Source organism: Eumetopias jubatus, unplaced genomic scaffold (assembly GCF_037043125.1).
Source record: "Eumetopias jubatus isolate StellerSeaLion01/CBP00866 unplaced genomic scaffold, mEumJub1_p1.0 scaffold_3, whole genome shotgun sequence".
Classification (NCBI taxonomy): Eukaryota; Metazoa; Chordata; class Mammalia; order Carnivora; family Otariidae; genus Eumetopias; species Eumetopias jubatus.
In genome coordinates this window covers 25172515-26325947 of record NW_028274809.1, presented here as the reverse complement: position 1 = coordinate 26325947, position 1153433 = coordinate 25172515, and the positions used below count along the sequence as shown (strand labels likewise).

At 35.1% G+C, this 1153433-nt stretch overlaps 1 protein-coding gene and 1 pseudogene across 1 annotated transcript; both read right to left on the bottom strand.

The window, feature by feature from the left end:
- Positions 1 to 86591: 86591 nt before the first annotated feature.
- On the bottom strand, positions 86592 to 87178 carry LOC114215946 (large ribosomal subunit protein uL11m pseudogene; annotated as a pseudogene).
- Positions 87179 to 301057: 213879 nt separating this feature from the next.
- ERBB4 (erb-b2 receptor tyrosine kinase 4) lies at positions 301058 to 981995 on the bottom strand. Its single transcript, XM_088021952.1, has 29 exons — positions 981980 to 981995; positions 981544 to 981695; positions 800527 to 800713; positions 660176 to 660310; positions 631886 to 631951; positions 597438 to 597556; positions 594581 to 594722; positions 590636 to 590749; positions 588965 to 589091; positions 582500 to 582573; positions 581492 to 581582; positions 578940 to 579139; positions 555787 to 555919; positions 550506 to 550599; positions 544390 to 544544; positions 537252 to 537296; positions 537056 to 537130; positions 507464 to 507596; positions 502654 to 502776; positions 499212 to 499310; positions 453303 to 453488; positions 341137 to 341292; positions 338705 to 338780; positions 337593 to 337739; positions 335369 to 335466; positions 333678 to 333848; positions 305641 to 305688; positions 304565 to 304862; positions 301058 to 301503 (listed from the first exon to the last, which is right to left on the bottom strand). The coding sequence occupies exons 1-29, from the start codon at positions 981993 to 981995 to the stop codon at positions 301058 to 301060; spliced, it is 3906 nt and encodes a 1301-aa protein (XP_087878078.1).
- Positions 981996 to 1153433: the final 171438 nt, after the last annotated feature.

The window sequence follows — 1153433 nt, the reverse complement described above, 5'->3', positions numbered from 1 at the left end:
GACACACACATACACACACACACACACAGTAGTATTACTCAGCCATTAAAAAAAAAATGAGATCTTGTCATTTGTGACATCGTTGCCAGAGGGATTGGAGGTAGAGGGATGGGCAAAATGGGTAAGGGGAGTGGAAGATAGAGACTTCCAGTTATGGAAAGAATAAGTCACAGGGATGAAAGATACAGCATAGAAAATAGAGTCGATGGTATTGTAATAGCATTGTATGGTGGCAGATTGTAGCTACACTGTGGCAAGCCCGGCATGATATATAGACTCGTCAAAGCACTATGTTGTACACCTGAAACTAATGTAATGTTGTGTGCCAACTAGATTCTACTTTTAAAAAAGATACAGTTATTACTGTGGACCTCAGTTCAATATGACTGGTATACTTATTTTTTTTTTAAAGGTTTTATTTTATTTATTTGACAGAGAGAGAGGGAGACACAGTGAGAGAGGGAACACAAGCAGAGAGAGTGGGAGAGGGAGAAGCAGGCTTCCCGCTGAGCAGGGAGCCCGATGCGGGGCTCGATCCCAGGACCTCGGGATCATGACCTGAGCTGAAGGCAGACGCTCAACAACTGAGCCGACTGGTATACTTATAAAGAGAGGAGAAGGACATGGAAAGGGAGACACACAGGGAAAAGACAACAGACATGTGACAACAGACACAGAGGTCAGAGTGAGCATCTCTAAGCCAAGGAGCACCAAAGATTGCTAGCAAACACCGGGAGTTAGAAGAGGCAAGGAAAGATTATCTTTTATAGATTTCAGAGCATGGCTCTGCCCATCACCTTAATTTCAGACTTCTAGACTCCAGAACTATGAGGCAATAAATTTCTATTATTTTAAGCCAAGAAATAATAACAATAAATAAATAAAAAGTAGGTTGTTTGCAACTTCCTGTGAATCTATGATTCTTTCAAAATAATTTAAAAAACAGACTGCAGAAAATATATAAAACAAGTATATGTATAAACTATATTAAAATGTAAAAATATGTATAAAACATGAATAAACACAAAACGCATGTCTTTGTGTATATTTTTTAAGGGCAAAAAAAAAAAAAAAACAGTATGAAAAACTCCAAACCAAGTTGCCAAAAAGAAATTACTGCCTTAGTATGATACAACAGTGGGGCTATATATTTCAAGAAAGCTTTGCACTTTTTATACTATACACATTTGTTATTATTTTTTTACTGTAAGAATGCATCCCACAGAGGGTAGAGTTGACCAAGTTTACAAAGTCTTTGCTTAAAGAAAGCCTGCTTACCCCTTGACTATTTTTATGACTTTTAAGTGTATCATACACTATATGTAAATGAAAACTGAAATCAATAATTTAATAATTAACATTAATAATTAATGATCTTACTAATAATAAAAATTGAATCATCTAAACTCTGTTAGAGGCTAGTGAAAATGGAACTTTCTGGAAGAAAACTAGTGATTTTATGATGATATTGAGTGGTTAGTGATTGTTCTGTTGATGATTTTAATGAAAATAAAATGGACTGTGTAGAGACATCTTTATCAATGAAAATATATTACCAAGTTACTATTTGATATGTATCCTGTAAAACATCAGTAATGTATTATATACTTTTTTGAGAGTGAAAACACAAGTTCTCTGAATTTACCTTAAATTGTGCTAAAAATTAGATTTTTCTGCCATCAGGTATCAAACATAAGGTGGTGTGTTGTCCAGTAAAAATAACATGGATTGTAATTTAGGGAATTAGATTCTAGTGTAACTGAATATTTTGCCTTGAATAACTGAAAACCTCCATCAAACAGTCTTATCTAGAAAGTGTGAGGATTCTACTAGAAAGCATTTTATAACTGGGTTACCTGGAACTTTGCAAACATTTGTTTAAAAAGAAAAAGAAAAAAAGTTTGAAAAATGCCAGTTTAACCTGTTTTGCATTTTTGTTTTTGCTCAGAGCATTTTCCCAAATATTTGACAATGTATTTTCAATATGAATCTCCAAGAGATGAGAGGTGGGTAAATTAGGCAAGTATTTCTCCACATGCATTTGATTACAGAACTCAGAAGGTTTCCTTTGGAATGGACTAAATAATAATCAACATTCTCTTTCAGCCAGAATGGTCTATGCATCAGGGGTATGCCATCATGTTAAGTTAGGGATGTGTGCCTTTTTCCTTCTGCCCCTTTACTTGCCGTCTTTATTAACCTGACATTAATTTCAATACAAAGTGCATGCATTTCCATTCCAAGTCTCAGGAAAAAAGGAACTTGGTGCTCTCTAAAACTGCCTCTCTCATCACACTGTGTGTGTGTTCCGATCTGGTTATCATCATCAAATACAAGAACAAAGTGTCGTCCTCATGTATGAGGGGGCATGGGCTAGGCAATCCCTCATTTTCCTATTTAGATGCCATGGACCCTAGTAGGGAAGCTAAATTGGTTAGTGGTTCTCTGTGAAATATAGTGGGAAATCACTGGAATTAGAGGGAGATTTGTGTGTTGTGTGTCTCCTTTTGTATTTATTTAAATTGTGATGAAATATACGGAGCACAGAATTCACCACTTCCATCATTTCTGAGTGTACAGTTCAGTGATGTTAGGTGCATTCAATGTTGTGCAACCCATCACCAATATCCATTTCCAGAACTCATCATCTTGAAAAACTGAAACTCTCTACCCATTAACCAGTAACTCCTCATTAACCCCTCCTTCCAGCCCCTGACAACCGCCATTGTACTTCGGAGACAGATTCTAGTTCAGCTCCATGTATGGCCATTTACTTCATTGTTTGATCTTGGGCAAATATTATTTCTTTGTCCCTGTTTTCATTTTTATAAAGTCAGAATAAAAGTATCCACCCTTTAAAAAAGCATCTGCTAGGGCACCTGGGTGGCTCAGTCGTTAAGTGTTTGCCTTCAGCTTGGGTCATGATCCTAGGGTCCTGGGATCCAGCCCTGCATCAGGCTCCCTGCTCTGAGTGAAGCCTGGCTTCTCCCTCTCCCACTCCCCCTGCTGTGTTCCCTCTCTCGCTGTGTGTCTCTCTGTCAAATAAATAAATAAAATCTTTAAAAAACAAAACAAAACAAAAAAGCATCTGCTATGTGTAAACAATCAAATTGTCCTGGGGGGATAAATTTTTCCATCTATCTATCTATCTATCTATCATCTACATTTGTAAGTACAATATACATTTATACATACACACATACATATATACATACACATACACATAGTTTTACCAAGTACATCGATTTCTTCAAACTAAACAAAATAATTATTTCCCTTGACATCATTCACAGTAGTTTCTTGACTTAAAAATCTGTCAAATTCTGGAAAATCCCTGAAGCCAGGGGCCTAGAAGCAGGAGCTATTATTATTTAATGATTTGGTCATTTCCTTAATTAAGTTTTTCTTAAATGTGAGAGTTATAGCCAAAGGTCCTTAAAACTATTTTTCCCATGTATATACTTTGTATTCCTTTTTTTATTCTAGGGCGTCTGTTAACTATTAACTTGTGATTTTTTTAAGCTATGTTTTTTGAGGCTGACAATACAACTTTTGAGAGTAAAAGCTAATGTGGTGTCTCAAATATCAGCTATAAACTGCATAATTTAAGACCACTCAACAGGTTTGAGTTTTTATAAGGCACTTAGATGTACTATGTACTATGCTTGCTGAACTCTCCAAGCCCTGACTCCTATTCAATGCAATTAGAACAGTCTTGTCCATTTGTGTTTCCAGCAGCGCTGCAGAAGACCAAATATATTGACTTTTAGAAAATTTTCTGAGTTCAAATGTTTCTATATATAATTGAAATTGTCATTTAGCTATTGAAGTTATATATATATTTAATATTTTTTTATTTAGTTGACAGAGAGCATGAGCACAAGCAGGGGGAGCTGCAGAGCAAGAGGGAGAAGCAGGCTCCCCACTGAGAAGGGAGCCCGATGCAGGGCTTGATCCCAGGACCCTGGGATCATGACCTGAGCCGAAGGCAGATGCTTAACTGACTGAGGGACCCAGGTGCCCTGAAGCTATATATTTTTTAAAAGCCCAGTGTTTGATCAAAATATTTCCCAATTTGGAGCTGAAGATTATATCTTATCAATCAAGAAAGGAAATATATGTTGCCATAAAATTTATAAATATATAATAATGTTTCATCTACTATAATGAATAACCATTTCCCCTACTTCCTTTTTATTATGAATGTAATTGTTAATTTCCTCATAAATTCTCACTTATTTTATATTATTTCACACTTACCTTGCTGAAATGGAACAGCCAAAGCATTGGGAGTGAAATTGAACCCCAAATTTCACTCCATAGTTTTATTTGGGGAAAGGAGATGATACATACTGTTTGTTTTAGTGTTTATCTCATGCTATTTCTGTATAAGTTTATTATGAGATAAACTTTCTAAAGTCAAATAATATATTATGTTTTATCTGTAAAAAAAATTGGACTTTTTGTAATTTTTTAAATACCAGAGGATACCAAAAGCCTATCAAAGTTAATTTTAAAGTTTCATACATAAGTGAGTAGGAGCCTTAATTATATCTATTACAGGATTATCTTCACTAACCTTTTTTTTCTTCATGGACTGAGCATTTTCCTCTTGAACAGGACTTCCCAGAGACAGCAGAATTAGAACTTGGTATCTTTGTGTATGCAGCAGGTCTCCAGACAAGAGCACCGATCAAAAGAAGCTAGATTATGGGACAATAACAAATTTTCATGAAATCTCAGTAACCTAATGAAGATTTATTTATTACTTGTCCTCCATGTCCACTGCAGGTCTGTAGAGGGACTCTATTCATTATAGCCCCTCAGGGATCCAGGGTCGTGGAGCAGCCACCATCTTGAATATCGCCACTGGGATAGAAATCTCTAGAGAGTATCACATTAACAATTATGTGTACTAACATGGAAGTGATACATGCCACTTCTGCTTACAAATCATTGGCCAGAACTATTCACAAGGAATGCCTTGTCTATTCCTAATCACAAAGGACAGGGAAATGCAATCTTAACACGAGATGGGATAGTGAAGATGCAGAAATAGTGAGTAATGACTACCTCAGTTTTTGTGACCAAGTGCTCAAAGGAGCAGAAAAAGCATGCTATTTTGGTTTTTCATATGTGCTCTTGCCTTCTGTACCCTGAAGCAAACAGCAGACCCTGGCAGCTGGTGAAGAAGAGATAGATGAGGAAAAGACTATTTCTTGCCTAAGGGCTCATGTAATCATTCCAGCATCGTAGCTCATAGACAATATACCAGAATAAATAGCTACAAAAACATTTTTCTTGATTCTTTTAATATTGGTTATCACAGGCTTATCTCCATTGCCCTCTTCCTCATTTATATCCACAACACAGCCTCCAAGTTGTTTGGACATATCAAATGTTATAGAATGTTAAGGAAAATGGCAGAAATACAATACGCAAAGGAATCCATCATATATGACTTTCCCCTGCCTAGTCCAAGAGAAAAGTCCCAAGAGACAGTGTTATGATGGCAAATGTTTAACAACTGATTTCCAAATAAAGAAATCCAGATTTGTTGGACTTGTCCGTATCTGTGGTGCAAATCCTCCCACTGTGACAGATAATATATATCTATCTCTATCTATCTATCTATCTATCTATCTATCTATCTATCTATCTATCTAACTATCTAGACAGATAACTGACTATGTGCTAACACTGAAAAGGAGTTGGGAGGAGACATTCACAACCAATTGGCTTTGACCAGCTAATAAGTCAGGTGCAGCACTGCACCGAGAAAAGCAACTTTTCATGGGGTCTTCTTAGTATGTTGTACCCATGTTTCCAAAGCTACTCTCCTTTTTTTTGTCTCTGCACACTCACAAGCACATCCTTCACAAGGACCAAACTAAATTTCAGACACAACACATAAACTTCTAATAAGGAAGAGAAACTTTTCTTATGCGTTATTTTTAAAGCCATTTCTTAAACAATGCTGTTAGTATTTTGCATTTTATCTTGAGAAAAGTTCATTCCACCCACCCTAGAACTCACCTCCTCCCTTTAGATCTCCAGGGAATAACAAAAATACCCATCCCTGAACCAAAGATCTCTTTATGGCTACTCCCTTTGCTACAGAAATCCCCAATTAAACCTTTGGCAATTGGGGAGGTGGGGGAACGGAAGGGTTTAATCTTTCCATTTGCTTCTTGTTGCCCCCAGATTGTGCAGGTCCTGGTATAACAGATCTCTCCCTCATATTCTGGCCCTAGTTACCAGCCCACCAGGTGACCCATCCCCTTCCCATCACTACCACATCTGCAGTCAGTCCAGGCTCCTTGCTTTTTCCCAGATACACCACGATCATTTGGATCTTTGTGCTTAGTGCATGGAATTATCCTACCTCTAACACATGCACTTTTTCTGCTTTTTCAAAACTCAGCAAAACTCAGAATTCTATGTCTAGTTTTGTCATTGTGAGGACACCTCATTTTTCCTTATCGGTGTGGCTAACTCTCCTGCATAAGCAACCAGATATCACAGATATTAAATTTTGCTAAAATTTGCCTTATATCATATGTGTCAATATTTCTATTTGTTTTAATATAATTACTTTATGTAAGTCTTAACCTCTCCAAAATATGATAAATTCTTGATATTATGGACTCTAATTCTTTTCTATCTCTGATATATTTGGCATGGAGTTAAGTTGATATTTTATTAAGGGTTTAATAAAAACTTCCCAAATCAAATTACATGCCAAAATATTACTTATTATGATTCTTATGTTTTAAAACATGAGAAACTTGAGATTAAGGGCTGCAAATCATAAGAGCAGCAAAATAGAGTTGAATATGAATGGGAATTCAAATACTGTTGAGTCTTGAATAAATAAATTTTAGAAGCAAAATTAATAAAAGAATATTGATAACTTTTAAATTTTGTTTTAGTTTAGGGATTATCATTCAACACACCTAATTCATCAAACTTTTTTTCCCCCCCTTTTTTTTTTTTTTTTTTTTGCTCATGCCAAGACAACTTACTGCTTGATTGGATACAGACCTACTCTGGAATTAATTTTATTTGTCTTATTATCAGTAACTTTTTTTCCACTCACCTGCAACTATTTTTCTGCTTCTTTGAAAAACAAAGATTTAGTTACCTGGGGAACTGAATTTAGTATTCTTAATAAAAAATCTCATGAAAAAAATAAGGTCTACAGTTCCAGTAGAAGTTAAAGTTGCTTGATGTAAATTTTAATCAACAAACATTTGTTGGATGTCTTCTGTGGAGAAAAAAACAAAATGAAAAAAAAAAAACCCACCAGGGAAACAAGGTTCAAAAGAGATGCATATATGACTTTCATCTTTAGAAACTTGGAGGAGGTCATTGAGAGAATGTGACTTCCAATTGATCCTGGAGCTGGAACTGAGCTCCTCAGAAGCTCCTCACCTCCACCACCCCTTCCCCTGCTTTTGGAATGTATATTCTGCCCACCATTCTCACAGTGGGAGCTGTTTTCAAGGTTACAGCCTTGAGAGAGCAGTGTGTCATTGAGACCATGTGGATGGTCTGTGTGACTGAACCCAGCTAAGGCTTCTGTATAAACTTTCAAGATTCTGTCAGGCAAGTGTGGCTCATCCTGTGGCCCCATAGGACAAGTCTCATAAGTAAGTTCCCTTGCTTATTAAACGTGCCACCTACCAATCTGGAATGATCTGTCTCTTTCTTCAGTCTCTCCTTGACTTTCCTGTTCAAAGACCAGTGTGCAAACAAACTTACGTGTTTTTCAAACATATAAAACCATTTGTAATGAGAATACATATAGAAGGGCTAAATAGTTGTGAAGTTAAAGGATTTATGGCAAATCAGGGAAGCTTGCGTGAAGAGGCAATGTTGAACCCAGTCTTGAAAGAAGTGTAGTAGATTTATAATAGAGATATGCCTTTTCAAAATTAAACATAGAGAAAATATAAAATTATTTTTAGAGATAAAAGAAAAAAGTAATTGAGCACTATTTATTTATAGTGATGTTATAGAATAGAGTGGTCAGTCCATTAAGCATCTGGCTCTTGATTTCAGCTCAGGTGGTGATCTCAGCGACCAGATATCCAGCCCATGTTGGGCTCAGTGATCCATGGGAGTCAGTGTCTGGCTTGGGATTCATTCCCTCTGCCCCTCCCTCTACTCCTGCCTGTGTGTGCACTCTCTCTCAAATAAATAATAAATCTTCAAAAAATAATAATTATAGCTAAATAAGACATATCCACTGTAGTACAAAAATCAAGCTGAAGAATAATAAAGATGTGCATGGCTAGACTTGGGAATCCAGTATGGGAGAAATTTTTAAGTTCTAACCTGAGAAGATTAAATAAATAACAGGAAATTACTGTAGGCTTTTCAAGGGAAAAATACTATACAAAAATAATGTCTAAACATGATTATGCTATTTTAGTATCTTAGGTAGAATAATTTGATTGAAAGTTGATTTAGGAAATGCCCTATAAAACATGCCCATATATTTAACTGCTTTGGGGCATATTTTTATTATAGTGCCTTCTCTACAAAATCACCCAAAATTTAAGGGACAAATGTAATATCTCAATAAATGATCTAGTTAAAATCACTAATTTCAGGGAAGAACAATGTCAAAAATGTTTATTTGTTGAACTGACATCTTTATTTGTCTTCTTAACTTCACTGGGACCTCAGAGACCTCAGAGCTAAATTTAATGTTTAAGTATAGTGATCATTTTGTTTAGAATTTCTGATATGATTGTCTCCCTATATTTATATGGATTTTTATCTTTTTTCTCCTTATATAAAAACCATATTAAGTACACATATATTTATGCTTTAATTAAAATCTTTTAGGAAGATAACCAAATTATAGAGTGAACCTTAAATACCCCCTTCCCACACACACATTCTGTGAAAAAATAGGGACATTTTACAAGTCATTCACTCTTTCATGCCCTCATCAGCTGTATGTCAGTAACCTAAACTGGTAAGGAAAGTTAACTTTCAGGCCTAGTCTTAAACATTCTAAGATTTAAAGGCAAGGAGGATATTCTTCTATTCCTTATATATCTCTTCAACTTCTACCTAATTCATGAAACTCATTTAATCGGAAACAAGCATGCTTAAAATCATATTTTAAAATGATAGTTAATTTCTTCAAGATAATCAGATGCAAGAGCATTGTATTTTTTAATCAAAATAAAATTTAACCTAATTTCCATCCATGATGATTAGTGGGAAGTCCCATATCGGTCATTTGGTAAGTCTTTCCTTATTTCTTGGAGAAGAAAACAAACAAAAAACAAAATAACAAAACCAAAAGCTTGAGGCTCATACAGTTGAAAGAAGTGACCGGATCTTCTGTCTTCAGATATTAGGCAACTCTTCTAGACTCTTTCGCTTGGCTTAGACTTGCATGTTCCATAGAAAAACAGGTACCTCTCTGACTGTACCAGCGACCTCCAGGCTAAACCCTGCAGCAACAGAAGGCCCTAGCAGGTAGGGTGTTACCTCCATACACTCATGGCCATGCTCACGGCCTTCTTCAGGCATTCCGAATTGGAACAATCCCTAATCCTTGCCACCCAAGAAAACCTGTCACTGACTCTCAGTTTCCTAGATCCAATCACATTCTCTCAAACCAACAACTTACTCAGCCTTCAACTCTTGTCTTCTAGGGTAGCCAGGTTAATATTTTGATAGGTTTAACCTTTCAAAGTAAGTTTCAACATTGGTGGTGTGGGGGTACAGGGAGACATATTAACCCATAGGCAATGAAAAAGCATATTTCATTAGGCAGCTTTTATTTTCTCTTTGTTTTGTTCAGTACTGTATCTCCAGCACTAAGGATAGTGACTTCACATATCAGGCTCTCAATTAATTATCTGAAGAAAAGTAGGAAGGAAGGGAGAAAGGAAAGAAGGAAAGCTGGACAGACAAAACTCAAATGAAAAGACATGGCAGTATTCTTAAGTATTTATAACAAAGTACAAATTTAATATCTCTATAGACAATCTGGTTACAATCAAACCTGGAATTGAAAAGAACTTTAAAGGTCAGTATTATAGCAGTTCTCAAGCATGAGAAGAACACCCACTCACAGACACATTTGGAAATGGTTACTGGCATTTTTGTATAGCACCAGGACTGGAGGATATTACTGGCATTTGATGCCCCAAGAGGTAGAGATACCAGCATGTTGCAATGTGTGGGACAGTCTTGTACAACAAAATCTTATTCTTCCAAAAATCCGATAGCATTCCCATTGAGAAATACTTAAATAATCCTACCCATCTTTATAATTAAATCCTCTCTATAGTAACACTGTCAAGTGGTCTTCCAGATTATACATTTAGGCCTAAACACTCCTCCTGATGGAGAACATGCAAACTCCAAGCTTGTTACTTCCTTCGAGAGTTTTGATTATTAGAGTGAGGTACACCCGCAGAGTGGAAAGTGTAGAGTCACGTGCATAGGAATTTAAAGCACTCCAGCATTTTCCTTTCCCACTTAAATTAACTCTAAAAATTTTTCCATGTCAACAGAACAGTTTCCTAACTCTGCATTAATTCATTTATATGGCACTTCATCAAGGCATTCAAAGATAGCTGTATATTTCTATCTAAATTTCCTTCATTCCTAACTAAGCAAACTCCTGTTTCATTTTTTTTTTTTTATATAATTTGATTCTATTCTCCTCATTCTGCTTTTGTCTCTCTTAAGACTTTCTAGTTTATCTAAACCCTTCTTAAAGTGTAGGGCCCTGAGTTGAATCAAATATTCCAGGACAAGTTAGAATCACACAAAAAAGAGCAGAACCCTTCCCTGAATCATTCTAGATATTTGACTTCTATTAATGCATCTTATTAATCACCTTATCAGTGTTTGCAGTCCTCTTTTATTCTTTACTCATACTGAATTTAGTATGGACAAAAATCCCTGAGTTTCTTTTTTTCCGACGTGTTCAATTGCTAAGCCATACCTCCATAATTCTACCCTCGTAGTGTTCCAAGATCCATTTTATTCTTGTAATCCTCATTTTATTGGACTCCTTTCAGGAAAGGAGTACAGTCTGTAAAAATTTTCTTTCAGTCTATTGTAAAACCATCTCAGCATTATTTCATCTCTAAATTTGATGTATGTATCTGCAGTCTCCTCATTGAAAACCCAGATAATTTTTATTATGGCAATGCTCAGTCCAGAGCCATATGACAAGCCATAGGACACTCGTTTGATTAACATACGATTACTATTTCACCCAAGTACTTATCTGTTGAGTTTTCCCTTCAAACATCTCATATCACTCCCTCTTGGCTGAAAAGATATTACATATTTTAATAAGTATGCAGCTGAGCTCTAAATACACCTTCTCCACCATGTTTCTCCAGGTCTAACAATATGTTTGCTTATTTAGGAAAAAAAAAAGGTAGACATGAATGTGACCTCTTTTGCGTCCTGCTAATTACTGATTATTCACCTTGCTGTTCACAAACTATCCTTCTATTAGTGTTAGATAATCTTGCCTAGCATCAAAGCCAAGGTCACTAGGCTATAGTTTGTGAAAAGTTTTCACTTCTTTTTTAGAAATACAAAACTTGTTCTAGCTTCAGTTTTTTTCAGCTTGCCTCAATATCCTAAACTATCCAATGTCATAAAAAGTAAGTCAGTGATTTTGATTGTTTAGTGGTATCCTAAGAGTGTGAATAGTCTGGACCCAGAAGACAAGCCCTTTCAGGCAGCCCAGTCTTCCTAAGATCCATTCTCTGATCTTGGGTTTCAGGTCTCTGGTACCAATGTAGTTCTGGGTTTTATATCCTGAAGAGCTTTCTTTTTAACTGAAGAAGTAGCAGCTAAATAGATAACAAAGAGTCCTGCTTTCTCTGGGTCATTTAGTATAAAGCAGTGACTAAAAGTATAGGCTTTGAAATCACAACGCTAAGTTTTAATCAGACTTCATGATTTACCACCATTTTCCAGCTCTGTAATCTTAGCAAATCTACTTACCCTCACTGAACTTCAGTTTTCTCATTTGCAAAATACAGATGATTATAGTTACTGCACATGGTTATTTTAGGTATTCAACGTAATCATGGATGTCAAGTTCATAACACAGTGGCTGTCACTTAGATAGTATTGCTTTTTCATCAATGTTAAATCAAAGATCTTGTTTGTTTTACTTCCTCCTTGATGATCTTCTTGCTTTTGTCACACAATTAAATATTCATCTTTCAAATATGTTTGACAGCATTTTAATCAAAGGGAAATGACAGATTTTGTACATTTCTCTATTTTGATGATGCAGAAAATATTAGGATTACAAGGATATAATTAGGGGTATTTGGTAGTAGTTCCAAAGAATAGAAAAGAAAAAATCTAGCTGAATAGACATACTACGGAAATGAAGATCAACATTGCCTATTTCTTAATTTGGTCACCTTTGCTTGCTTCTTCATTTGTGGAAGAACCAGATATTTTCTGCATTGATTTCAGTAGTAGAAAAACTGAATGGGTATGAAGTTCATGAAGGCAAATGATGTCAGCAGCCAATATATTCACTTTCAAAACTTGGCAAGGGCTTTGCTTATAATCACAGTAACAAACTGAATATTTCCAACTGGAGAGTAATAAGTCAAAATGTTCCTAATTAAAGCCTAACCAATGTTCCGGCTCTTCCTATTCCAAATAAGTACATAAGTAAAATTTTCTGAAACATTTTGACTTTTCGAAAAAAGTACATAAAGTTTGCAAAAGTGGGAGCATGGAACAATAGAACAAGATGCAGAAATAGAAGATCTCTCTGTGGTGAAGTAATCACAGAACACTGAAGACAGTAGAAAAGTTATGGAGTTAAGGACGTGAATAATAAGTAAACAGGACTAGGAGGCCTTATCTAGGTAAAAGAGTGCTTTGTGAATGCTACAAGAGAAGTTTAAGCTCTTAATTAATTTTTTCATTGGAAAATTGAAACACCTTGATTTCTCTATAATTCTTACTCAGTGTCTATACCAGGGAGGTCCATCTTAAAATGAGGTCTTTTTATGCTGCTCTAAGCCTTATTATGAATGAAGCTTTCTCAAAGTTGAATCCTAAAAGATTGATCAATTGATCGATCTATCATCTGTCTCTACCTCTATTTCAGTCTCTCCTTAAAACATAAATAAAAACATACATACACTTAAATCCCTAGACATTTTTTGTCAGTATAATTTTTTTTTTGGTAGAGAATCTGAGACAAAGAATAAAGAAAATGATGAAAAATCACTATTAGGATAAATGAGCTATGGATTCTGATAATTTTTATTTAAGAAACAGTAGGAATAAGTGTGTCTTTTTTTCAATTGGTGTCTTTTGGATGATGAAGATTTAACGGGAAGATAAATAATCTACATGAATCCAGAAAACGGCCCTTGAGTGTTAATATTGTTCTTTTTCCTTTGGCTTTTGTGTGATGAGCCATTTATAATTTTTATAAAAGCTACCTGAGAGGACAAATGTAATAATGTCTTGAACCCCTAGGCAGAAAAACACCACATAATTATAATTACATCTTTAAAATATTATTACCACAGTTTTGTCCTAAAATTTTTGTTACTTACAGGGAAATCTTTTTGTAGGTGAATCCCCCTGGCTATCCTGACTGCTTCTTCCCCTTCTGTCTAGAAATATTTTAAATGAGCTGAATATGATCTCTCAGGGAAGCAGAGTGTCTCCCTTTGGAAAGCAGCTGGATTAGGGGCACTTGACCTTTCTGAGTTGGGTATGCACAAATTGACAATAAAAATCTGAAAGGAAGAGAAAGTGAGCTGACTGGAAATTCTCTCTTAAAGACTTAGATACCGTTGTTCACTGAATTTGTTCTAATTAACATGGTTAAATTCCAGGATCTAAAATGAAGATAATTTCTTGTTGAAATAGATATATTTACAAATAAGATCTAGATGACAATTGTGGTTTTTCAGGAGATGAGGGTGCTTGTTTCTTAAATAATTTATTCATCATTTCAATAAATATTAACTGAATGTACTCTGTACTAGTTAACTGGTGACACAATGGCAAACAAAACCTGGAAGATACAGTCTAATAGCAAGACAGACTGATCAGATGTAATATTATAATCATTTCAAGTCCAATGAAGAAGTACAGTGTCTTGAGAGTACACAGCAGGCGTCCCGACCTCATAAGAGGGGTGGTGGTGTTTAGAGAAAGTTATCCTGAAGAATATACATATGAGTAAGTCAATATTATCTCATTGTTTCCAGCAAAAGGCACTTTGTCATCTAATTATGTTTTTCTTTGTTCTCAAAATACCTTCTATGATGGTTTACAAGACAAGGACAAGAGAAGCCCCTTTATACTGGAACTTTCCAATCCCCTCTCTAGCTTGCTGAAGAATTAAAAATGGTATGGTTGGGTATTACAAAGTATTAATATAATTGGTTCAATGATGAGCAATTAAACTTTAGCTCTTAAGGAATATCATTGGGATTCATTAGACCGAGTCCTGTCTTTTTCTCCCTGTTGTCCTGTCGTGACTCCTAGAAATCCAGAGTGGATATTATTTTCATCTACTGATTGACAATGAGGAAGTCAATAAGACAGTGTTTTCTAAACAATTCTATGGAACGCTGCCCACATAAAAATAAAACAAAAATGATCTCAGCAGTCTTATTAGCAGTTTTAGAATGTAGCCAAAGGCTGTGTTCATAGAGACCGAGGTCTTTCAATGTGTACAAATGACCCTAGAGTAGCCTATGTTTCACTTATCCTTGTAGGAAAAGTTTTCATTGCCATTGGACTGGACTCTATCCGTTCTGCAAATAGTGTTGTTCGTTTCTGTTTCTGTCATTCAAAGTATCTCTCACGAGTTCTCTTTTCCATTTTTAAAACACAGGGCACATGAAGGATGCTATATAAAGTCAAATTCATTTTTATAATCTCTGATGGCGTCTTCATCCTGTTAACTGTTATTCTGGGATTTTGTAGCCACAACACAAAGAATAGCAATCAACAGCAGAGTGCAAGATGAGATGGGAATCTATGCCTGATCACCAGACACTGCATCTTCGGTGAGACTCACGCTTTGCCTTCTTACTGTCCATTTGCAGAAAATGCAAATAACCTTTTAATGACAGTGTGTACTCAGTAACTTAATTTTGCTTCTTTTCCACTCTAGAGTTTAATTGGAATCTCCAAAAGGTCAATATTTTTTGATTTGGAATAGACCACTTCTACATGAACTTAAAATGATGGGCCCATTAAAGTTTTTGTGGAGGAAAATTTCAAAATGGTGACACCAATTCTGTTGTTTGGAACTGTTTTACCTTCACACTGAATTTACAAACAAATTCCATATTTACAACTAAGAAATGATAATGAATTAAAAATAACTAGCCACTATTAATACCTTTCCATCAGAGGTTCTTAAACACTAACAACTTTATTTATTTATTTTGGCATAAGATACTGAGATGTAAAACTACCCAAATATTAAACTGCCTGTCAATTCTATGTACTTTGCCCAGTGAGGAAACCAGGATTAAGTGACTTGAACAAGGTCTCAAAAACAGCGCAGCAGCAGGTCAGAGAGTATAATTCTGCATTCTTCATTTGAACAGTCTGATAAAGCATAATCAGCTCTACCCACCTCCCTGAATTAAATAAGGCTATCTCTTTTGCTATAAAAAATCCTGCCATCACACACCCCTTTGATGGTCTTCCTAAGGTCAAAAATAATCCCATTAGAATGAGTTAGGGATATTAAAATAATCCTTTTGATCTCAATTTTTTTGTGTGTTATTCAGTGTAATTCTTTGTTCAACTCATTCACCCGTTAAGTGATTCAATGAATATTTATTAGGAGATATTATATACCAAACACTGCACTTGGTCCTAGTCAGATTTATAGATCTCTAATTAAAAAGTCTTACAAATTTAAATCATATTTGTTTAAGAGTTTTAAATTGTACTTATTAAAACAAAAGGAAAAATAGAATTTCAAACCAGTTCTTTTGTATCAAGAATTGAGGGATTTCATGATTTCCTTTCCTGCTTTGCCTTCTTTGTCCATTAAATACCTCTTTTGTTTCCTGAAACTTCCTATTCCACAGCTGAGGGCTATGATCAGACACTACAAATGAACTATGAGCTTTTTTTGCATTTGCTTTGGATGAAATAGTATCATGACTTATGGCGCCAAAGTGGATGGCCAAAAGGAATAAGACAGCAATAGTCTGGAAATGCTAGTGAATTATTCTTAACTTCTAAAATTTAACAAAATAATTCAAGTCCCCTAACCCCCCACCCTGGTTAAAAAAATAATAATAAAACCTATGATATTATGACTCTGCTCAATTTTGCCTTTTTAGGAGATTAGGACATTTTTAATGTCAGATGGTGAAGTTCATTTTTGACCCTTTCAATATTCCTCACACAGAATTGATCGTTTCCATTCTGTACTTTTGTGCTTGTTAGTGAGTTTGTTACTGTGTGCATAGTTCTATTGCTGCCTTTATAACTGATTCATAAACACGTGCTTTGGAATATATTTTTATGTGTATTTCTTTACTAGACTCAAGCTTCTCGAGACCTGTGATTTTGTTTTATTCATATTATATTTCCTAGTGTTGAGATTTATATTTCAAGCCCTAGTGCAATGCTTGTCACATAATCATAATCAAAAAATGTGAATTGAATAAAATGAGTTAAATTAATTTCAGTTCTCTTCAATATTTTCTTCAGAGGTAAGAATACTCCCAATATAAACAGTACACTTACCAGGTAAGTTGTAGCTGTATATCAATTCATGCTAGTACAGAAGCTTTAGAAAGTAATGCTGCTTATAGGGTACTTTCTATACTAGTATTACGCATTCTACCTATGATCAGTTTCCCCCTCCGCCAGTAGATCCCTGGGAAGAATTGTGTAATGTCCAATTTGCTTTCCTGTTAGATAACTTGAACGCTGAAAGGAAGACTGCTTCTTTGGATTGGTGAGGAATATTACAAACCTTTTGGGCTACTGACATGAAGATTAGAATCTTCAGAGATGGAGCCAGTTAAATCTCATTTTCCGGTTCATGGTTGCCACAGATCTGAGCTCAGGTTAGACTGGAGGAAGGGTAGCAAGTAAGAAAACTCAGAATAATATTTTAATAGCTTATGAATTAGCCTTGTTTCTTTCAGCCACTATTGCATCTGCTGTGACTAGTTCTGAGTTTTGCATTATTCTCCCATGACTAAGCCCCAGTTTTCTTTCCTGTATTCCCAGCAATGCAGTTCCAGTCTATACTTACATTCTCACTTCACTGCTTTGATCCCCTAAAAACTGTCTCAGCTACTCTGGTTCCCAGGTCTTTTTTTCCTTAAGATATTTTATTTATTTGAAAGAGAGAGAGCATGAGCAGGGGGGAGGGGCAGAGGGAGAAGCAGACTTCCCCCCTAAGCAGGGAGCCCAATGTGGGGCTTGATCCCAGGACCCCAGATCATGACCTGAGCCCAAGGCAGATGCTTAACCAACTGAGCCACCCAGGCGCCCCATCCCAGGTCTTTCTTATACTCTTACAAGACCAGGTGTCTTTATAGGAATTTCATTTTTACTGAAAATGAAAATTTTTACAGTTCTCTTCCTTGCACCTAAAAGTAATAATCCTGTGTTCTGCTCCATTATCACTGTTTCTGCCATTATCTACTGTTCATCTCAAATATGGATGACATTCCACCTTGACTCTATCATCTCCTTTTCTTACAGCTTGACATTCCAATTCCCTTCTAAATACCTGTTACTTCTGACCTGTTATTTCAGCTGTCTGCTCTCTGGATCCCAGCCATTCCTGGAAAAGTTAGTTCGGCTACTGACTGACCACACTGAATTAGCATGACCTGGTCCTGAAGTCATTCCCAAAAGTACAGCAGGGCGAGGTCTTGCCCTAAGGGATTTCTGGATGCCCAGCTCCTCACCAGAGTTGCTTTGCAAGCAACCTGCGGGTAAATGTTGTAAGTACCGAAGCTCCAAACTCTGAATAGGAAAAGTTCAAAGACTCATTCTTTGACTTCTCTTTTTCTGGCTGGTGTTATGTGAATAATGAGAAATCATAATCTCCTGGAACAGAAATGTTAGATTCAGGGTTCAGTACTGGCTGCTTCTATAGTCTTTGAGAGAAAATTCATCTTTCCAAACTTCTTTAGAAACCATTTGGAATTTAGCTGTTTCCACTTATGATTCCATGCACTCTGACAAATTGTTTTCCTCTTTGGTATTTGTGTCTGTCAAGAAATCATAATTGTTAATGCACACCTCTGCTTGGTTATCATTTGACCAAGTGTTTTAGTTTTACTTCATCTCTTTTTTCTCATCAAGATCTTTAATTATTATTTCTGCTCATCTCTCAGATTCTTTCTTATTCCCCATCCCCTCAGGATGAACATAGTTTCCAGCAATGAGTTTATCAGAATCACAGAGAATAGGGAAAAAATTAACTATTTTATTTCAAATGTTATTTACCCAGTTGCTTACTAGAAACCATATATGTTTTATTTGTCTTGAAATCCATAAAGAGAACATATTAAAGCAGTGAATCATACCTCCCACTGGCATTATTGTCCTTCTCTGCAAGCTTGTGAAGCCATTTTGAACATATGCATGAATTCAGATGTTGTGATATAGTAGCTTGGGGAATTAGGCAGGCTTTTTCATTCGGTTCTGTAAATAACAAGAAAAAGATAAAATAATTTTATCATTAAAAAGCACCCTCTGGTTCAAATCCCTTAAAAGAATAGTTCATTTTCCTAAGTTATAAAATGTTCAATTGATTTCTTCTATAGAGCATTGGTTTCTCATTGAAATTTAACATTTCAGTAAGGATCCACTTTTTGAAATATGCAATCAAGGAAGCAGGGGCATAGAATATATTCTGATTTAAGTAACACCTGGGAAACATCAAGCAAAGTGAAATCTCTCAGGTATTTAACTTCTTAATTAAAATATAACATAAATTACTACTGGAAATGGACTAGGCCATAGAAACACACCCATCTCAAGTCCAGAGTCAAACTGTGAATCTTTTTTTTTTTTCAACTTAGATGAAAAAGTGAATTATTCTATATGCCAAACCTAGATATTTTGTCCTTTAATAAGAGGAGAAAAAAGACAATTATTTGAATAATGTTTTATAAAAGGAGATGTATTCAATTACAGGATTATCTTTTTGGATAAATACTGCATTAAAATTTCTTTTATTTAATAAAATTATGGTTGGAATTATATGTTAGCTTCTTGAAAAAAAGCATTTTTATTTCTGAAAATTAAAAGTTTGCAAACCTACAACTGGTATGTGAAATCCAAAGGTCTAGGAATTATTTTAGAGAACCATATTTACAGTGTTCTTATTTCTCACAAGCAAAACTCCAGCAAAATAAAAGTATTCCTAGCAAAACATTTAAAATGAAGGCATCCTTGCAGATTACTTTGCATTTGAATGGTTTTATTCCCTTTATACTCTCAAAAAGCATTACATTAAATATTAATGCAACATTTTGCTCCTGTTATTGTTCACTTTCACTTCTGCTAAACATTAACTTCTCAGCTTATACAAAAAAAGATGTAGATGAGAAATGGTATTTAGTGATATAATATAGCCAATCTCAAGTTATCATATTAGCTCCCACATGGTATTTATTGTGTAATGCTCGCAACTCAAAAGACTGACACTATTCACATGAAGTTATCACCAATATGCTTCTTTGCTTACCATCGCATGCTTCTTTTCTATTATTCCTTTCAAAGATGCAATTTCTGGAATGGATGTAATTATAATACAAAATAGAGAACATTTGTGTAGAAGCACTTTTTGCTTCTTTTTCTGGTGAAGATAGAAAGCATAATAGAAATAGGCTTTCTAATCAAGATTCTTCTTTCCTACGGAACAGGACGTTAGTTATGGAAGCTATTTCAATAATAAAAGCCTTAAGTGCAAGGCTTCCTAGAATAATAATAAACAAAAATAACTATGACAACTAGGAATTTTAGAACTTTAAAATTTCACTTGCCAACCAGTTCCACATGCAATTATTCACTTGACCCTCATATTGGCTAAAGAATCAATAATACAATTCACCAATCTTGGGTAGCTGAGCAGCTCCACTCAGGTCTTGCCTCATGTAATGAGCAGAACTATGTCAAGTCACTTGGCTCTGTATCTGCTCTTCATTAACAATATTATCTTCAACTTTTTTTTAAACCTTTTTAAGCCTAATTTTCTACATCTATTGGGCAGGTCTATCACAGAATTGATCTGTGGATGAAAATGATAACATAACACCATTTCCCGGCCCGTTATATAGTAGTAGGCTTCCAACAAATGGACACTGGATATTACACAATGAATTCTTTCCCCCAAATCCTCTATTTGAGAGTATATTCTTTATCCAGGAGTGAGGTAGTCCAAGATCTGCCATTCTCTCCTTCAATAACAAATAACCTATTGGCTCAGTGCCTACTTTGTGACAACTGGTGGCCCAGTTACTATTAAGCCAAAAATACATAAAATACAGACCATATATTCAAGGAATTTAATTTCAATGAATAATAAATTCACACAAACTGGCAGTTTTAGCTGATGAGGTAAATGATTGGAGTTATTCACTGACTACTGTATGAACACAAAGGAGGGAGCTTCAATTCATGTTGAGAATCAGGGAAAGCTCACTGGAGAAGCATGGTACCTAGCTTGGGTCCTGAAGAAGGAATATAATTTCCCCAGGGATATAAAGTTGGGGTGACATAATTTATTATGCATCATTTCTAAGGCACAGTCTGAAAGAAGAAGAGTAAATATAAGGGACCAACCCTGGTGAATATGGTAATATAAACTTTTATTATTTTTTTGGTGGAAATAGGTGTAGCTAATACTATAATTAGGACAATTATTTCCCTTTCTCAGTATGGATTTAGACTTTACCATCTCCATGAATTATTGGTTTGGGGAACTAGGTATGAAAGCATCATTAATCTAATAATTATAACCCAGAACCCTAGGAAAGGCGAAGAGAGACTTTTTTTTATGTCAAATTTGGTGGGGAACATCAGAAAATATGGGGTCTTAGAGTACTCAAACCTGTTCAAGAATGCATGTCTAAAAACCCCGACCGACCTCCTGCCCTTCACACTTTCTCATATGCAAACAAACACAGCACTGTGTATTTCATTTTAGACTAAACCACTTGGTCCTGAGAACATTTTTTGTTCTATATTGTTAGAGTTGAAAGATTGAATTGGTTGGGGTAAATCTATTATGGATTTTATGTTGCTCATTCCAGGTCCCCAGTCAATGAAGGAAGGTCTTATTTCCCCATCTGCTGGGAGTTGTCAGCAGACAGCCTTGTCAGGGATTTTTTTAGGTTCAGAGAGCAACTTTGCTCACGGTTATGTCTCTACCCTGGGAGGCCCATCATCCGTGACTGATGCACAAGTTTATAGAGAAGTCTGTCCTGGCTCTACTTGACACCACACTGAAAGGGCATTCTAGCTCCATAGCTTCCTATGGGGTTGTCCAGTCTTCAGGTCTGCTTCACAAATTCACTCTTTCTTTTGCCCACTCCTGCTTCCTTCCCTCTCATATATGGGAGCTGATTTCTGGAGGGCATCTCTTCATAAGTATCCTGTGTGCAAAATTCCACCGCTGAGTCTGATTTCCAAGGAAATAACCTAAAACAATCCTTTAGTAAGACCAAGCTATATGACAAGAAAGAATTCCTGAGGAAGGGCAAAACCTTTGTAACAAAGACTTTTTCTTTTCTCTCTTGGATTCCAAGGAAGTTATTGTCCTTAAGACAGAAGAACAAGGCTGCAGGATAATCTAACTTTACCTTTCATTCCACTCTCTTGGACTAATGTCACAGTTGTATTTAGCTTACACTTGGATATGTTTTCCCCTATGTTGTGTTTGCCTTCAGTAACTCCAGGCCTTGGCAAATTTTGTTTTACCAAAATAGCTGTAGAAGGTGATTCGGGAGGAAGTAAGAAACTGAAATGGTAGAAGTGTGAACTTTTCAACATCACACCTATGCTGAACACTACCAGAGCAGTAACAAGTCACACCAGAGGGGGACAAAGTCCTTGAGTTTCAGGGTTGACCAAAAAGAAATTAAGAGCTGGCTAGAGTAAAGCTGAGAGTGAGGGGAAGGAGCAAAGCACATGGCCAGAAGAAGCAGCCGCCAGGGGGCTGAGTCAAGGGTGAGGCGATGCTGATCTTTACTGTCCCTCATATATGTGTGTCCAGGGGACGAGAGACAGAAGGGTTATCGTTCCATCCACTGTATTCCAGACCCTGGGTTGGGGGATAATATAGCCACAAATTAAACATACTTGGCCCTTAAAATTTACAAGCTCTTTGGTATTATTCCTACATAAAATGGTGATCAATATTTTTATTCTATGGAATACAAAAGCATTCAAATTTCTCCTGATTGCACTTGCTGCAACACATTTACAAAGATACTCACATAATCTCATATGTGCTATAAAATATGAGTTTGGAAAAAGAATTTATTGTTAATGTCCTTTATTAAAATATGTATTATATTGTATATATATTACTATAATGTGTGTATTAAAATATATATCTTATTTGTGAATGCTTTTTAAAATTAAAAAGCATCATGTACTACTGTAAGAAAACTGAAAATATAAATGAGGAAAATAAAACAAAAAAGAAACAGGAATAACCATTATCATAAAATCATTTTCACAATGCTGATCATCTATAGTATAAATTAAGATAAAATATTTTGCATTTTTATGCGATATGTTTTGAATCAGCCCATGGACTATATAATTCACATTTTTTAAAAGATTTATTTATTTATTTATTTGAGAAAGAGAGAGCACACAGAGGGAGAGAGAGAAGTAGATGCCCCGCTGAGCAGGGAGCCAGATTCAGGACTCCATCCAGGACCCTGGGATCATGACCTGAGCCAAAGACAGATGCTTAACCGACTGAGCCATCCAGATATCCTATAATTCACATTTAATCATTAGTGATTCATAGACTTCTTCTGGTAATCTATCTATCTATCTGTTTTTGTGTAATTATATATTTATATCCTATTTTGTTTCTGGGTATAGATAAAATTATACATAGAATACATAGAATATTATATATTATGTTGTATATTAATTAATTATATATCATATTATAGCCATGGGTAATATATTGCATATCAATTATGCATTAATTATTGAAGATAATTAATTAGCATTATATTTGTACATAGAGTCAGTCCCTGATTTACTTCAACTTACAATTTTCCAACTTTACTACGATGCGAAAACCATATGCAGTCAGTTGAAACTGTGCTTCAAATTTTTGAATTTTGATCTTTTTCCAGGCTAGTGATATGTGGTATGATACTCTCTCAGGATGCTGGGCATCATCAGTAGCTAGCCGCAGCTCCCAGTCAGCCTGTGATCATGAGGGTAAACAACGAATACACTTATAACCATTCTGTACCCATACAACCATTCTGGTTTTCACTTTCAGTACAGAATCCAATAAAGTACATGAGATATTCAGCACTTTATTATAAGATAGGCTTTGTTTTAGATAATTTGCCCAATTGTAGGCTAATATGATTGTTCTGTGCACCTTTAAGACAGGCTAGGCTAAGCTATGATTTCAGTAGGGACATAACCCCATTATAAGTTGAGGAAGATATGTATTATACAGTTCATTAATTCTTAACTTGTGGCTATAAATAATAAAAGAGGATATGGTCTCTCTAGCAAAGATCTTGAGAATAACAATAATAGTTTCGAATAATAGTGTTTCAAAGTATTCAAGTTTGAGGACGATGCTATTCCAAGTACATCCAGATCTTGCCCACGACCTTCTAGCTAGTCATTCTTTCTTGCTAGAATTTATGAACTGTGTCAGAAGACTTGACTCAACTGGCCCATTGTCATAGTTTGTGCTTTACAAATCACTTACATATTTTTCTCTGTCAATGTCCGTTAACTTTGTTATCCTTTGTAGTATGTCTTGGATTATGTATTCTCTGGAACTCTCTTAAATCCAATAGTTAAAAAAGTGTGTGTCTTCTATACAGAACAAATTACAAAAGGGTATCACTGAAAACTAAGGAGACCTTGACTCATAATACACACATGTGACCCAAACAGGAGCAAATCACATTAGAATGCTAGGTTCTATTTCTGTAAATGAGAACTTTGCCACTTCTGTCAAAAATAGACAAGTCTGGCAATACATTTTTTTTCCATGTTACTTTTTCTTCACACACTGCTGTCATTTATGACAAGAGATCAACATTTTTAGGGGAAAGCAAAATATTATATATCTTGATTAAGCTACATAAAATCTTGTGTACTTTGAACAAAGGGAAATTTATGATACTTTCTTTGATTATTCAACAAATATGTTGATCATCTAAATGCCAGTCACTGTTCTCATGTTAGGCATATAGCAATGGAGTTCTATATTTAAAAAAATCTCCCTTACTGATTTTCATTTTGCTTCTACTCTACACCCAGTGGGAAAGTTTAGTTCATAATTTCTGTTTAATGGCTCTATGACTTATATTTGTTAGTCAGAAAAAAATCTGCTGGTCCCTACACCATTATGTCTATTTCACTCTGACAGTTAAAACCTTGACAACATTATATTTTTAAGTGGTACAAAATTGTCATACCATTTTTTGCTTTTAAAAACAGCATGACTTTATTAATTTTAAGAAAGCATTGTTTGAGAAGGTTGCTTCTTTTTCATATTGTCACAAATTATAACTCTCCTAAATCTTACGCTTCTTAATCATGAACAATATTTTGTGCAACAAACTATCACCTGGGTGGCTCAGTCGATTAAGCATCTACTTTTGGCTCAAGTCATGATCTCAGGGTCCTGGGATCGAGCCCTGTGTCGGGCTCCCTGGTCGGGCAAGCTTCTCCCTCTCCCTCTGCCCCTTCCCTGCTTGCGCTGTCTCTCTCTCACACTTGCTCTCTCTCAAATAAATAAATAAATCTTTCTTTAAAAAAAGAAACTATCTTATTAATTTTCCTATTAACTCTTTTTTTTTCTGTCTAGCTTATTCTATTTCAGTCAAATAAAAGAAGAATCTTATGAAGATGCAATATGAAACATGACCATCTTTCAAATTAAATAATTTGACAGCTACTGGAATAAGACAATACTGTCTTTCCAAATACAATACAATTTTTATAGAAATCAAAGACAATATTTAATAGTTTTAAAATTATGTATTCTAATTGGATTTAGGTTTGGTGCAACATGTCACTTTACATGATTGGTTAGATACAGTAATCAAAAGGGAAAATATTACTCATACTATACTATTCCACATTTTCATGAACAAGTTAATGCTTTAAAATAAATGAATGTCATATTTTCTTGGACATCACATCGATGAACAGTGCTTTTCAAAACTTGCTATCAAGTAATGTAAGCGGAAGCCAACGAATAATTTCTTTTATTTAAAAGAAATACGTTGTACCGTCCACATCTCATACATTTACCAAAGCGTTTATTTTAAAATATTTATATGTCCAAAGAGGAGAACAAAATTACAGAAGGTGATACAGAATAATTTTTAAATGATATATTGTAATATGTTTAACAGTTTATTTTCTTTAGCTGTAACTTGTCAAGAAGTTGAACCATCAGTCTCTTTTCTTTACGAAGAATTATCCCTGAAATGACTTGTTGAATTTGAAACCCTAATTAAAGACTTAATTAGTTGGCAAGCTTGTTAAATTATACTTTCTAAAAATGCATAATGTTCAAATGGATCTAACTTATAGTAGTTTTGGACAGTGCTACATTTATCTATCATATGCTATTCTCTGGATAATTGACTTTGCTCTCCACTTGACCTTCAGTGAAAAAGGAAGCTACAACACACAGGTCCGTAACCTCTAAAGAACTAGAAATGCTGACATAGCCAATCCACATATTTGCATTACACATACTAAACTAACAGACGATAGTATTTACAAGGCTCCACTAAATGCTTAAATCTGTTTTGTGGACAAAAGGATTTTTAAGTTAATTCATTTTGTGGAGAGAATAATTTAAACAAGTTAGCATTTTGTTGACAGAATTATGATGAAATTCATTTTGTCTACATAATTGATTGGACAGCTAGCAGAATACATTTCTCCCCAGAATGAAGAATATGCAGAGGTTGTCAAACAGCATTTCCTCCTTGGTCTCAAATCATTCTGTCGACAAAATGAATACAAAATCCTTTCGTCTACAATATCAAAGTGAGTGTTAATTATCGGGGAATAGAATGCAAAGTCAAATTCTTTTCTGTTAAATATTGATAGAAAGAAGTCATACTTTTCACTAACTAGATATTAATCTCACACAAGGATTGTTTTGAAAAAAGCTTAAATGTAATCTCTGTAGTAAGGGAAGTATGTGGTTTGTTTTCTCCACATTCAATGCTACTCACATGAAATAAACACTTGGCTAAAAATTTAAATTGAATGACTGGCATGAGAAACAGGAAAATATTGAGAGGTAGGGTACAAAGAGAGTCATGAATAGTACATGATACTAAATATTAAAAGCTACATAGCCAGTTATGAACACTGAATGTAAATTTACATTGTTCTCCAGATGCACTTTTAATTGAATTAGATTATTGTATTATAATCCACTTAAGCCTAGAGGCTTGCACCATGAAGATGAGTGGTGTAGCAGGGCCCTAACAATCAATCTGTGCCATGCAGTTCATACTTCTTTGCATTTGTATATCACCTATTGCCAAAAAAAAGTCTGTGATTACCAAAACTACATTCCTACAATAAAGGTAGATTAAGCCATTCACAAGTTCACAAGATACATAATAATTGGAGATGCTTTCTCAGACAGCCTCTGTTTTGAACCTCTCCATTCTGAAAGTTGGAGCAAGAAAAATTGAACACATTTTGGGAGAAGAAGGCACTTTTAGGGCTGGCCACCCAGAAAGTGAACTAACGTGCATCATATATTAAGCTTCTGTGATTATTTAGGTCTGTAGTTCTATTCTCCTTCATAAATAAGATTATGGAAGCATTTCTTGTCAATTCTTGACTCTATGAATTTGCTCCAAGGAAAATCACCTTGTAAAATCTAACTTGGATGGATTGCTTATTCACCATAGCCCACTTTAAAAGCTATCTAGGTAATTTACATCATTAGGCTGATAAGGCCAGAGGTTAAATATTTTGAGACAGTAGGATCACTTCTTCCTTTTTATAGTATTTTGTGGTTGATTTGCAAACTTCTGCCAGCTCCCATTTTGTTTCAAATTTACAGACCAATGTCAATACTCAGCTTCACGTTCAGTAGAAAAAATATGGACAGAGTCAGAAAGTTGTGTTGGAAGTTGTTTTGGAATAAAAAAGCAAATGTTCACCCAACTACAGACCAATTGACAGTGACTCACTTGAGGCCAGAGTAGATATTTGTATATAAAGCTAGAATGTATTTAGTAGAAAATATATTTTGGTAAGGATGTTGGAGAAACTGCAGAACTAAAAATGGCAAAACCAGATTGGTGTAAAATTGAGTCACATGTTGGAAGTATAAGAGGAACGGGTTTTCTCTACCTGCAATTCCCTACCTGGCATTTTGCTGGGAAATTTTTTGCCAGATATATTTTGTGTGCATTTAGAAATTGTTTATTGCCCATCTGAAACCAGTTAGACTTGGAAGAAGGACAAAACAAAGTACATGATGCAATTTTTCTATCTTCAAATTGATCATAATTAATTTGGGAATATAATACACATATGATGCATTTAGGAAATAATTCTGAGGCCACATAATAAATACATGTCATTATACACGCAGAGACATTAAAATGCATTCATTCTCTAGTGAGGGTCTCGAAATATAAATATTAGTAGAATTTAAAGCAAAATATGTAGGCTAACCATTTTTAAGTAATTTAATATATTTTAAAATTTACATCCATCTTTAATCAAAACTTTTGCAAGGACACATAAAATAAAACATGTTTACATGAATTTTTTGAGGCAAGTAAAACAAATGTGAAAATATGAAATGGAGCCAGATGTGAGGTAGATATACATAGCATACTGATCTAGACACTTACTGTTGGTCACCTCACATTTGGTTTAAAACTAAATAATTCATTACACTTGTGTACAGATGTTTTTTAACAGCCTTATCATTTCCAGTATATTCTATTTCTCTATCACACACGTGCACACGCGCGCACACACACACACACACACACACATTAAGGGAGGGATTACTGTTTCCATTTATAGATGAGTAATGATAATCCCAAAGTTCAGAGATGATAACAAATTACCCCACTCCTCAGAGGAAATGAGCTAAGATTTAAAGGAGAAACTAGTCCATGGACCTAGCTCTTTTGAGACAAATACAGCTCTCTTTATTCCACCATATAAGATTTCTTAGAAGAAATACATCTTGAGCTGGATTTAAAAATGTGATTGAAAGATTATCTTACATGAGATGTTGTTAAAAAGATGCAATTTGACCAGCAGGAAGGAAGTGAAATTTCAGGTTAAATCTTATGAATGAGCTTAGCTGTCATAGAACTTGGTTACCAAGTTGAAGTGTAACCTGAGAGAAAAAGGTCTCAGGGGAGTTTCCAGAAAATGAAATGGTGGCATCTATACACTGCTTTTAAGATTCTCTTTTAAAAGAAAGTTATGATGAAATCAATATATACACTGTTTGAGGTGTTTTAATGTCTTAGTGAGAAAGAACAAACAAGGGGACACACACCTCAATGATATTGTTATCTGAAACATTTTCAGTGGATTATTTCAAAATTAAAATAATTTTATAAGGCATAATATATCTCTAAGTATCAGATGTAGTTCAAATAAAGAAAGCCCTTTTACAGTAGTAAATAGGGTGTCAGGATGATCAGCAGCAACACCTACCAGGAATGTAGGGAGGTTCTTTGGCACCAAATGCACTCAACCCCACAAATAGGACAGAGAATAAACCTCATGGTAAGCTTTACATGTGCAGTTTAATTAAGCAGACTATATCTGAGCCAGATAAAATATTTATAAATAAAAAAAATAGTGGACTCTTGGGTGAGATGTATGTACCTACTATGCATCCTTTGGGCACTCCTCTAAAGTGAGTGTGAAGAGATTTATTTTTAAAAGCCTATACCCGCAAAGACTGGGAACTCAAGAAAAGAGGCTTTGGAAACCATAGTTATACTAGCGATGAAGGATTCAACAGACCTATGCCAACTGAATCCTAAGCCTGTGGTGAAGAACTCCAAGAATCAACCTGTCCTGGACCAGAATTCTCAGTGGTTCATAAATCAGCAGTCCTGGGTGTGCAGGTTATCTATTGCTGCATAGCCAACTACCCCAAAACTTAGTAGTATGAAACAATAACCATTTTATTATGCTCACAAATTCTGCAGATGAAGAATTCAGAAAGTGTGCAGTGAAGATGGATGTTTCCGTTCCATGATGTCTGGGACAAAAATGGGGATGACTTGAATGGCTGGAAGTCAGAACAGCCAGGGCTAGAGAACATGCTTTCAAGATGGTTTCTTCACTTACCGCCTAATGGCTGAGCTGGATTAGACAAAGACAGGTTCGGGTTGAATATCTGACTAGAATGTCTACAGATGGCCTCTTCAGCGGTCTCAAGGAAGTTGGACTTTTTATATGATGATTCAGGACTATAAGAGTGAATATACAGGAGTGTATAGACAGCAAAATGGAAACTGCAAAGCCTTTTATGATCTAGACTTGGAAATCACATGGCCCTCAGTTCTCCCATACTCTATTGGTCGACTCAATGACAAATCCACTCAGAGTCAAGGAGAGAGGACATGAGCTTCGTCTCTCAGTGCGGGGGCTGCCATATCAGGTACTTCTAAAGGTGGAAATGAGGGGAATACATTAAAAAAAAAATCTGTTTATGAAACAGGTAATTATCCACTGTTCTCCAAACTAGGATGTTGACACACTCTTACTATAAAAAAAGAGTGGAGCTTTATTTTTTTCTGGAAAGAGTAAGATAGCTCTTTGCTTGTCCAGAAAACATCAACACAAAGGTATGAGGGAAAACTGAGGATTAAATAGATGCACGTATGCTGGATGCTAACATTCCCCAGCTTTCCCTTCCCCCTTAACTTCTAAAACACAGGGTACAGTGTATCCTTCCAGCAAGAGACTTGAAGATTCTTTTCTGGGGTATCTAACCAGCCTAAGTTTGACATTAAAGTTCCTCAGCTAAAAGGCTCAGCCAAGTCATCCTATAGCAAACCACACATTGCAAGCTCTTCTCATGACCTTCTCATCAATTGTTGGTATCCCAGTGTTATATGTAAACAGGCAACCAATGATTACTGGATATTTGAGGAAATCCTTTTACATTAAAAATAGAGGGGAAAAATAGAACATTGGAAAAAAAATTAAGACTCTGCTTAGGAAACAATAGTAAAAAAGATTGCCACTAATATTCTCAGAATGATAAGAACAGATTTTGCAGCTGTAATATAAGAACAGAATAATACAGTAAAGATTCCTTCAGAGAACACAAAAGTTTTGGGAGATAAAATTGAAGTAATCACCTTGAAATAGAACAAAAGGACAAAGATAGAAAACAGAGAAAAAATATAAGGAAATTAGAGTATCAATCCAGGAAGTTTAACATCAAAACGTAAGAGAAAAAGGGGAAGGAAACATCAAAAAAATAATTTGAGGAAATTCTCCCAGAAGGAAGTAACTTCTCAGATTTAAAGGGCTTGTAAATGTCCACCCAATAGATTAAAACTGACATGCAACAAAGCCTATTGTCATATAAATCTAGAGTATTCAGGGCAAGAAGTTTCTACAAGTTTATACGAGAGATCAGGAATCATAATGCCTTTGGACCTCTCACTACGGACAGTGGAAGCCAGAAGGCAGTGGAAGAATGGTTTCAATACTCTGAGAAAAATTCATTTCCAAACTTGAATTATACACACACCAAACTATCAATCAAATGTGAGAGAACAATACAGTACTTTGACAGGCAAAGCCTCAAAATTTTACCTCCCTTGTACCCTTTCTTAGAATACACAACACAAAATAGGAAGAGTTATCAAGGAAAGAAGTCAGGGTTAGAGGAAGACAAGATCCAGACCCAGGAAGGTGGTGAAGGGAAATTTCAGGATGCTAGATAGAGGTAGGACAGAAGGTTCTGGGAGAGAATTCTTGGGGAAGATGCACTTAGTAGAATACCTGATGTATATGGACTTTTGAGAGAATATATAGGCAATTGGCTAAAGGCTTTGAGGTGGATTATTTAAAAAAAAAATCATAGAGGGGCACCTGGGTGTCTGCCTTCGGTTTAGGTCAGGATCCCAGTGTCTTGGGATCGAGACCCGCATCGGGCTCCCGGCTCAGTGGGAAGCCTGCTTCTTCTTCTCCCACTCCCCCTCTCTCGAACACAAGCAGGGGAGTGGGAGAGGGAGAAGGAGACTTCCCGCTGAGCCGGGAGCCCAACGCGGGGCTCGATCCCAAGACACTGGGATCCTGACCTGAACCGAAGGCAGACGCTTAACAACTGAGCCACCAGGTGCCCCAAATAAATAAAATCTTAAAAAATAATAATAATAAAAAATGATAGAAAACTAAGCTAATAAGAAATAAGGCAATCACTAATCCCCCTCAGGAGAGAGATAAAAAAAATTGTCCAGGAAAATAAATGTCATCATCTCTTAACCACATTGCTCAGTTGTCATTAATAATTAACATAGGATAATGTAAGCTTGGAAAATGATCTATACAAAATGACAATGTTAGGATATTATGAATGTGAGTGCAGAGTATGGCAAGGAAGTTCAGGCTATGGGGTTGAGGGAAGGAAAGGACAGATTTCTCACTTCCATAGCAGGATATCAATTTGTGGGCTTGCAACCTCCGGAGGTTCCCAGGTGTAATATGAAAGTGCCATTACATGGAGGGCAGGAAGAGTGAAGAAAGACCGATCATTCCAGATTGGTAGGTGGCAGGTTTAATAAGCAAGGGAACTTACATGAGAGGTTTGTCTTAGGCAGCCACAAGACAAATAAATCTCCGCACCCACCTGCCAAATCTTAAAAGTTTATATAGAGGCCTTAACTGGGTTAGACATATATACTGTCCAGGTGGTCTCAATGCCACATCACTATCTCAAGGCTATGTTCTTGAGGCAGCTTCTGGGAGCAGAGAAGGCAAGCCGAACACACATTTCAAGAACAGGAAAGGAGATAAGGGGCCTCCAGATGCCCAGGTCCAGCTTCCTGGTCAATGGGTGGTCACATCATTTTGATGACCTCCTCCAACACCATCCCTCATGACCAGCCCTTACAATCTCACTTACCACCTTCTTCCAACATGTGCCCTGTAGTCAGCAAGGGATTTCACTAACAGAGAGGTGGCTCCCGTGGCAATTACCTGGCCACACTGGAGGCAGAGGCCATAGCAAAAATGCAGGCACATGGAAGAGAAGACATAGGTTAAGACAATAATTCCCCAGATCAGTGACAACTTTTTCTACCAAGAGCCCCATGATCCGGACCATTGATTTACCAAGTCCCCCAGGCTGGGAGGCAGATAGCTCAAGTTATTCACTTGTGTCCTTGCGGGATTCAATAAAAATGGCACATTAACAGACTTATCAGGTATGAACACAAAACATTCTCTTTGAATAATGGGACCTGTGCCTCCTTTCACGGTAGTAATCATGACCAAGGGCCTTTCTATTTCAGAGGACAGTTTTATTGTTTAGAGACAGTTCAGCGTTCAGTAAAAACAGGTTTTGTTGGTTATCATTTCAGGCTTGCTGGGTGAATTTAGTGAGAGCTTCTAGGTGTGCTTGATATCCTCTGGGCCAATGGAGGGAACAAAGACAGCAGCCAAATGATCGACCAGTAGAAACAGAACTTGATCAGCTGGCCTTGAGGAGAGGGAGGTTGGCAGCTTTCAGAACTTGACCTGTTTGTATACACCATGCAAGCTGGCTGGGGCAGGCAGGTGTGAGGAGAGGGCCTGACGATGGGATAGGCAAGACCAGAGTCCCCACCCTCTCCCCTCTTTCATTGGTGCGTGCTCCCTTCCAGGTAGAGTATATCTCAACAGGTTCAGGTTGCAGTAGGACAAGGGTCCCAGGGGAGATTGAGTAGTCCCCCTCACCCAGGGGTGCAAAGTAGCTCACCCATCCCCGAGGGGATCCCCTTGCAAATTCCAGTAGATAACTCCTTTCCCAGGCACGATGCATGTTCTCAGCAGCCTCTCATGTTGATCCATGGTGAGTCGGGACAATGACTATTTCCCGAGACCTCTACCACTTTACAGTATCAGGTGCCTCAGCGGAGGTCCCCAGCGTGTGGGGCAACAGTCCCTACCAGTTGGTCCTTCATATGTAGCAAAGCCTGAGATAGTACTTTAGTCCACACAGCCAAGGTGGTTTTACCTGTTAGTAATTTAATCTGCTGCTTTAATATTTCAGTTTTCCTTTTTACTAACCATACTGCTTGAGGATTATAGGGGAGATGGAACCTCCATTCAGTGTCATGTTCTTTTGCACAGTCTTATACATCATGACCTTTAAAATGTGACCCCTGATCATTATTCCATGAAGGTATCTGTACACAGTTATGCAGCTTCTCTGATCCCCTAACGGTGGCAACCTGGTTTGTATGGCAATAAGAAACAGCTTGGGTTAAACCATACACAGTGTCCACACAAACCATAACATATTTAGAAATTTCATTTGCAGGGAGGGGACCAATATAACCAATTTACTAATCCCTCACCAGTTGGGAACTCCAGTGGATGGCCCCTGATTCTTTTTGACAGTTGTCTTGGATTTGTGTAGAGCATGCAAGACATGCTGTTAGGGCATTAACCAACTCACTGTATTTCAAGGGCAATCCAGCATCCTTGGCAATATGTCATCCCACCTGGACACTATGATGGCCACTCTTTGTACGCACCCAATCTGCTGCATCTACTGAAGGGTCATTTGCTAGGGCTCATATCCAAAGCAGGGCATCAGCTTCCTGCTTGCCACAGGGTGTCCATGCCTTATGAGCTGGGATGTGGAAGACAGTGAGGACTGTCTCAGACTCTTGCAGATGGACTCAAATGTCTTTCCACATATCCTGATCATCTTGTTGATGACCTCCTCCTACACAACTGCACAGTATTTGAAGACATTAATGTAAATACCAAAATGATCATCTGTAAGAGATCAAACTGGTTGTGTTCCAGGGAATGGGAAATAGGAACAAGCATGTAGAGGACTATTATTCTTTGGTTAAAAAAAAACAACAAAAAACACTTTTTCAGTGTTTTCAAAAAAACCTTTTGATCTTTAAATGATTCACATCTATAGTTTTGTTTAAAATTAAGGCTAAAATTAAAATGAAAAGTTTTGGGTAAAAAGGGAAAAATATTATCACCAGAGTGTAAGTTAGTAGGATGCCAATTAATAGTATCAAACATTTGTTAAATACATATTTGCAATATCCACAACTTTTTAAGCACTGAATATGTATATTCACATACATATACACACACACATACACATTCCACAGCCTATTGGAAACCCCAAAGGGGTTAACAAATTTTTATGTATTCCAACTTTCTTTTAAATGTCTCACATTCTGTGGAATTCTTTGTTATAAACATATATTCTTTTTTTAAAATATATTACCCAAAAGAACTATTTTCACTCTGAATAATAAATGTGAGATTATCCAAGATATGTCCTCATGGGTGAGACTAAAATTAATAATTTATCTCTAAGTAGACACCCTTGTAAGTAGATGCATTGCCAGACCTCAATCCTTTTAAAAAGTCATTCACTCAGTAGCAAATACCAGTAGTTCCAAATGCAAATGCACACATTTTGTATTTATTTCAGGTCAGCACACTGAAGAAAACTGCTGGGTATGAAATCTTTGCCTGATGTCTCAAGTGATTTTAAATTTCCAATATTCTATGTAACTTATAATTACCAGGTACTTCTTGGTTAGACTTTTTAACATGCTTAACCAATTAACTAATAATAATTAGAAAAGGAGTGAAAAATATATGAGAAAAAAATGTGTGTGGGGGTGCCTGGTGGCTCAGTTGGCTAAGCGTCTGCCTTCGGCTCAGGTCATAATCCCAGGGGCTTGGGATCCAGCCCCACGTTGGGCTCCCTGCTTCACCCTCTGCCGCTCCCCCTGCTCATGCTCCCTCTCCCTCTCTCTCTCTCTCAAATAAATAAATAAAATATTTTTTTAAATGTGTGTAAAATGGCAATTTGATGAGGCAAAATAGCTTCCATTTTTTAAGACAAAATTTGGTAATAACCCAACAATCACAAAGTAAATGTTGAGGATTTGGCTCCTTTACTGGCTCTCATAATTGCTGGAAAAGTTTAAATGATACAGAGGATGTCTTGAGTCATTCTCGTCTCAACCTAAGGAGTGGTACAGATGTAGAGGGGCTGATTCAAAAGAAAGAAGTTTGTTTCTTTTAAAGATGACTGTCAGTTACAAGAACACTATTGTCTCTAAAGGCAAAGGCATAAGCTCTTAGTACCTTGGACATAGGAGGAATATTACATTTCAAAAAATATACTACAGAAATGACCCTGGAAAACTGTTTGACAAGAAGTATTACATTTTTAAAAATATCTTACAGAAATGACCTGGAAAATTGTCTCACATGGAAACAAACCGATATAAGCCACTTATTTAAGTAAAAACCACTGTCCCAAAGTGCTTATAGAAAAGCGAGAAAGAATACACAAAGACAGAATCCCAATTAATCTCCAAGGACATAATAGATATATCTCCTAATAGTCATATAGAATCAATTTTCTATGAAATGGATTGGTTTTATCAGAAGAAATGTGTTGTCTATTAGATGTACCCTTTACTTCTAATTTAAAGAATACCACCATTTCTATCTTCTCTGTCATAATTACTCTCCTTGTTAACACCTCATAATGAGGAAAAGGCAAATTAGTTGTGTCATTATACCTTGCTGCTAAACAGAAGCAACACAGCCATTAATGACTTTAACATATGTTCATGTTTTCCTGGCCACTGGGAACTTCATTCATCTGTTTCTCCTTGAGGAGGCAAGGCATGTCTGTTAATAACATGACTCTGAATTTCTTTCTCTGGGAGTCGATATGCAGACAAAATTTTCAGGTTCAACATTAGAGGTGAAGCAACTGAGAGATAAGATGTCCATTAGGGATGGATGGCTTGGAGCAGCATCTGTTCCTCACCTTTTCCTCCCCAAGCCATACGCCTGCCTTCATTACAAATCAGTCCACTAGGTGGCGATATAAATATGTTCCACTTCAAAAAGAAGGCGTCTGACTCTAAATACAATGCAAAGGGTTCACAATTTTAATTTAAAAAAAAAATCTCATTGAGCAATACATTAAGTATTTTAACAATGACTGGAGACCAGGAATTTTATTCTTAGATCTGAGAGTTCAGTGATTGCCAGATAATTAGCTTAGTAATTTAAACTCCTCCCCCCTCTACCTCCCCAAAATAAAAGATGTGCTTTTAATATTAGGTGAACCGTTTGGCTAATTGTTTCAGTTCTCAACTTTTTCTCGTCAATTCAGTCTGGTCTTGGTCAAGTTACTTAACCTCTTCATACCTCATTTTTTGTCTAGTGATCTAATGTGAGGAAGCACTAATAAAAATGATTATAAAACACTTTGCAAATTTTAGTGCCAAAGACAACTACACTGCTTTGAAGTCACCAGAAGTGTGACAAGTGTTCAGACAAGTACATAATTAAACTGTCCAAACTGCATTAGCCATTGATGGCATTTAACTAGGGTTGACTGTTCCTATCAAACTATGAATTGAAATTACAGCAGCCTCTGCAGGTCCCCAGACTCTTCCAGACTTGGAGAACTGGGAATAGATATTGGCATCTGAAAGTTCATGTGTGTCTTTAATGACAATTACGAAAATAAAATCAGATTGAAATCCCTTCCATTTCTCCTTTTGTTTTTCACAGGAGAAATGGTAACCCTGCTAATTATCTTTAAGGAAGATGTTGACTGGCATCAGACATAAAGACAAATCTACAGCACTCCAGTTCAAAATGGAAGGTTTTTTGTAACCTTAACATCCCGGTTTTCTCTACTCCATTAGCATAATTGAGGTCACGTTAATATTTGTGCCTGAGTCTCACTGAAACCAAGCTCTCACCTGCTCACGCAGGAATGTTATTATGCCACAAGTGTTTCTGAGAATCCTCGAGATGTGACTTAAATGTATCATAAACTAAGCCTGGTTATCACTCACTATCCCTGGTAGCTGAGCCAGATGCCTGAAGCTGCTAGAATCCTGTATCACACCACAAAGCGGAGCTGCTTTGTTTCCCTTCATCTGCTGACTCCTGTCAAGAAAAGTAGATATCACTTCAATTATTAACAACACAGGGAATTTAATGTAAGGGAATAGTTACTTAGGTGACATAAAGACTGAGAATCCAACAGGGGACCATGAATAACCCTAAGATTAGCAACAGCAAGAAGTTAGTATACACCTAAACTGGAAGCACGAGGAAGAAGGGATATGCCCTGAAGCCAAGAGGTGAAAGCTGCAACCACAGGAGAGTCTGTCAGGAGCTGGATTCATGGAAGAGGACAGCCACTGCTCAAGAACCTTCCAGAAGCAGAGTGGAGGTAGAGAAATACCCAGGCTTCTCTCTCTCCCTCTAACCAACCCCCCCCCCCCCCAGCAAGTTCTTTTCATGTCTTAACCTAGCTGAAAGCGAGCTGACTTAGAAGGTGGCAGGGGTGCTGCCATACAGAGCAGAGCAGGTTGGGGGGGAGAAATGGACAGCAAAGCAAACTGGTGCAAGATGTGGACAAGAAGATTGGCAGCTGTGGCTGGAACAGCTAGTGGCCGTTCATTCGGCTGTTGGCTCAGACACCCACCTCTGCCGGCTGGCAACTGCTTTGTGTCACCCACTCTGCTTGGTGATGTGAGTCTCGTGCCCTACTTCTAGAACAGGAATTACTAAACCTCTTCTGGAAAGAGGCTCGTAGCAACTATTTTGAATATAGCAAGCTATATCACCACTATTTGACTCTGCTTTATAGCACAAAAACATCCAGAGGCAGTAGGTAAACAAATGAGTAAGACTGTGTCACAATAAAACTTTATTTATAAAAACAGGCATGTCCAGAGTTTAGCTAATCTACTCCATGGTATTGCTGCCTCAGCATCCATTCTGTCTGGCCAAGGGGTTTGTGGGAATCTTAAGCTGACACTAGCCCTTCATGCAACCCCATGCCCTAGATAAGAGTCCACAGAATCAGAAGCAAAAAGCAAAAAATTCCTTATATGACTCCCCTAACAGCCCTTGTGAGCAACAGTCCCTTGCAGCCCCCTCCCAACATGTGCACTCCTTTTGTAAGACCCTGTGGGGCTTACCAAAACCTGCTCTTTTCAGTTTGAACTGATCAATCTGGCCACAGTAGGTAGCCCAAAGCACTCCACCCACAGACCCTAATAAAGGCATGTGCCCCACGTTCTGTCTTTCTCTCCACTCTGCCTTGATTTCCCTATGGCACCCCTCCAGGTTTGCCTATATTCCTTCTAGGACTTGTGAGTAATAAACTTCTTTATTTAAATTTCTCTCATAGTCTTTTGTTGAACGAGGCTCACCATCCAGCACCCCCTTTCTACTTAACAAATATTAATTTAACAAAGTCATAACCACTGGTGTTGAGCAGTATGGTAGAGTCACACTGGCAGTGGACCTGGGAAATGCCTTTTAGGGGCAAATAGCTGACTACCTGGCTCTCCCACAAATTCTTTTTTTCTAATTTTATTTTATTATGTTATGTTAGTCACCATACAGTACCTCATTAGTTTTTGATGTAGTGTTCCATGATTCATTGTTTGTGTGTAACACCCAGTGCTCCATGCAATCCATGCCCTCCTTAATACCCATCACCGGGCTAACCCATCTCCCACCCTCCTCCCCTCTAAAACCCTCAGTTTGTTTCTCAGAGTCCATAGTCTGTCATGGTTCGTCTCCCCCTCCAATTTCCCCCCCCTTCATTTTTCCCTTTCTACTATCTTCTTTTTTTTTTTTTAACATATAATGTATTATTTGTTTCAGAGGTACAGGTCTGTGATTCATCAGTCTTACACAATTCACAGTGCTCACCATAGCACATACCGACCCCAATGTCTATCACCCAGCCACCCCATCCCTCCCATCCCCCACCACTCCAGCAACCCTGTTTGTTTCCTGAGATTGAGTCTCTTATGGTTTGTCTCCCCCTCTGGTTTCGTCTTGTTTCATTTTTCTCTCCCTTCCCCTATGATCCTCTGTCTTTTTTCTCAAATTCTTCATATCAGTGAGATCGTATGATAATTCTTTCTCTGATTGACTTATTTCACTTAGCATAATACCCTTTTGTTCCATCCAAGTCATTGCAAATGGCAAGATTTCATTTTTTGATGGCTGCATAATATTCCATTGTGTGTGTGTGTGTGTGTGTGTGTGTGTGTGTGTGTGTGTGTGTATCACATCTTTTTTTTTAAATATTTATTTCTTTGACACAGAGAGAGCACAAGCAGGGGGAGCAGCAGGCAGAGGGAGAAGCAGACTCCCCGCTGAGCAGGGAGCCCGATGTGGGACTCGATCCCAGGACTCTGGGATCATGACCTGAGCCGAAGGCAGACGCTTAACCGCCTGAGCCACCCAGGCGCCCTATACCACATCTTCTTTATCCATTCATCTGTTGATGGACATCTAAGCTCTTTCCATAGTTTGACTATTGTGGACATTGCTGCTATGAACACTGGGGTGCATGTGCCCCTTTGGATCCCTACATTTGTATCTTTGGGATAAATACCTAGTAGTGCAATTGCCTGGAAGTAGGGTAGTTCTATTTTCAACTTTTTGAGGAACCTCCATACTGTTTTCCAGAGTGGCTGCACCAGCTTGCATTTGCAGGTGGGCAAATTCTATCTGGAAGGGGTCCCCCACTTGCTGGCATTCCTCTGTGCTACTCTGTGTTGCACTGTATTGCCTATGCATGGCACTGCCATGGCTTCCTATCCCCAAGTGTAGCTGAGAAAGCCACCAGAGTCCTCCAGAACCCCGGAGCATGCTCATTGGAGCTGGCATGAGGTGCTGCAGCTGGGTCTTCCACCTGCTAACACCCCATGGGAGGTGAATTTTCCCAGCAGGTGTTAGACTCACTGGAGTATTTCCTGTCTTGAAGCACAGACCCTGATGCTGACCGTTAGCCAAACTTGCTAAGATTTGTACAAGGTCTCATTGCGTTAGTTAACGGCCTAGAACATGCAAATGGCAACTCCTGCCCAAGGGTGGGCTACCAAATAAAGGTGCAGGATGGTGCCCTGGGAGGAGAGGAAGACTCCCCTTCCTTGACTGGTGTGTTTGCATGTGGTAACAGGACTTTGAGTCCTAACCTGTCTGTTAAGGGCATGCTTGCTGCAGAAGCCCTGGCTCTGGGCAAAGCTAACTGCAGCATGAGCCTACAGTCCCTTTCTTGCTGCATACCTTGCTGCTGTCACTGCATCCCCATACTCTTGGGGTTATTATGGGTCCCACTCTTGCATGCACAACATCTAATGGCCTGAGTGTGAGCACCTCCTGCTAGTGCCACCTCAAACACCCACGGATGTTATCAAGCTCTTGATTAAATGTAGACCACCCATAGACATGGCCTAGGAGATGCCTAGTGCTGCAGAGCACCAACCACCAAAACACTATGGGGGTCTAGGGGCCATCCCAAATGATCAGGCCACCATTGCACAAGTGGAGGCCAAACCCAATCCCAGCGAGGTCCGTTGGACTTCCTGGAGAAAGAAGCAGCCATCTATGAGACCAGCTGCCAGAGACGTCCACCTCAGATCTTTCCAGTAACAATTTGTAAGGTCAAATCAGAGGGCGATAGATAATAGAAAGTAAAAAAATTAAAATTAAAAACTCAAACTCAAAAATTTAAGTATCTCAAGATACAAAACATTTTAAAAAGCTTTGTATGGCAAGAGATAAAAAAAAAGGGGGGGTCAACTCGTTATTGAGAGTGTTTAATACTTGGTGAGCTACTATTACTCACTGCCACAGAAACTAGACAATTAACCAGCATTTCCAAAGACTCCCAAATCCATAACCATTGCTTGCCCCTGAATGAGGCCCGCACAAGCCAGTCAACTGCAAGTACAGTAAAGCCCACTACATAGTTCCACCCTGAATTTAACACAAGCCAGACATGCCTACCCTTCATGGATCTCCACTGGGAAGTTCCCCCTCCTGTGAGTTGGCCTCTGCCATTCTTACACAAACCAATGCCTGGGAAGACATCTCACCTAGCCCCCAAATATGGCACCCTGTGGGGAAGCATCAAAACTCCCCTACAGGGGTTCAGAAGCACCAGATATATTCTATGCTTTATTTTCAAGATAGGTTTGTAAGTCATCCTGTACATACTGTGATCCTCGTTTGTAAACAAACCATTCTGATTCTAGAGGCCTCGTTCTGGAGACAGAGAAGCAAGGTTTTGCCTGAAGCAGTAGTTGGGGTACAGTGGAGGGAATTTAGTTGAACTCAGTTATTTGCATTTGCCTTGGTGGACCACATGCTACTTTCAGCAAAATCAGGGAAATTTCAGCTTAGATACCCTAGAAAGAATCCTGTAACCAATCAGATTCAATACAAGATGTTGGAGAAGCAATATAAAGTCGGGAGAAAAAAGAGAAAGAAAAATGGATCTCAAGATCCATAAAATGGGCTGATTACACTTATTAGAAATTTGTACAGATACTTCATGGTTTGTTTGTTTTTTTTGTAGATTCTATCAAGAAAGACAAACAAACCCTTCATGATAGGTATTTTGTCCCTTTGGCCATTCCACAGAAAACACAATAGAATGTTCTAAACTCTTAGCAGAGATTTAGGTTGCAACTATGCTTGACCTTGTAAATACAGTCACGTTAGAGTGTATATGCCAGTCTTGTCCGGGGCTGGTCAGCGTGACTCAGCTCCCCTATTCTGCATCTGTTGACAAAGCTGATTATCTGGAAAAGGTGCTTTACCTGTGGGCATGGTCAGCTGTCTTCAGTCAGGTGCTTTCTTCCCACCCGGAGCAGGATCACGTTTCCACTTGAATAGATCAGGTTAAAATCTGAATGTGTAACAATCGGGATTGAATAAGACAAGTTTCAGGGAGCAAATCTGATGGCAGACGTTTGCACAGCTCAGACTGATAAACACAGGAATCTAGGCACTAAGGGCGGGAGGTGGGAAGGGAATATAGAAGAATACAAACAGGACAGAAGCCAGAAAGGTTGGATTTATAAGAGCTCAATTCATGTGTTTTATTGAATGAAATGAACTAGGAAGACTGTGAATGAGGCTGTAAATGCACGTCAGGATCTGGGAGAATTTTATTACCCACTAGAGTTACACTCTTCTATATTTTGGTATTACCAGCAGAGTAATACACACTTTAAATTTTTCCCCAACCACATCAAGGCAGTATTCTGAACAGCAGTTGCTCCTATTTCAGGAGTTATAGTTTTTACTTTTATTTTTATTTTAGTGAAGTCAACGGTTTCTACAGGGTACCCTGAAGCTATTTTTATTTTTTTATTTTATTTTTTTTAAAGATTTTATTTATTTGTTTGACAGAGAGACACAGCGAGAGAGGGAACACAAGCAGGGGCAGAGGCAGAGGGAGAAGCAGGCTTCCCGCCGAGCAGGGAGCCCGATGCGGGACTCGATCCCAGGACCCCGGGATCATGACCTGAGCCGAAGGCAGATGCTTAATGTCTGAGCCACCCAGGCGTCCCCTGAAGCTGTTTTTAAAGACCCATCTTCATTGGTATACTTTTTAACACTTTAGTGTTAGACATGGGTTTAAGACGGGGAAAAAATGGGGCCATATTTGAATGTAAAACGGATACAGATAGTAAAAAAAAAAAAATGTTGATTGTGTTCTTTTGTTTTCCTTCAAGAAATGGCAACTATATAGTTTTCACGGTTAGAACTTGCTTTGTAATTATGGAATGTATGACCTTTGACCTGGTGTCATGCCACACAATCTTTGATTCTGAGTCTGGAAGGGATAGTCCCTCTAGTTCTACTTTTATCACCCAAGCAGGAATCAGCTTGTGTAATGCCCGAGAGAAGCAGACAGCTTCTGCTTCAAATACCTGAAGAGATGAGGACCTCACAATTTCACAAGATCTCTCTATACTGCCATGTCTAGAAAGCTAGAAAGTTCCATTTTATATTGATCCGAAATCCATGTACTCATAGCTAATGTGCATTTTTCTCAGATACGTTTATGGAACTCCCCAGAATAATTCATCTTTTGCCCTAGAGCCCTTCAAATATGAAGGCAGTACCACTGTACAGGAGGGACAGGCTGAACTGCTATTTCAGAAACTCTTAGATACATAATCTGGGGGAACATTCCACAACTGTGTCTTAACCAAACTCAGTCTTTATAAAGAAGCACATGTTAGATTCCAATCAGATCTACTATTTAAATAGAAGCTAAATTATTTATTTATACATAATTTAAATGTTGCTGTATCATTTTTTTAATTATGCATTTTTTCCTTGAATCAGTGCACAGCGCCCTCACACATCCCCTCCATCTGATGTGAGGCAATGTTGCTTTGCAATTAATGTCACTGGGGGGATATTGGTGGAGAGAGAAAAGAACAGGAAATGATAGCTCTAACACTGTAGTTTATTGAATCTAACATGCCATTGATTACAAGGTACCTCTTCATTTTATGGACCACTGTGGATCGATGAATTATGGAATTTATTAGTTTGAGATACTCTGAAGGTAAGTGAAAGCTGAACCAGATCTGTAGCCTCTCTTCCTATTTTTTTTTTTTTTTTTAGGATTTTATTTATTTATTTTGAGAGAGTGAGAAAGCATGCGCAAACAGGGGAGGGGCAGAGGCAGAGGGAAAGAGAGACTCTCAAGCTGACTCCATGCTGAGCGTGGAGCCAAATGGGTTATCTCAGGACCCTGAGCCCAACCGAGAGTCGGGACACTCAACCAACTGAACCACCAAGGCATCCCTCTTCCTGCTCTGTTCTGAGGAGAGGGAGGGCAGAGGGCAGGAGCAGGACCACACGAGTGACTATTTCTCTCCGTATTTATGTGACTCATGCCAAATACCCAAATAATGAGAGTGACTAGGGATGTGGAGTGAGGGACAACAAAAATATGTTCCATGTTTAAAATATCTATCTATCTATCTATCTATCATCATTTGAAGGTAGCTTACAGCCTAGTGAGGTCTCTGTGGATGACAGCAATTTTCTTATTTCTTTATCTTAGGACTCTGCATTCCAGGCACATAAACACCAAGTGTAGATGTCATTTGTTATCAATCGCACCTCACTTTGTGTGAAGCTTATTCTTTTCCTTATTATTATTTTTGATGTTATGAGAAACAGTAATGTTAGGATAAAAGACTGAGAGCTGTGGGATAAGGTGGGGGATCGGAGACGGGAAGAAGGGGTACAGTAGGGAGAACTGAAGACATAGTTGACATTACTGTGCTTCATTGCATCAGTAATCAACGTCTTCCTCAAAATACCAAATTAAAAGAACAAGTCAACAATACCACACATAGGAAGCTGTTTGGAAAACTAGAACAAAAAAGAAGGCTGTGAAGTGGAAGAATTTGCCACTGATAGTAGTAGAGACGAGTGTTTTTAAATGGTCTGTGGCTATGGACATTGGATACATACAACCTAGCAATAAATATTATCATGTTTAAAAAAATAGGCATGGGTTAGTTTTTTTTTTTTTCAATATTTCTATCATTTTATTCTTCCAGATGGATATTCAGTGAAGACAGTTTCTGGCTCTTGCTGTTTCAACGTCTCTTATATCAGAAAGAAATTGAAAATAAAATCCCAAATTAGTACAAACACTTTCCTGGCTTCCAAAAGAGTTCACTTTCAGGTCACTTCTAAATTAACATTCTATTTAATCAGAACAGGTTGGTCCATCCCACTAATTGCTATTCTCTTTCCAAGGCTAAATACAATTCTATAAAGCATCAACTTGAAGAATATCTGTTATGCAAATTCCCTGGCACTGTAATGATTATTTTTGTTTAGATAGGCATAACCAGGGACTATGCAAGATCAGGGGACAGAGTATAAATTGTTCAGCTTTCTAGATTTTTTTAAAATTTTTTATTGTTATGTTAATCACCATATATTACAACATTAGTTTTTGATGTAGTGTTCCATGATTCATTGTTCATAACACCCAGTGCTCTATGCAGAATGTGCCCTCTTTAATACCCATCACCAGGCTAACCCATCCCCCTACCCTCCTCCCCTCTAGAACCCTCAGTTTGTTTTTCAGAGTCCATCATCTCTCATGGTTCGTCTCCCCCTCTGACTTACTCCCCTTCATTCTTCCTCTCCTGCTATCTTCTTCTTTTTCTTTTTTCTTAAAATATGTTGCGTTATTTGTTTCAGAAGTACAGATCTGTGATTCAACAGTCTTGCACAATTCACAGCGCTCACCATAGCACATACCCTCCCCAATGTCTATCACCCAGCCACCCTATCCCTCCCACCCCCAACCACTCCAGTAACACTCAGTTTGTTTCCTGAGATTAAGAATTCCTCATATCAGTGAGGTCATATGATACATGTCTTTCTCTGATTGACTTATTTCACTAAGCATAACACCCTCCAGTTCCATCCAGTTCCATCCACGTCGTTGCAAATGGCAGGATCTCATTCCTTTTGACAGCTGCATAATATTCCATTGTGTATATATACCACATCTTCTTGATCCATTCATCTGTCGATGGACATCTTGACTCTTTCCACAGTTTGACTATTGTGGACATTGCTGCTATAAACATTGGGGTGCGCGTACCCCTTCGGGTCCCTACATTGTATCTTTGTGGTAAATACCCAGTAGTGCAATTGCTGGATCGAATGGTAGCTCTAATTTCAACTGTTTGAGGAACCTCCATACTGTTTTCCAGAGTGGTTGCACCAGCTTGCATTCCCACCAACAGTGTAGGAGGGTTCCCCTTTCTCCACATCCCCTCCAACATCTGTCGTTCCCTGACTTGTTAATTTTAGCCATTCTGACGGGTGTGAGGTGGTATCTCATTGAGGTTTTGATTTGGATTTCCTTGATGCCGAGCGATGTTGAGCACTTTTTCATGTGCCTGTTGGCCATTTGGATGTCTTCTTTGGAAAAATGTCTGTTCATGTCTTCTGCCCATTTCTTGATTGGATTATTTGTTCTTTGGGTGTTGAGTTTGGTAAGTTCTTTATAGATTTTGGATACTAGCCCTTTATCTGATAGGTCATTTGCAAATATTTTCTCCCATTCTGTCGGTTGTCTTTTGGTTTTGTGGACTATTTCTTTTTCTGTGCAAAAGCTTTTTATCTTGATGAAATCCCAATAGTTCATTTTTGCCCTGGCTTCCCGTGCCTTTGGCGATGTTTCTAGGAAGAAGTTGCTGCGGCTGAGGTAGAAAAGGTTGCTACTTGTGTTCTCCTTTAGGATTTTGATGGACTCCTGTCTCACGTTTAGGTCTTTCAACCATTTGGAGTCTATTTTTGTGTGTGGTGTAAGGAAACGGTCCAGTTTCATTCTTCTGCATGTGGCTGTCCAATTTTCCCAACACCATTTGTTGAAGAAACTGTCTTTTTTCCACTGGACATTCTTTCCTGCTTTGTCAAAGATTAGTTGACCATAGAGTTGAGGGTCCATTTCTGGGCTCTCGATTCTGTTCCATTGATCTATGTGTCTGTTTTTGTGCCAGTACCATACTGTCTTGATGATGACAGCTTTGTAATAGAGCTGGAAGTCCGGAATTGTGATGCCGCCAGCTTTGCTTTTCTTTTTCAATATTCCTCTGGCTATTCGGGGTCTCTTCTGGTTCCATACAAATTTTAGGATTATTTGTTCCATTTCTTTGAAAAAGGTGGATGGTATTTTGATGGGGATTGCATTGAATGTGTAGATTGCTCTAGGTAGCATTGACATCTTCACAATGTTGGTTCTCCCAATCCATGAGCATGGAACGTTTTTCCATTTCTTTGTGTCTTCTTCAATTTCTTTCCTGAGTATTTTATAGTTTTCTGAGTACAGATCCTTTGCCTCTTTGGTTAGATTTATTCCTAGGTATCTTATGGTTTTGGGTGCAATTGTAAATGAGATCGACTCCTTGATTTGTCTCTCTTCTGTCTTGTTATTGGTGTATAGGAATGCCACTGATTTCTGTGCATTGATTTTATATCCTGCTACTTTACTGAATTCCTGTATGAGTTCTAGCAGTTTTGGGGTGGAGTCTTTTGGGTTTTCCACATACAGTATCATATCATCTGCAAAGAGTGAGAGTTTGACTTCCTCTTTGCCGATTTGGATGCCTTTGACTTCTTTTTGTTGTCTAATTGCTGTGGCTAGGACTTCTAATACTATGTTGAATAGCAGTGGTGAGAGTGGACATCCCTGCCGCGTTCCTGACCTTAGGGGAAAAGCTCTCAGCCTTTCCCCATTGAGAATGATATTCGCTATAGGTTTTTCATAGATGGCTTTTATGATATTGAGGTATGTACCCTCTAGCCCTATACTCTGAAGAGTTTTGATCAAGAAAGGATGCTGTACTTTGTCAAATGCTTTTTCTGCATCTATTGAGAGGATCATATGATTCTTGTTCTTTCTTTTGTTAATGTATTGTATCACGTTGACTGATTTGCGGATGTTGAACCAGCCTTGCAGCCCAGGGATAAATCCCACTTGGTCATGGTGAATAATCCTTTTAATGTACTGTTGGATCCTATTGGCTAGTATTTTGGTGAGAATTTTTGCATCCATGTTCATCAAGGATATGGGTCTGTAATTCTCCTTTTTGATGGGGTCGTTGTCTGGTTTTGGGATCAAGGTAATGGTGGCCTCATAAAATGAGTTTGGAAGCTTTCCTTCCATTTCTATTTTTTGGAACAGTTTCAGGAGAATAGGTATTAATTCTTCTTTAAATGTCTGGTAGAATTCCCCTGGGAAGCCATCTGGCCCTGGGCTTTTGTTTCTTGGGAGATTTTTCATGACTGCTTCAATTTCCTTAGTGGTTATAGGTCTGTTCAGGTTTTCTATTTCTTCCTGGTTCAATTTTGGTAGTTGATACATCTCTAGGAATGCACCCATTTCTTCCAGGTTATCTAATTTGCTGGCATAGAGTTGCTCATAATATGTTCTTATAATTGTATTTCTTTGGTGTTGGTTGTGATCTCTCCTCTTTCATTCATGATTTTGTTGATTTGGGTCATTTCTCTTTTCTTCTTGATAAGTCTGGCCAGGGGTTTATCAATCTTGTTAATTCTTTCAAAGAACCAGCTCCTAGTTTCGTTGATCTGTTCTACTGTTCTTTTGGTTTCTATTTCATTGATTTCTGCTCTGATCTTTATTATTTCTCTTCTCTTGCTGGGTTTAGGCTTTATTTGCTGTTCTTTCTCCAGCTCCTTTAGGTGTAGTGTTAGATTGTGTATTTGAGACCTTTCTTGTTTCTTGAGAAAGGCTTGTATTGCTATATACTTTCCTCTCAGGACTGCCTTTGCTGTATCCCAAAGATTTTGAACAGTTGTGTTTTCATTTTCATTGGTTTCCATGAATTTTTTTAATTCTTCTTTAATTTCCTGGTTGACCCATTCATTCTTTAGTAGGATGCTCTTTAGCCTCCATGTATTTGAGTTCTTTCCGACTTTCCTCTTGTGATTGAGTTCTAGTTTCAAAGCATTGTGGTCTGAAAATATGCAGGGAATGATCCCAATCTTTTGGTACCAGTGGAGACCTGATTTGTGACCTAGGATGTGATCAATTCTGCAGAATGTTCCATGGGCACTAGAGAAGAATGTGTATTCCGTTGCTTTGGGATGGAATGTTCTGAATATGTCTGTGAAGTCCATTGGTCCAGTGTGTCATTTAAAGTCTTTATTTCCTTGTTGATCTTTTGCTTAGATGATCTGTCCATTTCAGTCAGGAGGTGTTAAAGTCCCCCACTATTATTGTATTGTTGTCAATGTGTTTCTTTGCTTTTGTTATTAATTGCCTTATATAATTGGCTGCTCCCATGTTCGGGGCATAGATATTTACAATTGTTAGATCTGCTTGTTGGATAGACCCTTTAGGTAGGATATAGTGTCCTTCCTCATCTCTAATTACAGTCTTTGGTTTAAAATCTAATTTCTCTGATATAAGATTCGCCACCCCATCTTTCTTTTGGTGTCCATTAGCATGGTAAATGGTTTTCCACCCCTTCACTTTCAATCTGGGGGTGTCTTTGGTTCTAAAGTGAGTCTCTTGCAGACAGCATATCAATGGGTCTTGTTTTTTAATCCAATCTGATAGCCTGTGTCTTTTGACTGGGGCATTTAGCCCATTTACATTCAGGGTAAGTATTGAAAGATATGAATTTAGTGCCATTTTATTGCCTGTAAGGTGACTGTTACTGTATATTATCCGTGTTCCTTTCTGATCTATGCTGCTTTTAGGCTCTCTCTTTGCTTAGAGGACTCTTTTTCAGTATTTCCTATAGGGCTGGTTTCGTGTTTACAAATTCCTTTAGTTTTTGTTTGTTCTGGAAGCTTTTTATCTCTCCTTCTATTTTCAATGACAGCCTAGCTGGATATAGTATTCTTTGCTGCATATTTTTCTCGTTTAGTGCTCTCAAGATATCTTGCCAGTCCTTTCTGGCCTGCCAGGTCTCTGTGGATAGGTCTGTTGCCAATCTAATGTTTCTACCATTGTAGGTTACGTATCTCTTCTCCCGAGCTGCTTTCAGGATTTTCTCTTTGTCTCTGAGACTCGTAAGTTTTACTATTAGATGTCAGGGTGTTGACCTATTTTTACTGATTTTGAGAGGGGTTCTCTGGGCCGCCTGGATTTTGATGCCTGTTTCCTTCCTCACATTAGGGAAGTTCTCTGCTATTATTTGCTCCAATATACCTTCTGCCCCCCTCTCTCTCTCTTCTTCTTCTGGGATCCCAATTATTCTAATGTTGTTTCGTCTTATCGTATCACTTATCTCTCGAATTCTGCCCTCGTGATCCTGTAGTTGTTTCTCTCTCTTTTTCTCAGCCTCTTTATTTTCCATCATTTGGTCTTCTATATCGCTGATTCTCTCTTCTGCTTCATTTATCCTAGCATTTAGTGCCCCCATTTTTGATTGCACCTCATCAATAGCCTTTTTGATTTCGACTTGGTTAGATTTTAGTTCTTTTATTTCTCCAGAAAGTGTTTCTCTAATAACTTCCACGCTTTTTTCAAGCCCAGCTAGTATCTTTAAAGTCATGATTCTGAACTCTAGGTCCGACATCGTACTAATGTCCCTATTGAGTAGGTCTCTGGCTGACGGTACTACCTCTTGTTCTTTTTGCTGAGGTGATTTTTTTCCGTCTTGTCATTTTGTCCAGAGGAGAATAGATGAATGAGAGAACAAAATGCTAACAGGTTTACAACGTCCCCAGTAAATATACTGTATACAAATCAGAAAAGACCTGAAACCAGGGGAAAAGAAAGGGAAAGAAAGAAAAAAGAAAGAGGAAAAAAAAAAGAAAAAAAAGATAAAAACAAAAACAGAACAATACAAAAAAAGCAGAATATGATCAAATATGATCAGGCTAGTGCATAGATCAGTGCCACACACTAGATTTTGGGCATATTTTGGTCTGTTAGAAAAAAGTGCCTCCTAAAATTTTAAAGGAAGAAAGACATATATGTACAAAATAAGGGTTGATACAATGAAGGGATGGAAGATGACTGTAAAGATGAAAATTATAAAAGATTTTATAAAAGGACTTGATAAGATAAGAAGTTGTTTGAAAAAAGAAAGAAGAAGATTTAAGAAAAAAAAAAGGAAAAAGGGAGAGGATGTGATCAGGCAGGAGACTAGAACAAAGCCATACACTAGTGATTTAGGGTATATTTTGATCTGTTAGAAGAAACTGTATCTCAAAATTTTAAAGAGAGAACAACTTATATATATATGCCAAAAATAAGGGTAACTACTATGAAGGGATAAAATATGACTCTAAAAATGAAAAATAAAAAATGTTTTTTTTTTTAAAAGGGATTGATAAGATGTTGGTTGAAAAAGGGAAAAAGAAAAATAAAAAAAAACAGTTAACAAAAATTAACTTTGATGAACTAATGAATCATGGTAAAAAAAAGTCATGAAGTCTATGTGCAGTGTTCCCCTAGCGCTGGAGTTCTCCCGTTCTCCTTGATCGGTAAACTTGGTCTTGGCTTGCTGGCTGTTTGTGCTGATCTTCTGGGGGAGGGGCCTGTTGCTGTGGTTTCCAAATGTCTTTGCCGGAGGCTGAATTGCCCCGCCCTTGTTGGTCCGGGCTAAGGAAGCTGCTCGGGTTTGCTCTCAGGAGGCGTGGGTTAGTTTAACATGCATCCTATGGACGCTGAAGTTCAGGAGAGGGAATTTCACTTCAGAAAATTCCTTAGAATAAAAGACTGAATTTATACTGTAAACAACAACAACAAACAACTCAAGCTGAGAGAGCTACAAGCTACAATGGTCTACTAACCCTTTGCTGTAGTAAATAAACCAGATCTTCTGAAAACTTTCTTGATTTTTCAGAAGAATGTTCTACTACACTTGTTTCTAAACTTTAACATAGTTCAGAGGTCTAATCATCATCTGGCAGTTAGACCCGAATGTGAATTATTGGCAGAGGGTGGTTATTTGTAGTTATTGTCAACTTGACACTGAAGCCTATGTATGACATGTGATTTTTTTTTCTTTCCCTACATATTCAGAGGAATCGGAGTGCTATTATTCAATTCTCTCTCATCTTTTTATTAGCTGGACCAGAAAAATCATTTTATTGAATTATAGTCACACACATGACGAAAATTATTTTTCTGGATTACCAGGAGGTAAATGCAATATGAAGAACAGAGAAAGGTTATGGTATAACCAGGACATTCTTTCTAGAATATAACCTGGTCTGGACTATAGTATCTTGATTACAAAACTGTTCTAGTCTTCTTCCCCAAATCCACTGATGAGGGAGCAGAGGCAAGCTGAGGGCAAAGCAGAGACTGACACCCCACAAACCCCCTCCCTGGGATATATGTGACATTCTTCATACATGCCTGGCTGCCCTAAAGCAAAGGAAAGGAAAGGAAAAACAAATAGTTAACTCATAGAGATCACAATCAGTTTACAAATGTCTTAGCAATCTACAAGAACAAAGCATTTCTATTAATAACCTAGCTTCTAGGAGGAAATGTTGATATAATTAAATGTCTTTATAACCTACAGCCCATTGACGAATACTTGAAGCGGGCAGAGTATAATGTTCCTCCAGGAAGCTCCCAACTATCTTCATGTTAATGCCTTGCTAGAGGGAAAAACAGCCTTAACTTGACAACGGCAAGTCTCTTTAACATACCAAAATTCTTTTGAAACCTCCCTTTTCCTTACCTCCCCCAACCGCATAGTATATAATCAGCCACCCCTCACAACCCCAGGGCAGCAGGTCCTGTGCCCAGGCTTTAATAAATCACATTTTGCACCAAAGACGTCTCAAGAATTCTTTCTTGGTAGTCAGCTCAAGACCTCACCCCACCGAACCTCACCTATATTCCAAAACCACATCACCCATGATCTTTGCAACATCTTTGCAGCCACTCCCATCAAGAGTATTTCTTTGCCTCTGAAACAGAGATAACCTTTAACGTGATTTGGCCAAAAAAAAGTGATGGAAGTGATGGTGTTCCAGTTCTAAGCATAGACCTCAAAACACCTTGCCTCTCCCTCTCTACTGACGTGGGAAACAAAGGCAGAAGGAAATGTAGATAAAATTAAATGTCCTTATAACCTGCACCCCATTGACAAGTACCGGAGGCAGGCAGGGTATATATAAACTTCCTCCAGGAAGCTCCCAACTCTCTAAATGTTAATGCCTTGCTAGAGGGAAAAACAATCTTGGTTTGACTTAAGCAAGGCTTCCTGTATCCTGTGAGTTGTCTTTAGCATATGAAAATCCTTTTGGAATTCCCCTTATTTTACTTCCCCCAACCCCAAAGTATATAATCAGTTACTCCTCATAATCCCGGGACAGCAGAGGGCAGCAGGGAGCAGCAGTTCTTTCTGTCCATGGGTCCCATCCCCCTGCTTTAATAAAACCATCATTTTGCACCAAAGAAGTCTCAAGAATTCTTTCTTGGTCGTCAGCTCCGGACCTCACCCCACCAAACCTCACCTATATTCAAAACCTACATCATCTACTGTCTCTATCAAACACATACCTCAACCAATCAAATAAACCCCAGCTAGTCTGGTGGAGGATGAGAAACCTCATGGGGCAGAACTCAGAGCTGACTGAAATCATTCTAGACTAGGTGGCCCTGAGTCAACCCACCAGCTGACGCAGACGCATAACAAATCTGGCCAGTCAGGGTCTGTTGAGTCTGGCCTAAATCAAGAGGACTTCCTAGACAATCCATAGACCCATGAGCTAAAATAAGAGTTTATTACCTTATGTCACTGAGGGTTTGTTGTTGTTTGTCACGCAGCATTATTGTGGCAAAAGATAATTTACCTAGGGGTGTTTCTATTTTTTTTTTCTTTTTTCTTTTCTTTCTTTCTTCCGTAGGGGTGTTTCTAAATTCAAGCTTTTCTTCCTATCTCAACTCCGGTGACCCAATGGACACTGACAAGTGTCAGTAGATGGAAACATTTCTTTCCTCCAGACTAGTTCAAAACTTCTAGAAGCTCCCAAGGGAAATATGTTATTACTTATATTTTTTTCACTTTTCTTGCTACTAGTTGTCCAACTTCTTTTTCTCTGTTTATCTGAGGGGGTGGGAAACGTTAAAAAGCCAATCTCTGGAGGGGCACCTGGGTGGCTCAGTCGGTTAAGCATCTGCCTTCGACTCAGGTCTTGATCCCAGGGTCCCCTGCTCAGCAAGGAGTCTGCTTCTCCTTCTCCTTAGCCCCTTCCCCGACTTCTGCTTTCTCTCTCTTTCTCTCAAATAGATGGGTAAAATATTAGAAGAAGAAGAAGAAGAAGAAGAAGAAGAAGAAGAAGAAGAAGAAGAAGAAGAAGAAGAAGAAGAAAGAAGTCAATTTCTGTAATCCTGAGCTTCTTTTTTATCCACCCACCGAGTTCCCAGGGCATACATGCCCACCCCTTACAGTCTCCTGTCAACCAGTTTAAGATCCTTCTCTCACTTCATTCACCTGAAGGAAGAAATGACTGAAAAGACCTAAAGCATTATGGAAAGAGTTGAATTTTGAGCTCAAAGCCTGACATTGCTTTTTTCTTAAATGGTAATCTCAGGTCATTTGCATGGGAATCATCCTGGAGAGCTAACTGAAATGCACACTCTGGGTCTCACCCAGACTTAGTACAACAGTAACAGGATTTCAGGACTTGAACAGAAGTGGACACAGTTGCATTTTACTGCAGTTCTGTTTCTTTTTTGTTTAATGTTATTTTCCACTGCTGAAATTATTTTAAAGAGTCAAATCAGCAGTCAGCTCCTTCATTTTAACAGAAGGGAAGTTTTGTTTGCAGTCAGGGATCCATCAAGAAAAAAGAAACAATTTTATGCATTCCAATGATACAGGTTTATATTTGGATGTAAAATTAGAGAAAAATAAAGAATTGCTCAAATAATGTAAGGGCTAAGGGAACAGAGTTTAGGAAAGCTGTCACCAGCTATCCTAATCTATGTCACCTAAGCAACCAGTTCTTAAGGAGTTAACCTGCAGTTTACTTCAAATGTTACTTCTGACCCCAGCCCACATGTCTGTCCACAACTGTCTCTGGAGATTAATGATTTATCCTTGCTTTCACTTTCCAGATTTCTTGCAAGGGTCTCTGTTGGCTGATTCTCGATAGAAACCAGATGGAGAAGGGATTCTGGGAAATGTAGTTCCCAACTTCCCCTCCATGATACATATTTTATGGGTCTGGTAATATGGGGCCAAACTGACAACAGAGATTAAAAAAAAAAAAAAGCCTCCTCCTTTAGGTAGAAAGCTAGAGTATGAATAAGATCTAAACATTATTTACATTTAAGTTTTGAGAATTAAACCAGGAAAAAATCGAGGTGGGCATTTCTGTCATATTCTAGAGGTATTAACAATCTGGTCTTTGGGGGCTGAGCAAATTTCTATCTTTCATTACATGTTAAGTTTTCCCCTGAAACTTTGGTAAATTGGATGTCTTATTTTTTAATTATGCAATTTGTTAGCTCATATCTTCCTAAATTTTCATGAGACAATAAGCAGCAACATTTGACCTTCTCTTACTGATTTCATGGAAAATATTTCTAATTGTATTTCTATCATTACAGCTTCTTCTTATGGAACTGGCAGCACTAACGTCGCTGTTGTATTCATTGAATATGATGGAATTAATACTCTTTGTAAAATCCCTTAAAAATAAGACTAAATACAACAATACCTAGAGAGAGTAAGCAACAAAACCAACACAGATGACTGCTAATACCGTGGGATAGAGGGCAGATTGCACAGGTTTTTATCCTGGAACCTACCTGTGAAAGTCTTGTCAGTTCGAAGTTCATGAGCAAAGGACTATCTGTGTATATATATATATGAATTTCCATCTCAAGCAAAAATGAAGGTCAGATGTGTGGCAGGGATTGAAAGCAGCTTCTATGTCTCAAGAATTTAATTAAATTCTCGCAATAAGCCACTGAGGTGAGTATTGTCCTGTCCCCATTCTGTACTTGTTGGAGTTGAGGGTCAGAGATGATAAATAATTAAATCAAAGTCAAAGAGTTTATTAAAGAAAAAGCCTGAATTTAAATCTCTAGCTTCTGACTCTAAACCATGTGCTTTTGCTACTTCTTCTCTCTGCCTCCATAAGTACAATTTCCCAGCATGTAAAGTCCTTTCTGGTTTGCAGCGAAGATAATATAGCACTGTTTTCTGTCTTGCTGTTGTCTCTTCAGACTATGGATTCTTGAGTTGCCTGGGAGGAAATGCTTCATATATAGTGTCTCTAACTTTCCTCTCTGGGGCTTTTTCATATGTTTTTGGTTACCAATGGTGTCAAACAAAAGTTGTAATCAAAGTTATCTTACTTTATTGTGGAAGACCTTTTTTGTTCCAGTTCTCCCAGGGTCTATTGCTTCTTCCTACCAGCACATCGATTTCTTTCCAGATTTCTTCTTTCATTCTGTGTATAGTCTTAGTGGAATGCTGAAACCAGTGTTTGCCTCCCACTATGGATGCTGAAGTGGCTGGGTACTTCTGCTCCCCACCCTATCACATCTCAGGGTGGACTTGTGGCTAAAGATTGACCAATCAAATGCTCTCCTCTAGAGCTTTGAATTTTGATCAAGGGATGGAAGACACAGGGATAATGTGAAGATCATGTGAGTCAATGGCAGACTGCGTCTGCTATAAAATTATTTCTGTAGTCCCTGTTTCAATGTTGCTTTAGTTTCTATCAGTTTCCAAAAACCAAACTTCTCTTAAAGTTTGTGAGTATAAACTGCTACTATATTTACTTTTCTTATTGAAGTTAGCCAGAATCAATTTCTAGAGTTTGCAATTTAAGAATGCAAACTAATATAGTAACCTTTCTAATTATTAATTCAATTACCTGCCTTAACTCATTCATAAGATATAAATTATGAAAATTAAAAACAAATGAGAAAACTGGAAAGGAAATTACTTTTATTAGGGAATTACCTTATATTTAATGTGTAATTTGTGTAATAATCAGGAATGCTTTCAGTTGTAAATAGAAGAAAAAAGTCCATTGTGCTTGAAAATCATGGAAGAAAATGAAAGAAAAAATGGAGATAAAGGCAAGATGGAATTTAGAATAGGTACTACACAACAAAGTGAGGGCACACTTTTAGTGAATTTATGGTGTACATGTTGCCATAATTTATTTAAAGGGTGCCTCGACTTTGATGAAGAACTTTCTGGAAGTCTAAGCAAGAAGAAAACATTGCCAATTGTGTATACTAAATATTCTTAAGATAAAAACTAAGCCTTTGCTCAGAAGGAAAATTATTTGTCATACTGATTCCAGAGAAAAAAATCTAGTCTCTTGTTTTCTCATGTAAGAACTGTACAAAATGCAGTAAATAGTGTCTGCAAACATACCTCTGGAGGAAACACTACTGCATGCTTCACACACTGTTTTTAACATTCTTCTGTGTTGGTCAATAGCATCATGCCAAAGTGAATTCACTGAAAGCAGTTTTATGAGGGTCAAAAATGATATGACCCAGGTATGTAACTCTCTGTAGGTCTGTTGTTTTATCCATGGGGAGAGCTTATGATATTTAGAGAAATGGGTAGGTGGGCTGACATTCAAGAACTCTTTCAAAACTATTGTTTCCCTAAAGTATTGCTAAGAAATGAATTTAAGGTCACATTCTCTAGCAATTATCTGCTGAGCAGCTATTCTATGTTGGCTGTGGAACAGATGGTTAATCTAGCCATTGTTAAATTGGAGTAACTGAAGACAGAAGGATAAATAGAAAGAAGTTGTTTTTCTGCTTGGAGAAAGGGAGAAGCATGCACTGGGAAGATTCAGGATTGTCCTTAAGAAAGTGTTACAAGATTAAAAATGAAGGATTAAAGATAGCATTAAAAGTAATGCTTTAGGGACAAAAAAATGTAGAAGAAATCAGTTAAAGAGCTTCCTCTTTGGAATGAATATATAGTTACTTATACAGCCCACTGTCTAACCAAAGCAAGAAGGTTTTGAGAAACTTCGAACAAACGAATTAACTAATTTTTAAAATGGATAAATAAGAGTTTCAGAGAGAATTAGAGTACATTTAAGAGTTTATGTGGCCCACTTATATTAAAATAGAACTATAAAAATCTTCATTAAAATAATTATTTTCTAAAAATATAATTTTTCAAATCTGACCATAAGAAATTATAAACAGAAGAGTTACTAGGAAATTTCTATGGAATGAATGTTTGTGTCTCCTCAATAGCCTCCAGGACAGTGAGAAATAGGTTGTTGTTTAAATCACCCAGTTTATGTATATTTAGTGTATTGGCCCAAACCGACTGAGACAGAAACTGAATAGAGAAGTTTATAAAAATAACTGACTTAAACTCAACCATATCAATAAGTACATTAAAGTTAAGTGAATACTCCGTGGTAGGCAAAATAATAGTCTTCAAAGATGTCTACGCCAAATCCTTGGAAACTGTGAATATGTTACCTTACTAAGCAAAGGGGATATTGAAGATGTGATTAAGATTATGGACCTTGAGATGTGGAAATTATTTTGGATTATCTGGGTTGGACCAAAATAATCACATGAACCTTTAAAAGTGGAGAACCTTTCTCAGCTAGAGTCAGAGAAAAAGATGTGATGATGAAATTAAGGTCAGAGAAATGCTATATTGTTAGCTCTCAGAATGGAGAAATAAGACTGTAAAACAACAAATGTAAGTACATTCTAGAATCTGGAAAAGGCAAGAAAAAATATTCCTCCCTAGAGCTGTCTAAAAGGAACACAGCCCTGATGACACCTTGATTTTAGCTCAGTGAGACCTGTATTTGGCTGTCTATCTTCCAGAACTATAAAATAATAAATCTGTGTTGTTTAAGCTTCTGACTTTGTGGTAATTTGTTACAGCAGCAATAAAAAAACTGATATATTTCTCAAGTCTAAGGTAGAGATTTTCAGTTTGAATTAAAAACAACAACAACATGTTATTTAGAATGAAGATGCTTACATGAATACAAGAATACTGACAGACAAAGTAAAAATATAGAAAGAGATATACCATGCAAAATTAACTACAAGAAAGCTCATTTGGCTATATCAATAACAGACAAAGTTTACTTTAGTGCAAGATAATTTAATTACCAATTATGGAGAGTAACATTATATAGCGATGAAAGCATCAACTCAAAATAGAAACAATCTTAAATGTGTACTTAATTGATAACAAAGGTTCCAAATATATAGGGCAAAAATGGTAGAACTGAAAGGGGCAATAGATAAAACTATAATCATAGTTGGGAATTTAAAAAAAACTTTCTCAAAAATTAAGCAAGTAAACAGACAAAAATATCAGAAAGTTATAGAATACTAAATAGGTTGGCCAAATTCACATTTATATGTATATAAACCAACTACAATATATGAGTTGTTTTTAAGTACTCATAAAATATTCACTGAAAGAACATGCTGAGTCACAAAACGAATCTCAATTAAGTTCAGATAATTGACATTATATGGAATATGTTCTCTTACTACCAAGAATTGAAGGAGAAATCATGAACAAAAAAGATAATTAGAAAAATACCCATCTGTTTAAAAATTGAGCAATACATTCTAGATAATCCATTTCCCAAAGATGAAATAACAATGAAAATAGAAAACATTTTGAATGAAATAACAAAAAAAAACCACCCACACATATTGATGTTTTTAGGATACGGCTAGGGCAGTGCTTAGAGGGGAATCTCTTTTCTCTTTAAATGCACATATTAGAAGGGAAAAGAAGCCCTTTAAAATCAATTATTTAAGGGGTGCCGGGGTGGCTCAGTTGTTAAGCATCTGCTTTTGGCTCAGGCCATGGTCCATCCCAGGGTCCTGGGATCGAGCCCCGCATGGGGCTCCCTGCTCAGAGGGAAGTCTGCTTCTCCCTCTCCCAGTCCCCCTGCTTGTGTTCCCTCTCTTACTGTGTCTCTATCTGCCAAAAAAATAAATAAAATCTTAAAAAAATCAATTATTTAAGTTTTAATATCAAGAAACTAAAAAAAAAAAAAAAAACAGCAAAGATATCCAAGTAAACCAGCAGAAATAATGAAAATAAGAACCCAGAAGTAGATAAAATAGGAAAGAGACAACAAAGCCAATAGTTCTTTCTTTGTAAGGACTGATAAAAAGTTGTAAAACCCTATCAGAAGCAACAAGATAAAAGTGTGGAAAAACAGAAAAATCAGAAATGATAGACAAAACTCACCACTTATAGTCATAAAAGGATAACAAGATGATACCATAAATAAATTATGTCAATACATTTCACAACTAATTTGGAAATGTGCAAATTCCTTGGAAAATGGAACCTACTGAAACTGGAGAGATGAAAAAAAATCTGAACAGCCCGACGTTTGCTAAATGTTTTTATATATTTCATCAGTAGTTCAAAAAATTCCCCTCTCAAAACAAATAAATAAAACTCCAGACCCAGATGAATTTACTGGTGAATTCTACAAAATATTTTAGAAAAATAATTAATTCCATGCTGTCACATACTCTTTCAGAACACAAAGAAAGAGAAAGTATGGGGCGCCTGGGTGGCTCAGTCATTAAGCATCTGCCTTCGGCTCGGGTCATGATCCCGGGGTCCTGGGATCGAGCCCCACATCGGGCTCCCTGCTCCGTGGGAAGCCTGCTTCTCCCTCTGCCGCTCCCCCTGCTTGTGTTCCCTCTCTCGTTGTGTCTCTCTCTGTCAAATAAAGAAATAAAATCTAAAAAAAAAAAAAAAAGAAAGAGAAAGTATTTCCCACTTCATTTTATATGTCCAGTAAATTACTAATACCAAGCCCTGTCAAGGATATTACATGAAAAGAAAGTTACAGGTCCACGTCCCGTATGAACATAAATGAAAAACGTGCTAATCAAAAAATATTAAAGTACTGGCAATTAGAATTTAGTGGTACCTTTAAAACATAAATTATCATTACCAAGTAGAGTTTATTTCAGAGCTACAAGTTTGGTTTAACATTAAAAATATAATTAATGTAATTCACCTTTGGTGACATAATAAAGGAAGCAAAGAATTGATTTTCTTAGATTATAGAAAGTATTAACAAAATTTAACAACTTCCACTAAAAAATTTCTCAGCAAACTAGAAATAGAGGGAACCTTCCTCAATTTGATAGAGTATTTACAAAAAGCCTACAAGTAACATCAGACTTAACATTGAAATATTGAAAACTTTTCTCTTAAGGTGAGGGGAAAAAATGTACATGATAATAATTTTTATTTTACATTGTATTAGAAGTGTTAGTTCATGGAATATGTAAACGAAGGAAAGAAAAAAGGAGAGAGACAGAGATTCTGAGAGTGAGACAAAGAAATCTGAAGTGAAAAATAAGTAAAACTGTCATTATATATAAACATCATGATTGTAAATTCAGAAAATGCAAAGAAATCTTCAAACTATAAGAACTGATAAATGAGGGGCTCCTGGGTGGTTCAGTTGGTTAAGCACCTGCCTTCAGCTCAGGTCATGGTCCCAGAGTCCTAGGATCAAGCCCTGCATCCACATCCTGGCTCCCTGCTCAGCAGGGAGCCTGCTTCTCCCTCTCCCTCTGCCGGCCACTCCCCCGGCTTGTGCTAGCTAGCGCTTTGTCTCTCTCTGTCAAATAAATAAATAAAATCTTAAAAAAAAAAAGTAACTAAAAAGAACTAATAAATGAATTTAGGAAGTTTACAGGATACATTGTTAATTGTATTTCAATAAACCATCTACAAAAAATTGGGTAATTAAAAAAAATTTTAAATAACCTTTACAATTTCATCAAAAACAAAATATCTAGAAATAATATTAATAAACTATATGCAAGGCTTTTCTGAAAACTATAGATAAAAGATATATAGAAAAAAGAAATATAGAAAAAAATCTTTAAATATTTAAAGATCTAAATAAATAGGAAGATATTCCATGTTGATGGTTTGAAAGTCTAAACTGCTACATGTAATTTCTATCTAAATAGGGTAGATGCAATCCCCAAATCCAATACATGTAGAAGTATAAAAGCAAATTCCGGGATTTATATGAAATTGGAAAGAACACAGAAGACACCAAGACCAATCCTAAAGATGTAGTAATGGAAACAGTGTCATATTTGATTAAACATTGACTGATACTTGAAAGAAACAGAAGACAGTCCAGAAAAGGAGCCAAACGTACACAACTTCTTGATTTATAACAGAAAGCACCAATGAAATTCAATGGGAGAGTAAATGTTCTAAATTAAATTTGTAATAAGGCAAGAAGAAGATGATTTGGAAATAGTAACATTTTTGTCTTAAAAAATATATAACTATCCCCTCAGTTCAACCAAGTATGACCATACCTGTAAATCACTTAGAATCAGTGCTAGTTATATAGCTATTAGCTGTTGCTTCTTAGCCCAAAGTCCATCTTTCTATACTCTTTTGTGAGATACTAGGATTTAGACTCTCCAAAACATATTTACTACACTTTCTTGACGGCTGGCTTTCTGTTAGGTTCTGCTAGTGAGAGCCCCTCACAGGAAACTGGAAGGCTGGATAAAGGACAAAGTGAAGCTACTCCCATTTCCAAGTTCTGTCACTTCCCTCCAAGGGCAGAGGACTGCTATGGCCTCTGGCTTCTTTTGGCCTAGGATCTGGGTGCTGCCCTCCTCAAAGGTTGACACGTTGGGCCCCTCTTTTAAGCTCCAGCCGTCTGGTAGCTCTAGTTCTTCCGACCAGAGGAGAAGTAGCTGCTTCCTGTGGTTAATAATATCAGAATACCTCAGCATCCTTTTTACGTTTGCAGCTTTCAAACACATTTGTATAACCTAGTCCTTGTATCAGATCATCTCTTTTACAAATATCTGATGTTTTCTGCTTTCCTGGCTGGGCCTTGAATGATATAGAGCTCATAACTCACAAGAAATGTCTCTCTTGAAGCAACTGCGTGAAAGTTTAAGATATTCTTTTCGAGTATAAATTATCTAATTGAGTTTTTAAAACCCTCAGGCCACCTTACCCTTCTCAGCAACTAACCTTCCCAGTCCAGTAATGAGTTCTAATGGATTCCAGAGCAGTTAATGCAAGAATAAAAATAAGCAGAAGTGATTGCTTTCTACAGTCTCCAAAATATCTGACCTAGAGGTAGCAATAAACACCAACTGGACTAACTATGATTTAATCTGTGATGCTATCATCCAGGGTGAAAATGTCAACGTAGACTCCTCAGGTTTTTTACACTTGCTACAACCCACCACTAGTTTCTGTTTCTAGGTAAGTTTGGCAACACATTTTCAATTTAAGTTATTATAATTGTCCGTGTGGCCAACAGCAACTTAATCAATCATTACACAACAGTTCCAGATGGAATCCCAACATACAGGTTGCCAATTCCAGTATTCAGGTCCCCAGAGGGGGTTGGCTCTGTAATGAATAAGCCAAAGTTAATATATGTCCAAGCAGAAAGAATATATTTTGCCAGGAGAAGGTAAGGGTTAAAATAATCATGTTCAGTTTTACTAGAGAAGAAAGCAACACTTGAAAGAAATAAAAGTATCTTAAGAGAAAGCCCCTGCCTTGTATCTGCCCAAATTCCTTCCCTTCACAAAGAACAGATAAGAGATCTAAGATCAAGCATATAGGTGTGTTCTGAATTTTATATATCTTACAGGAAATAAACATTCAAATCTATCCTAAAAGCCCATCAGAATGTGATCTTTATAATCCTTCACCATATTCCGGGGCAAAAATCTTAGTCATTGAAGGAGCTCACTCCAGGGCATCTACTAGCTCCATAAACTATCTGACTACTGTAACTAGTAGTATAACTAGTGTGGTAGTAATACCAGCAGTAACGGCAGCTACATGTGAGTAATTACTTGGTGCTGGTAAGTCTAAATGCTTTACATGTATAACCTCACTTAATTCTCATTAAAAACCAGAAGTCATTCCTACTTCTATTAGGCGAAGTGCCTCTATTTGCTTTTATCTTTTTTTTAAGATTTTATTTATTCCAAAGAGAGAGAGCGAGGGAAGGAGCAGACGGAGAGGGACAAGTAGACTCTGGGCTAAGTGTAGAGCCCGATGTGGGGCTCGATCTCAGGACCTTGAGATCATGACCTGAGCCAAAACCAAGAGTCAGACGCTTAACTGACTGAAACTCCCAGGCGCCCCTCTATTTGCTTTTTGAGGATTTCTGTTTCTCTGGGTCAGTTCCGGCTTGAAGGAGTTCTTAAGTGACTCTGTCCTTACTGAACTAAATGATGGGTACATGACCCAAGCTAAGTGAGTTGTACTCCTCCCAGAACTTTGAATCTTGTTTGGAGTGATTTAATAGCCACGGTACCCAGACAAGATCCTCATATTTACTAGCTGCTAGATAAATACAGTTACTGCTTTATTTGAGCCTCAATCACCAGCCTTTCCATTGATTTCCTAGGCTACTCAATGTCCAACCAACAAAATCATTTTCTGCTTAAAATTACACAGTCAATGGCTGTTGCTTGCAATGAAAAATTTTCTAAAGGATAGTCTTTTTTTATATGTGAGAACATTGATCCTTAAGTTTGGTGTGGTTAAGTAAATTGATTAAAGTCAAACTTTGTAAAATACAGAACTGGGATTTTAACCCAGGTCCCCCTGATCTTAGAAAGCCAGTGCTGTAGGTGAAATGGCTTTGTAATAGATGTGAAAGCAAATTTTATTCTATCCAAGTTTAGAACAGTTATTAGAAATCAGAGAGGTTGCGAGCATTGGTCCTGGTCATTCATTCTGTGATGGATCTTACTGGTGGATCACCTAAACAAATGAATGAGATTCTCAAAGCAAGAGAAAAGCTTTAATGTGAATGGATAAAGATGGCCTCATGGCCAGGTTCTTCCCAAGGTTGGGAAAGGGGTGTAATTAATGAGGCTGCATGATAATGGGGCAGACCCCTATCAAGGGAAGATTATTCCCCTGTGATTTGTTTCAACAAAGGAACCTAAAAAATATTTAAAAATAAGACTTTTATAGGAGAGAGTAATAACAATTTAAAAGTGTTTTTTTTAGAAAACTGCTTTTTTCTTCAAAAAGTTAAACACAGAATTATCATATGTTCCAGCAATTCCACTTTTAAATATATTGGAAAGAATTGAAATCAGATACTGGTACAAGCACATCCATAGAAACATTATTCACAATAACCAAAAGATGGAAATGACCCAAATGTCCATTAATGGATGAACAGATAAACAGGAAGTGGTGCATACATACAATGGGATATTATTCAAGCACGGAAAGGGATAAATCAGAGGTGCGTGCTACAACATGGATAGACCTTAAAAACATGCTAAGTGAAATAAGTCAGACACAAAAGGCCACATTTTATATGATTCCGTTTATATGAAATATCTAGAACAGCAAAACCCATAAAGACAGAAAGCATGCTGGTGGGGGCCCATGCTTTCTAGAGGCCAGGATAAAGGGACAATAGGAGCTAGGGATATAGGATAATGGATAATGGCTTAATTAATTAATTAACTAATAGATAAAAGAGTTCTATTTTGGGGTAATGAAAATGTTTAGAATTAGAAGCGGGGTTGCACAATAATGTGAATGTAGTAAATGCCACTGAATTGTACACTTTAAAATGATTATTTCATGTGAATTTCACCTCAATTTTTAAGAAGCATTTCCTATGTGCTTTAAACACCTTGTATATAATATACATTTAATCTCCAAAACTACCTTATGAGGTAGGTTATTGTTACCATCCCCATCTAAAAGACAGGAAAACTAAGGTGTAGAAAGAATTGCGATTTGCCCATGGTCACAAAGCTGGTAAAGAAGTGGACTTAGAATTCAAACTCAAGAACTCAAGCTCTGACTCCCAAGACTGAATTTTTAACATTACACTTCTACACTCTTCAAAAATTGGGAGTAGTGGGCTTATAGTCTTAGACCAGCACTGTCCAATAAGGCAGTGATGATGAAAATATTCTCTATCAACGTTGTCCAATACATTAGTCACTAGCCACATGTGGCTACTGAGCACTTGAAATGCAGCTAGGATAACTGAATAACTGAATTTTAAATTTTGTTTAAGTTTAAATTATTTAAATTTAAGGAATCTCATGTGGGTATGGGCTACCATACCGAATAATGAAAATCTAGGCTCTGATTTGTTTTTTTTTTTAAGTTATTCTTTAGGATACACAAAAACATTCCTGAGAATTTATGATCTTTTTTTCTGAGAAATATGAAGAAATAGGAGAAGAATGGAGCAGTCCAATCTCAACCATCTCCTTGTGCTCTGAGACTTTCCAAGTATGAATGGTAGATTATCAATGCCAACCATTGTGAGGGAGTATGGACCTTCATTTTTTTCATAGTATCACATTCTAAAGGTCATGAAGGTCTTGACATTTACAGCAGGGACATATTTGACTCAAAATGAAAAATTTTATTCAGGATAGCCCTAAATATAATTCATAACGAAGTAAGCCAGTCAGTGGTAATACACAATAGCATCCTACCATCCCCTTACTGTGAAGCAAATTGGAATGAACTTGGAATACGTACATTAGACATTTGGTATAAAATTTACTGTAAATGTAGTTGCAGATTTCCCACTGTGCTTCATCCTGCAAATAATCTTTTGCAAGGTTCTCTTCCATCTGTTTCTTTACCAAAGCTAAGTTTCTTTTTGTTTCAGGGCCCAAATTGTCATGTTTTGCTTTTTCTTCTTCTTACATTTGTTTGTAATGACATTACCCTAAGGAATAGCCACATGCATTAATTTATCACAAATTAACCTTGCACCTTGCATACACAAAAAGCAAATACATGACTTTCATTTGTTCAAAATATATTTGAGTCAACACACCAGACATTACACTAAACATTGAAATGCAAAAGTGACCAACATAGAATCCTTCTCATTATGCTAGGAAAAAAAATTATAACCATCAATAGTTAACATTTATGTAGAACTTCATATGTTCAGACATAGTTCAGGGGACAACTATAAGAGGCATATGTTTTGTGGGTAAAATCAGATGTTTAATTTTGGAAATAAGTCTGAAGAGACTAAAACATCTATCATCTATCTATCATTTCTCTATCATTCTGTCTCTCTCTTTATCACTCTCTCTCTGTATCCATCTGTCTATCTAGAAATTGAATGACAGTGTAGTTGGGGAAGGAGAGACAAATATGAAAAGAACGGAGAGATTGTGGCCTGAGTGTGGTAGAAAATGGGGCCAGAGAAGGAGAAAGAGGGGAAGGATGAATCATACCATGAACTTTAGATTTTATTTTGATTAAAATGGAAAACCAATGGTAGGTCTTGAGGAAAATTATCTGACTTAGGCTCCACAGGATTGTTCCATCTCCAGTGTGAAAAAGAAGGTTGGTATGGGATGCCTGTAAGAAGGAGCAGCAGGAGTTGAGGGGCATCCCAAAGACCTTGTTCAACCCTCAGTTGGGAAGCATCTTCTGCACCTTCCACAGCTCCGTCTACTTCTTAAGGCTCTTCTTTCCTTTCTCCGACTTTTACACAGCCTCCCTAGGCTGCCTTCGAAATACCTCATATACTTGATCTTCTACTCATGCTGCAAGCCCCTGCAGCACTATGTCCCTCTGGACCACCCAGCTCTGCACAGGCTGCCTGAAGATGCCTTTCCTCGTAGACATCCTGGAGAAAACAAAACAAAACAAAAAGCTGAAACTAAGCAATGTAAACATAATGTCACACAGATACCACAACAGGAGAGTGCTTTAAGGTGTCTCCAACCCAGCTCTCTACCACATTGTGAGAACACTGACTTTGCCAGGATCAGAGACCCTGGGCCTCTCCCACAGCAACTATCACCTTCCCTTCTTGGGTCAAAGCAGCTCCAATTAACCTCTTTCCTTTAGGCTTTCCAGGTGAGAATTGTGTGAAGTCCTCTTTTGGGGGATTCCCAAACTCCAGGGAAAACAGTTCAAACTTGACCAAGAATTCTGTAAACTTTTCCGGCTCTGGTCCCATGGCCTGAAGCTTAGCAGGCATCTAGCCAGGAGGCTCAGCAAGCCTTAAGTTTCCCCTCCAGTCTCTACTCATGGTTTTTTTGAAGCTTCGCTGGGCTGGAGGTGAAGTTGGGTGTTGAGGAGGTATAGAAGATGAGGTGGTGGGTAGGAACGAGTAGCTCCCTCCTCACCTCAGTGAATGGGAGGGAAATGGCACAGCCCTTCCTACAAGAGGCAGAGGGTTCTCTTGCTCCTCTGTACCCCAAAACCTCTAGACACAATTGTGGAGCATGCCTTCTATTTCATGTTCTGCAGGTCATTCAGAACCTCTCTTTAAGAATGTGAATGTGAAATTAGGGGCGCCTGGGTGGCTCAGTCAGTTAAGCATCTGCCTTTGGCTCAGGTCATGATCCCAGAGTCCTGGGATCAATCCCCGTGAGCGGGGAGCCTGCTTCTCCTTCTCCCTCTTCCTGCCTGCTTCCTCTGCTTATGCAAGCTCTCTCTCTCTCTCTCTCTGTGTCAAATAAATGAATAAAATCTTGAAAAGAGAAAGAAAAAAAGAATGTGAGATTACTTGTCTTAAGGGTTTGCGATTTCAGATAACATTCACATTTAAATAAAAACTCTCAGTTAAAATCCAGCAAATATATTTTGTGCTCATTTGACAGATATTTATTGAGTGCCTTTTTTGTGCCATTCATGGTTCTTGGCATAGGGTGTGTCCAAAAGGATATGATCTTTACTTTCCACTGGTTACCTCTGGGGAATGGGTGTCTGGCTTTTTCTCCCATATAATTTTATACTGTGGGATTTTTTTCTAACAAAAACCACAGATTTATTTTTTTTAAGTTTGTAAATTATTTTCAGAATGAAAACCAAAACATTCTTTATTCATTGCCATAGACATGCTTTTAATTACTTTACCTAATATAAAAATTCAGTTATTGTATTTTAAAAATGTAGGATGCTGGTGATAATTACCCTTAGGTTTGCGACATTCTAGGACCATTTGCTTATAAGCTGTAAAGAGAAAAATCACTGCTGCCTCGGCGACTTGTTTTATTTAGTAAGTGTAATTGCTCCTTTATAAAGCATTGATTAAACTTTAGAATGTAAAAGGTCAGATGGAGATTTATGCAAGATAAAACCACATCTTACTTGCCAACTCATTCAAAAATGACATTGCTACTTACCTTGTCCTTTTTTTGTCCCTAAAAGATCTCTTTGGACTTTATAATAACCATCTAGAGATGTATATTCTAGATGCAATTAGCCTCTCTTGAAAGTCTCATTCACATGGAGGAATTACTCCATTTTTCATTGCACACCCCAAAATCAATTAATGAGGGATGGATCTTTTATTTAAATTTGGGAGTTGTGAGAAACGGGAAAGAGAATTCATATCAAATACTACATAGCAAAACTTAATCAAATACCTATGCATTAGTTACATATTATATTATAACAGTTTACTCCAAAAAACCCTAATTAGCTTAAAATTTAACTTTTTTTTCCCCTCATAGCCAAGAATCTGGACATGTCTTAGTTGGGTGCCTCTGTTTCAGGGTCTCTCACAGGGCTGCCATTAAGACATTGGCTAAGATTGCAGTCACCTCGAGGCTGAGGTGCTTCGAAGCTCACTCCCATGGTTGTTGGCAGGTTCTCACTGACTACTGTCCCCAGAGGCATCAGTTTGCACCACATTGGTAGGGTTATTCACCAACATGACAGCTGGCTTCTCTAAGACCAATGGATTGAAGAGAAAGAGAGGACAGATCCCTCAAGATGGAAACCACAGTCCTTCCATAATCTAATCCTGAAGTGACATCTCTTTGCTTTACTTTAGTCTGTCTGGTAGAAGTGAGTCTCTAAAATGAGCCCACCATCAAGGGAGGTGGTTACACAGGTTGTGAATATTAGGAGGCTTAGATCTTTGAGGGTCATCTTACAGGCTGCCTATGACAACCTATTTGACAATTCTGATTTCTGTGCCTGCCATCCCCACCTCCGGAAAGTTCCTATTCTCAGGTTGTCAGAGTATCTCATTCTTCTTCCTAGGCAGCCTAAAATCCTCTCTCTCTATTTCACTGCAACATTTCTCCTTGGTTAAAACACTGCATTTAATAAAACAAACAAACAAACAAACAAAAACATTAGGTTAGCAGAATGTGGATACTGTTTTTCTTAAATATGCCCCTTGAGGGGTCTCAGTGGTATAAATGGAATCATGTAAATGTACTATAATATTATACTTAGGATTAATTATTTCATCTGGCTATATTGCAATTAAGACTTTACTGCTATAAAATACTTGCAATAGTCTCAATAATTAAATCTTTTTTGGATAGAGAAGTTGTGTTCAAATGAATTCTATGTTATTGTTGGTCATATTTATAGTGAGGTTGCCCTGAAATGAGTTGTGATTCTCAAAAGAATTTTCTTTTATTAAGTTAAATTTTATTCAAGCAAAAATCTGTATTTGTTTTTTTCCAATGTCTTTTCTTAACCTTTCATGTGTCTCAGTACTAGTTCAATTACAATGAAGAGGAACACAAAGCTTTTGACATTTGGGCCGAGAACAATGTTGTTTATTAAACTCAGTCTTACCTTGGAACAAGCTGCCTCCTCAGAAAACATTTTGTTATATTTTCCTTGTCTGTGGAGTCAATAACAAATAATGCTATATAGCCTTGAGTGCTCAGTGAACAAATGATACAGGACTTTGAAGAGTTTTCATAGCATAGTGGTTTCTTTCCCTTTGCTCTTGATATTGTGTTTTTTTTTTTTTTTTTTTTTTGTACTAGGTTAAATTTAAGTCATTTCCTGGGCTTGTCCAAAAATTCCAGAGGGAATACACTTCTACGTAATTACTTTCAGATAGGCTTGTACCTATTTTCTCTCTAAAGTTTGTAAAAAACTGATTTCTTCTGATCTCTGAAAGTGAGAAGAGAAGTCATCTGCTATCACTCAGCTAATTATGTACAATAACATGACTTGACTATTCCCCAATTTTCTTATCCAGGAAGATGAAATTGCAAATAACTTTATTGGTTGTTTCAAGGTATTTTTGAAAATCCCTTTATCTGAGTATTAGAAGACTCAGCCAGCCCTCATAAGAGGACTCAGAACAATAGCTAGCTCAACTAGGCTCATCAACTGACCGTTTACTTCTCAAGACTTGATTTAGAACCCTGGGCTCACTGTGTCCACAAATCTATATTATCAAATTCTGCCCAATCCCAAAGAGACTTTCACAGTGAAAGACCTGCTTTAAATCAATCCTCAAAACCTCATAAATATTTTGTTTTTTTCCCTCGCACCTCCAGGCACTATTAAGACTCTACCAATGAAATGATCTTTCTTAATTTGGCAAGCAACAATCTTATTTACAAGTTAGTAACTTTATCTTGCTTTATCAAGAAGCTGTTTTGGTGGTCTTTTCAGGGAATGGATAGTAGACAGGAGCAACCAAGAAATGCCTATAGAGGGGAAGAATTTCTGGGTTTAACCACTTTTATCACATGTGAATCCTACTGTCCCCAGGGAGGGATATAACAATATACTCAAGTTGCATCATCTAAAGTAAGACAAATACTTAAAGTAAACATTATATAAAGTTGCAGTGATATGTCATATCACTGAGATGAAATATGAGGCATCTTGGAAGTCAGGCAAGCAGAGCTGAGGAATAAGTGGTAAAGTTATGTTGTGTACATGGTTTACTTTCACCAGTTATGTGAGAAAAAAATAACAGAAAGAGCAGATCTAAGAGAGAGCTTCCATACACATGCAAATTGCATGGTCTGCAACAAAGATGTTTGCTTTGCAGATAATACCCCATTGAGTACAAACCTTAATGGTCATGACTTCAAGGAAGCTCACCAAAATGTTTGTTGTCGTGAGGTTGAAAATCTAAAAATACCACTTTGGTTAATAGTGATGTATATAAAAATCAGGGTGGACATAATATACTATCCCCTCAAGTGCTGCTATTGAGCATGAACTTTTCTTCCAGATATAGATATGTATCTTGATTGTCACAACATCTCTAACAAGTCTGATGATCAATTATCTGTCTTGTTCAATTAGAAAAGAAAGATATCACCCTTGTCTCTCCTGAAGTTGTCCTTGAACACCAAGTGATAACTCTTCAGAGGTGGGCTTCCTGTCATTGTGTCCCTGTCACTTCAGTAACCCACATCCTATCCATGCAGCACTGCAGCACGTTTTTAATGAACTTCTGTGAACTTCATTGTTCCCACAGTAGAAGAACATTTGAAGTTCTTTTTATTGAGCAGAAGTTCTCAGTCTTCTTCAATAAGAAAACAGAGTCATAGCAGACTGAACCTCAGGTAACATGAAAGGTGGCTTCAGGGAGGGGGTTAAGCAGCACTGAATGGTCCCCCTCTTAATATAACATTAAGAAATAAAATGAATATATCTTCTCTCCTACTCCCTTTCTTTTCTTTTATTTTTCTTATTTATAAAGATTTTATTTATTTATTGGAGAGATAGAGCACAAGTGGGGTAGAGGGGCAGAGGGAGAGAGAGAAGCAGACTCCCTGCCGAGCAGGGAGTCCAACCTGGGGCTCAATCCCAGGAATCTGGGATCATGACCCGAGCTGAGGGCAGATGCTTAACCAACTGAGCCACGCAGGCATCCCTATTTTTTATTTTAATAAAGAAGATATTGGGGTGCCTGTGTAGCTCAGTCAGTTAGGCGTCTGACTTTTGGTCTCAGCGCAGATCTAGATCTCAGGGTCATGAGTTCAAGCCCCGCATTGGGCTCCATGCTGGGCATGGAGTCTACTTAAAAAAAAAAAAAATGCATTTGGTCAAGGTTACCCAGTTACTTGGACTGTATCATCAGTTTGCCATTTTGAGAGAATAAAGAAATTGAAGCAGTTAACTTGGTAAGTGGGCTACCAATAGTCTAACAACTATCTCTACATAACAGTATGAATCAATATACATTTTTTGTTACAGATTTGTGGTAGCCTTCTCATCTGTGATGTTTACCATTTTTATTTGCAATAATGTAGATTTTCACTTCCTGATGTTACTTCAGTTCCTAGAAGTGTTTTTCAAGACTATATTCAATTCACATAAGCATAGTGAAATTCAATAGGCAAGTTAAAATAACTCATTCCATCATATATCACAAAGTTTAGAAGGACTAAATACATCAAAAGAATGCATATGTATTTATAAAATTCTATTTTTTAATTGGGAAAAAGACTTTTCTGATTTTAAACTCATTGTTTTTAAGTTACTTAGCAAATAATGTTTCCAGACATTTTCAAAATTCTATGTTAATATAAAATTTACCTTCAGCCCCAACATTCTTTTTCTGGTATATACCAAAATTTCCCATTGACCTTTTTCAGGTATTTTTTAGAGAATTACCAAAAACCCACTCCTAAATAAAAACAGCAAAATAATGATTATTTTCTTGTCAATATCAATGATCAGTCTTATTGTTGTATAAGCAGTCACTCCAAAACAGTGATTTAAAAAAAGCATTTATTTGCATGTGTCTTCATTTTGGGCTGGGCTTAGCTGGGTGGTTGTTAAGCAGAACTCTCTTAGATCACGTACACAGTTGCAGTTAGGAGACAGGACAACTGAGGGCTGGTGGGTCCTGGATATATTTGTTTGTATGTTTAGGACATATGAATGACTCTTTCCATGAGGATAGCAGCATCATAAAAGGACAACGTAAAAACTGCAAGGCTTTTGGAAGTCTTGCTCAGAAGTTACATAACTTCACGTTTGTCTCATTGGATTGTTTGGTTCAAGTCAGTCCAAATTCAAGGGTTAGGGAAATATATTCCACAACTCAGTGGAGGAGATTTCAGTAAATTGTGGCCATTTTTATTCTATCATAGTTAGTATCAGCAATGTCATATGTAACCTAATATTAGACATTTAGTTGAATAATAATAAACATGTTTATAAAAACTATTTGTTCTCCAAAAGAAAGAAGATAATTTATTATTTTAAAGATTTTATTTATTTATTTGAGAGAGAGTGAGAGAGAACAAAAGCTGTGGGGGGGGGCGTGGTTGGAGGGAGACAGAGAACCAGGCTCCCTGCTCAGCAGAGAGCCTGACACAGGGCTCAATCCCAGGACCTGGGATCATGACCTGAATCAAAGGCAAATGCTTAACTGAGTGAGTTACCCCAAGAAGATAATTTAAATACTGTAATTTTATTGCTGAAAGTTAAATCTTAAAACCAAACAATAATTATTCATATTTTAATTGGCTTGAAGAATGCTTGATCAGTTCTTAAATATATGTCAAAATAAATATTCTGAATCTTCTACTGAACATGAAAACAGCAGGTTTTTTTTTTTAAATTCAAAGTATCTAAATACAGTGATAAAGGACTATTGACATAGGTAACTGATTTTAGAATTTATGAATGTGGTAGTCAAACTGAAATGTGAAAATGTGACTCATGAGTATCTCCTTAAATAAAAAATAGAATATAGGGGCGCCTGGGTGGCTCATTTGGTTGAGCGTCCTTGATTTCAGCTCATGTCATGATCTCAGGGTTGTGAGATTGAGCCCTGGGTTGGGATGTGGAGCTTGCTTAAGATTCCTCCTCTCTCTCTCCCCCATCCCCTCCCCCTCCCAAACTAAAACAAAATAAAATAATACTATCATGTTGGTAAACTTGAAAGATTCATCTCAAATTTCCCATTTTTTTTCATTATATTTATCATGGGTAGGGAGATATAAACAACATATTAAACAAGTTATAAAGAATTAATAAATTCCAAGCAGATTTTATGATTATTAAAAATACTCTTCCTTTAAATGCCTGCATGGAGTTATTTAAAAGCTTTTTAAAATGTCTGGAGGATAATGGTGGTTATCTGAATTTGACCCTCTCCCCATCTGACAAAATAAGGAATCTTGGACCAAAAAGGAATGCAAATAAAACCATACTTGACCCTTCACCATTACTAGGAGCCAGAGAATATAAAGCACTTCAAATTACTTATAAGTAGAGATTAAACCCCAAATTCCAACAGCTACCACTGAAAGATCTGGCTGCTACTACAAGACTTTGAGTTCAGAGCAGAAAAGATGAGGCATAGATAATCCACACAAAAGAGGAGAGGGGAGAGGAAAACTTAGGTAATACTGAGACAAAATCAGCCCCAGAGAATGTCAGACCCTAAGTGCTAAATTTTTGAACTCGGAACTAAGACTTGATAGATAATCCCAGAACTATATAAATCATTTCAGAGTATTAAAAATGAAGGAAGGGGAACCTGGGTGGCTCAATTGGTTAAATGTCTGCCTTTGGCTCAGGTCATGATCCCAGGGGCCTGGGATCGAATCCTGCATCAGGCTCTCTGATCAGCAGTGAGTCTGCTTCTCCCTCTCCCTCTCCCTCTGTGCTCTCTCATGGTCTTTCTCTCTCTTGCTCTCTCTCAAGTAAAGTCTTGAAAAAAATCTTATAATAAAAAAATAAATAAAAATGAAGGAAAACTTCAAAGTATAATACATACAGGTAATCTTGATAAAACTAGAACAAAAAGTTGCAAATTAATATCACTTATGAATATTGGTACAAACATTCTAAATAAAATGTTAGCAAACAGACTACAAAACCATAGAAAGAAAATAAGCCATGATGTGGTAGGATTTGATACCACTAATGAAAGAATGACTCAATATTAGAAAATCTATTAACATAAATTCACCATATTAATAGGTTTAAAAAGAAAAATTATATGATTATCTTCATAGATATAGGAAAGGCCTATGGCAAAATTCAACACCCATTTATATTAGATAATTTTGAGAAAATAAGAATGGATAGCTTTTTCCTTAGCATGATCAAGTGTATGGCCCATTCTATGTAATAAGAAACACTAGAAATATTTTCACCCTGGTCAGGAAAAAGTCAAGGATGTTTACTATATCCACTAATAATAATTTTTTTTAAATGTATTTATTTATTTGAAAGAGAGAGAGAGGAGAGAGCATGGGGGAGGCTCAGAGGGAGAAATTCCAGCAGACTCCATGCTGAGTGTGGAGCCTGACATGGGGCTCCATTCCACAACTCTGAGATCATGACCTGAGCCAAAGTAAAAAGTCGGATGCTCAAGCAACTGAACCATCCAGGCGTCTCTAGTAATAAATTTTTTATAGAGGTAATAGCCAATGTGATTTAAAAACTGGAAAAAACAAGGGACTTAAGAATTGGAAATGAAGAAATGAAACTGTTTTCAGATGACATGATGGTATACCTAAAATGCTAGAGAACCAATGATAAAACTAACTCAAACAGTAAAATATTCAGCAAAATAGCAGAATTTACAAACAAAAAATTAACATATAAAAATCAATAGCATACATATACTCAAATAAAAACCACTTAGAAGACATAAAGATGACAGAAACCCCATTCAAGATAGAAAAAAAATGAAGAAAAAATAAACTTAACAAGAAATATTTAAAATTTACCCATAAAAAGCTATAAAATAGGGGTGGAGCAAGATGGCAGAGGACTAGGAGACCTGGATTTCGTCTGGTCTCAGGAATTCAGCTGGATAGGGATCAAACCATTCTGAACACCTACGAACTCAACAGGAGATCGAAGAAAAGAATAGCAACAACTGAACAGAAAAGCAACCACTTTCTGTAAGGTAGGACATGTGGAGAAGTGAATCCGAGGTGATATTCAGGAGGATAGATGGTGGGGGAGGGGGCCTCTGTCAGCCACTACTGGCAAGTGATAGAGCCACGGAGCACAAAATCGGAACTTGTAGAAGTCTGCTCCGCTGAGGGACGTCGCTCCAGTGGCTAAGCGGGGGGTGGAACCCTCGCGGGACAGTGTGGTCTCAGGACCCTCAGGGTCACAGAAAGACTGGGGGTGCCTGAGTGCGGCAGAGCTCCCAGGTATCGGAGCGGGGAAGCCAGCTGCAGAGATGGAGCTGAGGCACAGGCTCTGAGCTCAGGGTTGCCAAAAAACTGATTGGTGACACAGTTGGGCCACTGCTCCTCCAGCAGAGACCCAACAAGCAGGAGATCTGGAGAGACTCCCCTTCCTCCCCTGGGAGGAGCAGTGCGGGAATGCACCCCAGGGATCTGCTGGGTTTGGAGACTTCACACCCAGTTGGGTGCCAGAGATAGAAACGCTCAGTCAAAGGCCGGGTGAGCACAGAGTGTGGCCAGAGACTGGGGAGATGGGAATGATTGACTGCTTTTCTCTGGGGGCACATTGAGGAGCGGGGCCCCGAGTTCTTGGCTTCTCTGGGGCAGAGACTGGGAGGCCACCATCTTCACTCTCATCCTCCAAAGCTGTACTGAAAGCTTGCAGGGAACAAAAGCTCCCGAGAGCAAACCCGAGCAGATTACTTAGCCCAGACCGACAAGGGCGGGGCAATTTCGCCTCTGGCAAAGACATTTGGGAACCACGGCAACAGGCCCCTCTCCCAGAAGATCAGCAAGAACAGCCAGCCAAGACCAAGTTTACCAATCAATGAGAACGGCAAAACTCCAGCGCTAGGGGAATACTGCACATAAAATTCATGGCTTTTTTACCATGATTCTTTAGTCTTTCAAAGTTAATTTTTTTTAACTGTCTTTTTTTTTGAATTTTTCTTTTTCCCTTTTCAACCAACATCTTATCAATCCCTTTTTCAAAAAAACATTTTTATTTTTCATTTTTAGAGTCATATTCTATCCCTTCATAGTAGTTACCCTTATTTTGGGCATATATATATATAAGTTGTTCTCTCTTTAAAATTTTGAGATACAGTTTCTTCTAACAGATCAAAATATACCCTAAATCTCTGGTGTATGGCTTTGTTCTAGTCTCCTGCTTGATCACATTCTCTCCCCCCTTTTTTTTCTTTCTTTCTTTTTTTTAATCCTCTTCTTTCTTTTTTCAAACAACTTCTTATCTTATCAATTCCTTTTATAAATTTTTTTATAATTTTCATCTTTACATTCATATTCCATCCCTTCATTGTATCAACCCTTATTTTGTACATATATGTCTTTCTTTCTTTAAAATTTTGGGAGGCACTTTCTTCTAACAGACAAAAATACACCCAAAATCTAGTGTGTAGCACTGATCTATGCACCAGCCTGATCATATTTGTTCATATTCTGTTTTTTTTGTTTTGTTCTGTTTTTGTTTGTTTTTATCTTTATCTTTTCCTCTTTTTTTTTCCTCTTTCTTTTTTCTTTCTTTCCCTTTCTTTTGCCCTGGTTTCAGGTCTTTTCTGATTTGTTTAGAGTATATTTTCTGGGGATGTTGTTACCCTGTTAGCATTTTGTTCTCTCATTCATCTATTCTCCTCTGGACAAAATGACAAGATGGAAAAATCACCTCAACAAAAAGAACAAGAGGTAGTACCATCTGCCAGGGATGTACTCCATACGGACATTAGTACGATGTTGGACCTAGAGTTCAGAATGATGATTTTAAAGATACTAGCTGGGCTTGAAAAAAGCATGGAAGTTATTAGAGAAACCCTTTCTGGAGAAATAAAAGAACTAAAATCTAACCAAGTAGAAATCAAAAAGGCTATTGATGAGGTGCAATCAAAAATGGGGGCACTAACTGCTAGGATGAATGAGGCAGAAGAGAGAATCAGTGATATAGAAGACCAAATGATGGAAAATAAAGAAGCTGAGAAAAAGAGATAAACAACTTCTGGATCACGAGGGCAGAATTCGAGAGATAAGCAATACCATAAGATGAAACAATGTTATAATAATTGGGATCCCAGAAGAAGAAGAAAGAGAGAGAGGGGCAGAAGGTACATTGGAGCAAATTATAACAGAGAACTTCCCTAATGTGGGGAAGGAAACAGGCATCAAAATGCAGGAGGCACAGAGAAGCCCTCTCAAAATCAATAAAAATCGGTCAACACCCTGACATCTAACAGTAAAACTTACGAGTCTCAGAGACAAAGAGAAAATCCCAAAAGCAGCTCGGGAGAAGAGATATGTAACCTATAATGGTAGAAACATTAGATTGGCAACAGACCTATCCACAGAGACCTGGCAGGCCAGAAAGGACTGGCATGATATCTTCAGAGCACTAAATGAGAAAAATATGCAGCCAAGAATACTATATCCAGCTAGACTGTCATTGAAAATAGAAGGAGAGATAAAGAGCCTCCAGGACAAACAAAAACTAAAGGAATTTGTAAACACGAAACCAGCCCTATAGGAAATACTGAAAAAGAGTCCTCTAAGCAAAGAGAGAGCCTAAAAGCAGCATAGATCAGAAAGGAACACGGATAATATACAGTAACAGTCACCTTACAGGCAATAAAATGGCACTAAATTCATATCTTTCAATACTTACCCTGAATGTAAAGGGGCTAAATGCCCCAGTCAAAAGACACAGGCTATCAGATTGGATTAAAAAACAAGACCCATTGATATGCTGTCTGCAAGAGACTCACTTTAGAACCAAAGACACCCCCAGATTGAAAGTGAAGGGGTGGAAAACCATTTACCATGCTAATGGACACCAAAAGAAAGATGGGGTGGCGAATCTTATATCAGAGAAATTAGATTTTAAACCAAAGACTGTAATTAGAGATGAGGAAGGACACTATATCCTACCTAAAGGGTCTATCCAACAAGCAGATCTAACAATTGTAAATATCTATGCCCCGAACATGGGAGCAGCCAATTATATAAGGCAATTAATAACAAAAGCAAAGAAACACATTGACAACAATACAATAATAGTGGGGGACTTTAACACCCCCTGACTGAAATGGACAGATCATCTAAGCAAAAGATCAACAAGGAAATAAAGACTTTAAATGACACACTGGACCAATGGACTTCACAGACATATTCAGAACATTCCATCCCAAAGCAACAAAATACACATTCTTCTCTAGTGCCCATGGAACATTCTCCAGAATAGATCACATTCTAGGTCACCAATCAGGTTTCAACTGGTACCAAAAGATTGGGTTCATTCCCTGCATATTTTCAGACCACAGTGCTTTGAAACTAGAACTCAATCAGAAGAGGAAAGTCAGAAAGAACTCAAAATACATGGAGGCTAAAGAGCATCCTACTAAAGAATGAATGGGTCAACCAGGAAATTAAAGAAGAATTTAAAAAATTCATGGAAACAAATAAAAATGAAAACACAACTGTTCAAAATCTTTGGGATGCAGCCAAGGCAGTCCTAAGAGGAAAGTATATAGCAATACAAGCTTTTCTCAAGAAACAAGATAGTTTTCAAATACAGAACCTAACCCTACACCTAAAGGAGCTAGAGAAGAAACAGCAAATAAAGCCTAAACCCAGCAGGAGAAGAGAAATAATAAAGATCAGAGCAGAAATCAATGAAATAGAAACCTAAAGAACAGTAGAACAGATCAACGAAACTAGGAGCTGGTTCTTTGAAAGCATTAACAAGATTGATAAACCCCTGGCCAGACTTATCAAAAAGAAAAGAGAAAGGACCCAAATCAACAAAATCATGAATGAAAGAGGAGAGATCACAACCAACACCAAAGAAATACAAACAATTATAAGAACATATTATGAGCAACTCTATGCCAGCAAATTAGATAACCTGGAAGAAATAAATGGGTGCATTCCTAGAGATGTATCAACTACCAAAATTGAACCAGGAAGAAATAGAAAACCTGAACAGACCTATAACCACAAAGGAAATTGAAGCAGTCATCAAAAAATCTCCCAACAAACAAAAGCCCAGGGCCAAATGGCTTCCCAGGGGAATTCTACCAGACATTTAAAGAAGAATTAATACCTATTCTTCTGAAACTGTTCCAAAAAATAGAAATGGAAGTAAAACTTCCAAACTCATTTTATGAGGCCACCATTACCTTGACCCCATAACCAAAGACCCCATCAAAGGAGAATTAAAGACCAATATCCTTGATCAATATGAATGCAAAAATTCTCACCAAAATACTAGCCAATAGGATTCAACAGTACATTAAAAAGATTATTCACCACAACCAAGTGGGATTTATCCCTGGGCTGCAAGGTTGGTTCAACATCTGCAAATCAATCAACGTGATACAATACGTAAACAAAAGAAAGAACAAGAATCATATGATCCTCTCAATAGATGCAGAAAATGTATTTGACAAAGTACAACATCCTTTCTTGATCAAAACTCTTCAGAGCATAGCGATAGAGGGTACATACCTCAATATCATAAAAGCCATCTATGAAAAACCTACAGCGAATATCATTCTCAATGCGGAAAAATTGACAGCTTTCCCCCTAAGGTCAGGAATGTGGCAGGGATGTCCACTATCACCACTGCTATTCAACATAGTATTAAAAGTCCTCACCACAGCAATCAGACAACAAAAAGAAATCAAAGGCATCCAAATCGGCAAAGAAGAAGTCAGACTCTCACTGTTTGCAGATAATATGATAATTTATGTGGAAAACCCAAAAGACTCCACCCCAAAACTGCTAGAACTCTTACAGGAATTCAGTAAAGTAGCAGGATATAAAATCAATGCACAGAAATCAGTGGTATTCCTATACACCAACAAGACAGAGGAAAGAGAAATTAAGGAGTTGATCCCATTTACAACTGCACCCAATACCATAAGATACCTGGAATAAATCTAACCAAAGAGGCAAAGGATCTGTACTCAGAAAACTATAGAACACTCATGAAAGAAATTGAGGAAGACACAAAGAAATGGAAAAACATTCCATGCTTATAGATTGGAAAAACAAATATTGTGAAGATGTCAATGCTACCTAGAGCAATCTACACATTCAACACAATCCCCATCAAAATACCATCCACTTCTTTCAAAGAAATGGAACAAATAATCCTAAAATTTGTATGGCACCAGAAAAGACCCCGAATAGCCAGAGGAATGTTGAAAAAGAAAAGCAAAGCTGGCGGCATCACAATTCCAGACTTCCAGCTCTACTACAAAGCTCTCATCATCAAGACAGTATGGTACTGGCACAAAAACAGACACATAGATTAATGGAACAGAATAGAGAGCCCAGAAATGGATCCTCAACTCTCTTGTCAACTAATCTTCAACAAAGCAGGAAAGAATGTCCAATGGAAAAAAGACAGTCTCTTCAAAAAAGGGTGTTGGGAAAATTGGACAGCCACATGAGGAAGAATGAAACTGGACCATTTCCTTACATTGCACACAAAAATAGACTCCAAATGGTTGAAAGACCTAAATGTGAGACAGGAGTCCATCAAAATCCTAAAGGAGAACACAGGCAGCAACCTCTTCGACCTCAGCCGCAGCAACTTCTTCCTAGAAATATCGCCAAAGGGAAGGGAAGCACAGACAAAAATGAACTATTGAGACCTCATCAAGATAAAAAGCTTTTGCACAGCAAAAGAATCAGTCAACAAAACCAAAAGACAACCAACAGAATGGGAGAAGATATTTGCAAATGACATATCAGATAAAGGGCTCGTATCTAAAATCTAGAAAGAACTTATCAAACTTAACACCCAAAGAACAAGTGATCCTGTCAAGAAATGGGCAGAAGACATGAACAGACATTTTTCCAAAGAAGACATCCAAATGGCCAACAGACTCATGAAAAAGTGCTCAGCATCACTCAGCATCAGGGAAATCCAAATCAAAACCTCAATGAGATACCACCTCACACCAGTCAGAATGGCTAAAATTAACAAGTCAGGAAACAACCAATGTTGGTGGGGATGCAGAGAAAGGGGAACCCTCCTCACTGTTGGTGGGAATGCAAGCTGGTGAAACCACTCTGGAAAACAGTATGTAGGTTCCTCAAAAAGTTGAGAATAGAGCTACCATACGATCCAGCAATTGCACTACTGGGTATTTACCCCAAAGATACATATGTAGTGATCCGAAGGGGTACATGCATCCTGATGTTTATAGCAGCAATGTCCACAATAGCCAAACTGTGGAAAGAGCCAAGATGTCCATTGACAGATGAATGGTTAAAGAAGAAGTGGTATATATACACAATGGAATATTATGCAGCCATCAAAAGGAATGAGATCTTGCCATTTGCAATGACGTGGATGGAACTGGAGGGTGTTATGCTGAATGAAATAAGTCAATCAGAGAAAGACATCTATCATATGACCTCACTGATATGAGGAATTCTTAACCTCAGGAAACAAACGGAGGGTTGCTGGAGTGGTGGGGGGTGGGAGGGATGGGGTGGCTTGGTGATAGACACTGGGGAGGGTATATGCTATGGTGAGTGCTGGGAATTGTGCAAGACTGTTGAATCACAGATCTGTACCTCTGAAACAAATAATGCAATATATGTTAAGAAAAAAAAAGAAGATAGCAGAAGGAGAAGAATGAAGGCGGGGAAATCGGAGGGGAAGACGAACCATGAGAGACGATGGACTCAAAAACAAACTGAGGGTTCTAGAGGGGAGGGGGGTGGGGGGATAGGTTAGCCTGGTGATGATTATTAAAGGGAATGTTCTGCGTGGAGCACTGGGTGTTATACACAAACAATGAATCATGGAACACTACATCAAAAATTAATGATGTAATGTATGGTGATTAACATAACAAAAAAATTTAAAGAAAAAAAAGTACCATTCTGGTGAATAATGTTGATGATGGGGAAGGCTACGAATATGTAGGAGCAGGAAGTATATGGTAAATCTCTGCACCTCTCTCAATATTATTGTAAATCTAATAAGACTGGTCTTAAAGTCTTTAAAAAAAAAAAACTGTAAAATACTCCTAAAAGACACAAGAAGCTGACTTGAACAAATGGAAAAGCCTCCCTTGTCCTTGGTTAGAATATTCCAACATTATAAAGATGTCTGTTCTCCCGAAGTCATTTTATAAATATAATGTAATCCCAATAAAGATGTCAGTGAAACTGAACAAGTTTATAATAAAATTCATATGGAAAAAAAGATATTCAGAAATAGACAAGAAAATTGAAAAAAAAAGATTATTATAGAGGACCATTTCTACCAGGGGTTAAAATATACTATAAAATCTCTATGATTAAAATCATGTGGCACTAATAAACAAGGAAATTTATTTGATATACTTCTAGGAAAACCATCTGTAAGAAAAAATAGGAGAAAATATTTGTGACTTTGGGCAAAGACTTTTAATTAAGATATGAATAGAAACCAAAAAAGGAAAAGTGTAGTTAATTCAACTTCTTGAAAATTAAAAACTTCTGCTCTTCAAAATGAACTTCAAAGAAAATGAAACAGCAAAAAAAAAAAAAAATTGAGAGAATATATTTGCAGATTACATACCTAGGCAAAGCACTTGTATCCAGATTATATCAAGTACTCCTATAACTCACTAATAAAACACACAGCCTAATTAAGAAATGAGGAAGGTATTTGATCAGATACTTTACAGAATTAGATATATGAATGGCCAATAAGCACATGAGAAGATGTTTAACATCATTAGTCACCAAGGAAATGTAAATTAAAACCACAATAAAATACCAATACACATCAGTTAAAACGACCAAAATTTTAAAAATATGTGTACTAATAATGCAAAGGATTGGCAAAGATAAGGAGTGAATGGAACTTTTATCCATTGGTGGGAATATAAAATTTTATGGACACTTTGGAAAACAGCTTGGTAATTCCTTAAAAAGCTAAAATGCAACAACCTTATGACCCAGCCATTCTACTCCTACGTATACACTCAAAATAAACGTCCACACAAAGACTTAAACATGCTGATTATAGAAGCTACAAGCTCTATTTATAAATTCTGAAGTAGAAACAAGCCAAATATCCATAAGTAGGTGAAAGAATAGACAAATTATTTTTTATAGTATAATACTACTCAGCATTAAAAATCAGTGAATTACTGATGATAAAACATATGGATGAATCTCAAACCATCAGGTTATATGAAGGAAGCCAGACACAAAATGTGACACTGTATGATTCTATTTTTGAAAAATCCTCAAATAGCCAATACTAATTTATGGAGACAAAAAGCAGATCAGTAGTTTCCAGTAGAGCCACGAGATGGGGGAGAATTTGACAGAGAATAAACACAAAGAAATTTTTGAAGTGATGGAGGGGCACTTGGGAGCTCAGCTGGTTAAAAGTCTGCCTTCAGCTGAGGTCATGATCCCAGGGTCCTGCGATCGAGTACTGCGTCAGGCTCCCTGCTCACTGGGGAGCCTGCTTCTCCCTCTCCTGCTCCTCCCGCTCGTACTCTCTCTCTCTCAAATAAATAAATAAAATCTTAAAAAAAAAAAGGAAGCTTTTTGAGGTGATGCAAATGTCCTATATCTCGATTCTGCTGTGATTACGTATCATATATGCACATATGTGTATATATATATACATATATATATATAAATGTCATAACTAACCAAACAGTACTCTAACACAGGTGTTCATGTTATTATATGCAAACTATATCTTAATAAAATAAGAAGACAAAAACAATAACATCACCAATGAGGCACATATACTAATTGCTTCTCAGAAATGATGTCCTGGAAAGAACACACTATGACTTACATAGTACTACAATTCAGGATACATAATCTGAATCTAAACATGGGGAAATATCTCACAGTCCTAAATTAAGAGATAGTCTACAAAATAACCTGTATTGCTCAAAAATACTATAGTGAAAAGACAAAGAAAGACTGAGAATCTGTTCCATACTAAAGGAGACTAAGGAGAAATGCAACAGAAATCCTTAGTCTCTGCACACTATAGGTATATGTGAGGAAACAGACAATGGACTATGATGGTAGTTGAAGGTGTTATGCCACTGTAAAATTTTCCAAACTTGATAACTGTACTGTATTTATGTAAGACAATACCCTTTTCTTACGAAATATACACTGAAGTGTTAAAGGGTAAAGAGTTCTGATGTGTAGAAAAATTGTCCAATGGTTAGAAATGGTTAGGAAAAAAATATATATATATACATAGATTTACATATGTATATATACATACAGAAAAGATGAAAAGCAAATGTGGCAAATGTTCAAAACTTGGGACTCCATATAAAGAGTATATGGTCTTTCTCAGTAACACAAATTTTCTGTAAATTAGAACTTATTCCAAGAAGAAATGTTAACATTTTTAAAATGGAAGTTTGAATAGGGTTTAATTTGAACACATTCTTTTCTTAGAATGACTCTGGTATTCAGTCAAGGTCTCCAAGTCAACGTATTGATTTTCTCTAAGTTTTAGAGGAAAACCATTTCTGTAATTTTCAGTTGTTTTCTTAAAAATAAATGGGATTTTTGCTTTATACATTAACTTGTCTTTTCAGTTTTTAATATAGAAATGAAAATATAGTGACAATTCAACATTAATTGTATTGTAAATACCAAATATGCCTTTAAAAAAAAAGAGCCTACCATAATAAAGTAGCCATAATCTCAGCCAATTACCTGTGTCAAGCTTCTCTCTGAAGTGAGAGAGTATTTTTTGCAACATACTTAACCACTTCCAGTTATTACATAACTGCTTAGCAAACTGTTCCTTCATTTTTTTGAATGACAATAATTTGATTTTAATCCTCGAAATCCTGTAAGGTTATATGCTCCATTCTCTATGTAAGTTAATTTCCGAATCTAAATCATAAATGAAAACCAATGATTCCCATATGAGCAAACCATGTGAAAGGCCATACACCATAGATAAGAAACTATGTTTCTTTTTTTTTTTTTTTTTTTGGGTGACAAAAGGTTGTTTATTTAAGCTTTATCTCTTGAGACTGTCATACATGTAAAAATATATAATTTAAAGTCAGGGAAATAATAATCAGCTTGGTGTCGCCTCCCTTCTGCCCCTTTGGTACAGCTTTTCTGAACTGAGGTCCTTCACCACACGAATGCCCAGGGAACGGGCAGAGCCAATGATGGATCGAACCACAGAGGACAGGGGCGCATCCTGCAGGGCGAAGGCCTCGTCCTGGGCTTTAACTCGGGCGATCTCGTACACATGCTTCAAGGTCACCAGACCTGCCACTTCCTTCCCTGTCTGCCGGGCCCCCTTCTCAATCCCAGCAGCTGCTTTCAGGAAGTAGGAAACAGTAGGTTGTCCAATTTTGATTTCAAATGTCCTGTCAGGCTTCACAAAAATCTTGGTGGGGAAAGGAATGCCTTCTTTGATGTCCTTTGTCTTCTCGTTGAACTCCTTGCAGAACTGGTTGATGGAAACACCTCTCTGACCCAGGATGGGACCTAGTGGGGGCCCGGACATGGCCTGGCCTGCCCGCACGATGGTCCAGATTATGCCGCCGGCCTCAGGCTTCCTGAGGGCCCGAGTGGCCCGATTCAGCTTCGACATGACGCGGGGTTCCTGGCCTCAGTTCACCTCAAGGCGACAGCAAGAGCGATAGCTTCGGGCGCCGCCATCCTGGGTCAGAGGTCAAGGGTCCTCCAAGAAACTATGTTTCTTAAAGATGCTTTTTTGTGACCTTCTCCAAAATGTCTGTATATAGATAAGATAACTATGAAATTTTGAAAAAAAAATATAATGAGCAGATAGAGTTTTGATAAGCCCATTTGTCTCCATTCACTCATGTCTATTGGATATGAATGCTCTTATTTGATCAATTTCATTATTATGAAGATGTAATCTTTTTCTTCTAGTATAAGTTTTGACCTTTGTCTTCAAGATATTCCTTCAAGGTGAAGCCAGTGGGACAAATACATTCATTGTGTTTTAGATATATGTTTTTGCATTCCCTGGAAACTAAGTTTAGTCAGATAGGAATATTGTCAGCTGCCCAAATTTGATTTCAACCATGAGGTTCAAGGTTTTTGAGACAAAATGAGCACCATCCAGAATTTGCAAGGTTCGAGGTTTATGAGACAAAATGAGCACCATCCAGAATTTGCAAGATACAGAATTTGTCCTAAATTTCACATTCCAGTATTATGGAATGACATATATTCCAAGGCAGGTCCTGCTACAAATTAACCAAATTTTAGATAAATTAGACCCTTTAAGGCATTGCTAGGCTCAAAGCAAGTAAAGAAAGGGAAATTTTTGGAAACTTTTACTCTGCTAGCAGCAACAACAAAAAGTGAGCAGGAAGCAGAGAATTGTAAGCACACTTCAAATGCATCGTTTCATGGAGACACAAGTTAACAGCAGCAGGTTGTGGTACTGACCTTAACACTCCTCCGTTAAGCGAGGAAAATGAAAGTGAGCTGATGTGGTCTTAGATGAGGGAGGCTCTTGGATGGGTGAAAACACAGATCCTCTCTAGAGGAAAACATTCCCAAATTGGGCTCCCAGTGTGTCCCTCCAAATTCAAATATGTTGAAGTCCTAACCTTCATGGCGATGGTGTCTGGGGATAGGGTTCTTAGGAGGTAATTAAGATTAAATGAGGTTGCAGCCACTCTGGAAAACAGTATGGAGGTTCCTCAAAAAGTTGAAAATAGAGCTACCGTATGACCCAGCAATTGCACTACTGGGTATTTACCCCAAAGATACAAATGTAGTGATCTGAAGGGGTACATGCACCCCAGTTTATAGCAGCAATGTCCACAGTAGCCAAACTATGGAAAGAGCCTAGATGTCCATCAACAGATGAATGGATAAAGAAGATGTGGTATATATATATACAATGGAATATTATGCAGCCATCAAAAAACAAAATCTTGCCATTTGTGTGTGGATGGAACTAGAGAGTATTATGCTAAGCGAAATAACTCAATCAGAGAAAGACATGTATCGTATGATCTCACTGATATGAAGAATTCTTAATCTCAGGAAACAAACTGAGGGTTGCTGGAGTGGTGGGGGGTGGGAGGGATGGGGTGGCTGGGTGATACACATTGGGGAGGGTATGTGCTATGGTGAGCACTGTGAATTGTATAAGACTGATGAATCACAGACTTGTACCTCTGAAACAAATAATACATTATATGTTAAAAAAAAAAAAAAGAAGAGAGTAGGAAGGGGAAAAATGAAGAGGGGGAAATCAGAGGGGGAGATGAGCCATGAGAGACGATGGACTCTGAGAAACAAACTGAGGGTTCTAGAGGGGAGGGGGGTGGGGGGATGGGTTAGCTTAGTGATGGGTATTAAAGAGGGCACGTATTGAATGGAGCATTGGGTGTTATACGCAAACAATGAATCATGGAACACTACATCAAAAACTAATGATGTAATGTATGGTGATTAACATAACGTAATAAAATAAAATTTAAAAAGAAAAGATTAAATGAGTTTATAAGGGTGGGGTACTAATCCTACGGAATTGGTGGCCTTATGAGGAGAGGAAGAGAGAGAGAGAGATATCTTTCCATCAAATGCATAGAGGAAAGGCCATGGGAGGACATGGAAAGAAGGTGGCCATCTGCTAGCCAGGAAGAGAATTCTTACCAGACACTTAACTCTGTTCGAACCTTATCTTGGACTTTCCAGGCTGCAGGATTGTAAAGAAATACATTCCTATTGTTTCAGCCACCCAGTCTACGATATTTTGTTATGGCAACCTGAGCAAACTAAGATACAAGATACATTTGAAAAAGAAAAGGAAAAAAAACCCTCTAGAATTAAAAAAACATAAAATTGTAACAAGAATTCTCAACTGATAATTTAAACAAACTATTAGAAATTACTAAAGGGAAAGGGGATTGAAAGATAAATATCAGGATGATCCAAAGATATTTTTACAAAGGTAAGAGTTAGGTCATACAGGAGGTAGAACTACTTGCAATATTTATATATGGTAAAGTACTTATACCATAATAGATAGAGAATTATTTTAAATCAATAAAAGTGTCAACAATCCAATTTTTAAATGTACAAAAATTGGACAGACACTTCAAAAAGATAACTTAAAGGACAATAAGCATATGGAAATTATCATCAGAGAAAGATCAATTAGATCCACAATGAAATACCACTGCTCATCCACTAGAAAGGCTGAAATTAATAAGGCTGGGTATATAAAGTCTTGGTGAGGCCGCAGATCAATTGGAAGTCTTACATTTCCTGTGGAATTGTAGAAATGATTGGTAGAAAGAATTTAGAAAATGCTTTCAACCAAAATATTCCTTACATGTCAGCTGTAACACAGCAATTCCACTCCTGCACATATATCCAAGATAAATAAGTTTATTTGTTAACCAAAAAAAAAAAAAAAAAAAAAAAAAAGTACATGAATGTTCATAGTAGATATAGTTGTAGTTATCCAAACCTGGAAACTACCTGAATTATCTCAACAACAGAAGGTAAAAATTGTGGTATATTTACACAACAAATTACTACATGGCAATGAATGGAGATAAGTTACTACTACACTGAAATGCATAGATAATTCCACAGACATGATGTTTAGTGAAAGAAATCAAGGACAAAATTGTACCTGCTATATATACAAATTTCAAAAATAATCAAAATTACAGTGTTAGAAGACAGAATGGGGTTTACCCTTGGAGCACTCAAAGAACACATGAGCAAGTTTTCTAGGATAGGAGAAGGGTTCTATGTTTTGATCTCAGCTGTAAAAAAAATATTTTAAAAATTTATTGAGATAGTCAACTGAGATTTCAAAAAAGAGCAAAGGTGAAATAAACACACTTCAGATAAAGAAAGAGAATTTATAGACACTGGACTTTCACTTAATGAATTCTAAAGAATATACTACATGAATAAGAAGAATGACTCCAAAGAAATATTTAATATTTAAGAAGAATATTGAGCAAATAAACTTATAGACATGTATATAAATGCAAGCAAGCAGTATGCCTATACCTTCTATTTATTATAATAAACTTTAAATCAAAGGGTTAGAAAGTCAAAGAAGAGTCAGAAGGACTGTTGTATGGGTCCTCAAGCAAGAAAGTTCAAGCCTCAGGTTCTAGTTCTACTTTTTACTCTTTAATCTGGTGCTCATGGCAAAATCCCTCTAAACATCACACTTACACCTTCAAAATAAAATAAAATAACATTTTAAAATAAAAATATTTATAACTCTTGCCCATTTAGCAAAAGTGGTTATAAGAATCAAATGCACTAATGAATATAGGGGTCTTTAAAAATCATAAAATATAATGATTAAGATCCCATGACTGTTATTATTAAATCATAAAATAACTAGAAGAACTTTAAAAAAATTGCTCACCTTTTTCCATGTGAGATGAGAACTGGACATGTCCTAGATTATACATCCAGGTAGTGACAGTGCTTATACTAAAATAAAACTGGTCCCCTGACTCAACCAACTGAGCCACCCAGGTGCCCACCCAGGTGCCTTATAAAGCTTTGGACCCTTCCTGCAGAAAAATGAACATACACAATGTGCACACTCACTCATGCAAATTTTGCATAGAATTACAGGAAGCCCAAAGGCCAAAAGTTAAGAATGTTTGGTGTAAAGGAAGTGGTTAGAAATGGAAGAGAAAAAAGCAGCCCCTAACATATGGCTATTACTCTAGGAAACATGGTTAGAATTTTGTGTCAGCAAACACATAACTCCAGATGGGAGTTATATTCCCTCAGATGAAGTAAATGCTTTCAATATGCCATCCCAGAAATAACAACTAGTGATCTCAAATCTTAACAATCCCTCTTAAACATCACTTCTATCGCCAAAGTAGAGTTCAATTTTAAGGTTAAAATTATTTTATTCTCTACCAACCTTTTTTTTCCTTCTTCTTTATTTTATTTATTCATCTATCATCTGTCATCTCTTTATCTATTATTTATTTATTTTTAACTTATTTTAACACATTTTTAAAGAAAAATGTTAAAGCTTCAGTGGCCCAAATAAAGCTGATAAAACTGTTTACCTAACAGTCCTCAGAATACTTCAAAAGTTTTTATGCTACTACTAAGAAGAAAATCACAAATGGTTAAGTTTGTGAATTTGTATAATCTGAAGCTATATAAAAGTGAGAAAATTGTTAGTAACCCTCTGTAATCACTCCAGCACTCCATGTCTAGGGGTTAGACTAGGGACTATTCATTATGAGAAGAATCCAATGCTCTCTTTTCCCCCCTCAGATTATAAAGTCTTGCAGGATTTAGTCTCAGATTCTCAGTGGAAGCACTTTAGTGCTTTTTGCTTCCTTTGCTGCTGTGACCAGATGGAAGCATCACCTTCTTTTCCAGAAAGTCTATGAACAGGCGGAGTAAAGGTGACAGCTCACACAGAGTAGTGCCAGATGCTCTTGTTTATTCCAGAGCATTAAGGGATATTTATTGGCAGAAGTTCAATGGCTTTTTGGAGAGTTTTCCAAAGAGTCACATTTTTGGGGTGAAAATTTGCTTCTGTGTGCAGCCTGCATAAGGAAAATATCCTTTGCCACTAGTCTTGGCTTTGTTTTTCTTGATTTACATTGTTTCCCCAAAATACAGGAAGGTTTTAAAACCCCAAGCCTGTGTATTTCATGGGAATGCAACATTCTTGTCTGCTTTCATTCTCTCTCTCTCTCTCTCTTTTTTTTTTTTTTTTGGTCTACTTGCTCTTTTAAAAGAAAAAAATTTAAAGATTTTATTTATTTATTTGACAGAGAGACACAGGACCCAGCAAGAGAGAGAGAGAACACAAGCAGAGTAAGCAGAAGAGGGAGAAACAGGCTCCCGGCTGAGCAGGGAGCCCGACGTGGGGCTCGATCCCAGGACGCTGGGATCATGACCTGAGCCGAAGGCAGACGCTTAACGACTGAGCCACCCAGGCGCCCCTCTACTTGCTCTTTTTAAGAAAATTAGAAATTGATACTCAGAGCTGCAAATGTTCTTCTTTTATCTTTCTTTTTATTTTCTAAAGCTGAGTCATAATTATATTGAATTGAACTAAAAGTTATTTTAAAACTGAATACCTAAACGCTAAACATGTTTATTTTACTATAAAATCAAGCTATGTTAAGACTGGGAAGAATATCTATCCTAGTCCTATTTAATTAGCAAATTTATTATAGTACCATGGAGAAGGCAGTGTCAGCAGTACTTAAGAGCATGGGCATTGGATTTCAGATTTTGTAACTTACTAGCCATATCACTCAGGCAAAGTTATTTAATTTCTCTGTTTCCATTTCCTCATGTGTAAGATCATCACAAAAATAGTACTCACGTCCTAGCTTCTGGGTAAGGTCTAAATGAAGTGGTTTTTTGTTTTTTGTTGTTGTTGTTTTTTGTTTTTTTCATGAAATACATTTAGAAAAGTAGCTGGTACATAATAAGTATTCAGTAAGGGTTAGCCACTACTACGACCGTTGTCATTATCATTATTATTATGCTATCATTTAATTTTGGTTCATTACATTATAAAATGTGTATTCTTCCTTCTTGGGCAACATTTGTTTCGGGGAAAATGTGTCAAAAGTATTCTGACCAATAGAGATGGCAGGAACCTCAAGAGATTGTCTACCCAACCTTACCCAGCCTTCACAAATAAACCACAGAAGAAAATGTTTATTTTGTTTGGGAGCTTTCCCAGGAAACCAAAAACTACCATTTCCTTCATGATTTTTTTAAAAAAAATTTTAATCACCCTTATAAGCAACAAAAATCATGTCTCTCTCTCTCTCTCTATATATATATATATATATTATATATTACATATTATATAAATACATATGTCTTACAGCACCACTTATTAATAAATAAAAATAAATATTTTACAAAGAAAGGTTAAAAAATTATTTTAGAAAGAAAAGTGCCTGGCTGGCTCAGTCAGTAGGGCATGTGACTCTTGATCTCGGGGTTCTGAATTCGAGCTTCATGTTGGGTATAGAGATTACTTAAAAAAAAGATTTTAAAAAGTTGAAAAATTATTTTAAAAAGAAAAACAATAAGCTTATGAATTTTATTAAATTAGAAGCTTATTTCCTTGTATGAATATTCTTTTACTTTGAGGGGAAAAACAGCTTTAGATTTATACATATACAGCTATATATAAAACAAGCTACTTCATCAGATAAACTATAATGGAAGTTTCTTTTTTTTTATGCATTCCCAAGGTTTGGATTTCAAATCCCAGGTACCTGATTTAAAAAAAAAAAAAATTATTTTCAAAGTTAAATTTATTTTAAACATTGATTTAATTAATTATAGAGTTATTGGTAATCTTTGAATTTGCTTCAGTTTGGGTACTTTGTCAAAGTGAATCAGTTTTTGTAGTTCTAGAATACTTTGTTATTTTAAGAGCACAGATTGATTAAAAATGGGAAAATACAGCTGTTAAAAATGTAGTACACTTGGCTGCAAATTACAATCTAAAAGTGTGTGATGCCAACTTTAATTGTTTATATATAAATAACTTCTTTTGACTCTCATTAACTCTGTTCCAAGAAAATAATAAATGCTTCTTGAAAGGAGAAACTCAAAAGAGGAAGAATTTGGAATGGAATCTACGGATCTCAGTCGTGGTGACCGCAATTATCGATGGCACAGCTCCTGCCTAACTGCCTAATGTGTAAGTCACACCCACATTTGTTTTCAGCTCTAGCCATATGGCAATTCTTCCTGAATGATTTGGCTTCTGTCTTTTCTTTCTCTATCATTAGAATATTATGGCTCTATTCCCTTCAATGCTTGCCAGCTGGAAAGCAAAAAGAGTATTATTTTGCCTCACTTATTCTTGATTCCTTTTTGAATATTCTCTGTTGCCTTAGACACAAACTTCATCCAGCTTGTAGCTACAATTTAAAGGCTTCAGTTTGTGAAAACTGTTCTGTTAGAGGAGTTTAAGGACCTACAGTCCTCTAATACGCTTCATTTTTAAATTACCTTCTAACATGGGGGCGGTGGAGTGGAAACCTGAATACTTTGGGGAACAAATCCTTGCGAATAATGTGTATATGTTGGGGAAAAGTCTTGAAAATTGTCAGTCGTTTTAAAGGGCAGCTTCCCGACTATAAATCACTTTGGGTTGGCTCTTCATGGTCAAAACGATATTCCTACTATGGATAACAATTTTGTGACTTGGTTTGTTTTAAGAAGCATGTATAGCAATGCCAATAGGTGGGACAAAGTGAAGATTACCTCTGGGTTTGGAAAAGTAATAGTTTACTCTGCGTTTTGGAAATATGAAAGTTTTTATTTCCTGCAAGTATTAACTTGAGTCTGGCAGCAGTAGGCTAATGACTTCTATTGCCAGGTTTGTCAGGGGCATAGATCTCTGCTTCTTCATTGCAACCAAACCAGCCTCACGAGAGCACATGCACCCAGAGAGAGCACCTGGTGAGTACTCTACTGTGATGACAGAGTACCCACTTTCCAGTCAAAAGTCTGTGAAATATTGATCCCCAAAAGAAATTGTTTAACAAGCAATTGTAACCTTAAAACCAGAAAATGGCCCATCATTACTAAAATATGGGACACAAAAATAAAATAAAACATAATCTTGTACTCTAAGGTGGCTTAAGAAGCATCTGGGGAGGGGCGCCTGGGTGGCTCAGTCAGTCAGGTGACTCCTGATTTTGGCTCAGGTCATGATCTCAGGGTACTGGGATTGAGCCCCATGTTGGGCTCCATTCCAGCAGGGAGTCTGCTCATGCCCTCCTGCTCTACTCCTCCCCCCCACCCCTCCCAGCTCACACTCTCTCTCTTTCTCTTTCTCAAACAGATAAATAAATCTTTTTTTTTTTAAAGAAGCATCTCCCCAGATTTAGAGTGATTCACATTTTACTGACCTTGGGTCACCCGGATGTTATTGATAATTATATCAATATATTATACGGGGTTGTACTTTTTTCAGTACACAACCTCCCCCAGTTGCTTATGGTCTTTTTTCAAGTTTCCAAAGAATGTTCTTTGAAAATAATAGTTATCTAAAATGATGGCATAGGTTCAGGTTTTTAAAGTCTTTTGTGTGGGACAAAGAGAAAATTGGTTTAAGAAAAAGGAATTCATAAGAAATTTCCTTGGCAGAAAAAGAAGGAAGGAAGGAAGGAAGGAAGGAAGGAAGAAATTTCCTCGGCTGTCATAAAATGGCAGTTATATCATAAAATGATAATTATCCAGGGGTTCAAAATGTAATCCTTTTCCTGGTAAATGAGTCTGTTTCCCAGTCAATCTTTCCTTAATCAATCAGTGTCCAAGGGAATGTGGGGGTCTTCAACTGGCTAGCCATGCTTGCCACCCTAGAAACCTGAGGCAAATGAAATTCTGGTAGGGGAAGGGCAGTTTCTCAGATAAATGTTGTGGTAGGGTTACCAGAAGAAGAAGAAATGTGTTTGGACCTTTGCAAAGAACACGCTAAATAAAATCAGAATGCATTTGAGAGATGCCCACTGACTCCTTTTCCTATTTTGCCACTTTTCCTTCTTCTTTTTACTTTTTTAGGTATAGGTATATGTCAACATTTTGTTCTTGTATCTTCATCTTCCTTTCTGTCTCTGATATCACAGTGGCACTCTTGACTCGATCATCTGGACATGGAAGACTCATAAATGTCTTCTGAGCTCTACTTTGTGTGTCAGCTAGCTTTTATTGCACAACTTCTCCTCAGTAGGGTATGCTAAGCAGATCCTCTGGTCTCAGCTAAGGTCACACATGCACCTCAGTCAACTGCCACACTGACTGAATAGACTATATTACAGTACTTAACACCTAGGAGGAACCAAAATGTATTGTGGTTGTCACTTATTAGATACATTTCCCAAATGAGGAATGCAACTTCTTTTTCTTTGGCTGAGTCCAACTCTCTTAATAGAAGAAAAAGCTTTATATACTTTTCTATAGCATCACCTAATCTATATATACTTACCACAGCACTACAAATGATGAATCTCCATTGCTATAAGTATCCTAACAAATTGGGCAATCTATGGCTATATCGGGATATCATTGACCAAATTTCATATTTATTTGTATCTCCTTGGAGCCTAACACAATGTGTAGTGCATAGCAGCTGTCGATAAATGCTTCCTGGGGCTGCTCCCTCTCTTGCTGCTATTGGCCTTAAAGACCACATGTTAATCATATCAGTATTTCTTTAACTGTGTGTTGTATCCCCTGGGGAGCTCTGAGAGTGTCTAAGTGTGCCCAGGAGACCAATGTTTTAGATGCCTAAGTATCTGTTTGCAAATAAAAAGTTCTCTCTTTTTGCTCCCTATTTCCAATCATTCTTTACTATTATCTGATCTCATATTTTACCATGTCTCATATGCTATTTCTGTTGCCCAACTTAATAGATATAGATGCAGATATAGATATGGATATGAATGACTGACATGACAGAGGAGTGCTGAACTCCAGAGCTTTGGAAAAATTTGGGGGGATTCAAATGCTGGGCTTATTCTCTACTCCTGCAAGAATGATTCTGCTTAATAAATGCATAAGCTAAATGTGCAAGACTATAAGTTACCATACGAATTACCATAGCACTTATTGTAATCAAAAGATTCTGTTAGGTAGTTATTCCTTATCTTCCTTCTCTACAAAAAAAATCACAAAGACAAAAATGTTCCTAAAGCATGAAAACTGCAGCCTCAAACTTTTATGTGTATATATTTGGGGATCGATTGAAGTCATTGAATTAAACAAAATACTATAGGGCACCTGGGTGGCTCAGTCATTAAGCGTCTGCCTTTGGCTCAGGTCATGATCCCGGGGTCCTGGGATCGAGCCCTGCATCGGGCTCCCTCTCCCACCCCCCCTGCTTGTGTTTCCTCTCTCGCTGTGTCTCTCTCTGTCAAATAAATAAATAAAATCTTTAAAAAAAATACTGTAATACAGACATTACTACCCTCTGCTTACTGGTGCTTTAAGGATGTTTCTCCTGTCATTTTCTCTTCTACCTGTACCTTTTCTTCCTGTAGTCTTGATTGTTAGCTATAGGTAGAGTTTTGTTCAACAGTCCACAGGTATGCATTGGTGTTCTTTACATTTCCATGGGTGCCACTTGGATTCCCTGGCATTTTATTGGATCCTGTTGTAATATTTTTCCCTAAGTTGATCAAAAAATACAAAAATCTATGCCTCTATTATTTATTCAGAAAAAAGTCATTGCCAATGACTGAGGAACTGTGTTGCTGCTCATAGACGATATAGTCCTTGAGAGCTGGCCTGTTTATTATTGTAGGCTTTCATAACTTAAAATTCTTGGCATATATATATATAATATATATATATGCCAAGAATTTTAATATGTTTTAATATATAATATATATACTATATATATTAGGTAATACATATATGAGATATTTAATTCTCTTGTTGAATGAATAAATGAGCCAATAAATGAATGAATGAATAAACTTTTACCAACTGTATTTTCTTAGGGAATTTAAGTCTATGACAAACCATCCCTCCACACATGGACTTATCATATTAATATCTATTAATATCTATATTAATATCTAAAGGAGTAGTTTTCCAGTGAAGGAATCAATGAGTGAAACGACAGTAAATGTTAACCATAAAAAACATTTGAAGAACATCAAGAAGGCCGGAACAAAAGGGAGTTAGCAAGATAAACAGCTTCTAAGTTAAGTAGTATCTTGTATGCTATGAGATTGACTCATGAGTTATTGGGGTCTTTTGAGAAGTGATATAATCTGATCCATGTCATTTTATGATATTTCTAAAGGGCATTCTGACAGTGGACTGAAAACGAAAGAGAGACTGGAATATAGAGGTATAGAGATAAGTTAGGAGTGAGAGCAAAACATTATCCAAGAAAGAGATGCTGATGGCTTAAAAGACAGTGGTAGCAGTGGAGGTGGTTTAAAGTCAAATTGGGAATTTTTAAAAAATCAAGGGGACTAGGCTTGACTGATGGGTCGAATGTTGATTGTGAAAGAAAGAAGTGAGTCAAGGATGATCAACCTGGAGTTTTATTAAAGAAATAGAGAAGACTGGGCGCCTGGGTGGCTCAGTTGGTTAAGCGACTGCCTTCGGCTCAGGTCATGATCCTGGAGTCCCAAGATCGGGTCCTGCATCGGGCTCCCTGCTCGGCAGGGAGTCTGCTTCTCCCTCTGACCCTCTCCCCTCTCATGCTCTCTCTCTATCTCATTCTCTCTCTCAAATAAATAAATAAAATCTTAAAAAAAAAAGAAATAGAGAAGACTGAAGAGGAACAGTCTTGAGAAGAAAAAAAATTCAGCAGTTCAATTTTGAACATGTTAAACTTGGGACTTCTATGAATAATGTAAGATTGGAACTCTAGAGTTTAACTGCTCTACTACTTATCAGCTAGACAAGTGGCCTAACATTTTTGTGCCTTATTTAGATCTTCTACTAAATATAGTTATAATAATAGGTCTTGGTTGTTGTAAGGATTAAATTAGTTAATCTATATAAAAAAAATCTAAAACTGATTTCCAATACATTGTAAGGATTTATCATTATTATAATCCAAGTAGAGGTACAGGCAGTGGTTATGACTATGGAATTCTGGAGGAAGTCAAAATAAGATTAGATAGGATTTAAAGCCACAGGACCAGATAAGACCAAATAAAATGTGAGTGCACCTAAGGAAAAGAAAAAAGCCAAACACAGAGCCTTGATATATTATTCCAAGAACTTGAGATATTCCAAGACATTCCAAGATTTTGAGGTTGGGAAGGAGAAAAAGAATCAGCAAATGAGACTCAAAAAGATCTGCCAGTGCAGTTGGAGAAAAAACAGGAGGGTCTGATGTTCTGGAAGCCAAGGAAAGTATTGCTAAAAGGAAGGTGTGATCATTTTTGTTGATGGAGATTAATAAGTGAACATTGACTTGAGCAAGATAAACGTTGTTGGCAGCTTTGTCATTCAATCTTCAGTGGAGTCATTGAAATTAAGTGACTCAATGGGAGAATGAAGAAAAAGAAAGTAGAGTTATTTAGAATAATCTTTTTTTTTTTGAGAATGTTTGCCTTTTATAGAGCAGATATGTTTGGTGGGGAGCTGGAAGTGGAGGATGATTGAGGGTGAGTTTTTATTCAGATGGGAGACATTTCACCATGTTTGCGGGTTGATAGGAATGATCCCACTATAGACATTAAGGGAATTTTTCCAGTCTTTATTTACCTACAGCAACGAATTTGAAATGGAATGAATACACATTTGGTTAAAGGTAACATTATCTACTTGCCTCCAAATAAAGAAGTTGCAATTATCCATAAAGAGCAAAACTAAGATTTTGATTATACCACTTTCCATAGTCTATTTGTGTGAACAAGAAGGAAGGGTCTTTGTTTTTAAAATAAGGAATGTAAGAGCAATACCCTATGGAGGTATTTTTTAGTGTGATGAGCTATTTTTGTCTTTTAAGAAAGACAAATTGATCTTTCATTACTAAGAAATAATAATTTTATTCTTATCCGGGATAAAATAATGTCACAAAGTACAGTTAAGTTTTTAGCATATAGTAATAAGCAAGAAATGGTTCCATTTATCTCAGGTTCTCCTCTCAAATCCTCCCATCTAGCCAGAACCCATCTCTCACTGCATCTTCACACACCTTGCTTTCTCCTGACGAAGTTCTACATTCTTTATAAAGGCCAATACGTTTCTAGGATCTTTGCAACTCAAGAATGTGTGTTTATACAACTCCCCAAGTCCTTTCCCCTCTCTTTTTAATTGAGAAGGACTCAATAATGGCTATCAGAGAATTAATTGTAAGAAAGAAACACATTATGCCTTGTTGCAGGCACAACTGATAAGTCTTATCATAATGATGTAAAAGGATCCGTGGGAAGAGAAAAATGGGGATTTACCTTATAATAATCATGATGAGGCAACAAAGCTTCCTTGAGAAAAATGACACCTTAATTTTGAAGAATTAGAAGTAAGCTACAAAACAGTATAAATCCCCAAAGGCAAATAACTTTACAAGTAATTAATTCTATATTCTATATCAGAATTTACACACACACATACACACAGAGTGAGAGTGAGAGAGGTTTGTGTGTGCTGAGAGCTAGAGAGGAAAGGAGTAGAGGAAGCTAGAGAGGATTTTCAGGAGGAATCTTAAGTATGTGCATTCCAACTGAGTGCTCTGGGGAAGATGTCAAAAGATTTTAAAGAGAATGTGGTAGGATCAGGTTTGCATCCCTGAATGCAGCAGTGGAGGTGGTTTGGAGAAGGCTGGGCATACATCAGGCACACTCTGGGACTCTTGCAAGTCAGCCATGTAGGGGGAATAGCCTATATTAGGGCAGTAGGAAAGAACCAGGCATTGTCTACAAAACACGAGTTTTATATGATTCTTGGTCTTTAGAAGAGTAAAAACATGTTTCCTTCTTAAGAAGAATGCAAATGAGATCTTCCTTCTCTTCTTTTATAGGCTATATTAATTTTCTATTGTAGGAAACTAGTCTATTGTATAGACTGTAATAATATTCCTATTGTAACAAACTACCACAAACTCAGTAGAAGAAATAACACAAATTTATTTTACAGTTCTGGATGCCAGAAGTCTTAAATGGGTCCTATAGGCTAAAATCAAGATGTCCATGGAGCTGTGTTCCTTCTGGAGGTTCTAGGGGACAATATTGGCTTTTCCAGTTCCTAGAAGTTACCTGAATGCCTTAACTCACGGTCTCTTCTTCCATTGTCATCATCATCTCTCCTCTCTCTGATTTTGATCCGCTCACCTCACTCTTATAAGGACTGTGTGATTGTATTGGTCCCACTCAGATAATCCAGGATAATCTCCCCATCTCAAAATCCTTAACTGCATCCACAAAGTCCCTATTGCCATTTAAGATAACATATTCACAGATCCCAAGGATAAGATGTAGAAATCTTTGGAGGGCCATTATTTTGATTAGCACACTGAATATCTGTGAATGGTTGCAACCTCTACCAGAGCTGTAAAAGAAGGACTAAATTCAGTGCCTTTGTCATACAGACCAGACTGAGAACCTGCTAGAGTCTTGCTCTTTCTTTAGCACTATGATGTGCTCATCACTGGTTTAGCATAAATTTGTTACTTAGAAACTTTTAACCTCTTTTACCCAGCTCCAGGGTAAACACGGGTTGTTGTGTAAGAATATGCTTTACGTGAGCAGCTTTCAGTTATGTATGTTAGTGAAACAATGGGGTCAAAACATGTTGGTTGTTGAACAGGGTTTGTTTAAAATACCTCCTAATTGAAATTTGCTATGCCCATTATTTCCAAGTAAAATCTGTGCCAGTAAGTTACAGTAGATACCAGAAAATTATTCCTTTTTTTCTCATCTTTTAAAAAATCTTTACATTAAAAGAAAACCTGAAAATTATTATTATTGTCTAATCTTCTCAACAATGAAGTGGGGAATATTCATGCTCTTTGTATTACCTTCACTTTGCACATAATATAATAGAAGAATTGAAAAATTAAGATTTGCCCTTTGCAGAATCAGCACCAACATCATGCTGTGCTAACTTAACTCACTAATGTTCTACTCGAAAACTGGTGAATCTTTTTATTCCCCTTTTTTTATTTAAACTTCTCCCCCTGTAGGGGAAAAAAAAAATCTTAACTGTACTATCTGATTATGCTATTTTCACTCCTGACATATAATCAGAAAGGATTACTTGGACTTTCTTAACCATGAAAGCAAACAAACACTACCAGCAGTCCCCAAAGGCATGCTCAGACCTGCTGAAGAAAAAATAACAGATTTAGGTCTTAGCCTTTCAAAGTCATTTCTTTTCCTGAGCTCATGTTTATCTGAAAATGCATACAGTTTGGACATGTTGGCTATGATAAATATAGAATATTTTGTTGGTGATGTGACCAGGCAGGTAGACTTAATGATTTAAGTTCTATAGGCTGCCCTCTGGGTCTTTCTATTTATTGAATAAAGAACTCAAACATTTAGGTGCTCTTTCTTTCTCTTTATATATATATATATATATATATATAATATACAGGTCTTCGTTCAGCCTTGGGAGCAACAGAGGTTTATCATTTTCACACTTGTTGAATAAGAACATCCGATTTATTTGTTGCATTTATTCTCTTGCTAAGCCGTGCCTTTAGTATGCTTAGGTGAACTGATTTGTAAGATATGCAATGTGTTTTCCTTATACTGCTGCCCAGTGCTCAGTAAATTAGATCCCCAAATCAGAAACATACATCTGTCATTGGCTTTGAGAAGAGTTTAAAGAATCATTTCCTGGCAAATCATAATTGATGATGACTGCTTATTTCATGCAAATTTTCACACACGTGGGACTATTAATGTGGCACTGCCCTCAATGAAATCATACAGCTGCTACTGACAGGGCAAAATTGCCAACAATACGATGCATCTTAATGGTCTGTGTGGCCAAGTCAGTGAATGAAACAATCCCATAGCACCAATTCAGTTTCGTATAGGAGAGGTTGATAAAAACAAAACCACAGAATCTTATTAATTTTTATTTAGGATTAATTATGAATGCTTTTAATCAGATAACTCCAATTTTAAGTGTTTCACAAAGGTTTTAGAATGCTTATCTCAGGGGGTCTGATTTAATTAACAACCTTTCTATATTTCTCTAGTTTTTGTGATATTAAGATGAAACAAAATATGATTCCTCTGTTCTATTTTACTTTCTGAAACATTTACCTAAAATGACAGTAGTTAACCTAAACTTGCTTATGACTGTATCTCTATTGCAATGTTGATGCCTTAATACTAGAATAAAAAGGAATTGTGCATACGCGTATGTGTGTTTTAAATATACATTAAACTCTGTATTGGTAAGGGCGCAGAATTAGTTGACTCCTAAGGTAAAGACCAAGTGACTGCTATATATGATAAAAATGAATTTTTCTCTCCGTAATTGTCCAAACTTAAGCAGTGTGGGCAGGTTTTGTAGTTACAATTTTGGGCATCTAGGTTCTTTCTTGTTCTGCCATCCTTAATATTCAACTTCCACTTTGTAGTTTAAATGACTCCTCTAGCAATATTAGCAGGAGAGAGAGAACAGTGGAGGACACAAAGTTTCATTTTAAAACTATGACCAGGAGACACCTGAGTGGCTCAGTCCATTGAGCAATCCACTCTTGATTTCAGCTCAGGTCATGACCTCGGGGTCATGAGATTGAGCCCCACGTGAGGCACTGTGCTCAATAGGGAGTCTGCTTGGGATTCTCTCTCCCTGTCCCTCTGTGCCACCCCCCGCTCATGCGATCTCTCTCTCTCTCTCAAATAAATAAATAAATCTTTAAAACTGATGACCAGGAAGTTGCTCATATCTCTTCCTCTCCTCCCCCACTGATAAGAACTTAATTATATGACCACACCTAGCTGCAACACAGACTAGAAAATAGAGACTTTAGCATAAGACCTTCTAAAATTAGAATATCTATTACTAAAGAAAGAAGAACAGAATGGATATTGATACCCAATCATCAGCCTCTGTCACATACTTTAACATTAATTTGGACTGCTTTGACAGTTACTATGTGGAGGAAATCCAAAGACACAGTAGCACACCTATGAAAATTTTATCATTGCAAAGTAGAACTGTCTTAAGCAAATTCTTCCTTTCTTATTTCCTTCCTTCCTCCCTTTCCCTCTCTCTTCCTCCAACTCATCTCCTCCAATTACCTTCTTCTTTGTTATTTCATGAGGTTCTGTATGTCAAGTATTGCCTTATGCACTGAAGTTCAAAGGCATTTCCTCTCTCACATAGTCATATGGAGGAAAACAATAAATTAGCACAATATGGTGTTATTTTAACAATATAATATAGAGATAAGGAACTAAGTCTTCCCGGGTAGATCAAGAAAACATCACCAACAGGTGCCACTTAAATTTGATCTTAAAATGGAATATGAGTTGGTTGCTACCTGGTACTTGGCCCACTATCTTTCCTTCATTTGGTTGAGCTTTCATTCTACCTAAAGACTTTATTGACAGCTATCAGGATATCTAACTGTTAAAACACATATATTTCACTTAACAGAAATATGTATCAGTCAGGGGAGCAATAGAGACATGTGCTTTTAGTAATGGACCCTGAAAAATTGACGCTACATTCACTCATTCTGTTCAAAACATTGAGGAATATGCTGGAGCTATTACTAGTTCCTTGTCCCTGGAACAAAAGGCAAAGGGAGTCTCAAAATTGGTCAGAAGGGGTCAGGAGAGTATTAGAAAAAAGAGCAGGCAGAATGATGAGGTCTTCAGCAGGTCTAGATGTGTCATGGTGCTCTGCCAGGACTTAAAAGCAAAGGATGCTTTTCCTTCTAAGATGTATGACTCTTTCTCTCTCTTTCTTTGTTTCTTTGTTTCTTTTCTTTTCTTTTCTTTTCTTTTCTTTTCTTTTCTTTTCTTTCTTTCTTTCTTTCTTTCTTTCTTTCTTTCTTTCTTTCTGATTTATTTTATTTATTTGAGAGAGAGAGAGAGTGAGGGGAGGGGCAGAGGGAGAAGGAGAGAGAGAATCTCGGGTGCCTGGGTGGCTCAGTTGGTTAAGTGACTGCCTTCGGCTCTGGTCATGATCCTGGAGTTCTGGGATCGAGTCCCACATCAGGCTCCCTGCTCAGCAGGGAGTCTGTGTCTCCCTCTGACCCTCTTCCCTCTCGTGCTCTCTCTCTCTCATTCTCTCTCTCTCAAATAAATAAATAAAATCTTAAAAAAAAAGAGAGAGAGAGAGAATCTCAAGCAGACTCCCCGCTGTATGTGGAGCTCGATGTGGGACTTGATCCCAATATGCTGAGATCATGACCTGAGCGGAAATCAAGGATTGGAGGCTTAGCCAATGAGCCACCCAGGTGCCCCAAGTATGACTCTTTCTTTATAGTCAATTTTCAAAAAGTTAAATGTTTGTCTACTACAAAATGAACAAAACAAAACAGAAGCAGACTCAGATACAGGAAACAAATTGTTGCGGGGATGGGTAATAGAGGGCGTGCAAAATAGGGGAATGTGATTAAGAGGTACAAACTTCCAGTTACAAAATAAATAAAGTCATGGGGATGTAATGTACCACATAGGGAATATAGTCAATAATGTTGTAATAACTTTATATGGTGACAGATGGTAAGTAAACTTATCATGGGGATCATTTCATAATATACAAAGATATCAAATCATTATGATGTATACCTGAAACTAATAGGGTATTTTATGTCAATTATATCTCAATTAAGAAAAAAAAGTACTTGTGCCATTTGCTTGTATCTGTGGGTATCTCTCAATCAATCACCATCACTCTGCTGAAAATTACCCACATGGAAGTTTCATATTACAACAATCAGCAAACTTACATAGAATTTATAGATGGAAACTCATCCTTTATTTAATATTATGTTTATTTACATAATACTCTGAATTTAAACAAATAAATGGTCTAGTCAATTTGTTAGAGAAATATTTTACCTAGCAAAAAGGAGATATATGTATTTATAATTGTAATTATTAGTTTAAAATGTTCATGGTTAACATAATTAAACAGTAGAGTAAGACAGTCTTTAATAATCCAACAATTGAATAATATATGCAAAATGCAGAATAGTGATTGATTTAGGGTGGAAGTGGCAAGAACCAGGATGTGATTAGGGAGGAGGGGTTTTAATTATTACAAAGTTTTATTTCTCAAGCTGGATTGAAGATACGTACATGGATTTTATAATAATATTTTTTATACTATTTTGAATATCTGAAAGGTTTCCCAATAACTGAAAAAATTTCTTATACTCTCCCTCTTTCCTTATTTCATTTTCCAGATGTTTTAGGAGTTAAAAAGAATATAGCATGGAGATAGTAAGTCACTTAAAAAAAAAGATTTATTTGTTTATTTGTGAGGGAGAGAGTAGGGGGGAGGGGCAGAGGGAGAGAATCTTTAAGCAGACTCCCCACTGAGCACAGAGCCTGAGGCGGTGCGACTAAATCCCACAACCCACAAGATCATGACCTGAGCTGAAACCGAGTTGAAGGCTTAACCGACTGAGCCACGCAGGCCCCCTGATAATAAGTTACTTCTTAAAAATGTTGTTCCAATCATTCATTTTATGTGAATTCATTTGTTTCTTCATGATTTGATCAATTCTGATGTAAATATATTATTATTTTGTTGTTGCTATTGTTAACCATCAAGACAAGTATTTTGATATATTTTATAAATTAAAGACATGTTGTGGAATTTTACCGATAATGTAGACAAAAGTACATTTTTACTCTCTAAAGGTAATTTTTGATGAAAGTAGTGATTTGAGGTTTAAAGGCCTGAATTTTCTAAATAACTGCAATAACTTTATTTTATGTTGCCATATAGATCAAAACAGTGGTATCACTAGTTCAAAAAGAGCATATAGTTTCTATTTTCATTGCACTGTTTTCATCTGTTCATCTGCTCTCATCAGCTGAGAAGCCATATAATAGGTTATGGTTTCCTACAACAAAGAGATTACTTCAGTTAAATTTGTCCTGTGGGCTAAGATAAATGGGTCATCTTTTGAATATTTATGAAAAAACTGTGCAGATAGTGATATTTAACTGTATATTCTTGTATTAAATTGTAATTTATAATATATTGTTATTAATATCGAAAAAAAGCCCTGTGATTTCTACCTGTGTTTATTTCTTAGGTGCAACCTCACCTGCTCTTTTTACATTTTTTGTACCCTCAAAGTATGTACCCTTCTAAGTTAGGACTTTTTGGGAAAGAAGGGTCAGAACTTGTCACGGAGCCAAAAGACAAGTCAGGTTTCAGCCCTTTCTCTGAGCTTATCTTGGTGCAAGGCATGCACATTTGCAGAGTGACCTTTGCACAACCAAACAAAGAAGGTGACATGAGGGTCATTTCCTAAGCCCAGCTAATGAACTGATTATCCCCCAAAGCCTGGTAGTCTGAATAACAATGAAGAGTGGAAAGTTCACTTCAAATCCTTAGGGGCAAAATAAATCCCTGAAGTAGATTTTTAATAAACCGATTGTATATTACAATGAATATTTTAATTGTTTGTTATTGAACCTCCCAATGCCAAGAGATCAAATTGTTTGCCACAGAAAGGTGTTGTCAAGCCTTCAGATATACTTTAATTTTTAATTCTTTGTCTCTGAACTATTGCTCTTTAAAGGGTGCTTTCTTATTGGAGGAGGAGAGGGTGTGATAAAGGTTTTTGCAGAACATTTCTAGTAAAGAAAGTTTGCAGGTATTTTCACTTGTTTATTTGTTTTCTAAGGCAAATTGGCATATAAATGAATTAAGAATATTTTTATTATTATTTTCTATGTATATGTTATTTATATGTATAATTTCTGCACAAGCATATGGCATAATATTTCTAAAGAGGTATCATTATAGCTGGTTACCATGGAAATTATTTTGACAAAATTCCAGTAGGCATATCTTCCTCATCAGAGCAAATTCAAGGGAGAAATGATTTACACTTGGGATTTTTAGATTTAACTGACACACTCAGGTTTTAAATTTATCTATGCCTCCATACTTGTTAAGGGTAAGATCTGAACCAGAGATAGCGCATGATTAAGAGGACATGATTTTACATGCTTGGTGACTTGACATTGATGTTAACTGATTGGCTAATGTTGAATAATGTTAATATTAACTGATTATTTTCAATTTATATTCTTGACAACTTTTTTGCCTTAATTCTTGATTCGGCTAGTTCATTTAAATATCAATCTGACCTAGTTACAAAGTTATCCATGAGTGTTTCACATAGTCCATGCCTATGTTCCAAAATCTTATTCTGTGAGCTAACTAATTAACTAGCTAACTACATAGATAAAAGATGAAAGGATTCACGGTTCCCAAGTATTACATTTGTTTAGAATTAATGATGAAAGTGTAAAGGAAAGGAAAATAATCTTGCTGCATTGACAAAGCAGATTAACCTTCCTTTTAAGATTTCTGTTGGTACATAATCCCATATTTCCCTGAATTCCTCTTAGACAGCTCCCTGTGGTTCTTGGTTTATGTCCTTAATCAGCCTGAACCATACATTTCAATGTACAATGAAATTCTTTCTGTAGTCCTCATCTTTTTTTACAATTTGCATTTTCTGGGCATTCTTATTTACTCTTCTCACCTCAAACAATTATATATATATATATATAGATAGATTTACACCACAACCCTGTCTTCCAAGTTGGGAACCAATACTTTAAACTATTTGTTAGCTACTTCCAATTGATTCTTTCACACTCTGTACTCATCTACTAAAATTATGGTTATTATCTTCTTTCTCAAAGTTTCTTCTTATATTCTCTTTCATGCTAAAAGAATTAATATTCAGCCAGTAGATTAGATGGAAAATTGCTTCTCCTTTTCCTTACCCACTCCTTCTCTCAGGATCAAATAAATTATCAAGTACTATCTATTCAACCTGAGAAATACTTCCTGACTCCATATTCCATTCTGCATTCCAATAACCACTAAATTGATTTTCTTTCTCATTATTTCTGAATTGTATTGAGTGCTTTTCCTGTATCTATTGAGATAATCATATAGCATTATACATTTATTTTTTATAATTTGATAAATTGCATTAATCTATTATAATGTTGACATGTCTTTATATTCCTGAGTTAAATTGAACAAATACATATATAGGGAGAGATGGATTTGGTTTAGATTATTTTATTTTATAAAGCTGATTTTGGGGGATAGATTTTATTATTTTTAAATTTTTTTTTAAGTTTTTATTCATTTATTTGACAGACAGACAGAGAGAGAGAGAGGGATCACAAGCAGGGGGAGCAGCAGAGGGAGAGGGAGAAGCAGGCTTCCCACTGAGCAGGATGCTGGGATCATGACCTGAGCTGAAGGTAGATGCTTAACCAACTGAGTCACCCAGGTGCTCCTGGGGGACAGATTTTAAACTGTGGATGTAATTTGTTTTCATGGGTATGACTTTATTCAGCATTTCTAATTCCTTTTGAGCAATAAATTATATTTTTCTAAGAAATTATGCATTTTGTTTATTTTTCAAATTAATTGGCATAATGGTCTTTGATTTTTTTACTTTTGTTTTTATCTCTCCTTCATTGAATAAAACTTTGTTAGAGTTAAGGTCTTTTCTTAATTATTTTTTTGTCAGATAGTTGATATATACCACTTCAGATGCTCTTGGCCTGAAACATCCCGGGCGTCTTGGGCCACTTTGTTCAGTTGCTACAATGACCAGCTCTACATGGGAGTTTGACCAACTTCAACCTTACAGTGCCTTGGTGTTTGCACTTCTTGCCTCTTGTTCTAAGATTGTCTTTTGTGCTGAGCTGTGGGACTTGATAGGACCACATTTGGTACTTGTGAATATACAGTTGAGAAAGGAAGATGAAAGGGCTAAGCCAAAACCCAAGGGCTATAGGAATCAGTAGATGCAGTTTATAAGGCTTCTGAGAAATGGTCTATGGAATCAGTGAATTACTCTGCTCTGTGGCCAGTTAAATAGGATAATCTCACCCATGTCTCCTCTTTGGTTGCCTTAGTCCCCATGCCCCTCACTCTTGTACTCCGGGATCACATTCCCTAATAAAATGTAGAACAATTACCCATTGTCTTAGGGCCTGCTTTCAGGGTAGGACCAAACAGTTTTTACAAAGAACCAACCTCTGGCTTTAAGCCTCTCTGTTGTACTATTATTTTGTAGGTAATAGTTACTTCTGTTCTTATATTTATTACTTTCTTCTTTCAATTTTCTTGAGTTTTATTCTCTTTTTTATTCTAATTTTTAAAACAGAATAATTTGTTAATTTCAGTCTTTCTTTCTAACATAGGTGTTTGTTGTTGTAAATTTCCCTCCTTGTTATACACCACTCATTTATATTTCAAGAATTTTGGTATTTTGTATTTCATTGTTAAATTTGAAGTATTTTCTGACTTTCATTTTGAATACTTCTTTGTGTTATTAAAAAGTGTGTTTTGTTATTTCCAAATACATGCTGTGTTTTATTTTTAATTGTTTATTGTTTTCCAATTTATCATATCACGTTTATTATATTGTATTTAATTTATCTTTAAGATACCAAGCTTTGCAGTTTGTTGAAGTTGTTTTATGGCATAGCATGTGACAGTTTTCAAATATATTCCACATGTGCTTGTGAAGATATCAATTTTCTAATTGTTGGCTGCAGGATACCACATATGTCCTTTAGATTAATGTTGTTGTGTTGCTCAAATTTTCCATATCCTTATTAAGTTTGTGTCCACCTCATCTCTCCATTACTGAGAAAAATATATTAAAATCTTCCATTATGATGATCAATTTCTATTATTTATGTACACATGGACATACATATGAGACAATGCTATTAGCTCTAGCCATATGTATAGTTATATATCATTCTCGTCTGGACTTTTATCCTATTCTCTATTCCTAATTTTTTTTTTTTACATTAAAATCTCCTTTGTTTGATGTTAATATAACAACTTTTTTACTTTAAAACATTTGGCAGATCTTTTTCTATTCTTTTATTTTGAAATTTTCTGTGCCTCATGTTTTTTTTCTCTTATAAACATCATTTAGCTGAAATTTAAAGAAAAATTACTAGGTAATATTTTTCTTTTAACTTGTGGATTTAGAGCAAATTATGACCTTTAAGCCAAGTAAGGCAGGCTGTTTATTTTTGTAAATAGAGTTATATTGGAATAGAGCCCTACTCACTCATTTATATTTTGCCAATTGCTGCGACAATGACATAATTTTATCATCATGACAGAGATCATATGACCATCACAGCCTGAAATATTTACTATCTGTCCCTTGACAGAAAAAGTTAGCTGACCTATGGACTAGTGAATTCATATTTAGTGATTCGTATTTGTAGTAACTGCTGGGGCGCCTGGGTGGCTGAGGTCATGATCCCAGGGTCCTGGGATCGAGCCCTGCATCGGGCTCCCGGCTCTGCGGGAAGCCTGCTTCTCCCTCTCCCATTCCCCCTGTTTGTGTTCCCTCTCACGCTCTCTCTCTCTCTCCCTCTCTGTCAATTAAATAAATAAATAAAATCTTTAAAAAAAAATATAGTAACTGCTAACATTTTTGGAATTTGTGCTTTTATTTGATTTGCCCATAATACAATTTTTCCTGCTTTCTTTTGTAATTAAAAATATTTTTCTATTTTTTTCTATTCTAATAAATTGGAAGTTATTATTTCTATTTCTGGTTTTTATTTGTCATACTTACTATTGTTCACACAAAAGCCTAGTATTAGTCAATAGCTCAGGTTTTCTTCAGATCAATAAAATAATTTCAAAGGACTGAACTCTAATTATTTCTTTTATATATACTTGTTTCAAAATTGTAGTCCAATTTATATTTCTCACAAAAAATAGACAATAACATGTTTGTTTGTTCTATTTATTTAATTTATCTATATTTTTACTAATGTTTTGCTACTCATCCTTCTTGTGTCTCATGTCTTCATTCTAGATTCATTTTCTTTTTGATGTACACCCTTGATCATTTCTTTTACTATTGATGCAGAATTTTTAATATTTTTCTTTTTAAATTTTTGAATACTTTGTTCATATATATTTAGAAGCAAATTCTACGTTAGTTTGATAACCATTTTATCTTATGCTTTTGAAAATATTCCTCCACTATCTTATGGTTTTCATCAGTGTCCTTCAGAAAACTGATACTTGATATGATCTTTCTTTTGATGGCATCTTTCTCTTTTCTTTGGCTGAATTTAAGATTACATCTTTGTCTGTTGTGTTCTGCAATTCCACTAAAATATGTCTATGGGCAATTTGTTTCTAATTTTATGTTTCTGTATTTCATAAATATGGGAACTTATGGCTTTTACCTTTTTAGAAAAAATATTCCCAACATTAAATATTCAAATATTATATTTCTCCCACTACACTCTCTCTTTTGAAACTTCAATTATATGTATGTGAGACCTTAACATTCGGGTGCTATTGACCCTTAGATTGGTACAGAGAATAAAATGTGACAGGAGGGTACTAGTTTCAGGTAATGTATGACTCTTAGCAGGTGAAATCATCTGTGATCTGGGAAACAAAATGGCATATGGCAAATGAAAGAGAACAAGCGCTATCTGGCTAAAATCTGAACAATTTAGTGCTCTGAACTCCCTCAATTCCACCAGCTGAGAATAACAAATATAGGGAAGAAGTCACTCCTTTTCTTTTTAAGATGCTGCCAAACTTATGTAACACTTTGGAGACTGAAAACATTGGTGTCTGCAGTAATACCTTCTTAAATAAAGCCAAGGTCATTGGAAGTGCTGATGGTGGTTCTGAGTCAGGTCACTTGCAAATGGAAGCTTGTGTTAATTTGTGAATACAAATAAGATATCCCTTCCTATAATCTTGAGCAACCTAGAGTGGACAGTGAAGGAAGGCTAAGAAGGAAGGCTGTTACTGATTTAGGGCTGAAGAATGACGGTAATTTGCATATTAAGGTATAAGAGTCTTCATATTTATCCAAACTCTATTAAGGCCCAGATACATTTGGATTTTGTGTATAACATGCCTGATGTCCATTTCATTCCTGATGAAAAACATCTATTACACACAATGCTTGGTTATAAAATAATGCTTTGGGTTCAACCTCAAGATATCCCCATAGCTATATTAAAAAAGCTGGTTCAAAATGCTGCACTCTGTGTAAGGATCTGGCAGTGATATATTCAACCTTGACATCTGCAAGAGAAGCCTGAGATTCACTGAGCTGCCTGTTAAAGAGTATGGGCATTCTCACTATTTTCTTTTATCCAAGAAAGACCAAGTGCTGTTAAAGGAATGGAACGCTAGACAAGATGTATGTCAAACACCAAATTCTTGCTATTAGGGTCATGTAGAATTAGGTTAAAACTAGATTCTAATGTTGATTGAGAATAAAAATGAAGCCAAACTTTATCTAAGATAAACCAATCTAATACACAAAGTAATGAACATATTAAAGATCAATTTTGCTCATAATTTTTTTGACAAGATAATTCTATGGAACTAATGTTTAATTTTTATTGATACCCTAAGTAAGTCTAAAATGACACATCAATTATTCCACATGTGCCACATAAAGTAGGACACTATCTTACAAATAAAGTTCTGTAAAACTGACGATTATGTGCAAGTCCCCCGTTTAATTATTGTATCTGTAAGTATTATTAATATAATATTAGCTTAGAAATAAAATACAGGGGTTGAAGACTAGAGTATTATCATATTTTTAATTTTTAAAATATAAAAAGATAAAATTATATACAGGGGCATAAAGTAATTTACTCACTCTAGTGTAACATTGAGAACTTGGCATTATTGACATTTTGGACTGGATAATTCCTTTTTGTTGGTGTGCTGGTTACTCTCTATATTCTCGGATGATTCGCGGCATCTCTGACCTCTACTTCCTAGATATGAGAACCACTGCTTCTCCATTTATGATAAAGTTGTCTCCAGATATTGTGAAATATTCCCTGGGGGAAAACTGCCCCTGGTTGAGAATAACTGCATTAGTTTTATGAGGCTTCTTCTACCTACCAATTCCCAACACCCCAGGAAAATACCTTAATTAATTCTTTGAGTGAACTTCTAGAGTTTCTGCATGTAAGCAGCTTTTTTTTTCCATCAAAGTACATTGTTCTTATTTTTTAACATATTTTTATTTAAATTCAATTAATTAACATATAATGTATTATTGGTTGTTTTTGTCACTTAAAGATTTCAAGGACATTATAAAAATTGGGGGGTTGTCATAACTTTTAATCTTTTAATGAACATTAAAATTACTTCAACTTTTTGTTGTAAGTTTTAACATAAATAATTTTATATATACATGAGTTATATGTATACATATAATAGCAAGATAAATTTGCAGAAGTGATGTTTCATTTGAAAGGGTATTTATATTTAAAATTTTGGTAAATATTGCCAAATTCCCCTGTAAATGTATCAATTCACACTCATATCAACAATGTAGTTTCACAGAAAATAGTGTTTTAAAGTTGGTAGAGGTGGTAGTGGTGTTTTTATCCTTACTGTTTTTCCTCTGTTTTGCTTTGACTTCTGGGAGGAAAAAGGCAGAAGGTATGAATTATACTGCTGTCATACTCATACTGTAGTTCCTTTTATAAACCTTTTTCTTGGAAATCAACTGTAGTAAAATTTCCTGAAACTTTAGTGAGGTAATTTGGAAAACAAAATTATCTTTAGGGAGACTGAAGAAAGTGATAAAGTCCAAAATGATAAGGTCACCGGTCTCTGGAGATGCTGATAAAATAGTCTTATACTCTATTTATCCAGTGAGAAAAGACAATAATCCAACTGGTCCTGACTATTATTCACTACAAGGACAGTTCAAGCCAAGAATTTCAGAGTCATAAACCTATTAAGCATTTCATAGGCTTTCTTAGGACAGCAGAAACTTTTGTAAAGAAGGAAAAAACATGCTTAATCACGGTTTCATTATAAATATAGGCATTGGTAGGTGAAATTTGTGATAACTTTTACCTTTGGAAAATATCTAATGAGTCATGGCAGTATTAACCTCCATGGTAATTAAGATTACCTTTCATTTTTTCCTTACTGTTTTGAGTGCTGTTATTTATAAATGGGCCCAAATGATCAGCATCTTCCTACCTTGTGTGAGAAATCACTAATTATAAAAATTGCTCATAAAAATGCTTTTCCTCATATTCATTGTAACATAGGAAGACTATTATATGGGGGCATCAGTTTGAAACGCAGTCTCTCCTTCCTTCTCATCATGAATTTTGTCTATTTCCCTGTTTCTTCCCTATTTCTATAACTTGCCCAAACTTTCAACAAAGAAAGTTATTGGAAGAACTAACCAAAGACTTAATTTTGTTCAGAAATTGTGAGCTCATCAAGTCTACTTACATGATGCTTATTAACATCTAATGCTTTCCTTATTAGAATAAAAGCTATTCACTTTGTATTACAATTAAAATATGATTACTATGGATGACCTGGAAGGTGTATAATACTGTAGTTACTGAATTCACAGAACCAGTCTTCATTTTCATGTCTGTAAAATTTGAATGCAATTATTTATAAGGGATTATGCTCTTTCAGATATCTTTCCCCAGCCAAGACAATATTAAAATCATCATGTAGTCAACAATAATGGCATATGAGAAAGTCTAAAACTATGAACATGACTGATTATCTTTTATGTCTATAAATCTGAAACTACTTAGGTCTAAAATTTATAAGTACTTTAGGTATTATAAATTCTATCAACTGTGACCTTTAAAACTAAAGTTTTATTCATGTTATGTGCATTTTTACACAGCTTACCTGACTAAAACCAACTTTCCATATGAATGCTGATTGCCAGAGAACAACTCATTTGATAATTATACATCCCGGAAGCCATCACTTTGATCTTAGTTCAAAACCAACTTGGGTTGGGCGCCTGGGTGGCTCAGTTGGTTAAGCAACTGCCTTCAGCTCAGGTCATGATCCTGGAGTCCCAGGATTGAGTCCCACATCGGGCTCCCTGCTCAGCAGGGAGTCTGCTTCTCCCTCTGACCCTCTTCCCTCTCGTGCTCTCTCTCTCTCATTCTCTCTCTCTCTCAAATAAATAAATAAACTCTTAAAAAAAAAACCAACTTGGGTTGATTAATGATCATTAATTATTAGACTTCCATGGAAGAGGGAAAAGAAAAGATATAGCAACCCAGGAAGGTCTTCTATATGTGCCTTGATGATTATTCCTTTTAGTAGGTCTTTGAATCCAGTCCCTTTTGGGAAAATATTGTTGGAATGCTTTCCTCCTCCAGGACAGAAGGAACAAAGTTGAGTTAGTGAATTTAAAAGTTGACTTTTATTAAATAAACAAAATGATTTTTGTGTATTTTGCTTTATGCATGGTGGTATATTTTGGCTAGGTTCTATAGATTCTTTGTGGTTCATTTCTTCCCTTAGAAGACATAACACTTCCCTGACCAGATTATGTTTAGACTTAATGTTAGTTTTTGATCTGGTGTCCAGAAGAGGAAGAAGATCTTGAGGGGGCTCATTTTGCCTAGTAAAGTAGATTTCTCTACATTATCTTCAAGCAGTGCAAAGGAAGCACAAGTTTTTAAAAAGGAAGAGAACACTTCCATAGGACCAGGTGTTCAGGGAAAACTGAGAATTCAAAATTTTTGAGTGCATAAACCCAGATGCCCCCATCTCATGTCTCTGGGTCCCACTCCTTCACAATCAGGGTACTCCTTCAGGATATAATCCTAACATAGCCAACTTGCTGGTGTTAAGAATTTTACTGTCTCTGGAGCTCTGCTATTCTTTATGCCTGTCTTAAGCCTGATCCTGAGTTTTTTCTGTCTTCTAGATGCCATATATGATGATCTATTCATATCTATCACATTTAGCCTTTCTCAGTTTTTTATTTATTCGAAAAAGTTTGATTAATCAACCTCAGCCTTCCATTGTCTTTATCTAGTACATCCATTGCTGAGTAAGGAACATTTAATTTCATAGTTCTCATAATTATTACTTCCCTTAGATCTCTCTAATGCCTGAAATATTACACCTTCCAGTTACATTTTCTTTCACTGCTGTATTATACCAGTTAACCAAAAGGGAAAGGTGTAAGAATTGAATTGCTACCTTGTGCAAGGGGCTAATCTGTGCTCCACCTACTGCCAGTAATAGGGTCCTCTTGCTGTCAACCAGCCAGCAGGTTACTCAACTTCAAAGTCTTAGATTCTTCATTTTAGTATTACTCTTAGCACCAACCATCATAAGTTATGTTTCCTGGGAAACAGAGTCTGAGATAGAGATTTGCACATAAGTGGTTTATTGAAGAGTGCTTTCAGGAATAACACTTGTAAAGAAGTGAGGGAAACAAGATTACGCAGAAAAATAAATTGAACTGTTAGTGTCAAGAGAACCTACTGATCACACTGGGAACTCTGAAGTTGAGATCTAACTCTCTCATCTCTCTCTCTCTTTCTCTCTCTCACTCTACTCTCCCTCTCTCCCTTTCTCACACACACACACACACACACACACACACACACACTTTCAAATAGATTTATATTCTTAAACTCACTCTCTTGTATAGAGGAAAAAACATGGATTTGAGAGTCAGATTAATCTGTATTAGATGTCTGCCTCTGTCCAGATCTACTTTTTTCATTTGAAAACTGAAGTGACAATGTATCTCTCGTGAGGTAATTGTCAGAAATTGATGACATAATGTAAAACATTTGCCTAGACTGTGATCTAGTATATAATGATTGGTCTTAAAAATACTAGTTTTTTTTCCCCACCCTTTCCTCATTTTGCTTCTATTTTTCATACCTACAGATTATTTCATGTTTATTGTTATTTCCATGCTAGTTTTAGATAAAGAATATATATTTGATTATCAAATTATATAACTTTTATTTGCAATATGAGCAACAATTTGAATTGGGATTTCTGAAGAATACCAGTCAATAGCTAAATGCATAATTATAATAGCACTTACATATGATTTGATGAAAAGGCAATGAGGTATGCACTTTAAGTGAATAACAGAGGAGCAAATGATCATATCTAAAATTTGCTGAAATTACTATACAGAATGACTATTGTTTTGTGCCTGGCTAACATTCCTCACTGATACTGATTTCTGAACATTTTTTCCTATGGCAAATCTATCTTTACAATTTGAAGGGACCGTCTCACAGTCTCCTTCTTCTTCTCTACTGGCTCCACAAGACCAGACATGTAATCCAGACACAGCCAATTAGATACTTCTTTCCAAAGTGATTGGTTGAAGGATGGTCCACAGCAAGACTTTCCCTGAGATTTACGATGTTAAACAAGAAAATATCTTTCACTCTTTGACTCACAAAGCAATAGAAATATAGGCTTGGGGCTGTCAACTACCATTTTTCCTGCCATGTAGAAAAAGCCTTCTCTGGAAGGAAACTTACATAAAAAGGAAAGCATTCATTCTGGAGATGAAAAAAGACCCAAAAAACAACATTCAAAATCCTGGATCCAGCTGGGTCCTAATTCAAATCCATCTTTGGACTTTTCAATTGCATGAGCTAAATACTCCTCCTTTAAAAAAAATATTTTAAGTTAGGTTCTCTTTCAACCAAAAGGGCCACAATGAAACACATATAAAATCATTATTTCAGGCTGGGTGATGGACATTGGGGAAGATATGTGCTACGGTGAGTGCTGTGAATTGTGTAAGACTGTTGAATCACAGATCTGTACTTCTGAAACAAATAACGCAACATATTTTAAGAAAAAAGAAAAAGAAGAAGATAGCAGGAGAGGAAGAATGAAGGGGAGTAAGTCAGAGGGGGAGACGAACCAGGAGAGAGGATGGACTCTGAAAAACAAACTGAGGTTTCTGGAGGGGAGGAGGGTGGGGGGATGGGTTAGCCTGGTGATGGGTATTGAGGAGGGCACATTCTGCATGGAGCACTGGGTGTTATGAACAAACAATGAATCATGGAACACTACACCAAAACAAATTATGTAATATATGGTGATTAACATAACAATAAAAAAATTTAAAAAAATCATTATTTCAGTATTATTGAACATTAACTGTATTGGAGAACTGCATTTCTAATCATAAATACTCTGTGCTATATCCTCATTATCTAGAATTATGCCTATCATAGCATAGGCATTCACTAAGCATTAGTGGAATGAATTATGTTATTCACAAGCATAAAATTAGACTTCATGATGTGTAATACAATAAGGTTAAGGGAGGAGAAAGATATGTGTGTGCATATATGTATACATATATGGATATATATATATACCTGTGTGTGTGGTGTGTACGTACATATATTCACTGAGGACAAAGGCACAATGAAATATAACCATTGTTCTTTAAAATTTCTGACCACTTTCTACTTCTGGAAGCAACTGAAATTTTAAACAATGAAAAATGTTTCAAATATAATTGCTTACTTTATTTCTGGGTCTACCAATGTTTTTGGCATATAAAAGTATCCTGAATCCTCATTTTATGAGGAATAGTTTCCACACTTTTTAAAAAAAATCTATTTATTTATTTTAGAGAGAGAGAGAGAGAGCACATGCAGGGGAAGGACACAGGGAGAGGGAGAGAAGCAGACTCCACCCTGAGATCATGACCTAAGCTGAAATCAAGAGTCTGAGGCCCAACTGACTGATCCCCCAGGTGCCCCTAGTTTCCACACTTTATCAAGAATAGTTGTTTCTGATATTTTTGCCTCAATTATGTAATTAAGGTTAAGTTAAAATATTTTCTATACTTCCATTAAGTGTGAATTTTTAATTCAGAAAAGCTGAAATAACGCTTAAAGATTTAAAGCCATGTAATACTTTGGAAGATAGTGAAAATTGCCATGGGGAATAAATAAGAAGTATGTTAGTTAGCATCCTAAAGACATTATCAAGGCACTTAAAGAATGAAAATGGAAGTTATCTATATAACATCTTAATACAGAAAAAGTTTTATTTTCTTTTGACAGGTACTATGTTCTATATTTATAAAATGGAGATTTTATCCACTTTAAAATGTTTTGTTAGTCAATTAATATAATTACATATTGCAAGCATAAATTATTTCAGAAGCATCTTAATGCTTTTAAAGGCTAAATAAAAGTTTTAAGAAACATTCATATATGAGTCCGACTTGAAAAACTATTTAGTGTACTAACTCCAAAACAACATATGCTTTTAAATAACTTGTATATTGGGAAAAGCAATTGGTAACTCTCCATCTCATTCAAAAAACTTTTAGGAAAATTGACAGTATTTGACGAGAGAGAAATCTTGTCACTCACAAACCTTGATCACGGAAGACTGAAATGGGAGCTACAAACTTGGTCTGGGAATCCATTCAAACTTTACAGGGTTCCCAACCCTCCTATTTCTCTCTTGGTCATTCCTTTTCTCCTTTATTATCTGGCCTCCCCCAAAGGATTTTAACTTTCAAATAATAAAGAATGATTGATATAATAGCATCTCAAATTTTCAGATCCCTCTTAGATCCTCTCATTAATTCCTTTATGGCTTTAAGCAGAAACATAAATATTTTCTGAGCTTCAGATTCTATTCTACTTAAGTAGGAATTATGAACACTTTGAATGTGTTAGGGTAACCTACCTTGAGGTAATACTATCCAAATGCTATAATAATGACTTAAAACTTAGTTTTGTTATTGTAAGAATTTATGCTTATATTTTATTGAAAACTAACAATATGATTATTTTTAATACTGAAAGTGGAGCTTAATTCTTGTGCATATACTAAATGTATTAATATAGTTCATTTGTTTCATTGTACTCAACATAGGTGAGACCAGGAAAAGAACATCCATCAAAGAAATAAAGAATTGACATGATTAGGTGATTTAAGAATTGGATACTGGTTATTTCAACATCAGCAAGAGAAGATAAGGAGTTAAGAATTAGTTTTTGTTTATTTTGTTTTTCTGGCTACTCCTCTTTATGTAATTACTTCTACTAATTAACTCATGCTGATAACCCAATCCAATTTCCTAGAAAGAAAAAAAAAAGTGTTTCCCGAAGGGGGAAATTTATCTTATTTTCACCCATGTTAGAGTTCAATGTGTGATATTTTGTTTTTTAGAAATCTAGAAGAAAAACATAAACTAATGGTATTTTACCCAAGAATTTTATCTTCCTCTAGCCAAATGAAACATTTGAATCAATATTTATCTCAATATATGATTCCACATTTCACTCAATAATTTATTGTTACCCTTCAACTTTTTAGTTGAGACCATCCACCAAAAAATAGTAATTATATTCTACTTTTTTTCCATAGAAGCAATTGTTTCTAGTTGTTAATTATATCAAAATATCATTTTTGAATGCCTGTAGCACTAATTAATAACAGAATAAATTTAATAAAAACTCATCTGTTTTACTCAGGTCCTATGTTATTTTGAGGATAACTAAAGCCATATTGCCTTTAAAAATAATGTATTTAGCTAAACAAGGCTTCATTTGATTCCAGAGTTGGACCAGTGAGTTTTAATATAGAATGTTGCAATGTAACTCCTTTGGGAAATTTCTAATTATTGTCTTTAGATGTGATTACTAGGAAGTTAATAATGAATTTTGCATCCTGAATAATGTAGACTAACTTTAAGTTTCTCTTTGGGGTTGAAATATGTTAGCTATGAATTATTTATAGTAGACATAGTGAAGCAGCTTGAAAATTATACTTTGATTACCTGTGTGGAACATTATTTTGTTTTTATATTTACAATAACCATATGTCTGGAGGTATGCAAGGATGACTTAAACCTTAAGCTTGGGGTGGCTGGGTGGCTCAGTTGGTTAAGCTACTGCCTTTGGCTCAGATCATGATCCTGGAGTCCTGGGATCGAGTCCCACATCCGGCTCCCTGCTCAGCAGGGAGTCTGCTTCTCCCTCTGACCCTCTTCCCTCTCGTGCTCTCTATCTCTCATTCTCTCTCTCTCAAATAAATAAAATCTTAAAAAAAAAAACCTTAAATATAAGCTCACTGTCCCATTCTGATTATTCTGGAAATATTTATATCTCTTAGTTTAGGTCTTTATATATCTTTCTCCAAATCTCTACGTAGTTTATCTAACCCTATCTTCCATTATCAACTAAAAGTTGCAATGGACAGTAGGTATTTGTTCTAAAAAATTTATTTTACTGATATGTACTTCACTCTTTATTTTTGTTTCATAATGGTTGAACCTTCTCATTCTTTGATTCCTCTGTTGTCTAATCCCACTAACCTAGTTTACTCACTGGTTACCTTGTAGGCTTTGGAGTCTGATTCTGTTTCTTGACTTCTGATCTTATTATTCAAGCCTTATACCATGAATTCTTTGGTAATGATGTTCTCATTTGAAGTGACTCCAGGACCCAGACACTGATCTTGTTAAGTAGCTCTTATCCAGTTCTAGAAAAATCTATCTTGAGCATCTGTAATTGAAAAATCAGAATTAGAAAGATTTTAATAAAATATATAGTAAAAGCATGAAAACTATACAAGATCATAGCCTGAAATAATATTGTGATTATCCATGAATATTCATGCATGTTCACTTTGATGTTAAGAAACAATGAGACTTGGGTTGACCCATCTGGAGTGTAATTAAAAAAAAATTACAATAAAAGAATAGCATTTTGAACCAGGACTAAAACAGAAACATTTAGATATTGATTATCAATGCTACATTGAAATACTAAGAAGGAAAAATTGATACTTAACTCCAGAATCATAATCTAGGGCTAGTACTAAGGTCCTACTCCCTATACCTGCTTGGCTGACAGCTATTCTGATTGAAAATACCTCTGTCATGCAGGTTATTAACACTTTTGGATATCATCCCTATGATGCAAAAAAAATCCACTTCTTAATGTATCTTCTGACTAAATCTTATATATATATCACATATGTAATATATAGTAAAAATATTAAAAATTTATTTTAAATACATGTATATATTTAAGTAGACATGTAAAAGGATGTTCATTGTAGTAATTCCTTTTCTTAGTTTTTATTTAAATTTCACTTAGTTAACATACAGTGTAATATTAGTTTCAATATGCAATATATAGTGATCCTTTATAATATCAGAAATTGCAATTAAGGACACTTTACAAACATCTGTAGGCTTAAGAAGAAGAAATTTTGATGGGAGAAATTATGTTGCATAAGTTTTGATTGGAAACTGGAACATTCAGCTACCATCTGCTGCTTTCAGGAGCTACTATAAATGGAGACTGGCAGGCTGGTCCACTGCTTCAGGTAAGGCTCTATAGTAGTATTTCCACAATCTATCATTCAGTCTTTATGTATTCAGCCTGAGAACTCTGCGGTATCAACCCTTCCACAAGTGATTATGCACTGAGGAACTGATTCAGTGGCTAATCTCACAAAGAAGGAGATAGATAAACCAGAAGGGCAATTTACATTCACAATGACTGAGATATCTGGCAGGATAAACAGCACCTGTCATTTGCTTGGATTCTCCCTTCTGATGGGTAAATCAACATAGGGTGACCAAATCATAGATCAGAAGACTAATCTGTGTGCCTTGGACTAAAACAAGGGTCATATAGTTTAGGGATATTTCAACATATGACTCATAATTTGATTTTTTTTTTTTTTTGCTTGAAAGATATTTTTGCCCAAATAACTGACACTGGTCCTAAAAACTTGCCACATGTTCCCTTTTTAGAACTGTAGAAACATATGCATATTCTACTATTTGGTTCTCTTTAAAAATGAAAATAATTACAAAATCATATAGGTAACTTCCCTTCTTTTTTTACTGCTCAAAGTTACCTTGAATATGTTTTGATATATTTAAAAATATTCTTTTGTGTGTGTGTATGTGTGTGTTCACCTGGTCTCAGGATAAATCTTTGTCAACCTGGTTGTGCTTGGGAAAAATTTATATGCGCATTTAAGATTCATTCAACAAACTCATATTGCCTGCCATTTTAAGCATTGACAAAAATAACTAGTCCTGGCTTTCAAAAAGTGAATGACTCAGGAAAGAGAAGGGTAAGCACACAAACATTTCTAATTTCCAATCGTAATTGCTATAGCGATTAAAACATAATCAGTAGAATCACAGGAGAAAAAACAAAACCATCTGAGACTTAGAAAAGAATTTCTAGAGAATGAAGAATTTAAGCTGCCCTGAAGAGGAAGTAGGCATTTGCAGGTTGACTATCAAAACGAATGTGCTTCAAGTAGAAGGTAAGCTAATGTACTTGGAGTAGAAAGTAAGCTAATGTGCTTGGAGTAAAAGGTAAGCTAATGTGCAAATGAACAGCCTCCCAATGTACAAGGCTCTAGCTTTCCTGATGAAATTTGGAAATATCCCATTCTCAGTAACACTCCAATTCTAAACCTCTTAAGTGAACCTGTTTGTTGAAACGAGGAATGCCATCTTTCAGACTTACTCATTTTAATATCTGGGGATGATTTTTTCAGCTTTGTAACATAATTTTGAAGGTTTACTTTATTTGGAGTTTTAGTCTATAGTGGAATCACTGTAACCAGAGCAGCTCATATAGGACTCTTACTGGTTAATTGGAAAGCTTGATACAATTTGAATTCCTACTTTATTGCTCTATCAAAGCAAATTCTGTATCGTTGGTACATTTGCCTTCAAGCTATGAGAGCTGTAATAACCCATCATTGATTTATTTGGTGTTAAGTATGCATATTTTAAATTTTAATAAAAATGCCACATTTCTACTGTTTCAAAATCCTTCATAACTTGGGTCAGGGTATTTACTAATTTTATGTTCCTAACACTTTAATGTTTAGCCATACTCAGCTTCTCCCTTCCCTTCCCCACTTGCCAACTTTTACACAAAGCATACATTATATCATCAGCCTTTTTCTCAAAGTGAAAATGCAACTTTTAGAAAATGTATAAATCCTTATGATGAAAAGACATCATACACCTGAATCCGTGGCATTGCACTATGTTCTAAACATTACTAATATCAGACATTGATGAAAATAAGAATTACACTCCATTAGCAGGAAGAGCCTTTTCTAAACCAAACGTGGTTTTGTTCAGGTCAGAAAGTGGGAAACAACATTAAGCGCTCAAGTCAGCATTCTTTGAGAAGTGTTTGCAATGAATATTTTGTAAAAAATGTTTTAAGAAGCTTTATGTCACATCAAAGAGTTTGGTTTAAGAACTGTATTTGTTCTATCATTTATTCTACTTTTTATCTTCTACCATCAAAAAAAAAACATTCTTACCTGAGATACCTTTAACAATGCCAAGAATTTGGGGTAGCTAAGTGGTCAATTAACTTTTTAGACCATGGTTATACTATAACACATATTCCCTTACTCCTTTTGAGCCCCACAAAATGTCATCCTTATTTAATAGCTTAATACTGATTGAATCACACTTTTTACCCAGCTCCTGTTCCATATATTTTCATTCCTTTTTGCCAATCTTCTCTGTGTCCATTCATCCTCTACCTCAAAGGCCCAGATGAAATTTCATGTCCTTGATGCAACCTTCTGCAATCACTAAAATGAATTTTTCTCTCCTGTATTCTATTATACAATTTTGTTAATCCTTTACTAAAACACATGTCAAAGTTTGACTTTTAGCGCAGCTAGTTGATTTTTTAAAAATCTCCCAGTAAATATGAATTCTGGAAGAGTTACTCCTTCTCACATCTCCCTTTGTTTAAAGCCTTGCACATAGTAAGCAGTAAATAAATACTTGAGAGGCAGTAAAATGAGATGGATGAAAACTCTGGTTTGGAATCCAGCCAGACCTAAGTTTCATCCTTGATCCTACTATTTACCAACAATTAAATATTGGCCCGTTTCTTATCCTCCTCATTTAGGGAGAAAATCATTAATGGGAAAATTAACAGTTATCTCAGAGACATGTTATAATGATTAACTGATTAAGGATTAACTGCTACAATGTTTGTTGATTACTGCAGGACTTGAGACACAGATGGTTCTCTACAAATATTGACTGCTGATCTTCACTTTAACTGGTATTTGGGTGACTTAAATTGCAAAAGAAGTGTAGCCAGTCCAAATTATACTTTACAAAGACTTCAAACATTGGTGATTTCTGAATAAAAACAATGTTTGTGTAAAATTGTATGTTTTTGTGTAATAATGAAGGTATTTTCCAAAAAAATATGTGTGTGTCCTTCTACAACTATTGTTAGTACCAAAAGGCTGAGGGGAAACTTATTTACATACCACTTTAAGAAACTCTGGGCTATCAATGGGAATCATCAACAATCTTATCCGCTAAAGACCTGGGACCTATTGTGGGTTATTCTGGGTGAAATACTGCCCAATTATCTAGCCCTGGACACGAGAATTAAACCTTCTGAAGGAAAAAGGGGTAATAAGAATGCTCCAGTCCCTGATTGGTAACCGGTGTTGGGAGATACCCTGCCTCCAGACAGTGGTTCAGGGACAGAATGTCATAGAGCTAAAGAATAGTAAGAAGAACGCCTTCCAAGTTCCCACACAAGGAGGCTCTTTTCAAGATCCAGGCTTCCTTTGAGAGCTTCGAAGGAACTGAAGTTGTTAATGTAGAAAGAACCCCATACAACCAACATGGTAAGTGATAAAGGACAGAGAAGCCGTAAATAGAGAAGTGTGTGTCAGGGCAAAGGCATTAGGAAATGCAGGGACAGTAGTGAGTTCAGTAGAAACAACCACCACTAAATAAGAACATTATGAAAACATCCTTTGATCTTTGTCCCTTTCATTCCCTACCTCCACTTCCTTTACCACACTAATAAGAATACACATAATAACACTTAATGAGTACTCATCACTCTGCAAACATGACTCTAGACACTTGACGAGGCACTTAATTCATGTAACACTTGCAGTAATCCAATGAAATAGACACTGTAATTACCCCCATTTTAAAGACGTAAAAACTGAGTCACAGGGATGACAACTTGCTAAAGGTCACACAGCCATTTAGTGACAGAGTTGAGATTCTAACCAAGTATAATCTCGCTCAAAACTAACATATTTATTCCACTTCAAGAAAAGATTGGACTGAGCTAAGAGTGGAGGGAAAAGAAGGTAGTTGAAGAGAAGAAGAACCTGTAGGCATTGTGTCTTGGAAAAGAGAAAAAGGACAACTTAATGACAACTTGGGTGGACGGGAAACAAGAGAGAGTGGATTTCATCATGGATGTCTCTAGGATTAAATTAAGTTTCCTTTGTACCAATACCTTGATGCTATATAAAAACACCTTGTCCACTGAGATTTAGATGCTAGTCTGCTGGGAACATTATTTTTCTGAAATGTTAAGGTACATGAAATGGAAAGATAGTTCAAATATAAAAGCTATTTATTGTCCATCTGAGTTTGTGGGCCAAGATTTATTCATTTTCATTCACCCCAGAGAGCAATATAAATAAATAATAAATAGCAAACTAAGTCACACAAAGGTTAAATGGCTTACCTAAGGCCCCTTAGTCCTGCTCTGTGATTTTTATTATATTTATACATGATATGAGAAGGATATCCAAAATTAATGCTTAGAGAGGCTGGGGTGTTTTTTAATACTTAATTTTTTTATATACTTAAAATTTTTAATTTAATATTTTCACCAGGTGATCAAAATTAGCACACATATTTGTCATATAGTATTTGGAAAATGCAGAAAGGTAAAAAAAAAGATTAACTATAATTTTTCCACTTAAGCCTAAGCATTTTAAAATTATGTTGAGTTTTCTTCCACTTTTATCATGTTTTTTGTATATATAGGAAGATGAGTGATTTATAATTTGTATATAACATTTTGAAAATTTGTTTTTTCATCATCAATAAATTGTGAGTGTGTTCTCATGACCGTAAATAATCTTTAGATATATACTTACAGTATTGCATTGTATGAAGAAATTATATTTAATCAATCTCCTGTTCCTATACATTTAAGCTATTTCTATTTAGACTATTACAATAATCAAAACCCTGGAGTGCCTGCGTGGCTCAGTCCATTGGGCATCCAACTTTTGATTTTGGCTCAGGTCATGATCCTTGGGTCCTGGGATGGAGCCCCGTGTCCAAGTTCAACAGGGAGTCTGCTTGAGATTCTCTCTCTCCCTCTGTCCTTTCCCTGCTTGTGCACACACACTCTCTCAAATAAATAAAAATAAATCTTAAAAAAAGAACAAAACCCTAAATGTGCAACTTTTAATGAATTCTTGGTTGTTTACTTTAAAAAAAAAACTTAGAAGTTGAGTTATTGTATTAAGGGTGTAACTTATGTAAGATTCTGGATAGAAATTTTCCAACTGATCTCCAAAAAGGCTATACTAATTTCCACTGAGTAGTTTTGTATGAATTTAAAAATATATAAACAAGCAAAAGAAATCCTCTTATGGCCTCATTGAGAAATAGATATTAGATTCACTATTAAATTTTTTGTTTTTATAGTTCTTACAAGTCATAACACAGCTAACAAACTAATTTGCATAGAGGTATTATATGGTTTGGTATTTAAACAAAAGTCTTGCTTTACTCTTTAGATTTTAAAGTTGTTTCTGCTCCTTGGAGAGCAAAGTTGAGTTTTGTTTTATTTTTTCTGGTTAGTACACTTAAACTCTGTATTTTCATCTTGCTAGCTGAAATGGCCTGATTTTAAAAATAAATTAGTAGCCCTTTATGGTTTCTGCAAGAAAATGCGGCAAAACAATTTAAGTTCTCTTCATTATACCAAACAAAATATATATTAGTTATTTATTATGACCATTTTCTTTACAAATATTTTGAGACATAGGATCTGAATTGAAAGAACTAGGGAATAGTCAGAGACCTGCAAGTTCAATCTAGCATTTATCTTAGCATTAGGGATAAGCATTTATTTTTCCAAACTTAGCCACTATAATGATAAAGTTATGAAGTTAGGTAGTTTCAGTCCAGTGTTTCTATCTTAGATGATTTCAAGCTGTCCTTCTGTGGAATTTGGGGACTCTATCAGGAAAAGACATGCAGTGATCTGCTAATTATTTCTGACGCTGACAATAGTGGGTCTATTTTCTTGAACACTATTAGAGATAATGTGTGTGACTAAAGGAAAGGTGTGATTTCCCTGTAACAAGATGACTTTTTAAAAAAAGAAAGTACAAAAACTTGTTTAGGTCCTAAAATGAATGAAAACAGCACATATAAACTTCTAGTCATACTTTCAAAATCAAAATCTGGTTTTGTTCTCACAATTTCAAGGGAACTTGTTTTACATCTCAACACATAATTTGCAAATGTCTTACATGTTAGTAGGTGGTTATGTTCATTTGGAGTTCAGGTTTTTGTGGTTATTTGTTGATTGTTGGTTTGTTTTGCCTTGTTTTCTTTTCTCTTCAATTCTTTGTGTTAAAACTATTAAGTTAGATTTTTTTTTTTTTTAAGAGATGGTGGGAGAGGCGGGGGGGGGCAGGGGGAGAGGGAGAGAGAGAATCCTAAGCAGGATCTATACCCAACTTGGAGCCTAATGTGGGGCTTGATCTCAAAACCCTGTGATCATGACCTGAACCAAAATCAAGACTTGGAGGTTTTACTGAGTCCCAGGTGCCACAAAGTTAGTTTTCAATGATCTGAATTGAAACACAACCAAATAATAAATCCACAAACTATAATAATATTCTTCTCAATTTTAACTATTGCTTAAGTAAAATATGAACACTGTGAATACAAGAGCTCTAAGAAGAAATAATTATTCTTCTTTAGCCATAAGCAGAATGAGACTTACTGTTCAAAATTTGCTTCAAAATACTAATGTGGTAAATGATAGAGATGGGATTGACTTCTATCTATGTATTGCAAGGTCTGAAGTCTTGACTACAACAACAGATACTATAAAAAAGCTTTATAAAAATTGTTTTGTGAGCTAACAACAAATTAATTGCTCTGCTAAGTTTCCAAATGACAATACATGGAAAAAAATGAAAACAAAACCAAGAAAAGGTCAAGCACATGAGCTCCGCAGTCTTTCCCAACAGAGCGATCCATTTGCAAAAATTATTAGTGGGAATCTGGATTTGAAACGGGGCTGTTTTGAATTACTATCAAATGTTCTTCCCTTGAGCCATACCTGTAGTCACAGTTCTAGTTTTTCTTTCTTTTTTCTTTCTTTCTCTCCCTTCCTTCCTTCCTTCCTTCCTTAATTTTTAACCTTTTGAATATAATAATGCCCTCAGCATGTTAGAAATAAATCCATGGACTAAAAATAAGTGTGGATTTATATTTACATTAGCAATGTCACTGCATATAATTTACCTTCATTTAAAAAAATAAGTGATAATTTTAAGATGTTTCATGAAATCATGATAGAATCTATTGATTTTTTTTAAAGATTTTATTTATTTATTTGAGAGAGTGAATGAGAGAGAGAGAGCACATGAGAGGGGGGAGGGTCAGAGGGAGAAGCAGACTCCCTGCTGAACAGGGAGCCCAATGTGGGACTTGATCCTGGAACTCCAGGATCATGACCTGAGCCGAAGGCAGTCGCTTAACCAACTGAGCCACCCAGACACCCGAATCTATTGATTTTTAAAATTCAGATTTGCTTACACTAATCAACTAAAGGCAAATACACTTATAAAAGGAAAATAAAAATTTACAAACACTCAATAATGATATAGTGTTGAATTTCATACAGCACCCAAAAGTTCAGAAAAACTGTTGATCATTCTATGGAGGTATTTTATGTAGACATATATTAATTTTAGACCAATGGAAGGGGCCATAAGCCAGGAAATACAGGTAGCTACGAGAAGCTGAAAAGTCAAGGAAATGCATTTTTCCCTCAGAGCCTCCAGAAAAAAATCAGCACTACCGACACCTTGACTTTTTAGCCCAGAGAAACTGATATTGTTATTACAACCTCCAGAATCCTCAGAGAACAAATTTGTATTGTTCAAGCCATTAAATCATGGTAATTTATTACAACTCCAATAGGAACTTAATATAGTCTGATAAAATCATGTGTTGATAAAGCTCTACATTTTTATTCTAAGGGAAGCAAAGTGAATTGATATTACCATTGTATAACTATTTTGTAAATTCAACCCGAATTTACAGCAAAAGATCCAGGGATTCCAATTCTAAGTACTTACCCAGAGAAATCCTTGAACAAGTGAAGAAATATATATGTATGAAAAGCTTCAAAATTTATTGTTCGAGTAGTAAATGATAATGGACAGATGAACTAGCCATAAATAGGAGAATGGATAAATAAATAATTGGTGCATTCAAATAATCCAACAATGAATAGCATTAGAAAGGAAGGATAGCAGTTACTCACACCCAATTGGGTATGTCTTAGAAATACATTAAGTGGGAAAAGCATCCCTCAGATAAATACATAGTGTCGCACCACTTTTTATAAATTTCAAAGGCAAGACAAAAGAAAGATAATATTTTTTTAATCTGATATGGTGTTTTAATATGATGGTTCTCTAAGGAAAAGCAAGAGAATATGAGCAGGCAGAAGCTCAGAGACAGCTTCAAATCTGACAATGTGATTACTCTTAAGGAGGATAGGGAATTCACAGATGTGATGGCTTTATTGAGGTGACAGCTTAGCTAAGCTACAGTCCCCAGTTATTCAGATTACTTCAAAAAGTAATCTAGGTGTTTCTGTGGAGGCATTTTGCAGATATTAAATCCCATAATCAGGTGACTTTAAGTAAGGGAAATTATTTTGGATAATCCGGGTGGACCAAAATGAATCTATTGGAAAGCTTTAAAACCAGGGTTGAGGTTTCCTGAGAAAGTATATATTCTACCCGTTCCTGTAGGGTTCTATTCTGCTCATTATTTTCCCTTCCCAACTGCCTCTCCTCTCCACTCCCTCTTTATATATGCTGTATTATTTCCTTATTCTATGATTTACATATAAAGATCATAATCATTTTTGGAGCAGAGCAAAAGATCAATCTTTAAGTATGTTTTGTTTTTATTTTATTTACTTTTATTATTTAGATAACCATATCATGCAAAAACGCATCACTGTTCAAAATGAATGGCTTCGTATCATTTTGTAACAATATTGAGAAAGAGTAAAAGGAGTACGTCCTCTAAAAATATTAGAATAATCTCATAATTCTGAAAGAATGTTTAAACTCATTATGTTTTAGATCCATAAAGCATTACAGAGTATGTCCTGCATATAAGCTCTCATCCACAAAAAGTAGGTTTGATTTTAAAGCATTTATAATTCACAGGTGCCTGGCCAGTCCAATCTTACTGTCCATTTAAATAAAACAGGAAGATGACACAAATACCTCAACTGCAAACACACACATGCACAGAATAAAATTTTAAAAGTGGGTTTTGTCTCAAGTCATTACACTGCACTTATATTTGCTGGGAGCTACTCTGGAGCCTCAGCACTTACCCTTCACCTGATTTCTGCCACCTGCTTTCAGGAATGGTAGACTAATGCTGGAAAATACTAGTGTGAAAGCACCTAGGGAGCCAGAAAGGATCAAGCTACTGTAGTAGCTTCCAGAGGAGGAGGAGGAGGAAAATATGCCTGAGTTGTAAAAATTGCACAAATGAGAGCAGCTTTTTTGTAGGATGAGCAAAGCTAGATGATTAATGATTTGAACTTTGGCAAAATTTACCTTCTGCAGCAGGTGAGAAGAAAGGAGAATAGAAGCACAAGTGGAAGGAAGATTAGATAGAGAAAGTGTCTGTGTGGTGACACCAGCATCATCTCTGACTTTCCGGATGTACGACCTTGGACAAGTTAATCTTCTCAGAATTGGCCTCCCGCTCTGCAAAATAGATGTCCTAATAGCATCTCCATTATAGGCAGTGGTGGCTTGAGACCTTCTACATAGAGGGGTTTGCATAACAACCTAATGGCAAATGGAGAAGGGAATGGAAGGTTTCCTTAAAGCTCCAAAACAAGCACAGTTTTCACTTGGATTCTATTTTATATTGTTTAAGGGGAAAGGTTATATGACTCCTAATAGCACTGCAGGGATGAATACTGAGATAATGCACATAGCACAGGGTTGCCATATCATTAACACTCTGTAAATTATAGCAGTAATTATTAATATTAATTATTAACAAGTCCATCAGTGGACTTTCCTCCATCTTTATGTCTATATTGAGAATTGTTAATTTTCATGGTATCTGTGAGATGTTCATAACATAAAACAGATGACTTTATTTAATTTTAATTTGACTTAAATTTATATTATGTAATATGTCTAAATAATGAGACGTCTTAATATTTCTATTTGTAAAGATTTCACTAATACATTTATAAAGGTTTAACTTTTAGTATGTTTCTGAGTAGAAAGCAAAAATCATATCGAGTTTCTTTTAAAGCAAAAATATGCTGAACTAACTTAAAAATAAAATTAATAGTGCTTTTAAAAACAATTTATAAATCACTTCCACAGTCTCCATTAGACACATTATATAAATACTAAATTAGTCAATATATTGCATGCAAATAAAGAAGTCTATATATTTATTCTAGGCATGTGGCCATATTTTGCTGCTTTTCATCTTCAGTATTCCCACATAACTATAAATGGTCATTTTGTTAATTTAAAGTGTTGCTATTTCTAACATTTCTCATACATTCAATAAAACAATGAGACAGGCTAGGCCAGAAACACATTACCTCTGGAGAATCATTTCAATAGCATGCAAGCTCATCAGTGATGTAGTGACTAAGGTGGTTACTGAAGTTATCACAACACAACAAATAGACAAAAACATTCCAAACTGAAAATAGACTCAATGTATAGAGAGGTAATTATCATCATCATAATATTAATAGTAATAATATAATAAATCATACTTCACATGGAAAGGGATATATGTTTTCCATGATTTATACAGGTTGACTGAATTTAAGTAAAGCCATTAACTTGGAAGATTAAAAGCATCATGGGTAGTGAACTATGAAATGTGGTTCTCATGAAAGCAATAATATTGAAAAACTTTATCATAGTGAAACTGGTTCCCTTTAGAAATGTGCTATAAGATTTTAAATGAACAAACCATGTTAATTGTAAAGTAAGTATATCACCATGTTTTTCTAGAGGTATTATAGTTTAGCACAAATTAAAATAAACAGGATAAAATTATTTATTTTTCTATTCTCTCTATTCTTATATACTGAATTCAAGCTCTAGAATTAGAGTTCATTATATAGGAATTGATCAAATGTATTCACTGTTCCCTAAAAATATCATTATACTTGCTTAAAGCTTAATTTCTCACCTTATTAACTTCCATCCCTATATTAGATTTCTAGTATATTCAGTCTCCTTTCTAGCCTTCTTCCCCATGTAATTCATCCTCTTGCTCTATAACTAAAAAGGCTGGTACAACTAATACTTATATAGTCCACTCCAGGTCAGGCACAGCGCTAAACACATCGCATAGACTAGTTGATTTAATGCTCACAATAATCCTATGCGGTAGTTTACTATTGTCCCTATTTCATAAATAAAGAAAATTGAAATTAAAACAGAGACTATATAATTTGTCAAAGATCACAAGCTGGTCCGTGGGTAAGTGGCAGATCCAGGATTTTTATTTACTTTTATTCTTAAAAATGTCAATATGAATTTAGTGTAGTTTAACTATCCAGTGTTCATTCATCAACATCTCACATTCACTCTTGGTTTTTATACAATCCCATATTACTTCCCTTTGCAAATGGATTATCTTGAAGCAAATCTAAGGCATATTACTTATTATAAATATTTCTCTATGTATCTCTGAAATATAAGGAATATGTCCTAAACACAGCAAGAATGCCATTGTCAAAGCTACAAATTAGCAATTATTCCTCAAAATCCAGTCACTATTTAAATTTCCATGGTTGTACTCTTCTACTGGATTATTTGAATCAGAATCTAAACAAGGTCCAAATATTCCATATGATTATTTTAATTTATAATTTAAATTTCTTTTAATTTATAGATTCTCTTCCTTTCTGATTTCTACTGGCTCTTTATTTAATATAAAAAACAAATTTTCTTCTGTGGAGTTTTCTAAATTTTGAATTTTGCTGATTGCATCTTTGTGATGTCATTTAATATGTTCTTCTGTCTCCTGTATTCCCTATAAACTGCTAGTTATATCTAGAGATTTAACATGATGTGTGTGTGTTTATATTGTTTGGTTTGGTTTAAAAACATATGCTCTTGACATTCACAGCTTGATTGCCCCACCACTGAGAAGCCTTCCATTATACCACAGGCTATCACAGAACCTTAGTCCTCCATTGCCCATAATAGGATACTTACTTTGTATGTAATTTTTTGTAACATTTATCATATCTGGAGAGTTTGAAATTATTTATTAGTGTATCTTATCAGTAATATTTTGATACAAAGTGATATGTTTTCATCATCTGTGTATATCTGGTGTCTAGCCACTATCTGATGTATAAGGAGAGAGTATAATAAATATTTTGTGGGGGGAAATGTGTAAAGGAATGAATGAATTAGGATTGACAGAAATGGAGATGTTTAAAAACCACGTAACATCTAAGCAAGGAGGGATTAAGGATATAGGTTGAGAATTACCATTTTAAAATACCAGCTACAGAAAAACTCAGGACCCCAATTCTGAATCCTCAGCAAATTATCATGTATTTTTGACATGTTAAAAGAAAAGAATAAAGTAAAAACTCTCAGGTTTCTTTTATTGTAAATAATAGAGAACAACTTTAGATAATTTAAGAAATAGGAAGTACAAATACGGAGCCCCAAGAAGTAACATCAGGGTGGGGATAGCACTCTTGGAAATGGGAAGATATGGAGCTGAGAGACAGGAGCATGAAGAGTATTTATGGTGGAACAAACTCTCATGTTCTACATTCTTTGCCACACTGCTCAAGATTCAATTTCCAGGAGGGAATCATCAAATCATAAAAACTTGGTCTCATTTCCAATCTTGGACTAGATGAGGGCAAGGTCCCTGACTTACAGTCTCATTGGATTGCATCCCATGGAAAAGAGACAATTACTCCAAAGCAAAAGTGCTGCTCTTAAGAAAAAAAAATGTATTTTCAAATTCCTCTGCCAAATTCCCAGAACTACCAATATTTCCAAAATATTTCTGAAGTGCTCACATTGAGAATACAGTCAAGAGCTAGACAAATACAAAATTTGCCCTGATGGAGTTAATAAAAGATACAGGTGGTAATTGTTCCCAAAAGTCAAGTAGAGACTGCTATAAAACCATACAATGGAATTAACTAACTCAAGTTGGGTATTCAGAGAAGGCCTTCCTGAAGAACATACATATAACCTAAATCTTGAAAGATGACTAAGGATTGCCTAAAGAATGGGGTGGGGATGGGGGTAAGGTGCATATCAGGATGAAGTAACAAAATGTGCCTGATGTAACTCTGGCAAGAAAATGAGGCTCTGTTACTCAACAGAGACAAGCTCAATATAGATGTAATGGAGAAAGAGATTAGCTGAAAGATGCTGCCAAAGACCTAGAGAGGAGCCAGGCCAGGGAGAATCCTATGAGGATTTTTGAGTTTGATATAAGTGACAAGGGAGAATTATCATAGGGCTTTAAATAGTGATGTGGCTTTTGAATTTTACAACAATCACTCTGGTGGCAATATGAAGAATGGCTTGGATGGAGCACAAGCAGAAAAAGGAAGACAAATCTACCAGTGGTCATGGGAATTGAGAGAAAAGGATTGATATGAAAAATACAAAAAAGTGGAAGGGGCAGAAGAGATTAAAAAGACAGCGATAGGTGAGGGGAAAAAAACAAAACAAAACAAAACAAGAAGTTTTCCCATTTCTGGCCTGAGAAGCCTGGTAGAAGGCAGGTGCATTTGTTGAGACAGGGTGCACTGAAGAAACAGCAGGGGTCTGTAGGAAGACAGAACATTCCTCAGGCTAGCCTGAGGTACTTGTGAACCAAGTAAGGTTACCAAGTAAGGATTTGAAATATAAATCAGAGCCAGGAGAGATGTTCATGCTATAAATATAGAGTTAGGGGATATTGGTGTACAGAGGTAATTGAAGATACAGTGTAGATGTACAGGGGGGGAATGTACAAAGGGACAAGAAAAGAAGACCTTTGGACAGAGACCTGAAGAATAATCACTTAAATTTTATGACAGGTTTAGGAGGTGACAAGAGACTGAGAAAGGCAAAGAAAGAAAAAAATTTAGTAGCATGTGGTATGATGAATATTAAGGAGAGAGAAGGTTAAAGGTGGGAGAAGTGTCAGCAGTACTGAAGGCTGCTTGGAAATAAAATAAAGATTAAAAATTATCTGCTAGATGGGGCGCCTGGGTGGCTCAGTTGGTTGAGTGTCTGCCTTTGGCTGAGGTCATGATCTCAGGGTCCTGCTCAGGTGGGTCTGCTTCTCCCTCTCCCTCTGCCCTTCCCTGCCACCTGTGCTGTGCTCTCATGCTCTCTTTCTCTCAAATAAATAAATAAAATCTTTAAAAAAATATCTGCTAGATTTAATTACATAGAAGTAATTGATGATCTAAGTGAGGAAAGTTCAGTTGATTGCTGGGGATGGAAGCCAAATGGGAGAAAGTTAGGGGGTTAGATGTCAGGAAATATAGATAATACATATAAGAAACTTGTCTCAGATGGTTGGACTGTGAAAAAGATGCAAGAAAAGTAGATGATGACAAGGGAGAAAAATGGGTAATTGGGACTTCAGAAGGTATTACTGGTTATTTATCATATGTAAATTAGTCCCTTTCAATTGGCAAGATACTGAAATTGAATTATTTTTTATATACAATGAGCCATCTTGTTTATATCAGCGATCTTCAACTGTTGTAACCCAGAAGAGCTACCCAAAACTACAATTGCAGATGCAATATTTTGCAACACAATTCTTCAGGCAGTTATTATAAATAGCAATGGATTTGGCCCTTGTGATGATACCTAAGGCTGAATCTGGGCTCAGCAAGAAAGCACACCATGATTGATTGGCCATGTCTGCCATTTGCTCAGAACTAGGGACAGAGCCTGCCAAATACTTGCTGACAGCAGCCTAGAATCTTCATTTGGCAGCATAACCTTCTTAAAGGACTGATTAGTTGATAGTCGAGTCAAAATAATTTTGATATAAATTATCTTTATGCCTCAAATCCCGTTTGTGCTCAATATGGTATGATATATATTTATAATACATGACCTATCTTTTATTATGTTTTTTATCTAATCGTATTGCCTTTTCATGTTTTGACAGTATATTTGAGCAGAGTTGTCTGGATTTATAATTATGTTTTTAAAAACTCTGTACATTTGCACAGTGGTTGAAATATTTACATGCAATAGTTTTGTTAACATTAACTTTTCAATATTAGCAATAAATGTATACTCCTCAAATAAATATGCTACGTCTCTGAAAAACAGCTGATTGCAACACATTGCAATTTTGTTCCAATGTTGTCACTAAGAGAAATGCATCTTGGCAGTTCAGCTGAGATTCAGCTTGTGAACACAGATCTTGACTGAACTACAGATTACATCCACCTCATTGTCAGTACAGAAAAGGGGTCTAAATAATGTGAGCTTTATTTCCTCACAGATGAAGAATTATGGCAGCAAAAGAAAGGCAATGGAGGAATAAGCAAAACATATTTTTAAGACAAAGCATTCAACCTGAGTATTAAATCTGAAAGGATCAGGGCAGAAAAACAAGCAAAGATGTAGGAAGAGACCCCAGACTATCAATTATTTGGGTTGGAATTTTCCTTTGCCTTGAAATGGCAGATGTACCCCAGGGGTCATGTTCAGTCACCCCGAGAACACTACAGCTGGACTTCATTGGCAAGATGACTAATAGACAATTAGAGCACAATAAAGGCCATTTATTTTCTGACCGTGTCTTGAATTTGCCAGTCAGCTGAATCTTTAGAGGAATAAACTCACTGTTTAGTTAGTCTTTCTGGTAGTTATACCTTCTCAGTAACAGTTTTTTGTTACCTAAATATCTCTCACTCTAACATTAAAATGTTAGATTATGAAGGACAGACTATGAAGGAAAGTGAATTTTTTAAAAGACATAAATTTTTTTAAGTGTATTAGAGCAGAAACTAGTTCTCTCAATTAATTAATTATTTCAAATACTATTAGGACATTATCATAAATGAATGTTGCTCTTCAGATAGTTTCAGGTGATGTTACAGTTTTTAAGAACATTTCTTCATGGTTTGGTTTTGTTTTTAATAAAAGATGGATAATGAAAAAGATGAGGCTCTAATTTAAATAAGTGTATGGTACAACAAAGCTCTAGGAAAAATGACTTACCACATGGATGAAAACACCAACGAAACAAGGTTTTATTGAAATTTGAAGAAACCAATTATTTTAATGGGATAGTTTTATTGTATGAATATAGGCCTAAGTAAAACTGATTTTATTCATAATCTACTGTTGGTATTTTTGTTATTGGCTTCAAAGTCACAGTCATAATGATAAACCAGTACCTTGAGTCCTGTGAGCTGAGTGACTTAATAGAAACCTATAAATAAATAGGATTCATAAAGTTTTCTGTCTGCACATATGGGGTTATTGGATTTGAGATCAATGAACTTTCTTTCACCACATCCACAAGTCATTTGTAACCACTGGGAAACTTATTTTACTAAGGATGATCAATATTTCCTAGAAATGTAAGAGGCACCGATGTTGATGCAAAAGAAAGGAAGTAACATTGAGAAAATAGAGTTCTTAAGAGAATTCCAGGGTCAATTATCTAGAGCACCAAAAATGTGTTACTCAGAATTTTCTAATAAGGTACGTAAGAATTATCTGTTCTATAGTTGTCTAGTATAGAGTACTATCAAAAACATTTTACCCAAGAGGAAAGGTTGGAGTGTGTTCTTCTAAGTAAATGCCTGTGTATAACAAACTACTTTTCCTGATAGCAGGAGAAATGACTAAAATTATCAGTGTAAAGATTCTATCATAGCAGATACAATTTGTTTCATTTTTCAAATAAAAGGAATTTTACTTTAAAATAATTTAAAATTTCATATCTATTTATTTTAAATAATATTTTATATTTTAACAATAAATATATTAATAATATTAATTAATAATAATAAGTAATAATAAAATGTTTTTTAATAATTTATGGAGACAACTCAATTTATCAAATTTACCAGAAAAGTGGCTATTAATCCTTTTGCTTTTGTGTTCTTGATTCATTTATCCAAGTTTCCTAGTCTTTATGTGCTTTGTATTTCAGAGGCAAATCGTATGATAAAAATGACATTGTTCCTTCTTAACAAATTAAAGAACCATTATTGTGTGATATAGCATGGAGTCACTAATCAATTACAGTATATATCAGTCCAATGATTTTTATACTTAACAATTTCTGTTTACATTCCATCTTCATAAATGTTTAGAAATGGAATGATTTTTCTATGCACTAAAACATTATTTTTTGAAAATACTAGCAAAAATGTCTTGAATTAAAAAAATAATAGATCAAAATAAAAAACAATAAAATGATAATGATTAAGTCCCAAGGGTCTTTTGAATTTTGGAGTAACTCATGATTAATTATATCCATCAAAGGTAATTGACTATTCTTAAATACTCTGGCACTGCTCACAATGCTCCATCAAAAGAAACAGGTAACAGTATAACTTTTATTTATTGTGAATTCAAAATGAAGCAAACATTGAAGTCTCAAAATAATGCTATTCTTGAGTTTATCACTCAGGATTACTTTTTGTGAAAGAAACAATAATGTTAAAAGTCAAAAAAAACCCTGCCAAATGCACACCTCCAAATAAATTTGAATTCATATCCTAACCCAGGTGATAAAAAAATCCATACTTTCTTCTCTGTGTCATACTTGATATCTCCCTTGTTTTTCTCATTTTGAACACTACGGCCATACTGCCATCTACTCTCGATCCACACCAGCAAAGATGCTGCCTTCCGTTCAAAATTCTAGCTCAAAGGCTCAGGCTCATAATTTCCATCAGAATGTTAATATGGGAGAAAAGGTCAAGGAAATTCAAGAAGCAAAACAGTGCCCGATTTTATAAAAATGGAGATGACCAATTCTATCACTGACTATTTTTTTAAAATTTTATAAGACCCTTTTCATTTAATTCTTAGTTCAGGCATTACTCCATCTTATTTCTTAGGCATTTCCACTCTAATGGAGAAATTGCCTTTAGAGAAGTATAGAAGTCACACAGTGTTCAAACTAGAGATGATGACAACTTCTCCTGGTTTCAAGACCCCTACCTTTTAAGAAATTGCTTATTTCATCACATATCAATATCCATTTAACTACAATGAGGTTGTACACTTGGACTTCCATGTGTACCTGAGAGGGCAATAACAAAACACACACACACACACACACACACACACACACACACACACACACATATACATAAAGCTGCAGGAGAAGGGAGAAAACAACAAGAAAACAGCAAGAAAAACAACAGCAACAGCAAAGGAATGGAGGTAAGATGAGCATATACTTTTATTCCTGGTTTCTTGAAGGTTTTTTTAGCCTTTTCTTAAAAAGGATTTTATTTATTTATTTGAGACAAAGAGAGAGAGAGGGCGAGAAAGAGTATGAGGGGGTTTGGGTGTGGAGAGCAGAGAGAGATGGACCAGTATGCTCCGCACCGAACAGGGAGTCTGAATGTGGGGTTCAGTCCCAGGACGCCGAGATCATGACCTGAGCTGAAGACAGACAATCTACTGAGCCACCCAGGTCCCCATTTTTTTAGCCTTGATACTTAGGAGAAATAATGGTATGGGAAAGGAAATAATACAGTTTTCTTTTCGGGAAAGGAAGAAACCTAGTTATGTGCCCCGTTCTCTTTTCTTACACTATTTTTCAAGTACTATTTTTAATCACAACTTTTTGTGTCTTTTATCTTCCACATATTGGTCTGTTATGGCTGCCATAACAAAAAATCACAGACTGGGTGACTTAAACCACAAAAATTAACTTTCTCATAGTTCTGGAGTTTAGAAGTCCAAGATCAAGGTGCTGTCAGGGTTGGTTTCTGGTGAAAGCTCTCCTCTTTCCTTGTAGACATCCCCCTTCTCACTGTCCTCACATGGTTTGTCCTCTGTACATATGGAGAAAGTGAGAGAACTCTGCCGGGTATCTTCCTCTTTTTAAAATAACATCAGTCCTATTAGATTAAGGTCTCACCATATGTCATTTGACTTCTATGACCTCCTTATAGGACCTATCCCCAAATGTAGTCATGTTGGAGGTTAGAGTTTCAATGCATGAATTCAGGAGAAACATAATTCAGTCCATAGCATTCCCTTACCTGGTTCTAAGAATTGGAATAAAATGTATTTTCTTTTTCTCTTCTTCTTTCTTTCTTTCTTTCTTTCTTTCTTTCTTTCTTTCTTTCTTTCTTTCTTTCTTTCTTTCTTTCTTCTTTCTTTTTCTTTCTTTCTCTCTTTTTTTCAATAGGGATAATTCCTTGGATAGGATCTGATGCATTCTGAGTATTTGTCAAATTAAAGAACTTAACAATAAGCAAACAAACAGGGGCGCCTGGGTGGCTCAGTCGTTAAACGTCTGCCTTCGGCTCAGGTCATGATCCTCCTGGGATCGAGCCCCGCATCAGTTCCCTGCTCCGCGGGAAGCTTGCTTCTCCCTCTCCCACTCCCCCTGCTTGTGTTCTCTCTCTCACTGTATCTCTGTCAAATAAATAAAATCTTCAAAAAAAAATAAAAGAAACAAACAAACTTGATAGATGATCACATGTTATATTTGTGTTTCCCCACATGATTGAAATAAATATTGAGCAATTCTGGCCTTACTGGGCCCCAATTTGGGAATAAGCATCTGAATTCCAAAATGGGTATTTCTGTAGGGAAGTAGGATAGACTTGAGATTGGATAAAAAGGGACATCCAGAGAGGATTAGACTTCCAAGCTAGATACCAAACTGTAAGGAAACCAAAACTAAGTTAACACGGTTTTAGAGGGCAGATATATATTCAAGGTCAGAACATCAAAGTAGATCAAGCCTAGATGGGATGCCATCGCCCCGGTGTTAGGATGCAGAAGTCAGTGCACCTGGGCAAATGGAAGCCCAAGATGGCTGAGGTCACAAATGAGAACAAGGAAGTACAGGGGAATGCCTGGGAAGCGTCAGACTGCACACTGCTGGATGCCTGGTATTACCCCATCTAGTTTCTCCTCCTGCTTTCCCAGGTAAACCGTTCTTGAACCTTTAAAAAATACATACTTTCTGTTGGTTGGAATGTAAATTGGTATAACCACTATGGAAAAATGGTATAGAGGTTCCTCAAAAAAATTAAAAATAGAAACATCATACAATCCAGTAATTCCACTACTGAGTATTTACTCAAAGAAAACAAAAACACCAATTCAAAAAGATATATGTATCTCTATGTTTATTGCAACACTGTTTACAGTAGCCAAGGCATGGAAGCAATGTAAGTGTCCATCTATAAACAAATGGATAAAAAAAGTGTGGTGTATATACAATGAACTATTACTCGGTCATAAAAAAAGAATGAGATCTTGCCATTTATAACAACAGGGATGGGCCTAGAGGGTATTATGTTAAGTGAAATAAGTCAGACAGAGAAAGACAAATACCATATGATTTCACTAATATGTGGTATCTAAAAAACAAAAAAACAAACAAAAAACAGAAAAAGACCCATAAATACAAATAAACATTAATGTTTGCCAGAGGGGAGGGGGGGATGGAGGAATGGCAAAATAGGTAAAGGGGGATTAAGAAGTACAAACTTCCAGTTACAAAATAAATAAATCATGGAGATAGGGATGTAGCACAGGGAATACAGCCAATAATATTGTAATAACATTGTATGGTGACAGATGGTTGACTATACTTATTGTGACAAGCATTTTGTAATGTACAGAATTACTATGTTGTACACCTGAAACTAATATATAACTAATACTTTAAAAATATTTTAAAAGTATCTGGTTTCTAACAATTATAAATAACACATTGCCTAAATGACATGCTTTAAAAAAACACACATTAATTATGTAATTCTAATATTAGAAAATAATGAATTGGGTAAAATGAAGAAAAGAGAGAGTTTAATTAGATCATCAGAATTCTAATCTTCATCAGAATGGCGGTAAAGAGAAATCTTCATCTAGAGACCTTTAAGGAAGATATACTGTGTTTTGTTGGATGCTCTCTCTCATCACCACCCCTTTTCTTTTTAATTTTGAGAGAATGGATTCTAAAAAATCTACAGAGTATTTTAATTCTTTCTGAAAAATATATGTATATGAGTAGAAAGTAATATTTATGTAAAGCTATTGCTTGTCATTTTGAGGTTAAAGAATAAAGCTCATTTTTGCTCGTTTGTTAAAAAACAGGAAACAAATGCATCAAATGAGTTCTATCAAATTCAATAAAATTATTTTCTGTTTTATATAGGGATGTCTATGAAATTAATTACTCCATCTATCAAAAAAAATGTTAAGTAAATAAAAAAAGCAAAGATGATATTATAAAGTCATACCAGTTAACTTCAAGCTTATCCTCTCAGAAAAATTATAAAAGTTAAATTGTAGAAGCAAAAGTAATGATATTTTATGAAACAAAGATTAATTAATACTTAGGGAAATTAGAGAGTTCTAAAATAACAATGTAGACAACAGAATATATTTCATATGGAAAAACAGCTAATTTATTAATATACTATTTTGTGAAATATATTTCTTGGTTTATGTGGTATAAAAACAGAAGGAAAACCTTTATCTTTATTTTCTTTAAAGATTTTATTTATTTATTTGACAGAGAGAGACACAGTGAGAGAAGGAACACAAGCAAGGGGAGTGGGAGAGGGAGAAGCAGGCTTCCCATAGAGCAGGGAGCCCGACTGGGGGCTCGTCCTGGGATCATGACCTGAGCTGAAGGCAGACGCTTAATGACTGAGCCACCCAGGTGCCCCAAATAATTTATCTTTAAAAGGAAAAGAAAATCCACCCAAGTGACTATAATCTCTCATAAAGTAGAAAAATGGCAAGGGATTTCAAGCTCTTCCAAATCTGTGGTTCTCTTAAGATAGCGGGAATATACATAGAGTCACTTGAAATTCATGGAACTTTTCAGTCACTAAATAGTTTTTTTCAAAGTAGAAGCCAGAAATTAAAAGGAAAACTAGAAGCTAAAGGGAAACTAGAGCCATACACTAATAATAAGTGGGAGAAAACACCGATTTTATTATAAGAGACAAGGATCTTTATTTAGCTTTTGAGATTAGAACTTTTGACCATAAACAACCACTTTAAAACTTCTCATTTCAGGGTCACCTGGATGGCTCAGTCAGTTAAGCGTCTGCCTTCAGCTCAAGTCATGATCCCAGACGCCTGTGATCAAGCCCCGTGACCACTGGGCTCCTTGCTGGGTGGGGAGTCTGCTTCTCCCTCTCCTTCCAGCCCTCCTCCCACTTATGCTCTCTCATGCATGCATTCTCTCTCTCTCAAATAAATAAATAAAATCTTAAAAAAATAAAAACAAAATTTTCATTTAAAATAATCCTTAAAATTATTTTTTTTAATGTTTCAAGTAAGTTTGGTGAGGAGTCCTGATGTAGATCCAAGTTTCTGTCTAGTGTCACATTCCCTCTGCCTGAAGAATTCGGTTTAATAGTTACTGTACCTCAAGTCAGCTGGGGATGTTCTCTCAGCTTTTTGTGTATCTTGCATACTTTTGTATCCAAATACTTTGCCCTCATTTAAAAAAATATTTTCGATCAGACTTTCTGAGATGGTGGAGGAGTAGGAGACCTCAGTTTTGTCTGGTCCCAGGCATTCAGCTAGACAGCTATCAAATCATTCTGAACACCTGTGAACTCAACTGGAGATCTAAGAACAGAATTGTTGCAATTCTACAAATAGAAAAGTGACCATTTCTGCAAGGTAGGAGGTAAAGAGAAGTGAATCCAAGGTGATATATGGGACGATAAACCATGGCGGTGGGGAAGGAGCCTCCATCACCTGGCTACTGGAAAGTGATATAGCAGCACAGTGCAGACTCAGAGCTTTTAGAAGTCTGCTCCAGTGAGGGATGCCGCTCAGGTGGCTAAGCAGGACAGAATCTTAGGTGGGACAGTGTGGTCTCAGGATCCCCAGGGTCATAGAATGAATGGGGGTGCCTGAGTGCAACAAAGTTCCCAGGCATTGGAGCAGGGAGGCTGGCTGCAACCAGCAAGGGGTGCCATAAATCACAAACCATGATGTGATCAGATGGCTACTCTCCAAGCAGGGGACCAGCAAGTGGCAGAACCACAGTGAGACCCTCCTCCCTATCCCAGGAGGAGTGGGACAGGTGTGTGCCTCAGGAGTCTGCAGGATTTGGAGACCTGAACTGGCATTGCATGCCTGAGATAGAAATTCTTGGTTATAGGCTGGGTGAGCATGGAGGGCAGAGGGAGGCCAGGGAGGCAGGAGTGATTGTCTGCTTTTCCCTGAGGTGCACTGAGGAGTGGGGCCCTGAGCTTTCAGCTCCAGGGCCGGAGATTGGGAGGCCATCATTTTCATTCTCATCTTCTAAAGTGGCTCAAGAAAGCCTTCAGGGAACGGAAACCACAGAGAGCAATCCAGAGCCTTACTTAGCCTGGGCCCCTGGCAAGAGCAATGCAGTTCTGACCGGGACAATGACACCTAGAATCAGCGCAACAGGCCCCTCCCCCAGAAGATCAGCAAGAACATCTGGCTAAGACCAAGTTTACCCATCACACAGAACTGCAAAACTCAAGTGCTAGTGGAAAATAGTATACAGAATTAATGGTTTTTCTTTCATGATTCCTTAGTCTTTAATTTTAATTTTTTTCCCTTCCCTTTTTAACCAATTTCTTATTTTATCAACTCTTTTTTAAGTCTTTTTTAATTTTTATTTTTACAGTTACAGTCTATCCTTGCATTGTATTTAATATTTACAATTTTGGCTGCAGTTTCTTCTAACAAACAGACCAAAATAAACCCAGGATATAGTGTACTGCTCTGTTCTGTTCATCTGTCTGATTATATTCTTTTTTTGGTACCTCTTATTCGAGCTGCTTTCAGGATTTTCTCTTTGTCTCTGAGATTTGCAAGCTTCACTATTATATGTTGAGGTGTTGACCTATTTTTATTGGTTTTGAGGGGAGTACTCTGTGCCTTTTGGACTTGAATGCCTGTTACCTTCCCCAGATTAGAGATTTCTCAGCTACAATTTGCTCAAATATACCTTCTGCCAATTATATAAGCCAATTAATAACAAAATTAAAGAAACACATTAATAGTAATACAATAATAGTGGGGGACTTTAACACCCCACTCACTGCAAGGGACAGATCATCTAAGCAGAAATCAACAAGGAAACATGGGCTTTGAATGACACACTGGACCAAATGGACTTCACAGGTATATACAGATCAGTCCATCCTAAAAGCAACAGAATACACCTTCTTGAGTGCACATGGCACATTCTCGAGAATAGATAACATACTGGGTCACAAATCAGGTCTCAACTGGTACCAAAAGATTGAGATCATTCCTTGCATATATTCAGACCACAGTGCTTTGAAACTAGAACTCAATCACAAGAGGAAATTTGGAAAGAACTCAAATACATGGAGGTTAAAGAGCATCCTACCAAAGAATGAATGGGTAAACTAGGAAATTAAAGAAGAATTTTAAAAATTCATGGAAACAAATCAAAATGAAAGGACAACTGTTCAAAACCTTTGGGATGCAGCAAAGGCAGTCCTAAGAGGGAAATATATAGCAATACAAGCCTTTCTCAAGAAACAAGGAAGGTCTCAAATACACAACCTAAATTTACACCTAAACAGCTGGAGAAAGAACAACAAATAAAGCCTAAACCCAGCAGGATAAGAGAATTAATAAAGATTAGAGCAGAAATCAATGAAACAGATACCAAAAAAACAGTAGAACAGATCAACAAAACTAGGAACTGGTTCTTTGAAAGAATTAATAAGATTGACAAACCCCTGGCCAGACTTATAAAAAAGAAAAGAGAAAGGACCCAAATAAATAAAATCATGAATAAAAGGTCAGAGATCACAATCAACACCAAATAAATACAAATAATTATAAGAACATATTATGAGCCACTATATACCAACAAATTATGCAATCTAGAAGAAATGGATGCATTCCTAGAAATGTATAAATTACCAAAACTGAAACAGGAAGAAATAGAAAACCTGAACAGACCCATAATCAGCAAGGAAATTGAAGCAGTAATCAAAAATCTCCCAACAAACAAGAGTCCAGGGCTGGATGGCTTCCCAGAAGAATTCTACCAAACATTTAAAGAAGAAATAGTACCTATTCTCCCGAAGCTGTTTCAAAAAATAGAAATGGAAAGAAAACTTCCAAACTCTTTCTATAAGGCCGCCATTACCTTGATCCCAAAACCAGACAAAGACCCCACCAAAAAGGAGAATTACAAACCAATGGCCCTGATGAACATGGATGCAAAATTTTTCACCAAGATAGCCAATAGGACCCAACAGTACATTAAAGGATTATTCACCTTGACCAAGTGGGATTCATTCCTGGGCTGCAAGGGTGGTTCAACATCTGCAAATCAATCAATGTGATACACTACATTAATAAAAGAAAGGACAAGAACCATATGATCCTCTTAATACCTGCAGAAAAAGCATTTGACAAAGTAACAGCATCCTTTCTTGATTAAAACTCTTCACAGTGTACGGATAGAGGGAACATACCTCAATATCATAAAAGCCATATACAAAAAGCTCACAGCGAATATCATTCTCAATGGGGAAAAACTGAGAGCTTTTCCCCTAAGGTCAGGAACATGGCAGGGATGTCCACTATCACCACTGTTGTTCAACATAGTACTAGAAGTCCTAGCCTCAGCAATCAGACAACAAAAAGAAATAAAAGGCATCTGAGTCAGCAAAGAAGATGTCAGACTCTCACTCTTTGCAGATGACATGATACTCTGTGGAAAACCCAAAAGACTCCACTCCAAAATTTCTAGAACTCATACAGGAATTCAGCGATGTGGTAGGATATAAAGTCAATGCACAGAAATCAGTTGCATCTCTCTATACTAACAATGAGACAGAAGAAAGAGAAATTAAGGAGTCAATCCCACTAACAATTGCACCAAAAACCAGAAGGTACCTAGGAATAAACCTAACCAATAAGGCAAAGGATTTTACTGAGAAAACTATAGAAACACTCATGAAAGAAATTGAGGAAGACACAAAGAAATGGAAAAAAGTTCCATGCTCATGGATTAGAACAAATATTGTTAAAATGTCTATGCTACCTAGAGCAATCTACACATTCAATACAATCCCTATCAAAATACTTTTTTCACAGAGCTAGAACAAATAATCCTAAAATTTGTATGAAACCAGAAGAGACCCTGAATAGCCAAAGGAATGTTGATAAAGAAAATCAAAGCTGGTGGCATCACAATTCCAGACTTCATGCTATATGACAAAGCTGTAGTCATCACAACAGTATGGTACTGGTGCAAAAATAGACACATAGATCAATGGAACAGAACAAAGAACCCAGAAATGGACCCTCAATTCTATGGCCAACTAATCTTTGACAAAGCAGGAAAGAATATCCAATGGAAAAGACAATCTCTTCAATAAATGGTGTTGGGAAAATTGGACAGCCACTTGCAGAAGAATGAAACTGGACCATTTTCTTACGTCATACACAAAAACAGACTCAAAATGAATGAAAGACCTACATATGAGACAGGAATCCATCAAAATCCTCGAGAAGAACACAGGCGGCCATCTCTGTGACCTTGGCTGCAGCAACTTTTTGTTAGACACATCTCCAAAGACAAGGGAAACAAAGGCAAAAATGAACTATTGGGACTTCATCAAAATAAAAAGCTTTTGCCCAGCAGAGGAAACAGTTGACAACACCAGAAGACAACTGGCAGAGTGGGAGAACATATTTGCAAATACCTTATCAGATAAAGGGCAAGTATTCAAAAATCTATAAAGAACTTATCAAACTCAACACCCAAAGAACAAATAATCCAATCAAGAAATGGGCAGAAGTCATAAAGAGACATTTTTTCAAAGAAGACATACAAATGGTCAACAGACACATGAAAAAGTGTTCAACATCACTTGGCATCAGGGAAATTCAAATCAAAACCTCAATGAGATACCACCTCACACCAGACAGAATGGCTAAAATTAACAAGGCAGCAACCGACAGATATTGGCAAAGATGCTGGTGGTGGGAATGCAAGCTGGTGCAGCCACTCTGGACAAAAGTATGGAGGTTCCTCAAAAAGTTGGAAATAGAGCTACCCTACACCCAGCAATTACCCTACTAGGTACCTACCCCAAAGTTATAAATGTAGTAATCCGAAGAGGCACCTGCACCCCAATGTTTATAGCAGCAATGTGCACGATAGCCAAACTATGGAAAAAGCCCAGATGTCCATCAACAGATGAATGGATAAAGAAGTGGTGGTATATATACAATGGAATACTACTCAGCCATCAAAAAAATGCAGTATTGCCATTGGAAATGACATGAATGGAACGAGAGGGTATTATGTTGAGTGAATGAAGTCAATCAGAGAAAGACAATTATCATATGATCACATTCATATATGGAATTTAAGAAACAAAACAGAAGAGAATAGGGGAAGGGAGGGAAAAATAAAACGAGATGAAACCAGAGAGGGAGACAAACCATAACAGACTCTTAATTATAGATAACAAACTGATGGTTGCTGGAGGGGAGGGGGTTGGGGGAGATGGGGTAACTAGGTGATGGACATTAAGGAGGGCACGTGATGTAATGAGCACTGGGTGTTATATAAGACTGATGAATCACTGACCTCTACCTCATAAACTAATAATACATTTTATGTTAATTGAACTTAAATAAAAAAAATTTTTAAAAAGTGAAAAAAATACTTTCAATGAAGAAAACAATAAAAAAAAGTAAGTTTGGTGTAATCAGACCTTAGTGTCTTAGAAATTCATCTGAATAATCCAGGGACACCCTTTAAAACTAATTTATTCTTTTATGATTGTTTCTAAATTACTTATTCCACCATACTTTAGTTCAAGCCTTAACTTTTTTGAATCACTGACACATTTGCAAACCCTTTTTCCCTAGAAAAATGCAAATGTACATATGCAAAAGACATTTTATTTCCAAGGGCACTTAAAGCCTTAGGTTCAGAATCTCTGGCTTATACCCTTATTTAACCATGTCACCCCTTGGAGTGGGAAAATTTATCAAGTAGTATTATTTGTTTGCTCCTTTGTTTTTGTCTTCCATAAGATAATTTAACAATAGAAAGGACAACCACGAATTTTGCTCCCTAGGAGGGTAAACCAGTAAGACTATTAAGGTGTGCCTCGTGCAAAAGCACCTGGCAGTGGAAATGGAGATAGGGTGAGGGTTGACATCACCAACTCAGGAACCTTTTAGCTGGGCTGTCCTTAGCCTGGAGAATGAAGACTTTTTTTTTTTTTTTTCTAATTCGTCTGCCTGGCAAGGTATGTTTTCCATTAAGTGTTACTGGTTTTTGCCGTGCTTTTCAGGACTTCTAATCTGACCACTTTTGTATAGTAGGCACAGAGAAAACTTACAAGAATAAAAATGAGTACACACACACACACACACACACGCACACAAACACACACACACCCTGCCATTCCCACCATGGCCACCACACCAAGTTAAGAAATTCTGATAACTAAAAATCACAATCTTATTATTCTGGGACTAGTTTTCATTCCCCTCTCAATCCCATTTCCACTCAGAAAGTTGTTTCTTTCTTTGTTCATGTTTTCAATTTGCCAGCAGTGATCAAGATACAATGAAAAAATATTTAGCAAAGCAGATTCTCTTTCTTCCTAGAGACTATAGTGTCACAGTGAAAGGTCATTCTTAGTTAGTAGGAACCATTACTTTGTATTTCACATAGCTCTGGACACAGAGTTATATAAAAGAGACTTGGGATCCCTTAGGAGAGAGGAGGATTTTTATTTAATTCTTGCCTATGTGTGTATGGGATGGCTTTATTTCCATCACCCACAGGGAACTGAGATATTTAGCGTGTATCTCACTCTTGAACTTGATTACTCCTGTTGGATTAATGTTTGTTGAAACACTATCTGATGCCCCCTGAAGCCAAACCTTGCCCCTGTAGGAAGTCACATCTGTTCCCTCTGATTCTCTGTCCTGCCTCGGTAACCATTTTCAGGTGCTTTCTATAAAACTAAAACTTATGAGTCCAAATAATACCACTTTGCCACCTTAGTTAGGGTGTCTACTCAAGCAGAGAGCTCTAGCTAACTGAGATAATACTGTTGGATTTATACAGGGCCAAAATCTTCATGTAAAGAGGAAATCTTTCTGTGGCTTCCATAGGTTTTCCTTCAATCACAGAAGACCGTGGGTGCTACTGGGCTCAGGCCTTTTATTATATAAGCAGCTATTTATCATTTCTTTAGGAAAGAATTCTGTCATATGTCTTTATGTGTATTGGCTAAACTGGTAGACTTATTAATACTCAAATTTAGTGCAAATTCAGTCTCTCTACCACGTGTTCACTAAAGCATGCAATAAATATTTATTGCTGCTGATGAGTTCAGGAACCCGAATTTGCCAGTACCTACTGTGATCGACAGCTGCAGAAGAATTGGATGTAGTCATAGTCTAGCACAAGCCCCCACGTGCTGCAAAAATCTGGAGAGTCTATCACAATGGCTAGAGTATGGCTCGCTGCCCCTCCATCCCAGGTGTTATGGGTTAAACCTCTCTTGTCACGGTCCAGCCCTGACAGCATGAAACAGAGTTAAAGTTGTTGCAGATGCTTGATTCAAATTCATGCTGAGCTTTCCCTGATCAGCATGTTCCTTTGGGCAATATCACAATTTCATCTTGTTCAAGCTGTCTACATTCCTGTTTACTTAGGTTTGCAAATGGAACTTTAGCACTCAAATTAGTACTGACAGTACAACCTGCAAGGGTTCTAAATCCTCATTTGCCTTCATTCTGAGGGACAACACTCTATTTTCAGAGCAATATTGATTTATATCAAAATTGCTCTCATGGTATGAAAACATAATGACATGAAAATGCATGGCATAAAAACCCTGCATTCTCAATTTTAAATGTAGCGATCTGGGTGTTAAAATCAACACCAAGGGCATCTTACTTCTTGACCACCAGCATCATTTCTTTCATTTGTACTGTTTATTTTTCTCATGAAGCCCAGAGACATGTTTAAACAAGAGAAAAAAGATATTCAGGATTGTAATTCAATAGTGCATGAAAATGGACTTTTCTTCTTAATTATATAAATAATTTCCTACTTACAAAATTTTCTTTGGCTGGGGTTGCACTATCTGGAGACTTGGTGCCATGATAAGCTGAGGGTAGGTGATATCACCTCTAGCAGGCAGGCCTGGAGGCAGGACAGCCAATGAAAAGAAAATCTAGAGGGAATGAACCATTCCTCATTCCGGATCAGTCCTCCTGGGTAGGAAATCTTGGGTAAAGTCACCATATCATAGTGTTTCCTTTTCGGAACAATGGTCCGTTTGTATGGGAGCTGTGGTTCTCACTCCTGGCTCACCCCTGTCTCTCATTATCACCTGAAGAACTTTAAAAAAAAAATACATACCAGGGTCCATACAGATGAACTTAAATCAGAATTTCTGGGCATGGGAGTTGAGTATTGGTACAGTGAAATGTTCCCCAGGCTCTGGCAGTCACCTGGATGAGGAAGATCTAAAGCTCTCTTTATACAAACAATCTCCCATTTCAACCCCACACCTCACATGGGATGTCTGCATTAAATGATGTCTCTAATTCTTGAGAATTTCTGGAATTCTGCAACATGAATAGGCTTGCCTCTCATTGTAGGCCTCCTGGCAGCCACTTACTCACCTTCCTCAGCAAACTTCCATCCACTTTATTGGATAAAAATAAATAAAATTACTTTCTATCTCTTGTCTGTTCTTATCTCCTCATTTTGAAGGATTTCTACCTCTTTCCTTCCACTTACTAGCATAATGGTGTCTTGAGAGAGTAGAGATCTGTGTATTTAATCCATTGTGTACGACGAAACACATTTCCTTCTTGAGCCTCCACGAGAGAGCTCAATTGCCATGCATCTGAGAAAGTTACACAATGCACCTTCAACCGTCATTTTCCTCAGAGAAGCAAACTCACCTGTTGCATTATCTTCAGTCATTCCTGGTGTTGTGAGGGGAAGAAACATGCCACATTATCCCAGAAACGTTCTTTTCTTCTTGTACCTTCTATCCCTAAATCTGTTGATGCCCTCCCTTTTCTGGGCTATCCTTCACAAATCTTACTTCTCTTTTCCCTAGTGAGAGGTCTTTCAAATTCCATACGTATAAACTGTGTTACAGCCGGTTTAATGGAGAAATAACAATTTGAAAGGATTTAGGAAAGAAATTAGAGTATTTTTAAAAAGGAGAAATTCTTTTTGAACAGTACTAGAAACCCTTCTTCTTTATCTTAAAAGAAATGTAAAGATGAAAACCAAAAGGAGCCCAGAGTCCTTGTTGACTTTTTAAAATAAAAACAATGGAATACATGATCAAAAAAATTCAGAGCACTAAAAGGAGAACATGAAATTAGAAAGCTTTTTATCACCTCCCACAAGGATCCATTCCAGGATTAATACTATTACCTAAGTGTTAATATTTTATTCCTCACACATCCGTGTATACAGAATTATAGGTCTATATATCTATATTACTAGTAATAACATTTTTTGATACATAAAAGGAATTGTACAACTAATGCTGTTCAGGTTCTTTTGTCATTTAATATAATGTGGAAGTCTAGAAATAATTCAAACTTGCATGTTCAATGCGATGCCTGTAGCAGTGTCTACAGGAAGTCAACAGGGAATATTTGATCATCATGAAGAATGCACAATATCCAACCAATATTATTGTATCTTTGAAAATCTGAAAGCCTTTCTAAAAAGAAAACTTTTGTGTAAACTTATAAACTTCTTCTGTCTCAAGTTATTTCTCAGCGTTGGTTTAGTTATAATTTTAATTACCTTTTTCTTACTTTTTTTCAGTGTTAGCAGTCCTGGAAAATTCAGATGGATTACTGATGCCACCTCTAGAGATATACCTGAATTCAGCTAAAAACAAAATCACCTTGATCTGTAAACCCTTTAATAAACTCACTGAAGCTTAATGACTTGAATTGTTTTCATCATCACATGTCCCTAAAAGCACTCTAATTTCATATGTTTCACTGTTGTAACAAAAATAATTATTTTCAGCTTCAATATTTTGAATCTGTGCAAGTATCAAAAATAAAAACAACCTGAACACAATACATCCTTAATCATATTTTTAAAAAAATTTGCAACTGTGGTTTGTATCTAGAAGTTTATCACAATTTTATGATGTGTGTGTGTGTGTGTGTGTGTGTGTGTATACAGTTGACCCTTGAACAACACGGGTTTGAACTACACGGGTCCACTTATACATGGGTTTTTTTTTATATAAATTCAGTACAGTACTGTAAATGTATTTTCTCTTCCTTATGATTTTCTTAATAATATTTTCTTTCCTATAGCTTACTTTATTGTAAGAATGCAGTATATAATTATATAACATAGAAAATATGTGTTAATTGACTGTCTATGTTGTCAGTAAGGCTTCCTGTCAATAGTGGATTATTAGTAGTTGTTTTTGAGGAGTCAAAAGTAATATGCAAATTTTTAACTGTGCAGGGGGTCAGCGCCCACAACCCCTGCATTGTTCAAGCGTCAACTGTATATTTATATGCATATGTATAAATGTATATATAATACATTCATTTACATGCTATATAACATTCCCATACACATACACACACACACACACACACACACACACACTTTTTTGGTTTTTAGAAAAATGAAAATGGAGATCACTGGTGAGCTGAGTTATCTTTTTAATTTTTTTATTTTCAAGTAAGCTCCATGACCAGTGCGGAGCCCAATATGTGGCTTCAACTCATGACCCTGAGATCAAGACCTGAGCTGAGATCAAGAGTTGTACGCTTAGTTGACTAAGCCACCGAGGCACCCCCCCCCAAGTTATCTTTCCTAAGTATTCTCTTTTTGGATGCTAGCCATACATTCTTCCAGTTTTTCAAAATTAACACATTCTAGAAGTTCTAAAAATTAAATATGATTCTGTTAAATTGGTGCTTTTAAGAGATCTGTGTAAGCCCTGAAGTGTGGATGCCAAGCAGAATTCTGATTATGGTGGATGTGGGGACACACTTTGTCCAGTTCTTGGATGTCTTTCATCATATAGTTATTTCATATAGAAGAGTTTGTTAGGTCTGGTTGGCTGGTATATCCGTCAGGCATATAATGACGCAGTTTGGATTTTAATAAAAGGGTCCCAGGCCAACCCCCTTTAACTTAGAGTTGTGAGGAAAAGTGTCAAAGCTATTAGACATAGAGGAACGCAGAAGAGACTTTCTCCTCAAGAGTCAGCACTAGATTTTGATCATCCAGAAACAAAAGATGTGAACAGTGACCATATTAGGGAAGCTAAATGTATCAGAGGTTAACTATAAAACTGTGAAAAATTCAGTTCCACCAAATAGTTCTTAAACACCTATACTGTGTTCAGAACAGGGCTAACTCTGTGGGGCAAATTAAAGAAAGGGGTGCTGTCTAGTCTGAGCTAGTTGCAGAAATTAGATTTAAAACATGAATCAATTTGAGAACAAAGTCTATTTAATTTTGAACATTAGAATGGCAAGTTATTGACTTATGCCAAGAGCCCAGGACTGTGCTGGTGATAAAACACCCACCCTCAGGGAACTGAATGTCTTACTCTCCCTTATCTCCTTTCTTTTCCCACTCCAGGACTTGGCCATCTAACGTTTTGTGGTTTTCTTTCTAGATTCCTCTCCCACCCATAATCTGTTTCCCCAATCACACTCTCAAGTCATGAGGGAGGTCATCAGGAAGGTCATCATTCAGCTTTGTGGGTGAAGAAGTGGCCTGCAATAAATAGGGATTTTTCCCACTCTCTCTTTGTTCTTTCTAAAATCCATATTCGTGCTTTTGTGTATAAATGAACACAATACAAAGTACTTCTGAAAGTGGATCCCTGCTTTTGGACCACTGTTTGACAGTTATATGATCTAGGTAGGGATTATAAGATGCGGACCCATTTTTGTAAGGAATAAGTCCATAATAATAGAAAAATGCGATAATTTAAAAATTCCCAAAGATAGTATACAAATCGAGCAGTTGTGGTTATAAAAAGTTGATAGTTATAACTGAGTTTCTAAGTATATTGGAATACAACATATTAATAAGGTAAGAATGAAAGTTTAGAAAAAATCCCTTCCTCATCACTAAATACGTAGGAGTGATATGCCTTGATTTCCACTTGTGCTATGGCTACATTGTTTCTGCTTGGTGCTGTGCTTGCAACGAAATCAGCTGTGATTAATTAACTCCATTAGGAAACTCAAGTATGAAATATTTCAGATCAACTCAAAGTGCACATTTGAACATTATAAATGGTTCTAAACTTTAAAGCCAACCCATCATCTCCTTCAGAACTATGTTTTCCTCCAATTATGCACATTTTTGCACGTGACTATTAAGTACAGATTTCAGAGGGAAGAGTCTCAGGCTCAAATTTACAGTTTAAAGATGATTTATCCATCATTTCTCATTACAGCAAAGTTATGAGCATAATACCTACAACATTCTCTCTGTGGCCTTGGTACCACCATTCTTTCTAGTTTCCTATTTCTAAGATCTGCTTTTCAGATTTTCAAAAAAACCTTGCTTCAAGAAACTTAGATGACTGACAGCCCTAGCCACTGCACCTTCGGATCTGCATCAGTCCACACTGCCTTGGGTTGTTCCCAGTTCATGAATGAACATGGCAGGGATATGAGTGCCCACCCATCCCTGCCTTAACAGTGCTCATCTGAAGGATAACTTTACTCAGGGACTTCCCTTTGGTCTGGTCAAACTTATTTGAGAGATGTATTGCAGTATGAGACTCTCCCTACCCAATCCTTCCTTCTCTCTCTCTCTGCTTTCCCAGGTGTCCGATCCTCATCTTGGTGTGAAATATCCCCTCTCCTACTCCTTCTCAATCTTCTTTTTACCCTTTACAGATGTTTTCCCCAGTAAATCTTTTGTACATCTAATTCAGTCTGCTTCTTGGAAAACTCAAACTAACATGTTCTTTATTTTATAGGATTTTCATCAAGTCCCCTTAAATGTTAATGTTTCCCATGATTCCATCCTCCACTCTTTTTACTTTATACCATGACTCATTTTATTTGCTTCCATATATAAAAATATAGTTTCCATTTATTAGTATATCCACAATCTTTATCTCCATCCCAAACCACTTTATGGGCAACCACTATTAGACATCTTCACTAAATAGCTCACTATTAGACCTCTTCACTTGAAAGACCTACAGGCGCCCCAAAATGAACATATTATAAACTGAGTGTACCATTACTCCCAACACACTAAACCCACTCTTTCTTATTGTCCAGCTCAGTAAATTCCAACATCATCTACTGAGAAATACTCACTCAAGTCAGAAAACTGATATTTGTCTCTGATTTCTTTATCCTCCATCTCCTCATCTAATCATCATGGTTTGTCAGTCCTCTCTTCTTAATATCTCATGCATCTATTTTTTTATGCCTCATATTACTTAGCTATTGAATTAATTAACTCCATTAGGAAACTCAAGTATGAAATATTTCAAATCAACTTAAAGTACACATTTGAGTTGGGGAATCTGGATGCAGTAGAGTGATGGGAGAGGTGCCGTAGTGATAAGTGGAAGTGTATGCCTTGAAAGGCCCCCTTTCCCTGCTTCTGTTTGGCTCCAGTGAGTAGTTGGTAATCAGGCATGAAACCACCATCCTTCTCTCTCCCTTTGTAGAAGAAATTGAAAGAATCTTATGAGGGGAAACTGAATAGCCCACAAGAAAAGACAAATAGTGATTTTGGAGGGTTCCCTAACAATAAACTGAGTTTCTGCTGGATCAATTCTTCTCGTAGCAACGCCCATCAATGGACAAGTTCTTCCATAAACACAAAGCTTTCATGCCATTTTTTAATGGTTTGCTTTTAAAAGAATGGACAACAAAAGAATTGCCAACTCTCAAGTGTAAGAACAGAATAAAAGCACTTTCCCATAAAAAAAGTTTCAAAATGTTTAACTCGCATTCATCTTTTACCTTGCATTCATCTTTTATCAAGGAAGGGAGAGGAGACAGGGGTTGATCAAGATGAAAAACAGTAGATGTGAGAGAAAGAAAATCTACAGGAGAGAACAAAGAAAAATCAAGACTGAGCTCTGCCTAAGGCTCAGATAACAATAATTCCAGTAGGAGCACAGAGGGCTTCTGGAGGAAAGCCTCATTGGGAAGGTGGGAACAGAGGTGGGTGTACGTGACCAAGCGCAAAATAACATTTAGAGTCATTTTCTTAGATGCTTAGTAATTCTTTTAGTTAGCTTGGGAAGAATTACTGATGGAACACAGGAAATTAAGCAAGTGAAATGGCAATAATTACCTTCAGGAAATTAAAAAAAGAAGGAAGGAAATATAATCATAGAACACAGCCTAGAAGAAAACAATGTGAATATAATCAAAATAAGATGAAAGCTGAATATTGATTTAACCAAAAATTGTCATATTAAAATTAAAAGACTTGTGAAAGTAAATTAACCTTATTAAAAATATTTATACAGGTATCTTAAGGGAAAGGAAAGATGGCTCTTCAATACAGCAGATGTTCTTAAACATCAGTGGGCATCAGAATCATCTTGAAGGTTTGTTAGAACAGAAATTATGAGTTCTGATCCTCAGTAGGCCTGGAGTGGGACCAAAGAATGTGCATTGTTAATAGATTCCCAGTGAGCTGCTGCTGTGATCTGGGACCCACATTTTGACAACCACTGCTATAGGGTATTTCACTTGCTATTCTAGATGGACTGTACCCTCTCTTGTAGCGCGGCTTATTTTTAATAGATCTCCAATAACGATGCTTAGGATATGCAAATGTTGTAAAAATATAGTAACCACAGCATCACCCATCCTTCCCTTCCCCACTGTATTTGCCCACTTATATTAGTCCCTTTCTGTCTCCTAAGGGAAAACAAATCTTACCTAATGAAAAAGGGGCTCAGTTAATCTACAAAGTAAGAAGTGGCCTTGGGAAAGATCATAAAGAATAGTGGTTGGTTATACCTGTGTGTAATTGGATACATGCAGGAAGGGAAATAATTCCAATTTTGCATCAGTTTTGGTCCCTTGTATACGTCCTTTGGGCGTATAACAGTTTTGAGGCTTATAGATGTAGATTCCTCAGTCTAATAATATATTCACTTAGGAAATCACAAGTGAATACATGGAGAAATCCTGTTCTCCTGAATCATCCAACAGATGCCAAAACTGAAGAAGAAAGAAATCTGAAGCTGGAACAGTAGCCCTCCTCCCCTTTTTTTTTCTCAGAGAATTGAGTTTTAACTATTATCTAGGGGTAAGAAGTCAGAAATGAATATTGAGCCAACAAAGAAGGGCTTTGTGTAAATTCATCTTTGCTTGATTCTTGAACCCACAGGAACAGTCTTGTAACACTCAGCCAGATGCAAATAGAATTAACCTATATAACCTCTGTTCTCCAGAGGGAAAAATATCATTCTTAAGTATCCAAAACAAAAATCACTTAAAAAATAAATTTAGATAATCCTACCGAAGTATGCTAATTCTTTTTTTAATTGCAATATTCATCATCCTTTAATCACCCCCTGCCTATGTGCTCTTATTCAATTATGCATTTTGTTACTACCAGTTTTTTGCACGCAAAACTGTAATGTAGCATTTTGGGGAGGGGGCAGGGGGATCATAAACCTTCACATTTTTCCAGTGTTTTAACTACTTTTCCAAAGCACTTTCACATCTGTTACACTTATAATTTTACATTTAGAACTGAGAAAAAATGCTTTGTTTTGGTTTCTTGGGGAATCCCCGACTTACTTATATTTCTTAAAGTAGTCCAAGTTTATTGAAGGATAAGTCTCCAGTCCAGTCCCTCTTCCCATCTAATTACTTAAGTACAGACTTTAAGGCTAATCTCCTCTAGCACTTAGCTCTCTCTGGAGGCAAATATACAAGCTAGGATACAAGCCGGTCTGCAGTAATGGACAAATTGGCAACCTTCTTCTCCATCTTGTTGTGGATATTAAAAGGAGTAGAGGCTAAATGTGAATCTTTTGTGATTTCACATGGAGATGATTCAAAAGAACTGTGGAAGTGAGTAGACCCTTGCTGTTACCTCTCAAACAAAGCAGCCCTTTTCTTAACAGATGCACTCCTATGGGATGCTTCCTGGAAAGCATAAATGTAAATCATCCTAAACTAGTGGCAAATGGTAAAATGCATTACTCTACTCATGACTTAGTTTTAAAATCTCTTGGCTTCTCAAACATGAAAGAGAAAGATGTGAGCTGCAGAGTGGTACAGGACTCATATTTGTTTACTTTCTTTCAGTAGATGCGGTATGCATGCAGTAGTCCTTAACTTTTATTATGATTATTATTTTATTTTTTGGTCAAAGGTTTTTTAAGACTCTAATTAAAGATACAGACCACTTCCTCAAAGAAATCACATTCTTCTGGCCAAGTGGTGGGCACATGACAAAATGTCACACCAATCAGAGACTCCCTTGAACTTTGAACATAGTAATATAAAGTTTCAAGATGTTTGTACCTGGTTCGTTCTAACGGCAGTGTTAAGATTATCTCCTTGAATTCCTTTGTTCAAAAGACTGCAGATAAAAACTGGCAATCAGTTGGGCATAAAGTAAGTAATTTTTTCTTCAATAACTTTTTATAGGTATAAATGCATAGACAAGCAAACATTCATTGATTTGACAGATCTAACTCTCCCTACTAGAAAGTTTACTCCATGAGAGATGGTACATCATGGTGCCTGTCTTTTCACTTGGGGCCCAGCACCTAGACAAGTAACTGACATCCAGCTAGTAATCAACAAATTTTGTAGAATGAAAGGAAGATCAGAATGAGGTGAGATCAAGGAGATAGGCAGGAGCCAGATTTCACAGGATGTTTCAGACCATCGGACAAGGAATGGGTTTAATTCTCCTTAATGACTAGACAGTTTTAATCAAGGGGAATTTGATCATTGCTTAAAAGTATGCTCAGTGGATGTTTCTCATACTTTCCAGATCCCACACTTTTATAGAAGGCACAAAACATTTAAATAACTGAAATGCTAGTCTAAAAATTAGAGCATGGGGAATCATGGAGCTAGAGAAAGAACACAGCAATGACTATGACTTTTAGGAGATTACAAATTCCATCCATTTATTTCTATCAAATATTTTATGATTTGTGATAATGTTATTATTAATAAAGAGAATTTTATTAAATCTCCACAGGAGAGCCAGGACATCTCATCTCACCAAGTATCAATTCCATAAATATGCTTTACCTTTTCTGACACATTAATTATAGTTTATTATTAATTCTTTCTGGACTTATCTGACTCCATGGACTCCTTTCTTGATGAAAGGAAAATGTTATTTTCCATAGTGAATTGAGTCGCATATATATCATCTGCTAGACTTCTGTGCATGCAGCATTGAAGCCACAGTGTCCAGGAGGTCATGGGGATTGTCCCTTCCACCTGGTAACTACAAGGATGGGAGGGCAATATTGTAAGGTTTTCAATTTCACCCTTCAGATAATCTGTCAGTGTAATATGATACCAATAAAATCTGTTTTCATTTCTAGGACTTCACAAATAATTCTAATGTTCATTTCAAAGAATACATACATTGTCTAACAGAGTTTTGAAAATAATAACAATAATGATGGGGTACTCACCCTTAATAAATTAAAATAAAGCTACAGCATTTTAGAGCATTTATTTTGAAATCATTATGGATCCACAGGAATTTGAAGAGAGTAGAGAGGTTCCATGTACTTTTTTCTCTGTTTACCCTAATGGTCACATCCTATTTAACGATAATCAGTATCAAAACAAAGACATTAACATTGTTACACTATGTACATTGGGTTTTATGTCATTTTATCACATGGTTAAATTTATATTAATACTATGGCAGTCAAGAAACAGAGCTACTGTGTCACCACAAAGCATTACCCATGTTAGAATTATGGTTTTCTCCACCTCAGCCTCCTTAGTCTGGTCAACTCTGAGACCCTGACCTGAAGAATCTAAAGCCTTGGTAAATGTTTAGGGCTCCAACTGGTCAAACCAGCCTTCCTGGAGTGCACCCTTAGTATCAAATTTTGAAACTAGCTTCAAAATTGTGTGTAGAATTTTGCATACCTAAAAAATAATTTGTAAACAAAGATGTTGAATCATAAATAAAATCAACTCAAGAGGACATGGTTTTCTAGATCCTATGAATCTATTTTAAAGCAAATGATCAGCCATATGGTTTTCTTTTGATGGTTTTTTAATTTAATTAAAAATACAATTTGCTGAGCTTGTTTCTTTTTTTTAATTTTATTTTATTATGTTATGTTAATCACCATACATTACACATTAGTTTTTGATGTTAGTGTTCCATGATTCATTGTTTGCATGTAACACCGAGTGCTCCATTCCATATGTGCCCTCTTTAATACCCATCACCGGGCTAACCCATCCCCCCTCAACCCTCCCCTCTAGAACCCTCAGTTTGTTTCTCAGAGTCCATAGTCTCTCATGGTTTGTCTCCCCCTCTGATTTCTCCCCCTTCGTTTTCCCTTCCTACTATGCTCTTTTCTTTTTTAACATATAATGTGTTATTTGTTTCAGAGGTTCTTTTATAAGTTCTCTTTTTGCAGCCTAGCACAGTAGGTGATTCTAATATCTTATAATATGTGGCCAATTTGATTATCTTTGAGTACCACTATGATAAATATATATAATATACATGTATAAATATATAAAATATATATAATACTTATTTCCAATTACTCAATGTCATAGCATTTTCCACTGTATTGAAATTTTGTCTATTTTCTTATTTATAGATTATATTCAGTTAAAAATACACTGAAGTTGTATGATTCTTCTTATACCTTAAAAAAATATTTAAATTGTTATGTTACAGACTTCTGTACTGGACAAATGGTATAGATTTATTTTTTTTCTGTCCCACTAAGTACAATTACAAATCCTAGAAGTAGCACACACACACAAAAAAGACAAAAGGAGACTTCTGAAAGCCCTGACATATCAATAATTCCCTTAAATGTAAATAGTGTAAATACACTAATTGAAAGGCGGAATTGATTTTGGAAAAAACACAAAACAACTACAGTCAATTCTCATTATCCACAGCAGTTATGCTCTATAAAGTCACTGTAAATACTAAACCATTGCTTCTAGGGGAAACACAGTGTTAGGTTCCTGTGAACCTAGGCTCACAAATTTTTATTATTAACTGATCAAACATAACCTTGTTTTATCTGTATTTCTGTTTAAAAACACCTATTTAATATATATCGTTGATTCACTAGCATTGAATTCATGGCCATCAGCATTACAATTCATGCCTGAATGAAAGTTGTTTAATACATAATTTCTTTTTTAAAAAAGTGATTTATTTATTTATTTTAGAGACAGTGAGCAAGTTGAGGAGGGGCAGAAGGAGAGAGAGAATCCTGAAGAAGACTCCCCACTTGAGGAGCCTGAGATCATGACCTGAGCCAAAATCGAAAGTTGGATGTTTAACGAACTGAACCACCCAGGCACCCCTAACATGTAGTTTCTCTATAAGGCATGTCACAGCCTTCTTATACTTGGGAACACTAGCATTTCTGCACTGTGCTTGGCTATTATAAACAGTGAAATCACCAAGAGGAAGCACAAAATTACAAAAAAAAAATGTAGCACTAAATAAAGCAGAAAAAAGATATTTGTTTACAGTAGGAGAGCCAAACAAGAAGATAGAGCACCACTTTATTCTATTCCAGCAGGGACGGTGTATGTTGAGTGACAAGTTTTTTGTTTTTGTTTTTTAATTTTTTATTATTATATTATGAAGTACAGTTGACATAGTTTCAGATGTACAACATAAGGATTCAATGATTCTATACATTACTCAGTGCTCCCACTATAAGTGTAGTCACCATACAACATTATTATAATATTACTTACTGTATTCCCTATGCTGTACTTTCCATTTTTGTGGCTTATTTATTTTATGACTGGAAGGTCATACCACTTAATCCCCTTCACCTATTTCAATGTTGAGTGACAAGTTTTTTGCACTCTGTACATATCCACAAATGGCTGTGAAAATATTATAGGTATTGATTTTGCAGTTACAAATAAATTTTAGCAAGTAGGCGAATTTAGAAACACACAATTGTGAATAATGAAGATTGACCATACTTGCTATTTAAGAGAAACTCAAGTGAATTTCGCTGACACAGGGAGATTGAAAGCAAAATGGTGGAAAGGACATATTATGCCAAAATTATTTAAAAAAGAAACCAAATAGGTGCGGCTTTATTAAAACAGATAAAATAGACTTCGGAGCAAAGAAAATTACTAGAGACAAAGTTACATAATGGTAAAAGGACAAGTAAGATATACTGATCTTAAATGTGTATACACCAAGTAACAGATTCTCAAAATACAAGAGGCAAAAATTGATTGAGCTGAAAGGAGAAATAAAGAAGTCCACAATTTTAGTTGTAAACTTTAACACCCCCTCTTAGCAAATCATAGAACTTCTAGATAAAAATTCAGCAATAAAAATCTGAACAGAAGAATCAACCAATGGAATCTGACTGACATATATAGAATACTCCAGCCAATAACAGAATACACATTTTTTTCCAAGTGTCCATGGAATATTCACCAAAATAGACCATATCATGGCAATAACACAAACCGTCAAAAATTTTAAAGAAATTAAATCATAGAGTATGTTCTCTGACTATAGCAAAATCAAACTAGAACTCACTAACAGAAGTATAAAAGGAAAATCTCTAAATGCTAAGAGATGTAGAAAGCACACTTCTAAATAGTCTATTTAGGAGTGAAAGAAGAGTTATCACCATAGATCCTTCATCCAATAAAAGAATAATTAGGGAAGACATTAAAAAATCTACACTCATAAATTAAAAAATGTAGATAAAATAGACTAATTCTTTGAAAACTACAGACTACTAAAATTCAACCAAAATGAAAAAATAACCTGAATAACACAAATGGTTAAATGTTTAAAGAAATTGAAATGGTAACTAAAAAGCTCCCAGGGCACATGGGTAGCTCAGTTGGTTAAAGGTCCAAGTCTTGATTTTGGCTCAGGTTATGATTTCAGGGTCATGAGATCAATCCCTGTATTGGGCTCTGTACTCAGTGGGAGTACTCTTCCCACTGAAAGATTCTCTCTCTCTCTCTCTCTCTCTCTGCCCCTCCTCCACTGCTTGCACCCTTGTACTTTCTCTCTCTCAAAGCAAAAATAAATAAATAAATAATTTAAAAGGTAAAAAATTTTTAAAAATTTAAAAATTAAAAAAAATTATGGGGTGACCGAGTGACCTAGTTGGTTAAGCGTTGGACTCTTGGTTCAGCTCAGGTCATGATCTCATGGTCCTTCAGCTTCAGATACTTCTCCCACCCCCTCTGCTCCTCCTCACTCGTGTGCTCTTTCTCTCTCTCTCTCTCTCTCTCAAATAAATAAATAAATAAATGAAATCTTAAAAGAACGTTCAAAAAATTTAAAATTTTTAAAATTTTTTTTAAAAATTAAAAAATGAGAAATTCTCAAGAAAGAAATCCCCACACCCAGATGGATTAACTGAGGACCTTTACAAATATATATAACAAATAACTAACACCAATATTACACAAAGTCACACAAAAAATAGAAGAGGCGAAAGTGGTTCCTAACACATCTTATGAAGTCAGAATTCTTCTGATACCAAAACCGAACACATAGTACAAAAAAGGAAAACTACAGAGGTATACCTCTCATGAACATAGGTATAAAAATCTATAACAAAGTATTAGCAAGTTGAATCCAACAATATATAAAAATAATGATGCATCATGACCGTGTGGGATTTATTCTACTTATGCTGGCTCAACCTCAAAAATCTGGCATTATAATCAACCATATCAACAGACTATCACAGAAAAATATGATTATATCAATTGCACAAAAAATGCATTTGATAAAATCCAAAATTCATAATAAGCTCTCAGCACATTATGAATAGAGGAGAATTATCTCGACCTGATAAAGAACACCTACTAAAACCCTACTGCTAACATTATATGTTGTGTGTGTGAAAGACTGAATGCTTTCCTTCTAAGACTGATATGAAGACAAGGGTGGTCATCTCACCACTCCTGTTCAATACATTGTTGGAAATTCTAGCCACTAAAATAAGGAAAGAAAGAGAACAAAGGCATAAAAATTGGAAAGGAAGAAATAAGTTATTCCTATTGGCAGATGACATAATTGTCTACATTAAAAATATCCTGAGAAACCTATACACATAAAAATGTTTTTAGAACTAATAAATGAGTGCAGCAAAGCTGCAGAATATAAATTCAATACATGAAAATTGATCACATTTCTATATACTAATAATAAATATATAAAAGCAAAAATTAAAAACCCAGTATCATTCATAATGGAAAAAGGCGCTCTCCTTGACCCACTTTTATTTTGGCTCCTCTGAGCGCTCTTCCTGACTAGGACTCAGTGTTGGCCTGCTTGCAGCAAAGAATCCTGGTAAGTCAGTTTAGCAAGAATCTTTCTGCCCTTGATGTCTGATCACGGTTGATATCTGATCAAGTTCAACATCCCTCACTCTTGATGTATATGTCCTTGTCCTAACATTAGTAAAATTCCTGTTGGGTCAGGTTAGCAAGAATTCCCACTTCCCTTGGTGTCTCCTCTTAATAATTTTCTATCCGCTGACCCCCTCATTCTGCTCACTGGCTATAAATTCCCACTTGTTTTGGTATTTAGAGTTGAGATCAGTCTTTCTTCCTTATTGTAATAGAGTTGACCTTTATTGCAACAGTTTTGAATAGAATCTTCCTTATCATTTTAACAAGTGTCAGAATAATTTTTCTTTTACACAATCACTCCAAAAGAAAAGAAAATACTTAGGTATATACCTAAAAACAAACAAAAAACATGTACAAGATTTATATGCTGAAAAATTTTATCTTTAATATTATTTTGAAAACTGCTTTTATTACCTGACTAGGGCATTTTGCTAGATATTCATGTATTCTTGAAGGAGGAGGAATGACAGTTTCACAGATGGAAGAGCTACTGAGTTAATTGGAACACAATTCTGCACATAAATTATTGTTTGCAGAAAATGATGAGGGATTCACAACCACTCTTTTCCCTTAGCTACCCCTCCCACCCTGGTTTAATAATTGGATTTGAAGGAAGTTGGGTGAAAGCTGGCTGCAGCTTTTGTATTCCACGTAATGCACTTAGGAAACACTTTTCACTCTCATTGGAACCTGAAAGGTATTCATACAGTGAACAGAAAGAAGTTATTGTTATTATATAATGCAGCTAAAGCAAAAGGTTCTGATTAGTGGTATTCTACACACCAAGTCATAACAAACCTGCAATTATGCTAAACCTGAAAGATTAGAGAGTTCTGAATAATGGAATTTTATCCATGTAACAGACACACTGTTCATGGGTTTTTTTTTGTGGGGCGTAAATGATTTCGGTTCTTGGACTTTGAGTACAACATCTTTGTCTTTGGGGATTCTGAGAAATATAGAAAGGAAATATAGAAACGTAAATTCTCAGTTATTTTCTAACACTGCCAAAATCTCTCTATGGCCCTAAAATAAATCCGAGTTCTTTAAGGTTTCCTGTATAATATGGGATTAATAATATGCATTATCTATAGGCCGAGCTCACTAGAAGAAATATGCATTATAGAAATAAATTATTCTTGCTTTATGTATGCCATCATTTGACAGTACTATGTATCTTCTTCCCATAGAATTTCTGGGTAATAGGAGCTTTTGCAAGATTGTATATTAACATTCACAAATGATACTAAGAGTGTCTGATAAGTTTGGCATTAAAGGAGACAGAGAGTAGGTTATTCTGAGAAAAGTCATTCAAGACCATGATTTCCCACAGCCGTACAAATGAAGTCATTTCAGGATTATCTCCTAAGAAATGGCTTATTTTAAAGAGAATTCATAGATGATGATATTTAAGGTTGTCCCAGTTAACTTTAAAGTTAGGTAATGTGACCATAGCTAATACATTTTCAATGCTATCCCTCATTTTCTCGTTGTCTTCTCTTCCTCCCAATCCGCATCTCCTGAGATTTCTCTCTGTCTTTGTTTCTTTCTCTCTTTCTGTTTCTCACTGTTTCTTCTCTGTCTGCCTGTCTCTTTCTCTCTCTCTCTCTGTGTGAGAGAGAAATGAAAGTTTGCCAGTTATAGTTTTCTGGCTCAATTCATTAAAATGTAGAGACTTAAACATGAAGAAGAGATTTTATGCATTGCCTCAAAATCTTCTAAAAATTTTCTTAGGATTCAGTCAGTATACAGAAAAAGTTATAATGTATAGTGAGTTTATTTTCACTTTCTTGGGCCTTCATGGTAAAAGTTAAAAAAGAAAAGTAGTTTGGTCTTCCTAAAGATATTCAAAGACTCCAAATAATCAGGGAGCCCAGAAATAACACAAAGAAAAATAAGGACCAGGCAATATGGGCTATTGGAGGTACATTTTTCTAGGAAATAGAATAAGGATTCTACCAGGAAGATCAGCACTGGCTCATCTTATCCTAAATTCTTTGAGAAGTTATTTTCTTTCTCTCTGCTATTCTAAGATTAACTCTTTTTATAGTTAATCTTGTTGTAATGAGTGGTGCAGCAATACTTTCAGTTTCATGGGTTTCTGTTTTCCTTTTTTTTCATCCCATTATTTGTTCTGTATGGGAACAAGTGAACATGTTTGTTTTCTCAAAACCTATCAGTGTTGCTTATTGTGACTCTAGTCATCAACAGGAAGTACATACTCCACAGCAGTGATTTGTAACTGGGTATGGAGGAGAAGAATAGCTGAATCACATGGCAATATTTCCTAACTGCATAGAACATGTCCCTTACAGATTCTCATGGCTGTTTGGTTATAAGCAACAAGTGAACAGGAACTGCCTACCTTGATCACTATTTGTCTAGAAATGTAACTGGCAGATGGAGAGTGGGGGAGAAGAAGCCATCTCCCTTTTCAGACGAAGAAATATCACAGTTATGATCTAATGTTACTAGAATGAATACCCTATTCTCAGATGTATTGGGGCACATGAAAGACTAAGAACTGTCCCTGTGTGTACAACATGACCCAATTACCATTTTGTTTTTAAGTAGGCTCCACGCCCAGCATGGAGCCCAATGTGGGGCTTGAACTCAGACTCTGAGATCAAGACCTGAGCTTAGATCAAGAGTTGGACCCCCAATGGACTGAGCCACCCAAGCACCCCCTTCATTACCATTTTAAATGCTTCTTTTAAGATGGAGAAAAGTAAGTCATCATAAATAATATTGCTCTAAACATAATATGAATGCACTGTTATGAAAGTGGCCTTAGAACTTAGGCCATGCCATTCCAATTTCCATATTATTTAAAGTTCCCATCTCAGTGGTTCTTAAAAGAAAACAATAAGTATACACTGGAGTGAAACAAAGATTAGAATGTTTATTCTTTCTGAAGAAAGATGGCTGTTTTAAATGTATTTGTGCTTTTGTTTCTCAATCAAATTAGAGTTCTTCAATGTTTCTAGCACAATTTAAGAAAAACATAAAAGCTGGACTTTTAGACATGAGTTCAAATTCTCAATTCTCAACCAGGTAGTGTGTGACTCTGGAAAATCAATTAAGCTCTCTAACAGAAAATCCATTTCCTCATCAGTAAAATTAGAATAATTATTTTGAAGTGCTTATCACAGCAACTGTACAAATTAAGTACTCAATAAATGGTAGCTGTCATATTTATATGAGATTAACTCTGTAGGATATTAACCATTAAGTCAATATATACTTAAATATGTGTTTGATTAAAATGGAAAATTGTTGATTTAATTTAAAAGTTAACTTATGATAAAACAAACACAAATGCTTACAATTGAGATCTTTGGTAATTATTTATAGATTATTCTAGGTTTGTGGCTAAAGAAAGCTGAAACTAAATGATAAAGGAATCAATTCTGGTAAATCATGGATTTTCTTTTATATTTCAGCACATTATCATGACACAAAAATAATAAAACATTCATATCTACCCTCTAAAAACTTAAAATTTAATTCAATAATTGTATTCAAATTATTGAATTTGTATTTTGTTTTCTTGGGGGAAAATTTGTCAGTATATGACATGAGTCAAATAACAAACAACTGCCACTTGCCCTAGCCTGCTGATGCTTATGAAATGCTAATATATTTCAGAGAAAGAAAAGAAGGCAAGTGTAAAAAGCTAAAAGAAGAGATGCCTGGGTGGCTCAGTTGGTTAAGCATCCAACTCTTAATAGCTCAGGTCTTGATTCTCGATCTTGGGGTCATTAGTTCAAGACCCATGTTGGGCTCCATTTTAAAAACAAAAGCTAAAAGAATACAAATATGAAAGAAGCAACATTACTAGGGAAACTAAAAATCATTTTTTTTAAAAGAATAAGGAAAACACAGGATTGATCATATCTTGGAAGAGTGTTGTTACCATCCTCTGTCCATCAGTGTTTCTTCAAAATACAATGGTACCAAAAAAGTAAAATGTAGCTGCTCATTGACTACCAAGGAATTTGTAGACTCAAAGGTTGAATCCTAGGTAAAATGGAGAATTTCTAAGAACTCAATTGGCTTCCAGTGATGTAGCTGAATCTAAGTTGAAAAGGAAAAAATATATATATTTTATAAGAAAATTTCATTTTTGTACTTGAAAAAAATCCTCAAAATAATAATTTTGAAGAACTGAAAACCTACAGGGATTTTTTTTTTTATTTTGAGTGTCTTTACTTTTGAATCAGTGTTAGAAATAGTAATAGGGAAAAAGTCATATTTTACTGTGTTTCTACTCAGAAATGACTGAAATAAACACATGGGTACTACATGGGTATTGCATGAGTATATATTATTACATTTAACAGTATCAAACCAGAATTAGACTTTAATGTTTACAATTCAGCTTTCTAATAGAGGTAAAAATTAAGGAAAGAAATAGAGTCCTGAATAGATGAAAGGGGGAAGGTAACTTATTTAACTGCTTTTAGATCTGTTACCACAAAAACATTTTTATGAAGGACTGGAGGAAATGATGTAGTCAAGAATTAGGCAAGCTTTAAGGATCTTGGGTTGATTTAGTTGTTTTTTTTTTTAAGATTTTATTTATTTATTTGACAGATAGAGACATAGCAAGAGAGGGAACACAAGCAGGGGGAGTGGGAGAGGGAGAAGCAGGCTTCCTACCGAGCAGGGAGCCCAACGTGGGGCTCGATCCCAGGACTCTGGGACCATGACCCGAGCCAAAGGCAGATGCTTAACGACTGAGCCACCCAGGTGCCCCTGATTTAGTTTTATTTAAGGTAAATCTTAGAATCTGTGGGTTAAATTCATGAGTGCTTAGTTTTATTACTATTACTATTACTATTATTTGTTCTCTTATTCTTATGAAGAAATGAAAATGATTGCTTCCTCTAATTTTCTTCACAGCTTAGATATAAGGCAGATAACTCTGGTATTGTCTCATAGCAAAGGGAAGCTGATCAAGTTTTGTAAAAAATATGAACTTAAGCAAGTAAATAATAGAATAGTGAGGGATGAAAATAGTCTCTCAAAACACAAACATTTCCAAACTTTTGTCTCTCTCAATTTGGGAATGAAATTTTACCTGTCCATGTTTTCTCAATAATACATTGTCAACAATCCAGAGTAGAAATGAGATTAGATTGGAAGTCAGAAGACCTGGGAGTCCTTTTTTCGGCTACTAATATGGCATAAGATTGGGATGCAGCACTACTTTATAAAACATCATAAAATTTTAATGTCAAAATGTCTGGTCTGTAGCCAAAATTACAAAGTAGACATATGAAAATAATTGGTGGTCTCAGGTGGGTTTCATACCAAAAACTAAACAAAATTTGTTTTGCTCCGGGCACCATGTTTTCAGTTTCCATTTCCCTTCCACATAAACACATAGACAAGCTCTTCAGAGAGCACCTCTAACACTGCTCTAGTTTAGAAATAACCAGAGCAGATGATTTCCTATCTTATTTTAGCCACTTAAATCACACAGCTGCATTCCCTGTCTTTTTCTTTCTTTCTTTCTTTTATTTTTATTTCTGGAAGAAAAAAAATTATTTTAAATAACAGTGATGTCATAGCTATGTTCTTTAGACACACAACTGCATCAGCGGCTCTCAGTTTCTAAATGTTTGGGGTGGGTGGGGGTAAAGTATCTATAGTTCTGGAAAGTAGAGTACCTTCTTTTTATGACTTGACTTTCTTACCAGCTCTTTGTTTCTGAGTATCAGGTAATTGTTAAGCCTCTCCTTACATGTCTTTCTCAGAGCTTGCTCCTGTAATAGTTTTCTTTGAACTTCATCTGAGCTTATAACTGTATCTTCCCTGATGCTCTTCTCCCAGACTCAGGTGCCCCTTTACAACTTCCTTACAAGTAGGTCTAGTCTAGTCAGTCCTGTTCATATCAGAAACTAATTTCCACCTTTGACCCTTTTTCCTAGACAGCAAGATAGTATGGGAGTCGCTTCATAAGGATTAAAGGGATCAACTGTCTACGGAAGACTAGGTCCTTCCTAACATCAAAGGTATCTCTTATGATGGGGACCCCACAGCCACACAAGAACTCTCATCCCAATTTTGAGCAGCCTCCATTGATAGGAAGATTTTTCTTTCAGTTTGCCAAAACTTGCTTCTGTGAAGCTCTTATTCGTTGGTTCTCATTTTGCTTTCTGTGTCCAATCAGAAATACATCTAATCTTGTTTCTACATGGTAGCCCAGGAGAGCCAGCAAGTCCTGGTGTCCCATTTGGGCCCTAACAGGAAAACAGTACAATGTAAGGGCCATAAAATAACACTGCATACACAGCCTATGTTACTTTACCTCGTCATTTAACATAGACATGTTAAGAAAGAGTCTGATTCCTTAGTTATGTTATTGTTTATAGTTGGGAGTGACTCTGACTGAAATCCAAGCAGAGTAGGATGTCTGTGTTCCTTGGCTCAGGCTGCCAGAACTAAATACCACAAATGCACTGGCTTAATAAACAGAAACGTATTGTCTTACAGTTTTGCAAACTAGAAGATTGGGATCAAGGGTTTAGCAGGTTTGGTTCCCTCTCTTGGCTATGAGAAAAAATCTGTTCCCAGCTTTTCTCCTAGCTTCTGGTGGTTTGCTGGCCATCTTTGATATTCTTGGTCTTATAAGCACATCACCCTACTCTCCATCTTCTGGTTCACATGATATTCTCCCAGTTGTGTCTGCCCTATGTTCAAAGTTTGCCTTTTCATAAAGACATCAGTCATATTAGAGTTTTGCCCAGCATAATGACCTCACCTTAATGTGAACATCTACAAAAACCTTATTTCTAAATCAAGTTGCATTCTGAGGTACTGGGAGTTAGGAGTACAACACATGAATTTAGGGAAACTCAATTCAACCTGTATAATGATTTGGTGTGGGTAAAATGGTAGATCAGTGTCTAATAGTAAATGTTTGATAAATATTTTCTACTATTGTCATGATTTGCTAAGAGTGAGCTAATTTAATAGTATAGAGCCATTTGTGCAAGGCAAGGCCCTCTGATTATCTGCAATAGTGTGGACTGCCATGCCTCTGGCTGCAGAACTCCAGGCACATTCTCCTGCTAGTACTAGCACATCCCATGCCTTAGATAAGAGCTTGACATTCAAGCAGAGGACTCTAAAGTGGGAACCTTTCTTCTGAGAGGGGGTGTAAGACCTCACATAGAGCTAGATTCACCTGTACAAACCACTAGTCATGAATTCATTTGCAAGTGGGAGTCACTTCTACATATTTCTATCATGTTAGTTGCCTGGTCACCGTGGACATAGCTCTGCCACATTTGTAACCTCATTTCTAGGATAACAACCCAAGCAGTTCCAGTAGCTCCTTTATGTAGTATGGTTTATTTCTCATCAGCCAGTTTGCTTTTCTCTGAACATGATCCACTTGGACTATAATCCCTTTATTTATTTATTTATTTTTAAAGATTTTATTTATTTATTTGACAGGGACACAGCGAGAGAGGGAACACAAGCAAGGGGAGGGGGAGAGGGAGAAGCGGGCTTCACGCTGAGCAGGGAGCCCGATGCTGGGCTTGATCCCAGGACCCTGGGATCATGACCTGAGCCGAAGGCAGACACCCAATGACTGAGCCACCCAGGGGCCCTGACTATAATCCCTTTAAAAGAAGGTCTTTGGATTTGGAAACAAGACAAATACAGTGGAGACAAAATATGATTTTTCTGGACATTATATTTCTTAATGTTTATTACCTTTGTTTCCTTTTTTAAAAGTAGATATATCAGAATGAATTCATTGTGTTCTTTGATGCTTTCTCAAAAGTATCTCATAGTCATGATAATGAAAGTGCATATGCCAGTGAAACAGCTTTGTAGGAGAGGGATGATGGTGATGATGGTGATGATGGTGATGATGATGATGATAATGACAGATGGATGATAGATAGATGATAGACAGATGATAGAAAACAGATAGATAGATAGATAGATAGATAGATAGATAGATAGATGATAGACTGAGAGAATTATTGTAAGAAATTGGATTTAAGTGATAGTGGTTGTTGGCCAGGAAGTCTGAAATCTACAGGACAGGCCATCAAGAAAGGCAGACTAGAAATTTCAGCAAGACCAGGTACTGGAATCCACAAGCAGAATTTCCTCTTCCTCAGGAAAATCTCAATTCTGCTCATAATGTCTTTCACCAAATTGAATCATGGCCATCGAGATTACCCAAAATAATCTCCTTTATATAAAGTCAACTGATTGCAAATGTGAATCACATTTACAAAATACCTTCACTACAATATCTAAATTAGTGTTTGATTAAATAACTGGGTACTCCTGCCAAGTCAAGTTGACACATGAAACTGATCACCACAGAAACTAATTCCAGCTCTAAAAATTATTTATGGCTGCCTGGAGTGCCATGTTCAGTGGGATTCTGAGGTTGCATCTAGCTTCCAACAGTAAGAGCACTTAGCAATATCTCTCAAGTGCAAGGGAAAAAGGAATGGCTACATATAGCATTTACTTTTCTTAATCTAATAACAGAAATAGATAAATATAAACACTAGTAATATATTGTCAGCTGTGTTTAGTATAGCAGAGAAATCAAACAAAATACTATACTATCAAGAAAAATGCAGTTGTGTATCATGATGTAAACACAGTTTCTCTGGGGTAATACAATGTATATTTATTTGGTTTACCCAGTAGCCAATTTTTCAATTAGAATATACAATTTAGTAAATTCATGGAACAATAAAAAGTAATATTTAAAACATCTAAAAATAAGAATAGAGCAATGAAAGATGAGTTACATTTCCTCTCAGTGTTCACAATGTATTGATAATAAAAAATACCTAAATGACATACACATAGATTATTTACATTAATATTTATAATCATGCTCATTATATTTCAAGTATATGACTGCTACCTTTGGAAATTTCAGTGCGTATTTGAGGGTCTATGACCAAATGACAGTGTAGTAATAGATAAGATTGAGATTCTGACCACCAGAGAAGTTTCTGCAGGCTTGCCCAGCCACTTTTCCCAGTCTATGTGTACACTTTCAATGTTCAGGCTCTTTTGACCCCAAACTTGGCCCCTCATATTCCTCTTCTTTATAATGTATTATGAACTTCACTTTGTGCTTTGCATGTATTTCCCCACCAAACCTCAATAGTGCTCAAGGCTCTTGTCTTTCTCAAGAGTCTCGAGGTCCCAAGGAGCCCTACCTGGATCACTTGTAGAGCCCTCATTTCTCTGCGAATGGGTCAGACTGCCATAAGATTGAGTACCACTTCTAAAATCTTTGACTACCAGCAAAATCTTGCTGGTCCCCAAAGTTTCCACAATGCCTATTTCAGAGTTTTATACTGACACATATATCCTAACTACATTTCTCCCATCTTCCTCCCAGTGGTCTTATACCCATGTCCCAGAAACGCTCAAACCTGGTTCTTCTTTAATGGTTATTTTACTTGACAAATGCATACTAAATGTCTACTAAGTGCATGAACAGAGATTACTGATAGTAAAATGCTTCATTGTCCTATATTCCTCAAGTTACTGGCATCTTTCCAATTCTACATCTCTTTTACCCCATAAATCCTCCAAACTTAATGTCCCATGTTTGTCTTAAATAGATTTAATTAGTATAATGAGGCACAAATCTAAAAAGATACTTTGGGTTAGAAGCAAGCTTGGAAAAGATAAACTAGTAATTCTCTACCACAGGGATTTTTGCCCTTGGTAGTGTCTGGAGGCATCTTTGGTGGTCACAACTGGAGGAGTGGATGCTACTGACATCTAGTGGGTAGAGGCCAGGGATGCTGCTTAACATGCTACAATACATAGGACTGCTCCCCGCAACACCCCCAACAAAGAAGTGTCCAGCCCAAAATGTCAGGAGTGCCAAGGTTGAGAAATCTAGAGATAATTAAAGGAAACTTCAAGTTATTTTTTGATATGGATGGTAATAAAGATACAGGTGAATTATCAATCTGCATTTTTACTAAAAAAGAAAATGAGCTTAAATTTCTGAGAGATAGATTGTTTAGCTAAAAGAGCTTTCTGATTGTAAATTGTTTCAGCAAATGTTCATTTTTCTTGAATGATTTTAAGTATATTCCTGCCTAAAGGCGGTGGAGAAAATGTAAGAACATTTCAGGATTTTTATAACATTATTAGCATTCTGGGAATAACAGATACCAGTTCACGAAATAAACAAAAACCCAAAGATGTGTCACTGCTCTGGGACTTTTTCCTAATTTTCTTTTACTGCTGTTGATTATGAAATTATCTTCTTCATATATCCATATTATGTCTTCTGTCTCATCACTGAAGTTTATAATATTTAACATTAGCAGCAAAATAGCCTAATGATTGACATTAAAAAATCTTAGCTCATTTTCTCAAAATTTGTATTTGTGCTACCTCTATATGGTAAATAGCAGCAATTGCTATACTATTTGGAGTTTATTTGTACTCAGCTCTTTGGAGTTGATTTGTATTCTTCAACATTTGAGCAATAAATTATCCTTTCAACTGATAGCTATTTTAACACAAAATACACAAGAATGCAATTTCATAATAAAACTAGTGGATGCAGACTCTCTCTCATTTTTTTTTTTTAACTGAGAGCTCTTCCTTATGGCTATGTAGTAGTTCTATTCATTGTATTGTCTTTGCTTATTTTTACTGAAAATAGCATTTAAAAATCATTTTAAATAAGAAAATTCAGGTAACTTACACTTGATGTTTTTTTTTCAGAGGATGTTGGGATATTTGAATCAGAGGACTGATGTTTTTTTCAGAGGATGTTGGGATATTTGAATATAGCTGGTGCATTCATTTTAATCCAGTCAGGAAAACTGACCTTTCCTATGAGGAATTGGGTATACAGGTAACACGGAGATAGCAACCGCAGGAAGCAGTTCCCACAGCTGGATCTGGGAGCACAGAAGAATAAGACTGGGCTTATCAGAACACAGAATCTTGGAGTGGGACCCTCTGGAGCTCCTACTAAGACCCCTGAAAAGAGTGCATCAGCCAACTGGACTGATATTCTGAGGGGTACACTGAGGTACAATGAGAGTTCAGAAAAAATCGGAAACTAGACCAGGTGTTGAGGCCAACGTGGTGCTAACAGAAAGGGAAAGCAGACAGGAAAGAGCAACTTCTTTTTCTCTCCACCACCCTTCTACCCTTTCTTTAAATTCCCCTATAGCATTGCTTAACAGAGCCAGCTGGATGGGAGAAGTGTGGTTTGCACTCTTCCAGTTCCAGGATCACAAAGAAGAGTATAGGAGGGTGGGTTTGGAGCTGAACAACAATAGTTTCATTATCAACTGCTCCTGGATTTTCCGTCTGCTTGGTGGACAACACTTAACAGTTCCTTGTATGGGCCTCTTCCACTCACTCAACAACCTGCCTCCTTGCAAGCAGTCTAGTGAGCACTAGTACTATCCCAGGCTGAACACCCAGTAGAAAAGGAGTTGACTCTGGGGATCCTACTGAAAGTCCTGTAAAGCTGAACTGCCAGAGGCTTCCGAGGCCAGAAGCTGTCATCAACTATTTTCTCCACTTACGAGAGCAGCTGCTAGAAGACCATGACTTTAAGACTTTGATTAAAGTTGGCAGTAGCAGGTATTTTTGCCTGAATAAGGGACTTTTATTTCTACCTATCTCTGAGAGAAAGTGGGAACAGAACTCCTTGCTCATTTTATATTTAGGTGTATGAGTAAAAATATCATACATAAACTAGAAATCTTGATGCCAAAAGAGATTAGATAACTTGCCTCAGGTCACATAGCTCATTAATGCCAGAGCCATATCACACTCTTGGCTGTGTTTTTTTTTTTTTTTCCCTGTTATATATTACAATATCAATTCAGTTTCTCTTTAATTATAGATATAGAAGATACACACCTTCATTTATATATATAGTTATATATACAACTTTAATTTCCAGAAATTTGGTTGAGTATGTCAGGAGATACAAGGGGGAAAAGGGCACATTTCTTCTCTGCAGTTTGTAATCTAAAAGGAAAGATAAGGCATGCACATACATAGCTATTATCCAAGATATAAAGAGATATTCTCTCCTCAAGCAAGGTAAGTAGGTGGAAGTAGAGATTACTAATACTTGGGAAAAAATAGAATCTATCTAAACCTCTCAAAATGGCCACTCTAAATAGTCAAGGAATACCAAATATCATTTAATGCAAGAACTTTCAATACTTTAAGTATTATAAATTATAATTATGAAAAATTACCAAAAAAAATCAATCTGTCTCTTACATCAAGTGTAAACACCATGGAATGTGTTACAGGAATGAATTCTCTGTCCTATAATACTCCATTTATTTTTAAGTTGTGTACAAATTAGCAAATTCAATATATTCATGGAAGAAAGAATGAATGGGCCTCCATATGAAGCAGGATTAAGTGTGGCACATTTAAAGATATATCGACCTTCTCACACCCAATTTCTAAGTTAATGCTAAAATCTTCAGCAACCAAAAGAAGTTTTCTAGGTCATAGCAAGACATGTGTGATACAAATGTTCTGTGAAATTGAGATATTGAGCAAAGGCGCTAAACAGAATAGTCTCTAGAATCAGCTTACCTAGGTTAAATCTCAGCTCTGCAATGTACTTGGTTGACCTCTGCTAAGTTATTTCTCTTGCATCTGTTTCCTCACCTGTAAAAAGAGATAATAGGCTCTACTTCATAAGATTGTTAAGAAGTTTGCGGGGGTGTCTTCCTCCCAGCCCTGCCCCTTGTTAGGGAGGTGGTGAGGTGGGTGCTCTGACACAGCCGGGGAGGCAGACAGGGAATTGTAAGAGCAGGCTCCCCTTCAGCCCCCGCCTCTGAGAGACCAAGGCCGGTCCGACAACCACCCCCCTACTTGTGAAGTGGGAGAAGGGCTCTTCAGGGGCCCCTCACAAAGCTGAAGGCTGTGGTCAACAGCAGAATCAATTTCTTACCTTCCCTAAGTCATAATAAAATCCTCTCGGGCTGCGTTAAAAAAAAAAAAAAAGAAGTTTGAATATAATAATTCATGTAAATCATTTGAAATAGTAGTAAGCATTATATAAATGGTTCCTATTATTACTATCACCATGCATTTATTTTTTAAAGTATTTTCAGGGTATATGTATACAAAGTATTCATATGCATTTAATACATAATCCAGATATTGTACTAAGTCCTTTATATTGATTATCTCACTTAATCGTCACACTAGTCATTTGTGAGTATTTTTAGCTCCATTTTATAGGCTAAAAAAATTGCGGCTCAGAAATTTATGTAATTGATCTAAAGTCATTTAATTTCAAAAGAGATGGTTAAAACCAAGTGTTGATTATTCATACTTAAGAAAAATCACACCCAACTGGGGACAACTAGCATTATTGACCCAGATGACTACACATTTTTTAACATCCTATAATTAAGTTACTTTTCTTAAGCTCTTAGCCTTGGCTAGTTTTGCGTAGCTAGAGGCTCTTTATTAGTAGTTTGGCTTAGCTTGGAATATTTTTCATTAGTTAATATTTTTCAGGCTTGATGCCTATGAGAGAGCATTTTCCTGGAAGATGGTAAAGGATGTGGTACTGGTTAAATTATGGTAAAGGCAGCTCAATGGGATTATCTCTCTAAGAGTTGACATTTAAATGAAGTAGTCCTTTGGAACTGGCTGAGGAAAAGGGCTTTAAGTTTGAAGAAACTTTAGTTGAGAACTATTCGTTGAGAAGACAAGACTTTGGAGCCTCCTTGAATAAAAAGTGGCCTTGGTCAACAGGGTAGAAATACAAACATAATGTTGTATTCTTTCCAGGAGACCTATGAACATAAAAAGGACATTTTTTTTTAACTCAAAAATTTCATGCAAGTTATAATACAGAAGTGATAGGACCTCAAAAATAGAAGGAGAGAAGTGCCAGGGCTAGAGAATTTGCTTCTAAAGAATATGTCTGTCCATAGAGGATGACGGCTTTCATTGCACTTGGGTTTCACCTAGAAGCTTATCTCAGTAGACCACTTGTGTTCCGTATCAGTCAAGAATGTCATAAAGTCAAACCAAAGCATTTTGCAATGACTTCCAAGAAAAGAGTACATAGTACATGTCAGAATCTATTTCCTATTTCTATTTCACCTATTAATTAATGTTTTATTTTTACATGGGTTAATATCTAGATTTTATTTTGAGGAGTCTTGGTTTTTGTCCCTTTATGGTTCTATGCTCTAATAGTATTTAATAACTTATAAATATGAAGATATACTTTGCAACTGGTTGTAAAATGTTATGTTTTATTTTACCTTTTTTGTCTCACATACCATGGTGTTCAACAAGACCCTTAAGAGATTCTGTTGCATGCTAAAGTATGAGAACCACTGATACGGCATAATCAATGGTCTATTTATTTTTCTGGTTAATTGCATCAGAAATATTTCCTGGTTGTGCCAGCTCCTTCAAGAGTTGCTAAGGAGAGACCAGACTAGATACTTCTCATTGTAGAAGGGAACCTGAGAGCAGATTTTCAGACACCATCAAATATATGGAAAGTCTTGCTAACTATTTTATATTCTATGAACCATTAGAATTTTAGAAAACCAATGATAGCATCCCTATTATCTACCTGAATTCAGAAAGCAAACGAGGGATACGCCTAGGAAATAGAAAGAGAGAAACTGGACAATTCCTGTGAATTAACAGATTTACTCTCCTTCCTTCCAGTCATTTTTTTTTTTTAAGATTTTATTTATTTATTTGACAGAAAGAGACACAGCGAAAGAGGGAACACAAGCAGGGGGAGTGGGAGAGGGAGAAGCAGGCTTCCTGCTGAGCAGAGAGCCTGATTCGGGGCTCCATCCCAGGACCCCGGGATCATGACCTGAGCCAAAGACAGATGCTTAACCAGCTGAGCCCTTCAGGCACCCCTTTCCTTCCAGTCATTGACAAAGTTACATAGGGATGAGGTTCTAACTTAGAGATGAGTTTATAATTCAACACAACCTACTATTACAAGAAGAAAATATCAGTGGGAGGGGGAACTATCTAAAACTAACATGCCCAATTCCTTCTTCTAAAGTCATAAAGAGCTAAATGTCCCTCCTTGTCTTCTGGGAAAGAGTAAGTGAAGAGGCAGAGAGCAACAACATAATTCTAATAGAAGTTACCATGGAAACATGAGAAGATGGGCACAAGCGTTCTCTCCGAAAATGATTGAGTTGATAGCACAAATCTTGAATGACATTTATTCAACTCAAATTTATTGAGCACCTTCTTTCTCAGAAATTATGTTAGGATGGTGTGGAATGCAAGAATGAGAATTTAAAACCTGTGGTAGCTATGGTTTTAGAGAACCACATGGGTAAGATTTGTACTTTAATTGCAACTGAAATATTTATTTTGGTCTATATTCAAAATCTTTCTGCTGTTTGAGAAGTTAATATACATGATTATATAAACAACAGAGATATTCCAAAATAGTTTTACAGAATAGATTAAAAGATAATTGAAATGTCTCATTGATAAAAAATAAATTTATATTGTGTCTAGATGGTCTGTCCTATCACTTTTCTATCTCTTCTTTAAAAACCAAGTATCTCCAAATAATTTTCAATAGAAAGTTTAAATCAGGATGCTTTGAAGGACAACGTATAAATAAAGGGAGTTATTGTTAGAAGAGTGAGTGACATAAATAAGAAGAGCAAGACCACATGTGCAAATCAAAATCACTTCAAATTTCAATGTCTTTCCAACACCTAAAAATATTCACACAAATGAAAATAAATGTTAATTCAAAAATAAACTTTGCAAGTTGACAATAAATCACTTGCTATTTATAATAAAGGCAGGAGTTTGTAAACCTAAAGAGAAAATTGCTCTTCTAGTACTAAAAGTTGCTTATCAGAATGTGACAGGACAAGGGTTACACATTCAAATGTAACAAGATTAGGCTTTGGATTCCCAAAGTAGAAAGAACATGTTCAGCAGAAATGGTTTTTACATTGCCTCTTGGACTGCTTTAGAATTAATTCTCTTTATCTTTGGCATCAGCTGTGGTTCTGAGACTGGAGATTTTTAGTCAGAAAAAAAAAAAACAAAAACTGGATGCTAGAATTTTCTTGAATACAATGTAACATGTATTTTTATTATACACAGACTTAATCTTTTTAATATAATTATAAAATATTGTTAAACTTGATATTTTTATGTTTGTGTTAAATCTAAGAAACCATAAAATAATTTATACACAAAAGAAGCTATTTATTATAGAATATATATTTTGTTCTCCATTATTTCCCAATACTTAATACTTAATTTTTGTTTAGTAAAAGGAATTTAAGAAAAAATTTTAAAACTGAGCAGCCTTTGATTTTTTCCTAAGAAATATTTTAATATTGTATTTTTATCAAGCAAAACATATAAAAGTATAAAATGAATATGAATATTCACAATAAGTTTGCTTATATATATTTATACATATGTATGTGTATATATATATATATAAAGTATATATATATATATATACACACACTTAGGTAATTTGGCTAGTTTTCCACCTTTTTAGTTCCACTTGCAATAATGCCTTTTATAAATTACTACCACCAAGAGTGGTCCCTACCTTTTGCTCAAAATTAACTATCATCACAGAAACTCCATTTTGTTAGAGTCTGGTATATGTAGTACTTCAATATACATGTTGCAATGGACTGAATGTTTGTGTTCTTTCCAAAATTCATATGTTGAAATCCTAACCCCAGCGTGATAGTATTAGAAGGGACCTTTAGGAGGTGATTAGTCAGGAGGATGAAACCCTCATAAGTAAGATCAGTGCCCTTATAAAAGAGACCCTAGTGAGTGCTCTCACCTCTCTGTCATGTGAGAACACACCACGAACATGGCCTTCTATGAAGCAGTAAGTGGGCTCTCATCAGACACTGAATCTGCCGGCACCTTGGCACTTTTCAGCCTGCAGAACGGTGAGAGATAAAAGTTTATTGTTAAGCCACCTGGCCAACGGTATTTTTGTTATAGCAGCCTGAAATAGACTAAGACACGTGTATGTTTGTGTGTTTTGTTTTAACAGTTGTAAGTTTTAATAAATATTCTCATTCAAAATCTAGTATTCTTGTTAGGAATGCTGTTTTGTGTCATGAGGATAAAATGGGAATAGTATAAAGCTGATCCATGCACAATCCTGACAAATTTAAAAGATAAACCCTTATAATGCCAGACTCTCCGAGACAAATGTGGCTGAAGACAGACTCACTGAAACAATGTCTACGGTGCTGAAGATGAGTGAAAATGGTGCAGAAATTATAGAATATTTGTCCTTTTGTATCTGGCTTATTTCAATAGCATAATATTTCTGAGGTTTATCCATGTTGTATCTATCAGAGATTTATTTCTTTTTATGGCTGAATAATATTTCCTTGTATGTGTATACCACATTTTGATGATCCATTCATCTGTTGATGGACAGTTGTGTTGTTCTCTCTTTTGGCTACTGTCAATAATGCTTCAGTGAACACTGGCATACAAGCAATCTATCTGAGGCCTGGTTTTTAGTTTTTTTGGATATATATTAGGGTAGGATTGCTGAGTCATATGGTACTTCTATGTTTAGCTTTTTGAGGAACCACCAAGCTGTTTTCCATAGTCACTGTAACATTTTTACATTTCTATCAGTAATGTACTAAGGTTCCAATTTCTCCATATCCTCACCAACACTTGTTATTTTTAGTTTTTGTTGATTATAGGTATAGTGGTGTCTCATTGTTTTGACTTCCCTAATGACTGAAGCTGTTGAGTTTCTTTTGATGTCTTTATTCACCATTTGTGTAGTTTGGAGAAATATCTATTTAAGTCCATTGCCCATTTTTTAATTGGATGATTTGTGTTTTTGTTGTTGAGTTGTAGAAATTCTTTATACACTTTAGATATTAAACCCTTAATAGGTATATGATTTCCAAATATTTTCTCTCATTCTGTAGGCTGTCTTTTCAATCTGTTGATAGTGCCCTTTGATGCACAAAACGTATTTTTTATTTTAATGAAGTTCAATGTATCTATTTTTTCTTTTCTTGCTCATATTTTGTCAAATAGGACAGGATATTATCAAATAGTATAGCAAATTTATAGTTAGAAAGTAGATTAGAGGTTACCAGAAGCCAAAGAGGGGGGCATATGGGGATTTATTGCTTAATGACTGAAGAGTTTGTTTGGAATGATGAAAATTTTGAAATGATGGTGATAATGTCTGTATAATATTATGAATGCAATTAATATCACTGACTTGTACACTTTAAAATAGTCAAAATGGTAAATTAAATGTTACATATATTTTACCACAATAAAAGTAGTAAAAAGGAATGAGAAATGGTGCAGAAGTAGTAATTCTCAAAATAGTAGATGACCAGATAGCCACAATATTTTAAAATTAAAAAAAAAGAATGAAAACTTCACAGTCTATTAATTCATGAAAGGAAGAGCAACAAACGAACAAATAAGTTTTGTCTAACTATAAGTTTAGTGATTCCTAGGAGATTGAAATATCATAAATGCCTAAAGCTGTTAAGTCCCTTCTTGGGGTAGTCAAAAAAATTTGACCTAAAATAAAGATCTAACTTTTGTTAGATTCTGTAAATTATAATAGTCAAAATCATTTCCCTTAAATAAGAAAAACTTTGTGGTTGTTGTTTTCCCTCTGGGTAAAAAGTGCAAATTTATCATATGTAAAGTATGGTAATTTTGTATCCTGAAACTTTATAGAACTTAAAAAAAATATTTATTTATTTAAGAGAGAGAGAGAGGGAGAGCTCACAGTGGGGAGGGGCAGAGGGAGAGGGAGAGAGAGAATTTCAAGCAGACTCCCCGCTGAGCCCAGAACCAGACCCAGGGCTCAATCCTACAACCTGAGATCACGACCTGAGCCAAAACCAAGAGTCAGATGTTTAACCAACTGTGCCACCCAGGCACCCCTAGAATTTTTTTTATTAGCTCTAACATTGTTTTTTGGTGGAGTCTCTAGAATTATATATATATATATATATATATATATATATATATATATATATATATATAAAATCATGTTATATGCAGAGAAAATGTCACTTCTTCCTTTCTGATTGGAATGCCTTTTATTTCTTTTATCTTGCTTAATTGCTTTGGCTGAGGCTTCCAGTACTGTGTTGAACAGGAGTGGTGAAAGTGGACACCCTTATCCTGTTCCTAATCTTAGTGGAAAAGCTCTCAGCCTTTCACCATTTAAGTATAATGTTAGCTGTGGGCTTATCATATATGGTTCTTATTATGTTGAGGTATGTTCGTGTTCCTTCTATATCCAGTCTGGTGAGAGCTTTTATCATGAAAGGATATTGAATGCAAACTTTTTCTGCATTTATTGAAATGATCATTTTAAAATTCTTTATTCTGTTAATGTGGTATATCACATTTATCAACTTAAATATGTTGAACCATCCCTGAATCACAGGGATAAACCCCACTTTGTTGTGGTATATTATTTTTTAATGTGGTATTGAATTCAGTTTGGTAGTATTTTGTTAAGAATTTTTGCATTTATATTCATAGGGATATTGGCCTATTGTTTTCCTTTATTGCAATGTTCTTATCTGACTTTGATAGCAAAGTAATTCTAACCTGCTAAAATGAGTTTGGGAGGGGCTCCTGGGTGGCTCAGTCATTAAGTGTTTGCCTTCAGCTCAGGTCATGATCTCAGGGTCCTGGGATCAAGCCCCACATGGGGCTCCCCACTCAGCGGGAAGCCTGCTTCTCCCTCTCTCACTCCCCCTGCTTGTGTTCCCTCTCTCGCTGTGTGTCTCTCTGTCAAATAAATAAATAAAATCTTAAAAAAAAAAAGAGTTTAAAATGAGTTTGGGAGTGTTCCTTCTTCAATTTTTTTTTTTTTTTTTTAAGGAATTCGAAAAGGACTGGCATTAATTCTTCTTTAAATGTTTGGCAGAATTCACCAGTTCAGTTATCTGATCCTGATCCTGGACTTTCTTTGTTGGGAGCTTTTGATTACAGATTTAATCTTCTTAGTTATTATTGGTTTGTTCAGATTTTTTATTTCTTCAAATCTAATCTTCGGAGGTTGTGTATTTCTAAGAATTTATTACTTCTAGATTATCCCATTATTAATTGTTCATAGTAGCTTCTTTGACCCAGCAGACAGAGGAAATCCCATCCCACAGCAGCAGAATACACATTCTTCTCAAGAACACATGGAACTTTCTCTAGGGTAGATTATATATTGGGCCACAAAAAAAGTCTTAACAAATTTAAGATTGAAATCATATCAAGTATTTTTTCAGACTCTAATGGCATGAGTAAAAATAAATGACAGAAGTAAACTATAAAATTCACTAATACTTAGAAACTTAGACAACACACTCCTGAACAATTAGTGGGTCAAAGAAGAAATCAAAAGAGAAATCAGAAAGTATCTTAAGAGAAATAAAAACAAAACACAACATACAAAACTTATGGTGTGTGGCAAAAGTTGTTCTAAAAGGTTTATAATGATAAATGCCTACCTTAAGAAAAAGGAAAGATCCCAAATATACAATCTAACTTCACACTTCAAGAAATTAGGGGGAAAAAAAAAACACTAAATCCAATGTTAGCAGAAAGAAGGAAACAATAAAGATTAAAGCAGAAATAAATGAAATAGAGACCAGAAAGACAATGGGAAAAAAATCAGTGAAACTGAGTTGGGTTTTTTTTTTTTAATATGAACAAAATTCACAAATCTTTAGCTAGACTACAAATTAAAAAAGAGAGATGACTCAAATGAAATTATAAATGAGAGAAAAGACATTACAACAGATACCAGAGAAATACAAAGGATCTCAAAAGGCTACTGTGAACAATGATATACAAGCCCTTTCTGTGAGAGCACTCTGTCCTTATTAATCCTGTGAAAATTAAAAGCTTTAATGTTGTTCTGAAAACAGGTGCTGGGAGTACCTTGGCATGCCCACTTGCATTCTAAGTTTCTGCCAGATGCAGCTATTTTAGTGCCTCGTGTGCCATCTTTCCTCTCTCTCCTCTGGACGGTAGCATCCCTGTTCTCTTGGTTTGGATTGGATACACTTTCTCTTTCCAACACCCCTTCTCTTTGTCCCCCTCACCTAACTAATTACTTCTTATCCTTAAGGATTTATGTCAGAATTTACAGCCCAAGATATCTTTTTGCCCTAGTTTGGTTAGGTATCCACCTTATGCTCTCCCATTACATTTAAAGTACTTACCTCATTGTATTATAATTTTATATTTTCAACTTGTTTCAACTTGTTCAGTTGTTCCCCAATGCATCCAGTTTAGAGGAACTTATAAGAGAAACTATTGAATATTTCTCAGGCATATCTCTTGTAATTGTTGTGTTGATTAAGCCAATAAATTCATTTTTTCTAAGTGACAAAGCTATAATTTCAATATGGGTTCATACAATCCAAAATTCACACTAAATGAATGAATGATGAACAAATAAATAACAAATAAGCTGAACTAAAATATGTAAGGTAGACCAACTCCCTTATATCATAGAGTATGATCCAGGAAGTTTATATTTGTTAGGAAAGCCCTCCCAACCCCATTAAGTTACTTTAAATTGTTCATTCACATAGAGGAGGCACATTGTTCTCCAAATGTGTGCTAGTGGTATTCCACTTTTTGCCAGGTGGAAGTGGAAACAGAGAGAGTTTCTTCTTCTTAGTAGAAAGTCAGATGGTTTTAGAGTTATCAAAAATAAACTTACATAGAAAAAAAATGAATCTCCCTTACTCTCTACAATGAGGAAAACTCCTAAGAATTTGTTGGTTTTCTTTGCTCTTTTCCAGATTGAGAGCTCATAATTTATAGCGCTGAGCCTATAAATTAACTATAAAATCAAAGAGATGGAAGGGTCTCATAGTACAAGGATGACCTGGGAATATAAAGGTATGGATAAAGGGTGTGTTGCTGGAGTTTCAATTTTTATTATTTGTCATATCAGCTCTGCTAGGTATTGCTTAGTGTCCTGCATTCTTTTAAAATGCAAAGCTCCACAATCAGCTTTGGATTCTGACTAATGAAAGCCTCAAATCCCCCCATCTCCAATAAAAACTTTCTATATGAATGACAACATTTGCTCTCCCTTATCACCAATGTCACAATATAGATCCCCATGGAAAGTGTTCCTGTAGAGATGACACCAGGAGGCTGGAGCATTTGCAAAAGAGCCATAGGGGGCAGTGACAGAGAAAGTATTAGAATGCTGCTGACTTAGTTCTCAATCTATGTCGGATCTAATTATCTAGGGTAAATCAAAAGACCGCCTAATCATGCTGAGTATGTGAAGGGAGAGAAGATGGCAAATTTCATTTTCAAAAGTAGAAATTGACAAAGTAGAAGAATTATCTAACTTCTTTCAAAAATAGCACTAGAGGACTGATGCTTGATTATGCTAATCATCATTGATTTTTCTCATTTTGAATTGAATTTAGAAATAACACTAAGGGTGATTTGCACATTCATCTTTTCACGGAAATTGGTCAAAATCCTCAGGCTGGCATTCAAGGTCATCTATAATCTGGTGAAAATTTATATTTGATTTTGATCTTTTACAATTCCCAGCTTAGCCTTTTGTTGGTGATGGTGGCTGATTTACTGCTCTCTGAAGCTGCTCTCACTTGATAGACCACGTGAATTGCTCTCCCATTCCTACTTCATACAAACCTGCTCTTCCTTCGAGTTGAGGACTGTGTTTGAATTGATTATAGATCCAGTGTCTGACTGGATGAATGAACACATTTTGATTATCTTTCTCTAGGAGTTCAGTTATTAGAGACTCCTTATAGCTAGAGTATTACGGGACGTACTTGAAGTTACCACAGTTCTACGAGACTCTGTTGCTTGAGGGGATTAAGGAATATTATATTAAAGGAATTTCATGAAAGCTTACTTTGTCCAATAGTCTTCTAACATATTACACATAATATTATATTAATATATGACCATATATATTATTATATTAGTATATGATAGCCTACTAATATCTGTTTTCTGAGATAGGGTTTCAGAAAGATATCCTAGCTTATTCCAGAAATGTATTAGAATAACTGAACAGGGATAGGGACATTTTCTTGTTAAGAATGCCAGTTTACTCTGTTTTACTTGATTTGGATTCTGTCTATCAGGACATTGGTAGAGCACTGGTGTGGAGTCAGACAAACTGATATGTGATGCCTCTTAAGTTTGTGACCTTGGCAAGGGATTCAGGGTCTTTGAGACTCATTTTTTCATTTATGAGACACAGATGATGTACTTCACTGAGATATGAATAGTTAGTAAGTAATGTTGGTAAAATTGTTTGGCACACTGCCTAGCACATAGTAGGTATTCAATAAATAGCTGGGGATCCTTCTAAGGGCATGAAGTAAAATATATGGTTTAAACAATGGAAGTATGGTGATAAAATAATATGACATGTTTAGTGTCTAAAATGTAAAACTTAACATAGAAATCGTGTAGTCCAACAACTTCATTTTAGGTATAAGAAGGCTCAAAGAGTTAAAGTAACATAGGTTACTCAAAGGCAGTTTATTGTGACATGCCATATTTCATTTTTGTTTCATCTTTTATTAATTACTTGAGGAGTATACACATACACAGACCCAGAGCTTTTGACTCTGGGTTACCCTCACTTAAATTTCACAAGGAAAATTATGTAAGAATATTAAGGGTGTCTATAGTGTTTAACTTAAGCTTAGCAGGCTGTTTGATACATTACAATATCAAACATGGAATGTAGATATAACTTAAAACAGAAACAACCCATAATTGAATCCCTAGGTGTCAGAAATGTTAGAAAAAGAGTTCATAGGGAAAAATAAAGGGAATTGTGGAGGATATAGCCAACTGATTCTAGTGTCTAGATTTTGTTTTGTTTTGTTTTTAAATGGCAGAGCAACCAAAGGGCAAGTGGAATGGAATGTAAAAGTATGACTAGTTAAAACTGATAACAGAACTTCCCCACCACCTGAAGCCTCTGGGATTATGGCTAACCCAAAGAAGGTAGACCGATATGATTTGTTGCAAAATCTTAAGAGATTGTAGTGACCTCATGTGACTCTTAGCCTCATTACAACAGGTCGTGGAGATCTCAAACCTAGCTAAGATGGACAAATTTAGAGCAAAACTTACATAAGTTAAAAAACATTATCCAAATGTAATAACTATCACAGCTAATGCTTTTCATTTTTTCCTTGCCTTAGATTATTTTGTTTAACTCTCCCAACAACCCCAGGAGGTAGGCAGTATTGTTCCCATCTTAGAGAAGATGAAATGTAGGCTTGAAAGCTTAAATAAGTTGCTCAAGGTCCTATAGCAAATGGGAAGTAGAACCATGATTTGAACCAAGGCATTTTGCCTCCAGAGCCTGAACTCTTAGCTATTTTATAAAACTGAACCAAATCTTAGTCCCCTCCGAATTCATGTCTCTTCTCACATCAGTGTAATAACCACCATCCCATGACAAACAGCAGGGGGCATAAGCAAGAAAGACCATTGCAGAACTCTGTTAATGTGCTGTTTGATCCCTCACAATGTGGAGAAGGGTCCTGGAGGGTCTCCTTTTATCTTTTTGTGTGAGCACCGATAGAAGTGTGAATCCAGGTACCAAGAGTGACACTGGTTATTTAACTCATCCCCATTGCAATACAATATAGTATGAAGTGTGGATAGCGGCAGCTGCTTCTCTCATTCAACCATGGTGGCAGATGATGTCCATGGGACAAACCATGCTGGCTTGAAATAGAAACTGTCTAAATGAGTCTGGGGCTTTATAACCAACAAGATGAAGATTTGAGTAAGTTACTCAGGTACTGCCACAATTAGCTTCCTCATCTATAAAGATGCTAGTGTATCATTGTTACCGTAATTGGTAGCAATAACAATAGTATTCACCTGAATTAGCATTTAAGAATGATACTTTCCTCTTGTTCCATCCAGACTGAAATAATATATTCATTCATTTGTTCATCCATTCTTCAACCAACAAATAGGCCGTGGAGTAAACCCACTTCCTGTCCTCCAGGCTCTTGCTGAATAAACAAACATTTTGAGCTCACTCTTCTCAGACACTCAACTTCACAATACTCAAAATCCTGGATTTTCTATTATTCCTCGAGCTCTGTATTTATTTAGCCTTCTTTTTCTTCTTTCTTTTAAAAGCTTGAAATGTCTTTGTTCAACCCTGATTTTATTTTTTTTCCCTCTCTCTCAAAAGGATCATTGCTCTTAATGTTGTCTTGGTCTTTCTTCTCAGGCGTACAGTGACTAAATTGAAAGCTGTCTGCATAGGTAAGACATGTGGCTGGGTGAGTGGGATGTGTCATTTTAGCAGGTGCAGGTATATTTCCAGGCAAAATGTAAGACAAACATATAGTGTAAACTTCCATTGAAACAATCTAGGATATCTTATAGTCCATACCTTTAAGATGAGTCAGGGAAGAGCAAAGGAAAAGACAGAGCAAAGAAGGGAAAAAGGGGGTGTGCATAAGGAATTCTCAATCACACTTTCAAACACACAGGAAACAATCAAAAGCTATGCAGTCTGGAGGTGTTTGCTGATGGTTGCTTCCATACCAGTGCAAAGGCAATATTTCACTTTGAGTCCACTGAAAAGATTTTGTAGATTGAAAGTCAAAAGCTCAAGATATTTTTGCTGAAATACCGATCTCTTGAGTGCAATCCTTAGTTGCTATCCGTAAAGCAATCTTAGAATTCAAAAACCATTATAAATATTGTAAATAACATTGGCTATTATCCTTACGAGAAAAATATAAATAAGGATATTTATGAATAAGAGCTATATGTGCCCAGGAAGTTGAAGCTATATTAAAATATATCCATATTGCCTTTTATAAAAAGGATTAAAATTTAAATATTTGCATTTATATGACATAGTATATTAACATGGTGTATGCCTTTATATTGTACCTGCTGGTGTTCACATGCACTCTGCTTTCTGAGAAACTCGAACTAAAAAGATTGTAATAGTAAATAGGTGGGGTCCAGGATATGCATTACCTTTCCCTATTGTTAAAGCATACTTCCTCCTGCTTTGGCATAATATGTCACTTCTCTGTTTTTCTAGCACATTTCTCTGTTGGGAAGCCAGTAGGAGCTGATGAATGCTTCCCCATAGAGAAATTGCAAGTGAAATCATTATAGGAGAACTTTTGTATATTAACCTAAAATTATTTCATCTTTTAAGGAAATCGAGCCCTAAAATTATTAGTGGTTGCTTTATGTTGACTACAGTGAACGCTTTTTTTAAAAATATTTTATTTGTGTATTTGACAGAGAGAGAGAGAGTCGGTGAGAGAGGGAACACAAGCAGGGGGAGTGAGAGAGGGAGAAGCAGGCTTCCTGCAGAGCAGGGAGCCCAATGCGGGGCTCGATCCCAGGACCCTGAGATCATGACCTGAGCCTAAAGCAGATGCTTAACAACTGAGCCACCCAGGCGCCCCTACAGTGAATGCTTTTTATTTAATTCCATCTTAAGTGGAAGTTTGTTCCTTGAACTCTAATATCATTCTTGAAGGGAGCTAACAAAAGCATTTCCAGCACTCTGACTTCACAGAAAGCCTCTATACTTTACCAAGAACTCAAGCCAAGATAATTACTTCAAATTTTTTGTCACTAAGAAGTGAAAGTTGAATGCTATCACGCAATGCTGCAAATGTAATATTTCTGGTAAGTCTGGTGGGAGTTATTTATGAAAAGATCAACCTTGAGTTCTGGGAGATGTACAGGACTATTTCTTCCTTTAATTATTCTTGATTTTCTCATCTATTACACTATGAGCCTCCTCAGAAGATAGCAGTTGAATGCCTGGTTTTTCTTTTTCTTTTTCTTTTTTTTTAAATTTTTTAAAGCAGTACTTGAGTAGAATATGTGGAAGAAAAAAGACAACAAAAAAATGAAACAAAACCACTGCTTTGCTAAGGCAGTAAAGCTTTCAAATGCTGGCCGCATAGTTGGGAAGCTAGAATACTCACTGCCTTTGGTCCAGTTATTCCAGAACAAAATTATGCTTGGGGACTGCTCACTGGCTCTACTTGTTTTTTCTTAGAGATTTCATTTCATTGTCTCAAAACAGTCACACCTTTCTCAAGACTCACCTCTCAGAATTCAGAAATCTTATTTCAAACAGTAGCTACCTTTTTCTGGTAGAATTTTTTTTAGTAAACATTTGTAAATAGTCTGACAAAAATTTCATTTGTTATATACCTTAATTTGCCTGAACTTTAGAGGTCACACGCCATCTTATATTTCTTTTTTTCATTATATTCCAAATTATTTCTCTCAATGGGTTAAAATAGGAAGATGATAGTGCCTGCATGTATCAAAACTACAGTGCTATGTATAATATAATGTTTGCTTTTGAATAAATTCCAAGTTCTTGACAAATATATCTGATTCTAATGTTTCTGTGCCAGCTTATTATAAAGACTAAATATAATCTTATACTAATAACCACATTTATTTGGAAATATTGATGTAATTTGAAAAGAAAATGATTTATTTTATATTTTCTCCATCACTCTCCCTTATGAATATACAAATCAACCAGAATCATAATCAATTCTCTACTTTCATCAGTAGAAGCCACCAGCAGCCTCTACTTTGATAACAGCATCGTCCAATTGATAATTATATGACAAATTGACTTTCAGGGCCCTTGAAAACATTTTTCTTTCCTGAAATTAGAATGATTCACTCTATTTGTTGATATAATATAAAAATGCACAAAATTTATCTGATATCTGTTAGTTGAAAGGAATTTTAAATTTCTTTGAAGTTGAACTCATAAATAAATCAAGCGGAATTTCTTCATTTACCTATAAAAGAGATCTATTCTGGGTTAAACAATAATAAAAATTCCTAAAATTGGTGCAGTTCTTTCTAGATTGCAAAGCTTTTTCACAGAATAATCAAGCTAACATTAGTTGAACTTACTTTGTGACTATCATTGTTATATCCAGTTTACATGAGCTAACACTTTTAATCTCTCAACAATGTCATATGTTGAGTTCTATTATTAACCCTCTTTTTAAGATAAAGAATTTGAGACACAGAAGGAATCAACTTCTTTACTAGGATGACACAGCTAGTATGTGGTATGACTGAGATTCCAACCTAATGCAGTCTGAATCAAGAGTCTGCATTTCTAACCACTATTTCTAGTGGTTTCTCAGCTGAAAAGCTGAGAATCCTGGAGCCAAATAAGCCTTCCAATGCTGAGGAAATCTCAGTAGAAATGGAATAGGAATTATAACCACACCATTGAAGCGAACTAATTCAGGTGGTTGGGATTGTCTTCAAGGGTCTTATGTTTCAGAGAAGAGACTAGAAACTATGAGCATTTTACACTTGCATAATGCTTCATATTTTTAGAAATTTTCCATAAATTATTTCACAGTTAAGCATGCTAAATAGTTATGTGAGGATCTCTCTTTCCCAGATGAGTAGAGAGGTTCAGTGAGGTGATGTGGCTCCCCTAAATGTACAGTTATTAATAAATGTATTAAAAAGCACATGATACAAATCATCGAAGAGGTATGAACAAGATGTGAAGTTATTAAAAGATGCACATGGCAATAGTAAGTAAAGAAGACGTCATGGAGGATGTGACAGATAAATTAGATATTGCAAGTTACAGTAATATGGGCAGAGAAGGAACATGAGCATTTAAGTCTTAAACAGCATCAGGAGCAGGGCAAAGGAAACCAGAAAGTGTCAATATATCTGAGCAACAACAATCAGTGTAATTTTACTGAAGCTTTGGTAAAGAGAAAATGAGTAGGAGAATATAAAATAAGTCAGATAAAGTCAGAATGTGAGGATTTCAAATTCCTTAAAAAATAAAAGACATTAATAAAACACTTCTGAAGTTCTCTTTTAAGAAAAATAAAGAGATGACATAAAAGGTGTTTTAAAATAAAAAAAATTAATCAGACTCTTGAGTAGTGTAAACTGGAAAGGACAAGACTGGAGTCAAGGTCCATCTTCATCTACCCCAGATTAACAGCTTCTCAAATTTTAACATACTTATGAATCACCTGAGAATGTTGTTAAAAATGCAGATTTTTGACTCCTTAAGATCTAGGGGGGACTGAGATTCTGTAATTTTAACAAGCTCACAGTTGATGCTCTGTTAATATCTCAAATACAAAAGAGACTATAGAGGTTCCCTATTTCTGGGAGGTGAATTGAGGTCTGCACCTCCATCCAGTTCCTGAGGATGTTTAAATTGAAGCTTGAGCCTTGAAAGCTAAATTTTGTATTAAAACTTTGACACAAAAGGACAAAAATAATAAAGATGTAACTAACAATTCTTAGCTCAACAGGCACCCATGCCAGAGGCTAACAAGGGCTTCTGATGTCGTGGTATATCTGTGAAGGATCCATGACGATAATGCATTTCAATCACCAATGTCCTCCACTGCCAAGAGAAGCTCAACATGATCACAGCCAACTCTCTCTCCTTCTGATTAGATTCAACAAGTGTCACAATCAACCGTTGTGACATATTCCTCTGGTCCTGTCCTAACCCCTTCTTCCTATGTCTTTCATTTCATGATAAATAATATCAAAATCATCTTTATCAAAACATCATCAATACTGGCTCTCTCTCTCTACATGTGACATCCTCTATCCTCTTAATTGAAACTCCATACTTCTTTTTTGTTGAAACTCCATACTTCTGATAAAGTAATTCATTTTTTTTCTGAAATGTGTGCCTCTGATGCCCCACCAAAGGCATTATCATTATCATATTTTATATCTTCTAGATACATTTGCTGTTTTCTTTTGTTACTTACATTTCTGTTCCTTGAATTTACTCTCGTTTTTTATTACTTTAGACCTGTTCATGCCAAACTGCACTGAAAGAAACTAGAACTATGATATTCTAAGATCCCCTCCCCAAAATTCAATAGTATTCCATGCAATCTAAGAGGGTTACTGTGGTGCAGCATAGTTACTCAAAAATTTTAACATTCATGAAAATCACTGGGATCTTTTTAATAGTACAAATTGTAGGCTGTACCACAGAGATTTCAATTCATTAGTTATAAGAAGGGACCTATGAATTCATATTTTTAGTATCACCCCAGTATATTCTAATTCAATTAGTCCTGGATCTCCCTCTATAAGAACAAATGTAATCTAGGGGCCCCTGGGTGGCTCAGTTGGTTAAGCAACTGCCTTCGGCTCAGGTCATGATCTCAGGGTCCTGGGATCGAGCCCCACATTGGGCTCCCTGCTCGGCTGGAAGCCTGCTTCTCCCTTTCCCACTCCCCCTGCTTGTGTTCCCTCTCTCACTGTCTCTCTCTCTGTCAAATAAATAAATAAAATCTTTAAAAAAAAAAAAAGAACAAATGTAATCTAAAGAATTCAGACATGTGTGTTTTTATCTGGCCTCTATCACAAATTAGTCATGTGACATTGGAAAAGTCACTTGGCTTGTTTGGTGCTCGGTCTCACATCTGATTGATTTTTCAATGTCCATTCCAGCTCTGTTTATTCTATGAATGTATAAGTAGCTGGTCATCCAATATACATTGAATACAAAAGGAAAGGCTTCACATACACATAGTAGAATAAAAATAACGCAAGACCAAGGAGAGAACTGGGAACTAAATGAGAAAGAGACAAAAAAGGAGGGACCCTTTCTTTTTCATTAGCTGAGGTTAAATGCAGCATCTGAACAATTAGGTTAAGTGCATTCTGCAGCTTCTTCTTACAAGCTCTCACATGCTCTTGATACTCTTGATACTCTTTTCTCAAGTTGTTTCTATGTTTAGGAGCCAGCAGTTCCCATGGGAAGGATGTCCTGACTCAGGATGCATAACCCAAAATCAGATAACATGAATTGGTTGATCCTAAAACAGGGAAAGTTAGGGGTGTTTCTTCCGAGGGGCAGATTTCTTCGGGCAAAACAGGCCAAGTTTCACCGGCATACGTTCTCATCTTGTTCAGTATCCATGGACATGGATTTCAAAGAAATGCTCTCCTCAGTGAGCCTCCTTCTGCATTAACTTCCATAGTATATAGAAGTAACCTCTGAATTATGATAATGACTTATTACCGTCTGCCCAGAATTGCACACACACACATCTTCCATGGTCTTCAGTGCAGCTGTGTGCATGTAGTGGAAATGAGAAATTTTTATGAAATAATTATCTTCAGAATACTTTGAAAATTTATGAAATTAAATGGTATTTATTCATTAACATTTGAAAAACCAGAAATATCCTTCCATCTGCTTTTGATGAAATCAGCCCTTTATTCAATTCGATATTATCACAAATTAGTCAGCTTGCTTTCATAGCTTTTTCATGCTCTCTGTTCTGTTTAACTCTTAAAAGCGATGCGCGCTGTAGCTTAAAGACAATGGTCTATGCTGATGAAACAACCACAAATTACAGAGAGACAACATGGAAGCCTCTAATAAGCTGAATAGAAGTATTTACAATATGCATCTATGCATGGCTGTCTGAACACTTTTGCTTAGATTTCATATTTCACTTTCTATGGCTGATTTGATGGAAGTCTTAAGAGAATAATACCATTTTGTAGCTTTCTATGATTGCTATTGTACTCTGTTATAAACTGTATATTCTTCATTTAGATATGCTAAGCAGTTTTTTCTTTTTTAATAATGAGAAAAATCTCTTTTTATATGGTATTCAGAATGAAAATTAATATTAATATTGTCCTCCTCTGGGTTAGTGAAAATGAATTTCAATAACTTCAACCAACTGTGAAAGAAAAAAAGATGTTAAAAATAAATGGACAAGATTTGGGTGTAAGTTTTAAATGTACTTAGCTGATAATGATCTACAATGAAAGTTGTTCTTATTAATTTACAAATATAAGTACTTTCATTGTAAGAAAACCAAATTTGTAAGATCAAGTAAGTTGAGTTACTTCTACTTTGTTATTTCTGATTCTCCATTTTGTGTATGTTATAGGGTTGATTTAATTTCCTATGTTTTTTTTCCCATCAGATTAATATCAAAACTACTATAGCTAGTGAAGCACTTTCCACAGTTTGCTTCCTCCTCTTTTTTTGTATGTCAGTTGTAAGATTTAACATTTTAGCAACACTCCTCAGTTAAATGTAAGTCCTTTAAGCAATCATAATAGTAGTTCTCTATCTTACCAAAAGGTCGGGTCTGAGAAAACGTTAGCTATCCTGGAATTATGTATCTATTCTGCCCAAGACTTTAAACAAGTTTTTTTATAAATGTCATTCTCATTTTGCTAAGCATGTCTACCAGATTTCTTTGTTCTCACCTATTTTGAAGAGCTTTGTCCTATAATATATATGTGGACTATATATGTGTGATTTCCAATAAAAATGAATGCCTTATACTCTCCAAGGATGTGAACTGACAATAATGCCTAGAACTGCCAGACATTGTGAGTACCCGAAAAGGTTTCATGGGAAAATCATATATCTGGTTTCGAGGAAATTTGATGTCTTTATTTTCCTATCCTAAAGATGAAGATAATTATTGTTAATCATTCACTGCTTTGTGTTTAGATAATTATATTATAGTGTAAATGTTGATATTTTTAAGGTAATATTAATAGAACCTTAATTATCTGTCTATTTGTTGACATAGTCTTAGGTTTGGGTTGAATTTGAATTTGAAATAAAATGTATAAGATATATGGATGTTAATTAGAATATTTTAATTGAAGTTACAGAAAATAACACAGAACAACTTAAGCAGAAACAGGAAAAAAAAACAAAATAAAACAAAAACGAGACGGAACCAGAGAGGGAGACAAACCATAAGAGACTCTTAATCATAGGAAACAAACTGAGGTTTGCTGGAGGGAAGGGGGGTGGAAGGATGGGGTAACTGGGTGATGGACATTAAGGAGGGCATGTGATACAATGAGCACTAGGTATTATATAAGACTGACAAATCACAGACCTGTACCTCTGAAACCAATAATACATTATATGTTAATTAATTAAATTGAATAAAAAAGAAGAATGTGGGTGATTTATGACACCAAGAAGAAAAGAAAAGAAAACAGAACTTATATATTTAATTCAAATTGCTGGGAGGGAGCATTTCATAGACCCAGAATGGACTAAGTAGCCTCTATCTGATCACTGATCATTGGTGGCTAAGGGTGGTAATCACATAGTAAAAAGTTGCTGAGAGGCTAATCTGTGCAAACGAGGTGGGGCAGTTAAGGTGGTAATTTTCAAGTAATAAGAGTTTCCTATTATGGCACAATAGGTAGAGTTGTTATAATAGGGCCTCGAGTAGTATTTCTGGCCAATTAAACTTTCTAATTATCCACTTAACAATTTAAAATCCCACCATTCATTCTTTTCTGTGAAACAAATAAGCTTTTCCTGCCATTTGTTGAGTCTAGAGTTAATTCCATGTCAATTTGGAAAATGCCTATTTCTTAGCTAAGAGCTATGGGAGGGGATCTCAGGACAACGTAAATGGAAAGATTTTCAGGATTAAAATCTGTCTTGGTATTGACAAGATAGAAAGGTAATCATTACAGCTAAAATTTGCTGAGCAGTTACTAAGTGTCAGTGACCATGCAAGTAACTTTACGTAAATTATTTCATTCAACCCTAGGCAACAGGTTTTAATTATTATTGTTATCTTTGAGAAAAAAAAATAGTGACACAGAAAGTTTAAGTAATGTATGCATTGTTTAGCTAGTAAGTGGTGAAGCCAGGAAAACCATACCTCAGTCAACTGTAATTTGACTTTGAAAAATATGTAATTTGCTAGAATTAAAAAAAGATGAAGATCAGTAAAATTCTTTTCCTCTTTGAGATTCTGAGGATCAGACTCCAGTATTTTGGAAATTGATTGTAGCATGGTTCTTTGCATTTACCTTGTTTATTTCTCCATTTTATTATCCTGAGAGAAGACTTTCTTGACTTTGTATTTCCCCTCTGTAACCTACCCCCACCACAGGGCTGCAATTTATTCATCTTCTTAAGGCCCCCACTGTTCAGTTAGGTTGGCAACAGCCATGTCTGTCTTGCTAGCAGTGGCTGGCATCACCTTCTCAACCTTGTGAAGTAAATGTCATTTTTATTGTTATTTTTATTTTATAAATAGGAAAACTGAAGTGCAGAGAGCCTAAGTAGTTTACTCAAGTTCATACCACTAGTCAGTTTTGTGTGTGCTTTTTTATTTAAAAATTGTTTTAAAGTACTGACAATGTTTGTCCAGCTATTCCCTTTTCCTGTCTGCCACACCCATTTCTTGACACACACACACACACACACACACACACACACAATCATCACATAGAGTAAATCCTAGGGTTTTCATAAAAATTATGTTTTCAAGTTCTATGGTACTGTTAAAAGTTAAAAAAAAATTAAGTACCACTTCAGTAGAGTAGATGTCATTGTACAGGCAACCGTGTACCCTGAACTTACATAAAGTTCAGATTTGTTATCATTTTTGGCACTGTTGCTTCAAGTACTGCCTTATGCCAAGGCTCAAAAGGGGTATTTCAATTTTTTGTTGTTTCACATCAGGTCGGTTTCCCTATTCCCCAAATTGATCAGACCAAAGCCTGTTGTTTGTTTCACATGGAGATGCACTTCCTTTAACCTCTGCTGTATGAGCAACTTCGCTCTAATCCAATACAGATGATGTCATTTAATACTTTAGCATCAAAGATTACATATAAAATTTGGTGATACCTCTCTGACTGCACAGTTGTAATTTGTTTAAAAGTGTTTTTAAAAAATGATTCCACTTCATCTTTCATATAACAGAAAATAGAGTTGCACACTGCACATGCATGCACACATAAGCACACAAACACACAGTAGTTCTTTACAAGTATGGCTCCATGATCCTTTCTTCAGTCCAGATATTTTGTGTGTCTTCCAACTTTTTCCTAAGATGCTGTGGAAAGTAAACATCTTCTGGGTAAGCCTCTTGTTGAATCAGATGTTTTACTTCAGAAACTTAGTAGCTGTCTTCCATCTCAGTGAAAGTAGCCCAAGGACCTTAGTGGCGAGCAAACACTTCTGTGGGAACAAACATGTACTTTTTTATTCCTTCCTTATTACAGTATAACACAACTGTTGTTACTTGGTACAAATGACTAATATGTTTAAAAAAAGACTAAATACAAATAACAAATTTTGCTATTACAATCTAGAATTTAGAATGCCTGCTCTTCTTAACAGGTTGGTGATGTTGAAAAAAATAGAAGAAAGTAAATGGAGACTTAACATTATGATTAGATAAAAAATCTGAAAGGAAAAGGTTAATGAGGGTTATTTATATCTATAAAAAAAGAGTTATTTATTATTTGGTAGCTTAGTAAAAGTCGACAAATGAATCATATCAGAGAGAAGATCAATGGCCTTAAATCCAGGGCCACACTCATGTTGAGATAAATATAAGAAAACAACCTACCAACGCAACTTTGAAAATACAGCCAGCATTGGAAGATAAATAAGAAAGGAGAAGATGAAATAAAAGGAACTTTCCTCCAAGGGGCAGGCCAGATTCTTGTTAGAATACCATGATCACTTTTTGAGATCTAGAGAGCTTGGACATGGTTAAGTATTTGGAAAATAAGAAGAGAAACTGTGGATCATAGAGAGTTCTTATTATAGAAGCTACTGTGAACTGGTTTTCCATTTCACCAAAGTACAAATGAGAAGCAAGTGGGATAAAGAACAAAATTGGAAAAGTAAATTTTTGAGGGTGTACAATGCATCTCAATTGATAGTTTTCTAATGGTAGCCATGGTAAGTATAATTGTGAGGTCCAATAGTGAAAGTGAATTAAAAAAAACTGTACATTATGCCTATAATATTTTATCAAGTATTTTATTTCTTTTAATATTTTCTAAAATAATTAAATATTAAATTCTTTAAACATGTGCTAAATTTAATAAGAAAATATATAATATACATGAACCACCTACTCAGATCTAACAGTATTTGGTACACTACTCATTAAAAAGAAATACACATAAAAGCTACTGGGAGGGAGCCCTGCATACAACAGCCTTTGTGTAATTTTGAGCAGCACCTTAGCCCCAAGCTTGTCTGTCTTTGCTCCATATGAAGCCTGGGGCAGCAGGCATATGGGCTGGCTATGAGCTTGAGACCCTCGTGGGTAGAAGAGGCAGTATCCACAGTTTAGCCTTGACCTTAGAGAGACTTAGTATAGTAACCATAGCTCCAGTGACACTGGCCACTACTGAGAAGAAGATTATAGTCATGACAAGAGGCCTTACCAGTTTAGGGCAGAGATCTAGATTAACAGCAGTGGACAACTGTTGCAGAGCTTCTTCTTAAGCCACTTCAGGAATATGTCCGTAGTGGATGATGCCTAGCGGAGGCTGAGAGTCCCTCATGTCCACTGATGGGTGCTTGAGTGAGTGTTTGTTGTTTTATTGCCATTACTTTGGTCTGTGCTCCTTGATTTAAAACCCTCAGGCTGGTGGGACCTGGGAGATCCCATAAAACTCTCAAAGCAAAATTCTAAAATTCTAAATCGTGATGTGTATTTCCTTAGATATGGCAACTTTCTTGTCTGATATTAAAGTTCTTTGAAAATGAACCTTTTGTTAAAACTGTTATAATTGATATGTTCGAGAAGTTTCCCTTAGTGACTTCCCTTATGCTGATTAGATAACTCTTTGTTGACAAAAAGGAACACAGTCTTATAATTTTGAATTTAAGGCTGTCTCTTCTAAAATGAAATTAGGGTACTCTGTTAGTTTGGGTTTCTACAAAAGTAGAATCTAAGACAATGGCTTCCATACTGATGGTTTATTTAAGAAGTCCTTCCAGGGAACAAGACGATGGAATGGAGAGTGGTAAAGAGAAAGGGGAAAAGGCAAAACAAATGTGCACTATCAGGTTGGTCACCAGCTCAATCCTGCCAAGACCTTCCCGTGTGCATTATAGGATTGTCCACAGAAGGGATCAAACTATGGGCTCCTTTCCCATAAGTGAAGGATTGCTAATTCCATCCCACTCCCACATGGGACGTGTGTGAGCTCTAGGCATGTTCCTGTGAGTCCCAGGCACAGGAAAACACCTAGGTGGGAGGCTTGAGGGTCTTTGTATGATTGAAAAGAGGAATCCTCTGCTTACACCTACACCAAGCAGGTAGCCCCAGCAATGGCAGGTATAAAACGTGAACTGAGGGGAGCCCACAAGAGGTATTCAATACAAATATGGGATTTTAAAAATTGAGTTTACAGACCCATGGCAAGTTACAAAAAATTGTGATGATTGATTTTGGTCAAAAGCCAAAATATCAGTAGGTATCTTCAAATTTTAAGTTTTAAAAAAACCTTTGCCTTGAGATAGAACATTTTTTTTTTTTATCTTTTTCAGTCTAAAATAGCCTTTGCAAAAGAGATTGGCAGCAGGTTACCTTTTGTTGGAAGTACATTCTTAAATTGCGGTTATTTTGGTTTTGGAAGAAGCAGAGAGTAGTGGTAGTTTTAAATTAATTGAGGTAAATATTAGAGAAGACAGTGTTTTACAAGAAAGATTTGAATAAGCTTAACAGTAATTGTTTTTGCATGGTTGGCAATCAGACTCCAGGTGAACAAAGTAGATCTTATCTTAAACCAAGAGCATTCAGAGGCTGAGTCTATCAAATAAATACCAGGAGTGATTGGAGTGAGATAGAAGGCTGTAACTATGGAGAGAAAATCTTACAGTTATATTCTGCAAATTCAACTTTCAACAGATAAAATGAAAGAATCATATTCACTGTTCATTTTCTTTTCATAAGGCACCTGTAATCCAAGAGATGTAGTTCAAAAATGCAGAAGGGTGTTCCCCAATGCCCCACCTGCTGTCCTGCCTAATTTAAAAGGAGCCCAGTGCAATTCATCAGGAGAGAAAAGAAAACAGGCAAAGAAGTAAAATGAGGTCCTTTGGCTACATTTAAATAGTGCTGAATAATGATGCTAGGTTTTGTTGCTAACCCAGCAAGTATGCTGATCAATACTGTGCAGAACCAAATGTAGTAGACTCTAAGTCAAATACGATTTCAGAAGAGTTCATCGTTTTACCAATCTGCAGTGCTCAAGATGGGAAATGTTTCATATGATCTCAGATGTGACAAAGTTCTTGGGCTTTGAGTATCACTGTGAATTCCAGAAAGAGTGAAAAGTCTGGGAAATTCATCCCAAATTCGGCATCATATAGGACAGAAGTAGTTATCTACTTTCTCATGTATAGCTATTTTCCTATGCCCAGAAGGTAGAAGTTAAACCAGGAGTTAGATGATTTTATGCTTTTGGCTGGTTTTAAAGGAACGATCAAATCATGATGCATTAAAACAGCCCCAATCAAAAACCTTTTTATAGTAAACTTTGTAGATTAATCATTGGCATTTTGAACACAGTACTTAAACTACCTCTGCTAAGCTATTGGTAGTCAAAATGTATCATGCCTATGACCAAATAGATCTATTCTTAAAATGAAAAGCACAGACCTTTTCTAGCTGCTGTATTTTATCACAACAATAAAAGCCAGCGTATAATGTGTGAGATACAATTCAGCTTTTTTACATTATAATATAATTTTAATTACACTTGTCTCACCATTAACTTTTTTTTTCTCCATTATGACTTTCTGTCTGATTTTCAACAACAGAAAGGGGTTTTTTTTAAGTCGATATTTAGTTTAAGATAAAAAGACTTTCAAAACACTGAATAAGTGTCAGTAATTTTGAGAGATTAAAAATCTATCACAGAGATTTTTCAGGGGAATGGCTAATGCCAGGTAGAAATATAAAGTCTGAGAAATTTCTTATATTTTTTTGATATAAATCTTGTCTTCTTGGATGTTCCTACCTATTTAGTAGCCTCATTAATTTGGAAGATTCAATATGTTTTCTCCCTCGAGGAAAACAAGGCATGATTTAATTTTCAAAGAATTGAAGTAATACTATTTTATGAATATAAGTACATTTCTGCGCTTTGCTTTTACTTAGGTGTTTTATCCAAATGACATCATCTTTAACTTGCTATTCTAATGGGAAATGCCAATCTTTTAGATTGCTAAATAATCAAGAATGTTAAGATAGAATAGTAAAGAAAACAAAATATTTTAAATAACATAAGGATAGAAAAATGCCATTCTGAATAACTGCCATTTTCCATCCAGTCTAGCATTCAAACGGTGAAAAGCATCAAAGATTTGGAGTTTGTTTTTTCCTAATGTTAAACTAAAAATTCACAGGTGCACTTTAAAATGCCCATAGTATTCTAAGTGAATTATTATGACTATCCTCCAAAAATACTTTCTAAACTCATATACATCCTAGTAGTTATTATTATTATTATTGTTATTATTCCACGTATTCTGGCTGACAGCAATTTCCATGTATTTTCTTCTTTCACTGCTAAAAATCAAGTACCTTCATTAACAAGGCCTCTGGGGCATCCCCAGTGCCGAAAACAGTAAAGACTTGACCTTGTTTTCCTTCTATGGTATGTACTTAGAAGATATTTTTTGGTTTTGGTTTTGGTTTTGTTTATTGAAGTTGGGAGAGAAAGAAAAGATCATGCTTAAAGAGCTTACCTAAAGAGGCTCCTGCACACCAATCAGGTTCTCTTGTATTGGGTTGACATAGAGGGTCTGCCCCTAAAATTAATGCCTAGAATTTTGCTAATCTCCCAAGCCTGTGCTCTCTAGATATATAAGGCTCCACAGATCAATGAGTATTAACAAGTACAAGTATGTTGGAGAAGTTCCCAGAAGAAAGATAAATTTAGTCTTTCTTGTCAACTCCCTTTTAAGGCAAAAAGAAGTGACAGCAAGCAGTTTAGCACATTTGCTGGAAGGATGTCCGGTATACAGAGAGAATATGTCCAGGAGCTTCTAGAGAATTTGCAAAACCTATGAAAACCTGCTGATCACTGAGTATTGGAAAGACCAAGTAAAGAATACTTCTAAAATCTATTTCTGCTGATATGGTAAAGTTCTTTATTGAAGGTTTAATAAGCTGGATGAATTCATATCTAAAGTGCCTATTACAGTGTCATTTACTGTATCATCATCTCATCATCATCATATCTAACATTTATTGAGAATTTATTAACTACTAAGTACAGAGTACTAAGAATTCTACATTCATTTCATTTTATAATACTTACAGAAACCTTATGAGGTTTTTAACTTCTTAAAGATGATCTACAAAAAACCTCTAGCTAACATCATACTCAAGGATAGGAAACTACAAGCTTTTCTACTAAATCAGGGTCAGGACAAGGATAGTCCTTCTCATCACTCTTTTCAACATCTTACAGAAAGTCTTTGTTAATGCAATAAGGCAAAAAAAGGAAATAAAAAGTATGCAGATTGGGAAGGAAGATATAGAACTGTCTTTGTTGGCCAATCACATGATTGTCTATGTGGAAAATTCAAAAGAATCAACCAAAAACTCCAGGAACTAACAAACAGTTATAGCAAGGTTGCAGGTTACAAGGATAAAAGATTATTAAATAAGGGTCAATCACTTTCTGATACACCAACAATGAACAAGTGGAATTAAACTTTAAAAACACAATACCATTAGCATTCTCAAAAATGAAATATTAAATATAAATCTAACAAAATATGTATAAGGTCTATATGGGGAAAACTATAAAACTCCAATGAATGAAATCAAAGAGTTAATTAAATAAATACTTTATGTTCATGGATAGAAACATTCAGTAATTTTCAAGAGGTCAGTTCTTCCCAATTTGATCTCTAAATTCAATGCTATTCAAATGAAATCCCAGCAAATTATTTTATGGGTATTAACAAACTGATTTTAAAGTATATATGTAGAGGGGTGCCTGGGTGGCTCAGTCGTTATGCATCTGCCTCAGCTCAGGTCATGGTCCCAGGGTCCTGGGGTCGAGCCCTGCATCGGGCTCCCTGCTCGGAGGGGAAGCCTGCTTCTCCCTCTCCCACTCCCCTTGTTTGTGTTCCCTCTCTCGCTGTGTCTCTTTCTGTCAAGTAAATAAATAAAATCTTTAAAATAAAATAAAATAAAATAAAATAAAATAAATAAAAAAGTGTATATGTAGAGGTGCCTGGCTAGCTCAGTTGGTAGAGCATGCAACTCTTGACTTTGGAGTTGTGAGTTCAAGTCCCACATTGCATGTAGAGCTTACTTAAAAATAAAACATTAAAAAAATAAAGTACATATGGAGAAGCAAAAGATCCAGAATAGCCAACACAATTTGGAAGTTGAAGAACTGACACTTCCTGACTTCAAGACTTGCTATATAAAATTTCAGTAATCAAGACAGTGTGGTATTGGTGAAAGAATAGAAAAAAAAATCAATGGAACAAAATAGAGAGGCCAGAAATAGAAACTCAGGAACAAAGTCAACTGATCTTTGACAAAGAGCAAAGGCATACAATGAAGTCAAAATAGTCTTTTTGACAAACAATGCTGGAACAACTAGATGTTCACATGCAAAAAAAAACTAGACAAAGAACTTACCCTTTTCAAAAAAATTAGTCAAAATAAACTACAGATATAAGTGTAAAATACAAACTTTAAAACATATATGATAACATAGGAGAAAACCTAGATGACGTTGGGTATAGTGATGGTTTTTAGATACAACACCAAAGATACAGTCCAGAAAAGAAATAATTGATAAGCTAGACTTTATTAAAATTAAAAACTTCTGCTGTGTAAAAGACAATATCAAGAGAATTAGAAGACCAGCCCCAGACTGGGAGAAAGTATTTGCAAAAGGCACATTAGATGAAGGACTATTATCTAAACATATAAATAACTCTTAAAACTTAACAATAAGTAAACAGACAACTCAATCTTTTAAAAATTAGCCAAAAACCTTAATAGACACCTCACTAAAGAAGCAAACAAGCATATGAAAATATGCTCCTCATTATATATTATAAGGAAAATTCAAATTAAAACAATTCATACCTATTAGAATGGCCAAAATCCAGAACACTGATAACATCAAGTGCTGATGAGGATGTGGAGCAACGAGAGGTCTCATACATTGCTGGCAGGAATGCAAAAATGGAAGACAGTTTGGCAGTTAGTTTAGTTAGTTAGCTTACTTAGTGTAGTTTAGTTACTTAGCTTATTTAGTTAGACAGTTTGGCAGTTAGTTTGGTTAGTAAGCTTACTTAGTTTAGTTTAGTTAGATAGTAAGACAATTTAGTTTCTTACAAAACTAAATGTAATTTTACCGAGTTGTCCAGTACACTCTTGGTTTTTATCCAAAGAAATTGAAAGCTTGCTGTCCACACAAAAATCTGCACATTGATATTTATATGAGTTTCACTCATAATTGTCAAAACTTGAAGGAACTGAGATGCCTTTCAGTAGGTGAATGGATAAATAAGCTGTGGAACATCCAGAGAATGGAATGTTATTCAGCACTGAAAAGAAATGAGTATCAAGCCATGAAAAGACATGGAAGAAACTTAAATGTATATTACTCAGTGAAGGAAGCCAATCTGAAAAGGCTACATGCTGTATATATCCTAACTGTATGACATCCTTGAAAAGGCAAAACTATGGACACAGTGAAAGAAAGTTTGGGTGGGAGAACGAACAGGCAGAGCAGAGGACTTTTAGAGCAGTGAAAATACTCTAAATCATATTACAATGATAGATATATGTCATCACATATTTTTCCAAATACACAGAACCACACAACACCGAGAGTGAACCATAATATAAACTACAGATTTGGGGTGGTTATGATGTGTCAGTATAGATTTGTCCCTGGTAACACATGTACCATTCTGGTGAGAGATGTTGATATTGGAGAAAGCATTCATGTGTGGTGGGAGAGGGGATACTTCTCAATTTTGTTGTGAACCTAAAACTGCCTTAATATTTTCTTTTAGCTAACTTATCCCTATGGTTAAGTTCTCTTATATCCCCAGTTTGTAGATGATATTCTTAAAAATATTTGCAATTGAAAACATATAGATGAGAGAGTGATGGATTAGTAGACATCCACATAGATATTACATGGCTTGATATTACAGTTATTGAAGGTAGACAACCGTGTAAATTGTATCAAATGATTAAGATTTTTTTAAGGGCAATAGTCATGATAACAAAAAGTCTCTAGCTATAGAAAATGTTTCCATAAGGACAATATTTCTATGATATGAAGAATGATGCGGTGGACAATAGAGATGAGGGTTTGCAAAGCTAATAGCTAATAAGAAATTATTTATGTGAAATAATTTCTTCATCTCCTTCCATTATCAACCTCTGTCCACTGGAGTCCTACAGAGTCCCAAACCCAGGACCAAGAGGTAAATAAACTGATAAGGTTTAGAAGATATTTGGGTTTCAAAATTAACTTCTGCAATGATTCTCAGGAAGATTTATCACTAAGATTTGATGGAATAAGATGGATGTTTGCTTAGAATGTGATAATATCTGAGTTTGCTTAATAGTACAAGATCAAACAATTTGAAAATAACACCTTAAGTCAAACAGGCATGTGCCTGCATGAAAATGGAAGGAAAGCCTTATGAAGAAAATTTGGAATGAAAATAAATAGATTAAAAACATTAATATTTACTTTAAAAACCACCCATTCAGTTTGTGACTATAAAAAATTGCTTTCAAAATATATGTTGAAATGTGCATTAGTGGTCAAAATGCAGTAGTGATCTCCTACTGGATATCCACATTAAAGGATCACTTGACAAATGGCATTTTCCAAAAATACATGATTATCTTTGCTGACAGTTTCATCTTTTATGAGCTTAATAAAACAATGAGTGCATTTACTATTCTAAACTGATCAGTAACATGATTGGTGAACTAGCATGATTCTTGGGAAAAAGTGACCATTGTCATGGTGAGAATTATTGGAGATGCAAAAAGGAATCCAAAAGCATCCTTAGTTTACAAAACTCACTGTAGGAACCTAATTTAATAAGAACTTCTGACCTGTGCTAACTCAGCAAGTTGTAGGTCTCACTCACCTAATTTTATTTTTATTATATTCTGAGTGTTTATATAAGAAAAAAATGGAAAGAATATTGAATAATTGTTTTCTCTTTGAGCCCACACTATACTTAAACTGTCTCAGATCAAGATCAAGAACAAATCTAATTTTTAAAAGCTCAACTTTAAAAATCCAGTGACAATAAGAGGACAAATTGGTGGTCTCTTTCATAGAAAGCAACTAACAAATCACCAAAGATCTCTTAAGTGCCTACTTTATGCTGAGAAATTAATGGAGCTGAAAACATTTATTTGATTATTCTCCATCCTTCTTTTTCCAAATGAATAATAGTTTTTTAACTTTTTTCCCACTTAGATAACTTAAACATATGCAATGGAGTATTATACTCTAAATGTATATTTGCTTCCAATTCTGAGTTTTACATTTAACAATAGTTAATTATTTTGCCTTTTAATGCCTTTTAGATGGTGCAATTTGTTCCTAATGGCTTAGCTTTCCTCTTTGGTCACACAGCTGGAGTGGAACATGAAGACTCTGTGGAGCACGTCTCTCTGGGTGAACATTTAAAAAAAAAATCACAACTAGTAGGCAAAAAACCATTTCGTCTAGTCAGGCTGTGGTTATCTTGATCTAGCATGACAAATTGGTGTTCCCAGAGTGGCTGCAAAGTAATCAGACTGTGACAAATGGTTTACTTACAGCAATTTGTTTCCATTTTACTGAAAATTTCCACAGTCTTAAAAAAATAAAAAGATTTTTAATGGCATTTGAACATTGTTCGAAAGTGAGCTACTTGAAATGGCTCAAGCTGGAATCTAGAATCATCGTGATCTCCCGTGAGATGTGATAGGAGTAAGTCATGCCTCTGTCCACTGGTGACAGCAGAGTGACCCTCTACCCTGTGTAGGGTCTTTTAAGACTCTGTTGTCATCTTGAACTAGAAAGTCCTTGGTACAGGTGATTTCTGGTTCACCTTATGATTTTTCAACTTTACAATGGTGCAAAAGCAATATGCATTCAGTAGAAATTGTTATTGGAATTTTGAATTTGGATATTTTTCCAGCCTAATGATATGCCCTACAATTCTCTCTAGCAATGCTGGAGAGTGGCAACAAGGCACAGCTCCCAGTCAGGCATGCAATCACGAGGGTAAATAGCTAATATCCTTACAACCATTATGTACCCATACAACCCATACAACCATTCTGTTTTTCCACTTTCACTACAGTATTCAATAAATTGCCTGAGATATTCAACACTTTATTACAAAATGGGCTTGGTATTAGATGATTTTTCCCAACTGTAGGCTAATGAAAGTGTTCTAAGCTTGTTTAAAGTAGTCTAGGTTAAGCTATGATGTTCGGTAGGTTAAGTATATTGAATGCATTTTGCTTGATGATATTTTCAACTTAGATCAAGTTTATCAGGACTTAACCAATCATACAGGGAGGAAGATCTGTATCAAGTGTGGCATGAATTATCTTCTTTGGGTCTGCCCAAGCCTGGCAAGATCAACTCTTGCTATAATAAAGAAACATCCATTTGGGCTTGGATTCTCTATATCCTGGTCCCCATCTTTCTGAATGGTATTCCCATATCCCTGCCTACTTATGTTGATCTTTCAGCAAATTCTCCTTTTGTTGTTGGTCAGATCCTCTATGGTGACTCACAAACTGATTTGTACTATACCCTGAGCTGCTTCTTGGCTAATGCTGTCTTCTGTCTCTTTCTCACTTTTGTGAATCTATGGAGCATCTTCAAGTGATGCTCTGCAGGTTTTTGGTGAAGAGCCCTCTTTCTTTTACCTGACTTTCCTAGGGAAAGTTGGGGATTGGGGCATAGAAAGGCAAGGTTTAGTGTTAAGAGTTAGCACTGTGCCAGACATTGAGTAAGGTGATATGCCTATGTTATCTCATTTCACCCTGTAAGGTCAGCATTATTCTCCCCATTTTATAAGTAAATATGACTTAGAAAGATGAAATGAGTTGTTAGGAATTAAGTATCTGTGCAATTTTTTTCCTGTCCACATCCTCAATACCATGCCTTATTTTTATTTCTCATTTCATAGGTAGCATGAGGCATTCTTTTCCACTGGTCTGTGTTGTGAGTTAATTTTGTTAAAAGGTGAGAAAACTATGTGTTAGCAGAGAAATATTTAATAACCTAGAGATTTAATTAAATAGAAAGAAAATGATTTCTTAAAGACATTGCAATGTTAAGCTTCAATTCATATATATCTTATTTAAAGCTACTTGCTTTACGCTGTACATACTTGCTATTTTTACATTATATTACTCCTTTAATATTATTGCCCCCACTCTTATCTAAATATATAATGAAAAAGAAGTCTCTAAACAGGAAATTGTGGTATTTATTCTTTATAATATATCTTCATTGGTCTAGTTATAATACTGAAATAGTAATTTCCATATGCCGGTAGTATTTCTTAATAATTATTGGAAATTCTTTGCAATGCCATAGGATTTCACTCAACTATAAATTAAATAGTCATAACTCATGATCTTTTTCTGATGTTCTGCTTTATTCTGGAGTCTTTTCCTCTTCCCAAAATGTTTTGTTTCTCCCTTAGTGATCAGATTATTTCTTGGACATAATACAGGTGACTCCTCTTCTGTCCTTTACTTTGAATTCTAAGAAAAGCTTTGAGATATATACAACTCTTTGTTTTGTCAACAGAAGAGAAAAAAAGAAGGTTATTTGGTTCTGTTTAAATATAAATATTGTTTATATTTTTCTCCCTTTTAAATGAAGTAAAAATTAGTTACACATGTTTCAGACAAGACATGATTTAAACAACCCATAGTATATTTAATCATAGTCCCCTTGCTCAACTATCATTGCGAATCTTACTGTATTTTCATTTTCCTCATATTATTTAAAAATTATCTTTCCAATCTAAAATAATAAATATAATTGCATTGTTCTAAGAAAATAGGGCAAATAATTAAAGATGAAGACTGATGAAAATGTTTAAGCAATGTATAAAGAAAAATAATGATTCTTAATCTGCCAGGACTTCAGTAATAATCCAAAAAGAGTCTTCAATAATTTTTTCTTTCTTGGTTTTTAATGTAGTATCAGATATGGGCTTAATATTTATCAGCAAAATGTATATCTGAAATCTACTTCTATTTCCATTCATACATTCTAATAATGTGCCTTAGTACCATATTACATGCCTCAATTTTGGAGGAATTGTCTGATTATTCAAAAATTAGGAAAGATCCATTCTTGTTTGAAGTTATGGTGTTCTTTATTGATTTAACTGGATTCTGGGTTTGATGACAAAGTCATATTGGGAAAAAATTACTATATATATATATATACTGTGCTGTCTTTCTTTTGTTTTGGGAAAGTTTGATTAGATAGCCATGCCAATAAAAGGGATTAGGAGGGTAAGAATTTTGTCTTTGCCTCCAATTTTTAACATGATATCAGGTCACATTATAAAAATCAGTAAAATTATGCAACACATATCAGTCTTTTTTTCCCCCCCAGGGCAAAAATTACATACTAGACATGATTCATGCAGGGTGCTGGACACTTTCTGCAGGGTGAAGATAATTCTCTAGGCTTCTCTCCTTCCAGTAGGGATTGAGTGAATATTTACAAGCTCCTCAACCCATTGCAATGACACCAAAAGACTTATAGCCACCTTAAATCATTATGATTTCATTAAGCAGCATGTATTAATGTGGAGATCACATTACTTCCACTCATCCATGTTGCTAGTAGAATTCTAGACTCAAAGGCTGTCTGCTACCCTTCACCAACAGGCTTGAAGTGAATCTAAAAAAGTAGACTGATTAGAAATAAGGAGTTCCACAGTCAGAGTATGAGCTTCTTAGTATCTAAAATATATTCTTACTAGAGATCTTGGAGATAGTTCTGTCGAAGAGCCATTTCATAAACCTGACAATATCTCTTTAGAAATACTACTGGATTAAATTGTTGTTATAGTTCTTGCTTCCTTCCAGGGAGAATTTTCTTGAAACATAAATCCAGTGTCAATCTTTTTGAATACTCAACAAAGGCTGCTGCCTACTATTCTTATCAGAGCAGTAACTTTGAGATAATTACTTCAATTATGCCTCTCTTCCCTCTCATGGTTTTCCACCAACTTAAATTCAAACACAGTTCACCTCTCCCTTTTAACAGTGGCTGCTGGAACGTATATGCTTTTACCGCACTGCTCTGTAGCCTTAATCTCTTCACAGAAAAATCCTGCTACCTAGTTATTGATTTGGAACCTGGATCTCCCCTGAAAATACCTCTTCCCTTGTTCCCAACTGAGTGAAAGCTTTTTATACTTTCAAGCTCAAGGAACATGATGGTTTAGAGTTAGTACTGGTAATTTTCTAACTCCCAAATATTTTTTATCATAAAGCAAAAATCACTCTTTCTTTAAGGATCATGATAACTATATATGTCATCATGTACCTCTCATTATTGACGTCATCCTTTGCCATGTTGACTACCTTATTCATTCACTGTGGGCTTTGGAACCTAGCTCTCAGACTTCTGCCCTTCCATAGTAAAATCAACCATCATCAATTGTTCAATTATACATGTAGGTAATCTTTCCAACAAATAGCTTTAAAGTATCTTGACTTTGATATCAGCATCCCTGCCCCAGTTCCACTCCCAATTCTACCATCACAACAATACTGTGGACCTCATCACTCGAACTCTTGCATAAAATCTTAAAATTCAAAATGTCATCATCTTACCAAATCTCCCGCCCTTTTTGGTTTCTCACACCTGTTCTTATTCGTGAAGAAATATGAATTCTCTTTCCCTCTGCTTACTCACAGCCTGTCACCACATCACAGTATCTCTCTGCTTGACACCTTGGTAGTTTGTTTCATCAACTTATATGCTAGCATCCAAACACTCCTATTCTTTCACTTCACAATCATGAAAATTCTCAGATCATCTATCTTGCATGTGTGCAACCATCCGTCTTCTTATTTGCTGTTCCCAGACTTCTGAATACTGTTAGAGAAAATAAACCATTGTGTGAATTAATGCCAACTATTTGGTCTCCAGATGGGTTTTCAGCAGAGCTCAGCAATTCTTTTTCAAGTCCTTGGTTCTGTTCTCTCTCCAATTTCTCATATATACCATTTCTAAACAAAACTAATAACTTTATACTTCCTATTCCACAACTGTTTTCCTCATTTTCTTTCTTATTTTTTTAATTTTCTTAATTTTCAAGCAGATAACCTGCCTATTACTTCACAGGGAAATTTTCAGGCTATTTTGTATGATATTCCCTAAATTCACATATCCTGTTCAAAAACACGATATTGTCATATTTGTGAGATAATAAATTTGTTCTTTTCTTATTTATTTCCTGATTCTGCTCCTCCAGAGACCAGGCCTTTTATAGTCTCTTGTCTCACGAGTGATTTCAGTTAGGGGGCTAAAAGGAAAAGTTGCCTTTATTTTTGTTTGTTGATTTTAAAGTTGAGTGAATGAAGAGATTGTGATAAATGACATTGAAAGCCACAATAGGATTGACAGAATTTCCTAGGAAAGGAACAGGAATAATATTATATCTGGCTACATGTCTTCCAAAAATGAAGAGCAAGTAAAGATGTTTTCAGAGAAAATGAAAGAAAGAATTCATCATCAAAAGACCTGTCCTTCCATAAACAGTAAAGGTCATAGGAAAATGATCCTAGATGGTAGCACAGAGCTTCAAGAAGGAATAAGAACATGAGAAATGGTAAATATGGTCATTGAATATGAACAATTAATGACTGCTCAAAACAATAACAATAATAAAAATATCTTACAGGATTTGTAACATGTGTAATAATAAAAATATGACAACAGCACAAAGGTCAAGAGGGATTAAAGGAGTTAAACTGTTATAAATTTCTACATAATTAAGTAAGTGATAAAAGTATTAATTTCAGAAAGATTATAAATTAGGGGCACAAATAATGTATCTAGGGAATTATTAATAGGAAAACACAGTAATGTTAACTAAAGAGCTCAAAAGAGGAGAATAGTAATAATAATAAAACACTTGATCAATTCAAAAGAGAGCAAAAAAGAAGAATATGGGACAAATAGAAAACAAATAAGATTTTATAGTCAGACTTAAATAAGTCCATGATTACATTAGATGGACTAAGGACCCCAATTAAAAGATTGATAATAAAAACAATACCTAAGTATAAGTTCTTTACAAGATAGAATCTGAAACAAGTAAGCCTAAAGGCTGAAAGTAAAAGAATAAAAAAGTTATACCAGGAAAAACTATTCTACTTATAGATAAATATCGTTGAAGACAAGAATCATATTAAAGATACAGAAGAACTTCTCATGATTATAAAAGGTAATTCGATAGAAACAAATAATTCTAAATTTTTGTACAGCTAACAACATAGACTTAAAATACATAAAGCAAAAATAAACAGAACTAAGAGATAATATCCACTATTAGAATAGATTTTTAAATATATCTCAGTAACATAGGAAAACATGATTAGACAATAATTAGTAAGCATTCAGAATTACAGAATATCTGAAAAATATGATTAATTAATTTAATTGATAAATATAGAAAATTACCCCTCCAACCAGTGCATAATATATGTTTATGGGATATTTGCCAACATTTATTATGTGTTGGGTCTTTTAGAAAGTCTAGACAAGATTAAAGAATTGAAATCATAAAATTGGGTTCTTTGTTCACAGAAGAAATAAACTAGTAGTGAATAACAAAAAGTTTGGAATGTACCAGTGTGCCTCTAAATAATGCATTAACCAAATGAGAATTCACCATGGAAAACAGAAAATGTGTTAAACTGTGGGATGTGAATAAAACCAAAATTTAAAGAAATACATAGCCTTAAATGTATATATAAGAAAAGAAGGTTAAAATCATGATTAAAAATATTTATCTCAAAAAGTGGGAGAATAGCAAATTAAATCCTCCAAAAATAAGAGGGAGAAAATAAAACAGGAAAGAACAGAAATTAATGAAACAGGAAAACAAACTGGAATTCTCATAAATTTCTTACAGGATTATTAATTGGTATAACTGAGGGCCAGGACCAAGTACAGGCCAAAAATGGTAGCAAAATCCTCATCAGCCTCACTACCACCACCAGATACAAAATTCATGGGACAAAACACCATAGAAACTGAGTGGCAGTAAAAATGCTCAGCCGTCTTATGTCTTGACCAGCATCAAAAGGTAAATGGAGGGTAATAAAAAACTGTATTCGTAAAAAAAAAAAAAAAAAAAAGAAGATAGTAGGAATGGAAAAATGAAAGGGGGGAATCGGAGGGGGAGATGAACCATGAGAGACTATGGACTCTGAGAAACAAACTGAGGGTTCTAGAGGGGAGGGGGGTGGGGGGACGGGTTAGCCCGGTGATGGGTATTAAAGAGGGCACATATTGAATGGAGCACTTGGTGTTATACACAAACAATGAATCATGGAACACTACATCAAAAACTAATGATGTAATGTATGGTGATTAACATAACATAATAAAATTAAATTAAAAAAAAGTACAAGAGTAATCGTCAGGTAATTCTTTCAAACATTGTTGTATCTTTAACTTGTGTACAGTGGCTTCGCTCACTGCCCTTTACTCTTGCCCAGTGCCTATATGAGGCCATGCTCCAAGCTTTGAGGTATTCTAAAAATAGATCCAACTTCACTAAACATTAAATCATATTTAACTGAAAACTCATGGGGAGACAGAGAGGCAATTCACATAGCCCAACAACTATAAGAAATAGAACTAAATTTCCTTTAGACATCTCAATTTTCCACTAAATGTTCCTCTTCCCTCTGGACTTCTCATCTTTCTCTGTCTTTCCTTTTAATTTTCTTTTTCTTTCTTTTTTCTTTTCTCCCCACCAGCTACGAAAATCCTTTCATCAATTCAGTTGTGTGGCCAACTTAGCACATCAGCATCCTTAATTTGCTAATTAGTGACTATCTGTGATACTTTAAGCACACATAATGGGTTTCAGTTTATCCAAACACACTTGCTTATTTTAATCACAACACCTTGTTTTGAATCATGAGGCTTTCAAATAGAAAATTAAGCACCAAGATGTGACATGATTTTCTCCAAGTTTACGTCAAATAATTAGTGAAGCTGAAATTGAACCCTTGGCCCAGGTCTTGTTATTGAACCTACCTTCTCTGCCACTCACTAGGTTCTTTATATAAGGCATTGGGATAGATGCTGTGATGGATACAAAGATAAACTGGACATATTTCCTGCCTTCGAGTAGTTGAAAATATTATGGAAAGGAAAGACAAACGTAGAAATAGTTGTAATCTAGTGAAGAATATGAAACATGATAAAGTATAATTGACATGTTATTGAACCACAGAGAAGAAAAAGAATAATTCTGGAAGAAGAGAGAAAGGATGAGCTTGAAAGATTTAAGAAAGAGGTGACCTTTGATTTCGTGAATACAGTGGTGTTGAATAGCTAACAGACATGTTTATTGAATTTTAACATAATATTGTTTCCTAAATCATATGTCCTGCATTTATTTTTTAACTAAAATATTAAGTCTCCTTAAGTTTCCCAAATAGTTTTATTTATTTATTTATTTATTTATTTATTTATTTATTTATTTATTTTGTATCTAAATAATGTTCAGAATGCTTGAGAGCCACGGGACTATCCAGAACATGTAAAATCTCACAACAGTACTTGTGGTAGCTATTATTTATATAATATGCCCTGAAATTCAACATTTAATTTTATTTATTTATACATGGCATTTAGCTGAATATCAACATCTGAACTATGTGAATCCCGCATCAATCTAATGGAGAGATATTGATGTTAAAATACCCAGAGAAATAAGTTATTAGTCATTTGTATGAAATTTATCCATCTCTGTCTTTAATATTATGCACTGATATATTGAGTCAAATATGTTAGTTGAATTCATTGTTATAGGTCATATTAGTACAAGAACTTCTCCAGTTGTAATTGATAAAAATCTCTTCTCCGAAAATAACTCATGCCAGCACACTTTCTTCTTGCATGTTAAACTGAATGCTATACCTTCTCATTCTTACCACTTAAATATCTCCCAACCTTCCCTACCTCTTTCCATCTGTACTTAATCAGTTTCCTATTGTTGCTGTAACAAATTACCATAAAATTAGCACCTTAGAACAACATGTAATTATTCTTTCACAGTTCTGTATGTCAAAAGTCCAAAATATGTCTCACTCGACCAAAATCAAGGTGTCAACATGGCTGCATTCCTCTGGAGTCTCTAGGGTACAATTCATTCCCTTGGATTTTGTAGCTTCTTAAGCCTTCTTATATTCCTCAGTTCATCGCTGCTTTCTTCCATCTTCAAAGCCAGCAATGTAGCATTTTTCAATTCTCTGACTCCAACTTCCTCTTCTGTCTCTTATCCACTTTAAAAGATCTCTGTGATTACACTGGGCTCACGTAGGTAACCCAAAATAATCTCCTTATTTTAGTCAGCTGAGAGCAACTTTAATTCCATCCACAACTGTAATTTCCTTTGTTGCATACACAACATAGTCTAGGTTCCAGAGATTAGAACATGGACATCATTGGGAAGCCATTATTCTACCATACTACCTATAGACATGGTTCTGGCCACTATCAGCCCTAGCTTGAAAGGTGTCCATGCTTCCGTTCTATTCCTGTCCCCATCCATTCTGCAGCCAGAATGATCTGACACATTATCCTCTTACCCTCCTAAATTCTTATTTAGAATAATATCCAAATTCTTTAACATGGATTCCAAGATTATATGTATCTGGCTTTATTCAAGTTCCCAATTTTCTCTCTGATCACTCCACTCCACCCTATGGAATGACTTCCAGCTGTCTGAATGAACCACATTCTCTCATGCCTTCACATTTTAGGTTTTTTTGCCCGGGGCATGCTTCCCTCTTATATTGGTTAATTTTTCCTCATCTTTTAGATCTCAGTTTAAATGGCATTTCCTCCAAACACTTTCCAAACACACAGATACGCAGGGATGTTTGGGCATTCTTCATACATGATCCTTTAGAACCCTACACTTTTCACATCAAAACACTTATTACAGTCTAGGATATTGTAAAAGTAACCTTTTTAATTTCATGCATTCCCCAATTTATGGTAAACTCTACCAAGGCAGGAACTTTGTCTGTCTTATTCAAGTTTAGTTGCATCTCTACTCCTGACTACTTGCTAGCATGCAATATGTACTGAGTACCTGTTTCTTGATTGAATGATAATCTAGGAGAAATAGAATCAGCCCTGCCCCTTTCACCACCACCATGGCTATCAAACTTTCGAACTTCAATCCTCTCATCTCTTCAAACCCAAGGAAATATATTTTAATTGTAAATGTTACCATTTTACCTTGGTTGTTGAGTGGTGTCCAGCACTCATCCTTGAACACGCAATGATTACTCTATAATGAAGGTAGTAAAAATACAGATAGTCTGAAGACAATTGATGTGCCTCAGTAGCCCCTGATCAAAAAGGTGAGGTCACTGCTGAGGGTTAATAAAGACACTATGGTTGAGTTAAAGTTTCAGTCCACTTTTGTACAAATATGATGGGCCTGAAGGTAACTCAGAACAGAGGCTGATGTCCAAGGATGTGTGTATGTGTGAAGCTTATCTCTGGATAAGCTTTAGTGTCTCAGCAGTGGCTATATCATGAAAGGAATTACAGATTTCTCTTTTCTAATGTTTTATTTAATTATTATTTTATTGGGCCTCAGATACACAGAATTAAATTCATGTGAACTCTTGGTTCATTATATATTATTTCCAAATAGAAATTTGGAAACAGAAATAGAAATTAAGAACTGTATTGCAAAGTATTCTGCTCACGGTAATGTCAACAACTACTGAGTGCCTCATCTACTGAGGCACTGAGTTAGGACTGCAATGCACTTACACAAGTATTGACATCTCTTTGGGCAAACCATCAGAAATAAGTAGGTTGTTCAGTGTGGTTTGGCATCATCCCTGCGGATGTTTGATGATAATACACATGTTAGTGTCAGAAACCCTGTGAGAAATTGTGAACTTGAGCCACAATTGGGATCCAGAAGTATAATGACCTTTTTCCATGGATAGAATGACTAGTAGGACATGAAAGAGGTCCTTAGAGAAATTTATTATTCATTTAGGAGTCTAGTAGAGTGGGCCAACAGGGCAAGAGTAGCCCATATATAAAAGACAGCAATGATTCTAGGTTTCATGTGAGGCTGTTTCTGCCTGACCAACCAACAGCCTGGTCTTCTGTTCTACTCTCTTCCTACTTATTTTTTTTTTTTAAGATTTTATTTATTTATTTGACAGAGAGAGACACAGCGAGAGAGGGAACACAAGCAGGGGGAGTGGGAGAGGGAGAAGCAGGCTTCCCACGGAGCAGGGAGCCCGATGTGGGGCTCGATCCCAGGACCCTGGGATCATGACCTGAGCCGAAGGCAGACGCTTAACGACTGAGCCACCCAGGTGCCCTCTCTTCCTACTTATGATTCTCAGAAAGAAGAGAACTGTCATTTAAAACCTAAAACTTCTGGTAGTAGAATCCGCTATGAAAGAGCTGGTCACAAAAGACATTTCCCTGCTAGTTAAGAAAGAGAAGCCTCACAGAGAAGTTTGGCAGAGTCAGCACCAGCACAGACAGCCACCCCCCAGCCACCCCCTCATGGAGATCTGTGGTTTGGAAGTTGACAGTGGAGAAAAAAACAACCAACTAAAAGACCAAAGCTCAAAGAATCTAAAGGAAAGTGACAGAAAGGGACCACAGGGCACGGTGATTACAGGCATGGGCAGCAACTGTGAGTGTGGGAACCAAATTAACCTCTTTATGCTTTTCCAGCCTCAACTACCCACACACACAAACATACACTGTGCCAGAGACTCAAGGGGACAATCAGGAAGTGTACAACAACAATAATAATAGCCACTTAGATCTGTTGAGTACTTCATATTGTTTCATCAACTGCTCTCAATAACCAGATAAGGTTGATACCACTATGAAGTTCAATTTTATTTATTTATTTTTTAATTTTGGGGTGGAATAAATAATGCTTAGAGAGGTCACAAAACTGACTGAAGGTGAAGCCTACTACCAAGTAAGCAGAGACTCAGAGCACTAAGAAGCTAGGGTTTGCTCTAAATATTGTTTTCTCTCTTTCTTTCATATATATAGGGTAGCAATGAAGAAATGAATAGCTGGTGTTCTTTCCACTGTGTACTGTGTTCTTTCCACTGTGTAAAAAGGAAAGGAAGAGAGAATGGAAAATTGATTGTCATTATTTTGTTATCATTGGAAAAAACAATGAGTATATTTTTTCGTTGCCATTCTAGCCATTCTAACCTCAGGATTAGAAAAACAGGTTGTAGACATTAACAGATATCTATCTGAGGGCAGTGTGGGGGGGGGGGAGGCAGACATGTTTGTGAGTTTTTCCCATGGAAATTTGATTCGTAGTTATTGAATGCATGTGACTTGTCAGTTTCAGACATGAATCTGTCCTGTTGTGGCACGAAACTCTTGGTTGGACTGTAGTTAATGAGCAGTTTGGTGGGGAACCACCCTCTCAGTGCACCTTACCACTCCCTGAGGTGTCTAGCTATGAGACCAGTATACTCTCTCAATGACAGCCCTCCCGCTGAGTCTCACTGTGCTTGCCCACAGAACTATGGAGTTGGCGCTTTCCCAAGACCCTGCAATTACTATCCAAATGTGAAAAAGTGACCCTAAGATCTTGAGGCTAGCCTGATTTTTCAGTGTGCCTTTCACATTTCCAAAAGTAGCCATAGGACCAGCTCACTCACCCGTTGAAGCTGACTGAAGTTTCTTTCTTTGGGGCTGCCTGGGTTTTTCCTTTTTAGTTTAAACCTGGAAGCAGTTATCTGCCAGCCAAGATAAGCACTCCCAGGGCTTCCACAGGCAGCCGGTCCTCACAAAGAAGGGATAAGACCTCTCAGTGCGCTTTGCCATCTACCAACTAGCAGCAGAAAAGAGAGTAATCAGGGCTCTTTCCACAGGGTGCTCCAAGAGTGAATCCAATCAAATTAAAAGAAAGTCAAAGAGAAAAGATAAAATAGCTTCAAAAGAGAACACACAGCTGTGGACTTTCCTGTCAATCGGCAGGAACCACAAGCCAATCAGAGTTGAAGTAAAAAATTGTTTGAAAGAAAATGCATTAGAATCAGTTGCAATCCACCAGAGTAGGAAAAAGAATAAAAAGCTGGCCAACCGTACAAGGTGCAGAAAAAGCTGATAATCAACCTGTACATCTGAGCTTGTCGATAAAGATTACACATGAAAATCTGAATTGCAGGATTTTCGTGTGTCCAGCCATGATGTTAGCATCTTCATGGGTTAATGTTCATGCTCTCACAAATCTAGTATAACCAAGACAATGAACCAAACCCTTAAACAATAAGCACATTAGCTAATTTTGTAGGCAAATTTAATTTATTAAATGGTATGATTGTTGCCTCCTCAGTGTTGTAAGAGTATGCTTGCCCATCCTAAAAAGGTAACTCAACCCTTGGGTTCCTAAATATAGAGTTTTTATGTGTGTGTGTGTGTGTGTGTGTGTGTGTGTATGTGTGTGTGTATGTTTAATAATGCCCAAAGTAGATTTTTTTCATGCAATACCAATCTTTTTGTTCAGGAAAAATCTGACTCATTTCATCAATGGAGCTGGGTAACCTATAAGCAGGAGGGAAATGACGGATAGGAAAAGCCAGGAGTGACAAGACCAGACAAAGCTGATTAGCTTTGTGAAAAGGGAGGATGATGAAGTTTGGACAGTTTATGTGTCAGGAGCCTGTGATCTACTTGCACGCAGCATCACTGGTGAGGGAGTGACAGCAGGAAGGACATTTGCTAAGTACATGTTGAGGCCTTCGTAACACTTCCAGGTGGCTTATGGATAAGTTTGCAGTTGGTGGGGAAGACAACCCTGTAGGGCATTTATACCACTTAGAGTACCATGACCTGTCCTAAGGAACAACAGTGAAAATGATGATAATCAAGGACCACAACTAGACCATCTCCATTTTTTTTGACGGATTGACCCTACAAAGATACCCACATACTTAACCCCAGAGTCTGTAAATACGTCACCTTAAGTGGCAAAAGGGACTTTGCAGATGTGATCAAATTGAGGATCTTGAGAGGGGGAAATGATCCTGGATTATCTAGGTGGACTCAACTTAATCACAAAGGTCATTAAAAGAGGGAGACAGGAGTGTCAGAGTTTAACAAGGCAATGTGACAATAGAAGCAGAAGTCCAAGAGGGAGAGAGAGATTTGAAAATGCTACATTGCTGGGTTTAAAGATAGAGGAGGGAAGTACAAGCCAAGGAATGCTGTTGATCTCTTCAAGTTAGAGGAGGCAGAGAAACAGAAACTCCAGAGGGACCACAGCCTTGCCAACTTATTTTGAACTTCTGGACTGTAGAACTGTATGACAATATATTTGTGTTTGAAGTCACTATGTTTTTACCTACTCATTACAGCAGCAATAAAAACTAATACCAGCATCTTTTAAAACCTATGTATGATCATATGACACTATATATAATCTATGACACTATGGAATGTTTATAGCTTTTAGGAACAAGGGATGATTCATACACAGAGAGCCAGGGGTACATCATATATAAACGCAGTGCTGAGTGAATATTACAACAAGAAAGGAGTAAGCCTGTAGCTTAATATATGATACAGAACAGTCCTACGTATTTTATAATTTTGCAACAATGAGTTGCTTTTGATGGAGGGGACACAGACGGGACTAAGGAGGGAATGGGTTTAAAAGGGAATCAATCAACCAACTAATTAAGAAAGTACGATTATCTTTACTTTCTGCACCAATTTTTTCAAAGGAAAAATAACAAATATACAGTTCATCCACTGTATTTTTAAATGAGATTGTAAACCTTATCTTTGTAATAATAGAATATGAAAGGACCTGATGCCAAATTCAAAACCTAAAGGAAATTATGATTTATCACAGCAAACAGATTACCCATGGAAAATTACTGTAATTTGTGGTTAAGCAGATTTAATAAAAATTTAGTTTACTGTAATGGAAAATGTCACTTGATGATTTTGGATCATCACTGTTGAGATGATCACCTTACACTCTACTCTTTTACATCTTCTGCTTTTCCTTCTAGAAATGAAATGCATCCCTGACTGGTAAAAGTAAAAAAAAGATTCAGTGAGAGAAATTGCTCTTTGGTCTCAGTGTGATTTAGACTTTTAAAAAAGAAGTCAGATTGACATTTGGGGTCTAACAATTTCTGAGTCACAGATTAGCATGATAAGAATTAGTAAGAATCCCCTGAATTCACTTGCCAGTAAGACCTGTTTTAAAAAAAAAAAAAAAAAGTGAAGGAGAGAAGGAGGGAGGAAGTGAGGAAGAGAAAAAGAAACACAAATTTCAAGTCAAAAGTATATTTTATTTTAAGATTTTATTTATTCATTTGAGAGAGAGCATGACGAGCAGGAGTTGGGGATGGGGGTAGGGGTAGAGGTGGGAGAATCAGACACCCAACTGAGCAGGGAGCCAGACATGGGGCTCGACCCAGGACCTGGAAATCATAACCAGAGCTGAAAGCAGATGCTTAACCATCTGAACTACCCAGGTACACCCTCATAAGTATATTTGAAAAAGCACAACAATAATAAGAGAAATAAAATATCTTACAGAAAATATCTGAGTTGTAACTGTTAAATATAAAACTAAGGGAAACCTTGACCTACTGAGAAAAAAAATCTAGTTTTGAAAATCTTTTTCTAAGATAATAATTATATTTAAAAGGAGACATAAGCCAGGTGAGACTCTGGAGATCGCTTTTAAGAAGAATTAATTTTCTGTCCATCTTTGTGTAATCCAGCTGATAGCAGCCTTCATGTTTATGTGTAGGTGTGGCTGTGTTCTCTTACATTTATTTTAATACTAACCACAAAAGGACCTCTAAGGAACTAGCATCAGATTTCCCAATGAACAGTTTTTTTCCAAACATTACCCAAGGGTTGTGGATGGTACCAAAAAAATTTTGGAAATATATTTTCCTAATTTTAGGAGAAAATAGATGCTTTCCCTGAAAAATATGGGTAACTTGCAAATTCCTTGGCAGTAATTTGGAAATTTTAAATATAAAATGGGTCCATGTGATGAATCAGCTTTCCAAGGAATCGAAGGGTGACATTGTAAGTATTGTCTCTTTTTTCTTCCATCTTTTAGAGCTGAAATGTTGCTCTTCCACCCCAAAAAGTTACCTAAGACTTTGAAAATATAGAGAAAGTAAGTTTTCTCCTGTGTTAGCAAGTGATTCCTGAAGCTGCACAAATACATACCTTCAAGTAGAAAAAAGAAGACATACAGCTTGTTTTCATTCCATGAATCTCCTAAGCAACTAGAACATAAAGTTTTATAACCTTGAATAGCTTTGAAAATTGGTAAATCCTGGGAGAGCAATGGGTACATTATGCTCAAGATTGAGGGCTTTTTATTCCCCAGTGGAGTCACAATAATTCCTTCCAACTTTTCACAGAATATGATTGCTTTTGAGAAAGGTAAATTAATTTCCCAACATAAGCTGTTTCCCTCTCCTCTGGTGAAGATGATTCTCCTCAAATAAAATGAATCAAATTGCTCATCAACTATTAAAAATATTCACAAAACATTCTGACAAAAAGAGATGTTTCAAATACTACCAGCCACTCCCCTGCCCAGAGAGGCGACCTCAAGTATGCTTAAGAAATAACTGGAAAAGAACGTTCTTTTGAAATGTCTTTTATTATTTTTTAAAACTAGATAATGGATTGCTTTATTTCTTTGTTTAGACCAACGGTCCAGCTGGGTATGCTTTCCTACTGTACAGATTCTATTTCTTCACAGTCAAAATTCAACTTCAAAAGTCCCGAACATTTTTCAATCAGGGTCAACATAGTGGTGGTATATTTATGCTTGAATTATTTTCTAGAATGTAACCAAATGACCTTAATACCTCCCCTGAATCTGTGTTTCTTCTGCATGTGGGGCTCTTACCTTGTTAGTGATAATAAACTATTATATTGCGATTTATTCTAAGAAATGCCCAAAGAATTTAAAGAAAAAAATCCCAGAAAATTGTGGGATGATATAAAAATGATATAAAATGAGGTTTAATAATATTTTTTTCATATGATTATGGTGTCTCGGTAAAACAACCGATTTTAACATGTATGAGTTGAATGAATATTTTACTTGTTTAGAGCTTTATGCTGTCAACATCTGCTGACAGATCAAAACTGGGAATGTTTAAAATCTGCTACATGAAAGATGTCATCTCTTGCTTTGCCATTTACTTTGATCAACCTAATTCAAGACACAATAAGCACAGGAGAATAAAGCATTATTTTAGAAAACATAAAAATGTGTGTAATTATTACACGCAACAAGTATTTCATAAAATAGTCAGGAAGCATTATTATTTTTCCCTCTCATTTTCTCTTTAAATCTATTGTGTAGGTTGGTACTTCTTGGTTATACCTAAGTAATAAAACTAGTCTCAGTAAATAAGTTTCCAATCTCAAAATATGATCCAATTGAACTTCAACTTTGTTTTAAAATTTTGGTTTCTTTCCCTTCTGCAGTCTGTGCCTTTTGCAGTCTGAATTATTCCATATCCAGTTTATTTGCCACAGAGAAACTCAGAATAAATCTCTAGCCACACTATTGATCTTTACATAATCAAAGACAATGGTTATTTCTTTTTTGGTCTTCTATTTTTTTTTTAAGATTTTATTTATTTATTTTTCAGAGAGATAGAGAGAACAAGCAAGGGGAGTGGAAGGCAGAGAAGATTCCCCGCTGAGCAAGGAGCCTGATGTGGGACTTGATCACAGGACCCTGGGACCATGACCTGAGCTGAAGGCAGATGCTTAACCGACTGAGCCACCTAGGTGTCCCGGTCTTCTGTTTTTCATATTGAAAGTTCTAAGCCCTTACAACTATTTCCTTCAAACAGGGTGCCAGACCATTTAAATACCGAGTACCCTTTTCCTCATTTGTTCCAAGAGTGGCTGATCGTTTAAAAACCTATTGTCCAGATTGCAACATAATTACTCCAGATGAGGATATATCCAGAGCATGGCTTAAGCATTCTCTACAATATCCATTAACTTGAAGCCATCTATTCAAATCCTTGGGCCTTCTCATTGATTCTCCCAAACATTCTAAAGAGTTCATTCTGCTTTTAGTCTTTAAGGCAAAATTGCCATGTATTTATAGAACTCTGTGTTGTTGTGCATTATTCTTGTCTCCTTTTACATCTGTTTTATAAATAACGCAATAGCTATACGCCAACTTACCTGACGATCATACCCCACCTTTTATCTATACACTTTTGGTAACATAGTAAGATAAAATTTGCTCCATGTGGGGAGGACCAAGGAGGGAAGTGGTGATGATAACACTTGGGGGAAGATGGAAGATACATGCTCTTGAAGTTGCTTGCTATCACCTCTGCACACCACTGTACTTGTAACCTACATTCTGGTTCTCCTTATCATCTCATTATTTCCCTATCTTATTCCTGCCTTGGACAGATCTCTCAGTTTTAATGGCTGAAGTCTGCAAGCTCAGGTCTGCCCAGTTCTTAGTAAGGCTGGTGTCAGCCTCAGAATGTCTGGAATTGGTCAAGCTGACCACCTATTTTCCACTGAGCTTCAGTAGGAATCATTTCTTTTTTAAGTCTGTGTAACCAGGTCTAAATTGTAGGTTACCGATCTTACTCCAGTTCCTTGCTGAGCTTGAAACCTCACCCTGGCCCTTACCCTTAGTCTTCTGGCTAAGGGAGAATTTTCTAGCTCTTGTCAATTTCCTCTCTACTATTGCAACAAGATTCCCCTCCTGTACCCTCATATTTGCTAAGATGTAGCTCTGAATCAGATGGACTATCTGGGTTGTTAAGAAACCCCTTGCTTAACCATGGCTATTGAAATTTTATCAGCTCACTATCACTAACTCCAAAACATAGTAGCTGAACACAACACATTTATTTAGCTCACAATTCCAGGATTAAGCTGTTTGGGCTGGGCTCAGCTAGGAAGTGGTTTAGTTCTCAGCTGGTCACATGTCTACAGCCAGCCGTAAATCCGGTTCTGGAGTGGGTATACCTAAATTCTCCTCCAGGATGTTGCCCAGGGCTTGTTCTAATGGAAGAGGCAGAAATTCAAGGGAGATAAGAGAAGTTCAAGGCCTTTTGAGGGCTAGACTCAGTACTGCTACACCATCACTTTTTTTTAGCACAACACAACACAACACAACACAACACAACACAACACAACACATTCTTTTTAGAAAAACAAGTTAGCCCAGATCAAGGAGTAGGAAAATACATGCTACCTTTTCGTGGGAGGAATTACAAATCTTCATTGAAAATTATGTGCCTATATGGAGGGTTGAAAAGCCGGGGAATTTTTCATAATTAATATACTACAAGTGACCCAGCAACTTTACTGGATTCCTACTCATCATGGACTGTTTTGGATACCAGTACTGGTGTGATCCCACCTAATTTCACAGTGCTATTTTTGGATGCCATATTTGGACTTGTGTCTTCTACTTCTTAGGAGAATGCATGGAAAAAAATCTGTACCATCACTGATTTATTGAGTTTCTATACTTTTAATCCAACTCACTCCTGGATTTATTATTTTCCCCAGTGCATTTTTCCTTGCACAGTGCTACTAGTCAACTGTCAAGCAGTAATTAAACATGTTTATATTAATATTTGGAGGGTTTTTTTTCTGTCCTTTGGAACACCACCCTAGGGAAGTTAGATCAAAATGCTTATAAAAAATAAGTCAGTCAAGACAGGTATTTACCAGAACTGAAGATGCTAAGTAATTAAAATAGTAGTCCTATGGCCCATCCAAAGAATTCTGACAATCTGTTCCCCCTACATCAATATCAATTTGAGTTATATTTGGAAGCTGTCATGTCTAAATATCAAAGATCAAGGTGAAGAGTCGATAGTGTTTTCTTATCTTTGGCACAGGTAGAAAAAAAACCAAATTTCTCTGAGGATAGGGAGTAAGATTCAACATTTAACAAAACCAATAAAAAGAGATAGGGAGAGAAAGAAGAAAGAAAAAGAAAGAAAAAGAAAGAAAGAAAGAAAGAAAGAAAGAAAGAAAGAAAGAAAGAAAGAAAGAAAGAAAGAAAGAAAGAAAGAAAGAAAAAAGAAAGAGAAAGAAAGGAAGGAAGCTGTTTTATTAATTGATGGGCCATCAATAATAATTACATGACCACAGACTTATTGAGTGCTTGGACATACTTAAGCAAATATAAATATTAAAATAAAATAGAATGAATTAAGTCAAAATAAAAATTTTACTAATAGCTATCATTTTTGAGTAATACTTTGAACATTAATGTAATTTTTCCTACTTAATCTTTACAACCTCATGAAATAGGTGTTATTATAAACAATTTTACAGATTAGGAAACTGGTTTTCCAAAAACTCAACTAATATGACCAAAAGCTGCACAGACATTAAGTGGTTGATCTGGGGTTGGAAGTCCAGGCTACTTAATCTTGGAGCCTGTGCTCTTAAACACTGTGTAAAATGCTGGATTCTTGTGAGCTACTTAAAAAACAAGTCTTAATCGAAAGTATACTTCATCAAAAGTATAAGAAGTAAAACAGGCTTTAAATTAGTTACAGTGGAAACTGTTCTTGCTTTGGAGTCTGTATACTCCCATCTCCATTAAACTCAAATCCTACTTTTTTTAAGAAGCTTCCATGATGTGGCCAGAGAGATTTTTCAGCCATAAATGTAAGTGAATCTTCCCTTTCATAGGTTTCTCACTTCTAATGCTCATATTTCCAAAACTTTCTTTCAATATTGATTTTGTTTTGGCTCATACTAAAGTTACTACTAAACTCTAAAGTTTCTGGGAAGTGGGGAGCTTGCACGGAATCCAGCCTTACATGTTACAGAAAGTAATATATTTACATAGCATGTACATACATGTTAAAAATAAATATGTACATATACACACATCTATGAATTAAGGACATTTTCATTCTTGATTCTTATTATTTTCAACCATTCTAGGATCTGTGAATTTCTAGTGCTATTTCTTAATTCATAGGGCTTTTACTAAGTGATCACTTTTTAAAAACTAATGTTTAGATCAAGAAATCATGGTTATTTAGAAATTATGTAAAAATAGATTTCAGTTTCTTATGAAAAATTTTCGTTTTCAAGAATTCTGTTCTTAAATATTAAAAACGTACCAAATATGATGAGCAATGATGAAAGTGCATTTCACCTAGAAACGAGCCATTGGCTAAATTAGTGCATCATACGGCCTTCTTTTAATTAACACAATAAAATGCTGTATAAACTGGTAGTGGTAACATTTAGGTGGTGACATTTCAGAGATAAACCCTATTCTAAGGGATTAATTGGCATTTATTCAACTGCATAATAATGGAGTTTTAAAGGAAAATGGACCCACCAGGCTTGTTTGCTCCCTTTTTAACAGATAGAGGACATTTTAAATTAACTCTCTTGCTTTTAGAGCATTTTCCAGGTGCTAGAGAAAACATTCTACTGCCTCAACATAAGATATGATAAACCAATATATTTTCTTCATCATCTTTGTTGCTTTCCATTCCTTTAAATATAACCATAATCTTATTTATTTTTATATAAAAAATAAGTATTTTTATTTATACTTTTATGCTGCATAAAAGTATACATACCATAAACTTACAGAAATCCTCACCATAGACATAGCTATTATTATCAGTTTCTCAAAAAAAATCTTAGAAATATTCCTTGTGTCAATAAAACAAAAAAATAGATATTTTAAATTTTTTAAGCAAAAGGTAGATTTTGTTTGCATCTATTCTACATACTGCTTTTTAGAGTCAGTGATATAGAAAGTGGATATTGTTCCATATAACTACAAAAAGAGCTTTCTTATTCATTTAGTTGGTTGTGTAGTATTCCATTCCACAGACAGATGGCCCACATATTTTGCTTAACCAGTTCTTTATTGATAGACCCTGAGGTTGTTTCTGCTCTTTTGCATTACAAACAATACTTCAACAAACAACCTCGTAGGAGTCTTTCTCAAACATGCAGTGTACTTCTGGGACAAATACCTAGAGGTGGAATTGCTCTATAAAAGGAGATGTGTTAGTAATTTGTGCAGGCATTCGTCAAAGTGCATTCCCATGAGTTCATACTCACTTATACCATCACCAGCAAGTAAGAGAGTGCCAGTTTCTGAATACCCTTGCCAACAAAGTTATCAAACTTTCAGGCATTTCTAATTTGGTTAGTTAGAAATCATATAACAGCATTATTTTAACCTAAATGAATGTTACTATGAGTAATACTAAGCATCTTTTTTATATCTTTAATCTCACTTTCTCTTTCATTTTATTGATTTTGTCCCAAACTTTTTGATTGGGAAGTTTAACTTCTTTAATAATATTTATTCTCATTTGTTAATATAAGTGCATTAAGTATTTCTAAATAAGTAAATTTCTTTTGAGCATTGCATTGAGTGTATCCCTAAGTATATTTATCATTATTATAATTATTATTTTCTAGCATTTTCACTTTCTAATTTAACTCATTACCTTCTGACTCCTGAAATATGGTCTTTTGTTATCTGAATTTGTAATAATTTATAATTTCATAGCTTTGAAATCAAGTAATATACAATTTCTACATTTGGAGAATACATAGAAGTTTGGGGTAATAACATACAGTCAGTTTTGGGACCCACGGGAATAAGATGTATTCTCTTTTTTTAGCACCTAAAGTTTGACATACATCCATCAAATAAACCTTGATAACCAAGGAGTATCTATTAGATTCACCTTATTTTACTTAGGTCATATGTTGTTAGCTGTATTTTTCCCCACTAGAAGTACCATGGATTGAGAGTGGTGAGCATTGCACTGTAAAGAATAGCTTCACATTGTTTACGTAGTATTTACTATCAGAATGGGCTCATGGATTCTTATTTTATTCAGAGTATTATAACGGATTACTGTTATTTTTTTTTTATGCTCCTATTGCTCGATAATTGGGAACCCTTTCAGTCTGGCTCTTGTATTCTGAGACAACATCTCTTCAACAAAAACACATAAATCCACCTTTTTTCCCCTACTAGTGAGGACCCTACTTGCTTTGTTACACAGCAAGATGTTTCAGGTTTATCTTCTACATTCCTTTCTCCAGCTTTAGAATCATTTATTCCTCCAAGCTTTCCTCTTTCCTTTTAGTGAGGAAAGGTATTTAGAAATGAGGATATGAATGCTAAGCATTCTCATCGCTGCTTGTGTGTCATTGTTTCTAGGCCCTTACAATGAATATATATATCGAGATGAGAAAGAGAGAGAGATTAGAGATTATACTGATACTTTCAATTTAATCCACCTGCAAATTTCTTCATATATCTAATGTCACCCTTCTTCCACTGTGAGACCCAGGTTCTCAGCCAGATTTCCTCATCTGCTAAATCCTGCAATTCACACAAATTAGCTTCAAAATTCTTATAGCCACGCTATTTCAAAAAATAAAATCCAAAAAGCAGAGTGCAATACTTATTTGCAGTCTGTTTCCTTTAAGCTTATATGTAAGATGGTTAGCTGCATTATGAAGTCCATTTACATTTAATGTACTTAGTCATACACCTGTGTGCATTTACAGTATTGCTATTTTCTATTTGGCCCTGTTTTTCTTTCTTTTCTTGATTTCCTTTTGATTCTTCTAAAGTTATAGACTTTTAAATATTCTCCTAGCTGTTACTGAATAGATTGCAGGAATTTATCCTTGGTTATTGATAGTTTAATAAAAACTACATTTGCCACTTCTCTGATAATAGTAGAACCTAGAACACTCATCTCTACTTACCCCATCTCTACTTTTTTTTTAAGATTTTATTTATTTGTGAGAGAGAGAATGAGAGACAGAGAAAATGAGAGGGAGGAGGGTCAGAAGGAGAAGCAGACTCCCCGCCGAGCAGGGAGCCCGATGTAGGGCTCGATCCCGGGACTCCAGGATCATGACCTGAGCTGAAGGCAGTCGTCCAACCAACTGAGCCACCCAGGCGCCCCTCATCTCTGACTTTTGATTTATTTTGTCATGCATTTTAATTCTACCTTCATAGTTTTTAAGTTCACTAGTCTCATGATTATAGCTTTGTATAGTCAATATTCACTTACATTTACCTACATATTTACCTTTCCTTTATACTTTATTTTTGTATTTGCTGCATTGTTACATGGATTTGACACTCATTGAAAGAGCTTTTATAATTAATTTGGATGATCCTTTAGTTGTTTTACCAAAAGCCCCACGGACAAGATATTCCTGAACTCTTACAGTTCTAAAATTGTTTGATGTCCTTTCTATGTTTGAATGATATTTGACTTCCATAATATTCTAGTCATAGTTTTTTTTTTTTTTTTTTCTTGCTGATATCAAAAGTTTTATTCCACTGCTCTCCAACATTGAATACTGTTGTGGAAAAGTCTGAGGTCAGCTTGATTTGTTTTTTATAAGTAAATGAATTTTCACCCTGATTATCGAAACCATTCTTTGTTTATCTTAGATGTTGAAAATTATTTTTAATATTTCCTGAGGCATAGTATGCCATTTCAATCTGTGCATTTAAAATGTCTTATTTTCGGGCTCCTGGGTGGCTCAGTTGGTTAAGCAACTGCCTTCGGTTCAGGTCATGATCCCGGAGTCCTGGGATCAAGTCCCATATCAGGCTCCCAGCTCAGCGGGGAGCCTGCTTCTCCCTCTGACCTTCTCACCTCTCATGCTGTTTTTCTCTCTCTCTCTCTCTCAAATAAATAAATAAAATCTTTAAAATAAAATAAAATGTCTTATTTTCATTTCTGTAAACACTTCTTCTTTTTTAATTTAATTATATTCCCTACTCCATGCAGTCTGTTTCCTACTTTGGGAATTCTATACATATATTAGATCTCATTTGTTTTTCCCCATATCTGTATTTTTCTGTTTAGGCCTTTAAAATTATTTATACTCACTTTTATTTAAGCATTCTTTCCCTCTATGTTTCTTACTGTGCTTTCTCTAGTCTCTCTTGTAATTTTTCCAATTTGCTGTGATTTTTGTGTGTGTGAAGTTTTCACTTTTTTCTTTACTTTATGTCTGAATTCTGCCACCTTATATTTTAGTTCCTTTTGTTTTCTCACCATCTATTCCTTGAATCCTTGTATATATACTTTATACTCTTGTTTTATGGAGGTAATTACTTAAGTTTTTAATTCATGAGAAAATGCAATATGTTTCATCTGACTTATGGCAAGTTTTTCTTCTGAGTAATTTTCAGTTGTCATTTGTTTTCCACTTGTTTTTTATAACTTTTTTGATAATATGTTTGTATTGACCCTGCACTGATCTCTCCAACTCATCTTTCAATAAGGTGAATTTTTCTGGACCAGCTATTTGTAGAAGGCTGCTGTAGTGAACAGCCTGGAACTGTGTTTTTGGCTAACAAGAAATTTTTATGGGGCCCCTCGGTGGCTCAGTCATTAGGCGACTGCCTTTGGCTCAGGTCATGGTCCCAGGGTCCTGGAATCAAGCCTGCTTCGGGCTCCCTGCTTGGCAGGAGGCCTGCTTCTCGCTCTCCCACTCCCTCTCTTGTGTTCTGTCTCTCGCTGTATCTCTCTCTGTCAAATAAAAAAATAAAATATTTTAAAACAAAGAAAATTTATGAGTTAACTTCATTTTTTCTTCTCATTAGCAGTGGTGAAAAGCAGACAGCTTTCAAACTTCACTAAAACACTTTCCCTACTTCCCTAACCTTCAACATAAGCTCAGTTATTACATGAAACTTTAGCCTTTAAAAAAAAAAAATCTTTTTGTTCAACTCATTTTTTCTGCGTTTCAGAGCCAAACCGATAATAAAGAAGTTCCATAAATCAGCCCCATACACCTAGTTACTTCTGCAAATAGAACTTTCTACTTTTCACTTTGGTATATGCACTTCACTTTGGAGAACTGCAATTTTGAGATGTGAAAAAGTTTGTTTTTCCTGAGATTTGAATTCATGGCTATCTTCATTCTACTTTGGCCCACGGCTTAATTTTCAACTGTTATAATACAATTTCCACCTATTTGTTTTCCCTAAGTTCAACAAAGATGGAATTTGTGTTTCCATTTTTCATTATCCTTGCTGTGTGGGTAATTTCTAAGAAAAAGCAAAAGAAATACAGATGCTATGACCCATCATCAAAATGGAAACTTTTTCTTAATATTTTTTCTTTAATATTGACCTACTATGCTAATCTAGAAAACAGTGCAGTGTGGTTGTTTTTAGAAAAATGTTGACTGTTGACTCTGATATCAAAAGCTCTATGAATCTTAGTTGTTGTTTTCTGCAAGTGAGTAAGTAATCTTGCTTTTCAATAATCTTGCATAAATTCTAACCAAAAGCCAAAGAAGAAACTATAATGGAAATGATTGAGAAATTTGATCCAATAATGTGAAAAACAAAACTTGTATGCAGTGAAAGAAAAGATAAAAAAATTAAACTGGAAATCATGATTTGCAGTATATATGATAAATTAAAGGTTTATAATTTAATATGCAAACAATTCTAACAAAACAATAGTGTAAGGATCAATACAAGATTTAAAAATGAGCAAAGGGACATTTTCTAATCATATTTATCTTCATAAATTTGCATTTGTGTTTCCACCTGTATTTTATCTAGTATTGCTGTTTTTAGAAGAAATGCATCAAAATGAAAATAACGATGCCCTCTTGACAAGAAAAAATTCATTTGGCTAACAAACATAAAATATTCAAACACTATAATAAAGTAAATAAAAATTAAAAGGATGAGGCAGCATTTTTTTCCCTATGAGATTAGTAATGCTAAAAAAAAAAATATGGTCAGATTAAGGGAAGGGATTTTCACATAAAATATAGATCAGAATGCACATTGGCACTGGCATAAACTTTGACCTTTTATTTTTTTAATTAATTTTTTTGGCCACTTCAACTCAGAAATTAAATTTCTGGAAATTTATCTTCGGAAAACTCTGTACAACAATATTAATCATGATATGGTTTATTTTAATGAAGAATAGGAAAAACCTCAATGTCTAACGTACAAGAACTGGATAAATAAATTATAGTTTGTGAATGAAATGAATATTATGTGGCCATTAAAAATAAAACAGAAATGGTAACTACACTGGTGGTGAGCACAGCATAACTTGTTGAATCACTTTGTTGATTGTTATACATTGAGATGCACTATAAATGTAAAATGCACTCCAAATTTCAAGGATGTGGTATAATGAAAGGAATCTAAAATATACTTATCTATAATTTTTATATTGAATATGTGGTGAAAGTACAATACTTCAGATATATTGGGTTAAGTAAAATACATTACTTATATTAAATTTACCTGGTTTTTAAATTCCTTTTAATGTGGCTACTACAAAACTTAAAATTACATATGTGGCTCTATATTACACTTCTAATGAATAGTGCTGCTCTAGAGAATAAAAATATTACTTAATGTAGAAGCCACAAACTGGAAGAGAATGCTTGACCCACAGACCTCTGTTGTTGGTCCATGCCATGTTTTAAGACTTTTTCATTAATTACCAGAATTATATGTAATAAATATATATTCATAATTTGTATGTTTTATATATATAATTTTTGACAAATTTTGATATCTGGCTTCTCTTAAAAAATCAGAAAATTGGACAAAACTGCATTCATGGATTTGTTTTTGTGTGGCAAGAATTTGCTGGAACTGACAGTGACTACCCCTAGCTAGCTCTGGGGTCTCCATTTTGCACAGCCCGGCTGCCATTAAGAAATAAAATCACTCTGCCCGACCTCTGAAGACATTTGAGTTTGAAATCCTTGGGGCACATGACAGGATGATGTAAAAGAAGTGGGGATTTTACCCACTAAATTTGTTCTAGCAAATGGTCTCTACATTGAGTAGTTTCCCTTTTTCTAGCTACAAAAATTGATTAACATTTTACAAGGTTAAAGTCGCGTTAAACATTTTAACAGTGGCTCATAAATCAGGTAACAAAACCAGAATGAAGCAACATCTTTCATTGTTGTACAGAATATCCTAATTCTGTTGCTCCTTTAAATTTTAGGAACTTCCCAGGTCTCCTCTGCTCTCTTGGCCTATATGACAGGCTTTAATTAGCACAGATTTTTCACGTTCATGGATAGATTAGAAATTTGGAAGTACTTAATGAAAAAGGTCTGTTACCTTGACCAGTCTGAAGTTGCAGTTAGAGGACATTTGCTTGCTCCAAAGGCGGACTGCATACAAATATATGAATATTAACACTACACATACAGAAATGAAGTTTTAGGCTTTTTACTAAAGGAATATTCATTTTGATCCATTGTTAATACCCCTGAAGAATGTGAGTGGCATCTTCATGTAATACCTATGAATTAAATATAACTAGATTTTTCTGCCACTCGTTCAGTTATCATAGCTTTCCTTTTGCGTGTTGAATTAAAGAAAATGAGGTGAAAAATGATCCTATTTCTCTTCTGTAGCTCGCTCCCAAATGCAGTTTATAGCCTAATAAGCTAGAGACTAGCAAATAAATAGATAGACAAGTAGAGACATATATGTATGCCTTCATGCATGCGTGGCACATACATAAGTAAATAAGTAGAATGGTTACACATTATTGTAAGTGCAACGAAGAAAAATGAGCTGAGGTAAAGAATGATATGAGGACATAAAGCGGTGGTCAGGAAAGATCTCTTTGAAGAGGTAGAATTTTAGGTGAGATCTGAAGAAAGAGAAGTAGAGGGATAGATGAAGAGCAGAATGTTCCAAGCAGAAGGAAGAGCATCTTCAAAAACCTCAAGGCAGCCCTGTGTATTCCAGAAATGAAAGAAGGCCAGTATGGCTGGGACGAATGCTGACCTGGCTGCCCAGCCTGGGGCCATGGAGCGGACCCGCCTGGACCCCACCATCCTGTCGTTGACATGGCACCATCCCAGCAGAGGCAGCTGGACACCACCATCCCAGACAGGCTGTCTACAAGCTTAGCATAAACCGTACAGCCCACAGCACTCACCGAAACCAGCAAAACTACACCAACCATCCAGCCTGCAGTACCAGAGGCTTTGCTCTTCTCACTTGGTCTTGAACTGTTCCCTTATTTGTTTTTCTTTTTGACTTTATAAAATCTACCCTTTCTCCAACCTCCTCATCCAGAACTGAGACTCTGCTAAATTGGGCTCCTTACTGGGCACTAAAACTTTTCCACTCTGTGCTCATTCTAGACTCTTAACTTATTTTTTCTTTAATGTTTAAATAGAAGGACTTAGGTCCAAAGCAGTAGGGATGAATGGGGAAGGTAGGGGTCAAAGAACATAGAAATGGAAAGAAGTTTGGGTTTCATTTGAAGTATAAAGTCAGATAACTGAAGGGCATTAAAGTAGAGAATGTGACAAATCCAATTTATATTTTAAGATGATTATTCTCACTGTTATAAAAAAATGTTTGAAGATGGGTAAGGATGGGAGCAGCGTAGGAACGTTAAGGAGGGAGGCCTACTTGGGGTGTAGGAGTGGATGTGCTTTGGATGTGAGATCAACATGTTGAATTAATAGAATCATGCTAACAGGAAGTGTTGGCAATTTCAACTATTGAGGAGAAGAAAAAAATATTTATTGAATGCAAGCTACTTTATATGTTTCCTACATCAAATCTTTACCCAAGCCTGTATGTGAGATCGAGCTCATTTTATAGTTAAGAAAATGCAGACTCAAAACATGTTGCCTAAAATCACACAGTAAGTAGCTAAAATCCAAACTGGATTGTAGGATTGCTGAGCTTGTACTCTCACATGTATAAATTTAATTAATTAACAAGCATTGCTTAGAGCCTGTTGTTTGCAGTTATGCACTGTTACTCAAAAAGGGAAAACAAATGAAAAAAATCTTAAGCGTTCATTTACTATTATGTAATAAAAACACAAATAAGATTTTTTCTATAAAAAGAATGTACAGTGATAACTCAAACATCTCGTTTTTAATGTGTCTTACTACCAATGGGACTTTTAATAGGTACACTCCAGTTCCACATTTCAAAAATAGTTTCACATCAAGTTTGAAGGAAACCACATTAAATCAAATGTGTTTTCTTTAAAAATCCCTAGCGAGGTGATTCCAGCTTCTTCAAAGACAGAAATGGGTAGGAGGTAGTGGAAGAAATCAAGCCACAATCTAAATAAAGGACTACCGATTTGCCAGTGGCTTTCCTAAAGCTCTGTTTTTGGGTGAGTGAACAACATGGGCATAGTCAGGAAGATGGGTTACTATCCTCACAGTTACCCAAGTGAGTCACCTTTGGACCCACATCGGGAACATTCACTACCCGTTTACCCAGCCACATCGTTCCTCACCACTATTCCTTACTGGGATCATGACCTGAGCTGGAGGCAGACGCTTAACCATCTGAGCCACCCAGGCGCCCCTTTATGTTGTCTTTGCTTTTTGTTTGCTTGTTTCGTTTTCATTTCAGAACCGAGTTTCTGATATTTGTATCCTTTTATTTCAAGCTAGTCATTTAGGAAGGCAAATTATTTTCAGCATTAGAATGGAGAAACACACACTTGCCTTCTAAGACCTTCCGCTGGGGCACTCCATTGCCCTGCTTTGGGCAATTGGCTACAAAAGTATCACTGTCTCAAGTGGTTAAGTGGGAGTATGCAAACCCACTTACTCAAAAACAAGTAGGTTTTCAGTAACACTGTGTTTCATCTTCTTTTCCCTTATTCCTGCCCTGACTTCACACCCCATTCTGGCAAGATAGCCCCAATGGAAATGTTTTCTTTCTGCCTCAACCCCCCACTTCTATGAAATTAATTAAATGATGTCATGCTTCATTTTATCTGATTTGGAAGCAATTCATCACCCTTTTGCTGGTAGTACTAGTCCAAGTGATCAGCATATTAATTCATTTGTGAGAATAAGCTCAAGGGTAATTACAGTGAGGAGGTTTAATGCCTAAACGTGTTAATGTCTGTAATCAGAATATTTTCTCAGTATGAAACAATTGTTAGACAATTACTGTTGGGTATGATTGCCCTGGTAGACAACAGACACGGTGTCAAGAGGGAAATAGCACAAGCTTGTTTTGCAAGTACTGTACTATCAGCAAGTTCTCTCTTTCCCCCCCACCAACAATATTTTCTACTATATTCAGCTCATGTATAGTCATCCTAGTATTTACTCTCTACATTGTTGATTAAGTAAAAAAGTTGTATTTGTTATGTAAAAGAATCACAGGAGACAACTTGGCACTTCCTGGAAGACTTACCCTTTTCTTATTCTTTCTCTTCTGGTGCTTTGATTTCTTTCTGCATAAAATTACCGACTTAATAGCTTCCTTTTATTTCCCAGTACGCCCCAGGGTCTCCATTACCTTTTTTTTTTTTTCCTGTAGTGAGAAGATTCTTAGGTCTGACTGAATATCAAGACCCAAACATTCTTAACAGAGAGCAATCCCTCTCGATTAGCAAGTTGCAGTGAATTGGATAAACACAGTGGGAGAATTTGATTATTGATTATCACTCATTACGCAGCTGGAGTGATTTTGAATGTGAATTTGGATTTTATCTCCACTACTTTTCATTTGTTTTTCAAATTTTTCTCAAAGCTTTATGATATAATTAAAAATGGAAATACAGAGCTTCCTTTTTATATGGTATTGCTTTCCTGGACCTCTTTTAGGCATGTATGGGATTATATCGAGGGGAAACAGAATATGTGACCCCGAAATATGCCACTTTGGCCTTTGGATTATTTTGAGCTGAAGGCAATCAAGATCCAGCCGGCTCAAAAATAACTTTTACCTCAGGCCTCTGGTGCCAACTGCCTCTGTAAAATAATGACCTTTCCTTCTCTTCCACCTTCCAAATATCACTGAGTCTCTCATTGGCATATTCTAACTAGGAATCAAATGAGGAGAGATTCTGGGAAATGTAGTTCCTTGTTTCTGCTTTGCAATACCTTATAATACAGTGGTGGCAATATTGAGTTGATACAGAAAATCCAACACACTTGATATCTTTAATGAGTACTTTAAAAAAAAAAAGAGCTTTCTTGGGATGTAATTTACATAGCACAAAAGTCACCCATTTAAAGACTGAATTGTAATTCAGTGTGTGTATATCTCTATGTAGGAATATATAGATATAGATAGGTATATAAAAAGTTATCCAATCATCACCCAATCTAATTTTTAAACATTTTCATCACTTTTTTTTTTTTTAAGATTTTGTTTATTCATTTGACAGGAGGGAGAGAGCAAGCACAAACAGGGGGAATGGCAGGCAGGGGAGAAGCAGGTTCCCTGCTGAGCAAGGAACAGGACATGGCGCTAGATCCCAGGACCCTGGGATCATGACCTGAGCTGAAGGCAGACAGATGCTTAATGGACTGAGCCACCCAGGCGCCCCAAATATTCATCACTTTAAAAAATAAATCCTATATCCATTAGCAGTCATTCCCCAATTCCCACTATCTCCCATTTCCAGCAGTGGGCAACTAATGATTTTTCTGTCTCTATATTTGCTTATTCTGGACATTTGATATAAACAGAATCATTACAATATCTGATCTTTTGTGACTCGCTTCTTTTACTTAGTATAATGTTCTCAAGTTTTATTCATGTGCAACAGGTACCAGTATTTCATTCTTTTTATGGCTGAATAATATTCCATTTTACAGATGTACCACATTTTGTTTATCCATCCTTCAGCTGATAGACTTTTGAGTTGTTTTCATTTTTTGGCAATTATGAATAATTCTGTTATGAACATACATTTATACATTTTTGTGTGGTCCTAGACCTTTATTTCTCTTTGGTAATGATGCATTATATTTTCCAAGTAATTTCTGTTATGAAGCAGTTCTCCATGAACGTTTTGTGCTCCTAAAATTTATACTGATTGTATCAAAATTGAAAGATCCTGACTTCTTTATCAGTGCAGCCATTTCTCAGCTTTGTTCATGCATCTGGCTTGCTTATTGCTTGCTGTAAAAGCAGGGGCTTCCTTAAGATCCAGATTTCTCAGCAGCAACATAAATCCACTGCATGTGTGGCATCCATCAAGGTCCATTGTTCTGTCCCATTGCCTTGGGAGTAGGGGAACTACAGTAACCCTGCTGATGCTCATGCTACTTGCATTGCTGGAAGAATTTTTCTCTGAATCCTATGTCTCTTGTCTATATTCAGGGCTTATGGCAAATTGAGGCAAGTTTACTACCTGCCATGCTTTATGAGGTTGGAGGTATTGCCTACTTCACATCAGTTTTTTTCATTGGATCCTCACAACAAGCCTATAAGATAGAAAATGGAGGAGTATTAAAGTCAGGTCACTTGCCCCAGGTCACAAACTAATTGGATCACACCTATACCTACTGCTTCCTTCATGTACTCCTTAATTAGAAATAGGCAGGAACCTCAAAAAGATTAGGTCCCAACAACCAGACCCTAGAGACTATCTTTTACCTAAGCAGAGATTATAAAAAAATTCAGGAAACAAAAATTCATCACCCTAGAACTAGACATATACAGATTATCTCTGATATTTTATTGTATCTCTGGACTCCTGGTTTTGTCCGTTTGATCTGTGTGTTTATTACTTTCCACCACATGGCATCCTTAGATTTTAGTTGACTTACTCTTATGGAGAATATGTATCTACATTTCTGAACTTTGCCTCCGTTTTTTTTGAGTATAAGACTTGTGGCTCTCACCTGTTCCTAACATTTGACAAAACGCTCTTCATCCAATGGCCCAAAAAGGAATAGCATTCTATCCAGAGTTATTACCTAGTTTAAAACACCAAGAATAATGAACCACTAACTAAAAACAGCTTCCACAATATCTCTATTACTATACGAATCCTTTCAAATTAGTCTTTATGGAAGAAATTTTTCTTGTGAGAAAATTTTAAAATATTATTTGAAGTGATTTCTTATTTTATTTTGATTTTTTCAGCCCTCAAGGATTTTTGTGGTATAAAGGGGTATTCCGTTTAGCTGCATGATACTATTCTGTACTGCTGTTTATATAATCATGCTGCTTTGCTTTAGATCAGCTAATGTGAAAAACATTTGCACAGAAGGATATGAAACGTACAAAACAAAACAGAGGACTTAATGGGCTCTTTATTTAAGTTGGAAACTTTAAGTGGCTCATTATTAGATTCTTTGAAAATATGAAATCTACATGACAGTTCTAAGAATGTAAATCCATGGCTAAAGTATAATATATTTGACAGTGAGCTTTATCTAGTTATCAAAAGGCCAGTGTGCTTTCCCTTGTCATCTTTGTGGCTTTGGGTGAACCATTTAACCACTCCAGGGGCTCAGTTTTTTTATTTGTTAAATGGACATTCATTCATTCATTCACTTGATACCTATTTATTCAAATTTAATAGGGCCAGACTCTGTTGAGGTAATAAATATAGCAGTATGTACATGAATTGAATTCTAGTTTAAGAATCCATTACATAGAAAGAGATAAATTCTATAAATGAATAATTCATACAGTATGATGATAGTAATCAATATATGGAGAAAGGTGCTACAGGAATATGAAATTATGAAAGTAAGATAGGACAAATTCATAGGAATCATAGGAGAGTTTAGTTTTTAAATCCAGATTATGAATTTGCAAAGAGAAGAAGAGAGACTTCAAAGAGTTATTGTGACAATTAAATGAGCCAACAAACATGTCAATACTTTAAATTAAAAACATCAAATAGAAGTTAACATAAATTAAACACAATTGCATAAGAAATGAGCACTGATCAGCCTCGAAAATATAACTTATCGCTTTTTTTTGAAGATTTATTTATTTATTTATTTGAGAGAGAGAGAGAGAGAGAGATAGCAAGAGAGAGTACAAGCAGGGAAGTGAGTGAGAAGCAGGTTTCTGTGAGCAGGGAGCCCTACGTGGGGCTGAAACCCAGGACCCTGGGATCATGACCTGAGCCAAAGGCAGACACTTAATTGACTGAACCACCCAGGTGCCCCAACTTATCACTTTTTTTATCCCACCTCCCCCCCAAATTTCTCTCTATAAATTTCTTTGTGCTCAGGGTCCTTGACATAATTATTTAAATGATGAATGAATTGAATATTGAGTGAGTTCCTATTATGTTCTGAGTATAGTTAGAGCTGGGGTTTAACAATTTTTAAAATGTTCCTATTCTCATACAGTATAATTTTGAAGAGGAGGGATAGATATGAAAAAGGAAAGAAGGAAGGAAGGCAGGAATTATATAATTACTAAATCACATAATGTCAAGAACTAAAAGGAAAATAAAATATATTAAGTATATAAAAATAAAAACAAATAATATTTTGAATGGAATCATCAGGGAAGAACTCTGAGAGTAAGAAAATGCAATGGTTTCAAAAAAAATATTGTAACAAATGACAACTCTTCTATGCTTGCCAGCATCTGCAATTCCCTGTCAATGTAATAAAACTCCAACTTCGGGTTCAGCCAATAGTTCGTCTCCATTCCTGCCCTGAGCTGCTGAGAGGTACTGGTAAATATCACATGACCAAGCAGATAAGTCTTCCATTACTAATTCAGTCTTTTATTCAGTTGCGTCCTGGATAGTCCTCATCATTCATTCTCATTTCTATAGTCAGAATTCTTCCCCAATCCCTACCAGGGCTACCTCAAATCTTCTCTATGCTCAGCCAAACTCTGTGCCCCCATTTCTTCCTCTCTTTTCCTATATAGAGTTTATTACTAGATACTCATGCAAATTCCTGCCATAACATAGCAAAATTCTTCATATGCCTTTTAACTTTCCTTCTTCTCTCTTGTTTCTAATGGAAAATGTGTTGTGTCTCTAATGTCAGCCCAATCTGTAAACTTATGCTTTATCAGGAGCTTTGCTCTTCCTTGTGTCTTCAATCTTTTCCTCTCTACTGGCTTTTTTTTTTTTTAAATATATGCACGCTTGATCTTAAAACAAACACTTCCTTAACCCCCATTTTGCATCTTCTATCTAGGCACTTATTCATCATTCATTTTATTTAATTTAATTAAGTAAATTCATTTATTTAATATGTGATGGCGTTGTGTTAGACTCTGGAGTTACACTGATGAGTAAAATATGAAATAAAGACATCATGTACACTAATGAAATAATAACATTAATTGATATCCAATTTAAGGTGTGATAAATGTTTCAAAGAAAAAAAAACAGTGCTACAAAAAGAAGCTCTCTCTTTTAAGACCTGACATAGTCTAGAATTTCAGGGAAGTTTCCCTAAAGGAACAGTATGCTCCAAAGCAATGGATTTTGGAGGGATAGTTTTTCAGGTTCAGGGAGCAGCATGTATGAAGTCCACAACATGGGAATTTTCCCATGTTGTGGACATCTCCATCCAAGCAATGTAGCTTGGATGGAGAAGGCAAAGGCAACTATATAATTTATCATCCAATCTTGGACCTTTAGACAGTAAAATGGGGTAATAAAAATATTTTTAAATATATAGTAATTTAAACTATTTATTAAAAAGTAAATTGGGGGCACCTGGGCAGCTCAGTCCATTAAGCGTCTGATTCTTGATTTCTGCTCAGGTCGTGATCGCAGGGTTGTGAGATCAGCCCTGAGTTGGGCTCCATGCTGTGGCGCGGAGCCTGCTTCAGATTCTCTCTTTCCCTCTCTGCCCCTCCCCTGTTTGTGCTCATTCTCTCTCTCAAAAAAAAAAAAAAGGAAATTGACCTTATTTTATTCATAGATTTATAAGTTCTTTCTAAAAAACATAAAAAAAACATAATGCTGTAAACATTAACACAAAAAATCTCATTAATGGTGTATGTTATTAATTTTTAATTAACAGAGTTTGCTTTTTAACACTTGATTAAACATGAAAGGTAACCCACAATAGTCCATCTTTCTTTGCCCAACACATTGCAGCCAAGACACAACACCTTTCTTCCAAGACAGCCTGCAAGATGCCCACTTATAAGCATCCCTGGACATAAGCAGCTGAGAATATTTGACCCATTCTAGTCTAAGGTGGTGATGGTAGAAGTGTTTAAAGCTGCTTCCTTTCCTGGCCTCTTCTTGCACCACTTATACCCACTCTAGCCCTGGAAATGCATGGAGCTATTCAACCACCAGTCAGTGAGAAACCTGGGAAATTAGTTTACATGTAAATGGAATATGTGTGAGAAACAGAGGTTGAGCAATCCTTTCAACTGTATTGAAAGTGGTTTAAATGTTCTTACTGTAGTGAATTTTTTTATTGTATGATATAAATTTATACCTCTTTCTTTAATTGCTCATTAATGCTTTTTTATTCTAGAGTAATTCCTTTTGGCAACAATGAGTTAAAATAAAAGTTCATGATAATGAACAATTAAGGACTGAATTTCTGTTACTCACAGGGTCTGGGATGACTGTAACAATTTCCAAGTGTCTGTGTCTATTTGCAAATAACTTATTTATTTTATTCTTATAAGTGGATAATTGTTGAAAACAGCATATCCTAGTACAAAGAAACAAGTTTTTGACCTACCATATGAATACTAAGTTCTGTTTTAAAATAAATGAGCCAGAGGGAATAATTATGGCTTTTTATAACTTAGAGCTAATGTTACTTTAAATAAACAAACAAAGACAAGAGGGGAGGCAAAATAAGATTCCATGTCTAAAAATAAACAAGCAAAACATTAAGCAATTTCAGGGGGAAAGTAATTGTCCATTGGCCAAGTAGACCTCAAAAAAGGGAAAAGTATAATATAGTATTAAATATGTCCTCCTAGCTCATTAGTACAGAGAATGGAATTTCCAAAGGCTGGGTAAAATTTCCCAGTAGGGTGCATTGACATAACTTTGAGAGTTTGAACTCATATGGCAAGACTGGTTGGTCTGTTTAATTCCATATCAAAGCTCTTTGATTCTTTTTATACTCTTGGTTGTGTTATGCTAACCTATCCTGAGATTTATAGTTCATCATTCCTTTGGTGGATATTATTGAAATGGGTCCAATTTATAATAAAAATCTTATAGCCAAAGTCAGACAAAGAAAAAGAAGTAAAAAACCTTCTTGATCTCTCATGTATATCCCCACCAGATGGGTGAGATGTCTTTAAACCAAAATCTGACATGTTAGTGTTTCTGACTAATGTTTCTTAAATCTGAAAAATAAATTCATGACCACACTTTAAAAGCATCTTTGCAGTGTTCACAGAGGCTGTCTCCATTACAATATTATTTCTGAATTTTTCATTTGCTGCCATGGGCTGTTCACATCTTCTACATCCATTTATTACTTCCAGACAGCTTACTTCAGTAAATTGAAGTGATTATATATATATATATATATATATATATATAAAATTGCTCTAGTCATGATGTCTAGCCTTCATGTTACCCCAAATTTTCTGAAAAGCTAAAAAAGTAAAGATATAGAGATTTCTTTAGGAATGACATTGAAGACACAGACTGGTTTTTATGTGTTAGATAGCCAATGTTTTCATGACTCAGTGTTAAGATGTCAAAACAATTTACCAGAGTTATCTCAGAATTCTCCTAGATTCTGGCCAAACTGACCTTTAAAATTCTTTCCTCCACTGAGTTATTCTCTGATCGTAAGCAAAGCTACTACCCAATCAAGTGCTATGCTTCGGAATATGTGTAAGGTATTCAAGGCCCTGAGTGTGGATTAAAGAACAGCCTTGTCTTCATTGGCACATCAACTTTTCCTCTCAAAAACACAATCTCTGCCTTATCCCTGTTATATTCCATGGTTATCATTTCCATAACACTTTTTATCATTATTATAAACTCTCGTATTATTTTATGGCTTATTTTTTCAGCTTGTCTGGCAAAACGCGCCTTGCGGTGAGCCCAGTGATCCTTTTTCTCCGGACTTACAGTTGAATAGCCATGACTCCTAATGGTCAGAATGGTGCCACTATCAATTCGTTATCCTCTACCTGTCCTGGGATTTCCACTGGGATCATTCCTGGGTCTCCTACCTCTGTCGTTCTTAACTTTTCGTCAGGGATTCCATCCCTGGCTATCACTTGAATGGCCTCTTGCAAATAGATTGTCCTTGAATTTGTATCTCCTACGCAGACTTATCCTCCCAGCACTGAACTGGCGTATTGAACTGCCTAAAACTGTGTCCCAACAATCGTCTATGAAACTGAACCTACGATTACCTCTGTCAAGCAATAAAGTGCTTCATTTTTTTTTCCTATTTTAGACAAAGGCAGCACCATCTATCCAGTGACAATAATCACAAATTCGGGAATCATCCTTACCACTTTTTTCTTCAACAAATCCAGTTATAAGAACATACCTGTATCTGTACCTCTATCGATAATCTTTACTTCCTTACACAACAATTCCCAGTCTCATTTAAGCTGCCAGCATCTCTCAGATGGGCCACTGCAAATAGTCTCTTAACTGGCCCAGCCTCTACTTTGGCACCCTTTAAACTGTTCTCACTTCATGCAGATAGAGTACTGGATTCCAACTGCAAATCTGGGGCACCTGGCAGGCTCAGTCGGTAAAGCATGCAACTCCTGACCTCAGGGTTGTGTGTTCAAGCCCCATGTTGGGTGCAGAGATTACCCAAATGCAAATCTGAACACTTAAGTGATCTGCTTAAACACTTCAATAACTTCCCCTTGTTCTTAGGAGAAAGATCAAAATCCCCAACCTGCTCTCTAATGGGCTATGTGTGGTCTGAGCTTTATTTATTTGCCAGCATCATCTCAAATTTCTCTCTGCTTTCTTCTTTTGGCCAATAATCTGTCCTTTCTCTGCCAGGAAGCCCTTGGCTTGACGCTTTATATCTTCTGCTTTCTCTCACTTGTGTGCCCTTTCTTCCCCTATTTATTCAAATAATTACAACTTATCTCTCCTTATTTCAGCTTAAGTATCAATTCCTTGAGGTCCTTTGCTGACCACCCTGACTGGCTCTAATTCCTCACTACAAGCTTTCATATCACCAGATAACTCTTTTCATCACAATTAATACTCTTGCTAATTGACTTTGGTGTGTCTCACCACTAGACTATGAACTCCACAGCCGCAGGAGATTTATCTGTTTTGTACAGCATGGATTTGTATCCCTAGTCTCTAACATAGTGTTTAGTTAACATGTCTACAAGGTGTGTGTATGTCTCTGTGTGTGTCTATGTGTGTGTGTGTGTAGATGGAGAAGAAATTATTGAAGCCAAAGGCAAAGATAAAATAAGAATTAATCTTTATGATTTGAAGCCTTAATAAGTGATTTTCTCTTTTTTCCTTATCATCGTCATCATCATCATCCACTAATATTCACTGAATGCTTGCAATGTGCCAGGCATTTACCTAAGGACTTTACATGCATTAATCAATGCATTATCTCATTTGTCCCATTTTTCTTAGGAGAAATGGAATCTCATCAAAGGGAAGATATCAAGGCAGGGTTGTAAATTCAAATCCAAAGTTGTCTGATTCCTGAGCTTGAGGCCATATTCTCTCCCAATCCCACAAACCTAATATAACTCACCTTTTCTTGGGAACTGTCTCTAACTTTACCCGTGAAAACCAGTGCATGTTTAACCATCACTCTGATATCACGAGCTAGTACTTTTTTTTTTAGTACTTCTTATTTCTCACTTTTATTGTGGTGAATTATTTATGACTTACCTTCCTCTTTAAAGCAGTTACCAAGTCTTGTTCCTTTCTGTATCACCCACAGTGCCTAGAATAGTGACTTAAACATGGCAGATGGTCAAAAATGTTAAAGTATTATATAACCGTGCTTATCAAACTGAGGTTGGGTGTGGAAAATTATGATTATTAAAGAAATCCATATTCCTGGGGTCGATTACCAGAAAATTGCTGTTGATTCAAAATGAGATAAAGCGATAAAGTGCAGGCATCATGTGTTTGTAAATGTCCTCCTGTGATCCTAAGCACAGTAGATTTGGAGGACTCACTGCAATTTGGTGGGACTCTACCATCCCTGAGAGTTGGGCCTCTACCATCAGCTCCATAACATGAGGCTACCATGTGGACATGCGGATATGTTCCTGGGTCATGAATCACTGTGTTGCCATGAAGTTCGGTAGAATCTAGAGACTAAGGCAGAGAAACACCTGAGGACTTCTGGAGTCCAAGAGATTTGCTTCTCACTGGTTAAGGTACTCCCTGTGATATTTGTAAATTAAGAAGCCTGTACTTCAAATCAGAGATAGAACTAAAGATAATATAAAGATTTTATTAATATATTCTATTTCCCATATTTGAAATATTTAGAGATAATATCTAGGGGTGCATTCTCTTTAAACAATGTTCTTTTCAAAATTCAAAGGTTAGTTTACACTGATTAGCCTTGTAACTCTAACTTTAAGTAGTGTTCTATAGCATCTGATCCAGCTGTCAGTGTCCCTTTACCAGAGTCTATCATTCTTAGTGAAACCAATTCCTAAGGATTGTGTTCCAATATAACATGAAAATACAAAATTTCATTCTTGGAAGTGATACTTTATGCATAGTGTATTAGTTTTCTAATTGTTAATTTTCTTTTTTTTTTAAGATTTTATTTATTTATTTGACAGAGAGACACAGCGAGAGGAGGAACACAAGCAGGGGAAGTGGGAGAGGGAGAAGCAGGCTTCCCGCTGAGCAGGGAGCCCGATGTGGGACTCGATCCCAGGACCCTGGGATCATGACCTGAGCCAAAGGCAGACGCTTAACGACTGAGCCACCCAGGCGCCCTCTAATTGTTAATTTTCTAACAGTTGCTATAAAATGAATGACCACAAACTTAGTGACTTACAGTAGCATATATTTATTTCTTACAGTCATGGAGGTAAGAAATTCTAAAACAAGTGTTATGGAGTTAAAATCATGGTGGTCAGCAGGGCTGTGTTCCTTCTGGAGGCTCCAAGGAAGAATTTGTTCCTTGCCTTCTCTGTCTTCCAGAGGCTCCTACATTCCTTGGCTCATGGTCCCCTTCCAGCAATGACATCACTGTGACTGCTTGTATCACCACATCTCCTCCTCTGACTGACACTAAACCCTCCTGCCTGTAATTTATAAGGGCCCTTGTGATTTCAGTGGGTCCATCTAGATAATCCAGGATAATCTCTTCATCTCAAAAATCCTTAATCCCATCTTCAAAGTCCCTTTTACCTTGTAAAGTAAAATATTCACAGATTCTGGGGGGTTAGGACATGGGCATCTTTGTCCTATCTTAAACAGTATCTCAATTATAGATTCTCTGATGCTTGAAACCTCAAATAAAACACAGGAAAATCTAGTTTTCAATTTATTGCATTCAATAACTTTTTTAAAAAATGCATAGATGAAATAGATAGATGTAAATGATGGTGTGATATTTTGATTTACAATAATATATATATATATATATATATATATATATAAGAAGTGTCTTGATTGATATTGATAAAAGATCCCTTGCAACAACACCTGAGTTTATAATGAGATGACTTTTGTAAAGCACCTAGGGATAGGGGCTGGTTGCCTTGGGAATCAATCGTGTGCTTGGAGGGTTGGAACTTTCAGTCCCACCTCCTTGACCTAAGGGGATGGGACGGGGTGGGGAGAAGGGCTGGAGGTTGAATCAACCACCAATGGCCAATGATTTAGTCAATCATGCCTATGTAATAAAGTCTCCATAGAAACCTAAAGGACAGGGATTGGAATGCTTCAGGGTTGGTGAACACATAGAGACTGGGGGACAGTGGTGCTCTCAGAGAGCATGGAAGCTGAGCACCTTTCCCACATACCTTGTGCTATGCATCTCTTTCATCTGACCATTCCTCAGTTATATTCTTTTATAGCAAACCAGTAACCTAATAAGTAAAATGTTTGTCTGAGTTATGGGAGCTATTCTAACAAATTAATGAAGTCAAGGATGAGGATCATTGGAACCTGTGATATACTGTGGGCCAGTCAGAAGCACAGGGCACTAGACTTGCAACTGGTGTCTGCAGGGCCAGAGAGGGAGGCAGTCTTGTAGGAATGAGTCCTCAACCTGTGGTATTGGATGCTATGTCCAGGTAGATAGTGTCAGAATTGAGCTGAATGTAGGACATCTGACTGGTGTCCAAGAAGCACATGATGGTGTTGAAAAAACCTCTATACATTAGAATTGAGTGCAGAGTATTAGGTAGATAGATAGACACACACACACACACACACACACACACACACACACACACACACAGCATTTACAAGTTGCCCAGATCAACCTGAACTAATAAATCCTATGTGGCCTTAAGGGTCTAGAAAAGTCTTGATCAAGGTGATCAAAAACTGCAGTTGAGACTTAAGAATCCTTATGAGAGTTTCTCTCCGTGCAATGTACTTCTCCCCACTGAGGCAAGGGCTCCTAACCCCATACATGTACACTCTAATTTCATGACATTAGGAAAGTTACCTTTAATAAACATTTGCTTTTTATTATCTAAAGCACAGTTTCTTCAAGAACAGGTGTGGAGGACAGAAACATATTTCCTTATTTGTCAAATAACTAAAGATCATTCACAAGAAATCAAGAGTCATTGAGAAAAAAACTTTTTAAATTTTGCATCCTCAATTGGCTGTGACTGGAATTTTACACTTGAACTGGTATTTTTCCTGTTTGCTTTTGTTTGTTTATTTTTTAATCAAGGGTGGATATGAAAGGCCTGGTTATCACCAGGCTCACAATTTCTATAAACATTCTTCCTTTTCTCCACTTTAACTTCAATTTTCTTTTCCTTATTTTTTAGAAGAAAATAATATTTTGAGAAATGGTAAAGCAGGGTTATCCTCTAATCTTTATATAAATTTTAGGACGTAAGTTCTTGAAGAAAGCAATTAACGGCCTGAAATTCAGACTCAACGACATGCAACAATGCTCACTGAAGTTGACTTAACTAAAATAAGAAACTGTTTATTTGCTTGATTACTTGTTTTATTATAAAAGACGGAGCTTGAGGTTTTTGTTTTTTGTTTTTCTTTTTCCAGACCAAAAAAATTTGGTCTGGAACAAAACTCAAAGCGTGTTGTGGAAACTTACAGAAGAGCCTCTGAAAAGTAGAGTATCCATCATTGTGACAAGTTCTAAACCCACAGCCTGTCTTCCGGTGAACATGTAAAGATCAGCCTTCCTATAAGAGTTAACATTTCTATAATGTTTTTTGCTAGAAGAGTATGCTTATTACTGGGGCGCCTGGGTGACTCAGTTGGTTAAGTGACTGCCTTTGGCTTGGGTCATGATCCTGGAATCCAGGGATCGAGCCCCGCATCGGGCTGTCTGCTCGGAAGGGAGTCTGCTTCTCCCTCTGACCCTCCCCTCTCCCATGCTCTCTCTCTCTATCTCATTCTCTCTCTCAAATAAATAAATAAATAAAATCTTTAAAAAAAGAGTATGCTTATTAAATTGATAACAGAAAGTAACCACATTTTAAACCAGTCAATTTTCCTATCCACCCTTCATCAGAGTAGCCATGGTCCTCTGCTCCCATACCCTCAGAAAACCCCACCACCTTATCTTTATTAATTTGGGTCCAGCATTGATGTCAACTGATACCTAACTTCCATTCTTACAGCAACTGAAAATGCAAACTAAACCCCATCTTTCACAAAATGATGACTGCAGAAGCTTTTTATTGGAAATCCCCCAAATATGTAGTTTATTCTGCATTGGGAATCTCCTGTGGTTAAATATATATAGATATTTGGAGATTGGTCTCCAAATATATATATATATATTTGGGGATTGATGGATATAAGGAAAAACGACCTTATAATGAATTGTATTTGAATCATTGTTTCTGTATGATAATTTTTATCAAGCAAAATTCATTGGAAAAAAATCTCAAGTGAGTATGTATATAAGCATACTTGCTTTTGCTGATCTGTTCCAAACTGCTTCTTTTTCAAATCAATTGATTTTTTTTTGTCTTTTAAAATATTATTGTATTTTCAAAGAACCAACACAGCTTTTCTTTCCCTAATCAGGACACCTACTACCTATTTTATTTACCTACAGTTCTAGGATTTATAAATTTATGCTAAGAATTCATTGCATTTAACTGAACTTTGAACTCCCGCTTAACATATGCTGGTCTTTGGGAAATGTGATTATTTTTTTCAGGAAATTCTATTAATAAAACATCACTTGAAATTCTTCTAAGCACAATCATTTCCATATTCATATGTAAAAATTTTTTTAAACATCAGGACAACAAAATAAAAAGAGGTCTTGGTGTTAGTGATCAATCCCTTTGCCCCCAGTGACCTGGGACAGCATAAGCTATGGCACAAGCCAGCCATGACCACTTTGGAGTTGAGTTCAACAGAAGGTAAACTGCAAAATTAATTTTCACAAAGAAATTCATACACTATTAAGAATGTCCAATCCATGCACAATAGACTGTTGGATATCTTTATTACAAAATGTACCACATATTGGCTTTCTCTGAAGGTACGTAACAGTTCAGATATTCATCTTCCCAAGAAAAGAAAAACATGTTATGAAGTGCTAGCAGAATAAGTGCTATTTAGTTTTGTTTATTTGCTTTTTTTAGCAAATTATGATTGCATATAACAGATATAAGTAAGACGTTACTCTTGTCCTAGGGAAGAAATCCACCAACCCAAGTTATTACAATCTGCTAAATTTTAGGACCGATTTTTGAATTGTCAAGTGTAACATGTGGCTGAATATTAATTAGTCATAAAGTATTTTCATTAGTTAGGTCTTGATATGATATTTTGCAAGGTAACTCAAGTCTATCATTGTTTCTATTATTTTTTGGATGATTTGATTGTTTCTTGTGTTTTGTGCAGCTACATCTAAGACTTTTGGGACATCTACCCCTAGAAAGACAGTAATAATATAATTCAAGTCTGGCATTGTTGGTTACCTTACATTTAAACAATGGAGTAAAGATGATGCCAAAATTTGTCAGTGATATATGTGGTACACGAGATTATTGTTACGCGTTCTACTTTTTTTTCTTACCACTCAAAAGAAACATAATCCAAGAACAATCACCATGTATGTGTGTGATGTATATGTGATATATATATATATATATACATATATATGACACAGAAATACTTGTTTGATTATTTATTTGTATTTAAACTAGTTGAATAATAGTGTAAACACCAGCACTCACTAGCTTCCAGAGATCTGATGTGATGTGTGTCGAGCATTAAGCAAGCAGTATTTTTTGGCTCATATACTAAAACCTAATATTATTTACACATTTTTCTTCATTAAATATAGGTTAGTCAGGAGTTTCACTCTAACAGAGAGCAGTTTCCAGGTAGTTTCTGATTTTCCAGAGCATCCTGGGAAAAAAAAAAATCAGTAACAATAAAGTCATCAACCGATTTGTTCAAAATCCAAGCATGAGTCAGTGACAAGAGTTAAAAACAACAGGAAAACATCAAACTTCTGAGCTTTCAGTCCTATAAAATATAAACACAATTATTGTCTCGCTAGGGCTAACAAAGACAAAATTACAATCTGTCCAATTTGGATGATGAAAAAAATACCATCAAAAGTTAATGGAATTCACCAATTTTAGAGGTTAGAATCAAAGGCTAATCATGATAATCCCTTGAAATTAGCCATTAAAATGAACTGCTGCCTCTTAGGCCACAAATTATAAAGATTTTTTTTTTCTTTTACCTATCAAGAACATCTCCAGAAGGAATTAAAGCATCTGAGTTTAAGTTTTAAAAGCTAGTTCTTTTTCTTTCAGGGATGCAAAATAGAAATTAAAATAATAATTTTTCCTTTTCTAAAAGTATGTTATTGTGATTATGATGACAGTTGCTGGAAGTATGCCAGCATTTTTTTTTTTTTTCTGGTGTGACATAAATACATGCCCTCTTAATAAAGAAATATTTCCATTTTAACAGATTCACTTGGGAGGCACATACCAGTTTCATGTGCCATCTCAGTATGGAATAGGAAGATGTTTCAAAATGTTTATTTAACACCTGCCACAGGAAAAATTGCACCAAGTTTAAACAGGGAAGGAAAATTATTCAAGGCTATTGCAATGGGGATAGAGGCCAGAACTCAGTCTGAGCTCAGCTCCGTGAAAATAAAGTGCTCAAGCATTTTTAGGAGCTGGGGTGGAGGCGGAGAAAGAGGAGGTCATGTGTGATCTAATTGGCTTTACCTAAAGGAAAAGTAAATTTTCTCTTATCTTGATGACATGAGGTAACTTTATGACTTGGAGCAAGGGAGTCCACTGAAATCAGGCTCCTATCCTCATACAGAGACCGGGGGAGAGAGGCTGGAAGACAGGAGCACCATTACCTTACTGATTACATCTCAACAGGTTGGTTCCCAAATCCTTGAAAAACTCCAGAGTTGTACAAGAGGCTTTAAAAAGATTCGCATTTCAAAGGGGCAGAAAAAGAATTTGCAGTGATGAGTTTTCTAAAGGAAATGCTCTAAAGAGAGAGTGGTTGGGGTCTAGAGGCAGGAAAAAGTTTGGTCAAGCTGAGGGAAATGTTCAGGACATCTTGGTCACATCTCACCTTCAAAAAAATAAAACAAAGCAACAACATTATATTCACATTTTCTTAGAAACTTTCTTACAAAGAGAATATCAGGCAGCTGGGAAAAGATGTTTAGCCTCTCTATTTTTTGTTGCATTGTCTAGAATCTTATAACCAAACTTGTATTTTCTAAAGGGAAAGGCTTTGGGTCCAGGGGAAGGGCAAACATAAAGAAGAGGGTGGGTTGGCATGAACTTGGGCTGGAAATGGATGATGTTGGGTCAAGCCTTAAAAGTAAGGATGGGCTGGGTGAGGTCTCAGGGGAGAGTGCAGCACCTGGAGGCTGAAGTTCCTTTTCAGGCAATTACTCTGAGGTATGGAGAAGTTCATTGAGCTGCAGCTGGGTTAATTGTGTTAAAGGTTAAATTGAACAGGAGTCAAAAGGTGAAAATCTAAACAAGAGCAAATAAGTATAAGAGGAAAATGGCTAATAGTAAGCCTTTTACTGTTTTCTAAAAACTGTAGATCTCTACCTATATTTATACATTTCTTTAAACATTTCCAATTTTAAAATCAGCTATTACTCTAATAGCTAGCAACTTCTCTGGGCTTTTTCCCTACTAGTTAAACAAGGGCTTGAACTCTCTAGTCTTCTCAAAGAATGATTTGGGGATTGTCAACTTTTTTTTTTTTTTTTTTTTTTTTTTAAGGGTCCTGGGATTGAGTCCCACATCAGGCTCCTTGCCTGGCAGGGAGTCTGCTTCTCCCTCTGCCTCTGCTGATCCCCCTGCTTGTGCCCTCTCTCTCTCTCCCTCTGGCAAATAAACAAATAAAATCTTTACAAAATGCTTTCTGTGCCTCTATTAGAATCTTTACACACTTTAGGTATTCCCTTTGTGTTTGTGTGTGTGTGTGTGCGTGCTTTTCCTTGCAAAATATGTGTTAGTGAGGTCACATTTGGTTCTAAATGATGGAAACACAATTTGACTGGCTTGAGAAGCTTGAGGGGCAAGAGAGAAAGAAACCTCTACCAAAGGTGGCCATCAGGAGGAAAAAGTAATTCCCCTGATGATACGGGGTTCAGGTATTTTAATGAATAATTTTGTTTAATTTTCACAACAATCCTGTAAGGCAGAAATAAAAAGAATCTTTATACCTGAGAACACTGAGTAACTAGGACCTTATCACCCTGTTTAGCGTTGGGGATGGAGCCTTCTGACAGCAGAGCCTGTTTCCTTAAGCGCTCATTCTTCCATCTCCCACAGCTCCAGCCCCACACCACCCCAGTTCCTTAGGTTCTGGAAGACTTTACAAATATCATGGGGAGGGTCATCTCTGAATGTGTTATCAGCTAGTGCTTTATCCAGATTACATTAACAACTAATAGAGGAATAACTATGCCAGCCCTTTAAAGAAGTGAGGAGACATTTGCCTGATTTTGGATTTTCCACCTTTGTCCTGACAGAAGGTACCCACAAAATGAAGCACAATTCTGTCTTTTCCCTCAGCATAGAGTACAAAAAAGTCACACATCTAGACATTGATTTAGCTTTCAACTGACATCTTCTAAACTAGATGTGAAAAAAGGGTTTAAATTCTTTGGGATGGCTGGCGAGACCCTAACTTCCTGCTTATTGATTTTTATGTTATTGCTCCTGGTTATGAATTGTGGATTTAAAAAAAAAAAAAACTTTTATGGTGGCTAATAAAAGAGAAAGCCAGGAGAAAAATCCAGCCCCCATCCCACACCACTCCCATTAGTTTCTTAATCTATAAATAACATTTGAAAAAAAAAGTATATAAAAATCCAATTTATGTCACAGAAAGGCATGAAGAAATTCCAAGATATAAGGACTCTGTATGATAAAGCAAAAGGGAGAGACTCCATTTCTCCAAGAGACAGAGGCAAGCAAGAGAGGCCATTAAACTTTTCTTTGCTGAAAGGTATACCTGATGATCAATAATGAATTACACTCATTAGTCACTGAAAAAAGAAGGACTGGTGTTTTTGCTCTCATATATCCAGCTCATAATAAAGCATCAGGTTGCACAATTTTTTTTATTATATCATTGCAGACAGCTGGAATATGAGGCGTTGAATTGCTGCTCCTTTGCAAAGAATTACAGCTCATGTGTTGTTTTTATTATGGTTCATTGGTGATCTAGGTCAATCTGAACATAGAGCCTTAGCATTTTCAAATTCCAATTTGACAAATAGTTTCCTGAAAACTATGTAGATAGGGAGAAATCAAGTTCTCTATATGCATACATTAAATAATGGGCAGGTTTTATGCTTCATAGGAAATGCTAACTCCTACAAATATTGTCTACTAAATAAATAACATTGCCATTTAATTCAAAAACCTTAGCATAATAAGGTCTTAAAGAACAAACACCATAGCTCCAGGACTCGATTTATGATTGGAAGGGGAGGTCTTCTAGCCTCTTTTCTATTAATACATTAAAATTCTCAGAAATGCCATTTTTGATCTCATGGACAGCAGGGATCAAGTGGAAAACAATCAAAAAATAAAAGATTGACAAGCACCATAAATGCAAGGGATAGTGGAATTACCAGCTGTATGATCTAGAAATTGAGATATAATAATAATGACAACTTGATATAAAAAATATGGCATGCGGGGCGCCTGGGTGGCTCAGTGGGTTAAACGTCTGCGCTGGCTCAGGTCATGGGGATGAAGCTCCACATAGGGCTCCTGGCTCAGTAGGGAGCCTGCTTCTCCCTCTCCCTTTGACCCTCCCCTCTGCTCATGCTCGCTCTCTATCTCTCGCTATCAAATAAATAAATAAAATCTTTAAAAAAATAGGGTGCACGAACATTTCAGAATGAGTATTGTCATATTCCTTTGGGGAAGGCTTTCTATTTTTGTAGCAAATGGTTTATGCAGAGAAGAGGATACATTAATTTAAACAATTCTGTGCATTTTTTTTAGTAAGTCTAGAATATAAATCAGAACTCCATAATCACATGTAAGCCTGTATGGCAAACACTGGAAGGCTTTCATTGGGCTTCCCTGGTGTGAATGCTGATGTGCTCAGCACCATACAAGGTCCTTTGCATATACTAACTTAATACATTTATCCTGGACAGAAAGTGTGTTATTCTCCAAGTTTAAAATACAAAACTGTAATTCAGGGATATTATTAACTTCTCTAACACCAAACTGGGATTCAAACCAGTGTGTTGGATTCTGATGCCATAGCATTTTCTGTCATACTGCTCCTGCTCAATTTATCAGACTTGAAAAGAAAGACAATTTAATCTCTGGCATCCCTCCATTTTTTAAAAAACATTCTTCTGCAATTTCCACTTCTTTACCTCATATAAGAAGCCTAGATTGTCATTCCTTTACATTTCTGTTCCCATCCCATGCCCACAACACACACACACAAACATGTACACTCAAGCACACTCATGCACACGTGAACACACACATACATACACACATATGCACACACCCTTTGGACCCTGGCCTATGTGTATAACCTTGCCTTTCCTAGCTTACATTTTCTTTTCAAGTTACTAGTACTTTGATATATTCCCTTAGGTTCCTCTTCTCTCCTGGATGACATGGCTAATATAAATTCCTGGCCTTAACTTCCCAAATTTTGTCACAAATTCCTCCCTTCTCATAGCCAATAGCCTCTATAAGATATCGGCCAGTTAATTTACCCAGGGCATTGCCAATTACTCCTCTAGACTGCAGTCAAATAACTTTTCAAATATAACCCATACATCCTTTCCTTTACTCTTTTTGCTCTGAATCCCAACCCTTTGAATAGTTATTATCTGTCAAGTTCTATAGTAAATGCAGACACACCTTAATGATAAAACAATATGAGAGGTACTAAATCATAGAATACTGGGGAATTGGTTGATTATTATTATTATTTTTTTATATAAGAAGTTGACTAGTATTAGTATGGAAAATTAAGAGCCATAAAGGGTGTATTAGTTTCTATTGCTGCATAACAAATTATTTCAAAACTTGCAGCTTGAAACAATAAACATTTATTATCTGACACAGTTTCTGAGTATCAGGAAAGCAAGAGCACCTTAGCTGAATGGTTTTGCCTCAGGGTCCACCATGAAGTTTTAGTCAAGAAGTTGGCTGTGGCTGCAGTTCTCTGAAGGCTTGATTGGGGCTGGAGAATCCACTTCCAACATGGCTGTTGACAAGCAATCTCAGTAACACATAGGCCTCTCCATAAGTGCTCTATGACATAACCATTAGCTTACCCCAGAGTGAGTGACTGAAGAAAGAGAAAGAGAGAGAAACTGTAATGAAGACAGACATTAGATTGTCTTTTATAACCTAATCTCAAGGAATATATCATGATGTCTGCCAACTGTGTTCCATTGTGGGAGGACACTATATAAGAATATCAATAAGAGGGGATGGGGATTACTGGGAGCCATCCTGAAGGCTGGCCACACCACAGGGGGAGACTGGAGTGAGAGAGATCAAGTTACTGAACTCTGTTAAGCATAACATGATAATTAGGAGACAAAATTTCTGAGACAAATCAAAAGAACAATTTGAATTCAGAAGGATGAGAAAGAGGAGCGAAAATGAATCTCAAATTTGTAACCTTAGACCCCAACACTGATGGTATTAACCACAATACAGAACATAAGCAGGGGAAGGGTCTGTGTCCAGATTTGTACATGTTCTGTTTCAGAGGCATGAAGATGTGCCCCCAGATGGAAATATGCAGTAAGAATACCTTCTTCTCAGCCTCAAGATCTTCTGAAATTCTGCTCATCTTACAAAACTTACCTCAACTACTTTCTGCATGAACACTTTCTTATTTCCAATACTAGAAGCTGTATCTCCTCCTTAGGATCTCTGTGCATTAAGTTCCTTCCTCAGAGTTTATTTTATTTTGTTTAATATTCAACTATGCATACCCATTCTTATTTGGTTATAATCTGCTCAATTTAATTGTGCTAGAAGTTTTTTGAGGGCAATGAGCATGTCTTCATGCGCTAAAACTCTCTAGTTTAGCACTTGGCACAAAAGTCCTCCAATGAATATTTGTTGAATATAATTTAAAATGTCACTTCAAGGAAGTCCTTAGTGGGACAATTTCAGGCAACATACAGTCAGCCAAGACAATGTTATTTATTGAAGTGTGTCTCTGTCTTCACCTGGCTGTTTTCTTATAAAGACACCAGTCATATTGGATTAGATGCCCACCCTACTCCAGTATGACCTTTTCTTAACTAAGTACATCCTCAATGATCTTATTTCCAAATAAGGACAACTTATGAGGTAATGGAGCTTAGGACTTCAATATTTCCTTGAGAAGACACAATTCCATCCATAACATTAGATATCAAGGAGATGGAAATTAAAAACCACAATGAGATACCCTTTAGATCCATGAGAATGACCAAAGGTCAAAAGACATATTGGCAAGAAACCCTCGTACATTGCTGGTAGAAATGCAAATGGTACAAAAACTTTAAAAAATAAAGCAACTTTTTATAAAATTAAACACACATGAATGATATAACTCAGAAATCTTACTCCTAAGTACTTAGCCAATAAAAATGAAAACATGAGTGCTTATATACAAATGTTCAATATAGCATTCTTCCTAAGTGCAGAGAACTGGAAACAACTCAATGTCCATCAATTAGTAAATGTTGTGACATTACAATGCATTCCTCAACAGTAAAAAGGGACAAAATTTTAAGACATTCAGCAACATAGATGAATTTAAAAAAACCCACCAATGCTAAGTGAAAAAAGTAAAACATAAAACACTACATTCTTCATTGTTCTAATTATATGAAATTCTAAAAAAAGAAAGACTATAGTGATGGAAGATCAGTGGTCATCTATGGTTGAGAAATGGGGGAGGAGATCTAATATGAAGAGTTACAGGAACATTTTTAGAAGGCTGGGAATTTTTCTGTATCTTAATTCTGGTGGCAGGAACAAAGCTGTATACAATCATCAGAATTATAAAGTGTACACTACATGACTATATTTTATTGCATGTGAATTATATTTCAAAGTGAAGGAGAGGTAAAATGGTAAAAACAAGTATCAAATTTGTGGACTCATCTATGCAGCCCAATACCATGGCTATTTTAGTTTTAACAATTTCTCATTTTTATTTTTTTTATTTTTTTTTTAAAGATTTATTTATTTATTTATTTGAGAGAGAGAGAATGAGAGATAGAGAGCATGAGAGGGAAGAGGGTCAGAGGGAGAAGCAGACTCCCTGCTGAGCAGGGACCCCGATGCGGGACTCGATCCCGGGACTCCAGGATCATGACCTGAGCCGAAGGCAGTTGCTTAACCAACTGAGCCACCCAGGCGCCCAACAATTTCTCATTTTTAGAATCCAAACTTCAAGCTTCAAACAAGAGATGTCCTTTAAAATCAGTAGATATCCTTCCCATGGTGCAAAGAGTTGGCAGATCAGGTTGGTGTGCTAATGTTATGCAGAGAAAGCATCAGCCAATAGCAGTCTTTTTAAAAATTTTTATTATTTTTATTTTTTCATGTGTGAATTCTCTCACTGCTCTGCTGTGGGGCCAGAACTGTGTTATCTTGGCAGGGAGACCCCCTCTGCTACCATGTGAGTGGGAGGCACAATGGCTCATCCATGAAAGTCACCTTCTATTTGGGTGGGGTCGCCTGTACTTGCGGGTACTGACTGGATGAGACATTTACCTTGCCTGTGGTTCAGAGCTTGTGCAACTGCCTTATCTCACTATTAATTTAAATTGCATTTGACTAGTTGGGGCCAACCTTCTTTTCCCAGAACCTTTATTCCTGAGATTGAGTGTAGTGTCTTCCACATTACCATTTCCTTGGGGGTCTTTGTCTATGTGATGCTTCTGGATGAGGACGTAGAGATTTTTGTTCCTAATTCTCAGTGAAATCAGAAATTCATACAGAATACATTAAGACCAAGAAACTGACTTTGGAGGACAACTTGGTGACCTATTATCACCTCTCATCAACCTCTCAACCACAGTCCTCTCAATCTCCTGGAAGCTGTAGAGGTGAAATGTCCTACATTTCTTCAGTTCACTCTCTTATATGATATTTGAAATATAAATAAAAAATGTTGAGGATGAAGTTAAAAGGAAGTTAGTTTTTTTTAAAATCCTTTTAAGATGCTCTTTCTCATCAAATCTAATAGATTTATTCTACGTGTAATTACTGAAAAAGGCAGATATCTTTGTTTACAATAACAAATCAAAGACTAAATCTACCGCTAAAATTTACCATAATTTGTGTTTTACTAAGCAATAGGGAATGGGGTTGTTTTACTTAGTTTATTTAAAATGTGAAGTGGAAGAATTATCTGGAAATAATGAAAGATTATACCTTTAAACTAAGTGGAAGGAAGATACCTTAAAAATGTATAACATATTAAATATATATTTCATATATATGTATATGTTAAACACACACACATCAGACTTTGTCCATTTTTATACTTTCAGGCCCTTTAACCCTTTGGTCTTTTATTTATACTCATTTTCTTTCCTCCTTCTCTTCCTCATAAATGACAAGGACTTTCTAATGCAAATGCTTTTGCCACAACTGGACACTTTTTCAATGAATTTATGGATATGTCATCTTTCCAGAACCATTTTACTTAGGACTTTCTTTTCATTAATATAAAAATATTAATGATGGTTATCAAAATCAAGCAAAGCTTCTTCAAATATGCCATTCTCCCTCTCTTCTCAGTGTTACCACCTTCAAATCATCAAGGCAAAGATTGTCAAAAATTGTGCCAGGTGCAAATATTTTTTAATAATAACTACTATTACATGTTCTTGGGAACAACTGATACCCTTAGGTCATTTGGGGGGGGGGTTCATAGATAAAAGATAAAACCAATTAGTGAGAGTCCAAGAATAAGGTGGGAGAGGAAATGGTAATTAAATTAGGTTTTAAAATATATCACTTGTTCCTCATTTCTATAATAATTCAACATCCAGGTGGAAGCATATGGTTTGATTAGATTTTTATGGCACCCTTAAATGGTGCAGATTTTTTTTCTTTTTCCCCCTGGGTGCTTGAGGGAAAATAACAATCAATGTAAATTCAATTTTCTTAAATGTTTGCTAAAGTTCATAGAATTACTAAACATGGTTTAAATTCACCTCACTGAGAGTTTCACTCAAATGATTAAACTTGAGTTTTAGCTGACCCATGAGGACTATCAAATAAAATGCTAATCTGGACTTAGGTAAGGAGAGGCTGATTCAAAAAAGTATTGCAACTTGGGAGGTGAATTACTGTAATAATGGCAATAGGGGAAGGGGGATTTTGGATATAAGGAGGGCAACTATTTTAATAGAGGGAGAGAGACTATTATAATAGAAAGAACTCTCCAATCATAAGATCTAGAATTTTCTCAAAGGTCAGGTAGAAAGGGCTTTTCCTGTACTGGGGGCAGTAAATAAGGCTAGAGAGAACCAGGGGTGGATGTGCAGGATGATCAGGTGGCAGGATCAGACAGTTGAGCAGAAGTTTTTTTTTGTTTTTTTTTTTTTCTTCGTCAACTCATTTTCACTAAGGGGTTGTTCTGTAATGCTTGCTTAAGCTTAAGACTGGGCTAAAGTTCAGGGGTCTCAGGGAAGGAGAAGCCTGATTAAAGTAGGGTTAAATTTGAGGACATCTTCTCAAGATTGAACAGTAGGGACCAAACAATGAAGCTAATCATTTTATGAGACAAAGAATGGCAGTTTTCAGGGTCTGCAACTGGCCTTGTCATAGGTAATGAGGGCTCACCCTTGAGTCTTAGCGAAGTCATATGTGAAGGGTGGTTCTTGGCAGTAAGGCATTTTCCAAAACAAAACAAAACAAAACAAAACAAAACAAAACCGAAAAGATGGAGACTTTCTTAGGTGTCACTGTTTTCCAAGAACGCAGGGCTCCAATAAAGTTCAACATTGTTAGGGCCTGCTCAAGCTAAGCAAAAATGAAAATGCTGTCTTCTTTATCTAAGATTTTTATTTGATGCATTGTTCACAACTGCAAAATTGTTGATTCCCCCAGAAACAATGTCACTGTTTATGTTAGGAATTTCTTATTTTTCTTTTTTTTTCTTTTACATTCTCAACTATCAGTAAGAAAATACTAGATTGTTTGAGTATGCCTTTGTTTACTAATTTGTTCAGCAAATGAATCTAAGATAGTGGTGTAGGAAAGATTCTGGAGATGGATCATGTTGGGTCATTGGACTGTAAACAGGAGATGGGAAGATTTTCAAAGGATACCTGAGATTTTATTAATGAAAGCAGGTTTTGGCTTTCCCACGATCCTTGCAATCACTTCTTAAGCCTCAGTTGTTAAAGGACCCTGCTTTAGTGCCTTCCACCCCCTACTGGTGTGAGCTTTGGTCTGAGTAAAGAGAAGAATATCAAAGAAGAACCTGCCAAGCACTCTCCACCTTTTCTCTAATTCTAGGATAATACCTGCTGCTCTTTCCTGGGGTTCAGCTACTTTTTATGGGAAGTAATATTGAGAAACTAATGGGCCCGGGTTCACCACGGATTTTATCATTCTAATAAACACATCATCAGTATTGCTTTTTTTTTAATAGTATGATAATCTAAAGTTTTATTATGCAATGGTGTATCTTCCTTAAAAACCGTTATATAAACATAGTGATTTGCTTCCTTGTCCCCATGTGAAAGGGATTATTTGTCTTATGAAGAAAGTTACCCACAGAATTTATTCAAAAATAATTGTGCCAAATGCCATTGTAATTTAGAATCGTTGCAATAGGGTCAGCTGCATTTTGGACTGAAGAATCCCAAATGTGAGGGTCACTGAATGGTAATTGAACTTGCTTGCCACAGTGGGAGTCTGGGTTTGCTTTGTTGTCCACTTGTCCAGTCTTCTTCTTTGTCCTACACAGAGATGGAAGACAAAGATGAAAATGTTTGGTGTGGAGAAAAAACAGTTTTAATGTTAAGTACCATGAATTTTTCTCTTCTCTAGAAGTCATAAGAATATGTCAGTGCCAGCTTCAGGGACTTTATGAAACACATTCAGATGATGGAGTGTCAGGTAAACATTTTGAAGGGAATAGAAAGTTGAGATCCTTGCCAGCCTTTGGGATGGTAGCGTGGTTTGGTGCATATGAATTTGCAGCTACGTGTACAGGCATGTGAGAAAACTTATGGTGCTTTACTTCTTTAAATCAGACTAAATCAGGTTCCATCTCTGCTTCATAAGTTAAATTTTAGATCAGTCTTTCTAAAGATTCCAATTGACCTATGTAGCTTATGCAGAGCAAACCGTTCATGAATGCCCACTCCAGTTGCAATCCATGCAGATGGCCCCAGTAAGCTCATTAATGAAACTCACATGGGTCTGTGGTGTCCATTGACTCTTCTATTTCTCTGCTGTTTTTGGAAAAGGGAACACTGCCAAAGCCAGGGGCCACAGATCAGGCTCCTTAGTGTCTTGCATATCCATTCTCCTGAGAAATTCTGCCATTGTTTCAAGCCCCCATGAGGATACCTGTGGTCTCGAAACACTGCCCCTTTCCTAGCCTCAAACATTTTCCCCATTGTCTCCTTCTGAGTGTGCCACTAAAGGAGGAGTTCCATGGTCTTCTTACAAGTAACACTTCAATTGATTTAGATTTTCACAAATGCTAAGAAGGTGATTGTGTACCGTCCTTGAGAGGAGAAAATAAGGCAATACTTTTTGGAATGGCAGAGGAGAAAATACAGAGGACAAAGTACAAAGAGCTCTGGTTCTTTCATAGCAGAGAAAACAAAATATAAATTACCATCTGAATACATTTTTCTGCCACCTTGGATACTCAAATGTTTCAAGAGGATTAGTGAATTACCATCCTTCCTTCATCCACTGTGAAGGAGGCAGATGGATGGGGAAAAAAATCATATAATTAGATTCTTAGTCAGGCCATTTACTTATTTAAGTATAATATGTATACTTTTTTACTTGATTAAGGTGGAGTGATTTCCAGGATCTAGGAAAAAATAGTGTATGTCACCTCCAAATAAAGGTAATTCCAAGGTAAACTGGGTGGAATAAGGCAGCAGGTCTGGAAACTGGAGGTGAGGAACCAAAGAGTAAACTCTGTCCATAAGACTAAACAAATGTCTGGCCTGGTGTCAGAATATAATCAATCAAATGTTATACCTTATTTTAAGGAATGAAGACATTATACAAATTGCATATTTTCTAATGGTTTGGAGATGTGCTTTACACTGGGAAATGCATTTAATACTTAGAGTCTTTAAAACTTTTAATGCCTTTCAGAAGCCAAACAAGAATTTTCTGACAGAAATAAGACAAACATGGTATATTTCCTATGGGAGGCTTCAGGTATGAATCAAGATCCACAAGTGTGTACACAATACTTTAACCCAGGGACACAGCAGTATGAGTTTAAGATTTTGGTGCTTACGCTTTAAGCTTTAAATTAAAGGCCAGCTTACTTGTTTATGAAGCTTTCCTTATGCCTTTCTTTCACAGGTTGAACCTCCAAGATGTTAAAAATAATAGCTTATACTCAGCTAATTCCTGTAGGTAATGTGAAGATGACGAATAATATTTGGAAGAGGAACTTTGCATCCTAATCTGTCAGCTGGTTTGGGACTTTGCCTTGTGCCCACTGCTCTTTGTATGGTCTACCTCTGCAGTCTTCGAAGCGGGGTGACCAAGAATCACGGGCACCAAAGGAAAAGAAATGAAACAATAAGAGGAAATGTAGAAGGTAAAATATGCCAGGAAGGAAGCAGGCCACGCAGCGGCACAGCCAGGCTTCTTCAGTGTGCAGACCACAGCAACAGCTTTGGGACACTTGAGAGCATCCTAATCTGATGTGGGATTCCCTAAACTAGTGGTCTGAGATTTTGAGGATTTGGTGCAGTCACCCCTCTGCTCTGACTCACTTACTTAGTCACCAGATAGTTCCCCAAATTCCCAGGAGAATATTTGACTAGATCACCTGTCATTGCGTGATTTAGAGCAAGCCTGTTAGGCCAAGCTGCCACGTCAGGTCACATCATTGCTGGTGCTCAGCTTCTGAATGGCTGCATTCTCCTTTGGGTGCTGGCTCTGGTTGAGCCAACTCTGGCACAGGTGAAGGATCATGGTAGGTGGAACAGAAAGTGAGTTATGGGGTGATGCATCTCAGAAACCCTAACCAGTATAATTGCAATATTCCAATTCTATAAATGACAAAGACTCATGATTACTTTGGCTACATAAAGCTGTTCATTCTTTTTCTTTCTTTCTTTCTTTCTTTTTTCTTTAAATTAACATTTGCTGAGAATTAGATGAGACCTGGGTAGGTGGAATTTAACAAAAAGCACATTATTTGCATCCAAATTATACTTATCTTGGCCAGATTCATTTTGCTGAGAGATAAAATATAAATTTCACACAAATTGACAGTTTTTATTACTTTTACAGAAAGTTTTCTGATAGTCTTTCTTTTCATTTATATACATTGCATTTTTTAAGTATTAAACATTGAGGATTTAAAAATAAAAAGGACAGAGTCCCATGCCAAAAGTGCCTTAGAGGGTCAGGCAAGAAAGTAACGGTGGGATACACAACATAAAGCTGCCCTCTAGATACTAAGGGAATGCAAGGTAGTGGTATTTTCTGGGGGCTACAGCTGGGAGCCAGGGAAATGTTGAGGATTTGGTGCAGTCACCCCTCTGCTCTGACTCACTTACTCAGTCACCGGATAGTTCCCCAAATTCCCAGAAGAATATTTGACTAGATCACCTGTCATTGCGTGATTTAGAGGAAGCCTGATAGGCCGAGGTCTATGTTCCCAGAAACATTAACACCTAAACTACACCCTGACAAACACAATAAGGAAGAGGAGCGAGGCTTCCTAAACAGAGAAAGTATACAGGTTATCAGAGGGGCAAAAGAAAGCAAAGCACCTTGGGGAAATAGAAAGTAATTCAGCACAGCAAACATAAAAAGTTTCGTGGTAGTAAGATTACAGTAAGTTCAGAAAGTTCTGGAAAGGTGGAGAGGGAGAGTAGGAGCAAGGATGCTGAGAACATAGTCAAGAAAGAGGTTAGGATGACAGACTTTGGAATAGACAAGGAAGGAAATGAGAAGGCACAGCACTGATCTATTGGGAGAAAATTAAGGTATCGAATCTCATGGTGTTGGCTGATACTGGAGAACAAATTTATTGGGCAAAATGGAAAGAGAGCTAGAGTGTTGGGGATTCCATGAGAAATCCTGAAGCATAGTTTTTTAGATGCAGAGACAGTTCCAGGTGATGCCAAGTTTGGGGATGTGGTTTATAAAAGGGAGAGATTAAGGATGAAGAGCTGAGAGGAAAATATTAAAGCTGAGTTATTATAAGGAATACTGCACAAACATAAACTACAGCTAATATAAGAGCAGACATAAAAACAAAGAGAAAAACTGTGAGCCGGTGCCGGAATCTTCAGTGGAAAGTGATCCAGAAGTCAACATGATAGGTTGAGGGTGTCTTCGTTAGAATGCATGAATCTAGAAGGAGAAGTGTTTGCATAAGAATAGAGGGAATTATTGGGTGGAAATAGTGTGTAGAAACAAGGATCATGAGGGAGAGCCGTGAGATAAGAAAAGTAAGATTTGGTTGCATCCAATAGGTACCACCCACATAGAAAAAGAATGGCAAAAGGTAAAGAATAACATCCACAATTCCTGCTCTGAAACCCTTGGTGCCAGATGTGTTCTGGATATCATACTTTTTTGGAAATTAGGTAGATAATACTAGGTAAATATACTGTATATTATGCATACCGCAGCAGGATCAGAAAAAAAAACCAAAATATAACTCTCCAATCAAACAGTTAGTATGTCTGTAGCAAAATGTATGGCTTTTTACACCAAGTAAGATAAAAAGCAATTTTAATAGTCTGTCATCAGTTAAGGCCAAGTTTTCTCATCAATTGATTTTCCATAAACTTAGAAAATGTGTCTGATTTTCCAAGTTTCGAAGGTTTGGGAATTTGGGGGACTTTAGAAATGTGGGTAAGAGCTTGTGGATCTACAGGTCTTAAAGCCAGAAGCTTTAGAGACAACTCTCTCCACAAAAGGCCTACCTCGTATCTCAACATTAATTGATTCAGTCTTAACTGTTCATAATCCCTCTATAGTTTAATCCCTCTGTAGAGTGGGTATAATCTCATATATAAAGAAGATAAAACAATGTGATCTAATTTGTTAGATTTGGGGGAGCATCAACTCTGATAATTCATATAAACCACTTATCTCAGTGTCTGATACACATTATGTGCATATGGTCAGTAGATTATTATTAACTATTACCATATTAATAAAGACAGCCCTGAGCAACCAGATTTTTGCTTCCTCTTTTCTGAAATCTGCTCTGGCCCTACTGGTTTTGCAAAGCATAGCAATATTCCCATAAAAAAAAATGCAACCCTGCTGTGTACTCCCTTTCCCCAAAGTAGAGGAAGACCACTCCAGAAAGAATCTCAAATTAACTCTCTTCCCCCATCTAGTAGAGAGCCACAGCCATTCAAAATATGACCTTGTTCTCCACCTCGAGTAATCTATAATCTTTTCATACTTTCCTTCCAAAGGAGCATTCCTCACTTATGCGGGAGAGACAAGAGGGAAGGGAAATTTATTTTTATTATTTGTCGTGAATGATGTGGATTCTCAACTGACTTGTTAATTCAACACCATTTCTTTGTGACCTCTTTATTAGGCATTGAGTTGTATGTTGAGAATTTAAAGATGAACAGAATGGATAGTCCTTGGCCTTAAGTATATCATGGTACAAAGAGATAGAAATGTAAAGAAGTAATTCCAGAGGAAGGAATACTTGTTTCAAGTGTTGAATAGGATGTAGAGGAGGACATGGAATCATGGAAGTAGAGTTGATGGGGCAAGTTTTGCCCATAGTGAGGGGTTTAGGCTTTATTCTGTAGGAGATGGCCAGTACTGAGCAGATAAATTAAACAATGAGTACCTTGTAGTCTCCTCCTTTCTTTGAAACCTCTATCAGCCCTTAAATGCCATGGATTCCTTTGTCTAGCTGCATGGTGTTACTCATAAGTGGACATTCATTTCCTCTCTCTCTTTCTTTCTTTTTCACACACACCAGATACCATGAATGCTCACTGTACATACCACACATACTTCCCAGCATGAGATCTAAGAATCAGTTGAGCCTTTTTTTTTTTTTTAATCTACATGATTTAAAATGCAATCGCTTCAGCTCACCATAGGTAAATGCTTAGGGCTGCCTTCCCTAAGTAAGGCACTGATGGACATACCCAGAAAATCATGTAACAACTTTGACTTGATAATTTAATCCTTGAATTGAGAAAGGCAGATGTCACTGATAGTTCTGGTTGACTGTGAAAATTACCATCTTCTGAGGACCTAAAAGAAATCAGGCCTAGCTTAACATAATGAGTAGGTCGGGGTATTTTTTTTTTGTTTTTTGTTTTGTTTTTGTTTGACAGAGAGAGACACAGCGAGAGAGGAAACACAAGCAGGGGGAGTGGGAGAGGGAGAAGCAGGCTTCCCTCAGAGCAGGGAGCCAATGCGGGGCTTGATCCCAGGACCGGGGGATCATGACCTGAGCCAAAGGCAGATGCTTAATGACTGAGCCACCCAGGCGCCCCTGAGCAGGTCTTGATAAAGATTTTTACTTTGTAAAATGATGTGCTGGGGCACCTGGCTGGCTCAGTCAGTTAATCGTTCGAGTCTTGATTTCTGGCTCAAGTCATGATCTCAGGGTATGAGATCCAGGCCCGTGTCAGGGCTCCATATCAGGCTCGGTCTGTACTGGGTGTGGAGCCTGCTTAAGATTCTTTTTCTCTCTCTCCCACTGCCCCTCCCCTCCGCTAAAGGAAATAAATAAATAAAATAAAATGATGTCTGGAGGACATAAGAAATCTCCCCCTCCCCCAATAATAAAAAGTCTATACACCTTGAAGTCAAAAAGATCTGGATTAAAATCCCAGCTTCACCATTCACTTGTTGGTGCCTTTGTAAAAATGTGTTTTTACTACTGACAGTATCATCACCAGTGAACTGGGTGTAGTAATCACAGTCTCATAATATTGTGGTGGACATTTAATAAGCTAATTAAGTTTATATTAACTGTTAGGGTTTTCTATAATTGTGTAATAAGCAAGCCCAAAATTTACTGGCTTAAAACAACTGTGAGTCAGGGATTTGGAAAGATGCAGGGGGGGATAGCTTGTATCTGCTCCATTGTCTGGAACTTTAGCTGGGAGACTCAAAGATGGGGTGACCTGTTAGCTGGAGGCAGATATGATCAGGAAGTATCTTCATGTGAGTCACATATGTCAGTTTCTTATGTCTGACAGTTGATCTGACCGTTGGCAGGGACTTTAGCTGGGACTGTCCAGCGGAAGACTCATGTTGTCTCTCCATGTGGCCTAGGCTTTCTCAGAGCATAGTGCTCTCAGACTTCTTACATGACCATTCAGGGCTCCAAAGATGAGTGTCCCAAGAGAACCAGATGGAAACATTTCCACCATTTCATTCCTAGACTAGGAAATCACGTAGCTTTATTCTGCTCTGGTAACAAACCCACTTAGATGCAAGGGTGTGAATATCAGGGCCCACCTCTCAGTGGAAGGAATGCCAAAGTGACATTGTCAGAAGAGTACATAGGATAGGAAATATTGTTGTGGCTAAATTGAGAAAGGCAATCTGCCACAATAACTGACACATGGTAGTTCTTAATAAATATGGTTTTCCCCCTTTCATCCTTACCATGACCATTTGACCAAGTTTCTGATCAAAGTAACAGACATTTTGTGTTCCTTAATTCAGCCAACAAATACTTCTTTACTTATTTAATACCAACTATGATTATTATTCTCGGGAATCAAGTGTTTCTTGAATATATAGTATGTGCCAGGCACTATTTGAAGCACTTTACCTGCATCATTTATTTGATCCCCATAACACACTAACAAGGTAGGCGTTATCAATGACTGCCTCTTAAGAGAGGAGCAAACTGAAATTAGGTAACTCTCCTATGTAAGTCACTAGGACAGAATCGAACCAGAGTAATGTGCCTCCAGAGAGTACTGAGCTAACCACTCACTACATTACGTCCTGTCTTCACCAATATTTAAATCCAAGATTATGGTGCATGAACTTATTGATTTGTGATATAATAATATAAATTATATTACATATATTAATAAATTGATTTTGTTTAAAAGAATAAAACTATTTTAAATGTAGCTCTTCTGGAAAGTCTCAGAAGGATGAGCATCACCTTCATGTATTATTACTGTGGAAAGATAACTAATATTCATTAGATGCATTTAACATGCCTAAAAGTATGCTAGATTCTTTTCTTGAAAATAATGTTGTATGGGGATGCCTGGGTGGCTCAGTCGGTTAAGCAACTGCCTTCAGCTCAGGTCATGATCCCAGGGTCCTGGGATTGAGCTCCGCATTGGGCTCTCTGCTCAGGGGGGAGCCTGCTTTTCCCTCTCCCTCTGCCACTCTCCCTGCTTGTGCTCTCTCTCTCTGTCAAATAAGTAAATAAAATCTTTAAAAAAAGGAAAAGAAAAGAATGGTAGGTACTGTTACTCCCATTTCATTGGATGCAATATTCTCTCTCTCTCTCTCTCTCTCTCTTTTTTTTTTTTAAGAGAGGAGGGAGAGATGTGGGGGTGTGGAAGGGCAGAGGGAGAGAGAGAGAGAGAGAATCCCAAGTAGGTTCCATGCCCAGCACAGAGCCCGATGTGGGACTCCATCTCACAACTCTGAGATCGTGACCTGAGCTGAAATCAGGAGTTGGATGCTTAATCCACTGAGCCACCAAGTGCCCTCTCTCATTCCCTTTTTATTCAATCACTATTTATTGTGCTCCTTCTCTACAGTGTGCACTCAATCAAGATCACAGACAAATACTGTCAGGTCCTAACATATTTATGGTCCTTGCCTTCAGAGATCTTACTGTTTATCAAAGAAGATAAAGAAGACAGATAATTAAGGAAGCAATTACCAGAAAGTGTGTAAAAAAGATGTTATGATAAGGGAAATCCTAGGAACCATGGAGCCACTGCAAGAGACCTGTTCTTATCTAGGGATGATCATGAAAGCAACCCAGTGGCAGTAACACTGAGGTTTGATTATGAATAAAGGAAAAACAGTAATGAATAACAAACATTTTAATTTCTTCCCCCTAATTCCTAAAAGATATAAAAATCTTTATTTTATTGATGAAGAAATAAGGATGGAAAGAAGTATTCAGGCACATCCTGGTATAACATAAAAAAAGTGGGGATTCATATCCAGACATTTCTCACTCCAAAGCCAAGAGTTTTACTGCACAGCGGGGCTTCAGAAAGTGTAATTCCCTAATCACCAGTATGATCAGCCCTGTTAGATTGTAGAAATGCAAATTTATGGGCCCCACCTGACCAATGAGAACCTCTAAGGGTAACGCCCCTCAGTTAGTGTTCCATTTACCCTCCAGTTGATCCTCGTGCTCCTGAAGTCTGAGAACCGCTGCTGTAGACATAAATAGGGAGAGTGAATAACAGTGGGTTGGATGGGTAACAATCCCCATGGAGTTTAAAATCAAATAGAGAGATAAGACAAGCTGAACTGATGGCATTGAACTGGAAATTGAAGGCAAGGGAGCATCTTGATAGAGAGTAAGAGAAGGCCTTCCAGAAAGAAGGAGCAGCTCTGAGCATGTGTTTGGCAACAAGCAAGCAGAGAGTCCAGAGTCTAAGGGCGGTCTATGGACTAAAGCAATGGCAGGATGCTTTTGCATTGTAACAGATCACACTATGCAATGCTCATGCACATTAACACTTGAGAAAAGCCAACCTTGTCCAGACTGACAGTTGGGACTAATGGGGAAAATAGGTTGAGAAGTAATGATCTAATAAACCTCTAAGATTTTATAAATGAGTGTAGGGGAAGAAAGATAATGTTCCCTGTACACTTCTAAGTTCTTTGCTGAGACCTCTGCAATAAAAGATTAAGAAGAGAAAAATAAAAAGTTCATTAACATGCATACCTCATACCTACCTGGGAAATACTGAGGGAAAAATGAGTAACTCTCAAATATGGCTTAGATTTCAGGCTTGCATGCCATACTGATGTGGAAAGGGTAGGATTCCTAGAGGAAAGGGACTGATTTTTAGGAAAGCTGAAGGAGCACTTAGAAGAATAGATGGGAGGTATGATAGTTTGTGACAGTTTATCTGGGTATGGTGTGGACTTCTAATCTCCTCCCCTGTGATAAGACTCAATCTTCCTTAGTTGATAAAAATCCTGGAGAAGAGATTTATAACAATCAAGTTCCTTTTGGAGGATCTGTCTCTAGGCGGATAAGGGGAGTTCAGAGAAAGTATCTCCCTCACTGGTTGTTTTTCAAGTGCCTACAGCTCAAAATAATCAATATACCAAGGTGGCATATTTTGGAATGGCAAGTCTTATACTCCCAAAGTGATGTTTTTGTGTGGCATATTTCTGCTACCTTCGTGAGGAGACTGAGCCCCAATAAGGTTAAATGATTTGAAAATACCACACAGAGATTAAGCAGGGATTAGAACCAGGACTTCTTACTGCTTTTCTACATCAAAGTCAAGGAAACAACTTTGCAGGCTGTAACACTACAGGTCAATTCTTCAGGTTAGAGTTACTGAGAATAACAGAAATAGGAATGGAAAGGAGAGATGGATGGGAGCAACTTGATAGAATTTATTAGAGAATAAACTCTCTACAGGCCTTCAGGCAGACATGTAGTTCAGAAATGAATTTAAAAAGTCAATTTAAGAATTTTCGTAGAAAAAGATCCCGCCACCCAAATAATATCATTATTTGGAAGAGAAAAAAAAAATAGTTCAATAGGCTAAAATCATCTTGACATGAATCTTACTACTCCAAAGTTGTAGATCCCAGTGTGGACTGCAGGGAATCTATTTCTCCCTCAAGCTGAAGAGATTCAATATTAATAACTGCCTAATTACAAATAAATTTTGCTATCTGGACATGTGAAACAGAGAGTGGTACTACTAAAAGAAACAAGGGCAGTAGCAATGCTCTAGGGCAGCCTGGATTCTCCAAGGCTCTGGCCATACTGCCCCCCTTCATAACCATTGCCAATGGGCCTAGGAGGAGAGTCAACCGAAGGGCAATAAATGGGGAAGCCAGGAGGAGATGGGCCAAAAAGGCAAGAGAAAAAGGTAAATCTTCAGACAAAATATGCAAACTAAGGAGAAAGAGGGAACAAAAGGAAAAGCAGCAGAGGCTAATCAAGAAATTTAATCAGGTAGGTGTGCCAGAAAATAATCACAAAACCCAAGGAGAAACCAGCCTCTGAAGAAGCAGGAGGGGAAGAAGCCACATGTGATTCACATCATACTTTTCAGTGTTATCCATCCTGACTCTTCCTCCCTTCTCCCTCCAAAGGAATATTTTTTTCAACTGTTTTGTAACTACAAGTTTTAATAACTACACAAAGGCATTTTTTCCTCATCTCATCCCATTTCTTAAGTATGTATTTAAAAACTTAGTGTAACTGCTTTGATAAGTGAAATTTTATGATGAAGGGTTTTTTTATTTTGTTTTGTTTTTTCATGCATGTGCATCCAAAAAATATGAGAGTGTGGAACTGATGTAGGAAAGACATTATTAGGGTTCAGAGCCAACAGCCAAGAAAGAATTCTTGAGATGTCTTTGATGCAAAAAGGTGATTTCATTAGAGCACGGGGACCCATGGGCAGAAAGAGACGCACGTGGCCCATTGTATACTTTCAAGCTGGGAGGGGGTTAGGGATAGTGTAAGTCTCTAAGGAATTCTGGAAGCAAGGTTTCCAGGACCTTGAGAGGGCTAGCTATTGTTGGGGAAAGGTCATTTATTACCGTCTAATAAAACCTTAGTCATGAGACCCTTCAGATGTATATCGATGGGTCATATGCTTGGGGATGACTGCCAACACGTATCTTGCGGGGGGGGGGGGGGATAAAGGAAGTTTCCAAAGGAATTTTTATACGTTAAAGTAGACTTCCACAAGGGGGGGAGGCTAAGATTGCCTTTTGCCCTTAGCAAAGTATTAACATTGAAGCAGTTGAGTCCCTAGAGGAATGTCACTCTGCCTGTTTCAAGGACTTGTCAATGGGCTGTAGGTAGTAAGGAAATTTAATAATTTTTCTTCTGCCTTTGTTTCCCACATCAGAATTAATAGAGCTTTTGTCTTGTGTATCAACTTAACATTTCAATAGTCAATGCTGAGAAAAACAAAGATGGAAAACCAGTGTTCAGTAAGAGAGAATTGTAAAGATATAGAAAAATCGGCATGAATTTCATCCCACACACAACTTGGGGCTGTGAACTTTGTGTAAATTAGCACACACATCTATTTCTGGCATGTTACATGCAAGTTAACATATTTTATATTCCAAACAAACAATGAGAAACATGGACATTTCCAGTTAAGAGAATTACATTTCTAGGAAATGACCTTTCCAGGCTGGTGAATATAAAATATCGAGGGCATTCAAGAAACAAATAGTTGGCACCTAGGGAAATTGGAATATTTAAAAATATGCCTTGAAGAGCTAAATGACCTTTACTTTTTCTCACTAAATATAAAATGCTCACCTGCGTCCAGATTACACATTTATCGGGAAAGTTAGATTTGAGGTGTTCAAGCATTTAGACTTTAAGGCATTTGACTTACCAAAACTCATAGCATTGAAAATGAAGAGGAGTTGGCCTGGAAACATTTTTATCGGTAGAGCTAGTGCACCAGGAGAAAAACAAATGGAAATTCACCATGATCCAATACACTTAGATAAAACACAAACACCTTTGCTGTTAAAGGATGTAAGTTTCCCCTTCTCTCTAATTTGGCCAGGGAAGTAGCGGGTTATATCAAGCATAGGGGCTATTGCGACCTTTCCATCTGGTTAACACCATATTTTGATCATCAGGTAATTCGAGGTGCTTCTCTAACACCTCTATCCTCTCTTGTGGGGTCATGGACTGTTTGTTGAGCATTTGTTCTTCAATGTCAGAAAATTATTATGCCTCATTTATATGCTAAAAATGAATAATGCTCAATAAATAGGAAAAAATTTAAATTTCTTTTAAAAAATATTATCAAATCCAGATTTTTCTCTTGCCCTCTTAGAAAAGGGCCCCGTTAGAGTTTGAGTAGTTTTCCTATTATCCAAGCTCTTGCTTTCCCCTGGGTTTTGTTTCGGAATCCCTTTGGTACAGTCATTAATGCAAATGCCCATTTACTTAGATCATTTGAATGTTTCTCATCTCAAATTCAACTGATGCTTCTCTTACTGCATTCAAAGCACAGTTATCAATGTGAGAAATGATGTAATATAAAAATAGTAGCAGTGGCTACTATTGGAAGAGTATGGAATGGAAGGGAAACAGTCTTGGCAGTAGCCTGAAAGGCTGGCAAGTTCCATTCCAACTCCTTTCAAATGGATAGCACGGTCTCATTGGTATTTCGAATATACATTATAATTGTTCATGGGGGGTGGGGGCTGGATTTTTCTGTGGGAAATGAGTGATGTTACTTCTGAAAGAGCTCTAAGCAATTGAGACTATTAGAAGGAAAGTCAAGATATTTGCATAACCTGTACAGTTTCATTTTTAAAAATATGTAAGTAAATATAAGGACCTGGTCTTCAAAGTGTAGCGATAAAACCCCTATGTTGTTGTTGTTTTAATAGAAAATTAAGTATAATCTGTTATCTTTTTTGATTTGCTGCAACAGTAACAGTATCTTGGTGGTGGGGAGGACAGGGGGGAGGAGGGTTGGGTGGAAATTGAAAATAAAAGAATGGACCCAAGCACAAAGTAGCATCCAGCTGGTGTATTTAATATGTAGCAAGAGAATGATGAAGGAATGTATTTCACATCCCCCAAGGGAAAATCACCAGGTCCTAACACAAAGCTAATGCAACTCCGGAGCTACTATTTGTGGTTGAGGATGAAGTAATTCAAATGAGGAAAAGACATTTCTATGGCTTCAAAATCTGTGTCCCTGCTCAATTGGCTCTTGTGTGAAAGACAACTTTATTTTTTTAAAAAGATTTTCTTTATTTATTTGACAGAGAGAGACACAGCCAGAGAGGGGACACAAGCAGGAGAAGCGGGAGAGGGAGAAGCCGGCTTCCCGTGGAGCAGGGAGCCCAGTGCGGAGCTCGATCCCAGGACCCTGGGATCATGACTTGAGCCAAAGGCAGACACTTAATGAATGAGCCACCCAGGTGCCCCTAAAGACAACTTTATAAGGAAAAGCATCTTGGCCTCAGATCTCAGATCAATTTTCTCTTGCCTTATTAACCCATCCCTTGCTCATTTCTCTCATACTGGAAAACAAACAAACAAAAACCCCATCAAAATCAGGGTCACCAAGGTAAAAGGTTGCCAGTGAAGATAAGGATGTCCCCTGCAGTAGAGAAGGTAGGTCCCATCTTACATCCAAACGTTGTCTCGGTGAGAAGGGAGCTCAAAGTCAGCATTCCTAGCAATACACCGAGTTCCAGAACTGAACTGGCAAAATTGGCCTTCTGTGGATTTTTTAATTTGTTTTAAATTGATGGTGTTTGGGCATATAGGGGAGGTTGAGTGGGGTGAGGTCTGGAGCTGATGACCAAGAAAGAATTGTTGAGACTTCTTTGGTGCAAAATGGTGGTTTCATTAAAGCCTGGGCACAGGACGGAAAAGAGCTGCTGCCCTGGGGTTGTGAGGGGTGGTTGATTATATATTGTGGGGTTGGGTGAGGTAAGGAGAAGTGAGGTTTCAAAAGGCTTTTCATATGTTAAAGAAGACTCTCAGGATACCCGAGTCCTTGCCATTGTCAAGTTAAGGTTGTTTTTCCCTCTTGCAAGTCATTAACATGAAGATAGTTGGGACCTTCCCGGAGGAACATTACACTCTGCCCGCTTCAAGTATTTGTCAATGGGCTGTAGGTTATAAAGACATTTAATTGTGTCTACATTTCCTCCTGGAAGCTAGGTTATTCATAGAAATGCTTTGTTTTTGTAGAATGTTAACATATTTGTAAACTGAGGGAGACCCATGCCTTGCAGGATTATGATTTCTGTAAGTTAACTATTTGTTTTTCCTTTCCTTTCCTTTGCTTTAGGGCAGCCAGGCATGCATGAAGAATGTCACATATATCCCATGGGCGGGGGTGGGGGGGGTGGGGTGGTGTCCGCTTCTGCTTTGTCTTCAGCTTGCCCCTTCTGTTCCCTCATCAAAATGATTCTGAGTTTGTCCACAATGATCCCCCAAAGCCAGAGATGTAAGTTGTGGCAAATTAAACCATTCTTTCACAGTCTCTTAAAAAATGTGCACATTGATTGACTCCAAAATTCTCCTTTTAAGAATTTGTCCTAAGAAAATAATGTATGATGTACATGAAAGGCCAGAGCAATATAGATGTTATCAATAAAGAATTTGGTTAAAAATATCATATTTCTAGACAATACAAGAATATGTACTTGTTATAAACAAACTTTGAAAAGAGTATTTGCGGACCTGGAAAATGATTACGATATGTTGAGGGAGAAAAAAAGATAATGAAACATATATAGCAAACAATCTCATATTTTCAAAATGTTCTGCGTAGATTTAAGGATATGTATATGATATGATGGCACATGATTATTTTTAAATTTCTACTTTCTGAATCTGTGTTTTCTCATTTTATCCAATAAATATGAATTATTTGTAAACCAAATACTAAAGTAACTTTAAAAGCAACTTGGCCAAGATAGCTAAAATATTGAGTTTGTTCTCTACCTGCTGACTTGCTGGGGTCATTTCCATCATGCCTGGAAAGAACAACTTGGCTAGCCTTCCTAACTTAAGGACTTCAATACGAAGTTGGCCTCCTGGGTTCATCCACTCATTGGGAAAAAAGACAAAGCCGCTTGCCATAGCACCTTCCTCTAGTTTACTATCCCAAGTAGCAGGAGAAAATTTTCCTAGTTGTCAAACCTGCCATATTTTACATCAAAGAATGATACTCACCAATGCCTCCCTTAAGCCATGGGTTGGGTAAGGGAGCAGGCAAGGGCATGTAGTCATTGGATCACATTCCCATCCTACTCCCAAACATGTCAACACAGATGTGGGGAAAGAGTTAGTGTATCAAGTCTGGTTGCTTAAGCCTTGTGTGTTTCCAGGGGAGCCTGGAACCGTTATTGACACTTGACTAACTTCTGGAAATGTGGCCCTTGGAATCCTTTTTATGTTACTAATCGATGATGTTGTTATGTATGCCTGGAGGGATGGGGCATGCTGTACCCGCTTGTCAGAACATGAAGATTGGTGATGTTCCTGATTTCAGGGTTGGGATTCTGAATTTCAGTTACCATGGTTGGTTGCCTAGCAGGATGTGCCTACATGATTGGCTCTCCATAAAAACCTTGGATCCTGGGACTTGAGCAGGGTTTCCTAGGCAGAGACACTTTGCATGCATCTCCACAGTTCCCAGCTAGAGGGAAAAATGCATCTTGTATGATCAAAGAAGGAGGACTCAGAAACCTGTGCCTGACTTCTCTGGACTCTTTCAAATGCATACCTTTTTTCTTTTCCTTTTGCTACTTTTGCTTTTGGCTGTGAATTAGCCTGCTATTGAGTCTCGTGAGTCCTTGTAGTGAATCAGAAAGCTTCAAGGTGATAGTCAGACCCCCACAACATAACCTCTCCATTCCACCCACAATTCCCTAGCCATATAGTCTGTTTTGCTGTTTCTGTTCCCTACCAAGATGGTATTTGATATTTGTCTAGAATTCATCTATTTGATAATTTTATTGAGCAACTGAATCTAACAGGCTCACTTCAATGGCCTCTTTTTTGTCATGTGAGGAGTTTGCACTTCTACACCCTTGGCTGGGGACCTTACTGAGACACTTGAGAATCAAAATGTTAATGTGAACTAGAGAGCAGTATAAACAGTAGTGAGATCTCCAACCTGAATAGAGGACAGAAGGCCAGAGAGGGGCCCAGGCAGAAGATTGGCCATAGGGGTCACAGAGAAAACCAACAGAAAGAAGCTAAGTGCCTAGGACCCCAGGAGCTGCTTTGGTTCTTTGGTTCTTTGGTGTCAGTAGATTTGGGGAAATTATTTAGGAACTGATCACTGATGCTCTGTCATTCATCCGATAGTTTTTTGTCGTGAAGAGTTATTGACTCCTTCCTCAGACATTTGTCCCTTGCTCTCTATATTTTGTTCCTCCAGCTTTTTCCTCCTAGGAAACAGTTTTAAGTCATTAATCATTTGTGGAACATCTCTGATATGTTTTGAAATTTTATATACTATGTTTTTATATACTATGTTTTATATGCTATGTTTCACGTATAAAGCTACTTTGGTAACATAGCATTTTAGCTATTGCTATAGATCCATTGGAAAATCAACAACTTCCATTTATATATGTTTCTCCTTTGCACACAGGTCTTTCCTATATCCCCTATCTGGGACCATATCAACAGTTGGGTGAATAGAATTTTCCCAAGTGTTTAGATTTCTGGAAGTTTCCTGAAATGGGATAATCAGAGTGGGTGACTAGACAGTATAGTTTTGCTTTGTGGGCATTTGGAACTTGAAATCTATGGATCAGATTATAATAATGAGCTTTTACTATCAAAATGGTGAATTTGGTCATTATTCTTAGATAGACTTAAAACTTTCTCAGAAGACTAAAATTAAAAAAAAAAGCAAATACTCATGTTTGAAAAAATATCTTCAAGCAGATGAGTTCATTTAGAACCATTTTATTGGATTAAATTGTCTCTATCTTATTCCTCTGGTTGATATTACCAGAACTATTTTCCAATATTTTCTCTTCTTCCTTCACCTTAAAATTCAAGCTGAGTATCTGAGTAGGCAGGGAAACAGCAGAACATCTGATTAGTACTTTGTTATCTGTTCTTTGATAACAATGGTAGGACTGTTACTATATTTAATGAAAATTCCAATTCAATCCAGATCAGTGTTCAAATCTTTTCAGCAATGTCCCTTCTATTCTAAAAGAAAGATGTCAATATTTTTCATCATATAATTCTTCAACCTATACAGTCTTTGAATTAGCTTAGACAATTAAATAACATTGGAACAGAAATGTATATTTGTCACACAATAATAAAATTGACCCATCTGACCATTGGAGTATTAAATACTTTCAGGATGATTACTACTTTATCTGTCGTTCACAGAGAGCTAGGGGGAGTATAGCATGGAACAAGAGTGAAGATGATCATTTTCTGTAGAATGTTAAGCAATTATGTTCCTATTCCAGTACAGCAAAGATCCACCTGTGTGACTTTGGTTAAGTGACTTAACACTTCTATATTTCAGTTACTTTGATGAAGGGAAGGAACCATGACAGCTAGTAGTGTAATATTTCACAAGTGCTGTCTTGACTTAGTTTTGAGATCGTGGCTAAAAACTCTTAATATCCCTTTGTGGGAAGTTTGCTATGCCTACATTCCAATCACTTCCCTTACCAGACAGCACTCCTGGGTTGCAACATACACACACATCCAACTACCAGAGGTCCCAGATGCCAAACATCCTTCTTCCTTAGGCCTGTAGGATTATTCAAAACAATCTATAGAAAGCCCAAGAAACCTCTCTAACTCCATCTGGCTTGCCACGTATAACATGCGTCCTTCAGTTCCAGCTTGCTGTTCCTCTTTCGTCCAGGTGTACCCCCTGTGTGGCCCTGCATGGCAGCCTCCTCACTGACAGAGCTGGAAGTAATAAAGAGTTTTGCCTTCCCTCTATCTGAGGGTCATTTATTATGTCCCACAATCATCAGAAATTAACACGTTAAAATACAGCTCTAACCTTATAATTTAGAAACCTTATAATTTATACATTTATAAATTATAAATTTATGATTTACAGTGAGATGCTGCATGTAATTTGCTTAGCATACTACCTGGTTCACAACTGTTCCTCTCTCAACACACACTTTTTTTTTTTTTTAAACTCAGTGAAAAACTCTCCACACCACAAGATGGGAGATCTCCATGGTACCACGGGGAGCAGAACTAGAAAACAACAAAAACTTGGCTTTTAAATTCACTATTTAGAAAAATATCGATTAGATAGAACGAATTCTTCACAATACTCTTCCTTCCCCACCAATCCCTCTTTGCAATCAATAAAACTCTGACTCAGAGAGGAAAAACTAAGATGAAGAGGAAAATGACAGATTCTGGTGGGTGTTCATGAATAGAATTTGATTCTATTCATAGAAATATGAATTTGTTCTGCACCCTCCCTTAGGTCAAGTTTGGAAATGAAAATGATTACCCACTTTTTGCTGGAACCTTTGAGAAGTGGCTTTAGAATTGTACTTATCCTCGAATTAGGAGTAATAGCGTAGATATGTCAGCATGGGGAGCCTCAGGTAGCAGGGCCAAGTTTCTAGCTCTTCAAAGTAGTGTGAGCAAGCAAATTGTGGTATCCTCTAGAAAGGTCCAGGGGTTTACAGAAGAGTCCAAGAACTATGGTCACATTAAGGGTGTACGATAGTGGAATATGCATTAGACCAAATAGCTGGACACCAGGTAGGAATGTAGACATTTTGGTGTAAGACAGAGTATGAAGAAGGATCATTACCAATGATCAGGGCAATGTTATATATCCTAACAGATGCTATCATCATATATTGGCCAAGGACTAGACATTTCCCTTCATTGACATAATGTTACATCAGCCATGTGTCAGAAGAATTTATGTTCCCTCAATATCTATAACCACATGTTCCCACAGCTACCTTGAACTTGGGTAGGACCAAGAGACTAGTTTTAACCAATGGACTGTGAGTGGAAGTGATATGTCACTTCTGGGCTATGGCAGTGAAAGCCCCTTTCTAGCCCCAGACATCCTTTTCTCTGTTACAGCAATCATGGAGGTTGAGATAGATGAGCCATGGATGAAGCTAGTATGATTGGTCTCCTAAAGGACCATTTGGAAGAAAGCTGTCAGACCCCATAGCAGAAATAAGCTTTAAATGATAAGCCAATGATGTTTTAAGGTTAATTTGTCATCGCTACTGAATCTTACAACTCTTTATTAACATAGGCCCTAGAATTTAAATGTCTCCCCTGAGATAAAGTGATAGGACAAAACCTCAAATTGGCTGAATATATCTTGAATTAATTTTGAAAAATCCTTACTTGGTCAGTTTGTGTTTGCTGCTTCTAGATAAACTGGAGATTTGGGAAAGACACTATGTTTTGTTAATGGAAAATATAAACTTACATTTTTTTAAAAAAGATTTTATTTATTTATTTGAGAGAGAGAGAGGGCCTGAGAAGGGGGGAGGGTCAGAGGGAGAGGCAAGCTTCCTGATAAGCAGGGAGCCGGACATGGGACTTGATCCTGGGACTCCAGGATCATAGCCTGAGCCAAAGGCAGTCGCTTAACTGAGCCACGCAGGCGCCCTAACTTACATTTATTGCACAGAGTTTAAATGTTTGAGGAAAAACCACACCTGCTCCCTCATTATTAACATTACAAGATAAATACAATACAGCTTCAGGGATAAAGTATTTTGATGTTGAGTGGATACATGTCCCAGCTATGCCACTTTTTGTGTGCCCTCCACAAGCTTTTGAACCTTTCTAGAATTTTACTTTCCTCATTTATGAAAAGAAGAAAATAATAATACCCAACTTACAGGGTTGTGGTGAACATCAAATGAGACAATGAATATAGAGTTCTTAATAGAGGGCCAGGCATAAGAGAAATACTCAATCAGTGTTTATTATTATTTTAATGTTGTTGTAATGGCTAAAAATCCACACAAATGCAGTAGCTTTGCACTGAGTAAAGGCAAGATGAATCAATAAATCCCTGTAATACATGGGAGAAGATGACATATGGAGTTATTTAAGATTATATCTTCAGGATATTATACATATGTGCATCTTATAGGAATCACTGGACAGGTAATAGAATATGTCTTTAAAGCTTGGAAACTTTGTTTTTCTTTGTTCCTAAAAGAGGCAAAAAACTTGGATTATATCAGTTTGTACAACATGCTACTTCTCTTGGAAGTATAAATAGGTAGAAACAGGTTTGCGAGATAAGTGTATTTCTTTTAAAAATCTGTGGGTAACTTGCAAGAGCAGGTATTTCAATATTTGCATGTCTCATGTGCACCATTTGGTTTACAGTCTCCTGATTGCTATCTTGTGGTGAATTGTTCTGTTTACAGCTTTAAAATTGCTATCTGGGTGACAGTCTTCTGTTTCTAATCTTAAGATGGTTGTCTAGTGGCTTTGCTCCCCATGGTTTATCATGCAGCTTGATGATACTGTGGAGGGAAATACAATTAGCTAACTATGCACCTGTTCAGTTTACAATTTTATGAGTGTAAGCTGTAGTATGATACACACCTTGAGGCTTGTAGTGAAATCATTTGAAAATAGAGACTCTGTATGAAATTCTGTAATATATAAAAATATCTAAATATTTTATGTAATGTATTGTCTCTATATATTCTCTCTCTTGATATTTATGTATATGTATACATACATGTATATGTATATGCAAACAGTCCCTGGCTTCTAATGGTTTGACTTCAAATTTCTCAACTTCACAATGGTGAGATAATGATACACGTTCAGTAGAAACCATACTTTGAATTTTGAATTTTGATTTTCTCCAGGGCTAGTGGAATATGTAATAAATACTCATGAAGCTGGGTGGCAGCAGTGAGCTACAGCTCCCAGTCAGCCATGCGATCACTGGGGTTAATAATCGATACACTTACAACCATTCTGGAGCTGTACAACAATTTTGGTTTTCACTTTCTGTAGAGTACTTAATAAATTACATGACGATTCAATACTTTATTATTATTACTTTTTTAAAATCTTTTTTTTATTTATTTGACAGAGAGAGCACAAGTGGTGGGGAGGGGCAGAGGGAGAAGCAGACTCCCTGCTGAGCAGGCAGCCTGATACAGGACTCAATCCCTGAACTCTGGGATCATGACCTGAGCCAAAGGCTGATGCTTAACTGACTGAGCCACCCAGACGCCTCTCAACACTTTATTATAAAACAGGCTTCGTATTAGGTGATTTTGCCCAACTGTAGGCTAATATAAGTGATCTGAGCATATTTAAGATAGGCTAGGCGAAACTATAATGTCTGGTAGGTTAGGTGTATTAAATGCATTTTTGGTTTACAATATTTTCAACTTACAAGGGGTTTATCGGGACATAACTCTATCATAAGTCAAGGAAGATCTGTATACAGAGATAAGTATATTTCCACAGGGCTTATACAATTAAACAATTGCGAATTCAAATCTGAATTGTGACATTAATTTTGGATTCTAGCCTTCTCCTCCCTTATATACCTCACAGCTTTTCCATAATTTTTTTCCTCTTGCCATCATTGTTTTAATTGAAGTTTTGTCATTGGATCAGGATCAGATTCTATGCTGTTTTTCAGAAAAAGTTTCCAGTGGCTGTTTAGTAGGTAGTAAATCCTAGGAAATTTACCAAGTTATTTATAAATTAGGTTTTTCATGTGAGATTTCACTTATATTAACATTATGTAATAAAATTGCTAAAGATAAGAGTAGTTATATGCTATATTCTCTGATATATGTAGGGAACAAGTAGTGATTTTACTAGGCAGATTTATAAAACCATGAGAAAGGTACACAATCAATAGTTTCTCTCCACAGTCATTTTTTAAAAATCTGCTTAGTCATGGTTATGGTGCATTTATCTTTCTTGAATGAAAGGAACCTGACTCTCCATCATAGATGCGTTGCTCTTGTGTAGTTTGAGAAAGCAGAGAGAAGTTTCAGTTTTATCAGATCAGTTATCAGGGGACTGATGAAAGCCACTGGTGATCTTAAATTGAGTCAATGTATCAGCATGAAGTATACTGTGATCAGAATGAGGTTCCCCTTTGCAGAGGAAGAAAGAGAAGTAATTAACTAGAAGAAAGAAAGATATTTAAGTCAGAAGATGCAGCTTTGAGGGTGACTACAACCACTTAGTAGTAATGCTCACATGATTCTAAATTTGTTATTTTAGTCTTATTTTCCTTATCTGATGACCAGAAGTATTCCAATAACACTTATCTCAAAAGGGTGTCATGAGCCAAACGAATCAACATATGCGGAATAAGTATATACGTGGTAAAGTGCTATGTAACTTGGGCTTTGAACTAATGTGGTGCCACTAGAAATGTCAACTGTACCGTAAAGCATTAGAAACATAAGTTGGTTCTCCCTCTTTTTTAGTCTATCAGTGGCTTAAAATGCAGGGTGCCTTGACATATCTCACCCTGAGCACAACAAAATGACAGTGATCCCAGATAAATGGGTCTAAACATCTAAGGAAGAGAATATGTGTGTGTGTGTCCAAGCAATTAGTAGGAGGTGCAATCAACAAGATATTTAAAGACCCATATCTGAACAGATTTAAGAGAACTTACTCCAATTATTATGTTGAAAAATATATTTTCTGTCCACTGACTCATTTGAGATCATATATAATCAAATAACCATAGTAGTTTGAAAGAGCAATAGAATCTTGAATGAGAAGTTATTGGAGTTTTAAAATTCTTATACTTTGGAGGTATGAAGGAGTAAGAAACAATGTTTGAAATAGTAAAGTTGGAATAAGAGACTTGAGAGAGGAACTTTTTCACATCATCAGTGTCTCTAAAATAACTCTCATGCATTTCCATGGGCTCATCTCAAATCAGCTCTCAGTTCATTGACTATTTATGGACCCGTTCCCTCTCCAGCTCTTTAAGCATGGTACTAACATTTGATATTCTTTCTAACTCAAGATTTGCCAGAACCATTTGTGTAAATTGCCAAGAGGGCAGAAAGAAAAGAAAAACTGTAAGAAAATATTACTGTTATTTGGATACAACCTATCAAATATTCCATATGTTTTTTTTATTCTTAAAGAAACAAACCAACCAGTTAATGAAGCATAGTCTGCACGGAGGAGTAAGTCTGTACACATCAATAGGCATACGCACTGGATGGCAAAAACATATGGAACGTATCACATTCCAAACAACCAAAGAACTCCAAGGAATAATTAATGACATTCATAAATGAGGACAAAAATAAGCCCATATTCACATCTTCAAATTATTAAATCTAGAACAAATCTTCCTCTGTCCTAATTGGTTTTTCTTATAACAAATATCTGACACAGAAGAGAACATTTGTTTCATATTTTATTGAATTTCATTTATATTAAATTAAAAATATATTTCTGACAGATTCATGTAACAAAAAGGCAGAACAGTTTTCAAATTGTTCAGCTGGGATGATCAGTACGGAATGAGGCAAAGCAGGTCGCATTCTATAATTGCCTTATACAGGTACAATTCTTTCCCAAGAGCCAAGAGAGGATCCTTGAGAACTAACTGAAGAGCCTAATTACAGAAATTTAAAATACTGTTTGTCCCTCATTCTCAAATAACAACAGAAATTGGGGGAAGGAAAGTAGAATGGGGTGAAGTGTTGGCAGAGAAGAAAGAATAAGGGAAATTATACTAAAAATATACCTAACATTAAAAAAAGTTAGTATGTGTTAAGTGCATAATCCTTCATAGATAAAATAGAAAAAAAATCAAAATAACATTATACCACACACAATTGGCATATCCTATTGTGTAAGCGAGTGCAGAGGTTGAACACGTCACAATAGTGCGGAACACAGAATCACAAGTAATGTCAAAATGATAACTTCCAACCAAAAGGAAACAATCACAAGCCAATTACTTATATACAAATCAATCCTAAAGACATTATGTCCCAAATAAAGATGTCCACAAAAGAAAATCAAAGCAACATTACCCTTATTTACAAATGCAACTAGCCATGTCTTTAACAAGCTATAAAAATACTATTCACATTTTCAAACATACAGTAGTATTTTTTGTTTGTTTATTTCAAAAAGGCAGCTAACTTTGAACACTGGGATTTAAATGAAATATTGATGGCTTACCAGCTAGGTATTTTTGCACCCCTGTCCTTTGAAGATACTTCACAAGAGAGAGGGCTTGTTTTCTGTTTACAAGTTAAGAACATAAGGAAATGAATACAAATGTATATAATACCTTAAGCCTCTGCCTTTTTGGTAAAATGTCTCCCTTTATCACCTGAACTGATCTTAGTCAACTACTTGGATGCATGTATGAGATGAGTGTTTGAGGGAAGATTCAACATGACTTTGTTTTTTGTGCTCTGAATTGTCTTGCAGACTGTTCTCATTTTCATTTGATCTCACTATAATGTTGCCTTAGAAAGAGATGAACAACTAGTCATACCATGTAAAGATGCAGTTTTGACATGCAGCAATGCAAGTCCCTGGTGCTCACAACAGGAGATGTAGACACACCAGCCAGTGAGGTGTGCATTCAAAGTTAGCTGCCCTCACACAGCTGCTCAGTTTTATAATCGACCCATTTAACAGCAGTACCAATTTATGCTACATTTTTCAAAGTACCTTACTTTAAAAGAACAGCTTACATATCTACATTTAGAAAATAACTTCCATACTTGATTACTGGAGTAATCCCAAAAGGGTTCTTGGAGTGCTATGGTGTAGTCCCCTCACTAACCCCCCCCCCCCACCTCCCAGCCCCTGAGAGATCCAGAAATATACAGGAAAATGACTCTCACATTAGGGAAAAGGTACAACCCCCCATTAACTGAAGAATCTGGAAATGATACTCGAGAACCAGGTTATGTCAATATATAGGAAGTATGATTTGATTTCTTTCCAAAGAGCTGTGGGCTGAGGGGAAACATCTATACATTAGGGATAAAAATAGCAGTAAAGGCAAAGTGATTTGGACAAGTTAGACTATTGCCTACAGGTATGAAACTTTGTTTTCTTATATTTGTATATTTGTACAAATATAACCACTTCTCATGATATGGATAAAATTTGTTAGAGCATTGAAATAAAAATGTCCTTAAAAAATCAAAATAGAGAAAAAAGTGGCAACTTATTAGATAACATGGATTTTTGTTGCAGTGAAACTGCCCTCATTATGTATTTGTCAGATAGATGAATGGTCCAATAAAGAATTACAGGTGGTTCTCAAAGCTGAATAGCCTTTACTTTTATGATAATAAGACTCCTCATTTGTGAAGAAAAAATTACAGTGGCTGTAAAATATTTGCAACTGGGAATAAAAGAAATATGTAAAGTAAATAAGTTAATTTGCTGACAAACTAACTTCTGATTATATGTAAGTTTTTAATGAAAAGATTAAATCTAAGACCTACCAAGGGTATGTGCACATACGTGAGTTTCAAGATTCATCACAGGGCTGACTCGACTCAAATTCCTGCAGAGAAGGATATCGTAAGAGAATTGATCTTTATGGAAAAACATAATTTTAATATCATAAGGTATACTCTATGCAGTAATTTATTTGAGAAGTATTTTAAACAATGTCCACATTGCTAGAATCATTTATAGAAAAGTCAGGCATCTGAGGGCAGAGGCTAAGTCAGTGTTTCACAAAGCAATGTGTGGGACCTCAGAGATCTACGAAGGCTTCAGAGAGGTACATCCTGAAGAGGGCCACTTTGAAGAGGGTGGTAGACAAGTGAAGAGGTCAGAGGTGGTTGTGCCAATGGGGAAAGAAGCAAGGGTGGTATTTTTTTCTAAGGTCTAGAGAGAAATTAATTTTTCTGTGACTCCTAACAAGATAATCACTCGCAAAGCTGACTGTCAAGGGGTCATTTCCAAGGGAAGCATGAGACTACCCCCAGGAAGTTGGGGCTTAGAGTGTTTTCAGCTCATAACTGAAAAAGAAGTGTATTCTTCTGCCCATAATATCACCTGGTGGGAAAGAGGTGAGGCAGGAGTCTGCAAAGTGACACAGTCTACATTTTTGTACCTCTACAAAAGCAGGGGACTTGAACAGAGTGTCTGAAATTTCTACTGTTATATAGAAACTTGCCTTTTAATGAAAAGAACAAGGCAGCCCATGGTGTTAAAAGCCATTTGTCCATACCAGCACAAAGATTCCTGACCCAACGTGGTGCCCACGACAGCTTCATGCTTGTAAGTATGGAGAGAATTACTCTTGCAAAGGCATCTCTGGGATTAGAAAAATTGTATTCCTTCTACCCAGAAGTATAAAAGCTGGCCCCATTATAATATTAGTAAAATCAAGGTCTCCACTGATAACTGTTATTTTAAAATCACAATCTACGTCTGTATAATGTCATTGATTCTTAAGCAAATGGCAATCAGGAGACATGAGTCTGCCTTCATGTGTTTACATGGGTACAAGGCTGCCCTTCAAAGTCCATATACACAAAGAGAGGCACAGCAGAATTTTCTTGCCTTTGGCATATACAGAAGTTAGTTTATCTGGTTTTATAATGACTAGAAGTTTATACACCTGGACTTCTCATTTGCAATATTAAAAATCATTGGTGTAAAAACCAGAGTCCAAAATAATGGAAATAACAGCAGTTTGAAATGCTTGGTTTAGCATTATTTATCAGAATACTGTTAACTAATTGTTTTTGTTTGTTTTTGGAAATGGGAAGGTAACATGGAAAAAAAGGGACATTTCAAAAATTAAATGTATTTTGTTTGTTTACTAAATGGCACCACTCAACCTTTGTCTCTGCATAAGGTAATAGAACATTTACATTTCCTTTACTTCATTTTGAAGACCTCTTACTTAAAGTCACGTAACATATTTGCCTATTAAACTCTGCAAGGTGGTGTCTGCAAAACAAATTTAAAAAAATATTCCTCTTTACACTCAATGCAATTAAAAATGGTAAAAGAATAAGAGAATGAGAAAAAATTTAATTGCAGTGCTTTAAAGCAAGTTTTCACAAGTGGAACCAACTCTTTATATGCCTACTTTCAGCTAAACCTAACAAATAACAATTTTAAATGGCAAACTTATTTTTTACTATGCAAAATCCATCCTACATTTTCATATCCTGCATTTTATTTTAGTTACATAATAGTTTGTGGTTAATTTTCTAGTTTGATTTATTTAATAATATTAAAATCATTTAATATCTGATAACCTAACTAAATCTACATCTTACAGCATTATCATGGTTTTGCCCAGCTATTTACATGCTCTCATGATCACCTTTTCTATTACCTTATGAACTACATACTAGTTAAATAATCAACATTTATAGATGGATGAATAATTCAAGTTTTGAAATAAAGTTTAGTTAGCTCTAGAAAACATGTATTTACATCCTTCCCTGTTGGGCTGAAACAATTTTATTTTTCTTTTCACTTTGACACTTCAAAAAGCATGTTGATAGCCCCTTGGACTTCATCTAGCAGCAGAACCTCACAGACCTTCTACTGGTTTGTCCTCGGCATTGGGAATATGCACAATCTTCATGTCACGTCCTACTTTTAGAAGGTATTAACACATACATTATAACACTTAGAGCACTATCTCTTCTGTTTCTCAATATACAAATAATCAGTCATTCTTCCTGATCTACTAAAAGAGAATCTCATATTTTTAGTTTGTATATTTTAATAAAATTTGAGTTTGAGGGGCCCCTGGGTGGCTCAGTCAGTTAAGTGTCTGCCTTCAGCTCAGGTCATGATCCCAAGGTCCTGGGATCAAGCCCCACATCGGGCTCCTTGCTCAGCAGGGAGCCTGATTCTCCCCTGCCTACCACTCCCCGTGCTTGGGTTTGCTCTCTCCTTCTCTCTGTGTGTCAAATAAATAAATAAAATCTTAAAAAAAAAAAAAGAAAAATTTGAGTTTGCACTGTTTTTAATTCTATTTCAAGAATATTACTTGAGAAAGAACTCTCACCCTAACCTGTACCACTGAAATTTGGAAAACCAAATCTTACTCAGTAGTCCAACACCTCTTTATGGTGCTGGATGCTTTGTGGTTCTGGGTCTACTCTGATTTAGAGAACACCTTTTCTCATCTAAGAACTAAAGAACAGTTCTTTAAAGAACCATTTAGTTATACAGTTTTTCTTTATCTGTAGATGGGATTCCCCAAGATAGGACACAAAATTTGGCGACTTAAAAAATATAGTCTGTGTAACTTTACTACTAATTTTCCTCAAATTTACTTAATTGGTTCTGCATGTTTGCAGTGATACAACTAGCCTCTGGGACTTGATACTGATTCACTTTGCAGCCTTCGATTGGCATTTTAAAATTTCACTCTACTGGGTTGAATAAGTTATTTTTTGGAACAGATAAAATGTTTTTTTCTTCCTTTCGTACACTTGAAATATATTTTTCCAGGGGGACAAAAATAAGAGAGAAATCCTAAAACAATTGAAATAAAAAATGTACTATAGAAATCATTCAAAAGGAACAATAAAGTGGTTTTTGTGAAGCATTTTAGGTTCTTTTGGATTATACTTGCAACTAACTAGTTGTTAGTGGTAGATTACCTGACGTGTAAGGGTTTTGTGTTCTTAGAATGAAGGAAACTACATTCATTGAATACATTCTATTACCTTAACAGTAAAAAAATTATTTTTCTTCCCTTCTCAAAATAAGTGATTCTGTTTTCCATATCCCAGAAGAAACCATATGAATATTGTAAATCAGAAGGAAAAAAAATCAAGTTCTACTATCCAACAAGGGTGCTGTAAGTGGTAAGTTGATATAGATTTATCTAGAAAGGGAGACTTATATCCAAATTCTCACAAGAACTTATGTGAGGTCCCCTTTCTCTGGAGACTCCTCTGAATGGGTGGGAGAGTTTGAAGCTGTGGGCTGTAGCCCCTAAGTCATTCTGTGTCTTCAACCCAGAAAAGTTCATGATTGAACCTCACTAGAAGGGATCTTACAAACCTCTCCCTGTTCTACTTCACACTTTTAGCTTACCTCATTTCTCATAACTTAGTAAGAAACCAGTCCTGATACCTCCAAGGTTCTTGGCCAAAGACCAACACCTGCTGTTGACTTAATGGTCAAATTAGAATCTAGATAGGCTAATTAGCCAGTGAGGCAATATCCTTCTACCAGTTCATGTTTGGATGATAACACTGAAACTATCCTATTTGTCAGCTTCAGTAATTTGTAGGTTGTTTAATTCATGTTCCAAATGAGTTCACAGGAGATCTTTTAACAAACAACAGATTTTATGATGACTGCTCACAAAATAGTCCATAAAATCTTATTCCTTGAACTTAACAGGAAAATTCAAATGTCATTCCAAATAAATTGACTTAAAATCATTAAGTTAGGGGTAATATTGCATTTATGTTGATGTTCTCCACTTACACAGTGCTCTTAGTAGACTTGAAAAAACAGGGGAATTGAATGGATTGATTGATTTACTTTTTCAAAATAGGCAGAAACCTAGATCTCTTTGCATTTTTTTTCTCTTTGTAAACCCTCTGCTTTACCAACAGAGATTTTTATTTTCATTGCTTTCTTTTTGGCAATAGACTTGAATTTGATGCCAAAATTTTAGCATTTGAAAAAAAAATTTAACTCAAATGACTGTCCAAGCAGATTTTCCTAGAAAAGAGAGACTACTTGATTTTCTTGCTCCAGGAGACTCATTCCTACCATTTGTTCCCATTGCTCATCTTAGTAGGTGTTCTTTTAAAATGATACATAAAAAGATGTTTCTAGAACTAGGATGATGTGTTTGAAGAAAGTGTTATTATACAAAGTATCAAAAGATTAGTATGTTGGATATTAAAATAATTACATGAGAAATTTTTCACGTTTATTTACAACTTTTGACCCAAGAACCTACCTATAAACTGCGAACATTTGTGTATTTTTTTATTATACCAATTTATGTGCAAAGAGTTACCTTCTACTTAGTATAAATAGAGTCTCATCCTAGAAATTCCATGGAATCAAGCCAATCCTTACTTGCATTCCTTCACGTGGAGTATATAAACTGGATAACTTTCCTTGCAGAGCAAATGTGATATCACTTGTAGATAATGTGCTGGCCCTTTCACCATAATCTCTGGATACTGTTCCAAAGTCCTAATTTGCTTGGTTTGGCATTTCCACAGTCTTTCCTTATCTTAGCTCTTTTAAAAAATGTACTTAAATTAGTTATTTTGCTGGTTGCTTCCATATTGCTTCATTCAAAATCCAAAATGGAGTTCAGAAAGGGAACAAATAAAATTAGAGCTTAAGTGCAAACTACATTTCTGAGTGTCTGCCAGGTAGACATACCCAATCCAGTGTCTCTTCCAGTTCAATGGCTTCCCCATTGGACCACCCCTGAAAGTGTCAGTAGTTTTCATGAACCACACAGAATTGTCTCTTAGTTTCCCTTTTACTCTTTACGTTACCAACTGCCTATCAAATACTGTCATTTATGGAGAAGAAAATGTTGAAGAATGTAAAGGACGTGGGGTACATAGTCAATAGTGAAAAACATAACAGTTAGATTTGATGTTACACTTGACTAATATCTTGGCCTCCCCGTCTAATTTTAAAGGCTCTATATTTAAAATAATGGTCATTTCACCATATTAAAATATTTTTTTACAATTCTGTCAATTTATAGCAACACGTAAGAAACTCTGATGTAAAAATATTTGCAATCAGAAACTAAAGTCAGAATATGTGGGGATAAAAGTAATATAAAGGGAAAGAGCAAAGCAAAATGAAACAAAATGAAAAGACCAAAAAAAAAATCCCTCCAAACATAATTACTAATTATAACTTTGTGAAAGATTAAGAAATTATGAAAGCTGAGTTGGCTGCCGTTGTTTGTTAGGATAGAAACTGTTGGAAAAAGAAACTGTATTTTCAATCTCAGTTACTATCATATGTTACAGAAAAGGTTATCCTTTTGTTCTAATGGAAACTTTATTATGATTTCCAAGGTACTGAGAATGTATACATCAGTTCCTACAGATAGGAACAGATAGCATGGGTCTTTCAGGCATCTGCAGTAAAAAAAAAAAAAAAAAAAAAAAATAGAAAGAAAGAAAGAAAAAAAGAGAAAACATTGAGAACTAGCTTGACAGCAGGCAGTATTGCCTTGTATTTGCTGGTCCTTTTCTAGCTGTTCCAATCTCCTGACCAACCCATGCAGAGAAATGAAGAAACAGTGTGGTTCCTCCTGTCTTTCTCTTTCAGTTCTTCCTCCTCATATTCAAGTTAGATAAGCATATGACTATCATTGCATCTCTATAGCTTCCACTGGAAAGTGTCAAAACTACTGGCCTTGGGAATAGAAGGAAGATCATAAGAGAAAGAGAGGCGGCCGGGAAATTGGAGTGGGCGTGTCTCTATCTTAAAGCCACTGCTGAGCTTACACCACAGTATTTCGGTGTCTGTAGGGTGGAGGAGGCAGCACAGTGCCTGGCTTCAGCGAGAACTCAGAGAGGTATTCCGGATTCTCTGCCACAATAGGCCGGATCCGTCCATTTTGTTTATAAAAATATTTTGTGCTGTACTCCTGCAGGTAGTCTGGGTGCTGAAGGGTGCTCCGAGGTGGCAGGCTGTGGTTCCAGTAGTCAGGGTTGTCGAATGCTTTCTTGGCCTTCTCTGGCACAGACAGTACATTGTTCTTCAGGTACTCGGCATTCCCCAGTGCGTTGGCAAAGGTGTTGAGGTACAGTGGCTCATTCACATACTCATCCTCTGCCTTGGGTGGACCATTGGAAGCGTTGTGATATTCGGGATTATCCAAAGCTTGAAGGTCTCCATTTTTCCTCCGAGAAACAAAAGGGTTTTCCTCCACTGGGTTCAGGTATTCTGATGGAATACAAAAGTATCAGTTAATATTTACTTTCCAGAAAATGTTAATCAGACGAAGGTTATACAGGATGGTTCTTTTTCCAGAACAATAAAACCATGGATTTGTTTTCGTGAATTTTCACAAAAACTATTTTGTTGATTACTTTTGTCATATGAAAAAAGAGTAGGTGGGCCAAAACTCTTAATGACTAAACAAGGCAAACACAGGCTGGAAGCAGAGTTCCTGTCCCCTAGATTGTTCCTTTTTCCTTCTAATTCCATTTGTTTCTCCTGCATAGGAGGCCACTTGTTTAAAGGCTTCTGTTTTCTAAAAGTCAGTATTTTTTGTTGTTGGAAAGTACGACAACGGGGTTGAAAATACGGGATTAAATAGCTTTTAAATATGGAGAAATTAGAATTTCTAAAAGGGTACTGGAAAATCAAAATGTCTATAGCTTAACTCCATGCCAAGATGAATGGATGAAGTGAAGGAATGGCATTTTTTAGTCTGTGTGTTTTGCTGTGATGTCCATATAGGGTAAAATGGATTTGATTATAGAATGTTTTCCAGAAAGCTTTACACATTGGAAAGAAAACATCTAAAGAGAAGACTCAACTAATAAAATCTGCTAGACATCTAACATGTCGCTAAATTGACTTGTGTGACAATATATATGCCTAAGAATAAACTGTAATTAGAACATTTACTTCCACTGGCTAACCATAATCACGAAATAGCAAACTAGTTTGATCATATGAAATAACTCTTTTGTAGGTTGAAACCAGTCATAATAGTGGCTATTTTGCATGATTTGATCTAATAAATTACTATAGAATATTGACTGGGGAATTTTTTTAAGAGGTGTTAATCAATGCTGCTCTTCTTAAATTCAATTCCACCTCTGTGTCTATATGTCTATAGACTACATACAGACCTATATTCACACATACACTAGACCTCTTTTAATGTATACACAGATATGACACTTCAGCTATTCCTATTTTGGTGTTGGGGCAGGGAAAGGGTACAATTGTTTGTTGAGATGCCACCGTTCTGAAACAAACTTTCTATCCTCTATACTTAGCCTGACAAGTAGAGAAAAATAATCTCATCAAATCAGGGTGATTTGTCCCTGGATATAGGCCTGCTTGATATACTTAAGTATTTAGCATCATGTACAAGTTAAAGGATAGTAATGACTATCCCATCATCACATATAGGAATGACAGGAGCTTACATCATCCTCACAACAATCCTGTGAGAAAGGAAGTGAAGCTGTATTTTTTTCAGCTTTATACACAGAAAACCGAGATTAAATGATGTATGAGGGATACAACTAGTATTGAACTAGAACTCAGATCTAAAACTCCTACTGAGGGCGCCTGGGTGGCTCAGTCGTTAAGTGTCTGCCTTCGGCTCAGGTCATGATCCCAGGGTCTTGGGATCGAGCCCCGCATCGGGCTCCCTGCTCTGCGGGAAGCCTGCTTCGCTTCTCCCTCTCCCACTCCCCCTGCTTGTGTTCCCTCTCTCACTGTGTCTCTCTCTGTCAAATAAATAAATAAAATCTTTAAAAAAAAAAATAAAACTCCTACTGAGCCGTCTTTTTGTTCTACTGTACTATTTTCATTATTGTCCCTAAAGGAGTAGGGAGAACTTTTCACTTCATAACATGTTGGAATTTGAATGGTTTTCAAAGTGACAGTCATTTTAAGAGAAACGTATGAAAAAAAAAAAAAGCTTTTAAGGGAGGCAGAATTTGATTTTCCTTACCAGGTTCCTGAAACTTCTTAATTGAAAGTGTAGGAATGTCTATACTAAAATTCTCTACTCTCTAAGAAGTAGGCTGGAGTACAATAATCTTCTGTAGAAACTCACATTCAGGGACAAAATCAAGGTATGCTCTACAGTGAGTCTATATAGGCTGGCTTGTGTTTTCTCTTAGAAGATTCATGTTACCTTTTCTCAATGCAAGCTACTTATCAATTTCCTGATGCAAACTTGCAGCCTTGCAGTTGTAAATGAAGAAACAACTCTATGGTTGAGCTGAGACTCTTTCCAGAGAGTATTGCACTTTCAGGGGGGATCTGCCAAATCTCAAAATCTACATTTGTGTCACTACTGGGCTACTCTCCAATTCTTCCAATGCATCTAATTCTTCAGTACAGTAATACCTTCCTATACTTCTAGATAGATACACCTTAATAGGTTATTTACAATATGTACTTAGGGATCCCTTAACTGCATTTTATAAAATTAAATATAACCATATAGTCAAGAACATAATGGGCCTTCATACGAGTCTTAAAATAAAGTTTACTTGACCCTGAAGACTCTGAGACACAATCATCAGTTTTTAATAACAATCATCCATCTTCTCCTTTCTGTGATGCCGTTAACGTGGAAGGAAAGTGGCTTTTTCAAAATTGAAATGTCATTTGATTTGGATGTCTAACATTTCTACTACTAACTTCGTAAAGTCATGGCTGAGCTTTGTAGAACCACAAACTGAATATTTTCAAGACATGATGGTACACCTTTAAGTAAATGCAGCGTCAGAACTTTAATTTTTGAAATGTGTCATATAAGGAATCATAATCTCCTGTAATGAACAAGATCATCCCAGTGATGCAAAATTTTGAAGAACTTATCAAATCTTTTATTGGTGCCATTAAAATACCAGTCTTTATGATCTCCACAATAAGTTCAATGAAGCCATGTTTCCAAAATCTTGTGATGTGCTACCTCACTCAAATATTCAATAAAGATAGTCCAATAAATATAAGTTTAGATCAGTGCTTCTCAGGCTTGACTGTGCATACAAGTCACATAGGGATCTTGTTAAAATGCAGATTCCTATTCAGGTGGTGCCTGAGATTCGGATTTCTAAAAAGCCCCCAGATGGTGTAAGTGGTGTGGGTTTGGACAATATGCTACACAGAGCAGCAGCCTAGGCCTTTTCTGGGTCACAAATGTTACATAGTCCAGTGGTTTGGCAATTTCCCTTCTACACTATATTGCTCATTTTGATAGGGAAATGAAATGCCGAATGACAGTCATTTCTGCACATTCTGTTTGTACCTTGTTTAGGTTTATCTCGCATAGGGGTCATGTAACCTTCTTCATCCAGCTCTCCTCGTGGGCTCCGTTCCGGGGCAAACACGGTGGGGTCAGCGCTGTACCTCTGGGTGCTGCTCTCCTCCTGGACGTGGGGTGCCACTGGCTTGCGTAGGGTGCCATTACAACAGGAGTCATCAAAAATCTCGGCTGTAGCCCCCTGAGCTACTGGAGCTTCTGGGATCGTGCTGGTCGTGGCTCTGTAGGGAACAGGCACTCCTTGCTCTGTAGCAAAACCCCCATCTCGGTATACAAACTGGTTCTGTCAACAGAGAGACACATTTAGATGGAAGTTATTATTAGGAATAGCTGTAAAAAGTTAACCAAAAGGATGTGAAAACTTGTCTTTCAGACAAAAGTCAGTTTCTTAATTGAGTTTTTCCCCTGAATGGCTGACAAGTTTGAGTTACAACCCCCTAAAATTCCAATTTTTCTTACTAAGTGATCCTGGGAAAAGAGTTTGGAAATACATATTTAAATGTTACTGACCACCTAACATAATGACCTAATACAAAATATTTCATGTTATTTTCCCACAGTCACCTATTTTTGATATACAATTCAAATTTCATGACAAATGGAAATGTTATTAATTGTAGGCAGTCGACATTAAGAACAGAAGTACAGTAATGCATTTGGTTGGTGATATTTCCTTACTGCCTTCTCTTCTGTGGTCACTATGACTTTGAGTCTCCGAGTACCTAACTAGGGAATCATTACCGAGACTCTGACTTTTTAGCACACAACCTATAATCATGGAAATAATGATAACCTCCTCAACCAGAAGCATAATTTATGAGTCCAGGTAATCCTTCAGGTAAAAATCGAAAGCTACTATTGATGCATGGCATCTCAGTTTTGGATTATCTACTGAATGAAATAAAACACATCCACAAAGCCAGCTATACAATCTACAGCAAAGTCTTAACTCACTGTTGGCAAAAGCAAAATGAGGAAACTATGGGGAGACAAGAGAGAAGAAACATGATAAGCAAAGGCCAAAAATACTAAAAGATGAAGGTTGATCATGAAATACTTACTCCTGACATGGGGGTGTAGGCAGGAGGTGGGCTGTGTCCAATTTCACTCTAATAGGAAAGAAAAATGGAATGATGGATATAATAAGAGGTAATATGAATGAAAAGAAAAAAAAAAAAAAAAGAAAAGAAAAGCCACATGAATTGTATGAACCAAAGGGGAAAACATGCACAACAGTGAAGTTTGCTAAATGGTAAAATTTTATGCACTCTGACTACAAATGAGTTTATTCTTGTGTTTTGAGAATATTAAATATTGTATTAAATATTTTAATTCAATCCCTGAAAAGAAAAATTACATAGGTAAAGTAAAATTTTAAATGGATTAAATATGTAGTTGACAATGAATATTTTTCTCATTAACCCTGGGAGAAAGATAAAAATGGTAAATAATTAACTATAGTTTTAAATAAAGAACCATTTCCTTCCTTACATGTTGTATGGCTAAAATGGCCATATACCACAGCATTGGTTCTCTCTTGTAAAAAGAAACTTATCTGGAAGGAGATAGAAGTGAATTTCAATTTTCCTTGAATAATTTTTACTACCAGGTTACATTTATTTTTCACTATTTCAGCAAAGGGTCAATTTTTTAGCCTTTCCTTTTAAAAAAATACATACTATTTTCTCCTCAGTATGATTTTTTTAAGTTAAGAAACAGAAGAAAATCTTGGAATATTAATTCCGTTCCTGGAAATATGCTTTGCATATATTACTTTCATGTATTTAGAATCAGTTAAAATTAGATTTCAGTTAAAAAAAAAAAGGCATCTGTATTCTTATAGCTTAATACTCTATCCTATGAGCTAAATAAAAGTGGATATAAAAATATGATAAAATATTAAGGACAATATTCTTAGAGTAAATAGAGGGGGTTATATGAATATCAACACCATTTCTTAATAATATATGTATTTTAAATATATTTCTTGAGAACCTACTATCTATGTGCCAGGCACTTTTCTGGACACTGGAGATAATGAATAATGCAGATAAAAACAGTTGATTTTATGAAGCTTGCCTTCTCTGCACACACGTAGGAAACTTGGCTAAGTATTATTCCAGGCCAGTGTTTTTACAATTCAGAGATACATAAAACAAACTCTAAGGAGAATATGGTCCCATGGGGATTAATTGTTTAATGTAAATTAATAGCAATTGTATAACACAATTTCCCATAATTAACTTAGTCTCCTGGGACTAATAACCCTGGGGCCAAGTTCTGAACTCCTACATTAGGTTTACATTTTAACTCTCCTCAAAACTGAGTCATTTACATGATGGGATAGAAACTATTGATCTCTTTCCTTCTCTAATAACTAAGAACGTCTTGAAGATCATGACATGGAAAATTAGAGATGTATTTAATATGCTACATAGAAGGTAGTATTGTCCAGTAGACACACTGTTTGATGATTTGTTAGATCTCTGAGCTCCAGTCCCAGTTACAAATGATGTTGTCTTTTTTTTTTTTTTAAGATTTCATTTATTTATTCATGAGAGACAGAGAGAGAGAGAGAGAGGCAGAGGGAGAAGCAGGCTCCCAGGGAGCAGGGAGCCCGATGCGGGACTCGATCCCAGGACCCTGGGATCATGACCTGAGCCTAAGGCAGACACTTAACCATCTGAGCCACCCAGGCGCCCCAAATGATGTCGTCAATTGTGAAACATCTCAGATCCTCAGTTTTATCCTGGGCCTCTCACCCCTTATCTTAGTGAAGACAAAGTAAGAAGGCCTATATAAATGAACTTTGTAAGCTCTGCACACTATAAAAATGTGAAGGTTATATAAAATTTAAATATTCACATCTGCTAAATCAAATTATTAAAGTCAAGCAAACAAAATGCCAAAGCTACTCATGAAAGAGGCATTTAAAAATGCTTCTCTGTTCTCCACATCGCCATCAGTATAGGTATATTTTGTTATTTTTTAGAAAGATATGAAATTAAATACATTTTTTTCATAAAATCTGAGGGGAATTTGCTGTATAGTCCAGTGAGATGTAAAATAGAGGGATGGTATGGGAACTATGACAAGTGCCTGGTGGAACTTGATCATGTTATAAACCTCGGCCTTACCCTATCATTAAATCCTGATTATTGAGCAAGCATTTAACAAATATTTATTAAACCTCTGCAATGAAAGCGCAGGAACTGTGAGATGCTGGAGATACCATGAGACACCAGGAGAGACGTGATCACTGGCCTTTTGCAATTTACAATGAACAATCAAGTATTACCTGAGATGATTAGACGAAAAAGCAAGAGTAAGATGAAGCTGCGATGAATTTATTTGAATTCTATGATTACATATTAGAAGACAAGTATTCCAAAATATTAGTAATTGCTGCTGTTCCTCTGACCTCTTACTTCACAACAGTTGCTGTGCTGGGTCATGTTTGACTAGAATCACAGCTCAGGACACGGCACAGATGGCTATAGCTACACATTTTACATTTTATAAAACTTGAGGGAGGGCGCCTGGGTGGCTCCGTCGGTTGAGCGACTGCCTTCGGCTCAGGTCATGGTCCCGGAGTCCCGGGATCGAGTCCCGCATCGGGCTCCCTGCTCAGCGGGGAGTCTGCTTCTCCCTCGGACCCTCTTCCCTCTCGTGCTTCCTATCTCTCATTCTCTCTCTCTCAAATAAATAAATAAAATCTTTAAAAAAAAAACAAAAAAAACAAAAACCTTGAGGGAGAAGTGATCAAAGGAATAACTCGCAAGTCATTCTTCATCAGGAAATACTTTATTGTATATATTCATTATCTGGGCTAGACTGCCTTCAATTATAAAAACGTTGTGTTAAAAATAACTGGACCTCTTGAAGAGAGGCCATGCCATATTAGAATGCAGGTGCTCTCCCTGTTTTGACAAGTCTTTCCATCAGCAACCTGCCAAATCTGGATCTGGACATACTGCCAGATACCATCACAGTAATAGGAGTATCTTCATGCTTTTCCTAGTTTTCTGCATTAAAATGGAAAAAAAAAAATGCTAAGCAAATCCCTTTAGAATTCATTGTTTTTGGGGTTACTGGCTGCTTTTTATTTTTTTGTTTGCTTTTTTTTTTTTTTTTCCTGTTTTCCATGATAAAAAGCACCTCATTCATTTCCCCCTGGAAGGGCAATGTAGCTACAAGGGAACATCTGTGAGGCCAATTAGCCGGGCTGGAAATGTGATATAATTGTTGTTTAAATATATTTAAATTACATGTTAATCACTATGTCATAATTTATAGGCTTTGAAAATAACTTTTTGTACTTGAGAGCCAAGCCAGATTTTACTTGTTTTTGCTGTTTTTAGTTTGTAACAAGCTCTCCTCATTCCCCGCCCCGCTCCCTACCCCCCACCCCAATTTCCCACACTTGAAGAGCTGAACTCTTAATATCGAAAAGAATGACAGCTGCAAGTAAATTGGTTGAGTAAAAATTAAGATCCCCACAGTCAGAACACGCTGGAGTGACCTTAAAGTTCTGAGCAGAACAAAGCAGTACTCTCAGTTAAAAGGCTTTTGTTGTTTTCATTGTGCCATTTTTCTGCTGTCCATCAAAGCCCAGCTTTGTGGATCTTCAGGAAGTACCCGGTGCATCTGTTCAATTAGCTGGGGAGGGGATTTATGGTCAGCAGGGCAGAGATAGAAAGAGGTGGGTTATAAACTGGCAGGTGATAGGGAATTTGTTTCTGGTGGGGGGATTTATAAGGGTGATGGAGAGAGTCAAGTTTAATTTCGTGGCCCTTTCAATGGGACACTGTATGATTAACTTGGACTCAGATGCCAGAGGTTATAGAGAAGGCAAATATCAGCAAATATATCAAATATCGTGTTAAATGCACTTTACATATATCATGTTCTGAAGTTTGCATTTCAGTTGAATGATAAAAATATGAAGCTGTCTTATTATATGCAATGTATTTCTCATATCTATTGTTTTAATTAAAACATTATATTATTTAATATTGCTCCTGGGAAATTTTAAATTGTTAACCAGATGGGTTTTGTCTTTTAATATTTTTTTTAATCATACAAATCTATGTTCTTAGGAAACAAAAATACATACTTAATGCCTAAACTGTATCTAAATTAAACATGCACTTAATGAAAGAGAGGTTTTTTTATCTTCAGATAATTGTTCCTATCAATATTACCTATAGGATTAAAGTTTCTAGGGTCAAGAAATACTCTAAATCCTTTTAACTAAAACACAATGTATCTCTGTAAGATGTTACTAATCCATCCACACTAATTTATTACCTAAACACATGTAACTATTAAGGGTTCTCAACCTTTTATCCTCCCTGGCATGTATTCTTAACACTCTGATGGGCCTTTTCACATTTTTACATGTCAGGTAGCAGACAGATAAAATGCTTTTGGCATTATGTCCAATTCCTGATGCATGGCTATAACTTACATATTTTTTCACAACCAAGTTCAACATATCAATGTTTGAGACACCTAGATTTAGAATCTCCATTTTTCATAAAGCAGCCAGAAGAAAACAGCGTGTCCACGTATGAAAAACCAGCAAGAACTGGGAGAAACCCTATTGAATCTAGGCAGCTGGCTCACACATTTGCATGCATGCGTGCACACACATATGTATATACAAATTACACAAAACATCTTTTGTCTATTTATGCATGTGTTTATTTATTAATGCACTCATCCATCTACTTAGTTTGATTATGTGGAATGCTGCTTTTTGAGTCTAGAACTACAGACTTCCAATTATAAAATAAAGTCATGAGGATGTAATATACAGCACGGAGAACATAGTCGATAACATTGTCTTAACTTTGTAAGGTGACAAATGGTAACTACACTTATTGTGGTGATCATTTTGCAATGTATACAAATGTTGAATCACTATATTGTACACCTGAAAATAATATATATTTTATGTCAATTATACCTCAATAAAATATGGATATGTAAAAAAGGCATATGTTTCTTTGATAATCAAGAAGAAAAGGGATTGGGAACACCATGAGAAATATAAAACTACATTCCAAATTTAAGAATCAAACATAAAGCAAACTTAAATATAGGATGATTTGGACTCTTTAGTGAAGAAGAAGAAGCAAAAAAGAATCACACTGAAAAACAATTAAAAAAATAGAAAAATAAACTTGTTTACTCTATCACACACAAAATAAATAAATTAATAATGATTAACAATAAATAAAAATATATAAAATTATATAATACTATTTTAAATACATCAACAAATAGTTAATAATAAGCCTGTGATTCAGTTGAAGGAATATTAACTTGGGCTCTCATCCTTTGTTCATTCCTTTTTCATTAACCTTAGAACATCTTATCTCTCTCATGTCTCATCTACTCTATTACTGAAAATAATTTGTAATGAAGGGAAGCTATGAACGGTATCAGTAAATACGAATAGGAGTCAATTCAGAATTTACAAATTGTAGAGGGTGCCTTTTATAAACATTAATAACTCTATTTTCCTAACTCAGTTCTTGAAGTCCAATTAATTATAATGTCTATTCTGTTTCATAGATGAATATATGACTACTCTTAGGCAAACTGAGAAATAGGAAGTGAGACTAACATGTATCATGTGCCTACCATATGTCAGAGACTATCTTAGGTTTTATTTATTCTTATAACCTTTCAAGGTATATATCATCACTAAAAATCATGACTTGCATTTCACAGATGAGAAAACTGAGGACCAGGAAGTTAAAAGTTCCCCCCGTTGGGGAGCCTGGGTGGCTCAGTTGGTTAAGCATCTGCCTTTGGCTCAGGTAATAATCCTGGAGTCCCGAGATGGAGTCCTGGGATTGAGTCCCGCATTGGGCTCCCTGCTCAGCAGGGAGTCTGCTTCTCCCTCTGACCCTCCCCCTTCTTTTTTTTTTTTTTTAAGTTTTATTTATTTATTTGACAGAGAGCGCAATCTAGGCAGAGCAGTAGATAGAGGGAGAGGGAGAAGCAGGCTTCCCGCCGAGCAGGGAGCCAGATGTGGGGCTTGATCCCAGGACCCTGGGATCATGACCTAAGCCAAACGCAGAGGCTTAACCAACTGAGCCACCCAGGCGCCCAGACCCTCCCCCTTCTTGTGATCTCTCACTCTCATTCTCTCTCTCTCAAATAAATAAATAAAAATCTTAAAAAAAAAAGTTCCTCCCGTGTACACACAGCCATTAGTGGCTATCTGAATCTATTACTCTTTATCATGCATGCCACATAGAGATTTTGACTTTAGCATTTCTTTTCTCTCTTATCTGTACCCTCTCTCTGCCCCTGCATGGTGCCTCAACTCTTCTCTCAAATGAATTCTCATGATTCTTTTTCTGTGAAAAATTAATTTCAAGGAGGACTTTAACTCACTATGCTTAGCTATAAAATACTAGTAATGCTTTAGAGTATCACCTCTCCTAGCTTATTTGCATTTTAACTAACTACAAGGACTTGAGCTGAAAAGGAAACCATAAGTAGAATGTTAAGAGCTAATAGAGGAGATGAGGGATCGATCCATAGATAGAGAGATCCAAAGATTTTCCATGACAGCACTCTTGCTTATGGATTTATTGTTCCTACCCCAGGGCTTAGTCAATAAATTCCTCTTCCTGCTTGACTAAGGGTAAGTACAACTATTTTATTGCCAAGCAACAGTTCTTATACCCTTTCCAAATATCAGTAGAACAAGAGGATATTCCCCTTTAAAATACTCATGGCTAGATGAGTCCATAAAATGAAGCTGAAGATTCCTCACTTTGTACATTTTGGCTTTAAGTCTGTTGGTGTTATGTGAAGTCGAAGGGCGTTATTAGCAGTCAAAAAAGAAATGGTATAAAGAAGCATGATTTTGCATTGGTGCCAACATTCCTTAATTTCATTCAAGATAATCAATAAGAATTTTGTCACCCTTCCTGAGATTAGTAATCACACGGAATTTATATCTCCTCATCCTGGTGCATATTCTATATGTCTTTTGTTCGTTGGTTGTTTGGTTTCTGGCAGTTTTCTTTTGTATGTTTATATTTCTTTTCAGTTGTTGTATTTAAACCTTTTTCATAGTTATCACCTAGCTTCTAGTTAACACATGCTGTTAGAAATCTAAAGAGGAGAACTTCTAGGAGGTTTCTTAAAGACCTCTCACTAGTTCGTTTCAGTTAGAAAAAGCATGGTCATTTTTCTTAACCTATCCTTAAGAACATTTGGTTCAATTGCAGCATCTTCATTTAAAAGTAAAAATGAAATCATTAAGTCTTTATTATGTCCAAATTCTTGGGAAATCTAAATCTTAAAGTGAATCCTAAAATTGCCTCTCTGCTTGACTGTTTTTTATCCCAACATCACGAAGATTATTTAATGAAGACTTCTTAGTACATGAGCGATGACTTGAGGCCAGGAAATTCTGAAGACAGCAATTCCATAGATCTGGAACAAGTAGTCACCTGCGGTCCTTCTACCTGTAGGGTTGTTTTCTTGAACTTTTTGCTACTAAGCCTTGTGACCTTTAACAAATTCCTTAATCTATTGGGCCCTCAGTTTATTTATCTTTGAAAAGAGAAGTCAGACTATGGAACAGGCAGTGGGAAAAATCACTTTTAACTGTCAAATTATTTGTACATAGAATGAATATTCTGCCTAATGACATTACTCTAGAATTTGAAAGGCTATACCTTGGCCTAGGTATAATATGCTTCCTTTTGTATTATTAATAAAGACTTAATATCACAATTTTCAGCTTAGTGTGTGCATGTGTCTATGCATTCATACACACACTAAGAAAATTAATAGTTTGAAACAAAATAATAGGCTTATTTAACCCACTCAAAATGAACCTTTTTTTTTTTTAAACAGACTGTCAGATCATTTGTGGCTTGTTTTTGTTTTGTTTTTACTATTTTTCACCTGTGGATATTGTTTATCAACTAAATGAATCTTGTTCACTAAAACATTATGTGTAAGAGTTCTATTTAGAAATATTTCTCTAGTGGTTGTTTAGAGTTATTTTTATCTACTTGCTAATAATAAGGCAGTAGTAAAATATTGTATAGTTCAACCTCCTCCTTAGCAATAATCCAAGCTTGGGAAATTTTATTATATATTAAAAATAGCAATAACAGTATTTAGAGCAATCTCTGTGTGAGAATGTAAAGAATATGAAGGACATAGTTGTATCTTGAGAGATGGAAAGCAGTACGACGGGAAATAGGATTGTAAATTTTATAAATCTAGTTTTGGCATGTAGATTTTATTCAGTGTCTTCATGATAGGTGTTGACAAAAAGCAAACAATTTAACATAATACAGATAAGGCTTACAATGTTCACATCATTTCAGCATGGACCAGGTTGGAGATATCTTCAGTTATGCTAGTTTATGCAAAGTGTTTACCAGATAAAAAGTGAATTCGTAACAATGGTTGATTCATCCAACCACTGCTCTTTAAGCTACCAGGTGGCACAGCTGTTGCTGTAAGTAAAAAGATTCCTCACAGTCCACCTGGAATTAGGACAGCTGGTTCATGAGAGCTGCAGCACATGGCTGTCCCATCGGCGCAGAGCAAACACCAGTTACATTTCACAGGAACAGGATGGTATTTACAACTTATCTGAGCCAAAATGAATATTAGATTGAAGGTAGCACCCCAAGAGAAAAATCTCTCCCCAAGAGTTACTTGTTGACTATAGTCTAAGCAGTTGTACCATTTTCAAAAGCCCCCAAATTTGATTTTGCTGCATATAAAAAGGAAGAAGGAAATATACAAAAAATTCCTGTACCTATTTGTGAACCACTTTGGAATTTCCAAAAAAAAAAAAAGTGGTCAATACTTCTCAGTCTCCCATTTACACTCTTTGCTGCCAAAGTCAACTTAAATTAGCCAGGACCATGGTCATAATCATTTCCTTTTAAATTCTAAAATGGCTGACACTTCAATTAAAAAAAAATATGAAGGAGGCAAAATATAAAATAGACTCGAAATAAGAGAATCTAACTTAAATCTGACATGGATTCCAAAGTTCAATCACCACACACTCTATTTTCAGCTATGGTAACAGAGATGATTTCCTCAAGGTCACACAGCTAATTACTAGCAAGCCAAAATCAATAGCCCTAATTAGAAAAAATATATGTTTATGGTTTATAATGCGGAGAAAAAAGATCTATTTGATGTCCTTAGAATATGTTTGCCTAAGACAGGGGCAGCATAGTAAAACTGTAAAGCAGGTGAGGTCTGATCTCAATGTTTCCTCACCAAGCTTGCCTTCTTAGTTTCTGGCCCAGATTTATTTACTCCCCACTAACAGACTCCAGAGTCCACGATTCCTGCCCTGGTTCTATTGGAAATACGACTATATCTATATCCTCCTTGCAAAGAAGATGTACCATTCTGATGCAGTAACTCACACCCTATGTTTAATTATTGATCCAAGAAAATTATTAAGAACTTATCATGTACCCCATATGAATGATTTATCACTGTATTCTAGTTGTTTATTTACTTAATTAGTATGCCTTCTTTCATAGACTGTAAGCTTATTCAGAAGAGGACTTACTCTAATAGTCACCATATCCTCAATGCCTAACACAGGACAGGGACATGGACATGGTGAAATTTTCAGTAAAAGGTATATTGTATCAAAGGATGGATGGATAGATAGAACAGTATATGAAACCCAAAGAGTGGCTCTATTAATGAGAATCTCAGGGACCCCAGCTAGCCAGCCAGCAAGGTATGTTTTAAAGGATATGCTTTTAGCATTCCTGGAATTATATATTATACATTATATATATCTTAGCCTATAGATGCTGATGGTGAGTCTTAAATTGACATTGAACCCCAATACCCAATACAGTAATCTGAATATTATCTCTCATCTAGAACACTCACTCTCCTTATCAATGATTACTCTTCCTGGAGGCATTGTTTGAAATCTTAATTCTTCTGGCAAAAAAAAAAATGTCTTCTTATAGTGAGTAGTTCCAAATGTAACACACATTTCCCATGTAGTTATAAAACTTCAAGATTCTATCACTAATACGACAACAACCTCTTGAGACATCTTTGTATTTCCTAATGCTTTGGAGGTCTAGCAAACTCAGGCTTTAGCTTTATCCCTGAAGATATAAATTATTAATTAAGAACACTAGGAAAGACAGACTCAAGGATAAATTGCCATCAGGCAGATGGAAAATGCAGTTTTGGCTCATCAGGTCAAACACAAATCCTGACCAGTATGCGTTTTTAAGTGGTACATACCACCCACCTGGATTTCTACACTGGTGCAAAACACAGACACCGGAAGGGAAGGACCACTTTAAATTTTTCAAAAACCATTTTTAGGATAATTATGGTTGAATAGTATAGAAAATCAAAGTTACAAGTAAATGACACTCTAAATCAAAGTTACAGAGTGGGTGTTTCATAAAGGGAAGAAGTTGCAGGAGGAGAGCCCTTGAAAGGAAACACTGCCATTCTACCACGCTGCTGCCCTAGGTAAGTTTTCTTCAGAGCTTAGTGTCCTCTTCTGTAAAATGGGAACGATAATATCTGTCCTGCCTGCTTGATGAGTTTTACAAGTTTGTGTTCATGTTAAGTATCTTTGAATAAAATAATGTAATATACACATGTGTGACATGATATTTTTTTCTAGTCAGTTAAAGAAAATACAGCGGAATTTGTCCAAGTATCACTCACACAAGACCAAAGTAAATGCTGCAAATCAAATAAGCACATGTTTCTTAGCAGAATCAGAGTCATCATGCAGCTACATATTTCTCTGTGTGCCAAGAGGCTATTTTGCAAATTTGGAATCACTTATTTCATGGAAGCAACTGTCAAAAATGATTAGTGTTATTGATGTAAATAAAATAGTGGGAGATAATCGACAGGTTTCCCTTGAATGCATATTGGTTAATACACCATTCAAAGCCATTGTAAAATATTCCTTTGAAAATTAAAAACAATGGTATGTTTTTCTTGGTGCAGCAGTAAATCCAAGTAAGACCCCACAGAACTCTATTCCACCACTTAGTCACAGAAAGGTGCATATTCTATGTCCAAAGATAAATTCTTTAACCTACTAAAATAAATTAACTGAATTACCTAATAGTAGAGATTATGATAAACTGAAATAAAGTCTTCATTACTTTTGTTTTCTTTAGATGATGGGGCAGAGAAAGTCAATGAAACACAAACATTAGAAATGAACATCTCAGCAGAGTATGTGTTGGCCTTGATTTTCTTGAGTCGCTTCTAGTGAACACTTGAACACATCCAGACAGACTCCTAATAAGATATGTCTCAGAATTCATGCTGAGGCATTGTCAACAGGCCAAGGAGAAGTCCTCAGTGCTGAACGTGTGCTTAGGTTGATTTTTTTTCTTCTCTGTGTTGTTGATCTTTTAAGGGAAGCTAGCACATTAAGGGAGGCACCTGGTAATGCAGGAAATGTTTGAATTCTCAGACTCTGGTGGAGAGAGAATTCTTGTGTGTCACCTCTTTAATACATTAAGCATTTTATAGATTTTAAAAGCATACCGAACATCTTTAAGAAAGATATGTCTCAGAAAGAAAGTAGCTAAGTTACAGAAAAGTGCTTAGATTTATAACCTGAAATAATTTCATAGATGACTTGGGAGTTGGGAAAAATAAAATAGATTGGACTCTCGCACATAGTACATACCCTGGGCTTTCTCCCAAGAACTACCAAACAGACCAAAAACTACTAGACAGATATGAAAAGACCCTAGTATTTTTCCCCAGACCCCTTTGTCCTTTATTACACCAGCACAATTATTATTTATCATTTCAAAAGGAAGATAATAAGCCAATGTGCAGCTATGTTTTGACAAAAGAAAATATTAATGCTCGATCTTACAAATATAATCACAAAGGAGAGGAAGGATGCTTTTCTTGCTGTAAATCTTAAATGGTAGGCACCCCAGGCTCTCTTAGGAATCTTTACTGTTTTTATTACTTATAAATATATCTAAGAGTTTTAGAAGCTGTTTCTAATTCATCTGCATCATCTTTTAGGATAACAACCTCTTGAAATATAATGAGCAACCAGTTATGTTAATAACTCACCTCTTTTATTTGTTCCAAATTTACTTGAGTATTAAAAAAGATAGCTAGTAAAAGCTTAGATTTTGCCAAAAACAGTAAGTGAGAAGAGGACACTTTGATCCTGATCTCTCAAATTATTATTGAAAGGTAGGTAACCAAAAGCTCAGGAGAGAGCAATTCAAAATAATAGTAGCACTCTGACAGAACTTCTAGGATTTTCATCTAGCCTGTTACCATACAAAAGTATGTTGGATGTCAATTATGCAGGAGGAGAAGATACTTCCAAGAGAGCTTGACACAAGCCCAGGTTGTGAATTATTTGCTTTGAAATAACTTCATATTCTCCTGCTTATAAATTCTGGTCAAGAGAAAAGCAAAAACAAGTAACAAGCTCATCCTAAGCATATGGTCAGGTAAACATTCATAAAATGTTTATCAGCCCACAAATAAAATTTTTAAAAATGCTGAACCATCCTCCTCCAGAAGGGAGGAAAGAAGCACAATAAATAAAGGGTTCTTTGTTTTTATATTAAATTTTCGGGGCCAACACCATCCATCTTGAGTTTCTAAATACCAGCAGCCCCAAAGGAAGCTTTCACTAATTTGCTATTTAAGCCAAGAATACATTTGTTCCTGGCAGCCATTACTCTTGCATGTTTTCTCACCTCTGCCCAGAATGAATTTACTTTAAAGCGATAAAGCTTAGAGCTTCAGGCTCTTCAATTGTATAGCCCCTTCCAAGGCCTGGGAAAGAACCCATCATAGGTTCAGATGGTTTTGGAATTTGGTCAATTTTGAAAAAGTAAGATTTTTATTTTTGTATTCTTTTTCTTAAAGAGGCTCCACCCCTACTTCCAATGATGTGTCTGGCTCCACATAATCTTGATCCATCCCTGCTTTACCCTCACTTTTCTGAGAATGTTTCCTAAGTTTATTCTTTATCAGAAATCTGGCATTCATGAGGTGCCTGGGTGGCTCAGTCGGTTAAGCATCCAACTTGTGATTTCGGCTCAGGTCATGATCTCAAGGGTCCTTAGATTGAGCCCTGCATTGAGATCCATGCTCAGTGTGGAGTCTGCTTGGGATTCTCTCCTTCTCCCTCTCCTCCTGTTCCCCATCCCCGCTCACACACTTACACATGCATGTCTGTGCTTTCTCTCTCTCTCTCTAAATAAATAAAATCTTAAAAAAAAAAGGGAAAAGAAATCTGACATTTATGAAGGTAAATCAATCAAGAGCTAAGTCTAAACCTTCATATCCAGAAGGCTTCCTTGGAATATCCTTTCTAGCAAAGAATGCTCATTCCCTGATTGAACTCAGGCATCAGAGCCTGGGTTAATATGCTGTAAGCTTCCAGATCATAGGTCTTCAAAATTCATTCAAACCCATCCTCTTTTTGAGGTTCATACTAAATGATTATTCCCCAGGTCCTTATCCTTGTGATTATCTATTGTCTTTGCAGGCACTTTCCAATACCCAGATTGTTCATTGGTATTCCAATTGCTCTGTGATATCTGACTCATACTTAATCCCTTTCACCATGAATGGCACTATATATCTAAGTTTCTGAGCTTCCTTCTTGCCTAAGATCTCTACCTCACTTTACCACACGGCTATATAATAACAACAGGAAAGACTCGCATTATAGAATTTTTTAAAATATCCTTTTCTCTACCATAGCCTTCTATTCATTCACTTTAGTGATTCCCTTTCTCGGATTCAATCAGATCTTCTGCCTTTTTTTTTTTTTTTTTTTTTGTGCTCTTCAGTTAATTGCTTGACACTTTATTTTACCAGCATGAGCTTTGAAGTAAGCTAGGTATTGGTTTGAATTCTGTGTACTTACTAGCTCTGTCACAAGCTACTCAATCTTTCTGAGTCCCAGTTTCATTAGCCCAAATGGGGGAAAGAATGCCCCTTCTCTTGTTAGCATCTTTTTTTTTTATATGAATGTATATAAAGGAAGAACCTATATAACATTCAGTTCATAGTAAGTATACAATTATCCATGATCATGTAGATAATAGATGATAGATTTTTTATTTATTTTTTAAAAGATTTTATTTATTTATTTGAGAGAGAGAGTGAGAGAGAGCATGAGAGCGGAGTGAGGGACAGAGGGAGAAGCAAACTCCCTGCTGGGTAAGGAGCCTGATGCGGGCTAAGTCCTGGGATTCCGGGATCATGATCTTTGCGGAAGGAAGCTGCTTAACTGCCTGAGCCACCCAGGCATCCCAATTATACCAATGGTTAATTACCTCATTTACCCTCAATATAACCTTTAGTGTCTTCAGTTTCCATATTATTTTAGTGAAGCTACCTACAAATTCTCAATTCTTGATACTTCAAACATTTTTTTTCTCTCCATTGCTCATAGTTCTCTTGGTGAGACTGAACAATCATGTATCGAAGTAGAATGCTGCCTCTAAAAAGCCATGTTTTCTACCTTTGAGAGTCCTCAGGTTTACTGGCCCCTCATTCGTCTTTGTTCATATGCCTTACCACTGCATTTCTTTCAATGCTTAGCCAATCTTTTTAAGTTCCCTAACACAACTCTGTTCTCCTCTTTCTGACAACCTTGCTTTCTATATAATAGGGAGAGTAAAATCTAAATGACTCTATGTGGAGTCAGTTTACTCTCAAAATTAAAATGAAGTGGAAAACTCGTTATTATTTGTTATTACAACTGGTCTGAATATCTCTTGGGAGATAACTAACTGACTTTGCGAAAAATTACCAAAAAAACTTGGTGAAATGTTTGGAGTAGAAAGTAAACCAACCAAAAGCTGAGTCTAAACCTTCAGATAAGAGAGAAAAAATTATATGTACAATACAGAAGGAAAAATTTGGAGCCCCAGGTTAATTTGAGAGAAAACAGAGCTGAAAAAGGCAAAGAGTAGAGAAAAGGGTAAGTTAGCAGGAGATTTTTCTCTAAATGAGATCCTTCAGTCTTGCCCACCTGTTCCGTCTTCAATCAAATCCACCAAACTCACAGTCTTGGTGAGAATTACTTTTGTTGTTGGGAAAAAGAAAGAAGGGACTAAGTGAAATCTGGAAGGACTTGCTCCTACTGAAGGGACCACTTTCTCTCTGAGCTCACATTCTATCTCCTTTCTTTCCTTCACATGGAAGAATTTTTCAAAGAAATTCCCACTTCCTGCCTTTACTCTTCAGTCAATTGTATTCTGCTCTCCACTCTACCAAAACTCCTCTCTAAAAGAATAACAATATTGGAGCGCCTGGGTGGCTTAGTTGGTTAAATGGCCGACTCCTGGTTTCAGCTCAGGTCATGATCTCAGGGTCCTGGGATTGAGCCCTTCAATGGGCTCCGTGCTCAGTGGGGAGTCCGCTTGAGGATTCTCTTTCCCTCTTCCTCTGCCCCTCCCCCAGCTCATGAGCTCTCTCTCTCTCTCACATAAATCTTAAAAAAAAAGAATAACAATATGTCATGAATCATGAATAATAATGGCTTCCAAATCAAGACTTAATTTCAGTTGATCTAGAGCGTTATCTACTTATATTCCAAAATATTAATTGTATGTCCTTATTCTACATCCTCTGTTCTAATACACTAATAATAATGTTAACATCATCTTAATCTTCCAATTGGAAAACATGGTGTCACCTTGATTTCTCTCATTCTGTAATATCCAACTGGTACCCAGATCCTGTTGATTCTATTCCCAAACCATCACTTACACAAACTAACAAAACAAAATAAAAATAAAAACAGAAACAAAAACAAAAACAAAGAAACCATCACTTACATGAAACTTTACATACTATCTCCTTTGCCTCAGCAGATAATCCATCTCTGTTTTAGTTCATGCTTCAAAAAGCTGCCAGAATTTTCTCACTAGAAGCAAATCTGACCTTTTCGCTTTCCCTATTTAAAAACACCAGTTTGTTCAAATGACCCCTTATGCACTCTCTGTCTTTATTGTAACACTCTTCTCATTGTGCTTTTTTTTTTTAAGATTTTATTTATTTATTTGACAGAGAGAGAGAGAGAACACACAAGCAGGGGGAGGGGCAGAGGGATAAGCAGGCTCCCCGCTGAGCAGGGAGCCTGATGCAGGGCTCCATCCCAGGACCTTGGGATCGTAACCTGAGCCAAAGGCAGACACTTAACTGACTGAGCCACCCAGGCGCCCCTTCTCATTGCATTTTATTGGCTACTCACCTGTAAATTTCTTGAGGACAGGGCTGGGTGTGTCCATAGTAGGTAATCATGAGGTTAGGATACATGGTAAATAACTCCTTAATGTTTGATCAATGAATAAATGATTGAATGAATAGCTGCTCTTCCCTATTTGCTTGAAATAATCTCTTATTTGACAGAGATGAATGAAAATGTCTGTTTGAATTTGTGGATAAGCACTACTAGTAAGACTATTCAGATAACCCCTTAAAGATCAAAATTAACCTTCATAAGGAATTTGATGATTAAAAAGAAATTTAAAAAGTCAAAATACTTTACTGATGTACTTATCTTTAAAGTACTGAGTACTGAACTTAGAGCAATAATAAAACAGAAAAAAAAGTCAGAATGAGAGAGGTGATGCATCATTCTGGTGAAGAGCACAGCATCTCCAGATGTTATAGCCAGGCTGCCTGGTTTTTAATTTTTTTTAATTTAATTTTTTAATTATTTATTTTTTTAAATTTTTTATTTAAATTCAATTTTATTAACATATAGTGTATTATTAGTTTCAGAGAGAGAATTTCCTGATTCATCAGTGGCATATAACACCTAGTGCTCATTTCATCATGTGCCCTCCTTAATGCCCATCACCCAGTTACCCCAGACCCCACCCACATCCCTCAGGCTGCCTGGTTTTGTCATTTAATAGCCATGCCTCCGTTTCCTCACATACAAAATAGGCAGTAATAATAGTAAATACTTACCAGAATCTTCATGAGATTTAATGAACTAATAAATATTAGAGAATAGGGTACCTGGCACATAAGAATAGGCATCACCTCTTATCATTTATTTATTTTAAATCATCTCATACTCTTATAAATATATGGGATTACCAGGAATAAAAGAATTAGTCCATTCATTTCAACCCAGAACATCCAAGAGCCTGGTCTCTCTACCACAGCTACCACAGGTACTACTGGCTCTAACTAAAAACAGACTATACCAGACTCCAGATGAATCTGAATTATGTATATTTTACATCTCCAATATGCTAAGACTTTTAAATGTTATTGTTTTCTTCCAGGGACAGAAAACAAGCATGGATGTTACTAACCACAGTGTATGATTATTGTTGGAATTAGTTGTGAATTAAACTTCCAATTCCTTTCCCTCTCTGATCTGCAGTACTTTTGTCATCACAATGGAGAAAACATTTTGCAATAAGAAATACAGCCATTGCATTTGGAATTTTTCCCACGGTGGTCTACCCATCTCTCAATTCAGCTTTTGCTCAAGTGTAGTGAGAGGCTGGTCCACAGCCATTCATTTACAGCATCTGAGTAAAAACTACAGAGCACAAATTAGCCTTGCTTTAGAACACTCTGGTATGTCAGAATTCTCAACTGAAAAGAGGGAACTTTACATTTGGGCAGGTGAGTGAGGGAAGGGGCTGAAACACAAGATGCTTGTGATTAGGGTAAGTTCAACGGCAGGAAGTGCACAAAGGGAAGCTGATGAGCAAGCCCACCCCCCACTATCCACAACCATCTTCTCCATTCCGTTTCCCAGAGCAATCAAAGGATATTCTGAACCTCTCAAAGTGCCATCAATCCTTATTGAGAATGAAACAGAACATCTCTCTCTCAAGTCTTTGCAGGAGTAATCATCGTAACAGGCTGGCCTGAACAGGGAGCTCTGGCAGACAAAGATGGATTTGTAAAAATAAATAAATAAATACATATATACATAAATTAAATAACCTCCACAAAATATGAATAGAAAGTTGATGATAATCTCCCAATTCTATTGTATAAAAGGGTAAAGAAACTCACAATTGTGCTCTCCAGGTCTAGTACAGTAAAGAATAGGCTTCTTGATGAGATGTTTCCAGTAACGTTCAGCAGAGTTACGAATTTTGTGGTAATAATACTAAAAAAAAAACCCGTCTAAATGATTTAGATAAAACATTCATTAACATTCCAAATCTAAGTATCGTCTCTAGTTGCCCCTCCCTCCTCTTTGTTTCCTTTCCAAGCTCTGATTTTCTTCTTTAGTACATTTGAACAAAGAAGGGAAAAAGCCTCTTCTGATTGTACACAAAGGTTTCTTACGCCAGCTGACAATTGCTCAAGTGTAAAGTAATTTCATAAAGATGACTGAAATGTTCTTTAACACAGGACTCTTCTTAAACAAACAGCATTTCACTGGGTCCATGGTGTCTCTGTGTTGTAGGAACCTGTTTGGCAGTATCCAACTCCCGTACTGATAAAAAGCTACAAACAATGATGTCTACAGATCCTCTCAGAACAATCATTAGTTAATAGATTAGTCACTCACTTGGGAGTCTGAAGACCTGACAGTTTGGTTCTTGAGTAACCAAGGTTTTAACTAAGTTACCAAGTCATTTTACTAGGTCAGGAATTTTGTTTACTCTGAAATGGGGATTCTGGTGTGAAAATAAAATCCTACATATGTCAACTTTGTAAACTTCAAAGCCTTTTCAGCTATCATTTATTTTGAGAATGTTTCAAGAATGGAGGTGACTCTCTGCTTTTATAATTATATTGCTTGTAGTAATATTTTGAAATATTACTTTGTAAGCTAGAGTAAAAAAGTTTTCATAAAGATTGTCCCAAATATTTTTTTTTAATGACATAAACTAGAAATCTGTACCAACTATTTTTTAACAAACTTCATTTGAATAATTATTGGGCTTTTAAAATAATCTAATTATTATTTATTGGATATATTGATGTCACATGTTCTTTCCTCAAATGAAGGTTGGAAATTAAAAGTATAGAGTGTAGACCAGACAGACCTGGGTTCAAGTCTCACTTTTTATCATTCAAGCTGGAAATCTCAACAAAAAGACTTTACATCTTCATCTCCAGTTTCTATCGTCATAAAATGTGAACAGTAGTATTCTCTGCCTACGCTTGTTGTGAAGATTAAGGATGTAAGTGTAAAAAGCATAGAGCAGAACCTGACATATAACTGTGTGGTCAATAAATGGTAGCTATATATAGGTTTGTATGTGAAAATTTTGAAACATTTGTGAAACTTGTAAAGATCATTTTATTTTCAAACTTGTAATTACTAAGTCCCAACGCAGACGTTGTTCTCCCTGGTTTATTTTTTTATTTTTTTATTTTTTTATTTATCTAAAAATTTGTTCTTGGCACTGTCAGTTCCATTCGACCCTCCTAAACCATTAACTCTTGATTATGGGGAATCTCACAGAAGAATAAACAGAAGAAGCAAAACAGCAGCAGGGTCTCTGGCTTCTCATTGCACTCCCAGCAGGAGGCTTTTAAACCAATTGATGCTAAATTTCATTAGACTTGAGGTCAAAATCAAGATTTCCATGGTTTTGACCAGTAAAAAAACATGAGCCAACAGAGGACTGAATGTTAGGCTTAGACATGAGAGACTGGAACATGGCTTCCCACCTCTCCCGTAAAAGTAAAGAATGCAGAGCTATAGGTTTTATCTTTTTCAGTATTGGTTTATACATCTATAAAATGAGAGAGTTTGTGCTAGAAGGGCTTTAAGACTCCTTCCAGCTCTGATACTCCATGAATTTACAATTACTTATGCATCCATCTCATACTACAATGGGGCATGTCAGTGTTGCAAATTACTATATTTATTTTATCTATTTACTTGGGCCAGGGACAAACTACACTGGTTATATTTCTATTCTACTGGTTATATTTCAACTAGGGAAAATCTTGTTGAAACAAGTGTCCAGAGAAGGATATACATGCTAGAAGAAAGGAAGGAAAAGGCAGTGGTAAATGATAGGGAAGAAGATTATGTTGTTGATATGGCAAGGAGAGCTCTAGTCGTGTAAATGGGAGCAGAGACTTTAATGTACACGAAATAATGTATTGCTATATATATGTATGTATGTATGTATATATGTATGTACTGCCAACCCCTTTTCCTTCATCAAGGTTGAAACTGGGAAGTTCTAAATCTCTTGTTGCCACTTTAACTTGTGGCAGGAGTGGAAATCACTCTGATTTACCATGACATAGGAAATATTCCACTTCTATCAAATCTGCAAGCACGCATTTATAGGCATTAGTACTGAGTTTTACACATATGGAGAACTAGACTTTGTTTATAGCTTGAAAAGAAAGAGAATAACAGTAATATTTATTATAAGAAAAAATGTTGAAGGGAATATAGACAATCCATTCATTAATAGAAAAAGCAGATTCTCTAAAGAATAAACAACTGTAGAGGAAATCATAATGTACTACAACAAAGAGGTGGTACCCAAAGTCCAAATCTACTAGAAGTGATTTTTATGATACATGAAGATACAATTAGAGAAAGAGGTATAAAAATTATCTCTTTTTTACTTAAGAAATTGATAGTTTGATTTTGTTTGTAATTTCTAAATACAAGGTTAAATGAAGAATCTAGGGTTTCTCTATATGTTTAACAGGATGTCATGATCTAAATTCAGCGAAAACCCATAGGAAGTCAGTAAGAAATAAAAGAAGGATAGCAATGGGGAAAAGAAAAAGAGAAGAAAAGATTATAAAGAATAGTGTAACTAAGCTAATACATCCAGATTTTAAGAAAGTCACTGGTAGAGAAAACATTGCACAAAAAGGTCACTTGATATTTTACTGTATAAAAACTATCATTTGAGAGGGTGAGGGATATTCTCAAATTAGTGGTAAATCAGAGGTATTAGAACCATTTAAAAATGGTTCAATATCCCTGACATTGCTAAGAACTTTGAAGAATAAGCAGAGGCAATTTGACATTATATTCTCATTTAGAAAAAAGAGACAAATCTATAATGCATTAGGAAAGACACCTCTTTGTTAAAATAAATTAACTACCTACTCATACCTCCAAACTAAAGCAGAAAGCCCCAACATGATCTATATTTTGAAAGAGATCAACAATGGGATAATGCTTAGAGCTCTGGGCAATTTTTTGTGTGTGAGCTAGAGAGTAGTAAAAAATAAATTGCAGAGACTGGTCAACTGGAATGACCATGGAATTTCCCAGGATAAATGTTCAAAAATCCTTCAACTATAGCTGACAATAGGATTATATATCATATAAAGAGAGATCTAATATAACATATATCATTCAAAGTTATCCCATTGATAAAAATGATAGGTATGCTCTAAATCGATGAGGACAAAAAAATGAAGACTTAGTGCTCAACATATTCAGCAATATTGTCTTGTATTGGGTACAATGTAAACACTATATTTAGAAATAGAGCCCATTTAAAAAAAATGTGGATGTCTGTTAGGGAGACATCTTAGTAATTTCTGTGAAGTGATAAGGGCCTGAATTATAATCATGACAAAAGAAAGAGAAGAGAGATATTTGAGAGCTGTTTTGAGGAACGCCAAAAAACGATGTTGTTTTGAATTGGATGATTTTAATGAGAAGCAAGAGATTTCAAAATCATATTTCAAGCCTTCTAACAATGACAAAAATAGAAAATTTGGGAGGAAGCCCACCCCACCTCCTCTGATAACATAAAAGAGTTCTCAACATGTACAATATGGAAATATTACAAAAACACAGAGTTTTAAAAGTATACTCAAAAAGACATCTCCTTGCCCTTGTTCATGTGGGTTTTGTTTGTTTATTTGTTTGGTTGGTTTTATTGTTTAGCTTTCCTTCTGACCCATTTCAGACCTATACTACCAAAACTCCTGTTGCAAGCTACATCTTCATCCTCTAATAATGATACAGCTCAAATGACATTCTGTAGCCACTCAAGCTGATTTGGTTTCCTTTGTCTTTTTCCTATAATATCTGGCATATTGCTTGCAGAGTATTATCTCCTCATCTAGAATATAAACTCTTTTCAGGCAGACTTTTGATTTGCAACTCTGTACCCTCATTGTCCAACGCAGTGCCTAGCCCATGATAAACATTCAACATATTAATTCGTTTATTCTTTCATCATAATAACTTGAACAATTTAAAAATTACTGTGTAGATGGGGAAAACTTTGGAACAAAAAAATACCTAGTAATATGGAATGTCATAGCAAGAAGAGCTCCTTCTTCGGGCTTAATAGATTAAAAAAAAAAAAAATTTCCCAAGCATCATATCAAGGATACCATGGAGGCATCCTTGACATATCTTGGAAGAAATGTAAAACCAATATCCTGAGACTACAATCATTTATCATCAAGTAGCAGCTGTTGTTAGAATTGATATTGATCCTTGGTAAATTGCAACCAGAGTAACCTTGTTTTATCATCACAAAATTCTCCCACTACATCATTTAGCTATGAGATGCTTCCTTAACTTGTGTCCTTAAGTTTTTCTCTTCTGTATTAAATCACATAGGAACAAAAGTGTATAGAGGTAACCCAAAATGCTTTTGGCCATTTTCCAGTTAAATATTCTCTAGAAGATATATTCTATAAATGTATAAAATATAATAACTAGTTCAAAAAAGTCATTCGATAATAAGGTAATTTTTAAAATTATAAGGAACTTATCAGTTATCTAGTTCACTTTTCTCATCACCTAAATGAAGAAACTGAATTTGTTTAAATGATATGATTAAGACTGTAAATGCCAAAGAGTTTGTTCTAGAACGTGAGATTCCTCGCAACCACCTTATTTTCTTTTATCCGATTGCCATTAAATGAATGAAAAGTGTTAGTTTCATACATAGTAAGAAGTTTAATAGCAACTTGAAATGAGGAACTTTTCTCCACCCCACTGTTATTTTAGGTATGTCCTCCATGTAGGATTGTTGAAAGCTGGACTCAATTTCTAGCTTCGCTTATTATTTGTGTTATCTAAACTCTCCACAGCTCAATTTTCTTAACTTTTAAAATGGGACGAATATTAGTGCCTACCTCATAGGGCTTTGTGAAATAAAAGTGAAATGAAATAGTTAACTTAAAACACCTAGCATAGTACCTTGATTATAGTAAGCCATCAATAAGTTTAAGCTGATATTACTATTATTAGTTTCATTATTTCATAAAATAAGAATCATGGCTTTGATTTATTGAACAGTAAAGACAAATGCAATTGAAACTTATGTTTTGAAATGTCATCATTGAAAATGAAATCACTGTTCCTGCATTATCCATTTGCTTAAATTTTTTCTAGTTTATATATATCATTAGGAAGCATATTTAGCACACTATCATAAATCCTATAGAGGAGGCCAAAGTGTTCTTGTATTTATTTATTTTTGTGTGGTGAATTGGTAAAAATATTAAAGGAAATTACAATGTGTGTGGTAACCTTCCTAGTATACTGTTATCAAAATTTAATCTGAGGGAAAAGTGATAGTAGCACAAAATAAAATATATAAAATCCCATTTTATGAGCAGTCAAATATTCAGCTTACAATTAATTATTTAGAAACTGATCGCATTTTTGAGAAACTAAGCTCCTTTGTTTTTCTTCATCCTTTATTTCTTCTGTCTACATTTTTTCTATTTTTCAACTCATTTATATAACTTATTCTAGAAAAGAAAGGGCGAAAAGAGAAGGAAAGAAACAGATCCGTTAATGTAGTTATTTCTTAGCAGATCTGAAAGAAGTGGAGAAAAGTTTAAATTACAACGAGAGACCCATTATGGGTTGCCTGCTATACCAATGTGCAGCAGCTACAATTCCTTTGTCTTCCCCTGGTCTGGATAACTGAGAATTAGCTGATATGTTTTGAAAGAGGTAGAACACTGCATCTCTAAAACTATTCATCACCAGTGGCTGAATGATCCTGCAACAATTGAAACCTTGTCTACAAAAATGCACTGAAGTTTTTAAATTAGATAAAGATTTCCAATATCATTAAAGCTAATTTTTCTTTAGCCACATCAGATTATTAGCTATTTTTATTAATTGCTGCTGCCTTTGGTATGCAATTCCCTATGCCACAGAAATATAAATCTAGGTAACGCAAAAGAAAAAGAAAAAAAATTTATCCACATCAAGAGAAAAATATCTACACAGAAATTAAAAAACCATGCAAGCACTTAATTGAAAATATCAGGCATCATGTACTTAAATAAATACATCAAGAGAGAAAGAAGACAGCAGCGGAACCTAAACCTAAAACTGAATACACAAATGGACAATGGCCAGATCATACATAAAAATACAAGTCTAACTCCCAACTTAGAGCAACTTGCCTAGGAAACCATATCTACAATAAATAGCCCAGGAAGCCAGTCTGCTCTAAGTTAGACTTGCAGGAAGTCAGATTGTCACCTCCAGCAGCAATCCAGGAAGCTAAACAGTAACATCTATAACAACTGAACCAGAGTAGTCAAGACTTGATTAACTAACAGCGTCCCTAAATTTTGTCACCACTTTCAATTTAGGACAAACCAGAGAAAGACAAATATGCACCTCTAACTAACCACACTGAATGCCCCACTTCTAATTACCCCCTCTTACAGCTTCCCCACACCAACAGCCTCCAACCAAGGCATACTTAAAGCCTTCCCTTGTCTCCACTAAAAAGCTTTCCCATTCTTTTGTCTACCTTTGAGTCTCCGCCAAAATGCAAGTGGCAATGGCTAACTCCCTTGCTATATAGCAAGCTCTGAATAAAGAGCCTTTACATTTCTCATTTGGTGGGTCTTCATTTATTTCCACACTATTGAGCATCTACTACATATCCATCAATGGGGAACACACTTAGATATCCTAAGAAGTTAATTTTCACAATATTTTGAGAGGCTTTTTTTATCCCCATTTCACAGATGTACAGAACTGAAGTCTGTAGAAGTTAGTTTCTTGTGCTTTCCTATTTACATCACGCTAGAGTCATAGTTTTTGGTATATTATTGTGATAAAGGTATTTAAGATAATATTAAAAGGGCACTAACAATAACAACAATAATAACAACAACAGCTATAAATTAGTTGGGTATTTTTTTAGCATTATTTGCGTATTTATCTATCAATTTGCTGGATAAATGTCAACATTGTATTTTCAATTGACTCATTGCTTTAAAGTTATAATGAATCAAAATACATACAGAGTTTGAAATAATCAAAAGCACCATAGAAGAAATGACTTCTCTATCTTAATTTGCTATAAAAACACATCAGCAGAAATAATTTGCTTGTCAAGTAGTGACTGAAGCAACAGGTTTTTTTTTATAGAAAATGTGTAGAAAACCTTATAAGAGGGGTACCTGGGTGGCTCAGTCGGTTGAGTGTCTGCCCTCCACTGGGGTCATGATCCCAGGGTCCTGGGATGGAGCCCTGAGTCGGGCTCCTTGCTCAGTGGAGAGCCTGATTCTCCCTCTCCCTCTGCCCCTCCCCAACTCCTCCCCCCCACCCCGCTCGTGCTCACGTGTGTGTGCATGCATGCACACGCACGCGTGCGTGCGCTCTCTCTCTCAGATAAATAAAATCTTTAAAAAAAGGAAAGAAAAACCTTATTAAGAAAATGTAGTTATTTACGATACTGACAAGGAAACAAGTAAAAATGAAATTTGAGTGATTCTGAAAAAGAAGTATTTGCCTGGCACTTTTTAAAAGGTAATTATTTAACAATCACATAAGTTAACTACCATTGTATTTATTTTACAAATAGAAACAAGTTGTAAAGACATTTAAGAACATACCTAAAACTTACCAGAACATTACCTAAAACTTATCAGTTAGTGAGCAAAACAGTCTATATTCAGAAACTGAAATAATTTTTGGTTTCAAAGTTCAACAGATATGCTTAAGAAACATCTGATTAAAATTCACTTTAACATATTCCCTTACCACATAAGTTGGCACAGAACCTAATTGCACTGAAGTAATTTATTTTCTAACTATAAAATAATATAACTTAGCTTTATAGGAAGAAGCAGGAAAAACAGCATTTGCACAAATTAGAAATTACTATGGAAGCTACATAAAACTAGATTTTTTTTAAAAAATAGGAAAATATAGATGATTAATAAGGCCTTTTAATGCCTGAAAATAAAATGATATTTAAGAACAATTCCCTTAACAGAGACCTGAAAAACTAAAAAGAAATCTACAGATAACATTGTTTAAATAATAATGTGGAATAAGAAATGATGACTAAAGGCCAAATAATTCCTCAGGTGGTTTCTACTTTGTCTCACTAATTTCATTTAGTTAATTCAAACCTTTATTAAGAATTCCTTGCTTTGAGCCTAAATTAAAATGAACAGAGTCGGAATCTGAGAAGCCTTATAAAAGAAAAAGATTCAAGTTGTTGGCCTTTATAGCATCTCATGTTAAGGAAGGAAAACTATTTTCTGAAATGTCTCTGTTTTAATAAAAGTAATGAATTTGTCACATAAAATTATAAATACCAAAGTTATAATCTGGCCACTTTGCTAAGCATATAGAGGGGGAAAAAACTACTTCCTTTATATACCTGAAAGACTTAGCTCCTTCCCATAAACAGGACTGATGCTCAGTGACTATCAATTGATTTAACTTTTAAAACTTTTAGTTATCTTCTCCCCAGTGGGATGCAATGACATATTTTTCATATAAAAGAAAAACTGAATTTTGTTTTGTTTTGTTTTGTTTTTGCCTCTTTCTACACATCAGCCCTTCTGAATGGGGCAAATGAGCAAAAGGTATGGAGTAGGTTGGAGAATGCAATTTATAAGAAAATCACCTGGTGGATTTTTCCAAGCAATACGTACCTCAAACATTGGGGTAGATGTCAAGAAAAACAATGGTATCATGAAAATCACATGTTCTAATAACTTTGAAGCAATAGTATGTGGGCAGACTGCCTGCATTAGAATCCTACCCTTCCACCGGCTAACTGTATGACACCAGTCAAATCCCTTAACTGTGACAAGTTTCTTCATTTGTAAGACAGACAGAATGATAATAGAACCCAAGGAGATTGTTGTAAGGATTCGGAGACTTAGTATATGTGTGTTGGTACAGAGTAAACACCAGGTGAGTGTTACTTTATTATTGTGAATCTGAAACAAAGCAAATAATTTCATTTCAGAAAATGAGCAGAAAGTTGGAAGTTTTCTTATGCTTATGGTCAAGACAAATAGGATGATGTTTGTTCCACTGGCTATGATAATGTTCTTAAATGTAGGAGCCTGGACACTTCTTGAAGGTGGAGTGATGTCAAAATTCTTTGAATCTCAAGTATCTGATAATGTCTCATGTGCAGAGGTACTCAATACATGTTGAGTGAATAATGAATGAATTTTTAAAAATAAGTGAATGAACACATGGGTTGACAGTTTTCAGAAAAAGAATGGTATTCATATAGAGTGGGCTTAATATTTAAAATAAATGCAAATTCTTTTCAGAAGTTTCTTTTGAAACTTAAATCTACATCTTAGAAATGATTCGGTAGTCTTCCCAAAATGATTGATATGGTCCAAAGTATTGCAGTTTTCTGTTTCTACTTCAAACTGACAGAAAATATTTAGTCTCTTGAGGGAAAGAGAGTTGTACTTGTATCACCTCTTGACTACAGTCATATCATCCTTTTTGAAGACAGCCTACCTTGTTAAGAATTTTCATTTATTTATAAACACATAATTTTATTAGCTTGAATGGGTTGATTTTTTATTAGTTGAATTGGTAGATTTTTTAAAACTAAGGTTTAACTAACATAAGACAAAGGAAACATTTCTCCTCTTGAAATCTTAAAGATATTTCAGAGTACATATTGTATTACCCATGCTTGTGTTTTGAAATTAACTCTACATGGACTTTCATTGGTATAGTATGTTTTTAATCTAGGAATCCTGCTGAAATGAGCTGCATAATTATTTTGTAATTCTAGGGCTTACAATATATTTGCATGATTTCATTTCTCAGAAATAATATGGGAGGTGGTAGATGATTATTTCTTACCCTATTTGAGTCAATTCTCGATCTGGAAGTATAGATGGGTGGGGGGATGTTGAAAGCCTGAGGGACCAGGTATTCCTCAGCATCCATCATATCTTCCAAATCCTCTTCATCCAAGAGATTCTGAAAGAACTTGCTGTCATTTGGACTGGGAAGCTTCATGCGATCATCACCCTAAAAGTTTGCCCACCAGACAGACAAAAAATGAGTCTTCTTTTCACCTTAAACATGTGGACTTTGCAGCAAATTTACATAATATCAAAGCAAGTGGTTGAAAATTCATGTACTCGTTTAAAAAAATAATTCTTTAACACAATTACCAGTCATGAAGGAGCCTGTAACATACTTAGATATGACAGGGTAAGATAAATACATTTAACAGAATGTGATTAATGCCATCAGAGATGAATAAAGCAGAATTCTCTGGCTGCTTTGAAGGAGGCATAATCTATTTCAGATCTGAGAATGACGGCAGGTTTCATTGCCAGGATGTTTGAGCTGTGACTTTAAGAATAAATAATAAAAGACAATTGACTTATCAATCTTTATCTTATTTAGTTGGTTTGATATTGTAGAGTTCTCAGGACATACAGGCTGCTCCATGATTTGTCCTAAGGCATAACACTGTAGCTTCCAAAATCACAGCACAAGTAGCAAATAATATAAACGAAGGTGGGAGAGACACCAAAACCCTGCTCTTTTTTACTTCATCTATTTCTTAACTATGATTTTTTTTAATTTTTCAAAATTATGTGATATTTTTGTAAACAAGTTGTTTATGCAAATTAATTTGGCAAAAAGATAACTGGAAACTATTCTAAAACCTGGCTTTTATCTTCATGTCCGACTATTGATAGGAAGATAAATGCTACCGTGTTTTATTGAGGAAAATTAATTCAGTGCAACCCAAGGTCCATTTGTTTATGATTTAGATAAAAATAATCATAGATAAATATACTACAATTTTTAAATTTTCCAATCCATTTTTTCTAGTGTTTAATATAAAATGTCTTTTGGGCTATCATTTGATTCATACGTACATCAATTCACTTGAATCTGAGTTATTGCTTGCATACTGTATATCTCCCCAAACAAAACATATTTATAAATATTTTTTAGGAAATTAAATATCAATACATTGAAACTATTAATTCACTGTCTTCAACCATGGACAAGATTAAAACAAAAATCCATCTTTCGGGCGCCTGGGTGGCTCAGATGGTTAAGTGTCTGCCTTCGGCTCAGGTCAGGATCTCCCGGTCCTCGGATAGAGCCTCAAGTCGGGGGTCCCTGCTCAGCGGGGAGTCTGCTTCTCCTTCTTCCTCTGCCCCTCTCCCCTGCTCATGTGCTCTCTCTCTCTCTCTCAAATGAATAAAAATTAAAAAAAATTCTTAAAAATCCACCTTCCTTTTATTCTGAAAAGGGAAGATTATAATGGACATGACTTAACGCATGTTAATAAAAAGCAGAGTGCTAGAAGGCTTGTCTGGGGATAAGGACTTTTTATGTATATGGATAATCATAATTATCTTGCTGTTCAGTACCAGAGGCACTTGAATACTAAGGGAAGAATCTTAGAAGTGTTTGTGATGTCGAGTGAAAGGCTCTTTCCATAAGTCATTTCACATGATATTCTGCTTAATCGACTTATGAGTGGTGATTTCCACAGTTCCAAAGACCAGATATGTACCAACCTGAATAACTAGATATCTTTGAGGGTCTCGAGCCATCCTCGAAAATTCAGCAGCCAGTTCCTTAAATTTAGGCCTACTGTCAGCATCAATCATCCAACCTAGAAATTCACACACAATACAAGAGTTACTCTATCCATAATTAAGAAGAAGTAGGATGTAAATTTTATGAAAACATAGGCTAAGTTTGAAAAATATTCTTTTAATAACAATGATCTAAAAACAAAAACAAAAAAACAAAGCTAAAGAAAGAAACAATCCAATTAGGTGAGGTTCTATCTCAATCAGTTTGTTGATATTCAGAAGTAAATGTAATACATGATAGAATAACAGAAACTTTTCATTTTGTTGATCTAATTTAAAATTAATTTTTCTTCTTAGAAAACATAACCTAGGCTAACTATGGGAACTTACAGAATCTCTGATTTTTTTCTTCTTTTAAGTATGGAGAGAATGCCTTTTTTTTCTTTTAACTTTTCTTTGATGGGGATATAATTTATTATTTTATGTCAGGAGTGACATGAAGCTTTGGTTACAATGCAGTACACCACCCCAGAGGGGGAAAGGGAAGAGAAAGCAACTTTCTCATGCTACTTTTTTCCTGCTGGGAAAAAACCAATCCAAAATGATTGGTAATGTTTGTTCAGCAACAGCCATTAGATTATCTAAGTACTAGCCTTTGCAGCATAAAAATACTATCAGCAATTTTCAAGGTATGTATTATTATTTAGCTGGGAGTCTAGATAAAGTGGGTCTTATCTCCCCAGGCTCTGTTTAGCTGATGAGATCACAAGAATAAAAGCACAAAGCTTTGCTTGATTTTCTGGCCAAATGACCTTCTTCTTAGGTATTAAAACTCATAAAAGCAAGGTAAAACACCCTATTAGGCAAAATATTTTCCTGATTTTTCATTGTTTCATCAGAGTATCTAAATGAAGTATCTAAATCACCTCTGAAGCTAGTTATGAGATCAAATTATATAACGCATGCATTTTTTTTTTTTAAAGTTCCCTCCATAGATGACTGCTGAATGATGTTTGATCCAATAAAGCTATAAGGTTTATTTCTTTTTTCTGGGGGTTCAATTTTTAGTCTTGTCCTGGGAAGTCTTTGGGTGTCATATCATGTATCATTAATATCACCTGAATTTTTTCTCTCTTAACAAAGCTCAACTATATGCATCCACTTAGAAAAAAAAATGCTGTTGATACCAAGATGCTAATGAGAAAATAGGTGTTTCTGGAACTACTGTAATCAAAAAAGGTTAACTTTGCTGGGAGGTATCACTTTCTTTCGAACTAAATATTGAGTAAATAGAACTATGCTTAGAGAAAAGGGCATGCTGACCTGAACTGGAAAGCACATTTTTTATTTCTTCCCTCACTGTCAGAATGTATCACACATGTCATGAATATAAATCTGAGTAGACCTGGGTCCAAAGTCTCTTATTAATAAGATGCTTATTCACCTTCACCAGTTTGTTTCTTTGCTAACCCTGTGTAAATCAGAAGGGGAAAACCCCAGATTATACAAGAAAGATTGCTGAATGCTAATCCCATTTAAATTAAGTAGGAAACTCCAGAGACTTCCCTAATTCTGTTTAAATTAAGAGCCTAGGCTGCCAAAACACATTTATAATACATATGTGTCTGGGGCACAGAAAGGAGAAAGAAAAGTAAGAGTGTTTGATGTAAACAAATGATCAAATTGAAAAAAAAAGTAAATATTTGTAATCTTTTTATTTCACTGTAGATTCATGTCTTCTCACTTCCCATTCTGCCCTGCTAATTTCCTGTTGACTAAAACTGGTAAACCTATTTCCATTTAATTCATTTTTTTAAACTATCAGTTTCAAGCTTTCTTTCTTTATATTTAGATCATTTGTTTAGACTGCTATTTTCCTGTAAAGATTACTAGCATTATTGTGACTAATTACATCTCTTTATGAAAGACAATTTGATTATCATGGAAATGATAAGAATCAAAGTGAAATGAATCAGAAGAGTAAGAGTCATATAATTTTGACTTTATAACGTGGAAGCATGCATACTGATGCATACTGCTTCCTATTAACAATAAGCCAAAAACACAGGTGTTTACATGATTTTTCATAATTTTTGAACTTTCATATTTTTCATATACAAAAACATTATGCAGGTAGATTAATCCATACTATTGTTTTACTAAGCATGATGATGGTGATGATAAAATTATTTTGCAATCTTACATTTGACCATGACCATGTAAACATCAATAGTGCAGATTGGAGGCTGGGGCAAACGTTCTCCTTTCTCTAATAAATCCGGGATTTCTCGGGTTGGAATTCCATCATAGGGTTTTCCTCCAAAGGTCATCAGTTCCCATATAGTGACTCCTAAATTGGAGATCAAATATTTACATAAGCATCCTAACAACATAGTATGAAGAAACCAGCAGTATGCCAATAACAAAAGAAAGCTCCCTGGAAGGCAGTCAAAAATAGTCTAAAGAGTCTGGGTGGCACAGTCGGTTAAGCATCCGGACTCTTGGTTTTGGCTCAGGTTGTCATCTCAGGATCATGGGATCGAGCCATGCCTCAAGCTCTGTGCTCAGTGCCCCCCACCCCACCCCCACTCTAAAATACATAAGTAAATCTTAAAAAAAAAAAATAGTCTAAAGAAAGGCTCTTCAGATTTCTATATCTATTAGGAGAAGCCCAATGACAAAATCTTTTTGGGAAATTCAATTATTTTATTATTGTCTTGAAATTTTTAATGAGTAACAGAGACAATTCAGAGTGGATGTCAAAATACAGAGTCTGTTCCCCATTTCTACTTTTAAGTAATGTTAATGTTTGCTGATCCAAGTTAATTTTCACTATACCACATTAGAGCCTATCAAACAATTCATTATATACATGTGTATTCAGTATCAAGTAAATATGATTGCAGATAAAATCTGATGTTGACTAATTTTGAGATTAACATTTTTGCTATTAAATGTCCTGTAGGACATTTATTTATTTATTTATTGTTCCTAAACTAAAATTGGCTGTTTTATTCCTGTCAAATGATCAGAAAAGTTGTTACCAAACCAAAGGTTATGGTAGACAACTGAGATTTTAATATATTACATTTTAGTGAACGAAGAAATAATAAAAAAGGCAGATAAATGATACCATTTAGAGTTTTGTTTTTTTTTTTTCTAGTGGACAAGCAAAGAGTTAATTCCTTTAGGAAACAAGGCTTGTAAGTAGGTATTCCCAACACAATAAAATAAGTTGGCTTAAGATATTTTACATGAGCTTAATATATTTACTTTTGCCTTAAAACCCTTAATTCACAAGGAAGATTTATTTACCATAGCTCCAAACATCACTCTGATGGGTGAATTTTCTGTAGTGTATACACTCCAGAGCCATCCATTTAATTGGCATCTGAGAAATAAAAAGAGAAATAAAAAGTGAAAGTTTTATAGTTATATAAAAAGTCATCCCTATATTCTTTTCCCAAAATATGAGTCTCTGGGTTTGCCTCAATTGTATTTTTTGACTGTGTTTTTTTTTGTGTGTGTATAGAAAATACAAACATAATAATAATAATAAACATGTTATTTCTCAATACAGAGAACAATGAATTGACATTTATAAAATTCTTAAAGTGAATTAACCTAAAGGTATATTTATTTTTAAAAGCTTCATAAACAATGAAAAGTAAAATAGTATCACTTTCTATAGTTCTTAATTAATGTTCAGCAATTAATTCAGTTACTAGTTATTATTATGACTCACAACATCAATTCTAAACATTTAAGACATGTGCTTCTAAAAATATGATCTACTACATTTCCGCCACCCTCCCATCCCAAAATGAGATTCCTTACATTTTCACTCATTCTTTTTTACCCTCAGAAAATTTCTGGCCACCAGTAAGATGGTCTCTTTCTATACTTGCCCCCACCTTTTTCCCCTCATATAATTTGGTCACTTGAAACACCTAAAATAACGAATTCCAAAGTTGGGCTTGCTTTGTTCCCCAGCCACAAATGATCTCCCTTGTCTTGGTTAGTCAGTATTGAAAACATGTACCATTTTCAAACTAGGAATTATATAAAAGAATGTGAGAGGATCAGTACAAATCTATGTTCCCTACAAGAAAAACAACTCAACTCACATACCCTGCTGATGAGGGGTCAGCAGAATAGGTTTCAACTAGGAAGGGCAGCATTATATAGCTAGAAATATAATTAGATTCTATGGAATAAAGATAAACACTTCTACTTTGCAGTTGAAAGCTTAAAACTAAATAGGCCTTTGAAATCATGAGGTTTGCTGCTCACCAAGGTGACATCAAGGTAACTGTATGACAGAATCATGGTATTCAGTGAAAGGGAACAGGAGACACACTGGAAGTGATTTCCCTATGGGCAAGGAGTTAGCTGACTTTACGGACTACAGACATGGTGTTAAAGAAGTAAGTTTAAATCACAGGTGGCTTGATAAAGACTTAATGGTTACTAGGCATTTAAAGCTATAATGAATCTTGCTTTAGACAAATCCTACAGCTGTATGTTCCTAAGACAAGTGAAGTCATGTGATTTATAGACTTCTGTGTAATCTTGTAGTGAATTTCAAAGCTGTGGTCTCAAACTGCGGCAATTTGGTAGCAAACAGGCAAAACAGTCTGATAAAATCGAGGAAAGATTAGGAAATACTACAAAACTGAAGTTTTTAAAAATTTTTCTTTGTCTTGTGATAAGATCTGAATATACATAGTTATATAAGAGATCCTATGAAGATATAAAAATCATATACTACATGACATATAAAAATCAATGTTAAGCATTTGGAAGTCTATCATTGTGAAATATCTGTAATATGTATTTGGATGGCTCATATAAATAAGGCACATGATAAACATATTTAAATGACATATCGATCCCTTTTTTTTGTTAGCATGTGTTTATATGTCACCATAGGTTAAGGATGCACTTGCTTATTTCATTTGGCCTCTCCTGATCTAAGTTTTCCCACATTAAGCTAGAAGGACCTCCAGATGGAGAGGAGATATCCTTAGCCAAGTCTAAACAGTGGGTTAATGAGGAAAAACAAGAGCTGGAACTAAGGCCTGGACTGAGACTATATGGCAGGAACACAGTTGTCAGGCAAGACCCGAGGCTGGACAGTCAGAAAAGTAGAAGGGGAATGGTACTGTTAAGATCCCTAGGATATAGTGGCCTACATTCTGGTGGAGAGAATGAGGTAATAAATAAAGCAAATTGGTCAATCATATACTACAGTAAAGCTTAAAAAAATAGAGCCAGATAAGAGGAATCTGTTATATCTGGTGTAAGAGGATTAGAAGCTAAATAGAATGATGAGCTTTCCAATGAATTATGGTTCTTGGTAGTGGTCCGGCTTCTCCCTAATGTATGAAAGAATAGTTGTGTCTCTCTGTAGTGGTCAGTCCTGTGTTCTTAGGATCAATGAAACAACTTCTATGGCCCTGGATTAAAGCGTAATTTCTAAAACGCCTAAGGATCCACCCACTTCCCAATACTGGATGCGACAGAAGGACCCCTAGAGACGAACTGTCTTATTTTGGCTACTTTTGAGAAATGGATGTTGGTATATATAATATATTTGACCCTGGGTGAGAGAGAGGGCAAATGGTGGAATTGAGATTTTACACTTTCATAACTTCAGACTTAGTGGTTTCTTCCTATAATATGTAAGAAGATAAAAGAATATCATACTATATTTTCAAGCAGTATTGCTCTAAAAAGATACCCACCTTTCCTCCATCAGCATTATACTCCTTTTCATCTCCTTCTAAGAGTCTGGCTAGTCCAAAATCTGTGATTTTCACATGGTTTGGAGATTTCACTAAGACATTTCGGGCTGCCAAATCCCGATGAACAAGCCGTCTTTCTTCCAAGTACATCATTCCCTGAAAAACACCAAGTTCCAAAAAGATAGTCAGTTAATGCCTAGGCTTTGCTATTTGTCTAAAAAGCAGTTTCTTAGCCTTCAGTTGCAAGTGCTTGATGTCTCTAAGCGAAGCCAGGATCCTGGAATATTTTCAAAATTAGGAAAAACCTGGGATAAAAAAGCAAACCACAAATAACTTTTAGCCTTTATCCCCTAAAGTCCTATAAAGAATGAATTACCTGTACATGAGCTAAATGTTAGATCATTTTTTTTTTTCCTCAGGGACTTTATAATCTTTTGTAAACACTTTCACTAGTGAGGTGTAAGTGTCTCTCAGTAGATAAGCTAACACACACTTGGACTGACCCACATTATTTCTAGTAGTTTTCTTCTCAATAACTCCTGCTTCATACCATCCTCCCCATACACACCTGCTCCAAAGACACCCATCCATAATTTTTTTAAAAAAATATTTCGTATGAAGGTTTAATGGTGCCAAAATCACCATCATAGATTCTATCAAGGCTGAAGAATTATATTATTCTTATTAACTATGCAAAAAAATGAACTATACCTTAGAGGCATTAAAAGCCTATAATTTTTTTAGATGGCTTCAATGACATTAGTAGTCATTATAAGAACCCACAAGTGAAATTACATTGTTTATAATGACCCTGAAATTAGCCTTTAATATGTTTTCTTCATTAAATATATAGGGTAATTAAAAATAAAATGTATTACTGATTGCCAACAATTATATATATATCCACATATATCCATATAAGTTCATATCTATTCATAGGTATATATCCATAATCCACAGAAGCAATAAATATTAATTGTACTTTACACCAGTAGGGAAACTAAGAGTCATTAAACATTAGCCTTAACTAAAGGTTGATGTAAAAATCAAGGAAGTAAACTCAGAGGCCTAGATTAGAGTGAGCATATTCTTATTGAAGTGTTAGAGAAATTCTGTATTTGAGGATTTCAGAGGAAAAAAACTTGTCATTCAAAACCAAATCAGAATTATTAGAAAATGGTTAAAGCATACTCTCATGCCAATTGCAAATCAAAGCTGTTGGTAGTTAACATTGCAACTGCAGGACTTTGAAGGATTAACAGTTGCTGATATCAAAACAAAAGCTGTGGAAAACAGACACATAAATCACACAGGTAGAAAAAAGAAAAAAAAAAATGAACTGTATACCCAGTGTAGTGTAAAGAGAAGATTGCTTCAAACAGCGTCATGGGCCAAACCCTATACTATAAATGCCCATTAAACACAACCAGTGGAGATACTGCCTAATACAGTCCAACTGTGTCAGTAGTAGGGTAACACCATTTGTATTAGTGTTTTCTAAAATCAGCCCACAACTGAGATTTCTAGGGATTGGTCCTCTTTCCCAAACAGTGCTTTCTGTTTGAGTATGCCAACTTGGAAATTCCTAGAATAAAGTGAATCTAAAAACGCATAGCCTTTATATGATTTAAGGGATCAAAAAACAGACTTATTGCCTTGGAGATAAAGTTTTTTCAATTATTTGCCCCTTTAAGAAATGTCCACAAAAACATTCATCTTTCCTTTCTTACCACCCTCATATCAGAATATGCAAAGTGTGTTGGCAACGAGTTAATATTCAGATCCACACATGATGACAGAACACACACTATGTTTCAGGCACTGTGCTAGACATCAGGGAAACAAAAGAGTCAGAGAAGATCTGTTCACTGAAGGAGGACAGAGCTATTACTGAAGTGGACAGACATGGAATATGGACTTGAGTGAATTGGTATGATACACACAAAGGCATTTAAGGAGAGTTGTGTTTTGAGGATCATCTCTAGTAGAGCCTAGCAAGTGTGCATGAGAGGGGAGCCTTCAGAGAGATCCTGAGGCCTAAGTAAGGTTTGAAAGATGTCTATCAGTTGGGCAAGGTGGGGGGAAATTGCAGTTAGAGAGAACACACACAGGGGCATTAATACCATGGTGTACTTGAACAAAGGTATGTGATTCGGTATTTCTGAGTCATTATGTATAAAGGCGGGAGAGAGACGAGTGGTGAGGCTGACAAAGTAAGAAGAGGCTCATTTCAACAAGGGCGTCTTATGTGTTGTGGTAAAGACTCTGAGCTTTGCATCTTACGCAGTATTTGATATGGTGATACAGAAGTTGTTTTAAAAAGGAAAGCCACCCAATTATCATTGGAGTCTTGAAAAATATCACCTGGTATACAGACAAAGGATTGGACACAAATACAGCTGAAGTTGGGGGCCACTGCTACAATAGAAAAGAAAAGTGATGAGATGGAAAATGATAAAGGTTGTAAACTGGCAGTCCATGAGCTACATCCATTTTATATACATATTTTTTGACCCCCACACTGGACAACTTTCAAACATCCTCTTTAGCTGATGACTGGCTGTACACCATTGAGGGCACCTTCAGCTTGCCAGGACCCCACCACTCACTATTACTACCTACGAGTTCATTTATGATACTTATCTAGCTCCCATGCATGAGTGTCTAAATCTTCCAACTAAACTAGGCCAGAAGAAATTCCAGCAAGAGGACAATTCCAAGATACACTTGTACAATAAAATAACCATCCTTGGTAATGGAATAATGAAGAGGAGAGTAAATTACGAATGATTCTGTTTTCTGACTTTTGTAACTTAGGTGTATAATAATAATTCCTTTAACTAAATATTATCCTAATGCAAATAATAGTGATATATACTATACCAGTAGAGAACTAATATTCACCAAGAAACTTAAGACCCTACTGACACATTCTGTGTTATGAGCAGAACTACAAAAACTCCAAATGTTCTTTGATATTCTATACACAAAGCCTTAGCAGGTGATAGACTACCCTGAACGTCAATTCCATTTGTCTATAAAAAATGTTTTCTTCAGAATAATGAGAACTCAATTCAGGAAACCAGATGATAATTTCTATATAGTTTCCTCCATCCACCTGAACATGATTAAAAGAAATAAAAACAGAAGCATCTCTATTATTACCAAATCATCAAAATACATTTGTATGGTTGCTTTGCAACTATGAAACATCATTGTACAGATGCTTTTAAATCATTAATTATGACTGCTACCTTAGTCCTACTTTCACACCTAAATTAGTGTTGAATCGTCTATGGATTGCTCACAACAGGTTTCTCCACATCACAGTCATTAAGATAGGATTTTTTTACTAGAAGATCTCATTAGAGTCACATTCTCTTCTAGATTCCTTCACAATAAAATCATTCCTTAAATCAGAGTGTGATGCAATGAAGGAGGCAGTTATTAGAAATAACAGTGACAAACTGGATAATGTCCCGTGAAGTCTGAAGATGATTAAAAAGAAGGGCCCTTCATTATGATAGATGGGTGCTGCATTGATTGAAAAGAAAGTTACTCTGCCTTGTAGCAACTACCATGTCTTTGCCATGCCATCTCGGGTGGAGTACATTATAGGAATATTAACACAGACAATAACCACAGCTAACATTGAGGACTCAGAACATGGCAGGCGTTAAACTAAACACTTCTACATCGGTAGGTTAACTTAATCCTATGAGATGCATACTGTTTTCATCCCATATTAAATATGAGAAAACCAAGTCTCAGAGAGGTCGTTACTTGCTCCAAGTTATCTAATGAGTGATAGAACTGGGATCTGGTCCCTTGCTGTGGGGCTCTAAAGTCTGCACATTTAAGCCTACCCCTTCTCTTCCTAGGTCATGGGGTTGTGTGGGCATGTAGAAATTAATGTGCACAATGAAGTCACATAGTTTTAAAAGATCCTAGTTTTTCTGGAGCAAAAATATTATAAGATGTTTCTGTGAATTTCAGGGCATGATGCAAGTGACAGACTTGTTTGTATTTATATTTAAAATTAAGCTAAATTATAGAAACTTTTCTGATTTGGCAGGAATTGGAATTACATAACTTAGAAACTTAATTCTTACTTTGGCCCCAGGATATGCAGGATGGTGGAGTTGGTTTGAGTGTAGACTCTGGGGTCAGTCACCTGGATCGAACCCCAGCTCTGCCATGTTCTAGCTGTGAGACTCTGGCAAGTTAATTAACCTGGCACTCACCTTTGTCTCTAAAATGGCCATAAAACACCTATACCACAGATTGTTGTAAAGATAAAATGCGTTAATATATGTAAAGCACTCAAATAGTGACTGCCATTTGGTAAGGGCAGAACATGCAAGGTTTCATTATTTTTCCACAGATATCAACAGTCCTAGCATGAACAAGAATAACTTACCCTCATTAACTTGAATTGCTTATTTCAGAAAATCTGTGAACCTCAACTAATATATCACAGTAGGTGTTCAATAAATGTTTACAAATGGTGATACATATACCCATAACCAATCCATCATGATTAATGTGTAGGTGCAAATTCCAAATAGTTACTGTTCAAAGTATTATTTTAGTAATGATTCACCTGAGGATGCTGTCATATAAAAAGAAGGAAAAATTAGGGAATCTATTAAAAGATTTGATGCCCTCCATAAATACATCACAGATTCGGGATTTCAGTGAGGATAAAGGTTATGAATACTGGTCTTTAGGTTGAAAGTTTTCAGTGCTGCAGAAAGGGTGAATAAAATAGTAGGTTTGCTGTACCAAAATAGCTACCTTTTATCAGCACTGAGAGGAGTTTTTTGGAGACATGTGTTAGGAGTATTTTGTCTACTTCTAGACCCAAGTGCTGTAAATCTGATTTTACTCAAACTATTCAGAATTTACTGTTACCCAAACCATTCAGTATTTTACCATTTTCCATACTTGCTCTATATGCTGTAATGAGTTTTCCCAAAGAGAACTTATTTTCTGTTTTGCTTATACCTCTTAAAAGTTGCTTTAATAAATACAAACTAGCTAAGGAAAGTCAAACTTTACTCTGACGTTCAGAAATGCACTTTAATACCAAATCCAAGGATAATTTTATTACAATTGAGCTTAAAGTTTTAATCTCTGGTTAAAATCGACTCATCTAAACTGCTCTATGGAAAAATATCAGTATTGATGAACACCTAGCAATGACCTTCTTTTCAATCTTATGATATTTGAATTACAACTGTCTAGCAAAAATGCATTCTTATTATGTTTTAATCCAATGTGAAAATGTATTCTGCCCAGCTGCAGGAAGCTAATGCAAGTCAAGAGAGACCAGACTATTTTTGACGATAAATATTTGCTTCCCATATATAGGCCATGTGACAATTTCATCAAACACATGTGTGGAGCTAAAAATTTCAAGCTACAGTCAGCTCTCACAGGCATTAATCTCTGGAGTTAGCAAGAGTACACTTTTTTTCCCCTGTTTTCTATTCTAATAACCTGAAGCTTTTTTAATAACACAGGAAGCTTCAGGAAAGCTAGCTTCAAATGAAAATCACTCCTCTTTTCTACTTTTCCTTCTAAAAGCAATTCTATGCCTGAGGAAAAAAAAATCCAACTATTATGCTCTCTACTGCTAGAGCTAGAGATATGAGCATGTTCATAGGGGCCTTTTTGGATGAAGTAACTGACTTTATCTGAATAGTGCATGAAGGGAAACTAAGGGGGATTCGTAATTAAATCAACTGAGATGTCTTTTCAACCAGAGAAAGCTGGTTCATGGCAGCAGAGAAAGAACACAGAACTGAATGTTGGAGATAGAAGTCCTGGACATGCTGTTCACTAGGCTTTTGACCTCAGATACTCATTTTACCTCTCCTATAAAAGTGACAGATTGGACTAAATGATCTCTGAAGTGTCCTCTAGCTTTAAATTTTTATTCCATGGTAGATGGAACTGTACAACAGATCTATATAAAATATTAAATCGTGGGCCAATAAAAGACACAGAGAACAGTAAAGAAAGACATAGAGTAGATGCCTCCCTTCATATGTTTAGTGAGAGCCATGGATATGTTTTAGTAAAAGTCAGTTTCCACAGACTGGACACTGGAAACCACAGTTTCCACATGCATCCAATGTTTAAGATGACAGACTTTAGAAATAAACCCCAGCTCTTAGTAGCTCTGTGTCCTTGGTCAATTTATTTGTGTGTTTCAATTTCCTCATCCATTAAATGGGGATAATAATAGTATTTACCCTGAAGATTGTCTTGAGGACTCAATGCCTTCATATTTGTAAAGCACCCAGAAAATTCAATATTCTAAGATACCATGTGTTTTCTAAATAAATAACCTCAAATTCAACCCTCTTATTAAAAATACAATTTGACGGGCACCTGGGTGGCTCAGATGGTTAAGCGTCTGCCTTCGGCTCAGGTCATAATCCCAGGGTCCTGGGATCGAGTTCCACATCGGGCTCCCTGCTCCTTGAGAGCCTGCTTCTCCCTCTGCTTCTCTCTCTCTCTCTCTCTGTCTCTCATGAATAAATAAATAAAATCTTTAAAAAAAAAACCCTCATTTAAAAAAAATACAATTTGACTACTATAAGAGAAAGAAAAGATAGCCAAATGAAATACCTACTGGCTACTCAGCACTGTTAGGTGAAGTAATTTCTGTTTCTTGCTTATTTGTCCTTGAATGTTCTCCTATTATTCTTTTCAGAGGAAGAAAAGCAGATTCATGTGGCTGTCCTAAACTAGCTTGGAGTTAATACTCATGATTCATTCTTACATCTTCTGATTGCACCTATGATCTTCAAGAAACTTGGTTAGGTTCTAGTTTGTAAGGGGATTTTGAGATATTGAGGGCTAAATTTACATCAGCTTAATAATGCATAATTAAAACAATACTTGTTGATACCTGAAATGTATTTTTCACAAAATCTCCCAATAACATATTTGAGAGTGTGTGTGTGTGTGTGTGTGTGTGTGTGTGTGTGTGTGTGTCACAGGCACACATGTATGTAGTAGGTGCTGTGGTGTAGAGCCCAGAAACTTCTTCAGGACCAATGGATTCATAGGGGAGTGTTGGCTGCTGGTAGCTCTCAGCTGCATCACTTTGGATGCTTTAATACCTCCAACCCAACTGCTGCTTTGCTGGGGGTTTTGCCTTCTCAGAGATTCAGCCCACACCTAGCCACCAGCTGATGCAATTATAAAGTCCATCACCCCTTAGATAACTGTGAAGAACTATTCCAGTTCCAGGGCTCTCTCCTAAGATTGGGTGAGATCTCTGTTGCAATTTCATCATTGCTCAACTTTTTCCCTCTACCTAATATTTTTCATTGCTTTACAGGTATTGCTCCTGAGAACACTTGCCAAAAAAACTTCCTGCACACAAATCTGTTTTAGACACTGTTTTCTAGGAGGCAACTCAAGGCAATGTGTGTGACTTCTGTCTTTGTTTTCTTTTAGGATCTCAGGTATACAGAATTTTGAGTTAATCATACTTCATAATCCATGTGTGCTATTACCATTATTCCCCTATACTCTCCAACCCAATGCCATTCTTCTTTCCATCGTAAGTATTCACAACAGTGTTTTTAATGTACATCCTTCTAATCCATCATCCATAAGCTTATTTATTTTTATATTTTTAATACACAAATAGTATTGTGCACTAAACAAAAACATGTTTTACTTATACTTTTTTAGATTGAAGCATGATGCTATACAAAATTCACTTTATTTCTTCTCGTCACTTAAATCATATCCACAAACTCATAAACCTATATATATAACATAGGCATACACTGTTAATTTACTGTCTATTCCACACTCGATGGGTACTAAACTTACCTCCATCTCTTTGACACTACAAACAAGACTGAATCGAACACTAACACCATGTGAAATGATATAAATTTGTTTAACAATATAAAAAAATCTGTTCAGTACTAATTTTAGTGTAGGAGAATCTAGACAAACAAAAATAGTAATAGTCACTGTGGAAAATGCAACAGGTAGAGGTTTTTTGTTGACTGAAAACACTGAAATCATATAAGCAATACATTATAACTGCACATGTTATCATTTTATATTTTTGTATGTATATATAATTAATATTTATTTAAGCACTCTGTGCCAGGGGACTGTCTTAAGTTCTGTGTATATAGGAACTCGCAAGAACCCAATGACATCTGTACTACTATTATTCCTGTTTTATGATGAGGAAACTGATGTACAAAGAAATAAAATAAAAAAAACTTACCCAAGGGTGACAGTGCAAGACAAAGCTTAGAAAGAACCAAGATTTGACTGTAGGCAGCTTGACTCCATAGGCAACAAACTTAACCATTACATTATATGACCATATATGTCCAACTATAGTCAATAGACTCTAAACCATATATGCAACTAACAAAGACAGTATATATAACTGAATAATTGTTATATAAACAATGGGTGTTCTAAGATTTCAATGAAGAAAAAATTATTGTACATAATAAATAAATCTCTTTAGTTTTGCTGGGTTCCCCTAGAATGATGCCTCCAGACCACCAACTTGTGAATTCAACTGTGTATTTTCCACAATTTGAAGACTGTCTGACATTTAACTATTATTCATTTGATGGTTGTAGTTGGGTTAAATGAACAATAAGACCAAAGTTTTGTAAAGCCTTTCAGGCGGTGGAAATTTTTCTTTGCAATGAAAGTGGGACAAATTTAGAAGTCTAAATATTTATGATAGGTAGAAGACAGCAAAACCCGCAGCACTCAGGGCCAAACCCGAGATGGTAATATTAGCGTACCAGGGAGAGTGAAGGAGGACAGCATTTACAGATTCCTGAAGCTGGCTGGGAAAACAGATTTTTTTTTACTTCTGGTTCTCTACATTTTCTTCAGATGTTTCTTCAGAAATTTCATTTCCCCCCCTTCATAAACTTTTGGAAATTTCCATTGCAAGAATTTGCAGGACAGCCTGCTTGGGACTCAAAAGTCTCTTAGAGAAACAAAATAATAATAATAAAGAAACAAACAAAAAATAAGTTAAAAAGCTTGTGTGAGAAACACTGCTTTCCTACCAAATAAATAACAGGTGAAAAAGCTCATCTGCCTGGATCAAGAGAATACTAAACATGCTATCGTTTTTCCTTCTCACTGACCTCTTGCCAATATGATTACAAGGAGACAAGTGAATTGCAGAGTGTCCATGCTCTCTCAGAAAAGTATACTTAAAATAGATTACTTCTGCTCTTTAGGCAGCCGATCAATAAAGATGTGGATTGCAATGAGAACGGAGATGTCTGTGGGCTGTAGTAGTTATCCTCTGTGTCTCTTTAGAAATTAATTAAAAATCAATGAAGTGTGCAAACTATTAATACAGCAACTTCTAGATTAACAGATAAAAGCCAAGCCTTTCTCTGAGCATACATATTGTGCAAATACATTCAGACACTACAGGGAGGAGGTTGAATGTCTGATGCCTTTGTTATAATTGAGCAGAAACAAATCATTCCTAATATTCTTTAGTTTCACAGGGTTGCATGCTACTGACTGAAAACCATAAAGTTTAGTGGATGGGAATACGTGCATACAATTTTCCTTCTTAAGAAAATTATATCAATTTTAGGAGGTATACTTATTACAAAGCAAACTGTCATCACACAGAACTAAAATTTTTCTTTTCTTTTTAAGATTTTATTTATTTGACAGAGAGAGACACAGCAAGAGAGGGAAAACAAGCAGGGGGAGTGGGAGAGGGAGAAGCAGGCTCCCCACTGAGCAGGGAGCCCGATGCGGGGCTCGATCCCAGGACCCTGGGACCATGACTTGAGCTGAAGGCAGACACTTAACAACTGAGCCACCCAGGTACCCCAGAACTAAAAATTTTCAATAACTATTTTTTTAAGTGCAGTTTACCCATTTATAAGTCCAGGCAGTTGAGTTTAGTTATAACCGCTGAATATTTTAGAATAAGTATCTTCCCTTGAAAAAAGTAAAATTCCTAGAACACTAAAAGCTCTCATGTGATTTGAGCCAATTTTGTGTCCATATATAATGCATCATTCAATTCAGTTCTACCTCTGTCTTATTCGGATGCCATGGACCTGGCCCACCTCTGCAAATGCTTACCCAGCACATGTAAAGCTTGCCAGGGTGGCACCTACATACTCCCTCCGGAAGTCACCCAGCTACTTTCCATCTGCCTGTTCTCTACCCAGGTTCCTCTTGCTGAGGTTCCTTCCTCCTTAAAATTCTCAGAAGGATCCGAACCACAGCTTTCAGTTTTCATTTCAATCTCTTACAGTTGATTTGGAAGTCCATTGTGATGCTTTTCCTTTGTTTCAAATTTGCACTCTCCCTTTGACAGAATTCTACGGCTTTGTCTCTAGTCTCTGCATAAGGAAATAAGAGAAAAGGATTCCTGATTTATGCCTTGGCTCATTTTCTAGCCCAATGTCACCATAAAAATATCAGATATCGCATGACAGTAAGAAGAGAATGGTCTGTCGGTATTTAAACTGACAAGAAGTTGTCATCTGAGTTTTGCGGTTTTCATAGTTTGGGGATATATGTGGTGTCATAGTAATAACACACATTTCACTGTTTCTTGGCCCAACCTGCCTGCAGAGCACCTGTAGCTATTTGCCCTTTAGAAGCTGTTTCCAGATATTTCTGGGGTTTCTCCAGTGAGCCGCACTGACGTTCCTGAATACTTTCTGGGTTCTTTTTCTCAGGGCTCTTCGTTGATCTCTGCATCCTTTAAGCTTGAGCTGCTGTGGAAATACTGTTGTTTTTCTAGTGGCATCTCTTGGTGCTTGAGAAGTTGCAGCTTATGATAATTGTAAACAGTGAATGATGCCCTTCCAGCCTCCTCACCCTGTGAGAGCCCTGTGATCTTCTGCACTACCTGAGTGAAGAGCTCTATGCACTTCTGAATACTGTGCTGTAATTTGCCCCTGGCCACATGAATTGCTATTCTTGAGACCCTAGTCTCAGTCCCCTTAAAAACTTATTCCCTGACTTTAGCTCCTGACTCCATAAAGGCTCAGACTTAGTCCAAGAGGTAGGCAGGGAGGACTAATACATCCCTCTTTGTTTAATTCTCCTCTTTGACGCCATTCAATTTTTGTCATTGTCTCATTTTCCAGGGTCTGCTGATACATCTGCACACGCACACACATGCTGTCATGTGCTGAACCGCCTCTTCTATCCCATAACTGAAAAAAGTCCTCAAGCAGCTTGACTGTCACTCTAGTTTCTTTTCTTGGGATTCCTCAGCTGGAACTCCATGGCTCAAATCAACCTGAAAATTCTGTTGGCGCCGTTGTCTTTGCACATCCTGCCCCCTTTACCTGGAATGCCCCAGTACCACACATGGCTAGGCTCCTTCTACCACGCTTCAGATGCAGACTTGGGTAAATTTAATACTGTCTTAGATCACAAATCAGCTGTCATTTCCTCCACAAAGCTTTCCCTCCCTCCCAAGGGGATTATGTCACTCTATTATATTACCTTATAATGTCCTTTCCCCCTATCTATCTATCTTCTATCATCTATCATCTATTTCAAACTAAACCCTGGGATTATCAAGCATTGTTGTGAAATAACTTTCTGTGTAAGGCTAAATCAAAGTTACTTTATAAAGCAGAAATAACATATTTATAGATTAGGCTGGCTCTTCTATGCTCAGGCTTTAGAAAGACTATATTGCATATTACACAACTTCAGCAGTTTCAGGTGAAGAGTAGAAAAAGACTCGAATACATCTCATTCCCAACTGAACACTCATCTACTAGACTAAGTAGTTTGTAAAATTATTATTTTTTTAAAGATTTTATTTATTTATTTATTTAATTGACAGACAGAGAGAGAGAGAGAGACAGCGAGAAAGGGAACACAAGCAGGGGGAGTGGGAGAGGGAGAAGCAGGCTTCCCGCCGAGCAGGGAGCCTGATGTGGGGCTCAATCCCAGGACCCTGGGATCATGACCTGAGCCTAAGGCAGACGCTTAACCGACTGAGCCACCCAGGCACCCCTGTAAAATTATTTTCAACAGAAACACTGAAGAGAGGGATGGGAGGATAAAGCTATGTTTTGGCTTGTTCAAATCGGAAAAGTTAAAGTTTTAATCTGACCACCTTTCATTCTTTTGTTTAAACCCTTAAGAGTCCTTAACTGCCTGAAGCTGAAAACACTGCACTCCTGCTGAGATGACTTAATTCAGTCTGATCCTTCTCACATTTCCCAATTCCATCACATCGTAGACAGCCAATAAATAGCAGTCAATAAATAGTAGTCGATGGATTGATTTCCCCCTCCCTATTCCATCTATTCATCCATTTGTCTTCAACTGCCTTTCAATCACAGGGTTAGGAGAGAAGGAAGTCTCAGGAATAATAAATCTATTCACAAACATATCGTCTTGTAACAAAACTAAAGGAAGAAGAAAAAGGATAATATTTAATATTACTGGAAGTAATTTTGTATTGTTAGTGATTATTTTTATTATATCATCCCTTGCTCTTTTTTTAAAATATATTAATATCTGCTAATTTTCAAGCTTACTTGCATACGTATTACAAAGTGCTTAGTGACTATTTTGACTTGCAGAAAACTTTGGGTTTTTGTGCTAAATACTAGCTGTTTTTCTACAAGGTAGGAAAACCTAGGTGCTGCTCATACACACTGCCAAAGTAGAATTTGAAAGTTGCCCTCTTCATTTGCACTTCTCTCCCGTTCACAGATTTATGCAGTTAATACTTCACATGGAAAAAAAAAAAAGCCGAAAACAAACATCACACAAACCACGCTCTAAAGAGTCATTCTCATTCCACTCCTGTTCATCTTTGATAGCTGAGTAGAGTACAGTATGTGTGTAGCTTTAAAACAGGACTTCCCAGGCTTCAACATTAGCTCAACCATTCACTAAATGCAGCTCTGCTCTCTGCATGGCCTTAGCCATGTTGGTGAGTTCCTCAGTTTGCCAGTATCTTCATCTACAAAGTGGGGATGACAGTAGCACCTTTCTCATAAGGTTAGGAGAATTAAATTAGCTACTGCATGTAAAATTCTTAGCACAGTGCCTGGTCAGTAGTAAGCACTCAACAGTGGTAGTTATTACTACTGTCCCATTTGTCTAGCACCTTGCTTATAGATGATTCTCATTTTCAAAATTTTAGCTTTTGAACAATTTATAGTTTTCTCAGTCATTCTCAAGCAGACTTTTATAATTAGAATACAAACGATTATCTATCAACCAACAACCGTGCTTTAGTATTGCTGTCTTTCATACAACAGTTTAATCTTTTTTTTTTTAAGATTTTATTTATATATTTGAGAGAGAGAAAACAAATGGTGGACAGAGGCAGAAGGAGAAGCAGAGCTGAGCAGGGAGTCTGTTGCGGCTCGATCCCAGGACCTCTAGATCATGACCTGGGCTGAAGGCAGATGCTTAGCCGACTGAGCCACCCAGGCGCCCCACAACAGTTTTATTTCAACAAAACTTTGTTTTGTGCTTGTACACTTTCTTCTCAATGTATAATCATCTGAATGACACTTCATCTTGATGTTTAAAAGAAAATAGGGTGGAAAATGAAAATTAATAAAATTTAGACAAATAGAGAAATCAATAAGGATGTTGAAATTAGCATATCTTCAACCACTACTGTATGTATACTCATTGAACTTAAGCTAAATGACCATATATTAGTTCTTAAAAGAGGAAAACTAAAGTACATGGAGAAAAAGCTGTAAATACTTCACTGCATGAGGAGTAAAGGTATAGAAAAATGAAATATTTTATGATACTCTCAAGTTATCTTGAGATTTTTTTTTAAAAGATTTTATTTTTAAGTAATCTCTATACTTAACATGCGGCCTAAACTCACAACCCTGAGATCAAGAGTCACATGCTCCACCAACTGAGACAGCCAGGTGTCCCTCAAGTTATCCGTAATTGAATTGCGGCTATAATATGTAGATCTATTGTTCACATTTAAGACTTCTTCTTTTGCCTCTTTTCTGAATACATTACGCATGAAAATTGGGGCCACCTTATATTTGTATATAGGTATGAATATTCCATTAGGTTATACACTACTAAAAAGAATAGGAAGAAAGGCCAAGTGTTATTTTTTCTCTTGATACTTTTCTAGCTTATTGTGCATACGATATTTTTTTGTGTATACAGTTCACTCTATATAGAGTTGAAAAGGATAAAGAAAGTTTCCTTGTTTCTCTCAACAGTCATCTATTGAATAGCTGTTATGTGCCGCTGGGCACTCTAATACTTTTACATATAAAGGGTTTCCTTCAAATTGTTCAGTTAGTGTGAGAGATATAGGGGCACAATAAAAAATATAAAGGAATTATTCTGAAAATGCAGAGAAAGGGAAATGTGACACTTTTCCATGTTGTTCCGGAAGGTCTCACAGAAAAGGTGATGTTAAATGAAAAACAGGTATTTAAATTTTGGGCTATAATATAGCAAGACTATTCTAGAGAGGATAAAAAGCATTAAGAAAATGACAGTCACAACAAAACAAAACACGAAGTCCTAAAAGGTAATGGTATGCTTGGAAAAAAAAAAAATACAAGAAGTTCTATGAGGCTGGGACATAAGTTGACAAAGGCTAGAAGTGCCATAATTGTCTAACTTAATTGTAACTACCTAATATGATGTACAAAGGAGCCACTGAAAGTTTGGATGAAACAAACTGACACGATCAGATTTGGCAATTGACTGAAGAACAGATAAGGGTAAAGAGACTGGAAAGAATCAAGGAGATTGGTTAGGATGTTATAATACTAACCCAGATAACAGTGGTTTAGGGTTTGACTAAGACAATAGCTTGGAGAATTAATTTTAGGTTGAGAGCAGCAAATAAAGCTGGGAGCTTATCACTGATAATAAAGCCATAAGACAAGGTGAGAGAATGCAGTTTTTCCAGATCAAATTCAGGAAGATCACCATTATTACTTGAGAGGGTAAGAGGAAAAAAAAAAGGTAAAAGTAACTAAAAGTAATGGTCAGATTCACAGACAAAGGAAAAGGACAGACTGATATTGGGGAGCAAGAGGGAGTTTCAAGGTGAGGCTGGGGACACTGTCAAGTGCAATAGAGGGGTCAAAAAGGATAACTGAATGGAGACCCTTGAGTTTGGAAATGGAAATACTGGTGTATTAGTCATCTCAGACTACCACAAAGAAAGACCATTTTGCCCATGGCCCTTCAAAGTTCATGTCCTGACATGCAAAAGACATTCATTCCATCCCAACAGCCCCCAAAACCTTCACTCATTCCAGTTTCAATTTTGAAGTCTAAAGTCTGAAGTCTCATCTAAATATCACTTAAATCAGATAGGGATGAAACTTGAGGTATTATTCATCCTGAGGTAAAATTCCTCTCCAGCTAGTCACCTGTGAAACCACACAAATTATGTGCTACTAAAGTACAATGGGGAACAGGTGGAAGATAGATATTCCCATTCCAAAAGGGAGAAACAGGAAAGACAGAAAGGGTGATGTGTCCCAAACTTAGCAAGCTGAATTCCATCAGATCTTAAGGCTCAAGAATAATCTTATGTTCAGTGATCTACCTTCAGGAACCAGTGGGGTAGTGGTCCTGTCTCCAACAGCAGAGTTGGGAAGGGTTCCTACTCCATCCCCATGGCTCCACTGGGGAGTCTAGTCCCATGGCTTTGGACAGAGGCCATCTGGCCTGTGAAAACCAAGAGAGTGGTTCTGATAACTTCTGAATTGCTTTCGGAGGCATTTTTCCCTCTTCTTAAAGAAGAATGCACATTCAGAGCCAAATGGCTCCATTATCCCGAGGAGCTGCTCGAAAAATCCAACAGCTTTTCTTCATTTTTTCCTGCCTCCATCCCCTTCAGTTCAAAATGGCATTGTTCCTGCTCATATGATCTCATAAACTCTTTACTGAGTAATATTCTAGACATACCTTTGGTGTTCACTTCAGAACATGCTTTGTATTTTTTCTTTTAAGATTATTTACTTGAGAGAGAGTGCGTGCATGCACGCGCGCACACACACACACACAGCAGGGGTGGAGGGGCAGAGGGAGAAGGAGAAACAGATTCTCCATTGAGTGGGGAGCCTGACTCAGGGCTCACTCCCAGGCCCCGAGAGACGATGACCTGAGCCAAATCAGACACTTAACCGACTGAGCCACCCTGGCACCCCTGTATTATTATTATTTTTTTAATATGAATAGGCTGAGAATTTTCCAAATCCTCAAGTTTTGGTTACTTTTTGCTTAACAATTCCTTCTTCATTTCTCTCCCTTCACACCTTATTATAAGCAGTAAGGAGGGATCAAGCTTCCCCTTCAAACACTTCACTTAGAAATCTCAGCTAAATATCCAATTTTATCCCTCACAAGGTCTGCCTTCCACAAAACACTAGGACACAAGCAATTCAGCCAAATTCTTATGCCACTTTATAACAAGGATCACCTTTCCTCTAGTTTCCAACATGTTCCTCATTTCCATCTGAGGTCACACCCCAGTCACCCTTAAGGAACATACTTTTAACATGCACCTTGGAACTCTTCCAGCCTCTACGCAGTTCCAAAGCTGCTTCCACATGTTTAGATATTTGCTACAGCAGTACCCCAATCTTTGTATCAAAATCTGTATTAGTCCTCTCAGGGGGGCATAACAAAATACTGTGGACTAGGTGGCTTCCAAAACAGAAACTTATTTCTCACAGCTCTGGAGGCTGATAAGTCCAGGAACAGGGTGCCAGCCAGTTTGGTTCCCGGAGGAGGGCTCTATTCATAGCTTCCAGATAGCCATTTTCTTACTGTGTCCTCACACGGTAGAAAGAGACAGAGGAAGCCAGCCCTCTGGTGTCTCTTCCTATAAGGTCATTAATCACATCCTCATGACCTTATCTAAACCTAATTACTTTTAAAAACCATCACATTGGGTGTTAGGGCTTGTAAAAAAAAAAAAATAAATAAAGGAAATCTCACTTAAAATAATGGCATCAGGAAGCCCCGAAGCGGGAGCTCTCATGCACGTGCTATTTTTGCAGCGGACACAACCAGCGGGAAGAATGATAATTGTTTTGACAAGGGAGGACATCTTTCACATAGGAATTTTATCTCCTACTTCTAAGAAAAGGAAATAAGACCCCTCTCTGCCCCCACCAACAACGCACTAACAACCTCCTGCAGCCAGTGCAAAACTACCATGATCTTAAACTCTTCTTCACCAATAAATGTTTTTTTCAAAACAAACTTTCCCACTTTCCTCCTAAAATCTAATAAAAGCTGACCTCCCCTTTGCCCCTTCAGGCTTGCCTGGAGTTTAGCACAGCTTCTTGGCCCCAGTTGCAATTTCTCTGCTTATTCCCAAATAAACTCATTTTTTTTCTTTTACTTAAATAAAATTGTTCTTTGCTCTGTTTAAAGGTAACAGGCTTCAACATACACATTTTGGGGGGATACCATCAGTCCAAAGCAATTATTCACCTTGGTGAAAGCCATTAGATTGCAGTAGACTCAGGGGTAAGCAAGGTTTTGAGGAACACTGGTCAACAAAAAACTGTGCCCCTTTTTAAAAGTACACGAATGAACAGGCAGTCACTTTAGAAAGGGGAAGCAAGTTTGATGTCGTTCACCTACCATCCCTGGAGAACTGATAAGTAAGATACATGAGAGGACCCAATGAGTCAGGAGAGGCTGATGATATGGGATGAGAAGGAATGACGGAGAAATACCACAGCTCTGTGGGGACAAAGAGTGTAGAAAAACGTAGGCTCTGTAAAGGAAGAAAGGCAAGGCTTTCTCTGAATCAGCAATGAAGGAGAAGCTGGGAGCTGGAAGAGAGGAGCAGTGAAGAAGTTCATGTCCTTCTATTTTTTTTTTTTTTTTTGGTAAATTAGGAAATAGTAACACATGCTGAGAGTGAGAGGAGATCTAAGACAAAAAAAGAGGTTTGAAATGGCCCAAAGGAGAACATTCTCAGATTTCACTCTGTGTACAGCAAAGCAGGTGTCCATGGAGAATGGAACAGAAAGTTCACAGAACAGGGTGAAGATCACTACATATAATTTGGGTCAATATCAGATAGAAATCATAAGCTTGTAATTTCATCAACTGGCTTGAGTATTTTATCGTCCTCAGAAGTGGAGAAAGAAAGTAATTGGAATATTTGGGCTCTTCTAGGGAAAGGTATTATCAGGTAAATAAGACAGGAAGACAGAGATCGGGGACAAACAAACAAGTCTTTGTAAGAATACAGGGATGTTATAAAAGCCCATAGAAACTCAGGATGACTTTGGACATTAGCATGCATTTTGTAGTTTCTTCTTCAAAGGCTTTCTTACTAACACCAACAAATACACAGGCCACAAAATATTTCTTCTCATCTAAGCATTTAAAAAATAAAATCAGTTTCTCCAGAATTCTGTTTTTTAAAAACTTTAAGCTCATGTCAAAACCTGAAAGTATCAGGCTACAATTCTATAGCATCAGGTAAAGATGTATATTGTGAAACAATAAGACACTAAAAGAGACTAATTTTTTTTTCCTTTTTATCATATGAACAAGGCATCTCTTACTACTTGGTTGATTTTAACAATTTGGCCTCCAATAATCCCCTATACATTTTTAGTAACAAATGATTCATGTTTCCTACAGAATTTAATTTTTTTAACTATCATATATCTTTTAAACAAGTGAGGATTTTTTTCCCCATGTTACAATAACAACATTTAGTGGAAAGGTCCTAACTTTAAGAAAACTATAAACCCCTGAAAGAAGAGTACAATTAAACACACAAGAGCCAAGAACTGAATATATGGATTTAATGAAACCAGTAACCTTGGGTCACAAAAATCTGTGAGTTTATTTTGCTGTCAGAGTGAATTTATTTGAATCATAATTTCTATATTTCTTTGTAATTGTAATAATGTTTGGCAAAGTTGGACTACCTTTATATGGCTTCACAGTATTCAACTTCATTTTAAACCATCTAATGCAAATTTAATACTTTTATCTTTTATGACAAGACTTAGCTCAGTCTGAAATAATCACTGTATTAACATTTTTTACCCATTCAAATAGTCCAATTCATTATTACAAAAACAGCAAGCATCCCCAGCCTGTCATTAATTCCTACTGTTTTAATTACAAGAAAAAAATACTCTATGGAAGGCTTTTGTGGATAATGGCACTATAAACACAATCTTATGCAAAGATTCAAAAATAAAATGGAGTAATTTTTTCTATATCAATATTCTGGTAGAAATACCGTAATTTTTGGCAAAAAAATAAAGTCTGTTAAACTATAATGGTTCTTTATTTGAATTCAGTCACAAAGAGGCTTCTTGGGAGTACATATTAATTTTGACTATTTGGAAACACATGAAAGCTACAGACAAGACTGACATTTTTATAAATCAGCTCTCCATCCATTCAGATTTAACAGATTTTTTTTCTTTTTTACTGCACTTCAACCAAACCTAGTTTCTGTATATTGTGATTGCATGTAAATGACTTTCAGGGTCAGGAGATATAAGCTATTTAAAGCTTAAAATTAAAAGCTCTCTAAGATTTTACCCAGAAACAAAATCCAACTTTGGGCACAAGTGATTAGTAGAACATTTAAACAATGGTCTTTACAAAACTGATCACTTCATTTAGAATATATGCATGGCTGGGATTTGACAAGTGAGGAGAAACCCAGAATACCGCTTAAACCTCAAAATGAGGCTAAACAAATATCTGTATTTGTATTATTATCAGTATTATTTTTAACCTAAATCAGAATATATCACTGAGGGAGATTTTGGTGAATTTTCCATTCCAGAGAAGATGAGTTTAAATTCAGACACTATTGAAGGATAACTTTGGGGAAAATACTCTACCAGTCACTCACCTTCTAGAGGTGACAAAGAAGGGCAATTGTACTTGTGAACATGCACTCAACAGCACACACACACACACGCACATGCACATGCACGCACACGCACACGCACACGCACGCATAGATGGAATGCAATGCAGATTGAATTAATACTGTAGTGGTGATACAAAGACCTATGCACCATGGGGAGATGAATTCCAAATGAAAGAATTAGCAACGTTTGTGAACAAAGGTAAACCTTGAAATATATCTTGAGATACCAATAACATTCAGAATATTTGTTAGCAGAGCTATACTGCATTAAGAAAAAAGTGCCCATTTATTCTTTTAAGATTAAGCCCAAGAACAGGTAAGATATTCTCCATAACCAGGTATTACTTTAATAAATATTTCAAATGTGTACGTAGATCTATGCTAGATGTTCGTTAGCACTGAGGTCATATATCATATACCTTTTTTTTTAAGATTTTATTTATTTATTTGAGAGAGAGAGAGAATGAGATAGATAGAAAGCACGAGAGGGAAGAGGGTCAGAGAGAGAAGCAGACTCCCTGCTGAGCAGGAAGCCCGATGTGGGACTCGATCCCGGGACTCCAGGATCATGACCTGAGCTGAAGGCAGTTGCTTAACCAACTGAGCCACCCAGGCGCCCTCATATACCTTTTTTTTTTTTAAAGATTTTATTTATTTATTCATGAGAGACAGAGAGAGAGAGAGAGAAGCAGAGGGAGAAACAGGCTCCCAAGGAGCAGGGAGCCCGATGCAGGACTCAATCCCAGGACCCTGGGATCATGACCTGAGCCAAAGGCAGACGCTTAACCATCTGAGCCACCCAGGCGTCCCACCTCATATACCTTTTTTGAGTAGGAGAGGTTAGTTCACTAAATATACGTAGAACTAAGAATTGTGAGAGATGCAATAAATAAACAAATAAAGGCACCTTTTCTACTCTTGCAATATTTAAAATCTCTTTGGGCAAACTATAATATTCAAGTATAATATATTCAATATTTTTCAGGGTTCCCAAATAAGAAGACCAATCAATAAATTTATTTGATTTTATTATTTATGTATGTACTTATTTTAAGATTTTATTTTTAAGTAATTTCTACACCCAATGTGGAGCTCGAACTTACAACCCGAGATCAATAGTTGCACACTCTCCAGACTGAGCCAGCCAGGGGGCCCTAATAAATTTATTAACTGCTATTCTATTCTATTTTCACTTCTAGCATCTTTAACCATCTTTATGGACAAAAATTATTTATGTCTAGATATTAACATAAATTAGTACCTAATAGTGTACCTCACACATACAGTTTGACAAACTAAATTATTGGTGATAGCATTTCAGAATTTTTATCAGAATCATTTGCAAAACTAGACAGAATTTACCTTAAAAACAAGTTGCACTTTCATGTTATTTTAATATTGTTCTGAAATGGTTTGGATGATATATGATTACTAGCAGAATATTAAAACTGGTATGAAAATAAGATGTTTCCTCAAGGGTTTAACAGTTTTATAAAATCTAATATTTTGTATTTCATATTCAGTCCAAAGTTCAGCTGCTATTTTCATCTATTAACGTTTGCAGTTAAGGCATAGAGTTTATTAAATTAGCAAATGACTATTCATTATAATGTAACCATAAATTGAGTTCTAACTCAAGAATGTGTTAATTGTTCTTTTCTGTTGAGGACAGGAGCTTATAACCAGTTTTTAAACTGAGCAGACATAGTTCATATGCAATTTTGATTAAATCTGAGTATGAAATAGAAGGCACATACCATCTGTGGAGAAATATCCTCATCCCTAATAAATATGCATCAATATTATAGCCCATTTCATTACTAAAGACAAGTTATAAAACATAAAGTTGGGTTTAATAAAAGAAAGTCAATTTAATGGAAATGAGAAATTACCTGCAGGAACATTATAGATATCAGCTATAGTATTCTCTGGCTGAGGAAGGATAACTTGATTCACCTGTAAGTTAGAGGCCTGGAGATAAGTGGCTTAGAAAAAGACAGGAAGGAGCCTCCAGTGGCTGACTAGGGAATCCATTATCATTCAACAAGTATTCATTGAGAATCTACCATATTCTAGGCACTGTGATAGAATTGCAGGATTTATATAATGGTAAACACTCAAGTCACACTTGCTAACTGATAAGCAGTGTCATAAGCACTTTACACAACAATCCTGTGAGGTATGTACTACTATTGTTCCATTTTACAGGTAATGAAACAGAGGCATGAAAATGTTAAATGACTTTCCCAAAGGCACACAGTAAACAATAGAGTTGGAATTTTAACTGAGGCAATTTGGCTTCAGGTCTAGGGAACAGCATGTACAGAATTGAGGTTAGAAGAATTAGGGAGTTTGGCAAGTCTGTAAGAAAGCCAGTGTAGCTGGGCAGAAATAATGAGATGGGATCTTGGTGTGAGATGAGGCTGGAGGGGTATGAAGGGGCTAGCTTGAGGATCTTAGATCCACATTCAGGATTTTGATTTTTTTTTCTCAGAGCAGTGAAAATCATCGGGGCGTTTTAACTAGAAAGGCTGGGAAGTAACATAACCAGGTTACATTTTGAGAAAATCTTATTGACAACAGTGTGCAAGGCTGATTAGAGAGGGAAGATAAAAGTAAAAATTAGAACTAAGAGGCTATTTTATAGTCAAAGTGAGAGATGGGGGAGCCTACACTAGGGTGGTGGTAGTAATGATGGTAGAGATGAGAAGTAGACTGATTTGTATGATACTTATGAGCCAATATCAATAGTATTTAATACCTGATAGAATAGGAGCATGGGAGAGTGGAAATATCAAGGATAATTTCAAATTTGTAGTTGCTGCTGCTGACCAGATGATGATATATGCAGGACTAGCCTTTACATCATTCAGGTTTCTGCTTAAATATCTCCTCTTAGAAGTCTTCTTCAACTGTTTGAACTAAAATATCATCTTCCTCTCGCTAAGTCTCTAGATCTTACCCTGATTTATTTCCTATGTAGCACATAGGACTCCCTGACAATATATAAGCATATTGTTTACCTCTTTATTGTCTTTCACCAACTATAATGAAAGCACCATGAAGTCAGTTTGTCACTGGTACTTATATTGTATTCTTTACCCTTTAGAACAGCACCTTGCATATCCCAGGTGGGCAATCAGTATTTGTTGAATGAATAAATGAACGTGAGAGTCACCAGAATATGTGAAATGGTTGAAGTTGTGGCTATGGATGAGTTTCCTTCACAGAGACCAAAGAGAGGAAACATATGGAAGCATGGGCAAAAAGAACAAACAAGGGAGAAGCAAACAGATGACAAAGTTGGGGTGAGGGGGTGGGGGGAAAAAGTCCAACTAAGAGCATTGCAGTGGAAATCCGGGAAATATATCAGTTTAAAAATGGAATGATCGGCAATGTCAAGGACTAGAATGTCAATATAGGAAGAGGACCGGAGAGATGCTATTGGGATTGGCATTTAGGAGGTCACGAGTAGTGTTAGAGATAAATATTTTGTTTAAGTGTTAGGAACAGAAGATAGTCTACAGTGGTTTGGAAGGGAAGTTGGAAATGAATTGGGGAGACAGGAAGTTTAGAGTATTCTTTCAAGAAGGGTGGCTATGAAAGCACAGCACTAGGGAGGGATGAAAGAAGGAGGCATGTACAAAGAAATACCAGATAGGAGTTCATGCGGAACCCGGAGATGTTTCTTGATGGTAGTCATGGGAGTTTGGTCAAGAGCCTAGCAGAGAAAGAGCTATTCTTAGCCATGGAAGTGGGTGGTAAAAGAAGAACAGGGTGGGTAGAGTGACATATATAACCTAGCATATGGACTAAGCTATATTCAGCTGATTAAAGCAACAAGATCAAACAATATGCAACCTCTTGCAAAGCTTGCAGGTTAGCAAAATTGTTCATTCCCTTTAAGCTAACTGAAAAAAAAATGTATTCTAGACTTACAGTACACTACTTAAGGCTAGCCAAAAGCCTCCTATCTCAAAACAAGATTTAGAAAGAATAGGTGGGTGGGAGTATGGGGTAATTGGGTGATAGGCATTAAGGAGGGTACCTGATGTGATGAGCACTGGGTGTTATACTCAATTAATGTATCATTGAACATCATATCAAAAACCAATGATATACTATAAGTTGGCTGATTGAATTTAAGTACATAAAAAAGAATCAAAAAAATAAAAAGAAAGAATTGTTTTTTAGTAGTTTCAAGTAATAGTTGTCAGTGACGAACTTACAAGCTAAGCATATAGTGGATACTCTCATAAGGTTGTCAGTGATGGAAATGTCAAGTTATCAGGAGTAAACTTTTATTATCTGTAGACTTGTCTTGTTTGCTTTTGCCATAGCCATCATATTTCATTCAAAGAAGGAAACTTCAGACATTTATTTTTCATTTGCACTTCTTTTAAGTGACATTCATCCCAAGAAACAGTTTTGCTCTTCTCATAGATTCAAGCACACATAATTATATCTAATTTAAAGGTAAACAAATAAATTTCTGCTTAAGAAAGAATTAAATTTCTGGTTTATGTCGCAGGCCATATATTTTTAATAAAAATATGTAAATTGATCCTATTTCTTCCCATTTTCTTCATAAATGGGACTATCACTATGTATACCCTTTGAAGTATTACCCCATATGTTCTTTAATGGATCAATTAAATATTGATACACACAAAAAATAAAAACAATGAAGTAGCTCTGTTATCAATTATCTCCACTTCTGGCAGATTAGGTATATTAATATGGTATTGACCAAATTAAGTCATGGTAGGTAAATATTGAAAATCTTCTTCACACACTAAATGCATCATAGTATAAATCCTTACATTTCAAAGACATGAGTTTTTACCTATAATGATGTTATCAGATATTATATTCAATAATTCAGTATTTCTAATAGTTTATGAATACCAAAAATTGATGTTGACATGAAATTACAGAGTAAAATGTATATGATTAATCTCAAAAAAATAGCAAATGATTAAATATGTGTCTCAAACTGTTTTAACTTAGTTTCAAAGAAGACTTTGAAAATTAAAATCACAAACTTTCTCCTTCATCCAATCCCTCTTTAATTTCTTTTCCCTAATACCAGATTACAAGGAGAAAATTTGTAACCTAGCTTTCCAGTAATTTTCTACTTCTTTATTAATTATCCTATGTGCCTTTTCACTCGAGGAGCTAGGTAAATGGTTTCAACAATGAAATGGTAACACTTCAAGAAAGGGGCGAATTAACATTTAATTAAATAAAAAATGATACTGCTCTCATTTAATAGGAGCATAATTAAATTCATATCTTTAAAGTTTAAGGTCTCTGAAGTCCTGAGCTCATTTTAAAAGTATGTTAAAGATACCAAAAATAGTAGATAGTACTTAGGGCCACTACACAGCGCAACTCCAGAGAGCACTATTCACATAAAAATTTGCTTTATTTAATTTCATCTTGTTTATAACTCCTCTTTAAATTTCCCTGATGTTCGCCCTTTCTTATTCTAGTACGCTTCAATATCTTCACCAATTAATGATCTTTTAAAGAAAAACAAGGAAAATGGAAAAGCATGTGAGAATTAACAGTGTACAATGTGTTTTTGACTGCATCCACCAGACCCATTTTCATATGAAAAGCTCTAACGTTTTCCTAAATTCATTTCATAGCATTAGAGTGCCATGGATCTTAACTACATAGTCATAAATCAATATTATTACTTCATTCACAAGGAAATAGCAGCGAAGCAGACACAGATCCCAGGACCCTAGCTGCATTTCGTGTTGCATCAGGCTAACTAACATTAAAAAATGTGTCTATGGCAACTAAACCATCTGTTCACTTGCTTTTTTGTAGAAAGCTGTTTATCTGCTTTAATGTACCCACACATCCCATTTTACAAAATGCACTAGCACTGTTTCAGGAAGAAAATGCTAAACCATTGAAGTTCAATAGTAGTTGTAAAAACAGTAAAAATAATAGAAACTCTACATATTCTCTAAGTGGAGAAAGTCCAATAATCAACTATATAAATTCTAATTTTAGAGTACAAATGTCTCCAAATAAATCCCCAAGCATGTATCCATAATTGCCCTGTGTAGATTTCCCACCAACTACAGCTGGTAAAATTCATTCTATCAAACCTTTTTTAAAGAAGTTAATATGGATTATATTAGAATAAAACTAGCCTTTTTTTTAAAGATTTTATTTATTTATTTGACAGAGAGAGAGAGTGAGCACAAGCAGGGGGGAGAAGCAGGCAAAGGAAAGGGAGAAGCAGGCTCCCGGCTGAGCAAGGAGCCCAATGCAGGGCTCGATCCCAGGGCTCTGGGATCATTACCTGAGCTAAAGGCAGACACTTAGCCAACTGAGCCACCCGGGCACCCCCTAAAACTAGCCTTTTCTTGCTGTATTGGTATCTTTTTAATAAAAATTATGTATTGAGGGCGCCTGGGTGGCTCAGATGGTTAAGCGTCTGCCTTCGGCTCAGGTCATGATCCCAGGGTCCTGGGATCGAGTCCCGCATCGGGCTCCCTGCTAGGCGGGGAGACTGCTTCTCCCCCTGCCTCTGCCTCTCTCTCTCTCTGACTCTCATGAATAAATAAATAAAAAACATTTAAAAAATTATGTATTGATTAAATATGTGAAATATCTTCCTGCAAGCACATTTAGAACCTGAGAAGACTTACATAGGGAATATGAATTAAAATCTACTAATGCTTAAGAGTTCATGAATAAAATCGCAGTGTCAAATAGCTGAATATTTTAGTTATATTTAAGACATTATAAAGTTTGAAAATTCAGTTTATTCTAAATCCGTATGTTTGCTCATTTCATGCTTTACACCTCTTAGATCATATTTTGGATATAGTATTTAGAAAATCAGGTACCCAGTTCCACTGATGCTAGAAGACCTCAAACAGTAAGATTACTACGGCAGATGCATTTCTGTACTTTTTTCTTTTTTCTCAATTTAATGGTTTTCAGGGTGATAAGAGTAAATGCAAGAAATCAGAACTTTTTTTAAGATTTTATTTATTTATTTGACAGAGAGAGACACAGCAAGAGAGGGAACACAAGCAGGGGGAATGGGAGAGGGAGAAGCAGGCTTCCCGCTGAGCAGGGACCCCGATGTGGGGCTTGATCCCAGGATCCTGGGACCATGACCTGAGCCGAAGGCAGACGCTTAACCGCTGAGCCACCCAGGCATCCCCAAGAAATCAGAATTTTAAAGAATACTCTTTAAAATGTGTGACAGGAGAAAATTACAGAGGATGTCAGTCAAGGGGTTATTAGTTAAATTTTGAACTTCACATTTCCTACTCCTTGTTTTAATTGGGATCATTGTAATTGATGTTATTTAGTGTCTAGAAAGAGAGACCCACGAGCTATCCATTAGCCTTCCTGGCAAAGGTAATAACTTTCCTATTAAGCAAACAAGGACTGTGGCCAATTCTCCATTTGGCTTGTCCGTGAATCTTTCTGCTGGGAGGGTTCTGCCTCCTCACTTGTGTAAGGAGCTGGCTACTTCACCAGCACACAGAATGTGCTGTCAATATCTCCTGGTGAGTTTTAAAACAATTTCCTAAATAAAACTCTGTAAAATTCTATGAACCATTCTTTTGCTGAATATATCAGTCTTTGCTACTCAGAAAAGAATGTGCTTTATCCTCAATGATGCTCCTTCATTGTCCTTTTTATTTCTGTCTCCAATAAACTTCATTAGCACAGTGGAACAGAAATTACTCCATCCAGTATGGACATCTATTTCAACAGAAAATACTCAAACACACAGACAGCTTACATGTTTGATTAAGTGAAACACAAAAATCAGCATTGCAATAATCTGCTCTTCATTATTGACTGAAAGCTGCAATTCTGTGATGGATTTATACTAATGATCTTTTACCAGCTGATACGAGAAATTATTTCTGTAGGTAATCCAATGGATGTGTTATCTGAATGCCGTCAGCACTTAAATATTCATATTCTAATACTTAAATATTCATATTCCATACATTGCAGAGGACAATGGATTCACAGGCCTGCTTGACAGCCCTCTGAACAGTAGGTGGCAGCACTATTCAGCTGTCTTTGTATTGGTTTTGGTTTTGGGTTTGGTTTGGGGTTTTTTTGCCAAGTGAAATCAATTTCTTTACCATTTGGGTGGAAAAAAAGGAAAAATCTTCAGAAGTCCAAATGCTTATATCTATCTATCTATCTATCTATCTATCTATCTATCTATCTATCTATCTATCATCTATCTATCTATCTATATCACCCATATCCCATGTAGATCTCTGATAATTTGGGAGTGCAAGTTAAAATGATGATCTAAGAGTCAAAATCACCAAAACAGTTCACGTTCTCATCCTTTTTTCTTAGCTTGTTCATATGTGATCACTTACTTTTTGTTTTGCCTTGTTTTACTATTTGAAGTAAAGGTGACAAAAGTGAAATATGTCCATAAGGGAAGTGTTCTGAAATGAGAGCTTCTTATCTTTAGTTGTTGTCAGTTTCAAGGGAGTTCTTTTTGTATCTTCTCAGATTCTTCACAATTCACATATGCCTAATTTTACCAATTCCACTAATAATGAACTTGCTTTGAATGACCTTTTAAAGAGCTGCCAGAAGTTTCAAACAGTTCCAGAATAGTTTCAATTTCTTGAAGGTTCAGGGGCTTAAACATGTGGTGATTTGCTTGTTTATCAGTATCACACATCCACACATATGCATGTGCGATTCAAATATACAAACTTATTGTGCATACGTTTCTGAGGAGCATGTGTTTGTGAAACTACCTATGCTAACTGAGGAATTTGAGGTAAGACTCTGCTTTTCAAGTCTAATATTTTTTGTCTAGTGGGTGATACCCTAAGTTTGATGTGAGAATTGAATGAGGTAAAGTATATAAAGCATTCCATAATCAGAATTAGTTTTTTTAAAAAATCATTTTTTGTCTGTCTTTTCACTAGGTGGTGGTAATCTAGTCAAACAATGTTAGGATATCATATATAATTTTGTATTCCCAGCACTTAATACAGGGTCATACACACTTTAGGCACAATAAATATATTTTTGAATCAACAAACACTTGAGTTTACAATGTAAATAAAGCTGATCAATCTACTAAAGTAAATTCAAATATCCATTTGTTCATTCAACATTCAATGAAGTCCTCATTACTTTGAGCTCAAATTCTAGCAGATAAGGCAGATGTATTATATATATATATAATATATACATACTATTTTATATATATAAATACTCTCCAATGCTTTAGTAGCTATGTAAAATATTCACATAATCTCACAAAGGTGATGATTTATACATGATACTTTGATGTTCGTGAAGTTGTTACAAAATACACATTATCTCATTTAATCTTTGTGATAACTATTGAGTTAAAAATATTTAATACTGGGACTTAGAGAATTTAAGAAAATTAATAGAGCCAGGCCTTGTTCTAAATCATCGTCTCTTTATATCATGTGAAAAGAACCCATAGAAACAATCAGTTTTTGTAACAGTTGGCCAGTACATTATTCTTGTTTAAGCCTATACATTTGTTTTATACAATATTCTTGAGATTGGTTTGAAATTGTCCATTTAAAGAGAACTACTTCTTTACAGATGTTAGTTTTCCCTTTGATGCCATAGACAGATTTGTGTTTTATAGACTAAATATCTCTACTTATCTTGCCCTCCGTATTTGACTAAGTCCTCTACGTGTTCATCATTGCAGTGATGGCAGAAGGAAGCAATCGTATTTGCTATCATTCTTACTAAGACCTGCATTGAGGGATAACACGATAGTCTAACTGCTAACTAGTTTAGAGATATAGGAATATGAAACATCAAACATTTCAGGTTAGAGCAGAGACATGAATCTGAGCTGATGGGTCAACAACTGCTCTTGAATTTTGCACAGGGGGTTTGAAGATCATGGAAAATGAACACTTGAATCATACACACCTAACCTATAAGATAAAGTTAAAGTTAAACTCACAAGGAAAGTGATAGAGTTTTTTTCTTGCTCGCAATTCTCAATCATAAATCAATTCTGTAAATAGTTAGATACATTCAAGAATGATTGCATTTCTAAGATTTAGGTTTTACTCTTAACTGTTTTAAATCAAGATTACAGCAACTCCCACCACAGCCTTTTCATGCCACTGTTAGAGACCAGTTCACCAGTCAGAGGAGCCACCAGTCCAGTGTGGGTCTCATGTTAATTCACTAAATCTCACACAGCATGTGTGTTACTTCAGATCTTTCTGCCTCACCTGTTTCCTGGGCCTTTGGCACTTTCTGATTCTGGCTGCCATTATAGCAACAGGCTCTATGTGGACTCCAGTCAGTTTCATGTGGGACAACGACAAAGTGCTTTGCCTCATTATTTCTCTCTATATCTCTCACTTCTTACCTCCTGCCCTGGGCTTCTCTGTTGACACTGCGGCTCTAAGACTTGCTCAGTATCCTGTATGCACAACCCCGAGGAGCAGGGGTTGTGGGTGAGGGTAGGGGTGGCCTACTGGAGGGTGAGGCCTTTGACCAGTCAGAGATGGGACACCGTGCCTTTTTTCCCCCACAGAGGTTCTCTCCTGAGATGCAGTCATTCAGATGACAAAAAGATTGCCCCAAGAGATGAGCAAAGGTTTCCCCGACTTCAGCCTTCCTGAGATTGTACTCCCTAAAAACGAAATAACACAGCTTCTGCTTCAAAATCAGCTTTCAGAAGAACCCAGGCTAAAATACACACTACTAAAAAATAGAAAAATCCAATCCAAACACACAGTGAAATCCCTTAACCATCTCCAATACTTTTAGAATCTCCTGCAAACACTGAAATGAGCAAAGTCACAGTTTCACTGCTCTAAGAAAGGCCTAAAGAGGTGTTATTGATTTAATCAAATGTTCTGGAATATGGGGATTTTCTCTTTTTTCCCCCTGACATAGTAATAAAATGATCAAAATTTTAATCTTCTGAATTTAGTTGAGAGTTTGATTTGCTTATCATTAGCTTTTTTCATAGAAGCACAAACTATACTTTAGAAAAAGATCTAAATCATGTTTTGTTTTGTTTTTTTAATTAAGATGGTATGTCTCTATTAGAAGTTTCACATCACCCCAAATAATTGGCTGAATGTAAAACATGTATATGCTAAGCCAGCATGTGGCAGTGTTCAGAAAAACGCTGAAATAAGAGACATTTATTTCTTTAATAATTTATAGCCCAAAATGTTCTAAGAAAAGATTTAGGACAACCGGGTAAGAAAATGCAAACTGTAGTCAATGAACTACTTTCTTGCAATGAGGACATTGTCTCTATTTAAATAGCTGATGTTTTCTCAAATATTTTTTTCTATCAAGAATAGTAATCCAGGGTGCCTGAGTGGCTCAGTCAGTTAAGCGTCTGCCTTCAGTTCAGGTCATGATTCCAGGGTTCTGGGATTGAGTCCCGCATCAGGTTCCTTGCTGAGCAGGGAGTCTGCTTCTCCCTCTCCCCCTGCTCATATTCTCTCTTTCTGTCAAACAAATAAATAAAATATTAAAAAAAATTGTTTCAAAAAAAAAAAAGAATAGTAATCTTATCATTCTCCTTTCAGGAAAATGAAAGGAAGTCAAAAAGAAATAATCCAGCCACATTTGTCTCCAGAAAGAAAAATGGTATAATTATATTATTTCGTGGTTGTTCATAACTATATAATGAACACTGAGCTGAACCACTATGACTTAGCCAACTTTTGAATTTCCATTTATTACCCTCTATATTACACCTCATACTATATACACATATGCACACACTCTTCGCATATAGTTAATTGTCAACATCAGGTAACCGAGGTTGAGAGAGAAGAACAAAATAAATACAAAGTTTAGTTAGGAACTAACTAAGTTTTTCAGTGGAAGCTGAAAAAAAAAAGAATAGAAAGATCTTTTTCCAGAAGTCCCCTAGTTTCTGAAATTTCTATAACTACATTTTCATGACCTCCTCACCCAATTCTAGGTCAGGCTTCCAGGAATGTTTGAAAATGCCAACACTAGTAATTACAAATAATTACTTTTCAAATTTTTATATTATTTTTTGTTATTGTCAATAAAAATGAATAGTGTAAGCCCCCTTGCTTCCTTCAGCACTTTGTATTTCTCTTATAGGTTAAATACTTTTTCCATTGCTGATAATTATCTTCTAATTTCTACTCAGCTTTAATTACCTCAAAAGAACTAACAGATTTATCTTTGTAAAACTTTCAGTGTTCTATATAGTCCCTCGCATATAAGAGGATAATAAATATTTCCTAGATAAATTAATGTATTTTTGTTGATTCTTAATCAGACTATGCACTGCTAGAACATTAATTTCTTAGAGTGGGTTAATAACCATTATTAACTCGAAGTTGAACATTTCCATAATATATTCACTATAAAGCAATTGGGAGTAGACCATGCAAAATTTAAGCATAATCACTGTTTAAAAATCAGATTAACACGGTTTTCACATCTGCAAATTTGTCAGTAGAACTTTCATCCTGGCAAAAATCTGATAAATTCTAGTCATGTGGTTGTATTATGTGTTATAAATAATTTCTTATGTTTCAAGTTGTCATGTTGAAGAACACAGTCAGGGCCTGGCTTCCTAGATAATTGGTATCATCTAGATTCAAGGAAATGATTTTAGCCTTTTCTTTTTACATTTTCTTGCATTTTTCCCCATTTCAATATTACTTAAATCTTTATAAACTTTTGGTATAAAATAAAATTTTGTACCTAGCATACTTTAGAGGCTTTGTATTTCTAGACCCCATTTGGAGACTGTAAAACTTTCAAAAAAAAAGGAAACATTGTTTCTTAATATATGTTATTGAAACTCTCCAATGACTTCCTGGACCATATGTATTGCTCTTCTCTTTGGTAACTTCTCTCTATTCCACCTTTGAAAGTAGAAATTTTTTTTTTTTTTTTTTTTTAGATTTTATTTATTTATTTGACAGAGAGACACAGCAAGAGCAGGAACACAAGCAGGGGGAGTGGGGGAGGGAGAAGCAGTCTTCCCGCTGAGCGGGTAGCCCGATGCGGGACTCCATCTCAGGACCCTGGGATCACCACCTGAGCCGAAGGCAGACACTTAACGACTGAGCCACCCAGAAAATTAAGTTCAAGAAAGCTCTGATCTGATAGTGTGGCTTATAGTAGAGAGCAAGTACTCATTTTGTCACCTGTATTACCCCTAGAGATCGCAGGAAATCCTTGCTCTTGATTAGGTCATCTTTATTTTGGGGCTAATTTAAAAGGGGTATGACAACCTGTGTCATTTGAAAAGACAAACATGTTATTGTTGCATATTTTAAAAATCACTTTAAGATAAAATAAATAAGTCACTTGGCTTCAGAAAAATAAGGAGATATTTTCTATTAGTGGGTATTTGTATTAACATTATCAACACTAATAACATGAAAGAAATCAGAGATGATCACAGGGTAGAAGAAATAATATAGAAGAAAAACACAAATGGACAACAGGGTGATTTTTCCTTTTTAAAGAAGTAGAGATGGAAAAATCAGAGATGTCAGAGGAACTCATTACAGTAATTTCTTTTCCCGTAGCTGTTTGTTTTTTAGTTAGTTTGTTTTTGGTAGTGTCCCATCTTCTCAATATCTGGCCTATAGGAAAATATTTTTTCCAACTATTTTAAATTGGGAATAAAGATACAGATACTGACCAAGAAAGCCACTGTTTATATTCAAACTGGGAAAATGTATTTATGGTTAGGGAATGGGGAAGTGGGCAAAGAAAAAAAAAAGAGTTTACTAAAAATGAGAAGATTAACTTAATAGAAAATCTTGAAGATAAGAAAAAGGAAATGGTAATGTGTTTTTAAGGCACTCTGGGGCAACCATTTTAAGGATGATTATATATTATTTTTTATTTTGCAAATGGAAATACAGGTGAGGATATAAAGCAGTTGGAGACAGGTTATAATAAGTGAGCAAGAGTTACCTATGACAATCAAGAGGAAGGCCCAGCAAATAGCATTTCACAGAAAGCAAGTTTCTTATGGTCCAGAAACTGGAATAAAAGGTTTTTATTTGTTTTAAGGAAATGGCTGGTGTATGAAAACCTACAAGAGATAGCTCATTATTTAATCTGTAGTATTCTAGCTCTTATTTTGTAATGGGCTGTTAGGCTTCTCAGGATTCTTCGAAAAACTGCCATTTCCCAAATACGAAATTACCTTGCTATCCTCTTCTAAGAGTCAGTATTTAAAAAAAAAAACTATTAATTTAAAGGGAAAAAATATGTAATCAAATTTCCAAATGTTTCATTTTAGTCTATGGTTAAGTAGTTTGCATGTTTTAAACTGAAATGACACTTCGAAAGTTCAAAACCAATAATGCTTTTCATTTCTCTTCAGTCCAGCCCCAAACTGTATTTTCTAGTTCTCCTTTTCTGTTCAATGAGAAAAGTGAATGAATCTAAGATCACACCAAAATTAAATCTGATAGAAGAAAATTTTTTGTTCCTTAGGGATAATAAACATCAACAGAATACTCTGCTACTGCATGGCTAGCTCTAGCAATAATTTACCTATTCTAAAATTCTCCTAGAAAAAGGAGCTTCTCAGCTCCTTCCATATTCTCAGATGGAATATGCTCTTCAGCTACATGCTGTGATACCCTTGCTTGATAATGATTCCAGACTTAAGAAAGGACCTAGGAAGCCGGTGCTTATCTGTAATTCTCCTTCGTCTGCAAAAAACAGGGCTATAGTTTTTAGTTCCAAGGGTTCTGGCTCAAATTCCAGCAGGGGCTGTTCATGTACAAACTGCAAAGTTGCTCATTTGATTAAGAAGACTAATTTAATGCTGCTTTGCAGTTTCCATACATGAACCTCAGGGATTTTGCAAATCCTTCTTCCTGGGATCATATGGGGCATTTCTAAGGTGCTAGATCAGCGTTGGTTTGCAGCAGCATGCAGTCAGTCTCTTCATAGCTTCATTAACCTAACTGGAAGTAGGCCTCATTTAGCATTACCCAGATGGTAAAATTGAGGTTGATTATCTGCTCTTTGGAAGCTGAAATGTGCTAATGGGTCAGGCAGTATTTCACAAAGTTTAGTGGACATAAGATGCAGCTGGGAGCAATTTAAAATGCAGATTACGTGACCCCACTCCCAAAGATTTTCACTCCCCAGATCTGGGTTAGAATCAGCATTTTAAATAAATATCCTCCCACCTCCTCTGGCAGGCCTTTTCTGGAAGTAGAAGACCAGGTTACATGGACCTTCTATCAAATAGTGTCTTCCTATCTCATTCAAAGCAAAAGTGGAAAGTCCCTCCAATGACATTTATGTACTGAGCACCATACATGAGCTGGTCCTTGGTACCTCTCTGACCTCACCTCCAAGATTACCCCATTGCTTACTTTGCTCCAGCCACACTGGCCTCCTTACTGTTCCACCAAAATATCAGGCATGCCCCCAACTCAGGGACTTTACCTTTGTTCTCCCTTCTTCTTGTGGTGCTCTTTTCCCAATTACCTGCATGTCTAGCTTCCCTACTAAAGCCTTATCTCACATGTCACTGTGTCAGGGACAACTACTCTGCCCACTCAATCTAAAATTGCAAACCCTCTCCACACTTCTTCCCACTTCCTTTGCTTTATTTTTCTCCTGAGCACTTATCTTGTTATTTTCTGATTTCTCTAATAGACGATAAGTTCCATGAAAGCAGGACTTTTTTGGTCTGTTTGGTTCACTTCTATAACCCCAGCACCCAAGACGGTGCTGGGGACATATAGAAGAGACACTGGCCAAGTATTTATTGAGCTTATGAATTAATGCTGGTACATGCATGGAGTCATGCAATATTGTGGACTTACAAGCAACTGGGGGCATCCATATAAGCTCTTTTGTCAGAAAAAATATCTTTACAGCTATAACTAGAGTTCCTAAATTCTACCCATCTCAACAGTACCTAGTCAAAGGTTCAAAAGGCAATGGCAATATGCATGTTAGAGGATCAATGGTAGGCTGATATTCTGCCAGTTTGTGCTGGGGGATAAAAATATTGTGGCTAATGCAGAATAGTAGAGCCAAAACCACCCTTAAAATCAGACAAGCTGGGTTCAGGTCACAGCTCTGTCATTTATTATCTATTTTGTCTCAGTCAAATAACTTAAGGATTACTCCGTTCACTGGATGCATGTTCTCCTCATCTATAAGAAGACAACAATAGCAAATGCTTTTCCCAGCTTACAGAATCTAGAGAACAAATGTGGGAAAACATTTTTTATATAATAATAAAGTATTATATAATTATAAGCAAGTTTATACTTATCCTTCACATTTAACAACATTTTAAGCCGATGTGACAGATTGTTACAGTGGTGGCTGTCCATGAACCTTGCCTCAGTGTATCTGTTTAGTCCCACATTGACTCTGGGGTTGACCAGGAGACTTGCTTTACCAGTGGAATATTAGCAAGTGTGATGCAACCAGAAGTGTAATAACCAACCTGTACCTTGGAGCTTACACTCTTTAAAGCCAGCTGCCATGCTATAAAGAGGCTCGCACTAAACTCCTCGGTAAGGAGAAACTGCATGAAGGATCCACTGGTGGCCAAGAGGTTTTTTTGTATATCCTGGCCCTAAGTGAGTTCCCAGTTGAATGTATGAAGAGCTTCAAAACCATTTGGAGCAAAGGTACTTCCTAGCTGAGCCTGGTCAAGCAAGGAATCAAGAGAAATAACAAACTGTTGTTTAGGTCACTAAGTTTTGGGATAGGCGGTAATGCAGCAACACATAATTGAAATCCCTGAGTGTTTGAAAAAGACATCTAGCCTAAAAGAGTTACTTCAATGGCAAGAGTTCTAGACACTATATGAAGCAGGAGAAAAGATAATGGGGGCGTGGGGGATGGAAAGGCCTTTGAAAATTCTTAAAATCAAATCTGACATTCACTTACTTGTGAAACCTAATGATAGCTAGTATATAATTTCCAAGAATAAGTGCTATTAAGTAGAAGTACTATTTATTCCTTTGAGAAAAGAAATAGAGTCATTTATGTAAGCCACTATAAATCAGAATCTATGTTGAGCAAACAAGAAAAAAATATAATATATAGAAACTTCCTTGATTTTTCTAAGACTTGCCAATTGAGAGTAGCCTACCCACTATCAGAGCAATTTTGAACTGTTTCTTCTGTAAGTTAGAGTAGTTACCCCTTGGCAGCAGTCTACTGTGAATGATTAGCACTTCTCAAAGGGAGCAAATCCCCCTGCAACTTCCAGATTTAACAGTGGGGATCTGGACCCTGGTGAATAAAACACATTTCTGGAATTTCAGCTGAGGTCTTAATCAGTTCTGAAGCGAAGTTCAGATAATCAAAGGTCAGACCCTTTTGCTGTGATTCTTGATGTAAGTAAGGACCTTGTTTAGAAGCATTTTGTCTAGCAATTGGCAAAAGGGTGGAAGCAAGGCACTGAAGTCGTTGTGAAAGTATAGGCAGTCACAGGGCACTTTATTATCATTCTGTGAGAAATGTTCTCAACTCAGAAAGAGCTTTGACATTTTTTAAAAGAGATATTGCTAACCCTTTCCTTGAAATCTGTGTCCTTGGCATTCGCATTGTTGTTCAGCACAACGGCTTTCACTTTCTAAGCACCAAGTTTGGGAAGCTTTTCAATGTGAGGTAAAAGGTGTCTTCCTACTACAAGTAAGTAATACGTTTTCATCTTTTTTGTAGTTTTTCTTTTTCCTTTTAACCAAGGAACACATTCGATGATGCAGTGAAATATGAATGAGTTTCCTTTTCCAAATTTGTGGTTAACATCCCCGTTCTTGTCGAGGAACTCAAGACACAGAAGAATAAGTTTTGCTGAGTCTAGGACAGGAGGCCAAGCTAGATTCTTCGGTAGTTACTTATATGTGACAGAAATGATCTCCTACAAAATTTCAAAAGCCTTGGAACACTGCATGTGCTATTCCTAAAATATTCTGTGGTTGAATAAAAAAGGGCACAACTGTGACTAACTAGTACTTTTAGTTTCTCCTGAAAGCTCAATGAATTGAGTGAGTAAAAGAGAAAAGTGATAGAAAAATGCTAGGGTTTAAAATTTTTGCAGTAACTTGAAGGGTAGCAGAATAGGCCATGCAAAAATATGCCACTGGCATATTGACTATTTTGAGCTGTAGGCTCTTGAAACACAGCAAATGCAGGGAGATACTTTCCCTGAACTCCCCTTATTTGCTTAAATAAGGGTCTTCCAAAAGGAATTTAACTGTCTCCTCCCCAGGAGTTTCTTCAACTCAGGACGATTGATTGATTCTTGTCATAGGAGAGGAGTCTATAAGTCAACGTCACACCCAGACCAATGGTCATAAACTGTCATAACCCCCAACTATTCTTCCAAAGGCCCATTCATCTTTCTTAAAAATCATTTAGTCTCCTCTAAGAGGCCTGCATCTCCTCTCCCCTTTCCCTGTTAAGGTGGTAGTTAGTCCTGAATTCTAAGACACCTCAAGCAGTTACAGATTTTTTCCTGGGTATGTCCTATGTGCACATGAGGTACACATGTTAATAAACTTATGTTTGCTTTTGTGTTGTTAATCTGTCATTTATTGTAGGTGTCTGAGCTAATAACTCAGAAAGGTAAAGGAAAAATTATTTTTTCTCCCCTACAAACTCGTCCCACACTAAGTCATTTAATGAAGGAATGCCAATTATCTGAAATCTATGGGGGGGTTTCCAAATTATAATGCTTAAATATAAGTACTATGCTGTACTGAGGAAAAACTCCCACATTATAAATGGTGATATATCATTTCTCCCTCTCTCTTTTTTTCTTTCTCACTAGCATTTAATTACATATAGATTCCTCTGCTTTATGAAATAGATAATATAGACAGTATTGTAAAGTACTTTTCCCTTGAAGTTTTTTTTAATTTGTGGTTTTATATGATATAATATAATATGTATTAATTGGATCTTTAGATGTGCCACAGACCAGACTCCAATGTCTATATTAGTAATTATTCAAAAAATTATTTCTTTAGAGTGACAGAACCTCAAAAACTTCCCCTTAGCTTCCTCATTGGATTCATTAGAAGGTACTACTTTTCAGATTACAATAGCACACCTCTTCCAAACAAGTGAAAACAGTTCTGGAAAGACTAAAAAGTCCTGTGGCAGAATGGGCATCAGACTGGAAATAAAGAGAACGGATTTCTTATTCTCACGTCCTGACTCAACCTCCAGTTTCTTCATCAAAAAAAATGGGAGTGTTGGTTTCTCTTCTATTTACCTCTCTGGGTTGTTGTGAGGCTTACGTTAGGTGATGTTTGTAAACATGATTTGCAAAAGTACAAAATAACATACAAATGTGCAGGCTTACTATTAGAAGTGTTGTTTTTAGGAAGACTCCATCTAATTATTTTTGTTTTCTATTTTAAGCCATAATTTCTCGACTACATGCTTCCAATGCTTCCACCGGTCCATGCAGTGAACCTTATCGTTGGAGAGATCCTATGGAAAAACCTTCCCTGGAAAGTACAACCCAAAAAGAAAGCATTCTAAACAGACTGAATTTCACACATAGTATAGAGTACTTGGAGGCACTGGAAATGCGAAGTATGGAAGGGCACTCATTATCACACAAAACGTAATATTACTTATCGCAGAGGTAAGGCTAAGCCATACTGGAGAAAAGACGCTAAACTTGCTAAATTCCTGTGGAATCTAAAAACCCACTTCTCCTTCCCTTTCAGTATACCAGGGGGTAATCTCTAGATAAAACAAGTGACTTTAACCCTTGATCAGCTGTCAGGAGGTATAGTGATTCCCAAAATACCCGTGGACACTGCACTAAACTGGCTCTTTGCTTGAGTGGAAAAGTCCTAAGGTTTTGGGGAAACCTTCAGGGGTAATCTAAGGGCATTTCTACACCCACATTTGAAGGAGCAGCTGACAGAGGACCAGAAGAAGAGAGTGAGGTAAAGGATACAGCTTTAAGTGGAGAGATCACAGCCAGTGAAAGGCAGGTATTTACACGCAAGTAGGTTTTTCCACATACTCAGGTTTAGTCTTCATGCAAACCATTTTGGGGAGACTGAAGAGGAAGAAGGAACAGGCCAAAGGAAAAAAATCAAGAAAACAAATGTCAAGTAATGAAAAACTACATACAGGCAAGGATGTGCCAACTCACCTCCGTGAACCTCCACAAATGAGAACGTTTCAGCAGAGAGAGGGAAAGGAAGGAAAATCGAGCCCTGCCAGAATATATTCTGCTAAGAGAAGACCAAATCAAATGCCTGGGTCTGTGAAAGGGGGACAGCACAGCAAGATGGCTGAGCACACCAACCCATGGGGGCATTTTTGGCTATGGCGTGTGAGACAGACAAGAATATGTTCAAAGCATGAGGGCGGTTTGACAGAAAACAGCGTCATAAAAAGCCTATATGGAAATCTAGAAGTTACAGACACAGAGGAGTCTGGTTGCCAAGAAGAGTATATTTCCTGTGACATAAGGGGGTGGGAGAGACGCCCCCCAAATCTGCAGACACCAACTTAGATGAGATCATTAGTCTTTGGGCTTCGAGCAAAGGAGAGTGACAAAAGAGAGGAGTAGCGTTTGATGTTTAAGAAGAAGTGTTGATAAACAGGGAAAGTTAAAGTAGGATCAACATTTACACCCCCAAAATACAAAATAACAGAATAACACAGTGATGCTTTTATTATTAGCCTCAGGAAATATCCGCCCCTGGGTAATTTGTCTCCTGCACAAGAATAACGACAAAACATCGACAACAATAAAAACCCAGCATATTCTTTTACAAAATATATATGTATATTTTCTTCTGTAAAGAGAGGGGAGGAAAAAAATAAACCCTTAACGGTGGAGAGTCCTGTGTTTCATGTACAGCGTTGTCAACTCGTCTGGCAGAGATGAGAAAGCTGACAGCCCTCTCTGGAGGGCTTGAGCTGAGGCTGCGTGCACAAGTGTGGAACGGCAGAGACCTGATCCTGCATGTAATGAGACCAAACAGAGCTGGGAGGGAACTCTGCTTGCAAGCCCCCTCAGACAAAGAATCAAGCAGCCTGCTGCCTGCCTGTCATGCTTCACCTTCCTCTTCAGCAGCCCTCCGCTTTTGCTATAGTCAGGACGGCGTAAACAGGCTGCGGGGTCTTACAGTTAAGTCAGCAGCGGTGTAGGCTACCCTGTAAATATATTGACTCATTTATCCATTTATTCAACATGTTTCAAAAAGCTTGCCAGGTGCCTCTTACTGTGCATGCTGTCTGGTGGGGGAATGGCATGTGTAAACAAATAGCCATGCGTACATGAGTTAGGCATGCCCCTGCCAAGCCAGCTAAAACATCTTTCCACAGACATTTCAATGCGAATGATAACCTATTCAAGTCAAGAAATACATTTCTCCTAGGTTCTTTTATCTTTCCAGCTTGAGGCAGGCATCAAGGGAAGGATTTTAGACTTGTGCATAAGATGGGTTAGGAACTAAAGTCCTTTTAAATTAAAAAGTTATAAAATTTGGTTTAACTGGGTGTTAACTGGAACCTTTGACATATCTGAATCACACCTTCATGTATAGATCTTTGTCAGGCAAACATAACTGGGGGAGGGGTATAATTAATTGTATATCTACTCTTTTCTTTTGAAGGATAGGAAAAGGTTTAGCAGAACAAAGATGCTGCTCCCTGGCAGCTTCCCAGTGGGAACCAGTAAACCTTAAATGTGTTTAAGTGGGCTTGGGAGGGAGGCTCAAGTGTTAAATCATATAATTTTATTAAGAGAGAGGTACCTGAGGAACTAGGGAGTTCTAGCTATAATCATATACTTGAAAACATGAGGAACAAAGTACAAGTACTTTCCCTTCTTTTATTTAAAATATAAAAAATTTATAATTAGCAATTAATCCCTCCTAAAGGCACTTAGTGATTTCTTAAAAAAAAAAAAAAAAAAAAAAAAAGAACTTCACCAGTGGTTTGTTGCTGCAATCAAAAAGTTCATATTCAAATGGAAAGAAGTACTTATCCCACTAATGTAAATGGTAGATGGTAGTAGGGATGGAATTAGAAAATCAAGTTCTTAATCAACATTGCCATTTTTAAGAGTACTGCTAAATTCTGGAGGGGAAAGGAGGACTGTGTTAGTGTGTTAGCATGCTGGGAGCCTAATTGTACCCAGACCGCACCTTCCTTATTTAGCTCTCTGACTCCTTGCATGTTAGAAGTAAGATGTCAAATTGGACTATATTACAGAATGGCTCTTCTCGTACAAAATCTCAAAGCAGATATCTTGTCAAGGGAAGAAAATGACCAGTCTCAGAAGCTGGTTGAGTGTAGAAAAACCCTATGAATTAGCAGTAGGTTATTTTCTACTTTCAACTACTTATATAATGTTTTGCTGCTTCAGTTTCCTAATCCATAAAGTGGGCATCAGTGTATTTTACAGGGAAGTTTTAAGATGATTTTACATCATGACTTTAAAAGTTATGTATGATCTCTAATCCTGAAGACCTGCAAGGTGTAATCAACTAGAACAGCTTCTCAAATCTTAATGCTGTGTATGTGAATCACCAGGAGATCTTGTTACAATGCAAATTCTGATTTAGTAGGTCTGGGGTGAGGCTGATATTCTATATTTCTAGGTGATACCAATGCTGCTGATCTATGCATCACCCTAGTAGCAAGGTTCCAAAAAACACATTGCCCCATCGTAATTTCCAGAGATGCCTGCAACAAAAATCTCCCATGCCACATATTCTAAAAAATAGCAATGTAAATTTGCTACTATTGCTTCAAGAAATCAAGTAGAATCTATAAATCCATCTCCTTTAATTTGAGTGGGCCCTATGACAACTTGAACAAAAAGATTATGGTGAAACGTGACATTTATGACATTTATGTGACATTAACTGGCCTGGCAGCTTGAACTTCCAGGCTTTGGAAGCCAGGTACCATGAAAGGAGTATGACTGCCTTTAGACAAATTATGCTGTGAGAAGCTCAAGCAATATAAAGAGGCTTGAGAAAATGAGACTGCCTGCCACAGGGGAAGGAAATAAAGGAGGAGAGAGAGAGAGAGACATCCAAGAGCATGGAGACACATGTCATGTGAGTGAAGAAGCCATATTGAGAGTGGATCTTTTGGCCCCAGTTGATACCATATAGATTAGAAAAGCCATCAGTCAAGACTTTCAAGAATTTCTGATACATAAAATTTGAGCAAAACACAATAATTACTTAAGAACCTAAATTGCAAGGAATATTGCTACATAGTAATAAATAAATAAATCAGAATTTATAAGCAAGGCAAGTAGTAAACAGACTTTAAAAGTTAAGGCTAGCACTTTAAAACTATTTATATTCAGTAAATATGCTAATTAAACACTTACAAAACAAAACAAAACAAAACAAAAAACAACTTAGGTGACCTATCTTCTCTTTTTGCACTACTGGACAAAATAGATATTGCATCAATATTTTACCGAAAAAACATCATAATGGCATTTATGGAAAACTTCACTAGCAGTCTAAAACAGTAATGACAATATTATTTTTTTAAAAAAAACCACCATTTACTTGCATTATTTAAGTGATAAAATTTGAGGTTTTTTTTTTTTAATTATTTAGGGGGCAGAGCAAGATGGCGGAGCAGTAGGAGACCTGGCTTTCGTCTGGTGTCAGGAATTCAGCTGAATAGAGATCAAACCATTCTGAACACCTACAAACTCAACAGGAGATCAAAGAAAAGAATAGCAACGACTCTCTGAACCGAAAAGTGAGCACTTACTGCAAGGTAGGGCGTGCGGAGAAGTGAATCCGAGGCGATATTCAGGAAGATAGACGGTGGGGGAGGGGGCCTCCGTCGGCCGCTTCTGGCAAGTGCTAGAGCCGCGGAGCACAAAATCGGGGCTTTTAGAAGTCAGCTCCGCTGAGGGACGTCGCTCCAGTGGCTAAGCGGGAGGTGGAACCCTCGCGGGACAGTGTGGTCTCAGGACCCTCGGGGTCACAGACAGACCGGGGGTGCCTGAGTGCGGCAGAGCTCCCAGGTATCAGAGCAGGGAAGCCAGCTGCAGAGACGGAGCCGAGGAGCAGGCTCTCAGCTCGGGGTGGCCATAAACTGTGATCCGCGGCACAGTCGGGCCACTGCTCCTCCAGCAGGGAACGAACAAGCGGCAGAGCCGGGGAGACTCCCCTTCCTCCCCCAGGAGGAGCGGCGCAGGAGCGTACCGGCAGGGATCTGCTGGGTTTGGAGACTCCACACGGGGTCTGGTGCCAGAGATAGAAACGCTCGGTTGGGGCGCCTGGGTGGCTCAGTTGGTTAAACGACTGCCTTCGGCTCAGGTCATGATCCTGGAGTCCTGGGATCGAGTCCCGCGTCAGGCTCCCTGCTCGGCAGGGAGTCTGCTTCTCCCTCTGACCCTCCTCCCTCTCATGCTCTCTCTCTATCATTCTCTCTCTCAATAAATACATAAAAATCTTAAAAAAAAAAAAAAGAAACGCTTGGTCGCAGGCCAGGTGAGCACGGGGTGCGGCCAGAGACCGGGGAGACGGGAGTGACTGACTACGTTTCTCTGGGGGCGCACTGAGGAGTGGGGCCCCGAGTTCTCGGCTCCTCCGGGCGGAGATTGGGAGGCCAACATTTTCACTCTCGACCTCCAAAGCTGTACCGAGAGCTTGCAGGGAACAAAAGCTCCTGAGAGCAAACGCAAGCCGATTGCCTAGCCCCGCCCAGCAAGGGCAGGGCAATTCCGCCTCCGACAAGGGTGGGGCAATTCCGCCTCCAGCAAAGACATTTGGGAACCATGGCAACAGGCCCCCCCCAGAAGATCAGCATGAACAGCCAGCAAGCCAAGTCCAAGTTTACCGATCAATGAGAACGGGAGAACTCCAGCAATAGGGGAATACTGCACATAGAATTCATGGCTTTTTTACCATAATTCATAGTCTTTCAAAGTTAATTTTTTTAACTGTTTTTTTTTTTTTGAATTTTTCTTTTTCCCTTTTTGAACCAACATCTCATCGATCCCTTTTTTAAAAAAAACATTTTTATTTTTCATTTTTAGAGTCATATTCTATACCTTCATAGTAGTTACCCTTAATTTTGGCATATATATATAAGTTGTTCTCTCTTTAAAATTTTGAGATACAGTTTCTTCTAACAAATCAAAATATACCCTAAATCACTAGTATATGGCTTTGTTCTAGTCTCCTGCCTGATCACATTCTCTCCCTTTTTTCTTTTTTTTTTTAAATCTTCTTCTTTCTTTTTTCAAACAACTTCTTATCTTACCAATTCCTTTTATAAAATCTTTTATAATTTTCATCTTTATAGTCATATTCCATCCCTTCATTGTATCAACCCTTATTTTGTACATATATAAGTCTTTCTTTCCTTAAAATTTTAGGAGGCACTTTCTTCAAACAGACCAAAATACACCCAAATTCTAGTGTATGGCACTGATCTATGCACTAGCCTGATCATATTTGATCATATTCTGTTTTTTTTTGTTTTGTTCTGTTTTTGTTTGTTTTTATCTTTTTCTTTTTTTTTTTTTTTTCTCTTTCTTTCCCTTTCTTTTCCCCTGGTTTCAGGTCTTTTCTAATTTGTTAAGAGTATATTTTCTGGGGATGTTGTTAACCTGTTAGCATTTTGTTCTCTCATTCATCTATTCTCCTCTGGACAAAATGACAAGATGAAAAAAATCACCTCAGCAAAAAGAACAAGAGGTAGTACCGTCTGCCAGGGACCTACTCCATACAGACATTAGTATGATGTTGGACCTAGAGTTCAGAATCATGATTTTAAAGATACTAGCTGGGCTTGAAAAAAGCATGGAAGTTATTAGAGAAACCCTTCCTGGAGAAATAAAAGAACTAAAATCTAACCAAGTCGAAATCAAAAAGGTTATTCATGAGGTGCAATAAAAAATGGGGGCACTAACTGCTAGGATAAATGAGGCAGAAGAGAGAATCAGCGATATAGAAGACCAAATGATGGAAAATAAAGAAGCTGAGAAAAACAGAGATAAACAACTACTGGACCATGAGGGCAGAATTCGAGAGATAAGCGATACGATAAGATGAAACATTAGAATAATTGGGATCCCAGAAGAAGAAGAAAGAGACAGGGGGGCAGAAGGTATATTGGAGCAAATTATAGCAGAGAACTTCCCTAATGTGGGGAAGGAAACAGGCAGCAAAATCCAGGAGGCACAGAGAACCCCTCTCAAAATCAATAAAAATAGGTCAACACCCTGACATCTAACAGTAAAACTTAACGAGTCTCAGAGACAAAGAGAAAATCTTGAAAGCAGCTCGGGAGAAGAGATATGCAACCTATAATGGTAGAAACATTAGATTGGCAACAGACCTATCCACAGAGACCTGGCAGGCCAGAAAGGACTGGCATGATATCTTCAGAGCACTAAATGAGAAAAATATGCAGCCAAGAATACTATATCCAGCTAGGCTGTCACTGAAAAAAGAAGGAGAGATAAAAAGCTTCCGGGACAAACAAAAACTAAAGGAATTTGCAAACACGAAACCAGTCTTCCAAGAAATATTGAAAGGGGTCCTCTAAGCAAAGAGAGAGCCTAAAAGCAACATAGACCAGAAAGGAACACAGACAATGTAACAGTCACCTTACAGGCAATACAATGGCACTAAATTCATATCTTTCAATAGTTACCCTGAATGTAAATGGGCTAAATGCCCCAATCAAAAGACACAGGCTATCAGACTGGATTAAAAAATGAGACCTATCAATATGCTGTCTGCAAGAGACTTATTTTAGACCCAAAGACACCCCCACATTGAATGTGAGGGGGTGGAAAACCATTTACCATGCTAATGGACACCAAAAGAAAGCTGGGGTGGCAATCCTTATATCAGACAAATTGGATTTTAAACCAAGGACTGTAATAAGAGATGAGGAAGGACACTATATCCTGCTTAAAGGGTCTATCCAACAAGAAGATCTAACAATTGTAAATATCTATGCCCCTAACATGGGAGCAGCCAATTATATAAGGCAATTAATAAGAAAAGCAAAGAAACACATTGACAACAATACAATAATAGTGGGGGACTTTAACACCCCCCTGACTGAAATGGACAGATCATCTAAGCAAAAGATTTACAAGGAAATAAGAACTTTAAATGACACACTGGACCAAATGGATTTCACAGACATATTCAGAACATTCACAGATTTCACAGACATATTCAGAACATTCCATCCCAGAGCAACGGAATACACATTCTTCTCTAGTGCCCATGGAACATTCTCCAGATTAGATCACATCCTAGGTCACCAATCAACTTGTACCAAAAGATTGGGATCATTCCCTGCATATTTTCAGACCACAGTGCTTTGAAACTAGAACTGAATCAGAAGAGGAAAGTCGGAAAGAACTCAAATACATGGAGCCTGAAGAGCATCCTACTAAAGAATGAATGGGTCAACCAGGAAATTAAACAAGAATTTAAAAAATTCATGGAAACAAATGAAAATGAAAACACAACTGTTCAAAATCTTTGGGATGCAGCAAAGGCAGTCCTAAGAGGAAAATATATAGTAATACAAGCCTTTCTCAAGAAACAAGAAAGGTCTCAAATATACAACCTAACCCTACACCTAAAGAAGCTGGAGAAAAAACAGCAAATAAAGCCTAAACCCAGCAGGAGAAGAGAAATAATACAGATCAGAGCAGAAATCAGTGAAATAGAAACCAAAAGAACAGTAGAACAGATCAACGAAACTAGGAGCTGGTTCTTTGAAAGAATTAACAAGATTGATAAACCCCTGGCCAGACTTATCAAAAAGAAAAGAGAAATGACCTGAATCAACAAAATCATGAATGAAAGAGGAGAGATCCCAACCAACACCAAAGAAATACAAACAATTATAAGACCATATTATGAGCAACTCTATGCCAGCAAATTAGATAACCTGGAAGAAATGGATGCATTTCTAGAGATGTATCAACTACCAAAATTGAACCAGGAAGAAATAGAAAACCTGAACAGACCTATAACCACTAAGGAAATTGAAGCAGGCATCAAAAATCTCCCAACAAACAAAAGCCCAGGGCCAGATGGCTTCCCAGGGGAATTCTACCAAACATTTAAAGAAGAATTAATAGCTATTCTCCTGAAACTGTTCCAAAAAATAGAAATGGAAGGAAAACTTCCAAACTCATTTTATGAGGCCACCATTACCTTGATCCCAAAACTAGACAAAGGCCCCATCAAAGGAGAATTACAGACCAATATCCTTGATGAACATGGGTGCAAAAATTCTCACCAAAATACTAGCCAATAGGATCCAACAGTACATTAAAAGGATTATTCACTATGACCAAGTGGGATTTATCCCTGGGCTGCAAGGTTGGTTCAACATCCGCAAATCAATCAACGTGATACAATATATTAACTAAAGAAAGAACAAGAATCATAGGATCCTCTCAATAGATGCAGAAAAAGCATTTGACAAAGTACAGCATCCTTTCTTGATCAAAACTCTTCAGAGTATAGGGATAGAGGGTACATACCTCAATATCATAAAAGCCATCTATGAAAAACCTACAGCGAATATCATTCTCAATGGGGAGAAACTTAGAGCTATCCCCCTAAGGTCAGGAACGCGGCAAGGATGTCCACTCTCACCACTGCTATTCAACATAGTATTAGAAGTCCTAGCCACAGCAATCAGACAACAAAAAGAAATCAAAGGCATCCAAATCGGCAAAGAGGAAGTCAAACTCTCACTCTTTGCAGAGGATATGATACTTTATGTGGAAAACCCAAAAGACTCCCCCCCAAAACTCCTAGAACTCATACAGGAATTCAGTAATGTGGCAGGATATAAAATCAATGCACAGAAATCAGTGGCATTCCTATACACCAACAACAAGGCAGAAGAGAGAGAAATTAAGGAGTCGATCCCATTTACAATTGCACCCAAAACCATAAGATACCTAGGAATATAAATCTAACTAAAGAGGCAAAGGATCTGTACTCAGAAAACTATAAGATACTCATGAAAGAAATTGAGGAAGACACAACAAAATGGAAAAACGTTCCATGCTCATGGATTGGAAGAACAAACATTGTGAAGATGTCAATGCTACCTAGAGCAATCTGCACAGTCAATGCAATCCCCATCAAAATACCATCCACTTTTTTCAAAGAAATGGAACAAATAATCCTAAAATTTGTATGGAACCAGAGGAGACCCCGAATAGGCAGAGGAATGTTGAAAAAGAAAAGCAAAGCTGGCGGTATCACAATTCCGGACTTCCAGCTCTATTACATAGCTGTCATCATCAAGACAGTATGGTACTGGCACAAAACCAGACACATAGATCAATGGAACAGAATCGAGAGCCCAGAAATGGACCCTCAACTCTATGGTCAACTAGTCTTTGACAAAGCAGGAAAGAATGTCCAATGGAAAAAAGACAGTCTCTTCAACAAATGGTGTTGGGAAAATTGGACAGCCACATGCAGAAGAATGAAACTGGACCATTTTCTTACACCACACACAAAAATAGACTCCAAATGGTTGAAAGACCTAAATGTGAGACAGGAGTCCATCAACATCCTAAAGGAGAACACAGGCAGCAACCTCTTCGACCTCAGCCGTAGCAACTTCTTCCTAGAAACATCGCCAAGGGCAATGGAAGCAAGGGCAAAAATGAACAAGTGGGATTTCATCAAGATGAAAAGCTTTTGCACAGCAAAAAAACAGTCAACAAAACCAAAAGACAACTGACAGAATGGGAGAAAATATTTGCAAATGACCTATCAGATAAAGGGCTAGTATCCAAAATCTATAAAGAACTTATCAAACTCAACACCCAAAGAACAAATGATTCAATCAAGAAATGGGCAGAAGACATGAACAGACATTTTTCTAAAGAAGATATCCAAATGGCCAACAGACACATGAAAAAGTGCTCAACATCGCTCGGCATCAGGGAAATCCAAATCAAAACCTCAATGAGATACCACCTGACACCAGTCAGAATGGCTAAAATTAACAAGTCAGGAAACGACAGATGTTGGCGGGGATGTGGAGAAAGGGGAACCCTCCTACACTGTTGGTGGGAATGCAAGCTGGTGCAACCACTCTGGAAAACAGTATGGAGGTTCCTCAAAAAGTTGAAAATAGAGCTACCGTATGATCCAGCAATTGTACTACTGGGTATTTACCCCAAAGATACAAATGTAGGGATCCGAAGGGGTACGTGCACCCCGATGTTTATAGCAACAATGTCCACAATAGCCAAACTGTGGAAAGAGCCACGATGTCCATCGACAGATGAATGGATAAAGAAGAGGTGGTATATATACACAATGGAATATTATGCAGCCATCAAAAGGAATGAGATCTTGCCATTTGCAACGATGTGGATGGAACTGGAGGGTGTTATGCTGAGTGAAATAAGTCAATCAGAGAAAGACATGTATCATATGAATTTCTCGGTGCTCCTGTAAAAAAGGATCAGCCACCCAGGACACAGAAATATATACACAATAGAAAAACACACAATATTTGCCTTTATTTCTCCTAGAAACATTTTACTTTCATCTACCATATGGTTGAGATCCATAGGTATTTATCAAGTTAAATGCCTGATCTAAAGGATAACAAAGCTTCTCTCATTTCCCTGAAAGGGCCAAATGTTACAGCCTGGACGAGGCACCTAGGTTACACTCACAATGAACCAGAGGACTGGAGTTCTATCTCCTTAAATATATGTTAGGAATTAGGCCCAGGACTTGGTATAGTAGGAAATACCTGACCATGATTATCAGTTGATTCTGAATCTGAAAGCTATGATGATGGTATATATATATATATATATATATATATATATATATATATGAAAATGAATTCAAGATACAGACATCTCTAAAAGCCATTAATTAAAAGGCAGAGATAGAAAGGCTATGTAGCTAGCCATGGAGAGATTTGGCTATTGGAAAGGATCCTGGGTTAGAGAAAGAACTCAGTATCTTTTCCATTTTGCCTCCAAGGAGCAAAGTTGTTTGTTTATTCTTTTTTTCCTCCCTGCTTTCAGAAAGGGAATAGGATGGCTATCTCTCTCCTGAATATAAGTGGCCAAAAATTCATTTTCTTCTGATCTTTCCTCACTTATAAAATATGTGGTCACTCGTGAAAGAGATTTTTTCAAATGGCTATTATTATATTGCCCCAGGGTAAGGGCAGGGACAAGAGGGGGCAAACTCAGTTATTATGATGTATATGATAACTCATCTGTCTTTGATCTAGAACATCTCATGTGAGCATTGAGGATCAAATTAATAAAAATAAACATTAAAAACTAAACACCTATGCTCTAAGTATTTCTCCAACCCTATGCAAGAACTATTACTATCATCAGTATTTTACAGATGACAACCTCTTACAGATGAGGTTTTAAGACTTTAATTTTATTAGAATTTCTTGATTAGTAAGTCATATAGCCAGGATTTCTTGCAGGATATGTTTGACTCCAAAGCCCATCATTTGAATCATAGATTTAATGTCTGACTTTAGGGAGTGAGTTGGATGGAAAGAGTCTAGACTGAGTCAATATTTAAAAGTTAGGCTTTTGCGTACGGTAGTTCCATTTACCAAGGAACTCAAAATCTTTTAATCAGGGAAGATGATATATTCAACTTTCTGCCATATTGAATTTGAGGCACCATGAAAAAATTCCAAGTGTTACAAAATCAGATAGATGTATAACTACAATGTATATTTCTAAGTTATCACATAGGTGATAAGTAAAGCTCTGGGTAGGATGACCTTCCTAGGAAGTCTATGGTGAGTGAGGGGAAGGGACAGGAGAACATTACATGCATGAATGGAAGAAGAGTTGATATGAAGGAGCCAGAGAAGAAAAGTGGAATGATAAGAGGGTGTAATGACAAAGAATTCAAAGGGAGGGGTGTCTGGGTGGCTCAGTTGGTTAATCGACTGCCTTCGGCTCAGGTCATGATCCTGGAGTCCCGGGATCGAGTCCCACATAGGGCTCCCTGCTGAGCAGGGAGTCTGCTTCTCCCTCTGAACCTCTTGCCTCTCATGCTATCTCTCATTCTCTCTCTCTCTCAAATAAATAAATAAAATCTTTAAAAAAAAAAAAATTCAAAGGGAACATTCAAGGAGAAGAATATAATCAAAGAATGGGGAAGAGAGAAATGGGAAGTTAAGACAGAGATAGGAAAAGGCAAAAAGTATAATGATGATAATTTGAGACAGGACAGTTAACTGGAAAGAATCACAACTGAGATGTATTATCTTATATACTTAATGAGGATATTTTCCATAGGCCCTTTTATTATTAATGAAGAAAGCAGGTGAATAGCAAAATACATTTTCTGTCATTCTAATATATTATTTGAAAACATTCAACCTGGTAATACAGATATTATATGTAACTTAGAGGAAAAAGGCAGTTCTTATTTAGAGGAATAGGTTCCTCAACTGAAAGAGACCTATACTCAAATCTCTGTTTATACACTCAGTATTGCTATAAATTTAGGCAAGTTAATTGTCCTGTCTGAAAGCCACTCTCTTTATTTATATGATGCAAATAATATAAAGGTTACTGTGAAATCTCAGAAAATAATGTATAAAAAAAGCATAATGATTTGTATATACAAAATAACTGACTAGTGAATATCAGTTGAATCAGAATATAATGATATATAAAAATATATATATAAATGACTAATGACTGAATATAAAAATGACCATTATCACCATAATATAAGATATGAAGTGGTATGGGGTTCCAAGACAAAAGAAAATACATTTGATCAAGAATTCTAGGTAGAGTTGATGGCATTTGAGTTTCATTTTCATAAACCGAGTTAAAATTTCAAGACAGAGAAAGGAGGGAAGAGCATTTTAAGACAGGGGAAAGCATGCACAAAAGCCCTGAGGCCACAATGGCTAGGACATACTCAGGAGAGAGTGAGCAATGAAGTTTTGTAGGAATATATAGAACCTTCGTGGGAGTAATGAATACAAAACCTGGAAAGTTACAACAACGGCACAGTTTGGAAGACCTTGAGTGCTCAAAGAAACATGAATACTTCATTTGTGAGACAAAGGAGAACCACTGGGATGTTTGGGATAGGGGAATATTTGAAACAGAGTTAAACGTGAGGAAGGTGAATTTGAAGGGAAAGGTGGTTTGGGTTGGTGAGTGGCAACAGGTAGGATTGACAGAAAGCTATTCAGGCTGAGGGAGATCCTAGTTTACAGAAGAGTAGAGAGGGGGTAGTTTCTCTTTAGAATTACTTCAGCTAGTAAATGAAGAAGAAATTAATGAATTAGAATATTACCTTTTTACAATCCTTAATGAATCAATGGCTTTGAGCACCAATAGTTGCTAACATTACAAAAAGAGAGGCAACCAGACATTTTGTTGAATGATGCCAGACTACATCACCTATGGACTTGTCTTGTAAAAAAAATAAAATAATTGAACCTGAATCTGATGAGTTTCTAGATCAAACTAACAGTCTAGAAGAAGTGCATAGAGCAGAGGAATACATTAAACTACATAAAAATGAGTCAGCCAACAAAATTACATCTGTAGGAAACTCTACAAGTCAAACAACACAATTTCTTCAGAAAATAAGTTACCAAGGAAGAAAGAGAGTAAGGAGGGGTAAAACTATGTCGTTGTTAATTTTATGTGTCAACATTCTTGGGCCATGGGGCCCAGTATTTGGCCAAACATTACTCTGGATGTTTCTATAAATGTGTTTTTAAAAATGAGATTAATAAAGCAGATTACCCTCCATGATGGCGGGGGGGGGGGGCTTATTCAATCAGGTGAAAGACTTTATAGAACAAAGACTAACCTTCCCTATGCAAGAAGGTATTCTCCCAGCATATTGCCCGTTAGACTCAAACTGCGTCTATTCCCTGGGTCTCCACCCTGCAGATTTTGGCCTTAGCGTTAGCCTCCACAACTGTGTAAGCCAATTCCTTAAAATCAATATTTCTCCCCCTCTCTCATTACATATTTATGTGTGTACGCAAACACACATTCTGCTGATTTTCTTTTTCTAGAGAACCCTGTCTGATACACTATAGGTGATAAAAAGAGATTTAAAATGTACACCACAGAGAAAAAAAAGGCAAGTATAAATTATAGTATTTAAAGATGCTCACTTGTGCTATAAAACTGTAAAGGAAAGCAAAGTGATTATGATAAAGCCAAGTTAGTGGTTACCTCTGGGGAGAGGGAGACAGTTGTGATTGGTTTGGGGCAATTGGAAGGGGCTTCTAGGGTGCCTGGAAAAATTTCATTTCTTGACCTGGGTGATGGTGCCAAGGGTATTTAAATAAATTTAATATTTATTAAGCTATGCATATGTTTTGTATAGTTTTTCTGTATCTCTTTCAGATTTTATAATAAAAGAGCAAAAGTAGAGGAGAAGGATAATAGTCTCTAGCTATTAGTAACAGCTAACTCAAATCAGAGAATAATTGCCTTGGACACCGTAAGTTCACTAAGGGTTTCAAGTTTTAAAATTCAAACGCAACCTTTATTATATAACATTTCCCTTTGCCTCTATGGAACACCTGACCTATTATTTATTAAAATGAAAGAATGATACTATAATAACTAAATAACTTAGTGAATAATAGCTGTGGCTGAGTAAATCCAAAAGATTATCTGAAGCTGTGAGAAAGCAGCTCACCGTTGGTAGGTGAGAAGTAGTAAATTAGCTAATGAAAGGTCCCTTGAGCAGTCCAAGCTGCAACATATCCTGGCTCATAAATTGTTGGCACTTAGAGCCAACTGGAAGCCATATCTGCTATCCAGTTTCTGCAGTTGTACAGTCAGCCAAATAAAGAGATTCCAACCATATTCATGAGATCACTAGAAAATAGTCCATAATAGTCTCAGGGTGAGAATGGAACAAGTTATTAGGGAAATGACAGTATCTATACTAGACCCATTATCTATACCAGCATTGGCCAATAACTTACAGTGAAGAAAAATAACTTTCTGAGCCACTAAGGATTCCTAAAGTAATAATTGAATAGCTGGGGGTGGTATCAGCAAATAATGATTATTGTAGTTAATGTTCCAACAGCAATGACACATCTCAGTTTCCAGATATATGTTGGTTATTTCTTTTTATTTTATTTTATTTTATTTATTTGACAGAGAGAGACACAGCGAGAGAGGGAACACAAGCTCAGAGAGTGAGAGAGGGAGAAGCAGGCTTCCTGCTGAGCAGAGAGCCTGATATGGGGCTTGAACCCAGGACTCTGGGATCATGACCTGAGCCGAAGGCAGACGCTTAACGACTGAGCCTTGGTTATTTCTACTTGAATGTGTCATGAGCACCTAAAAATGCCTATGTTTGATAGGAATCTCATGTTCCTCCTCCAAAATAGTGTCTCTTCCTAACATCCTTATCTCTATACATGGTACAATCTCCATCAGAATGTCCAGAGATAAAGCCGTCTTCCTTCCTCTTCCCTCTTTATGTCTAATTGGAGGTCAAACACATTTGATTCTGAAGCTCTTGAAATACCTCTTGCATCCTTCCACTTAAGCAAATAAAACACCACTACAATCTATTCCCTTTTCTCCATTCCTGCTTTTGATGTCCTATTTCAAGCTCTTATATGTCTTGTGTGGACTACTATGAGTCTCCTAACTCTTTATAACACTATTTACCTCTATTCTAACTTCCCTGATAACAAATTATCAATATTTTTCATATGTACTAATGATAATATCTTTCTCCTTCACAACCAAAACTGAAACTAAGAGAAAACATCTTCATGTGTGCATTACCCCACAGCATGATGTTAAAACTCAGGTTGGTCATTTAAGCCATTTTCAAGCTTCCCCAACTACAGGTCTGTTTTTGTCAGTCTAATCCCCTTTGCTAGCCTTCAGTCAATAACTTGGGCCTCCTCCTGTAGATACCCCATACTTTACCATTTTGTCCCTTTATTCTAGGTGCATCCTTTAACTTGATGTTTCTAAAACTTGAGCATGCATCAAAATCATTTGGGGGACTTGTTAAAACACAGATTGCTAGGTACCAGACTCAGAATTTCTGATTTAATAGGACTGGGGTGGGGAAATCCACATTTCTAACACTTTTTTTGGGCAGGGTGCTCATTCTGCTGGCCTGAGGATCACATTTTGAGAACTAATGCTGAAGTAAATATGTTCCTTCCATCTCTGTTTCTTCTATAAACTTCTATAAACTTCCATCTTCTATTTCCTTCTATAAATTAAATATGTTCCTTCTATCTCTATTTCTTCTATAAAGCTCCATTCAATATTATTTCCCCCTATTTCTGGGCAAATGTCCCCAGTCAAAAGATACCAAGATACTTCTCTTTTCTCTGATTGTCCATAGTGTCATATTTCTATCTTTCTTATAATACATAAAATAGTCTATTTTTCATGTAGTTATGTGGTAGAATTTCATTTTCCCTATAGACTATGCACTCTTTGACGGCAGCATCCACATTTAAAATTTCTAAATTACAGATCCACAGAGCAAAGTATGATGTCTTATCTATGGGACACAAAATGAGTGTTTTCTGACTGGTAGATAAATACATCTGAAAAAGGATATAGTGGTTCTACCACAATATCTACTGGCAGATAAACTGGCAAAGGTAATATAAGGTGGTCTTTTGGAAGAAAGCTTGCTTTTCACTTTGCATGTGTCCATGTTTTGCCAATGAATTTGGGACTACTGCTGTGTTTCCATCTGTTGGAACCAATTACAGTGTTTTGGGGCAAAATACTGGGGCAAAATATTTAAGCAGTTTAATTAAAGCATTTTATCATCTGATGACCAAAAAAAAAAAAAAAAGCATTTGCTGTCCAAATATCATATACTTAACTCTCTTTTTTTTCAGAGGCAGGGTAAATTTCAGAGCAAAGTGATCTTTAATAAGATGTTTCATGGTCTCATGGGAAATGCGAAATGGCAGACAATGGGCAACGACGGTATAACTGGTTGCCCCTGCCAAAAAACACTCTAACACTTTGAATAGATAGCTGATCCATCTGCCATCACTGGAACCAACTTAATCCTTTATTTCATTATCTTCTTGTTTTTATTCTTTACACTCAACCACTATGTAAGTGCATTTGATCTTCATGTTTTTTTCTTCTTGCTGTATATAGTTAATTGGCACGGTATCCTAGAAGACTGGTCTGGGATGAGGAGTCCTGTGTTCTAGTTTTGCTGCTACCCCTATTTAGCTGATGAAATATTTTATCTCATCAGGCTTCACAGTCTTTATGCATCAAATGATAGGGAGGGATATGTTCCATTTATCTCTGGCACTTCATAAACCTATCCCTCCCTTGAGCCTGCATAGTATCATAGATGACAAGTCATTGTCCTAAAAGGCTTAATAAAGCATTTGAAAACTAGTTTTCACTTTTGTTTTTATTTTGTTTTGTTTTTGAGTCAGGAATAGCATTCCCATTATTTAAATCATTACTGAAAATATTTAGTTCATAAACTGCCATTTCTAATATTCAATCAGCTTCATACATCAGCATGACTTAACTGTACAATGCAGTTAAGTGAGACAACTGCCAGTCAATTGGCTCACCAATTACACGCCAACAGTAGTCTCCATCTCTTTCATTCTAAATAGCATTACTTTCATTATCAGCATTCATTAAGGATGCAAAGTGATTGAATTCTACTTAGAATTCAAAGATTGAACTTAGAACAAAGCTCAATGGCATATTTCAAATGTAATGCTAAAGTAATAATAAAGAGAGATTTAATATGAAGAGCTGAAACTACATGATGAAAAATAGCCACATTGTGAACATACATGTATGGATTCCAAGAGATCAATGCCATGCTATGAGTATCAACTTCTAACTGAAACTTCCATACATTTCTCTTCCCTCCTGCATTCATTTCTTGATCTTTTACAGCATTCTGAAGGTAGCATAGAGTTAAAACAGCACTAGCCTTTCAAATACTTCTAGATAAGGATATAGGAGTTCAGAAGTCCTGAAGAACTTATTCAAGGTCACTCATAAAATGATGGAACTATGACTGGAAATCACTCATTTTTTGTTTTCTTACAAACCAAGATCTATTCTCTGGAAGTGTTGGCATGCTTGTGAGCAAAGCAGGTATGTGATCATGGCTACATATTGTATGAGAAAAGGAGGCTTATTAGGTAACTTTGTGGCTCCCATAATCTTCAACATACCTTTCATAATATATTCAGGAAAAATTTTTTGAATAAACATTGCTTCAGGATTGCATTTGTTCTGAAAAATTGTCACATGATTGGTGATGGCCTTCTAACAAAGTTGTGAAACCTAGATATTATCAGTGATTAAATTTCACCTCAGTTTTAAATTCATGGCCAAGGTGGAGGAACAGTGACAGGATTTACACTTCCACTTGAAATGAATAAAAACTGGGACAAAATATATCAAACAATGGTACTCAGGATATTGACTATAAGGCTATGAAGGAAAATGATGAGTAATGAATGAGGTGAACCTTAAGATTGTTCCAGCCTACTCTTGGGCATAAGTTTCCAGGCCATGGCACATAGCAGAAATCCAGGTGGACATAAATGGTCTCCTTGGGTTAAGGAGACAAGGCTGAGAAAGCCTGGGGGTGACAAGAGTGCACAGGGCAGTATAAGCAGAGAGAAAAGATCTGCATACAGAGAATCCAGAGAGCAACAGAGTGTTCCTTTTTGAAAATTTATTGGAATACTGATCAGCACACATGTGTGAAGAAACTACCCAAGGCAGGTAAAGAACCATCCAAAATGATTATGGAGAACAGTGCCTGAATTCACATAAGCCCTGAATTGTTCCTGTTCTCAATAGCCAGAGTAGAAAACTTCATAATTCAGGAAGCATCAGTTAAAGAACTAAGAAGTCATGCTTCAGTGATGGAGAAAAAAATAACTAGACTAAATGTAGTTCTGGTAAATGATCTAGCAAAGCTTAAAGCAAAACCTGGAAGTCAAACTCTTTCCAAGTAACAGCATTCCAGAGCAAAGCTCAGGAATGTTTATAACAATAAAAATAATCTAGCTTTTAACAAGTTAAAATTCCTATTCTGGTATCCAATCAATGATCACAAGGTATAAAAAGAAGCAGAAAAATAAAATTTAGAGTGAGGGGGAAAATAATCAAAACTAAGCCAGAAATAATACAAGTGATTTTTATTAACAGGAAATGATATTTAAACTGTTATTATGACTGAATTTCATATGTTGAAGAGGTAAGAGACATAAAAGATACAAAAAACAAACAAACAAATAAAAACCCCAAAACACACAAAATGACTTCTAGAGAGAAAGCCAAACATCTGGGATGAAAAAAAAAATCTATTGGATGAAATTAAAAGTAGAGTCATATTGCAGAAGAAAGAATTAATGAACTTGAAGATGTAGAAATAAAAAGTATCAAAAATATACTGAAAAATATTAACAGAGCATCAGTGGACTGATGGACAAATTGAGTAGCCAAATCCTACTCAATTAGAATCCATGAAGGACAGAGAAAAGAAAAAAAGGGGGTAACAGAAACATTTTAAAGAAATAATGACCAATTTTTTTCCAAATTTGAAGAAAACTATAAACCTACAGACCCAATAACTGCAATGAGCCCCAAGCACCAAAAATATGAATTAAACTACCCCATGGTCGTAATCATAATTAAACCACTTAAAAAGAACATTAAAGAGATAATCATAGAAACAGCTAGAGAAAAAAGACGTAACATACACATATGCAGATAGGTAGATACATTGATAGATAGACAAATACAAGGATAACAGAACATTTCTTGTTAGTAACAATGCAAGTGAGAAGACAGGACAGTATCTTAAAAGTACTAAAAGAAAAAGAAATCTGTCAACCTAGAATTATTAACCCAGAAAAAAATCTTTCACAAGCAAAGATGAAGCAAAGACTTCTAAAGATACAAAAACGGAAAGAATTTAAAACCAGCAGACCTGCACTGTAAGAAATGTTAAAGGAAGTCCTTCAAGCAGATGGAAAATAACACCAGACAGAAATATGGATCCACACATAGGAATTGATAACTCCAGAAATAGGAACTACTTGGGTAATACAAATGCTTTTTTTTTTTTTTTGCTTATTATTAACATCTCTTTAAATGATAATCAAATACTTAAAAAAAGTGGGATTTATGTAGAAGTAAAATGAATAACAATAGCACAAACAGTGCATTGAGGAAAAGAAGCATATTATTAGAGGATTCTAATACTGCATGTGAAGTAGTAAAAACCTGAAAGTGGATTATGGTAAATTAAAATACATACTACACAAACCCTAAAGATACCACTAAAATAAAATAACCGAGTTATAGCTAATGAGCCAAGGAAAGAGATAAGTGGAGTCATAAAAAAATATTCAGTTAATTTTAAAAAAAAGGAGAAATGTAACAAAATAGAACAAAGACCACATGGGATAAATAGAAGACAAAGAGAAAGATGATAGATTTAAACTTAGTCACACCACTGATCACATTAAATGTCTAAATATCCCCCGAAAAGGCAGAGATTGTCAGGTTAGATAACACTTCTATATCTTGCCTATAGGAGACCCAATTTAGACAAAAAAGACAAAAAAGTTAAAAGTAAAAGGATGGAAAAAGTTGTAACTTGCTAATAATAATTTTAAATGAGTGGAATGACTACATTAATATGAGACAGCAAAGAATATTACTATGGATAAATAGTATACTTTATAATGATAAATGGGTTATTTCTTCAAGAAGACATAACAACCCTGAATACTTATGTAATCAATAACAGAGCTTCAAAATATTTCAAGCAAAAAACAATAAAACTAAAAGGGCAAACAAACAATCAAACACCCAAATCTGCAAGTATAGTTGAAAATTTCAAGGTCCCTCTCTCAGTAATTGATCGAACAAGTAGAAAGAAAATCAATATGGAAACAGAAGATTTAAACATTTAAACATCAATCAACCTGGCCTGATACCTAGGAAGAGCCTCCTTATTAGTGTATATGTCCTCACCACCTGGACAAGTCGGTTAGCTCAGTAGTGGGTACCGTGTCTTACTCAAACTGATATAATCAGAACTTCCAAATATTTTGAAATCTTGACTGAGAGGACACAGTCTCTCTCATGATTAGTTGAAGTTAAAATACAAAACTTGGGAGCAGTCAGCATTCATCTTTCCACCATGGACCAGAGGATGAGGGGACAATTATGAAAAGAGATAAACAAGGAGAGAAAAGAGACTGAAGTGATGCTCCATAGTACTCTAGTTGTTGATTCTCTTCCTGATACATACCTGCATCTCTCTCCTTTTTGTTTCTTAGTTTTTCAACTCTCAGATGCCTTTTGAAATATCTTAGAACCTGTTTCTGCTTTGGGATTCCACAGCAACACAGAAAAGGCATGCATAATACACACATAAAGTCCAAGTGTATTGGTCTGGTTTCCAAGATCCTGCCCTGCTCATCCATCACTGTTCTTGTCCACTCACTCCTCCTCCATATAAATTGTAGACCAGCAGAGAATATTCTTCCTTGCATAATTCACCCGACTTGGAATACACTTCTCAGGTTTTTTTTCCCATTTCCTCTTTCTGGCCCAGTTCAAATTCTTTCTCTTCAAACAAGTCTTCCCAGGTCAAACCAACTCTCTGGAATCATTTTCTTCTCTCAAGTCCTATATGCCACATTGTTTTTATCGTTATTTTGATACTTAGCCAATTTTTTGTTATATACCATCTTATGTGTATGCCTTATCCCCGAATTCAGGCTGTTAAGTTCTATAAGGTGATTGGGGTCTGTCCTGAATATCCTAGAACACCCTTCTCCTCAAACTCAGGAAAGTCCTACAAAGAATATGTATTACATAAATATTCCTTAATGATAATAAATCATCAGGAATTTGTGCTCTGGTTTAGGGATCTGAGAATCAGTTTCTAATTTTGTTTTATGAGAGAATTTATTCTGAATTCAAACTGGTTTATAAATCAACAATTGCAACTCAATTCACTTTACATTGGTGTTTTCTGTATCAATAGTTAAGCATATTCATACATAAGAAGCTTGACACTGAGGCTTAACCATAACAAGATTTCACAAATAGGCACACTATATTAAATTATTACAAGTTTATAGCTATTAGCAAAAATTACTTCCTCTTTCTTTAAACGTTGTATATGCTGATAACTGTAGATTCAAAGAAAAGGAATACCTTGCTTCCCTCCCCGCCCCCCCACTTAATTAATGCTGCTTGATACCTTTTCAGTCCCAGGTGGGGAAAGAAAAGACATTTAATGAATGCTATTAATAAATAAGAAACAACATTAAATATTAATTTTTACCATTTTTTTGTCCTCAATATCATACAAGGATTTTCCCTAAGGCATTTCTTTTAGTGACCTCATTTTAAATTGACTTTTTAAGATATTTAAAACTTTAAAAGACATTGTAAATATCCTCAGTTCTACAGCAAGCTCAGCTCAGAGAAAATCTTAGAACAGAACAGAAATGACAGTTGCAAAGTATCTAAGATAGTTTTGTATTAAAAATGTGAAAATGAGTCTAACCACCTTACAGCTACTTCACTTCTGATATGTAAGAGATGATGTGTGTAGGTTAGGAGCTCCAGCTTTGATTGTAAATTTTAGATTTGGTGTCAAATCCTACCTCGGCCATTTACTATAATCCTTCATGCCCCTGCGTGAGTTACACAATCTCTCCAAACTTCAATTATCCTCCTGTGGCAAGTGAGGATGACATTTAAAGAAGTTTAAATAAATAAAAATAAGTAACATTCGCACTACACAGTAACTGCTCAGTAAACTTTAGATGAAAATATTTGCAATAAAAAGTTAACAGTTTTGTTTTATTGACTGATGAGTAGATTTAGTTCGGTGTCTTTATATAGAATTTAATAGCTTACCAAATAATGTATTCCACAAATAGTTTTCCTTCAAAATATATTTGAAGAAATCTTATTTTTCTATTTTAAAAATGATATGGTATCCATTATCCAACTTTGAGACAGCTTATATACAATGTTAACATAAATGGTAATAAAATTTATAAATTAAAAAAATTAATCACTATATCATTGTTTTACTTCCATGATAGCAAACTGTTTTTGCTAATTGACTAAATATTTAGGCATTATGTAGACACATACTCAAAATATCTTCTTCAGCATTGCAACTATGACATTAAAAAATTATTTTCTATTTCATTATAAAGGTCAGAAGTCCTAGGAAAACTGATTTTTTTTTTTTTTTAAGAACAAGTGGCATAGCAATGTTTCCATTAATCTAGAGTTTGGACATCACCCATTGATAAAGTATTTCAGAAACTGGATGTGGTAAAAGAAGGCCATGCCTTTAAATAACTAATAGAAAAGCATGGCAGCAAGAGAATATTATGTGATTACTGTACAGTAGAGGGTTGTAGGGGTTACAGAGAGGGAAAGGAGCTACACAATTCCCACTGGACAGAGTAATTAGCTGGGGCAATGAAGAGAGAGGAGAAGTGTGTTGGACACTGAAGCCCTGTTCTGTCAGCATTATTGTTCTCCAAGGCTTGCAAAGAATAATGCTCTACGGAGCCTTCAGTAATTGCTATACATGACCACTCATGAAGAGAGTAATTAAGAAATGTCAGTGCTTCTCTGGAAGAAATCTAGCGCTCATACCACAGAGTGTTTTCCCTGTAAGAATGACATTTCCTTTCTTCTTTTTTTTATTCCAAAATATTGACAGAGCAGTATTTGTACTTCATTCAGTTCAAAACTGTGAACTATGAATAACTGAACAAACCCAAAAATACAACTGCTCCCTTCCTCCAGCACAGTCACCTCCCATATTCAAACAAATGACTGGCCACACATATGCTGAATAGAAACTATTCTGAGCACCATTTCCAACATCTCTTACATTCTCCAGCCCCTCTCATAGTTACATTATGTCACATCACCCTATTTTATTTTTGCCCTGGCACTTGTCACTATTGGAAATTATTAAACATTCATGTATGTATCACTTCTTTAGATTTTAGCTCCATGCGGGCAGAATCGTGTCCAGCACCTGAAAGAGTATCTGGCAATAGTAACTGATGAATAAGTATTTCTTAAATTATAATCATTTAAGAATAACATTTTGTTTAGGGGAATTATAATATGGAGTCTCACATGTGTCTTAAGAGGCCAAGTCCTCAGTTCAAAGCAACCATTTTTATTTTATTTTATTTTATTTACTTACTTATTTATTTATTTATTTATTTATTTTTTATTTATTTTAAAGATTTATTTACTTATTTGACAGAGAGAGCATATAGCGAGAGAGGGAACACAAGCAGGGGGGTGGGAGAGGGAGAAGCTGGCTTCCCTCTGAGCAGGGAGCCCGATGTGGGGCTCAATTCCAGGACCCTAGGAGCATGACCTGAGCTAAAGGCAGACGCTTAACCAACTGAGCCACCCAGGCGCCCCGCAACCATTTTTATTTTAAAGTAGAAACTGTCAGGAGAAGCTACACACTGAAGTACTACAAAAAAATTACAAACTTTCCTCTTTTTTTTTTGCTTTTTTTTTTTTAGTAGACTCAATCTAAGGGAAAAAGCTTACTTGAACATTATTGCTAAAAAGAAGTTAATTTATGTAAATGATTCAAAAATTTTACCAAAAAAGTTTGTCTTCATCTTGCATATGGTGAAATGCCAGCAATTTTTCTTACAGAAGTAGATTATTAAGGAAATGAAACCACAGACATTTCAGAGCAAAAAGTAAGAGGACCAATCCTGTACTAATGAGGCTAATCAAATCAAACACTCTTCTCCTACACCGTTCTAACTTATTTACTCTGTTCTTTGAATTAAGCAGTTGTGTCTATATGGCTAATTGTAGCTTTGATTCTCCAATTTATTCTTTAATCAGATTCCATTAGAGGTAAATATTTATCTCCCCAAAGTAGTAGATTTTATGGTTGGAAAGAAACAAAAGCAAATCTTATGCATGTTCTAGGCAGAACATATTTTGGTTCAGAAAGAACACTGAGCCCCAAGAATGAACAAGATATTTCAACAGTTTGAGAGAACTTTAGCTGAGAACAGAATTGATCATGATTTTTGAATATGCTTCTTTTTTTCACAGCTGATTGCTTATTGTTTTCATGAATTCTATAATAAGAATAAATGGACAATAAAAATATTTTCTAATGGCAAAAGCTTATTATAACTACCATAAAACAGTTTAATGTGGTGGTAATGAACTGAACTTGGAAGCTAGAATGTCTGGATCTGAATCTTAGCTTTGTTACTCTGGGCAGGTGATTTTAACTCTTTACTGCTCAGCTTCTTCAACTGCAAATCTGGGATAACAGTAATGCAACCTCAAAGGACTCTTGAGAGGATTATATTGACTTAACACGTAAAACACCTTGAACAATACTAAATGTTGGCTATTACTGATATTATTTTACCAAATCATTATTACTTATAAAATTGAAGAGAAACATGAATATGAATAATTAATAGTATCAGGAATTGTGCTGGTCACTAAAGGTACAGTGGAGAACGAAACAGAAGGAGCCCCAGGGCTCATGGAACATACTGGCTAGGCAATAATAATTTTTAAAATACATATATAGGTATATATACTATGGCAAATAGCATATGAAATAAAGCTACACAGTACTAATTTATTCATCTATTCATTGATTTATTCAGCAAATATACTTGAAAGGCCAACTATATGTCATATCCAGGATATACAAATAGTGATCAATATATAAGGTTTTGACTTTAAAGAGTTGAAAATAGAACAACTCTGTAATGAGTGCTACTGAGAACATAGCACTTATCTAGCATACTTCCTTCTCATACCTTAAATAAATCAAATTTGGTTTGGTCTTTTGTGTCATTTCTGTTTTAAAACCTGAAAAACCATTATTTTTTTCCATATAAGTATCTTCTTTAATTACACAACTCTGGAGAGCTTCTAAGCTCATAGTTTTTAAATCCTTAGAAATTGTCAGGGGGCACCTGGGTGGCTCAGTTGGTTAAGCGACTGCCTTCCGCTCAGGTCATGATCCTGGAGTTCTGGGATCGAGTCCCGCATCGGGCTCCCTGCTCAGCGGGGAGTCTGCTTCTCCCTCTGACCCTCCCCCCTCTCATGTGCACTCTCTCTCTCTCTCATTCTCGTTCTCTCAAATTAATAAATAAATAAAATCTTTAAAAAAAAAAAGAAATTGTCAGATCTCAAAGGAAAAAGAACTTAAAGTCACCTTGATCACTTAAGGCAATACCATACCCAGGGCAGATAATCAAATTCAGTATTAGAAATAGTAGCTATTATATTGAAATATATTGATATTATTATTAATATTACAAAAGTCAATCTTGCATCACAGAAGATAGACCATTTTGTGATTTTTTTCCCTCTAAATAGTGTAGTTCTTAGGAATTTCCACTACAGAAATTTCATGTTAAATATATTATTTTCAAAACTTTTTCACTAAAAGTGAAGTGATCCACCTACAAAATACCCAGAGAGTGCCAAGACACACATCTTAAATGAAAATAACTTGCATTGACTACTTCAGTGGTATTTGATATTCTTAACATCATTAAAGTTTTCTTGCATTTTAACTGGGGCAAGGTTGCTCTTCTCTAGAGAAGTGCTTCCTCTGACTTGAATTGCCAATATCGTGTAATACAATTGACTGTGTCTTCCTGGAACATTTTTTTCTGCTCTCCTGGCTCTCCTCTGGCCTCTTCTCTCAGTTTCCCTTGTAGACTGTTAACTCCTGTTGCTGATTTCTTTTCATCTTTTTTTTTAAATTTTTTATTTTAATACCTGTATAATTAACATGGAGTGTTTTATTAGTTTCAGATGTACAATATAGTGAATTGTTTCTGATTTCTTCAAACTCGAGTTCTTAGAGGTCATTTGATGCTGGCCCACTTCATAGTTCATCTCTAAGTGAACTTGTCCAACTCCATAGATTATGTTCTCACTGGTGATGACTCTTAGACGCACATGTCTGGATCTTGAAATAGAGCTGTGAGAGGGAGATATAGCTCTAACTGCCATCTCTTGTCATCTCTACATGGAGGTCTCACCGCCATCTCAAACACATGTCCAAAACTGATCTCCCCAAATCCCCAGATGCATTCAGCTTCTCATTTTTTTTTCTATTTCAATAAATGACAACTCTTTCCAACCATGTCAGAAATTTGATCCATTCTCTGTCATGTCAGAAATGGGACATTTATCCTTGATTCCTCCCTTTCTATTATCCCTCACATCAAATTTTGTCAATTTTAACTCAATAATATATTTCTGTATTGTGAATCATTTTACTCCCTGCCCAGCTCCCCTTGCCACCAGGTCTGCCTAAACCATTCTCCACAGAGTTACCAGAATCATCATTTTTTAAGTGACTTTATTTATGTTAACTCCATACTTAAAATCCTTCCCACAGAATTTAAGTTTAGTCTTGCAGTTCATGAAATGGTCTGGCTCCTTCTTCCTTGCCTCCTGCCCACTTTTTAATTGTTCACTAAGTTCCATTCACATTGGGTTTTCATCTCTTCCTCAAATGTGCCCATTCCAGGAATCGATATTCTCCACATTTTAGCTAACTGCTACTTATCCTTTAGATCCACCCATCAGAGAAAGCATTCTGAACTAGATATATAGGTTTTTCCTATTAGAACCTCTCACGAAGGGGTGCCTGGGTGGCTCAGTTGGTTAAGCCTCTACCTTCAGTTCAGGTCATGATCCCAGGAGACTTGAGGCCCGCATCAGGCTCGCTCTGCCCCTCACCCTACTCTCTCTCAAATAAATAAATAATTTTTTTTTTAAAAAGAATCTCTCATGAAACCTTGTTTTTTGCTCCATAGTATTTAGCATAAATAATAGCTGTATGTTAATCCATTTATTCCTCGATAGCCTGTCTCTCCCACTAGAGTTCCATGAAGGCAGCGTAGGTGATTTGTTTCTTGCTAAATCCCAGTACCCGTTAAGGAATTTCATCTGTAGTAGAAACTCAGTAAAGAAAGGCTGAATAAACGAATGAGTTAAAAGTAAGTTGGTAATTAGTTTTTCTAATTAACCTGTTGTAAATGGTGGGAAGCCTAGAGAAAGATCTTCAAGAGGTATGAAGGAATGAAGAAGTGGACCCAGGCGGGAGGATTAACACCAACTCCAGGAAGTGATTATGTCTCTGCCTATGGTTTGTGAGATGAGGGTGTATAGGAGAACTGAAAGGAGACAGGAAAGTGTGCTAAAGGCAATGTGCAATTTCTTTCTCTTACCCCCATCCCCTTCCAATTTTATCCTTAACCAGCAATACCACTTTATAAAACACAGGGAAAGAAAGAGATATGTTTGATGTTAGGGGTTTCTTCTCTAGACAGCTATTACATAATCACAGATGAGAACATATTATTTTTTGTTGCAGTTGTGTATAGATTTAAAAATAAGAAACTGTATGGTGTTTCAGGAATTGTTCATTTAATGTGTGCTGTTGGAAAGATGAGACTCATTGTTAAATCCATATTCACCACAAACCCTGCGGGGACTTTAATGTGATGCTGTCTATTTCAGGATCTCCTGTGGAATCTGTGAAGTCTCTTAAATCATCAGGTAATAACGTTTATACTTCGAGGAAATAAAGTGTTCACATGAAAGGGAAGACTTATCAAAAACTGATAACTGCAGAAGGGATCCTAACAGTTTAGTGGTAATTTGCTACGGAGGATTTATTTTTTCTTTTAAATCTTTTTAGAGTAAGCCCCCAAATTTTAGAACTGAACCAAGTCCTGAAAAGGATTTAATTTGATTTTTTTCATTTTACAGATGAAGAAAAGAGGTCTAAAGAGATGAAGTGGCAGAACCAGGACAGAAGCTGGATGGTAATCAGTATCTCCTGTCTGAAATTGAAGACTGTACAGTTGTATATAGAATGACAAAAAGAACATCACCACAATTCATTACAGTAAAACTAATACTCCTTGAAAATGCTCATGAGTGGTTAATACATTTAAAAAATATGTAGAGAATCAATTTATTGTGCTTTAGAATCCCACTCTAATGATAAACATATATATCATCAAATATTTATTGAACACCTACTATGCTTAAGAAATTATGCTAGGTTTGGTAATCATATCATCTTATAAATAATAAATTACAAAGGTCCTAGGAATGGTGATTATACTATACATTAAAAATTGAATTAGGATCTTTAGAAAGTAAAGTGGGCTTCAAATTATTTAGTGTTTTTTAAAAATAACTCATGAATGAAATCAATGAAAACATTATAAATGTTACAAATGCTAATTGATTGCAGAAACATCTTTTTTGTTTTGTTTTGTTTGCATTTCTCCGCATCATTTCTAACTCTTTTAGTAATGCCTCATTTGGGTCATGTACACAGTAGGAACTTGGTAAATATTTAATGATAATGATAATATAAAAGCTTGAGGATTCAGGGCTTGAGAGAGGGAGAACTTCAGACTATTTGTACTATAATACTTAATTACTGTTGTTGGGATTTAGGATCCTCCATGATAGTACCATTAAGAACATGAAGGTGGTCATGATGCAGTGGCTAATTCAGGGCATAATCAAGTACAGCAAGGATGTATAACTTTGTCTCAAGACAAAGAAAAGACTTAAGTAAGTCTTGTTTGTAACTGAATAGGGTATATTATAATAGCTAAAAAGAGTGCCAGTTCAAAGGGCTGGGCTGCCTTGGGAGCTTAGAAAAGTAGAGTTCCAATAAAAATATTGACATTGTCCATCTAAGCCCTTTCAAGGGAAGAAGGCTCAACTAATAAATTCAGCTATTTTGACTCTATTGGGAACATGCAGCCTTCAAATTTATGCAGAGCAAAAGTCAAATTCTGGTTCTACCACTTCCAGTAAAACCTTAAAGTATTCCGTCTCTGGGTTTCATTTCTCCTATCTGTAAAATTGAGCTAATAATGTCTCTAGTAATAAAGTTTATTATGAGGATTAAATGAGATTATATAAGAGTAACCTACCTACCAATGGGTGTCTGGCACTATCCTAGACACTTTATATGTACACTCTCATTTAATCCCTATGAAAACCCCTATGAGGTGGATTCTCCTAAGTAGCTAGAAAAGTGGTGTTCAATAACTGTACCGGGCTCATCTAAGAAGTAGCAAAAAAAGTACTTTATATCAAAACCATATTATTAGAGCACAGAGGCGGCTCTCTAAATCTCTATTCACACTGCCCACCTATATCTTGAGTCACAGTAACTGACACATGGGTAATATTCAATAACTAATAACCATTAATAATAATAATGATAATGTTAATGGAAATTTAAAAAACAAGTTGTTCTAATCAGATCCACTACTTATTCAGCACATCTGACTGGTTTCTTTGGTTCTGATCCTTGCTCAATAAAGATTTAGTGACCAAGATTTGACTTTCCAAATAATCTATCTCCAGCAAGAGAATCACTAATCATGTAGACACCAGTGCTCCAGGTTTCCTGATATGGTATTTTGTGAATTAATAATTGGCACTCAAGCTTTATATATCATGAATGGCATCGGTTAATTAAAGTCTGTCCAGAGAGGTGGAGTCATAGGCCAAATTCTGAATAATGAATGCCAAACCATGAGGTCATTTGAAAGTTTATCAACCAGCCTCCCCTTGGGGTCACTTTGGACATTGTTTTTCTTCAAATTTCTGTAGCCATCTGAATTTCTCTCTCAATAATTTATAACATACGTTCCATGTCTTTATACTTCCAACATCTTTAAAGCAAACAATGTATTTTCTCTTTTAGATAGAAAGCTAGTTGAAGGCAAAAAAATGCCCAATTTAAAATATGTTCTTTCCACCACCCCATTCCCTTGGTTAATCTTGAAATGTTGCAACTAACATTTGGTCTGCCTAAATTTACTACTCATGTATCAGAAGAAAAATCTTGTTATTAAAAATCTCTTAAATAATTTTCCTATAAAATGAAAAAAAATTGAGATTCTGAGCAACAAAAACACAATGATAAAAACCAAATGGAAAAAAGTAACACTGCATAGCAGTTTATAGTTATATTATTTTATTCAATTTAAGCTATAAGATCATGGGAAGTCAGTGTTTTTACAGGTGGTACAAAATACACATTTTATATAGCTTTCACCATTACCATTAAATTTTAAGACATAATCACTTTTTGGAAAAGCTCTACTTTCCAAAAGCTTAAGATTATTAACTGGCCTAAGAAATCAGACATATTTCAGGCTATTTAAAATGTTTCCCTTATCCAACTGTTTTCAAAATGTGGTTTCCAGATGACATCAGTATTTTCTGGGAATTTGCTAGAAGTGCAAATTCTCAGGCCTCACTCTGACCTGTGATGGGCTGGTAAACTAGCTTTCGGAAAATAAAGGCCTAATTTATAGCATTTGCTGATTTCCATAATGTAAAAATTCTCAACATGTCTGATTTCAAGCTACCAACTTTACTTCTTCCAGCACGGTATGGGGAAGGCCTGAATAATCCGAGTGGGCAAGCTCCTTAAAATCTATCTTCAACACACACGTGCCTCAGACCTACTGCATCAGAAACAGTAGGGATGGGGCCTCTAAATCTGTGCTTTAACACCCCCTCCAGCTGATTCTGATGCATGCTAAAGTTTAGGAACCACTGCCCTAATCCATGCCTACCAAATAAAAATTTGCCATTTTTTTTCCTGCAAGATGAGAAAATACAGCAGCATCCTTTTCCCTTGACTTGACCCTGTTTGGACAATGCGTACCCAGGCTGTAACTCAGTTCCCGAGGCAGCTGCCCTTCTCTCCTTGCTCCTAGAAAATGTGTTTGGAGGAATCTAGATATTAGAAAGAAGGCTTTTTAGAATAATTACCTACTCGCCACTTAATGATTCCCTGGAACTGTGAAAGAAGTCTGCATGGCTACCATTTAAAAGGTGTTTGTTACGAGTTTTCCCAAACACTGACTAGTTTAGATAGGCAAGCAATAATGTCAAGTGACAGCTCAAAACTTGTAGCGCTAATTGGCTGCTTTTCCGGGGGTAGCTGTTCCTCTGACAGTCGTCTCATGGACACTGGGCTTCACTGTGCATATCACTGGGCACTCTTCTAGAAAACAAATCTCATTTTCTAACAGCAAACATGGCCAAAATTTATGGCATTTTCTAAAACCTGAGAGAAAAACATCTCAAAGCTTTGGGATATGTACCTGGTCTTACAGAAATTTTAACTATTATCTATCTTTAAGATTTAATAATCATATTAACCAGAGCACATTCCTGAATAGGTGAGAATGTTCTAGTCCTTGCTTTGGGAGTTTTAGGCTACGAAATACATCTGCAACAATGGGGGGAAAGCAGTAATCAAAGACAATACAATTTAATTTCTTGATAGAAACAACATTTATTGGACTAGGATTAATAAGCACTGTGGAATCTGTTCTTAGAGACAAAAGGATGGATATATAACAATAAGCTGGAAATTACACATAAGACAAGTTTTCTTTAGAAATTTTTTGAAGATTTTATTCATTTGTTTGACAGAGAGAGACACAGAATGAGAGGGAACACAAGCAGGGGGAGTGGCAGGCAGAGGGAAAGGGAGAAGCAGGCTTCCCGCTGAGCAGGGAGCCTGATGCAGGGCTCGATCCCAGGACCCTGGGATCATGACCTGAGCCAAAGGCAGACGCTTAACAACTGAGCCACTCAGATGCCCAAGTTTTCTTTAGATTAAATGCTTAAGCCATTGCCACCCTGAAAAAATATATCAGAATAATTGTTAAAGATACACTGAATAGAATCTAAAATATTGTTCCTTGTAATGACTGATGAACAAGAGTGTAACAATCAGTCTTTTGTGAAGAATACCTACTTCTACTATGAGAGAGCTGTTAATAATAAATTTGTGTATATACATGAAAGAAAACTCTATTTCATTTTTCTCCTATTTGCAACACCAGTGTTTCTTCACATATTTGTTATTGTGACAACGGGTTGAATTTGCAATTCACCATCTGCCTAAATAGCATTAACCTTCTGTAACCTCATAATATCACTCTGCGTTTTGTTTAATATTTGAATCTCTCTAATATAAGCTAAGAACAAAATACATTGTCCTTTCTATTAGGCACACGTCAGTCCATTCTAGAGGCCAAAGAAAACAAAGTATCACATGGAGATGCACATTAACATTTGAAATAATTTTCATTAAAATGCATTAAACTGTTCTAAAAATAATTAGAGAAAAAATGAAGTAGCTTGCAAATAATCTTAGGACAGATTTTAATTAATATACTGTCATCATAATAATGTATTTGTATAGCACCTTATAGTTTACAAAATTATATTCACATAATCATTTGTATCTTTAAGGGGAGCCTAGAAAACATGCTCCAGATAGGGCTTCGGATCTTCCATTCCCAATGATAATCTCCATACTGATACATCTATGGGTAGCTTCTTAATTCTCCTTTTGCTTGACCCATCAGCACCACTGACATTGTTGATCACTCTCTCTCTCTTTAAAAATTTAATTAGCCCAATTTTCTTCCCACCTTTCAGACAGGTCCTCCTTTGTGTCTTTGCTGTTTCTTCCTTATGTCTCCAATTCCTAATTTGGAGTGCCCTGGTGCTGAGAATTTGGACTTTTTCTCTTTTTTACCTACAGTGACTCTCTAGGTATAATTTTATACCGTTTTGTGGTTTTAAATACCACCCAAATACTGATGATCCCCAAATTGGTAGCCCCTTCCTGAATCACTCCCATTAATACCAGACCTCTGTATCAAACTCCCTACTTGACATTCCTACTTGGAAGTTTAATGGGCCTTTCAAATGTCATTTGTCCAAATCTGGACTCCTTGTTAATCTCCCCCAAACCAGTTTATGCCCAGTCCTTTCCGTCTAACGGCAACACTGTTCTGCCAGTTGCTTAGTCATAACCATTGGTACCATACCTGAAAACCATCTAACAATGAACACCCTCTTGTTGAATTCACCTTCAAAAAGTAATCTCTTCCCCTCTTTCCCTAGAGTGTAATCTCAACATGGAAGGCAGAGAAGTCCTATTAAGATGCTAGCCGTCTCATTTAAGTTCTCTGTATATAACGCTGCAATGACTATGCACCTAATTCAGAGTAAAATCCAAAGTCCTCACTAATATCCAGAAAGCCCTAGGACAGGCCCCTGTTACTTTCTGACTTCATCTCTTTTACTCTGTTCCTCATTATTCTGCACTTGTCACACAGGACTCTGGTGTTCCTCAAATCGGCCAGGAACATTCCTGCCTCAGGACCTTTGTTTATTCTTGTTCTCCTTGTTTCAGTTACCTCCAGACAATCCATGTCTACCTCTCTTACTACTTTTATATCTTCCCTCAAGTGTTCTTCTCAGTGATGCCATCTGGGTTCATTTGATCTCAACACACACACACACACACACACACACACACACACACACACACACCTGACATTTCATATTCTTTTCTTCTTTTTACTTGTTTATGGTTTGCTCCCCCTTCTTGAACATAAACACCGTAAGGCAGTATTTATTTGGCTATTGTGTACCCTAACATGTTCTCAGCACCTAGAATCGTCCTGGTACATAGTAGGCACTTAACATATATTTATTGAATGCATACATGACCAGAATTACAACTGTTGCATAGGGTACATGTTGTTTCAAAAATGGCAAAATCAAAACTATTATGAAATATATATTGACCAATTTATTGGCATGTAATATTCTAATAAATACAGACCTTAATAACTCTGAAAGAACACAGAAGTTTTAGAAAAGAGAAGATGAAAGCCTGACTTAAAAAATATTGGTGATAAGCATAAGACAGCGATAAAGTACAACAGTTTGCTTGCATTTGCTTTTATAGCCCCTTCCGTTATATTTCTTAATACTTTTAAGAAAGCAGATTGAACACTATAGCCCTAGGGCCTCAGACAATTCCTGACACATGGTAGGCATTCACTATCTGTTGAGTTATTTAGCTACTTATACTATCAGCCCATAAAAAAACACTGATAAGAGAATGAGATATACGAGAAGAAGAGAGGGCATCACCTCTTTCAACAGGGATGCCTAGGAGTGAAGCGCATTACGGAAAAGTTTTCTAAGATAACACTGCCATATGGAGGAAGAAAGGACATATATTTAGTTTAAAGAAAAGATAGGACTTACTATAAGTGAATGAATACAATATGGGGAAAAAGGGGAACAAAAAATAGCACATTTAAAGGACAGATGAGGCTCTTATGAGAGAGATTATTTCAAGGAAAGTCCATATATTTGAAAAAGTAAATAAAATATACCACAAAACCTACACTATACAAATGTCTGGGTCTGAAAGGCAGAACAGTGTCAAGTTGCTTAATTTTTCATAGGACATCTATTTTTACCCACCCACAAAAGTCAGGCAGAAAGAAACTTCAAAAGCCAATATGTTCAAGTTGTTCATCAGGGGGATGAAACATGCATGATGAAAGAAATATTATGGGCAAGTTTCTGTTAGTAGTTCACCCATTGGTGGCTGCATTGTGTACGACACCAAGACACCTGCATACCTTAACAAAGACAATGCTGGTACCCTGTGTAGAGCACCACGTGAAACCTTTCTCATTCCCTTAGTGAGAGGTTTGTGTGTGTGTGTGTGTGTGGGGGGGTAGAACATGCCTTTACATCACATAGAATTTGTAACCCATTCTTGGTATTCAACTACAACTCAAAGAGTTACTCATTTATGTCTCTGCCAAGAGACTAATTGTTGGTTCATTTGAGTTTGGTACATTAATATTAATATATGTATATAATATCAATATGTAAATATAAGATTAATAAATATTATCAGAACAATTTGTTGTTATTTCTAAATCTCACCACTGCCAGTATATTGTGCACATTTCACATGAACCAAAACTCTAAGTTGTTTTTAAACTTTAAGCTTTCCTAATATTTTTTCAAGCATCATAAATAGTATCAGGTTGACTCTAGCAGTAGGGATTTCAAATGCTTTATCAAATGGCTATTCTCCTATGTTCTAAATTTCTTACAGGACACTGGAAAAGTGGTCTTTCCTGTAACAATCATTTTCATTCAGTCACATTAACATCACACTTAATAAAGAGGCCTTATGCATAGGGCAGTCTTCAAAGAAGATGGTCCTGAGATGTTTACAGGTTCTAACTTCTGATGGAAGTTAGAAAGTTGTATAAGATGAGCAAAGGTGTCACCTGCATTAGAATATAACCAAAGAGCACTGTTGGTGGCAAAATACTAAGCCAGACTGTAACTGGTGATACAGCATAGCTGCTGATGCCTCCATTAAGGACACAGATGAAGAAACCTGATGGGATTGGCCAACAGTGAGTTATAAGGCACGTTTGCCATATGTAGGCTCCATGAGGACAGTGGCTTTTTCTGTTATATTCTCCTTTGCAACTCCAGCGGTAGCACAGAGCCTAGCACTGAGCATGCATGCAATCAATGTTTGCTAACAAACATTGTACAGAGGCTCAGAACTAGAACTTATTTCCCTCTGCATCCTCATCATTCCTCCCATTTATTAAGTGCCACACCCTGGGCCAGTTGCCTTATATATTTGAACTCCCCTGTCTACAGATGTGGTACCCATTTTAAAGATAAAGGGAACTGTGACTCAGAGTGCTTAAATAATGTATATACATACTAAGCAGCAGAGCTGGATGAGTTGATTAGTCTACCCATGGAAAGGGTGCATCTGGGGTCTGGGATAACCAGCACATGTAACTATAGGAGGGAACCCACTTATGAGCATTAGTATTTTCTCAATAATTTCAGGGTATTTTCCTTTGCTTTTTCTATGTGGACACATCAAAAATAAGTTCTAGTTCTGAGCCTCTGTACAAGCTTTCTCAAATTGAGGCAGGACCATCATAAACCGGGTTTTGAGAAAAGTTTCTTTGGTTTCAACTTCAGTATCTCATCTCAAGAAATGTTGAAGGAGTGTGACATTTCTAAATCATAGGCAATCAGAGGACAAGGGAACATTAAAATAATGCATAATGATGTACCCTATAAGCAAATAGTATTAACCTCTACTTTCTCTAGTCGGACAATGGTATCTTCACTACATGGATCTATGAAACAGGAATGTGTACAGTGAGATTGAAGGAAGTGAAATGAGAACCTGAAAATATTCAGAGTTCATTTTCTGTATCTGTTTATGGTACAGTCTTCCCTGGACTTTTATAAATTCTATAATGACAGAATCATAATTTTATTCATAGTTTCTTTCTCATTTATAGCCATTTAAAAGGGTATAATTTAAGCCACATTACTTATTCAAATATTTGACACAACATTTCCACTGGTGTATGAATAGAAACAGATATTTTAAAAATTCTCACTGCTTTATACCTAGAATAGCAATTTAGCAGAACTCTAGAAAACAGTCTAAAGCCTATTTACAAAAAAACCCTTGAAAAAATAGATCATTTGATTGAAAACTGACTTATTTACCACAGTAAAGGAAATTTATTAAAATTTTATTATTAGCCTAGGTTCTTTAAAAATATGAATCTAGTTCATTAAAAATATAACCAAAAGTCACTTTTCATTCCAGTCAAGTGACCAAACTTCTTCTTCATTATTATTAATTTATCGTTGAATTATTGAGTCCATGTTTCTTTTAGGTCACTTTAAAAGAAATGGAAATAAACATCTGAAGTCACAGTTGCCAGGAATAATAAAAGATAAGAATCTTTTTCATTTTAATATTCTGTAAGCATTTTATGGTTAATATTTCTAAGTTCGTTTTCTGTGGGTTAGTGCTTTTTCTAGTTCCTGAAAGCTACATTTTGGACACAGTGTTTGTACATATCTCCTACTGTGAACACTGGTTTGCCAGGTCATTCTAATTATTTCATTTTTTTAAAGACTGACTCCTTTTCTATAATAGGCTTGGTATTCATGAGATTAAAGTTGTGACTGAATAGCGATAATGGTGTAACATTCCAAAAATAAACATTTTTCTTTTGTCTTCAAGTTTATTTCCTCTCATTACTCTACCTAAGATCTGACATGCATATTTCACTGGAAGGCCATTATCTGTTTATAATGTGCAATTCCATTAAGAACATTACTTAATTTATAAGAGGCCATCTATAAAAAATAAATAAAAAGATAAGCATCCAACAGAAGGTACAAGGGAAGGAAGCATTTATATACCTCATTTGAAAATGAGTTTGTTATAAGAACAATCTTTCTTCAAAGGAAGAAGATTTATTAAATAAACAGCATAAGTCAAGACATCTGACTCATTTGTTTTGCAGCTGAGAAAACATAAGATAGTATTGTTTTATAACTCTCTCTCTACTTCTCTTTGTGTATACAGATATACTGAAATATATATATATACATTTATCTCAATATTATATTTATTTAATTATATCAAATCATGATAGAATTCATATAACCACACTTCTCATAAAAATATTCATTTCATTTGGTTTTATTTTAATCATGCTACTAAAATTTCTCCAAAATGTATTCTACTCTTTTAATTATTAAATAGAATATATAAAATACAATCTAAAATTTTATGCTGCTGATTTAGGGCCATCTTTATAGACATCAATTACTCTACAGTAATAAAGCAATGCCTTTAGGACCTTGAGTACTATGGGGCCACATTAAATGTCTCAGAGCATGCATTAACTACTTGTCTTCATTTTTTGTACTTCCATATTCTCCCCTTACCCAAAATTATCATTTTTTGGTACAATTGCCTTTCTATATTACTTTAATGCAAGTATCTAAATTAGTCAGCTCTCAAGTATAAAATAACATGTGTGAGCTTTGGGACAGACTTTCTCTTTGCTGCTGCTGAGATGTTCATTTCTGAGTTTGGAGCAAGACACTGCTACTCAAATAAAATATAAAAGAATGTTTATATGGTTTTATCTTTATTTAATAGGAGGCTCCACTAAGCCAAAAAAAAAAAAAAAAAAAAAAGCAGCCTCTGGCGTCTGTCCTGCAGTAACATCTTGCCCAGTTTGGGGAGACCTTTCTTTGAGAAAATGGATACAGATGCAGGGTGGAGTTATACCAGCATGGATCCATACCTTAGATCCATCCTTAATTACGAAGATCATTGTTCTGCATTTATATTATTTAGTCATCCAATCAATCAACAAATATTTATTGTACAACTACTAGGATGAGGCACTATAACTGAAACTAGGGTAGATAAAAAATGAATTACAGACAAGCTTTCAACTGGGTCTTACATATCACATCTTATGCATTAACAATAACAAACCAATGAAGGTATTCCTTACAGACAGATGTATCACATGTTGGCTGAAAGTAATAATTTTGAAGGCAAGGGGGCCTGGGTCGCTCGGTCGTTAAGTGTCTGCCTTCGGCTCAGGTCATGATCCCAGGGTCCTGGGATTGAGCCCCGCATTGGGCTCCCTGTTCTGCGGGAAGCCTGCTTCTCCCTCTCCCACTGTCTCTGCTTGTGTTCTCTCTCTCACTGTGTCTCTCTCTGTTAAATAAATAAAACCTTAAAAAAAAAATTTTGAAGGCATATTTTTACTTAGTTTAATAAATATAATATTATGCTATAAAATTAGTTGTAATCATCATGATGTATAAAACTTTTAAGTATAATTATTTTATTGGTGTAAGGGCAAGAGTTTTCTGAAGGACCATGCCACTACAATCACATATACTTCATTTATGTATTTAAAAATGATCTTTATTGAGGAAAGTAGCAACTTGCCTCTTACAGAAGATTGAATAAGCTTACCCTAAGAATAGAGAGTATTTTATTTTTCTTCAAAGGACACCCTGTGTTCAAGGGACAAAAATAGTGCAAAATAAGAATGTGCCAAAGAACCTGTCCATTCAAATCCTCATTTACTCTCCAGGATTATTTGGTTTCCAGCCATTGACACACATGCATATGTCAAAACTGGGCTGGATCACAAGGTAGGTGAATTGATTGAAACATGAAGCCATAAGCCATTGTGGATAATATTCTATTTATATGGAAAAGAAAGAGATGGAAAATTACCTTTATAAGTCTAATAGATTCACTCTTTCATTTTCTTAAAGAATGCATATATATGTACATATTTAATTTATCTGCAGAAATATTTAGGAATTGCAATTGCAAACCACTTCTACATGGCTAAACTGTGACAACTGAATTATTTGTGCTTAACAAAGAGGCAAAATATGGCCTACATGGCACAGGGTAATGATTGGGAGACTAATAATGAGTAATAAAGTTATTTCCAAACAATAATCATGAAACTGTGTGCACATACAGAATGTGTGTATATATACATTCTAAAACCGTAGCTAAAGATTTTGTACTTCTATTCAAGTTTGAAATGAAAATTATTTTATTTTAATGTGAAGAAGAATAAGATCCTATAAGCCTTTTTATCCTCTTATATTTATATTTATATAAAAACAACTAAAAAGCAGGTAGTTAAAGAAATTACTGGAAAATTAATAATGTACTAATTTTCCTCCCTTGATTAGAATGATTTAATGCTGCTTTTCCCATGTGAAGAAAGATAGTATTACTTTTCAGAATTATTCAAAAACTGCTTTGACAAGCTGTTTCCTAGCTCTTTCTATGATCAACCTCTTAAACATAAATAAATGTCAATTGTTTCAGGGTCTTGTCATTTTTCCTGAGAACCTTCCAAGATCAGAAATGCTAATACCATCTCATTCTTTAAGAAAAAATGACATCTAGTTCCTTTTCCCTTTTGTCCTGATACAGTTTTATTTACTGCTATGGTACATTTATATCTTGAACCAATATTCAAAAATAATTTTAATTTTAAGGTAACACATTGCAAAATATATAAAACAGTAAATGAGATCCATAATTTAAACTCTAAACCTTAATGTTAAAGAACCAAGGCATTAAGAAAAAACAAAACAGAGGAATCAGAATGCTTATTGGACTAGTTGCCACCAATTTAATAAGCTCCATGTTAATTATTAAATCAATATATTGTTAGATTAAAACTCCCTAGTTAAGGCCATACTAAAATAGAATACACTATAATTTAAATGAGTCATTTAAAAATTTCTTAATTTTTAATTAAGCTGAGCATGTAAGTAACCCTTTTTATATCCTCAACATTGTCTAGCATTGTATTTCGCACATGGTAGGAGCTGGAAAAAAAAATTGTTAAACTAATTATAAGTGATGTGATCTAACAGTAATGTCAAAGTTTTTAGTTATTATGATTGTGTTACATTGCATGATTATGTTCATGTTCTTGAATAAATACCGATAGAAATATTACATAAAGGCAACACTGTTATTCTAAGAAGTGACACAAAAATGAAAATGGACCATGAGTATTACTGAAAACGAATAATTTAACGGAAAATTCCTGTGATGTTATACCCCGAAAAAGCAAAACTTGAGCCATAGCGACACTAATAAGAAATGACAAACCTTGAAAATCTATCTATAAATTTTCTTTAAAGCGGTATGCTTTTCAGATAAGCAAAATTGTTTTACATTGTTACCAACCTCTATAAATGCTAGTTCAATTTCAGAATCTATTGTTTAATTGTGATCATATCAAAAGAGAATCCTTTCTAGAGAGCAAAAGCCCTAGAAAAAAATGAAAAGATTATGTTAATAAAGCAAATATATCTTGTTACCATGGTAGCTTTGAAACTAAAATATTCAGAAAAGTCTTTTTTCCCCTATACCATTGTTTTGTGAGGAACTGGTTAGTTGATTACTGGCTCATGGAACCATAATCCTTTAAAATGGTGTCATTTGAAAGGCAGAATATGAGACTTACATGGAACAATACAATCTTATTGCCATGCTTCTGCAAATAAATTATGGAGACCTGGAATGCCAGAGGGTACCCAAATTATCGGGTAGACATGAAGAACCTTCATAAAGCATTAGCTTAATTTTTAAAATACTGCATAAAGGCATTATTTTATAATAAAACATATTATAGACTTGAAATGAAAAATTCAAAGGCATTCTTTGGAAGAAAACTGGAAACATCCATTTGGGATGTTGGCTGGTTCTTGTGGTTTACATGCACAGGCACCAGTGTGTACTCTTTTGTCTTCTATTTTAAAATAGAAGTTTAGGGACTCTGAGTATAAACTAAATGTGATCTGTTCCATTTTAAATCATAAACACATGGTTCTTCCTTCCACCATTAATGTCATCTTAAATCTTATTCCATCATTCTTGGAGATTTGTTGTAATTAGAATAAATTTCAAAAGTTGGGTCCTTTCAACAGAGCACTAATTTCATAGCTGAAGAGTTTTCTTGTTTTTTTTCTTGGGGAAAAAAAATCCTCAAAAAACATTTTTTCTGTAGAAGAAGTAAATCTGATAACATTCAGATATTCATAAGTATATTAGAAATCACTATTGCCTCTGAGAAGTGAACAACCCAAATGAAATAAAAAAAAATAATTCCTACCTTCAAACTATCTCCGAACACACATAAATTTTTCCCTTCTAATCAATAAAAAATTGTCATTTTCTTAACAGTAGGCAAAACACGTTTTCTGTTCATTTTCAAAGAATGCTATGCCTTTAAGTTTTAACAAAAAGAGTTAACCTCAAAGTACAATTGTTTAAAAGGACATTTTGTTCTGGGTAAGAACATTCCCAGCAGGTCACCCACTGCCATGTTTGGAGATTTGCATAATAGCACAACTAAACACCTGACCCATCTCTGCATGTAGAAATTAATAACAAAGGTTTTTCTCCCTTCTAGGTATCCATTGCCATAGTTACCTCTCAAGTTCTTGAAAATATGCTTAAATAAAAGAAGTTGCAAGCACTGGGGTAGAAATTAATCATTGACTGGAAAATAAGTTTTCATGATGAGGTCAGACTTTTGTTTCTGGGTCAGACTTAAACATTAGACGATGTTCTGATTTGAGCAGAACTGATTGCCTCTGGTTGGAGATCTGCTTCCTAGGGTCTCACACAAAACACTGGCCTACTTGAGTGTGTAGGAATGGTTGCTTTATGCATTTGTTCTCTCAAGCCCTGCAAAAAAAACTTTCAACCATTCCTATTGTAATGGTGAGCCCGGATGCTGGGTCTATAATGGGAATACAGTGGAAATATCAAATCAGGAACTGGTCTTATGGAAACAAATGACTGTCCAGGAGTCTTCAATGATAGACCATTGTTTTGCAAGGGCAACTAATGAATGTAGGATGTTGGAATATTTATGTCGTCATGAGGGGAAGTCAAGCTATAACTCTTAATATTTGGAAAACTCAAGAACAAGTGGAGCAAAATTAAAACTATCCAATGAGAAGGAGACCTCAGAGAAGAATTGGCATCAGGACTAATTTTACATGTTTTGTGAAGGGAATGAATAAGTAAACTCTCAGCCTCATTGAGTGTGCAACAAGATAGGCATTCTTATGCATGCCTGGGAGGAATGCAAAATTGTATACACCTTCTGCTCAGCAATTTTGTGGTATGTTATCAAAACCTTTAAAATATTAGAATCTTTTGACTCAATAATTCCACTTAGAGGAATCTTTCCCAAGGAATAACCAGAAATTTGTTCAAAGAATGATGCATAGAAATACTTGCCCCAGCATTACTCATGATAGTAAAAAAAAAAAAAGAAGAAGTATGGTCCCTTAGGTTTTTACAGCTAAGTAAATTATCCCATACCCAAATGTAGAATGTAAAAATTATGTAAGATAATTTTAACTAAAATTATAATATTTAGTAAAAAAGCAGGAATGTGTGTGTGGATAGATAGATATAGATATGTATGTAAAATATTTTGTGATAATAGTGAATGCCTATCTAAGAATATTCTTGCTTTATATCAAGAGAGGCTGTGGGTATTTATAGAAGTTTCTTAGAAATTTTTCTCTGGCATCTTGAGTTCTCTGGACACCAATTATACAATATTTCCTGTTCATGAAATTAAAACATATTAATGTTTTAATACTGTTCCTAGGAAAGATTATAGGTTAACTATATCTTTTTCATGTGAAGTACTTATAAATTTTTTGATCCTGAATACATTGTTTAGGGATCTTTCCCCCTCTCTATGAAATTCCTAATTATTTCAGTTAGTCTCGTCCCTATGATTTAGGTCTAATAAGATTGCCTGGGGAGAACTCTGCTCTGTAAAATCTAACATCATTTAGATTGGAGACAGGCAAGATAATGGGAAAACATTTTTTTATCAAAACTTTCCTTTACAAACCACAGGAAAAGATACTCTGGCAGCCCTTTCAGTTGTTAGAATAATAGGTCTTGCGTAGCTCTTCCCATCCTCAGTGGTGGTCTTATTAGTCTCCAATAAGAGTCAGTAATACACTACAAGTCCAGGGCTCAAGACTGCAAAAATAAAAATAAGGGGTGAGGCTAAGAGCTGAGTTTACGTAAATGCTGCATCTAGATATGAAATGTTTCTCAATTTCTTAGTCATGAAAAGGATGGCATGACTCACTACAGTTGAGAGAATCAAAAGTGTTGTCAGCTAATCTGAGTGAGTTACCTCTAATTTTGCCTAATGAATGATTAATGTTTTATGCTTTTTAGCATTTTCTAACTTCCCTACAATGAGCATATAATAGGAAAAAAATGAGTATATTCAAGAAAAATAAAGTTTGAAAAAGTTGCCAATTCCCAGATAAATCAATGACTGAGGGAAATATTTACTACTTAGAGGCTCTATACTGACTAATCCAATCACTTGCTCACTCATTCAGCAGATATTTAGTACATATCTCTGCTGTAAGGGGCCCTGCTGTAAGGGGCCTATGACATTCTTGCCTCCAATGAGCTTACAGTCTAGTAAGAAGAGACAAAGGTAACAAATTAGTGCAATAAGTGTTTATAGGTGATTTGATAGAAATATGCACAAGATCCAGTAGAGAATGAAGAAGGGAATGATTACTGCCTGGTGAGGAGTAGGAAAGGCTTCATATGACAGGTGATTCTTAATAAATTAGAAAGCCTCCTCTACCATGGGGGCAAAAGTAGGGGGGAGTTTCAGGCAAAAAAGTACAATCTTCAAGAAACACCTCGACATTTCTCAAGAATAACAAGTTGTAGGATTTGGTAGAAGCTAGATGACAAGGGAATGGAGAAATAGGAAGATTATGAGGGACTGTGCCCACCATACTAGGAGTTTGGGCTTTTTATTAAAGGGTATGGGCCTGAAATGTTAGGAAACCTATTAGGACAGAAGTACGAGTTCTGGTTAGAAGCTGATCATTTAGAAGTGTCAAAAAGGACAAGCTGTAAGACTTTGAAACTTCCCTAACACAGGATAAAAGGGAAGTTTATAATAAATTCCAGATTTCTGACTTGCATGTCTGGGTGGGTGAGGATGCTGTCTGTTGAGTAGGAGAACATATGGATTAGATTAAATGAGAGATTAGTAGAGAGATTAAAACATTAGAAAGGGAAGTCAATGAGCTCAGTTTTGACACATTGAATATAAATGGCTGGATGCTGTTAGATATTTAGACTTGGCTTGAAAAAGACTGGGTCGCAAACTCATTGAGTGAAGACATCCACGTCTCCCCCGTTGTGCAAAGGAAATATTGAACATAATTAATCCAGAACGGCAAGGCAAAAAACATAAATGCTGGTCACGGCACTGGAATGTGATCCTAGCTGCCCCCTATTGTGCCACTGATTTCCCTTTAATTGTTTGGGGAATGCACAGAAGGAGGTATCTGGCTGGTAGACGAGGAAAGTAGTGAGAGTATGTATTTGAGGTCTTTGAGGTAGTGACTGATTATCAACTGGTTTGAAAAATATTTCACTATTTCAACCACCATTTGGCCATATCTGTAGATAGCATTAATTTTTAGCCCCGCACTTTGGATCCTTTTTGCATTTTTGTTTTGACTTTATTTCCCTCTTAATTACTTAGGAAAACTTACTAAGAGGACATGAAACTAAATAAGGGAGAACTGAGTCTTTTCTGTATTGCAGTCCGAGCATATAAAATAATTATTGCATCTCAATGGGACAGATCCAGTGGTAGAAGCAAGAACTAGTGGCCCTGAAGAAAATAGAGTAAGGAATGCTAGGGCAGCAGCAATGTGGTGAGCTCTGATCATTGATTGTTTCCTATTTAGGCTATTACCTCTCAGGTACATACAGAGAGATTGGATTTCTCCATGTAGCCAACTCTTTTACATCATCAAGTTTTAGATCTTACCACTTTCCTCCCTGTGTTTCTGAGGAAAAGCCTTTTAGTGATGCTCCTACACTGGAAAAAGCTATTTGCCTATGAATAGGAAAGCAGCAAACAAATCAGAATTTCTCCAGTTTACCCATTTAAAATTCTATTGATATTTTCCATAACTTATTGAAGGGGCAATGCACTCGAATGAAAGCTTATTGTACTGGGAGCCAATAAACTTTGGTCTTAGCACCAAATCTATACTTTCTAATCATAAAAATAAGACTAAGTATCATTATCTGTGAAATAGGAGTAATAAAACCTGCTGGGCCAAGTTTTATAAGATTGCTAATAAAATAATAAGGGATACCTGTGAGTTTTGCACCTCAACGATCTGACTATATTGAGCTAGTCATTTGGCTACTTTGGGTTCCCATTTTATCATCTGTCTTGGGGTTAATGTAGAGCATGAAATCAGCCAAAATACCTGGCTTGCTAAAATGTAACAAAGAGGCCGCTGAGGGCCAGGGAAGGTTTCGGAGAAGGGGTAGGCCTTTGGAATGCCCAGGCCTGCGTGACCAGGGGAGTTGCCTTCCCTGAAGCTTTCTTAGCCCAAACAGCTGCCCTGTGATTGAAGAGATGTGTGCATTGTCCCCTAGGCTATGTTTAGCAGAACTCGTAAAACACACAGATTAGCATAACCTATCTTTCCTGTAAACAGATCTCCCAGTTCCAGTAAGACCCCTTGTCACACATCCTGTACTGGAGAAACAGTAGTAAGGATTTGTGATATCCTGAAGGACCAATAAAAGCAGGAGCAAAGAGGAGCAAAGGGTCTTCGTCTCTGAGCGTTGACCCCCTTGCCTTCTCCTCTTTTTTACGGCAAAGTTTGGAGTCATCTTTCATCCGTCAGTACAAGGATTGCTGGCCATTCCCGGCAGTCTGAAAATAAGGAGTTTTTCTAAGGTAGTATCTTTTCTAAATCTAGCATTCTGCAAAGTTACAAACTGGAAAGAGAACATTTTATGGACGATTGCTGATAGCTAGATGGCTTTTTTGGGGAGGATTTTTTCCCCATGGTTTTTGGTCCTTGTAAAATGTAGGCACAACTTTAGGTGCATACCTAAATGAAGAGAGCTTTCTCTCTGACATTTATGTTATTCCCTGGCTAGCAAAAGATGAAATTTGTATAAATTACAGAAGAGCAAATCACTTACATAAATTACATAAAAATCCAAGACATGCATTACAGAGACATTTGCAAGCTGTTTGTACTTTTGAAATCCAGAAAATTAATTGCCATTCCCACCAAGGTAAATAATGATACAAAATAGAGGAGGTGGATTTTATTTTTGATGTCTTCTCTGCTGATAATCACAGAGAAATGTGAGATGGCAGCTTCCTTTTATATTCAAGCAGCCTCTCAAGTCCTACCTTCTCTAAATAGTTTTCCTTTAGATATTCATCATTCTGCCACCAACCCATCTCTTCATTTCTGTCTGGTCTAGTTGTACAAGTCTAATGATTTGCTCTCGCTAATAATCACACTATGAATGCATCTACTTTTATTCTCTGTAATTCTTTATATTCATTTGTTTCTCTTATGACTTCTCTTATTGCATAGTATTTGAATATGGGCTAAGGGAGAGGTCTGGAATGAAATTACATAATTTCTAGGTGTATCAGTTTCCTATACCTAGAAAATGGGAATAAAAATTCTATCTACCTTACAGGACTGATGTAAGAATTAAATGAAAAAAAAAAATAGTCCACAGAAAGTCCTATACTCAGTAAGAGCTCAATAATAGCTATATAGTTATTACTCACTGACAGAGATAAGATTGCTTCATTAAGTTTGTCACTGAATTTATGTTCGCTTGAAAACACAATCAGGTGAAGGAATTTAGAGAAGAGTTATAGGGAGTCTATGTAAAGGGGTTTAGTTTACCAGATGATTTGCCTATCCATATCAGGTTGCAGAGGGTGTTCAAATGTATTCTTTGTCTGAGGTCTGATAATATATAGACTCTGAAAAGTATAGAATGGCCATAATTATGAAATCAATTTTAAAGGCGTTTTCTCAGACTTTAGATTTTTTTTAAGATTTTATTTATTTGTTTATTTATTTATTTGAGAGAGAGAGAGTGCGTACACACACATGCAAGCACAAGAAGGGTGGATCAGAGAGGGAGGGAGAGGGAGAGTGAGGGATAGAGAATCTTAAGCAGGGTTCACACTCAACGCAGAGCCTGACATGGGGCTCGATCTCAGGACCTGGAGATCATGACCTGAGCCAAAACCAAGAGTTCGATACTCAACAGATTGACCCACCCAGGAGGCCCCAGGCTTTACATTTTTTATTGCAAGTAGAGTGTTCAGTATGGGTTCACTAAATATTAATTTGATTGCTCATTTTGTTATTAACTTACCTTTGGAAAACTCCCATATTCCCTGAAGGTTAGTCTTCAGCCAGCTTTCCTTTCAAGGGAAGGTTTTGTCTTTCTCCCCTGCAACTTCCAGTTTTTTTTTTTTTTTTAAGATTTTATTTATTTATTTGACAGAGACACAACAAACGAGGGAACACAAGCAGGGGGAGTGGGAGAGGGAGAAGCAGGCTCCCTGCGGAGCTCCATTCCAGGACCCTGGGATCATGACCTGAGAAGAAGGCAGATGCTTAATGACTGAGCCACCCAGGAACCCAGCAACTTCCAGTTCTGATGAAATCAGTAGGGATTGGGAAGCAGGTGAAGACCCCACTATCTTATTTACCTAAACTGTCTGCACCAAGTGGAGCTGAACTAGTTTGGATCATCCAATTTTTCTCTCAGGGGTTCTATCTAAACATCCTGGTGAATAATGTCAGGTTATGTGGAAGAAGGCTGTATGTACACTCTACACCACTGGAGTACAGAAAATTATGCCAATTGCATGAATGTAGATTTAGAAACGGTTTTAATATAGTGATTTATTTCACAAATGGGAATAGATCACACAGATTCAGTACCTTCCTTTATTTTTTAATTTGTATGTTATATGATTCCAAAGTCATATAGATCTTTCCATATTAGTAATATATAGGTGTCCTCCATTACTTTTAATTGCTTCACAAAATTCCCCAGATATGTACCATAATTAATTTCCTCTCTTTTAGATATTTCCTGTTTTTTAGATATATAGCTAACTCACTATTTTGTTTTTATGAATAAAATGTACAAATTTTTGCCCATGTCTTTTAAAATTTCCTCTCATTGTACCTCAGGCTCAGTTGTTACTTTAATATGGATGTTTGCACAGGTAGTTTATTTTATCATTATTCTTAAGCACTTTTCTTAATAGAGGGCTCTCAGTTTTTTAAAAGAACTGAATACTCATAATCCTTACATTATTTTAAATATGTAATAATCTTAACAAAGTTAGATTTTGGAAAGGAAAAATCATTTGGAAAATACTGAGTAATGTGTTTTAATGTATATATGGATATTGAGAGACAGATATTCAGAATTATCCAAATATGTGATCTGCCTCAGAAAATTTTGAGTTCCTTGTCACTAGAAATGTCTAAATATAAACCTGACAACCTATTTACAGAGTCATTTCAGCGGATATTAAAGTATTCAATGAGTATTCTATATTACTTTTAGGAACTTTCTAACCTTAAGATACTTTAAAATAAAATAAAAAATTAAAAGAAAAATGGAGGCTAATTCACTGCAGTGCATGACTGTTCACATTTTGTTTTTAATTCATCCATATATGACAAATTAACAGTGAGCTAAAAAAATATGGGCTAAAATCTTTAGTCATATAGGCCATAAAAACTACTTAACTTGACAAATGCAATAAATCTGGCCAAATATCTTTGTGCCCATGATTAGTAAAGAGTGGAAAGTTCTCAGAAAATTGACTTTTCTATAATTTCATGTAAACTAGAATTAGATATCAATAGTGTACTCCCATAACTATTGTTCCCACATGACAAATTATTCATCATTATTGAAAATGCAGCTGCAGAGTTACTTGCCATGATTTATTCTTATCTGCCCTTAGCAAAGAATCCCTTCCGTTTAAATCCTTCTCAAAGTAGGAATTCCTTGTTATCAGTTGCTATCATATAAACAATTATTTACTCTTAATTCTTTTTGTGCAGGAAGTATACTGGTGGAGTAATACAGACTGAGACTCCTACCTTTTCCCATAGTATTGAGACATAATTCAAAGGTACACTTATGCCTTGGAATAATAGAGAAGTGGGCATTCAGCTTGCTAGTAAATGGCAGGGTCAACTCAGGAAAAGGCAGATTTTATTTTTCTCATCCTCTCTAAAAGGTCTTGCTATTATGAGGAATAGCAGTCTCTTCAAGAATCTTTTGGATATTAACTTTGTGCAGAAATTGTCTGCACAAAATTACATAAACTCTCCATTCTCTTAAAAGGCATCATTACATTTTGGCCTGTGATGCTAATCATCATGATTCGAAATGACTAGTGGCAGTTCTGTCTTTGACATTTATTATGCTATCTTTAGTGGTCTTTTTACCATAGTCATAAGGGATGCTGCTTTGTAACAGTAGTAATATTAATTGCTACCATTATCTTGCCTCTTATGCTAAATTTTGGGTCAAATGATGGGCGTAAGTCTAAATGAGCAGTCAGGGATGAAAACGACAAAGGTGTAGGAGGAAAATACATGACTAGTTTGAGTCCTGCAGCATACTGAGAGGTAATTTACACAAATAGGCTAGACGAAAACAGATGGGAAGAGGGAGACAGGGAGAGAGGTGACTAATGACACCTGACTGCCAAATGACCCTGTGGGTTTAAACGCTGGTAGGACACCTAAAACTGCCCGCAGCCACTCGGAACCGCCCGGTTATCGCTCACATTTCATTTAACAGGCTAACCTTGGTCCTCCTATGGTTACCATTGCTAGGGAAATTTATGCAGTCTCTAATCATGACCCAGAAAATACACATTCTAACCGGACTCTCTTCTTTTAGAAGCTGTGTGTTACTGAACTGTTAAGGAGTGTATTGTTCAAGTAGCCTTTGTTTCCAACAGGGAAAATTTGATGCATGTGTTCTTTTAAGAGCCTCTTTTGTACACCTATAGTATGTGGCACCTTTTGTGGCTTAATAAGACCTGTGGTGAAAGAGAAAAAAAAAATTTATTCTGAGAACGTAACTATACGATTAAATACTTTGCTTTTGGTAAAATATCTTTGATTCTGACAGATGAGGGGTTCCTAGAACTATATTTAATGGACTCCTACCTATCTTCAATTCTCTTTTTGACTTTAAGTTTTTAATTTCTTTTCAACTACCAAATTAATGTTCATGGATGTTTATTGAAATACACCCTGGGCTTGGAATCAAGAATGTCAGGTGCCAGTATTAGTTATACTACAAACTAGCTAAGTGAACTAAGAAATAATTTGGCACCCCTGTGCTTAAATTCTCCTCTATCGACAAAGGAAATAACGTATTCTGTCTAGCGCTATTGTGAAAACCATAAGAGAAAAATTATGTGTGTGTATAGAAAGTGTAATATCTGGATTCCCAAATTCAGATGGACTCTCTCCAGAATTTATTTCCAGTGAGAGTACAGAAGTTCCTAGCCAATTAAAAATTATTTAAAAAAATTTTTGAAATCGTTCTTTATTAGCCAAACTAATAATCCTTAGAATGTTGATAGAAATTGTGATATTATATGCTTTTCTAAGCAGCATTTATGGATCTTAAATGGACTACACATATTTTTGAAGATCTATCATTCTTCTTTTTTAATGTTTAACAAACCACAGGATTATATTGGAAAAGTAGACTGTTAATACAGACTGAGGTCTAGGCCATATTTAATATTTCTAAACTATACAATGTTAAATGATCATTTTTTTTTAAGATTTCTTTCTTTTTTTGAGAGAGAGAGAGAGGGAGAGAATGTGGGGGGAGGGGCAGAGGGAGAGGGAGAGAGAATCTTAAGCAGACTCTGCACTGAGCACAGAGCCTGATGCAGGGCTTGATACCACGACCCTGAGATCAGGACCTGAGCCAAAACCAAAAGTGGAACGCTTAACCAACTGCACCACTCAGGCACCCCTACAATGTTAAATGATCATTATTATTGACATTTGAAAAGTGATTCTTCTTCCCTGCCCTCTTTTGGCTTTAGTACCTTGGAGAAGAGACTAATGAATACCAACAGAAAATGAGCTACATTCTAGAATTTTAAAATTCTTAAGCTGAAAGGAAAAGTTTTAGGACTCAATCTGTTCAGCATGATCATGAAATTACTCCCCCTTCCACATTCCCATCATTTCCCATATCTGCACCTATAAAGGACTTTAAGTGTATTATAATTTATTTTGTTAAAACTAGTGGATAGAGGCCATTAGATATGGAAACCAACCAACCAACCAACAAACTCTAGATTGTGAAAGCTGAGGTCCCCTCAACTCAGGCAGTGGACATTCTGTGTGCCAGTAACTGGGGAAGAGACAGGTCCTCAGACAGCACAACCGTAACTTGGAAAGTAAGCCTTAGAAAAGTCTTGCTCTCTGGACCTAGAGTGCAGAGATGCCTAAGAGAATGGTTGGATAGTATAGGAAGATGAGCAGTACCAGGGACAGCCAGAGTAAGAATCCGGAAGGCAAGGAAGAAAAATGCACTATCAGCGGAGATAGCTGCAGAATTCTTGAAATTAAGAAATAAGCAGGAGAGAAGAAAATCAAAGAGAAGCCAGCCATCAAAGAATGGGGGAAATAAAGAACTAAGGAGCTGAGACATGTACCCTCATATTATGACTTTGGCCTACAGCTAACTGAATTTGCAGGGCTCTGATGGGTTCCTGGAGAATCCCTATGAGCATTGGGGTGCTTTGGCTCCCGGTGTACCATAACACCATCTCTCTCTCTCTCACTTGGCCCTCCTCCCAACCAAATACGGTAGAGCAGGAAGAAGATCTCTGTGATGGAAGTTTTCATATTAAGGATAAGGTTTTTCTTTATTCTGCAGATGTAGCAATGCAAATTTCATTAAAGTCTAAAGATGAAATACCAGAAACTGTATGCACTTAAAGAGCGAAACCTTTTTCAGCTTTTTAAAATTACACTGGAAGTTAGTTTAAAACTAAAATTAAAGAGATACAAATTTTTCCAATAGTTTGTACCCACTTCTGGGTACCAAGATCCTGACATTCTCCAGGGTCTCATCATTTTCTCAACTAGTTCAATGGTAAAGATGCTATGTATTTCTCCATCTACTACAATGGTTAATGATGATGCTCATTAACATCAGAGGATATAAAAGGTAATTTCTGTAAGATGTCAAGCCCAATTTGCTTGGAAATTTCTTTAATTAGTTGAAATTTCTCAAAACAGTAAAAAAGTGTTTCTTTAAAAAAATTTTAAGAGGAGGGATATTTTAAAACCATATAGTTTTGCAATGAGAGAGGTAGAGGCATAAGATAATTTGGAAAGCATTTCTTAGAGGTATAAAACATTAAATTATTCACTTTCTTAAGTCAGGCCCCTCATTTTTAAATCATTTCTTGTCAAAAAGAAAGCTTTAGATTTGTAAGTGCTTTTATGTTACTATAACTTCTATGCAGGAAAAAAGAGAAGGGGGTTGAAGAAAGTATGTTTCCTTAAAGTATATTTTTTGATATCAAGATAAATATAGCTTCCGAATATAACATCAAAGTCCAACTCAGCATTAAAAATTCTTCAGTGAATTTAAAATTCATACCTGTACCACATAAAAGAAAGACTGAATTGAGTTACAGGCTTTAAGAAAAGTAATGAAACACAAGTCAAATGGAAGTTCATTTCATATTTTATCAATGTGTAATGAGTTATAATACCAAGGCAACTTCTCTGTAAATTTCTCTAATTTTTTTTTCTCTCATCATTGTTAAGGACAACTTAAATACTTCTTTAAAATATGAGATTTTTTTTAAATGCCTCCATTTTGACAGGGGAAACAAAAAAAGGGGGGGGGTTTCTGTGTGTTTGCATTAGAAAATTACCATGATCTTTCAAAATATAATCTGAGAAATTTTAATGAAAATGAAGACTAACAGATATAAATTAAGGCAGATACAGAAACATCAGTAATGGGTATCCACACTGGTTTATTGTATACTGTTCTCAACAAAAATAATCATGAACTTTTTAGTCACTTAGTATTCTTTACAATATGTAATTAGATCACAGAATCTCAAATTTGAAATGTGCCTTGAAGATAATCCAGTAATCCCTTCTCCACTATAGACATCTCTTTCACAACAGATCGGGCAGGAAATAATGTAGACTTTCTCTGATTACTTCTACTGACAGAGAGATCATGACTTTATGAAGCATCCCATTTTATTTTTACACGAATCCAAATATTAAGTGTATCTTCCTTATACAGTAAAGATTTAATTGGCCTTCCTGTCATTTAGTCCCTTGGCCTTTTTTTCCACCAAATTTCAGATGACAGAATAATTTTACTCTTTTTCTAAGTTACAACTCTTCAAAAATCTTAAACACAATTATTGTATCCCTTATTGGGGGTGTCTTTCCTAGGCTATAAAATTCCTCAGGTGTTCCTCATATGATAACGTTCTCTGACTATTCACCAGTCTAGTTTCATTATACCTAAATTTGACCCAGAAATAAGCATAGTATTAATGAATGCAATCTGTAGAAAGCCAGCAAACCCTCTTATTCTGGACATTGTTTATTTGTTAAGGAGGGCCAAGTGTGAAATAGTGTTTTGAAGTACTGCAACAAGGTACTCCTATCAAAAGATTCTTTATCTGGGGTTCTTAGAACCTGTGTTGTACCAGGTGTGATGTCCAGGAAATCTGTGATCCTTATGTATTTAATGTGAATATGAATATGTGCATGTTTTAGGGCAGAAAGCCTATAAACTTCCTTTAAATTATTTTGAGTTCATGACTCTTGTGCAGTTAAGAACCAGTGACTCTTTAATATGCATTACTATTGAAGCAGTTCTCCCCATGTGACTGTGTACACTGACTATATGAAACAAAATAAGAATTTGAATTTTATGTTCACTTTTTCAGAGTACTGACTCCAGACACATGGAGGAACCCTCGATTTTGTCATCTAAAAAGTTATCAATCCCTGCCAGCTTTATCTGATTTAAAGCATACCTTAAGTCTTCACCCATGTAATCAGTCAAACATTTGACCTAATGGAGCTAAGAATAAAATTCTCTAAAACACTACCACAGTCACCCAGGTTGATGTTGGTGTATTAATCAAAGCTATTTGGCAAGATTATTCTTACCACGTCAGCGTTGAAAACTCTTAATTATCCCACAACTTTTCATGTTCTTATCAATTGTAAAAACGTCACAAATGCCTTGCTGAGATTAAGAGATATGTTGTCTGTAGAACTTTTCTGATTCACCCATCTAATAAACCTGTGGCTTTGATTTGTTTTAAATGAGCACATCTGAGTCTGTTTGTGCAATCTTTCCTTACCTAAGTAGTCAGAACCATCTGTTTATTAACTAGTGACTCAGATATAGTTTGCCTTCATAGTCTGAATTTAAAACTTTTTTTTTTTTTAATCATTCACACACTTAAAGTTTTCTGGCTCCCTTCCTGCTTTCTGTAATACTTCAGGAATTCTGGTTAGGGTTCCAAGAGCACACTACAAATCTCTGGAATACAATTCACCTGAAGTCATTTAAAGGACTAAGTGACTCAGTATATCTCTTCATCTGTCTGTTTCAATGCCTTATTCCTGTGTCTCCTCTGACCTTCCCAGTGTGAAGATGATCCTCCCCAAGACCGAGGCACCATGAAGAGGAAATGTTTTCCCTCACTACTTGCGCTTCACATAGCCTCAACTCATTCTGTCTAGAGCCTTTGTGCAAATGTTATTTTCAAGTTTGTGCCAGGCTTCATCACTTGACCTTGATTTTATATGCTGTTTTCTTGTACACATCCTTGAAATATCCATAAGTCATGCAAAATGCCTGTGAAGTCCCAGTCTAGTAAGTCTTGGAGATACGGCTAATATCAAATTTACAGCCTTATTATTAACAATTCAAGCTCATTTTGCTTATTATCCATTCCCTAAGTATTATTGTAAAGATACCTGTGCCCTAAATATTGTCTGTGATCCACCTGCTTCTCTATATAAGAGCATATATTCACTATATACTTCTTTTGGGCCCTTACTCTGCAGTAAATATTGTGCTGGCTGGTAGATCACAAACTTGAAGAATACATAGTATCTACTCTTTGCAAATCATAGTCTGGTAGAGAAGAAAAATTTGTACAAATAACTACAATGCAATGGAATATATGAAATGTTTTCATCCTAGGACGGTATCCAGATGGGGGCCAACATCTGGTGGGAGCAGAGAAGGAACTGGATAATGTTTAAGGAGAGGATGGCATTTAAGCTGAGTTTTGAGTCCTGAATAGGGTCACTGGAGAATGATATTTTTTCCCCAAAAAGCTTTTAAGCAAAAGGAATTGCAACAGGTCAGACTGATGAACGTTTCAGAGAGGTTTTGATAAGAACTGGAAAATTATCTTTGGATTTTGTCACTGATTATTTCTAAGAGAGCAATTTCACTATCTGGTTAGATAAATGAAAAGTTTTTTAAAATTGTTTTTGTGTGTTGTTTTGTTTTTCCACCGCAGAGTTATTGAGACATGAGAACTATATATAGTTAGTGTTATAGTGGACAACACTACTAGTGTTATTGTATAGTGATATAGTATAGTTAGCTTTGAATCCTAAACAGGATCTCTGGAGAATAATTTTTTCCAAAAGATTTTAAGCATCTTTTTCATGATTATTCTTTTAAATTTATACATGTATGAATTTAAATCTTCATATTATTTATTATTCATACATATATATTATTCATTACTTACTATATATATATATATATACTCATTTCTGGAAGGAAAGGTCAATTTTCTGCCTCTTTTTTGTGATTATATTTAAGAAACTGGTACACTTGCACTTCCCTTTTCAGGGGTGGGGGGACGGTGGGGGGTAGAGTATTTATTTAGTATTTCTCTAAAGTCTCTTTACTCAAAAATAGGAATTTCCAGTTAAATGCATTTTGCTTGGTTCTCAAAAGATATAGGCTATTTCTTCATCAAGACCCCAGAGTTTTGATAAGCCATTAAATTTTTTAAAGAAGTTAAAATCTGCTCTTGGATTCCACCTATATAGTTAATTGTTCACTTCCAAAGTCCTTTTTTCTTTTCAAAATAAAATAGTAAGAAGAAATCAAAGTGCCTTTTGTGTCTCCATAGACTATCTTTTAATTTCCAATTCAAGACGTCAAAGTCCAAGTCTTGAAGATACAGCTCTGTTATTTTAACAGTATTATTTGTTTCACCATGACATACAGTTAAATTTGGTTGCTTTGAAAGACAGCATGCTACTAAGTGTTCTTTTCACATCCTGTAGCCTCCCTTTTCCCTAGCAAGGCTTAAATGAGTACCAAAGTTATTGTTGAAACTGGTTTGTGAATCCATAGCACAGAAAATGTTCTTCATCAGGCCCTTGTCCACTGAAATAAGTACTAATGCTTATAGCTGTTATAATCCCAATGATGCATATTTTCTTCTTTTTCTTTTCAACACTAGTTTGTTTTAATTGTTAAATATATCATTTTCATCAGTATGATCATTGTGAAGCTCATCAAGTTCCAAGTAGAAGGCATGATTAAGCCCTCACTCCAGCAGCCTTTGTACTAAACTATATTCTTTACATACATTAACTGACCTGTGAGTTATGTTGACATTCACAACTCTATCAGGTAAGTACTTCTATTAGCACCATTTTACAAATGAGAAGCCTGAATTTTAGAAAGATTAACTGAACCAAATTTAAGGATGTGATCCATGGTGGAGGGAGGGTCCACATTTTTTTATTATTATTTTTTTAATATTGATATTGATCCCATGACTTAGATTCTTTTGATTTTCTGGGTTTCTTCTTAGATTACTACTTTCACTCCACCTAGGAACTCTTCATCCTCTTTAATAAAGTGGAGCACAGAAAGCATTCTCCAAGTCCTTTACTCTCACCTCCGGAAGGGAGATTGGAATACATTTATAGCATGTATAGCACAATTATAATTGGTGAGTGCCTTAGGCAGAAAGACAAACATAGCACATGGCCTGCAGGTTGCTAGAATAGTTCCCTCAATGCCTGATTGCGGGGGCATCAAAATGAAGCAGTCCTTTTTGGCTTCCCCTAGACACTCTTCCTCTAAAACAGTCGAGGAAAGATACCTCTTTGCTCTGGGTTGCTGGCTGTGCCACTGTCAAATGGAAGAGAAGGGAGAAGGCGCTCCTTGGATCCTGACTTCATCTCAATCTTCCCATTCCTCTCTCCTTCCCTGTTAGTCTGACTGCATTCCATTGAATTGTGATTCGCAGGACTTGTTGAAGCTCTTTTTATGGCTATATTATACTTCTGTGTCTTTGGGGATAAATACTAACTAGATGTTTTTTGCTAATTTGGGTTACTATACTTCTAAATATTCAATATGATATGTGAGCCAAGCTGGGAAGGCTATCAGGTGAATAAGTAGTGAATAGAACACCTCCAATAGAAAGAGAAGAGAGAGTTAGAGAGACCCAGAGACAGAGAGAGAGAAAAAGAGAGAGGGACATCGTAAACATAGTCTTTGTTTAGATTATCATTTATCTCTCATGCAAATGCTTAAGTAGCCTCCTAAGCATTGTCCTTGCATCCTTTTATTCAGATGTTTGCAGTTTGTCCTCCTGGTTAGAAAGAAACTAGCAAAAGATCTGAAATGCCCATATTTCAATGGCAACGTCCCTTCTGACATCTATGTGCATTTAGACTAACACCTTTAATTTTCCTTCATAATTTCAACTTATAAAGAATTTGAATTTACCTTTTATGCCTGCCAGTGATATACATGTAAAGTCACTTTGTTATGACTAGTATAAGAAGTCTAATGATTCCACACCTACCCCTCCTATCCTCCAGGCCATGTTTGCTAAGATACAGATAGAACTTAATAGAATGCCAATACTATATTTATATATTAGTGAAAACAGGAAGCAAGTCAGAGGTTGTCCTAAAAATTTGTATTTTCAATTTTATTCCATCTACTTTAGGGAATTGGGAACATTATTCGGTAGCTTTGACTGAAGAGTGACCAAAGTAATAAAACTTCTATCTAGGTTTCTCCCCATTATACTTAAATACAGGTTCCCTCTTTACACACACAAGAATGTTTTTTCAAGTGCTTTAGAATTATTAATGAACTGAACTCCCTCAGGAGTGATTCCTTTTAAATCCTGAAATCACAGTTCTTTGAAGATATAAAGTACACCTAATTTAACTGACGTATCTCACCCAAAGTAGAAGTTTTTAAATTCATTCAGTCCCAACAGGGAGGAGTATACCCATGTAGTACTTTCCTGTTAAATCCCTCTTAATCAGAGATGTGGAAGAGCAAACTGGCAGTATGAAGAATCCATATTTTTTCCTGCCAGTGTTATATGTATTTTGGGGATAGAAAAATTTAGAACTTCCAATGTAGCAATTTCTGTTGACAAGAAATTCAATTAAGTTGTAATGGGGGCTGATTTGCTGATAAAATTCCTGATTCTTGTAGTCCGCCCAATGTTTTCACAGTTTATAAACTGTTTATCAGCCTTTCTAAGACTCACCAGTAGGGAAAACAAAACAAAACAAAACAAAAACACAACACTATCTCAAAAGGCAGCAACATCAGTCGCTTTGAGAATACTGTTTCTGTGGGTTGAATTTTCAATCTTTATTGTGATTCTCCCTTGCCTACAATCCAATTTCTTTCAGACCCATATGGTACCAATTTCTTGAAAGCTTATTGTAGTAATATTAAAAATCTCAATCTAAGTATCAAATTAGCCCCCAAATCATAAGGAAATAAATCCATGTGGGCTCACAAAATTTCCCCTTCAGGCCTTGAGGTCTAGTTATTTGTTTCTTTTCTTATGAGGAACAAATTGTTTTTAATGTTGCATTTTATAAAGGATTTAAAATGGGTGTCCCCTAAAGTATTCGTTTTTTGTGGCATTTTTAAAAACGATCATAACTTGAAAAATCTCAATATTTGAGTGATGATAATAAAAATTGCTTTGGGCTAAAATTCTGTATTCTGTATCACAGTCCACAGGAAAATTTTACAGCTAAGTAATAAACCTGGAAAATATAGGTTTATAATGGAAACATTGACAGACTCTAGCAGGCACTGTTGCAATATCTTGAATCTGATTTAAAAGAAGTTTTCAATAACGTTTTTCCAAGCCAGTCTTTTGGGGAATGCAAGTTAAAAAAAAAAAAAAAAAGAAAGAAAGAAAGAAAAAGGTTTCTACTACCTCAGTGACTGATGAAATTGTGAGGAATTTGTGGCCAGATACCCTGGGGCAGCTGTGAAAAAGACAATGGGTACTTGTAACAGGACAATAAGAATGGGCATATTATTGTAAGAAGCTACACGACTGAAGTCCCACTACATAGAGACATTTTGATATAATGATAGTCCGTAAGTGTCACATACCTGGCATGTTCTCAGGTAAAGGTAGTAATGTAATAAACTATCAGCCCATTTAATTATGTTTTAATAGAAAAATTTTTTGGAGGATAATAACAAGAGTAGCTGTCAAAGATGGTGATTCTAGAAGTGATCAAGTCATTCTATTGACATCCATGAAGTGTGCTCTCCCACATTCTCCACAAAATTAAGGTACAAGGTACCTGATGTAGGTCAGTTTTTATACTTTAAATTTTACTGTTTCTCATGGGAAATAAGAAATATTTCCTTCAATTACCTAATGAAGATGGAAACCTAGTTAGGCATGGGTACGATCCATTTGAGGTCACTGCCTTGCTCTGGCCCTGGAGTTGTACAATACAGTGGCCCTGAGAGAGCCAGTGTGTGGAAATGCTCAGGTCAAGCTGAGGAGCAGACTGTGCCAGATAAACACCTCCTTGTTCATAAGCTACATGATCTCGAACAAGTCACCTTACTAAGTCTTGCTGTTTCCATGTACAATGGGGATAATATGGACAATAATAAGAGTGATAATAATAGTTAACATCATGGATTGTTATTCTATTACTGTTACTGCTGTGAATTGTCATTGCCAATGTATATGAAACCAAAGGATGGCAAGGACAACCTGTTCCACAAAGTTCTGATCAGCACCAGCCAAGGTTGGTTGCATACCAGGGACTGGGGGTAATTCATGAAAAATTTCAACCCCACAATGAAGGGACTTTGGCTGTACACTCTTGCTTTAGGGATTGCCATACATGCCTCCAGTCTGTAATAGAAACAGAGTCATTTCAGGTTGATGCTCTGACTTGATGTGCCAAATCTTTAAAGATGTAGCCATCGGAAATTTTAAAAGCAAAACATAAACAACTAGACTCTTAAAGTGTTTTGATAATATATTTATATTTCATAAATTGAGTACCAGCACCCAGATTAAGAACAGTCTTGGTATCACAAAAGTTCCTCTGTCTTGACCCATATTGGTTACATTTTTATGGAATTCTTTAACCTTACATATGAATTAGCTTAAGGATATTATTTTATTTAGCACTTAATGCATCCTTGGTGAAAGGCTTATAAATTCGATTTCATTTTAGCATAATAACTTTGGCAACTACATACATACTAGAAAGAATATGAAAATATAGGGGAATCATTCATTTTGTTTTAAAAAATAAAATGATTCTAATTTTAAAGCTCAATTCAGTCTGACATTTAATCTACAAGAGACTTCATAACAAAATCCTTGGCTTAAGCCTTATATACTACAGTCTCTAATAGAGGAGCCCCATTAGTAAACTGTATTCATGCTAATGTGCTTGCTTGGGGCAATAATCATCAGAATCCCCAGTTCTGGTCCCTGCCAGTGAAAGTGCACCAGGAGTGGGTGATGTAGTGTTGTAATTATACAATTAGCCTTGTCAAAGCATGGAGCATTGGGAATAGCAGGATCCTGAAGCTTAAAATGTGGCTAGCTGATAGATGACTGTCATTAAGCTCATCCTTTGTTCATTTTGTGATGGGGTAGATACTGAGCTAAGGAAAAGGATTCTTAATGAAGGATAAAATCTTTGACCCATAGCCACTCTTTTTGTATGTGCTCATAACCACTCGGCTCACCCTTCCTTTTCACAACTACACACATATTCTGTTCCACTCTCACCTTAGCCTGATGAAAAATAACAAACATCTGCCACCAAGCTCTTCTTTATCCACCAAATTTAGATGATAGAAAGGGAAATTTTGTACAAATAGTGTTTAACCTATTATTTCTAATCATGACAATAATGGATCTCCCCATCCTATGCTCTTTTCCACATGTACATATTAAATTGGATATTGTGGAATTTCAACTACATAGAATTATTCTATATCTAAAACATAATTTCCTCTCACTAATATATTTATATTAAAGTTATATAAAAAACCCAGCTATATATAATATGTCTCTTTATGTTTGTTACACACATAATATCATACAAGCTGTGTATATTCATTTCATCATGTATAATACTAACTAGCATTATTCTAAATTTTGAACTTTCTTAGATGGTAGAAGATTGGCATAAAACCTTAGCTGCTTTCTCTCCTTTAGTGTTCATTATTAACCTAATTTTCTTCTCTTCTGGCTCCATGCCCTTTGGGTTTGATTGGGCTATCTTTCTTCTGCAGCCAGTGACCTGCTAAACCACTTTCCTATGGTAAGTAGGAGTGTAGATGTTCCCACTAAGTAATTGTAAGAGAATCTAACACTACATTTTGACTGTTGCGTCCCTCCTAGGTCAATAACACAGAACCCAATTCTTCTTTACAGCCACTGTTCTAGAATTTATATGTGCAAATCTATGGAGGATAGCCTTTGAAGTAAAACTCTACCAAATTACTAATGCTAGAATTAGATTTAGTGTTCAGAGTATGATATGTCCATTGTAATGTGTTAAAAACAGTAAGTTCAAAAAATGTCTGAAAAATAAGTCATTATTACAAATATAGACCTCAACAAGACTTGAGAGTACAATTTTTGTATGGTTATAAAGGGATGGCATGAGGTCATGAAATAGTTCTGTGTCTTGACTGTGGTGGTGGTTATATTAATCAACACATGTGATAACATTGCTTAGAATTACACGCATGCAGATGCTCACAGCTTTCATGTAAAACTGGGGAAATCGGAATAAGCTCTGTGGATTGCACCAATCAATGCCAAATTCCCAGTTGCAATATTGTGTTATACAAGATGATCTCACTGGGGAAATTGGGTGAAGGCAACGTGGAAACCCTCTTTAAATTTTTTTTTAACTTTCTATGAATCTACAATTATTTCAAAATAAAAAGTTTTTTTTTGTTTGTTTTTTGTGTTTTTTTTTTTTTTAATGCTATCTGGAGAAGGAATTGGGCAGGTGTAGAGGAAGTAAATTTTTGTTTTGCCCTCAGTCTCAATATGTTTTTTCTGTTTTCAGCCAAATCATTTGAGGTCCTCATCCCTTGTTTCTCCCAGGTGCAGCAAAAGGCAAGTCCTATCTCTCTGAATTACTGTAAACATCTTGAAATCTAGGAAAAATGGCATTGCATGCATACATCTAAAAGATCATGAATATATATCACAACTTCCTGAGAGCAATGTTATAACACCCATCTAACTCAACAGTTTTAGAAACAAAACTTCTGAAACAAATAACGCAACATATTTTAAGAAAAAAGAAAAAGAAGAAGATAGCAGGAGAGGAAGAATGAAGGGGAGTAAGTCAGAGGGGGAGACGAACCAGGAGAGATGATGGACTCTGAAAAACAAATTGAGGTTTCTAGAGGGGAGGAGGGTAGGGGGATGGGTTAGCCTGGTGATGGGTATTAAAGAGGGCACATTCTGCATGGAGCACTGGGTGTTATGAACAAACAATGAATCATGGAACACTACACCAAAACAAATGATGTAATATATGGTGATTAACATAACAATAAAAAATAAAAAAAAAAGCCATAGGGGAGCCATAAAGTAGATATACCAGTCCTGCTACTTTGAATCTGCATTTGAGAAAATCACTATGCTCCTAAAAGCTGCTACAATAGCAAGCTTCACATAGTCATGACTAATAGATGGAATTGCAAACACTTTACACACATGAAGTACAATTTAATCCTTTTGGGTTGCATAGCTTTCACTTTTCTGTTAAAAAAAAGTACATTAAAAGTACCAGCTAACACATACATTTACAGTAAAGAAATTAAGTTCTTTACTTTCTGGATGGGTATGGTAACTGAATGAAAACTTTGCCATTTCTAGAATAGAGTAACTTCCAAGCTGAATTAGAGTTGCTCAGCATGCCAAACAAAGCCACAGGCAAAGCAAAGCAAAAGGGAAGCTTGCTATTTTATAGGTTAGACAAGAAACAACCTACGATGACTGTGGGAGGCCTTCATATTTCATGCAAACCCCAGGAAACAATTAAGACCTCATTGCAATTCTGGGACCTGTGCTTTAGAAACTGCATCAATAAACTTCATTTTCATCTGGTACATTTGAGAGTCTCTCTTATCCCTCACTACCCCTTTTATATTGTCCTCCTTTAAGGCAATGAGAATTTGACACATAAATAAAAAGCATGAGGTTGTTTAAGGGAGGGGATAAATATGATTCAAATTCAGCCAGGTGCTTTATCACCAATTTGGGAGGCTGCAATGTTATTAGACTTTCTGATATAAAGATGGAGAGGGGAAAACTATCGGTGGAAAAGAGAGATTTGAAAAAAAGCCAAAACAAAAAAGAAACCCTTGGAAGGTAAACTGAAAACACAAAAGTACGTGGAGGTAAAAATCTAGCTGCCTCTCATTTAATATTCTATAGGGGGAAAAGTTCATTACATTACAAAAGTTCATTACATCATAAAAGTTATCACAAGAGCCATATGATCTGTTAGACTAACTAATACTGTAGCAGTTATTTCACTGATTGTAAACAAGGAATCCACAAATCTTACAGAGCCGGGGGAAAGGGTGCTGGCTGTTAGTTGATCTAGGCTGGGGTGTCTGGTGACACCAGGGGGGCCAGGGTGATACATGGATTCAGATCCTGGCTTTGTGACTAAGAAGAACTGTGGCCTAAATGGACTCTGTCGACCATTTGGGCTTCAGTTTCCCCATCTTCAACACAAGCTCATCAGATGCTCCTCAAGTTGGTCTCTGTGAAGATCCCAGGAAACTTAGAGTCCCAAGAAGCCCTCTCAATGCTATCTGCTGCTGTAGTTATGGCTTGGTTTTATTTGTTTAGATTTTCAAGTATAAGATTTCACTTAAAACAATTGCATGCCTTAAACATTTTTTTTTTTTAAATCACTGAATGAGATAATCTTCCAGGGCTCCTTGTTATGCCAAAATTTCAGCAAGTTCTGATATTAATTTTTCTTAAACATTCACCACCTCTACAAAGTAACTTTTCTGGACTGGATCCTTTCCATGTAATTTTTCTATTGCTTTCCTTTCCTTTTGTATACACAGCAAACTACTTTAAGATACTAGGGATTGGAGAGCTCTGTTTCCATGAAGCTGAACAAGGAGCACCTTTATGTACCAATTATGAAGGTCAGAAAAGTAGAGACCGTCCCTGTCTGCCAAGCATCATATATTTCTTTTTTTTAATTTAAATTCAATTAATTAACATATAGTATATTATTAGTTTCAGAGGTAGAGTTCAGTGATCCATCAGTCTTATATAACACCCAGTCCTCATTACGTCATGTGCCCTCCTTAACGCCCATCACCCAGTTGCCCCATCCTCCCACCCACTCCCCTCCAGCATCCCTCAGTTTGTTTCCTGTGATTAAGAGTTTCTTATGATTTGTCTCCCTCTCTGATTTCATCTTGTTTTATTTTTTCTTCTCTTCCCCTATGATCCTCTGTTTTGTTTCTTAAATTCCACAATGAGTGAGATCATATAATTGTCTTTCTCTGATTGACTTATTTCACTTAGCATAATACCCTCTAGTTCTAGCCATGCCATTGCAAATGGCAAGATTTATTTTTTTTTTTTTTATGGCTGAGTAGTATTCTATTGTGTATATATACCACATCTTCTTTATCCATTCATCTGTCAATGGACATCTAGGCTCTTTCCATAGTTTGGCTGTTGTGGACATTGCTGCTGTAAACATTGGGGTGTGCAGGTGCCCCTTTGGATCACCATATTTGTATCTTTGGGGTAAATCCCCAGTAGTGCAACAGGTGGGTCACAGAGTAGCTCTATTTTCAACTTTTTGAGGAACTTCCATACTGTTTTCCAGAGTGGTTGCACCAGCTTGCATTCCCATGTAAGTGTGGATTCTCCACATTCTTGCCAACATCCGCTTCCTGACTTGTTAATTTTAGCCATTCTGACTGGTGTGAGGAGGTATCTCTTTGTGGTTCTGATCTGTACTTCCCTGGAGCATCATATGTTTCTCATCAGATTCTTCAATATCCCTAGAAGAATCCTTGTGGGGACCTCCCAATACATGATTAAAATGGAATTTCTGACCAATGATGATAAGTGAGCACCAAGCTGGAATAATTTTAATTTAGAAAAAAAATTAATGTAATGTTCCTCTAATTTGTTATCTCAGATCAAATTCACTTTCATTTAACATGGGGTTAATGATGGAAAAACTCCAGGGCAGATTTGTATTTTGCCCTGGAAAAAAATTTCAAGTGAGCCCTTTAATTGTACAAAGGTATAGCAATCTTCTTCTGAAATGGCTAGCCCAAACACTGCTCTGCGTGATTAAAAAAAACAAACCAAACCAAGCAACCAAAAAAAAAAAAAAAAAACAAAACCAACAATGCCAATATTTATTGAGCAATACTATGGCAATATATTAATATAATGACAGATTTTATTTTATTTAATTGTTATGATTATAACTCTATGAACTAAGTATTGTTATCCTGATGTTTAGATAAGGAAGTTGAGAGAGTTTAAAAAACTTGCCAAAAATTTTACAGCTAATGATTGGTAGTTGAGATTCAAAGCTAGATATTTTTAATTCCAAAATCTCTTTTCCTTCACCATCATAAACATAGTAGGGTCTCAAAGGAAATTTGCTATATTCATGAGTAAAATAATAAATGAGTACAAATGAATAAAGGAATATAATAAATGAGTAAAAATGAATAAAGAAATATATATATATTCCTGTTCTGTAGAACCTTCTAATTTTTCAGATTAATATCAGTTGCTCCTATTTATTTATTAATTCAAATTTGATAAACATAGCTTAGTTTCATTTTATATAAGCACAAGTATTCTCATTTAGCAAAATGGAAAAATGGGTCTCAAAGTTCTCACAACTATGAACTAGAATTTATACCCAGATTGTATTTCTCTATGGTTGATATTCTTTCCGTTACATACACTGCCTTTCTGTAGAAGTCATGTCTACATTGTTTTGATGATAATAAATATTAAAAAATGTATTATAATTTTACTTAATATTATAATGACATATTAAGTACTAAAGCTTTGGTAGCAAATGTTCAAAGCTAAGGTATGAGCTCATTTAACCATCACAACAGCTGGACGAATGGAGGCTGTTGCTCATTTTATAGATGAGGAAACAGATTTAGAGATATTAAGGAATTTGGCGAAGTCATACAGATGATAAATGGTAGAACTAAAAGAGGAACAGAGTACTACTTCCTTTTAAATTCTGCCCTAAAATACTAATGGATGGCACCATCTCTCATCTGTCACCATATGAGGCAATATTTTTTGTTTACTTGGTTTTTTTATCTATCTTCCCCAATAGAATATAAAAACTGTGATAGAAGGACTTACTCTTTCTCGAAATCCTAGATCTTGGGACAGTACCTGCTACATCATAACTTGATTTTTTTTAGATGAATAAATACATGAATCTTTCCTAAAAACCACAGATATTCTCCTTTGTGATTTAAATCTCAAGTGTCTAAGGGCTCCTGGGTGGCTCAGGTGGTTAAGTGTCCAACTCTTGATTTTGGCTCAGGTCATGATCTCAGGGTTATGAGAAAGAACTGCTTGATGTTAGCTATAATTATTATTCTCTTACCTACTGTTGTATTTTCCATAGGAATGTTATAACACAAATATACATCAATCATTTTACAGTATCATCTCCAATCCTTCCAGCTTTATCAGTGAAAGAAAGGATGCAGCCAAAAACAAAGTGGGTCTTGGGGCAATTATGATGCTTACTTTCATGAGCCTTCTTGGTGAGAATTGAAAACAAAGAAAAAGCTTCTAAGTTACTGGGATAGTGATTTGTGAAGTACTTGTGTTTACTAAGACAATCTTACTCATATTTTGCAGACATTTTAAAAATAATTCTCTGTTTTGAGGCTTTCAACCTATAGCTAATAAAGGAGACTGTTTTTAAAGACTCCATGTTCTAGGAGCTGAGTCAGAGAACTTGCATTGGGCTGTTTTATTTAATCTTTGCAAACCATTGTGAGGAAGCATACTAGTTTTTTATTGCTGTATCTAATTACCACAAATTTAATGGCTTAAAACAATACAAATTTATTTTCTTACAGCTGTGGACATCAGAAGTCCTGAATTGGTTTATAAACTGGAATAAAATCAAGGTGTAGCAGGCCTGGACCTTGTAGGGAGAATCTATTTCATTTCTAGAGGTAGACTCTATTTTCTGGCTTGTGGTCCCTTTCTCCATCTTCAAAGCACATCACTCCAGATCTGCTCCCAAATTTTTTATCTTACTTACTCCCACTTATAAGGATTCTTAGATTACATTGGGCCCATCTGGATGATCCAGGATAATCACATCTCAAGATCCTTAATTTAGTACCATTCACACATTCCCTTTTAACATGTATAGTAACTTATTCACAGATGCTGGGGATGGGACTTAATATCTTTGGGGGCAGGGAGTTTCAGCCTACCAGAGGTAGATACCATTATGCTTATTTTGCAAATAAGAAAAAAAAAAAGGAGTGATTATGAACTCTTAATACGCTGAGAAAGAAAATTCAAAAAAGCTGACTAATTCAAACTCACCAAACTTAAAAGTGATCACCAACATACTAATATAGGTCCTTCTGATCCTAATGCTGTTTCCACTACACAATTCTGTCCCTGAACTAGGAAAAAAGACAAAGGATGGGTTTCCTCCTTATGTGTAGATATTTTTCATTTTCTTTTTGAGTTAAAATATTTACTAAATGTTTATTGAATGGCTATTATACCAATTTTCGGTGCTAGGAAGAAATATGAATCAGACTGAGTCAGTAGCTAGATAATCACAAATTTTCCCATATATTTAAATACCTATAACTCCAGTCTATCTTGAGAGTCCCAACCAAATTCAACTACCTAACTGGAAGTTTCACTGCCATGTTCAATAAACCTTTGCAATTTGCCATGTCTGGAACCGAACTCTTGAATTTTTTTCTACAACTATGTTCAATCCCTCAGTCTTCACCAGCTCAGGAAACAGCACCACCATACTCCCCCACAACGGATCAGTATTCAGATGCCTATATTTATTTTAAAAATATATCCTAATCCTATTTACTTCTCCTTATTTTTATTACTCCCAGACTTCTGACTGGTAGCTTCATTTCCATTCTCGGATTGCCTTGATCTCATCTCTATACATAAACCGGCATGATCTCCTTAGAACATAAAATACTTCAATACCTACTGTGTACTTATAATAAAATCCAAACTTTTCATGCCACACAGGGTTACCACACATCTGGTTCTGTTTAGGACATCGGTGTGCCTGCTGTCTTGGTGGAACTAGTGATAGAGCCTTCTTTCACTCCTAAAATTGTCCCAGTTGGATGATAAATTACACAGTCACCATATCCATCGGGGTCATGTGGAATCTTTCCTCTGCCTCAATTTTCCTCCCATAAGCGAACTCTTCTCTCCTAGGACTCAATAGGGTCTGCCTTAAGTCTCTCCTGTAATTATTTTTCTTCAAAATATGAACCAAAGAATTAATTATCATCCTATACTTGTTTTATCTGTTGACTGTTCATGCCATTAAAGACAACCAGGCCCACGCCCATGTTATTTGCCCCTAAACACTTTAGGCAGCATAATACCTGACACATGGGAGGTGTCTACAGATTTTTATTAAAAGGTTAATGACTAAATAAACTTGCCATATAGTCAGATAGTTATATAAACACATAGTATAACATTTACATAATAAAAATGTGTTCAAGATACCAATGACCAAAACCAATACAGAAGCAGAAGAAGTTGCTTCTGTTTGGAGAAAATGGTTGAGTAGGGAAGGTACTATAAGGGGAGGAAGCCCAATCAGTGTTGATGGATGGAAAAGATCATGTTATGTGATCAAGAAGCTATGAGGAAAGATTTCTAAGTAGAAAGCTGGCATTCACAAAGGCAAAATGGTTTAAAACAGTGTGATAATTCTGGGAACTCAAAGTAGTTTCTATTACTAGGGTGTACAGCCTTGCATAAATGATATATTAATGTCACGAATTCCTAAGGACAAAACCTAAATTATGAAGAACCCTGCAGGAAACATATAGAACAGCAAAGAAATTTGAAACTTAGTTTTGTTTTCATCTATACTGCTAGGATGATTTGAAAACTCCTATTGCCTGTTTAGCTCACCTTATAATTCATAGAAGTTTAGATATGTAAATCAGTTTTTGAAGAGTTGTATTTCAAACTTCATTACCATAAAAAATCCTCTAAGTTGTGAGTTTGTTATATAATTGTCAAAAAATTATAAAAGTGGTCCATAAGGAAACTATAATGAGATTTATGGTATATAAAACTAAACTGGGCCTTTCCCTCAGATAATTTTTTTGGGTTAACATTTCTACTTTGGGAAATGAATTTTCATTCATTCTTAGACTGTAAAAAGAAATAGCCTGGAATTACAAATTAACATTTGGCATTTATATTATACAAATGCAAAGATGAACACATCTGTAGAATTAACCAAACATTAGATCAAATTTTGATGTAAATAAAAGTTGAAATAGAGAATTAAAACTCGTCTCAGATCTATTTACCTAGGAGAAAATTTTCAAGAAATATTCTTGGTATAGATAATCATAGATGGGTTCTTTGAATATAAAAAATGTACACCAGAAATTTCACACTGGTGGACAGCAGGACATAAATGCTTTGTTTGGCTTCCAGAACAAGTCAAAAGTTTGAGCCAAGATTTAAATTTGGAGAAGTCACATAAAAAAAAAAAAATCCAGAATTCTGGCCCCTCTGAAAAACTGGAAGAGCTCATAACTCTGGTGGGAAAAAACCACAATCCTATAGAGGGCAGTAGGTGTCCTCTAACCCACCACACAGCCACGTCCCCATCACCCCAGGTGCTGAAATCCATGCCACTTCCCTTATGTATGTTACATGACATGCCTTGTACCAAAAAACCCCAACCATTAAGACTAATTGAGAATTATCAAATTGTCTAGGAAAATATTTAGAACTTGATCATCTGTAATACTGAGAACTGAATGTACATACCATCTTAATAAAATCCTCTAAAAATGGAACAATTCAGAATTCAATCTTGGCTTTCTTGGATTTTGTTTGTTATTTAAATTATATAAAAAATAAAAAGCCAATCAAATTTGGTATAATATCTTTTTTTTTTCTCCTGACCAGTAAGCTATTTGTTTTGGCATCTGGTCCATATAACACAATTAGCAGTAAAATAATCCAAAGATGTTTAACATGTGTTTAATCTGTGCTTTGAATGCAAATACTTCCAAATATCTTCCAATATAGCAAAAGTAATTTATTTTATTTAAGTATATTAAAAGACTAGACATGTTTTCAATATCCATACTACTCTAGAATAGGAGAAAGAAAGCCAGGAGAGTTATTTCCATGGGAAGTGATGGTCACTTACCTTAGCTATCTGGACACACCAGTTAAGCAGCAGCTGGGATCCAATGTTATCCTTGTGTTCATGGACATAATCCAACAGGCAGCCATGGGGCATAAGCTGTGTAACCAGCTGAATGGTTGGGCTCAGACACACACCCAATAACCGGACTAAGTGTGGATGGTCCATACTTGCCATGATCAAAGCTTCCTATAAAAAATTAATAAATAACACCATCATTTCAACTCAAATTTCTTTATAGCACAATAGTAATGGTGCTGATCATAATTTTGAAAATGTACTCTCATTCAACAGAATCAATTAAAAATGAAAAGACATTAATGCAGCTATTATATTCTTAAAGTGATTTAACTCAAGTAAAATAAGTGAAAAAGACTACACTTTTGTTAAAATGGAAAATGTTATAGAATTAAATGCATATAAAATTAATATTAGTGTTTTCACTTTTGTAATATGGTCAATATTTGATTTTATTTACTGCTAAGTTAGTTGATACTGAATCCTAGCTTATACTGTGGATTTTTAACTTTTGATCTTTAGTTCTAGAATACAATAATCTATACAAATGCAGTTATTTTCACATAGTATAAGGTGACCCAAAGTTAAGTCATCCATTATTAGTGTGGATTTAGAGAGCATACACAGGTGTAATTTATAAATTATAAATATCAAAATTTAAACAATTATAAGCAATATGCCATTGTGGATTTATGTAGAAAAATAAACCTTTTAATAAGACATTTTGCTCCATGACTTTGTCTTTACTCAAATTTATTTCATTTCCAAAATTATAAGTGATGTATTATTCATAGAATTATAAAATTTGAAAGCTAAGGGAGACTATAAAAATTTGTCTACTCCAACTTTATCATTTCATAAAATGAGAAAACAGCTCTAATTTCTTTATAATAATCATGTCACTTTGGTTTAATGAAGATAAAATTGGACATATGATAGTTATTTAGTACACCTTAAAGTTAGCCTCCAATTAAAAGTTATTTTAAGTATCTTTACTGCAATTTGAAACAGATAGGACCTTACACACACACACACACACACACACACACACACACACACACACACAGGGGGTGGCACATATATGGCAATTTATTATCAATCAGTTTACACTGAAGCCATGAGAATGTTTATTGTAGCATTCTTGAATATTTTCTATAACTTTGAAATTTTTCAAAACAAAAAACTGTGCACAGAAAGCTATACTGACCTTTTGTTTAAGATGGCATGGCAGATTGAATACACAAATTTACTTCCATTTCCTCTCAATTCCACTATACTAAGCAATAAAGTAATTAATCAAGAGGCTGACACCAACACTCATAGAGAGGAGGCAATAAAGATAGAATAATAAGAGTAGGAATTGGCTTACTAGTTGTAACTAATTTTGTATATGTATGACATCTGAAGCCTAATGTAGCAGGTAGGGAAACAGAGAAGAAATCCAATTTATACCACCTGTGTACACCACCAAAGGCTCAAGTAGTGTTAGCACCACAAATTTCTGCAATGGAGCAGGAGGGAGAAACTTAACGTGAGCAGGATTGTTTCAAAGTGTATTTAGGAGGCACCTAAAACTACAGATATCCTCCCCTCCATCAAAAGGATTGTGGACTATGGATAATAGGCAAAATGGAAAGAGAAGTACTCTGGGGATAACAGTAGGGTTATGTAAATTTATATACGGAGAAAATTGGGGCCACCTTCCAGTTCCTTCTCCCAAATGGAGCTGTGACTTCAAAATTCTGAAGCTTAAATTGTTTAAACCTCAAATTCTAAATCTAGCAAAATTTCAGTAAAGTGAATGGATATACAGACATGTTCAGGCATGTCTGTTCTTAAACAACTTATCTCAGGGGGTGCCTGGGTGGCTCATTCAGTTGAGTGTTGGACTACAGGTCTCGGCTCAGCTCATGGTCACAGGGTCATAACATTAAGCCTGGCATTGGGCTCTGTGCTCAGCAGGGAGTCTGCTTGAGATTCTTTCCCTCTGCCCTCCCCCATTCATGCTCTCCCTCTCTCTCTCTCTCAAATAAATAAATCTTAAAAAAAAACACACACTTATGTCACATACTTCCTTTCTCTGTTAGTTGTGTTCATTAAATAAGAGGGGGCAGTTAAAAGAGTACATTTAATTGAAGAAACAAAAAATGACAGTGAAGGGATATTCCAGAATAAAAGCAGTACAAGGGACCAAGATAGCAGTCAGTCCAGAATGGAGTGGGACATATTGATCTGGAAAAGGTAATCCAAGAAGATGGAGATGATAGAATACCTAATGAGCTTAAAATACATTAAGGGTATGTATATTTAGCAGAAGCTGAAGGTCAAATTAGGATTGATGCACAGAAACCTAAGCAAAAGTAAAATGAAGAAATTGATTTGATGTAAAGTACAAGACATACACAAGTAAAGAAAATCATGTATTTACTATAGAGCATGGCTGGGAATAGTTACATAAGCATAAGGACATAAGTACGAAATGTTGATATAAGCAAACATCATATGACTCTCCTGGAAAATGAAGGGAAGTAGACTATAATTCTGCAAGGGGGTAATGGGAAGAAAGTGAAAGGTACATTCCTGTTGTTCATAGTGACAAGTTAGTATATGATGCATAAAATGGAAAAATCAAGAGTTGACAGTGTAAGCATAATATTTAGATACAGGGTTAAGTGAAAAAAATAAATTGCTGAGAAATTGAAAGTGATTAGTTTGGGCAGTGGAAAACAGGCAGGAAAGGGAATGGAGAGTCACTCTAGACTTCTGTCTTTTACTATTTGCCTTGCAGCAGTATTTGACTTTTATTCTTACCTTAGAGCTATTTGAGAAGACATTATTAATTTTTAATGTCCACTACTATTTTAGTGGTGTTGATTTCAGCTGAGTCTAAAAGATTATTGACAATTATGGTACATGTCTGATGGAGTATATGGATTTACTGGATCCAGTCAGGGTCTTAGGTGAGGTATAAACTTTTACTTTTTTGAGTAAGGAAGAGTGGGGCAGAATGGGCAAGTGTCTTTGAGAAAGAAGAGATATAAGGCCAAACAGAAACAATAAGCTGGTAAAATGGCATTGGCCCAGTTCAAAAGACTGTTTTTGAGCCTTTGTGGGCAGAAGCTAAAATTGTTGTTTTCCAGATGGCTTCCAAGGAGATGCTGCAATTCCCCCCTCCTCAGTGGCCCCAGGGAGCCAGAGTCATAGAACAGGGGAGAACACCAGTTTCTTTGCTTCCTTGCTGAGCCAACCACAGCAACACCTGAGGACTAGCAGCCCGGGGAGCGCTGAGGGGCATCACCTCTGGCAAGGATACTGGCATCCTTAGGTAGTACCAATCAACAGTGGTACCAGCCAATGGTGCCAGGGGGAGAAGAGAAGCTCCATATGGGGGCCAGGCTGGTAAGGAAGAACACTGCAAATATCACAAGAAGACTGGAACTGGGACATTGGTTTACAGGTACATATGAGGCACCCACTAAGTGCCCATCTTTAGGGGTTGGAGTTTCTGCCTAATCAGCAAAGCCAGAAATTTGAGTTATTACTATGAATATGGCCCCATTTGGATCCAAAAGGTAGAAACATTTTGGTTTTGGGCGCCTGGGTGGCTCAGTTGGTTAAGCGACTGCCTTCGGCTCAGGTCATGATCCAGGAGTCCCGGGATCGAGTCCCACATCGGGCTCCCTGCTCAGCAGGGAGTCTGCTTCTCCCTCTGACCCTCTTCCCTCTCGTGCTCTCTATCTCTCATTCTCTCTCTCTCAAATAAATAAATAAAATCTTTAAAAAAAAAAAAAAAGAAACATTTTGGTTTTACTTGCTGTATATTTTAGCAAACATTTGAAATAAAGCAAATCAATATAGTTATAAGGAGAGTACAGATAAGAATGTGAGCCAAATAATATTGTATTGTTATTAATTAATTAATTATTAACATTAATATTGAAAGCATAAACCAGATGGCTCCTTCACTGAATTATGATATGAACACATATATACCTATATACAGCAACAAATAAGCAAAACATGTAATTAAATTAAATATCTAATTTAATAAAGTACCACATTAGATATTATCTAATTAAGTTAAATGCATACTGATTGCATTTTCTCTATTTCTCTTCTGGTGGCTCTCAGTCTCTTATGAGCATAAGAGTCACCTAGGTTTGGCATTACAAGTAGCTATCCAGGCCCCACTCCCAGATAATCAGGGCTAGAAGTAGCTCAGGAATCTGCATTTGTAGCAAGCTCTCCAGATGAAGCTACTATAGGAAATATGAAATATGAAAATTAAGGACCTCGGGAACATTGCCATAAAATGTATCTATAATCTCATTGCAAAAATCGTAATTTGCGGTTGTGGTTTGATCCCCATTATAACACTAGATGCTTCTACACTACATCAAAAGATGTAGTAATTCTCAGGTGTAAAAGGAGAAAGCCAAAAGCTGGGTGGTGGGCTTACTGCCCAGGTTATATTTGATAAGTACTAGATCAGGTTTAAGATTCAGGATTTCTGATTCTTAGTGCAGTTGCTACTTCTTATGATACTGAACTTCATAAATTTCAGTTCCATCAGCACCTGACACTGTAGCACTGTTAACTTGTTAACAAGAAGACAGCTCCAAACACCTGATATTAGTTGTATCTGAAGAATTGGGTCAAATTATACTTTATTTCCTAAGGAGCAACTAAAATCAAACAACAAATTTGCACTAACAGGTAAACTGCCATCACTTACAATATGCTTTCAGAAAAAGCCAAAGAAAACATATTTCTCTGATTTCCTGAGAGTATTTGGTACAGACCATTTCTTGAGAAAGAAAATGATGAAATTTAAAGTAAAAGAAAGATGTGGAGGTTATTTCAGGCTTCTTTTTCAGTATGAAATATATAAACATTTTTTTTTTCTTTTACAACTCAAGGAGTAATGATAATTCCATTCTAAATATGCATGTGAAAAGTTTACATCAGAAGAGCATAAAAAAGTCACATGAAAGTTCTCTTTAAAAAAATCTATTAGTAAGTCCTGGCAAAAAAGCTGGGGTTGTATTAAGGAAAATTGCTCATCACACTACAAAGAGTATTTGAAACCAAATTGCAGAGTATTTGCATAATAGTTCTCTTTTTTTTTTGAGAAAGAAAAGATGAGCAAGACACTAATTGTAGGTTTTATTTTTTTTTCATAAAGGAAATAGCAGATGGCTTTTTTGGGGGATAGGGAAAGAGATAAAGAAAAGAGAATGTGGATTCATTTAGAGTGATGAGTGGGATGGAAAGGGAAAAAAATTCCAATATTTTAATAATGGAGTGTTGGATTTCAATAAATTGCTCTGTGTTGAAGTTAATAATGTCCCTTGTTACCTATCTCCGTGTGGGGCCTGTGGAAGCAATTTTGGAATCTTTGTTGCTGTCACTAGAAAATGTCACCGAAGGCCAATGGAATAAATACAAGTTGACAGGTGCATTATCTATATTTTCAGAAATAAAATTAGTTTCTGTCTTTGTTTTCCCTTCTGCTTTATAAAATTTTTTTCTTAAAGTTGAATTAAAGAGTTTTCTAATTGGACAGAGGGGAAGGATGCAACAGGTGCTACACTGAAAACTCTAAAGCAAGGACATTTTCCTTTACAATGAAGTCTGGTTTGAATAAGGACTTTTTTTTAAACAATCAAGGCACATCCAGGGCATAGACAAAAAGCTCTGAAGCATGTGTGTCATTATTCTCTTGCGAAGGGAAGGTATTTCTGTACAGTAATAAAAGTAAGCAATACCACTGTCACATTAAGGTATCATTTTGCCCAGCCTTCAGATGCTTATACCTTGCCACTAAAACTTGTTTTCTCACTTGTGTTGGTTAGTGGTTTCATGAAAAGAAAAAAGAAAAAAAAAAAAAAACATATGGCCAGTGAAAACTTATGGGCTCTTCTGTTTCTTAAAAATGTTAACTTCAGCCAAACTTTCACTGTTTCATTATGTCTATGGACCATTACTTCAATACCCTCCGGCTAAAAATGGGTAAAATCTCATTGCATCAGGGATAAGGAAGATAAAAGGGGGGATAGAGGAAAAGAAAAGACAGACAATTAATGTAGACATAAAACTGTGTTTAATGCAACAGTCAGCAGATTTGTGAAGGCTTGGCACCAACGCCTCTCCTAAAGACGGTGAGGGTGATAGGGATGAAGAACACAAAGGAGATAATGCTGACAGCAGTGATGAAAGATGAAATAAAATGACTGGTCCATAATAATGTTTTACAAACATGCTTTGCTGCCGATGGTATCTAGATAATAAAATAAATGAAATCTGCATCTGTTTCCTCACATCTAGAATAAACAATAATTTACTTGTGTGAGTAGGTGAACAGCAACTAGATAGACTGAATCGATCATTGCTGGCTGGGCTCAGCACTCTTTTATTTTTTAATTTTTTAAAAAAGATTTTATTTATTTATTTGAGAGAAAGAGAATGAGAGATAGATAGAGAGCACGAGAGGGAGAAGCAGACTCCCTGCTGAGCAGGGAGCCCGATGCGGGACTCGATCCTAGGACTCCAGGGTCATGACCTGAGCCGAAAGCAGTCGCTTAACCAACTGAGCCACCCAGGCGCCCTGGGCTCAGCACTCTTTTCTAATCTCTGCCATCCTTTGGGCAGACATGAACATTCAAGATTAGGATCCTTCTAACTTTTGGTGTCAAAAGTTTTCCATCCCCAATCTCCATGATTCACCCATTGAGTGGCTGGATCTCAGACTTAGATACTACTAACAGTGCCACACAATGAAGAACTTCATGAGTAATTCTACTCTAGGTAGATTTCTACTTTCTGGCTGTTTCCTACCTTCCCCTACCCCTAGGTATACTGAATTTCCCTTCATCCTTATATTTTCCTACCACTTTGTTATACATTTTCTCACTTAAAAATATTTCTTGAGGACCTGCTTTGTGCCTGCCACTGTTACTGAAGTTGGGTCTACCATACCATCTCTATTGTCATGAAGCTTTCACTCACTGGGAGAGGCAACCAATATACAGGAAAAGCAAATATAAAACAGACATGCAAGTAATTATAAGTCATATTAAAGGTTATGGACAAAGTAAATAGAATATTGTAACAGATAATAAAATGGTGGCTACAGTGATACTTTAAATAAAGGTAGTCAGGAAGTGTGTCCTGAGATCTGAGAAGAAGCCAGACAGACAAATATCAGGAAAGAATGTAAGAGCTGGGTGAATTTGGGAAGCTCTGCGAAGACTCAAGTGTCTGGAATTTAGCAAAAGCTGCGATGGCAATGAGATGAGATTGGAAATGCAAGTAGAGGCCAGATCATGAAAGGTTTTGCAGTAGTGGGAAGAAGACTGGATTTATTCATAATTTTTTTTAAATGCCTGCTTTCTGTTATGCTTCATTTACTCCTCTCTCAGCCTGAACTCCAGTGTTGACTATTAGAATAAAGCATTTACCGTCATATAATTTTTTCCCCTTGATATTCCCGTTGTGCCAGTCGTTGGCCAGAGGCAACTCCCACCATCTTAATTCTCCTCAAACTTTCAAATATTGTTTGGGAAAGGAATCAATTCTTGGAGATTTGTCCTAAATCTCCTGATTTGATCCTCCCAAAATAGCCCTTTGTTATCTTTTTAAATTTCTTTCTCTACTACATTTATTATGATGTGTATCTCTGAGTAGAAAAATAAACCAACACAAATAACAAAAACAACTTTCTACCTTTCACAATATTTACTCTGTTTAACGTACTCCTGACATCATCCCATTTTGTTCCCGTGAATGATTTTGCCCTTGTTTATCTCTAGTACAACTTCATCTTCACTCCATATTGGCACCTTCACTGTACCTACAAGTATATTTAGAATTTCCATATTTTAAAAGTGAAAGTTCCCTAAATTGTGCCATTTCTTCACTTTGGTAATGTTTGCTATTTTCACTTTGGCTATTTCTTCATTTTATAGTCCTTCACTCCCTAGGGCTTTAGTTTTTCTGCAACTTACTGCATTCTTACTATTCAAATCACTCTTTTTTTTTTTAAAGATTTATTTATTTATGTTGAGACAGTGAGAATGAGAGAAAGAGAGTACATGAGAGCGAGGAGGGTCAGAGGGAGAAGCAGGCCCCTCGCCGAGCAGGGAGCCCGATGCGGGACTCGATCCCGGGACTCCAGGATCATGACCTGAGCCGAAGGCAGCTGCTTAACCAACTGAGCCACCCAGGCGCCCCTCAAATCACTCTTGAAAAAAAGCACCACTAATCTCCTTTTTACCAGTCAACAGGTTTATTCTCTCATTTTTACCTTTTCCTGAGTTTCTGCACTGTTTTATCTCACTGACCATGCTACTTTTTGAAAATCCCTCTGTGGCTGATGTTAATATTTTATTCTATCCTAAATCTTTGGTCTTTCTGAGTACTCTCATTACAATTATTGGCACCTGCTTTTTGCTTTTTCCTTCCATACCCTCAACGTGGAAATGCTACCATGGCTTTGTCCCTAATATTCTTTGCTTTCATTTGTAATCTCTTGCATCCATATATTTTACGACTTTAGGAGAGTTGATAGGGTTAACAAAAATATATGGAGTTCCCTGTAAAATTGTGTGGTTTTTCATAACTTGATTTAGTTTAAAGCTCTGTAAGTAGCATTGCTATTTATAGGATAGAAAACAAAATTCATTGCAATCATATCCCAAATATCTGTGTAAAATATCTGTCCAAAATATCCCAAACATAAAAATTACGCTGTACCCATATTCTAAGTTTCCTTTCCCACACCTGTAATTTCAACTGTCATCTCTGAGCAGGAACAAATAGCTCTTTATAAATGTGTATCTCCTATTTCATTTTTATTAATTATTTGTTAAACGTCTGCCATCATTGATCATGCCTCTGAAAGTAGTAATATTACCTTATCATATTCATTAGTCTATTACCAAATTCTTATAGAGGGTATAACTCATAGTAAGGGAGTGATATAATTTTCTTAATAAGTGAACAGAATCTTTATTATGCTTATTATATTCCCCCCTTCCCAACCTACCTCATCCCAGGAATCAAACCATATTTCAAATGCTTTCTAGTCATCTTGACATAGATATCCTACTGGACCTTAAATTTAAGGCACAAAGTAAATTTCTCCATAAGAGCTTGTCTGCTAACTGCTAATTTTGTAAATTTCAGAAACCATTTCTAATTGGGTTTTTGAATTTTGGATTACTATTTGGCATTTTTTTCCCATTGTTTTACATCCTACCTATATCAAATATTTTGCCAAGTCTTATTAATTGTTTTTTCCAATGGAGTTCAAATCTCTATGGTTCTATGTCTTTTTATTCTGACCCTACTTAACTTCAGACTTCCATCACTACTGTAAAAAGAATGCTGATTTTTTTTCATTACCTCTAGTCTATTTTTGTTATAACCTGCAAAATATCCTAGGCATTTTTGTGGTGCCACATGGAGAGCTTTAACATTGCATGTACTCAATAAATATTTGTTGAATTAAATTTGGCATGTTGAAAATTATAATAAATTTTGTAATAAAGAAGCTTAGACTTTGCTCTCAGCTATGACACTAATGATTTGTGGGACTGGCCTGCTATTTTTCTTTGCCCCTCCATATCCATTCTCCATCCTTCTTCACTTTTCCATGTGCCTAGTGAAACTGAACCAAATGGATGACAACAGGCTTTCATTTGGGGTCAGCCAATGAAAAGCAAGAGCAGAATATTGAGGGGAGAATAGAGTGAGCTTAGTATCCTTAAACCTCCACTTTCCTGCATCCCTCAAAGGCCACAGTTGCTGTCAGTTCAGGGTAACCTTCCCCGTGTTCCTTCAGGCCTAGCAGTTCCATTATTAGTCCTGAGATACTTCAACAATCCTTGTTGGTGTCCCTCAACCCTGCCCATACCTTTATTAAAACCCCTTTGCTAAACTCCCTACCGTTACTCCAACTTTGTATACCATGTGATTCCTGCTGGGATTCTTCCGATGCAGTAATCTTGGACAAGTCACATAACTTAACATTTATTTGTAAAATGACAGTTTGGGTCACTGATGGCAAAACATGGCATGCATCCTATATACCCACTCCCCTTGCCCATGGCAGGTATGGTTAAACAATCATTGTAGTAGGCTGATAATGAATCCTAAAATATGTCCATACTTTAATCCCAGGAACCTGTGAATATTACCTTATTTGGAAAAAGGGTCTGTACAGATACAGTTAAGTTAGGGGTTTTGACATGAGGAGATCATCCTAGATGATCCAGGTGGCCCTTAGTGCCATTACAATTATCCTTATAAGAGAGAGGCTGGAAGGACATTAGATGGAGATAGAGAAGAAACCGACAGGAAGGAGAAGTCAGAGATGACGGTGATGCAGCCACAAGCCAAGGAGAAATTGCAGCCACCAGAAGCTAGAGAAGGCAAAGAACAAATTTTTCCTTAGAACTTCTGGAGGGTATGCAGACCTACCAATACCTTGATTTCAGAAGTCTGGCCCCCAGAAATGTAATATAACATATTTCTGTTGTTTTCAGTCACCAAGTGTGTGGTAACTGGTTATAGCAGCCACAGGAAACTATCTGACACAATTACTCTGTTCTTCCCTGTCTGGACTGAGTAAAGACTCCTGATCCTTCTCAAGTCCATTCTTTAAGCAACTGAAACCAATTTACTGGCAGGTAAAGGTGAGATTAAATATCATTGCCTTGACTTTATACATATTTTAAAAGTTAATGTTGCTCCCAAACCTTATATAATTTGGATGTACTATATTGGTCTAACCTAAATGAAGCAGATCCTTTTAATTTAGAAGTTAACATGTATGTATAATAGTTAAATTATATGGTATAGGCAAAGAACTTACCACAATGCCTAGTGGACTCTTAAAAAGTTCAGTTAGTATTACATTAGTATTAAATCAATTATATCAATAGGGAATGTGATTGTTGAGTAGGAAAGGCATAGCCAACAGTCTGGGAAAAAAGCTTTAGCTGCAGGGTAACTGGTCACTTTAATCTTTTCGAGTCATGGGGGGGGCGGTTAATTTGGAAAGGAAGGCAGGAAAACCAACCAAAAAAAACAAACATTTTTTTTTTCTGCCAGCACTTTAGAAGCTATTATTTTCTATTTAAGCCTGAGAGCTAAAAACATCTCCCTCCACCTTCAACATAAAGTAGTCATGAAGAGTTAGGAGACGGCCAAAAGTAGCTTATTGAGTTGCAAGAGAACTTCAAGGACTATATAAGTTTGTTCTGTGACAAACAGTAGCCATGATAGCAGTAATAACAGTAAATAGCAACTGGGGTTAAAGTAGATAATAGAGACCAAGAGGTCCTGGTGAATGCTTGTACTTAGGGCAGAAACACTTTATAGCCTACTGACTAATCTTAGCAAAGTTACAGAAAAAGAAGCAGAGGTGTCTGTAATTAACATTTCAGGGCTGATACGGAAGAACAAGCTCAGCAAGGGCCAGCATGGATCTTCTGGAGATGACACTGCAATATGCTTTAGAGAATGAAAACACAAACATACTAGAACTAGAATAAATCATCCAAGGCTATGGATTCCACCACCAGGGGGAAAAGAATAATTATCAACTTCCAAATAATGTTTATTGATTTCACTTTTTTCTCTTTATAAATGAAACTCAATTTCTGTAACACTTATTTAATCTGTAAGATCTGTATTTAGTTCAGCTATCACTTTTCAGTTGTTAGTAAACAACTCTAAAGTCAACTATTAAAAAGATAAATTAAGTAAAGTCACCTGGTAAAGAATTCCATCAGATCATAATAATAACTGCTACTTTTTGCCAAATTGTGCCTGGCATAATGCTGTTGATGTTAGATATGAACTCATGTGGTCCTCAGGACAATCTTGTCCAACACATATTACCATATCTAAGCGATAAGGAGGCAAGTTTGAGAAGGATAAGCAATTTGCCAAGATCCCAAAGTTAGTAAGTAGCCAAGCTGGGATCTGAATCTGGTTCTCATTATATTCACAGCCAAGAAGACTCTTTCTATCATGTTATCTCCTCAGGATCTATTAATGTCTATGTGACCAGGTAGACACAGCAGATTTTGTGCTCATTATTTTAGTGTCCTGATAGGAGTTATCACTGATAAGATTAACCCGTTAACAGAATCTTTATGAAGTGACATTCTAATAGGTACTCACCATTTTTTCCCCCCATAAATCAAGTGAGTACAACTTATCCTCAACTACTTGGAATTAATCCGCCCATAGTAAAGTGCTAGATAACCTTTGCAGGAGGGGACTAAGACTAACTCATATCTTTATTCTCATTTCTGCATAGGATAACTTGTTTCTAGGAATGTTCAATTATTTAAAAAACTAAATTTGATTTAAAATAGATCAGAATCTAGTAATTTTGGTAACAACTCTTATTTAGTCACGATTTTATGATTTTCTATTTTGTATAATTTGGGAAATTAATAGTCAATTCTACTTTCCTAGATACTGTACCTCCCTTAAAGGAAGACATCTATTGTCTTTCTAATTCACAAGAATAATCTGTTAATTAATGACGATTATATTAAAGGCATGTAACAACAAACAAATAAAATTAGGGAAACCATCCCTTAATACCTAATAAAAATCTCAAATATACCTCTGATAAAGGAGCAGGATGGACTGTGTTCTTTATGATTTACTCAAGATACAGTAGTGACTTTAATTAAGTCTTCCATTTTTCACTTACTAGTTCCATGCTCATATAGGAAAATTCATATATAAAAATCATTCATCCTATCATTTATTTCTTTCTTATCTCCTCTACTTTTTATAATGAACTTAATTATTACCATTAGATATATTAAATTTGAAACCATGATTTATATGCAAGTTCTTGTATTAAATATTCATGTCAATGTTATTTTAGTCTTCTACACCGATCCTGATGTCACGGGCATTCAGTTAGAGGTAATAACCAGAAAAAGTCTGCATTAATGTTATTTATGCTTTTATGTTTTTAATATAGTAGCAGTAAATGATATTACCACCCACTCAGGCAAAATGAGTTAAAATGAACTCTGAAAGAAAATACATGGTATCACAGAAGACCCCTATTGTTAATGTATTTGCTTCAGGAGGCTATGAGTCAAAGGAATGTGTGGCTTGTGGCTAGATACACACTGTGCAGGGGTTAGAAAGTAGCAGTGGAAAAAGAAGTACCTCATAAAGAATCTCTGCAAGAAGGCATCCAATCCTGATCTGGCATTTGAAACCAGCCACTGAAAATTAACCAATATTTTAGAAATGGAATGGTATCTTAGATTTCTATAATGGCTACCCTTTTAGAAAAGGTCAATTCATGGTCATTACATTCATCATCAGCAAACTCAAACAGTGGTGCAGTGCACTAGAACGCTTATTTTGTTATATATTACTTATTAATAACTATATGTGTTTAAGAGTATTCACAGGGAATAGCTAACCATTCTTTCATCCATTCATTAACTTATCTCCAATGCTGTCTTACTGTCTAAGGGTTATCCTATACAATTTTTGTACTTTCCATGAGAGTACAAAAATTAAAAAGACATACATTCTACTTTCAAGTAGTTAATATTGTAGTAGAAGTCTTTAAAATTGAGTGAAATTAGTTATGAACATAAATAATAGTTATGATAAATATTTATGATATAAGATTTTTATAATAATTCACTGAAGACAGAAGAAACTGAATGTGGGGAAACAAAAGCTTTGTTAGGAAGAAAAATATGAGTGTGGATATTAGTATGTGGAAAGAACATGTTGTTAAAGAATAAATAGCATGGGTCAGGTGGTATCATGAGGAGAAAGAGGTGTGGACACCGATTCCTGCAAATTCTTTTCAGCATCTGCTCTTCTACTTGTTAGGTGATAAGAAGCAAGTTATTCACACTGTCAAAACCTCAGGGTCCTCAGCTATATACAGCTAAAGATCAGTAATGCCTACCTCGCTCATATAACAACCATTTCACATAATATGTACAAAAGAGTCTAGCACAGAGGCTGGTTCATAACAGTTACACAATATAATTAGCTTCCTTTCCTTCAAAAATCAGGAAAGTGGGTAAGTCTGCACACAAAGGGAATAGGAATAGATCAGCTTATGTGGGGCATCCAGTACGTGACAGAACACAGTTAAGGAGCAAAGCTGGAAAGGCAGGCTGGTCCTAGGGCTTGGGGGAATTTAAACAATAGCCTGACATTTGGATTTGATTCTATCAAAATGAGAATCAACTCAAAATGCTTGCTCAAGAAACATGTAATCTAGCAGTGTTGTTCTCAGGACAAATCATTGGCAAAGGGTCTGAAAAATAAGAGACTAGAAAGCTGCTGTCTGTGAATGAGGAAATGGGATCCTAGCACAGACAGTGAATCCTAAGAAATATGAAACGAATGCCTAACTTGCCAAAGGCAGATACATTTTTAAAGGACCTTAAGCTTGTGTATTCTAGTATCTGAGCTGGGGTTTCCCACTTCAACTTTTCTTTTTTTTTTTTTTTTTAGCCCTTCCATAAATAACAGAGAATCTTGAGGACTTTGTCTTGTGGATGGTGAAGACCTGGTCTACAAGTCAAGATAAAAACATTTTCCTGTTTTTTTTGGACACACATACTCTCTTTTAATCCTCCTCCCTGTCATGGGAAATGATTTGCAACCAATACGAGTAGAATTTTGCTTCTCAACATCTCTATTCTCATCATTCCCACACCCAGTTGTATTTTCTTCATAATCCACTTAATCCATATGGATGAATTTCTTTTCCATCAAATTCCATGTGAGTGCTGGTCAGCCTGGCTCATTGCCCTATTCACACATATCCTCTGCCTAATATCGGCATAGCAATTACTTTTTGACCATCTTGCTAAAGAATTCTGAAAAGGGCAAAAGAATTTGTGGTATTCAATAGTCAGTGTACTGTCTAAAAATGTTGGTTCTTTGCAGGTAGACACAGGCACAGCTTTCTGAGGGTCTATGCTGTGACTTCTGTCTGTGGTATCTATTGATTGTTGTTATGTCACTGTTCTATACCCACATATGAGTATATAACAAACTCTGGGGCTATTCTACTAATCCTTTCTACTGTTTATCCTTTAGAATATTATAGCTTCCAGAATTTCTAAAGTCCTTGTGTAAATATTATTTAATTTTAAGAATCTGATGACCTGACCTAAGTCTTCATTCTAAGAACCAGACTGAACCGAGATGGAACTGGTACTAGAAACCTAAATATAAGATCATTTTGAGAGTTAAAAATTAAAAATTTAAAGTCAGTAGTCATGATTATGAAAATTTTGGATTATTAGAAAATATTTCTGTGGCACTTCAACTCTTAGGAATTATTTGCTTCCATCTGTTTCATCAGAGGAACCAGAAAATTATTATTTATGATAACACTTACATAGGTTACTTACATTAAAATAATTCATATATTCAGAACAATTATTCATCAAATATTCAAATGGTATGCAAAACCCACTTGTAAAAAATAAATCCTTCACTTTTTAGGTATTTTAATTGAAAGTTATATCAATTAAAATTCACAGATGTTAAAACATGTTCTGGAACATCATAAGGTGAAATTTATTTCAATTTTAAAAATCATAGTATAGAGAAAGCAAGTATTTGAAGATTCTTCTAAACCCATTTCAGTGATTTTTAAGTGCAAACTATGCAATTAAATTTTAAGTGTGATTAAAGAAGCAACGTACTTGAGGATATCTGCAATATCAGTACAGAGTTATGGTGCTTTTTAACATTAAGGCATTTTTGCACAATTAACATATTTTCCTTGAAAATGTAATTTAAATATTTACTTCATTTGGTAGTTATTGGATGCCTTTATATGGCTTTGAAAATAAATACCTACAGATATTCCACTTATGAGCTAAGAATTTCTAACAGGACAGTATACTTTAAAAAAAATTTTTTTTAAAGGTTTGATTTATTTATCTGAGAGAGAGAGAGTGAGAGAGAGAGAGAGAGCATGAGCAGGGGCAGGGGCAGGGGCAGAGAGAGAAGCAGATTCCCCGCTGAGTGGAGAGCCAGACTCGGGACTCAATCCCCAGACTCCGGATCATGATCCAAACTGCAGGCATATGCTTAACTGACTGAGCCACCCAGGTGCTCCACGGGACAGTGTACTTTTTGGGGAAAACATCCAATAATGGAATTCACTTGATCAAAAAAACAGAGATTTACTTAGCATTTAAGAAGTATCCAGCCATATTCTAAAAATAAAAACTAACTGCTTTTCACACACATTCATAGAAAAAGCAAGAAAAATGAAATTTAGAAAAATGTTTCTTGTAGATATGACATGTTAATATAAACAATGTAATTGATAAACAGATTAGAGAGGGGTCACAGAGGCTATTTTTTCAATTTTACTAATTAACAATATCTTCTACTTTTTTCCAGATTCTAAAAATGTTCACTGGAAAAACAAATTAATTTTTGACTTCGCCCCTTAGGTTTCCTTTAATAGTGGAATTCAAACAATTTAAAAGGCAGTTTGAACGTCTATTTTTCATTTGGCTATGCATTTCTTTGAGAAGAATAAAAAAAGTATTATGAAAAGAGAGATAGTACACTAGATAGTCTCCTTCCCCATTAACTTTAAAGTAATTGTGAGAGCAAAAGCCATGTCTATCGTGCATGTCTGAATGGTCTCAAGGAGGATCCAATTACAAACTGATATGTTTTCAACACACACTTGCTTGCATATTTAATTCAGGTATAACTCCAAAAGGAAATGTCTCTTTTGGTTTTAAATCCGTAATAGGGTTTAGTTCACCTGCTTCTTTTCAATACATTTGGATAATTTCTTGGAATTTAGTGGGTTTTTTGTTATTCATAGGCATACATATGGAACACTTGATGCCATAGAGGTGCAATTTATTGGGTAAATAATCATTTGTACATTTGAAGATAAATATGTTCAAGAACATGAGAATGGATACCAATATATTCATAGAACAACATATATAATAAGGGCTAGGACTCATATATTTAGCGCTTGTATATTATATTGGAACAGCTTAACAATTCTTTTTTAATCCCCGGGGAGTCTGATATATCTTAATTAAGAACATAGAACAAAATATATTTTGAACACTAGACTAGTTTTCTGTATTACTGAATTTTAAACTTTTGTCCAGAAGTCTGGATATAAAGATTAAAATTACATAGGTGAATAAGGAGCACAAAAACTCATTTCATGTTTAAATACTCATATAGAAAAACATGGATACATCTATCCTGACTTAAAATACATATATAGTAAGGGGCGCCTGGGTGGCTCAGTCGATTAAGTGTCCGCCTTCAGCTCAGGTCATGATCCCAGAGTCCTGGGATCGAGCCCTGCATCAGGCTCCCTGCTCGAGGGGAACCTGCTTCTCCCTCTCCTCCCAGCTCAGTGCTCTTTCTCTCTCTCTCTAATAAATAAATAAAATCTTTAAAAAAATACATATATGGTGCATATATGTGTATGTATGATATAGAACATTAAATCTACTTCTTCTTCCTAATATTATATAGATCTATTTGTATTTTCTTTTAAAATATTTTAGTCATATTTTATTTATTTGTGGCACTTCTCTTTTTACCATTATATTCCACATTAATATAAAATATCCCTAAAAATTATAATGATCAGGTAGTAAGCCAAGTCCATGAACTTACTTATTGAAACTTGGAAAAAAAGAAACGGGTTCCCTGAGGTGTAGAAAGACATTCAATTCTATGAAAATGTGTTATCTAAGCCACATATACTAAGATTTCATAGTTAAATAAAATTAATTGATTAAAAAATTTAATCAACATTTAGTCACAATGGATAGCAAAAAAACAGAAAATGCCTCTGAGAAGTCACAATTTAAAAAAAAATCAGAATATTTAAATATCAAATTAGAGATGAGTTTAAATATTAAATTATTTTAATTTCAGTATTTTTTAAAATTTTCTAAGCACTTAGCAATTATTCACAAATAGCCTAAATATATACACTTGGTATAATAACATAAGTTGAGAAATAAAGCATTTGAACAAATAAGTTTTAATGAAAATATTTTCTAAAAATGTGTAGTACATTAGTATCAAGTAAAGAACAAGTGCCTAAATGTCATTATTCAGGCTCAGCCTCTCTATTCTTAAATGCATAATAAATATAATAAATATTATCATGGAAAAGTCACTCCAAAATAAAGTGGAGATAATTAAAGCCAACTCTCAAATTCTGTGTCAATGAAAAATCATTGTTGGTGAAAATAATCAGTTGTAGGTTTTCCCAGTTTAGTGGGGTTGGAATTAACTTAAGTATTAAAATTCTTAAATTTCTATGGCTTATTTTTGTCAGAATTAACCAAAGCTCAAGAAATTTGCATCAGAATACTTCTTGCCTTGCTTTCATTATCTCTTCACCTTATCAAACGTGATTTTCGAAAGCAATAAACCAATGCAAAATTAAAATACTAGGAAACTGCTTTCTAACCAAGACACAAGATTCAGAACACAAAAAGGAAGCTACTAATACATTTGATTTTTTTTAAAGATTTTATTTATTTATTTGACAGAGAGAGAAGCAGCGGGAGAAGGAGAGGGAGAAGCAGGCTTCCTGCTGAGCAGGGAGCCCGATGTGGGGCTCGATCCCAGGACCCTGAGATCATGACCTGAGCCGAAGGCAGACGCTTAACGACTGAGCCACCCAGAGGCCCACGATTTTAAAAATATTTATGCACATTATGATATGCCATAAAGACCTCAAAAGCCAAATGACAGGAAAAATATTTGCAACATTTATTGTAAGAGCTAATCTCTCTAATATGTGAAGAGTTTCTAGAACTTAAGAAGTGTGACAACCAACCCAATTGAAAAGAAAAGAGCATGCATGGATCATGAAAAGATAATACTCAGAAAAAGAAACGCAGAGTTGGACAGTATCATTCACAATAAGAGAAATTCATGTTAAAAGTACACTGGAGAGGGGTGCCTGGCTGGCTCAGTTGGTTACCCATCTGCCTTCAGCTCAGGTCATGATCCCAGGGTCCTGGGATCAAAGCTCATGTGGGGCTCCCTGCTCAGCAGGAAGCCTGCTTCTCCCTCTTCCCCTCCCCCCTGCTTGTGCTCCCTCGTGCTGTCTCTCTCTCTCTCTCAAATAAATAAAATCTTTAAAAAAACATACACTAGAAATATTAAAAAGTTAGATATTTATCGGATCCCCTAATTTTTTTGATTCCTACCACCTCTTGCAGTGGGAGACCTTTTACTTTTCCTGTCAGAATATTTCCTTTTGTTTCTGCCCATATTGGATTCTAGAGAATGTAAGTAGGAACTCCATTCCTCCTGTAACACATTCCCCAAACAAAGTATGATGACTAGAAATGTAGGGTTTCCCAGAGTACATTCTAGTTTCTTTTTAGTTGCTGAATACAGAATATCTATTAGTTTGACACCATAGTAAAGTAAAACGATAGATATATGTTTTACCTTGGCTTTGGGTTTAGCTGTGTATCTACCATGTGGAATACGCTATAGTCAGTCCCACTTATATTGATGAAAATTATCAATTTGAGATCCATCTGGTTTATTCATTAAGCTAACATTTATTGGGTGTTGTTAGGAGTTGAAAAAGATATATTGAACTCCTAATCACCAGTATCTCAGAGTATGACTTTATTTGAAAAATAGGTGTTTCAGACATAAGTAGTTAAATAGATAAGGTCTTATGGGAGTAGGGTGGGCTTTGAATGCAATATGACTGGTGTTTTTATAAGAAGATGATGAGGTAAAGACACAGAAACACAGGCAGAGTGCCATGTGAGGGCAAAAAACTAGAATGATGCACCTATAAGCCAAGGAATACGTTGGGCTATCAGAAGCTGAAAGAGGAAAAATCCTCCTTCAGAGACTTCCAAGGGAGCATGATCCTGCTAATACCTTGACTTTGGACTTCAAACTTCCAGAACTGTAAGAGAACAATTTTTGCTGTTGTAAGCAAAATGAACAACCATACAAACAGAAATACACTGTAATGTCATTTGTCACTTTTTTTTATTTGTCACTTTTTTATTTGGAAAAATATCCAGAAATTTGATAACGCCCTGTTCTCTGTTTCATAGGCCCTTGGGAAACAAAGGCTGGTATACATTGCTGGTGGAAATGCCCAGTTAATAGCCTCTATGGATGGTGATTTGATTTTATCTATGAAAGTTACAGATGCGCTTGTTCTTTCACATGGCAATTCTACTCCTGGAAATTCATCCTACAGATAGATAGATACACCTTCTTACATGTGAAGTAACATCGGTTCTTCATTGCAGCATTTATTATAATAGCAAAAGTCTGGAAACTACCCTGTACCAATAAAGACAAATTGTTATATAGTAACAGCCTCATTATAGACCTTATGGAAAAATATATGTGTATAATTTGCTGTCCTGAGCATATGGCAAATACAAGAAGAAAATAAACAATATTCAAGAGCTAAAGATCTATAAAGGCAATCTCAGCTTTGAAGTTATCACAGTCAATTATTGCTTTAGTGAAGATCTTAAGCCAACAAAATTTAGGCCAAGCCAAAAGAGTTCCTGGTTTGTCAAATCTTAGCCTAATAATATTCACAAATTATAAATTTTCAGATTTTAAAATGCAACCAAGGGAATAAATATACATGCCCTGAAGTAACTCATGATCTCTTCTTGACTTTTCCCCTAAGGTTTACTTTTTAATTAAAATGCAATATCCAGTCTAGAACATGTGTCGACCTGAAGATAATTTTCCAGAGTCAATGTGAAGGAAAATGTAAGAATGACGGTAAACCTAGAAACATAGATCTAGCTAACATTTCAAGGATGTGGGAGTGAATCCCCACATATAATTTTTTTTTGTAAATCAAACCAGACCCAGTTCAGAACAAATCTATAGTCTTTCTGAGTAGTTCTTATGACTCAGCCATCAGTATAGCCTTCCTTCTTCATACCATTCACTTCCACATAAAAATCTTTTCCATCAGTTCTGACTTTTAGGCCTCAGGAGCAGCGATCTGAGTAAGTATTGATAATACACAATGGTTTGTAACTGAGACTGTATATCAAAATGACTAGGGAGAGATCTAATTATGTCAACCAAAAATTTGAAAAGTCCATTGTCCAAACTAAATTTCAAATTGATCACTAGGTGAAAATACCTATCATAAGGCAAATGACTATTGGAGAGTTACATTCAAAATGTCCTTTTAAAATTTAGCCCTATTAAAGTCATCTGACTTAAAACATCAGAACAGAGCATATGGTCAATTTATGACCACGATGGTTAGCATTCACTTCTGAATTATCATTATGAAAACTACTGATCAAGTCAATAGATACTATTCCTAGTTATTGAGCTATGATTTTGAGATGTTAATGATGTTATCTGTTTTTGAATACACATATATATTCTGTTTGCAGAAAAGAAATGTCTGGTAGAAAAATCGGATCAATATATAATTGAAAGAGTTAGTACACTCTTGGAACAAAGAAGAGTTCTCATGCTAAGGATAAACACATTTTCTAAGTAAATTATGCTAAAAGTGTCCAGAGGGAGAGGTTACTCACTTAAACTGAAAATCTGTTATCCTGTCATGGGGAAGAATAAGCAACTTAAGCACTTTTTGAAACTTTCTCTACAACAATGATATTAATCTTAAATAATATAATTTTCATCAAACACTATCCTAAAACACTTAAGCAAAGTAATTGACTACACTTTCCCTATAAAAATCACTCATGGGGTCTGTTATCATGGTATTAGCACCAAAATGCTAAAACTACAAAATTTTCTAGAGGCCATTAAGCAGATAAATAAAGATATTGATTCTTCCTATATATAATTGAAACCCTTAAGGTAATTGCAGCATCATTATTTAATTATTCAAATAAGCTCCTCGATTTTGATCAGAATTACATGAAAAGTCACTATTTCAGTTTTCAAATTATATATTACAAACACCTGTTTATCTGCCAAAGAGGGGGAATAGGCTAAGGAAGGGAGGACACATTTGTTGAACACATGAGGCTCTTCTTAATTTTTTTCTAACTTATCTTTCTGGTTTTATCTCTTGTCACTTCACCTAATTAACTACACTTCCAGATAAGCTTTTTGATGCTAGATTCAAATATGCCAGGCTTTTCCATTTCACCATGCTGATACAAGGCAAATCTGTATTACCTAAGGACATGTAACATGCAATGAATTCACTGTTCCCTAAGCCTACCTAAACCAAACCTGTATCAAAAGAATGAGCTCAAATCTTATCTTTCACATCTCTCTAAAGTCCCTGTATTTATTAGCTTTCTGTTCTCTGAAGCAAAAAATACAACATTCTGTATTACTTTATTTTGCATTCTTTGAAGTATATTAACTTTAACCCATCCCATACAGAGTTAGTTGGCCAAATTAAGTCAGATTTGTATCTTGTGTTCCACAAAGTTAACACCTGACTCCCCTGGTTACATATTTGATGTTGCCCAGACATGGGTTGATTTGTTGATACAATGTGGCGTAAAAGGACCACTGCCTAGATCCTCCATTCAAGGAAGGACTTGTTGCCTTAGCATCTGAGAGTGCTGCTGGCCCACTGCCTTCTGCCAACCCACGTGTCAGAGATTTCTTCAGCTGCAGAAAGCCACTTCACTCAAGTCTACATCCCTTCCCAGGGCAACCTGCATCTAACAACTTCTGGATTGTCAACTCAGGACAACTCTGATAGGTCATTTTAGCTCCAGAGTTACCAAAGAGATCAGACAAGGAGGTGACAAGCCTGAAGCATAGCCTGCTTCCTCTCTTCCCCACCACAGCTGCCGACCCCAAGGGCACTTCTTAAGAACATTTTGGGTACTAAATCCCATTTCAGAGTATCCTTCTGGGAAATCCTACCTGTAACTATAAACTATCTGAAAACAAACTAAGAAATAATTTGTTTTTAGAAAAATTTTGTAGAATTTTCAGAAATGGCTATGACATCAAATACAGGATGCCTACCAAAGTAGCTGAGAAATTTTTTTTATTCGCAAAATAGTTAACTATATTCTACTTTATACGGGAAACTAGAGCAGTGACCAAGAAAGACCTGAAATATTACATCAGAAATCTAATGTAGTTATAGAAATGGCTAAAACTATATAAAAATGAAAATAATGATAATTTAGGGAAAGGGATTTGTCACATTCTTGCATGACTCAATTCCTTTAGGAAGGGTTTTTCACATTTGTATAATCTCAAACTGACTGAAGTGACTGAAGGCAAAATCAATACAACCAAGACTGAAATAGTATACATATTATGAAGTGTGTGGCGGTCATATAGTCTGCTTAAACATATCCAGTTTATTAAGAATTTATTGCCAACCAGGTTGCAGTTTCTCATATTAACTTTTTGAAGAGAATTTCCTTTTTCTTTATATGTACCTACAAGGTCATTTAAGTTATAGCCCGAGAAAATTTAGCTCATCATAAATTTGAAAATAAGAATGATTCAAACAAAACAGACTTCTTAAAAAATATAGTGTCTTTTCTGGAATAAGGTTTCACAGAGTAAGGTAATGATCTGTCTTAAAGGTGTAGATAACAACTTGCCAAGAAAAGTCAATTAATCAAACAACTTGGAGAATCTGCTTGGTGAGAGACATTGCTGGCAATTGAAGAGTATTTGGTAAAATCATTTTAAAGTGTAAAAGATGAGGGGTGCCTGGGTGGCTCAGTTGGTTAGGTGTCTGACTTTTGATTTTGGCTCAGGTCATGATCTCAGGGTCCTGAGATGGAGCCCCTTGTGAGGCTCTGCACTAAGCAGAGAGTCTGCTTCCTCCCCCTGCCCCCCAAATAAAAATAAGTAAGTGTAAAAGATGAGATTCCTGATAAGTCTAGAATTCTAAAATTCTAAAATAAGTAATATAGACTCTTAAAAAACAAATAATAAAAATAAAAAGGTCACTAAACTGATAGAATTGTGAAGAAAATAAAAATATCAAATGGAAATAGAAAGTTGAAATATGGTCTGATATATATCAGAGTAATAGAGTACTTTGGAAACCCTGATCTAAAGAAAGAACAGAAAAAACCAATATAAAACGCTAAGAATAAGAAAAGAGATAAAACTACAGGGGACAAGTCAGAAACAAGATGAAAACATCATAGTTTTTAGAAGGATTTGCAATAATATTAGGAAAACATTACTGTTGTCATGTTCAGTACTACCATTCATTGTTCAACATTTTTCTAGAGGATCCAGACAATGCTATATCATAGGAAAAAGAAGTAAAGGATTTGAGTATTAGGAAGAAAGAGATAAAATTAACATCACTCATCAGTGATAATTTTTTTAACCAAGGAAATAAAATATTAGAACTAACAGATTAGATATAATATATATATGCAAAATCATAAATGTTCATTTGTGCCAACAATATCCAATTAAAAATGTAAATAAGAGATACTATTCCAATTATAATAAAAATAAACCCAAAATACTTGGAAGTTACTCCAGTAAGAAAAGCACAATCACATTTTAAGAAAACTATAAAACTATATTTGAATGAGATATACTTCTTATCTGAATAAGAAGTTTCAACACTGCAAAGGTTCAGCTTCCCCAAAATTAAAGTATATCTTTAATTCAATATTAAATAAGGTATCACTTGGAAGAAGAAGAGATATTAATGCAACAATTAAAATTTTCACCAAAAAAGTAATAGAAAAAACTTAATGCTTTGAATAGTAATGCCAGTATGCTTCCTGTAACAAATATGAAAATGTACAATAAAGGGGAAATGAATGAAATGGTGTTTCAATTCATTTCTTGGAGTAGCTACCAATAGCTCAATGGTACACAAGAGAGGTTTCAAAATAAGATAAATATATTCTGGTAATATAGTAATAAAGTATAAAGCCATTAATGCCAGTGGCTTAGATCTAAAAAAAAAAAAAAATCTCTTTTAAGGAAGCACCATCATAAATAGAAATATTTATATTCCCACTTTTCTCAAGGTTTCAAGTGGTCCCAAAATATAATCTGTAGAAACTTGTAATAAATCTCTATGTTCTCTTCTCTTTTCTAGCATCCTGCAACTCCTGGGAGCTCCTTTCCTACCAGTAGACAACTTTCTCTAGGTTCTAGTTTTGCAATTTTGGTCTTCTGATGATATTTTTTCTTTTTCTTTCCTTTTTTTTTTTGTCTCAGATATCACTTCTTCTCTGAACATGTAGCAACTAGAGAATGTAGCTTCTCCTTCACTCCACTCTTATTCACTCGAATACATTTAAAGAGATTCCAACTTTTTAGGACTAAACTCCCATATATTAATACATTATTGTCTATGATATAACGAGGCACATCTAATCAGTCAAGAAAAAAAAGTCTCAAAGATCTGTATTAAATTCTTCACAGTAGTCATATCTGGATTTAAGATATTTATCATATCTTACTTAAGTATTTTCTGCATTTTTATGTATACTTGTTCATTTATAATCAAAGCATAATAAAACAAATGATTAATTTGAACAGAATCTATTAACATTCTCTTCCAACTATTTGGTAGAATAATGTTTTCCTCTATTGAAACACAGCTGTCCAGCAATGTATCAAGTAAATGTTGATGATTAAAGAATTTTTGTATTATAACAAAATGTTAATTCAGTGAAAGATTAGTATGGACCATGGTGTAATTCTCATTATCAAGGTGAACTGACTATATTATGTAATATTTCAGAGAAATTCCATAATCCAAATTCATTTTTTACATATTCATTTTCATTAGAGCTATACTCAGTTAAAGCCTAAATTATCAGAATGATAAGGATACATTAAGTCATTACTTCACAAATAATCATTTGAATTTTAATTATTTGAACATTCACATGATAGTAAAGCTATCACTTAAAAATGATCAGTTGCTAAATGAATGTCATCAATGGATTTTATAATTTTAAGAAATTCCAACTTTTTAAGATTAAGTGAAATTTATCCAAATAGAAAGTTTATGTTTTCTTATAGTGTTATTGTTTGATGAGAAAATCTTATATTTTATTTCATTAACGTTAGATATTAATCAGTGTGTTGTAAAAACAGGGAAAAGGATAATTCACTAAAGTGGCAGTTTTGCAACCTTGTAGGGAATAGGGTGGAACTTTAGCTTGAGCCATCTGATGGCCCTTGGCAGCCCCTAGTTTGTAGGTACAAAGTGCTAGTGCTGCTGATAGATTCACTGTAGCCCTTTATATGAATACTGACCACCAAGAAAGACTAGAGAGCTCTAGACCATGCATCTCTCCATGTCCCCCTGCGGATCCCCATCCCTTACAATGGTTCTAAACTCCCTCATCCCCAAATTCTAGACAAGTCCTCTGCAGCTAGGTCATTGGCTTTATGTCTTCCAAGGATCTTTCTGGCAGGTTTGCAAAGCATGGTCTAGAAAAGATTAAGCCTGGGAACAGGAAGAGCACAGAGAGATCAGACCAGAAAGTTCTTTAAAATTTGGTGCTGGGCTGAGAAATAGAGGAAAGCTGGAGATGCTTGGGTCATGGTGGATGGTGTCACCATTCATTAAACACAGGAACACACACATACACACACATACAAGTCACATTTACGAGTGAATAATAGATCATTTGGGGACATGCTGAACTAAGTGCCTAGGAATCCTCCATATTGTTTTAATTAGCAAACACTTGGATATTTTGATCAAAGTTTTAGAAGAAAACTCTGGGCAAACATTTGGGAGATCTATTTGATTTTTCATTTTAGCCTGAAATATTTTTACCATTTGGGGGGGAAATCAGAGGGGGAGACGAACCATGAGAGACTATGGGCTCTGAGAAACAAACTGAGGGTTCTAGAGGGGAGGGGGTGGGGGGATGGGTTAGCCTGGTGATGGGTATTTAAGAGGGCACGTTCTGCGTGGAGCACTGGGTGTTATACACAAACAATGAATCATGGAACACTACATCAAAAACTAATGATGTAATGTATAGTGATTAACATAACACAATAAAAAAATAAAAAACAAACAAACATAAAATAAACAAATACCCCCATTTATTTTTCTTGTATAGCCTCTAAGTTAATTTTATCTTTTTTTAATTTTTAAAATTCTTCTAAAGTGAAAATTTGCACATATGTAGAAATACACCATGTACCAGTAAAAGAGAAACTGGACATTATTTTCCTTCTTGTTGGTGTTACCTGCTAGTTATTACATTGTTCATATTCTTCAAGACTGAATTGAATTCCTGCTATCCAAAATTTTATGGTGGTAGATATAATAGATTCTATGGCCCAAATTTTATTACTTCTCCCAAAAGTTACTCAACAATCTGAACATTATAACTTGGCAGGAGACATTTTTTAATCAAGTTAGAGATTTGAATCCTGCCACTTACTAGCTATGTGGAACTTTGGATCATTCATCTTCCCTCTCAGAACTCCAATCTCTTCATTGGAGAAAACCTATTGATGGATTGCTGTGAGATTAAATAGGTGAGAGACACAGAAACCCTGGTACTTGTCTTACGTTGAAGCACCAATGATTTAGAATAAATTTCTTGGGCAATCTAAGTGCAGATATTAACCACCTAAATTTCCCTTAAGGTTATAACATTAGTTAGCAAAGACCTTAAGCTAGTGATTCTTGACTGTGTATCTGAACTTCAGAGGGAATCCAAATCCCTAGATACTGAATAAAAATCATAGTTGACAAGTATGTGCACTTTTTCTGAGCAAAGATTTCATAGCTTTCATCAGCTGTTTCAAAAGAATCTCTGAACTGGAAAAAAAAAAGGGTGAGAACTCCTGCTTTAGACTCTTTTTATTTCTGCCTAAAACAAAATATTATTTTAAAAAAAGATGACTAGTAATACTAATTTCAATAATGTTTAGCCCTGTGTTAAGGAAATATTCTTTGAGCTACTGGACTTAAAAAAATTTTTTGTTCTTTTTTTTTCTAACTCTCAAGTTAATAGATTTGATGTGTTAACATTTAGATTTCTATTACTAAGAGTCATGCAATTGTTAAATGTCTTTTTTCACTTTAGTAATCTTTATAACTCTATAATCTGTGAAAACAGCGAGTACCATAAATATTTCTGGAGATCTTACTGCCAGCTTCCATCCTTAGACAATTAAGATTGTTTCCTATAAAATTTCTCTTATACTTAAATCAAAGTATATAACTCTTAGCTAAATATATATTTCCACTATTTAAACATTTTAATCTATAATGAAAGTCAAAGAAGAACTTCACTTTTTAACTATAATCTAGGGGCTAGATGTTTTCTTAGATATTTCTCCCTAGAGTGACTATCTTAGATACAGTTGTAAACTAGCAATTCTCAATATAGATACTTCTGGCCCTTCTTGTTACCATCTGTGGATGACAAGATTAAATAATTAAGGAATCCTCTAGTTCTCAAAAAGGGATTATTGATTAAAAAAAAAATTTGTTGGGGGAGGTGCCCCTGGTTAGCTCAGTCAGTTAAGTGTCTGACTTCAGCTCAGACCATGATCTCAGGGTCCTGGGATCCAGCCCTGTGTCAGGCTCCCTGCTCAGCAAGGAGTCTGCTTGTCCCTCTGCCTCTTCTTCTGGCTCTCCCCCCACTCATGCTCTCTGTCTCTGTCTCTCTCTCAAATAAACAAAAATCAATTAAAAAAAATTTTAAATGTAATGATATTCATTATGGGGGAACCTTTCCCCCAAAGCATGAGATTATTACATGGATGAAAGTAAAGGGTATATATTCTTTACTTTAACTTTAATAAAACCTATTTTTAAAAAAAGAGAAACACAGAAGGAACTCTTCTAGGATTTTTAGATTTAAATGTCTTTCAGGACTTCCATTTTATTATAATAGATTAAGTACATACATTTTCTCTGCTCTTTCCCAAGATGCCACTAAAATAAGAGTGAAGATTTTAAAAAGATACAAATCCCCAAAACAAAGAGAATGGGAGAGGAACAAAAACAACTGAACAAATGTCAACAAAGTTCAGGGACATGGAGGTAGCAAAAGCAAGAAAGCAAAAAAAAAAAAGTGTCTACAAAGGGAGATGTCAATAATATGAAAGCCAATTCATTCAGCAAAACCCAGAAAGGGTATCGAAACCGGAGACAGTTAGTACAACGGATGGTGAAGGTGAAAGGTGGAGTTGAAATCAGAAATAATATTCAAAATTTGTATAAAGAACAATTAGATTCTCTGGTCTTCTTCTTATCCAGAGTAGCAGGTTACAGCTCTTCTTTATCCTAGCAAGAAACTAAAGTTTTTAAATAGAGAAGTTGAACCAAAAAAGCATTACATTTTAAGACACCGGACACAATAGAGATTGGGGGAGAGAGGAAATTTACTTTAAAAAAAAAGAAGAAGAAAAAATTTCTCTATTTTTCTTATTTTGGCTTTAAAGTCTACATAGTGAACAGAACTCATTGTAATCATCTCCAAAAATCTACAGACAGTTGTATAATGGTAGATTCTCTCTGAAAAGGTAAATGACCCCATAGTGGGTAACTCAAACAAATGGTCATAGCCTCGCTCCCAGTAAAGCTCACATCACCAGATGCTACAGAATAAATGTTTGTGTCTCCCAGTATTCTTATGTTGAACTCTTAACTCCCAAAGCAAGATTAGGTATTAGGGTGTGGGGCTTTTGGTAGATGACTATGTAATAAGTGTAGAGCTCTCATGAAGGAATAAATTAGTGCCCTTCCAAGAAACTTCAGAGAGCCCCCTCATCCTTTCTGCCATGTGAGGACACAAAAAAAGAGCTGTCTACGAACCAGGAAACAGGCTTTCATCAGACACCAAGGCAATGCTGATGAGGGAGCAGAAGGCAAGCTGAGGGCAGAGCACAAGCTAACACCCTGCAACTACCTCTCCCCGCCCAACACACAAACTAGGTGGGATTTATGTGACAGTCCTCAGGCACTCCTGCCTGCCCTAGAACAAAGGAAAAGGAAAAACAAATGGTTAATGGATACAGATCAGAGTTATGCAGGACACGAGTCTCCATCAGTTTGCAACTATCTTAATGACTAACAAGGAAAAAAAAAGCAATCTCCAGAAACCTATAGACTCAATTTCCTGGAGCCCTAACATCACTCTCCCCTGCATAGGATAGAAAATCTTACATAATTAATCACTCTTCACAACCACAGCGTGGCAATTCCTGCCCACGTGTCCTGTCCCCGCTTTAATAAAACCACTTTTCTGGACCAAAGTGGTCCAGAACCCCCAACACTTCAAACCACTTCAGTAACTTGATCTTGGATTTTTCAGCCTCTAGAACTGTGGGAAATTTTTTCTTTACCTATAAGCTTCCCAGTCTATGATACACAGTTATAACAGCCCAAATGGACTAAGATAACAGATATTGTGGAAAACCTTTAGTTCTAAAGCCAAAGCCCATTCAAAGAAACTGAAAGAAAGGGGCGCCTGGGTGGCTCAGTTGGTTAAGCGACTGCCTTCGGCTCAGGTCATGACCCTGGAGTCCCGGGATCGAGTCCCGCATCGGGCTCCCTGCTCAGCAGGGAGTCTGCTTCTCCCTCTGACCCTTTTCCCTCTCGTGCTCTCTATCTCTCATTCTCTCTCTCTCAAATAAATAAATAAAATCTTAAAAAAAAAAAAGAAACTGAAAGAAAAGAAGAACCTGGAGGGAAGAGACAAGTCAGGAAACAAAGGAAAACATGAAAAAAAATTAAGACCCTAAGACGCACAAAAACATATATTGTATTCATCAACCAAGAACACAGGGTTTCTTGTTTGGTTTGGTTTGTTTTTTGTTTGTTTTTCAGAGATAGGAGAAACAAAAACATCTTTTGGAAATTAAAAGTATAACACGTTATATTTCTTAAAAAACAATTTGGAAGAAAAGGTCAAGAAAATCCTCAGAAAAATAAGGAAAAATATATAAACTTGGAAAATCCAAGACATAACATTTAAAAATTAGAGAACCAATCCAGAAGGTCTACAACTGACTAATAAGAATCCCAGAAGGAAGACAAGAACAAGCCAGATAATATTATTAAAGATGCCATGAGAAAAAAAAGTTCCCAAACTAACAGAGCTAAGTTTCTAAATTCTAAGGGTCCTTAAAGAGCTCAGCACAATGAATGAAGAAAAAAAAAAAAAAGCCTAACATTCATCATTTGGAAATCTTGGGAATAGCAGAAAAAAAAATAGTCAAATATTGAAAAGGGAAAAACAGGAATTAGGAATTAGGAATTACCCTTCCTTGGGTATTCTCCTTCAGTCCTAGGTACCACACAGAGTTTCTCTATAACTTTTTGTTACAGTTAATAATTCTTTATATGAAATACTAAAATGAAATACTAAACCAAGAAGGAGAGAGATACTGTATCAAGAAACTAAAGGATACAACTGAGTTGCAAAGCAAAGGGAGATTCTAGATGATGAGGAAGAGAGGGCCCAGAATCACAGCTGGGTCTTTAACCTGGACATTCCCAGTCCAGACTGGAACATGAGAGTGAAGTTTTTAAGGAAGGATTTCTCCCAGTAAGAGAGAAAAAGGAAAACAAACAAACAAACAAAAAACTGAAGTTTGGGAAGAATTAGAGGTAGATATATAGAATGCTTAGAAAAAAAATTCTTAGTGAAATAATTATCAGCAACACCTTTATAGTAATAATTCTGAAAAAAACCCTAAATTATCAATATAATTTGAAATTGTGACATAAATATTACATAGGGAATATAAGTGAAAGAAGTGTAAAAAAGGATCTGAGAATGCTGTCTTCATTTTCCATATTAAATAGCCAATAGATTTTATCTAAAATTGATACAATTAAGAAATGGCAGTAGAAGCATATTTTTAGGAATGCGGAGGGAAATACTAGGGAGTGCAGCTAATAAAGTTATCTCTGAAAAGACCCAACAGAACAGTCAGTAGCATAAGAGCACAAGAAGCCTAGATTTTTTTAACATAAGCTGATAGTGCTATGTACTATAGATAGATAGATAGATAGATATTACATGTCTGTTTCTATTTCTATTTCTATATACTACTTTGATTAAAAAGCTGGGGAAAATATCTCATGAAAATTTCCCACTAAAAGAGAAAAGTGAATTATAAAAGAAAAAGAAAAAAAAAGGAAAGCAAAGAAAAAAAAATGAGGCCATGCAGTTTGAAATAAAAATTTCTCTGGTTTATCGGCTGAACCAAAAGTATTAACTGTTTTTAGCAGTCACCTATTGGTTCACCTCTCTAGTTTCCCCTCTCCCTTTTATGAATCTTAGCGCTTATTCAAAGTATATGGTAAAACTGCTGGGCCATTAACAGCCACATAAACAGTGGGATTCTACCTCTCATTTGATCCAGGGACAGGCACTCTCCCAAGACAGGCCAAAGAGAAGCTTTTTCCTAAACTCTGCTCTTCAGACGAGGGGTTAGCAGGGCACTTCACACAAGTTGGGTAAAAGCTGAGAAGAGAGATGTCTCTGTGGATCCTTACAGCCTTTAATGTCTTAGTCCTAGTCATTCTTGAAATACAGCAGTTTCCTGCCACTTGGGTTCCATAGATTGACATTATTATTTAAGTGGGTTTATTTAATTTACTTTTTGGAGTGAACTAACTATTACTGAATCTCACATTTATAAATTATTTCTTTCTACATTCTTAAACTATCCTTAGTTTTTAACATTTTATGTTTTCTCCTTGACAAACCATAGATGGAGTCTCGTAGGTGAATGCATAGGTCAATCGATGTTGTGATGGCAAATTAAAAATGCCAGTTATCAGGGATAAAATGAAAGTATGTCATGACTCTCCCTAAAGTGTTATATAGTAATCAACACCCCGAGAGAGAAACATGATTTGACAGTTGGCTTATAGTGGTTCATGGGATTTCTCCAAATCTTAATGATGTTATATATATATATATATATATAATGGTGAAACTAATTTTGTACTTACTTACAGGTGAATTTTACCTTGAGATTATGCCACTATACCCTAACAAACACTGACATGTTCCTAAATTTAAGCACTTGAGAAGGAGAAATCCAAATGATAAATATCACTTAGTAGTCCGCCAAGGTCCCTTGTTCCTGAATACTTTATGCTCTAATGCTGATTTGTAAGTCAAATAGTTTAGTTGTATGCCAGTGTTCACATTCAGCCTTATCAACCTCATAGCACAAAGAGACCTTGTAATGTAATATCTCATCACCAAAAGGACAGTTAGATAATATAGGACCATGCTTCAAAAATGGCTTAGCTGGCAAACACATATTTTAAACAGACTGGTTGGTTGACTTAAATATTCGAACTGTCTTTCATCAAGTGTTGATTGGCTGATTGCTAACCTTGAACCAACAGTAGTTTCTTTGAAAAGCATTTCATTTAAGGTGATGAAAATAATATCTTGTATTATTAACAGACTCCTAAAAACCTTCATTTACTATCCACATAATAATAATCTGGCATATGAATTACCCTTTAGAAATTGAAACATCACTGTATCTATTTGAACTGTTAATGGGAAAAGAGACATTGCAGAAAAAAATCCTTAAATAATAGGAAGTTCTTAAACATAAGTTTTCATCTTATTATGAAAAGTTGGCATTAATTATGCAAGTCTGTGTGCCAAAATATACTTTGCTGGTCTTGGTTGCTTTATTACCATGATGAATAGAAGAAAATGTATTCAATATACCTGGATCACAATTCACAGATTTTACATAAATTGTTTCTTTTTTGTTTTTCTGATACTGCTTTAAGAAGTTCAAGCTAATCAAAGTCTAAATCTAAAAGGGAGAAAATAATTTATTGATTGAAAATGGGCCATGATGCATGAGCCTTGTAAAGAGATAAAATTAAATTTACTGGAGAAATGTTCTGTACTTCATCTTCACTTACACTAGGAAATGGTGTATTGTTCTGCCTACAGAGGAAGAAAACTATGAAAGAATACCTGGGGATCAGGGTCTTTCCAGACTTCATAGTAATTTCAAATGGATCACATTAGGGAAATTGAGGAATTCCCATCCACCGCCCATCTTACCACAACATATGCCCTGCTGCAGTTCTAACTTATATCTTTAAATTGGATATTTTTTGATGTAGATGGTGGCGGTTAATTTCCACTGGACTACAGCTAAAGCATTAAGTGAAGGGATGATAGTCTGTTAATAGCAATTCTGTTTACTTCAGAAGGAGTGGAAAGACTTCATGCTTTAATATGAAAGTCCTGTACTCATTTTCAGTCAGAAAACTCTGCCAACACAATTACACACACTGTTTATAAATATCTTCATATCCAGTGGTAAATAAGAATGTTATTTTCTTAACAGTTACAAATGTCTGTGATATACATAAATACAGATTTACTGTAACAAAAAAAATTACTAAAGGGATATATAGATATTATAAGAGAATACAACTTGATGAGGAGGAAAGAGAATGAATGTTGTTTTAAAATGGCAATGCTTTTTTCAACAGGCAGTTACCTTCAATGACAATTAGATTATTAAGCAGAAGAGTTGATTTATCTTTAATGAATCTGTTGGTATTATTCCATAGCTTTCAAAAATATAAAGATTAACTGAAAATGTTGTCATGGACATTATTTGAGAGTTAATTGGGTATACGAGTGTAAAAAAAGAATGGAACCTTTTCAAAGTATATTTATACCTAAACCCAATAAAATAAGAGAGAATTTGTGGCATTCTTTTGGGTGGCCAGCATTTATAGGCAAATATTCTTTTTTTTTTTTTAGATTTTATTTCTTTATCTGACAGAGAGAGAGACAGCAAGAGCAGGAACACAAGCAGGGGGAGTGGGAGAGGGAGAAGCAGACTCCCTGCTGAGCAGGGAGCCCGATGCGGGGCTCGATCCCAGGACCCTGGGATCATGACCCAAGCCGAAGGCAGACACCCAATGACTGAGCCCCTATAGGCAAATATTCTCAATAAATTAATCCCCACAACTAACAATCACATTAAAATGGAAACTAACAAGTTCTTGTTTTCAAGTAAAATAGAAATATAATATTTATAAATATTTTTAAAATAAACATATTTGAAACAAGAAATTTCAGGGTTTAAATGTGCACCTACATCTGAAAACTGTGTTAAACTTTAATATTATACTTCAAGGGAGTTAGTGTTAAGTAAGTTATAGGAATATATTTGTACTTACCCTCTCCTGACTTAAAGCAGATTCCACACCAACAAACCAACAAACCCCACCATCACATACAAGATGGTTAATATATATACATATAAACACATGTATATATGGCATAAAATATGTAAAAATAAATCTATGAAATACAAATGGCAAAAATAAGATAAGGATAAAAATAAACTGAAACAAGCGTCAATTTTTTTCTAAAATGCATGCATTTTAGAGGCACCTGGGTGGCTCAGTTGGTTAAGCCTCTGCCTCTGGTTCATGTCATGATCCCAGGGTCCTGGGATAGAGCCCCACATCAGGCTCTGCTCAGAAGGGAGCCTGCTTCTCCCTCTCCTTCTGCTGCTTCCCCCGCCACCCTGCTTATGCTCTCTCTAATAAATAAATAAAATAAAATCTTCAAAATGCATGCGTTTTAAACAAATGCAACCAGATAAATTGCATGGCCAAATAACTGGTATTCCTGCATCACTGAAGAGTTTAAAAGATCCTTAAATCCACCCACCATTAATGATAGTATTTTCTTCTACTAGTCTCCTATCATACTTCCTCTGTTCCATCCTCATAAAACATTGTTTTATCAATTGAATGTTACCAGACAAATCTCACCAAGTTTAAAGCTATGCCATGATAGTGATCTTTATAATCCCTAGAGTACAAAGATGGCATGGGACTTTGTGCATAGTAGGCACTCCATAAAAGTCTATTAAAAAACAAATGAAGTAAGTATATCCAACCCTCCAGACTAAAAATAAATATTTACTAAAAAAAAATAAATAAATAAATAAATAAATAAATAAATAAAAATAAATATTTACTAAAATCTTACTACTTAGTAAGTGGGTATTATGGGAGTTACAAAGTAGCTATTAATCAAAAGATATCAACAACCTTGCTGGGGATGCAAAAATAACACACAGGCTTTAGGTGTTTTACCTTACTACATGCTTAATAAATTTAGTAGAAAATTAGAGAAAATAGAGTAATGTAGGTTGAAATCCACTGTTTTTTAAGCCAACAGTACATGGAAAAACTAGAGAATATTGTATTTTGAAGCATCTCTCTGCAAAAGAATAAAATACTTTTTCATTAATGAGAGTATAGTGACATGTTCATTAAGTGAATGAGCCATCGTCATTTTGAAATTAACTTATTTTTCATTTTAAACGGACTTGGCTCATTACTTTACTCACAAAAGGAAAGTATTTTTCTGGCTTTGTACTCAAACCCCTTGTGTCTGAAACCCTCCCAAAAAGCTTATACATGTTTTCTATGGTTAATTTACCACATGCTTGCTAAAGCAGACAATTTTTAATTTATTGGTCAGATTCACCTATTATTTGTATGCATTATATCAAACATATTCCTAATTCACTAAAAGTTCTTTGTGAGGATGCAAGGAAATTACAGCGAATATGGTTGAGATCAAGTGGGCCCTTAGATGTTAATTATAACTTATCAAAAAAAAAAAAAAAGAAAAAAAAAGAACTGGCTTCCTTGGCTATTTTCTTACCAGGAAACAAATAAAAAAGAGAAATTTATTTCTGACCATAAATCCCAAATGTTTCATTTTCATTTTCTCCAAGTTAACTTTCTCACCTAGCTAAGCAGCATTTCCTGCTATTATTAGCTGCTGGTCCAATATCAGCTGACCAGTATCCATCAAATGCCTTGCTTCCAGGAGCTTAGGGACTCCCAAGGAACTCTGTGTATGCAGACTTCTGCTTGCAGCTTCTAATTATTTTCTAACAGATAATGGAACATTTAAGTTCCGAGAGTTAGATTAAATTTGTAAGTGGATCAAAATCCTAGATAAAACTACAGTGGCTACAATCACTGTGGAAAACTGTAAGCTTTTTAGTTTTGAGAGAAAGAGCCCTCACTGATTGCTTATTTTTGTGACAAACCAGTCTCATAATTTTACTACCTCCGAGAGGTGCTCATTCTTATTTCTAATCACACTGTGCCCACCTATACAACAACTGCAAGATATGAGAACAAAAACATGGCTTTGCAGGAGCTGCAGCAGCATTCAGAAATGTTCAAAACAGGGGCACCTGGGTGGCTCAGTCATTAACTGTCTGCCTTTGGCTCAGGTCATGATCCCAGGGTCCTGGGATCGAGCCCCGCATCGGGCTCCCTGCTCTTTGGAGAGTCTGCTTCTTGCTCTTCCTCTGCCTCTGCCCCTCTCCCCCTGCTTGTGTTCCCTCTCTTGTTGTGTCTCTCCGTCAAATAAATAAATAATAGCTTAAAAAAAAAAAGAAATGTTCAAAACAATATCTTGATATTTTTATTTTTACTGGGAAAAAATTGAGCTGTTTATGTAGTATGTATAGAACAACTCATTGTTTTAACAGGGTTAAAGAAATAGAGATTCTATGGTAATCATCTTATGCAAACTGGTAATGATGAGATTGAAATATATGTATTTACAGTACAGATACTACTTATAATTTATTTATATTAATAATATAATTATAAAAGTATTTATACTATATAATAATATATAATATTAATATATATTCACTCCACTATGTAGATACACATATGTGTGTGTGTGTGTGCTATTGAAAATATCCCAGCACATTAAGCCTTCATTTCCTGAATCAAATCACTGGTATAAGAATAACTGAAATCACCTTATGCCACATAATGTAAACCAGGATTTTATTCAGGTGGTCCCTTCCTCTAGCAGAAACAATATTTTGTATCCTTGAATCTGTAAACAGAGCATTAAGCATTAACCAAACCATCCATATCAAGGTTTGATAAGTCCGAAATTATTTGCTACGTTTTTGGGAATTCTATTTCCCGGTCTATGCTTGCCCTGTGGGCAAGAGCTTTCTACTTCAATTTTAGCAACAAGCTTTATATTATAAACAGCTCTTCCTACTGTTGCAGTCAAACTGAGTGAGGATTCTTCCTAAGCCATTTTAATTAGCAAATACCATTCAGACTGGAGTCAGAAACTGCACATGATCAGTGTTAATTCTCTTCTATTTCTCTGGTGGCACAGCAATACATCCATCCCCTAATGATTTATGAAATTCACCAAACTGTAGAGTTGACAAAGCTGGAAAATACCTACAATATGGAAAACTAATGCCTTTGACAGACTCCTAATTTTCATTCATCAAATTTAAGTATTGGTACAGTAGACTATGTGCTCTTGAGAAATGGCCTCTCATGCACACAAATCCAAGAAATGCTTTGGAAAAACAGAAGCAGAAAACGTATTAAGTTACATCTTACAGAGAAGACTCATCTTACAGGGAGAAACTTGTTTTGGTTTTAGGTAGTCTCTTTTAGGTGCTTCAAGAGAAAAATTAAGCCTGTGAGAATGTAAAATTTGTCAAGTATGTTGCCTATTTTCAAACATTTTAGTACCCCCTAAGACAATATTCAAAGCTTAAGTTTTAGAATATCTACTAAATTCAGATAACTGATACCAGCAATGTTTTATGACTGCAGCCAATTATTTTTATTATTTATTTTTGCCAAAATCTGTGATAAAATAGAACCCCTTTTCATACAGGATCCCATCCGCATCCTTACTCCTATTGGAATAGATCTAAATAGGCAAGAGACAAGGGTGGGACTGGCGGGGAGAAGCAAACACTATCCAAAACCACTACATAAAATTTCAGGAACTCAAGATTAAGAAGAAGGTAAAAATGAAACCTAGTCTACCAGCCCATATATAATGGAAACATTTGCAGAGAAGCATTCAAACGGTTCCCACTAGGGGAGGTTACTGGCCTCCTGCAAGCATCAGAAGTCTACAGTGTTTTCCTTCTTTTTTTTTTTTTAAGATTTTATTTATTTATCTGACATAGAGAGAGAGAAAGAGAGAGAGCACAAGCAGGGGGAGCAGGAGCGGGAGAAGCAGGCTCCTCGCTGAGCAGGGAGCCTGAGGTGGGGCTAGATCCCAGGACGCTGGGATCATGACCTGAGCTGAAGGTAGACACCTAACTGATGGAGCCACCCAGGCACCCCAGGGTTTTCCTTCTTAAAGGGCTTTCAGAGAGTACACTGAGTCCTACTTACAGAGTCAATATGGAAGGTCTATTTTTCAGAGACATATTGTTACTCTGGATTCAAGACAGCTACTAAATTTGAGTTTGTAGAAATAAATCAGAGATGAGCATTATAAATATTTAAGGAAAATGATCCAAGTACAATATGTCAAATAAAGATAAGACATTCTGAGAGCTTCTACAATAATAACTAGCTCAAATAATTGTGTAATAATCTATCATGACTGATGCACAAAGGAAAATTTCTAAGTGCTGTTAGTAGGTTATAATATGGATTAAGGGGTCAGGAAAGCAATCTTTGAGGAAGTATGCTTAAGCTGACAAAATGAGGATGATTGACAGTTCATCAGGTGTAACTGGAAGAAGGACACTCTAGGCAAAGGCATTGTCTTACTTGGCTTGTAAGGAGTAGAAAGAAAGTCAATGAAGAGAAATGAAGACTGGAAAAGTAATGAGGAGCTCAGGAAGCAAGGATTTAGTATTTTTTAAAGATTTTTTATTTATTTATTTGAGAGAGAGAGAATGAGAGATAGAAAGCACGAGAGGGAAGAGGGTCAGAGGGAGAAGCAGACTCCCCGCCGAGCAGGGAGCCCGATGCGGGACTTGATCCCGGGACTCCAGGATCATGACCTGAGCCGAAGGCAGTCGCTTAACCAACTGAGCCACCCAGGCGCCCCAAGGATTTAGTATTTTGCTTGAGTGAAGCCACTGAGAGTTTTTATGCAGAGGAATAACACAATTCAAGACTTGTGTTAAAAACTAAGGAGATCAAACTAGAGGCCATTCTCATAGTTCAAGCTGAAGAAGTCGATGGCTTGGTTGAAGGTGGCAGCAGTGGAGAATAAATATAAGAGGATGCTCTCCAGATGTGTTTTTGGCATAGAATCAAAGCATTTGCTCTTGAATTGGTAGTGGGGAGTTTGAGGGATTGTGACATTCAAGGACAAATCCCGAATTTCTGATAGGTACAATAGGGTGGATAGATATACAAATTATTCACATGGGTAAGAGAGAATGTAGAAGAGATTTAGAAGAGAAGGTGTAAAGGTACATTTTGAATGTGTTAAACTTGAGATGCCCCTGAGATTTCAAATGGGAGATATCAAGGATGAAGATGAGGTCAGAATCAGAAAATACACTAGAGATGAAATGTGGTATTCCAGTGAGAAAATTTAGGGATAATACGCAAATTGAAAAGAGGTCTAGACCGTGGCACTGAGAAATTTCAGTATTTCCAGAATTGTTTAATGCCAGCATAATTTTGAGAAGCAAGAAAGTTGAAGATTTTTGAAAGACTGGGATTATAACGGTGAGCCATAAATCCAACTTGTTTGAGGAGGGATGTGAGGGAAGGGGCAGCTGAGAGGCAGTGAGAAACAGAAGAGTTGATATATGAGTGGGTGCCTGGGTGGCTCAGTTGGTTAAGCGACTGCCTTCGGCTCAGGTCATGATCCTGGAGTCCGGGGATCGAGTCCCACATCGGGCTCCCTGCTCAGCAGGGAGTCTGCTTCTCCCTCTGACCCTCTTCCCTCTCGTGCTCTCTATCTCTCATTCTCTCTCTCTCAAATAAATAAATAAAATCTTTAAAAAAAAAGATATATGAGTGATGTCTAAAAGAGTAAAAAGTTCCTCAAGTATGTACAATAGGAAAAGAACCAGAGGGGCAGGAGAATGTGGTTGGAGGATGGGGTGTTTGAAATCGTGATTTCAGATGTGATGCCGTTTCTAATCAAGTTCTATACAGTTAACAGGACATAAACAAGGCTTAATGGAATAAACTCTAACAGAAATGATTTACTTCACTTACTGGTAAATTTCTTTTTTCTTAACTTGTCTTTTCTTTTCCTTCCTTTTCTTTTCTTTTTAGGAGAGGTTAGAAAGACTAATTTCTGTTTCTAATGGCGTTTATAGAACCTCTTTTTGAAGATATTGTTTGATTTTTAAAAGCAAAGTAACTACCCAAAACTTTCCTTATTTTAGCTATAATTTCTCTTAAGGAAAAAAGAGTTGTTTATAACTGACTTCTCAAGATCATGGCAGTGGTATAGAATTCTTTGACTTCTAAGTAATGGGCTTTTTATTTTATTTTTTTAAACATTTTTCTTTATTTATTTTTTAAAGGTTTTATGTATTTATTTGAGAGAGAGAGAATGAGAGATAGAAAGTACGAGAGGGAAGAGGGTCAGAGGGAGAAGCAGACTCCCTGCCGAGCAGGGAGCCTGATGCGGGACTCGATCCCGGGACTCCAGGATCATGACCTGAGCCGAAGGCAGTCGCTTAACCAACTGAGCCACCCAGGTGCCCCATTAATGGGCTTTTTAAAAAAAGGAATTTTGTATTTTATTTTTACCTCTGAAATTGATTAATTGTATTCATGTATGCAAATGAGCAAAATGTGTAAGACCTAAAGATATCATTGGATTAAATTATATGAATTTTTAAAAATTCACTATTAGTATGTTACAGGATCTAGCTAAGAGTTACTGTTAGCTCTGTGAACTCATAGGCATAAAAAACGTTATTTTTATAATGTGAAGTTAATGTTATTGAACAAAACATCTTGTCAAATAATTTTGTAAGTCTGCTATAATCTGAGAGAAAATATAAACTCTATTAATAAATTATTTGGTCTCACTCCATTAATATCATATCAATTAGAGTTGGAACAACTCTTATTAAGACACTGAATATCATGGGGGCACCTGGGTGGCTCAGTCAGTTAAGCATCTGACTCTTGGTTTCTGCTCAGGTCATGATCTCATGGTCGTGATCTCATGGTCATGAGATCGAGCCCCACATCTGGCTCTGCACTGAGCTGAGCATGGAGCCTGCTTAGGATTCTCTCTCCTCTCCCTCTGCCCCTCTCTGACTGCTCACATGCTGGCTCACTTTCTCTCTCCCTCTCTCTCTCTCTCTCAAAAAAAAAAAATGAATTAATACAATAAAAAAAGTCATTGAATATCATAAAGGCAGTACAATGAAGAGCAACAGGTAAGCGCAATTCACATGGACATTTCTTCTGAAAATAGTAAAATAATTGTGTAAGATAAATAAATTTTCCCATTGTATAGGGAGAGGGCAACAAGTTCTTCTTTTACTAAAAATACAACTATTTAAACAGTAAGTCTGGGCGATTTGAAACATTTCCTTGGAGCACCTTTCTGGGAACTAGGTGGTTGATTTGGTGTGGGGAAGCTGACGCTAAAGCCAACAAACTGAAGCACTAAGCTGAAGTATTATATTCAGTCACTGGAATTTAGGATAATTATATTTTTTTCATCTCAAGATTTTTTTAAGAAAACAAATAAATTAATAAAACATTTAAATACATATACACTTCCAAGGCATATAGAATAACGTCAAGTGATAGTGGGCTTAAATATCAGAGAAAAACAACAACAACAACAAAGCAAGAGTAGTAGAAATTCAGACAAACTGGAGTCTGTCTGATTTGACCAGACCATGGTCCCCAATTCCAGGAATCTTGCTCAAAAGCCACATTTTTTAAGTATGTATTCTATACCATTTGAAGGATAAAAACAAAACAAAACACAAAAGACAACAAGACAAAACAAAACAAAAACCCTGTGTTCTTCCAATGAAATGGTGCTATTTGAAACAAAAACTAGAAGTGTGTATAAATGTAGATATTTTTCTTAAGAAGGTGGACCTTTAGGACCATTTTCTTAATGTTGTCCAATGTGATCTTCCTTTATTGGAATTAAGGACATACTGGCCATTCAGTAGCTGTGTGTTATTATTGTCATTATGAATCCATTAGACATATTCAGGTGAGTTGAGTTACAGCCTTGTGACCAAATTCTCCTCTCCTACTTTTAGCATAGCATTTAATAGAACACAAATTGTTCCTTATTTATTTTTGCCTATGGTAAAATTCTAAGAAAACATAAAAGTCATCTCCTGTGCCCCTGGATATCAATAGAAATATTGGGTTTAGTGATTTTTAAGTTGTTGAATTTTGTCATTTGTTAAAATAACCAGTAACACATAGCTACATCTAATAAACTTAGTAGTAGTAGGAGAATATTCTACCCCAAGTATAAAGTTGCATGCTGTGGGATAGGGTGGGGCAAAGAGATCTAATGTTTAATAAGAGTATGCAGTTTCTATTATCTTCAGAAGCTTTATTTTCTTTCTTTAAAATGGTATAAAACATTTGCATATAAACAAATATATACATACTCTAGTTTGCAAAAGAGACAGGTAGCATGATTGCAGTAGATGTTATTTTAGTTTGAAACTTAAACTTGGAATACTCTACCTTATGGAAGAACCCAAACTAAGAGATATGTCAAATAAGACTTGTATCTTAATAACCTTGGGAATATTAGCAACTTCAACTTAATTCTTAGGTCCAAATTACAAATAAATTTGCATACATGAAGCTTTTTGTTGCAGTTTGATATGTTATTTAATTACTTATAATGATTTATACATATAGTAGATGAGCTAAAAGTGTTGGTATGAAATGTAGGTAATTTTGTATTAAAATTACACCAGCCTGTTTAAAATACTGAATTTATCATTAATTTTGCCAGTGCAACTGTATTTTAATTACTGTGATGCCATACTAATGTTTTTTGAAAGAAGTTCTGAAAATAGTAAGAGGTGTTTCTGCTTAGGATTTATTGAAATTGCCAATAGCAGTCTACCAATCTATTAATCTTCTAGCATCTATCCACGAGGTAAGAGAAGCTCAGTCAAAATATTTTCCTTAATATTTTTTTAACTTTTAAAAAGAACATACTGTTTGGAGTCTGTTGGTCACCAGATTTATCAACCATTTAGGAAAATGACCCCTTTCATGGCTCAATCAGAGCCTCATCTAAAATTCAGTAGATTCTAAGATTTCAAGCTGCCATCCCCACTCCTGTTTCCATGGGAATAGACTTCAGATCAGGAAAAAAAAAAATTGGATGGGGTTAGGAGCTTTCAAATTATCATTCAAAATCATGATGAAGCTTTTAGAGCTTCTTTCTTAGGTGATTATTTTGTAGCCTCTTAACCCCTTTTTGCCAGTCTGTTTCCATGGAAATATGACAAAAATGGCTGTCCAAGCCTCCAGCAGAGATTATTAGCATTCTTAGCATTCTTAGCATCTTGTGCAGCTTTGGCTGCAGTCTAGGCTGGTCAAGATCTTTTTTTTTTTTTTTTAATCAGTTTTACATATTAGCATACACTGTTTATATGTATATATATATTACATATACATACACTGTTTATATGTATATGTATATATACATATATATATATATTCATTGTCCTTTTCTTCATTATTTTTACTTAGAAAATTCCCTTCACAACTATATACCTATAATCAAGATCAAATTGATTGTGACATCACTGAAAAAGACTTCAGTTTTACATTTTACTACATGAGCCAGGACATGTAGCTGCAGAGTGTCAGAACTTTTAGGCACCTACAGAAGGAAACACCATTTAGTTACTGGATTCAGTATCTGTCAGGTGTTGGTAGATAAGTAAGGGTGGTATTCAAAATATTTAGCAACTGGTAAGGTGCAGGACCAACTGATCAGAGCAGCTGGTTTGTACCAGTTAATTATCAGCCCTATTATCTAATAACCAATACGTTGCTGAACTAAAAGCAGCCCTATATAAGAGAGTAAGCATTTTACACAAGTAAATTATCCACCATCAACTTACAAAAGAGCTTACGAGAGAAACTGTGTAGAAATACATAGCAATCCATATTTAAAGTGCATATGCTTGCATCATCTTTCATATGAAGGTCATTTGAAAATCAAAATCATTCTTATTATTGAAGACATTATGCTAAACGAGAAAGAGTATCTATATGGGTCTTTGATAGAACCCCTGGCAAGACACCTTGTGTTGAATGTGAAAAAAAATAACAGCATACTACATAGATATTTTATCTGTCCTACCTTCTGAAATTTGCTGAACAGCTCAATCTACAATTTTTGCTAGGGGAAATCTTAAAGTTCTGATTGACCTTATAAAGTATTTTTATTCTTCAGAACTCTCTTATTTCTCTATAGTTGGAACTTATTACCCATAAGGTTTGTCTTCTGAATTTGAACTAGAAAAAAAGTAAATTTCAATTGGTAATTGTCTGACTTAGGTAGGTTCCTAATTTAAATTTAACACTAACTTACTATAGAAACTAATCTTGATTGATGTTTTCTGGTAAGTAGACCATAACGATAATAAAATAAAGCAGCCCAATTAATTTTTCAGATCATCATTCCTACTCCAAATGCAATTTGCCTTTCTTTGCATAGTGCTGAAATACATAGTCCTTGAGAGCAGGATTTGGTTTGCAGACCTTCAGCCTTCAGCTTGTTGGTATAAATAAAGTATACTGGAACACAGTCATGCCCATTCTTGTGTTTTGTTTTTAAGTGTCTATGGCTGCTTACCTACTAAAAGGATGGACTTGAGTAGTTTCCACAGAGACCACATCGCACAAAAAGCCTATTTATTCTCTGGTCCTTTAAGCAAAAGTTTGCTGACCCCTGCTCAAGGTTTTAATTATAGAGTATACCATTTCTAGAGAGGAAATTTTGTAAGTAGTGAAGTCTTTTTTTTTTATTCTAAAAGCAGTCTATTAATAATGGATAAAAATGAGATTGCCTGGTGTCTATCTATACTTACATCCATGAACTCCACATTGGCTTTGGGACCAGTTGTTTCATTAAGAATCTTAATAGCCACAGGAATCTTTACTGTTTCTCCTTCAGGTACCCAAATACCCTTTGGGGGAAAAAAATCACATTAAATCTATATGAAGATATACAAATTTATACCAGAAACAAAATTTGATTTAACCACTCAATCTATTAATTTCTTAAAAAATAATTTAGAGGTTCTATATTCTTTTATTCAGTCAACAAACATTTATCTAATACCTGTTGTATGTTACAAGTTACTTAGCAACTTTGCTGTCCGCTTTCATTATCTGAAGATGAATCATGTATTTATTCTGCTTTTAAGGTGTTTACTATTATATTATAAAGCATTGCTATTATAAAAGTCAATTCGTATGTGTGGAAAAGGCTTTTAATGGAGACAAAAATGAAATAAGATACAATAATATTAGATTTGAACAATATATCAGCTTCTTAAGACTTGGAGAACACTGTTCAAATTTTTGATCTTCAATTGTCTCATTTGTAATTTAGAAGATTGGGTTCAGTAATGTTGGAGGTTCTTTTCAGCTTTAATATTATCTAATTATTCTGCAACTAAAACAAATAAAAATACATATTCTCATGTTCCTGAAGTTTGGATTGATTTAAGAATTAGTTTACTAAGGTGATTATTTAAGAATTAGTTTTCAAAGGCAAGTACTAGGGAGTACTGAGCACATATTAATTTGTTTTTATTATCAAATATTGTATATGTGTGTTTCAAGGAATTTTATTATCTCTGAATATAAAATATCTATACTGGTCATTGCCAGTTCTCTTTTCCTACAAAAATATAATTATAATATCTGAACAGGATCCACACACTGGGAAAGTATAAAGTAGATAGAGCTTGAGTCAAGTACAACATTAAGGTAAATGACAACATTCCGGAGTAAACAATTCAACCATTTGATTTAGGACAATAATTTTGATAAGACATAGGGGGATGCATCAATTATATAAGAAATTTTTAAAGCATATTGTCCCAAATAAATACAGAAGAAAATCTCAAATTTTAATTTATTAGCCCTGACATCGAAAAAAGTCTTCTTAGTCCAGTTTTAACATTAAAATGAAAGGGGGGAAAATTCTTATTCCTAAAGAGAATATCTCTAGTTTTTCTTAATATCAGTTGGTTGTAGTCATAAAGTAAAAAAAAAAAAAAAAAGTTTTTCACTTTGTACTTCTATGCTAAATCATATATTTGTGTTACTGAAAGTTACAATAATATGAGGAGACCTAAACACAAGAATTATTAAAAAGTCAGAAAAATACAGAAAAAAAGGCTTTAACCATTAGAAGGTGAATTTAAGAGTTATGTTCTTCTTAAAGTGAATAGGGAAATCTATGTGTCAAATACAAAAATATAAGCCAAGTTCCTTGTAGTATAATTTTTTAAAAATTATTAATATAGAAATGGGGGGAGGGGAAGCCCAAGATCCACGGGCTACATTTTCTTAGTGAGGGTATCTAGGGTAGTGAAAGGCTTACCATTATTCAATAAAGCAACCACAGGGGGGTTACTTTATAGAGTATGAATGTTAAAATATTCCCAAAGTATACTTTTGGAAGAGGATATAAATTCAGTGTGAATTAATTTGTACTGCTTTTTAAATAAGTATAGTCATTATTTTCTAGGTCTGACCAGACAAAAATTCAACTACACTAATACCCATGGTATTGGTTCAAATCTTTCATGCTTAAACACAGCATATCTCCAACCAGGAGAAAAATCAACCAAATAATTACCTAAGCTAATTTGCATTTCTGTGGTCAAGGATACTTCTTTATAGTTTAAGGCAATATGCCTTGGTAAGAACTAATGTATTAATTAAAACTTAGGGTCAACCATAACACACTGTAAGTATAAAAATCAAACATACATATGGAACTTTCAATACATGTAATTTCAGTAAAGGTACAGTGCTCATGGACAATAGGTAAATAGTTGTTCATAACAAAAACATTTATAAAGCTTTATAATTAAATGTCTAAATGGTATCCATGATTTAAAATAAAATTCACTTTCCAGACAATACCATCTTTAAAATAAAAGGCTGATTATATGCTAGGAACAATCCAAAATTGAGTTATCTTTGAAATGAAAGTCCATCATTTCTAGCATAATATAAATAGAAAAACAGGATAAGTTGTATTTCTTCAAACATACAAAGAATCTGAAGACCAGAAAGCACCAAGCCAGTCTAGAATAGTTTCTATTCAAATTAGGTGCTCAATTAATAATTTTTAGTTTAACTGAACAAAATATGCATACTAAAAGATTAAGAAATGTCCATATTTTGGCCTTAGAATAAGATAATTTTATTTTAAAGAGATTAAATCATATTTGGAACAGTCAGGATGGAAAATTAAGGTTTATATTCTAATTGTTAATATTTTTTGTTAAATAAATATTTGTTTTAAGTAGGAAAAAAATGAACATTTTAAAGTGCAATATTTCTAAGATCCAGTCTATTTTAACAGAAATGTTTGTAAAAACTGCAGGCTTGCATATAGCTTTAAGAAATATATAAAACTGTCACAAAGTAAAATTTGGGGAACTGTCACAATGGACATTACAAGAAGGATTTAGCACTAACCCAGCAGAGTTTCTTATACTTGTTACTTACATTAAAAATAAATCTCACCACAATTAACCTTAGGCCTGGCCTCTGAATTAGTTTTATAACTAAGCTAAATAAGTAAACATGCAGATGACATTATCTGAACTTTGCCTTTCCAAAAATATCTCTCTTATTGGAAACCCATGATTTCACCTTCCGTTCTATCTAACCTGAATTTCACAAATAAAGTCACTTTTTTAGTTTGCATATAATGGAAAGGACATCAAAACTGAAAATTTTCTGCTAAATTATATCCGTTAATAGGTAGGCAAAAAAGTGGTTTAGGAACTAATCCTATCCTGTTAACAAATCAGCACATTTGTGTAGATCCTAAGGAGATAGGCAGTGCCATCCTGATGGGGAGAGGTGGGGATAAAACGGCAGAAGGAAAGAAGAGCAAGGGTTATGGCATATGGCTCAGGCCCGTCTGGGAGTCCATGGAGCACTGTGTAGGGGGAAGGAGAACGGGCTAGAGCTGTGTATTTCAGATAAGGACAAAATTTGCCAACAGGGAGATGCTATCAGAAGCAGATCACAAGGGCATGGAAAGTGAATACTGTGGCTCTTTGTGACAGTTTCTTGCTTTCCTATGCCAGTTTCCAGCCCAGCTTGCTCAATAAAAATGAATGAATTCATTGGTGCAGCAACTTCTCAATACGATACAGGTTCTCCTCTCTGAATATTAAAAGGAAATTAGGTTAGCTAGAGCAATAACTCTGGCTATTATTTAAGACAAGTCTGAAACAAAAAACAACTGGTGGTATGGGTTATTTTTTTACTGACCTTATAAACTGTTCCAAAAGCACCCGAGCCAAGTACTTTCACTCTTTTGAGCTCAGTTTCTTTCAAAATACGAAGTTGAGCTTGATTGGGCGCCGTACCACTGGGAGTTAAGGGTTCTACCAACTATAAAACAAAAAGAATTCAGGTTCTATAACTTTCAATTCCAGTCAGTGTCTCTCCCTCTTCTTCTGCCTGCTTCTCTTTCTCATACACACAGAAAAACACACAAGCACACTTTCCTTGACAAACAGTATTTTTGTCGTATGGATCACTCAGATCACTATTCCCTCAGAGTCTATCCTTTCTCTTCTCATGCTTTTTGCCTGCGTGAACACAAGTATAAAACTGTGCCTACCTTGAGGCACACCAAACTAGGAGATTTCCCCTCACCACCCCCCCAACTTTAAAGAAATTTAGGCTAATAGGGGCTCTCAATCCTACTTTTTGAAGCCCTTCCAGTTTTAGTATCTCCAGCTAAGACTCAGATCTTAGTTATGGCCATGTACTCTATCAATATTTTCTTTCTTGTTTTAGGAGACTCGATACATAGAAAAATAAAATCTAACTAGGAAGCCAGGACAAATGCGTCAGAAGAGAAGAAAGTAAGTTAGCACAATACCAATGCCCCAGGACGGTGCTTCTAAAACTTTCATGTACATTTGAATTACCTGAGGTTCTTGTTAAAGTGCAGATTCTAGTTCAATAAGTCTAAGGCTGGGGCTGAAATTTGCATTTTTGCAGAACTTGAGGTGATATCTGTGTATGATGATGGTCCTTGAACACATTTTAAGTAGCAAGGCCCTAGAGTACTTTACAGATCAAATATTCTATGAAATGATTCTAGATCCTAAGTGAATTCTATGGTATGCCGAGGGGTAAAATAGCCACCAGCGAGAAAGTTTCACTAGTTTTGGCTTCCTGGAGGAGGCACACTTCAGAACTGGTCTTGAGGGGCACCTGGGTGGCTCAGTCTGTTGAACTTCCAACTCTTAGTTTTGGCTCAGGTCATGATCTCAGGGTCCTGAGATGGAGCCTGGCTCTGGGCTCTGCGCTCAGTGTGGTCTGTTTGGGATTCTCTCTCTCTCCTTCTCCCTCTCCCCCTGCTTGCGCTCTCTCTCTAAAATACATACATACATACATACAATCTTTAAAAAATAAATAAAATTGGTCTTGAGATAATAAAAATGGATTGACATGGAGGAGGGTATTACCATTGTGAAGACCAGTTTGGACACAGCATTAGGAAGGAGGAAGAAGACATGAAGCAGAATACAGTAGGGGGTGGGACAGGTCTGAAGGATGAGATTTGGGTGGGAAATACGAGATCATAAAGTGGGCTGGGTGTGGCCAAAAGGGATAAATTCAGGTAATTTTAGATGTTCAGTTTATTTGCCATTTAGCCAGAGAGGATGAATAAGCAGAGAAAAGGTATGTGAATGTATACCAATTTCTTGCCTATGTGAGAAAAAACAAAACAAAATGAAGGGTAAATATGAGAGAGGCTCTGGGTACCAAAAGTCTGTATCTTATGTTCAAATTTTAGGTTTATATTTATGCTTGGGTAAAAAAGCAAGTAAGAGAAACAAAAGTTTCTTTTTCTAAAGTTAAATAAAGGAACTAAACTTTAAACTCAAAGAGCTTGTTCTCTCTCAGCATAAGGAAATAATTAAAGGCAACTCTTACTCAAATGGTCTTGAAAACCATCAGAGTATTTCACAGTGTCTGTTTACAATGCTCAGTGCACTGTGACCCTGTGACTTGTTTATTATTATGCTTCTGTGAACATCATGGTCTACTTAAGTAGCTGAACAGAATCTTGATTATAAGTAAGTGTAGCGATAGGAAGCAAGAATTTGGAGAAGAGGATAAAATTATCAATAAATTTGGGCTCTGTCTAAAAGTGTGACAACAAATATGCTTCTATTTCATTTTCAAATTTGTATTTTTAAAAATGCATATAAAGTCACATAAAATAAAGCTCAGAAAGAATTACAAAATTCCCTGTAAAATGGGAAAAAGAATCTCCATCAGAGCATCTCCTACATTTGAATCCAACTCTGCGGTGCAGAATTTGTTTAGTAGATTTTGATACACACACTGTATGTATATAATCAGGAACTTTAATGATTTTTTTTTAAAGGCAAAGCCTTCTTTTTGTTAAGATTTTATTTATTTATTTGACACAGAGAGAGAGACAGAGACAGCAAGAGAGGGAACACAAACAGGGGGGAGTGGGAGAGGGAGAAGCAGGCTCCCCCCGGAGCAGGGAGCCCAATGCCAGGCTCGATCCCAGGACCCTGGGATCATGACTTGAGCCGAAGGCAGACACTTAACAATTGAGCCACCCAGGCGCCTACTGATGAATTATTTTTTAAATCACATAACAAATTATATAAAAATCATATGCAAAATTGGGGACTAGATTTCAGCCTTTGGGGCTATGTACTTTTAAAATATACGCTTTGGCATATAATATGCCATAATTCCAGATTTTGAAAACTTCACAATTCTACCTGAAATGTTTAGTCTCCTGCAATTTTCTCAGATATCACTTCAAAATGTATACAAACACATTTTTCCGGGAATTTGAGAATACCTTTGAAAGAAGCATTGTTTCATTTTGCAAGCCAGTATGGCAGAAAGAGCGTCAAGTTTAAAATCGTAGGTTCGCACACTAGTGCTGCCACTTACAGGTGAGAAAGCAGATGGACCCCTCCTACCCCCTCATCTCACACCTGTGAAATAGGTACAGCAATAATTCCACGGAAGATTGTCAAGGGATGAAATGGGATGTAGCATAGCTGGAAAACTTTGGAACATTGCCTGCCATATTGTAGGCACTGAATCTGTCACTCTTCAAGGGATATGATCATGTCCCATTAACATTTTCTAATCACAGTATCTATCAAAGCATCAAGCTTACAGTGCATCTCGTAAGAGTATGTTGGGAAAAAAAAAACATTTTCTACTTTTATGCATGCAACAGAAGACAGACAATCTGGAGCAATGATTCTGGAAAAGCATATTAACTCTAAGTACATTCCAACAATATATCTTGCTTTAACAAGTTTTTCACATCTGAGACAAATTTCTAGTTTTAGTATTTAAGGATTTGAGTTGATCCTCAAGAATTCCTCTTCTGTTTAGATGATAGAAAATCACAGTTATTTACTTTTACTGAGAGAAAGATGGGGATTTTACAATTATCTAATTTAGTGGTAAGCAATAACTTTTTATAAAAAATAGAGTCTGCTTCTAAAACCAATCAGTATGTGTTTATTTAGTAATGAAATATCAATTTGAAGGACATTCCTAGAAAGCACTGTATTAAAAAAGAAAACAAACAAAATGATTATTTTTATAGCAATGAGACTTTTTTGCATGTGGTTAAGGGACAGATTCCTTTCCTATTTATTCAATCACCTAAATGTCCACTGCTGTCCCAAGCCTTCAGTTCCTCTCCAATTCTAATTTACTTCACTCCTTAGAATTTTCTCCACGACTGCCCCAAGCTGGCCATGAGGGAGAATTCTATCTGCCTCCAGCATCCTTGCTAAACTGAAAATATGCACAGCACATGTGTTGTGTCCAAACTTGTATTCACATGTGCAAGGTTGAAAATGATCAAGTTGATCTTTTGTAAGCATCCAGCTCAAGTAAAAATTACTACTATTTTTTCTCATGTATATAACTGACTATCTATCTTATGCTTGAACATCTCTATCGATAAAACAACCCGTTCTAATTTTAGACAACTCCAATTCTTAGACATTCTCTCCTGCATGGAATTAAAATAGCTTCCAGAACATTGCACATGATTCTTCTATCTAGTTGCAACTTTTGGAGGAAGAGAGCTAAAATTTAATTCATTATCAGTTTGCAAAATTTATGAATGAATATTCTCATTCCTGTCTGTGTTAAGAGGAAAAGTCAAACTGTCACACTGACAATGAGCAAAAAACAAACAAACAAACAAACAAACAAAAACAAAAAAAACAGATCCAGAGAAGGCTAAGTCTCAGTACAGAATTGCTTTGAGCTGTTCAGACAGCCTTGGATGTGCGTATCAGGAAAAAGAAGGTAAGGTGCAAGTTGAGAAGGTTCTGGCAATGCAGTTTTCTGTAATTGTTTTTCCTCTGTAACCTATACAGTGAAAACTATCACCTTGCATGCCAGTGAACTCAGTGTGGCAATATAAGAGAAATTGTAATAATTTGTGGATAATTTACATATTCCCAATAACTAACACGCATAACATTAAATGCTTCCCGTAAATTGTGTGGTAAGGTCTGTGTGATTACAATAGGAAGGTTTATCCTGTAAACTCAGCTTTTCACTGTTGGTATAATGAGATCAGTGGCTACCAATTTAATGACCCTAATTAAAGCATAAATTGCTTGCCTATCTTGCTTTATTTTGAATCAGAAAAATTCTTTTAACATTTTTCTAGTTCTGCTCTTGAGATATTCTCTCCCCAGATGTTTTCTAGTTCTGCTACTGTAATATCCTAGAACTCTAGTGGGATTCCTCCTCCAAAAGAAACAGGTATGTCTTTTCAATAAGATCTGTCATTCAATCAGATAATCTTCTTGACCTCTGCCATTTGTCCTCTTTAAGCCATGAAACTGCCTTGACTACTTTTACTATATACTCTTTGACTCTTCATCAACTCTATAACATACTACGAACTATAAACTCTCAGCAGGAAATTGAACAGAGTTTTCACTTGGATTAAAAAACCAAGTATCATCTAAACCTTCTAAACTTAATGAAAGTCCCTAAACACATGGAGAACAAATAAACACCACACCTCTGTTTCCAGAAATCTTCTTAAGGCTCTTTTCTTTTTGATGCTCTTCCTTCTAACATAAACTGCAAATGTTAGACCCACGATGACCAGGATGAAGAGCCCGCCAATGACTCCCGCTGCAATTAGGGGAGTTCTGCCCACCAGAATGAAAAAGAAGAAAAAAAAAGAGTAAGAAGAGAGACAAGACAGAGAGAGAAAAAGAGCAGTTGTGCAATAAATACATTATCCACATATCACAGGTCTAGTCAGTTAGAAGAAATACAAATAAAAAATGCATTAGAGCCATTACAAAATTTTAGGGGGAATAAAAACTATTCCCGCTTTTTGTTTTGCTTTGTTTTTTAAATAATAAACCATGCACATACAACTAATCTTTGGAGATGAGTGGCCACAGCATGCCATTCAACAACAACAACAGCAGCAACAAAATAACACTTGGTAACAGAATGAAGAACACCTGCCTAAATGTTGATATACAAGCATTTAAAATTATTTTCATTTTACTTTTTCTCTAAATAGATGGAAATATATTTTAATAACATTGTTGTGGCATATAATATTATTTTCAACATTTTCTCTAAAGTAGGCTTTCTCAACAGTGGCACTATTGACATTTTGGGCTGGATACTTGTTTGCTGTGGGGGCCTGCCTTATGCATTTTGGGGTGTTTATCAACATCCTTAGCCTCCATCCACTAGATGCCAGTAGCACCCCATCCTCTAGTCACGGCAGTTTCTCTAGATACTGTCAAATGTCTGCCAAAGTCACCCCCCAGCCCATGCCCCCTATCTTGAGGACTACTGCTTTAAAGCAAAAATGCATGGTCTGGAGATATATGGACCCCACACCTCTGGAGCATTAGGGTACCAATAAGATAGATGTCTTGGAAGTGCTGTTTCAAATGCTGGCTAGGCAATTCTGCTGGGACAAAGGGCGGGAAAAAGGTAAAGAATTGGGTCAGACAGGTTTTCAGAGTTATAATGACAGGAGTAATTATGCTTATCAAAAGTGTGCCGAAGCATCATATACCCATAAAAGAGGTCTACACATTAAGTATTACATTAAAAGGGGGTTGGAAGAGATTCACAAGAGATTTCTATTCTTAAAGTGTTTCTCTAATACATTGTTACCCAAGATATAATTTTGAAACTAATCACTTATTATGTTCAAAGATAAATTTTTTCCTTGCCTGAAAAGTAGTATTTATAGTCTTAACTTCTTTTTCTAGAGTAGAATAGTATGTATGAGCTTTCTGTGGTCAGAGCCCTGACGTATATTAATTTCATATGTCATAGCAAATAGCCCAGAGTAAAACACATAGGTGTTACCTAATACATATTTGACCATGAAGCCATGGCAGAAATGAAAACTAAAAAAGAACTTCCTGAATGTCCGTGCTTTCCATAGTAAAGTATTTTATACTTTATATTCCTATTTGCAGAAGAATCTACCCTGTACAGCTACATTCTTTTAGAAAAAAAAAAAAAAAAAACTACTTGCCCTTGCAAAGTAAACTTTTGCTCAAAGACACATCAGAAATAATGATAGCGGATGATCCTAAATAAAAATTTTAAATTTTAAAGAGCTCTTGAAAAAATCTGTGTCACTTCTATAAATGAAGCCATGTCTTTTAAAGATTATGACTCTTATATTGCCATATAAAGCTACAGAAAAACCTTAAGAAGTATTTCATCCTAAAGGTTGTTTCCTGACAGCCAAAAGTACTATAGCATACTGGAATGTTGCTATAATTCAACCAGATTTTCCTAAATGGAACTTTATAAAGATATAAAAATCTATGCTGAGAAAATTAAACTGTAGTATGGACACAAACTCATCATTGTGATGTGTTTTGGCGTGTGTAAGATCGTATTTTTGAGCATGGCAGTTAAATACGTATTTCAAAAAAATATTTTAAGTTTTCAGTTCAAGGCATACTTTCCAGTTCAAGTGCCTAACATATCCCTGAAAAAGCCATTACTATACAAAGGGTTGTATTTTTTTTCTTCAACCGATATTTTTATTGCAAAGGATTTATGTATTTCTGAGAATAGTGCCCAACATTTCATTAATTGTACATTTGAACTAAACTCTAAACTTCCCCTGCTTATCTATTTTGCAAAAGAATAAGTGGCATAAATTTATGAAAATATATGTCAATGTCACTGTAAATTAACAGAAAATGCTCTATTTTGTTTTTGTTTGTTTTCTATTTTAAGAATCATTCCTAATAGAACAAAATAAGTCTTCTGCCTCCATTCTTTCCATTTAATTTGGGTAGCTATCAATTGTCATGTCATTACTACTTAGGTTGCAGCAATGCACATAAAACACTCAAAAACTCAATAGACAGTAATTTCTATGTTTTTCTAGTTAGCATTTACATTCAATACTTTCCCATAGCAGTTCCTTGGTTGATTTGCATTTCTTTACCATTTTTTCTTCTCTTACCCCTCTGCAAGGGTGGTAGAGGTACAAACAATCCGCAGAGGTAAAGAACGAGAGCTTCTACACCTAAAAATCGTACACAAATGTTTTGTTGTACATTTTAAGTGGTCAAATTCTTCATATTTCAGTAGAATTTATTCTTGAAAAATAAATCATAAACCATAAGTAAGCAACCAGCTAATTGAGAAGGGGGGATATTCCATAAGACAACTTATATGTTCCCTTTAATAAGTGGATATGAAAAATAAGGTACTGGCTTTGATTAAGAAGACTTACTAGTCAACAACAAGATGTGAAATGCAATCCTGGACTGGACCTTAATTTGGACAACCATTTGTATAGACATTTTTTAGGTAACTTGAGAAGTTTGATTATGGATTAAGTAGTAGGTGAGATAAAAATGTACTGCCACAGAAAGATGCAGGCTAGAAATTTAAAAGATTGGGTTAGAAACAGTAGAATCTCAATGAGAGAAAAATCCATACACGCACATGTATGTGCATAAGAAGATCTAGAATATACAGTAAGACACTAAACAATACTTGTCTTTGGATAGTATGACCATAGTGCTCTTATTTTTGTATTTTTACCATTTAATGGGCATTTTCTAATTTTATACCATGTATTTATATTTCCTTTGAAATAAAACTTTGTTAAATTTAAGAAAAACAGAAAAATAAATCATTGTCTAAAAGTTTAGTTTATAATAATGGCCTTGTTTTCTTTTTTTCCTTGACTGTTTACTTTGCATATTTTCAATCAATTCGTTTTGTTATCCCCTGTCCACTTTTACCATGTAAGGACTTTTTTTTTAAGTTTTTATTTATATTCAGTTAACATACAGTGTAAAATTAGTTTCAGGTATACAGTTTAGTGATTCAACACTTCCACACATCACCTGGTGCTCTTCACAGCAAGTACACTCCTTTAATCCCCATCACCTATTTACTTTTGTAGATATTTTCTATTAATTACGATTTAATGTGTCTGAGACATTTACCACTCACTATGTTGTGTACAATTAACACTTTGCTTCATAAAACCAACCTAATCCAAAAAGTTAACACTACTTACACATTTCCTACTCTCCAAAATTTTGATGATCTCTAGATATTAGTGGGTGTAGGATAGATGCCCATTTTTTCTTTTTCTTTTTTTTAAAGATTTTATTTATTTATTTGAGAGAGAGAGAATGAGAGATAGAGAGCACAAGAGGGAAGAGGGTCAGAGGGAGAAGCAGACTCCCGCTGAGCAGGGAGCCCGACGCGGGACTCGATCCCAGGACTCCAGGATCATGACCTGAGCCGAAGGCAGTCGCTTAACTGACTGAGCCACCCCGGTGCCCTAGATGCCCATTTTTTCTTGAGAGTTAATGCTTCAACTCTTATGAGGGCCGTTTAGATAAAGAGGATATAGCTACTTAAGTTGCTTTTTAAAATTGTTGTATATCCTCCCTAGGATATACAGCTGGCTATTGGGATAGAGGATAGTAGGATATAATATTGACAACTAAGCTATATTGCTGAAAGAAAGTGTTTCTTTTTACATGTGAGTCAGAGTAACCTCTTAAAAGGCTGAGATGTGACACTGTTAACAAGATCATAAGGGTCAAACGCCAAGGGATCTAGAATACTTTGTCATCCCTTATCTGTTTCAGGAGTATTGTTTGTTGTCATTTGCCTATATTTTAAAAAGGGATGGGACCCCAAAAATATAAAAGAGAGGGCACTTCAAGTGCCAATTCCAAGCTTAGATTAGAAAGATGTAATCAACTGATAATTTACCTTATTCTGTGATTTGGAGATACTATAATGAAACATATTCTCCCACTATTCATAGAGACTAATATAATAAAGATTCTGAATCACAAATGAACTTGGCTCATTTATTTAAAAACGTATAATTTAGTTTTCATAATTTCATTTAGAAGTTCAGAGACAACAGAATGTATTATATTCTATTGCCTTGAATGCAATTATCTGTCTTAAACAGTTACCTGTAAAAGAGTAGTGTCTCCCAAAACTACATCATTCATAATAAGATATATTCTTAACATTTATTGCTATATTTGAACCATACTATTCCTCACTGGAAAATATAAAATGTGAGAGAATACATGAAGCCTGATTTTATAGACATCCAAGTATTTTCCTTCATTGATCTGTTTCTTTCCAGATCAGGTCAGAAAAAAAAAATGTAGTAAAGTCAATATAATTTATGATTACAACTCAATGGCTCTAAAACTATCTAATATACCATTTTCCATTTAATGTCAAGGGCAGACTATCCTCTTAAAAATATACAGTGGTATTTTCTTTAAAATTGTAAACTTAGTAAAACTGGTATTTTGTATAATATAGTCACTGCAAAAGAATGCTAAATCTGTAAGATTCTTTTATAGGTATATCACCAAATAAAAGGACTTTAATTTTATAATATAGGTATATTTTTCTTTTTTTTCTTGAATACAGAATAATTTTCAAAACAGATAAGAGAAACAACCTGAAGTCCTATAAAACACCAATGGCATAATTTGCAACCAACAGTATGACTTTAAAGAGTGAGCTCCATTTTTGGAAACTTCTAAATTAAATTAAATATGTGGAGATGGTTCTCAGGATTCACTGGATCAGACTTAGAGTGGATTCACTGTTTATTTATGGGTACTAAAGATTAAACAGAATTTTTAAAAATTTAAATAGGAAGTAAAACAAACAAAAGCAACAGGCTAGTCAGATAATTTTCCCAGGGCATTTTTGTATAGTAAACTTCAAGTAAAATGGTGAAATAGTACCTCTAACATTATTTTTTGTTTACCTTTCAAATCTGCATGATTTTTCCTTGGAGCGGCATATTGTGCTGGAAAGAGGCTTTAGAGTCAGACCAATCTGAATTTTAATTATATGTCTGCCTCTAACTATTTGTGAGTGTAGTTCTTCTAGCAAATAACTCAGCTTAAATACACATAAATACTTCTCTAAATTGGGCTAAGTAATAAGGTAATAAAAAATAAACACAGCAGGGAACTTCTTTTTTACATTTCTTTTTTTTTTTTTAAAGATTTTATTTATTTATTTGAGAGAGAGAGAGCACATGAGGGGGGGAGGGTGCGAGGGAGAAGCAGACTCCCCGCTGAGCAGGGAGCCCGAAGTGGAACTCGATCCTGGGACTCCAGGATCATGACCTGAGCCGAAGGCAGAACCTTAACCAACTGAGCCACCAGGCGCCCTATCTTTTTTACATTTCTGAGCTCTGATGACTTTGCCTCTGATGACTTTGCCTCTAGATCCTACCAAATAAATAAAATTTAAAAATTAAATAAAATTTAAATAAAATACCTTTAAGCATTTGTGAATCATATGCCTCATTTTGGCCAGGACAATCTATATTTGTGCCAGTGTAAATATCAATAGTACCCCACAGACTCTCAAAAGCGGCCTTGTGTGAGCAATATAATCAAATGTTTACCTTAACTTAGCCCAATTTAGAGAAACTAGGATACTTCAAGCTAACAAATCCTTACATATAACAGCAACATCAGTTATATATAACACACATCTAAATGTGTGTGCATGTGCACATTGTGCATGTGTATACTTACACACATTCATACAAGAGGACATTAGTATTAACAGGTTTTACTTGCTAGGAAAGTAAATTAATCACTACATGTAATAATCATATCTGTAACTTAAATGGATGCTTCATAACTCAGGGTCAGATGTTATGATTCTCTGTAATCTTATATTTTCTTTAAAAAATACACTTAGATAACATTGGCTATCATCTTGTACCCTGTCTTTCTTCTGAAAATCTTATAGGGGAGATCAGACAAAAGTGTGAATCTGCCATGAACCAGAGGTTGAATCTATCATCAGCAATGCACTCCATGTTTCCTAATTTGCTCTTGCTATAAGAAAAATATAGTTGATCAGAAATATGTTGACTCCTCAATTTAAAAAAAAAGTTGACTCATTATTGAAAGAATATTCTTAGAATCGTTTGCCAACTAAGATAAGGAACACAATTTTGGAAACAACATTTTCAATATTTTTAGTTGTTAGGTAAGCAGTTTAAACATAGCAAAAGTTCTGCTCAAATAAAAGGAACATGAAATTTGACTGCCATCAGGTATGGGGCACCTGGCTGGCTCAGTCAGAAGAGGTACAACTCTTGATCTCTAGGGTTGTAGGTTTGAACCCCACATTGGATGCAAAGATTACTTAAAACTTAAAAAAAAATAAGATAAAGACTGCCATCAGCTATTCATGAGTTTTATAGTACATATATTGTCACTAACAATTCCCTTCATTTTCAATGGGAAATAATCTAAGACAAAGGAAAATATTAAAAACATTTTATTCTGATATAGAAAACATTCTCTTTTATAGAGGTAAATCAGAGACTTATTTGGTCCTATACACTACCCTTAAATTAAAAAAGATAGTTTGTCTCCCTCTCTGAACACTACATCAAAAACTAATGATGTACTATATGTTGGCTAACTGAACATAATAATAAAAATAAATAAATAAATAACCTATAAACCTTTTATTCTAATAATAGCTGCATTTTAAAATTAAAACTTATTTTTACATACACTGTGTATTTTCACTATAACTATACAATGTAGATCTTATAACCCCCATATAAAACATAAAGAAACAGACTCTGAGAAAAGTTAAGACATCTAGATAAGGTCAAACATAATAGTAATGCTAACTTTTTTTTTTTAAAGATTCTATTTATTTATTTGACAGAGAGAGACACAGCGAGAGAGGAAACACAAGCAGAAGGAGTGTGAGAGGGAGAAGCAGGCTTCCCGTGGAGCAGGGAGCCCGATGCGGGGCTTGATCCCAGGACTCTGGGATCATGACCTGAGCCGAAGGCAGACGCCCAACAACTGAGCCACCCAGGCGCCCCAATGCTAACTTTTTACATCTTGGGATCTCAAGTCCATTAATTTTTCAGCTATATTATGTTGTCTCTCTTTCCAAATCTGACTCATTAGAATTGGTTTTTAAGGCAGATTGACAATTCATCAGATTTTTCTTCAATATCTTTTTTGAAAGTAGAGAATAGAAAATGCACATAAATTTATTTAGGGGTTCTAATATGCTCTTTGATATTCTATTTAGTCATATCTTACTATTGTAATTCTCACTGGACGATCATTTGATCTGTCTTGCTACGTTCACTGTGGTTTCAGTTTATTAAATCCTTTATGTCTTCATTGAAATTTATGTGACTTTATTCTTTACTTAGCTTCATTTTATTTTCTCAATGAGAAAACAGTTAAGACGATTTTTTGGCTTATAAAAAAACCTGGATTTCCTTTACAAAAGGCAAAGACAAGCAGTATCTATCATTCTAGTTACAGTGCCTACTGCACTGACAGTCTGTTCAGTCCTTCCCAAAGAGGTTCAGATTTGAAACAAGAGACCTTGAAACACTAGGAAACATTGAAATTCCCCAGAAGACATTTTAAGTGTTACTGCCTAGGGCAAGGAGAACCACATTAATATTGGGTTTTTTGTTTGTTTGTTTGTTTTTCCCCCTACAAACAGTGTTTATGGTGACCCGGCCTTCCACCTGCTCTATAAATATGACACATCTTTTCTTTTTGAACAAATAGAAGTGATCTGGGTCAGACTCTCTGAGGTAGACATCAGTTGACAGTTACAGTTTTTACTTGATGAGACCTAGGGTATTACAGGATGTTTTTACCCTTTGATTAGGATTCTGGATTCCTCTATTACATCTTAAATGTAACCAGAAATGTAAGTGCTGAAACAAATGAATTACAACATATTCTCTCTCTTCCTAAGCAAATTTGACTTGTCTTCATGTGATAAGATAATTTTTTCCAATATTTTTTAAATATGTGAATGTTACAGTTTATTTAATAAAACAGTGTTAGAGTATTTCAGTAGAGATTTTTACCATTAAAGCAATATGTAAATATCCTCCAGATTCTTTTACCTCTAGGATTAGCCTCTGAGAAAAATTTCTAATAGTTTCATGTAATTTCTTCCTTCTCTCTATTAGTGATTTTGTATCTATCTCTGGGTTTTGTTTGCTTGTTTGTTACAATTTTTAAGATAGTATATATACTTGTAGATTTGATTTGGGGGACAGACATTCTCATGCTTAAAGACACCATTCTGAGGATATATTTAATACACTTAGGAATTTCTTTTTTTTCCCTTAGATTTATTAAGGTAAAATAGAAAAATACCTATGGATTTCTACAAATAAAGTGTTGAAAGGGAATTAGACTAGAAAGAATTTTTCTTTCAATAGGTTCTTTTAAGAATGTAGGTGATTTTTTGGCATTTAGATTGTTTTTTCATAGTTTATACCTATTACATAATATCAGCAATGTTTGTATTAGTATAGCACTTTTATGATTGTCTGTATAGATAGTATATAGAAATATGTTTAATGCCAAAAACAAAATATCATAAACATTTAATTATAAAATACATTATCTACTAAGTATTCTATCCTATTAACTATTCATTACATAGATATGGTAATCTGCAGCAATATGCCAAAGGATTAAAAAATTGAGGATAAAACTTTTACAACTTCAGTTGTGTTTCCTATCAAAGTTGTTTAATATGCTAAGGAATTTATTAGTTTTATAATAGAGGAGATAATGGTATATAAACACAACTATAGAAAGGAAGTGGGGGAGGGTAGGCACCATTCTTTATTCCCATGTGTTAAGATTTTTCTTCACCTCAAAATCCCCATTCATTCTAAGCACTGTAACTGCAGATACCTGTGTTGCTAACAAAGATTATATTCTATTGGTAAATTACAACTTTACCTATCAAAACACTACGACGTACATTTGTGTCAGGTTTAGTGGGCACAATTACATAATACAGATTAAAGCAGTCCCATTTTCAGAGGATTCACAAACCAATTTTTTAAGTAATGATTAGACTTGTTCTCTTTATATACAATTTTGTACATAAAGCAACTTAAAAACAATTAGCATGCTTTTTAGACACTCCAATTCTTGCCTTACACTAAACTTTTTAAAGAATAAAACACAAAGAGGAAGTAAGGGAATGTCTTTCTTAAGAAATAGTACTCCTTTTAATTTAGATTAAATGTTTTCTTTTTTTTTGCCCTGCTGGGCAGCCTTATTTCCTTTTGAGGGGACCTCCAACTGTTCTCAGAGGAGTTGGCAGCCTTGATAAATTCTTAAGATTTGGATGAAATGAGATGGGGGAGACTTTGAGAAGCAGGTACAGTCATGGGGAAGATGCCAGGATTTGCAATATCCATGTAGAGTTATTGAAATTTCTTGCACAATTAAATAACAAAGCTACTTTTACTAGGTGTTTTATGTGTGTTACGTCAAATAATTCTTTCAACATAATGGATTATGTGTGATGAATCTGAGGTAGGTTGTACAACTTGCCTGAGCTCAAAAGCATCCTAAGTGGATTTAATCTTGGCATGTTTTGCTCCAAAGCCTCTCTGTTTCCATTAACATATGATTGCATGAGTATATTACATCAGTGGAACAGAAGAGAGAGTCCAGAAATAAACCCATGCATATATGGTCCATTTATTTATACCAAAGGAGCCAAGTATATAAAATGGGGCAAGTACAGTCTCTTCAATAAATAATGTTGGGAAAACTGGGCATCCACATGCAAAAGAATGAAACTGGACCACTATCTTATACCACACACACAAAATAACTCAAAATGAATTAGAGACTTGAATGTAAGACACCTGAAACCATAAAACTCCTAGAAAAAAAAAATAAAAAAATAGGTGGTAAACTCCTTGACATAGGTCTTGGCAATGATATTTTGGACTTGACACCAAAACAAAGGCAAAAATCAACAAGTGGGTCTACATCAAGCTAAAAACCTTCTTCACAGCAGAGGAAACTATGAAAAAAATGAAAAGGCAACTTAGTGAATGAGAGAAAATATTTGCAAATTATGACTGATAATGAGTTAATATCTAAAATATATGAAGAACTAAAAGAACTCATTTTTAAAAATCCAATTAAAAAATGCGCAGAGAATCTAAATACACATTTTTCCAAAAAAAGATACAGAGGAGGCCAACAGGTACATGAGAAGATGTTCAACATCTTCAATCATTAGGGAAATGCCAATTAAAACCACAATGAGATATTATGTCATACCAGTTAGAATGACAATTATCAAAACGTCAAGAAATAACAAATGTTGACGAAAATGCAGAGAAAAGGAAACCCTCTCTCTACTGTTGAGTGCAGTGCTGGTGGGAATGTAAACTGGGGTAGTCATTAAGGAAAACAGTATGAAGGTTCCTCATAAAATTAAAAATAGAGCTACTATATGATAAAGTAATTCCACTTCTGGGTATTCATCTAAAGAAAATGAAAACATTAATTCAAAAAGATATATGTATCCCCATGTTTATTGCAGCATTACTTATAATAACCAAGATATGGAAATAATGTAAGTGTCCTTCGACAGATGAAGAGATAAAGAAGATGTGGTGTGTATACACACACACACACACACACACACACAAAGGAATATCACTCAGCCATCAAAAAGAAGGAAATCTTGCCATTGATGACAACTGGATGGACCTTGAAAGAATTATGCTAAGTGAACTAAGTCAGACAGAAAAAGACAAATACCATATGGTCTCACTTGTATGTGGAATCTAAAACAAAAACAAACAAACAAACAAAAACAAACAACAATAAAAATGAGCTCATAGATACAGAAAACAGATTTGTAGTTGCCAGGGGTAGAAGATTGGGGGATGTGAAATGGGTAGTGTTAGGAGACAAAAGTACAGTTATAAAATAAATAAGTCATGGGGAGGGATGTAATGCATGGCATGGTGATATAGTTAATAATACTGCATTGTATATTTGAAAGTTGTTAAAAGAGTAAATCTTAAAAGTTCTCATCACAAGAAGAAATAATTTATATAACTATATATGGTAACTGATGTTAGCTAGACTTATTGCAGTGATCATTTGGCAATAATACAAATATTGAATTATTATGTTGTATGTTGGAAGCTAATATAATGCTTTGTCAATTCTATCTCAAAAATGTTGAAAGAAACAATTCATAGAAATTTTCTGCTTTTAAATAAGAGCAATAGACATTATAAAAGGCAGTATTTTAGAATTTCATGTACTTGAAAAATAAAAAGAGCACACACACAAAATAGGTTAGAAAGATTATTCTGGCAACAGGTTGTAAGGTAGATAAGAGGGGAAAAGAAGACATTTTCAAGACGAGTTAGCTGACTATTTTAATAGTCCTCATCAGTGGCAATGAGGGGCAGACTAGGGAAGTATACAGGACAAGACAGAAAAGTATCACAATAGTAGAAATGTTAAAAAGTACAAAGTCAACAGACAAAGGAGGGGTCGCTTGGGTGAATGGAAGGCTGATGATGGCATTCACACACATGGAAAAATCAGGAGAAAGACAACATTTGGAAGGGAGTAGTGTTGAGTTCTTCTGGATCTATGGACTTGAGGTGCTGAAGGGTATACAGGTGTATTGTCATCATTTAAATCTACTTTCAAATTTCTGTATCTACTTGTTTCCCCTCTAATTGTAGGACATATACCTGTGCTGATTTTATTAATATCTTTAACTTTTTAATTAAAGAAAGTCACAGATAACATAATGTCATTTCCTTTGGATTTTTTCAATACTTTATTTTTTCCCTGGGAATGCTAAACATACAGAGGACGAAAAGCATGATTCCTGAGAGATTTTTTTTCTTTTCATTTTCCTCCCTTTCCCCTTTGGTTTTCCTGGGAGATTGTTATTTTATATGGTTTGATTTCTCTCATTAAGGTGGATTCTGCTGTTTCAATGTTTTTTTTTCATATATTTTTACTGACCTTTTGAGACTAATCATTTGCAGGCATCACAGTTTTAAAATTTTAATACATTTAAAAATCCAGTTCATACTGTCATACATGGAGCACCTTTACTTGGGTAACAGAGGCTGGAGTCAGATGACTTTGTAAGCCTATATGGATGTCCTTCTTACTTATGAGCCCTGATGTCATCCCCTTTTCAGAGAACTTAAAGTTTGGCATTCAAAATTAAAATGTAAAGAGTTCTTCAATTGAAAAAGATAGTTAAACATAACTATTCTGAAAGAGGCCACTTCATATTTTTTTGTGTGTGATCTGGTAATTTTCATAGGAACACCTTATGCTCCAGATATAAAGTACTAAGTGCTAATAAATGGCCTCAATTTTATTGCCATCTCTGTGACACAATTCATTCTATTTTGCTATTGTATTTACAAAAGTATCTCTCCTTGGCATTATGTGTCTCTTTTATACATTCCCAGACTAAATGTAATTTCATTATTTATAATTATTCCTCTTGGATTATTCTTTTTTATTTCTCAGTAAATTAGAAGCCCCATGAGGGTAGGAACCATTATTTCTACTTTTTTATTGCTCTATACCTTCAAATAACATTCTCTAGGAACTTCTCAATAATTATCATTAAATTAATCAAATAGCAAATGAGATATTTAGGTGATAGTATATTTAAGACAAATGCAATTATTCTACTTGATGAGACTCTTCAGTATTTGGGACAGTTGTGGAAATACGCTTTTTTCCCACTTATTTTCTAAATATCTATTTGTAGTTGCACATTTCACTTACAATCTCTTGATTCTTGAGCTGATTCCCATCACATTTTTATTCTCCACCTCTTCACTAAATCAGCTCTTGTCAAAGTTACCAATGGTTTCCTTTTTGTCAAATCAGAGTAATTTCTTAGACCTAATCTTAACCAATCACTTAGTAACATTTTATATGAGTGATCACATTCCCTTTCTTAAAATACCTGAATTCCATCACACCACTTTTCTCTAGTTTTTCTTGATCTGGCCAGTCCTTTTCAGTCCTTTTTTGCTGCTTCATCCTTACCTCTCTGACCTCTAAATATGGAAGGGTCCCAGGACATAAACACTGGATTTCTTCTCTTCTCCATTTACACATTTACTTCCTAGTGATATCATCCATCTCTTTATGTAATGATAAGCAAATTTGTATCTGCAGTTGAGACCTCCCCCTCTGCACTCAGGTTCAGCTGACCTTTGAACAACGCAGGGGTTAGGGTCACTCACTCCCTCTGCATTGTCAAAAATCCACATATAACTGTTGACTCCCCCCAAAATTTACCTACTAATAGCTTCCTGTTGGCCGGAAGCCTTACCAATAACATAAACAGTCAGTTAACACATATTTTGTGTGTTACATGTAATATATACTATATTCTTACACTAAAGTAAGCTAGAGAAAAGAAAATTGTTATTAAGAAAATCAGGAAGTACTGTACTGTACTATAAAAAAATCCACATGTAAGTGAACCTGCAGTGTTCAAACCCACATTGTTCAAGGATCCACTGTATATCCAATTGCCTACTTGATGTTTCCACTTAGATATCTAATTTCTCAGCTTTAACAATTCCAAAATAAACTTTCATTTCATACCCCTTTCCCCCCAAAAAAGTATTGCCTGCTTCTCCCTAATTCTTTCCTATTTTGGCAAGTGGCGATTTTATCTTTCCATTTTCCTTCGTATTCCACTCATTCAAGCTAGCAAAAAGTTTACAAACACATCATCAGATTCTTGCTTGTTTCTACTCCTTTCTTCTTTCCTTAGGTATAATCTATCGCTTCAAGGGCAAATATTCATCATTTCTAATATATAACATTTACTTCTAATGTATCCCATGGGATACACTGACTTCTAGTTTAATTTGCCTCATCTAGGAGTTCTAGAATAAAGTTATACTTTTAAGGGTTTTTATTTACATGAGCAGTGTAAAACTTTCAAATAAGTTTAGGGAGGGAAATGGCTATGTGTACATATTCAGAGCTTAAAGGTAAAATAATGACATTTCTATTTTTAAAAGTACAAATATAAGCTTTTTAAGTGCTGGAACTGTGTCACAGTCATCTTTATACTTCTTTGGAGGCCAGTTTATTGTCTCTTAAAAAGAAGCACTAAAGAAATAATTGTTGTATGAATAAATAACTAAATGAATGGTATACTTATATAAATATTTTTATACTTTTTTATGTTAAACCAACTCTTAAAAGAACATAAATTTTCAACAGTTTCAGAGCTTCCTATATATTTTTAAACTTAAAAAAACGTAATTGGGAAAATATTTCTAATGAAAAGAAAATGGGAAGAGGTATTTATTTAATGCTCCTCTGAAGCTGATACATGTTTAACATTTGCCGATTCCTGATTTCAAAGTGTTGGCAAAATAGCATTTTCTCCAAAAAGTGGTAAAGCTAATCCTCAGGCCAGTTGTTATTCTTGTTTGCCTGTTTTAGTTTAGTTCATCTCTCATCCCCCCGCCATACTGCATCAAAGTCCCTGGTTGACTAACCCAACTGTCATTCTTCATCCCCTGCTCCCTAACACTGAATCTAGTGATTTTTAAAAAGCTAAATAACTAAAGGGGAGGGGGGTGAGGAGATGGGTTAGCCTGGTGATGGGTATTGAGGAGGGCACGTATTGAATGGAGTCCTGGGTGTTATACGCAAACAATGAATCATGGAACACTACATCAAAAACTAATGATGTAATGTATGGTGATTAACATAACATAATAAAATAAAAAATATATATATATAATAAATTTAAAAAAAGCTAAATAACTTCCCCATTCTTCTGCACCTTGGTATGTCTATATAACACATTTTTGGCCAAGAGAGGAAAGCAGAAGTTGGCAAAAGGAAGTCTGAGATAGAACAGGTACAGCTGATTGAACCTGTCCTTCCACTTCTGTCCTTGGATGTAATGTTTAGAGCTGCAGTAGCCATCTTGCTACCAGAACAGAAAGATGAGAAAATGACATAGATTCTGGCCCTGGCGTAACTGATCCGGGGAGCACAATGGCCACACTTCCCTCATTTCTAGACTTCCGTATTTTAAAGAATAACACACAGAACTACTTGCTCAAACCACTAATGTCAGGTTTTATTTTACTTGTAGCCAACTAGGTCCTAACTGAAAAAAGAACTATGTCCAGATTTTCCAAGTTTTCTTTCTTTTCTTGCATTGAACTGTCAAATGCATTATCCCAAGATAATCAGATTTTTAAAAACAAAAGATGAAACAAATAGCCTTTCCCTTTCCAGATAATAGTTAAGAACCCCGGGCCTTCTATTATGTCTGCTTGGTTATCATACTCTTTTAGTTATTTACTAGGCTGTACCCACATCAGTCTTGAGTGAACATTTTTTTGGGGGGCGCAGGAACGTCTTACACTTTTACAGGTAACACTAAGTAGAAGTTATAAAGCTTCCTCTGAAATGTAGTTTCTGAAATGTGTTATAATGAACAGCACAGCATGTTCAATGTCATCTGTTTTCTAGTAATGATAAAGTTCAAAAGTGGTAAAATGTTTTCCCTAACTTGCAAATTTCAAACAACTATTATACGGGAAGGTCAATAAAGAGAACGCGAAGAAAACAGAGTTCTTCATTAACATTTAACTTGGCATAACACTAATATCCAATTTCTCTAATATCTGCGTCCATAGTGGATTGGAAGTAATCCAAGGGGAAAAATGAGAGGGTGAGGCTGTTTCTGTCTATCTCTTTGAAAATACTCTACAGAAGACTTGGAGAAAAGACAAATCCTCTTTGTAAAAACTTTTGGTCATTGCACCCCCACCTTTAATGTTTTTAGCATAGAATGTTTTGCTTTTATAGTCTAAGGGGAGTTTTGCTGTGACTGAGTTCACAAAAATGTGTTTTAAAGCATCTAATAACAGTGTTTAGCAATACAACTCCTATTTAAACTTATATAATGCCCAATCTCTAATTAGAACACATTTTAATTATGGGGAAACCCATTTTTTTCCTAAAGCCATTACTTAGAAGATTTTATGATTTTGCAGATGTTCTGAATGCAGATTTAGAGCCACCAGATTACATATATATAATACACACACACAAACACACACATACATACACACATACACACATATATGTACATAGGTATATATGTAAAACTAGGTCAATTCAAACAATAATGAAATAATAGCAAAGCAATCTTACACTTACACTTTGCCTGAAACCATTTCATTTAAATGTAAAAGAAATCATTACTACTGCGGAAAACAAATAAACATACACATCTACATGAACCAGATTCTCTTCCTAGCTAGAATATTAATTTTTTAATCTGTTGTTTATTTTTCTATTATTTAATTATGTATGCTATTAACAGTAGCTCATATCTGATGATATGTATTGCTTTGGACATCTAGGAGAGGACATTTTGAAATCTCTTTGTTTTATAAATAGTTATTATGGAAATAATCTAAAAGTAGTACGGATTAGACATTTTATTCCCTTTAAATTTCCTGACTGATGCATTTCTATAATCTTTCGTCTTCTACAAACTAAACACCTTTATTTTTCCATCTGGGATACTACCTAGGCAAATGGCTTACCTGTACTTATAATCATGCCATCCAAGTTCATGCAAAATTTCAGTTTTTCTTAGGGCAAGAAGAGAGAACAAGAGATAGCAGTAAATAGTCCCTAACTTCACTCTCTGACACTGAGTTGGTTGTTGGAGAACACTATCATCTCTTCTTGAGAATATTTAGGACTGCTAAGTATATTAGTACTGTAGATATTGGCAAAACAATCAAAAACAAACAAAACAATCTAAAGAACACAACTGTAAATTTAAGATGGTATGCAATAGGCACCAACTTGTAAAATCCATGCCAGTTATTCATTATTATCAAGTAATGATAGTAACTAAAGTAGAGCAAGAACATGAGAGAGGGAGAAAGTGAGAGAGAGAGAAAAAAGGGAGAAACCCTTTGAACAAATACAGTCTTAGTATTTTATAAAAAAAGGTTTAAGCACTACTATGACTTACTAAGTTATTGTTAGTTTTATTAATTATTTCAAAACTATATAGGATCAATGTCATCCTACTGAATTGTGGAAATATTAAAGATCTATATATGTATATCTGTCCATCTTGGATTACTTAAAACCAATTAGGAAATCAACAAACTTTGAAAGAAGGTTAAACTTCCTTATCTATCAAGTCCTCTCTATACCATGATTAATGGCACCATAAAGAAAACAATAAACTCATTAGAAGATATTTCATCTTAAATCATGCAGTCCTTGGCAACTTTTGGGCAAAGACTTTCAGCCATACTTTAATGGAACTCATCTAATTTTAGATAGGTATAAAAATGATTTGCTATAAAATTATATATATATGATAAATATATGTAAACAAAATGAGACTGTAACTCAAATGTTTTCTAACTCAAATGTTTAGTTTATAATTTTTAATGTGTTGCCTATTTGACTTTTTTGAACCATGATTAGCAAATTTGAATGATAAAATCGAATATTTCCATGTATTTTAGTTGCTACCTAGCTAAATACACTTTTTATAATGCCAGATATTCACACATACATGTTATTTTCTATTTGTAAGAATCATACAATTAGGAATAGCCTATCTTTAAATACAGGATTGGTGGTAAAGCAATGCTAGGGAAAATAATGCAACCATAAAAAGAAGAAGTTACAGCTATTGATCTGGAAAGCTGTCCATAATGTTTCATTGTGAGTCAAGTAACCTGCTGAGTAATGTATGGATTCTGTTCCCATATCTGTGAACAAACAAAACCTTTATTATTGTATATATGCATTAGTATACGGATAAAAGTATGGAAGGATAAACATACATATATAGACACATATATCTATATCTAATACACTGAGAATGTTTTATAATTTTAAAATTGCATTTTAAAATGTATTGAAGACAATAATTAATCTTAAAGAAAAACAGGAAGAAGAAAAAAAAAGAAATACCTAAATTATAGCTGGTGAGTTTTAACCAACAGGATGGTGAATTCTACCTTTACTTGTTTTAGATTTAAAAGAGAAGCATATAGAACAAATGGCTAAAACAAGAATCATTGCTTGAGGATAAATTTAGTTACATCAGTACAATCAGACCCAAAGGTATTTTATATAAGGGACTATTCATCATAATACTTTACTTAAGAGCATTTCAAATAAATGAAATAGAAAAATATTTCAGTATGATTTCCTGATATATTAATATTCTGTACCTGCACAACTGCACACATAAAAAATTGATGATGTTTGTAGTAATGATGTAATTTGGAGTAATTGTTATATATCAGCATATTGCAATTATCACTACAGATATTGAAATCTGTTAATTTCTCAGAACACATACAGGATGCTGTTAGATTCTGATTAAATATTTAACAGTCTTCTAATTTAATGAGTCCAGAGTCTCTGATAGCAAACCACAACCTGTTATTTTCCATGCAAAAAATAAAATAGGGTGACCTTCAGTTGAATACATGTAAAGGAACACATTGCAAATTATTGATGATTTGAGAATTAGTAACAGAATATTTTAAATGCAAAATATTAGCATAGTTTATATTTGAACTTAATATTTCAAACCATCACTCCCTTCACACATGCATACACGTTAAAACATATCCTCCTCTTTCTTGGTAAGATGACTTTACAACCTCAGCAATATAGAACATTGAAACAGAAACTCCCTCGCCTTTGTCTATCTATCTGCATCTTTCTCTGTCTTCTATTTATTCTCTCCTAATAAAATGGTGGCAAGAGTTTTGATCACCATCTAATCCTTTCACATTTCCTTTGTCCTTAATTCTAGTTTTTTCAGGAAAGTGCTATGACTGATGATTTCTCTCTCCTGTATCTCCAATCTTCCACGCTCTACAAAGTCTTCCAAAACAGACTCAAATTTCATCCATCTTCAAGTATCTTTCTCTTGATAATCTTCCCTCTCCAACTATTTCCCTGTCTCTCTCCTTTCCTTCACATATAAACTTCCCAAAAGATATAAACACTTGACTCTGTATTTCCATAATTTTTATTGACTTTGACTCCATGTCTATATATGGAGAGACTTCCACATCTGTACTTTAAATTTCCCATTTAACATCATTTGGATCTGTCAAAATCACCCCAAAATCTTCCCACTTCCCACTTCTCCCCATTATCCAACTTTATCCAACTTCCTGGCTTCCCAATTCCCTTATTATTCACTTCCAGTAGTCTCAGTCATTTATTCCCATTCATTCTACTAGCAATATATATATATGTCAGTAACTTTATCACCTCCAGAATCTTCATTTCAAGTACTCTATTTTCAGACTAGCAGCTTATCTCTTTTCAGTGTGCCTACACTGGTATCCCTAATTCAACAGTGTGTGATGGTACTGGGATCTAGTCATTGACCTTACCATGTTTTCACTGTACATCAGCCTCCCTTATAAACCAATTTCTCCCATTATTCAACTTAGTTTTTATAACCCTTTGCTGTTATCATTTCTTCTTCATATAGCCTTAACTCAATGGTCTCTACCTTCTGTTTTAAGTACGCACCTGGCAAAACTTCAATCCTGGGTAAACCCAAATTTCCAAGTATCCATGCCTACATCTGAACAATCACAACATAGCTGAATTTAGCATAACAATGCTAACTGGAATCATTCTAATTTATAACTAGAAACCTTCAGTGGACCTTCAGCACTGCTAGCATTACTGTACTTCCAGGATGATGTACTTCTACTTTTGATAAGCTATCAAATCTTCTCTTTCCTAAAATTCCCAATATTGCCTCCCATACTCTAGTCTAAGATGATGACACCATCTGATATTTCATTTAAAAAGAGGGTAAGTTGTGAATTGCCTCATCTTCTCACCATCAAATCCACTAGCTACCTGCATATATCCCTATGTATTCTGAATCCTTTAATGGAGGTACAATCTGCTTCTATGACCAACTTCTTCACTTTAGTACTGGATTCCATCCCTTCTGATAAAGAAAATTTTGTCTGCAGTTGTTCATTATCCTCTGAAATATAACTTTCTTCTTTCTTTTGAATCATCCCCACCAGTTTATAGATATGCTACAATGTTTTCCAACTTAAGTAAAACAAACAAAAAAACCATTTTCTCTTGATTTCATAATCTTCCTTTGTAGCATCTCACTCCCCTCTGTCTAGGAGCATTTTGTCCACTTGGCTTCTGGCATGCTTTTCTTTTCTTTTCTTTTCTTTCTTTTTTTTTTTTTTTTTCTGGCTTTCCTTCTACCCCTAATCCCTCTGTCTCAATCTCCTTTGCTATATATTTTCTCCTCTCTTTTGCTCTTTAGATAATGGAATATCCTAAGGCTCATTGCTCAGTTTTCTTATCCACCTACATTTTGTGCTTGTGGAATTTCAACCAATGTTATGGATTTAAATATGACTGATGACTCAGACCCCCACTCTTGAGTTGCAGAGTATTGTAATTATCTGCCCATGAAAAATTTTCACTTGGATATCAAATAAACATCTCAAGCTTATCATAGCCCCAACATCATTTTTTTAAATTTTCCTCATAAAGTAATTTTCTACTTCCTTCTGAGTCTTCATTTTAGTTTATGACATCACCTTCCACCCAGTTACTCAGGTCAAAAACCCAAATGTCACTGTTTACGTTTTTCTTTTCCTTATCACAACCATACAATCCAACCCACTTATAATTTTCTTCATAGTAAATATATGATTATAAACTATTTTTTTCTCTTCTACTCTATTGTAAATTTCATGATATTAGGGATTGTGTTAATTTTCTCTCCATTCTCTCCTCAGTTCCTAACATACAGTAAATACAATGAATGTTTACTGGCTGGTTATTGTTGAGTAGCATATATGGAAGAGTGCGGTTTCTGTTTTGTTTTATCCTTTTAAAAACAAGTAAATTCAGTAAGTTTGATTGTATCAACAGTGGGAAAAATTTTAGCAGAAATCATTTTTCACCTTGTCAAACAGAACCAAATGATACACAATCTAGGACTCATACTCTACCATCTGAACTCATTGCTAGTCCCAATCAACTCTGCCTCATCCCACACATCCTACGGTATGAACTAGGGAGGAAAATCTAAAGGAAAAGCCTGATAAAACCCAGCACTATATTATCTGTTATTTTATTGCTGAGTGTCCATGAAATTTTGACTCTTATTTCCATCCTTAGTAGGTGAGTCTAGAGGCAAGAGCATTACAGAATTAGTGTCAGGTCTGATGGAAGTAGTTCTCATATGGAACCACAGTAGTTTTAACAGATCTTTCCAGAATTAAAAGTAACTGTCACTTTAGTAAGGATTTCTAAAAATTGAGCCTATATTTATTCATAAATGTCTTAGATTGGTCACTGCTGTATTAATAATATAAAAAGTATATATTTATATTATGTTACCATTACACAGGCTTATATCCTTAGGTCATGGGAAGCATTGCTCTATCATGACCAAGCACTGTCAAATGTATTAAACTAAAATATGCTGTGTGAGGACAAGCAATATAAAATCCTGTCCATTGGAGGAAGGCCTAATAGGTAAAAGTTGGGACTAAAAGAAAGATAATGAGTAAAATTGTTTAAGTAGGCTATAAGATATTCAATCATCCTCATCGTAGGAATAGCTGTTAACTGTACTTCCATTTGGGAACCAGCCTAGTAGAAAGAAAGAAATGTGGTTCTTAGAATCAATCAGACACAGTGAAGCTCAAATCTTTGCCCTGCCACTAGCTAAGTGATCTTTGGTAAATTGCTTAATTACTCTGAAACTGTTTCCTCATTTGTAAAATGATAATGGTAATAACTATTTTTATATGCTTATCATGAAAATTAGATGTGATAATGCAGTGCACCTAATAGATATGTAGTAGGATTTTTCTTTTTAAAGAATGGCAAAAACAAGCTCTAAATCCTAGAAGATTTTATAAAAAGCAACACTATTCTGTGAGAGAAACAAAAACTGGTCTTGGTTTGGTTTGGTGCTTTGGTTTTCCCATTGGTCCTTTCTTTCTTGGTGCATAGAACAATTGTGTTATCCACTCTGGGATTCGAACTTGGGACTCGAACTTTGGGATGTGGAATCCAGAAGGTCAAGAATGAAGATGCTTTGGAAAAAGAATTTTCTTTGTTCATTGAAAAAAAAATTCTTTTTCACTTCAACAAGTAAACTTTTTATGGTAAGAGGTTTTTGTTTTTGCTGTTTTATTTTTACTCTACTAAAAGTAAGTATAATTATTCCATAAATGACTCAAGCATATGGAATGCTTTACTCTGGGCAATCGAACAGAATGCCATAAAAATTGCAATGGCTACAAGCATTCAGAGTTTATTAGAGGTGGGTTTTCCTTTCCTTATCATTCATTCTTTAGTACTGAGTTACTGTGAAATTGCAATGAAATTATATCACTTTGAGTTTGAGGGCGGATGGTAGAAGAGAATGAAATCACTGTGAGGAATTTTGTTGGTAAATCAAAATGCTCTCTGTTAATTAGCTCCTGCCTACAACATAGTATGGAAAAATAATTATATGTTTATGAAAGAATGATTAGGTGGGGAATGTGCTGAGGTAATAAGAAAAAAGCATGAAGAGAGCAATTTGAGTTAATATCTACACATCATTTGATGTAACCACATCACAGAAGGGGGTCTCAGTTAATTAGATTCCTTTAGTTAAATAGGAAATATGAAAAAACAAAAGATACTTAGGGTCTAATACAATGTATACCTAAGTTATATGGGGGGGTAATTTTGATTCTTTTCTGAATATATATATGTCAGGCATAAAAATAGAAACTTCGACTTACACTTAAAAAAATCTTTCTGCTTAAGTGTTGTTCCTTTGTGACACAAATATTGAAACAATATTTTAATAGAAATACTGGCTACAAATGCAATTTTAAGAGAATTTGCACAATACAGTTCCAAATTCATTCAATCAATAGTATTTGGCTATATAGATGGGGAGGCATTACTTTAGGACTCTCAATAATTTACTGATAACTTTTGTGTCAGATATTAGTAGGGGGCCAAGTCAGATGCTGTCTTTTGACATAGATAGATGATAGATAGATAGATATAGATATATAAAACTTGTTTAATCTATTTAGTTCTTAGTTCTTTGGAAGAAGGAGGTAATTTCTCTTTATTGGGAATTATACTGTTGATTTTGCCATATCTGCTACTTTTTCACTTCCTTTGCATATCGTCAAAACATAACTATATGTACTATCTACAGAAATGTTTTCAAAGTGTTTATATTTTTAGTTGGTTGCAATTTAGATGGCTCTTAGTTGAAAAGGTTTTTGTTAGATGTGAGATGTTACGAAATAGAAATTAAAACTTCCTGTGTACTAAAATCCCAATTAAAAGTCCCGGGTAGTACTGATAACATACTTATACCCCTAAATTGTATTTTATAAGAAAATAATGCCAGGGTCAAATCTTGGAATAGCACATGCAAAGTACTTTTAAAACTATAAATATCTGTCTAAAGAAAGGGGCAGAGGCCTCAGGAACATATTTCACTCATTTGCTTTCATTTTTTAATAAAAAAAGTAAAACCACTGGATTGTCAGTAATGAATTTCAATGAAGTTTAAGATGCTTTGAGATCATAGAGGAGAATAGTCCTGACATCTTTAGAAATCAGAAATTAATAATTACAAAATATTGTAATTTCTACACCATATAAAGATGCTCATAGGAAAGAGTGAAAAAAGTATTCATAATGGATCACTCAACCCACTGAATTTTTGATCTGACCCTTAACTAGCATAATCAACATCTTACAGTTCAATAGTGCTATCTTTAGATTTTTTATTACAGTCCTAAAGTCAATGCTCTTAAAAGTCTCTTTTGACTTTCAACCATAAATGTGATTTTTTCTGGTCACATTTTTACAGTTAGCGGGTTTGAGTACAATATTAATGTTTCTAGGATCCATAAAAGCTTTTGTAACAATGTGTGGACATTTTGATATCAAAACAAAGCCACTGATGCAAACTTATGCCACTAAACAGTTTTATTTAGAGCAACCACACACAACAATATGAACAGTAATTAACAACTACTGAACAGTTTTGCTCTTGTCTTGTAATTCTTTGATAATTTTTGGTATTTTATATGTACTAGAAACTGTGGGACACAAATCAGCTGGAAAAGAAGAAACTCACACACTCTCCTTCACCTCTTTGAACTCTCTTAAATTCAAAAGTAAATTTAATATACAGAATGTGGTGGACTGAGGATAGACTTATAATAAAAACCCTGAGTACTTTTATTTATTGGACTTAAGGATCACAACACAACTGCCACTCATCAAAGGAAACCATCTATGGGTTGTTTTGACCATTTGATAGGGACATAAGTTATCAACTACTTCCTTGAGGCCAAAACAAAGAAAAAAGATTGTTCCATTTGTGAAAGTGGTGTCAAGAATATCATATCATCTCTTTCATATATCACACATGGGTCACACTGTTAAAGGATAAACTGTTATGTGACCTCTTAGGTAATAACCACCATACCATAAAGTAAAAGTGTGATACAGGCATTAAAATGTGACAGGAATATAAAATGTTTCAGATATCGGTCCATATGAGATTTAGAGAATTAAACTGATTTCAGTTACCTTGTTTCATATTGTAAAGCATCTAGAATAACTGAACTGGAGCAAATAGCCAGATAAAATTTTTTGAACAGTTATCCAGTAGTTTTAATAATTTCTGTCACAAATTCTAAAAAGAATTACTAGTTTACATTTTGGATTCCTGACTAATACGAAGAAATGCTTTGCCAACAGAGCCTTTGCTTATTGAGGTGAACAAATGTGGGCCCTGATGGAGGAGAGATGAAGATTATAGAAAGCTTTGGATATATATTTGACAAAGAAACTAAAATAGAATAGAATAGAATGCTTTGTTCTATCACAATCTATATGAAAATAGCTTGTGTGTAAGCTCAAATAAATAGCACAAAAAAGAATAATAAATTAAAACTTGCTGAACATATTTCTTCATAAGATTCTTGATGGAAAAGGGAGAACATCAAAGGTAAATGCTATTTTTAAGGCATTTAATTCAGCTAAGGAAAGTATGGAGAATTTCTGAAATTCAAGTATTATTTTCATATTCTAGGATACTACAGGAAAAAAAAATTCTTTTCCATCCTATCCAATCTTCCTGGAAGAAATTCCAGCAGAAGCCTGTAAGGTAAATGGAGTGTGGAAAACCAAATCACAAATTGCAGGCTTGGGAAAGAATAACACGGCTTAGAAAATGAAAGTCGATCAAGATTGAAAACATTTCACCTGCTTTCATTTAAATCTTCAATCGTTTTTCCTGCTGGTTTAGGAAACAGAATACAACATAATGGGGCAGTAGGGAGTATGAATTCTAAATATTTCGAAATGGTCACATTGACATGCTCGATGCAATTTTCTGTGACTAAAAGAAAACTAGGCATTTGGGTAATCTCCCAGTTAAAACATGGTTCACGAAACTTAAAACAATTAACTTTCGCCCATGTGTTTTATCCCCTTATTATGTAAGATTTACTTTAATCAATTAAGGCAGAAGCTTAAAAAAACTATCACAGAAGTTAAAGACAGAAAATGAACTGAAATATTACTAGACTAGTCCCCTGCTTTCAATTCAATGTGTACCTACCACTTTACAGAGAGCTAAGCATTTACTACAATAAGAACCTGAAAAAAAAGTTACTTGTTACTTTCACTTCTCATCCAATCCCTGACAAAATACTCCACGCTCATAAATGCTTTTCCGAGGTCTCCAAGCTAAATCTTTCATGTAAATTCCAAACTGCTTTATAAACAGCCTGTGACAAGTCAAGTAATTCTGACAAGTCAACACAACTGAAGGAGAGAGTCACACTACTTTAAATTTAAGTTCAAAAGAGTTATTAATTAAAGATATCCAGAGTTTCTAAAAGGAACAATTAGCTCCCTACTACCAATTTTTTGAAATCATTATACATAGAGGTGTGATATAAAATTTAAATGCTTAAAACCTGAGAAATTTTGATATGTCAATTTTGTAGTCACTAAAACTATTGGATTTATGCCCTACTGATACATAAAATACCAGTAAAAAATCATTAGATTTTCAAAAAGTTTATGTTTCCAATATTTCAGCTAGACACGTGATTACCACCAATGAACATATATACTAGAGAATAGCTCCTGTACATTTAATTCTCATACCAATCTTATGAGGTATAAGAATTTCCATTTTTAAAAATTACCATTATCATCCCCATTTTATACAGATAAGAAACATGGTAGTGCAAATACTTGTACCCAGGCTTTCAAATTCAAAGACTTCTGCTCTTTACCTGTACGAAGGCCTACAGGTGATTTTTCATAGGAACGATGGGCTGAATTGTACAATCTATACTCTGTTACTGGACATGGTTACCTATTTATGACAAAGCTAATCTGAAGTAGGTGTTAGTCTGAGACTATAGAGAATGGCCTGAGAACCCAGGCAAGTAATAGGATTGGAAATTCCCAAACTACTTTTGTTTAAATGTTGGAAATATTAAATCTATAATAAGATACACTATGATTTTGAGCATTGAAAATCACTAGGGAACTACCACTATGGTATTAACTCTTTCTCTGTCTCTGCATATGCCTCTGCCTATGATGTGCTGCCATCCATACCAGTGGCCCTTATTAGGGCAGTGATTCTTAGGGTTAAGAAATACCCTCCTTTCCATCAAGGGACCCACCATAAGGGGTAGAAGTTCACGTGAAACTTCCCTGAGTGACCTTGAGAGATTTTTCCCCCTCCCTCTGGGAGTTATGTTTCCTCCATCTCCAACATTTAAAATCCTCGTTATATAGCAAAATAATAAATCACAACAGTTACTGGGTGATTTATCGGAGCACGGCACTATTCTATGGACTCAATCAATCTTCACAACCAATTTATAAACTATATTAAGATTCCTATTTTATACATGAAGAAAGTAAGGCTCAGATAATTGAAGGAACTTACCCAAGGTTACACATCTAAAAAGTGATAGAGCCTCTCTTTGAACCTAGAAAATCTGATTCCAAAGACAGCACACTTAATAACCACATTATATTGCCTCTCATTTGTTGGCTGGACTAATTATAAGAAAGTCATTGAATCAAATGTGGAAACACTCTTCAAAATGATATCACAGTGACTCAACCAAAGTCTCATGGAGGAAAATTATTTCATAAATATAGGAACAATCTAAAATGGATCTTAGTTTATAAAACTGAAGTTTGGGCCTTAGGTGCTCTCTCTTTCTTTCTCTTTCTCTCTTTTGCTGTTTTCCGTAATTTAAACCTTGCTCTAAATAACTGTATTAACTAATCTGAATTGATCCCAAGTGCCAAAGTGCCACTGTGGTATAAATCATTTACTTCTACAGCATCCTTTTTTAAAAGAATTTAATTAAATAATCTGTTAATAAGACATATCACTTATTTGATTGTTCTAAAAAATTTTAAAGGTGAAATATCATACAAATGAAAAAAATATGACTAAATTTAATGACACAGATGAACCTCATTATTATAATTTAGCAAAAGAGGCCAGATACAAAGAATACATATGTATGATTCAATTTATATAAAGTACAAAAATAGGCAAACTGGTGCTAGCATTTAGGACAATGGTTACCCTTGGAATGGGACACAAGGGTGTTTCTGTCTCTGGCACTATTCTGTTTCTTGATCTGGCTGATGGTTATATAAATGTTTCATTTAGAGAAATTCGCTGAGTTTTATACCTATATTTTGTGTACTTTCACCCTATGTATGTTAAATTTGAATAAAAAATTATATTAAAAGGGAATATTTCATCCCAATCTGTCATTCTGCTATTTGTAATTTGACACTACTTTCTCTCTTCCAAAAGATACAATTAATTTGTTTCATAAAGAAAGCAAACAAGAGGCCCCTCGGTGGCTCACTGGGTTAAACCTCTGCCTTCTGCTCAGGTCATGATCTCAGGGTCATGAGCTCGGACCTGAACTGGGCTTCATCCTCAGCGGGGAGTCTGCTTGAGATTCTCTCTCTCTCCCTCTACCTCTGCCCCTCCCTCACTTGTGCTCTCTCTCTCTCTTTCTTTTTTTCTCTCAAATAAATAAATAAATAAATAACATCTTTAAAAAAAAAGCAAACAATATTTCTACATAACATTGTAAAGTTACTCTTTTCCTAAATATTTTAAGTCATATTTATTGAGCTATAAATTATAGCCAGTAAAATTCATCCTTTTTAATGTACTGAACCATGATATTTGTGTACCCATCACCACTGTCAAGATATAGAATAATTCCATCATCCCCCCAAATTACCTCATGTCCGTTGCCAGGCATACCTGGTAACATTGCTGCTGGCGACACTGACCGATTCCCTGTCCCTATAGTTTTGGCTTTTCCAGAATGCATACAAATGGAATCATATGGTATGTATTCTTTTAAGTCTAGTTTCTTTCACTTAGCATAATGCATTTGAGATCCATCCACGTTTTGCATATGTCATTAGTTTCTTCCTTTCTATTGCAGAGTAGCATTACAATGTATGGATATATCACAACTGAAGAGCATTTGAGTAGTTTCCAGGTTGGTGATTTTGCATAAAGCCACTACTCATGCACAGATTTTTGTATGAATCTGAGTGATATATATATATATATTAATTCCAACTTGTACTTTTACCTGCACAAAGTATTTTCTATAGTGCCTTTAGTCTATGGTAATTCTGATGCCTAGAGAATACACCAACCAGCTCAAAATAATATAAAATCAGAAAATGAATCCAATTAAACAAGAAACATCTTATAAAAATAGATTAACTTTTGCAAATTCCTCTCTTAAAATATTTCTTTTTGTAATAATCTACAAAATTAATAAAAATATTCTATTAAAGTTCTAGATTAATAAATCAAAATCCTTAAATTGTACAAAGCTAAAATTCAATAACACTACTAATTTGTATTCTAAAATTATAATGAATAGAGAAAAAAGAGATAAGGAATGTGGCTTGAAAAGTAGTCTTATATGCCTGTTTCATAACTCCCTGAATTTAACATAGTATAAGTTTCACCCAACTGGTTAGTATTCTTTATCCATGATAATTTGGAAAGGATTTGAGTGACAAAATGGAAACATGGTAGATGTTACCTAGCATGTTGTGGTAAAGTGGAATGGCCCGTCCAAGGATAATAAATGCAGTCATGACTAGTGGGACCGCTACACCTGCAGGCAATTACAGAACAGAAAGCATCATTCTCCATTCACAGTGGCATGCACACACATGCACCAGTGCTCACACAAGGAGCCTTGGAGGAAGAACATGGGAAGCAAGCACACCAAGTACCTATCCATCAGGCCGATGCAGTCTTCAATACTTGAGCCTATGCACCTGCAGAAGATCCAAATTTAAAAAATACAAGGAAAGAAAAAATTAGTCATTTTTAAAAAAAGAATCAGTAAGATAAACACAATTGTTTCAAATTCTTAATAATAGTTTTTAGACAATTTCGGGACACTGTGAATTTAAGCCAGTGAGGTTATTGCTTGATGGATACAGAGAAGTAAGTTGCAAATTCCACCCTAGTGGCATGCAAAGAAACATGTTCACAGTACAGGAAATTGTGGATAACTTCCAAACCCATATAACTCACTTTCTAATGCTTTCAATTCATTTGCATCATTCATGAGTATATGTCTTGCTGAATAACTTGATATTTCAAAGGCTATAATTGGTTTCATGTATACAGTTTCTTCTAAAAGGACTTAAACTTAAGTAAAAACTAAAATCAATAAGAAAGGAAACATGAGCTATTCAATATAATATAATAACCTGATGTTAATACTCATTAAAGATTGATTATGGCAGAAAATGAGGTAACATGTTTTAATGCTATTCTTATGGATACTTTACATAATCACATTATTCCATTCCTTGGTTGTGACTGTTTTTAAAGCACACTTATCTGTAAACATGAATTCATTTAAAAAGCAAATTAACTGGCTTCACCATAATGCAGTTTATCTTGACACTCTCTTTTAAAAGAGCAGTGCCATAACAGGCAAACAGAAATAGGTTTTTAAACTGCCATCATATTTAACTGAAACAATAACAAATAAATACTCTCCAAAGAAATGAATACACTAAGAACCAGGTAAGTAAAGAATTCACTGAGATCAATATCTAAGTGGAATCATCTAAGTACACAAAATCCTGGCGTACAGTCCCTAGAATTGCATTTTGAAGTATTACGGAAATATTGCTTCTCCCATCTTCCAATGTACTTGAATTGTATTTCTTTCCCTTCTCTCTCATCACAAACACATAGCTCCAGTGCATTATCAAGATTCCCTCCACAGCTATGATTTATAGAACTGTCTAATTCTGCTGATCACATTTTTCCCCCAAACTCTAATTTCTAAAACTGAAAAAGCAGCTGAAGTCAAAAATCACCATATAATGAAGTAATAAGGTGCTCGTGTATAAGGCCAGACTGCCCATTATATCTTTAGATAACTCTCAACATTGGTGAACTAATGTAACTATGTATAATAATAATTAAGTCACTGTTTCCTTGCTTCACCAGTATCTGCTATAATATTACTACTAGGTAGAAAGATGTTTTCTTTTTGAGGATTGGTTTTGAACAGGCTAGAAAAAATTTAATATACAGAAACATGGAGAATACATCATGAAAAAAGTCTTTTAAAAAAGCAAATAAGAAATAAAAATAAAAATATATAGTACAGAGCATTGAATTGGTATTATAATCCATAGCCAAAACCATTTCTTAAAATGGAAAAAGTAACTACTAAAAATGTTTCCAAATTGTCTTATATTGTTTTTTTATTTTATTCTGAAGAACCTATTTTTCCTAGGTTCTGATTATATCTTCTTCAAAATGCTTTTTTATACAGTATTGCCATTTTGTAAAATTAATAGTCTACTTCTTATTTCCAAGTAGAAGTAAACCAAAAAGCTATGATTAGTTTGCAATCTGTGCCTTTATAATCACCTTTGAAAGATAAAAAAATATTTAAAAGTGAAATTCAACTTGAGGGGAAAGTATGAATGATGAAAGATCTTTATTTATCCATTTAAAAAAATTGTTTGCATGCCTACTAAGTGTTGCTACTCCTCTAGGAGCTGGAGGGAAAAAAAAAGATGAATTAGACACTTCTTCTACTCTTAATGAGCTCACAATTTAATGAAGGAGACAGATGCATAACCAGATGTATATTGTATAATGTGATAAATATAATAAGAGACATGAAAGAGTGGCTTAAGGGAGCATAGCAGAGGGATGCTTGGCTTCAAAAAATCATGGTAATCCTCACGGAGAAGACAGGAAGCTGAAGTTCAGGGTGCTGAGATCCATGGTTGGAGTAGCAGTGACATCTAAGGTGTAAGGAACAACAGAGATAAAAGCACAGACCTGAGGACATGTAGAGCGCACGAAATTCTGAATAGTCAGGGAGCACAACATGAGGTGACAGGGAGAGGGAAAAGAAGCGAGATCATGAGACAGGAGTCAGAATTTGAAAGCTATTTGCTTAGAAGCAAATTTAATGGAGAACCACTGCAGGTTTTAAAGAAGTAATGGCTTTGCTACATTTGTGTTTTCCATGGACCTCTGCCCTGTGAAGGTTAGTCAGGTGGGATCCAGAGAGATTCCTCTGGCCCAGAGACTGTTTTAGTCTGTATAAGAGATGAAAAAAGGATTAAACTTCAGAAATGGCAACTAGGATAGAGGCAGGGCCAGACTGAAGAAATAGCTTGAAAGGTATGGAGGGTAAAAGAGAAGCTGACGGCTGATTTGATGACAGAAGGGTCAGAGGAATTAAACATGTCAAATGTCCATCTATGAGAATAGTAGTACCATCAGTGAGAGAATGCAAGAGGAGGGACACCTTTCCTTTTGTGTGTGTTGGAGGAGGAGGGGTTGATAATTTCAGTTTTATTTATCTAGTGTGGTTGTCCTACATTTGGGTAAGAAATGTTCCTTGCCAGCAGGAAAGGGGGGGGTCTGTGGTGGTGGGGCATGAAGATATCAGAATGATAATCAATTTTGAAATAGCGTACGGGAAAAGTTGAAATCATGAGTGGATAAGATAGCTGAAGAAGGATCTATAAAGTGAGATAAGCAGAGCCTGAGACTGAAATCCATGGAACTCCAATAACCAGTAAGTGACCTAAGCTAAGCTCCTATGCCAGAAGCATGAGAAAATGTAATGGAGTAAAATCGGGTAATTGCAGCATTGTGGGGGCCAAATCAGGAGAGACCTTCAGGAAATGGGATAATTGTCAATGTCAAATGCAAAGAGAGGTCTCATCAAATAGGAACTACTGAAAGCATTTTAGTTGTCATTGTTGAGGTCACCAGAATTTTGGGTGCTGTGAGTTGAGAAGCAAATTGGGCATACAAGAATAGAGGCAAGGGAATTGGGAGGTGAGTACTGAGGGGGCAGGATGTAGGGGGCAGGATGTAGGGAAAGTTTGTTGAGTGCATTGTGTAGGATATTTGAGATTTAAACTTATTTACAAGCTGAAGATGAAAGAAAAAATGGATAACAAAGAATAAGGGTATGACTGAAGTAGCCCCATCTTTTCTAAATACAAGTCGCTGTGTATTTAAAGATGTGTACCCTATTTCAACCTTTTGGACTTTATTTATAGCTTTATTAAATAGCACTTGCAATTTATATTGATTCAGCAAGATCACAGAATAATGGAAAAATTAAACTTTTAAAGAGTCAAAATCCCAAATATGAGATCAAAAAAGGATAAGGAATAATGCAACTCTCTACAAAATTAATGGTAAAAAGTAAAAGCTTTACAGAATATCAGAAACTATAACATGTCAATAAAAACATCTGGAATTCTGAACACCAAGATGTGTTGAACATTTGCCACTACTTATTGATTTATAAGCATTTTGATGTACCCATATATCTAACATAGTTGAGATATTTTAACAAAATCTCCTTTAAATTGTGAAATGGAGGAATATTTTAAAATTTCAATTAAAAGAGTATAGACAATAATTTCACAAGCAGCTCTTCTTTCCTTCTATCAGTGAAAAATTTTTCACTATATAAATTAAAAAATATAAAAAGGGTTGATAAGAAAGATTAAGGCATATAGGGAATTTAATAATATGAAACCATGATTCTAATATTAACAAAAATATTCAATGAAAATTTTCAAAGATGCCTTATGAAAAATAAATATCCCAGTCCAAAACCAAAATTAAATTGGTATTTATCATGGACTCAATAATGTTAGTGTAGAAACCACAGTAATTGCCATTATAGCAATTTAATTACCTACTAAATTTAGTTTTTAAAAAATTTCTATCTTGCTAATTGCAAATATGTAGATCATTCCTTTTTTTTTTTTAAGATTTTATTTATTTATTTGATTGGGAGAGAGCACAAGTAGGCAGAGTGGCAGGCAGAGGGAGAGGGAGAAGCAGGCTCTCCGCTGAGCAGGGAGCCAGATGTGGGGCTCATTCCCGGGACCCTGGGATCATGACCTGAGCCAAAGGCAGCCGCTTAACCGACTGAGCCACCCAGGTGCCCCATGAAGATCATTCCTAAGTTTTAAATGCTTGCTCATCATTAATGAATGAATAAATAAATAAATAAATTCTTGCTCATCATTTCAAAATATGGTGAAGGGTCTCCAATGGAAAGATATGAATTCTAAGAGTGAAAACTCACTGAACCATGACTCACTAGTGGTCAAGAGCTGTGTCTTTCTTATTTCTGAACTTAGCTATCACTATATCTGATGCACAGTAGATGTTCAATATAACCAAGTTGAAGAACGAATGAAATGAGAAACGGCTGCCAAAATAAAAGTCTTCTAGTCAAGGCAAGAAGAGACAATGTTAACCAACCTTCCTGCCCCGCCGCCCCAACCACCACCTCTTTAGGGATATTAATGAAAATCTCCTGATAGGTACTAAATGGATAACCTATTTTAAAAGTATCTAAAGAACTTATAAGAGCCAATATATTTAATGTACTTTCAGAGTAATAAAAGTGCTTTTAAGGTATTACACACATAATTTTATTTTCAGAAAATCATTGAACAGTATTCAAAGTAAGAACGTTCCTTCTAAAAAAAAATGTGTCTTGAAAGACTATTTCCATTAACTTGGTTCTTGAATTATCTAGCTGACATAATATCGACATATAAAAGAAAATCTGTTTTCCAAAGCTGAGCTGGCGTGGTGAGCTCACACTCACCCATAGGGCAATTAGTACACGCATTTAGGAATAAAAATAGTCATTCGTCTCATCGTCTCCACTGTCCCTGTGCTCTTTCTAGGGAAAGATCCTATCTCTACATGCAATTTGAAGAGAAGGGACTAACTGCACAGAGCCCTTCATTGCTTCACTAAAGGATCTCAAGGCACAGTGGTGCAGAGCAGTAGTGCAGAGTTGGATTCGGGAATTTAGGAATTCTGGGGTTGGGACCACAAAACTTCCATGAAGTGAGTGAACCTGGACAATATGGAAGATATTAGGAAAAGGATGGCACGAGGCTAAATGAAAACAAATGCAAAAATCCTTCAGGACTAAATCAGTCATCCCAGAATCCATTTGCCTTGGAAGATGCCAGGGAATACAACATTCAAATTCTGTCTCACCATCATTCTGCAACAGCTGTTTTAAAGACATTTTTCTATTTACTGGGAGTTCCTAAATGATCTGGTAGGATTTGTTCCCTTTATACCTTCATCCTCCCTTTTTAGCTGACATCTGGATTTTGTTGCTGTGGTAAATGGACCCTACTTCTACTTCCCCCCCACTATATATATTTTCTTTTATTACATAATCATGATTTAAAAGGGCTGAGAGGAAGACACACCAGCCACACACCCAGACTATGGCTCTGTGATCTCACTTTCATTTCCCTAATGGCTTCCTTGTAATTAGATTTGCAAAAATACCAAAAGGTCTCATTTTGAATGGCAACAGCTGTTGACATCAACATTATATTGAATAATTTACTGGTTTAATTTTAGCGGCAAAACAATAAAACTCTCCTGTGGATGATTATTTTAGCAGGCAAAGTTTTCTGTTTCTGTTGCTAACTTCTGCTCCAGGGGCACCAGTTGTTTCTTCATGAAATACTCTTAACCCAACTGTGCCAAAAACTTGAAAGGGGAGAAGTTCATTCCATCTAGTTTCCTTGAAGCAAAGTGTCTATGCGACTACTTCGGTATCCTCAGTCTATGTGCTTATGTATAAACCAACGAGTTGGCATAAGCTCTTCCAGGCTGCATTTGAATTTGAATGGCAGAATATTACTTTACCTTTTCAGGATCTGCCACTTCACAGAGTGACTTAAGCTGATTTCTTGACCTGCAGGAAATTGTAGCAGCATCTGCAAATTGGTGTCCTCTTGGCAGAAAATGATGTTGCTTGCTTAACTTCTTCAGTATCCCCTAGCAGCTAGCTCTTAATCTGGCAGAAAATCTCTTTATGGAATCTCATACTTTCCTGCCAGATAGATATAGACAACAAGTATCTGTATCTGTACGCGGGGTGTGCACATGTGTGTGGGCACTCATCAGGGAGAAGAGGATGTACGGACAGAAGTAGGAGAGAGTGTGTTAAATTGTTCTCAAGTCTGAAATTAGTCACGTTCTGGAGGAAAGAAAAAGAAAAGCCCTTACTAAAATAGATTTGCTCTCTTTTAAAAAATTAGGTGTTGGGATTTGTTAGATGAGTGACATTATTTCTTTCAGTTCAGTGCTTTTCTTCTTTCTGTAATATGTCTTTGTTTTTCAACTGTTATCAGTATCAAAGGTAATCTAATTATTATTCATTTTATAATGCATCCTTTTGAAACAATAGAAAACTATGCACCTACCCATCTTCAAGTTGTCCTATACTGGTCAAAGAAATTCTAAGTTATAGGTTAACCTGCCATAAAATTACTTTCACAAAATGCATTTCTGATTTTATTGATATACATATCACTAAATTCTCCCCCCCTACACCTTTTTTTCCCTGTCATTACTATTTTGCTTATATTTTGTTGAAGGAGTAATTCAAGGCAGTGTTTAGCCTTCAGCTGGTTGTAAGAACAAAGAAACATAAACAGAAAACTTCTGTTAAAGATTTATTAAGCACAAACCTCAAAAGTCTGATGACTATCTTGTCTTTTCTAAGATATCTTCAATATCAAGTAAAATTTGGAAGAATTTCTACACTCCATACAAAGTATACCTGCCACCAGCTTCATAAAGGTGTCAATAGAATACTTTTAGGTGAATTTTTAACAGAAATATCTGATAGGGTATACATTCGATTGCATAAACCACTTTCTTAGAAAGTATTTCTCTTTAAGTCAACATGTTAATATAAAGATGAATAGAGTTTTATATGACAATAGTATATATTTAGTAGACTGTGTCAAGGGTAAAGATACTTGTGTGATGGAGTCCTTGGCCAGCAAGGATGCTTACCCTTGGGTGCAGTTTGGATGGCATGGGTGGCACTCCCGATCCTGATCAGCATACTTGAAAATGAAACTGTTTGCCCCCTGTAAGCCATCTGGACATTTTTCCACACAGTTCGGGCCATCCTTAAAATGGGAGCACTTTGTGCAGTTGTCAGGTCCCTGAAGTGTGAAAAACAAAACACAATGGAGAAAGAAAAATGGATGCTCTTTCCTCTGGTATTGATGTGGTTTAGCTCCTAAGACTTCAGTGAGTGGCCAATCTTCCCCTAGGGAACTGGAGAGCATTTTCAAAACTACAAACGGGGATGTCACTATTGCAGTTTTTCAATGTAAAAGTGAGATGTAAAATTTCCTTTGGTTGTCGATGATTATTTGAACAATGAATTTTACAATTTACTATGGTTGAATTATTAGGAATTAGTTTAGGAAAATAAAATTTAATTTCTAGATTACTCTCCATCTCAGATCAGCTTGTGATAATGTTAAAACTCACATGTCTATTTATATGGATTTTAGTAAATCACACAGTTCAATACTGAGAGCACAATAAAGACATTCTGATGAACAGATATCAAAAGTCCACAATAATAAAGTAGGTGCATGTCAAAGAAAATTATGGAGAAACTTATCAAATAATAAAAGTGATATAAATTTGAAGCATAATAAATTTAAATAGAACTAACTCACTTTGCATATTTATGTTTATAATATACAATCACTTTCTAATATGTAGAATGTTAATAAGCAATAATATACAAATATGTTTAAATGTCATTTAAAACATAAACTTTAAAACTCATCTTAAACATAAAAGAATTTTACAAAATAACTAATTTGGATTTGGTGCCGGAAATAGTAAGCATGCAAAAAAATGTTAAGCAGTCTACCACCAAATCAAAGAAAATTGAGAATATTTTGATTAAAAATGCTATTTTCTTAAAAGATGCAATATATTTATACATTTAGCTATTTTTTAAAAGATTTTTTACTTTATTTATTTGACAGAGAGAAAGAGAGAGAGAGGGAGCACAAGCCGGCAGAGCAGCAGGCAGAGGGAGAGGGAGAAGCAGACTCCCCACTGAGGAGGGAGCCTGACGTGGGCCTCGATCCCAGGACCCTGGGATCATGACCTGAGCCGAAGGCAGACGCTTAACCAACTAAGCCACCTAGGTTACCCTACATTTAGTTATTTTAAATAATGATATCACCTACTTAAAGTTGACTTTAGGTTCTCCCTTTTAAACATCATATTGTCTTAGGTTCCTCTTTTCTTTGACTACTTTCTGGAACTTCTTCCCCTGACCCATTTCTCCCCAAAAGCTGTATGTCAATATTGTTCAACAACTATGACAGTTCACATTAAATACAATTTAGATAAATGGAGTATAGTAAGTACAGAGGGAGGTAATTAATTTTATTAGGTTTATAATTATAAATTGTGAATTTGGGATTCAACAACAAGCAAACATTGGACAGAGTTATGTATTGGGCAGGGAGCGTCCATTCACAAGAGTTTCTCTATAAATGTTAATCCAAAAGCAGTCAGACATTGCAAGTTGGTGATACAAGATATCAGGAAATCAATAAATATATTTCAAAATTTAAAGATTGAGGTTGCTAATGAAGAACAGTGGCGTAAGAAGAAAAAGTAATCAGGAGGGAGTTTCAGGAAATTCTGGGACTGGTGAGGTTTAATCAAGCACCTGTCTATTTCACTATTTTCATGTGAGACTTAGAGCTAAAAGAAATTATCCTATGAAAACTAATCCCCATTCAACCTGAAGAGTTTGCTATTGGCAACTTCTTATATCCTATCAAAAAAAGAATACTTTACATGCTTCCAATTTTAACACCTGCTCATGGGTACTTAGGCATGTAATGCCATCTATTATACAAAATCATTTACTGTGCAAGTATGCTCAGTGGCATGACTTATTGTACAAGACAAGAGACATGCTGATGTCTTCTTGCAGAACACAAGAATAAAAACTATGAGTAAATTAGGCAGTTATAGTTAAAATTAGAAATTAGGAATTATTTTTCTATAAAATTCTTCTGATGTAAAATAATATCTAGGGAAAATCAGAAGACACAAAATATTATGAAACTAAAATTAAAATCATATTTAATGTTTAAGTATACTTCAAAAATTTTTTTGTATGTTTCCTTGTTTTTAAGCATCTCTTACTTATTTGATTGTATTATCATGATACAAAACTAATGTTCTAAGCTGATATAATTTAAAAAAATGTCCTGACAAATCTCAAAAGAAATGAAATGTACTGATTCTCCAATTCATTTCCATAATAAAGAGATTTAAAGAAATATGTGTGTCCAATGCTTACTCTTCTATCATTATATTCCCAAAGCTTTTAAGAACCTAAGTTCAGTGAATGAACTGATAAATGCAATGATAAAAAACAGAGGTGAAAGCAATATTGTTCCTTATCTCTGATTTTATGCTACCCTTGGACTCAATTATGAACCCAGAAAGCTAAAGGATAAGCTAAATCTTTATAGAAATATTACATTTTTTTTCCTCAGTGACAACTGATGATTTTCTGGTAACTACTGTGAGAGACAGTGCTACTATTCACCAGTATCCAGTTCTCTTCTAGCCACATGGAAGACTGAAATTCTCCTCCCACCAGAAGTGAGGAATGTCTTGTTTTAGACAATGAAATTAAGTAGAAGCAATTTATGAGACTGCCAGGGCTAAACTCTCCAGACTTCTCTTTCCCTGCTGCCATGATGCAGGGATCCTATGCAGATGTGGGGATGCCATAAGTGCAAAGCATCTCAGAACACTAGACCATTACAGGGAGGAGGGCTGATTTGCAGTGCACTTTACATGAAAAAGATTTAAACATGTTCGTATAAGCTACTGTAATATGGGGGTTATTTGTTATGGCAGCATAACCTTTATTAACTTGACTTTAACAACTATTTCAGCTTTTATCATTCTCTTCCTCAATCTCTTCTTTGCATGCTGCCTCTTTGGCTTGTATTTTATCTTCTAAAACTCTGTCTGATTTCCCTTACTTCTCTTTCTTCTCAGATGACCTTCCTTATCATAGGAACACACAGGAGTAGAGAAAGTAAGGCAGAAAGGGTAAGTTGTAAAATAAAAATAAAATAAAATAAGGTAAAAAAATAAAATAATACCACATACAGACATATAAGGATATAAAATCAGGGGCTTATTTTATTTCAAAGCTAGTCCTCTCAAGATTATCCTGGATTTATGTCACATTTAAATAGTATAATACCATCCCATTTTACATGCAGCTGTTATATTCCTAGAAAACATGTTATTCTTATTATTTACAGAATTGTTGTCTATGGGGGTAGGGGAGGGGGGGAAGTGAAATGAATAGAGTGTAAAATTTGGAGTCACTTCTATAGTTGAGTCCCAGCTCCACATTGCATAGATTGTTGACTTTTTGGTGTAACTTTCCAATTATTATAGGTTTAGTTTCTTTATATTTTAAATGGAAAAAGTGATAGTATGCTTCAGATGTTAACAGTGTTTGACAAATATACATGTGTATCTGTTATTATTAGGGAAATAAGGACAGCTCAGGAAAGTGTGATTCCAACAGAATAAATCATAAGACCAGGTGTGGGAATTCCAACCAGCTTTAAAAAAATTTTTTTTAAGATTTTATTTATTTATTTGAGAGAGAGCAAGATTGAGAGCACAAGCGGGGTGAAGGGCAGAGGGAGAAGCAGACTCTCTGCTGATCAGAGAGCCTGATGCAGGGCTTGATCCTGGGACTCTGGGAACATGACCCGAGCCGAAGGCAGATGCTTAACCAACTGAGCCACCCAGGTGCCCCTCCAACCAGCTTTATGACTTTTCCTCTGTCTCATCACAATGTCAGCCTCACAGAGAAGTTTCCAGAACTTCTTGGGTATCTCAAATGATAGATGCCTATTATATGGCACACAAAAGCACTTCTATCTCTAGTTGTGAAAATCAATGAACCCAGACACAGACAAAAACCTAATATAAATTGTAAAAGCTGAAAGCAAGCAACCTCCTAGCGAAAGCAGTTTGGGCTACCGTTTGATCTCAGTCCTGCCGGTTTCTCAGACACCATAACCTAAAATTATATTTGTACCTGCTGGTATTTCAAGGTTTACTGATCAAGTGATCAAATAGATTTTCTTGATTCCGTGTTCTGATCTTCCACAAATGAGTGATTCGAGTTTACTGAAATTTTCTTACTTTTGACTTATTGCCTTTCCTAATCTCTAGACATATTAATTGACAATGTTAACCCTGGGGGTAATTCTAAGTAGATTGTTGGTCCAACAATGCTGTCATTAAGAGATCAAAATGTATTCATTAAAAACCTGTTTTTTCACTCTTTCTTAGTTAGCAAATAATTTTGAAAATTGAAAAAAATCAACAATTAGTGTTTTTAATGTGTAATTTATAAACTGTCTCTATCTTTTGAGTAACAAAAGAATGAACAAATACACTGTGAAAATATACAAAGTAAAATGAATTAATAAATTAGTTATTTGCCAGCATCATTTATACCATAGGACGCAGCATGAGGAATAGAAAAAGCACAGGACTGGTTTTGCAGTCTGCCTTCTTATTGTAATTGCACATTTTCAAAGTCTCAGTCTCTCTGAAAGATATATTGTTTTCTATTCTTTGACTTTTGGTACTTAAATATGTTAGTGTTTAAAGACGTCTTCTATAGATAGCCTGACTTGTTTTAACACAAACCATTTCAGAATTTTACTTCCCTGTGTTTCATGTCATTCCTTCCAGGATCCACATTTCTCATGCTGCATATTAATTGTATTTTCCCTTAATTCCTTAGTGCGGACAGAAAATAGACAAATATGCCCTTTGCATACTTACTTGAAGATCATTTACATATTAAATTGTCTTTTAGACTTTGGTTCTTCAGGCCAAATCACACCACTCCTTTTTCTCAGAGGTCTGATTTTCCAAGCTTAATCATACTTGTGGTAGTCCTCTGAACTGTCCAGGTTTTCCACATCCTTCTTTAGATGAAGTTCCAGAACAGCTCATTGGGGCCTAATGGAAGTTTGGAGGCTCAATGATATTCTTTTTTCTAAGCTAATTACGTGCTGAATAAGCACTCTGGTAGAAAATTAGTACTATCTAAATCACATATAAACTCTTACAGAGCAATGTTGAGCTCTTGGCTACACCCAAATGTTGGTCTCCAAATAATCCACTGAGAAATGACTCAATACACACAAAAAAACTGGAAGCTTGTCTAAAGAAGGATGAATATGACACTTTGGAATGACAAAGTCATTATTAAGCTCATTATTAGGAAAAAGCCTGAACGATGGGAACCAAAGGGAGGACTAAAAAATAATTACCATTTTCTCTATAAGGCTAACTTCAAACATGTAAATGCCAATTTATCCATCAAGACTTTCCTGATCCCATAGCCCCTCTTCCGTTCTCATAGCTCTGTTTTTCTCTCTGCCATAGTATTTATCACACTGTTTTAGATTTTAGTTTATAAGTGTTTGCCTCTCCCTTCTGTCTTTCACAATGTCCTTCACAATGCCATAATAGTTAAATAATTAAACACAGATGTGAATGTATTATAGTTTACCTCAAACACACCATGAATTTTTACATTTGCATATCTTTGCATGTTTCTTCTTTCTAGATTCTTCTTCAAAGCAGAGCTCAAACATCACTTCTCTACGGACCTCCTTAATGCCCTACTTTCCATCCCAAAGACAGATTAATTTATCTCTCATTTGTGTTCCTATAACAATTGATATATATTTATATTTTATCAATTATTTTGGTTCAATCTAATTACTTATATATTCCCTTTTCTTTTCAACACTGCAATTTTCAAGGGCATAACCATATCCACTTTCTAAATATATTATCTGGGATATAAATATTTAAAAAATTGAATTTGTAAATATTTCATCTCTACTACTAAACTGTAAGCCTCTTGAGGGAGGAATATCAAACATGATTTCCCCTAGCATGCTACAAACACCTGTTGAATGGATGGATAAATGATAAAGGAATGACATAACAAACATTCACACATGAGCCAAATAAGCCAACACAACCATAGATGTCTGCAAGCTTACCGGTCCATGGCAGGTGAGAATGCCATCTTCCATCTTCTCACACTGGGGGTCACACTCCACACAGATGGAGCCATTCTCAAATTCTCGAAATTCACTGTGAAAACATCAGCTGCATGAGGTGGTATAAGCAAACAAGCTGTCAACCTAACAAATGAAGCAACATCTGCTGAAAGTCCTATTGGCAGAGTAAATTCTAGAGTCTGTTTCTTTATGTGCCAGGAGCATCAGAATCATTTCCCTGTACATTACGGAATAAGTTCTCCATTAGGAGAAAAGATAAACTGCAGCCAGATGGCTCTCCTTGCCCTCCATTGGGTTCAACGATAGACCCATTCAGGAAACCTCTCTCTTGTGAGAGATATTCGCACAGTCTCAAAAAAAAAAAAAAAAAAAAAAGTACGACTCTTCTGATGACACAACAGAATCATTTTTACCTTTTTTTAAGTAAAGCTGTGCCTGTTTGTCTCTATATAAAATTTTACTCTTGGCTGAGCTTTATTTTTTAAACTCTGAAAGAACTATTGTATTTTTCATGTTGCTAAGTGACATGATATTCCTCAACCCTGTCCTTCAAATCCCAAGACTCTTCAATTTATTTTTGGTGGAACTTCAAAAAAATGCTTTGATTTCTTTTCTTCTTTTAAAATAGCTGCCTTGGAGAATTAGAGAAAATATCTTTTTATGGCAGATTTTATATTCCTAGATTATTGATCTAATATCACATCTTTTTCAGCTTAAGGTCTTTTTGAAGTAATTCTATATGGTATAAAATAAAAAATAGTTAAATGTCAACACTCTAAAATTTTCTAATTAAAATCTAGGATAATGGTTATCCCTTCCCACAACCTTACATTTGATTTGAATGTTAAATGTCATCAATAGTAAGTTTTCTAATCAATATCTACTGCAAAATTTTCATTTCAATAATTGGGTATCATTCATGTCCAATATGTTTAAATACCCCATTCCCACTAATGTATCAGAGGATGAGGCACTGGGTAAAAACAATTTAGAATGCCAGTTGTAAGTCATTAACAAAACTTAACTAAATATTTATAGCTTCTGTATTATTTTGTGTCTGTATATTATGAGCTCTTTCAAACTAAAAGCATTGCAAATATGGCAATTATGGATTAATTAGGTGATAAATTTAAATTTATTATTCCCTAGAATGAAGTGTTCATTTATTTCATAGTGAACTATCCCATTTCGTTATTATAAAGCCTTAATAAATGATAGAAATCCAAAAGGTGGGCTATTTTTCTGTTGGTTAAATTAAAACTACACATACTTTAAGGCAAGATAATTAAGCTTGGGTTTTCAAATTAAATAGCATAAATTGGTGGTTTAGTTAGGTATCAATGCACATATTTAGTTACAAGGATTTTGCATTTTTAAAATGAGGTGCTGGCTTGCTATGAATTAAGCTTCTTACAAATTTTCTTGAATTTAAAAACTCAATTACATAGAAACAGATTTTCTTTTGTATGTTTTATTAACATGAATTATATACAGTGCTTGACAGAGGAAATCTTCAGAATAAAAAAGTCAAAATGACTGGTACGGGGGAAAGGAGGATGGTAGGTTAATTGTGAAGAGAATCAAAAGCATCATCTGTATAATGAAATTATAAAACAGTTAACAGCAAAACCTGCAACCATCAGCAAATTCCTTTTTTTCTTGAGTACAGTTTCTTGGGTTGCTAAAGGTTATGTTACTGAATGAAGGTCATAATTTTTGTGGTACTAAACCATTGGTCATGCTTTTCTTTCTCTTCTTGAAAATCCCTTTCCCACACACAGAGTTGAAGAATAAAGTGAATATGTCATAAAAAGTCATGGAGATTCAATGTAGCTGCCTTTTCCTCTATAGACTAGACTTCTATTTGTATGGCTTTGGGCTCTCTTTCTGCTCTCAGAACTGATCCTTCTTTTAATTTTTATTACTTCTGCTCTTCATTGTCACTGTCTCCATCAATGCTTTTTCTTCCCCATTTCCTATTGATTATACTATGACTTTGCCACAGTTCCCCTTTCATTTGAATCTGACCTAACAAATCACTGTCTATTGAGCTGAGTTTTGCATACTGAGCTTTTTGTCACTTTTTTACTACTCTATATTTCTCACAGTCTTGCTGTGTGTGTTACCTTAGCCAATCCTGTGATCCAGAGCAAATGCTTTAGAGTCAAGTCCTTCCCAAATTTGGCCGGTTGTTCCCAACACCAACACTAATACTTCTAGACCTTAAATGCCTTAACATCTCTAGACTTCATTTTGTAAATATCCTTTGTAAAAAGGAAAAATTGTATTTCAATGAGAGGTTGTGATTATTAAATATAAATGCCTACAAAGAGCTCAGACTGGCACTCTTTCTGATGTTCCCATTTGTTCTTAATGTTTCAAAAGCATTTGACCATGTTGTCAAATAAGACAGTTTTAAGATTGTGTTGCAATGAGTTTTCTCTTTCATTCTCAATGCTTGTGCACTGTAGTTAAGAGTTGCTGAAATACAGTGGCTTCTATGACCTGGATTTGAATGCTAACATCCAGGAAATAACTGATTTTCTTTTCCCCTTCAAAGAGTTCTCTTTTGAGGATTTCTTCTCATATAAAAGTTATATAAATATAGGTGCCCTGATTTTGGTAAAGGTCTTATTTGTATTTGTTTTCAACATTTTTAAGGTGACTGTTCTACTTAACCATCTAATCAGCTTAGATTTATGGACACAAAAAGAAAATAATAATCATCTTAGTAGTAAAAATTCTAACAAGACTTTATTATGCATTTTCTCATTTAATAACCATAATTATCCTATGAAATTGACACCATTATTATGTTTTCCATATAAGAAATCTAAGTTTAGAACAATTAGGTTATTTATCCAAGATTGAAAATGAGGAAGTGATGAAGTTAGGATTTGAATTCATTATTCCTCAAAGGCTGTTTTAACTGCCGGGCAATGTTGGAAGAAATTAGTCAGTACCACAAGATTGGAGGTGGGAAAATCTATCACTGCGTAGGCTAGAATTACATCAGACTTTTACAAGGTACTTTCATTTATTATCTTTCAAACTAACACTTATATATGGTTTCCCAGAGCCCTATTGTTCTTGTAAAACACATTAAAAACTTTGTATTTCTTGAATACGTTTGATTTAATGACTTGGAAAACGTTAAACTTTCAAAAACAGTCTGGTAATCAGTGTTGTTTATTTAGGAAACATGTATTTTTCCTTTGCTTCACTTTCATTATTTTGCAGATGTGAGAGAGGATGGTATATGCATCCACATATTTGTCTATTTCACGTTTCTGACAAGGTTAAAAATATTAAGGAAAAATAATGGCATCTGGAAAAGTAACAGGATGGAAATCAGATGCCCTGAATTCTAGTGTTGGCTTGATTCTTCTACAGTGGAATGACACTGGCCAACACTTAATTCTACTAGTTTTCACTCTTTATAAGATACTGCTCTTAGAGAAGATGGTTTCTAGAGCCCAGTCCTTCTTTTAAACTCCACTGAGAATATATATATATATAGCCAATAAACTTATAACATTCACTAAATGGAATTAAAGTCTATTAGTTACATGTTAATGGCATCAATGGCTTTACAAAAAATAACCATATTTTGATCTGAAGTATTTTATGTACAGAACATATCATTCATTTATAAAAATGAGAATAAGCATGACTACAATTTAATGAGAAAAGCAACACATTATTTGCTATCCATTATCAAATTTATGAGCTGATTGTACCTTACAAAATTATAAGCTGGAATTTTCCTGAAAAACAATTAAATTCTTATTTTAAACTGTTTCACACTTAAACTTCTAATTTTATTTTTTTTCTAAATTTCATGAAGGGAATTGGTATTGGTCATCTTCCAAAAAGAGACATGTTAATATTATTATGATCCATAGATTTCTAACTTTCTGATATAAAACGCAAAAGTACAATGTTATCTCAGATCATGAAAACAGTTGTTTAAAATGGCACAATTCTATAATCATATTGATGAAACTGGAATTCATGGTTTGATTTCAAAACAAGTATATTCACTATATACTAGTCACTTAGAGGTTATTTAAATAACAAAATATTGTATCATAAAAGACATGTAGAATTTTAAAACAATAAAGATTTGAACCTATAAAAAATAAAATGGGACAATTCATGAGGTAAAAGAAGAAATGCAATAAAGATCTTCAAAACTACACTTTTACAGAACTGTTGAAAATCCTTTCAGTGAGCACTATAAGAAAATTTGACTCAGGAACAGTACTAAAAATGTATTATCACATTAATAAAGGACGACTGTGATGCATGAAATGGTATGTTATGATAAACTGATTTTATGAGTATATGAAATGCCATGCAACAAGATATATACCAGGTTTTACTGTTGGCAATGTGATTATTATAGTACCAATAGGAATTTAAAATTCTTGATTTAAAATACTGCTTAGGTTATCTTTAGAAAGTGGCAGAACACTATCAAAAACCCCTTCAGCTAGAAACTACAAAGGCAATTTTCCTATAGGGCTATGCAGTTGTCAGAGACATAGAAATGTGTATCGTTTGTTTCTAATACACAATCTAAGAAGACACATAACTTGGATGGAAAAAAAATTCAAAAGTTATGCAGTAATTCTTTTTTGTTGTTGTTGTTAAGATTTTATTTATTTGACAGAGACAGACATAGTGAGAGAGGGAACACAAGCAGGGGGAGTGGGAGAGGGAGAAGCAGGCTTCCCGCCGAGCAGGGAGCCCGATGCGGGGCTTGATCCCAGGACCCTGGGGTCATGACCTGAGCCGAAGGCAGACATGTAATGACTGAGCCACCCAGGTGCCCCAGTTATGCAGTAATTCTAGATGAAAATTAATAGGAAAGTATGTGAAAAAATAGTATTGGGACATTTGAGAGGAAAGATTACTTGTAACAATCTCCTTCATAAGGAAAATAAGAATATATTTTTCAATTTTGCTTCAGTATAAACGGCTACAATTTATTAAGAATGATCTACTTCAGTATACTTTTTTAAGTTTGTGTAATAGTCAACATATATTTGGACTTCTCTTATTTCAAATAAAATTCTTTCTCCTTAAAATAATTCTTCTATGTGTTGTTGTCTCCTTTATGCAACAAGAGCTTCCCTTAAAAACCCTGGCCGGCACACACATTCTGCAATTTTACCATTTTCTTATCATTTAAATATCTGAAGCAATCAGTGCCTCAAAGCTTATGAGGTAAAGGCGATGTTGTAAGATGCCTTACCCATCATAGAGGTTACAAGACTCGATGCAGCTCCTTCCTCTGCTGAAGCGACGGCAGGACAAGCACTGGTCGGGACCAGGTCCCCAACAGCCATTGCTTGAACACAGATGGTTGCACACCATTCCTTCAGCAGCTGGCAGAGAAAAAACAAATTCAAGAGTGAAATAAAAAAGAAGGATGTGTTAAAACTTAACCATCAAAAAACATTTTACCATTTTAATGTGAATCTTCCCAAGTGATGCTATTTCTGAAGAAGTTGGTTTGAAGGGGATTTGTGGCAGATAACTTTGTCTGCCTACACAGTCACGTGGCCCACTCTACTGTCAACTTCTTCCCTCTTGCAGAGCCTCATCACTGTGTGTGTAGAACCACTACATTTTTCATAAGAATGAACAAATGTCAATTGTCTACATCAAAATTCTAGGGAGGAAGGGTGATAAAAATTAACTTTCCCACTAAAGCAGGGAGCAAACCATGCCTTTCTCAATCCAACTCTTTGCTCCACTGAGACACCAAAAATTTTAACTTCAAATCCATATGAAAGCGTCATGAAGAAATAGAACAAATAATACTTGTCTTAAAACAAAACAAAATTTAGAAAGAGAAAAAAAAGAATACCTGGAAGGTAAGGTGAGGGGGGGAAGAAATGGAAATAAAATACAAGTTTTTTACAGGCCTCTGCCTTGATAGTTAAATGGGCACATATAAATTTGCAAATATATGAAACAAATTGTAGTGGTCACTGATGAGGAGATATAGAGATGAAAGTAATAACAATGATCTTTAGCCTTGTCTCTATGTAATCTGTTGATGAGAGGGTTGCCAAAGAATTTTGGGACTGTTTTAAAATTGCCACTTAAGCTCACCATCTCTGTTTCCCTTTATATTGAGTAACAGTTATTCAGAATATTACTATTTATATGGAAGAACATGATTTTAGTAAAAGGATACTAGATGTTGAATAAGAAGGGCCTATGAAGACTTCAAATGTTATTCTGAGTATCTGAAAAGTGATTTGAGTCATCTGAAACACAACCGTATATGGTTTTCATAAAATATTAAGAATTTCTAAGAAGATTAAAAAAAACATCAAAAACACCTTCATCTTCCCATTAGTTACCAAGTTTAATTATTATGGGATGTAAGTTGTCATGACAGCATTTGTGAGATGGGTTGGGACAGCACTGAATATATGAGTGCAATATAAGCAGGGGACATATCTGTGAAATTTACCTTCTCTAACATAGACTTGAGAAAGGAATTGCCAGCATTCATGATGCTGACTAGTTTTAAAATAGTGAAACAAAATCATCCAATTTATGTATTCTTCCTCTTATATCCTGCAGCCTTAAGGAGGCCCCTATGCTAAACTGTGGAAAATTTTTTCTCAAGGCAGAGTTAGACCTACTAACCAGTCTTTTTACTTGGTAACTGCTTAATTGAATAATCTCTTCCAACATAGTTTGAGAAACTGTGTGTGTGTGTGCGTGTGTGTGTGTGTGTGTGTGCTTAGCAGTTTTATTGAGGTATACATGATATATAATATATTGCTCATACATAAAGTGTACAATTAGATGTTTTGACATATGCATGCAATCACGAGCCATATACACAATTAGAGTAATGAATGTATCCATTAATTCCAAAAGTTCTTATGACCTTATGTAATCCCTTCCTCCTGCTCCATCCTTCTCAGACAACAATTGATATGCTGCTACTCAATATACATTAGTTTGCACTTCTTGAAATTTTATATAAATAGAAACATATAGTATGTACTCTTTTTATATAAAACATACAGTATGTACACTCTATACAGTTTCTTTCACTCCGAACAATTATTTTGAGATTTATCTGTGTTGCTGTGTGTGTCAATATTCATTCTTTTTTTTTTTTTTTTGGACTTTACTCATTTATTTGACAGAGAGAGAGATAGACAGCCAGAGAGGGAACACAAGCAAGGGGAGTGAGAGAGGGAGAAGCACGCTTCCCGTGGAGCAGGGATCCCAATGCAGGGCTTGATCCCAGGACCCTGGAATCATGACCTGAGCCAAAGGCAGATTCTTAATGGCTGAGTTACCCAGGCACCCCAATATTCATTTGTATTACTAAATATATTCCATTGATGGATATACAACATTTTTTAAACCACTCACCTATTGCTACACATTTAGACTGTTTTCCATTTTGTGCTATTAAAATTAAGCTACTGTAGGGGCACCTGGGTGTCTCAGTTAAGTGTCGGACTCTTGATTTCAGCTCAGGTCATGATCCCAGGGTCGTAAGATGGAGCCCCGCATCAGGCTTTGTGCTGAGTTTGGAGCCTGTTTAAGATTCTCTCACTCCCTATGCCCCTCCCCACCCTGCTCCCACACACTGTAGATAAGAAAGAAAGAAAGAAAGAAAGAAAGAAAGAAAGAAAGAAAGAAAGAAAGAAAGAAAGAAAGAAAGAAAGAAAGAAAGAAGGAAAGAAAGAAAGAAAAAAAGAGAGAGAGAGAGAAAGAAAGAAGAAAGAAAGAAGAAAGAAAGAAAGAAAGAAAGAAAGAAAGAAAGAAAGAAAGAAAAAGAAAGAAAAAGAAAGAAAGAAAAAGAAAGAAAAAGAAAGAAAGAAAGAAGAAATTAATCTACTATAAACATCCATGCACAAGTCTTTGTAAGGCATATGTTTTCATTTCCTTTCAGTAAACACCTAGATATAGTAGGTATAGGATTAACTTTTCAAGAAATGGTCAAATTGTTTCTCAAAGTAGTTGTACCAGTTTACATTCCTAATAGCAATGAACTCAACTCGAGAATTAAAGTTCCCCCACATTTTTGCCAATACTTGATATGGTCAGTCAGTTTAATTTTATAATTTTATCCTTCCTAATAGGTATGTAGTGATATCTCATTGTCGTTTTGATTTACATTGCCAAAATGGTACTGTATCATTCTGTATTAGTCAAGGCTCTCCAGGGAAACAAAATAAACAGGATACATACGATTTCTTATAAGGAACTGGATCCCATAGCTGTAAAGGCTGAAAAGTCCCACCATTTGCCCTCTGCAAGCACAAGACCCAAGAAAGCATATTTCAGTCTCAGTCTACACAAACAGTATAGAAAGATCTATTGATTTTTTTGCATATAGATATCCAATATTTCCAGCACCATTTGTTAAAAACACTATCTTTGTCTTGCCTTTGGAGGCATGCCTAGCAAGAAGTTGTTGCAGCCAAGACAAAGAGGTTGCTGCCTGTGTTCTCCTCCAGGATTTTGATGTATTCCTATCTCACATTTAGGTCTTTCATCCATTTTGAGTTTATTTTTCTGTATGGTGTAGGAAAGTGGTCCAACTTCATTCTTCTGCATGTGGTTGTCCAATTTTCCCAACACCATTTGTTGAAGAGACTGTCTTTTTTCCATTGGATATTCTTTCCTCCTTTGTTGAAGTTTACTTGACCATAGAGTTGAGGGTCCCTTTCTGGGTTCTTTATTCTGTTCTATTGATCTATGTGTCTGTTTTTGTGTCAGTACCATACTAACTTGATGATGATTATAGCTTTGTAATACAGCTTGAAGTCTGATATTGCAATGCCTCCAGCTTTGGTTTTCTTTTTCAACATTTCTTTGGCTATTATGGGTCTTTTCTGGTTCCATTCAAACTTTAGGATTGTTTGTTCCAGCTCTGTGAAAATTTTTTGATAGGGATTGCATTGAATGTGTAGATTGCTTTGAGTAGCACAGACATTTTAACAATATTTCTTCTTCTAATCCATGAACATGGAACATTTTTCTATTTCTTTGTGTCTTCCTCAATTTTTTTCATGAGTGTTCTATAGTTTTCTGAGTACAGATCCTTTACCTCTTTGGTTAGGTTTATTCCTACATATCTTATGATTGGGGTGCAATTGTAAATAGGATTGATTCCTTGACTTCTCTTTTTTTCTGCCTCATTGTTAGTGTATAGAAATGCAACTGACTTCTGTGCATTGATTTTATATCCTGTGACTTTGCTGAATTCCTGTATCAGTTCTAGCAATTTTTTGCTGGAGTCTTTTGGGTTTTCTACATAGAGTATCACGTTGTCTGAGAAGAGTGAAAGTTTGTCTTCTTTGCTGATTTGGATGCTTTTCTTTTTGTCGTCTGATTGCTGAGGCTAGGACTTCCAGTACTATGTTGAACAACAGTGGTGAGAATTAACATCCCCATCATGTTCTTGACCTTAGGGAAAAAGCTCTCAGTTTTTCCCCAATGAGGATGTTTTTTTTCTAGCTCCTTTAGGTGTAAGGTTAGGTTGTGATTTGAGACTTATTCTTGAGGAAGGCCTGTATTGCTATATATTTCCCTCTTAGGATCATCTTTGCTACATCCCAAAGGTTCTGAACTGTCATGTTTTCATTTTCATTTGCTTCCATGTATTTTTTCTAATTCTAGTTCTCTTACTATTTCTACCACATCTGCAGTTCCTTCCTCCACTGAAGTCTTGAACCCTTTAAAATCATCCATTTGAGTTGGAATCAACTTCTTCCAAACTCCTTTAATGTTGATATTTTGACCTTTCCCAGGAATCACAAATGTTCTTAGCGGTATCTAGGATGGTGAACACTTTCCAGAAGGTTTTCAATATATTTTGCCTAGATCCATCAGAGGAATCACTGTCTATGGCAACTACAGCCTTATGAAATGTATTTCTTCAATAACAAGACTTAAGAATCAAAATGAGCTTTTTCATCTATGGGCTGCAGAATGGATGTTGTATTGGAAAGCATAAAAACAACAACAATCTCATATACCTCCATCAGAACTCTTGGGTGACCAGGTGAATTATCAATGAGCAGTAATATTTTCAAAGGGATCTTTATTTCTGAGTAGTAGATCTCAACAGTGGGCTTAAAATAGTCAGTAAACCATGTTGTAAACAAATGTGCTGTCATCCAGGCTTTGTTGTTCCATTTAGAGGGCACAGAGTAGATTTACCATAATTCTCATGGGTCTTTCAGTTTTCAGAATGATCAATGACACTAGCTTCAACTTAAGTCACCAGCTGTGTTAGCCCCTAACAAAAGTCAGGCTATCCTTTGAAATTTTGAAGTTAGGCATTGATTTCTCCTCTCTAGCTATGAAATCCTAGATGGCATCTTTTCCAATATAATGCTGCTTCATCTATATTGAAAATCTGTTGTTTGGTGTTTTCATTTTTAAGTAACTATAAATTCATGTAAGTAATAATACAGAGAGATCCATGTTCCCTTTTCCCCTACTGGTAAAATCTTGCAGAACTATAGTTCAATAACACAAATAAGATATTGACATTGATACAGTCAAGTTACAGATTTCCATCACACAAGAATCCCTAATGTTGTGCTATAAAGCTCTATAAAATTTGTTTACAGATTTTTGTGTAAATATACATTTTAATTTGTCTGGGATAAATGCTCATGGGTATAATTGCTGGCTCATATGATAGGGGCATTTTAGTTAATATTTGCTGTTTTTGAGAAAATGCTAAACTGTTTTCTAGAGTGGTTGAGCCATATTACATTCTTACCGGGAGTATATGAATTATCTCATTTTTCTGTATCTTCTCTAGCATTTGGTTTTGTCACTATATTAGTTCCAGCCATTCAGATTGGTGTATAGTGATTTCTCATTGTGGATTTAATTTTAATTTCCATAAAATGGATAATAATATTGACATATTTTCTTTTAAATTAAAGACTATTTTTTTGAGAGAGAGAGAGAGAGAGTGGGTGGGGGGTAGAGGCATAGAATCTCAAGCAGACTCTGAGCACAGAGCCTGACTAGGAGCTCTATTACATGACCTTGAGAACATGACCTGAACCGACACCAAGTCAAATGCTTAATTGACTGAACCACCAGGCACCCAATATTGACGTCTTTTAATGTGCTTATTTGGTATCTGTATATCCTCTTCAGTGAAATGTATCTTTATGTCTTTGCCTATTTTAATTAGATATTTTTACTGTTGAATGTTGAGAGTTCTTTATATATTCTATCTATCATCTAACTTGTCTCTCTCTCTCTCTTTCTCTCTCCACCTGATTTGAAAATATTTTCTCTCAATCTGTAGCTTGTACTTTCATCCTCTCAATGAGATCTTTTCAGAGCAATTGTTCTTAACTTTAAAATCCAATTTATCAATTTTTCCTATTATATATTTTGCTTTTGGTGAAGACTTTAAATTCTCTTTGTCTAGCCCTAGGTCCCAAATAATTTCTGTTAACAATTTTTCAAATACACTTTCTGTATTCATTAACATGATCATGTAGTTTTTATTCTTTACCTTATTAATATGGTATATTATACTGTTTGATTTTCTATATTGCGTCAGCCTTATATCTCTGGAATAAATCCTGTTTGGTTATGTTGTATAATTAATTTTATATATGGTTGAATTGTTGAATACTATTTGCTATACTTTTTTAAGGATTTTTGCCTCTATATTCTTGAGAGATACATTGATTTGTGACTTTCTTTCTTTCTCTTTCTTCCTTCCTTTCTTTCTTTCTTTCTTTTCTTTCTTTCTTTCTTTCTTTCTTTTCTTTCTTTCTTTCTTTCTTTCTTTCTTTCTTTCTTTCTTTCTTTCTTTCTTTCTTTCTTTCTTTCTTTCTTTCTTTCTCTTTCTTTCTTTCTTCCTTCCTTCCTTCCTTCCTTCCTTCCTTCCTTCCTTCCTTCCTTCCTTCCTTTCTTTCTTTCTTTCTTTCTTTCTTTCTTTCTTTCTTTCTTTCTTTCTTTCTTTCTTTCTTTCTGTCTCTCTCTCTCTCTCTCTCTCTCTCTCTTTCTTTCTTTCTTTCTATTCTGTGTTCACATAAGGATCCTAATCTTTAAAGTCATCATGCAAAGTAGAAATAATTATTAATTTTACAGACGGGCAGAGGTTCAGAGAGGCTAAGCTGTGCCTGGCCACAAGTGTCAGAGTAGTGGTTTAAACGTGGTCCTGCCTGTTCTCTTTACTACCCAATGGGATGAAACTCCCAGCTTCATACTCCACCTTCTATGACATTATGTGCCAGGGAGGTTGGAGCACTTCATTATAGCCTGGTGAGGGTAGAAGCCTACACTCCCCATTCCTTTCCTGGCATTGGTGAAGTTGGGGCCACAGTTTTTTTTCCTTTGTGGTGTTTGGCTGGAGTAGAGCAGTTGTCTAAAAGAGTTCCGCTGTACCTAATTGCCCTTTTCCTGGTCCTTTGGATAGACAGAATAGGATTTTATTGTAGCTTTTTTGGTCTGCATTTGTCAGTGTTTCTGAGTTGTCAGTTTCTTCACCTCCAAATCTGGGATATAGAAGACAAAACAAAACAAAACAAAAAACCAAGAAACAAAAACAAAAACACCTAGGGGACTCACATCTCTGTCCTTTCTTGGGTTTCAAGTTGCCAAACTTGTCTTCCTTCTTCTCTCCAAGTTTCAAAATCTTATGTTTCTTTTATACATAAAGTCCAGGGTTTTCAGTTGTACTTAGTAGAGGGAATAGGGAAAGGTGCATTTAATTCATCTTCCCAGAAGCAGAAATCCTAGTATACATCTTTAATTTACTGCAGCCTGTTTTCATTATATTCTACCACTATGTCATTATTTTCTACCACTTCATGTATATTCTAAGAACCCCTGAGATAGGATATATATATTTCTCCATGCCTAACCTTTAAGCTATTGTCAAGACATTTTATTTTTCTATATGTTATTCTCCACACACTCCTTATTTTAAACCTTAGAGTGCCTTTTGAAGAGAATTAAATAATAATAAGATTCTATATATTTATCTATGTAGTGCTCTTTACCCCATATATAGATCCATATTTTCATCTGGTTTTGTTTTCTCCTGACTAAAAGACTTCCTTTGATATTTCTTTCAGTGCGGTTTTCCCTTGGTGCTGCTCTTTGTCTATGGCACTCTATCTGAGAACTCTAGCTGCCTTAGTCTCCCTGGACTCTCAGCTCTGCCTCCTCAACTCAAGCAGTCTTTGGGACTCTTCCTGGGACCCTCCTGACTGTGCCGTGGTCTAAAAATTCTCTCAAGGTAGTTAGCCAGAGAAAATCACCAGCCTCACTTCATTTGTTTCTTCACTCTTAGGAATCATTCTTCTTCATTATCTGATATCCACTCTCTTGCCAACTGTCATTTCATACATTTTGTCCTTCTTTTGGATGTTTCATGAGGGAGGGTAAATCTGATCCCTGTTATTATACTTGGCCAGAAAAGGACATCCTATGTTTACTTTTAAAAATTCAACATGAGGTGGGTGCCTGTGTGGCTCAGTCGTTAAGTGTCTGCCTTCGGCTGGGGTCATGATCCCAGGACCCTGGGATCGGGGATCGAGCCCCTTGTCCTGGCTCAATGCTCAGCAGGAAGCCTGCTTCTCCCTCTCCCACTCCCCCTGCTTGTGTTCCCTCTCTCACTGTGTCTCTCTCTGTCAAATAAATAAAATCTTAAAAAAAAAATTCAACATGGGATTACTTGCTGCTTGTTTATAGACAAAAGTTTTCATATAATAATTCTCCAAAATGCCCCAACACAGCCTCTAGGCACCCACAAAATTTTATTGAAAATTATAATTCCTTCTATTTTGATTTAATTTATATACTTTATAGTTATAATCCTATATAATACAAAGTATGATTTTTAAATGTAATTTTTAAAGATAGTCTAAAAGAACAGAGACTGAATAGAGTGTTTTCCTACGTAGATAAGATCATGACTCTTCTCAAATACATTGTTATTTTAGGTAAGTCATAAAGTTTGTGACCTTGCTAAATTGTGGTTTTCTCCATGTCTTAAAGATTTATTAAATTGAGTACCATATATTATAACTATTTTTTCTTCATATCATGTGGAGACTTCAAAAATTGAATGATTCAATGTTCTACTTGGGAAAGGCTGACAGTTTATCTGTTATTTTGATTTTGAACTAATAGCAAGAGTTCTTATTTATTCATAATGCAGAGAAAGAGGATTTTCTCACTGCACAAAAGAAATGTAAGTTGAAATGGAATCTTAACATAGTTTCATATCACCGATTCCCTAGATGTATAAGTGACTTTCACTAACTTACAAAGATGTAAGGAGTAAAAACAATGGTTCAATTAAGCTGATTGAACATAAATGTGTAAGATCAAATTTTATTTAATAACGAGCTAGAAAGAAGCAAAAGATCCATGGTATTAACTAATATAAAGTTATAATACCCATTTTTATAAATATTCAGCCATTTTAAGGTTATTTATTGTTTCATACTCTGTAACATATATCTATCTATCTATATATATATTACATACATTTCTAATATATATTTGCATCAGGGTAAATCCTTAAAAGTGAAAAAAAGTTATAAATGCAACTTGTAAATACAAGAAGAGTATATTCAAAATCACATTGCAGTGTCATGAATCTGACTGCATTCATCACTTTCAAATCCTTATGGAAAATAAAATCAAGTTTCAAATTCTTTGTCAACTTCTAAGTCTCTCAAACAGACTTTTAATTTCTTCTTTCAGAATCCTGACAAAATCATTAGCTCCCCCCACCCCCGTTACTGCCAATTTCATGATATCCCATCAACCTTTTGTCTATTTCACCAACTTGTATTAAATTTTTTCAGGTTTGAAAACCTCACACTTTTATCCCTTATTTTCTCTCTCAAGAGTGATAGACTTTTCAATATATGGAAGGGTGAAAGCTGCCTGCTTTGATTTTTCTGTTACATGCTTTGAATTATATGGAGAGGAGAATTTTAGCTTCACCAAACCTCCTACCTTCTTTTTACTGCCAACTGCCTCCCTTAGTCTGAATTTAAATGCTCAATTTTAGAGGAGTTTTAGATCAGGGTATATTGGAGGAAAGTAATAATAAACAGAAAACCACAGTAATTACTTTCTTCTCATTTTTTCCAAACCACTAGATGATGGTCTTGAAGGCTGGTTGATCATTTTCTCCAGAATGAAACCAAGAAAGTGTCTCCACACAGCACAGAACAAAAGGCCAAGGAAACTACCTCTTTGAAATTCTTCAGAGAAAATAATTTTTCGATCAGCACCCAGAATTCAACAGTTCTCTGACCTCCCAGAGTGATGGTCACATGAGAAGGAATAGAAGGTCTATTCAATGGCTTATAGTTCAAAAGGCCATTAAAAACCTCTCTAAATAAACTTAAGGACTATAGTTATTAGGCAACCTTTAACTTGCTCTGTGTTTTCTCTGGAAGCTATAAAATAGATTTTTTCTTTATCTCATCTGAATTGTACCTGTCTGTTAAAAAATTGGAGAGATAATAATGTGCTTAGTATTTCAACCTTCATATGGAATACTGAAGCTGCTTTCATTAAAATAGAGGCAAGCCTAAACAATGGTTCTTGCTACTGTGCTGCATGTGTTAAAATAAATGCATTAGCTCAAAATATTGAAATAGAGTATCTGTCTACAGGCACAAACGCAGAATTGTACAAGACCATCTATGCTGTTTGCATTACTTACTGTACATAGAGGCATGGATTTTGATCTGGAATATATTTAGACAGATACCAGTAATCTTTTTGTTGTTGTTGTTGTTGCTTTTTAAGCCTAAAAAATATGATTTAGTTGTAATAGTTCAGTTTTGTGATCAGACCAGTATAGGTTCAAATCCTTACTCTATGACTAGCCATGTAGCCTCAGGCAATTATTGTTACTCATATGTAAAGTGAATGATAATATTTCCCTTTCAGGGTTATGATGAAGAGTAGACATCATATTAACAGAGTATTTAATGTAGTATTAATTTAATTTAATTTAAATTTAATTTCTTATCTAAATTAAGTCCTCAATAAATATACTAAGAGAAATGTGAAAACATATAAGCATATTCATGTGTTTACTTCTAAAAATCTTTATGCTGGACACTGCTAAGAAATGAGGATATTATGAAAACATGAAATAAAATACATATTGTCTTATCTAGACCTTACGATCTAGTTGAGGAGACAAGCATTAGATAATCATTGAGAGAGGGAGAGAAAGAGAGAGAGCCTGAGCACTGAGAGAATATAGTGGTTGTCCTAACCTAATGGGTAGGTCACATTAGGTCAGCCCACATAAGGAGGAACTGAGATGAGAAGGATAAATAGGAATTCTTTTTCTTTTTTAAAGATTTTATTTATTTTTATTTTTATTTTTTAAATAATTTTTTATTATGTTAATCACCATACATACATCATTAGTTTTTGATGTAGTGTTCCATGATTCATTGTTTGTGCATAACACCCAGTGCTCCACGCAGAATGTGCCCTCTTTAATACCCATCACCAGGCTTTGACACAGAGAGAGAGAGACAGCATAGAGGGAACACAAGCAGGGGGAGTGGGAGAGGGAGAAGCAGGCTTCCACCCAAGCAGGGAGCCTGATGCAGGGCTCGATCCCAGAACCCTGGGATCATGACCTGAGCCAAAGGCAGACGCTTAACAATTTAGCCACCCAGGTGCCCCGATAAATAGGAATTCTTAAAGCAAAGAGGGCTGGGGGAAATTGGGAATCACAACTCTAGCCAAGAGAGACTGAGCAGGGAATAAGATTAGTGATTTTTGAGAATAGGCTGGACACAGTGAGTGGAAAAGTGGTATCAGATGAGTTAGTGAGGTAGACAAGGGCCAGATTATGCAGGATTTAGTGGCAATTTACAAGATTATCTGCTTTGTCCAAAGAGTTGTGGGAAGCTGTTGGAAGGTTTTAAATAGGAGACTAAGGATCTTTTTTTTTCTTTCTCCAAATTTTTATTTAAATTCCAGTTAGTTAACATACAGTGTAATATTAGTTTCGGGTGTAGAATTTAGTGATTCATCACTTCCATACAACATTGGTGTTCATCACAAGTGCACTCCTTAATACTCATCACCTATTCAACTCATACCCCTGCCCACCTCCCCTGCAGCAACCCTCAGTGTGTTCTCTATAGTTTAGAGTCTATTTTTTTGTCTCTTTTCCCACCCCCCATGTTCACCTGTTTTGTTTCTTAAATTCCACATGAGTGAAATCATATGGTATTTGACTTTCTCTGATTGACTTATTTCACTTAGTATTATATGATGCTCTAGCTCCATCCACATTGTTGCAAATGGCAAGATTTCATTCTTTTTTATGACTGAATAATGCTGCAGGGCACACAGGCAGGCGTATCTCTTTGAGATCTTGATTTGATTTTTCTCTGCATATATTCCTAAAAATGGGATTGCTGGATCATATGGCAGTTCTCTTTTTAATTTTTTGAGGAACTTATATACTGTTTTCCCTAGCAGCCGCACCAATTTACATTCCCACAAACAGTATACAAGAGTTTCCTTTTCTGCACATCCTCACACTTGTTTTGGCTTGTCTTATTCCAACATGTGTGAGGTGTGGTTTCAATCTGCATTTTCTTGATGATTAGTGATGTTGAAGAACTGTTTTCATGTACTTGTTAGCCATAAGTATCTTTTTTTGCAGAAAGTCTCTTCAAGTCCTCTACTCACTTTTAAATAGGAAAATTTGCAGTTTTTTGTTGAATTTTATGAGTTTCTTATATAATTTGTGCATTAACAACTTATCAGATATATGATTTGCAAATATTTTCTCCCATTTTAAGGTTGCCTTTCCATATTATTGATTTTTCCTTTGTTGTGCAGAAACTTTTTAGTTTGATGTAATCCCACTTGATTATTTTTGTTCTTTTTGCTCCTGCTTTTGGTGTTGTATTCATAAAACCATTGCCAAGACCAACATTAAGGAGCTTACTACTTCCTATGTTTCCTTCTAGTAGTATTATGGTTTTAAGTATTATGTTTAAGTCCTTAATCCATTTTCAGTTAGTGTTTGTAACTGGTGTAAGATAGGGGTCCTATTCTATCCTTTTGCATGTGAATATTCAGTTTTCCCACATCATTTATTGAAGAGACTATTCTTTCCCTCATTGAATACTGTTGGCTCCTTTATCAAATATTAGTTGACTATATATGTGTGGGTTTATTTCTGGGCTCTTGATTCTGCTCCATTAGTCTGTATCTGTTTTTGTGCCAGTACACACTGCTTCAATTACTACAGCTTTGTAATATAGTTTAAACCTGAAGGCGTGATGCCTGGACCTTTGTCCTTTCTCAAGATGGCTTTGGATATTCAGGACCTTTTATAGTTCCATACGAATTTTAGGATTATTTTTTCTATTTCTGTGAAAAATGCCATTGGAATTTTGATAGAGAGTGCATTGCATTTATATGTGACTTTGGGTGGTATGGGCATTTTAGTAATATTAACTCTTCCAATCCATGAATGTGTGGGTTATCTTTCCATTTATTTGTGTTTTCAATTTCTTTGATCAGTATCTTGTAGTTTCTGATTTACAGATCTTTTACTTCCTTGGTAAAATTTATTCCTAAGTATTCCTAAACTGTGGCGTTTTCATAAACAGTCCTTATTATGTCGAGATATGTTTCTTCTATTTCTTCTTATATCAAATTTGTTGAGAGCTTTTTTCATGAAAGGATGTTAAATTTCGTCAAATGTTTTTTCTTCATCTATTGAGATGATCATAATTTTTCCTTTCATTCTATTAATATAGTGCATCACATTTATCGATTTCCATATTTTGAAATATCCTTGCATCCCAGGGATAAATTCCACTTTATCATCATGAATGATTCTTTTAATGTGCTATTAAGTTCAGTTTGCTAATATTTGGTTGACAATTTCTGCATCGATATTCATCAGGGATATTGGTTTGTAACTTTCTTTTCTTATAGTGTCTTTATCTGGCTTTAATATCCAGACAATGCTGGCCTTGTAAAATGAATTTGAAAGTGTTCCTTTCTTTTCAATTTTTTGGAGGAGTTTGAGAAAGATTGGCATTAATTCTCTTTAAATATTTGGTAGAACTCACCAATAACACCATCTGGTCCTGGGCTTTTCTATGTTGGGATGTTTTTGATGACTGATTTAATCTCTTTACCTGTTTATTGAGATCACCTGTTTTGTTCATGATTCAAACTTGTTAGGTTGTATGTTTCTAGTAATTTATCCATTTTTTTCTAGGTTTGTCTAATTTGTTGCCATATAACTGTTCATTGCAATCTCTTAAGGATCCTTTGTATTTCTGTGGTATCAGTTGTAATGTTTCCTCTTTCATTTATAATATTATCTGAGTCCCCTTTCTTTTTACCTTGGTAAATGTAGCTGAAGGTTTGTGTGTTTTGTTTCTCTTTTCAAAACGCCACTATCCATTTTATTAATACTTGTTATTGTTTTCCTATTCTCTATTTCATTTATTTCTGTTCTGATCCTTGTTACATCCTTCTTTCTGCTAACTTTGGACTTCATTTAGTCTTGGATTTTTAATTCTTGAGGTATAAAGTTAGGTTTTTTTATTTGAGATCTTTCTTTTCTTTCTTTTTTTTTAAATGTAGGCATTTATTGCTATAAACTTCTCTTAGCACTTGTTTTGCTGCATCACATTAGTTTGGTATGGCATGTTTCCATTTTTGTTTGTTTTAAGATACTTGTTGATTTCTCTTTTGATTTCATTTTGGACCAATCGGTTGTTATGTAATTTGTTGTTTAACTTCTACATTAAACAACTTATTTGTGGATTTTCCAGTTTTCCTCCTGTTATTGATTCCTAGTTTCATAACTTTGTGGTCAGAAAAGATAATTGGTATGACTTCAATCTTTTAAAATTTGCTAAGACTTGCTTTGTAACCTAAAATATGATATATCCTGGAGAATGTTCCATGTGTGCTTGGAAGAATATATATTCTGCTGCAGCTGGATGGAATGTTCTTTATATGTCTGTTAGGTCTATTACGTCTGAAGTTAGTTCAAGTTCAATGTTTCCTTACTGAGTTTCTGTATGGATGATTTATCCATTGTTGGAAGTGGGGTATTAAATTCCCCTACCATGATTGTATTATTGTTGATTGCTCCCTTCAGATCTGTTCAGATGCTCTGTTGTTGGTTGCATATATATTTACAATTGTTATATCCTCTTGGTGAATTGGTTACCCTATCATTAGATAATGACCATCACTGTCTCTTGTTACACTTTTTTCTTGTTACGTTTTTTTAATTAAATTCTATTTTGTCTGATATAAGTATAGCTACTTGGTTCCTTTTGGTTTCCATTTATGCTCTCTTCTTTTTCCTAAAATAATTTGAGTTGGACTTCTGTCATTAAAAGAGTGCTGGATTAATTTCTTTATGCTATTGTAACAAATAACCAAAGCTTAGTCACTTAACACAACACAAACTTAGTCGCTTAGAGGTCTGGAGGTCAGAAGTCCAAAATGTGTCTTAGTGGACTAAAATTAAGGTCAGCAGGGCTGATTCTTTCTGGAGGCTTCAGGAAATCATTTGTTCCTTGTCTCTTTCAACTTCTAGAGACCACCTTGGCATTCCTTGGCTTGTAGCTATATAATTCTAACCTCTGTTTTCATGATCACTTCACCTTCTCCTTTAGTCAAATTTCCCTCTTCCTCCCTCTTATGAGGACACATATGATTACATTTAGGACCCACCCAGATAACCCAAATTAACCCTTCCCCTATTAAGATTCATAACTTGATCACATCTGCAAAATCTCTTTTGTTATACTAAGTAACATTCAGAGATTTGGGGAATTAGGATATGGACATGCTTGGGAGAAGGGTCATTATAAAACTGTATTGTGGTAACGTCTATAAGTAGGGAAAGTTGTATATATTGTATGTATATGTATGTATATATTGTATGTATATGTATATTCTGTGTAACATGTTAGAATCAATTAAAACTAGAAAAAAGGGGAGATAGAAGTGGGGGAGTAATTGGTAAGACATACCACTCACCATATTGAATAAGTTAAATAGACATGACCCAGTGCTTTATTTAGCCTTAAGTGTTCTAGTTACTCTATGTCTAACTTGAGGGGACCTGGGAAGGAAATTCTAATAGGAGAAGATGACAGGCAGCAGTGACAACAGTGACAAAATATTAGAAAGTCCTTGAATATTCTTACAATACTGAGCACATTATAAAGTACCTCTCAGAAGGCACATTAACTGTAAAGAGTAAAATAAATTTCTAAGTATTTTGTTGAAACTCTAAAATACATAAAATTTAATAGTACAGTATATTGTACTATAATTACTCGATTAATTTGTAAACTATCATTAAATATTCCCTTATTTTATAGAGTATGTTATGTTAGTAAAAAGAAAATAGAACACTATTTATAGGATGCTTTTTAAGTTCATTCTTTATCTTTGTCTCCCAAAACTATTATTAAATATACAGTTTTAAGTTGTTCAACTGTGAATTTTGCTACCATACATTCTTTTTGAGGAAATAGACCCTCATAAGAAGAAATGAATTACCAGGACAATATGTTTTTAAGTATATTTCTGAGGATAGACTAATAGGGAGAATAATGGGGGATGTGACTTAGTAGTTTCTCAAATGATTTTGCCCAGACACCTGCCTTGGAAGGATCTGCTATGTATTAAAAATGCAGAATCTTGGGCTTCAAACCACTGTTTGTATTCATTTCCTAGAGCTGGTATAACAAAATGCCACAAAATGAGTGGCTTAAAATAACAGAATTATTCTCTCATAGTGTTGGATTTCAAAATCGAAGTGTTGGCAAGCTGGTTCCTTCTTGGAAGCTCAGAGGGAGAATCTGCTCTCTGCCTCTTCCCTAGCTTCTGTTGCCAATAATCCTTAGTGTTCCTTGGTTTACAGCTGAATAACTCCAGCCTCTGCCTCTGTCATCACGTGGATATCTTCCCTCTGTGTGTGTGTACATGTCTTCACATGGTGTTCTCCATTCTGTGTCCATATATCTCCTCTCCTCTTCTTATAAGAACTCCAGTCATATTGGATTAAGGACCCACTCTACCCCTGTATAACCTCATTTAATTTACATCTTAATTACATTTACAAAGACCCTGTCTCCAAATAAGACCATGTTCATTAGGCACTAGATATTAGGACTTTAATACACCTTTTGGGAAGATACAATACAAGTCATAACACTATCTAAGCAACAATCTCTGGAAACTGAAGTCCAGACTTCTGGATTTTTAATAATTAAATTTAGGCTGTTGCTTTAAAATTTCTCATCTATTGATCTAGCAGCAAGTCAGGTTAAAATGTTGCCATTTACAATAAAACATTAAGCCTGCAGTAATCCTGGTTTTGGTAGTTGAGAGGCCCTCCATTCTTTCAGGATTTCCAGATTACAAAATAGGAGTGTCATTTCTGAAATTATAACTAACTGCTTATTACCCTCTTAATAAGAACACGGAGAATATTTTATAGCATTGTTAGTAATTAGATTTTGTGCTATTTCAAATATAATAAGAAACTCTTCTTTGCATTTTATTTTGCAAAGAAGAGTATATTAATATTTCTTTAGCAACTTAAAGAAAATCTTATAAGTACAATTTAGATTTTCTATCTTCTGATTACTTGGAAAAACAATGACATCACTATATCCTAAACTACACACTATAAGTTTCATACTGAGCTATGTTTTACTAAAAAGTGTGGCAAGGTTTATTACTTTTCCAGTGAAGATTGGCTATGAGGCCCAATGGATGATTCTTTTTTTTGGAAAATGTACATTTACCTAAGATAGTATGGGCTGGGCTTGGAGGGCATAAATTAAAGTAAAAAATAAGGGACTGAGAGAAAGTAAGAACTTTTGCAATCTTAGCAATATTTTCTTAAAACAAGGTAAACTTCATAATCAAAATTCATTTTTCTATAATATACAACTATTAGAGGTAATAATGATAATACTAATTGAATTGTAATTTTATAGAAAGTCAACACTACTTATGATGTTTAAAAATTAAAATGCTTACTATTTTGTAGTTATTGTCACTGTCACCATAGTAAAACAAAAGAATATATTAAGCAAACATTGTATTATTCTCCACTGGTGTTAAATACCCTTTATTCCCTACTCATAAATTCTTTGTCCTTATTAAATTCTGGACATTCAGTGTCTCATCATAAACTGGGAGCGTGTTATCATTCAGAGGATTCAGTTATTGGCAATTAACTGTAGTTTCACTATTCTATTTTTCTAGATTTGTGTCCAAAGAGGAGGATTTTTCAACTATCACTTTTCAGGAACATCAAAATCATAGATAAATGTAGAAATTTATATTCCTTTTATATTCTTTGTACAAAAAAATGTACTCCTCCTCACCAAATATTTGTCTCCTGAAACACTAACCTAAAATTCATATTTTGTGAATATTTTTATAAAGCATAGGCTGTTACTTATAAAGCCAATTTTAAAATGTTTTAATTATAAGAGTAAAGAAAAAAAGTGTTTAGAGGAGTCTCAAGCATAGAAATTTTTTTTAAATCCATTTAAAATCTCACCAGATTATTTTTAAATTCCTCAACATCTAGACTCCTAGTAATAACCACTTTTATTTCTTCCATATCTACCCATGGTTTATGTGCTACTTACACACTTAAAATTCATCACCTTGATAATGTGAATTTTTCTTCCACTTTAAGAAGGCCCTTGTTATTTCTCCCTCCTTTTCTTTGCCCCCAGAAGGATGTTTCATTAAGTAAAAGTTAAATATTGTATCTTTACACCTCATAATGTGTCTATATGCATGTATACACTATGTAATCTATTTTTAGTAGGACAGAATATAATTGTATAATAATAGCTAGCACAAATATAGCACTTGCTTTGAGCCAGGCATTCAGTGAAGACGGTACTATTATTAACCCCACATCCAAATGATAAAATTAAGGTTCACAAATGTTAAATAGCCTACCAAAGGGCAAACATCTAGTAAATCATTTTCTTGGGAGTAAAACCCAGGTGATTTGGCTCTAGAGTGTATTCCTCAGCATTATGCTACATTGGGTATGTTTCAGTATATCATCAGGTTTTCTAACAAAAACCAACCACCTTCTCTTTATTTGGGGGGAAATGAAGGTGAAATGAAGCGCATAGATTTTGAAATTAGACAGACATTGGGTTTAAATCCTGAATATAATTTTTAATAGCTTCAAACAGTGGGAATATTATTCAACTTTCTGAACATCTGTATATTCAGCTGCAAAACAGGGATTATTATACTTTATAAGGTGGTGGCAAAGATGAAATTAAACTATATAGATCGAGAGATAGAACCTGGCACTGTTTTGCCAATTACCTGAAATATTGCAGACAGCTAAGATCAGTGAGAAGAGATGAATTATTCAATAAATTATGTTTGATCAATGTCCTAATCAATTAAGGATTTAAAAAAATCATACTATACCAAAACTTTTAGGTGGATTAAAAATGTCCATATAGTTTTTAAAATACTAGAAGTAAAAGACTAAGACAATGACAAGATCATAAACATAAAAAGGAAAAGAACAATCCATCCATTTAACTAGATAAAAGCATAAAATGTTTATCAAAAGGCAAAATTTTTTAAATTACCTATGAGAGGGAAAGTTATACATAACATATTCAAGAGATAAAAATTTAATGTATTTAATTTGTGATGAGGTCTTTCAAATCCAAAAGGAAAAGACCAACTCCCAATTGAAAATAAAGAAAGCTCATGACTGACTACTTTACAAGAGAAGAAATTAAAATGAGGATTCAGTCAATATATAAAAAGAGGCTCAATGTCAGCTAAAAAAATGTGAATTTAAAGGACCTCTTTTTCATATTTCAGATCACTGAAATTTAAAACCATAAATAATATCCAGTGTTGTAATGAGCAGTGGAAAATATTCTTTATCAAGCATTGTTTAGGACAATTGTAAACTGACCTAGCATTTTTGAAAGATGATATGGAAAAATACACCAAAATTTATCATACGCAACCTCATTTACACAGAAATCCCACTTCTAAGTATTTAGCCCAAGGAATCACAAAATGCTTTATGAAATAAGATTCACATTATGGCAATCTAATAATATAAAAACTAGAAAATAAATTAAATTACCATTAATATGGCACTTGTTCAATAAATATTTTATATGTATCTTTTTAAAACAATAAAGTAGAACTCTGCCATGGAAGATGCTCATAGTATATTAAGTAGAGACATAGATGGCTGAACAGTAGTTAAATATATATGTTATGATACCATTTATATATGAAGATATATGCTTCATTACATATCCGTAAACAAAAATTACATATTCTTTGTACGTGTCTATTCTTTTAATTTCTAATGATGATAATTAGAAAAATAAATGTACTTCCATTTTGAAAAGTTAATTATGAATTTAGTTTCTCTCTTGTTTATGTTGGGTTTAAGTGTATATGTACAAAAATTTTTAAGAAAAAGTTATGAGTTTAAATGTAACTCAGATTCTGAGGAGTTAGTGTAATATTTATCTCTTTACTGTTTATGTTTTGGTGTCAAAAGTTTATGTTGAACTATTTTAAGAAACTTCAAATACTTTCATTAACCTACTCTAAAACTGCTTCCATGGGTGCCTAGGTGGCCCAGTCAGTTAAGCAGCTGACTCTTGATTTGGGCTCAGGTCAATATTTGAGGGTCCTGGGATGGAGCCCTGCAGCTGGCTCTGCGCTCAGTGTGGCGTCTGCTTGAGATTCTCTCTTTCCCTCTGTCCCTTTCCCCGCTCTCTCTCTCAACTAAATAAATCTTTTTTAAAAATAAAAATAAAAACAATAATAGTCCTTCCAACCAGAACTGTCATTTTGCTTGTGCTATAACCATACAAAAGAAGAGGCAGAAAATGTTCTAGCTTTTCATATCCTAGAGTTTCTCTCAATCTCAATCTCTTCAAATTTAAAGTCTGCTTTGAAATTTTTGACTATATGTGTGTTTTGTGGTGAATACATATGTGTGTGCTTCTATATATCTTGTATGTGCAAAAGATATTAAGAGAGGATACTAAAAAATGCAATATGTAGAGTGCATTTAAAATGAAGTAAATATTTAAGTTTTATCATTTGCAGATAGTAGTATGGATGATAAAAAGGCTTTAATCACATGATCGCAACCACTGTAGGCTCAATGCAAACATCAGCAGCATAGCCTCTAAAGTCAAGTTTATAGGGCAATTACATTTCTGAAATGCAGGATTCAATGTACTGTTAGACTGAAATTCAAATTTTGATAAATGGATTTCATGCAAAAATTGTTTGTTCTAAGATGTTATAAATTTAAAAATATGCTAAAGCTTAGTTTTATACTAAAGCACCATAAAACTGTGTTTCTCCTAACTGCTTCATTTCTTCTCCAAATTGGAAAAGTCAACTGTAAGTGTAAGGAAAAGAATATACATGCATGGTCTGCAAAAGGGCTAAACTCAGTCTAACAGGCATAACACTGAAAACTGAAAAAACATGTTAGCTTTTTAGTTTATTGTTATCATTTACTTTTTTGGTTGCGTGAAAAGTTTAGAAGTCTTAAAGAAGTATGGAATAGTTACATTTTTCCTATCTTGCTTTTTTAACATTTAATTTCTTTCTGCATTTTCTTCCCATTTGCTTTTTTATTGAGTTTACAAAAGATAAAAGAAGTAAATGAGGGTCTGTAAAATGATTAAATGGGTCAAAGAGGAATGTATTTCTCTGGTTCTTTTATTTTTTTTCTTTTGTTTTCTTGTTTTTTAGAGTTAAATATTATCTTTGAAAGGTAGGAGTACTATTGTTTTATTTTTGTTTTGTTTTGTTTTGTTTTTTGGAGGAAGTAGGAGAAAAGGAGACGATAACCCTGACTTAGGGAAATAGTTATAAATTTGTGTTGAACAAGATTCTATTTTACTTCTGTGAATAATCTATTTTGTCTGGGGTATGTACAAACATACATATAGTAATGTGGGGTAAGAAGCCTAAGTATTAGAAAGAAAGAAAAACAAGCCTTCTGTCAGAAATCAGAGAGGAATAAGACCATGGAAATAATCCAGGCTAAATAAAAAGATAAATGTCATTCAATAAGAACATGCATATTTTGATATTGATATATAATAAGATTTTATATTTCTTGATTTTATGTAGAACCGAAGAATGAGTTTACCCAAAACAAAAAAAACCTCATGTTGCAATTTATCTTTTCTCTGGAAAATGTTTTTAAGGGTCCAAAACAGCTAACATGTGATTTCCTTACAAATTATATTTTATGAATACCGCTATCCTGAGCTGCCTTAAACAATTTCTGGAACAAGGTGGGGTACTCATAAATAAAGTAATTCACTATTTAACTTAAACTTAAATTGCATAGGCCTCTTAAGAGTTCATATTTTTAAAAAATGTCCTTTACTATTCACTCACGCACGTACAAAATGAACTCAATCATTACGTATATATGCTTATTCCCATGGTGAGACCAAACAAATAGGAAGACATTCCAACAGCAAACTGTTTCTTAGGGTTTGATTTTTTAAAGGACTGATTCACTATGACCACAATAAGTATATGTATTTGTAACAGATAATTTAAATTCTGAGTCTTTTTATTTGATATTTATCATAAGTAAGTCAGACACATATGCTTAGCAGTGGCACTTGTAGATGTAGAAGAAAATAGTACTTAGTAGAACAGAAGAGTTAAATATTAATTGTTGAAATATCAAAGTATAAGATAGGAAGGGCATATTTATGTACCCATGAAAACATCATTTGTTTCTGAGTAACAAAGAAATGATGGAGTGAATCAGTAAGTGGCAAAATAAATAAAAGAAACCATGAAATGCCTACAAAAATGCATTCATGAAATGAACTTTCTTCTTTAACAGCAAACTTCTTGAACAGCATTGCACATTTCAGAGCACATCTGCATTTTTTCCCACCACCCCCCAAATGACACTCTGTTATCCTATGTTATTCACTGAAACCAAAAAGCAAACAGAAAATTTAATAGGGTGAATTGCTACAAACTGACCCAGGACGCTTATTACATATTTAGATTCCCAGGTTCCACTTACACCTATTGAACCTTAGTCTCTATAGGAAGTTTCTTGCAATTGGGCAAGATTTGCAAGCATGCAGTATGTTATAAAAACATGCAATAAATTATAAAAAGTCACCCATGCTGATTAACGGCCCCCCTTCTAAGAGTTGAGAAAAAGAGGGAACAGGTCTGACTCAGTTATGTTTAACTGTTTGGTCCAGTGTAGAATGGGAGAAAATGTTCAAAGTTTCTGTTTTAATGTCCGAATAATGTACTTACTACAGTTTTCAGCTTTCCTATTGTCCCGGATCACTATTCTTTGGTTGATAGTGCTGAAGAGTGTTGTCCAATTAATGGTATGATAGTAACATAGGTTGCTGTTGTCAGTAATATAGATGTTTCCTGCACTGATTTCCTTCAGAGATTGGAATTGTAGAGAAGTGATGCCCTGTTGCTTAAGGATAAGCAAGGAGAGGCCACTAAAGAGAAGGAAGGGGGGAAAATGGAACAATATTTAATATGTATATATTATTAAATATTTTCTGGCACATATTCTTGAAGTAAAATAAGGATGTCACATCTTACTCCAAAAAGAATGCTAATAGAGCATATAAAAAGAGACTGAGTCAATAAATTGTGATCTGAATATTTCTCTACATGCTATATATACTGAGTTTTAAAAGGAATCATTTGACCCCCCAAAAAGAAAATGTTCATTTTTAGAAGTATAAATATTAATGATATCTCCATTTCTGTGTACATATTTACCACTGACATATCTGCTCACTATTTTTCCCACTATCCCCCAAGTCTCAAGTTCTTTAAGGATGAAATTCTGTTTTAAAACTAAATAATTAGGGGAATCTGGCTGGCTCAGTTGGAGGAGCATGAGGCTCTTGATCCCAGGGTCATGGGGATGAGCCCCATGTTGAGTGTAAAGATTACTTAAATAAATAAAACTTTAAATAGCTAAATAATTCATAGCACTCACCATACATAGCACATACCCTCACCAATGTCTATCACCAAGCCACCCCAATGAATCATGGAACACTACATCAAAAACTAATGATGTAATGTATGGTGATTAACATAACATAATAAAATAAAAAAAAAGCTAAATAATTAATAAATGTTTATGGAATGATTATTCATCTACCTAAAGTAAGACAGTAATTCTACTCTATTTAATAAATTTAGACATGCTTTCAGGGGTAAATATTACAGAGAATGACTACAGATATTTAGCTTTAATTTATACCTCAGAAACCAAAGTGTAATTGTAATAGTTGAAGAATGTATAAGTAAAGATAGGAGTCATTAAAAATTAAAGAGAAGAATGAAATTAAGCTAAAAATTAAAAAAAAATACTCAGAAGGCTTGGACAACTGGGGAAAGCATCTCTAAAAGTTAAATAACTATACTGTGGAAACAAATTATCACTCCAAGGAAATTGTTTTTATTTTAACATAGTCTACATTTTGTAATTAAATTCCTTTTCTATTCTCTAAAGAATCATCTGTTTCCCACATTTCAATCAACTAATGAACAGTATTTTACATTTTGGAGATCAAAGCTGTCCCGTTGTATTTTATTTATAAATCTAAATATACTTTGCTGCCAACACTCAGAATTTTTTCCATGTGCTGTGTGTGTGTGTGTGTGTGTGTGTGTGTGTGTGTGTGTATACACACACACATATATACACACACACATATATATACACACAGATACATATAAATACTCATATATATGTATACACACACATACAGCTACATATATACTTATATACATACATATACATACATACATATTAAAACTCTATATGAAACTCAGTACATGTGTATTCAACTGAGATGTAATTCATTCTCTGAAATCTGTGTTCCCATCGTAACCATCTTGAGTTTATCACAATGTGAACATAATAATGCTTGATAGATTTTTAACATTTGATTCAATGGATAGTAAAATTTGGTTGCATGTAGAACTTGACAGACTGTATCTCTCAACTATGCCTTTTTATTAAGAAATTTTCCCCTTTACAGTTTAAAACCTCTTACAGATATACCTGTTTTAATCGCAAAATTCAGTGGACTTTCTGTGAAATATTATTATGGAATATTTGATGACAATATTGATTTGAGGCATCTTTCAGATTTAAGTAGAAAAAATGAAATCTAAATCCCTTTATGTAAATCAACTTTTAGCTGTTCATAAATAAGAATCTCATACAGATGAAATCTAAAATAAAATAAAACAGTGGCTTAATAAATATTAACACACATTTTTATTATGTGAATTAAAATATTGATATTATACTTTTAGTGTGCTTCTGAGCCCTGATTTTTCTGCCCACTATTAGCCAGCATTTAACGAAGAGTAGTAGACCAAGTCCTGAAATATCAGTCCCATTATGCGTGGTTCAAGTGATGGCACCAGAGACAAGAACCTTCTGGTAAAACAGCATTTGTATCCCACACACCTAAGCCATTATCAAGTCATCCCATGTTAGTTGTTAGTTACGACAACATTATGTTCAAAAACAAAGGCTTGATTTTATGCGCTCCATATATGCAAAACACTAAAACTGCTTTAAGTGAGAGGCAGTTGAAAAATCAAACTGTTTATTCTGCATACTTTACTTATTTATTTATTTTGTATCCCGCATACTTTAAAGCACAACCAGGGGTATGTTTCATTGGGCTTACCTTTGGAATTAAAAATGGAAACCCAGTATTTCTTGAATCAGTGAAGCTGAAACTTTGAGATATGTACACATGACACTAGTCTTGAAATCTGGAAGACCTGCATCTCTGAACATATACACCTACCTATAGAGTACTCTTCCACCGATGGTCACCAGGTTAGAAAAAACACTGAAGTCGGTCATGTTTGGGGGCCATGACTGTATGTTCAAGAAACCTAAAAAAGACAAGGGCAGTAAAAACACTCAGAATATCATTACCTTAGTAATTGTGTTTAATGCTGAGTATCCTTGAAATATGATGAAAATGTCTTAAAAGATAGGAGGTAAAAAAAAGACACTGAATATTCCTATTTCAAGTCATTCTATTCTATCTCATAGTTCTTCTTCCAAGATTGAGTGTCTTACCCAAAATTCCTGGGCCACAATACTCAATAGATAATGAATACCAAAGTAATGAATACCAAAAATCTAGGTTTCTCAGACACAGAATCATAGAACCATATATGTAAAAAGAATTAAGTGATCCTTAATTTGATTCATTCTTCTAAAAATCAAAACTACTTAGTCTAATTATGTAAAGAGAAAAATATAGCTTTAATTTTTCTGGAAATCCTTTACTACTGTATCTCTACACTTATGACATCATTTGTCTGCCTTGCAGCCTAATGCATTCATATATATACCTAACCTTTCTCATTTGATTTTTCATTCTTCAATAGCAAATCCATATCCAGTTCATGTCTATGAGTCCCTTATCAGCTACTATATAACAGCCCTGAACATATTAGGTGCTCAATAAATATGTGCCAAATGAGTGTCACATGTTATCCATGCTCAACAGTACTTCTTGTGAAAAAGTACATAGAAAAACATGGATCAAAAGATCAGTTGACACACACAAAAAAACATAAAAATGTTAAGGATATTTTATTTTATAAATTCCATGGGCTTTCAAAATGTGTACAAATGATAAGGAATAAAGACACCCATCATTTAAAGTGTCATGCATTTTTAAAATTAGAATTTGCTTTGAAAATAAGTTGCTGATTTCAATATTATGTAATATTTTTGGGAAAACACTAAAATTCACATAGTTCATAGGAAAACAAACGCACTTTTTAAAAAAAATTACCTGTTATCTCTCGAACTGTCCGGAAGACATTCAGTTTCTCCGGGTCTATGGCTTCAATTGCATTGTAAGGGTCCCTAGAGAATCAAGAAGAGATGCAGCCAAATTTTAAATCAGATAAAGTGAAAACATAAGATATGTTACTATAGTTAGTTCATTCAAATTGAATTTTAAGTAGCAATGGAAAGATTAGTAATGCCTTGTCCAAAGTTTGTTATGCTACATGTGAAGGAGAATTAAAAGGTGCTTTGAGGACATTTATGATGATATCAAATATGAGTTCTTCTTTGAAGGTTATTCTAATTCTAGAGGAATGGTCCAGTTTGACTATCCGAAAGAAATCCCCAAACATAACAAATCTGTTTATAAATAATTTTATTTTATTTTGCCTTTAAAGTTTTTTTTTTTAATTGGGAAAAGTATACTCTGCAAATAATTACGGTGAGAACAATTGCCTTTTGGGCTCCTCAAAGCATCCTAAAGTGCTAATAGCACCTACAATTTCATAAGATGGATAAAAAGAAGCACATGAAATCATTTTTTACTTTTTTGCTATATCCTTACATTTATTAGTAAATTTTCATAACATTGTATGAAAGTTACTCTTCATAAGGATTATTTAGAGCAATCTTGTTCCTATCTGGTTTATTTATATTTGCTTTTAAAGCACAGGAAATATTCTTCCATCTTTATGAATCATACTAACAACTGAAACAAAATTTATAACAAACTTAATATCCAAAAGGTGTAAATTTTGGAGATTTAAAAAAATGTCATCTCCTAATGCATAAATATATTTTTGTAATTAATGTTATTGATATATAGATGCCCTATCTTTTCAAAAATGAACATAAATTACCTTTTAAAATTAACTATTTATTGGATTCTTTCAGAAGTTTTCTTCTTAGGAAGATACCTTTCATGTATAATATACTGACCATACCAAATAACTGCATACTTGCAAATAATACCAAACATTTCTCAGTAATTCAAGCAATTTTAAGGAATAAAATTTTTATTTTATTCCTTTTTAAGGAATATTTTAAGGAATACCTCTTTTCAGCTATTTTAGGGACACCTTTCTTTTCTTTTAAGTTTTATTACTTTGAAAGATGACCTGTGCTATCCTGGGCAAATAGAGACCTCATATCAATATATACCCTATAGAGAAAAATTAAATACTATTCATTGACCACTTCTCCAAGAGAGAGCAAACCTAAGAACAACGAACTTAGGGTTTTTTAGAAGCATGTATCCATCTGTAGCAATCACCTGAGCTTTATTATTGCTGTGGACATCTGTTGTTTTACATCTTTGAGAACCTTCTTTTTCACTTGGGGAGTAAACAATAGGATACTGTGATACATTAGATGTGGCCTTAATAGGGCTATCAATCAAGGTGTTCCACAGCCCTCTGACAAACAGAAAGGCATAAGGCCTGTCTTCTAAAATTTGAGTCTGAACCCATTGACATTAATTCATCCTTGCTTTAGAACCTTGAAAACACTATTAGTTCCAACAACTTTAATCTTTGGAACTCCATTTTACTGGCTCTCTCAACTTGGTTTATCCGCATATGCTTCTATACAGTGAACCATCCTGTATCTTAAAAAATACAAAAAACAAAAAACAAAACAAAACAACAACAAAAACTCTGCTTGATTAAATACTGTTTCAATCTATGAAGTATAATTGATACAATGTACCACTAATTTAACAGGGAGTGTTTTAGAAGGCTTAGAGAAACACTATAAATGAGTTTCCCCATAATTCACACATAATTAAGATTTTCCTCAATGTGATATGAATGTCTCTCAAAAGCTTAAAGTCTAAATTAATGTTCTTGCAAACTTGCTCTATTTATAACTGATACATCGAATGAAATACTATGCTTTTGATGAACATGAAGCCAAGAAATTAAGTTCACCATGCGGGCAAAATCTTGTTATCATTTTTTAATGCGCAAAGACTTTTGTATGCAGAGAAAATATCAGCTCTGCAGTAGTAGAATGAGCTTTCAACATTTGTTGTTTGATGAAAAGCAGTGTATAGAACAGCTCTGGTCATATAATCAAATATCTTGGCTATGGAGAAACACTCACAATTCAGGGCAAGCACACAATAATAGGGTCAGTCTAAACCTTTACTGAGAACACTTCCAAGTTGCCAGGAATGAAATGAATTCTGGACTGTTCATATGAAGCCCAATGGACCACAGAAATTTTATATACTAAATTTTAGAGATTCAGGATTCTCATAAAATAAGTTGACAGAATCTTACTTACCAACTTCAAAGTACCTGCAGGGAGTTGCATCCTATAGCCACTTGAAATCCACAGTACTTTAAAATTGAGAACCTCCCTAGCTAAATACAGAGCCATGTGAAAGAACTTTATGTCCACCCTGTCATTGTGTTTGGTGATCCAAATAAAGCTCAGGAGAGAGAGAAACCTATTTTTATAATTCCATTGAAATCGCTTTATTTTTCACCAAACCCATTAGCTCTTTTCCATTGTATATCATCATTACACTCTCTTATCTAAGCACTTTCTTATCTGTGTCTCACTGCGACACAGCATGAACATGCTTATTGGGTGAGCATTTTGTTACTCTAAGTACATGCACATGACTATTATCAAACATGAGTAGAGGTGAAAGGTGAACATTCCTATGAATAACCCTGAACACAGGTTTGCCTGTGCTCCCATTCTAAATAAAGAACTAAGAGTGCCTTCTGGCAATGACACCATTGTGCTATAAACTGAACATGACAATTAACTTTGTTGAGTTCTTTTATATATTAAAATTGTAATTGACAAATTTACAGTAAGTTTATTTTTTGCAGAAACTTGTTTTTGAAAAGTATTATCTCATCTAATTATGAATTTTACCTATTAGCTTAAAGAAATACCTTAGGTATTTTACGCAAACCATACATCCTATTAAAAAATAGTAGAAGATCGAGGGTAATGGGAATAAGTGAAGTAAAACATGTCTTTAATTTACTAGACGTTTTTTGCTTGTAATACTTCATGCTAGTCACATTTAAAATCTCTCTCTCCATACATGCATGAATTGTATACATGAATACACATAATGCCTAAGCATTTTATAAGATGTCTTAGACTTACTGAATTAACTTTTTATCAAAACTTTCCTAAGATCAAGAGAAAGGCTTCAGAATATATATTTTATACTGGCATAAAATTGGGAATGAGAAATATCATATATAACATATATATTTGTCCTGGAAAATGCCTTATATATTATGGTTGAGACACAATAACATTAATTATAATGTTAGTATTAAAATATTCCAAGTTAAGTGCTATGATTAAGAAGAAATAATCTTCTGGACTAAGGAAGGAGTATGACTTATCATAAAGGAAATATTGCCATGAAAATAACTTTGCCTTTATTTGGTTTTCAGTAGTCTACAAAATAGTATCTGTTATACTGCATGTTGTGCTATAACTAGATATAGTCATTGAGATTTTTCTTTAGCACTGTCTCCTCCTTCTTTGCTTTTTTAAATTCACACACTCCCTTTTTTCCCTCCCTCCTTTTCTCCCCCTGCCTCTTTTTTTTTTTGTACCATTTATTAATGTTTCACAATATGCCAGGTACTTGGCTGAGCACTCAAAAATAATTTTTTGTTTTTAATCCCCATAATAATCAGAGAAGGTAGGTCTTTATTATAAACCCAATTCTCAACTTTACACTGGAAGAAACTGAGCATTTGACATATAATGGAAATTGTCTATGTTAGAGCCTCAAATCAAACTCAGTATAGTCTGGATCAAATTACTGAAGTAGGAACTTTAACTCTTACTTTCTGAGCTCATGTTTAAGAGAGGCTTTGTTTACCTTTCTGTTTCTAATTATGTGAGTCAATTTTCTATAATTCATTTCCACCTGAGTGAATTGGCAAGGTTGTTTTCCTTGAAAGTTTGGATTAATCTAATACTTTGTAATGATTCTTCTCATAAATTTGTGAATATATGGTGTCTATTATACAATGGATTATTATATCTTGACATATCTGCTTCCCTTTTTTGCATTTATTTATTGATATTTCCTCTATTCTGGACATTAGGTGATTCAGAATATGTAAAACCATTTTACAATTAGTATAAATCCTGACTTTTGATAAATATGCTCCATAAGGAACCAAGACTAAAATAAGAATTCTGAACTGCACTTGATCATCTTTGTCAAACTTCCCCACCCATGGTTTACCTACAAGATTAACCATCAGTGGGTTGCTTTTGTTGGTTCATAATCCTTCTACTATCACAGAATTCTTGCAGTGGTTCTCAATGGGGGCAGTATTACCACACTAAGGGGAAGCTGGGACATTTGCAGAGGCGTGTCAGTTGTAACAGAGATTGGGGGGCATTATAGGCTTTCATAATAACCCCAAGCCAAGAAAATTAAATGTCTTTCCCAGCAAAGGTTTGCCTCATGTCTTGAACAACCTTAAATGTCCCATCCAGTTAAGGACTCATGTGCACAAACTTCATAGTTGATCATACATGACTGGGTGTAATTCTGCAGTCAGGTTGCCTCTATTTGAATGATTTATTTCTGTCTTCCTCTTGTCATATAACAATATGTCTGTTACTTATTTCCTATTCCAGTGGTCAGCCGTTCCTCTAGTCTTTATTTCCCCATACTTCTTGCACAGAATAACTTCTAATCTTACGTCTCACAAGTCCCAACTTTCATCATAAGTAAGTAGAAGCTGAGCATTTTCCTATCAATACATATTTTATTATCCATTACTTTTCTTGTATTTTTTCTTTAAGTTATAAATAGAGAATTAGAATCACATTATAAAATTATGTATATAGGTAGGCTATATTATCTATGATTTTTATTTCATAATTCAAAAGGAAGTAGGAATACACTTAATTTATAAAAGATGGATGTTGGGTCTGATTAGAATGAAAACAACTTCTCTAATGCAATTTATGAGACTATGTTTTCAAATCTTTCCCCACACTGATGGACTTGAGGCCAATTCATTTATTATACCCACGTGGAAGCAGGCAATGTGAATTAAGTGGGTATGTCTTCCTATTTCTCAGAAGATGCTGTTACCATGATATGATCTTTCATTCATGGTGGTATTTGGTTTTGAAAATAGTTACAGTGTGGATATATTGTCTTAGTATATGTTATATATGCATTCGATTATATAGATGCACCTAAATGTTGAGTCTCCTACCCTTTGGGGCCAAGGGGGTGAGAACAGCAACGTAAATAGATTTAGAGAGTTAGTAGTGACTCTGGTAAATTTGGTTGCCCTATCTCAAAATGGCTAGAACTCCCTGGCTCCAAAAGATTGTTGCCATGTAGGAGTATGTGCTAAGGGTAACCAAATCTACATATTTTTAAAGAGAAGTTAGAAATCTTGACCATATATTTATTTTTTAAGCACTGCTTGGGCGGAATAAAACAGATCTGGGGCAGAAAGTGTGCACATACCATTATGGTATCTGGCATGAACCCATATTAAAAGCTACATTTTAAAGTAAAGAAATGCTTTATGCAATAAGACCTACTGTAATTTATTTGCATGGAAAGAAACACTTTGTTCTATTTCTCTTGCTGTTCCTATTTGGACATATTTATTCATAATGTGTTAAATTATTTTGCTTTTAGAAATGATGTGATATATGTTTCGAGTTAAGATTTTGAATTGAAATATGTGAGTAATATTCTTTATCTGTAGCCTGTAGCACTAATTTTTAGGGATTAAGAGTAATATAGATAAACAGATAAAATATAAAGTAAAAATATAGACATTTTTATTACAATTGAAAGAATACAAACTTCGTTGTTTTCCCAGTTAAAACCAGCAGGTGGTTCTGTAATGAAGGAACCCAGAAAATGTTACAATTTTTATTGCTAAAATGAAATTCATTTATTAGATCTCCTATATTAGTACTAATTTCCTAACCTAAGTAAAAGAGAAAAAGACAGATACATCAGGCCAAAGAAAATTTCTGAAAGCTCAAGAGAATTTCAACTTACTGATTTGTTCTCTACGAGATACATTTAAAAAGGAATATTAATTTATGTTTTCCTGAACTAATCAGTTAGGAGTTTGAATGAAATTCCTCACTTCACCCATTGACACTGTGTCCCTAAACATATCTAAAAATATGTCAAGCTTTCTGAAATCTGTGGATTTGAGGATATCCCACAAATACATTTTAGTTTATATATAAATTTATATTGTCACATCTAAGTAGTTATAAACTCATAGTCTATGTATCTCAAAACTCTGGTTTTTACTATCATTGCTGGCAAAATCTGCCATTTGATTTTGTTGGAGAAGAGCATGAACGAAGGGCAGAACTCATCTGGGTCAAAAGGAACCAAACAGACACAGCTAAAGAATCTCTAAAGCTTTGTCCATACTTCGCAAAATAATTTTCTACAAAAATTCTTCATACTGACCCATGAATACCAGTGACAAGGAAGATCAAATTCCCATTGATTTTGGTGCAGTTTATGAATTTGTCAATGTTACTGGAATCCACGGTCTGAGCTGACATCAGTGATCCTGTGCCAATACCATCACAAGCTGTAGAAATAAGACAAAGTCAGGGTGTTGAGAAACTTCTTTTCCAGTCAATAAATTATTGCATTTTTATTATAAAATAATAGTATTTTTTCATTATAAAAATGAAAAGAGTTCATCATAAGAAATAAACAGTTTTCTAACAAATAAAATAATACTTTATTCATGCAACATTGACTGCTGGGCCTGCTTTAAATTTTTGCCCTTGCATGATGGTCTAGTGACCATGATGCCTAAGAATCATATCTTATATCAAGTCCCAGGATACTCACACAACACATACATAACTAAAACAAAACTTACAACAATCAATACTTGCCTTTGCCACGTAAAATCAACTATTTTCTCATCCACCCTAAAATATCATTTTCAATACTTTCAAATCCTGGTCACTTGAGTAAAATCATTTCATAGCCTAATGATGGTCTACAAACTATGGTTTTAAAAACATCGTTCTAATTATGAATATATATTGAACAAAGTACTAATGATGTGAGTTGTAACCAGAATCAAGAGCCATTTAAGTATTTATATTTAAATTCTTTTTTTTTTTAATATTTATTTATTTGAGCAGGGCAGGGGGTGGGTGGGTTAGACAGCATGAGCCAGGGAGGGTCAGAGGGAGAGGAAGAGTGAGAGGGAGAGGGAGAAGCAGACTCCCTTCTGAGCACAGAGTCCAATGCAGGGCTCCATCCCAGGACTCCTGAGATCATGACCTGAGCCTAAGGCAGACGCTTAACCAACTGAGCCACACAGGAGCCCTCATACTTAAATTCTTAAATTGAGTATTACCTGTACTTTCTGAAGGCTCTACTCAAAAACAAAACAAGCAAAATAAAATGTGTGGGGGTGGAGGGGAAAAAGAGAAAGAGGAAAGAGAAAGAGAATGTAGTCTAAAAATAAGTCTGAAGTTTGCCCTTTTTAAAGGCAATCTTTGATACTTTGGAAGGCTTAATATCATTCAGAAAATTTGGACTGTATTTTTCATCTTGCTTAATTTAAGTTTCATTTGGGTGAGGAATTTGAGCACCACAGCTAGAAGGGATTTCTTTCTCTACTAAAATTCTAAAAGAGGAATTATCTGCAACATTTATTGAATACTGACAGTAAATGTCCTTGTCACTTTATATATCTAATCTTTCAAAATAGTTTCAAAGACCTGGAGGGTAAACATCATATTTGTCTCTTTGCACCTTCATATGCATAGCAGATCATTTAGTGTGGAGTGGCAAGGAATTAATATGGGTTCTTAATGCTAAAATAATCATGCAATCCCTTGTTTCTAAGATTTGCTGCATATAGAATAAAATGTAACTTTTTTCTGAATTTCTATTAAACTCCCAGTTTAACCTGGATCATTTAGTATACATCATTCAAAATCGATAATACACACTGTTAAGAGAGTTGATACTTTGGGGACCTATTCAAAGTCATGGAAAAGATGTGTGTGTTCAGAGAGGTGAACTTAGCCAGTCCATTAAAAAGTAAATGGAAAAACCTTAGAGTAGGTCCCTGTTCTAGCCAAAATAATCTCAACTATCACTCACCTTTTGGGCAAATATCCGTGCAAGGTTTACACATTTTAATCCCATTTTCTTCTACTTCCATCTTGGAACTAGGGCAGGCACGCACACAAGAACTGGAATCCACCACAAAGTTATCTGATTTGAAAAAAACCGGTGAAATTAGCAATGTTGATGGTCAGAAAACAAGTTTAAAACAAAGTACTTTAGGGCTTGACAATGATTAGCATCACTGATAGTATACATGTCTGTCTCTTTCCCTAAAACAACTCTGTTTAAATATCTCAACCTGAAATAGAATCTACGAACATCCACATCTAATCCAAGGGCAGCGTGTGTTAACAACAGTTAGTCCCTGCTTGACTACAGCACCGCAACCTGAATTGCCCCCAAGATAGAGTGAATTTCTTTTATAGACTTAGGAAACTACATGACATTTAGTTTGTGTTTTTCAATAGTTCCACTTCATTTCACGTCATGATGCAAGTCTGAAGTCTAAAAATACTTCAAGTTACACGAAACACAAATGAAGCTGACGTTGAATTGCCTTGGATCAAGAGAGTGCACTTCATATCCAGGAGGAAATGTTTAAAATGTATTCTGTCTTTCAGTGGAATGCCATAGAAACTGTTCCATAGTTTTATATGAAGAAACAAAATGGAATTTGAAAGGCAGCATTTTAGGAAAGGCATACTACATAAATCAGGAATGTCTGATTACCTGATACATTGGTAAAATATTTATGGCTCCAGTGATCTGAAATATGCCAAGACATTGCCTGCCCCCCAATAAAGAACCCAGATAATTGCATCTAGAGCCTCCCATAGTAAAGGGAAAACACAACACCTGCTAGGCCACTTTATATATATATATATACATATATATATATATATATACATATATATATGTATATATATATATATATATTTAAGAGTTTTTTTAATTTATTTATTCAACAGAGAGAGAGAGTGAGAGAGTGAACACAAGCGCAGGGGAGTTGGAAAAGGAGAAGCAGGCTCCCCACGGAGCAGGGAGCCTGACGGGGGGGCTCGATCCCAGGACACCAGGATTATGACCTGAGCCGAAGGCAAATGCCCAACAACTGAGCCATCCAGGCGCCCCGAGGCCACTTTATATTTTAAAGGCAGTATATTCCCTGTCAGGGCATACTGCTTCTGGCCTAATATTCAGTGGTATGGAAGGCTTCTGGCCTTGAAGGGGTCTCAGATCAAGAAAGGCATATGGTACAGGTCCAGTCTGGGATGCAAGCATTTCTGCTACTTGGGTCACAAAATCCAAGAGGTGGGGTGCCTGGGGGGCTCAGCTGGTTAAGCTTCCAACTCTTGGCTTCACCTCAGGTCATGATCTTGGGGTCCTAGGATCCAGCCCTGAGTTGGGTTCCCATGTTCAGAGTGGAGTCTGTTTGAGATTCTTCCCCCTCACTCTCCCTCCTTCTCTGCTCCTCCTCGCTCACACTCTTTTTCTCTCCTTCAAACAAACAAACAAACCCGTGAGGCTTTATGATCTTAGGAGTGTCTGTGGTAGGAAATATGCCATATGGAGTTATGGCAAGTCCCAGCTGGAAAATCCTATCAGAGACCTCTAGGATTCTAGAGCTAATCCATGCCATCTGTAGCATAGAATTATACACCTTTTAATAAACAGCTCCTTAGATGTTTCTGGGTCCTGATAGAGATAGAGCACCTAACCATGGGTCATTGATGGATTTTATAGCCAGAATCGCCCATCACACATCAGGTTTTATTTGAACCATGATGTTATAATGTTGGGCAGGTCCAACAGAATCCACTGTTAAGATGGAGGCAATGCATTTAAGATTGGATATGAGTCCAGGCAGAGGCACAAGTAAACTGCATAAGCAGATAGCCCAGACTCCTTGTGCTGGTACCTCTCCCTCGGCTCATACCTGTGGCTGCATGGGGACCAAGAGAGGGCACTTGTGACAAGCTAACAGAGGGAGGACAAAAACTAAGTTTGGTATGTGGGTGCAAGCAGCTCAAAATGAACGACAGCTGCCCTGCAGCCTCACTGAGGAGGGGACTAGAAAGATGGTAACGAGGAAAAAAATCCTACCAGTGGGCATGGTTCTGGGTAGTTCAAATGATCATTTACTTTGTATGAAAGTGATCTGAGCTTAGAATAAATGTGGATTCATGAGCAGTGGCTTGCCCTGGAGGAAGAAATATTGGAAAATCTGGGATTGAAGGGAGTCTGGGGTAGAGGGATGTGTATGGATTCTTCGGGGTGGGCACAGTGCAATCATTATATTCCCAGTTATCCACCAGGGGGCATCCACCACAAAAAAGGTACATTGCGGAGAATGCACCACAGCCTGTTCCCTTCCTGTTCTTCATCCTTCCTGTCTTCATTCTGAGAATACTCCTTCTTAACAACCTAATCTCTTTCTGAGGCAAACTCAACCTGCAACGAGTGAATGTACTGTATATTATGTAACCATCCTTTCTGCAAGGTCTTTACAGGAATGCCCCATATTTAAACACGTCTACATTTTTGTAGTAATATATGCTAAGTGGAGTAAATACAAATTATAAAGACCCCATATCAGTTAGGTTCAGATTTTGTAGCCAAATGAGTTTCAAAAAATATTTATCTGGAGTTTTTGAATTTTAGAATTCAAGATTAAGGATTGTAGAGCAGTATTTAGGAACTAAATGTCTTTGTTTTTCCAAGATAGTTGCAGTTTAACAAACCATGCCTTATGAGCAGGGCCCTTCAAATATTTGAAATTTACATAGATAAATACCAAAGTGTTTTAAATTAGCCTGTAATTTGTTGACCTAAACTATTCTAAGAAAGGAAATTTAGGAGTTACCATATCTAGAAACTGGGCGTGTAATTTCACAAAATAGTTCTCAGTGTTTAGCCACTTGCCACAAGTTAGGTGTTGAAAGCTTGTATGCATAATTATTCTTTTAACCAATATAAAAATATTTAATAATAATGACTAAAATTGTCATTGTTTCCAAAGACTTGTTTTTATATGCTATCCCTCTGATTCTTATTCCCCATCCTTTTGATCATTATAATAACTCTGGGAGAGAAGAGAACTATGATTATTACCAGCCACATCTTAAAGAGGAGAATACAGAAAACTAAATAGTTCATTTAAAATCACATGAGTAATACGTGGGCAAAGCCAGAACCCACAGCCACTCTCATCCCATGTCCTTTATACTTCTTACTCAGTCACAGGCACAAAATGAAGAAAACCGTAATAGTGGTATGCAGTAGCTTGTAAAACCTTCTTCTTTTAAATGAATATATGGACAAATGTAGTGATTTTTTTTTCCAGTTTTTCCAGTAGATAGAACAATGAAGAAATAATGTCCCATCACTCATTCCAAGCAAAGAAACTGACTGGAGCAAATATGAAGACATATATTTACTGAATTATTGATGAACGCTAAACTGTTTGAATCCTCAGGATGAGCTGTCAATTTTGTAAAGACTGCTAAACATGCCCTTCACATCTACTGTTATTGTTTAAGATTAGATTTGATATTAAAACTATAGTTCTATACATTCTATTACAAATAAGTAATCAGAAAGGATATTAGGTAAACATTCATTGTGATTAGAAGCAGACCTCATTCAGTACAAAGCTTGCTCCTACTTAACTAATCACTTTTCTGAGAAACAGCATCATGTACAAAAACACTGAGGAATAGTGAAAACAGTAAGTTTAGAAGGCAATGACACTACACTCTAACCTCAAACATGTCACTCCTTTGCTGAGACTTTGGACCAATCCCTTGAATTTTTTGAACTGTAATTTCCTTATTAGTGAAATGGTAAGCAACAGTACCCATATCCAAGTAATTCATGATAATGTTGCAAATTTTAAATTACAATAAATGTATATGATTTTGTGGGTGTGTTTTTAAATGATGATCTAATTAATTTGGTTATTCTTATCTTGTTACTTACGTGGGCACTTCTTGACACAAAATGCTCCATATGTATACTTTGCATTGAAGTTATGCTCCAGTTGAAAGGTGGTTGGATTGTAGACAAAAGTTTGGGGACACTGAGTAACACATGCTCCGCTGTCATTGAAATTCATGCAGGCCTACAACATAGCAAATATTAATTTCATTTAAGAATAGCCTTCATAATACTCGTTAAAGGAACCCTGCTCTAATAGCTGTGTAAGAAGGATGTGTTCTTTACTTATTATATTCATATTTATATACAACATATGTGTATGTTCTATTCTTATATTTCATAAAAAATATAAAGTTTGACAGCTTTATAGTCAGTAAGTACTTATTTTTAAGTTCAAATTTGTATTGAATGTCGAAAATTTTACAAAACTGTTTTTCCAATGTCAATGGATATACAATCTATACAAAGATATTGATATTCAACTTACCTAGTCTCTACCCAGTAATCTCCAAACTAATAATTGATCTAAATTATTAAAATTAGCTAATAGTGAAAAATTATTTCAACTCACACTATTCAAAGGGTTTATGTTGAGTCTTAAGAGTCTGGCACTAACAACTAACTCCCCAAATCTATAGTCTAGATTTTCCTTAAAGCTGGTGTTTGGAAAAGTTCAGTGCTGTAAGTGACATGGTAAGCACATTCATTGCCGTTGTATAGTAGGAAAACATTGTGATAGATATTTAAACTGGACTTGAAGAAAAGGCTCTGGCAGGTGACCAGTCAAGTGTAAATATGGAGTATGTAATGCCAAAATGAAGAGAAGCAGTCTCTACTTAGCTCACAATTAAATAATGTGCTGCCATTTCCTATATGGTCTTTTTCATAATGCCACACCATTCAGTGAAAGCCATCAAGTTCAAACAAAACAATTTGTTTCTGCTGACTTATATATTTGTATTGAGACCTCAATTTGTTAATATGTTCAAATGCGTTTGAGAAGAATTAAAAAACAACTTTACCACCTGAGAGGTATTTGGTATAAAAATAGAATGTATGTCTACGTACATAAAGCATGGCTTTCAAAAGAGTTGATAAACTAATTCTCTTAATTAAACAGCTTAAACCTTCATAGGAATAATTGAAGCCTTGGAAAGTAAGCTAATATGCACTCAAGCTATATTTTATATTTCATCATAAATTGTATGTATGGTTATTAATAAGCACTAATTCATTGTTTCCTCAAAACATTTTCTTCATCAACTGTTGTTTTAGTAAGCACTTTATCACCAACATGACAATTCCCTGATGATGGTCTACTAGATGCATAATCAGAACGAGACTCACTCATGATACATTATTCACTAAGATGACATTTTCCAGGAAGAATCTATTAAAAAGCAATCTACAAAACTCAGTAAGTTTTAATTTATGGCTATAAAACTTCATGTGTCCTCATAATTGCTTTACGAACATACTTTATGCAGGTTGTGCACAGATTACTTGGCAACAAAGGGACATAAACTAAAGGAATCAAACAAATTTACCTTCCAGACAGAATGCAAAACAACGTAACTTACACCAAGGCCTCGGTCTGGCATTCTTGAACATTCTGTACCAAATGCCAAAGTGGAGTCATTGGACCATCCCATAAAAGTAATGAAATGAGGATTCTGAGACTCACCCAACACTCTGTTCATTATGATAATGGAACCATGAAAACAAATGCAATGAAAAACTTCTAAGTAAAAGTTATGGCTATTGTTGGTGTTTCTTGTTGTTACTGTTTTGGCATTGTTAACACCTGCTCAGCATCCTCGACATCAAGCTTTACCTTGTGTCTGGTGATAGGCAAGGGAAAAGGTCTCACTTCAAGGCCTGCTAAAGCATCTTCCTTAAATTTTTAAAATGTTTCTTTTCTTCTTCACTACTCACTTCTGCAATAGATACTTTTGTTTCACTATAGGATTAGGGTCAACGAATAAAGTTTCTTGTGATGTTAAGAAAATTAAGAAATTGTCTATGTCATAAGAGTTTTTATTTATGTTTTGCTTATTTTCAGAGTTAAGTGTCAATTTGAAAAAATATTCAGTTCTAAATATATATGTGTATTCTTTGGATATTTCAAAATGGGAAAAAGAAAATGAATTTCTGTGTTCATTTTTAACAGCAAAAACAATTTCTTATTTTATGATTTTTAGCTTAAAATGAAAATAATGTCTGTATATGAAATTGTGTTAACTATAGCTCACAGAACTGTTTGTATTCAAAAGAACAGAAAGAACTGTATCAGGTATATTAAAATGTAATTAAAACATGTTCTTAACATGTTTAGAAAAGTGTCCTTTTCTAAAATAAAAATCACACAGATTAGCATATAAATTGCTTTAAGCATGCATTTGTAAATCTTATAAATTATGAATAAAATTAACTTGTAAACAAAATAAACTGGGAAATAGTTAAATTTAAGAATAATCTTGAAATCTATGGTTATAACCTTAAAATTTAAATCCAAGAAATAAAATTCAAGAGCCCCCACTCAGAAAACTCAATTATGCAACAACATAAACAGGTAATCAATGTAAATTTTGGAAGGATGCTATTAGCTTTTAAAAAGATATCTCAATATGTTCCTCTTCACATTCTCTAATACATCTCACCTGTATTGTCAATTACACCAGAAAGACATAATTCATATACAAGAACAGAACAATCCTAGTCAATCAATAGCCACCGAGTGAGGGAATGAATTATAGGAAGGCAGAACATCTTTCTTAATCCTAAAATGATTAATGGTTAAAATGGTTAAACTTGACCTTATTTTAATGTTAAAGAGTCAATGTGCCTAAGTCCAGCCAGGAAGGATGGAGATGGGAAAAGTAGAAGCTCCAAGACTTACAAAGCAGTCTGTGTCCTTCGGTCCTGAGCAGCCCCCAGCACATTCTCTATGACAACAGTCACTGACATAGGGCCCATAGCACCTGCCATCACACTGTTCTGCACACACCGTCCTTGTCACTGTGGAAGACAGAGATGGGACCCTGATCAAAGTCTGTCACCAAGAGAAACTTCTAAGGTGCTTTGGAGTAGCTGAGAAAAGCTGAGCTCTCACATAACAATACTCAACCCACTGTGGATTCAGTTCAGCTAACATTTACCAAATGAAGTCTGCAATAGGTCAAAATCACTGTACAAAAACCTTCAAAATTAATACATACACTTGTTTTTATTTTCTTTCTTGTCCCAGCAAACACTTACAGTGTTTTTCAAAACAATCATACGACTTAGCAGGAAAGAATCAAATTTGAAATAATTGAATGAGGCATTTTGGCAGGCTGCAAAAGATGGAGTCTATCCACAAGGGGCACAGCAAGGTTTTATGACAGAAGATATCCCCGGAAATAATCTAAGCCTTTTAGAGTCAATGAAAAAAGGGAAACAAACTTTTACATGATTCACATTATATCTTACATGATTCATATCAAGCAGATAGATAAATATAGATACAGATACATGTATAGATAACTGGTCAGCAGTAGCATAACTGTTTCTTTTCTTGAGATATAAGTGAAATTTCTACCAAGTTTCCTGTGTAAGGAAGAGAGCAACATCCTCAAAAGAAGGAAAGAAGGAAGGGAAGGAGGGAGGGAGGGAGGGATGTGGCAGAGAGAGACACATTCATAGTAGATGCAACACAAATTTCCATTGGTCTTTTCTTATAATGTCCTTTGATCCAAGCTGACAGCACTATATTAGGGTAATGCTTTAGTAAAAATCGGTGCTATAGGCTAGGCATCAAAATTACACCTTTGAGAGACACTTATTTCACTTATTCCAAAGAGATATTTTTAAAGTATTTAGAGAAATGAATCTTACAGAAGATGTATAGTACATCACATCTTGGCTTCTTTATTTCCACTTCAGTCTGATCTCTTTCCATCTCTCTGACTCGTTCTTCAAAGCTTCCTTCAACTGCTACTATAGCAGCATCTGTCCTTCAAATGACAGCATTCCCCAGAGTTGGTCTTGTCAATTTCTTTGGGTTATGGGCTCATGCCTAGATGAAATCATCCATCCCCTTTGCATACTACCTATAGGTAGATGACATCAGATCCAAATCTGAATTTTATATTGAGCAGTGGTATGTTACCAGCTGCCTGCAGAAGACCCCACTTAGATATCCCAAGATGTATAATAAGGAACGTAACTCACTTTCCCATCTCTACCAATCTGGCATATCTCTCTTTGTTCCCTTCTCTTGATTATTGGTAGCACCATCCCCTCAGTAGCTTAGCTAAAAATTGGGGATGTGTTTTCTCTTTCTCCTTTCCCCTCACCCTCGCTTCTCATACCTAACAAAATTATCAAATAAAATTGCCAAGTAATATTCCTCATTACCGTCCCACCTCTCTACTCCAACTTTGTTTGGGAAAGTAATGTCTAAATGATGACATAGGCTTCTAAAAGGTTTCTCAGATCCCAATTAATCCTCCATGCTGCTCTAAAAGCAATGGCTTGAAAATACAAGCCACTGCCTATAAATCAGTGCTGTTTTGCAAATAAAACTTGTCATCCCTGTACTAAAGGAGTAAACCCTGAGCAAGGGATAAAAGTCCTTCAACAATTAAACCATCTCTATCTTTATTAGCATTTCTCATTGTGCTTCTCATATCCAGCAACACACAATCACCACTTGTGATTCCTGATTTCTTGTATCATTCCCAATTTTGATTCTCATTGCCTTTTTATAATGCTTTCCTTCATGCTAAAAACCCTTCCTGTCTTCTCTGCCTAGCAAATACTCATCTATAACATCCAGTTCAGATGTCACTTTCTTTCTGAAAACTCCAGATATAGCTCTAGGATGAGATAGTTTATCACTGTTTCTTCTGAACAAGGGAGAAAGTTAATGCAGATTCCACGTGGTCTGACAGTCTAGGCCCAAACCCAAACTCTATTCTTGTGATATGGTCAAGTTATTGAATATCTCTGTATTTCACTTTACCTGCTTTAAGATGGATTTGGTATTTGTACCTATCTAATGGGACTGAAGGTAAACAGAGGTATAGGTGTAAAGTGCTTACCATGGCCCCTGTTAATAGTGGTCAGCAAATGTTACATATTATTATTTCACTTGTCATAATACATTGTATTTTTTTTTTATGTTTGCTTCCCCTACTAAACTATTAGAGTAGTTTTTTGAAGTCCATTGTCTTATTTATGTTTTTATCCTTGGTGACTGGTAGTGTTTGGCATTCAGTATATAAGAAAGTAAGTATCCTCTCCAACTAAATAAATCATATATTGCCAATTCAATGAAAGTTATTTGTTGACTGCCTAATGCACATATCAAAGAAAAAAAATATGCAGGGGTGCCTGAGTGGCACAGTCGGTTAAACAACCAACTCTCGGTTTCAGCTTAAGTCATGATCTCAGAGTCATGATATCTCAGTGCAGAGTCTGCTTAAGACTTTCTTTCCCTCAGCCCTTTCCCACTATGCTTGCTCTCTCTCTCTCTCTCTCTAAAGTAAATAAAAATAAATATTAAAAAAATGCAGAGAGTTAAAGACATAGGGCACTAAAAATGTAAATAGACAAATATTAAAATACCAAGAAACAGAGCATATCAAAATCCAAATAACAGAATTATTGTTAGTGTCCATTACTAGATTTAAATGCTCCTTAAATTCTGCTATTGATTGCTTCACAATTCCATATTTCCACTTGGATCCTTTTTAATTGAACATGAGTATGATATTCATAAAATAGTGCATAATGTTTAAATATGAACTATATTCTTCTATTAGACATGATTATATTCCTACCTATGTAGTGCAATCAATACAAACATCAAATAGAGTTTAAGCAAAAACAACACTTGGACTCACTCTGTCTTGTTTTTATTTTGTAAAAATAAAGTTATAAGATACTTCTTATCATCTTATAGAAGATTTTGAAAAAGACAAATTTTAAGTCTGGATTTGTGAGTGCATTTTTTTTAAGATTTTATTTATTTATTTGAGAGAGAGAGAGAGGAGGGAGAGGGAGAGAGAATCTGAAGCAGACTCTGAGCTGAGCACAGAGCCCAATCTGGGGCTTGATCCCATGATCAAGAGATAAGGACCAAGAGTCAGATGCTTAATGGACTGAGCCACCCTGGTGCCCCTGTCAGGGCATATTTTGTATTTGCAATTTGGGTAACATTAAATTTTGAAATAATTTCTTTTGTATTTTAATAGAAATTTCTACATAGCGGGCACCTGGGTGGTTCCCTTCATTAAATGTCTGACTCTTGATTTCTGCTTAAGTCATGAACTCAGGGTCGTGGGATCAAGTCCCACCTTGGGCTACCACTTATCGGGGAGTCTCCTTGAGATTCTCTCCCTCCCCTTCTGCCCCTCCCCAGGTGCATATACACTCGTACTCGCGCTCTTCCTCTCTCTCAAATAAATAAATACATCTTTTTTTTAAAGAAATTTCTACATAGTAAATCAATTTGGTCTGTCCATTTACCTTCTTTCAGTTTTTGCTCAAATCTCATTTTCCCAGTGAAGTCAACTTCTGTTTAATCCTGAATCCTTTCCAAACTACTGATTCTTGATGAACACTCCTCTTCTTTTTTTCTTTCTTTATCTTTCTCTCTCTCTCTTCCTCCCTCCCCTTCCTTCCTTCCTTTCATCTTTCCTTTCTTACTCCATCTGACATATTTTACAACTCACTTATTACACAGTGTGTTTGTTGGTGTATTCCAAAGTCTAGAACTGTACCTGTCACCATGTAATTTTAATTTATATTTTATATACATTATACATACACAGTACATATACATATACACTACATATATGAAATATACCCAAACAAATTATATCCACTTTTTAACTATTCATATTCCTACATTGGGCTTACATTGATGTTCCTATCTTTCATCCAAGTAGTATATTTATTTAGATATTCTACTTACTAATTCAAACTATAAAAAGGAAACACTTTTAATAGACACTTTTTTAAAAAAATAAAATCATATATAATTCCTCTCTTCCGGATTTAAAAAGGCTTTTTTGATGCGCCAAAGTTGCTAATTGAAATAGCAGACATATGTTAAGTAAACAAATTACTAGATTTGAAGTCAGTGTTATCATAGAACAGTCTATTTACTGGCTTTAAGTTGACAGGCTTTGGTCAGCCGGAAATAGCACAAAGTAAGCATTAATAGTTTATAAGTCACACCCTATTTTAATCTTAGACACATATGTCTAAGTGTTCATTTCTAACTCTATGGTGGTTGAGGGTACTATACAAAATGTTTCAGTTTCTCTTCATTTATATACTTTGGTCTTTCCTATCAAATTAGAAAATTAATGTAGATAATATTTATAAAGATAATTAACCATTAATTTATTTTAAAATTATTTATTAAATGTTCACATTAAGATCAATTCTCTGTGACTATACTATTTAAATATGATAATGTTTTAAAATATAATCTAACAGTATAATCTTATGTTTGATAATAATTATGCTCTGAAACTTTAAAAATATGTACATTAAATTATTCATTCATATGTGTTGAGTCAACTGTAAATTGTTCAAAATAGCAATTTTGTCTATCTAGTGATCACATATCACATATTTTTTCAGGACACTTTGATCTTAGATATGCCATTACATTTCAAGAATATGCAAAGAAACATCTCTCTAAAGTCATTACTTTTCAAAATTTTGACTTAAGATATTAATGAGAATTATGGGATTTGCTTCAAAAGCAGTCTATAATTCACTTTAAAAGTAAAAAAGTAAGATACATTCAAGACTAAAAATAGCACTTTTTGCTATCACTGTTTTCACATGCCTTAATTCCAATTGAAAGTTTAGTAAGCATGAAATACATTTAGAAGTGTCTGCTTGACAGGTAACAATATAAAGAGCTAAAAAAACAAATAAGCTTAATCTCTAAATAGTGATGTGACACAGTTAAGAAATATTTCTTCACATTGTTACGTGAGATTTATTTTTAAAAAGAAAACATTCCCTTTGTACAATCTATTTAATGACATTTATTGATTAATAGTACTACTTAATATGAATTAAATACATCAAACTATATTCATATTTTATTATGATGGAAAAACAAAACAAAACAGTTCCTGAAATCAGTGAAATAACTCACTTAGCCTCCATGGGAACATTAACTTATAATTGCTTGCTTATATTAATTTCCACTCCTGCCGGAATATTATTTCATTAGATTCCACCCCTCCCCCATACTTAGTATCCTTCCTAAATTGCTTCATTGGGTGCATTAAAATATTTGGGTCAAATTTTAACTAGCTTATTCATTGATGGTACATCACTAACTGTGATTGTCTAATATAAAAGGTAAAATCTGGGAAGTTAAGATGTTTCTTATATTAGGCTCAGTAAACATGAGATTGGGAAGGGAGGTTCATCCAAAATATGCATAGGAATCGATGGATAAAGCTTAAGGAACCACACATCCCACAGTAAGGGAATACTATTGAGAGAATATCTATCATCTCAAGAAATTAAAGTATTTGTAAGTAGCTTTATCATATCAGCACATCACCAATAAAAACAATGGCATAATTACTTCTTTAAATATAACAATACCATGTTTAAAATTACTCCCTTAGAAATTATTTTATTTAAAGAACTTTGACAATTTATTAATTAAATATTTATTATTGCTTCCTATGAGTTACAAAAAGGATAAAGAACATTCATAAATAATGCAAAACAGAGCACTGACATCACAGTGACAAAACAAAAAGATCTTTGCCCTTTAAAAAATTAAGGTTAAGTTTAAGTAAAGTCTTGATAACTGTCTTCTCCTGATTTTACACTCTGCCACTTTTCTCTTCCCTTCCTTACCTGCTGCTTCTTTCCTCATTTCCTTCATATCCTCAATCTCAGGGCCTTCTGGTTCTGTTCACTTCCTCTACCCAGTGGTTCTGAACCAAGCTGTATAATATTAGAGTATCTAACAGGGTCTTTCAAACTCTAATATGGGAATTCTTGTGTAGATGAAGATTTTGACTTGGTCATTCTCAGTGGGGCCCAAGATTGTCCATTCAAATCAGCTCCCAGGTAATGTCACTGTCTGCTGGTGCAAAGACCGCATTTTGAGTAGCAGGATACAGAATACTTAAAAAAAAAAAAGAAATCTTACCATTTGCAACAACATGGATGGAACTAGAGAGTATTATGCTAAGCAAAATAACTCAATCAGAGAAAAACAATTATCATATGATTTCACTCATTTGTGGAATTTAAGAAACAAAACAGAGGATCATAGGGGAAGGGAGGGAAAAATAAAACAAGATGAAATCAGAGAGGGAGACAAACCATAAGAGACTCTTAACTATAGGAAACAAACTGAGGGATGCTGAATGAGTAGGGGGATGGGGGGATGGGGTAACTGGGTGATGGGCATTAAGGAGGGCACGTGGTGTAATGAGCACTGGGTGTTATATAAGACTGATGAATCACTGAACTGTACCTCTGAAACTAATAATACACTATATGTTAATTAATTAAATTTAAATAAAATTTTTAAAATGCCTGGGAATCATCTAATTCCTATTAAATCAAAATTACCTGCAACATTCTAGGATTTGCCACTTTTAATAAACTCCCCAGGTGATTCCAATATGCAGTCTACAGTTGAGAATCATTACTCTAATCCAGCAAAAATGGGGAAAACTATATAGATTATTTATACCATTTGGTTGATCGACTGACTGTCGATCTTGTCTGAAATTTTACCACACTGACTGACTTCTTGCTTTAACTTCCCATTTGTGTTGTTAAGCCTTCTATCACTAACTGGAAGAGCAAACAAACAAAGCGCTGTGAATTGTACAAGACTGTTGAATCACAGATCTGTACTTCTGAAACAAATAATGCAACATATGTTAAGAAAAAAGAAAAAGAAGAAGATAGCAGGAGGGGAAGAATGAAGGGGAGTAAGTCAGAGGGGGAGACGAACCATGAGAGACGATGGACTCTGAAAAACAAACTGAGGGTTCTAGAGGGGAGGAGGGTGGGGGGATGGGTTAGCCTGGTGATGGGTATTAAAGAGGGCACATTCTGCATGGAGCACTGGGTGTTATGCACAAACAATGAATCATGGAACACTACATCAAAAACAAATGATGTAATATATGGTGATTAACATAACAATAAAAAATTTAAAAAATAAAAAAAATAAAAAATAAATAAAGAGAAAAAAATTCACATGCCAGCAGGTAGGAAGATTTGGGAGGAAGAAAACCTAAAGTGGGAACAGAAATACTGGACTGATTGTGAAGGCAAAATTTCAGAGAGCAAGTATGAGGCTGTCAGAAAACTACTCCTTTCTTTTACCTAACAGATGTCTATGTAAAGAGTATCCTGGACAGCCCCGAATTCCATTGCTAAACACATTTTAAAGCACATTTATTTTATTTTTATTTTATTCTATTTCAATTAGTATTCAGTGACCTGTACCTTTATACTGCCTATACTGTTTCTGTTTATTGACCAGATTTCGACAAACTGTGTCCATGAAACACATTGTGTCCATTAAATAGATAGTGCTTCAATGCAATGGTTTTAATGTTAGGCTGTTTTCAGCCACATACATGGAGGTTTGAACAAGAAGAAAAATGCTTGAGTTAAGGCAGAGGTGATTTGAGTTGGATGGGAAGAAGAATTTATTGACTATTAGAGTGATAAAAACACTGTAATGAGCAACTGAATGGGCTTCTTGAACCTCTATTTGTCAGTATTTAAGGGAAATCTCTTCTGGATGCTTTAGACAGCCACTTAATTAGAGACAGGGGGCTTGATGAAATGCTCTCTAGAGGTCCCCTTTAGTTCTACGATCCAATACTTATTCCCATGAATGGTGAAATTGTGACTAAAAAAATGAACACTCTCTGTTGTGCAACATGTTTGTAGAAGGCTACTGTCATCCAGCTATACTTCAAATGAAACAAATAAAGCCCATGGACCATCCAAGAATACATATTACTTCTAGAGAGTGCTGAAATGTGCAGAAAATCAAGTTTAATGAAACTAACACCAAACTATACAACACTATTCATTTTCCCAAAGGAGAACAATTGGACACGTCTGTGTGTCCAGTGTCAGGTAGACTCTAAGAATCACATAGGAAAATTTAAAATAAAAATGCCTGTTCTCCAACACTGTGATTTAGTAAGTCTGGAAAAGAGGCCAGATAATTTTTTTTTTTTTTGCTTCTTATTGGGAACCCTAAAGTTTTTACAAGCAGCCTTGAAAACCCAACAATTCAAAACCTCTGCTCTAAGACTTCTTCCCAGTGAGAGGTTACCCCAGGAAGGGTAAAGCATTATTTAGATGGGAAAGGAGAGGTGGAAATGGGTCTTAAACTGCTGCTTCCTGTCTCACACTAGCTTGATCACAGAATGATGAAACCAATAATTGTTGCCACACAGACTGAGCCCTCAAGATACACAAGGCTATATCCTGATTTGGACAGGGGAGAAATTTGTACTTTAAGGATTTATCAATTATTTTAATCAACAACATACAGCCTAAATATTGAAAAAGGCTCTTAGGGAAGGTATTTAATTATTATTATTTTTTTTTAATAATGGAACCTAGCAAAACAGAATTATATATATATATATATATAATTATAAAGTGTCTAGGCTTTCCAAACTATCACAAGCATACCCATTTTCACATCACAGAAGAAAATGTAATTGATTATCTTTTATTCCTAATTCCTAATTAGTCAGAACTAGCTAGGCCATACCATGATGTATACACTCCCTCAGGTAACATAATGGTTTAATCTTAAGTGCACTAACTGCCATAGTTCACCTGAAAAACATAGCAGATACCCACAAAGCCATTACTGAAATTGACATTCAGAGTCTGTTAATAAAGTATGCCCAGATTTTGGAAGCTACTAATCAGGTTTGACCCTTGTCTCAGATAAATCCCTGGTGGTCCATGGGCTATGACATGATAATATTGTTAGTTGTGTTAAATAGGAAAAGAATCTTGTCTAATCCATTCTTCATCACTAGCTGCTTTATTCATTTATTTAATGAAGTTTTACTCAAACTATTTTTTAAAGACATGCTCAGTGATTCATTGAGGGACCTTAAAACTAATTTTAAAATACACTCTTGGCCACCAGGGAAATTCTCCCCTCTTAATTGGTTATTAACATCACCAAAGTTTGAGTCAGAATTTGAAAAACCAATGGTACCCTATTACCTTAATTATAAAAATATTCTTGAAAACAAGCATGAGTTCTTTGCATATACCTCATAAGACTATATATATAGGTTTCAAAATAATAAAGGAAGCATATGAATCTGCATAAGAAAACCACAGTGTTCTAACAAATAATTTTTACATTAGAATTAAAGGCTACACCTTGCATCACACAAATAAATGATATGTTGTCATAATCATAATAGACCACCTGTCTCTACAGCCAGACTTAACAAAAATACAACAAAACAAATCAAAAGCTACCTTTTTTTGCTTATCTTAGTATATTAGGATAAGTATGTCCTTATCCAAAATATCAATGAATGGGAACAAAGATAACCTCTCCTACTCAATAAACACCTGGATGAGTTTCCTTCTCAAGCTGAGGTGGGGGGGATGTTGTCAATTTTGTGATGAAAATAATCACAAAATATTAAAATGGAAAAGACAGAGCCACACATCAGATAAACAATGAATAAATAGATTTGCTGATCTAATGAATGCTATCTAGTCTAAATCTCTCATTTTATTGATGAGAAAACTGAAGTTGAAATAATCAGATTTGCCAGTGGACAAATCCAAAATAATGTCCATCCATCTCTAAGAGATACGCCTTCAGAGTTTTCCAGGCAGTTTCTAGTTTGTTCACATCACAACAGAGCCCATGTTTAATAATCAATTTGGGAATTTAAATGCCAAATGATGCTGAAATGCTAGAAGAAATATTGCATTTAATAGTACTAGAAAACTCAAAGCTATCCTCAGCTAAATTAATGTGCCCCTTTCTAATGTCAATTTTTTTTTGTTTTTCATCCAAATTCACACTCATTCACTTTGTTTCTGTCTCAAATAAAGGGATGCTCTTTTTCCTGTTTTAGGTTATTCCCGAGCCCTAGGTTGCCCAGTCCCATAATGTTCAAGGCCAAATTATTGCATTGGGAATTATTTATATTCTTTTATAATTAATGCCTTTCTTTACTGGCCATTTCTTCAAGGCCAATCCTCAAGATTCTCATATTTAAAATAGGTTAAAAAAGTAATACTCCGTTTACCTCATACTCTTCATTACCCTCAGAAAGCCAAGCATTTTTCAAGAGTCATCTATAACACATATTTTTCAATACCTCTCAAATATCTATGCCCAGCCCTTCTTCACAATATCTCTAAATATCTCACCTGAGTTTCTAATTAGTAACTGATTGTTTATTGGGTAGTTCTACTTGAATGAATCAGTGATATTTAAGACTTACAAAGGGCATAGCTAGGCTCCCTTATTTTCTCTCTCAATCCAGCCACAAGACTATTCTACATAATCAGTCTCAGTGACTATTTCTGTCACTGATTCAATTGCTCCAAATCAAAACATGGAATTCATCCCAAATTTCTCCTCTCTTTTCCCTCATAGCCAAATCAGTTGGTTACCAAGCCTTATTATAAATTCTATCGTCTATCTCTTAAATTGCCTCCTTCTCATCCTTGTTCTTTGTACGGCATGTTCTAGACCCTTTTCTCTGCTCATCTGATGTCTATACATTCTTCAAGTATCATCTCAGTAAAAATCTCCTTTACTAACACTTCACCAAATCCCTTACCTCTAACCCCTTACCCTACATCTCCATTCCCCTTCCTTCTTGGTGATCTTACTTCATGTCATACAGACTTCTGTTTTAGCACTTACCCATTGTATTGTAGGTTGGCAGAACAAGTTAATTATCCCTCTGTTACAGATGAAGAAGTTAACATTTAAAAAAAATTAACTAGCCTATCTTAGGTCACAGAATAAGTTATTATTAAGTAAGGTTTTAAGTTAGTTTCCAGACTCCTATATATCTTCTTTAATATGGTTACATTAAAACCCTCAAACAATAGGTGTCTAAATTTAAAGACAAAAGGAGGTAGGGGTGGGGTGGAAGGAAAATAGTTTCAGAAACTATTTCAAATACAACACTGAATAACTAAAATGAGCTACACAAATCTGCTTTACATTCCTGAAAAATAATTTGTTTTGGAGTCATTTTAACTAACAACACAATTATGAGTGGTGAGTAACAAAAACTAAGATATTACACAAATACTCTTAAAGCTTATAGCAAAAGCCATAGACATAAGATTTTTATATTTCGCATTTTAAAATCTCTTATATGAGTTCAACCTACTGATTTTACAGAGGAACAAAATGAGGCCAGCTGGGGCCAATATTCAAGTCCATATCTCAGTAATAAAAAAAATAATTTTGGAGTGGAACTACCTAGAAGAGTTGCACCAGAAATACTTTAAGCATATAAGGAAGATTGTTTTCAAAATATTACTTTTCATCATATAGAACATATTTTTGAGATTTTGCTAAAAAGATCATGTCTACCTAAAAGTTAAATTATACTTCTTTGCAGTGTCTTTTAAAAAAATTGCTGTTGTTTTGTTTTGTTTTTAAATCACAATTTAGAGTACAAAAAGATAAAACAAAACATTTTTATTTCATGGCTCAGTACCCATATGCATGATGAAAAGTTTTAAGAAATTATATTAACTCTAATTATGTGCAAAGCATTTTGATCCTGTCTTTTTTTACTCTATTCTAATCTGGTCTATTCATTCTAATCTAACTTATTTCAATACAAATTTAATGTTGGGTAGGGACCACTGAAGGATTTTACAATCCATTAATAATGACAACCAGTAGTTTGAAAAAGCACTGCTCAACTGCATAAACAAAGGTCAAAGTAGGAAATTAGAGAAAATGGTCCTAGCATTCCTTTTACATATGTGAGGCTAACTGGCCTTCTAATGAATTGAGGAACTTAGAGCCACGGGAGATGAAATTTCCTTTTTTGAAGTTTTAGCATGCCAAAGCCCATGAGGGTTTATTTTATTTCCACCATCACAGCTGGAAATTTGGGGTAGCTAAGTCTGAATTTCTCCTATATGACACTATGTTAAACTGTGAGCCAGTATAAAACAACACCTGGGATCCTCTTTGAGCAACATATTTAGAGAAAATAATACATTATATATATTAAATAAAGCTTTTTAAAATGAAGCTTTTTATTCATTATTAATATACTATTAAAATAAATTACAATCTCTATGATGTGGGCAAAACTGGGCATTCCCCCCAATCTTTCTAAAGTTTTATAATAAAGAGGGTATAATCGTTTTATTCTATCCTTTTAAAAAATTCTGGAATTACATAAGCAATACACGTTTTTAGATAAATGTAAATACAGATTTAAGTTTTTTAGAAAATTATTTATTCTCTGAGCAATAACCAATGCTAACTTTTGGGTGTCTATATATTCTTTTTCGTAAAGATTTTATTTATTTATTTGAGAGAGAGAATGAATGAGTAGGGAGAGTGGCAGAGGGAGAGAGAGAAGCAGACTCCCCATTGATCCCAGCACATTGGGATCATGACCTGAGCCAGAGGAGACGCTTAACTGATTGAGCCACCCAGGTGCCCAGGGTGTCCATATGTTCTTGACCTCCTTGTTACAGTTTTATGGTAGTATAAATGGAGTTAAAAGAGAATAAAAGACACAGCCAAAAGTAATTTGAGACATTAATCAAGATTTTTCTGTCCCCATACTTTCATTCTCACTAGAAATTAACATTCTTTTTTAATTTCAACAATCTAAAAGTGAAAATACCTATCTTTTATATCATGGATTATAAGTGAGGTAAACCATTCTTACAAATTTCCTGTATAAATTTTTAATTCTTTTTAATTTATCAAAAATATTTTGTTTTAATAAAAAAAACTACTATTATGTAGTTAAAATGATATTTTTCTTCTTTTAAATCTGTTATGTTTAAAAAGACCTTCATCATCCCATAATTTTTTTCTAAATTTTTTTAGTACTTTCAACTATTTCTTGCTTTTTATACATTTAGTCTATAATCCATCTATAATCCTTATTCTATCTCATGCCTTTTAAACTTTTTTTTTTAAGTAGGCTCCACACCTAACATGGGGCTTGAATTCACGACCTGAGATCGAGTCACATGATTTGCCAACTGAGCCAGCCAGATGCCCCCAAACTTTTAATGTACAATTCATCGCATGTCTTTTGTTTTATGGTAGGGATCTAACTTTATTTTATTACATACTGTGAACCACTTGTTCCAACGCTACTTATCGAATAATCTATGTTTTGTCACTTTTTTCTAAAAAAAAATGCCAACTTTATAAAAACTAAATTACTATATAGATTTTAGTCTCCATTTGGACTTTCTATTAGATTCCATTGAGCCAATTCTATTTTGAAATAATACCATACTATTGATTAAAAAAGATACAGCAAGCTAAAAATGGAGCCCAGTTGCTAAGCCCCATGTCAGCAAACCAGGACTTAAAACCTAACCTAATTGCAGTTTCGATCCTCCAGGAGCATGATCTTTAACCAGTCAACATGGAATCACCTGGGACAGCATTAGTGCAATAATCTGCCTGATAGACCCCTCCATTCTCCTTAGGAAAGCATCCTTGCCTGAAACAATGCATTCTTTGCCAATAGTTTCCTTCTTTCCACCCCTTTTTTTGCCTTTAAAAACCTTTTCTACAGCTCTGCAGAGCTCCTTTCTATTGTTAGATGGGATGCTGCCAGATTCATGAATTAGGGAATAAAGCCAATTTGATCTTTAAATTTACTTTAGTTTAATTTTTGTTAACAGATTTGGTGGCAGCAGCAGGATGGAAGGAGACTGCTGACAGCTTTGGGAACAACAAGAAACACAGGGTGGTATCCCGTGAACACTCTGAATTCACTGTCTTTCTCACTGTTTCCTAAGGCCGTGGTTACGTTCCTTCTAGGTTCACAGCTCCACTGTCTTTGCAAGGAGCTTCCGATTCTAATTGGCTTTCCAATCCAGGGCAGGTCAGCTTGAACTGGAGCTAAGGCTCTAGCTTTTCAGACCAGGTTTTTTAATGGGAAACTCCCACGCCTTAATTCTGTCCCAAGATCCACAAGGGAACTGTTCGGGGCAATGCACAGTTCACATCCATGCTGAGCCCCCATTGCACAGTCTGCAATTGTTGAGGTCTGCTGATTCAATTCTTTCCCGGGTCGGAGGTTCCATAGAGGTTGTTGGTAGGGCACACAAAGCCTTCTCTTGGCCAGGACATAGTACCATCTCTTGGTTACTGCTGATATATCAAGGTATACATGTTTGTTTGCCTTGTTTTTGTGTAGGTAAAAGCTATTGCTAATAGGGATTTTGGAGACCAAAAAGCTGTGAAAATTGGTGGGCATGGGTTGAGCACTTAAGAATTGTTAGGGTGCTTGCCACCAACCCAAAGACTTCTGTGTTAGAATAAGTTGGCCACAGAACAAGTTAGATTGATGGTAGATCAATCACCAAATTCAAGACAATTTCTGTGCAGAAAGGTACACTGTAAAACACTGCACAATCCCAAATCCAATAGCTCAAGTCCTTTAGGTATTAGTTTGGCTCGGAGAAATCCAAAGACTTAGCTAATGGGATCCTTAAACTCTAAAGAGTCAAGTGCACAACCTTCAGTATACCTGCTTATTTTATATCTAAGAATTATGGTCCTGGAGGCTATAAATACAAAAACAGCAATATCTTACTAAGCTTGTTTCATGTCATGGAAATGTATCTTCTCAGTAACCCTCATATTGACAGACTCCAAAATATGACCAGACAGAAATGTGGGTTGAACTCCATCTGTGGCTAGGGTCCGACCAGACTTCTGCCATCCCTCAGGGGAATGACAATACCCATTAGAAGGGATGTTTCAATTAGACAAGATCATTCATTTAGGAAGTGTACTTAAAAGTAAGAGTTCCAAATTAAACAAACCCTTAGGAATGGAATAACTATTTTAGTTGGTATGCAGAAGCTTCCAAAAGGCTTCAAAAATTCCAAAATAGTGTCATTAAAAGTAAAACTGCAAAAAGCTAATGAAAAACTAGACACAAGAGGCATCTAAAACAAAAGATTATATGACTGTCATAACTTTTACTGCTGCCCTCTATCTTCCTTTATTCAAGTAGCCATTCTAGTAATCCTATGTCTGAACTCTATTTGCACTCTGAAGAGACTACAAGACCATAAGCAAAAGTTCACCACATTAATGGCTTTATGGGCTGCTCCCGGAGCTGATGAGACTGAGGAATTTTCTGCTAACCTGCTACACTTACTCCCTTAAACAGCCAAGGGGAAACTAAATTAAAATTAATTTTAAAAACATTGCCAAATTCTGGTAAATATCAGAATTACATGCTTCACTTTAAACTGCACTCAGAACCCACAGATGGGATCCTGGAAAAATTGGCAGAGGCCAGCTAAGGGTGAGAATTCTTACCACAGTCATCTCCCTCATATCTCTGTCTGTAGTACCCTGTAGATAGGGGAAAATAAAATATCTTTTGTATCCTCTTGGGGACACCTCTTGAGTCCAAGTGGTCATTCAATACTGCCAGATATATTTACTGTTTGTCCTGGCTGAAAACTGACAAGATATTTAAAAGAAATGTTTAAATACTTCTGTGGTCACAAGTTGGCCAAATTGGAAACTGATATTCAGAGCCCATTAAGAATTCTTTTTTCTTAGGGCTTCTTCCCTAATCAAATTGAAGGTAACATAGTTGGATGTGTAGATCAACCTATAATGTCCTTTAAGCTGCAATCCAATTCTTTTTTTAATTTTATTTTATTATGTTATGTTAATCACCATACATTACATCATTAGTTTTTTTTAAAGATTTTATTTATTTATTTGAGACAGAGAATGAGAGAGAGAGAGAGAGAGAGAGAGAGAGCACATGAGAGGGGGGAGGGTCAGAGGGAGAAGCAGACTCCCCGCCGAGCAGGGAGCCCGAAAGGGCACTCGATCCCGCGACTCCAGGATCATGACCTGAGCTGAAGGCAGTCGCTTAACCAACTGAGCCACCCAGGCGCCCACATCATTAGTTTTTGATGTAGTGTTCCATGATTCATTGTTTGCATATAACACCCAGTGCTCCATTCATTAGGTGCCCTCTTTAATACCCATCACCAGTCTAACCCATCCCCCCCACCCCCCTCCCCTCCAGAACCCTCAGCTTGTCTCTCCAATTCTTTGAAGAGTTAGAATGAACTTCCTTATCTTACAAATCTTTACAAAACTAGAAATAAAGCACTTGAAGCAATTCAAAGTTCACATATTCCTTTTTAGGAGTACCAAAACCTCCCCTATTTATCGCAAAAGGCTTGTAAATATTGGCTTTAGGAAAACCTTCTTAGAGAAACTTGAATCCCTTCCCTGTGCCTTTTAGATTTAAATGTTAACTCTTACCTAGACCATTCCCCATTCCTAAGACTAAAGAAAAAAAAAATGGAGAAAAGAGGCTCTTTAAAAATACAAACTGGGGCACCTGGGTGGCTCAGTCGTTAAGCGTCTGCCCTCGGCTCAGGTCATGATCCCAGGGTCCTGGGATCGAGCCCCACATCGGGCTCCCTGCTCAGCAGGAAGCCTGCTTCTCCCTTTCCCACTCCCCCTGCTTGTGTTCCCTCTCTTGCTTTGTCTCTCTCTGTCAAATAAATAAATAAAATCTTAAAAATATATAAATAAAAATAAAAATACAAACTGCTATACAGCTTCCACAAGATTACTTGTCTTATTCTTAGGATTAATTAAGATTCAAATCTTAAGTGACTTCTCCACAAATATTAGTAATAAAGAGCTTTAGCCATAGAAGGTATAAGATCTCTGTTTACGTCTGTCTGTGTGTTTAATGAGCCCCTATACATGTGTTATAGAAGTGTAGTATTTTTCTACCTCTAGAGTGTATTACCAAAGTTAATTTGTAAAAAAGCCTATTTAATTGGCTTAAACAAACAAGCACTTACATAAATTTAGTATTCAGAAAAATTCTCAAAAATAGAATAGAAACTTAATCCAAATGAATTTCAGATTCATGTGATCTGGGAAAATATTTGGTATTAAAGCCAGTTTGAGTTTGCTGAGTTAATTAAAACAGGCATGTCTTTGGAGTTATCAGCATTAAATATAATACCTTTATCCTATCTAGGCTTACTAAAGGTCAATTAAGTTCATGTAATCTCTTACTAAGTTTATCAGCAAGAAAAATAGCTTGAGGGACGCCTGGGCGGCTCAGTTGGTTAAGGGACTGCTTTTGGCTCAGGTCATGGTCCCAGGGTTCTGGGATCGAGCCCCGCATCGGGCTCCCTGCTCGGCTGGAAGCCTGCATCTCCCTCTCCCACTCCCCCTGCTTGTGTTCCCTCTTGCTCTCTCTCTCTCGCTCTCTCTGTCAATTAAATAAATAAACAAAATCTTAAAAAAATAGCTTGAGATGAGGGCTGACTTTGCCTACTGTATCATAAAGTTTTATGGGTAGTCTAAACATAATTGTTAAGAACAAGTAAATTAAATAGATAAAAGTAGGATAAAAAGTTTTGGGGTGAGCTTTTTAAATAGTTTCCCCAAATATTTTGGTAACCTGAAACCTTAAAGTCTGCTAGGTTATATTAAATGGTAAGTTCAATCCTCTGAATATCCAGATTATTTCCAAATAAGATAAAATTTGAACACTAATTACTGAACATAGGTTTATCCTTTTTTTTTTTTTTTTGGCTTCCTTTTACAAAGGAATTAAAACTATTTGGGTCTATTAGTGTGTTTTATGACATGCTGAGAAATTTTCAATGAGAAGGCACATTTCTAGAAATTATAAAAGTATGTCTGCCAGTCCATAGAATGTTAATGTAAAAGACCATTTATAATCTCTTATTTCTTAGTTTTCACTAGAAATTAAAGTATTCTAAGGGTTAAAATTCTAATATATATATAATGAAAACTACTAGAAATAATAAGGGAAAGGAATTTTACATGTGTCAGGACTGGCTAAAACTAAAATGAATTTAATTAAGTAAATGAGTTTTAATATCAAAAGGAAACTGGTACAAAATTATAATTCAGTTTTCTTTCTGTTAAGAGGACAAAGTTTTCTTGTACTATTGGTCTATTCTTGATAAAAGACTGTACAGGTTTTTCTTTACCTTTTATTTTTATTTTTTTTTTAAAGATTTTATTTATTTGACAGAGAGAGACACAGCGAGAGAGGGAACATAAGTTCAGAGAGGGAGAGAGGGAGAAGCAGGCCTCCTGCCGAGCAAGGAGCCCGATATGGGGCTCGAACCCAGGACCCTGGGATCATGACCTGAGCCGAAGGCAGACGCTTAACGACTGAGCAACCCAGGCGCCCCTTTTCTTTACCTTTTAAAGTAATATGTCTAGAAAACAAGGATTCTGTGTTTTGTCAAAATAATTTCCTGTGTCGTTTTTATCAGGTGTTTGATTATGTTAAGAAGAAAAAAGAATCTACCCTATTAAAAGAGCTAAAGTAGTTTTTTTTTTTTTAACCAACTATTTAACTTTTTGTATTTGCCTGCAAAGTCTTTAATTGTCACTGTGTTTAAGTGGGAAACTAAGTATTGTTTTATGGTGACCTATGTTCCTATTAGACCAACTGTTTTAAAACTTTCTGGTATTTTATAAACGACAAGTGTTAGTGAGGATGTGGAGGAAAAGGAACCCTCTTGCATTTTTGGTGGGAATGTAAACTGGTGTAGTCACTGTGACAAGTGGAGGTTCCCCAAAAAAGTTAAAAATAGAACTATCCTACAATCTAGTAATCATACTCCTGGGTATTTACCCCCAAAATACAAAAACACTAATTCAAAGAAACACATGCACCCCTATGTTTATAGCAGCATTATCAACAATAGCCAAAATTATGGAAGCAGCCTGTGTCCACTGATAGATGAATGGATAAAGAAGATGTGACATATATATTATAAAATATTATTCAGCCATAAAAAAAGAATGAAATCTTGCCATTTGCAATGACATGGATGGAACTAGAGAGTATAATGCTAAGTGAAATAAGTCAGAGAAAGACAAATGCCATGTGATTTCACTCATATGTGGAATTTAAGAAACAAATGAGCAAAGAAAATAAAACAAGGACAAACCAAGAAACAGACTCTTAACTATAGAGATCAAACTGATGGTTACCAGAGGGGAGGTGGGTGGGGGGATGGGTCAAATAGGTGCTGGGGATTAAAGAGTCCTCTTACAATGAGCAGAGGGTGATGTATAGAATTATTGAATCACTATTTTGTATACCTGAAACTAATGTAACACTGTGTGTTAGCTATACTGAAATTAAAATAAAAGCTTAAGAAATAAGAAATTAATTAAAAGATAAACTTTTTGGTATTTTTGACAAAATTCCCCAAATCAAATTCTAAATGAAGTCTTTTTGCTTTAGAACTAACTTTGGGGGGGGGGGCACCTGGGTGGCTCAGTCGTTAAGCGTCTGCCTTCGGCTAAGGTCATGATCCCAGGGTCTTGGGATCAAGGCCCGCATCGGGCTCCCTGCTCCACAGGGAGCCTGCTTCTCCCTCTCCCACTCCCCCTGCTTGTGTTCCCTCTCTTGCTGTCTCTCTCTCTGTCAAATAAATAAATAAAATCTTTAAAAAAAAAGAACTAACTTTGGGATTTTCCATAGGGTCTCTGGAACATGTCAAAAGATTTATTTTCTCTCTTTATAAAAAGGGTCATGTTAAACTAATTAGGCTTATTTGATATGCTAAATCGCATGGGAAACATCGTCAAATAAGAAGCACCACAAAGCCTTCTTTATGTTGTGTTTGTGTCGGTGTATGTTATACATGTTCCAGAAAATATGAAATTCTTGGAAATCTGATATGTCCTGGTATAATGTTATCAGTCATATTTTGTTATTATCTTAAAAGGCGTTGTGTCATAGAAATTACCAAATTTTCTTGTCAATTTCATGAAAATGAACTCTCATCAGATCTTTAATAATGGGTATTTTTAAAAGTCTTTTGTCATTTACAGACAGTTATTGTTTTACTCAAATGTTTTTGCAAAACTATTCCTGTAAAAGCACTTCATCTTCAAGGAGATTCATGGAAATGATTTTTTTTAACTAGTTCATGTTTTTGGTAACTTTAAGATCATAAAACTGAACTCAGGGTAAGAATTTCCAGAACTAATGGAAAAACTGGATTCAAGCACAACAAGCATTAACATCATGGGACTGAATGAACTGATGAGGACTTTTTATCTGAAACATTGCTGGTTCTTTAATGTTTTGTTTTTCCAGATTTTAAGAAACCTTTTTCTCTTTTCTCTTAAGCTATCAATTTGGTAAGGTATACCTTTGTGAACAAAGATGAGACATTTACTTTTCCTCCCTACCTGATCCCTCCAGAATTAGAAAACTCTTGAGCATTCTTTTCATGGCAATATTGTTAGTTATTTGCATGAGTTCAATGAGATTCTGTTCCCTTTGTAACAGGATTGATTATATCACCAAAGCTTCACTAGAATGTCATATTTGAAATAGATATGCATAGACTCAGGCTGACCAGACAGTTTTAAGGAACTGAGATTGACTTTACCGAGCCAGTAAAGCCCCTTGGAAAAATCAGTCTTGTACCTTGCTTATAAGGTTCCAGCAAAGCAATCTTAAAAAGAGCTTATATGGTCAGTCACTATCTTACATAAATACTCAGGCTAAGTCTAATGCAAACAAATCAGTTTTGCCATGATTATCCTTAGAAAACACAGAAATGGGGATACTTCTAGAGAGAAAAATTATGTGTTCACCTTTGTCTATATTAGATTCTAATCCTATTAATTGTTTTTGATTTTGTTATAGACCTGTAAACTGGACTGGTTCCTGAATTAGTCTAATTTCCTAAAAAAAAAAAAAAAAAGTCTGGCTATGAATCTCCAAACTAATGTTTCCAATTTTCTCCCATCCTCCTGAAATGGAATCACTAAGAACAAAGACTGCCCTTGAACCTCCATGGAAGGGACTATTCCAGCTCATTCTCACTACCCATATGGCAGCCATACTTCAGGGATTTGGATCCTGGATATACATCTCACGGTGGAAGAAGGCTTCACCTGATACCTAGTCCTGCGAAACTGCAAGAGACCCTCAAATCAAATTGAGGTAGATCACTTCCCTCAAATGCCAGATCGAGACTTCATACTTTAACTGAACATGATATGCTTCCTTATTCCCTTTCTTTCCTTTACTCTGGTATTGGCCTGGAAGGATAATGCCAGCATCCATATCTCCTTTGTCATTGCTGAAGGGGTAGGGGGCAAAATTATGGATTTTAGAGCAACTTTTTATTTCAGGGTAGGAGAAAACCTAACTGACCCCTGGCTTGAAGGGACAAATGCCACAATCCCGGCAAGCGAATCCATTAACATACCACCTGAGTGGGAGTGGTCTGTGTCCCGACGGATTTATCTTTGTCTGTGGTGGTTATCATTCGGCTTGCGCCTGTTAATGCCTAGATAGCTGGCACAAAGCCAGACAATGTCTATTAGATTATCTAACTGTGCCTCCAACTTTCCACGAACAAACTAAGACACCCCATTGGTTGATTCCGCTGGATTTATATTGTTGAGTTAGAAAGTAATTAGCAGGAGGCATTCACAAATCAGGATTCATTTCCTTTGGCAGGGCTGTACTTCCCTGGTAAGGAGTAAAGGTAAATGAGAATATGATCACAAATCTCTCCTCAATTCTTGAAATATTGCAGAATCTGCTGGTAAGACAATGACTGCCCAACAAATATCCTTAGATTCTCTGGCCAAAGTTGCTCTTGATAATAGAATACCTCGGTTATCTTTCAGCCAGACATACAAGTGTTTGTGCTATGGCTGACACTACCTCTTGTACCTGTATGAACACTTCTGGAGAAGTTGAAACTCAGTGAAATAAAATCACCGAGCAAGCCACTGGGCTTAGAAAGGTGTCACTTTCCACAGGGTCTTACTTTGCCTTATTTGATTTTGATCCATTTGGGTCTTGGGGAACATGGCTTTGAAGTGCACTCCAAACATTGGAAATTATCTTGCTTATAAGAATCAAAGTAATCTCTCTGGTGTGTTATATTCTCTCAAAAGCTTTAAATGCATGTTCACAGCTGCTAACCACCAAGCAAAGGATTTCCCTAAGACAAAGACAGAGATGAAGACGAAGAAGGGGGAGGAGCAGGATAATGTCCACCTTAAAAATTGTGAAACTGAAGTCGTGGCTTAGGAATAGCACAGAGATTAGACGGAAAGCATGATGGCCTCTGACTACCCCACAGAGGATCCACGAAAGCTGTGAGAACTATTATTAAACAGTAGCAGAGAGTGGTGCTAATGCCTTAAATTTAGATCAGACCTCTCAGTTAAGCTGAGAGTTTGATCAAAAGGGGGGAATTGTTAAAAAGGAGACAGCAGGCCCAGGTATTCTATTAACAAGTGGAGTCACTTGTGCTAAACTGTACTTCAGCAAACCAAGAATTAATACCTTACCCAACTGCATTTTCGACCCCTCAGGAATGTATCCTTAACTGGTCAATAGGGAGTTACCCGATGAGCACTAGTGAAAGAATCTGCCAGAGAGAGCCCCTCCATTTCCCTTCCAAAAGCAATCTTGCCTGAAACAATGCATTATTTCCTAACAATTTCCTTTTTCCACCCCCTTTCCAACCTTAAAATTCTTTTCTTTTCTTTTTTTTTTTAATATTTTATTTATTTATTTGAGAGAGAGAGAACAAGAGACAGAGAGCACGAGAGGGAAGAGGGTCAGAGGGAGAAGCAGACTCCCTGCCGAGCAGGGAGCCCAATGCGGGACTCGATCCCGGGACTCCAGGATCATGACCTGAGCCGAAGGCAGTCGCTTAACCAACTGAGCCACCCAGGCGCCCAAAATTCTTTTATTTTCTACAGCTTGACAGAGCTCTTCCATTGTTAGGTATGATGTTGCCAGATTCATGAATTGCTGAATAAAGCCATCTTCTCTTTAAATTTACTTAGTTGCATTTTTATCATTTAACACATCTTATATTATTTTATAGTAGTTTAATACTTGATGGGGAAAATACTTCGACATAGTTCTTCTTTTCAAACATATGGCTATCTTATTAATTGTATTTTCCAGAGATACTTTAGACTATTTTTGCTCAAAAAAGGGGGGGGGGTAATTGATTGAAGATTGTTAAATGTGTAGCTTAATTTTAGAGGAACTGACCATGAATCTTCTCATTTTGGAACGTAATAATTCTCCATTCATTAAGTCTTCTGTTATATCTTGGCACAATACTGTAGTTTTATTTTTATTTTAAATAAATAACTACTTGTGTCAGTCTTTCTTTCTGTCCTTTACCCTCCACCCCCCTCTGTGTTCTAGTCAATGAAATTAAATATGTCTTAAAAACATACAACATTGTGTAGAGGAAAATAAACATCTTAGGTAACAGTTACTGGAGTTCAAGAAATACTCAAAATAGTACCAAACCAGAAGAGGGAGCACCTGGGTGGCTCAGTTGGTTAACTGTCTGTCTTTGGCTCACTTCATGATCTAGGGGTCCTGGGATCAAGCCCCAAGTCCAGCTCCCTGCTCAGCCCCTCTGCCCCTCCCCCCTGCTCACGCTCACTCACCTGCTCTCTCTCTCTCTCTCTCTCTCTCTCAAATAAATAAATAAAATCATTAAAAAAAAGAATAAAACCAGAAGGTATTCTTGTAGTCATAATGCTCTATTGGCTCTATCGTAACAAAATTCGTAGGCAAAAGGACTTTAGATAAGCCAAAAAAAAAAAAAAAGATCAGGGAAGTAGTGATATGCAAAACTTATATTTTGGGGTCTATTTTTTATGACTTCACCATAAATTAATTCAGTGACTATTTCTTTTGAAAATATCCAATGTAGAGAAGCAGCTATAATAATATTATAAATTATCCAATAATGCATAAAATTTATATTTGCTTGAGAAATGGAATATGTCTGATATTAGGCAATTCACAATTCTTATATATGTAAAAATGTGGCTTGATACAGAAGACTTCATAAGTATCCAGTCATCTCTCCTCTTCCTTGTCATTCACATGCCGTTTACTTAATTTTCCTCCAATCAGACCAGTTAAGGCAATAAATAGATGATACATCTTGGATTAATGCAAGGCAGAACTCTAAAGATGATATTTTTCTTCAGACTCGCCCAATTCCTTAACCATGAGAGTGGTATGTAAGTATTTGCTTTTCCAAGAATGAAATCTCACACTTTTTTCTATTCCTGCAGCAAATAGTGAGTATGAGTGTCCTGTTTATTAATGGACAGTCTGATGTCACCTGTAGATAATTTTGAAATTTTCTTTTCAACAGTCAAATGTAGTTATTCTAATGACAATCAGCTCTTTGGCTGCAAAGATATAAATCATTCTGAATAAACTGTCATCACAACCAGAATAGCAAAATTCTTCTAGGGGTAACAATTCCAGATATTTCTGACTGTTCTTTTCAATGTCCTCTCAATATTCTTTCAAATGTATAGCATCCACTCTATAATCTTTCTGATTAGATTACCCATCTCCACAGTCTGCATTTCTGTAATGTAAGTGCCTGACATTAAGCTTTTTGATTGTAATGTAAGAGCATGACATTAAGCTTTTGTCTGCTGACACATCCATTTCAAAGACATCCATCTTAAATAAACATATGGCAACTGTATGACACAGTTACTAGGAAAACACCTAGATAAAACAGGCTGCCCCCAACCACGGAGTTCCCCCTTTAGAAACCCCTGGGTAAACTAGATAACTGACCACTCTAGTGACGCAGCTTTCCCCCTCCTACACCCTAATTCCCACTCATGCTTTAAATTCGCCAATGAAGAATGAAGCTGTGAAACCTTAGGCACCCTACCCTTGACCCCAGTAAAAGCAGAGCCCCAGCTCTGTGCTTTCTATCTCTCTATACTCATGACCTTACCTTGTGGCCCGAGTACATACCATGTACCCTACAGGACTTGTGAATAATAAACCTTGTATTTTCAAAGTTCCCTGAGAGTTGTTGCTGTGGTACACTTTGCAATCATACTAAGAAGCCCAAGGGAAAGTCCAGCCACAGCGCTGGCTCAGGTTGGGGAAATACCTTTGAGGACTCACGGGACCAAGTGAGTACCCAAGAGCATTCCTAGCCAACAGCATCACTGTCCACAGGCTGAGACCAACACAGAACAGCTTCCCCAAACTATCTGTGCCTATGTCTGTCTATGTCTATATCATCTATATCTATAGTTAATTACTGCACACAGACAGGAACACATACACACAAATATCTGAATCAGGAAAGGAAGCTTGAACAGAAATCATCTTTTTCAATCTTTTCATTGTATAAGTGAGAGAACTTGAGAAAACTGAGGTTCTTAAAATTTGAGTTTGTTCAGGACCCTATCTCTGGTCTCTCGATGCTCCCAGTTCAGTATTATTTTTGACCTTTATAAACATTCCTCATTTTGTCTTGTACCCAGAGCATTTCCAGAGAACAGGCATAAGTTTACATACTTTTTTTATACCCCTTTGATCTTTAGCATGACATTAAGCAACATCTCCTAAAACTGTATTAACTGTATTATATGGAGGACTTCAAATAACTCTATCTCCTGTAGTTAAAACAAAAACATCCCTTCCTTTTAAATCTTTGAAAAACGTCATCAAATTACAGCAAATATTATCAACTTATGTCAAAATAAACACATATTAGGGGAGATTATTCTCTCATTTTCTACAAGTAAATTATTGGGTCACTTTTGGAAATGTTTTAGATGGACACAATTTTAGAAATTATGCAAGTAATCAATTCATTGTAATGTTTCCCCTAATTCTACAACATCTCCAGAAACTACAAATCCAAAAAAGGAAAATAAGAAATAATTGAAATCGATAAGAAGGCTTATGGACATGCAAAGTTATTAGTAAAATACAAGGTTTTTAATTAAAGATGTTGGCTTTTTACAAAGGCTTGCTGTTACCCTGATTGATCGAGCCTGCTGGCTCAGCTCGTTCTATTTTCCCCATTTGCTCCCATTTGCTTTTCTCTGCCCTAATTGGATATTTACCACATCGGAATTACCTTTTTAAACAACATTTGCTCCACAGAGGTCGTAAATACAATTACACTTTAGACAAACTGTATGTGTATGAATGTACATGAGTATAATTAGCTTATTATTTTCATAATTTGTCATTTTGATTTTATAAGCTACAGGAAATTTTTGGAAGTTTCATGGAAAAAGGTACAATCTAGTTTTCAGCTGTTACAATTTCTTGCTGAAATTTTGAGGAACAAAAATACATAATTATTTTTAGATTTTAATATTCTAAATTTCAGACATATTTTAAAATAAAAAGGCTATATATTATCATCTATATATCTATATATCTGCATATATATATTTCTAAAGTTTGCACTAAAAGTAAATAGAATCCATAGGCCAGGCCAAGTAGTTTATTTTTCTATTATTAAACTGCAAGTTTTTGTATATTGCAACTACTGAAAATAATTTTCTTTGTGCACAATATAACAAATTACCTAGGAAAATGCTAAATAATTTTTAAAATTTTCTAGCATATTCTATAATGTCTGTATAGAAACATTAAATAACGTAAAGTGTTGTTTGGAATAAGTTTTTACTTTGCCAATATAGTAGTAACCTCCTATTACAGTTGTCTACAACAGGACAAATACACAGCTTGTGTTAATTTCAATGCCATTCTATTTTTAATTTAAAATAAATGATTATGCTATTAGGGAGAACACTGTAGAAGTAAGGGGTGAATTCCACCAGAAGTTTTCATTTGGTTGAAATAATGCCTTAGCTTTAATCGATTTAATGGACATGTCCATGGACAGAAGCATATTTGTTTGCTCCAGTAGTTGAAACATATATTCCTCATTAATTTTTGTGGTGTGATATTTTGGTTTAGGAGACAAACATTTTGTGGGTTTTTTTTGGGGGGGGCCTATTGTCAAATGCACTTATCTCTTTCAATTTGTTTCTAAGCGAGAAATGTCACCTGTAAAGGAACTGAGAAGACTAAAGCGTATATGGAGTGGGAATCAGCCTAGCAACTTTTAGTTAAATAATCAGCAGTTGAAGGCATAACTCCTTCAATACAAAATTTGTGCAAAGGTTGAGAGAATCAAGCTGTAATATTTTTATATGTTTTTCTCCCTCATTCCTCAAAATGCAGTGCCTAACTGAGATGGCACCAGGTCTAGAAGGGTAAAGGAATGTGTAAAATGAACAACACCCTGCCTGATAATGGGAGGCTGGAGACAGCAGGCCTGATACTGTGCTGAAAGATAAAAAAGGACAGGCAGTATCTATTTTAAATGAGATAAGTGTGCTTCATATATCTTGCAAGGACAGAGATAACTTTGTTCCTTTAATCATTATTATTTATTTCTTAAAGCTTAGTCTCTCTCACACGTAAACTTAGAGAGCTCAGACCTTAGGACTCAGCTCTTATGAATAGAGAGAGTTGTCATTCTTACCAGTAAGCTTGCTAAGTAATACTCGCATAAGCTTCAGACTTCACATAGCTGATAAGTTTGTCTCCCCTGACATGACTACATTAATCCACTGAATCAATTTACTTAAGCTGTGATGGGGAGCAATGCGGCCATGATTTCACTGAGCTGAAAAGTACTTTCAAGTTGGAGTCGCTGCTTCATAAGCAGAGCAGCTCTCAGGGTCCCATCCTAAGTTCTATTTTGACGTTTTGCCATGTTCACAAGAAACGACAGGTCCAAAATGGAGTCACGTTTGCTAAGCCCCCACCAAGACTTGATACCTAACCTAACTGCAGTTTCAGCTTCTCCCAGGAGTGGAATTTTAAACCAATCAGTCTGAAATTTCCTGGTTAGAACTACTGAGGAAATCTGCCTGATAAGACCCCTTGCCTTCCCCTAAGGGAAGGTAAACTTGCCTGAAATAATCCACTCTTTTAATTTCCTGTCCCACCCTCCTTCAGCCTATAAAATCCTTCCATTTTGTACAGCACCTCAGAGTTCCCTTCTGTTTGCTAAATGGGATGGTGCCTGATTCATGAATCACTGAATAAAGCCAATTAGATCTTTGAATTTACTCAGTTGAATTTTTCCTTTTTTCTTTCTTTCTTTCTTTTTCTTTCTTTTTTTTTAAAAAACAGCATCTCTGTCAGAAATATTCCTGTTAGATTTACAGGGTCAGTTCTAACATTAACATGACAAAGGATTTAAGGAGAATGAATTCAGTTACTTCAGAAAGTCAGATTCAGCAGTAAAAATGGAACACTTGGCTACACTCTACAAGCAGAATTTACTTACTTTAAAATTTATAAAATTCTTTAGGTTGTCTAAGGATTTGTTTTTAAGGAATTTGTTTAGAAGAATATTTTATATTTTAGAAAAAAAGGTTTAAAAAAATAGCTGTTGGCTCTGGAGTTGATAGTCTGAACATTATCAAATGCTATAGGAGAAAAATGACATACATTATTCAAATGTAACCAAAGCTCACTGTGGCACCCAACCCAGTACACAAAATCAGTTGCAAAATGTTACAAATTTTACTTGAAATATACACAATTCTATTGCAATATCTAGAGGTATGCATAGGGAGCTATTGTCCATAGGAAGCTGTCAATTTATTCACACTCTCCATTTCACGAGATCTATTAAAAACAAAACTTCTTCATTTCTTCTTTTTAAAAACGGCCTCCAGCAGACCTCCCCTCAAGCTCACCATTGTTGTACTCGGCATTTTTGTTTTGCCATTTCTCTATTCAGAGATGTTTTCACTCTGATTACCACTCTGCTTCATTTCACCTTAACAAGGCATTCATTATCGGGGACTTGTTCTCTCAGAGCCTGAATCTTTTGTCTCTACCAAGACTTCTCGCCATTTAGTGACACAGAGTATAATTCCTGGCACATTTTCTGTTTTAGAAAGAGACACCTGTGGGAAGATGTCAGCATTGATATGCTGTAGTGAGTGAAATGTATTCTTAACTTCAGTTTCCTGAGCTGACTTGCGGGGTTTTTAAATACTTTCACCTTCTTTCCCTAATGTAGGGTAAGTCTCAAAAATAATTATCCACAGAAGACAGGGAAATATTTGGCAAATCATGAAGTTGAATATCTTCAGAGAAACCCTCAATGAAGTGAATTTATTTCAGTCATCGGAAAAGGAATAATTTCTAAACAATATAAGACTACATCATTTAGATCCTAAAACATACTTTTGTATGGCCAATCAATAAAAACAGAATATTGTCAAAAACTTGCATAGTCTTGGGGCACCTGGGTGGCACAGTCTGTTATGAGTCGGCCTTTGGCTCCAGTCGTGATCCCAGGATCCTGGGATTGAGCCCCACATTGGGCTCCCTGCTCAGTGGAGAGCCTGCTTCTCCTTCTTCCCCTTCCTCCTGCTTGTGCTCTCTCTCTCTCTCAAATAAATAAATAAAATCTTAAAAAAAAAAAAGAAAAAACTTTCACAGTCTAGATTTTCTGATTTTTAAAAAGTTCAGTCAGGGTTCAGAGAAAAGTGTCTCTCAAGTGGGCCTAAGGTTAAGTAATATATTTTAACTAACAGGCTATGAGAAATCTAAAGGAAGCCTGAAAAATTTTACATTTTTAAAAAATTTTGATCACATACGATCAAATTCAGAATTCAGAACCACTATAGAATCTCTCACAAAGTCTAACTCTAAAACAAAACAAAACAAAAATATTTCTAAAATTCAGGTCTTCACAATAAGTATGTCTTTGAGTAGTTCCAAAATACATTTTGCCTCGGAATGGTGGGCACTTTAAATATGGATAAGTAATTTACCTTTCAAGTACCTCAAACAGGGAGGGAGAGAATAGGAGCGAATGTCAAGGGAAAGTAGCCTCCACTTAACTCAGGGTTTTTGTCTTTTTATTCCTCAGCTGTGGGTATCAGTAGTCTTCACAAGGTGGAACTAGCCTACAGGAATTTCACTTCCACATCTATTCATTTATATTTAAAATGGATTACGTTTCGAACTGTATCTCCTTTAACTTATTAAAATGTTAGCTATTATTTTTTAGGTCCTCAGTATATACCAAACGATATCTAAGCATTTCAACTACATTATTGCATTGAATTTGATTCCAAAACAACAACCCTCTGAGGTAAGTGTAATTATCTCCATTTTTAGATTTGGTAACTGAGATTTAGAAAGATTAAGTCAGTTTACCGTGACAGAAAATGGAAAGAACTGGGATTTGTATCATCTGGCTGATTTCAAATCTGGTGTCCTTGTCCATTAAGCTGTGCTATACAATACGGTATACAGGAAACCGTTTTATCTTTAGACTCAGGACACTCAGGTTGAAATCCCAGGTATTAGCTGTGTAAATTTAACAATTACCCGATCATTTCCTCAGTGTACATTTCCCCATTGTAAAATGAGGTATATGATAACTCTCTTTAATTCACGGGAATATGGTGAAAGTAAATTTTAAAAGGAAAGCTTTTTATAAATTATAAAGATCCTTGCAAATAAATACTATTCTAAAGTTTATATTTGCACATATCAGATACATGTAAATGCTTGTGAATTTAATTTTGATAGACTCTGTGGAATAGGCACAGTGACCATTAAGCCAATTTTAGATCATAATAGCAAGGAGCCTAATTTCTATGCTAAAAAATTAGGTGAATTAAATGACTTCATGCTGATGTTTTGATGAGGCTTGATGATTTTCTTAGTCAAGACTGCCTCCCATTCCCACTTGGTGGCAAGTAAAAAAAGTCATCTAAATGTACTAGAAGAACCTCGTGTTTCTTAAGGTGCCTAAGGATGAACATGCCGCTGCATCTCATGAAGGCCAGAGAATCAGTAGGTAAGAACTGTTACTCTCTCTTTGTCTCTGTTTTTGCTTGCCTCTGTATGACTGATTTATTTACCAGGTTCAAAATGGAAACGTCCACTAGGTTTAATATCTCCTCAAGTTCAAATTTCTAAGGTAGTATAACCAGAATTTCTGGATCCCAGGTCCAAATTCTCTGGGGAGAGAATCTCATTGGCCCAGCATTGGCCAATATTTACTCTTATTACAAGATTTCTCATACTCAACCTTCAGTACTTTTAAAAATTTCATGATGAATAATTATTCTTTGTTTGGGTGGGGGTGGAGTGAGGTTCTCCTGTGCACTGTAGGATGTTTGGCAGCATCCCTGGCCTCTACCTACCAGATGCCAATAGATGCTCCCCCAACCCCTACTCAGTGTTGTAACAGCAAAAATATTCAGACATTATCCAATGTCCCCTGGGGGCAGAGTCACCTCTGGTTTAGAAACACTGCCCTGTGACTAAGGTTAGAGCATCACAAAACAAACACGGCCTCAATGACTCACCCCACTAAAAGGGGGTAGTTCTCAGAGGAAGAAAGGTGTCTGGTTGGCAATTATCCTAAAAGTTGTCTACTATAGGAATAAGAGATGTTGGTCAAAATTATGATTTTTTTACTAACTTTTGTATATTTTTTACTAACATAGCCAAATCTCTTAAAATTAATTAAGAGTTTCAGAATTTTGAGTGCTGTATGAATTGAAGGCATATTTAATTTTCAGAGTTGGAGAACACTCATGTGTGCTGTTTTCTCATTCTTTTAATAGAGTGATTTCCAAAACTTTGGCTCCCTATCAATTAAAGAATGATCATTCAGCACTAAAATATTACTACTACTACTACAAAAGAATAATTTGTACTATATTTTTCTATTCTACAAAAATACATATAAAATGCAACAAATATTAAATTAACTAAGATAGTTTTATTTGATTTCATTCGCTAATAGTATTATTAAAAGTACTACATGGGACTTCTGATCCAGAAATAATGGCATACGCCTCCTCTTCCCTGCCCTTCCTTACTAAGAACAGCTATACCATGGAAATAATGCAGAAGGCAGTAATGCAAAGGAGAACTCTGAAAGGTGTTGAGACAAAGGCAAACTGGTTTGGGACCCTGAACTGGAGGCACAACACAGTAGTAGGCATCTTATGTCTCCCTACTCAACAGAAGAAAGGAATCCAAACTAGCATTCCCTAAATGGAAGCTAGCAACAGAAAGCAGCCCAAGTAGGCTTATACATTCCCCAGATCTAACTTGTGGGCCTCAGGAATGCAAGGTGAGGTTGGCTGGCCTGAGAGTTCCCTCCCCCTCCAGAAGACCAGGGGTGAGTGGGGGGTACCCACCAGAGGGGCCCAGCCACAACCAGCAGCCAACCGGGAAGTGTCCCTTGGTAAAAGAAGTAAGTGAATGAGTAAAAATTAATTTTTAAATTTGACAACTCTGAAGTTTTTTGCCATGAGAGGACCTGAGGACCTCTGCACACTTAACAATTTCCATGGTTACTTGCCACTTCATCACAGAGTATTACAACCATTCTTCTATATTTTAGAAATCTTGACTCTGTGCAAATGGCCACATCAGTGTTATTTCAGCATCGTGTGCAACTCGATTTCAACTACTTTGCTGTTAAAACATTGTCTACAAATATTGTAGTGAATTTATTTCACATATTAATCTAATCTTTACAATCCTGCTTAAAATTCTTGCCAAAACATAGCTGCCATAAAACAGTATTTCTGTCAAATAAGTTAACTTAAGTCTACACTGAGATACTATGTTTCATCTAACTTTTTGACAAAGACCGGAAAGTTTGATAATATACTGTTTTACCCAGGGAATAGGGAAACAGGCATTCACACACATTGCTTCTGGCAGAGAAAACTTTTACAAACTTTACAGAGTACAAGATTTCCATGTTAGTGATCTCTATCAAACTGCATAAACACATGTCCTTGACCTTGTAATTACCACTTCTAGGAATTAACACTACAAGTGAATTCATGCATATATGCATGGAATAAAAAAAATTAAGGGGCATTATAGCATGTAAAGCATGCTAGCATTTGAGTGAAAAATGGGCTGGAACATACACATATTTCCTACTGTGTGCATAAATAGTCTCTGGAAGAATACACAAAAGTAGCCAGTAACATTTTGTTGCCTAGGGGTGGTTGAAGGACAGAGGCAGAACAAAAGTGGCAAGACATTTTTACTTTATGTTCTTTTATATTTATGAATGTTGAACATGAAAATGTCCATGAATTATTTTTTTAAAAAAGAAAGAAATCATTTACCAAAGAGAATATTTTTCCTATACCTGTTTCTTTGGTGGCTTACAATAAAGTAATTATTTTTGTATTTCCTTATTGAAACAGAACCTAACAAACATGAATAGAGACAAATTAGAAATATCTGGACTTTCATCCAACAGTATAATAAGTTTCCATAATATCTAATATTTGTATATTCATACTTTCAATCACATTCTCTGTGTCTTCTATGCTAATAAAGGAATAAATTTCAAATTGCCAACACACTGGTTTCCGTATATTATTCCAGCTGTTGTTATTGCAGCAGGAAGAAAAATCTTTACCACTTATATAGAGCATTTTGTTTTTCCTTTTTAAAGAAACCATTTATCCTTAAGATTAGTAAAAATTCAGTGCTGATTTAAGTATGGCTTTAAGAACGCTGAAAAAAATAGATACTTATCTTTGTATTCAATATACTTTGCTTTTAAATGTCTTAGCAGTGATGTTAGCTTATATTTACTTTAATGACTAATGCAAGAAACAATATAGGCAAGGGCAAGATACACTGTTATTTAATAGTTAATCTATATCCATAATTCATATAGTTAATATCTCTGTGCCTAGAATAGAGTGGGGACAGAGTGCTCTGTTTTTTCTCTTTTTTTCTTTTTCTAATAAATGAATGGTGTTATAACAAAGTACTGGGGAAAAGTACTGAGATATTAGGTTAAGCTCAAATGGAGTTACCATTTTGTACACATTTGAATTTCCTACTTTCTCTGTTATACAGACTCTTAAAACATGGTTAATATCAGCACATCTGTGTTGTTGATAGCATTAACCTGGAAACCACAAAGAAATGTAAGAAACAATTATATATTATGTTTCATTTGAAAGCTATGAAATTAGGCAGTTTACTTGAATAGAAGCAAATCCACCACAAAGAAGCAAAAGCTCATTTTCATGTTTCTGATGACCCAGAAGTGTGAAAAGCATCAATTATTAAAATTTCTTGACCATTTCAAGCCCATGCCTTCTCAGTGCTCAACACTTACAGGTCTGGCAATGATTTTCTGTGGGTCCCCAGCATCGGCCAGTACAGGACTTATGACAACGTCCACCTGTAGAATAGGAAAAAGCACATATACATTATAATCTTTCAATCTTTGACTAGAAGCAACTCTTCAATGAAAATATTCTTGCTCCTTTATGGGGATTTTTATATTATACTATAGTTGAAACGTAGCTCATAAAATGCCCACTTGAGTTGAATGTCAAATGCATATGAACCTGAAATACAATCTCCTGATACTCAAAATCTTCTCATCATTTTATAAGAAGTTTCAAGCATTTAGGGGCACCTGGGTGGCCCAGTGTGTTAAGCATCCAACTCTTGCTTTGGCTTAGGTCATGATCTCAGGGTTGTGAGATTGAGGCCCAGAGCCCCACATAGAGCCCAGAGTCAGGCTCTGCACTCAGCAGGGAGTCTGCTTGAGATTCTCTCTCTCCCTCTGCCCACCCCCCAATCCCCTGCACTTATGCTCTCTCTCACTCTCTCAAATAAATAAATGTTTTTAAAAAGTTTCAAGCATTTAAAACATAAACTTCTTAGAAAGTTTAATTTCAGCTATTTGACATCCTCTTTTAAAAATTTTGTTGATACTACCTTTATTTTCAAATATAAACTCTTATCTCCTGTAGCAGTATCTTCCTCTTAAGGACTTTGCTACTCTAGGTATTTTGCTCAGCAAATACAGTTGTCCCACAGAGAAATTCTCCTAAGGACTCAGCAAAAGAATATTAGCTAGGAGAAATCACATATAACGATTTCCTTTGAAGGTTGCTTTTGAATTTCATAAGTTCACTCTAAGTATTTGTGGGTGTAAGGGTATAGAAGCGCTTATTTTTAGAATAAAAAGTACACCTGAAAATCTATTAAAGACTAAAGCTTTTTTTTTAAAGATTTTATTTATTTATTTGAGACTAAAGCTTTTCTATAACATAATTCTTATTAAACCTTCTCTTAATTTTCTAATATTAATTGTGAATGAGTATATGCCTATACAAGATGTGTATTCTAATGTAATAAACTATATGGTAAAAATTATGAAATAGGGTTATATCAAATGTTTCCTTCTTTCTTTGACTCATGAGTTTCAACTCTTCAACTTGAAAGATCTTACAACTTGGGCAGTTTTTTTTTTGTTGTTGTTGTTTTGTTTTGTTTTTCTCTCTCTCCTTAAGAGACTGCCTGAATGAACTTGTTATGTTAAATGCTTTCACAGTTAAGGAGCAGATTCAGTTAAGGAGCTGAACCTCAGACCATCCAAATGGTCTACCTTCTGCAAGTGAACAGTATTATTTCCAAGTTAATATAACACTTAGGCTCAATTCCAGTCACCTTCTTAAAAGTACCAGGATCCTTGCCACAAAAGAGTTTATTTAAAGCAATTCTGTTTGTGAAGCACTGTTGCTGACATCACCAGCATATAATATCCTGTCACTCTGCCATCTGTTTATTTAGATCCAAACACATTATAACTACATAATGCAAGCTCATTCTAGCTGACAGGAAAAGGACTCCATCTGGCCTGAACAATATAACTTTAATCAGTGATAATGATAATTATTATTAAAAACCTACTGGAGCTCTTTTGTACAATGCTAATAAATCTAATTTGATTTATACCAGCGGAAATTAGAAAGGGCTGTGAGACAAAATGGGAAGCAGAGAAAACTCTGAGTACAAACTTTTTATGAGAAAGTAGCTAAGGTTAATATATTTCTTTAGATGTATTAAAATCTTTTAAATCAACCCATTAAGTGGTCTGTTAATTAAAGATATCTGAAGCAGAAGATGATCTACTATTTAATCTATGACTTCTTTAATTGTGTTAGAGGCTAGTGAAATATTTAGCTGTATTCACTGTGACCAGAGCACTCTTGGTAGCTGGGGGGAGGGGGAGTAGCTAAGTAATAGAGGACATTTTAATATATTCAGTGTTCCATTTTTATTAGATTATATATTTTCTACCTTTTTATTCTTGCAGTTTTGATTTAGCACCCCAAGACCTATGCCTAGATCCAATATAAAAAGGAATATTACTAGAAATTTGGTTTATGATTCTTGACAAAGTATCACGGCAAGAGTCACCTACTTGGAAACAGATGATCTAGTACCCACACACACACACACAAAGTTTAAATAATTTAACCTTCACTATGTACATGTTGTTAGGAAATTTTGTTTGGTAGTGTCCATTTTTTATTCAGATTTAAACAAAAATATCTATTACTGCTATAAAAGGAAGCTAACAACAACTGCCCCTCTTCTGGGATTTTACCCAGTCTTATATTCCCTTCAACCCTTTTGGTAACCAAGAGGAGGGGGATCACTTGGCTCACACATTTCAGAATTCTATTACTACACACATGGGAGGAACCGTGACCTCAATGTGCTCCACAAATTGTTGCTCATTCTGGCCTGCGCTTCATTTGACTGTCTTTGACTCTTTGGAATCTGCTGACACATTCAGTTCAGCTTTAGTCTTCAAAAGTGTGCCATATATGGCCCTTGGGAAAACACTATTTTCACTGAGTTGTTGCAATTCAGTAAGTGTCAAAATATCTGAACAAAATCTGACCGGAGGTATTTCTGAATTAACGTATTTGCCATACTTTCATGTCTGCAACCTTAGTTTGATTCTTGTAGACAACTGGGTAGTGTAGTTTAATATGCTTTAAAGTATGCTTTTAGGTTTTTGTTTTCAACAGTTCTGCTGCACACAAGCGTCAAAAAATGAGAAGGTAGGTAAGGGGTTTCCTTATTAACTACCTATCTAGAATAGGAAAAACAAAACAAAAAACAACTACAATTTTTTTCCCCTACCCTCTTTCCATCCATTTATCCAAAAGTATTTTTTCAGTTCCTTCTGCATCTGTGTATTAGGAACTACGTTAAGTATCAAAACAGACATGGTGACTTCTCTAATAGAGTTTAGAATTAATTTAGCATTATTTTAAAGGGAAATGATTTTGTTTACTCTGTATCTAATGTTCACCTTCTATGGGGTTTAAGGAAAGAAGCCAACAAATCTAAATTTTTAACAGTCCTCTTATTCAGGCAAGAAGAGTTGGATGCAGCCAGGTTGAATTGGACCATTTCCAATGTAATGCCTCGTGGCTTGGAAGTCCACTCCATTCCTTATACAGTGATTTATCTATATGACATCTAAAATGAGATCAGCCCAGAGCATTTCAGTGGAGAGGATAAGTATGGCCCATGAAGGATCCTGTGTGTCCTCTACAGAAAGAAAAAAGCTTTAATGGTGGCCCATTATCTTACTGAGAACTTCCTGTTTTCTATTCTCAGATTCTCAGGCATTCAGTGTCTCAGGAGGGCTGATTTCAAGGGGAAAAAAGACCATATATTCACAACTCTTTTACTGTGAATTAATTTTATAAGTAACTTCTCTAGTAGTATGTTTTTAAAATGAGGACAGCAGAAAGGAGAGATAGATACTAGTCTATGTAAATGGAAAAAATATTTTGGGGCACGGAGACCTTGCCAGTGTTGTCCAAATCTGCCTATTTCCAAGTCTCAATCTGCTACATGAGTCTCTTCCATTGTTTATTACAATAATTCTTTTAAAACTATGTGAGGAAATGTGCCACTTAAAAAATAAGAATCTGACATTTCCATTCAGCTTAGTGATAGCATAGTTATTTAAATCAATACTCCTACCTCTTGTCACTCTGACTCAAAGAGGTGAAATATAAAACACAATTTTAAACAAATATTTCTGTTCACTTTTAGCAACCATTTTAATCTTTTAAAGTAAGTGCTGATTACTGCACATCAGCATTATTTTAATTTACAATCACCTCTACTTTGACAACTCATTATTCATCACAGAAGTTAGCAAATATGACTAAATTCATCTTTTATGCTTGTCCAGCAGAAGTTATTAAAAACGTAGCTTTCGCATTCTTTTTTTTTTTTTTTTTTTTTTTTTTTAGGAACTAGAGTCCCTGAGCCACTTTGTAAATTCATGCTAGTTTTCCTCATTTGTGGGACCACCTGACAGAAGAGATGGAATTTAACATTTACCTCTGGACTGCTTTCTGCAAGTAATATGCCAAGACAGTAGTTACAAAATGAAGTGAATGGCAACCATAAAAGATTATATCCTCAAACTGCTTCTAGCTAAAGGCAATGCAGTTATATCTCTGGATTCTTCTTTTAGTGCTTTTAAAAACTGGCAGTCTTGACCTCTTAAAACTTTCTTTACTGGGAAAAGAGTGAAAGAATAGTATCTTTTTCGTGACCCTATAATTCAGAAGGGAGAAGTGGAACATTTATTGGAAGTCTACACTAAATCAGTCCCTATTCTTGAATGGATGATAAAAACATGAATAAATAAAAGCCCTGCCCTCAAGGAGCTTTCAAGAACCAGGAAATAAGTAGAAGAATAGGCAAATGATTATGATAATCACATTTGCTAAAATATAGGTATGCATAAAGTGGAGAGGATGGATTTGAAAGAGGCTCCATGGAGGGGCAGGCATTTCAATTGGTGTTGAATGTCTAGTTTGTCAGAAGAGGAAGGAATTTCCAAGCTCAATGACTAACCTAAGCAATGAGACAGAGGCATGGATGCACACAACTCTTTGGGGCCATAACGAATACTTTATAGTCCTTTGAGCTATCTGCATTGGGACAGCATCTGGAGGGTAAGCTTACAAGGTGTCTTGAAAATCTTCTAAATAGGTCACAGTTTACTCTGTGCAGGTGTTATGGAGTTAGTCAAATTTTTAAAAACTGAAATTATGTGGTTTGATCAGCAGAGTGGAAGAGAATTTCAGGTTATGGTTCCCAAAAGTTAGTGTTGAGATTTGAGAACCTATGCAAAGTGCTGATTTTATAGTCTGGGGCGAGTGAGGTACAGGAATCCACATTTTAAAAAAGCAATCCCAGGGATTCTGATGATGAAGTTTCCAGATGACAAAGTATGGCTAAGAAATAACGGTTTGGCATATAATTCCAAACATCGTAGTCATATTTTGAGACAATACTTTAACCGTAACATTTGATCAGATGCTTGGTAACCAAACTCACAGGATTAAATGGTGTAAAAATCTAGCAGTCTCTTATTTCCCAGTGTGCACCCCTTGTTTTGTGGATATATTTCCAGCAGGTTGCATTTTTTCCCCCAGCAGTCCTAAAAAACACATAGCTTTTTTTTTTTTCAAATTTAAACTATTATAAACGGCCCATATGATAGTAAAGTCACAATATGCTTCCAGCAAATGGTATGTTAGTATCATTATTTAATGATATTACTCTAATGTGGCATTGCCCCTTTTTTAATCAGATGTTAATACTCTGCTGTTTTTGTCTTACAGCTCTCACTGTCCTGTGTTTGTTCATCCCCACACTTTTGTTACGTAAATGATTTTACAGTTTTCTTCCAATCTCAGCTCAATCTTCCTGTCTTGCCTATGATTTGAAAGTTAACTATTGGATGAAAGCTTTAAATTTTATACATTTGCTATTCAAAAAATGATTGGCAAGTATTTTCACTAACTAGGAAGACAAAGTTAAATTAAAAAACATATATACATGGAATTTTTCATCTAGCAATAAATTAAGTCAGGAGTTAGCAGTTTAAAGTATTTTAGGTAATCACTGGGTTGAAAAAAATAGGCAATGTCAACATCATGACAGTTGTTTTTTTTCTACATGCACCATCGTGTTATTCAGTCAAGCAACCTACAGTCCAAGGATTTAGAATAGCATACGTCCTCATATAATCAAGATTAATTTTGAACAGAAATGTAAAATACATCAAGTTTAGTCTGAAACACTTGTATCCACCCACCTTCTCAGGGATTCAACCCACTGGTGATCTGTAACTGCCAGAGCACACAGGATCTCCCTCCTGGTACCATCTCAGATAGGATTATAGACACATGGCTAATGGATGGACCAGTTATCTGGCACACAGAATTGTGCAAAGGTTTGAAGTACCAAGCCTATTGAGCAAATTTTCATTTTTCCTAAAGCCTTCTGTAAACACAAATAAATCTAGAGGAGAAATCATAATGGCAGAAATCTCATTAGCAAATAGAAGCTGGACAGGGTGGGTTGGGAAAACCTATAGGAGTGCCTTCTTAAAAACCTATTCAGTTGTACATAGGGCCAAGTGGCTACTGCATTAGCATGCTCAGTTTAGATTTGCTTCTACATATTCAGGTAGAACAGCCAGATCTACACAAATTTCACACTCAAAAGGAAATTTGATGAGAATCTAGTTAGAATTTAAGATTGTTAATCATCACTTACATTTATAGCCTTATGTGGTCATAAGTTAACTGATAGTTAGAAGTAATGGAATACATACGCCAAAATAAAACAGACATTAACAGACTAAAGGAATTTTATTTCCCATCGAATGGAAAGATCTGATACAGTATCTGTATTACTGTTCTGTAAATTCTATACTCCTAGCACACCTCCAAATTTCTTTAGGCTACTATAATTAACAGAAAAGAACTTAGAATACTAGTAACAAGGCCCAAATCAATAATAAATCAATATCAATAATAAAAAATGACTCAAATTATAAAGAAAAGTTAAATTTTTCCTGAAAACTTATTTCATACTTGGTAGTATGTCATATTGATACATTTTAATATTTTTATATTTTATATTGAATATTTCATATTTGATACTCTCAAGCATTTCTTCCAAACCAAGTAATTAGAAAGCATCAATTATCACTTTTAGCTGTTAGCACAGAATGGAATACAGGAATTCCACTTACTGTGGAAGAGAATTAGTTCTAATCAATGTCAAATACATTTCTGAACATATAAATAAGGGTCTGAACAAACTGGAAAACCTTACCAGCAGAATTAAAGAATAAATTAAGATGTGTCTGTTGTTCACAATCAACAACAGTAATAATGACAGGTACATCTTTGAGCATTCAAGATGAATCAGCAAGGCCACCAACAGCATCCATGAGCATCCTTCAGAGTATATCCTACCTAGATGATACCCCCTTGGAGGTCTGCAGTGCACAACCTGTTCAGCTATATGTGGTGGTGGTCCTTCTAGGAATGTAATAAGTTCTTGTATATATTACCCAGTTGATCCTCATGGGACACTAAAAGCTGATTCCTTCCAAAATGTATATCTCAAGTCCAGACCATGTAGGGTACAGGCTTATACTTCCAACTGCTTATAAAACATTTCCACCCGTATGATTAGCAGACATTCAAAATATTTACATGTCCAAAATTTAATCCTTGATCTTCCCACCCCAGCAAAAAATTATCCTATAAAGTCTTTCTTCTTCAATCACAACAATCCTTCTTCATGTCAATCAATCCCTCCAGAAGCTCATGCTGAAAAAGTTGAGGTCATCATATTCAGCTCCCTCCTCTTCTTCTCTCACAGCTTGAATCCAAAATCATTAGCCTATCTAGATACCAGTAACTCCAAAATATATATATGTCCATTCATTTCCCACCATCCACACCACTAAGCCACAATCATCTCCTGCTTGGAATAATGCAATAGCCTCCTAACTTGTGTCCTAGCTTCTACCTTGGCCTCTTTACAATGTCTTCTCAATATATTAGCCAGAAGAATCTTCTCAGTCAGACCAGGTCAAATTCCAATAACTTGCCATCTCAAAGTAAAAAAGACAAAATGCTTACAATGGTCTTGAAGGCCCTGTGATATTTGGCAGGCATCCATGCATCCTATGCATCCCTAACCTTACCTCCTACTATTTTCTTCCTGGAACACTCTTCTGAGCCCTCTCATCTTCTGTTCACAGGATGTACAAGGTGCACCCTCTACTTAGGGCCCTCCCATTCCCTCTGCCTGAACCTCTCTTTCTCTGATAGCCTGCAGTCATATGCTTCACTTGCTTACCTGCTTTTCTTAGATGCCACCTCTCCGTGAGGACTTCTCTGACCCATACTGTTAAATATTCCAGATGGATTTACTAAATTCTATTTCTAATATGTGTTCAATTTAGAAATGTTGTAAAGTGCAGAAAACATAAAAGAGGAAAATAAAAATCATTCATAAACTTTGCATTTGGGTGTTTTTCTTTTTTTGAAGTATATTAATATTGTTTTTTAAATAGTATAATAGTCTATCTAGTTTTGTAACCTATTTTCACATTGTATTTTATTCTAAAAATTTTCAGATTATATTACATTAATGCAATTGTGTGTGTGTTTGTGTGCATGTGTGTGTGAGAGAGAGAATTTGCCTCCCATTATACAGCCATACCATAATTATCAATCACTTCACTTAATGGAATATTTTGCTGGTACCTAAAGAAAACCAAGACATATTTTTAAGTAAAAATATATATTAAGACAATATCACTAATTTCATATCATATTTTTAAGCAGATTTGTAGCTCATGGAAAGATAATTTGGATATCAGAAAGAACTCAACCATGCCATTCTTTATAGCCTTCTGGAAAACACAAATGCGCTCTGGAACACTTGGTAGATTTGCAGATGACCAGCACATGTATCAGAACATTTGACAAGGGAATTGGCTGGCCTAGATTGATGTGCTGGTCCTAGCAGTGTACCAAAGGCCTCTGTACATTTCTATCATATTTGACTTTTTTAATTGCTGAGTTAGATAAAACAACTGAAATACGCTTACCATATTTGCCTATGACACAAATCTGGCGGGGGGGGGAGCGATTGCTCATACATAAGATAACCATTCAGACTTTAAAAAGCACTTGGTAAATGAAATGATGAGCCCGAAGTAACAATATAAAATGTAATAGGATCAATGTAAATTTCTGCATTTGTGCTTCTAAATCAGTATTTCATGTAAATATCAACAGACATACACACATACAGAGTCTATCTGGCAGGTCATCCTATGAGACAGATTAGAATTTCAGATCTCACTCTGCTTTTGGCTGTTTCATTCCTCAGGCAGGTAAGTTAACTTCTCTGGCTCGAGTTTTTATTATTTTGTACTTCTGTGTTTATCTTATACATGGAAATTCACACCATGCTGCATAATGAAATCTAGACATCATTACCAAAATCATCAACCTTGCCACACATTTACCATTTACTGAGCACTTTGTACATTCTAACAAGTAGACAAAGTGCTTTACTCTTAGTATCTCATTTAATCTGCACAATATTATAAATACTATTATTTGTCTCATTTTATAGGTAAGAAAACAGAAGCGTTCTTTAAGTGGAATCAGAAACTTGTCTCTTTATATCATGTCAACCCTTTTTATACATAGCATATTAGCTTATCACAAATTTTTATTCTTGTATATTTTTTTACTTCTAATTGGCCTTTACTTTGATCCTATTACTTGTTTATTGAGGTTCAGCAGTAGATGGGGCTAAAATCAATGCCAATTAAATATAAACATATTTTAGTAACTAGCCCTTATAATTGTGACAAGAAATGATAGCCTGTAATTTAGGGAAGACAAAATATTTGAAAGTATTGTATACATAACCAATTTAGAATATTGTCATTCACTGCTCTAAGTGTTCACATAAGTGCTAGCAAAATACAGAAAACATAAACTTTGAAAACAATTTTATCTGCATTTATCCTCCTTTATTTACAGTTGGTAGGATCTTGGGTAAGGAACTTTACCTAAGAGCTGACTTTCCTTATTAATAAAATATAGATGATGATACTTCTTTTATATGTTAGGGGTGATTAAGTGGAATAGCATATGTAAAATGTCTGGCATGTAATAAGCATCAATCAATGTTAGTTCCTTTCTCCCTCCCTCAAAATATTGTATATGAAAATATTAAAGACAACAAAGAGAGACAAAGAAATGCAGACAGTCAGCAGAGGTGATATGGTAGACAAAGCAAGTTATCTGGAGACAGAAGTGTTTATGCAGACAGAGTTGGAATGATCAGTAAGGTATCACAGTCAAGTAATAGGAAAGGGGGAGGGTGTAACATCATAGAAACTTTGACAGGCTTGGCAGACAGGGATAAGTGGGTTTCAGAGGTCTCTGCATGCTTTTGGCAAACTTTGAGAAGCTGCAGTCTCAGCAGGAATGCTACTAATAATCCAAATACAGTGCAAGCTTATTCTGCTACTGGGATATCACATTCTTGTACCCTTCAGTCTAGTGTACATGGAAGGAGGAAAAAAGGGCAGATAATATTTCAAGGTATGTGACAAAAAAGTAGAGAGAAACCCATGGTGGAACAGTATTTGGAATGCTGGAGAGGATCAGATGCGTTAATGCTGGGGTCCCTGCCCTTATCTGTGAGACTGCTAGTCAGAGGTGCTAACGGATCCCTGAGGAATTGTAACCATCTGTGTGTTCAGTTTGTGAGTGGTGTCACATTTCAGAGGCATGATTCGGCAGCTGAAATTCAACCAAATGGACTTTACTCCTCTCAGAGGACGTTAAAAGAGATCCAAAGCATGGCTGGTGGCGACAGTTCTAAATCTTTTCTCAATTCTCACTTTTCTCACAATACTTTCAGCCTATGAAGTCTCTCATTCACAGCCTTGCCCCTGCTCAAGAAGCTCACTAACTCTCCTCCTGCCTTTTTCCCATCACAAAGTATTTACCAGCTACTCTCTTCTACTGTATCACTTTATGTCGTTGATTGAATTAGCCATTTTCCCTAAATACTTTTATTTCATCCAACTCTCTAGTTAAAAAATTTTCTGCCCATTTTAGCATCCTGAGTGTGTATTCCAACATTCTAGGAAGATAGTGTGTGTGTGTGTGTGTGTGTGTGTGTGGACTTTAAGTCCAATGGGCTGAAGAGATCAGAATGGCAGACATGGAATGTTTGAGCAGGTATGGAAGGAAGACCATGAATATTTCCACATTTGTCATTTTTTTAGTCCTGTCAGAGTAGTGGTTACCTGAAAAGCAATGTACTGGTTCTATTTCACTATGAACATAAAGAAATTCCCAATATCTGTGTGTGGCATGGTCTCCATAAGCAGCCTCTGTTTTCATCTGCCTTCCACTTGACAGCTCCAAGAATAGATCTGTCTCCTCTATGAATTAATAAGAAATGGGTATTATCATAGGAAAGCTAAAATGGATGAGATTATTTCAAGCTCCTTAAGGGAACAAACTCTTTCTTCTCCACAGTTGCTAACAGTACTAAAAACACAGTAGGCTTCCCAGATTATATAACCCAGCATTTTCCTTAGAAAGAGGCCAATATCTTCACACTATAGTGCTAACCCAGCTTCTTCTAGTGGGTAAGTTTTGAAAGACCTTATAATGTCTATGGTTTGAGACTTTATAATTATGGCTGGGGTCATTAATATTATAGCCTCTCTTTCTTTTCTTTTTTTTTTTTAAAGATTTTATTTATTTATTTGAGAGGGAGAGAATGAGAGATAGAGAGCGTGAGAGGGAAGAGGGTCAGAGGGAGAAGCAGACTCCCTGCTGAGCAGGGAACCCGATGTGGGACTCGATCCCGGGATTCCAGGATCACGACCGGGATCACGAAGGCAGTCGCTTAACCAACTGAGCCACCCAGGCGCCCTCTCTCTTTCTTATTATATCTGAGATTGAGACTGAGTTTCTGTTACAAATTGCTAGCCTGTAGCAGTCAGTTGGGGAGATGAGACATCACTGAGACAGATAACAAAGAAGAATGGGTAACAAATTGGGGAGGATTAGGTAGCTCCATGGCACCATATTAAACAAACTCTTCTGAGGGGAGCAGCCAGAAGGCTCGTCTTATGTCCCTGACATTATTTCATCCTCCAAAGGGACTTAGCTGTAGGTATGTGTGTATGTGTATGCATGTGTGTTTGTGTGTGTGTGTGTCCCAAGTCCTCACACTTAAAATAAAAACAACCACATTAACAAATAGGCACATTTCTAAAATGCCACCGCAAGCCTAAGGAATGAAATGTGATTTTAAAATTGATGAAGTTTATAAGAAAGTGACCCAAAAGGCATTACGGTAAGTAATAAGCCTAAAATGTCTTGATGTAAAATGTTTTCATTAGTTTGCCTTTGAAGTTCACACACAAAAGCTAAAATTCAAGAATAATGGATTTATAACATACTTTTGAAAAAAAGGATTCCATTGACCAGGTTTTGCAGTGGCACTTCCTGTCAATGTGCTACTAGACAGATCTGGAAATTGAGTTATTTAAGGAAGAAAGTTAAATGATTTGCAAACCATTGCATATGCATTTATCATATTCCATCACAAAATGATTTAAGTTTAAATATTAGCCCCACTACTTATCAATCTGCCCCAGTTTCTTGTTTTCTAAAAAAAATATATATATCGTTGGTCTTGTAACCATTCTGAAATATAAGCCCTCCATGTAGAATCAAAGTCCTTATCAGCTAGCATCAGCTATGTTATAACTTAGACATAATGCGTTCTTATGCAGCAGGAATTGTTCTAGGAGATTTATTTCTCATGACAGATTTAGGAGGAAAATGCTACTCCAGATGAGGGAGCTGAGGCCAGAGAAGTTTAATAATTTGTCCAAGATCACACAGCACGTGGCAGGCCGGAAATAGCCCTGAGATCGGATCCATGATTCCATGTTCTTCACCAGTACTATCAAGTATCTAATTTATGTGAACAGATACAAGAATAGAACAGTCATGTGGGACAGAGGAGGACTGAGCACACAAAATGAATTAAAACACTCATAGGAAGACAAATTTATGTCAGAAAAAAGCCTGGTTTCTTACAGAATTAGTATAAATACGGATAAGTTCAATGGGTTTTAGGAGGTCATGAAACCATTAGGCAAGACTGTGAAATGAGATCATTAACACAGGCACTTATTCAAAATCACCTAGGGAATGACATGCATGGAGTTAAAAAAGATGACTCAAGGTCACTTGCCAAAATCTTTAACGTATGTGGGGAATGAGCAGCACTTAGCAAATGACCTCAATGGGCAGGGTGGAGGGTATGATAGGTGGATGTCAAGAATGTTAAAAAAAGATGTCCTTCCCCACCCACTCCCCATCCCCACAAAATAAGAGGTGTATTTGCTTATAAATGATGATGGGAAGCTAAGAGAAGGCTGATCACAGTTCCTAGCTTTAGGCTACAATACAGAATAAGAGGTATTTTCATAGGAGGAGCAGATCTTAATTATAAATACTAAAAATGATAACAACTAATATTCATTGAGCACTTACTATGTATTAGGCTCTGTTTTTAACATTTTCATCTATTATCCTGATTCACTGTCATATGAGAAAAATGAAGGATACAGGGGCTAAATTAGACAGAAGAAATTTTGGGGTCAAGATTCAAACTCATGTAAGATCCAGATCCTGAGCTCAGCCACTAGGCTACCCTTTGAAGCAAAGAAACATATGAGTAATTGTGCAAAGAGGATAAAGATTCAGGGGGCTTTGCCCAGCAATGAGGTCAGGTCAAAGGTTTTGGTAGGGAGGAAAAGAAGAGGGGAGAGGAAGAACAACGATATCTCCTTTTTCTCTCTTTATGATTGCCCACGTACATATTCTTAAAGTAACATATACCTATACTTACTGTAAATTAATTCAATATTCATGAAACAATGTTTTGGGTTTTTTTTTCCCTCAGATAAAATATTTGTGTTCACTGTATGGATTAATAGTAATGATCTACTATTTCATGAGCATGTTACAAAAGTGCATGACATTAATTTACCTTTTTCTTTTTAAGATTTTATTTATTTATTTGAGAGAAAGAGAGAATGAGTGGTAGGTAGGGGCAGGGGGTGAGAGAGAGAGAAACAGACTCCCTGCGGGGCTCAATCCCAGGACCTGGAGATCATGACCTGAGCTGAAGGCCGATGCTTATTAACCAATTGAGCCACCCAGGTGCCCCTTAATTTACCTTTTTCTACTGAATCAAACCAAGCAGATCTCTGTCAATTATACAACTACAAGGACCCTTAGATATTTGTTTATTCCACTAAAAATGCAATAAAATGTCTGACATTTAAAATTATTCAACTAATGAAATTGAGAAATAAAGAGGTAATTGGTTATTTAAAAAAAAACTTTTAGTTTTATCATTGACTTATTTTCTAGTAAAGCAAATTTCTTTATTCTGAAAAATACATTTTAGCATGTGGTAACCAGTAATAGTTAACTACTAAAAAGTAACTAGTAACTTTGGCAAATAGGTAACTAGTTTAATGATGTATTCTACTTCTTGAGTACAGAGTTGGAGTTGATTCTTTAGAAAATAATTTTGAAAAAAACTACTAGATCAAAATTTTTGTTTAATAAGGTATGAAGAGGTAGGAGAATTAAAGTGTCTGGGACATCTAATTTTGATATGACTTTAACTCTGCATTTTTAAATCAAGCTTTGAAATATATATTTCTCTTATACTTAAAGAACTTTAAGAGAAATGTCACTGCATAATTTCCTTTCCTTTTTTTTCTTCACTGCTTAGAAAGAGCACCTACAATTGCCAAAAGAATCACCTCTAAATAGAACATAATTTGTTCTTGCTAGGCAGCAACGAATTAAATAAAAGTTGCATACAGCTCCTTGCAATAATCTGGACTTGAAAGATTGTGAAGTGGGTTGGCAGCCTGATCTCCTTATTCATCTTTCCCCAGCTCCCTGTGGAGACGCCAGCTCTCCTGCTCCAACTCTCCAGTGTAACCACTTCTGCTCTGAACTTTGAAATAAAAGTGGCTTCACGAGAGGACACCAGCCGATAGGAGAGGGAGGCCATAGGTAAAACTTCTTTGCAAGTGTTATGGAAAGGGAAACTTGAGTAGACAATGTTCAGTTCCTTGTAAACATCTTCCTTTCACTTCCTAGCTTTCTCTAAGTGATGAGAAATTAGAGAAGAAAAAGAAAAAGAATAACCTCATTAAGTTTTACTCAATTGTGCCACTGAGTTCCACAAAACCACTCTCATTAGTAAAATGGGAATAAAAACATGAATGGTAATAAAATCTACGAACGAGGGTTGCAGAACAGGGCCCAGACACATACATAATCACTCTTAACCCATTACAGAGTAAACAAATCAGAGAAAAATAGAAGAGGGTAATACTGAATGGATTCAGCATAATTTTCATTAAATTTTACATAATTGCTTTAAACAACAAATATAAAATCAGGGTTTTATGTTTAAAAATCAACTATGGAACGATTTCACTTATATGTAGAATTTAAGAAACAAAACAAACCTTCAAAGGGAAAAAAGAGACAGGTAAACCAAGACAGACTCTTAACCAAAGAGAACAAACTGAAGGTTACCAGAGGGGAGGTGAGTGGGGGATGGGTGAAAGAGGTGATGGGGATTAAGGAGCGCACTTGTGATGAGCACGGGATGTTGTATGGAAGTGTTGAATCACTATATTGTACACTTGAAACTAATATAATACTCTGTTAACTAATTGGAATTAAAAGTAAAAAAAAATCAAAAAAATCAACTATGGAATGTTTTGTAAATCTCTTTTACTTTAATCAGGTACTTGTTACTTGAATTAGTGAGTTTGTTCCTTGGTGAAAATTTAAGTCCATTTTTATCAATCTAGCATTTCAACCCCTACAGCTAATTCTTCCAGGCTTAGAGTTATTTGTTTTTTACCAATAAGAAAGATGCCTTTCAGTGACAACAATTTCCAATTCCCAAAACTTATCATTTCATATGCCTCTTCAAAGAAAATATAATTATTCTGATTACTTGGCCTTTTTCCATTCTGTCTGAACAGTATGAAAACCTTCTTCATAATATCAGCAATTTTTATTTAAGTAATGATAAATATTTTTGATGAAAATTCCTACGGTGAAAAAGCCTGTTAAAATTTACTTTAAAATAAGGAGCACTGGGTGTTATACGAAAACAACAGATCGTGGATCATTACATCAAAAAACAATGATGTACCGTGTGGTGACTAACATAACATAATAAAATTAAATTAAATTAAAAAATAAAATAAGTTTCAAAGAAACAAGAAAATCAGAAAGCTGTCCCTAACTAGACAATTGGATCCCAGTGACCTGCTAGTTCATGAAATTTTAATCTCTTCAATCATTCACTGAAAGACATTGAGTTCTGATTACTAAAAATTCTAAGATGCCAAGTCTCTGATTGACCCTAAACGAGGCTCTTAATATCTACTTTACAGAATTTCTATAAAAATTAGAAATCGGATTTTTTAAGTGCCTGTGATCCATCAGGTCAAGAAGGTCACAGGTGCTTAAAGCAAATTATTGTTGCAATTAGTGACAAAAGTTTCACATAACAACAGAGAGCTACATATTCTCTAAGAGGAAATCATATATTTGTCAGTTGGCTCATTTGCAGCAAATTCATACATTCTAGGCCAATTTTGAATCTGGACGTGATCTGAAATGCATTCATCAAAATAGGCTTTTCTAATCCTTTTACTAGCACAGAAATCCTGTATCAAGCCAGTGTTACTTATATTTGTGCCTAGAGTCAACTGGAGAATTTTGAAGATAGGCAGATTCTCATCCTTAAACCAGACTTACTTAGGGAAAATCTCTGGGAGTAGATTCTGATGCATGTCCAACTTTGGAAACTATTAATCTACTTATCTCTGTCTCTCTCTTTTTAAGATTTTATTTATTTATTTGTCAGAGAGAGAGGGCACCCACAAGCAGGGGGAGTGTCAGGAAGAGGGAGAGGAAGAAGAAGTTTCCTGCAGAGCAAGGAGCCTGATGTGGGGCTCGATCCCAGGATCCTGGGATCATGACCTGAGCCGAAGGCCGACGCTTAACGACAGAGCCACCCAGGGTCTCTAATCTACTTATCTCTGGACATAAAGAATTTTGTTCTTTTCTAATGCTATGCAATATCTCTGCTGTGACTTTACATAATAATGATTTTTCTTCCAACAAGCTATAGTTGTATTTATTTGATGGTAGAAAAGGCAGGCAGACCACCATAAGAATTAGAGCAGTATGCTTGTAGGATATAGAGAGGTTAATCTTTGAGGTAGAAATTCAGTGTATTCTGAGAGGAACCATTTCATTAAGCCCTTTAGTCAAATAAAGGTAACATCTATCCAACATTCTTCAGGAAATCTTTAGTGCAAGAAGTTAACATGAATGCAGAAGTTAAGTATACTATTTAATAATTTAAATGAAAAATGTTAGCAGAATATGACCCTGGAGGGTCAGATATTTTCCCTCCATAAATTTTGAGGTAAACTGTCTTGTTCTCAAATAGGTTGTTCTTGAGTGAGCTGTGCGTGTACATGTATGTTTTATTTGGCATTTGCCTGCAGGAACAAGAAGCCACAATCAGTTCATACCATGCATGATGTGTAGGCTTAGTTTTCTCTGCATTGTTATAGAGAGAAATGATAAGCACTGGACTGGGCTTAGCCCAGCATTTACCTCCACAGGATCGTTGATGTTCACACATGGCAGTGGTGTATACAGCAGACTGTCAGATTCTCTAGGATTTTCAGATCAGGTTGTTGAATATAGCCATTACCAAATATTAAATTACATAAACCCACAATTAAATTTTATTAAAACAAAGGTAATATATACTTAAAATTGCTTATTTTCTGACTAGTTTATAATTTTCACTGTTATTTATATGATTGAGTTTATTTACATCTATTGAATCTGTATGGTGGAAGTACTACATAATGGTGGGCTAACTGGGCATTTCTCCCAAAATCCACATTGATTGCTAAAAGGGAGAATGTGAAGAATGTTTATACCATGGAAATTAGCAACTCTTCAAATTGGTGTTTCCCTTCTATGTATTGAAAAGTTGTTATTAAACATATTAAATTATTGAAAAAAATGCTGGGAAAAAACATGCTAAAAATAAAAATAAACATATTAAATTATTAAACATATTACTCCACTGACATGGTATGATTTTAGACTGAAGAAACACTGCTTTTGGGAAATGCACTATTAAAAACTTTTCTAAGGAAGCCACACTATGCATATTCTCTGTCTGAAGCGGGCATTTCCTTCTGGGACAAACTGATGTTTCCATTAGTTCAAAAACAGAAAATGAAATGAACCTTTGCCTGGAGAAGGGACAAAAAGCCTAGGGGAAAACAAAGGAATCCATCCTTAAGGTTTGGAAATGGTCCAAGGATCCTAGTAGTGAGGAATATCCTCACTTCATAAGCAGGAACACAAAAGTCAAGTTTGGGTCCCCCTGCCCCTCTCCCCGCCCCCCAAATAGCCATTATTATTAATAGTAAAATCATGCTGATAACTAGTCTCATTTATGCACTGAAGGAATTGGGGACACAGTGGGTCTTAAGAGCAGCTGAGAGTGCTTGGCACAGTTGTGAGGTTATTGGAATCATTGGTGGCAGAGGCTAGAGTTGGCAGTAAGAGGATATGGCCAGAGTGAAGAGATAGCACATACCCTATGGAATTTATTCCAGATTTTAGGTGGTTTATATATAAAAGTAAAGTAGAAACTAATTTATAATCATAAACTCCTGAGACCAATATGTATATATGTGTGTATATGTGTATGTGTGGGTGGGTGTGGGTGCATACATTTATATAAAATGTTTACTTTATGCATGTATTTATTATGTACAAACACACATACCTACATATATACTTGTAATATATATGTATTTGCAATAAAATAAAATAGCACATGCAATGTGTGATAAGTATAAAGACTGCAATGAACCAAGAAAGCTCTATTATGAGAGAATTCTTTTGTTTTGCCATCTGGGGCTGAGGTACTGTTAAGGAATATTCTGTCATTTTCTAGAAAGCAAAAATCATATTTCCTTAATTATATATATAATATTTGATTAAAACATTGATTTGAGAGGAAGCTATTGCATATGATGAAAATAAAGATCTTCATGAAAAATTTATTCAAAAAGGAAAACAATGCACTTTTTTAACATTTTTTTATTATGTTACGTTAATCACCATACATTACATCATTAGTTTTTTTTTAATTTTTTATTGTTATGTTAATCACCATACATTACATCATTAGTTTTGGATGTAGTGGTCCATGATTCATTGTTTGTGCATAACACCCAGTGCTCCATGCAGAACGTGCCCTCTTTAATACCCATCACCAGGCTAACCCCTCCCCCCACCCCCCTTCCCTCTAGAACCTTCAGTTTGTTTCTCAGAATCCATAGTCTCTCGGGCGCCTGGGTGGCTCAGTTGGTTAAGCAGCTGCCTTCGGCTCGGGTCATGATCCTGGGGTCCCGGGATCGAGTCCCATATCGGGCTCCCTGCTCGGTAGGGAGTCTGCTTCTCCCTCTGACCCTCTTCCCTCTCGTGCTCTCTATCTCTCATTCTGTCTCTCAAATAAATAAATAAAATCTTAAAAAAAAAAAAACCCATTTAAAAAGAAAAAAAGAATCCATAGTCTCTCATGGTTCATCTCCCCCTCCAATTTCCCCCCCTTCATTTTTCCCTTCCTACTATCTTCTTCTTCTTTTTTTTAACATATAATGTATTATTTGTTTCAGAGGTACGGGTCTGTGATTCAACAGTCTTACACAATTCACAGCGCTCACCATAGCACATACCCTCCCCAATGTCTATCACCCAGCCACCCCATCCCTCCCACCCCCCACCACTCCAGCAACCCGCAGTTTGTTTCCTGAGATTAAGAATTCCTCACTGATATGAGGAATTCTTAAAACAATGCACTTTTATCCTAAGAAGCTAAGGGACAAAAAACCAAACCAAAACAACTACAAACAAGCTAGCAGGTATCCTATGCTTCCATCTTGTGATGAATTTTCTTAAATATAAGTTTATCCTGGGGTGAATTTCAGTCAACTTGGAAATCCTCTTCTTACAAATGTAGCAATAAAAGCCTTCTCCAATATGGATCATTTTCAAGTCCTTACTCTTTCATTAACAGTATTATAAAATAACAGAGTTGCCATTTGCTCTTATATTTTAAATACATTCCTAAATTCTGTTAGTTGCATTTGCTAATATTATGTTTAGAATAACTGCATCTAAATTGATAAGTGATCATTAGTTCTTTTTTGTTTTGTTTTATTAGATTGGATTCATGAAGAATGTATTTTCTAAATCATTTCAACCTATCTTTTGGGTTTATATACATCCATTTATCTTTTCTGTTTTTCACATTTTTCTATTCCCATAATTAAAACTTTTATTTTTAAAAAATCTTTTAAAACAGTGTGCATGACTTGATCCTACATATGCATTTATGTAAAAATGGATTTGTGAATATATAATACATGGAAACTGAAGCTGTACTGAAATGTACTGTGGGTAAACTTTCTTGCTACTTTTGTTTTTTACTCTAACTACAAAATGCCAAACTTAGAAGAGTGCATCTATTTTATGTAAAAATTTTAACACTGAATGAGTAACTAAAGTTGATGAACTAAGAACATCAGATTTAATTCTACTTTATTTTGAGATTTAATTATTTTCTAGTTCAAGAAAATTACCCATACAGGACACAACATGCAATATTAGTTAGGGGTGGGTAATTATTAGGATAGGTGAGAGTCCTTAAACGAAAAATATAATTTCATGTTTTACTAATGGTTTTAAGGCAGGCAGAACATCTGCCTTAAACAAATGGTTAGTACTGGAATTATGTTTGTGAATATAATGCTTTTATGAATTTGCCAATTCCCCCACATTACCACTTCTATCATTAGGTGGTGCAGGTATCCTACACTTTCCAGAAGTTCACAATAGGCCACTTCACTTTTATGAAGACCTACATTAGGGCCTGTTCATTATCTGAAAGGAATGGAAGAGGATTTTCACTTTCACACACACACGTGCGCACACACACGCGCACGCACACATGGGCATACACGCGCGTGCACGCACACACGGGTGCACACGCACACACGCGCGCGTGCACGCACACGCGGGCACACACGTACGCGCGCACACACGGGCGCACACGCACACACACACACACGTGCACGCACACACGGGCCATTACTGTATTAACATTGGTCTTTTGTAAAAGCAAAGGACAGAATATAAACTTTTGGAAAGCCGGGACACTCCCCTTTAGGCCATTTTGGTTTGAAAGGTTTCATAGGATCTTTCTACTTTTTGGATAGTGTGGGAAACCCATATTTGGTTTTAGAAAGCAACCGAGAATGAGTAGGGCATGTGGTGTAAGCTGAAGAAAGGACTGCAGGATCCGGAGCATCTGAGGTTTGTTCCTTTCAGTGCCTCAGCGAGCTCAAGCTACAAAATACTATCTTCTGCTTACTTAAACACATGTGAAACAGAAACGAAATACGAGGTTAGCTAATTAATATATAATAAAAATATAACTCACATATTATAAAATTATTTCTGTCCACATATGGTCAATGCCTAAGGAAAAACAAATCATAATTGGAAGTCATTTTATTCCTTTACCAAAATAAATCACTCAGATTTTGACACATATGAACTTATTTATTCCTCATAATAGCCCTATGAAGTTGGTAACATTAGCTCCTGGCCAAAAGTCTGTGTGTGATCTTTCAAGCTTGACCACAGGTAACTAAAAAGGCTTTACCCTGGCAGGTGTCACAACAGAAAGCTGCCCTACCCATATCAGACTTGGTGTGCAGCCAATGCATTGTGGTCTCTGAGTCCAGGGAAAACTCCGGGCTCCCTAATAATCCATGCTTTTAAGCATAGCTCTATTACTAGATCAGTTTCCTCCATTCATCAAATGCCTTTGACAGAGGGCCTCCTCAGAGGCCTTTGCTGGAAAGAACATGGGTGGGAGGGAACACTTAAGACACTTTTTCTCTACTCCACCTCAGTACTCAGAACTTTTCCACTCTTAGTCCTTTTTCCTCTCCCTCCAACCTGCCCTTTGGTTCCTAGATCTGTAAAATTTCAGAGGCCTTTCTCTGGGACTCCCTCAGCAGTAAGACAATTCCCCATGTCTGAGCTGACCAATCTGATCCACCTGACTCTCTCCTGGAGCTGTTCTGTGGGGAAAATGGACAGTGCTCGGAGAGTTGGTGCTTTCTCCAGGTCAGCCTCTTGCTTACACTATTGAAATAGGTGATTAAAAGCTTGACTGGCACCTTTTCACTGGTTCTTTGTTTTAAAACCCTGAAACCTAACAGCTCAGCCCAGCTCTGCTCTTTACACTCTCCTTTTATAGATGCAGAAATGGAGGTACTGAGAGCTTAAGTGACTTGCCCAAGGTCAAATAGCTAGTAAGAGGAAGTGTGAGGTTTCAAACAAGCCAGTTTGGTGCCATTCTCTTAACTACACAATCTTCTTCTTGGCAAATATTATTGTCTATTTTTCTATATTTATGTTCTTATGTATTTGCATTTGCTTAATTTTTCAAAGGCAACTAATTTCCATCATTTTGACATTCTTGCGGTGATGGGAGATATTAGAAGTACTCCAAGTAAGTGAAACATCATTTACCATATGATTTTTTCACTCTGAATAGTAGTTTATTGAATAAGTGCTACTGATAAACCTATCCAAGAATATTAGAATGTTAGATAATTCTTGCTAGAGATTTGTATGATAAAAAGGACACTCATCTCTCTCTTATCTTGCTAAAGTTTATATTGAGATACCTCAAGTATTTTGGAAAATACAATTTGGTTATAATTATTCCTAAATCATATATTTTTAAAGGAGTGGTATCATTTTAAAATTTCTTTTCTAGACATGTCAAACATTTTCTTCATTATTCCAATTATAGTCCAAAGGTTACATCAATAAAAAGCCAGGTTGCTCTTGAAAAGATGTTGCTTTTTTGCATTACGAATTAGTATTGTACAAAAAGCCAAGACTGTGTTAAGAAATACTATGCAAAATATCATTTAAGAATCAAATATTCTTAAATTCTTTGTCAAATTGTATGATTTGTAGATTTACAAGTAGTACACTTGTAGTACAAATTAATCTCTTTACACTAAAGGAAAGGCTGACATATATATTTTATATGTATAATAAAATATAAAGAGAAGATAAATAGTATACCTTGTAATTATATAGTTGTAAATTAAATTAGGTACACAGATGTAGGTTGTCATTTTTTACCTGAAAAAGACTTAAAATGAATAAGATGCCTATCTATGGATTACAACTTTTACATATAAAGGATGGATAGAAGAAAGTATTACTTAGATTCATCCTATTTTCTTATTTATGAACTGATCTATTTCATATATTTGTCTATTTTTTCAGTATAGAACTTTTATCCATCATGTGCTAAAATAGGACAAAATGATGACCTGGCCTTGTCTCCAAGGATTTTTTTTTTGAAAGATTTTATTTATTTATTCATGAGAGACAGAGGAGGAGGGGGGGAGAGAGAGAGAGAGAGAGAGAAGCAGAGGGAGAAGCAGGCTCCTAAGGAGCAGGGAGCCCGATGCGGGACTCGATCCCAGGACCCCGGGATCATGACCTGAGCCGAAGGCAGATGCTTAACCATCTGAGCCACCCAGGCGCCCTCCAAGGATTTTCATTTTTAAAGTAAGATGCCAGGTTTCAGCACTGCTCTTTATGGGGTTACAGGAGAAAAGTTACCTAATATAGCCTATAGAAGAGAACACTTCTTAGAAGAGATGACAATTGATGAGTGTCTTAAAGTCTGAACAAAATTTAGTCTGGCAAACAGAAAAGGAAAAGCAGTACAGACAAATAAATTATAAGAACTCATTCCATTGAGGTGAGAAATAAGCAGGAATCTGCTAAAAACTCCAAGCCTTTGGTTTTGTTAAGAAATGACCCCACATTAGTCAGTGGCAGTGACAGGGTTTTTAGACAGGGTCATAGTTAGATATCCACTAAACAGAGTTCTTGGTGGCACTTTGTCAGGTGGATTTGTCAGGACCAGAGGTAAGGAGAGTAGTTAACCATGGGGGCTCTTAACCAGGAGGCCTGGAACCCCTTAAAGGGCTTATGGATATAATGTAGGAGGTCCTTGAACTTGAATGAGGAATCATTACATTATTATTCACATTAATCTCTTATTAAATATAGGATTTTCATCAATTATGAAGATAAGTGCACCAGCTACACTGTGATGCATAGAAACTACAGATGTATTCATACTGCATTCCAGTTCTTACAGGTATCATAAAACTTTTTCTTCCTTCCTTCCTTCCTCCCTTCCCTCCCTCCCTCCCTTCCTTCTTTCCTTCCTTTTCTTTCTTTCTTTTTCTTTCTTTCTCTTTCTTTCTTTCTTTCTTTCTTTCTTTCTTTCTTTCTTTCTTTCTTTCTTTCTTTCTTTCTTTCTTTCTTTCTTTCTTTCTTCATTCTTGCAGTAAAAACATACAACATAAAATCTACTGTCATAATCTTTTTTAAAAAAGATTTATTTACCTATTTATTTGAGAGAGAGAGAGAGAGAGAGTGGGGAGAGGGGCAGAGGAAGAAAATCTTCAAGCAGATTCAACTTGGGGCTCAATCCCAGGACCCATCAGATCATGAATTGAGCCAAAAACCAAGAGTGGGATGCTTAACTGACTGAGCCACTCAGGTGCCCCTGTCATAACTATTTTTAAGCGTATAGTTTAGGGGCGCCTGGGTGGCTCAGTTGTTAAGCCTCTGCCTTCGGCTCAGGTCATGATCCGAGGGTCCTGGGATTGAGCCCCGCATCAGGCTCTCTGCTCCGCGGGAAGCCTGCTTCTCCCTCTCCCACTCCCTTGGCTTGTGTTCCCTCTCTCGCTGTCTCTCTCTGTCAAATAAATAAATAAAATCTTTAAAAAAAAAGCATATAGCTTAGTAGTGTTAAGTATGTTTATATTGTTGTGGAATAGATCTACAAAGCTTTTTCATCTTGCAAAACTGAAACTCTTATACTCATTATACAGAAATTCCTCATTTCCCAATTCTCTCAGGCTCTGGTAACCACCACTCTTCTTTTGGTTTCTATGAATTTGACTACTCTAGATACCTCATAAAAATAGAACTACCATATTATCCACCAACTCCACTTCATGGTATATGTCCAAAAGAATTGAAAGCAGAGTCTCAAAGCATTATTTGCACACCTATATTTATGGTAGCATTATTTATAATAGCCAAGAAGGGGAAGCATCCCAAATGTTCACTGATGAAGGAATGCATGAACAAAATGTGGTATATATACAATGGTACATTATTCAGCCTTAAAAAAAGGAAGGAAATTATGATATGTTACAACATGGTTGACATTTGCTAAGTAAAGTAAGCCAGTCACAAAAAGACTGTATGTCTACTTATAATTTTTGAGGAACCACCATACTATTTTCCATAGCTATTTTACAACAGTAAAATCTCACAACAGTGCACAGAGGTTTCAAATACTTCACATCTTCACCAACATTTGTCATTTTCTATTATTCTGATAATAGTCATTCTAACGGGTGTAAGGTCATGTCTCATGGCTTGGATTTGGATTTCATCTTTTCATATGGTTGTTGCCCATTTGTATATCATCTTTCAAGAAATGCCATTTGAAGTCCATGTCCATTTCTGAATTAGGTTGTTTGTCGTTGCTTAGTTGCAAAAGTACTTTATATAGTCGGGATATTAACCCCTTATGAGATATATAATTTTGTAAATTTTTCTCCCATTCTCTAAGTTGCCTTTTCACTTTCTTGATCATGTCCTTTGATGCACAGAAGCTTTTAAGTTTGATGTAGCCCCATTTTTCTATTTTTTGCCTTTGCTGTCTTTGCTTTTGGTGGCAGCTCCAAGAATTATTGCCAAATCCAATGTCATGAAGCTTTTCCTCCATGTTTTCTTCTAGGAATTTTATAGATTATGGTTTTATGTTTAGGTCTTTAATTCATTTTGAATTAATTTCTTACATATAGGGTAAGGTAAAAGTCTAAGTTCAATCTTGTACAGGTGAAAATGTAATTTTCCCAACACCATTTATTAAAGTGACTGTCCTTTTTAAAATAATATTTAGGTCTATCACTGCTACAAAACTACATTGCCTGTTAATCCTACTATCAGAATTTTTTTTTTTAATTTAACCTCCTAATGAAGCATATTACTATATCACATTATTTTTAAGAATGTTGATAAATGTATTTCAGTATAATTTATTTTCCTTGTAATCCTTTAAAATTTATTTTATGAACTGATTGATTTTTATGCATTTATGATATAAAATATTTATTTTGTGCCTATTTATTAATTTTACACTATTATAAGAAGGAAGCTATTGGTTTCACCAGACTGCACAGGGTTTGTGGCCTCAAAAACTATTAAGAATTCAGATTATTTCAGTAACTCAGACAATGGATGAAGCCTTGAACTACGGCTATGGCAGTAAGAAATATGTAAAATCAAGAAAAGGCAAATTCAGTATGATTTAATGATTAAATAAATGCCACAAACCAAGGAGAAGGTGAAGTCTATGATGCCCACCAGATTTTTAACTTGGGTGACTGATTGGGTGACTGTAGTTCTGGGAGTCATCAGTGTAGAAGCTGCATTTAAAACCAAGAGAGAAGGGGTGCCTAAGTGGCTCAGTTGGTTAAGGGTTTGATTCTTGATCTCAGCTCAGGTATGATCTCAGGGTCATGAGTTCGAGCCCCGCATCGGGCTTCATGCTGGGCATGGAACCTATTTAAAACTGAGAATACCTGTCATCATCCATGGGGGGAAGGTAGAGGAAAAAATTCAATCAGGGTGAAACCAATATTCAAAGACCAGCCAATTCATTATTTTCAGCTATGGTGTCATGCAGTATATTTAATGTGTCAGCAAATAGAACTAGTATGTAAACAATAAAACTTCAGTAAGCAATTGGTGGTTAATTTGTAAAGGACCAATTGTTATGACTCTACTCTGCATTTATAATTTTTGCACCTGCAATTATTTGCATGCAAAAAAATGCAGCTACAGTTGCCTAATTATAGGCACAACCATCCAAAATTGCCCACAAATAATAGGACAAAGAGATGCCATCTGTGAAAGTGCAGCAACTGCCTCAGACCTTTCCTGTTCCACATCCTGTAAGGCTTCCCTTTGGCTTCTGTCTTGGGCTTCATTCTTGCCTGATCTCATTCATGCATTATAGGCTGGTCATTCTAATAAACTAAGTCAGTAGGTCTTTCCTCTTATGCAACCATTATAATTACCCCCCACCAAATATAAAATGTACCATAGTATGGGCAGACTGAAAATGGAAGCCATTTCTGAAGTACATCATTTGTCTTGTTAGTGTGAACAGATTCGATTTTTTATTGTGTAATTTTACAAGGTAGGCAACTTGAATGCTGTAAAGACGAAATCTCATACAAATTTCTGCTCAAAGGTGACAAGAAAATTGTGTTACTCTACTTTAAAAAATTTAGCCATTTATTAAAAACACAGCTGTCAGTTTGAAACAAATATATTCATATTTCCCCATTATATTATTAGGACCATCATGAAATTTAATATTGTCCCTTGGAGTTTGATTTCCTAAAAAAATGTCATAACACAATCAGTACTATTGCAAATAATTACTGAACTATGTGAAGATAGTTATAATTTCAGGAGGGAAATATATAGTAGTGGACGAGAAATATAAAACCCAGGTCAACACTTGATAAGGATTCTGTTCTCATACAAATGTCAGTAGTAGTAAATGTGGGAACCACATAGCCTGCTTTATGAAAATGAAATAGGTTCTGGGCAGAATAATTTGCTAAGATTTTAATGATATAGTTCAAATATTACTTGCTTATAATTTAATCATATTAAATACTCTGAATCTGATAAATCCTCTGTGATAGAAACAATACACTTAAAGAACGAGAAATTGGGTAGTTATTAGACTAATGACTAAAACCAGAACGTAACATATATCTCTTCTATGAAATCTGTAATTCTCCATTCTATTTATAGTGTTTGGGATTGTCATAAAGTATCACCATGAAGGTTTCAGGGGCAAAGGGAGGCTTAGGGATTTTAAAATGTTCATCAGTTTTTTTTTATTTAAAATATTATAGTGAACAGGAAGGTTTATTTTTGTCCTACCACATTTTTCCTCAGTGGTACATAGGTCACAAAGAATTGAAGCAGTAGTCAGACACCAGCCTTAAGTTTATGGACAATGCGGCACATGTTTAAACATTTAGACATTGGAAAGTTAGACATTAGAAATATAGTAAGATATTTAGATTTATCAAAAGAAGTCATGTTAAGAAAATGAGAATTTATAAAAGGGAAGTTATCATTCCAAAAGGAGAGTTAATTAGACGCAAAAGATTGTTCTGTTATATATAACTGAACATTTCAATGGATGCAATCAAAATTCAAAATATTGTTAATAGCATAATAAACTTAAGCTGTTTATTTTCACAAGAAGCAAAAGAACATTTTGAGACATTAAAAAAGATAATGTTACTCACATCCTGAGCTACCATTTGTTGATACCAGAGTCAAGTTGGAAGGCCATGGATTCCGAACAATATCTTGCCAGTGAATTGTGTCTGTGTAACAAAGAAATTTGTTCTGATCTACATACACTCCACCATTAAGGATTTCTGTATTAAAACAAACAAACAGAGATTTCTTGTCAAACTTTTTGTTGATGAAAAGGTAGTCAATAAAAATGATTTATTCTTAAACTTATTTTATTTTATTGTTATGTTAATCACCATACATTACATCATTAGTTTTTGATGTAGTGTTCCATGATTCATTGTTTGTGCATAACACCCAGTGCTCCATGCAGAACGTGCCCTCTTTAATACCCATCACCAGGCTAACTCATCCCCCACACCCTCCCCTCTAGAACCCTCAGTTTGTTTCTCAGAGTCCATAGTCTCTCATGGTTATAGTCTTAAACTATTTTAATGTTAAATCAGAGTTACATTGTTAATAGCCAAGACATCTTTTAAAATATCACTTACTGAGTCATATAAATTGACTGCAGAAATTGGGAAAGATTAAAAAATATAAAGAAATACAACCACTCATAATATAAATACCCAGAGAGACACTCTTCACATTTTGGTATAGATGTTTTCAGTCTCTTTCCTTTTTGCTTTCTTCTGAAATTGGGATAACACTGAATATAATATTTCATAACCTGCTAGTTTTAATATTAAGTGGTGAGTATTTAATGATAATTAAATGTTATTCTGCATTCTTTCTAATGAAACTACAATATGCTAGAGTATAAATTAAACAATATTTATTTAACCAGTTCCCTCTTATTGGTCATTTAACTTGTTTATCTCTCTTAAAAAAATTATTAGTCCATGTGACATCAACTGGAGTCAGTAGGAAGCAATTAAAACAAAATGAAAGCTAAAATTAATGTTTCAATTATGAAGAAATGTTCTTTGATCTTTGATCCTCTCAAATGGAATCAATAGAATTGCCAATTATTCTTTAAGAACAACACAAAGACATAATAAAACCCTATGGTTTATTGGAACAATGGCAGGACCATGGGATAAAATGAACTAAAGCTAATTTTTACTTGATTCTCTATTTCACACTGGCCTTGATCAGCTAACTTGTTCCCCCTGAACAATAGCTGATAGTATATGTAATTCTCTTGCAGATTGTTTTAAGTTATCCAGAAAAAAAAAAAAAGATATTCCCTCTGAAAGTACTATTTTTTTTTTTTTTTTGGAAAATACTATTCTTACTACTTGAAGAAATTGGTTAGAAATACACATAGCATCTTCCTGCTCAATATCTACCACATCACATCTTCCCCTTCTATCCAATATAAAAACAACTTAAGAGAAATTATATTTCAGTCCATAATACACTGTTACAAGTAACAAAAACAGTTAACAATAATTTCTATAGATAGAGGATGATTTTTCTCACATAAGAAACCTATAGGAGGTAGTGGTGTCCACAGGACCCACATCTGATTTGTGTGTTGGTTTTATTTGTTACAGGCACAAGAAGGTTGATGTATCTAAAAGTGTCTGTCTGAATTCAAGGCAAGATGAAAACAGAAGAGCAAGCAAGAGACATCCTCCTACTGAGGCTTTGACTTTCTATTTGGGAAGAGATGTTCTCCCCAAGGATTATGTAGGCATTTTATTGGCCAGAATGGTGTCCCATGAGCATTCCTACTACAAGAGAGGCTGGGTGGACTTACTGCTGCTTGAACAAAACTTAAACAAGCAGGACTGTTAGTGAGAAAGAAGAGGAACATGAATAATGGGAAGGCAACTACTCTATTTCCCATGGTGGCCTTGAGAAAATAATCTCTCGTGCAGTATCCCTAGCTAAACTTTTAAGAGTCACCTTAAACCAAGGAGGGAGACAAAAGAATGAAAGGAACATGTGACACCATAAGAGGAGTATTTGTGGAAATAAGATAGGTGGGCACATCTCAATTGCCTTATTGTGTTGTATGTATAAAATGCACCAGATAAATTTTGACATCGCAGGGCTTTCTACATTTAAAATCACTCCTGTTCTCATCATCGATCCGTTCATTGACTATTGGTTCCATTTTTTCAGGTGAGGAAAAAAAAAAGAAACAAAAATAAATTAGATCATCTTTCTACTTCTAAAACCCAGTTCATTATTTTTCATGACCTAACCATCCAATCTTCATCAAAGCAGAGGGAGATATAAGATGTAAGAAAGACTGTGAGAAAGGATATCTACATTAATGCTTGGCATTAAAGTTTCTTTCTATGAAATGTGACGATCTCATACTAATAGCTTTCTCAGGAGACATTAGGTGATGCTCTTCTGCTCTAGAAATAATTCTTCATTAGGTGGCAAGAAAGGAGATTTTGACTGCTATCCAGGAAATGAAGGTTATTTTTCAGTCTACATTTGGAAAAGTTCTACGTTAAAAAATGTGAGGAGAAAACATAATAGCTCAACTATTGTAGAAAGAGTGTATTTTTCAGGATTCACATTATAATTCAAATAGTTCATATTGAAGGAACACAGTATCCATCTCTAACTTCCTATCTAAAAATATTTAAATGGAATCAGATTATATTATACTGAATAATAATCTCATCAAATCCCTTCAACAATATTAATCTGCTACCAATGTTGACATTTGTTTCTCAGAAATATTCTGTTCAAAAGCTTGGTTTATACTTGGAAAAGGATTTAGAAAAGAGGCAGTAATAATTCAAGTATAATCTTACATGTTAAAATTTCAAATTAAGACTACAATCATGATCAGTTTGGATAACACCCTAAATTCAAAACCCAGCATCTGCTAGCAATTCTGGTCAGGAAGATTTGTAAACTTCTAGTATTTAATGATGGATTTATAAGGCACATTTAGTCTATTCATGTATGAGTCTATTTTCCCTGAAAATAGTCTTTTCCTTTATTTTTGGCTTAGATTGTATTCTGTTGGTGAATGTCGAAACACTATAATCAGAAAATGTGCATTTTATTGACATTTATAGGAGAGTTTTAACATATACTTTATCTTACATTTTCTTTTGATCAATTTGGTTACCTCAGTACAGGTGAGGAAATGTTAATATTGTATTTATTCATTGGTATAGTTTACATTGATTTCATAACTTTATACTTTTTTTTTTTTTTTTTGAGAGAGAGTGCACATGGGGTAAGCGGGTGGGACAGAAGGCGGAGAGAGAGGGAGAGAAAATCCTAAATGGGCTTCATGCCCAGCACAGAGCTACATGCGGCTCAATCTCAGGATCCTGAGATCATGACCTAAGCAGAAACCAGGAGTCAGATGCTTGGCCTGAGCCACCCAGGTGCTCCTATACAAAATTTTAAACTTCAATTTAATATGCTTTTTTGGTGAAATATTCAGTTAGATTTATTTCTGAACTAAGAAAATTCTAGGGAAATATTTTGACCTGTAAGAAAGTTGTTAGAAACACAGATTATTTACTGGACAAAAGGGCTTCCTAATGTTTTTGACTATTATGGCTTGGCTGCCTTTTTAGATTAGAAAGAAAGACAAGGATTAGAAAAAGAGAAATGCTTGGTAAGATATTTATCCAAGAAGATATCAGGAAAATGTCTGGTCATACTTTAGATCTATCTTTACCAACAAACAAGAACAGCAGAGTTGTCATAAATTCTATTAAAGACTTATTGGATCTGTGTTATGCCAAGAGAGCTTCCCTTCCATTAGAATGAAATTAAGTGATTAATAATTAAATTTTTAAAACCATGACAAAAAAGAGGATTTCTAATTCTAAGTAATGTAGAAAACAAGCACAAATGTAACTGACATTCACATAAAGATGCACAAAGCCTGGAAAAGTGAAATGACTTAAAGAATAAGTAAATGACCTCAGGGTCATCCCATCTATTGTATTTCACTTCCACTGTAGGAAATATATCAGAGAAAACATATCAGAGAAACACATATAGAATCTTGGTCATTGTAATAATTGGTAGAAAAAAACTGCTATGAATTTTTTATATCATATAAAAATACTCCCAGTAAGTTCACAAAACAGAACTCTTTTTAATAAATGTCACAATTAAGTATGGTAAGATATATGAAATATGATATTCTATGCAAAAAATATTTAATTTTTTAAAAATTCTGCCAAACAAACAGGTTTGTGTATCAAACATTTCTTACTAGATTAATGCATGCAAGTCAAGTAAAAAATATGAATCTTTTTGTATGTAGAGTAAGTAAATTATAATCCACACTACTCTCCCATACATTGAATTTAACACATATAGCACACACAATTTATAACAGAAATGCTAGACTAAACTCTATGAAGGCAAGGAATATTTTTCAATTCTGTATCTATATCAAATCTGAATCAATAGCTAATCAACACATATTTGTTAAATCAAACTTAAAACACAAAAGTAACATGGAATTTGCCACCAACATTGATCAATTAACTTCTGTTGTAACTTTTAATTTTAAATTCTGACCAAATCAAAGTAAAAATCAAAGTTATTTTTTTCCTTAAACTCTCTATAGTTTATCTGAATTGATTCTATATTTCATTATGTCAGAGGTCATTTCTGTTTTGGTCAAAACTCTATCCCCAGTGTCTAGCATTATTTAAGGCAGAAGCCAGATACACAATAAACATTTGCTCTATGCAATCAAATATAATAGTCTGATTACAGAAAAAGATATTTGGGTAGACCAATAAATATCTATCTTGAGTATAGGAAAAAATTTTAAAAATATGTAATTTTGAAGTAGAGTTTTTATAAGCTAAAAGATAAATAGCTTTTATTATATAAAATGCTTACAATTGATAATGTACAAAATTACTGCAAGCAGTATGCTGGATATTTATAAGTCACATTTAGACATTTTCTTCTGTATCCCTAAACCTATTTTGTGCATCAAATTCAGTTATTATTTATCAAGTAAATAATGATGATTTTGAGCTATCCTGGACACATCAAATTTCCTCAAACCTGTGCAAATTACCTAGTATATGTAAGAGCATGTTTTTTATATTGAATTGTAAATCTACCTCATATTGTTCCTTAAATTATTTTCTAGAAAGGTGTAAAGTGCCAATATGACATTTTAAAGAGGATATAAAGTATTTGTGTCTTAGTCTTCCAATCCGCAAAGATTGTCCATTTGACCATTTCTTCCCTTGATTTCCCATTTGCTTGAGTCTAATGAAGAAGGAAATGTTTGTGTTATTTAAATAAGTTATTTTGCACTCTTCATTTCTGTTCAAATGCTAGTTATTATAGTGAATTTGGGGATGAGTGACCATTAAAAGAATTGTTGACATTTTGCAAATATATTCTCTCAAAAGAAAATGTGATAAAATACTGAATCATGGCTCCCCCCCACCGCCGCCTGGTATGAAATAGCCTAATTGTGATGTAGCATCCCTGCTGAAAATACAGATTAATATGACCTCCTTACACAGTTTAAGAAGTTGACAAAATTGCTTTGACCCCATGCATAATTTGTAACTATTTCATAAATAAGATTGAATTTTTTTTTTTTACAAAATAAAGATAATTTTAAATGCAGTTAGCCATATTCCACTATAGTCTACATGACTGGTATCAACAGTAAACATTTTACTTCTACTCACAAAGCTACCAAAGATAATATAAGAAAATCAAATAAGCAAGAATGAAATACTTAATATCAATCCCTGATTGTATATCTAAATGCCTTGTTTTGCTTGGGCACATCTACAGGTAAACCTTAGAGTTAAAATAATAATAAAAATAAATAAAGATTAGAGATATTGCACTTGTCTAATTACTGTGGAAATGTCTGACTAATCCATATATCAGACTTATATTGCCTAAACAAGCCAAAGGTCACAGTCAAGAAGTCAGAATCCGAAGTGGCAAAACCCATTTTCAAGATGAAGCTATAGGACGCAGTCACTGGATTTTCTCAGACATAAAGCAATGTATCTTTCTTACTGTCATCACCTTAAGCAACACAAGTCTGTTGGCAGATAATGATACAAAAGTAATATAGCTCACATCATCCACCTGTGATACTTAATACATCATCTCTGGAAGGGACTTGGTCCAGAGATTCCTATATCTTTCCCAAACCCAGACCTTTCAGCTGGGAGCACAGTGAATTGCTGCTACCCCACTGGGTCAGCCCTCAAGGTTCATTATTAATAAGCTGAGACTCTAAAGGCTAATGAGAACCGGGTGCTTGAGGAGACAATGGCTCATTCATCATCAATCAAGCTTTGAAGTTTTTATACAGATGATTTAAGGAGAGTTGAAGTGTGCAAAATTGAAATGTCACATTTGTATTGGGAGTGGGGAGAAGGTGATAATGTAAATGAGTGATGTAACCCTCTGTATTTCAGCTCAATGATCAGAGTCAAAAGCTCATGGATGTGGATACTGAATGAATGCTGGGAAGCAACAGTGGACAGTTTTCTGATCCAAGCAGGCAATTTCAAGAAGAAATGATTAGATTCACTGGCTGAAAATCAGCTTAAAATAGAAAATAATGGCAAAAATATCTTGATTTCATTTGAATAGAGCTCAGTAATGCTCTCCATAAAGTTCCAGTGTACAATTCTTAGCTTTCATTATGTTTCAGCTTGCGTCCGAACTCTGAGAAGTCTACTATGACCATCTAGCTTTTAGAGGTTAACTGCTGCTAACTCATACAACACTGATTATCTGAACCACCCCCAACAGAGCAAATACTATCCTACCTTCTTTATCCTTTTGCATACTTATCTTATCTCCCCTCTTATAGAACTCTAGAGGATAAGAACCATGACATACATCTTTCTGTGGCCTTAGTGTCAAAAAAAGTGTCAAGCACATAGTAGAAATTGATGATTATAATGACAATAACAACATATCTTGAGAACATAACTTATATTTATAAGAAAGTTTTCGGTTGCTGAATTGATAGTGTAATGTAAGTCATATTTCCTCTTCATACTAGATAATGTTCACATTATAAATCACATAAAATATTGAATGAAATTAGTGTAATTCTAATGTATTAATTCTTCTTATCTATTAGGGAGGTAGTAATCCACTTAAACTCATTGATGATGACTGGAAAATTTTTAAAAATAAATTTTGTCTTGTAACTGTCTTTAAATTATGATTACAGGATTTCCTTTTCAAATTGTTCTCCTACCTCATTATATAATGCTATGTATGTGCCAATATGTTTAATATTTACCCCTAATAATTTCTTCCAAACTTTTACTCCCTCTTTGTTTCCTTTTTTCAGTTAACATCAGAATAACATGCTGTGAAAGTCAAGTAGACTCCAAACTTGAGACTTACCATTAATTCATTTACCTCTATATTTAATCAATCTGATATCCTAAATAAAATTTGTCATAATGTCTCTTAATTTATCCCACTCTTTTTACATCTACTGGTATTCTTAATTCAGGTTCTATCATCTCATAGCAGATTGAACTTCTTGCTTCAAGCCCACTCTCCCCACAAATTCATCTTGCATACTAAAGTCATAGTAAATTCTATACTATAGGTAGATAGATACATATACATATAAGTAAGCAGCTGGTTAGATAAGACAGACAGACAAACATACAGGTAGATATGCTATAGGGAGATGGGTGGGTAGACAGACAGCTAAATAGATGATGGATCGATTCATCTTCCATCTTGGGGCTTTGAGTGTAAAGGCAATAATACCCAATCTAGGTAACTAGGTAAAACTAAGTTCAAAATCTAGTTTTCTGCTTGCAATATGTGTGACCTTGTAGACCTTTATGAAACTCAGTTTGCTCAACTCTATAATGGAAATATTGTACTCACGGTATCTGTCACACAGTTGTGGATTATACTATACTTTATACTTAGTAATTACTTAGAGAGTTGTTTACTCATTGGTATAAACAGAGTAATGCTTTTTCTATGTATTTATATAAACTTTGCATTATTTAGTATTAGATTATATTATATTTAAAAGGAGACAGAATTTTATTTATTTATTTATTTATTTACTTATTTATTATAAAAGTCTGGCTTGGTGATTCAAAGTTATTATGGAAAATCCACAGTCATCAGGGGCCCAGATTCCATTTCATCTTGTTGCTCCACCATCTTTAAAACAAGAGGACTTTCTACCTGGTAAATTCCATGCAAAAGATGAAGGAAAGTGCATTGTCTCTTAATGAAGGTCCATGCAAAGAGCCACCAAAAAAAGACTGATTCCCTACCTTCCTTGTGCCTAGCTATTGGCTCCACAAATTTGTTCATGGGTGGCCACATGATTAGCTGAATTTCATATACTATGTAAAAGCTAGTCAGTGGTAATGGATATTGGGAGACAACAGTTTCTGTCATCAAAAGAAATCTCCTTGCATCATCTGGATACTTCTAAATCTCGTGACTTCAACAAATACATAGTTTTTCAAACTTTTTCACTAAAGCATAACATATACACATAGATGTGCATATATAATATGCAATGCATTTTTACAAACTGAACACACTTATGTAGTCAACACCCAGATCAAGAAATAGAACATTCCATCATCACAGAAGCCTTCCTTATGCTTTCTTCTTCACACCACTCCCTTAAGGAAATTTTATCCTGAGTTTGAACAAAATTACTTTTACCTAGTTTTGTATTTTAAATAAATGGAATAATACTATATGCATTCTTTCTTGTCTGGCTTCCTTTTGCTCAATATTATGTTTATAAAATTCATCCATATTGTTCATTTTCATTGCTGTATGGTATTGAATGTTTTATTTGTCCATTCTATACTGACGGGCATTTGAGTGCCTTCCACATTTGGGCTATTACAAATAATGCTCCTATTAACATCCTAGCATATGGTTTTTGGTAACCAAATGTGCACATTTATATTGCATACATACCTAGAAATGAAATTGCTGGACAATAGTGACGATCCATTTTTCAAAGTGCTTTTTACCAATTTATATTCCCATCAGCAGTGTGTGAAGAATCTACTTGCTTCTTAGCCTTGTCAACCCTTATTTCTTTTTTTTTCTTCTTTTTTTTATGTATTTTTTATTGTAAACATTCTGGCTGGTATGATGTGGTATTACTTTAATTTGCACTTCCCCAATGATTAATAAGGTTTAGTCTCTTAAATATTATTTTTTAAATATGGTTTTCATAGGCAAGAGGTTTATTGTTTACTTGACGAAGGGTCTTTCAATGTGTGAAACACAAAACACTGTGGAAAACTTTATCTCTATTTGAGGTTATTAGTAAACAACTGAGTAAGTTAATGTACCAGATGTTACCCTCCTAACTTTTAATTTTGTTTTTATTGCAGGGGAATCTGATTCAATGTTTTGAAAATGATACTTTAAAATATATTGGACAATATCCTAAAACTATATCAGTAATTATATAAACAAAGAGCAAAGTATGAATTCTGAAAGATGGATGCAAAAGTCACAAGTGAATATCTATCTGATAAAGATGAAACATAATTAAAGGTATATAAAGAGAAAGAATGAAAAATTCATTATCTTTGCTATTAAAATAGAACACTCCTTTACATAAAGATCAAATATTTTTACTCCCCTACCTCCCAGAAAGCCCTCAATACAGACAACGATCCTCTTAACTGCTCCAAGTTTCCAGAAAATATAATAGTTTCAATAGATCAAATCAGTAGAGTTCAATGTTTCATTACCAATAAGGGGGAAAGACATATTAGTACCCAGAAATGATTTGTCCCTTTTATTTATAGGCTTTAACACAATAAGCCTGAGATATACTGCAAGGTCACTTTCAAATATCTCACCTACAATATTAGTTTGTATAGTTTTAATAACTCTTCTCACAATGTGTGATTTCCTCACTACTTCTTTAGAGTATTTCAGAAAAGTATGATTTGTTCTGATGACAGTAATAATAAATAATATTGCTATGTATGTCTGTTGCTGGCAAGCTAAGACTTGCAGATAAAAGATAAAGCAAGAGAAAGAAGAATGACTTAATCTTGTAAAATGATTATACTATTTCAAACATCAAGATTTTTAAGATATATAAGAATCTTAAAAATAACATATACATGGCTTTGGGGGGCAGATGTCTTTGCTAAAATGTCTATTTGTTAAAGTGATCTTAAAATAATAAAAATGCCATTTTACAAAATAAGTCATAAAATAACAATGTACAGAAGCTGGTACTATTATACTTTAAAAACCCACAATTAGGTCCAAATGAAGTAGATTTTTTAAATAGAGTTTTAATCTGGAGAAAATTAGGAATAAATGATTGAATAGGAGTATCATCATTTTATGAAGCATTGGCTTCAAAAGCTGTTAGATTTCCCTCTGTTCACTTCAGGTTGGTGCATAGTTCACAGGTCCCAATGTCTCCACTGGCAATTTCCAGGTGACCTTTCCATTGTTGCCATCACCATTGTGCTTTAAAGAAATAAGGGTAAATTCTAAAGGACAGGGACAAGTAAACTAAGCTCTCCTCTTCCATTTCAAGAATCTGGCATTTTTACTGCAGCAGGATGGATTAATTAGGAAACAGAGAGCACTATTAAACACATCTCTGTAGTTCAAGATTGAGCAGGGAGGTGGGACTGCTCCACACTTTTGTTTAAATTTATTAAGTTAAAAATTAAATCAATAAAATGTATAATAAAAATTAGATGTGTAACAAGCATTAAAGTATAATAATACTGCTGGTTAATATAAGGAAAACGAAGCCATTACTCTTGAATAAAGACAAGACGTAATCAAATACTGTATTTGCTCAGAGATTTTAAGAGTTAAAACTAGATATCTAAAATATCTGAAGAAACTTATTAAAATTTCTACAGAAAGTACTTGACATCATTTTTAATAAATCATTATATTCTATGGCTCCTAGAACCATCACTCTCATTTTTCCCCATTGTAAAAATTATTTTCATCTTGTGACATTTGATGTCATAACAAAATAGGATCCACTATGCCCTGGTAAAGTTCTATAACCTTATCATGTCTTCTAAATTAAGATGCATTCTTATTTTAGAATGCCTCTACTTTCCTAGGTTAATAAATATGATTTAAAAATTATTTCAGGTATTTGGCTGCTCTTGAGGCTGGATGTGAAGAAATGACTCAAGTGCCAATCTGCCTAACAATGTCAGATGAGTCAGTCAACTCCAGATGCCAAAATTCAAGAAGAGAAGACTGATGGGATGTGAATTCTGCACAGGCTGTGGGGTGAGCACGGGTAAACATGACTCCACCACAGATTACTCGTGGGGCTTCAGTCACATTGCTTATTCTCCCCAAGCCTCGGTCCTTTACCTATAAAATAGATATTAATAATAAGCAGACATTAATAATACCTCTCCCCAGGACAACTGTAAGGAGAAGAAGAGTTCATACATATAAACGCTCACCACAATATCTGTCATAGAGCAAATGTTTAATTGATGTATTATTATTATTGCTATTAGGAAAATAAGAAAGATTCTCTGGTAAACAAATTTCTTCTATCCTGCTTAACAATCTTTTCTGCTCCCTTTTACAAATACACTTCTGAGAGACCTAGAGCTGAGGCTGGGTTATTAGGCAAAATTAGAATGTATGTTTTGTGTTTGCTTTTTAAAAAAATATTTCATTTAAAAAAATTATTTTCAACCTACATGAGTTTGAGATGCCCTTTTAATAGTATACTATGGGTTCTGGACATCCATAAAATTACTGAACATCCTTAAATTTGGAGTTTTCTTTTTCTGGGTAGGATTCTAATACCCCAGTGGCATAACAAAAGACACACAGAATGATTAAACAAGGTGCTGAATGTTTCACATATAGGGGTCAAGCTAGGATTCAAATGCCTGCATAGCAGGTTCCAGAGCCCATGGTTAACCACCTCACTCTAGTGCCTCTTGGTAAATGCTGCCATTATTTGAACATCTTTATAATGCAACATTTCTCTTAATCCTCACAGAAGTCCTATGAGGTAATTATTACTAGTCTTATTTTATAGATGAGAACACTGAAGTTTAGAGAGGTAAATAACTGGTAGGAGTTCTAGAGAACTATGATTCCAACTCATTAACTGCTGAGTTGAGATCCTGCTTTTAAACTTTTTATTCTTCCATAATAAAAGGAAAGTTTGAGAAATTTAAAGGAAAAAAAAAAGTTTAAGCAGAGATGAGGTACAACTCTAAATTATATAATCTACTTCTAAGTATAATTAAGAACTCAGAGTAATTTCCCTGAAGTCCTTTTTGAAAATATTTTATTGAGTTGAAAGGTAAAATTATGCTTTTAGGATATTTTTTTCTACATGAAAAATTGTGCATTGAAAAAAAAATCTTGGCTCTGTTAGATATTGGATTATATCCCAACCTCATCATTGGAGGTGCATTCCTTTTGCGTCTGTCAAAAGTAGACACAGAGGAAAAATCAGCATAATAAAACTTCAACAATTTAGCCTACTTAAGGAAAAACCCTTCAATTCCTTAAGAAGACTGAATTAAAGAAAAGAAAGGAGGGCAACTTTACTATTTTCAAGTACAGGGGACTTTATGCTTAGTCCTTGGAAGCTCTACTTTAATGAATAGGACACAATGATTTTTAATTACCTTATCCAAAATCATAACCTGAGTAGAATCTGCCTCTATGTACTTTGCAACTCCATTTCTAAAAATAGGAAAATGTAGGGCATTTGGTTCTCTTAACCAAATCTGCAATGCCCTCATAATGTTTTTTCCTATTGTTGCTGAACAATTAATACAAAGAGATCAAAAGAACAAAGCATTCAAATTAGTGAAATCAAATCAATGAAAGTATATTTTAACATTAAACTTAATATCCTGATAATTTTAAAGGCAAATGAAGTAAAGCTCATAGAGTGGAAGAAAAAGGAATTCAAAATTAAAACATATGGTTAATGTAGCTTTATCACAAGAACCTTCTGCAGGTAAACTTACTGAATTAAATTGTATACCACTCAATAGTACAAGAAGATTGAGGTATCTTCTTAAGGCATAAATTTTAAAAATTATCCTTCTTTTTTATTTGAAATAATTAAATATATCCTTCTTTAGATATATCTATCAGGTAACTTTTATTTAAAATAGTGGAAAAGCCCGCATAGGGCTCCCTGCTCAGCAGGGAGTCTGCTTCTCCCTCTGACCCTCCCCTGTCTCATGCTCTCTCTCATTTTCTCTCTCTCAAATAAATAAAATCTTAAAAAAGAAATAGAACAGTGGAAAAGAAAAAAATAGTGGAAAAGGAGAGAGGTGATTTTCCTTGGGAGTTTGGGATATTTTATTAATTTTATTTACATTAATTTCATAAATGTATTGAGAAAACAAGATTATAAAATATTGTATATCAATGGATTTTTTAAAAAGATTTTATTTATTTATTTTAAAGAGAGAGCCAGCAAATGGGGGGCGGGAACAGCAAGAGAGGAAGAAGGAGAGAGGATCTCAAGCAGATGCTGTGCTGAGCACAGAGCCCCACAGAGGACTTGATCCTGAGACCACAAGATCATGATCGGAGCTGAAATCAAGAGTCAGACACTCAACCAACTGAGCCACCCAGGCGCCCTACATGGAAGAATTTTTATTTTACCTCTAACAAAAGGATATGTTCAATTTTAATTACTTCATTATCTTTCAAAGTATAAAGCCCTTAACTAAAATTTTCTCACATATAAAGTAGAATTAGAGACGATATTTTTAGAAATTTTTTGAGACTAAATATTTAATTGTGAATTCAAAAAGATTTAAACTAGATAATTTAATATGACCTCACTAAAGAGAATATTTCATAGATTATCTTGTATGCATTCATATTCTATGCCTAATTTACTTTTGTAGGATGTGTTTATACAGCTATGTCATATTTGAAATAATTTTACATAGAAAATTAAGCTCCAGTGATAATCTCTATTTAAAGCTACCTAGCTTGAGATGCAAGGGGAAAAAAAATAAAGAAGACTAACCAGACCAGTATAAAAATGTGGAGGGGCGCCTGGGTGGCTCAGTTGGTTAAGCAACTGCCTTCGGCTCAGGTCATGATCCTGGAGTCCTGGGATCGAGTCCCACATTGGGCTCCCTGCTCAGCAGGGAGTCTGCTTCTCCCTCTGACCCTCTTCCCTCTCGTGCTCTGTCTCTCTCTCATTCTCTCTCTGTCAAATAAATAAATAAAATCTTAAAAAAAAATCTTTAAAAATGTGGAATACAAGTGGGGATGTTGGTAGGAGTACCACTAAGTGCCCTCAGTTCTACTTTCACCATTGTTACATATACATCTTTTTCTTTTTATCATTAAACAACAACACAAAACATTATTTACTAAAAAGCTATAATATTTTCAGAACCATTTTTAACAATTTTCTAAGTGGCCCTGCTTCTGTAGTCTCATTTTACTTCAGAGCTCAGAACAATTAGATGATAACATCTGGCAAGTATTGTTCCAAACTAGATGATAAACATAATTATTTTAAAAGTATGTTTGTGTTGAATTAAAAAAAAAGGAATGGTAATTTATACCTTAAAGTACATTTTTTAAATAAAAAATATTTTAAAATATCGTATCTTTTGTAATTATGTAATACTTTATTTTCTTTGCAGCTTCAAGAGTTATAATCTAAATTGCAACTGAAGGAAGCTTAAGCTAGCTGATATGCACCTAGCTATTTCCATGCTTCAAAGCCTGCAGAACCATCTGCTTGTTGGCAGGTGTAATTAATTAGCTAAGTGGAAAAGATGCTCCCTTTTAGAATCAATAGGAGGAGAGGAGGGAGAACTCTATGAAACCCAGTCCTAGGCAGACCCATAGGCTGGGTGCCTCTGGGCAAATTTCCGATGCTGAAAACTCATTGAATTTAATGGTTCTTAATTTCACAAGGTTTCTAATTACAGCTAGGATAATAAGATGTGATCCAAAAGTTAAAAAAAAAAAAAGTTTGGCACATTTTCAAGGAAAATCCTTCCACACAATGTCAACATCCTGAAGTGTAGAAGTTCATTTATTTATACACTTTTTCCATTTATTCACTCAACTTTGTTAATAAGCAATTTTGGATCTATTCAGCTGACAGGTGGCAAATGCATATTAATAATAGAAAGATGTACCACATTAAATTTTTTATGTAAACCAACATTTCTTTTCAGAAGTAGAGAGAAGTCAACTCAAAGTATATCATTACTCACTGAATAGATTTAAAAAGACCATTTCTCAGGAAGTAAATGGGCAAAAATATTGTCAAAAACAAAGATCAAAAACTACTTATACTTTTATCTATATAGCTTGTACTAAGTTACTGCTGAACAGTCTGGACAACAATGAATTCTACAACATCTCCTAGCGGTTGGCCTTAAACGGTTAAGGTGAGGGAGGTTTCAGGAACACAGAGTGGGTTGGAAGTAGGGCAGACTGGGGGAGCACTGCTGCAGCTAAAAGGCACAGAGGCTGTCCACTTCAGAGGAGTGTTACCAAGAGACAGTGCGACTCCAGGGTTGCTGGAGCTCAGCTTTGTTCTCAGGGGCCCAAATCCTGAATGTGTTGGGTAGTGCCCCACTTTGTAAACATTTCCCATGCCAAGCAAAGCTGTCAGCCAGTTATGGTCTTTGACTAGCAGTTTACTGCATCTGGTTTATTAACAAATAAATCTGGGGATCCCTCAATATCCATTCTTTACATAAATAACCATACGGAGATAGGATCTCATTGATCAAGTCTTATCAGCTCCTCTACCTACTGATAGAGAATGGAAAGGGAAGATGAGGCAGTTATAGAAGTCATGAAAAAAAAGAAAGAAAAGTGCAAAAGTTCCTATAGTTATGTGAAGAAGGGAAGTCTAGAATGCAATGAATTCCATCCCTCCTCTTCATTCTTATTGTGATCCCCATTTGTTGTCATGGAGGTGCACTAAGCCTCTAGCTAAATTATGAAGTTTGGAATGTGTGCTGCTGAAATATCAGCACAGGACATCACACTCCCACCACTGAAATCACATGTGGATTTTAAGTAGGTGAAGGCTTTTATGTCACCTGGAAGGTGAAATTCAGTAACTGGCTGTTAGATTAGCATGGACTTGTTTACAGGGTTAACTTACTAGCACAAAGAAAATTAAAGATTAAAGGATATTGGAAAGTTAAAGTATAATTTAGATAAAAGGGGAAAAAATAGAAAAAAAAGTTGTAGTCAGGAATATAATCCCAGACTTGTTGTTGGTCCTGAATCAGTCAGTAAGGTGTGGATATATACTTGATCCTTGGAGACTAGAGGTGGAAAGGAGTAAAGAAGTATCAACCAGTATATTTCATAATTCTAATGAGGTCCTGCTAAAAAAATTGATTTCTATATAATATACCCTTGTTCTTTGGGAAGAAATGAATTGAGAGACATTCAGATCCCACTATCACTGAAATTAACAGGCCAAAAAAATTCCAAAGAAGCCATTCCACTAATCAGTTTCAAAAGAAAGAAATCTCAAGAACTGACTTCAGGCAAGTAGGATGCTTTCAGCCAGGAGTAAGTAGGCTGCAGGCAAAATCTTAGCTGCCTGCTGTTTTTACTTCTGCTCTCCAAAAATGCCAGGGTAACAGAGGACTTCTGGGAACCACACACTGATTTCTTCTCTGTACTTAGGACACAGGAATTTCAGGAGACTTGGGCTCTTTCCCCTAGGTCCTTGTCTTAGTTTTTTGTTTTGTTTTGTTTTAGTGCTGTAGCCTCCTCCCAGGTCCATTTTGGAGGGATATGGTTGTAGTGGGTCCTTCTGTATCAACTCTTCATCCCTAATAGTGAGTGTTCACTCTACCCCTGAGCAGATGGTAAAGTCATTTCAATAGGATTCTACTCAACCTCTATCTAGATAGAAAGATCTATGATCCCTAAACCTATATATGTATATATATATATTTTTTCCATATCTGACTACAGAGAAGAGTTGAAGGAGGACAAAGATCTGTCTAATGAAATACTTGATTTGACAATAGTTTCTGGAAAAGAGTTTGGTGGAGAAAACAAAGCATATTTAAGGTCAAAGAAAGAAGAGAGACTATGAGGATAGACAAATATAACTAGAGTAAGGAGAGAAGTATTTATTTAAAATATAAAATACTTTATACTGATCTGTCCTTGATCTTTCAAGAGATAGGTGGCCCCTTCTCCAAACTCTTGGTTAGATAACTGTACTGTGTCTCCTTGCTTATTCTCTTGCCTCTAACCAATTAATTTACCACAGTCTATCAGTGTAATCTTTTCAAAACCAAAATATAATCTTTATAACATTAAAGACCAAGATTTCTTAAATGGTGAAGCCAATATCAAATAAGCCATAAGTCAGAAAGCAGTGGAGACTTCAACAATACATATTGTTAATATCTTCAGATCATTTGGGGGAAAGTCTGTGGGAAGAAAAAATAAGATCCTGTAAGAAGGAACAACCAATGAAGGAATGAATGTTCTTGAAAATGAAAGCTATTATTTCCAATAAATATTGATAGAAATATTGGAACATAAAATTGAGGAACTCTTCCAGAAAGCAGAAGAAACAGAGAAAGAAAAATGAAAGGAGGAAGGAAGGAAAGGAGGGAGGGAGGAAAAGAGGGAGGGAGGGAGGAAGAGAGGGAGGAAGGAAGGACGGGAGGGAGGAAGGATGGATACATCCAGGAAGATCAATATGAAGGTTTCCAGAAAGAGAAAACCAAAAACACATGGAGAATTATAAAAAAAATAGGAAAGTAATATTACACTTCCCAACAGGGGCACCATATCTTAAAAAGTGTATTTCAAATACTAAGTAAAATTATTTTTAGCCTACCATTCTAAACCCAAACCATCAATCAAAAACATCAGTAAATTATGAGTATAAAAGAGATACATTTTTAGATATTCAAGGACCTAGTAAATTTACTCTTCATCTTTTCTTTTCTTTCTTCTTCTTCTTTTTTTTTGGGGGGAAGGACATATATGAAGATATTCTTCAAGATAATATGGGAGAAAGCAACAAAGTAGAAGACATGATACAGAAAGTAAAGTAAGGTATAGATGCAGCAGACCTACAGAAACTAACACAGATTGATGAAATAAAACTTAAGGTCTAAGGAGACTGGTCTTCAGAAAGAAAGGAGACAGACCTGCCCCTCTGAAACAAATAATACATTATATGTTAAAAAAAAAAAAAAAGAAGAAGGTAGTAGGAAGGGAAAAATGAAGGGGGGGAATTTGGAGGGGGAGATGAACCATGAGAGACTATGGACTCCAAGAAACAAACTAAGGGTTCTAGAGGGGAGGGGGGTGGGGGGTTGGGTTAGCCTGGTGATGGGTATTAAAGAGGGCACGTACTGCATGGAGCACTGGGTGTTATATGCAAACAATGAATCATGCAACACTACATCAAAAACTAAGGATGTAATGTATGGTGATTAACATAATAATTAAAAAAAAGAAAACCAAAAAAAAAAAAAAAGGAAAGAAAGGAGACTGATAAAATGCATTATATTATAAAGTATTTGGCAATAATTAGACTATAATAAAAACAAATAGTGCAAGAAAACAGAAGCTAAGCAAAAAACATCAAGACAAACAAAAAACTGCAAAAGAAAATAAATACAATTATAGTACATTTTTTTGTGTCTGCCACAAATGAGTTTTCAAAAATTATAATAACATAAATACTCTATACTGATTTTCAACTTTTAGATACAGGGATATAGTATTTTTTACAGTTAAAGAACAAACTTGTCAAGGTTGATGACATAGTCTATTCAATAGATAATGTCTAAGATGAATGAAATAAGAAAAAATCATATTCAAGACATACATTGATAACCATTAGAAGAAATGAACTAGACATTAGGCAAAGCAGAAGGTTGTTACTTTTAACCATGTGAATATATTGTTGCTTTTTAAATTGAGGTATAACTGACATATAATATGATATGATATGATATATAATATAATTAATATAATATAACATAATATAATGAGGGGTGCCTGGGTTGCTCAGTTGGTTAAGCCTCTGACTCTTCATTTTGGCTCAGTCATGATCTCAGGGTCATGAGATCGAGCCCTGTGTTGGGCTCTGCACTCAGTGGAGAGTCTGCTTGAGATTCACTCTCTCTCTCTCCCTCTGGCACTCCCCCCACCCATGCTCTCTCTCTTTCTCTAAAATAAATAAATAAATATTTAAAAAATAATATAATACAATATAGTTGATATTTAATATCAGTTTCAGGTATACACCATATGATCCGCTATTTGTATATGTGGTCAAATGACCACCACAAAAATGTGGTGGTTAACATCTAGTCATAATACATAGTAAGAGCATTTTTTTTCTAGTAATGAGAACTTTTAAGATCTATTGTTTTAGCAATTTTCAAATATGCAATATAGTATTATTAACCATAGTCACCATTCTGTACATTAAATCTCCATGACTTATTTATTTCATAACTGGAAGTTTTTACCTTGTAACCCTCCTCACCTTTTTACTCACGCCTACCTCTGGCAACCACCAATCTGCTCTCTCTATCTATGGGCTTGATTTTTGTTTGTTTCTTTAGTTTTTGTTTTGTTTTGTTTAGATTCCACATATAAGTGGGATCACATGGAATTTGCCTTTTCCTCTGTCTGACTTATTTCACTTAGCATAATGCCCTCAAAGTCCACCCATGTTGTTGTAAATGGCAAGACTTCATTCTTTTTTATGGCTGATAATTTTCCATTGTATATAGATTCCCAATATTTTCTATTCATTCATCCATTGATAGAATTTAGATTGTTTCTGTATCTTGGCTATTGTAAATAATGCTGTAATGAACATGGGGATGCATATATTTTTTTTGAATCAGTGTTTTTTGTTTTCTTCGGATAAAAACCCAGAAGTGGAATTGCTGGATCATGTGATAGTTCTGTTTTTAATTTTTTGAGGAAACTCCATACTGTTTTGCATAGTGGCTGCCCCAAGTGACATCCCCCCAAGAGTCCTTAAGGGTTCTCTTTTCTCCACATCTTTGATAACACTTATTTCTTATCTTTCTGGTAATAGCCATTCTAAAAGGTTTGAGGTGATATCGCATTGTGGTGTTGATTGGTTTTGATTTGCATTTTCCTGATGATTAGTGATGTTGATGTTGAGTATCTTTTCATGTACTTGTTGGCCATCTTTTACACCTTTGGAAAAAACGTCTATTTAGTTCTTCTGACTATTTTTTAATCTTTTTTTTTTTGGCTACTCGGTTGTATAAGTTCTTTATATATTTTGGATATTAATCCCTTATCAGATACATGATTTGCAAATATCTTCTCCCACAGTAGGTTGCCTTTTCAGTTTACTGATGATTTCCCTTCTTGTGAAGAAGCTTTTAGTCTGATGTGGTTGCACTAGTTTATTTTTGTTTTGTTACCTTTATTTTTGGTGTCAAATAAAAAAATCATTGTCAAGACCAATGTCAGGGAACTTACCATCTGTTTTCCTCTAAGGGTTTTATAGCATTAAAGTCTTTAATCCATTTTGAGTTAATTTTTGTGTATTGTATAAGATAGTCTCCAGTTTCTTTTGCATGTGGCTGTCCAGTTTTCCCAACACCATGTAGTGAAGAGACTGTCATTTTCCCATTGTATATTCTTGGCTCCTTTGTTGTAAATTGCCTGACCATATATATCTGGACTCTCTAGTCTATTGTTATTATTTGTTTTAGAATAGTATAGGAAAACAAGGTGAAACAATTCAGTAATGGCCATGTATAAGGAAGTCTCTGAAGCCAGGACAATAAGCTGTCAAGGGTCATAGTGGCAGGTGGCTCTTGAGTTGCAATACTATGTTACTTTGAAACCTCTGAAATATTGAATTGTGAAAGGTACAAAATAAAAAGAAAGAAATCTAACAGGGATCAGTTAGTTCTATGGTACCTTCTTTGCTTACATCGTAGTTTGTTATAGGAAACAGTCAATATTCTATTTCATATGTTGCCTTTTTTCAAGGGAATTCTGTGTGCTTAACACACATAGATATTATCCCATATATCTTTGTATCCAGTGAATGTTTTTAATAGCATCAATATTAAAAACAAAAACTAGCACTTTTCTGGGACTTTTCCCCTTTGACTCTGTAGTACTGTCCCTATTCTAAAACTGTGAAATACAAGGCATGTAGAAGTTAATTGACTTAGTTCCTCAAGAAGGGACAGTGAAGTAGTCTCCTTAATTCCTCTGAGAAACCTTGCCACTTGAGTCTCCTAACTTTTTAAAAAATTGGACATATTTAAAAAATACTAATGTTAAAACTACACTCAAAATTAATTTGTCAATAAGCATCAAGAATTGTTCACTCTCTTTTCATCAGAGAATTGGACAAGAAGTCATGTAAATGAATATTTTTAAGAGTGTTATATATAAGTGTAAAATAAAAATTCGTAAAATGTCTAGCAGTAGTGGACTAATTAAAGAAATGTGAGGCATATATATGCTAAATACTATGCAGCAATTATAAACAAAAATATGTTTATAAAATAAATATTTAAAATAAAAGAGTCTTAAAATATGGGAATGATTTCATGAATACATGAACAAAAAATCAAGAATACAAAAGTCTAAATACAATTTGAGTTCAATTTGTTTAAAATATACTTTAGGCGTATACATTCATAATACATACATGTAAAACATACATAACAATATGTGTAATACATATCTGTCATCTGGATAATGTTAGTAAAACTCCAAGCTTCACTGTAGTCATCAGAATATGTGTATAATATTACTTCAGAGTGCTACATAAGGATAAATGAGATGATGTTTATGAAGACACCATAATTACTGCTAAATAGTGAAATGTATGTATGTGTAGGTGTAATTGTTATACATATACTAATACGTAGCCTATAATTACATTATATATATACATATGCAGAATACTCAGGTGAAGATATTAAAATTACATCTTCAAAATTATAGGAAATTACACAGAAAATAAGTAGAATAATATAGAGGTATTAATATGAAAGTCTCAAAAGAGGTAGAGATTCACTCATCTGCTGAAACATAATCTTTGAGTTGGATGTCTATAATATCTCATTTAACAAATGAATAAATCAATCTGAAAGTTTCTCAGTAATGTTCCAGCATTATTGTGTCAGAGTACAATGACAAGCAGTAGGTTCCAGAGCCGATGGTCATAGTCACTGTACCATCTGACTTTATTTAATTGCATATTCACACACATGACTACATGAATCAAACTGTGCCTGAACCCACCACAGGAAGTGTGGTCACACATCTGATTCCAGGGTCAGCTGATACCTGTTTGCCCCACAGAGTAATTATAAATAGCGCTTCTTTTTCCTCTCACCATAAATTGTATGGTGATCGTATTCATTAAAAAAGTATAAAATATTCTCTCTATGCATGGTTTTCACAAGTGGAAAAGTCAAGGTCAAAGTTTAAGTACTTTTTAGATTTCAAAAAAAGAAAATTTCTGGCAAAGAAAAACAACTTTTTAAAAAGTTATTGTGACAATCAAATAGAATAATAGCAGTGTGTCCAACTTGATTTGACATATAACTTAAAAAATAGTGTTACACTTATGAAAATATTTTTACAATACAAAAAGTATTTTTCATTAATGTAACTTTTCCATAGAAAGAAAAGTGTTTGACTTTCCTCAGGTGTTATGTTTTCTTGTTCTGGCAAAAAATTTTAGCAGTTTGAGAAGATCAAGAAAGTGAGGTAGAAAGAAATCTCTCAAATTTCTAGAGACTATCAAAAATGTTAAGAAATAATAACAAAACAAAAAGAACTGTTTCCCTTCAGGAATTTCAACTCTTCAAACATTTCTTTTTCAAAAGACTCCATTATTATGACAAATTTTATCAAAAAAAGTTTAATTCATTGCAAAAAGCACACAACTAAAGTTCTGTATTTTTGTTTATGGTGTATAATGCTATGAAAATCTAAAAATTCTACCTAACTCTTAATAAAATACTCAGTTATGATATACATATATCTTAATGTGTATTATTTATGACAAAATGTTGTTAAATGTTTCTAAAAATAAAAATGTTTAATAGTTTTTTTTAAAGTCATCAAACATGTCTGTGATACTGGAAAAAACTGCAGATTTCAACTAATTTTGAATAGAAGAGTTATGCTACACTACTCAATCATTACCAATAATGAGCACCACTACCCATAAAATATGCAGTACTCTCCCGAACAAATTCACTTCAAGAAGTGAATTCACAGAAAAAATTCTTGTGATCAGTACTTAACACTTGCTTCCCCTATTTGTAGAAATATTGTCAGTAGTTAGCAAGTAATGGAGCTGGAAACACCATGCTCCCAGAGGTAATATTTTCTAGATGAGATGCAAAACTCCAGACTTGACCATGAGCAGCCATTAAAAATCCCAAGGTACCTTTCAGGGAAAGTATCAGTATTTGCCTCAGTGTCCTGGCTTGATTCCAATTAACTAATTACACTCAGCCTGCCTGGATAATTGTAGATTGTTTAATGTGAGAGTGCAGTCTCCTTATTTGGTTATAGTGCCTGGATCTTCCTTTGAAAAGTCCACCTCACAAAGTTACAGGGGGAATTATTATTGCTGATCATTTCTTTTAAACAAACATGAAGACCCAGGCCTGCGTAGCAATTATCTCAAAGACTTCAAATTTAGTCCTGAAACTGAACTGATGCTGATATTTTGGATATTCCTATAAATTCATGAGAGACTCAAGACATGGGGAAACTCTCCAATTTGGAGCCCCAAAAGAGTAGAGTACCTTCTTGTCAAAGGGTGGGAGTGTTGACAAGTGTTGGGGCAGTTCTAATACATTTAGTGAATCTCTCTTGGGTATAGTTGCCATATATCTGATCATTATTCTACCAAATATCAAATAGCAAAGGTATACATCTATATCAACCAAGCAAAAATAGATAGTTTTTATTTTCCAGGACAAACTCTCAGCAGGTATCATAAATTTACTCTTCACCTTCTGATGCTGTGACGGAGATTGCTGTCTGCCTCCTCAAAATACTCTTCTTCCCTTTCTTCTACAGTAATGGAGATTTATGGGCCATATACTTACCAAAATAAGGACTATATTTCTCAGTGTTCCTTGAAGCTAAGTGTGGCCACTTGACAAAATCCTGACCAAGGTGATGATGTAGGCAAAAGCAAAGTGTGCTAAATCTGGATTTTGCCTCTTTATCTTCCCCCTTTCCTTCTTCCTCAAGAGCACATGATTGAGAGCCATTTTCAATTATACATATGAGAGCAATATCTGAGGAGTTGGTGGTGCCACAAGATGGAAAACATTCCCAAAATTATGTAAATATGTATCAGCTATAAGATCTTGCAGGCTGAATGTCTTTAGTTTGTTATATAAAAAAAGAAAAAAAATTCTACCTTGTTAAAACTCTTAAATTGAAAAAAAATCCAAATATGTTTATAAAATGTCTGCTTTAAAATAAGTGACAAAGTTTTAAATTTTTAAAGTACCATTTTCCCTCAATTTTCCACCAAGTTTGAAAGTAACAAACCTAACCTTCAGTATTATTTATTTCTAGATGTTACAAAATAAATTCCGAATGGTATGACTTGACCTTTGCCTCAAATCTTCTCATACCATTATTTACCTGTGGCCCAGAATAAAGGCATGATTATTTAGACATATATTTCTTTCATTTATTTATTCTATTATTCACTTATTTGCTAATTTGGGAAACATTTGACGATTACCCACTGTGTGGCAGACCTTGTGCTAAGAGCTAGATATATATAAATGAAAAGGCATGGTCTTTGAGCACAAGGGAAACATTATCCAAATAAAGAGAAAGACATAAAGATGAATGACCACAGGATAAGGCACATTCTATAATGAAGATATTTACACACTGAATGGAAAAATAAAAAGAATGGAATCTGCTAGGGGGGATCAGGGAAGTCTTTAGTCTGAAGCTTATAGAATGAGCAGGCATTTGGCACAAGGACGACTGGGGTGTGAGTGATCTGGGAAGATGCCCAGCATTTGCAGGAAATGGAGGTGTGAGAAAGTGGTAATGACTAGTTACCACTAAAAGTAGTTCTGTGTCTCCAGGGTACACATAGCACAAATGAGGCAAGGGCAGACAGACATAGATGGAACAGACAGAAGGACTTTCGTAAAGATCTCAATGTTTTTTCTTAGGTGTAATGGGAAATTCAGATGTAATGTACATCACATAACTCTGAGAGGGTAAGTGGTCTGTTCTAATTTTCATGGTAGTAGAAGATTTCTGGAAGCAATGCTGAGAATGGATTGGGACAAGCGACCGGCCAAGAGAACAGTAAAGAGGGCATTGCAACAGCCTGGGGAGGGCTGGTCTGAGCTTGGCTAGTGCGGAGCAGGGGAAAAACGAGTGTATTTGAAACAGGATCCAAAAGCATTCTCATAGTTCTCATATGTGGGTGAAAAAGAAGATGAATAATAAATTCCATGTTTCTGACTTCAATACATGAATAAATACCAAATTAGGGGATAGATGAGACCAGTTTGGGAAGGGAAATGATAAATTAAGAATTAGTTGGGGTTTAGTTGAGGTACTTGTGGAAAGTATCTTACATTCAAGTTATTAAAAGTTCACTGAGTAAAGGATATACACAGGCAATTCAAAGGCAGATATTTACAACTCATGAGTACATTTTTTAAAAAGTGTTCAAATTTCAAATCAGTAGAATAGCAAAGAAAAAACAGGCACTAATTCATTCTTTTAAAACAGTAGCAAAAACAATCAAGAATTAGAGATTTCCCATACGACCCTAAGTGGGACCTAAGCTCTTTCCGTAGTTTGGCTGTTGTGGACGTTGCTGCTATAAACATCGGGGTGCACGTGCCCCTTCAGATCACTACATTTGTATCTTTGGGGTAAATACCCAGTAGTGCAATTGCTGGGTCATAGGGTAGCTCTATTTTTAACTTTTTGAGGAACCTCCATACTGTTTTCCAGAGTGGCTGCACCAGCTTCATTCCTACCAACAGTGTAGGAGGGTTCCTCTGGGAAGGTATCTTAATGAAAGAATATAGCTGAAAAAAAACTACATGCTCAAATATGTTCTTTGATACGTGAATAATACAACAAACCAAAATTCATATAAATACCTAAGTAGTTAGGAAGAGCTATACAAAATTATGGGATGAACATTTGATGGAATATTACATAAAATTCATAATACAATGATGCATGAGTATAACATGGTAAATTGAATTATTAGCCCAAATTATTTATCCCTTTGTACATTCAAACTTTTGTCATGGCCCTCTCTGTAGGAAAAATGTACTTCCCTATCACTTGGTTTTTGGCTTGACCATATAATTTGCTTTGCTAGTTAGAATGACAATGTACCATTTCTGTACAGGCCTTAAGAGGCATCGTGAAGTTTTTGCTCTCCCTCATGGGCTGCACCATAGTCATGGTAAGAATTTCCAATACTATTTCTTATAGCTGTTATTCCTTCACCTGGACCTCAGAAAAAATAGCACACAGCAAAACAGCCTCAGTCCATCCCAGCCACCCCTGATGCTTGAAGCAGAGCTTCCCAATCAAGTCCTGTCTGAATCACCAGACCAGATCCTTAGCTAATCATAGATTCATAAGAATAAATGTTGTTTTAAGTCACTGACTTTTTTTATTTTTTTTTAAGACTTTATTTATTTATTTGAGAGAGAGAGCACAAACAGGCGGAGAGGCAGAGGGAGCAGCAGGCTCCCCGCTGAGCAGGGAGACTGACGTGGGGCTCCATCCCAGGACCCTGGGATTGTGACCCAAGTCGAAGACAGACACTTAACCAATTGACCCACCCAGGTGCCCCAGTCACTGACTTTTTAGTAGGGTGCTTTTTGAGGCATCATTTTTGGGACAATAGGTAACTAAAACAACAACTATGTGAAGATATTCATATGGAAAATGACAGAAAGGAAACACTTAGAAATTAAAATTGTTCATATATTTAGGTTTGCGGATGGTGAGATGCCAGAAGCAAAGAAAGCCTAATTAAATATTTTTATGTAGCTGCGCTGCAATCAATACAAGGGATAAAAATACCTTGAAAGTTGAGTTTTCAAGTGAAAGAAATCAAACATGATGAAAGAAATCAATTTTGAGTGTCCATATCTGAAAATAAGAGACATATTACTTTGCCTTAGACTACATTTCTTTTAAAAATCTTACTAATAGTTCTGAGGTGCCTGGGTGGCTCAGTTGGTTAAGCATCTGCCTTCAGTTCAGGTCATGATCTTGGGGTCCTGGGATAGAGCCTCATATCTGGCTCCCTGCTTAGCGGGGAGTCTGCTTTTCCCTCTCTCTCTGCCCCTCCCCCTACTCAAGCTCGCTCTCTCAAATAAATAAAATCTTAAAAAAAAACAAATAAAAATCTTACTAATACTTTTATTTGTCCCCTTAAAGATGATACAAAATCATTCCTAGTAAAATTACTACCTTCAGCCCAAAATGGAGAATCTATGGAACCATAAATAATGCTATCTAACTTAAAACATCTTCCCTATACTATTGTGGTGAGTTCAGTGGCAATGCAAGTCCATATTTCTAGGATTTTATCAAAGTATGTTAACTCTAAATACTTTTACAGCTGGAGAATATCTGTGATCAAAGATAGGGCTTCTGTGTTCTGTATGTAATTTTTGTCTGCTAACAACTTTTCATTTTTTTAACATTTTTTTAAAGATTTTTTTTATTTGAGAGAGAGAGACAAAGAGAGCAGAGGCAGGGGCAGAGGGAGAGGGAGAAGCAGACTCCCCGCTGAGCAGGGAGCCCAATGCGGGGCTCGATCCCAGGGTCCTGGGATCACGACCTGAGCCGAAGGCAGATGCTTAACTGACTGAGCCACCCAGGCACCCCATAACTTTTCATTTTGTAATAACTGGCTAATGGTACACTTTTCACCATTTCTTTCATTTAATAGTGAGGGCCCGATCGGTCAAGTCATAGTTACTCCATGTTTACATTCATATAGAAGTAAAAGGGGAGATGGAATAAACAATAGGTAAAATTGGATAAGAAAGAAAATGCCCACAACAGCATGAAGAACATGGATGAGAGTTATGACAAAGACCACTTTTGGGCAGAACAGTGAGGAAAGCTCTTTTGGTGCTCCAGGCTCACATTTAGAGTACTCCCACAGAATCTGAGTACTTGACCTCAGATGGTCAGTGTTTTTATGTTGCCCTCTAGTTGCCAATATCCCTTCAATGAAGCATTTTAAAATCACTGCTTAAAAAGATTTTCTACTTCATAGATTTCTTTCATCCTTCCTTTAAAAGTTTAAGCTGCCCTGATTCTCACTTCAGTTAATTGCTTTAGAAGAACATTATCTAGTAAACTAAATTGCCTTAGGGACTAGACTACTTTAGGTGATACCTGGTCTAGGAATACTTAGGATTTAGCAAAGGGTAACTCCATATGTGGTATTACTAATGAATGAAATTCTGTTAAGCATCTCCAGCAGTGTGGAAGGCCAGGGTAGGAAATAATTCAGGCAAGAAAAGTTCTATAGCATGCTTCAAATCGTACCAGCCAGACAATTGGCTATTTCACTTACACATGATCTGCCCCAGGACCTAATTACTCCCCGTTAGTTAAATTCAATCCAAAATACTAATTTATTTTCCCTGAAAAGATGAAATTCTACCTCAAACAACTGCTTGAAGTTTGTATTTTCACAAGTTTTTCCTAAGTTAGAATAAAGAAGTTCTTTAAATTTATGACACCAGAAAATCTGATTTTAAAATACATGTTTATAGCAGAAAAGAAATGAAGCTTTGACAATTATTATTTGATGGGCAAAATTAAGTAAGACCCAATAATAGAAAAGAGGGAAAATGGAGTGCACAAAACTCCAAACTACAATTATATATTATTTTTCCTATTTCCAAAGTTTTCCGTAATGGTGAATTTCTTTTCAAGTTATATATTTGACATTGCCTTTGTTAATATCTCCATATTCTACATGAGTGTATAATAAAACTTCTGCATCTTGCCTGCAAGGTATTAATGCTGTTTTAAGGATTATTGTGACTGCATTATGAATGACTGATTCGAATAAAGTTAATAAACAAAAAGAGAGGAACATAACCACGGCAGGATGACAGAACAGATAGACATTTTTCCACAAGGGAAGTAAGGACAGGCTATTCTTTCATAAAACAAAACAAAACAAAAAAACACGTTTTTTTTTTCTTTAGAAGAGAAACCAAGTGTATTTCAAAATGTTAAGTTTACTGAATAGTTGGAAGGAAATTAAAACATGTAGATTTATTATCAACATCATAATGAGAATAAGTAGTTAATAGTAATGAACAGAGTTATACTTATTTCCAAAGCTTTTATGAGTCTACACAATTGAGAGCACATACTTAGGAACCTTTACGATTTCCTTGATGGCGCAATTCTGAACAGACTCAATGAAAAGAGCAAAAGATGACATTGTATAAATAGCAAAATGAATCCAGTCTTTTATTTTTTTGTCTCCCCTGGCTTCTATAACTTAGCAACAACATGTTAAATATTAAACCCTGATTCTCTGTAACACTATTATGAAATTTTCTATTTAACAGAATGTCTTCTAGTCTCCAGCTGATGATATAGTTGTTCTAAGCATCTAGCAGTTAATGCAACTTTGTTAACTACATGCTAGTTGCTATCTGCTTTGAAGATACAAAGATTAATGAGAGTCAGTCCCTGACCACCAGGAGTTTATAATCTAGTAGAAAGAGGAGATCAAAAAAAAAATTATTTATTTATTTTAGAGGGTGGGGAGGAGCAGAGAGGCTGCTAACCAGATTCCATCCTGAGAGCAGATCCTGCCACAGGGCTCAACCTCTTACCCTGAGATCCAAGATCTGAGCCAAAACCAAGGGTCAGGCTCTCAATTGACGGTGCCCTAGGTGCCCCAAGAATAGAATTTTTTTTAATTCTATAAAACAAAGATGAATTAAATGTAATGTGTAAAGCAGTCTGGGAAAAATGTAATATATTTGCCATAAAATATTTATATTTATGCGTCATAAATATATTTAATGTTTATGAAATACTGCTGTTAATTTGGGATCTTTGACTTTAGGGCAGATCTTTGTATATCATAACTCCCAAATCAGACTAATATTATGATATTAACTTTCTACATATAACTTTCCTAAAATCAACCTATCCCAAAACAACGTGGAGGTCAACTTATGTTGAGCTTCTGGGCTTCCAGAGAGAACTAAGAAAATGGAATAAAATATAATTAACATTAATAAGCTCTGAACTTTGATATTTCCATATATTTCAAAGGTATTTTCAAATGAAGTAGTTTGACTTAAGAACTGCACAAAATAGTATCATGACCAACAACTGTCAAATTTATAATAACCTGTCATCTTTTGCTTTCTGTAATCTAAAGTGTGAATCAATACCTACTGTATTTCAGGTACTGTGCTACGGATTTGGGAGATAATCACAAGAAAATTTGCAAATATATTTGCTCCTGTCTTCATCGAATGTATCATTCAAAGTTCAAAAGTTAAATGTTCAAAATTTTACTGAATAGTGATTGTGAAAAATAACAATCTTTTAATCCCTGCTGTCTTTCTTTCCATAGTCCTTCTCAATTCCTCAGATACTCTATCATTTACTTAGTACGTTTTTCGCTGATTGCTTATCACCCTGTTAAAATATCAGCTTCATGAGGGTATGGATCTATTTTATTACCTGGAGAACCACCTAGAATACCAAGCACCTAGAACAAATATATGTTAAATGGATGAATGGGCCTGACTTTGCTTAATAACAGTATTATATATAATGAAAACTAGAAACTGAAATTCAGTAAACAGGCATTACCCTGATAGCCACAAAAGGATAAACCAACATAAAATAAAATATTGATTAATTTTATAGCACAACAAAAATAAAGTACATGCTTACACTGTTCTTGTGTTTGGTGATTCATCAAAAAGAAAAAAAAGTAATTTGTTTTACTTGAAGCAATCTTGATAGTTTACAGAATACATTAAATTTCTGTGACCCCACTGTTATTTTCAGATACCCTTTTTGAAGGGCTTGTGCTTCCCATTTGCATATGTACATGTGTGTTTAAACACATGCAAATACAAGATACTCAGTTAAGTTTGTGTTGAAATAAACACACAGCATGAATGTTGGGGGCCATAAAACATATGTGTGCATATACATTACAGAGTTTGTTATGGAAAAAGATATAAGAAATTTGTTCACTTGTCAGTATGGTTTGAACTGGGAGTTCAAAGTACATTTAGAATGTTTGAATACTACTCTACTCCTGCCCTATGCAAATCACTTCTTACCCATGAGGAGTGTACCCTCTTCCCATCACTCCAAGCCCTCATTCATTCTTTCATTCATTCACAGGACAGTTTATTGAGTGTTACTCTAAGACCCTGGAGTTACCTGAGGGCTCCTCTGACCACTGTTGGGGCAGGGTTAATATGAACCACAAGACGGTTGGTTTGTTTCATTTTATGTATTTTCCAGTTGTTATTCATCATTGTTGACAATCCATACCCTAATTAATTTGTAGATATATTTATATATTTAGTTTGACATTTTCTGAGGAAATAAAAGTTCTTTCTTTTTAGTTTATTAGAACTGAAAGTATGCATGTTGGGGTTTTATTTTTAAAAATTGATCTGGTAAGAAAAAATATCCTTTTATTTTGCTGACATATGATTTTGTTAATGACAAAATTTCCAAAAACTTAGATGAATGAAATTTTACAATTCACTGGATTTGCTCAATTTATTTGGGAAGTTTAAAAATACCTTCAATCCATCTGTACTTTCTAAAGAATAAATCAGATGTGCCAATTTTCTTCATTTCCATGATGCTTCTAAACTTTGCAATCATTTTATTTTCATTATAAAAAGGAAGGGTTTTCATTCTTAAAAGTCTCTTCATAGAATTATACATGAACAGCTATAAGATATCTTAATGATCATTCTAGGCCAACTCGTCCATTTATAGGTGAAGGAAGCAAGGCAAAGAAGTGCTATGCTAGAATGCACATCTTTGAACATTTGATCTGTACTCTGTTCATTCCAGGGTTCATTTTATAGGAAAATAGATGAGCTTAAAATTGGGGAAAAAAATCTCAAGAAATGTGAACAATACCAATGAGACTGACATTGAATCTTGGTAATTTTATATAAGGTGGACTGACTTTTATATGTGCATTTGAACTAGGGCATCAACATTTCTGCAACATGTTATTCATGGTATTACATTTTCCACAGATCTATGAAACACTCTTTGTTCTTTCTTACAAATTTTGTAGTTAAGCATTAATTAGCTTGGTTTTGCGGTTACCACTTTCTCATGAGAAAACAAACACAATTCTCAAATAAGGAAGATACAACAGACTCTTCCATTACTACCAGATTGTCTTTTCTAGAATGCCTGGTGTGCCTCCACAATCTCCTGTGGGTTTTTTGGGGTTCAGAGCTTCTATGGAACACACTTTCCAGGAAGGTTAGAATCTGTAGTGTGATCTGTATCTGGGGCCTAGAATTCTTCCAAAAGGGCTGGAGCTGGGGATGGGGGTGATGGACTGTAAGCTGCAGACACCGGCTCAAATCAGAAGGAAATTAATCAAGCACATGGCAAGAGACTTAGCATACATCGAAGTCATTTGTAAACTTTCCCCCCCTCCTTAACAACAGAGTCTACTTCAAACACAAACTTATGCAGAAACTAATACGTAAAAGAAATCTTCCCTGGATGAACCTGAGGGCTCTGCAGACAAGTCTTGTTTACTTTTATCATTCTGCAGAGACTGAAAAGGAAGCCAGCTTCAGTGGTCTATGTGTAGAGTCTGGACCCATTTCTTGCCATTCTTGCCCACACTTAGGTCTCACCTGTTCACACCCATCCAGCACCACTTGCCCTTTCCTCTACTGGGAACATTGTTGCCACAGAGTTTGGATGTAGCTCTCCTTGCTGAGGTTTGAGCTCCATTATACCTTCTCAGGAAATGTGTTCTCTCTTTTTATTGAGAGAAAATTAGGTACATAGAACTGGATTAATCTTAATCTTTGGTTCCTAAAACATTCTCATCTTGGAGCCACTCATTGCCCCTTTGTTTTCTTTTTTTTTTTTTAAGATTTTTTATTTATTGATTTGACAGAGAGAGACACAGCAAGACAGGGAACACAAGCCGAGGGAGGGGGAGAGGGAGAAGCAGGCTTCCCGCGGAGCAGGGAGCCTGATGCAGGGCTCGATCCCAGGACCCTGGGATCATGACCCAAGCCGAAGGCAGATGCTTAATGAATGAGCCACCCAGGTGCCCCACCCTTTATTTTCATTAGTTATTTTAAATAATGTACTACTTATCTGTCAACCCACCACACAAAACAGCAGCCCAGGACCTTGACAATAATCTACCATATATAACTTCCACAAACCCACTCTCCTGCTTCCCCTAACCAGAACTCTGTGCTTTTCATTCCTTTGCTTTCATTTATATGTGATTCCATTGCATCTATATGTATTTATAAAAAAGAATATATGTACACACGTACATATATTATTTTAGTTGTTTTCAACTTTATTAAATAGGTATCAGGTTGCATGTAATTTTTTAGGACTTACTGTTTTCATTCAATATTAGATTGTTGAGATTCATATGCTACTCTTGCTCATTCTTTTTTGTTACTATTGAATATCTCCTTGTGTGCTTTAGTTATCTCTCATCTCTCAATTACTTGCCATTTCATCACCCTGTCTTATTTTCTTCATAGGACATACCAATATCTGAATTTATTAATTTATTTACTTGTTTGTTGTCTGTCTCTCACGATTAGAACATTTTTTTTTTTAAGGACATAGTTGTATGTCTTATCTACAAAATCTCCAGTTACTCATTTAACAAATACTGTATAAATAAATGAATGAGTTATTCAACCAGACCAAACTGAATTCCTTGCAATTTCCCTAATATCTCAGCTTGTTTTATATCTTGCCCTTCCTCTTTTTTCTACCATAGCTCTTCCACTTAATAGCTTTGTGATTTTAAGCAACCTAACATGTGCACATTTTTTTTTTTATCTATCTATACTTACAAACTTAAAATGGATAAAGTATTAATACTATGGAAGTGTTTTGTAAAAATTAAATGAGACAAATTATATAAAATGCCTGGCACATATTAAACACACAGTAGATAGTGACAAGTATTACCATTACTGTAACCATTCCCATATTACTTGGAATGAATATAACTCCCACATTCCTGAGAAATTTTTTTCATCCATCAACATTCAGCTTCCATGCCCTTTGGGAAAGCTCTCTGAGCCTGCTTCCATATCACGTATTTAGCCATGTTCTAACACTTAGCATACTGCTCTGAATTTGTTACTGTACTTCTCCTCCCATGTAACCCACAACTAAGCTATAAACTTTTTGTCTTAGGGACTATGTCTTATTTGTAAATGAATGACTAGTCCCCTTTCCTCTTATACCATGCTCACCAAATACCCTTCAGATGGCTAATTCCATTTGCCAGTTACTGTAAGCCACCCTGGATTTGATTAACTTGCAGGCACAAACAATATCTGCTTTCCTGAGTTGCACATTAACACTAGAATTTAGAAATGAAGGATTCAAAAGAGGTGCTAAGTTTGAGGAGCCTGCTTTAGGTGGCAAGGTGAATAACTGAATTTTTCCTAAAACACCCATTCTTTATCATGGCCCCTTTTATTTTACACCATTTCTATTCTACATCTTTGACTTATCGATCAATTTAATTGTGAACCTTTAATTTGTTTCTTGCTCGTTGTCTTTGATCTTTTAAATTCCCTACTACTTACAATATATTTTCAGTTAATTGTATACTGTCTGCTAAAAATTAAAATGACTTAACACTGAATACTTGAAAAGCAATAAATATAATCCCTAAGTGAAATGAGTTTAGTATCAGTATATATATAATTTTCACATTTGTACCAAGGTATCAAAGATATCTTAATGTTGTATGTCACACGAAAAATACAATATAACCTAGAGATCTGAAATCTTAACATGGAAGTGAAATGAAATTTCATTTAACCAACATGATCCTTTAATTACATTTTTATTCTTCTTGCACCGTTAATTAATAGGGTTATAAGATGGTACATCTAACAAGGCCTGCATTTGAGTACTTTAATACAGCCATACAAGGTATGAGAATCTAACATTGATGTTCACTTATTCTAAGAAATTTAACATACACGAGGAAAGAAATTTAGGCGAAAGACATTAAAAAAATATGCCAGAAAAAATGAGTTAGAAAACTACAGAAGTTAATATTAAACCGGATATGGGGGTGGGGGCGGAGTGAGAACCACCAAATATCACTTGTTACTGACAAAGTACTAAACTTGGAGGTGAGTGAATCAAAATCGTAATTAAAAAACCTCTAATTGGATGCATTCTAATGTTTCATTTCTTAATAACATCAAGAAACCCAGTTTAGCTTGGACTCTGCTTACAGGCTTTTCAAAATTTCAGAGTGAAGTGTCTACTAGGTATATGACAGTACAGTGACTGTAAAAATTCTACCAGGAAAAGAAAGATAGCCTTCTTATCCAGGTCAAACAGGTGCACTCTAACATTGAAAGAGATTGTTTTACCCATGAAGGCTCATAGTATCTGTCTTATTCACTGTGCTTCCTATACTGATTGGGCAATGATACGGGTCATTATCAAAAGTTTTAGCCTGATGTTACCCCATCTCATCATCAATAATTTTAATACCACAAAACATCCTTTGCTCTGATGAGTAGTCTAACAGTCAAATATCCTAGCAACTACTTTTTCTTATTGCCTCTGCTGAGAGTAACTAAGAGAAAAGGCTAAGATAAATCATAAGAATTTCATTTTTCTTAATGTAAGAAATGAATATGACTTAGCTACTTAAATTAATAGTAATATCTTCACTGTATTTAGAAACATTCATTTGTCTTCTTTTTAACAAGAAACTAGAACGAAATCCTGCAGTCACAGGACAAATGTGGAGTCAAGCCAAAGTGACACATTCATTTTTGTTCTTCCCAAGAACATCTTCAGTTGTGTGTACTTGAAAATGACAAAAGGCAAATAACTACGTGAATATAAAAATTCATATAGCTACTGTAGCATTTATACATATTATGGCCCAGCATTCAGATTAGTTTTCAGTAAATATTAACTATTATGTCTCACTCTATTGATAGCATTTCCAACAGATTTGAAATATAAGTCATAGATTGAAAGGACTGTTGATTATTTTAAGTAATGCCAATGGTTGGGTATTCTGTCACTACTGAGAGCAATCTTTTATATCTTACAGATTATAAAGAAATATTTGGAACACAGCACTCTTTTCAAAAACACATTATTAAAACCAAAAAAAGACATTTTTCCCTTTAAGAGATTGTACAAATATGATTCTATTTCTATAATATAGTCTTTTTCACTCTAGTAATCATTTAATGAATAGAGTATTTCTTTGATATAATGCATTAAAGATAAAACTGTCCTTATGAAACACTGAAATAAACTCCCTCCTCAAAAATAATAAAAATTAAAAAACAAAAAACAAAAAGATGCCACCACCTTTGTGTATTGGAAGGGCTTAAATTCCAGTGACTGCAATTTCAAAATGGTATTAGGAATAAAAGGTAAATATATGAAACATTCTGTATAAAATAGGGAGTGGTGAGGCCCAAGGAGAGGTGAAAAACAGATGCCCTGTCTAAACACATTAACATTAAAAAAGTTTTAGATATATATATCAATGGAACTGAATAAAGAACCTAGAAATAAGCCCGTGAATATACAATCAACTAATATTTGACAAGGGAGCCAAGAATACCCAATGGGGAAAGGATAGTCTCTTCAATAAATGGTGTTGGGAACATTGGATAACCACATGCAGAAAAAATAAAATTGGACCTCTATCTTATACCACTCACAAAAATTAACTCAAAATGGATTAAAGACTTAAAAATAAGACCTGATACTGTAAAACTCCTAGAAGAAAACAAAGGAAAGACGTTCCTTGATGTTGATCTTGACAATGATTTTTTTGGATATGACACAAAACCACAAGCAACAAAAGCAAAAACAAGTGAAACTACATCAAACTAAAAGGCTTCTGCATAGTAACAGAAACAATTAAAAATGAAAAAAAAACTGTAGAATGAATATATATATATATATTTTTTCAAACAATATATCTGATAAGGGGTTAATATTCAAAATATATAAAAAACTCATACAACTCAATAACAAACAACCCAATGAAGAAATGAGCAGAGGACCATAATGGACATTTTTCCAAAGAAGACATCCAAATGGCAACAGGTACATGAAAAGATGATCAACATCACTAACCATCAGGAAAATCAAAACCACAATGAGATACAACCTCATACTTGTTTGAATGGCTATCATCAAGACAAGAGATTGACAAGTGTTGGTGAGGATGTAGAGAAAAGGGAACACTGTGCACTATTGGTAGGAATGCAAATTAGTGCAGCCTCTATGGAAAACTGTATGGGGTTTACTCAATTAAAATTATAAATAGAACTCCTATATGATCCAGCAATCCCACTCCTGGCTATATATCCAAAGGAAATGAAAACAGGATATTGAAAAGGTATCTGTACTCTCTATTCATTATAGCATTATTCACAATAGTGAACATATGAGAACAGCCTAAGTGTTTGTCAGCAGATGAATGGATTAAAAAAGAGTGGTGTGTATATATATATATATATATATATATATATATATATATATATGTGTGTGTGTGTGTGTGTGTGTGTGTGTGTGTGTAACAGAATATTATTCAGACATGACAAAAGAAGGAAATCCTGCCATTTGTAATAATATGATGGACCTTGAGGGCATTTTGCTAAGTAAGATAAGTCAGACAAAGACAAATCCTGTATAATCTTGCTTATATGTGGAAACTAAAAAAGGCAAACTTGTAGAAACATTGAGTATAATGGGGTTTCCAGGGGCTGAGGTGTGGGGAGATTGAAGAGATATTAAGGGTACAAACTCGTAATTAGATAAATAAGTTTTGAAGGTCTAATGCACAGCACAAGATAGTGATTATAGTCAACAATAGTGTATTAAACCAAAAGTTGATAAGAGATCAGATCTTAGTTACTCTCATTACAAAAAAAGAAATAATAATTATGTGACATGACAGAGGTATTAGCTAACACTACAGTGGTAATCACATTGTGATATATAAATGTATCAAATCAACATGCTATACATCTTAAAAACTCAATGTTATACGTCAATTATGTATCATTAAAAATAAAGTAAAATAGTTATATGCATTGAACTGGCTAAAAAATTGTATTTGTGGTACATATGTTGACTTCTAAACTAGAAAAACCGAGATTCAAATTTTTATTTGATAGCCATGAAATCTCTAGAAAAGTATCAAATATTTTTGAGTCTCAGATACTCGGTTTGTGAAGTGAGAAAAGTAACACTTCTCACAAGTAGATGAGAATAGATATAAAAAAAATCTAGTACCATGTCTGACAAACAATAGATACCCTGTACATCTTAAAATTCTTTCCCCTTTCCCCCAATGATCTCAGTCTATCAATCAGGATAACTTTGGGTCAAGAGCAATAAAAAAGTCTCAAGCGGCTTTTAAAATAGGGAACTCTATCACTGCATATGAGAAGTACTCCAGGAATAAGGCAGACACATGGCTGGTTAATTTATCTTGGTTTCAGGTTTTCTTCATTTTTCTGCTTTGCATCCAACTGAAAAAGTAGACCCCTTCCCATTGGTCTCATCTTACAGGAGAGGAAATCCTTCCCAGAAGTCCATCAGCAGATTTATTTCACAACCCTTAAGCATGATTACAAAGTAATCTCCATGTATATCTCCCTGCTCTAATGGAGATCTGGCAAAAAGAATGGACTATCGTGATGCATTTAAACTTAGGGGTTGAGTTCTGGGCCACAGGTAGGATCATCTTCCCTGAGGGATAGATTAAAAATATATATATATATTTCCTCTTCTGTTAAGCAGGGAGAAAAGGTAATGGGTTTGGATTGGCAACCAACTAGCTTTTATTCACATTGGATTTCATAAATATATTAATTTTTCCTTGCAATAGTTTTATGCTTAGCATAACTCTTCAAGCAGAAGGATTCTTAGCTAACAGTGATCAGGTTTCCAATACAAGACATTGTAATATTAAGCTAAATGAATGGATTGGACTAGATTTAGTAGTTTTTAAACTATATTACTTTTAAGAATCCCATTTTGATATGAAATTTTCTAGAGAAATCTGGATGTATTCAAGAGATAAAGCTAGATCTGCCCCGGTTGAAATGAATCAGGGCATGCTTTTCTGCCCCAGCTCACGGTATGGCACCTTTAGCCACCTATTCAGAACATCTATTATGAAAACCAGTGTAGTAGATCTTTAGAGTCCCCACCACCTTTCGATTTCTATGAAATTGTCATTATGTCATCCTGCAGCAATTCACTAGCACATTAATTTGCTCCAAGACATCTTGGCTAAGCTGCATATATTTATGATAAGACGAAGGGATGATACAAAAATATCAAATTACCATATAACAATAGAAATAAGCTAGTTGTAAGGAAAATGCAAAATCAAAACCAAACCAAGTCAAAACAAAATCACTGTAAGTTTACCCTGAAGCAACAATGGAAGCAGTGGTGAGATTTCTGCTCCTCTAGAAAGATGGATGGGAAAGTTATCAAGACCATTCAACAATTCACAGACTGTAGCAGTTCTCAAAGTAGTGAAGTTAATAATGCCTGCAGCTGCTAACCACAGGTCAGGTGTAGGTCCCATATCAATAGCCTAAACCACAGCCATTTCTGTATGAATTTTGCTTTTATCAACAAGTAGGTAACTTTTTAAAAGAAAAGGCAATTGCTTTTAAACAAACAGAGACATTCTTTAAACCATATTAGGAAAACAGGAAAAAAGTATTATCTTATGTAAAATAAACTTGGAGAAAACCTAGCCAACAAAAATTTCTCAAAACATTGAAACATTGGGGCTCAGTCGGTTAAGCGTCCGCCTTTGGCCCAGGTCATGATCCCAGGGTCCTAGGATCGAGCCCTGTGTCGGGCTCCCTGCTCTGTGGAGAGCCTGTTTCTCCCTCTCCCTCTGCCTGCCGCTCTGCCTACTTGTGTTCTATGTCTCTGTCAAATAAAGAAATAAAATCTTAAAAAAAAAAAAGATTGAAACATTGTCTACTTTGACGTCATAAATATGAAAGTGGCCAGTGCAATGCCTGGAAAATAAGAAAACTCAGTAAATATTAATAGAATTTGTTATTGACTCTGAATCTCACAAATAGTGGAGCCTAGGGTCAATTGCTTAGTAGCAGGATGAAACTTAAAGATAGAGTAATATGCAGTTACTTATTTGAAGTGACATCTAAAGAGATCATGGAAGATGCCGGCCTATTAAGGAGAATCTGAAGTTGCCATTAGGGACTGAATCTCCAATTGTAATATCATAAAGCAATTTTTCTTATTGATATATTTTAAAGCCTTTTCACAATGCTGATGGTCAAAGCTTGGCATTCAATTATAATGCATAAATATGCCAAGCCCAAACCTTTATTGAGAGATCCTACAATCTCCTTATATGGAATATGTCTCCTTAATCTCTTCAGGGAGAGGTCTTTAAGTCAATTAAACTTGCAAAGATTAATAGAATAGTCTATCATCGGGAATTTAATCAATATTCCAATCTCTGCTTTATTAACCATCTCCACCCACCTCCAAACAACTCCAGCTCTTCAAAAGGTTATGAAAGGCAACCAAAATATATCTTTGTGACTGATGGAATAAATCATCTAGATGAATTTCTAGAAACACATGGCTCCAATATGATTCTCTAGGCCTCTGCCATGTAATTTGTTTGCCCCTGGAATGAGCCAGTCATGAAGGTGCTGTACCTAAAACCATGCTGATATTTGAAGTTTCATGTGTTCAGGAAAAGCACTAAAAAGCTATACAGAGAATATTTAAATATTAGTTTAGATTTTAGTTGATTAGGGGAAAGAGCATGTCACATCCTCGAATAAATTTCTATTTTGAGTGGCCTTAAAATTTTGTCTTATGATCAAAGTAGGGTCACATCCAGTGAGTAAAGTCATCCCTAAATTGAGCTAGATTCCAAAACATTTAATCTAAATCATCATTCCGATGCACCTGTTCACTTCCTCAAATTCCCATCTCCGTAGACATGACTTTAGCCTTCTGTTGTTTATTAGGTTCTGATAAAGATAATTATTTGCCTATGGATATCTTGACTAATATGCATTTAAAGATTCAGTGCCATGGAGTGGGTCAAGACTGTATTAAGAGAATATAAACAAATATTGATACTAAGTGAGATAACTGTAAAGGTACAAAGCCATTGGAAGCTTGACCTGCAAGGAGGGTGAGAGTATGTGTCTGAGGGACAGCACTGGGCATCTTGGGGTTTCCAGGTTTGGTGAACAGGCTACTTAGAACTGGAATTGGTAAGAACACAAAAAAAATAATAAGAGAAAATGTATAATATCACATATGTCCAGCCATGTTAAAAGTACAAATAAATACTAAGTATAAATAGAATAAGGTCAACAAAATCATGGAGGATCTTTATGACTACTTCTTTCTCTAAAAAAAAAATAGGTAGTATAATATATATTTTGCCTTTCTCATGGGACCTTATGAAAAAGTTGGGAGGATCAAGTGAGTTCATGGTGTGAAAATATTTTGTAAAGGATGGTTGTGTCAGGGGTCGCCAAGATTACCTCTTATTTTGAGAGTCACTGCAGAGATTAATGGGAATCAGAATATAGTTGTACTCATTGCTAAAAGTGACTACAGAAGCCATAGTAAGGATACATAGTTTAAAAAGACACAAGTGGAGTCTAGAAGAATCCATGTGCAGGCTTCCTTATGCTTTCTCCCTCCCATGAGGGACAGCATTCTCTCTCAAGCAATAAACATGCAGGGGTACGTGTGCAATATTTCTTCAAGAGACTTGGTGCCCAATGTTTTCATTAAAGTTGGTCATATACTAGGTACCTTCTGCCAAGTACTTATTAAAATTCCAGATTCTTGAAGGAAAGCAGGTGTGCAGCATAAAACACACTGTATGCACAACATAGGTGTAAACCATTCTTATCATTTGGGGAGCGGGGGAACACTCCACAATCCAAGTTCCCAGACACTAGTCAAGGACCAACCTAGCAAGCAGGATTTTCTATGAATAGCAGTTTCAGGTCTGTAATGCTAACTCTTCTCTCTATATTAATAGTTCCAAAATAGCTTGCCATATGTTAATATGTAACATAATAAATAATATAAATAAGTAATAAATAGTAATATAAATTAATAAAGGCTGTGTAAAAAGATCTTATTAAATTAAAAGAAACTTTTAGTTGTAGTAAGGAGTAATGTGTAACAAACAAAGGCACAAAGGGAAACAAATAGTTAAACATAACAGAAGCAAGAGAAAGATAAAATATTTTTTCCTCAATGAAAAGGAAACCAGTTTTAGCTAATACATGAAAAATGTCATTGAACAACTTTAAGACTTCTAGGCTTCCAAAAGCATGTAGTTACAAAATGTAGCTGGATAATAAATTTTAGTGGTTAAACCTCAAATGTAGCAAGATTATAAAATATAGTTTAAAATTCTGTGATTCCACCATATCACATATTGCACATGTTAAATTGTTGATAGGTTAATCCTAACCCCAGTATATTTGGCACTGAGTCTGCTCAATTCACAGCTAAGCAAAATGGAGAAAACTTGAAACATTCTCGCCAAAGTGCCCCTAAAATGCTTACAAAATTCAGACATAGGATCTAAAGGGAAAAGTTAAAAGTACTTGAGTTATTGAACCAGTAGTCAAATGAATGACTCAAAAATTCTCTTTAAGTATATAAAGGGCCCTTATATAGATTCTCTGCACCAAGTAAAGCATCAGAGGCTTAATGCAAAGTATGGAGGATTTAGGTTAGCTAAAAGTAAAAATTTATGGCAGTGAGAGTTTTTAACACAGTTATGTATCACAGATTCTTCCCTGGAAACATTAAGACTAAAAGGCTTATGTAGCAAAGAGTTTAAAATCATAGATTCTCTATCCAAAATGCCTAGGTTTGAATTTAACTCCTATTAACTGTGTAGCCTTAAGAAAGTTATTTAACTTCTCTGTGCCTTAGTTTACTCATCTACAAAAGTGGGCTAGTAATTATGCTGTTGTGAACAGGAAACACATGTTAAAGCCCTAGAATCATCCTTGCCAGCTCTCTGAGTATTGGGTGCACGTTTACAAACATCATCATCTTCTATGGGTAACATTTTGTGTGTTATGTGGGTTATAAATGAAGAGGAATGGTGGAGCAATGTGGTTAGACAGATGAATCATAAATGGTTCATACTCTTTTTTTTAAAAGATTTTATTTATTTATTTGACAGAGAGAGAGAGACAGTGAGAGAGGGAACACAAGCAGGGGGAGTGGGAGAGGGAGAGCAGGCTTCCTGCCGAGCAGGGAGCCGGATGCGGGGCTCGATCCCAAGACCCTGGGATCATGACCTGAGCCGAAGGCAGACACCCAACGACTGAGCCACCCAGGTGCCCCAAATGGTTCATATTCTTAAGGAAACTCATGAAGTAGTGGAAAAGGTGGTCATAGACATCTCTACATATCACGTGGAAGGGAGCTCCGGGAGCTGGTATTGAGGATTGCCAGTGTGAAAGTGGACAGACACAGGCACCATCATTCAGATGGTGAATTAGATCATGCTGTTTCATGTGCAGTGGTGTGGAATCATAAGTGAAAAAGTGGGTGGGAATTCAGAGCATGGAGCCTGCTTCACCCTCATGTAATGTGTTTGCTTTCAGCATGCTGAAACTTTCTATAGTTTACACCAGCTTATTTGAGTAAGTTTATAAAACTCACTCAAATGTAGATAATGTGTGTGTGTGTGTGTGTGTGCGCACGTGCAAGCACTGGATGGCATTTGATCCTACCCAAAAGCTATCCAAGCTCTAGACTTCTGATAATCACTGTAGGTGATATAGTTTTCTCCTTAAAATGCAGAAAATTGTCTACTTCTTAACTTATAATTAACTACTAGGGACAGGCGTAATCTAGAAAATAGCTGTTATAAAAACCAAGACATGGAAAGTAAAATGTTAAAAGTTTTGTTTTTGTTTTTCCCATTTCCCTTCCCATTTCAACCCTCAAAAATGAATAAAATCTGTATCTAGGCATTTTTGGTTATGTAGGCATATATAAAAATATCAGTATTCAATTAGCATTGCTTCGTGGATAAACAATAGTAAATAATATTATTAAAATCTTAATGACAAACTTTTTAGTGTTTGAAAATACAACTGAAACAAATAGTTCCAGAAACACACCAATGAATCTGTGATTTGGACTATAACTGATTTGGAGGTTATCATTCCCGTTTTAAGGTATAGCATAAACTGGATCACCTTCAAACATGTTGGATAGAACCGAAGCTCGTGAACCTTGATTTTTCACCCAAGAAAAAGCTATTTTCTAAGCATTCTACTGTGAAATTTGCTTACAGCAAGGGAAAAGAAAAGCAAAAATGATTTACCAACTGAATAAACCAAAGCAATTTTACTGTTACCAAAGCATTTCTTAATGCTTAATACAATGGACTACTTCTCCACATTGGAGTAAAAGATGGTTTTTTACATACTGCATCCCCACAAATAAAGGCGAAATACGGAAAGAAAAAAAGGAAGAAGATCTAATTGTCACTCTTTACTCTCATACATCTTTTCTGTGCCTTGAGCAGTAGTTCATTTAAAAAGTAGCTTTTCGTGGAGAATAGATATGCAAGGGATAACAAGAAATAAAACTCGACCTTTAGGGGATACATAGCACTTATGTGATGAATACTGAGAAAACTGTATAAACATTAAGGTAAAGAGATTCAGAATATATTCTGGCTGGTCCCTAAAACAAAATTTTTGACTAGGTTCATCCAGACGCTTATATTTTCCATAGTGCATCCATACCACAAAATGATAGTCATGGGTCCACATTCATCATCAACATCAGTTAAACAATAAAAATGATAATTGCATGTCTTTGATTTTTTTTCTGCAGCAAAATCATATTCAGTTTCTACAAGCCAAATATCTCTCCAAATATATGGAGACATTTCTATGCATCAGTATAAAAAGATAAAATGCTTAGGACACTAATGTAAATTAAAAACACGTCTTGATTTTAGTCTTATTGACCACTAATGTTTCATACTCATGTTCTACATAGATCTCTAGAGCGATGGCCCCATGGTTTAAAGCACTCCTGGGTGTGCACAAAGGATTCGCAGGGCTCAACAAATAAAATATTAGAAGGTCTATTTCTATTCATTCTTGTACTTTAAAAATAAGTAGAAATAAAAGTAAGCTTTACTAATACATAATGTGTGGACTAATGTTGGGCCCTTACTCAGTGGGTGTGACATAGTCCTTTTCTACACAGTATGGATGAATTCCAAGGGAAAAGTTGAAGCTGCAGAGAGTGGCGGATGGCAAGGAAGCTCTGCCTCACCCTCACTTGACATGTTTGCTTTCAACATATGCCAACTTGCTGCAGTCTTACATGGATGGGTCTGCTTAAAGGAGTTTATAAATTATACTATCTAGTTTTAATTAACTAACCCTCAAGAAAAGCACAATGACTTTCAAAAAGTTCTTCAGAACTATTGAGGAAAACACTATAAGGCAAGCACAGGAAAATAGTAAGAAAATGAATGAACTGGTACTTCCCCTAATACTCGTTCTTCATCCACATTATAGTGGGAACCTATAGCCTAGTGAATCTGGACAAATATTAAAAAGTTAATCATGGCTCATTCAGCAGTTAAAATTATACATGGTCATTTTTGTCTGACAATTTATGTGTTGACAATTATTTCAAATGTGTCCCAGAATTACCATCCTCAAGGAAACATGCTTTATTTACAGTCTTGCTCCAAATTCCTGAACGTAGCTCTATTAAGTCAAAAGTGATGGCAGAAAATAGCAATTTATCAATTCCTGAATTAGGTTCCTGTTTACAGATTGTCCTTAACATAAATAATTTAAACCTGGTTTTGAGTTCTTTCAAATATTGTTGCTTGCTGGACAAATAACAGTATTTTTGAATTTTTGACAAAATCAAAAGAGACCAAGACTGTCAATATTTCTTGTGGTGATACCTGATAATGGGGTTTATACTGGCAAACATTGTCCTTATTTATATGATGGGATAGAGATCTCAGATAAATAAGTTTTCTAAATTTTCTGATATAAATATGCAAACACATCTGATAGTTCATTCAAAAGCTGCAGATAAATGTATTTACCAAATCTTACCTGGAAAAAAAAAAGCCTTTCAAGAAATAAATTATTTCTCTATGTAATTACAGGTAGTCTTAATTAGGAGGACTTTACACAATTAAAAATATCCATATGGATGTTTTTGCAAAGATAATGGATAGAAAAAAGAACATTTCTTCTTTCTTTTTCAATGTCATATTATGATATTTAAATTCAAAGGAACCACAATTAAACCTTGTCTAAATATTTTATTTTGTTAAGTTATTCAGGGATAGTCTTTTAAATTAGGAATGTCTTTTCCCTCACAGGTTTATTCATATCCAACATTTAATTTCACACTTTGAATAATCTAAACTTAAAAGATGCCTAAATAAATTCTTTAAAAACAACAGAGGTCATATCTGTCCTTTCTTCATTGTTAAATCCCTGATGACTATTACAGTGTTTGGCTGGTAGTTGGCATTCAAATATTTGGGGAGTAAATAAAACATATTATTCTTTTTTTAAAGATTTTATTTTTTTATTTATTTGTTTGTTTGAGAGAGAAAGAGAGAGAGAGTGGTGGTAGGGGGGAAGGGCAGAGGGAGAGAGAATCTCAAACAGACTCCATGCTGAGTGTGGAGCCTGACATGGGGCTCAACCTCAGCACCCTGAGATTATGACCTGAGCTGAAATCAAGAGTCTGACACATAAAAACACTAAACACTAATGTTTGGATTACTAGATGAATGGACATATATAAAATAATATTTACATATAACAATACTCTATTGAAAAATCATACCAAGAACGAAGTTTTCAAAAGTAAGCTGACTCTTCTGAAAAATGAACAGTTTGATCACTTAAATCATTAGCGATACCACTTTCTATTGAATACACTTACATAGGACTACATTAATTTTTTTCTCATTTATCTTCATAACCATTTAAATATACTGCTCATTTAAAAATAATAACAAATGAATCAATTAATTTTCCAAGTGATTAAATGATTTGCCACATGCCCCAAATCTAACAAGTATCAGAGCTGTGTCTCTTAATCATTTTATTTCTCCCCATTGAATTAGTGGCTCTTAACCTAGGAATCTGAGAATCCCTGAAATTGTATGTATATCTGTGTATGTGTACTTTTGAAAGATAAGCTCTGTAACTTTCTTAAAAATCTCAGTAGATTTGGTAACTCAAATCTTTTAAGAACCACAGACAACTCTTTGATTTAAAAAAATCTAATAGTTTTACACATTTTCAATTGTTTGTTTAGATTGGTACATTTACAGTAATGAATCGTATTTGACTGCATATTTCTTCAGTATTCCAGATAGACAGACACTGAATTTCAAATGCAATCTATTGGAATGTCAAAACTAAATGGAGCACTAATTAATCATGGGTATTCAGTGCTTGAGATTATTCAAATAATGCACCCCATATACCTTTCATAGTGTGAATTTATTCTTAGGGTTCTCCAGCAAAGCCATCTTAGGCATGCTGGGGACAGGTGAAGGGCACTGCGCTGGGAGAAAGGGATGGTCCTTTACAGAAGTGATGATGGTGTTCTCAGGCAGTTCTATTCTGAACCCAATGAAGTGCAGTCAGTATCCTCATCATTGAGAGTGGGCTCTGTTTTTATTTCCAACCCATTTCCCTCCTAGGAGTGTATCAAGTACAAGTTTTTCCCAAAGCCTTTGCTGCATGCCATGCCAACTCCTGAGGAAGTCAGAGTATTTGCAAAAATGCCAGTACCCCAGACAAATTAAATCAGAATCCCCCCCTCCATTTCTCCCTATTTTATTCCCCCCAAAAAAGCCCTTCATCAGAATTTGTACAACTCTTGCCTAAATTATTTTAATGGGAAGCCAATGTTAAGAAACACTGGCATAGAGCTTTTCTGTTCAGGAAAGCCATCATAGGTAGGTAAAATCCCATGGAAGGTCACTAACACATATAGAGAACTGGCTGAGTATCCTTCCCAAATAGGAATTTTAAAAAGTTTTTTTTTTTTTTTTTTCCCATCACTGTTTGGGGTACCAGCAGCCAGCTAATGTAACTAACAGTGGTCTCATTCTTTCAGGGTATCTGTAAAGCTCTCTCTCATTAGTTCATCTGGTTGCTGGGCCTGTGTGGACTATGATTAGGCATTTAAGAAATAAATGGAGTTTTTAGATCTTTGTGAACGAGAACACCAATTTGACTTTAGCATATTCAGCTTTTGTAAAGGATTTAGAAACACTTTTCTGTACAAAAAGGCAGACTCTGTTTTATGGGGGGCCACTTGTTTAAAAAAGTTGATTATTATATAAAACATACTTATCTATTGCAAACTTGTTCTATCTTATCTGTTTTTTGTCAGAATGACATAAGCCTCTCCTCTCCCAAGGTAAAATAGCTATGCTAATTTGTTAGCCCTTTTGTTGTCTGGTTATCAAAAGACATGAATGACACTTAGAATTTGAGAGCATGCAAATTATTTCTTAATCTTTATATATTCCCTGAATTGTCAATTAGTCTAAGAAATGAAAAGGGAGGAGAAGCATTATTCCCAACAAACCAGCATAGGTGACAAATGCTTTTTCAACTAAAATTTTCTTTAGTTTTCTTTCTTTTTCCATCTACAGTGGGTATCATTCATGTTGTCCACTATAGAAATAAGTTATCCCTAGGGCATTTCCTTTATCTATCCTAGTTTTAGCCATATCACTCACTGTAACAGCTGAGATTAAAGCAGCTTTTCAACCCATCTTTAAGCAAGAATATTCAGATGCGTTAGCAGCTGACCAGCTTCTTAAGAACTCACTAATCCTTTAATCTCCAGACACTTTTTTTTCATAAAAGATTCACAAGCAAAACAAATGCAATATGGATCAAAAAATTTAATCAGAATGCTTAAAATGCAATTACATTCATCAGGGTGTTCTGTTAGGCTGGGTATTAAATCTGGGCTTTATTCAATATCCTCCTTTTATTATAAAGCAGTATTTTTCCACTCTGTAAACCATCTGATCCCTAGGCTAATGTGCTCTCTGCTAAATATTAAAAAGAGTACTATGAAAAATGAGCTGGAGAAATATTTCACTTATTTCAATGGAAAAAGTTCAAATCAGACTCTTTCTGAAATCTTGTCTTATAAAATGACCAGATAATTTGACCACCAGGAATTCTAAAGTTACGCTCTCAAACAGTAGCTACAGGATCATTATCCTACTTTAAATGTCAAAGGTATATTTTCCTACACACCTATTCAATTGTTGACAATTTGAATTTGGAAATCATCATCTCTTATTCCAAATTCAGTTGTTGCAATGTTTAAAGGGAATGCTGGTTTCTTCATGCGAGCAGAGTGGCCCCACAAGTTAAAAAAAAAAAAAGTCTATCTTGGTTATGTTTCTCCAATTTTCTATTTCACATCTAATAGCATTCAACTGTAACAGTAGCTTTGAAATAAAGAGCTGTCCAGCACAGCATGATTTGAAACAGCTAGCTGCCTCTTTTAAGTCTATACCCTAGCTGTAACACTGCGGCTGGAGTTTTGTAAGACATGGAAGTTAAGTGAAGCAGTAGAGGGAGTTCAGGAATTTCCCCGACAAATCCATCCTTGGAGTAGGGGAATCTTACTCAAAGATGCAGGTGCACCAAGGCCTTAAGTTTCGCTTCATTTTAGTAGACTGTAAAATTTGTAAATGGCCCAATTATGCATAGAGTCAGTTTGCCCTATTTTTCCTCCAAAAATGAGCTTCTCCAATTAAAAAAAAGAAAAAGAAATTACCTTTTTCATTTCTAATTTTCCCACTTAGGTGAAAACAGAAGCAACTGATGGATGCATCATTATTATCCTTTAATCAGTAATCGTGATTATTGCAATAATGTTAAAATCTATTATATATAATTCATTCAGTTGCCACTTACTCTGCTCCCAACTGACCCCACATGAAGAAACTGCAAGGACCAGCAAGGACATTCAAGGTTTCAAGTGGCTCAATGCACAACCATCTGCATGTTCTCTAAAGGCCGGGGAACTGTCACAGACAAAAATACCGTAGTACAGTTGCTGACAGTGGTAGCTTTCAATTTTTTAAGCTTCCTAGGTGTCAGGCTCAGTGTGAAAAATTTTATTTTGTCTTCATAATAGCATTATGATGTTGTTCAGTGTGTATTATAAGCTTGCCCCACCTGGACCCTTTTGTCTAACTATGCTATATGTGGTTATTATAATTACTCGTGTTACAGATGAGGAAACTAAGAACTAGAGGGGTTGTATACTTTGAAAAAGGCCACATGGCACGTAAGAGGGTGGAGCTGGGCTTCAAATGCAGGCTGCACAACCTAAGAGCCCTTGCTCCTATTTTCCAGACTAATGCTGCCTTCTAACATCAGCCTGGACTCTAGATTTAATTCTCTATCTGGTTACAGGGTATTTTGAAACCTAGAGTTTAAAATGTTATCTCCCTAATATTAGGCTCAACAGGTAAACCACCTAGAAACTCTGACCCTGGATAAAGTAGATCTATATCTGTGTAGAGAGTGTACCCCCTTTTGTCATGTACAGGATAGGCCTCGGGCAGGTATGGTGTAGCCTAGACAGCACAGGAAGGAACAGGACAAAAATATTTGCAAGCAGTATGGTATGAAAATAATTTCTCTTAAATGGCAATTGAAATTGGACCTTGAATCATGACTTGGCCCCTAATCTACCCTAAGGAAGTAAGATGCCACAAGTCCAGTGCCTTCTTGCCTTGTGGGTTTCTCAAGTCTGCAGGCTGCATTGACCACCTGCCTCTTTAAGAACTGGGGAGTATTTAGGGAGCAGTATCTGTTAATTTGTATCCTTGCATACTATTGTTTTGCTTCTAGGTTGGTTCAGAGGTAAACTGAAGGGAGAGCAATCATGACCCTCCTCAAAGCTGTTAGTCTTGTAATATTATGAACATGCTTTGGTCTTTGTGGCCAATCCTAGCACATAAACATATGCCGGGAAGAACTCAGTGGGTTAGGGTTAGGCACCTGGAAGTTACCTACAGAACGTAGGATATTTTCTGAACTCTTCTTGAGATTCCAAATGTGAAGGGCAGGCAGGAGTAAAACATGAGTAACAAATACAAATGCATCAAAGTATATCAGTAGTTTATCAGCGGGCATGATGCTAGCAGATGCTCAGCTGAGCTTGTCATCTGTCATACTTTAGTCTTTATAGTACATAAATTTACCTCCAAATAAATGATTGGTATGACATTGAGCAAATCATACATAAAATTATTTTTCTCAGGGCACCTGTGTGGCTCAGTTGGTTAAGCATCTGATCTTGATTTTGGCTCAGGTCATGATCTCAGGATCATGAGATCTCGAGCCCCTCCTTGGGCTCAGTGCTGGGAGTGGAGCCTGCTTAAGATTCTCTCTCTCTCCCTCTGCCTGTCCCTACCACTCGCATGTTCTCTCTCTCTCTAAAAAAAATGAATAAATACATAAATAAAAATAGAATAAAATGATTTTTCTCAGCAGATAATGGTTCACATTTTCTGCATAATCTAATAACTCTCACATTTATCTATTTCTAAATATCCTTGCTAATTCTTAGACTATGGAAAAATGTGATTAGTGGTACATAAACCAAAAGTACAGTTTTCTTTTTCTCTGTAGAATATGGAAAGCCGATATTTTCCCTATAAATATCAGCGTGGAAAAAATAGTGTGTGCATATTATTTATCACCCAATCCAGGACAATTTTGATAGCAAAAGTACACATTAATGACTAACACTGAAGAAAAGGAGTATTCTGAGCAAACTGAAACATATGGTCACCATATTTATAAAGTACTACAAAAGAATTTGTACTATTATTGTATATAATTCAAAGTTTATAATATAATTCCTACTTCATTACAATGGATTAAAGCAATTTTAATAAAAATGCAAGTATTGAATTATTATAGTAATAACACGGAATAACTTTTTTTCTATGCAATGTTTAATTATCAAAATGGACATATATCTTGAACAAGATTCCTTTAAAATAGGCATATGGTACTTGCTCTTAGACCTTCTAAGTATGCCATTATAGACACATTTAAAGTTACTTCTTACTATTGTTTTAAGAGTATGCAGCAACTTAATCATCATTTTTGTGTTCTTTTAAAAAAAACAAGATTTTTACTTTTTATTCTCAATATGCTAAGTTACTGAGATCTTACTTATAAAGATAAAAGCATACAGTGTCTCCAAATGACATTTTTATTAAGGTCATCTTTCTACACTGGCATTCCAAAGAGTATAACCAAAAATATAATATCCTATGGCATAGCAAAATACAAATATAAGAAGGTGGAAAATAGCACAATATGCACAAATAGCATATATTGGTTTTACTAATGACTACAAGGGAAAGCCATAAAATATTCTAATAAAAGTTTCTCCATGGAGCTCAGCTTATCCATTAACCTCTTGCTATGTTGTTCAATAATATATCCAGGGTTGACCAAATTCTCTCAAGGGTGTTGCCTGCAACCGTGACATTTATGCTAACATTTCTATCTTCCACCTAAGCTCCAAGCTTCCATCACAGTTCTCATAAAATTATGTATTTGTTCACTGATAAGTTGCCAGTTTTTAATTACCTTCCCTTCCCATTTAAGCTACAGTGATAAGCAGCAACTTGTGATATTAATAATTATCCTCTGGGGATTCTAGAATGCTTTGTCTAACTCCGTGCTAAAATTTTGTTATATGTTGAGGCTGAGTTTTGAGTTCTTCCACTGTAAGTTTACGTTCACTTATTCTCTAAGCAGTAATCAAAAAATTTATTCACCTGACATATGTATTTATTTATTCAAAAAAGGTGAGATATTGCTCCAAGGATTATAGAGAACACTAACATAAATAAGGTTTATTCTTACTCTCAATAAATATATAATCAAGCAGAAGAGAAAGATAATTACAGACAACCTCAAGTATTAAATAATATTTAAAGAACAGGTACAGCTTTCTACAGGCATTCAGAAAACAGGAAGGATTTCTGCTTGGGGCAACCAAAGACTTATCAATAAGCCAACAGTTGGCAGAGATGGAGGAAAAGATCATTATGGATGCTAGAACTGTCATGGATGAAAAGTAGAAAGAATAAGGTGTTTGAAAATGTCATTAATTCATACGGCTGAAAAAATATAAATTTATATGTGTATTAATTCATGTTAATTAATGAATGGGCCAGTTCATGGTTCAAGAGTTCAATATTCTCTCCAGACAGGTAGGGCAGCACTATCTAAACTTATTTTCTTTTGTCTTTGGATTGCAGCATATCTAAAGCTAAGTGATAATAGCAATTATATTAGGATTCTGAAGAGTGTAGATTCTGTGTTCACAATTAGATGTTTTAGGTTTAAGGAAGGATACTGGGAACTTGCCATCTGACTCGAGGGTTGTTTCGACCCTGCTCTGCCTTATAGTCAACACAATTACAGAACTGCAGCTAATCTTAAATTGTTTCAGAGACTCATTCAAAATAATTTATTTCAGAATTAATCAGCCTGCAATAAAACTGCTAACAGATAAAATGACATACACCAAACTTTGAATAAAAATTGATAAAGATATATAAAATTCATTCTGAGAAAATGGGACTCAGTAGGAAATTAAAACTGTAAAAGAAAATTCACAAATGAGAGCACCCATCAGATAATGTGAAGTAATGAAGCAAACCATGATTTCAAGATCTACAAAGAAAATAATTTATCCAATGAAATAAGTTTGGTAGGAAAAAAAAGGCAAAATAGAAATATTATGTGTCAAAAATATGTTCAGAAATTAAATTTCCTTAATACAGTTCAATCCAGAAAATAATTTTAAAATCTGCACTAGGTCAAAGGAGCAGAAGCAAAGCATCTACTGGGTCAAAGTTATGTGGTCCAATTATTTTGAATCCATTCTAGTTTTCGTCTTTGCTAAACTAGAAGCCCTTGTTTCTTTTTCATGTTCATATTAACAAGAGTTACCACAAGTTTTAAAGTATGTTAAACAGGAAATACATGTGTGTTGAATAAATGGTTATGGTAAAAGAGAACCTTGTGCATAATTATAAAATGGTCATATTTATCAGAATCACATGGTATATCATGGGTACTAAAGAGTAGATAAAATGGTCCTAGCCTTCAAGATGCTTTTGATCTCATTGTGCTGAGAGAGTATGTGAAAAAGCAAACAAGAGATACATGAGTTAAATGACTGGAATTCAACAATTTCAAAATCAATTTCTTGAGAATAGTTTCTCAACAGTTGTTTTTGTCATTATTCTTGTTGTTCTTGTTTCTATCAAAAGCAGAAGAGATATGACCAGGGGCTAAGAATTCTACATTTTATTGTTATGAAACACTCTGAATATTATCTTACTTTGTTAGGTGATTTTATTAAGGCTGAAAGAATCTGTGTTGATATTTTCTGTTCTAGTCACATTTTGTGAAATGGTCACAGAAAAGAATTAAAAATATTAATAAGCCTCAGCATACATTATATTATTGCTCTCTTCATCTATTACTTTTATTCAGTGGCCACTCTAGTGCTTACCCTCCAGGCCCTCATCATTCTATGTCAGTCTCTTCGGAGTCTTCAATACCTCCAATATCTTCACATTTTAATTTACTGATTACTCAGATTAATCATCCAAAACCATTATCTTCCATACATCAACCCCTGCTCAAGCCATGGAAAAACTCTGACTTCACTAAAGGAACAGTAAGTGAGTGATATATTTAAACTTTCTCTTAATGACTCAGGGACAGTATTATACGTTTTCATATAGGGAAGATGATAGATATTATCCTGAATCTATACAGACACTATCCTTAAACTGGAAATCACTACCCTACATAAAATCCTTGACATTACATTTGAGGAGCAGTTTCAGGAACAAAGATCTTCGCCCACTGAAGTGCACAGTACAACAGCCAACACTCTGTCTTTGCCATCACCAAGCATTCTGTCTCCTCTTCAATGAACAGAGCTTTTATTTATTTTATTTTCTGATAACCTCCATTTATTTAGTTTATCTAAATAAATGAAAACAACAACAAAAATGTTTCGCTCTTTCTCCTTTGGGATCCTACCATTTGCTGCAAGAGATTAAGCTCTTCTTAGCTCAATGCTATCCAAAGAGAAAGTGAATTGCATGATCCCTTCTCTGGGGCTGCTACTGGTGGCTAGATTTTAGATATCTGCTTCATAAAATAAAAATAAATAGATAAAAAATAAGAAGACCAATATCCCCTGCCATTGCTGGCATACTGTCCCAACTTCCTAAGTTCTTAATGTAACTGCTGTTGTTGGCCTCATAGTCTTGTCACCACCGCTGACTGTTGGGTCTAGTACTGTTCCTTTGTGCTTTCCTTCCACTGTCATCCTTTTCTCTGTTTGAAGAGACAGGTTTTATTTCTGAGGGTGATATAAAGGATAGTTTTAAGTAGGCCAGCCTCTGAGACTCCACAAAGCTTCTGAATGTATATATGATTTGGGGCTGCAAATGCAAATTAGGTCCTCATATAACTGTGTGAAAGAAACTGAACCACCACAGGTATTGTTCTTTTTTTTTCTTCCTTCACTTACCTGTACTCCATCAATAAGTTGACGGGTTCAAGTGGGAAGTTTACATTGCATTTATTTTAATTGGGAGTCTATTCTCTTTCCATTTTAGGTCAAGGCTTAATTCTAAGGTAAAAACCTCAGTCATGATTCCAAAAAACCTCTTAGATCGGCTTATACCACTTACATTAAAAATGACAACTCTCATGGCTGTTTATAATCTACTGGTGACCTCTGGCAGATTCTGATCACTACTCTTCTAGGCAAAATCTTTAGTTCTTGATTACTCAGGTCTAGAGGTCATTAGCCTCTTTCTTATGAAAACAAGAACAAACAAACAAAGGAAAACAAAAATATACTTCTCAGTTACAGGGAGGCAACAGCCAAAACTGCTGCCTTTATGCAAAATTAGTCATTGACTCAGGAGCAGAAGCACTGCCAAATCATGAGAGACTACAGACTCTGAAAAACAAACGGAGGGTTCTAGAGGGGAGGGGGGTGGGGGAATGGGTTAGCCTGGTGATGGGTATTAAGGAGGGCACATTCTGCATGGAGCACTGGGTGTTACGCACAAATAATGAATCATGGAACACTACATCAAAAACGAATGATGTAATATATGGTGATTAACATAACAATAAAAATTTAAAAAAACTAATGATATAATGTATGGTGATTAACATAATAATAAAAAAAACTAAAAAAAAAAAGAAGCACTGCCAAATCATTCTCCTTACCCCATCCCCAAGCACACAATCAAAAAGTCCCCTGTAACTATCAGAAAAATGTTTTTTTTTCCTATTTAGAACTTTACACTCTGTGCTGAATGAGTCACTAATCCCATTATTTTCATTTTATCTCAATTGGTCAACATGCCCATAAAGGAAGACAAGAAACACGCAATAATACATAATCCATTAGTTACAATGACTCAAAAAGGAGTCATCTTCCTCTATGAGTTTTGTTGTGTGTGTTTGAGAGGGAGGTTTTTAATTCATTGCTTTCTTATTAACAATATACCCTTCAGAACTTACGCCTCTGCAGAGAAAAGGTAGATATTCTCCACCAAAGAAACAATGTTATGGTTTTTTGAACTTTTTCAATTTGTAACTTGAGAATATAAATTATTAAGAACAAAAAATCAGTCTTAGACCTAGATTTTATGAAACTGAAAATCCATTCTCAGTGAGGAAATATAGAGATGATTGTCAGAGTAGTTTTATTATCTACAAATCAAGGAGCCTACAGTTAGAAGCCCTGATTCATTAGGTAGGAAGAATAACCTTTCAGCTAATATACTAATATTATCTTCCGTGTATTTTGTGTATCTAAAATTTTAAATAAATATTTCATTGAAATACACATAGATGAGTGAAAAAAAATAAATATAAACTTCACAAATTTTCACAAGGTAAATCTCTTGTTTGGTCACCACCTAGTTAAGATATAAAACACTGTCAGTGCCTACTTTCCTTTGTATCCTTTTGTAATCACTATAATCTCACCTTTCAAAAAGCAATCAACATCCTGACTTCTAGAAGCATAGATTAATTTTACTTTAAATAAATAAAATCATATAAATGAATGATAGAGTATGAATGCTTTATTCCCTTTCATTCAACATTATCTTTATGAGATTCAACCATGTTATATTGAAAACAGTAATTCATTCACTTTTATTTGCTATAAGGTATTCCATGATGTGTCTATACCAAAATGAATTACTCCATATTTCCAGTGATTGAAATTTAAATTGTTACCAAATAATGCTGCAATGAACATTCTCGAACTTGTCCTTTGGTAGACATAATACAGATATGGATATAAATATAGATATAATTATAGATATTAATACATGATAGGCATATTTTACCACTAGTAGCAACTGCTAAGCATTTTTCCAAAGTGGCTGATTTCTTTCAGGCAGTGAGAGTCCAGAGCTGTGTAGTTTAGGAAAGGTTTTTCATTGTGTTATTTTTCTGAGCTCTAGCTAGTCTTGTAATTTCTTCCTAGTCTGAAGGAAAGAAAGCAGATTCCTGGAGACATGAAGGCCATATTTCCATGGCATATCTCATTTTCCCCCTAATATTTAAATTTAACATAACTATTATTAATGGAACTGTTTCTATTTTCATTAACATGTGAAACTAGATTCTCAACAATGTGATGGAAAACAAAGTAGAGGAAGAAACAATTTAAGAGCACTACTTGGTGTTGCACTGTCAACAAATTTAGATTTCAGAGTAACCAAAATTGTTTAATGAAGATATTATGTATAATGTAATTTTATGTTACAACATTTCAGCATTCAAATTTTTAAAACACCTATATTAAAAATATACTGATATAGGGGCACCTGGGTGGCTTAGTCGTTAAGCATCTGCCTTAGGCTCAGGTTATGACCCCAGGGTCCTGGGATCGAGACCTGCATTGGGCTCCCTGCTCCGAGGGAGGCCTGCTTCTCCCTCTCCCACTCCCTCTGCTTGTGTTTCCTCTCTCGCTGTCTCTCTTTGTCAAATAAATAAAAAAAATCTTTTAAAAAATATACTGATATATAGTTGCCAGGTATCATTACATGGAAAAGCCTGTATTTTATTCTGAGTTTATGTTCTTTTCACTCTTGTGTGTGTGTGTGTGTGTGTGTGTGTGTGTGTGTGTGTATGTGAAATATTCCTTCTCTAATAGTACTTGCCAACTGATATTTTTAGCATTCTTCCTTGACAAAATAAAAAGTTGGCACCCTTACTCCAGCCCCTCCAATTAAAAGAAAAAGAAATTGCTAGTCCATAAAACCTAAAAGTCTGGGAAGTGTTGCTATAAAGAACCCTTTAAATCTGCACATATATCCTGAATTTCTGCTCCTAAAAATAGCCTCTCACCCTAAAACATCCTCATAGCAGACTCGAAGAGCAGCTGCTATAATACATTTTATATGACATAGCCTCTTGCTAGAATAACTTGAAACTTATTTTTTTTTTCCCCCAGTTTTTCTTTAGGATAGTTTCTGAATTTTAATCAAAACATAAAAATAAAGAATAAAAAGAATAACAGAAAAGCCAACATGGAATAAAAACAAATGGTAATTTTATAAGCTTCAACATCTTCTGAGAAGTAAATTAAAACATTTTTTCAAATACATTAGCTGCCAAATTTTAATACAATTAATTTACCTGAAACTGTTTCATTTGGGTAAAGTCTACTATAAAGGTAAATGTGAGATTAAAGGTTAATGTTTTACACATTATGATAAACATCTCAGGGGGCAAAAGAGTTATCTAAAGGGAAGGAAACTGAAGTTTCTACTCTTCACTATAGGGAAATGCATGTATTTATTACTACAGGATTAACATACATGGGTAAGAAACTCACGACAATAAATCCCGTCATCTGTCTATGGAAAATGGTGAGTGCCTCCAGGATCTAAGATGCAATGAATGGAGAGCATGATCAATGTAAGTGCGCTGTAATTACTTCTGTAATTTGAAGGTATGCATATGTTTCTTGATGTAACACATACATATACCCACCTGTAAACATAACTGCAGTTAGGTTACACACATCTATATTGTTATTAGGGGAATAAGGCTGAAGGAAGCAGGGGAGAGTGAGGGGAAAGAGAGGGAGAAGGAAAAGGGGACAGAGCACATAGTCATATAGAAAACAAAAGAGGAAGGGGGAATGAAGATAGTTGGCTGATGCCACAGCAAGGTAAAGCAATAAGTCAATTCAGGGAAGAGAGTAGTAGTCATTTGCTCTTCTGGTATCATGACTAAATGCATAACGAAGGTTGTTTTGATTCTCCAGTGCTGTTAGCATATAAAAGTATATTCAATAAATCTACTTTCCTAAATGTGCAACCCAGAACTTATGAAGTTGAAAGTCAAAACAAAGTTTAGAGACTAATCAAAATAAAATCCTTCACAGAATTTAGCTTAGATCATTTTGTGCTAACTTACCAAGATTCTCCACTGTGTTAAATAAGAAACACAACTAGCCAAAACTGGGCATGGAGGGTTAACAACATTATAGTTCTCAAAGGGGCATTTTTTTCCTACCAGCCATAAGAAACTTAGTTAGCATTTTCTTTGTCAGCTATAACAAAAACCTAGCTGTATATGAGAATAAAATTCTGAGATAGGTATTAGAACATAGAAATATAGTTTCTATTACAGTCTGGTATGTTATATGATTCTCCCATTACAAATAGACAATGTATCTTTCAATGCAATGATAATGTTGCCTTCCACCTCCCTACAGAAGTAGTGCTAAAATTAATGTAATTTTAATAATCAAAACTGTAAGTTCACTGTTATTCAGCAAGCACTGAAATCTAAATGAACGACCACTGCTGTTACCCAGTTTTTTGTACATTCCCTTGAAATCTCATGCTCTAGACAAGGTCTTTTGATAGGCATGGTTCACAAATATACAATGATGGAATTTAAGAGCGATAACTCAATCATCATCTCCCTGTCTGGTTCACATGCTTTATCTAACCTTTGCCAAATTACAAATATATTTGGATTCATTATTTTTTTAGGTTGGGTTTCATTAATAGTTCAATACACCTATTCTTTTATAAGCTTGGATGACAAAATTACCCAGGTAAATGTCTATTTTAAAAAAATCATGTTATGTGTGATTAAGTTTAGTATTAAAATTTCCCAAAGTGAGTTTTAAATTTGCTTTGAAGTTATAAAGCTATGTCTTCCTTTGTTAAAAAAAATACAAATGATGTACTATACCTTGGCTAATTGAATTTAAAAAAATACACAATTCTGACTTTCTAGGAAAATATTCTCTTGGTTTTATGAGAGGAATAGGAAGTGGTGACTCAGTTTGTGAATTAAATTGCTCAGGATCTCACACTGAATGTAAAAGTTGAAGGCAAGTGATGCAAATGACACACGCAATTAGCAGTTTACATACCTAGACATGATCAGTTCTGTAAGACTCACTTCTTCACTGTGCAATAAGCAGAAATGGTTAAAATAATGCATAAGAAATGCAAAACATGTTTATATCAATTTCTTGCCCTATTTGTGTAGATGAATCACAAACTAGTAATCCATTTCAATCTTACAGTGTAAATGGTAAGACAAAATGAAGCTGTTGTTGAGATCATTACACTTCTCTCGTAAGTTTCTATAATTGCACAAAAATATAACTACCTTTTTATAAGAGGTTGCTTGGCATTCATCCTAAATATTTATCACTTATCAAAAATCAGATTTGATTCTGGAAGACTGTGTGAGAAAAACCATCAGCCAATTTCTATTATAAGTCACAAGCTTTCATGAAGAATAAGGAAAGGATTCCATGATTGTATGATGTTGGACATAGAAAAAAAAGAAGATATTATCTTTTACTTTTGCAATTTGACTCGATTTGTGCTTTTTAATTACTCCAATTATTTTCTAATAGTTCAACATTATTCTGATTAATTTCTAGCTACAGGGTCTTCGAAAGATTGTTATAAACCTAACTCTCTGAAATTGCTGCTTTCTTCATTTTAGCAAGGACCAAGAAACTCATAAAACAAGTTTATTCATGTCAAATTTTAGATTAAAAACAGATTGCTCCTTTTATGTGATAACAGAGTTGAAGCAAAATGAAGTCACCTCAATTATCATTCTGCCTGGGTTTTATTGTGCACTATCCATCTAAGATAAATAATTACCTAGGCCTTCTAACTTGCAAGCGATTCACACATTTAAAAGTCTGTAATTTTCTGCATTTCTGCCCCCTTGCTGGCACAATTAATGTTTATTGACAGTAAATATTGTAAATTTCTATTTTTTCCATAGAAGTACTCAGTGCTATGTAACTAATAGATGACTTTCCAAATTACAAAAATCTTAAGCAAAATAGGAATATTTATGAATATGTCAACACTAGGAGAGAGAGGTTCTGTGATAAATAGACACTAAAAATAATGTGGTATAAAAATAAATATTTCTTGGGGCGCCTGGGTGGCTCAGTTGGTTAAGTGACTGCCTTTGGCTCAGGTCATGATCCTGGAGTCCCGGGATCGAGTCCCACATCAGGCTCCCTGCTCAGCAGGGAGTCTGCTTCTCCCTCTGACTCTCTTCCCTCTCGTGCTCTCTATCTCTCATTCTCTCTCTCTCAAATAAATAAATAAAATCTTTTTTAAAAAATAAATAATTTCTTAATGCTGTTTATTTTCAAGATAAAAGGAAATACTATCTCAAAAGAATTAGGGAAAAACCAAAGACAATATTGATAGAATGCAAAAACAATTTGAGTAACACTACCACCAACATTATAAAAAAGAGTCTACTGATATTAGCTGGAGACTAACAGTGAAGTACTTAGATGTTTGGCTTTATGCTAAGTTCTATAGAAGATATACATTGATTCTCTGTCAATGTTATATGCAGTGATCATTCTATCTCACTGATAACACAGTGTATCCACGTGATGTGGCTACCTAGGAATCACTGTTATTTCACTAAGGACTAAAGAGACAAATAGACAAAAGTGATTTGAGTTCTGAGAGGAAACTGAAGTGGATAAAAACATTAGGTCTTGGGTTATCTTTACGAATTAAAATAGTTATAAGCGGCGCCTGGGTGGCTCAGTTGGTTAAGCAGGACTTCTAGAATCTTCAAATATATTAGTGTATGTGGAAGTCCCTGTAAACGATAAAAGAGTTGAAATTCTATATAGCCACCCAGTCAGCAGGCCTAGACGTTGCCCTCAGCACAGAGGATCAAAAGCTAGCAAGCCACATCTTGAAGCTTGAGGAAGTCATGTCCAAGTAGCCCAGGCAGATGTCTTAAGTGTGTGTTCCCCGGTTGCAGCAAGAACAAAACTCTGGGAACAGAGGAGGAGCTTCAGGAATCTCAAACTTGGAAGCCAGACCAGGAATCTCAAACTTGGAAGCCAGAAGGAGCCATGCAGGACATCTAATGAGGAAAAACCGGGCCACTTGGAGATTCTGGGACACTCAGCTCCACCTGACACTCTCCGTGTGAGAAAGTAGGTCCGGTGTTTCCACATCTTTGAGTTTTTTCAAGATTGATTTTGGCTCAGGTCTTGATCTCAGGGTCATTGTATGGAGCCCTGCATCAGGCTCCGTGCTCAGGGGGGTGTCTGCTTGAGGGTTCTCTCTCCCTCTCCTTCTGCCCCCCCCCTCCCGCTCTCACATTCTCTCTTCCTAAATTAAAAAAAAAAAAACTTAAAAAAAAGAATTAAAATAGTTATAAAAACAAAGGAATCCTGCTATTCTAGGAGAGGTGGGATTTGAGGCTTGGAGACACAAGGAAAAAACAACTAAACCAAACAACTCAGAAGGTGGAATAAGTGTATATGATCAGTAAACAATAAGGAAACCAACAAACTAGAACAGAGGATCTATAATGCTGACTAATGAAGTAATAGAATGATCATATTAAATTTTTGATTACTCTCAAAGCCAACAAAAGATTTTTTTTAATTTAAGGCATAAATAGATAATGTCATGTTATAAAAAGGGCAATTCTTTTTATATTTCTACCTTTACCATTTAAATTACTTAATTGTCTCTGAATCAATATAAAATGTAATTATTCAATAAAATTTTAATTGACCTCACTATTAAAATATTCAAAGACACTAATAAAAAGAAGGGCTGTACATCTCTTTAAAACTTCATTTACAATCTGGTTGCATGACATGTAGAAAGTGTTCATTTTAAGAGAGAACTCCAAAGTTTTCCATGTTGACTTTTAAGATGCCCATGTTTATTTGCTAGTGGGATAAAAACAATAATTTTACAATTTAACAGTAATTACATAATGATAAAAATCACAATGAATAGTTTTTTAAGGCCAAATTAATACTACAAAGTCTGTTTCTTATTAGCAGAAAATAAAAAGTTTTCACACTACATTTTTAATTCAGCTAAAAATATTACTTTGCCCTTAATGTTTTTCTTTAAGGGATGATGGCATTTTCTTTTGGTGTCATAGATCAGAAAAAGTTATTTCCCATATAATCCTATTCACACATCTACAGAAAATGTTCATAAGTTGAAACTAATTAAATTCCTGAGAAGAATACTGTACGCTCAAAACTCTTGTCTTTTTAATCACATATTAATGCCGTTTTATTGTCTCTTTCTGTGCCATACAGGAAAAAATAAAACAACAGGAACTTTTAGAATGGGTGAAGAAACCTTGTAGATGTGTAGTACAGATACTTTCCTCAAAGAATTTGAAATTGAACTGTATAAAACTGTGGATATTTGATCATTATTTTACCTAGAAAAAAAAAGGCAATTTCATCTGGTAAAATCTAAAAATAGCGAAGTATGAGTAAGATAATATAAAGCACTTGAGCATGAAACAAAACAGGAAGCAACATTCTGACTCTGACTCAATATCTGAACCTATGGAGATCCCACAAATTCTTAGACTTCTGAACATTCACTGGAGAAATGGATAGAACCCAACATTTTAGTTATTTTTTTCTTTTTTGGTTTTCCTCCTTCTTGACCCCCTGCCCCATTGTCAGGGCTGTGAGGCACCTCAGAATCACTGGGAGAGAACCCAGTGAGCATCCACCGCTAGTAGCTGCAAGGGGCCAAGCCCACCAGGCCTGTCAGGAGTCCCCACAAGTCCTACTGCCATCTTGAGATTTCCTCAACACCCAGCCTCAAAAAACATGTCTGCCCATTACTGAATGGTAATCAAACCTCTGTTGATGCCCTGACCTTGGCCACCTTTCCCTGCCTCTGTCCTCTTGTAGACTATTGCAGTGCTCTTGATCCTTGGCATCAGACCCTTGATGCTCAGTCCTTATGACTGTTATCATTGTCTATAGGCAGCCAGGTGCTAACCATGGGCCTGTGGGACTTTACAAACCCCTGTCCTGAATTCACATCAAAAGGATCATTTTCCTCCTCCTGGGGCCTCTCCTAGGCACTGCCCAGGAGCTCCTCTGCCTGGAGCACCCACTCCAGGCTGCTGCAGGCCATGTACGTCTAGAATCTGGTGGTTCAGATCCAGCAAGTCCTTGCCCCACATAAACTTCTGCAGCAAAATGACAGTAAGATCCAAAGGTACAGAAGGTGGCAACAAAAACCTCCATAGGGAACAGTTCGAAGAGCCAGGCACAGCTCACAGGGCTGGCAGCCACCTAGTGGGTCAGCAGCTGCAATAGGCTCTCTGACATCTTCCCAAATGGCATGTTTTCCACTATGGCACAGAAGCAGTCCCTGACAGGAACCTCTGATGGTGTCACCAGCTGCCTATCTGTGGGGGACACATGCCAGGCACCCATGGGGCTGAGCATAAGGCTGCCGAAACTGTGGCCCACGCACGGGTAACACACCAACCCTAGGAGGGTCAGCTTGTGGCTGATGCTGTGCCAGAGTTCAGTGGACCAGCTTCCACAGGGCCAGCATGCAGGGCAGCCCCACTGGGGCCAGGCCACCATCATCTCAGGCTGCCATTTTGATGACCTCAAAATCACACACAACACTGGATATATGTAAAACCCTAGATAAAATTCAGATATATTGATTTGATCAGAATTCTTTTCCATTCAAACTCTTAAAAAACAGTTACAAACATATATACATTTAGAGGACAGTATGTCTTTGTTTAGGATTTTTTGGGAGATAACATAAATGGGAAAGTTCAAAAATACTTTATATGTTTTACTTCTTGCAGAATTTTATTTTGGTAAGCTTGTTATAAAGTTTTAACTTCCAGGAATTACAATTTTGGACTTTTGGGCAATAGCTAATGAAAGACCCACAATTTAGGGGTGCCTAGGTGGGTCAGTCAGTTAAACATCTGCCTTCAGCTCAGGCAAGTCATGATCCCAGGTCCTGGGATTGAGTCCCACAACTGTTCTCTGCTCAGTGGAGAGCCTGCTTCTTCCTCTCCCTCTGCCCCCTGCTTGTGCTCTCTCTCTTGTTCTTTCCATCTCAAATAAACAAAATCTTAAAAATAAAAGAAACATGAATTAAAATATCAAGTTGAAGTGTTTAAAAATGGGTATCAAATCAAAACATAAAAATAAGCACTGAAGCAAAATATTAAAATCATTATCAAAGAGAATTCTTCCTGGACTAGTTAACTCCTATCTTCACAAATACATAATTGCATTTATCCAACAATTTCACTTACTTTTAACATACTGATATTATTTTAATTTCTCTCTATCCAATACTTCTTATGTTTATTCTTGTAATCATTGTATTGTTAATGTTTCTTCTTTGCTCCTAATACTATGTCACTTACTTTTCACTTACTTTTAACATACTGATATTATTTTAATTTCTCTCTATCCAATACTTCTTATGTTTATTCTTGTAATCATTGTATTGTTAATGTTTCTTCTTTGCTCCTAATACAATGTCACAGTATTAAGTCCCGATTAGCTAAATATCCAAACTAGGAAAGTTCAAGTATAGGTTGTAAGAGAGAGAAAGTTAAAGACAAACAGGGACAAGAGAAGGAGAGAGAGAGAGACATGGGGGTGAGGGGTGTGGAGGGCGGCAAACAGAAACAGACTCAGCAAAAGGCTTTTTCACTTATATTAATGAAAGGCACAAATTTTTATCTGTCTAAGTATTCAGAATAGTACCTTAAAGATAGATGGGCTCAGTATATATTTGTTAAAGATAAGCACTTGAGAAAGTTACATATTGTGAAATAGGTTTAAGTTAAAGAGGAACAATACTAGAATCAAAGTAACCATTTAGAAAACCCAGGTAGTATTTCCATATTTATATTTTAATGCCTTACGCTATAATAATAAATACAACAGAAAAAGGTAAATGTGAAATGTTACAAAATATGACAAACAGGAAAATTGAAAAAAAAATCTAATTTTACTCATAATCTGATCCTGAATAGGAAAATGTGGTAGTATTAACAGAAAGTGCAAGGTAGCAAAATATCTTATCTCTGATTTTAAAAACATGAATTTTGTTTGGGATGTTTTGTTGGAAGTGATAATTGGGCACATACATACTATTTTTGAACTCATATTTCATGTACTTAATTGGATTAGCTTTCCCCTAAGCAGTCATCGGACAGTTATTATTTTGAATATAGAATAGCCATTTTAATGTTCTATATTTATATATCAAAAGACTTGGGAAGGAAGAATTGCACACATGGCAAATCCTTTTGTATCTCTGTCTTGATGTAAAGTGATAAAGACCGATGAGAACTGTCTTAATGACGGTCCATTGTAGAAGGAATTTAAAAGTTTTATTAGGGGTATCCTGTTTGCTTCGTCCTATGCTGTCCACTAAAAAGTCTTAAGACTTTTCAGTATTTTTATAACTAGAACCTAAGTAAAATATATACATTAAAAATATTTATCTATTATTGCTCAGGAGACTTGGAAAAATCTATTCTGACCATAAAATTAAACAGCTTTAAAGAGTATAACATATTTGGGTTTTCCTAATTTATCATGGATTGGTATCTCATTTATCATCCAGTTTCTTTCTTGGATTATCTTGACAAGAAAGAGGGTATTCTATTTAAAATATTTAGATGATGATCCTTTTCAAAGGTAAAATAGGTTGATAATAATTTTATCTGTTTCACAGGAAAACATAATTTTGCTTTGGTAAGTCATAACATAATTATATGCAATGTTGGGACCAGAAAGCATTATGCTAAATCAAATAACAACATTAGATTTTGTGATTTAGTTTAAAAGGGAATCTCCAAGAACAAAGAGCACCTAATTTGGTGTCTACTAGGCACAACTAACCATAGCCCCCCAACATAGTTCTCCATCAGTCTTCCCCATAGAGTTAATCTCACCGTCATCCACCTAGAACTCAGACCAAAGAGCAAGAAGTCGTTCCTATTTGTAACCCAATCCAACTACAAGTCTTGCCAATTCTAACTCCAAAAATAGATTATAAAACGGCTACATTATTTCCAACCCCATTGATATGCTCTCTTGGAGTTAAGTAGAATCTATTTGTGAAATGTAAAATAAATAAAAGTATGCCCATTTAAAGTCATACAGTTGCTTCCTCTTGTAATTAGAATAAATGAAAACTTTTATTGTGATCTATAAAAAGTATTATATGATCTTCCCCTGGCCTCCACTTTGACTACATCTCCTATTTTGTTTTTTTGCTTACTATTCTTTGGACTTCTTTCTGTTTTATGATCATGACTAGCTTATTCCTGTCTAAGGACACCTAGGCAATGCCTGCCTCAACAAACATTTTATAGAATCTAGCATGAGAAACTCAAGAAGTCATGCCTAAAGATTCCTAGATTGTTTGGTCAGAGCTCTATCATATGTATTGTGTTACTGTAGAAGTAAGAGGATAGGCCTTCAGAGAGCCTGTGAGAGTGGGACAATCAAAGCAAAGTCCTCTGATAATACAAACATTGCTCTGATCACATAAGAAACTTAAAGGGTATAAATTCTTTTTTAGTCCTATGATCAAGTGTGAATTATATGAATGAAGGAGCAAATGCAGACTTTCATAGACATTTAAAAAGTGAGCCAGCAAAATGGAATTTGTTGATTCTGTGACTAATATTAATCACATCATTTTAAAAATTTTCTAAGCTTGTTTTCCTACAAAAAAATCTTCAATTACTTGCTAATAAAAGCAAATATAAGTTTTAAAATATACCAACAGATCTATGACAACAAACACATTGACCTAAATTACCTGGAATTCTTATTTTGCTTTTTAAGTGTTCTGTAATTCTAATGTAATTTGAAGTATACAAGTATTCTGAAATGTCACAGAATATAAAATGTATAAAACGGCAACTCAATCTGTAAATTTTTTTCAGATGCTTATTAATTTTGTCCAATGTTGATAAAGAATGAAACAGCATAGTTAATGTTAAATCATTGTATCTGCTATACATTATATTCCTTAAGGGTTTTGACTCAGTTATATAAAAGCAATAATCCAGGCACAGAATTGGCAAATGGGCCAGAAACTCATATTTTCTCCAGTGAAATCATCTTATAATCATTTGCAAGAATTGAACATTTCTGCCAATTCATAGATCTGCACAAGGCAAAATTTACAATTATATAAGCAAACACATCATCCAGGATTTAAGTGATAAAATAAGGATAAAATTAATGCAGAAAACAGTAATATATAATTTTAAAAGAAAGTTTATAAACTTATAAAAATAGTATGATATCAGAAACGGTAAGACCTTAAACATAATTTTAAAAAATCACATGGAATGTCATTTTATATGTATATGTATATTCTTATAAAGCACATTTTTTAATGAAATCAGCTATTAGGTTGAATCTTTGTGGGGCAATTTAAACCCTCATAATATAATAAATGTTCATATTAGAATCCTGTTTTCCAGCTTTTGCATTACACATGCTCATTCCATCCCATAATAATCCCAAGACTGAGGGATTCAACTGCTTTGCTCTAGAGATCACTGGCACTCTTTGCTTTTCTTTTCAAAGAAAAGCATCATTTACAATCATAGCATCCACTTAAAAATGAAATGAGATCCAAGTAACTTTTTAGTTATAGTTATATATAGTTATGAGATCTTACTATGAAATCTAGGACTGTATGGATATATAGAGGGTTTTCCTGGGTAGTAGCTCCTCCTCTGATTAATGCCCATCCTTGCAGATTTTAGGTTAGACTTTTTTAGATAGGAAAGAGCCTCGTATGTTTAGAGGAGGGTGAAATGCCGTCTTACGCTGATGGGGGGTCTGTCCTGAAGAGCGGTGGAAAGTTAAGCTAGAGAGGAAGATAAAGGGTATCCAGAAAAGAAGTTACTCTTAATCTCCCAGAAAATTTACAGTTGAAGCAATAAGAGTTAGGAAATTAATGAAATTCTGCTGACCTCTAACTATGCTTCTCTCTTCAAGTTTTGTGAAATCAGATCATGCTTGTATCCCTTATATATTGCTAAAGAATTTTATGGTTAGCCAACAAAATTTGTCTAGGATGACTGATCCTTTGAAGTGAAACATAAATGGTTTATATGAATCGGTAAACTAGATGCCACAAGGGAGACAAGCCATGTGTTAATGTGAGTGCAAAAAAATACAGAATTATCTTTTAAAAACAATAAATAACATTCATAAATGATCATTTCTATCTTTTTAAATTTATACTATATGGTCTGTAGCTCAGCTATTGGGTTGTGTTTTGGTGAAAGAAACCCTAATTTATTCTTTTTATTTCCTTTATTCCATGGTTGGTGCCTGATAATCTACATTGCATATTTTAAAATATGTTGAATGACTGAATTAAGAAATACTTTAAAAATTATTTGGTGTCATTCTCCACACCTTTTCACTATATCTCTCAATTTTTTTTCTGCCTCAATTTTTCAAATTTCGGAAATAAAGCCTCAAGTTCATCATTTTTAAAATGTCTAAGTTCCAACTTCACTCACTTCTCATAAGGTCTATTGCAACAGCCTCCTAAAAAGTATCTTTGTCATGATTTTTTTCTAAAATATAAACATTATGTTACTCTCTACAAAAAAAAAATTGATGACTTACAATTTCCTCTAAGAAAAGTCTAAATATCCCTAATACAGCACATAAGCCCCTTTAGAATCGTCTCTCAACAATTTTTCATTTGATTATTTATTTATTTTATTATGTTATGTTAATCACCATACATTATATCATTAGTTTTTGATGTAGTGTTCCATGATTCATTGTTTGCCTATAAGACCCAATGCTCCATGCAGAACATGCCCTCTTTAATACCCATCACCAGGCTAACCCATCCCCCCACACCCCTCCCCTCTAGAACCCTCAGTTTGTTTCTCAGAGTCCATAGTCTCTCATGGTTCGCCTCCCCCTCCGATTTTCCCCCCTTCGTTTTTCCCTTCCTACTATCTTCTTCTTTTTTTTTTTAACATATAATGTATTATTTGATTTTTAATCATTCCATTACATGAACCTTTTGATCCAATCGCATTGAATGGCTTCAATCATGACAGAACATGTTATTTTATTATGAAAAGTAGTATAACATGTGGCTAAGAGTCCAGACTTTGAAGCCAGATTGCCCGAAGCCACAAATATGTGAGCTTATAACAGTAGCCAGTGCCCAAAGCCACACATATGTGAGCTTACAACAGTAGCCAGCACGTTGGTATATTACAGCAGTATGATAGCTCCTCTTATGTACAATCACTCTCTTCTCCCTGTGTCTGATTAACCTACCCTCCTTCTGCTCTAGGGCATGCCTGTTTACCCTGTAAGACTCGGCTTAAATGTAACCTCATCTAACATAGTATCTCCAGCCTTCCCAGTTGTTATCCTATAATAATCATTGCATCTTTATTATAGCATTTTATCAGCTAGGAGCATTTATGGTCTGTTTACATTTTTTTCTCTAACACTCCAAATCCGATTTATTAGACTGTGGAGGCCAATTTGTTATTTTAGTAACCCTAGTGCCTAGCAAATTGCCTGACACATAAGAAAATTTCCAATAAATGTTTGTTGAACCGAGTTAGGTAAAATAATGCAAAAATTAAATCATACTGCTTAAAATACAGCATTGGACAAAAACAAAAACCTCAGCTCCGATATGTATTTAACAAACAGTTTTATATTCTGAATGCACTTATTGTATTTTTCTAGGAGTATTATAAAAGATGAATTATATTAATATATTTAGTAAGTCTGTTTCCTTCATAATTTTAAGCTCTCTTTAGTAGTTTCTTCTAAAAATAGCCCTATAAAAACCTGTTTAACTTTACATTTATAAACGTCCATGAAAGTCAAATGACTTATCTGGGTGCATTGTTGGTTACAATTCCTTTGAGGAACATTAAGACTTCTAAGATTATCTATGACTTAAACCAACTCATGTTCAGTAAGATCCCACTGTTCTCTTTGAAATCTGATTTTTTTTAGGACACGTCTCAGTATCCATCATCTTGCTTCTCTTTCTCCACATTGTTTCTTTCTCCTTCCTGTCTCTTCCACCACTCATTTTGGGGTTACCTGTATGATTGTAATGGGATTTCTAAAATTTTAATTAAAAAATTATTCCATTGGCGAGGATGTGGACAAAGGAGAATCCCCTTGCACTGTTGGTGGGAAGGCAAACTGGTGCTGACTCTCTGGAAAACAGTATGGAGTTTCTTCAAAAAGTTAAAAATAAAACTACCCTCCAACCCAGCAATTGCACTACTGGGTATTTACCCAAAAAATATAAAAATACTAATTCAAGGGGATACTTGCACCTCAATGTTTATAGCAGCATTATCTACAATAGCTAAATTTTGGAAACAGCCCAAGTATCCATCAACTGATGAATGGATAAAGAATATGTGGGGTGTGTGTGTGTGTGTGTGTGTGTGTGTGTGTGTGTGTGCGTGTACAATGAATATTACTCAGCTATAAAAAAGAATGAAATCTTGCTATTGGCAATGATGTGGATGGAGCTAGAGAGTATTACGCTAAGTGAAATAGATCAGAGAAAGACAAATACCGTAATTTTACTCTTGTGGGATTTAAGAAACAAAACAAATGAGCAAAGGGGGAAAATGAGAGAGAGGCAAACCAAGAAACAGACTCTTAACTACAGAGAACAAACTGACGGTTATCAGATGGGAGGTGGGCAGGGGCATGGGTGAAATAGATGATGGGGATCAGGGAGTGCACTTGTGATGAACACCAGGCCTTGTATGGAAGTGTTGAATCACTATATTGTATAAGTGAAACTAATATTACACTGTATGTTAACTAATTGGAATTTAAATAAAAACTTAAAAAATTAGATGGAAATAATTTTATTTTATTAAAATCCATAGATTGGGGAATAAAATGTAGACTTTTTTTCCCCCTCATTGAACTATACTGTGAATATTTTGAGCAAAGATATATCTATACATAGATTGTATATTAATTTCTGAATCTTTTTAAATAATTTTATTCAATTTAAATTAAAAGAAAATAGTTCATTCATTTTTACCACCTGCTCAACCCCTGCCTCTTGAAATCACCAATCAGTTCTATCTGTGAACTTAGATTCTTTTTTTGATTCCACATATAAAAGCAATCATATGGTATTGTTTTTCTCTATCTGACTTGTTTTACTCATGATTTATCTATTCACTTAGGTTGTTTCCATATCTTAAGCATTATAAATAATACTGCAATGTATATAGTGATGCATAAATCTTTTCAAATTATCTTTTTGCTATCTTTGGATAAATATCTAGAAGTGGAATTGCCAGAGTGTATGGTATTTATATTTTTTATTTTTTGAGGAAACATTGTTTTCTATTGCGGTTGCACCTATATACATTTGCACCAAGAGTGTATGAGGTTTCTCTTTTCTACACAGCCTTATTAATACTTTTTATTTGTTTTTGTTTTTGACAATAGCCTTTCTAACTGTTTTGAAGTGATATCTCACTGTTGTTTCGACTTGCATTTCCCTGATGATTAATGATGTTAAGCGTCTTTTCATGTCTGTTGGCCTTATGTAAGTCTTCTAAGAAAAATGTCTATTCAGATATTCTGCCCATTTTTTAATTGTTTTTGTTTTGTTTTGTTTTGCTATTGAGTTTTGTTTTGTTGTATGAGTTCTTTGTATATTTTGGATATTAGTCCCTTATCAGATATATGATTTGCAGTTATTTTTTCCTATTTCAGTAGGTTGTTTTTTCATTTCATTTATTGTTTCCTTTGTAGAACATAAGCTTTTTAGTTTTATGTAGCCTCACTTGTTGATTTTTGCTCTTGCTTTTGGTGTCAGATTAAAAAAAAATCATCACCAAGACATATGCCAAGGAAGTTATTATCTATGCTTTCTTCTAGGAGGTTTTATCATTTCAGGTCTTATGTTTAAGTCTTTAATTCATTTTGAGTTAATTTTTCTGTATGGTGTAAGATAGTGATCCAATTTCATTCTTTTGCATATTGCTGTCCAATTTCCTTAGCACCATTTGTTAAAGAGAATTTCCTTTCTTCATTGTATATTCTTGGCTCTCCCGTCATAAAATAATTGAACATATATATGTGGGTTTATTTCAGGGATCTCTACTTTGTTCTGTTGATCTATGTGTCTGTTTTTGTGCCAGTACCGTACTGTTTTCATTACAATAACTTTGTAATATAGCTTGAAATCATGCAATGTGATGCCTGCAGCTTTGTTCTTTTTTCTCAAGATTGTTTTGGCTATTCTGTGCCTTCTGTGGTTCTATAGAAAATTTAGGATTGTTTGCCCTATTTCTGTGAAAAATACGTTTGGAATTTTATAGGGATTGCATTGAATTAGTATACTGCTTTGGGTCATAGGATATTTTAACAATACTAATTGTTTCAATCCATTAACATCTAGTATCTTTCCATTTATTTGTGGCTTATTCAATTTCTTTCATTAATATCTTTTGATTTTCAATACACAGGTCTTTCACCTCCTTAGTTAAATTTATTCCTAGGTATTTTATTCTTTTTGATACAATTGTAAATGGAATTATTTTCTTAATTTCTCTGAGAGTCTTTTATTAATGTTAAGAAATGCAACAAATTTCTGAAGATTGATTTTGCACCCTGCAACTTTACTGAATTTGTTTATTAGGTCTAAGAGTTTTTTGATGGAGTCTTCAGGGTTTTCTATATATAATATTATGTCATCTAAAAGTAGAGACAGTTGTACTTCTTCCTTTCCAATTTGGATGACTTTTATTTCTTTTTCTTACCTAATTGATCAGGCTAGGAATTACAATACTATGTTGAATAAACATGGTGAGAGTGGGCATTTCTGTCTTATTCCTGATCTTAAAGGAAAAGCTTTCAGCTTTTCACCATTGAGTATGATGTTAACTCTTGCCTTGTCATATATAGCTTTTATTTTGTTGAGGTATATTCCCTCTATATCCACTTTGTTGACAGTTTTAATTATTAATGTATGTTGAATGTTGTCAAATGCTTTTTCTGCATCTATTGAGATGATAATATAATTTTTATTCCTCATTTTGTTAATGTGCTGTATCATATCAACTGATTTGTAGATGTTGAACCATCTTTGCATTACTGGAATAAATCTCACTTGATCATGGTGTATGATCCTGTTATGAGTATTGGCAAATTTGGTTTGCTAATATATTTTTTTAAGATTTTATTTATTTGAAGAGAGAGACATAGCGAGAGAGGGAACACGAGCAGGGGGAGTGGGAGAGGGAGAAGCGGCTTCCCACTGAGCAGGGAGCCCAATGTGGGGCTCGATCCTAGGACCCTTGGATCATGACCTGAGCCGAAGGCAGAAGCTTAACGACTGAGCCACCCAGGCGCCCCGCTAATATTTTTTGAGGATGTTTGCATCTATGTTTATCAGGGATATTGCCCTATAATTTTATTTTCTTGTGGTATCCTTGTCTGGTTTTGGTATTAGGGTAACGTTGGCCTCATAAAATGAGTTTGGAGTGTGCCCTCCTCTTCTATCTTTTGGAAGAGTTTGAGAAGGAGTGGTATTAATTCTTCTTTAAATGTTTGGTGGACTTCATCAGTGAAGACATTTAGTCTTAGACTTTTGTTTTTAGGGAGTTTTTAAATTACTGATTCAATCTCCTTACTAGTAATTGGTCTGTTCAGATTTCTCATTCCTTCGTGATTTAGTGTTTTGAAGTTTGTATGTTTCTAGGAATTTATCCATTTATTCAAGGTTGCTCAATTTGTTGGCATATTATTTGTAGTAGTCTTTTATGATTCTTTGTATATCTGTGGTATCAGTTGTAAGGTCTCCCCTCTTTCATTTCTGATTTTATTTATTTAAGCCTTAGTTCTTTTTCTTTTCTTTTTCTTGCTGAATGTAGGTAAAGATTTGTCAATTTTGTTTACCTTTTCAAAGAATCAGCTCTTAGTTTCACCAATCTTTTCTACAGTCCTTTTAGTCTCCATTTAATTTTTTCTGCTCTAATCCTTGTTATTTTCTTCCTTCTACTAACTTTGAGTTTGATTTCTTTTTCTTTTTATAGTTCCTTAATGTATAAAGTTAGGTTATTTGAGTTTTTTTCTCATTTTTTGAGGGAGGCATTTATTGCTATGAACTTCCCTCTTGGAACTGATTTTGCTGAACCCCATAAATTTTGGTATGTTACATTTTCATTTTTCTTTGTCTCATGGTATTTTTTTTTATTTCTCTTTTGATTTCTTCTTTGATCCATTGGTTATTCAGTAGCATGTTGTTTAACTTGTGAATTTTCAAGTTTTCTTCAAACCATTGTGGTTGGAAAAGATGTTCAATAGGATTCCAATCCTCTTAAATTTGTTAAGACTTGTTTTGTGTCCTAACATATGATCTATCTTGTAAAAGTTCCATGTGCACTTGAAAGTAATGTGTACTCTGTCACTTTTGTATGAAAATTCTGTAAGTGCCTGTTAAGTCCATCTGGTCTAACCTGGTGTTTAAGGCTGATGTTTCCTTATTGATTGTCTGTCTACATGACCTATTCATTGATATAAGTGGGGTATTAAAGTTCCCTACTATTGTTGTATTGCTGTTTATTTCTACCACTAGGTCTGTTTATAATTTATTTATATATTTAGTCTGTCTTATGTCGGGTGCCTAAATATTTACAAATGTTATATCTTCTTATTGGGTTGACTTCTTTATATGTCCTTGTTAATTACAGTCCTTGTTTTAAAGTTTATTATGTCTGGGGTGCCTGGGTGGCTCAGTCCTTAAATGTCTGCCTTCAGCTCAGGTCATGATCTCAGGGTCCTGGGATCGAGCCCCGCGTCGGGCTCCCTGCTCAGTGGGAAGCCCGGTTCTCCCTTTCCCACTCCCCCTGCTTGTCACTCTCTCGCTGTCTCTTTCTCTCTGTCAAATAAATAAACAAAATCTTTTTAAAAATAAAAAATAAAGTTTATTATGTCTGATGTAAGTATAGTTACTGCAGTTTTATTTTGGTTCCCATTTGTATGGAATATCTTTTTCCATCCCTTCACTTTCTATCCGTATGTGTCCTTACATCTAAAGTGTGTCTCTTATAGGCAGCATATAAATGGATGTTGCTTTTTGTTTTTGTTTTTATCCATTCAGGCACTCTACATCTTTTGATTGGTGAATTTAGTCCATTCACATTTGAAGTAATTATTGATAAGTATGCCTTTACTGCTCTTTTGTTAATTGTCTACAAGTTGTTTTTGTAGTACCTCTCTGTTCCTTTCTTCTCCTGTTCTCTTTCTTTGTGGTTTGATGACTTTCTCTGATGGTTTATTTATATTTCCTTCTCATTATCTTCTGTGTATTTACTATAGGTTTTTACTTTGTGATTACCATGAGGCTTACCTATAACAAATTATATATAACAGTCTACTTTAAGTTGATAGCAACTAAGTTTGATCCCATTCCAAAGCTCAACTTTTTTTTCTCCCCCACCCTATGTTTTGTGTTTTTAAGGGCACATGTTACGTCTTTTTACTTTATTTTTTAATAATGGCTTTTTGTACTAAAATAATATTTTCCCACTGTTACAGCCATTTTTTTTAAACTTAGCTGTATCCCCTTTATTGAGATATTTCTGATAAATAAATCGGATTATGAGATATGCTCCTGAATTGAAGGAAATGTTTCTAAAAACTTAGAAAACAAATTACTTTTAGAGCAGTATTCTAATTTCAATCAGCTATATGCACTAATAGAGTGATTCAAAATCACTAGCACTGTGGCACCTGGGTGGCTCAGACTCCCTGCTCGGTGAGGAGCCTGCTTTTCCCTCTCCCTCTGCCCCTCCTCCCACTCATTCTCTCTCTCAAATAAATCTTTAAAATCTTTTTTTTTTAAGATTTTATTTATTTTTTTGACAGAGACAGACACAGCGAGAGAGGGAACACAAGCAGGGGGAGACGGAGAAGCAGGCTTCCTGTGGAGCAGAGAGCCTGATGTGGGGCTCAATCCCAGGTGTGATAGTGACCCGAGCCAAAGGCAGATGTTTAATAAAATCTTGCAATACATATGAAGCACATAAATAGCAGAACTGCAAAAGAGTTTTCCAAATCTGAGTAGAACTTCTATTTGCAAGGAGCCATCTCAAATATTATAGGGTAATTTCTATTACAGTGTTGTCTTAACAAAACAAAACAAAACAAAATGAAAATCTTATATTCTCCGTATCTACTTTTGTGAACTTCAGGAATATCAGTGAGAATTCCCATCTGTGACTTATAAAATAAGGAATATTGAATTTTGATCAAGAATCCCTGCCCTACATTGATTTTTCATTGTCTGGAGCAGTATAAGAGAGTTCAATTATTCATTTATTCAGCAAGAAGCAACATGCAACTATTATGTGAAATAGCAAACATGGCACTAGGCCCTTACATAAATTTTTTAAGACCTGGACTGACTTTTAAGAATTCACAGAAAGAAAGAAAAGAAGAAAGAAAGAAGAAAGAAAGAAAGAAAGAAAGAAAGAAAGAAAGAAAGAAAGAAAGGGAGGGAGGGAGGGAGGGAGGGAGGGAGGGAGGAAGGAAGGAAGGAAGGAAGGAAGGAAGAAAGAAAGAAAGAAAGAAAGAAAGAAAGAAAGAAAGAAAGAAAGGGAGAAAAGAAAGAATTCACACCTTTTTTGGAAACATAATTATAAATACCACATCACAGTGTGATTAGGGCTATGATTAGTGCTATAATCAAAGTTGTATAATATTTTAGTAGCATTGGTTAGAAAGTAAATAACTGCTGGAGAAAATAAAAAGGCAGACTATAAAGGAGCATGAAATCTGGAGAGAGAAGAAAAAAACTTCATAGGAACTTAGGACATATCAGTTCAGAATTCTTTAAGCTATAAAAAGATATCTGTGTTTACTCCTATTTGCTGGAACCATGTTTTCTAGTAGCTAATCAAATAATTTGATCTGTGCCAATGGATTAATTGAGAAGACACCACTCTTTTACCATTTGCGCTTTTAAAAAAGCATTAGCTTGACGACAAAGAAAAAGAAAACAACTAATAATGGGTCAATCAGACTCTATTGTGGACTAACTTTAAAGCATGGAGCCATATCTATACACATAGTACACCTATATAAAATGGCATTTCTGAGCAGTAAGTATAGGATAGCTCTTGAAATCTTACTACAAAAATGAATAAAAGAAATCTAAATTAAACAAAAGGTCTGTATCCTGTGTTCTCATTCATAAACAAAGAATATACATTTTTATTGCAAATAACTTTTTAAATTCTATCTAAAGAGGTTATGTTATGGTGACTATAACTTCAGGTCACAGCTATGCCTTTTAGTTATTCTTCCTAGAGGTAACACAAAACCTAGTAAACACAGATTCATGAGACACGTGTTCACTGGAATACAAATATATGCCGAGAGAAAGAGATGTCAAAAGGAGAGAAAGGTACTAAGAGATGTAGAGGCTACAAGAAACAGGTCTGCAAATAATCACCAGATTAAACAAGCACACATTTCAATATTATGTTTTGTGAAGTCAGATATACATTTTAATAATTGCCTTTAATAATTATTCATGAATGAATTATTAATTAACTCTCTAGACTGAAAATATCATTCCATGCTTGCTAAATAACATTCTCTCATATAGAAAGCTAAAACCTTTCACATCATTACTACTTCTGTAAAGTCTTAGTATTTGATCTTATTATAACTAGTGCTTGGTTTGTTAGAACATTTCCACATCACAAATTGCAACATTCAGATTCATGAATGGATATAATGTACAGAGAAAATATTGTCAATGAATTATTTTTCAATGAGCCTTGTAAATAAATTTTATGCATATTGATGTAAGTTTGCATGGAAGTCTATGCAATTGTCAGCTAAAAAAAAGTGGTCAGGGACTTTTCAATCTCTCTTGAGAACACTAATTGTTCTGAAAATCTGGGCCTTTGTTAACATGTTCCTATCCCCTGAACCTGCAGAGAAAATAGATTCTCAAATAATCAGAGAAGTTTTGTTTGTTTGTTTGTTTGTTTGTTTCTGTTCTTACTTGGGGAAAATGAATTCAGAGTCATGTATCTGTTAGACAGTAGGTCAACATATTTAAAGGTTAGTATGTTATGATAATTGCCCACCAAAAATAAACAATTATCCAAACCCAGTTAGAAATAATTGCTGTGTATTTATTTTCTCTAGTTTCCCTATTATAAATTTATTATTCTTGTTGGTGATACAATTTTTATCATATGTGTGTCAATTCATTAGATATTATTGACTTTTTGATAAACTTCATAGGATGGACAGAAACTAGATCCACTTTGGTCATTGGACCTACAATGTAGAAAACATTTCTGGATTAGATGACAAGACTAAGTATATAATTTTTTAATGATAAACTCAAATACATCACCCTACTTGTAGTTGTGCTTTGAAATAAGTCTGTCATCAGGTGAAATCGTAATTGACCTCCTAATGGTATTCCTTAAATACTCAGTCAGGAGAAAAAGAGTTTAAGAATGAATTCTGAATTGTAGTTGGAGTTCCATGGGTAAGTTAAGTATTTCTTCTTCAACACAGCAGGTTTGACATCTCTCCCATCTCTCAGAATTATACCTACTCAGAACTGGAAGGACTCCAGAGAAGATCCACAGCAACTCTCTTGGCTGATGCATCAATAACCTCAAAAACATGTTAGACACATGGTCATCCAGTAGTTTTCTAAGAATTTGTCACTAGCCTTTTGCAATTTCAGGAAATTCTTTTTAAAAACTTTATATTGGGTGAGATGTCAATACAACATTCTATGTCTGTAATTTCTCTCCATCATAGAAAATGTATAAATGTAGGATATAAAATATTCCCAAATTCCATTCCTAAGAGATTTCCACCATTTACAGACATTCATACATCCCCCTCCCCCTAAAAATGTTGTCTATGTTCTACAATTTGCTATTTTTCCTAACTATCTTGCAGGAAATCTTTCCATTTTTCTTTCCTTTTCTTTTCTTTTTCTTTTCTTTTCTTTCTTTTCTTTTCTTTTTTCTTTTCTTTTTTTCTTTTCCTTTCCTTTTCTTTTCCTTTTCTTTTTTCTTTTTTCTTTCTCTTTCTTTTCTTTTTCTTTCTTTCTTTCTTTCTTTCTTTCTTTCTTTCTTTCTTTCTTTCTTTCTTTCTTTTCCTTTCTTTCTTTCTTTCTTTCTTTCTTTCTTTCTTTCTTTCTTTCTTTCTTTCTTTCTTTCTTTCTTTCTTTCTTCTTTCTTTCTTTCTTTCATGTTCAATTAGCCAACAAACCTTTCCTTTTCAAAGTAGAACTAGCTAATTCTTTTGTAGAGCTGCACAGTATTAAAATGTGTAAGTATACTTTCATTTATTTAACCACTTAAATAACAGGATGAGATTTTGGTTGTTTCCAAATCTTCACTATAACCCAACATGTCTCATACATATGTTTTTGCCCAGTGTATAAATTTTTCTATAGCATAAGTTCCTACAAGTGAAATAACTGAGTAAAATGGTGTGTCATTTATAAAATACAGATTTTGAAACCCTGTCTTCCAAAATGATGTATCAATTACAACTCTAGGTATACATGAGCAGGTGTCAAAATCTTTGCTCTGATTCTCCAAAAGAGTCATTCAATTAAGACTCTAAAATCCCATCAATTGAATTAAACAGAATGCCATCTTTTGTCAAAAAATAAAATTTTCATTTTGCTAGTTATATTTGTTTACAGTAATAAGTAAAGACTAAACAGTATATTTTGATATCAGCTTCTAGTTTCTGTTTTACTCAGCCAATAAGAACGTCTTCAAAATCTGGTGAAATTATTGAGATCCACCTTTATGTTTCAGTTTTGTGTCCAACTTTACTCTTCTCCTGCCCTGTCTACTCTTTTCTTTTTAAGTTTTTTTTTTTTTTTAATTTATTTGGCAGATTGAGACACAGCAAGAGAGGGAACACAGCAGGGGGAGTGGGAGAGGGAGAAGCAGGTTTCCCTCTGAGCAGGGAGCCCGATGTGGGACTCGATCCCAGGACCCTGGGACCATGACTTGAGCCAAAGGCAGACACTTAACGACTGAGCCACCCAGGCACCCTACCCTATCTACTCTTGACCAATGCCTACACTTCTTACTTCCAGAGGTTTGGTAAATTTTAAACTAAGTCTTAATATCTCTTTATGTAATTGCTTAAAACTATCTTCATATAATACATTTTATTTTTTTATTTTAAATTTTTTAAAAGATTTATTGATTTATTTTAGAGAGGGGATGGATGGAACAGAGGGAGAGGGAAAGAAAGATAATCTCATGCAGATTCCCCACGGAGCACGGAGTTTAAGGTGGGGCTCCATCTCATAACCCTGAGATCATGAGCTGAGCTAAAATCAAGATTCTGATGCTCAACTGACTGAGCCACCCAGGCGCTCCCATATAATACATTTTAAATGGCAAAGGTAACATTTCTTCTAACAAACCAGGTAAAATTTTGGATTTGACCATGTATCATTTCTGTATATCTACTCTTGACACATTCTACCCATATAATCTCTTCAGGGACCGGTGCCCCTCTCCACACTAGAGTGATGCCTTAGGGCAGGTACATCCTTTCCTTTTATGAGTAAAAATTTGACCTTGTACTACCTGGTACTTGTATGTCCTGCTATAGAGTAGCATAGAAAATCCTCTTCAGCATGTTAACCACTCTCTATTCTATACATGCATGAGACATTTATTTTTTACTTGAAGTCAAAGAAGTTGAGCTAGTTTCCTCTGATCACAGAATTATGTAACATATTACATTACATGAAAATACAAATCACTTATTTTACTGCAAAAATTATTTTCACTAACCCATAATGTGTCAAATTACCATAATAATGTTTGCACAGATAATCTTCCAAGATCACATAATACATGCACTATATTTCCAATGAAACACCCACTCTTTGTTATACCATGCACTGGCATGCTTAAAATACAAATGCAAATACAAAATAAATAAAATGCATTTAATGTAAGAAGCATGCAGGTCACATCTTTTCCAAAGCAGACACATCTGTATTTCTTTGGTTGTTGGTTATTAATATTTCATTAATTTTCAAGCTACTGAAAATTCCCCTTGAGATATCATTAATAAAATACCATCGAAATCAGCAAGATTATAGTCAAAGGAGCCAAACTACAGAACCCATTTAATTGCCTAGAAATTTTAAGAGTGCTGAGCACTTGCTTTAATTTAAAGAACTGAATAATCTGATGCTTTGATGATTGCAAAGGGTCTTTAAGCTTTCTCTGTTTTGTCGGTAATTTTAATTATTTCTCATACTTTTCCAACTTAGATGCATTCCTTTGGTTGCCCTTTCAGAATAATAATGAGCAAATTTTGAAAAAAAATCCAAATGAGTACATGAATACTTTTGAAATAAACTTAAGAATGAAAAAAATATACAAGCACTTAATATTCACAGTATCAGCCTTTCTCCTCTCACTTTCCCCAGTGACACATAAAATTTTTGATCAAGGAATATAGTCAACAAATTAACAGCATTAAATTTTGCAAAAATATTAAAATTTCCTGAACTGCTCATGTCCTCTGCCCACACTAAGAACACCAATTTTGCTGATTCTAAGTAATTCCTTGCATATATGAGTAGACATTTTGGATTTACGTGTTAAAGCAATTCTTAAATTGTCTATATCCCTATCTCACATATGGCCATGCTCCTGATCACACGGTCATTTAAAGAATGGCAAGGCAGAGAAGGAAATGAAGCACATTTTAACCATTTTTTTTCATATGTGTACGCATACTGGAGCCCTGCTTACTTGGATATTCTACCAGATTACACAGAGAAATTAAATTTAATTATTTTTAATTCATAAATTTTTTCCCTTATCAACATGCTGTTTTTCTGGATAAATCCTAAAGTTACCATACTCAGCGAAAGAAACCAGTCATACAAGTGTGCATATTGAGATTACATTTATATGAAGATCAAGAAAAGGAAAAATGTGTCTGTGTTGATAGAATTTAAATAGTAGATACTACACAGGCAGGTACTGACTGGAAAGAGGCTTGAGGGAACTTTCTGGAGGTGATAGAAGCATATATATATATACACGTGTATATATATGTATATATACATGTATATATTTATATATACACAAAGCTTTACACTTAAAATTGGTATACTTTCTTCTATGAAATTTATAATTCATTTTTAAATTTAAACTCAATTTTAAAATTTAGAACTCATTTTTTTAAAGATTTTATTTATTTATTTGATAGACAGCACAAGCAAGGGAGAGGGGGAGAGGGAGAGGGAGATGCAGGCTCCTGGCTGAGCAGGGAGCCTGATGCAGGACTCGATCTCAGGACCCTGAGATCATGACCTGAGCCAAAGGCAGATGCTTAACCAACTGAGCCACCCAGGCACTCCTAGAACTCAGTTTTTTAAAAAAAAAAATGTTATAATGCCAGGAACAAATACTGAAAAAAGTTCAAGTGAAAGAAAAATTTCATTGAACTTTTGTATCCATTTCCTTCTTTCTCTTTCTACTGTTCAAGTTCCATTTATTTCACACCTTAATCATTGAAAAACCTACTGAGGCGAAGGCTCATAATTTGTTCTCCCTGATTTTTACATTTGTTAACCTCTATTTACTAATGGCATGATGGCTGGAGCTCAAGCAGCCTTATTGGACTGGCAGAATTTCTGTGCTGAGGATGAAGGAGTACCTAGATAGAAGTGTAGGGTCATAATGCTCACAGAACCATATCAGCTCTAAAATACCTCCAGATTTCTTTTACTTAAGAGGAATACAGTTTTATCTTATTTGAGCCACAGTTCACTATTTATGGGCTTATTTTTTTGTCACTGGCAGTTGAGCCTAATACAAATTATTACATTTTATATATACACTTTTCTTCTATCAACTCTTTTTCACTATAATTCAACTTTCAAGCATATCATTGAAGTTTTTCTAAGAATATATCAGACCACGTTCCCTCCTCCATTAGAATTGCTTCTTCTCATTCCAGGGATGTTGCTATTTTTCCAGGCATAATAATATTGCTGTTATTAAGCAATCATGTTACAAAAGAGAATGCAAAACCTGATTCTGCATTTCTAAATGAAATGCCAATTCGTATAGGAAAAGAAAACTTGAAGATATCTGCTAAAAAAATAAATACTCCTTAGTTTGGCATTATGAAATAATGGATAATATTTGTTTTTGTACTGTATTTTTCTGAATTTACTAAATTTATTACAATAAGAATATATCATTGCAGTAGTTTAAATGAATAACTTTTTCAAAAACAAAACTAAAACCCTCTATGGTTTCATAAAATTCAACCTTTTCTTCAAATTTAAACCTAAAGACAGATACACTGGTGACAGTAACAAATCAAACTTTGCTACTTCCATTCTAACCATTCCTCATTGTCCTGAAGGCTTTAACCAATGAACTAAGGAAAGGAAAAAGAAATTATAACATAAAATTTGGAAAGATACATAATTCTATCAGTTGCAAGTAATATGCTGATATTACAGAAAACATCAAAAATATAACTATTGAAAATATACCATTGAAAAACTAGTAAAATGTAATTGCTTTCACATGGTGGTAGAATTCACAAAACATACGCAGCAATCAAAAGTTCTTATATCAGATCAAAAATCTGTTTTCAAAAATTCCATGAATGATAAATGTGGAGATTTACAGTTTTGGGGAAGAATATCAAGTTAGCAGAGAAAAAGGAAACCAGCTAATGAAAGGTGTTGAGAAAATTATTTATTTTGTAAGTATGTATCCTTACATCATTAAAAACAACACAAGATAAATTAACATTTAAATAATAAAAACAAAACAGTATTAAAAGAAAGTAGAGGAAAATAATTCTGTAACTTTTGAATTGGGACAGCATTATTTTACCAAATAAGAAGAAGAAAACTAACATTCATTAAGTGCTTAATTATAATAGGCACTCCTATTATAATTAATAGGTGCTTTTGCACCTGTTGATTTATGTGTGTCCCCTGAACCTCTTTGAGAAAGGATATATGATATATGAGAGGTACAGACCTAAGGCACAGACAGATTAAGTCATGAATTCTAGAGCGGTATCTTAACCCAAGCTATGTGGTCCAAGATTCTGTACTCTTAGCTATATTTTTTTACCCTCGGTTGCTACATATGGAATGATTGACAGAAATGACTACCTAACAGATAACACATTTCTCTATGGAAAAAGATACCATACAAAAGTTCAATTCCACCAAGAAAAATATTTGCAACATATATGATAGCAGATCAATAATCTTAAGGAGCTTTCATAATTCAGTAAGCAAACAGATAAATACCCTATAGAAGAAGCAAAAGACATAAATAAGCAGTTCTTAACGAATGATAACCAAATACAATGTTCAACTTCACTATCAAATACTCACAAAAATTAAGCATGTCGAGATATGCTATTTTTCATCTACTAAATTGGTGTTGAAATGGTTGTTATTGCCATTTTGGCCAGGGTGTAGCAACATAGGCCCTCTGATGTCATGTGTTAGAAGGACAGATTTATAAAACTTTTTGAAGGGCAATATACAATATGTACCTGTTGAAAATGTGTGTAAGTTCTTTGCAGTGAGACTGCCCTTTTAAGATCTTGGCCTAATTTAATAAAAGGAAAAATGTAGTTGACAACTGAACTTGGCAGTAATCATATTTGTAAAAGTGAAAAATTAGAAATTAGTTAAGTGTACTATTAAGGATTGTTTAATTAAGACATAGCACATTTCCACAATGGTATGTCATTCAATCATATAAAAGGAGAACATATAAATTTATAATACTAACCTGTTAAGATGTCCATGGTATACTAATAAGCAAAAAATTGTTACATAGTACTGTGGATTCAATTGTTATATTTATGTTAATATATATATTTATATGTTTTCTTTTTCTTTTTTTATTTTTTTAAAGATTTTATTTATTTATTTGAGAGAGAGGGAAAGAAGGCATGAGCGGGGGGGGTGGGGAGAGGAGCTGGGGAGTGTGGAGAGGGGGAGGGGTGGGAGGCAGGCTCCCCGCTGGGTAGGGAGCTGAACACTGAGTTCAATCCCAGGACCCTAGGATCATGACCTGAGCCCAAGGCAGATGCCCAACCGACTGAGCCACCCAGGGACCCCAGTATGTCTGCTTTTTAAAGTCAAGAAGACTTTACAAGAAAGTCTTATCATTGATTGGCTCTGAGTCAGGTAGGATGGTAGATGTGGATGAGGGTGGGAAGAAAGAAGACAAAGAGTTATCTTTCTACGTACTTATCACTATGCTGTTTTACTTTTACAAAAGCATAATTACTTACAAAGATTACAAAAACAGTGAAAATATTTTCATCTTAAGAAAAATAACTAAAAATCTGCCTTCCATAATACTCTTACCCCCTTCCTCCCGAAAGAAGTACACTCAGCAGTTAAATTTGATTCTTAATGGAGGTCCACCAGAATGCTTATATTTCTAGATCAAGACTTCATTCTTATACCCAAGACAGTGTTGTTTTCTTCTCTTCCTAGAATGTTCCTCTTTCTAATTCTGCCTATCAAAAATTATGTAATTTCTCAAAATGCTACTTAAATCATGAAACTTACTTTTTCTCTTGTTTTTCCATTCAAAAGAGAAAAAAAAAAGAACTACTAGAGACCTTACCACAATATGACATGTATTATATTTATGTATATGTCTGTTTTCTCTAGGAAGCTATAGGCTGCTCAGAAGCAGAATCTTCTGTGTCTTCTTATACTTATCCTTCTGCCATGTGTGGTCCTCAAATGTGTATACAGCAGATGTCCAAAAAAGGTTCACTGCATTGCTTGATTGACTATATAGAGACATAGCTCAATTGATAACCCAAATAAAATGGTAATAAATGTGACTGTTTTGTCAGTTACTGAAACAGGTAATTTATCTACAGTGAAATTTGCCCTCATTTCTTTGAGAAAATGGATATTAAAATTACTTACATAAAAACAAAAGGCACAGCAATGCTCTTAACAGTTAAACAAATTTAAGATAAACAATGTCCTAGGGAGACATATTCAGTGTTAATGCAGTAGTATGAGCATCTTTATTATTACAAAAATTCTTTTTTTCTTTAAAGATTTTATTTATTTATTCATGAGAGACAGAGGGAGAGAGAGAGAGAGAGAGAGAAGCAGAGGGAGAAGCAGGCTCCCAAGGAGCAGGGAGCCCGATGCGGCACTCGATCCCAGGACCCTGGGATCATGACCTGAGCCGAAGGCAGACACTTAACCCTCTGAGCCACCCTATTACAAAAATTCTTCTCAAGCCAACATGGTGGCGAATCTAAAGTTCCTAAAACTATTGGACTGTAACCACCTGACTCCAGGACAGAGCTTGTAACAGCTACACTCAATATCAGTTATAACAACTGACAGAAAACTTTGAATCAACATTTAGCCAATCCTTATGCAATTTATCTTCACATCACTTACACCATATTTATTACCAAATACTTTACCTCCGTGCTGGGTTGTAATACCTGCTGATCATCACTCTTTCGCTCTGTTGCCAAGCCAAAAAAAAAAAAAAAAATACTATTCTTTTAAAAGTTGGAAGATTTCCTTGTGCCTTCTATACATTATAGGAAATCTCAGTATGCTATCACCCAACAAGTGACAATCCAGCCTATTTACATAATTGTGTTGATGGGGGACTCACTCCTTGGTAAGGTCTCTAATTCAAATTTTATATAGCATTAATAGAGGAAATTAGTTTAAAATTAAAACTAAAATATAACTCCTTACAATTTCTACCTATTGGCTCTAAATTCTGCCTTCTGAAATAACAAAATATAAACATAAATGCTTTTCAATATTAGAGCTTTGTCTGTTACAAGTTTCTCAGTTCCCTTTCACTCTATTTTTATTAAGTGCTTGCTTCTCTGGATACCAGGTTATTTCAGTAGGCTCTAAATTCTGCCTTCTGAAATAACAAAATATAAACATAAATGCTTTTCAATATTAGAGCTTCGTCTATTACAAGTTTCTCAGTTCCCTTTCACTCAATTTTTATTAAGTGCTTGTTTCCCTTGCATACCCTGGATACCTGATAATAATGTCTGCCTAACCAAAATTTTCTAAATGTGTCCATTTTCAAGATGCATAAAATTTGTAGGACTTCACTATCCTTCTGTTGGTAACACCTATTTGTCCAGAGCATGAGGCTTTCCTATTCTTGATCTGTCCCATTTCATCAACCCAGTTTTGCAACCACCAGTTAATATCTACAGATGTTATGGTGAAGATAGTAATTTGCCAATTAGATTAAGCTGAACAAATTAAGCACAACACTACAACTCTCTCTCTATTTTTCCTGCTATGTAGGACAAACTCTAAAAAAAAAATTAAACAAAAGTATAATAAAATTAGAATAACAATAATAGTGCTACTTTATTTCCCTTTTTCTGAAAAAGAAAAAAATATATATTTATTTATAGAAACAAAATGAATAAGGGAAATAGATTAATTTTACTTTATAAATATCAATTCAGAAATAGATTGAATATACAATTTTTAAAATGTATTGAATTTTCCTTAATCTTTTAAAGAAGTGATTACTGTGTGTATAGCTTTTTTATTGAAAAGATATTTAAAATTAAAGCTCTTTCAAAGGTAATGAGGCAGAAAACAGCTCTTCAGTTTCAATCTGGCCATAATCTTCCAAGGAAGGCTCAACTACAAATTATAACTTGTTATGACAAATAAAAGAAAAATGAAACTCATGTATTATACTGGAGAGAGGCCAAAGGTTAATATTTCCCCTCCCAGACCGAAAGGAAGTCAATAAATGAATCTCTGAAGCTTTCATCAGAAAAGCTGGATCTCTAGTGAGAGGGAAGAAAATCTATTCTGAAATTGAATCCATTAAAGAAAACAGATAGAACAAAGAATAATGGAAGATCTGTAGAGAAAATAAACTACTGCTCTGATTTTGTTTAAAGTCTGGAGTGAGTTTCACCATCTTCAGTCACCCTTACACAGGAAGCAGCATTAGGTCAAAAATGGTTCTTAATGAAATGTCTTTAAGTTTCATGTCAGTACTCTGATACTGAAATTTATCTTTCAGTATTGTAGAGAAAGGTAAAATTATAGAGAACAAATTATGTGCCAGTTAGAAGAATCTAATAATGGGAGAATTAAATCTGATTAATACATTTTCTATAAATTGAATATCTTTACTAGTTCGAATTATAGAAGCATAAAAGGCATAGAAGGCAAACTAGGTGAAAACATGTTTCTAATCTTATTGCAAAGAGCAATGAATTCTTCTTTAGATGATGACTTCTTAGGCATTTGCTCTTTCTGTTCCTTCATTCTGGAACTCATTCCTTGCAGGTATCGGTATGTCTTCACCCTTGTTTTTTCCGGTCTTAATTCAAATATACCCTTTTAATCAGACTTTAAGTTTCCATACTACCTAAAATTATGAACCCCCCCAACCAGTTCCTATATTCTTCCTGACATTTTCCTTAGCCCTTATATCTCTCTTTGCACTGAAATATTCCATGAGAGCAGGATTTTTTTTTTCACTTTCCTTAAACCACTATGTTCTCAACAACAAAAATAATGCATAGCACATGGAAGACACTCAATAGGAATTTGTTGATATAAAAATGAATGAGAAAAGAAACCTAGAAAAAATCATATGTTAAGCTAACTAGAAATTCAAGAAGTTCAGAAGAAGAAACAAACATGAACTCACTGATTTCTTTTTAATGAGTATGAAGGTTCCTCAAAATATTAAAAATAGAACTACTGTACGATACAGCAATTCCACTTCTGGCTATTTACCCAAAGAAAATAAAAACATTAATTCAAAAAGATATATGCATCTGTGCGTGTATGTGTTCATATTCATAAGTTCAATGAGATATTTGTCATTACCTCATAACTACATGCTTCCACGTCATTACTACATGCAATTCCATTTTTATCCTATTATGTTTCATTTATGTAGGTAAAATTCACTAAATGAATTTCACAAACCACTGGTGCACTATGATGCACAATTTAAAGAAAAACAAATCTGCTAAAGATGTTTAAATCTTTTGGCATGACTGAGTTATAGCCCAGGGTAATGATAGCCTTATTTAATGAAACTGAACTTCTGTTGGTGATTCTGCAGCAGTCACAGAAAATTGGAGTTATCTCGTAATACTAAGAGTGAGTAAATGCTACTTCAATTTTCAAAAAGGATGGGGAGAAGTCATATTTCATAAACCACATCACTGGGTAATAGACTAAGATGGATAATTTAAGGAATCATTTGAGAACACAGAGAAAAAGAAAAAAGTAATTGCTAGTGTCCAACATAATTTCTGTAAAAATTAATCAAATCAGACTAACCTCAATTGCCTAGTTGCTAAGCTAGCATATCAAAGATATTTAGTACAATTTTGAAAGGCATAAGAAAATAAGGGATGCGTTCATTCCAATGACAGAGATAACCAGGTGTGGTCACTAATCCTGTTTCCTTTATTACTGGGTACACAATTAGATTATATTACCCAGTCTTCCTTGTAGTTACATGGCACCATGTGACTAAGTGCTGGCCAAATGAATGTGAGCTGGAAGTGATAGACACTGCTCTCAGACTGACTCTACCACATAAACCAGACCTATTTTCCAAACCCTCCCACCAATTTATGACATTAAACAATGGTCCCTTTCTTTCTTACATTGTCAATTGTCCTCTCTCATGACTTTTAGCACATCAGCCACAAATATATTTCCCATATTAATATATCCATCTCTTGAACATCATATGTCTCTCCAGATTTTTTTCTACGGCTCTCTGCTCCCTTTATATCACACTTTCACTTAGAATTATTATACTCACTGTTTACCCTATGATCTTTTCATTGTCTGTTGAATTTACTCCTTTTTTAAAAGATTTATTTATTTTAGAGGAGGGAGAGAGAGAGAGAAAAAGAGAGAGAGAGAGTGAGCATGTAAAGTGGGGTAGGGGCAGAGGGAGAGGGAGAGAGGGTCTTAAGAAGACTCTGTGCCAAGCTAAGGGCCTGATACAGGGCTTGATTTCATGACCCTGAGATCACGACCTGAGCCTAAACCAAGAGTTGGACACTTAACCAACTGTGCCACCCAGAAGCCCCACACTGAACTTATTCTAATCAAGATTTTTACACTTGCCATAAAACAACTCTTATTAGCATCACAAATGGCCCATTGCTTAGTCCATTGGCTATTTTTTCTGTCCAGTCTCATCCTACCTGATTTCTCATAAACAGTTGAGATATTTGCCCCGTCTTCATTTGCCTTTCAAGCGCTACTCTCTTGGTTCTCCTCATACCTACCTCACTAGTCACTCATTAATTTCCTTTAGGGTTCCACCTCACCTCTCTATCGTTGGCATGCCCACGGTCAGTCATTAGACTCCTTTTCTCTACACTCACATAAAGGTCCTCATCAACTTCATGCCTTCAAATGGCAACTACACACAGATGACTGATGAAATAGATGTCTAGCCCAGACTTTTCACTGCTTCCTGAGTGATTTTGTCTAACAGGCATCTCAGGTTTAAAAGTCTGAAACTGAACTGGTTCTTCTCTCCAAACATGAGCCTAATCAATCTCTCTTTGGTAATTGATAAATTCATTATTCCAGATATAAGCAAAAAAAAAAAAAAGAAAAGAAAGAAAGAAAGAAAGAGAGAAGGAAAGAAAGAAAGAAAGAAAGAAAGAAAGAAAGAAAGAAAGAAAGAAAGAAAGAAAGAAAGAAAGAAAGAAAGAAGGAAGGAAGGAAGGAAGGAAGGAAGGAAGGAAGGAAGGAAGGAAGGAAGAAAGAAAGAAAGAAAGAAAGAAAGAAAGAAAGAAAGAAAGAAAGAAAGAAAGAAAGAAAGAAAGAAAGAAAGAAAGAAAAGAAAAAGAAGGAAAGGAAGGAAGAAAAAATACACATAATCCTCTTTGACTACACTCTTGCACACTTTAGTCCATCAGCAAATCTTTTTCCTTCAAAATGTAGCTGCTATCATCCTGGCCCAAGTTTTCCTCATCTTTTATTTCTTCCTACTGCAGGAAGTTTCTCACTGGTTTCCTTATTGCTACCTTTTGTATCTGAGGTTGGTCATTCACACAGAAGCCCAGGTAATCTGTCCAAGAATTTGTAATCTTAAAAGGCGCTTCAGTGGCTCAGTCAGTTAAGCATCTGACTGTTGAACTCAGGACTGTGGGGTTGGGCTCCATGTGGGGTGTGGAGCTTACTTAAAAAAAATTACCATCTTAAGAAGATTGGTATAATAATAATACCCAGAACTGATCTTTTAAATGGCAATCAGATCATATGTATCACTTTCCTAAACTACATATAAAAAGGTAAAATATACCTATGTATAAAACCATTCAATGAACTTTTGAAAATGCAGAAAAGACTACTTCACATGCTACATTAAATGAAAAAAGTTTGGATTGAGTTATTTTTTAGAATTGCTATTTTTCAACAGCAATCAACATACCAATGGTATCTGTTCTTTGAAGTCATAATCCCATCACGATTTACAATCTTACTTATTTGGTCTTGTTAACAAAACAGAATTAATTTACTTAGCCAAATCCGCCAACCTGCTAGAATACTAGCTTGGGGATTTAGAAATAATTTAAATAGTGAAAATTCGTCAGCAATATATATTGTATGCATTATAATCATATTCTCTTAATATTGCATAAATTATAATACATAATATATATACAAAATATACTTGACATTAATTAAACATTATTTAAGTTTAAAACTCCTTAATGCTATTATTGCATTAATAAAAGAAAAAATATTAAAAAAATTACCTAAGCACACACTCTAAACAGTATGCTTTACCATAGCCTTACACAAAAATACATGTACACAATTATTTTAAGCAAATATGGACTTAATTTCAAAAAAGCATTTCCATATTCATCACATGTTAAGCCACTCTAAAAACAAATTATTCCTAGCTGCTGCTAGAGGTTCATAGATATCTAGCTAAGTGGGAATATAAATAAATTAAACAATAGCATTTTACCTTTAAATGATGCACAGGAAGGACTATTGTCATCTGGCTGTAAGATCATAAAGCATATAAAAAAAAAAAAAACCTCCATAACTAAAGTATTGCTCACAAAGTGAAAAATCAGAAGCAAGTATATGGAAACAGATCTGCAAAATTTGGCTCATATATCCATTTCTTTTTCCAGAGCTAGCTCCTCTGAATTAGACCCAGAGGGACATCTTTCCTTGCCCGTTTCAACCTAAAGGTAAATAATGCAAAGGATCCTCTTTTACTAGTCTGACTCAACCCCATTCTTTAAAAATGCTTTTTATCTATGATTTTTTTCTAAGAGGCATAACAAACTTTTAAATGGAGAGGTTGTATTAACACCTTTTAATATAGAGTAGCTTTCAAAAGGCTAAAAAAATGACATTATAAACTTTATTTCTATTCTCCTTTAAACTGAATTATGTCTTTATCTTTTTAATGTGATATTGCCGATCTTCATCTACCTCAAGCCTTCCAGATGAAAGTTTTTAATGTAAGGTAGTTTTATCATTTTGATAAAAATACTGCATAAAGACAATGACTGGATTAATGACTGAATTAAATATGTTATTTCATTGGCATTTCTTTTATATTTAATTCATGCCTTTAGCACAAAAGAATTAGGAAATTACCTGAAGTTCACTGCCACAAATGATATCATAAAGGCATAATACATTTTCTTCAAGTGTCTATACATTATAAATGTAAGTTATATGTATCTGACAAAAACGGTTTGTATAAAATTTCTAAAATTCTCTGACATCTAGTCAAAAAGCATTTTCTGCACTTAAATTAGGATGACCATAGAAATTTGCTAACCTTTCGTGACACAGTGACTTAAAATTTCACCATTTGACTCTTTGGTAGAGCAAATAGCGCTCTAATTCAGGATCATTAAATTAAAAATGATAAGGAAAGAAAATCATTAACTAATTTATATTTCTTTTCTAATAGGAATAGAATTAGTAATTACTTTTGCCGGTGAAACATCCTGTAGTCAGTCACTCGTGTCGAAATCACATACATATCATTCAAGGTATGGGGCTTACTGACCTTAAATCACAAACTCATGATGTATTTATAGACCGGTATTAACACAAGAGACAGCATCTTTAAACTTCACCATCCAACCCATTATTCTCAAATTTTCTTTTCCTATGCAGCATTTAGTTTTTTTAAAACTTTTTATGGACTTCAACCACATTTGGTCTAATATCTTATATATTGTACCACTCAATAAATATTTACTAAATTATCATGTGACTCAGTTTGGACATTTGAAAAGAGATGAGAAGCAAGACAAGTCTTGTATATTCAAGACTTATTCAAAACTCATGAGATTCATGGAAGTTCTAATGATCAGCCATTACAACTGAAAGTTTCACCTGTCAGAGGACAATTTATAAGCACACAAGAAATTACTTGTTTTTGTATTTCACCTATTGTCTTTGATAAAATGACTATAGAATCTATGGTTTGAAATTTTTTAAGCTACCTTCATTTCATCCACCTATTTCCTTAATGGCATTAGTGATCTAACTGCCTTCTTAAGGTCATATGTCTTTTATTTCAGCTCTAAAATCGTATTTTATTATTTATTTATTTATTTATTTGACAGAGAGAGACACAGCGAGAGAGAGAACACAAGCAGGGGGAGTGGGAGAGGGAGAAGCAGGCTTCCCGCTGAGCAGGGAGCCCGATGTGGGGCTCGATCCCAGGATCCCGGGATCATGACCTGAGCCGAAGGCAGATGCTTAACAACTGAGCCACCCAGGCGCCCCTCTAAAATCATATTTTAAATTTAGATAATGCACACATCAGTAACATTTTATATGACATTTATTACATTTTTCCTATTAAAAGTTGAAATGAAGAGCAAGTTAGCAGACTGTTATCCTTAAATAGAAATTATGAAACCAATCACAAAGCAGTTTATAGAATTTTTAAAATTATTTTTTAAAATACTTTTGCCAAAGAGACCTGCAAATCACACACTATGGTTTTTTATAGTATTCAAATTTGATTAAAAAATTGTATCTCCATTGACATGAGTTGTTATAATTTATTTGTTGTAGAATAAATTTTTAAGAAGGGCTCAAGACCAGAACCCTAGCTCATCTCCAGGATTCCTTAATAGAAAAGGCAATATCTCTGGTACGTTGAGTTTACAAAAAAAACCCATCATTTATTTATCTGAATTATAGATTGCTATATCCCTAAAGATAGTAACAGGATGCAACACAAGTGGTTGTTGTCAAGTCTCATATTTTTGGTTTTCGTGACAACCAATCAAGTGCTATATTATTGGTGAAAAATTACTCCCTATTATTAGGTAAACAGAAATGTAAACTTAACCAAATTTATTAACTGATATTGTCCACCTCAAGTCAGTTTCTTGAGCCCTCATGTTAGAACCAGCGTATAATCTTATCATCAGCAGCAAATAAGGTGCCCTATGCTTATTCTTACAGAAGGGGCTGCTGTGCACACAGTAATCCAAGGCCTGAGCATTCCATCACAGGCAGGATTCCAAATATAAACACCCACGGGCATCCTGAACCCTAAACTGATTCCTAAACACAGGGCTCATTTAAGAAAGAGAACTTCAAAAAAGTTAGTGGCTCTTATATTCTTAATTAGAAGTTCTCCTCGTATTAGCTGGGATTTGAGTACATCAACACAGAGAGAACAGTTGTTCCCACATCTTAAAATAGAACAGATTGAACATTTAACCTTTCTGCTGCCCAGTCAGGGTCTAATGACTATTTTATGTTTAAACACACACACACACACACACACACACACTCACACACTCACACACTCACACATACACACATGCTTTCCATTTTGCATTTCTCCTAATATAATAAAACATAGATGGAAGTAAAACAAGCTGTTTGAAAGTCTGAAATTAGAAAAAAAGGTATTTGCAGAAATATAAAGGAATGATGTCAACTAGTCACACTCAAATTTTCTACTAAAACGTCAGTCTTACAAAGTAACTCTATTTTAAGGGATTACCCTTTAGTGAAGGATTTGGTGACTTTTTAGATTATTCATGATGAGAGATAATTATATTTTCTAATCCTGGTGTTATATTTAGCAACTTACTAAGGCTTTATAGAGGACATGAACTCTCAGGGCACTTAGAATGACTGTGTCTCCCCAAGATTTGTCACATGTTCACTGTTTATAAGTAACCTCGTTTATTTACTAGATACGGCCAATGCCTCCTCCTAGCAATACAAACACCCATTACTGAAGTTCAATCAGCAGGATTGCCCTAAATGTAGTGACATTTTCTATTTTCTTAAGAAATATGTATAGGCCTATTACTTCTTCCATTTTAAAGTGATATATTAGAATTCGAGACTATCTTTCAAGCCAGTATCTCAAATCTGAATTGAAATGACTAAAGGATATCCAAGTCTTAATGTATAATGTGATCATATTTACCCCTTCCACTGTGAATGGGGTGAGGAAACAACTGGTTATTAAAAATCAATTAAGCAGCTCAGTTTGGTTTTACAAATGTTACACACTCAAATATTTCTTTATTTTGAAATAAGTTTGGATTTCTTTAATATTTTTCTTTCATTTGGGCAAGCAAATGGATAGAAATGATGAACAATAAAATAAGCTGCTCTAAGAGGGTGGAAGGATCATGTTCTTGATGCCTAAAACCTAGAGTATGTGCCTTAGTTCTTTTCTTTGTGGGCCCTTTGACCTTGGTTGATTCACTTAGCTATCCTTAAACTCATTTTATTCACCTCTTACAGTTTTTGGTCTTTTTTAATAGAGATTACATTCTGTAAATGGGCATTTTCTGTGATAGAGAAGAGACTTTCTGGTAAGTAGATACATCAGCTCCTGTCTGGGAGCATGACAGGTGCATGGTGTTACACTGTGTGTGGGCGCTGATCCTGGCAGGAATGGTGAGTGACCTGCTGTTGGAGCTCATGGAGCGAGCCTGAAGGAGCACTCCAAACATCCTTCTGCAGGCATTATCTACCTGGGGAAGTTTCTCATCCAGTGACTGCCGAAGGGTAACTGTCATAACTGTACTTTTCACCGTGGCCTTCTCACCACTTGCATGATGTTTATCCCATATCAAGACGCCATCTGTGGTGTTTTCTCACATCATTGTCTCAGAGGTTGAAGGTATTGCACATAACGGGAGTATTTATTACTATGAACACATCTGGCATTTTTGGAATTATCAAAGAAAACTGACAGCTCCTGTAGCCTAATAACTTCTTTCTACATTTTATCGCCCTTGATATTAAAACTCCAGTTGATAATGGGCACTTGTAAAGATGAATACAGGATGCCGTATCAATGAGCATCATTTGTAAAGGCAAAGGAAAAAGAAGAGTACTTAATTTATATGTATATTTTTTCTCTTTACAGAAATGCAAACCTTTGGAAATGGATGGATAGGTACAGAATATTGTGTGGCTCTAATTGAAATTATGTACCACCTCGGTTTGATTTTTTTGTTATAATTTTTGTTAAGTTTTGGAATTTACAAAATAGATTTTTTGAAATTAGAAAGCTTCACCATCTTCCAAATTCATATACATGCAATTCCCTCACTCCTCTTCAGTATTGTTTCACTTATTTGTAGGCTTAATTTAAATGTCTGATGTCCTTGTTGGACAATATATGCTTTTTTGAGGGCAGAAATTGGAATGTGTTTATCCATGTGCCCCATAGTGATTCTCCCCTTATCTTACAAAAGCACTCAATAAATGTTTATTAAATTATAAATAAGTAGAAATTGTTTCTAATGGAAAGGTCTAATGGCATTTTAAGAGTTTTTTTTTTTCTAACACTAAACATTTCAGCAAATAAATAACAAATATTTCTACTATCTGCAATTGGTTCTGGTGAGAGATTTTTGTCCCTATTTCACACCAGATAATACTACACAAACTATTTATTGATATCTAAAAGCTAACATATAATAAAGTGATTATAAAAATAATTTAAGTATAATACTATTTTAAACTAAAGTATCTGTTCTATATATGCAAAAGAGAAAAAAGAGTTATTAAATTTTCTAGGAAGTTTATTTTTTTCTTCCATGTCTTTCTGCAAATAGTTTTGAATACCTGTTGCAAATCAAGTGTTGAAAAGAAGATTACATAAATAAATAAAGTCTCAAAATTGAGTAATTTTCCCTTTATGTATTATCAATTATGGACTAAAAAAATCATAGATTACAGAGTTAGATATTTTAATCAATAATAATAGAACAGCTAGAAATAAGAGCAACAAAGGGAAACAACTCTATTTAAAACCAGTTCAGAGAGTTTAAGTGGTTTTAAACTATGTTTAAAACCAATTTTTTTATTATTTAAAATATAGTATCTCTGTAACTTCAATCCATACACCATATTTTTGAAATATATTTAAAAAATAATTCTATTAAAATGCCTTCCAGAATGCTTCATATATAACCCTATCACATTTTCTGCTCTCCTCTTTCACTTTTTATTACAATAACTCACAAGTCCCTTTTCCTCCAAATCCCCTGCAATTTCCCCTCATTTCATTCTAATCAATCAGTTTGAATGCACTGTAAATGTTATCACCTACAGTTCTAAGAGCATTATTTGGATAGGCTCCCAATAATTAAACATTATGTGATTAATTAAAATAGTAAAAATAAGCTTTGTATTTGCAACTTAAATTAATTTATTTTTTATATTATTATATTAAATAATTATATATATTAAATTAACTCAATTTAATTTATTTGCAATTAAATATATTGAATGAAGATACATCTTAATGTCCCATACTTGTTGGCCAAATCTGACCAGCTTGAATTAATCCCTGGAAAGTGATTTTGGGGACAAAAAAAGGGGTAAAATGTAAAATTCCAGGGGTGCCTGGGTGGCTCAGTCATTAAGCGTCTGCCTTCGGCTCAGGTCATGATCCCAGGGTCCTGGGATAAAGCCCTCCATCGGGCTCCCTGCTCCGCGGGAAGCCAGCTTCTCCCTCTCCCACTCCCCCTGCTTGTGTTTCCTCTCTCGCTGTGTCTCTCTCTGTCAAATAAATAAATAAAATCTTTAAAAAATTCCAATTCCAGATAAATAAGTTGCAACAGAAATCTCACTTTGAAAGAAAAGCCAATTAATTGGTGTCAAATATATGAAATATCAAATTCTGTGTCTTCCATTCATGTGTGGAAATGTAGTTGGCTTTCTAAATATCCTTCATATACTTGAATAAATAGTTTAAGTTTCATACATATTTCCTATTGAAATGGGTACTCAATAAATACGTAGGTGACTGACTTTGTTTAAAAAAAACAAAAACAAAAAATAACCAAACTGACAAAAAACTCAACACAGAACATAATATTTTATCCATCTGTGGCACTAATTTAATTTTTCTCCTAAACAACATATTGATCAGAAAAAAGAGTTTGTGTTAAAAATATCTATCTTTTTCTCTGCAGCACTGATAACATAAAATGAAAAAAAGAAAATAGCACCTTTACTTAAAGTTCATCTTCTTGGTTGTATGGATGATCAGGTTTAACAGGAAAAGGAATAAATCTGTCAATATATCCCAGAGACCTGTTTTACATTATATCAAACAGTTTTTAAATTGCTAAAACTCAAAGCTAGTTGGAGAATAAAATGACAGCACATCAAATTATTAGCTAAATATAGTCCTATAGGAAGAATATTCTAAAGAAAACATGGGCCGTTTAAAGATAAAGAGACATTAGGGTCAGCCATTGATGTCAAAGGCAAGTAAATACCATTCCAAGTATCCCAGATAATATGCACTAATAGTGGGTTTTAGCTGGATTCAGGCTGATGCAGGTGCATGCTCCGCAGCTGCAGAAGCTGCACACACACACACACACACACACACACAAACATACACACACACACATATTCACACATAGACATGCACACAGAACATAATATAAACTAACTCTCGCAAAGTGTAGAGAATGGAAAACTGTAAACACAGAAAACTCAAAGAGTAATGAGCTCATATAAATGCTTGAACACTAACCCTCCATCTCCCTGGGATTGTTTAACTCATAATGGTCCAAGATTTTAAATTATACCATGGACACATACTTAGCCTGAAATTCTAGGAGGATCTTCTTTCTCCAAAATACTTGCTAGCTGTTGGACCTTAAGTTTATTTTCTAATTTTTCTTTGCCGCACTTTTAGCACTCTATAACAGTTGAATTTATCACAAATTATTTTTACTAATATTACATACAGGCATAATATATGCATATAAAATAGTATAGTGCTTGCCTCATAGTGGTAAATAAATTTTAATTACTACTTGATCAATATGATCCCACAGTGGATTAATGGTTTCAGTAAAGAAGTAAAACACAAAAATTAAGGTCTATTTTATTATCACAAATTGTACTTGAATTCATAAAAGCATACTTTTCTACTAATTTTCTAGTTATTCACTATATTTATTTTACTAGTTTTAAATAAAACTAAACAATTTTACTGTAGAATCTGTAAAAGAAAAGTAGTTCCCAAATTTACTTTTTTTATGTTAGACTAAAAGATGTGGTAGTCACTGACCAACAGAAAACAATTACACTGCCTCACAAATGCAAGAATTAGCATTTATGGAAAGACAGGTGCTATTTTAGGTTAGACAGGAATGAAGTGAGGCAAAGGTCTTTGTTTTTTTTATTTCTGTTTTATTATCAGAAGTAAACAGAAGGATCCTCATAAATGTTATAAGAATCACCAACTCAAGCAAATGCCTTACCTTAGTTGAGAAAATATTCAAATTCTATTAAACTTTAAAATGTTTGTTTCTTATTATATTAGTTTTATCACAAACTTAGTGGCATTAAAGAACACATATATTATTTTACAATTTTTGTGGCCACAAATCTGAAAATGGGTCTCACTGGGCTAAAATCAGGATACTAGCAGGGCTAAATTTCTCCTAGAGCTTGTGGAAAAGAACCTGTTGCCTTTTTCAGCTTCTAGAGGTTGCCTGCATTCCTTGGCTCCTGGCCCCTTCATCCTACCTACAGTTGGTGTACTTGAGGAACAGCTAAGAGGATGAGACAGTCTGGCTGGAAGGCAGAGAGTGGAGAGGGGTGAGGGTTGAAGCTTGAGGAGGAAAGAAGGGAGCATGTAGAGCCTTATGAGTTATTTAACTAGGGGTGAGGTACATCTGAGCAGAAGAGTCTCACAATTGGAAAAGCAACATTACAGTTCTGTGTGCAGAACAGACTATTGCAAGGCAAGGTTGGAAGCAGGAAGACCAGTTTGGAGGCTATTCTAATCATCCAGGTGAGAAGTAAATGTGACTGGGACTATGGGGGAAACAGAGGAGGGAAAGAAATATATAGGATGGGTATTTTTTAGAATGAAGGGGTGGCAACATTTCCTGGTGGAAAGAATTTAAAGTCGGAAACAAAAAAAAAAAAAAGGAAAGAAGCCTAGACAACCCCAAGATTTTTGTCTTGAGCAACTGGAAGACTATACCTCACATTTACAAAAATGGGACAAACTATAGGGGAAGCATGTTTAAAAGGAAAGGTCAAGAGCTCCATTTCGGGACACATTAAGCTTAGAGATACTTACGGGATACCTGCTGTCAGATAACGACTGATACTCCATCAATATTCAATCTTTCCTCCTTAAAAACTGATATCCTGAGTTTTATCTGGGCATGTTTCTCAGTCTTTCTCAAAGCTTGATTTGCCTGTGTGACTTAGTCACAGGCACTGGAGTTTAAGAGAAACTTAAGTATGCTAGCTCAGGATTGTGCCCTTAAAAGAATTATATGTATGTTCCTCCGTTTCTCTATTCTTGTCATTAATGTTAAGAGTTGTCCTACCAACCCAATCATCTCCATGAGAGCGATTAATTGATACATGGCTCATGTCAGTATATTTTGGGGTCTCTTTTTTATAGAAGCTTAGCTAATGGTTAATTAAATATAGCATCTAAGCAAAGATATCAACTAAGCAGCTGACTACTGTACTATATAAGTCTGTGTTCAGGGGAGAGTTCAAGGATAGAGACATACAAATGGGAGTCTTTAGCATCTAGATGGTATTTAAAGTGAGGGCACTAGACAAAGTGCTGATGTCTAGCATTTTCTTCAGACAAAAATCAATTTTCTCCACGTTCATATATTTACTTCATGATGATGAAATAGGCACCGAATAGCATGGCTTTTGCCTTGATTTTTCCCTTTGATTGCTACTCCTCAGAATCATATGAAATGCTGGAAAACATACATAATATCCATAAAGCCCAGAGTGCAAAAGTGATCTTTAACCTTGGAAGGAGAGCAAGTCACCTTGTTTTACTATTCATTATTCTACTATACAGGGACCAGACTCGTTTTTATGTTCTACTTGGATATTTAGGATTACAGTCTTAGTGACAAATCCCATGGGCTTCTATCTTCAGAGATCACATACGGAAGAATCTAGATGGCAGAGATTTTCTATTTGATCAGGTAATACGTATTTTTTAAGTTAAATCTGAATGACTTAGGCAAAGTTTTATCTTTCTAGAACCCATAAAACCCCACAACTCTCCATGGTGTTGCTCATCATTCCAAATCACATATGAATATAACTGAATAGGCACTGATAGGTTTTTGAGTTTGGGAATGTAGGCTAAAAATCGTTCTTCTTGGAAGAACTGAATCCTTATGCAAAATGTTATATAGCATGTTTTACCTTGCAAATTTGTTTACTTTGTACACATCAGCCACTGAAATTTCATAGTGAAACTTTATAGCCTAAATCCATGCATCTTCCCTTCTCTCTTTACTGAAGCATTGGGAAAAAAATAAAAACATATTTAGGTATCTCCTTCACATACATTGTGTATCACTTTACACAGATAGCACAAGAGAGGGAAGGGATTAGAGTTTCACCAGACTGAAAGCCAGGGTTTGAGCTCTGGAAGTTTCAGTAGACCATGAAAGGTTAAGGACAACTTGGGTACTAATGACTATAGGCATAAACATTTTAGGATATTACAGTCATAGTGACACTTTTGTCTTTGAATTTATGTTATGTAACTACCTAAATTTTCCTGACATTAATGTATCTATTGAAAACCTTGTATCTTGGGACTACAGAGTATAGTATTGGGGATTTTTTTTCTCCTCTAGTAAGGGACACTGGAATTAAAAACTATTAAAGAGATTTTCCCCTTATTATTATACTCATGATTTCAAATCTATTGAGGGATTTTGGCTCACAAAGTCTTACTTAATAAAGTCCTTCAATAATCCACTATGGGAAAAGAATCTACAATTAAATAAAATCACAGACATGGCTTATTGTGTATCAATGTGTGTATATCAAATGTATATGAATAAGTTTTATTGGGTCATGAATCTGAACACCAACTGAATAAGGTTGTTCCAAGATTCACCCAGAATTTTATGAAACCTATTATTCTTATCTGACATTACTGCAGTATAACAGACCATAGTGACATTTGATTACATTCTGTTTTATTATTGCTATGTAGCAAATTGTTCTTACCAATAAGTGATAAAAATACAGAGGCTATTGTAGTACAAACATGAAGACATCTATTGTCCTTTTTGTGTGGTAACAGTTTCTGGAAGTGTATGAACAGCATAGGCCTGGCCTCTTTATTTAGCTCATCTTGAAATAATGATATCAAAAATAGAGAATTTGTATGTTTTACAAGGTAAATAAAAGCACATTTCTAAGCTAATAAAAAAGGAAAAATTGCATGCTTTAACTATTTTATCTGTAACTTAAAAACTGAGCACAAAGGTAAAATATTAACCAAAAATGTAAGTTTATATCCCATGTAAATTAATAGAATATTGTAAGCACATAAGCAATTTATCCTCAATACTGATATTAATATATGCTTATTTAGTTATGATGGGATGCGATGCATTTATAGTGGAAGAATATTCTCTGCAATCAATATCCATAAACTCTTTGAAAATAATATATTTTTCCATTTCTCTTCTTGATAAATATCTTCTGGCAGTGCGGAGGTGTAACAAGGTCGATTTGATTTATGCATTCCATTCCTTTAATATTTTTATTTTTCCACAGTTGTTTTAAGATTATGATTATATATATACATATATCCATGAATATCTATGTGTGGGTCTGTGCTTCTCCTGTGTGTGTGTGTCCATTATTTTTATATTTAGGTACTAGATGTGAGGGGAAGATAACTAAGATAAACTAATCAGAAAATCTTAATTTAACCCCCAGTTCATGTATCTTTCAAAGGCTGGACAACCCTCCCATATAAATTAACTTAGTAATTTTAAGTGGTCAACTCTTATAGATGATTGGGGCTTATAATTTGATTTTGCTTTTCCAAGAGTCATAGCAGTTTTACCCTTCTTGCCATGTCACAAAACATTATATTCAGATTTTTGTTATTCTGTTTAAACCCATTTCCCATTTTCTAGATGGTAACGGCATTGGACCTACGTCACTAAAATGTATTTAAAATTATTTCATAAGGGAACAGTAGGTCTATACATCACATCTCTTATTCTTCTCAAAGAAAACTTTTCTAAAAACAATGTGACTATATTCTTTATTTTCTTCATACTTGACAAAACAGAGTAGTGCCAACCAAATTGAACCATTTCTTGGTAATAACCATCATCCCTGTTTGGGAACATCACAGCCTGCAGCATCAATGTTTATGAGAACAAAATACATTTATTTTGTTACAGATTTCCAACTATCTGTTTTCATTGAAAATGACTCCATAATTTATGTGAGTAAGGGATATTTGCAGCTTGCTGTCTGTATTTCAGAAACATTCTAAGATGGGTATAAGCTAAAAATGAATGTCAATTTGGAGAACTCCATAGACTGTTTTCTAAAGTGAGTTTAATTTCTCCCATGAAAGGATGAACATCTTCATTTGGCTATCCTTCACAACTCAGCACATCAGTATTTTATTAAATATTCTTTGATGCCAACATCTGTTTAAATGATTTGCAGAAGGCAATGCAAAATCAAAATAAATAATGAGGAAAGGAAAGTGGACCTAAATGGTTAAAGTAAAAACAATAAAGAAACTAGGAAAACTGTTCAAGATATTGCTTTATCCTCTGACTCAGCTGTGCAAAATTAAGATACAATGTGACCTCACGAGGCTGTTGTGAGGAATAAATCAGGAAATCTATGTAAAATATTAAACGGAGAATGTGCCCTTTTGGGAATAATCAATACATGCTTTAATACATATATAATATTTATATATATTAATATATAATATATTTAGTATATATTTAAAAGCAATAAAATATTTCATGGTAGAACCAAAGTGGAACCAGACTGGGAACTACTTATTACCCACTCCAGCTGGCTATTCAGTACAGAGTGTTCACATATGGGGCTTTTTTCTTATTTGTAAGATGAGGAAATTAAATGCAGTCATCTCTAAATCCCTAGGAGTGTATAAATTAGAAAATAAACCAAACCAAAAATTTTTCTTTGTGATGAGATTAAGGATATAAAATTAGAAAGTTTTAAATGAAAAAAGAAGTAAAACAATAGAAAAAGAATAACTTAACAAGACATCATAAAGTAAAATTAGAATCAAATAATAAATGGAGAAATAAGGGAAAACAGGGAAATACTCAAGGCCAAGAGATACAGTCTGAAAGAGCAATGATACAAAAGGCCTTGGCATAATAAGAAACAAAACCTACATACATGGAGCCTTTGCAGGCCACGCTGAATGAACAATAATGAAAACAGATATTCAAAAGAGAAAAAAAAAACATGAATAATACATTTGCCAGGAAGCCAAGATACAAAAGAAAAGTATGAAATTACACGTTGGGTGGAGGACTTACTTATGTGACAAGTTTTCTGTCATTAGAAAGAGCATAACCTTCCTTTTTTTGTTGTTTTTTTAATTTTTTAAGCAAAGGTCAGCTTGTCTTTGGGGTATTATTCCATAAGTCCTTTTATAATTGAAGTAAACGAAAACCTGGAATCAGCCCTACATTCATAATATGAATTGTAAGTTTTAACATATTGTTATATGACAGAGTTATTAAAGGCCCCTGCTTAGTCAGGTCATCTATTTTTTAAATTTTTATTTAAAGTTTCTCTTTTAAGGACTCTGATAATTCATCAGATATTTTTCAAATAACTACAACACAGCAAGAATGTTCAGAGATAGAAATCGGACACATACCTGTTTTTGAGGGGGTGTTACGTAAGTAGACAGATATGAAAAACCGTTATAGGTAAAATGATAAAGATGTATGTATAGACATAAATGTTTATAAAAATGGAAACAAATTCATGAGCAAAGTTGCACGTATATATACGTAACATATATATTTTACACAAATATGGTCCAAATAAAACAATGATTTGAAACATAGAACAGAAGAGTAAGTGGCTTTTTTTTTTTTTACAGAACATGTTAGCATGTGCATTCTGTGTAAAATCCCAATCATGTTTCCTTGGATATTTTCTATCTTTATATTAAAGGTTTCCAAGAATTTTGGTGAACACAACTGAAAAAGTTAGCAGGGAGAAGAGACAAAGACTCTGGAGCAGAAGTCAGAATAATATTGGCTTCCTCTCTGATATAGATATATCTGTCTGAATATGTCAATCTTAATTTATTTCAGCTCTTTAGACTTTGTACTAAATATGAATAATCCTTTCTTATAAATACTTGTTTTTTTTCGTTTTTTTGTTTTTGTCCTAATATTAGCACCAAGCCCTAACTTCATGGCTTTTGGTACTTAGATGAAGGTGGTGCTGCCCTAGCATTCCTTGGTGGCTAATGATTTATTTTCCCAACTCAGATTACACCATTTTCTCATGGTAATCATTTACTACCTTCAATAATGATCTTAATTAAAATGGCACAATAACGTTTTATCCTGTATTCCATTATTTTTTTTTAAATTTCATTTAACCAACCTTTCATCAGAGACTTTATCACATATTAAATATTTTGTTTTAAACAGCACGTAGCAGCCAAACTGACAGAGCCCAAAGTATATACTGAAATCCAACACTCTTATTATTTACAGAGCAACTTTCTTCCACGAAATTCATATCCACTGAAATATACAATTTAATTTAGTTATATATATCTAAATACCATGAACTGATCAATGGTTCTAATTTACCTAGCTTAAGTAATAATCATGAAGATGATAATAGTAACAGCAACATTAAAAGTCAATGTACTAAGATGTCTTGAAATCTTCTTATCCCAAGATCTGTACTAATTATTTTAAAAATATTAACTTATTAATTCTTCAATGCTTTGAAGGTTTTTTTTACTAAGAACCCAATAAAATTATACACAAGATATTTAATAGTAAACTAGTTTATACTATATTATTTGCTTCTATAATTTCATTTATTCAACTATTCAAATCTAATCAAACTTAAATATGATTTTATATAATCTTTACTAAATTAAAATATCTAGGATGCTATCATCTCAATTAGTAAAAATAAGCAAAGTTTATGCCATTGGATGAATTTGTTTTTAAGTAGTGAAATTAATGGGAATACTTCATATTAATGTATAGATTTTATGTAAGCAGAAGAAAAATATAAAAAGTGTTAGACTATGTTATATAATATTATTATCAAGAACCTGGAAAATAAAAACAAAAGCAAGATATCATTTTCATCCAACAAAATGGTTAAAAATTTTAGGGTCTGATCTAAGTTAAACATTAAAAAAATTATATAAATTAATGATACAGAAAGCCTTGGAATAGTATGAAACAAAAATATGTAAATGTTGAAATATATTATCTCATCTATTTCTTATATATATGTGAATCTGTTTAACCATTTTGCAGTGCAATTTGAAAGTATCTATTAAAATACAAATTGCCCATGTACCAATTTTCAACAGGGATTCTAGAGTAATATCTACACATGTACATAAGATGTTTTTAAGAATGATTAAGGAAGAACACTGGAGATAAATATTCTGTTGATGAGAATACTGATGATGTACTTATACCATGGTATATCAAGACAACAAAATATGGACTGCTAAAAGGAACCAGGTAGATCTGTATGTGTTAACACTTAAGGATTGCCATGACCTGTTTATGAAAATGAAAAAAGAAAACTTATAGAAAAAGATCCACCAAGTTGATACTAAAGGTTACCTCTTAGGAGGGTCTCAGGATTGAGTGAGGGGGTGGTCAAGGCTCTGATGAGGATCCTAAAACCAAGACCCTCTGCAAACCTCCTACTAGGGAGAGATTAGGATCTAAGAACAATAAACTGAGCTGAAATGTCCTTGAAAAGGTTTGGAGTTTATGAGTGGCTTATTTCCTTACATTAGCTCTAGATTTTTAGATTTTTCTGAATGTAGTTACCTTTTTCCCTTCCCATGGAAGGTCATTATATTCCTCAAATCTCCCCACAGTTATTCCTTTGCCAATCAATAAGTAGCAGAGCTCCAGCTGGGTTTGTGACTTACCACATTTAAAATTCAGTTTTTCATATGGCAATTTCCATAGTAATTAACATATTTGTCAACAATAGAGAGTAACAAATCCTCCTTCAAGATTTCCAAGCTCTTCCAACTGAGAAAAAAATATTAAATTGGGGAGCAAGTGGCTAACATGATTACTTAGGTCAGGTGACCTTATATCTAAAATAACTCCTTATGTGAAGGAAGAGAGGGAAAGGAAAAAAAGAAAAAAACCCTCTCATTTCCATTTTCCCTTGAACTCATCTTCTATCCCACTCCCCTACTGCACAACCCCAAGACATGGAATACAAGGACAAAAAGCTAATTACTTACAAAAAGAAATTATCAGATACTCTTGCAAAGAAGGCTAATGGGGCACCAGGGTGGCTCAGTCAGTTAAGTGTCTCTCTTAATTTTGGCTCAAGTCATGATCTTGGGATCCTGAGATCAAGCCCTAAGCGGCTCCGTGCTGGGCATGGAGCCTGTTTAATATTTTCTCTTCACCCACCTTCTCCACGCCCACTCAGCTCACATGCTCTCTCTCTTAAAAAAAAAAAAAAAAGAAGAAGAAGAAGGCTAAGTATATACACATTCTGGAACCAGACACCTGGGTTTGAAATCTGAACCAACCACTTACAACAGTATTGGCATGTTTTTTTAACCTCTTGATGTCCTCATCTGTAAAATGTCCTCATATTTTTTTATCAGTTTTAAATGAAATAAATGTCCTAATATTTTTATCAGTTTTAAATGAAATAAAATTTATAATATTCTTGGCCCTATGCCTGGCTATTTTTGTTTACTAAATAAGTTTTAAAACAGACTTTCAAAACCATTTGCATTTTAAATGGATGGGCTATTTCATAAGGATTTATAAACTTCCTATAACATTCAATATGATAGTATCCCCCCAAATTATAGAGTCACATGATATCATAGAGGGAGAAATCCAAAAGCAAGCCAGCAAAATAGATGTTTATGACATTGGGTGGCATAGCAGTCACTTAAATAAAAATTAAAGGCAATAAAAGAATGGGTGAAAGAAATAGAAAATAACATAAATGTATAGGAACATGCCGAGTGCTTATTTAATCCTGTCAGGTCTCCTGGTATGTATCCACTGGGGCTTCCAACATGGAATAGTTTAAAATTGTCACTAACCACAGGAAGGATTAGTAACTTTTAATCTTTTTAATCCACAACAGTTAGTGTTCAGATTTTATCAGGCATAATATAAAAGTGATTAGTGCTCAGGTTCGTCAGAAGTACGGAGTTGTTTATGATTCCATTTCCAGGCACCATCTGTGATAAAGAGATCCCAGAGAATAGCTAGAAAGGTCTGAGGCAGGCAATTCGATACGTAGACATACTTTCAGATGTTGCAAAGAAAAATTTCATGACCTCTGACAAATCCATTGATTACAATCCTGGAAAATAATATCTATTCTGCAAAATCTTCCTGTAAAATACATATTATAAGCAATCACTAGTCTTTCTGAATTGTGCAGAAAACTATTCCATTTTGCTTAAGGACCAGTCTCCGTGTTTGTGCATGAGTGTGTGTATATGTGCATGTGTGTTAATAAATCATAACTCTGATTTAAGCTTGGTTCTAAATTAATCCACTGTGGTCAAAAGACAAAAATCTGGCAAAAATTACTATTGTTTTAAAAATGCAATTGACGTAAGCACTGACATAAAAATGTCATTTGATTTAACTTACAGGCAATTATATAATAAGGAATGTAGTCAAATATGTCCAGCTCCAAAAGAGTCCTTCAGGCTCATTGCACATTAGAAAGCATAATGAGTTTGTTACTAAACTCTTACATTATGCTATAGCTTTCACCTTTAATAGATATGCAAGTCAAGATTATCTTTATTGAATATTTTCATTTTCACTCCTAAAATTGAACCAATGTATATCATCCTTTTTCCTATGCTACATGATAGATCTCATAGGTCTTAACAAGAGTATCCACTCATGCAGTGAAATCCTGAAATGTGTTACATTTCATTTTGAGCTTCTTATTACCCCCACCATACAATTAATTATTTTTTGGAATCAAAGAATATAAAACCTGCAACTCAGGCTGCCAGACTGGCTTAGAGCCAGTAGAGCATGTGATTCTTGATCTCAAGGTTGTTAATTCAAGCCCCACATTTGGCGTTGAACCCACTTAAAAAAAAAACAAAAACAAAAAGCAAAACCCAAAACCCTACAACTCCAACATGAATGCACTAGCATGGCACATTTTAACCTTGACTAGAACACTGAAAGATGAGGTTGTCCATACACTACACAAAACCCCTCATCTGTACATGGTAAGCACTTTTAAATCATTTGAAAAACAAAAAGTTGGTAGCTGCTGTTAGTAAGCTGTTGACATTTAGGGGGGAGCTGTGACTTCTTTTACAGTGTTCTGGCTATAATTTTGACTGACTCAAGCCTATGAGCTTTTTTATATGTCTGCAAAATTTTCTTTTGTACTTGTAGGATGATATGTAATTAGAGAGGACTGTTTATCACCTCATGTACAGATCTCTCTGCATATGATTATGATACAGTACAAAGTATAGAGCTTCTGAATATACATATTTTGTATTTTTTCTTAATATTGAAATGTTTTTATGGCATATTACAATCAACCCAAATGTATATTTTTGAGCACAAACGAATAAGGCATTTAATATAAATATGCATTTAAGATAACCAATATGTTTTTGCCTATGTGAGAAATAAGTGAAAACTTGGTGCCAACCTTTCTTCTTAATCATCTTGTTGTGTCTTTCCTCATATTGTTTCCTGATAAACACTATCACTTCTCACACACATTATTAAAATCAGTTCCTTTCTTTGCATAACAGTCAAATCTTTAGATTGAACTTCGGTTGTATTGTGAATTTCTTTTACTCAAGACTTCCCTTTTTCTCCTTTCTTTCTTGCTATTAACCATCATAAAATATATCTGGGAAAGTAACCACTCTTCCTGGCCAGTATGATCCCCTCATTCCATATGTACAGCTTGGAGTGCTGGACCTGATACTTTGGATTACATCTCTGAAGAATATGAGCTGTGAATTGGGATAGGATGAGCCTTGTTTTTGAGACAGAAAGCAAATAGAAAGGATCAAAACTGAAAACAAAACTAAACAGACTGCCCAACTGATGTGTAAGTCTAAAAATCAAGTTGGAAAGACCATCCATCTCTCCATCTACTTATCCAGTTAGCAAATTTCCATTCCATCAGTGAATGAGAGAGGAAAGGTCCCTGTTCTCTTCCAATAAACATTCTAAGGGAACAAACACACAATAAACAAGTTAAAATAAAATGAATATTATTCCTTAATTAAAAAAATAAATCCCTAAATAAACAACAAACCCATCAAATAAAGATAAGGGCTGTGAATGAAATCAAACATAATTTTAGAGTGACCAGTGCAGAGCAAGGGGAGGGGTGCTGGGTTACTTTAGATAGGATTATCAGGGGAGGTCCCCCCGGGGTCATAATTTTTGTACTGAAAAGTGAATGATAAGAAGGAACCTAGAGGGGCGCCTGGGTGGCTCAGTCAGTTAAGCAGCTGCCTTTGGCTCAGGTCATGATCTCAGGGTCCTGGGATTGAGCCCCACCTTGGGCTCCCTGCTCAGCAGGGAGTCTGCTTCGCCCTCTTCCTCTGTCCCACCCCCGTCATGTGCACACGTTTTTTCTCTCCCTCTCTCTCTTCCTCAAATGAATAAATAAAATTTAAAAAAAAAAAGGAAGGAACCTAGATTACACTTACCTTGATGAGCACTGTATAGGATTATTGAATCATTATATTAGATACCCAGAACTAATATAACACTAAATGTTAATTTTACTTCAATTAAAAATAATAATAATAATAAAAGAAAGAACCAACCATGGAAAGAGTTGAACAAAGGAAGAACAGTATTTTACTATCTACTACCTTATTTCATCTATTTTAAGGTGCACATTTTTCATATATAAGTCTCTCTAAAATTGGGGTGCATGTTATAATTGCTACTAGCCAGATGGTAGTTATGAGGTCATAGCAGTTCTCTGCACATGTGTGAACTTCCTTGTTATTTGTGATGGTATGATGGCACAACTTCAATGCCATGATTTTTAGGCAAACAAGCCATTTAGGGACCATTCGAGAGAGAATAAGAGTTAATAGGGATTCGTTGTATAAAAACCTTGTACTAACACCATCTGGTGAGATCAAGAAATCACCATCTACAAGGCATAAACCTTGTAGAATGATTGGTAACAGTGTGGAAGAATATTCCAAGAACTAAATTTTAGCATTCAACCAATTCTCTGATGGCCCAATGAAAACAAATAGTTGAAAAGTGACCATAGGGGCACCGGGGTGGCTGGTTTAGTTAAGCATCTGACTCTTGATTTTGGCTCAGGTCATGATCTCAGGTTTGTGAGACTGAGCTCTGCCTAGAGCTCCGTGTTGGGCGTGGAGCCTGTTTAAGATTCTCTCTCTGCCCCCCGCTCCACACCCATGGACACAGGCATGCTCTCTCTGGCTCTCAAAAAAAAAAAAAAAAAAAAAAGTGACTATGGGTTAGATTACTCCAATGGAAAAACATCTTAGATTACCTTAACCAAAATTTTTTATGTATGCACAAGAGTGACATGATAAAAATTACATCTAAACTTTAATATTAAAAGGCTCTTTGAATATATGACAAAAGTCCCAAGTGAGATGAAAGAATTGTATTATGGTTTAACTGTCAACTTTTTTTCCTATTTAATGGTACATAAAATAACAGCTCATCTTAAAATTGATGGTATCTTTTTTTTAAGATTTATTTATTTATTTTGGGGGGTGAGGGGTAGAAGGAGAGGAAGAGAAAGTCTTAAGCAGATTCTGAGCTCAGCGTGGGGCTCTAGCTCATCACCCCAAGGTCATGACCTGAGCCAAAACCAAGAGTCAGACACTTAACTGACTGTGCCGCCCAGGTGCTCCCAAATTGATGGTATCTTAATACTGAGATCATCCCTCTTTCCAAAGATCTGTCATGTACAAGTAAGTAAGGCAGACATGATCCCAACATTTACAGGGTTTTCACCCTAGTAGAGAATAGAAAAAATATAACTGAGTAAATTTAATAAATTGATAATTACAAGTTGTGATAATTACTACAAAGACAACAATAAAAACAATTATGCACAGTGCATATAAGTGTGTACATGAAAAATGGGTTGGGTTGATGAATCTAATTTAGATGTATGGAGAAGTAAAGATTGTTGGGGAAAGCTTGTCAGAGATTATACTCTTAAACTAAGACTTGAAGGAAGAGTCAGTCATGCGACAGGCTGCAGAAGAGTATTTCAAGGAAAGGAAAAAGCATATACAAAGTAAAGTGTTTGGTGTATTCTAGGAATAGAAAAACCTGGAAGACTGATTAGTTGAAGAAAAGGGAGAATGGCATGGAAAGGTTGGGATCTGGTGAAATGCATGGGAGGCAGAACGTTCAGGACATTGTGGACAGCATTCAGAAGTTTTTATTTTACTTTAAGTGCAAATGGAAGGTATTGAGGGATTTTGACTGCGGGAGTGACATCATCAGAACTATTTTTTAAAAAGAATACTCTGGATACCTTCAAGAGACCAGATTCTAGGTTGGCAATGGAAACTAGAAGACCAGTAAGAAAGCTACTGCAATTGTATAAGTGAGAGCAAATGATGGTTGAGACATGGATAGCAGCAGTGGAGACCAAGAAAAAAACTGGATTCTAGATACAGTTTTAGACAGTCATAGGACTTACCAATGGATTAGATGGAGACTGAGGAGAAATAAAGGTGACTTTGAGGTTTCTAATTTAAGCATTCAAACGTATGATGATACCAGTTTCTGAAATAGTAAAACCAATGGGTAAACTGGTTGGGAGGTGGGAAATGAGGTTCAAGGGTTTAGTTTTGGAGATGTTAATCTAGAATATATGTTGGTCATCCTATGCAAATTCTATATGTACATTTGTATTTATGAATCTGAAGCTCAGATGTAAACTCTGATATAATACTGAACTTTTTTGCAAATAAATAAGTTAGCACAGTATCTGTAGGTCTAACAGAGGAGGATGGGTGTGTCAGAGACTGAGCACAAAACAACTTGAGAGGAGATCCATCCAACAGAGGATGCACAACATGGGGGCAAACGATGGGATATGATGTTATCCATTGGATTTTACAACATGGAGTTCACTGGCATTCTTGAAAAAAATAATTTGGTTGAATAGTGTGAAAACAGAATGGGAGAAAATGGTAACAGATAACTGAATAAGTTTGGCTGTTAAAGAGTGGACAGCCACAGGGAAATCCAAAGCAAGAGTTATAAAGTGCAAACAGTAGGCAAAGCTTAGGGCAGTAGATCTTAATGAGATGGGAGGGGAGAGTATATCTTGCACTGTCTTACCAAGCAGCAGAAAATGAAAATGTCCAAGTGAACTAAGAGGTGGCATATAGACAAAAACCTTCTCCTAAATATCCACAAGTAGATCTGGTTTTTTAGAGTTACTCATAACCTCAATTTTTAAACTGAACATTGTTCCAGTAAGGAGAGGCTTTATCAAGTTTGTCATTCTCATGGAAACCCCATACTAGGTTTCTCTGTCTGGGCTCTTATTAAAAGATTTTTGGAAAGGCTTGTTCAGATTGGTTCTCTACAGTCCAGGGGAAACTCTGGGCCTCTTGAAGTCGCTGGTAGGGACACTACTACATATACCAGACCTTGAGAAATGACACTTTTGTGACCAGATAGTTTTCCAGGGATTAGTGTGATAACAGGGAATACCATAAATTTTCACTTAGAAAAGGTTATATTACATTCATCTGTTATCCAGTAAAATTTAGATAATGAAAAAATAGAGAAGCAGATAAAACATAAAGTTATCAATTGAATATTCTATATAATATTTATTTCATCAAGAGTGCTAGACACATATTAAGTCAATCAAATGAATATAGTGATTTGCTATAGATTATGTTTAAACAGGTAAAACAAAGTGGTAACACCTCATGGTATACAGAGAGAAATAGAAAAATAAGAACAAAATCATCGTGGACAACAGTGTGGGATATGAGCAGCAATAAGTTGGTAGTATCTCTTTGGTCATGGTCAAATAGCTGAGAGTCACATATTTATAGCAATAAAAAATGACATAAATGACATCAGCTCTTTTAATGTAAAGGAAGTGAAACAATAGTGATCTGAAAGACAGAAAAAGGGCCAGGACTGAGGACTCACCTTTATCGCCATCCATCAGTTTCTCTCTCTAAGCTACCATTATTTCTAAATCTTTGCCTGAAAATACTTTTTTCTCTTTTCATGGCATTAGTAGAGTGTTTGAGCTTGAGAGGGAGGTTAAAAAATTGGTAAATAATAACTGCTTAATGACAGAACAATAAATATCGTGAAGTTTCCTTTACATCACATAATCAATAAGAGTCTCCAAGTCAAAGGCAATGATAAAGCTTTGAAACTCAAGTGTAGTTGGAGATAATTTGTGATACACACAGGGAAAATATACTGACTAGTATCAGCCATCTAGTTGGTAGAAAAATACTTTCTTACTAAATCTTCTTTGCTAAACAGGCACTAATATTAGTGAGATTTTACCAAGAGATAAACCTTAGAAAGAGTGACTTGTTATTTTTGTCAAAGATGTAAACAATACCAACCTATTCCTGCTCCTGTTATTTTTGAAAGATGGAATGAAAGCACATTGGAACTAAAATATGGATTTTTTTTAAATCATATAAATAAATACGCAGTGATATTTAATATTATCTAAGATTAGAGTACTTTTTTGTTTTATCTTCACAATCTGTATACTCTTCCACAATAAATAGAGAATGGTAAAATAGGAAGGCATTTCCATTTCATACTTTTTTATTCTTTTGTACTCTTGATTGCAGAATGTAATAAACTTATTTTTAATTGGACGAACTGATCTTGTAATACTCTGCATTTAACCTTAAACTCTACTCCTTGCCTCAGTTAAGTAGAACCAGATAAAACTGGAATGCAATGCTAAGGAATTTCAAGCTTCACAGCCAGCTGAAAAGTCAAAGGCCAAAGAAAACTGTGATCTATTGTGGAGGGAGAGACAAAGAATTGCTGAAGGGAGGTAGTTAAGTCACTCAGCTATGACTAGGAATGTCTGAAGGCCACAGAAGTGCCAGCCTTGAGAAGGCTGGTATCATAGCTGTGTAGTCAGCAGGACCCACGCGCACTTCTTTTTTCCTTTCTCCACTTCCTTATATATTAGCAATCTTTTCAATTCTAAATTGTTGGCCATAAGCTGGTGGACATTACCAGAAAATGTAATGTCAGGCATAACTAAGTACCTCTAAAATAACTTCACACATGGCACATAAATATTTACAGTAGAAAATACTACAGTTTGAATTTAGAATCACTGAAATACAGACTAAGAAGTCATTTTTGCTTCAGTGGACACCAAATTACTTAAATAGTAAGCAAGCTCTTGTTCCTTTTCCTATCGTGATTTTAAATAATCCCAACAATTCAAACATACATCATTAAATTAACGTTTTTAATTTAACGCACTGATTACCAATTCCTTTGCCATGGCTATTTTTTTTTTTCTTGAAAAAGCTGTAGCATGCATTGGATGAAGCTGTCTGTTATATAAAATAAAATTCATTAAAATGTGATGTTGAGTTGAGCTTGTGGATAGAGAACACTTTTCAGTTTGGTTACCAAAGCCAATAAAACATACTTGATGAGAACTACTGCTAGTTTGTAGTCCTATCTTCCTTAATCATGGAAGGTTTAGAAACTTCAGAAGTTATTAAGAAAATTGTTAAATTGAAAAAGATAGCATGTACACATTGTAACAGAATATGTGGCATTTCAAAGTACCTAATTATGTCTTCTGCGTATGTTCTCTTCAAAAGCAAATGATTTTGTGTAATGTTCTAAGTGAAGAGTCAATAGAAATGGATTATCCTCTTTTTTAGATGGCAAAGGAACAATGTGAAGCTGACCAATCTATCTAAATCTTCTTGGCCACAATTTAAAAACTTTCAACAAATATTTACTGGGACCTATTCCATCCCAAGGGATCTTCCAAATGGCCCAGATTTTCTGTGGTGGAGTGGAGAAAGCAAAGATTATACTCCCAAGATACCATTTATGAGACATTGGAGGCAGAAGGTCTGAAATTCCAATTTAATTATGCTGAGTGACCAAGCAAACCTTTGTAACTCTGAGCCACAACTATCTACTCTATAAATATGTTTATTGAGAAAAATCAAATGATAGGCAGTATATAGTGGACACCCAATAAACTTCGGTTCCTGCTACAGATTCTACTTTAAGCTCTAAAATTTGGTGGTACTGAAATTAGAGCCAAGCTGGAAGTTGACCCATGATGTTTAACTATATATTATATCACGATGATAATATGACTAGTGTCAAATTTAACATGCTTTTGAATGAATTTTCTCAGCAGTGGTGATAAAGCTGCACTCACACTGTCTTACCCAGCGTCCCATATAAACAACTGTAGAACATTAATTATGCAATCTATTGCAATGGACAATGGGTTTTAGGTATTGTACATATTTGCTATTATTTATTTTGTAGTAGAACATAAAGAGTGTATTCAAGTGGGAAAAAAATGTTCTCTACTGCAGTCATATACCTCATATATTTAATACACTGAGCAAATACCTCCCCTCTGTGGCAAAATTATTTTCATTAATAATCATGTGGTAATCATTATTTTCTTGATTTGTTCTTTGGTTTAAAATAATTGATATAAAATGAAGAATAAATTTCAATTTGCAAGATACTATTCAAAATCAGTAAAACGAGTTTTATGTGTGACCTAGAATTTGCCAGTTATTTGTTATCTATGTATATAGATACAAATTATTGTATCTTGTATTTTGCACTGTTTTATTATTTTGTAAATTTAAACACAAAGGGCCCCAAGTAATCATATAGAATAATAGACTTGAAATAACTCAAGCACTATTACTTCATCTTTATTTTGTTTTAAAGATTTTATTTATTTATTTGACAGATTGAAACATAGCGAGAGAGGGAACACAAGCAGGGGGAGTGGGAGGGGGAGAAGCAGGCTCCCTTCTGAGCAGGGAGCCTGATGCAGGGCTCGATCCCAGGACTCTGGGATCATGACCTGAGCCGAAGGCAGATGCTTAATGACTGAGCCACCCAGGCGCCCCATTACTTCATCTTTATAATCATGCACATTGCTATCATTGTTAGTTTTGAAATTACAGTTGTATGTAACACCACATCCTCAAAGGGATCAAACATAGGGATATGTAATAACACATAGCCTGGTCACATGAACCACACCCAGAAAAAATTTAAATCATTTTGAACAAACTTATCCTCTAAACTAAAGTGTGCAGTCAAGTCTTTGTATGAAGGGGTCAATTGTAGAATGAGGAGTTCTCCAAATTAATTTCTACATAAACAGTATTTACAAAATGATAAGTAAGTAAATTATGTTAATTTATTTTTTAAAAAGATTTTATTTATTTATTTGACAGAGAGACAGAGAGAGAGAGCACAAGCAGGGAGGATGGCAGAGGGAGAGGGAGAAGCAGGCTCCCCGTTGATCAGGGAGCCGGAGGCAGGGCTTGATCCCAGGACCCCAGGATCATGACCTGAGCCGAAGGCAGATGCTTAACTGACTGAGCCACTCAGGCGCCCCAAATTGTGTTAATTTAAAGCTTGCATATATACTTTTAAAACTCAACAGTAACCATAGCACTTTTTTTTAGAATTTTGACCAATAAAAAATATTTTTCACTGAGGTGTATTTTTTACCTAACACGGTTTAAAATTCATGGTTTGTAATAATAATTAAAAAGGCAGGCTTTTCTTGTTTTATATTCTCCAACAATGTACCCCGTTATGTATGCCCTCACAAGTCCACCCTTGGTATCATCACTGCTCCAGTGTCAGAATTTTACTAGGTGTAAGGTCTTATCTTTCCTACACAGCCACAGAATTAGTAAAGGGTAACATGAGTTGCTGTCCTAAGAAAGTTCAAAGTAATGGCCCAAACATAAAAAGTTAGAAATTGCTCATGTAAATCTAAAAAGTATTTACATACCCCATACATAAGGGGGACATAGGGGATATTCCTGATTGGTGGGCAAGGATTTGTGACAGTAGATAGGGGTCTCTAATCCTCAGTTTATCAGGGATCCTGGCTGATGATCAGTCTGTGGCCTTGAAGTTATAATTTTCAAAGAGTCATTTTCACTGGGATGGAGAACAGGGGGCGGGGCACATACTTGAAATTCTTCTATAGACTAGGTTTAAAAGTGCCACATGACATTTCCACTTACATTTAGTTGTCTTAAACTTAGTTACACAACCACACTGAAGTAAAAAGGAAACTGGGAAATTAGTTCTAATTGTCTCCTGGGGAGGGAGGGGACATTATTGGTGAGCAACTAGTTGGCTCTTCAACACCTACTTTAAACCCTTTGTCTGATTTAGGAAGAATTTCCCCCAGTCCCTAATGTTCCTTAAGCCTCAACGTACGTAGCATCTTCACCTTTTCCTGTAGAACCACCCCTCCATATGCTGCCATGCTACTTGCCTTAATTAAAATACATTATAATTGAAAGGACATGAGATGTTGAATTCCAGGTACCATGAACAGAATTTTATAAACATTAACTCCTTTCATCTCAGCAACTAATGTAATCCAATGTTCTTTCACAGAAGTCCTTTTCCTAATGACCCATACATGCTCCCTAAAGACTTGGTAAACACAGAAGTATGATTATATGACTGCTATTATAATTTTCTCACCCTCAACTCAACCCACTCAAACCCTAAAAATGAACAAGGAAAGAAAATCACTTTGTGTTATACCGTCCCTATCTATACTTTCCTACTTTAGAACATTTACTACAAACTCAATCCAGTTTCATGCCCAGGTGACCTACGCCCTCACTTTGCTCCATGGGAGGCCCCTTCTATCATTATATAACCCAGTTACGTCCTCTTTACCAGCAAACCAGACATTTCCTAACCTACTTCCTTAGTCACTGCTTATTCATTTCTCTTTCCAGAGCTCTTCCATCTTAGATGATACTGAGTCAATGTGATATTAATCTATGCCATTGGGTATTAATACAGAAGACCTGCCAAACATTGAATATTACTCTAGTGTACTGAGCAAAATTTCATAAGCCATGCATGACAAAGCTGGACTACTTTCTTTATGATAACATGGACTTGAAGCTAAATGGGGTACAAAATTTTAATAGAGGTGATTTTTGTTTTTGTAGATGACTGCAAGTAGGATTTGACTAAATTATATCTCTTAACATAAGTGCTGCAATTATTGATAGGTTCAGGTTGTAGAAAATAGAATGGTTAAGGGCAGGATGAAGATAGTGACTTATTAGTTAAAGCATGTTGTGTGCCTGGTTTTGAAAGTAAATGCCATAGATATTGTTTTTAGTAAGTTAAAATAAATGACTTGTTAATGTGAAAATTTAAGTATAATGTGAATATGTTTTGTTCATTTTACACAAAAATATATATTTAGCTTAATTTCATTAAATAGAAGAAATAGACACTACACTTTTTCAGAACATAAGGGTATAATACTACCACCAAACCAATGGAAAGGACATTTGCATTTACTTCTGGCTTCTGAAATAATGAGCACATTTCATCTCCTGGCCTATTTATGTAAATAATGAGATTCTAAAGTAAACAGGGACAATCACCAGGCTCCACATCAACAAAATGCCTTCAAGCATAAAAGCATGATAGCATATAAGCTTTAGATTCTGGGAAACACTAATGTAGAGTGAGCAAAATAAAATATTAGACAAAGTCCAAAACAATCGGGTTCTACGCAATGACTTTAACTCTATGCCTTTTGAAAAGTCATTTTTCCTCTCAAGGTCTCACCTCACTGTACTGGTTGGTTGGTTTTGCTTATCTGTAATTAGGGAGTTGGTCACTTCCATCTCTAGCATAGGATACTTTCAGAGTGTAAATACTACTTAACCAATATAACTGTTAGGAAAATAACAGTATTATTTTATTATGCAATCCTTAGTACTCACATAGTAAATGCTCTAATAATATACAGTATTTAGTATATATATATATAAAATATTCCAATAGTATTAGTATTTACTATGTGATTTCTTCTATTAAATAGATGAATCTTCTTTTTTAGTGCATACAGTAGTATATAAGTGACATTCATTTATCACATAATTCTAAGGCACTGAGATAGAGAAGGGAAAATTTAAGTATTTTCTATACTCCTGAAATTCTGAAACAGGTCTTCTCAGAAACAACACCATTTAACATGGGTCACACACCTAAAATCTTCATACAACCCCACAGTAGCAAAAATGTCCCACTAAGGACAGAGGCAGGGCACTGATGATTTGTTAAATTTCACTGAGACCTTTGTGTGAGTGAAAAAACACTGCTAAATTTCATGCCTTGAACTTCAACTGTCTGTAGAATTATATTTTTGAGTTTCCCCTGAGAATAATAATTATATCCTTTTATCAAGAGTGGGTTTGTTCTCAGCAGAGCCAATCCCTCCACCACCCACCCCAGGGAACAACACTACCATTGTCATGTGGACAAGCCAGCAATGTGAAAACAGAGGGCTACACCTGTTTGTTCACTCTTATCAAATGCCAGCCTGGGGGCTACCCCTGGTAAGAGAGTTTTGACTTCTAAACCACAGAGCAACAGAAACTCTTCTGAGGGCGCCTGGGTGGCTCAGATGGTTAAGCGTCTGCCTTCGGCTCAGGTCATGATCCCAGGGTCCTGGGATCAAGTCTCGCATCGGGCTCCCTGTTCAGGGGGGAGCCTACTTCTCCCTCTGCTTCTCTCTCTCTCTCTGTGTCTCTCATGAATAAATAAATAAAATCTTAAAAAAAAAAAGAAACTCTTCTGAGAAAATCTTTTGTGTGCAAACAGAGGTTTAGCAGCATGCTTTCTTCTTGGTAGGAAAAAGAGCATGCCTCCCTTACCATCAACCTTCAAGATGCATTTATCCTTAGCAAGCTCAGTATTATGAATAATGATATATTAAGCTTCTCATGGCCATCCAGCTTTAGTTTAAGAGTTAAAGATGAAGGATTTATGACAAGAAAATGATATTAGCATGATATCAAACCTATGTTTGTCTTGCAAAGAAGTAATTACTTGAATCACTTATAGATATGTTGAATTTTTGTCATTTTTTACATAAATCTTAGCTTTATATGGTGTATTGAAAAAGACATTTAGCAGAACATGTCCTTCTAATCTACAGCTCTCAAAACAATGTTCTAGGTATAAGGTTATGGTGGTCTGAAGCCTCGTTTCAACCTTTGATTGTTTAGGTTAAATGCGCAAGGGACAGAGTGCTTTTAATTGCTCCCCTTTGGTAGAAGATAAGTGTAAATCTCCTAATAGTTTTTTTATTTTTTATTGTTATGTTACTCACCATACATTACATCATTAGTTCTTGATGTAGTGTTCCATGATTCATTGTTTGTGCATAACACCCAGTGCTCCACGCAGAATGTGCCCTCCTTAATACCCATCACCAGGCTAACCCATTCCCCCACCCTAAATCTCCTAATAGTTTTAAATAAATAAACACATAAAACAATAAGTAAAAAAAAAAAAAAAAAAAAACCTTAGGTGCATATAATAGGTATTCACTTCAGGGCCATCTCTCTTTATTCCATCCTTAGTTAATACAGTTTGTGATCTCAAATTCTGGGTATGTAATTTCACAAATCCTGACTGTTGATTGTGGCAGCTATCTCTGTAGATACGCACACAGAAGTTGAACATTTATCTTAAGTGAGAGAAAGAGAGAGAGAGAGAGAGGGAGGGAGGGAGAGAGAGGTGTCTGAGAGACAGAGAGAGAGTTGTGTATGTTTGAGGGAGAAAGAGGTAAGAGGAGAGAGAAGGGAGGATAGGATTGTATAATTCATTTGTAATTTACTCTTTTTCTCTTGCAAGGATGTTTCAAAAGAAAGTCATGTGTTCTAAAACATAAAAAAAAATTAAAAAATTTTAAAAAAGAAAGAAAACCAAAAGGGTTCTTGCAAGACAGACCCTAGAGCACTTTGAAAACATCAAATAAAACCCCTCCAGCATGTTCTCCCCATGTGATGCCTTTGTACATTCATTTCAGCCTGTGGGCACATTTCCTGACACACAAAATGTTTCAGTACCACGTTGACAGCCATAAACACATATGGATTACTCATTTACCATTCTGTGTATTGAACTGCATACTGTTTTCTATAAAATTAATTTTATATGAAAATGACTTCTTGGAAGCCAAATATTATTTCAGATCATGATTAGAAAAGCAGGGTGATAGCTCATTGATTACGTTGTTTCTTGGATATGTGTCAATGACACACAGTGTGTATGGTTATGCATCATAGTTAGAAACTATATATATACACACATTAATATATGTATTATCTGTGCATGTGTACATATATATGTATATAAACATACATATATCTATATTATATTTATATTGAGATATTATATATATGTATACACACACATAGCCTCTTTTTTATTATCAATTTATGAGCCTATTTTTCTATGTCTCTCTCTGATCTTCTAATTTGTCTTTTGCTTTGTTCTAGGCATGTGTCAGTGTTTATTTTTCTTTTTAAAACTTCGAAATAGATAGGACCTGTCCACCCGTACGGATTATTATAATCATTTTACAGAAAACTGATTCTGTACCCTAACATAAGGAGCAAGGTTTTACATACTACAACTTTTCAGTCACAGAATTCCGATTTGAAGCAAAAACATAGAAATAGCTATTAAATATGCTTTCATGCCATGCAAGTAAGAGAGACATGGTCATTATTTGTATTAAAAAAACCTTGGTCTTACATACAGAAATAAAAGCTATGTTGAAAATTTTACAGCAGTTCTATGCAATCAGGGGTCTAAGCTGCCATTTCTCTACCTTACATATAGGGTAAAAGAATATATACAAACATATGACATAAATCTACAAGCATATGTAAAATGCCACCAAGGTGCCTTCCCTAGGCCTTTATCTTTGAAGTAAGGATTCTAATTTTAGAACACAAGTCCTAAGCCTCATGTGGTTACTGAGTCTGGAAGCCAAGCTGACTCTCTGCAGGTGCCTCACGCCTGCACTGTTTTGACAGCACAAGCTTTGCTTCTGTTTCACACACTGACAGAGACCCAGCTATGCTCTAGCGATTGAGCTACCAAAAACACTATTAGCGTGAGCCTGCCCTTTCCTTAGAAGTTCAAGTTCCCAAGCAAACAATAAGTAGGTCTTTTAATTATTTTTAAAAGCCCCAGAAAATATCCTTTAAAATAGATCTTAGCCATTTAAAATAAGTCATCAAAATATCCTCATTGCGAGTTCAGCATGTGAGCAGGGGGGAAAATATACTTTGTATTGTTTCTGCTTATTTAGAACTAAATACGAAATATCTAGGCATTCAAATCCCAGGATTTCTTGTGTAATGGGGATTTAAAAGGAAGCAATGATTAATGAGTTTCAGATACAGTATAAAAGTAATCTCTGGGGAAACACATTCTTAGCTGAATTGGTAGCTCTCCCCAGCAGAGACATTTGAATACTCTGAGAGGAACTAAGAAATTAAGAAATGAACAGAAATGAATAAGATTTGCTTGGCACCACTGGGAGACCTTGGCTTTAACTCAGTATTTAAAACCAACTAAATTGGTTTTGTTGCTTAGCTCATGTTCTTTTTTTTTTTTTTCCTCCTGAAAAGTCATCCAAAGGTTTTTTGTTTTGTTTTGTTTTCCTGAGGTTTCAGCGCCTTAGCATGGAAGTAAAACAATTTATTAAAAAAAAAAAAGGATCTACCTTTAATGACACATAGCTAAATGTGAATGCATGTGGATATCATTACTTCAGTATGTTGTTATCCCTGTGCTAGGAAATAAATACACTCTGAACGATTAAACCCTATTAGAGGTCCCTACGTATATGTATTTGCATTATGCATTACGTATCCACATGGAGTTCCATTTTTAATTAGATGCTTGAACTTCAGCAAAAATGGAGTATCATTCTCTGCTGATTTGGAAGGGTTAATGTCATCTCCTCACTTGTTCTAAGGAAGTTGAACACTAAGAAAAAGTGACTCACACTTTCCCTTAGAACTTTTCCAGGAGATAGACAGCAGATAGGTATTATAAGTTACATAAGAAAAGAAGAGAAAAAAAAAAAAAAAACTAAGAAAATTCTCCTTTCATTTCAGAATTGAAAATTCATTACAAGAGGTATTAGGTGATTTATCTAAGGTACAAGTGGGATCGGAATATGAATCTTCTAGTTGCTAGTGAGATTAGGCTTTTCTAAAATCAAATGCATCTATCAATAAGGAACCCATAAAGAACACAGCTTATATAGATGTGGCAAAGATGAACTAAAAAAGTTAATACTCTTAAGTATTATTACTCCATTGAGAACTATATAAAGAAGGGGGAAACAGGAAAGGAACTAACATCTATTTTGTGCTAATCACTATTCTAGGCAAATTGTATGAATCTTTTCCATTCACTTCTCATTTTCAGATGAGGAAACTGATGGATAGCACTTAACTGTTTTGACATTTCCCTTGTCAGTTGTAGTACGAGTATGAAATTTCAAATATATCAGGTTTCAAAGCTCAGGTTTTTTTCTACTTTTTCAGGCTGTTGGGACAAGAAGAGAGTATGTTGATACATTTTCACATTCTAGAACATACCTCTCAACCAGACCACACAGGCTAGACATGAATTGTGACAATAAATCCACATTCTCAAGCAAAAGTTGTATTTTGGGATCAAGAAGGTTTCAATTTTATTTCTGAGCTCTGTTTTTGTTATGTTGTCCGCCCCCAAACTATTGTGAATTTAAGCCCGAATGTAGAGCATGTCTTAGGTACAGCAAAAGACACTTAATTCTCTGATTGTTTCACAATTTTTTAATGGGTGAAAGGCAAACCCGAGAACCATAAATGGCAAGAGTTGGCTCTTATACAAACATTATAGACATGTATGGATTTTCCTTTATTTGCCCCTTGCATCTCACTAATTTTATGGCATTTTTTTCAAGGGACTTTTTCCACAGTACAAACTAGGTGGCTTAAGTAGTCATTTGCAATTATAATTAGATATATTTTTCAGGAAGAAAACCATTTGGGGGCCTGTCATTTTATATTTATCTATACATGTGAAATTTAGAAACACTGTATAGTTTTGGAGCTTTTATTTCTATTAATTTGAGGACTGTATATTACTGTTTATTTCTTCTTTAAAAATCTAAGATTTTATGATTCAGAAGGAAAAATGTTTCAAGTCTTCTCTGGTCCTGAATATCTTAGTCGTATTTTAATGGATTAAAATGTAAATGAGCTGAAAAGTTACACTAAATCTCTCCCTGATTTAAATTTAAATCAGACATCAAAATTGACACAAGATGGCTCAACAAATACTATTAAGTTTTTAGTATTTTTCAATATTTTACATTTAATAATGAACCAAATCTAATGTAAGAAGCCACTGTGCATTGTAATACATATTAGATACATAAAACAATTGGATAGCTACTTAAATTATGCAGATGATTTTCAATGAAATCACAAAGGAGTTGATAACCTATATTGTGACCTCTGATGTATTTCTTTTACACAAATGATATTTAGATTTTCTTAATTTTTAAGAGGCACTTGAACCAAGACACTAATTCTTGATTTACCCCTTTTCCCTGAGCACCATGGGCCTGCATTTGAAGCATGATACAATTTTAATTCCAAAGATTTATCATTATGACATGTAATTTCTAACTACATGAAATGACAATGTAATGCATAGGTGTGAAATTCAGCCACACATTCAGTATGTGAAAAGTGACAGCAATAACATAGGCTGCTTCCCTGCTTCATTTCAGTTTTCTATTCATGCTACATAAAAGATATATCTATGGATATGCCAAGTACTGCTTCATTATCTTTTCCATATTTTCCTCGCAAAACGTACTAAACTGTATTCTTTGAGTGACACTATAAAGCTCATGTCACATTTCATTGTATTTTGTAGATAAATGGTAAATGTGGATTACAACTGAGTTACACATGAACTCCAAAATTTATTTTGTTTCATTTTCTTCTAATTAATAAATGAAAATGTATACCTAATCACATAGAGATCGACATATAACTTTTTAAAAATCTTTTAAATTATTATCTCCCTCTAGTTCCTTGAATAAAATCATATCTTTGGAATAATACAATAGAAAGATCACTAGACTAGACCAGGACAAAAAGCTTATCTTGACAGAACACACAACTTCTAGAGCTATATCAAAACAAAATAAAGCACACCCCAAATACAGTCATTTATCTGTTCTTTTGCATTCTAGTGTTAATAAAGGAAAGGTCATGAAGTCAATTCCCAATTAGGACATTTTATTTAATTCTGCTACTCTACTTTTTCATTTTAGTTTCTAATATCTATAGGAATAAACATAAATAGCCTCACAAAATACTTTTCAATATTATAACAATTTAACCTGGTTATGCAATATGAATCTCTTTTAGAGTAATTTAACTCCTTAGGTAAAGTATCTACACTAAACGAAGTCTCATTAAGAAATAAAATGGTAGGATTGCGCTGAAAAAGTAATACCTGGATCAGATGAGTCATTTCATGGATTCTCACCTAATTAACCTACAGCAGAAGATGAAAAAAAGTCAGTGCCATGTGATCTCCCTCCTTTTCACCATCTCTATAACATGGTGACACAACGGATATCTGGAATTATACTGCCTGGCTTCAACTCTGAACTCCATAAATCATCGTGTGCTCTGCAGCATGTTACCCATCATTTTGAAACTGCAGTTCTTTATCTTCAAAAGGGAAATAACCACAGTAACCTATTAAATGGGGTTATTATAAAGATGAAGGAAGACAATGCTTGTAAATAATTGGCTTCTACATAGTAAATGCTTATTAATTACGGATATTAGTAGCAGCAGTAGTACATATACCCTGGGCTCTATTATGCTATATGTATTTTTGTTTTCTAGATTTATTATGCTAAAAGGAGTAGGTAAAGTCATTAAAACAAAAGGCACACAGACTAAAACAGTTCTAGTAATACATGTAGTTAAAAACTAGAATATATAGGGGTGCCTGGGTAGCTTAGTTGGTTAGGTGGCCACCTCTTGATTTCAGCTCAGACCATCACTCCAGGGTCCTAGAATCAAGTGCCCAACCCCCCGGTAGGGCTCTGCTCTCAGAAGGAAGTCGGCTTGAGGAGTCTCTCTTTCTCCCTCTCCCTCTGCCTCTCTCCCTGCACTCCATCTCTCTCTCTCTAAAATAAATAAATAAATTAAAAAAAAAAAAAAACCTAGAACTTATAAAAGGATTTTTAATGGACATCACCAGACACATAATCTATGTAATATAGAACAACTCCACTAAATAGTAAAGCAGAGTGTTTAGAGAATTTGGTAACATTAAAATCATAATGTAATCTTTATTATGTCAATAGTTGCCAGAATATGCCCATTAAATATGTCATTAAATATATAATTGAAGTTTGAAGTCTCTTTATTTCACAGTAGATAATCAAAAATGCTTTTTCTTTTTTTTTTTTTTAAAGATTTTATTTATTTATTCCTGAGAGACAGAGAGAGAGAGAGAGAGAGAGAGAGGCAGAGGGAGAAGCAGGCTCCCCGCTGAGCAAGGAGACGGATGCAGGACTCAATCCCAGGACCCGGGGATCATGACCTGAGCTGAAGGCAGACGCTTAACCATCTGAGCCACCCGGCGCCCCCAAAATGCTTTTTCTGATATCAGCTTTTTTCAACATTATTGATACCACAAAATCAAACCTCTGATTTGCATCTCAGAGTAAATGAAATTGGGTAATTTGAATGGTTTTGGAAGAAAGAAAATGTTACGGTTTACTGTTTTTCTTTACTTTTCTCAGTAAATATTCCTCAGAATTGTTATGGTTGTTAGGATTTAATAACCAAAACAACTTGACTTAGCCTATAAGAAAATTATAGCTAAAAATATAAAACATATTGCAGAGAATAGGTCAAAAAGTATTAAAAGTAGGGGAAGGGAAATAGTTTGAGAGCTATAATAACAGACAATTGTATTGAACTTCTAGGTAGGCTGGCAAAGAAGATCCAAGTAAAACACTCTTTAACCTCTGATATCCTATGGCAATCCTAAACTCTAGTTGATGTCTATTACTAAGAGAGCAAAGTTTAAAGGAAATTCCTAGAATAAGCAATTTTTTTTTTTTTTTTTTTTTTGCTTTCGAACTATATTTTCATCTCTTTTACCAGTGGAGTCAATAAATCAGAAAATTCTCAGAAACAACAACAGAAAAAATAAATAAATAATTCAAATTTCCAGGTTAGTTTATTACATCAAAACATGTTGAGCCATGGGGATTTATATTTATTTATTCCCTGATAGATACAGATGAATGGAAAATTCCATTCATCATTTATGAAATATTGGCCATTTCTATTATAACTTGTTTGATATACTTCCACAGTAAACAGTTTCACCATTACAAGTACAGCTATTTTCTAGAAAGTTAATAAGGGGTTTGTTGTATCTCTCTTCCCTTTACATATTACTATATTTTATCAATTCTAAAATGCATTTTCCATATTTAATATCTCTAAAATCTTGATTCATCATACAATCTTTTACATTTCTGTTGGGCTTTCACTTTTTCTCTTAGTGTGGCCTGAAAACAATAAATATTTCTTAAAACTGATGGTGACTTAGATTTGATGAAATATGGTAGACATCTATTTGATAAAACATTTTATAGAGGAATTTCTTTTGTGACTTTCTTGTTATTATATAAATATTATGTTATGAATATGAACTTTCAGTGTGGAATAGAGACTCCTAAGGACGTGGGCATTATTTATGCTAGAAAGAATCAACAGATTTTCAATATAGTTTCTCTGCTACAAAAAAAAAAAAAATCATTATAATCTCCTGATCCTTATTTCTTTCAATAAAGTCACTTAAAAAATAGACATTGGGACCTATTTATAACTAGGTACTTATATACTGTGGCAACTGAAGATGAGAGTAAAAATCTCATTTTTGAAAAGTCACATTTCTATCAAACAGAAAACCTGTTACAATAACCAGAGCTTAAAACACATTAAGAAGCAATGCAGCTTACTCAAATATAAGATCTGGTCAAGTCCCAAATCATAAATGACACATTTTGTATCTTACAATTTGATTATATAGGCATAACATGCTTTCAATGAATATAAAAACAGGCTGTTTCTATTATTCTTACCAAAAGCATACTTCTCAAATAATAATGAATAATATTCATTGCAGGAACTGCATTTAATGCTATTTTCATAATTTACAATTTAATTTTCACAACCATCTTACAGAGAGTTCCCATTATACTCATTTAAAGATGAGGAAACTGACGTTTAGAAAGTTGAATAAGAGAATTTGAAGGGAAGCGGTCTCAATTCAGAGTCTATGTTCTCATTCTCCATGGTATTCTGCAGGTAAATATCCTTGCCTACTGCCCTGGTGTTCAGTAAAAGATGCTGTCCTTTTAGTGCTGTCCTAATATGATCACTATTATGATCTCTAATATTGATCACTGCATGTGGCCATTTAAATTAAAATGAATTAAAAGTAGATAAAAGTAGAAATTCATTTCCTCCAAATTAGCTACATTTCAAGTTCTCAGTAGCCACATTTGGCTTCTCAATTGTGCACCACAGATTGAATATTTCCATCATCACAGAAAGCTCTATAGGGCACCTGATGCTTTTGAAGTTAAGACAGATTAAAATGGAGGCTCTTGACCCCATGGAGATACTTGACTATAAATAATAGAATTGGGGAAAATGCTTTCCCAGTGCTTTCACATTGCAGTTGGTAGGTAAATATTTGTCAGAAGTATAATATTTACTGAGAGAACACAGGTAGGTAGAGCTAATTTAGAATAACTCATATCTCAGCACAGTGTCTTGAATATACAAGTGGAAAAAAACAAAGCTAACAAATATTTGAATTGACATCACTTTCCAAAAGAATCCTGAACTTTTTACCAGTAAAATTGAGCCTATTAATAAACGTGAGTTATGACTAAGAGTTTAGTAACTTTGATTTTTATTTATTTTTTTAAAGATTTTATTTATCTATTTGAGAGAGAGAGAAAGCACGCAAGAGAGAGACAGAGCACAAGCAGGGGGAGGGGCAGAGAGAGAAGCAGATTCCCTGCTGAGCAGAGAGCCAGATGAGGGGCTCGCTCCCAGGACCCTGGGATCATGACCTGAGCTGAAGGCAGATGCTTAACCGCTTAACTGACTGAGCCACCCAAGCACCCCAGTAACCTTGATTTTTAAAAAGTCACAGTTGAATGGCAGTGGCTATAAAACTAGTTAATAGATCTGATACTTTTAAATCAAATCCAGTATATACAATAGTGTCATTTTGTGTGTGTGACTGTATTTTATTGTCACCTTACCACTATTTTTCATAGGTACATTCATGATGTATTCAAGTATTATACAACAACTAAAATCAGAAAGTTCTTTCTAAAATACAACCTTAAGACCTTCTGTTTAAAGTCTGGATTATTTATGCTTATAGCCAATTTAGTATTTCACTGAGTACATAGTCTCACCTGGAGAAACTATCCTAAACACTTCTTAGGAATGACACAATAGGAAGAGAAGGAAAATAGATCTAAATTCTAGAACAAGGTGCTCTTATCAGCCACAAGACTTTAGATCTAGTTTCTCAGATGTAAAATTACAATAAAGACACTTTCCAGGTCAGCATGAGGAGGCTAGGTGTGAAACAAAGAAAAGGAAACTGAAAGCACTTGTCAAGTATACAACTTCATAGCAGTATGAGATATTATAATAATCGTGCTTTCAGTAACATTGGAAGACGACAATGTGTAGCCTCACTTCTTAGCTCTGACTGAGAGTTTTAGGGTCTGCCAAGCTTGGAGTTGTCTCTTCTAACTAAACTATCTATCTTTATCTCTATCTCTATATAACAAAGAGAAATTATCTCTCTATATTTTATTTATCTATATTTATAGATGGATAGACGGTTAGATAGATAGATAGATAGATAAACAGACAGACAGATAATTTGCCAACTCTTTACGGATGAATGTCTGCCGCATCAACAAAGATAATGTCCTGGGATGAGGGTGAGGAGGCAGATATTATGATAACTTAACTGCTTTCCTTGACGTGAAATCATGGACTCATGGACTCAGTGATCACTATCAATTTCCCTGACTGCATCTGGGACCCTGAGGAGCAAAGATTCTCCTCCACTTTCTAAATGTCAAAACAAGCACATTTTCCCAACAAATGAGCTTTAAGAAGGGAGTTTTTTGACCTTATATGTTTTCTTTCCTTAGAATATGTATGCTTTCTCTCTTAGGAAAGGGAATCTGCAGTTCTTGGACTATCTTAGGGACAAAAAGGGATGATGACAGAGGTTTGAAGTCTCAAGTAGGGAATTTTCCTGAAAGACTTCCACAATGCTAGGTTTCCCCCAATATTTTTCCTAAAGATGCTATAGGGATTAAAAAGAATGTAGTTCAGAGAATGGGATGCCTTCAGGATACCTGAATGGGACATAAATCAACAACAGGGTTGCTTTTTTATGACCTGAGCAGATTATCCTAGTATTCACAACTAAAAACATGTAAGCTAGAGGAGAAGGAATTGTTCCATTCCCTAAGAATCCCATCTCATCCCTTATTGCTCCAGTAACGGTATCCTCTCTAATGAGTGGTACAGCAGGAGAAGAAATTCCCATTTTACCTTCATTCAATTCCATAAATTCACTAATCAGTTCTCCAAAGCTAAGAATGAGTCCTAGAAATTTGCTGCAATGGCCACTCTAACCGATCTCACATTTAAAGTATTTACTTTCAGATATGTTTCTGTTTTACCTAGACACTGAAACATATCATTATAATTCCCCTTCTTCTAGTTAATACACACTCTCTGACATGGCAGGCAAACAACCTTCTTTGAAAACATTGATTAGAGTATCATTTTTAGAAACTGTGGACCTGATCTAAAAATTGATGCCTTCATAAGTATGTGCCACTCTTCACTGATTCCATCTGTCTCACAGGGTTTTCACTATAGGTTAGTTTTGATCAAATCATCTTCCAAGTAATTTATCCTTAAGCTAGGAGTATTCTTGGAATCATTTTTTTTTGTTCTTCAGATATCCACACTATGCTGAGTAGTTCTTCTTATGTAAATATTAGCAGCACCTTTGTCAAACATTCTATTTAACAGCAACTGCTGAACTAGGCTAGTTGAACTCAAACATTACTAAGACCTTTCACAGAACAGTTGAAAAATGCTTAGCAACTCTAGTGTCAGAAAACGAACTCAGAATGAGTATGTCTTTTGTCTAGGTCAAGGCAAATGTCAGGGCCAATGAAGGGTGAAACATGATGATAGAGATTTGAAACGAAGGGCTGGGGTAACAGGTGCTTGGTGTGAGCACTGAAAGACAGGAGAGAAGTGCTATGAAGTACTAAAGACAGGATCACACTGAGAGTAGACAAAGAAAAGCCTCAGGCTTCTCCCTGCCAGAGAAATAGAGCCTATACATAAAATAGCTTCAAAGTGGCATCTGAAGAGACACTGAAATTTGGAGCATCTTTTTGTCTAAACAAGTCACTTTTCAAGGCCCCAATGAAGCAACAGGAACCTATTTGAATATGAAGAAACAGGTACAATTGTTTTGTCACTGTGTTGGCACAAAGAAAAGCTAAGGACAAAACAATACAGTGAAAGAAGATGAAGGTTTCCTAAGTATACTCTATGGGAAAGGTGCTGTGGTTGACAAGTTCTCTATTTTTTTAATGTCTATAATAACATCGTGAGGTGGAATTCTCTTCTCAATTTTAAAGATGAAGAATCTAAGTCTCAGAGAGACACTCAGACTGTAAGTGGTGATCTGACATTTGAACGGGTTTTTTTTTGTTTGTTTGTTTTGTTTTGTTTTTCTGATTCCACACCCATGCTCTTTGACATACATTGCGTTGCCTGCAGATGGCCTGTCCATTTCAGTGTTAGGTTATTTACTTGACTGTCAGTGAATAATGCTGAAGGGGTTTGAGAAATTTAAATGTTCTTACATCAGATGTTCTATCTCCTGAACCAAGCATTTCATTTTATTTTTAGTCTACTAGAACTCAGTAAACTTAATATATCCTTCCATTATTATTGAGGGCTCCCAAAAACAACTTCAGCGTTTTGTATCTGTTTAAAATGTTTGCTTGTCCACATATCAAATGACAATCTAATCAAGATGATACAGTACACAGTTAACCAAATAATTAGAATAGTCATAAAACATTAAATAAAGGTACTAATACATGAATGTGTTGGTCTGAAAATATGGAGAGTATTTGGCTAATATTTGGAAAACATAAATTGTATATTGGTATCACCTCAAATTTTACCTATTCAAAAGAGATATTCTAATAATTCATAAAATGAAAATCCAAATATTTAAGGTGAAATTTGGTAAGAAAAATGTACATATTTATGTAGTAAATTTGTATTCAGGTTATCATCATTATAAATAGAATATGAATAGTAGAATAGATATGAATCTAGGTATTTCTCAAAGATTCCTTCATATCTACAATATCACATATAGATGAGATTGTATAATATTATTCAGATGAGGTAGTTCTATAAATTCCAGAAAGGAGAAAATAATAGTTTTTTGTTGTTGTTGTTGTTGTTGTTTGGTTTTTGGGTTTTTGGGTTTTTTTTTTTTTTTGCCTCATACAATGACATTTAGATTTTGGTCAGACAGGTAACTAAATAAGTAGAAGCTTGTAGACTTAAAGTTGTAAATATATTAGATGTTGATTTGAATTTAGAATAGGGATATTTTGTTAAGAAGGATCTTATAAAAATAAACAAACAAACAGCAGAACACCATAATGGGAGTGATTAATAAAGCCACAGCCACATGCAAGTGACCTTAACAAAGGAAGTAATGAATTCTCTCCAGCTCTGCAGTCCTCTGGTTCAGTACTGTCATTCTCAATGGCCTCAAGAAGGTTACATGCCTGATGGACACATTGATGGAAATATGGTCTCTCCCCTGACCAGAAAAGGATTACCCAGTCTAACACAGCACCTAGGGATTGCCAAGACAAGTTCCTTACTCCCTTTTAGATTGTGCAGCGTATCTCTAGCCTAGGGACCTGCCTCTTCTCCACTCTGTCCACGTCACTGACAATGAACCAGGGAAATGTGAGTAGCAGCAGTAGCCAGAAAAATATGTTTATGTTTCTTGTCTTCGGGCACAACCAAAATGAAAGTCTCTAAGTAAGATCTATAGTAATAACTATAGTCCAAGCAATAGCTTTTGGTGACCATCAAGCTGATTAATAAGAATGTGTGGAAGTTAATTTATATCTTTGATAAGTGGCATCCAACCATTAATCCTTATATATGACAGTCTCAAGTTAAACAAACATACCTTTTCACAAAGATAGAGTTTACAGGCAACAAACGTAATAAAAAAAAGTCATATTATTCTAGGGTCAACACTGCAAAAAAGATTTCAGGAAAAACAAAAATGTTACATATATATTAAATATATATATGAATTCATAATCTCAAAATTATTTGTTACAACCTGCATACTTCCTACCTTACAAGTAGTACTTGTTATTTATCTTGTTGAAAGTGTTTAAAAATAAAATTTTGCTTAGAAGGAAAAATTGACCATGATTATTATTGTCCCTGTTATGGTTTACCACTATGCAAAGTTGGTACCAGACCAAATGGCAATACAGAAGAAAGTTTACTCCCAGCATCTTGCTAACCTCCAAGCTCTTTAATACCCACACGTTTTCATCTAGGCACCTAGTATGCTCTTTTCATTCTCACCTCAACCTAAGGAGTATTTCTCATCATTCAATCACAAATTCACCTGTTCTCTGTCCCATTCCTTCCCTTCCCTCTAGGAGATGATAAGTGGATGAAAATTATTTAGATCAAGTAAGTGAAGAGGTTAACTAGATATCATGCTATTGGTTCTTGGTAACATATCTTTAATTAAAAACAGACTGCTTCTTAAACTTTTGTGGCCATCAGAATCATGGGGGGGATCCTTAAAATACATATTGATGGGCCCTACCACAAGAGTTTCTGGTCCATTAGGTCTCAGATAAAGCCCCAAAATTCGCATTTCTAACAATACCCAGGTGATGCTGATACAGTTGGTTCTTTAAGAATGGTTCTTTATTTTATTTTTATTTTTTATTTTCAAGAACCAAGTTAAAATTTTAATTCACTAGACAGTGAAGTAGTGAGATATTTGGCTACTCAGCAGGTTTTCTATTTCCCTTCATATTATATAAGACAGCCCTAAAATTAGGGCCAACCCTGGAGCCCTACACTTAATATAACCCTAAAACTGTTTTAAATTTTTATCAGCTTGCTTTGTATAACACATAAACAAACAAGACAGAAAAATTATCTTTCCAAAACACAAAAACAGCCTTATCTGAAGTGAATTGCAATGTTTGCTGGTTACTTTACTAGGTTACCTAGAACACTCAATTCTTTAAGATACAACTATAGAGCAAATTTCTTCCCCAATTCCTCTTTATATGAACAGTGAGGTGTCTCCTACCCTTCCTCATATATTCTTACACACAAACAGAATCATGCTTATCGTGTGACTTTCGATCTTCAAAACTAGAGTTACACTACTGATTTCAATTACCTAGAGTAAGATCAATGATGCTGGACTGATGTTCACATGTAATTCTCAGCCACCTAATAAATATATTAAGATATCTGGGCAATTTCCAAGTTGTCTAAATTTTCCACCATTTATTTTTACTTTTCTTTATATTCAAAAAGAAATTAATAACTCTTGAACAAACACATTTTTTGTTCTGAACAATCAACTCATTCTCTTAGCCACTTATTAGTTACTCACTTCTACTTACTTTACACACACACAAATATTATAAGACTTTCTGGCAGAACATGGCATAATGTTCTTGAAATAACAGTGCTGTATTTTGGTATGACACAAACTGTCACAATCAAAAGCAATCATGGTGTGAGCTCACTCAATAAATAAGGTATGTTTAAATGTGGCATAATTTTGATTAAATAACTTAAAAAATATTGGAGTAGTACTAATGTTAACTGTAAAAATAAATAAGATAGCTCTTTAAGATTGATTTTCTGGATGAAAAGGTTGTTCAAATAGCACATATTATGGAATAATAACACAAGTATTATAAAAAGTTTAAAAAAAAGTATTGATTTTTTCTTTAAATAGAGGAAAATCATTTAATAAACCATAATTATTCCTATGCAAGTTTTAACCGGATTATATTATTTTTAGACTCTTAACTTCAATCATTCAATTTCTCTCCATCCATTCCATTTCTAAAATTCTTCCTATCATTATTTCCATGCAAGTAGCAATTTAGTCAAAAACCCTACTCTTCAATAAGGAAACTATCTTTGAAAGGAAAGAACAAAAAAAGTAAAATGTTAATGAAGGAATCTATAAATTCTGAATAATTTGCATTTACCATTATGCCATCAGTTCTATAGCAATCATGTCCAAAATAAATAACATAATCAGTATTCCTTTCTTCATCCAAAATATCCAATTTTAGCTTACATGTCTGGCTAACTATGAAGCTATTTCTAACTTAAAATATTTTATATCCACTATGAATTAAAGAAACAAAAATCTTAGTGACCTGACAATATCAATGTTATTTTTACTTAGTATTTTGAGGCAATACCTCTAAAAATTGTACTTTTTTAATGTCAAGAAACATTACCACTGAGTGGACTCAAACACACATAAAATCACTATGTATTTTGATGCAAAATATAGATCATATTAATGTAGGTTAAATTAATAGTTTAAACTCCTTTATCCCACTGTGAGATGATAATTAATTACTAATTAGCACTACTTGACTACAGGCACACATAGCAAAACTCATGATTTGAAACCTTATACCAAACCTCCTACCAAACCTCCTACGATAGCCTGTGTGAGCTATGAACTATATGGACTGAAAGGGTACCTGCAGGAATGCCAGGACCAGCTTACAAAACAAATTCCTACAAAGTGTTGTGTTTTCTTGTTTTTTGCAGCAAGGTAATAAGTTTAGGTTGTTAGCAATTCCTTTTTCCAATCTTAGGGGAAAAATCACTGATGATATTGAAACATTCTGAGAAAGAATTTCTGATGGCATTTAGTGAATTACTGAATAAAATAAATCAAAACTAAATTAGTAAATCAAGGTACATCTTCCAAAAATAAGGGACTGTGCAAAACACTAGATTAGTGGAACTAGACATAAAGACTTGTGTATTTACTGAGCTCTAACAAGGGTGAAGGTGGTGGTGTTATTTATTGCAGAGATTTGATGATGTGGTCCACTGTTCACCTGAGACCATTCTTAAACCTGCTTCCTATCTCAGTTTTCAGTCACTGAGCATTTCCTTAGAGTGTACTTCTGTTCAGCTGAGATACAGTATTATGGTATTTTTCAGACTGCACTTACAATATCTGTAAATAAAAGCAAGGGCCTCACAAGGCATTATTTCCCATAAAACGAATAAAGACTAGATATTTAAATGCTTTATAGTGTTCCTCAGTATAACACATACTACAGTAACCTTACACACATGTGTGTATGTTTATTGCATTAAATTGATAATGAGAGCATATTTGCAATTTTGTATATTTTTCTTACCTGTCAAGTTCTTCAGTCCAAGTTCCTGAAGTCCAAAGTTCCCATCTTTTCTGTAGTTTAAAAATACTGCCAAGGCATATCGATCCTCATAAAGTTTTGTCCCACGGATAATGCGTAAATTCTCCAGAGGCAGGTAGCGAAACTGATTAAGAGCCACTAACACGTAGCCTGTGACTTCTCGAATAGACTGAAAAGAAACAAACAATTGCCTTTGTTAAAAAAATTAGAAATTATTTTTCAGTACACTAATTTCCACATTATATTGTAAATAATTACCTTGATAATACAAGAACACAAAAGGTTAGAATCTCATTTGAAGTATGAGCTGTACTCTTTAAAAAAGTCATGAATGTACTTATAGTAAAATAATGGATTTTGTTTTATAAAACATTCACCATACCTGGGATTTGAATATAATTAAAGGAATAAATATGTCATTCTTTGACAGACGAAAATGAGGTAAGAACACCTAGCCATCAACCAAAATTTTTATAAAACAAATTCATAAGCTTATCGCAAATAAAACAAAGCTGCATGAGTTTGTAGACTATGGAATGTATTTTAAACTGCTATATCGATGTTTAATGCTATCATTATCAGAGACAGTTAACTTGTATGTCTCTGGGAAACACAAATATAAACAATATGTATTAAAGACTGGTAATGATCTCTAATTTAATTACAACCACAATTTTTTACAAGATTTTGTTTATTTGAGAGCAGAGAGAGAAAGAGCAAGAGCATGAGTGGGGGAGGGGGAGGAGGTGGGAGAAGCAGACTTTCCGCTGAGCAGGGAGCCCAATGATGCAGAGCTCTGTCCCAGGCGCCCCTACAGCCACAATTTTATTTTGACTATGTATTGTTTAATATAGTATAAGTTAATTACTTGAAAGTTTGTAGTACATTTTAAAGCAAAAAAAGTCACAAAAAAAGCCCTTAGGTTTCATTTAAAGTTACAGTTCTTCAGTAAAATAATCAAGATTGTGACAGCTATGAATATATGTATTAAGGTTTTAAAAAATTAAATATAAAAAATAAAATTTATATATGTATATATATGTGTGTATATATATATATATATATATATATATATATATATATATAAATACAGAAGTGGTAAAATATTTGATGTTATTTTAATGTCAATTTCATGCCAGTATAGACCTCTTAATTGTGATTTCCCAGTGCTCAGTCTTTGGTACTCTCTTTTCTATCCACTCTCATTTCCTTGGTGACCTTATCCAGTTTTAGGTTGATGATCTCCAAACTTTTACCTCCAACCTGTCCCCTAAACTCTAGACTCCTATCTAACTGCCTACCCCACATCTTCACCTGAACGCCTAATAGACTTTTCAGATATACCTATCCAAATCAGCTTCCTTGTCCCAACCTTCTAACAGCCATTCTCATCTCAAGTTGAGGTCAACCCAGTCTTCCTATTATTTAGGCCCAAGTCTTGGGGTCATTCTTGATTCCCCTTTCATCATACACTAAATGTAATCTGTCCTATTTTTTCTACCTTTAAAATGATCAGGAATTCAACCACCTCTTATGGCAACCACTGCTATCATCTGAGCCATCATCATTCCTTTATCAAGATTACTGCAATAGGTCTCCCTGTTTCTACTTCTTTTGATCCTTTATCATGTATTTTCAGTTAAGGCAGGACCCGATTTTTTTTTTTTTTAAGTAGGCTTCATGCCCAGCATGGAGCCCAGTTGAATGGATGACCCTGAGATGAAGACCTGAGCCGAGATGAAGAGTCGGATGCTTAACCCACTGAGCCCCCCAGGGCCCCAGACCTGATTGTTTTTAAACATAAATCAAATCAAGACACTTCAATTCTTAAAATCCTGAAACATCTCCCTAGTCACTCAAAGTAATAGACAAAATTCTTTCACTGATGAGTCAAAATCTATCTGTTCTGCCCAATGCAGCAACAACTAACTAGATATAGCTACTGAACAATTGAAATATAGCTGGTATGAATTGAGATAAAATACACTCTTGATTTCAAAGATTACATGTTGAAATGATAACATTTTAGATAAATTGAGGTATATAAAATGGATTATTAAGGTTAATTTTTAACATTTTTTTACATTTTTATTATGGCTACATGGAAATTTAAAATAATATTTTTATGGCTATCACTATATTTCTGTTGCACAGTACGATACTATATGGTCTGGTCATCAGTTCTTTATGTAACTTCTTTTTTTAACCCTCTTCCTTTCTTGCTCTAGTTCAGTTTTTTGTTTTTTTTTTAAGATTTATTTATTTATTTATTTTGAGAGAGTGAGAATGAGAGAGAGAGAGAGAGAGAGACTACATGAGAGCGGGGAGGGTCAGAGGGAGAAGCAGGCCCCTCGCCGAGCAGGGAGCCCGATGCGGGACTCGATCTCGGGACTCCAGGATCGTGACCTGAGCCGAAGGCAGTTGCTTAACCAACTGAGCCACCCAGGCGCCCTCGCTCTATTCCAGTTTTGCTGGTTTCCTTGTTCTTCTAACATTCTAAGTGTGGTCCTACCTCGAGGTGTTTACTACACTCTTAAAGGCCTGAGTTTCTTTCCCTTTTGTTCTCTTTTTGGCTAATTTCCTCACTGCCTTCAAGTTTTTTCTCAAAATCTCAAACCTCAGTTGAAGCCAATGCTGACTAACAGTTCTCCCACCTTTTCCTGCTCTAACTTTTATTGTCTCTATAGTACTTCTCACCTTAAATTTACTATATAGTATATATATTTATTACATTTAGTATTTATAGTCTGTCTCTCCCTTTCTCAGAATATAAGCTCTGCAAGGGCAAGCACTTTAATTTGTTCATTCATGTCTCATGTAACTACAACAGTACAGGCACATAGTGAAAAACCAATAAATATTTGCTGAGCACTCTGGCTTTTCTCTGGCCATATCTTCACCAATAGGCAAAGTCTACAGAGTCAAGAAAAATACCCATCTGGAACCTGCATTCCTTTTCTCTAGAGAAGACCAATGCTCCAGATCCCTGTGATCCCAGAATTTCATTCCCAAATTGCCCCAATCCCTCATCTAGAGCCTGTGATATCATCTTTCCAGTTCTGTCCCCCAGTCAGCAGACTATGCGACCAACATGCATACACCTAGCAAGGATGGGTGGTCCAGGTGCAGATGTTTGAGTGGAGAGTGTATGGATGGCTAGATGTACAGCCTAAGTGTCACTCTGCTCAAAGCTTCCTATGACACTGGACAGAACTGGTTAAAGGAGGGGCTGAAGGCTGGAGTCCATCCCTCTCCATGCCACCATACTACTGAGGAGTTCAAAAATTCTAACATTTCACCCAGCCATCCAAGTTGTTATAAAGATATTTCTGTCAAAGTGGGAGGATAGATCATATTTTAATAATAATTATTATATTTATAATAAAGAATAATGACACAAAATATGTAGACCTTCATTTATACTCTCATCCCAGGTCCCCCAATTCTTAGGAATGAACCTGCTAACACTAATCACCTAGAAAAATAGAATCCTAATGGAGCAAAGAGTCCATTAAATGGATGGAAGGTCCAAAATGGATGAAGGGTCAAGGAACCTATGGAACTATTCATGTCTGGCACTGGATTGGGAACTCTAAGCCACTATAAGCATTCCTGGGACACTGAGAATTGTGGATTAAAGAGATGAATTCTTAGGGTGATAGAAAAAAGAGGTGAAAGGTCAACAGTAGCATGCATTGTTTGTATACCACATGTGTTTGAAATTGCACTTGCCTGGAATAGTCTATCCCTAGAGCCCTACAAATCCTCCTTCAATCACTGTTTCAATGGTTGAACTCTAATCCCTTTGTGTCCTTAGAAGAGAGATCAAAAACATTTTCCAATATCATTTGGTCTAACAAGTAAAATTTTTTCATTCACTATAAAGGTAATTTATCCTTTAACTTGTATACAATAATTACCAAGTGCTCTAAAGTACAATGATACACAAAGATAAACATTGGGGATGGAGGATATATTATCAATCTTTTGTCTAGAGCATGTCATAGTATCCATTCTTCCTAACACACTCACCATTAGTTCCATTTTCACTTGGGAACTGACTCTAATTAGACTCTTAGAATAATGGTAAAAAATGTGGGCTCAACTGCCAAGCAAAGCTGAGCTCAAAACACTTCACACTTACCAGCCTTCACACTTACTGGCTTTGTAGTCTTGTTAAAATTGTTTACCCTCACTGAGGCTCAGTTTCTTTATTTTAAAATAAAAGATAGCAATAACTCTATTAAAAAGATTTTATAAGACACTTATAAAAAGTATCTAGGGAGACCTGGGTGGCTCAGTCAGTTAAGCCTTCAACCCTTGATTTCGGCTCAGGTCATGATCTCAGGCTCATTGAGTCCCTGCATCAGGCTCCATGTTCAGTGTGAACTTGTCTCTCTCTCTCTTGCTCTCTCAAATAAATAAAATCTTAAAAAAAACCCAAAAAGCTAAAGAAAAGCGTCTGGCAAACAGTAAGTGTTCAATAGATGCTATCTATTACAAATATTATTATTTCTGGTAACAGCCAAAACTATCTGTAAACAATCTGATTTGAAAATAAAAATAATTATAACTTTATTACAGAGGAACCATTGGCTTTAATCTTTGTTATGTAACCTTTATATTTTTTTTTAAGATTTTATTTATTTTATTTATTTGAGACAGAGAGAGAGAGAACATGAGCAAGGGGGAGAGAGGCAGAGGGAGAGGGAGAGTGAGACGCAGACTCCCCACTGAGCAGAGAGCACAATCTGGGGCTTGATCCCAGGACCCTGGGATCAGGACCTGAGCCAAAGGCAGACACTTAACTGACTGAGCCAACCAGGCGCCCCCCCTTATATCTTTTTTATATGTTGCCTCTTCAACTTGTAATTTATTCCTAAATTACAGAACTGGTTCCTTATACTGTTTCTGTGTATGTTATAGCCTTTAGTACAGAGTCTGGCACTGAACAGACATTCAATAATGGCTGTTGAATGAAGTAGAATTGGAAAGTAGAAAACAATGCTTATGGTCTTTTTAGATATTGTTTTCCATTGAAAATGATTTTATGAACTTTCTGCTAATAAAAACGTTGTTTGAACAACATAATCATGACTTGTGCCCAAGGACCACAGTGGTAAGTAGAAATCACCAGAATGCCCCAACAAAAAGAAAACCCTGACTCTGGTTCTGGCTCAGTACATTTAGTTCCAGGAAACTGCCTATTTTGTCAACTGAAGAGTGAATACCCACCTAAAGACATATCTCTCTCCTTGTGGTGTAAGTTTCTGCTGTCTAAAACTGATTGATTTCCATTGTCAATGTATGCTTCTACAGCTGTTTTGTTCAAGAAGTGAATATAACTGAAGATCATTAAAGCCTTAAATGCTTCAGAACTTTTCTAACCCAGGGATGATTTGTTCTGCTTAGGGCGTTTGATGATGGAAACCAAAAAAATGAAAAAAAAAAAAAAAAAAGAAATTTGACCAGCTTCCCATATTAGCAATATATCCATATTAGCAATAAATCCAGAAAAAAAATACATGGTTTGCTCTAAAGAATAGAAATTTACACTGTTCTCCCATAAAATATTTTTAGAAAAAATATGAAATCTGAAATTATAATGTTCCCAGGATTTTCAATGGATATCATTCAATCAAAGATTAGAAGAGATTGGACTGCTTCACTGGGCTTTACTTGCAGATCATTCAAGAAAAATCAGTCTTTATTTTTTAAATCTCTATTTCATTTCACAATTCTTATAACAACTGTTAATTTTGTATTTGACACAATTTCCTTATTCTTTTATTTTAGTTGGTTCTAATTTGATCCTAGTGAGAAGAGTAAATATCTCCTTAAAGGTTCCTTCATCCACTTAAGATTTAAGTGATTGCAATACCTCATGATTCCTGAATATTTAATCAGTGTTTAGGAACAATGTTATGCACATTAAAAGCAATTATACATTCTTGGCTCTGTGTATAAAACTCTGTTTCCTGTGTCTTATGTACTCATACCCAATTAGGTATCATCCTCAAATAATACTAACATACTCCATCAGTCAAGACCTCCACAAATAAAACAGTGATTACTTACAATCAGTAGACTTGAAATTAAATCCGTAGTATTACAGAGAAGAGTAGGGAGCAGAGAACTATGGGGGGGGGGAGGAAAGCCCCTCTGCTGGTAATGACTATAGAATTTATGTGTTCTCTGACAGTGACAAATGTAGCAGCAAATTGTAACCTCTCTATCACTAAGGCTTTCCATTAAGTTTCCCTAGGCAATTAATTTCTGTCCCTGCCCCTTACAGCAAGACTGGGAATTTCTAAAGTAGAGAACATTCTTAACTATGACATAATATTAAGAAATTTACTGGGAAATAATTAATAAGCATATAGCAAACATTACATATTCCTGCTGCATGTAGAAATAGAGATTGACTGACTATATACCTCATTCCCATGTGACATCTCCAAATGCGACAGCATATTTGGCTTTGGAGTCTTGCTTTCAGTTTTCCCAGGTTCCTTAAAACTCCAGGGATTATGCTACCCTGGCAAGCAGGAACTCAAAGTCTGATCTGATTAGATTTGGGAAAATAGAGAAAGGAGAAATGTCATGTACCTGACTGTGGCAGAGGTGAATTCATGCTCATTTTACCTGGCATGAAATAACACTGGCGGAGGGGGCAAAGAATCTGATCCAATTCTTCCCAGCAAAACTGCTAACTCCCAGCCATTACTAGCCAGTCTTTTGGATGCTAGTGCTATTACAATCCTTAACTTTCTAAGAATCTACAGGCCTTTCATTCATCATCACTGGCCACTTAGCCAGCTCTTAACCCTAGTAGTGAACACTTTAGTTCTACTGCAAAGAGGACAACTTAACTCTTCCAAAGTTATCATCTTTCTTTGTCCTTTATATCTGGCTTAGCTGGCCAGAGAGTTCCTAACAGGCCCCCTTCAGGACACCCCCAAATGGTCCTTCATCTCCTGACCTAGCTCAGTTATATCCCTGTATCATAGACTTGTTATATCAGAGATAGTTTCCACAAGTTAAATAGGGAGCTTTTGTAGATTCATTTACATAATCATATACAAATCTCAATTTTAAGTGTCTTTATATTAAAAAAAATCTGTATTGTTAAAAATTTCATTTCTCTTATAATTTAAAATGTGTGTGTGTGTGTGTGTGTGTGTGTGTGTGTAATCTTTTCTTTTCCATGTGTTTATACAGATTGGTCTACATTTTTAAACCTGAATTCTAAACTGACACTCCTTTATAACTATTTAAAATATAGTATTGAATTCGTTCTTTTCCCATCAGATATGCACATTAAGCTTTAGTGATTTAGGGAATTGAATTTTAACTGAAATTAGATACACTGCATAAATGCAGAATAGTAAGAGTATCTGGAGACCTTTGAATTAAACTTTGATTAATTATAGATACAACTTAAATTAAAAGGAAATTATTAGTTATCAGCATTCTCATACAACTGAGCCTACACATGAATTAAAGTGTTGTAATTTTTATAGACATTGTACATGTGATGAGCATTTTCCTCCATAGAAAATCAAACTGCTTAGGGCAATGCAGTCCATTGATTAAATTTGGATGCTGCAGTCTGACAGGTATTAGTCTGACTTTTGTCTTCATGTACTTATTGTGCAAATAACTGCACAAGTTATTTAACCTTAATTTCTCTTCTGAAAAATAGGACAAATTCCTGCTAAGTGCTTAAAGTCGAAGATCTTAAAAAAATGATCAATTTCATTATACTTTTATTGTTAGTATAATTATGGCAAATATTTGCAAATATTTTGTATAGTTTAGGATTGGGAAATGATATGCAAGCATATATATATTTGATATTAAAATTTATTAATTAAACAATTGGTGCTATATAGTTCATAAAGTTGTGGACACAAGTCAGATTGCCTGTTATGAGCTCAACTGTGATCCCTCAAAATTTATGGTTGAAATCATAACTCCCAGTATCTCAGAATGTGACCATATTTGGAGTAGGGTCTTTAAAAAGGTAAGTCAAAATGAGGTCACTGGGATGACGTTAATCCAATATGACTGGTGTCCTTAAAAAGAAGAGGAAATTAGGACACAGACATACATAGAAAGAAGACAAGAATATTGACGTTCAAGTCTGTGAGCAAGGCCTCAGAAGCAAAACAACCTTGTTGACTTCTTGATCTCAGATTTCAAGACTCCAGAGTTGTGAGAAAAATAAACATCTGTTTAAGCTACCTGGTCTGTGGTATTTTGTTATGGCAACCCTAGCAAACAAATACACTACCTGGGTTCATACTCTAGCATTTAGCAGTGTTATGTTGGATGAATTATTTATTCCTCCACGCCTCAGTTTTTTCATCTCCAATACAGGGATATTAAGATCACAAATTCTCTGGATTGTTCCGAGAAGTAAATCCTTACAAGTTACTTAAGAAAAGATGTGGCTTACAGCAGGTTCTCAGTATTAATTGTCATTGTTTCTTCTGAATCCAGAATCTTTACTCTTCTTCAGTACACTGCCTCTACTGCATAGCACATATAAAACCGTGTTTCTCTATGTCTAAAGGAATAACTACCCATCACCAAAGTTTAGATGAGAAAACTGCTTGATACCATTTCAATCTACAATTGAGAGTGACAGTTTTATGTCTGACGGCTTTTATAAGATTTTTTTCCCTCTCAAAATTTAAAGGAGGAAAATGGGATTTCATGAAATTATGTATAACAACAGCTGCCTCTTTTGGAAAACATATGGGAAATGGCCTTTGATGATTCAGAAGTTAGAGGTGACTGCTTTTGTGACTAGTCTGTTGTGATTTTTTAAATGAAAAGGGTGAGCGATTTCAGAAATAGGAAAGCCAAAGTACCAAGCTTGGATTTGACAAGACTGCCAAAATACATTTTAATATCTGTCTAAATATTTGGCAGTAAAAACAGAAAGCAAAAGGCTTAATTAATTTATAAAGAATAAATACTTGCGTGAGTCATGTCATCCAGTGACAACAATGTCTTATGTTACTTATGTGTTCTTAATATTCAATTCAATTCAAATAAATAGAGCATGGACCTCTGTAAGTACAATCACGACTGCAGACAATAACATAAATTGAGATCAGGGGTTTGGAGACCAGAAATTAAAATGCTCTCATATTTAAGTATCCTTATGCGAGCTATTTTCTAAGTGGCTATTTACTACTTGTAATAATTATATTATTTACATAGTGTTTTCTGTATGTGAGGCACTTATGTCTTATATTCTGGTAGCACCAACGCTTTGAGTTAGGTACTATCATATAGATAAAAAACTGAAGTTAAATAACTTGCCTAAAATCACATAGACAAAAAAAGGAAGAATTATTTTTTATTTTAATTTTTAAATTTTTATTTATTATTATTATTTTTAGAGAGAGACACGGAGCACAGAGCACGTGTGTGCGTGAACGGGGTGGGGTGCGGAGGGAGAGGGAGAGAGAGAATCTTAAGCAGGCTCCATGCCCAGCGCAGAGCCCAGGCGGGGCTCAATCTCACCACTCTAAGATCATGACCTGAGCCAAAGTCAAGAGTCAGACGCTTAACCAACTGAGCCACCCAGGCACTCCAAGAACTATATATATATATTTTTAAGATTTTATTTATTTATTTGACAGAGAGAGAGAGGGAACACAAGCAGGGGGGGTGGGAGAGGGAGGAGCAGGCTTCCCGCGGAGCAGGGAGCCCGATGTGGGGCTCGATCCCAGGACCCTGGGATCATGACCTGAGCCGAAGGCAGACGCTTAACGACTGAGCCACCCAGGCACCCCAAAATATTTTTTTTAAGAAAAATAATATCTGTCTTATTCCAGAGTTCAAAATCCCAATCATTTTAAGTTATTTCTTTCAAAAATTGGTGACTATTATTTCCTATTGAAAGTAATATCCATTGCAACATGGTCTAAAATTGTAACTTAAGAATCACATCCTCCTTTTTATGACAAAAATATTATCTAATCCAGAACACCATTCAAAAGTAACTGCAGCATGATTCTGATATTTCTAAATTCAAAGTATGCTAAAATGTGCCCCCCCAAAACCCCCTAAATGTTTAAAAGAGCATTCTCATAGGTGTCAAGAAACTAGAGGTCTTGGGCGCCTGGGTGGCTCAGTTGGTTAAGCAACTGCCTTCGGCTCAGGTCATGATCCTGGAGTCCCGGGATCGAGTCCCGCATCGGGCTCCCTGCTCAGCAGGGGGTCTGCTTCTCCCTCTGACCTTCCTCTCTCTCATGCTCTCTACCATTCTCTCTCTCTCTCAATAAATAAATAAAATCTTTAAAAAAAAAAAAGAAACTAGAGGTCTTTTCAAAAGGATATGTAGAATCAATCGAGATTCTGTACATGAATGAACAATTCAAGTATGACAAAACAATCTTAAATGTAAAAGGACCGAGTACCACTACTGGGCCCACTAGAAATGGAGGTGGAAACAAAGCAAATTCTTTAAGGATGCGTGGCTAGGAAACAGTATTGGGATATAATGATAGTCTCTCTCACGGCAGAAGGCAAATTTGCTAGCTAATACTTCCCTTTAGAAGATTAGGGTGCCCTAAGCTCAGAGTTTCTCAACTGTGACACAAATCCATTTTGTGTACAGTATCTACCTGTGCCCACTTCCCAATAACCCCCCCTCCCTGGTCCCAGGAATTGCCCCAGGGACAAGAGGAAACAATGTAAACATGAAGCTCCTGCTGACTGCTGTACTAGGGAGTCTCTGGTCTTCTGCCAACACAACTGGCAGGCTAACTTGTCAGATCCTTGACAGTTCTTGACAACAACCAGTCGTTTGATGCCTCTGGCTGAGCAAATGCCACCACCTTCGGTTTCTGCAAAGGGAGGAAACATGAATATGATAGTGTTGGGATCCAACTGCCAATTTGGAGAAAGTACAGAAGACAGAGAAACCATTATTGAACTCTATCAGGAGTAAGCAACCTACAACACTCAGGCTCTGGAAAACGCTCCAGAAAGATACCTCAGGATTGAATAGATAAATTATAAGGGGTGGAGGAGGAAGAAGAACCTATAATTAAGTCTTAAGAGATTTAAAAATCTTTCAAAGGCCAAACTATAGTGTCTAGGGATGCATACTTGGGTAATTATCAAACTATAAAGAGACACAAGAAAGCAGATTTCTATAAGAGTAAGGATGGTGGTTACCTTTGTAGAGGAAAGGGTTTGAGTTGGGGCACAGAGTTGAGTTTCTTGTGTGGCGAGCAAAGTGCTATTTCTTGAGTATATTGAAAGTTACAAGAGAGTATATCTTTTAAAAACTCCTTAAGCTATGCATTTGTTTTGTGATGTTTTCAGTATCTGTGTTATATTTATAATATAAAGCTTATAAAAAAGAAGTCATTAAGTAGAAAAAAAAAACAAGGAGGCACATATAAATGTCCCTTTACATCTCTATACCTTATCATTTTATATCTGAAGTTTAAGAACGGAAAAATTTCAGATTGCCTGGTATTCCTTGCTATCAAATTCTCTCTAGTTAAACTGAGGAACTGAATAGTTAGTAAGGCACACTTGTGAAATCTAGGCAGAGAGGGTAACGTGTCTAACGGGAAACTGCCTTGAGAAAGAAAGCCTGATGTGCTCACAGGTCTTAAAGTCCTGAATGGAAAATGAGGTGAGGAGGCCAGGGGACTTAACTGGAACAAAAGTAATATAGGATTTCAGAGTTTCATCTTTCAGGCAATGGGGATTTAACGATGCTACATACAGGTAAATTAAACTATGGTGCGTTTTGTAGAATTATCTGCCTATTTCCAGGATAAAAATTTAGGAAATTCTTGCCAGGTAAGAGGCTGATGGCAGGGAATACAGAATAGCAAGGGCTGAGACTGAAGCCATCTTTCTGAGGCAGTATAAAAAATATTTCAGTAACTTACTAGATACAGGAATTAAGGAAGAAAACAAACAGGACATGCCTGCAGTTTTTAGCCTAGGAGACTCGGTAGGTGGGGTTGTCATTAACTGGGATAAAGAACAATTTGGGGGACAGATTTTTCCCTAATACTCTATGGATATTTGGCTCTCTGAAGCTAAACCAACATACTCTCTTTTACAAATTCTTTTAAATAATATCTCTATGGCTGTTAAATCTGGATAGTAGGTACACGTGTCTGATATAATTCCCCATGCATTCAGTATGTTCTTAACTTAAAAATAAATTATGTAGCACCTGTGATTTCATATATATTTGTGGGTGCCAGTTTAGATTATTCTTTGCATCCATATAAAACAGTGATTCTCAGCTGGGGGTGTTTGCTACTCAAAGGGCATTTGGCACTGTCTCGAGACATTTATAGTTATCACACTTGAAGGGGGAGGGTGCTATGGCTTCTTGTGAGTAGAGATCTGGGATGCTAGTAAACATCATACATGAACAGGACAGTCCTTGCTTGCCCTCAACAAAGAATTTTCAGGTCTAAAATGTCAATAGTACTGAAACTGAGAAACCCTGGTATAGACTTAATTAATGTGAGGCAAGCATTAAGTTTTATTGTTTGTAAAGTTGCTTTGGGGGGTTTCTAGAAGTAGTGAAAGTGTCTGCTAGTATACTGTTCACATGATCCATTTTATATATATATATATGTATATATACACACACACACATACTATATGGATATTTGGCTATGTGAAGCTAATATATATATATATGTAATGAAGATTATATATATATATAAAATGAAGATCTAAATTAATATTCTTATATTAATATATATTTTCTTAACCTAAATTTATCATTATATGTATCCTAAAGTATTAAGCAGGTAGAAAAATAGCTATGCAGACAGACTGACAGAGATGGCTGGATCAATGGTGGCTGACTGGACAAATAAATATCCATTCACGTGGGTAAATTATACAAAAATATGTGCTCTCTTTCTCCTTTTTTCACTTTGTAACCTAGTGTTGCAGTAGCAAATCCTTCTACATTGATTTTTTTCATTCACTGTTAAAAAGCTTGCCAAATGCAACTCAGGGACATTAAGTCTAAGAGGTTATATTTATAAACAAACAATGTCAGCCATTTCCTTAAGAGGCATAATTCTCCTCTCTCTCTAAAAAGGTATTTTTCACTAGTAAAAAAATACATTTTATAGTGTCCAAGCTGTACTCAGTGACCAAACTAATTTAAATATAAAAATAACAGGGCACCTGGGTGGCTCAGTTGTTAAGCATCTGCCTTCGGCTCAGGTCATGATACTCAATCCTATTCCAATCCCTAAGTTCATCATCTTCATCAACATCATCATAGCACTAGCATTTTATATGTACATTGCAGTTTACAAAGCTTTCAACATAAATATCACATTTAACCTTCAATTGGCAACTTCTGAATTGGCAAATTCTGAAATAATTTACTAAATTTCAATTGACTTTTCCAGAATTATGTTAAAATATAAAATGTGCTGAGGTTTTACATTCACGAACTACAAGAATCTTAGAAAGGAACTGATATTAATAAAATAATGACATACGTGACATTTGCTTTAATACTCTTGAATTATACCCCTGAAAACATTTTACCTCCCTTTCCTAGATCTTGCTTTTTTAATCCTACATTAATTTCCTTACGCAGGTCCCAATCCTAATATATTGATACAATCTCTACTAGCTGACATGTGGATATGAAACTTATGGAATAATTCATGCTAACATCTGTTTAGCTGACACAGTTACCTCAAATCCCTTTTAGAAAGTGCCCATGTATGAAAAGATAGATAAAACAAATTAGGTCATGGGGATTAAGTTTTCTGCGGGAGGATGTTTTTCTGCTGCTCAAATTAACTTCTCCTGCTGTTATTCACATCACTACAACTACCAGGGTAACTCGTACCACCATCACTCCCATTCTTACAACTGAGTATCTTTGAGTCTCTATTATACAGTTGGCACTGGGCTCAATGCTTTTACATAGACTATCAAACAGTTACCATTATCACCATTGTACCTTTTCTTTTAAAGACATCTCTAATTTGATTTGTTCAATTATACTACACTTCCTTCACATAGACTGACATCTATATTGAACAAACACAAGGCCATTGGTGATTACCTAATTTTTATAATTAATTGCTCCTGCATTACCATGAAAAAGGGAAGGAGGAGAAGGGCAGCATATGAAAACATTTTGTGCATTAAGGACTGTATAGAAAATATTGTTACATTTTCTGACATGAGACCAATATTCTCAGTATTTTACCCAAAAAAGTCTGCTACATATGTTAGGAGTGATGTTACTATTATCTTTATAATTACTATAATTACTATTATCTTTATAATGGTAACAAAATAAATACCTTATTTGAAAAGGAAAAAAGTGATAGTTTAAAATCATTGACAATAATGTTAGTAACTCATAGATGTAAATAATACAATCTGTTTTGCTTTAGTTTCTTTTGATTACCATAAAGCTATAAAAATGCTACCTTCAAAAAAATATTTGTCTGAAATAATCATATTTGAATAAATGCTCTGGTGTTGAAAGATATTTCCTGAAGTAAGAGTTCTACTTTTCCATTTTACTTCAGAGACTGTGGTACAAATAAAACAACTAAAATCAACCAAAGCACAGGTTCTTTTTTTAAGTGATAAGGTAATTCAAAGTAGAAAATAAAGTCAATACTATTATCAAAAGAAATTAAAAAAACACAGAATTTGACATTCCATATAATTGAGGTAACATTGAAACTTGAAAAAAATCCCTCTCACAGAATATATCACATAATTTAAAAAGCCATTGGTTTCTATATATGTTTTAATAAACATTTATAAACGTATTTGCTTTTATTCATACATATAAAAAATAAGGTGATGTTTAAGGAAGAAATGCAAAATGCCATTATATTTCAATAATCTACATTTTTAAAAAAATCTTTCAAAATCAAATTTATTTTAAAACATGAAAATGGATAAAAATAAAACTTCACTCTTAGTGACATGAGGCAAGTAATATTTTTAAGGTATTTGAAAATATTCTATTTTCTATAGGTGCTTAGGTTTCATTAGATATTTATTTTTAAGTCTGTATATTTTTAAGTATTATATTAAAATTTTGAAAATGCCACTTGAAAAATCAATACTGTGCATTTCTCTAAGAGTATTATACACTTCAGAACATATTTTGCTCAATCTTATCCGAATTATATCCTTATAGAAGCTAATGATAGAGATAAAGATACAGTATAGATGTAGATATGGACAGCAGATGTACGCTCATAGAATTAAAATGAATTTTAGGATCATTAGTACCATTTGTATAATTTTATTGGCCTCACAATCTTGGTCATGAGCTTTAGGTACATTATGCATGTTTTGTTTTTATTTTTTTAATAGCAATCTCCTGTACAGTATCTAGCATTATACTTCATCTATAATATGGTAATTATCCAATATTTATTACATTGGGTTTAATGGACTGAAGATTCTATTTATAACCCTCAACTTCTGACATAGGATTATAAGAGGAAAAGTGCTTGAATATTTCCTCTGCCTATATTTTACACCTATAGAGAGACAGTTATTCAAAATCTTAACTTTGTTGAATTTGTTCAAAATAGACCATTCATTCGTTCCTTATTCCCTCATTCAGTATGTATCTAATGCATGCTTGCTAAGTGCCAGGTCTAGGCTTTGTTTGGGAATTATCTAGATGAACAAAACTAACAATCTCCTTTCTAAAAGCTTGGCATGTAATAGGGAACTGCAGTAGGAGGGTAAGTAGTTGCACTTAAGGTAGAAAGTGTTATGTAAATGTTATAGAGAGATAAAGAATTTTGGTAACTTCAAAGTGAGATACATCAGCAAATTATGATACAATGCAGAGAAAAACTCAAGTATTTCCATCTTCCAAACTTTTTTAAGATTTTATTTACTTATTTGAGAGAGAGAGTGAGCAACTGAGAGAGCACAAGCAGGGGCAGAGGGAGAAGCAGACTCCCTGCTGAGCAGGGAGCCCGCCATGGGGCTCAATCCCAGGGTCCTGGGATCATGACCTGAGTCGAAGGCAGATGCTTAACTGACTGAGCCACCCAGGAGCTCCTCCATCTTCCAGTCTTTTAATTACCATTCATAAACTTGGTAGATAAAATGGAGAATTACTAAAGAAATAGCAACATCTTGGAAAATTTATAGGCAAGGGTCCATGGATGATGGGATGATGGTCAAATTAGCTTTACTAAGAAAGCAACAGAGGGTGTGTCTGGGTGGCAGAGTCGGTTAAGCCACTGACTCTTGGTTTTCAGCTCAGGTCATGATCTCAGGTTTGAGATCTCAGAATTGTGAGACTGAGCCCTGCGTTGCGCTCCAGGCTCCATGGAGTCTGCTTGAGATTCTCTTTCCTTCTCCTCTGACCTTCCTGTGCGTGCTCTCTCTCAAATAAATAAATAAATCTTAAAAAAAAAAAAAAAGAAAAAACAAGCAACAGAGAACACATTAGGAAAGGATCAAAAGTACATTTCATTGATAAATAGAGATACAAGGAATATATTCAGAATATGCTCTGAAACTCATAAACATATAATGCAATGCCTTCCAGCATCGAAGTATAGAGGAAACCAAACTAGCATAATTTGGAATTCAGTTATATTGTTTTCTCATGAAATTAGCACATTTTATCTTAGTAATGTATTCATTAGTTACAAATGTGCAGGTTATCATCACACATAGCATATATTATTTTATATCTTTGATTCAATAATAGGCTAAAGTTACTTAATCATTTGGAATATTTTTTTTTCCCTGTAGTGATCCTAACTATGTAAAACAATCTAGAGACTGATAAAATATCAAACAATTTTTAGGCTGCATTTAGGCTACGTAGTTGTTACATTAAATTACATAATTACACATTTAAAAATTCCTATAATCTATGAAGGATATGCACATTTACTTCCACACTAAAGTAATATAAGAAAAAATGTCAAACTGCTTTAAAAAGTCATTTTCTTGCATTTTCTCCTCAAACTGAATATTCTTTGCCTTTTTTTTTTTTTATCTCACAAACTTGTAATTCCGAACTCCTTTAGGCATCATTGGTTTTTCAGATGTACAGCACAAGCTTCAATGAAAACACCCTCAAGTTTTTACCGTGAATGGTTTGGGGGCACAGTTCATGAAAATAGTTTTTCTAGAGCTTGATAGTGAAGCAAATGAAGCATCATTTCAGGAATTGCTTTGCCAGTTCCCCCAAATTTTACAATGACAAATATTAAGAACTTAAGCTTTAATAGAGTCTTTAGTCAGAGCCAAAAAGGTCATGCTTAAGATGAGGGCACTTTTAATGAATTAGCATGGAATATGAAATACAGAGTAGAGATTGCCTCAGAATACTTCATCCCTCCAGTTTCTGATTGCTTTAAACTAGTCTTTAATAAAAATGTTGCAAACATATTTTAATTCTTGTTCTGATATACTTTTTTCATTTGTCCATATGTATTGAACATTTTTAAATCATAAACTGCAAATGACCATTGGATTGGATAAAGTGATAAAGCCATAGAGGGTTTCTAAGTTTCCACATCACAGTACCAATGAGAGCAAATAAAATTAGTGACTTCTTAAGTTCTATATTTACTTCTTTTTTCTTCAAGATTTTTTTTGGGGGGAGGAGGATGGGGTGACACTTGACTGTCACATAAGTAGTTATCCAATGACCAAGTGACTGTTTCCTTTGTATTTGTCACGACTCATCCCCTTTTGTTGCTCTTTCCAATTCAAAAAAGAAATTACACTTCTAGCCAGTGAGTGACCCATTCAAATTAGAGACAAACCTAAGTTAGTAATATATATTTTCTTGTAAACAAAATGGCTTAAAGCCTCCATTTTCTTTCTTCTTTTTTTCTTTTTTTTCCTTTTCTTTTTTTCACTTTAGAGTAGATAATACAAATGGAGAAGCACTATTGAAATATTGAAACAGAACAAATGCAGGACACAAAGTTTATTTCTCCCCTCTATTCCCCTCATAAAATTCTTTTTTTTTAAAGATTTATTTATTCATTTTGAGAGAGTGAGAATGAGAGAGAGAGAGAGAGAGCACATGAGAAGGGAGAGGGTCAGAGGGAGAAGCAGACCCCCTGCTGAGCAGGGAGCCCGATGCGGGACTTGATCCCCGGACTCCAGGATCATGACCTGAGCCGAAGGCAGTCGCTTAACCAAGTGAGCCACCCAGGTGCCCCCCCTCACGAAATTCTTGAATCAGAACAGAGATGCACCAAACTGTGGAAGGATCCAAAATGCCCTTCAACAGACAAATGGATAAAGAAGATGTGGTATATATATATATATATATATATATGCAATGGAATATTACTCAGCCATCAGAAAGGATGAATATCCACCATCTGCATCGATGTGGATGGAACTGGAGGGGATCGTGCTAAGTGAAATAAGTCAAGCAGAGAAAGACAATTCTCATATGGTTTCACTTATATGTGGAACGTAAGCAATAGCACAGAGGACCCCAGGGGAAGGGAGGGAAGACTTAATGGGAAGAAATCAGGGAGGGAGACAAACCATGAGAGACTCTGGACTCCGGGAAACAAATTGAGGGTTACAGAGGGGAGGGGGGGTTGGGGGATGAGGTAGCCGGGTGATGAGTATTAAGGAGGGCATGTGTTGGGATGAGCACTGGGTGTTATATGCAACTAATGAATCGTTGAACACTACAATAAACCTTATGATGTACTATATGCTGGCTAACTGAACATAATAATAAAAAGAAAAGAACAGAGATGCAGAGAAGCTTGACATCACCTAGTATTTCAACAGTATATGAAAGCATGCTTTCTTTAGCAAGGTAGTGACAAAACTTAAGACAACCGCCAATGATATTGATAACTCCAATAAAAAATTAAAAAGATATCCCATTATATGCAGAGCTGGATGTCCCCAGGAATCTGAGCAATATTTTAGAGAAGTAGAAATCCATTAGGTTTGAACAAATAATATCTCTTTGCCTAGAAATGTTCAAGTTCTTTAATGAGAAAAGCCTAAAACCACTGCATATCATTTATGGTTTATTATATGTAAGAATATTTATGCTAATTGTGTACTAAACTCTGTATACCTTTTTCCTTCTAAGTGTGTATTAGGTCTTTCTCAATACAATTTATGCTTTACTATATTCACACAATTAGGGTTGTGGAAACCCTCTAGGAGTGATTAAGAAAGGAGGTCTGAATTAAATACTAAGGCAATTCTTATCCTATTGCCCAGTGGCTCTAGGGGTGCTCTTACTGAGCATTGCTGAACTAGACTACACTCTGAATAGAGTTTCAGATCACACTTACATTTTTATTATCAGTGGCTACAATCAGACTCTATCTCTACAAAGTCTCTATATTTGTAGTAGTGAGAACTCCATGCATATGGAAAGAAAGGAAGGGAAAAAAGTAGGGGTGGGGAGGGAAGGGATGAAATAATTTTTAAAAAAAGAGCATGGTGAAACAACTCTGAGATACTTTTTAAAAACTCTCAGGTGTATTCCAAATTATGCCAATTAGCTACACAATGACGGGTAAATTACCTAAACCTTCTTCTTTCAACTCTGAAAAGAAGGAAGTCTACTTCCTATAGGATCTCCAAGATTCTTTCCAGCTTTAATTCTACTATAATGATATTTTCTCATTATAGAAAAAGTAATTTTAGCAATTTAATGTTTAAATTTTAGCAATTTAATTCCCCTAAATATTTTCATCATGCAGAATGTATTCATTCAATCACTATGTTGAAATGTATACATTCATAAGATGCAAAGAAACTATTATAGTCAATATTTCAAATTCTTACATATTCTTTATAATGGTCATAAAACTCAAATCAATAAATATAATTACCCTACCCTTAAATAACTGACAATAAGGAAAATTATTATACCATCAAAACCTATTCCAATTTTGTCCAGTCAATCCTGAGTTCACTGATTCCAAAGTTTTAAATTTAGTTATAGAGAATATTAAAAAATTTGTATAGAAGGCTGAAACAGAGGGATGCCCAGGTGGCTCAGTCAGTTAAGCGGCTGCCTTCAGCTCAGGTCATGATCCCAGGCTCCTGGGATCTAGTCCCTGCATCGGGCTCCTTGCTCGGCAGGGAGCCTGCTCCTCTCTCTGCCTGCCACACCCCCTGCTTGTACTCTCGCCCTCTCTCTCTCTAGCAAATCAATAAATAAAATCTTAAAAAAAAAAAGGCTGAAACAGAGACTCAATCTCAGTTTTCATTGTCCTATGGTCTGAATTATCGAGCTATACCTTGTTCTTTTCACAAACCAACCCCATTCAAAAGAGATACGTGGTCAAAGGAAGAGTTGGTACCAACTTTGTCAGAAAAACAACTTATAAACTACAAATGTATACTCTGTTTACTTAGTTCATATTATTTGTTTCAAATTATATCTCCTGAAGGATAAATTAATTTGCTACTAAAGAGGACTTTGACTATTTACTAATATTAGGATGCCTTCCTCAAATGTGGGCCTCCCTTACCTGCATTTCATTTTACTTCTTGTACCCAATTTGTCAATATATCATTAGTAACACAACTCACACAAACACCAATGCATTCATTATCAGTAACCATAATAGTCTCAAAAAAAGTCAGTGCTTGGGATTTATGCATTTTAAAATACTTATTTTTCAACCAAAATTTTCTCTCAAAAGGAAATATTATCTCTCATTAAAAAAATGGTCTCCTAAAACAGTATGAGATGCCTCAAAAAGTTAAAAATAGAAATACTATATGATCCAGTAATTACACTAGTGGCTATTTACCCAAAGAAAACAAAAACACTGATTCATAAAGATATAAAAACCCTTATATTTATCACAGCATTATTTACAATAGCCAAGATATGGAAACAACCCAAGTGTCCATCAATAGATGAGTGGATAGATAGATAGATAATGGAATATTAAAAAGGATGAGATCTTGCCATTTGCGACAACATGGATGGAACGAGAGGGTATTATGCTAAGTGAAATAAGAAAGACAAATACCGTATGATTTCATTTATATGGGATTTCTAAAAAAAAAAAAAATGAATAAACAAACAAAAAGCAGAAACAGACCCATAAATACAGAGAACAAACTAATGGTTACCACAGGGGTGAACGTAGGGAATGGGCAAAATGGATGAAGGGAAGTGGGGCATACAGACTTTCAGTTATGGAGTGAGTAAGTCATGAGGAGGAAAGTTACAGCATAGCGAATATAGTAAATTGTACTGAACAACATTGTACGGTGATTCATGGAGGCTGCACTTACGGTGAATAAAGCTTACTGTAGACTGGTCCAGTCACTGTGTTGTACACCCGAAACTAATGTAATACTGTGTATCAACTACACTTCAATTAAGAAACAACAACAGGTCTCCTTCTAAATGATTGATTTTTCTTTACTAACATTACTCTATTTAAATTTCACTCTGAGGGCGCCTGGGTGGCTCGGTTGGTTAAGCGACTGCCTTCGGCTCAGGTCATGATCCTGGAGTCCCGGGATCAAGTCCCACATCGGGCTTCCTGCTCAGCAGGGAGTCTGCTTCTCCCTCTGACCCTCTCCCCTCTCATGTGCTCTCTCTCTCTCATTCTCTCTCTCAAATGAATAAATAAAATCTTTAAAAAAAAAATTCACTCTGATATCTTACCTGTGCCTACCTGTGGGCATTCAGGAATATTTTATTTAAGATTCATCTAGCATAAGAAAATATTCTTGATAATACAAACTATTATAGTTCATTTAATTTTTACTATTTTTCACAAAACATCAGAGAAGTTATGTTTTCATCTTTTGTTGAAACTGAAGATAACTCATGAGAGGTTTATATATTAACATAATATGCCATTTGCATCAGCTATTCCATTGGAGTTTTATAGTGAAAGCTGAATCAATTAAAATAGATAAATCTCTAATAAAGTATAATTCTAAACCAGAATTTCATCACTCATTCCCTGGGGAATGGGCAAAGATACCTGAGGCCAAATTTATTTAATTGTTGCATGATAAAGCCTTGTGTTTAATCACAGACTTCTTCAAAGAAATTCCCGACAGTTTTAATTAATTAGCTTCATTCCTGCTCATTCACAGAATTGAAAATATTTTATATCCCTTATCTTAGCCGAAAAGCCATCATTTATATATTTTTTTTATTTATTGTTAAGCTGCAGGATATCACAGAAACTGAGTTCCTACCACTTGGGTGGAAGGTGAATCAAGATCCCCAGGGGTTATTTGGAATTGAGTGAACCATTCATAGCTTCACTGTAGAAATTTTATCAGAAGGAAATTAAATTAAATTTGCTTCAATGATATATATGATCATGCCCTGCATTTGCTCTTTTCTAGAATTATACAGAGATACATCTATTTGGTATCCATCTGGTGGATGATACCAAATATCATCTACATTTTAAAAATAAGTTGTAGGGCGCCTGGGTGGCTCAGTCGTTAAGCGTCTGCCTTCGGCTCAGGTCATGATGCCAGGGTCCTGGGATCAAGTCCCACATCAGGCTCCCTGCTCAGTGGGAAGCCTGCTTCTCCCTCTCCCACTCCCCCTGCTTGTGTTCCTGCTCTCGCTGTCTCTCTCTGTCAAATAAATAAATAAAATCTTTAAAAAAATAAAAATAAAAATAAATAAAAATAAGTTGTAAAATATCAGTGGTAGCCAGCAAACAACTGTAATAGCTAAAGGGCTGAGCTAAAAAGAAGTTAAATTTCTAAGCAAGTATCAGAAAATCAGTTGTTATGTATCTACGGCTTGCATATTCCAAGAAAAGAAAGTAAATAGACTGTGAGAGTTAAGACAGAAACAAATACAATTTATACCTGTGTGATCTCAGGCAAGTTACTTAATTCCACCATAAGATAAAGATGTTTTAAGAGTGCCTATCCATTCTAGGATGACAATAAAGATTAAATGAGTGTCATTACAATTTTTAATGATGTCTTTAAGTCAAGATGATTTAGGGTAATGTTATGACTCTAAAACAGTACAATTGAGAAAGAAAAAAGAGGAAATGCAGAAAAGGACATATCCCGTTACAACATTCAGCTGAGGTCAAAATGACTGAAGCATACTCCTTCCACTCCAGTTAGTAAAGTGGTAACTGCCAGTAGCCATTTTGTCTGACAAAAGTGAGACAATCTTTCTGAGGTGTATCAAGAAATTGAGCCTCTATAACATCATTTGTGCCCCCAGGATAGAGCCAAGTTGGAAGTCTTTCCCTTAAACTCCCCGTTACAAGAACAAAATAAGTCCTTTTCTGGCTTGAAAAAGAGCGTGAGAGAGAAAGAGAGAAAGAAGATCCTAACGTAAGTACATGCACACATATATATAGTAATTTGTTAACTTTCAATCAAGTTGTTAAAACACATTTATTGTTTGTTTTTGTGTTTTTGGTAACTTTCCCTATTCTTTGTTCTAACTTCTCAGTGTGTTTTGTTTTTTTTTTCCTCTTGTTACTCTCTATCCCAGGCATCACTTTATTAAGAGATTGCTTTAAAGCAACTTGAAAAAAACATCTAGTTACATGAAAGAAGACAGAATGAAAAGACATTCTGTCTTTACAAGAGTAAAGACAGAAAAATACATTCATATTTAAATAATTTAGGTTATTACAAACATTCACCATTCAATCTCACAATCTCCATCCATCTCTTAAGCCCACAATTTCTAAAAAACTATCATAAACACATCTAGCTGCCTCCCAAATTGTAGATAATTATGTTCATCCATTTAATTCAGAAATTCCAAATGACTCAGCTTAGCAGACATTTTGGGAAATGACATTTAGTCTTTACAGCCCCTGGGCACTGGAACACTTAACATTTCCTTCACTGTGATAGAAACTGCAGAATCGCTTCCTGGGCATTCCCTAGTGATTCCTGCAATAGGGTGAAGACAGAACAACTGAACAGGAGTGTGGAAGTGATTCACGCCCTTCCTACTTGGAATCTTCTGGTTCAAGCTCCCAGCCATCAGCCAAACACAGATGATTTCAAGGTCTTTAAGGAAGGTGAAGCCAGAAAGTGGAAGAAACCTAACATATAAATGATTCTCTTCTGATCAAGAATATGTTTTAGACTTTATATGCTTAAGAAAAGCTTGTGCTAAGCCATTGAAGTGTTAGTGTTGACCTGTTAGAACACTTCCTATAGTCTGTTCTAAGTACTATAGTCATCAACAAATCTGGCAACCTGGGGATACATTAACATCTTAAACTGCTGAACATCAAGATTATCTAACTTCACAGAAGAGTCATTTCATCATCTCGTGCATACCTGGTCAAAAGTGGTTGAATATTATAGCATTTTAAGTATCAATCTGATTTTGAATAGTATTTTTTTTATCTAATTCAACTTCTAAAATCAGAAAATCACCTAACAACTCTCTTGGAATTTTGCTAGACATAGGGAAAGCAAAATACAAAATGAAACAATGACTTAAGACCGGGCTTGGTTTTCTTTAATACATGTCAAATAATTCCTACAGAAATATAGGTAAATAGAATAGAATATATGTAAGTCACAAAATGTACCTCTGCAATTAGTTATTCCTTTGATATTAGTATATCTCAGTATGAGTTTTCAATATTCAGAAGATCTATTTATTGCAATATATTTTTCTTTTTCATTGTTTTTGCAAATTAACTTGTCAACTCAGCAAAAGAATAATATACAAAGTCTTTCAAAAACATATATGCTGGGGGGCACCTAGGTGGCTCAGTCGTTAAGCGTCTGCCTTCAGCTCAGGTCATGATCCCAGGGTCCTGGGATCGAGTCCCGCATCGGGTTCCCTGCTCCTTGGGAGCCTGCTTCTCCCTCTGCTTCTCTCCCTCTCTCTCTCCCTCTGTCCCTCATGAATAAATAAATAAAATATTTAAAAAAAGAATTAAAAAAAAAACAAACATATATGCTGGGGCGCCTGGGTGGCTCAGTCGGTTAAGGGTCTGCCTTCAGCTCAGGTCATGATCCCAGCGTCCTGGAATGGAGCTCCACATGGGGCTCTGTGCTCAGCAGGGAGCCTGCTTCTCCCTCTCCCTCTGCCTGCCTGTCTGCCTACTTGTGATATCTCTCTCTCTCTCTCTCTGTGTCAAATAAATAAATAAAATCTTAAAAAAAAATATATGCTGCCATATTGTACCAGTTTAATAGTTTGAACTCTCTTCTGGTGGCGAATGTGGTGGACAATTGTAAATTCCAAAATGCTTGTTCTTTGGAGGCATGTAGATGTACATATATATTTGGAACTATATAGAAAGTTCTGAGTACCAAAATTCATTATATTTCAATTCAGGTTCTCTTCAAAAAATTTGAAAAGAGTTCACAGTAGCATAAATATATATAATAGTTTGATTATCTCATATAAGATTCCTGATACTTGATTTCTACTGTTGAAAGGCCAGTGTTTTAGTAACAACCATTCAATTCAAAGTAGTCCCATTGAGTACTTATTGTACAAAATCTTAGACTATTTGGAGGACAAAACATAAACAAACAAACAAAAGTACATCTGACCCTCACACTCAAGAATGTTTATTTTCTAATAAATGAGCTAAAACACGAAGAACAATAAATACAAGAAATGCAGTGTGAATTTTGTAGAAATCTAGACAGAGATATTTTTCCCCCAGGAGGAACAATAGTAAACTAACAAAAAAAATAATAATAACTTCAATTATATATCATAAATTTTATCTTTTCTGGTTCAGAAATTGTCTCAGCTTGATAGGATTTGTGTGGATGACCACTTTTAGGAGTTACTCAATTTATTCCTTCATTAGCAAATGCTAACTTACAACAGAACTGCCTCTTCCAATACATTTTAAGTTCATGTTTTCCCATGTGCTGGTGGACTTATTTTAACTTGGCAAGCCTATCTAAGTTCCTCTTATATGAATATATCAGCAGAAAAAACTTGAGTCATTGGAATAGCCTGATAAAACAATAGCAGTTGCTCATCAACCACCCATTCCATGTGACTATATCAATTTATATCCTTATAAATGAAAGCCTGGATATAAAATATATGGTTCATACCTTTTGTCTATTTAATCTATTTATTAAGTTTGCTTTCAATGAAGAAAGATTTTTTTATGAATTTCCTACAGAAATATATTGCTACATAAATAGAGCAAAAGATACAAAGTGGTCTCAACAATGACTTAACAAAAGGATTCCAATGAGATCTCCTTTTGTACTCTCCCTTAATCCATTTACTAAATAATGTTCAGCTATCTAAAAATCACACACCTCTATCAAAGTGAAAAGATTCTTTTTTTTAAAGATTTTATTTATTTATTTGAGACAGAATGAGAGAGAGAGAGAGAGAGAGAGAGAGCAAGTGAGCACAAGAGAAGGGGGAGGGTCAGAGGGAGAAGCAGACTCCCTGCTGAGCAGGGAGCCCGATGCGGGACTCGATCCCAGGACTCCAGGATCATGACCTGAGCCGAAGGCAGTTGCTTAACCAACTGAGCCACCCAGGCGCCCCTCAAAGTGTAAAGATTCTTGAGCATGCCTCCCTAATAGGTTTTTATGTTATTATTTATACATTTTATAGATGTACTACTTTACTAACATAATAAGAAACCTCAAAAGAAACTTGTGACCATTCACACCATGAAGTTTAGTGCCATTTATGAAACATTAATTTGGTATTGCAACACTTTAAAAATTTCCAGAAAAAAGAATCCATATTTGTCTTTATAGTATAGATGCTTTCTTTGAAAATGTCATGCCAATGTTGAAGGCCACATACTATGTGACTAGCTTATGTCTTAAGACACATTATAAAGTAGGTCAAAGTTCATCATTGAAGATGGTACATGGAAATCCATATTTCATATAGTCTTCTTAATCATATCAATTTCTTGCTGCTTTCTTGTCAGATTTGATTAGATCATCACTGCTGTTTAACCTTGTAGTACGGCTAAAAAACAGCTGGGAGTAGAAGAGTTGTGTCAGCTGCCTCCCCCACCCCCCAGACACACACTTGTACTTAGATTGTCATTTCTCTTCCACACAAATCTCAAAATAACTTTTTCTTTTGTTGAAGTGTTACTGTAGTTAAAACTCAATAATATTATCTGTAAATAACACTTAACCAGGAACATACTCTGTAATACTTGGCAGTATGCTGAAAGCAAAGTAATAAGTGAGGGAGAGCACCACTGCTCACCCCCCTCTGCATTATGGGACCCCTGCTCTTCCCTCAGAGTACTGGGTGTTAAGTGATTTGCAGGTGACTTTTGGCCAGCATACAGACTAAGTAAGCATACCAGTGTCAGCCAATGTTAGGAAAACTTACTTTAAAGAAAATATTTTAGATTACAAAAGATATATAAAGAACAAAATTCCAACAGTCTTGCGGTGAAGAACACTTTGGAAACTGCTATCCTGCATTCAAATAGAGTGAATTTCCAAAATCCAAACCTATTTAAAACTCCTTGGTCGTTTGTCTTTGCCTACAGTTTTAATTCCAAGATCTTTTTTGTGGCATTCAAGGCCACTGGAAATCTGCCTCTATCTTCTACCTAAAACGCATGCTATGCTGCAATGGCATGGCTCTATTTCATTTTTCTAAAAATACCATGCCTCCATGGTTTGTCCCTGTTGTTCCCTCGGTGTGAAATGGCTCTCTTCATATCCTATTGTACTTGCAACACTCATGTCACTTCCAGTGATTTCTCCCCATGGACACTTTTGTGAGATATCCAAGCAGAACTAATCATTCTCTCCTGTGCCACCACTGTGCTCTTTCTGAAGTTGACTATAAATCTTATAAATATTTGCATTTGCCTCTGAAATCCACATGAGAATGTGCACATGAGTGCTCACTCACCCCGCCCCCCTCTCTTTCTCTCTTTTTTCCCCATGAATTCCTACTTTCCAACATGGTGAGTAGCTGCTTGGTAACTGTTATAGACTAACTGGATGAAAAAATGGCAGTAGCTCATTTATCTGCTTATCTGCTTGGGAAGAAATGCACCTAACTATATAATCTTAGCTACTTAGTTAAGTTTATATTGTATTTATAAATAAATTAATGTATAAAGTAAAACATAATATATGATTATATTGGTGATATAAGTAAAGAAGACCATTACTTATAAGAAGTATGCAAATTCTGAAACAATGTGGGAAAAACAATGAAGAAATGCAAACCTTTAAAGAAGAAAAATACATAGAATAGATATTTCTTATGAATACAAATTCATTAAACAAATACATCCTGAGTGTCTTCTATATGTCTAGCTAGAGATGTGTAATCAAAAGAGAAGTTCCCTTCTCTTCTTTAATTTTCAGACCAATGGGTAGTACCAACAGTGATCAGGCAATTACAAATTAAGTAACAAATAGTGTTACTATGATGGTGTCGTGGATGCTATAAGAATATACCAAAGGAGACCTAAGTGAACAGAGTTTCATAGAAACTGCCATGAGAAAGTGGTCTTTTAAAGAAATATCTACAGAAAAAGGTTTAAAAAAAACAGGAAAGAAAAGAAAGTTCCAAAAAGAAGAGACCAAATTTGAGGGCCCTGAGAATAGGGAGAGCAAGAACTGTTTGGGAATCAAACTCCAGGATGTTTGAAGAACAGAAAATAAGGATACTATCATATGAGAAGGATGGAAGACATGGGTCCAAAACAGAATGCCTTGCAAGTCATTGTAAGCAAAAATTGCGAAGGACTTTGGACAAACAGAATACCAAGAGACCCCTCAATAGAAGGTAGAGTATTTAGAGGAAACTTCCAAGTTATCTGACTCTACAGGGCTCTGTGCCTTAATTGTTTGGTTGGGCTATTTTGCCACTTTGTAGAGACCCAAGTTAACTTATGGAAAGTTGATGGAGGTGCAAGTGATCCCTGTCTATAAAAACGCAAATGAATTTGTCCAGTAAAGATACCATAGATTTCTGTCCTGTAAAAAAGTTGATTCCAAACATTACAATTTTGCTATCCAATACAGTTTTGCATCTCTTAAAAGTTTTGTTTCAGCATTCCTTATCACCCATCTATGTCTCTCTCTGATTCTCCTTTACAACAGTTGTAGCATTTTATATTCAGTGAAATCTTGAATATATTTTGATTTTATATTTGGAAACAAGTTGTGATTTTTATCATTTGCAAATTCTCCTTTGGACCATATTATGGAGTTTGAGTTTTATCTCAGAAACAAGAAGTTAATTGAAAGGTTCTGAACACAAACACGATTTTGTAGGGTGAAGAATGGGTTGGAGGGGGAAAGAATTTTTGTGGAAAGAAAGGTTAGGAAGCTCCAGTAGGAATCCAAATAAGATGGCAGTGGTATGGGTGAAGGCGGAGGCAGCAGGGGTAGAGAGAACCAGGAATGCGGTGAGAGATGTTTAAGGAAGAAGATTCTAGTATTAGTGGTGGATAAGAGAGAAGGAAGAGTGAAGGATGCTCACTTCTGGAATAAACTGAGTGGAAGGTAGTTCCGTTTACTAAGAGGAAAGCAGGCTTGGGTGAGAAGCAAAATTTGATTTTCAGTAGACTCTCTGCACAGTTACAGAGTTTATGCAATAAGGTCCATGGGACATTTCTTTATTGCTAGCTTCTTTTGTCATGCATGATTAAAATATCCCCATGCCATATCTAATATACACTTCTGAGAATAAAAGCAGATACTGAAAATAAACAAAAGTAGAGTATTTTGTACTATATACCAATCTATAAAGTGACTGAGTCTCTAACATGTTGTATTTAGAAATAATGGATAAGAAAAGAAGGTAATGAGTTTGACTAGAAGTATTAGAATTGTAGGTTAATTAGATTTGCAAACCCAAGCACTAGAGATAATAGTCATTTATAGCCAACTAACTGTTTCATTTATTTAAGTATATTCCAAAGGACCAAGAATAAGATCTGCTACAAAAAAATTAATACTGTAGAAGTTATCAATAATATTCTTTATATTAATTATAATTTATAAAATGTTGAATATATATTTCCTACTGTGAAGGGATAGTGATGTTATTTATCTACAATTCAGATTATTATAATTAAAAATAATCGAAAATTAAAAGAAGTATCCTTAAAAATAGTATACTTAGCTTTCCAAAAGTCACAATTCATTATGCTATAGTGAGCCATTTTCAAATGTTCAGTAAAAGTTCTAAGATTCCTTCATGGTAAGTCACAGAAGTAGTATAAACGCTGAAACTGAGGCTGTCACGTATGTAGGTACCAGTGTCTTTAACTAGATTTTGAATTATTGAAGGCGGAAATTATTCCTTCAATCAACACTGTGTCCTCACTGCCTAGCACTTCAATAGGACAAAGGAGGCACTTGAATGTTAATTTTAAAAAATAAAGAACAATGCAGTTATATCTCTTTTTTCTTTCCAAGTATTTTTTAAAGATGTTATTTATTTATTTTATTTGAGACAGAGAGAGAGAGAGAGAGGTGGGGAGGGGCAGAGGGAGAAGCAGACTACCTGCTGAGCGTGGAGTCCAATGTGGGGCTTGAACCCAGGACCCCGAGATCATGACCTGAGCCAAAGGTAGATGCTTAACCGACTGAGCCACACAGGCGCCCCATCTTTCCAAGTTTTTATTGAAATTGCAGTTAGTTAATATACAGTGTGATATTAGTTTCAGGTATAGAATTTAATGATTCATCACTTACATACAACACCCACAGCTATAATACATTTATTTCTGTATCACTGGACAAAACAATATCAAGTCATGTTCAAGATTTATTATATAACCCTTAAGGTGCTATTGTTTTCATTCTAAATATAATTATATTTCAGAAAACTTAGAAAAAAACTGCATTTGCAACTCAAGCATACTAATACACTTACTGATAAACATTCTAATTTTGGCAAAGAAGACTCTTAACAATTGCCAGAAACCAATTTATAATGTTAATCCAGGATATGTATTTTTTTTAATTACCTACATTTCTGTACTGACAATGATATTGAGTTGTCTGGATGTGATAGAGTGAAGAGGGAAACGTAAAAGAAAATAAGGAAGGAAAATAGGAAGGGAGGGAGGGAGGGAGAAAGGGAAGGAAGGAAAGAAAATAAATCCATTGCAAAAGGATTATTCTTCTTTACTCTTATTTCACTGTTAAATAACTAAATTTTCAGTATTTGTAATATTATCTGGTGAGTACAGTGAATTCAAGCATAAACATGGAATATGTTTAAAATTGCTTTTTAGAACAACTCCAGCAAAACAACTTCAAAGTCTACCTCATTGACCGAAGTCAGCCAACAGTAACAGGGTTCACCGATGACAAATACAGAGCTCATGATGGGTGTGAATGGAACAAATTATTAAGTACTAGAAATTTCTAAATGCTAAGTCAGCAAAGTAACTGCTCTAGTCCCATGAAACTAGTGCCTCTTATGTGTTAGAAGGAGGAAAAGGAGAACTATAATTAAATTAAATCAGTATAAAATAATTTATTACATTAGAACCTTTTATAAAATATCATATTTATGGTTTAAACATCTCAGGTAGGGGTAAATATTTGCCTGAGAAGTTATCACTTCTTTTCCAAGATATCCAACTCTAAACTAAAATCTCCTAAAAAGAATCAAACAATTCCAAAACCTAAGGCCAATCTTAATGAAAATCTTGCAGAGAAGAGTGCAAATGCTACCTAAGCTCTAAAACCAGAAGCTTAAAATGATATAACTGAAAGGATGTTTGAAATCATCCTGTCTGTATGGAGCTGAATAATGCCCCCCCCCAAAAAAAATTCATGTCCACCCAGAACCTCAGAATGTGGCTTTATTTGGAAATAGGGCTTTTGTATCTAATCAGTTAAGATAAAGTCCTAATCCAATGACTTGTGTCTTTATAAAAAGAGAAAACAGACACAGAGACAGACATGCAGAGAGAATACTGTGTGAAGACAGAGGCAGAGATTGGAGCCTTGTGTCTACCAGCCAAGGGATGCAAAGGGTTCCAGAAACCACCAGAAGCTAGGAGAGAGGCATGGAACAAATTCTTCCTCAGAGCATTCAGAAGCAACCAACTCTGCTGATTCCTTGATTTTTGGACTTTGAGTTTCCAGAACTGTGACTGAATAGATTTCTGTTGTGTAAAGCCACTCAGTTTGAAATACTTTGTAAAAACAGAACTAAGAAACTAAGACTTTTATTGAATCTAGAGAGGATAAATGATTTATTCAGTATCACATAGCTAATTATCATTAGAACCAGTATTAGAAGTTGTTTTCTACCAAATAGTTTTTACTAAGCTTATGATTTATTAGACTCACTGCAACTGAGATTATATTAAACTGAAAGAACAATGTGAGAGGAAGCATTACATCAAAATCGCTTTCAGATTCAAGTTAAATAATTTTAATTTCACACTTGAGAGGTAGTATAACCCTATTGATCAAAAGCCTGGACTCTAGGGCCGGATTTCCTGGCTTTGACACTCTCTACCTCAATTTTCTATCAGTAAAGTAGAAATAACAAGCATACTTACAACAGAGTTGTTGTTAAGATTAAATGATATAACATTTGAAAGCACTTAGAATAGTGTCTGGCACATGATAAAGGTTATGCTACTGTTTGCTCTTTTCTCTCTGAAAATGTTCACTTATTAGCTAAACATCTAAAATAACCGACTCTGGATCAAGGAAACTTTACTTAGTCATCACAGAGACTATGGTGGAATTAAAAGCAAATGATGCTTTTTACTGTGTTTTAACAAAAAATAGACAAATAATGTCGATAATATTTTGTGAAATATAAAAATGTAAAAAATATAAGTACTCATATAAGATACTAGTTCCAGCCATAAATGTGAGTATATCTATCACTCACAACTACTTTCCCTTATTTACCAAGCGATTACATCCCTAAATGTTTCAGTGGGTAAGTCAAGATCTTTTAAAAACAAATAGTAATTACAACCAGATTCAGATTAGCTGAATCGCTCCTAAATCTCTCCTTTATTAAATCATCAAAAGTCAATTTAGATGAAGGCTTTCTTTCTCATTTTTATATAAATGTTTCTTTCCTAATTTTTCTTATGCATCTTTATCTCATTAGGCTACAAAGGATAAGATTGGGACAGGCAAAAAACACATCATTTTTTCTCATTTCTGACACCTTACACTTTTATAGTTACAAAATACATTGCCAATCACTTAAACATTTTAAAATCCAATGATTTATAATGCATTCAAGCAGAATTAACCTTTGATGTTTTAGAAAATAAAAATAGTAAAAAGAAGAAGAGGTTAATACATTGGGCATTTAAATAAGATTTTACTTAAAATAATTTAACCAGGTTAGAATCCACCACTAAAGTTCAGAATATTAAGGGCCATACCTCTGTGACTTCACCTTTTTCAAATGAAGTATTATTAGAGCCACTACAGATTTCTGGCATTTAAAACTTTTAAAATCTGCCTGATACGAAAAAGGACAATGTAATTTTTTTTTGTTTTGTTTTCTTTGCAAATTTTAATTAGGACTTTTTGATTATCAGGCTTGATTAAAGAAAAAAATTACCAGGCAGAAGAAAAATATTTTCTAGAGTACAAATATTTATACTATTAATTAATACTAGTTACCTGTGATCTTACAAGAAATTAATTTTGAGAGCTGTTTTTATTAAAGGTATAGGATTTAAGCATGAGTTCAAACTACTATCACTTATGCAATCACTACTTGTACTTGTAGCTCACACCATTCAGTAGTTTCCTAATCTTTTTTTTTTAATTTTTTTATTGTTATGTTAATCACCATATATTACCTAATCTTAAATTGGATTCTCTCTAGGCCTCATTCTCCTCATCTGCAGTGGTGATACAATGTTAGCCTGCCAGCTACCTCAGAGAGCCTCATGCAATCTTATGGCACTACGATCATGCATAAAACTGAATTTGCCTACTTGAAATCAACTTTTCTCAAATAAAAATCCATGCATTAATTCAACCAGTGTTCTCTTCTCTCATTAATGCAAAAGATGGCATTGCCATTTTCCCCAAGATTCTTTTTTATTTTATATCTCTATTTTTTTCTTCTTCTTTTGAATTGAACTATGTCCATAATAGAACTCCCTAAAGATCTTTTTATTTTTTTCTTCTGCTTTTCGAATGAGGGAAATCACGGGAAGGCAAGACAAATATTTACTAGATGACACTTTTTTTTTTTTTTTTTTTGAGAAGAGAGAGAGTGTGCATAGGAGCATGGTGGGAGGAGCAAAGGAAGAGGAAGAGTATCTTAAGCAGACTCCACACCCAACAGGAAGCCCAACATGCAGGTCCATCCCAAGTCCCTGAGATCATGACCTGAACTGAAATCAAGAATCAGACGCTTAACAGACTGAGCCACCCAGGTGCCCCTACATAATCTACTTTAATTAGAATGTGCCTGGAAGAAGAAATTTAAATGTTTGAAGTCCCTGTAAGTCCTTACTATATCTTCTTGCAAGAAATAACCAGCAGTCCTTAATTTTACCAAGTAGTATGCAATATGTTTCCCTAGCAAAGCATTTTTGTTTTTTATCCTTTCTTAACCTTACCTGTTATAATTGAAAATTTTCCTGAAATTTAATATAGCGTTCATTTTAATTTTGTAATTATTAATGCTTTAGACAACTGTTGTCCGATGTCATTGTTTCTTTAGGTTCATCCTATGTTCCGATGATTCTATTTGTTCCTTTATAATAGTCCTATAATATATTCTTATATTTGTATAATGTTTCTTCTGTTTTTTCAATTTAAGACAGTAAGAGAGTATTTTTTCTTAATCCTTCCTTCAATTATGCTATGCATTAAAATTTTTTTACCAAGACCACCATCTTATATTAAGTATCCACTTTTCAGCTGTCAGTAGGGACCAAAAGTTGGAAACACCCAGTTGGTAATTTGCTATACTCATAGCCTATTGATTATGCTGGCAGAGGAACATTTTAATGACATCCCTTACTTTATACATAAAAGTCTTCAGTGAAAGTGGTTAATGATAGGATATTTAAAAAGTACTGCATAAACTTTTCTGACTCCACTGATGTTTTATTTGAATGTCTTCCTCAGAAACAGAGCTCCCATTCATTTTATTAACATGAATGTAGTGTATGAAATTAGGGCAAAATAGAATCATGCATCTCTTAGCTTGTATTTACTACCATATTTATAATACAAATTAGTAATATCAATAAAACTAGTATCTGCAAGTAAAGATAATCTCTGAAAATAAGTCTAATGAATTTAGGAAAGAAATAAATACAATATTAGTATTAATGTTCATTAAACGCCTTAGAAATTCTTCACAAAATAAAAGAGAGTATTTATCAGATCATTTCCAATCATGAATCTGCCAGCCACTAAACAATTTTTAGGCCTTTGACAAAATGTCTACTCGGGAAATATGAAAGCAGATTTTTGTGTGGGCAGTGAACTGTATAACTCTGGAAATTTATATTGCATTATTATAATAAAAAGACATAAAAATGTCTGTGGGATTAACACAGTTAAGGCTGTAGGAGGTCCTGCAACTTCAGTGTATTTCTGTATAGTATAGCCATCCTACTTATTTTTAACAAAGCACTATAAGTTATCCCTAGAAGGTTATCTTAATATTCATGCTATTTTGAAATAACTGCATTTTCCACAAGATTCAACAAGATTTTTCTGAGGGCTTACTATGTGTGTAATATTATAGCATATTGGGGGCGCCTGGGTGGCTCAGTCAGTTAGGCGGCTGCTTTCGGCTCAGGTCATGGTCCCAGGGTCCTGGGATCAAGCCCCGTGTCTGGCTCCCTGCTCAGTAGGAGCCTGCTTCTCCCTCTCCCCCTGCTTGTGCTCTTTCTCTCTCTTTCTCTGTCAAATAAATAAATAAAATCTTTTAAAAAAATACTATTTTACCATACTGTAAAGGCAATAACCAAAATTAATAATATTGATAATAATAACAATAATAGACTGTTCAGGCACTTCTTCCCAATTTATAACAAAGTTCAGGCTGGGACATGCAAATGGTACTCTTGAGGATGTCCAGTATTGCAAAATTTAGAAGATAGAAACCTAAGAAGTCACTAATGAGAATAATGTAGTGATTCAATAGGAGTGCCAGGCTCGAAGTTGGTAAGTCCAGATTTCATATGTGACTGGAAATTTTCTTAACATTATACTAAAACTATTTTAAATGACAATATTATCTCAATAATTATATAGAAACATTTCAAATAGCAAAGTTCATTTGAAATACAAATTCTAGCCCATAGAATTTTTACATTGTTTTAGAAATTCAGCATATAGTAAACATATTATGGTTAGTACTCAACGTTATTTTAAAATAGGTCATTAAAATTCATTTCTAGTGATGGTTATGCTTGACACAGCAGGGCTTTTGTTGTGGATTTCATGTCCATTTATTCAACCAATATCTACAGAGCGCCTTTGTTGTGACTGTTCCAGAATTAGAGCTAGAACACTGAATAAAATCTTGTATTATAGACAATGCTAGTGTCTATGTCGGGGAGGAGCAAAATGGGACGGCGAAGTGAAAATTAAGTTGGCAGGCTGTGTGGAGGCTCTAAAAGAAGACTTTCTCAGGGTGGAGGTAGTGAGGAGATGCAACAATGTGCAGAGGATTAGCAAATTAAGAGGACAGATAATATAGCCACATGGAGAGGGGGTCTAGTTTGCAGGACAGTATGTTCCTAGGTTGAGGCCAAATTGAATGGAAATTCAGCAAGCCACAGTATGACCATCCTCTATGCTGCCCCGCACACACAGCCTTCAAAGGTTCTAAGTGAACCACCTGAGCCAGGGAGCTGGGTGAGAATGTTGCAGAATCCCAGCAGTGCACAGTCTCTGACAGATAAAGAAAGACCAAGTAAGATAGAAAATCAAGAAGAAGAAGAAAAAAAAAGACTATCCATCCATCCATCCTATATATGGAAAGAGAAACCAATGAATTCATAAGGGGTATAAATCAATGATAAATGTCCTCGGAAACTGCAAGATCAGGATCTGGTCAAACATTCCTATAAGACCCAAACACTCTCCAAAGGTGAGATGAGTTAGGATCTGAAGGATATTGTGGACACGGTATATATCCCTTCCATCTGACTCCATGAGGTCATGCAAATTTCCCTCACTCACCCAATGCAACAGACACCATTAGCAACGCTGGAAGAGAGAGATGAAGACATTATGGGCCTAATCCTACTAAGTTTACATCTAATATAGACATTTTGCTTTTCTCAATTTAATTAACAGGTTAACAAAACAAAACAAAAAGGCAATCAAAATCTTTAGCTTGAGCTAATAATTAACGGTTTTTACCTGAAACCCAGTGGACAGGTGTTCAAAAGAAAAAAGCCCTATATTTTCTCTGCTCAGCTGTGTGTCAGTGAGTAAATTTGGTAAACCTGAAACAATTTTGAGTGCTGATGAGAGAACTGCTCAAGAAAGCAAGGGGAAACACAAACATCCAATAACCTGATTTTATGAGGAAGAAAGGACAGAAGGGAAGGAAAGGAAGCAGGAAGGAAAGGGGGAGGAAAACAAAGTTATCACCTGTGACAAGCTTAATCCCCAAATCACCATTATGTATTTCATCTGAGATATGATTTCCTTTTCTAATAAATTAATGGAAATATAAAATATGATCAAAATATTAAAATAAGTTTTGTTATGGATAATAATATAATCATATATGAATAATAATATAATTAGCCATATATTTTATAGGAAAATATATACTAGGAAAAGCCAGATGTTATTAAGGTGTTTAAGATCATTTCTGTAAAAAACAGCAGTCCCAGTGACAAATAGATCTACTTGCATACCGGAGTTTCTTTGAAAAAAAAAAAAAGATACAAACAGATTCAGTGTGCCGTGTTATAAAGCAAGAACATCCAACTTTGTTTTTTATAATTGTTACAGGTGTCTTTTCCCATACATCATGTTATTTTAATATTTATGTTTTGGGCACACCGCTGCTTTAAATTTTTATATAGTCAAGTATATCAATTTTTTAATATCTTACACTATTTTCATGTTTAGAAATTCCTTACGATCTTAAAATAGTTAAATATTTATAGGGTTTGATTTTTATATTTAACTCCTAATATCTTCGGAATTCATATTTGTTTATACTTTTTCATCCAAACAATAGTGGTTTTTTCTAAACAGTTTTATGAACAAGTATGTATAATTTGTAAGTCTAGAAGCTGCTGCCTTTTAGACACAAAAATCAAAAGTTGCACCTAATACATCCCTTTTAACTCAAGGCACAGTCCAAAGAGAGCCTCAGATATTACACTGAGAAGAGGAGTATAATCTAGCCAGAGTGTGCCACATCAAAAACAGCACAATTAACAAGGAAGGAATTCCTAGGAAATAGATGGAAGTCATTTCCAAAGAATACCCTGAATTCCTAATGCTTCATGAAGCTGTGCACAAAAATATGAATATGCAAAACTGCAGAGTCTAAGATAACTGAACTTCAAGCTCAGTCGGTTGGGCGTCTGCCTTCGGCTCAGGTCATGATCTCAGGGTCCTGGGATTGAGTCCCACATGGGGCTCGCTGCTCCTTGAGGAGCCTGCTTCTCCCTCTCCCTCTGTCTGCTGCTCCTCCTGCTTCTACGTTCTCTGTCTCAAATAAATAAATAAAATCTTAAAAAAAAAAAAATCTCAAGGACCATGGCCATCATTCTAACAGAGGACTATGTGCAACATGGAACAAAGAACAGAAATTCTGAGAGGAAGACTCAGAGTCATTTCCTTTATAATATACCTGTCAAAGGGATTCACTAATTTCTTGTTATTTTCTAGGTCAAAACAAAAATGTTTTGTAATTGGTTTTATTAAATAATGTTTAAGTAAATCAACTATAGTTTTTGTTCCCTTGTTTGATTTGTTACTCAAATTTTCTACTTTCTATGGAAAATCCTGAGTTATAGAATTTCCTCAGATTTTTTTTTTCATTAAAGAAATACGGGGTGCCTGGATGGCTCAGTTGGTTAAGCATGTGACTCTTGATCTCAGCTCAGGTCTTGGTCTCTGGGTCCTGAGTTCAAGCCCTGCACATGGAGCCTACTCCCCTTCTCTGTGGGGAGCCTGCTTCTCCCTCTGCCTCTGCCTGCCACTCCCCCTGCTTGTGCTCACTCTGTCTCTCTCTCTCTCTATGTCAAATAAATAAATAAAATCTTTAAAAAAAAAAATCTCTATACATACTTATACCTATATCTCACCGGCGTAAACTGTGATGATTATGATAATTCATTAAGTATAAACTTCCTTAAAACCTCTAAGTGGTTTCTCATGACCTATAGAATTGAAAGCTAAGTTCCTTAACATGGTTTTTGAGCCCTTTGCCTTTTCCTCCCCATTTCTAAAAATCTTACTCCTTATAATTACGCAGAGGTAATGAATTCCTGAATATGTCACTGAATGTGTTATATGCTTTCCCTAGTCCCCTGCACAAGACTGCCTGTGTTTTAGATACCACACCTAATTCCCTGGCTCCTCCACATGCTCTGAAGCTCTTCTATATAAAGTACAATTCCTTCAGGTCTCAGTTGTCATGTGACTCCACCCACAAGGTTTCCTAGCTGCCAAGACTGGACTATGAGAAAAATCTTTGTATAGTGTATTTTCATATTCTATTCATGAGAGCATACAAATTATGCACCAAGGATTTAACAAATATTGCTGAACAAATTAGTAATAAAGTAAGCTAAAAAGACATTTGATATCCCTACTGGTCATCTAAAGTCAATAGGTCCTAGGAGAATAGTACTTTAAAGTATTCTTGTTTGGGTCTATTATATTATATAGTGTATACCAGATTCAGCATGATCTTTGCCTTGCCGTCCTAATAAATACGTTAGTTCTAAAAAAAGCAGTCATTTTTAACTTTGGAGACTGTTGAGGTTGACACTAATTAGTATCATTTCTTCCTAATAGTCTAAAGATCAGTTAAAATAATCTTACCATGTAGCCCTTTTTGGTAGAATTTTGTCATTTTTGTCATTTATACACAAGACTTCAAATCTTTTTATAAAGTTAAAAAATGCTTTATTCTTATTTTTTTCATGTGGTAAAATCTCAAATTTAGATATAAAAGTTGTTTTATTGTTCATCAGCCTCTAGTAACTATTGATAATAGAGTATGTTCCTATATTAGGCAGTATTCAAAATTTAACAAAAATTTTGGGTCCTCCTTCCCCTTGATTTAAGAATGTAAGCTGATAGAGTACTTATAATAAAATATTACCTATTTTTGCCAGTATGCCTATAAGAGAGATATTATCATAACATATTTAACTAACCAGAAGAATCCTATGTTCAATTTTAATCACTATATAGAACATAAATGCCTTGCTGAAACTAAGATGGACTCTGTATGCCAGAGAAAATCAAAAGGAGGTTTTCACTGGGTTTGCGACAAGAGCAGTTAAACTCTTGGTTAAGGACCAAGCATCACTATGAGGGCTTGAAATTTGGATACCTTCTTAGACTGCCTATAGCCATAAAGCAAAAGATGATGGCAGAAATAGAAATGTAAGGTCTGTAATTTGCAGTCTGACCAACTGAGAAAGCAACATGAAGAAAGTACTGGTCAATGTGTCTAGAATCTTGAATATGAATCCCCCATTTGCTGCATTAACTGCAAATTTATATGAGAGTCTTTGTCCTCTTGTCTATCAGAGATATGATGGACCATAATCCATTCCTGCTCAAGCATTCTAAAATTCAAGCAGCATCAGGAACATTAATTCATTCCATATCAAACAAACTTCTTCACTTTCTATTGTTTCCTTTATTGAACACTCTCTAAGACCTCCATAACTTTCACTTTTACAAATAAATAGTTAAATTATTTACTGAAGCAAGTAACTAATCCCAAACCTAGCATTCTGATTTCTCAAAAAAAAAAAAAAAATCCAAGTAGTCAAGCGTATTGAAATTAAAAATGTCTGCAAAGTTTACCATTGGAGACCTATGTATCTTGGAAAATACATGGCAAAACTGCTAAACTTTAAAATCAAAGTGAGTTAATTGTACATTTTTGAGCAGTCTTCAACAAGTTTGCAAATAAGCACACACTAGAGAGAATTTGTTCTTTAAGATTTAGCAGAATTATTTCTGTCTGGAAATTATTTCTTGATAAGTTGGCTAAAAAATGCATGTTTATATTATTTCTAGGCATGCAAATCTGGCATGCTTCTTGATGGAATAATACACATACATGGACTGGATTCTATGTGAAGGACCTAGACTAATATATCCCATTGGATTGTCCTAAACATTCCCTTTTCATTATAGAAAGACGATTCATTCAAGTTTAGATATGTCAGTAAACATTCACATAGTAAGCCAATTAAACATTTTATAATTTCTTGGGTGTCCATAATTTCCACATGTGTGGTGGTGGCAACGTTGGTGGTGGTGGTAGTGATGTATGAGTGTGTGGGCAGATGCACATGAACATATCTGTATGCATGTTAAGTCATTTTAGGAGATTTCAGAAAGAGTAAATAATTATATTTAGTACAATTATTGGACATATGTTTTACCAACATAATCTCTAAAATAAGCAGAATAATTTTATTTTCTTAAGATTTTTTAATTTATTTATTTGACAGAGAGAGTGACAGCAAGAGAGGAAACACAAGCAGGGGGAGTGGGAGAGGGAGAAGCTGGCTTCCTGCTAAGCAGGGAGCCCGATGTGGGGCTCGATCCCAGGACCCTGGGATCATGACCTTAGCCGAAGACAGACGCTTAATGACTGAAGCACCCCGGAGCCCCAAGCAGAATAATTTTAATAGTACCATAATTCACACTTTAATTAATATAAAATATTGTCTTAATGTCAGATACTGTAGTGATAATATTTTGATGTTGTAAACACAATAAGTTAAATGTTATCTATATATACCTATCAAATTAATAATTTTATATATCTTAAAAACTTATAAACATTAATATCAAACCCTTCTTAAAAGATGTTATGCCATTGGTACAATGTTGATAACTTTAGTCATAATTACATTAATGTTGATTTAATGTGAATTCATTAGCAGTTTTCCCAACCTCAGCCTCTTCATATGCAAAAAATAAATGATTTTTCATAGTTTAAATAGATATCTATTTCCTCTCTCACTCTCTTTCTCCTATTGGAGACCAAATATATGCTATTGTATTTATTGAAAGCTAGGAACAACCGCTGCCTTACCCATATTATTTTGTTTAATCCTTAGTATAACATAAAATTGATAAACATTTAATCTATTCATCTCTTCATTCCCACCTCAAAATCTAAATGTTATGGATTGTTTTCATACATTATACCAATCTTAAGATTATTCTATACATACACACACACACACACACACTCACACAAATGTCTAAGTTTAGGTAGAATGCAAATATGAACTTCAAACATACCTAAAAGTTGTAAATATGGTTTCTATTAAAATTCATTCCCTACGTGAAATCAGTTTAGACTTTGTTACTTTTTTTAACATAAGAGATTTTGTTTTCTTGTTTAAGTTATAAAATGACACTAGTTCTTTGAAGTGATCTCTGTAGCAAATGTTAATGGTCAATCTAACACTTAAGTGTATATAAGTAAATTAGAGTAACTAAGTAACAGAGTAATTTCTTTGAAAATAATTACACAACCATAATACCTTGGGGTTGTTGTGAAGATTAAATGAGATTTAAATATATTACCTTTTCTACAGCGATGTACTATATAATATTTTTTTAACAAGAAAGTATTATAAGTAACAACCATGATTATTTTTATGTCAATTTTTCTTGACTCAGTGGGAAATAAAAATTTAAAAGATTTAAAATTTTTTTCAATTCTTAAGATTTTTTATTTTAATTAAACTAGCTCAAATATTTCAATGGAAACATAATCAGATTTTTTGAGTATTTAATAACTTACAGTTTGTTATTTTGTGACCTACAGCAGACTTTATTACATAGGAAAATTAGCTTTTCTCTTATGACTACAAGCCTCCCATTTATCTGATTTTATTAACTGCCTTAATTAAAGTGACAGACTAGATTAGTAATTGATTTTGTGATAAAATAATTGTAATTATTTTTTAAAATCATTTACATAAATCAATTCTCCAGTTGCTCTCATTTTGCTTTTTTAGAATTCATGCTCTTGGGTCATGATATACAAAACACAGTAAGACAACTTCCTTTGGCCAGATGGGTACACAAAATATCCTCTTTTTTCCTATTTTCTAAGTCAATAACAGTACCCTGAATAAGTCCTAAATACCTCTGAACAGCTCAGACTCCTGAACTATATTGAATTCCAATTAGCTGCAGATGCCCTGAATTAAGAGCAACATTAACACTTTATCATAAAGTCAAGCAACTGAATATAGAAGGATCAAGAGAATGGCATCAAATCCAGGTACAGAAACCCCCAATGTTTACTGTTTTGCTAAATAAACACGTTCCCTTATACACTTAAATAATTGTAACTATAAATGGATAATTTTGCTTCAATTTGTTTTGCTTCTACCTATAATTTCTTTTTGTGTTGCAAATTAATTTCCTTTTTTAAGAAATTTGCTAATATTTTAGGGTTAGAACCATCTTACATGCATAGTGCAATGTTGAATCTTACTTTAGCAAGATTTAGTGTAATGGTCAGCAACAGATCAATCATTCATTCAGTTTTGTCCCATTTTAAAGAATGTCTCAGGCACCTGGGTGGCTCAGTTGGTTAAGCAACTGCCTTCAGTTCAGGTCATGATCCTGGAGTCCCGGGATGGAGTCCCACATCAGGCTCCCTGCTGCTTCTCCCTCTGACCCTCCTCCTTCTCATGCTCTCTGTCTCTCATTCTCTCTCTTGCAAATAAATAAAATCTTAAAAAAAAATTAAAAAAAAGAATGTCTCTTTTAACATCAGACCAGTGGTTATTATGACCCTATGAAAAAATTAAATATTATATGTTGTCTCTAGTTACAGAATAGTAGCAACTAATAGAACATGTGAGCAATTTTGTAATTCCTTTCTAAAATATCATGTTACATCATCTAATCTTAGAACATTGTCTGGAAAGGAAGACTTTATAACCTCACTTTTTAAAATTAATAAATAAACACTGCCATTTATCTTCCATGTTTTTCATATCAATAAGAAATGAAAAATATATCAGATAGACATTAATTCTGTCAATGTTATCTTTGATGACATTTGAGTGATAAGACTGATTCTCATACAGTCCAGGAGTTGTAACATTGACATTAAATTTCAAAGGCCACATAACATTGACCTTAGAGAAATGAGGGGTTAGAAATCACATATTTTTTCCTGTGCTATAATGATATTCTCAAAGTTCAGGAATGTTTGGCAATATTAATTGGCTGCTACTATAGCCAAGTTCTGCTATTGATAGTCAAGAAAGCAGGTCTGGTGGTACAAACAATCATGAAGGCCGCATGGGGGCTTGAAAAAAGGAAGGAGGGGAAGTTATATTTTCCCTTCCTTAAGAATCATTTACCTTCCACACTGTGGCAAATAATAGTCAGAATCACAACTAATTCTGAGTAGCCCATAACCAAGATACAGTTATTGTTACAATTTAACATAAGGGCATAGATAATCCTAAAGATGAATTTTAGTGGACTCAAATTCTAAATTAAGAACAGTTCATAAAACCATGGCAACTTGGTTAACAAGATCAGAAAGACCAAAAAGAAAAAGAAAAAAAAGAAAACCCAAAAAACAAAACAAACCCAAACACTATGAAAACCTATATATAAATAGAATTAAATATTCATACATAGTTCATAACATACACTTAGTTATATAAAACTACAAGGAAATAAACATTATGCAGTATTAATCCTGGACATTACAAAGAACAGAAAATTTATATGTGTCCTAAATGTAAGGTAAAAAAAATTTATACACTGAGCACCAATTCACATTGAAGGCAAAGAGAATATTTTGGCATCTCTCATTTTTATATTGTATGCTTCAGCGGAAAAGAAATATTACATTAACATATAAACTTTTGAAGATGGCTTATTTGTTTTTTATATTAAATAAGTTTCAAACAGATACATTTTGTTTTGAATGTGCCCTAGATTATTGAATTCTTTTTAAAATTTGGGGTCTGAATATTAATTTAAATCTTTATAGGTCCTCTACTAATTTAAAGTTATTAACTTGTTTTTGTAAGCAATAATTGTTTCAGGCTATTATTCTAAATTCTATATGTAGGTTGTGGTTGTTGAAAAAGAGTCTTATGGCTTCACTTAATACCAATAGGATGTACTACTAAACTTTTTAAATTTCTTTAAGTTCAATTGTTTATCTTTATTGCTCATATGTCCTAAGATTACTACATCTTTCCCAAATATATTAAAATTCTGTATTTTCTGCTTAGATTTGGAATTGTTTCATAGGTTGTTATGTTTGTTCCCTGAGTACAATATTTATTTTCCATGGTCATTAATCAATGTCACTTGTGCAAAGAGGCTATGCAAGGATTTCTGCCTAATAGTCAAGGAAATTGTATTTATTGGTAGGGAAATCCTTAGCTACAGCTACTAAACTGCTATTAGTGCAATCCTTAACAGCTCATTACCACAGGAAGATGTGTTATGTACAGCATAGCTTAAATGAAAACCATATTAAGAAAAAAAGTTGTTTATCCTGCCCTCACAAATCTCAGCCCAGCAGAATAAATTCCAAATTGATGGGGGGGGGGCTATGACAAGATGAAACAGCACCTCCTTTTTTTGTTATAAAAGAAATGTTATGAACCATTCAAATTAATATGTACAAATTGCTTCATCCAAGGATTATCAAAATCTTATGAGGCAATAGACTCCCCATCTCAGAAAAAAAAATGCACTTAAAAAGTTCCAATACTAAAGCAAATAAAAATTGGCCTCATGTTAGCAATGGGACCATTACATATTGCACTCTTGGTAATATCTTGGAATTTGTCACCAATAATTTTGGCCAACTCTTATGTATCAGTTTCTAAAAATTTGACTGCTCTACACATGCTAGGGAAAGAAAACAAATGTGATCAAAAACAATATTGTATCAAGATGGTAGGCTGGATACAATGGTCTCTTCTCTTCCATTTTCAGCTTCTATTATACGACCCCCCAAAATCATGCTAAGATAAAGAAGTATATCTAAGACTGGTATTGACAAAGAAAAAAATATACCAAAAGTTTCTAGAAACCAGAAAACAGATGGAATCAACTATAATGAAAGACCTGAGAAAGCCAGACCCTAAAATGAGCCCAGGGTTCCAGAGGTAACAGTGGTACAAGGTTGCTACAAGATGGATCAGCTGATACAAGGAACAGGGGTTAGTACAAGAGGTTTCCTCAGGTGACTCACTGTACTCTAACTGAAAACGAGTTTAGCCTCACTATTATCACTCTTTTCTCAGACCCCTATACTTGAGATGAGCAGAGGACAACAGCTAAGCTTGCCCTGAGATAAGCTGAAACTCAATGGCAAAAATAAAAAAATAAATTCTAAAGATAAAAGAACATACACTACAGCAGATATTTGAGAAAAGTTAACCTTTATAAGATGGATTACCAACAAACAAAACTGACATCAAGAGAAACAGAGATGATAATAAAAATAAAAGTTTAAAATAAACATAGTAAATAGTTTTTGGGAAAGTCAAGAGAATGCTGCATTTCCATAAAGTAATAAGAGTATGTTGTGAAGAAAAAACAAAAATGTGTACACATACACACACACCAAAAAATCTCAGTTGGCTAGCTGAATGTCAAAAAATAAGGTACAATCATAAAGCAAATAGTAATTGGGAAGATTGAGCTAAAGTATTCCCCCATAACCCAATATGATGGGATAAGGAAATAAAACAATATGAACAAAGGAGACATGGAAAATTGACCCATAAGTACTAATAAACTTCCAAAAGGAGCTAAAAAAAAGGTGTTTGTGTGTTTCTTATTGCCACATCTCACTTAATGCAGAATGAAAGAAAAAGAGCCACAATTAGATTTAACATAATACTAATTATAAAGGAAAAAAAATCTTAAGGCCTTAAAGAGCATTCATAACCATAATAAAAAATAACAGGTATAACCACCTAATATTTACAGAGTTTACTGTCTATGCTGCATTGGTCTACAGACTATAATACTTAATCTTTTGTAATGATTACAGTATCATATTTTTTCCATTTAACGGTTGAAGAAATAGAAAACAAAACAACCAATTTTAGCAAAGTTATAAGCAAAAAACGCTGTGGAAATGGAATTTGGACAGAGGCAGACTAACTCTAGAGTCTATATTTTTAGCCACTATTTAGAACTATTGTTCTGTTATTGTTAAAGAAATATGCTTATTATTAGTATCAAACTTCACTGTGCCATATCCTAAAAAATAGAGGGACAACATTAGCAAAATGTGGAAATGGTTTTTGAACTCCAAACACTAAATTTAGACAAAATAATATTCAAGTAGGACAGCAAAATAAGGACATTCTTAAATAATTCTTTTAAAATTAAGTAACAAAATTTATCTTCTAGCATACATAATTTTTTAATAGAAGAAGCAAATGGAAATTTTGATTAAGTCAAAGTCAGTGCTAATGCATACGTTAAACAAAATCTAAAGCTTAAGTCCTAAATGGGAAGGGGAAATGGGACTGACAAAATAGGGAATGGAAACATTCGACTTTTCCTCTATGTTCTTACACATATATACCTTTTACAACTAGCATGTATTATTTTGTGATAAAGAAAATAGAAAAAAAGATAATAAGAACATAAATTGAACAAATTAAAAACGCTTGAGGGAGGATAACATCATGAAGCAAAAATTTTAAAAAAGATGGTATTCCATAAATAAAACCAAGTTTTGGAATAAATAAATTGCTATGTTAGAAAGACAACAAAATACATTATTTTAATTGAGAGAAGCTAAATCATGCTTATCATAAACCTTAAGTAACTATTGCCCTTAAAAACAGTAAAGAAGAAAGAAATGAAGGGCTAATGAGGGAATAAAAACGTTTGTATATTTACTTCACTTCTCATATACATTGACGGCTGTCATTTTTAAAATAAAAATAATCATGATTTAGCACACCACCAGTGGTTTAGTACTAACATAAGACTGGGAAATTTTTTTAATTAAAAAAAAAGGAAGCAAAATTCAACCATAAATATTTTCAGGCCATACTTCTGGAAAAGTACATCTGGGGGTTCCTGGGAGGCTCAGTTGGTTAAACGTCCCACTCTTGATTTCAGCTCAGGTCATGATCTCAGGGTCATGGATGCAGCCGGGGAAGACTCCATGCTCAGCAGAGCATCTGCTTCTCTCTCTCTCTTTCTCTGGCTAGTATCCCTCTGCCCCTTCCCCCTGCCTGCTCTCTCTCTCAAATAAATAAATAACTCTTAAAAAAAAAAAAAAAAGAAAGAAAGAAAAGAAAAGTAGGAAAGTAGGTCTGAAACGGATTATGGAGGATTTTAATGCCACCTTAAAGAAAGTTGGGCTTTATCATCATGTTGTTCATGACGAGTTAATGCAGGGATGTGAAGAGGGGAGTTACATGGGGGCTAAAACAATTTTAGGAACAAATAACTTATGGTTTGCAGAGTATCTTTTTAGAAAAAGAGAAACAGTTTACAAACCAAAACAGAATTCAGGCATGAGGTAGACAGACTCAAGATAAAAGCAAGAATGAGAAGGAGCAGGGAAATACTGAGAGGTGAGATGTTTTATTTATTTTTTTAAAAGATTTTATTTATTTATTTGACAGGGAGACACAGCCAGAGAGGGAACACAAGCAGGCGGAGTGGGAGAGGGAGAAGCAGGCTTCCCACGGAGCAGGGAGCCCAATGTGGGACTCGATCCCAGGACCCTGGGATCATGACCTGAGCTGAAGGCAGACGCTTAACGACTGAGCCACCCAGGTGCCCCAAGGTGAGATGTTTTAAAGGTAAGTAATTAGATGTGGAGTTAGAGGGAAAGTGAAAAGGTTGGAAAGAATAAAAAAATATATTGTTAAATTTCTAAGTTGATTGGATAGGAGAATAGTAATCCCATAAAAAAGAGAAATTAGAAAGAAGCATGGATCAAAGATTTCCAAAAGGTATTCTATTACATAAATTGTTCAAGGAATCCAAAAAAACTTAGCTGAAGCAATTCAAAATTTAAAGACTTGAAAAACCGAAAGTACCATTGACGTTGCTTCTTTTTCACTTTAAAATTCAATCCTAGAATGCATCTTTAATTACCATCATTGTGTGAAAACCACTAATAACTAAATCCTTATCTTATTTCTATCAAATTACTTAAATCTCAGTAAACAGATATTTAAATTCTTGGTTCATCAGTGAACGGTAACTGGTAAGTATTTTACTGTATTCCTATTTTTAATCCAGGCATAATTTTTGATGAATAAGGACATTAGAATCAATGAACCATAATGTTTGGCAGATTTATGGTACTTGATTTTTTTCTCCTTACTTTGGTTCTAGGTTTACTATCCTAGTGAGAGGAGCTAAATGAAGATGAAGACAAGGAAGAGGGAGCTATTGCTACATAAGGTCAATTTTTAACAAATCAAGTCAAATTAGCATCAATATAATTTAACTACAAACATAGAAGGAGAAGTAGTAAATTACAAAGATCAGTAATTTAGTTTTATACATTTAAAAAATTGAAGGTGAATGACTGAAATATTAATTTCCCCCTTCCACATTCCAGCCCAGAGTGCTTTCACAATAAGGCAGAAGGGCCCAGCAAATAAGATTCTGAGCCAAAATGACTAGGATTCTTATTTCAACTCTCCTACTCACTGGCTAGGTAAGTGGGTAGGTTGTACACTCTCTGAGTGAGCCTCAGTCCCCTCAATATGGATGACGATATAAGTCTCTACATCCTAGGATCATGGTGAAAATTAAATCGATAATTTATGTAGAACAGACAGTGTGAATACTTTAGGTCTTCTGTAAGTCCTTGATGTTAACTATTGCTAGTTGTAGGACTACCACAGGTAAAATTATTCATAGTATTGTTTAATAATCCAGATAAAAATGGACTATAGCAGTATTATTATTACAGTAAATAAACTTTGGAAAATGAAAACTATAAGAAAAAGAGATGTTTGTACTGCTAAAAAGTGATAAGAGGAAACCACAATATTTTCTATGTATTAATAGACAGCAGATTTTGAATCTTTACCTTTCAGGCAGTAACTTGAGTCCCTAAACTGACTCTGTTATCCTGAAAACTCATGAGCCTGCTTTTAGAAATACACCTTCTATCACCAGATAAGACACACATAAAATTCTAGAAGGAAATCTCATTTTGCCTCTCCCAAAGTGAGTAAATATATTAGCTTGAACCACTTAAACATCCTGTGCATCCTAAATCCTATTGACAAAGTACTTTCAAATCCTGAGCCATGAAATTCTCTCATCTCTGAATGATTCTCTGTCCCTGACAATTGGGTTTTCAATAAGGCTGCCAACTCATTTCTAGGGAACTATTTCTAAGCCAGTCTCCTAAATCTATTTGTATGTTTAAAAAATTGACTGATTAATCCCAGGACTTCGAGATTTCCATGTAGCTGGCATTGGATTAAAAAGAAAACAATATGAAACTTTTTAAAAAGATTTATTTACTTATTTTAGAGAGTGAGAGTGTACACATGCAAGCATAAGCTGGGGGGAGGGGGAGAGGGAGGGGCAGAGGGAGAGAATCTCAAGCAGACTCCCCGCTGAGCATGGAGCCCCACACTGGGATCTTACAACCTTGAGATCATGACCTGAGCTGATTTTTAACAAATCAAGTCAAATTAGCATCAATATAATTTAACTACAAACATAGTTTGTTCTTGAGCTGAAACCAAGAGTCCAATGCTCAATCAACTGAGCCACCCAGGTGCTCCAATAATGACACTTTTGAGGTAAATTCCTCACACCAGCCTTAGCCAGACCAAATGAGTCATGGGAAAATAGTTGGAGAAAGACGTGTTTCTATCACACCACAGAGAAATGTTAATCAATTAAAATTTTCTTGAATGTTACCATGACCCTCAAAGTATGTATTAAAATTTGACTTGTATTCTAACGCCATTCCTTTTTGAGCCCAATTGATATTCTACATATATACTTAGTTTTTTCCTATTGAGATTGAATTATTTAACCAAACTTCATATTTAATTATTTCAGTAAATTTCCAAGTTCAGAACATCTTCTCACTAATTATTCTTTTCCTTACTCATACACACTCACTCCCAGTTCTAATCCACATTCATTTCCCACTTCTCCTTACTTAATACTTCATTTGAAAATTTCCTAATTGTTGTTTCTCTGATATAAGCTATTTTAATAATGGCTATATGACTGAATTTTCAATGGTACATATTAAATTATTAACTATAATCTACTGCTTTCAACTCCATAAATAAAACATAAATATATATGGTTCTTTGGGTTAAATATTTTGTAAAAAAGAAGAAGAAGAAAGAAAAAGATTTGCAAAGCCTGAAATCCTTGTGAACATCTGAGTCAGTTATGTTCACTACCTGGAGTTTGAAAAAAGACAGAATTTGAACCCTTGTAACCATGACCTCCAGAGGTCTAAAACACCATGTTGCTAATGATTTTACAAAATCGGGCATAAATAGAAGCTTTGTTATAATCAATATTCTTCATAGTCATAATTTATCTTATCTAATCTTTAAACTCTACACAATTCTAATCAAATAGCTTTTATACTTACATCTGTGATAATTGTGTTACCTAGTCAAAGATATTGATAACAGACATAATTACTAAAATAACTCTTGATCAATTTTATAGGTATCTAACACTAAAGTTTTTTCTTTTAAGTGTCATTAAAAAAATAACTCAAAAGCCTTTCTTAGTCAGGAAAATTGGCATTATTTCTTAACACAAAATATTCCATAACCAGCACTACTGGCAAAAGACCTTACCTATACTGGATAGGCAGAAAATACTTGATGAAAGACTAGATAGATGAATGAATAAATGGATGAAAAAATACCTATTCATGCATGTTATTTTCAAAAACTTCTCAATATCTTTTTCTCATTTGGAAGATATTTTTTTCATTTGCACTACGGTATCTGTAGTTAATTATTGAACTTGTTGAAACTATGCAAAGAAGAGCAGCACTAATTTTAATTGCATTCATTTATTTTTTAGTTAGCATTATTTTGTTCTACCAGTCTATAAGAAGATTTTTTAAAAGTTATAAAATGTAAATTGTAATATATTAAAATTTATGTTAAAATGAGCACCTTGAGTTTAAGAGAGTGTAATTTTTTTAAAATCCCCCATCACTTAGTCAAGACTTATTTTTTCATTGAAGCACTCATTGACCAAATGTGTTCTGATTTCCATAATGTTAGACTCTGAGAATATGAAGGTGAATAAAATGTGTTTCTTATCCTTGAGTAGCTCATAGTAGGTGTTTAAACAAGTTTGTTGAATGACTGAATGAATATAAAAATTTAGAAATCACTGCACATCCAATCACTGCATTTACAAATATACAGAGGTAAAAAAAGGCACTGACTACATTCATTTTAATAGTTCATATCACTGGACTCTTTTCATGAAACCATATATCTTAAAATGACTGACAGGCTCAGAGATTCTGCTGGCTAAATTAGATTAATTTCATAGGAATCTATTTAGTGCCATCTACAATATTAGAACTTTCATAGGGGGTGCACATTACTTCAAAGTTGTCAAGACTGGATAGAATCATTTCCCAAGAGAAAATTAGGAAACTGACAGCATCCAAAGGTCTGTATTTGCCCCTAGAATACATCTCTTTAGTCATTCAGTCACAGGCACATAAATCAGCAGCTGTTCCCACTTACTCAGAGAACAAGTTTCGTGCTTGACATGACATTTGTCCTAGCCCTTAGGGACAGAGCTTACATGATTAGGTCTATATTGACCATGGTTCTTTTCAGAGATTTGGAAGACAGTATCTATGCAACAAAATCTTACAAGTTTTCCTGAGTTAAAATTGTAGTTACATGTTCATCAAAATAAAAATAATTGAATTTTTTTCTTTCTTATTTTAGTTACTATAGTATGTTGAATGGTAAACCTCTCAAAGGATATGTCCACCTGGAACCTGTGAATGTGACTTTATTTGGAAATGGTCTTTGCAGAACTGATTAAATTAAAGGTGCCGTGATAAGATCATCCTGGATTATTTAGGAAGGCCCAAATTCAGAGACAAGTGTCCTTATAAGAGAAAAGCAGAAGGAGATTTGAAACATATAAAGGAGAAAGCCATGTGAAGATAGATGTAGAGACTGGAGTAGTGCAGCTATAAGCCGAAGAATTCCAAGGGAACCACATGCTAGAGGTGACAAGAAAGGATTCTTTCCTAGAGTCTTTAGAGAGAGCAATACTTGATTTCAGACTTCTGGCCCTAGAACTTTAAGAGAATAAATGTCTGTTGTTTTCAGCCACCAAGTTTGTGGTGCTTTGTTACAATAGGCAAATTAAAACATTTTCAAAAGTCTATTTTCATTGACATAAGGGAGTTGAAAGTTGGTAGAGTATTACTTAAATGAGATTTATTGGATTATGTTCAGGATTAGAATTGAAGAAGCAGCAAAGAATGGAGCTCATCATTCCTCCCAATCTATCCGCCCCCAACTTTATTCTCTGTCCCAGTGAGTGGTTTCCTCATGTAAATAAGAGACTAAAGCTGAAATCTGGGAATTTTACTGAGACACTTTCCCATCTCCATCTCTTTGACATCCTCTTGTTCCTAAATGTTTTTTTTTTTTAATTTTTTAATTTTTTTAAGGTTTATTTAGAGAGAGAGTGTGAGGGGAGGAGGGCAAAGAGAGAGGGAGAGAAATCCCCAAGCAGACTCCCCACTGAGTGCAGAGCCTGATGTGGAGGCTTGATCTTCGGACCCTGAGATGATGACCTGAGCCGAAATCAAGAGTCAGACACTTAACCGACTGAGCCACCCAGGTGCCCCACTCCTAAATGTTTTTGAAATCCTTACCCTTCTATTCTTCCTATTCCTCAAACATACAACATCTCTCATCTATTAAATATTCCCCTCTTTCTTCTGGCCATATCCACATTGTAATTCCTCCATCCTTAAGATACCAAAATAATCATTCTATTGTTATCTGTTCACTCCATTGTTAAAATCCTTCCTCAATTCTCCTTGCTTAGAAGATATATTTAAACTGCCTCGGAGTGCTCCTTCAAGATGTAGTACATGTTCTCTCTGGCTTCCCTTTTGAAGATGCCAGAATTGCCCTGGGCAGTTTAAATGCTCCCTTGTAGGCTCATCAAGCATCCCAAAACTTCTTACTACATTGCTATATAACCCTCTGCTTCCCCTACTAGACTGTGGCTCCACTGAAGGCAGGAGCTAGATGTGATTTACCTTTTAATCCTCAGAAACTAGTGGTGTAACAGGACAGAAATCTCAAATCTAACTAGGATTCTATTGGTCTGAGAATATGCAGTAGGTATGTCCATTTGCAGGAAAATAAGGGTAGTAGTAGTAGTAGTAGTAGTAGTAGTAGTATTAGTAGTAGTAGTAGTAGTATTAGTAGTATTAGTATTATTAGTAGTAGTAGTAGTAGCAGTAGTAGTAGCAGCAGTAGTAGTAGCAGCAGTAGTAGTAGTAGTAGTATTAGTAGTAGTAGTAGTAGTAGTAGTAGCAGCAGCAGCAGCAGTAGTAGTAGTAGTATTAGTAGTAGTAGTAGTAGTAGTAGTAGTAGTAGTAGTAGCAGTAGTAGTAGAACTTTCCAGAAGAGGATTGTATATGTTTGAGAAAAGCTAAGCATACAGTGATGATTAGTCCAGGCCTCGGCACACAGACCTGGAAGATAGCTTGATGGATAAAGTGGAAGAAATCAATTGTAAGACGCTCTAATTTTAGGGGGCACCTGGGTGGCTCAGTCATTGAGCATCTGCCTTCGGCTCAGGTCATGATCCCAGGGTCCTGGGATCGAGCCCCACATCCTGCTCTCTGCTCAGCAGGAAGCCTGCTTCTCCCTCTCCCACTCCCCCTGCTTGTGTTCCTGCTCTCGCTTCTCTCTCTGTGAAATAAATAAATAAAACCTAAAAAAAAAAAAAATGCTCTAATTTTAGGGCCCAGGTAAGTATACTGGTTGTAATTTTAGGGCCTGAGTAAGTGTAATTTGGGGATTGAATATTGTTCACCCAAAATTCAAGCTCACAAAAACCTGGCATTTAGAAACAGTTTTTGCAGAGGTAATCAAGTTGAGATGAGTCACACTGGATTACAGTGGGCCCTACATTCAATATGACTGACATCCTTATAAGAAGAGGGACTTTTGGACACAGAGTCACAGTCATGTCATGATGGAGGCAGATACTGGAATGATGCACCTATAATCCAAAAAAGTGCCAAGGACTGGCAGCAACCACCAGAAGCTAGATGAGACAAGAAAAGATTCTTCTCTAGAGTCTCCGGAAAGGCTATAGCCTAACAGCACCCTGATTTCAGACGTTTAGTCTCCAGAACTGTGAGAGAATAAAGTTCTATTGTTTTGAGGCACCCAGTTTGTGGTACTTTGTTACAGTGGCCCTAGGGAATGAATACAGTACCTAAACATGATAAAGTGTGGGGAATGGACTTTTTCCTCATTTTTATATGGAACACAACTGGATTTAATGCCGATGGGCTTAACAATTTGTAACTTTGGGAACACTAGAGAAAAAGCTCTCATGACCCAGATTCAGCACTGCCACTGTGGATGCTAGCCAAAATAGCAGTTGTTAGATGGGATTCTCAAGTGGTTTCAAGAACAGCCAACATTAACAAGAGAAGGTCAGAGTGGAAGATTACAAAATAATGTTAACACACACAGCCTATGTGACAGATCTCCAGGGTCTACCCAGAGTAAGTGGATGAGATTTTTGAGGAGAGCTATACATCTTAGTTAAGCAGATCAGAGTGAGAACAAAGAGTTCATCACTGTCAACAACATCCTGTTAATACTCTTTGTCTAGTAAAAGACAGGCTTAGTACATTGTTGGCATTTAATAAATGTTTGTGGAATTCTTTCTTTCTTCACTCACATGATGAAAGATAATAAGAAACAGTTGCCAACATGAAATAAATTATTTTTAAAGGAAAATTCTCATTTTATAAGTATGTTATTAATTCAACAAACATTTTATGAGAATCTTCTGCATGTCACAGGTCAGGGGAAGGGGAAAAATTATGAAATACAAAAAGAAATCAAATATGTTCTTTTGTCAGAGAATTCACTATCTAGTTGATGAAGCAGACATGCAAGCAAATAATGTTGATCAAATATGATAAGAGATATATACTAAGTGCTTTGGAAATAGAAGAGACCATCTAAAACTGTTGAAGAAGACTTCTGAGAAGTGATATGTGAACTGCTTTCTGAAAATTTAATATGTAGAAGTCTTCTATGAGAGGGTCATTACAGAGTTTGCCATGCCTGCAAATATGAGAAACTATGGGTTATTCAGGGAATATTATATTATTTTGATGGTACTAAAGTTTAGGGCTAGTGAAAGTGAGTGACAGAATGTGTAATATCTTCTATGCCATCCTTGGATTTCTGCTTCCTTAAGTTATCTCCACTGAGGGGTGCCTGGGTGGCTCAGTCGGTTAAACATCTCTGACTCTTGGTCTTGGCTCAGGTCATGATCTTACCGTTGTGGGATCGAGCCCCATATCATGCTCTGTGCTCAGTGCAGAGTCTGCTTCAGATTCTCTCTCCCTCTCCTTCCTGTTCACTCTCTCTCTCAAATAAATAAAGAACATCCTTCAAAACAAAAGTTATTTCAACTGAAGTATGTGTGACAGGCTGGATTAAAGGCAGAGGGAATTTTATTTATTTTCCTATTGTTTTTAATTTTAATTCCAGTAGAGTTAACATACAGTGTTATATTAGCTTCGGGTGTACACTGTAGTGATTCAGCCATTCTACACATTACTCAGTGCTCATCATGGTAAGTGTACTCTTTAATGCCCATCACCTCTTTCACCCATCCCCCCACCCATCTCCCCTGACAAATGTTCTCTATAGTTAAGAGTCTATTTCTTGGTTTGCCCCTCTCTCACTCTCTCTAATCTTTCTCCCTCTCTCTCTCTCTCTTCTCTGCTCATCTGTTTTGTTTCTTAAATTCTACATATGACTAAAATCATGTAGTATTTGTCTTTCTCTGACTGATTCATTTCACTTAGCATTATACTCTTTAGCTTCATCCATGTTGTTGCAAAAGGCAGAGGGAATTCTAAAAGACTATTTCATTATATCAAGGTAGAACTACTAAAGACTTTAAGTTATTTACTCCATATTCATAATTGAAATTTTTTCATCATTTCATAATTTCCATGTAACAGATAATTATATGGGTAAATGGATCTATAGTCCTTTCTCATCACTGTCCCCTCTAAATTCCAAATGAAAACATCAGGCAGGTTTGGTTTAATATTGTGGGTGCGGGAACTAATGTGGTACATCTGTGATGAAGAACCTCTCTAATCAGAGTGAATAGGAAAACAGTAAAAGCTTGCTCTCCCATGCTGACATCTCTCAAAATAGTAAACATTTCATTGAAAACGTCATTAGACGGTTGTATACAACAAAAGATTGAGGATGTAGAAGAGATGATGTCACTAGGGGTGAGACACCTAGGCCAAAGGCTTTACTTAGCCCTAGGAATAAGGATAAAGCAACCTAAGAAACTCTTAATCATAGGAAACAAACTGAGGGTTGCTGGAGGGGAGGTGGGAGGGGGGATGGGGTAACTGGGTGATGGACGTTAAGGAGGGCACGTGATGTAATGAATACTGGGTATTATAATAAGACTGATGAATCACAGGCCTGTACCTCTGAAACCAATAATATATTATATGTTAATTAACTGAACTTAAATAAAAAGTGTTTAAAAAATTAATTAACTAAAAAAAAAAAGATAAAGCAACTGGTTCAAGTAATAGAAAGAAGCCTGATCTTGAAGATAAGAAACACTGAATCTTAGGTTCCTGATACATTTCTCTTCCAATGAGAAGAATTAGTCTTTAAGTAGCTTTGGCCAACTGAAAGGGCAGTTTGTAGGAAAGAGATGTATATACTTAAAAAAATGGAGGAATTGGGTGCCTGGGTGGCTCAGTTGGTTAAGCGACTGCCTTCGGCTCAGGTCATGATCCTGGAGTTCCAGGATCAAGTCCCGCATCGGGCTCCCTGCTCAGCACGGAGTCTGCTTCTCCCTCTGACCCTCCCTCCTCTCATGTGCTCTCTCTCTCATTCTCTCTCTCAAATAAATAAATAAAATCTTAAAAAAAAATGGAGGAATCATGGGGCATCTGGGTGGCTCAGGTGGTTAAGCGTCTGCCTTGGGCTCAGGTCATGATCCCAGCGTCCTGGGAACGAGTCCCACATCAGGCTCCTGGCTTAGCCTGCTTTTCCCTCTCCCTCTCCCTCTCCCCCTGCTCATGCTCTCTCTCTCTGTCTCTCTCTCTGTATCTCTGTGTCTCAAATGAATAAATAAAATCTTTAAAATGAATAAATAAAATCTTTAAAAAAAACAAAACAAAAAATCAGGAATGTTCCATGGAGGAGGCATTATTTCATCTGGGTCTTCATGGGTTCATTATCCCCAATCCTGATAAATAATTCTCCTTATAAATCTACTGCTAAATTCTTTACCTGAATTCACTAGAACAAGAAAAGACTGGATTTCAATTCTTAGTTTAGGAAAATATTAGAATAGGTAGACTTCATGGTTCTAATTCTGAAGGTTTCTAACACACTAGATTAAGACAAATGTAGGCATATTTTATTTTATTTTAAGTTGGATATATTTTATTTTTTAACAATATATTTGTGTTTGTTTTTTCTTTAAATAGTAAAGGTGATTTTGTCTTCAAGAGAGATGAAACATAAATGGTGATGAAAGGCAAGAAAATATTTCAAAAATAAACACATTCAATAATAGCAAAGGGCATTTAAAACCTAAAAAAGTAAACTTGCTTTTATATAAAACGTTATTCTTTTTTGAAGTTTTCACCCATATAAAAGCTCCTTCTGTGAAACTAGGTTTTCATCATCTCCCACAAGCAAACTAGAATGCCAAGGAAATGTTTAAAACCAGCAAAATACTGTATATGCACCCAGCCATTCCTGCTTACACTTATTTTAATGAGCTTGGGTTTTCATGTAACACATCTTAAAATTATTATTATAGTGGCGCCCACAAATGTTGCTCAAGTTCAAAGTACAAATCCACTGCAAATTCTTACCTACTTGGAATGCAGTTCAAAACAACTTGCTTTAAAATAAAACTATTCAGTAAACATCTGTCTTCAAATAGAAATACACTATGTAAAAGTGATACAGTGAAACTGGAAAATTAAATCTGCGTTATTCAAGATGCAAATGGAGATGTGCATGTGGATGCCATAGAGGGGAAAATGGTAGGAATGTGTACTTTGTTTACTGTAAGCAGAGGTCAGTGACAAACATAAAGACATATGTTATCTTGAGGGTATGATTACATTGATCAAATCAGGGCGTCGTGTTTTGGTTTAGCACCATTCAATTAGAAGCTTTGAACAAGAAGCTTTTCTCCACCTGCTACCCCTGCTCTCCCACCCGAAAGAATCTAAAGGATACAAATATTGTGGTGTGTACACTTCAAAACAATACAAATGTGAAAGAAATTACCTGAGGAAGTGTAACATGGCTTGAGGGTCAGAAATCCATTCTATCTTTATTTTTTTATTCCTTTTCTGATTAAAATTAATCCTAATTCTTGTAAAAATTGCAAAGCAGACAGATGTAAAGTTATATGTTTTCCTAATAATAAATATTGAAAATTAGCTATTTTGTCTTTCAAACTCATGTACAAATTATACTGATGTGTTTTCTTTTCTATATACCTCTGTAGATTCTATTCCTTAGTGAGAATCCCCTTCTTTTCCTCTTCACTTGATGAATTTACTCCCAACCTCTTGTGCTTCTAGACTATTCTCAAAGCCTCCTCTTTTCCATTGCAGCTTACATTCCTTGTGTAGTCCCTTGAAATACTTTTGACATATTTGTATTGTGAGTTACTAATAAAACTTTGAATGATAAACTATTAATTATATTAGCAATATCTCATGTACAAAATGTTATGATTTAGAGAATACCTACACAGGCATAATACAAATTTTATATATAATGGATTTATACATCAGTGTATAGATAATATAAATTTCATTTAATCAGATTAAAAAACTGATTTCAGCAGTCAAGTAAGTCACCTAAAGTCACACAATCTGTAAGTATTTATTTCTGCATTTTTTCCTCCCTCCTGAAATTGTGGACTCCCAGATGTCAAATATAGGTGTTTGATCTTTTTAATCCCTGGTAGGCTTTCAATAGATATTTGTTACATAATATATTTTCTATAAATGAAAATGAAAACCTATACCATTTAGAAAACTCAACAAATCAGAGAGAATTTCTTAATGTTTTGTAGATTTTAAAAATATAATCTTTTAAAATTTCTCATATAAATAAGCAGTTATTACTATTTACTTTCTTTTGTTAAGACTGTAAAATGTGTATAATTAAATGACATTTAATCATGATAATTTTTCCAATCACTTCAGAGGCTTATAAAATGTCCTCAGTATATTACATAATCTTTAATATTTATATACATAAACAGATATTTATGTTTTACATATACTTACATATATTTACATATAAACACATATTTATCTATATAAATATATTTATATATAAACATATTAAACATATATTTAATATTTAATATTTTTGATTAACTAAAGAATATAGTTACCTGTTTTCAAAAGTAATCCTCTATTTGTTATAATATGGAACAAATATGAATGGTATTTTTAGGGATGCCTGGGTGGCTGTGCTAGTTAAGTATCCAACTCTTGATTTTAGCTTAGGTCATGATATTAGGGTCATGAGATCAAGCCCAGAGTCAGGCTCTGCGCTGGGCATGGAGCCTGCTTAAGATTCTCTCTCTCTCCCCATGCACCTCAGTGGCACAGTTAGTTAAATCTGACTCTTGCTTTCTGCTCAGGTTGTGATCTCAGGGTCCTGGGATCAAGCTCCACATTGGGCTCCACACTCAGCGCTGAGTCTGCATGAAATTCTCTCTCCCTCTCCCTCTGCCCCTCCTGCAAATACTCTCACTCTCAAATAAATAAATAAAAATAAAAAAGATTCTCTCTCTCCTTCTCCCTCTGCTCCTCCCCACCCCATTCTCTCTCCCTCTCTAAAATAAATAAAGTATTCCTTTATTTCTTATAAAATGGAACAAATGTGAATGATATTTTTAAGGGAAAACTTCCTTCTTGCTTGCTCAAAAATAATGACAAACACTTTTACAAAGCAACTAATATGGGCATTATACAATATGATCATTCAACATATATTAATTCATTTAATTTTTAAAAGAACTATGACATAGATACTATCATTATCACTATTTGAATAATGGAGAAAATAAAGCACAGAATGGGTAATTTGCCCAAGGACACACAGCTAGCAATTTGGGAAGCCAGGATCAACACAAGCAATCCAGCTCTAGAGTCCATGTTCCTACCACTATTGTGTACTGCTTTTTTTTTTTCCTTGATTCATCAGTTTTATTTTGTTCTTTTTTATTTAAATTCAGTTAATTAACATATAATGTATTTTTAGTTTCAGAGGTAGAGGTCAGTGATTCAACAATCTTATATAATACCTAGTGTTCATTACATTACGTGCCCTCCTTAATGTCCATCACCCAGTTACCCCATCCCCCAGCCCTTCCACTCCAGAACCCTCAGCTTGTTTCCTACGATTAAGAGTCTCTTATAGTTTGTCTCCCTCTCTCATTTCATCGTTTTATTTTTTCCTCTCTTCCCCTGTGATCCTTTATATTAAATTCCACATATGAGTGAGATCATATGATAATTGGCTTTCTCTGACTGACTTATTTCACTTAGCATAATACCCTCTAGTTCCATCCATGTCATTGTAAATGGCAAGATTTCATTATTTGATGGCTGCATAATATTACATTGTGTATATACACCACAACTTCTTTATCCATTCATCTGTCGATGGACATCTGGGCTCTTTCCATAGTTTGGCTATTGTGGGCATTGCTGCTATAAACATTGGGGTGCAGGTGCCCCTACAGATCACTACATTTGTATCTTTGGGGTAAATCCCTAGTAGTGCAATTGCTGGGTCATAAGGTAGCTCTATTTTCAACTTTTTGAGGAACCTCCATACTGTTTTCTAGAGTGGCTGCACCAGCTTGCAGTCCCACCAACAGTGTAAGAAGGTTCCCCTTTCTCTACAATCCTCGCTAACATTTGTCATTTCCTGACTTGTTAATTTTAGCCATTCTGACTGGCGTGATCTGACTGAGGTTTTTATTTGTATTTCCCTGATGCCAGGTGATGTTGAACATTTTTTCATGCGTCTGCTGGCCATTTGGATGTCGTCTTTGGTGAAGTGTGTGTTCATGTCTTCTGCCCATTTCTTTTTTTATTACTATGTTATGTTAATCACCATACATCACATCATTAGTTTTTGATGTAGTGTTCCATGATTCATTGTTTGCGTATAACACCTACTGCTCCATGTAGAACGTGCCCTGTTTAATACCTATCACCAGGCTAACCCATCCCCCCACCCCCCTCCCCTCTAGAACCCTCAGTTTGTCTTTCAGAGTCCATTGTCTCTCATGGTTCATCTCCCCCTCCGAATTCCCCCCCTTCATTCTTCCCCTCCTGCTATCTTCTTCTTTTTTTTTTTTAACATATAATGTATTATGTGTTTCAGAGGTACAGATCTGTGATTCAACAGTCTTGTACTGCTTCTTATACTGACCTCCCACACCATCTCATTTGAACATGGAGACAATAGTGTTTTTGTCTCACCAAATACGTTCTACACCCTCCAACTATTCTTTCTGTTTTCAAATAATCAACAATAAATAACTGAACTGAATTCTTAAACATGTAGCTGGCATTTAATAAATCATCACCTAATGTTGAGTAAATAAATGACCAAAATAGTGTTTTCTTCTGCACCATTTATTGATATCTACTTGTACCTTATAACTTGTTCTACCCTTTATTTTTCTTCCTCTTCCAATCCACTCTCAAGAGAGATATATTTTTTTAAAATGCAAATCTGTTTCTTGTATTCAGTATTCAATCAATGACTGTCTATTATCCTGGGGATAGAATCTGAATCCAGACTAGGGATTTCAAAATAAATAGGAAAGGCCTTACAAGATGAAGGACCAACTTTTATACAAATTTTCCACTCACAACTTTGGGGCTGGGGCCCCTTGCCCTAAATTGCCCTCACCTCTGCTCCTTTCCTGGAGTTCCTACTCAAGAATCTTTCCAGCAATCATTTGGCAATGATGCCAACACTTCAGATTTCTTTGTAATTGTTTGTGTCTGTCTTCCCCAAATAACTTGGAGTTCCCTAAATATTTCTCAATCCACCAACTCAAATGAGGGAAATGTCCACAATCATCAATAACGATATTAAATTCTAGCTCACTCCCTATCTCCCCTCCAGTGTCTAACATTTCCAACAGAAGATGATTACTCTCCCCATACATTAACCTTTGAATGCTATTACATGAGTCACTTTGACCTTGGCTTCCTGGCTTTGAAAAGTTCTGGAATGCAAGGTCACAGGGCTGTGAGATAATCCTTCTGAATTTCACACATGTAATAACAACACAATCATTTTTAAATAGCTGGCTACCTCTGTAAGTTTAGGACCAAAATAGAGCACTCTCTAAGTAAAAAGGAATATCTGTGCTTGGATTTTAAAACCTAGAACCTCTGAACTAGTATTTTCAGCTTCTAACTAAAATAATCATAATCATAACAACTCCCAATGAACTGGCTGCCAGGAATAATGCATTAGAGAAAACACAATGTAACTGTCCACGGTTGTGAAAACAGTTATTTTCTTTCAACAGTGGCTTGACATATTTTTTAACTTTTTTTTTTTTCAATTTGTATGCCCCCTACTTGGTTTTCATCAAGTTCTCATCAGGGGAACCCTCAGATAAACAGATAGAAACCAGGTTCAGCAAAAGAAAAACTTAATAACCAGTGGGAAGTGGACCCAAATCCCTAACAACCAAAGAAAATTAATTAATTTATTAATTCGAAGAACTTTCAAATGGTAAGTAGGGATTACTCAAGTACAGAAAGCAGTCCCTTAAAGACCAGTTTAATAAAAGTGTTTATAAAATGAATTTAAAAATTAATAGACAAATCAATAAAATGCTAAAAATCAATGCAACTGTTCTTTCATTCTCTATTTTTAAGTAAACATATTCAAACATAAACTAAACAAGCATAATTTACGAAAATGAATAATAACAATGTATAATTTCTGTTAATTCCAATTTTTCTTTTGAAAGAAAGAAAGTGCTTTATTGTCTGATAGGAAGAATCAATCAATTCCCGGTCACTGGGAAGGATACACAAGTTTGGGTTTTTTTTTCCTATGTCTAATAATTTTTTTTATTAACGTATAATGTATTACTTGTTTCAGGGGTACAGGACTGTGATTCACGAGTCTTACACAATTCACAGTGCTCACCATAGCACATACCCTCCCCAGTGTCCATCACCCAGCCATACATAAGTTTTTAGTAATACTTACGGAGTGACGACTCTAGGATGATACTTAGGGCAAAAATATATATAACAAAAACAGATGTACAAAGAAATCTGGCTTTTTTAAGGTAAAGCACATCAATTATAATTACAGGAAGTAATCAAATAAAACAGGTGACTCCCTTTATAGCATGATTAATTTTCACTCACCCTCTGTCCCTAAAATTCTAATTAGTTTTCACATTCTCTCTCTTCCCTTCTCTTCTCCCCTTGTCTCTCATAAGCACACATACTCCAGACTCAGGATATCTTAGGTCTGGGGCAATTTAACTCTTCACACTGCATATGTAGTGTAAGTAGACACAGAATATTTCACTCTTGTTCATGAACATGTCTTAGCCCAAATGACACAACTGCAAAGAGATTCTAAACAAAATATCTACAGATTATTTTTGTGGCTCTTTCTTCCACATTTCTTTCCCCCTTGCAGTTCTATTTTTATTTACAAATTAGATTATGGTTCTTCAAAACAACTTTTTTTTTAAGATTTTATTTATTTATTTGACAGAGAGAGAGAGAGAGTTAGCAAGAGCAGGAACACAAGCAGGGGGGGAGTGGGAGAGGGAGAAGCAGGCTTCCCAATGAGCAGGGAACCTGATGCGGGACTTGATCCCAGGACTCTGGGATCATGACCTGAGCCGAAGGCAGACACTTCACGACTGAGCCACCCAGGTGCACCTTCAGAACAACTTTTTGCAAAGTATACTTAAAACCAAAAAGAACACTGTTAACTTTATATTTAAAATATTGCCAGTAAAAACATCTACCTTATTTATGAGATACACTTCCTCCAGGAAATCAGTCATAATAACCAATGAACACACACACAAAAATCCTTCATTTAACCATGACTTACATTCACACACAAGTTGTAAGACAGAAATGGGCTCAAGTTGTGCCTTAGATCTTCATACTTCTTAGAATTCCTTGCCAAATTTCTTGTGTCATTTTGACGTTCAAAAGGAGCTAGATAAAAAAAGTTCTGTTTCTGACTCCAAAATCATTTCTTCTTTTTCTTTCCCCCCTTTCTTTAATGGTCAGGGTTAGTCTTTTTCTTTTACTGACAGTCTAACAATGCCTACCACTTCCTACTCATCTCTAACTCTGTCCATGAGCTGACCTCCATATCTGTGGTAAAATTAAGTCACATGTTCAAATGCATGGAAAGGAAAAAGAGTCAAACATTCAGACAGAAAGGGTTTAATGAGCAGCTAGACTAACCTCAGTCCTAAGATAAGAACAAGATTCTCTTTGGAGTCCACTATAATATAAATACTGAAATGTGCAGAACAGTCAAGGTGTAGCAGTAACCAAATATCTTGGGTTCAGAAAAATTTAGGTTCAAATTAGTGTGTGACACTAAACAAATTATTAGGCTTCCCTAAGTGTTATCCATTTAATGAAAGGCTAGTGATACCTTCTATTAAGAGTTATTCTAAGGCAAACATGTAACATTATGTAAGAATATAGTAGATGCTTAACACATGGCATTTAATATTACCATTATGAAAGCTAACAATGTAGATCTAGGGGAGTCACAATAGACATACTGGTGTATATTGATACACGGTAAATCCTTGAAAAATAGGATTTATAGGGGCGCCTGGGTGGCTCAGTCGTTAAGCATCTGCCTTCAGCTTGGGTCATGATTCCAGGTCCTGGGATCGAGCCCCGCATCGGGCTCCCTGCTTGGTAGGAAGCCTGCTTCTCCCTCTCCCACTCTCCCTGCTTGTGTTCCCTCTCTCGCTGTGTCTCTCTCTGTCAAATAAATAAATAAAATCTTAAAAAAAATAAATAAAAAATAGGATTTATAGAGGAAAATGAGGAGGGCATTCTTATCAATTGGTGTACTTAGGAAGTTATAATCATCCATTTCTAATATCACTAATTATGAGAAAGCTTTTGAAAGGTGCTCTAATAGTCACTTAATTTACAGACCACTGCCTGAGGACCACCAAAATACATTTCAGGTATTATTCTTTGTTAAACAGCCAAGAAATGAAATTAGAAAATTATTTTGTCATATTACATTCTGTGTGTTTATATTTATAGAGGATACATAAAAGAAGTAGAAAGTCATATCCAAAGAGAAATTGTTTTAAAAATGCAGATCCTCAAAGTACACTTGTAAAGAATGCAGATAATTTTCCTTACCCATTATATCACTAGAAAATGTGAGTAGTTCATTTGAGTCTGTAAGATTGTTTTCTTTTCTCATTGACACAAAATCATTCAATTATGTTCCTAAGTCGGTAGACTTAATTATATCACATTCCTGAATATATTAATTTATCAAGAAGTTCTCAATTTAGGCAATCAAAGCTTCCATGAGAAACATATTCAAACTGACAACTAGTGAGTATATTAATATTGTTCTCTATTTTCTAGGACAGATCATAGGTCACCTACAAAAGACTCCCTAAGGTATGTCCATGAGTCAAAATTGATAGAAATTCTTCTTTTATTCAAAACATAATTAGAGCTATACTATTTTGAAATGCCCTCTAGAAAATAAAGTACGTGCAATTTGCTACTGTTTGTGTAACTTGGAGCAAATCTCTGAACCTCTCTCAAACTTAATCCATTCTCTTGTTTATAAGAGTGAAATAAGAGTAACTGCCCTGACTCCCCCGTAAAATTTCAGTGGGGATCAAAATAAATAGCAGATGTGAATGCCTTGAAAACGATATAGCACTATACAAGTAGTATTATCAATACTAATAACAAACGGATATGTAAGCCAGAGCAAGCAATAGTCCTAAGGTGAAATGTGATGATGGGGAAAAAAATTAAGGGCAAGCAAAAAATAGGCCTTTAAAAATAGTAACATTACACATGCTTAATAAATATTTATTGAATAAAAGAATGATTGAATGTTAGTAAATGAATCAGCATGAACATATCTGAATGAAAATATCACAAATGTTTTTCAGTCATCTGAAAGTAAGTTGAACGTTGTCTTGATATTTTTATTTAAAATATTAAACAGGGCAATCTGGGTGGCTCAGGTGGTAAAGCCCCTGACTTGATTTTTGCTCAGGTCATGATCATGGGTCATGAGATCCAGCCCAGTGTTGCACTCCATGCTGGGTGTGGAGCCTGCTTGGGATTCTCTCTCTCCCTATACCTCTGCTCCCCCTCCCCCACCCCACTCACACACACTCTCTCTCTCTCTCTCTAAAACATAAAAATAATAAAATAATACAGAACATTCATTTTTGAGCTCACAGGACAACATTTTATACATAGAGATACCAGACCCTCCATAACTGTTTGTGTAAAGAATATTGAATGAGCTGATGAGCAAATTCTCATATTCGTAACAATCCTAATGTAGGAAAAAGAGTTTTAAACCTACTCGTTTGTTACTAGCCACGTTAATAGTAAATTATTGTAACTACACCATTTAAAATGTATTGAAAACTTCCTGGGTGGCAACTATTAAATCCTAGTGACATGCTGTGTACATATACCCTAAATAGTGAATACAGTCTTTCATGACTATTATTCTCCTCTCAGATGATTGAAACATACACTTTCCAATATTATCGTTTGAGTTATGTGTTTGCACTAACTCCTTCTAGGAGCAACATGCATGCCACTGGCTGAAATTCAGTTCATTTAGGCAATCTCAGGTAATCTTTCAGAAAATGATTTTCAAGTATAACCTGTTTCAATGCAGATGAAACTACAAGGAAGTCTTCAGAATATTTTTCAAGTTATTTTTTTCAACAATATAATAAGAAAACAAAATTTCATTTCCATTATAAATAACATATTGAATAATATTGTATATTTAACTGATACAAACAAAATTTAATACTAACTATAACTCCTAACATTCCTACTTGCAAATTGTTGCGCCATACATTAGCATTCCAATTAAGTGCCACCAACATAAGGTATACAGTGCAGGTATTATCCCCAGTTTATTCATCTATAAACAGAAGGTGGTGTCTGCACTATTTAATAATCTGAGCTTCAGCTCATGCGTCTATAAATTGAGGTTAACTATGCATAACATTGGATATAGATGCAAAAGAAATGTATTTTAAATACTTATTTAAGTTAACCATGGAGAATACAATGTTGGTGAGAATGTTAGTATGTGTTAAGGCATATAGCCACTGATAAACTAACAGACTTAGGGGTTTTGAGTGGTGTGTCATATGATCAGAAATTCAAAGATGCAAAAGTCAAATTAGTTTTGTTTCTTTTGTTTGTTTATTTTTAATTTCACAGCAGTGGGAGAGTTAGGCCTTTAGTTATTTAACTGTACATTTTTGCTGTACTGAGTGATGAAAAACAAGATAAATATATATATATATATATATATTTTTAATACAAGCAGAGGGTTCATCACTGATCAATTCTGAACATCAATGAGAATGTGGATAATTAAGGAGAAGTTTTAAGAACAAATTACTTTGAATTCTCAATTCTAACTGTTCAGCTTTGTGTTCCATCATTCTGGAACACTCAGTTTCCATTTAATCAGTTGGCTGAAAAGAGAACATACTTTCATGTGATAGTTACATATAGACATTTTCCAGAGTTTGGCTCTTTGGCCAGAAAAATCTGGATAAATCTGGGGTTTATATAATTGTCCTCAGGATTGCAGTGATTCCGTTTCCTGCTGAACATAGCCAACTTTTCAGCTTGGTCTTTCTTCCTTTCTCTCTCTCTCTCTTTCTCAATTGTTTTCCTTTCCATTTTTCTTGCATCTGAGTCACATGGATTGAGCAGAAACTACTATACCCGTGGAGCGTTCTGAATATTGTGCTCTGAGGGCAGGCACAGGGACTCTGTGCATGACTCACAGCCATCAGAATCTAGGAAGGCTCTGCAGGTCAAAATCTATGATTGCAAGGAGCCCAGGAAAAGTTCAGCCACAGGAAATGAGAGAAGTTACTAGTTGCTATACAGCAACTAGTAGATAGCAACTCCAGGATTTGTCTATGAATACCCATATGTCCTTCAAGTAATCAGCAGTGTCCCTGGTTTCTTTTTCAGCTTCAAGTCTCTGTGTTCTGTGATGCTCTGTCATATCAGTAAGAAAGTACAATCTTGTGACACATCAGGGGTCTGACAAGTTTGGTTCCTCTGAATTCTTTAATTCCCCAAATCTTTGAACTGAGGAAGTGGCTAAGCCAAACGGAGGAAGTGGCTAAGCCAAACTCTTTACAAATATGTCCACAAATAACCAACTTACTATATTAAAGGAAACTAAATTGTCATACTTGGCTTCACCTTATTGTAAGTATCCCTGCTTGGCAATGTTAGTGGCACAAAAACAGTTATGATTTCTTCCTCCTGTATTTTGCAAAAAGAACCCTGGCTTTTAAACTTCAGACGCACAAACTTTCTCATAAATAATGCCGTGGAAATGACAAAAAGGCTTTTCAGTTGGTTTTAAAATTATGAAAGCAATTTGTGTTATTTTCCATTCTAAGCAGGGAACTCAACTGGCTTCAAGAGTTGGCCACCGCTACTTTTAAGAGCTACTTCTCTTTAAAGGCTACATGCAGGGAGGACATTAGCAAAACTGTGAAACCATTTACCTTTGGTTCCCTCATCTCTCCAATTTTTGCCCTTCCTTCCCTTCCCCACACCTTAAAATCACAACATACTCAAGTGCGCTTTTCAACACTTACTTTATGGAAGTCACCACTCTTAAGAACATTCACTTTTATATGAGCCAAGCAGTCAACCCAAAGGAATTTATATGTAAATGTGAAATATTTTTTAAAGATTTTATTTACTTATTTGAGAGAGAGAGAATGAGAGGCAGAGAGCACGAGAGGGAAGAGGGTCAGAGGGAGAAGCAGACCCCCCGCCGAGCAGGGAGCCCGATGCGGGACTCGATCCCGGGACTCCAGGACCATAACCTGAGCCGAAGGCAGTCGCTCAACCAACGGAGCCACCCAGGCGCCCGTAAATGTGAAATTTTATCGCAAAAAGCAAGTGGATGGTGGAGGGACTTCCTAGAGTAGGATCATACAGGCAAATTTCTACACTTATATTTTTTTTTTTTTTGAGGTACACAAGTGGACTGTATTTGGACATTTGACATTTTAAAGGAAGATTCTCTTAGAACACTAATTTTTTTTTTATTTACTAAATTCCATTGTTTATTGAGGTTTCTTTCATTGTTACATGATGTCTTTCTCTATTCCAGAATCCAATCCAGTCCACATTTATTTGTCATCCCTCCTTAGGCTCCTCTAGACTGATATTTTCTCAGAATTTTCTTGTTTTTGATGACTGATAGTTTTGAGAAGTATTGGCTAATTTTTTATAGGATGTCCCTCTATTTGAATTTTTTTTAATTTTTTTATTGTTATGTTAATCACCATATATTACATCATTAGTTTTTGATGCAGTGTTCCATGATTCATTGTTTGTTCATAACACCCAGTGCTCCATGCAGAACGTGCCCTCCTCAATACTCATCACCAGGCTAACCCATCCCCCCACCCCCCTCCCCTCTAGAACCCTCTACACTTATATTTAGTAGCGATCTTGAATAAAACACAAACATAACTGACTTCTAACGTTTAAATTACAAAGGGCAAGATTTCCTAGGAGTCACATTTAAAATATGATTCAAGATTGTATTTGGGGCTTAACTTCCTAAGGCAATCAGCATGTACAAAGAGATGAATTCTGAAAATTCATGATCTCATGCTTTCTACAGTTTGCCAGTCTACATTATACACTTTAAAAGACAAGAATGCTGGCTTGATTTAGAGGCATTCACCTCTCACAGAGTCTTCCAAAAGATTACTTCTATTTTTTAAAATTTTATTTGTATTCATATTTCTGAGGTTTCATTAATGTATCTAAACACATTTTTAAGCTCACCTACAAACTTAACGCTCTGCATAATAGTGTTTAATCTATATCATATCAGAAATAATGTGACAAAATTTTAAATCAAATTCTACAATTTCCCCTCCAACAAGCCTTCTCATTTGTCTCCTATATTCCCTACTTTAAACTGCATTTCTCTGTCACCTAGGATTTTGTACATTGTGCACTGTCTACCAAGGGATGCCATTCATGTATACCAGGCTGTGAATATTTCATAAAAATGGCAGTTGTTGGGCTTGTGCAGAGAACAATCTGCATCATGGCTATAGGTAGTGGTATCCCTGGATACTATGTACTCAGATTGCCAAACTCAAAACTTTGACTTACTATTTTACACAAATCATTTTCCTCTTCACCCCATATTCAATCATTTAATACTAACAAATCTACTTCAAAAGCTGCTTCCTCGTTCTCCCTTTCTTATTTCACTATCAGTCCTTCTAACATCGTCCCACAACTGCCTTCTAACTAGCTTGTCAACTTACCACCACTTTCTCCCTGTCTAGTCTCTCCTTACTGCTGCAAGTTATCTTGCTGTGATACAATGTTTCTCAATCTCCTGCTTAAAAATGTTTTTTTTTTTAACCTAAACTAAACTAAATGTTTAGTGGTCCTGCCTTCTTTAGTAAGCAACTAGATAAAATACAGATGATTATGTTGTCTTCGTGTGGGTTCCTCCAGAAGATGACTCTGAATTAAATATTCCAGCACAAACAATTTTTTGGTGAAGTGATTCCAGGAAAGAAGCGTAGAGGAACGGGAAAATGAAAGAGAGATAAAAAAGCAGTGACCAAGGGTGTCTTATCAGTCAAGTTACTTGTGTTGAATCCAGTCTTGCTGAGACTCTCGGGGGGGGGGGGGGGGGGTCTGTATAAAAGGTGTTATTTGGCACTGTGAGTGAGGGAACTGGGATATTAATCCACCAAATTTGGTAATTGGCTGTGGGCTATTCCTTAAGTGATGTTAGTTCTTCAGCATTTCTGGCTGTCCCAATATTAGGCAGAACAGGTTCCAGGGGAAAAACCATCAGGCAAGAATTACAGGAAGAGGCAGTTTAAAATGAGGCCAGCAGCCATAAAATTGTACTGAGAAGATATGGGAGGGCAAACGGAAGCACATATCTGATGAGGGAACAGAAGCACATATCTGATGGCTGAAGACAAAGCATAAACTGACACCCCATAACCCCCACCCCAGAAGAGTATACGTGACATTCCTCAGGCACTCCTGGTTGCCCTAAAGCTAAGGAAAGGAAAAACAAATAGTTAACTTATAGAGATCACAATCCTACAAGACATGAGTCTCCCTCAGTTTACAAATGTCTTAGCAATCTATAAGAACAAAGCATTTCTATCAATGGTCTAGCTTACAGAAGGAAATGCAGATACAATTAAATGTCCTTATAACCTGCAGCCCATTGACAGATACTTGAAGCGGACAGAGTGTAACGTTCCTCCAGGAAGCTCCCAGCTATCTTCATGTTAATGCCTTGCTAGGGGGGAAAACAACCTGAAGTTGACAATGGCAAGGCCTTGGGTATCCTGTGAGGCTCCTTTAGCAAACGAAAGTTCTTTTGAAACCTCCCTTTTCCTCACCTCCCCTAACTCTCAAGTATAGAATCAGCCACCCCTCACAACCCCAGTGCGGTAGCTCTTTCCGCCCAAGCGTCTGTCCCCGGGCTTTAATAAAACCACCCTTTTGCACCAAAGATGTCCCAAGAATTCTTTCTTGGTCATCGGCTCCGGACCTCACCCCACCAAACCTCACCTATATTCCCAAACCCTATCATATCCAACAGCATCTGTCATCCTTCCAAGTTTAACACCAGGCTACCTTTCTAGACTAATCACTTTCACACTCTAACCAGCCACCCAGGTCCTGCCACATGACGCTTCCCCCTTTTCTCAGAAATGATAGATATTTTCATAATTGCATGACTAAATTCTATTCCTCCCATGCCATTCCTCCTGGCCTCATTCTTTGCCCACCAAAGTCTTTACGAATCAGCTGAAATGTTGCTTTTGCACTAAGGGCTTTCCTCTCAAGTTTTTAATTCCTTTCCAAGATTGCAGATTATCAAATTTTAGTTGTGCCCTTCAAGGAGCCAAAAGATCTATGTAAATGCAAATCTTTTTTTTTTTTTTTTTGGAAGATAACATTTGTAATTCATATATTTGTCAGAAGTCAAGTCTCCAGAATATGTTAGTAACTCCTACAACACAATAACAAAAAGATACCCTAATTAAAAAATTGGCAAATGACTTGTATAGACATTTCACCAAAGAAGATGTACAGTCGTCAAGAAACACTTGGAAAGATGCTCAACATCAGTAGCCATTGACATACAAGTCAAACCCGCAGTGAGATACCACTAAATACCCACTAGGAATGCACTAACAGCAACAACAACAATAACAACAACAATAACATGAAAAGTAACAAGTTTTCCCAAGGATGTGGTGAAGGTGGGGCTCTCATACAAGGCTGATGGGAATATGAAATGGTGCACATGATGCTGGAAACAGATTGGTGAGTCCTCATTAAGGTAAACACAGAATTTCTGTATGATCCAACAACTCCACTTCTAGGTATGTGCCCCAAAGAACTGAAAACACGTACTCTAAACAAAACTAAAGTTGTCCACAAATGGCCACAGCAAGAGTGTTCAGTGCTTCACCATTAGGGAAGATTGAAATGCAGGTTTCTGTAGCTGTTGGTTACTTTGTTATAGAAGTTCCCTTCTAGAACTATTCTTACTTTCCTGAGCAAGAGGGCCTGAGGAGACATGACTAGTAATTGTAACATGGTGTCCCAGATGGGATCCCTGAATAGGAATAGATAAATGGGTAAATCTAAGGAAATTGTAATAGACTATGGCCTTTTGCTACAAATGCATCAATATGAGTTTGTCAGTCATAACAAACATGCCATACTAATTAAAGATGTTAATAACAGGGGTAGGTGCAGAATATATTGATAACATAGAATTCTCTGTACTATTTTCACAATTTTTCTGAAATAGGAAACTATCTAAAATAAGGTTTATTTAAAAACTTAATTCTATTTATTTTTTTCTTCTTTAAATTTTGTATTGTATGTTAATCACCATACATTACATCACTAGTTTGTGATATAGTGTTCCATGATTCATTGTGCAAATCTTTCATCAATTATCCAAATATTTCCAAGTAGCCACACTTCTGAGAAATGTACCTTTTTATACTTGAATGATTCATATATCATTCTCTCATTCAATGGTAGTGATTGTGATAATTTAAGGAATAATACATATTGACATTAGGAGAGTGCCTGGTACATGGCAACCATAGTGTGTCTATTACTGTTTATTTACTACATTTACAAACCACCTGGAAACCTTGCTAAAAATGCAGATCCCCAGACTATAAACCCAGAGATTCTGACTCAGTAGTTGGGCTCCAAGAATCTAGAATTATGAACAATCACATAAAATTATTCTCTTTAGAGCAGTCCATGGCAGGATGACCAAATCTCTGGGTATAATGGGATGGTCTCAATTTACACCTGTTGTCATGGTATAATTACCAATAATGATTTCTTTCACTTTAAAAAGTGTCTCCATTTGAAAAAAAAATGATCAACCAATGTATGGACCATATTTTGAGATAACTGTCCTTTAGGAAAGATGATGGTTGAGATGGTTGAATGTATGTACTACAAAATATTTAGAATATTTATTCTCTTACACTGTATATTAAATCATATAGCAGAGAAGACTCAGAGAAGATTATTATGGCAATCTCTCTATTCACTAACCTGTTTCCTGTTGCACCAATCCCTGGTGAATGTAGAGTTAGGAATGAAGAGAGATCTGGAAGGGAAAAAAAAAAACACCTTGCCTTCTTTTGGTCCCTCCTTTGAGCCCGAACAAAAACGGCACTGCTAAGTATATTTAATATTGCCAAATTTCATTTTAGAAAATAGACTGCAAATCAAGATTCAGACCATTAGTAAAAGTTTGGAATTTTCAAACATGTCATTTCATAGGCAATGTTGCGGCATGCCTTCTCAGATAAGACCAAGAAGATAATGAATCATGGCCAGCTTTTCAGTGAGTTACAGCTATTTACAGTAATGTGGTAATTGGAAGTGACGCTGTAGATCTGTGTGTTTACTCTTGGTTGCCATGTTGTGGTTGTAGTGCAAAACTGAGAAATACTAAAAAACATCAAATATATGTATCAAGTTAATTTCTCACTTCTTTTGCCTCAGGCTGATTAGCACAAATTAAATTTCCCACTAATAAACTCAAGATGTTAGAAAGCATTATGGAAATGCTATCTATGGATTCTGCTGATTATGATTTTTAAAATCCAAGCTCTTTGAACAATTTGTTAATGTACAAAAGTTATTTTATTCCACCCTCACCAAAAGTTTGAGGAGATAACTGAATATAGCAAGGCAGTGATTTTTTTTTTCCCCTAACTTCAGCACCAGAACGGTTTACTTTGATATATTATTGCAAAAGTTGGAAATACCAACATGTGTATTCAGTAGCGCCATTATTTTAAGAGAACATTTTAACAAGCTATTTTAATAAGAATTGACAATAGACCAACATATGTTTGACATCAGCATTCGATGCTACAAAAAATACCTAGCTTCATAGCTTTAAATTCAAACAAATATAAACAGAGACCAGTTTACTACATCCCCTTCACCACATTTTATAAGTATGTGGATAAGCATCAGTTTTCTACCAGATGGAATATTTTAGACATAGACATAATTTTCAGAAAACTGTCTTTAGAGAAAATCATATTTTTCTTTACTCACAATAGAATATGTATAGAAAAGAAAGTACTTGTTTAGAAGCCCTTGATTTGGGGAAAGGGGCGGAAGAGAGGATATGGTTACTCTCCCTCTTCCTACAGGTTTCCAAATAGAACTATTTCCTATTCAGTTTAGAGATAAGGAAGTAGATGGGCTAGAAAGTGGTTTCTGGAATAAGAAATGTCAGGAAGAAATATGTATATGAGACTGAAGGTCTAATAAGAGAGGAGGGAATTTCAGTTCATTTTATTTTTCTGAGAAAAAGAAAGAGGTAAGGAAGAAAAAATAGAGGAAGGATAGCCTGAAAACAACAAAACCTCAGAGCAAGGGTGAATAATTTCACTTCCATTTGGAGCCTGGGAAGGATATTGGAGGGATGAAGAACATTGAGCCTGTTCACCTGGTGGCCCTATCTATAACAGTTTAAAACTAAATAAATGGTAGGGGGAAGCACAAGCTCATAAAAATAGAAAAATACTCCATTTCAGTCATTTGGAAATGTATGATAAAGTTAGGGGACTGGTTTCTATTTCCAAATCTTTTATTTATTCTTTATACCTTCTTAGATGGGTAATTAAAACAAATAAATTAGTGATGTCAAAATTCCTTCTCTAATGAGGTAGTAGAGGACCCCTGGTCTCTCAGAGAAGCTGGGTATGCAGCCAATCATCTGTATTATTAAATAATATTGTATTAAATTTAGTACTGCAGCTCAAGGCGACCAAAACAATATCATGTCAGAATATTAAAACTGAAGATAAACAATTAAGAAAAAACTTCTTATTAATTTGTAGAGTCTCAGTATTAAAATATTAAAAGCATAAACCTTGTTTAAGATTTATATTTAAGTGCACAAGAAAATTATGTAACCCTCACAAAATGGTTCTTAAAATTTACAAATTAACTATATTTAAAAAATACATTTTGTCATATTAATTTTGGCCCAAGGAATGTGAAAAATTGTGCATACCAAGGGGTGATATTTACAATATGGGTACTATCAGCAGTGATAACTTAAAACAGTAACACAGAAAACTTACAAGGTCTCAGGTCATAGAAACTTTAGTTTAATATCATCTCTGCCACTTATTAGCTATTTGATCTTTGGTAAATTATTTAACATCTCTGGCCTTGAGTTTACTCATGTGTAAAATGGGGATATTAATACCAAATGAGGTTTGTGAAGATTCTTTAATGAATGATATAAGAAAAGTACTCAATGGCACAAAGACAGAAATCTCAATAAATCATAATCAATAATGAATCAGTGTGTACCCTCATTTAATGACAGAAGAAAACAAACTCCTCAAGCAATTGCAGATTTAATAAAATGTTAAAACAAAAAGTCTTATTTTGTGTCTTTTAAAATCAGCAGGGGTTTTGAGCAAACAAGCTCCTGCCCTACTCTGAAGATAGCATGTCTCCCACTGGTTATATCCATAATAAAGATAATTACCCACATATTAAAGAAGCTATTTGTGTCAGGCTACTAATCTCTCTTTCTTCTCACTTTTACATGCCTATCCAGAGAGACTTCTCTGTAGGAAATATCAATTATGCCTTTTCCCTACCTTTACCTATATTCGCTTTTATTTTGTTTTCCACTTTATGATGGCTAAAAAGGGGGAAATCATTAATTTGCTTTTGACTATTGGGCTATTTTTTCTTAAAGATTTTATTTATTTATTTGAGAGAGAGAGAATGAGAGATAGAGAGCACGAGAGGGAAGAGGGTCAGAGGGAGAAGCAGACTCCCCGCTGAGCAGGGAGCCCGATGTGGGGCTCGATCCCGGGACTCCGGGATCATGACCTGAGCCGAAGGCAGCCGCTTAACCGACTGAGCCACCCAGGTGCCCTATTGGGCTATTTTTATAGACAAAATAAAAAGAAAAGAAATATCTATTAAGTAAAATGGTTTAATTAGCTGACATTTATCGATAGATGTTTTCTCTGGTTCCTTATCCTACAAGGGATAAGGAAAGTATGGTGGCTGTGATTCTTAGCTAACTGACCAACTGAAAGCTATCCTTTAGAGATAATGATGGTTAGGGAAATGGAATCAAAGTGATCAGTATAATGTACTTGACTTATATCCTCCTACTTCAGAAAGAAGCTGCTAAGGGAGTAAACTATAGGCAAATATTTACTTATAATACTAGATAATGGGAGTATACAAACTTAAAAGTACATAAAATTAAATTAGGTGTAGAGATAAATAAATGAAAACATTTTGGAAAATGACTTTATCACAATGTTAAATTTTTTAACAACATCGTCAAAATGTTAGAGACTTTTTCTCTTATTTCACAATCATTACTGAAATGATATGAACATAAATAACTTGGAAAGGATCCATTTACTTTTTTCTCATTTGACTGTAAGAAATAGATTCAAATCTGATGCAAAACACTTAGTCAAAGGGACTATTTTACTTGAAAAGTAAATTTCCACCTTTTTTCAAAATTCAGTTTTGTGTTTAAGTTTTTAGGAAATGACTACTTAAAAACAAAGTTTTTTATATTCTTTCCCATCTAATAATCTCCCACCGATAAGCAATAGGAAAAATACCTTAGATACTAGTTTAGATAAAGGCATTATCTAAATGTTAATTCAAATGCTACTAATTTAATAACAGAGAATATAAAAACTAGCTAAATTCGAGGCACCTGGGTGGCTCAGTTGGTTAAGTGACTGCCTTCGGCTCAGGTCATGATCCCAGGGTCCTGGGATTGAGCCCCGCATCGGGCTCCCAGCTCCAGGGGAAGCCTGCTTCTCCCTCTCCCACTCCCCCTGCTGGTGTTCCTTCTCACGCTGTCTCTTTCTCTCTCTCTCTCTGTCAATTAAATAAATAAATAAAATCTTAAAAAAAAAATATCCACCCCTCAGGAGCCAACTAAAAGTCATCACCTTATAAAGCCACTTCTGATGCTCCAAATGGGATCGACTTTCTCTCCAAGCCCTGTACTAATGTCCTAACATAAATACACTTCACTCATTTCTCATCACATGCTAATGTGTCTCTTTGTAATTACGGCAGTCTCTTTTTAAGGCAGGGATGTGCTGTTGTACTTCCCGCTCACTAGAATGTGAGCTACTGGAGGGCAAAAATGTTGTTTTATTGAATACTGTCTCTTCAGAATCTAATAGTTCCTGGCATGTAGTATGCACTCAGTAAATAAAATAAATATGTCACTGGATAAGTAAATGAATGAGTTAATCTCATCCCAATGTCCTTGCAGTATACCTGATGTAAAGCCTATAATAAAAAATGGCCAAATTGAAGTGATCCAAAATGGAAGATTGGTTATTATCAGGCTTTTGATTTCTCCATGACTATACATCTACACCCTATCTGGGGCACACATGGGTAAGCATTTTATGAATGTGTTCCCAATTCCTCATTTAAAATATAAGTAAAATTTCTATATATTATGCATCAACAATTAATCAATATGCTAAATCTTCATATTGGTCACAAATCAGACAAAACTAATATGGAAGAGTCCCCTCAATCAACCTCATCACTGTCCACTTGTACATATTGAAGAGAATGTTAGCCTACAGTCTCCGGTAGCTCCTTTTCAAAGGCTTCTCCTTAATTGTGTGAATGTCCCCAGTCACAATTTGACTTGAGAAAGCAAAATAAAACAAAACAAAAACAAACAAAATAAAACCCTACTAACTCCTAGTCCAAGTTTCTTGTGTAGTTGTGGACAACATGAAAACTGTAGTTATCCCTAAAATGAAAGTACAGAGTACATTTTTTTTTAAGATTTTATTCATCCATCTGACAGGGAGAGACACAGCGAGAGAGGGAACACAAGCAGGGGGAGTGGGAGAGGGAGAAGCAGGCTTCCCGCCGAGCAGCGAGCCTGATGTGGGGCTCAAGCCCAGGACCCTGGGACCATGACCTGAGCCGAAAACAGACGCTTAACGACTGAGCCACCCAGGCGCCCCACAGCACATTTTTTTAAAGATTTTATTTATTTATCATGAGAAAGAGAGAGTGAGCATGAGTGGGGGGAGGGGCACAGGGACAAGCAGACTCCCTGTTGAGCACAGAGCCCAATGCAGGGCTCAATCCAAGGACCCTGAGATCACCACCTGAGCCGATATCAAGAGTTGGATGCTTAACCGACTGAGCCATCCAGGCGCCCCAGTACAGAGTACATTTTTAACCTCACTTTATTTTGGAAATATATTAGGCAAAACTTAGATACACAGCATTAAACCAGACTCTGTGAACATTAAAGAAGTAATACAAATCATATATAAGTAAATGTTCTATGTTATATACCGTATAAGCTTATATCCCTTTAAAAATTCTAGTTGCTACCCCTTGATTGAAGGTTATAATTCTCTAAAAGTCTAGGGGTAAGAGACAAAGCATTGAATTTCTAAACTACTCTGAATTGAAAAATAAATACCAGATACAAGAGAGATCCGGCTAGATTACAGCCACCTGGTAGCAAGGATCAAAAACATTTTGGGGCTATTTCCAAAAAGAAGAAATAGAGGCTACAGTAGAGAACCTTATTTAGCTACTATGTCTTTTCTTTTTTATTTTCACAAAGAGTTATTGATCAGAGTCAATTATGAGGGTTTTTTCCCTTGTTTTTGCTTGTTCGTTGTGTTTTAGGTTTTGTTTCATTTTATTTTGTTTTTAATAAAAGGCCCCATTTCATTTTGGGAAAGATTAGCAAGATGCAGAGGTGGAAGTTGGCACCCAGCTTGACGGTTTTTGTTTTCAAATTTCCTAGTCCCAAGGACAACATGGAGCCCTGCTACATCAGAGAGTGAACATATCTGAGAGACTACAGATAGGAAAGGAGGCTTGCCCTAAAGAAGGTAGCAAATGGATAAGAGTTAGCAAGAAAAGGTAATTAGAGCTTCTCAAAAATACCACCAACACTTTTATTTTTAACAACTTATACATTCCAAACTGTACACAAAGTACTTAGTTAATGCAAAATAAAGATGTCACTAATTCCACTGCTAACACGACATTCAGATTTTCTGTGTCTTTTTATGTTCCCCTAGAGTTAAAGTGAACACACTGGGTTCTCCTTTGCAAAAGAATACAGAAAATGGTCACAGGTTTAATATCTGGATAAAAATTAGCATGTGAGGTGTCCTTCAACAGATGGATGGCTAAAGAAGATGTGGTTCATAAATACAATGGAATATTACTCAGCCATCAGAAAAGATGAATACCTACCATTTGCAGCAACATGGATAGAACTGGAGGGGATTATGCTAAGTGAAATAAGTCAAGCAGAGAAAGACAATTATCATATGGTTTCACTCATATGTGGAACATAAGCAATAGCACAGAGGACCATAGGGGTAGGGAGGGAAAACTGAACGGAAGAAATCAGAGAGGGAGACAAACCATGAGAGACTCTGGACTCCAGGAAACAAACAGAGGGTTACAGAGGGGAGGGGGGTGGGGAGATGGGGTAACCAGGTGATGGTTATTAAGGAGGCCACATGTTGTGATAAGCACTGGGTGTTATACACAACTAATGAATCGTTGAACACTACATCAAAAACTAATGATGTACTATATGTTGGCTAACTGAACATAATAAAAAAATTCTAATCTGGATAAAAATCATCTAGCTCAAATAAGAAAATTTAGATAGACCTAAGGAAATGAGATCAAATCTCTTCCTTCCTTCCTTATCAAGAAACCATGATGTTCAACTTACAGATGAGAAGGTCAATTTGTTATATTTATGGGTAATACTGCTCAGTTAAGTGCTGGACTGAGATAAAAAATGAGAGCCACAAAATACATTGTGTTCTCAATTATTTAAAAAGTGACTAAATGTTCTCTCAATCTTTTTTTCTTTATTTCACTGGACACAAATATTTCCTCTAGAAAATGGTCAGAAGAAGGAAAGAAAGCTAAAATTAAATATAAATATGTGTGTACATGTGTGTTTATTGTTACCATTGTGATACACATTTTGTTCAGAGAAAGAAAGAAATCTTCGGGCTAATTAGCGGTTTGTGATTTGTAGTAAATTTAAATAGTCAACATCTTTCTTATCTCTGACTCTATCTCCAAACAAAAAGTTTAGTTATTTGCTTATTTATTTAGTAAATGTGCATTAAGTACTTAGTGTGCTCCAAGTGCTATGCTAGTTTTTGGAGGACATAAAAATGAAAGAAAGAAATTTTGCCTTCATTACACTCACAGTCTAGCAGAGGACACACTTAACACAGGAAATCCATGGATGTTCAGTGTATGTTTGTGGGATAAATACATGAGTAATTATAATGTGATACATTCTATAAGTCATTTGTATATTTGTGTGCATGTGTGTGTATGTTTTATGGGGGGGTAAGCATGCTGTGAGAATGCTGACTGTATACATTCACAGCATGCTTACAGCACTGTATACCTACCATTCATCATCTTGGAATTATTACAAACAAACCTTTTATGAAGAGATAGAAATAGCAGTAGTTTCCTTCTTATTAATTAAACTAACCTCTGACAATTTTAATTCTTCAACTTTTGTGAAGGGTCTTGAAGACAGGATATTTTATATGGCTACATTTTGCTTTCTTAACACTTAGTAACTCTTTCATTACAGATTGAGAGCAACTATAATTAATATCTTAAAAGAAAGTCACAACATAATTTAATGGATTTGTTTTAAACTTTTAAGAACTTCTTATTAAAGAGCGCTTAGCATTGTTCAGTAACCCTCTTACACTGAATAGCGATAATCACAGAGTTTTAACTGAACAATTAGCATGTGCCATCTTCAGTGATAATCAAAAAGCATTTTTAATTTCCAACAATCCTGCAAGATAGAAATTATTATTACCTCTCTCACAATAGAGAAAATACAGTTCAGAGAGATTAACTGAATCAGTTCCTAAGATCATCTGCCTCCAAAGCCTGTGCTCTTTCTACTATAAAGGCACCACCCCACAAATACCCTAAAAGAAAGAATCCATGTCATTCTGACCACAGCCTCCAAATTGTGTTTTTAGCTGCCTGTCTAAAGAACAACGCATGTCCAACCATCTTCCACCTTTCATTGAAGTATGTTGCCAAAACTGCATAAGTATGCAGTTTACCAAAGTTAGTGAACTAATTTGTTTTGCTTTGTTTTTAATTTAGAAGCTAAATAGGACATAGAGATTAGAAAGGAGACACCTTCAAAATGCATGCCAGTTATAGAAACAAATGTTTTAATTTGAGAATCCAATGTTTAAAACATTTTTTAAGTTAGAACTATCCTAGATAGTATTTTGCTCTAAGTCTGCTTATTTTAAAATGTACATTTCTTTTTTAATAGTTTATATTAAAGTTCAGTTTTTGCTGATGGAAAGTAACACCATCATTTGGTAAATTGAAACATTATAGCAGCATTTTTCTTTTCTCCTCTTACTGATTTTAAAAAGAAATTGCTCTTATATTTTTCTCAGTCATGTGGTTTATTTACCCCATAACACAATTTGATGTGAACATTCCTAAGAACAGAATTAAAAAATATACTTCTTTATAAGGAATATATGAAAGTATTCACATTGATTGGCTTTGTGGCTTAACTTAAAATAACACAATACAATTTCAGCAGGGATTACAGTCTCAGAAATTTAATACTTTTTGTTAATTTGGCAACTTTAAATAGTAGAGCATCGCTATTTCTAATTCCTCTGCTGACTGTCCTGCATTCACCTCCATAACTATCATGGTAGTTCTTATACGTGTTGATCATAGGTATTTGGGGAATCAATCTCCATTGAGTCATATAAGTTAATGAGCTTCTCTGTGAATTTCTCATCTTGGCCTTCAGGCTATTTGTGATTGGGCTTTAATCTAAGTTTGCAGTCTATTCTCCTGGGGCTCCTCTTCATGGACCTTCCACTGCAACCAGACTGCTCTGTCTCTGCCAACTTCAGATTGTGTATATTCAATTGCTGTCTGCCTCTCCTTTACCACTAGACTCTATTTATTCTCCAATATCAGTTCTTTAAATCTTGCTTACCTACCTACTCTAATGGAAATACAGAAAACTTTCACAAGTCTTCTAACAAACTCCTGAATCGACAACCAAGAGTAGTGTAGGATTTTCAGAGTCTGATGCCAGGTCACTTGGGTTCAAATCCCAGCTGTATCATTTGGAGATACGTGGTTTTGGCCAAGTTACTTAACCTCTGCTCTGGTAGGTATCCCTCTGTAAAATATGTGGATAACAACAGAAATAAAATGGAAATTGATATGCTAATACCCATAACATGTTCAGAGCCGTGTGGTATATAGGTAGTCACCGAGCTAGTATTAAAAAAATGTTAGATGGGTTACAAAATTGTGGCTGCCTACCACTTGTTGCTGGTGTTTATTTGTTGCTGTTTTTCTTATAATCCATTCAAATCGCTTTATAGCAAATGGATATTTCCAAGCTAATGAATTTGGAAAAAAAATAAGGTTACTCTTTGATATTAAAATAAAAGGGATGTGCCAAACCTCCCTCAGAAGGAACTGCTCTAGTATGTTAATGAATCATTATCATCCTCTTCAGTTTATAGAATTGTTCATATACATTATTTCATTTTAAGCTAGTATAATTTTAAAGTTTTTAGCTTATTTAATGACATGGAGAATACAAAATGAGACAAAACTGAAAAAGAAATAGCAGCAACATGGATCGTATTACATGAAAAAATTAACCACCAGTAGCATCTCACACTCAAATTACTATGTTCTTCCATAGCTTATGTGACTGAACAATAATAAATTATGGAAAAGGAAACCAGGAAATAACTGTATCAACATAGAATATCCTATTCTCTGCAAAAGCTCAAAGATATCTCTGGAGTGTCAAAGGCATGTCCTTCAATATTTAACTTCTTCACTCTTTGTTCCCCATCTCAAGTTGAACAATACATTAATTATCCGATGAAGCGTTATAATTACTCTAACAGTTCCACTCTTACTTATAATTACTGCATCAACACTTTCTTTTTCATATGCTTCAATCTATACCTATTACATTGTCATGATGAAGACACATTAACATTATAATACCGTATAATTAGCTGATGAGCAATTAAATTATTCCACTGCTCTTGTTCCTCTTTGCCAAGAGGTTGCTTCCAAGCTCTATTATCTCCTCTTTCTCTACAGTTTGCTTTAGTGGTTCTTACTCCCCTCCCCCCCAAAAAACAAAGAGGCTCATAAGCTGTATTCAAAGCATTTGATTTCAAATTCAGAATAGATAAGTGCTTGAGTCGGTGTTGGACTAAGAACTAAATTGGCATTGCAGACAAGTTTAAAATTGTTTTCATTTTCTTTCCATGATAAAAAGAATTGCAAATCTGTGCAACACAATAAAACATTGCAGGTTTATTCTTTCTAAATACTCATGGATTTTTTTTTTTGACTTATTTATTTTAAAAAATAAAATTCTCCATAATTTTTAAGAAAATTGTTTAAATATATTAAATTCTATCTGAAATATAGCCCTCATGAATTATTTTATAAATACTTCAAATTAAGCTTTGAAGCTTTGAAGATGTGAACATATAATAAAATCATGAATCATATAATAAAATCATATGTAACTAACTATAACAGCATGCTGCCCAGTGAAAGCAACCAAGTATTGCTTCACTGATTCTTTTTTTTCTTTCAGTTTTTCTTTATGCTATATATCAATTAAAAAAAATCTATCCTTTTGACTTGTACAGCGGGCATTAAATAAGTTTTCCATTATGTGCTCATGATCTGTCTGTGATTTTGTTTCTGGTCCTAGGAACTTTCCTATGAGCAAAAGGATCTCTCTCCTTGTTTGAAGATTTACTTTATTTATTTAGTTTTTTAAGATTTTATTTATTTATTTGACAGAGAGAGACACAGCGAGAGAGGGAACACAAGCAGGGGGAGTGGGAGAGGGAGAATCAGGCTTCCCGCTGAGCAGGGAGCCCGATGTGGTGCTCCATCCCAGGACCCTGGGACCATGACCTGAGCCAAAGGCAGACGCTTAATGACTGAGTCACCCAGGCGCCCCCGCTGAAGACTTACTTTAGTCCAAATAAACTTTAGAACTAATTGGTATACAATTTTAATGACTCCAAAATACTTGGCGTCCATATGGTTTATCACTGTGATCACTTGCTGCATCTATATTGCACACTAGCTTGGTTCTTTAGTCCGTATTTTACATGAGAACTAAATCTTTCTTAGATAATTACTTTGGAGTAACCTTATAAGCTATGAAAGAAAAGTGGAATTCATTTTACAAGCAAGGCCCATTTCAATAAAATGACTTGTTGTCTCAGCTCAGTTTCCTTAGCTATGAGGCAGAGGAAGATCTATTGAGTACAATAGTCTCATATGCAGGAACTTGCCTCTTCACCAAGAAAAGCCAGATGGGTCCTGCCAACTTCAGAAAGCTATTTAGGATTATTAGTATCAATATATACTTGGAAAGTAACAATAAGGAAGTTACCTCAGACTTGACACAGGAAAATGATTAAGCTCTTGCTTAAGTGACAACTGCTTCAGCAATAATCCTGTGACTTTCAAAGTCCTTAAGCATAATTTGGTATTTTTAAACTGAAAAGGACTCATACTTTTACAGGGGTACCTTGTTTATTTTGCCTCCAGTCTAAAATAATCTCTCAACCTCTGACAAACTGTATTAGTACTGCCATTTGTTTTTGAATTCTGTTATAGAAAAAAAAAATCTAACCCTTAATGAATGAGAATCTCAATGTAGAACAAAGAGGTAGGCTGTACTTTATATCAAATGTGATTTGATCAACTGACAGATATTAAAGTTCAAAAGGTATCAAAATGCAATCAAGATTAACACATGTCAGGGTTTTAGATAAAATGTTAGCTGGAATAACTTGAGACGCTCACTCCAAATTATTAATACATTGTAGATAAGAATCTTATATTGATTTTGATAATTTATACACAGTAAAAAATGCCTACTATTTTCAGCTCTCATAAATAGGGTTCTTTGTATATAGGTTAAAAGGTTAAAAGCAGAAGTACAGGGAATAAGAACCTGAACCTTGAATCAGGCCCTGCTCCAACACTTCCCACCTGTGCGACCTTGAACAAGTTATTTAATCTTCCTGAGCCTATTTTGCAGCTATAAAATAACAGCAGCACCTATCTTGTAAGGTTACTGGAAGTATACAATGAGAAATTTAATGTAAAGCACTTAGCACAGTGCCTAGCATAACATAATCACTCAATAAATATTAAATAGTATCATTATTCACTATTATCAGCTTAAAGGTTATTTTTCTTTCTGTTCTTTGGAAAACACTTCATATAAAGTTTATAATCATCAGGTATTATGATGTCTCATAAAATATTTGATATGGAAAAGATTTTTTTTCAGTCCAAGCACTTTGTGTGCATTTTCTAGGGACATAAATTTAATTAATGCCCAAGTTAGAATTACATGCAGAGCCCCCACTCCCAGTAGTATGCCTTTCCATTATATCATTTTATTTAAGATATCTGTGAAATACACATAATTGGATTATAGCCTTTAAAAAGTATGAAATTTTAATCATATACACAAATTACAACCTGAAACAAAATTTGAATTTTATAATCAGTTGTAGCCCATTGGGGCTCTTGTCATTATTGATTATATAATATCAACAAGTTTACTTTATTCTACATAAAAAAAAACAAATTTCTGTTTTCTCTTTTTGGAGAGGGAGAGAGAAAATGAGAAAGCGAGGGGGAGCAGAGGGAGAGGGAGAAAGAAAATCTTAAGCAGGCTCCACACCCAGTGCAGAGCCTGACATGGGGCTAGACCTCATGACCCTCAGATCATGACCTCAGCTGAAATCAAGAGTTGGATGCTTAACTGACTGAGCTACCCAGACGCCCCTCCAAATTTCCATTTTCAATGCTGAGTTTTCTGCCACCTTTCACTGAAGTACTGAGTTTTGCTAGTCTACTTGACCCTCCCCATTTTAAACACAGTGCCATTATTACTACATTTGTTTCACAATGAAGTATATCTAATTGCTTCTGAATTTTTTTCTTCCATATTCAGGATTGCTGTTCTGATATCACAATGAACTTTAACATCTATTGGCTTTGAAAATTCTTTTCCGCATTCTCTTGAAGACTAAAATTTTCAACCCCAGTTGTAAAACTTTTGATGGTAGTATTCAATACTTAAAAAAAAAAAAAATACAGTAGTTGTGATTTGTTACTGCTATCTGAAGAATCTTATTTCCATAGCCCCTAAAACCGATGCCCTTATGGTTAAGAAAAACTCTCATATCCCTAAATCCTAATAATAGAAACAAGAAACATGGATGACCCCAAATGAAGCTGGTAATACTAGCCTTTTTTTTTTCTTTTCCATTTTCCCAGTACAAACCGTTACCTGTTTGGGTGGGAAGCAAAAAGATTGACAAGACTCTCCAAGACAGATAGGAATTCAGAATCAACAGTATCTGGTAGCAATGCGATCAAAGATTTAATAATGAGCCTTCTTCACTTTGTTGCCAATCATATAATAATATTAACATAATAGCCATGAAAAGCTTAATCCTCACTGTAATTTGTTTTTGTAATTCATTATGCTATGTGAATCTCACCTAAAATTATTGATAATTAAGTATGTTTTCTCAGCTTGTTCTGTAGGACTCGGATTCCCACTGAACGGTTAGACATATTATATGAAAATAAAACTGACTTTTTTTGGTACCTTTTGGTAATATGACTCCCATTCAGTTTCCAATCTCATTCCAAGAAGCATCTTCAGAAGATCCAAGCTACTACTGAAGATCTGGCCTCAGGCAGGGTTAAGTAAGAGAGTATCTGGAAATGTGACTTAAAGGCACCAACGTGTAAGGTAGATAAGAGTTAGGGCTGACAGATGAACATTAAAGGTTTCTATCTCTCTTCTTATAGATGAGACACTGCTGAGTTCAAGAATAGCTTTTACAATCAAAGCAGTCTGCTGAAATAACCAAGAGTGACAATCAGCTCTTAACTTCAAAAGGGAACTTCACATTCCCTGATGCTTCATTTACAAATGCCCGGGAGTATATTTCAGACAGAGATGAGCACTCGTGGATACCTCCCTAACCACAAGGACAGAGATATCAAGCTCGTCTACTCTGTATCATCAGTCTACTCTATGGAATGAATCATCGTAGACTTAGTGGTATTCACGGATTCTCTGATCTCAGCTATTACGTCTCACCTCTACAGTCTGCCTCTGAAGAGGAGGATTTGGATAAATGACTAAAGACGGAATGCCCAATGCACATTCACATTTTCCAGACATATGAGATGGCAGAGAGAACATAAGAAGGGTAGTTTTGAATAAAGATATGGAAAGTCTAATGATAGAGATACCTACTTTTTATGAGACATAATGAAAAGAAAACAAAGGGAAACAGAATCATAGCAGGTCAGTGCTGCAAGAGACCTAACAGAACAAATTAACCCCTTCATTTTACAGAGGAAGGAACTGAGGCCCAGAGAGGTTTATAATTAAATGTGTGCAGTTTTGAAAAACAAAAACAAAAACATGCCATTAACCACGTTTGCAACAAAGTAAATGGTGGAACAGCTCAGAGTTCAGTTTTCTGACCTCAGAGCCTCTGCAATAACAAAACTGGTGAGGGAGTATTTTGTTGTTTATAAATAAATCTGTGCAGTTTTGGGAAAAAAAAAACACTAAAGAAAGGTGCAAGATGGTGTAGATCTGACACTTAATGACTCCTACATAAATTCCCTTTTATACATTTACTATTACCTAGCAGTGCTGCTGATTTATTTATCATTTATCATCATATTCATCAATTAATATGATTCTACCATAAAGAAGGATTTTGTATTACAGGCCAGTGATTTTTATATTTTTTTCATCAAATTACCTGTTGGCCATTGTATAGAAATGGGAAATTCAACACACAGGAAATTTGGGAATCATGGCACAAATTTCTAAGGTCTAATGGAGGAATTTCTTTAAAGAGTGATATTTCATCTTAAAAGAGTCATGTAACATTTTCTATTTGCTTGTTTTCATGGGAAAATAATGTTTCTCTCCAAAAGTTCTAGGTAAATTAATGTTGCAAACATGTACAAGTTTTGTTCTGCCTAACATTGTAGAATTCTGCATATTCTCAGGAGTTCATATACCTTGCATATACTAATTATAAGCTATCTCCCTTTCCCTATTTGGAAACCTATCATAGAGATAAGCACAAAGAACTGAGTGAAAAATAATCCAGATGTAAAGTCTTCTTTTCTGGTTCTCTTTTCCATTTAACAGCAATTCTTCTCAAAACAAAACAAAACAAAGCACGTAGTTGTAAGGAAAGAGAAAATTTACATTTAAATTTTAACTTTATATTTTAGTGTTGTCCTAAAGCAAAATAGAAAATATGTCTAATTGCATACCTCCAACATCCCTTGCACCTAAACAAAGTCCACCTATATTTCCAAGTTACCCAGCATTGTTAAAACTCAATATTTTATCTATTGAATAACTTATAACTATCAATTGACTAATAAAACCAAAAGTACTAAATATTCTCTTTAGTTTCAATAGTTCATCCAAAATGGATTGGGCAGGACAAAAGTATAAAATGCATTTCACAAAAATCATAGGATTTTTCAAGAATGGAAAGAACCTTAATCTTCTTCTCCTTCTTCCATCTGTTCATGCTTGAAGATTCTCCACAATATTAATTTTTTAAACAAATATTTATTTAAAGAATGCTAGGTATGTGATAGTTTTAAGACAGTGTCCCTTTTTTCATGAGTTTAAAGTATAGTGATCAGATAGTAAACAAACATAAATAAATAAAAAGTAAATTGTGATGGGTTCTCTACAGAAAATTTGAAACGAAGTGACATAATGGGATTGGGGAGGGGGGGCTTATGTTTTATTGGGTGTTCATGAGAGTCCTCTCTGAGAGATGATATTTAAGCTGAGCCCTAGCCTGACAGGAAGGATGTGATACATGTAAAATCAGAAAGGAAAAATCTCAGGAAGCTAAAACAACTTACCAAGTCCCTAAGACAGGAATAGAAAGAGTGCCATGCAACCAAAAATAGAGCGACATGGCTAAGGAAGGGGAAGCGGTGGCAGAAACCTGGCCAGAACGAAACCCTGTAGGATTTCATTAGTTTACAAAACGGTACAGAATCTGGATTTTTCTTTAAGTATAATGGGAACACTGAATGTTTAAGTAATGTAGTGATGGCACTATGTGCTTTATTTCACTGTTTTAATCATAATAACAGTTGTGTAAAGTACAGATTGCAAGGTTTGTGGCTGGAAATGCTAAGGAAGCTAGGGTTGGACCAGAGAGCTGGGAACAAGTCCGTGCAGTTAGGGAATGTTGGGAGGAAAAAACATCAATGACATTGGCTGATAGTTTGTATAGCAGTGGGTGAGGGGAAGATAGAAATCAAAGATACTCCCTAGATATTTGGCTCAAGCAACTGATCAGGCAGTAGTGCCATAATGGGAAGTGGAGAAGATGGGAATAATTAGTTGTCAGTGGGGAGAGGGAAGTTAAGAATTCTCTTTTGATTAGGTAAATTTTGAAATCCATATTTCATATCAAAGTGAAGATGTCACATAGGCAGTGACATATTTAAATCTAGAGTTGAAGGAAGGTGACAGGGCTGGAGAAGTATATTTGGGAATCATGGCAGATACATAAACCACAGGATGGAATGACATCATCTAAGGTAAATATGTTGATAGGAAAAAAAAAATACTTCTGAAACACGTCAACATGCAGAAAATAAGCAGAGGAAAAGATTCCAGTAAAGGAAACTGAAACTAGTATATTTACTTGGAAAAAAAATCAATGATACAATTAAATGTAGACAAAGCAATATGCATCTGTCTCACATATATTTAAATATATCACATATATACTTACGTATATAATAAGTGCTCCATCAGTGTGTAAAAACGTGTATGTATAAACATATGTGTCATAAGTATTCACATACCAAATGAATTATTTGGGCAAAATAAACCCCCACACATACGTAAAACACTTACAAAGGACACACACCTTCACGCTGACTACTCTTTGTGTTCCTTAAGGCTATCTGCAAACCTTTCCACCAGAGAGTTTTTCGTTGGCTGCTTTATACTGAGTAGAGCTGAGCTTCACCAGCTTCTCCTTCCATCTCTTCATCCCCACCAACCCTTTCTAGTTTGTTGTCTCCACCCAACCCCCATCTCTCCATCTCTTGAAGACTACACCCTTCTCATTCAACTGTCTCTAAACACAGTATTCAAGTTCACCCCCACGCCCACCTGTGTGTGACCAGATCCAGCAGTGTGTTTAAAGGGATGAAGGCCTTTTATTTTATTAGGATAAATACCTAGAGCAGTGCTCTAGGTATTAAAGGATAAAAAGTGGGCCAAGTCATTGTAGGCTTATCTAGTACAGTTGGGCCAGTCTCTGTACATTCAGAGACACTTTCAGGGAGTCAAACAAAAAACTTATTACCTGGAGAATTAGGCTTTTCCATCAGCTAGAATTTATGTCAGTCTATTAATACAGTGACTATTCAGGTACTCCATTCTGATTATTTAAATGTGAACACTGATGGCACCAGTGATATTGTTTTATCTTTTAAGACATGGAAAAGTCTGAAACAGCAACCCTCCTTTTCCAATTGTGCTGAATTAAATACATTTTTGTTAGACTACATCATTGTTATTTTATGCAATTAACTTTTGGTAATGAAACATGCGTTGCTTCCTCAAATTTTAACAATTTTAAGTGTGAGAAGAAAAATGAAAATAGTTTTAAGAAAATACATTAACTATAGCTCTTAAATAACATTGTTAAAATACAAATTTGACAGCTTTCTTTTTTTTTTTTAAGATTTTATTTATTTATTTGAGAGAGAGAATGAGAGAGAGAGAGAGCACATGAGAAGGGGAGGGGCAGAGGGAGAAGCAGACTCCCCGCCGAGCAGGGAGCCTGATGTGGGACTTGATCCCGGGACTCCAGGATCATGACCTGAGCCGAAAGCAGTTGCTTAACCAACTGAGCCACCCAGGCGCCCCTGACAGCTTTCTTCTTAACCTCCTTAATCCTGTGAATAAAAAATCCTGTATAGACTATGTTCTATACAGGATTTTTAATGGACCTACATTTTCCCAAATCAGATAAAAACAACATAAATATAAATCTCTTAGTAGGTAAGTATATCCCATGGGTTGCCTATAAACTAGTGTAATATGTATATAATCTTTTGTGTTGGTATTTTTGATGGAAATATGGAATATATTTTGACATCATACTTTATTAGATACAAAATAAGAAAAACCCATGTGGGATGATGAGACAACACAATAAAATTAATTCATTGAAATGAGAAAATCAGACTATAAAGATAAAGCCCCCAAGAATAACATAATCCAAGAGAGAATTTTGCAATTTCATAAAAAATTAAGAAAAATCATAAACGATTAAATAAAAAAGAATCCATTAGAAAGGAAATCTGTATAAAGGTTGGAGGATAATTAGCCAGGTTGCACTCCATATCACACACCCTTTAGAAATACAAAATAAAACCAACATCAAATTTTTACCTAATTGGAAAAAGTTTAGCAAGTGTGTAATAAAATGGAGATTTTCTCAGTCCTGGCAAAAATTTCGGCAACTCTCTGGAAAACAAATTAGTTTCAGGTATTCAGAACCTACAAACGGCCATATCTCTTGCTTTGGTAATCACACTTTCTCAAATCTATCCTAGGGCGCCTGGGTGGCTCAGTTGGTTGAGCGACTGCCTTCGGCTCAGGTCATGATCCTGGAGTCCCGGGATCGAGTCCCACATCGGGCTCTCTGCTCAGCGGGGAGTCTGCTTCTCCCTCTGACCCTCTTCCCTCTCGTGCTTTCTGTCTCTCATTCTCTCTCTCTCTGAAATAAATAAATAAAATCTTTAAAAAAAAAAAAATCTATCCTAGAAAACATTCGCTATTAGGTATAAATAATTTTATACCCAAGGATATTTTCCCAACATTATTTGTAATTGTGAAAGTTTGAAATGTCCTTAATTTAAGTAAAATGTTAGAATTCGCTACATCCATAGACTAGAATATTTTATAGTCATTATAAATGTGCTGTTGAAGAATATTTAATGGCATGAGGAAATATTTATAATACAAAGCTTAATTAAGAAAATTAGTAAGCTTTTCTGAATATACATTATGACTTGATTTTGTGTTCATGAGAGAGAGAGAGAGAAACAGAACTTTACCAATGAATTATTTTCTGGGTAGTAAAATTGCAGGTTTTTTTTTTATTTCTGGATATTTCTGAATTTTTAACTCAAGAAGTATGTCTTATATAATAAGAATTTTTAAAAAAGAAAAAAAACCTAAAAATAAAATAAACAATGTAAATTTCCACAATGGATGTCAAATAAGATAATGCCCAAAGCAATTCCCAATAGCTTTGGCAAGAGGGAACCAAGTGGTTACCAAAAACTGACATTTCTGGTGATGTGATCCAAGCAGAAGTTAGAGTTATTGAGTTGGAGAGTAAATACAGTTAGGAAAGGGAGGCAATTAGAGGGAGTGCCCCTTTTATAAAACTTAGCAGTGAAGAGCAAAGCAGATACAGGACAGAAAAGTCATACTGTTGGCCTACTTACTACACAGGGCATTCAATCAAGTATGGGATCTGTCCTCAAGAAACATAACATTTTACAGGGTTTTCCTCTCATATTCACATCTCCTACCAAAGAGACTGGGGAATGTGACCTAGTAATTACCTTTTAATCCCATATATTCTGCCTCCTTTGTTGAGGCTTCATACAAACAACCTTGCCTTCACCGTTTTTCTAAGGATTCCCCCCATCATCAAACCTCTCCACTTTTGACTCCAAATATATGATTAAAAAAAAAATCTTGAGCACGTTTCAACACATATTCCTTTTCTTATTAAGGCAGCAGCTATTGGGCATATGTTTAAAAAATAAACTTTTTTATTCAAATGTGTTATATTACTTAAGTTAAAAAAAAAGGAAAATTAAATGTGAAAAAAAATACCAAAAAGAAGAAAGTAGTTACATAGAAAACATAAGCAGTAAGCTTCATGATGATGATTTGGATTTGACACCAAAGCAAAGGCAACAAAAGCAAAAAATAAACAAGTGGGACCACATCAAACTAAAAAGCTTCTGAACAGCAAAAGACACCATTAACACAATGAAAAGGCAATGTACTGAATGGGAGTGGTTTTGCAAATCATATATCTGATAAAGAGTTACTATCCAAAATATATAAAGAACTCATAAAACCCAATATAAAAAAAGATTCTATTAAAACATAAGCAGAGGATCTGAATTGACATTTTTCCAAAGAAGATATAGAGATAGCCATAAGGCACGTGGAAAGGTGTTCAACATTAATCATTAGGGAAATGCAAATCAAAACCACATTAAGAAATCACCTCATACCTGTTGGAATAGCTATTATCAAAAAGACAAGAAATAACCAGTGTTAGTGAAGATGTGGGGGAAAGGGAACCCTTGTACACTGTTGGTGAGAATATACATTGGTCTAGCTACCATGGAAAACATTATGGAAATTCCTCCAAGTGTCCATCAATGGATGAATGGATAAAGAATATGGATAAAGAATATATATTATATATATATATACATATATATATATGCAATGGAATATTTTTCAATAATAAAACAGAAAGAAATCTTGCCATTTGCAACAACTTAGATGGGCCTTAAGAGCATTATGTTAAGTGAAACAAATAGAGAAATACAAATGTCATATGATCTGACTTACATGTGGAATCTAAAACAGCAACAACAGCAACAAAAAGGCTCATGTATACAGAGAACAGACTGGTGGTTGCCAGAGGTGGGAGGTGGGGGATGGAAGGTGGACAAAATGGTTGTGAAGTGGGTTAAAAAATCCAAACTCCCAGTTATAAAATAAATAAGCCAGGTAACATACAGAATGGCGACCAGAGTTAATGATACTGTATATTTGAGTGTTGCTAACGGAGTAAATCTTAAAAGTTCTCATCACAAGAAAAAGAAAATTGTAACTGTGTATAGTGATGGATGTAAATTAGACTTATTGTGGTGATTGTTTCACAATACATAAATATCAAAGTATGTTTTATACATGAAACTAATATAATGTTATATGTCAATAATCTCTAAATAAAAATAAAACAAAATAAAAAAAAAGATAAAAACCACAAGATATATTACCACACAGTTGTTTGGGTTGAACATTCTCAGAATTTACTGAACAGTTTTTATCTATAGAAAATCTATATTTGAAAAACTTCATTAAATCACATAAGATCCTTGACTCTAAATTGTCTTTGTTGACAAATCAAGATATTGCAATAATCTATTCTAGCTACAATGTATTTACAAATAAATGGCATTATTTCTAGTTTTTTCTGACCTAAATATACTAGCTTTTGCTATTAATTTAAAAACTAAGTAAATCAAACATGTGAATCCTTATAATCATGTCATTTTTAATACAAGAAATGAGCATTTATCACATATGCTTCCAAAATATGGGTTAGGGTTGAGGATGATGGGAAGCAGGTGATATCACAACAAGAGAAGTTCTCATAGATGAACAGATTAAATGATTTGAAATTATAGGACAATTGGTAGAATAGAGGGGTCAGACTATGAATCTTTGGATAAATTGATTTCAAATATGAACTTATTAAATAGGATTTATAAATTCTACTCATACTCAATATTCTGTAGATTTCACAATTTAATGTTTATGTATTATATTCTTTATTAAATAAGGAAAGTAGTGTACTTAGAATTTATGAGCACCTGTTTATACCTTGATTTTTAAAGATGAAATAAAAAATAAGAATAATATTTAAGTATTTGATCACCAACCATATTCCCTCATTTTGTACATATATGTAGGTAGACTATATATATATATATATATATATATATATACAACATGTCAAATATGTAAAGTTCATGTTAAATTTAAAATGATTCCCTGGAAATAGACCTATTTAAAACACAGACGTGAATCAACTTGGCTATCGGCACACTTGCCAGAAAGTTATAGTAGGAGCGTAGGAGAAAGTAAATTATTTTAATTTTGTATTAAATTGAATTACACAACTGAAGGAGTGGGGAAAAAAAGAAAACTGATTAAGGCAAGAACAAGGTATCTGTTGATGAGAAGACCCTCCATTTCCATCACAATCAAACTTCCAGGGTCACATCTGGCCCCACAGAAGCAAGAAAAAATGGGTTTTTCATAAAGACAAATGAAGCATAAGCTTCAGGGCCCCTCGCTTGCACAGGTCCTGTGCAAGGTTCTGAACCTAATTTTCTATTATAATTTTATACTTTTATTAATAAAGTAATCCCCACCTCCATACTCCACAGACTTCAAGTCTCTTATAATCTACATCTCTCTCTGGAAGCAAATGAGAGAGAGCTACCAGATCTGCATTTAAGTTTAATTTGCCATTGAATTTAGAGGTAGAATGGAGATTATATGATGGCCTTCACCTGTTCAAGGTATGAATACCCATTTCTTAAATAACTCAGCATTTTTTTTTTAACTGTATCAAAGGAGAGACTGGGAAGCATAACCAGGCATTTTAACATTTCAATAAAGTTGAAGCTGGCTGCTCAGCCAGTAAAATATTACCAGGATTGTGCCCACAAGGGGAAAATTCTGGGACTATAATTAGAAAGAAAAGGTTTAACTCCTGTAGAGCAACTCAAAATAGAGTTGGCTCAATGGATGAGTGAAAATGATGCAAAGAAGTTGAAGTATCTTATTTATTTGTTTGTTTGTTTGTTTGTTTAGAGGGGAAGGGGCAAAGGGAGAGGGAGAGAGAAATTCTTAAGCAGGCTTCACGCCCAGCACAGAGCCACATGACCTGAGCCTAAATCAAGAGTGGGATGCTTAGCCTGCTGAGCCACTCAGGTGCCCAAGAAGTTGAAGTATCTTTAAATGCCTAGGAAGATTTTTCTCTGAAATCTTGAAGATCTCATTTGTTTGTTTGTTTATTTGTTCGTTTGTTTCTAAAAATAATACATATACTCTTTTAATAAAGAGTTTTTTTCATTGTTTTTAATCATCAGTTTCATTAAAAGTGTTCTGTATTGAATGTCAGTCTCAGCTAGAATTACTTGGAAAGAATTGTGAGAGATTACACTGTCTAGCAAGAACTTAGCACTATATTTTGCTGTCTATCTGGGTTACAGATGCAAAGTTCTACAGACAATAATTTTCAGGAGAGAACACTGACATTCTGCAGCATAACATTTTCATTGAACAATCACTATGTGCAAGGCACTGGGATAAGACTTAGAGAAAGATACAAAGATAAATTAAGACATGTTCTTAGCCTTAGCTTCAATCAGACAGATTATCCAATATCAGTAATTGATTCTTTAGTGCAACAGATTCCTTGAATAAAAATAACTGCTTTGCATGTTATATGTGATAGGAAAACAATTTATCAGAAAAACAAATAATTATAAATCTATTAACCAAACATTCTGCTGTCACATTCCATTTCCTCCAGGAATACACAACCCAAGGCATATGGCAAGGACTCCTAGGCAGCAGTATCATAGGATACATTCTACTATTTCAATACTTCTTACAAACTATAGACTAAAATCCATTCCCTTTAATTTACCATTTAAAAACATTTTACATGCTCACCTTAACTCTCTTTGAAAACACACACTTTCTCTTTATATAACTGTTCTGGCTAGGAATTCCCTCTCCTACACAACTCCATTTCTTGGCAAGTTTGTCCTGTTTATTCTGTTTTTCTAAGTATCCAAACACTATTTATTTTTTAAAAACTAAGTTATGAAATACAGTCTCCACAAAGTCTTCCTTGACAACTATAGCTCACAATACAGTTTTTTATTGCTTTTTTTTGGTGGATTTTTTAGCAGATAATTTAGAGCAAACAGAAGAACTGTTACATCTCTGAATTTTTTTTTTTTGATGCTGAAAGTTCATTTTCTTCTTTTATTGTTAACTGTGATAAAACACAGATGACATAAAATTTACCATCTTAACCATTTTTAAACACGCAGTTCAGTAGTGTTAAGTATATTCATATTGTTGTACAACCAATCTCCAGAATTATTTTTATTTTACAAAACTGAAGCTCTATACCCATTAAATGACAACTCCCCATTCCTCCCTATCCTCAGTCCCTGGCAACCACCATTGTACTTTCTGTCTTTATGGATTTGCTACTCTAAGCGTATCATATAGTTGGATGTCATGGTATTCATGTTTTTGTGACTGGATTATTTCACTTAGTGCAATGTCCTCAAGATTCCTCTATGTTGTAGCATGGGTCAGAATTCTCTCCCTTTTTAAGGCTGAATAATATTTCTGTGTATGTATATACCACATTTTCTTTATACATGGGTCAATGGACACCTATGTTGCTGCTAACTTTTGGCTATTGTGAGGAATGCTACTATGTGTAACTTACCCTTTCAAGAGCTAAAACCTAGTATAGTAAGCAAAATTCTTATATGGCCCCAAGATTCCCACCCTCTCATGTATACACTCTGCATAATCCCCTCTCCTTGAGTATAAAGGACTTTGATATGATGCGATATCACTCCATGATTATGTTATTTTATATGAGGGAAGGGATTTTGCAGATGTAAGTAAAGGCCCCTATCAGTTGACTTTGAGTAAATCAAAATGGAGATGGTGCTGGGTAAGCCCAATCTAATCAGATGAGCCTTTAAAAGAGGATAGAGAGATTTAAAGTCAGAGATTCCCTCCTTTCCTTAAAGAAGCAAAAGATCATGCTGTGAGCCCACTCAGTGACCTTGTGGCAAGAATCTAAGGATGGACTCTTAAGGGTTGAGAGCAGTCCTCGGCCAATAACATGCAAGAGAATGAAGACGTCAGCTCTACAACCACAAGGAATAGAATTCTGTCAATAACCAATGACCTTGCAAGAGAACACAGAGCCTGATATGAGAATGTAATCCAGGCAGACACCTCCAAGTCTTAAGCAGAAGACCAAGCTAACCTGTACCCAGATTCTTGACCAAAGAAACTGTAAGATAATATATTTGTTTTAAGTTGCTAAATTTCTGGTAATTTGTTATGTAGCAACAAAAAAATCTAATAAATCTAGTTTTGAATTTGGGGCATTTCCGTTATTTCTTAAACACAGACTACAAACTACATCATTATGGCATCTGTTAAAGTCACTTTTGGGAACATCAAATACACAATATGTAATATAGTTAAGGGCTATTAATGTTTGTTCAACTTTTTACTGACATAAAGATAAGTGGACCTATATAGAGGTACTTTTGATTGTTTTTCAAATCAATTTTTAAATAATTTTGTTGCCCTTATTACTTCTTGTTATTGTTGCTATTTTTTTTTGCATGTCTGATACTGGTGCCCAGTTATATATTTGTGTGTTCTAGTATGTTATGAATTGGGGAGTAGAGACTCATGCTTGTTTGTATTGTGTCTATATAGTTAGTGAGAATCGTGATTTTCTAGAATTTTTTCTGTATACTTCTTGGTATTTGAAATTGCCAGAAAAAAATGATATGTGTTTAAGTGGAGGAGATAATATTATAAGAATACCACTATGGTTGATTTTTAGCTTATTTCAAAAAGTTCTCTTCATTGAAAGCTCTTACTAGGCAAAATTGCTCTATAGGAGGTAGTGTCTTCAAATGGTCTTTGCCCTCCAGTGACTCTAGTGAGTCAGAGAAATATATGTGGGCTTCATACAGAATTACTGCACCTCAAATTGCAAATTAGAACCATGGGACATGTTATTCACTACTTTCCAAGTCTACAGTTCACATATCATTTAAGGACCCATTAACAAACAGTATGTTTTGATTTTTTATTCCAGTAGTGGCAATTGAGTTAAAGCTTGAGAAAACTTACAACAGTGAAAAATATAATACCAGAAGGGACTAGGGGAGAAACATAAACCAGGGTCACCTTTTAAGAAAAATAGGAAGAGGGCCCCTGGGTGGCTCAGTTGGTTAAGCGACTGCCTTCGGCTCAGGTCATGATCCTGGAGTCCCAGGATGGAGTCCCAGGATTGAGTCCCACATTGGGCTCCCTGCTCAGCAGGGAGTCTGCTTCTCCCTCTGACCCTCCCCCCTCTCATGTGCTCTCTCTCTCTCTCTCAAATAAATAAATAAAATCTTTAAAAAAAAAAAGAAAAAGAAAAATAGGAAGAATTTTGATAACAGATTACTACAAATATCAAGTTTCAAGTATTCAAATCTTTAAAATTTATTTCTCATGTTTTTAAGCTGTCTTCCCCTACCCCTCCTTTTTGTACTGTGTACTCTAAGGTACTTTCTGAACCAAGGCAGGATACCATTACCTGAATAACTCTTTGAACAAGTCAAGTTCTTGTATTTGAAAACTACCTGGCACAAAGTTTAGATTTAGGGCATTTAAAGAGATTTTTGTATGCATACCCACTTTCTAAATGCACACATCTAAATGTACATTTCTAATACAACCACTTCATTATTTTAAATTTCTTTATGAGGAAGACAATTTTCATTTTGCCTCATATCTGCAGACAAACACAGTGATAAAAATGATGGAATGCTTTGTTAACACTCCTCCCCACAAGCAACAGTCCTCCTGATTTGACTCTGCTTTTCCTCCTTAGGACTTAAATGATCTTCTTGGTACAGTACTGGGTAGAATAGCATTTTAAAAGTAAAACTAAGGTAGAATACTTAAGGTGTCATTGATGAAACACTAAATTCTACACCTGAAAGTAATATTCCACTGTATGTCAACTATCTGGAATTTAAATAAAAACTTGGAAAGAAAATAAAGAAAGAAAAGGGCATTAATGCTGCTCTTTTGATATTACTTCTAGAGTAAACCACCAAGTTTCACCGTAAAATTAAGCATTACTGTCTTACGTATCTGAACCCCTATGGAAAACAAATGGACTACAATTGTGATGAGGGTGATTCCTCATTCACTTTTGGCCTTTTATTTTTTCTTTTGCTCTGATAACTAAGAACCCCATATTTTTTTTCTGTTGCTTTCAATATTAGGTCCTTAAATAAAACAGGCAAAATAACCACTACTACCTACCACTCCCAACCAACCGCCAAAGAATGGGGATTTCTGACTTATTTACAAGAGAAGGTACATCTGCAAGCTTCCATAACAGACAACCAGGAAGGGCAAAAAAATAGCAGCCTTTTGGTAGCAAACCAATACTGAAACTAGAGTAGCAATCTGTCTTCCAGAGAACAAAGGCACTGCCACAAGGAGTCCAAGTGTTTGCTCTTTGCCAACATTCCCCCAAATCTACAGACATTTTTAGAAAGAATGCCTACACCTCCTATTCAGAAATTAAAAGGGATATCATCTAAGCTTTGAAAGGTAATATTTGGGTTGCATCAGAGCCTAGCATTTTATTTCTTTGTTCTGCTTCTGAATTCACATTGACATACAAATCATTTAATTTCTTTAAGTATTTTAAAGTAACTTCTTTAAATTACTCTTTAAGGAATTTATTGAAGTGCTCTAGGTATTAAATGTATAAAATAGCTTTAGATCTAAGGATTAAAAGTGAGGCATGAGGGCAAATTGTTACCAACCAAGAGGTTTTATTTAAAAAGTGTGAATCACATAGTATTCACTAATGCTTTTATTTTCTAAGGCTTTTAAATATACATTTAAAGAATATTTTCAACAATTTTCATAGTGTACTTAAAACTGATGTTACTTTCACTGTTTGCATGATATAATTTCTTATAGCAGTTGAAATGAGAAAGCTACCAAATTCCTCCATTGACAACAAAAACACCTTCTTTCAATAATCATGGACACAGGAGGATTTAGTATATTACGCTGACCCTAAAGAAAATTTAAATATAAAACAACCTCATCTTAAACTAGAACATGGTCACCTTCCCTTTACTTCTTCCTTATTCCTTCTCCAATGACCTTTTATTTCTTTTACGTATTATTTCCTATTTATTTGCAAGGTTAACTTGTATAGTAGTCTAAATTTTAAGGCATTTTAAATATTATTACCTATCGTGGTTATTATTATAATAATATCCTTGTTTTTTTTTTTTTTGTTTAACTATTACTCAAATACCATAATGTTTGAGTGCTACAAAACAATATATAGATATAATTATTTGGGCCAGGGATTCAGACTTACGTTCAGATTCTAACCTTAGCATTTACAAAATCTGTGGCCACTATCTTCTTATATGTAAAATAGAGATACCTCATAGGATTGTGGTAAATGTTTAAATGTTCCCTCCAACTTAGCTGTTCTAAAACTGTACATATCATTTTCTTCTCCAAACCTGTTCCTCCCCCAAACTATCTAATGTTAGTAAGGGGCAAAATCATATACATAGTTTTCCAAATAAGACTAAATTATGATTAATTCCCAATGGCTCAATTTAAACATCCAATCATCCAAGTCTGGTAATGTTCGTCCTGATAATATCTTAGAAGATACACTCTTAGGGTGCCTGGGTGTCTCAGTTGGTTAAGCGTCCAACCCTCGGTTTTTGGCTCAGGTCATGATCTCATGGGTCATGGGACTGAGCCCCATGTTGGGTTCACATTCAACGGGAGTCTGCTTGAAGACTCTCTCCCTCTGCCACTCCCCCAACTTGTGCATAAGAACAGGATAACTGCTTTTGTGGTGGGAATCGCCTGCCTTCCTCACCCTGGGTCTGAGCAAAGGATGCAACAATTATTATTTTTTCATTCATTCAAAAATATTTTTTTAAACTTCTTATTTGGGGATAATGTAGATTCGCATGCAGTTGTAAGAAAACACTTTTATTAAAGCAAAAGTGACAATTAGAAATTACATATCGTGAAATAATCACCAAATCAAGCTAATTAATATATCCATCATCATAGTTACTTCGTGTGTGTGTGTGTGTGTGTGTGTGTGTATGTGTGTGTGTGGTGAGAATACAGGCATACTCTTTCAGCACATTTTAAGTATATAGTGCAGTTCTGCAGCACTGTTAATTACAAACAAGTTGCATGTAAGATCTCCTGTTGTCCATTAGATGGATAACTTAAGCTTGTACACCATGACCAGCAGCTCCTCATCCCCCCCCCAACTAGCTCCTGACAACCACCATTCTACTCTCTCTTCTATGGGAACGGTTTCCCTGGATTAGATATGGGCCATATGGGATAGAAAGAAGAGAGCCAGAGTCATTTCAAGTTCTATTTCAGAGGAAAACTTGAGAGGAAGAAGGATTCTCATAAGCAGGAGATTAGATGGAGTGGGCCATCATCAAAACAGACTGGAAGAACTGAATAGCCCAGGGATTGGAAAGCATCACAAGCATCAAGAGAGTTTCTACTGGAAAGGAATCTAGTGATATGAATATTGAAGAATTCAGGATAGAGGGCTTCTGCTGGCAGGCCTCAGGCCATTCCCAAAGAAGAAACTTGAGTGCTTCCATTTTTCCTTCTTCCATTTCAAATGACAGTTCTAGATGGGTAAAGCTGTAGCAAGCAAGCTGTTGAGGCAGAGTGAGTGAGAAAAGAAGTTACTGTATTCCCTTTCTGGAAGACAGTGAATGCCGAATGGTGTCCTTAACTGGCAGAGATGGAGAGGAAGTTTTATCTCTGAATGAAGATTAAAGTAGTAATGAATATCTTGGAATAGATCATCTCAATTGAGACAGTCACTTAATGGTGACTGTGGAATGGCACAGGATCTCAGAGTGAGCATAAAAGTCATGGGCACCCTGCCCAAGTCCCCATCCAGGGCCAGGAGACAATGCCACCAAATAAATGTTAAATAAACAATGAAAAACAACACAAGTGTTTTCCTTAGGCCATGTTTTGTGCTTTTCAACATACTTTATACTTAACACCCATTTTTTAAAAAAGATTTTATTTATTTATTTTAGAGAGAGAGAGAATGAGCAGTGGGGAGGGGCAGAGGGAGAGAGAGAGAGAGAGAAAGAGAAGTAGATTCCCTGCTGAGCAGGGAGCCTGATGCTGGACTCGGTTCCAGGACCATGGGATCATGACTTAAGCCAAAAGCAGATGCTTAATCGACTGAGCCACCCAGGTGCCCCTAATACCCATTTTAATATCCATCACAACATCCCTAAAATTAGTCATTGTGGAAACAATTTTGTGAGGAGTGGGGGTTGGTATGGTTGGAAACCATAAGGTGGACCTGCAAAATGGGCCCTGGATACCATATTAGATATTTTCCTTTATGCTGTTAAAAAGAATCCTATCTGTCAAAGTTATGAATTCATATTCTTTGTTTTAGATGTACTCATGAGGAGGAGCAATCAGAATCCGTCCTAAGTGTGTTTTTACATTATAAATTTTTATTTTTCTTATATGAATAATATAAAAGACATAATCTGCCTTTTCTCAAACATCCCATTAATTGAATAGGATGTAGAAATTATGGCATTTCTATGCATCTATATTTACATGTCAATAAATTTAAAAGTGAGATTAAAGATGCTAGTTTAAATGGAACCTTAACTCTCTGACAGGAGTCTCCCTCTACCTTTCCCCTTCCTTCTTCTGGTCTTCTCAATTTTTTTAAGAAAGAAAATACAGTATTTCAGATGGAGTCAACTATCCAGGGTAACTGTAGGAGTTCTAGATCAGGTTGATAAAAAAAAGATATAATGAAAATGTTTTAAGGGAATATTAGCTTTGGAACAGACTGGAATGTGTATGATATGATCTCCACCATTTACCAGCTCCACAGGCAAGTTAGGTACCTATTTTAAGTGTCAATGTTGTCATATGTAAAACAGGGTTATAGCACCTATCTCACAGAATTATTGTGAGAGTTAAAGGAGAGAAAGTATATAAATTTTTTAGCACATTGCCTAACAGAATGGAAGTGATCACATGCATACACAGGAGATCTACTTAATAGTAGGATTAAATTAATAATATGCCCTGGCACAGTATATTTTAAGCAGATATGGAATTCTGTTTATTTTTTTTTCCATCCAAACCAGGAAGCTTGCTACCAAACATAATAATTTATTCCCACTTAACTTTAAAAAGAGTAAAAAAATTAATGTAGGAATTATGTGTTTCACCAGAACCAAAACAAATAATTTAGAACACAATAAATTTAAAGAAATTATTAGTAACATGGGACTAAATAAACCCATAAATGTAAAAGTGTGTTTGCATGTATATGTGTGTGTGTGTGTGTCTGTGTGTGTGTGTTATGTTATATGAAATATTTGAGGAATAAATGGGATATTCAGTAAATAATTCTGGGACAACTGGCTAGCCATTTGAGGAAAAGTCAAGATTTGTACTTCACTAGTTAAACATAAATACATTTCAGATGTTAAAATGTAGTCTATAAAAAGAGAAAACATTTAAATACAAGGAAGAAAAGTAAATGCATATTTTTACAGTCCAGAGGTTTTATCACCATTTAAAGCATGATATTAAACCCATAACCATAGAGGGAAAAATTACAGAATTGAGAGCATAATAATTAAAAATTCATAGTGGCAAAACAAACAAATTAAAACAAAACACTACTAAAATCAACCAACTAAAATTTTTCAAAGCCATAAATAGCCTAAATGCAGAAACCAAGAGGAAAAAAATTAGACACATGACTGCTGCATAATCACAGGAGCTAGGGATTAATTCAGAAAGTAGTGGCCGTGGTGGCTCAGTTAGGATCTGGCAGAGGGTTTCATCTCTCGGTATCACTGCTCGGAATAGCACTTGAATGGCCTTCCTCAGGAGCTGCGGCTGTTAAGGAACGTTAAAGTCAGAGGTGACTTTAGAGACTATTCTGGTTTACTGCCTGAATTTTACAGACAAGATAACTAAGACTTGGTGAAGTTGGATCACTAACTATTCACAGAGATATATACAAGATACAGTAAGAGCAAAAAACAAACAAAAAAACAAGAAAACCTCCTTGTAACAAGGAAGACAAAGAAATCTTTGCTGAGGAGGGGGCACTTCAGGCTGAACTTGAAGGGTGAATAATAATTCCTCCAAGTAACAGGGGGATTCCAGACTAAAAAACAAATAAAAAACAAAAATATTATATAGGTGGCCTCAGGCACAATACAGAAAGGTAGTCTAGCACACTGTAAGCCATTACATATAGTATTAATGGTGTTAAATGAAGTTTAAAAATATGTGTCATGTACTAAATATGTGTGCCATGCTAAATAATTTTAATCCTGTTCTACAGTTAATGTGAAATGGAGAAAACTTTTACAATAAAGGACTAACATCATGAGGTTGGTGTTTCAGAAAGGAACCTCAGCAGCTGCTTAAAGGATGGAGAAGACAAAAGAATTTAGAGATTAAAAAAAAAAAATCTCTCCTTCAAGATTCTGCTGAAATATTCTACTAGGCTTTTTGGATTCTATGTTGGTAGAATGAGTCTTCCTTCCTTTTTTTCCTCTTTGCACTCTGCGTAGGACTTATTTAGTTAGTTATTTGATAAGTGATGGACATATTTTTTAAAAAATATTTATTTATTTATTTGAGAAAAAGAGACAGAGAGTAGAGGGAGAGGCAAAAGCAGAAGGAGAGAAGCCTCAGGCAGACTCCCCACTGACGCCTGAGGCAGGTCTCAATCCCAGGACCCTGAGATCATGACCTGAGCTGACACAGTAGTATGCTTTACCAACTGAGCCACGCAGGTGCCCCCATACGTTTATTATCTTCATTGTGATGATTGTTTCACAGGAGCATACTTATGTTAAAACGTAGCTAACTGTATATATTAAACATGTGCAAAAATTTAAAGGGGAAAAGGATTATACATTTGCAAAATAAATACAAAGCAATGATACATGAAACTTTTAAGAGGCTTCATGGGAAGAAAGGTAAGTACATGATAATTATTCTCCTAAGCATCTATTCACCATAATGATCCAAAGAAGGAAACTGTGGTGATGATGGGTTTACCGGGCTGCTAATGACAAGTTAAAGAAGTCAGAATAGCATTTACTATACTGACATATATGATTTTCCAACTCCCTAACTAAATTGAGATTTCCCAGAAGGGATATGCCATAACCCTTCCTACAAACGAAAAAACTCCACATAACCAGCATTAAAATGTTCAGTCAGACAACACAGAAGACTAGGTTCTCTGAATTTCAAAAAGGAATAATACCCACATCCTATGCCAGTGAGCTTCTTGTATGTCACATACAGCACATAAAGGAGTAGTATGGTCTAAAACTACATGTGTGTGTGACACATGCACATGTAACTTCAGTGTAAGTTAGAAAGAGGTGCAGACAGATAAATGAGTAAGGACGCCGTGTTTACTTCCACAAACTGGAGAACAAAAGAACACTTTGCAGAGAATATGCTATTTGAAATACACTTAATACGCTCGGCACATAGAGTTTGAGTGCAAAGTGATTTGGTAGAGAAAGGGAAGAGAAAAGAAGGAATAGCACAAGCAAAGACACTGAGGTCAAAGAAGAACAAAAAGGAGGAGGAAGAAGAGAAAACAAGAAGAAAAGAAACTGTAATTCCTCAGTACCAAATATCTTGTTAATATTGAAATTTCTCTGATTTTTGCTGTTTTTGTGATTGTTGTTAGCAGTTTGATTGAATCTAGATCCAAAGAAATTATATAAACATTGTGATTGCCTGATGTGTCTAATTTTTTTTAAACTATAGGTGTTGCCTACATAGTATTATCATTTTTTTCCTATTTGTTCTATGTTCTTTCATTGATATGATAGAAGACAGTGAACTCAGTCATCTACATGACATTACTAATTCCCCCTTCTAGACAAACCCCTAGAAAGTGGTTCCTCACCAGAACTTTAGAGACAAGTATCTATTTGCTTAGTATATTCAAAGAGCTATGTCAAGACATACCCTTTCTGGAAAGTACTATGCCCTAGTAACTATCTATTATGAATAGAAAATTATGTAAATTTGATAAATGAATATTTTAAATACCTAGTGTCTGGGCAGTGAGGGCTTAACCTCATTACTCACATTTTCCTTTGTAAGCTAAGGAATTTCAGTTTATGTGTGTAAATCTTTGAATATATTAGAGTAAACCATATAAAAATGCTTACAAAAAGAGTAATATTTCCCTTGATAAGCCTAATAGAAATGAAAGTAATTTTATTTCCTCATAATTTACTAAAATCAATATTATTTATAATTATATAGCATATTCAATATGGCATATTCCCATGCATTAATCAAGCAGATTTATAAACATCTAGATTAACATCCAGATTACTTTTCAAAGACAGATTACTGTTTTAGTTTCCATATAATTCTCTGATTCAGTGTCAAATTTGTGCTTAAAAAAGGCAACTGGAAATATTTGGCAAGATGTGAGGAAGGGAGAGGAAGTGGAAACTGTGTGAAAATGTCTATAATGACTTAAACAGATTATATATCATTAGGATCCCTCTGGGATGTCAAGGTCAAAGTAAGTGAAGATATTCACTGCTCATCAGTGAAAGCCAGGGAGCAGAGTGTAGTCACTTTCTAAGAACAATTATCCAACCCCATAGAACCAGGATTAATTTACAGAATTTAATGTTAGTTGAAATAAAAATGTGCTTGTTCTCAGTGAATTGAGAATGAAGGTACATATAACAATCATAGGTCTGAACTAGAATTATTTAATAAGCAGTCTGGTTGGAAGCAATTGGTCTCCAAGGAATGTTAGGCAATTTTCCCTCAATTTGAGTTTAACATCATGCCAGAAAAAGAACTCTAATGATTAGTTACAAAGTGACTGCTGAACAGACTTCTCTCTACCTTACAAAAGCCAGAAAAGAATATTCGAGATGAAAGTAGCCACTATTACCCATTTGATTAGGTCTTAAAAGGCTCTTACTTTGGATGTAGAGCAACAGGAGTAAATTTGAAGCCCTTTGGTTGGTTCCAAGTTAGGCCCTAAAATCCTCAAAAAGAATATTATAGATGAAGAGGATTTTTGAAGAAGTAGAATAACTTGGTGGCTTTCCATGGCCACTTAACAAATCTTAGCCTCACAGCCTTACCTAGGAAAAACCAAAATGGTCTTGCTTAATAGGAAGAACAATTGGCAAATAAAGGGGAGAGAATACCCATGTGTTGTTCTCTAGAAGATTAAACATGAATATATGGATCTCAGATTTCCAGCTTAAAATATAATAACCTCAGCAATTTGAAATGGCCTTAATGTGCAGTCTTAATGTATGCACTCGGAAGAAGCTAGTGCCCCTGAGAGTTATCCAGGAAGGAAGTTACTCCAATGAAGAAACAATGTCCCTTTAATATTTTGATTTTGATCACAATACTCTCCCTGTCGTTACAGTAATTACTGAGCAAAAATCTGAGTATGTGAATACACAGATGCATCAAAAATTTTTTGAGAAGCATATTTGACCTGTTCTTAGCATTACTGGCTTCTGGTATATTCAGCTTCATTTCTAAGAAGGTATCCAGGTGAAATATAGCAATGTGTCATCTTGCTGTAGGCATTTTGTTTCAATAATAATAATGAAAAAAACTACTGATCTGGTATTCAGAAACTAATGTCATAATTTCATTTCTGATTTTTTCTGTGACTACTGAAAAGTCATTGAAACTCTCTAAGACTCAGTTTCAAGAATTAGGGTAGATCAATATTATCAAAAACTATAGAAATGCCAAGAAACCATGCAATTCTTTTGTATTATGAACTCACACTGGAGAGATTAGCAGCAATAGGGTAAATAGGAATGAAGTTAAATTGTATGGAATTAAGAATGTAGGCAGTGAAAAAATAGAACTGTCAAAGATGACCACTTGGGTCCTAGAATCAGTGCAGAACTGAATGGAGATTTAGGATCATATAGTTGAGCTACTGAATTTTACAGATAAAGAAAGTAAAGATACCAAGGTAAAATGACTTTTCCAAGATCAAAAGCTCATGAGATGCAGAGCTGGGATTAATTCCAGGTTTCCTAATTCCAATCAAAAAGTTTTACCATTACACTATAATGAATAATTAGAAGTGGGAGAAAATGATAATTGCAATAGAATGAGTTAAAATTTCATTAATCATATCATTTTCTAAAAGTTTTCTATAATCTTGTAATATCAACAATAAGACAAGGTTCTGAGATGCTGCAACCTGCTACAGAATATGTAACATCCGTCCAACAGGAGCTACCATTAAGTATGTATTTCTTCACTAAAATGAATGAATTATGTTGCAGTTAAATGTTAAAACAAAAGTTGTTCATTTACTATTGCATGCATTGGCAAACAAAAAACAATTTTTGAGTGAAGAATAAAATGTTAAAAAAATTATTCCACAATCCTCTTTAAGTGTTTAAGGCTTTAAAATGATGGAGTAAGGGGCTCTGCAGACCTTCTCCCCCAGCAAAACAACAATATAACTGGTGAAAATCACTAAAACACAACCGTTTAAAAATACCTGGATACTGTCCTATGGGCACAGAGCAAATGGAGAGACATTTCTTTAAGAAAAACTACCATATCTCTATAAGAACAGAAAGCGTCTGTGGACTTTGAGCCATGTCAAGCTTCATTACCTGCACCCCAGCTCTGTGTTATGGAAGCTTTGCCAAAAGCATGTTCAGCTCCCTATTCTCTCAGGTGCTAGTCTGGGGCCACAATTTTACCATAGGAAGGACAGACTGCTAACGTTATCATATTCTCACCCCACCCCATCCCAAGTTGCAGAGGCTCTGTTTCAGACAGTTACAGCCAAGAGGACCACGTCTCTTTCCCACACCAGCCCCTCAATGATAGTGCATGATTACTGGGACCTAGACCACCCTCACCCCTAGGAGAGAGGTTTCATGCCAGGGAGGGCAAGTTGAGACCAGGATCTGGCAGTCTCCTTTCACTGCCCATTCAGGTAGAGTGTGTGTTATGCCTAGAAAAGCAGATCCCCATCCTCAGCTCCTGTGCAGTGGCACAGGGATTCTGCAAATAGGAAAGGCAGGCCTTTAGGATAAAGAGCTCTGCAAGTCTGCCTTTGGAAGGAGAGTAGAGAACTCCATGCCTAAGGGAGGTTGGTAGCTCTGATAGAAGCAATACAGAAGAACATCCAGAAGTTTAGAAGACTGAAGGAGGAGAAGATACAGCCAAGAAGAGCCCTTTCAGGGTAATAGAAAAACATAATTGAACAATAATAGTTAGAAATGTTAATTCTCCACTTACAATGATAGATAAAACAGCTAGACAGAAGATCAACAGTAAAGAATGTGAACATTTTAAACAACTAAATTTAGACATCTATAAAACAATGCACACAGCAGCAGAATACACCTTCTTCTCAAGTGCAAATAAAACATTCTCTAGGATAGACCACATTAAATTTACTAGGATTAAAATCATGCAAAGTGGGTTTTCTGACCAGAATGGAATGAACTTAGAAATCAATGATAGAAGGAAATTTGTGAAACTCACAAATATGTGTAAATTAATAATATATTCAACCAATGGCTCAGAAAAAAGAAATCACAAAGGAAATTTGAAAATATCTTAATATGAATAAAAAAAACCCCACAAAATATCAAAACTTAAGAAATTCAACTGAAGCAGAGCTCAGAGAATTTATAGTCATGAGCACCTGTAGTAAGAATGAAAGAATGAAAGAAATGAGGGGCGCCTGGGTGGCTCAGATGGTTAAGCGTCTGCCTTCGGCTCAGGTCATGATCCCAGGGTCCTGGGATGGAGCCCTGCATCAGGCTCCTTGCTCAGCAGGGAGTCGGCTTCTCCTTCTCCAGCTCCCCTGCTGCTTGTGTTCCCTCTCTCACTGTGTCTCTCTCTGTCAAATAAATAAAATCTTTAAAAAAAAAAAGATTTTAAATCAATACCCCGACCTTCCACCTTAATAAGGCAACTAGAAAAAGAAAACCACACTAAACCCACAGCAAGCAGAAGGAAGGAAAGACTAGAGTGGAAATAAATGATATAAAGAAAACAAAAACGTAGAGAAATCAACAAAATCAAAAGTTGATTCTTTGATAAGATCAACAGAATTGATTAACCTTTAGCTAGACTGGCCAAGATAAAAAAGAGACTCAAATTACTAGAGTCCAGAATGAAAGAATGGATATCATTACTAATCTTATAGGAATAAAAATCAAGGGAATTCTATAAAGAACTAACTTTATGTTCACAGATGACTTAGATAAAAATGACAAAGTCCTAGAAAGACTCAATTACTAAAATAGATGCCTGAAAAAAATAAAAATTCTGAATAGATCTATTACAAATGATTAAGTAATTTAAAAATTTCCCACAAAGAAAAATCCAGACCCAGTTGGCTTCACTGGAAAATTCTACCAAATATTCACCAAAGAACTCGTACCAATTCTTCACAAAACCTCCCAAAAGATAAATAAGGAAAGAACACTTCCCAGCTATTCTTTGAGGCCAATATTAACCAAATGAGATATCACAAGAAAAAAAATACACAGTACAATATCCCTTATGAATAAAGATGCAAAAGTCCTTCACAAAATATTAGCGAGCCATACCCAATAGGATTATTCACCATGACCAAGTGTGATTGGTCCCAGAAAGGCAAGGTTGGTATCAACTAATGTAATAAATCATATTCATAGAATAAAGGACGAATAACATATAATCAACTTGGTTGATGCAGAAAAAGCATCTGACAAAATCCAACACTACATTATGATAAAAATGCAAAATAATTTAGGATTGCAAAGGGGATAACTCAAGCTGAAAAGGAAAATCTCTGAAAAACCCACAGCAAATATACTTAATGATGAAAAACTGAATGATTTCCCTCTACAACCAGGAATATGTCAAATATGTCCACTCTTGCCCCTTCAACTAAATATTGTACAAAGGGTTATAGTCAGTATAATTGGTTTTTTCTTTTTAAAGCATTCATACTGGAAATGAAGAAGAAAATTATCTCCATTTGCAGATGATATGATCTTACATGTAAATAATCCTATATAATATGCACACATGCACAAATACAACTATTGGAACTAAATAAGTTAGCAAGATTGAAAGATATTATAATTATATTATACAATTATATTATACAATATAAATATATTATACAATTATATTTGTTTCACAAACAATACAAAATCCAAAAATGAAATTAAGAAAATAATTTCATTTACAATAACATCAAAAAGATTTGCTTAGGAATACATTTTTAAAAGGAAGTTCAAGATTTCTACACTGAAAATTAAAGTATAATATATTATTGAAAAAAATTGAAGAACATCTAAATAAATGAAAAAAAAAAACAACTCATGTTCTTGAATTGGAAGACTTACTGTTAAGAAGGCAATACTTCTCAAATTGATCTACAAACTCAATATAATCCCTATTAAAATCCCAGGGTGTTTTATTGTAGAAATTGACAGGCTGACATTAAGATTCATCTAGAAATGCAAGGGACCCAGAATAGTAAGAACAATCTTTAAAAAGAACAAAGCTGGAAGACTCATACATAAGATTCACAACTTGCCAAAAAGCTATAGCAATTAAGACAGTGTGGTACTGACACAATATAATAGACATTTAGATCAAGGAATAAATTAAGAGTCCAGAAATAAACCCATGCAATTATGGTTAACTGGTTTTTGATGAGGGTGCTAAGATAGTTCAATGGGGAAAGAACAGTCTCTCTAACAAATGGTGTAAGGGGGAATATGAGTAACTACATGCAAAAGAATGAAGCTAGACCCTACCTAACAACATACAAAAACAAACAAACCTCAAAATGGAACAAAGACATATATGTAAGACCTCAAACAGTAAAACACTTAGAAGAAAACATAGGAGTAAATTAATAAACTGTGCACCGTGGGCATGCCATTAACCTTAACTTCTCTGAATACCATTGATGAGATGTTGACCAAGACCCACTAGATACAGCTTCTTTGGGAATGACTATGACTTTATAATGTTGACCATTTCTTGGCACATAAAAGGCACTTGATAAAAAAATATTTATTGAATAAAGATATTTATGAATTGATCCATACCTGTATTTCTAAGCTACCATTAACCTTTGGATGGATGTGAAACAACTTCCATTAAAGCAAACAGAAGAACTTAAAAAAAAGTCTGAAACACAGTTTAAATCAATATTCATTGATTTCTGGGACACTAAATTCAAAAAGCAATAAGCAGAGAAGTCCCTAAAAGAAGTGGCCACATAGGCACTAATCAAAGAGATAATACATTTACAAGGTAATGCAGTCTCAGGTTCTCAGGAACATTTACATAATCAGGTAGTAGAAGCTTCATGAATGCAATGTTTGAATACAAAAGACAATAATCTTCCATCACTGTTGAAATCATTAAAAGCTATAAACTGCTGCATTAAAGTATTTGGTTTTAGATAATGTTCAATCAAAATATTTATTCATGAGAAAGAATATCTTAACAATAGACTCATAAAGTATGTCATTTGTCTTTTTTTGTTTTTTGTTTTTGTTATGAAAGCAATTTGCTGTTGTTATAAGGTTATTATGATGAAACATATGACATTGAAATAATTGTGACATTGGCTAAATATTCTTTTCCCAAATGATTCATAGTTGAAAAGGCATATTTTCTAAGGTGGGTAAGTCATTTCACTTGCTTGGAGTATTTTTATGAAGACAATAGACAGTTACTGAAAGCTAACTGTGTGCCATCCATGACAATTGCTCTTTGTCTGTTACATTTAATTGTCCCAACAACATTAAGAAGTTGGTAATGATACTCCAATTTCACAGAAGGAGAAACTGAGAAGTGAGGGAATTAAATACCCTGCTCATGTCACACAGCTAGCAGAATAGAAAGGCTTAGATACAAATTAGTTCTGACCCCAAATTTTGCTCTGTTCATAGTATTTTTCTAGGTAGTAAATTCCAAATGTTTGCATTCAAGCCAAAGGACAATGAGTGAATGAGTGTAGAAGTTGGAGCTCCAATCTAAATCTGCTGAACCTGATAGATAACAGTGTCCTCACCTGGGATTAGAGGTAAGGATTCTTTTTAAGAGGATATTATTATCCTTACTTTATGATGCTTGTCTCAGGTGCATATTGTGTTATTTCACTGAAACAGTCCAAGTCACCCTATTCTATTTTTTGTTTGTTGTTTTTTTTCAAGTCATCCTATTCTAGATCATGATAGCAAGACAAGTAATAGGAAGTATAGTAGAATAATGATAATTCTCCACATCCAAATGTCTAAATTCACAAAATCTCAAAACTTAATCTTTCTGAATCCATGGAGTATTCTCCTTCTGACAGTTCCATCTGTTATGATATAGAGTAGCCCTCTGAGTGTAGAAGGGACATACTGGACAGTTTCAGACTGAGTTCCTTGGAGAAGGATGCATGCTTGCCAAAGCAAGCAAGAAAGCTTGGCAGTAAGAATCCATCCCCATTATTAGAATATTGCAGAATTGTTTTTGATCTGCTAGTCAAATCTCATTATAACAAAATGCAGAGCTTTTCATAAACTCACACTACTACTTAGTCATAGCTCCCATTCCTTGCTTCTGCTGTTCTGCCTAATTCACCTACTCAGTCACTCAAGTGAAGAGATGTTTAAGTGTTTACTAAGTGTCAAGCCTGAGCTAGGCACCTGAGATCCAAAGGTGAGAAAAGGAAAGCCTCTATTTTTGTGGAGCCTGAGTTTATTAGGGGAAATAGGGCTTAATGACATAATTAAGCAAACAGTATATACTTAGAAGTTGAATTAGTGATAAGAAGATGTATACCTATGTCTACATAGTACTTAACAAGTAACTAGATACTTTGTCAAATACCATTTTAATGAAAATTCCCTACAGCCTAGGGAGGTAACAATTACCTCTATTTTACAAGATGATTAATATCCATAGACTCCAAGGGCATTAGATTTATGAGAGATGTTTTAGGATCCGTTTGGTGTTAATGTTTTTCAAGTTCATATTCTCTCACAATTAGACACTGATTTAGTGGTTCTGTGGAGGAATTTGTATTTTTAAGCAGCTTATAGGCGATTCTAAAGAGCTGCCAGGTTCAAGAATTTTGGTACTAGCCCAACCATCCATCTAGTGCTTTAGACTCCTCTCCTTTCACCAAATAATCCTCTAAGCTTTGTTTAAAAAATTTACTGGTCACAGAGTACTGCCAATTTCTAGAGGCATTCGAGGACATCTTACGATGATATTAACTCAAACAAGTTCATAGCTAAATTGTAGAAATAATATTTCATTCAAACCCAAGCCTTAGTTTTCATTAAAAGGTTCTTTCCACCATTATCCATCTATTTGTCTCTTTACAAATGAGCATAAAACAAGATTTTTTCTGAAAATGAAAGCACATAGAATAATAAAGTGTTATGCCTCAGAAAATTCTTCTATAGGATTTTTTTAAGAAGTACTAATTAATGGCTTTAGTTAATCCAATTTTCATTCACAAGACAAGCTATATTTATTTTGTAAAAATGCTTTAGTTGGTGTAGACTATTGAGGGCTTCATGCATTAACTGTCTTGAGACATTAGAATATAATACTTAATATATGTATTCTAATGGTACAGAATAACTTGGATGAAAAACAGAATAAAAATATACAATAATTGAATTAATCTTATATTAATCATTCTTATTAAAGAATGATTAAGTATTTCTTAAGTATTTCTCGGAATGACTGGGTCACCTAAAAGGAACCATATGCTAGACCTATCTCTGTGGGGGGCATATTTTATTTTGGGTGGTATTTCTCAGAGTCAATAGGTCAGAAAAAAATTCAAAGCAATTAATCTTATATAATTTTAAGTATGAATAAAAAAAGACAAGAAATTGAGTTCCCTAGTATTTAAACAATTATATAGTTTATAAATTTCTTGATGTAGAGAAATATATCACCTTTTGTTTATATATTATTCACCAGAGTTAACTGAACTGAAGGACGAAATATTTATATAGCAGTCATGGGGCATACTAAGAAGACATTTTCAATGTGATTTCATATTCTTTTGAATTTTAATGCCAAGATTATATATGAAATGTTCTCTTTACTTCAAAATGGAAAACAAATAAATCTGTTATGGCTAAAAATTAATGTTTCAGACATTCTTGATTTCCTCTACTGTTATATTTATGATAATACTATATAGTTAGAATCTAGTGGCTAGGAATATGTCTTCATTTGCTCATAATTTTAACCAGAGAGTTTTAATTTATTCTATTAATATATTTAAGCAAAATCAAAATTTAGATAGAATAACTAAACATCTATGAAAATAAATACCAAAAGAATGAAAATTTTTATATGCACATCAACTGGTTTATTAATGATGAATCTATTATCTAATTTAATTAAAGCATTTAAAAATATCTCTGAAGGGTTACATCTAATTAGTTCCTATTAATCTAATTAAATCACAGTTTATATTTGAAATAACAAAACATTATTTTAAAATATTCTGTATTTCAGACTTTAATTACTTCAACTTTTTAGATAATTCATTATTTAGTTGACAAGTATCTTCCATGTAAAAAGGAAAGTGTTAGATCGTAAGAGAGACAAAAATGAGTAAGACAGATGCTTTGCCCAATTTGATTTTACCATGTGATAAAGGAGGTCGAATCAATTCAATTTGATCCAACAGTATTATTAAGTGCCTATTTTAAGCAGTAGCTAACTAGGTTAGACATTACAAAAGAAATTGAATTTCTTGTCCACAATATACTTTGTGATTTAGTAAGGGGCACAGAAAGGTAAACAAATAATTAAAATGCAGTACGATAAATGATCTAGTTGAAATATATATATATATATATATATATATATATAAAATCTTTTCTGAAATACGTATATTTTTAAATGAAGTCAAATGGAAGAAAAAACGAAACACCTTGAGAGAATTATGATAGTTCAGATTGGTGAAGTACGAGGGAGGAGTGAAGTTAAGAACAAGATTGTTTTTGGTAAAAGGGATCTCTACCTACAAAGTCACAGAGCACAAAATGCTCATGGAAGAATGGCTTGTGGAAAATAGTGTGCTTCTAAGAAATAAGATTAACATGCACACTTTCAAAATGTTCATTCATCAAAAGACAGCTTAAGAGTGTTAAAAGGCAAGCCACAGAAAGGGAACATATAGTTGTAACACCTGTAACCTAAAAGGGCTTGTAGGCAAAGCATTTAAATTAGTTTTATAGTTTAATAAGGAAGAGGATCAATCCAATTAAAAATGGACAAGAGGCCTAAATGAACATGTCCCAAATAGGATATCCAAATGGTCATTAAATATATGGAAATGTGTGCAACCTAATTAAAAATCAGAGAAATGCAAAATAAAATCACAATGAGATACATACCTACTATTGTCTAAAGTTCAAATGATCTACAAGTTAGCAAAGCTAGGCTTATGCTTGTTAATATGTATCATTACAACCAAATTGGGAAAATTGTCATTGTCTACCAAAGTTTAACTTATGTATATTCTAGGACCCAGTAATTCAACTCTTAGATACATACCTAACAAGACATATACAAAAATGGTTATAGCACTGTTAATCATAACAGGCAACATTTGGAAACAATGCAAATGTTCATCAATAGTAGAAATAAGTATAACAGAATACAATACAGCACTAAAAAATAATGAGTTAAGGTTACGTAAAACACATTAATAGAAACCACAAAAAACTGAGCAAATAAGGCTGACATAAAGAATACACACAATATGCACACATTTATATAAATTTCAACAACAGACAAAATTAAACTACAATGCTAGAAGTCAAGGTAGTGATTATTTTGGAAAGGAAATAGGACAGTAATTGGGAATGGCATGCAGGAGACATATAGAAAGTGGTGTTAAATTTCTTGACATGTGTGGGCGGCTAAGAGTGTCCATTTTATTATAATTCATAAGTTGTACATTTTTACTTGGTATGTGTTTCTGTATGTTTCTTATATTTCATAGCTATTTAAAAAAAGGAAAGGTAACACTTCAGACTTGTCTTTCCCAACAAATTCTCATCTTTCAATAATGATGTTGCTTTCTTATATCTGAAATACTAAAGTGCTAAGCATTTTCTGCTTTTTGACTTGGAATGAGCCTGGTTGGCACTCAGCAATTACCAAATAATACAATTAAAATGGTAATAACTCAATCATCGCACCCTTGACTAAGGCTAATGTAAGACATGGTCTACCAAGAAAGAAAGTGCTGTAATTCAAGAGAAGTTAAAGATTCTCTTGATAATTAGACAGAGTCATATTATAGGCAAATAGCATTATCAATTATTTAAGTTAATTACTTGAAAATGTATTGCAAATATACTACAATTTTCATCTTGGATATAGATCTGGGACACCTCATTCTGATGAAGTGAATTTCATTTCTGTTGTTCTCAGAAACTCTCTAACCTCACTTTTTGTTGTGATGCTGTACTTTCTCTTTTAGTTTCAGAAATTTTACATGAACAGGGGCTTAGTGACATACGATTGACAAAATCAGCCCTGAATTTAGTTCTCTCTAATCTTGTATGTTACTCACTTGAGAATAATGCAATACACATTTCAATATGATTAAGCTATCATTGATTTTAAAGGTAGTGTTTAAACCTACTGACATTTCTTCACTACTACTACAGTACTATAAGCAAATGTGTAATAACATGATATTGCTAGAGATCTCTCTGAACATGAGAACACTAATAGTATTTCACAAGCCATAAATTCCTGGGTTTGTACTTCAGCTGCTTCCCGTCACCAGTTCTGAAATCACTGTTCGTATATTTTTCTTGGCTATCTCCCTGTACCTCTCTCACTAAACTCTTTCTTTTCTTTGAATGTTTCACTCTCCCTGATGCTTCAGGGAACTTCATGACTCCATACAAAGAGAGTTTTTCCTCTCTTTTTGACTTTTATTCTGATTACTGGGCATTTTGGTGGTAGTGTTCTTTATCCTAGGTCTTATATAATATTTCCCCACATCTCTTAATAAGTAATAGCAATAACAGTATTGTAACAATAAATCATTAATATTTATTGAGTGTTTCTATATACTAGGTACTATTATTCTACAGAATATTTTATACATATTATGTCATATATTATATATGTATGTTATATATAAACATATATGTTACACATATAATTTTATGCAGCTGTAAAATTTAATGACTGTTTCCTATATGCCAGCCAGAATTCTGAGTATTTTTCATGTATTAATATCTTAACATTTATACAGTCTCAATGAGGTAAGTACAAATTCTCACTGTCATTTTTTCCAGGTGAGGAACTCAAAGCCTGGAGAGGTTAAATAATTTGTAGAAACTCCCACAGATTGTAGGCTACCAAATGCAGTTTCAAATCCACATGGGTTCAAATATAAACCATAAGTTCCTAGGTACGTACTCTTGTCCTTTTTAATGGTAGATATAAATTTATTCATTCTAACAACACCTATAATTTAGTTAGAAAGAGGTAGATTTCCTGACATTTCAATAAGGGGGAAATAAATCCTCCATTGGTCTTGGTTCTACTGCCATAAACTTCATCCAGTCCTGACCAGGTGTGTGTGTGTGTGTGTGTGTGTGTGTGTGTGTGTGTGTGTGTGTGTGTGTGTGTGTGTGTGTGTGTGTGTGTTGTGTACCATCTTTCAAAATGGAGATAGCTATAAGTATCTTAAATGAAACAGTGCAGATCATTCTATATTATTGAAAAAATAAATGAATATTTTACAGAGATTAATCATAAAAGTGAAAAATCTATTGAACTAAAATGTCTTTGTGAAGAAGAAAGGCCAGAAAGCATGTTAAAACACACACATGCCTATATATAATTTATTTGGTGGTCTTTTCTTTTTTGAACAATAATATTAGTTCATTGTACACATTTCAATTATGCTGAAATGCAGAACATGAAACATAAAGCTAAGGGCTCTATCTCTAAAGACAACTACCATTTGCAGTTAAGTGTGTATTACTCCAACTGTATTTTTGACTTGTTTATAAACACTTGTACATTTACAAATATGAATATACTGAAGCTATTTCAAAATACTAGTATTATTACTGTTAATTTTACACAAATGGAATCATAATATACATATTGTTTTATAACGTTTTTTCATTTAATATGGAGTTATCTGTTTACGTATTTATAGATCACATTCCTTTTCACTATTTCATTTTCCCCCATATACATAGAGCATAATTTATTTAACCATCTTTTATTGATTAACCATTGTTGTCTTTCCTTTTCTACTATTAAATATAATGCTATAAAAAATATTTGTGTGTGTGTGTTTGGGGCATGAGGGGAAAGTTGAAATACTAGGTCAAGAATTTGAAGATCTCATTACTAAGAGATATTGCCAAATTGCAACCCCCAAAATTATATTTATTTTTATTTCCTTTATGCCTGCCAGCAATAGCCACTATTATTTACATTCTTAATAGCTCTCTCTATGTATATTTCTAAAAGCCTATGGCCTCACTAATACAATTAACAAATCTAAAGAAATTAACTAGCTGAGACAAAAGAGCAAAGATACATCCACCAAAACTGTCGGTTGTGTTGCTAAGAAAGCAACTTGAGGTTTCATGCCTTTAATAATTAAGGTCTGTACAAAATTTGCTCAATGATCAACCTTTTATTTTTATTTCTCTGTATAACAACTGTCATAGTCTTTTATTTTTTTTAAAAGATTTTATTTATTTATCAGAGAGAGAGAGACAGATGCAGGCAGAGGGAGAAGCAGGCTCCCTGCTCAGCAAGGAGCCTGATGTGGGACTCGATCCCAGGACCCTGGGATCATAACCTGAGCCGAAGGCAGACGCTTAACCGACTAAGCCACCCAGGCGTCCCTGTCACAGTCTTCTAAAACCTCCATTACAGAATGTTAATTGTAAGGATATTATGAACAAACTTATACGTCACTATTATAAATCATAAAGTAAATACACATCATCATAGAAACTTCAGGTTAGGGAATACATCTTTGTACTTGCTAAGTACCTTTTTACAAAGTACATAAACTGTTACAAAGTTAGAAATCAGAGTAAAAGGTATATACACATGAAAATAACATTTTTGCTACCTTTTCACAACAGGGTTCATTCATATATATAGAGAGCCGGTTCCAGCCCAACAGATAAGCATCTGAGGATTATATAATGGATTTTTCATTGACTATTGTTCTAGATCCTGTAGACTTGTAAAACTATAATCACTTTCTATTCAGCTCATCAATCAGAGAGTACCAGCTCCTCACATAATGGGAATTTAACACAGATCTGGTATCCCTTAATTTAAAGAAAATAGGCAAGAAAGTATAATACATTTGAGGGGGTGGCTTAATACATTTTTTAAGGTTAAGTTCTACAATAAAATTATTTTTCGGGGCACCTGGGTAGCTCACTTGGTTAAGCGTCTGCCTTTGGCTCCAGTCATGATCTCAGGGTCCTGGGATCGAGCCCTTCTCGGGCTCCCTGCCTAGCGAAAAGCCTGCTTCTCCCTCTCCTTCTGCCACTCTCCTCACTGGAATGCTCCCTCTCTCTCAAATAAATAAAATCTTTTTAAAAAATTGTTTTTCGGGGCACTTGGGTGGCTCAGATGGTTAAGCGTCTGCCTTTGGCTCAGGTCATGATCTCAGGGTCCTGGGATCGAGCCATGCATCGGGCTCCCTGCTTGGCAGGGAGCCTGCTTCTCCCTCTCTCTCTACTGTTCCCCCTGCTTGTGCTCTCTCGCTCTGTCAATCAAATAAATAGTCTTTAAAAAAATTGTTTTTCAAGTAATGGTCGTTCAGTCTAAGGTTTGCCATACATTATGAAGGTATTTCTTTTGAAGATCATATTTTTAATGTAAATTTTCATGTTTTGCCTTTTGAAAGCATCTATGGCCTCAGAGTCCATTCAAGTGAAGATATACTAGGAACCCTCCATGGGTCAAAATTTAGCAAATGAGCCCTCAATAGGGTTTCATCTCATTTTATGATAGATGGTAAATAGTAAAAAGTAATTCCTAACATTCAAAAGTGTTCTAAAGGTTTACATTGTACATTTTTAAGAAAAAAAAAAGAATTGCTTTTGAACACTTTTTTTAAAATTTTTTATTGTTATGTTAATCACCATATATTACATCATTTGTTTTTGATGTAGTGTTCCATGATTCATTGTTTGTTCATAACACCCAGTGCTCCATGCAGAATGTGCCCTCTTTAATACCCATCACCAGGCTAACCCATCCCCCTACCCTCCTCCCCTCTAGAACCCTCAGTTTGTTTTTCAGAGTCCATCATCTCTCATGGTTCGTCTCCCCCTCTGACTTACTCCCCTTCATTCTTCCTCTCCTGCTATCTTCTTCTTTTTCTTTTTTCTTAAAATATGTTGCGTTATTTGTTTCAGAAGTACAGATCTGTGATTCAACAGTCTTGCACAATTCACAGCGCTCACCGTAGCACATACCCTCCCCAATGTCTATCACCCAGCCACCCCATCCCTCCCACCCCCAACCACTCCAGTAACACTCAGTTTGTTCCTGAGATTAAGAATTCCTCATATCAGTGAGGTAATATGATACATGTCTTTCTCTGATTGACTTATTTCATTAAGCATAACACCCTCCAGTTCCATCCACGTCGTTGCTGAACACTTTTTTTTTAATTTTTGAAACTATTCATAGCCTCTCCACTGTTTCCCTTCCTACTACCTCTGAAATGACAAAATAGTGAAATATATTGTATGGAAAACATCTCCAACATGCTTTGAAGCACCTCCTTAAATTGAATATTATTTCTAGATGTTTCATCATCATTCGCTAGGTCACTAAAAGGTGTTTCTAAAAATACTCTTTGAAACATTCTTTATCATCTGTCTTTCCCAGTTTAGAGCAAATGTATCAACTGTCAGTCTAGTTTAACTCTTTTCTTTCTGTCAATAAGACAGATGCCCTCACACAAAGTTATGTTTATGGCATTCATGGCTCACATAACATCAAGGGTTTCAAAGAACTGCAGAAGGTTATGTTGATTAAGCACAGACATTTTCTATTAATTGATTGCTGAAGCCAATAAAAAGGGAGGTGGTGAGGAAGGCAGGAGTTTGTTGCCTCCTGCACTCAGCATGCAGCTTATGGGGACGAAATGTAATTGAACATCTCAGGATGAAATGCTTTTCTAGAATGTTCTAGACTCTTCTGAAATTTTTGCATGTCATACAAAGAAGAGGCTATATCCTTTGGGGCATTAGAAAACAAACAAGCAAGGAAAGAGAAAATAATATTTTTTTTTTAAAAAAAGCTTTTCTTTCATGGCAGTACAGGATTAATCATGTAATGCCATCACACTATATCAAAGGTATAAATCATATTACATCCAGCAACATCACAATGCTTCTTTTGCCATCTGACTGGTGTTAATGTTGAACACAACAATGAGAGTTCCTTCTCTGCTTGAGCTTCAACAAATTCATTGATTAAAATGATGCAAGTCCTTATGAAGAATCACATCCAGAAGCCACACACATGTCCTCATTTTCCTGCTTCTAACATCCTAACACAACAGGATGTAGCATTTTGGACAATTCTTTTCAAATGGTCATTGACTGAAGCTGAATCTATAAACATCTGCATTCCTTGTATTCTTGAAGCTGAATACATTGTTTCCAGTGAAAAAATAATATATGTATGTATTTAGGGGGCTGCCAGTTCCATTTTCCTAGCTGACATTAATTCTTACAGGCAGCAACCATCAGACAATTATGAAGCAGTCCACTTTGCAAATTTCAGCCTTCATTAAACCTAAAAAGATATTTTTTTACTTTTGAGACTTAAACTGTGGCCAAAAATTGGCTGTATAACTGCCTTACAAAGGTTCCAAAGAACAATTATACTATTAAAGAATGAATACCTGGAAGATAAAAAACAAGATAATTTTTCATATTTATGAAATAATATTTAGTAAGTGACATTCTACTGGATGAGCTACTGTAAGTCCAACGATCTTTTGAACAGGAGAATTTAATCGTGTAAGGAGACCACAATCACATTTATGCAGAAAAGCATATTTACAACTTTTGGCTCTAGACTTAAATTAGATATGTAGCAATTAATTCACTTAATTACAAACTGTTAAATATTTATATTCATATAAAATACTTCTCTTAAAATATCTTGCATGTTTAATTTTAAGAAACAAGGAGAAAATTCAAGGAGATTTTTATTTGCTTGTTAAATGTGGCAATATTGTTCAAATGATATTAAAATTAAAGTAATAAATGCAGATTCTAAGCAAAGAAATTGAGAAATAAAGATGACTTTAAAATAATATTTTATGATAGCATTTGCATATTTTGGCATAGTAAAATGGCATATGTGGGTATTAATACAGAGGTATTTTTTAATTAAAAACTATCATTATAAAAGAAAATAGCTGCAGTTTTTCAAAGCATTTCTGACTTTCTATAACTATTTTTTACAAGTTGGATTCAGACAACGTTCAGTCTTAAAAACCTGAAAGGGACAACTCTCTTGACAGTGATTTTAGGAAGATTATGAAAAATTATGGTGTCCTTAAAGTGTTAGAGAAATATTTATGAAGCAGTGTCTCGGGGAAAAGTAGTAATATAAGAAAAAAAATACATGTACATGCAGTTATAAACACATTGGAATTAGTGTCATATAGTAGGAAAAAGGAGACAGAAATCCCTTTCTCTGGTCTTTACCAACTAAATATGTCAGTCAGTTTAAAGCATCCTCATTCATCACATGAAGAGTTGCATTAGGAACCCATAAAGTAGGTCCTCAACATCTACTGATGAAAAAATGAATGAGTTAAATACCTCTATGATTGATCATACAAGAAGTAACCTAGTATCATTTGTTTTTTACTAATAGAAGCCATTAAGATAAAGTATCTGTACATGGAAAAAGATAAGGGAAGGCCCATGAGTAATAAATGAACAGTATGGTTCTATAAAGAACAAATCATGACAGATAAACCTGATTGCTTTTTCTGATAGAAGTACAAAATTAATGAATAAAGCGAGTGCAGTACAAGTAATATATTTGGGTTTCCATAGAGTATTTAATTCAATGTTTCATAAGCTCTGACTTACAAAATTAATTCAAATTGGCTTGGAGATGATTATTCTCAGATGGTCTGAAAACCATTTAGAGAGCTGTAAACAAGGAGTGATGTTAAATGGCAACAGACAGAGCTTGGGGGAGGAGTGAACTGCCACTAAGGTTGATTTAGGTCTTGGGCTTTAGTATCTTCATTACTAACATGCAAAATGGAATAAACAACACACAAATGAAATTTGAAAATGACAGTAAATTGGAAAGCACCATAAACACAGGAACAGTAAAAGCTGGGACATAAAATGGGACTATACAAAAGACTGCCCACACTAAAAAGGCAAGTGTATGTTAAAAGACAGCTTTGTTTTATTATAAGCAAACAAAGCTAGACAAGCCTGGCAAAACAGGTTAGCACAATCCCATAAGTAATGCATTATGGAAACTCCTTTAAATAAGTATGCACAGATTCTGATGCATATCTCCATTTTGACAGATTAATAGAAAGGAGTCTTGGGATTATAGTTTAACCCAATTCAGATTTTCAATAGGATACTCCAAATAGGATAATATAAATCTTTATAGAGTGACTTTACACATTCAATTCTCTATTTATCTCCATATACATTATTTGCAGCAAAAAGAGAAAAAAAGCACTATAATTTGGCTATTCTTTGACATTGAGCACACTTATAGGTCTTCTCTTCCCTTATGAGTGCAGTTGAAGTGTATGGAGGGAATATCACCCACACAAAAGATAATCATGAAGGTAAATCTGTAAATGACTTTTGGATTATCCATGGCACCGTGCTCCCTCTTCATCTGTGCAAGTAATTGAGAGTCGATTGTACACACATATAAGGAAAAATAAATAGAAAAACAAATGACTTCCGTGAGATTATTACTTTACTCCACTTTATCCCCTTCTATTGGACAACTCAACAAAGTAGAGGGAATTCAGAGCAATGAAACAAAAACGATAAAGGCAATAAAGTCATCCATTTATGAAAATGAATTAAATGAGCTAACCCCTGGAGTGCATTTGACAGCCATGAGCAAGCTATAATAGGCAACACCTAGTTATAGGCTGAAAATCTGCAAAAGGAGAAAAGTGCTTTTCATGGGATAAGGACAATTTCCCTCCTATTCTAATTCTCCAATAAAGAAAATTATAACTTAGAGAAAACATGGCCTAAAGAATTAACAAATTTGATTTAGACTTTTACTGCAGAACTATTTCTGGGGGACTTAAGAACCAACTCTTGATCACCCATGGGTAAAAATAAATATTCAAAGTTAGGAGTTATTAGTGAAAATCATAGTGACTTTGAAATTAGATAGACCTAGGATTGAATACTGGAAATGCCACCTATATAATGTATATGGGTATAGTCAAAGGTCCTCATCTGAAAAACAGAGATAATAAATTAATTCACAAATGTGTTAAATGAGAAAACGGGTACCCATTGAATGTTAAAATAATAAATAATGAAGAACTCATATTGTCTTTGAAATATATACAAAAATGTCTATATTTTCCATATTGTAAACCTAAACTCTAGTTCAGACTGTTACATTAATGAAAGATTATATATTATTAGCCTAACTATTCCTATATGTGTTATCTTTGTTTCATGAAATCTCAGAAACACAAGGCTATATTTATATCGCTCATTCTTTCATCACTGAATACAAATGGGAGATGAATAAAAGCTTTCTGATAATAGATGACAATTAGGCATATACTCAACCTCTTTCTGCTCATCCCTGACCCTTTCAGTTTGGTACTAGTATCTGGAGCTTGACATCTGACTGAAGAGTGAGGAAATAGACAGCTGGGCTTAGGTCATGTTCTTTACATATTTATTTTTGACAGTTGTAGGTCATCTTCACAGGAAAAACTATAAAGTAATATAAGTATATTAAAAATAAAACTGGGAACTTTAAGAGCTGAAATTCCCTCTTCTCTGTATTAATGTTCTTTAAAAACAGGACCATGCCTTCACCATTATTTTAGCAAGTTCCTCCTTCATAAAGAAAGATGCATCCTCTCTCCCTCCTCCAAAACCCAGTGCTTTCCCCACTGTTCTGTTCTATTGAGTTAAAACATTTCTTAAACAGGAAACATTTCAATTACCTGGAAATATAATGTTTCCAATAAGTCCAGGTGAGCAATGGTAGAATGGGGTATCTTTGAGAACAGTGGTTTTCCAGCTCCAGGAGGATGTAAGTCATATTGTTAAAAGAATGGAAAGAATGTTGAGAAACAGAGTCTATTCTGGGTGAGGGTGAATCAATTCCAAGGAGTTTCCACCACTAGGGATCTCAGAGGAGAAAGAGGGACCTTCTCTCTATTTCTTGAACATTTCTGAATTGAAAATGATTATTGAGTACCTATTATGTTCCACGCACTATACCAGATACTGGGAATACAATGGTAACCAAAGTATGGTTTCTGTCCTTCAGAATAATCTGACCTACGGAAGAAAAAAATGCAGGGGAGATTATAATGTGATGTGATAAGTATAGTGAGACAGATAACGTATTTGGGGCTATGGTAGCATAAAGGAGGTGGCACTTAGCTCAGTGGGACAAACATAGGGCTCTTATTTCCAATCTTTCATAACACAGGGGCCATATGTTTATGTGTAAGAATTTTTAACATCTTTTACTTTGTCAACTTGTTATTTTATAGTTACTAAGATTGTCCTAAAGAGACTAAACTAAATGATGCCATTGCTCATTATGAAATACAAAGGATTTTAGTTTAGTAATAAAAGCATACACACTCATTGTACAAAATTGGCAAATAAAGAATAGACATGGGAAAAAGAGAACAATAACCACTATTAACATTTTTGTGCTATTTTTATTCCAGTTTTTCTCTTTTCTCTCTCTACACATAGGCAAATAGATAATTATAATATATATGTATTATTATATGTATTAATGTATGATGCACATGTATATCCATGGGCATATATATGTTACACCAACAGTAACACAAATAATTTTATATTCTAAAAAATCACTTTATCAATTTGATAAATATCAAATCAATACCATTTTATCCAATTATCTAATGTTTATATTAATTATATATATTATTTATATCTGACATATACTAGATATCTAATATTTATAAAGCATTATGTGAAAAATAATAGTTGTACCTTGTTCATAAACTTGTGATAATTAAAGGAGCCTATATATGTAAAGAAGTTAGAACAAGATCTGAGATACAATATGATGCCAATAAACATAGCTGTTATTAGCATTATTGTATTGCTTTCAAAATATCAGAATCACCTGCTTCCAGAGATAAGGGATATAACACTATTTTTTATGAAAAAACATTAAAAATAAAATAGATATGTCTGTCTAGAACTCCACTTCTGAGAATTTCTCCAGTCCTTTCTTCCCCATATACTAATTCATTGACATGATTATGTTGGAAGTCGCTCTCATCTAGCCTCTGTTAACATGGCCAGGAGTCAATCAGACTCCTTCTCTGAAATTAATTGTGAAAAGGACATGAACAAACAAAAAGTCATTTTTACTTTGGGTATCTTAATTGAGAGCTATAAGCACAGGAGTAATTGCAGCCATGTTTTCAACTATGTGTGTAAGAGAAGCAGATGACCTCAGTGTATGAAGAAAGGAAATAAAACCAATTCTTAGGGAGAAATAGAGATGAGAGATGAATACAGTATTCAGATGGTCTTTATATTTAGGATTTCCATTTTTTCCTGAGACCCTACTGCCCCCCCAAAAAGAGAAAAAAATTTGTCCTTGGGTTTTATGAAATAATTTTATATTATAGTCATAAATCCCCTTTTTGCTTAAGATACTTTTGGTCTAACCACTTAATTTTATAGATAAGATAACAAAGCTCCAGAATAGCTAAATTGCTTGCCCAAAATCATACAACTTTTAAGTTGCAGATGTGGAACTGCAAATGGGATAAATTAGAGTCAATAATCAAGTGTTAATTCTACAGAATTTCTAATAAAGCATGTTGCCCTTTGTATCAGTCAGGTAGAGAAAGGGAGAGGGGACAAGGCTAACATATTTTTTAAATTTTTTTTTAAGATTTTATTTATTTAGGGCGCCTGGGTGGCTCAGTTGGTTAAGCAACTGCCTTCGGCTCAGGTCATGATCCTGGAGTCCCGGGATCGAGTCCCGCATCGGGCTCCCTGCTCAGCAGGGAGTCTGCTTCTCCCTCTGACCCTCCCTCCTCTCATGTGCTCGCTCTCTCTCTCTCTCATTCTCTCTGTCTCAAATAAATAAAATCTTTAAAAAAATAAAAAAGTAGAACAAGGAAAAACATCATTTAAAAAAAAAGATTTTATTTATTTGCAATGGCCAAAGGCCATCGCTTAACCAACTGAGCCACCCAGGTGCCCAAGGCTAACATATTAAAGCAACAACTTGCTCTGCTACTCCAAATCTAGAAATATTGAGAAGAGAGATCATGGCCAGATGATATCTGGAAATCATATGAGAATATTTTTTAATAGTAATTTTATTTATTTCTTTCATTTTTGAAATTTTTTTTAGTTTCAAGTTTTTATTTAAATTCCAGTTAGTTAATATATAGTGTAATATTAGTTTCAGGAGTAGAATTTATTGATTCATCACTTTCATCATCACAAGTGCCCTCCTTAATATATCACTCATTTAACCCATTTAATCCATCACCAATCTAACCAATCCCCTGCCCACCTGCCCCTCCAGCAACCCTCAGTTTGGTTAAGAGTGTGTTTTATGGTTTGCTTCTCTTTCTTCCCCCGACCCATGTTCATCTGTTTCATTTCTTAAATCATATGAGAAGATTCTTTAAACCTGATGCAAAGTACCTGGATGAAGAATACTTTTTCCAAAGATAAAACTCCTGAACTCCAAGAGCCAAACAAACTGTTCACATTCTAGATAAGACTACTGGCAGGCTTCCAATAGTCTCAAATACAGCCTCCCGGGGACATTACTCCTACCCCAAAATTTGTTTCACCTAATCACGTCAACTTGTATCCTCCAAGAAAGCCATGTATCTACCAGTGAATGTGCATCAGTGATATGGAGCAATGGTGCCTTAAAAAACTCATCTGTCAGTGTTTACTACCATAGCCTTCTATATGGGATATGCGCCTGTAAACAAGATACTGATCTCTTAAGGCTTTAACACATACACAAAAATCTCTTCTAAAAGACACTGATGCAATACACTTCATTAAATGAGTATAGAACACTTTTTTTTTTTTTTGCTTATATTGCTTAGAGACTAAATTAAAAACATTTCCACAAAGCAAATAAAAACAGAAATACAAATAATTTTACTGTCATGAATAGACTACATGTAAAATGAACACAATTTATAATAATATTACTAATGCCACCAATTTCTAAACTACATTCTATAGCTATAATTTTGTCATCAGTCTTTGTTTCCATACCACATCATCATGGTTCCTGGCACGTAGTAAGTGTTTAACAAATGTTTGGTGAATTAATAAAATCTATTAACAATCCTCACCCTGCTGGGTTTCTCTGTGACACTTCCAGCAGTTCAGCACCCTACACAGCCCAAACAGCTTGAGAGGTGAAAAATTTCACTTTAGTGAAGAGAGTTCTAAACAGGAGCCCAGGAGAAGAGAAGCCCAGACTTAGATCTATCTAGACACTGACATTAAAATTTCTCATCTACAAAACACGTTTGCTGCTCTAAATATTTCTAAGAGCTAAATTCTAATAACATTTTACATTTTTTTTAATGACAAGGAGGATGTCATAGGTACATTTTCAAAGCAAAAGAGGATGAGAACCCTAGCTTTGCCATTTATTTGTGACCTTGGACAATTTATTTAACTTCTTTAAATTTCAGTTTCTTCTTCTGTTAAATAGGAATAATATTTACTTTATAGAACTGCTGTGGGAGTCAACTGAAGTAATGTGTGTAAAAGCACAAGGCACAGTGTCTGACACTAAGAGCTCAAAAATCATTACTTGGTATTATTGCTCTTACTAGTATTCTTCATTTGTTCTTGGTGTTATTTATCTGCTCTCTTCTCTGAGCCAGGAAGAAGTGGAGATTTCTTCATCTAATTAGAATTTAGTGGGAAAAGGTCATCAAGGAGACTAAACCCTGAAGCTTTAATATATAAAGGACAAATCAAGTAACAGCATCAAAGTGTTATTGAACTGTGTGGTCTTTGAACACTTTAATAAATAGAAGCTTTCTATTGCAGGTATCATCTTATTTTATAGTAGGGCATAAATAAAATTCTAAATCATATTAAAGGAGGCTGGAATGATTATGTTTATTGAAGAAAGACATGGATTTTAAAAATTAAACATCAGTCCTGGAAGCACTTTATAGAAGAAGGGTTATATAAAGGATAAATTCATCTACCCCATCCCAGGTACAACCATCATAACAAATCTGATCACACAAGATCACCCTATGAGAGAGCTAAGATTCAGATGTGTAGCAAACTTGCAAATGGTATAGAACCAGTGAATGGCAAAAATGAGACTCAAACCCTGGCTGGCAGGTCCCTACGGAATGGCTAAGAGTGTCAGTGTGTCCAATTACCTGCTCTCTCCAGCTGGTACAGTTCTACCTCAAGAAACACTATTGTTTCAAGGAAGAAACCAACATGGTGGTTATGATCAGGAATTTTGGCATCTAACATAAGAAAAGGTATGTAGTTAATAGGAATTACCTAAACACCTAGCAAAAAAATGTCTTTAAATATCTGAATTATTAGCAAATTGATTTCCAAAATAGGTCATCATGGTCATTTCCCTTTAAGTAAGAATATTTGTTTGAAAACATGTTGACTTTTCTTTTCTCATAGCCTTAGAACATCTTCCAGGAAATAATTACAATTGTCAAAAAAAGCTTCTGAAGGAAATGATCCACTACTGTCCCCCCTTTTTTAGAACCCCATCTTTCCTATTGAATCTCTTTTCATGTAAGCATACCTGTGTAAGAATATTTAAATATTATTTTTAAAACAAAAAGTACTTGAAAATTGTTAAGAATAATTATAAAATATTTTCCAGTTAAGTTTAGTGAATTTGTATCACATATTTTGGAAATCATTCAAATATGTCTATTTTGTGTGATACCTGTCATGTAAAAAGACTAAAACTACATTTCCAATTTAAACTTATTCCTGGAAAATTAACAGATATGTCATTGCTATTAAATTGAACATACAAAGCATAGAAACAAATATTTAATCTCTAAAAATAGCAAGCTTCACTGAAAGGTATACTTTGAATAAAGCAATGCAAGGAATTTAATCATTATTAGTGCATACCAATTAAGGACTAATGACGAGAACATAGTGTGCTGGTTGCAGACCTAGTGAAAATATCTAGGTCCTAGAAAACAGTGTGATAGAGGGAAAAAAAATTCTTAGAATTCTAAGTTTGGAGTAGGATGTAATTAATGATGCAAAAGTAAAATTATTCAACTTTTAAAACATTTGTAGATTATCTTTCAGAAACAATGTGTTTTGTGGGTTCCTGAAGAGTTTTGAGGAACTAGAGTCAGTTTGTCTGTCTTATATCCAATGAACTTCTTAAGAACAGCTGAATAATCCCCTTCTATGAATTTCTGAGCAAACTGTCCCACACTTTAAAACCAATTCCTTTAGCTCTCAGCCATGCCAGAATTTGAATTTGGTTTTAAAATATTCTCTCTTCTGTAGCAATCATATTACGTTGTTTTCAAATGAAGCACCCATTCTCCTAAAATTAATGAGTACATCCTTTCTCTAGACAAAACAAATAATTCAGATCTAAATGACTTTAACAAAAAATATAATAAATCAATTAATAAATCCAGTGAGAAGTTCAAGATGATAGAATTTTTCTCTTTTTCTTGATGGGGTTGGCCATAAAGGGGTAACAGGAAGTGGGGAATAAAGGTTTATTTTCTGTACTTTGTTTCATAACCAAAAACTTGTTGAATGCTTACAAACATTTCAAAGTCCAAATTAAGTCTCATTTTTTTCAGAAAGTCTTTTGTGATTCCTCTATGCTGCATTTTTTCTTTCTTGTCTTTAAACTTTTATTTTATTTATCTGTATAGAGAGCAGATGACCTTGGAGGTCATCTAATAATGTAAGACCCTCATTTTACATATAAGTAGACTGAAATGACTAATATTAAAAAAAACTTGCCTAAAATTCCCATTTTTTTTATGTTTCTATTTATACATTTATTGAGTTATTCACTTGACCCAAACCTTAGATATGTAAGAGAGAAAATGACAAATATGGTGGGTGTTGACAAAGTACTAGGGGGGAGTTTCATAGAGCATTCTACAAATGTGCTCCTGTTGTTCTAAATGTTTGACCAGATTTCTTTTATAATTATAATTTCAAGCATGTGAGTCACCACATCTCTCTTTTCAGCTACTGCAGTGGTGTTCCTGTTTCACCCCTGCTCCTCCTCAGTCCATTCATAGCAGCCAGAATTATCGTTTTAGAACATAAATTTAATTATTTCCCTTCCCTACTGTAATATGCTAAGGTTTTCTGTTATTCATGTTACAAATTTCACACTCAAGTCAACTGTGTCTTCATCTACTTCTCCAGGCCCAAACCAAGTTTATCCAGGTCCCAGGCTTTCATATGAGCTATTATGTTAAATAACATCCCTCTGTGTGGACTGTTTTCCAGATCTTCAAACAACCCGCCTCTTGTCATTCAGATTGCATCTTAAATTTCACCTTCTTGAGAGCTCTTTCTTGACCCCTCAATCTAATTATCTAGACCCATTAAATATCTATTACTTCCATTTTAACTCTTTGCATAACAATTGTGGCTATAAAACTTTTTCCTGTTTGTATATTTGGTTTTGTTTCTGTATTTTCTGGGCTTCTTCCCCTTATTCTAGAATTTGAGTTTCTGCGAACAGGTATCTGGCCATGTTGGGTCACTGCTGTAATCTCAGTGTCCTGTAGCATATCTTGTAAATAGGAAGTAGTTGACAAATATCTGTTGCATGAACCAATGAATAAACCATATTCATTTTCTAATATATCATACACACCTGGATTTAAAATAGAAAATGATGGGGCACCTGGGTGGCTCAGTTGGTTAAGCGACTGCCTTCGGCTCAGGTCATGATCCTGGAGTCCCTGGATTGAGTCCCGCATCAGGCTCCCTGCTCATCAGGGAGTCTGCTTCTCCCTCTGACCCTCTTCCCTCTCATGCTTTCTATCTCTCATTCTCTCTCTCTCTCAAATAAAATCTTAAAAAAAAAATAAGTAAAATAAATAAAATAAAATAGAAAATGATGAGTTGTATACCAAATATTATGTTACTAACAGGATGCCAACTATATTTATGATTGTCAGGTTAACTCATACTTATGGAAACCATAGAATAAAGCATTCCCTGATAAACCTATTACTCAATATTAAATGTAAATGTGTGATTCATTAGAAAGCTCTTGCAAGTTTTCATTATATTTTTTAAAAAACATCAAAAATGAGTATTTCCTTTGTAAAACTGTTCACTGCCACCACTTATTTACATGTAAGAGACTGCGTAGGATTGGTGCACATTCTAAACAACACTGTACTAATAAACATATTTCATATGCTCTAAATAATAGTATATTATTGTTTATTTTAAGTAAACAAGAAGTCAGACAAAAATCATCTTTTTTTGGTCTTTTATAATAATTTTTGTATTTTATAATAACAATGAGCAATCAGAAGAGTTGTTATGTACTACTAGTGATTCAGTTCAGGAAAATAAAGCAAAAGGAAAAAACAAAACTCAACCGTTCTTTTAGGTCCTGAATCTGTTCGGTTGAAGATAGAATTATAAAATAATAATAAGACCAGTTACCACTTCTGCTATTAATATGTGCGAACATTATTTTTGCTAATTATCAGGAAAGAAAAATAGAAAAATAAATTACAAGCTAATATAAGACTGTATACAAATATCTTGTCAATTATACCTCAATAAAGCTGAAAGAAAGACTGCAAATATCAACCTGATTTCACATTTTACATTTTTTTTAAATATATCTACTTTTTCTGAGTGCCTTCGTAAAAAAATTGATGAATTTAAAACTATAAATAAAATGATACTAATAAAATAGATGCTTGGAGATTTCACTTTACATTTTAGGGAAGAAAAGTTCCAACAAACATTTCAGCAACTTTTAGAATGGTGGTTAGTATTAGAGTTGGTCTTCCTGGTTTAATTGCACATTTTCAACTCTGGGAATATTTTCTTTACTTATTTGTTTCACCCAAATTACATAAGAGATGAATCTTATACAGCTTGTGCCTACTGAGTATTTTAATTATTGGGAAATCTCTTTCTTTGAGAAAAACAAATTGGTTAGAGAAATCTAGTACAAGGTCTGCTTATAAAATTCTATAAAAGCTTTAACTATTAAATGCCTGTGAACATCACAATACAGTGCAATCACTTCCTGGTCAGATGCCTTTCCTAGTCAGATGTGTTAGCTCTATTTGCACCTGTCAGTCTTTCAGAAACTGGCATCTGATGAATGATGCCATCAGAACACACAGCTAGTCAGCACTCAATCCAGCAGTTGTGGCATCCTAATTTATTCTTCTGAAGTTAAACTCCATGAAATCTTCTCTAGAGAATAGTAAACATAACACCCTTCAATAAACTTAAAACGTGATGTCATTTAGGGAGCCTGGGTGGCTCAGTTGGTTGAGCAACTGCCTTCGGCTCGGGTCATGATCCTGGAGTCCCGGGATCGAGTCCCACATTGGGCTCCCTGCTCGGCGGGGAGTCTGCTTCTCCCTCTGACCCTCTTCCCTCTCGTGCTCTCTCTCATTCTCTCTCTCTCAACTAAATAAATAAAAATCTTTAAAGTAAAAGAAAAAAAAAACGTGATGTCATTTAAAAGCAATATTATTAAAATATTAAGTCCATTATTTGTAATCACTGTTATTACATCAGCTATTCAATGCATATTTCTTGAAATCTCTTTGACTTGTAACAATTTTAACAATCCCCCCTTACACCCAACTTGGAAACTTCCAAAGCTCTATGTCTTCCTAGTGCTGCAGTGCTAAATACCCTGAAGCTTTAGTGGCAGTGAGCTCAAGGGGTCTAGCCTGTAGAAGCAGCTCATCTTGGAAGGTAGTCCCAGTGCCCTGGACTCCTGAAAACAGACTTTCTTGGTCTGTCCTTGAAGTACTGGAACCAGCTGTTCATCCACACATGTTTGTGCCACAGTTCTCAAACTTAGATGCACATTAGAATCATATTCAGAGCCTAAAAACAAAACAAAACACTGATACACAAGTCATACCCCCCAAAATTCTGATTTAAATCTTCTGGTGTTTGTGCACTACAGATATTCCATAAAAATTGTCCCATGAAGCTAACAATATCTTCGCCAACTTCTCAAGAGATTGATAATTAAAACAGTGGTTTACTATTAGGTAACACTGACTCTAGGGGTCTTGTTTCTTTCCTCTGTCCTTTCTCTATAATCTTTGATGATTTCCTTCAGCTGTTAAATTAAACTAATGTGGTAGCAGATGTAATGCTTCTCTTCTCTGATAACATACACCCCAATCAATTCTACATCTATCTTTTATGTTGTCTTGGTCAATCATCCTTTTGATGTGACTACTTAATTTAGCTTTAAAAGCAGCTACTGAGGGACATCTGGGTGGCTCAGGTGGTCGGTCAAGCATCTGCCTTCAGCTCAGGTCATGATCCAAGGGTCCTGGGATTGAGCCCCACACCGGGCTCCCTGCTTGGCGGGGAGCCTGCTTCTACCTCTGCCTGCTGCTCTCTCTGCTTGTGCTCTCTCTCTCTGACAAATAAATAAATTAATTAAAAAAAATAAAAAATAAAAATAAAAGCAGCCACTTGGTTCCCAGTATGAGTTTATAACTAACATTTCCCTCCAAAACTGACATCCTTACTGAAAATGTCACAAATGTCTAAAACAAGAAAAATGGAATATGAAGAATAATTGCATTTCTTTTGTAGTGAGAGAGAGAGGGACAAGGAAGTGGAAGAGCCGGAAAAAGGTAGAATGTATAGAAAGAGAGATTAAGGCAGATACAAATTCTTCCCAAAATTTGAGTATGGAAAACATACAAATTCATTTTTCAAAGATTTATTTATTTTAGAGAGAGAAAATGAGAGAGAGAGAGAGAGAAAGCATGAGCAAGGGGAGGGGCAGAGGGAGAGGAAGAGGGAGAGAATCTCAAGCAGACTCCCCGCTGAGCATAGAGCCCAATGTAGGGCTTGGCCCCACAACCCTGAGATCATGACCTGAGCCAAAATCAAGAGCTAGATGCTTAACCAAATGAGCCACCCAGGAGCCCTACAACTTCATTTTTTGAAATAAACTTATCTTGACCTAAACTTAAATTCTATTTTAAAAGCCCTCTTCCCACCAGTCAAGAAAACTAAAATCTCAGATAATTAGGGAATTACCCACACCCCCTTCACTGGCTTTTCCTTAGAGATTTACCTTACTTCATGAAACTTGAAGAAACTGTCAGGAATTGAGGTGGGGTGTATATACTCACAGTATTATAAGAACCTCTCCCTATGCCCCAAATCACCAAATGCTCCCATAGATTTTTACATGCCCTTTGTAGAGTGAGAAACAATCTGAACATAAAAATACACACATACATACATACATAAGGAAACTATTAGAAGTTTAAAAAAAAGAAAAAAGAAGAAGAAAAGAAACAATCCTGAATCCCAGGTTCAGAACCATTAGAAGCTGGAAGAGGTAATGGACAAAGGACTTAAGAAAATATTGGACCAAAAGTTGGTTAAATTCCAAAAATATTATCCCACCTATTTATATATGCCTAGGGAAAAAAATGAAAAAAATAGAAAACACAATGTTAACAGTAGCTAATTTTAGATTGGGAGATCATATAATTTTTTAAAAAATGATGTTTGTGGTCTTGCTCACTCATATTTTCTAAATAAGGTTTTTCATTTTATAACAAGAAAACCCTCTTTAACGTATATTTTAAAAGTTAATGAAGGAAGCAAAACTTATTTATGATTAATTCAGTACTTAGAACAGTGGTCTCATTCTTTAAACTAATAAAAATGTACATTGGTTGGCAAGCAAAAGCTCATTCCTCTCAGTGTTTTCTCTCTTTCTAACCATATGAAGGTCCCACACATGATATTCTTCCTAATTCCACTTCATTTAAGGAAACTTTGTGACTTTGAGAAAATGACTGCAACTCCAGGTCACAAGTGGAAAGTTACTAGTAATACCCAGTGGGAAAAAAAAATCTTTCCTAAAACTGATTATGGTCATTGCATATATATAATTTTCAAGTATTTTGTGAGAAACATATTAAATGGTTCCATTTAATAGCCATTAGAGAATTATACATAGTTATCAGAGTTGTAGAACAAGGATAGAGAGACTTTTCATATAAAATTAGTCTTATTTTTACATTAGCAATTACACTGATTTATTTTTTAAATTTTACTTATTTTTAATTTTTTTAAAGATTTTATTTATTTATTTGACAGAGAGAGAGACAGAGCGAGAGAGGGAACACAAGCCGGGGGAGCGGGAGGAGAAGCAGGCTTCCCACTGAGCAGGGAGCCAGATGAGGGGCTTGATCCCAAGACCCTGGGATCATGACCTGAGTGGAAGGCAGACGCTTAACGACTGATCCACCCAGGCACCCCAACTGCACTGATTTAATATTGCTCTTTCTCAGTATTCAGAAATTAAAATTTAGAGACTTAAAAAAACAGTTTCTACTCCCTGGAGATTGGAATTATATTGGTGTTTACATCTTCACTGTATTACAATCAAGTTCATATTAACAAAAGCAGGTGATACAACAAGCTGAAAAAGTAAGAGCCACTCCAATTTTTCTGACCTGCATGTTTCTTAATAGATCAGAAAGTAAAGATTCATGAGGCTGAGGGAACTGTGTTGTTTCCAGGAAGAGAATTTTAACATATATTTAAATATATAGATATTTGAAAAACACCAATCTGGTCTGCCTACTATTATATCCCTCTAACACTAACATAATAGATTACATATGTTGATTGAATTATTGAACAGGTTATATACATTTAATGAAGTAGAATTAATTAGTAAAAAAAAATTTAGGATATTGGTGTACAATAGAATTAGTCATTAGAGAAACAAAGGTCAACTCTATTAAGACAAATTCCAGCTTACTTAGTATGTATGATGTGCTCAGTTTGCTCAACTGCCGACTTTGAAGGTAAGTAGTCTTCCCTCTCTCTTTGTCCATATGGAAAATCCTTCCATACTTCCTCTGTTCCAGAAAGTGGGCACCGTAACTTTAGAACGGACTCGTTGAGAGGATATATGATGGTACAACCCAATGGGAAACTATGTCCAAAGAAGGTCCTATGTAATAATAAAATAAAAATATAACACTGCTGATTTCACTTGTGCTAAGTGGTTAAATATAGTAGGTCAGCGAAACTTCATGAAAAGTCTATGAGGTGGCTTTTATTACTGTCCTTTTAGACATAAAAAAAAAAATGAGAGAATAATTGTTCTTCAAGCTTGTAGAGAAAAGAAACAAAAAATGAAACTTCGAATATTCTAACCAGATTTTTGGTCCCATCTGGCATCTATAACTCAGTGGTTTGAGAGAGTATATCTCAAAAGATTTATATTGCAGAGAATAACAGCAAAGAAATTAAGAGTAAAGACAATGAAGCCAGTCTTCCTGAGTTTGAATCTTAGCCCTGTCATTAATAAACTGAAATCTCAGTCAACTTACATAACCTTTTCGGTCTTCTCTTGTGTAGAACGGAGACATTGATAATTCCACCTTACAGTGTTACGATAATGTGAGTTAACATATATAAAGTTTTTAGAACTATATCATATAATCAGTGGTCAGTATACCATTATAAACATGCACACATACTTGCCCCTATTATTATGACATTTGATTGTTTTTATGTTAGAAACGAGTTTCTATTAATGATACTGACAAAAATATACACACTTTAGTTCTCTGATACTTCAGAAAAAAAAGTATATATATTTCCAAAGAAGGAAACTGTTACATTGTTACACACTGTGAAATAACTTGATCCGGTTACAAATTAGCAGTTGAAAAACTAGATACCATATTTCATAAATAAAACTATGTTAGTGAGATTATAGGTATACATATGTCACAGACTAATCATTAAATTTAAATGTTTATGATATAAATGCATTATGTGTATTTTTCCTTCATTAAAACAGATCAGAAAATAAGGCTTAAAGCTATATATGGAAATTCACCAGCACAATTCCTAAGATTCTGAGAGAATGTTGTTTCTTTCCTACAAAAACACCAGAAGTACTGTTACTGGGAAGGGAAGACTGCCTTCGCCCCAGAGCACTCTCCACACCTCACTGCCTATGTTGCCTTGAATGCTGCAGTATAAGAATTTGCCTGAGAAAAACAGTTGTGAGGCATTTCCTGAGTTCTAATTTAAGATATGTTTTAAGGTAATGAAAGCAATTGGCATTTGGCTTTGTGTTACTCTATGCACCAGAGGCATGTAGTTATCAAAACAACTCTTGTGTGTTATTCCCCTATTTATTAAATTGATTTTATTAAACTTGTTCCTGGCTGATTTGCTATATGCCAAGCTTTCTCCTGGGATCCACTTCTAAAGAATTCATAATGGAGGTGATAACTTATGGGTACATTTCAGAAAGTTCTCAGATTCTAATAAAATTCCCAAAGTTTGCATAAAACCCTAGAGAAAACATCCATGTTACATAAATGTTTTGGAATTAAGTGCTAGGAAGATATAAAAAGCAACAGAATATTAATTGTTTTGTGATACAAATCAAAGAAAGGAGGAAAAGTCTTGTGACTCAATTACTAATGCAGTTTTAATTTGAATCAATGTGTCAGAATGCAGAGAAGGAAGCTTGATGTTCAATGGGCAGAATTTCACAAGAAACCAGAGTTATTTTCTACATGTCCTAATATTTTGACAAAATTGGAAATACTCACAGAAAAAGAAAAAAAAAGATGACTCTGACTGTAAATGATGTTGTGGTTTAAAAAATAATAATTTAGGAAAAGAAAATGAGAACTGTGCTTCAGAGAGAGAAGTTCAGGTTTGGGCACGAATGGAAGAGAAAGGGATTAGGAGGTCAGTTAACAAATTAGTATAGAGGAGGCAAAATCCTAGACACTAGTGATAAGAAAATCCTAGATTTTAAAACGTTAGTAGACTGATAATGATAACAGTGTAGCCTTTATACAAGTCAAGTTATAAGTTTAAAGTTGAAATAGGAAAGAAAAAAAAAACAGAGAGAGAGAGCAAGAAAGAGAGAGAGAAAGAAAACAAAAGAAACACTGTAGTAACTACAGGATATCTTCTAAAAATTGGGTGAAAATGTCAAATAACATATTTCATAAGTTATTTATTTGGACACATCTGTTGTGCTCATCTCAGTAATGAAAACAAAGCCTAAAGGACCATTTTGTTCTTCAAAGTAAAATAAAATTGGTGGATTACTTGAAGTTTCAGATTTCCTAAAGTTTGTTTCAATGAGTAAGCCACTGAAACATAGTACACATTTCATTTATTCTCTAAAATACACTGACCTTTTCACATTAAACATTTCATTGTTGCTAGTTGCCAGCTCATAATCTTAGCATAGTGCAAAATAAATCTCTGGTTTGAATTATCTGCTTAGTCCTTGTAAACCAAGAGCAACGCTCAGGCCAGAGAAAGACAAGAAAATGTGGGATAAAGATGCTTAGATAAATTGGAGAGTCAGAAAATGGACATTTGCTGGAATCTTGACTATTTTACTATTCAAAAGCAGCTTCCATTTTGCCTACTTCTCTTCTATATTGATCCTATTTCCATTTCTCCATTATTATTATGCCTAATATCCACTTACTTTCCTACTAAATTAATGTTTAAGGAAAGAAAATAAATATGTGTACATACATATAAACTGGTATCAAAGAAGTTATTATGGTTGAGGTTTAGACAGTTGCATCCCACTTAGACACACAGGCTGATGAAGTAATTTAACAAATGTTTATTTAGTGCCCACTCAACACAGTAAGGCACTGAGCTAAGTTCTGGGGATACAGAAATAAAAGACAAATATTCTCAAGAGAAAAACCACAGTTTGGAGGCAAAGGTTGGGGTATAGAGACAAGAGAAGAATCAACAATCACAATTGATTACTGTTATAATTGTACACACAGGATGCTCCAGAAAAGAAATAGGAAAAGCATGCCACTTAAGATGGCATGGAATATCTCTATGAAGAGGTGACCCCTGTGGTTAGTCATTAACCTTGGATCTAAAGGGAGATTTTTCTTCTAGCTCTAAGAAGAAATATTTTGGATACAGACAATTTCTAGAAGGAAGGCAGTGAGGCCAGATTTGAGAAAAATTTCTGCTTTATGACCTCCAGTTTCTTTAAGAAATGTCAATGCTAAACTAAATGCTTTTCTAGGGTTTATCAATGTGCTGGAATATAAAAGTACACAGTTCAATCGTTGTGAGACTTCAATGAAAAGAAACCTCTACTTTGATGAGAATTGATTGTTTAACAGGCAACTGGAAATGGAGTGTTGCTTTTAAAGACCTTGTCAGCCCCTTGAAGGATTTTCTTTTTCTCGTCCAGTCTCCTAGGGACACTATAAAATGTGATCTACAGATATATTTAAAAGATACGCAATAAAATATGCTGGATATTAATATTTATATAAGAAAATTTATCTTTGAATTTAAGTAAAACTCTTATACAATTGGTATCCTATAAATGGTTCAAATGCACCCTTAATGACTCAGGTTTACCCAGATCCATGAAATAACAGGCAAGCTGTGGTGGGCAAAGAACCACTTTCTAACATTGATACACTGTACTTCTCAGATAACTGCCTGCACATACTTATAAACATTTGTCTCTGCATATTGAGAAGCTACTGATCAAATAAGTTCTGTCATGAAATTCCTCTTGAAATATAAAGATATAATTTGTAGGTTATGGTATGAAATAGTAAGTCACATACTATCTAGTTATAGGAAATTTTGTAAGAATAAACAAGTATCTGTCAAGACCTTTTAAGTCATAAACTAACAGCCATCCTTCTCTATTGGCAATAGCTCCAGTGCACTGTGATGAATGTGTTTTTTGAACTATCAGAAGTCCAAGCGGTCCTTGTTTTACTCTGATGACCTTGGTAACAAGGCACAATTAATGACACATCTCCAATTCACATGTAACAGGCATAGATATGAAATGATTTATCTTGAGGTATAAAAACACATAGTCCTGGAATAAATTCCACTTGGTCGTGGTGAATAATCCTTTTCATGTACTGTTGGATCCTATTGGCTAGTATTTTGGTGAGAATTTTTGCATCCATGTTCATCAGGGATACTGGTAATTCTCCTTTTTGATGGGGTCTTTGATTTTGGGATTAAGGTAATGCTGTCCTCATAAAATGAGTTTGGAAGTTTTCCTTCCATTTCTATTTTTTGGAACAGTTTCAGAAGAATAGGTATTGATTCTTCTTTAAATGTTTGGTAGAATTCCCCTGGAAAGCCATCTGGCCCTGGGCTTTATTTGTTTGGAGATTTTTGATTACTGCTTCAATTTCCTTAGTGGTTATGGGTCTGTTCAGGTTTTCTATTTCTTCCTGGTTCAGTTTTGGTAGTTTATAAATCTCTAGGAATGCATTCATTTCTTCCAGATTAAATAATTTGCTGGCATAGAGTTGTTTGTAATATGTTCTTATAATTGTTTGTATTTCTTTGGTGTTGGTTGGGATCTCTCCTCTTTCATTCATGATTTTATTTATTTGAGTCATTTCTCTTTTCTTTTTGATAAGTCTGGCCAGGGGTTTATCAATCTTATTAATTCTTTCAAAGAACCAGCTCCAAGTTTCATTGATCTGTTCTACTGTTCTTTTGGTTTCTATTTCCTTGATTTCTGCTCTGATCTTTATTATTTCTCTTCTCCTGCTGGGTTTAGGATTTATTTGCTGTTCTTTCTCCAGCTCCTTTAGGTGTAGGGTTAGGTTGTGTATTTGAGACCTTTCTTGTTTCTTGAGAAAGGCTTGTATTGCTATATACTTTCCTCTTAGGACTGCCTATGCTGCCTCCCAAGGATTTTGAACAGTTGTGTTTTCATTTTCATTTGTTTCCATGAATTTTTTTAATTCTTCTTTAATTTCCTGGTTATTCGTGGGCTGCAAGGTTGGTTTAACATCCGCAAATCAATCAATGTGATACATTAATAAAAGAAAGAACAAGAACCATATGATCCTCTCAATAGATGCAGAAAAAGCATTTGACAAAGTACAGCATCTTTTCTTGATTAAAACTCTTCACAGTGTAGGGATAGAGGGTACATGCCTCAATATCATAAAAGCCATCTATGAAAAACCCACAGCAAATATCATTCTCAATGGGGAAAAACTGAGAGCTTTCCCCCTAAGGTCAGGAACATGGCAAGGATGTCCACTATCACCACAGCTATTCAACATAGTACTAGAAGTCCTATACACAGCAATCAGACTACAAAAAGAAAAAAAAGGCATCCAAATCAGTAAAGAAGAAGTCAAACTCTCACTCTTTGCAGATGATATGATACTTTATGTGGAAAACCCAAAAGACTCCACCCCAAAACTGCTAGAACTCATACAGGAATTCAATAAAGTGGCAGGGTATAAAATCAATGCACAGAAATCAGTTACATTTATATACACCAACAACAAGACAGAAGAAAGAGAAATTAAGGAGTCGATCCCATTTACAATTGCACCCAAAACCATAAGATACTTAGGAATAAATCGAACGAAAGGGGCAAAGAATCTGTACTCAGAAAACTATAAAGTACTCATGAAAGAAATTGAGGAGGACACAAAGAAACTGAAAAACGTTCCATCCTAATGGATTGGAAGAATAAATATTGTGAAGATGTCAATGCTATCTAGAGCAATCTACACATTTAATACAATCCCTATCAAAATACCATCCACTTTTTTCAAAGAAATGGAACAAATAATCCTAAAATTTGTGTGGAACCAGAAAAGACCCCGAATAGCAGAGGAATGTTGAAAAAGAAAAGCAAAGCTAATGGCATCACAATTCCGGACTTCAAACTCTATTACAAAGCTGTCATCATCAAGACAGTATGGTACTGGCACAAAAACAGACACATAGATCGATGCAATAAAATAGAGAGCCTAGAAATTGATTCTCAACTCTATGGTCAACTAATCTTTGACAAAGCAGTAAAGAATGTCCAATGGAAAAGACAGTCTCTTCAACAAATGATGTTGGGAAAATTGGACAGCCACATGCAGAAGAATGAAAATGGACCATTTCCTTACACCACACACAAAAATAGACTCAAAATGGATGAAAGACCTAAATGTGAGACAGGAGTCCCTCAAAATCCTAGAGGAGAACACAGGCAGCAACCTCTTCAACCTCAGCCACAGCAACTTCTTCCTAGAAACATCGCCTAAGGCAAGGGAAGCCAGGGCAAAAATGAACTATTGGGACTTCATCAAGATAAAAAGCTTTTGCACAGCAAAGGAAACAGTCAACAAAACCAAAAGACAACCAACAGAATGGAAGAAGATTTTTGCAAATGACATATCAGATAAAGGGCTAGTATCCAAAATCTATAAAGAACTTATCAAACTCAACACTCAAAGAACAAATAATCCCATCAAGAAAAGGACAGAAGACATGAACAGACATTTTTCTAAAGAAGACATCCAAATGGCCAAAAGACACATGAAAAAGTGCTCATCATCGCTTGGCATCAGGGAAATCCAAATCAAAACCTCAATGAGATACCACCTCACACCAGTCAGAATGGCTAAAATTAACAAGTCAGGAAATGACATGTTGGTGAGGATGCGGAGAAAGGGGAACCCTCCTACACTGTTGATGGGAATGCAAGCTGGTGTAGCCACTCTGGAAAACAGTATGGACGTTCCTCAAAAAGTTGAAAATAGAGCTACTGTACGACCCAGCAATTGCACTACTGGGTATTTACCCCAAAGATACAAATGTGATCTGAAGGGGTACGTGCACCCCAATGTTTATAGCAGCAATGTCCACAATAGCCAAACTATGGAAAGAGCCAAGATATCCATCAACAGATGAACGGATAAAAAAGATGTGGTATATAGATACAATGGAATATTATGCAGCCATCAAAAAACCGACATCTTGCTATTTGCAACGACGTGGATGGAACTAGAGGGTGTTATGCTGAGTGAAATAAGTCAATCAGAGAAAGACATGTATCATATGACCTCACTGATATGAGGAATTCTTAATCTCAGGAAACAAACTGAGGGTTGCTGGAGTGGTGGGGGGTGGGAGGGATGGGGTGGCTGGGTGATAGACATTGGGGAGGGTATGTGCTATGGTGAGCGCCGTGAATTGTGTAAGATGGATGAATCACAAACTTGTACCTCTGAAACAAATAATACATTATATGTTAAAAAAAAAAAAAAGAAGATAGTAGGAAGGGAAAAATGAAGGGGGGGAATTGGAGGGAGAGACGAATCATGAGAGACGATGGACTCTGAGAAACAAACTGAGGATTCTAGAGGGGAGGGTGTGGGGGGATGGGTTAGCCTGGTGATCGGTATTAAAGAGGGCATGTTCTGCATGGAGCACTGGGTGTTACACGCAAACAATGAATCATGGAACACTACATCAAAAACTAATGATGTAATGTATGGTGATTAACATAACATAATAAAATAAAATTAAAAAAAACCCACATAGTCCTTGCTTTCTTACAAGCTCTGTCTTATCTCACAGCCTTAACTTGCTCTTGGACAGTGCCAGTTTATAAATTATACTTGTCTACCTCAGAAGTCAGTGTTATAGAGCTTTATTTAGGGAATGTTTTTTTTTTTTTTTTTTCCTGGTTGATTTTATTTAATTACATTCTTTAAATTCCTCCTTTTCTTTCTCCTGCCATAAAGTTATCAGTATTGGAGACAGTGGGGACTAGAAGGCTAGCTACAGTTATTGAGACATCTAATGCCTGCTGATTCTATTTTAAAGATAACACATCACACAACTGATCATCACACAACCACCTCTATCCAATCTATGCATGCAAGTGAGAAAATGAGATAGATAGACTGTAGCTTTAAGACAGCTGTTTCATTGAAATTGAATGATTATTTCTACATTAAAGTGAACTGCTGGTGTGGGATTGTGTATCAATGGTCTTATGGTCATTGCTGAGTATTAGAATGCTGTTTTGTTTTGTTTTGTTTTGTTTTAACCCCAGGGTAAATCAACAGCTCGCAATAGATCTAATTGACAGGATGGCTGTTTTCGGCTAATGGTTTGTTACATCAAGGGACCCTATCCTGGCCTCAATTATAGACATCAACATTTATTGCAAAAAAAAGCCACATCTAAAAGTGGAAAGCAAGGTAATGGAGTGTTGGGGGGGGGGAGAAATCTTAGCAGATATCCATCCGTAGTACTGAGCCCAAGATGCTGCTACAATTTTTAAAGCCAAACCTCTCTCCCTTGTTACTGTACTTGACAAAAAACAAATATTATTAAAAAATAAAAAATAAAAAAATGATTATTTTCCATTGGTCTTACAAATACATGGGATGGTTCAGCCTTAATTACATCATTCTCACTGATAGTTTACCCTCCTAAAAGTGTGCACATATAAATATTTATAGGCGTGCCCTTTTTACACAATTATAGTAAATCAGTTTCACAAACCACAAAAGCCCCCTATGTGCCAGGCACAAAGCTAAGGTGCAGGATACAAAAACACATAAATCTCATTTCACAGTCCTTAACCTCAAGGGAGTGGCCATGTAAATATATAATTGTAATATGGTATAATAAATTAAATAAAGGAGTGCATACCAGGAGAAGAGGGAGCACAAGAAGTAATCATTCTGTTGAGTGGGGGTGGGTAAGGTTTTACTTAGAAGAGAAGTCCTGATGAAATGCAAAGAACCTTTTAAGCATTTCGATAACTGGGTCTTGAGTCCTTTAGAGTCATTAAAGCAGAATTCTGAAGGGCTGCTATTCTCCAGAGATTTAGGTTTTTGTTTATTCTGCCTATTGTAAGCCACAGGTAAGTAGATAAATTTGCATTGCTAATCATCTTATTTCAAAATCTGCTGACATTTAGTGTTGTTGTGTATGGGATGTGTGGGTTAGTCAATTTTTAGTGACTATTTGCTTATCTAGATTTGGATAGAGCCAAGGGACCAGTCCTTGATTGCTGAGCCTGTTAGGAAATCAGCATTTTTCCACATATGAAACTTAAATATGAAGAGCTAACTTATAAGCTTGTATTAATAATATTAATAGACAGATGTGCAACATACAAAAATGAATTAAAAAGAACAATCCCACATGTAGCACATAGTAGGCCTTCAAAATACCATTACTGAATGAATAACTTTAAGAATAAAATTACACATGGCTACTCTGAAATGTGTTTTGTGTTTGGATCAAGATAAAAACATATTATATATTCAAATTATTTTTAACATAAAAAAGACAAAACTTTCTTTAAAGTATTTGTTTTCTACCTTTTTTTTTTCTTTTTGGGTCAAAGATTTCCAAGCCTCTTGAGAGACAAAGTATTAGCCTATGTGAAATTAGCGATGAAACATGCACACCACAAAAATAACCAATGTATATCTAGAGAAACAATATCCTAATGATCCCAGAGCTATAAGAATTAAAATTGAAAAAAAAAAAGTAAATTGAAAATGCACCTATCACCTGAAACTGAAAATAATATATGGTGAAGGAAGGTTAGCCAAGTCAGAAATTTGTTTTAACAGATCCTCAAACACTGCTTTATTGTCCATATTTCTCACTTACTTCACTCCGTTAAAAAATTTTTCCTAGACGGTCTTTCACAAATATGTTTGCAACAATCACAGAAAGGTTGTAAAGAGCTTCTAGAAGCATATTCAGTTACCTTGCTACCCTGTATCCTCACCACAATCCCCATGGTCCCCACTGACACCCTTTTGCTTGCAGGATACATTTACCTTTTGGGGGTCATAACTTTCTCTGTGTGGCCACAGTCTTAGTTCCACTATAGTTTTTCCAAGTTATGGTAATTTCCTTTTCAAATTAATTACATGATAGAATTCTGCACTTTGAATTTGCCCTTATTTTTTGCCTTCCTGAAGAAACTAGATTTTGGAAGTAGAAAAATTTAAGGTTAGATCAACTTATTTTATTCATTCTGTCTTCCTCTAAAATATATATCTTCACTCTTTTTCACTGGTCATTTTCATAATTTTATTTTATATATAACTGATGTTCACAACTGTTTTACTTTCTGACAACTCATTTATCTATTGATTTTTCATTTTCTTATTTGTGCTGATTAAAAATCCAATTAAATTGCTTCTAAAATTAAGTCATTTCGGTTTCCATAGATTTGATAAACACTTAGCCATTTTATTTCATTCATCTCTTTGACTATAAGGTGTTCATAGCTTGGTATTTATTTCAATTTCTTGGGTCATTTTCATCTCCAGGGATAACTGGGTTTATAACAACAACAAAAAGTTTTTTTTAAAGGAGAATTTTTCCTCTTGTTTCTGTCATGTTAATATATGTTCCTTCTAAAGTACTATGTGATAATTTAATTAATAAACACTTTGATAACCCTGTGCATATGGTCCTTGATATGGACATAACTTAAACATCATAGATAATAACGCCAAAAAGCAACTTGACATATTTATATCACTTCAAAAGTTTCACTGGAATCAAATAAAACATTTCCTAAGTTGAACTATAGATCTCTGCCATCAATTCCAATTCAGCGTCAGTGGAACCTCTTCTACCAGATTGCCCTTCCATCTGATTCTTCATCCTCAATAGCCACACTAACAGCAAATATTATTAATTCTAACTCCCAACCATGTTTCAAACATGTTCACTCCTTTCTGACGACTTTAATTATCCAAGCCACTCCTATCTCTTACTTAGACTTCTGCAATAAACTAACCAGTATTTCCACTTCAACTTTTGTTCCTCTCTACTTTTATACAGATCTTCCTCACCTTACAAAGGGGTTACATCTTGATAAACCCATTGCAAGCTGAAAATATCGTAAGTCAAGTGCTTTTAATATACCTAACCTTCTGAACATCTTAGCTTAGCCTGGTCTACCTTAAATGTGCTCAGAACACTTACATTACCCCAGAGCTGCGCAATATCAGCTAATACAATGGCTATTTTATAAAAAAGTTCCTCCTATCTCATGTAATTTATTGAATATGTACCGAAAGTAAGAAACAGAATGGTTGTATGGGTACAGAATGGTTGTCAGTTTATTGGTTGTTCACTCTCACGATCACGTGATTGACTGGGAGATGTGGATTACTCTCACTGCCCAGCATCATGAGAAAGTATTACACTACATACTGCCAGCCAGAGTAAAAATCAAAATATGAAATTTGAAGTATGGTTTCTACAGAATGTATATGGTTTTCACACTATCATAAAGTCAAAAAAATCGTATACTGAATCATCATAAGTTGGGGACCATCTGTACTCTGATCTCCACATAGCAATATCCGTCTCTCTCTATCAACTTATCCATCCATTTGTGAGCTCACCCATGCACCTACTCATCCACATATCCATCTACTCAATCTATTTCAATATATGATAAATAGAGCTTGCTAGTCCTCTTTCTCTTCCAGAAGCTTTATCCACACTAAATACTCAATTCCTTTTAGTTATCTGAAATTGTCTGGCTTTTTCCTGCCTTGAGGCTTTACATATTCTGTTACTTCTGTCTGGGATGTTCACTACTCTATTCTTCACTTTCAGGTAAGCTGAAAGGGCACTCATTATGAGAAGACTTTCTCAACATTCTAGACCAGCACTGTCCAATGAATATAATGTGAGTGAAAACTGCAAGCTGCATATGTAATTTAAAATTTTCTCATACCTACACTTAAGGACCACAGGGGAAGGGAGGGAAAACTGAATGGGAAGAAATCAGAGAGGGAGACAAACCATGAGAGATTCTGGACTCCAGAAACCAAATTCTGGATTCTGGGTTACGGAAGGGTGGGGGTTGGGGGTAACAAGGTGATGGATATTAAGGAGGGCACATGTGGTGATGAGCACTGGGTGTTACAGGCAACTATTGAATCATTAAACACTACACCAAAAACTAATGATGTACTATATGTTGGGTAACTGAACATAATAAAAAAAAGAAAGAAAGAAAAACAGAAACAGGTAAAATTAGGGGCACCTGGGTAGCTCAGGTGGTTAAGCATCCAATTCCTGATTTCAGCTCAGGTCATGATCTCAGGGTTGTGAGACTGAGCCTCACATCAGACTCCGCATTAGGCATGGAGCCTGCTTAAGAGTCTCTCTGCCCCTCTCTCCCTAACCCTCCTAATAAAAAACATTAATTTTAATAATTAAGTTTTAATTAATAATTAAATTAATCTAATAATTTTAATAAGTTAATTTTAATAATATATAATTTTGATACAATATATCAAAATTATCTTTATAGGTGATTGATACAAAGATGATTGATGAGATATTTTTTACTCTTTTGTTTATTAAGTCTTCAAACTCCTGTGCATAATTTATAATTATAGCATATGGCTTTTGACCAACAGACTTCTCACTTTGTAATAAAAAGAAATAAAAATAATTCTAAGTGGATATACAACAACTTTTAAAGGTATTTTTGTATTCCATAGGGAATAGAATGGTTGTTAGAGGGATGGAAGATGGCCTTTCTTATGTTACACAACTTGGTGTTTAATTTTTTTTTAACAATGCATCTCTTCTACATCATAAGTTAAAAAGACATTTCCATTTTGAAAACAATAATTATACATGATTTAAAAGGGAAACTTTCTAAAAGTTAAAAAACTATGAATTACTGTAGATTCAATGTCATTTGTGAATTAATCTTATATTTGGAAAGAGTACAATAGTTAAATACATGTTGCTTTTCCTGTGCAACACAAAACAGAGCTGGAAAATTATACTTACAGGCAAGTCATCATTCATATTCCAGCACTGAGTAGTTCTTATGAATTGGATAGGGATTGGTCAATCAAAACAATTAAAAAGTATTTCCTTTGAACTAGAAATATAATACCATCACTTAACACTCATGTTCAGATTTGTGGATATTTCTTAGTCCTATTTCATGCTTCCCAGGTATTTTGTTCACAAATCTATATGATTACTATTCTATCCCATTATAATGATTTGTTTCTCTTGTTGCACTGAGAGCTCTCAAGTTCAAAGAACTGGTCCTGTTCATCTTGGTACCCTTAGCACCTAGTAAAAATGTCCAACACCTAAAATAATATATTGTTCAAAGTCAACTAATTTGGAGTATGTGTCCATGTAATATATTTTTACTGACTTTGAAAATAAGCAATAAAATTTTTCAGTTCTGTTCTATACCTGTTCAATTATTTAAATTAAATGACTATCCTTCATAATTCCCTTGGAATTGGCCATATCTGTTATAAAAATATAAAACATGTACATGGAAACATGTATAGAGAATAACTGTTTAGCACTGTAGATTCATGATGATTTATCTATATTTGAGATTAAGGTTAAAAATGGAAAAATGACATTTCTTTTAATAAACTGCAAAAACAGTTTAAAAAGAAAATTTTCTTGACTTTTGTATGGTTTGGTTTTGGTTTTGTTTGATGTAAACTTCAAATGACATTTTCCTTTTTTTTAAATCTTAATTCAACTTTATTTACTTTTCACATTACAGAGACTCAGTATTGTGCAGTTTAAAATGCAGATTCCTCTGCAGAAGAGCTGGCCCTTTCTAAGGTTTCCATATAGCCACATTCCCTCCCTAAACAATGGCAGAATCATATACTGGATGAAATATGTCCTCTGCCAAAATGTTAATAATTTTCATTTGTTAAACACGTTTAAATTAGAGATGAAGGTTTATATACTTTCTTCCTTATGTGATATAAGTGATATTCTTAATGCCAGGAAACATATTTAAAGTAAGACCTGGTCATATTTTTAGGTTTTAGTAGCATGAAACTATCAAGCTATTAATCTTAATTAAAGGTACAGAGTGATTTCCCAGAGCTTGGATCTAACCAGCAACCTACAAATTTATGTAATCCTGCTTTGGTCAGGAAAATAAAGATTCTGGTGTCCAGTCTCTTCCAATATACTCTCCTCCTCAGGCCCTTCTCCAGGAAGGAAAGATTCAAGATAATTTGCAATGTAGACAATTTGTTCTATAGCCCCTGGAGTTTTCAACCAAAGAGAGTTTACACATTTTCTAACACTCATTGCTGAGGAACAGCACAGGCTTACAGGGTCCCTAGGTTCTCACTGCCCAAGGTGACAACTAGACTTGTGCAGACCCATCTCCATTGATCCTGGTGGATGCTGTAGTGTATTGCTGAAGAGTCTCCCCACCATTATCCAGAAGTTACTAAGACAGATAAAAGCAGAGTCACTCTGGGTATAGAGCAGCATGGCATAACTTGCTGGATGATGATTGCTTCCTATTACCTTCCTGCCTTTCAAGACAGCATGAAAAATCATATGGGGACCTCTACTTAGCAGCCTGCCTTCTTGCTCACTTCCCTCCACATGTTTCTTCCCCTTCCTCTTTTCTGTCCCCTTTCTTCTCTCCCTCTTTCACTCCTTTTATTTTCTTATTTCTTTCTTTCATCTATCTGTCCTTTTATCTTTTCTCTAACTCAAAAGAAAATATGCTTCTTAAACAGAAGTGCTGAAGACTTGAACTACCAATAAATCTACACATTGGCTATGCTTTTTGGTTATTTTATTTTAAAAATGTCAGAGAAATTAAATAGTTCAAGGTCACTAGGCTGAGAGTTACCTATAAACAGTCATATTCTGGAATTCTTTACAAAGTCTGATTTCTTATTAGTATAGAAATATATCTTTCAGTTTATGCTATTTGGTGCTATACATGTTAATGAGATGACTTTTCTAGTCCCATCACACACTTGGGGAGCACAGGGAATAGGAATGTATGAAGCATGTTAAATGCAAATTTCATTTGGAGAACAACAGTTTTTAGTTAAAAATGTAACCAAATTTAAGCTAAATACTGATGATACCTGTATCCTATTTCATATAACCCAGGAGATTAATGGGTCTAAATGAGTCACTAGCCTTATATAGGTATATACATAGAACTTAAGAGAGTGGGGAATCAATGTTTTTGCAATCTTAATGAAAATAGCAGGGGCGCCTGGGTGGCTCAGTTGGTTAAGCGACTGCCTTCGGCTCAGGTCATGATCCTGGAGTCCCGGGATCGAGTACCACATCGGGCTCCCTGCTCAGCAGGGAATCTGCTTCTCCCTCTGACCCTCTTCCCTCTCATGCTCTCTATCTCTCGTTCTCTCTCTCTCAAATAAATAAATAAAATCTTAAAAAAAAAAAGAAAATAGCAATTGAGGGGCCCCTGGGTGGCTCAGTCGGTTAAGCATTTGACTCTTGATTTCAGCTCAGGTCATGATCTTAGGGCTGTGAGATTGAGCCCCACATCAGATTCCATGCTCAGTGGGGAATCAGCATGAGATTCTCTCTCCCCCACTTCCTCTCCCTCTGCTCCTCCCCTCCACTCACTCTCTCTCTTTCTCTCTCTCTAAAATACATAAATAAATCTTTAAAAAATAAAATAGCAACTAAAAACATATAAATATCAAATCTTTTTATATTCAATGCTGTATGTCAAAGGTTGATATGCAGTGTTTTCAGTGAAGAGCTTGTTTAAGGATGTTATTATTTTGTATTGTATTATATTTTGCATTTCAATGTTCTGAGATTTTAACTTTACAGCAACTTTTGTTTGCCCACTAGAAAGATAATAATTCAATAAAGTGTTTCTTGGAAATAGTTCTCTCTGAAAATTATTTCACTTTTTAAAACATTAGAGGTCTGAATCATTAAACATTTACAGAGTGTCCAGTATATGACAGTTAATGTCCTCAGCACTTTACTTACATTAACTAATTCAAAAGTTATTACAACCTAAAAGGTGCTATTAATAAGCCCATTTTTCAGATAAGATTAAATACTTTGTCCAATTTCATTCAGCTCATAAATGGGATTCAAACCATGCAACTGACCATAGGGTCCATGATCCTAACCACAACACTGTCACGCATATCTAAAGTCACACAAATGCAATTTGACATTCTTTATGGTTATCAAGATATTTAGAAAGTAGAAACCAAGTGGATTTGCGCTTTGCTAGAATATTTTGATTTCAAAGTTGGGTAAAGAAGTATATTTTTGAACTTCTGTTATGTGTCAGGTGCCATGGTAGATACTCTACATTTTACCATTGCATTTGGACCCCCTGTGGATGTTGGCACAGTTATTACAAAGAAGAAATTAAGGTTGAAAAGGTTAAGGAATTTGTTCAAGGTCATATAAGTAGAGTTTATCAGACACCAAAATCCTTTATCTTTCAAAAAGAGGATGTGGATGGAATTGGAGGGTATTATGCTGACCAAAATAAGTCAATCAGAGAAAGACATGTATCATATGACCTCACTGATATGAGGAATTCTTAATCTCAGGAAACAAACTGAGGGTTGCTGGAGTGGTAGGAGGTGGGAGGGATGGGGTGGCTGGGTGATAGACATTGGGGAGGGTATGTACTATGGTGAGCGCCGTGAATTGTGTAAGACTGTTGAATCACAGACCTGTACCTCTGAAACAAAATATACATTATATGTTAAAAAAAGAAGATAGTAGGAAGGGAAAAATGAAAGGGGGTAAATTGGAGGGGGAGAGGAATGAGAGACTATGGACTCTGAGAAACAAACTGAGGGTTCTAGAGGGAAGAGGGGTGGGAAGATGGGTTAGCCTGGTGATGGGTATTAAAGAGGGCACATATTGAATGGAGTACTGGGTATTACACGCAAACAATGAATCATGGAACACTACATCAAAAACTAATGATGTAATGTATGGTGATTAACATAACATAAAAAAATAAAAAAAAAAGATACTATTTCTCAAAGTAATTGGGTCCTGGAAGACTCCATTAGGAAATTACCTAAGAATTGAGATTAGATGACTTCTGGAAATGCCACTAGCCCCAAAATATCTCCTTCAGTAGAATTCCCTAAAGTTTAACATTCATGGGAAAACTCTAATCTGAAAAAAATCCACTGAGTCTCCAACTGTTGAAACCTTATTATAAATTAGTTTTCCAGATCATGGTCTCTAAGCTAAGAGACCATATCTAGGTCATTGCAGATATTTGAGTCCAGTGTTTCACAAAGGGTGGTAAACAAGATAATTTCAGGTATATAGAGTACAATAAATAGCACTGAATCACATTGTGTGAAAGTTCTTCCCTCTGATTATACCAAAGAGAAAGTCTCAGTGTGGTGTCTCTGTATCTTTAACAACTCAAACTCTTCCCATTCTTTTTTCCTAAAGAAGAGAAAAAGAAAGCCTCAGGCTCCAAGTCATTGGCAGACATGCTTTTTCTTAGCATTAATGTTTTATTATTTTACATTTATGTTGGAGATATTGGGGTTTCATTTCGTTGGTCATAATTTTGAATTTAACTTTAAAATATATTTATGTAGAAAAAATGATTAAAAAATTAAATGAAAATAAGAATACAGCTTCTTGTGGGTAGGACAAAAATTATGAAGACATTTTAATATTGATTAAAGCTATAAAATACTGTTTTAATCTGATATTTTCATTTTATAAAAGAGAAGCAGGAAATTCAGAGAGTTAAATAATTTGCACTGATTCACACTACCAGAGAGTTTAAAACCTTGGTTTTCCATTACCTATTTGAAATTAGCACTGTGTAAGTAAGTTTGAGGCAGATAAGTATAAAAACACAACAAAGGCAAGAGTGACATGAGATTTATATGGAGGATACCCCAAAAGTAGCTCAGGGGGTAGATCTAGATTCATTCTGTGACATCATTCATCAAGCAAAACTGTTAGTCAAGAAAGATCACAAAATGTCAACTAACTCCAGGCAAGATGAAATCTAATAGCTAAGCTGTTGGTTAATAACTTTTAATCCTCCCAAGACAAACCACCCAAATATCTTACCATTTGAATAAAAGACTGAAGAGTGAAAAGTATTCAATAGCAAAGGAATGAAGTTTTGAAGAAAGATAAGTATGTTCAAGGGACATGCTAGTGTTTTCTATGTTATACCTCAATACTCTCCAACTCCCTGTTGGATATAATCTAGGTAAGAAATGCTATAAATGAATAAAGTTATAAAGGAAAATCAGGGGGAGAGTTTGTGATTCCAGAAGTGCATCAGCTACCTCTAAACACCTTGTTAAATATATCATTGAAAGGTTAGAAATGTTACTATCTTCCTTTTGAGAAGTCAGCCTATAACTGAACAACACAGAGTGTATGCCAGGGAGATAGTGTAACTCTTCAAGAAAAATGAAGTGTCAAAAATTTAAAAATAAAAAGACTAGAAGTTTTCCACCAACTTCGTACCAAATGCACAAAATTCTGTTCCTCCTTTCTTGATCTCTCTCAACTGAGCCCCCACAGTAGAAAGAGAGCAGAATTTGATGGTACAGAAAAGTAATGCACAGTGGAATGGATATAAGATTTGGACATAGACCTGAATTCAAGTCCTAGCTATGCCCCCCTTCTTGCTGTTTGATTTTGGCAAATTCTGTCTTCTCTGAAAAACGTCACTGGACTGTGAATACATAGAAGAAACGCTCAGGGAAAGGAAGAGAACTAACATTAAATGGGAACCTACAATGTGCCAGACTTTTTAATTCATCTTTTCTTTGCTGCTTTATGGTGCCAATGGCCCAGTGCCTGGAAAATACAAGGTGTTCAATTAAGAGTTCCTGTCCATTTTCCCTATCTAACAAGGCACCCCATTATATTGTTAGAATGCTCTAATTGTTAGCAAAATTTTTATTTTAAGCCAAAATCGGCCTCCTTTTAACTTCTGCCTAATTCTGTCTTCTGGAACAACTCAAAACTAGGCCACTCCCTTTTCTATGAGAGCCCTTTAAATATCTGAAAACAATTACCATGTTTCCCTTTAGTACCCTCCTCACCAGGGTCAACACACCCACTTCTTTCAAACTGTTACTTTTGAGACAGGGCTTTCTGGAAACATACTGTCCCAATCGCCTATTATAAACACAACCTAAGTCAGTCAATTCTATCTTTAAATGTAAGGTCTTTATCTGAACACAATAGTCTAAATGTAGCCTGAAAAAAGCCATGGAATTTGTGCTGAGCAGCTTACTGACCAATGAATTAGACTATCTTTTGAGCAGCATTCATGCTAGCAGGATATGTGACTTGTTCACATGTATTTGAGCATGGGGCATGAGGGGCAGGTCTGTTATACAAGACATAATTAAACAATTAAAAAGCAATAAAGACTAGATCTATTTCTGTGGGAAAACATATTGCAACAATTTGCTGTGAGGTTTCCCCTTTAGTTAACTACAGATATAGTATGAATTCCATAATGAAGATGTAGAAGGCATTAATTGGGCTTAATTACCTGTAAAGTTAAACTTTGCTATGAGTTCTTAAGTAAGTCTCTTCAGAATGTTCTGGGTTTAAGTTCTGCCAGCTACTGATGCATGACCCTGAGCAAGTCAGTTAACCTTTCTGTACCTCAATGCCCTCATCAGCAAAATGAAATTGTCCCACCACTTCACAGGGATGGTGAGACTCGCTCAATTAAAAAGACAAATTGTGCATAAACACGAAGATACCGAGGCAAAAGGTGCCTTATAAATCTTGAATAGAGCAGTTAAAGGTTTTTAAGGTGAAGCTCTCCCACTCGGAAGATTAAAAATATAAGCAATCTGGAAAGCGCTGTGGAGTACATTCTAACATGCTTTATTTATTAGCATATTCCTGCACTCTTGGCTTCCCCTCAGCTCACCCAAACCCATCCTGTCCACATACTTTTATGTATTATTTGCTTCTCTTTTCTTCTAAACTTTTTCACCTGGGCTATCCCTTTCTAAAGGAATCAACTTCTTTCCTTTTTTCATATTCCTCTTTATTTGTGTCACATGTCATTTAACTTGTATCTTTTGCTTCCTTAGGAAGGATAATAGATGGCCAGTCCTAGGAGTGCTAATACGTTCCCAGCAACCTCCTTCATGGGGATTAATAAAGCAGATGCTGTTGGTACTTCCTCACCTAAATGAAATGAGAACTGGAGACAAAAGCCCAACTAAGTCACACTCCAGTGACATCCGAAAAATCCTTTAACTGATAAGGAGGAAAATCCAAATGGGATTTTCCCCGAGCAGGGTTATCTGTGAATTCTGTTACCAGAACTGCTTTCAAGTTAGTTCCTGCAATAAAATTGCAGCTCCCCATCTTTGTAAACGAATTAGAACTATGTGCAGCAAACAAAAAGCCAAGCTTTTTAGGGGACTACATCTCTTAGAAAGAAAACCAGGTTATTGCCCCAAAACATTTAAGCGCGGCCAGTCTTTGCTGAACTTAACTTTGTCTGCTGAACCTCTATCAGAGTTTGGAAAAAAAAAATGCAGCAGTCACCTAGTTTTTACAAACAGAAGTTATATTGATAAATGCTTTACTAACTCCATTCTCTGGCCACCCTCCTACCCAACATTCTCCTACGCTCTGACAGTGGTTCTTAGTTAGGGTACAAAGCACATTTCCATTAAGAAGGTCTTTCTGAAAAACTGAAACTCAAGAAATGCCACTAGATATCTTTGGAAACAACTGGCTCTCCTCTATGTCTGTTCCGATTATAACCAGGAAAATGCATGTATCCAAGTGCCCAGTTGTAAGATCTTTTTGTCTACTTCTTCACCCACAGCCTCTGCATACAGTTAGTCATGAAGCCTTATTAAATCTTTGCTTACAATGATTATCAAATGCATCTCATGCCTTCATCTGTCACTGCAACCAACTAGTTCCAGGCTCTCATCAACCTACTGTCCTGGATATTAAAATAGAACCAAAGTCCCATAAGATTTAATTCCCCAAATAGTATTTTCACATGAATAACCTGTCAGATCTTAAAAACTCACCACATTTTGACTCTGACCTCTGTTTTCTACCTGAATGTCCTACCACTTCCCTGTTTTTCTTGCATCTCAACTCTACCCTGATACCCCAAATTAATCCTTCCTTTTTTGTCTTTTCTTGCCTCCACATTTGTGTGGTCAATGAAAAATGGAGATTTTCCAAGTGAAAGTACACCAAGAATTCCTTCTCCATTTTCTCTATTCTTTAATAACCCTCATTCTTTTTTCACAACTAACTTAAGCTATATGTTTTCTATGGAGTTTTTAAAAAGACTTTATTTATTTATTTATTTGTTTAGGTTTACAACAAAATTGAGAGGAAGATAGAGATTTCTCATAGACCCCTTGCCACCACACATAAATAGCCTTCCCCATTATCAACATCACTCACCAAAATGCTACATCTTTTTTCTTTTCTTTTTTTTTTTACATATTTTTTCAAAGATTTTATTTATTTATTTGAGAGAGAGAGAGATAGTGAGAAAGAGCATAAGTGGAGAGGAGAGGGAAAAGCAGGCTCAACATGAGCAAGGAGCCCAACATGGGGCTTGATCCCCAGACCCTGGGATCATGACCTGAGCCCAAGGCATACGCTCAACCAACTTAGCCACCCAGATGCCCTTTTTTTCTTTCTTTCTCCTCCTCCTCCTCCTCCTCCCCTCCTCCTCCTCCTCCTCCTCCTTCTTTTCTTCTTTCCTTCGCCTTCTTTTCTTCGCCTTCTTTTCTTCGCCTTCTTTTCTTCGCCTTCTCCTTCTCCTTCTTCTTTTTTAACCAAGGATGAATCTGCATTGATATATCAAAATCTCCCAAAGTCTACAGTTTACCTTAGGGTTCATTCTTGGTGCTGTACATCCTATGGGTTTGGACAAAAGTATAATGACATATTTTTATTATTCTATTTTCACGGCCCTAAAATTCCTCTGTGATCTGCCTATTCATCTCTTTCTGCTTCTCCATCCTACCCACCAAGAAACCACTAATCTCTTTTACTGTCTCCATAGTTTTGTCTTTTCCAAAATGTCATATAGTTGGAATCATACATTATGCAGCTTTTCAATTTGGCTTCTTTCACTTAGTAATATGCATTTAGGTTTCCTCCATGTCCTCCTTTCACGGCTTGAAACCTCATTTCTTTCAAGCACTGAAATATATTCTATTATCTGGATGTACCACAGTTTATTTATCCATTCACCTCCTGAAAGGTATCTTTGTTGCTTTTAAGCTTTGGTAATTAAGAATAAAACTATTATAAACATCCATGTGCCAGTTTTTGTGTAGATATAAGTTTTCAACTCCTTCAGATAAATACTAAGGAACACGACTGCTGAATCATATGATAAGAGTATGTTTAGTTTTGTACAAAATCATCAAACTGTCTTTCAAAGCAGCTTGCCTTGTACCTGATCCCAATGGGAGAACGTCAAGTTTCTCTCCATTAAGTATGATGTCAGCCATAGGTTTTTTGTGGATAGTCTTTATCAGTTTGAGACAGTTCTTTTCTATTCCTAATTTTTATAATGAATGGGTAAGTTTTTATCATGAATAGGTGTTGGATTTTTTCAAATGCCTTTTTGCATCTATTGATATGATGTGATTTTTTTAGTTTTAGTCTATTGATATGATGGATCACATTAATTGATTTTCAAACATTGAACCAGATTTGCATTGATAAATTCCACTTGGTTATGATACACAACTCCTTTTATACTTCTTTGGAGTTGACTTGCAAATATATTGTTGAGGATTTTTATACCTATGTTCATGAGAGATACTGGTCTGTAGTTTTTTTTTCCTTGTAATATCTTTCTCTGGTTTTAGTATTAGGGTAATACAGGCCTTAGAATGAATTAGGAAGTATTCCCTCTGCTTCTATCCTCCAAAAGAGATTGTATAGAATTGGTATAATTTCTTTCTTAAATGTTTGGTAGAATTCACCAGTGAATTCATCTGGGTCTGACATTTTCTGTTTTAAAAGATTATTATTGATTCAACTTATTCAATAGAAATAAGCCTATTCAGATCACCTGTTTCTTCTCGTGTGAGAAATGGTAGATTGCATCTTTCAAGGAAATGTTCCATTTCATCTAGATCATCAAATTTGTGGGCATAGAATTATTCACAGTACTCCTTTTTTATCCTTTTATTTTCCATGGTATCTGTAGTGCTGTTCCCTTTTTCATTTCTGATATTACTAATTTGTGTCCTCTTTCTTTTTCTTAATTAGCCTGGATGGAGGCTTATTGATTTTATTGACTTTTTCAAGGAACCAGCTTGTATGTTTGTTTATTTTCGCTATTGATTTCCTGTTTTCAATTTCATTGATTTCAGCCCTAATTCTCGTTATTTCTTTTCTATTGCTCACTTTGGATGTAATTTGTTATTTTTTTCTAGTTTCCTAAGATAGAAACTTAGATTATTGATCTTATTTTTTTTAAGATTATATTTTTAAGTGATCTCTACACCCAACATGAAGCTCAAACTTACAGCCCTGAGATCGAGAGTCACGTGCTCTACCAACTGAGCCAGCCAGGCACTCCAGATTATTTTAGATCTTCCCTCCTTTCTAATACTTTCAATGCTTTAAAATATCCACCAAACATTCTTTTGCTGCAGTCTATAAGTTCTGCTAAGTTATGTTTTCATTTTCATTTAGTTCAAACTTTTTTAATTTCTCTTGAGATTTCTTTTTTGATTCATTTGTTATTTAGAAATGTATTATTTATTTATTTATTTACTTTTATTTTTTAATTTTTTTAAAGATTTTATTTATTTGACAGAGAGACACAGCGAGAGAGGGAACACAAGCAGGGGGAGTGGGAGAGGGAGAAGCAGGCTTTCCGCGGAGCAGAGAGCCCGAAGCGGGGCTCGATCCCAGGACCCTGGGATCATGACCTGAGCCAAAGGCAGACACTTAACGTCTGAGCCACCCAGGTGCCCCAGAAATGTATTATTTAATCACCACATATTTTGGGATTTTTTCAGCTGTCTTTCTGTTATTGATTTCTAGTTTAATTCCACTGAGGTCTGAGAACAGATACTGCATGATTTCTATTCTTTTAAATTTTTTAAGTCTGTTTTATGGTCCAGAATGTGTTACCTATCTTGGAAAGTGTCCCATGTGAGCTCGAGAAAAATGTGAAGTCTGCTGCCATTATATGAAGTGGTCTACAGATGTCAATGATAGCCAGCTGATTGATGGTGTTGTTGAGTTCAATTATGTCCTTACTGATTTTCTGTTGATGAATCTGTTCATTTCTGCGAGATGTGTGTTAAAGTCTCCAACTATGATAGTAGACTCATCTATTTCTCCTTGAAGTTCTATCCATTTTTGCCTCACGTAGTTTGATGCTCTATTGTTAGATGTAATATACAAGTTGAAAATTATTATGTCTTCTTGGAGAATTCACCCTTTAACATTATGCAATGCCCTTCTTTATCCCTGGTAAATTTCCTTACTTCAAAGTCTGCTCTGTTTGATCAATATTGCAATTCCTGTTTTCTTTTGATTAATGTCAGCATCTTTTTTTCCTCCATACATTTACTTCTACTCTATATGTGTCTTTATTTTTAAAGTGGGTTTCTTATAGACAATGTATAATTGGGTTATACTTTTTAATTTACTCTGACAATCTCTTTTAATTGGTATATTTAGATCATTTACATTCACAGTGATTACTGATATAGTTGGATTAATATCTACCATATTTATTACTCTTAAAGAATTGTTGCCCTTGTTCTTTGTTCCTACTTTTGTCTTCTACTCTTTTTCTGCCTTTTGTGGTTTTGAGATTTTTATATGATTTTATTTTCTCTCCTTTCTTAGCGTATCAGTTTTACTTTTTTTCTTTTTTAGGGTTGCCCTAAAGTTTGCAATATAAATTTACAATTAATCCAAGTCCACTTTCAAATAACATGTCACTTCATGGTTAGTGTACCATATAATAACAAAATAATCCAATTCCTTCCTCTTGTTCCTTGTATTATTGCTGTCATTCATTTCACTTAACTATAAGCATATACATGTATATATATATATATATGCATAATAAATATTCTTAAGCATACATAATTATATTTTTGCTATTATTATTTTGAATGAACTGCTATCATTAAATCAATTAAGAATAAGAAAATAAAAGTTTTTATTTTACCTTCATTTACCCTTCTTCAGTATTCTTCCTTTCTTTAAGTAGATCTGACCTAATTTAATTTCTTTAAAGAACTTTTTTAAACAATTCTTGCAAAGTAGGTCTACTGGCAACAAATTCCCTCAAATTTTGTTTGTCTGAGAAAGTATTTCTCTTTCACTGTTGAAGGATAATTTATCAGGGTTCAGAATTCTAGGTTGGCATTTTGTTTTTTTTCTCTCAACACTTAAATATTTTATTCCATGCTCTTCTTGCTTGCATGGTTTCTGAGAAGTCAGATGTAATTTTTATCTTTGTAGGTAAGACATTTCTCCTGCTTCTTTCAAGATTTTTTTCTTTATCTTCAATTTTCTGTGGTTTGGAAATGACATATCTAGGTGTAGTTTTTCCTGGCATTTATTCCTACTTGGTGTTATCTGAGCTTCCTAGATTTGTGGTTTGGTATGTGACATTAATTTGGGGAAATTCTCAGCATTGTTGTATCAAATATTTTTTCTATTGCTTTCTTCTCCTTCTGGTATTTCCATTATATGAATGTGACACCTTCTCTAGCTGCTCCACAGACATTATTTATTCTATTCTATTTTTCTTTGTTTTCAGTCTAGGTTCTCTTTACTTTTCAGTTTTCAAAGATCCTATTGAGATATCCTTTATTTCAGAAATTATTTCCTCAGTTATGTCCAGTCTAATAATAAGCACATCAAAAGCATTCTTTAATTCTGTTCCAGTGGGGTTTTTGTTTGTTTTGTTTTTATCTCTAGCATTTCTTTTTGGTTCTTTCTTAGGATTTCCATCTCTCTGTTTACACTGCCCCTCTGTTCTTGCATACTGTCTACCTTATCAATTAAAGCTCTGAGCATATTAATCATAGTAGCATTAAATTCCCAGTCTGATAATTCCAACAACCCTGCCATGTCTGGTTGTGATGTTTTCTCTGTCTCTTCAAACTGTGGGTTTTTGGGTTTTGTGGGGTTTTTTGTTTTTGTTTTTGTTTTTTGTTTTTTTTGCCTTTGGGTATGCCTTGTAATTTTTTTTTTTTTAAATAGCCAGACAAGATGGGGAAAAGGAACTGTTGTAAATAAGCCTTTAGTTTGGGGTCGTAAGGTGTAGGGGAAGGGGAAGCATTCTATAGTCCTATAATTAAATCTCAGGCTTCTAGTGAGCCTATGCCTCTGGACTGTGAGTATCATGAGTGTTTCTCTGGGTTTTTTGTTTTATTTTGTTTGTTTTGTTTTCCTCCCCTATTAGGTGGAATAGGGTGACTAGATTAGGCTGGAGTTGGGTATTTCCCTTTCCCATGTCAGTTAAACTCTGATATCACTCTAGTAGATTAGGCTCTGGTTAACTAATTTCCACTGAGGGCAGGCCTTGTTAAGAAGAAAGAAGAAGATAGCAGGAGGGGAAGAATGAATGGGGGGGCGGAAATTGGAGGGGGAGACGAACCATGAGAGACGATGGACTCTGAAAAACAAACTGAGGGTTCTAGAGGGGAGGTGGGTGGGGGGATGGGTTAGCCTGGTGATGGGTATTAAAGAGGGCAGGCTCTGCGTGGAGCACTGGGTGTTATACGCAAACAATAAATTATGGAACACTACATCAAAAACTAATGATGTAATGTATGGTGAATAACATAACAATAAAAATTTAAAGAAAAAAAAGAAAAGAATGCATTTCAAAATGGGTTTCTTTTCTCTTCCCCCTGTAGAAGCCTGAGGGGATTTTTCTCAGGATATTTACTGTGGGCAACTACTCAAACTCCTGGAAGTAAATCTCACCATATTGTGGAGCTCCCTGTGACTGGGCCCTCCTGAAGTTTTTAACTCTCATAGTTGTCTGCCCTAATCCTCCAGCAACTTGTCAATTACAGTTCAGTTTTTCCTACCCCAGCAGTGGTTCACAAAGTGGTTTCAGCTGTGAGTCTCTGCTCTAGTTAAAATTTAATTCTCTGTATTTGCTTGTCTGTCTCTACATAGCATTTGGGAGGCAATAATTTGCCCTATGTCTTCCCCTTTCTTATGGATCCAAGAAAAGCTGTTGATTGTTTAGTCTGCTTAGCCTTTTACTTGTTAAGACGAAGTGGTGACTTCCAAGCTCCTTATATGTGGGACAGGAAACCATTCCATGACCCCTTTTTATGCTACCCCCAACACACACACCTCTAAATACATGTTATTCAATCATCCATCATTTAGCTCACACTTTCTGTGTGTGTGTGTGTGTGTGTGTGTGCGTGCGTGTGCACAAGCCAGGCAGGGTGAAAAGTGTTGAAAATATGAAGATAGATAAAATATAGTCCTTGCTTTCAAGGGGATTAGAATCTATTCTGGGTATGTCTGTGGTATTTACCATCTATACCACTCTTTCAGTATTTACAAGGTTTAAGATAGGGACTGCTAACTTACAGCTATAATTCTTTGTAAAGCAGAGCACAACAAATTACAGACTTGGCAGTCAATAAACACCTGTTTTTTGATAAGTAAAAATAAATAACATAAAAATAAATATAAATATATATAATAGTTGCCTTGTGTCAATTTCCCTCAAAACATGTTCTAAGTAACAGATAGGTCATTGACAAATAGTGGGCAGTAGCAAAGCAACATGAAAGTGTCTGAACTATGAAGTCAAAGAACTGGGTTAAAGTGTTTCCTTGGCCCATTGACAGTACAGTCCTGAGAAAGTGATTCAATTTCTTGGAGCCTAAGTGTCATCACTTATAAACAAGTATAATAACACTTAAACATAAGGTTGCAATAAGAAGTGGAAGATAAAATCAGCATAGTGCCTTGTACCTCTCTCAACAAATCATATGTATCATAACAACCTAAAGGTAACTCTAAAAATGCCTGTGCATATTGTGTTTCTTATTACAGAGAATATAGTTTTAGTATAACAAAATTCACTGAGAGAAAAACCACTTAACCCAGTTTATCTGCTCAAAGAACAAAAGTTGATTGAACATTTACTCTCATTTGCTCTACACAGTATCTACATAAATTGATGAAAACGCAAAGTGCATCCCATAGTCCAACACATTCCTACAGAGTCACATATGCTATCATACAGATATGCACTAAGTACTAAAACACTAATTTTGCTTGGATTGGTGGGGGGGGGAAGGGATGGCAATACAGATTGAACTTTGGGTACCTGTTAAGGTTTGAGGATTTTCCAAAATGAGAAGGGTGGAAAGGCATTCCAGAGAGGAAGAAAATTGCATACAAAAGCATAGAGACCTAAGTTTGTAAAGAGTAACTGGATATAGGGGATAATGTTAATAGAGAGAACCTCAGATATTCAAGGCAGGCCAGAGAAGAAGACACTTAAAGTTGTAAAGGTTATATGGCTTTGATCTTCACACAACTGAGTCCACAACCACTTACCCATCCATTAGGTTTTTAATGTATGAGTGTTAAGTATCTAAGTTAAGTTTCCCATGTTTCCACTGTAGGTAGCATATTATTTATTATAAACCAAATCATTTCATGGAACATAAATAAAAGACACCATTGTTTCTACTAGACACTAAAGAAAGGAGATTCAATTAGAAAAGTGAATAATGTAAAGAAAAAAAAGATGCCAGTGCAATCATTTTCTTCTCCTGACTAAAAAAGCTATAAAGAGTATAAGAATTCATTCTTCTTGTTATTCAATGTACTTATTCATTCCACAAATATTTGCCGAGCAGCCACTCCATGATAGACACTCTATTATGTGCTAGAATTCTACAGTGAACTAGACATGGCCTTCGCCCTCAAGGTATTTACTATTTAGAAAAGTAGGCAGAAATTAAACAAATATTTAAATAATTACCATAAAGTAAGTGCTACAAAGAATCATAGAGTGCTATGAATGTAATATGGGAAGAATTCAATAACATATGGGAGTTAGTAAAGCTTCCCTCAAGGAATGACCTTTAAGAGGAGATTTGAAAATTAAACAGAACTTAACCCAGACAGGAATACGGGTATGCATTTTTGTTTGTTGGTGGGGAGAAGGTCTTAGAATGAAAGTAAGGGCAATCAAGCTAGAGAGAGCTTAATATACAAAGGAAGTTGGGTAAGACTGAAAGCTAGCCATGAGTTTTAATGTCATCAGCAATAGTGGAGGACAAGGCAGGGGCCAAGTAATATAGGAACTTAATAAGAATTTTGGCCATTGTTCTCAGAGGATGGGAATTTTAAGAAAGTAAGTAATATAATCCAGCATATAGCTCAGTTTGCTTATACTTTTTAACCCATTTTTCTTTCATGAACTCTTCCCAATGATTCCATGAGATGCTGTCTTTAGACTGTTGAAACAACTCTCATTCACTATGTAGAGTTTGTATATTTTTAGGTATTGATTATTTCTTAAAAACAACCAAGTGTTTGACTTGCAATTTCACCTCTCTGAAAATATAAAATCACTACAGTGCAGAACTGAACCTCTAAAAAAGCTTTGTAAAAATTTACTGTCAAGTCTTCAGAGCATAGCTCAATAGAGGCTACCTAGGGATTGAGAGAAGAAAGAAAGAAAATCCAATAGGGTTAGATAGAGTCACCTCTTGCTAAGCATCTACCAGGTGCCAGGCACCCTAATAGGTACCTTTTTTTTTTTGGAAATCCATGTGGCATCAAATTGTTTAAGAGGATTTATTTCAACATTCAATTACATATTCTGATTTCCATGTAGAGATTGAATAGAAATGATTTCAAAGAGGCCTATATTCACTAAAACAAATAATTTTATCACTTTCATTATATATTTTAATATAATATTTTACAGTTAAATGGGTTCAAATTAGGGATCAGGCAAAATAATTTCAGTGTCTCTAAAAGCAACAGTCTTCACATTTTATTTTTACACTTTTGAACTTTAAATTACACTCTATGTGACTGAAGAGAGACCTTTAAAATTGATTTGGTCCCATACAATATTGTTCATCTTTTCTTTTTTGAAAGAAAACAGTGTTCTATTTTAGAGTCAGAGAAAAATAAAGCTAATTAAAATGTTCATAGATATGAATTTTTTTAAAAGGCTTAATTTGATTATAATCTACTGTTTGGATTTTAGAATCAGAAGGTAGCCCATTGCCAAAATGCTTCTAGTTACTCTTAAAAACTCACATAAATATTATTTGTTTAATGATTGTTTTTATATATTATTCAAAGAACTCTCTCTTTGAATCAAGGTCTTTGCTACTTACAAATAAAAGAAAGAACCTTTATACACTTTTCCCCTGAGCAGAGTACCTAAGAATCATAGAGTGAAATGAGTTTGTTACTTGCATATTTCATTAATTAAGGTTAAGATAAGCCTATAAATTCATTATACTCACTGTTTAAGCCAAATTTAAATACCACAAACCCCAGAGATATAAAGGAACACGTTGCACCTGCTCAGCAGCCTAATAAATTCATTTTTAATTTAAGTATATTTGCAACAAGGGCATTTTTTTTTCTGGAAAATGCATTATAATTTAGGGACTTAAAAACTTATTTTAAGCAGTTTTCAGTAATAGTCTCTTAGGAACATTATATAGGTTTAATGTTTTATAATAATTTGACTCATTCCTAGAAAATGGTTACTAGTTAATACTTATATATGTAAGTATAAATGGTCACTAATTATATTTATTATACATATATTTATATATATTAAAATTATAAATTATACCAATATATTTCTTATTTCTATCCTTCTTTCCAATACTCCTTCAAATATATTTTCTACTAAATGTACATCTTTTTATAGGTATACTAAATTTATTTTGTTTTTAATATTTAGAGAAAACTGACAAATATTTTTTATTTAATATTTCATTTAAAGGATTAAGAAGAAAGTTTGAAAAATATGCTTATATAACTGCCTAAGCAAAAATATAGACATTTTCATCTTTTATCATGTAAGATTGCTGAAGAACATCAGGATTTTGAGTTATGTATATTTTCAGATTAAATGGTATTTAACCTTTGAGGAAATTTTGTTTTTTCCCTAGGCCAAGTATAAATTGCATAGCTTTTTAAAATGCAATACAACATCTATGATTAGATTTAGTACAAAATCAAATTTCAATTTAAAAGCCAGTTGTAAATACATACACGCATAATTGCATATGTATTATATTTAACAGTCTTAAAGCAGCTTTCAGAAACTATCAAAGCTTTGAAAATTCCATTTAACCCAGAATGTCTGCTTTGGCCCAACAGACATGTTTAAATATTATTCTACTTCCTTTTTGGTATTCCCCATCTCAATCAGCTAAGATTTCTTCATCAAAATACAGCACATATATTCTATTTTACCATAAATGTAGTTTCACGTGAAATTCAGACAGAGAAATTAAGTAGAGTTGAAACAGCCTGTCTTAGTCCAATGCTTGTTTAGACATATTTCTTGAAGGTGCAGTTTCTTTGAACCTAATGATGATTCATTCTAAGTATTTTGGATATTGAACTTCATAGTCTTTTCTTGCCACCTGTCCCAATTAGTGGCATGGAAAGAAAAACTTACACTACAATCTTCAATGAGTAAATAGTTATTAAAGAATATAAATACTTACTGGGCTCCTTTTTTTCTTTCTACACCAATGGCCTGATGGATGATTATTCAGGCTGATAACTGTCCAATTTGGCTGCCATTTGAAACAGCAGAACTAATATGGAAAGTTTTTCTAACCAAGAATTTGAAAAAGTATTTTAAGGCCATACAGAAAGAACCCAAAACAAAACCAAAAAAAATGACAAAACAAAAGCCACAGCATTATCAATGAACTGCGTGCCTTAAAATGGTGAACATTAGAAAAGTAAGCATATTGCCCAGATTCCGCAGGGGGCTCTAAGTCACCAAATGACAAAAAACAAGATTGACCATTAAAAACAAAACAAAAACAAAAACAAAAACAAACTCCAAGCTGCAGTAGATTTAATTATGAGGCTAAAACTACCTCATACTTTACTTGGAAGAACTAATTAGCTATGGTTTATTGTAGTGTTTTTTTATAAAAACAAAAACAAATATTTCCATATTCTAGATTTCTCTTTTTTGTCATCTTCACTCTACTTCAATATTCCATAAAAGGTGCTCCCTTCCTCCCTTTTATACAGGTTTCATGTTCATATTTTATACAGGTTTCATGTTCAATAGAGAAGTTTCTGAAAAAATTTTTTGGAACATTTTCTATCTATATTCCAAAGCATATAATATATACATAAAAAAGAATATAAATACTTGATAATAGGAATCTTATTTACTTGTCTACCACTTAAAAGAGTTACAAATATATCACTTATTTATGTTAGGGAGTTTTTCAGGAAAATTTAAATTCAGGCTTGTTCTTCCTTACTATGCAGTACGAAATGTGTGCACAGCTGAAATAGATATGCTGTATTAGAAAATAGCGCACTTACATCATCTTTCAGGTAAATGTGAAAATATAATAAATATGGATCTACTTTATTATGTCATAGATGTTTCATCTAAATGGTGTTTTCCTCTTCAATTTTTTTATGATTCTAAAATAGGACTACTTTTCTCATCCTGATTCCAATCAATCTTCCCAACACAATCTCTGTCACACAAGTCATTCTATCTAGTATTTAATGAGCTAAAATCAGACAGAGGCAATGGTCACCATTGTTTAAAAAACTATTCAATAAATTATTTTCTAACTCAAAGGAAAAAAGTACCTTGTAAATTACCTATTTATTTTTAAATATGAATTCTTCAATGTAGCATTTTGATAAATCATGCTACACAGCAGACAGCTTAACAGAGGCACAGATAGAGTTAAATGAGGATGAGAAGTCTATGGGAAACAAATACAATTATAAAAACCACTCCCTATACTGCTGGATTTAATTCTGGTCATCTGCTTTGAATTGACAAAGGACAATAAAAGGTAGACCCTGAAGCTAGAAGTAGGTTGAAATGTAAATATTTCAGAATTTTATATTAAACCTGACTGGTTACTGAAAACAGCTAAGGAATAGGTGAAAGCAGAGTTACTCTTTGCAACTTGAAACTCATTACTGCCAAGCATCATCCCTGATTATATTGTAACAGAACTATGCTAATGAAGCCAAGGTCTTAGGTTCCAGTGAGCCAGTCAGCATCTTGCAGTCTCTGAGTTACAGCTTTATCTGCCTTCCTGCAAACATGTGTCCTTACTCAGAAAAGGAACTATGTGTGAGTATAAAATGAAATAATGTAGGTCCATTACTAGCACTAGAAAAGCAATGCAAATTTCATGTCCAATGGACAGTGGTTGTAAAGCAACATCCTCATATATAAAGGATCCAATATATATCCTAATTAAGGAGGATGATAGCTCCATGACATTATGTGATACTAATTATTAACTAAAAGACAAAGATAATATTTGAAATTAAAAACAAACATTTTCTTTGGTAGAGAAAAATGAACTATTTATATGATTTCTAACAAGAAATAATACTGGAATTTTATTTTTAAAAATAAAGTTTTAGATGGTATTATTTCTTATATACCCAAAAAATTCCCTACAGCTCTGTGCCAAATATACAGTAAAAACAGCTATTTTTTTCAAAAAGTTTTCTCATAAAATTTATTTTCCCATAATAACATGTGTTATTCATCATCTGAGGGAAGATACATTTAAAATATATTTTTACTTTAAAAATCTAAACTTTCTGACTTTTTCAAAGACATCACCTTTTGCTATCAATAACAAAATATTAATGCTGCTATTTGGAGAGATATCTTAATGTATTAATTTATTTTGTATTCATTTTTCAGTAATAAAGACATCTATAACCATTAAGATTTAAGGCTTCTATTCTACACTACAGCATAGCGAGGTTCAATGAATTACTAATATTTTTAATATCCAAGGTCAATGGATCAATTGTTAAATTTATCTCTTCATAATCCTAATAAACACTATTTCCAAAACAATTTCACACAACTAAATTCAAGCCACAGATTACAAATTATTACTTATTATAGTAATGGTTAAGGATAGGTACCCATACTCCTCACATATATGCTACATTATGTATTGCACTGCTTTACATTTTGTTGGCACCTAATACTTATTTACTTAAAGGGAATATATAAAGTAGAGAAAATAAATGTAAAATATAGACACTGGTAGGTCTAAAAATGTACTTTTTAGAAGTGTTGAGTTATTGAATGCCAGCAGTAGCAAAGAAGACCAATGGAATGACAAAGGAGAGAAAGCTCTCAAGAATTCTAATGAGGGTAAAAGGTCTAAAAGTTCATTCCCATTATTTGCTATATTTCACCTTGTTTGAGAGAGTTCACAAAGTCTAAGACAATAACACAAAATCTGTGATTTTTATGCCTTGCTGTTTTCTATTATGTCTTAACCTTGTGACTGTGATAAAGTACATAGTAAATAAGTTTTAGGGCCTTTTTCTAGCCAACTATGTGATGTCTCAGGGGTCTAATGTTAAATATTGTCAACTAGATTTTTTTTTCCCAAGAAGAAATGCAAAAACTTGGAGGTTACAACAAAGCTGGGTGAAAAGGTGCTTATAGAGATAAGGACCAAGGTTGATAGAAGAAAAGCATCTTGAAAATAATGCATTTCAAAGCATTTCAATAAAATATATCTAACAAAGATTAAGGAAGTATCTCCAAAACATTATAGGGTGGTTTTTTGTTTGTTTTAGTTTTTTAGATTTATAATATAGAAGTACATCTTCCATTTCAAAAGCGTACTTTTTCTGTGTTCTTGAGATCCTGAGAGAAGTACTAGATGGGATATTTTGTTTTTAATAAAAGAAAACAAACACATCTAGTTTAAGGAAAAAAGTGAAAATCACTTCAAAGTTTCTCTCAAGTTCCAGGAGTATCCTATGGACTACTGGCCATAATACAACCAGTCATCAGAAGAAGACCGGAACTGGAAATCCCCTCACCAGTAATTTGGGGTAAATGGTCATTCTCTCTTTCTCTGTTCTCTGTCTGTTTCAGTGTGTTGGCTCCATTCTGCCATCGGCACAGCCCTCTCTGACACCCAAATGACAAGAAAAAAACATGACTATGTTCTAGTACCCAAATGGTCAAGAAATTAACTGATACGGAAACTCATAGGAAGGGATTCTGATGGACCCAGTGCGTGTCTAACACCCGCACACCTGATCTGTGGTGATGTCATATTGAAATAACGTGAGGAGGGGTAGACATATTCATCTAGAGAACATAAAATACACGAAATGGTGATCTATAAAGTATTAAGTTTTATGAAAAATACTCATTTATTTGTCCATTAGGCAAATACTTAATGAAAGCTTATGATATTTTAGGTGCTGTTCTAGACATGACTATTCAGATAGTGAAAGAGGTAAACAGGGTACTGAGGTAAGCTGCTCTCAGGAATTACAGAAATTAGAGTGGTTTCATACAAAACAAATAATAAAACAAAATTCAATGAACTTGCTACTTAGAGAAGAAAATAAGGATGGAAAATCTTTTAAAAACAAAAGTAATTTCCTATGTTCTTAAAGACAGAAATTAATTCCAGAAATAAATTTAAGGTCCCTATCTATGATGTCTCTCTAAACACATTATAGGTTTGAGTCATTCTGAGAGGAAGGGAAATTGCACACCTCTGTAAGAAGTTGCTCAGTGAATTACAGTTATATAAATATATTTGAAGGCTATGTAATACATAGAATAGGTTAATGCAAGATTATTACTCACTCATACAATTAAAAACTTACTGGAAATATTAGCATAATGTAAAATAACTAGTTTTCCTTTACATGCACTCTACTTATAATAAGCCAATATTGGACAGATTACGTACTTTGGAGGGAACCCACTAAGAACACAAATGAACCGTAATGTAGTTATCTGGAGTGAAATTTTTATATTACAGTTTTTCCCTGCTATTTGAGAGTGGAATGTTTGTATTCAACCCTCCCTACTCTGAAATGGTACGAAGCAAAGAAGCAATTATCATTTCGTAAAAGTGAAAATCCTCTTCGGATTTCTTCTGGTTAGTGAAAACAGGTAGTCATGTAGGTCTTACATAAAAGTGAAGTGACATAAAGCAAGTTTTGAATAGTGGAGAAAACGTGTAAATGGAGAGCTTTTAGCATATTCTAAGGTACAGTTGGAATACAGTAGCATAATGAAGATTTCAGCCAGTTGTGCCTCCTTTTAGGGCTCATTCAGAAAAGTAGTTAGAACACTGACCTGACCAAAAAACAGAGAATGGAGCATCTGGAGAGGTCTGTCCTTGGCCTATTTTCTGGTCTAAGTATCTTCAATCCCCCTTGATGATTTTATCTAAGCCCCAATGGTTAACTTATTTGTATTCTGATGTCCCCTGAATATCTATCTATGGTATAAGGCTCTCTACCTCTCCAATTTAATATTTTATTTCATCCCCAAATTTATCTTCATCCACACTAGACTATAGGTTCCATGAAGGTGAGAATGATGTGTGATTTATTTGCATGCATATGTCTAATATCTAAAGCAGTAAACATTAAGTACACATTTATTAACTCTGACTTTGGGCCTTCTTTCTAAGCCTGCACTTATATTACACCCATTGGAATACCTTTCTCTTCCATCTACCTACCTTGTAAGCACCTATTCATCTTTTCATGATTTAACTCAAGCACCTCTTTGATGAAATCTTTCCCGAGTCTCAGAATTAGCCATTCCTTTTTTTGCCCAGCACTCACACCTACCATTAAGACAAGACCATACCTTCATTTAGATTCTGGCTTCTCATTTCTGTCTTAGCAACTATAATTTTTTATATATGCATATACACATATTGTATACATTATATATATACATAGACACACACATATATACATGATACTTATAACTCATCTGTAACCCTCTAGAGACTGCGAGATTGTTGAAGTCAAGGACAATATATTACTTGCTATTGTATTCTTGGGCTAAGACCATCTGTTGAGTGAATACATATATGTCATGACTAGAAATCGCTATTTTCCAAAGGAACAACAGATAAGTGAAACAACAAAAAAGGTGTTATTATTTAGGGAAAAAAAAACTATTAGAGCTATCTTTAAATCAGTAGATGACAATAAAAGGATATGATCATGGGGTAGTATAAAGTTTACATGAACTTTTAGAGATGCTACGTAGGTATCAACAATTATTTATTTAAAGAAACAACTAATTCTTGTTTCATGTAGAAACCTTGGTCATACTTATTTTATTCTTTCCCAAATCCGTTTATTCTATTGTCTTACTTTTTACTCAAAATGGTTCTTAAAAAGGTAGAATATCCAACAATACAGACCATGTTGATCAAAGATCTGTAGGTTACTTTCCTATTTCTAAATATTAAAAATTGACTTGGATCTATTTTTTGATCACTCTCTTCTTTACCTTATAAGAGCTTAAGAATTTTAAAATTATAAAATATATAATAATCATGACATTTTATGTTGCTTATTTTAAAGACTGCCATTTACAATATCCATGACTATATTTTGTTAAGCCTGTGGAATCTTGTTCCGTGTACAGCAAAGCCAAGTAAACACAAGAAGAAAAACAAAGATCTTAGACTGCCTTTTAAAATTTTCTCATATTATTCTGATTGAATAAACTATTTAACCTATTTCTTTTCCCTGATTCAGAATTCAGCTCTCAATTTTCCTTTTCTGTAACATCATTGAGGTTCTTGGCATTTCTAAGCAAATCAGCTCATATGCCATCAAAATCTTATTTTGATGTTGAAGAATAAAATCTATCTGAAAGTACAGGTTAGAAGCTTGTAAACAAATTTTAATAACTAATGATGCATTCCTTTGAAGTGGCTATTCTAGGATAGCTTACAAGTATTCTCTTCTTGAAACAATAGTCCAAAAAGGAAAAAAAAAAGTGTTAAGCTCTTCTAAGGCTCTCACATTCTGTAACTTAGATAATTTTTACTATTTACTTTTGATAAACAAAAATGTCATAACTAAATTTCATAATTATTAAAAAGTTTTGACATATAACTCATAGAACCAGCGCTCTGCTAATCAAGCAGCAGAATATGGAAATACCTTCAGCCCCTATACTGATCCTAGTATGATAGTCATTTTATTAACAGGTATCATAAGCTTCATAGTGTTACTTAAATTTTGAGGTGGTTTATTTTCTGAAATTGCTACCCTTCTAGATATATTTGTTATGTAAATTCAAAGTATTTAAAAATCATTGCCTTTTTTTTACTACTTATCTAAGTGCAGAATTATTTAAATTATCATAGTTCTTTAAATAATTCACTATATCCCAAATAGTTTACTGTATCAGTATTTGAGATACTTTTGTCTTGGTTTACACAAGACAGTACTCCTAAAAATGTGTAAATACTACTGAAAAAAATCAAATCTATTATACAGATGCTGTTATTTAAAATACATAATAGTTCTTATATAAAGAATAAATTCACAGGTATGCAGAAGACCATATCTCTTTGAAGTTCAGATTTTCCTATTACCTATTCTGGTTAAAGCGAAACATAAGAAACTGAAGCCACAAAGCACTGATAGTCTGTTTAACAGACTAAGGATGTAAATCAGAGCCCAAACAAGTTTGCAAAAGGACTGGTTGTCTCTGAGTAACTTTATATACACACATATGCATTTATGCGCATGCATGTATCAACCTACATAAGTACTGATAATTCCCTGTATCTAATTTAAGTAATTTGTGGGTTTTCAAAAACAGATGTCATTTTTCTTCTAAAGATAACAGTATTGGTCTTATTATTGTAATATGGAGTAGTCTGAAATTTCCGAAGTGACAGTAAAGGGACAGAAAGCGAGATTACTGAAGTTACCTATTCTTATCTGATTGGTCCTCTGACTCGCCTAGTCCCCAGCCTAACAGTTCTCCTCTTGCCTGCAATTTGAGAAGAAAAAAAAAACAGACTTGCTAGATATCATGTACCACAGGCTGACAGGATCTTTTATCAATCTTAGAGTAACAGTAACTGTTCTGAACTCAAGGTGTCAGTCATGATGGCATTGTTACTCTTGTTCTTTTCCCAGGCATGCCTTGATAACTCTTATCTTCTGCCTACAGTCATGGTCGCTGCCGGGCAGAAGAGCATCACCAAGTACAAGCAAGCTGGTCTGTCTTTATGCATTGTGACATCACTGTCCACCCACAGAGAAGAGAAGAGAAAGAAAGACAGCTTTACCCGCAGAAAGGAGAGGTCCCGGTTGTGCTCGATGCTGGTTATCTCCAGGTTGCCCATGACTACTTCACAGTTCTCATAGTATTTGCGCAAGGCTCGATACTGCTGCTCCAGGTCAGAGAGAGAGCTCAGCTTGTTCTCTGTTCCTGCACACACTGCCAAGACAAGAAGATACAGGGGAAGTTATATAACCTCTCCATGACATGCACAATGACAATGTCTCCCTCAACTCTCTATCCCACACACTCTCCTTTGTTTTCACGAATTAAAATATTTTGAATGTCATTAACACCCATAAACCACATAGATATATCTTCACTTTTATTTTTCCCCAGCTATATTATAATTGATACATAACAGTGTATAACCTTAAGGTATACAATATATTTGACACACTTACATACTGTAAAATTATTACCACCATAGCATTAGCTAACACCTTCATCTTGTCCCATAATCGCCATTTCTTTTCTATTATGACATTTAAGATCTACTATGTTGGCAACTTTCAAGTATATAATATAGTATTGTTGATTATAGTCACCATGCTATATGTTAGATCCTCAGAACTTACTCATCTCATAACTGGAAGTCTGTACCCTTGATTGGTATCTCCCCATTTCCCTCACCCCTAAGGCCCTGGTAGCCACACTCTACTCTCTGTTTCTATGAGTTCGGCTTTTTTAGATAAGACATATAAGTGATATCAGTTTTATATTCCTAAACTGCATGCACGAAGCACAGAGACTAAGAGGGCAGGGGTTCCAAAGAAACAGAGCAAAGAGCGAAAATTAAAACAATCACATTTGTAGTCTATACTTTTTAAACATGCTAGAAACAGAGTATGTTACAAAATATGAGCTTTGATTGGTATCACTTGGGTCATCACTCTGTATAATTCATTAGTATTCTAAGGTATAACGAACTGATATAAAGGATCTCAGTCTGCCTTCTTTGACAGCGTAGATCTTGAGTCTGTTCACAGGTGAGCACTGAGTGTACACACATGTGTGTTCTTTACTTTCTATGTCGATATTTTCTTTGTCTTCCAGAAGTCAGAGTTTTAGTTATTACTTCTCATGGTTTCTATATCTGCCTATACAAGATCTTTATCATTTAATACACCAACTCATCTTCAATAGACTAAAAAAAACCTATATTATGAATCTTGTAATAATAGTATGGAAAGTTGAAATGGATGTGAAATAATCTTCTTTGAGTAAGTTACATAATATATCCAAATTAAGGCAAGTTATAAAGTGTGAACTTTGAAGAGAACAGAGCTGTGTAATGAAGTCATATAAACAGTTATATGTTAGGCACACAGAAATGACAAGTCATAATGCTTTGGTGGTATTCAAGGGAATGGGTTTCAAGCAAATGGGTTTCCATACACAAAAGAAAAAAAATATCTAGATGGATACATTCCAATAATTAAGACCATCTTAACAACTGTTTTTGCCTACTGACACATCAAAAATAACAAAAATCTAAATCTAAAAGTCTTGAAGAATAATGTAGACCTTTGCCATAGGGAAGCTCAGTGCTAAAACAAACAAACAAAAAAACCATAATCTTTTCTTGCCTGGATGTCTAAAGTTCATCAAAAAGTATATTATCTAGAAATATTCTTTTAAAAGTGGAATTGTGACTTTCTAAAAGATGTACTGAAAGCTAAACCCCTGGTATCTGTGACCATGACCTTGTTTGGAAACAGGGTCTTTGTAGAGGTAATCGAGTTAAGATGAAGACCTTAGGGTAAGTCCTAAATCCAATATGATAGTATCCTTCTTTTTTTTTTTTTAAGATTTTTTTATTTATTTATTTGAGAGAGAGAGAATGAGAGATGGAGAGCACGAGAGGGAAGAGGGTCAGAGGGAGAAGCAGACTCCCTGCCGAGCAGGGAGCCCGATGTGGGACTCGATCCCGGGACTCCAGGATCATGACCTGAGCCGAAGGCAGTCGCTTAACCAACTGAGCCACCCAGGCGCCCCTAGTATCCTTCTTTTTTTAATATTTTATTTTATTTATTTGATAGAGAGAGACACAGTGAGAGAGGGAATACAAGCAGGGGAAGTGGGAGAGGGAGCAGCAGGCTTCCTGCTGAGCAGGGAGCCCAACGTGGGGCTCAATCCCAGGACCCTGGGATCATGACCTGAGCCGAAGACAGACACTTAACGACTGAGCCAGCCAGGTGCCCCATGATAGTGTCCTTCTAAGAAGAGGAAAATACCATGTGGACACAAAGACACACAGCGGTGGGGTGGGGGTGGGTGCAAGAAACAAAACAAAACATATAACTATAGAGGAAAAGATACAGCTGCACTCCAAGGAATGACAGGAATTGATGGCCCTCCCTAGAAGCTAGGAAGAGGCAAGGGAAGATTCTACCCAGTCGCAGAGGCCCTGCTGACACCCTGATATTGAATTTTAGCCTCCAGAACTGTGAAAGAATAAATTACTGTTGCTTTATGGTTTGCGGTACTTTGTTACAGCAGCTCTAGAAAACCAATACATAATCTTTAGACTGTTTCTGAAATCTAACATATAAAGAAATGTTAAAAATCATTTCCTCTCTCTAGGGTCCTGTCAGCTTACCACCTCCAAGCTACTCCCCCACCTTCTCCCTTTGCGAGTGCCAAGTCTCGCACACACCATGCTGGGTTTCATTTGTTGCCTTTGAGAATGTAGTTTTTGTACAGTGCTAGGGACAGAGGCAAAGACTTCTGGAATCCTCAATATCCATTCTCTTCCTCCTCCAGAGTAATAAACTACACAACCTTCAGCTGGGCATGTGGCCACCCCAAATAAAGACTTCATTTCATTGCTTCCCTTGGAGGTAATGTTGTATGACACTTTGCCAGAACTTCATTTAAAACATGGCTGGAGCCGACTTTGCCTCTTTTCTTCACATCTTCCTCCAATATGCTGCCTGGAATGGGGATGGGATGGCTAAACCTTGAACCACCATCTTAGACCATAAGACCTAGGGACACACCCTAGATATTTGCTGAAAAATGAGCTAAAATGAACCAGGGTTTTCAAACAATTAAGGTTTTACATTGCTTTATTATCATTAACATAAAGATAATGGTGAATTCTGATTATAGCTACTAAAATATTATACAGAGGAAGGATTAAATTCTAGTTAAGTTATATGCTTTTGACCTTAAGTAATTTTTACTATTTTGTCTGGTTGTTTGACTAACTTCAATTCAGAATGAAAGTACAAAATCATTTTTTTTTTTTTTTAGTTTTTATTTACATTCCAGTTAGTTAACATACAGTGTAACATCAGTTTCAGATGTAGAATTTAGTGATTCAACACTTACATACACAACACCCAGTGCTCATCACAAGAGATGTCCTCCTGTTTTTTTTTTCTTTTTTTTTTAGAGAGAGAGAGAGAGAGAGAGCCCTTGTGCAAATGTTGGGGGAGGGGTAGAGGGAGAGGGAGAGAGGAGAGAGGAAGGGAAAGAAAGAATCTTAAGCAGGCTCCTCGCCTAGCATGGAGCCCAGTGCGGGGCTCAGTCTCACAACACTGAGATCATGACCTGAGCCGAAATCAAGAGTCAGACACTTAACCACCGAGTTGCCCCTACAAGGGCCCTAATCCCCATCACCTATTTCACCCATCCCCCCACCCACCTCTGCTCTGGTCATCATCAGTTTGTTCTCTACAGTTAAGAGTCTGTTTCTGAAGAAACTAAAAAATAATTCTTGATCATTTGAACATTTTACTGATTCTGTGGGAGGCTCACTTATTAAGACTAATAAGCACTAAGAAAAAAAAGAATTTCTTTTGATAAGTACAATATTATTCAACATAAGCAGGAAAACAAGAATTGATTGATTCATGTACATGATCCTTATCAGCCAGTATCAAAGTCCAGCCTTTTTCTTTTTCCCCAATATACTGTAGAGACTCTCTAGAAAACACCCTTAATCCATAATCTTTATTTTATTGCTCCTAGCAAATTTACAACAAAATCTTTATGAATTTGTAAAATGTCTGTTGAGAAAAGGTACTATGATATGGGTTTATGAAATATAGATTTCAATTATTTTAAATTCCAATGAGAACAAGCCTATATTTTAATACAACTACTGATGGGGAAATTATACATCGATTAATAAACTTGCTGCACTATTTCTAAAATATATACAATGTCACATAGCAATTTATATACAACTTATGTTGTACAAGTTTCTTTCAATTGGAAATAAAACCTGTACTTTAATATCAATATATAAAAATCAATATGCAAACATCCAAATGAAAAGTTTTCTAAAATATTTAGATATTCTGACCTTTTCTGTAGAAACTTAAGCAGATTTTGGAAGAAACATTTATTCATATAACTGTAATAACTAAGTGTTTTTCCATGTTTCTCATCCTGTGTATATATTAAAGTTATATATTGTTATATATATGTATATTATATATGTATATATTGTATATATATGTATATATTATATATGTATATATGTATATATTATATATGTATATATTATATATGTATATACATGTATATGTATTATATATGTATATATGTATATATATGTATATATCTATGTATATATGTATATATGTATGTATACATATGTACCTACATACATGTATGTATATATGTATATATATGTGTGTGTATGTATGTATGTATATGTACATATATATGTATGTATATATGTATATACATATATATGTATATATAAAGTTATATATTAACTTATATAAAGTTATATATTATATATTATGAAATTTTTATTAGTTATTAACTACTATTATAATAATCTCTTTATATAAGAAACCCACAAAGGCTATAAACTCTTTGAAGAGTGGTGCAATTTATTGTGTTTTTTTTGGTATTTGCTGAGCTTAAGCACAGTGATTTGTAATAAATTATCATTTAATAATATACATATACTTGCTATAAAAACAATAACTGGTATTCAGAAAATAACTCTCAATCCAGAAAAGTTTCCATTGTTTAATAGGTGATCAGCTGTGTTTTGTATATACCATATGAAAACATAAAATCGTAATAAGTATGGTTAGAAATATTTTTCAACAACAAAAAATCCTCTAATAAACAGAAAATCTGATTAATTAGAATACTCTATTCTCCAAACATCCTGGTATTTGGAGTTTTACTATACACAGTTCAATTTAGGAAAAGTTTTGTCTCAGGGAGGCTTTTCTATATATTTATTTTTGATTCAAACTGCTATTTATAATGACGAGTATGCTCTTCATAACTTTCATCTTGAAAGGCAGACATGATTTTAAGAGAACTAGTTTGGATGGATGCATAAAAATCACTTGTGTTTCTCTTCATGAAGCCTTCACTGAAGGACACCTCACAACTTCCATTTGTCAATCGATTTTACCATCAGGCAATGTATACAAGACAATGCTTAAACCATTAAGTTTCACTGATTTCACAGTTGTTTATCAAACAGAATTGAAAAAATCTTCCTTACCAGCCAAAACAAGTTTAACAAAATTCAGTCCCTTTTGTCAACACTATTATGAAGTCCTTAAACTATAAACCTATAATACTTAAAGCCTCAAAAATCCTGAATTTACCTGGGCTTCCTAGAGTTTTCATTCCACTGTAACTCCAGCAGTAAAGCTTTATGTGAGGCGGTAATGAAATCACCAATTATTCTATTTGGTATTGATTCTGCTACAAATGTAGCTATAGTTGCAAACATGGGCTTTTTATTCCTCTTGACTTAAGATCTATTTCTCACAGTGAGTGAACGACATAATCCTTCTTCAGTAAAAAAATTAGGAATATAATTAAGAGCTTGAGGGGCGCCTGGGTGGCTCAGTTGTTAAGCATCTGCCTTCAGCTCAGGTCATGATCCCAGGGTCCTGGGACGGAGTCCCACATCAGGGTCCCTGCTCAGCGGGGAGCCTGCTTCTCCCTCTCCCACTCCCCCTGCTTGTGTTCCCTCTCTCGCTGTCTCTCTTTCTGTCAAATAAATAAATAAAATCTTAAAAAAAATGAATATAACCAGGATCTTGTAACAATATACAAAGTCAGGTTAACAAAATTATCTGATTCAGGGGGAAAATACATTAGAAGTGGAATGACAAAACATTAACAATATCCATATTAATACTAAAAATCAATTACTGCCTCCAGGCTTGTTATGGCTATGGAAACTAGCCTTCCACTTACTACACAAGATAGACAAGTGAGTAAAAGCAATCAACCAATGAATCAAATTTTTGCCTAACTTTCAAATCAAATGCCTATATGAGATATGAATTAAGAAAGGAATAACTATTTATTTAGCATCTACTGTTGACCTAGTATCATGGAAAAAATATATATTGATTAAATGTGGTTGTACAAGATACATAGTAAAGAAGCAATGAGTGATATATATAAATAAATATATATGTATATTTTATATATATATATGCCATACATTGTATGTGAATGATTCAGGGACTGTCTGCATAAAAAATACATATGTGGTAACCTGATAAATTTTCTAATTTTTCTATCTGATTTAATAATAAGTACTTTCCTTTTCAGAAGCATTAACATAATAAATATGCTTTAGTTTAATGCACGTTCTTGGGCATTTAAAAATCTGGAGCTATAAAAAAAAATCTGGAGCTATAGTAAATCTCAAAAAATAAAATATTTTTATTTTCTTTATTTTATTTATTTTTATTATTACTATTAAGTAGCCAACATTTTGGGTCACTATTAATGAGTGCTATTACAGTTACATAGAGATTGTGAGTTTGGGCAGCCCTATGTTCAAAATATATCTGCAAATAAAGACAAATTTGCCACTTCCACTATTATAATCATTTAATACACATCACTCTTATCTTTCCCCTCGACTTTGACAGTAGGCTCCTTTCTGATTTCCTGGATTCCCTACATGTCCTGATTAATTTACTCTCCACACAGGGTCCAGAACGATCTTTTTAAAAACATAAATCATTCACATCGCTCCACTACTGAAAACACTCATTGGCTTCTAATCATACTTATTATAAAATCCAAACTTTTCAACATGGCCTGTAAGAACCTGTATTCAGATCTTTGCTCAAATGTCACTCCTTCAAAATAGCCTTATCTAAGATAAGTAGCAGGTTCTCATACATCATGCTCTGTCTTCTTCGCCTTCTCTTATTTTTGTTTTATTGCTATCTGAAATTGCATTATGCATTTTTCTTGTTTACTTGTTTATTATATGTCTCTACATTACAATGCAAGCTGTGTAGGAGGCAATCCCTTTGTCTGCTCAACACCTAAAAGAGCAGGCACATAGACTTTCAGTTAATATTTGTTGAGTAAATAAATGGACTTTGGAGTCGCTAAGAACCATAACTGAGCCAGGATCAAATATGTTGGTTTTTCCATTTTTAAAAGCTGAATGTTGAACTTCGTCAAGTAACTTCACTATTTAGAGTCTCTGTTTCTATATCTATAAAGTAGGATTTTGCACTATTTTTAATAATAAATCCAGTTTAGGGGTTAAGAACACAGGGCCCAGGGCCAGATGTCCAGCATAAAATCTAGCTCAATCACTGGCCTACTATTTAATCTTGGGCAAGTTACTCAGACTCTGTCATTCTATTTCCTCTTCTGTAAAATGGACATAATAACAACCACCATCTAACAGGCAGTAGTGAGGATTAAATCAATCTCTATGTGTAACTTGCTTTGCACAATGTCTGACTCATTGACAGAGCTCAATGTTACGTATTGCCATTTATTCAAATATGTAGTATATAGTGTGTGTGCATTATGCAATATATTAAAGCAGATTAAAATGTAAGTCTTGCACGGTGATGTACTCAATCAGTCTGATCTAAAAGAATGAGCACTGGACAAAGAAAGTAGAGGTTGGGACTCCACTGCTCCAGCACTTGTTAGCCATGTAAACTTGAACAATTATTCTGTTCTCATTGGTTCCAATTTTCTCTTTTCTCAAATAAGCTATCTTTATGTTTCCTCCAGCTAAAAAATTCTGTGATTGAATTTATTTCTAAAATATTTACTTAAAATCTACTCTACACTATGTAATGGGTTGAATTCATTGGATGCTCTTGAGGAGGTCACACTGTGGCAACATCTTACAAAGTTAGAAATTAAACATACACTTATCAAATGACCCAGCAATCCCATTTGTAGATCCCTAGATAAATGAAGAATTATGTTTGCAAAGAAATATGTACATGAGGGGATTTTCACATAGCTTTACAGCAACCTGCTCATCCTGGATTGCAATTCTCTGCTATTCCCAAATAAACCCAATTTTGCTAGTAATATAACTGGCAGTTTTATTTTTAAGGTTAACAGTGAACATGTGTTGATGCTCTGGGAGAGTTTGGAAGCTCCCAGCCTTTCCCCATACCTTGCCCTGCACATCTCTTCCATCTGGCTATTCCTGACTTATAACCTTTTATAACTGCTAACCTAGTAAGTAAAATGTTTCTCTGAGTTTTGTGAGCTGCTCTAGCAACTTAATGGCACCCGAGGAGGGAATCTTTAATTTATAGCAGTTGATCAGAAGTACAGTTGACCCTGAACAATGTAGGCACTGACGCCCCATGCAGTCAAAAATCCTCTTATAACTTTTGTCTCCCCCAAAACTTAACTAATAAATAGCCTAGAGTTGACTGGAAGCCTTACTGATAACATCAACAGCTGATTAACACATATTTTGTGTGTTACATGTATTATGTGCTATAATCTTAAAGTGACGTAGAGAAAAGAATGCTATTAAAATCACAAGGAAGAGAAAATTAAGTACATGAATGTTTATAGGAACTCTATTCAAATTCACAAAAAATTGGAAACAACTCAAAAGTCTTTCAATGGGTGAAATGATAAACTATATACATTCCATGAATATCTCCTCAGCAATAAAATGAACAGATGATTGATATATCAACATGGAAAATTCTCAAAGGCATTATACTGACTGAAAGAAGCAGGACTCAAAAGGCTACATATAATCTAAAAGGCTACATATGTTTCTATCGATACATCATTTTGTAAAAAGACAAAACTACAAGGGTGGAGAACAGATTAGTGGTTGCTAGGGGGTGGGGAAGAGGGATAGTGAGGGTCTGACTAGACCACAGGGGAATTTGGGAGATGGCAGAACTATCTGCATACTGACCAGGGTGATTACCTAGATCTCTACAGTTAAAACTTAAATTTTATTGAGTATAAATTAAAACACACACACACACTCAAGTTGGCTTATGTATCTGATGGAGTTAAATATGTTCCTGTATGAATTTAATAAAACATTCTTATTATATTGTTTTCCAGGTACTTTATGCTTTGGTCCTTTTATGAATAATTATGCCCAAAAATGATAAATAAAGAAAATAGGTTTATATTTCAGAAATTTTGTATTCTTTACAATTAACTTTAAAGGTATTACAAAATTAATGCCAAAATAGGAAATGTGGTTTGTAACTTACATTATATAAGCTGGAAATAAAATATTTTTCAATGTAAAAATTTGGTACCTTTAAAAAAAAAGTGACCCTGTATTCTCTGAATCCGTTTTCTACCACTATTTTACTGACTCCCAAAGTAACAAAAGAGAGAAGCTGCTGAAATTAACGAAAACATTTTCTAAATGATACTTGAGCCAAATGAAAAGGGCATTTGGCATTGTAGACCTTCACTAATAGAGTTGTAGCTAGGAAAGACAGGCATTCTATAGCACAAACTGATGAAAGGTAAATCAGTAGACTACATATACTGATCCATCTAAAATTTAATTGATCTTTTACCTCTTGTTTACCTACAATAGTCTTTAAATGCCCTCAAAGCTGTTTAAACTGTTAAATTATATTGCAAAAGGAAACCATCTCATTGGTGATGACAAAAAAATGATAGATATAAAAATTACACATGATTGTCTCCTGTTTATGAATATGTCTTGTGAGTAGTCTACCCTAATTAGTCTTCCCAACAGGTTATTCTTATAACATGTCCAATTTTTTTCCACTTTATATTTCAAAAATTAGCCTAGTAAAATTAAAATAATTACAAATGATTTTAAACACATTATGCATCATCAAAAGCTGACTTATAACTACTTGTATATAATTCTTAGTTTCTGTTCCTCATTGTTTTCCTGTCTTCAAATATTTTATTTTATTGTATTTTTTCTTAAATAACATCTCATAAAATTCCTATGTTGAAAGCTGAAAAAAACATAATAGAAAGACTTTGCAGATTTAGAAATTGCATTCATGTCATCTATTCTTGGATAAAATAATATTCCCCTTACCACTGTCTTGCCACAAATCTCTCCCAGCATTTTTTAATCATTCTTCCCACCCCTTACCACTCCCCTACACAGAATCCTTCTTATTTACTTTGTAGTATTTCATTTTCTGTGGAAGTGCTAGGTCCTTAACTTTAATGTAGGTACTGGACTTGACAAGCAATTAAAGCAAACTATTTCCACTTATCAAGCCTTGCCAAATTAGTCATCTGCCATCTGCCCCATCATCTGGCTCTCCTTGAGATCTTGCTGTGAATCTGGATGCACTCTCTCAGATTAAGAGGGACAGTGCAAACCTCCAAGCGGGTGAATGCCAGTGGGAGCTAAGTATGTAAACATTAGCAACCATCTTTCTTCCCTAGATTATCATGCCTTTGACCATCCCCTTGTGTGTAATAAAAACCAGCCTGTTTGTGATGCCTTATCACTGTGAGACCTTTGCCATTCATTGTAATTAAAGTGGAGTTTGTGGGAGTTTTTTCCTGTTAGAAATATTCAAAAGAAGGAATTAGACTGGATGTTCCTAAGCTATGCTCACATATTAAGGCTGGCTTTTTAAGCATTGATAAAGATGTACATTAAGAAATGCCCTATGGCCTTTCTATTGCACTCACTGCAGAGTGAAACTCTGTTTTTCATTCTCTGCATCAGCAAATGTTTACTTGCCTGATAACATGCAATAAAAGTGCTTTTAAAGACATTCAATCAAGCTATATCAGTGGTTGGCAAAATTGAGAAATATCAAGAGTAAAACATGGTATGTTGTTACCCACATGCTCCTTTTTAAGGGTCTTCTTCCTTTAAGGCATTCCTCAACTCAGGGCTGATGTCTTTGTGCAAATGAAGAAAAATGCCTCTATTCTGGGTGGAATAAACTCCATGCTAGGACACATAGCTTGCTATAAGAATGCAGGCTGCTTTTTACTCCCATTTTTACTCTAGTCCATGTGCCTGTTTGCAGTGATGAACTCACAAACTATAAACAAAAGCCCTGGTCCACTCCACTGTCCTGGGCTATCCATCCAAACTTGCTTATTCAAAGTAATGGTGTGTCTAGAAAAGAAACAATGAATTAAAAAAAAAAAAGTGTGCTAATATTAGGCTTGTGAGAGGTAGGGGTGCAGCAGATATTTTTGACTGTATCTTCGGATAATCTACATGGAAAGCCTAATCTAAGATCACCTTCTAACAAATGTTTGAAAGTTTTAGAAGCCAGTTCTTAGTCATATAACCCTCCTGGATGAGAAAACAAAAGCAAACAAACAAAACACCATATGATATGGATATAGACTCCATAATAAAATACGTCATCTTATAATTTATTTTAAACTATTTTCTAATAGCCCCAAATCTGTTTTCCTAGAAACCAGATTCTATAATCTCCAGTACATTGGTCTCTCTAAAACAGATTCAGATGAGCACTTGTGGTTATTTTTACAATGCAATCAACTTCAAATACTAATTGTAATTAGGTGTCTGATAAGGAGATAGTCATCATTAGGACAGTATCTGCCATTCATTCATTTCTTCTGTCATGCAATTATTCAACAAATATTAATTGGGGAGTTACAATATATGGGGCTTTGAGCTAAGTGTCAAAGGATTAAGAAATAAATGAGATGTGTCTCAAATTTATAACATTTTACACTGTAATAGAAATCTTCTGTAAAATGTTTTAGAAATAGTATACAATTTTAATTAAACAGCAATTAAATACAATGTTTTTTATCTGATTTTGAATCGCTGCTAATAAACAAGAGTCACAAAGTCAAAATTCATCTTATCTACAATCAAATATGAAGCAGAAATATATATATGAAGCAGAAAAATATATATACATATATCCACATAGTATTTTGTGTTTTAAAAGGTGAACATCACCTGTGAGAAGAAATTTTCTGGGAGGTCTTTCTCTGTAACAGTAGGAAATGCTGTTACCGAAATATTCCATAGCATCTACACCAGAAGAAATACCACAACTTACATTTTGTTCACCTAGTCAGGTTCATTTATATCTTCTCCCACATCCTCATTCACTTGTCAAAGAGGACAAAGAGAAACTACTCTGACACGGACAGGCTAGACATGGTCTTCTCACTATATATATTATACTTAAGGCTGGTTTTCAACCCAGCCCCCATTCTAGATGACTTAATAACTCTATAAACATGTCATAGTTTTTTTTTCCTTTCATTTTAATTCAGAAATCTGATGTTATAATTTTGGGATATTAACCGAGACATTTCACTACTAGTGTCACTAGTAACTTCCCTACTCATTCCACAGTCTCATCGGTTAAGGGGCATGACACACTACATGGACAGTCACTTAATTTGGAATGTATTCCCATGAAAGTTTCACTCATCTTTGTATTTAAAGATATATCCTTTGAGATCCTGTTTTTATTTCCTGTGGATATATTTAGATCCAGATGTGGGATTGCTGGATTATATGATAGTTCTATTTTTAAATTTTGGAAGAACTTCCATACTATTTTCTGCAGCAGAGAGTGGAGTGGGGTTCTAGGGTTAAGGTGGGAGAAATGGGGAGATGTTGATCAAAGAGTACAAGTGCTCAGTGACAGGATGAATAAGTTCTGGGGAACTAATGTAGAGCATGGTGACTGAAGTAAATAATATTGTATAATATACTTCAAGTTGCTAAGAGAGCAGATATTAAATGTTCTCTCCACAAAAAAGAAATTGTAATTATGTAACATGATAGAGGTGCTATCTAAAGCTATGATGGTAATTATTTTGCAATATGTAATTGTATCCAATCAACACATTTGTACACCTTAAACTTATACAATATTATATGTCAATTATATCTCAGTAATGCTGGAAAAATTAATTTTTAAAAAAATTTGATATCCTACTTGGAGGCTTTATAATAACGGTGCAGCAAGTAACAAAATCTGTAAGATTCAATGTAAAAGTTCAACTTTTTAATGGAATCTGATCATTCACTATGACACATAAAGAGCTAATGTGACAATAAACAAATTCTTTTTTATTATTGGACATGACCTTAGAAATGTCTTTTACAGTTAAGTGAATACATAAATATATATATATGGACATGATATTTGCTAGATAGTGATAACACATTTGAACTCTTTTTCCCTTGCTGTGGTTTTGTCAAAAGTCAGGCAGTTATAATTAAAGAATAAATGCTAAAGTGTGTTACAAATCCCTTAATTTATTTTTTGAGACAATTTGCTGATATAGGTATCAAAAATATCACATTCAATACTAAGGGACAGGAGTTTTGTAGCATCAGATTCAATTTTAAAAGTAGAGAATGACCTATGATTTCCATTTTTTATATAAAATGGAACTAGTAATAAGGAAGAAAAGTCTTAAATTATAGATTTAAAATCACTTAATATTTGCATCGTCATGTTTAGTTTAATATGAATCTTTGGGAGCCTGTGCAGATAAACATGGCATCTCTATATTGTATTTATATTACCTAGCTGGCAAGGTTCATACATACAAAAATATTTTCTAGAAGGTAAATAAATTTAGACTAAATCACTGTTTACCTAGAGATAGAGGTGGAATGGAAATATATATTCACTTCTATTTTTAATCTTGTTACAGCACAGCACAAATTTGATCATTTTTTTAAAGTTAAAATAGCCTTTTCTGAACAGAATTCATTTTTATTTCCTGACACAAAAATAATATGTATTTTAGGATAATTTAATTACAGAATTCAAGTTTCCACTGGCATTTTCTGCCAGGATAAAGAATAAATTCTCTGTTGACATTCTTTGCAAATATTAAGTTTTCAGATGTATTTACCATCCAATTATAACTTATAAAGAAGACAATACAAATCAAATAATGACTACAGAATTTGCTTTTAAAATGCATTACTTTTTTGAGGGACAAGTTTCATGTAGTTGTATCATTTTTTTTGTTATGATTTCAAAAAATAACATAAAATAATAACTTAAAACCTTTTATTTTTCAGAGATACTTTTTAAGAATATATGCACACATGTATATGCACACATGTGTAAAAATATTAGTTGGGAAGGAAATACAATAATATGTTGAAAATGGTTTTTCTCTGATCAGAAGTGAAGTTTCCTGGGTACCATTTATTTTCTTTTTCATCTTTCATTTGTAAATTTAGAAAAGTTATAAGCATTTTTGTAAGTAAAAAGTGAATGTTATTGTCAGGAAAGATTTTTTGTTTTTTTTTTTTAAATCTGAGAAAGTCAAGATAGCCATTCTATGCTATGCCATTTCTTTTATAGGAATGTGTTTGCTAATTCAAAATCAATACTTTTGATAATCTTGTAATTTTATAAAGCACTGACATTTTATGGAAAAACACGATTTATCTTGAGTTTTAATGTACACCTTTAAAAAATTTTACTTTAAATCATCCAAGAATAGTAAAATATATTCTAAAAATAGAATGTTTATCTAACCATCTATAAAGGAAAGTTCAGTGAAAAACCAATGTTCCACCTGAGTTGATGGGAAACATGATTGTATGTGCAAGTTTATGCATGTAATATATATAATATTATATATGTATATGTTTATACATATGTATGTATATATGTGTATAGAGAGATATAGCCATATATACATATATACATAGAAATATGTATTCTAGTTTCTCTATTTGCTCTAGGTTTCTCCCTAGTTCGTACTATTTGGTATCATACAAAATTGTATAATATTACAAATTTATCTCTTCTAACTTTATTTTTTAATTATATTATTGTTAAAATATTAATATGAAATTGTATTATAAGTAGTAGTCATTTCCATCTGTATATTAGCAATGCCAGAAATTCTTCTAAGTGCATTATATACACATTATCATTGAATCTACATAGCAATCATATTAAGCACTTATTAACATCACCACCACCAACATCATCATCATCATCTTCTATGTTTTATAAGTAAAAAAACTGAGAGTCGGAAAGTTAAATAATGCAACTAGAAAATTAACTAGTGGAAGAGTCAGGAGCCAAAATCAGTTCAAATTTCATGAGTAGTTCTCATTCAATAGCATAGTACTGGTTAGCTGATGTAGACACTTGTTCTGAATTATTTGTGTATATTTCAGTCAAATAAAAATGTCCAAACACAAGTTGAAATGTTTATATGCTGTGGATATGTTATCTTTTCAAAATTTAAAACTACAGAGTTAAACTATTAAAAGTTATGCATACTAGTTTTTAATAACCATAAAGGAATTTTAGAGCAGCATAACCTCAGCAAGTACAAGTTAATTTCATAATTGAAGAAATTGGGCTTGCTGATGATCTCCTCTTGTGGCTCAATCCTTTCTCATCTTCTATTCCACACTGGACAGAGAAAATGTTGGCAAAGACAGCCATGTTTCTAAGAATAATAATTTTTAGTTACAAATGGGCCTCAATCGAATGAATATAGAAAGAATGTCCTAACAATTTAACTTTTAAGATGAAACCTTTTCTTCCCTCCCCTCTTCTTTTAACTAGAAAAATGTTTCTAGGAGGCTTCTCCACAGCCACCCTCCAACTTCCTTCAATTTCCAATCTCCTTATCTCAATAAATGGTAACTCAGCCAGTTACTCAGGTAAGAATCTAGGCAGCCAACTCTTATCTTTTCTTACACTGCTAATCTAAGCCACACATACATCCTGTGAACCCTATGCTCAGAATGCCTTTGGGCTCCACCTGACAGTCTCTCAGCCCCACCTGACTATTCCGACTTCAAATCACCACAGTCCATCTGAATATTATAATAGACTCCCATCTGATGTTCCTACTTTTTCGCTGGTCTCCTTAGAGTCTACTGTATATCAGATATAAAAGATTTTATATCTTTTAATTCTTAAATCTGATCATTTAACTCCTTTGTTCAAGTATCTTCCATGGTTTATTATGTCAATCAGAATAAAATAAAAGTCCTTATCTTGTCCCCCAAGGCCCTGACACAATTTGAATCTCTGCAACTTTTCTGATACCATCTCCCATAATGTTCTACTTCCTCAAGTCTGACACAGGACTATCTTGCTTGTCTTTGAACATATCTATGCAAGTTTCTAAATGCTTATTATCAGTTTATGAATTTATCTTGTGGAGCAGAAATAGACTAACATTGGCATGTGTATGGCACTTTGAATGACACTACTTAAAAATGTTACACTTTATAGCACTCATCACCACCTGCCTTTTATGTCTTTATTTAGAATGTAATCTCTACGAGGGCAGGAATTCTACTCATTCACTGCTATATTTATCATATTTGCAAGTGCTTTATCCATAGTAGGCACCTATTAAATATTCAATGAGTGGATGAATGGATGGATGGGTAGGTGTCTATGGAAGTGTTGGGATTCTGTCTAGAATTCCCAGCTCACATATAACCTAAATGTTATTTTTGATTCTGAGAATATTTAGAGATCATCAAGTCCAGTTCATACATACAGATGAGAAAACAGAGACCAATGTAAAAAAAAATGTGTTCAACAAAGGTCAAACAGATAGGGGCAGAAATGAAACAGGACTCTTAATTCAGGGCTATATCCATATGTCACAGTGTCTCATGGTAAACAGAAGACTTCATGAAATTGTCCAGCTTTATGGGAAAAATTCCCAAGCATCATGCTTTGCTGCCAGTAGGAAAACTATATCATGAAATTAAGCATGGGTGCTTAAGAACATTTGGCTAAATAGCACTAGTTAATTATGTAATTGGAATATAGATCTCTAGCAACATTTTTTTTTTCCAAATCTTGGTTAAATGAAGTTAAATGTAGGTTGGTAAAGTAAGGTGCTTTTTTTAAAGTCTGTTTAACAAAAGTATGCATCATATGAATATTGAAAATAACCAGCATTACATAATAAACATAATCTTCAAAAAATTTTAATCAAATTATGTATTTCAAGTCCTACTTTTAATGTACTACTGAAACTTCCCTTTAAAAGAACCTCATGAAGATCACTTTGTAAACAAACAATCTTTTTGTAATAAAAATAATCACTTCTTAATTGGACTGTTTTGTAAATTGGGACTTCAAAGATCATGTTTGCTTAAATTTATGCACACTTGCAGCTGCACCAAACAATTGTATGACAGTTTAATGTCAGTGGATTAGAATATTAAATTATTATTATACCTATTGTTATGCTTAATAACATTTATGAAGTATTGTAAAATTCTCAAAGCAGTTTTATTCATATTAACTTTTTTGACCCTAAATTATTTAAGACATGTTTATGAGAGTGGAAATTATTAGATTAATTGCCAGGGATTCAAATTCGGGGTATCCTGGAAAGAGGAACTTCTAAGAGATATTCTGATTTTTTTTTTACAATGTATAAATAAACCAATGAAAATTTCCACAAAACTAGATATCTTTACCTTGGTATTATGAGTTACTCACAGACAAAGAATAGAAGAAATTGGTTAAGTAAAAATGAATTGGTTATAGTTTTTTTTTTTATTTCTACGGAAAAAGTGAGAGTGAATACTAAGATCTTCAACTGGCTGTTATGAGCCTGTTTTCTTCTCTTTGCACTTTGTCAAATAGAAGTTAATTAGATATAGGAAAGTTAACTAGAAATAGATCAGTGACAGAAAGTGGATTTGACCACCATTGCAACTCTGGTTTTGAGGAAGCTTGCTTCTAGGATTTTGATAGATACACGCCTCCGCCCCCCTCAACCAAAATTCTGATTTACTTTGAACATGAATTCTCAAATATGTTGTATTACCATATGTGGTTTTCTTCTTTGGAGATTATGTAAAATATTACTAATTCTTCATTACCTGTTGACTCAAATTCTAGTCACCTGCTTGGCATTCAAGATTTTTCATGAATTAAATCCTGCTACAATATTTCTTTAGATTTGGATAATCTTAACCCGAAGCTGCCTTTTCCAAGGAACTTTCTAAAATAATCAAAAGATGGTTTATTGCCATCTATCATTCAATTAACTCACAACTGTCTAATTTTTTTATATCATTCCTTTCACTTTACCATGAAAACTCCCAAAGCCCTTGACAAAATTCACGCCCATAATTATCTCTAAAATTTGCCTAGAGAATGTTCTTCTTTCAAAAATCATTTAAAATATTCACTGAATTTACATTTCCCTAAAATGTATATACAACAATTTTCTATTTTCAAATGCATGGTTATATTATTCTTGTTTTCAGTATGTGCGCCTCAATCTCCCCCTAGATAATGAGCTAGCTCACAGAGACCTTAAATTCTGTGTTCTATTATTACTAGTTTGGGAAGCCAGATATAGTACATCTATTACACACTCTAAAGGCTTGTAGATTTAAACTTAGACCAACTTACTATGACAGAGGCAGAGCCAATAGTAATAACAAATTAAGAAGCCAAATAATACAAAGTAAGACATTGCACTTAATATGCCTTAAATCCAGAGTATTTTTTTCTCGTTTCTAGTTTTAGTATTTATCTTGAAATTTGTTTTAACAGTCAATAGCTCACATTCCTATACCACTTCCATGGAGTTAAAAACAAACAAGCAAATCTGTCTTCTGATTGAATGTTTACTCAGCAGCCTTCTATAAATTTAAGGACCTTTGGTTTTGTGAGCATATACCAAAACTTTTAGGATGCTTCTCAAAAATATGTGAGTACAAGCGTAAATATGTTTATATCATCCATGTATACTAGGTTTAAGAATTGTGGTAATAGCAAACAAAAAATCCATTTGGAATACCAGTTACTAAAGGAAGTATTATAGGAAGTTTTCCTCAAGCCACAGTCCTCTGACTCATCTTGTCTGAATGGCATTTTTATTTCCCAGACAGAGCCAGACTAGTGATTGCATAACTACTGTTCATTCATCTGCTATTACAGCCTCCTTTTACCTCATGATTATACCATCATATTCCTTAACGAATACTATTTTGGTATCAATTGTAAATATCAGGGAGGGTTGGCCAGTATAAAAATAATTTTCTTCTAATATCGAAAGCATTTCACATACCATACTAGAACTATCTTACCTTTGTAAGGACTAGAGGTAAGTGGGGAGAGATTGTTGTATACAAATGATTCTAAAGTCTTTTCTACACATTGCTATGCAGACTTTCTGTGATAAAACAAAAAACTGCTACAGACCAGTTAACTCTGGAGTTACCCAGTCCACTGTGTGACTTGCTACCTAACGCAGCCGACACCTAAAACTCAACAGCCAGGAATACCAGCTAGACTCTGCCCACCTCTCCCTGTGCAGCCAGTGTAGGAGGAAAAGCCCCCAGAGCTCTTTCTCTGATACTTTCTAATCTGTTATTTATTTCTTCACTTTGCCAACCTATTTCAGAAATCTGGCTTCTGACCATCTCACCCTCGCATTCACTCTTTAAAACTGCTCCCCTCATATGGATCTGGCTCCCTTTCTCAGCACTGCTCCTGAAAACTCTGCTTGAATTGACCCTACCCGTTTTCAGGCCTTATAAACTTGCTCGCCCTCGACATCCCCTGACACTCCAAGGGCCCAAGGGACATAGCACATATATGCTTCCTACTATGTGTCCACTAGGGGTCCAGGATACGGCTGCCTTTCTCATAAAGGAGGTCTGATGGAAGCGTGTAGTTTCATTTTGTATTACATTATCGGGCATCTTAGTAGTACTTTTAACTTTGCTCTGACCAGTATTTCCAGCTTTCAGGCTAAAAATTTATCTGAGGTAAAGAATTAATTATTCATTATAGTGCCAGTTATATTTTTAGTCTAGGCTCCTTAATAACACTAATGCACACCATGTCTCTTATCCTGAATCGTCACAGACTGGGAATGACCTTGCTGGTTTTTATTCATTTTTCTCTCTCTTGTGTTGATATCACCCTCTTTTCAACTTCACTATTGAATAAATAGCTGAACACAAGAGTGCCAAAAATCATTGACAAAGAACTCTAGAAGCATATGGTACTAAGTTAGAGAAAACAATTCTTAGCTAAGTAATGATTCTTCATTTGAAAATATGTACTATTCCTTCTTCTTTGAAAAGTCAGCACACTTGAGGGCCAAGTGTCGCCTGGGGACTTTAACTTGCATAAAGCATTGTGTTGGCTCCAAGCAGTGAAATTCCATAGCAACGCCAGCAACACTTAAACTTCTCTAGGGCTCCTACATTATTTATCTGTGAACAGCTAGGGGGCTTTTTGCAGAGAGGTCCCTAACTACTGCAAGCATTCACTCTATTTAATGTTTTGTAATTAACATTGCACAAACACCAATTCTGTGTGTGCAGTGAAGTCTGTGCACTTCCCCAGATTTGCTTTCTCAATAGAGTTGGAACCGCAGCAGCAGAATACTGCCAGGCTTCTTCTCCACTCCAGTTTTCCCTTGTAACCTGAGGATCTCTATTTAAGACATTGGTTAAAACAGGATAAACTGATATGGGACAGGATAAAGGATAGGCATTTCTGGGGGAAAATATGCTAGTTGGTACAGAAAAGCCGTTTGTTATGGTTTGGACACTTTTAAAACAAGAATTTTAATATAATTATGAAATAATTGGATTTCTCCATAAAACAATACCTGGACTTAAGCAACCTAGAGTCATTTAAGAGTTAGATAAGATGATCTCTAAAGTCACTGTCAGTCCTAAATTTTATGTTCAAAATTATCTAGAGAGCCTGTAAGTAGCATTCAGTAAGAGGACATCAACTGAGGATTATTATTCCTAAAACACGTAGGATAAAAAAACTCAAAGAATGCAACTCAGAGATAAAAATGAAGTACCCGCAAACTACTCTTTAAGGCCATGGTATACAGCTCTAAAAATCTCTGTAAACATCTGAGAAAGAAAGAAAAAAAGCATATTCTCAAGTAGAATTAAATAAATCGAGGATGTGTGTATTCAAAAATCTCCTTCAGGGTGTAAGACTTCTCAGAAGTAAAATCAAATCCACTAAAATAAAATCCTGTTAGTTTGAGAAACATGGTAAAGTTTTGTTTTGCTGTGATCTTCTGTTTGAGGTTTGCCAGTAATCCTCCCTTGGAGGTAATGACTTCCTAAAGCAGGGTAACATAAAGTTCCTTCACATCTGCAATGGTAAGGAGGTGGCATCCTTAATCTTAATCTTCTCAGATCAATTGTCTCTCTTCTGTGATTTATCTTTTTCTCCCCATCTTTCCATTTCTAAGTTATGCCAAAAATCATTGTTGTATCAGAAAATTAAGTTATGGCATGCACACTCTGTACTGAATTACTTCTTCTTCTTTTTGCAGATTTTGTGTTGGAATTTGCACCGATTTCTGAATAGTATGTGTTGCTAAACATAGCGTCTATTCTATTACTCCATTCATCACCAGGGGGCAGCACGATTCCCAAAGAACATTCTTTTGACTCGGAAAGAAAAGTTACAATGGCATAATTGGTACCAGATTCTGTCACAGCTTTAGGTATATACAGTATTATTCCACTTTTTCCTGCAATGAATGTAGACTAAAAACTAGCTGGATTCAGAGAATTATATCTACAAAGAGGAAAATGCATGTTGATAGGTATCTCCAGCATAACCAGCATTATCCCAAAAGGGAGGAGGGATGTATGTGTGTGTGTGTGTGTGTGTGTGTGTGTGGATTAGATCTGTGAAATAAAAGAAGTTACTATCATTTTCAGAATTCCCTTGCAGTTTGAAAAGAAATGTGACAGACATCCATATCAAATAGCACCACTTTCCCTTGCTATCAGGAGAAGGAAACATAAGAAATACAATGTACTGGGTACTTTGCAAAGTACTAGGAATGAAGGAAAGGTGGCAAGCTCAAGAAGGGAAACCTCAAAGATAAGGAAATGAGGGCGCCTGGGTGGCTCAGTCGTTAAGCATCTGCCTTTGGCTCAGGTCATGATCCCAGGGTCCTGGGATCGAGCCCCACATCACGCTCCCTGCTCGGCGAGGAGCCTGCTTCTCCCTCTCCCACTCCCCCTGCTTGTGCTCTCTCTCTCTCACTGTCTCTGTCAAATAAATAAATAAAATCTTTAAAAAAAATTTTAAAAAAAGATAAGGAAATGAGCTTGATTTCCTTAAAGAATGGATAAATAGAACATAACACATACTGATAATAGTAAATAAACTGTTATATTTTACCTTTAATTTTGTTGTATTAAATTCATGTGAATAATTCATGGAAAAGGTGGTTTATCATGAATTTGTCTTTTCATGCCTTACCTGTTTGTAAAGTCTCTCATTGCTGCCTGAAGTATCTTTAAAAGTTCACATACAGTCACACAGAACTTTTAAACTATCAGGCTCATTACATGAATTCTTTTTCTTTTTTTTTTTTAAAGATTTTATTTATTTATTTGAGAGAGAGAGAGAGAATGAGAGACAGAGAGCACGAGAGGGACGGGGGTCAGAGGGAGAAGCAGACTCCCCGCGGAGCAGGGAGCCCGACGCGGAACTCGATCCTGGGACTCCAGGAGCATGACCTGAGCCGAAGGCAGTCGCTTAACCAACTGAGCCACCCAGGCACCCTAAAAACAATATTTTTTAAAAGAAAAAGAATTCATGGGCGCCTGGGTGGCTCAGTCGGTTGGGCGACTGCCTTCGGCTCAGGTCATGATCCTGGAGTCCCGGGATCGAGTTCCGCGTCGGGCTCCCTGCTCGGCGGGGAGTCTGCCTCTCCCTCTGACCCTCCCCCCTCTCATGCTCTCTGTCTCATTCTTTCTCTCTCAAATAAATAAATAAAATCTTTAAAAAATATTGTTTTTATGCATTCATAAAATGAAATGGGTCCTAAAAAGTTAAAAGGTGTTGTAAATTTCACATGAAAATAAACAACTTATAAAATCTAATAATACTTGAAGGCAACAAAGTCACTAATATCACCAAAGGGAAAAAACACTTTGCTAACTTACAGAAAGACAGAAACAGCTGCACAGCCGTATATGCAACTGTAACTGTTTCCTATGTCCTTACTCTTAATGTACAAAGATGCCAACCTGTTCATATGCTTAAAAAACAATAAAATGTACATGCATTATCCGTGCTTCTTCATCTTCATCTTCTTTCACCCCCAAACAGAATTCATTCATTCATTATTTTAATTCATTAAGCATTCATTTTTAGCACTTATTATTCCCCTGCCCTTAAGATTTCATTATTTTGGGTGCCTGGGTGGTTCAGTCGGTTAAGAGTCTGCCTTTGGCGCTGGTCATGATCCCAGGGTCCTGGAATCGAGTCCCGCACATGGCTCCTTGCTCGGCAGGGAGTCTGCTTCTGCCTCTTCCTCTGCCCCCCTGCCCCACTTGTTCTCTCTCTCTCTTTCTCTCTCTAAATAAATAAATAAATAAATCTTAAAGATTTCATTATTTTGTGGAGGAAACAAACATGACAACAAATTACTCCAATACAATTTGACAATTGTTTCGGTACAACACAAATACTATACAGACAGGAACACAGAAGTCACACACAATAAGCCCCTTCAGAGCAGGGACTGTGTTTCTGTGGCTCAGCAATGTTTAACTTAAAGAAATATGAGGCAAGCAGAAAGCACTAAAGATATAGTAGACAAGATTCGGGCGCCTGGGTGACTCAGTCAGTTAAGCGACTGCCTTCAGCTCGGGTCATGCTCCCAGGGTCCTGAGATTGAGCCCCACATCTGGCTCCTTGCTCGGCAGGGAGCCTGCTTCTCCCTCTCCCTCTGTCTGCCATTCTGCCTACTTGTGCTCTCTCTCTCTAATAAATAAATAAATAATCTTTAATAAAATAATATTAAAAAAATACTAGAGAAGCAGAAGGCACTCAACAAATACTTGTACATAAAATTTGCCCCAAATTAGAGCTGGAGATAAATTCTGCAAAAGTAGTATATAAGTTTCCCAGGGCTGCCATAATAAAGTATCACAAATAGAGTGCCAGAAATTTATCCTCTCCGTTCTGGAAGCTAGAAGTTCAAAATCAAGGTGATAGAAGGCCTCGAGTGCCCTCAAAGACTTTAGGGAAGGATCCTTCCTTGACTCTTCCAGCATCTCGCAGCCCCAGGCATTCCCCAGCTTGTGGCAGCATAACTCCACTTTCTATTTCCACCTTCATGTGGTGTTCCCCCTATGTCACTGTCTTTATATGACCATCTTCTTATAAGGGCACCACTCATATTGGATTAGGAGCCTACATACTCTGGTATAATCTCATTATCTTTGCAATGATCTATTCCCAAATAAGGTCACTCCTGAGGTACTAGGAGTTAGACCTTCAACATATCTTTTTAGGGAACACAATTCAACCTACTGCAAGTAGTAGCAGTAATTTTCTTCTCTTCTGCTCTTTCACTTTTCCCCTCAGCCCTCCTTTGCCTCCTTTCTTCCTCTAAAACTAGATCATTTTGAGACTCTCCTGAGGAACACAAACTCCCCTCAGACCTCTCACCTCCTGAGATTACCCATTATTTTCCTACACTCATTCCATGCTTATTCCACTTGTGTTTGCTTTTTGGCTGTGCTGCAGTCATACAAATTACCATCATTTATAAGAGCTGCTTACATTCATGCCTAATTATCATGCAGTAGAATAACAATTATGCATATCATTAAATTCGTGTGAGATAACCTTCAATGTAAGTTTTATTTGATTATGGCACTAAACTCTGTTCATGCATGCTTGGTCTTCATAGCAAGTTGCTCAGGAAGAATCGCTTTCTCTGCCACTGAAAAATAATGACAGTAATATTGACCATAACCCCAACCTTCTCCAACAGAAATATTGGTTCCACAACTTGGTACCCACCTTTTGAAAGGTTATTGCAATCAAGTCTGGATTAAATAAAATCAATATTTCATCTATTAAGTATGAATGAAAATGGAATATTTTATTCAACATTTTAAGCTTTCTAATTTGCATCTGTTCTGACTGGAAAGATACATGGGTTCAGAGTATAAAGCATATGATATTGTTGTTTAACAGTTACATTTTAATCTTCTGATTAAGTTTTCTAGCTGTAGAGTTTTAAAAAAAGTATTACTGCCATATAACAATACATAATTTGTTTATGTTCTGCTTTCTTATGTTTTTTTGGAATTACTTTTATCCATTTTTAAAGCATGCAGTATGGCAAAGTGATAGAAAATCAGCAATGTCACTGTATCCAACATCTAATAGGTACATAATACCTTGGCATCCACTCCATCTACACCACCTCATTTAACTCTCCTAAGAGTTTAACAATGTGGGCATTTTAAAATTATATTTTTTATGAAAGTAATAAATATTAATTTTAGAAAACTCAGGAATTATAAAGTGGTACAAATAAGAATGATCCATAATCACACCATCCAGAAATAGCTACTTTTAACTTTGTTAAGAGTATCAGTGTCACTAATTTTGCAAGTCTGAAGATCCACTCTTATTCTAGGCAATCTTAGTCATTTCACTCACATATATCTGAATGGAGATCCAATTTTTTTTATAGACTTTATTTATTTATTTGACAGAGAGAGACACAGTGAGAGAGGGGACACAAGCAGGGGGATTGACAGAGAGAGACACAGCGAGAGAGGGAACACAAGCAGGGGAGTGGGAGAGGGAGAAGCAGGCTTCCCACTGAGCAGGGAGCCCGATGCAGGGCTTGATACCAGGACCCTGGGATCATGACCTGAGCCAAAGGCAGATGCTTAACGACTGAGCCACCCAGACGCCCCTAAATGGAGATCCAATTTTACAAACTGTTTTCTTGCATGATTTTTTAAATTAAAAATATATTACATTTGTTCATATTATCATTTTTTAAATAATAAATCACATGGCTGTATTGGTTTTTGAACATTTAGGTCTATTTGGAATCGCCAATGTTTTATAAAACATAGTTAAGAGCTCTAGCTCCTGGATCAGACTTCCTGTAGTCAAGTTTTGTTCCATTACCTACTGCTTTTATGACCTTGGGCTAATTAACTTTGCTGTGACCCAGTTTCCTCTATAAAACAGAGTTAATAATAAAACCTTCTTGAGTTCCTCTGATGACTAAATAAAATAACCCACATAAAGTAGTTAGCCATACATACTGCCCAGCATATCCTCGGGCTCAAATAAATGGTAGTGGTCAATAATCATGTTTACTGAATGACTTCCTACTGCACTCACTTGTTGACTCTCCTAGATTTCCTCTTTCTCTCTGGACTTTCCTTACAGTCTTCTTTGAAAGCGACCTCCCATCATCTTCCACTTAAATATCTGCCTGCAGAACTGAAGCCCTCTTCTCTTATTCTACAATCTCCCTATTCTCTCCTTGAATCGTCTCTTCTCTCCAGTGGCTTACATTAGTAACTATCTATACACTGATGGTGCCCATATTCCTACCCAACACATATAGCTCTGAGTTTTTCATCCATACATTTAACCGCCTATAGCACATCTCTACTCAAGTCTAAAGGCGCTTCAAAATGAATTGGTGCAAAATTAAACTTGTCCTTTTGTCAAAATGAATTTCTCTGCTTCCCGTGCTTCCTTGTTTGGTGAATGACCACCTAACAGCACTTCACCACTCCGAGCTGGATGCTGAGTTTTTTCCACTCAGCTCTGCCTGGCACCACTGCAAATACATCACCAAGTCACGGTGATTCCATATCTAAAACAGCTTTTACTGTCTTTATTTCCCTGTAACCCCACCATTTCTACCCCAGTCTCTACCCCTAGCATCTTTTATCCAGATTGCTATAGCATCCATCTAAACAGAATTCACCCAAACCATTTCACATACTGCTGAAAGTTTCTTTTTTAACATGAATCTGATCATGGAGTACCTCCTACCTCAATCTGCCAATAGTTTCCTTGAACTTCTCTGATGAAAGACTTAAAAGGTCACACATCATCTAGCCTCTCCTTTACCTGTCTAGGCTATCACTCAGCATCACCTACCCCCGAATCCACCCTTGCTCAATTAGCACTCTTCACTCCAGCCAAACCAAGCTTCTCTCAGTTTCTCCCACCTCCTGCCCTTACATTCTTCTCACCACAGGACACTATTATTTCTACCCCTTCTTCCCTACACTCACTTCTAATCCAATTTTGTGTCTCAGCTGATGGCTGAAATATTTTTAAAAAGCACAATCTACTGTTATAGCTCCTGAGTCCCACCGAGCACACTGAGTTCCAATGTTGAGTGTGATTGGTTGTACAGAAAGAGGCACCTGGGTGGCTCAGTCAGTTGAGCATCTGATTCTTGGTTTCAGCTCAGCTCATGATCTCAGGGTGTTGAGATCGAGCCCACATCAGGCTCTTTGCTTGGCACAGAGTCTGCTTAAGACTCTCTCTGCCCCTCATGCTTATACTCTTTCTCTATTTCTCTCTCTCTTTAAAATAAATAAATCTTTTAAGAAAAAAAACAATGATACATTTTAAATTCAATGGAATGTTTTCCATTGTCTAAATTCCACATGAAATACATATATGTGTGTGTGTGTGTGTGTGTGTACATGTGTGAGTGTGGGTGTATTATATGTGTGTGTGTGAGTGTGTGTATAATCAAAGTCAGAGTTACCTGGCAAGTAAGAGTTTGTAGAAGGAAGTACAAGGTGTGAAAAAAGGCACATAATTGATTTGAAAGAGGAGATGCATGATGACATGTTTCAGCACATTCCACCAGTTTGTGAAAATACATCAAGCATAAGCTGATGAATGCTTTTAGTCCACCACAGCAAGAACTACAAAAAACAGCTATTTCTGCACCAGATAAGCTTTTTAGGGGGATGTCCCTAATGACTGAGTTTCCATCAAAGATCAGATAGGTTCCTAATTATATTCCCCCCAAATCAAGAAGACATTTAAATTCTTTTTCTCCACTCCTGGAACATTTCAACATGTGCTACATTCAACAATTTCATTTTCTGACAATGTAAAAAATATACAGATCATTAGCAAGGTTTTGTTTGTTTGTTTAAATTCACTTGAAAATCCACTGGCAAAAAACAAACTTTAAAAGAGAGATAACAGTATTCTAACCCTGATGTGAAGCACCTTCTTTTCTTTAGGTTTTTGGGCCCAATGAAATCCTAGAACAAATGTAGTCTTTGCAGTTTCTAACCTTCCTGCATCTCACCCTGTGGGTTTTTACTGTCACAACACTTGTGTTGCTTTCTAGGAGATAAATAAAGCATAATTCAACCAAATATATTCCACACTTCCCACTCCCAGATTCCTGACTCCTCTTGTTCTGGTTAATATGGCTATTAGCTGTTGTGGATTGCATTTTTGTTCCTCATTCTTCCATCCCGACTGCCAATTGCCTCCTGCCCCCTTCCCCCAGGGGACCCATGACCTTTGCCATGTGACTTTGTACTTCCTCTCACTAAAGGTAGAGTGTATTTCCCAACCCAACTGATACTGGGTTTGGCCTTGCGACATGATCTGGCCAAAAAAATATGTGCAGAAGTGAGAGTGTGCTATTTCTAAACCCAGGCATTAAGAGGCATCACATGTTCCAATGTCCCGATATTTTGCTTCTACCATCCCCAAGCAAAGAACAGTTCCCAAAGCGGATGGCAGACAACTGGGGAAAACCTGCAACTTGAAACCAAGCCAGACTAGATCGGCTAATCCACATACGTATGATAAAGAATAAAATAGTTGTTTCAAGTTTTGGGATTTTTATGCAGCATTACTGCGGAAAATGTTAGCTGATAGAGTAGCCTACCAAAAATCTTAAGTTTCATCGGTCTCTTTTCTAAAAGTAAAATCCACCATTTTCCTTCCCTTCCCTTTTTCCTTTCCTTTCTTTTCCTTTCTTCCTCTCTTCTGGATTTCCCATACATTAAGCCCATAGCCAAAACTCTGCCCAAAGTTGAAGGCAACTGCTTCCAAAAGTAAGAGAGAACACAGACTGGGGTCCCTGGGTGGCTCAGTCGTTAAGCATCTGCCTTCGGCTCAGGTCATGATCCGGGGTCCTGGGATTGAGCCCTGCATTGGGCTCTCTGCTCCATGGGAAGCCTGCTTCTCCCTCTCCCACTCCCCCTGCTTGTGTTCCCTCTCTCGCTATCTCTCTCTCTCTCTCTGTCAAATAAATAAATAAAATCTTTAAAAAAAAAGAGAGAGAGAGAACACAGACTGCCATGAACAAAGAGGCCTTCTACAAGCCTGGTGAACAGAACCCCCAGAAACATCCCTCAGTGGCTACCTAGTGACCTTCAGTAAAGTCCATGCTGTTTGAAAGGTACAGAATCTATGAAGAAGCAGGGCTCTAACAATTTTTTATCTAGAGTATCCTAAATCCTATCAAAGGAAAAATATAATGTGCTATGACCAGCAACATGTTATATCTGCTACTTCTTATTCCTTTTAAATTCAACCATTATAATTTTTGCACATGAATATGGTAAAACCCTACTTTATATTTTACCATGAATATGGTAAAACCCTACATTTCCTTTTCCCAATACCATATATTTTCATGGCACTTTCCAGTTCATAAAACATGATCACTCCCATTGTTGTATATGAAACCTTGTAGTTTCCCTACAAGGTAGGAAAAACAGATATTAATCCACACATTTTACTGATAAAATAAAAGTCAAAATGACTTTTAAAGTGATGACAATAGCTAACATTTATTGAGTTCTTCTATGTGACCAGCTCTTTGCTGACCTTTACAGAAACTATTGTATTTAATCACTACAACCCAAAGTAGAAAAGTACTACTATTATTCCCATTTTCAGATGAGGAAACTGAGCTTAGGTAACATGCTTATGTCACATTACTAGTAAGCACTGTAGGCAGGTTCTGTGTCATTCATACATTTGCATACATTTATGCAATAAATATTTAATAAATCCTTACAATATGAAAAGTAGTGAAACCCCCCAAGCCCAAATTCTTAAAAATCAAACTGTATTACTAATAAAGAAAGCTAAGATTTTTGTGTAACTTCCTAAGTAGTTCTCAAAACCAGCACCCAAAAATATCACCTGGAATGTGTATTAAGAAGACAATAGTTATTGATCTTGAAGGAACTCAGGGAATTGTATTTTAGCAGCATCTAAGTTATTTGGATGGATACAGGCAACTGAGACCACAGTGTCTCTCATATGTGTCTCTCCTGATAGTACTGAAAAATAAAGGCAATATTAGTTTTTATATATTTTATGTTTTATGTATTTTCTATATGTTTGTATATTTTGTATATTTTTATATATTTTAATATATAGTTTATATATTAGTTTTATATATGGCTTTATACATATATATATTTTTCATGTGTATGTATACATATACATTGTTATATACATTGTGTGTGTGTATATATATATTGCAAAAAATGTGAAAGACCCTATATTAGTTACACAAAATAGGGATAGAGAGATTGGTGAAAAAAATCCCTGAATCTGGGAATTTTTGGTTTAGGATGTCTTTCAATATACCATTCCTTAAGGGGATAACTAGGAATTAAACATGGGAGACTCACATTCTGCACCCTCCTTAGTCTTCTCATGTAGAGGCTATTAGATGAAAGGACATTGTCATACACTGAAATTTGCAGAATCACCATAAAAACAAAAATAAAATGGGAAAAGAAAAATAATAAATATTCCATATCCTAGAACAGAGAGAGTATCAGAGGTTATCTGTCCTCCAGGTGGACATAATAATGGGATTATAAAATGGAGGAAAGCTAGAGCAGAACAGGTGATTCTATCCCAATAAAATTATGCAGATTATAAAACTGTAACTATGAACCCTATGTGACCTAGTTCAAGAAGCACATGCAGGGAATATTCATTCTTTTTTTTTCTTAAAGATTTTATTTATTTATTTGACAGAGAGAGACAGCGAGAAAGGGAACACAAGCAGAGGGAGTGGGAGAGGGAGATGCAGGCTCTCCAGTGAGCAGGGAGCCTGATGTGGGGCTCGATCCCAGGCATGACCCAAGCTGAAGGCAGATGCTTAACCAACTGAACCACCCAGGTGCCCCGGGAATATTCATTCTTAAACACAGTCATTTAGGGGCACCTGGGTGGCTCAGTTGGTTAAACCGCTGCCTTCAGCACAGGTCATGGTCCCAGGGTCCTGGGATCGAGCCCCGCATCGGGCTCCCTGCTCATGCAGGAAGCCTGCTTCTCCCTCTGCCTGCCGCTCCCCCTGCTTGTGCTCTTTCTCTCTCTCTCTCTCTGCTATCTCTCTCTGTGTGTCAAATAAATAAAATCTTAAAAAAAGACAGTCATTTAATATTTAAGAATTATTAATGTCCTATCATTGTAAACATCTAGCATAATATCTGGTATATGCCCTCTCCCCTATACAATGGCCGGAAGAGATCTTTTTAGAACATACTTCTAGAGCAGTTTCTGGCATTTATTAGTCCCAGAAAAATATTTGATGGGTGCATGAATGGATGAATCAATGAATTCCCTCAGCAATGGCAATTTTATCAGGGGTATTGTCTTCTGTCTTAACACTGATTTAGGGGTGCCTGGGTGGCTCAGTTGGTTAAGAGTCTGCCTTTGGCTCAGGTCATGCTCCCAGGGTCTTGGGATCGAGCCCTGCATTGGGCTCCCTGCTCATCGTGGAGTCTGCTTCTCCCTCTCCCTCTGCCACTTCCCCCTGCTTCTGCTTGCTCTCTCTCTCTCTCTCTCTCTGTCAAATAAATAAATAAATAAATAAATAAATAAATAAATAAATAAACTTCCAAAAAAAACCCAACAACACTGAGTTAAAAGGTAAATAATTTGGAAATAGAGGGGGAGGAAAATGATTTCCATGGCTTAAAGGATTTTTTTAAACTGAACCACAAACTTTGACCACACCAGCCCTGTTTCAATGTATGTTGAAGCTATTGATTTCTTCTATAAATTAAGCTGGGATTTCACCTATAAGTGCTGATTTTGTGTGTGTGTGCATGTATGTGTGTGTGTGTGTGTGTGTGTGTGTGTGTGTGTGTGTGTGTGTGTGTTGGGGGTTGCCCCTTGGAATGAAATTTATTTCAAAAATAAAAACATGCATAGATTTCTGTATACATTATCCACTTAAACCTATGTATCATAGTGTTTAATATGTTACAAGTTAAAAAGCCAAGGTGTTAAAAATAGCATAAAGGTATGTCTAGGCTAGTTACAGTTGAGTGGCACTTAGTGTGGATTTACTCACTGCAAACCATCCTTGATATGCTGCTTGTTTCTTCCTGGTAAATGGCAGTGAAGGTCAGTGAATCTAATTTGACAATAATGAGCCTGCTTTGCAATGTGTTATAATATTGTGCCCCCACTTTTTAAAAATGTATTAGCCAATCAAAAGGGCTGTTCAATGACACCAGGGAAACCCCAGGAGAGATGGGGAGAGTTAAAGTAAAGAACAGTACTCTCTTATTTTTCTTTTCCAATAATGGATACAGCAGAGGTTATGAACATGTTCAATATGCATTAAAACAAAACACAGCCTGATAGGAATGTTTTAATTAATAACAATTATCTTTTGCAGCACTGTGATTCAAGCCAGGTCTCCGAGCATGAAGGAGAAACTTGACACTTGTGCTTCTTTGTGGACAAAGAGATTTTAAGCAAAGTTAATGGAAACTTAGCGGATGAATGGTGCTGCAATTCAAATGTACTGTAAAATTACTGAAATGATTTCAATGTCACAGGACTACACTGCATTGCATTTATGATTATTACCCCTTGCTATGCTTTAGTGATATTATGTTACGTATCTTAAAGCTGCTTGTTTAAAAAAATTGTATCTTTCAGGGAAAAATGATGCAACAAATAATAATTATTTCTATAATGATTCCTATCTATAATACATTCTATACATATCCTAAATATTCTATATATACTTTCTATATGTAATATTTTTATAATAACAAATAATTATATAATCATTATATAGAAAAATATGCAAAAGCTGGAATGCTGACACAGGGTAATGACCTACCAATAGCTACATCTCATCCCAATGTCTTAACAAATACTGTTCTATATCCTAAGCTTTTATTTCTCAAAAGATAATTTCTGAACTTGATATGTGAGAATCACATTGAATACATGTTTAAAACAAATATTCTTGGGCCCCACCCTAGACCTCCTGAGTCAGCATCTCTTGGGAGGAGTTTGTTTTAACAAGACCTCCAGATAATTCTCATGCACACTACAATTTAAGAAGTGCTGTGCTATATCAGAGGTTCTTAAACTGGCACCACAGAATTCAGGGGTCTGTGAAGTTGAGATAGGAAAAAAGGGTCCTTAATTTTCATTGAATTCTAAGTAAAATTTAGGGTTCCTTTCAATTATGAATATAAAAAGTATCCATGAGTTATCACCAATGAAAATCAGAGATATTTTCCTATTGCATTATAGTTGTTAAAGGTATCTCAAAATATTATTGGTATTGATTACTACTTTGAAATTATGTTAGTTATTAGACTCATGCTAGAGTTAATTTAATGAGTTATGAAATTGGCACATATATTACAATATCAGAATATTTTAAGTAATATTTTGATTATAGCATTTCAATATAATTGATTTCCTTTGTAATTCTATATATTTTATTTGATGTATTTGCAACAATGTGGAACTGATGTATTTAAAAACATATTTCTGAGTGGTGCCTACAGGCTTTACTAGACCAGCATAAGTGTCCATGACACACACCGAGGTCAAGAACCCCTGTCCCCAGTCCTCCTGGGCCTTGTATTTCTGCAGAGAGAGGAGGAAAGGGTGAAGAGAGCTAAATGTAAGCTGTGTCTCTGACTCCAACAAACCCTCCCTGGCATTTCCTCTGAACAGACATAGACGTGGGAGCATAAAAGAAGGTGGTTTATAAAATTCCAGTGTGTTTAAGAGTGGGGGGAGAAAAGCAAAGGAAAGCAGGAACACCTGTCAGTCACGAATGGCTTATTGGCTGAGTTCATCAGCACGGGAGCTGAATTTGATCAGTTCTGCCATGATTAGTGTCACTACAGTCAAGTGTAATTTCTGTATAAATAGAAGTGGTGGATAGGAAAATAATTCAGTCCATCCCTCTAAATTGTCTCAGTCAGCACAGACATCAAAACTGTCAGCCTGAGGTGGGGAAAGCACACATACCCAACCAAGCCTATAATTGTAGTCAGCATTCAAATATTTCAAATATTATTTTCAACATAAGACCAAAGAAAAATCAGTGTTGATTGTGCATCTTATCTAATTGTGAAAATAGGGTTTGTTTATTTTTCATTGTCTTTTTTGGTAAAAGTAAGCCAAAAGTTTTTTGTATTTTAACACTTCTTACTAGTGGGATATTTTCATCTCTAAATATGCCTCTCTTCTAATTCCTTAGCTTAATGAATGATGACTCCTTCCAATCAGTTGTCCAAGACAGAACCTTGAAGGCATCCTTTCCCTCCTTCATCAAATACATCACTAAGTCCTATTAACTGTAACTCCCTAATACTCCTGAAAATAATCCACTTCATTGAGGCCCATTGTTACTAGGTTAGCTCAGACCATCATTATTTTAGCTAGAATAATAGGAATGGACTCCTAACTGGTCTCCCAGGCTTTAAGCCAGCTTGTTTCCAGTCTTTTCTCCATATGTTCCATCAGAATAATGCCTTTTTAAATGCAAGTCTTAAGGGCGCCTGGGTGGCTCAGTTGGTTAAGCGACTGCCTTCGGCTCAGGTCATGATCCTGGAGTCCCGGAATCGAGTCCCACATCGGGTTCCCTGCTCAGCAGGGAGTCTGCTTCTCCCTCTGACCCTCCCCCCTCATGCTCTCTGTCTCTCATTCTCTCTCTCAAATAAATAAAAAAAAAATAAAAAAATAAATAAATGCAAGTCTTAATATTACTCTCCTGCAAAAGCACATCCATGGAATCCCTCTGTCCTCAGGGAATATGCCATAGTTCTTAACATGGCATATCAGGGCCTTCATGATCTGATCCCAGCCTTACATTTGCAGCTTTAGCATGTCCCCCTCACACTGTAGACCTGGCATATTAATGTAAGGGAAAACAACAGACCAGGACTATATCACTGTTTGCTCGTGTGATGATATACACTCTATTCCTAATGATAACTGTATGATGAGTGAATTGTTGGTGAATTACGGTCAGTCCTGCATTTTTGCAGAACAGGGAAAAATGCATTCTACATCAAGAACCAATTTTTTCATTTAAAAGAGTGTCAGTTATTTAGAAAATCGAGTATTCTTTGATGATTTTTAGATAAGTGAGTTCTGCTTGCAAATGTGCACAGAGACATATGCTTTTCAAAGAGCAGGTAGTTGGGAGACATTGGCTCTCTATCTCATGTATCTATGTGTCTCTGCACAAGTCACTTTTACTGTACCTTGAGTTTCTCATCTGAGAAAATATGCGGGGGCAATTCATGTCTATGTTTAAAATTCCAAGTCCATGTGGTAATTTGAACAATATATCCACAAATTCTTGAATACTTCTTCTTTGTTTTAAGATTTATTTGAGAGAGAAAGAGTGAGAGAGACAGAGAGCATGGAGCATGGTAGGGAGAGGGAGAGGGAGAGAGAATCTCAATCAGACCCCTTGCTGAGTGTAGAGCTCAGGGCGGGACTTGATCCCAGGACCATGAGATCACAATTTGAGCTGAAACCAAGAGTCAGATGCTTAACCAACTGTGCCACCAAGGCACCCCTTGAATATTTCTTAAGATGTAGCTCAATTCCCATCCACTTGAGTGTGGGCTAGACTTAGTGACTTGCTTTTAATACACAGAATATGATAGAAATAATGATACATCAATTTTGTGATTCAAATGTAAAGACTGAGGCATCGGGCTCCCATTTCAGTGCACTCTTGCTTGTTCGCGTATACTTTCTTTCTCTCTCCCTCTCTCTTTCAGGCTCACTCTGCAGGAAGCAAGCTGCCACATCTTGAAAACACTCAGGTAGCCTATGGAGATGTTCAAATGATGAGGAATGCAGGTCTCTACCCAACAAGAAACAGGCCTGCCAACAGTGTGAATCAGCTTGGAAGTGCATTCTCCAGCCTTGGTCAAGCCTGGAAGGGACCCCAGCCCAGGCCAACAGCAACCTCTGCAGAGGTGGTCAGTTAAAATGACTGTTAAGCCACTCTGAGAATCTGACCCTCCCAATCTTTGAGATAACAAGTGTTTGCTCTTTTAAGGTGTGATTAAATCTTGGGACATTTTTTTTTTTTAATGCAGAAACAGATAAACAACTACTACAGACCAGAACCCTATATATTATATAATTCTATGACCTCATGATCTTTCAAGTATTCCTTATTCTTGATGCTACACTTTTCTCAATGTCTAAAATGGCAAATTAATTGCTACTGTAGATTTACTTCTTAACTAAATTACTGAGGTTAGAAAACAGATTTTACACTTGCACAATGTAGATTTACACATGTATTACTTATACTCTTAAATGGATTAGAGTTAATATATTTTCAATGAAAAGGAACTCATCAGAATGGCAGCCAAGTTGCATAATGTGGACCCCATGCTGTGGGATTTGCTGCTTTCCCAAGTTGTGTATGACAGGCTAGTTGCAATTACATCAATGAATTGTTTTCTATCATCCTCACCGGTGCATTAATGAAAGGCTACACAATTAAAGAAAAGATTAGACTGTTTGAAGGAGGCAAGGCAACAGGTTTAAACAAGTAGATGAAATTAAAATCATTTTGCTGCACTGGTTTCCAATCCAGTAATTGCTGAAACTGCTCCAAAATGCTGTGTGCATCTATATTCAAGAATCTTAACATACTCAGAGCCAAATTTATCATTAAAAATGTAATGAATGGTTAATATATTTTTCTAAATTACTCTATCCAAACTGGCAAACTGCAAATTTACAAAATACTGAAAAAGGAAAGACGTTATTTTTAGGGCTACCCTGTATTCAAAGTCTTAACTCAACTCTTCCCTTTACAACAGGCTTCCCAAAGACAAAATTGTAGGCCCAAATACATTGTCTTCATACTTCTCCATTTCTCCTCTTTTCCTTAATCATTCTTTTCTCTAGCTGAACCCCTACTCTTGATCTTACCATCACCCTTTCCTGAGCAGGGTAGATACTTCTCATGTACTTTGGTTCAATGAATTCAAATAAGAAAGAACCAGCTTATGTCATGCCAGTCATAAGGGACCCTGGGCTGGGAGCTTTCAGGAGTCTATATGACCGCTATAAACTTAGAGAGGGAGCTACTGAGGAAGATGGAGATGGCAAACTCCTATTCAGAATTAATAATAAAAATATTGATTTACAATCAAGTGGTTCATAATTGTGCCCCTCCCACTCATTTTTCTTATTTTCTAGTAAAGAGGGTGGATTCCTCATCCACTCTATATCCATATTGTATATAGAGTCCTCCATATACAATGAAATATTTTTTTTAAATCTGTACTTATCACACACACAAAAGTCTTATAAATGTATGTGAATGTGGATGTAAAATTGAAAAATATAATAACTTTCCTAAGTGCAAAGTTTTGTTACATTATAACCATGGCTTACACATCAGCATCCTATATCATCCTCACAAGAGAAGACAAGTCCCAAATTCTACTGGAAATTCATGAGTCTAAGCCTAAGGGCTTTTCTTTCTTCAGAGACTTGGAGGGATTCTTCTTGAATTTTCTTAATCAAGTTACTCATCTATTTCCTACTGAGGCCTAAGACCTTCTGACATACTGATGACCTCTTCTTAATTGATATCTCAACCATTATGAGACATCAACACAAACTTATGGTATGTTCGGGAGGAGGGAGCGCTTGATTTCAAAAGCAAATACTACTGTTTGTATATTTGAAAATACAAACTCAAAAGATAGGTAACAAAATTCCAAAGAGGAACTGCAAATACTAATACAGCCAAGAGTGAAATAAAATGAGAAAGAGGAAAAACATGCATTACAGAAAAGTAGTATGTTTAATATCTCCTAATTATTCATACATGTCACATCCAAAAGATTATAATACCAGAGTAACAGCATTCAGAGATGGAGTATGCTTAAAATAGGAACCAAAATAACAATAATAACCAAAAATGTCTTTAATTGCCATCTGCTGCCTAATTAAGATCACATCAAACCATATCTGTAGAATCTCCTTCACTCATTTATCTATATATTTAATATTCAATGAGTATAAAGGGATATTTTGATGATATTTTATTTATTAATACTTCCCTATGAAGGATCTTCAAACTAGCATAATTAACTTTACTAGAATTACTACCACACCCATCGGCCTGAACTGTCATTTATCTTTGCCTCTTTACACCTAACATCAGGATAATTCCCCTATATTCATGCCTCCTTTTCTCTCACAGTTTGACACAGATATTAATAGTAATAATAGTAAAAAAAACTAGGAAAAGCATTCCGTTAAATTTAAACTCTTTTGTATTAGGAGTTCATGTCTTAAAATGAGCATTTCTACCTTTAAGTTTTCATGTTGGTAAAAATCTAAAGTTTTTAAAGGGTCACCCTCCTAATATTTTTTTTCATCAACTGCCTTTTGTATATAGTATATAATATGAACTCAAACGAAATCCTGGAAGAGGCAAGACTAACTTGTGTTTAAAGATATAAGAACAGCATTTACCTCTGGAGGAGGGGGTGGGATACAGTGGGAAGACATAAGGGAACTTTTTAGAGTGATGGTAATGCTATACCCTGAAAAGGGTTTGCATTACACAATTTTATGCATTTGATAAACACAGCGAATGTACACTTCACATTTGTACAATTCATTGCAGATAAATCTTATATCAAGAGAAAAAATACTATAAGCCAATACTGAACTCTATTTAATAGTATGCATGTTAATAGACTTGCGGGATGTGTACTGATTTCTACAATTCATTTTGAAATGCAATGGATAGACAATGCAAGTGTACTAAAAATATTAATGGTAATATTTAAATGGCGGATATAGTCTTTCAATATGCTCTGTTTGATGATTTTCATAATAAATATTAGAGAAAATAGCAATGTCATTTTTCTTCGGATCATACAAATGAAGGAATTAATACTTTTAAATTTCAGGTAAAACAATTCTATAGCAACAACAACACAATAACTCTTTGGTAGTCCTCTTGACTTTCACAAAAATTTCTCTTTTGTTTCCTTTGGGAGCATTGGAGGGCGGGAATGCCAAACCTTTTTACTGACATCATCATTCTTCTGAAAACAATTCGCAAAATAGGCAATAATTTATTTTATCTTTTTCTATTGGAATCTGAGAACAAGAAACTCTTATCTATAAGAAAGAACCAAACCAATTTTATGAAACATCTTCTGCTTTGTTTCCTCTTTTCCCACAAATTTAACATCAGCATGCTGAGAAATAAATTTAGCCTTAAATGCTCTACATATACTAATATTTCATTTTAATTTTTTCTCTTTTAGTTACTCCATCACCCTATAACTGGGTTTTCCTTGTTTTTCTTTATATAATTATGACAATTAAAAAAAAGCAAATGATATAAAGGCACTATTCATTAAAAATGAGGAACACTGAGAACACAGTTTTCCTTTAACTTAGTGACTGCTGCAAAGTCCATGGTATTTTGTTGGTGTTCTAAAGGTCTAGAACTCAATTTTTAATTTAACATATGGATGAGAGATTAACTTTTATTTATTTATGTATGTATTTATTTATTTAAGATTTATTTATTTATTTGAGATAGAGAGTGTGTATGGGGAGAGGGAAAGGGAGAGAGGGAATCCTCAAGCAGACTCAACGCTGAGAGTGGAGCCCAACGCGGGGCTTAATCCCAGGATCTGGAGAACATGACCTGACCCAAAATTAAGAGTCAGCTGCTCAACTCACTGAGCCACCCAGGTACCCCAACTTTTATTTTAAAAAAATGAAAACGGGACACCTGGGTGGCTCTGTCATTAAGCATCTGCCTTCGGCTCAGGTCATGGTCCCAGGGTCCTGGGATCGAGCCCCGTGTCGGGCTCCCTGCTCCGCGGGAAGCCTGCTTCTCCCTCTCCCACTCCCCCTGCTTGTGTTCCCTCTCTCGCTGTGTCTCTCTCTGTCAAATAAATAAATAAAATCTTTAAAAAAAATGAAAACAACTGATATAAATTGACACTCTTGTGATTAGAATATTACTGGTGAGTCAATAAAAAACTTATGATAGCCCAAAGAATAATAAAGAGTTTCAAATGAATTATATAGGCTGATATAATTTGAGGTGGCTCATAGAAAAATCCACAACCATTTAGCATTATGCCTGTCTTGTCCCTGGAGTTCTACCATTAATAGCTAGTCACACAAATGACATAATAGTGCTTTTATATAACTCATGGCTCCCTCACTCAGTATTAATGCCATATTTTTAGAAAAGACCTTTGGTCCATGACAATCTGAGCAATTTTTTTTTCAAAATGAGCAATTTTTAAGATCAAATACACTAATATTAGATATATATCTAAGGTAAAAGCTGGATACATTGAGAGCTGTCCTGTCCAATAGTAGCCACTTCCCACTACTGAGCATTTGGTATATGGCTAGTCTGAACTGATATGTGCTGTTAAGTGTAAAATACCAGATTTTGAAACTACAGTATGTTTAAAAAAGTAAAATATGTCCTTAATAACTTTACTTTGATTGCATGTTGAAATGATAATATTTTGGGTATATTTAATTAAAATATATTATTACATTAATTTCATCTCTGTATTATTTATTTTTAATGAAGCTACTAGAAAATTTAAATTCATATGTGTGGCTCTCATAATTTTAATGGAAGTACTTATGTAGAGATCAGGCATGAGGCAGAAATTATTTTCATTTAAACATATGACAACTTTTTGATTCTGAAGTACTACACAAGAACAAAAAGGAAGAGAAGGAACTAAAATTTGATGAAACATGATTCACTAATGCACCAAAAATCTCAGCTTTGATTTGTATTTATATATATTTTTTATGTATTTTTTGAGCCTTGTCTCCTCTTAGTAAATAACATTTTTTCTTCCCATAAAGTCAATCGATCAATCAATCCTATTTCTTTTTACTTTTAAGAGTTTATCCATCTGTTTGATATCTCTGATATAATTACCTCCTTTTTATTTTGGTTTTTAGATAAATAATCCCTTCTATCACGCTAATTAGGCAAATGGCCATAATAGTTTTCTGCCTATTACAAATCTCTTATAATTTATTTAAGCAGATTAGGATCCTTTCCTCATTTAAAAATTTCATATTTTGTTAATTAGGCATTTATTTCAAATCAATGTTGTTGTTTTTTTAATTGTTGCATTAAAATATTATCTATCTTGGCTACTGAGTTTTTTGGCATCCCCATAAATTCTGCATTAGAAGTGAGTGTATCACTAACCTCACCATAATCCTAACTCAGCAGGTAATAAAAAAAAAAAAAATCTCTTGTTTGCAGGGAGAATAAATCCTTTTATGTGCCACAATGAACAAATAGTGACTGGTCTTAACAAATCAGATGAACATCATTTCTTTGGCCAATGAAACAGAAAACATGAACTGATCATTATAGCTTCTGAGAGAGCTTTTTTATTTCCTCTTCCTTTTTCCTGATAAAATGTCACAGCATTGGCTGACACATCCTTTAACTCCATTTCATCCTTCTTTATCTTCAGACCATCAATATGGATATCATACTGAATATGCAACAACCATTTCTCAACCACAAGGGGAAAAACCCAATGAGCTAAGGATGGAAAGGAAATTTCCTATAATCATCTATGAGCAATTGGACTGGCCCTAGACTACATACTTGTTAGTGAAAAACATAAACTGCTTTTGGTTTAAACTTCTGTTGGTGGGTTTCCCCACCATTGGCTGTATTTACAGCCAAACACAATACCAATTAATACGCATAGACAAATTCAATCCTAAGTTATTTTAAACCAATTTTTGTTGATAAAATTTTAATTTCTGCTTTAATCATAAGTTGTGTCTGCAAAATGGGCATTATTTCACAACTTTATATATGTATGTATGCATGTATGCATATAAACATAAATCTATTATTTCACTTCTTGGCTACGTCTTTCTTATTTAAATTTTGGGAAACTCTTCTCTGATAAGATCACTTTTCTTAGCTCCAAGTTCTGTTCAGTTCTTTCCATAATTTAATTCAGTTCAACAAATATTGACTGAACCACTCTGCTGGGTACTAAGTTAACCATTTTAAAGAAAATACAGTCTCTGCCCTTTGGCATCTTATAGATCAAATCGGGTCACTCCTTGATATTAAGCTCAAAGCTATATTATAAGGTATCTTTCTTTAGCTAGCTGGAAATTCTTGAGGACATTCTTCTCATCACTACAGAAGTAAATGAGAGCATCTTAAACTAATATGGTTGGTTGACTGCAGGTAGAAAGAATACAATTACCTTTTATTTGTTTGGTACTTTACACTTGTAAAACACTTCCACAAAGATTGTCTGATTTGTCTTTTAAATCTCTACCGCTGGAACAACTCAGTGAAAATCAAGTCTTTAAGATTATTCCTACCTAAGCAGCAGCCACTTAGTCTGTTTTCTTTTTTATAAATGAAATCTTTCATTTCAGCAAAAAAAAAAAAAAAAAAAAAACTAAAAATCCTGAGGAGTGCACTGGAATAATTTTAGGCATGACTCTTTCAAGAATAAAGGACAAAATTCTTTCTCTTTGCATGTTTAAATGAGTTTAACATGCAGTATGTTATATAAAATGCACACCAATTTGTTTTCATTAGCATTATTCTCCTGGCATGGTTATCTCTTTCTCGGTGATGCTTATTTATGCACTGGGCAGTGTTAGACATGCATGCATGCGTTCATTCTTTCAACAGACAGTTTCTAATGGAAGGCACCATGCTAAGAGCTGTGGGAGAGAAAGACACACATTTCATAATTTCAGATTCTTGATGATCTTAAAATATGGCAAGAAAAATTAGGTCTGTAGGCAAATCAGGATACAAGTACCATATGGAGGGACAATAAATGAATATAAGACGTATTATCAGAGAAGGTCTAATGCACTTGAAATCTCAAGAGAAGGAGAAGGAAGAATAAATAGCATTCCAGGGAGAGAATACTGTGAAGTAAAGAAGTCATAAAGGGGACCTGTACTGTTAATAAGGCCCACACCTGAAACAGAGAATCTTTGTAAAGAATGGCAGAGTTGAGGCTAGAATTACTCCAAAGTAACTTAGATGTCAGACTAATTATTTTGTGTTTTACTCAAACGAAGTAACTAAATGTTTTTTAGCTTTCAACTACTGTCATATTTTTAAAAAACGGAAATGAGATACACAATTTCACCTATCAGGTAAAAGTCTGAAAACTTGATAGTACTCGGTGATGGTAAAAATGTGAGAAAACAGGTATACTCATTCATGCCTGGAGAATATGCAAATCATTGCTTCTATTTTAGAGGAAAATTTGTCAGTATCTATAAGATTTTAAATTCTGATATGCTTTAACTCAGTGTTTCCAATTTTTGGAATTTATTCTACAGAAATACTGGCATGAGTATATTAAGATATGTGTACAAATATTTATTCTGACAAAGATTTATTTAGGGAAAAGAAGGGAAACCTTGCCTACCCATCAATAGAGACTTCAATTAATAAATTATGGTATGGCCATATGATAATATCCAGGTTATTTTTTTAAAAGGTCTATAATTACTAATACACAAAACTGGCATATATTATTATGTGGAAAAGACCAGCTGCAGAACTATATTTGTAGTATGGATCCATTTGTAATTTTTTTTCAAATCTGTCTAAGTGTATATATACCTAATTAATACTTATATTATTAAAAAAACTTAATTGAGCTGTTATTATATATCAGACATGGTTCTATACACTAGTGAAACCACAGGGAACAAAACAATCTCTGTGTTCATGGAATTTATATTCTAGACAGGAGAGTAAATAAATAAACAAGATAATTACAAATTAGAACTAATCATGATGCCAGAGACAACAGGATAAGGAGATAATGGGTACTATGTTAAATAAACTGTGCAGGTAGGCTATTCTGAAAAAGTAACATTTAGCAGAGACCAGAATGAAATGAGCTCTGGAGCTATGAGAATATCTCTGGGTAAAGTATTCCAAACTGAGGCAATAGCAAGGGCAAAGGCCCTGAGTCACTAGCCAGGAAAAGAGAAAGGTCAGCGTGAAGGGACAGTAAACCAGAGAAAAGGTGGTAGGAAGTCACAGTCTGTTATTGCTCCCCGAATGTACATCGATTGTGGCTATAGCTGCCTAAAACAATAGACAGTTTCTTGTCTGTAACAACAGCTACCGCGTTAACAGAGGCTTCCGTGAAACGTGCACACAGTAAAGTATCTTGCTTTATTGTCAGGAAATGAGTTTATAAACCACTTGACCTTCAGTAGCGTTGATTTTATTTTATTTTGACTGGCATAAAGGCAAATCACAAGAAGAGCTTCAGAGTTTCCCTGGGGGGGCTGTTGAAAGAAGGTGGAGGGGGCACGGGGAGAGAACAATGCCGTTTGCACACGGACAAGCCTGTTTGAAATCTCTTCCAGATAGTCAGAGAGATAAAAGAAAAGGACTACAAAGTATTGTGCCAGTACAGTGAAGGTTAAATATGAGCTCCTACTGCCATGATTTATCCACCGAAACAGCTGGGAAACTTCCGAAGTAGTTCATATATCACACGAGAAGAGGAAGTGAGTCTGACTGTATAAACACACCTCAGGGCTGCTACTGTTCCCATTAACTGTCTCAGTAAAGGTCTGCAAGTAGACAGATTCCTGCTGTAGCTGAACTGATAGAAAAACTGCAGGTACGGATAAAAATTAGAGAAAGGCATGTATGTCAAGAACACTCATGAGAAATTTTTCAGAGGAAAAGAGAAAAAGGATTTATATGATTTGACTATTTTAAAATTTGACACTTTGGGATTTTTATACAGTGCACACTTAATATTTTGCTGTTTAATGCTGAATCCATGGCTTCAGCCAATTATGGAAGATGTTTATTGTTAAGTGTGTGCAGTCTCCAATTGCTATAATAAAGCTGACCCTGGAACAACATAGGTTTGAACTTGAGGGTCCACTTACATGTAAATTTTTTAATAAATACAGTACAGTACTGTAAATGTATTTTCTCTTCCTTATGATTATCTTTTTTTTTAAGATTTTATTTATTTCAGACAGAGGGAGAGAGAGAGAGAGAGAGAGAGAGAGAGAGAGAGAGAGAGAGAAAACATGGGTGGGAGGGGCAGAGGGACAAGCAGACTCCCCACTGAGCAGGGAGCTCAACGCCAACGCTGGGCTCCATCCCAGGACTCTGGGATCATAACCTGAGCCGAAAGCAGATGCTTAACCGACTGAGCCACCCAGGCGCCCCTCCTTATGATTTTCCTAATAACATGTTCTTTTCTTTAGCTTACTATATTGTAAGAATATAGTATATAATATATATAACATGTAAGATATGTATTAATCAACAGTTTTTGTTATTGGTAAGGCTTCCAGTCAACAGTAGGCTATTAGGTGAAGTTTTAGGGGAGTCAAAGTTATAAGCAGATTTTTGACTTTGCCCTAACCCCTGCTTTGCTCAAAGGTCAGCTGTATGTCTAACGAGTGTTTTGAGAATTTTCCTTAAATTGTTCTTATAATCCATAGTCATGAGGACTGACACATACAATTTAAATTAATAAAGATTTCAGAACAAGGTCAAACTTCCAAGGACCAACTTTATATGAAATGGCACCAATCAACCAATATTTGCTTGCACTTATTTTCAGTTTAAAACACAAAAGCCTGGCACTCTTAAAAGCCTTACGATACTTAGGGAACTCTTATCTATTATAAATTATTCCTCTTGGAAGATACATGTTAGACAATCTACTTGATTAAAGGAGGATCAAAAAGCCACATTTTGGGGTACATTCCAGTTAATCTTTGTACAGGGACGATTTTATCTTCTAAAGCCATACTTTCTTGAGTCCTGTCCTAAATCTACTTTTGTTGCACAAACAGCAACAGCTGGGGAGTGTGAACTGCTCTTCCAGTGGCATCTCATTCCTAGAGGAGAAAGGTTAAAGATGCCTGCGTGTCATAGGAATAAGGATATTAATATATTGTTTCTGTTTAGTTGAATTATGTTACTTGATCAAAACTTGAAATCAAAGTTGTTCCATAAGAACATTTTTTTTTAAAGATTTTATTTATTTATTTGAGAGAGAGCACATGAGAGGGGGGAGGGTCAGAGGGAGAAGCAGACTCCCTGCTGAGCAGGGAGCCCGATGCGGAGCTCGATCCCGGGACTCCAGGATCATGACCTGAGCCGAAGGCAGCCGCTCAAACAACTGAGCCACCCAGGCACCCAGAAGAACATCTTTTTAAAATTTAAAAAAAGATATATTAGCATCCATATACCAACCGTTCTTTCATTAAGAAGAACATTTTCTTTCAAAAGATTTACAAATACCTGTATAATACTGTAAAATATATGTAGTCATATATTTCACATATGTATACAATAAAATATTAGAAACACATATTTCATGAAGATTCTAATCAATTTTTTTTGTTGTTGTTCCTAGGTTACCAAAAGATCACAATAAATTATTTAAAAAAAAGGATGACTTGGGTAAGACTTTTTAATGAACTTCATTTTACCACTCTTTTAGTTAAATATCAATTTTTTCATTTTCAAATGCAGATTTTTCTTTCCTAAGAAGCTCAGCAAATGAATTAAAATATACTTTTTATTACTCTAAAAGTTTTTTCATAAATCCATATTATAAGTTATCTACTTCTCTTCATGGATCTAAGACAATGTCTGGGTACATTTTGTTTTTCTTTAATAAGTAAATTATACATTCTCATTGATAAGCTTAAATGTCATCACAAACTGTTTTATAGAATTGCCCTTTCTATAAGATACTGTTGACCACCAACTCTTTCTTGAAAATCAACCTTTTTTCACAACAAAAATGCTTTCCTGGCTCTCTTCATATTTCTCTGTTCTCTCTTCAATCTTATTTTCCGGATGATCATTCTTGCCCCTTAAATGCCACTATTCTCCAGGATTTTGTCCTAAATTACCTTCTTTTCCTTCCCCCTGAGTGATCTTATCAATTCTAGCCCCCAGTCTATTCTACTAACTGCCAAGTCTACAGCTGCAGGTCTCATATCTAAGCTCAAGAATGTATTCTTGCCCCAAGCCAAATTAATTCTGTACCCTCTGTTTCAATCTGTTCTTTCTCCTGTATTACACAGCTTTATTGACAAATCCTGTGTCTCTTTGGATGGCCAATTCACAAACTAGGTGATCATCTTCATCCGCTTCCACATTAATGTCACACACTTCCCATTCTTCACACACCTCCTTCTAACTAGTCACAATGCTCTTTTGATTCTATTTCTCATAGATCCTTTGTATACATTTCTTCCTTTCTATCTTGACCACTTTGCTCCTAATTCAAGGTCTTCTTTCTCTTTCTGATCCATTGCACTGTTTTTTTCTTTTCTTCTTCTTTTTTTTTTTTTTTTGGTCTGTTTCTGACATCCATTATGTAAATGCGATCATATCATTTCCTAGAGAGGACACCTAATTCCTTGGCCTCATGATTCCACATGGAGGCCTCCAAGCAAGAGTTAAATTCTTGTTCCATTCCTGGAAAGGGTAACTTATTGATTAGTAGTTTGGAAGGAAAAAAAAGAAAGAAAACTCATACGGACTCTTCCTCTTTCTCTCTGAAGTTGCCCTTTATTTTGTATTTGAAGTTTCTCCATATAGTATTTGAGGTTTATTTCTGAAAGAAGAGGCCTGATCTTTTAGTAAGGGAGTAAGAGCAATTCTGGGGTGAAGTGTTAGGAAGTCAGTCTGTCTACATATTAAATCAAGTTATAATTTTGATCTCCATTCTGTGTACATCTTTCACTTGGCTCTAAACTTGGGTAGGGGAAAAGGAATATTATAAACAGGACCTCCAAATTCCCACCATCACTCTTTTGTTGAAAAAATCTTTAAATTGTTCCTGTTGACTAAGTTACAAAATCATTAGTATGGCATACAAAGTCCTTCCTAATTTGGTCCAAATCTACTTTTTCTAGGTTCCTCTCTTGCCATTCTACTCAAATCATCCAAAACTACACTTATATCAAATCAGTCAAACATTTCTGAAGACAAATGCATTTGTTGTTTCTCTGCTAGGAAAGCCCGTTCCATTTTCTCCATCTGGATAGTTCTCCCTCTTTCTTCAAGAGCCAGTGTAAAGGTCACCATATTGTGTGTAAAGCCTTTCTCTAATGTCATAGACAGAATTATTCACCCTCTCTCCTTCAATTTTAGAAACAATGTCTTCTCACCTTAATAACTTATCACCAGTAGTTAGGAGAGTGCTTGGCAAATAATAAGGCAATAAGTGTAGAATGAATGAGGCTCACTTCATTCCACTGTTGAAAAAATTGACACATAGCCTAGGTCTATGCAATACCAAAGAGCTTATTGATGCAGCTAAAGTCTTCCCTCTCTCTCTCTCTCTCTCTTTCTGTGTATGTGTGTATGTATGTGTTTTGAGGGTGTTTTGAGGGTAGTTATGGTTATAAAAAATTATCTGACTTCTTATTACCATGAAGTGTATTTTCTAACAACAGTATGAAGGCAAGAATAGAGAATCCAAGGGTGCCGGGGTGGCTCAGGACATGATCCCAGTGTCCTGGGATCCAGCCCTGCATGGGCTGCCTGCCAGCAGGGAGCCTGCTTCTCCTTCTCCCTTCACCATTCCCCCTGCTTGTGCTCTCTTACTCACTCTCTGGTTTAAGTAACCTTAATAATTTATTCCCCTCTCTTAAGATGGTATGTATAAGGTAGGTATTAACTACCATATGATAGGAAATAGATTATTTGGTTACCAAATAATAGGAATATTTTCTGAGAAATAGAATATATCCAAAGGAAACAAAATCACTATCTGCAGCCCCATGCTTACTGCAGAATTATTTACAACAGCCAAGACATGGAAACAACCTAAGTGTCCATCGACAGATATAAAGAAAATGTGAGATATGCATATACACATATATATACGCACACTGGAATATTATCCAGCCACAAAAAGGAAGGAAATCCTGCCATTTGCAAAAACATGAATGGATCTTGAGGGCATTATATGAAGTGAAATAAATTAGAGGAAGACAAATATTGTATGACCTCACTTAAATATGAAAAAACAAAAAAACAAAACTCAGAGACAGAGAACAGACTGATTGTTGCCAGAGGCAGGGAGTGAGGGATAAAGGAAATGGATGAAGGTAGTCAAAGTTACAAATTTCCAATCATAAGATAAATAAATTCTGGCTAGATAATATACAGCAGGTTGACGACAGCTAGCAATAGTATATTTTATACTGGACATTTACTAAGAGAGTAAATCTTAAAAGCTCTCATCACATGAAAAAAATAAATAAATGTGAAGTGATGGAGGTTCATTAAACTTACTGTGGTGATAAATCCACAATGCATACGTATATCAAATAATTATGTTGTACACCTTAAATGAATACAATGCTATATGTCAATTTATATTCAGTGAAGCTAGAAAAAATTAAAGAGGTAGGTATTAAAAACCCTGGACTCAAATATCCCTGCACTATGTAGATGAAAACAAAATGTGCATCATGAAATTCATCTTGAAGATAAAGTGGGAGGAGTGTCTGGGTGGCTCATTCGGTTAGGCATCTGACTCTTGATTTTAGTTCAGGTCATGATCTCAGGGTTGTGAGATTGAGCCCGGCGTGGGACTCTGTGCTGAGCATGGATACTGAACTTTAACCTTTCATTTTGGTCACTATTATTCATTGTTATTGATAATTGAAGATTTGAAGATAGGAACAGGTGTTTGTGTTTGTTAGTTTTATGCTGCAATGCCTCCTTCCTTGCTAAAACAAGCCAATAATTAAAAAAAAAAAAAAAACAACACATACAATCAATCCTTTCAATTAGGACAAATTATACTATAGATAACAGGATTGTAAACTCAATCTGATTTTTCCACAGAAATCCTATTGTAAGAAAGTTAAGTTTCTTTTCTTTTTTTTAAAGATTTATTTTAGAGAGACAGAGAGCAGGAAGAGGGGAGAGGAGCAGAGAGAGAGAATCCTCAAGCAGACTCCCCACCGAGTGTGGAGCCAGATGCAGGGCTGGATCCCAGGGTCCTAGGATCATGACCTGAGCCGAAATCAAGAGTCCACTGCTTTTTAAAGGACTGAGCCACCCAGGTGCCCCAGAAAGTGAGCTTTCTGAACCAAGATTTGAGTCTCACCTTTTTATAAAAATTATCAGAAATTCCATAATTAATCAAATATAAAATAATGATCCTTTATAGTATAGTACTTCTTAAATTACATTCAAATTAATGAAAAATTAACTGAAAATATATTTGGTAAGACATAAAATCATTTCCTATAGTATTCCTACATTGTTTAAAACAAATAAAAACTAAAGAGAGGAAAATCTCATGCAGATACCTGCTTTACCATCATTGAGGAAATTTTGAAGGAGATACAGGGCTACTTGATGACATTTTCAGGAGTAAAATTTTTATTTTACTTATTTTCTTTTCTCATTTAAACATCCCTGAGGCATGCATAGTCCAATACATTGAGAGCTTTTTTGTTTTTTGTGTGTTTTTTTTTGTATGTATTGTGCTAAGTATTGAGAGTGCTGAAACAAACAAACAAAACGAGCGAAGAGCAGGTGACAGTTCTTAGATTTAAAAACAGCATGTTCTAAAATTAGTAAGAGAGGGAAAAAAACAAGGACAGAAAAAAAGGACGGGGTAGACAGATTCTAGGAGAAAAGAATAACAATGAAATATACTCACATAGAAGTCGAAAAGATTACCATGGGCTGATGGGATTGGGAATTAGAGATCAAGTTGCTGGCCCTTGGGCTGCATTTGTGCCCAGACTCATTTCCTCAAAAGTGAATGATGACCTATGTTAGTTTCTGAGCTGCCGTTTACAAGTGCTAATATGGCTGTAAGTGAAAATTATTTTAAGTTGAGTTGGTATAAATCAAAGATGATAGATGTCTGAGCTGGAAAGCTCCTCTCTGTGGAAAATGCACCAATTATAAACAAACATTCTGATGAAATATTTCATTAGGTCGATCCAGTTGCATTATAGAGAATGGTCTCCTAAATCTGCATGCATTTCTCAAAATATTTGTTTTTCCTGAATTGAGCAAACACTTCATAATGTGATGCTATTGGCATAAATGTGGTGGGAAAGCAAATGACAGGTAATGAGAAATAAATCTCACTGAATGGTACCTAGAAAACTGGCTTATTGGGATAAAAATTATTTTATGTATACTCCTGTAAAATTTTATATCTAAAAAATGGTAGTATAAAGGCATGCAGCTTCCTTTGAAAGAGAATGGTGGTGATAACCACCAGCACACAAAAAGTATTGGTTTTGCTGATCAAAAAATTTCCTGTTTGGTTCCGAAATGTAACATCTGCCTCTGATATAATGGACCAATAACTGAAGCATATAGTGTATCCTCACAGGGGCTACACTGCTGTTTTATTTATTCTTGCCCAACTGTGAAGACAAACTTCACTAAATACATGTGATATCCTGTCAATTCAGGATAAGCATATTTTTCCTTGGACAGATGGCTGGTGAGTGAAACACCTGGATCATCTCGGGGCTGCAAAATTATAATCATAATGGATAGAGGATCTCAGAAACAAGTCCACTTAGACTGAAAACATTCTCCTCAAGAAGTTTCAGGGGCAATAACACCTATCCCTTTCCAGCTCAGCTATAATCTAACGACCATCTCATTTGCCTTTAAAACCATTATATTCCACATGACAGGTTTATATTTATAGATCATTCCATCACAGATTTCTTACTCTCTGTCTAAAACCTTATTAGTCCAAAACAAAACATTATGCTGTACATGATATCTGCAATGGGAGATTCCTCTTAAAACCCAGGATGAACTCCTATCCTCTAGAACATTTTCTCTCATGTCATCAATTCTTTAACTCATGATTAGCGTACTTTCAACTTATCATTTCCTAATACCACACTATTCACTTAGAAACACATATGCCTACTTACATCATCTTCTGCCTTATTTGAAAATTCAACTGTATATTGCCCAAGATTCTTTGACTATACTCCTAGGGACATTTAATGCATACTTGCTAACAAGTTTTTATGCCAGCAGAATGATCATGCCCTCCGTAGCAGCACTCTCTATAATAACTTGATTATACTATTAATATTTATTGAGTGTGTTTATTTTATGATCTAGACTCTGTTCTAGGTGCCTCATATATAACAAATCATTTAATTCTCGCAATAACACTATGAGGTCAGAACTGCTATTTCAACTCTACAATTACATTGAGACCCAGAGTGGCTAACGAACTTGCCCAAAGTCACATAGCCATAAGACAGCAGAGTCAGAATTGGAATACGGGGAGGCTTTCTCCAGATCATTTGTTTTTGACCATACTTCTGAATTGTTCTCTTATAACTTGACATGATTTGTGATAAAGTTTAATTTTTGGTTTTATATAAATTTGCCTTTCTATTTTTCAAATGTTTAGCTCTGTCCACATCAAATAGCTGTCACAAATATATTCTTTTCTGTCAAGCTGCTGATAGATATTAAATATGAGATATATACAATATATTTATGTGTATATACATATATTACACATATATTTATGATAGGTTGATACATGACACAAAAGGTTAAATAACACATGCAAAATGTAGACCTCCTTATCAGTTACTCTTGGAAATCTGTAAGTACTCTCTTTTATTAACATCATACTGATTATGAATAATAACACATACTGTTACTACTAATCATACACATATGATCACCACCCAGAATTTCAACTTATCCTACACAGTTCTCCATTCATTCAGCAGAAATCTGCCTTTGCTCCAATGTGCAGCAGTTATGTTTCATGACGGACAATTATCTCATAATGAAAAACAAGTCACAATTAATAAAAATCAAAACTAATACCTGCTACATTCATTTAATGACTTAATGAACTAGGAGAGAGTTTTATGAAAAGACCTATAAAAGCAAGAGACTCAATTTCCAATTAGAATCAACATTCACAAGTCTTCAGGCTCCTAAGAGAAAGGAGAAATCTATTCAGCTCTTTCTTCTTCAAATTTCCCTCTACCTGTAAAGAGGCATCAACTTTCAAAGAAAATCATGTTTAGCACATCTGTTCCCTCTATGTGGGTTAGAAATATTTTTGTGAGACAACTATTATGCTATGAAAAACACTACAAGTATAAGATCAGCAATTACTTTTATGGTATCCCTACTACATTTTTATATTTGGCCTATAATTACAGATTCACATGGAAAACTAAATTAACTTAATAACTAAAACAGTCCTTAAATGAATAGATGTACCATAACAACAATAATAGTTAACATTCCCCAGGTACTCACTACATGCCAGAAATATTCTATATCCCCAACACCTATTAACTCATTTAATTCCTATAATAACACTATTAAATCAGCACTATTATTATTCCCATTTTAATGATAAGCACAGAGTAAATTAAATAACATAGCCAAAGTCCTACAGTAATTGCTGAGGATGATATTTGAACACAAGTGATACTGCTCCATAGCTTTCATTCTTGACCACTATTCTAGACTGTTTTTTTTGTCCATCCTCTTTATAAACATTTAGTTTATTTCCAATTTCACACCATTACAAATAACGTTATAATGAGCTCCACACTTTTTTGAACGTGTCCTATTATTTTCTTAGGATAAACTTCCTAGAGGTATAAACACTGGAACAAATGCATATGCATTCATCTTTGTCAGGTTTGTAGGTGAAAAATGTGATGTTTCGAACTATTGTTTTAATTTACATTTTTTAAAAGATTTTATTTATTTATTTAACAGAGAGGGACACAGCGAGAGAGGGAACACAAGCAGGGGGAGTGAGAGAGGGAGAAGCAGGCTTCCCATGGGGCAGGGAGCCCGATGTGGGGCTTGATCCCAGGACCCTGGGATCATGACCCAAGCCCAAGGCCGATGCTTAACAACCGAGCCACTCAGGTGCCCTAATTTACATTTATTATTAGTGAGGTTGAGCATGTTTTCATGAGTGGTGTGCCAGAGCCAACTTTGCACAGGTTTGAAGTATCTCTTCTCATCTCCACCTTCAGTGACTTTAAGTTGGTAACCTGGAACTGACCATGCATGGGGTGTTTACCCCTTGGAAAACAGCATGTGATAGAAACAAGGTCTGCTTGATTTTGTTCTGTTTTGGAGAGCCTCTTAAAAGCCCATTTCTATGTACAATGGCCATGGACTATTCCTATTCTTTGCCCAGGCAAAAGTTCTGCTGTAGTTTTCTTATTGGTTTGTAAAATGAATATTTTTACCTAGTAAATTATAAAAAGGGGAGAAAAAGTATAGCATAACTCTGGTAACCGTTATTTGAAACACTGGCCGTACAACTTAGCCATTTGTTCAGAAATGATCCAGCCAAACTCTAAAGAATGAAACATTATCGGTTTCATTCAGAATAGGCTACAAAATTCAAATAAATTTTAGACATATTTGTGTTAGAATAATAATTTATGTTTTTTAAGATGTTTTATAATAAAAACATGTACACAATATATGCCCTTTAGAAATGTTATGGTATAGAAGACGGTAAAAAAAAACAAAAACACCCTAAGGTTTAAAAAAAAAAAAAGAAGTCCTAAGGTTTTGTTCTAGCACAGAGACCTGAGTTTGTAATTAGGAAAAATAAATAAAACATGTAGTTCTTTTTAAAATTAAAAAAAACACATTTTTAGTTCTTCCTTTAAATACATGTGTACTGAAGATATGAAAGACAAAAGATTGCAGTTTTATTGTCATAACACTTTAAACTTCAGTAGGTTTTATATCTTAAGGCTAATGTTGCAGGATTAGGAATAGCAGATTGATCTATGGGTAATCTAGGTAACTTGCTATGTAACTTTAACTAGCAGGTAACATCATAGTTACATGGTTTTCAAATAAGAATGCTATTCTTGAAGATGTATATATCTAGAAAAAACTATTCCAGTTACAAAATAAAAGATGAGATATGACTAAATTAGTTGACATAAAACATATCAAACAAAACTAATCTTGAGTTTTTTTTAAAGAATTTAATTGGTCTCATCTCTTCTTATATAGCTGTACTTTCAAGTACACTGAAACACTGTACAGGAGAGAATTTTTTTTTTTGCTAGATTTTTAGCTAATTTATAAAAGTACACTATACAAGATTTTAAAATTCTATTATATAAAAAATGAAAGGACATTCTTTGAGGACAAAGAAATTAAAATTATTTCAACAGGAAAATCCCCAAAACCAAATGGCCATGAAATTCATTTATGCATAATTTTACTACTAGTCAAGAACAATCAGAAAATAAGCTACTTTTCTTTTTCCAAAGATGTTTTTACAGATTAACCATAGGAGAAAGGTCTGTTCTTTTTCATTTTGGATTTATGATTTAAAAACCTGACACTTCTGAAAAATACTTTATTACTACTTTCAGCATGCTCTGTTTCTATTCGGTCTGTTTTCAAAGTCATTAAATCATATTTATGAAGTGACCATACACATCACTAGCAATTTTGATAACTGCTTTTCTCCTGCCTTAGGTCATTAGTGGACTGAACATTTTAAAATGAAATAAAACATTTTATGCATCACAGAGTAAGAAATGGACTGAATCAAGGGGCATGGTTCTTGGTGTACTCAGCTATTGCCTGGGGCTTAATCCCATTCCCAGAACTTCTTTTAAATCTCGATCCTTTTCTGAAATGACCTGGTCCTCTTTCCCCCATCAAACCTTAACCTCTAAGACTCAACGAAAGACCCCATCTTGTTGACTATTTCAAACATCATTAACTATCCCTTCTTACCCCTAACTCCAAACACTCAGAGCTATACCACACACTAATACTTATTCATATAAGGTTTTAAGTTGGTTGCTTGTGTTTTAGTTATGCTGGTGTCATCTAACAAATTATAAATTCCAGTAGGCGAGGATTATGTCTTATATAACTTCTTAAATTCTTTACTCCTGACACCTTTAAGCACACACACTTCACATCTGTTTTGTCAGTTTGGAGTGCCTAGTAAATACCAACAGCTTAACAGACCGAGTACAAATGAACCAGGTATTTGTTTGTTTCTGTCTATTTGGTTTACCAATCATGCAATCTCACTGCACTGAAACATTTTCACAATTTTAGATAGGTTTGGAAGTAAGAGTAAAAATACAGCATTGCAATTTTAAAAAGTGATATTCAAATTCCAGAACATTTCCACAAATGCCTCCAAATTAATTCTGTCTTAATTTAATGCCAGGCCCAAGAATCAGCTTCATTTGGCTCTTTTTATTTTATTTATTTTTTAAAGATTTTATTTATTTATTTGAGAGAGAGAGTATGAGAGAGGCGAGGGTCAGAGGGAGAAGCAGACTCCCCACTGAGCAGGGAGCCCAATGTGGGGCTTGATCCCTGGACTCCAGGATCATGACCTGAGCCAAAAGCAGAGGCTTAACCAACCGAGCCACCCAGGTACCCCATCCATTTGGCTTTCTTAAAGACAGGTTCACAGAGAATGATTTTTTTTTTTTTTTTTTTTTTTTTAGCAGCTAGCCTCCTGGCTTCACAATTCATAAGCTAACAAATACAAGGACCAATGCAGTGCAAACTTCGCCCCCTTGTATGCTGTCTTTGTTCACAACACACATACCCACCACCCCATGGAATCAGTTTCTTGCCCTTCAAGAATGTGTTTGGTAGGCCACGTCCACTTGACACTGACTGAAGACTACCATTTTATCTGAGGTTTTCAATTTTTTGGCTATTTAGAAATCATGTTCAATTAAAATATAAATACCCCTCAAAGAAATTCGTTTCTTTTAATTATTTTTTGTTGCATTTTGTTTTGTTTTTTGTTTTAATCTGCTAACACATAAGTACTTCAGATCTTCCCTAGAGTGACAGCCACTTCAGAATAACTCATAATGGCCATGGTCACAAAGGTGGAATGCTTAGGAAGAAGAAATCTTAAAAAGGATCCATAGTCTAAATTGCTGGAGAAATGGGACCAGTCTGGTTCCTGAGTGGATGGAGGAAAAACAAGCAATGACATAAATGAGAAATTTGGCTAAAAGGGGACATAAGGAAAACTGAAAATCAGATTAATTTTTTTTTCTCAGCTACTGAGTAGGTATGGGGGACAGAGGAGAAGAAAGAAGTTTAATTTACAAATTACAAGCATATTTTGGGAAAGTTTTATCTCTCTTTGTACATATAAAGTACATATTTTAATATTTTATAAATATGTTTCATTGTTCTAAAAATGCAAATAAATACATAAAAATTTCTCAGGCAGTTGTCTAATGAATGTTTAAACAGTAAAGTTAATTATCCTACAACTTAAAATAATTGGTATTTGATCAAAACAGCTATGTCAGCATTGAATTCAAATGTTTGCTTATAAGAAATATATTCCTTTGAATTGTTTGTCACCTAACTAAACTCAAGGCATTTTGAAATAAAATGCATTTGTATCCTCTACATAGGTTTAAAAATTACAATTAGATTAAATGAGAAACATAGGACTGGAAAGTGCCTCCAGAGGTCATTTAGTCCATTCCTGCTTCTGGCATGCTTCACTTAAATCCTTTCAAACATATGGCTAACGGCCTTGTGCCATCTTTGTTAAGCAATCCCAGTTCTTGGCTGCCCACATTAATGATGTGTCTGCCTAAACACCGGTTTAACCATTCTGTCTGATTTAACTAGTCAAGAGTGTCAGATATCCATCTACTCAGTAAGCTATCTCCCAGTTAAATCAGTCAAACTGTGGAGGTGTTTATCTGACTTAGCTAATTTTTGGCTTTACTTCACTGGTAAAGACAATTAAAGCACTAAAACCAGTGTAGATGTGAAGAGACAACCTATAAATCATATTCTTCCCTAATCTCACTAAATTGTTCAGACCTGATGCAAGAGACTGTCTCACTATGCTCCTATCCCTAAAGGTCTTAAATAATCCTCCTTTCCCTCTCCTGTTTCTTTAGGCAACGCAAACTAAAGAGTCAAAGAATAAAACAGGGATTATATGAACCAACATAAATTTATAAGGAAATCCAAGGAGAGATTTGTTCTGCTTTTTTTCCCCTAAGTCAACATACTCAACATTATGTTCAAAAGAATACTGAATGATGGAAGTGTGCAACTAAATAACACATGTCAAAAGGTTTGCTACTTCTTTACATTATAGTGGTTCTTTCAAGAAATAAGAAATTCAGACTTGTCTCTGCTCTATTTCCTTTTCACATTCCTGTGAAAGCAATGAAAAAGTTTTAAATTTGTATTCTTTGTTTAAATGGCATTTCTTTTAAAATCAAATTTAAATATATAATTGTAAGATTTGCATTATTCTCTCTTCTTCAGACTAAGATCAGATTTTAGGTACTGGTCAGAGGCTGAACCCTAATCAGAAATACCTGGAGCTTACTGGACTCTATATTAAAAGGGAATGCAGAAGAAGACCACCTAAGATGATACCATCCAGACAATAAGTACAGAATCACAACAGTGCTACGCTTTCATTTTGCATAAAACATCTGATTATTATTGATAATAGTGAAGCTGTTTTATATAAAATAATATATTATAATTACTAGTATTAGTTGGTAATTTCTCCAATTAAGAATTTCAACCAGAAAAACAGTTATTCTTTCTGTATGTGTTGTCAATAAATACTCCACAATATGGAATCATTAAAATAGCTTATGTTCAAAGATACCAAAATAAATTTGACAGCCAGAATATCTGTCTTAGACATGTTAAAAATTTTAAAAAGGGGATTTTTAAATATGTAATCCTGAATCTGTTACTATTTTGTAAAATTAAGGGCATGCAACTCCAAAGGAGAAGAGACATTTGACTCTAACTTGAAATAATACCATAAATTCCTCTCAGAGGTTTAGCCAGTGTTGTAAAGGAAAAAATAATAATGCAAAGGCAGATATAAATTATTCTCAGAAGGATGAATGATCTTCAAGCTGAAATATTAGAAGTGACATTATCAAATACAAATAATGTAACTGAGAGTTCCTAATGCTCTGATATATGGCAGTATGTTCTCACCCATTAAAGTCTAATTTTAGTGCATTGACAGTTAACATCCTCTAGAAATAAGACATCTAATTTCAATCTTATTCTTTAGTGATATACTCTTAACAATATCTCACATACACTACAAAGAAAAATCTTGAAAGAGGAATTCACCACTTGTCCCCGTACCTCTAGAAGTCCCTATCTGGGTAGATATCGCCCCAATCAACTCAGTTGCTCTGGTCAGAGATGAGTAGCTATTCATGGCAAACCCAAAATCCTGTCAATTCTCCTTTGCAAATATCTTTCATTTCTCCTCTGTTCTTGGCCCCTCTTCTCCCTCCCCACCTCCTCCTACTGGTTCAACTCTAGTCTCAATTCTTTGCCTTTATCACAAAGACAATTTATTTTCTATCTACTTCTTCAGTTTCATCTATTACCACTTTCTTCCATGCTCAATCAGATTTGAATCGTGTTTTGTCTAGCTGTTTCTTTTACCTAGAACAAGCTTTTTCCCTCTCCTTATCCAGATCCTTCAGATCTCAGCTTAAGTATTAAGCCTAATCTTCTCTGACTAGGTGAATGTTACCTGATACAGTCTCCCACACACTCATACTTGCAATGTTTCCATTGTCTGGCTTCCCTGTTAGAACACAAACTACATGGGGATAGAGATAACACCAGTCACTGTGCCTGACATATGGGTTCTTATTGAATGCATGTTGAACATTATGAGAGCTGAAAAGATATATAAATGAATTATTTTTCTAAATATGTTTCCCAGTTCTTGCTATTGTAAATATTCTGATTATTTTATCATTACTTGAAATTATTAGTGACTTCTAATTCACCATTCCTAGAATCAGCTGAGTAAAAGATGGTTCCCTTTCCTCACCCAATATCCAGACTTCTAATCCTGCCATGTCTTCTGCTTACCTCCCCACCCTTAACTGTTCTGTCATTTTATTTCAAACTTTTGTCAATCTCTTTTTTGTTGTTATTGCAGATTAAAATTTTTAAATCTTCCAAAAACCCTGGTACATCTTCAAGCTATTTTTCTTTTTATTCTTAAAATATTTGTGGGTTTCTTTCTTGAGAGTAACATAACAAGACTTGTCATAACAATCTCCAATGCCCCAATTTACAAACAAGTTTAAATTCCACAAAGTGCCTAGTGCAGTGAACTAAATATGTTACAGGCACATATTTGGTCTCTACCTACCTTTTCAAATACTACAAAAATAATAAGCACGTGTCGTGATGAGCACTGGGTGCTATATGCAACTAATGAGTCTTGAACACTACATCAAAAACTGATGCTGTGCTATATATTGGCTAACTGAACATAATTAAAAAAAAGCAAAATAAGTGTATCTTACTACAATCCAATTTAAAGAAAAAGTTTCTTCTCTCACTGTAGGTCTTTCATCTTAAATATCTGAGCATTGTTTATTAAGGTGCAAAAGATTCACATCGGTTTATAATTAGATCAGATACAATTTCTAACCCTCATAATGTACCTACTAACACTTCAAAATCTGACTTTAACAGGTTGAAGACATTATCGTGACAAGAACCAAAAGACGTAAGCCATTTATATCATAAGATTTATTGCCAGTAAAACTATTTTAGATATAATATTACTTAGATATTGGAACATGTCTTTGTAAGGTTAATGAAAGCATTTGTTTTTGATAGCAAAGTCTATATAGACACAACATAATAAAATATTCATAAGAGTAACTACTTTCTAAGTGAGAATTCTTAAATGCTGTTCTCTTCTAGTCACTGATAGGTTTGCATTCTAAAAAGTCTTACTTACTAAGCTAGAATTATTCTAAAATTTCAAGTATGTGATTATTATCTAGAGCCAGCATTTTAATTGGAGATTCATAAATGGTTCAACCTACTTGGATAGGTTCTACCTTTTAAGAACCTGGGGCCTCAAGTACTTCAATTCATTTAGGTCAAGTAAAATTTTGGCCATTACTAATACAGCCATCTGTTCCTTTACAAAGAATGTTATAGCCTTAAAGTCAATGTCAACTAAATAAAATCTAGACACCCAAAGCTTAGAAACAACATCGACTCAATTTCATATCTTAATGATGAAAACCTTTATCTTAAACAAAAGTAGTTTGGATAATTAAAGTATGTAATATTTTTATCAAATATGGTATGACTCTTTTGTAACTGGGTATTGTTTTAAAAATTAAGAAACCAAACCTGGTTCCCATTCATTCTGAAAACATTGTATTCCAGAACACAACTTCAGAATTGTATTAAACAAGTGAATACAGACACAATAACATATAAAATATCCAAACATACCTGAATTAGGCTGATTTACCTAACTACATATTTCCCTAGATTTCACTGCCCCTCCTTAAGGACCAAAATACTGATCAATATAGGACTAAGGGCATTTAAAAAATTAAGTTAAAATATATTTCTGTATAACTACCAATTTTTATTAGTAAGTATACAATTTCACCAGTTAAGTGCAGCTCCATAAAATAAAGTCCTAAGGAAGTGATTCTCAAATTTTAGACTGCATAAAAATCATGTCAGGATCTTATAGGTTGCTGAGTCTTATCCCCATTTCCTGATTCTGTAGTTCTGCTAAAAAAATTCACATTTCTAATAAATCCCTAGGTCATGCTGATGCTGTTGGTCTGAGGACCACACTCTGAAATTCACTGGTTTAAGGAATCATCCTATTTTTCTGTCACTGCAAATAAGTCTGACTTTATTTTTTTAATATAAAGTATATTGAGAAATAGAAAAAAATTACAGTCTACTTGTAGGTATAGGTATTCTGTTAGCTCAGTGAGACATTATTCCAAACTGAAATAGAAGTTTGCTTAATAACTTCAAATTAACTTGAACATTGTGGGCAACAAATCTTTGATTTTTGTAATTATTTACTTCAATTTTCTTTCTTCTAAATATTGTAATCATGCTACCATCCCATATATGGGGAGATTATATTTCAATCTGTTTAATTTAATGTGGTTTTCCGTATATATTTTTCCATTTTGTCATTATCTTTTTTTCAAAATTACCTGATAAAAGCCATTGGGCAAATGGTAAAAAATACAGGAGAAGAGAACAAATAGGAAAAAAAAAAATAGAACAATGATGCCTTTGGTCTTAAGCTTTTCTTATCTTCCATGGTCTTATCATAGACAGAGGCCACATCTTTTAGAGAATGATTCATACTGGCACACTCAGGAGGTCTCTCAGGAGCCATAGACTATACTTGCTAGTAGACTGGCTTTATTTATATTCCCAGCTAGTCCACCTGATATCTAAAAGTTTTTCACTGTTACACTGTAGACCGATCAATAGTGTGATTTGATACCCATGGGGAGGAGGGGGACACCCTCTGATACGTCCTGTTTTTAAACAACTAAAGTTGTTTTGTAGTCCCTAAACCACATTGATCCACGAAGCTGATAGTTTTACTAAAGCTCCCTTTTGTAAACGGTGTCACAGAGGAAACCTTGGAAAATTACAATTAACGGCAGAGAAAATGTTGGAAATCTATTTTAACATGTAACTTTACTGCCATCTCCTGCAATGTACAAAATAAAGCTAGGCACACATGTTTTTTCCCCGTGGGTTTGGCTATGACTACACTGATAGAGTGGCAATGAAGATGCCTTATATTTATACCTCCAGGGTGCTTTACCTCCCTCCCAACTAATCTGCCATCATGTCCATTATGAGAATGAGCTGTAACGGCTGAACTGGCATTGTCCCCACTTTTCCATTTCAGTAGAAATTTAAAGAGGAGGTTGTCACTATAGATGCCATCTGCTTTTCCATTTGGGGAAATGCACATAAAAATGGTGGGGAGAGTTAGGTATTTAATTAGAGATGGACTATCTGTTTCCCCAATATTCTCTAACTTGACACCTACTGGGTCATATACAGAATACAGATAAGAAGGCAGAAAATGGTTCCTGATGCTCTGATAGGAGAAATGCTAAAATTAGGTTGGTCATTGAGCATCACAAATGCACATTTTCCTATTACATGAAAATAAACACGAAAGTTTTAATTCATGTGCAATGCATAAGAAGTCTTAGAACAGTATAATTCTAGTTCTCAAGAAAGTCATCTTATTATTCATATATGAATCCAAATTTCTAGGCATATACATTTCTGAAACTATATAATAAAAATTTACAAATTGTCATCAATAATAGATGTCTTACTGTACCTACCAATAAAAATCTCCTACCTATGGATGTATGAATATGAAGAATACTTTATTTATAATACTAAAAAATATGTCATTACTGTTATAACTTCAATGAGCCAGTAATGTTTATGGTAGGTTTTCAAGACTGTTGAGTGCATATTTTATCCAACAGCTAGAGATATTTTTTTCTTTACAATTCTAGATCCATACCACTCTTTTGACTACGGCACAAATGCAATGCACATTTCAATAAAACAGTACAATTTAACAGGCTAATAAAAAGGACTGTAAAGGTGCATTAAATTAGAATTTAAGATGTCTCCTGTATTTGCAGCATAAATGCTAATGAAAATATAAATCTGTTATTAACTTTCTATAACCATGCAAAGTAATGAAATAAAATAAAAATAAAAAAATGTTGAAGATTTATCAGCACATATCTATAAGATGGACAGAAAAGAACAAAGTTAAGCTGTGAAACAAAAAAGTTAGGGAAGAAGGAAAGAAATTTTTAGGGCAGAAGTGAAGGGTAATTATATATATGTATATTTATATGTATGTACACTTTGTTTCCTATTATTATTATTTCCAAAAACAATCAGTTTGATTTTGGTCTATAAGACAGTCTGGAATTGATCTTTTATAAATATTAAGGCCAAGAAAATATTTTATTTTAAATGACTGAAGCATTAAGCAGGATATTCTGTTTTAGGTGCAATACTATCTAACACGTTACTGTTTCACCAATGTAACAATATTCCATTTGTGTCAAATAGGTGCTGACGATACAAGGCTTGTCCATTAGGATCATACAACCTTTTGGCATTTGTTTTATAATAGACTAACCTATTGGAAGTGTTCATTGTTTAAGTTAACACTTGTACAGATCTAATTGCTACATGTGGCTGGGAAATTAAAATTGTGATCCGTGGACGGTCAGCTCTGTTTCAAAATTAATATAATAATATCTGAAGGCTTTCAAAGATTTTATATTCAGATTTTAGAAAGAAAAACAATTGTTCTCAAAAGGATTATCAAATGATATACTTCCATCTACTAAGCCGTATGAAGAAGAAAGAGTTTTAGTAGTATAAAGACTCTAAATTATTAAGATGGAAAAGTAAACCATAACTGTTTATTTTTCACCTATAGGAGTCATAATTATTTGAGATATATATTAAAATAAAAATGCATAAAAATCAAATACAGGAAGTCCAGGGACTGCCCACACACTATTTTGAGAAGCTGAAAAATTATGGTATGTTATATTGCAGTAAAATCCAAATAAGATTTAAAAATTGTATATAGTGTATAAAAATGTTTGGATAAATTTACCATTAAATATAACAAGTATTATGTCATTGTAGGTGTTACTAGAGTCCTCATTTGTCAGACTAAATTATAAATTTGGTAGTTTAACTTTTTTTTCCTCCCTTGAAAGTAACAGCTTACTGATATTTGGAAAGATTCTGAATAGTAATATTTATCACTTGTAAATTGCCTTGGATAGTTCACAGTTACTCAAGGTAACACTTTCTAAGAAAATCAATTAAAGAAATATCCCAAAATTCAGGAAAAAAGAAGGCTTAAAATGCATTTCTAGTCTCCTATTAATAGTGTATCACATAACAACTCAGGTAGTCAAAGTTCCATTTTTCTTATAAATTTTGAAATAAGGCTATTTTTATGTTAAATTAACTATATATGCAGCTCTTAAAAAGATTAATTTGGGTTTTCATAAAATATGTAAATCATTTTGAGATTCATAATTTAGAAAAAATAGAAGTGGTTATAGTAGATAATAAAAATTCACTGGGGCATAATTTTTTATATGACACAAGCATAATTCATGAGCTCATTATGGTTTTCATGAACATTGTCTTTATAAAATAAAGATAAATAACATAGAGATAGCTTAACCTACTCCATACATCACCTTCATGAATCAAATTAAAAAAGCGCATTTCAAGAATCTTTCAGAAATGTGTAAGTCCCATGTTGTAAGTAACCAAGGAATCATTAAACTGACCAAAGCTAAGGGAATCCATGATTGAATAGGCCTGATCCTCTCTAGTCAGTGTTCTTTCCTTTATTCCACAACTCAGAAGGAAATGGAAAGTATTTTTGTTTTGTTTTGTTTTGTTTATTGTAAAGCAGTCCATCATGCATGGCCAGAAATGTGCATTCAAAAATAAATTCACTTTGAAAGAGGTCAGTGTCCAGTGAGAATGCTACAATTTTAATGTAGTAATTTGCAATAATTTGGCCCCAAAATTTTAAATGATGCAATACAATTTCACACTGTGTGGAAGGTAAGGAAAGCAGCAGCGGTTTCATAAAAGTGCTAACCCTTATATAATAATGCTTGTTTACTGACCTGGAAAAAAATTCACATCAATTCAAGTGACTCTTTTGATTATACTTCAATGAAATAGCGTAGTTTCTTTTTTTTTAAGATTTTATTTATTCATTTGACAGAGAGAGCACAAGCAGAGGAACAGCTGACAGAGAGAGAGGGAGAAGTAGGCTCCCTGCTGAGCAGGGAGCCCAATGAGGGGCTCGATCCCAGGACCCTGAGAGCACGACCTGAGCCGAAGGCAGATGCTTAACGACTGAGCCACCCAGGCGTCCCGCGTAGTTTCTTTTTAACTTCAAGTTCTCACACATGCCCAAATTAATAATTATAATAGCTAAAGTAAGTGTTGAATATGTGTGAAGTATTTTAAATGTTTTCTATATATAGTTTCACAACCCCTTATGCAAAATCCTTGGAGTCCGATATGTTTAGAATCTTAGATAGGTAATTCAGTTCATATACCATATAGCATGTCATGCTCCACCCTTGGCTGAGCAACTTTAATAATTCTCAGTAAAACATTAAAAAACAAGTCACACTAACTAGGATCAATAAAGACTAAAACGAGTCTCAAATCCGTTTATGTAAGGTTTTTTGCTAAGTGAAATTTGGATCTAACTTAAGGAAAAACTGTTAGCTTTTTGAACACTATGGATTTGTGGATAAGTGATTGTGGAACTGGGTTTTGTTGTTTTTTTTTAAATATTTTATTTATTCATTTGTCAGAGAGAGAGCACAAGCAGGGGGAGCAGCAGGCCCCACACTGAGCAAGGAGCCTGATGTGGGACTCTTTCCCCCGGACCCCTGGATCACCAGCTGAGCTGAAGGCAGACACTTAACCGACTAAGCCACCTAGGCATCCTGGAACTGGGTTTTCTAATTTAATCCTAAGCACACACCTATTAGAAAGGTAATGCCATTATTATTTTATATACAAGGAAATAGAGGGTTAACACTGATAAATATCTCACCAAAATTATAAGGCTGGTAGCGTAAATGCAAAGTATTAATTTCAACCCGAACATTCTGTCTATAGGGCCTAGAATTACTTAGAGAATTGCCCATGATTGGCCCAATTATCTAACAGATGCCACTGTAGTTTTACTCCAAACTTTGCATTGCTTTTTGTGTTTGAAGCCATTTCTCATTTTGAAAGTTTGAGTTATAAGTTTATATTTACTGAAAGCCCTGAAACTATTTAGCTAACTCAAGTTTTCTATGGGTCTATAGAAAAGTGAGTTAGCGAACATACTTTAAAATTCATATTCATTTCTTAAATTCTAACTTTAAATTGTGGATTAGACTTACTGCTATAACAAGGAAATTTTTTTTAAGATTTATTTATTTAAGAGAGAGAGAGAGAGAGAGCTGGGGGGGGGGCAAAAAGAGAGGGAGGAGAGAAGCATATTCCCCGCTGTGCAGGAGCCACACTAGGTTCTTCATCTCACAACCCTGAGATCATGACCTGAGCTGAAATCAAGAGTCAGATGCTTAACCAACTGAGCCCCCCAGGTGCCCCTATAACAGGGGAATTTTAAGTAAAGTGGGAAAATGTAAAGTTAATGCATAAACTTTAATTTTTTTATTTCCACATATTTAAGATGGTTGCCCTCAGAATCCAAACTATGAAGTTACTTAATAGGTAAGACATTTCATAAGAGGAGTCTTACAGAGCAAATAGAACCAAGTCATCATAATACATCATAATTTATAGAAAAGAATGCTCATATAAGAATGCTTAATTTATAGAAAAAAAGTTCCCTTATTAAAAGGAACAACTGTCTATTACCGAAATTTATTGAAAGATAGTCACTATTACTTCTGGGGGAAAAACTAACAGTTAAGGTTTTTTGTTGTGGTTAAATATACATAATATAAAATTTACCATTTTAACCATTTTTTGGTCTACAGGTCGGTGGTGTTAAGTGCATTCACACTGCCATACAACCATCACCACCATGTCTCCAGACTTTTTCCATCTCCCCACACTGAAACCTCTATCAAACAACGCCCTGTATCCCCTCTCTCTCAGCCCCTGATGACCACGATTCTGTGTTCCGTCTCTAAGAATATGACTACTCATATAAGTGTAAACATGTAATATTTGTCATTTTGTGACTGGATTATTTCACTTAGGTGTAATGTCTTCAAGGTCATGTGCCAGAATTCGATTCCTTTTTAAGCTGATTCCATTGTATCTATACACCACATTATGTTTATCAATTCATCCATCAATGGTCATTTGGGATGTTTCTACGTTTTGACTACTGTGAATAATGCTGCTATGAACATTAATGTACAAGTATCTGTTAAAGTCCCTGTTTTCAATTAATTTGGGTATCTATACACAGGAGTGAAAAATGGTAGATGATATGGTAATTTTATGTTTAATTTGTTGAGGACCCACCACACTGTTTTCCACAGTGGCTATATCATTTTAATTTCCCGCTAGAATGCACAAGGGTTCCAATTTCTCCACATTCTCACCAACATGTGTTTGAAAATGTTCAATTTTCATAATTTCACATTATCCAGAAACCTCAAAGTATTTACAACTACAAACTCATTACTGATCACAGAGAAGTAATTTTAATTTTCCGTTTATTTTCTTACACAGTAGTCTATTCATTTTTTTTTTTTACTTCTAAAGTATTATACCATGTCTATTACATCAGGATAGTGGTAATATCTCCTTAAATTTTGAATAAATAAATACATCTCATTAGAAACCTTATATATTATATACACAGGCCTAAGTAACTTACCCAGGTTCCCAGAACATAATTATTTAATAGGATTTGAAGTGGATATATAATAACCTTTGGAGTCTCTAGTGCTTAAGAGCCTCATGTGTATTGTCACAGAGGAAGAAAGAATACCTAAGCTTAAATTACTCAGACTAGATGGATTTCTTAAGCTACCTGCAAATATATACATAGATGACCATTAAGGCCATGAAGCATTATAGAGAGTCCAACCTACTTTATTTAGTCCAGCCTTATACCTCAGATTTGCAAGCTTCCTCAACACTGCTCATGGATATACAACCAGAAACTTTAAATTTTTAATTAGGTATGGACAATTAGCACTCCCCAACTGAGATTTTCTTATACCAAGAAACATAGAATATTTACTGATTTTCTGGCTCAGCCTCCAGGGACAGCCAACGAACCAATCAGAATTCTCATTAGGACAGTCTGATCTATGTCCCTAGCATAGAGTCAAGGCCAGTGAAATAAAAAAAGACATTAGCTGACATCAGGAACATAGCCAAATGGTAATTTGTGTAGTTAAACTATCTGCAGATATGTTAAGGTAATAGGTGGTTGGAACTGAAGAATTTTTAGCAAAACAAAAAATTTATTGAAGGTTTTGGATTTCTGGACTCTCCTTGTTTAAAATTTTGTAAAAGATCACGGCAGCTGGTTTTAATAGAACATTAATTTCACTTAAGACCCTGGTGATGGTCTCGGTTTAACTAAGTCCCCTTTCTTCTAGACAACATAAAATAGGAAAGATCTATGTAATTTTATTCTATTTTGGGGAGATTAATGTACACAGATACACTCAGTGGCAAATCAACCAATCACATTAAGTGACATAAGGGAAAAGGAATGTGTAGACAAATAGGAAAAGTAATATTTAATGTAAACTTCTATCTCAATAATAAAGTCTGTATTATAGATAATAAAGTCTGTATTATAGTCCTTCCTAGTATTTGGTTCTAAATATATCTTTACATTAAAGTTTCATCTGAACATTTTCATCTGAAAATTCCTGTGAAATTTCCCAGAAAGTTAAAATGGAAAAACTCTGAAGTCTAATGTTTACTTTTATTTACAGTATAAGTTTCAATACTATTTAATAAGAAAGTTGTATTTTTTAAAATTAGTAAGAGTATATACATTGTAGAGTTATTATGAGACTTTGATAAGCTAATATTTGTAAACAGTTTGGAACATCATCTAGCGTAAAAGTGGCCAAATAAATATAATAATACTAATGAGACCAAATGGCTAGCAATGTTGCAACAGTTGTTGGTCAAAAAGAGTTTGTTGGTATTAAAAGCAAATCAAATTCAAAACTGTTTTTGAATTGCTAATATTCTCTTCCTAAAAGAGAATACCACATTTCCTCTGTGGGAAGCTCCAAAAAGAAGTATTTTCACTTAAGACAATTGAGGGGTGCTAACTAATTAGATCACATGACAAATTAATTAGTATTCCACACACCTATAATTAGAAAGTGTTAAATAGGGTCTGCACCACAGTGATTTTATAAACCTGGCCTGAGGAATCAATCAGTCAGTAGGGTGGTATTTGTTTCTGAGTTTGAAAGCCATACTTGTCAAATGTTTCCAGGAAGAATTTGCAAAAATGCCAACTCCTTTGAATTCAAGTGGGAAGGAAAACCAACAGAAATTCAGATGCATACACATTACATTTCTCTTTTCTCAGAATTTGTCAATTAGATACTGAGGAAGTTCATTTAAAATTTAATTCTCCAAGTTTTCCTTCTTTTATAACTTACCCTGGTGTTTAATTACCCTGTATTTGTTGATTATTTTCTCTCCTTTCTATGAACATATTAGCATGCAACCATAACTATGTTAAATTACCTTTAAAAACTCATAAAAATCAGTGGACCATGCTGTTTTCCTCTTTACACTACATGAAATCCACTTTAAATATATTAGAATATTTTAACAGATTTTGGGAGTGTTTATTTTAACCCCAACTCTAACACATCTCAGGCTGATTGAACCTGTTGAGTGGTGCACTGTGGTTCTCTGTATGGCATTCTGGATTGTTATAATAAGGTGTATTCAGGATGGATTGAATTTTTTCAGTGTTGATTAATCAATAAATATTTTCAGAAGTGATGAGAAAAATATAAGACTCTTAACTGGCTAAACCTAGATTTTTATCCCTAATGTTTTTACAATAATATTGCTTCATTTAGAAGACAACTCTGTGAAAATACTTTGTGATAAAAAAGTAAATCAGAATTACTGAAGCACATTCCATACCTCAAAATTCATCTAAAGGGAGCTATTTTTCTTTTTTTTTTTATGTATCCTTTATTTTGTCCTCTCTGACACCATGCTAGACCAGCCTATAGAATCTTCCTATAGTTTGTGCTTGCTGTCCAGAAAGCAATGGTTTATCTGAGTGGGGTGCCTCTTTTACGGAACTGTCATGTGTACCAATGTTTATAAGCATGTATCTTTACTATTCCTACTATTTTTGTTCTCTGTTGTTGGCATTTACCATGTGGACATGTGTGCATATGTGTGTTTATTTGTATGCATGGGAGAGAGAGAAGGTAAAGAATTGAGAGGAAGATCATGAAGGAAATACTCTACTTTATACATCCTATATTCTGCACTCAAGAAATGCTTGTCAAATGAATACTAATTTGGCTACAAAGCTAGAATCATAGTATAAATTGCATTTGAAATGCAATAAACTCATTTAAGCAAAGAATCTGTTCTACCTCCCTTCATTTAAATGAGAATTTAATTTTATTTAAAATGGTGTTTTTGTGTTAATTTTCATTGGATTTTTAAAAGTATATATTAATAATTTCTACATTAATTCAGTCACTTTTCAATAAATATTTGAGAACCTGCTATATCTCACATGTACAAAAGGAACTGAGGATATGTTTTGATGCTGAAATGTTTCAATACATGCATTAAGTTCATCTTAAGAGTACCGTGCAGATCAACGTACTGAGGCAATATCAATAAGGCTGCCTTCACCATAGGCAAGATCTCTGTTGGAAATCAGATTCTGAAACCATGGAACAGGCATATATTTTTAAACAAAATGAATAATAAGTAAAATACCAGTTAAAACTATTGGTTTTATGTAGAACAATTTCTGGTAACTATTTTATGCACCAGCTAATATAATAAGAGTGTTATATTAACAATAAAACAGAAATAAAATACAATTTTGCATAAGTTATTTCATATGTTCTATTTCATTTATCATTTATATAAATGCTTTTATATAAATTAACTGAACTTCCACAATGTGCCAGGCACAGAGGACACACAAATGAATGAAAGAATCAGAAATCTCCAATCTTAAGGAGCTTATTTCCAGGGAGATAGATTGAAAATAAAGATAAGTACACACATTATGTAGTTATAGTAATATATACTAAAGAGAAAAAATGAGAGAAGAGGCATATGGGTTGAAATTTTAGATAGGGTAGCACATAGAAGGTTTCACTGGAAAAGTAGCTTTGAGTAAAAACCTATAGCAATTAGCCTTGCAAGTGTGAGAGTTAAGCACAATCTGGCAGAGGGAACAGCAGGCAAAGACCTGTAGGCAGAAACATGGCTGGATCCTTCAAGAACCAACAATGAGGCTGCCATAGCTGGAGCTGCTTGAAGGAGGAAGAGAGTAATAGGAGATGAGTTCAAAGACATAATGAAGACTGGGTCAAGTACAATTTTTGAGATGACTGTAAAGATCTTGGGTTTTAGTGTGCATGAGATGGAAGACACTGGGAAAGTTTTGAAAAGAGAAATGACATAATCTGGGGCACCTGGGTGGCTCAGTTGGTTAAGCGTCTACCTTCCGCTCAGGTCATGATTGCAGGGTCCTGGGATCGAGTCCCGCATCAGGCTCCCTGCTCAGTGGGGAGTCTGCTTCTCCCTGTCACTCTGCCTCTGTGCTTTCCCTCTCTTTCAAATAAATAAAATCTTTAAAAAAGAGAGAGAGAAATGACATAATCTGAACAACTTTTAAACAAATCACTCTATTACTTAGGAAAATATGATAATATTATGCATATTTTGACATGACAGACTATATCAGTAATCAGGAAAACAACAAACTAGTAACCCAAATCCTTCCTAAAATCTCTGGGCCCAAGCACATGTTGATAAGTCAGTTCAATCTCTGGGCATTTCATCTTTGGAGGAAGGTAATAAATTACTAATCAACGACTTAGATATTTCTGAACTTTGTAAGTCACTCAGGTCACAGGAAGAAATCATTATTTTCATCTCCAATACTGCCTACTACCAGCAGATGGAAAAGTGAGTTTGGGAAAAGAAATCCTTTTAAAATAAATGACCAGGGGCACCTGGGTGGCTCAGTCGGTTAAGCGTCTGCCTTCGGCTCAGGTCATGATCCCAGAGTACTGGGATCGAGCCCCGCATCGGGCTCCCCACTCCGCGGGAAGCCTGCTTCTCCCTCTTCCACTTCCCCTGCTTGTGTTCCTGCTCTCGCGTTGTGTCAAATAAATAAATAAAATCTTTAAAAAAAATAAAAAATAAAAAATAAATGACCAGTGGTGTTCACAGGCAAGTCTCATTATTAAAAGACTATTTGCTTTATTATTCATTCTTTTTGATATTTATACATTGTTTGATTCATCAAAAGTTAGCCAAACAAAAATCTCTAAAATGATAATGGTTACAAATATAAAATGTAAAAGCATTTAATATTAATATGACATATGGTAAGCAATCTGTAAAATCTACTCAGATTTATTTTTACTATTTTTATAAAATAAGTTAACAACTGATTTACTATAGATAGATAGTAAATATAGATTTATAAAGATATATAATATATATCTTACATTTGGAGCATTTTGCCCTCTACTAAGAATTCTATTACTATGAGGGCAAATTATTTTTCACATTAATAGTTGGAAATTGGCCTTTTAATTAGGCAAATCTCTGCATTTATCTTCCTGTCCTTTTAAACATTTTTCAAAAAATGATCATTTTTTTAACAAAATATATACTTTTCCCATTATGCTTGGCTCCACATGGATGAAGAATCATGAACTTCAACCAATGGCCCCCTTGAATATAGTATCTGTGACTGGCTTTCAGAGATAACATCAGCATCCAATGGGAACATAATTCTAAACCTTTCTGTCTCTTCAAGGATGTCACTTATTTGTAAAATTTTAAACAAATCAGATTGCTCAGTGTCCATATTTTTATTCCTACCTTTATTTCAAGCTAAAGTAGGGGGGGAAATCTATTGTTTTTTTTTTTAAATTTCTGTATCTTTCTCAGTCAACAACAGAAAATAATTTTGTAACACAAGATATGAACTACTTTAAGCAAGTTATCCTTTTAAAATATCATTTTACCCAGCTAGTGAAAACTGTGCCATGTACTTCCTGAACTCAACAAATTCTTCAAATATTGAAATTTAAATTGATGCCTGCAAAGTAACTCCTTTCAATTACCAAATATCTTAGCCTTATTTATCATAAACATTGTTATGTGTCAATAATAACAAATAACAGTGTCTTCTCTATGTGGCAGGGTCTTATAGATAGAAGCAATTTCATAGCAGCATGAATCAGAGATAAAATAGGAATAGCTAGTTATTCATTAGATATCCATAATCACTTTTAAAGGCAAAATATGTAAAGTTCTTTTTTTTAACTGATTTGGTTATTTAATATTTTAATCTGAAGTCAGAAGCCTTTGTAGTACTTAGTAGTACTCGTAAAGCCCAAGAAGGCTTTACTGTTACTGTTTCTTCAAGTATCTTAAGGTATGGGAGAGAATTTCCTTTTGTACGTTCTTATCATACCCATCATAATTTTATTCACATTTTTACAATCAGTTGTTCTGATTTCTCATAATTTTGTTGGTTACAGTACTGAACTAATAAAGATTTGCAAATTCATCCAGTTTTCATATGGCCTGAGCCTATTGACCTGTTTTATGGTAACAGGAATGTCCGTGTAACTCTGACCAGCTTTCTCACAGCTATCATGTACAGCATTATAACTTGAGCACCTAGCACAGGGTCTGACCAGGCCAGGAAGGGGTGTACTCGGAGGCAGTCATAATGCTGAAGAGAGGGATATCACTAGGTTCCGACTGTCTGGGTTCAAATCCTAGGACTGCCCTTCTCAGTCTGTGACCTTAAGCAAATTACTTAGATATATTTACAATATTTAAGAAATATTTAGGGGCGCCTGGGTGGCTCAGTCGTTAAGCATCTGCCTTCGGCTCAGGTCACGATCCCGGAGTCCTGGGATTGAACCACGCATCGGGCTCCCTGCTCCACGGGAAGCCTGCTTCTCCCTCTCCCACTCCCTCTGCTTGTGTTCCCTCTCTCACTGTGTCTCTCTCTGTCAAATAAATAAATAAAATCTTTTAAAAAAAAAGAAAGATTTAATATTTGGAATGATTGCATGGTATTAAATGAAACAATACATATATTTAGCAGTGAGCTCTGTATGTCAAAGTTTATTATTGTTATACAGTAAATTTTAAAAAGGAAACAACATAGGATGGCTTAGATCTAATGACACTCACTTTTATCCACATGCAGTATGAACTGTCTCAGTTTGTTCTAGTCATAAAAGTTCTCTTTTATCACAGTGTTAAGGAATCATATGTAGCATGATCATGAATTCTATGGTTTGCAATTCACCATGTTTTTTTTCTGACAAGTATTGAAAAAGACACTCTTTTAAAAAGGTTTTCATAAATACCATTAAACAGAGTGATGTTTATAAATGTCTGCTCTGCATGAATTCCTAACCTGGAATTGGATACGAACATATTCTAAAAAAATCACCTTCTCAAATTCTTTAATTTTGTTCCTATTAAAATGATCAGTGATGGTACAATAAAACTTTTTGTCAAGAATATAAAACTGTCATAAAAAATCCTTGTGATAACAAGGGGCACCTGGGTGGCCCAGTCTGTTGAGCAACCAACTCTTGGTTTCAGCTCAGGTCTTGATCTCAAGATCCTGAGATAGACCAGTGACAGGCTCCATGCTGCGCTCAGCACAGCGTCTGCTAAAGTTTCTCCCTCTCCCTCTACTCCTCCCCTCACTCGCTCTCTCTCTAAAATAAATAAATAAACATTTTTTTAAAAAAATCCTTGTGATAACAGCTTGAATAAGAGAAATGAAGCCAGTGCCGTCACATTAAAGAGAGAAATGAAAGTGGAGTCAACATGAGTAATGACAATAGATTATTATATTTATATTAAAAAGACTTTCAACCAATGGAATTCTCTATTTTCCTGTGAATAATCCTATGTATTTGGAAGCAGTGTCATCTGTTCTTATATGATAATATACAAAAGAAGGGGAATTAATTTGTCTTCAACCATTTGCTATAAAACATATTAACTGTGAACTCAAAAAAATAATGAAATGTTATTTCAACTGAAGTGAAATCAGATCTAAATTTGTTAATGTTACCCAATGCTACATTAAATATAGGCTATCAAGAACAAGTATAAGAACTGACACAGTTCTTAGGGATCATTTGGGATAAGACTGCTTACACATAAAGCCATACACAAATTACATACTTACGAAATAGAACGGGCTTTGTGATATGATAGACTTAGGTTTGAAATTTTTGACTTCACTAATCTTGGGTAAGTTACTATAACTCTCTGCATCAAACCTCTGGTCATATGCATAGAATTTTACCTACTTTAAGAGACAGAATTTTACTTAACAGAGATCATCTACTTCCAGAATTTAGACTAGGATTTTACTTTGTGTTATAGAGTCAAGTTCCCTTTTTTCACCCTGCCATTCTATTCTAAAAATTACATGAGTTTATTAATAGTTTTACTTTTTTATTTTATTTTTTAAATTTTTTATTTAAATTCAATTTAGTTAACATATAGTTTATTATTAAACTAATAGTTTAACTTTTTAAATTAAATTTAAATTAGATGTAAAATTAAATCCTACTGTACTCATTAGAATCATACACTTCTTTAAAATTGACCTTCCTCTGAAGGTCAACTTAATATATATTATTGTAAATAATATTTCATAAAAAGCAACTACTTGATCAAAGGATTTAGTATTTGCTTATTTTATTTTTATATGGTGTCTTTTTCTTAGGATTTATATCCCCTTTATTTAAGGAATATTTATGAAGCTTGAAAATAGGGGGAAAAATAACTGATTAATGATCAGTCTCTTGTATATGCCTGGCTTGTTTCTGTCCTAGAGTTTACATCCACTGTTCCTCTGCCTGGATTGTGATTCCCTCTCATAAGTGCAAGGCTAATTTCTTCTCTTGCTTTAGGTTTTTAGTCCACTTTCCCAGTGAAGACTTCCATGTATCACCTTATCTAAAATTTCAGCCCATATCCTCTCTCATTGGTTTTTCTCCTTAGTACCTAATAGTATAACATATTACATAAAACACTCACTTATCTTGGAGGAAGATTACATAGAAAGAAAGAAACATAGATAAAGGAGAAATAAACTATGAAATACATAAAAATGACTAAGACAAGAGCTTATATTGGAATAGGACACAATTGAGATTTAGAACAAGAGGAAGAGAATTACAGTGATAAGGAAGAAACTTCACTAGTCTTGAAATGCAAAATAAGAAAGATGGATTTAATATGAAGTTTTTGAGGATGTTAATAGATGCTTGGAGGCAGTGCAAATTCAAAACACTAAGAAAATGAGCTTTACTGCTTACTGAATTTATAAGGGAGGGAAACAGATACCTTAAAGGAGAAACTGCCAAAATATGCCAATAGCATTTACATCACTTTGAACAATACTGTAACACTTCTGGCATTAAATAGATAACTGCTCATCTAAAGAGAAAAAAAATACCTATCTTCCCTATTTCATAATTTCTTAGATGAAAAATACCTTTATTTAAGTAATTAAATACATAGGGACGCCTGGGTGGCTCAGTCAGTTGGGCATCTGCCTTCAGCTCAGGTCATGATCCCAGGGTCCTGGGATCGAGTCCAACATCAGGGCCCCTGCTCAGCAGAGAGCCTGCTTCTCTCTCTGCCACTCTCCCTGCTTGTGATCTCTCTCTCTCTCTGACAAATAAATAAAATCTTTTTAAAGAAGTAATTAAGTACATAGCTCAAAGATCTTTATTCTCTTTCATTCTGTTATACTTAAGAAAACTATTCAAATGGAGTTTCAAAATAATTTTGAACTCAGAAAAATATTCTCTTGATGTAACTCCTATGTATTTATTTTATTGGGTTAAATTTAAATCCATGTATATATCAGAATACACTGGAAAATTTTAGATCTTTTCATTTTCTCTATATTGGAGATTTCTTGACCCCACAATTTCTTTACATAAAAATTCATAATCCTTTTTCTGGAAATAAAATTGTTGTCACAGACATTTGAAATGTCCAACTCAGATGAATTCTTTGTAGCTGAATTTTCTGTATACGAAACATTCTTCTTATTTAACGGCAATACAGAATACATACCAAGACACTAATCACAGCCATTTTTAAATGCATATTACTTCTTAATCTCAGTGTATACATGCTATTTATTTGATATCAAAAGAAACTAAGTTACAAAGTCATTTTGAAAATGGCCACTTTGAATATATTTTCCCCCAAATTTTAATGTAACTTTTGTTTGTTCTGCTACTTTAGAGAAAATAGTATCATAAGATATTTCTCCAACATTCTACAGTAGATACTTTTTGCCCGTTTACTTTTAGGGATGCAAAATAGAGACTAGAGGTTCAGAGAGTATGTGCTAGTATTATAAGTGCTTGGGTTAGAATTCTGACTTTCTCACTTATTAGTGGTGCTATGGACTGAATTGTGTTCCTCACCCCCAAATTCATATGAATTAAAGCCCTAACTCCCCATGTGACTTTATTTAGGGATAGGGCCTATCAGGAGTATAAGGAACTAACTAAGATTAAATGAGGTCATAAGAGTGGAGCTTTGATCCCATAGGATTTGTATTCTTGTAAGAGACACTAGAGAGCTCTCACTCTCTCTCTCTCATACACACACACACACACACACACACACACACACACACACACTCTTTCTCTTACCAGATCCAAACCAAAGTCAGTCATTACCTTCTTCCTTTGAACTCATTTATTTTTCCCCTCATGTGATCTTTATCTCAATGAATGGCATCTCCACCCACTCAGCTTTCCAAGCCAACAAAGTGGTGGTCAGCTTGACTCCCCACCACTCTCCAAATCTAATTACTCATTATGTGCTATAAATTCTACAAGTTAAACATATCTTTCACTTCTTTATTCTACTGTCACTATGTCACTCCAGGCCACCAAAACAAATGCTTGCGCTGCTGTAGCTTCTATGAGTATCTCTGCTCCTCAATCTTTACTTAACTTCCACTCAATCCTCAAGTATCCATTTAAGCACTACTTCTGCAAAAAGCTTTCCCTGGAGAGGGGACACACACGCAAGCGTGCGCACACACAAATGCAATCATGGGCAGATGTTTCTGTTAATATTATTTTACCCAGCCCCTTGTGCTCCAGAACACTTAACATATTCAATGGCAATTAATATCAGCCTTCCTTGAAAGACTATGACTGTATCTTCCTGATCACTGTGTCCTTTGTGATTAACTCAGAGCCAGGCATATAGCTGAAATTTTAAAACATAATATAGCATGCATAATATTGAATGAATTAACAAAACCATTTGTGGAGTACAGTTGAGGCATAAATAGCAGTTCCATGTTTTATTTAGGAAGGTTTAGTGGCAATCTGTTGTTTTAGAAATTAGTAGACATTAATAGGAACTTATCTTAATTGCATGCTTGTAATGAGAGCAGTTTTATTTTTTTTTAAGATTTTATTTATTTTGATAGAGAGAGAGAGAGAGCACAAGTAGGCAGAGTGGCAGGCAGAGGGAGAGGGAGAAGCAGGCTCCCCGCTGAGCAGAAAGCCCAATGTGGGGCTCGATCCCAATCCCAGGACCATGGGATCATGACCTGAGCTGAAGGCAGATGCCCAACTGACTAAGCCACCCAGGCGCCCCTGAGAGCAGTTTTAAAAGTAGATTTTAGGGGTGCCTGGGTGGCTCAGTTGTTAAGCATCTGCCTTCGGCTCAGGTCATGATCCCAGGGTTCTGGGATGGAGCCCCACATTGGGCTCCCTGCTCAGCGGGAAGGCTGCTTCTGCCTCTCTCACTCCCCTTGCTTGTGTTCCTTCTCTCCCTGTATCTGTCTCTGTCAAATAAATAAATAAAATCTTAAAAAAAATAAAAGCAGATTTTATCTCTTTATAGGAGCAGCTGAAAGATATTAGAATAATGGCAAAGCCCTCTTATATCATCCCAAAGATTAACATAGGACCTACATAATTGAAAATGTTTATATTTTCTTATGCAATTGATAGGATTAAAAGGCTAGAATAATTGTATTCAATCTAGGAATATAAATGTACTCATTCAATTTCTGAAGTAAAAATAAGTTTGCTGAACAAACAGTAAGATTTCCTTAAAGTAGGGTGATGGATGTAATCACTAGAATCCAAGTTGCTGATATGGTAACTCTGTAACCGCATTTAGAAAAATCTATAAGCTATTTTATTGCTTTCCATTTTAGGCTTTAGCTATATTCCTCAGGATTTCAAGTAAGGTTTCTAGCCAAAAGGCCATGAGAGTAACCCATCAACAAACAGAGAATTCAGTTGTTGAGAGTTTTTATTATGAATGGAGGTTGAACTTTGTCAAATACTTTTTCTGCATCTATTGAGATGAACATACGGTTTTTATCCTTCATTCTGTTAATGCGGTATATCACATTGATTAATTTGCAGATGTTGAACCATCCTTGCTTCCCTTGAATAAATCCCACTTGATCATGGTATTTTAATTTAAAGGATCATGATGCTTTTCGTGTATTGTTTAATTTGATTTCTTAATATCTTGTTGAGGATTTTTATGTCTATATTCTTCAGGCATATTGACCTGTAATTTTCTTTTCTTTTTTTGTAGTATCCTTGTCTGGTTTTGGTAACAGAGTAATGCTGGCCTTGTAAAATGAGTTTGCATTTCTATTTTCTAGAATTTGGGAAGGATTGGTATGAATGTAAACATATGCAGAGTTTCTATGTTACAGTCTTGAGGTAGATTTATTTTATTATGTTGAGGTCTGTTCCCTCTATACCCAGTTTGGCACTGCCCTGGGCTGATACCAGACAGTTAGGATCTGCAACCAGCAAGGGATCCAGGTGTGGGGCATCACTGTGCCCCTTAGGGAGAAAGGGATGTTGGGTAAACTTCTGAACTGGAAGGTAGCAACTGTAGCTGCCACCAAAGCAGACACAATCCTGTGTTTAGGTTTCACCTCAAGGGTTCTAAAAAAGTATCCTTGCTTCTGGTGTGTGATAAAGCCCCCTAGGTGGAGGCCTACACGCTACCTTATGAACTTGCAGTGGATCCTGAAGGATGACTGGGCTGCCCTACAACTCCATAGGAAGTGTGATGAATACAGCTCCTCATGGACAAGCTGGGCCTGGAGATGCCCAACAGGTGGAAAGGCTCCAACTTCTCCCTGGAAACTCTCCTGTGTGAGTGAAGGAGGCCGCCACTATCAGAAGTTGCTGTGCAGAAGCAGAGAGGGAGTTCTGCCTGCAGAGAACACTTAACTCATTTTACAACTCAGGGGGCTGGTTTGGCAAGAGTCTCTACCATATGCATGAAAACAAAGACTATAACATAATCTTATCTGATGAAGAACAACAACTGGCAATTTGCAGAAAGCCAGAACACTTACTCAGCAGCAAGTGACACCTAGAGTTGCCCTCCCAAGTTCTACTCAGAATTCTTCAGGATGACATTTCTATTGTGATATTTTTAACTTCTTTTTTTTTGTCTTTGTGAAAAGTCCTCCTTCACTGCTGTGGTAGTCCTCCCAGTATGGTCTTGACCGTTGAAGACACCACTCACCTATCCAGCTTCTACATAAAGAGGCAAAGGGAGCACCTTTTTGTAAGAAGAGAACTCAGGTTATTCCAGACCTGACCAGCCAAGAGGAAGCACTAATCACCAGGGAAATGCAAATCAAAACTGCAATAAGATATCACTTCACATCTTAAAACAACTATCATAGAAAAGGAAAGAGATAGCAGGTATTGCTGAAGATGTAGAGAAAAGGGATCCCTTGTGGACTGTTGGTAAGAATATAAATTGGTGTAGCCTGAAGGAAAAAAAAATAAGAAGGTTCCTCAAAATATTAAAAATAGAACTGCCATATGATCTAATAATCCCAGTTCTGGCTATATATCCTAAGGAAATGAAAATGGGTTATTCAAAAGCTATCCAAATACCCAAGTTCATTGCAGCATCATTCCCAATGGCCAAGATATGAAAAAACCTAAGTGTCTATCAATGGATGAATGGATAAAGAACGTGTGATATATGTGTGTGTGTGTATCACACTTTCTTATATATATATATATATTTCAGATATATATAACTTCATTTATATATTTCTGATGTATATATAACTTCATATATATAACTTCATATATATATATAACTATATATATATGATTATTATTCAGCCATGAGAAAGGAGATCCTGCCATTTGCAATGTGTATCACACTTTCTTATATATACATATATTTCAGATATATATAACTTCATATATATATATAACTTTATATATATAACTATATATATATATATATATATATATATATATATATATATATGACTATTATTCAGCCATGAGAAAGAAGGAGATCCTGCCATTTGCAACAACATGGATGGACTGTGAAGGTATCATGCTAAATGAAATAAGCCAGACAGAGAAGACAATATGCATGGTGTCACCTCTATGTGGAATCTAAAAAAAAAAAAAAAAAAGACTCTAAGAAATAGAGAGTAGAAAAGTCATTACAAGATGCTGGGGGACGGGAGAAATAGAGAGAAGTTGATAAAAGAGTTTAGATTTTCCACTATAAGAAGAGTAAGATCTGAGGACCTAATGTAAAACATGGTGACTATAGTTGATAAGATGGTATGGTATAACTAAAATTTGCCAAGAGAATAGAACTTAAATGTTCTCACATATGCACAAAAATGAGAAACATATGAGCTGATGGATGTGTTAAGTAGATGGGGAGAATCTTTTCACAATATATACGTATATTAAATCACCATGATGTACACTTTAAATATCTTACTACTTTATATGTCAATTATACCTCAATAAGGCTGACAAAAAAAAAGAAAGAAAAAGAGAGAGCCTGAATATGACAGAATGACTTATCATTAATCAAAGCTTTTGTTTCCACGTCATTTTGAGCAATGTTGTCAATAAGTCAGCAAAATAAAAATTTACATCATTAAAAAGCTTCAGTTCAATTAAGATATGAAATATACCAAAATCATTGTTTTCCTTTTCTTTAAATCTCAGAACTAATATCTTTAAAAGGAATACAATTGAATCTGGAGAGAAAATATTTTTTGTTGAAATAAATGTGTAGAGTTGAGGTCACCTTCAGTTTAAAGTATGGAGTTAGGCTGAAATAAACTCTCACGTTTCTTAATATCTTTTTCAGGCATTCTTAAGTGGGCAAAAACATAATATCTAATAGAAGCAACTAATATTTAAAGTATTTCTTTAGTGTGAAGAAGAATGCCTCTTTCTCCTAAGAACCCTGCTGTTATCTTTAAGACTTGATGGACTGTCTTTAAACTTAGAAATTTTTTCTCTATTGAATGCATCAGAATCCCTTAAATGATCTTTATGCTGTCATTAACTTAGATGTGAGGTTACTTGCCTACTTTTCTTAAATTGATTTATTAATGTCCAAGGTTGCTTTGCAGTTTTATCCTTTTAGCAATAATAGATGCAATATATCACAAAAACAAATTTTTAAGAGAACATCATTAGAGTGATGTAGCACTACTAAGAAACCCCTTCACACTTGAAGTTTCTCTTTATTGATTTTTGGTCATAACGTATATGTATATGTATACAAATACAAATTAAATAAAAATACATATGTATACATTTTTATGTATATATATGTATATAAATATAAATATACATATATATATACACACAACAAAAAAACCTGGTGATATCAAGGGTTGGCCAAAATGTAGAATAAGAACAATTGGAATTTCCATACACTGCTGGTAGAAGTATAAATTTATATAACTATGTTGGAAAAGTCTTTAACAAAGAGATTTTCCTAAACTAAAGATGAGCATATTTACAACTCAGTAATTCTACTCTGATATATAATCCCAACAGATATGCCATATATGTGCACCAAAAGGCATATACAAAACGTTCATTGCTCTACTAGTATTTGTAATGGCCACCAAGTAGTAACCATTCTCTGTTCAACAATAATACAATCAATCAATAAATTATGGTATATTCACACAAACGATGCTGGCTACACAGCAAGGGAAATCACTAAAATAACTGGTACTGAATCTCACAAACATAATTGTTGAGTGAATAAAGCCAGAAACAAAAGAACACATATTTTATGAATCCATTTTTTATCAAATCAGGCAAAATTAACCTTTGGTGTTAAAGTTGGGTTACAGTTACTTTTGGGGAAGGAGTAGTGGTGGATGCAAGCAAGAGAGACTTTGGAGTACTTGTATATTTGTTACCTGATTTGGGAGGTAATTACATAGTGTACCTAGTCTGTGGAAATTACAGAGATGTATACTTAGGATTTGAACAATCTTCTGTTTGTATGTGATACATGAAATCAATAATCAAATTTACCCTAAACATTCTATTAAGTCAGATATATTTACATGTCACAGTCCAAATATCCTTAGGAGAAAGTCAATAAATAAATACATACTGAGAAAAGATAAAGGCTGAAAAGCCTAAGGGAATTATTTTAGCAAGGACGAAATTTGCCATTTTTCATCATATAAACTCACTGTAGTATATGGCACACATTTTACAAAATGTATCAAGTGACTTATGCTTTCTTAATATTTTTAACGAAGTCCGGTATATTCTTTTTTTTTTTAAAGATTTTATTTATTTATTTGACAGAGAGAGACACAGCGAGAGCAGGAACACAAGCAGGGGGAGTGGGAGAGAGAGAAACAGGCTTCCCGTGGAGCAGGGAGCCCGATGTGGGGCTTGACCCCAGGACCCTGGGACCATGACCGGAGCCAAAGGCAGTTGCTTAACGACTGAGCCACCCAGGTGCCCGGTATATTCTATATAGTATAAAACAGGAATAAGAACATGAGAAGTAATAATTTCCAGATATTCAGTTCAACAAAACATTGTTTTGCTTTTGTTTTTGTTTTTTACCTTGAAGGTTACAAGGTAAAACAAGCCTTAGAAATATTACCCATCTTCATGCTGTGAAGTCACTAATAAGAACAATACTTTGTTAGTTAAAAAAATTTTTTTTGAAGGAAATCCTCACTAGCAATTTGATATGGGCATAGTTTGCATATATTATAATTATAATCTAACATTTAAAACCTCTATCCTGAATTTTTACTTTTCCTTTGGCTATTTGCCTACTTTTCTTAAATTGATTTATTAATGTCCAAGGTTGCTTTGCAGTTTTATCCTTTAGCAATAATAGATGCAATATATCACAAAAACAAATTTTTAAGAGAACATCATTAGAGTGATGTAGCACTAGTAATAAACCCCTTCACACTTGGATGAACTTAAATCAGTTTCTCTTTATTGATTTTTGGTCATAACATAATTTTAAAGTTCAACTCAGTTAATAAAAAAAGATTTGCTCTGGTGTTATGGGCAAAATACTTGTAAGTTTCCACTTCATTTGTGGAAGACTGTTACAGTTGTATCATATACAGATCTTGAATAGATAAAGCAATGAGAATATTATTTTATGATAATCTTTATGTATATCTTTTCCTCCCTTTTATTGATGTGAATTCTTCAACTCATCCTTTTCACAACAGAATCCAATGACTCCATAATTAAAGTTTTATTTCCTATTACCTCTGATTTTTGTGTGTATATATATATATATATATGTGTGTGTGTGTTTGTGTGTTAAGATGTAAAAATTCAGTATTTACCAAATGTACAAATAGTGAATCTGTTTAAATGATTCACCTTATGTATATCACGAGGACATTTTCATTATTTCTACTAATAATCTGATAATCTTCTTTAGAATGCTATCTGTTATTTCTCCATGTAGTACTGTCAGCCCTATATGGAGAGTGGGTTGATTTTTTATTTTATAATTCATTCCATAAAAACCAACTAATCTGTTTTTAACATTATGAATCAACAATGCAAGGATTTATCCCCTCAGGAGAATTCGTATCTTCATTCAGAAATAAGTATTTGAATGAATGTAAAAAGGTAAAAAGTAAGTTGTATATGAACTCAAATAAGGCTGTTAAACTTCTATTTATTGCTATTCCTCCTATGAAACTATGTCTACCATAATGGTTCTCATTTTTCCTCACTGCAACATAACAGATTACATGTACTACATGATTTCCTGAGCTCACTTAGATATGATCCACAACATTTATAAAATTCTCAGCTATCAAAAAGTCTTGTCATTTAGTTTCTTATACAGGGAAACCAATCAAAATGCAAGAGAGGAAGAGTTCACACTATTATAACTTTATATCTACTCTATATTTTAAAAAGAAAGTATACACAAATTTCTCTGCTCTATTTTTAAAAATGTTGTACAACACTCCCCACTTGTATATGTTAAGACTCTGCAGATCAAAACATCTGGTCCACAGCACAATGAGTACACACTAAAGAGATAAGTAACATCAAACAATTAGCAATCAGCAATATAGCAATTAGATATATTATTAGCTTGGATCATCGAATATAATTTTCATTGACTCTTGATTTTCACAGAAAGAAAGGCAATAGATTCTTGCTCTATTGTGCAACAGCCTAAAAAGGACAAGATCTATATTTTAATTTATCTAGAGATAGGGGCGCCTGGGTGGCTCAGTTGGTTAAGTGACTGCCTTCGGCTCAGGTCATGATCCTGGAGTCCCGGGATCGAGTCCCACATCGGGCTCCCTCCTCGGCAGGGAGTCTGTTTCTCCCTCTGACCCTCTTCCCTCTCGTGCTCTCTATCTCTCATTCTCTCTCTCTCAAATAAATAAATAAAATCTTTAAAAAAAATAAAAATAAAAATAAATTTATCTAGAGATAGAGGAGCCCTCTCTGGAGTTGACAGAGCCAAACCCAAAATATACATCTCCAACATCTGTCACCACTCATTAAATTTTCTTGACATCTTTGCAAGACCAATTGTTATCTAACCCTTAAAACTCAGCTTAAATGCGTTCACTCATTCAACAAATATTTACTGAGCCAGGCATCCTGTATTAGGAATACAGGGGGATAATAAGACAGAGAACTCCCTCTTCCAATAAAAGGACAGGCAATTTAATTTGAATCAGAAATGGGGATAATCTGTTAACATTGTAAAACATGTCTATAAAGTGTGGCCAGGGTAAGGCTAAGCAGACAACACACATCAAATTAAAATTTCCAAAGAAAAAAGAAGGGAATTATTCCACTACTGATAATGACAACCATATTGCTATCAGAACACATCAAGTAGGTTTGGGAGTAGTTTAACCTAGCTGTTAAAACACAGGCTTCAGAATCATAAAGAACTAGTATCAAATTTAATTAAAGATACTTGCTATGCTTTTGAGCCTAGATAATTTTCTTAATATATTTACACTTCCTTAACTTAATCCATAAAATGACACTACTAGTATTTTTGTGAAGATTGAATCAAATAATATGTGTAAAGCACTTAGGCCCTAGAACATAATAAATGTTCAATAAAAAGTAGACTTCATCTGCTGCACTTATAACTTAAGATAGAATTTGAGCAAATATGTATCATGATCAGACATAGAAAAAGATTAATATTTATTTGTAAATAGCTAAGAGAAAAATTTTAAAGTCTATTTACTGAATGCCTAATACTATCAGCTTGCCTTTGTGACGTCATATGATATGATTATTATCAAAATTAACATTAGAGAAATCAAATAGTTATTTGCCGTAATTTCAAACTGCATTGCTGATAAGAGCTGCTTTACAAATACCAGCATAAAGTTGTATATATTTACAGGAACTATTTTGTTTTGTTGTATATAATTACAGGGACTATTTTGAGTTTCAGTTGGTAAGCATTCCAGTTCTGTGTGTCTTTAATAACATCTGAAGTACAAATTAAACTTTTCTACTGGGAGACTTATCCTGAAAATTAGAGGCAATCCAATCCTTCCATCATATATAGAATTTTTTTTTTTTTAACAAAATCCTAACTCTGGTCTTCAAAGAGTTAAAACATCCTGGCTACCACATCCTTTTGTTTGTCTGTTTGTTTTCTTGTTCATTTATAAGGATACTGAGATGGTAAGCCAGTAAGAAAATAGAGGGCAAAGTTAGGCCATGTTCTTAAGAGATCTAAGTCTGTGAGAGAACATCTAGAATTAATAACGTGTGAACCTGGAGCTAGTCAACCAGCTAATTGCCTTCAACAATGTTCATCAGTATTCCAGATATTGCCATGCCATTTTAGTTAAATAAGGAATTTCATATTGGTAAGAGAGAATATACAGTACTCCCATCTCACTCAGAGTTGACTACCATCTCTCACAGTATACCAATGGCACATCCTGCCATATGTAAGTATTATGGTATTTACCCTGGTAATCTAGGGTCATATGCCTCGAGGAGATGAAAGATGCACACAAATCTCTCAATTTATACCTAATATGTAGATGGGATATTCAAAATCCCCAAATATAGCCATGCTTATTATTTTAAAAATCCGAACACATTTTTTATTGTTATGTTAATCACCATACATTACATCATTAGTTTTGATGTAGTGTTCCTGATTCATTGTTTGTGTATAACACCCAGTGCTCCATGCAGAACGTGCCCTCTTTAATACCCATCACCAGGCTAACTCATCCCCCTGTCCCCCTCCCCTCTAGAACCTTCAGTTTGTTTCTCAGAGTCCATAGTCTCTCATGGTTCATCTCCCCCTCTGATTTCCCCCCCCTCATTTTTCCCTTCCTGCTATCTTCTTCTTTTTTTTAAGTTCATCATATTTCCTTGGGCTTTTATTCTGCAATGTTGTATATCACTTTTTTTAAGTACTCAAAAGTAATAATTTAAAATAGACACACACATGTACTCCCCATGGAGTGCAAGGAACACAGAGTGTGATTCCTGCTGGAATCCTTTCTCTTTTGTAATATCACAAATGTTATAGTCTTATTTTCTGATTTTAAGGAAGGAAGGGAGACTTTGTAGAAAGACAAAATCATGAAGTGTCAGAGTTTAGAGACTACAGTCCAACACCCCAAGGTTAAAAATAAAAAGAATGAGGCTCAAAGAAATTAGAACTTTAAACATTTGGTCAGTGGTGAGGCTAAGACTATTTCTTATTTTGTCCTCTAAACATTATTATATTTCTGAGAAGTATATACATATCAACTACAACTGGTGGGCTAGGTTTTTCAGGAAGCCTTGCCATAGCAATCAATAAAGAGGTGAATGTCACCTTCATATTGTAATTCTGTTGCACACATATTCACATACTTTTAAAACTGCTAAAAAAGCACATCAAAAAGATCTAAATTATAACATTCTTCAATGTTCCTCAGTAGAAATTCTTCATTAAAATCAAGATTAACTCTTAAGCAAGTCCTTCTGCTTGAGATTGTCAAGATATATCGTGATTCTAAATAGTCCATTTTTAATCAGCTTTTTTCAGTTGTGTTGTTTAAATTCCTAACAACTATGTTTGGGAGAAAAGTCAACTTAAATTATTCATACTAGCCCTGCCTGCAGCATTCTTCCAGTACTTACTGAGCCTCCCTAGAGGCTATAAAGAGCCAATGGGCAACTATATCACGTATCTCCTATTTCCTGATCATCCATCCCTGAAATTATGTATCCTTCACTGCTATACCTTATAAACAGTAGTGTAAATTGGGCGTGTATCTAAACTGATAATATGGAACAATCTTAGGAATAAAATAGCAGAAAGCCTCTAGTTTTGTCAATGAGAGTAGGCTTTTATTATAAAGTGATAGTTTTATAGCTTTAAAAAAACTTTCATTTTTATACAATATTTAATTCAGAAATGAAAAATGTTTTTTATCAACTAGCAAAAAAAAAAATGGGATTTTTCATCAGCATTGCCAGAGGTGAAGGAACCTTCCATAACAAAAGTAGAAAACCTATTTCAACTATTGCACTACCTTAAGGATAAAGAAAAAAGTGTTAATTTTGGATAATAAATCACTTTTGTAACATTTCAAAGATCAAGAAACTTGCTTATCAATACAGAATTTAGTCATCACAATGTAAGGTCCTCAGGCAATGAGAACTACAGTAAAATATTTTTCTCCTTTTATAACTGGATCAATATTTTTTGAGTATATAGATGTATTTATTCATTGTGTCCCTTTTGCCTATTATATTTCATATTTGCTACAAATTCTTCAATACCACAGGAGGCTGAAAGACCTAAATTAAATCTAAACAATAAACAGACGAAAATAGATACAAAAAGTAGATACAAACATACATGAAGAAAAACTCTTTCTGACAAGAAAAAGTTTTTAATCACCATTCTATCTAAGCAATGGTTTGCCCTAGTTAGAAAACCTAGAGATTTGGCTTTGTTTTCCAGCCTAAGAGTTAATCCACAGGTATTTTAGCAAAGAATAATAAATAGGGATATACAGTTCCCTAGATCTCTCTTCCTGGGATAATACATACTAAGTGCCATCTGAATTCTCTAGTGTCTCTTGCTCCCACCTTGTTTGAGAGAGCAGAAAGGAATGTGTTGACAATGATCAACTCCTTCTGCCAAAATGTCTTTGCACATACTTTTCCTGCTGGCTGAAAGGTTCTTCTCTCCATTCCCTCCCCCTGCTGCACATCTAATTGGTGCTTTCTTATCCTTCAGTGTGCAAATAGTAACTTGTGGCGGGAAAGTCTTTCTGACCTCCTTTACCAGGCCAAATCCCCCAATTATTTATCTACCTCTACACTTACCCTATTGTTATTGGTTTGATTGATCAATTAATATCTCACTCCCCACTATAATATAAGCTCCATTAAAACAAAGATCAAGTGTATTTTTGCTGATTTTGTGTCTCTGGTTTCTAGCAAAGGATGTGATACTAAAAGAATGTGGAATGCTTATTCCACATAATTGTTTTGAAAAAATATTAATAATCTAATCCCAGACTTTCTGTTGTCTGAAACCAGTTTATAGTAGACATCATCACTACTTCTTCACTTGTTAATAACAAAGGAAAAATTATATCTCATGTTCTGATTGAACCACAGATCAGGAAATAGGAGCTATTTTTGAGTGGCAGTCTCTATTTTGCTAATATATACGATTGAGCATAAAAATGAAACTGTTTTGAGTTGATGGGGTCAGGGGGCCATAGGTCTGTAACAGCAATTCAGATGTCAGCTGTCTGAATTAATATAAAAGAGCATATGCTCAAGAGACTCAGCTAGTAAGCACTAAATGAATATGTAACTTCAGTAGATATATGTCATTCCTTTTATAACAAGAATTTCTTTGGTTAAAATTTACAAAAAAAATGTTATGTTTGCCTTTGGCAAATCCACATAAACAATATAACATCACAAATATGGAGTAGAGATCAGTCCCTTAATAATGTGGCAGCAGTCAGGTTTTGGAACACAAACATCACAGTGTGTCTCAAAAAGGTGCAAATACTCTCTTGGAATAGCTTCATTTACACCGAAGACACAGAGACACAGATACTCCATCATTTAACATTCGCATTTAATGGTGCTGCTCTCCCAACTTCCATTCATATTTGTTGAACAAAGAGGGAAAAAGAATCTGTAGCTATCAAAACACCAAGAACCATTAAAAATATTCCTGAAAAAAATAATTAATTGTTAAATTTTCTCATAAAATTCCCTACTTCCTTAGTTTTCCTCTTCTATAGGAGAGACTCTTACTGCTACTATTCTTAAGCAATCTGTGACCCTCCCTCCCAGAATCAGCATTTAATTATACACCACCTAAGCTTGATCTATTTCCTTGACTTCCTTAAAAAAAAAAAGGTTGTCTCTTAATATCTGTAAATAATATTATATGACATATAAATTGTGAAAGTAAGGATAGCTTAACTCTCTTATCACAGTATCCACATCGATGGTATCCATATCCACAATCTAGAACAAATTAAGTAAAAAAATAATTGTGGTAATAACCTTTAAAAAATTCCCATATAAAAGAATGTGTGTTTAGGGCTTAAGTGGATTGTTTTGTGGGATATTACCATACCATGTATGCAGCGCTTTCATTATCTTTATATTCCAGAAGTTCTAAATGACTATCCTATGACCTTTTGTTGCTATTAACATTAATTCCTTATTATCAGGGACATTCATGACCAGGAATGGGAGGTATGAGTTAGTGGTCAAAATCACCAGAAAACATTTTCAACATTTCTAAATAATTACCACCCGTATAGTCTGCTTTGGTAAATCTCCCATTCACATTTTTTAAAAAATTACAAGGTATACGAATTTTAATTTAAAAATTACTTAACATGAATTGGAAAAGAAATCAAGAAATCAACTCATTCCAGTCTGGTTTTAGCTCTAAAACCGCTCTTGCTCAAATCATCAATGATTTCTTCATTGTCAAATTCACCGGATAATTTCAACTCTTATCATACTTAACTATGTTTAGCAATATTTAACACAAACACATTCTCCTTCTTGATACGCTATTGTCTCCTGGCTTTCATGACAGCATATTCTCTTGGTTTTTTTCCTACCCTCATATTTCCACATTCCCCCCTTTTGGTCCCAGCTTAAATGTTACTTCCAAGTCTTGCCTGATCTTCCTACCCTAATTTGCATTTTCCTCTTTAGTAAAGTTCTTCAGTTCACTTTCATAGTTGAGTTTAATATTTTCTAACATTATATTTTTCTTGAGTGATTATGTGGTTGATATTCCTTACTCCACTCCCACTGGACTAAAATTTCCAGCAGAAGGGATATGTCTATTTTGTTCAGAAGGACATTGCACATAACTCAAGAATATTTGTTCAATGACAGTTGGATAAATAAATGATCAAATTTCTTTTAGTATCTCCACAATATCCAAAGCAAAAATGTTTTTGTGTTTTGTGCTTATGTTTAAGTATAGCTTTTTTAAAGAGCAATTTTAGGTTCACAGCAAAATTGAGCAGAATACAACAGAGATTTCCCATATACCCCTTCCCCCTACTCATGCATAACCTTCTTCATTATCAACATCCCCCACCAGAGTGGTACATTTGTTACAGCTGATGGACCTACACTGAAACATCATTATCACCTAAAGTCCATAATTTACATTAAGGCTAATGTTCACTCTTGGTATTATTTATTCCTCTGGTATGCTTTCTCCCACCTCCTGCCCCTGATGCCTAAACCCTGTCCCAGTTTAAAATCACTATTAAAGGGCTAGGGTTACAATAAGTGGGATATACTTACACTAAATAAACACACAAAAATACATATGAGAAATATATATATGTATATATGTATGTATATAATTTTTATTTATTTAAATACAATTTATGCCATATTTAAAACAATTCAAGAATCATATCCAATCTTTCTCCTTTCTCATCTATATGAATTTTGTTGTTCAAAGAATGTGTAAAGTTGAAGTTAAATGTCTCAAGTCAAGCTAAATCAATGTACCATGACTTTATACTTGCTACCCTGTAGTTATCAAATAAAGGAATTTTCAATAGGATCATGAATTTGACATCTAGAAAAACTTGGGTAGGATCAACAGAACTGTATTATATTTATTTCAGGTGGGATGTAGATATAATAAAGCCAAGTTTGCTGGTATAAATAAAAATGAAACCAAATCAACTTCTTCTGTTTTCAGCTGAGCAAAAAAAGGAAAAGAGAGACCTATGCATTACTCTTCTGCTTACTCATTTACCCTTCACACACACACAAAACAAGCCAACAAGGAAAAATGAAACAAAAAAGTGGGGGTTATTAAATACCTCTTGACAATATCTTGACAACACCTCTACGTAAACAACCTCCCTTCACACACACACTGAATGAAAGCAGCAAGCACGATGTCCGTCAAGCAACATGAAGTTTAATAAGGTATAAAAAAAGGAAGAAGCAATGGATTTAGTGTTACTACCCTATTTTAATGGGAACTTGGATGAGATGCAAAAAATGAGGCAGCAAAATGATGTAACTGAGTTTACCAGAAGAATAAGCCTTTTGATTTTTGAAATGATATTTTGAATTTGCATGTTAAATTATAAGAATTTGGGTTATTGTACCCTTGTTCTTTGTAATATTGAAAAGAATTCCACACTAATCACACTAATCAATGTCAATCAAAACTCAATTTTTTGTGAATCATTTTTATTAAATTCTAAATTTATTAGATATCATTTCACTTATTGTAGGTCTCTTTCAGAAGTCATGCAAAACATTTTTTGTCCCTTCTTCCCTCAGAGGATTTTAACATGTTTTATAATATAAAGACTTTTATCTTCAAACAATTTTTACAGTTTTTTACAGTTTTCATTTTTGGAAAAAAATGTAATAGTTCTATTACTAACTCTAACACATCAAGTGACAAATTTAAGTAACTGAAATAATTTTTGTTACTAGTTATTTTAAGAATGTGTTAACTTTCAAGTCTACAAGACTAAGTATATTATATTTGAAAAAATTAGGATGCTTTCTTATCATTTGGAGATGTACTTTCTTCACTGCTAACATTTACATAAGGTTGAAATAGATTATTTGGATATAATCTGAAAAGATTCATTCTATCATCGCTATGCATGATTTGTTGAAATATGGAATACTGCATTGTCAGCCAAAACTAAGTTTGGAACATTCTCAATGTGACAACAAAAGCAAACAAAAGTCACTATAATATTTTGTTGCATGATATAAAAAATAGCTATCCAAGGCACCTGGGTGGCTCAGTTGATTGAGTGTTAGACTTGATTTCAACTCAGGTCATGATCTCAGTGTTGTGAGATCGAGTGCCGTGTAGCTCTGTGTTCAGTGCAGAGTGTGCTTGAGATTCTCTCTTGCCCTCTCTCTCTACCCCTCCCCCTGTGTGTTCGCTCTCTCCCCCCTCTCAAATAAATATGTCTTAAATAATAAAAAAAGAGCTATCCTATATAAGTAGTCAGGACTTATTAAAACAATGCATTTAATGTATGGCTCCATAAAGAAGACCGAATGAATCACTCTATATGCATTTCACAAAATGGGAACTTTACATTCAATATTTTCCTATAAGATACTTTTCTCTCTCTCTCCTTCTCTTACTCCCTCCTACTTCTTTGTTTTTAGTTTCAAACTATTCCCAAAGTTACATGGCCCTTATGGTAGACAGAATTCTAAGATGGCCCCAAGAATCCCACCCCATGGTGTAACTCCTTGAATGTGCATGAGTCACATGAATATAATTTCACCCTCATAACTATATTATTTTTTTCTGCTTATAAAGAGATTTTGCAGATATAGTCAATATTGCCAGTCAGTTGACTTTGAATTAATAAAAAAGGGAGATTTTTTTAGGTGGCCTCACCTAACTAGGTGAGACCTTTACAAATCACAGCAATTCAAAGCTGGCCTGGAACAAAAAAAATAGCCATGTTGTGGACTGCCCATGAAGCAAACTACATGGCTAGAACCTGAGAGTAGCCTGCAGGTTCTGAAAGCAACCCCAGGCTGATGGCTGTAAGAAAAGAGGGACCGTGGTCCTGCAGCTGCAAGAAGCTGAGTTCTTCCAACAACCTTAATGAGTTTGGAAGAGGATTTCAACCTCCAGATGAGAACTCAACACTGGCTGGTATCTTTATTTAAGCCTTATGAGACTCTGAGCAGAGAGCCCAGACATGCTGTGCCTCTACTTTGAACCCACAGGAACTGACATAATAAATGTATGTTGTTTTGAGTCATTAAGTTTGTGATAATTTGTTAAACAGCAATAGAAAACTAATACAGTCCAAGAACTTTATCTGAGTCATAGGTAAAATTGTTCCCTACTGAAGAAAACATAATTGTGTCATTTTAAGAAAATTTACTAATTTTAACCTATTTCAATCCAATGGAAAACAATGACTGATAAAAATATTTGCTGAACAGCAGCTATATATCAGATGGGTATTTTATGTCAGGCTAACTACCTTTGGCAATATGCCACATTAATCTATATTCTGCAGAACATAAACTTATTTTTATTGTCTACTTTATTTCATGTTACTGGATTACTATCATGTGAAAAAAGTAAATGGAATGCCAAAAAAATTTAATTCAGAAAAGTCAAGCTTGTAAAATGAGAGAGGTTGGAATTCCTATCAGGACTCAGACACTTGCAGCAATGACAGGAATCTCACATACTTCAAGTCACTTTGGGATCTCCATAAGTATGAGAGAAAGTAGGTCCCACATGGAAACTGGATACAGGTTCTAAGAATATAGTTTCATATAGCAAAATGGAGAATGGAGATTACAAGCAGCAAGTAGTAACAATATGAACTTGGAAAACTAGTTCAAAACTTGAGAAAGTAGTGGTCTCCTTTCTTGTATCCCTTCTATATCATGAGAGGTTAATCTCCCTTGAACAAAGTTTTGCTAAATACAGATCTGTCTCAGTATTTCTCTCGGCTTATAGACAATGATTAATTTGAATAGTCACTTGATATATTATGAACCAATTCCTTCAAAATAATAGTTTTGTCTTATTCTTTTTTCCTTTCATAACTAATGACCAATGATTGAGCATCCAGAAGCCGTGGAACACCATAAAATGGAAATAAAGAACTACATTACACATTACAAGTAATCAAGTCTTTGAATGGTGCTATGCAGGGAAAACTATTTCCTTACCTTTAGCTATAAAAAAATGTTTTTTTATCAACTTGGATTCTTATATGAATAAAGCCTGTGGACAAGAGGGAGAGTTTAAATAAAACCCAGTGTATTACTGTCCAGTATTAAAAAAAAATCTTATGGGAATTTACTCTGAATGAAAATCAATGCACACTCACATAGCATAAATAATAATGAGATTTGTAGTGATGAGACAGTATGCTTGGCATTGTGCTGTCAGAGACAAGGAGAATGTGGCTTTCTGCCAATCAAGCTGAGCTTAAAGGGCATGTCACAATGTTTGGATCATGTAACATAAATGAAAAGATTACACAAAAGTGAAACAGATATCCCTAACTTGTTTTAATATTCTACCAAACAATAAAAACATTCCTTTTCACATTCACCTCTTTGATTTATGTGAAGCTCCTTCTGTTTGTTTCTTAAACATAAAACCAGAAATCCCTATTTTTTAAAATAATCAGTGTTGGAATATAATCCTATTTATTTAAAATGCAAGAAGCATAGACAATTATCTAAAAAAAAAAAACTTGTGATGGGCAATTTTGGAAGAAGTCAACAAAACCAGTGTAAATATCTGTGGCAGATTTCCAAACACTAAACCTGCACTTAGAAGATCTGAGCATTATAAAGTGGTGAGGCCTCCTCAGAAAACTCTTCTGTGTATGCACCTTTACTTATGATGTATGTTCAAGTACAATATAATAGAGGAGAGGAAATAATTTATAATTAAAATCACATATTTCCAATAGACTAATGAGCCTTCAAGATCTTCAATGGATACTTTAATTCACACATTCATTCAGCAAGAACATTTTTATGAGGCTATCGCATTCATAGCACTGCCCAGAATTACAATATTGGAAGGAGGAAGAAATAGAAAATGGAATTTTCATTCTTCAGCATCTATCATGTGTGTAAGATGGTAGCTAATGAGACTATCAAGCACAGACCCCAATAAACCCCACCACCTAGGTGTTACTGTACAGTGGCAAGTAAATGGGGAATGAAACTCTCTATATAGTACCAGACATCTGGACAAATAAATAAAAATTTAGACAACCAACCAGATGGTGATATATGCAATGGCAAACTGCCATATGCATGAAAGCTTTCAAATAGTTCATTTTTTTCTGTAAAATTTAGAACTGTCTAGACAATACATTTCACCTAATTGTATGAACTAAAGTCAAAATGTATATACAAGTGAGGTTTGCTGGCAAATTTGTAATGCCTATCTTAAAAGACTTAGAATCTCTAGAATTAAATAGTATTGACAAAATGCCCAAGTTGAAAAGGGTAGAATAAGATCTGTATGTTGGTTTGGAATTGGAGACATCAGTATAAATTCGTGCAAAGGTGGATAGAGAGAGAGAGAGAGAGGAAGAGAGGGTGTGTGTGAAACAAAGGTGAATAACATATAGGGTTATAATTACAGACACATAATCTCTGTGCAATACATTATGAGGAAAACCTCACTAATGATGATACAGGATGATCAAGTAAGGAGAGAGGGAAACAGAAATTTCTATAGAGACAAGTATTAGAGCAACTAACTCAAAGGGTGAAAGAGGGACGCAGGAATTTTGTTTTCAAACAACAACAAAAAAAAATGATGCCTCAGTGGAGGGTGGGTGGATTAAATTTAGAGCTGAGAAAAGACTGGGCATAGTATGCTAATGACAGGCAAGGTGCCCTGGGTGGAGGGAACCATATACATAGGCAAAGCACACAGTTAAATGAAAGCACGGCCTGTTTCATTTGGGACACTGCAGAATGGGGTGAGAGTGTGGAAAGAAAAGTGAACAGAGAGATAGCAAAGGGCCAGTAAATGAAGCTCAGCGCTGGGTTTTACAGTGAAGGCAAAGCAGGTAATAAGAATTCTGTAGCAGGAAGTATCAACTCAAGTGACATTCTAAAATGAAAGAGCTCTCTTTGGCTCTGTGTTAGAGTTAAGACTAAAAACAAGGAGGTATGTTTAAGATTGTTACAATTATCATAGATGATAAATAACGAGAGTCTAAGGAATAATGAGTGCTTCTGGAATGAAAAGGAGAGGAGAGCTCTGTTAAATGCATGAAGTAAATTAAAGGGATTTAGTGTTTGATTTCATGTGGGGCTAAAAGAGAAAGAATGGAAAAATGAGAACTATGTGCCTGGCTGAAGCCATTGGTTGGACAGTAGCTCGTTAATATGATATGGAATGTAGAGAAAGAAATTAGGGTTATGACAAGGAAGATTATGATGCTTGACCAAAGCCCAAACACAAGGTGATAGAAATGCACAGAATGAATAGATACCAATATGGGTTACAACATAAAAAAAAGTCTGCGTGTAGATAAGGTGACAAAAAATACTTTATCCAAAATAAAACATGCAGTTTCTACTAACTTTCTTAATTGATTTCCAATGGATTTTATGTTCTAAGATAAGCAAAATTTAAATTAAAAATCCAGCTTATTGCCTTTCAGAGGCAATTGAGGTAAAATATATTTTTTGGTTAAATTGTTAAGCTCAGTATTGAACACCATCACACAAATCATCAAGCACATATTATCTGCAGAATAATGACTGTTTTTAAATATTTAAACAGAAAACATATAACATACAAATGCATGTAGGTTTTAAACAAGCTCCCATAGCTATATATAGTGTGTATGGTTTGCTGAACACATTTTGCAAACCTTGTGTCTAAATGATATGAATTATATATACTCATTCAGGTTATCTTTTATCTATCATCTATCTATCGATCGATCTATCTAAAATGAGGAATCATTATATAAAAATTTGTCACTAAAAATGAGCATGATAAAGACACTAGAGTCTCAAAAAGCCTGTAAGCAGTAACATCGCAGCAATCATAGGGGAATAATGAATTTACCATAGAATCTTTAAATGAGATTATGCATAAAATTGATACCATTAGTAAACTAATCACTGGGGTTTATTTTAATTCACTAACACAAAAAAAAATTCACAAAAGACTGTAAATTTTACCCTAATTTAAGAAACTGATTTATTTTTCTTCATCTACTTTAGAAATACAATTAGGATGTAGATATCAACAAAACTGGGGAAGTTGACCAAGATAATCTTATTTCAATGATTTAATCTTCCAAAAGTAACTTCACTTTTCTGCTCCTCCAATTTTTTCACCTTAAAATTTACAGAAAATTGAAGATAACTGAGCATTAGATCATGGACAGCTTTTGAAGGAATGATTTCACACTAAGAATCAAGAAAAAAATTCACTCATTCTAAATAGACAAAATCTTAGGGTGTCCTAGCAAAAAAAAAAAAAAAAAAAAGAAGAAGTTGCAAACCTTTTCACTTTGATCTTCAACCAGTTATAAATCATTTGTCTGGACTCCTGATGGGTTGATACCTACAGAGGTCTGGAACTTAAAAAAGAAGAGGATCTTTTCCTTACATCTTTCATTATTTCAAATTGAAATGGCAAAGTGCCTAGATACCATAGGTAAGTGCCAGAAGCAGCATTAAAAATTTGGCTCTTATTAAATGTCTTAGAAGAAACCTCTGTTTTCATCAGGAGATGGCAATTACATGGATAATATGACCTGCCAAGGTTTACTGTGGAAAAGGGAAATGGTTCATAGTATGGATATTTTCCTTATGTTTATTCACACTTCATACATATTAGTTCTCATAGAAGCATATGATAAAAATTAATTAGGTACAATCCAGCACTACATATACTGCTGTTTATTCTCCTTATAGTTTTTATTCATTCTGTACAAATACAACTAATCCTGTCATGCATTTATTTATTTGGATAAAACCTTGCAATCAAGTAGGATAAAATTAATTTAATACATTTTTCTACTTTTCTCTTTATTTTTCTCTTAAAATTTGGTAAATTCTTCAATCTTCTTTTTAAGAAAATTTTAAGCAAGGATTTTAATAATTTTAATGGTAAATAATACAACTATAAGCAAGACTATTATGTTTGCAGTAGTTTTTTCCCCCAGTGTTCCCATAACTCATGTGAAACATAATGGCTTAAAGAAGCCAAAAAGTAATATTTCAGTCTTGTATAGAGTGCTAAGTACAATCACCCCCCAAAATCTTCAGAAGAAGAAAAATGGAAATAAAACTGAATTTGGGGTCTGGGCTTCAAGTGCTTTATCAGTTAAAACACTTACTAATTAATGGTCTTTATTAAATTACTTAACTTCTTGGAGATTTAATTTCTTCATATGTAAATAGGCATATTACACAAATGCCCTACATTTCTGACAGGGTTATGAGAGAGGTACATGTTTCAATTTATATCAAAGTACTTTGTAGGGGGTAAATCACCATCCAAAATATTATCAAGAAAGTTATTTCCACCGCAATCAGGGTCCCGAAGCTACTTCTGAAGGCAATTTTCATCTTCACTTTAACTAGTTAGATATCATGAAATTCTCCTCCTGTCTTGCTACTTGTTATTTTCAGGCTATCTGGTTGAGCTCCATTCAAAGTATTTGCTAAGGAGGCTTGTTTTATTCATAACCTCAGGTTTTCTCTCCACTTTAAAACACAATTCAACTTTATCAGGAGGTTTTTATAATGATAATGTGTGGCACATTCCTTAAAACATAAAAAGATATGAAATAGAAAATTATGCTAATATACAAATAAAAAAACAAGTGTAAGATGAAAATGTTTTTATCTGCCAGAACTCTAATCCTAAAGGGACTAAATAACAAGCTTTTCAGGGGAGGAAAATCAAATTAAATGGAAAACACTGTTACATATTAAGACTCAAAGTAATACACCAAGAAATGAAATGGGGAAGCAGCAAAATCGTCCAACTAGAGGTTCCCAAATCCAAATTTTAGATAAAAATGCTCACCTTGTTGGCTTTGTGGCCATGGTCAGATACCTTAATCTTTCTGAATTGTTTATTATGGAATCTTGAATTGATGCTCTCAGCAAATTAAACAACTCTTATTTGTTCCACTATGGAGATGGAATAAGAAAAAACAAGAATAGGGCCTGAATGTTTGATTTAAACCCTCACCTAACCATTAAGGATATTGGCAGTGAGGATTTGAAAGTTTTTTTAAATCATATACAAAAATATAATTTTATTTCCAGGAAATTACTAGCAATTACATTTATTTCCAGATAATAATGAGTTTGAAATATTCAAATAATAGTGGACAATAAACCTTGGGATTTTGTAATACTATCAAAGCATAGCAATGTGTGAGCAAAATCTAAAAATCTTCCTATATTTTTCATTGTTTATTACAAATACACAGATGGTCATAACATTTTTAGGAGAACAGACTCTAGGCTTGGCAGAGGAAGCCGTCCACCTAAGCCAGAGCTTGCCTAACAAGAGGCCATCTCACCTTTTTACAATCATCTTCGGTGAGGAGGAATTTACCACTTTTCACAGGAGGGCATTTTATTTTCAGTCAGCTATAATTAATACTAAGTCCTTTCCATTATTAGCAAAACTCTTTTTCTCCACTACTTCCACCCTTGGTATCTTAAATTTTCAAAGAACTTTCCTTTCTCTCTTGCATATGACAGCCTTTATATTTTTGAAGATACTTTCTTCTCCCTGGATTTTCTCTAAGCTAAATATTTCACTTTTTAAAAATTATTCTTCTGATGACCTGCTTTCAGGTGTGTATAACATCCCAGATCTCTCTTTAGGTAAATTCCAGTGTCAAAATGGCTCTTAAAACAGTAGCTAAAACTCAGTAGAGCACATCAAGAATATAAGATCTGAAACCATAAAACTCCCAGAAGAAAACATAGGAAAAAAAGCTTGACATTGGTTTTGGCAATGATTTCTTGGATAATAACACTCAAAGAAGAGGCAATGAAAGAAAACCACAACAACAACCACAAATGAGACATCAAATTAAAAAGATTTTACACAGCAAAAAAAAAAAAATCAAGAAAATAAAAAGACAAATTATGAAATGAAAGAAAATGTTTATAAACCATATATTTGATAAGGGGTTAATATTCAAAATATATAGGAAACCCATATAATTTAACAACAACAAACAAATAGCCCAATTTAAAAATGGGCAAGGGAACTGAATAGACATTCTACAAAGAAGACACAGAAATCATCAACAGGTGCTCAACATCACTAGTCATCAAGAAAATGTAAATCAAAAACTACAATGGAAATATTATCTGTTAGGATAGCTATTATCAAAATAACAAAAGAGCAAGGATTCTTCACAAGGATGCGGAGAAAAGGGAGCCCTTGTACGCTGTTGGTAGGAACATAAATTAGTATGCCTCTATGACATACAGTATAGAGGTTCCTCAATAAGAAACAGAAATACCAGATTCAGCAATCCCATTTCTGGGCATATATCCAAAGGAATTGAAATCAGGACCCCATAGAAGTTTCTGTACTCCCATATTTATTGCAGCATTATCACAATAGTCAAGACATCAAAGCAACCTAAGTGACTGTTGATAGATGAATGGATAAAGAAAATGTGATAAGTGCAATATTATTCAGCCTTAAAAAAAAAAAAAAAGGAAATCTTGCCATTCGAGACAATATAGATGAACCTGGAGAACAATCTGTTAAGCGAAACCAGACAGACAGAGAAGGACAAATACTACACGATATCACTTATATGAGAAACCTAAAAAAGTCAAACTCATTGAAGCAGAGAGTAGAATAGTGGTTGCCAGGAGCTAGGGCAATAGAGAAACAAGGGGGTATTACACAATGGTATAAAGATTTAGTTATGCAAGATGAAAAAGTCCTAGAGATCTACTGTACAGCATAGAGCGTATAGTTAAAAGTACTGTATTGTACCCCTGAAAATTTGCTAAGAGGATAGATCTATGTTAAGTGTTCTTATCACAAATTATTATTATTATTATTGAGGAATAATAATAATAAAGAAGGAAATTTGGGGAGGTGATGGTTATATTTATGGCAAAGATTGTAATGATAGTTTCACCAGTGTACAGTGATCTCCAAACTCATCAAACTGTATATATTAAATATGTACACCTCCTTGTATGTCAATCATAGCTCAATAAAGTGATTTTTCTTTTTAAAGAGAGGGACTGATCTGTGATTCAACAGTCTTGCACAGATCTGTACCTCTGAAACAAATAATACAATATATGTTAAAAAAAAAGAAGAAGAAGAAGAAGAAGATAGCAGGAGGGGAAGAATGAAGGGGGGGAATCAGAGGGGGAGACGAACCATGAGAGACTATGGACTCTGAGAAACAAACTGAGGGTTCTAGAGGGGAGGGGGATGGGGGGATGGGTTAGCCTGGTGATGGGTATTAAAGAGGGCACGTTCTGCATGGAGCACTGGGTGTTATACGCAAACAATGAATCATGGAACGCTACATCAAAACTAATGATGTAAAGTATGGTGATTAACATAACAATAAAAACTTAAAAAAAATAAAGAGAGGGACTGAGAAAGCGAGAGAGGCAGAGGGAGGGGTGGGGCAGACGGAGAGGGAGAGGCAGAGCAGGCTTCACACCCAGGGCAGAGCCAGATGCGGGGCTCAATCTCACAATCCTGAGATCATCACCTGAGGTAAACTCAAGAAGTCAGATGCTTAACGGACTGAGCCACCCAGGCACCCCAAGAATCACTTCTTTAAACACTAAATTTTCAAGTCTTTATATTACACTGGTGAAATTTCATTATAGGGTAACTAAAAATTCCAAGCTTTCACTACACATAACCACCAAATATAGACAGGTTTTATGTCTCTATATCTTTTCACCCAGTTATGTATAAATGGATAACAACATCAGCAAAAATTACCTTAAATTGTATAGGATACGTATGTGAGCAGTTCTAAGATCTTACTAACTTACTCACACTTTATTAAGAAAGAATTAGCATGGATAATATCCACATTGTCTAATTTTATCTGGTTATCAGTTTCTAAGATAATATCTGATATTAATAGCCAGATAAAATTAGATAACACTGTTTCTATCCACAGAAAACTATAATAAATTCCAGTGTAAATTCTGTTGTTTCCCCACCATTTGCTTTGGTGTGGGGTGTCTCCACTTGGTAATTTTTTTTACTATATTCAACATTTGCAATCATACCTTTTAGGTATTTGACAAATAGTCTAAAATAAATCAGTAGAGTAATTGCTTTGCATTGGTGAATCTATCGATTCTTTCCATTTTCTATTTGGATCTTCACACACAAAAAAATGACTGCAGAGCCTAGAGCAAAGTCATTTTATTTGATTGTGTTTTAATATGTATGTGTATTTTCATGTGTTGTGTGTTAAAAGACTAAACACACTAGTTAAAATAAGATAATCTAATAATATTGTACAAGCAGTAAAGGTTAAAAGTTGATTGGTACTAGAAACAGAGGTCAGAATTCTATGAATAGAAAAAAATATTTGAATATGAATATCAAGCCATAAACATTTTTATGCCAAGAAATCCTATATGCTATAGCTTAAAATATAAATTATTATATTGATTTTAAATTTCCAAGTAACAAACTTTGATCCCACTTTCATAAGATGTTTGGCTCAAAACATTAAAATTTTGTGTACCTTATTTGGATTAGATTCAAAGTAGACAAATTTCTCCAGTTACATTAAGTAAAACATTTATTAAAGGATAGAACACTAGTAAATAGAAGATGTACAGTATTTTATTGATCTGATCAAATTGTCGTGAGTTTCATCTGTATAATCTCTCATCTCAAGAAAGGAGTTTCTCCATAACAATTAGCCCATAAACTTGTTCTTATTAGTAGGAATTTCTAGTGGGAAGACAGATTAATATTAAGCGGGGTAAATGACCATATATTTATAAATCGTATAAATTCAAAATAACAGATAATCCCTACCCAGACTTAGTGTTACTATAATTAAACAAAAAAAAAAAAGAAAGAAAAAAACTTGAGTGTTTCACATTGAACTTTCAAATTATTATTAAAGATGGCATAGCAGGTTGTAAATTTTAACAGAAGCTGGTATTGCATGTTTTGCTGTTGTTGTTGTTGTTGTTTTTATCATTTAAATTGTGCCGCTACAATTTGGAAGCTGTGCAGCTTGTTACTCCAAGACAAATCTCACCTAAGAGGATATGGCAGCCTTCCACATTGCGGTCTGATTGCATTAGACTGAGTACGGCTAAAGAAAGAAATATTTTGACAGGGGAGATTACACTTGAACATATCAATGTGTCAGTTCAGATATGTGGCATCTGAAAAGCACCCTTCCCTTTTCCCCATTGCATGAAATTTGCCACCTCTCATTGTCTCTTCCAGATGGTGTGCTGGGTTCTCTTCAGCTTTATTCCTAGAGAGCTTGAGTTGACATCAATCTGTTATGCCATTTTCTTGTAATACTAAAGTGGCTTATTTATCAATGCCAATTAATCAATGGCACAGAACGGGCTCCTCCTTAGCAGCTAATGTAGTTTCATTCTTTCTTTCACTATTCAAAAAAAAAATTTTTTTTAAAGAGCAGTGACCAGATTGGCAAGCCATACATCTGGCAGACTGTGCCCACTTAGGAGGCAGTCAACTGATGTAAAGGTGAAAGTGTTTATTTCAAAAGATGATTAAGAACCATATTTGAATGTTATTATTTCTAGCAGGAGAGTGAGGTTAATTTTGTGAAATAAGAGGAGATTTAATTATTTTTTTTTTGTCATGCCAAACTCATGTCTTAATGGTCTTATAACCCCATGTAAGGAAGAAAAAGCCCTTATTATTTTTGTGAATTTTTATCTTTCTGTTAGTCTTAGTGCCATTAACATCAATATACAAAAGATATATGGAAGCAACCAATTCTACCACAGTTCTACTTTATGACTGGGTGATCTGCAATAGAGTAAATATACTATAGGATAGGACTTGCATGTTGAAGTAACAACCCTGATGTCATGATATTGTCAACAAATACTCATACACACCTAAATAAACACATTTTCAAATAGTATCTCAAAAAATGAAAAGAAAAACAAAGCAGTGATTATAATGCAACTTGAAAGTTTGAAATAGATTAAGTGACATCTGTCTGAATCAATTCATAGGATGAACCAGAGAGACTTCACATCTCTTTAAATCCCACCATAATGAATATATTTCTAAGATTATTGTTTTTCCATTATAGAGTATTGTAGTTTTCAGGTAATCTGGGATTACTGTAGTAGTCACTCTGAATTTCGGTTCTGGTAAGTAGTCCTACACAAAGCAATTACCTCTGGGCTCTGGAATTAAGGTAAAAATACCATAAATATCAAATGTTGCCACTACCAATGGAATGAAATAATGTCTATAGAGCCAGATACCCCAGATTCAAGCAAGAAAAAGAAGAAGAAAAAGGTGAGGGGAAAGCCCAGGACTCGTCACTAGTAATTGGAATTCAATAAGCCATTTTAAAAATGAACTTAATGATCTCTAGTTCTTTCAAGTGGCTTCTTTATCAACCTCATTACAGTTAGCAAAAACCATGTATGTATAATGAAAGGTGTGCTTTGAAAACATTAGAATGGAATATGTAATTCAAGCTAATTTAATGTAAGTATTCTAAAATCAGTATTTTGCACTATCTACTTAATATTGCTTATGTACACAATCTTCAGGGGAGTACTAGCAATGTAAAAAGCTTGTGGTTTTCACAAAATGATAAAGGAGATACAGGAGGGGTAAAGGACAAATGGTGTAATGTAATTCATGAATGATCACATTAATAAAAATAATTTTGCAATATATGCTATGTTTATGAAGTATATGGAAGAAAAGAATTAAATCATAAAATACCTGTTTTTCCCCCCCACTGTAAATCAACATCACAAATCCATCCCTTTTTCACCAGTTTCCAAAGGCAATATTCAGGAGATCTCAGCCAAAAGACTGTGGGTTTTACTTGAGAATTTAACATAAAATGGAATCCAGAGGTCATGTGTGAAGCATTCTGACAAGACGTACAACTGTGATCCTGCCCTTGAAAACTCCACAAGATAGAATCTGAGATCAAAACAGACTAATAAGATAAACATTAGGAGAGGGGGATATTGAAAAAATAATTTCCACTTAATTTCTGCTTTATGGCAACCACACTCATCCGAACCTATTTCCACTTTCAAGTTCTGAACAAAGAGAGGACCAGGAGAAAAGGTGTTTCCCAGGGAATCATAGTTCACCCTAATGTCTTTTATCCAAGCCGGGTAATTTCCCTTTCTCAGACTGTACACTTCCCTCAGGTGTTAACACTCCTCTCACCTTGAGTCAGCCAGAAAAAAATATCTTTTCAAAAGTTTTAAAGATTTTTTTTTATTTACTTGAGAGAGAGAATGAGAGAGAGAATGCACATGAGAGGGGGAGGGTCAGAGGGAGAAACAGACTCCCTGCTGAGCAGGGAGCCCGATGCAGGACTCGATCCCAGGACTCCAGGATCATTCCCTAGGTGAAGGCAGTCGCTTAACCAACTGAGCCACCCAGGCGCCCTATCTTTTCAAATTTATCTCTCTTTTACAATACAGTTCAAGCTTTTACTCTTTCAAAATCTTTCTTGAGAATATCAATAACCTCTCTCCGTTTGACTTCGAACGCCTATACCACTGTTTATCTGTACTGCTTAACCGTGCATAAGCTTGCATTGTTATAAGAGTGCTTCAAATATCTGTGCCTGGCCTGGGCTCTCTCCTCTATATTTTAATAATTATGTTCTAGCCGAAATTAATTAAGCACTTACTACATATCAGGCACTCACTGTTACAAGTGATTTACATATTTTTCCTCATGTAATCCCCACAACAACCCAACATAGTCCAGTTGTTACTATCTCCTTTTTATAGATTTTTTTTTTTTTTTAATTAGCAGACTTACCCAAGGTTATAACAATGAGTGCTGGAGCCAAGAATCAAACTGAGGTCATTTGACTCCAGAGCCCTACTAACTATACTGCAAGAAAAGTCCCACCAAAATGGTATCTTTCACATGTTTAAAATGACCTAACTAGTTCAAAGACAAACTAGGACCTCAATAAAAGCCTTTGGAATTCAATTCTAAATCTTAGTCAAGAAACTAGAATTTATTACCTGGGATAGCTTCCATTCCTGTTAGCCACAGAGTTGCTGATTTGAGGATTTAAGCTGCATTAATAAAAATGCTTTATCTTATGAAAGAAAATTCACAACATGGCACAAAGGAAGGCCATGACTTTCATATATTCAACTTACATACAACATGTGCTTTTCTGCCTGTGACATGAATAATCCTTACCCCTTTTTACTCCAAAATTATACTTTCTTACACGAGTTGCAAACCAGCATTTGGAACTTTCATATGAAGTCGCTGCCTGCCTGCCTGCCTGCCAACAATTCAGTGTTGGGAGTTAAAAGATATTTATCTATACAGTAACGGTTCCATGATTTGAACATTACAGTTTTCTATCTTGGTAAGATAGAAATCACCTGATACAGGTGATTAAGACTTACACGTCTAAAGTTTACAAGGGGAAACAAAGTTGAAAATTATTAGAGTGGCTGAAGATAGCAAAATAATAACTTCAACCAAATAGTCACTGTCTTTGAGCTTAACACAGAAGGGACAAAAGCAAATTAAAAGAGAATGAATAAATTCTCGAAAGATATTAAAATGCTTATCTAAAATTTTAAATGTAATCAAAGATTTTAAAGTATTTTTTAAAGATGTTATTTATTTGTTTGTTTAAAAAGAGAGTGAGCGAAAGAGAGAGAGCATGAGCAGTGGGGAGAGGGAGAAGCAGGCTCCTTGCTGAGCAGGGAGCCTGATGTGGGACTCGATCCCCGGACCCTGGGATTATGACCTGAGCCAAAGGCAGATGCTTAACTGACTGAGCCACCCAGGCATCCCTAAAATATTTATTAGATCCGGAGGAATCAAGTAAAGTCTATTTGTAACCACGAAGTTCAGCTTTTGTGCTTGGGTTCAAGGAAATATTGCTGTATATGGAAAAGTTATTAGGCTGACTTGTGTTGAGTCTCTCTTAATTACTGGTACAGAATTTGTCAAGTGACCTAACTTCTCAATCTATTTCCCTTTCCTGCTGTGTGATAAGATTCTTGTAAAGATAAAAGGTAAAAGACATATCAATTATAAAATATTCTACAACTTCATGTGTATGCTATTATTTATATATTTATACATATTTATATATAATATATATTTATATATTTATAATATATTATAAATGGGTCCAATTGCTCATTGAGATTGCTACCCCCATGACATATAAAACATCCACTGAAACCTCAGAAGTCTAGAAGTTACTTCAGTAAAAATATTTAAAAACAGAGTCATCATGTTATCATTTAAAACATTTTCCTCTTACAAAAGAAATACATTCTTATTACAGAAAATTTTTAAAAGCATACAAAAAGTTAAAAAAAAGAAAAGTCATTTCTAAGTCCTTTTACTAGTACTGGTGCCAGTGTATTTCCTTTTGGGTGTGTTTTTGCTGTGGATGTGTATGTGCCAAACTTGGTAAAATGTTGAATGTATCCTGCATTTTCTCTTAATATTATATCATTAATATTATCTTGCTTTTCAATAGTTTTGAAATATATGTTTTTTTTAACAATTGCATAGAACTTATCCTATGATCACGGTAAATGGATAACTCAAAAATCGTGAGTAGTCCTCTACAGTTTCATCCCAGTGTTACTGAAAAATGTTTTGGAAAAATATTTTGGAATGTTGACAATATCAATAATAATGAAGTCCATATTTGGTATAACCTGTTATAATTTATAATCTATGACAACAGAGGAAAGAAAAAAAATTCATACATGAGCCTTAGGGGGAAAAAAAAGAAAAACTCTTTTAGATAACTATACCTGGTAGTATCATTTCCATTTCTTTTGTGATTTTTACCTTAGATTTAATTCCACTGTAAAAAGTGAAATATTATTGTAGAAACACAACTAAGTTTTCCTATTATGCAAAAGCATCCCAAGAATGGTATGAAATCTGACATTATTGTTTCCAAGAGATTAAGGAAACAACCGCCCAATGCTCCTATCGAGTAACAAACCTAGATGATGCTGCCAATCTCATAACCAGGCCCTTAACTTACACCCTCACCTCAACCTACTAATACCAGCTTATCAAGGAAAGAGAAACAGCTCAGAAAGCCTTCTCCTGTTCTCACACTCTCTGAGATGCTGTCCCTTCCTTTGACTATCTATAAAAGGGAGGTGGAAGAAAAATTCAGAGGCAGATAATATATTAAGTGTTTTCCATGGCTGAGCTAAATGCTGTATGACTGTGATTTCTATAGGATCCAGGCATCCAGAGTCAACAGGCTTTGCATCTGTCAGTTTTCCTTTGCAAACCTCAGTAGAGCCTTTAAGGTTAGATAGATGATACTCTCACAGAGCTAGCTTAGATGTGTGTTGTCCAAAGAGCCCTGCAAATGTAGATTAACTGACCTTTCTAGGTTCTTCTCTGAATCCCATGCTCTGATTATGGAAATGCCAGTTCAAATGTATCTGCAATACACTACTCAAAGAAGTTTAACATAAAAGGACTAATTTATGTTAATAATATCATTTCAGTAAGAAGAGCCCTGCAAATTGCTTTGTTTTAAAAGCTCAAATTAATTGGATTAATATTTCATTTTAAGCAGATTGAATGTGGCTACATGACTAATAAATGTGCATATATTCACTGAGTGTGCTATCCCTCCTTAGAAAAAAAAATTAACGGAGATGTTATCTACATTTTAATAACAGAAATCACACTGCATCTCATTCATTTATTCAACAAAATGTACGAACACAATTACATGACTCAGTCAACTTTGTAGGAGATGAAAAGATGAATGAGATATAACCACTGCCTTCAAGTAGCTTAAAGTCAGTGTGAAAATACAGAGTCTATAGAAAAAATGCAAGACAGAAAGAGATGTCATAGGAGACGTAGCTAAAAAGTTACTGGTGTGCAAAGGATGAGAAATAATTGACAGCTCTGGAATCAGAAAAGGTCTTGTGAAGAAAGTGATACTTGAGCTGGGTCTCTAATGGAATTAGAAATGTGAAGATGAGAAAGAAGAGCACAGGAAAATAAAGTAATAAAAAGAAAGGCACTGAGGAAGGAAATCTTCAGTGTAATCGTAGACAGAAGCATGTTTCTCTACTTTCTATGTGACTAGATTTCTGCAGATGCCCTGTCACTTTTCAAAGGATTTACCACCTAAATTCCTGAGGCCTCAGTTTCCTTAACTGAAAGAAACCCAATAGAATTAGATGATTCATAAAGTTCTCCTGGCTCAAACTCCAAAAATCTAAGTCACTTAAAGATCACTTTGATAATTTAATCTCTAGAAAATACTTATTAAAAATTTTACATATCAATAAATTCCTAGAAATCAAATTATTCATAGTTTGAGAAAAGAATGAAGGTGAAGAGATAATTATTCATTTAAATTCTGAAGTATTATGATCTTTCATATCTTCCAGTGACTATCTGACATTCTCCACAACGTATGATTGGAGTCTAAACTGAAGCATTCTGCTGTAGAAAACATTTGAAATTTCAAATGTATGCCATTACTGTTACAGCTAATGGAATGTTGCTTGTGTTTCTCTTGTCAAAAATTAGTGTTTTAGGATTAAACTATTAACATTTCAAAATATTTTCCTCCAATGGTTTAAGAGGACTATAGTTGAAAGTTTCTAATTAATATTGTCATTATTTCTAGCATATTTTTAAAGAAATAGAAATTAGTGTGATAAAGTTATATTCTTATGACTATACTAACAGCATGTCATTGCAAAGGAGTGAGGTAAATAACTGTAATGCACTCTTTTTTAAACCCTAGATTATAAGGCCAAGAACAAAATCTGTGTCTATCTACCTGGCATATTTACTGAGCACCTGCTGTGAAAAGTATAATACTACTATAATGAATAAGACAGAGAAGGCTCTGTTCTAATGAGATTTTCATTCTATTTGGGAGACAGATAAAGGCAATAAATGTAACAAAAAATATCAGGTAATGATGAGAACTAATTTGTATTGAGGGAGTGGCATTTAAACTGAGAGCTAAATAACAAGAAAGATCCAGCCTTGGGATATCAGAAGAAAAAGTGTCTCAAGACAGAAAGTACAACTAGTGTGATAGGCTGAGACAGGAGGAGCCTCAGGTTTTCAGCCTGAGTACCAGGTGAATAGTGGTATCATCTGTTGAGATGGGAAAACCTCAGGAATGACCAGATTTGGGAAGAATGCTCATAACTTTATTTATAATAGCCCCAGCTGGAAACAATCCAAATATCCATCAACTGGTGAACAATAAAAAGGGACAATTTAATAATATACAAGCCATTAAATGGGTAAACCTCAAAAACAATACGCTAAATTAAAAAAAAAAAGCCAGACACTAAACATAAACACATTCAGTGGATTTGCACTAAAAATTTCACTAATGATTGCACTAACATGAAATTACTGGAATAGGCAAATCTTTAGAGATAGAAGGCAGATCACTGCTGATCTGGGGCTGGGTATGGGATATAGATTGATCATAATCAAGCATAAACAAAATTTTAAGATGATGGAAATATTCCAAAACAAGATACTGGTGACAGTTGCTTAGCTCTATGAGTTTACTAGAAGTAATTAAACTGTACACTTAATATGGGTGTATTTCATCATATGTAAATTATACCTCAATAAAGTTGTCAAAAATATAGGACTCCCCCACTTAAGAAAGCCTAATGTAAGAATTTCTTTAAATATTAAGCCTGCCAAGTACAATTACATTTATTTCAAATTATTAGAGTTGGTTAGAAAATTTGGGTGAGCCTACTCCCAGGGGCCTTCAATATGTTCTAAAATTTCCTTGTCTAGAAAGCAATAAAAAGTAAACCATCATAAATTAGTCTTTTTTCTCATTTAACATGTAATCATAGCACTTTAGAAATTGATGGTGTATTAAAGAAAAGTCTCTACAGTGGCTATTGCTGGAGTTGGAGATTTAAGTAACATTGGACGTACTGTTTTGAAATTTTTACATTTCTGCATGACTTGAATTTTGTTTTTATTTTTGTGATTAAAAATACATATTTAAAATATTTTGAAAGTGTAAATCAACATTATTCAATAAAAGAAATATTTGAGTGTCTACCTTATGATCAAAATCAAAGAACTGACTGATTAAACCTTGAGCCAATGTTCAAATTTTGAATTAAGCACAACCATTTCAAAGACCCACATAATACAGCCTTGTAAGCATTTATAAAACTTTTTGTTAAGTTGGGCTTTACTAAACAATTATTTTTGTCCTCTGACAATAGTTAGGTCCTCTCCTCCAGGAAAAGTATATATTTGGTTTGTGACATGGCTATAATAAATGGAAGGGGTTTTATACCATCAAGTATAAAACCTGGTCTCACCACATTGTTGTACTGGTTATACTATATAGGATTCCTGGTTGTGATTTACTTAAACAAAAGGTATCCACCTGCGCTTCTTCAATGTCAGTTTTCCCCAAGTCTACATTACAGTAGGTTTACAGACCAATTCTTTACTTCTCTATCATATCCCACCCAGGTCACCACAAATTCAATCAGCCCCTTTTTTTAAAAAAATGAATTTAGTTTAAAAGATTTTTATTTATTTGAGAGAGAGAGAGAAAGAGATAGAGAGAGCATGAGTGGGGGGGGAGGGGTAGAAGGAGAGGGAGAAGCAGACTCCCAGCTGAGCAGTGAGCCCCATGCAGGACTCAATCCCAGGATCCTGGGATCCCCGGAGCCGAAGATGCTTAACCAACTGAGCCACTCAGGTGCCCCAATCACCCACTTCAAAACAGAAAATTTAATATGTGAGGAAAATAAGCAAGATCTATATATGAAGGTCACAGGTACTCAGCATAGTCATTACCTTAGGTTAAACTAGTATTAAGATGTCTCTCAAAATGCCAAGTATTCCAGCTTTAGATTGACTGGCTTCTTCATAGTAAGCATCTTTAAATAACTGAGTTCCTTTTATAAAAAATATTTATTTATTTATTTGAGAAAGAGAGAAAACACAAGCTATGGGGAGGAGAGGAGAAAAGGAGAGAATCCCCAAGAAGACTTGCTGCTGAGTGCGGAGTCCTAGCAGAGCTTGATCCCAGGACTCTGAGATCATGACATGAGTTGAAACCAAGAGTCAAATGCTTAACCAACTGAGCCACCCGGGTGCCCCAACTGAGTTCCTTCTTGTCAACCTACAGGGGCTGTGGTCTCTGCTGCCACCTATTAAATACTTTTATATTTTCTCCAGAATCTTTTAGATATATTTATCTTTTCCTTCAAATTTAAATGAACTAAAGAACAGGGCCATTTAAAGAACAGGAATGATTATAATCTGGTAGTGGGGCATTCTATTACACAAACACCTAATTTCTACAATGTAAACAAACAAAAACTACTTGTATGAGCTGCTATTTTTACAGAAACTAAACCAGGAACTGAACTTCATTTACTCTTTGTTAACACTCATTAACCTAGCTTATTGTTTACAATAAAGCACAGTAATTAAGTAAATCAATTGTATTGCTGATAACCATAAGAATATTAGTGTACTTTGATCCCCTGCTCAGAAAAGTGAGATAAGTACAAATCTATCACATAAAACTAAGATAAGTCTGTAAAATAGATTATATATAAATACATCTGTGCATCACACGTACATACTTAGATTGTGTGTATTCATATAATAATGAAGACTGGAAAGAACTTAAGAACTCGGTAGACTCCCCATAATTAAATTTGTATTTTGGAAGAGATTCTGACCATCAAAAGGGAACTCATCACTCGTGACCTAGAGAAGAAAGGTGGAGACATACACTTAGCTAGAGAGGGAAAACAGGGAGTTCTTTTTAGCTCTGTGTCATTTTAGAGGGAGAACAATAAAGCAATAAATGGAATTGATGACATCCGTAAGGAGAAAACTTCACTAAAAACAAAATAGAAACTTTGGTGCCACAAGAATGTTTTAATCAGGGGAAACTTAAGTGAGCTACTAAAAGCTGCTGTGTCCACCTGGGGATCAAACAACTGAAACTTCACAATTCACAGCTTTCTCTATATTTATAAAATTCAAGAATCTCAGAACCCATTAATCAGTTAATCCACAAACTAAAAGCACTAAACATTTTATTGTGCTTGCCAACAGATATGACCACACGCACCACTGCATATGAAAGGGAACTGATTTGCTAAGATGTGTTTTTTATATATAGCAAATTGAATACTGATTTGTGCGTATGTATATAGCAAAGAAGTCTGATAATTTTAAAGAGCTTACATGCCATTAACAGGCAACCAAAATCAGTTGCACAACATAAAAGTCCATCTCATATATACTCAACTAATATGGTGTTATGTAGCTCAAGATAGATAGGTGATCATTGCACTAACCTTTGGTCAATAATTACATATAATAATGTATTTAATTGGTAAGGGTTTAATTATTTCAACACCACACTTTTTTTTTGGAAAAATATTTGGGGTCTTTTCCTGCCTTCTTAAACACAACGTATTGAACACAATCCAACCTATCCTTGATAGCTTGGCAACTGAAGGTGACCATAAAGAACAGGAATAATTATATTGTATAGTAACACAATGATGTTTTTTAAGCTCCTGAGTATATGGAGTCATTTTTCTCACACAAATGAATCTAAGCTATTAGCTTTCTTTTTTTTTTTTTCCTTTTCTTCTCTTCTTATTCATACAAGTACATTTGCTAGGGATTTTCTATTTCATTATTTGGTGTGAGATGACATTTGTCTCAACTATCCATGTTTCTATCTATAAAAGATAATTCTTTACACATCTATTAATTTACAATTCCAAATGTGTATGAAGTTTGAAACCTTATGTAATTGTTAAAAAATGTATAAATTAGCTCTAAGAGAACTGTTGGGACTACACAGTGCTTAAAATTTCTCTCAGTGACTTTTTATACCAATTTTGACTGCTAAGGAGCTTCCTTGGTCACTTCTTTATTTATACTCTGTCCTAGATGGATAAGATTGCCAGGTATTTAAATGACAGTCTATTGTGTAATAAAATTATATATCGAATTTGGGACACCATTAACTAGTTTCAGGAAACATGACACAGATGTAACATGATACAATCTAAATTGATAATATTCAAATAATATTTTATCTAAATTCATGCATTCATTTATTCTTTGTTATTACACCATCAGTCTCTGAATGAATGAATTTGACAATCTTCATTTTCTAGACAAGCACATATAAACAGCCCTGGTTTTGGGTTTTTGTTGTTTTTTTTTTTTTTTTTTTTGGTTGTGTTTTGTTTTTGTTTGTTTTTATTCAAAAGAATAATAAGCTTATGGAGTTAAAAAATTCAGGAGTGTTTGACATGAAAGAGAAAGTCCTACTCTTCTGCTCTCTCATTTCCATCTTCCAAAATTAAATATTACTAACACAAGCTTAAACACAGACTTTAAAAAGATGTTGACAAATAAATAGTTCTGTATCTTCCAGATTTTGAGAGATTTTGAAACAGAAAAAAAAAAAAACAGAAAGAAGTTCTAAAACTCTTGGCTAAGTTATGGAATTAGTTTACTTATCAAATGTCGTCTATTCCTGGCGAGAGCAGAACGAATTCAAGTCGGTGGGTATGAAGTTCTTCCAAATACTGTAAGTTCAAGAGTTGTTATTAGGTAAAGAGTATGTGTGACTCAATTTTGAATCTCTTTATATTTTGAATTCCAATAAGGAACTCAATTTCTATTTAGGAAGAATTACATATACATTTTGCTGTTTTATTTTCAAAAGTGCTTTTAGTTGAAGTTTATCGAAAACTAGCATACTAGCAATTGATAAATATTTATTGTGTACTTATTTGCACCACACATTATTCTAGGCACTTGGAAAACAACCACAGACAGGGGAAGGAAAAACAAAACAAACCAAAAACCAAAAACCAAAACCAAAATAAAACAAAAAACCCTGCCCTCAAATACCTCATATTCTAGTGAGGAGAGAAAACAGACAAGATAAGCAAGTAAAATATACAATATGTTTGACACTAGTAAGGAATAAGAAAAAAATGCAAAGAAGATAGGTAGTATCAAAGAAGTTACAATTTTTGACCAGATGGTCAAGACAAGAACCTGTTTGGATTTTGAGAAACTATATGAAGAAAATGATAGAAGGAACCATTCAGATATATAGGAGAAACCTATACAGGCAGAAGAAACAGCAAAAGCAAGAGTCCTGAGGCAGGAGTATGCCTGATGCAGGTATAAAAATGTCAGTATAGCAGGTGAGAAGCAAGTAAGAGAGAATTGGCAGGATATACGGTTAGAAAAGTGATAGTAAGTGGGCCATGTAGTTCCTTGTAGATTCAATGTTGGTTTTTAGTCAAAGAGATATAGGAAGCCACGGGAAGTTTGGAAAACAAGTGTCATGGTCTGATTTTCATTTTAATACTCTGGTGTTTGTATTAAGAACAGATTAATGAGGAGGTAAGGGTAGAAGAAAGAAGACCAGATAGAAAGCCATTACTATAATCCAAGGAAGAGAAAAGAAAGGCTCTTTCAAGTGGGCAACAGTTCAGGTGTTAATATGTCAGATTCTAGATATTTTGAAGATAGAACCTCAGGATTTTTGGCATTTGGATGTACATTCTGACACAAAGAAGTCAAAAGTTTAGCTTGAGAAACTGTTAGAATGTAATTGCTATTTACTGAGATAAGGTATAAATTTGAGAGTCATCAACATATTGCATTAAATAAATCATGAAAATGGATATGACTGTAGATAGACAAAAAGATGTCCTAAAATTCAGCCCTAAGGTGCACTCCAACATTTGGAGGTAGAGGAAGAGAGGACAAATGAACAAAAGAAAATAAGAAAACCAGAAAGGTAGGAGGAATTGTAGTGTCATGAAAGCCAAGTTAAGAAAATGTTTCAAGGAAAAGAAAATGGCCCTCTATGTGAAATATTGCTGATAGATTAAATTAGGTGAAAACTAAAACTTTGAGCACACAACATGAGAGTTATTTTTGACCTTTATAAGAGCTGTTTTCGGAAGACAGCAAGTTCAAATGCATGACCAGAATGGTTTCAAGAAAAGATGAAGGAGAAAAATTACAGACAGCAAAATGTAGCCATACTTCTAAGAAGTATTTTCCTTGTAAAGGACAGAGAAATCACGGTGGTAGCCAGAGGAAAAAGTGGGGTCCAAAGAAAGTTTTTAAAGATAGGAGAAAGAACAATATCCTTGTTTTCTGATGATACATCAAAGAGGAGAGAATTGTGAGGCTAATGTCTTTGAGAAAGTGAGAGTAGATGGCATTAGACTGCTAGATCAAAAGCATGGAAAGTCCATGCTTTCGTACATAGGGGCATGGATGACAGTAGTGTGTAGGTGTCATGGTGGGAACCATCTATTCTGACACAGATAAGTGCACTGTAAAACCTGAAAACTTGAAAAGTGTCACATTTTTTTAGGGTATTATCCAAAGACACTACATGCTCAGATATGTAATCAAAAACTACATTAACACAAGTGAGCATCTTGTAAGACAATTTGCATAATATCATTTACATTTTTTTCTAATATCCATGACAGTTTGACATCTACATCCTATGTTTTCATTGAAAAAGTCTTCAGTTATACATTACATGCTTCATTAGCTTACTTTTCTTAGAAGCAAGATGTCTGCAGATTTATATTAATGTGAATAAACATCATGTGATAGGAGTTGCCAAAATGATACCACATAATCTGTAAAGTTGTAGGGCCCATTTAATAATGTGTTTAATTAAAACTGTGTACAAGCTTCCTTTTAATCTTATTTTGGGTACGGATCCAAGAAAACAATAAAAGTGAGGTAGGACTGGAGCTGTAACTTTAAAGAAAAAGTAAATATTTAAAATTGCTGAAGTAAATAAAAATTGAATGAACATCTCTAAATTCTACTCAATAGTTGTTTGTGATAGAATGTGAAAAACCATAACTGGATTCTAATGCATTCTTCTTCATCAGTTCTTCCTTTAGGTACATTTGTTAATTTATTTTTATTTTTTTAAGATTTTATTTATTTGAGAGAGAGAGAGAGTGCAGGAGCAGGGAGAGGAGTAGAGGGAGAGGGAGAAGCCAACTCACTGCTGATCAAGGAGCCTGATGTGGGGCTCGATCCCAGGACACTGGGATCATGACCTGAGCTGAAGGCAGACGCTTAGCCGACTGAGCCACCCAGGCGCCCACATATACACTTTTTTAAAAATCAAGAATAAGTAAATTTGCTTCTCCACTGAAATCAATGTTTTTCACATGTTTACGTACATAGTAATTATGGAGGACCTTTTTAAAATGCAGTTTATTATTCAACAGGTCTGGAGTGAGGTTTATCATTCTGAATTTATTTTTTTTTTAAGATTTTATTTATTTATTTGACAGAGACAGAGATAGCGAGAGCAGGAACACAAGCAGTGGGGGTGGGAGAGGCAGAGCAGGCTTCCCGCTGAGGAGGGAGCCCGATATGGGACTGGATCCTAGGACCCTCGGATCATGACCTGAGCCGAAGGCAGACGCTTAACAACTGAGCCACCCAGGAGGCCATATCATTCTGAATTTCTAACAAGGTCTCAAGTTTTGCCCATTGCTGCAGGTCAGCAGAGCACACTTGGAATAACAAGGCTGTAAAGTGCTATGTCTTTTGGCATTTGCATGGAAGTCAAGATAATACATTAGTTATTAAATGCCTGATTATTTGGGTTTCCTTTTAAAAAACAGAGTTAAATAGAATTGAACAAAATATTTATTTAGTTGATTATAGCTATGTATGCTGCTAGAAAAGCATATCAATATAGACAACAATTCCAAAGCCTCCTGAAAATGTTACAGCCTCTAATTAAAAACAAACAGAATTCATAACAATCCCTCAATGCAAAAAACTTACTCCTTATTTTATTTACCAGATTATTGCCTGCAGCACAGAGCCTAATTTTCCACCAATCCACTCATTAAATAACAAAATCAAAGGAATAGAGATTAAGTTAAATTGCAGACATCTATGTTGGATCTGACACACTGAATCACACAGCAAAGGGAACAAACAAAACAAATAGCATTATTTAAAATTGCAATCCTGTAAGTGGCAATAAACGCTTTGTTATGACTCTGCTGTGCTGTTTGTCCCACACCTGCTCCCACTTGCCAGGTTAGACTGGCTCAATCTGCTCTACTGCGGGATCACAATCATTTGAACAAACCCCCTCAGGGCAGCAATATCCAGGTACCCAGCGCTGTCTCAGAAGAGCTCCTAACATGATTCCCCAGGAATTTGTAATTTTGTTTATGTATATTAAAAGCATAGTACAGGAAAAATATGGCATACACTGATGGGAAAACTTTCTATCCTGCTTTCATAAAGCAGTAAGATTTCTCTGAAATAGTGTCATAATTCAGGACTCAGAGTGTTTATGTATTAGAAGATAAGGAACAGGTTATAAAGGTCCAATTTCAGAAGCATTGTCATTCCTGACGGCTAGTTCCTACAAATCACCCTCACAATTTAAGACTCAAGCAACAGATTGTACAGTAAATATTTTGTCATAGGTTGTTAGTGAGAGAGGTCCTCTCTAAGAATGTCTAATTTTATTAGAACATTTGGATGCTATTTAAGAGCCCAGGGAAGAGTAATCCATTCTACCTTAGATCATTTAATAGTTGTAGGGCTACATCTTAACCCATCTTTACACACACACACACACACACACACAAAACTCAACAAGCATACACATATATAATTTATTTATGGCATTATATGAGGTAAAATAAAGAGTTCAATATTTTATAATAATTTATATCAATGACATCTTTCTCATTGTTTTACATTACGTATACTCATGAAAATAATCATATCACTAATTATCATCAAGATAAACAGAAATAAAAGTAATGGTTTACCACAATGACTAAAAAGGCCACTCTCCAGAAGATTATGTTTATATACATACATAATACAAGAAACTCAATCATTCTGCTGGGGGTAAAGAAAAGAGTTATTCACCTTTAAATAAAGTAGCTAGTTCAGCAAATTTTCATTTTTTAACTAATACAACTCCATTCTCCGCCCCCCAACATAATATTATGTTACAAAGGGCACAGTTTACTTAATCTGCCAATTATTTCTAATATACACTAAAAGAAGCCTAAAGCAAATATATGAATGAGTACTTTTGTAGTATTAAACCAAATATACTATCAGCTCTTGGTGCGAGAGTATTTAAGAATATATTAACTCTTCCACATCACTGGGTACGCATATATAGAATATTTTGTGACATTTACTATAGACTGTGTTTATTTATTTTGTTAAAAAGAGCACTGACTTCCACACATAATTTAATTTGATTGTCACAACTGCCTTCAAAAAAAATTATTTTTGGTTTGCTGAGTCAAGTAATTTGCCTTATCACTGCCATCATCATCATCATCATCACCATCTTATTATTTAAGGAATGATATCCATAGCTTTTTGTTGTTGGGTTGGTTAAATCAAAAGAAAATTAGTTTGATGGTGGGAAACAAAGGATTGTAGGTAAGAGTGTCAATGTGGGAATATATTAGAGAAGAAAGTTATGTGCATTCCTTGGAAAATCTCTTCCAGAGTTGGAAGAGCAGTGAGTTATTATTAAACATTTATTGAGGGCCTACATGTATTAAGCACTATCCTCTATGTTTCATTTAGTTTACCTAATAACGCCCTGAGATAGCTATTGTTCTCCTCCCATTGTCAGTGAAAACAGAGAAGGTAAAGTCAGCCTTTTATCTATAGGCTAGTGAGTGGCAGAACCAGGACTCCAGCTGGATTCACCTGACTCCAAAACTTACACATTTCCCACAACTGGATGAAATGAATGATCTAAGAAAGTTAGCAAATTTGACAGATAAAATCTTGCAAAAGCCTATACAAATACCATAAAATATTACATCTGTGTGTAGACAATGGGGGTCTGTGGCAACCTGTATTCTAACAACTTAAATCCAAAGTTTGTGAATGAAAGAAAGACTAAAACAGAACAGTTTTGCTTCCAGTTAGCTAATGGTCTAGACTGATTTTTGTTATCCTTTATACGATACGGAGACTTAGATAAGTTTGGACTTCACGGTAATTTGGCTCCTAATATTTCATAATTCTGAAGTAATTAGTGTTCACTTTTTCCCAGTTGAGATCAAGACTTTTCACAGTTGACAGAATTCTAACGAACAATCCTTAATAGTTAGCAACCCAGATCTTCTATTACTTAGTACTTTTCTTGTTTAGTATTTAGTTTCTATAATTTAGAAATCAAACTTCAACTTTCATTTTCAGGTTCTTCATAAGGATATATCTCTTTACATCCCTGAGAAGAGGTTTTATTCAAAAATAAAATTTACTAGAACTTCAGTACCGTAAACACTAAGACCCAGAAAGTTTAACCACCTTGGCTCAAAGTTGCATAAACATCAGTGAATTGTTAGGAATTCACTCTAAATGCAATGTCATGCTTCAAACATAAAATTCAGTTCTCTTAATGAAGCATACAAGCTTCTCTGCACTTTGTAATATGTATATATTATCTACAGTGGTAATCTAAGGAGAAATACATTAAGTTCCCAGTTGTAAACAGAATCTCATTAAATGCATGAATATGTAGAAGAAATGTGAAGAAAGCATGGTCTGGTAATTAAGGGACTGGATTGTCAGTCAATAAAAGTGGCCTCCAGTCTGTCACTAACTCAAATATTTGTCCTTGAGAAAATATCCTCACTATTCCATAAACCCTCAACTCATCCTGCTAAAAACCAACCAACAAACCAAACAAACAAAAAACAAATAATTCTGGTGTTCAGAATGTGTTTGAAAATATTTCAAAATCCTAGTGTATGATTTATTTTTTCTTAAAAATTTTATGTATTTATTCATGAGAGACAGAGAAACAGAGAGAGAAGCAGAAGGAGAAGCAGGCTCCCGGGGAGCCCGACGCGGAACTCAATCCCAGGACCCCGGGATCATGACCTGAGCCGAAGGCAGACGCTTAACCATCTGAGCCACCCAGGCATCCCTAGTGTATGAATTCTTACTTGTGTACAAAATTGTTTATAGGAATGTATCAATGTAAATAAAACAGTAAGTGTACAGTTATGATTTATTTCCTATTCTAGGTAAACAAAAATAGATTTTTTTTAATTCTAAGGGTTTTGAATATCATAAGCCTTCATGTACAATTTGCAAAATAATGTTTTTTTGTTTTCCTCTTTTCAAAACTTTCTCATTGAAGATTCCTCTTTAGTTACATTAGCAAAAGCCAAAGAAAGGAATTTTAATATATAAATACCCATTAACAAATTCAAAATTTGTTTACCTAAACAAAACTAAATCATAAGAATTTTAACAATAATGAAAAACACCACCCACCGTCTCAGGAAGAATTGAGTATTAAATGATAAATAGCTTGCATTTTAAAGGGGTAAAAATAAATCTTTATTTGTATCTGATTATAATTTCTGAAAATCTTTACATTGTTTATATCTGTGTATTATTTAATAACTGAAAAACTATGACCCCTAACTCCCTGAATGTCTTTTTTTTAAGATTGATTGATTGATTCATTGATTGATTTTAGAGAGGTAGAGAATGAGCAGAGCGAGGGGCAGAGGGAGAGGAAGAATTCTCAAGCCAACTCCCCACTGAACGCACAGCCTGGGGCTGATCCCACGATACTGATACCATGACCTGAGCGGAAACTGAGTCAGAGGCATAACTGAGCCACCCAGGCACCCCACCCTGAATGATTTCTGTATTTACCCTTGAATCACACCACTTTTTCAAAAACTTAAAAATAGGAAAAAAGTGAATAAATATAATTACAAACGATACATAACATCAAAATGCAGCCCCAAAGTAGCTATGCTAAAATATTGTCTTTAAATATATATAGGCAATAAAAGCTAAATTAAAAAAAATTCATTACAATAAGCCAGAGAAAAACTCACCATTTGCTCTTTAAAAGTAATTAGATTTGAATAGAACATTGAAACTATCTAGTTAAAAATGCTGAAGTAGTATAATCTAGTTCAAAATAAGTGTTTTTGGAAATTATTTAGCTGGTACATAAATAATGCTACAACCTGCATTTCTAGTACCTTTTCTTTTCAGGTCAGGTAAAACTCATAAATTGGTATATACAATTTTGATAAATACTAAAAGTATTTATATCTTCCATTTAATTTATTACACATACTGCCTATGCCTCAAACAATGATTATCAAAGAGGAAAGTCATGAGGAAAATTAAGAAATAAAATTAGACTTGGAAGTCTACTGACATTTTCACCTTACCATGAAATGCATCAAAAGAACAAAAGATGGATTTATAGATGGATAGTAAAATGCCAATTGTAGCATTTAGAAAGCGGGTATAGAGGGGTCTACTGTAAAATTCTTTCAACTTCTATGTATATTTGAAAATTTTCATAATAAGATGTTGGCAAAGTAGAACTCAATTAATGTTCTTTATCAGATCATTAAACTCTGTAACATATGAATGTCAATATTATCTTTAGTGTTTGTCAGTATCTTTTAACATGAGGTATTAAAATAGCAAACTAAAGGGTGCCTGGGTGGCTCAGTTGGTTAAGTAACTGTCTTCAGCTCAGGTCATGATCCTGGAGTCCCGGGATCGAGGCCCACATCGGGCTCCCTGCTCAGCAGGGAGTCTGCTTCTCCCTCTGACACTCCTCCCTCTCATGCTCTCTGTCTCTCATTCTCTCTCTCCCAAATAAATAAAAAAATCTTTAAAAAAATTAAATAAAAATAATAAATAAAATAGCAAACTAAAAAAAGGACTTTAAAAATCTATTAAACAACACTTCCTCTCTCCACATTATAAATTATACTTTAAAATCTATTCTGACACAAGTGCTTAGAAAGCGAATGGGCCCCCTCCCAACACCCACACACCCACTTAAGTTGAGAAATTCCAGGTACAGCCCATTAAATGCTCTGACCCAAACCTAAGAAAGCAACCCTTGTTTAAACAATGACTTTTGTTCCTCTTACGGAAAATTAATGAGTCAACCATGTGAATATAGCTATTGGAAAGAAGAAATAAGGACATATATAGGACTATGTTGCTTTAAAAAACAATATAATTTGTATAACTGAACCAACAGAAACTCATGTAAAATGTCTTCATTGATTAACAATGTAAATATTTAGAGAGTTCCAACTTATAGAAATTATAAAAAATAAATAAAGACAGAATTCCAGGTTTTTATTTTAAGCACCTCTTGTTCAATTGTGCAAAATTAGTAGTACTATTCCTTGATTATAAGCCCTAGTTTTAAATGGTTAGAGGCACCTGGGCAGCTCAGTCAGTTAAGTGTCTGACTTCAGCTCAGGTCATGATCTCAGGGTCCTTGGATCCAGCCCTGTACCCACCTAGGCTACTTTCACCTCTGCAAAATGGGTTATTCCGTATGCATATTCTCAATGAGGCTTTCTGCATGTAAAACTTTAGGTTTCTATGTACCAGAATACCCGGTACACTTTTATGTGTGACCAAGATGCTGCCTTCTTATACACAGAGACCATATCTCTCCTTCCCCCCATATATATCGATATCTGTATCTATATGATTAGATACAGAGATAATAGGAAAAAAATAAAGAACAGGAATCAAATGGAAAGGAAATGAGATGTTATTCATGGGTTAAAATCCAGATGGTAACAAGCAATTTATGAAAATCATTCTTAGGTAAAATTAAGTAAAGGAAGTTTAAACACAGAGATAAGGACAAAAAAAGTTAACACCTGTGTCATCTCTATGTATCTAAAAAAATAATCTATAAAAATATGTGGCTTCAGGAAGTAAGTATTGCCTTTGAGAAAAGAAATCCCCAATAGAATCCAAACTAATGTTTTCTTTTTATGAAAGAAATTAAAATACTATTCAATAATTTTAGTCAAAGACTATCTGAGGAAAAGGAGAAGAGAGGCAAAAACAATCCACATAGTGATGACTTGATTTATGAGGGATCAAAAGCTGTTCAACATTCAGATGTTTTAATAATTTTTTTTATTTTAGCAGTTTCAGACTTTTTTTTTAATGTTTTATTTATTCATGAGAGTCAGAGAGAGAGAGAGAGAGAGGGGCAGAGGCAGAGGGAGAAGCAGGCTCCCCACCGAGCAGGGAGCCCGATGTAGGGCTCGATGCAGGGCTCCATGCAGGGCTCGATCCCAGAACCCTGGGATCATGACCCGAGCCGAAGGCAGACACTTAACCATCTGAGCCACTCAGGCGCCCCAACATTCAGATGTTTTAATGACTTAGCAAAGTTAAGAAGGGTAAAGGCACAACTTCATAAGAGTTTTGTGTTTTAATCTTATTTTGCAAGAGACAGTTATTAAAAAAAACTCATGTATTTTTTTTTTAAGATTTTATTTACTTATTTGACAGAGAGAGACAGTGAGAGCAGGAACACAAGCAGGGGGAGTGGGAGAGGGAGAAGCAGGCTTCCCGCTGAGCAGGGAGCCCGATGTGGGGCTTGATCCCAGGACTCTGGAATCATAACCTGAGCCGAAGGCAGACGCTTAACGACTGAGCCACCCAGGCGCCAAAACTCATATATTTTGGTAAGTGGGATTTTTGTTTTGTTTTATAGGAGAAGAAAAGATAAAAGCAATAATCGATTCTGTTTTTTGGGGATTTGAAGCTTGTAAAATATGGGAGGGGCTCTTTAAGAAAAGAGTATAAGATTGAATTTACAAAATGAGGTACAAATGTAAATACTTATTTGTAATCACAATGTAAATACCAATAAATCACTTATTTTATAAATCTAACAAATGATCAAAACATATATTCCATACACACAAAAAATGGTATATATTCAATTATTGATGGATACAACACTGTTTTTTTCCTATTTTTTGGCTGTGTACTCTGAGCATCTCTTCATATGACAAAGATTTTGCAAAATCATTTTCTAGAGAAAAATCTAAAGGGATAACTCAGATTTTCCTTTCTCCTGTAGATAGTTCTTTTAAGTTTCTTTTAACTTCACAAACTTATTGGTAATGCCATGTAAATTGTTAGAACTGCTGTCAACCTTGGGAAAATGTCTATCAAGGTTTTTTCCATATGAGTGTGTATGATTCAGAATTTTCCACAGAATAGCTTCTGCTCCACACATTTCAAGTCTTGTTTCTCCTCCACTACCCACATATATCAATAGCCAGGCTCCGTCATGCATATGAATATGTTTCTACCACCTTCGGCCCTGCACTTTTGTAGTGTTTTGGAGGAAAAATCAGAATAGAAAGTGAGATCAATTTTACCTAATTGTGGTTAAAATATCTTTCTATTGCAAAATAAAAATAAAAAGAAAAGAAAAGAAACTCATATGATTTTGTGAGTCCATTGCTAGGGCCCCTCCCAAGGCTTTGAAAGAAAGTAGCCCAATTTAGTGTCACAATCAACTTGCCTCTGAATACAGGTAGCTTTAGGTAGGATAAGAAATAGAAGGAGTAAAGAACAAATTTCATTTTGGAACCATACAAGGGTTAGTGTGAAGTGCAGTGTAAAGTTGGATAAATAAATCATGTAATTTGGCCTCAATTTTCTCTCTATATAACTCTATGGAACACAAAAGCAAGGAGAATATGTTAGTTATCACTTATACCTAAAGGTACATCAGAAACCTTATATTCTCATCAAACAAGAAATAAATTAATACTTCAGAAATCTCCTGGTTAAAAATACTTATTCACAATACTACTTGTAGTGGGTTGAATACTGTCCCCTCTGAATTCATGTGACCTTATTTAAAGTACTATATGTTGGCTAAGTGAACATAATAATAAAAATAATAAGGTTTTTTTGCAGATTTTATTAAGGTAAGGATAGAGATAAGACTATAGCAGATTAGGGTGGGCCCTGAGTCCAGTGCAAGTGTCTTTATAAGAAAGGAAAAAGAAGACACAGAGATGTGGACAAGAAGGCAACATGAAGATGGGGGCAGAGTCTGCAGGGATGCATCCACAAGCCAAGTAATGCCAAGGATTGCCAACAACCACCAGAAACTGGGATGGAAGTGTGGGGCCATATCTACCTGAGAGCTTCCAGAGGAACCAATACTACTGATACCTTGATTTGGGACTTCTCGCTTCCAAAACTGAGAGAATAAATTTCTGTTGATTCAAGCCACTTGGTGGTAATTTTTATGGCATCACCAGGAAACTAATATACTGTTTTTACATAGAAACATCTCCCAAATGGTTACCATGACAATAGATTTGCAAATTGCATGTTTAAATGCATGCCTAAAGACCCATGGAATAAAGGGGCACCTGGGTGGCTCCATTGGTTATGCAGATGACTCTTGGTGATTTCAGCTCAGGTCATGATCTCAGGGTCATGAGATTGAGCCCTGCATCACACTCTGAGTTGGGCGTGGAGCCTACTTGGGATTCTCTCTCTCCCTCTCGCTCTGCTGCCCCTGACCCCATCCTCTCTCACACTCTTTCTCTCCCAAGAAAACAAAACCAAAACAAACAAACAAAAAACATGGAATAAAGGGGTTCTTCTCAGGCAAAAACATTTCACAAAGCACTACCATGCTCTAAGTTGTGTTTCTGCAGTACCCCTAAAGCCGAGTGTGTTAAATGTGTAAGCAACTGAGATATCAAATAGGAAAAGGACTGATGTGTTGTTTTCTACAACTCTATAAAGTAAATCCCTATGCATAATATTATAAAAGCATTATAATAAAATCTTATGCTTGATTTGATATCATTCTCTAAGTTTCAAATTCTTTTAATGTTCCATAATAAATAAGTGCCAAATAACATGTTAACTGCCCATCCTGGGGAGAGAAACCAGTAAAAATAGTATCTGAACACTGGACTCACCTATGTTTTCTCCCCCGATAATTCTATTCTCCTTTTACTTTGTATTTCAAGCTTTTAACAATATCTTAATAATCATTTCTGAGATGCCACTGTAATTGTTAGACCTTTTTATTGGTTAATTAGTATCCATGGCTTGTCCACCCTGCTAAATGTTATAGTCAAAGAATGCAGTAGTCATGTCCTGCACAAATTTTTCTTTGCTCACAATGCCTAGCATAGTGTTGGATATGTCTTAGATATATTATAGATGCTTACTACCTTGAGGCAAATTTGTTACACCAACAATAATGTTGATGTCTCCACAGAAGGGCACTCATTTTCAGAATTCCTTCAACTGTAAAGAACTACAGAGCAATCCACTTGAGAATATTTGCATTCATGTTAGTACAAAATTAAATCTAAATGCAATTTGTTTATATTGAGTTCTATAGCTGTGCAAGCGGCTTTCCTTTCATCAAGGAAAAGCTCTAGTTGGTCATATTTAACTGTGCTGGTGGAAAGCCAAGGGAAAGCTCTTCATTAACATATATTCAGTAATTACCAAAGGCACATAGACACATCTCATTTCTACCCTGCCATTATGCTCACTGGCCTGGAAAATGGGACTGGGCCAAGTGGAACTGTCCCAAGCACATGCACTGTATATTCCTAGAAGGAGAATCACACAGTGTGCTGTATGGACAAGGAGTCTATGTACATCAGCAACTCTCCCACGGACAATTTTCACAGAGTCCCTCGTCAAAATTATCAAGATAGTCTTACCACTATACATTTTCATTTTGCTTTAAAATATCACTACATCAAAAACTAATGATGGACTATATGTTGGTTAATTGAATATAATAAAAATAAAATAAGATTATATTAAAGGATGGTATTTTACAAAAGAATGCTTTTAAATTATTAAACCCATACATATTATGATGTAGGAATTTACCCTTTTTCTCTCATGCTACACTTCATGCATAAATCTGAGATGAAAAAAAGAACTCTGAATATTATGGATAGAAACTTTTCACACAGAAATCTTTAGTTCATTAAATAAAAATAGGCAATAGAAAATCAGCCTCAGTAAATCACTGTATGAAAAACAATAAAAAGGTATCTACAGGCTCATTATAAACTCTTTGTCTCAAACAAACTCTGGGGGCTCTTGTTGGTAATGTTCCCTCCATCATGTTTCTACTTAGTAATGGAAGTGGAACTGGACTATTGTTGTCTATCTCCTATTGGCTCTAGGCTCCCCCTGAAGACCTCCCATGGGTGGGGGGGGCATTGAGGGTTGATTCTGCAGAAGAGGCATTAAGAGTAAGTATGTGCTATCACTGGTTCATTCTGTCAACACATATTCAGTGTTCAAGTCAGTCCATTTAGGTCAGGAAAACAAAGATAAAAAATATCAAGCTCCTGACCTTGGGACGCTCACAATCTAGATAGAAGACAAGACCTAATATTTGTCATACGTATTTTTATGGTCTCTGTGCCATGACATGCGTAAGTATGGCACCATGGGAGCACAACATAGATAAACAAAAGAGGCTATGATTTTACACTGCCTGAAAGGTCACAGAAGTTGTCATCAAGGAGGTGAATTATTACACATATAGAGATATCGCATATGATATGCCTGCTTCACATTTGTAAATTGTTGCTTTCTAAAATATTCAAATTAACAGGCACAAACCTGTTGGTTATATCATTTTTAAAAAATTACTAGAGGGCGCCTGGGTGGCTCAGACGGTTAAGCGTCTGCCTTCGGCTCAGGTCATGATCCCAGGATCCTGGGATCGAGTCCCGCATTGTGCTCCTTGCTCAGCAGGGAGTCTGCTTCTCCCTCTCCCTCCGCCTCTCCCCCTGCTTGTTCTCTCTCTGTCTCTCTCGCAAATGAATAAATAAAATCTTAAAAAAAAATTACTCGAAAAATGCTGTGACAGAATAGTGTAACAAATTCACATATATTTTGGTACCTAGATTTAGGAAGGGCTTTTATCATATTTCAGAGTATAGATCTATAGAGTGAAGAATGGGTTGCTGTCGCTCTCCCATTTTAAGCACCATGATGACACAAGACACAAAGGGTTGGTTTCAGCAAGTTCATAGTTAGTAAAGAAATTGGGGCAGGGATTTAAGCCTTTTTGTCTCTTGAGCTAGCCTAGATGGTCAAACACAGGATTTCCTACTACCTGTGTTAGTTGAAAGAGCTATATGTTGAAAGGTCAACCCAATATTCTTGTACAATGAAAATGTTTTTAATGTTGTCCCAAGCAGAGGATTTCATCACAAGAACTAGCCAATTAAAGCATTTTCCCTCTCATAAGGCCTTTGTATTAAAAAAAAAAAAGACTATGATAAATATTTTTTGCTTTATCTTTCATGAGTTTAGTAATTCACTTCTTTATTCTCAGTTTAAAATCTTTTATATATCAATTGTGAATACAAATCTGTAAGTATTTACTTTCTAGTAGGAAGACTACTAACAGGTGATACATAAATAAGTTAACCAATAAAAGGCCTTAGACTGGGATCCTAAAGAAAGTAATCTGAGTAGATATCAGGATATCAATTACCATTTTTTTCTAGATATAAGTTAACAATAGCAAAACAGAGAATGTATGTCCTAAGAAATATATTAATGGGTCCTATCCCAAGTAGCTTACTTGACACACAGAGTAAGAAAAAAGTGGAGTCTATCTCAATTGGTTGTAGGGTTTCTGATGCTTCCTTAAAATATATATATATATATATATCTGTTCCTCTCTTCACTGCTCAAAGATGACACCATCCTCTGAATCTCATTCAGCATAAAAATTATGAGTAGATTCCAAAACTTATAAATATAACTTAAAAGACAGGAAAAGGAGACTGAAAACTGAATTTGCAAAATATACTCCATGATGCAAGAAAACTCTTCTCTTAGCTTAAACTGCAAATCAACAGACTGTATCTAATCCATCGATTACTTTGTCTTTGTGAATTAATTTAAAAGTAGGTGGTAAATGATCAAACACATTTTAAATATAAAGCCAGCAGAGAGTCACATGGGGTTGTTTTATGAATCAAAGTTTTCATTTCTCCATGTCCCATGTGTTACTATAACCACTGAAGCGGCATATAGTATATAGGACACAGAGAGACACTCTGCTAATCGGTCTCTATAGACCTGATGGTGCACTTTGCTGCAAAAGCAATTTTCATTTTGAACTCCAATACCCTTTAAGAGAACACCAGTGCCTCAAAAATAATCATATCATGGTTTGAGTGACTTAGCGCCTCCATTTCAATTGCATGCACCCCCTCTCCTCCTCTGTTTCCCTCCTTCCTCCTTCCTGTGCCCTTAACTTTGTGCCTAGAGATGAAATTCCTTTCATTTTTCTTTTACCTGAGAACTAATACAAGGAGGAGGGATGTTGTCATTGGAGACATGAAAGAATATTTCTTTTCTCAATTACCTTTTCTTTAAGATTAAAATATAACCATCCAAAAGGAATGACTTTTAATCAGATATTTATGCCTTGAGGCAGAAGAGCTTTTCTTTTGATTGGGAACCACTTTCTATGAGCAAAATCCCCACCAAAAATCAAATAAGAACTCTTGTTACAAAAGGGAACACTGGAAGAAGTGTCAGTGTAACTTGCTGGTTCTTTCTTGGGCCTTGCTCAGTGGTTTCTAAGGAGACTTTCAATTTTTTTAAGTGAGATCTCAAAGCAGTTATCTATTGAAACTACTAATCTTTCACTACTGCTGCTTAAAAGAATACTTCCAAATGGAACTGCATGGCTCCCACACTAGGAGATCATCCTCGAGATGAAGTGTTGAAAAGAAAAAAGCCTCGTTCTACAACTGAAGAGTAAAATTGATGACAGGATTATTATTATTAGTGGAATATTTTCAGAATACTTCTTCAGGGTAACAAAAAGATTTTAAAATGAAGAGAATACCTGCCAACTAAGTTTGAAATTAAAACAACTAAAGTATATATAACTAGAAATTCGGCTTTTAAATTGAAAAAGGTAAAAAAAAAAGAGAGAAATGAATGAGAGATTATATTCAATTTTATTCACATAGCATCAGATATTATTCCCATAAGGTTTTTAATTTTGGTTTATTTCTGTCAAACTTAATGAACAGAACCTATACTAACACATAGTTTTGTACCTAGTATATACCTAAGTTTGGGGACTTTGAAATCTAGATTTAGCAGATAAACAAATGCCTATTCAGTGTGGTTGACTGAATGCTAGTCAGAGCTGGTCTAAATTACAGCTGTGCACACATTGAGTATAAAAGTGCCAAAATATTACAAACCACCAAATTTGGTTGCCTCTTGCTCAACAAGCCTTAATCAAATGGGAAAAGCTAAATTGAAGAGCTGCTTTGTGAACATGCATTTCAATAAACCATAATGTTTGTGAAATCAGAACATGGAAAAAGAAGATATCAATAAAAAGAAAATAATCCCCATGAAAATTACCCATTTATCATATTTCAAATACAAATTTAGTAAATATTACTGCATACTGATGCATAATAATAAAAGCAAGCTGACAGGAAAAAAGATCCCCAATTGTATATAGAAGCTAAAAACAAAAAATAAAACTTCAGGAACCCATATTTGAATAGGTGTAGGCTGCCAGTTTACCTTAGCTAATTTCCATGTAAAAATTGCAGGTGATTGTTTTAGTAGAGAAACTCAGAATTTGAATAACATGCTTTCATTGAAACAATTCAATAAAATACCCGCCCCCCCAACAAAAAAAAAAAAAACCAAAGCACAACATTCTCATTCATTCTCATTTCTATACCTGGCACCATTAGATCTGGCACAACAAAATAATTACATAGCCCAATAGCAATTTAATTATCATCCTGGAGAACTGTTAGTAGGTCAGGGATATATTTTGCAATAACCATGTCAAAATATAGGGTAATTATTATTTACAATTATCTGAATCTCAACAGTGTGCTATGCCCAATGTAAAATTAGTCTTTGCAGCAGAAAGGGCTTAAACATCACCACCATATCAACTCTCAAATGTAATTTCTAGTTAGCATGCTCTAGGAGAGGGTGGGAACCATAAAAGTTATCTCACAGAAGCTCACAGGAATAGGCAGAAAAGTGTGCCTAAAGTTATCAAATAGCCAAGGAATTTCACCATAATTCTCAGTAAAATAATCTGAAATTGCTGAGAAAGGAAATTGCTTTGAGTACACTTCCAACTTTGATCCTCTAATTTAATAAGATGAAAAAGACATTCAGAACAATGCGATAAAATTTAATATCACAAAAATCAAGATTTCATAGGAACAAAGTCATGTGAAAATCTTTGTAGCTCTTTGAAACATTAACTTTATTATATGATATACCCACCTTGGTACAGTACAGTCTAATATAAATATGCAAATATCTATGTATTTTGGCATATCTACCAAAATATGCAGGGTCATATCTAAATAAAGAATTGTATTTTTGAAATAATAAGGTACTACTATTATTTGAGTTAATTCACATATGCATTTAATTCTCCACTATTGGGGTCAATAAGCTTTTCTGCAAGAGGTTATATAGTAAATCAAATATTTTAAGGTTTTCAGGCCACATGTCTCTGACACACCTACACAATCCTCTGTTGTAGTATGAAAGCAGTTACTGATAATACATAATCAAATGAGTGTGAACATGTTCCAATAAAACTTTCATTTACAAAACCTGAACAACCAGGGCAGCTGGGTGGCTCAGTTGGTTAAGTGTCTGCCTTCAGCTCAGGTTGTGATCCCGGGGTCTTGGGATCGAGTCCCACATCGGGCTCCTTGCTCTACAGGGAGCCTGCTTCTCCCTCTCCTCCCCACTTGTTCTCTCTCTCGCTATCTCTGTCTCTCTCTCTCAAATAAAAAAAAAAAATCTAAAAAAACAAACAAAAAAACCTGAACAACCAATGAGTCAATGAAGAAATCAAAAGCAGAATCAAAAAATACATTGAGACAAATGAAAATGGAAGTAAAACATACCAAAATGTATGGGATGCAGCAAAAGCAGTTCTAAGAAGGAAGTTAATAGCAATAAATGCCTACCTCAAGAAACAAGAAAAATCTCAAATAAACAACCTAAATTTACACCTCAGGAGCTAGGAAAAAAAAAACTAAGCCAATGGTTAGTAGAAGGAAGACCAGAGCAGAAATAAATAAGATAGAGACAAAAAAGACAATAGAAAAGATCAACGCAACCAAGAACTGGTTCTTTGAAAATATAAACAAAATTGAGAAATCTTTAACTAGAGTCATCAAGAAAAAAAGAAAGAGGACTGTTAAATAGGTTTAAATAAATAAAATCAGAAATGAAAAAGCCTTTACAACTGGTACCATAGATATACAAAGGATGATAAGAGACTACTATGAACAATTATACACCAACACACTGAACAACCTAAAAGAAGTGGATGAATTCTGAGAAGCATACAACCTTCCCAGACTAAATCATGAACAAACAGAAAATCTGCACAGACCAATTACTAGTAAAAATAGCTTAATCAGGAATTTAAAAACACCTTACAAACCAAAGTTTAGGACTAATGTCTTCACTGCTGAATTCCATCAAATATTCAAAGATTAATAGCAATCCTTCCCAAACTCTTCCAAAAAACAGAAGTGGGAACACTTTATTTTTTTTTTAAGATTTTATTTATTTATTTGAGAGAGCGAGAATGAGAGAGAGAGAGCACATGAGAGGGGGTAGGGTCAGAGGGAGAAGCAGACTCCCTGCTGAGCAGGGAGCCCGATGTGGGACTCAATCCCGGGACTCCAGGATCATGACCTGAGCCGAAGGCAGTCGCTTAACCAACTGAGCCACCCAGGCGCCCGAAGTGGGAACACTTTAAAACTTATTTTATAAGGTCGGTATTACTGTGATACCAAAATCACATAAGGATACCACAAGACAAAAAAATAAATAAAAGATTACAGGACAATATCCTTGATGAACACAGATGCAAAAATCTTCAACAAAATATTAGCAAACTGAATGCAACAATATATTATAAGGATCATACATTATGATCAAGTAGGATTTATTCCAGGGATGCAAGAATGGTTCAGCATCCACAAATCAAATGTGATATACCCTATTACCAAAATCTTATGATTATATCAATAAATGAAAAAAAATTATTTGACATTTAATATTCATTCATGATAAAAACTTTCAACAAAAGGTGTATAGAGGGATTGTACTTCAACATAAGAAAAGCCATGTATGACAAGCCCCCAGCTAACACCATACTCAATGGCAATAAGCAGAAAGCTTTTCCTCTAAGATTGTGAACAAGACAAGGCTGCCCATTCTTACACCTTATGTACAGCATAGTATTGGACGTCCTAGCCAGAGTAATTAGACAAGAAAAATAAAAATTCTCCAAATTGGGAAGGAAGAAGTAAAACTGTTACTAATTGGAAATGACATGATACTATATATAGAAAACCCTGAAGACTCCACCAAAAAACTGTTAGAACTAATAAATGAATTTAGTAAAGCTACAGGATATAAAATCAATATATATAAATGTGTTGCATTCCTATACATTCATATTCCATAATAATGACTATTAAAAAGAGAAATTAAGAAAATAATCTCATTTATAATTCCATAAAAAGGAATAAAATAACTAAGAATAAATTTAGCCAAGGAGCTGAAAACTGTAAGACACTGATGAAAGAAACTGAAGAAAATACAAATAAATGGAAAGATATGCCATGCTCAATGAATTGGAAGAATTAATATTGTTAAAATACCCATCCTACCCAAAAGCATCTACAGATTTAATCTAATCTCTATCAAAATTCCAATGGCATTTTTCACAAAAATAGAATAAACAATTCTAAAATTTGTATGGAACCACAGAAGATCTCAAATAGCCAAATCATGAGAATAAGGAACAAAGTTAGAGGCATTATGTTTTCTGATTTCAAACTATTAGAAAGCTATAGGAATCAAAACATTATGATATTGACTGGGATGCCTGGGTGACTTAGTCGATCAGGCATCCAACTCTTGATTTCAGCTCGGGTCATGATCTTGGGGTCCTGAGATCAAGTCCTGCATCAAGCCCCACATCAGGCTCTATGCTGGGCATGGAACCTGCTTGAGATTCTCTCTTTCCCTCTCTCAGCTCCTCCTCCCTGCTCTTGCATTCTCTCTCTAAAACAAACAAACAAAAACCATTATGGTACTGGCATAAAAACAAACACATAGATCAACTAAACAGAATAGAGAGTCCAGAAATAAACCCATGTATATGTGGTCAATTAATTCATGACAAAAAATCCAAGAATATACAATGGGGAAAAGACAGTCTCTTCAATAAATGGCACTGGGAAAACTGAACAGCAACACTCAAAAGAATGAAACTCAACCACTATTTTACACCATATACAAACCTTAACTCAGATTAAAAACTTAAATGTAAGACATGAAACCATAAAGTTACTGGAAGAAAACATAGGAGATAAACTCATTGACATTGATCTCAGAAATAAGTTGTTGGACTTGACACCAAAAGCAAAGGCAACAAAAGCAAAAATAAGTGGGGCTACATCAAACCAAAAAACTTCTGCATAGCCAAGAAAACCATAAACAAAATGAAGAGGAAACCTATTAAATGAAATAAATATTTTCAAATTATATATCTGGTAAGAGGTTATAAGAGGTTAATATCCAAAATATATAAAGAATTCATATAATTCATTAGCAAAATAATAATTTTAGTAAAAATGAGTAGAGGAGCTGAATAGATATTTTTCCAAAGAAAGTATACAGATGGGCAAGAGGTACATGAAAGGGCGCTCATCATCATTAATCGTCAGGGAAATGCACATCAAATCCACAATAAGATATCACTTCACATCTGTTAGAATGAATGGCTACTATCAAAAAGACAAGCAATAATAAGTATTGGTGAGGATGTGGAGAAAAGGGAACCCTTGTGTACTGTTGGTGGAATGTAAGTTGGTGCAGCTGCTATAGCAAACATTATGGAGACTCCTCAAAAAGTTAAATATAGAACTACCATATAATGCAGCAATTCCAGTTCTGGATATTTATATGAAGAATATGAAATACTAACACAAAAGGTATATGCACCCCTATGTTCATTGCACACTATTTACAAGAGTCAAGACATGGAAGCAACCAAAATGTCCATCAATGAATGACTAGATTAAAAAAAAATGAATGGATAGATAATTTTATATATATGCATATATAATATTTTATTGCATTGTATAATATATAATACAATAGATACAACTGAATGTTATTCATCCATAAAAAAGAAATCAATCTTGCCATTTGTGACCATATGGATGGACCCTGAGGGCATTATGCTAAATGAAATAAGACAGAGAAAGACAAATACTACCTGATCTCACATGTGAAATCTTAAAACAAACAAAACAAAACAAAAAAAACAACAAATGAATAAAAACAACCAATGTTACAGATAAAGAAAACAGATTGGTTCTTGCTAGAGGCAAGAATGAGGGATGGGTGTAATGGGTGAAGAGTCAACAGGTACAAAATTCCAGCTATAAAATAAGTCTAGGATATATAATATATAGCATGACAACTGCAGTTAATAACAATGTGTTGTATATTTGAAAGTTGTTAAGAGGAAATCTTAAAAGTTCTCGTCACAAGAAAAATAAATTCTGTAACTGTATATGGTGGTAGATGTTAACTAGACTTATTATGCTGATCATTTTGCAACATACCAAACCACTGTTTTACACCTGAAACTAACAGTGTGTGTCAATTATACCTTAACTTTTAAAAATAAATTATTTTTTTAGAAAGTAACTACAATTTTAAAAATAAATCCTTTATTTACAAAACCAGGTGTCAGGCTAGATTTGATCCCTGGACCATAGCTTGCCAAGCCCTGTCCTGTTCTGTTTCCATAGCTAAAAGGGATGCTTAGTTGAAAAAATGTCCTATAAAGTATTGTAAATTATTCATGTCATATTTTGGTCATTTTTTTATTGAGCCAGCATTTCTGAAAGAAACACTAGTGGTCAATTAAAATAATCCTAAAAAGATGCAAGACACTAGGTGGATGGGCTAAATAGGTGATAGGTATTAAGGAAGGTACTTGTGATGAGCACTGGGTGTTATATGCAAGTGATGAATCACTAAATTCTACTCCTAAAACCAATATTTACTATATCTCAACTAACTAGAATTTAAATAACACTTGAAGGAAAAAAAAGAATCCTAGAGAGCTTAACTTCTTGTCTTAAATCTTTCACTCAGAGAAGAAATTAGTTCAATTTATCTAATTTATATTGACCTTTCTGTTTTTGACAGTCTTATACAAAGATTTAAACACCCATTCAACAAGTCATTAGCACTTTTTTTTTTAAAGATTTTATTTATTTATTCAGGAGAGACAGAGGGAGAGAGAGAGAGAGATAGAGAAGCAGAGGGAGAAGCAGGCTCCCGAGGAGCAAGGAACCCGATGTGGGACTCGATTCCAGGACCCTGGGATCACAACCTGAGCCAAAGGCAGACGCTTAACCATCTGAGCCACCCAGGCACCCAAGTCATTAGCACTTCTGCTTTTGCAATAATAAAAGTATTTAAAATGTGGATAAAAAGAAAAAAATGTATGTGGTTTAAAAAGCCTTCCTGTTACATAATGTATATAATTAACACTGGAAAATCAACATAAACAGGCATTCAAAAGAGAGAGAAAAATGCCCTGAAAACTATGGGGATCTGTCACCATATCACTGCATGAATTTCTTTTTTTTTTTTTTTTTTTAAAGATTTTATTTGTTTATTTGACAGAGAGAGAGAGATAGCGAGAGCAGGAACACAAGCAGGGGGAGTGGGAGAGGGAGAAGCAGGCCTCCCGCCCAGCAGGGAGCCCAATGCGGGGCTCGATCCCAGGACCCTGGGATCATGACCTGAGCCGAAGGCAGACGCTTAACGACTGAGCCACCCAGGCGCCCCTCACTGCATGAATTTCTATAGTTCAAAAAAGTCACTTGCCTTTTTAATGTTACCGCAATTTAGCTGTGCAGTTGGAAATTACACTGACTTCTTACCCCCCTAAATGCCATTTACCCACATCCTCAGAAAACAGGATGCCAGGGAGAAATCAGAGGCTGAAATAGGACAGTAGAACAATGAACATGCTCTATGACAGGTATGCTCAATTCACACCTTCAGAATGTATAAAACTGGAATGTAGCTCTAGTCATGCATGTTCACACATATTTATGTGTGAGGCAAGCCATCTGATTTGCATGATCCACATCCATTAAGAGCATATAGATATACTATCAACTGATATTTGAGTCTTGTAATACATATAGTTTAGATTTTTTACCATTAGAAATTATTTGTGCATGTAATTATAGTACTCAATTTCATTCAATGTGATGATTAGATTAAGTACTTGGAGACAGCTATGGCAATACAAATAAACATGGACCCAGAAATTTCAAGTTTTTGTTGTGTTAACATGAGATTCCAGGAACCAGAGTCACAAGTTCTAATGTCCAAGACCAGTTTCTCTCTGACTCATGGAAGCTTTTTGGAAATAATGTCACATTTTTATATATGCGCAACCAAATTCTGATGGTTCACTAATTCATCACTTCCTCCTTGCTTTGTTTTCCACTTCTGTGGCATAGGCACTGATTTCTTTAAGTGTAACTGGGTATGATAACACAAAATGCCTCTAAGAAGCATATCAAAAAAAATGCAAATTTTTTTTTTTCTGTTTCCTCCTCAGGTTTTGTTGTTGTTGTTATTGTTTTAGTTTGGTGACTATAGCATAGAGCTTAAGGCATATTCTTTATCAGAAATTCCCTATGGGCGCCTGGGTTGCTCAGTGGTTAAGCGTATGCCTTCAGCTCAGGTCATGATCCCAGGCTCCTGGGATGGAGCCCCGCATCAGGCTCCCTGCTCGGTGGGAAGCCTGCTTCTCCCTCTCCCACTCCCCTGGCTTGTGTTCTCTCTCTCTCTCACTGTGTCTCTGTCAAATAAATAAATAAAATCTTAAAAAAAAAAAAAAAAAGAAAGAAAGAAAAAATTCCCTAAAGTGGCTGAGGAGTTAGGTCATTTGCTCCTCCCATTGAGAAGTATGGAAGGAGTCTTCCCTTTGAATCTGAGCTTTACTGCGACCACTTTTACTGATAGTAGTCAGAAATGACACTATGTCAGTTCTGGCTTAACTTTTAAGAGGACTTGAGCTTTCCACTTTTCTTTCTCTTGAAATATTTGCTCTTGGAGCCCTAAATAACAGGTAAGAAGTTTGATATCCCTGAAGCTGTCATGTTTTGAGGAAGCTCAAGTTAGCCATTTGGACAGGCTTTGGGGAGGAAGGAAAGAAAAAAGGGCAAGAGAGACAGTGAATAGTCATTGCAGCTGAGACCCTAGGCATTGTAGAGCAGAGACAAGCCATCCAAACTGTGTCTTGTTCAATATCTTGCCCCAGATAATTAATAAAATTTTTCTATTATTATGAACCATTTTAAGCCAATGTGTTTTGCAGCAGTTTACTATGCAGCAATTGATACTCAGAATTGTCTCTATATTTCAGTATCCTATTTATTTCTGTGAGCAGTTACTTATAATATGTGATTAATATTTTAAAATCTGTTAATTTATTTATCTAGTGCCTATTTGTTCATAGAATGGAGAAAGCTATGAAGGCAGAAGCACTACCTGATTCTGACTCAGCACTGTTACGATGCCTGACAACAAGTTAATACCTGTTAAGGAAGCAAGAGAGGGAGATGATTTGATCGCTAACAATACCAGCTTTTTCTCGTTAATCCACCATTTTACCATGCTCGTTATGCAAGTGATGTTCAAGTTGATAGAAAATAGGTTAGAAAATGTGTTTTTGATCCTTTTCTAAATTACGTTGAAAGGACTTTGATCTGCAACTTTCAGAATATCTTTTTTGAAAATTATTCCAAAAGTTCTCATAATTTTATTTTATGGTTACAAATTCAAAGGTTTCTCACAATATCTATAATATGTTCTTACCTCTTAAAATTAATTTTCCAAAATCACAAAGCAACATCATAGTCTCGGTGATTGACAATCATCACTATGAGTTAAACGTTCCTTCTAAAATGATATTTTTACAACTGTCAATGCACCTTCCTTTTCTTTAGTGCTCTCTCTTGTTCTAATGAGTGGGAATCAGAATCACTTCCCAGTAGACTTTACCTGATAAAAGCCTATTCCTTTTATCTCACAAATAGGAACTCCACATTTAGATTTGGAATTCCTCCAGGTACACTTTAGGAATAATACTATCAAATGTTTAAGGAGAGTGATGCCAGGTTGATACATATCTATATTCTGCTTTAGGAGAGAAGCCAAGTCAAGGGAAGCAGAGGACAGATGCTCTAAAAGTTTTGCTTAGATAAATCTCCTCCTGAGGTTATACAGCAAACTTAAGAGTCTAATTTTTTATAAGAACTGAGATTAACTAATTCCCCATTACCATTTTTTAAAAGACCAATGCTTGGGGCAGAAACTTTAGAATGTGAAAAGCAGAACTTCACCCAGGTTTTATCCCATTCAACCTCAGTATTCTCCAAAACCCTTGATTTATTGACCTGTTCATAAGGCAAATCTAAGATGATGGTAATCAATAATGTCAAAAAAAAGTGGCCCAATGCCTAACCATTTATAAAATTTGGCTCAACATTCAAGAAACTTTTCCATAACTGGTCACAACCAAATTCTGTGACCTACATCTTTCATCACCATATTCCTACATCCCATTATTCAAGAAGCTGAAAATTTGTAACTGTTCTTGAAACACTGGAAATATTTGTATGCCTTTGACCCTGGTATTCCTTTATTTAGAAATGCTCTATATGTCAAATGATAAATGTTTAAATATATTATATATTATATAAGTGATAAATATTTATCATTTGATATCCACCTCATATGCTTCCTTCCCCATGAAGCCTTGTCTCATTACCTTAATGAGAAATGTTTTGCACTTTCTCAGAACTGTGGCTCCATTTTTTTCCTATGCTATTGTTATTCTTATCAAGTCTCTGCTTTTTTGTAATTAATTGAAAACACCTTATTTCCTTATATTGCAAGTAAAATATAAACTCCTTGAGCAAAGGGTCTTTTTTTTCTTTCACATTTATGTTCCATATAATACACAGCACATGATATGCAATAAGAGACACCCAATAAAGGCTTAGTATGTAAGTAGATGGATTTGGTAAGATTTCTCATATTGTACAAGGCACTAGACATATGTTTTGTCAGACAGTAAATGGATTTATTATCACAGTGTTTAAAATAAATCAAATTACCAGGTTGGTTTAAATCACCCAACAAGAAGCTAAAATAATGAAACCCAGGTCAGATATATTCTTATGGGAATCAGAAGGAATCAACCATGGCCAAAAGAATAGGAAACAGACCTCAATTAAGGTGGTACACATTAATGAGGTGTACAATAGAAGACACTGAAACATTTTTTTAAGTAATATAATAACATCTCCACTTTTCCTGGGAAAAATTTTTTAAAGGCAAGAAGAGGCTTCCAGAAAAAATTCTTAAAGCAGGATTACATTTGAGAAAACTGATGAGAACATTGTATGTGTAGATCACCGGATTTAAATTTTCTGAATATATATTAAAATTACATTTGTCAATTTAACTGAACTGCAATAACGTATGAAAAATAGGTATCAGTTGGTAACATAAGTTAAAGGAATATACCTTTTTTGCAATGTTTAATCATAAATATAAATACACATATATATTTATATTTGTGTATACACACACACACACACATATATACACTTTGCCAAAAAGGTACTGAATTTGATTCTGACATATAGCTATAGTATCTAGATCATTTTAAAAATAAAAAATATATATAGAGTAAGCACTGAGTGGTGTATATGGAATTGTTGAATCACCATATTGTACACCAGAAACTAATAAAATACTGTAGGCTAACTATTCTGGAATTAAAATAAAATTTAAAAAAATAAAATAAAAGGGGCATCTGGGTGGCTCAGGTGGTTAAGCATCTGCTTTGGCTCAGGTCATGATCCCAGGGTTGTGGGATCGAGCCCTGCATCAGACTCCCTACTCAGTGGGGAGACTGCTTCTCTCTCTCCCTCTCCCTCTGTGTGTGCTCTTTCTTTAGCTCTCACTCTCTCTCAAATAAATAATTTTTTAAAAAATTAAGAAAAAAATAGCAATGGACAAAAGTTAAAGGATCATGAAGTAGATGCTAACTGTTCAGCAAATCCTATACCTTTTTCCTCTTCTTGGCACACAAGAAGACTTTGCTTTTCACTATTCCATAAAGTTAGAGGTGGGATCATATATTAAGTGGTGGACAATGAATTGTGAGCCAAAGTGACATGGTCACTTCCAGGCCCAGATAAGTGGTCCCCCATACCTTTACATTTTCTCTCCTATAGCAACCTTATAGTTATCTCTTCCATCTGTAGCCTCAGGTTGGAGGAGAGTCACCTGACAAGCACCAGACTATAAAGTAAGAAAAAAAGACTTTTATTGGGTTAAACCATTAGGAATACATGGGCTGACGATGGGCCAGCTTGCAGGCATCACCACAAATGACACTGATAATTTAAGATTTAAAATTTGATTCACTACCCTGTAATATTATGAGATTTTTTTTTGGCTGGGTATAAATAATTCTAAATTTTTAGAATTATAGAATTATATACTTCTCTGTATGAAGCTAAGCTAAAAATCTATTGAACTTAGAATTTATTATTTCTTTCAAAAATATAAAGTGAGATTATTTGAAAATAATGTTTTTATTTACAACTCAGCTGTATATATATGCTTTCTAAATTATTAAAGGCCTCAAACATAAAAGCTATACATTTGACTTACTTGGCAAATTAAGATGGCCTACATGTATTATACAAACGTGTACATTGCTTATTGAAATATTTACATATATTCACTGTATTCCAAATATTCACTATTATTACCACTACATATGTGGATTACCCAACTGACACAGTATTCCTTCATGGTATTCCTTTACCTTTTCTGGAAAGAAAAAGAAAAACATGACTCTCCACTCCAGATTCATTGCCCAGGGGCTGACATTATAGAAATGTGAGAAAGTTTTATTTATTAGTATTAGTTTTTTACCTAGTTGCAAGACTATCATATGACATATTAAACTATGATTTTAGTATCCTGTTAGTGGTCTTGTAATCATTACCTATTCTTACAGTTATCGCTCACTCTTTCATAAAATATATAGCAAATCTGTAATGCTACATATCTGATACATGGAGTTTTTTAAATTCTGACTAAGGTTCAAAATGTTTGCAAAAGCAAACACACAAAAGTGCACTGTGAACTAGTGGCTTAAGAAGAATCCAGATAGTAATAGCCAACACCCTATATAGCATTAAGTATGAATCAACCATTGACCCATATGCTTTTACATTCTTCCAATGTGCTTAAAATAACTTTAACAGGTCAGTAATATTATTACTTATATTTTAAAGACGAGGAAATGAAGCATGAAAAAGTGAACCACCTTATCAGAGGTCATATAACTAGTAAATGGTGGGGGCAGGATTTAAACCTAAGAAATGTGGTTCCAGGTTCCATATAACTAATCAAAGCATTATTCTCTCGAATTATTTCATCACATACAAAAGGTTATCTTTATCCCAAGTATCTTGAGTTTGACTGTTTCTTATTCACATATCTACCCATGGTTGAGCAGAGACCTTAGAACATAGCAGCTATTCAAAAAGGATTTTTACTCAAACTAAGAAATTAAGGGAAGATGCCAATTTAGATACTGTTCCCTCATAAAAAGCATATTAATATCTGGAGAGCAGAATCAAAACAAATCATCACAAATTTGAAAAACCAGGGCAATGAACTGTTTTTATTCCAAATTCAACAAGAGATTAAGCTGGAATGCCTTGTGGAATGTAGATGGGGACTTTAAGAAAAAATAGGTGAGGTAATTAAACACCCATGTAGGACATATGGCTTGGAGATATCTTCCCCCTGGAAACTAGTCATTCACAAAAGGAAGGGAGGATAGGGAGAAAGGTTTCTGAGAATGTGCACATGGATCATGGCCAATAGCACACATGAGGAGACTTCATTCTTAAAAGTAAAGAAGCCTCATAATTATTCATACCTGAGATCACCCAGAGCCAAAATTTTCCCTGTAATCAGGTGAATAACTCATTGCTCAGAGGAAAATCACTATGGAACACAGGATTTTTTTTTCCCTTTCTGATTACAATTCAAACCTTCTCTTTTTCAGGCACTTTACCCCTAATTTTTGTTTTCACTATTTGTTTAATTTCTTAGAAAAGCTATGTTATAAGCCATCTGATGACTTCGTAAATGCAAAGAGCCAATGTTGTGGAACAGACAATCTAATGACATAGTGTTTAGTGTTCCCTAAAGCAGCAGACAGATGAAGAGAAACGGTGAACCAGCAACCTTAGCATAATTAAGACAAGCTTGAGTGCTTGCCATGGTGCCATTACATTAATCTCACATCAGTGGCACCTGGCTAAAATTTATGAGATATGTAAAAGGGGCCTTTCCAACTGACCTTGATAAGGCAGAGTTATTTATCATGTGAGAGAATAGTCAGCAAGCAAGGGGGAATGAGGTATATTAGAAGTAAGTTGGCAGACAGATTTAAGGGCAGTGGGCTGCAATACACTTTGACTAAAAAGATCAAGAGAAGTATTTCCAGTACTCTGAACCTTAAACATCCTTGATAAGTAAAACATAAAATCATACATCATGTTAATAAGTAATACATATGAGAAGGGTAATAGTAAATGCCAAGTTTTAAACTGATGCCAGTTTATGCATTTAATATTTTTAATGTATGTTTATTGAACTAATGAGACTTTGTGACCACAATGGATCCCAAATGATCTCAGCCCCAAATAAGCAAGCAAAACATATTCATTGTGAGCAACTTGAGGGCACTGTCTCATTTTATTCCTCATTGCTTTTCCAAGGCCTAATACAAAGTCTGAAATATTTTGGTCCCAATAAATCACCAGATATTTTTATGGCTGGCTGCTTCCTGTTCTTGAGGTCTCAGTTCATCCATTACCTGTACTGAGAGGTCCTCCCTGGTCACCCCATCAAAAAGACTTTACCACTATATGGAAGTCTCTTGTGTATTGCCTATATGTTTATTACCTTTCCTCCCTAGTCTCAAGGTCCCTTGTCTTTCCTGTTCACTTCATATGCCAACATAGACTCAATACCTAGAACAAAACATGGTAGGTGCTTAATAAACATGTATCAATGGATGAAAGAAGAGTTGCTTATTGAATGAACTGTACAAATTAATAAACAGAGGAGTAATGGCTATTATGCTTCAAAATATATTTTGGAAAACATACTTTTATTCTACATCATTGTGCTATCAGTAGTGACAAAATGAAAAATCTGGTAATGACTATTCTTCACTAAGGACTTCATTGTGATAGAATTGTTAACACAATAATCTATTCTTGATCATTAATTTTTAAAAATCTCAGACCATTTCAGCAGTTGCCATTAATGTTGTTAAATATGACAAGCCCTCTTAGGTCGTTATCAGTTTTTACTTCAAACATTGCAATAGGAAATACAGAGGGGAACAAAGTGTTTTTTTTCATTGTTGTTGTTGGAATTTTGTCTATTCTACTCCTATATAAAATCCAACATATAAAATAGTAGTACTACAATCTATAGAAATTGCCAAAATGTAAGTGACGTTTTATTTCTGTTCATGGGCCAACTAGTCAGCACAAGGGTCCTTTATTTTATTTTTGTGTAATGGACAATTTGAAGATTTCTTTTTAACTTTATCAAATATAATTGAATTTATACTTCTACTAAAATGGAGATGGATGGATACAATTCTATCTTTATACAATGAAAGCCTTATGGACTTTTCAGTGAGGGGGACAAGCAGCACAGCTTTAGAGTTTTACATAGAAAAACCACATTGGGTCGAGTAGACCTGACTGATTTTAGGTCACACCAGTAACAAAATGGCTTTGTCCATTCCCAATTCTGCTTCTTTATCATTTCATATTTGACAACTCTTCTATGCAAAAGCACAACCTAGCTGAAATCAGCAAATCATACAGAACAATTTTTCTACTCTTCTACGATACCTTAAAATGAAAGAATTAAAATTTAGGCACATTTGGCAGCTGTTACTTTACAATGGAAGTAAAAAAAGCAATCTTTACATTTTAAAAAAAGGCCCAATTAATAAAATTAATATATCAATGTTTGAAAAAAAGTGTTGACTTGTCTCACTTCCTATCATAATTGTTCACTTTAAAAAACCAACTACCGTTCATACCCATACAGAAAATTAATCACTTATAACATTTGTTTGGATTCCAGAGCTTTAGTCTGGATCCATGTCAGAGATACAGGATATAACTGTGCTTCAGGGATCATAAAAATTTTGGATGGTCTCTTCTGCATATACATTGCAGATTATAAAATTCACATTTTGTGAGGAAAGGGTTTTTAAATTAAGTATATCAGAACAAATAACATAGCCCATGTGTGTGAATTTGTATAGATTTTAATGCAAATGATGAATTATTAAATATTTTGTAAGTGATGATAAGTTTTAAGGGTAGAAGAGAGTAGGATAATAAAATTTTCTCTACACTTAATGTCACCACTTGAATGGAGTTTCTTTTGCTTTCTAGAACTTTTGCAGATAATAATTTAAAGATCTATAAAATATCAGATTTAACATTTGCTGCTAAACTTTACCTAAGTTTTTTAGCTCTCCATTTAAATGTATATATTTGGATTATTAAAATTCCATAAGGAAAATACTAAAGCTTCACGCAAATAATAGAATGTTGCTGATTTCTATTTGTGATGGGACTGTTGAGAGAGGATGAAAGGGGAGTTAGAGTTTATATTTCATAATTCTGTCTAATTTAATGATCCTATTTTATTAAAGAAAATCAGCTGCACATCTCTCATCGTCATCAAAGCAGTAAGTGTTCATAATGATTCAAAGGCTAATTCTATGACCATCATATCTTACTGCTGTTCACCCTCATCCTATCAATTTTTCTCTAACTCCGTCTTCATATTAATTTGATGAGATAAACTTTTGTTACTGTGATTAATTAGAAAAACAAAAGTTTACCTCATCAAATTAATATGAAGATAGAGTTAGAGAAAAATTGATAGGATGAGGCTCACTTTTCTTTCAAAAGTTGGGGAAAGTCCATCATTTTTATTGTTTGTGTTGAAATGCAAACTTTTTTCCTTTAAAATTGGAATCTCATGAATGTACAGGTCATTAGTTACTAGAGAGAGTACTTAAATTAAGGATAATACTTTAATCTACTAAAGTATATAAAAAGTCCTTGCATGAATAGGCTAAAAATGCTTAATTGCAAAAGAGAAATGTGATTATATTCTGAAGTTTTAGAAAATAATTATTTATCCTAACAGAACTTATTCATTTTTAACCAAGATCAAACAACATTAAAATAATTTTGGTCTCTGTAACTGAATTACAATGGAAGGAAATTTTCTTTAAAAAGAACTTGAAAATCTGCCTCAGAAGATAGAAAATAAATTGTCTGAAAATAAAATAAGGTCCTAAATCACTATGCGGTGCCAACACAGACTGAATAAACAATGAAAGGTGTACCTCATTACCTGTTTAAATACTAGGCATCCAGTTTGCTTTCACAAACGTAGTAGTTGTTGGATATACAGCCAGTTTTTACTAGGAGCACATGTTCATTAATTTGTCCCTATAGCAACCAACGTATTTCTAAGGTAAGATGTGAAAATCAGTTCTGTCAAAAAACAGGTCCCTTATATCAGGGCACCTTATGTCCCCTTGGAATGCTTAATTTACTATAAATGTAGGAGGGAAAGAAACCAAAAACGTTTAACACATGCTGGAAGTTTAATGAAGAATGAAGTGATTCATAAATAGTTTTCCCCAGTGTTAAGTGTGAAAAAGTCAATATTCAATATCAGAAATTTTTAAATAAATTAGGCCAAGGTTTGACCACTTTTCAAACTTAAAAGCAATTCCTAAACATGTCTTAAATATCCCCTATACATATTTTTTTTTCTGAAGTGAGCAACATTTTCCATCTGTAATGTTGCAGTCAGATAACTTTATTCATCCCAGAGTCAATTCCAGAACAATGCAATTAGATGTTAGAAAAAAGCAAAGCACAGTGGAGAAACATGCAGAACATGGAATGAAAGCATACTGAATGGAATTAAACTGAAAGATGGATTAAAGACTTGGAAACTGTTAAAATGAGGAGGAATCCTGGAAATCAACGCATTCAAAACTTTCATTTCAGGGTATCAGAAACTGGGGCCAGAGAAGGTATGCTTCTCACTGTTGAAAGAATGAAAACAGGTCAGTGGACTTGACACACTCAGTTCTGCACTCTAAACTTGTCTGACACTCAGTGAAATGGGGGAAGGGGATGGTAATGAAAAATGAGGAAAAATCACATTCTTTCAGGAATCATTTACTAAAACTGTTCTTCCCCTCCCCTCTAAGTAGTATTATTGTCCCTCATTTTTCCTGTTCTAAAAAAGTATAGTTGTAATTTTGAAAATCAGTTAAAAGAGTCATAGATGTCAATGTTCTCTTCTCCCTACTCTAGTTAGTTTGCTAGTTTTATAAATATGATTTATAATATGATTTTCTTTAAGAGACCCTGGTGAATTTGCCTTCCTCTCCCCCACAATATTTAAAGCAGTATGTGAAGTACATCATTTGCAAAATGTAATTGTGAGATGTGACAGGAATTAGTATATAGTTTAAAAGGCACACAATAGGTGAAAATTTTTCTCTGAGGATGTAAAATCGTATCAGACTACAAGATTTCCTTCTAAATGAATGCCATACCCAGACAAATACAGATATTTGGGAAATGGAAATTTTCCATCTCACCATTGGTTCCTCTGTAATCATACATTTTTAAAAATTTTTGTTTGCCTTCGTCAGACTTACCCATTTCATTCATATCACTTGCTCAAGCTCTCCGTGTTTCAGCCATCTGGATCACTCTGGTTTCTTTCAGCTCTTTGCCATCTTGTTCTCTCCTTACAAGGCAGTGCATTGTTTCTAGAGAATTTCTGCATTTAAAGCTCTGAAGTCTCTATGGCGTATTATGTGGTTCATTAAATACCACAGAGCTTAAATTAGTGTATCATTTTTCCATCCTTGCTCGGATAGTATCTTTCTGTTCATTTAAATTCTGTGCCTATACGTGTGGCATAGCAGAATTTTAGGCCTAGTAAATAGCAACAAGGGTAATTTGTGCAACTCTGCTTCAATGTGGTATAAAGTGCTATAGTGAAATCAGTTGTCTAACACAGACTACAAACTGTATGCAATTGAGCATATGATGAATTTATAAACCTACAAGTCTAAAAAAATCATATATATATATATATATATATATATACACATTCATACATTGTGCATCGAAGCATAAAATATATTTCAGAATCATTTGATGTCATACCTAAACTTACAGTGAATAATTTGATCATTTAGAACTTTTAAGAAAATCCCCAAACTCTCAGGTAATCATAATGTTCACTGATTGTCACTAAATAGCTCTGAAGTTGCCAATTCTACCATTTGGACTATGTTGCATAAATTGATGCTGTCCCTCTGAAAGATTAACCTGGCATGACTTCAGGTTTGCTTTTGTTTGTTTTGTTTTGTTTTTTTCCAATCCCCTCATTTTACAGATAGGGGAAATGAAATTCCAAAAACTGAAGTGATTGTAAGCTTGGTTACAAAGCAATTCATTGACAAAGCTGGGACTAGAACCTGTCTTCCAAATACCACTCACAGTTGTTAAACGCCATCAACGCTAAAGCAGCACTTTGAACTCTTGGAAATCACTTTCTTTCTTCAATATCTTTCTCATCACAATTTCCTGGGATGTGTTGTGTTATCACCCTAACTTATGATGGGAGGACACAGGCTCTGGGAGATGCTGTAGCTCATAGGCAGTCACATACATACCTTGAGTCTGTCCATCACATTTATTTCACAAACATTTCAAGGCAAGGAAGGGTAAAGTATGTATTTGTTACTCATTCTAAACCAAAGTAAGTGGGATATATTTTATTCCATTCCGTGAATGTTTTCCCAATTGGCTAACTTCTTTAATCATTACAAGTTTAGAACGTTTAGAAGCAAAATGCACCTCCTGTTAAAATTGACCCAATCCAGTTTCTCTCTTTAATAAACAGGTGAGATAGATGTCTTTGTCACAAGTGGGTAGACCAACTGCCAAATACCACCTATATTTCTGGGTCAGAGACAGATTGGAACTCCACCAAGAGAAACTGGGCATTCGTACTTGGTTTATTTCCATGGCAAGGACAAAACCATTCTAATCTTACTGATCTTTTCATTAAAGAATAAAGCACTCTCAGGGCATTAACTGCTGACAGTAATGCAGATCATGGATTTCATGGATTAATCAAACCACAAACAACCTAGAACATGTCCACAGAACAATTCTTACTTGTGCAGGACAGGAGGCAAAAAAAAAGCAATCAGTCTGACTTGAACTATTTGGGTTTATTTACTCAATATAACATTTGTCATTTAAAAATCCATATGCCCATAAGCATAACAACAGTAGAGATTTTTCTGTTGATGATACCACATCATGTGAACCGTATTCCAATGGTTTCAAAGCATTTTCACATATATTAGCACACTTTATACTTCCAATAGAGTGTGAAGTAGAGAGAAATTCTCAACAAATTGAAAGATTATAATTAAAATATATTCTTAGTAGAACGCAAATATCTTGAGCTGTATCTGATTTACTTCTGGTTTCATGCAAAACAAGATACATACCACCCCTTCCACTCCATGAAAACAATTTTAAACCCTGAAATATTCATTAAATTCTTTTTTAATGGAAAATGATTTATGCCATGCTAATTTAAATGCTGAATTTGAGATTTAAAAAGAAAATGAATTGAGTAATCAAGCTTTACTACTTTAAGTATCAAGCATATAGATCCTGATTTATTTCATCAAAGCAATTTCTCAGCTATACCAAAGGATGGATTCTTTTCCCTATACAAAGGCTCAGCTGAAAAGCAGGGACTATAATGAAGTACTACAGAAAAGAGTTTGTTTACCAAAAAATTGAAGTTTTTAAAATTAATATTATATTTGCCCACATGCTAATTAAAACTCAAATCCAAACTTGTTATTTTTTATTTTTATTGTTTATTGGCAATTTTGCCCTTCATCCTTCCTTACTAAAGCCCCAAACCTCTAACTTTGTCTCAGTGTTATTCTTTCTGTTAGAACTTAAAAGATAAACTTCAAAAAAAATTTTTTTTTCTGGATAGAGTGAACATAGCTAGGAAAGTTACCACGTGAAGAGAGTGCTATTAAAACCAAATATTCAAATATCAATTGCAACAAAGAACTACTTGGACACATAATGATTTATCAAAGTTATTATTCAACTTAATATTATCAACAGGTTCAGATAACAATGTAAGTTTTTCTCATGGGAGAGACTCCATCTGAGTTTCTAATTAAATAACTTTTGTATAGTTCCTTTTCTTCCCTTCACAAAAGGTCTTTTTTCCCCTCCATTCTTGCTCTCTTTCTTTCTTTGTTGATACTGTTTACTTCCAAGCCTGCCTCTGACTCTCTGTCTAATTAGCTCTTGATAGATCTGCTGCCCTGTTTCCACAAACATTTAATTCTGCCATCAGTCCATTTACATTACAGCATGTTGCATTGTCTTTTAGCAGCCTAATTTTGTTTGAGTAAATGTAAATCCCATTAAACAGTCACCTATTAGACTGTGGCATATAAACTCCAAAAGCCTCTTTATTACAAGAGTGAACATAAGGCCCAATTGATAAAAGAATTCCGGGGCATTTCAATTTGTGGTCTACTTCAAATATTCTGTCTGCTTTAAGCTTAGGAGCTCACTTTTTCAAAGTATTTGACAGAGTATATGAGTATCTTTCAACCTCTGTATTCCATAGCAAAACATACATAAACATTACTTGCTTCTTGTCTTTGGAAAAAAGAATTTACTTATACCTAAACATATGTTAAATATGTATTTTCCCCCTTTAATTTATTTTCCCCTTGGTAATCTGACCACATTATTCTCAAAAGACTGCATGAAGGTGTTTACAAAGATCAGGAGAGCTTGCAGATCCCTCTGGAAAGAGCTCTTTTTAAATATTAAACAACAGTGCAGAACTTCAACAAGCCTTGGTGTTTCCTGATGAGTTTTCTGAAGAGTAAGACATAGCATCCTAATATGTAGCCCATTTAATAGCAAGTGCATATTGGCATCAGAGACAGTCCAGCTCCTCTCATAACATGGATCTATTTTGATAGCCCAAAACAAGAAAATCAAGATGTAAGAGATGGATAGAAGTTCTGGAAAGACAGGGTAGCCAAATATCAGGGTTGCTGATATGTATATCAATATATTCAATCAGATTAGTTCCAGGTCCTGGTTTCTATCAGAGAGGGCTCAGTATACACTTTCCCTAAAGCTGAGTCAATCATTCAGCACCACGGTCACATAATTATTGGTTTAAGGTAAGGGTGAGTATGGCTTTCTTTCCATTTCTTCCTGGTAATAAACTCAGAAAGACACCCATGAAGTGCAAACCCTCACACACAAAATTATTTCTCACCGCTGTAGTCTTGTCAAAGCCAATATTTCAGGAAAGCACAGGTTGTTGAAGGGGACTGTGATTTTTGCCTGCTGTGAGTCTCTAAGGACAACAAACATTCCAAAAGAGACTGTAGCCAAAATTGTTAATAACTTCACACAGCTTTTTTGCCATGATGACAAAAATCCATGAGAAGACTGAATAGCTAATGGTTTAGGCGTTAAGCCACAGCTATTTCTGTAGGAATCAAAATATGTATGGTCTCAAATACTAGTTATGGAGTCAACCTAGATTAAGAATCTAAACAATCATGGAAATGATTTTGACAAATATATGGAATGTATAGTGAATATTAACAGACACTTAGCTTGTTGTAATAAGTGCAAAAGAAAATTCAGTTAAGTACTTAAACTAAATGGTTTATGTTATTTTAATAGCACAAAAATTTCAAAACAACTGAACATCAGAAATGGATTTATAATGTAAGACTTTGCATCAATACCCACCCATACTTCTAATATGTAGCTTCTGAAGTAGATACTACGTAATTCCAAAGTCTTGAATATTCAGGCTCAAAAATACACAGGAATGTATGTAAAAAACTTTTCTTAGATGATAGGCTCCTTATTTTTTTCTACATATGTTTCCATTTGGGTTAATGGCTTTGTCATATATTATGTGTATGAGTTTGACATAAATGCTTATATTTCTGCCCATTTCATAGCATTAAGGGACAACTTCATTCATCTTTGTATATTCAAATAATTCATAATGGCTAAAATGAGTTCCATGCTGGCCCCTTTTATGGTTCCCTCATGATGATTTCCAAATTTAATTGAGACCAAGATTTCTAAGGAAAAGGCACATATTAGTTTAGTGTTACTTGTTCCCAAAATAAGCAACTGACTAGTACTACTTTGTGGTTTACTAAAGCTTTTCTCAGATATTAACATCATTACTGTAAAATGTAACTAACTACAAAAGGAAATTAATTTTTAAAGCTGTGCAAATATTTTTTTAAAGATTTTATTTATTTATTTGACAGAGAGAGAGAGAGAGCACAAGTAGGCAGAGCAGCAGACAGAGGGAGAGGGAGAAGCAGACTCCCGCCGAGCAAGGAGCCTGACACGGGACTCAATCCCAGGACCCCGGGATCACGACCCGAGCCAAAGGCAGACAGTCAACCGACTGAGCCACCCAGGCACCATATTTTAAGTGGGCATAAGTGATTCATAATAAGTATGTTAAAGAAATTGGAAAGTTACTAAACACATGAAAGTTTCTAAATACACATAGGTTTCTATACTACCTATAACATTTACAAAACATTATTAACTTAAAACTGTATGCTATACCACCAAGTCACAACCTATAATCTCTATAGATGGGTTATATAACCTGTCTAAGCCTCAGTTTCCTCCTTTAAAATGAAGAAAATATTTAAGATTAAATGAGTCAATTACAGAAGTAAATATTTACTGATTTCTTAATACAAATCATCAATTGTAATCGGCACTGGGTATACAGTAGTGAACAATCCCTATTTCCCACAGAACTACAATGAGGAAGACAGCCAAAACCCATATATAGTTACAATAGTTGGTAAGCTCTATCATGAACAGTGATAGGTTTCCCCTTTATCCTATTAATGGGATTTTTTAAAATTTATTTTTAAAGTGAATCTGTTCTAAGGAATTTTTGTAAACTGATCCCTCTGCCTACCTATGATATGAGTAACCATATGATTCCTCCTTAGTCATTGATATGACCTAATTTCCCTATTCACAATGATGGGGGCTATCTGGCTAGAGACATGATTTTTGGTGTAAGAACACAACTATGAATATAATATGAGAACAGAACTGCTTTGAGCCCTTTTTTATCACAAATTAGGAAAAGTCTGACTAAGAATAAAGCCAAAAAAGAGAAACTAGAGTTGAGACATTAAGACAGTGAGACAATGTCCTAATGACATTGTCTCATCCCTGGATCAACGTGTACTTAAAGACCAAAACAATGAGTGCTTAAAGACCAAAAACTTCCTATTTCTGTAATCCCACAAAATCCCTTTGTTTAGGTTAGTTTAAACTAGGTTTCAATCACCTACAATTAATGTACTAAAATTTAAAGGTACAAAAGACACTAGCAGAGTAAAATGTGGATAGACCAGTGCTTAAGCAGAGAACATAGTAAGGCTCTGTATGAGGTAAGGGAGATGTCTATGTGTTTGAGGAACTATGAACTTAATAGTATTATCACTGTCACCACAACTATCACTCTTTATAGATTCTTCTAGGTCTTGATTTGAAGCTCTGGGAAAGATACTCCCACCTAAAAGGAGGCTCCCACCAGACCACCCTTCATTTGCAATTTGTGTTTCATTTATTCTACTGGGTTACCAAATGGAAGGACTTCTTCTAAAAGCAGATGTTATGCAGAAAGGTAGGAAAGAAAAAGGTTTGGATACCCTAAAGGATAAAGTGCTGGAGATCTCAGTGGGCCACTAGGCAGAGAGCCTTGGGAGACTCAAGGAGCCTCCTGCACAGCTGAGCAGAACACAGGGAAGGAGAGGAAAGTGAAGACAAAAGCTATCTAATCCCCAATTTTGCCCTAGTTACATAATTCATCATATACTTTTTTTTTAAAGATTTTATTTATTTGAGAGAGAGCATAAGTGCGGGGGGGGGGGGGCAGAGGGAGAGGGAGAAGAAGACTCCCTGCCCAGCGCACAAGGCTCTATTCCAGGACCCTGGGATCATGACCTGAGCTGAAAGCAGGCACTTAATTGACTGAGCCACCCAGGCGCCCCTAATTCAACATACACTTTAAAAATAAAATGAGGATGGTTTGAAATATGGCTTTCCACTAATATTAATTTGAAAAACTTGTGTTTTTTTTTAAAGAATTTACTAACTTTGAAATCCACCTTCACTTGTTTATCATGATTGCTTTAAAGTAGTCATAAGGCAATCTCATAGATGGTATTCTTTGTAAGTAGAAAACTCCTGAATTCTTAAAACATAGTAACTAGAGTATCTTTGGATACTTGAGTTACTTGATTAACAGAAGTTACATTCAGCAGAATAGAAAGGATTCATGAGAAATTCTCTGAGTTAGTGAATACCTGATGGAAAATTTATAATTGCCCAAATTCTTTACAGATTATTTGTTGGAATACCTCAAGATGCTGAGTCAGCCATGCTTACACAAAAAACTCCCCTTTACTGCCTTTCATTGTGCATCTATGGTGCCTATTAATATAGTACCTGAGTGAGACTATTTAAACTCAAAGGGAGTTCTTGCCTGAAGGAGGACAGCAGAATTGGGCCCAATGGGAGTTCTGTCTGACTATTTGAGGGCAGAATTTAGTCTACTGGAAGGACGGGTCACTAACTAGGGATTTAACTACTACAAAAAAGTTTTAAGGAAGAAAGGAAGTGACAGTATTATAGGGTATTTTTTGTTCCCTCACTTTTCTCAAGTAGAATTATTTTGATTAAAACAACAAAAAACTTAATTGGAGAGACTAGCTCTAAATTATGGCATCCTGAAATTAGAATTTCAATTTATGAATTTTAAATATCATCCAGATTTTCTATCATACAAATTCTATAGAACATTTAACTGAGATTAAACCTGTCAGCTTTGCAAAAGGCAGTATTTAAGTAGGAAGTAAATATCTCCCCAATCTCCTGCATATATCCAAATCCTTAACTATAAAAATGCCACATTTAAGATCCAACAATTCATATAACCTAATTAGCAGTCTTTTGTAAATTATAAAAAAGAAATATAGCAAATACCTATTTTTTACTGCATCATATTAGCATCTGTGTCAGCCTTTTTATCCTTTTTTTTTTTAGATTTTATTTATTTATTTGAGAGAGTGAGAATGAGAGAGAGAGAGAGAGCACATGAGAGGGGGAAGGGTCAGAGGGAGAAGCAGACTCCGTGCTGAGCAGGGAGCCCGATGCGGGACTCCATCCCAGGACTCCAGGATCATGACCTGAGCCGAAGGCAGTCACTTAACCGACTGAGCCACCCAGGCGCCCCACAACCTTTTTATTCTTATATTTGTATTTTTTTAAATGACTTAAGCCACATGGGTGTGCGCATGTGTTGTGTGTGTGTGTGTGTGTGTGTGTGTCTTAAAGGCGGGGGAAGAAAAAGAAAACAAAGTCCATTTTGACATCCACACATATTCCTGTTCCCCTCTTCTCTTACCCTCAAAATCAACACTGTAAGTCTGACCAGTATCCTTCCAGCTATCCTTATATATACACATGCATACATATATGTATAATAGTAAAAGCACTGTTTGATATGACTGTAGTAGTCTTTACCATAAAAAATTATTAAGTGAAAGGAATGCAAATTTAAAACCCAGAATGTAAATTAAAAATTCTAGATTTATATACTTCAATGAGAACAGATCCTAGAAATCACCTCTCTTGTTTAATATATGGATTCTGTGCCTCAGGGAAGAGAGGCTTCGTAGGGCACACAAGGAATTAGCAGAAGAGTCGCAAATGAGGCAAGATCTCTTAATTGTGAGATACTTTTTCCATAATGATGGGCTCGTAATTGTGAGATACTTTTTCCATAATGACGGGCCACCAATTGTTAATAGTCACGTATCACATCTTTGCTGTTTCTTTTCGTGTGTGTATGTGTGTTGTGTGAGGAGTGAAAGTATATCAATGGACTAATAAAGTTGGCAAAGAAAAAATACTCAACATGTACTATGTAGTAGGCATTATGCCAGGTAGTGTATGCACAACGAACAAAGAAGAAAAGACTCTTATCATGAAGCTTACAGTCTGATGGAACATTAAAAAACACAAGTACAATGATTGTGTGTTTTTTAGTATGAGTGTGTATGTTTGTGTGTGTAAAACTGATTACTCTAGTTGAAGGCTGTAATAAACCCCAGAGAAAAGGCAACTGTTTCCAGACATTTGGTGTTTTCTATGGCTACTTCTTCCAAATATTAATCACCGCTACCAAACCACACGGCCTGATGGAGCACAAAACCTGTCATGGGAATGAGAGCTCTGCTCCAGCCATTTAGACCTGAGTAGTTGTCTAAATCCCTTATCTGTCTAGGAATGTTTAAGATTGAAACAGTTTTTACATAGCCCATGGCAACAATACTTCCTGTAGACTGTACAAATTAATAAAAGAGAACACAGAGGTACGGATGAGGCTAAGGATCATTTAGGAGTATAGTCCTACATATATTTTAATCAGCTTTAGCATAATCCCATCATGTGTTTTAAAAAGGCTTTATATTGGATTTCTTTTTCCCATGGAAGGTGAACAGTTTGCATTAAAATTAAGCTAATTTCACTGATAATGGTAAATCAGGCCCATTTGTACAAGGATGATAAAATATGCTTTAAATGTGATTGCATCACAGGGGCCATTTGTTTTTTCTTTTTTTCTGAGTTACAAAGTCTGAATATTTTTAGTATATATCTATAACTTATCACTTAAGTTGAATACTTAGTTAAATAGAGAAATCAAATTTAATGGACCATATAGCAAATTCCTATTAAGTATTCTCCTCACAACATTGTAAATATGTTCAGGATGCTTACCTCTATTTTTCAAATGCATTCTATCAGGCTCCTTCAGAACAACTGCAGTGAAGGAAAAATGTCAGAGAAAAGGAAAATAGTTTGTAGTTTGTGGACTGTTACAATTAATTTTTCTGTGTGTTCTCTGGAGTACATGTATTGATGATTATTTTATTCCCAAAGAAAACACCGATATAACTAAAATTCATCGGGGCCAAATATTTCACTTGTGTTACAGAATTCATCATCACAACACTTTATGAAATTGATAGTATTTGTTTTACAGGTGAGGAAAATGAGGTGAAAGGACTATAATCTTTAATATCTTTGGCTGTAATTCTGGAAATAAATTTCTGAAAAAAACTAATTTGGTTTTTTTGTTTGAAAATGAACAATTTTGAATTCAAAATATCCAACTTTGGCTGTAATTCTGGAAATAAATTTCTGAAAAAAACTAATTTGTTTTTTTTGTTTGAAAATGAACAATTTTGAATTCAAAATATCCAACTTTTTCAATTACCAAATGCCTCTTCTGACATGAATTTCAGCTGCTAAAAAGTGTCTCTGATTTAAAGATTTCTGACTTACAGACTTTTTTTTTTAAGATTTTATTTATTTGACAAAGAGAGCACAAGTAGAGGGAGAGAGAGGGAGAAGCAGGCTCCCTGCTGAGCAAGGAGCCCGATGTGGGACTCGATCCCAGGACCCTGGGATCATGAGCCAGGCCAAAGGCAGCCGCTTAACCGACTGAGCCACCCAGGAGTCCCGAGACTTTTAAAGTATAGCTTAAAATCACACTTTCATTTTATAATTGGAAATAAATTTATTTTTTTAAGATTTTATTTATTTATTTGAGAGAGAGAATGAGAGAGAGAGAGAGAGAGCACATGAGAGGGGGAAGGGTCAGAGGGAGAAGCAGACTCCCTGCTGAGCAGGGAACCCTATGCGGGACTCGATCCTGGGACTCCAGGATCATGACCTGAGCCGAAGGCAGTCGCTTAACCAACTGAGCCACCCAGGCACCCTGGAAATAAATTTAAAAAACCTTCTCCAACCTTCTAATTTTATAAAGAACAAGGCTCAGAGAAGTAAAATAGTTTACTTAATAGAATTTCTTAGCAGCAGAAATGTAACCAGAACTTAATTCCTACCACTAGTTCAATGATCTCTGAACATTCTGCCATTTAATAGAATTAAATGTGATATTAATTTCTATTAGTGATATCATAGACAAAAAATAGAAATGATATAATCAAGCATGACAATTCCCCTATTCAAATCAGTTCTGACCTAAAATCAACCAACCTGAAAAAATTAAGACAAGTATAATTCGGCATTAAAAAAATTATGTTTAATAGTAAATAGTTCAGATGGTTGGTGATTTCAATGACCATTGATGCAATAGTATTATGATGTTTGTAGAAAGAAAAGAAGGACAGTGAAAAGTTTTGTAAACTAGTAAGCATTTTGACCCTATTGTGTGAAACCAAAGGGTTAACTTGAAGATTTAAGTTTATGTAACTTTATTTATTTATTTGTTTTAAAGATTTTATTTATTCACTTGCAAGAGAGACAGAGAACGAGCAGGAGGAGAGGCAGAGGGAGAGGGAGAAGCAGACTCCCTGCTGAGCAAGGAGCCCAATGCGGGACTCAATCCCCGGACTCTGGGATCATGACCTGAGCCGAAGGCAGACGCCCAACCATCTGAGCCACCCAGGTGCCCTAAATTTATGTAACTTTAAATGTAATGAATATATTAAGTAAAAGTATCTTTAAAACTGAATTAAAAAAGATGGCCTTCACTTTCAATTTTTAATGCCAATTAGTGAACAGAAATCAAACCAGCAAACTAGAAAGAGTCCCAAGAACTCTTATTAAAGAATACACATGTATAACTCCTAGAAAATGAAAATGTAAGTGGTATTAAAATAATTAAACAAGGAGGCCATTAGAGTGAGGTGGTTTGAATGCTGAGGTGGGCCCATGTAAGTAAACCAAAACCTAAGCCTGTAAATGTCTCCGGTTATGAAATGGTAACACTGAGGACAACCACTCACAAACAGCCAACTAGGCTCTAAGTTAAAATCCTGAATAAAACTCTCAGAAGTTAAGAATCTACTTAAATACACTCGTAAGCATATAAATATTATTTTAAAATTTATAATGTGGAAACTACAGATTGTATAAAAAATAGTAAAATGAATTTCAGGAAAAGGTTTATTTTTAAAAAATCACTCCATAATAAAAAAATCTCATTATTGTAAAATTTAAAGTAGCTCCCAATATTGGAAAATAGCTCCAAATAACTTTTTTAAAAGCTTGTCAGAACTGATGCAGACATCAAACTTTATTAAAAATTTATACAAAACAAGCATTACACTATTTTTTTCACATTTAAATTAACTAAATGGGTTGAGAAAAAGTTATATAATATATATGTATAATGCATGATATAAGATATGTACACACACAAACCTCACACATATATATCCTATTTCAGATACCAAAAAGTATCTTCCTTTTCCAGTTCCCTTAGAAAATCAGAATCAGAATTGATACTGAACACACAAAAAATATATGTCCTTCAACAGTAATACCAAATTTACCAAGTAATACAGGGATAGTCCTTTATAATCACTGTCACTATAACATCATATGAATAAACGAAACTAAAATAAAATCTACATTTATAAGGATATCATTTGTATTGTTTTATTTTCCAATTGCAGATACACAAATATGGAGCATATTCAAGATTTTATTATCTAATCTAATCCTATGGAAAAACGATGTAGAAGGATCTATCTTGCAAATAATTTATGCATTACCTATATATTTTATTTGAAATAGAAAACAATTATTAGGGAGAAAACTGAAATTGTCCTAAAAGTGTGAAATTTGTATTTCTATTCTTACCTAATCTAAACTATATTCAAAGGGTAATTTTTTTGTAGTAAATAGCTTTTTTTTCTCCATCTCACTTCTCATATCATTCATAATCTTAAATCTTAAGATTATAGTAATTAGTATAAGAAATTAATGTAGCAATTAATATAGTATACTATAGATTACATATATATTCATTTCAACCTGTAAAGTTTAATACATGTTAGCTATGGTTATTGTACCCAATCTCTCTATTAAAAATCGTGACTTTGAAATTTCCTAAAACATATTCTTCTATACCTATTTATAGGGGTACTACTGAAACTGTACTTATAGTGTTAAAAACTCCTTAAAAATATACACTTAAAAAACCCAACTTATTTAATACTGCTTAGGATCTTTAAAATTATTGTCTTAAAGTCAACAAAATAAATGAAATGTGAAAATTAAGGATGGTACAATACAATCAAATTTTAGAACTATATATTATAGGTCTATGTCTAAACAGTTTCCAAAGTCAGGTCAGAAAAGTGAATGACTGTGGGGAACTTGATAGAGTGTAAAAATTTGGATACATAAATCTCATTCAGGTTCACTTCCATATGCCTGAGGGCAAAGCCAGGCATGAAGCCTTCATGTGTTACCTACTGAACTGGGTCATACGTGGTGATATTTGCTGTATGGTCCTGTGATGAGGCAGCATGGGGAGAACCAGCTGGCCAAGCCTAATGTACCATCTGGGCTGAAAAAATATTGCCAATTCCATTGGCAGAAGGGGAAGAGTGAGTTTGTAATCGAGCTATAAATCACAAGCAGGTCTTGCAAGTTGTCAATTAGATGTCTGATATACTGATGTCCTCGAAGCATGGGCAACTCCTTGCTTTTAAGTATCACTAATTACATTAACAAAATCCTTTTAAATATCAATCTTTACCTAATAAAAGAATTACTTGAAGAACCCATAAGAAACAAACCAGCACATTAAGAAATGTGACTTAGAACATTAAAAATAAAAGGAAAAGAAGACAGATTGGTTGATCACACAGCTTTGGTGGGATTCCTGAGTGTCCAAATGACATAGATCTTAACTTTAAAAAGTAAAACTTAAAATGAGAGAATTTTCACTGACTATATTATTTTCATGCATTTCTCTGTCCCAAATGAGAAAATCCATACACTCATGTGATCATGCATGTGTGTATATGTGTGTGTGTACATACACACTCAATTTACCACGATCTAGTAGAAAGAACATGGGTTTGGGGGTTACGTAAACATGAGCTCAAATCCCTGTTCTGTTGTTTGCTAGTTCTATGGCAGTGTACAAATTAGTCTGTGAATCTCACTGATGCTTCAATGAAATGGGAAAGGTTAACGATAACATACATAAAATAACTAGAACATAGTAGCTGTGCAGTAAATAACAGCTGTATTACTCTGATGTAGGGAAATGATACATTTGCACAGTCTGATTTAAATGTCATGTGGCGTTATTTCTAATCAGAGTAAATACAGAATTTTAGTCGTAAAGCACAAAACAGAAAACTCTGACTCATTAGCCCTAAAATTTTTGCCAACTATTCATCAAATTCATCATCAAATGTCACACAGTCAACTCATTGTTTTTATTTTTTAATTTATTGTTTGGAGTTATCTCAATCTGATGACTCATGTATTGATCAAGTTCTGCTGCCACTCTATAAAAACTTCTGGGATAATCAGTAGACAAGACAACCAAATTAATAGCTATTATTCACTAAGTACTCAGTATGTGAATAGCTGCATATCAGGTACTTTAAAATACCATTACAAATTTAAGCTATAATGATATATTAGCAAACATGAGGGTCACCACAGCATTTAGACTGCAATTAGATTTGATCAAGGCTGATTCATTAGAGAGGACTTTTGCAGCTTTCTACCAATTTCTACTCACCAATATATATATCCCTGGGAAAATGTAAGGTGATTATAGAATGCAACAAGAAAGCTATCAAGTGGAAAGCAGAGGACTGACATTTTCCAATAAGGGAATTCCATCTGCTTCTCCATTCCCGAAAAAAAGATATTGATATATTCAATTTGAAATGCCATATGTAACAGTTCTTCAGTAATATGCACAAATATTTCAAAGCCATGTACAAGAAGTTGGAGAAATATCAAAATAAGTGTATTCAAAGGGACAAAATTAAATTTGTATACCCTCTTCAATCTCTTTTCTCTCTGCCTCTGTACTAGATAATATGCACCCTCCCCCAAGTTACTCTCTACTCTGTACCTCACTCAGGAGGCTGAGACTGCATCTTGTTTGCCACTGGCTTCCATCTGAATGTGAACAATCTGAGGAAATCTTTCAGGGGAGTTTGGAGAGGAAGAAGACAGATATTTGCAAGTGTTCACAAGGACAGGGACCAGGATGAGGCAAATGAGGTACACGTGTTGTAAAATGTAAGGAGGAACTCACGTTTAGGTACTGACCACACTCATCCACCATATCTTTGTACCAAGTCTGCATTCATAGCTAGTAGAGCTCCCTCAGGACAGACTCTCCCTGGTAATTCCAGTTCTCACTGGTCTTCCATAGCACCAGTTAACCCTAAGGATAGTCATAACTCACTAATGTTGTTCATCTTTGCTTCACCATCCCTTATCCATTCTCTTCCTGGCTCATACCTCTTCACATTAAATTTTCTGCAGTGACTCTCATACGCATCCTTTCAGTTTTAAGTCAATTTACAAGTATGTTGTTATTCATATCTGAATACACATTTAGAACTATTATCATTTCTTAAGTAAATAATATTTTACTTAATACTTTGCTTACAAATGTAAGGATCACTATTTATATTTAAAATAGCTTTGAAATTAATTGGTAGCAATATATAATCCACTTTAGATTATCAAATAAATCTGTTTTAGGTTTCACTTAAAATGAATGTTACATATGACACAAATGTGCACAAAAAACATTTTATGGAAACGAAAATCAATCTGTTGTTGGATTTGACTTCTCATTCTTCCTCATCCCTACCCAAAATGACATTTTTAAACATTAATGAAATCTTTGTGATCAAAACAGATCAATGCTACAGTATAAATGTGATCCTATTTTGCCTGTTTCTTAAAAGCTAACAATTTATAATTCATTTTGTCACAAATTTTATAACACTAAAAGATACATAAGTTTTTGTTAAAGGAATGATATATCTAAAGCTAATATTTTTATTTTGTAAAAGATAAATCTGAGTGAAACAGACATTAAAAGCCTTGAAAGACCAATTAAAACATTATATGATCTATCACTAGATATTTAAAAATAACCTTTAGATATTTTAATAAACATATTTAATATTATACTATCTCAAAGTAAAAAGGTTTCCAGAAAAAAAATTTAAAAGACGATGAAAGGAAGGTGTACATAATAATGTGCACTCAAATGTAATTTTAAATTAAATGTAATTATAAACCTACACATATACAAACATATATATGTATGTAAAAATGTATTATACATGTAATGATCGCTAACAATGATTCCATTACTTATTTTAAAGATATTTGTGGCCAAAAGGCCTTAAAATACTGTACAAAAAACATATCAATGGAAATTCAATGTGAAAGTATTTGAATTTTGAAACAAAGTAGTTTCATCCTAGCCACAAAAAATAATGAAATAGCAAATAAATGAAAATATATCCTTATCTGAAACTAGAAAACTGTGTTGAAATCTGGTGCTTTAATTATATGTTTGTTTGAAATCTGAACAATTGGGAAAAATGTATCATTATCTTACTATAATACATTCTCACTAACATATTTTAAGAGGAGGATCTTTTGGGAATTTAACATTTTATAAAGAACTTAATTAAAAGACAACTTGGTCCAGTTCCATAAATCTAGACACAGTTTTGAATTTCTTGACTGCTCTAGATAGGATGGAATTTTATTATTGCTCACCTTTTTTGTGCTTGAAGATCGGTCCTACTCTATACCACTTGCTAAAAGAGATCACTTTCTACATGGAGCAAAATGTTTTACACAAGCTTCACTTCATGGTAAAATACATTACAGGTTTACTTACATTTCTGTGTAATCTAATTCAGAAGATAAAAGCTGGTATTTGCTATCCTCTAACTTTCCTGTCAGCAATTAGAAAAGATTATTCTATGTCTATGACAAAAGAGTTTTATTCTGGTAGAAAGAGAAACTCAAGAGTAGTTTTCCTTATTAGAGAGTAGGTTTCCTTAAGGAACCATCATAACTAGGTCCTCAGCCCCTGCCATGTCTACAGGGTCTTTCAAAGAACTTCTGTGTAGGTAAAATAAGGGTTCTCCTTCCCTGTTTTATACCTTTCTGGGAACTCCTACCTTATATATCTAGGATACTACCATCCTTAATCATGCTCGTGATCCTCATTGAAACCTTCCCATCTCAAGACGGTTACTAAGAGCTTCAATTAAGGAATTAAAGAACGTGCTCTTTTGTGGAGCTGCCTTCACAACATACAGCAGAGTCAGACACATAGCAAAATGATGAACCAAGAGAGACTATGGACTCTGAGAAACAAACTGAGGGTTCTAGAGGGGAGGGGGTGGGGGATAGGTTAGCCTGGTGATGGGTATTAAAGAGGGCACGTTCTGCATGGAGCACTGAATGTTGTATGCAAACAATGAATCATGGAACACTACATCAAAAACTAATGATGTAATGTATAGTGATTAACATAACATAATAAAAACAAAATGATGATTGTGTAGATGGAAATTAAGTGAGCAGCACCTATGGATATAGATATCAGATCAGCCAATTAATGCTCAAGAAGTCCTAGAAACTGGGATGGATGCCAGGTCCTAAATGATTGTTTCAAAGGGATATATGTCATTTTCTTCATCCTGGGTGACATATTAGTGTATGTATTCTATACCAAATTTCCATTTCATTATGAAATACTTTTCTTCACATGATAATAATAATTATCCTAATAACAGATAACATTTATTGTGAGCTCGGTTTTCCAATGCTAGCCGCAGGTTTAAAGGCTTTACAAAGATAACCTCATTTAATCCTCACAACAATCTGGGAGGTAGGTTTTATAATTATTGGTCCCATTTTACAAATCTAGAAAGTGAGGCATAATCGACATTTTCTGTATCATACACAGCTAATAATACAAAAAAAAAAAACTAACAAGTCAAACCACTATGCTATATTATATATAGCATGTATTACAAAAAGGGCAGGAGGTCTTTACTCATAATGATGTCAGTTATTTATGCCATAAACTTAGGAATCATTTATGGGCCATTAAATCCTAATATTGACATTAACGCTAGCCAGTTATTTTTGAAGAATGTAATTGGTTATCTTCTCAATTTTAAGACACATAATTTATGGAAAAGTCTAAGTTATTTACAAATATATAATATAAAAAAGTACATGAGAGACGATGGACTCTGAAAAACAAACTGAGGGTTCTAGAGGGGAGGGGGTGGGGGGATGGGTTAGCCTGGTGATGGGTATTAGAGGGCACGTACTGAATGGAGCATTGGGTGTTATGCACAAACAATGAATCCTGGAACACTACATCAAAAACTAATGATGTAATGTATGGTGATTAACGTAACAATAAAAGAATTTTTAAAAAGAGTACATGAAGTGTTCTTTGTTTTAGAAAACATGTAATAATGCATGCATTCTTAAGTGTACTTATTTACTTCACTAATATTTACTAAGTGGCAACCAATAGTGGTACCTGTTCTAGGTGTTGTGCAATCTTGCCTAACTTCCCCTGAAATTTTACTTTGAGTCTCATCACTGAATATCTATGTATAATAATGGCAGGGACATAGAGGTAATGATACAGCATTATTTAGAAATAATAGCCCCGATAATGACAGCATGGTATCACCATCCTAGGCATCAGGATAAGCAGCAGGCCCCTGGAAACTTAGATTCAAGCACTAATGAGCAGTGATAACCAACAGAACAGCAGTCTGTGGTTTGAAAAGATTGGTGTATCTTTATAATAGTTTTCACAAACTATCTCTTTCAATTCAGCTCGTTTTATTCATAGTATTGCCTCATAGCATGGCAGAAATTTTGTTTGTATTTAGTTTGACATTTTAACTACCATGTCCTACATTAGATCAGCTGGAGATAGTCTTCATGTGTGACTTGCAGAAAACAACAGTTTTGGGTTTTTTTTCCCACTAAGGTATAAACTTATGGCTCCGTATTTTCATTTATCTTCCATCCTTACCTAAATCATGGAGCAAAGGTACGAAAAGTCATTATATCAGCGAATTAGTTCACCCAAGCAGTAGCCTCAAACCACAGGTTAATTTGAACTGTTCAAATATAATTACTTAAAAAAGGAAAGGATTCATTACTTTTGTGGTGTTTGCTGGTTCATTGCACCATTGTCAGAGATTGTCAATAAACAAATTACATCTAATATTGTGCCCTTCTGCTGAACAGGTCTCCTGAGAATATCTACTTGCACATTATGCCTCATTTCATTTTTTGTATGTGATCCATATTCACATGCTCTTGGCTTTAGCATTTTAAAACACTCTCAATTTCACTTAACAATTACATAAAAGCAATGTAAGCAGTCTAATATAAATAGGATTACTAAATAAAACATTTATGTTTTTATATAGGGTTTACTCAATTTTTTGTATTTTTTGTTTGTTCTTTAGCTCAGGAGCTTTATGAAACTGACTGAAAATTTTGAGTATAATAGGATATCTGCATTTTTCTTGCAAGAATGACCACAGCTTTGATCAGATTTCAAAAGAATCCCAGTCCACACACACACACACACACACACACACACACACACACACACACACACACACAAAGTTAAGGAACTTTGTTCTATAAAATGGTTTTTAATAGTGACTAATAAGAAAAATGTAAAATGAGATAGGATAAGGACATGAGGGTTTGTGAAGGGAACCAATTAATAATTGGAGACCAGTTTCCAGAATTAAACAATATAGCCATTTTGTTATCTTACGAGATGAGCAAAACATATGGGAAATATAATTACCTACATTTTTTTTCAGATGAACCATTCCAAATGGACTTAGACAATCTGGGTTCTAATCTTAAAAATGCTTTTGACCCATGGACAAACATATTTCTCCAATGTGCAAATATCACTATTTCTGTCTATTTCACTCAGACACCGTAAGATAAATTTTAGAAAAATGTAGTACCACTACTACACGTGCTTAACTCAGGTCTCTACAAAGCAAAGGCCCTTAATTCCTAACATATTAGGATAGTTTGAATAAAATAGTTTTCATTCAAAAAGATGGCTAGAAAATAAAACAGATTTCCTCTCTGATTTTATTAAGCCAGAAATATTATTCTACTAAAAATGTTTCTCATAAATTGTTCTAAAATTTTGGACAGTTCCACAGTTAATCTCTGGCTAGATCATTATTCTTAGGTAGTATATATTGGTATGCTTTTATAATACAAATACTATAAACCTTTCTTTCCTGATTTCATTCTTGCCCTATTCTTATCATAGCTTCCCCTATCGTGATCATACCCTGATGTCTGAAAATCCTCAAATATTATACTAACATCCCCATGTTTTCCTTTTGCCTAGATTTTTTTTTTACAATGTTAAATAAAGGTAAACTTAACCATCACATGTCTTCCTTAGGTGCCATCCCAATTCCCTATCATGTATAGTCTGAAAGCTCCAAATAGATTAAAATGAATTTATTTAAAAATCAGAGATATATTCCATCTAAAGAAATATGATAAATATTTCTCAACTTATTCCAAATAGATTTGTGAGATATGTATCTCACTAAGTCTTAGCCTATACCATATTATGTGTCTTAGAAATGATCCATTCTTACAACTAACATTAATTAAACATCTGTTTTGACCAGGCAATATACTAGGTGTTAGACATACCTCAGGGAACATGCCAAATTTGGAACTCCTGCAAGTTTAGTAACTTTTACAATAAAAATTTTTACATACTCAGGGATAATGAATATGGGTTCAGAGATTAGGCATCATA

Bases quoted from the DNA above. Each gene is read 5' to 3' on its own strand.
- ERBB4 (XM_088021952.1), bottom strand. The intron at 800,714-981,543 runs GTAAAGCTGTCT...GTTTCTTTTCAG, and splicing joins GGGACCTCTCCTTTCTGCGG to TCTATTCGAGAAGTCACAGG. The intron at 502,777-507,463 runs GTGTGGTGTTTA...TTTGTTTTATAG, and splicing joins GAAGATTTCTGGAAACAGAG to TTGGTAGAACCCTTAACTCC.